At 41.8% G+C, this 999,812-nt stretch overlaps 13 protein-coding genes and 1 non-coding gene across 23 annotated transcripts; 9 read left to right on the top strand and 5 right to left on the bottom strand.

Annotated features, from left to right (window-relative positions):
* The first annotated feature begins 19,039 nt into the window (after positions 1–19,039).
* Positions 19,040–49,130, top strand: RFX8 (regulatory factor X8). Its single transcript, XM_069855809.1, has 15 exons — positions 19,040–19,155; positions 22,700–22,823; positions 25,437–25,498; positions 27,039–27,125; positions 31,069–31,131; positions 32,657–32,720; positions 33,716–33,841; positions 33,927–34,004; positions 34,472–34,585; positions 35,540–35,690; positions 37,364–37,422; positions 41,547–41,703; positions 43,277–43,371; positions 44,518–44,632; positions 48,845–49,130. Exons 1-15 carry the CDS (start codon positions 19,040–19,042, stop codon positions 49,102–49,104), a joined length of 1,671 nt encoding a protein of 556 aa, XP_069711910.1. The 3' UTR covers positions 49,105–49,130.
* An 8,088-nt stretch (positions 49,131–57,218) lies between these two features.
* On the top strand, positions 57,219–77,576 carry CREG2 (cellular repressor of E1A stimulated genes 2). Its single transcript, XM_069877074.1, has 4 exons — positions 57,219–57,631; positions 60,926–61,095; positions 72,267–72,380; positions 73,831–77,576. The coding sequence occupies exons 1-4, from the start codon at positions 57,230–57,232 to the stop codon at positions 73,976–73,978; spliced, it is 834 nt and encodes a 277-aa protein (XP_069733175.1). The 5' UTR covers positions 57,219–57,229; the 3' UTR covers positions 73,979–77,576.
* Positions 77,577–82,306: 4,730 nt separating this feature from the next.
* RNF149 (ring finger protein 149) lies at positions 82,307–107,128 on the top strand. 2 transcript variants are annotated; one of them, XM_069877057.1, is made up of 9 exons: positions 82,307–82,774; positions 90,696–90,946; positions 93,788–93,856; positions 96,645–96,727; positions 97,985–98,081; positions 98,602–98,631; positions 100,761–100,956; positions 101,335–103,341; positions 106,501–107,128. In XM_069877057.1, the coding sequence occupies exons 1-8, from the start codon at positions 82,333–82,335 to the stop codon at positions 101,391–101,393; spliced, it is 1,227 nt and encodes a 408-aa protein (XP_069733158.1). In that variant the 5' UTR covers positions 82,307–82,332; the 3' UTR covers positions 101,394–103,341; positions 106,501–107,128. The 2 variants fall into 2 exon arrangements, with proteins under 2 accessions (XP_069733158.1, XP_069733163.1); XM_069877062.1 differs by lacking the exon at positions 98,602–98,631.
* On the top strand, positions 103,625–103,740 carry LOC138716916 (small nucleolar RNA SNORD89). The gene has a single exon (XR_011336784.1). It is a non-coding gene; the product is annotated as a small nucleolar RNA SNORD89 (small nucleolar RNA).
* A 3,111-nt stretch (positions 107,129–110,239) lies between the features above and the next one.
* Positions 110,240–122,500, bottom strand: CNOT11 (CCR4-NOT transcription complex subunit 11). Its single transcript, XM_069876715.1, has 7 exons — positions 122,058–122,500; positions 120,866–121,030; positions 116,644–116,796; positions 115,882–116,084; positions 114,907–115,109; positions 112,186–112,282; positions 110,240–110,589 (listed from the first exon to the last, which is right to left on the bottom strand). Exons 1-7 carry the CDS (start codon positions 122,458–122,460, stop codon positions 110,392–110,394), a joined length of 1,422 nt encoding a protein of 473 aa, XP_069732816.1. The 5' UTR covers positions 122,461–122,500; the 3' UTR covers positions 110,240–110,391.
* A 25,751-nt stretch (positions 122,501–148,251) lies between these two features.
* Positions 148,252–202,394, top strand: TBC1D8 (TBC1 domain family member 8). Of its 2 annotated transcripts, none has more exons than XM_069876609.1 (20): positions 148,252–148,424; positions 161,502–161,612; positions 165,957–166,075; positions 168,003–168,231; positions 171,672–171,912; positions 180,883–181,090; positions 182,267–182,461; positions 184,624–184,782; positions 185,215–185,365; positions 186,253–186,467; positions 187,263–187,380; positions 192,171–192,456; positions 192,963–193,092; positions 193,370–193,468; positions 196,120–196,188; positions 197,759–197,999; positions 199,252–199,317; positions 199,939–200,028; positions 200,189–200,289; positions 201,848–202,394. In XM_069876609.1, exons 1-20 carry the CDS (start codon positions 148,298–148,300, stop codon positions 202,304–202,306), a joined length of 3,414 nt encoding a protein of 1,137 aa, XP_069732710.1. In that variant the 5' UTR covers positions 148,252–148,297; the 3' UTR covers positions 202,307–202,394. The 2 variants fall into 2 exon arrangements, with proteins under 2 accessions (XP_069732710.1, XP_069732699.1); XM_069876598.1 differs by having other exon boundaries at positions 161,502–161,657.
* A 950-nt stretch (positions 202,395–203,344) lies between these two features.
* Positions 203,345–695,887, bottom strand: RPL31 (ribosomal protein L31). Of its 5 annotated transcripts, none has more exons than XM_069876676.1 (5): positions 695,883–695,887; positions 207,792–207,909; positions 206,077–206,202; positions 203,941–204,053; positions 203,345–203,411 (listed from the first exon to the last, which is right to left on the bottom strand). In XM_069876676.1, exons 2-5 carry the CDS (start codon positions 207,896–207,898, stop codon positions 203,380–203,382), a joined length of 378 nt encoding a protein of 125 aa, XP_069732777.1. In that variant the 5' UTR covers positions 207,899–207,909; positions 695,883–695,887; the 3' UTR covers positions 203,345–203,379. The 5 variants fall into 5 exon arrangements, with proteins under 5 accessions (XP_069732777.1, XP_069732806.1, XP_069732797.1 ...); XM_069876705.1 differs by lacking the exon at positions 695,883–695,887 and adding an exon at positions 546,196–546,199; XM_069876696.1 differs by lacking the exon at positions 695,883–695,887 and adding an exon at positions 545,600–545,603.
* NPAS2 (neuronal PAS domain protein 2) lies at positions 212,440–325,965 on the bottom strand. 2 transcript variants are annotated; one of them, XM_069876657.1, is made up of 21 exons: positions 325,450–325,965; positions 271,041–271,094; positions 265,876–266,024; positions 262,860–262,951; positions 259,515–259,604; positions 253,496–253,616; positions 252,399–252,512; positions 242,889–243,007; positions 240,067–240,149; positions 239,113–239,219; positions 237,759–237,906; positions 237,102–237,183; positions 236,227–236,368; positions 235,601–235,707; positions 235,342–235,434; positions 228,958–229,104; positions 221,533–221,727; positions 219,165–219,313; positions 217,540–217,632; positions 215,516–215,696; positions 212,440–213,889 (listed from the first exon to the last, which is right to left on the bottom strand). In XM_069876657.1, exons 1-21 carry the CDS (start codon positions 325,698–325,700, stop codon positions 213,701–213,703), a joined length of 2,706 nt encoding a protein of 901 aa, XP_069732758.1. In that variant the 5' UTR covers positions 325,701–325,965; the 3' UTR covers positions 212,440–213,700. The 2 variants fall into 2 exon arrangements, with proteins under 2 accessions (XP_069732758.1, XP_069732749.1); XM_069876648.1 differs by lacking the exons at positions 212,440–213,889; positions 215,516–215,696 and adding an exon at positions 291,450–291,546 and having other exon boundaries at positions 215,876–217,632; positions 325,450–325,575.
* PDCL3 (phosducin like 3) lies at positions 444,340–451,483 on the bottom strand. Its single transcript, XM_069876667.1, has 6 exons — positions 451,375–451,483; positions 449,452–449,581; positions 448,662–448,752; positions 447,893–448,036; positions 446,733–446,941; positions 444,340–444,760 (listed from the first exon to the last, which is right to left on the bottom strand). The coding sequence occupies exons 1-6, from the start codon at positions 451,378–451,380 to the stop codon at positions 444,618–444,620; spliced, it is 723 nt and encodes a 240-aa protein (XP_069732768.1). The 5' UTR covers positions 451,381–451,483; the 3' UTR covers positions 444,340–444,617.
* On the top strand, positions 456,658–457,916 carry LOC138719984 (histone H2A-like). Its single transcript, XM_069855679.1, has 2 exons — positions 456,658–456,778; positions 457,444–457,916. The coding sequence occupies exon 2, from the start codon at positions 457,512–457,514 to the stop codon at positions 457,914–457,916; it is 405 nt and encodes a 134-aa protein (XP_069711780.1). The 5' UTR covers positions 456,658–456,778; positions 457,444–457,511.
* NMS (neuromedin S) lies at positions 472,426–480,950 on the bottom strand. The gene is made up of 8 exons (XM_069855551.1): positions 480,890–480,950; positions 480,689–480,744; positions 479,751–479,801; positions 478,588–478,647; positions 475,491–475,526; positions 475,014–475,055; positions 473,999–474,029; positions 472,426–472,442 (listed from the first exon to the last, which is right to left on the bottom strand). Exons 1-8 carry the CDS (start codon positions 480,948–480,950, stop codon positions 472,426–472,428), a joined length of 354 nt encoding a protein of 117 aa, XP_069711652.1.
* CHST10 (carbohydrate sulfotransferase 10) lies at positions 501,541–522,809 on the top strand. The gene is made up of 6 exons (XM_069876585.1): positions 501,541–501,548; positions 507,392–507,526; positions 510,249–510,346; positions 513,645–513,879; positions 516,152–516,257; positions 519,437–522,809. Exons 2-6 carry the CDS (start codon positions 507,415–507,417, stop codon positions 519,972–519,974), a joined length of 1,089 nt encoding a protein of 362 aa, XP_069732686.1. The 5' UTR covers positions 501,541–501,548; positions 507,392–507,414; the 3' UTR covers positions 519,975–522,809.
* LONRF2 (LON peptidase N-terminal domain and ring finger 2) lies at positions 546,140–580,301 on the top strand. 3 transcript variants are annotated; one of them, XR_011339124.1, is made up of 13 exons: positions 546,140–546,968; positions 562,077–562,195; positions 565,332–565,454; positions 566,391–566,552; positions 567,012–567,237; positions 569,261–569,357; positions 569,726–569,840; positions 570,510–570,631; positions 571,446–571,604; positions 574,569–574,731; positions 576,640–576,789; positions 577,151–578,400; positions 578,943–580,301. XR_011339124.1 is itself a non-coding variant. In XM_069876625.1 (12 exons), exons 1-12 carry the CDS (start codon positions 546,170–546,172, stop codon positions 577,307–577,309), a joined length of 2,394 nt encoding a protein of 797 aa, XP_069732726.1. In that variant the 5' UTR covers positions 546,140–546,169; the 3' UTR covers positions 577,310–580,301. The 3 variants fall into 3 exon arrangements, 1 of the variants encoding a protein (XP_069732726.1); XM_069876625.1 differs by having other exon boundaries at positions 577,151–580,301; XR_011339125.1 differs by lacking the exons at positions 574,569–574,731; positions 578,943–580,301 and having other exon boundaries at positions 577,151–577,287.
* AFF3 (ALF transcription elongation factor 3) lies at positions 643,316–971,830 on the top strand. Its single transcript, XM_069855424.1, has 21 exons — positions 643,316–643,368; positions 690,501–690,621; positions 695,652–696,449; positions 794,827–794,871; positions 837,114–837,200; positions 842,954–842,990; positions 848,188–848,239; positions 878,842–878,893; positions 893,451–893,491; positions 925,055–925,223; positions 933,655–934,701; positions 937,559–937,683; positions 941,475–941,676; positions 944,115–944,242; positions 956,024–956,087; positions 958,827–958,963; positions 960,897–960,968; positions 963,885–963,978; positions 968,408–968,457; positions 968,588–968,802; positions 970,178–971,830. The coding sequence occupies exons 1-21, from the start codon at positions 643,316–643,318 to the stop codon at positions 970,297–970,299; spliced, it is 3,711 nt and encodes a 1,236-aa protein (XP_069711525.1). The 3' UTR covers positions 970,300–971,830.
* The last annotated feature ends 27,982 nt before the right edge of the window (positions 971,831–999,812 follow it).

Below are 999,812 nucleotides of genomic sequence, written 5' to 3'. Positions count from 1 at the left end.
GTTTGATCCAAAGCCAGCACTGGGAGATGAGGGGAGCTGAAGCCTGGGCAGGGAGAAGGATGATACAGCTTCTTCTCTCCTGAGCTTGCAGGTCTGACCAAGCATCACTCAGATCTCAGCTCTTTTTTTAGGCTTTGCCAGTCAGGTTTAAATCAAACCTCTGTTAGTTCACCCCAGCGTTAGCGGTTGGAGGTGGTGATACGAGAGATGCTACAGAGAGGCACTACAGAGAGAAAATCTCAGGAACAACCCCAAGTGAAGTGTTTCAGAAACTCCTGGCTATTTTTCTAACACAGAGCAGGGTCTCCACAACTGTGGTCCTGTAGCAAAGAAAGAAGAATGTCACAGCAATTGCCTTAAGACAGAAGAACTATCACATCGAGGATGGCCCTTATCAGAGTAGTAATGTGATACAACCTCTGATGAGAAACTGGTGGAACAAAACAGAAAATCCCCAAATTTCCAGCCCTCCCAGATTTATCAGCCCACTGCTAGGACTGGTGATCTTTCCTGATTTGGTGGAAGACTTAAAGCCAGCCTCTAGCTAGAGGGAGACAAGTTCTTCAGCTGAGCTGGTGTGGCACAAGGCTATTTTGTATGTTCACACTATTCCCTCCCTGGGGCTCTGCATCCTCCTCTCTCAACCCACTTTCCCATGGGATCTGCTGAGCCACCAGCTTCTCTGCTGCCTACGTACGAAGAGCTTTATAGCAACCAGATTGTCCACTTCCTATGTATAAAGAGCTTTCTATCAGTCCTCATGTTTCCTTTGTGACAATTGAGCCTCCCTCCTCTTCCACTACAAACAACCCTTTTGTGGCTCTGCCACATGAGGACAACAGCCCCCAGCCCCCAAAATGGCCTGATGTGGCCCAAAGCTTCTTCCTTGGCCATATTGCTTGTCTGGTAGCATGGGGGAACCTGAAATACGACATGATAAAACTTGTTTGCCAGAGTTGCCAAAGGTAAGTCTGTTTTGCTTCCTTGTTTGCGGCACCTTGATAAGGTCAGGTCGAAGTATCTGGCAATGAATGACTAACTCAAGGCTGCTGCATGAGTCAGCAGCAAAGTCTGGCAGGGCTCAGGAATGCTGATTGCTGGGTCTTGCAGTCACTGCTAGATCATGCTTTCCCCATGGTTACCCCAGCAAAGCTCTCATGGGTGAGTACAGTGCAGAAATATCTCATGTAATAAGGATTTCCCACTGCAATTCTTGGCAAAGCTGAATCGCCGCAGATTTATAAGCCTCTGTTCAGATCTTCTCTAATTCCTCTTTTGAAACCCCCATTACCTCCATCTGTGTTGTCTTTTGCATCAATCAGCCATTCTGACTTGATGGGCTGTTTTTGTGTTTGTTTTGTTTCTTGCAAACTCTGATAGAATTTCACCAACTGAATTTTGTAGACTCCTTCATTACTCTCATCTTGTGTGTAAACAAACGCAGCCTGCACAAGGGAAAACCACAAATCAGCACAATTTTGTTTTTCTAAGAAAGCAGAGAAGTTCTAAGTTCTACTCAAAGCAAATCAGTTTCATTGCTAAAAGCAGTATTAGCTAACAAAGATGGCAGTACGACATCAAAATTATCTGGAAACATTGCCCAGAAAATCTTTTTCCAGCACCAGGACTGATAATTTTGGAGCTTCCTTTTCAATTTGAATGCAATTCAAAATTCAATGGCTGAGAGTCAAATTCAGCCTGATGCTAATATATATGACAAAATATAATCCTATTAGGGCTGCCTATGGCCTCCATGTCCCCTTCAGAGCTGATGACGCTCCAGTGACAGCTTGTGGAGGGACAATGAATAATAATTTTGCCTTTATAAATCATGTGGTATGGGCACTAGATGGATGAATGAGTATGTAGGCAGACATCCTTGCAAATGAGCACCACCCAGGACCTTCCTCTGTCAGTAAGGCCAGCTGGGATGAAGCAAACCTCTTAACTAAAGCAAGATATCTACTTGGAAGTAGACCTTGACTATGCTAGCTCCTAAATCCCTTGGAAGAGTGTTAGTAACCCTGGGCCAAACCCTCAGGCAAGGCACTGTCTAACGAATGAGCAGCATTGACAACCAGGGGCCAGCAGCTAGCAGTGTCCTTGACACCAACTAATTAGTTAATACAGGAGAAGAGGGGAATTCCACAAAACACCAGTTTCAACTGTGTGCTGGGCTAGGATGTTGTACATCCTTTTATACATGCAGAGTTCTTGTCCTCATCCCTTCCTTAGTGCCTAATCCTCTGCACCAGCTCAATTGCTTACACCATTTGGGAGCTAAATTGAATCATTTCACTGCTCAGCGCTGATCAAAATAAGCACGTGTGATGGCACACCCAAGAGGGCAATAAGCTGTCGTTTGGTGTTACAGGTGAGAGCTGAAGTGGAAGGGTGCATTTCACAGTTTCAATTTAGTATTGTTTGGGTGTTTTTTGGTTTTTTGGGTTTTTTTTAAATTACTTTATTGTATTACTGGCTATATTTAGAACTCACAGGGCCCAGTCTGTTCATTCAGCTAGATACATATTTATTTATGAGAGATGTTGACATCTAGAATAAGAGAAAAATAATGATGTGATCACTTTTGAATTAATCTTGTCTGGCGACATGACTTTTCTGAAGTGTTTTTGTCACATCGCCAGACATTATATTGTAAAAATATTCTTGGTCATTTAGATTATGTGGAAGTTTTGACTTTTGATTGTGGTAACTTTAAACTCCCTTGACAAAGAAGGTACTTCTTTTTCTTTTCCAACTTACAGCAAAATGTCTGATGATAAAAGCTCCATTCTAGAATCTTTTATCCAGATTTGATCATGAATTATACAAATGCTTTTCTTTCAAAACAGAACAAAAAGATGTAATAGAGTTTTTGTCATGTTCTTTAACTGTAAATGTTATTTATGATAACTGTCAGAAAAAAATATCATCTAATGGTCACAGGAGATCACTCAGCATCCTGCAGTGCTGCTGTTAGCTGTCATCTCTTTTGCAAAGAAATAACAAGTTGAAACTGAGGTTGAAAATCCAGCCAAAAAAGCTCTCTTTTAAGATGGCTGTGTAGCAGTATCACCATTGTAGCCCTTTGATTACACCCTCGTGTTGTAGCCACAAGATCATTTGATTTCTTCAGAAAGCACAGCTTGAATAATGCGGTTTTTTGTATTCCACATGAGTTTTGATTGCTTATCTGTGATATTTCTTATGTGTGGGGAAGGGAAGGTACATATTTGGCAAGTAGTGCCACTTTACTTCATGGGTACAGTGACAAATTCAGCTTGAAAGTGTCCGCTATGATGTGCGAATTCATTCTTTTCCTCCAGGATGGCTTCCAGGCACAACAAGCCTGCTGAAGTTTGCTTTCACTCCATAGCAGCAGGCATTGTGTGGCTCCTACTGATTTGCTCTCTTTGTGTGACTGCTTTTTAGGGACAGCTTTTCTCTTCCCCTGCTCCTTGGGGTACTGGAGCTATGGGAACCAATTCTGGCCAGTCCCACATACCACCAGCCCCACATACCACCAGCCCCACTGGAAGCAGTAGTGAAGCCCGGTAATTTGCAAAGCTTTGGTCCTTCTCCCTGTCTCTTCTGCCCATGGATAAAGAACTGGCATTGCTGACAACCAGGACTGGCAATGCAGTATTGGAGAAGAAATCTTGCTTTTGCCCTTCAAGCACATAGTAATGTAGTCGGTTCTGGGCATATCCTTTCTATCCAGCTAATAAAAAGCATCAAGATTTTCACACCTGAACAATTAAAGAAGTGATTCAGAAGCCATCTATAAGGTCATCTAATAGAAGTTGGATCCTAACTGTATCCTAATCTGAATTCAGGACAAAACAAAGGATGGAAACAGTTTAGATTTTAAGTCAGCATAATCTAAGAAGCCAGCTAGCAGCTTTCCTCTTCCAGCTGAGGAGTCAATTTCTCAGCAGCTTTAATGTTGCCACAGCCTTGAAGTCTGTCATATAATATAGCCCAGCATGGGAATATTGAGAGGCTATTCCCAAGAATCGCAGGCTGGCTGCCCCGGCTTAGATAAATCAGTTTCCCTGAGTGCCTTTTGAGCAGACATCCATCCTTCTTCTCTTGGGGTCTATGCAGATACTGTCAGCACTGAGATATTGTTACTTTAATTTAGGGAAGTATGTTAAGACCCTCTAATTTACCTTATTTTGTACAACCCAAATAAGGGAAATCAAGGGCTCGTAACAAGATAGCAAGAATACTGATTGCACCAAAATAGTCTAAGCTCTTCCCTACAAGATGTACCAACTGCATATTGGTGTGAAACCACATTTCTGTCATTGAGCCCTCAATTTTTTTGTGCTCCCCCAAAGGCCAGTGTACTTTACAGCTTTATCCAGCTCCGTATATGTGTACTACATACTACCAAACTGGACTTGTATGTTAGCAGCACATTTCCACAAAATAATCCTGTCTACAACAGTATCATTGCCATCAGCTCATTCCCAAGTCTCGAGAAGAGCAGATGGAGACAGTTACAAGCGAGTCTTATGACAGAAAGACGTTATGCTATTGTGTGATCGGAAGAACTCCAGGGACTTTCCTGTAGACTTTGGTTGAGGTTACCAAACTACAACTGGCACACTGCGTCAGTGGCTCCTGACAGATGCAAAGCTCTTGCTTCTTACCACACCCTACTGCTCCCAGTTCCAGGACACTTCCTCCCTATTCTGACAGATGATGCTCTGTTTCCCATTATACAAGTTTTTGCCAACTCTTGTCTAGACTAAAGCAGTGCCATGTATATGAGCAAGAAGTCATGAGCTCTTAGGAAATTCCAGGAAGTACAGAAGGCTGAAACACTCCTCCTCACCAGCACAGACTAGGACAAATACCCTCTTCTAGTGTTTTCATACAATGCTGAGTCCAGCCTAAGTCTCTTTTCCCCAAAGCACTCAGTGGCCTGGATCCCAAATTCACCTAAAGTTCCTGTATAAAAACTATGACAGCCAGCTTTGTTCCTCACTTAGAATCATAGAATCACCAGGTTGGAAAAGACCCATCGGATCATCAAGTCCAACCATTCCTATCAAATACTAAGCCATGCCCCTCAGCGCCTCATCCACCCGTCCCTTAAACACCTCCAGGAAAGGTGACTAAACCACCTCCCTGGGCAGCCTGTTCCAGTGCCCAGTGACCCTTTCCATGAAAAAACTTGAAACAGAACTTCTTCCCATAATGACTAACCTCATCTGATGGGGAATGAACTCTCCCAAAAACTAGTAATAGTACAAGCCTACACCTTTTGTGCCAACTGCAAGATCTCTGCTTTAAGTCTCGCTTTCTCTACTGTACACAAATAATAACATGTCTATTTAAAACAAAACTTTTGCCAAAAGAAAGCAGTACACTGCAGGTGTAAATTTCATCATGGGGGAAGGCACAGGAGAGAAAGCACATCACTCATGTTATGGTTGTTAAGATGCTCAGTGCTGTGGCTGAAAGCTCATAACTAACGAACTGCTCTCAAAATAAAACATTCTAGAAAATACAGTGAGTGCCTATGTAGCCTATGCTTTGCTTGTTATAAGACCCTAAATTTTGTTATTTATAAGCATTCACGGTTATAACATTGTCTCTCATCATCTTGATATAAGAATGTGTGAAGATTGAACAATTATTTTGGTAAGCCAAGTAAGTCCTCTTTTTAACCTCAGCCACAGCAGATGTTCCAAGTAGGGCCCAAGCAATGAGGAGTCAGCAGAGTTCTGGTGTCCAGCAGCCTCTCCATTGATTAAAAGCAGGTAAGAGCCTGGTCTGAACTAACTGCCTTTGTTGACTTTCTGATTTGACCCCAGATATTCTGATCGACATTTGAATATTTGTAATGTTAAAGTGTGATTACAAAGCCTTTTTCACCTGTGCTCCTGCATATGGCAATGCAACTGTAACCAAATGGCACAAACAAAGCTAGCCACTTAGAATCTGCACATTGTTTGCTGCAGGAAGGAGCACCCATTCAGGGATGTTCATACAGATTTGGATTGTTACCTAAAGGGGAAGTGTTATTTGGTCTTTCCAGATATCTGGCCCAGTCATATGTAGACTCCTCATAGTATCCCTGCTATGAAAGGGGAAAGGGCGCAACTCTGAGAACTGATCATAGAATCATCAGGGCCTCGTGTTAATTCCCCCTACTCAAAGTTGCAGTATCATGTTCTGTAGGTGGGTGGGTTTTCAGTATGTAGCAAAGAAATGAAGTTCAGCATAATTTTTGATCAAATTAAAAAAAAACTTTCTGCTCCTTGATTTTGTGTTTGCATTGTGTTTTTTTTCTCCAGAGTCTCAAAAGACAAATGTTGGCTGAAGCATGTTGTACTTAGGATGGGGATTCCTCCATACTAGTTACTTTAATCAGCTGATTGGAGATATATATATATATATATATGTATGTGTGTGAGGGACAAAACAGTCAAAACCCATAAATCTTTGCATTTCATGAAGTTCAAAAACTTGAGCAAGCAAAATGGCAGTCGAGTGTCATTCCCTTATAATGCAGAAAGATATATTTCATAGTATAAAAGATAAACAGTGATATAAAGGGCCATGCAGAAGAGCAGCAGAAATGGTTTTTCCAGGGTAGAATCATAGAATCATAGAATAATAGAATAACCAGGCTGGAAGAGACCCACTGGATCATCGAGTCCAACCATTCCTATCAAAATGTTCTGATCACAAATTGTTATGCTCTTAGCCGAACAACCTGTGCTTCACAACATAATATAACATTTCATGACCAAGAGTGGCTAGATTTCACTCAGACCCCACCTGTATATACATTGAAAAGGAAGCCTCAACAGACAGGAGTAAGCATTATCCCACCACTGAAGCTGTTTAGTAAAGCCTGGATTCTGTTGATGAAGAAGAACTGGCAGAAAATGTCATTATGTGTCAGGCTCAAGTTTGCCAGACTTATATTGTCACTGGATGGGGACAATCTCCTCCGGCACAGCAGGGGTTACCAGGGTTCTTCACTACTTACCACAGATGAGGAAAACAACCTAAGACTAAAGAAACCAGTTGACAAATAAATGCCCTGGTGGTAAGATAACTGAAGGTCAAATTCTGAGCCTAGTCTATAGCTCTGTTGTATATGGATATCAAAGCAGATAGCTAAAGTATGCATGAGTATGCATTCATTCATTAGTAAGGGGTTACTGTAGTACATTTTCTCTTGATCCCTTTTTCTCCCCAGATCCATACTTTCATCCGTAGTGAGATCCCCAGAAAGGTTATGCAAATGCAGAAGGGTAAAGTTACACATACAAGGCTTTCCAAGGAGATCAGTTTCCACATGGGCTCACACATGAAATGATCCAAATTTTGGTGAGACTTCATCCAGAAACACTAGCTAAATCCACTCTCTAAGAGTTGCTGAGTTCAGTGTATTACGAAAAGCAAAAGTATAAGGGTCTGATTAAAAAAAGTGGCAAATCCCTATTGTATGGGACTATCAGAAGGTAGTGTAAAAAGCTCTGAAAACAAGCTACATTGGCTTTGCAGGATTAGTAGCACCACCAGTGAGGCAAGCGTTGAAATTGCCCACAGCATATGTATATTATCCCTTGTGCTTTAGAGGCACATGAACCATCGCTTTTGGAGAAATGCACAAATAGGTTGTTTTTCTCTGAACTTCAAAGTTTGTGGTTAAATCACACCGAGCTGAAAATAAAAAATCTCACAAGCCTACAAAATGCTTTTCACTGTCACATGTTGTATTAGCAATAGTATTTCTGAGGAGGGCAGAACAGACAAAATCTGATGTTGTGTGCTCTGACTATTTCTGCCCTTGAACAAAACTTCCCAGGTCCTTACGCTTCAGGCATCTCTGCTAGAGTTGAGAGCATGTCTTTTATAGCTGTGCTAAGCTGCAGTAAAGTCTTTCGACTTTAAGACCTCAAGCTCCTGGTTTTAACCAGGAGCCTAATAAACAACACCACCTCTCTATTTGTCCAGATATTTTTAATTATTAGAAGCAGTCATCCACAGTATTAGGTGTTTTATAATTAAAATACAGAAAAGAACAGGATTAACTGGCAGAACTGGTAAAACATGAACAGCTACCTACCCAACAAAACCAGACAGGGCAAAATACCACATTTAATAATATTACTAATAATGAAAAATTACTTTAAATTTAACTATGCGCAGCTTATTTCCCAACCTTTTATCAAAGGTGAAAGGGTTTTTAGCATGCACTAATAATAGTTAAAAAATTGGGCTTTGGGAGATTGAAAAATCTTTCTCATACACACACTCAAATGTTCTTCCTTTCTTTCAAACTAGCAGACAGTAAATACTAACCCCTCTGTCATTAATGTGTTCATCCATCCTTTATTTGAGGTTCTTCCTAATTCCTTTGATTTCTCCCTGAAGGTGATAATCCACTCTTTAATTTAAGAGCTGTGTCTTATTATGTTTGGTTTTGCATGAGCAAGAAGAAAAATGAAACAATCAAACCTGTGCAGAACAGCACTAAGCACAGTAACTCTTGATTAAATCTAATTTTTAAAGTAGAAACTGGCCCAAAGAAACTTAATATTTTATAGTTAAAATTTCATTGTTAAAGCTGCATATCTTCCAAAACAAAATCCTTGAGTGTTCCCAAAAATATGTTATTACTGCATCTCTTTCAAATAAGAAAGCAATTAAAGTTTTGAGTTAAAAATAGTTTTCTCTGTGGACCCCAGTGCTTCACATGATGGAAAATATTACTGATTCTAACTTACTGTTCCACAGTTGAAAGGGAAATAACTCATTGTCTACTTGATTATTTTCAAAACAGCAGTGAAAATACTTTATAAACATCTGAAAATTCAAATGATATACTAGAACTGTCCATTTGAGTTTTTAATATATAGCATAGTTTTTGAATTTTCATTTGGAGCCTATGCTACCCAATAATACGAAATCCTAATGAACGAGTAATTACCCAACTTGCTGCATAACATTAAAAAGAACAGATAAATTATCATTCCATCTTGAAAGCTGTATAGCTAAGGTTTTTCTATCACCTGTCAAAAGCACTTCAAAATTACAAGATTTTGTTGTATGATATTTGCACTGCAATTGTGAGGCATATATCCACAAGAGATTGCTTCTGTACCTTAAAAGTGAAAAAACATTAAATGTTGACTAGGTTTTCTTTTTTATTCAGCACATTTGGAAAAAATGTTGCTTTTGTGCAGCAGATCAGGATTCCCCATTTGCAATTTTAAACTCGTTAAAGTTGACAAATATAAAGATGATGAAGAGATGTGACTTGTCTTGCACTGTATCCTAGAAGTTTGTTATAATCAGTTCTAAAATTTATAACCAAATTTGTTTGTACGGATTGCAGTTCACAACATTGTAAACAAGTGTAGTTGTGTAAAAAATAATTTTGGCAAACCAGAAAGTAACAATCAGTGGTATGCATTTGCTCTTAAATATTTATCTACACATTTTTATTTCAGCAAACAGGATTCAGGTTGGTTTCTTTTAAAGAAGAATGTTGCTATTTGGGGAAACAGTAAGCATTACTGCAGGTTTGAAACATGCTGCAAGGCTGAACCTCTGTCGCTTGCATGAGAAATTCTGAAAAGCCATATCACATTCCCAGAAAGATTTTATGAAGATTAGTCTAATGTGCCAGCCGCACATCTTAGCATTCTGACATCTTAGCATTTTCTGACCTCAGTGCTGGGAATAGTCATGCAACAGGTGATCTTGAGTGCTATCATGAAGCACATGCAAGAGAACTGGGTGATCAGGCCCAGTCAACATGGGTTCATGAAAGGCAGGTCTTGCCAAAGTAACTCAATTGCCTTCTATGACAAAGTGACTCGGCTGCTGGATGAGGGAAAGGCTGTGGATGTGGTCTGCTTGGACTTCAGTAAAGCCTTTGACACAGTTTCTCACAGCATTCTGCTTAGGGAACTGTCAGCCTCTGGCCTGGACAGGCGCACACTCTCCTGGGTGGAAAACTGGTTGGATGGCCGGGCCCAGAGAGTGGTGGGAAATGGTGTGAAATCCAGCTGGAGGCCAGTGACAAGTGGGGTTCCCCAGGGCTCAGGGCTGGGTCCAGCCCTGTTCAATGTCTTTATCAATGACCTGGATGAAGGCATCGAGTGCACCCTTAGCAAGTTTGCAGACGACACTAAGCTGGGTGGAAGTGTGGATCTGCTGGAGGGTCGGGAGGCTCTGCAAAGGGACCTGAACAGGCTGGACCGCTGGGCAGAGTCAAATGGCATGAGGTTTAACAAAGCCAAATGCCGGGTCCTGCACTTGGGGCACAACAACCCTGTGCAGTGCTACAGACTAGGAGAAGTCTGTCTAGAAAGCTGCCTGGAGGAGAGGGACCTGGGGGTGTTGGTTGACAGCGACTGAACATGAGCCAGCAGTGTGCCCAGGTGGCCAAGAAGGCCAATGGCATCTTGGCTTGTATCAGAAACGGCGTGACAGGGAGGTTATTCTGGCCCTGTACTTGGCACTGGTGAGACTGCACCTTGAATCCTGTGTTCAGTTCTGGGCCCCTCACCACAAGAAGGATGTTGAGGCTCTGGAGTGAGTCCAGAGAGGAGCAACGAAGCTGGTGAGGGGGCTGGAGAACAAGTCATACGAGGAGCGGCTGAGAGAGCTGGGTTTGTTTAGCCTGGAGAAGAGGAGGCTGAGGGGAGACCTCATTGCTCTCTACAACTACCTGAAAGGAGGTTGTGGAGAGGAGGGTGCTGGCCTCTTCTCCCAAGTGACAGGAGACAGGACAAGAGGGAATGACCTCAAGCTCCACCAGGGGAGCTTCAGGCTTGACATCAGAAAAACATTTTTCATGGAAACGGCTATTGGACACTGGCAGATGCTGCCCAGGGAAGTGGTTGACTCACCTTCCCTGGGGGTGTTTAGGTTGAGGTGCTGAGGGGCATGGCTTAGTGTTTGATGGGAATGGTTGGACCCAATGATCCTGAAGGTCTTTTCCAACCTAGTGATTCTGTGATTCTGCCATTTTCACATCTTCTGGAATTTGCTATGTCTGGTCTGAACTGAAAAACAGCAGCAGAAAGTATATTTTCTTCTATAAACAAATTTTGGCAAATTGCAGAAACTTCTTAAACATTGTTTTTGTCAACATTGACCATTAAAGGAAAAACAATTTCAACTACTGCAGGTTAATGATTCTATACTTCTTATTTTTGAAAGTTATAGTTTTTTATTAATAAAGTAATCCAAGGATATATTGAAAATATTAAAACAGATAACAAAGCACTGTGAATTGTCTATCTGAGGGCAGTAGGAGTGCATTTGAGAGGAAAATGTACGAGACACATTCTTCAGAAGGCCTCTTAAAATGAAGTTTTGTCTATTATTTTTCCTGTCGTTCTATCTTCCATGATGGAAGGATGATCACACTATCATTGGCTGCAGCTGCAATGAGGCTGCCAGGGCAGAGGGGTTGTTTATTAAATTTGCCTGGTTTCACCTTTTACATTTTAACATTCAGCAGTAATATAATTCAAAAATAAAAGGCAAAGCCTGTCTCCACATTGTGAAGTGCAGCAGCACTCCAGGTGGACTCCTGTTTAGTAACTAAGCAACCATATCCTGCATCTCTATCTCATATGTGCTGATCTTACCACAGGATTTTCTTTGGCAAATTTTACCTTGAATCACTTGTAGATCTGCAGTTCATGTTTGAAATTTGCTTGTTATAAAATTGTGAATGGCTTACTTCTATGAATAATTGCAGGTCTGCAGATCATCTCCTTTATGAGTTCTGTAATCCAGATTGAAATATTCATCCAGGAATGTACCTTCTGCAATAAATCAAGTAATGTTAATTCATGCCCTGTGCATCTTGTGATCTATATTTACATAGCTTTTTGAATTAACAAGGAGAATGTAATGTTAATTGTCTCACTGACTGTAATATTACCAAGCTTTGCTTTGCTTTATCTACAAAGGTTCCAACATTTAGTTTGAATAAGTAATCAAAATAAATACAATAGAAAATTCTAAACTGCCTTTTGGTGACCCAGCATTTGAATTACATGTTTGTTTCACGTAAGTACATCACACGGGAATTCTCACAGGCAAGTGTTATGCTAGTAAAACTCTCATGATCACATATTCCTAGAAAATAAATATGAAAGGATTACAACCACAGTTAAACAGAAGTTCCCTTTTGAATGCAAATTAATATTTAGGGTATGAATTCACTTTGGTCTACTCCTTGCTCAGGAAAACTCCAACCCTAACAATCAGAGGGACAGTCCCACGTTACAAATAGCTCACAGTTGAAATAAGAAGTTTGCAGTGGTGGAAATAATTTATGTAAGCTCTCTGAGGAATGCTTAGCAGTAAGGAATGTATTTCTAAGTGTCAGGAATGATGGAGTGTAGTTCAAGATCAGGGTGGCAAATCAGGACAACAAATCAAGGATGTCAGAAACTAACCAAGGCTGCTCATACGCCAATGTCCCCAAGAGCTCCTTCATGTTAACGCAAAGCTATGGAGTCAGAGTATAAACACTCAAGCTTCTCCAAGGGGGATTTCATGTCAAATGCTTCACAAAGGTTTATTTTGTAATTTATTCCGATGGAAACAGTGAGTATATATTAATACAGAAGATACCATCTCATCCTTAACCGTATCAGTCTAATCTAAATTGCTAAACTGGGAAAGAGAAACACACTCTTCATTCTACCAGACCAATTGTTCCCAACCTTTATTCAGCTTTGTGGTTGCTGCTTACTTCGGATCCAAAACAATCTGTGTGGGCTCACAACATCTATATCTATTCTATCTGCATCAACTGGCCTAAGAGACTTCTATTTATAAAATTTGTCTTGGCTACATCTTCACATTGCTGCAACTACAGCAACGCTACTGCTAGCTACATAAATGAGTGTTCTACTTATCTGAACAAAAGCCAAACACAGACAAGTCACAAATGCTTCAGATGCAATTAAGAAAGAGACCGTGCAGCAATCATGGAATAAATTAGGCTATCAGGGATGTCTGGAGGCTGTCCACCTCCCTGCTCAAAGCAGGGTCGTGGCAGATCTGAACAACTCAGATGTGTCCTGGGACTTTCAGGTTCCCCTTTTCCTGAAGTGGTTATGTGGTAATGCTTAAGTCTTATAGAGTCTTTTTTCTCTCTCTCTTGTATTTATTGGTAGTCTCAGATATAAGTATTAAATGAAAATATCATTTATGTAACTGGAAGCAAGGTAGAAATCATGCTATCTCATGCTACATTTTGAGTGTGAAGGATAAAACAAGACTTATAAAAGAATAGTAGGAATATAGGTCTTGCAAATACGAAACTTGGAGAACAATTATACAACTGTATACAGTTTTAATCATATCACCTCTGAAAGTACATGCGCATAACATTTCTTTGATGTGCCACTTCGGTCTGAGACATTAAAAAGCTGGAAAGATGAAACTACATCATTCATATAATACATGCTTTACCTTCAAAGATCTATTGAGGCAGGATTTCTATTTGTTATAATAAAAGTCATTCTCAGAGGAGATTAACTGTTAACAGCACCTTCATTTAATTATGTTAAACTTATGCTGAAGCTTTCAACAAACACCTTCAATAAAACTGTTTAATCCAGCTGCTTAAGTGAAACATTCTTACCTGTCTTTTTTAACTTAAAAAATAAAACAAAACAGAAAGCATCTCTTTTCACAGGAAAGTACAGTCTGTATTTATTCTGGTGGAGGAGGGAGATATTTCTGCTCTTTTCAAAACTCTTGCAGCTGGACTTTACCTTGAGCATATTTCAAATGTTTCCATTCCTTCCTTCAAAACTAATTGATTTACTCTGTAAACCATTCCTGGTGTACAAATACAGTCAAGGGTCATCTGCACATGGTCTGCAAATCAGGAGTTCATGTCAGAGCTGCTGTTTGTTCCACGAGCCTTTGAGATAGATTAAGCTTTCTGTAGGACTCACTACTGCTTTTATTGTAAAGGAAAAAAATATTTTGTTTCTTTTTAAACTACTGTAACATGCAAATCCAGCTATCCAGAGTTCAAATTCGCTGTTTCAGAGTTTATAGCACAGCCATTAATAACAGATAGTCCTATTAAACAGAAATTTAACTGTAGTGTACATCCAGGATGTAGGGAAAAAAACCCAAAAAGCACAAAAATAATTAATTGGGGAAGCATGATCAAATAATAATTAGACATGTAGGAGCAAACACAGCATCTTCTGCTAAGCAGAAATGAAGCAGTTGGTTCCTCCTGCAAGCATTACCACAGTCGCTTCTGGACCAATAGGTTTTTATACATATTTCGATCTACATGAGTTACTGTATAAATTGGTTGGCTGCCCTGAGCGGGTCTAAAGAGAGAGAAATATAGAGAGAAGGTGTCATCAGCACATGATGGAAACCACAGTCCTCAGCTCCAACATCAACCTCCTAGAGGCACTGCATGCAAAAGGGAGTATGAATGGTAACCACCACAGCTCTGTGAGAAGCATTGACACCAGAGTCTCTCAAGACAACAGACTATTACAGCAGCTCAGATAGACTCTGCTACCACGTGTGGCAGGACCAAAAGCAGTCAAAGAACAGAGATACCTGGAAATGCTGTCATGATACCCTAATTCTTGATGCTAGTCAAAAGGAGATCGGTAGCCAACACTGCTCTACATTGTACCAACAGAAGTGTTTCAGTTACTGCGTGGAAGGGATTTCTACTCAGTTTGCCCACCAGACACTCCAAACCCCAGTGATCTGAGACAGTGTAAGGACTGGAGCAATTATCAGTGACTGTTTCCCATCTCAAGTCACCAGACCCTAAGATTTTCTATACCTTCACATCATTCAAGAGATCTTAATCATGCAATGATTATTTTGTTTGAATCAGTTTCTTCTAGTCCTGACATATCCCAATTCACATACTATTTTGTGCTCCCAGCTCTGGTGTTAATGTTTAATGAAACGATCTTACACACATGCTGACATGCTTTGCTGAACTGAGTTTTCATGCACAAAAGAGTTCCCTCGCCACAGGCACTTAGGAGAGGAGCCTTCCTTTTCCTCATGTTCATTCATGTTGAAGTGTGCGGCTCGTGAAGGACACAGAGTTTTCTACCATGTCAAAGCATTATATTCAAGGAGAATGTGGTTATAAGCCTGTTTTGGCTTGGCTCCTTCTCCAAATGTCATGACACAAGCAGATAAAATCATTTGTATTCTCTGAATTCTGTCAAATGTTTATTTTAAACTAAAGTTTGGAAGATAGCTATCATTCTGAAGATCTCTGTTCACAGTAAATTGATCAGATCAAGGTAATGCCAGATCATTGTCATTATTCAGATCTCAAAGGAAGGGAAAATAAGTAAATCTTTGCACAGTCAAAATTTTGTCCCTGGTAGGTGTGATTGTTGTGTTCCACTTCCCGTCCTTTAACCAAACTAGCAGCAGTTTGGTTCAGGATCCAGAGAACAAAAACGCCCGCACACAGCCATGACTCTAAGTAACCCACAAGGAGCAGAGCAACACAGTGAACACCAATAAGGAGCTTCATGCATAATTCTACTACATGCAATTTGACTACGAGTCAAGCCATTTTATCCCATAAACATGACAGCTTGGGTGAACCTTTTTTGAGCTCTCCCTGCTTTGCAATGTGGCTGCATGGTGATCTGCCCTTGCACTGGGACACCTCTCAAGGGTGCTCCTTAAAGCAATGAGATTTTTTACTGGTGGCAGATCACTGGTGAGCCCCAACTGAATCCTCCCTGGATGGCAGTTGGACTGCACGACCAGGCAATTCTCCTTTTTTAACAAAGATTAGTTCTTCAACCTAAATAAGAGAAACATTTTAAATAGAATAAATCATTTAGAGCTATAATATTGTGTGATTTAGTATGCTGTTTTCTTAGCACGAGTAGCAGGACTTGCTCTGAAGCACCAGGTCACAAGCTGGGAATTTCCACTTAAAAACTTTCTCTGCATGTAGAGCCTGTTTAGTCAAAATACGGCCTCCAGAATCAACGAAAAACAGGAAAATGCAGAGGCTTCAAGGACACAGACCATCAACACCAGCTGCACCAAGACAAGATAACAACTTGTCTGAAAGACAGCAAAGGAACCCAATGAGGAATGAGAAGACTCCAGACCCCAAAATTACTACTGGACTGAACCATCGCGTGAGGGGTGGGATGAATAGTCTGTAGGGGTATAATTACTCAGGGATTTCTTGGTTCATGTCAGCCTCTCTCTGCAGAGTCAGTCTCTCTCCCCAGAGTTGACCATGTCGCTGTATCCCTCTATCAAATTTTTTATTTTATAGTATCTGATGCCTGACAGTCTGCTTTGCAAAACCTCGGATTTGAACTCTGGAGCAAACTCACACCAGATGCCCAGGCGAAAAGTAAGTGAACTGGGGATAAGCCTTATGAAACTTTGAAATCTCATCTAAGTGATGGAGGGAATTGGGTGCGCACATAGAATATTTTGGCTATAAACACATATAATCTGATTTTACCTCATATATTCCCTCCATGCAGTAATTAATAGTGTGACCTTATCATCAAGTTCTATTAAGTCGCACTTCTATTTTAAATGAGTTTTATCTAAAAAACTCTTCTGTGACAGTGGGTCAACTAGTAGAGACAAAGCAAACAAACAAACTACACTGATTGATTTCTCAAAGCAGGATATTTACCTTTGTCCATCAGGACTCCTAATCCAACACTGACCAAATTATTTATCTTTTCCTATTGAAAATGTTATTGTACATTGCTCCAGGGCCTTGATTTGGTAGGTGATGGGGAGGGATTTGGTTTGCTGTTTTTAATTTTCAAACTTTTTTACTGATTTCTTTCTACAGGAGAATAAATGAAATAAATACCATAGAGGCCTTTTCAACTCTAGGGGAACATACAATTAATTGCAGTCATATATTTTCATTGCTGTTTATAGTGATGGAAGCAGTAGTGGATGCACTTGCTTTCATGACTGTTTTATATATATTTCGGCTTAAATGCTTAAAAATCTTATAAAGCACTTATTTTAACTACTTTAAGCAGTTGGGAAGTGTTTTTTACTGTTCCTTTAAAAGACAGCTGTCTCCAGCAATAGTTCCTAGATAGTCCATTTACCTCTACACAGTGGTGTACATCCACTCAGTTCTATCTAACTGGATTAAACTGAAGAAACAGATTTCAGGTTTTCAATCAAATTCTACTAGCAGCTTGGTATTTAAAATCAGAATCCCCCTTCTCTTCCCCCTCTCCCTTCCCCCCACGCCAAGCAAAAGTATTAGATTTATTTGAGAGGTTAAAAGAACAGTTTCTGAAAAACAGGAAAAAAAACCTGAATTAAATAATAGTACTGTTGAAATCTGAACAGCACACAGATATGTCTAACTCGTTATTGTGCTTTGGAAATGGGGCACTGCACAGTTTCTTTGTGCAGCATTTGCTTCCTCTCATCAAAATTTTTCTGAATAGGAGATGTTGTCCAGGGACTTTCTGATCTGTGTGACTCCCCTTGCTTTTAATCACTACAGAAAGAGTCTGTTTATAATTTTATTCAGTTTTAGATAAGTTGTAAAGGGTGATTTTTTTCCTGCTTAGGCGTATTTGGGCGTAGGGAGTTTCATGAACCTTGTGGAATTTCAGATAGTTGTAGTAAGTCAGTTGTTGGCCGTGAACCTCGAGAACTAAGAGCAGGTACGATAGCAATGTGGAAACATGTAAGCAAGCCAGTTGCTGGAAACTGGAGATGAGGCTTCCACTTTCCCAGGTACTTCAAGTGGGAGGCACTGCTACACCTGCAGTGTGGCCAGGCTCACCCCAACCAGCAGCGACTGTGCAAGGCCTTGGGCACAGCTGCAGTCTCGTAGGGGCAGCACAGTCTTCAGCATCTGCTGCCAAACCCATTCCAGAAGCTCTGTAAGCACTTACATGACAAAATCACACAAGTCTTAGGGTTGCTGCAGTATCACTGGTGCTGGTTCTTACAACAGCTATTTGAAACTACCTTGAGAAAGCTTTCACTCTGCAGTCCTGGTAGAGGTATTTGCTGTGTAAGCTGAATATCTCACAGCGAATTATTGATGTCAGATTGTACTGGTTACAGTGTGTATACTAACCCGTGTTTTGAGCAGGCATCATTTTCAAGGCTTTGGTTTGGGACCCTGTGAATGAATAGTGTCTCCCCATGGGCTTCTCAACACAGCAGGAGGCTTTACAGATTTAAAACAACATGTATTATACATGACATCTGTATGCACTGCTCCTCCAAAGCAAGGACTAGAAAACCAGCAGCCTCCCAGCACAGATTCCTCTTTCCTGGTCCTCTTCCTCCCCACCTTTAATATTGCTGTCTACAGACACACTGGCTTTGGTCATCTTGTTATAACAAAGCAAGCAAGCCAGTCTGTGTCATACCCGGGCTTCCAGCAGCTAGTTAACAGGAGGAAGCCATGGGAGTTTCTGAGAAGCTGAGCTCTGATGTAACCCAATGCCATCCACTGGGAAGCTTTTAGTCATTGCAGCCATACATAATTTATTTTCACCTAGTCACACGACAGCAAAGCTCATTTTGCATAATGGCTACTTGCAGTGGAAAAGTGCTTACAGGGTTTCAGAGGAGCAGACAGCCCTTTCATCTGTCTCTGTCAGAGAAAAATTAAACAATTATGGGAGTTTGCTGCGTTCTTGTAGAAAACTCCGAAAATAAGGTTTTAAAGGCGTGCAAAACCTATTAAGACAGCGCGTTGAAACGGACTGCCGCGCGGTTGTTCATTTGTGCCTCCTGATTTCCGTGGAATTTTTTTCCACACCTCCGCTCCCTCTAAACATCCACAGGTGGCCCCGCAGGACTCGGTGCCGGGAGCGGCGCCCCGAGCATCCCCCGCGGCCGGGCGCCTCTAGCAGGGGTGGTGGCAGCGGGAAGCGTGCCCGTGAGGCGAGGAAAAGCCTCATCCAGCGGCTGGGCGGGCAGGGGAGCCTTTTTTTTAATTTTATTTTGAAGTAGGTGTGGGGGAGAGGACGGGATGCGCCAACGGCGGCGGCTCGCGGGGCGCCCGCTGGTCCCCAACGGCCCCGGCGGCGGCATCATGGCCAAGCGCAGCGCCCCCGCAGCCCTCCCGGACGTCTCCATCACCCGCTGGTGCGTGCCCATCCCCTCCCCAGCAGGACCAGGGCTTCTCTACAGGGAGGGCAGGGACCCCGCTTTTAACCCTTACGGCAAAAAGCCTTCACGAGGCCACACCGCCGCCGCGGTGCTTAAATGATGCCAGGAAAGCAGGGAAATTACACCCAAAGTCCACCTCCTGCCGCAAATCTTCCTGACGTGGAAGTGGTTTGGCGTAGGGGAAAGGGGATTTTGTCTGTCTCAGCCTACCCGCTCTCTGCAATCTGGCTGCCGGAGTTGGTGTGATGCTGCAGTGCAGATAGCAAGGACCATCCTTGGCTGGACTACTTGTGTCGTAGTCCAAATTCATCCTTAATATAACACCACAAGAGTCACTGGAAGTGCAGTAGGAACTAATTCAGTAGCTGATTTCTGCCAAGAGTTTTGCCTCAGCACTTAACTGTTTAGTGACAAAATAGTTTAGACTTTTACAATGTGCCGTAGGTGGCTGTGAGCCTACACAAGCAGTGGCTTGCTGGCATTCAGAATGATGCTGAGTGACTGATATTCTCCAAGGTTATGTTTCCTTGAAGTGAAGGTAATGGTTGAACTCATCAGTGAGATACTTTCTGTGGTGGAGTAAGGTTGTCTTGTCACCATTGTTTTCTTGTGCTTTGAGAAGGGTTCACCTGCCATGTGACAGTGAAAGAGGGCAATAGAATCATAGAATCATAAAATCATAGAATCATAGAATAGTTAGGGTTGGAAGGGATCTTAAATATCATCTAGCTCCAACGCCCCTGCCAAGGGCAGGGACATCCCACTATATCAGATTACCCAAGGCCCCAGCCAACCTGGCCTTAAAAACCTCCAGGGATGGAGAAACAGAGTTTATTTCGTTCTTTCCCTAAGCACAGCTGAGTCCAGCTAGTAAACAGTGTTGGAAATTTGTGTGAAGCAGTAAAGAAGCATACAAGTGAACTTTTAACTTGACAGCAATATTTTTATTACCTTTCTCAGTATCTCTCATATCTAAGCAGCAAGGCTTAGTTTGTACTTTTGCTATGATATAGATACCGTTATTCCCATTTTAAAAGGACTGAAGGGAGAGATTCATCCAAGGTCATCCCACAGACTGGAGACACTGCATAAAACTGAATCATAAACAGTCCTTGAAAGGACGAACCGATGTTTTTTTTTTCATCAACCTTCTGAGTGACCTTTTCATGTTTAGAAATTTTTAAAATATTCAGCTTCATTTTATGATCAGTGCATTGAACAATAGTAAACCAGATTTTGCTCCAGAAATGGTTTAATAGCAGACTTGCAAACTGGTTTAAAGGCGTGGCTACCAACAGTTCCCATATAACAGGTTATGAACACCAAAAACCTGGAGTCCATGGAGGTCCTAGATCTGATCAGATAATAATAATCCCAAAGGAAACTGTGGGTGGAAAGTAGTAGATAGAAGAAGGTCCTTCCCCACATGCTTTTTCTTTAACCTCTATCTTCCTCCTTTACCACTCTTTCCTTTCGATTTTGATGTCTCTGTTAACAGTTTTGTTTCCATGAATGGCATAAACACACAGGTTTGGTGAAACTCGGGGCTAATAGGCAAGATGAGCACTGTGCGCTTTTTTTGTGGGTTGTTTTTTTTTTTTCCTGATAGGCACTGTTTTTGTATTATGTGCTAGAACTGAGAATGTGTTTGACTTGTTATTTGAAAAAGACTGGTAGTTTAATAGAAGATAAATTCATGAAATGAAAGTCTGAAATATTTTGTCACTAAACAGTTAAGTGCTGAGGCAAAATTCTTGGCAGATATCAGCTACTGAATTAATTTCTGCTGCACTTCCAATGACTCTTGTGGTGTTATATTAAGGATGAATTTGGACTTAGGCTTAATCTCCTCTGGGACTGCTCAATTACGAAGGGTTTTGAGATGGTTGCTCTAGAAGAAACAAGCATTTCTGCCTGCTGGGAGGCAGAGCTTGGTCAGGACTCTTATCTAGAATAAATTGCAATACCTTTCAGCCCCATGGCAGGAAATACCCTATTAGCGCAGCAGATCTCCAATGTTTGGTGCAGGTTTTGCCTCATGTCTAGCCTTGAAGACTTTGCTGTGGGGCTGGACGTGGTGAGGAGCTGGCAGGGAGCCCAGCAGAGCTCAGCCCTGAGCGTTAGCAGCCAGCCAACTTCTTGGGCTCTGAGGAGGTAAAAGTGAGGCATTTCGGGGTCTTTTGCTTAGGAGAGGGAAATCTGGGGAAGGTAGTCAGCCTTCTTCCCTGGAGAAAGGGTGTGAATAAAAGGTGAGGTAGACATCATGAGACTGCACAGCGATCACAGTCTTGCTCAGTTTGTTCTAGCAAGCCAGTTCACTGAAGACCTCATCCACTATCTGCTGCCAACAGATTTAATGCAGAAAGATAAACCTTGGGTCACCTGAAATCAATCTACTAATAAAACAGAGGATGCTGATTTAAAATCCAGCTTATTTATCTCACCTGGTGATTATGGAAAGTCTGCTTTCCCAATCAAATCAATTATCAGTAAAGACACAGTAAGTGGCACTAGGCTGCACTAGCATTCAGTTGATAAATTAATTAAACATGCATAAATCATTTGGGATAACGGAAGCAGAGTCACAGTAAGAAAACACTGTCATACAATCAGTTTGAAAATTAGTCTCTTGGCTTCTTTGCTCCAGCTTTGCTCCTGTATTTGTACTGCAGGAAGCTATTATCTTCTGACATGGAAACCATTAGCATTATCTCATAATTAAAGGGGCTTCTTTTCTGATGAATGTATCACTTTGGGCTGATAAGAAGCTAAGTTTACATCTTCCTCATCTTATTCATACAAATAGTCACCTTTACTTGAGTATGACCATTCTCATAAGCTGGATGAGTAAGGGATTTGGCCAAAGGATGAGTATTTAAACACGTAAACCAGTTTCAGTCCTGGCAGTTCTGTTACCTAGTAACTGTAAACTAAAATTCTGTTCTTATTAAACTTGTGCTAAAATCACTGAGGTTGTATGAGAACAGAATTTGGTCTTTCATAGTTCGTACACTCGCTGTCCCAAAATATCACATTGGACATTTTAGATGGAAAAGTGCTCATCATATTATCTTTTGTATAGCGAAGACCTCTGTAATTAAAAGATGAAAGTTGCATCCTGTTAGAGAGATGCTAATATTCTGTGTGGTGGTGTTAATGTTATAATGACATTACAAAGCTGTATTTTTTAATTAAAAACTATGAGATCTATTTAGCTTATTAACAGAGTCCCACATAGCCTTTCTTACAGTCTGGAAACCAGGAAAGTAGAATGTAAAAAGTTCAAAACAAACATAGAATATATATACATATAAGATGTATGATTCTTTTCCTCTAGAATACAGATTAATGTAAAAGTTTCTATGTTTAAAAGTGTAAAATGCATTAAAAAGTCTGTTCTTCTATAAAGCAGGGTAACTATTACAGAGTACACCGTAAACCTGGTGAGCTATTATAGTCACAAGCTAACAGCTCTTTCTTCTAACTCTGACATAAACCAATCAACGATTTTGTTTTAAAGGATAGCTGATAATTTCTATTCATGTGAAGGATGCACTGTACCCCGTTGGCTACTGTATGAATTGTATATTGAAAGCTGCAGCCCAGATTGCAAGCATCAACTAAGTCCATCCAACTTTGGAAAGGTACAGAGTAGATAGGATATATAATATAGAAGCAGAGATACCTAAGCAGAAAATCTGATGACAAATATGCAGACTGTGTGTCAAAAGAGATTAAATAACATTAAAGAATGAATATGTAATGTATTATGGTTGTGTCTTCCCTAAAATATTTCAAGTAAGCTCTCATGTCGACACTGTGATACAAGAGAAGAGTATTTTTTTGTGGTGGAGTTTATTTTCTTCAGGGAACTGGTGCATCTTATGCAGAAAGGTGATTCTTCTGTCCTTCGGAGACCCTTTTGGTTGTTACATGATGTTATACTTTCCTTTTTTAAATATACTTATGAAGATTTTGCTCCAAACACACACAAAAACATTTTTACAAAATCATTCAAGCAAAACAAATGCAGAAGTAAAACCCAAACTCCTTCACACAGTTCCACTTTTCTAATACATGGATGTTGATACAACCCACAGAGCAATTACCACTTAGAAACCCCAATTGCATCAAACACTCACAGTTTTTCAACTATATTCAACAAATTAAGAAAGATAAAATGTGATTATGGTGCTCAAGACTTTTTGTTCAGGATTTTCTATTTTTTATTACTAATATTATTCTATTAGTACCCATGGTAGGAGCTGCTAAGAATTCTTTTTAACACAAAATCAAAATAATTTATGTAAAAGTTGTACCTGAAATCAATTTTGTTTGTGCAGATAACTGTTTTATGAATCATTTACCTCAATTCAGATTAATTTATTTTTTTTCTGGGTATGTTCAATCACTTTTACTTAAAATTAAGATTTGAATGAGTGCCCCAAATGTGTTTTATTACCACAACTTCATCAGCCAAGCCCACAGATAGAATTTGCTTGGCTCAGGGTAGAAGTCTGCTGTGAAGCCAGTGACCTTAAAAACTCTTGGTAGTCAATGGAGAGAAATAAACAGTTATGTATAATTCCTCTCATCCTAAATGAGTCATCGCAGGCAGCTTAGATTAAATGTGCCTCAGACTACCTGTTTTTCTCCATTGACTACAGTAAGCAGTGACTATCTTAGACATCTCTATCTTGTAGTCACATAGCTAGAATTAATCCTGTCCTGTCTGTACATTTTTAGGTGCTCCTGCATGATTGAGTTACCACCTGTATGCTAAGCCTTCTAGTGATTTAAGTTCATGCATTTAAGTTGGGATAGGCAAGGATGAAGTGTAAGTCTAGTCACGCAGAAGAGCTTAGCTGACGAGCCATAGCTTCTATAGGTTAGTGCTTGCAACTGTCTGTTCACAGCCTTAGCTGACTCAGTACATTGCAGTACAAGTTCACACATCCCGAGGGAGCAAGCTGGGGGGCAGCTCCCTAGTGGGTTTAAATGATCTGCCCTTCTGAAGCAGGAGGTGGGGTCATGCAGCACGAGGCTGAAGAGGACAGGAACTGCAGCAACCCCAGTTTGAACTAAAGGTACACATATAATTGATTACTATAGCCTGGCTAATGGGCTGAGCTATTAATAATTCATCAAGCTGTAGTAACCTGACTGCATTACATGCATGTAGATTGTAAGGACTTTTGCAGTCAAGCCCCATATGAATCAAACTGTGATGATTTAAGACACTACTAATTCCATTTGCCCTATCCCTCTGCCCAAATACACTGCTGTCTCTGTGGAAGAGGCAGTGGGAAGAAGTATGTGTCTCATGTCACTGAAGACCCAGTTTCATAGGTTGTCCCTTTAGTAAAACAGGATTGTGCTAGGATACCAGGCTGAGAAAGGGTGGATGCGCCCAGAAACATGCAAGGAACAGGACCACTCCAACACTGTCAAAGCTATAGAGGTGCACATTAGCATGAGTTGAAGAAATTTGTCCTTCAGCAGGCCTTTGAACCACCAAAGAGCACTTTGCACAAAGTCCAAACTTCACACTGCTAAGTGGAGGGTCCCCTCCTCCTCACTTCTGTTCCTGCAATGTAGGGAATGCTAGCTCCAGCTGTTCTGGGTTAGTCTCTGTCTTCACGGGGTAGCTCATGCAGAATAATCATAGTGAAGTGCATTATAACCCTGACAGTATCTTATTACTCTGTAGAGCTAACCTTGACAGATGCTGCGTGACCTCCGTTCACATTTACTAGTGCAGTGGTCAAAAGGTTGCTTTGCAGCTTGATGATTTAGGTCCTTTTAAAACAGATAAGACAGACCTTATCCTGCAAGTACTCCTTGCAAGAGTAGGTGGGTAGGCAAAGTCCCTTGGGTAAGTCCTACTCAAATAAGCAAGGCTTGCAGGACTGACAGAGAACTGAAGAATCACAGCACCTTTGAGTTCCCCTAATTGATACACCCTATCTGACTGTGAGTGGTCTCCTCATGTGTTTTTGTGCAAGGTGAAGCACACTTGTCTAAAAACACTTCTACCTGAGGGAGGTAATCCCTTAAATGTCTCTTTCAATTCACAAAAGCCTAATGGAGTTCAGTGCAGTAATTACCATTTCGCAGATATTTAAAAACAGGTATTAGCTTGCAAATGATGGAAAGGAATAGAAGTGATTAAGGAAAAAAAATGTACCACACACGTTTGCATTTTAGAATGAAGTTTCCAAGTACTTCTAATTTTCTGGGGTTTGTTTTTTTTTCAGCTTGTTCGGTTAGTTTTCCCAGGTCTGCAGACAAGAAGGCTGGGCAAAAGAGGCTGTACCAGGTATTGGGTTTGCTTTCTTTGGTTAATGTTATTCATAACTGCTCTAATAACATTTTTCAAATTGAAAATTTGATTTTTTTTTTAAATTGAAAATTCCATTTTCGGCCCCAGCACTGTAATACAGCAGCTGACTCATTCTTTGCAAACTTACTTGTAATACGTTGCAAGATCCAGAGTGATTTGTGATGTCACCTTGTGCATTAAAATAAATTAATTCCACGAAATCCACCACATTGGAGCTGCTTTGGTAGGGAATGAATTCCAGATCAGACTGGGTTTTAAAGAATTGGCTCTTTGAGTTATAACAGCTTTTACAGCATGGCTTGTGTGAGGCATCTGCCAGATATCACAACCTTATTCAGACCCCCTGAGAAACCTGGTCTGGAAAGTTTGGTTCTGGAAGTGCACAGGGGTGGCAGCCGTGATTAATGTCTGTGTTGTGGTTTTCATTCTTGCGCATATCTGTGGAGTGACCCAGCATATACTGGTGGTCAATGGAAATGTTGTAAACCCTTTAAAACCATTTAAATCAGACCACCTCGTATCCTCCTCCTACAGGTCTTTTCCCTTCCCTCTCTTCTTCTAGAGCTCAGGGAGTTCGATACTCTTTCATTGATTGAATGTCCAAACTTATAATCACACTCTGAACATCTGGACTAGAAAAAGGGATGTTTTCAGGGCACTGTGACACAGTAATTTTACAGGCATTTTGAGTAGCTGTCAAGTACTGGCTTTAGGAACAACATGTCCTTACTCGATCTGTGATTTTTCTCCACCGGTGTGGATTGGTTTCAGCTTGATCCAGTGAGATCCTTTATTTTGGGAGTGCCTTACCACAAACACTCCCAGGCTTCTCCTCATGGCTGGCAGGATTTTGGACCTTGTGTTGTGCCCCCCAGCCTTCACGCTCTCTTCCCATCAGCAGAAGGTTACCCTGCTGGTGCCTGCTGGTGGTCCGAAACCACTGCACTGCTCCCTTGGCTTATAAGTGATCCAGCCTGGCAAGAGCCAGCTGGTAGCACCTGGGTGGCAGGGATGGTGACTCCACTGCTCAGGGATAAACCTTTGAGAAGGTCTGACAGGTTTCTTAGCTTTTAATTTGCCATAAATGCTGACAGGCCATCCAGTCCCTAAGCTACTGTGAATGGCTGCAGAATTGCAGAAGGTCACTAAATCCTTCAGCTTCCATAGGAACACAAGGTTCTCTGGCAGCTGAGACTCTGGTCCTTGACTTCTACAGATGTCTGGTACCAATCTGTAGCACCCTGTTCACTGGCTTAAGTTTTTTTATTTTAAAGAAGGTATAATTCCAGAGCAACGACAGTTAAAAAGAGTTTGTAAAGAGTTTATGCAATTATCTTCTGTTGGGGAAAATAAATTTTCAACAGAATTAAAAGAAAATACGTAGCTTTTTTTTTTTTTACTTTTTCTTTTCTTATTTGAATAGGATTATCATCTGCTTTCAGAGAGGAATATGAATTATTTGCTGAGTTATTGAAAATCATATGCTTGACAGTTGATAGGTTTTTTTATTTTCTAGGTACCATTACAATGGAATAGCTATCAAGAACAGCTCTTCCTTTTATGCACGTTATTGCTCTCTTTTGTCTGAAAACAATCATCACAGGTTTGTTTTTTGTTTTGATCATAAAATGTCACATGACGGTCTATATATTGCATGTATATAGAAGTCTGCTGATCATCTGTGGAATATTGACAACAGTATTATTTTTTCTTATTATTATGCATACCATAAAAGTACTGTGCTATTAAGAACAATGCCCTAATAGAGAAGCTCCATTTTTAAAACATGCCCTGCCTAATCAGACTTCCTTGAATTGGACATTTTAGCTATGTAGATCATCTTAAGAGCAGGAGCTCATGCCAAGCCTAAAAGAGGAGCTTAATATATTGAGACTCTACATGAGAAATTAAATAAACATATTGACAATTGCTTCATGGTATTGTATCACCTTTCTTAATAAACAGTAGGCTGAAGAGACATGTATTAAAGTATAAATGACTGCACCGTTTTGAAGTGCTGTATGCAATCATGCTATCTGATTTTTTTACTGCCTGAGACAACGAGGCATATTACTTTGAAGATACTTCCTTCACTTTGTTTTAAAAATTCAGATATGAAAATCACCTCTTGTAATGAACAGCAATTAGAAAAAATTATAAGACGAGTATAATTTGATTACAAAAATTCAAGGTCTGAATGCAAGATACTTTGGCTACTAAAGTGTAGACATGAGTATGGTCAAGTTGTGGGCAGGCAAGGAAGAGTTCTCATCATTAAGCTCATGGTTGAGCTAAATAAACCACAGGCTTACATTTCTTCCCAGAAAAAAAAAAAAAGAAGGGAAATGCTGCCACCCCTTAGCAGTTTTACACTCTTTTAAATGCACAGAAGACAAATAGGTGCAGCTAATGCCCTGGGCTTTGGAGACCAGGCTTATGCCCTCACTCTCTTATGGACTTGTACATGACTTTGATGTGTATATGGATAAATTTGGTACTTTGTTTTCCATTGTTTATATGGAGATTTAGCATTTTTCCATTGCACAGATGTTAGAGGGATGCAAGTTAGCCTATTTAGCGCCCAGATAGTCTGGTGATGATGAAACCATTTCAGTGTCTGTGATATTTTATGTTGTAGTTACTTGATTGAGTGTGTATTCTGCAAGAGCATGGAAAAATTATACCCATAAGTTTATTGCCTTTCTCCACTGACTTTATAGCAGAGTAATGTTGCAGAAGTCCACAGAGTGGCAGCAGTAAAGAATAGGACAGGGCAAAGGATCAGGTTCTGCAGATGATCAAGTAGCAGTCAGTTGTCGTGAGGCCAAAGAAATTATTCATACGGAACTCGAGGCTTGTTTCCCATTAAACTGTTACTGAAGTGATATCCCTCACTACCCATGTACCTCATGCAATCAGAACAGGCCTAAGACTTGACATCTGTAATGAGGAAAGATCTTGGCCACTATTCAAGGAACACTGCAAGTCTCTGGCTGAATCGCTGCTGTTATGTCTTCCTCAGGGAAAGAAAGGAGTTTCCCAGCAGCGTCACTTGAAAACAGCAATCTTGCTGGGCCTAGTAGGAGAGCTGTGGTTGTAGAAGAGATGAGAGAGAGGCCAAAACAATTAGAATTGTTGTTCTTTCTCCTCTCAGTGTAGAAACATGAGGAAAAATTACAAAACATGGGAGGAACCAAAGAAACTATATTGGCTGAGTCTAGACCAGATGCAGAAACAAGGGCCTTAGCCACTGCTAGGAACCAGAAGCACCATGTACTGCCAGCATAACTTGTGTACTTGGACCTACTTATGGAAACAAGCCGTGTTCTTTGATGGGCTGGAGAACACACTATAGCTTAACTGTAGGGGAGCTTCTGCACAGGCTGCAGGCCCCCACTTTCTTCTCCAGGAGCTGCCAGAGGTGTCTGCCTGGACACTTACTCCTAAAAAATGTATTTCATTTGGTCAAATCAATCAAATCATATTCCTGACAAAGGGCTGACATCAGCCAACCATCTAGTAATTTTGATATAGTTTCTTGGAATAACTTTTCTGATTAAAAAAGCATCATATCAAAATATAGAGATCATAGTCAGAAAAAGATTATCTTTCTAGTTGCAAAAGAGAAGTCTCTTAACTACAAAATTATCTTATCTGACACTTACTTCATTTAAGAAGCTGGTGAGCTGTTGTGTGAAGCCAGACAGCTGAAATTAGCTTCCACTCTAAATGCAACCACATGTCCCTGTCCCAAGCCAGGGTGCAGGTCTGCAACACCTGAGCAGCTGGGTGTCACAATTACTTTTTAGCGTCTGATAAAGGGCAGCAGGAAAAAATGGAAAGAAAGCAATAAAAAGTCTCGAAACACAGCCAGAGAAGCAGGAGTAGCACAACTCCAGAAGAAATAATTAGGTCATGTACAAAATAAACAGCAGCTTCAACCAAATAAGTGAGTTTGCACCAATCTGCATTGAGTTACTTTGCAAGTAAATAGGAACACATCAAGGAAATAGCTCATGTTTACTGTACTGTCAGCAGGACTCAGTACTTGTTGAAATTAGACTTAATTTTTCCTGATACAACAAAGTTGAGAAAACCAGCAATGGCAAATCCTAATTTTTTTTAATTAGAAAATTGAAATTTAGAAAAAGAATAATGAAAACTTGAGAACTTCTCTACCTGCAAGAACAGCTTTTCTTCTCACAGAAGTAGTCATATAATTGCAGCAGGGGTGTTTGACCCATAACATACCAGTTTTTGAGAGCGTATTGGTATGGCAATTTCCAGATTATACTAAAGAAGATTTTTAACGTATCATTTCAATGCAGTCCAGATGTTTATCTGTGGACCAGACCTAGCTAATGGGATGTACTTCTCTGTCTTGTTGCCATTTTCCTCAGGCAGAGACATGGAATGTTTGTTTGAGCAGTGAACATTTACTAAATAACTATTGTTCCCTCCCATGCCTGAATAGAGGCTAACATGAAGATGCTTTTTTTCTGGTCCACGTGCCTGGGGGATAGGAGTAAGCCGGGAGACCAGCTGAGAGACCAGGGTATCCACCTAGCCTGTGGGTTAGTGAATATAGTGATGGTTTTAAAACTCTGACCCACTGTCTCAAATTACTGAAAAGAATGTTTCTTGAACATATCAAGATAATCTGCAATGAACATGGTGCTGGTAGTGAGGAAATGAGCCCAGGAAGGCAGGTTGTAAGCTTTGCTTCTTGGTGTCATAGAAGCAGCAGTAAGATTGTAATAATTTGCTTTTGACTGCAAAGATGGCATTTGCCTTTTGATGGTCAGCAGTCCTTTGGATATGTTGGCTTGCTGGGTTGGAACATGTTCACACAGGGAGTGATAAGGATGCTTTTATAAGCACCTGTGAAATGGCTCGTTTAGAAATCTTGGATTTTTTGTAGATAATGTGTACTCAGCTCTGATGATGATGTTATGAAAAGAGTGTAAATAAATGCAACTGTGGTCAATGAGCTCTCCAAATGTATTATAGAGATTTCAGGCAATATGGCATTTTACTGGTTTGCATTACAGTAGGGTGCCCTGTAGAAATGGGAACTTTGAGGACAAGCTCTCCCTAAAATGATACCTGCTATGGCAGGTCAAGGAGGCTTGGAATATGGCAGTGTTAAAAAAAATGGCAGTGAATTCTGGCTTCATAAGAGGTACTTTATGGCTCTATTAATAGGGAAGGTTTGGGCTTCTGACTTTCGAGTTACGCAAACTCATGATTTTTCAATTAAAAAAAATCAGATATGATAAGCAAATTAGATTTTCTAATCTCGATGTAATCTGACAGTCAATAGCATGCATGTTCACCACCCTCCTTTCTTTAGTTTTTCCTTTGTCCTTCCCACCTGCTCTGTTAGTCTTTCTGTCATCCCCACTATTGTATTTCCCATTCTAGCTCTAGCTCCCACCACATAGCAACATCCAAACTCTGAAACGGTGAAACTCTTTGTGATTTTGCTGTCATCCATTTTCTCCTTCTCCCACCCACATTTTCTTTTGTGTCCTGTCTTTACCCAGAAACAGCTCTCCAGGGGAAGTGAGCAGCACTACCCAGCAGCCGAGCACCTACGCGGTCACCAGGTCAGTCTGAAACACCTTTGCTAACAGTGGGAGCACATAGATGTTAGCTTTCTGTAGGTATTTGTACTAAATTGTGACCAAGCTCCTGGCTTGCTGTTGGGGCACAGGAGGACCCATGCAGTGCTCATTTTCCCACCACACTGTCCTCGCGTGGGGGGAGCAGGGAGCCAGCCTGCTGTGGGAGCCAGCCTGCTGGTGGAGAGTGATGCTGATATGTGTTGCCATAGTAGCAGCAGCAGAAGATACAGCTGTCCGCCTTCTCAGGGAGAGCAGGAGCTGGGAATATTCGTTAATTTTCTTTCACAGTCTTTAGAAATCTGCAGGAAGGGCCCATTTGTTAGAAACATTATGAAACATCTCTGCTTACACATTCTTCCCTTTGTCCAGCCACCAGCTCCAAAATGTCTGGGAGAAAGAGATGATAGGGTTACCAAACATACTTATCATGAATGTCGTGCCATGCTTTGAGCAGCCAGTTTGGTGTTTTGCTGGAGCGTCACCTTCATGGCAGAGAGTAGTGGCAGAAGTTTGATTTTTCAGGTGGCAGAGGTCAGTCCTGTGAAAAACATGAGGAGGCATTTTCAGCACCTTAAGTTTCCAAGCAGATAAGATGTTGTGTTTTCTCTTCTGCTCCTTCAGGACGTATGATTTTAGCCTGGCTTATAATGCATCACAGCAGTAAAACCCAGCAACCAGGGTCTGATTAGATAGCCTGAGTATTGGCAGTCATCAGTGGGAACAGATTTCTACAAAGCCCCTGCCTGTCACCCTTTAAAATAGCTGAGTCTAGAAGGACATTGGCGTTTGAAATGCCTTCACAGACAGTGAGCAGGTGTCAGCAGCAGATGGGGGATTGACTAGAGGAATCCAACTCTCACAGCACATACTTTTTCCTAGCAACATTGCTTCTTCCTCCTGTAGGATTACCCTCAGCAAAACAGGCAGGGAGAAAGATAGGAGATGGTAAAGCAAGAAAGCAATCTATGGTGCCCATACTTCTGGCTTTTCAGCCAAAGACTATATGGTCAAGCCATTGTAAGTCCTGGTGAACTCTGACCACGTGGAAAGTGACGGTGAGCTTGCAAAGTAAACAGGGGACAACTAGAAAAAAAAAAAGGCATCTAAACTAATGCAGGGTGTAGAAAATGGAATTACTGTGAAATCAAAACACAAGGATGATGATGCTTTCATTATTTGCCTGTTTATAATTACTATTATCATTCCAAATGAACTGCAACTACAAATATAAAACCAAGAAGCTGGAAGACATTGGACAGTTAAACAGCTAATACCTTGCCATCTTTATAATGATTGGTTCAGTCTTACCATAAAATTAAGAAATTGGTCTTCAGACTTGTTAGGAAGTCATAGTGCTGCTAAATGACAGGAAGGAGTGGGGTTTGTTTTCCAAACACAATGCTCCATTCTAGTGCACTCTATCCAGTTTGTGTTCATTTTCTTGCTAAATACAGAATAAATCGGTGGGCTTTTAAAAGTTTTTTTCCTGTTGCATATTTTACCACAGTGGAAATGCCTGCAGTTCTGGAGATGCATCTGGTTACACGAGCAACAGCCAAAAAATAAGGACAGTGAGTTTCAGATACATTAGACTTATAACAAAATGGCTAGATGTGTGTTTAATTAGAACTACTATATAAAATGTTTGGATGAAATGCAGTTAACTCATCATATTCTTCAAAATTATATCTATCTGCATAATCCCAAGAAATGCTTAATTTCCCCAATCCTATTTCACCTGGTGGCTAAATATTTTTGTTGTATTAATGTCAGCTCAAATAACTTTATCAGTGCTGGAAGTGGAAATTGTGGCTGACAGCCCAGGTTTTCTGTATTAGGGGAGTTAGTGGGGCACAACTACCTTCCTTGCCTGGGGCCCACAGTAACAGACCCTCATGCTGCTGAGCTCGTGTCTTTTCAATGCACTCAGAGTTTATTGGCACGACAAGTATTTAAATACAGGGAAATGATTAAGAAAAAAGAGCACAACTCCTGCTCACTGAAAGCAGGGGTAGGGATGAGGCCAACCTGTGTCAGTTCTCCTATAAATGCACTGTTATGGGTTGGCTTGACACTGGAGCTGTTGGAAATCAGCCAGCAGAGCATTAGCAACAAACTTGTTTCAACCAAAGTGAGGAAAAAAAAGGAGAGATTGGATGTCTGTCTTATTTTTACAGTGAGTGCTCTGAAATGGATGTAATGACAGCTGATGAAAAATGTGCTGTCACCTTGACAGCAGAGCCAACTATCTCTAGCCTTTTTAGAGGGTTACAACTGCGACATGAGTGCTACAGAAAATATATGTGGAAGACACATATACAATTAAACATTCACTGTTTTTGAAAATAAATTAATGAACTGATAAAGGATTTAAATATTTAGTCAGCCATAGCTGTTTCTTTCATCCACCTCTACTTTCAAATAAAAGGGCAAGCATTCCTCTGAAGAAATATAACTTATGAAAAAATGCTATACAATTTCAAGAAAGTATGTAATACCTTTAACAGAACTAATACGATAACTGATTTTTTTTTTAATTGTTCAAAATAAATTCTGATGCATTAAGAGCAAGACTTTGCACTGCTTTCCAACTGTCATTTATCTGAAGACTGAACAAGAGATGCCTTGGCCTGAACTGAGCAGTTACTGTCTTTGGGAGCAAGATATAGGGAAGAGATACCCCTACGAAATGGTATGTTCAAGTATTTGGTCATCGAGCAAGTTATTTCTTTGCCTGTGTCAACTTTTTGTACCCTCTTTTTGGTCACCTTCTGCAGATTGCACTGGTTGCCAATGAGTACTACAGCCATTGTCAAGATATTTTACATATGGTGAGAAACAGCCAGTGGGACAAGGTATGCCTTTTTTTCAATAACACTCATTCTGATAACAGCAAACAACAACTCTAAGGATAAAATTGTTTCTCTGTAGCTTGATGGTTTGATTTAAGGTAGATGATAATTTATAGACAAAAGGAACATCCAATCAAATTATTCAGGAGTTTGTAGGCATATCCTAAGCGCTCCTAGGACATCCACAGGTCTGGTACCAGCACAGAACACAAGGCCATGGACACGTATCTTTCATTATATCTGCATACCCATGGCATATCCTCTTTCTTACGCTGCCTTGTGAGGTTCAGCTTGTTGCCCCATTGTGCTTCCATTTACACTGGAGCCCAGCCAGGACAGGGACAGGCAAAGATCTCAGCTCCATGGTCATTCCTGTGCTACTTTGCTTGTGTGTGTGGTTTCACTGAATTGAATTTCAGATTTCACAAGTGTAAAATCAGTGAGAATTCATAAAGGACTTTGTACAACAGGTAAAACACTGTATCATGGCATTCTGGAGGTCTCTGCAGCCTGAAGGAATAGCACTGATGTCCTTGCCAGATGTGTGCAAGCTGTTCAAAAGCTATGATAGGCAGCTATTCAAGGTAGTGTAAACCTACTTATTTGTTGTAATTATGTTATTATGTGTTTGTGACTTTTTGGTAGTTCTGCCTTAGGAGAAGGAGCAGCTGTTTCTCATGCGCTGTACAATGGGATTTTTGTTTGTACCTCAAGTCTGTTCTTTGCCTTCTTTTGGATTTTTTAAGAAACCGGTGGAATTTGAGATAAGTTCCATTTTGCTGCTATAAAGCTCCTAATATCAATAAAGTATGCTATTATAAATGTTGTCTGTGGTTCTGGCATGAAGTTAGGCAACAGAAATTTCACCTGATAACATATTCTACAACAACAATTCTACAGATTACAAAAGTTATTTTTCCTTTGAGAATACTACTGCATTTCTCAATGACAATCCATGCATAAATATGCAGTTTCCTGATGAAAATAATTTGGTACTGATTTACAGGAGGTCATTAAGCAGTGCCTAGTAATTAATTCAGGAAACAGTGTTTATTGTTAGGATCATTTTCTTTCTGTTAATAAATGTAGAATCATAGAATGGTTTGTGTTCGAAGGGACCTTAAAGTTCATCCAGTTTCAACTCGCCCACCATGGGCAGGGACACCTTCCACTAGATCAGGCTGCTCATAGACTCACCCAACCTGGCCTTGAACACTTCCAGGTATGGGGCATTTGTGACTTCTCTGGGCAACCTGTTCCAGTGCCTCATCACCCTCACAGTAAAAAAATTCTTCTTAATGTTTAATCTAAATCTGTCCTCTTTCACCTTAAAACCATTACCCCTCACCCTATCCCTGCACTTCCTGATAGAGTCCCTCCTCAGCTTTCCTGTAGGCCTCCTTTAAGCTTAGCTATTGCTTAACTTGAAGAAAAAAAAAAAGCTTGTTTACAGTTAAACTATCAATGCAATTTTGTTTCATGCTGCTATAAATATTCATAGTACATCAATCACACAGCTCTATGAATTTGTATTCTAGGAAATTGAGAGCATCCTATTTTATGATTTCCTGGAGGAGGCGTCCATGCAATACATGAGGTCAATCAGATTATTCAGTGAAAACATTCAGGTTTGGCTGCTTAATGCTTTGGAAGGATTTCCATTACGGATCCAAACATCCAAATCTGAAGGTATGTAACAGAGTGAGTAACAGAGAGATTTTCTTAAAAAATCTTTGTTTAAAATACATAGAAGATTGTATCACAAGACCCTTACAAAAATTATTTTAAAAACTTTTTTAGCTGATGTAACTTCAATAGTAATGAGGAGTAGAGTTAGTTTGGGTACAGTTGAAAATAAATAGTATCAGATAATGTGTAAGAACATATTTAAGCTAAAGTTATTCCCAATTCATGGTAAATTACAGTGAATTTCAGTCTTTTCTAAGATCTATCTTTTGCCATGATTACTTTGTCTGTGTAGATGACTGAATAATATGCAGTCTGCCCTCTTCACCTTGCAAGCGGTTTTATGCAGATAAAAATTATTTTTTATATTAATTTATTTTATTTAAATTTATATTAATTTATTTTATTTAAAGTATAAAAATTTAGTTTTATATTAATTATATATTAATTAATATATTATATTAATTATATATTGTTATATTAATTATATATTTTAATATTAATTATATATTGTATTAATTATCAAATCATAAAGGTTGGAAAAGACCTCTAAGATCATCAAGTCCAACCATCAGTCCAACACCAACATGCCTACTAAACCACGTCCTGAAGTGCTATGGCCATAGTGCAGTTCAATATAAAGGGAAAAATAGCTATAGTCCCATAAGGAAACTATATCATAGTTAGAGTAGTATTAGAAAAAATCTGTACTATACAAAGCTGTGTGTCTATGTGTGTGTTTGTAAATACATATGCATGTACATATATAAATTTATCAATGATGCTGACAGTTCTGGCCAAAACATGTTGCTCAGTTGCTCACTGAGTGAAAACCACCTCTTCAGTGGTAAAGCAGGGCTCCTGTGTAGACAAAAAGTTGTATTAACATTCATGTGCTTGTGAAGACTTGCAGACAGTCCTAATTTTGATATTTCTAACATTTGAATACTTGACAGAGCAAACTTAGTAATGTGTTTTTAACATGTGTGTCCATGCAACTATATGTAATTAATCAGCTGCAACCTATTGTATATACATACTGGTACTTCTGGTTTGTACACACTTCAGGGAAACAGAAATTTTCTATTGAAAACCATTGCCTGTCTTCAAAAATTTGTAAGTTGCTTTATACTTGATTTTCCTATAGTTAAGAATCAGGGTTGGTTTTCTTAAAAAGCACTTTCTTGGATCATGCTTGTCATAATTACAAGACATTATAAACAACAACAAATAAAATAGAACCAAAGAAACCAACTCCTATTAACAGGGTTGCAGAATTACAGATGCATAAAGGTGGACACGTAAAACTCTAACCAAAATATAGAAGGTTTAGAATAAACATTGATTTCATTCACCCTAAACCATACATGTAAAAGAGTATTAGTCTTGATTAAGAAGCCTTTAATGTAAAAAAATATTGGAAGCATTTTTCCTGTGTGTCACAGATTAACTGATTTGCAGTGAAAGAAGACTGGTGGCCTGGGCAACTTCTGCTTGCAAGCTTCAAACTGTGAGGGTCCCCAGCCTGTCTTGCTGGGTCAGTGCCCCCACTGTGCCCTTTGATAGCCTGTTGCTCCCATAGGGATCTACTTTCTAACTTAAAAGATCTGTCTTCATTACTGTGTTTTAGACTGTAAAATATCAATTATATGCCTCTTCTTCTTCTTCTTTAACAGAAATTACACTGTTTATAAAAAGACTCAGGAGAAAGACTGACCTTTCTAGCATGGCAAAGGTATGTTTCAGAATCCGTGAGACAAAAATCTGGGCATCTATTCACTCAAGCAGTTTGGACTATTTATGAGATGTTCCATTGTAGGACAACAGCAGCATCACAGGTGATCTTAGCTGTATACTGACCACAGTTCCAATCATACTCACCCTCCTAACCATCTCTCTCCACCCTGTAAGTATACCCAGAGGGAATTTTCCTCACAATGGATTAATGAAAGCCTCCCAGATATGGTCAGTGATGCCCCATGGAAAGGAGAACATCAGAGTAGCTGGGTCTGGTGACAGCTTCCAGTACCTATGCTAGGTCATGTGAAAACCAGTCAGATAGTACATGCTGGAGTTAGTCTAAAATTGGTTTTATGCAGCATCCTGGTCACTCCCTGTGATGAGCGTTAGAGCAGCCTGCACAAGGAAAATTGCTAATAAGTCAGCTGCAGTGAAGCTGCACAGCTGAGGAGCAGGCCATGAAGTCTGTAAGGGCACAAGACTCTCACCTTTTTCATGGATCTCAGAGATCAGCTGGCAAAATCTTCTCTGTCCTCTGACTAGATGATGTTGGAAGCAGCGTTGCAGGGAAGCATCCTCTGATCTTCACTCCTCAGGGTCATCACTCAGATTGGCTTTTTGCCTTCGGAAGAAAGAGACAAAACTCTCTATCAATTAATATCCCTGCCTTCTCTTTTCTCTACAGTATCATTCTTCTAAGCTACCGAGGTGCATTCAGGAGCTGCATTTTTAACCCTCTGAACACTGTAAAATAAATTATTTCATTCAGTACTGTACTGTTATCAGGGGCTGTATCCTTTCTGCAGAGTTCCTCCCATTGGTGTCCTTGGATACTTAGAAAACCTTGGGGTTTGAGGCAATCCAGTCCACAACAGAAGATGTAGGTCACAAATAGAAAAGAAACTAGAAGAGAATGGACAGTATATTCTCTTCTCTCCTTCAAACAGCAAGTACAAGATTTTCTCAATATGACACCTGGCTTAAACCACTACACTGTCCCCACGATAAAGAGGAGGAAAGAAGGGAACTGTGTCTTCTTGGGCTGCACAGTAACATCATATTTTTCCTTAATAAATGAGGCAATGTTTAAAAAACACACATCACTTACTTTGAAAAAAATTTAAAAAATAAAAATAATAATGCACAAATGTGCATAGGTGTACTAACACAGGCAAAGGTTGACTTGGTGAAGTGCTGAGCACATGCACTACAGCAGCCACTGGAGATAATATATACTTGAAAAGCTTGGCTTCATTTGCTTCCAGAGCTTCTTTTGCATTAAAGAATGTGATCTGGCACTCACAAGTGCTAACTACTCCTAGTTACTTGCAGTTGTCTGAGTACTGTGTACTCAGACTTTACCTTATTATCCTTCTTGTGCTCAAGCCACGATACCAAGGGACTGGTTGTATGTTTTTGATTCTTTCCTGCCTATTCCTAATGTGCAGAAAAACTACAGAGAATCAGTATTGAATTTACACCCTCAAGATTTAGGGCAAGAGAATTGCAGCCTTGTTGGTGGAATTCTCTACCTTTGGCTGTCCTACAATCCCCTTACGCTGTTTGATCCACACAAAGTCAACCTTGCAGACCAGACAATCTGGGTCAGATCTACACTTACAGCTGAGAATATTCTAAGCCTGGTTCTTCTTCATGCTAATGAGCTCTTGGCACCGTTCTCACAAGTACATGATGTTTGCACCTTCTCTAGAGCATCTTTAAAATATAATGAAAGAGCAAAAGGGTTCCAGTGTGCCTGATGATTGGTCTCACTGGCAATTTAAAAACAATAGTTTCAATAAGTAGAATTATGTAAGTCTATCTCCATAGTATTTCAGCAGTCACATAACCTCTATAACAAATTTGGTTAGAGATTTTGCCAAAGTCATGGATACTGGGCTCCAGCAAAGCAGGGTAGGAAATAAATACCAGCTAAACTTTCTCCTGCAAATGTATCCTCCTGTCCAATGCAAACCAGAAGATGGTTAGCTGAACACCACAGGTATTTAAAATTTTCAGCTTGTGAGAAATATGTTGATGCTTGATGAGGAGGTGGATATCCTTCAGAAAGAACTGCTGAGTGTTTTAGTCAGCCAGAACTAATCCTAGGCTTGTGTGGACTCCTATCCCACTTCTCCTGGTGGCCCTGATCAGGTGCTCATGTGAAGTATGTATGAGTAGAACAAGTGCTACCTTACTCCTCCATTGTACTCTCCTGGATTGTATCCACATTTTGGTATTTAATAGCTTGACTTTGGCATCCACAACACCTAGTGTAGTGAGTTCCAGGGTTTGATTATATGTGGTATGATAAAAGTACTTTCTTCAATTATCTTTAAAGTTTCTTCCTTTCTTCACACAATTCACCCTGCAAGCCTCTGTTACAATCTCTCAGTTATTCAGTTATTTCTGTCTGAAGCTGAAGTTTATCTCATCTTCTGACAGGAGTCATTTGATATTTCTAATAATCACTCTTGGTTTTCTCTGTCTAAATGCACCTTGATTTTCAGCCACAGACTGATGGTCAAAGCAGGTGAGAGGACTCCTAATGAGAAGTACTACAGAAGAGCTGTGCAGCTGCATCCCCTGAAGGGTATAACCACGCTGATCCTTGTAGAGTACTTAGCAGTAACTTAACCACCTGATGACCAGGGTCAGCATTCAAAAGAAAAAGAAAAGTATTTTTCTCATCATACATAGATAAAGCAGGCTGACATCTGCTACTACCCAGACATGCAGAAGTAATTAGAGCCTTAAAAGTTGTGAATTCCCTCTGTGGAAGGAATGTGAATATGATGCTTATAGTTTCCTGGGGCTGATTCGTGCCTCTGGTAAACCGTAGTTAAGCGTTGTCAGAGCTCACTGTCAGTCATTTAGAAGATTGTATTTAGTAGAATGAAGTGCAGTGTTTAAAGGGACTGGTGTAAAACACCGGGGCATGGAGTCAGGTGCTAGCAGTGCACCGAAGTTACTGCCCCTGATGGTTTCCAGGGTCAAGTGTTCTTGTTGGAAGTAGCAGTTCTTCTGTAGCTGGAAACTCCAAGGAAAATAAGAAAAAAAGACTTTCCGTAATGTAGTTGTAGGGGATTACTGAGTGAGAATCAGAGTGCTTTTGGTATTTCAGTAAAGCTAGTAGAATGGCAGAAAAGAAAAAATGCTAGACTGGGAATTTTGTTTTTAAACAAGTGAGCAGCTTCATTCATGTTGTTTGTGGGATTATGGTAAGCACCTTGTGAAAGGAATTTGTTAAAATGTTTATGAATCCTGAAGTTTTCTGAATTTTACAAAAACCAGATTTCCTTTGGAAGGCCAAATTGGATGTGGAATATTCATACAAACCTCAAACTTCGACCAAGGATTTAGGATCTTACTGATTTCCGCATGGACATGAGAGACTAAATGTATGGATTAAAAAATTTTAATGGATTTGTGTTTCATTTCCTTCACTTTTTTTCCCATCATTTCATCAAGAATAAGAAGCAGTACTGTGCGATATTAGCAATTAATTAAGAAAAAGTGAAGAGATGAGGGTCAAATGTTAGGCTGAAAATTATTCGCAATATCTTTGTGAGTTATACTTTTGGGGACAAATATGAAGCCAGATTCATTCACAGATGACTTGTAAGCAGATAAATGGGATAAAATCCCCACTAACATTATTTTAGCTAATATCATATTTCTAATATTCTTTTTATCTTCTCAGTGGTTTGTGCAACTTGAGAAAACATGCCTTCCAATTTAAATGAAACATACTGTGCATGGGTAACACTGAGGGAAAGTTAGTCCTGACACACGATTCCACATTTTAAAGAAAATAGAATTATTTGTTGTAACTATAATAACTCTAGGCAAAACCAATTGCTCAGGCAATTGCCCATATACTTCAAGAATGTTAGCCATGTCTCCGACACCACAGACAACAACAGAGGCTGTCATTGCAAATACCTCCCAGAAGAAAAAACTCTTGAAGACAACTTAAGATTCATATGCTTTGATTTTTTTTTTCTTCCAGTTTGGAGACTGTCTCTGTAAAGTCTAGTATTGAAGAAAGGAAGCTTTTTGGCTGAGTTAAAGGCTTGAGAAAATGAAATGCATTAACTGTTTTCTTCTTATCTATAGACAATGAGAGAAATCCTCAACAGCAACAGCAGAGTCACTGTTCTGAGATCAAACTTGCATGCTATCATCAATCAGGGACTTCTGGAGATGCCTGGAAACTTCTTTCAAACAAACTATGAGAATCCAGAGGAGCTGCAGAATGACATAGGAGTCAAATGTAATTTTCTTTGGCTATATTTTGTCTATCCACTTAAGCCCTTGTTTGCCATTTTTAGAGCTCCAGCATTTCCTCTTGTTTATTCATGGCATCTGCCCTAATGGGAATTATAGTCTTGCCGTAACACGACGTACTGGAAAAAAGCCAATAAAATAAAGAATAGAGCATGTAATCTTCTCCTTTTAACTTTAAAAGTTACGAATGAAAGGCTTTCTCTTAAAGCTTTCTATGGCAGCCAAAATTTGTTTTGTGTTACTAAATGATGTATCATCTAGAAGGAGGGCTGACAAACAGGGATATTTACTTATTATCATTTTCTTTGACAAAAAGAAGCTTCAAAGAGTTGTATATTTTGCATTTTTCTCTGTTATTAATCAAAGTACACTAAATTATTTATTGTGCCCAGATTTCAAAATATTGTATGATGAACTGGACAAGGACTACTGGCTTTTCAGCCTTCATGTCCTTTCACTGTATTGCAGCCTGTGTTGTGCTGTAAACAATAAAATGCACAGTTTGTATGCAGCCATGACATAATGTGTTTACCAGCTTAATGAAAAAGGATGACAACAGAATGGCAAGTTAATTTTTAGATTAATGGGCTGACATTTAGATTATTAGCAAAATATGGGCAAACTGGACTAGGCTGTGCATGGAACTGGTGGGAGGAAACCTCAGTTCTTTGTTGCTGGCCCATGACTAACTCACTTGCGGACAAAAGATGCACCACAGCCTTCCCATGACTCCTTTCAGTGAGTATAATAATTTGCCTTCTTCACAGAACCATCAGGACAGCCATTTAAATAATATTTATATACAGCGTAAAATCAAAAACACTGTGTAGAATGCTCTTGTTATCTTTGCTAATTATATTAAAGATGATCTTACTCTTTCCAAAATGGATTTATTGCATTCTCTGGTTTTGTTGCTTTTTCAAACTGTTATTTATAATAGGCAAGGTTTCACAGACCCTACCCATTTGCCTTCTTGAAGGAAGATGTCTCAGAGAGTAAATTCTTCTTGAAGAAAGATATCTGTTATAAGGGTGTAAATTCAGAGAGGTGCCAGAGTGGTGTACCTTTTGGCACTGGTAGGTTCCAGTCTTTTGAGGGAACAGCTGCACTGACATGTGGCAATATTATCTATATTTCTGACAGTCTGCAGAATATTCTGCATTTTCTGTTCTTGTTTTGAAACTGTTTTGTCCCCCTTAACAGATAAACCGATGTTTTTTCTTCTCAACCACATAAAATCTCAAACAAGTAAATTGGTATTGCATATAACCAAATCCCAGCTTTCACACTGTGTTTATTCTTGCCACCTTTGCTGTGACGAGTAGGTCAGTGCGGATATACTGGAAATAGACATAAATGTGAATTGTGACTGATTTCAAAGTGGAGAACTATTCCTCACTAAAGGAATAGTAAAATTACATTAAACAAAATGCTATAAACAGATGTCTTAATATATTTTAAGCCAAAGATTAAAGAAAAAGAAAAGCTAAAACCTGCAGCACCAAATAAAAAAGAAAGCCAGTCGCTTCAAGTAATGATCTTCCTTCTGTATTTCATAGGTTTGAATGACTTACTGTCTTTGCTGGAACCTTACACAGATATTCGGGATCTTCTGAGCTGCATGGCTTCAAATCTTCAGGCTTTTGTCATTAAGGTATAAAACTAATGTAATAATTTCAGAAAAGAAAGAGTGATCACATCATTTATCTTGCTACATGCTCGCTGTCACTAGTCTGCAGGAGGTACATTGTACTTTAGCAACCTGACCAGACTGCAGATTTGCATAAATACAATTTATGCATGCTGGAGAAAAAAAGAATTAATTGGTATGCAAAAATTCCATCTGTGCAAACAACTACAAGCACTTTTCTGCACATATATCTACTCATGCAGTTTCAGTATCTGCTCTCATTTCATAGACACATGTTATAACAGTCCTTAATAAGCCAAAATTCAGAAGAAAAATGTTAGTAAAAATGAAGAGAACACTTCATGATTCCCGAAACTGTTGATTCACTAACCTGTTAACTTTTAGCAGTTGGTAGGGGAGTGATAATTTCTAGGACAATGACTTTAGCTCTTGTGAAAGATTCAAGTATGATCATCCCTACATATGCACCTGTCCACAGGTTACCAACTCTACCACACCTGTTCCATCACTGTTTCAGAATTAGCGGTAGCTTGATGGTACCACTGCATTCAGTTGGTTGCTAGACCAATTACCTTGAGTGTGACAGTGGTTAAAGAATTTTTTTCCCCTTTCTGAAGAAGCAAGGTAAACTATACCTCTTTAGCTTGATTATTTCCTAATTTATTTATTTTTAATTAAGAACAATACTTTGCAGTTCTGTAGTACCATTATCTCATAGAACCCTCATCTACCTCAGGGGATGGTACAGAGGAGACAGGAGCAGAGACTTTTCCTGGGCATTCACAGTTGTACAGCACAAGTCAATAGACATAAGCTGCAGCAAAGAAAATTCCAATAGACTAGAAGGAAAAAAAAAAAATACCATGAGAGTAGTTAAGAATGGGAAGAAGTTAGCTGGAAAGGTCATGGAATCTCCATCCTGAAGGTATGCAAATCTTGGCTGGACAAAGCCTGAGCTAAGCTGGCCATGCTTTGAGCAAGAGGCTGGTTGTCAAAAAATTCCTTTCACTAAATTATTTTAGGATTCCAACAAGAAAACCCTGCTCATTCTGCATTTTTATGCAGTTTGTACAGGGAAATACTTCACAACACAATAAGGAATTGTTGTAACCAACTTTATCACAAAGCATTTTCTTTCTCTATCTGCAGCCAAGCAGGAGTAAAGAGGAGTTCAGAAAACTGGCATCGGATTTCCAGTTGAGATGGAACTTCCTACTGAGTGCAGTAAGCAAGGCTATGACTCTCAACTGTGGACACAGTTTTGGTAAGGAGGATCTTAGTGATTCTCACCTGATACAGATCTTTCTGACCTCAGATGGCAGAAGCACTACATCATTTTAACTGACATAAGTTCACACTACAGTCAACAGGAGAATCATTGCTTCCTACTCCTTGCATGAAGAAGCACCACTTGTCTGGTTATGTGGCTAGCCAGGCCAGGGAAATTAACATGTTGGTTGTCAACCAGATCAGTTCTCAACCAGATCAGTTCTCTGATCCAAATTCTAGGGCGAGCAGAAGGGAGGAAAGTGGGAGCATGCAGCTGAAGATGGTGGGAAGGGCAGGACTCCTTTCTGCAGAAGCCATCATTTGTCTAGGGGGAAATGGAGAACAGCAGCCTGAGGTGTGAGTCTCAGCTCTCCCCCTCTGCAAGAGCTGCAGACCCAAGCAGCAAGGTTTGAGGGAAAGCTGGGGCCACTAATAGCCCAAACCATAAAAATTCCAGATCTCTCAAGTGATAGTGCCCAGTCCCTCAGGTTCTTCCTGTACAATACGGCGAGAGCAGAGCCACTGCAGTAACTACTTGCCAAAAAGGCTGTTAGTTCCTCTGACAATGGCTTGTATGCTCCTTCCTTTTCCTTAGGCCTTACACTAACCTAAGACCTTGCCTAGACAGAATAGGCCTGTTTAAGGTGTTAAACTGACTGAAAACTAGTCATTCCTTTAGCTGGGTTAGTTTTCTCTCTGTTCTGGGTCTTTGGGCTGTTAGGCATCAAATCCATCCCACACCAGTGCAAGGCAGGAGAAGCAAAGGGACTGTGCAGTCACATTCATTCAAAGTGGCTTGAAGTGCTAAAACAATATCTTGAGTAAGTTTAGTCTCTTCCATTTCTATATCGCATCAACCTTACCTGCCTTTCTCTTCATCTGTGAAACTTCTCAGAACCATTCTCCCTCTTATTCATTCAGCAGAAATGCACCATCTCCTGTGCATAGCATCTGAACCCAAACTGCATGAACCGCTTTTTAGATTTTCAAAGAAGCACCTTCATATTTTTTCCTCTTCTGTTGGATAGGACTCCATGCAAACAGCCAAGGAAAACCTCATTATCTTTTTTGAATTTCCCCTTCAAAACTGTACTTTCATGTATATCCCACACAGACATAGCAAAGAGGTACATTAAGGCTGGTGCCTTTTGTATTCTTCAGTGTTCCCCCACTGATGTCAGCATTTGTTCATGTATGAGTGCATCCCTTTTCAGCACCTAGCTGACACTTTTTGCCTCATATTTAGATTGCAAACTCTCTGGAATGGGATCAGAATTTTGTTCTGTGTCTGCAAGGAACATAGCACAGTAAGGTCTCTGGTCCATCAGCTGCTGCGTTATGGTAATAATAAAATAATCATTCATTTCTGCCTCTCCAGAGGAGATCTGCACAAAACTCTCCAATGATAAATGCAAAATTTTGAGCAATGAGGAAATCAGAAATTAATTTCAAGAACAGCACTGTAAGCATAATGTTTATTGAAATTCCCCACAATGATGAAATCCTCTTCCCATGACAAGAAGAGCCTAATGAATTGCCTCCCTGTTCTGCAGCTGTCAGTGGTTGGGGACACAACTGATAGAGAGGATCCCCTCCTCTGCTGAACCTTCCTTAAATTAATTGCAAACTATATTTTTGTCCCACTTATGACAGTCTTACTACTATACTTCAGTAACACTAAAATTGAATTTATCCTCACATATGAAGAGTTAAAAAGGGGTTTTTTTTACTCTTTCACTGGGATGCTCCAATTAGTTTGGTCATTATTATGTTCTTTCTTAATACCCTTGGTTCTTTAAGATGTTGGTTTACATGATCTAACCATGTCCCTTCTTTCCCATATTTCTCTTTTGGTAGGATATTGAGTTTTAATGGACAAGACTTGAACAGTTATGTTAACAAGTCATTTGGTGAGAAAGTTCATTGTTTTTCAGTCATTTCTTAAATCTCAGCATTATTTGCTAGAATGGAGAGCAGCCTGCAAGTCAGAATATGTAGCATACATACTGAGGAAACACAATTACTTATGGAAATATCTGAGTATCCTGTCAATGCAGCCTGCCTCTCCTGAAAATAAACCACGTACTAGTAACCAAATCCAAACTTACTTCTGTCTGAGGCTCTTGCCTTGGAGCCCGGCACACCTGGCATACACAATATGCTGGCATACTCATACTGCTGAATTTAGGATCAACTTTCACCCTTTTCCAGCCCAGCCTCCACATGGGTGATGCCCAAGTGTGACGTGATGTGATGCCCATACAGCTACTTTTCTGTAAGACAGCAAGAAGCAAGAATGCTGAAGTAGTGAGGGCTAAATGGGTCCTCTACAGCTTTTTTGGCTCCACCTCCTCTCCAGCAAATGTGCCTCTATATATCTCTATTGCAGAGCCTCACTTCAGCTGGTAGCTTGCCATTTCCTTAATGGTCTCTCTTCCAAGGCATTCAGGGATTTATTGTTGAGCAACACTGGCTGGACAGTGACCTGTATATACACCTACCGCTGCCACAGAATTTCACAACTACAAAATGCTTCCAGGGTCCTAGTAGCTAAAATAGCTCCCTTTTGGTTTTCGTCACGGTGTGACTCTAGAAGGGAAGAAAGGTTCTTGTAACTGTCTAATAGTTCCTAGTATGACCTTTCAAAAAGTAGATGCTTGCAGACTTCTATCCAAACAGCTTCAGGTTCATCAGGATTGCTACAGCTTCCTCTTCACTGACTTATAAAATGTTCATCTCTGTCTTGGGTCTACACAGATGATTCACCAGATATCATTGATTCCACTGAAAAAAAAAAAGTCTGGGACTAGTTTTCAGCACAAACTGCCTAACTCATAAACTAAAAATGAATTTTTGTGATTGTTTGTGACTAACAGTTTATACATTGCTCTTCTGTAAGCAAGGTGCTTCAACCTACTCCCTCTTCAAAACCGTGTTCCTCTGTATTATTTGTATTATTTCAAGGGAGAATTGGAGTGGTAGCTTTTGTTTCACATTCAGTCTTCTTGAAGGTACTGAAAACAGCAGTGCTGTAAAACCGTTAGAAACAATCATAGCCTACTGTTGCCAGATCTGTATAGTATAAACTCCAAGTATAAAGGTTCTTTTCCTTGCCACATGGCTAAACAAGTCCTTTCATTTACTTTGCTGTCATTTAAAGGTATGCGAAAGGTCAAATAGCAGAAGCAGCAGCTTCACAGATACATATAACACTAAAATACACTATTTTTCCATTGTAAAGCTCTGTTAGTCTTGGTAGTTCATATAAATTGTGGTATCTCCTTGTTGATATCCATGTAAATATGCTTGCGGGCTATGACTTACTTGATGATTCCCTATGCAGATTTATGGCACAGAAGATGACCTGCTCTTTACTGCAAGGGCTTTCAGCCAAAGACATTATATTCATAAGCCTCAGTGAGTCTTTCTCTTGGCTTGAAACTCTTAAGCCCCTAGCTGCAAGGCAGGCCATTTAATGTCATAAATACAGGGCACACAGACATCGGTAGGAGGGTTTGCTTGGAAAGACGATGATTTATCTGTCCAAGGTGAGAATGAGGATGATATGTAGTTGTTGATAAACCTTGTAGTAGCAGTGAATATAGGGGAAGAACTTGAATAAGAAAGCAAATAAACACATGTACACTTTCCTCTCTAGCTGAAGTAAGGGGAAAAGGCTTTTGCTTGTTTAAAATACAGGTCTACAGGAAAGATGGGGGTAGCTGTTTTTCAGGGAGTGCAGTGATAGGATTAAGAGTAATGGTTTTAAGCTGAAAGAGGGGAGATTTAGATTAGATATTAGGAAGAAATTTTTTACTCTGAGAGTGATGAGGCATTGGGACAGGTTGCCAAGAAAAGTTGTGGATGCCCCATCCCTGGAGGCGTTCAAGGCCAGGTTGGATGGGGCTTTGAGCCACCTGATGGATGGTGTAACTGTCCATGACAGGGCGATTGGAATTAGATGACCTTTGCGGTTCTTTCCAATCCAAACCATTCATGATTCTATGAAAATCTGCAGTCAGTGCCTATTTTGCTTTGATAGTTGGAAGTATATAATTTTGTAAGTACTATTTGGAGAGTGCTAGGCTGCCACTTTGTCTAACCCATTACTACAATGAAGCCTTTCAAAAAAAAAAACCAAACTAACACATGAAGATAAGCAAATGAAGAGGTTGTTGAAATTATTTTTGTTTTTCTTTAAACCTAGGATACTGGCATTTGTTTAATTTGCTACTCATGGATTATGTGGCTCACGTTTTCCTGTCCTATACAGAGGAGGAAGATGAAAATTTCTGGTTTGCAACGCAAAATGAGCCACCTGTTCTGGGGCTTTATGGGCCCAGCCACACCTGCAGCTATTTTGCAGAGGACCAGAGACCTCAAGCTGACTCCCCACTAACAGCTTTCACAGCTGTGACACAGAGCCAGAATAACTTTGGATTAAGCAACATTTTTCCAGAGTTTTGAGCTGTTCGGTGGATGCAGACACAGGCGGCAAGGTGAAGTAAAAAATTTAAACTTAAAAGGTTATAAATTGTGAGGGGTTGGATTTTTGGGGGGAGGGTTTATGCGTGTAAAGTGGAACTAATGGAATCTAAGTTTGCATGGAGCTGTGTCCAATGTCACCTAAACCTCAAGCTACAAACCACCCTCCACATCCCCCGCTTGCCCCACAATCCTGTCAAGGGATCATGATCTCCACACCACCCACCTCACCATCACTGAAGTTCTCTTAGGTTTCTAGCAGACTTTTGGTGCTCCTTTAGATTCCTTAAGTGTTGTTTGAGGAAGATCTGTTCTGGTGGGTTGGGAGCAGCTCATGGCCTAGCTGTCCAAATAGACTGCATGGATTTATTGATAGGAAAAGAGAGCACATGGCTTGATTTTTCCTTGTTGTTGGAAGTGGAGAGCTCTTTTTCCTCTCCCCAGCCATTAGTTTATCAAAACATGCAGAAGTATGAAATCCTTGAGACCCTTCTGTTTCTCAAGACTTTCTTGCAGCCAGTCCACTTGTTCAAACTTACTAACATAGATGATGACATACAGGCAGAAAGCAAGATAGACTGTAAGTCTTCCTAGCATACAAAGCTAAACATGAGTACATATAGGAACATGGATCAAGCCTCTGTGTTTAATACAAGTGATGAATTGGGCCTTCATCTCTTTTCAGATTCCTCTTTTATGCAATAACAGCACTTGTCTTGAATCTCAGAGAACATTATTTTTTTCCAGAAAACAGTGCTGGACAAACATTAATGGGTACCAAGACTTGCAAAGAAAATTACATTTCTGAGAGTTATTCTGCTATAGTTATTTTACTCACAAGACATATTCAGCTTCCATAAACTATGACCTGGACTGGAAACGGACTGTTCTAAAAATATATTTATTAGTTACAAAGACACTCGGGGGACCGTTGTTTTTAAATATAAGTGTTGTGGTTTTGAGCCCCAGCTGGCAACAAAGAGCCATGTAGTTGTTTGTTTACCCCACCCCCTTCTGGGGAAACAAAGGCAAAACTCATGGGTTGAGATATGGTCAGGGACAGGTCATTCACCAATTACCGTAATTAGTAAAACAGACTCGACCTGGGGAAAAAATCAGTCTAATTTATTACCAACCAAACGAGAGGAAGATACTGAGAAACAAAACCAAATCCCAAAAGGAACACCTTCCTCCCACCTTTCTCTTCTTCCTTCTTCTTCTTCTTCTTCTTTCTTTTGCTGGGCCTCCTGGAGCCCCTCCTTCCCCTCCTCCTTCACTGACCTCGGTGTTCTCTGTTGTGCTGTCTCTCTCGCATCTGCAGTCTGGATAGTTGTTTCTCTTGCATCTGGTTTATCTTGCATCTGTGGCAGTTCTGTTTCTCCCACATCTCGCTTCTGTCTTTCCTTCACTGCACAGGGCCAGGCTGGCATGACCTTAGCAGACGAGCCACAAGTGGGTAGTGGGGGAGGCCTTGCACCTCCTTCTCTCTCAACTGCTTACCATTCCCCCCAACCTCTCTTCTTAAATATGTTATCACAGAGGTGTTGCCACCATCATCAATTGGCTTGGCCTTGGCCAGAGAGGGATCTGCCCTAAGAGCTTCTGGCAGCCTCCAGCAGAAGCCGCCCCTGTAGCCCCTCTATGTTACCCAACCGCCTTGCCACATCACCCCAACGCAATATACTAAAACTAGCTCAGCAGTGAAAATTGGAAGGGAGAAAGAAGGCACAAAGGGGACAAACCAAGAACGGTTTATACACATGATGTGCAAACCCAGGGTGCAAAATCCAAACTGTGCTGGGATGTAGGCTACAAGTAAGGAATCTCTAAACCACTGATGGTCAGAAATTAGAACTCTTAGAATAATTGGATTATTTAGTTTGGAAAAGACCTTTAATATCATCGAGTCCAATGGTAAACCAAGCACTGCCAAGTTCACCACTAAGCCATTTCCCTAAGCACTACATCTATGTCTTTTAAATACCTCAGGGATAGTGACTCAACTGCTTCCCTGGACAGACTGTTCTGATGCTTGACAACCCTTTCAGTGAAGAAATTTTTCCTAATTTGCAATGTGAACTTCCCATGGTGCAACTTGAGGCCTTTTCTTCTTGTCCTGCTTCCTATGCTCTTCTATTTTGCTGCCCATATGGGTGGGCTTTTTTGTGACCGACTACACCCATTGCAATGTTCTTACGCACATGTCAGCAGACAAGAGTTTGACCCAGGTTTTGTCTGTGTAATATTTATGTGTATCAGCTTTTCATATTTTGCACATGATCTCAAGCACAGAGCGAGGCTGAGTGAGGGACGGTGGGTGTCAGAGTAAGAGAGGATGTGTATAAAATGTGAAATGGGGAGCAGGATGACTTGAGAGAAGGTATGGATGAGGGAAGGAGACAGTGAAGGATTGAAAGAGTGTAGAAAGAGCTTGGAGATGAAAGATTCCAACAGCTGATGCCTTCTACCAGTCCATGGGAAGATGCTGCTAACAGTGGGATGAAAAAAAGATTCTAGTAAGAGCCTGCTGATGCTGTTGTTCAAGTGTTTGCAGTTTGTAAGGGAGCAGAAAAACTTGAACCTGCAGTTTCAAGCTCTGTGACAGAGTGAGTGAGTGCTTCTGCCTACTTGTGTCCTTTAAATGGGTGGTAGTTCCCACCTCAACCATTGCAGCCTCCTCCTCTGGGTGTCAACACTAATTCACAGGCTACTGAAAAACACAGCTGCCTAAAGCATCTCTATCACCCACCACTTTGTTCATATCATCATCTCTGTACTACCTCTGAATAGATTCCCATTGCATGAAGCTTTGCCTTCTGCCACTTTTGATCACCAAAAATCATGATAATCATGCTCCCAAGCATCTGTCCTTACTACTGACTAATCCCTCTTCAGCCACAAACCCTTCTGTGGGGTACCTAAACCCTCAGTAGTCCTAGCAGCATCCGTCAGCTATGCTGTGGATTCTTGGAAGACATTTCTGCTGCCTGACACATTGGTCTGTGCATCATGGGTGTATTTCATAATTTTTCCTTTACCTCATGCAGCCTCTGCAGCTCCCTGAGACCCAGTGTCTTTCGTCAATTCCCTTTCTCCACTCTGTCCTCTGCCAAGAACACCAGCCTTCATATCTTTTTCATCTTGCCCCCACAAGGCATTTCCTGTGCCTTCTTCACAGCCTGTTATGTTTGGGAAAAAAAGTCTGTTCATCACACCTCCACCCTCATCTCATTGAAATTAGTGCTAAAAACTCCATTCTGCTGTGAAACCCTGTAAAAACAAGAAGGAGGACTGGGAACAGAAATCAAAAAAGAACCTCCCAACCCTGCCCTGATATCAGCAGCATCAATACATGTCTGTGACTTAGCAGATCTCTCCATGATCTTTCAGCTGTCACCTTTATTCTTCCTTTTCTGTGCCCATCTGTTTTGGTCCTCCATTCCTAGTTCATGCTGAATATAAATTATGCTTCTCGGCAGAGAGACCATATTTCTCCATTGATTCTGAACAGCACATTTCTGAACGTTTGTTTTGGGTTTTTTTTTAATTTGAAGCATGAAACTAATTGTTAATAATCGTGAAAACAGAATACATTCCAAGTTGGTGACATCTCCCGAGGAAAACATTATTTTTATATGAAAAAGTGTAGAGGGCAGGGAGTGAGACAATACAAGATTTAAACGCTGGCAGATGAAGCCTATATAGCCAAATGCATGTAGTATGAACTAAGAATGGTTTAAACTGGTGGAAGATGCTCCAAGTGAGTCATAATGTATAAAAGTGCAGCTCAGAGAGCACTGTCCCCATCTTTATTCTTTATCACAGAGCTTGCAGTTGCTTTCTCTCAGCACGAATAGCACTTTTTCATCTAGAAAATCCCATTCTGGGCTTCCTCTCTTTGTTCACTTGTTACCAAATTAAAATCCTATTAAGCTGCACACCTGCAGTGGGTTTATCTGCAGAGCACCATGCTGTAGCTTTTAATCCAATTCCACACCTCTGTAACACACAATATACTGCAAATCAGGGCACGGGAATACTGAGGTTATGCTGTTCATGGCTCCGTTGGCAAAGAGCAAATCAAACACTTGGATTTATTAAAAAAGGAGGAAAAAAAATAAGGACATGGTTAACTACTTCACTTAAATCCACAATGAATGTTCATCTGAGTGGTTTATATAATTTAGGATACAGAGATCAAGTGAAATCATTAACCGAAATTAACAAAAAAGGAGAGTAAAATCTTGACCCCGGCTGAAATTCAGTGGCAAAACTTCTGCTGATTTTAAGAAAGTCAGAATTTCAGCATCAAGAAGTAGGTCCCATCGGGGTTGGAGGGGGGAGGAAGGTTGTGGGTACAGGCCGAGACTAATTTTTTTGAAAAGCAATAGAAGGGCTTACAGCAGGCGTATGAATTGTGAATGATGTATTAAAAAGTGGATGTGGCCTCATATCAGACCTTTGCCACACTATGAGGAAACTCAGCATGTATCTCCTCTTGTTGGGTTAATTGATGTAAAATAAGGTTGGGTATCTGCAAATTACCTCAGCTGCAGCCAGAAGGAGAATACTTCGTTGTTCATTGAAAGAGAAACAATGGTTTTCAGTCCCTACAGTCAAAACATTGCTATGTTTCTTTTCTAATTTTCAGCTCATCCAGGTCAATACAGAAAAGAGAATTACTCAAACTTTTACTAAGTTGGATCTTCCAGTTATAAGGGAAGCACTTCTTACTCAAAAAGATAGACAGACATATTTTATTTTTGCTTCTGACGAACAGCAAATCTTCAGAGAAAACCAGCCTGGTTTGAAAATTCTTCATGCTAGACTATTCTGACTTTTGTATATAATTTTAAGAAAAACTGTTTTCATTCTCTTAAATTTAAGATCTTTTTCTGGAAATACTAAATGCAGAACTGTGCTAGCCACACAATTATTTTAAGCTGTCATATGATTTTCTTATTTGACTTTATATGAATAAAACTTCTGAAGAAAAAGGCGCAACATTTGTGGCTTGTTTTTAACTATTTCTTGTATTTTTTTGTCATCAGTAAAGCTGAAGGCCTATCTGAAGTCATTGTAGTAAACTTATTTGGAAGATGCAGAATAGATGAATGACTGTGTCAATGCTGCATTGTGTCTACAGCGCAGTGTTTAAACTTTATTGCATATAGAACTCAACAGTAATTTTTATGTTTTGAAAAATCTTGCTTTGTTTCCCACTTTTACAGGATACAAGAGTATCACATTTAATTGTATTAGCCAAAATACAATAAGTTGTATGTAATGTTATTGATGTGTTTATGTCAGAAACCAGGTTGTTTGAACTTGTTCTGTAAGCAAAGTACAAGCAAAGACTCTATAAATAGAAACCCTGGAATAAATTTGTATTAACTAGTAAATGCAGTCTATGAAATTTGTCTCTCACGTGCACCAGACCTCATGAAGGAATTCCCTGAAACACCAGGAAACTAGGTTTTTCAATATTTGTAAAGAGCTTGTCTACAGGGAGTTGACTGGGCCTGGTCGTTACTTCAGGAAGGGACAACTTCTTCATTATTTTAAGAAGGGATATTTCCTGAAGCAGAGAAAAGCAGTCGTCAGGAGCTGAGCAAGCTTTCACTCATTTCAGTTTTGCAAATCTACATTTATTTTCCACTTGCATCTACATTTTTCTATCTCAGCTCAAGCAATGAAGTAGGAATCAATATTCAAAACGGTAGTATTTTAGTAGATGTAGACAGAGCCATGTGCTAAAGGAAAAGCTAGTCATGTATTCCATTTTGCTGATAAGATTCAGAGTTTGGTGGTGAAATTACATACTCTGAAGTATCTTCACAGTCTGAAAAATTCATTTGGGCCTTAAGGCTCATTATAAGCATTTTCACTATTCCTTCGCATTTTTTTACGGTGAAGCTAAAAAACAAAACAGAGGGCCTAGGAAAAATATAAACTAAAAATACTCAGTACTTCAGTCCACTTTTATAAATAGAAGTTTATATTCTAGATTAGATATGCAGCATATTCTCATGGAGCAATTAAGCAGTAGGTGTAACGGCAGACCGATCTTGTGACTTGCTCTTCACAGCTATGGAAAAGAAAGGTATATTAGATGTAATTGTATTTGCAAAAGGCAAAGGCTCCTGTGAAATTCATTCCTCCCATATCCTATCGAACCTGTACTCCTTAAATAATATGCATGAATGCAATGGAAGTTTACAAGCATATATTTTAAAGAATTATAAGTTTGTGCTGCCATATTGAAGGAGTCTACTGCCAAGAATAGACAAGAGGCAGGGATGCAAAAGCGCCTTTACTAAACAGGGCCATTGATAAAAACTCAAATACATATTCAAATCTTTGCCTAATTAAAAACTTGCCTGGGAAACATATAATTTAATCGCAGCTCCACATACTTACATGTCAAAATGAATCCCACAAAATGAAAACCACAACTAATGAGGTCTGCCTTTCTAGGAATTGAGGCCTTGCTGTTGCCCAACCCCAGTGACCAAATCATAGCATCACAGAATCATAGAATCACCAGGTTGGAAAAGATCCACCGGAACATCGAGTCCAACCATTCCTATCAAACACTAAACCATGACCCTCAGCATCTCGTTCACCCGTGCCTTAAACACCTCCAGGGAAGGTGACTCAACCACCTCCCTGGGCAGCCTGTTCCAGTGCCCAACGACCCTTTCTGTGAAAAATTTTTTCCTAATGTCCAGCCTGAACGTACCCTGGTGGAGCTTGAGGCCATTCCCTCTCATCCTAACATCTGTCACTAGGGAGAAGAGGCCAGCTCCCTCGCCTCCACAACTTCCTTTCAGGAAGCTTTCCCTGCAATGCGAGTATTCACATGGGGGTGTTTCCTCATGGATTCTCCCTTTTCTACCATAATAAATGTAGAGATTGCACTGCTTCCACCTTGCTGGTTTCATGTACCTGGTTTTGCAGTACATATGGAGAATTATTTTGTGAAGTACCTGCCTGGCTGCACACCTGACTAAGACGGTCCAGCAGCCACACAAATCCCCAGCAAATGACATGGAAACACAGGCCAGACAATGGGTTGAGAGCAGCCCTGAAGAGAAGGATTTGGGGGTGCTGGTGGATGAGAAGCTCAACATGAGCTGGTAATGTATGCTTGCAACCCAGAAAGACAACTCTGTCCTGGGCAGCATGAGAAGAAGTGTGACCAGGAGGCTGATGGAGATGATTCCACCCCTTTCTTTACTCTTGTGACACCTGGAGTCTCACCTGACGTAAGTACTCACCTGGAGTACTGTGTTCAGTTCTGGAGTCCTCAGCCCAGGAAGGACATGGATCTGCTAGAGTGAGTCCAGAGGAGGGCCATGAAGGGGAGGGGAGGGAAGGGGAGGGGAGGGGAGGAGAGGGCTCAGGGGAGACCTTACAGCAGCCTTCCAGTACTTAAAGAGGGCCTTACAGGAAAGCCAGGTAGGGGCTCTTTTTCAGGGAATGCAGTTTTTGGATGATGGGTAATAGTTTTAAGCTGAAAGAGGGGAGATTTGGGGTTGTTCAGCCTGGAGGAGAGGGCTCCAAGGAGACATTATAGTGACCTTCCAGTACCTGAAGGGGCTACAGGAAAGCTGGGGAGGGACTGTTCACAAAGGCTTGTGGGCAGATTTAGACTAGACGTAAGGAAGAATTTCTTCACAATGAGAGCGGTGAGGCACTGGCACAGGTTGCCCAGGGAAGCTGTGGCTGCCCCATGCCTGGAGGTGTTCAGGGCCAGGTTGGACGGGATCTTGGGCAGCCCGATCGGGTGGGAGGTGTCGCAGGGGGGTTGGAACTGGATGGGCTTTGAGGTCCCCTCCAACCCAAGCCCTCCTATGACTATAACCCCGGGGGTCACCCCTGCGGGGCAGCGGGGCCGAGAGGGGCTGAACTCCGCGGGCAGCAGCGGGAAAACCCCACAGGCCGGGTACCGCCGGGGTGTGGAAGGAGGGAGAGAGGGAGAATGGGAGAGAGGGAGGGAGGAGGGAGGGAGGAAGAGAGGGAGGGAGGGAGAGAGGGCAGGGAAGGAAGGCGTGAGGCTGCGGCGGGAGCGCCGGGAGGGGGAGCCGCGGCGGCGCCGCAGAAGATGTCGCCGAGGCGGTGGCTGCGGGCTTGCTGGTGGCTGCCGGCGCTGCTGTGCGGCGGCGCCGCGGGCTACGTGGTGGTCAGCTCGGTGTCGTGGCCGCTGCCCGAGGAAGGAGCGGCGGCCGACGAGCTGCACAGCTCTTCCACCGAGGAGGCGCTGCCGGCGCTGCTGGAGGAGCCGGGCGGGCTCTGGAAGCGGAGCTACCCGGCCTCGGCGCACCGGGAGGACGCGGCGCTCGGCTCCGGGCCGGCGGGGAGGCCGGCGGGGCGGGCGGCCGCGCCCTCCGGGATGTTCTCCTACCCCCGGGAGGGCGTCGGGGCGCCGGGAAGCGCCGGCACCGCCCGGTACCTCGCCCGTTACAACACCTGGGGCTTCGTGGCGACGCGGGCGGCGCGAGGAAAGGTACGGGAGCCCGGGATGCCGCGGGATGCCGAGCGCCGGGAGCTCCATCGTTCACTTGTGGGGGTTTGAAAGAAAGAATGTCCCTCCCATAGCCCGTTTTGTTTTTTGTAAAGTGTGTTTTTTTTCCAGCCACTTGAAGGTGATAACGTCTTGTGTTCGGTATGATCTGTGCCCAATAGGTGTCTCTTCTCCTGTCATGGAGTTTTCTTTCTATTTCAAATGCAAAGCCCCGAATTAGAAAGAGTTTTGACTGGTGCAAAGTTTTATAATAACATTAAAATCAGACCTTGGAAATTACTACAATATGCATAAGATTCTGGGAACATTTGAGTGAGGAGGCTGAGGGGAGACCTCATTGCTCTCTACAACTACCTGAAAGGAGGTTGTAGAGAGGAGGGTGCTGGCCTCTTCTCCCAAGTGACAGGGCACAGGACAAGAGGGAATGGCCTCAAGCTCCACCAGGGGAGATTTAGGCTGGACATTAGGAGAAAGTTTTTCACAGAAAGGGTCATTGGGCACTGGAACAGGCTGCCCAGGGAGGTGGTTGATTCTCCTTCCCTGGAGGTGTTTAAGGCACGGGTGGATGAGGTGCTAAGGGGCATGGTTTAGTGTTTGATAGGAATGGTTGGACTCGATGATCCGGTGGGTCTCTTCCAACCTGGTTATTCTATGATTCTATGATTTATCCATATACAGGTAAGGGGGAAATATATTCTGTCCCCAGCTCTTGTCTCGCTGCACACGACTGATGGGGATCGCTCCTTCGCGGTACCCAGGCCTGATAAAGGATGCTCCCTTTCTGAAACTCTGAAATGCATCTTAGAGAGTTTTATTTGCCAGCATTTTCAGTATCACCAGAAAGGCACAGGAAAAGCAAAATCTTTAACCAGATTTCTTTCATTCCTGCTTGCCAGGGATGGGTGTTTGCACCATCCAGCCTACTGCAGGGGGTGAGCGGGGCCCGAGGTTCCTGCACCTGCTCTGGGCTCTGGCCGTTACCTGGGGAAACGGGAGAGAGGGAGAAGAAGAAAAGCCAGCTCGGCTACTACTAAAACTGTCCATCCCGCAGTGGTCAAGCTATAGTAGCTTAAAGTGTGATTTCTCTGCCAGCAGCATTAAGCAAAATAACTGGGCTGTGCTGGAGAAACCGTCATGAGTGTTTCAGTATTTCCATTTTTAAAATGAAAGTTTGGAATTAGACACAGCATCCAATACTACTCAGACAAAAGAAAAAAAAAAGGATGAATAAATACACCTTCAAATTTTCTTGAAAGCTCTCACAGATTGATTAACATATAATTTAAAAGACAGGCAAAGTTAGCACATTAATTTTCATAGAATCATAGAACAGTTTGTGTTAGAAGGAACCTCAAAGATCATCCAGTTCCAACCCCCCTGAGATGGGCAGGGACACCTCCCAAGGCCCCATCCAACCTGGCCTTGAACACCTCCAGGGACGGGGCAGCCACAGCTTCCCTGGGCAACCTGTACCAGTGCCTCACCAACTTCACAGTAAAAAAATGTCTTCCTAATATCTAATCTAAATCTCCCCTCTTTCAGCTTAAAACCGTTACTCTTCATCCTATCACTGCACTCCCTGATAAAGAGCCCCTCCCAAGCTTTCCTGTAGCCCCCTTTAAGTACTGTAAGGTTGCTATAAGTTCTCCTCAGAGCCTTCTCTTCTCCAGGCTGAACAACAGTAACTCCCTGCTGTCCTCATATGGAAGTGCTCCAGCCCTCTAATCATCTTTGTAGCCTCCTCTGGACTCACTCTAACAGACTGATGTCCTTCCTGTGCTGAATCAATCTTCAGAAAGCTTGACTGACTTAGGGGCCTTTTATATTATTGTGAAATACAAAGCAACACGTTAAAAAAATATACCATTAAATAAATATATAGGTATGCATAAACGACGCGCAACTCTACATCAGTTTGTGAGAATTCCTATTAAAACGTATGATCTTGATTCTTCTGGTTTCACCAGAAACCCTCAGTGAAATGACAACCATCATGAAGTCTGCAGTTAGCTGTCTCTAGTTACAACACAGAAGTAATACAGAAAAATCAGATTCATGATAAAATTTGCAATTGGTGAGAGAGTGTTGCTGCTGTGAATGGTGAGTTATGCTCCCTGCGATCTCAGTTCTTTTTGAGAATCCACTTTAACATTAACCATGCGTGACAGACTGAGCATTTTAGGCGGTGGAGAAATGTCCTGCAATATTACTGACAAACTACTAATTTTTTTTTCACTCTTAATAATAAACAGATATTTTTAATTTCTAAGTCACGTAGCTGCATTAAAGCTGCATTACTTCTAAGGAATGCTAACAAGGTCCAGTTATAAGCATTAAAATTTTAAACGCATATGAACAGTAAAAATGAGAAAGGATGCAATCCAGGTGATATCATCCAGGGGTTTCTTATTAGCTATTCACGCTTAATTTGATTTTAGTGCTAAGGATTTACCAGTTACATTGAATTGTTGTGTTGACTCATAATTTTACTATTTAACATGTAATTGACCACGAGGAAAGAAATCTCCAAAGACATGAAAAAAATAGTAATTTAGTAAGTATCTGTCATTGTGATTTATAATGGTATGAAAAATCATAGCAGGAGTACAAATCATTACAGAGAATATTAATGTGTGTTACTACTGGGCAGGAATATTTTTGCTTGTGTTATATCCAGTGTGCGGACACAGGTCAGAGTATGGAAGAAAACTTTTTGAAACCTTGGCCCCTGCGTGTCCGTCCTTGCATGTGGGAGGAAGGTTTATTCTGGCTGGGCTGGGGGCTGAGACACACACACCTCATCCCCCACCCCTGCATATAGCTGGTGTTCCTACCCAGGCAGTAGAGCTGATGTCCAGCTTGACTTTAAACACAACTCTTGGTAAAACACCTTCCCCTCTCTCTGGGCAAACCAGTGCAATCACGTTGCAAACCAAGGTCAAAATGGGAGGGAAAATTAGTGGCAAATTTTGGAGTAAACATTTCTTGATGCTGATGACATTGATTTTAATGCACTTAAACATTTTCTTATTTGGTGGAAGAGAAAATGTACTATGTAGTGTCATGGACAGAAGAAATAGAGGAGAGATGTATTTTTGTAGATGCATGATTTATCTAAGATAGAAGAAAGTCTGTCTTACTCATGATGACAACAGAGAGTGTGAGACTGGGCAATGAGGGGTTACTGTCCTCTCTGCTAGAGCCCTTCAGGGAATCGGGACAATGTAAACTGTCCATATGCAAAGATATAACCAGTTGCTTATTTGAATTTTGCAGATCCAAGGCATGCCCTATGGGAACTGTTTACTTCTAAGTGATGGTCCTGTCAATAACAGCACTGGAATCCCTTTCTTTTATGTGACACCAAAGGATAACACTGTGGCAGATCTCCTGAAGAATCCCATGGCTTCTCTGACCCTGCCAGAGGCAGATGGAAATTTCTGCAGGTAACAGAGTTTTATCTGCCTACTACCACCTACAGTGAGAACAAAGTCCTCAGGACAAAATGCTGGGTCACCACCTTCAGTGCCTCACATTTATTTTTGGCTCTCACCATCAGCCATAAGCTCCTCCTTAGCTTTGTTTTGCAGTAGGCTGTCCCAGTAAAGCATGGTAAAGAAAAGAAGTGTCATTGAAGTACACTGTACCATCCAGAGCTGCAGTGGCTTTCAGCTTGCACAGTAACATACCTACATTGTAATCTCTTCTTGAAGGTGTCAGATAAAATCTATGTGTTCAAGATCCCATTATATAGCCCGTGGTGATCTAGTCAATAAAGCCCATATTATTTCAGGGGGTATCCAAGTCACGTTAAGGCAGGTACCTCTGCTCTGCTGAACAGCTCTGTAGGCCCTGCTGGTTTCCTTGACAAGAGCTTTAGTTCTCCAGAGTCTATACGGGAACCTCAGGCTCCCAGTTCACTAGTTATATACTCAGGACCATGCCACTGAGTCTTATTTCCACCTCTTCAGAGGATGTGATTGAATATGGTATCATCACAAATTTTTGGCACCTTGCATATCATAAACAGTCAGTAAACAACATCCTACATTCAGGAAGCCAGGTCTGAGATTTACTCGTCTACAGCCGGCCCCAGGTTTGTCTCTCCAGAGATAGTAGTAAGTTGACTTCTTTCTTCCTAATCATATGTACAATGAATAAATTCCATATCACTGAAGCTTTACATGTGTAAAATGTATGTAAATAAACTTGACAATGATTCAGTTTTCCCCTCCATGCTTGTCTCCTTGAAAAAGACATATCTCTGCCATATGTTTGTTTACAGTCAAACACGTAGCAAACTTGACTGGGTCACTCTTGTGTGAAGCATTATTTCCAAAGGCCTCTTTATGTGACAAGGTACGTGACATCAAAATTGTGTCAGACAGGGCACTGTTACCAAGGCAGATCTTAAGCTTAGAGAGAGGGAGAAGAACAGGAAACTACAGGCTGCTTCAGAAAGAAATGGGATTGAAAGCTTTTACCCCAACTTAAGGTTCCTTTTGGGGGAGGAGGGGTTTATCTTAAGAACTGGATCCCAGATTTCCCCAGCTGATGATTACCTTAGGTATGATCCCACCTCTCGAGCCCGCTAGCTGAGAACACCACTGGAAAAAGGAGTGAATGGCAAATATAAAGCACATTATGGTTGCACTTGTTTGTATTTGCCTCCAGAACACGCTGTCTGTTTTCTTAAGAGTTATATGATGGCAAAATGAAATGTTTCTTAGTCCTAAGCAGTACAAGTGATTTAAGACTTACATCACATTCTCATTGAATGGAAATCAGGGCTTCCTCTTGCAATATCAAACACCCGATAGGAACTTTCTGTCACAACATTTGTTAGGGCAGTTTGACTTCGAATGCTTGAGAAGGTCATCAGAGTGGTGAAGTTAGGACCAGAATGATTCTGCTTGATCCTTAAAATTGTTTCATTAAATATTTTGCATTAATTTCAAATTTAAGTAAATGTATCTGTTATTTCCTAACAGGCTAATGGAACTTACTGCTGCTTACAAAGCATTTTCAAACAAAAAGTGATCTGAATATCTAGACCAAATGCTTAAAAATGTACGTTAAGCCTCATGTCCTGCCATTTATGGCCTGTTTACACTTCTGAAAACTACACACCCAGTCAGGCACTTAAGTGTGGCCTTTTATCCCTGACTTTAAACATCCACTCTTGGAAGTCTTTATCTTTTATGTTTTAGTAACATCACCACCTGATCTACCTGTTTGGAAAGTGCCAACTCAGCAGCTAAAGAGAAATGCTACATGATTTGTAGAAATATTAAATTCATATATATCACAACCCTTTGAGAATATTTATTTGCTTGTTTTCAACTAAGTAACTATTAATTTCCCAGCTAAACCACTACCCTTTTTGTTCCAAGTGCCAGAATGTGCTGCTGTTTGTCTTGCAGTTTGGATTCTGCCACCTGACTTTTTTGTCCCCTCTGCAGCCTGATATCTTGCTTTCTGACAAGAGCTCTGTGGGCACCACCAGGGAGCTAAACCTGGACTTCCAAGACAGCTTAAGCCAAACTCATTACTAGTTGCCACATCCCTACTCTCCCCTCCTCTCCACCAGTCACCATGATGTGCTGTGGCCTCCGCAGTCTCCATCAGCTCTGGGCTTTGCCTGACCCTGAGTTGAAACATAAATCTGAAGAAATTTAACCCAATGACAAGAATAAGGTTTTATGCCAGTCTTTCTCCCTTTCTTCCCATGGCCACTACTGCTCCTGGCCATGCAATCCCACCCCTCCCTTCAGCTGACCATATGGTGAGTCTGTTTTAGCTCAGTGACCCAGCAGAAACCTCTTCCCTTTTTTTAATTAGATTTCTGCGGGGTTAGTAACTTGGATCCAAGAGCCAGAGGAATGCAAAGGAGGGGGAAAGGAGAAGGTGGAGGAAAACAGGACATCCCTATTTCAGCATGTGACTATACTCTGAATATTGAGCTTACTACCAAATTGAGTACGAAGATTCAGAGTCTAATCAGTGTTTCTAGCATTATTTATTTATTTTGTTCTTAGATTCCATTTGTTTTCATTATTTCTGGAGTTCTCATCTGGAACAGATGTTGGTTGGCATTAGTGCAAAGAACAAGCGATACATGGAATGAAAAGGTGGGGCATTTATTGAGCTGCAGTTTGTTTGTTTGCCCATAACTAGGAAAATATGAGCAAGCTTTGGGGATGTCTCACAGTCAGGAAGCGTGTCAGCACTGAAACTTTAATGTTATTCTTTCCTTTCCCTCTGTAACTAGGGTCAGAAATGAATTTACATTTTAAATTAGCAACCGATGGATGATTTTTACATTCCAAGTTAGCAACATCTTAAACTGCAGTCCTGTGAAGCATCCTACCATTACCTCACAGAAAGGGTTTCTGTGGGCAGCACGATCATGAAGAAAACAGCAAGGGTGTCTGGGCCCTGGTGCAAGTGTTTGGGGTTGCCTGTCCCCAGCACTGCCTGCAGCACTGGGTGTGCTGCTGGTAACACAGCTAACTCACTACCTGTGTTGTGTAGCCCAAGCACACTTTCAGGGTGTGCTTTACCTGATGAGACAGCCAGGCTGGGCCGTGCAAGCTGCACATGGCTTCCTTGGGACAGAGATTTATGTGGTGGCTCAGTTTTTGTCTGACAGGCTTCTTCCTCTTCTTTACTTGCACTGTATGAGAGATAAGACCTCAGGTTCTGCCAGTACTACAGTGGTATCCATGAGGTTTTCTTCCCAAATGAATGTGTCATTTCTCGATGGTTTTAACACCAAAAATTTTCTTCGTTAAGGATGTCATAATTGTTTTGGCTTCAAAATAATTATACAAAATAATTAAATGAATTTAGCTCTGCATGAGAAAGTTCACGTCCTTGTCAGCCAGCAATGTATTTGTAGCTTGTTTTCATGTAGAATTTTATTAGTATTTCATTATTAACCTACTGTGAGTTGTAAGGATTAAAATAAATGTGAAAGCTGGTCGATGCCTGTAGTCAATGCTCCTGGGAGTGTCTGGCACTCTGGTGAAAAATCCTTCTGACCTATTGCATGCAAAAGAAATCTCTGGCCTTTAGAAAGAAAATACAGCTGACATTTCAATAGTCTTCTTGTATCTAATGAGTATCAAGTGACTTGTGTGCATGTACATCAGTTTGATATTAAATTTATTTAGTAGCAGATTTCATTTCTTTTGTTTCAGAACAGACTCAAATTTCAAACCATGACAATAAATATTTTCGCTCTCAGGGATGTGAGGAATAGAGAGTGGCCTTTTTGGTACTCAAGCCTTAATGTTTAATCAGCTGGAGAGAAAATCTGAAAAGGCTAAACTAATAAGAGAAATAACATTTAATAATGAAAGAAAGAGAGCTGTGATGCATCTGAATAGGCACTAATTGCAAGACATAATAATGTTGCAGCTACAGTCTGGATTCCTCATCTCTGACCTAGAGATTGCCATTTCCCAGAGGGAGACGGGCTGCACTTCTCTGAGAAGGCTGTCTGATGGCCAGGCTACAGAAAACATTCGTTAGCCACTACATTGCATTTGATCTGAAGGCTGATAAATGGATAAGAGACAAGAAAAATTAAATGATTCAGGTCTATAAATAGACTAAGCTGGCATGTCTATGCCACAGACAGGCTGAAAAGAGTGAGTCTCACTCATTCTTATAGCTTTCAGAGAGAGCAAGACTGAGCCTGACATTAAAGAATAGAGCAGCTATTGTTCTAAACACATTTCCCAACACACAGGCTGCTCAAAGTATCTCTCTTTCCAAGTAAGCTCCCAGGCCTGCCTCATTACAGCTGCAGTCTGGAAAACAGGCAATTAATTTTAAACGTGTATCGCCTCCTTGACATCAGGTTCAGCACATTTGTAGGGACCAACTGCAGCTTTCTTTGAGAAGGAGCGGTTACACAGCTGCCATGAACTGGTTTTCACTCAAGGGGAAAAAGAAAGAAAAGCAATGAGCTTTGGGGTCAGTTCATGCATTTGTTTTCCTTTGCTGTTAGTTTGGAGGACGGTATTTCCAATCCACAGTGCAGACTGTGAGTGATTTTGAGGGACCCAGGTTCCTCTCCTGGTGTATGACTTGCATCAGGGATGGCCGTCATAGCCATTTTACCCACCATGCTTCATCTACTGTTCGAGGCAGCAGATCAGCACAATCAGGCAGATGTGTTCAGTGGATGTAAGCTGGCTCAGTAGGTTTCCTAAACTCTGCACTGAAAAGGCTGATGGAAGGCACTGAGCATCTCCAGCACTTCTAGGTACCACCAAGCCATGGTAAGAGGAGAGTAATTTGGTGGGTTAGGATCCCTGCTGATAGGCAGCATGCATAAACTGCTAACTTCATTCCTGTGCAATCCCGATAGACAATAAGCTTTCCATGGGTGGCAGACAACTTTTGAGATGTCAGTTGGCCATCCAACACGTAGCCATCTCTGGATTTGTAGAGTTGTTGTCTGTTAATAGAAGGATGAATGTAACAAATTTGGTGGTGCATCTTCATGCAAAGAGAAATGACGCATGCAGAAGACAAAGGCTAAATCCAGACATCCCTCAGTTTTTAAGATCCACCTCCTGGTCCTGTGGTGCAGACACATTTATAGTTCTGGTATTTATATTGGCCCTTTTCAGTCATATGCAAATAATTATGTCAGTAGCTGTTCCTGAAAAGTCTGTATTTAAAAAAATCAGGAAGATACCAAGTTAGAAACTCAAATATGAAACCTACTATCATCATGACCCAATGTACACAATATAGCTCTAAATTACTGTTTTTTTCCTGTATTCTTAAATAACCAACTTCCCCAAAGCCATTTCTAGTGAAGTAGTATGTGTTTCTCTGACTCTGTTTACAGAAATAGTTGCTGTGATTCTTTTTTTTTTTTTTCCCTGTGAATTGTCTATGGTTAAACTATATAAGAGTTTCCTGTCTGACACACAGAGTTCGGCCAAAGAAATGAGCTGTTATTGCCAATGAAGACAGACTAACAGATTGGCTTCACTTACAAATTCTTATTAAAACATCCTAGGAAGGATTACCTTCTTGGAAGACTGAAATTATTTAAAACACAAAACCAGGTATACTATGAATACAGGTTCACTGACATGCAGAACAGCCACTGTACTGATGCTCTTCAGCTCCAGAGCCTGACTTCAGATTCAGAACAGAAGACTGCTCTTCCAAAAGCAAAAGCAAAGATGTCTTTTAGCTATCTTTGCTGGCTCTTAGACGCGGCTGATAAAGAAATTCTTGTCAAAATCAAAGCAGGGCAGGGCAAAACTGCTCAGCCATATCCAGCTGAAGGCCAGCAACAGCTTTTCAGATTATAAAATTGCTTTCAAAAGAGATTTTGTTTGACGTTCAGGCCATGCAGATTAGCAGCACCAATACATTATTTCTGCTTCAGAGACTCTGGTAGTTAGTGGTAAGCAAATGAAATGTATGAGGAGGATAACTTGCTTTTCAAAATTAATCACATTTATTAATCAAAATTACATGCACTTTACCATAATTCTCCGGGGTTACAGCATTTCCTCCCTTCCTTTCTGTAGATTTTAGGGAACCAAAAAGTCCTATGATGTATCATATATACTAGAAAAGAACTCTGAGCCTCATGCCCAGTTTGGGGCTAGGCAAACAGAAGCCCTACACAGGGTGACAGGGTGCCTGCCTTTAGTCCCTAGGAGGTGACAGGGATGAGTGGTTCCAGCAGCCAGTCCCCACCTCCTAATTGCATGACTGAATGGCTGCTGCTGCTGCTGCAGGAAGGCTAGGATGCATGGAGGCAGCTGTTGCCCTTATGCCATGCATGAGCTGCATGCTCTTAAGTAGAAGAAAATGTAGAAAAACTGTTCTCTAGGGCTTTCTTGTTGATCTGTGACACCCCTTTTCTGCAACAGCAGAAAGCTGTTTTCCAACTTTTTTCTTTTCCATTCTGTTCAAGAAATAGAGGGGTGAAAGCAGTGCTTCCTCACAGACCAGGGAGAACTATGTTCAGGGGAGATGGAAAGGATTTATATATCCTGACAGGGAGGATGGAAGGCCATATCTCCTCAAGGGGGTGGAGAAGAAGAATGGCAGCTCCTTTGTGGGGAAAAAGGAAGCTAGGGGAAAAAAGAAAAACTGAGATTCCTCTCCATAGACCCCTGCTCCCTCCCGTAGTTCCTGGAGCATTACTGAACCCTCCCTGCCTTCCTGACTCTTCTTCCCAAATGCCTCCCAAATTCCTGTTTTGCCTTTACTGCTGATATGTGCCAGATCCATTTCAACTCAGTAACAGACTGCAGGGGCTGAGAATGAAGATAATACTCAGGGATATTTTTTGGTCAGAAACCAGGGGACAGAGCATCATCAGTCAAAGCAGAGATCTCAGCTGCAAAAGGGAATTCTAACAAAGTCCCAACATCTTCGCCTTGTGTGCCGGTATAACTACATCAGCCCGAACATGAGCTCATTAGATTTGGACTTGGCTAGTTGTTGTATGGGAGCCTTCTAATTAAAATCCAAGAGATTGCTAGTGTAATAAACTATTTAATGAGTAGGTGGCACTGTTTACTCTGAACCACTCTTGAACCATGACCCAGATAGTGCAGAAGTGGTATGCAGCAAAATAAGGCTGACATGTTCATCAGCAATGCACTTCATGGCATTGCATTGCTGTTGGGAAATATATTTCGCTTGGACATAGACTTCTTCTTAAGCTCAGTAAGGCTAGAACCTTTTAAAGGCTCATACTCTCATCTCGCATACTTGAAATAGACAGCTGCCTGGACTGGGTTAAACTTTGCATACCTAGTTTGCTTACCATAAACAGAGGAATGGAGACAATCAGTTCTCTTTTCATAAATCAGATGAATAACTAAGATAATCTCTTTTAATGCGCTGTGTTCTTATAAAATGTATAAACTGAATCTCTTCCATTTTAATCTGGCTTTCTTAAATTTCTGCAACAAGATACGTGTTTTACATAAGCATAAAAAAATAAATGTGTTCCCTATTGCTTGGTCTCCTTCCAGAGTTCTTTCCTTTCTCTTCACCTCAGTTTGCATTTTATCATAGACTTCATGAAATCCTCTCCAGGGAGGCAGAGAATCTGATTCTGGTAAAGACAGGGCCTGACAAGCCACCTCAGGTTTCCTCGACAGAGAGACAGTGTCATTGTCTCTCCCCATGGCTTTGCCTCCCCTTCAGCCTTAGTCAGCAGTGCACAAGTGTTATATAAAGCCACTCCTCTGCACCTACAAGTTCTTGTGCCAGCAAAGGTAAAGGGAACCCAAGGACTGAAAGCTGAATATGTGTTTATTTATACAGAAGGCAAGAAATTACTAGTGAATGCATGACTAGACCTCTATGGATGTGAGGGAGGAATACTGATTTATCCCAATTTTACCTTTATTATTTTTAGTAAAAATATGAGGTATATCCCTATCTATATTCCTTTACTACCAGGAAGCATAAGCCATATTTACATTAGTTGCACCAGTAACACCAGTGAAAATTCAAGACCTGTTCACAATCAAGGTAGAAGTGGTAGCTCTAAGCTTACTGATTTTTTTGTAGTTCAGAAAGTATAAAAGTAATCATGCATTATTAAGGAAATACTACGCCAAACTATGCAGAAACAGATTTACTTCAGAATATGAAGGGCTCCTTTGATAAAAAAAAATACTCTAATGCTATAATGTAAGATTAGAATACCAAGTTCCTATTCTGAAACAGAAAACCTATGATAAGAGGCAGCAGTAAAAGCAAAGCCAAAAAAGTATAAAAATAACACAGAGTACTCAACTCAAATGTATCATTGCCCTGTTCAGCTCTTGCAGAACTTCATTTAACGTAATCTTAATAAATAATTTGTTTGTTTCACTTCCCAGAAAAACAAACTGACCCTCCAGAATATTATTCCAATATGCAAAATTCAGTTTGAATAACTTTAACTGGGAAGGATAGTATTGTATGTATCAATTAGAGTTATACCCTGACTGATGAGAGAAGAACATAGAGAAAACTGCAAACAGAAGAAGGAGCCAGGAAAAAAAAGAAAAAAAAAACAGCAGAAATAAAACCATTCCAGATATGTATGCACAGTGAGTGGGGTTTGTTGTCAGCCAGACATGCGGAGAGCCGTTTTTTCTGTAAATCAGTTAAGAGTCACACCTGACACCAGTCCTATCAGGCAAAACCATCTCAGCAAAGGCAGACAGGGTCATTGTTTAATCACAGCAACATCAGGTCTATTGTCTATTCAAAATCAATATACAGGCTTTTAGAATAAACTGGTACTTGTACAAAAGGAGCAAATGACTGTAATTTGAGGTGACAAACCAAAATCCCTCACTGCTCCTGATCACACCCAAATGCATTGCCTTGATCCATTCTGTGAAATGCAGATGTCATTTAATAGCAATCCCTTTCTAATTCCTCTCTGAAAGTAATTAACAATGTCTTACCTAGGAGCTATACCCAAGAAAGGCATTTGCAGATATGCCTGCTTTTCCCAGCTCTTCAGATGTTTTATGGTACTGTTAGGTTCTGGAGGAAATGTTTCCACACACACACATACATAGTTAGTAGTTTAAAGCAAACTTCTGAACTGATATTTTGCTATTGTGAAGTCCCTTCCATGTCTTTAAAAATAATCTTGTTAAATCTGTAAAGGTATGTAGAGCTGTTGATGAAGTATTGAGATTAAGCACAAGTGATAACAATGGATCAGGAGATAACTTCAAATGGACTTTAAGTCTCTGCTATGCAGGGCCAACCATTGCAAGAGCATGAATCTGCTGTCTGCTGGGTATGCAGGGGCTCGGCAGACACCCTTTGTCTGTACGATTCAGCTCCTCTCTCTATAGCTGCAGACATTGTATTCACCTATATTTATTCATGTTTGGTGAGTGAGCTTCTCCTTGGACCATGGACGCTGAACTGCCATACAAGACCCAAAGCCTATGCAACAGAAATGCCAAGAACTACAGATGTCCCTGGGGCATGGAGCTTTGCCGCTAAGGGACAGGATGTCCTCTGTAAGCCAGCTGGGAGACTTGGACCTTTAGCACACAGTAGGAGTTAGTGTTGAGGATCTACAGCATGCCAAGGTGACCAGGTAGACAAGTTTGTACTCTGAATATACAGTCAGAAATAAACCCAGTGCCAGGGCAGGGAATGCACATTTTCAGGTACTCAGAACACAATTAATCTATTATTTCGTAATAATAAAAAATATGTACTAGAGAAAATTAGTTATTGATGTGAACTGAGAGTTTAAGCTTGATTTTTGGCAGCTTCTGTACCTCCCATGATGGAGGGAAAGGAGTACGACTAACAGTTTGTCCAGAGGTCGTTAAGCTGAACATCGCATTCAGACAACGCTGCTCCAGACTGAACAGGATGCTGAATAAACATCTCAGAGATGATGTGAATGCAAATGGCTCTTTGGAGCTCAGGGTACAGATGGTGCCATGTGCTTCCTGGGCATAGCTGAGTACCCATGAGCTCGCTATACTTCCTTGCCTGTCTCTGTGTTCATGTGCCAATCTGTAAAAGCAGATACTTAATCCAGTGAGCTACACAGTCTTTCATAACCATCTGGGGGGGAATCTGCAGGTGTTAAATTAGCTGCGGGAGGACGCCCATATGTTTCCTGCATGCAACAGACACATATCGAGAATTATAACAACAACAAAAATTGCAGATTGCATGCAGTTAAGGCTAAAGGGCTCAAGCCGAGATCTTTAAGCAAATTCGCACTCAGATGAGATGCAATTTACTGTGATTTGCTGCTTCTGATTAAAACACAGAGAAGAAGAAATGCAGTCTTCATGTCCTAATGTATTTTTTCAGGCTTATGTTCTTGTGTGGGGAGACAGTCTCAGACTGCTGGCAATGGGACTTAGGGATGCTCAGCACTTACCAGGATCAGGCCTTCGCAGTCTTTTCATACAACTTTTTATTTTGACTGGTCAATTTACTTCTGATTTATAACCTTGTATTATATATGTCAAGAGTCAGCAGTTGCCACACAGCTACTAATGGGAGTTATTTATTATTACTGTATAGAAAGAGCCAAAGAGACACAAGTACCTTCTGTTCTGAAGGATGAAAGCAGCTGGGGAATTTTTTTTAATAGACCTTGTCCCTTTGGTGTAAAGCAGTTGAAAAATGGGTAAAAAGTGAACAGAGATTGAATTTCCAAGGCAGGCACAAGGAAAAGACCTTATGTTTTACATACAAATACACACACATATGCTTATTTTGTAAGCACAGGCACAGATTAACCATATCAATAATTCTCTTCAGAATCCTGAGTTCAGGTCTGTACATGTATCTGGGCAAACAGCCATTTTCACATTTTTTACACTCTAACATATATTAATATATTTTTAAGAGTATAAATTACGATTAAGCAAATCCCTACAACAGAGGTCTCCTCCAGGTGAGTATTCCTTCAACAGCCCTACTGAATATTATAGCTGGGTGTAGAGAAGACCTGCAAGGCTTGACAAAATATTGCAGCTTTTTATATGCAAGCAGGAATTCGTATTTCCCCAAAACCCTTAAAAAAGAAACCAAACTATTACACATAAGAGTTTTTCTCTGTGTACAGAAAAAATTTAATTGATCCGGAGGATCCAAGGTGTGCCAGGCTGACTCTCATGGGACAGATGGTCATGGTGCCTCCAGAGGAAGTGGAATTCGCCAAGCAAGCAATGTTTTCCAGGTCTGTATGTAACAGGCACGTAAATAGAGTGCAACCCGCAGGTTTGATGTGGCTGTTTGGTACAGAAAATCTGAGAAGTAACAATCCTGATCTTTACCTTGGGGCCATGAAGCATGTTGGCTCTTGTGTGGCTTGGAATGACAGGCAGAGCTGTGCAGCCTCCTTTTAACTCTTGAGGTAACGAAAATATGGAAATGCAATTAGTCAGTAGTGTTGGATTCTACTAAGGCACATGGTTTATAATCTGGGAATTATGAAAATATTTCACCTGGCTCGAAGAGTATTTGCTACCTTCCCCATCTTAGGACAGGTAGTGCTTTTCAGTCACAGCCCCCTACTCAGAGACAAAGCAGAGCTCTGCTGCCTTTGGGATCTCGCCTGTTTGCAGAGTAGAGCTCACAAGTTTTAACACCTCTCCTGACATTCCACAACAACTGCTACAAAAGCTGTAATAAGTGTCCCATCAACAACAAAAATGGGACCAGGGATAGACAGGGGCTGTATTGGCACACAAGCCATTTTTTACTAACTTTGCAGTAATCACATTCCTCTGTGAGCCAGAGTCCACTAGCACCTTGGCAGCAGATGCTGGGAGCAAGAGCCAGAATGACTTCGTGGGGGTTGCTGCAGCTCACCCCATCCAACGCCAGCAGCAGCTGGAGCCACTGCCCAATGCCACAGTCATGGGTGCTCAAAAGGATAACTCCGAAAATGGTAGGAAACCCCAGCTCAGCCCAGAGGTTGCCAAACTAACCATCTCCTCTGCAGGGACAAAGGAGTGCTGGGCCAACCCTGCCTGGACTTGCACTGCTTTACCCTACGCTCCCATGAGCACCATGACTCAAATTGTACTATCTGCTCCATGCACCTCTGCTGAGCATCCCACAGCATCCTCTGCAGATATACTCACCGGGGCTTGGGGACCAGACATCTACACCTACCATTGCTGGCAAGTAGGGTCTCTTTGAGCTGTCTGTAAGGGCAGGCCCAAGAAATGAGACAGAAATACAGGATGAGAAGCCTGTAGCAGACTCAAAGAGGCTGTGCTCCGCTCGCTAACCAGTGCTATTAGCTCTCTTGCTGAACCACAACAACTGCTACCAAAAACATATTTTCAGAATACTGCTTCCTTCAAACAGATACAAGCACAACCCTGAGACACATTCAGAGAATCTCTCCTAACTGTTTTTCAAACAACATCTGCCTTTAGAGATGGGGTTCTGCAACGGGTGGAGGTGGTGTTCACTGGCTGCCTTTGGTGCACTTCTCTTCAGACTGGGGTGTTAAAGATCATAAACCTTACTGCAAGGGAGGGCAAAGAAGATGAATGGTGGTGGATGTCAGATCTCAGGTTTCACTCTAGCTGAGCATGCTACACTACAGAAAAAAAAGCAGATAATGCTTATGCTTTGGCACATTTTTTTTAATTTTATTTTCTTTGTCCTTCCAGGCATCCAGTGGTAAGAAAATGGCCTCGCAGCTATGAGTGGTTCTTCATGAAAATGAACATTGAACACATCTGGCTCCAGAGCTGGTATGGAGAAGTTTCTGCCATAGCAGTGGAAGAGTATTTAAAAGCAGTTCCCAGTAAAGGATGACCAAATGGGCTTTGAGACGGAAATCATCTGAGTTTCCATTCCGAACACTTAAAATTTCATGCTGGATGGTTACTTCAGTGATATTTTTCTTGCCCTCCCCAAAAGGCTTCAAAATAGCCCTGTCTTACATGGAGCACAGCTAAAATAAACCAACACAGACTTTCAAATTATAAAGGACAGGTGGATACCAGCCCTACCCTGCAATGTACAAATATGTCATTTCAAACAGGCAATGTATCATCTTGAACACTGCTCAAAAACACTTTGTAGCTGTTTGTTTTGTCTTTTCTTGCTGTGCATCCACAGGGAAACTACAGTATGTGCTAAACATAAGGTTCTCATTTACAGAAAAAACAAATGGTGTATTCGAAAGCCTCTATATATTGTGGAGGTGTTACTACTGCTTGGTCTCCTTTGGTTTGTAAGTACTTCTTAAGATAAAGTTAATAGCTGCAATGTTAGATACTTAAGTTTTAAAAAATTATTTTGCTAAAACTCTCCTCGTTTGCTAAATTATATTTTCTACATGTGTTTTTCCCCTAATTATCTAATTTGGTATTTCACTTGGAAATTGAGCAGAAATTATCTCTTTTAGCAGAAAAAAAATGCAAGCAGCTCAAACAACATGCCTCCAGTATAACTTGTCTCTTACTGACACAAAGCTCGTTAAACACGTTAAAGGCCCAAACCAAATCAGCCCCACAAGGATTATCCCAACGCAAGTATAAATATTCTCATAAGAAGAATTTAAGTAAATGTTCTCAGCTAGCCTGTTCCTGTTATGAAACAGGAAAAGTATTTTTAATAGCCTGTAGTCCTGATTTTTTTTGCAGCACTTCTCCGGCCACCACTTTATTTTTAACTCATTTGTGGAACTGATTCTTGCAAACCATCCCTAACTCAGCTAGAGGTGGAGCCAGTCCCTTAACTCTGTTTTCAAACCAAGTTTTAAAGGGCTTGTTTGTGGATTTTTTTTCTAAAAGAAAAGAACTCCAAAGATAGGTAGATATTTAATGAAAAACTGATTTTCCTAGTGTGGAAAGAGCAAGCTTTGTTGCAAATACTTTATGGCTTCTCATGTGATAATACCGAAAGAATTAAAAGGTCTTCTATTCATCTTCAGCCCTTTCTCTAGATACCCTGGTAAACTTATTCTGCAGTTCCTAAGGGTATTACTGTAACAAAGGTCCCATGGCTAACCTGCCAAGTCATTACACAGTTTGCAAATTGTACAGCTGTTCTCCCTGTTACATTAGGAAAGAAATACATTGAGATGAGGCTTCTGTGCCTGTGGGGAAGGTCTTCCAGAATCCTTGGGAGGGCATCCAAGCTCTGGACACCAGCCCACACCATAATGGGGCTGAAGAGGAGCCTAGGTCCCTGGGTGAGTGACCTGAGCTTGTACAGGTTAATCCCTGAGCAGAGCTCAGAGGCAGCTGCTGAGCTCTGACCAGCTGGAAGCCAATTAAGTGTAGCTGAGCTGATTTTGCTTCAGGCATGGAGAGAGGAAGTCATTCCCTGAGCAGAGCTGGGCACCATGCTGGTTTAACTACCGGGAATCACTTATAGCCCTTGGGCAAGTTTAAGACTCCAGGCATCACTACCATTCCTGATATTCTGTGAGAATCAAAGACGAATGTGGGGGAGGGGAACTTTGTTTAGACACTTGGTAAGCATTTTCTTTTTTCTTGTCGCATTGCCAGAGACTCTGTTAGTTGTGCAGATCTTTTGCAGAGGTAATTACACAAAAGGAGGAAGCATCCTGCCCGAATCTATTTCCTTTTTTTTTTTCTTGGCAGATGAGCAACATTTTCCCATTTGAGTTTGCCCCTGAATCTGGCACTGGGTAGTACTGAAACGGAATGGCCCATCCTGTACAGATTTATAGAATATAATCCTCCTTGATTCATGTCGTTTTGCCGTGGACATCTTTGTGGATTTTATACGTTGTCCATTAGGATTTATGGGACTTTTAAAACTGAGTTCAACACTAGAGCCTGTAAGGGAGTCTTCACAAGTCTGACGTTTCTGTTCAACTTTAAGTACATGTTTTGTTATCGCAGTTCACTGCTATTCCCATAGAAATCTGAACTGCCTATTCCCTCCCCCACCCCTAAACACACACACACATGCACACACACACACAGAGATTAAGCAAATCCAGTGCATAAGCTTAATGTTTAAATAAGCTGAAGAAGAGAGAAAGAATTTTAGAAATACAGGTATTGCTGTACTCCCAATTTCACTTACATCCTTAGACAGCCTGTTAACAGTGACATGGTCCTCTGTCCTGTCCATTAACTTATTAACATCCTTGCCTTAAAGCAGTAAGGGATTTTATTAGTGATGTTCAGTAGAACTTTAACTGTTTAAGAAGTCAGCATGCACTAAGAAAAGTTTTGAATGTACAATACCCAACCTGCTATGGGCTGTCTCCTTGCTCACTGAGACTAATTTGAGTTTCCTCTCTATAGTAAATTGACACATTCATCAAGCAACTTTTTTGTATAGACCTGCCATGAGGCTCTTGACAGAGCTTCAAAATATGAAATGGGTATAGCATGTAATGTGACAAAAGGGGCTTCATCACAACATGCCATCTTAAATCACTTGTTCTCATTTCATGCTTCTTTCTACCAAGGAATAGCTACAATGAAAGTCCTTGAAAGTCTGTAGAAATTAATCAAAAACACGACTTGCAGGTTTTGAGTGGCATTTTCTGGACTAAAAAAAAGGGGAGGAGATGGTAGTTTACTTAATTGGGCTTCACATTATTAATTATGCACTAGTTGCGATTTTTCTTTAAACTGATGAATGTCTCAAGTGATGTCAGTAATCACATTATAAGTGATGCTTGTTAAAGCTTTTAACCCAAAGAGTGATATTGAGATATAATAAAATCACACTTCCTTGAGACTGTGAAGGGTTTGATCTGACTCCAGTTCAAGTCAATAGCAAAAAATCCTATTTTTTTGTTGTGTTTTAATTATTAGATCAAATAAGCATTTTATAAAAGGTCTTAATAAGACTCTATGAAATTATAAAGCATTTCAACTAGCTGATGTGTAATTTATTTCCATGTGTTCTTTATTTTAGTTATTTCTGCAGCTTCCCCTATAAAAGCTTGTTGTGCAATGTGTAGTATTTAAAACTTTAACTGTGGTTTTGCAATATTTAAGAAATGCATTTACTCATGTCTGTATACTTGCTGAAAAAAAGGAAGACAAAGTTCTAAACTGGGGTTCTCAGTTTCTGCTAATTCGTGCAAACGTAATGCATGTACAGGATATAAGCCCAGCTAGTTTGAACTGCTGATTGTATTTAACCAAATAATACTCTGTTCCTGATGAAATTTTCATCACTTCGGTGGATGAAATGCAACCTGTCTCATTTCTGGATGTGTACTGCAATTTAAAATGTATTCTGGTTTCTAAAGATACAGAACATTGTTAACAAAATGCTGATCAAGAAGAAATGCAAATAAAACAAATTCCAAAGTGGAAACAGTAGTGAGAATATTCTTAAATCTGCAGTACAGCATTACTCAGAGTAACTGACCTTTTGCTGACAGCCATTATAATTTCTATCTGATCTGAACATCTGCTCTTTTTTTCTTTTTTTCCCCACTTTTCCTGAACCAAGCTAATTTCTCTCAAAATACTTGTGGGAATTGAGACTCAGATCTGCCTTGGTACAGCCTTGCTTTTCTCTGGGGAGTAAGGTCTAGCCAAGCACCTTTCATCTTTCCTTCATCTTCTCATTACTGTCAGATTTGCTTTCACCCTGGCAGTTAAATGTCAAGCTTAACAACGTTTGCTCTTCTTTTCTGCACATGGGTACTGAGCACTCACCTCTCAGGTGTGCATTAATGGTGTTTTGGAAGTGTCCTCAGCGCTGTTTGTTCTGTTGCTAGCCTTGCTCTTACAAGGTCTTGTTACAGCATGTTCTCTACTGTTTGCTTTCCTCTGGCACATTTTCTTAAGCCAAGGCTGACAATATACTTTTTCATCTTGCTTTCCCACATCATCTCCTATCAACAAAATTCAAGCTCTCCCACTACAATTCCCACTACATATAAAATAAAGATTATGGGAAACAGCCTGTGTTTCCTATTTATGCCTTACAGTCTTTGTCTTGCACTGGTTGGGCTGCATTCACTGTGAGGACCGTGACAACAGTTTCCTAACCTGTACAAATCACAGTCAACATCAGTTTCCTATTTTCAGTGACTCCATGTTCTTAAAAGAGTATTTCCTGCAGCTGTTCTTTTCCTTTGTATTGACTCTTTTTTACTTTTATCACATTACCTATTCTGATTACACCAAGCACCTTCACTTTTTTACCAAAAAAAATCTTGTTTGAACAACATTTTTGGATTCACTGAAGTATTGTCAGTGTGTTTGATCTGCTTTTTACCAAACAATGAATTCATGCTCCTTCCAAATTGTCTGTCACTTGCCATCCTTCAGCAGGGCTCACCCTTTACCTGCCTCTGCTCTGCCACCACCTCCAAATGCCCTGCCCCATCTAAGGCTTTCATTCTCCTTCGTTGCCTTATCCTCTTTTTTCTAAGTTTTTCTTCATTACCTCTAATTCTTGTGCATTCTTCCCTCAACTTCGGAGTCCTTTTCCACAGCCCCTTCCATGCTGCTTTGTCTGCTTAGTCTTGGCTGTACTCTTGATTGTGCTACTTTAATCTTGTTCTCACGATGCTCAAGGGTCCTAACACTGCCAAATCTTTTGGGAGAATGCTGAAGAGTTGCTTTAAAGTATAGTTTGGGTTTGAAGTCTTTCTTCCTTCCCTCCCTCCCTCCCCTTCTGCACAAACATATTCCAGGCTCCACTAGACCTTGTCTGTTTCAGCAGCCACAACATATAATCATGATTATGAAGTAAAGGATAATACATAAGTCTGATGATGTTGCTTGTTGACATAGGTTAAAAATGTATGATCACCCAACTGTTGACTTCTTGAATGAAAAACTTGTGTGTGAGACCATTGAAAAAGGAATGGTTGCTGGTGGAAACAAGCAGTGCACATCAGAAACTGGAAAAGTGCACAGATGTCTTGTATGAAAAATAGGCAAGACTTCAAAGGTGTTTATTTAAGAAGAGGTATATATCAAATATTTCTGTTTAACAAAAATGAATCCATAAAACAATCATGTTTATTCTGTACCTTTATCTCTTATTTCAATACATTTTTCTCCAGATTTTTTTTCTGCTTGGTACCTCTTACCATTTTTTACCCTTCTGAAATGAGGTCCCCTCGGCACAACACCACAGGCATCTTCTCTGTCTGACCTTAGAGCGGCTCTGCAACTTTTCACTGCCTCACTGCACACTCTCCACAGTCCCACTGGCCGCTGGCTGCCCCTGTCTTCCCTCCTCTCCTCCCACACCTGCCTCCCCTCTCCCTGTGCCTTCCACTCATGATGCATGCACTTCACTCTCCACAGAGGGCATGATATGTTCCCCAAGGGGGAAGGAAAAGAGCAGGGGCTGATTTAAGTTCACATGTCTTTTTTTAGTCATTTTTACTGGAATCCCTCTTTGTAAACCATCCTATCTAAACATTCTTGGGGTCAGCCATTCTTGGGGTCATTGTTAATACCTTAACAATGATCTGGATGAGGGGATTGAACGCTCCCTCAGTCAGTCTGCAGACCACACCAAGCTGCGTGGGAGTGTCGATCTGCTCGACTGCAGGAAGGCTCTACGGAGGGATCTGGACAGGCTGGATCAATGGGCTGAGGCCAATTGTAGGGGTTCGGTAAGGCCAAGTTCTGGGTTCTGCACTTCAGCCACAACGACCCTGTGCAGTGCTACAGGCTTGGGAGGAGTGCCTGGAAATCTGCCCAGCAGAAAAGGACCTGGAGGTGCTGGCTGAGAGCTGGCTGAACATGAGCCAGCAGTGTGCTCAGGTGGCCAAGAAGGCCAGCAGCATCCTGGCTTGTATCGAAAATGGTGTGGCCAGCAGGAGCAGAGAATTGATTGTTCCCCTGTACTTAGCACTGGTGAGGGGGCCCCTTGAATACTGTGTGCAGTTTTGGGCCCTTCACCACAAGAAGGACATTGAGGTGCTGGAGCACATCCAGAGGAAGCCAGCAAGGCTGGTGAAGAGTCTGGAGCACATGTCGTAGGAGCGGCTGAGGGAATTGGGATTGTTTAGCCTGGAGGAGGCTGATGGGAGACCTTATTGGTCCCTCCAGCTGCATGAAATGAGTTTGTAGCAAGGTGGGTGCTGTTTTTAACTCCCATGTTAACAAGATACAAGATGAGAGGAGATGGCCTCAAGTTGCACCAGGGCAGGTTTAGGGTGGATATTAGGAAAAATTTCTTCACTGAAAGAGTGGTGAGGCCCTGGCACAGGCTGCGCAGGGCAGCAGTGGAGTCTCCTTCCTGGAGGGCTTCAAAAACCACACAGATTTGGCACTTGGTGCAATGGTTTAGGAGGCACGGTGCTGTGGAGTTGATGGTGGGATGGGATCTTAAGAGGTCTTCTTCAACCTTAACGGTGCTATGATCTGTACTACTTCCAGTATCTCTATTCCCTTCGGACAGCCAACCACGATCACCTGGCTTCATAGAACAGGTTGAGTTGGAAAGAACCTTAAAGTTCATTAATTCTACCCCATGGGCAGGGACACAGGCTTGTTGTTGTGCCCCAAATGCCGGGTCCTGCACTTGGGGCACAACAACCCTGTGTAGTGCTACAGACTAGGAGAAGTCTGGCTGGAGAGCTGCCTGGAGGAGAGGGACATGGGGGTGTTGGTTGACAACTGACTGAACATGAGCCAGCAGTGTGCCCAGGGGCCTAAGAAGGCCAATGGCATCTTGGCTTGCATCAGAAACGGCGTGACCAGCAGGTCCAGGGAGGTTATTCTCCCTCTGTACTCAGCACTGGTGAGACCGCTCCTCGAATCCTGGGTTCAGTTCTGGGCCCCTCACTACAGAATCACAGAATCACAGAATAACCAGGTTGGAAGAGACCCACCGGATCACCGAGTCCAACCGTTCCTACCAAACACTAAACCATATCCCTCAGCACCTCGTCCACCCGTGCCTTAAACACCTCCAGGGAAGGTGACTCAACCACCTCCCTGGGCAGCCTGTTCCAGTGCCCAATGACCCTTTCTGTAAAGAATTTTTTCCTAACGTCTAGCCTAAACCTCCCCTGGCGGAGCTTGAGGCCATTCCCTCTTGTCCTGTCCCCTGTCACTTGGGAGAAGAGGCCATCACCCTCCTCTCTACAACCTCCTTTCAGGTAGTTGTAGAGAGCAATGAGGTCACCCCTCAGCCTCCTCTTCTCCAGGCTAAACAACCCCAGCTCTCTCAACCATCTGGAGCAAGTCCAGAGAAGAGCAACAAAGCTGGTGAAGGGGCTGGAGAACAGGCCTTATGAGGAATGGCTGAAAAAGCTGGGGTTGTTTAGCCTTGAGGAGGCTGAGGGGAGACCTCATTGCTCTCTACAGCTACCTGAAAGGAGGTTGTAGAGAAGGGAGCTGGCCTCTTCTCCCAAGTGACAGATGATAGGACGAGAGAGAATGGCCTCAAGCTCCACCAGGGGAGGTTTAGGCTGGACATCAGGAGAAAGTTTTTCACGGAAAGGGTCATTAGGCACTGGAACAGGCTACCTAGGGAGGTGGTTGAGTCACCTTCCCTGGAGGTGTTTAAGGCACGGGTGGACGAGGTGCTAAGGGGCATGGTTTAGTGTTTGATAGGAATGGTTGGACTCGATGATCCGGTGGGTCTCTTCCAACCCGGTGATTCTATGAAGGACCAGGCTTAGAAGCGCCACCCACCACTAGCAGTCACAGCTCAAGTGCTCTCCATTCACGGGCAGCCCCACGATCCGCTTTATCTCGCGCCCGCCAGCCCCGTCTCCCTCTTTATTCCCCCATCCCTCTTTATTCCCGGCATCCCTACGGGGAGGAGCTCACGCCGCCGGGGCCGGGGAGCGGCAGGGCGGAGCGGAGGCGCCCCATGCTCCGCCTCCTCCCTCCGCCTCCTCCCTCCACCGCGGGGCCGGGCGGGTCCACGCGGCCGAGCTCAGCGGCGCGGAGGCGTCTCCTCCCGGCTGGCTCTGCGCCTCCGCCTCGCCATTAGCCGCGGCGGGCGGGGCTCCCTCCCACCTCCGCGCACGCCCCGCGGCCGCTCCTCCTCCTCCTCCTCCTCCTCCTGTAACTAGCGGCGGGCGGGCCGGCTCCGCCCAGCGCGGCGCGCGGTCACCTGCGCGCGGCGGCCGCGCGGCGGAGCAGAGCGGCTCGGGAGCCGAGTCGAGCCGAGCCGAGTCGAGTCGAGCCGCGGAGCTGAGGGCGCCCTCGTTCCCCCCGCGGCTCCGCGGCGGAGCCATGGCGCGGCTGGCGCTGGTGGCGGCGGCGCTGGTGGCGCTCGGGGCGCGGGTGAGCGGGGCCGCCCGGGCGCTGGAGTGGTACACGGCGTGGGTGAACACGGCCTACGTGGAGCCGCTCAGCAACCGCACCGTGCGCGGCCACACGGAGAGCGGGCGCTACGGGGACAGCTCGCCCAAGGAGGGCGCCCAGGGCATGGTCGGCATCCCCCGCGGCGCCTCCCCCCGCCACATGGAAGGCTGCGCCGCCGACACCGACTACGACGTCCCGCTGCTCCCCGGGGCGCCCGAGGGGGACCCGACGCCCTGGATCGCCCTGGTGGCCCGCGGCGGCTGCACCTTCAAGGACAAGGTCACCAACGCGGCGCGGAAGCGGGCGGCCGCCGTGGTCATCTACAACGAGGCGCGATTCGGCAACAGCACCGTGTCCATGTCCCACCTGGGTGAGCGGCGAGATTGGGGGGGGGGTAGAAACGCCTTGAAAAGCGAGGGAGAGGCGGTGTTCTGTTCGCCCGTCCTTTAAGCCGCGCTAGGAGAACGCCGGGCTGGCCTGACGCCTTCCCGGTGGGCAGCCCGGGTGTCGGGGAGAAGGTGCCGTGAGGCCGTGGGAGCGGGCAGGCTGCGATTGGGCCGTGGAATTGTGGAATCGTGGGGTGGTTTGGGTTGGAAGGGAACTTAAAGATCGTCCGGTTCCAACCCCCCTGCCATGGGTCATCGGGTCATACAATCCTGGAACGGTTTGGGTTGGAAGAGACCTTAAAGATCATCCCCTATCCAGCCGTCCTGCCATGGGGCATGGGATTGTACAATCCTGGAACGGTTTGGATGGAAGGGACCTTAAAAATCATCCACTTCCAACCCCCCTGCCACGGGTCATCAGATCGTACAATCCTGGAACGGTTTGGGTTGAAAGAAGCCTTAAAGAGCATCCACTTCCAACCCCCCTGCCACAGGTCATCGGATTATGCATGTGTCTGGGTCACAGAGTCAGCACGATTTGGGTTGGAAGGAACCTTAAAGATCATCCAGTTGCAACCCCTTTGCCATGGTTCATCAAACCATACAATCCTAGAATGGTTTATTATAGATGACTCTGGGTCATTGAATCAGCATAGTTTGGGTTGCAAGGGACCTTACAGATTCAGCCCTCCTGCCATGGGTCATCAAATTATACATGTCTCTGGGTCATAGAATCAACATGGTTTGGGTTAGAAGAGACCTTAAAGATCATCCAGTCCCAATTCCCCTGCCATGGGTCATCAAATCATAGAATCATAAAACAGTTTGAGTTGGAAGGTAGCTTAAAGATCATCCAACCCCCATGCCACAGGTCATCGAATTACAGATGCCTCTTGGTCATGGAATCAGCGTGGTTTGGGTAGGAAGGGACCTTAAAGATATCCAGTTCCAACCCCCCTGCCATAGGCAGGGACATTTCTCACTACATCAGGCATGATTGAGGAGGCCACAGTCTCATTTAGGGCTCCATTTTTGCTGTGTACCCCCTGGCAGGATGTCAACACTGGTGACAGGTTAGGCTGCTTTCCGCAGGCCATGTGGAAATGTGCCAGGTATCCTGAAGATGCCTTCTGGTGCACCTTCTTGAAGGCATCACCATAGCTATTTAAAGGTAGCTTTTGGTACAGGATTTATTGTAACAGCTTCATCGTCCTCTCCTGTGCAGGTCTGCAAGGGGACAGGACAGGGATGTAAGCATCAGGTAATACTTTAATGCTTGCAGATGCGGTAGGAAGACTGGAGCCTGGAGAAGGATGTTGACTTGGCTTGTCTGAGCATGCTAATGATCTGTAGCCTTCAGATTTTTGCCAAGATAATAACCCAGATGTTCTGTCGCTGCAGCCTCTGTTCAGGCTATGACACTAAAGCCTTGCTGGTTTTTTATGAACATCAAATGCTTAAATCAAAGGGGAAAAAAACTTCAGAACTCTGCAATAAAATCTGTTTGCATTTATAGACTTCTGAGGAATTGGAAGGCCTTCAGAGGAGGATATAAAGACAAAGCAAACTAAGTAAAAAATGCTACAAATGTGTGTTTCATCAGATCCTGGTACAATGAGTTTGTTAATGCCTGGGCCATTGTTCTTTGTGGTGAGGAGGGGGAATACTAGGGAGTCGGTTTAAGTAGAACCACTTTAATACAGTGAGCTGGAAATCTTGGGGAGTTGTTGATTCATAGCACGTATGATTTATTGGTCAGAAAACTAATTTATTTTCTTGGAATACCAAGTAGCACGAACTTCAGGATTGAACGTGAGATTACTGTTCCTCTTAGTCTGCTGCTTGCTTGGGTAGATCAGCTTGTCCCAACTCTTCTATTATTAATCCACTGTGAAAGTGGAGGTGGGATGCCAGGTTAGATGTACCTTTGGTTTTGATTCCATGTGGCAATTAAGGTACTTTCTTGGGTAATAATTCTTACCTCTTTACTTGCTCTCAGTTTCTTTTCATACCTGTCCCTCTGTGTTGGCCAGTCGGTACAAAATTTTTTTTCTTCTCCATGGGAATTTTCTAACGCTCCTCTCCATGTCCTGTTGTAGCCTTTCATAAATATCATTTGCTCTTTTGTGGAATCTCCTCCTTCTTTTCTCATGTTGCTTATTTTATCAAACTTTTATGATTTTCTCTTTTCTACTGTCATCTCTGTGCTGTGGAAGACCTTCTCGGCCTTATGTTCAGGTTTGGACTTGCTGGTATAGTTAGATCGATCAGTGGTATAAAAAGAAGTGCTCGCTGATTGCTGGTGTTTTATTCTTCTTAAGGTGGCAGAATGATGCTGATAAAAGCTCTACCTACCCAAAGAGTGTGGTTTAGTACAGCAGATATACAAGAATACATTTGTCCTCATCTATATGGACTCTGCAAATGCAGATTGGACCTCGGGATGGTTTGGGTGGGGCGGGAATGTAATAATATATTACACAATAATTACTAGCTGTACTGGAGTAACAAATCTTTGTTTCGTGGCTGAAACCTTCAAACACATAGGTGTTCGGATTTTTCAGTGCACTTTGGGAATATAAGGAAGAATGACTGTTAGTGTTTTAAGTCTTGGAGTTTTTTTTTTTAAAGAAGCCTGTGGAAGACAGGCAAGGGAGAATGTGGAATGTACAGCTGTGTTTTACAGGATCCGAGTTTGCCATTCCTGTGAAGGGATTTGTGAACTGACACGTGAGGAAGAAAATCCTTCTTCTGGAAGGAGTGTTGAGAACAAGTACTCTGGGAAACCTGCAGTGCCCTAACTAAGGAGTGATATATGCATAAGGAACATCCATTTAATGGATTGCAATTAGTGGCACTGAAAATGATATGAGATGGAACAATGGTTATTTTTAATTGAGGTGCAGCCTGAATTACATGAGGGTGATAAATGGGTAGCTTTTCTTATCTCCAAGTTTCGTCTTTTCATCTTCCTTCTAAAAAACTGGCCTTTGAACTTCCTGGCATGTAATGTGTTTGTACTTCCATTGTTGTTGGGTTTTGTGTTTTTAGATTCCAACTTAAGTAAAAAGTGAAATTCTTGATTAGGCAAAGTAGTTATAATGAATGTGTAGCCTTGCAATCCTGTCCCTCCTTCTAAAAGAAGGTTCTTCAAATATGTCTCTACTGATATGTCTTATGTTTTTAAGCCCTTTGCTCTCTGCCTGATTATGTTGTTCAGAATGCAGGGTGACTTCCCTACTAGAGGAAGTAATCATGAAACAACTTGGCATGTTGCTGAGGAGGAGGATTTTTTTCCAGTGGAAGACACCCACCTGACCCAAATGACTCAAGATGTTGGACTCCAATTATTCAATCTGAAGAGTATAAAATCAAACTTCATTTTTACAGGAATATAGACTCTGCAAGCAGTCTTAACTGTGTTCATTTTTGGTGGTGGCAGTGAACTTCATATAATACAAAGGCTTCAAATTCCTTTCCAAAACCAGAATAAATATTGCGTGTAAATATTAGCTTTAGTCTGCTTTCGGAAATACTCCATACGTAGCCACTCCAGACTTCTCTCCAGCCCACTCCCAGCTAAGTGCTGGTCAAGAAATCAGGTGGGTGCAGAGCTACATTGCAGTGGAAAGAGAAAAAGGTCTTCTCATTCTCTGTTTTTCCTGTTATGCTTTATGTTTACCATCCAGCCATCTCTGATTTCCGTCTTAAGATAGGACTTGGTCATCCTGATTGGAATATAAGTTTGATACCTTGAAGACTATGGAATAATGTGTGATTGTGGCTGACACATAGCTGGAAAGGAGGAAGGAAAACTGGCTACAGTAGTTTGAGATAGGTCTGGAGTGGAGCTTATGTGCACGGCTTGTGGATTTAAAGGAAGCTTGGGACTTAATTTGTGTGTATGACTTTGGCTACACAAAGAAAATGGTCTTTGATTTGGTGTAGCTTTGCCAAAATACACTCATCTAGTTCATCTAGTTTGTTTGTTTGGGTTTTTTTGTGGAGATCTAATCCAAACAGACACAAATGAATTTGCTCATGATTCTATAAACTCTTGCCAGCTCCAAAGCAGCAAACTTAGTAGTTTTGTAGTTTTTAGTTCAACTACATTTTGCATGTAGTTGAACTATTTGCTACATTGCTTTCAGCACTACTCAGGATTCTCAGGTAGTGCATAACTTCTGTATTACTGATGCTTTCTACTGAAAGCTTTGGGTACACTACTGCTGAAAGAACAGAACTGAAATCAATGGCTTGCTTAACTTGGACAGTGGCTGTATAGTGTTGAGCTACGGTGGAGACAAAGCTTGTCATTGGATTGTTAGTATACTGTTATGTGTTTGGTAAGTACCAGACACATTCATTTACACCAGAAACTACTGAGAATATTCAGTGTTAATTGTGGCTATAGTATTTGAGTTCCTATGCTTACATAGATCTAAGCAGTGACCTCGAACATTTCTACCAAGGTGCTCAAGCTCTGGGAGTTTTCTGGTGTTTCTCATCAGGACAAAAACTAGAGTGTTTGCAATTGTTCTCCAAATGATAGAAAATTACTATTGTTGTCTATAGGCATGTATGGGAATAGATTTGATAAGTTGGCGTGCCTGGAGTCAAAATCTGAACTGTACTACTTTTTTCCTCGTCTTGGAAGGTTTCCTTTTGCAAGAGGAGAGTAGCAATACTGGCAGTAAAACTGACCTTGGCACACTGGCAGAAAATGTGCCTTCATCTTCAGACTTCCAAGTTTGCTTTCCTTTCCAGGTATCCTGACAATCTGCCAACTATCACTGCTCTATTTAGATGATAATGTTAAAAACTCCCATATGCCAGATTTTAGATCTACCTGATTCCACTGAAGACTCAAACCTAGAAAAGAAAACAAGTTTACTCTAGCAGAGTAAAAATGTGGCTATTGATTGCCAACTTAGAAAACTATGGAAAGGTAAAGCCAACAAAGTGTGCTCCGAGTGGATACGTGTACGTGACACCGAGTTCTATTATAAATGTGATTTGAGGTCTCCAAGGTGTGTTGCAGTTGAAACGGATGAAGTGACTCAACGGCATTTCAGTCTTTGAATAATATGTTTCAGAACAGAAGTCTAAAATTAGTGAGGAATGAGTTAAAGCCCTTAGTATTACAGGCTGTTCAGGGTGACTGCTTCTCTGAGACTGTTCTTGTTCCTTTTGTAATGCTGGATGACAGTTTTGGGTTTTTTTCTAACCCTCCTTCTGTCTTCTAACCTTCAAGGCCATCGCATTTAGTTGCATATATTTTTAATGGCAAATTCATCACCAAGTCTTTAAAACTGTTAAAATGCTTTTAATGGGCATTTATTATAAGATGTATGGCATACTTGTGTTAGCTCTAAAACCAGAGGGTGGCACGGTGTCTAGCAGCCAATGCACAAAAGTATCCTGTCTTCCATTTCAAGGCAATAACTGGCCGATAGTTGGACATGCTAGTGACAAAACAGAGAAAGGCATTTCTGATTGTTTTGGGGTTTTTAAATACTACTTTGTTAGAAATCATGTGGAGAACTAGATAGCAGGATTAAACTGATTCAAGATTTTGAAACTGAGAAGGAAACCTTTATTGATTGAAAAATCCAGGCTGCTCTTAATCTTGAGACTGTCTTTTCTTCCCCAAGCCTGCATAAAGCCATGTAAGTCTTTCAAACACTCCTGTACTGTTCACGGACCGTCCTTACCTCCTGTAATTTGTAGCTCTTACAGCTGGTTAAGGACATAGGACCTAATCTCCTGATTTAGGTATGTGGATAACAGTTCTCAGCAATGTGAGATAAGTTTCTACCTTTGTACGTTCTTTTCGTGTTAACTCCCTGTGGGGTTGTGCAGAGTCAGATAGCAAGGAGCGTTTTACACGCTCCTCTCAAGATTTGCGAGACTTTCTGGTAGTGCTTTCAGCGCTGGTTCAGAGAGGAGAATAATAATTAAACCAATTCTTAGTATGCTTGGACTTGTGGTATCATGTGATTCGCTGTGTTGTTGGTGAGTAGAACTAATTACTGGAGCCTAGTTGCTTGTGGATTTGTTCTGTTTGTCTTCAGCTTTGCTGCTTTGTGTCTCCTGATGCGTGCACTGGGCAAGGCCACGCGTGCTGGGAGCTGGGCAGGTGCTTCTGCTGAGCGAGGTGCTTAGGGGGAGGCACAAGGCCTTTTCCCAGTAGTGTCTTTGTCTTTCCACACCCACCATCTTCAAACCTTGCAGAAATGTAGCGCTCTGGAAAATCTCTCTTGCTGGGCCAGGATCTGCCAGATGGGTATAATGGTTTTTACAGTAGATGAGCAGAAGCGGGATGAGTGTGCGAGGTGGAGCTGAGAAAGGGTAACTGGTATTGAGATGGGGTTATTCTACTAATAACAGGATCCTTTAGTGTTTCATCCACAGCAGACAGTCTGTACCTTATGGAAAGAGAAGCTGCTATGTACAAAAGTGAAACTTCTGCAGGTCCCCTTTGGCGTGGTAGCAGAGTGGCCAGATTGATGAGGTGTCACTCCCAGAACCGCCTCAACTAAAGGAATTTGTTTAAATATTTCAGGCAAACAGCTCTTTTGTCTTAGTAGGCAGAGAGGTGGGTGAGTCTGGAATGCTGCTTTGAGTTTTGAAAATCCCCACTTGATGTAATGTTATAAGTTAGGCAACCATTTCTTTTGACATAGCTTCTCAGTAGTGAATCTAACACAGCTGGGAGGGGAAAAAGGTTTTAAGTCTTTAGTGGGAGGTCTTGTTGCAGGTAGGTAATCTTGTGAATCTATAAAGGTACCTGTGATAATACAGCTCTAGCTTTCTGGCTAGGAAAACCCCTCTCTTTTCTCTTCTTCTACTTTCTCTCTGAAGCAAGCTTAGTTTCACTTTTGCTCAGAGGTAGAAGTGCAAAGTAAGGTGTAAAGCCAGGACTTATCAAGGGTGAATAGCAGTGTTGGTTTGCACAATGAAAGAACAATTAAAATAAAATAGTGTAGACCAGTGTAAAGGTGACATTTTTAAGAAGTACTTTTGTTTGTAATTTATTTTGTAATGCTTAGGTTACATGTTTCTGAGACAATACTGGAGATGCTTCCAGAGAACACTGAGTAAAACTCTAGTCACAGAGGATCTTTGGTTTCTGCTAGTTAGTCTTGACTTTATCTTACTGCTTTTGTTGTCAATGTGATGCTGAAAGGTTTTCTTGGAATTGAATGACTTATTTTTCATATGGGTTGGGTGCTTTTCAGTTCTAATATAAAAGAAAAGTCCTTCGGTTCCATACTCCCAAGAGAGTCCCAAATTAGTTTTTTGACAAGTCCTTGTTGTGAAATCTCATTACATTTTGAATATTTAGTATTGAAGAATCTTTTAATATTTTGTGGTATAATGTAATTTAATATTAAGTATATGAATATTTTTTATCTTTTTGTTAACGTATCCCATGTAATTGTGCTCTGGAGTCAGATTAAAACTTAATTGAATGTGTCTCTCTTCGTGGTATTCACGTGCTGTCTCCAGCTGCAGCTAAAATTCCCACACTGACAAATAAAAGAACAGCTGTTCCTGAGCTGACTGTCAGGATTTCAGCACCCTCAAGATGAGATGTGTATAACTTGTTCTTTTCTTTATGGCATCCACATCCCATCTCAATGTGTGGAATGACTATACGACTTTGAATAGTGAAGATGTATCTATTGAAGTTTATATTGTGTTGAGAGTTTCATAAAGTAAATAAAGGGGGGTTTACTAGTAAGCTTGATGTAAAGCTGCTATGCCTGAAAAAACTCAGAGGTTTTCCTCTAACTTTGCTCACTGATCTTAACTGAAGGTGCCAAATCACCATCAAACCAGAATGCCTGTATTTTTTACTGTTATGACTAACTTTTTATTCTTTTTTTCGCCCTCCAACAGGAACAGGAAATACAGTGGTGATAATGGTTGGCTATCCAAAAGGAATAGAGATATTGGAGCCAGTGCGAAGAGGGATTCCAGTAAAAATGAGTATTGTTGTTGGCACACGACATGTGCAGGAATATATTAGTGGGCAGTCGGTTGTGTTTGTAGCCATTGCCTTCATCACCATGATGATTATATCGCTTGCTTGGCTCATATTTTACTATATACAACGTTTCCTGTATACTGGATCACAGTTTGGAAACCAGGTAACTGGAGATGATGACGCTTTAGAGTATTTACTGTCTTCTGGTGTCAAATCAGTTGCCTAACTTTGCTTGTTTGTTGAAGCATTCTTGAAGATCTGTGCTTTCTTGCTACTTCACTATCTGTAAATGCTACTCAGTAGTGGTTACTGAGGCTAATGAGCAGTGTGCTAATTGGCATCACAGGTTTGGCTAGTTGTAATTATTAGATACCCATATTAAGTTGTGGGAAATATACTTAGCCACTTGTCAACAACTGAGTAAAGGCAGCTTCTTGTGTGATTTGTCACCTAACTTAACTTCCTTCCTTTTGGCATTAAAAATTACTTTAATTCCTCAGTAATTTTCATTTTCGAAGTACTAATTTCCCTAAACAGGTTTTTTTTTTCCTAATGGAGAGAGGCTGTGGTAGTTTTTTCTTTCTTAAGACTCAGAAGAAATTAGGTCTAAAATTTTGGTTCTAAAGCTTTATGAAAACTGCTTTTTGACATTGATAATCCTACTCCTCCACTGTAGAGTACTGAATGGCAGCAGGCTAGAAAGAGCACGTGTGGTGGGATTCAGCTCTTTTGGACTATCTGAAGTGCTGAGAGTGGTGGGAGTACTGGGAAGACCAGGGAGGAATAACTTTGCTTGTTAATTTGCCTCTTTCAAATTCCTGTTGTTCTCCGATAGGTTAATTAAAAAGCACCCCTGGGAGGGAAGTACTTTGCCATAAAGTAATGTATGTTGGAAGGGTCCTTTGGAGGCTCTCTGGTTCAAACCTCTGCACTCGAGAGAGCAACTTACACGGAGTTGTTGAGGAGATAGACCAATGGGACTTCTAAATATATCTTAGGATGGGACTTCCCTGTGCTTTTCAAGTCTTTCAAACAGATTAGGTGCTTTCCATGGTCATTATCAGCTCTACCACAGTTCTCTAACAGTGAAAAAGAAAGCTGCACTTGTTTTTCTTTGCAAGCTGTTATCTTTTTTTTATCTTAAGAACAACAAAATTTCAAATGACTGTTTATCACATGGACTTCCCCTGCCTTCTGTTTGAACATGTAGATTCTAGCATTTGGGAAGGAGGGAAGAGAATTTTTGTTTGCCTTCTGGAGTCTGAGCTCTGGTTAAGACTTGCAGGATGCTTCTAGGAAAATACTTAATTTCTCATTTCAGCAACTGAAGATAACATGTGGGACTTCTTTATTGGCTAAACCTGTGGTCTACTTGAAATGTTGGTTCCCTAGAGACTTTTTTACTAAGCTTTGAGTCTTAGAACATATATTCTGAGAATATTTTCAAGAAAACAAAACTTTTGAGAAGTGTTTACAGAAAAAGGAGCGTGTTTTTGTGTTGTAACAGTTGTTTGGTGAAGAAAGCTGCTTTTTCCTGTTACGTTGGCTTTAAGATAGTTCACTCTAAGGGAAGTTCACGTACTTTATAAATAGTTTTAGGAGTGTTTTTTAGGTTGAATGTGATGTTTCCCACAGATATGTACCACAGACTCTTAATAGATCTTGCTGTTCGGCTTCTTAATAAAATGAAACTGTCTTGTGTAGAAGATTATGCCGCTTCCCCCAATTCTCCCTCTTTTAAAATGACCATTGGGGGGAAAAAAGTATGAAACTATGCAAAGTTTGAAAATGTTGTGAAGATCTTCATCAAGAGCTATCATTAGGAGTTCTAAAAGAATTTTAGAAACAAAAGCAACTTTTCTATCTCAAATTTTTATAAGTAAAACTTGGGAGTTAACTATGCTGTGCTTTAAAGCAGGTTACTGTGTAAGTGCTAAGTAAGGTGAAGAAGATTATTCTAACATCAGTTTAGCAGCGGAAGACTTCGTTGCTACTGAAGATGAAGCAGGGCTATACAGAAGACCATGAGCTGATACAGAAAGCAGACTAGGTGGTTGCTGCGGGTTGTCTGTTTCTGGGAGAACTTTCAGACTAGTTCTTTTAAACACCATTAAAAAGAAAAAACCCTCCCAGTTCTCAATACTATAAGCTTTTAAAAAGGATGTAAGTCATCGTAATTATCATTACAGAGAAAAGCTGCCATTATTTTTTGTTATTCCTTTATGGTATTACATCAGTGAGGGCTGCTGCTAGACAGATCGACATCTGTTAATTCAGAATGCTTAGTTTCTCAATTTCTAGCGGTAGCTAGCACTTTGTCTTGGAATACAGTACTGCTTTCTGTTCTTGCTTTCCCTCTAAGCATAATTAGGACTGTTACTGTATAGAAGTCCACTATGGTGCCTCATACTTGTTAAGCCTTTCTTGTCATCTCCTTTGCATAATGTGTCCTTTCAGTGTGAAGCTTTGTATAGAGTGTGAGGCAGTGTTTAACTGAAGGGAAGCATTAATAGCTACAAGCAGCCTTTTGACCTGGTGGCCAGCTGTAGGCTGCCCGGCAGGATTCCACCTTCTCTCAAGCTTGTGCAAAACCTACCATATTGCTTGCTCATGGACTTGTCCAACTAGGAGGTCTGGTTCTATGGCTGTTGTTTCAGTTCTGATTGCCTCTAAAGCCTACATTAGTTTCAATTTTCTGCTGCGGGCAATCACGATGCAAGGCTATATATCTCAACTTGGTCTGCATAGTTCTGTGCTGGTTGAGTTCATTGTTAAAAGTGGTACGCTTACAGATAATGTTTGCTGCTGTGGCCCAAGAATGCAAAACTTGCAGTTCTTCAACATCCACTGGCTGGAAATATTTCGTAAACAAAGTAGTTAGCCAGAGAATAATTTTTTTTAGATGCGTTCAGAAGACTTAGTAATCCATGTGGAAGTATTTAAAACTTTGAAATGTAGCTCTTAAAACTAACTTGTGCCCTAATGCTTGAAATCTTTATTCAAGGGACACAGGAAGGAAACCAAGAAAGCAATCAGCCAGCTTCAGCTGCATACTGTGAAACGTGGAGAAAAGGTAATTCAGTGACTCTGGTTATTGCTGCATGATTTGAAAACTGTTGTAATGTACTTATAGAATTTAAACTAAAATTCTCACAAAATAATTGCAATGTGGCTTACAGTTTTAGGACTTCTGCTTAGAAGGCAGAATTTAAAATTGAAGACTTAAATTTGAATTACTTCTGTAACGAAAGGGTGTTTTGTTGCAAGTAATATCTAATTATGCAGAACATACAGGAGACTAAAGGGCTGGTACTCTAAAGATGAGGAAATACTTGTATCTTATCAGTACTTGAAAACATCAACAAGCAGATTGCAAAATACTTCCTAGGACCTACTGACAGCACAGATCTAACAACTGATGTCATGTTTTGTTTTCTTAAAAGAATATCCATCTTTTTGATTTCTAAGGTCTTCTGATAAATAAAAAGTTTTGAAAAATGAAACACTTGATTGAATATGCTAAGGAGCCATGTGACTTACTTGAAGCATACGTTTTTTTTTAACAGTACTAATTTAAAATTGCATTAAAATAAAGCTATTTTAAAAATCAAAACAACTTTCAGAAAGTTTGCTTTAGCAGCATGTGGCCTAAACTAGTAACTGTATTAGAATAACAATAGTATAAAAAGCTTTTGAAAGAAAATATTTTGGTCAGTTTCAGGCAGCTCTGATTCTAGGTGTTAAATTAGTGTCTGACTAGACTTCTGCTATATAAGGATTTTACCCTGACCCTTGTTTATCTTATTTGCTTTGTTTTTAATTAATGACTGATTTGCTCAGAGATTAAAAACAAGGGTGAATTTTTTTTTAAATCTGTGAATAAAATTAAGGTGAGAAAGGACATTTATGTGTAAGAACTTCAAAAGCTTTTGTTCAACAGAAGCTGTTCAGCTCAAGTCACATGCCCTTCATTTAGTACATCTGCTCTGAAATTAAAAACAAATCCCTGAACTGCCACATGTCTCTTTTTCTCTTATGCACTGAGCACATTTAAGTAACATTTTACAAGTATTTGTTACTTTTAATTATATTCTAAATTCCATTAAAAAGTAATTATTTCAGGCTGTTAACAGAGGGATGTTCATACTTCTGTTCATACAATGGTGACGTCAGAGATCAAGAAAGATGGAATGGAACCAAAACCTTACATAAAGCAGTATCCAAGCATAACACCAGCATAGGAAGAAATGGATGTGAAAAGGTTGTGATGAAACCTATGATGACAAACACAAGGAAGCTGTTAACTTATTTTAAGTTGATGTTCAGTAAACCTCTAAAAGATTTGTATTAGCAGATGTTTGCAGTGTACCAGTTCCTTCCCATCAATATACCCACAACTAAAATAAAATGGAGGAATTTATGTTTTTATGCAGTATGCTGGTTTTAACTATGTATGCCGTGTTAGTGAAGTAGAGTGAGATTAGGTTAAAATCACTCTATTAAGATAGTTTTCCTGCTTGGTAAATCATGTCTTCTAATTTGATTTGAATCAGCCTACTACCAGCAAATTTATGGAACTTACTGATGCAGAGGTACTGTCATGAACTAATGTAAATTTTTCTGGAAATAGTCTTATCTACTCTGCAAATGTCCTTTTTTTTTTCTTTAAATGTTTCCTTTCATCCATTATGATTAAAGAGTATTTCTTTTATTGTCCACAGGACAGTCTTTCATTATCACTTCACTTGGGGATGATGTATTTAACTAAAAATAGGTCAATATTTTAGAAGTGCATTTACTATCATGTAGAGCTTTCCTGAGAAGCTTATGGGATTATTGTAAAATGGACACTCATTTGAGTTTGTGCTACATATGGTGTGCTTGGATTTTGTGTTTTGTACAGAATCAAAAATGTTTTTTACAGAATACGTACTTGTCCTAACTTTGCTTATGTAAAAAAAAAAAATCTTGATTTGATTTATTTGGGATTTTAAGGCATTCATTATGTGAATTGATAGCAGACAAAGGAGGGAAGAACTTGCCTTGCTCTTGAAAGTTTGCTTGCAGTACTAATTCATTTGAGTGTTTGTGGTAGTGAAATTGAAATTCTTCACTAAGCCTGAAAAACAAAATTCTTTTTAGGGGATGAAAGGGAATGTTGTATACAACCTAATTAACATTGTATTATTTCTCTTGTATCTGGAGATACCCAGAATATTTGCACTGCAACTCCAAGCCTGGCTTCGAGCAGGCAGTAAGACCTGTCAGTAAGGATATATAACCTTGAGAAAGAAACAGATTGGGGTGGTGAAGTACTGTGATTTGACACTCTCTGGTGTGAGCTCAGAGAGAAGTTTTAAAAACCATTCCAGATTGCATACTTGAGCTCTCTCCTAGATACCAAAAGATATCTTTTTGGATGTGATACAAAAAAAAAGGAGTTTGCAGTATTTAACCCCAAGAATCTTGTTCTACTTAAATACTTGCAAGTCTCTGGGACCATCAGTTAAGAATTAGGTTCTGCATTTTCATCTGAGCTGACCTCTTAACATTTCTTCATCTTGTGGTGCAACCTGAAATTTTTCTGTGCTTTCATGAGCGATGCCAATGTTTGAGACTTGACAAATTACTTAAAGTTCCATGTATATCTATTTAAATTAGAAAATCCAGGTTTAGCTGTTTTTAGCATTTCGTATCACTCAATCAAATCACCTCTTGATGGAATCTTGAATTAAATGAGGGAGATTTTTATTTGCTAAACCATTTTATGCATCTTACTTTCTGTGAAGCTAGGTGTTACACAGAGCTTGTTCTCTCATGAAATATGGATGTAACGCATTTAAATGTGTTGTCATCTTTAGGGCTTAGATGTTGATGTGGAAAACTGTGCTGTGTGCATTGAGAATTATAAACTGAAAGACACTGTCCGAATTCTGCCATGCAAGTAAGTTGCCATGATTATTCTTTCCTCTATAGCATGTTTCCCCTAAGAAATGTGATAAAAGCTTTCTGGAAACTCTTCTGAAATGCTGGTGGCAGAGCTGAAGCTGTGCCATTTTCATTGCCTCTTGCATTTTGACGGGCATGGGGTTACCATGCTGCACTTAATGTGCATGCAGGAAAAAGGACCAATTGGGAGAATCATAGAATCACTAAAATTCTAAAAAACCTGTTAAGAGCATCCAGTCCAACTGTCGGTACACCACCACCAAGCTTACTAAACCATCTCATGAGCCGGCAATGTACGCTTGCAGCCCAGAAGGCCAACCATATCCTGGGCTGCATCGAAAGATGTGTGGCCAGCAGGTCCAGGGAAGTGATTCTGCCCCTCTATTCCTCTCTTGTGAGAACTCACCTGGAATACTGTGTCCAGTTCTGTAATCCTCAACGTAAGAAGGGTATGGAGTTGTCGGAACAGGCCCAGAGGAGGACTACAAAGATGATCAGGAGGCTGGAGCACCTCCCATACGAGGACAGACTGAGAGAGTTGGGCTTGTTCAGCCTGGAAAAGAGAAGGCTCCGAGGAAATCTAACAGTGACCTTCCAGTACCTGAAAGGAGCCTACAAGAAAGCTGGAGAAGGACTGTTCATAAAGGCTTGTGGTGATAGGACAAGGGGGAACAGATATAAGTTGGAGAGGGGCAGATTTAGACATAGGGAAGAATTTCTTCATCATGAGAGCGGTGAGGCACTGGCACAGGTTGCTCAGGGAAGCTGTGGATGCCCCATCCCTGGAGGTGTTCAAAGCCAGGTTGAATGGGGCCTTGGGCAGCCTAGTCTGGTGGGAGGTGTCCCTGCTCGTGGCAGGGGGGTTGGAGCTAGATGATCTTTAAGGTCCCTTCTGACCCAAACTATTCTGTGATTCTGTGTTCCAAAATACTGCATCTGCACACTTTATGAACTCCTCCAGGGAAGGAGAAATGTAGGAATGAAGTAGGACTTTCTTATTATTGAGTTAGCACTGTACACTGTTGAATTGGTATTTCTGTGGTATACAGTAACAGTTCAGTTACTGTAACAGTTCTTATTTCAGAAGTGTGGCATGAAATAAGATGCTTCTGTAACTTTGAGTAAATTAAGCAGCACCTAATTGTCAAGGTTATAAAGAAATGTTTTTTTTTTTTAATATAGTAACTTGCACATCATTTAAAGGAATGTATGGCTTTCATGGTAAGTTCTAAAGAGCATTTCTTTTCTTTAGGCACATCTTCCATAGAACATGCATTGACCCTTGGCTTTTGGACCATCGAACTTGTCCAATGTGTAAACTAGATGTTATCAAAGCTTTGGGATATTGGGTATGTTGCACACTTAACTTTAATTTTCAAAGTAAAAGTACAGTACAGGAGGTAAGACTTCGTCACTGTTAAGATAATAGCAGTTGGTACTTGGTGAGACTGAGGAAACTGGGCAAAGATGCAAGTATAATTGAGTGCGAACTAGAAAAATAAGAGAATTTTATGGGTAAGAGTTTAAACATTATATCGAGCAGCTTATTAATCCTCTGTGTACTCTTCTGTGATAACCATTTTTTCTGTCTCCAGCTGATGATAGTAAAAAACAGGAAGCAGAGGTGAGGCAGTTTGCCCAAGCTGCAAAAACATCACTTAATTCAGTAGATCTAAAGCATATGTTTGATCTTGTTGAGAACTGCGATTCAGAGGAAGAAATTACAGTTTTTCTATTCTGTTTGTGTGCATCTGCATATGCCCAGTGTTTTCTCCCTATAAATGAACCAGTACTTAGAACCTTCCTAAAGACATTCACCAGAAACTGGTTAAGTAGAGAAAATGATGTGCTCTCATTTCTTTCTGACAGCACCAGAAAAGAGAGATGAAGACACGTGCGGTAGGTTACTTGGTCACTGTTGATAAATAGTCTTGAGTTCCACTAAAATGCCATAGGCGTGAATGTACCTCCTTTCTCTTCCGCTGATTTACAGAGATCTTCAGAAGGCAAGGGTGTTCTTTGGTTTCAGGGACCTTCCTTTCATAGACTAGCTCTGTGTTTTGACTAGCTTTTCTCTTATTTCACTGCAGAGACTTAGCAGATCTATGGAAGACTTTAATAAATTACTTTTTTTGTCAGAGGTGGTGATATATGCTGTGTAACATATATACCAGATTGTGGTGCTTCTGTGTATTAACTCAGGCTTTACCCAAGAGTTGCAATCTTTTTGTCATGTAAAATAGTTATTACTCTAATGTGGTTATGTGAGCTGCTTACATTTTTCTCACTTCGAATTCTTGGAGTTGATGTAACTTGTGTTATATGCAGAAGGATATATCCTTTTGTGTATAGACTGAAAACTGAAGTATTAGAACCTTCAGAACACTTTTATTCCCTGAATCGGTGCTGTTTCAGAGGATAGTGTCACTAAGCCTAACCAGGAGGAGTAATACCTCTTCAGCTTCTTATGCAAAATCAATGTTGGAAAGCAGATTGAATGGGATTATATTAAATACAGAAGCCCATTTCTTTTTTTCTGGTGGAATGGGGGAAATATCAAGCTTATGCATCAATCATTCAAGTCCCACTGAAGCTAATAATGTGGGAAATCATTCAGTATTTTTTTTCTAGCTTAGTTTTCAGCCTGATCTAGGTTGCCCAGTCTGGTTTGTAGAGTGATTGTGTGAATCTCCTACTGATGTGAGGAAAAAAGTGCAAAGAGCAAGGGTGGCTTCTTTCAGCAGTGTGCTTGCCGAGTGATATAACTGTAGACAAGAATGCGCAGCCTTATTATAGAAACCTAGTGAACATTCTGCAAAGAGGCTGAAAGCTTAGTTCAGTTTTATGGAAAACACATACTTGAGTTGCTTCACAATTTTTAAAGGCTCAGAGTAGAAGGAAGGTACTAAGTTGTATTACCCAGCCTTTGTTTTGTAGAGAGCAAACTTCAGTGGTCTAGTAGCTATTTCTTACAAGAGAAAAAAACCCACAGTTCAGCACGTCTGCCAGATTTAGTAGAGCATTGTTCAATCTCGTAGCTTTGGTGCTTATTTTACTGCCTAAGTTTTGGAACCCAAATTAATGCCCCCACCCACACATGTACAGATTAATAACACATGTGTCTTAACTTGTGTTCAATGGTAGCTGTTCTATAGCTTATTAAAATTCAGTACATTTTAAAATACATTGCTTTGGTGCTAAAGAAAGAATCGGCCTAGAATTTCTTAAGTCTTAAGATGAGCCTTGGCTAATTGTTTGAAGAGGGGAAAAATACTCATTATGAAGCCCACAGAATAGCTACTTTTACTGCAGTATACTTACTTATGGATAAATGATGTCAGTATATCGATGGCAATAGCGTAATGAAGGTAGACTGTTTAATTTTAGGAACAGAATTGTGCCTGTAGGAATTCTAATTAACTTTCAGAATGGATCAGAAATAGCTCCTGCTATACAATAGATGAAATAAATTCTTTTGTCTGTGCTGCAGATGTTTTTTGTTCCTGCAAAGTGACAAGCCAGCATATTTGCATTTTTGGAACAGACTGAAAGTTAGGCTGGAGGGAAGTTTATTCTGATGTCAAATGTTTGCTCACCCCAGTTTAAAAAAAAAAAAAATCTAAGCTTGTCCAGCTACTAATATAAAAAAGAGAAAAGAACAATAGGTTTGCTCAGCGTAGACTTAACATGTAATGAGCTGGCCTTTAACTAAACTGCAGCAATACTGTTGCTGCATTGTTGAAATATTCCATCAAAGAGGCTGGCTGGGTTGACTCCTGCTGTTGCTGGTTTTGGCTTAGGGGTGGCTTTGGAAAAGTGGCTTTTTCTTTTACTTGGCTTTATTTCTTTGTGGTTGGACAATACCATTGAAAATAGGCACTGCTCAACATGGCACCCATGAGCGCATAGATAATAGACAAAAAAATGATCTTTTTTCCAATAAGGTGAGGTTACAAAGTGGTAACATGGAGGAATGTTGATGCCTAATGGTGGACAAAAGTGTCAATTAAATGTATTTAATTTTGAAGGGGGACCCTGAAGATGTACTTGAAGTTCCAATACCTGAATCAATAAGCGGCAGTGTTTCAGTTGGAAGTCTGAGTATTGCTTTACAAGATGATGACAGAAATGAAGTAAGCGAATTGTCAGCCTCCTCCACGAATGAATCTGTATTGCAGTGTACCAGTTTAAAAGAGGATGCAGGTGAAACCACAGCATTACTTGGTAAGTCATAATTTAGTTTAATGCTTAATAATCCTCAGCACCATTCATTGCATTAGAAGAAGCCATTCTCCAAGTGACATTAGCAGTGTTAGCACTGCAGTGCAGACCAGACTGGGCTGTGTCACTACTGATGTTCAGAAAATACAAACAGGTAGATTTTGAGAGAATTGTATAGATCTGGAGAAAACTGATTTTGGGAGGGTGGGAAGGGAAGATGTAAATAGTGTCTTAGGAGGATTACTTACACAGGGAATGTTAGGTATACCTAACGTTCTCTGAATGTGAAATTTGTTGCCAGAGTTTGGATTAATGTAACAGATAAAATGTATTAAAATGGTAAATCAACAAACAATTTTTTTTCCAATTCCTGCCTTCTAGATGTGGATGTCAGTAGTAACTGTCATGGAGAACATCTATCTAATGGAAATTCCCACTGAACTGCTTCATAGAAGATGTCTTGAATAGACTGTTGAAGAACTATTATTTTTTATTTAATTAGTATGGACTTTTGTCTAGTTAATGGAAAAAATAACAATGTAAATTATTTTACCTTTCAAACTTTTCTAGCTGGTGTTCCAAAAGGGCTAATGACTAAGAATTTTGTACACAGGAGGATTTTATAAAACCTCCTCTGGATGTCTCATCCTAAAAAAAGATGCAATAACCCTTTTTCTGTAAGCATTGTTACAATGTCATTGTGTTGCAGAGGGCTGTAACAAAGATGAAGACTAGGCAGTGAAAACAATGTAGAATGTCTAACAGAAATATTTTGGATGCACTATTTACGTTCAGTATGTACACATGGAGAACACTTACAAGACTACAACTATTAAAATGCTCTGAAAGTTCTGATTTGTTGTAATCGGAGATGGATATTCATATATATATAACTTAACATTGAAGGAATCGAATAAGTTCATGGATATGTTGCAACTTTCCTTACATGTAACAAGTACTGATTTGATCTTGTAACGTGTTCTACTTAGAGTGGATGCTGAGAGAAAAGGAGACTTTCTCCACCTTGCTAGCTTTTATACTGAATTTGGCAGTAATAGGTTGTGCTAGGTGGTCTTCACGTGCTGAGCATGTAGACTTATTTAGGTATATGCACACTGGTTACCTCTTTCAGTCTTAAACTCAGTAGAACAGAGGTAAAGGGCTAATTGTGGCTACAATATATTTATTAGTCTATTTATAAGAATTTACTTAATTCCTTCTTTCTCCCGCTCCCACTTAGTTATATACGAATTGAAACTGTTTCTTAGAATCTACAAAGGTTGGGTTTGTTTTTTTCTTTTCCTTTGCATAGAGATGCTGGAATTCTTCTCTTGGGTATTCCACGTCGGGAGTTTTGACTGGATTTGCCATTAGCTTTTATCCCTTTCTTTTAGATTAGCAGTATTGTGCCTTATAGTAAAACACTTAAGAAACCTGAAGCATCTGAGAGTAAATATAAACCCTGGCATCTCCCATTATGACCTCTTATTCAAATATTTATATACTGTAAGTGGTATAAGGAATTGCTAAACTGTTTTGTAAAGAAATATGTATATTTAAAACACTACTTAAGAGTGTTAAGTGAATTGTTTAGGATTTTAGCATTGCCATGTTATAGTATACTACATTCCTCAATTTTCTTTTGTAAAGCTGTTACTAGAGGTTGCTTAAAACGGTGTCTTTTACTAGACATTTGTTTTAGAGTGCGTTTTGTTTTTAAAATGTATATTTGGAATGTTTTTAAGAAAATATGCAATTCTTTTTCTAACTTATACTGAGCTTCAATAGAAGCAATAACTTTTTTTAATTTTAGAATGAATGTTCCAGAAATGACAGAGGTTTCAGCTGGGGAAATATAATCTGAACTTCTACTTTGCAGAGCAGATGTTTCACCCTAAATTTCCTTCAAAATATTCCTACCAATGTCTACTTCAAAAATATAAATCTGCCTCTTCCCTGCAGGAGTGTAACTTTAGTTTACTGGAAAGTTGTCAGGTTGTGGTTCTGATGTCACCAGCAGGTGCAAGTTTTTGTGATGCCTTTATCTTACAAGAAGCACATGAGAATGGAATATGACTGACCAACCATCTCCAAAACTGAACAAATAACCCACAACTAAACCTAATAATGTATAGGGACATTTATGTCTCCAAAAGAAGCTTATCAACACTTCCAGAACTGCCTTTTTAACTCTCTTCAATATTAAAATCTAAGTCTTCTCCCTCTTCCTTAACACAAAACTGAACATTGACATAGTAATGTAGAGAGGGTTTAAACTCTAGCTCAAGGAGGAACGAAAAGGCGTTATCAAGAGAAGTATTGTCAGTCTGTGGATTGTGTCTTGCTGATACCTGCAGCGCAGTATTCATGCTGGAGGGGAGAAATGTGGTAAGTACTGCAGTTTTTGTGCCATACTTATAAAACAAAAAGCTTTTCTTAAGAATCAAAGCTGAGATCTGGCAAATGAAAAGCTAAGGAACATATGCTAATTGAAAAGCGTGCTTATAAAATCTGAAGTGTAAGTAATACTATTGACGTACAAAAATATCTGCGTGTGAAGGTACCTCTTTTGTTTCAACCTTTCACAGCAGTAGTTACAGTTCTTTCAGTCAAATTGGTTTGCACGTAGATAGTCTTTGATCTAGTTAGGTCTTGTAAGGCCAGCTGTGCCGCTGAGGAATGATGACAATAAAAGGCCGAATTGCAGTGCCTCCAGCAAGCAGTTTGCTCTCATTGGAAGCACGATGACAAAAATCCTTTGAAGCGAATCATTAGTCTGACCTCAGTCAAAAAGCTGACATGCATTAGCAAAAAAAAGAGTGGTACAATAAAAAGTACAAGACAGGAAAGAGACAATCTAGGGAGCTTAAAACAGTAGCAAGGGAGGATTAGAAACATGAAGCATATGACCTACTGTTACAGCTCATCTAATACATAACTTTTAGAGTAAACAGTTGTAGGCAGCTACACATAAACACAGATTCCCAGACTGCTGATCTGGACCGGCTATGTTGGATCAAACTGGTATTTCTTGTTTCTAGCACTTTACCTACCAAAAGCTTATTTGAAGGTCAGAGCTAAGAAATCTCTTGGTTTTGCAGGATAGGTGCCTTTTAACTCCCTTCCTTAAAAATTCTCCAAATGGTAATCTGCTTCTTCTTAGGCCATGCCTCGCCTATAATGCAGGAGCTGATGCTGGGTGTTGTGGGTTCCTTCTGCTGCTGCCCCCCACCCCTATTTCTTTTCTCCTCCAAACTGCGCATTTTTCATGAAACATGCAGGAACTTATGTCTGAGACTTCTGTCCCTCTGTCAGATTTTAGTCTAATCAGGCAGAGCGCCTCTTATTAGAATTGATATGGTATGATTATACAAAGCTAAAGCACAGTTCCTACATAAGGTGGACAGCCTGTCACTTGTGATGCTGAATAAATCAGTCTGTGAAAGTCCCTAGCGTGACGAGGGGTTATTACTGCAGAATAAGTTTTGTTAGTCTCATGTTCATTGGTAAGGCTTCGTTAGTTCCGGTGTTTCTGTTGGGGAGAAAATTTGTAAATGTGCTTTTAAAAAGGGAGGGTTCTTTTGTTTGTTTGTTTTGGTTTTTTTTTTAAATGCTTTTAAAAAGGAGCTATGAACATATCAAAATGGACTGGTGTTCAAAGCGAGTACTAGAGGCCCCTCTTTGTTCAGAAATTTTAGTTTATTAATGATAGTCCACAAATGCCAAATTGGATAAGAAATTTGACAGTACACAACTGTTTAAACTAGCGTCAGCTTTCAGACTTGATAGCAAGCAAAAACGAATCACAGACATTTCAGATCTAAATACATATTAATAGTTAATTACCTGCAGTACCAGTTTAACCAGAAAATTTGGGATTTTCTTCTACTAATGACCCCTAGACTGAATTCCTCTTTGGCTCTAACTGGTGCTTAGAGAAGATTCTTTGCATGTACTAGGGAGGTTTGATTAGATAACAGTAACTCCTTTCCCCTGCCCCTCACATCCCCTCCCCCAGTATGTGAATGTAGTCCAGTAAACTGTTACCAGTAATTATTGCTAGATTCTGGAGGTGTGCCAGGGGAGTTGTAGGATAACTCAATTACAGTGAGAATGCTTATAATCCATGCCAGCTTAATACATTGGGCCTGGTATATTCCTGCCAAAGCTGGGCTGTTGTACTTTAGGAATTCCTGTCCTGTACCAGAGTGTAACCGGCACAGAGGAAAAAAACATTGCAACAATTATGACATTTGGGTTTTTTTATCACTTGATGTAGGAGTGGTTGTCTTTGTTTTCTGCCTGGCCTGCAAGTGTGTAGCAGTGATTGCCCCACTCCCTGTGCCCTACGGCTCAGAGGGTGTCTGGGGCAGAGGCACCATCTACACTGGCAGGTTTTGATGCGCTCAATCAGAAGCGGAAGGTGTTGGGTTTGCATTATGGTGGCAATAAATAGGACACAACAGGTTGAGCTAATTATTTAGCTGCCCCATAAAAGCAGACTTATCCAGTCTAGGCAAGTCTAGAAATGCAACTGCTGTTAGTAGTGCCAACTGTACTTTGAAGTATATACCAGTTGGCTGAGAATGGTATTCGCAATTTGTGTAATATTTTTTCAGTTGCTGCCACAATGTGTAATAAAGACGTGTTTTTATTACACGTCAGCATTCCAGATGTTTGGTAAAACAGGCAACTCTTGCTCAACAGAGCCTTTAGCACCCTCAGTCAAGCCAGCAGTTATGGTTAGGTGGGTATCTGGGGGGTTTGTTTGCTTTTTTTGATTTTTTTTGTTGGTTTTTTTTTTGTTTCAGCTTGGGTTTTTTTTTTTGAGTGGAGCGGTTGCCTGTGTAGTTTTCAGTGGTTTGATTTTCAGAATCCTGCATTAAATGTAGTGTTTCTGTGCTGGGTGAAGGTGTTGACATCAATAAGAATGTACCAAAACCTACTAGAGGAGTCGGTTGTTAGTATTTCATCAGGTTAACCTGGAGGGAATGGAGTTCTTGGTGCTGGCAAGTTGATGAGACCATTCTCTTCTGTGTTTTCCCTTCAGCTGCCAGGATGGGTGAGACTTTGCCCAATGGCTTTGACTGATTTAATAGCTCACTGCTAGAAGGAGAGATAGTGGCCCTTTCTGATTTCCTTTTCTGGCCTATTTACTTTGCTCTGTCTTACGTTCAGACTAAGAGTATGCAATGAACTAATTCAATTTAAGTGGCAGAAAATTACATCTGTCAAAGCTATGTCTTGACAAGCTAAGAAACTAAATTACTGTGCAATTGATGATGGAGTTTTAAAACTGAGCTGTAAGGGTATGAGGAGTTGGGGTGGAGCAGGGAAAAGCAAGACTCTCCTTGGGTAAGTTAGAGATGCGGTTTTATAACAGGGCCATGGTGAATTACAGTTCCTGAAATGGAAGGTGGGAGCAGCGGGTTTTGGTTTTTTGTGGGTTTGTTTTTTTTTTTTTTGAACTAGAATGGCTGTAAAACTCATCATGTCTTCTGTCCTTGATAGAGTGATCTTTACTAGATGTGTTCTTTTCTCTTGCAGGTGATATGTGAAGATTTGGGAATTGGAATTGTAGATTAACCATGCACAAATCAAGCTGAAGGCTTTTGTTTTTGTTCAGTATGGGTCCTGATCTCTCTCCTCAGGTATCCTGTTGTATTGCAAAACTTGATTTGAGGAAGTTTAAAAAGTAGAATGTCTCTATAATTGCATGTGTTTGTGTGAAGAATGCATTGCCTGGAAAATGTCTACTATATGTCCATTGAACCTGAAGCTACTTTTCACCATCTGAAACATGGTAACGATACTGCATTCTTAAATGAGCGTATCCTTCTTAATTCAGAAGAACAGTTTGGGTTTCTATCTTTTTTTTTTTTTCTCTTTTTAGTCTGAAGCTTAAGTCCAAAACTTTGAAGCCAGTTACTTCTACTGTAAACATAACTGCAGAGAAACATTCAAACTTGCTAGTCTGTCAACACCTATTCACAGTCAACAGTCTTTTATGGTAACCTAGTACTAACTTGGTTGCATTGTTTGGATTAAGCACTGGGCTATGTCTCTTCCTTTGTGTATGTACAACTGTAAGAATGTCAAGTTATGCATTGTTGTTGTAACTTAATGGCTAAAAGCTCAAATTCCATAATAAATTATACAGACCTTTTAAAAAGCACCATGGATGAAGCTTGAAGGGTTTGTTTTATTTGCTTTGCTTATGTAAATGGATGTGAGACACTTGACTAGCACAGCATAAAGCAATCCTAACTTCATCCGGCGTAACTAAGGGTGTATTGGCTACATGACGTTCACATCTTTTCTGTATGTTGTGGAGTTTCCCCCCCACCTCACGTAATCACTATCTGTGTGGGTTAGTGGGTTAAACTCTAACCTGGGCTGGCTCTCGCTTCTCGTCCCAACAGGACAAGGTCAGAGAAGATGCAAAAACTCTTGGGTAAAGCTAAGCAACAGTTACCAGTTATTAGAGGCAAAACAGACTTGACTTGGTGAAAACTAATTTCTTGCCTTTTAAAAATAGGGTAGTGAGAAAAAAGGACAAAATTAAACGCCCTTTTCTTTCACCTTCTCTTCTTCCTAGGCTCAACTTCCCTGCTTTTACTCCTGTCTTTTCTACCTCTCTCTTCCCTGACTGCTGGTAGGTGCCTAGGGAAGGAGGGTTATGATCAGTCCGTACCCTTTGGCCTCAGCTGTTCCCCTGCTCCATCATGGGCTACCTCCCAGAGTTTGCAGTTCAAGAACTTCTCCAATGTGGATCCTATCCCTGGGGTGCAGACAGCTCCAGTGTTCTAGAGATGCCACTGGCCTGCCTGAGAGGCTCAGCTGTGCCCTGCAGTTTGGCTGTTGGAGCAAGAGCCTCAAAGAGGTCACACTGCAAACCTCTCCCCCCTCCCAACTTTGCCATGTAAACTAAACAGACTAAGAAATGCAGCAGAGCATGGGTCACCTTCCCTCCTAAAAAGCAAATAACGCAGAGGCCTACAGCAAATTCAGTTAGCAAGTTCAAATATTTTCATCAATGCATGGAGCTTGGAACTGGATAGGTTGTGCCTCCTTCCTAAGTATAGGAATGTATTAGCATAGACTAGTTTGGGCTGGAAGGGGAACTTCCAACCCCGCTGCTGTGGGCAGGGACACCTCCCACTGGATCACATTGCTTGAAGCCTCATCCAGCCTGGCCTTGAACACCTCCAGGGATGGGATGTCCATGATATCTCTGGGCAGCCTCTTCCACTGCCACACCACTCTCACAGTAAAAAATTTCAAGATCAAATCTACATCTCCCCCTTTTCAGCTCAAAACCATCCCTCATCATATCACTGCATTCCATGATAATGACCCCTTCCCCTGCTTTCCTGTAAGCAAGTCACCTTTAAGTACTGAAAGGAAGTATTTATGAGTTTATGATAGGTACTTCTGTAAAAATGTTTCTTGATAATTGATTTTTTCCTTTTAGTTATAGGGCAGTTCCAGTGACTGGGGATTTATGCATGACAGTACAACCTGAACAAATACTGTGAAGAGACAGCACAGCTCAGCTTTTACTATAGTAGCGTATCAACTGTGGGAGGGTTTTCTTTGCTAAGCTTGAATTCTTTAAAGGAGTTGTGCAAGTCCTAAAGTAAACAGCAATGCCTTGAAGCAGCAGTAATCAGTTTTCTGATTTGTTTTCTACTATGTTATAAGCTATAGTACAAAGTTCCAAACAAAAGCATAAAATATAGTGGTTTGGTTTTTTTTAAATGAAGTTTTTGAAGAGGGGTACTAATACATAGGAGATAATCAAATTGTACTTCTACTTTAGTAGATATAAAGCATTAAGTTCAGAACACAAGTTAGGTTAACTGTTACTGCTAAACAATGACTTACAGCAAGCGTCTTGGGTTTTAGAAGGAGGTCTAGATTGGGACAGGCCTTAAATAAATACAGGTTTAGTCAGCACAAAATCTTTTAACTCTGGGAAGCTATAAAAGTCTTGTCATTACGGGTTAAAAAACACCTTTCACAGGACTTCATATCGAAAGTCCTGCATGAGATGAGAGATCGATGGGATTTTCAATCTAAGTAATTTAGCAACTTAAATTACTTGGAAAGAAAAAGCAAGAGACAGTGTTGATCTTGCATTATTGATCTCGCACATCATAAAAATTTGAGAAGCAGATGCAGATTTAAAACAGCTTTAATTTATCAAGCAGCATTACATCAGAACTAGCTAGGTTTTCAAGTTATTTTCCTTTTCAGTCTCAGGGCTTCAAGTAACAGCAGCTATTCTACTATAAGCTTATAATACTACTTTAGCAGACTCTTTCCCCAGTTTCCCCAACACCTGACATCTAACACCTCTCTAGCAAAATGCTTTCAAAGGAAGAGGATCTTTTCATTTTGGTAGACACAGAGCCAGCTGCTCAAATTTTTTTTGCACAAATTTTTAAGTGAGGAGAGAAAGCTGGAGAAGAGGAGGCTGACAGGAGACCTTATTGCTCTCTACAAATACCTGAAAGGAAGCTGTAGCAAGGCAGGTGTTGGTCTCTCCTCCCAAGTGACAGGATGTGAGAAAGTGGGCTCAGGTTGCACCAGGGGAGGTGTAGATTGGATATTAGTAAAAATACCTTTACTCAAAGTGGTCAAGCATTGGACGAGGCTGCTCAGAGAAGAGGTGGTGTCTCCATCCCTGACAGTGTTCAAAAAACATAAGAGACATGGTTTAGTAGGCACAGTGGTGTTGGGCTGATGGCTGGACTTGATAATCTTGGAGGTCTTTTCCAACCTTAATGATTCTATGACTTGGATTTTTATGGAAGAAATGGGACCATCTTTCCTCAGTGCAACATTCATACAAGCATGAAATAGATGTGGTATTTCAGCTACTAACAGTACGAGTCCCTTATTCTGGAAAAATTCTGCAATCTTGAAAAGAGAGAGAGTACTGCTCTGAGCCTACAGCACTGAACACTTCATTTCTGCCATGGAAAGATAAGCCCTTAGCTTTTCCTAGGCATCACAGAATCATTAAGGTTGGACAGACTTTCCCTTACTCACCAAAACCAGCACGCATCATTAGAAGCTGTACCCAGCTTCTAGAAAGTCTTTCCCAGTAAAGAAAGGGCAAACAGGAACTGAAGTTACTTACCTTGATACAAGTTGACTTCAATTATTCACAAGCCATTTTGGACACAAAGAGCGAGTGCCAGATAACAGTTAAATTTGCTGTGAAACAGCAAATAGTCAAAAATAGGCCCAACACTTTTCACAAACTCAATCATGTATATCAGAAAACACATTATTTATTTTTTAAATGCACAAAATGCTATTTATAGTGTATTACATCATTAATCCAGAAATTTAAATTTAAAATATACAATTAATTGGTATAGAACACTGGCAGAGTCGGGTTTTTTTTCCACCAGTGACACAGTGGTTTTATTTTGATGTTTTTGTCTCTGATGGATTTTCCCCAGTGTCCAGTGTCTTCAGCAATCTGAAAAGGCCAGCAGCTTCTCGTATCCGACTGAACTCAATACAGAATGCTTGCACTTCTATAAACAAGTCCTGTACATTAATAATTTTGTTTCTGATTAAAGACTGAAGAAAGACACAAACAAGACGTACCAGCCGGTTCTGAAACAGAAGAGACAGGGTTTCATAATCCAAATCAAAGTTTGCAAGCAAGTCAGTTAGTTAAGGGTATTGCTGAAGGCCAGCAGTCAACTGAAGGATTTCAGGGGGAATTTAGCTTCAGTAATTTTGTTCCCAAGCTTTGTACATGCTGCTTCCCCTATTTTTCTACCTCCTGTAGTGCTACTGTGTTTAAAAAAATTGACTCTTCCACTTAGTAATACTGCACTTCTGGATAGAGGAGCTTTCTCCAGATTAATCCTGCACACAAATGAAGCACTGGATCTACATACACACTGCACCCAATTTCTTTTTTATGTAATCTCTAAAGTCAGAGACAAAGGAGCGTAGCTCAAGATGATGTCATCAGTACGGTCTTGCTTAGTCTTATTTTATATAGTAACACTATAAAGTAAAATGAACAGGCTCCACATCTCACAATTCCCCAGTCACCACATGATTAAAGCACTCCAGCTGGGAAGTGACAGCAGCACAACTGATCCCACTTGTTGGTGGGAAGTGCCTTATCACTGAATTAGTACGTGACCCTCTTCATCTTAGAAGTAAAGACAGTGTCAGTGTCACGTAATGCAAGAACATGCTTCAGAGCTCATGGCTGTGAGCTGTGATTTTTCCACCTGATTCAGTAAAAAGATGGGATCTCAGAAGCGTTTCTCCTTTCTGAGGGTTGCTTAGGTAACCCTTTGCAGAGCACGCTGTTGGTTGGGAAGTGGTGACCTAGGAACCATCACCTACAATTTGTTGAACACGGATCCAGTCACTGATCATCTGTTTCATACAAAGTGCATTCTTCAAGGACAAAAGCAGATCTTGCTTTATCGTTAACATGGTCTCATAGTTCACACTGTGAGAAAGAGTTGAAACCAAACCTTTCCCTAAAAGCAACTATATACATGAACAGTTATCAGACAGAACTGAGGGGACTTGGTGGATTAAGTGTCCAAAGTATTTTAGAATAATTATGAAAATAAGCTACCAACTAATTTTACAGGATCTCAGCTTACTACTCCAAAATTTGCTACCTATACCAAGAGAATTCAGAAACTGAAGAAGGTGCTTCCTTCACAGCCATTAAAAGCATCACACATTTTTCTCTGCAACACAAATGCATTACAAGATTAACTTTAATAATTGAGGAAGATTAAACTCGGAACAGGAGTACAAATGCAAGATGCTGGCTGATTCCCAATCTCCAAGAATAGTGCCTCTGTTACTTCCAACAGGAATGGGTTCTGTAACATGCTTTTCAAACAAAACATCTTGAGTCTCAGTTGCTGTGAGGCCTCATACGCAGTATTAACAAACATTAGATCTCACAAGCTTTGCATGTTACTTGGTGATCAGTATCCAATATACCAGGATATATACATTCCTTGATGCTCTAGTGTGCCTAAAGTACAGCTGCTATATGCCCTTAGCAGCCCCTTTGAGCACAGTGTTAGGAAAAAAAACATGCCCTTGAAATAAAGGAACAGTAAGACAGAATAATTCAATGGTATCAGCCTCATAAAATCTTCACACGCATTACACAGCAGTATGTGGGATCTTTTTCCCTAACCAGTTCACTAAAGTACTCACCTGCATATATTTGTCTTTTATCTGTTCACAGGTGGAGATACAGTTGGAGATATAAAGATGAATAAATTCAGGTGGGAGATCAACTGCAGTAGTAAGCCTGTTCAAATTAAAAGTAGCCATTAGTTTATGAAGCCATAAATCTAGTGATTCCATGGGAAAACATACAAGTTAAACCTGAAACATAAGTTTATTCTCAGTCATATCATACTGAGCTTATATCTCTCAGCTTCCACATACATATTTCTAAACATTTAAATGTCTCCATTAAGAGACTCTGACACAGTACGGAAGCTGAGTTACTGGTTTCTAGTATACAACACACCTATGAACATTTGCTATATATTACACAAATAAGTCCATGATAATGGTTTCCAATTTACTATGAAGACCCCAAGCTGAGTACCAGGATTCTTCTGCAATGAGCACTGAAACACAGTTTTGCTTTTCACATTTCCATTTCATTCATTTGCATTCTCTGAACCTAGATGTTGATGTCCTTTCTTAGGTCTACAACTGGAATAACTCCTTTGTTGCATCAAAAGATCAGTTTCCTTAGTTCTTTCAGATCACAATTTTATTCCTAGAAACTGAAACAATGAGTAACTGGAGCTCAAATACAAGAGAATCTGACTAGATGAAAGCGTTAAGTAGATTCATGATGCACAATAATCTCAGAATACTGCAGCAGGGTTGGAGAACTATTGCATCAAAGAATGGTATTGGTGTATTTTTAAGCGTTAACAGCGAAGCACACCTATCTGTAGTTTAACACTGGCCAGCTAAGCTGTTGCCGTTATTTCACTTGAAAACCAGTGTCTCCCTGCTTGAGCTGACAGTAATTTTGCAGTTTAAGATAAATTGTTCCTATGGTAGTTATGCTGTGGAAGAATCAGCAAGCCTGACTGGTAGGCATAGCTACCCTGAACATTTGTAAAAGCTCTTTTCTTACCACTATTTCTTCATGTCACGATCATTAGGCCAGCTTCAGGGCAATAACTGCTGTCCATCTGCACCACTGGGGAGGAATTTATTTCAGAAATAAAATATTTCTTTCCTCAAATAATATTTTAAGGTTCAGTTTAACTCTGCTGCAAGAAGCCTGCTAAACAAGGCTGACTGGGGAGTTCACATTCAGTAACTGCCAAGAAATTAAAGGAAATAAGAGGCAGAAATGTACTTTGTGGGGATTAACTGTCCAAAAGGTGTCCCATTGATGAAGGTAGCATTCTGTTAAGAAAATTGGTTGTACCTATACGCAGAAGTTACTTCCAATGAAGACAGGGCAAGAACATAAAGCAGGATGACTATTTAACAATACCACCTTCTGTTCACTTAAGCCATATCAAGAATGCAAGTTGTGTTTAAGCAGATTAGCTGTGTGGCATTAACATTTTGTTGAGGATTCTCACAATAACTGCTGTTTGTCCCACTTAAGTCCTTTATCTACCACACAGGCGTATTTCAGGAAGGATCAAAACTAACCTTTCCAGATGTCCTAATGAAACACAAATGCTACCTCAGTTGAATGAAGATAGAAGCTAGAGGTGAGAATAATTTTTAGATATATAAAAAGAACGTGAACTCTTCATTGGGAAGAACTGGATTGTGACCCATTGGGGGAGTGACAGTCACTACAGTGACAAAACCACACATATCCAGTAACTGGTCATCTTTACAAGTCAGTGACTGCATTTATAGCTTCCTGGGACATAGGACATGTACTTGCTAGTGAAATTCATATTAACCAGAAATCTATTGTTTGAATAAAGCTTTAGGCATTTGATAGATTGCAGTGACAGACTGCTTTATGTGATACTATTTTAAATCGTTTTGAGCTGAATGTATCAAACAGTTCGATAAAATTATTTTCTAGTACTTTTCAACACCAGTTCAAGTTATCCACACCACTACATGTGGTTTCCCATTCTTTTCAAAGTAGAAACACTTTGCAAGTATTAATAAGTAACACAGTGGTTACTTGGAATAAGCCTTTCCTTTCTTGGAGCAGGGACTGAAAGATTAACTAGCATAACACCTGTGCTTTTCACCATACCTAACATGGTAAAAAACCAGAATTCATATAAAATGTAATATATGCCTCGACCATCACATCTCTCTGCTGGGAAATTGTGACATTTTGCTACTGCTAAAAGGAAGCTGTTAACATTAGAGTAATATTTTTAAATAGCACTGCTGTAAAAAGAAACTTATAAATTCTCTGAACTTAGGATTGAAAATGTTTGAGAGGTTCAATTCCTTATTACCAACCCACAGGTAACTTCACAAACTGAGTCTAGGCTAAAATAGAGAGTTCTTTTCTTTAACTACAAGCACCACCACTAAAAAGGAACTACATGGAAAGCAAGTAAAGCCTTTATAGAAGAAACAGACTTGGTCCAATAGTCTTGGAAAACAACAAATCCACAGCACACACTTCCTCTGTGGGATTAATCAGAGAACACTAAGTCTTATTATTAAAAGAGTATTAAAAAACCCAACACAATACAACAGCAAAGAGAAATGGAAAAAGGAATGACAGTTTGATACTCTTTTCCTTCACTGTAATCTGACAAGTCATTTCTTCAATTCCTGTTATGTTTGATAGTCTTTTGAATGCATCCGAAGACAGCCCTGTGGCCAGCCTCACAATTACTACAGAACTGTCTGGTTATTTATTTTACATACTTAAGGAAACCTTCTGAGATTTGAGATACCACTCACCGATTTACGACTTCCATTGAGTGTAGAGACATGTCCATGTTGACCAAGACAGAAAAATACTCTGTTATCTGACTAGACTGCATCAGTTTCAGCAACATTTCTATAGCTACTAAAGGATTGTTTTCAACCAGGTCTGGCAGTTTGGCAGGAGTTAGACCAATATGGTAAACAAGCTTGGGGTCCTTTTCCAGTTCTCCAAGAAGCTGCAAAGACAGAATTAAAGACTGGTTTCTTTTCTCCTTAACGATTCATATTATTGCATGAAGAATCTGCTATAATACACCTAAGCTACCGCAGAATGATAAATGAGTAATTTAGGCACCTCCATTAAAGTGTACCTCCAGTGTCTTTCAAAATTTTTATATAAAGGCAACTGTCCCCATAAACCTTTAATAAGGTATTTAGTAGTCTTTCATCAGTGGGTGATAATGAAGGGAATTTAAAAAACATGATAAGTTTCAGCCTTCTTTAGTTTCCCATCCAGCGGAAAGACACCTCAATTTTGAGTTCACTCTTGTCAGGAAAAGTTCCACAAATAAAGAATATTTTGTAGTGCTAAAATAATGATTATCAAAAAAGCCCAGGGGTAATACTATCAAATTGAGGGGGAAAATAAATAAATAAATTAAAAAAAATAAATCACTGTTGCAATTTCTGAAATAATTACTTATCAAAATCTTCCACATAAGCATAAGCAGCACAAACAACTTTGTTAAAAGATTCTTTCATGCAGAAAAATATTAGTGTCACATTGATCAGCAATGGCTATATCCAGTCAGTGCTATGAAGTTTAAAATTTTGTTCCTTATTAATATACACCAAAGTCAAAACTCTTGAGTTTTACAATTTAAAGCCCTTGGACTTTCCTGAATTCAAACATTGGTCAATTAAAACGATCCAAGTTTTCTAGAATACATGAGTGAATAGGTAGCTTATTAGAAAATTATTTTAGACAGAAAAGTGCTTGAAACTTACCTGTGTTTGCTGTGGAGAAGTCAAAGGACTTTTGAAAGCTTTTGCCATGATTCTTTTTATCTCAACTCCAGTGCTGTTCTTAACACACATTGACTTATCCCACTGAATTGTGTGATCTGGCTCTATTGGATTTAACCATGCCAATTCATCCTCACATATATGAAGTGGAGGCGGTGGTCGAATAAACTCTGGTCGAAAGTGACCTAAAGTGGCAACAACGTGAAATGTTTCAGCTTCAGGTGTTCATTTTTACATCAGTAGAAAAAAAGAGGCTGCCTGAAGCCCCCATTTCTTCAAGGTATTACAACACTGAGAACAACATTAGAATTTCTTATGTGCCTCCCAGATTTATTTCTGCTTTTGTGTTACATCATTCCTCCTCTTGATTCAGATCACTAGATTTCTGATCCTGTGGTCTTTTCTTCCTTCCACAGAAACTCCTTCCTTTTGTAAGCTGTTAATATTTGATGCTAATCTCAGTGTAGGGAACTAAGACCTGATGGGCATCATACTCAGTGTTTTAGCCAATAGATGGCACAGGTAACAAATTGAAGACAGGCTTTCTATTTTGAAAAGTCTGGAAATGTGAACACTATGGAGTCTCTTCTGAAGACAGCATGACAATTTTGCACTGTTTCAATCATCTTGATTCCCATTTCATACCTTGAAAATACTTCTTGATTACCCTATATTTTGTCTAGAGAAGTATAATAACATAGCATGTCATAAGTTACAGAAACAAAGATATGAAAATGCACATACTTTCTATAGGAGGTTTTGGTCCACTCACTAAGGCTTCTGTGATCTGGGAGGCAACGGAGCTGTCAAAACCAGAGTTGGAAGAATCTGGGTCAGGATCACTGAGAATGCTGGGGAAGCTGGCCTTGCTCTGTGTTGGCAACTCGGACTGACGTTCTGAAAGAAGGCCAGTCCATAATATTAAAGCATAAAATTGAAACAGAAATGCCTGGAATACTAAAAGCAGTGAGAAACAAGCAGCTTTAGAGAATAACTCGCTTAAAAAAAAACAACCTAGAAACATCAACATGAAATTTAGTACTGCGTCAGGCAGCTCAGGGTGCCAGCTGAAAGGCAAGGGACAGAGGCAGGCAGCAAGGATAAGAAGAAACAGAAATTAATCCGAAACATAGCCTTGGCTTTAAAAAAGTTCAGTAACTGATGCAATCTGCATCTAAAAGTACATTAGTAGGTCCACATGGTACTCCTGAAGGAGTTCACACACTATATCTAGTTTTGCAATCACTTCTTCCCAGAGCAGAGAAGTGAAAAGTCCACACAGATACATTTACAGGTTCCACAATGGTAACAGTCATAGTAGACCTGAAGTCAGCTATTCATATTTATCTAACACATTTCAGTGGCATTGGCATTTGGTGTCAAGTTAAAGAAAGTGCTTGTGTGGAAAAAGATGGAGTTTAATTGTTATGTGACACTATATCCATCGTCATTGAAGCAAATCTGACAGGAGCTGAAAGTGTCTCTTTAAAAACAAAATGACATGACAAGTTACATAAATACGATATTAAACTTAGCATATACAGCTGAAAACGTGAAGACTATGGGGCTCAATACTTGCACTGTCAGATTTTTGGGTGTTCTGCCACAATCTATTGCTCTTCTATATCTGAAGTCTTAACGCCTAAACATCTACATTCTCTCTATTATTTTGAGAGACTGTGGTTTCCACTGCTTTGGAAAAATGACACAAAACAAACCCCAGCAGACAAAAACCAGAAAAAGACCCCTACAGAACACCACCTTGCATTCCTCCCACTCTCCACAGAGGGCACCGAGCAGCAGATTAAGCCTTAAGACCAAAATTGTGGGTGCCACACAAGGAAGCCCTTGAAAAAGTTCCACATGAAACTGAACACCACTTCTTTTTCTGCCTAATTAAGCGTAGTGCTGTCAGATTCCGCGTACTGTCTTTGCATTTCTAAGCAAAGTGTGCGTGCTCCTTTTTGTGCAACCACTTCGACCCTTCCTGGCTTCCCTCACATGTGAGCCATTTCCTATTACTCCAACCAAATCCACAAGAGATGCCCAAACTGTGAATGACAAAAGGAACAACAAAGCAAAGCACCACCCATAACCAGTTTCTTTTTTTTGGCTTTCTATCCTACTTTGTATGATTATTTCAGATCATGCAAACCTTTCCATATATGCTCTCTGAAGCCCCATAGCAGAGTGTGTTTTTCTGTTAAAGGCAACAACTAGCATACTTTTCAGTTGTTTAAAAACAACAACCCCCTTTTTAAAAGTCAAAATCCAAATGAGCTGGTTTATAGAACACATCCTTGACTTCATAACCTACTTAAAACTCCAGCTTGTGAGTACTCTCATTTAGCCACCAAGCAAAAGGGTTCAATTAACAAATGAAGTTCTATGGGAAAAAAAAAAAGATACTGAACATCCTACTCAGGCTTTTTGTAGTCTAGAACTTAAATCTCTGAGTTAGTAGAAGTAAATCACTGATGTGCTTGTATGCCTATAATCTCAAATGAAGAATGATGCTTAATCAGAAATATAAAAGTTTAAGATAGTCCTTCAATTCACTGAATTTAGAAGCCTGCGTGAGCCCTTAGATATACATGCTAATGATAAAAAGCCCACCCTTGCTGCTTTCAAGAATTAGAGCTGGATCAGCAGTTTCAGGTTAAGTAGAAACCAATTTAACAAGAAAGAACATAGCATTTAAATAAAAAAAAAAAAATATGAAAACAATCACTCAGGTTCCCTTAGGGAGCTTTTTTTTTCCCTTCTAAAAGGTAAAAATAAATTTTCTTTGATTCTTACATGAATGCTCTTTATTGTATTGCAAACTTTAATACAGGACAATTACTCTTAAATCAAATAAGGGTTAGCAGACAAACAGTTACAAGCACTTTGCCAGAAGACTCATCCCTGCAGCTAGGAAGAAGTTACTTTTATACAGTAACACACCAGATCAATAAAACTAAGTTATGAGGAGAGACTGAGGCCTGAATGAACATTCTGTAGACCAAAGGGAGACGAGAACAAAGCAAGTTTTAACTCATTCCCAAAATGCCAGTCTAATTTTGAGGGGGAAAAAAACCCCAACCAAAACAAAACAACAAGATAAACCAAAAAAACCCTACACACAGAAAAAACAAAACAGAATTGCAACTGAATTGTCACAATGAGCTCAAGATCAGCAGACAAGCCAAGTATTTTTTCCTCCCTTTACAAAAAAAGGATCACTATACATATACTGATAGAAAAAAAAAAAGAGTACTTTCTAAACTGTTTTTTTCTAAGTTGATTTTGCAGGTATATGCAACCCCTTAAACACTGACTCTAAGTACCACAATACAAATATTTATGCAGTGTCAGCAACACAGCTTCATCCTGCCTATTGGATCACTAGGAGAAATGCACTGATAACTTGTGAAAAATTCACAGACCCTCTGAAACATGACAAATAGTATCTCTTGCTCCTTTTCTTCTAAGTGACTAGAAAGCAGACATTTATTCCAGGGAACTACAGCAAGAAGCCCGAGAGAGACAGCATGAAGCTTTTTCAGATGCAGCTTGTTTTGTTACACAACTCGTACAGCTACTCATAAGCAATTAATTATGCATGTTTACTGTATTATGTAAATAACGATACAAGCACATCTTACAGGGCTTAATTTTGCAAAGCCCCAATACTGCCATTATACTGTACTTTAAGCCATCAGAGTCTTCTACTTTTAAAAAAGAAAAAATTAAAAAACATGGCCAAGAGTACCCATCCATGTAATTACAGTTTTGAGGCTCTCCATATGTTTCATTTTTAATGAGAACAAACTGTCCAGAAGAGAAACACAGCACCAATGGGAAAACAAATAAGAGCAAACAAAAGAACTCCAGGCTTCTTTAAGACATCACATCTGCCTTATTCTAAAATCCTCAAATTACCTGCAGTTCCACAAATCTAAATTCACAGAAGTATTCTAGAAACACTGACAGGATGGACAGAACAAGAACCATAAGAGTTCATTTCCCCCTTGAAGGTATGTCAGCATATTCAATTTGCAAATTGAAAAGATCTCGCAGTCTGGAAACAGTATCTGAGGAGGACACCAGAGGACATCTGTACACTGCGAACAACCCACTGTGAACCACACCACAACAGTGGTGTGGTTGAAAATGATGATACCAACACACAGCTGCAGGATGGAGAAAGCCTAGTTAGGGCCTGACCTCAGAGAAGTAAACTATGTCATACAGATACAGAAGTGGGATGGTCAGTTTTCAAGCGAGTAGGTCCATTTGCACGTACCTAGGAAAAAACCACTATTTTTTGCTGTCCAAACTGGCTCCTTGTTCCCAACAATATTTTCTATTTCACATTAGCTCCAGATGTGACTCATCAGTCAACGTGATCAGAATAATAATGCTCCTGTTCCTTTTTTCCTGTCAAAGGATAAGCACCGCGTTGCTTTTCTTTTCAATCCATCCAAAGCAAATAACCTTCCCACTCTCAAGCAAGTGCTGCAAGATCTGACTTTATTTTAGAAAACTGAAGATATAATTCCAATAGCCAATTTGCCAGGTGCAACTGAAGTACCAGCATGTGACAACATGACAGTTATGCTATGTTCTCAAACGACAAACACTGCAAAGAGTCAACAGGGATACACCAAAAAAAGCAAAAATCACCCAACCCTGCTCCCCCCTCCCCAGCTTTGGATAAAAATCTTCCTGTACTTGCAAAATGTTCCCATGTTTAAGGCAGTGACATTTGCTTAAAAAGCTATTGTTAAGTAGGATAAAAGAGTTAAGGCATAATCTGCACTTGAACTTTCTCTATGTGCTCGAAAGGAGCTCAAAGACCCTAATGCATAGTTCAATCTTTTTCATATTAAGGACAGGCAAGAACATTTCTCAGGTAATTCAAAGCCACACCACAATTAGCATTTCCACTCACCACTGAACCACGGCCACAAATCCATCTTACCTGCTAAAGCCAGCTGAAGTCCACTTATGTCTACTGACTGGGCCATGTTTCCCACATCCATTGAAGCAATCTGCCGAGGTGTCTTCTTGAACAGTTCTCTGGGTGGGGCCAACATCAGTTGAGAAAGAAAGAATTTTTCTGGAGGAGTTATGGGAGGCAAGAAGCCTGTGGAGACACAAAGGAAAACAATCCTCAATTTTTAAAGCAGCGGCATTAATGGCTTCCATGCGCTTCACACAGAATAAGCAAAAATAAAAAGCAAACTAATGTGTTACTTATGGGAAGAGCGTAACTCTAGAGTCTTTGAAAGTACACACAAAACTGCTACCTACTCAGCTCCTAAAATTATGCAAAACATAGTGTTATACTGACTGGCATCACGCATCTCAACGTGCAACCTATGATGCTAATCAGTCACAGCAGTTTCTTTACATGCTTTATAAATTAGAAAAATAGTGAGCTACTGAATATGACCTAGCATTGCAATTCATATGGCAAGGTACAAAAGAAGTTTATAAAAGTTATAAAAAAAAAAGAAACTGATTTACCCCTCACTGTTGTGCTTGTATTTACTGAAGCAGAAGAGAGTGCTTCACTTTCATCTATTTCTTTAAGAGGTTTGTTTCACACCTTTAAGGCTGTCAAAAGCACCCCATTACCTACAGGAAAACTGGGGAGAGGATCTTTATCAGGAAGTGCAGTGATAGGATGAGGGGGAACAATTTTAAGCTGAAAGATGGGAGATTTAGATTAGATAGCAAGAAGAATTTTTTTCCTGCGAGGTTGGCAAGGCACTGGCACAAGCTGCCCAGAGAAGTTGTGGAAGCCCCATCCCTGGAGGTGTTCAAGGCCAGGTTGAACGAGCCTTTGAACTCCCTGATGCAGCGGAAGGTGTCCCTGCCCATGGCAGCGGGGCTGGACGTTAAGGTCCCTTCCAACCCAAACCATTCTGTGATTCTATGACCTCCTGTCTTTTTTATTGGGGCTTTCTCCCAGAAACTCCACGTTATGGTCCAACCAAGCGCCCTATCCGACATCACTCCTAGCGATGCCTCCCATGAATAACTCCCAGCGCTTTCTCCAAAGGCGGGAAGCGCCAAGCCCCCGGGAGCGGGGGGAAGCCGACTCCGGGAGCCGCGGTGGGGGGGGCTCCCCCGTGCTCCCCCCACTCTCTCCCGCCCCCGGGACGAACCGGACAGCGGCGTGCGCTCGGCCTCGTCGCCGCCGCGCTCGGGCGCGGGGTTGAGCAGGTGCGCGAAGACGGCGGCGAAGGGGTTGGCGGCGAGGGGCTCGGTGCGGTACATCTCCCAGAGCAGGTAGAGCGCGGTGAGGCGCTGCGCGGGGCTGGGCAGGAGGTCGGGCTGCTGCAGCAGGAGGACGAGGACGGAGCCCAGGCGGAAATGCTCGGCCTTCCCGAAGTAGTGGTGGAAGGCGCTGGAGAGGCCCTCGAAGGTGCTGCCGCCCGCCTCCTCCGACACGATGCTCAGCAGGCTCGACAGCTCCTTCGGCGAGAGGCTCATCCTGCCGCCCGCCGCCTCGCCCGGCTCCGCTCCCCCCTGCGTCCCGGCCGCCGGGCTCCCCCCGCCCCCGGGCATCCGGCCGCGACGCCGTAACGCGGCCCGCGCGACCCTCGCTTTACGGCGCCGTCGTAAAGGAGGAGGGGAGGCTGCCGTTCACGTACCGAGCCTCCCCTCCGGCTTCGCTGATTGGCCCGAGCCGCGCGGCGGGGTGAGGCTGACCACGCCCCCTCCGCCCCTCCAGCTGCTCTGATTGGTCCGAGACGGCAGCTGGGGTGCTGACCACGCCCCCTCCACCGGCCCCCTTCGTCGAGGAAGGGGATTGGCCCGAGCCGTCCAGCGGAGTCGGGGGGTTGACCACGCCCCCTCTGCCCCTCCCGCTTCGCTGATTGGTCCGAGACAGCCGCCGGTGTGCGGTTGGCCACGCCCCCTCTGCCCCTCCCGCTTCGCTGATTGGTCCAAGCGGCCCGGCAAGCGGGAGCGAGCGGGCAGGGGAGGATTGGCTGTTGCCGGCCGGGCCCCCACCCTCCCCTTGGCCTTTGGTTACCTGACTTTGAGGTCCTCCCGTCACTTGTTACGTCACCTTGAGGTCGTCCCAGCACTAGCTGCATGGCGTTGAGGTCATCCCATCACTCCTTACGTCACTTTGAGGTCATAGAATCATAGAATAACCAGGTTGGAAGAGATCCACCGGATCTTCGAGTCCAACCATTCCTATCAAACACTAAACCATGCCCCTCAGCACCTCATCCATCCATCCCTTAAACACCTCCAGGGAAGGTGAATCAACCCCCTCCCTGGGCAGCCTGTTCCAGTGCCCAATGGCCCCTTCTGTAAAAAATTCTTTCCTGAAGTCCAGCCTAAACCTCCCCTGGCGGAGCTTGAGGCCATTCCCTCTCGTCCTGTCCCCCGTCACTTGGGAGAAGAGGCCAGCACCCTCCTCCCCACAACCTCCTTTCAGGTAGTTGTAGAGAGCAATGAGGTCTCCCCTCAGCCTCCTCTTCTCCCATTGCTTTCTGAAATAAAGGAATCTTCTACCCCCAGACATCTTCCCCTGCCATCTCAGTCTTCCCTGACTGGGAGCACAGGCAGATTCCAAACACCGTGAGGGGCTGAGCACCCTGGGGAACGTAGCTGTACAGAAGAGGTACCGAGGGTGTGCTTATATTCACTGACTGGGCTGTTTTCCACCACCTTGCGTTGCTGCTAGCGCTGGTCACCTCCTCTCCCTGCTTACCTCTGCCTTGCCTAAAGGGTGTCCTGGAGGCCGTGTTGGTCTGTTGCTTCCATGGTCCAGTTCAGCTGAGAACTACCTGCTTTTCTGGTGGTCCTTGGCAGAGCTGAAGGGTGATAAACCGCAGTAGTGTGTGGCTGGAAGCTGAGGATGGACAACCCCCTCTGTTAAGTGCAATGGTCTGTTTCACTGACTTACCTTGTGGAAGCTTACCTTGAGGGACAGCAACTCACAGACACACCAGTCTGAAGAAGAGCTGAGGGCATGACCTGCAGGAAGAGCTTGCTGTGGTATGTGCTGTGGTAAGGGCTTGGAAAGTCCTGGGAGCAGATGCTGATTCTGTTGTCTGATTCATCTGGTATTTGTTCTCTTACCAAGTCACCAAGCCCAGGAGACCTTGGCCCTCCAGTTAGCCATGCTGATGTAAGAGATGAGATTCGGTTTCTAAAATAACATTGATTGAAATCTAGAGTTCCAAATATAGACCAAGTAATGTATGTGTTCCTTAATTAACATTATCGGGGGAAAGAATCTCAAATCTGAGAGATGCAAAGGCTTCATGTACATCTATAGACACTAAAACCCAATGACTTTGGGGAAAAACTGGGTCTGCAGCCCTGTGGGGTGTTGTCAGAAAGCCCTGTTGCTAGAGAAGCTACCCCTCAGCTGACTAGGTATCTGTGAGAGGCCTGCTGGCAAGATACACAGCTAGAACACTAAACCAGATGGAAGAGGATGCCAGTGAGCTTCCTGCCATGGCCAGCATATTCAAAGAAACAGAGGAGTCCTTGGAAGTTCGGGCACATTTGGAATTTACTAACAGCTACTGCAAGGACTTTAACTAAGATTTTGGAAGATCAAGGGAATAGAAACTGCTGAGGAAGTAATCTGGGTAAATGTGCAGTGGGGCTAGAACTTGGGAAAACATGGACATGAACAAGAGCTTTCTATGCTTACTTGTGATGGATAGAGAGATGAAGTTGAACATCTTCAGTCAAAGAGTGTGAAGGTTCAATAGTGTAGAGAGGAAAACTGTGGGAGAAGAATCATAGAATCATTACAGTTGGAATAGACCTATAGGATCGTCCAGTCCAACCATCAGCCCTACACCACCATGCCTACTAAACCATGTCCCAAAGTGCCACGTCTATAGAATCACAGAATCATTAAGGTTGGAAAAGAAATATAATATCATCCAGTCCAATCAAAGAAGTCTCCTCATAACTCAAATGAATTTCTGTATAAATAGGTATAAAGATGAACTTTGACAGCTGACTTGAACACTCAGTCTGTGAGAAGAACATTTGGTTTATAGGAGAGCTGAGGATATACAGAACAGGGAACTCTTGTCTTCCGCTCTGTCTTGCTGACCTGTAGAGAAACTGTAGTTCTCTATTCCTGTCAAAGAAAGAGTTGTGATGCAGTAGGGTTGAAGAACCACTGCAATAAATTGGGAAAGCGAAACCACATCAGTGGTCTGCTGAAGGGAAAAGGCCCAATTGGCTGTTTCTCAGTCTTTTAGAGATGAGGAGGTACGGTTTGGTACAAAGGAATAAGAGACTTGGGAGAGTGATAGCTTATTGCAGCAAAACTAAGTTTTCCTGATGAGAGTCCTTGGTCTAAATGAAAGAAACTTCTGTGAGTAGCTGTGGCTATAAATGTCTGTAACTACACAAAACCATAGGATCAGCGTCTTGTCTCAGCAGAAGTGTGTAGTGGGGAAGGCACAGAGTGGTGCTTTGCCCTGCATACATTTGGCATTTGGCAATCTGCGTGTAGGTACTTCCTGAGCTAAAGGTTGAATGCTCATCACTGTGATTCCCAGGCCCGAGGAAATTTTCTTCTTTGAGCTCCTCTCAAATGCTGTATAAACCCAATTCTATTTTTGGCTTGCATAACACCCCCCCCCCTCCCCCCCACCCCCAGCAATGAGTTCTGTGGTGTAAGAACCATGCTGCGCAAAACAGTGCTTCCTTCTCCACTCTGTTCATTGCTTATCATTCTTTGCATCTCTTATCATGCTTTACCTCGATTGTTCCTCTCTAAGGTCACGTCCCCTTCTGTGGCATCCTCATTCTACCATCCTTGTTGCCCCTTGCTGCCTTTTCTACTTCTGCCATATCCTTTTTATGAAGGGGAGGAACCAAACTTGGATCCAGTGTTCAAGCTGTCTGTGTTCCATAGATTTATACGTGTTTATAGTATGAGTCCCATTTATTGCTCTTTTCATTTGTGTTTGCTCTTTTGAGCTGTGTACCTGACAATAAGAACTGTCCCCAGTGCCTTCCTTAGCAGGAATAGAGAGGTAGCACCCGCCACTATGAAAGGGAGGATTCCTTCCCTTTCCACACCACCCTCATTGCATTATTTTACTTTGCATTCAAGAGCTGTCTGATATCGCTGCCATTTAATTCAGTCATGCAATATTATGAAAGTTTCCTGCAGCACCTTCCTGCCAATTTTTGTTTTTACAGTCCTGAATGATTTTTTTCTCACCAGGAAACTTAGCATGTGCCTGAGAAGACTGCATCATCTGTCCCTTTACGCACACACAGTGTGTTACTCCTCAGTCTCACCTGTGCGTGCACAAGTTCTGGTCATTGCTGTAGTTGCATGCAGTTTTCTCAGTACAGAGATTGGACTTGGTGGTTTATATTATAGTTTATTGGATTATCCCCATGGCTTTTTTAAAGATTGGTATCAGACTTGCCACTCTTATTTCTTTGATACTGAGACCGTTTTGATGACCCAGTTGCACATTGCATTTCATAGTTCAGCATCTTTATCCTTCAGCTGATAAAAATCTCTTGGGTGAATCCCATCTGATCCTGGTGATGAATAGTGACTCATTTTATGCATTTCATTTCACATCTCTTATCAACACTTCACTGTGAGACTGTTCGTTTTACTTGTATCCCATCAGGAATGGCTCTTGTCTGGAAATGTCTCCAAGATCCTATGCAGTGATGCAAAGAATTTAGTTTTCTTCTAATCCGTCCTTAAGGATTTTGTATGTTGTGCTCATCTGTTTACTGCAGACTTACCAGCAAATTTTCTGTTTCTGAGGTGATGACAAAGAATGTATTTGTTCATTTTGAGGATGTAGTTTATGGTTAGAAATGATTATGCCTAAAATTGTGCCTTAAATTAAGGTACAATTTTCTGGGTGCTAATTCACAGCCAAATAGAGCTGTTATGATTCTGTCCAGGTGGTCTTTTTTGTGCAGCCTGCTCCTAATTACAAACTCTACTGAAGACACTAAAGCAAAGCAAGAAACATATGTAGAGAGAGAAAGCTTTCTCTTCTTTTCCTATAAATTTGAGAAATGCAAGCTACTCTTGGATAATGTACTTACTGGAATGTAGAATTGCAGAAATGGACTTCAGAGCAGTAAAAAGTTTTCCCAGTGACTGAGATAGCAAAAAATAATCATGTGACTTATATGTGGCTAATGCAGCCCTTTATCAAAATTAAAAGGTTTCTGGTCAGAGCAGAAGAGCTGATGGTTTAGAAGATGGAATACTTTAATAGGAAGCGGGATGGGCACAAGCATCAGTTGACAAAAAGAATTTTGAAGTCATAATGATTTTAAAAAACATGTTAACTGTTTCAAGGTAGCAAAAATCTCAATCTAAAGAAAAGATGAGGGTAAAATAATCTTGGAGCAGGAAGTGTAGTAAATGTACTGTCAAAGAGAGTTTCTGTAACTACACAGGTTGCTATATTTTGTGGATATGTGTGTTCGGTATCCTTGGGCTCAAAATTTGTGTAATGAAGAAGCAAGAGTATGTGATATTAGTGCAGACTCAAATACATGAGTTCCCAGCCAGATTTTATTCCTGAAATGGATCACATTGCGCCCAAAGAGGAAGACTGGGGTCCCAGCTGCTTCAGTGAGCCTGGAAGGGTCAGATTCTGCAGGAAAATAGATCACTGCTGCACAGTTTCATGGTGTAAAGGGAAGGGTTCAGTTTTCTGCCTCTGCAGAACAGGTCTGCTGGGACCAGTCAGAGCATATTCCATTTCTTTTAAACGGCTTATAGAATAGCCGTTAAATGGTCAAAAGAGAATAAAATATACCTGTCATTTTTTATGTTTGGGTTTGAATCAGAGCCTCAGTAAAAATCATGCTTTGTGTTCCTAAAGGGAGGTAAAAGGATTTGGGTTCTACTTAAATTACTGTCAGTCTCCTTCTCTGATTTGTCCTGTTGGCTCATAAATGCCAGTACATATGCACAGATTCCAAACTGAAAGTGACACAAACAGTCTAGCTTGGCAGGTAACCCTTTGCAAATACAAATAAACCTTTACAAATGATTTGCCCATTAGTATGCATTTGTTTTAGTATTTAAATGAACACCAGCCTTTGATAAATTATAATTGTTACTGGAAAATTAGATCTGAGACCAAAGGAACACATTCAGTTTGATTTGATTTCCTGAGCTAAGGGAAAGGCTGTATAATTGAACTGTAGATGTTGCTTTTCCTTCTTTCCTTATTAAAATTGATCATGTTATTGTTTCCTGTTGTATTTTAGGCAATGGCCAAGGAACATGAACTGCATTGTGGGCATCAGATAAAAAAAACCTGCTAATGAAGCAGCAATAGAAGAAGACAGCATTTGGAAGGAGAAAGAAAAAATAGCAAAGAAGATATATTAAATTGACTTGCTCTGGAGCAAGTATTTGAATTTCTACTAGTAAAGAGGCTGAATACTTAGTAAACAACTCCCACCAGCATATCTTTTATCCCACATTTGATTTGGGAAGGACACAGTGAGAAGCAATTAAATCACACCTTAAAGTTGAAGGGGAAATTAAAGCACTTCCAGATTATTCTGTTTATTCTCACAAGACTTCTCTGTTGTACACAAATTTCTTTCCAAGATGATTGAAGTGACCCATCCTGTCTGCCCATTTTAAATAGCAACATATCAGAAAGAGGAAGGAGTGTGTTTTGTATGCATCTCTTCATGTGTCTCTTTCTAGCAACCATTGTATGTTTTTCTTCCTAGTTCATCTCTTCAATTCAAAACACAAGATAGGACCACCAGTGCAGAAAGAGATTTTGTTATTCCTGGAGTAATCAATAATATTGGCATACTAACTATGCCTAAAAGCCTTTTCTGGTAACTGTATGAGAACACATTTTCACTTGTTAGGCAGACCTCAAAGATGCCTAGGGATTCTTGGATACAGCTTGAAGAGCACTTAAGAAACACCAAAACTATCATAGCATGAATGGCTTCATAAGTACTGAACAGTGAGTGGCTTAAAAATAAATATGTTTCTTTCTGAATTCTGTAACTACTGTGAAGTTTAGTAATACCTCTGCATTTTAAACCAATTTTCAAATGGCAGGTGCTCATACATGTAAATTAATGTGAGTCCACTTGCTTGGTTTCTTGAGTGTTAGACGTTTCCAGAAGAGATGGTGCTTTGCCCTCAGTTAAAAGTAATGGTGGAACTCCAGCAGGGTCCTACTGGCATGTAAAAGCAGAATGCAGTATGGGTATTTGCATATGCATATTTGCATAGAATCCTCTTCTGACTAGGAAACCCTTCCCTGAAACTCAGAAATATTTTTTCCTCAAAAAATGATTTGAAGCAAAATTATGTTTTCATTTGTCTTTTTTTTTGTCTTACTGTTTAATCAGACAGGGATATTTTTAATTCCATCTGTAATTCTAAAATAGCTGAGCCCGTTTTATGGAAAAACATTCAGTATATGCATTGCTTGGGAACTCTTCACTGTGTACTTTAATTTGGGCACTCAGCATTTATAATTTGAGCTATGCAATTGCACATCTGACTCAAACAGCACTATTTCTGTCCCTGGCTCGATGATTTGATCTATGCTTTATGTTTCTGTTTTCATCCAAAATCAATTCCAGTTGAATCTTTACCTATGCAGATAAAATTGCAGAAGGAAGGACTTTATGCTTAAACCACAAGTTTGAAATCCATCTTCTGAAAGAGTATTCAATAATTCAGAGCTGATTAGAGAGCTCTTGTCAAGGTAGTGGGGGATTCAGGTTCTCTTTATTCCTCTACCCATAGGGTTTTAAAGTCCAGCCCTGGCTATGGCTATTAGGAGCAGAGGAGAGTGTTCATCTCCTCTGGATGATGTTACTTTGCTTTGTCTACAGGCATTAAAGCTTTGCAGCAAGGAAAAGGGAGCAAAAGTAGGGTCTGATGGTTTGTGAAAATGTGCTTGCTGAGATACAGGATGGTGGTCTGTGTTCTAGTCCTGCTTTGCGTCCTGCTTTGGGAACAAGGCAAGCATGTGCTCAATGATAATTTGGTATAAAAGCATAAAAATGTGTGCAAGGTATAAAAGCATAAAAATGTGTGCAAGGACTGGAAATCTGTTGTCCCTATTGCCCATTTAAACACCCAGTGACTGAGATAGTTTCTTCTTCCCATTCTCTCTCTTTAGTTGGAAAGAAAATTTCAGAGATTTAGTGAGGAAGCTCTCTTTCCCTCATATGTACGTAACTGTGTATGTATGTACTTTTTCATGTATAAACATACATGCACACATATTTAAATATTAAAACAAAAGTTTCTCATAGAAATCTATTTCAGAAGTAGGTTAAAGTATCGGATAACTTGACATTTTTCCACATGACACATGACTAGAAAGACACTTAGAAAAGCTAACATTTAAATGTGCGTTTAGGACATGATACAATCCTTTTGTGCAAGAAGGCAAAATGTCAGTAGTATTTTCAGGGGCATTACTGAGCACTGTGGTGTAGCGATACACATAGACTAAGAAAAAGGAAAACTTCAAACTGCGAAGACCCATTTATAAAAGTATCTTTAAAAATAATTTGACAATTTTGTTTTCCTTCAGCAGTGGTGCAGCTCCACAGATTTGTACCCTCCGAGTTCTGCGTCATTCGTTTTCTCGTGTTCCCATATGTTCAAACACCCAGTGAGCTCTCTGCTTTCCTACTGCCTACAAAGTTTCTCTTGTGCCTGATGTGCAGCACGTCCTCAAAGTGTCTTGTTATTCATCCCATCTCCACTTTGTGCTGAAAGCTTTTAACTACATTTTAATGATGCATAACAGCAATATAATGAGCCTAATAGCATGCTATTGATTTTCATTTGAAACACTGACATTTGAACATTTCAATAGCCTTTTAACAATGTGTATATTTAATGTGATTCAAAGACAAGGAAAATGCAACACAATATCTGTCTGCTAAAAGAAATCCAGTCTCTACCTATGGAATGTCTCCTCACCTTGCCTGTAATGTTTGTTGCAATCATCCACATTAGAAGTTTATAATTTTCAGTGTCTTAAAACAAGTGAGCCATCATCCTAGGCACAAGGAAATAAAAGGGAAAACCACAAAATAATTGTATATGATCCAACTTTGCTTTTCTGCTCTGGTCACAATGAAGATATTAATGATCCACATCCAGTCAGTACTGTCAGAGAATGCAGCGCATGGTGAAGTAAAGTGCCCAAGGATACCCTCTAGGCTGGAGATGGCTGAGTTATGGGACACCCCAGCTCAGGCTAAGTGGGTGGACTAAGAAACACAAAAAGAAAATCAGCAAACATACACATCAGCGTAAGATAACATAGCAGTTCCCTTTTGATGAATAACTCAGTAGTTACATCCTATGGAGAGCTTTGTTTTCAAGAGAGGCTTCCGAGAAGTCAGTGAGCAAGATGTGAAGCAGCCATACAGTGCCCTGACTAGCCTGCATGTGTGCCTACTTGAACATAAAACAAACAGCAGCGTTGCCAGCCTGCGCCAGCTATAGATTTTCCTTGTGTTACAAGTAAAGATCTCCTTTTTCACCACTGTGATGTGTTTTTTTCAGAGGGGTGATTATAACAAACAAAGGCAAGTCAGGTTTACACCAAGTATTAACCTTATCCTTCTGGCTTTTCACAGCATCAGTCATGCTCTTTATACATCAGTTATCTGTACAGCAACATAAAAGTGCATGACACTACCAGATTATTAGGAAATACAGTTTCTGCCCTATGGGTTGATTGAACATAAGGTAATATATATAGAGATAAAATAGAAAAAGGCCAAGGAAACAAGGAAGGCTTATGCTTTTGTAAGGTCTTTAGTTAGCTTGCTTTCCCAACGTGCAGCTGTTGGTTTGTAACCACATCAACTAGGAGGATAATCTGACAAGTCATGACTCAGGCTTTATTGCAGCTGAGTATAATTAGACAGAGCTTTTGCTTTTGAACTTAAAAAAAAATCAGCTGCTTTGTATACCATTTTGTTGGGTTTTTTTCCAATCTCTGTGCTTTGCTTTCAAGATTATGAGAATACTTCTGAGAATACGTAAGTGATTTTGAAGTCTAAGATGCTTTTTGAATCAGTAGTAGTTCCCAGTGTGCATGGTTAGCTGAAATTAAGATACAATATTCTCAGAGGTTGCCTAGGAAATTCAAAACCATTTAACAAATAAGGTACCTAAGAAATGCATAGGCACATAAGTAGAGTTCTATTTCTTCCCATACCAAAGACACTGACTTCGAACAAGTGACAGAGATGATCAAGAAGACCATCTTAATTCGGTTGACAAACGTGGAAATGGGGAAAGTAATGTATCTTGAATAGATGGTGGTAGTAATGAGTAACTGTTGAAAACAGTAGAGTGGAGTGTGGGTTTTATACCAGTCTGAGAAGAAATCTCAGATGCATATAATTGTAGACAGAAGAAATGGCTGTTATAATTTTATTGAAGATAGGACATATGATCAGTCTCCTGGAAGTACCTGATTCTCGTGGCTGACCAAGGAGGGACTGTAGAATGGTCAGCTCAGATGTTTCATTTTTTGACTTCTAAGTTAGGGTAGATCAATCCCACCTTGAAGTCGTGTTGAATTTCCAGGGAAAGCGAGATGAAGTCTGAAGTGGAGCTAAGACTAATTCCTGATAAGAGGCCCAGTTACACCTGCAAGCAGGATATATGTTCCTTTCCTTATCTTCCAATGGTGCATTGCATTTCTTTTTTTCCCAGGCTGTGCTAGTCTTTCATATATTAAAATTAAATTCTTCAGGACAAGTACTGCCTCTAGTGACAGTCCTTAGTACAGCATTTTCCAGGACTGCAGACATCCCTGAAATGGAAATTCTAGCATGTCTCAGGAAGAAGGGGCTTCTATGCATTGAAGCCATTGAAGAAAAAGCTAAAATGTAGTGCAAAAGCAAAGGAGACAGATGATACAACTGCTTTTGTTCAGCCAACCCGCTATGAGGGAAGTCCCGCTCGATTCCTCCTGAACTGTTCCCTTTTTTGATGTTTTGTCTTACCGCAACCAAAGGTTGTAGAGGATATGGAACAACTTTGTTCCTTGTAGTAAAGGTAGTAAATTCAAATCTTGTAAAAAAAAAACATTTTATATACAGTGTGCATAAAAAAAAATACTGTCACAGAATATCAACAAGACCAAGGCTTTAAGGAGGCATATGACATTTTCAAAGATAACAAAAATATCTAAAGTTAATGCAGGAAAGGAGAAATTTAGAAGGTGTATATGTGCTTCTTCAGTTTACACAACCTATTAATGATGGATGAGACCTTTTTGAGGAGTATTTCTTCTGAAGTAGCTAGTCTTGATCACTGTCAGAGAAGAATCTCTAGACCGTAAATCTGATCAAATATAGCAATTTCCGTGTTGCTCACTTATAGCTGAGAGTCTGCTGACTTCAAAGTGCACAAAGGATTTGGGCTAAAGCACATCATCCATCACTGGTGCAGAAAACTTGCATTCATTCTCTGGTGGTGTAAAAAATTGCCCAACAGGCAGTTGGTTTGCAGGCCAACAATGTGTACACGTGACTAACGTGGCATTGGTGTACAAGACCCCACATTCATTGCTGTGCTGTCATACACCTAAAAGGATCCCAGGTTTTGCAATTCACTGCACCTCCTGCTCTTCCTTTTAATTCTTTGCTCAAATTCCAGTACAAACTTCCTCTCTCATCTTGACTATTTATAAGTATACATAGAAACAAATGTTTTGCAAAGATGTGAGAGACATTCTGCTTTATTCCCAGGGGCAAATAAAGCCTTTTATTTTTAGCCCAGTTTCCTAAGGAAACGAGAATGATGCAATCACATTGTCTATTTGTCTGTCTATCAAATCACCTCCCGTCTCCCCTTCCCTCCCCCCATCAACTTCTCACCATTAATCTTTTCCACCCAGATCTGACAGAAAGGCAACATTCTTTCAAAAGTGTTAAATGCACATAAGTTTTATGAAAATCAGTGGCTGGGCTGGAGGAGAGACCTCACCAGTTCCCTCACTGTAGAAATAGGTACTGATTGAATTCAGTGGGTAGGTGGCAACACACTGGCAAGTCAACTTGAGTGTGGCTGTGACGCTACCATGATGCACATTGTCTCCTGAAGGTGGAAGAAGAAGAGGGACTTGGGTGTCACTTCTGGGGTAGTTTTGGAGAGGTGCGAGAGAGGTGGCATAGGGGAAGGGAAGGAGTGGGGTTGTCGGACATGTGAGAGGTAGAGGTCAGAGTATACTTGAGTGTTTTCTTTTTATCCCAAAAGGACTGACTGTTAAGGTCACATTCTGGGGAGCTTCTCAGTGGATCAAAGAACAGCTTCTCAGTGGATCAAAGTGGATCAGTGGATCAAAGAACAGTGTGAAAAAGAAATGGAGAGCTAGCAGTAGAGAAGTGGTCATCACTGTCTTTGCCATTACCTGACAAGTGTTTCCCACGTAATTCCTGTCATGGAAAACAATATACACTGGAGAAATAGGGACAGGTTCACATCTAACCAGTTATTTGATAAAGCCTTTGCAAGTGCATGTGCTGCCTCAAATGGAGAGTGCGGATTTATCCACATGTTAAGTTGTGGGCAGCCTCTGGGTTTTTCCAGCATCACCATTGGGAGACTTTTACCTAATGTACCAAATATATTCAGAGCAAAGCAGAAGCTCGGCCTGTCCCTTGTCTTCCTGTTCCACTGTAAGACATGGTCCTGAGCACCATTTGTGTTTCTGTGTTGAAGGGAAGCATGTAATTCAGGTATTTATTTATTCTAAGTATGTTTGCAGTGATGTCTGGAAAATTGTCCAGGTGCCTGGAAAAGTCTTAAATAAAGCTATGAATATAAGCCTAGTGAACGTAAGTACACATTTCCCCTATGACAGATGTATTCTCTTATATTTCAGCATCACAGTATTGTCCCCAGTGATCTGTATTTTAAATCTCAGTGGTTATGGAAGTGTGCAAACACCTTGAAGGTATATAGAATGATGCCACATTATGGAAGGAGGGCACACAGCTAAAAGAAAAACCAATTTTGTTTTTCAAAAAGCTTCTCCAATTTAGTTTGACATCTGCTAATGTCTTCCTAGCAAACATATTGTGGTGTTTGAGAATTAATTTTTTTATGAAGAAAATGGTAAGGTCATTTAAGAGACTGAGCTACTTTTAGTTCCTCCCTATTCAACAATGAGCTGGTCAGCAGATGATGTTTAAACACCTTTTTAGCAAAGACATAAGGTTTGTCACAGGTCTGGGAAGGATCTTCTGTTAGGGAATTACAGTAAGTCAGTACTCTAAAAATTTATCTAAACCTGTGTTGGTGACATGCCTTTTCTTCAATTGCCCTATCCTTTCTCACTAAATCTCACCGACTCGTTTCCTAAATTCTTTCAAGCCTAAAAAAGAAGTTTTCTTAGTAGAGGGAGCAGAATATTGTTTTCTTCTTAAATAAAATGACAGCAGGAATCTGTTGGGACAGAATAAAGGTTCCCCATTCTCCTGCAAATGATTAGTGGTCTTGGACACAAATCCAAATTATTTTGAATGTAGTCAGCCTTGGAGCGGATATGAAAGGCAAAACAGTCAAGAAGTACCTGCAGGATGAAATTCTTCCTCTCACATAGTCAAATTGTGATGCACACAAGTGTACAAGCGTGTCACTTGCAGTACAGAGATACGAGACCCTGTGGCATCTCTGATTTCTCTTGATGTCCGTGCCTGTCACAGAAGACTGGCATCTCTAACTGACACCCTCATAGAAGTTGTGAAGGTGCAGAGTGCTGTATTAATATAAATGGCATGGAGCACAGTGGAATCCAAACAAGTCTGGAGGATGGGGCATTTTGCCTTCAGCAACTGAAACCATTCTGCCACTACTTAATATATAATTAAAACTTCTTTTTCCATAAGGTGGTCTCACCTCAGCATAGAATTTTGCATATCAGAACAGAAGGTGGTGAGGTGAATCAAACAATGTAATAGTGGGCAGAGATATTATGTTTGTAAATATATTGTTGGAAATAAATAAACTGAGTCCCTTGTCCAAAGGGGAAACCCTAGCTTTCCTCAGGATCCTTGTTTCATGCACTATACATCCTGTGCTTGTGTCCATAAATGTTTCCCTGTGATCAGCCACCATCTGCAGATTTATGTCTCTGACTGCCAGTCATTCTTGTGTTTCTTGCAGAGAGCACACCAAGGACAGACACACATGCAGTTGGTGTAGTTGGAAGAGTGCACTCTCCCTCAGTCAGCTACTATTTCATGTGTATTAGCCACCGGAGCCTGTGGTTTGGCATCAGCAACCACAGCACAAACATCTTACTATCACAGCATTAGAAGTTGCCTAATCAATGTGAAAATTGTTATCTAAGCCTGGTGCAGCCATCCCCTAGTTAGTAATGACAAGCTATTTGTGCACTGGCCCCCTTGCCTGCCTTATTCTGGAACCTGTAGGTTAGAGCAAGCTCTTCATAGGGCTCCATGAAGATGGCTTTCCCTGTGTAATAACTGCAGCTGCTGCTCATCACCCCTACTCTAGATCTTGATGCAGTTTCACAACCCTGTGGCACCAGAGATCTCAGCTGGCAAGGGCTGAGGCCAACAGCAGCTGCCTCCATTCTGCTATATCAGCAGCACCTTTTCTTTGCCAGGAAATATCACTGTCAAGTAAGGGTTAAAAACCCCTCACTGCTAACATGCCATTTGTGGCCAGAGCCTCCCATGTGCACCCTTCTGAAATAACATCACAGTCCAAAACAGGAACAGCTTGTTCACTGGTGCAAGATCCATGCCTAGGCAGCAGCTGGTGAGGACACAAGGAAGAAAATGCTGAATCAATAGTGTTTTATTTTTGGTAGTTTAATAATGGACTAGGAAGTCTGTGAGCAGGAGCTGAGGAAAGACAAACACGTCTTTCTGCAGCGTACAGTGAAACAGCTCCTTAGGTACTTCAGGCAGGTGATGCTTTAAGGTCCAGAAACTCCTCATGTGAATCAAATACATGCTTTCAGGCAAGTTTGGTTTGTTTGTGTGTCCACAACCACATACATAAGCCAGGGTAAAGCCTTCAGTGAGAACTGGGCAAAGGTATAACTAGCGAGAGCTGCAAATGCATGGCAGAACTGAGAGAGTCAGCTCTGCTGAGACCTAGGTCTGCTTCTCAGCCAAAAGTGACAAAGCACTGATGTGATTAGTTTAATTTCAGTTCCCCATTAGCTCACCGCTTTCTCCACATAGGTACACAAAGTGCCTACACAGATGTATGTGTTCCTTTATTTCTGCAGATGCATTCATTGTCTTTAGAAGATGGCATGTCCCAGCAAGCTCCTTGGTTTACAACATCCTTCCTTTGGCCAGAAGGAGTTACTGCAGCTTCCACAGGTCATGCCGGGGCAGAGCAAACTTTATATCACATTGGCACAAGGTGGACAGGCTGAAAGCTCCTGCAGTGAAGTTTGATAGCATGAACATGCTTTTGAAAATGCTTTTTTGTTAATGTTCTAAGTCCTGTTGCTGGAGAACAGAAGCACCTCTGTGACAAGCCACTGCGTCCTTTGGAAGACTTAATCTGTACCACAAATGGATCAACTCACATACATCCACCACTCTGAGTGCAATGTTGTAAAAGCAGCAGAGAAATGTCAATACTGTAATTAGATACATTATTTTAATAGGAAAAATGGGTTTGCTCAGTGTGTGTTTTTTATGATCTGAACATTCAGAGCCTTTCTAATGTCTACTTGATCAACAAAGGAAGAAATAAACTCCCTATTGATACAGCCTTGTACCCACCTCCCCATTCACAGTAACTCTTAAAACTGTGGCTAATTTCAGCCAAGGGAGAGAGAGGGGGGGGGGGGGGAAGAGGCCTGGAAGAGACAGACCTTCACGTGATAGAAGGTTGATGGAGGAGGAGGGCCACACTGTGGAGTCTGACCGCATTTTTGCTCTTCGGTCTCTTGAGTCAACCAATTTTAATGCTCTCCCTTCCTGGCTAGTCTGCAGCTGTGTCAGACCCACTGGTCTCTGCAGGAACAACTTGGGAGGGAGTCCTGGACCACACTGGAAGGAGAGGAGACAGGAGGTGTTGCAGGAAGGGGAGAATGAAAATATAAAGCCAATATGGGAATCTGGAGAGGAGGGTACAGGAGGCTGTTACAGTGAGGGAAGGCAGAGAGGGGAGCAGAGGCTGTGACAGGTTTTGCTGGTTCTGCTGCCCACAAAATCCTCTTTTTTTTTGACAGGAAAGGAATGTGAAAATGTAAGACAATGAGAATTAATAAATAATCAGTAATACTCAATGCTTTTCAATTCCAAGTGTTTTATAAACATTAATGAACCTTCATGAGCTATTGGAGAGGTATTTAAGCCCCATTCCATTGTCATAGATAAGGGGATGAAAGCTCTGGCTGGAGTCCAAAGTTTGCAAAAGCAGAAACTACTTTTAAGAGCTCTGCTTGACACTCAGCACCAGAACACCAAAGGGATTGATTTCACAGTTGCCATCACTGTCAACTATACTTTTTCTTGGCAACTATACAATTCTTTCTGCAAAGCTAGGTCTAAACCTGCACACACAAAAGCAGCAACAGCTTCTGAAAATTCAGGCTGGTCTGGCATGTTAGGATTTCCCAAAGCTTGTAAGGAGAGGCTGGTTCATTATACAAACAGATACATAAATAAACATTTTAATTTGTCACTATTGCACTGTGACAAAAGTGGAAACAAAGACTTTGGGGGCTTAAGACACTTAGAAAAATGGGGAATACAAGCAAAGACTAAAAGAAAAGATTTCCAATTAAACCTATTCATCTGTGCAAATGGGAAGGGAAGCAAAGAATGTTTTCAAATCTTTCTACATCTCCCATTAAGACTAGGTAGATGGTTTGCATGCATTTCTGTAAGTGTATGATGAATATTTTTCTCCTGGAAGGAACAGAAAAAGCAGATGTGTTTGTAGTCACCAGCTTCACTAAAGTTAGGAAGAAACAACACAGGACTTCATTAGAAACCATATGAGTTGATAGTCCAGAAAAGACAAGAAAAATCCCATTGTTTATAGCAGTATATTGAAAAAAGTAAGAGAAAGTTATAGCTATTTTCTTTGGAACTATGCATTCTCAATTCTAATTGTTCTGGGGCCATATTTGTTTCAAATACTAACATCTTATTTGCCTACGTGCAAAAAACATGTGTTGTGTAAAACCCTCCAAATTCTACAGAAATAGAGAGTGTCACATTTAAATTAGCCAGCAGCAAGAAAAGGAGGAAATCACAGAGCTTTCACACCGAATGTAGCAGTCAGGTGGAAGCAGAACTAAGGTACTGATCACAGACAGCATGTTCAAACCCAGTTGTAGGCATGTGCAGCATGGTTCCTACCCAGCAATATCAGCGATGCGCTGAGAGTACAGCCTCAGCACAGCCTGAAGTGTCATAGCAGATCAGTGGGAATATGTAAGAAACACAAAAGAAATGTTCCCTTGGGGATCTCCCAAGCACAAAAATAAGTAAAAAAACACCAGAAAAATTATCTTAAAGGGCATCTCAAAGGAACTCGCATGCATATTTTAAAACTTGTCTCAAAGCACTGACACTTCTGTGACAATCAGATTCATGTTGTCACATAGTTTTGCCACTGTTGCAGCTACAACAAACAGGTGATTTGAAATCCTCAGAAGGTGAGCAGAAATGGTGGTTCCTCCCTACGCCTTCGGCTGCACCAGCCCCACCAGCAGTACTGGCAGCTACACAGCTGCAGCACACTCGCCCTGTTGCTGCTCAGGTGGTAGCATGGGTGTTGAGCCCTGTGGTGGGAGATGTTGTCTCTCCACAGCTGCCAAATGGGTGGGAAGGATTTGCAAAAAATGGAAAGCGGTAGAGTTTTATGAGGCTTCAAGCTGGTTGTTGGGTCCCTGTGTGCACAGGGTTATATGAAATCCCACAGAACAGGAATATGGCATCAAACTCCGCTGCATATAGGCAGGATGGCAGCCGTAATAACTTCAAGGGAGATAGTATATTTTCATTTGTTTCTATTCTGCAGCTCTTGTGTGCCTTGAGCCATCTCTGACTGAGAAAAAGGCACAGTTATTTCATGATGTCAAAAAGGTTTTGCTGCCTACAAGGACGCTATTCCGGGTAATGGTTATTCAAAGGAAAACCAGGGTAAGCACCTAAAGGAAACAAAAGCCTCTGGCTCCAAATACAGTGAAGTAAAATGGAAATTCTGCCAGTTTTATAGGCCATACTTTTAGCTAAGGTGGATTGTACCCGGATCCAGCAAGAGACAGCTACGGTAGAAATACCACTACCCATTTTCATATGGAATCAAGATTGGGCACTATACAGACAACTTTTGGAGGTGAATTGGGTTGTTGGTTTTTTTTTTCCCCAAATCACCTAACTACTGCGGAACTCTTGAGGACTTTTTGATCTTGGAAGATGAATTAGTATGGGGATTTTGGATCAGGAAACAGCCTTGGAGGAAGTTGCTGCTAACACGGACTGCTCCACTTCAGGCTTCCTTTGAGACTGCCTAGCATGAGTGAATGCCAGCAGCTATGCTCTCAGTAGCGTGTTAGTGCAGCACTAGCTTTTTTTCTATCAAGGCCAGTTCCTTTCACTGCTGGTACATCACTGCCCTATGGAAAATCACAATTAAAAAATTGGCAGGTCAGAACTTCCATCTAGGAAGTTCTTGTTCTCTCTGCTCTGCGCTTTTCACCTTCTCGCAGGTCATGGAGCCTTTGCAGCCCTATCTCTGATTCTGCTACCTTCATTCTTGGCACCTCTCACGTTGTTCAAGATCCCATATCACCAACATTAATTCATTACATTCCAAAAGTTATGAAAACTACTGTCTGCTTGCTTAATTCTCTCTAAAGAGTGTAAATGAGTTTTAGGAGGCCAGCTTTTTCATTCTCACTACATTATAGTGACTATGCCGTGCCAAAAATAACCGGTATTCTCGGAATGCAGTTTCTTATATAGGGCCGGGCATTCCTCTCCTTTTGTAACAGAATAATTTTAGACTTATTTCAACGTCAGACTGTGTAATATATAAGTCCTGAGAGATCTACCTACAGCTATGTCTTTGAGAATGAAAATGCCTCTGAGATGAGGGGTCAGGCCCCTGGAGAGGAGGGTATCCTAGGTGGTAGTATGAGAAGTACCTCCTTCTTTCCATGATACCAAAAGTCATCAAAAACATGTCCTCGTGACTTCCCAAGATCATTAGCAATGAAGTCCGGAAGCTCTGCTGAAGAGAGGTCTTCTGCACTTATTGAAGGTGAAGAGGAAACTAGACATGGTTCAGCTCTGGTAGAGCACTGAAGCGTTATTAAGCACCAGTGGGGGAGTGTCAAGTGATTGGCAGGGCAAGTCATGGTCACACTTCTCTGCTGTCTTTTGCAGAAACAGTGGCCATAAAGCCCCTGTCTGGGCTTCCCTCTCTACCACCTGTGTGCTTTGCAAGGATTTGCTGTATATGAGCAGAGAGCTAAAGGACTTCTTTTTCCTTCAGTGCTTTTGAGAACTGGAAGTTGAGTGAAACAAAAAAATAGTTGCAGAATTACTGCCTTAAACCACAGGTATATATTATTTTAATTACTTGTCCTGAGAGGGGTTGTGTTCTTTGTAATGTTTGTCAAACACCTTGAAATGTGAGAGCCTTTGCAGCGTCACAGTAACTGTGTGGTTCCCAGAAGAGGTTTGGCAGTCCTAAATTGCAGAAGAGAGTTTTGCAACTGGAAGTCAGGGAGTAATGCTGGCAGTAAAACAAGAAGTGGAATCAGCACGATAAATATTTTGGACATTGCTGTCCTAAATAGTCCATCAAAAGACCTAGTACTTGAATGAGTTCAGCCAGTCCAAATATAAAAATGCACATTATTATATTGTTGATAGGGAAAAAGCTATGAAATGCTATTGCATAAAGCTGTGGGTCAGGACCACTAATGTGTTTTTACAGTGTTGCCTGTAGCTTAATTGTACTTGCTCCTGATAGTGTATTACATCTTCTTATATCTTCATTATTACACAGGCATTAATTTATTCAGCGATAATAAATGGAACCTCTGGAATTAATTACAGGTCGTAACACTTTTGTTACTTTACTAGGGCAGACAGGAAGACAAAAACACGTGGAACCATAAACATTAACTGGCTTTTGCAATCCAGTCATTACAGGAGAAAGACGATGAAGATTAAATTATTTGGAAATGTAGCTGATAATACTATGTAGCATTTAAAGTGTGGAAGTTCTCAACTACCTCTGCCACCTCATTGATCTTTTCAAACCCAAATGCATCTCGTGTTTGAATCTATTTAACAAATCTAAGCTTAAGAATTGCTTTTGCACATTCCCGGGATCTGATTGTTTGTCAGGTGGGGTCTTTGCAGCATGGTTTCAGTGCAAACACGCTGCCAGGAACTGGGAGCTGCGTGTGAATTACTGTGATTTCCCTCTGAGCCCTCTTGTTTCTGCCAAATTTGAAGTGGACTTTCTGCAAGTGAGAAGCAAATATGGCCACTTTCCAACAGGACAATGTCTGTGAGGTTGTCTGGCATGAAAAAACATGCAGAGGAGCCTTTCAAAACATCTTAAAAAATCCCCTTTCGTAGGGGAATTCTTGTAGTGAAGAAAGTCATTAGTTGGACATAGGAGACAGAGGGCATCTGATGTGGTTGCCTAATCTTTCTGATCACAGCGTTTACAATAGAAAGTAACTCCATCTTATAAAAAATGATTCATCTTATGCTATTGATGACTGGACTTGATGACTTTAGTGGCCTTTTCCAACCTTAATGATTCTATGCTTCTATTTGTAAAATGCCTCTGGTCCCATGGTACAGTATTCAGCACAATAAAAAATTCCTGGTCAGCAGAGTTTTCTTAGTATTTAATCTAACCGTTCCTTTTTGAAAAAGAAAAATTTCTCTCACTGCTTTTAGTGATTTCCTTTTAAAATACAATAAACACATTACCATCTTTGTGTTTAACACACTGATACTTTTAAGCAGCTATTTTGTGCTCCACTTCAGCTGTCACTCTCAGCTGAGGTACACATACATCACGCCCATCCAATCTGAGCTTGAAAGTCAGCTTTAAACCCTTACTCATTTCTGGTTTTCTTTTCTTAGACTGTCTCCACTAGATCTACATTGTTCAAGCACTGATGTACTCTGAAATTAATATGATATATCAAGAATGGTCCCTTCGGACTTCTGTAGAGGAGGACTGTTATCTACCTGGTCTGTGATGGGGATTTTTCTCTACAATGCAGGAAATATAATCCCATGTTACACGGAAAGCCTGGTAGCTTTAGCAGGTTGGGATTTTGGTCTTGAGGATCCTTACAAGGGATGATCCTTTGCCTGGAGCAGTGTTCTGAGGGCTTAAGGCTGCAGCTGGGTGCTGACAAAAAGTGTGTCACCAGATGTGGTCCTTAGTTTGGTTTAGGTGGGAGATAAGCTCTTTTCAAAATCCAGCCACATATCAATATGGAGAATCTGAAGGCATGGGGCTTCATTTCTTCAGAAAAATCCCTTCCCTGCTGTCAGAGTGCTCAGTGGTTTTCAGGCAGAGGGCCGTGGACCTCCACATCGGCATGTGGCTTCAAGAAGACATGCTACCAGGAAAGGCAAATATATTGATGCCTGCTGACAACTGGTCCATAGGAGGCTAAAGCTGTAGTGGAAAATTTTGGAGGCTTCAGAAAATAAAGGGTTGTAAACAGCAGCTGTTGATTAATCTCTATGAGGCTTCACCTGCCCCCCTCCCAAATAAATATATTTCAGTTATTTTTTCTGTCCTAGATGTAGTAGCCAGCAGTTTGAGATTCCAATCTTATATTCACTAATGTGTATTATTTCCCCAGCACGCTACACATGAGTTCTTTGAATTTACTTGCTGCCTCTAGTATGTCCAAACTTTGGATCACCTGGGAGTTTCATCAACTGTGTCTTGGGAATTGAATTAACTCACAGATTAGGACTTTTTCAGACACTAATAAAGACACAAGATAAAGACTCAAACCTGGAAACATGGAGATGATTGGACTGTGCACACGCAGAAAGCTAGTCAAATTCCAGCTCATTTGTTGCTATAAGTATAAATAAATTAAGCTTCATCTTTAGGCTCTCATTTAGTGATAAATGCAAATGAATCTCCTTATGGTTTCCTGCCTGAAAGATCAGGCTGTTTCTTTCCCCCAACCCAGGATGTGCATTTCACTCTGGTTTTCCTACAGTCACAATAAGACTAAAGAACTATCCTATACAAAACACTTAAATAAAAGTTAGTTTTCAAATAGTTTACTTAATAGAATTCACTACAGGAAGTCGGGTCGGCCGGGGAGCATAGACAACCTGTTTTGGTGGCAATCCACATGTGTATCAGCTTCAGCTACACATCTGCAAGCCTTGGAGCCTATCCTAGAACATTTCACACTCTCCTAAGCATGTTCAAGCATTGCAAGCCCCCACTGACGCAGGCTCAGAGGGTTCGATACCCTTCGAAGAGGGCCAGGCAGACAGGAGGCCAAGACCATGGCAGTAAACCTGCCTGTTTACTGCTCATGGAGGTATCATTAATTTCATGTGCATGAGGAATCCACCTTCCCCAAGCATCTCGGTGACACTGAGAATAAAAATTATATATGTGTTTGATGGGTGAAAAAAAATGAAGCCATGTGAACTAAAGGATTAAAGGCCATGCCTAGGGCTGGGAAGGCACTAGGTGACAAAGGCAAGAAGGGAAAGCAAAGGTTTCCCTGTGACTGTCTCTGCACCTTGTGCAGTCTGTATTCATTCTCATGGATGCTCAGGGTCTCTGCAGTTTATTCCAGCTATGACGGATGCTGTGGTCTAATGTAGTCTGAATGGGAGACTCCCTGCCGTGTGCTATATGGTACTGAAATGTAGAAAGATACATAGCACCATAAATAACCCGAGCAGTCATTTTAGAGCGCATGTTAAGCGTGGCATAAGGCCAGAAACATAATTTTCTTTCCTTTCAAATACATCTTCATTTTTTCTAAAGCTATTTTTCTCAGGCCTAATAACCTTAAGTATCCTGAAGCAATTGAGTAAGATAGTCCTTTTGCAGACTATGTCAGGGAACACATAAAAAGGTGTATAACTTCTCACAACACCCTGTTTTTCATCTAAGAATTTACTAGATTCCTATCCTCCCTCATTTGCCTCTCTAGACATCAGCACTATAAAACTATTGCCTCACAATAGATTTCAGAAGATCCTCAGATCATCAAAATCCTGTTCAAATACTGGCTGCGGAAATAGTACATCACTGCAGACTTTCTCCACGGACATAAATCTTCCATTAGCTGTTGCAAATGGAGTTAGCAGGTAGAGGCTGCGCCATTTGATGATGAGACATTTATGTGTGGGGTCTTTTCTCCTTCCTGGTTTTTGGTTAAATAATATCATAATGAATGTTCAGCTTCTTTCTGCAACTGCCTTTTTGACCTCAAGGTTATTGTCATCTGTTTCGGTGCCGAAGCAGTCGTGTTCATGGCTGTGGCTGCTTGTCTGTCCAAGGTTAGGAGCAGCACAGAAGAGCCAAGGGAAGGGTGTGGGTGAACCATCCTCAGACATCCCACAGCCAAGTCCAGGCACCATTTGAAACACCTGGCCTGGCAGCGAGTGACATGGTGCACTCTGAATGGCTTCACGCTTGAAGTGTCCTCGGTGGGTTCATATATCCTGCTGATTTCTACAGGGACAGAGATCCTTGTGGGGTGGGAGTGAGGGTGGTTGTATCCTCAAACTCACGGGTGTTTTGACAGTGAGCACCTCCCTACAGGCTACTCAGGATGTCAGGGAACAAAGCACACAATGCCACATTGAGAAAGATGTGTGGTCCAACTTTTAGTAGATGTGTTTATTACTATATATATATATATGTATATTACAAAGTGCTTTGTTTCACTCTGTCATCCTGGATCAGTTTTCCCTCTCCTCCTCCATCTCCCTTTTCCTCCTCTGAAGCTGTTTCTCAGAGGTTCTTTGTTAATGACCTTCCACCGGTTCCATGTGTTGTAAAATCTGCTTATTTAAAAAGCATGAATGATGGTCTTGTGATTGATTGTTGGGCCAGCTTGGATGTGGATACAAAGCCCGTGACTTTGAAGGAGTGCTGTTGGTGGGGTTCAACCAGAAGCATGACTCGAGATGTAATTAATAGAGGCAAGCGTGCATAGCACCAGATCCTGAAACCAACTGCTTTACTCTTTTGCTAACTCTCAACCTCAAAAGCACCTCAAAAAGGTCAGAAATCTGCATGGTCCTCTTCTCAATTACATCTCAAATCAGTGTGCCTGAAAACCAAAGTTGAATGTAAAAAATGTTTCAAATCCAATAATAACAAAAATTAAATATTAATTTAAATTAATTATTATCTGAAAAGGGAAGAAATATTCACCATCTCACTTCACTAAGCATTTAAACTTTCAAGACTTACATTCTTCAGGATTGTTTTGGGGGCAGGGGAAGCCTCTGAGCTATTCTTATCCTGAAAGAGCATTTTAAATAACCCCTTCTTACTCTCTCATTAATTTTTAAATATATTGTTATGTGGTTGTCCATCATTCCTCCTTTTAACAGCTTTTATTTTTGTATGAGACAAGTAGCATGCTCACAATGCTTGCTTGCTATTTTATGTATGGAAATGAAACCATTGTTTTACACCAAAATTGTAAAGAACACAGATCACACAGTGTTTAGTAGATTGAAGCTGAATACAGAATTTTGGCTGCTAAATGTTCCCACTGGCAGCTGGAAAGCAGTCCACATGGTCACCTTCCAAATCCCAATTATTAATTACCGCTGGCTGTGCTAAGTAGTGCACTGCAACATCCATCCCTCGCAAAGAGTTGGGGCGTTCACAACTCCTGTAACTGTAGGTCGAGCTTGGTTAAGCGAAGCTCCGGTCTTTTTCCCCTCAACATTCTCTACTAAGAGGGATTTTAGCCCAAATTATGAGTACATGATTTAACCCACGATGACTGGCATCTTTAATCCGAATGAAGAGTGTGTGAGGTTTAGCTGCCTGCTGCTGCAGCAGTTATACCGAAATTGGTTAACACTTGCTGTTAATTGGAAGCAGAACGTGACTGAAAGAAAGTCATGTTTTAATGGTGTGATGAGATGGAGAAATGTGGAATGCTGTGGTAAACGCTAGCAGGTATACAGGACACCGAATGCTGGCGTAAAGTCAGAGAAATAGAGTCTGATTTCAAAAACGATAAGGAATAAATTGAGTTGGGATATTAGGAGGTGTATATGAGGGGGAGAAAAGTCTGATGAGGTTTAGAAAGGTATGAAGTTGATGATTTGGAAGATGGGAGACAAACAGCAGAAACTGAAAGCAAGCATCTTAGCTTAGCGTCGAATAACCTTGCAATCTGGGCTAAGGAAAAAGTCAAATACCATGTCAGAGGATTACCAGCGTAAGGTGCTGCAGCAGTAACCACTTGCGCGGGTTCACAAACCATCCTACCCACTCAACCACACGCAGTGCCTAATAATTTCTTAAATGAAAAAAAAAAAAAACCCAACAAAAAACCCCACAACCCACCAAAAAAACCAACCCCGGAACGTGTAAAATTAAGATTCTGACTTTTCAGTCGATACACTCGGTTTCAAGCACTGGCATTCAAACATCAAAGCGAGTAGCTGGCTTCAGCTGGGCTCCAGAAGAAAACAGGGAAGCAGAGCTCCCCGCCGATGAAGCCAGCGCATCCTTTCCTCCCCGCCACCTCTAACGCGTTAAAGATGTCCTTGCTTCTACAAGGCGGGGAGTGGGGTGGGGATGGGATGACCTGTGAAGGTCCCTTCCACCCCCAAGATCCTCTGGTTGTTTTCAGGGTCCCCCCGGGGGATCCCGACCCCGGGACACGGGGGCGCACAGGCTGGGGGGACCTGGAGTGGGATGCAGGCGCTGTAAAAAGAGAACGGCGGGTGCCTCCCCCGACCCCAGCGGGTGTCACCGCGCTGCAGCGGGACACGCCGGGACCCCGGGGTGCGGTGGGAACCCCGCTGTGCTGCGTGAGACCCCTCCGAAGCGGAGAAACAGCTCCCACTCCATCCCCGGCGCCAGTGCGCACCCTGCGCGTCCCCGCGGCCACGGAGCTCCGCGGAGCCTCCGGCCGCGCAACCCACCCCCCGGCTCCCCGGGAAGGCCTGCCCAGCACCCGGGCTCCGCCTTCGGCTCCTCCCCGGCGGCCGGGCCCGCTCGGAGGGAGCAGGAGCCGGAGCCGGCGCGGCGCATCCCGCGGGGGGCGATGTGACCCGGGGCGCGGCGCGGGGCAGGCGGGCTCGGGAGGGGAGAAACAGAGAGAAAGAGAAAGAGAGAAAGACTCCGAGGCGGGGAAAGATGTGGCTGAAGCCCGAGGAGGTGCTGCTGAAAAACGCCCTGAAGCTGTGGGTCACGCAGAAGAGCAGCGGCTACTTCATCCTGCAGCGGCGCCGGGGACACGGGGACGGCGGCGGCCGCTTCACCGGTACCCGGGGCGCGGGGGGCTCGGCGGGGCGCCCTCCTTCCCCCGCTCCGCCGCCCGGGGGGACCCCGCCGGGGCAGCCTCTTTGTTCAGCCCGGCTCGGTTTAGGGGGGACGGGGTGCGGGGCGGGCGAGGGGCGACGCCGGCTCCGGTTTCCCCTCCCCCGGAGTCGCCGCCGTAGCCTCGAGCAGCGCTGAAACCGCTCGGTTTCCCCTCTCGCCGCTCCGCGCCGGCTCGCTTCGCTCTCTTAAACGCGACTGAGGTCCGGCCCGCTTCTCCCGGGGCTGCCTGCAGCCCCTGGATCCCCCATCGGGGCCCGGGAGAGGGGTCCCGGCGGTGGGAGATGCGGGGATGCCGGGGGGGCTGCGCCGGGTACCCGGGATGCGCCGCGTCCTCCGGACCCACCGCCGCCTGCGCTCCCTCCCCGTGACGTTTATAGGCGACTTCTTGGGGACTTCTGGCCGATCCGTGCGTTACAGGGAGAGGGTTCTTAATTCGTGGTCGTGGAAAAGTGGATTCTGACTCGGTTTTTTTTGTATTAATCACGCTACGGCTGGAGTTAAGGCACTTTGAATCCGTGTGCCACTCTAGATACATCTAGTGAAGGATCGCAGAATGGTTTGGGTTGGAAGGGACCTTAAAGATCATCCAGTTCCAACCCGCCTGCGATGGGCAGGGACACCTCCCTCTAGATCAGGCTGCCCGGGATATATATGAAGAACAAGGATCAGGCCCTTGCAGCAGTGTGGATCTGTGAACAACTCCCACAAGAGCGTTGCCTTGTTTACGTTGTAGAATATGAGATTTGGGACAAACCTTTGGTTCAAAGTCATCTACAACTGAATTCAAACAAACAGGGCCTTGGAGAAGTAATTAACAGTGTATTTCTTATCTCAAACCAGATAAGACTGTTTTGTGCCTTTTAGAAACCAGAATTTTTAAGTGGTTTGTATATTTGAAAGAACAGTGGGGTACTGTCAAAATTAATATTTTCTAGGCAGTTTAAGAAGCTACATTACCTAGTTTGATGTTTATTTTATTAAAACCCTTTGCTCCTGAACCATTGACCCTTGCCACTTGGTAATTCTGCATTGTTGTTTTGTTGTTTTTTTTTTTTTTTAAAGTCAGAGCTTGTCTTAGGTGTGGAGAACTAAAAGAGCATAAAACTTAACATGAGATCCTCCAAGGCAGAATTATCAGTGTTTTGCTAATGAAAAGCTAGCTGCGATAAGGTTAATGGAAGTTTTGCTATCCAATTAAACAACCTTCTACCCTTGTGTTTTCTCCTGCCCCGCTGTGTGGAAGTTATAGGCCACACTTTTGTGATGGTGAGGACGATGTGGATTAATTTTCAGAGTTAAAAATAGCTGTTTACAGCTGCTTGATTTAGGTCCAGGACAATCATGAGATTCAGATCCACAAATGTTAACTCCTCGGGCCTGAGCTTTCCACAGCAGAAATTTGCAAGCTTAAACCAAACAAACTGCTTTTCTCTCTGGTGAACTTTCAGGTGAATCATTTTGCCGAATCTACAGTGCACAGGCTTGCACAAATCTCTCTTGGCTGGCAAAGGAAAGCCGCTCCTGCCTCAGACAACTTTTTCAAGGCAGCTGCAAATTCTGACAGTCTCTTAAACCATTTGGAAGTGTTTGTATTTAAAAAGGCTTAGAAATTAGAGTCCTATCAACAAGAAAAACAAGCATGGGGGAGCATTAAGCATAGCTGCAGTTAGATGGATAGCTTAATTTTTTTTTTCACAGTTGTTACTTGGGACAAGTGAAGTGGAGACCTGTACTGCGAAACAGCAGGTCTTTGCTGGTAACTGCTTTTGGTGCAAAGCCTACCTCCTCATTCTTCCCTTTCCCTAGAGACACTTTATTAGTACCCACCTTTTCTAAAATGATAGTTAGAAAGGGCAATTGAGCACTACCCTATTTCAGATTATGGTCTATTGAGCTATAGAGCTATAATGTTAGAAGATTTTGTTTGTTTTCCTGGGGCAGCAAGGCTTAAGTGAGAACAATATCCATATCTGTTTTCTTTTCCCTTTAGTAACTTGAGCCCTGGCCAATAACAGTTGAGTGTGACGGAAGGGTAGAAGCTTCAAAGATTTAAAGATCCTGTGCAGCAGGTGCCATGGTAAAAGCTCTTCCAGTGAGGAGGAGGCTGCATATCCTTAAGCTGTGTTAGACTGGTGTGTGGTCAGCAGAACAAAGCCCCCAGAAGACTAAATTTCATAAATAAAAGAGTTCAGATGGGGCAATGGACCACCTGTGGTGTAATTTGCTTTAAACGGGGTGGAGGGGTACGACACCTGAGCTGCCCTTGTGTGTGGTACTAGAACATGGTATTTGCACTTATCCTGTGAGAGGCCATCTGTTTTATGGCCCTATTCTCCCATTTGTATGACAATTTGTATTTCTAGGACACTTCTCTCTCCTTACCATTTTATCCATTTCGTAGCATTAAGTTAGCAGAGCTGGAGGGTATGTTTTATGTGGATTTAGTTCCTGAAAAATGGACTAGACAAAGTCTCTCACACAAAAGCGCTTTTCTTCCGTATCTACGTTTCTTTCTTTGAGTACTGTGTTTTAGTCAGACTCTGAGCAGATGTTTGTAAGAGGGACGCTATATTTACAGCTGTGATTTAATTTGCGTCCTAGGGCAGTTACTGGATGCACACTGGGCTGGCAAGCAGTGGGTATGAAATAACGATGGAGGCTGTGTTTAACTCTTCATTACCTGACCAGAGTAATTCTGCTTTCTGTCTTCCTGAGGGGTATGCTTTTCAAGTAAATGTTTAACTTGCCACTTTACCTGGATGTCTACATGAGAATTCTGTTGGATTAGAGACTTAGAAAGGAAATTTGTAATGCTTTAGAAATTACAGAAATGGGATTATAGTTTTTTAATGAATTACTTATTCTAAAACTGATTATAGATTTAAAAAAATTATTTAGCTCAGCAATTTCTATCAGTTCTGGGGATATTTTTGCCTAATTGGAGATCTCTTTAGCAGTCCTTGCAAAAAGACTTGTCATGTAGCCATGACTAATAGATCAAAATTGATTTGATTTGTACTTGCTGATATCTTTGGTTCTGAAGTTACATATTAGTGATAAGCTTGAGATGCCATTAGTAGTCAAAAGTACCATCAAATCCCTTATGGCAGAATAATGCAAGATAGTTTAGCCTGCATGTGAATCTCTACTTTCATTTTTATTAGGGGATGATGAAAGCTTCATCCACCTTCCTGTTTGATTAGATTAGTTTTGTGCGTTTTGACAGCGAGACTGCTTGTTCTAGGAGGTGTTGGGAATGATTTCATCACTGGCACTGGACTAAGAATAGGTTTTCCCTCTTCCCAAGTAGCTAGCTTTACAGTTGCTGTTTACATGGTACTTCACATTGCGTGCTCTTAGGAGACAAAAGCCCACTTAGGATTCCTTTAAATACTTGTGAATTTTCCCTTTTATAAATACGATTAAATAAAGCTTTAAAATGAACTGGTTTCAAGCAGCTTTTTTTTCTTTACTTTTTTGAGCTACAGTGCTTCTTTCACTTCTTGTTTGAAGTAGATCAATAAAAGATTATGTTTTATTCCTGTCTTACCTGTATTTTTAATTTAGTTACGATATTTCCCCCTAATATTCTTCCAGCCTCCATTTTCAGCTCTAGGCACTTTGCAAGCTGGTTGTGGTCTTGCATTGTTTGCAACTCACAGAGGACGAACGTTTTGAAAAGAAATTGAATTTCTCCTTCAGCTCATATAAGCCTTTAAGATTCACAGCTTTAAATATAAAAAAATACACTGGCAAAAGAAGCATCTTCTGCATATGAGTCTTTTGGAGGAGTGAAGGACAAAATGAATAACATATGAAAAGGTCTGCACTAATACAGTCTTCAAAACAGCTTGCCTTTTCATCTTAAATTTTGTCCAAGATACCAAAACAAGTTACTGATAGAAAAAGGCTGAATCTGAGGTCTAATTAAAAACAAACAAACAAACAAGCTGTTATTTTAAACACAGGAGACTGAGGAGAGGAAGAAGCCTCAGTAATGGTGTTAATAAAGGATTTTAGTAGTTCTCACTGTCTGTATTCATGGCTTTGTTTTCTTAAGGAAGAGCTCTTTCTGAAGCCTTGTACAAGGAAAGGGGGAAATCCAAATAGTTTACTGAAAGCTTGGACTCAAGTCAAAGTGTTATCTAGCCTTGCCCAGAGCTGGAATTCAGATCAGTAGGTTTCTTCCCCCTTTTATTCTTTTTTTTTTTCTCTTTATTTTACTGTAACATTTTTTAAGGAGAACAGATGCTTCTAAGCTCTTTCTCAAGAGAGTGGCTTCTCCATCAGAGCGTTTGGCCACAAGGCCTGATCTAGAAGGAGGGATAGGAGCCAGAGGGGCAGGTTCCCACCTGCAAAGCTGGGCACCCTGATTCCCCCATCCTCTTGAACTGTGTGTACTGCTCTGGCTCCCTCTGCTTGCCTTTCTGGAGTGGGTTTCCTGCTCCTAAGGCACAGTGATGCTCAGATGGGTTAAGTGAAGCACATGTGCTTGTGTTGAAATCCTATCGTTCTGTTAAATACTATTATTAAAGGTGAAGGTGTACCAGTTCATGGAGAAGGGATTCGGAGCTGTGTCTGCTTAGAGACTGAGCACCAGCCACCTCAACACTGCAATCCAGTGAGCAGCTATGATGGCTTTTTATTTTTGTGTCACAGAAGCCAAACAGCACTGAAAAAGGCAGGAAAATGACAGAATGGTTTGGATTGGGAGGGACCTTCAAAAATCATCTAGTCCAACAATGTGCCATGGGTAAGGACACCTTCCACCAGATCAGGCTGCTCGAAGCCCCATCCAGCTTGCCCTTGAACAGGGATGGGGCATCCACATCTGGGCAACCTGCCTCACCACCTGCATCTTAAAAACGTCTTCCTCGTAAAATAATTGAGCGCGTCTGTGGTGGCAGAGTTTAAGTAATGCTACATCGATCTCTTTGGTGTTATTTATAGCACCCACAAAATATGAAAGAGACTTATTTTTTTATATGCCCCAAGTAGAGTCCCATGTCCAGGTCTTTTATGGGACCACAGCAGTAGCTTGTGTGTCCCACCTTCTTTTCTTGTCTGTTTTCAGGTGGAAAACAGCGTCAAATATGTTTGCTTGTAACGTGAGAATTGAAGCATTTGGCTCTGTGGCCTTCAGGGCTATAAAAATAGGGTGAGCCTAACCCAGGCTGGTGGCAAAGGACTGAGATAAGCAGCTGTGAGAGCCCTGCCACCACAGCCTGCCTGCCTGGGGAAATGGCCCATGGGGAAGCAGGGGTGAAGAGAAATAACCAGTGCCTCAGGGCTGTGGCATCGTTTCTGCTGTCCTGGGAGAGCAAGTGCACCATTCAGTTCATGTCTCTTTCCCCAGGGTGGCCTTGAGTCCCTCCCTATGCGATGATCTGATGCCAGGGCAAGGTCTCAGGATCTCACATGGGGATAGGGGAGTCATGAGGACCACAGGACACCGACTTCCACAGTGAAATATCCAAACTGGCCTCGTTTCTTGTGTCCAGCTTGCCCAGAGTGCTGGGACTGAGGAATAATGATTAAACAATTTGTTTCAATTCATTTTTACATGCCAGATTAAAAAAAGAACAACACAACACAAGCCAATTTACATAGTGGCAGTGTTTGATCTGACAAAGCCCATGCTGGAAGTAATGTAAGGGCTTGAATGTTAATATTTCCCTGACTGATTAAATGTTTGGAGCATTAGGCTTTTACGTTGAAATCTAATGTTGTATTTGCTTATCTTCAAGTGTGGTGAGCTTTTATTAGCACAAAGGAAATTCAGTCATCCTATAGCCCTCTGGAGGAGTCCTCCTTCATCCTTTTTCTTATGTACTTGCCTAAGTTCTGCAACTTTTTTGGTGCGGAAGAATAATAAGTACTCTTTCATGGGTGCTGTATTGTATCAAAACCTGTTTATATAGTTTTGCAGAATTCAGCAAAGCCAAGACATTGAGCCACTGTCACGATTGGCCTTGCATAACTGAGGATGCTCTTACCCAGCAAAAACGTGCATTTTATGGAGGCCTGTGTGAAAGTAGCAACTTGTTAAATATCTGAGTTTTGAACTTTTAGAGAAATCAGATCAAGATGGTATGAAAGGCTTGGAGATGTCCCCAAATTTTTATGCTGGGGGCCACCACTGGCCAGCAGTAGCTTTATGCTCACTGTCCTGGTCTGTATCCTATCTCGGTGCTTCTTGAAATCCTTCACTCTAGCCTGTAATGCCTACTGCCTATTGGATGAGCTGTGCTCTCAAGCTGGGCTCTAAGAGGTGAGGATGAACACAGTGGTTGTCCTCAGTGCATTTCAGCTCTGGGTCTTGCCTTGGGCCAGTGCTGGGGTCATGGTTGGCAGTGAGGGCTTCTGTGGGGTGGAGAGGTTGAGGCTAGGTGGGAGCCAGCTTCATATACCACACCATCCCTCTCTCAGCAAGGACATTGCTCCCAGGAAGAGTTGCTAAGATGCCTTGCAGAGCCAGGAGAGCAACCCAATAGCCCTTTAGGCTGAGGTTGTCCTGGTTTATGTGAAAATTGCCTTTCTGCTGCAATTGGAGCACGGGATTGGTGGGCAGCTGGGGAACAGGGACAATCACGTGTCCCTCACGGTTCTGCCTGGCCTGGTGGTAGGTTTTCATTCAGCCAGTTTGCTCACCACCTCTAATGCAGCTAATTGCTTCCTGCCATGGATATTGTGAGACTCTAATTGTTTGCAAATCATTGTGAGATGGAGGAAACTATGTCAAGAAGTGTAATTAGGATTCAGGGTATGGAGTGCTTCTCTGCCTCAAAGAGCAGAGATTAATTCTGATTTATTGAAGCTGTTAGTTCAATTTCACTGTCCTAAAAAAAAACCCAACTTTATTCTTACGATCATCTGAATTGTTTGATATGCTCTTTTCTCCCAGTTTGCATGCATCAACAGCTTAAAGTGCCTCTTGCAGCTCTTAACTCTCCTTGTGAAACTGTATCTTCTAGGAAGCAGCCTGTACTGTTAGCTCTTTCTACTTCCTGGGAACAGCTTTCTCCTTTTGGGTAAAACATTCATTTTGTCAAACTGCTGCATTTGCTACCTGGGCTTGTTTTCGTTTCAGCCCCTAGCTTTCCAGTGGAGGAGCAGAAGTTGTGAGCAGCAGTGAGCGCCCGAGGATGAATTCAGAGGCACGCTTTATGTGGCTTTGTTCTGGGATGGGACCTTGGCAGGGTGCTGGGCTATGGCATAAGTCTCTCAGTTTGGTGGGTTTGTCTTACCGAAATAATGGAATAATAGAATCACAGAATGGTTTGGGTTGGAAGGGATCTTAAAGATCATCCAGTTCCAACCACTCTGCCATGGGCAGGGACACCTTCCACTCGATCAGGTTGCTCAAAGCCTCATCAAACCTGGTCTTGAACACCTCCAGGTATGGGGCATCCATGATTTTTCTGGGCGATCTGTTCCAGTGCCTCACTACCCTCACAGTAAAAAAAAAATGCTTCCTAATGTCTAATCTAAATCTCCCCTCTTTCAGCTTAAAACTGTTACCCCCTGTCCTGTCACTGCACTTCCTGATAAAGAGCCCACATCTCGCTTTCCTATGGGCCCCTTTTATGTACTGGAAGGCTGCTATAAGGTCTCCCTGGAGCATGACTGAAAAAGTGGGTAGGAGTATTTAAAAGAGATCTTTGGCATGATTCAGATAAGCATAGCCACCAACTGTACTTCTGCATGGCCCTGCAGAGCAGCCAGCAAGCTGTCACTGCATCTCTGGATACTGTGTGGTGCCACCGTTTTTAAGACCTTCAGAAGTGGCCAAAAGCAGCCTCCTCAGCTTTGGAGGATCTGAGCATCTTGGCAGAATTTGTGTCCAGGTACTGTGGTGAAGGTCCTCTGCCTGTTTTCTTGTAAAGGCTTGATTTGGCAGATGTTCTTAAAGCACGCCTTGTCCAGCTCTGCGGCTCTCAGGTGCAATGGAAACCTCAAGTCTTTCTTTTCCAAGTAGACCAAGAAGAAGTAGAAAGGCAGTTTTCTCTCTGCTTTAGATTTCTGCAGTGGTCAGTTTGCTTGTTTGGTGGCTATAGCTGCTTGCCAGGATGCTTGAGATGCAGGTGGGACTGTCTTCATGTAGCCCCTTTGGTTTTGGGGCAGCAGGTGCAAGTGCTTGGTTTGTGAGCTTCAGGGCTGTGGCACATGGGTGGGAAGAGGTGCCTCTTTGTGCCTTGTGTCCACACAGCTGCTCCCCAGCTTTTAAAAGTGCTGTCAGAAATTCTTACCAGCTAATTGCAGATACCACGTTATTGCTTCTTTGAACTACACTGACCTTCACCTCCCACTTTACAATGAATTTACAGGTTTGTGTTAAACAAAAGATCCTCTCTGTGGGGGCCAGTTGTCTTATTTAAAAACAAAGTAAAACTATAAGGGTAACATTGCTTAGTGTTATGGTACGGCGTGCTTCCTGGTCACTTAGCTTTAGATTTAACTGTTTGCGTTTGTTTGTTTCACCCCCCAAAGCAGTAGCAGCTTTGGCCTTTTGCCCTTTTTTTTTGTTTGTTGTTTTTTTTTTTCCTGCAGATTTTATTAATTTATTGGACCCACGCTCTTAAGGGATGGGTCCAGGTCTCTCTGTCTTGCAACATGGCTTAGCTGCTGAAGTCACCAACCCATTTATGGGAAGGCGTTTGAGTAGTTCTGAAAAATTTCCCTTTAAGACCTTTAAAGTATGATGGAAGGAAGCAGAAATCATCTTGCTCTATGTAGATGGTACCTTAATTCATGTTCAGCTGGGCAGAATTGTTAGTGCTTTGGACTGTCTCTTGTGTATTGTCCCAAAATATGGAAATAATAGACGGTCTTTCAATTCCTGTTTTTGGTTTGAGTTCAGCTTTAATCACTCTCTGCCCAGTGTGTCTCAGAAGTTTAAAAGAATTTTTGAGATACCAAGTGAGTAATTTAATGCTGATCTGGGAAGGGAGCATGCATTCTTTAGTTTGAAAGATACAGTATGTTTGATAGAAATTGGTGTTAGATTAACTTACTGTAAACATGTTCCTTTTCCTAGATTAGTTCTGAGCATGGCACAGGATAACTTGTAATTGGATCTTTTATCTTTCTGGGGGCGTATAAGGAACTATGTGTTTAGAGAAGAAGAGTGGTGCACTTCAGTTCATTTGAGAGTCCAATCGTTATTTAATAACCTTGCCTTTTTTTTTCTTTTCTTTTTGTGAAGAAATTCTCAGCAGGTTCATTGTGCATGGTGCCCTGTTTGTATCCCATTTGGTTACAGATTGACCTCTGTAAAAGGAAAATAGTCCTTGCCTGTTGGAGGATTTGAGGTGGTTCCTGGCTAATTCCTGTACTTGAGTTTATTTGTGGCATTGTGTCTGTAAGACAGGTGATATATTTGATAAAAATCGATTTACAATTAGAAGTACAACACTCTTGTTTTACTTCGAGATGTTCCAATTTCCAGTATTGAAGCAATAAAATATGCACAAAAGTAGATGTTTCAGTGAAATAAAAACTACCAAGTAAGGTGTGGAATTTGTAGCAAGTTTGCCAGAGTTATTTCATAGACTTAATTCTGAAAAAAAAATATAAATAGATGTTCCCTCTACCTAAAACCCATTTTACAGCTAAAGTAATCAGGTTTATTGAGAAGCATGTAATTTCAGTAGAATTGTGTCCTTTTCCACCTCTTCTGTCCTCTCCTCCATATTTGTCAGAAATATATGTTACACCTGAAATTGCATATGAATTATAGCCTGGGAATGCTCTTTCTGTGTGAAGACACTTGTAGCTTTTAAGGGACCTGCAACGTTCTGTCAGTGGTCTTTAGCAGGAGGCTTTGCAAACCTGCTTCTGTAGCTTTCCTTAGTGCAGTTGCTGCATAGTTAACTGCTTTCCTGAAATACTTCTGTGTCTTGAGGGGTTAAAAAGCAAGTGAGGAGTTGGTAGAGTGACTTGTTAAAGGGAAAGAGGTACTCTGGATTTTAAGTTCCTTCCCAAAATCTTGGCACATATAGAGTAAAATAAGACCCAAACACAAAGTGGTGAGAATTTTGAGAAGGAAACCAGTGCGGCAGTTCTGCTCTCTTTCCCCCAGCTCCTCTTCTTCTGTTTTCTTTTATTTTTTTTTCGACTGTCCTGGAGGTATAAGTGGTTTCACTGTTGTCTGTGATAGGGAGGAGGTCTGCTACATCCTAACTGAAGGCATGCTAATGCATAAACATGTGAGCCAGAGACCCTTTATATAATTTATAGATACCTTGAGCCAGAGACCCTTTTATTTTATAAACAGACCCATTCTATAAGAGACCCTTCAATGGAGCAAGCTGTTAGAACATTTTGTTAGGAAGGTGCTTGCTCACAAGCTAGGCATTTTTCAAAGCGTCTTTCAAAATCAGTGTACTGTGTAAAGTTTCTTGTTTGCTTGTTTGTCCAGGTGTTTTCAGGTTGTTTATTTTTCTGTGCTTCAGTGAGAAGCCTAACACAAGTGTTACAAGTCGAAGGTTGCTCCAAATGAGTACGGGGCAACTCACATTGGAAAAGATTTCTCTCTAGATTTAGTGATTTCAATGCTACTTCAGTTTCAGCCAAATTATCATAGTAAGCTTGGATGTATTTCTTAGTGTTGAATCCTTTTTATGCTCCTGTTAGTATTAGTAATGCACTGTTAGTAATTCCACCCCTCCCTTCCCAGTCTCCCCTTTACTTTCCAGCTCTTAAGCAGCAACTTCACCTGCAGCTGAACTGCAGAATTTCTGGTGCTAAACCACTGTGCCGGGGCCCTGCTGAACAAGGGTGCTGCTCTGTGTTTGCCAGGCTTGTTTTTAGCAGTGTTCTCCTGCAACCCCCATCCAATGTCCCTTCTGGAGCAACCCAGGCCTCCCTTGGCAGAGGACAGTGTGGGATCCTGATCAGCCACAACACCGGCTCCAGGTGATTGAGGTATAGGGTGCAGTGCCCTTGGGAAACCCTTGCAGGGACTCCTGGTGTGTGGCTGGGGTGCTCAGGCTTTATTCTGGCACGTATCCTGACACCCATGCTCTTTTTTATCCTTCTCTTTGATTCTTAATTCTGGCTCCTCTTTGTCATCCTTAGTTAATATTTTAGCTATGTGTAGTTTAAACATGGGAGGTGTTTTTTGGTTTGTTTTTTTTTGGCACAGTTGAAGGACGAAACTTCGTGTTTTTAATAGTTGGTAAGCAAAATGGAAATTGTAAGCAGAAGTAAACAGTAAGAAGAGGAATTGGTTTTTCTGGCCAGTTATTCAGGAACAGAAAAGGGAATTAATTTTGCACAGGCCAAGAAGTAAACCCAAAATTGTGGAGCTACTTCTGTTCTTTCATGTTTGGTTGTTTTTTTTTCTTTAATTTTTGTAAAGTGTTTCACAAATCAGGTGTTCATTAAGCATTCTGTTGGGATTTTGGTAGCACTTACTGTTAGTTGACTTTTTTCTGTTGCTTCATTGCTTTAGTGAAATGAAAAAGAAATCTTTCTCCTGGATCTATCATCATGGGAAAACATGCACAACACTTCATAAGTTTCTTATTGCTTTTCTTTCTTGTAATGTCTCAAGTCTTTTGAAATTTGGAAGTTAAGCCCTACTTCTGTTCCCTGCATCGTTTGATTCTATCTTACTGGCTTTAGTCCAGCCATTTGGAAGGTGGCACACTGAAATTGGCATTCTGTTTTCTGCGAGTGTGTATAATTTGCTACCTTTTATTCTTGGATGAATTTTTTTGTCTTTATCTTGAAGTTGCAGGAGAGCAGTTAGAATTTTCTGGTGTTGCAAACTTGGGTCTCCATTCTAAACAGATAGGTATATCTTGACATGTATTTAGCTGAGAAGCAAGCTGGTGCCAAATAATATCGGATCGTACAGTTTTAAAACATACTGTGTCCAATTTCTGCTTAGCTTTGAAAGTATCATCAACAGCATGTGTGAATGCAAGGAGGATGTACTTAATATAATTTGCTTCGCTCTTGGAAGTTTTTTGATGCTGTTCCATGTGAGCTTCTTACACCTTCTAGACCAGAAAGTGGTTGCACTGCTGCTTTGTTGTGCTGTGCTCAAATTAATTAGTCATGGCTTGTTTATTGTCCCAAATGAGAAGGCATTTCAAGTGGGAAGTTAGTAGGTCTCATTTTACTGCTTCCATTAATCACTTAAGTGATGGAATGGAGAACTCAAGTGGGATACTGCTGCAAGCTTTCTTGAATGTGGTGGTGTGTATGTAATATACAGGAGGTGATTTTCCACTGTTCTGATGGGTGAGACCTTACTGGTAGTGAGCATCATGTCCAGTTTGGAGTGTCACACTTAAAGATAAGTTCAAGAGATTCCAGTTTAAACTCAAGAACAATGAGCTGTTTGAAAAATACGACCCATAAGGATGAGATAAGGTGATTGAGGTTTATTTAGAAAAAGAGAAGTCATTAAAGCATGAGCAACTGTGATGATATTTTTTCAGTACACCATACATTTACATCAGAAATGCCTGTGGCCAATTACTCTCCATATTCTGGGAAGCAGGCTTAATTTCCTGCAAGGAAGTTTAAGATTGTAGTGGTTGGCTTGCTTGTTTGTTTGTTTGTTTGTTTGTTTTGCTGTAAGAATGCTTAATGAAAATAGTAGAAGAGGCTAGCCAGGGAAGTTGTTGCATCTTGGTTGTGGGAGGTTTTGAAGAACAGGTTAGGCAAACACCGCTTATGGCACAGGTGTATTTATCCAGCTTCAGAGTCGGCCTGGAATGGTAACTTCTTCAGATACCCTCAGGTCTTTCCACTTCAGTTCTGTGATTATATACATATATATGAAACAAAACTGGAAAACATGAAGAACTTGATATGCTTTTGATCTTCTAATCTGGTTTGCCTTTTGCATTTTGAGCATCTGTACATCACAGCACAAAATAGGGGAAGAACTGTTATCGTTACATTCTGTATTTTAATTTTACTGCTTTAGATGCAAGAAGAGTTGTAGGCTACAAAAGTAGAAGTGGGTGCTGATTCTCTTTTCCCCCATTTTTCTTTGCAGGTCGCTTGGTTGGTGCACTGGATGCTGTGTTAGACTCTAACGCACGCGTTGCTCCATTTCGAATTTTACTTCAAGTTCCAGGCTCACAGGTTTACTCTGCCATTGCATGTGGTGAGTTATTGAATGGATCAGAAGTTTACTGGGCCATAGCTATTGGTGAGTCACAGACGAAAAACCCCAAACCGATTCTGAGCATGGTCAGTGTCTGCATGTCCAAGAAGCTCAAGGTAACCCCAGCTAGTAAGAGTGTGTGTGTGTGCAAAGCTATTGCTTATAGCTTACCAACAAAATTAACCTCTGGTTAAAATCTCAGATAGGAATTATGAACAAGCGTTAACCTGGAACGTTAAATTTCTATAGAAAGCTTGTTTAGCTGTGAGTGTTTTGCTTTAGTTTTATATCTCTTGCAAAGTAGTATGGTTCTGTTCATATGCATATCTTTTCCTACAGCAGTAATAGCCCCTTACAGCAAGAAGCTACTTAGTCTAGGCTTTCACCAGTGCTTGCTTACTATGAAATGTCTTACCACACTTGCTCATAATGAAATATAACTGGAAAATTTGGAAGATGCTACATGACTTAGGAAATAAATAGCTATTACCTCCCTATATTCATGGGAGGGAATATCTTATTACCTGGTCTGTTATGCACTAATCCCTTTTGCAGTGTTTCTGCAACCTCTGAAAGTTGAGCTCATCTTCGGGGAAGTGATATTGATGTGAATTGTAGCAACCTTGCCATGGCGCAGTAAAGGCCATCTGAATGTGCTTATTCTGTTCATCCTGTTCTTACTTGACCAATCTGCAGGGCTGTTCTCATCCCTTCTGCTTCAGTCTATAAAATCCTAGTGTTGAAATTTACAGCAGATTTTCCTTTGAGAATGGTTCAAAGCTGCACCAGGAAGGTTCAGATGATATTAGGAAACTTTTTTTTTTACTGAGAGGGTGGTCAAACCCTGGAACAAGCTTCCTAGAGAGGTGGTTGATGCCCCAAGCCTATCAGTGTTTAAGAGGGATTTGGACAATGCCCTTAATAACATGCTTTAACTTTTGGTCCGGTGGTTGGACTAGGTGATTATTCTAGGTCTCTTCCAACTGAAATATCCTACTCTATCCTGTCTTGTTCTGTCCTATCCTTTCCTATCTTACATGGATCAAGCCATGAAATAGTTAGCTAATGTAACTTTTGAGATGTTGTTGATGGTGTTTGACACAGTAGTCTTTTAAATGGAAGGGGGAATCTCTATGTTCACCCCCTTCCCTGTACAAGCTCATTCAGGATTTCTTCCTTGGTTCAGCATAGACCTCTCTGCATGTTCTTTGTTAATACCAGGAATTTTCCCCTGTGCTGTATGTGTGTGAAGAAGCTTGCGTGAAGTCTGTTTGTAGTATCCATATTTTTGTTGTGGCTAGGTTTTCTTGGTTGTGGTTGCTCCATGCTTTGTATCCCTACCCCTCTCCTTTTTATATTTAAATAATGCAATCTCATGGAGGAATTTAAGAGCTTCGCGCTGTTGTTGTCCTCTGATTGAGCCAGGTAGCTTTCACTGGGAAAGCAAGCTCCGTTTTGCTGTCATGGGCTTCTGGATCATTAGAATATATGCAATATTCCTTTCTGAGGCTGTCACTTGCCCTTGCCACACTCTTGCCCATCATTTTTTTATTTTTATATTAAAGATGCTACAAATCAAAAACTTGCTTGGTTGGAATGGTTAAGGATTTTACCGAGGGAAACTTACTTAATGAATGTTTTCTGAAATTCTGTTTGGCTCTTCTGAATGGATGCTCAGCCATGAAAAACAAACAAACAAAAAAAGAGATTTATAGTAAAAGAGTGGAAAGCAGAGGGTTCTATTTTGTATGCTGTGTGGGTAGCACATATGTAGTTGCCAGAGCTGCACAGAAATGAAGAACCATGGTAGTAAAAGTTGTTTCTGAATAATATCTCTGCTGTGAACTCCTGACGTGAGCATCCAAGGCAGAGCTGGCACATGCAGTAGAGTCAGAGGAACAGCATCATCTGACCCTTTTCTTAGAAAGCTGAATCCCCACAAAGGACTTTCCCCTTGCAGAAGTGGCCGCTGCTGCTTGTCCAGCTCTGCCCTATCTAAGTGAGGTGCTTCATGCAGAAATGATGTGCAAAGTTTTGTTACTGGATTTGGAAGAAGCAGCAAGTCAAATTCCTTAAGGCAAAGAGGAACAGCAGCTTCAGGAGCTTCTTCCAGTCTCCTGGTTTAACTTCATTAGACAGTTAATTAAAATTATGTTTTTCAATTGTACATTGTCAGTCCTCTGTTCCAGGAGCTGTAGACTTAAATGATGATATATGTGTAAGGGTCAGATCTGTGTTACAGTCTTCTGCAAATCTCCGAGGGCTGCTAGGAAGTCTGATCCCAGCTCAGCGCAGCTGTTCTGACAGAGATGTTTTGATCCAGATGGTTAATCATGTCATACCACTACTAGGAGAAGAAAAGCCTAACCTCAGCCCTAGTGTGGATCCATTTAGGAATTTACTTTTAGAAGGCTTGTAGGCAAAACAGAAACCCAAGTCATAGTTACGTGAAGTAGCTCTTGGGAAGGAGAGAGCAAAGGGATAGGTGAGTAGTGGGTTTAAAGAAGAGATTATGAGGAGTGAGACTGTGGTTAGAATTAATACACATTTGCCACAGGCACGTGAAGGTGGGTAAAAGTTGGGATGAAATACTGTGCAGAGCAACGGTGCAGGAAAAGGAATAAGGAAGAGTTTGGCAATGGTTGGGGGAAATCACAGTACAACTTTAAGCCATGAAATGGAAATTAGAAGTAAAGAAAGGACCCAACAAGCTTAGAAGTTGGCCTGACCAAATAAATGAGATCTGTATCTGAGCAGAATCTCTGGAGGCACCTAAAGGTGGGCAGGAAAGATTGCAGTAGCTCCCATGGGAGATCACCACTGCCAGAGCCCAGGATCAGAGGGGTCTGAGCAGTGTGGATGCCGTGGAGAAAGGTGTCTTGCTTATAGCTTACTTCTCTTACTTCAACGTCTCTCCCATATAGCTGGTATCCTTTAGGCTGCTCAGAAATAACAATTAAATGTAGTATTTGCTTTATGCAGCCATTTTAATATAAAATTACTATTCCTGGTGTTCTTAGCCTTTGTTATAATTTGTTTTCTTTATGCTAAAGGATGTCTCTTCTTGTTGTTTGTTGTTGTTATTGTTGTTTTAATTATTTAAGCTTGATTAATGATATTTATGAAATTCCATCACAAGACCTTCCTGTCAAGGAAGTTTAAACTTGGAAAGTTTCCCTGACAGTTGGCATTCTGCATGGGAAACAGGGCAGAGGAAGGTGGAAAATCCTTAGCTAAATTTGTCATTTTTTGTTGTGAGGCAACATGATGCATCTCTAATGTACACACAAATCAAATTTTGAGGTAATGAGTCTACTATTTGAGATTAATTTTATAATTATATTAATCTGCAATTTTTATGTCTCTTTACATCCAACTACTTCTTTCTTCTGCTAGAAAATCAATGGAAAAAGCAACTATTGTGGCCTTTACTTTTTTACTTATAATGTATAATCACTGACCAGTAAGAGCTGAAGGGACCAGATTTTCTCCTAATTGCCTTATATGTTGCCTGTCTTGCTTTGACTTGTCTGTCATCATGCAATGCAGTGACAGTTCAGTTTCAAGCAGAAGCAAATAGGTAGTGATTGCAGTGTTATTTCTGGAATTAGTGTGAATACATTATAATTAAAACAACTAGAGCAAAGTCCTTAAATAAGAAAACCGTAAAGATTTGAAAGTCTATTTGACTGAGATTTTCTGTTCTGTCTCTTGCCTAAACTGCAGAAATGGGCTCTTACGGATGTTTTAAGTGTTGCTGAACCAAACTCCTTCATTTTTAGGTACTTTAACTATTATAGAGAGCTTTTCAAATAGGATATGACCATGTAAATTCCATGGCCATTGACCATGGCCAATATGACCATGTAAATTCCTCTCCAAGTGTATGCGGGGTGAGTGTGTGTGCGGATGCCTGGGTGTACGAAGTGAGGGAGAAAGGAAGATCAGCGACTTTGGGAGTGGGATGTAAATCAAAGCTTTCCAGTGGCTGCTTAAAGAACGTCGTGTCAAAATAAGCTGCAGTGTCGCAGCTCAGGATGAAGTTTTGCTTTTTTTCTGCTTTGACTTTTAATGCAGCATTTGCTGGCTGAGAGCATTTGAGAAGATAAAACCTAAAAGTACTAAAATTAGTGCTCTAAAACAATGAGTTCTTTGTTTTTCTTCTTTCCTAACTATACTGCCACGAATGAGACCTTTTTCACAGGTTTGTTACCAAGAATTTTGAGGTTGAAAGTTCGGTTTCTCATAATGAACTTATTATATAGTGTGTTTTATTACTCTTTTTCTTTTTTTCAATTTTATTTTGTAGGATGAGTTTCAATACACTACTTTTTCCTTTTCTAGGAGCCACTGCAGAGGAGATAAACCAGCACTGGGAATGGCTGGAACAAAACTTGCTCCATACTTTGTCTGTGTTTGACAATAAAGAGGATATTGTTAGTTTTGTCAAAGGGAAAGTGAAGGTAAGGAAACTGTCTTACTTTCATAGAATCATAGAATCACTAGGTTGGAAAGGACCCACTGAATCATCGAGTCCAACCATTCCTATCAATCGCTAAACTATGACCCTCAGCACCTCATCCACCCATCTTTTAAACACCTCCAGGGAAAGTGACTCAACCACCTCCTTGGGCAGCCTGTTTCATCCTTTAATTCTTCAGTGCCTGATTACACATGGTTTATTAGAAATATTGTTATAAAGTTGTTATTCATGTTTGTTTTTTTCCATCTCAGCATTATTTATTGGTTTTCTGTGTGGCGCTTGTATTTGATTTGGCCAGCATTTGTACATCATTACTCACATTTCCTTGGAATCATCTCAAACCTGAAGTATCTTAATTTAATCTTTAACTCACCTATCCCTTTCCAGCTTCAGTGTGATGTACTCTTCCCTGTGATGTACACCTGAACTTTCTTCAGCATCTGTTTTCACTTCTTCTGCTTTTCCGAAACATTATGTTAAATACCTTCCATTTCTATATCTCAACTTTTCCTCTGTACTACAATTCTCCTTCCATGTTTTGCCTAGTTTTAACTCATAAATTTCTCCTGCTTGCTTCCATATTTATGTCCCTCTTGATGGGGCTCAGAGGTGTCAGCAGGCGGTAGCTGCAGTGCCTGAATCTGCTGGTAGCACAGGGGACAGTCCCTTGTGCAGCATCACCTGCGCTATAAGGGTCCAGTACAGAAACTGCCAGTGGCTTTGCAGGATGTGAAAGCTGTGGCCACACACTGCGAAGAAGCTGCTGGCTGGCCACAGGGCTGCAGAAATGAGCATCCTTTTGGAAGGCTAAAGAATTTTAAAAGCAAGTGAATTTGGTGGCTGAAGACAGGATTTAAAATAGTAATGGCACATGTGGTAAAACTTACAAAGCCTGATGTCCTGAGGTCTGCTTCTAGTAGAATATAGATTCCAAGAGGAGCTTGGTAATGGCTGGTAGGGGTGCGGGTCTGCTGGTGACTACTTACCTCAGGTCCTACTGCAGACTTTTCCTTGCTAAGCTTTTTAAGGAGGTGCTCTTCCCACCATGACCTTTTTTTTGGTGTGGATCATTCATAGGAACGTAATGTTTTTTTGTGGATTCCAACCCTGTTGCTGTGATCTCAGTGGGCTCTGAAGTTGAGGAAAAAGGGGATGGAGAGACAAAAGATCACCCTGTAAATCTTAGGTTTTATCCTGCTTTCATAAAAACCCAACTTTGTCCAAGGCACTGAAAGGCTCAGATAAAATTAATCTCTCTTGATAATGCTGTGGCAGCCTGTTACCTAGCACAGCACATATTTACAGGTCTTCAGGTTTCAGGTCTTCAGTCCAGGTTTTGGACTCTCACCTCTGCTGTAGATTTTTGGCTTGGAAATTGCAAATTCTGCCAGGTGCTGTAACATACAGATTATTTATCCAAATGGTGCAATACATACTTAAGTCTTTCGTTGTAATACTACTATTAAAATTCTCATCACTTAATTATATTACATAATTTTAATGGTTCTAAGCATGTTACAGGTTACAGACACATCTCACTACATTGCCTTTTTATAGGAAAATAGTACTGGTCAGTATACATAATTGTTACTCTACCTTTGCTCTGTATACACCAAATAACAGCAATCATAAGTCCTAGTAAAAATGTAAATATATATTTTTCCCAAACTCATTGCAAAAATAGTAATTAAAAAAAGCCCCCAGAAGCTTTAATTAGGAAGCATTCAAAGTGTATGAGAGATGCAAACACCACAGAAATTTCTCCATTTCTGAAAATTGTAAATCAACTTGAATTTCTCTGTAAGAAAGGGTTGCATTACTAAAGTTTGAATAGGTAGCCTGTTGCAACTTGCCGGAGTATGAATGCCATAGCTTTATCCTGATACATTATCTTTTCGTGGATGCAGGCACTGATTGCAGAGGAAACGAGCAGCAAGCTCGCTGAGCAGGAGGAAGACCCTGAGAAGTTCCGAGAAGCCCTGGTGAAATTTGAATCCAGATTTAATTTTCCTGAAGCTGAGAAGTTGATCACCTATTATTCCTGTTGCTGTTGGAAAGGAAAAGTTCCTCGGCAAGGCTGGCTTTATTTGAGCATTAATCATCTCTGTTTTTATTCCTTCTTCCTGGGCAAAGAATGTAAGTGTAAATGCATAAGAAACACAATGCTGGGGAGAGATATAGCTGTAACTATTTTTAAAAGCAAGAATAACTAGAATTTTGATGAAAAGCCTAGTTTGCCTCTGAAGTTTAATTGTTTTTTTTTTGTTGTTCAGCTGAAAGATTCTGTTTAGTTTTCACTTCAACCTGTGTTTATGTTCTAGTATTCATTTGGTAATAAAAATGAGATTATAAGAGTGTACAGACACAGCTGCTGATTCTTTTTATTGCTATGGTGAAACAGCCTTAAAATGTAACAGACCTCCTACAGATTCTGAGAAAGACTTCTAGCACCAAAAAGGTTGAGTGAGGACGGGTCCCTCCCACAGGCGTGAAAGCAGAGCGATCACTGCGGGGCGGCAGGGCAAGGGCTGGTGGAGCCAAGCGTGCTCAAGTCCAGCTGCCTGCCTGGAAGTAGCCCAGGAAACACAACATGGATGGGCCCTGGAGGAGCAGATTTTTGAGGGAAAACAGCAGCAATTTGGGGATTTATTTGTGTTTCTGAATGGCAGTGCAAGAACGTCATGAGAAATGCGGCCTGGGGTTTTTAGACCTTCAGACAGTGGCAGAATTCTTGTGATAGTGACTTTGACAAATGTACATTTTTAAGAAGCAAGTTATAGGACTTTGGTCTTGGTGTTCCTCTGCAGAGGAAGAGTCATTTGGTTATGAAAAGCATGTCAGAATACATATTAGAAGGTAAAAATGAATGTAATGAACATTAGAAGGTAAAAATGAATGTAACTGTTTAAACTACAGCATTTCTCTGTTGAATATGATTGTACATGAACATTTTAAGTCCTGTTTATCCTGCTACACCTTCAGCGAGAACAGCAATATATGCCTATATCGCTATAAATACCACAAGAATTGTCAGTTATAACAGTTAAGAAAATATTACCATTTACTGTCTAGATTCAATATTGGGATGGCTCGTCAAATAAAACTATAGACTTAAAAATGAGGTACATTAATGTAAAAATAAGAAAGATAGTAATGGGTAATTTCTAAGACTTAAAGCATACAAAGATGTGCTTAGATTTAGAAGTCCTTTTTTCCTTATATTATTTCAGGCCAATTGTTTTGTTATGTTTGCAGAAGGTGGCAGAGTTAGGTTTAAAATGCTGGTAAGCCTGTTATTCATTTTAAAAACAGAAGCTGAGTTTTGCTGGGAAGACTAGAATGGAGACTCTTGCTATGAACTAGATATCTGAGTTCTTGTTTAATCTCATTGTTTTCTGTTTTGTATTGAATAACATCCTTGTCAATTATTTCTTCTTGCTATCACTGCATACTTTCTCTCATTAAGTCTGAGATATCCAGTCTGCCAAAGCACACAAAGCAAAAATGATACTTAGGAATCATAGATAACGGTGGAAGGAGGAGGGAGATATAAAAATCCTTCATATTGTTCCAGAAGTTTTGTTTATGCAATACTACAGATACTTGAATGATACTAGAAGTACAACATCATGCTGTATTATTTAAGAAGAAATTGCTTCTCGTCTTATTTAATATTAATTCATTATGCAAATGCAGAAAACTAAAGCAGTTTGCTTCTAGTATTTTGTCACGTTTATGAAATGATTGTATTACATTGAATAATCCAGATTTACTCTAGTTCTGCTTGTTATTGTTGGAAAAGCTGATGCTGATTAACTTCAGAACAAATCATTCATTGTCCTTTTTATGGGCAGAAACCACAAATTAAATCTGGCTAAATCTGGTGCAGAAAACATTGCTAAGAATTCACATTATTGCATTCTTCACTATAGCACAGGGAAAAAAACCAATATTAATGCTATAAAAATCCCCCAAAGTTGTAGATTGAAATCTCTTTGTAGAACAAGTGTTAAGTCTTCTGCTTCTGGCAAGACTGTTCTCTTTCTCTTGTTTTATTTTATGTTGAAGTGACCTGGAATGCAGTATTGGAACCTGTTCTCAGCTTCTCATAAAATTAATTTACAGCTTATGTGAGCATAAACTCCATGGAACATTTTTTCCAGAACAAGTCCCCTTTTATCTAAGCCTTGAAGTATTTGTAGAATTTGGGAGGCTTAGAATGTCAGATTTCTCAAAAGGACATGCCAGGTTTTCTTCACATTTTTTAATTAAACTTGTGTTTTTCTAAAACTTTGAAGACTTTGCACCTTTCATTGGAAGTTTGGGCCCCTTACAGTCTGCTGTGCTGTTTCTGTAACCAACACTGTAGAGCCTATGTGATTTTGACCCATGTGAACAATAGTGCTATTGCTGCGGTGCTATTTAATCTTTCTTCTCTTGGCTCTGGCTGTACAGATGATTTTATGACCATTCACAACAGTTTGTGCATGTTGACGCAGCTGTGCTTTATTTAAGTAAGAAAAAAATGTAATCTCCAAATAATCTTGACAGCTGTGGTTCATGTACAGAGAACTTGCTGAGGGTACCTCTTCAGGTAATTAATGATCATGGATAAGTCATATACATATGACAGTGTTTGTTATTACTACCTTTTTATTGCTTTATTGGCATCAGGAGACCAGCTAGGGTTGTTAGGGGGTGTAGTCATGATGTTATTGGCACAGAAAATCCTGGGAAGCTTCCAACAGTTGTTAAATAGAAATTTAATCTATTTTAAAGTCCTTCCAGCCTAATTTCTACCCAGAGATTTGTATGAGACAGGCAACTAACATCCTGCAGTGGTTATAAAATAAGCTGTTTCTGTTTGCCATTTGTATTTATATGACTCAGCAGCGCTTAAGGATAGACAACACTGTCTTATACTTTTTCTTTTCTATAAATAAGTCTGACTACAGTTATTGTTTGGAGCAAGATTTGCCTGTGCACTTTTTAAGTGAAAAGGAACCAAAATGGGAAGATCCCAATGCCTAAGTGGCTTTTTTCTTTGGACATCCCGTTTATAGTAACACTTAAACTGTATAAAAATGTCCATGTGCAAAAGATTCCTTTTTTATGTGAGTTAGCTTTATTTTAAAAGTTAAAGTACCGGGTATATAACTGGGTCTCTACCTGCCTGCATTTTTATTTCTGGGAGATTACAAATTCTTTCCTCCTACTCTTGAAATGAACTGTTTATTCTAGTAGTAGTGAAGCAGGCTGCAGAAATTATTTGTGAAGGTGTTAGAAGCCTGGCATATGGCAGGTGTTCTGCAGAGACTGGACTCTCCAGTCCAGTGCTTCTTATGAAAACAGGTAAAATTTTGAAGGAAGGATTCTGAAAAAGACAGTCTTTTGGAGTAAGGGAGAATGAACGCAGAGTAATAACAGGCATTTCAGCTTTTGCTTGATCTTTGTCTGTAAAAATGGGTCTCTGTCCTGTTTGGTTGTTGATAATTCATTCTAAATGTGCTTGTTTCTCAAGTGTGAAAAATGTAAACAGAGTTTCCAACCCTGTTTTGGTTTTTCTGTGATGGCAGTGAAGCTTATCATTCCATGGGTTGAGGTCCAGAAACTGGAAAGAACCTCCAATGTATTCATGACTGACACAGTGCGCGTCACCACTCCAAATAAAGAGCGTGACTTCTCCACGTTCCTCAATATTGCCGAGGCTTTCAGGATCATGGAGCAACTGGCAGATGTGACGCTCCGAAGGCTACTGGATAATGAGGTCTTTGAACTGGATCCAGGTCTGCAGGATCCTACTCAGATTACCAAAAGGTAAAAAGCTAAATTGTAGCATGAGCAGAGGTTTGGTGGTGGGCTTCATAGTTTGCTTTGTAAGCTGGGTAAGATTTCAAAGGTTTACTTGACTGGGTGCAAAAGAGATTTTATAATGTATTATAGTATAACCAATAGCTGTATTTTAACTTGGGTGCAAGATACCTTTTTATATTCTTCCCTTAAACACTACTGTGGTTTTTTGTTTGTTTTGAAAATACTATTCCCTGTAGAAGGGTCAGTTGCAGCAAGGGTTATTTTTCACCTTCCCTGAAGAGCATTGTTTTGTTTATCATTTTTTTATCATTGTTTTGTTTATCATTTTGACTGTGTGTAGTCTTTCCTAGTGCTGTCTTTTCTGTAGAATTATTGCTTTTGATCATATCTGAAATGCAAAGTTTCCCACTAGCATGACTGCCATAGCCAATTTAGACTGAAAAACCCACAAGCTGTTGCAATGGATTAATATGTTATCATCAGCTCTTACCCGTGCATCCTCGAAATGCATCTCTGCATTCCTTTCCCACTACAGAAATGAATTGGGCTCTCAGGGGAAAGATTGATAACTGTCTGCCAGTAGCACAACACACAACTTTGTCGTTTTTTCATGCTGTGGGGAAGAGGAAGGGAAACTGCCCAGAGGAATTTTAAGTGGGCAGGATGGAATAGAATCATAGAGTTGTAGAATGGTTTGAGTTGGAAGGGACCTTAAAGATCATCCAGTTCCAACCCCCCTGCCATGGGCAGGGACACCTCCCACTAGATCAGGCTGTTCAAGACCCCATCCAGCCTCGCCTTGAACACCTCCAGGGATGGGGCAGCCACGGCTTCCCTGGGCAACCTATGCCTGTGCCTCACCACCCTCATGATGAAGAAATTCCTCCTAAATGTCTAGTCTAAATCTTCCCCCCTCCAATTTATAGCCATTCCCTGTAGTCCTATCACTACATGGCTTTGTAAAAAGTCTCTGCCAAGCTTTCTTGCATGCCCACTTCAGGTACTGGAAGGTCACTGTAAGGTGTCCTCGGAGCCTTCTCTTCTCCAGGCTGAACAGGATACGCTTAGCCTTCTGAGCTTCGAGCTTGCATTGCCAGCTCATGTCGACCTTCTCATCAATCAGCACCCCCAAGTCCTTCTCTGCAGGGCAGCTCTCAACCACATCATCACATATCTTGTATTGAAACCACAGGTTGCCCTGACCCAGGTGTGGGACCTTGCACCTGGCCTTGTTGAAGCTCATGAGGTTCTCACAGGCCCACTTCTCCAGCCTGTCCAGGTCCCTCTGGGTGACATCCCATCCTTATGGTGTGGCAGCTGCACCGCTTAGTTTGGTATCATCTGCAGACATGCTCAGGGTGCACTCAATCTCTCTGTCTATATAATTGATGAAGATATTAAACAGCAGTGGTCCTAGTATGGACCCCTGAGGGACACCACTTGTTGTGGATCTGTGTCTGGGCATCAAGCTGTTGACCACTACACTCTGAATAAGAGCATCCAACCAATTTCTTATCCACCAAATGGTCTACCCATCACATCCATATCTCTCCAATTTAGAGAGAAGGATGTTGCGGGGGGCCATGTCAAAGGTTTACAGAAGTCCTGATAGATCACATCCGTTGGTTTTCCCATGTCCACTAATGTGGTTACCCCATCATAGAAAAACAATAGTTTGGTCGTACAGGACTTGCTCCTGGTGAAGCTGTGCTGGCTACCATTAATCACCTCCCCGACCTTCATGTGCTTTAGCATAGCTTCTAGGAGGATCTATTCCATGATCTTCCCAGGCACAGAGGTGAGGCTGACAGGTTGGTAGTTCTCAGGGTCATTTTTTCTACCCTTTTTCAAAACGGGGACAGTGTTACCCTTCTTCCAGTCACCAGGAACTTCTGACTGCCGTGACTTTTCAGATATCGTGGAGAGTGGCTTGGCAACCACATTAGCCAGTTCCCTCAGGATTCTGGGATGCATCTCATCAAGTCTCATAGACTTATATATGTTCAGGTTCCTCAGGTGGTTGCGAACCTGGTCCTCCCCTACAGTGGGAGGGGTTTTACCCCCCTGGTCCCTGTCTCCTTGTCCATTGATACAGGAGGGGTGAGGAGAGCAGTTGTCAGTGAAGAGTACCTCAGCTTTCTCCTGTCTGTTGATACAAGGTCACCATTTTCATCCATCATTGGGGTATGCTTTCTTTAACCTTCCTTTTCTGATTGCATAGCCTAAACTGGAATTTGCTTTGGGCATCAGGGTTAAGTTTAAAATCCTTCTTTTCTGAATGCGGTGTGACTGGAGCACTTATCGCTTCCTGAATCATACCCTTTCCTGCTCTTCCTTCCTTTCCGTCTGCCAGAGGTATGAAGGGAATTACCCAGGTGTTGCTTTCTCACTAAAATGTAAGGAATGCATGGTATCCTTTCCCAAAAAATAGAGACATCTCCAACTGCAGTTTTATTGTTTCTGAGGGGCATTTTTGGCGTGGTGTTAGATACACATCTGAGCTAAACACTTCTGCAAAGGCTTTCATAATGGAGTTTAAAACACTAAAACACACTTTCTTTGCAATTCCATATGTACACACAATACGGGAAATCACTGACAGCAGGATTTCATCTGTGGTATCATCAAGAAATTCATTTGAGATGATATAGTGGTGAGTAGCCTCAAACATCTTTGCAGGCCTTTTTTCATAGCCCAAGTTCCTTTAAAAACAAGAGCCGATGCTGTTTTTACAGTATATGTGTATCTGGATGTTGTTAACATAGTAGGTTTTTGACCCAGAAAATGTGGGATATGTACGTTGACTGATGTGGGATGTGGCTTTGAGTGATAGGTTCTATCTAAGCCCTCCTTCCATGCTTTACCATTCCACCTTCCTCCCGTGTTCGGACTGAAAAGTTAAATGCACTAAGCAAGGAAAGTAAATCCAGAGGATAAGTAACAAAAACCTATGATATTTTCATCATCTACTGATTTTTAACTCATCTTTGTCACCCCAAAAGGGTCTTTGAATCAGGGGTATTGACCGAATGGAAAGCTATGAGAAAGTGAAATTACTGTTGCAAAGAAAAGTATAAGCTTAGTAATATGCTGTAATAAGGAGGCTGTCAGGGAATCAACCTTTAAGTAACTTGTGGCAGTTTTGAAAACTAGTATGTCTATTAGCAAACAAGCAACAGAAACCATCCCACACATTTATTTAAATGGGTTTTTTCCTCTCTTTCTCCTCCAATATAAAAAAAAAAAAGAAAAAAAAAAGTGGGATGTAAGGAGAGAAGAAGGAAGGCTAAAAATATGTTTACTGGAGAGTTTCTGGCTTGGATGCTTTCTAACTTCTGCTGATGTGCTGTAACGTGAAATGGCAGAAAGGAAAACATGGAAGATGCTAAATCCCATTTCCTCTGAGTGAATTAGTGGTTGGATAAGTTGCTGTTTCTAGTGTCCTTTGTCACACTTCAGCAACTACTTTGATGTAGATGTGATTAAGAAAGGTTGTAGTTTGAATAGTGGATAAACTGGTTTTTAATGCTAACATGTTTTGGGGAGTTGAACTTATTTTGTGTATGAAGTTTTTGTGGCTGCTTTTCCTGATGTCATTGTAGTACTACAAGAACAACTCCTTTTCACTCGACATTTTTTCCTAGTAATTGTCTTTGTTAATGACTTGGAAGCAAATAGCAGCCTATCACAATGAAAGCAATAATCCATACATCATTAAAATTATTCCAGCTTTGCAACATTAATGAAATTACTGTAGATGGTGTTTGTTAGACTTTCTTTTGCAAGAGGCTCACCTCGATAGCTTTATTTTAAAAAGTGCATTTTTAATATTGTCATGGTCTGCATTCCTACATTCTGAAAACCAAAAAACCTTTCCTGCTCTTCCTGAGGCTCTTGGGGTCATCCTGCTGAGCAGTGTGGGGATGGGACTTAAAGAGGCAGTGGGATTGCATCCACAGTCTGTGACACAAATTATATCATAGCCAGAGTCAAACAAGGTCCCATGCTGCTTAATGAAATGATAAGGCTAGGAACAATGGATTACACAGGATTAATAGCAATTAAGATAATTGCCATAAAAGGCAAAGTAAAGCTCAGGTATTTGATAGTTACAAATACAATTTCTTGCATTTCTTGAATGTATGTTCCATACATTTTTACTGGAACACATGGTAAATAATTTTTCCTTTTTTTTAATAGGGAGGTCACCAAAATCTCTGGTGTAAGTTTCTTCTACTTCTCATCTCCATCTCTTTCAGGGTGCAAGAATATCCATTGCATTCCTCAAATATTATAAGGAAATTGGCCAGAGCAGGCAATTAAAATGCTTTACTGCTAATGTCAGTAAGGTTTAAAAAGTATGATATGTTTCTTCAGGCTCTGAGCACCTCTGTTTCTTTTCTTCATGTCTAACTGTGAATTGCCAATGAGGATGGCTTTGCTTTATATAAGTGGAATGAAAACTGTTTGAAGTATCTTGAATTGTAAATGTAATTTCAATTCGCATTAATTCCTTCAGAGAGAGAATCTGAGAATGCCATAAACCTTGAGCAGCAAGGAGGATGTGACTAGAAAGGACCTCCTTTTATTGCATCTGCCTGGCAAAAAGTGAAGTTTGGATTATGTTTGAGTGTCATTCATGACAAATTATTGCCTAACCTATTTTTAAGGATTTCCAGTGACAGGAATATCTGGATCCATACCACTTCTTCACTGTCCTGTCATTGAGAAGTCTTTCTGAAGTCTAGTTTGAATCTTTCATTCTGCTTTTTGAGTCTGTCATTTCTTGTCCTGCCCAGTGCTATTGAAGAAATCAGATCTTCTGTCTTTCTTTAGAGCAACCATTTGCACTCTTTGGTGGTTGGTATGTATCTCCTTTCTCCTTTCTTCTTTAAATTGCGCTGCCCTAGTACGGCCAGGTTTTTCTTATCAGTTCTGATTTTAGCTCTTCTGGTTGCTCTTCTGTGGACATTGTCACTTATCACATGCACCTGCAGGTGTTGGGTGACGGGATACAGGTTTGTCCCCAGTGCCTCACCTGGTGCTGACTAGGGCAGGTGCAACATGACCGACTGTCTTTGTGACAGCTGTAGGACTGCTGTTCTATATCTTGGTGGCTGTTCACTTGTGCAGCCCATGTTCCTCTTCTTCCTACCAGCGTGAGGCTGTTGACTCATGTTGAACTTTTGATCCCAAGTAACCCCTAGGTCTTTTTTTGTTGAATGGCTGATGGAGCTGGTCTCTGTGCTGCTCTTGTGCAGCATACAATGTACAGCTGAAAATGCTTTTTTTCCCCATGCTGTCCTTTAAGCTCATGAACGTCAATCTGAATCTGGTGCCATTCTTCTACTCATTATCCTCTAGCAGCCTCTTGTCATGTGCAGGTGTACTAACAACAATCTCTTGATCCGTTGTGCAGATTGTTGATGAAGACATTAAACAGATGGTAGTCCAGGACAGACCCCTGAGGATTTTCCCTTGATACAGCCTTCCAATTTACCAGGGAGCTTTTGAGAGCAGCTTTTTGGGGCGCTGTTTCTCAACTGGCTTGCTAACAACAGTTTTTCACTTCAATTCAGTTTTATTAGTTCCATGTGAGGAAATGTCAAGACTTTCATAAAGTCTAGCTAAAACATCCATTGCATCTCTTCTATCTACAGTCCGGTGTTCCTGCTACGTAAGGGAATGATGTTCAGTTTACGTGTGTTCTGGCAAGTCCATGTTGGCTCTTGTTGGACAACTTCTCCTGGCTTGGTTATGAGAGGACTTTCTTGCCATGTGAGTTCAGCAGTTCTTCCAATGAACAAGACATACCATTGGATGGATTATTTCCAAAGCCTGTAACTTTCTGGAGTCTGAATAGCAAGACAAGTCTAATAATCGTTCTCTAAAAGCAAGAGGTCAACCAGTCTAGTTAAATTTTAGGTAGGCAGCAAGTGACTCAGCAGAGCTAAAGCCTCTCCAAGTTGATTTCTGTTAGATTTAAAGCAGAGAAAAACATTTGACAGTGAGGACATAATTTTAAGTGTCTTGATGCTTTTAGGCGTTTTGTTAGTCTTGTGTGTTATTTCCTTTAATTTAAAACTCTTGGAAGGTAGCATAGGGGTCACAAACAAGGAGTTATCACAGTTCAGACTTGCCGTTCACTTTGAAGTGCTGGAGTTGGAGGCAGTACAGGACGCTATAACATGCAAGTTGGGAACTGCACTTGGAAAGAATTGCTGAGTTTTCTGAAAAGTAGGGAACAAGGCATAGTCTCGTCTTTTATTCTTCCACTGCACGCGTAAATACTGGATAGACATTATTTTTACATAACGACAGCATTCCTTCTTTTTCTTAAGTACAGCTCAATATGCTGCATTTGCTTAAAAAACAAGCACTATGGAAATTATTAAGTTAGAAGAGAAAATTTCAAACAGATTGGTCTGCAGGCAGAAAGTTTGCCTTTCTGTTTGGTTTTGGAGGTATAGTGAAACTCAGAATGGAAGCTGTGGGTCCTGGTGACGTGTACCAGTTGCTGCGTCTTTATCGTATCATGTTTAAACAAGTGCCTGTCTTGTTTTAGGAGCTAATTTCATTTGTGGGTTTTTTTTTGAGTTATAGATTTTGTGGGTTTTTGACCAGCTCTAATCTTATTTGGCTGTATTTGTAAAAGGAAGCAATTGCTTTAAGACCTAGAATTTTCCTGCCTAACGGGAAATATTTTCACAGTGTGCCACTTTCTAATAAAACCTCTTATTTGAGCCCACAGCAGTAGGTGCTGACAGCATTTCATCCTCATACTACCATTTTTCTTTCCGGGATCCCTCCTGCCAGCAGGCTGGCTCCTGTTTCAGCACTTGTTTCTGGGGCAGCCCTGGCTGTGGTGTGGTCTCTGCGGTGGCCCTGTGTGACCCTGTATTGTGAGTCATGGGGGACAAGCAGTTCCAGGGGTGTTAGGGTTGGCAGTCTTTCTCCAGTACTGGGTGAGGCGGCTGGACGCAGCGCTTGGTGAATTTACTGAGTTTCAGATACAGGAAATGTCATTCCTCAGCTTAAAAACCTGTGGCTTCTTGTCTGAAAGGCCCCACACCTAGAGCCTGCAGCCCCAAGAGGCGCAGCAAAATCCTGAAAATCCAGAAACTACAGATTTTTGAGCATTAGAAACAGTCAGCTCCTAAATAACAGACATTCTCTGCCTCAACAGAGGTCCCAGTCTTCTATATAATGCCTCTTTACCCATAAAGGTATAGAAATTTTAACAGCTGAGTACATCTAGGGAGGATCTTACCTTCTCAGCACAATAAATAGCAGGAGAGCACAGCTTTACCCAGACCTGACTACAGATGCTATCAGCAGCGTTCATCTGTGCTGTGCAGAAATGGAAAATATTTTAGTGGTGAGTTAACTAGCAGGCATATCCTGATCCAGCTTTGTCACAATAGCAGATTGCTGCGGGCACTTATCAGAGCTGCTCTCACTGTGGAATTTTAACTCAGGAGCAAACTTTTTGTCTTCCTTCACGAAGAGGGTTTCTCTTTGTTCTTTGGGAAAAAAAAACAACAAACAAACCGAAACAAAACAGGAGGCAATTTGTCTGTTTTCCTTGGATAATCTTATTAAGGAAGATAATGCTTGAGAAGGAAACAGCAGCCCAGCGCTGCTTGAGTGTATTCTGTCTTTTCTGTTGGCTGGAAATACAGATCCATGCTTCTCAGGTCTCTGTCAGTTCTCAGTCTTCCTCCCCGTTTCACATGGCTTTAGTTTTCTCAGTGGATTAAACTGAAACAACCCAAACACAACTGGTTTACTTACTGAAGCAGAGGCTTCAAATTTCTTGATTTATTTTGAAACAGCAGGGCTGGGGTAAAAGGAGGGCGTCTGCAGAAGGAGAGGGTGAAGGAAGGAGTGGAGAGGGGATTTACAGCACCAAGGTACCACTCCCTGTTATGCTTCAGCCCACGCTTTAAATTCTTTCAATAGAACAAAGTCAAGCTTCCTCCCCCCTTGCTTTTTTTTTTTTTTCTCCTAAGGTGAATCATGTTTGGAAAAAATTACTTGTAGCAAAGAAAATGATAGAATTAGGCCCTAGCATTTCTGGAGCTGCTGGTGGTGAGCTAATAGCCATGGCCTGTTTATAATGTAATTGCATAGCTCTCTGAATTACTGCAGACTCCTTCATTAAAAAAGGAGGAGGGAAAAAAATAAATCCCCAAAGCCAAGTCTGTGTAACTGTATCTCATTAAGGGAAGTTTCACGTGTTTAAACTTCTCTCCACATAAATGTGGATGGATGACTGGAAGGAAGCCGACTCCAAACTGCAAATAGCTGGTGCTGTTATTCCCAACTGAGTCTGTAAGTGACCTGAAACTGTTCTGTGCTTTGCAACTGTTCTGAGGGCTCTCAGAGGCTCATACCTCTGGAAGTCAAGGACACAATGATGTAAATGCCACCACTGTATATTCTTCTATTACTGACCACTCGAGAAGTACTCATCAAGTGAATGTGTTACTTTTGGGTGCAGGTGCAAATCCCTGGGGTGATGTTGGTAATGGTACTGGGAAGAGAAACGAGGAACATGAAGCTAATCTCTGTTGCTCAGTATACGTTCATCAGATGAAAGATTTAGTTACCTGCTGGGCATTGAAACCTGTAACTCTTTGAGGCTGGAAAATGATACAGCAGTCATAGAAAATGCATGGTTAAATAAATACATGCCCCCCCAACCAGCTGACTTTAATTAATGTCCTTTTTTACCTAGTCATTACAGTAATTGATTTTGATCTTATTGTTAAATAAGTAAGTGATGGTCATGATTCTTTTGAAAGTCAGTCTTTTATCGATCCGTTCATATAGGCAGTGAAGATTGCTGCCCATTGTGCTTTTATACAGAATTATTCCTCACTCGTGGTGAGGCTAACGAGAAAATGAACCTTGTGCTGGGTGTCCTGGCTTTCAGGGTCTTGTGATATGCTCTCCCTGTTTTCTCCTAAGGGATCTTGAAGCCAGAGCACAGAATGAATTCTTCCGGGCCTTCTTCAGATTGCCCAGGAAGGAGAAGCTGCATGAAGTTATAGACTGTTCTCTCTGGACACCATTTAGTCGCTGCCACACAGCGGGAAGGATGTATACTTCAGACAGTTATATCTGTTTTGCCAGCAAAGAGAATGGCTGCTGCAATGTTATCATCCCACTTAGAGAGGTAGAGTTGTTTGTTTGTTTCATTTCAGGTCCATGTCTGCCTTTTTCTGCTATAAGCATCCACTGTCACCTGACTTATCTGCAGGCTATCGTTTGATGAAGAAGAGTAGGCTGCTTATGTACATTGTGCCCACAGAATTGTTGCAAAGCTTGTTCTGGGACTCACCAGGGCATAAGCTCCTAAATATATATATGAGTAACTCAACATGATCCTCAAAGTGAAATATGAACAAGTAACACTATGAGACAGAGCACTGCAAAAGCAGAGTCTGCTCAGTCCAAGGTTTGGTCATTGCTCCCCTCCCAACTCCACAAACACACACGTCCAACCTGATGTTGATGATGACTTCGGCTTGGACCCTTCTAGCAATACAAAAGTATCATTGGCGGGAATCAACACTTTGAAGTGTTGAAGCTCTCCCTTCATAGACAAACTACAAAATCTGTGGATGTTTTTCAAACCTGTAGGGCAGAGAGAAAAATGAGATTTTCTGGAGGCAGTGACAAGTTGCTGCTTTTCAATGAAAATGGAGACTTACTTAAATGGACCAGAGTCTGCATGTGAAGGTGGTGGGAGTAGAAGAGGAGAAGGAAACTAACAGCAAACACTTGCCTGATCTGCTGTGGATACAGGGCTGTTATGATCTTTTAATTAAAGTTTTCCTTTCATCCTTGACTAATAACAAAGTAACATTGGTATATTCTAACTGTAGCAGCTTATCTTCCACTGTTACAAAAATAAAAAACAATAGGAGGTCAGCGTTACATACTTAATCGGAAACAACTAAAGGTTTTCTGCTGTCCTCAGGAGTGTGAAAGTAAATTTCCTCCTCTGTCCCCCAGAACTTGATCCAATTGATCTTTCTCCAGATCTTTTTTTAATCATCACTCTCCTTTATTTCTTTCCCCTCAGAAGTGAGCCTTAAAGTAATTTTAAAAAAATTTAAAAAAAAACCAGCCGAGATACTTTTTGGTGCCTGCTTTGAGCTTCTAAAGAGACCATAAACTTCAGGTGATGGGATATGTCTGATTAAGGGAAGCCGATATGAGAAACTGTATTTAACTGTATTTAAAGCATGTGTAAATGGATGCTGTGTTTGTACATTTTGGTGCATGTAGAATATTTGAAGATGGGGATATGGTGCATAATGTCTTTTCTATAATGTTTCTGGAAAAGGTAATCAGCATAGAGAAGATGGAGGACACAAGCCTTCTTCCTAATCCCATCATTGTTAGCATAAGGAGCAAGATGGCCTTTCAGTTCATTGAGCTCAAGGACCGGGATACTTTGGTGGAGAACCTGCTCCAAAGGCTAAAAGATGTGAACTCCAGCAACCCAGTGCACTGTAACAACTTGCAAAATAAGAACCAGGTACTGAACTTCTGTGGGTTTTTTTTTTCAGATTATGAATTCAATGTGTTTATCCATTGGTTCATTGTCCTGCCTGCCTCAAGGGGTTGATCTTGGATCAGTGCAGACTGATGCCTGTTTTAATGATCTGCCTGGTGGGATGGAATGCACCTGCAGCATGGTTATGATTGACAAACTGGGGAGGGAGCAGTGGCTGGCAGGTCGAGGGAGGTCATTCTCGCCCTCTACTCCACTCTTGTGAGACTCCACCTGGAGTACTGTGTCCAGCTCTGGAATCTGTGACTTTAGAAGGATATGGAACTGCTGGAACGGATCCAGAGGAGGCTACAAAGATGATCAGAGGGCTGGAGCACCTCTGCTGTCAGGACAGGCTGAGAGAGTTGGGCTTGTTAAGCCTGGAGAAGAGAAGGCTTCAAGGAGACCTTATAGCGACCTTCCAGTACCTGAAGAGGGTGTATAAGAAAGCTGGGGAGGGAATTTTTACAAGGTCATGTAGTGATAGGATGAGGGGGAATGGCTTTAAATTGGAAGGGGCAAGATTTAGGTTAGACATAAGGAAGAATTTCTTCACCACGAGAGTGGTGATACACTGGCAGAGGTTGCCCAAGGAAGTTGTGGCTGCCCCATCCCTGGAGATGTTCAAGGCCAGGCTGGATGGAGCCTTGAGAAGTCTGGTCTAGTGGAAGATATCCCTGCCGGTTGCTTTGGAACTGTGTGATCTTTAAGGTCCCTTTCAACCCAAACCATTCTATGATTGATCCTGTGCTGGGGACAGGGCTGCCCTTCAGAGAGACCTCAGTGATCAGGAGAAATGGGACAAACAACGACCTCATGAAGTTCAACAAAGCAAATGTGGGGTCTGCCAGTTAACCCCATGCAGCAGGAGGGACTCGAGGCTGGCTGGCCGTTACATGGAAAAGGTGGGGGAGTCATGGTGGACAACAGTTTAAGCCTCTAAGTGAACCATTTGCTCTTACAGTGAAAAGGACCAACAACACATGGGGTTGTATTAGTAAGATTGTTGCCAGCAGGTTGAGGGATGTTACTGTTTCCCTTAATTCGGCACTTCTGAGGCTGATCATAGAATTGCTTGTTTGGAAAAGACTTTTGAGATCATCGAGTCCAACCGTAGCTGTCCACTACTAAACCATATCCCTAAGCACCTCATCTACTCGTCTTTTAAATACCTCCAGGGAAGGTTACTCAACCACCTCCCTGGGCAGCCTCTGCCAGTGCCTGATAACCCTTTCGGTGAAGAAATCTTTCCTAATGTCCAATCTGAACCTCCCCGGTGCAAACTGAGGGCGTTTCCTCTCATCATTTTACCTGTCACTTGGGGGAAGAGACCAGCACCCACCTCACTACAATCCCCTTTCATGTAGTTGTAGACAATGATAGGGTCTCCCCTCAGTACTCCTGATCAGGAGTAACGTGTCCAGTTTTGACTCTACCCCACCACGTAAGAAAAGCATTGACAAATTGGAATAAATCTAGTGAAGGGCTGCAAGGTGTTGGAGGGGCTGGAGTATGTGGTTTGTGAGGGGAGATTGAGGGAGCAGGGCATGTTCAGCCTGTCTTCCACTAGCTAATGGGGAGTTACAGATAAGATGGAGCCAGACTCTTCTGGGAGGTGCCAGCTAAAAGATGAGCGGCAAGAGTTGCAAGCTGCAGCAAAGGAAAATCTAATCAGGTAGAAAGAGAAAAGTTTCCTCTCAAGGGTGGGCAGAGCTGGACCAGGCTGCCCATAAAGACTCTAGACTCCCCTTCCTTGGAGCTTTACAACTCAACTGTATGCAGACCCCAGCAACCTGGTCTGAGGGGCCCCACTTTGAGCAGCGGTTTGAAAAAGATAGTCCTCTCCAACCTAAATTGTTCTTTGATTTTGTTTTTCAAATCCTAGCCAAAGTAGAAGAATGCTTGGTAGTTTGTCATCAAAGATGCTAAGAATTTACTAACAACGTCTGTTTTAAAGTAACAACCCTTTTCCTCACGTACCAATGAACGATAATTTGAATGAAGTCTGGTGTAAGGCCTTTCCTCCTGAAAGGTGTGAAATGTTTGGATGCAAAAAGCAAAGGCTAACTCAGCTCTGTCTTGAAGACAGTTGAGGACATTGTTCTTAACCTTTTCTTGGTTGTTTCCACTTTGCTTCTCTGCTGCAGAACACTTCTGTCTTTGGATCCACGTGTGTGCTTATGGGTAGTGAGCCTACACATACAGAGAGAAGTGAATGTGGAAAGGAGAGCAGTTATTTGCTCAATGCAGAAGCACTAAGGTCGGACTTCCATCAGTCAGGAATGGCGGGTCTTGATTTTGGAAAGGTAGGTAGTGTTTGGGGAAGTTGTAGAAGTTTTGGTGTTTTGGGTTTTTTTTCCTTAAAAAAGCTGAGGTGACATTCAAACACATGTTTGTTTTTAGTTAAATAAACTCTGTATTGGCTGGAGAAGTTAGATATGGGATAAATATGGGATAAGGACTTTTCTGTTTGCTTGGGTTTTGTTCTTTTTCCCTCCCCTCATTTCTTTCTGGTGAATGTTTATAATATTTCTCCCTGTCTGATCGGTTCTGCTCTCCCCTGTGTGATATCGAACTGCATATGCAAAATGGGGAAACTTGTATTCCTCAGAGCAGACTTCCCATATCCATCAGTACTGGAAATACCTTGCAGAATTTCTAATATGTAAAATGTTTCTTTTTACCAGTTCTCAGATGCACATATATGGTCTTTTAAAAGATAAACTTCTTGTTCCCAGTCTAGGGAGCAAATCAAAGAGAGTCTGTGGGATGACCATTTTGTAGAATATGGCAGAACCGTGTGCATGTTCCGCACAGAGAAGATCAGAAAACTTGTTGCGATGGGAATCCCTGAATCTTTAAGAGGCAAGCTCTGGCTGCTCTTCTCAGGTGAGCATTCTTAGGAATGTTGGCATCATCTGATTCTGAACATGGCAAAACATTTAGGCCAGGAATTCCCAAGGGTAATTAAATATTGTTTACATGGAGTTTATGATAGTGCTTACAGAAGACAGGTGATCAGCTGCTGAACTAAGAAGTGCAAGGAAGTACCTAGGTAGGTCTCTAAAAAATTTATCTCTGGATGATATGATGTGATGGACAGAATAATTGAAATAACATCTGCATCATCTATGTAGTTAAAACTAATGTCTTGTTCTCATAAAATAATTAGATTGTGGCTTAAATATTGATTTAACCCTAGACAAATCAAATTATTGCAAAATAATGACATCCTAAAGTCAGCAGTTGTGCTCCTGCTTCTTATTCAATGTTGGCAGGGGTAATAGAAACTGGAGGTGGAAAAAACCAACGGGTTTCATCCACAGATCTGGCAGAGCCAGAATGTGTCTACAATATGAGCTCAAGTTTAGACCTTAATCGAATATATGACATGTTCAAACATTTGTAAAATGTGGAGTTGTTCCTCCTCGGAGTGTGTGAACAGCACTGAGTACGTTTCTTGCAACGGTACTTTCTCCTGGGGAATATTTCTGCTCAATGTCAATATTAAGGTCTTCTGAGTGATGTTGCATCATATAAACTTTGCTAATATATTTTGTTTTCAAGACACTTCCTCTGCTAGGACTTTTATTCCTTTTCACTCTGGAGATTTCACTAAATTCACAGACCTTGAGGAAAACCAATTTACTTATATTCTTTCGAGCAGCAATACCCACAATGCTAAGTTTACCCACAATAATATTACCCACATTCTAAGCTTAGCCTTGTCCTAATTCACCTGCGTCTTCTTGTTGCTCTCTTCCTGCTGCCTTCAGATGCTGAGACGGATCTCGCCTCCAACCCCGGTTACTACGTACACTTGGTGGAGGCGTCGATGGGCAAGTGCTGCATGGCGACAGAGGAAATAGAGCGTGACCTCCACCGCTCACTGCCCGAACACCCCGCTTTCCAGAGCGAGACGGGGATAGCTGCCCTGAGAAGGGTGCTGACAGCATATGCGCACAGGAACCCCAAAATAGGATACTGCCAGGTGAAAAACCCCCAGCGGGGTAACACTCGCTGCTTTTTTTCCCCCTCTTTCTTTTCTCTTAGTTTCATTGTACTCTTGAGGGTATTTTTAATGGTGGTTTTGATATATAATGTCTTTTTAGTTATGAAAAATACATAATTTTGTATATTAAATGTCATTTAGTCTGGAAAACAAGTGCATAGGCTGCTACTCTGGCTTAACAGGTTTTCCCTCAGCCTTTGGCAAACTGCGTTTAGAGTTAAAGGAGGGAAAACTGGTTTCTGATGCTTCTGTTTGTTCAAAAGTGTGTTTCTTGCCCAATACTTGGGAGACAGTGCAAATTAAACTGGCCTACACAGAGGAGATTCATGTAGAATGCTGGGGCAGAGGTTTAATGAGCTAATATCCTATTGCTTTCTTCCAAAACTGATGACAACTTATGAAGTACTTTGCCCAGCTGGCCAACTAAAATATCTTTACCTCTTGTGCAGCTCTCTGAATTCTGATTAACATCAGACCAGTCCAGAGACAGGAAGGTGGGGAAAGCAGCCCCCAAACAAATTACACTATCAGCTATCTGCTTAGCATCGGGGCAAATCCAGTACTGTGCTTTTCTCCATTGTTTCCTGTTGCTTTTATGGAAAACAGTGTACATAAGCTTGAAAAATTTGTTATGCCTCTTGCTGTTTTTTTTTTTTAATTTTTAGTTATTTACATCATTTTAGGCTACTTCTGTTTCTTTAAAAATAGCCACAGTTTAGGCTTTGTCAGTAGGATTTTCTGTCACTAATAAGTTTTTTTCTTTGCTCTTTTCAGTCTATGAATATTTTGACCTCTGTGTTGCTGTTGTATGCCAAAGAGGAAGAAGCATTCTGGCTGCTGGTTGCTGTGTGTGAGCGGATGCTGCCAGATTATTTCAATCACCGAGTGATAGGTGAGCTCATGTCTCTCTTCTTTCTAACTGGGAAGGGGCAGCTGAATGGCACTGGGGTGAATAAGGTGCTCACTGGTCTTCTGAGATCCAAACCCCACAAGAGAAGGGGTCCATGAACTTGTGTGGTGTGCAGGGACAGCAGTGATGGCTGCTCAGGTACCACCTGGTGTTAGTTTTGGTTTGAAGGGTTTGAACGGCAAGAATTATAAATATATGCTCAACTTCACAGTTTGTGTTTTTCTTCCTGTTGCTCAGAAGGTAGTGCCTGTTAAGTGGAAAGAGAGGAGCTTGTGTTTTTTTGTTAGGAGTGTTTGGTATGGGGAGACTCAAGCTGTTTAAGAAGGACCTAGGAAAGATCTGCTAGGGTAGCTGTTTCTGATCTCACCCGTCTGCATTGCCTGGCTTCTGGAGTAACATAGGCTTGCATCTAAACTGGCTGTTGGTAATGAGGGCTGATGCAAAACCTTCTGAATGTGAGATGCAGCATTAAGAAATAAGCCCAGTCCCTCTGCAGTGCGTTCCTTATATTGCATGTCCTATATCTCCAGTTCTTTGCAGTGCTACTTTTTAGGACTGTTGTGTGTCTGCCTAACACACAGAAAGAGGGGCTAAGCAGCTTGATGTAGTAATTGCAGGTACGTGTACAAAAAAAAAAGATTTGTTCTTTGCAGTCACTTTCCTTGCACCTCTTATGGAAATGTTTGATAACTTTAGCTTTCCCCTCTAATGCTAATCTTACTCTTTAGTTGCAGTGTTTGCACTGCATTGTAACTGCACTATCACTGGAGCAAAGGGAGGGATCAGAGTCATTTGTGAGAAGGGTGGGGACAGGAGGAAGTCCTTGGTGGTAGTGATTCTGGGAGCTAGAAATGGTATGGACTGGGGACTAGGCAGAGGCATCTGAGAAGACTTCCAATCTTTTACTTGGGGAGTGGGATTGTAATACCTCCTGACACCGTGCCACTGCAGTTATTGTCTTGTTACTGGACTGGCAGGTAAGTTAAAGCAGAGCTATTCCAAGTTTAGCTGGATGCTTATGATGTTTTGGGGTGCTCTGAATGCCATTGGCATTTTCAGTTAGTGGATTAGGCACTGCAACTGTCCCACTTCTCAGAATTTTGGTTCGTGTCTCCAAACATGACTTTAAACTACTATCTTGATCATTTACTTCCATGTTTGTCTCCTTGTGTGATTAAAAAAGAAACTCAGCTTTATCTGTCCTTGTGAATGTCTAGATATCACCAGCCTGCCTTGATTTACTGATAAGTTTGGTGCTTGCTGGATTATTGCCCTTAAGTAGCATTCTCTGCACTTGAACTTGAGTTGTCCCACTTGGCTGGCCACTTCACTGCCCTGAGTTGTACTTAATTTTTTGTTTGTGTCTTCCCTTTCACTCACTATGGCTACAGCCTGCATTGTTTGAGTGCTGATGGTCTTGGTTGTCCTGTCTCTCTGTTTTTCTGTTGTCTTGTACCCAAAGGAAAGAGTTCTGACACAGAGGTAATGCCGTGGCTCATCACAGTGCAAAGAGCCAGGGGCTTCCGTTCAGAAGTTCCCGTGGTCCCCCTAGTTGAATGGCAGCAATGTAGTTTTGTAGCCTGGTTGCTCCACTGAGCAGTTACTTCTGCAGCTTTGATTTACCCTAGACCTTAGCGTGCCCAAATCAGTGCTACTGCTTTTTTCCACCCTGCTCCTCTTCCAGTTCCTGTTGCTTGAGTTAGTGTTCTTGGCTTTGCATTTCAGTTGACCTTCTTTTTTGATTTGCAACCAGCTCTTGTCTAAACTTTGTATTGTTTCTTCCTGCATAATACTTCCAAGACCCAACTTTTCCTCTTTGTCTGCACTGCCAACACTCCTGTCCAAATTTTGATGTCTCTGTAACTTTGGTGATCTCTGACCTTGTTATCTATCACTGTGCTTTTCCTCTTCATTGTCAGCCAGTAATATCTACAGTCAAAACAGCTACTGAATTAATAACCTTGATTGTAACAGGCCTTCTTAGCTCCATCCTCCTTTGGGCCTTTTCTTTATGACATTCAAAATATTTTATTTACTTGTTTATTTACAATTTTTGTTTTCAAAACTTAGGCAATTTAGTCTTTTTCAAACTTTTTAGTTTTATCGCATGACCATTGCCCTCCTTCAGCCTTGCCAGCTGTTGGCCTGGACAGGCGTACCCCCTGCTGGGTAAAAAACTAGCTGGGTGGCCAGGTCCAAAAAGGGGTGGTAGATGGAGTGAAGTCCAGCTGGAGGCCGGTGTCCCTAGGGCTCAGTGTTGGGTCCAGCTCTGTTAAGTATCTTTATTGAGGAAATGGATGAGGGAGTTAAGTGTACCCTTAGTAAGTTCACAGATGGCACAAAGCTGGGTAGAATTGTTGATCTGCTTGAGTCCTGCACTTGGGACCCAACAACTTCATGCAGCACTACAGACTTGGGGAAGAGTGGCTGGAAAACTGCCTGGAGGAGGAGGACCTGGGGGTGTTGCTTGACAGCGACTGAACATGAGCTAGCAGTGTGCCCAGGTGGCCAAGAAGGACAATGGCATCTTGGCTTGTATCAGAAGCAGTGTGGCCAGCAGGTCCAGGGAAGTGATTTTGCCCCTGTTCTCAGCTCTGGTGAGACTGCAGCTCAAATACTGTGTTAAGTTTGGACCCCTCACTACAAGAAAGACAGTGAGGTCCTGGAGTGTGTCTAGAGAAGAGCAACGAAGTTGGTGAAGAGGCTGGAGAACAAGTCTTAGGAGAGACAGCTGAGAGAGCTGGGGTTGTTTAGCCTGGAGGAGGTGGAGAGGAGACCTTATTGCTCTCTACAACTACCTGAAAAGAGGCTGTAGTGAGGTGAGTGTTGGACTTTTTGCCCAAGTGACAGGACAATAGGATGAGAGAAAATGGCTTCAAGTTGTACCAGGGGACGTTCAGATCAGACATCAGGAAAAATTTCTTCATCAAAAGGGTTATCAGCACGGGCAGAGGCTGTCCAGGGAAGTGGTTGAGTCACCATATCTGGAGGTGTTTAAAAGACAGGTAGATGAGGTGCTTAGGGATATGGTTTTAGTTGGTTTAGGGACAGGTATGGTTGGACTTAATCTCAAATATCTTTTCCAACCAAGCGATTCTATGATTCTATGACTGCTTTGTCTTTTCACAAAAGACCATTTTACAGCTTGCAAATGGGAAAAGCCTGCAGGCAGGGCTGGCACCTGTTATTTCCTCCTTCAGGAGTTTCTTCTGTCCTTCTCCCTTCTGCAAGGCATGAGAAATTATAAGCAGATAGCTGCAAGACAGAAACAAGTATACTTGTGTCAAGGGTGGTAACAAGGGTCACACATGTAATATTCTCATGTTGCTGTGACTTTTCCATCCCCTCTATAAACCAGCAGGCAATCCTAACCTGCTTTTATCTGCTAAGGCTGTCTTCATCTTGCTATTTTAATTCTTGAAATCTTGAAAACCTCACTTCATTTCTCTGATTTGCGTTTTTTGTATTAAGCTTGTTAAAAAAACTAAACTAACAAAAAAGTGCCCTCTATTGAGTAACCCCACTTTGTTTTCTCCTCTGTTTTCTTTATACTTCTTATTTATGACTATCTGACATGAGAAGGCTGTCTCTTCAAAGCAAAGTGCCATGCTTGATGTGTTCCTCAAAAGCTCTTTGCATGTCTATGGGCACTTATTTTTGATTTGTGGTGCTGTAATGTTTGTTCAGTGACCAGCAGAAGCTTTTTGTGGCTTGATGTGAAAGGTTCTAAAGACACTGAAATGTCATATCTGTTTTTTTATGATTTGGATGCAAAGCCAAAAGATGCTGGCTCTCTGCCACAAATTGTCCATGTTATATTCTGCTTTTGGACAACAGACGTTTGGAGTGCTAAGGTGATATATGTCTCAGGAATTTCACAGCAATAAAGTTGTTTCCTAATATTAGCAGAATATGGACTATGAGAAAGAAATTAAATAACTTGAAAGGAAGGACAAAATAATTGAAAAGCTAACTGTATTTTATATTCAGAAGCAATTCTAACTTCCAGAGCCTTTGGCTAGAGCTCCTGATGTGGCATATCTGGTTTATAGACACAGGCCACTTCAACAATTGATTTATATTGATTCTACAGTAGCTGCTGACAAAGTGAGACTGAGCTAGTGGGTAGAACAGAAGGAAGAGAGCCCAAATCTGCTGCTTTTTAAGACTGGTTGGGACAGTTAGGAAAGCTTATATCTGGGTATTGCAGAAATGTTTTGTTCTTTATATAGATATGTGTGCATGTAAGTATATATTTATATATGCACATATATTTATGTGTAAATATTTTTCTCCCTGCTTAGTGTGTGTAGCTGTATCTGGAAATCCTTACCTAGAAAGAAGGCACTACTGCTCGCTTTCTTGAGTGCATATGCTGGAGAGGAATGTGTACTGTCTTTATTTTCATTGCATAGATCCCAAGGCAAACAGTAAAACATTTTAGGATTGCTTTTGCTAGCACTTAATTATTATGTGCTCTTTTAGCTGAAAACAACAGCTGCTGCTATTGCTATTTCATTGCACCCTAAACGCTTGTAGGAGAATCAGCAGTGTTTTTGCAAGAAGTTGTACAGTAAGGATTATGGACATGAGGTTTGGGGCTGAGATCACAGCAGGAGGATAATGGGATTTTTCATTGTAGATGTGTGCATCTCATGTCAGTTTAAATTTTAAGAAAGTCTTGCAGTTGATAGCTGAGAGCAATCATTAGCTTTGAAGAATATTTTTCTCTGTGTCGGTCCTAGCTAATACTGTTTCTTTATGACTTGTAGGTGCTCAGGTAGACCAGTCGGTGTTTGAGGAGCTTATAAAAGAGCAGCTTCCAGAGCTGGCTGAACATATGAAGGATCTGACAGCCTTAGCTTCCATCTCTCTCTCCTGGTTCCTTACCCTTTTCCTTAGTATCATGCCCCTGGAAAGTGCTGTGAACGTTGTGGACTGCTTCTTCTATGATGGGATCAAAGCTATTTTCCAGCTGGGCTTGGCTATATTGGAAGCCAACGCCGTGGATCTGTGCAACAGCAAGGATGATGGGCAGGCCCTGATGATCCTGAGCAGGTATGGTCACGCAGACCTTCTATCACAGACCGTTCTGCTGTTAAACAAAGGCATCTGGGTGCTTTTGTGATATTCACAAGGCTCTGCAGGCTGTGGTGGGACCTTCTGTGTTACCTTCTTGCTGCTGCTTTCACAGTGTCTGCCTTAAACAATGGGCTTTGTACATCTGATGAGTAGATGTCCTGTGAAATTTCCTGGCAGTGCCAAGACGTGCATCAACTGCGTCAATGTCCAGTATTTACTGCTGCCCTTCGTGCCTTCACTAGAGTGACGGGCTTCCTGCTCCAGACTTCAAGGAGACAGAGCTTTTCTTCCTTGGGCAATATTTAAGTCATTTGGCTGGCTTGGCATTCCTCGTATGAGTAATCATGAAGGCATTTTTGAAAAGCCTGGCAGCCCAAAACCTAATTTATTTCTAAAGCTAAGCCATAACACTTGTTTGCTTATTTATATTGAGAAGAGCACAGTGCAGAGTAATCTGTGTTGCTTTTACTTATTCTTTTCAGGTTTTTGGAGCATGTCAAAAATGAGGAAAGCCCTCTGCCACCTATTGGTAATCACCATGCATTCTTCAGCGATGACCAAGAAGCCTCTCCAGTGACTGAAATAGCTAACCTGATTCATGACTCCTATGAGGTAAAATGCAGCTCCGTGTCTATGGGTCAGTTAAATTAAAATTTTAAAAAAGGAAAAAATTAAATTCAACATGGGTGTTTTGAAAGTTAAAACATATCTTTACAGATTCCTTGACTGAGTGCTCAAATGCACAACTCTAGGTGTAGAATAAATAGCTACACTGATAGATCAATTAGAGACTGGTATGCTTTTTCTTCAAGAACTCACAACTCCTTTGAAAGTTATATTTGAAATACAAATATGATAAAAATAACAATCTTCTGTTCCTCCCTTGTAGAAATTTGGAGACCACTCTGTGGCGCAAATAGAGCACATGCGCTACAGACACCGAATTCGTGTCCTGCAGAGCCATGAAGACACAACCAAGCAAAATGTGGTGAGTTGGATGTCATTTTGATGTCGGTTGAATATTGTTTTGCTGGGGTAGTTTAACATCTCCCCTTCCCCTGCAACTTTCAAGCAGCTGAAATGCACTGCCTTTTAAAATGCACCACCAGATTTTGAAAAGAAGAATTATCATTCCTGACTCCAGGAAAAGCTCATTTCTGGGACACTGATGGGTTTATTTTTTCTTTTGCAGCCACATGAGTGTAGTTTTCTAGTGTGGCTTTAACATTAAGGACAACTGCAGGACCATCCTAGCAATCAATCCTAGCAGCTCAGGAGAAAGCCATCCCCATGTTCCGGAAAAAAAGCCGGCAGGGGAGAAAACCAGCTTGGTTGAACAGAGAGATCTTGAGTGATATCAAGAAGAAGAGAAACGTTTATGGGCTCTGGAAGAGGGGACAGGCCTCTTGGGTGGACTACAGGAGGGAAGTGAGATTGTGTAGAGAAAAAATCAGAAGGGCTAAGGCTCAACTAGAAATCAGATTGGCAAAGTCTGTGAAAGATAACAAAAATCTTCTATAAGTATATAAATATACTATAAATATATAAATATTATATAAATATATAAATAATAAAAGGAGGACTAGGGAGACCATACAGTCCCTATTGGACGCAGAAGGAACAACAGTGACAGGGGATGAGGAAAAGGCTGAGGTACTTAATGCCTCCTTTGCCTCAGTCTTTAATTGTAAAGAAAGTCGTTCTGTCTGTGTACAAACCCAGGAGCTAGAGGAGCAAAATAAGGCTCCCATGATCCAAGAGGAGGTGGTCAGAGCCTTGCTGGCCCGACTAGACACCCACAGTCTATGGGGCTGGATGGGATTCATCCAAGGGTATTGAAGGAGCTGGCGGATGTGCTGGCCAAACCCCTTTCCATCATCTTCCAGCAATCCTGGAAGACTGGGGCAGTCCCACTGGACTGGAGGCTGGCTGATGTTCTGCCTATAGACAAGAAGGGTCGCAGGGAGGACCCAGGAAACTACAGTCCTGTCAGTCTGACCTCAGTGCCAGGGAAAGTCATGGAGCAGGTGATCTTGAGTGCTATCATGAAGCACATGCAAGAGAACCGGGTGATCAGGCCCAGTCAACATGGGTTCACAAAAGGCAGGTCTTGCCAAACTAACCAGATCGCCTTCTATGACAAAGTGACTCGGCTGCTGGATGAGGGAAAGGCTGTGGATGTGGTCTTCCTGGACTTCAGTAAAGCCTTTGACACAGTTTCTCACAGCGTTCTGCTTAGGAAACTGTCAGCCTCTGGCCTGGACAGGCGCACACTCTCCTGGGTGGAAAACTGGTTGGATGACCGGGCCCAGACAGTGGTGGGAAATGGTGTGAAATCCAGCTGGAGGCCAGGGACAAGTGGGGTTCCCCAGGGCTCAGTGCTGGGTCCAGCCCTGTTCAATGTCTTTATCAATGACCTGGATGAAGGCATCGAGTGCACCCTTAGCAAGTTTGCGGACTACACTAAGCTGGGTGGAAGTGTGGATCTGCTGGAGGGTAGGGAGGCTCTGCAAAGGGATCTGAACAGGCTGGACCGCTGGGCAGAGTCCAATGGGATGAGGTTTAACAAGGCCAAATGCCGGGTCCTGCACTTGGGGCACAACAACCCTGTGCAGTGCTACAGGCTAGGAGAAGTCTGTCTAGAAAGCTGCCTGGAGGAGAAGGACTTGGGGGTGTTGGTTGACAGGGACTGAACATGAGCCAGCAGTGTGCCCAGGTGGCCAAGAAGGCCAATGGCATCTTGGCTTGTATCAGAAACGGTGTGACCAGCAGGTCCAGGGAAGTTATTCTCCCTCTGTACTCAGCACTGGTGAGACCGCTCCTCGAATACTGTGTTCAGTTCTGGGCCCCTCACCACAAGAAGGATGTTGAGGCTTTGGAACGAGTCCAGAGAAGAGCAACAAAGCTGGTAAAGGGGCTGGAGAACAGGCCTTATGAGGAGCGGCTGAGAGAGCTGGGGTTGTTTAGCCTGGAGAAGAGGAGGCTGAGGGGAGACCTCATTGCTCTCTACAACTACCTGAAAGGAGGTTGTAGAGAGGAGGGTGCTGGCCTCTTCTCCCAAGTGATGGGGGACAGGACAAGAGGGAATGGCCTCAAGCTCTGCCAGGGGAGGTTTAGGCTGGACATTAGGAAAAAACTCTTCACAAAAAGGGTCATTGGGCACTGGAACAGGCTGCCCAGGGAGGTGGTTGAGTCACCTTCCCTGGAGGTGTTTAAGGCACGGGTGGACGAGGTGCTGAGGGGCATGGTTTAGTGTTTGATAGGAATGGTTGGACTTGATGATCCGGTGGGTCTCTTCCAACCTGGTTATTCTATGATGATTCTATGATCCAGCCCAGCAGCTTGTCTCTTGACCATGGCCCTAGGCAGATGCCGGGGGAAGAGCATAAGAAGAGCAAGTGCGATGCGATGCTTCCCCTGCCTCCTGTGACCTGTAGCTCAGGGACTTCCTGTCTTTGTTTCTAGTAGCTCTTGAGGGATTTCTCTTTTTACAGATCTATAAACCATTAACATAAAGAAGGGGGAAAAGCTGCAAAGCTTTTCTAATACTGCAGTTATCAACTGTACCAGATAAATACAGTCCCTTTAGGGCTCATGGGAGAAAAGATTATCACTAACATGATTTTCTTTCTTTTTAAGCTCCGAGTTGTCATCCCGGATGTTTCAATTCTTCCTGAAGATTTAGAGGAATTGTATGACTTGTTCAAGGTTGGTCTCCCTGAAAAGCAGGCGATGCACCTATTTGAGGCTTTTGGGCGTTACTTCCAGCTGTCACTTTGCAGAGCTGCCTCAGACCTGGCACGCTCTGCCTGGGTGGTACTGTTCAGATGGGATCTTGTCATTTTGTCCTTTCTGTGGCTGCCTGGTTGTTAGAGAGGAATAGTAATGTGCTGATCTTCCAAAGGAGAATTGCTTCAGAGTTTCCTTTCTAACCTGGTGCCTGGTAACAGTCCATGTTCTGGTAACTTTCACATACAGAATAAGTTAACTAATACCTAGCTCTGCTCACTGGGAACTCTGCAGTACTTTTAAGTCTTGCTTTCTTGATGCTCGTTAAAGGCAGGAGCTCTTTTCCATAGGGGAAAAAATCCCACAGACTTGCGTCCTTGCTATTTCATAGAATCATAGAATGGTTTGGGACAGAAGAGACCTTAAAGATCATCCAGTTCCAACACCCCTGCCATGGGCAGGGACATCTCCCACTGCATCACATTGCTCAAAGCCTCATTCAGTCTGGCCTTGAACACTTCCAGGGATGGGGCATTAACTTCTCTGAACAACCTGTTCCAATGCCTCACCACCCTCACAGTAAAAAAAGTCTTCCATAATATCTAATCTAAATCTACCCTCTTTCAGTTTATTTGTTCCCAATTTTCTAATAGTTGTAATTTATTTCATTTTTCAGAACTAAAAGCAGTTTCTGCTTCAGCTCTGTCAACTTTCTGTCAAGTTATGTTTGAAAGAACAATTATAAATGTTATTTGGAGACAGAGACTTATAGCTTATAAAACTATACTTGATTTAGAGGTCCGAGCATATAATTATTGCTCTAAATGGACTATTTATTTTGTGTATTGTTCATAGTCATAAATACTAGGTACTAAGAATATGACTGTGTTACGTTCTTAGTGTTATGTAGCTTTGTGGCTAAGAACAGCTGTATCCTCCCTCCCTTAGTGGTAGTAAGATGCTGCAGCCGGGGTGGGGGGCTTGCTCTCCAGTGCTTCCCTCGTGCTCCTTGCTGTTTTGTTTTTGAGACTGTCTTGCACTCCTCCCCTTTCCTCATTTCGTTTCTTGGTGGCTTTCTTTGTTAGCTCCCTTGCTCCCCTAAGACAGCTTGTCTTGTTAGGACTCTTTTGTTTTGTATCAGCCTGTCCCTGAGGGAAGATTAATAGGTACAGTCTCCAAATGGAGAAGTCTGTCTGAGAGAGAATAAATGAGGAGGTCAAGCCTGTATAATGCTTACCCTGGATTTTCTCTGACTCTTGTACCTTTGGCCAGTCAAAGACATCCTGGGCTAGATGTGGCTAATAAGAGTTTCAGTCACCTGCAGTAAATTCCTTCCAAGCATCTGCTCGGTCTCCCTTCAAATTTATTAATTATCCATTGGAAATCATGAGAGCAGGGGTAGTCTTGGTATCATTGTAACACCTCACACAAAGAAAATTTTGAGTGTTTTCAGCATACTTTGACCTGAATGGTTTTTTTTTTTCTGCTGGTAGTTCTCTCTGATACTGCACACTGCAATCCCCCTTCTCCTGCCTCTGCTCTCTCCTAGAGGGAACATTTAATAAGGTGTTATTGGGAAATGACGAGTCCAGTCATTGAGCGACACGACCCTAGCAGACCGTACGCTGAGCAGTACCGCATCGATGCCCAGCAGTTTGCTAACCTGTACAGGCTGGTGTCGCCCTGGACCTGTGGGGAGCACACCGATGTCCTCGCCCAAAGGACCTTCCGGCTCCTGGATGAGAACATGGATCAGCTGATTGAATTCAAGGGGCTTGCCAGCTGCTTAGGTATTGGCTCTCTGGCAGGGTGGAAGATGGGCTCTCCATGTGGGTAGTACATGAGTGAGACAAGGATGTTAAAACTGTACAACTGGCAGGGGAGGATGTGGGCAGATGGTTTTCTTGTGCTTGTAATTAACCTAACGAGTGACCTTTACTAATTCTTTGTGTTCCAGTCACCTGAAGTTGATTAGATTTGAAAGACAGCCTAAGGACATGATTGCATACTGTATTAAAATATTTTGATTTCTTGGACAATAGTAATTTTACTGAAAACATTTTATGAATTCAAATTATACTGGGGTCTGTATGGAATGCTAGGGAGTCCTCTCTATTGGATTGTTGCTCTCAGTATACCTTTGAAATCTCAGTATACCTCTTTGTAACTGCTTCTTGAAGACAATCTTACACAACCAATGCCACTTGCCTTATATAACAATAATAAGCAGAACCAAAAAAATCTGGCCAGCAGTGACTGAGAGCTGTGCTAGGGTTGAGGGCACCAGCTGTTCTAATGAGATGAGGCCATCCATCCCAATATCTGTCTGAAGAAGAAAGTGCCACATCTCAACTGTTGCCTAGCCTCAAGTGAAGAAAAAGCCGAACCAACATTCAGAGCTTCAGCATAAATCTGTATTCTTGCCATTTAAACTTTTTAGATTGTTTTGATGTGAACCAAGGCACCCTGTATTATACTGTTATTTGATTTTGAGTCTTAGAGAGATACAATTTAAAAAACAAACAAACAAAAACGTTCTTCACTGTATTTCAGTGCATTTGAAAGTTACAGAATCTCATTTGTACTGGTCATTTAAAATATGGATTATATTATGTGTGAAGAGCTCTCTCCTTTGAGCTTACTCTATAGAACAGTAATAAGGGCTGAAGGGGAGAAATATTAAGAATATGATGGCCCCAAAGGGAGTTTTCTCTCCCTCCCTTCTCACATTCCTGTTTATCTGTGGCGACAAACCTGCCATCCTTCTTGATATTTTTCAACACTGCTGAAGCTGCATGGGGTTAGGGACTCCCAGTCTATTTGACAAGAACAAAGACCAAACCAGATGGCTTTCACCTGCTGTTCCTCATTGACAGGCACAACTTAAAATATTTCAATGTAATACACTGGCCATGTGTTTTCATGTATTGTCCATGCAAACAATTACCTTTTGTGCACAGAGAGATGCCTGATATATTTTAAGCTGCGGAAGTAAATGCTCTGGTCCACTTCCTTCTTGTTCTTTTTTTTTTTCCCTTGCAGATGTAATGTATAACGGAGAAATGAATGAAAAGATAAAGTTACTATATAAGCTGCATATCCCACCGGGTAAGAAAGCTGAAAGGGAACGAATACCTCAGTTTCCCCCAAAATCTCTGGCTTAAAGGTTTTGGGAAAAGGCTGCTTAATTATGATCCCTATCTGGCTTCCTTCAGCTGGGACCATATGGGATTTGCATTTGTAATTATGCTCACTGTATTTTAAAAATTGCTCCAGTCAAAACCTTTTTGCACGAAATTTATAGATGTACTGTGTCAAGACCTACATCTGCTGCATTCAGAGATCTTTTGCAGCCAATTACATGGTGACTTCTAGACAAAACATGAACTGGAATAACATTTTTGGATGGCTTGTACTCCGTGTACAGTCGAAATCTCCTTATCACATCTTGATCTAGTTTTGATTGGGTGACAAAATTTTGTGATAGTTTCTCTGTGTGAAGTTTTTAATTAAATGTCCCATTCTTGGCAAACCTCCAATTCTCTTGCTGCAGCACCAGTCTTACTTAGATTAACATAATTTTACAGTATCACTTAATGAAGTACAGTTTAAAAACATCTTTGTGCAGTTATTTGCTTTCTTGAAATATGTAAATTTTAAAAGCATAAATAACCATTACGCAGCATTTGAAAGGATTAATCATTTCATTTGTCACTCTTTTTCGGGTAGCTCTCACAGAAGATGAACGAGACAGCCAGTCACCATTAAAGAATCCTTTGCTTTCAACTTCAAGACCACTAGTCATTGGAAAAACAAATGGTATATCCAAAATGGTTCTCTAATGCATATGCATGCGAGATAACCAACTTTCCACTTGGTAACCCTACTCTATAATCTCTGGGGTTTATTTTGAAATATTAGTCTACTCCAGTGACTTGAAAACTAATTCTCCTTTCTTGTGTCTGCTCCAAAAAAAAAGGTGATGCAGTAGATTACCAAAAGCAGCTGAAGCAGATGCTGAAGGATCTAGCCAAAGAAAAGGACACTAAAACTGAAAAAGAATTGCCAAAAATGAGCCAGGTATGTATATGGAGACCTTATCACTCTCTACAACTACAAGGTGGTGTTGGTCTCTTCTCCCAAGTAAGAACTGATAGGAGGAGAGGAAGTGGCCTAAGGTTTGCACCAGGGGAGGTTCAGATTAGACATAAGGAAAAATTTCTTCACCAAAAGGGTTATCAGCACTGGCACAGGCTGCCCAGGAAGGTGGTTGAGTCAGCATCCCTGGGGGTATTTAAAAGACTGGTAGATGAGGTGCTCAGGGACATGGCTCAGTAGTGGGCAGGTATGGTTGGAGTCGATGACCTCAAAGAACTTTTCTAACCAAATGATTCCATGATCGAGGCTGTAGTGTTTTTAAAGAAGTGGAGAGTACTCGAAATTACTCAATACAACAATTCAGCTCTTTCTGAGAAAGTGTAACTTCAGCCTGAGCTTAGATTTAGTATTGAGGATTGAACTCCTCTGTTCCAGAGTGCAGGTGTTTAAAACCTCTCTGCTACCTTTCTAGCAGCTCCCTCTCCTCAGACTGGCTGGTAAACAGAGAGAATTTCAGACTCACCCTCACCTGCAAACTAACAGGCTGGAAACACGCTCAGACAGGCAGGAAAAAGCCCTCTTCCTACGCGCAAAGAATTTCCAAGAATGCGTATTGCTGCTCTGTCTTCCCCCATCTCCTCTCCACCAAACCAGTAACTTCTTTCTTAGTCCACCACTAGAACTGCGTGAAGTAAGACCACTGAAGGCTCTCATCATCTTATGATCTCCCTAATGCCAGTTGAGCCTTGTATATGTTGTTGGTGTAAGGAAACCCACTGGAGGGAAAAGGGTGCTGTACTAGTAAAACAAACACACAGACATGCAAAGAAAGGTGGGACTACACCCAGGACCCTTTCCATGTGGGTCTTGCTAAATAAAGTTTCTAAGTGCACAGACCTAACCTGTCAGCTCAGCAGGGCCATATAATCATTCATAAAGGCCTAACTTGATCGAACAGTCCCTGCCACCCTGAACTAGCCATCCTATGACTGTATGAAACTTGAGAGCTCACAAATTTTTAATAGGATATGGAAACATCCTCTCTAGCTGTGATGGGTAAGCAAGGGAAGGGAGGAAAGAAAGAGGTTGGGCAGGGAAGATGTCTGAATTTTGAAATTTCCCCCAGTAAAAGAGCTGGGGGAAGATGGATAAAACAGAAGGGAATTTGCTTGCAGGCCTGTGGGTGGCTGCTCTGGTTGTAACTCATTCAGTGTCAACAGCCACCAGTTTCCCACCAGCAACAGTCTGTATCCCTTGCCTTGTCTCTCACGTGCCCTTTGGTCATCTGAGAAGTACTGATCTCCATCAAGGTAGCAAAATACTTCTCTGTTCTGTTCCCTTTTCAATTTTTAGCATCAAGGTTTCCTAGCATCAGTGGAAGGTTGAAATCCCTTCGCTAGCATCTTTTTAAAAGCACACAAAGTTACAGATGAGCACCTAAATGTATGCAGCATTCTGCCTTCCTCTGCAGTAGTGCCCTCACCTGAGTTACCCAGTGAGGCTGTTCAGTAGTTTGACTTTGTGTTTTTGTCCTTTACAGAGGGAGTTCATTCAGTTCTGCAAAACCTTGTATAGCATGTTTCATGAAGATCCAGAGGAGAATGATTTGTATCAAGCCATTGCCACTGTGACCACACTGTTACTTCAGATTGGAGAAGTAGGACAAAGAAGCATCAGCCTGGGGAGCGGATCAGATGAGTTCACTGAGGACTTGCAGCCTGAGGCCTCTGCTTCAGACCAAGATGCTGTTTTTACTGACACTGTGAAGACCCCTCACAAAGACTCTCAGCCTTCACCTGTGACTGAAGGGGACTGGACTGTCTCTTTTGAACATATTTTAGCATCCCTCTTGACTGAACAGTCATTAGTTAACTTCTTTGAAAAACCCTTAGAACTGAAGCCAAAACTTGAGAATGCGAAACTAAGTCAATATAGCCTCAAAACAAATGGAATGACCTGCCCATCACGGGTTGAACATACAAAACTAAACACACAGTAGTGACAAACCTGTCAAAAATGAAATGCACTGAAATTATGCCAAAGCACATACTGTAAAAGGCTTTCAATTAGCAGTGGACTTTTGATAATTATCTGTGGTTTTCAGTTTAAGAGCTTTAAAAGCTAAAGGGCGCGTAGGTTTGTTTTGTGCCATTGATTTATTAATTACGTTCTTGTTTTGAATGTAAAAGGAAACATCTGTCTACAGTGTGAAGACACTGAAGCCCTCTTCCGCACTGGGAGCAGAGGCTGGCTCCAGTTGTCCAATTTTTTTGTTTTGAACAGGGGAAAACACTTCTCAGCTACTGTCTGCAGTTTGTTTGGGTTGCCTTTTTTGCACTAATACTGAAAACTGTTTCAATGCTGGTAATTGAAACTATTTTAATATATTTCATTGTATTCCAATTTTTTATGTCTTGCTGAAATGTTAAGTGTACATGGACTGTGCTTCTGATGTTGGTCTGTGAAAACATGCACTTTTCAATAAACCCCTTTTGTACTAGACTTGTATTGACAGTATTTATTGATTTATGGAAGGTAAGTGTCTTTATTCCCTACTTCATTAACAAATTCCCTGACCTAGTGCACTCACAATTAATTCATATGTTCCAGTGTAGCGCACAGACCTGCTTGGGAGATGCCTACTGATTCTGCCTAGAAGACCAGCAAGGGATCAAATATATTACACATATGAACTACAGATCTAACAGTCAGGGGTTTGCGGCTGAATTGTTCGGCTTTGTTTGTTTAAATACTTTTCTTCTTTAACTCAAAATACCTGTGTAATTGGCTTTTTATTCCCATAGGAAGAAAACAGCAGGACTTCGCTATCCCTACAGGAACATTCACATCTCCTCCTTTTTCCATTCACATCTAAAAGAAGTCTACAGTATGTTTAATTAAGAAAATTACACTATTGTGTTCAAGCCCAAAGAAAGCAAGGTACTTTTAAGAGCCTGTCACCTGTCGAACTTGATGCTTCATAGGTGAGAACTTAAAGAGACTGGACAAGTGAAAAAAAACCGACTTGGGAGTAAACTTTCTTTTTACCCGTTTATTGTAATGAAAATCAGTTTAATTTTCATCCACATTGACTGTCTGTAGACCTGCAAAAAAAGAAACTATATCACTATCTATTACTAGGACAATTAATTCCCTTTATACATACGCAAGTCTTTACAAGAAAGCACACCTACAATTTCAAAACTAGTTTGCTCATCTACTTCTGGAAGAGCAAATTACACAGACAAGTAGTTCACCAAATTTCGAAACCTTCACATTAAATCAATTCTGCAAAGATAATAATTCTCAGATGACAAGTGGAAAAGGCTCAACCTGCTTTTCATGTCATAGGTTGTGCTGTATATAGGAAAACACAAACCTTGGACTATTCCAACAACTATGGGGAGTGTTTTTTTATTATCTCAGAATTTACGCAATTATTTCACTAAATTCTGAATTTACTCTCTTAATGCTGATCCGGCAAGCTAGCAGTCCTGAGCTCTACAGTGGAGCTAGTCCAAGTCCTCCAGCATGCTTTTCACCTGAATTTTGCATTGCAGGTGGAGCTGTTCCATACTGCTACTCGTTCAGAACAACGTGGCACTGAGGAAGCGCCATGGTATGAAACCTTACCTTTGAATGTTGTGACTGGTACATAGGTAACCAGTGTGTACAGCTTGTTTGGTGAATCTTCATCCTCATTGCGCTTTCTGGACAAACGCACACGGATACGGTAAGGAACATTCCTAAAATCAAGAAGACAGATTAATTTTCAATAAAATATGTACTGAAACCTGTTGGTTCATACACAAGTTCTTTGCTCTGTGGTTACTACTCCCTCCCCAAAGTTCCTTCTTAAGCTTTGCCTATTTGCGCAAACCCATGATGAGCCAATTCTGTTTCTATCTCAGCATCATAACAACAGCAAAACCCTGTATCGTACAGATTTTAACATTTCCCCTAGAGGAGTGGAGTTTCATTTGCTTTTGTTGCTAAAGCGAGCAGGTAAGAGGTATCTGAGCCTTGAATATGATTAATCTGTAATTCAGTGGGAGCATAAAGTCAGAATGCACCATCAATCCACTACTGATGCAGGAAAGAAGACGATCATGAAGCACAGCATGAATATGATCAGTAAGCCGCTGTTACTAACAAGGATTTCTTACTCAAACAGAAAATGGTGAGGGGAAAAAACCCCAATCTGTTCTGAAAGCCTAAGGCCCCTGTCAAGACTCAGAATACAGCTCCATCTATATGCCAGAAGTCATGTGGAAATTCAAGCGAGCCTGAACCAAGATCTTATTCATGAGCACACAACTGATCTATGTTTCTTCCTCATGGAACCACAACTAAATCAATTAGATGATTTTGTTTGTAATAGGAAAGTCACAGCTTGGCACCCTCCCATAATACTGCCCAAAATACGCTGCTGAGGGAAGGCACAAAATTATTTTTCCTCACCATTTTTCAGGTAACGCCCCACCTCAAATGAACTCAAGATTTTCGGAAACCCCTACTCAGTGTATTCTTCTCTATAGACTATGACAAGGAACTTCCTCTTTGCTGTTTGTTCTCAGAACATACTACATCAGGTAGATATAGTAATTAAGACACAGGAACTTGCTTCAGTTTACTCCCTTCTTGAAACAAGCCAAAAGCATTTTTCACCAGTTTACATCATTACTATTACACTAGCTGACATGGCAATCCTAGCCTCTCCTCATCCTTCCAAAGGAAGACACTTTCCTTTGCATAAATTATCTATTTTAACCAGTAAAAACTCCAGTTAAACAGATGATTTAAAGACAGATATGAAGACTCCACAGAATACACTTCTGCAAGTTAGTATCAGGAAGTCCTGGTTAGAAACCTCACTGCTAAGCTCTGAAGTTACACCGTCACCTGGCTCAATTGCTATTTCTTCACTGCATGTGAACCGGAACAGCTCAACTAGAAGGACAGAGAACCCCTGCCCGCATACTCCCAATAAACTAGTCTCCTCTTCCCACTCAGATTTTGAAGGAGGGCTTAGCCTGAACACAACTGCAGGTAAAGGACTGTAAGCATGTCACAGGCTAGATTCAGGAATCTAATTCCTAGAAGACACAGTTTATAGAAAGGGCCCATGTGTATCCAGTGTATCACTCACAGCATTAATTCCTACCAGTTAACCTTTCATTAAGAGGTCCCATTCCTCACAGGAGTCTCTTTGGAGCATCTTTACACAGGACAAACACCAAATCGGCTGCCTTAGTAGCAGAGAAGTAACAGTTTTAATTTTTTGGCCCCTAAACTACCTGTACTTTAAAGACAAGATTAATGGCCCTATTTAAATCACATCTCATTATTTCTTTGTGTAGCATTAATCAACTCAGCATGCTTCAAAATCTAATCTTGTTCAGACACGTTACAGGCATTCCAGGTACTTAGCCTGGGACTGTAGGTAGCACTAAAAATACACGTTTCTGAGAACGGTTGGCTGCAGTAGGGACTTGGGTACTACAGTATTACAAAACCTCAATCCTCCGTGTGCCCCAAGCTGCGTTCCTTCTTTCATTTGCTGTATTCTTCATTCGTACACCGAGAGAGCTGACCAGAACATAATGTTGACAGGAAGATTAGCTTAGCATGCTAAGCCATTTTAAGAAAGGAAGCATTTGCAATGAAAACGCAAATACTCCAAGGATCCAAATTTTTCTGCCACTCTGTGTCCCGTACCTCCATACACAGTTCTTCATCACCCAGCAAAAGAAAATTGCAGAAACCTACCTTATTCCTTTAGCCCAGACTGCTTTGTTCAATCTGGTGTCAATGCGAACATCAGGAGTACCCATCTCCTTCATTGCAAATTTACGAATTTCCTTGAGAGCACGGGGTGCTCGTTTCTTGAAGCCCCTAGGGCAAAAGCAAGAGCAATTTCTTTAACTTTAGGAAGCAATCAGCATTGGACATTTGTTGCAGCACTCAACTACAGACATTCTCTAAACAAACAATCCAAAGGATTGTGTTCAACAGCAGTTCAATAGCTGCTTTGCAGTATGACCAGACCTTTACTCTGGTAGATAGTTGGTAACCTTACTGTCCATGCCCAATGGAAATTACATATACTTATGTAGAATAGCTTCAGGAAAATTTTGCAATTGCAAGATTTCCAGGATGTTAAGTCTTATTTCTAGCATGTTGACGTGAAAATTTCTTGCAACATTACTGAAGAGATCAGAGCTTTCACAGATAGTTTAAGTGAAAGGCTTATGAAAAAAGCAGTGCAGCAACGTTAATACAAACTGGACAGAACTGCTTAGTATTGAAATAAACAGGAGAAGAACAAAACTGATGCTATTCTGAGGAGCAGCTTCTTCTAAACAGCAGTTGATGATTACTTTCTTCATGTCATCATGACCAGATCACCATCAGAACTGGTTTTTTTTGCAAGTATAGCTTATATCATGCTGAAGATAGACAGATCCTGCATGCCTGGGCATTTACACTGAAAGTTACAGCTGCATCTGGAGTGTTTCGCTGTATATATACCCACACTGCTATATGTGACTATAGTGTCAGTAGGGTCTAAGGTCCCACAGTGGGCTATATTTAATATTACTTGTGCACTACTGTTGATATTTAGTGCCAAAAATCAGGGGTGGTCATTACAAGCAAAACAAGCATTAAATACAAGTACTTCACCCCTAGCATTTCAAGCCTAAAGAGAAAAGCGGATAACCGCAAAAGAAGAGAGGACAGCAGTATTGTCATCATTAAGAACAGACTGAACTGCATCAATAATCGACAAGGCCAGAACATCTTCTGGCCATTTAAAGTTACCACTGTCTCCTATCCTCACCTACAGTTTTCTAATAATCCAGTCTCATTACTCTCCTACTCTAAATTAACTTCGGCAATTTCACTAATTGTTTTGATTCGGATATAGTTTTCTTTCAGGTGGCTACTGCCACACAGACAGAGAGAACCGAAGCATGATGCAGTTTCTCAAGCACTTTACTACGACATGGTTGTATGAGGTTCAACATTCTGTCAGGTAAGAAGTCACTCTCATCTACACACAACTAATATTAACTCAAAATCATACCCTAATTTACACCTCAAACAAATCAGCGATAAGTGCAGAGCCAATAATTTGATTACAACAATAATCAATTCCTGAAACTTACTCCACTGGGCAACATTTTCACCTTTGCTTGTGAAAGAACGATGACCTGTGCACAGCAGTAAATGTCTCCAACTTCAAATTACATGCAGGAACACTCACAAAAAGAAATAAACAAGCTTGTTTCTGAAAGCCATCTGCAAGGAGAGGTCTGCTTGGGTACAAAGCTGCTTCCTTCAGACACAACTGTCACATGAGTGACTACAACATCATGCATTAGTATCAGTGAAAGGACTGTCGTTCTCTGTAGTTTAAAACCTACTGAACCCACTTCCAAATGCCATAAGACCAATTCCACTGATAAAAACTAAGAACTTACACGCCATGGATCCGCTTGTGAATGTTGATGGTATATTCCCTCGTTACCACCTCATTGATGGCAGAACGTCCCTTCTTCTTCTCGCCACCTTTCTTTGCAGGAGCCATCTGAGCAACGCTGAAAAGCATCCATGCATGCATCAAACACAGACCTGACCTCCCTCAGCCTTTTCTCCTGTCACCTTCCCTCCCACCCTCCCCAGGTCCTTACAAGCTGTACAACTCCCATATTAATAGAATTATTTAAATCATCCCCGGGGTCGCACTGGCTGCAGATTTTATGCAACAACTTCTCAGCATCACGAATGCTTCCACCTCCCTGAGAAGAGTGCAAAACACGCCACGAGAAAGAACCACCGAATGACCCAAGCTGGAAGGGAACCACAAGGATCATCGAGTCCAACTCCTATCCCTGTATAACTCTTCAGCCACTTCCCAGGAAGACAGAAAACTGGGCTCCTGGCCAGCCCCAAGCGCCCCTAAAACCACCCTGTCCTGCTTCTGTATATCCAAACTCATTCCCTTCTCCAAGGCGTCCCAGGGAAGCGCCCCGCAAGGGGGTAATGGTGCCAGAAAGGCTCCTTCCAAGGACTGACGGCGGCCTACGCCATCCTTCTCCCTCGCCAAGCCCCAGCGTGTCCTGGTAACACCCCTCTCCCCCTCAGTGCCCCGCAGGCCACGCCGGGCCTGCGCCCTACCCGGCTCAGCGCGGCCGGGGCGGGAGGTGGGGGGTAGGGGTAGAGAGATGGGTCCCCGCCCCGCGAGACGCGGCCCCGCCGAGAGCAGCCCCCGGTGCCCCCCACGGCCGGGCCGCCCCCCGCGGCCGGGCAGGCCAGGGAGCGGCGCCTCGGCGAGGCCCGGCTAGGAGGATGGGAACGGATTGACCGAACGAGCCTCCCCGCCGCCCAACTCACCCGGGCCCGGCCACAGACCGGAAAGGGGGCCGCAAGGCACTGTGGGAGCCACGAGCCCTTCCGGGATGCGCGCGAGGGACGCGACTGCGCCGGCGCCAAAGCGGAGGCGCGCGCGGGGAGGGGTCGGGGTCGCGCGCGTGTGTCCGTCTGTCCGTGTGTCCGTCTGTCTGTCAGTTCGTCTGCCCGTCTGTTTCTGCGCGTCTGCGTGGCGGGCCCGGCGACACCCTGCAGCCGCTGGTCCCCAGAGAGCCGCCAGCCCCAGCTCTCTCTCTGTATTTTTTTTTTTTTTTAATTAAAGCTTATCTTGGAAGGTCCTTTCCAACCCAGACCGTTCTGTGATTCTGTGAGCCTGCTTTGGCTGCCCAGAGAAGTTGTGGATGCCCCATCCCTGGGGGTGTTCAAGGCCAGACTGGATGGGGCTTTGAGGAACCTGATGGAGTGGGAGGCCAAGTGCAAGGTCCTACGCCTGGGGCAGGGCACTCCACAGTTTCAGTGCAGGATGGGGGATGATGTGATTGAGAGCTGCCCTGCAGAGAAGGACTTGGGGTGCTGATGGATGAGAAGCTCGACATGAGCAGGCAATGTCCGTTCACAGCCCAGAAGGCCAACTGTGTCCTGGGCTGCATCCAAAGAAGCACGGCCAGCAGGTTGAGGGAGGTGATTCTGCCCCTCTATTCCTCTCTTGTGAGACCTCATCTGGAGCATTGTGTCCAGTTCTGGAATCTCCAACATAAGAAGGATATGGAGCTGTTTGAACGGGTCCAGAGGAGGCTACAAGGATGATCCGAGGTCTGGAGCACCTATGTGAGGACAGGCTGAGCGAGCTGGGCTTGTTCAGCCTGGAGAAGAGAAGGCTCTGAGGACACCTTACGGCAACCTTCCAATACGTGAAGAGGGCGTGCAAGAAAGCTGGAGAGGGACTTTTTGCAAAGCCGTGTAGTGATAGGACTACAGGGAATGGTTATAAATTGGAGGGGGGAAGATTTAGACTAGACATTAGGAGGAAATTCTTCACCATGAGGGTGGTGAGACACTGGCACAGGTTGCCCAGGGAAGCTGTGGCTGCCCCATCCCTAGAGGTGTTCAAGGCCAGGTTGGATGGGGCCTTGGGCAGCCTGATCTAGTGGGAGGTGTCCCAGCCCATGGCAGGGGGCCTGGAACTGGATGATCTTTAAGGTCCCTTCCAACTAAAATCATTCTGTGATTCCACTTGTCCCTTGTTTAGGAATCTAATTTAGGCAATGAGTTTTGTTTCCAGCAAGCACAATGCCCTGTTCAGACCTGCGGCTCCTCTTTCTGAGGTGCAAACCAGGCATTGCAGCGTGAGGCAGCAGCCTGCAGAAACCACCCTGTCCTGGCCCAGGACAACAACCCACGCTGAGTGGCAATGTTGGAACAAGCCAGATCACAGCTGTGATTCTTAGCACAGGAAGGATATGGATCTGTTAGAGCAAGTCCAGAGGATGACCACGAAGATGATCAGAAGGCTGTAGCACCTCCTATGTGAGGTCAGGCTGAGAGAGTTCGGGTTATTTAGCCTGGAGAAGAGAAGGCTCCAGGGAGTGACCTTCTAGTACTTAAAAGTGGCCTACAGGAAAGCTGGGGAGGGGCTCTTTGTTGGGGAGTGCAGGGATAGGAGGAGGGGTAACAATTTTAAGCTGTAAGAGGGGAGATTCAGATTGGATATTGGGAAGAAACTTTGTTTCTCGAGAGTGGTGAGGCACTGGAACAGGTTGTCCAGAGAAGTTCTGGATGTCCCATCTCTGGAGGTGTTCAAGGCCAGGTTGGACAATGTTTTGAGCAGCCTGATCTAGTGGAAAGTGTCCCTGACCACAGAAAGAACAGATGATGGAACTAGATGATCTTTAAGGTCCCTTCCAACTGTTCTATGATTCTATAATGAACTAGAACAACAGCCCGGCTCTACAAAGGGAACTGGCATTGTGTTTGGCACACCACAGGCAACAAGTGCAATAACCCCAAACCAGAATGAGAGTACAGGGCAGAAATGAGACAAAGCGTGAAAAAAAAGGCATCGATGTGAATCTGGTCCTGCAAATTCTCTCTATCATTCCAAACAATACAATAAGCCACTTTATTGGAAGTCAACCCTACCCTATTACAGCTTCTCCCTGTTAACAGCTTAAGAGTACTGCTGGTTTTAGAAAGTTAAGTATTAACTCCAAGGCTAAGCTTGGTTTGGACATACCCACTGACAGTCAGGAGAGATGCGTGTGTATGTGACTAACCCTGAGAGTGGAACATTTTAAAGACATTTTCTCTTCCTGTGGATTCCATCATAGTAGTTGAGATCCATCAAGTGCTGCTTCTACAGGTATTTTCTCTGAGGTGCTTGCGTTCCTTAATTATCTCTTTTCCTGGATGGACTTCTTGGCCTACTAACAGAAAATTTCCCCTCCCCTTTTCCAGAATAAGCCCTTACAGGAATGCATGGCATTTATGAAGTTAGCATGTAACTTAGTCAACTGGCCTTTGGTAAGGATTGTCCATAATTAAGAGAGAGAGGTTCCTTTAGATATCAAAGGGAAGCACTTTAAGTTTAGCTCATTAATCTTTATCTAGTGGGGTCACCCTTGCTTCACTGAATGCAAGAATTTAAAGCAATGATGAGCAGCAGTTTGCCTGATGAGCAGACTGATACCTAAAGTAAGCAGTAAAAAAAACTTTCTTAGAGACTAAATCTGAGCTCTAAACATTTTTTAGAGACTAGATACTTGATTCCCTTCACTGAAGCAAAACAACAGGATGGTATGGACCAAAATACACACACCCCAATCAGTCCTACTGGCCAGTCTTACTATGGAAGCAGCAGGGTCACTTTGCCAGTGGGGTTACTCCAGGAGATTTTTAGCTTTTTTAGAAAGTTCTTCAGAACTCTAGGCAAATTAACCTGTTTTATTTTTCTGCAGGTTTACTATTAGCCTTTCCAGCTCCCAGCCCAATTATTTCCCTGGCATAGAAACGAGATGTGAACACATGGGTCCCTGTGACGTGATCCTTGATACTGGAGGGTGGTAAGGGCAGCGTGGTCTGTGCTCTCTTGAAGTTAATGTTGGTTCAGGCGGCTGCAAGCTGCCCCGAGGGCTATGCCTTTTCAGTCTTGCTGCAGTGAATGAAAACATTACTATGCTTAGTTATCCACCTTGTTTTGTGTTGGAAGTTTTCTGCTCCTGCAGCACAGTTATTACAGGGAACAAAGACCCGTACCTTGGCTGCTCCATCCTGTAGTGTGAATGTAACATCTGAACAAGGATGGCAAAGTGGAAAACAGACTGTCTAGAGTGTGGGCACGGTAGCAGTTCCAGCAGAGGGGTATGATGAAGCTCCGTACAGTGAAGTCTTAAAACACTGAAGCTGGACATGGGTCAAAGTCCTGGTATGTGCAGGGTCAAACCATTCTTTAAACCGTCTGTTTTGTCCTAATCTGCAACTGGTTGGTAGGACCGAGCTGCCTGAGGTCTTTATGATGTTTTAAGGGAGCTTAAAATGAGCAGCGTTGGCTAGCAGCCAATATAACTTTCTGAGCTATCACTCTCTTTGTCTATTCCATTATAAAGTTCCCATAGGATAATACTTATTTTTGCTAACTGACTGCCAAACACTTTGCCAGGCTATGGCTAGTATTAACACTCTCAAGTGATTCACATAGTTGAACAGCCACAGGAAACTGTGTGCAAGTCCTGCAATAAAGCCATTTGGCTATTTTATTTTATTCTACAAATAAAGACAATTGTCCATCATTTAATGGAAAAAATAATAGTTTGAGTTGTATATAGCATGAAACAGTAGTTCCCTTCACAAAAACATTTCTAATTCATTAGTTTATTACAAAATATCCACTCACAAAAAAAAGCACAAGCACAATCTTCATACTTGTGAAATGAGTTGATATTTCATATACAAAATAATTTCCACATAATTCCATATAATTTTATTTTATATAGAAATAGGTCATTATTACAACAGCTGTACAATACACTACTTTTTATTTAATAATTACATAAAATCTTTCTTAGAAACATATCAACAGAAAACATACAAAAAAAGCGAAAAGTGCATTTTTTTCCCCCCAAAGGAAAATTCAATCCTAAATGTTATAATGAAAGAGATATGTAATAGTCTGCAGCATCCCAAGTCAGTGGGCCAAAACACAGTGCATATTTCACAGAGACTTACAGTGGGTGAGTTTAGTTTGAAGAAGGATCCATGTTGTACTATTGGAGAGTTGCATGATTGTGCTTACAATTTGAGTCCTTTGCAATCACAATTCACATAGAAAACAGTCCAGTGTGGGTTGTGGGCTTGTTTTTTCTGTTTCTAGTTACGAAGAACAGTTAGGGTAAGCTGCATAATACTTTTCAGATTCTAAATCAAAGTTTATGAACTGTAGACCATCTTCACAAATGACTGGGCTTTCTCCTCCATTGGATGTGCTAATTTGGCCATAAGAATAAGGAAACAAACTTCTCTTTACAGAAAGTGCCTAGGTTTTGTCCTCTGTGCAGTTGTGCAAAATAATAACAATAATCATAATAAAAATAATCTCTTGTTCTCTCCTCAATAGACCTTTGACGCAGTGCTTTTCATACACAAAAGAAAAACTGAAACAGTGAAGGCCAAGTACCTCATAAGTCTGTCAACAGTCTTTTGGAATTGCCAGATAGCTTTCAGAGTGACACGCTAAGACTGAACGCTTCCTCCCATGCACCCATTGATGATGGAGGCTGCACATGATAGCGTTCCTTTTAATTTTGCTCTGTCAGTACATGCTGTGCTAACGAGACAGTGCAAACTGAATCCAGCATGCTGTAAATGCACTGTCTGTGGCAGTCTGCACTCTGTGGTGTACTTCTGTCATAGAGCTTTGAAAGAAATGCATGTGCAAGAGCCAAAACAGTAAGTACGAAGTCATTCTCTTCTGCCCCATGTGCCCATTGGTTAAAGCTAATCGTGCATTGATTGTGCTGGTGGGACTCTATCGCAGTGTCTGTGGTAAATTTGATGATTCTGATAAGCTATTGCTTCTTCTTGATGTTAGTTGCTGCTGCTGCTGCTGCTGCTGTGGCTGTGTCTGATGATACCCCATATTTCCTTGCTGTGGCGAGTAAGATGGCAGGAGCAAAGAATCGGGTTGCTCATTGTGCAAAGAACTTGGTGTTTGCACCTACAGAGAAAATAAAATTCATTGTGGTGTTCGATTCTTTCACATGTTAAACCTCTTCATCCTCAATGTACAAGGTGCTTAAAAGTACTACTAGTTTTTTGGCTTTTATTTCTGGGGTTGTTTGGCATGGGATTAGCTTACCTAATGTTAGAAGAAATGGACATACTCTGCAAATGAACAACACTGCAATTAGGTATTGAGAAAGGTTCTGTAATAGGAATGCACTGTCTAGGATTTGTAGATTATCCTGAAAAGCCTGTTTAGGAAAAGGGTGGGCGAACGTGTCAGAAATGACACAGATGGATGACAAAAATTAAATAGAAATGAAACAGAAATGAAACAGGAGATCCTAGTGTAGCTCATGCTGTCCCTTCTAGCCCTTCCTTTTTGTGAATTTACAACAGATTGTGAGCTTGCAGTGGTGAAGTTGATGTGAATTTTGCAGATGTTTTATTTGGAACAGTATCTGCCATAGTTTTTTCATTGTCTCAGCTATGATAAGGATTTCATTGCAACAACAAGAATTTAATAATTTGAGGTTGATTATACTCTTTCAATGATGCCAGTTGATATGTGATCAGGTTTTATAAACTGAGTTCAGCTCCTTTTGAGTTAATACTGAAATGCCTCCCTTCTCCCCTTCCCCTTTACTTTAGTAGGTGTTGAACTAGGTAAAAACCCAAGTATTTTTACATCTTCAAATCACCTAATTCTTCCAGGAAATATGCTCCAGTTTATCTTCTTTGCCTTGTGGAGGTGAGGAAATATGTTGATTTACTCAGGGGTAAAATAATTCAGTGTCTAGAGCACAAGTCTTAGGAGGATTAGCCAAGGGAACTGGGATTGTTTAGCCTGGAGAAAAGGAGGATAGACCTAATGGACCTCTACAGCTACCTGTAAGGAGGTTGTAGCATGGTGGGCGTTGGTCTTTTCTCCCAAATAACAACTGATAGGACGAGAGGGAATGGCCGCAAGTTCCACCAGAGAAGGTTTATGTTGGATATTAGGAAAAAGTATTTCACGGAAAAGGTAGTCAAGCACTAGTGCAGGCTGCCCAGGAAAGTGGTTAAGTCACCATCCCAGGAGGTATTTAAAAGATGTATAGATGTGGTGCTTTGGGTGAACTTGGCAGTGTTAGGTTTATGGTTGGTCTCCATGATGTTATAGTTTTTTTCCAACCTACATAATTCTGTGATTCTATGATTCTTAGGGATCTAGATATCTTATCCAGATCTCATTTTATGTTGATGCTGGTAATTAAAAATCATCTTTTGACTTGTAAATTAAGCAAATTGTATACTGAATAAAGAGTACATTATAAATCCTAAGGCAGCAATTTTCTTCATCTAGAAATATACTTTAAATATACCCAGGATAACCTGATTATGTTTCCAATGTACAGAATTAGTAATTACCTTTGAAGTATTCCGACTGTTCTCACTGCTCCCTTGCTATACTGGAAGGGTACAGGACACTGTATCAGTGTCTTGCACATTGCAGTATTTCTAAAATGTCCATTTCTGCCGTGATCAGGCTCCCAGTGAAACCTGGCACCCAGTTTGCGTAGCCCGTTCGCCTTTTTACTCTGTGTACATTTTACACATTGTCCTCTTTGTCCTACCTTACCTGCAGGTAGCGTTGTTGCTGTTGGTGCTGGAGTTGCATAGGTGGCAGAGAGGATGGCTGGGAAGGAGGTGTAGTGGTGAACCCTTGGTTTAACACTGCTTGTCCCATCAGTACGATTGGAGAGCTGCTGCTGGAAGTCTGGACTTCCAAACTTTGAAACATTTGTTGAGTTTGAGAGTATCTGTGGAAGAAAGAAGTAAAACAATCACAAACAAACTGTTGGAAGCAAAGGTTTTCCTCTAGGATAAGGGTAGAAGGCCCTAGTCTTCATAAGTAATTCCTAGTAAAAGACTCCAGTGCACAGTACCTGCTAATAGGAACAACACCTTCACTGGCAGCAGAGCTGTACTTGGAGGACTTGGGGGGTAGCATACATTTCACCTCAAAATCTAGACCACATTCTAGATTAATAAAGATTCTGGTCTATGCATGTCTTCTCTATAGCTACAGCATTCACATCTCTAGCTCCTTAAACAGAATAGCCTTTGAGTCTGCATTAATATACTGAGCTCTGAATTGCAGCAGCAGCTAAGTAAATACTCCTCCCATTCTGCTGCCTGTGGTCCCCTGTGACTGCTCGTGGGGGTGGTAATCTCCCTCAGAAAAATGGTTAGGGTTGATTGCTTCTCAAGCTGCTCATCTACATCTTGCCAAGTATGGTCAGCAGTTCCCATCACTGTGACCCCACTGTAGGAACAGAAGAAGTCTCTAGAAGTTCTCTGGAGTGAGGAAAGGGCCAGAAACAAAAGACTCGGCTCCTCTTTACACGCTGCTTTTGCATAGTGAAACTTAAAATATGGGTTGTTTTGTGGAAGGCTGTGGGCAAAACCACAATGGAGCTATTGCCAACCCAGCCTAATTCTGTTTATCCTGTAATGGGTGATGAGATCATAGTGCGGTGTGTGTTCACTCAACAGATGTTCAACATTAGGGGTTAGTCAGAAATGCTACGGTTTGTGTACTTATGCTAGGATGTGAGCTCCTAAAAAAGGCTCCCATGAGTCAGGAAGTCTACACGAACTGGGAGATGTATCTTTGCAAATCGGGCCTCTTTTATTTAGATGCTTAAAAGTGGTTCTAAAATGCTGTATCCTTAAAGTTGAAACATTTAACTCAAGATAATCTTAAACAGCAACAGTGACGTTTAAAAAAAGAAGTGCTGAATGCCCACATACCTGAGGTAACATACAGAGTTACTTTTAAAGCAACAACGTACGAACAGCTGCCTTATTATTTTAGCAGTTCGCAACTGAGTGCAGTTATGAAAAAACACTAAGGAAAAAACCCAGGCATTTTCTAATTGACATTTTCTGCTTCCTTCACCTGAGTTTTGAGGAGAAAAAATAACTGAGGTAGTTTGTTTAGCAGCTTCTTCGAGAGTGCTCACGTGCAAGGACCTGTTGGTTCTTTCAGTTCTTCTGGTGTAGGTCAGGCATAGCTTCACTGGCGTTACACCAGTGTCTCACTGCCCAGCAAGCAGGAGCTTTCTTGGCACTGGTCATTTCAACTGAGCCAGTGCTGACTTTTTCTCTCACATTTACCTCAGTGGGTCAGAAGTTCGAGCAGTAAAGAAAGTATCATGTGAAGGAGAAAATTTCCCCCAGCCTTGGCTTGTTAAAATGCCACTGGCACATTGTGTTTCTCTCCATCATCCTTCCAGATGTGAGTAGGCAGGGCAAGGCTGACCCTAACGCTGGAAGGCAGGCTCAGTACAGTAACATGTTCCTGATATTTATAGAATCGTAGAATCAAAGAATTGTTAAGGTTGGAAAAGACCTCTAAGATCATGAAATCCAACCATCAACACAACACCACCATGTGCACTAAACCGTGTCCTGAAGCGCCACATGTTTTTGAACACCTCCGGGGGTGGCGACTCCACCGCTTTCCTGGGCAGCAGGTCCCAGTGCTTGATCACTCTTTCAGTAATTTGTACTAATATCCAATCTGCTCCATCTCTTACTGAAGTAGGCTATTTCCCCTGAAAAGCAACTTTGATGTTTTATCTTTGAGAAGGCACATACTTAGCCTGGGATTCCGCCATGCTGAGGTCCGAAGGGTGTCTTGCATTACAGGACCCAGGCATCATGGGCTGAATGGGCTGGCTGAGCAACAGTCTGGCACAGGAGAAAAAAAGAAAAAGTGACATTCCTGTAATGGAAGGACCACACGAATGCCACATTTGGAAAGCAGAAACAGGATGCTTTCCTAGGCATGGCACACAGCTGAGTGTTAAGAGCTCAAGCCTCAAGTCCCGGCTGTGTCAAGTGCATCCCGTGTACTGCCAGGTGGTGCTTTGGGGCAGCACATTCCTTCTCCAGTAACGTGGGTGCCTTGCTGGGAGGTTGGGTGCTAAGGTTTCAGGGGATTCAAATTCCCTTTGCTCCTGCTGGTGGGCATGGCTTTGCATTTGAGCTCTCTGAATATGGAACTGTCATTTGGTTTTGGTTCATATGTCTAGTTGGATCATAGAATCATAGAATCACCAGGTTGGAAAAGACCTCTTGGATCATCAAGTCCAAGCATTCCTATCTGCCACTAAACCATGTCCCTAGGCACCTTGTCTACTCATCCTTTAAATACCTCCAGGGATGGGGACTCAACCACTTCCCTGGGCAGCCTCTGCCAGTACCCGATGACCCTTTCAGTGATAATTTTTTTCCTTATATCCAGTCTGATCCTCCCCTGGTGCATCTTCAGGCCATTCCTCTTGTCCTATCACCTGTCACTTGGGAGAAGAGGCCAGCACCCTCCTCTCTACAATGTCCTTTCAGGTGTCCCCTCAGCCTCCTCTTCTCAAGGCTAAACAACCCCAGCTCTCTCAGCCGCTCCTCATAAGGCCTGTTCTCCAGCCCCTTCACCAGCTTTGTTGCTCTTCTCTGGACTCGCTCCAGAGCCTCAACATCCTTCTTGTGGTGAGGGGCCCAGAACTGAACACAGGATTCGAGGAGCGGTCTCACCAGAGCCGAGTACAGAGGGAGAATAACCTCCCTGGACCTGCTGGTCACACCGTTTCTGATACAAGCCAAGATGCCATTGGCCTTCTTGTCCACCTGGGCACACTGCTGGCTCATGTTCAGTCACTGTCAACCAACACCCCCAGGTCCCTCTCCTCCAGGCAGCTTTCTAGACAGACTTCTCCTAGTCTGTAGCTCTGCACAGGGTTGTTGTGCCCCAAGTGCAGGACCCGGCATTTGGCCTTGTTAAACCTCATGCCATTGGACTCTGCCCAGTGGTCCAGCCTGTTCAGATCCCTTTGCAGAGCCTCCCTACCCTCCAGCAGATCCACACTTCCACCCAGCTTAGTGTCATCCGCAAACTTGCTAAGGGTGCACTCGATGCCTTCATCCAGGTCATTGATAAAGACATTGAACAGGGCTGGACCCAGCCCTGAGCCCTGGGGAACCCCACTTGTCCCTGGCCTCCAGCTGGATTTCACACCATTTCCCACCACTCTCTGGGCCCGGCCATCCAACCAGTTTTCCACCCAGGAGAGCGTGCGCCTGTCCAGGCCAGAGGCTGACAGTTTCCTAAGCTGTGAGAAACTGTGTCAAAGCACGCCAAGGTCCCCGCCCGTCCTCCACCACCCGCGCAGGCGAGGCAGAGGCAGGGAAGGCAGAGCAGCCCCCCCCGCCCCCGCCAGCCCTACCTGAGCTGCTGGTCGTGGCTGCAGCCGGCGCTGGGCGGAGCGGGGCCGGCAGGGGGCGCCGCGGAGCCGCCCGCGGGGGCTGCGGCGAAGGGCGCGGAGCGGCGGGAGGGGCGGCTGCCGCCCGCAGGCAGCTCCGGTATCCGCGGCGCCTTCGGGCCCTGGAAGGGAGAGGGGAGGGAGAGGAGAGTCCAGCGCGGCCGGGAAGGCTGCGGGGAGGAGGAAGAAAGACGCAGAGCGGAGCAGAGCTCCGTCAGTAAAGAATGACAGGATCGCGTAGAATCATAGAATCAGGGGATAGTTTCGGTTGGAAGGGACGTTAAAGCCCATCCAACCCCAACGCCCCTGCCATGGGCTGGGACATCCCACCAGCCCAGGCTGCTCAGGGTCTCATCCAACCTGGCCTTGAACACCTCCAGGGATGGGGCAGCCACAGCTTCCCTGGGCAACCTGTGCCAGTGCCTCAGCACCCTCATGGTGAAGAAATTCTTCCTAGTGGCTAGTCTAAATCTGCCCCTCTACAGTTTATACCCATTGCCCCTGTCCTATCACTACAAGCCTTTGTGAACAGTCCCTCCCCAGCTTTCCTGTGGCACCTTCAGGCTGAACAACCCCAACTTTCTCAGCCTGTCCTCATATGGAAGGTGCTCCAGACCTCTGATCATCCTTGTAGCCTCCTCTGGACCCGTTCAAACAGCTCCATATCCTTCTTATGTTGATTCCAGAACTGGACACAGCACTCCAGATGAGATCTCAGAAGAGAAGAATAGAGGGGCAGAATCACCTCCCTCGACCTGCTGGCCACGCTTCTTTGGATGCAGCCCAGGATACACTTGGCCTTCTGGGCTGCGAGCACACATTGCCAGCTCATGTCGAGCTTCTCATCCATCAGCACCCCAAGTCCTTCTCTGCAGGGCATCTCTCAATCACATCGTCCCCCATCCTATATGGAAACAGTGGATTGCCTCGACTCAGGTGTAGGACCTTGCACTTAGATTTGGAAAGACTTTTAAAACCTTTAAGGTAATCAGGTCCAACCATAAACCTCACTCTGCCAAGCCCACCCAACTATGTCCCTAAGCACCATGTCTTTTAAATACCTCCAAGGACGTTGACTCAACCACTGCCCTGGGCAGCCTGCTCCAATGCCTAACTACTCTTTCAGTGAAGAAATCTTTCCTAATATCTACTCTACGCCTCCCCCAGCACAACTTGAAGCCATTTCCTCTGATCCTATCACTTGTTACTTGGGAGAAGAGACCAACACCTGCCCCACCACAACCTCCACCCTCCACTACCTGGCAGTGTGGTCACCCAGTTGCTGTCAGGATACAAGAAGTGACAGCATTCCCCTAGTCTGTACCAGCTCTCATACCCACTGCTGCCCCATGCTGTGTTCTGCAGACCCACAAAAGCCTCAAGACCAGAGTTCTGTGAAAGCGAAGCAGCCCCAACACCACCAATCAAGCAGTTGTGGAGACAAACACAACCCTATGAAGACATGAGCAATATAGGGTGTGGTTAGCACTGCTGTGGAAGCCCAGTTATGGGAATAAATCTTATGAAAAGAAAAAAAAAAGGTGGTTTTTTTTCTATTTATAATATGGATAGACTTTTTATTTTAATAGAGTCATTATAATACCGGTATGTAGGAGGTTAAAAGCTACAGCTGAGGGGTCTGAAGATAATGGTACAGCTATGTTTGACACACACTCAAGGAACAGAAGTAGGAGCTAAGTTTTCTGTGAAGGAGGTACAACAGGAGGGTGGAAGAGGAAACACTGAAAATGCCGAGAAACCAGCAGTAAGAAAAAAACCTACTAGCTTTCACAGGTCTCGGTTACTAGTGAGTGAGGCTGAACTTTATTTCCCTGTACAGGAATCTGCTAGGCTCAGAACCTGGAGGTGTCACACAAATCTCCCTGTATTCCAGCTGTGTGCCACCACAGCAGACGGCTTCGCTGTGTTATTGGCATCCAGCTGGATTCAAGGAGCGAGGAGGGTTAACGCTTATTTTGAGAGGTTGCACTGCTGACACCCCTATTTCTGTTTTTCAATGTGGGCGGTCAGGTTTCTTTCAGGATCAACTGAAGAACAATAAATCATCCACACCTTTTGCACAGCCCCCCTGTTCAGTTTTAAAGCTGAAACAGCTGCTCAAGCCACCCTCATGGCTGAGGACATAACAAAGGGATTTAAGGCAAAGTAAACACCATAAGGAGACCCTTTATATAGGCTGCCCTTATATAGGAGCATACATAAGGAAAAGCAAAGGCACGCTTGCAAGATTGACATGATTTTACCTGCTTGTTTAATAACAGCTCAGTGTCTCCTTTCCATATAATGGTTCTTTATTCAAAGAAATGATTACCTGGCTCGATATCACGCTTGCTTCTCTCAGTGCTTGCTGGTTCGCTGTCTGTGAGGATGCAATTTGTCCTTGAAGTTGAGGACTGGGGACAAGCTGCTGCTGAGAAATGGCCCCTGATCTCTGCTGTAGCTGTTGTGGCTCTGGCTGCTGAGTATTGCTAAAGCTCAGGGATACCGTTGGCTGTTGTAGGAACATCTGGAAAACAAGGGGGGAGGGTTTATTTACATACCCCAGCTGCCTTGGATAATGAAAGCGACAGAATTAAATCCAAAGATATATTCTAAAATGAAGTTATGTCGTTTCTGGATTCACTGTGCATTTACTGTTAGTTGGAACTCACCTGCCTTTCCTACATTACCAGCCCTACTGTCTCTAGTTTCTTGATTTCTTGTTCTGCAAGTACACTCATTACTTGTGAAATGTGTCCTGAAGGCACAAGTCCTCTCTCTGTGGCAGGCATATAAGAGCAGTTCCCTGTACATTCACCACGTTCTGAGACATTCTGACCAGAGAGAAGAGAGTTACTCCATGTCTTTTCAGTCTTTTCATTTCTCCTTTCAACAAAATCAGCCTGCCTTTCAGACAGGGCTGCTTTTGAATTTGTCTCTGGAAATTCAACACCTTACATACAGTTGGGTTGTCAAATGTTTTTAATGAGGCCACAGTCAGGCCAGAGCTGTCTGTGTTGAATGACTGTGTCCTTATCATTAAGAAGATGTGTAAACAGACAGTCACTGTCATTTATCTGATTTTCCATCAGGTAACTGTCACCCAGTGTTCCTCCTAACCGTGCCATGCATTTGACTTGTGCAAAAGAGCCACTAGCTCTGTTAGTGTTTCTGTAAGCTACATACTCTCCATGCCTGCATGGCAAGATGACACTTTCTTCTTTAAAAGTTATGGGGCTTGGGAATTTTTGCTTTTCTAGAGAGGCTATTTCTTTTATTATAACTGCATAAAGGAAAAAGACATCTTTTAAAACTATGAATTATTAATGCTACAAACTCTCTTTGCAATATTTTGAACATAGCCACTTGCCACTGAGGACTGTATGGAGGTATGAATCCTGGGTAGTCAAAGCCATTTTTTTGACTGATTCTGACTCCACACTACTGCTACACACGTGGAACTCCATTAATTTAAGTGGAACTACTTAGATTTTAAATGAAGTCAGAATCACAATTATTCTCTTAATTATTCATCCATCAGTCTCAAGCCTAGCAGTACATCTGAGGTACGCCCAGTAATTAGTACACCTTTCTGCAGCTTATTGCTATATTAACAACTCCCTAAACTATCATGACCCCTCTAATTTTTCTTGGGAAAAAAACCATACTTTTGTCCGAAGGACTGGCACTGCTTTTCTTTGTGTAAGATCCATTGTGTTTGTACTTCTTTATCTAGCTTTTAAAACACAGTTCTAATTTAAATGTGATTAACTTCTAATGAATATCTCTATGCCAAGATTTTACTTGGAAAAAAAAGTGCAGAAGAAGCTTGCATTAATCAGCTGAGAGAGAAGGGTGCAATTAAGGAAAATGTTAACAAACATAAAGCAATGGCTTGTTTAAGGTGCTTTAGACTAACCACATCTCAAAGGTGTCTGATATAAATAAATGGGTCAAGAAAGAGAGTTGGGGCTGCTTGCAGCAGGTCTGAAACTACCTTAAAGTGTTTTCTTCTAAAAACACTGCTCACTGAGTTTGAAATCATTACATATCAGAAAGACAGATGGTCTTGTAACTTCTGCCAAGTAAATAGAACTTATTATGAATAAATCAAAGACAGGAATTATGAAAATTTGTTTTCTTGTTTATTTTCTGTATATAGAAGCTAAGCTTTGGACATGTTTGATAAATTAACTCTCTTGATTAGCTCTAGCAATGAAAATGGTTACCATTGATATAAGATTTGATATAAAACATATGACACAAAATTCAGAACAGGTAAAGCAAGTGGTGTGTTTCAGAAATGTGATGGGGATTGTGAGCCCACTGGTAACTGGCCTGATCACCACAAATTAAGACCTGTAGGGGGATTATCTTAAGTGTCCTTGCACATGGTGCACAGTGCTGGAGAAACACTAAATTCATGCAATGCAAAGTCAACATCTATTGATGCTAGTGTCAGGCAGGGTGTGAACTTGTGGTGAATGACTTACTCTGCAGGGACCTGCCTTTGTGCATGCCTTACTTCCAGATGAAGGCTGAGGAGCTCATCCTTGAAAGGAAGCAGAGTAACCTACCTTGCAATTACCAGAGTGTGCTACTGGGTAGGAATGTGCACGGGTAATGGTTGGCAGCTAACATGCTATACGTTTACAACTGAGTTTATCCCAATAAACCAATTTTCTCTGTTTATGTGTTTGTACCCTGAGAGAGCTCCGAGTGTTTCATACCTAGAGATCCTCTCTTGCATTATAATGGCCAAAGTAACATTATTACCACCTGAACATAAATGCCCTGGAAAAATAAGCACAGGGCAGGAAGCAATGGTGCCATTAAGCCCGTGTTCCCACAGAACTAGAAGACTCAAGATGCCTTACCAAAACAAGAGTTAACCCAAGAGAGGATCAATGTGGGGAATCTCTTCCTGTTAGTTAAGCTTAGAATCACAGAATCATAGAATCGTTAGGGTTGAAAGGGACCTTAAAGATCATCTACTTCCAAACCCCCTGCCATGGGCAGGGACACCTCCCACTAGGTCTGACTGCCCAAAGCCCCATCCAGTCTGGTCTTGAACACCTCCAGGGATGGGGCATACACAGCTTCCCTTGGTTCCAGTGCCTCACCACTCTCATGATGAAGAAATTCTTCCTTATATTAAGCCTAAATCTGCCCCTCTCCAGTTTATACCCGTTCCCCCTCGTCCTATCACCACAAGCCTTGTAGCCCTCCTCTTGACCCGTTCCAACAGCTCCGTATCCTTCTTATGTTGAGGATTCCAGAACTGGACACAGTACTCCAGATGAAGTCTCACAAGAAAAGAATAGAGGGGCAGAATCACCTCCCATGCCCTGCTGGCCGCGCTTCTTTGGATGCAGCTCAGGATACAGTTGGCCTTCTGGGCTGCGAGCAGACATTGCCCGCTCATGTCAAGCTTCTCATCGACCAGCACTCCGAGTCCTTCTCTGCAGGGCATCTCTCAATCACATCATCCCCCATCGTGTCCTGAAATTGGGGATTGCCTCGATTCAGGTGTAGGACCTTGCATTTGGCTTTGTTGAAGCTCATGAGACTCTCACAGGCCCACTTCTCCAGCCTGTCCAGGTCACTCTGGATGACATCCTGTCCTTCTGGTGTGGCAAGATGTGAAGCAATGACATACTTCATATATACAAAACTTACTGCTATTTCTTTATACCATATCTCTTTTGTGATAGCCCTGCCTGATTTTTGCTGAAACACTGAAATATGACAGCTTTAAATAACAGAAACCCCTTAATAAGGAATGAAATCTTTCCCAGTCTGAACAAATCCAAGTAGATAAATTAGCAGCCCCCTAACTGCACTGCTGCTAATGACATTTCTTGTGGCTGATTTTGCAGACTGCAAGGTCAGTGAAGCATCTTACAAATATTTTTTTAATTGGCTAGCTTGTTAACATACGCTGCAAAGCAGTCAGGGAGGGGAAGGACCCTCTGACACTGCTGCCCCTCATTCCAAGATAGATGGACCCTGCAACTAATGGATGAACTACATTGTCAAGACATCATGAGAAAAACAGTTCGTTGACTCTACCTTTCCTTTGGATAATCAAGGGATTATAGCCTTCTGGCTCATCACTGCAGACATCAAGACTCTGTCTTAACGTAAAATACAGAAAGATGAGAAGCACAAGACTGGGAAGCCAAGATTCGCTGACTTTGAAGGGAGCCTAATTTGCAAATGATAGGTGGCTTTGGATGGTCTCTTTTGTAGTTCTTGCAGGCTGGTCAGGCTCAGCCCTTCTGCTTCCTCCCCATCCGCAATTCATTAGCTAGACTGTTCAAATCTGGAGCAGGCACAGCATCCTTCAGACTTCTGAGGTTACTCTTGCTGTTCCTGTCCTTCATGCTTTCATTTGTCAGGAAAAGCAGTAACAGGGATTTAATGGGGTTTTGAACACATTTGTTCATGGCCCACAACCCCCTGTCAGTTTTGTCTTTCATCGCACAAGGCAATTGGAAATAGTTTCTAACACAGACTACTGTTCTCAACACCTGTCCAGTTGGGAAAGTGGTTTTTGGTGGACTGCTGTACTGCAGTTTTTAAGATCTCTGAAGGAAATGGAAATGGGGCTTAATTCTCCGCAGAGCTACCTGTACACTTCTGTGGGGAAGGGGAACCAGTGGGGAAGATATGCTAATAAATCAGTTAATGAGGGAAAAATGGAGAACACTTCCCTCTTTTCAGACAGCCTACGGCACTCCCCCATGCTTACAGCTTTTCTATGCGGAATATTAAAGAGATCAGGAATGTTCTCAATAGTAAGGCTCGCCTGTTTGCTACTATGCTTTGTAGCTTTGATAACAGGCACAGATCAATGTCTGCAGACATCCAGCTCCCTGAATGATGAAATCTGTAGAGCAAAGCACGTGGCTGGATTTCTGATTTAACAGTTTACTCCTCGCTGTTTATGAGTCACAAAAGTGCTGCATGCAAAGCATGAGGCTTTCTTTTAAATTGCCCCAGGGCAAAGAAAGCAAAACTAATTCCTGCAACCCCTGCAACAGCACATTCATAGAATCATAGAATAACCAGGTTGGAAGAGACCCACCAGATCATCGAGTCCAACCATTCCTATCAAACACTAAACCATGCCCCTTAGCACCTCGTCCACCCGTGCCTTAAACACCTCCAGGGAAGGTGACTCAACCACCTCCCTGGGCAGCCTGTTCCAGTGCCCAATGACCCTTTCTGTGAAGAATTTTTTCCTAATGTCCAGCCTAAATCTCCCCTGGCGGAGCTTGAGGCCATTCCCTTTTGTCCTGATCCCCGTCACTTGGGAGAAGAGGCCGGCTATCTCCTCTCTTGAACCTCCTTTCAGGTAGTTGTAGAGAGCAATGAGGTCTCCCCTCAGCCTCCTCTTCTCCAGGATAAACAACCCCAGATCTCTCAGCTGCTCCTCATAAGACCTGTTCTCCAGCCCCCTCACCAGCTTTGTTGCTCTTCTCTGGACTCGCTCCAGAGCCTCAACATCCTTCTTGTGGTGAGGGGCCCAGAACTGAACACAGGATTCGAGGAGCGGTCTCACCAGTGCCGAGTACAGAGGGAGAATAACCTCCCTGGACCTGCTGGCCACACCGTTTCTGGTACAAGCCAAGATGCCATTGGCCTTCTTGGCCACCTGGGCACACTGCTGGCTCATATTCAGTCGGCTGTCAACCAATACCCCCAAAGTTTTTTTTGTGGCCTTTTTTTCAACCTACAGAAAGTGGGAGAATGAAAAGGCCCTGTCCACAAGTCAGTGTGACCACTCACATATCATCACCTTCTTTGATTGTTCTGAGGAGACTGAAAAGCATTTGAACTACAATGGATGATCCTCTCCATCCACTGTTCCCCTCTTGGGCAGATATGACCTGCCCTTTATTCCCTCTGCCTCTCAGTTCTGCATCTGCAGTAAGCTGGGAAATGGTCAGTACTGACACCAGAAGACTTGCCGTGGTCTGAAAATACTTAGTACAAATGAACTACCCACAGTTTACTCATTGGGTCCCTTCTTCTCTCTAGCTGAGCTCTCCATGGGCATATCTGAGGATCTGTCCCATGTTTCTGGGTTATTAAAAGCACCTTAGCACATACGAGGGACAGCTATGTAAAAATAAAATCTGTTTCTTGCATATAAGAATGTGCTCTGATCTATTTTTGCCTGAATTATGCAAAAAAAAAAAGGATAAAAGGATGAGCATTTGTGACTATTGAAGACTTCACCAGAAGAGAGTAATGGTTTTCACCCAATTAAAAAGAGAGGAAGTGAGAATACCATGTCTCTTGGTATTCATAAGAACAATAATAGCTTTCAGACATATGACATGATTCTGAAATGAAGGCTAGTTAATTGCAGGGAGACTTTTCCTTCCCAGTAATCAAAGCCAGTGCAGAAACAATAGAAGAAATGCACTGAAATTGAACCTGATCTACCTATGTTCTTATATGGCACCAGGAACAGACAGTCCTGGTTTTGGGACCTGCCATCACTGTGTTGCCTTACAGCAGTGCACATGTAGCAACGTAGGTGGCAAAGTTTCTAATTTGGCTTCACTGATCCCTTAATTGCCTAAACATACAATCCCAATTTGTTTTAATATGTGAAACTGAATTTCACAGATGCTGATGATGGGTGAGATTCTATTCCTGTGGAAGTCAGGAGCAAAATTCTGCTGACTTTAGCAAGTCCCAGGTTTTCATCCTGTGCTTAAAATGTTCTTTGAGACATTAGTTTTTGTGACAGAGCTTGTCTTCTAAAAAAAAATCTTGTTAATACAATAGTCACAGTGGGTGCTCAATGCAACAGTTCTAGTAAGGGTCATTTAACCTGGCATTTATAGTTAAATTATGAGGAATATAGCAGTAATCAACCTGTGTTCAGAAAGCTTCCACAGAAGGGAATGATTTGTCACTTTGTCATTAAGTAAAACCTCCGGTGTACAGAACTGCACCTGCAATTATTTCTGAGCTTTGGTAGACATAAGGGGTAGTACAAAGCAGATACTGTACTTGGTGAATTAAAGGAAGGTACTGTACTTATTGAGTTATATCTCTGTGCAGGAGGTATCAAAGGCAGAAGAAGAGCTGGCTCAGACTGCTTCACCCTAAAGGCTTAAGCTGGTCCAGTGAAGAACAAATTCAGACACCTCCCAAGTGTGAACAAATGAACATCAGCAGAAGCATGTTTTTTTTTTAATGTGATAAGGAAATCGATCTTTCGTGGTCTGTATCCAGTCTGGGCAATGTCAGGAAAACAAGGACTGAATAGAAGAGATGATTGCTGCCTGAAGGAGTGCTGTTGGCTAAGGAAGAGCTGGATGGATGAGATACTGAGCAGAAGTGATGCCAACATGAAGCAAGCAGTGACTGAATGAAACCTAATGAACTGTAGAGACATAATGATTGCCAAGTATGAACTCGAACACTTTTCTATTATAGCCACTCAGTCAGGAGATTTAGTAGATAAAAGTATTAAAATGTTACTGTAAACAATGCAAATTCTCCTCCTCCTAAGGTTGAGATATTTCTTCCTTCTCTTCTTCCAGAGAGCTCTTGAATCTTTCTAAATGTAGGTTACTCAAGAGGTTTTCAGTGGGCAACATCCTCATTCAAATGAGCTGTTTCCCCACATGTCCAGATTTCTTGGACTCTGGAGGTAATTTTAAGTTGCCAACCCTATCAATGGCCACTCAAGAGAGACCACTTTGCTCTGCTCCTCCCAGCAGTAACACACCTGTATGCTGGAGTCCTGGACCAGGCAGAGCTGCTCCTGTATCTTCTGGAGCTCCTCCTGCTGCCATCGGATATTGGCCTGCAGGATTCGGGTCCGCTGCTCTAGCTGGTCCTTGATGGTCTGGAACATGCTGAACTGCGCCGAGAACTGAAAAACAAAGCGGGGAAAATCAGTCGTTATAATACAAACAGGCCTCAGTACAGCATTGTTCTGCAAGAAGTTATTGGTTTCTTGATTGTAAAGCACAGCCAAAGGAATAAAAGATGTTTGTAATATACTAACATCTAGACAGAGATAAATCTTGTCTATTTTCAATTTTATGCACATATATTAAATATTCCCCGTTAGAGTGATCTGCTTACAACTGACCCTGTTCTGTTAGGGAATTATCAAAAGGACTGTTTGTGAGGGTACGCTACTTTAAAATATCATGAACATCTTAATTGGAAGGCAAATGAGAGCATTATTTTTATTAACCTTTGGTTTGGAGCCTTTAATGTAGCGTAACTATGTATTCTGGACATGTTTTACTAACACTGTCCTGGTTTTGGCACAGAAATGCAATGCTGCAATGGTTTGTTCTGCTGATGACTTACTATAGCATTACGCAACAGCTGATCACAACAAACATTTTCTAGATTTCTAGAGACCTTACAGTGACCTTCTACTACCTGAAGGGGGTGTACAAGACAGCTGGGGAGGGACTTTTTACAAAGTCATGTAGTGATAGGAGTAGGCGGAATGGCTATAAATTGGAGAAGGGCAGATTTAGACTAGATGTAACAAGGAAATTCTTCACCATGAGGGTGGTGAGGCACTGGCACAGGTTGCCCAGAGAAGCTGTGGTTGCCCCATCCCTGGAGGTGTTCAAGGCAGGTGGGACGTGGCCTTGGGCAGCCTGGGCTGGTGGGAGGTGTCCCAGCCCATGGCAGGGGGCTTGGAACTGGATGATCTTTAAGGTCCCTTCCAACCCAAACTATTCTATGATTCTCTGATTCTACAGTTGAGTAGTTGTCAAGCTACAAGAAATACTCATTAAGTCATTCTGCTGCATGTCATAGAATGAATAGCTCAGCTCAGTGAGAGAAAGGCTACCCTAAATAATAATAATATAAAATGGAGATCACTACTCGGGGTGAAGAAGAAAGTGTAACCTCCAATAGCAGCCATACTTGGCACAAAATAGAATCATTCAGTAAGCACAGAGGGGACTAACACAACAATAAATGCCTAGTTTTATTTGGTGTTTTCAAGTATAATTGAACGTCCATCAAAGTTAATTATTACTTTATTAGGGTTTGGAATAGTTGCTTTGCGTGAGCTCATAGTCCAAAAGTAAAAAACACTCTTTGGGGGAAAAATAAAAAGCAACTTTGAAAAATCTGTAAGCTTTTCTGTAAACAAATTATCCAAGGCCTCTGAAAACATCAGGTGCTCTGCCTATCCAGGGAAAAGAAAAATTATAATAATTCTGGTGTGACTTGAAAACAGTGCCTCATTCCTGTGGTTGTTCCAGTGGCTCTGTGCTAGTGGGTGAACTGATGTGCGCTGCAGGAGCCTTCCTGCTCCATGGAGGTGCACTTGCTCACACCATTTTGGGGCTTTTTAATAGGAAAACACGAATGGTAGCAAAAAGAGATTTAAGGAGAACTAAGGTGCTAGCAGCACTGTACAGTTAAATGAAATTTCTGTCTACTTAGAGAAATCTAAATGTGACAGGTCAGATTTGTATCAACTAACTGCTTTGCCTTAAACCAGCTAAGTATGCAAAATACCTTCACGTTCTCTCCAGCAAAGCTAAATTCTCCCATGTAAATGGCCTTTAGGTGGGAAAGGACGAGAACCTCAGAAAGTTTATATCTATTTAGCAGGTTGAAGGCAGCTTTCCCGCACAATCTGGGAAGCCACTGCACCAAGAGTTTGCTCATGTGGCAAGGTGGAGGGGAGTTTTGTGGCCAGCCCTGCTTAGGAGGAAGGAGGGCTGCTGAGGTGGCCCGTGCAGAGGCTCTCAGAGCCCACTTTCATGGCAGAGGCATTGCAGTTCACAGCTTGCACCATCTGCCCCAGGAAAGAAAGAGAGAACCTGGCCTCTGGCACTGTGATCCACGGTGCTTTTGCCTTTGAACAACAGCACTGTGATCTGCAACTTGGTCCTTCCCCAGAGCAGAAAAGTGATGTCAAAGCTCCCAGGGGAGAGAAGTCAGACCTGGGTCTCTATCTTTTTCTAGTCCACACATAGGGTATTAACCCAAGAAATGGACCAGTGGAAATCTTTGATGTTTGGGAACAAGGGCAAGTGGCTCAAAAGAGTGTCCAGTGCAGCTTGTTTCAGCCTGAATTTCCTGAAGAGTCCTGGGTACCGTTCCATGTAAGAGCACAATGACACTATAGCTTGATAAGATGAGATGGAGCTAATTCCTGCTTTAATCTGGGTCTGTATAGAAGGATTTTTTAAAAAGCTAAGTCTCACAACCTAATTCCATCTCTATGAACTCTGTTCGTGAAAACTACTCTAAAGTCTTTAAAAGGATCTTTATCAGAAAGGAATTCAAAAACAATTTTAGCCAAAAGCTTCATTTTAACTGCCTGGCTTGCTGATGACAGACCTCATTAACATGCAAACTCCTTGAAGACTCTTTGGGAAAGGAACCTGATTTTCTTCAATTAATAAATGTAAGGAATTTTATAACAGATACTTTCATAGCAATTTTATACTTCAATTAGAAATGAAATCCATTTCCAGACCTGAGTTTCAAATTTGAATTTGCTTTGCAAAGTTTCACACAAAAATACATTGCTATTGATTTTAAATTATTATTCCTTACTTATTTTTAGCACCTACTTATATTTAGCATATTCATGTAGTATTGTCTTTTTGCTCTCTTTTCCATGTGCTTTTGTATTAATACATTCAACAACAACTAGCTGGTCTACTTGAATGACAGCCATTACAGAAGAAGACAAGGAACTTTCTTTTTTGCTTTTTTCCCTTTCCCACTTTAACCCCCAAATTTGTTGATAATTCTAGCCATGACCCCAGTGACTACAGAGATTCTATTGTTTTTGTACAATGAGACACTAACAGCAATTGACCTGCACTAGAGAGTATTTATCTCAAGATCATTAACTGCTCTACTAATTAGGGGAGAAATCGGTAATTGTATAATAAATTAAAAGACCTTAACTCAAAATGTTTCACACTAAACACTGCACAGCTTTAACTCTGCCATTTGCACCAGATGAAGTTGCTATCTGTCTCACTGGGGTGTTTACGAACTTCTGTAGGATCCTCAGAAAAGTGCAGATTATGCATAGAAAAGTTCCAGCTTTCCACATGCAGGCAAACACAGAAGAGTATACCTGTGAGATGTCTATGCCAGTTTAATCAAGATTTGTTAACACAGAGAAAAAACCTACAAAACCTACAGCCATAATTTTAGTCTGGTTTCTTTAAAAAAAAAAAAAAAAGATGGTTTTGGGATTGTTTTGGCAGGCATTCAGGTAGGGAAGGGGACAATCCACCAGGCTCACCGCACATGTACTGATGGTCCAGACATGCTGTACAGCCCAGGTAGAAGGATGGACACTTCTACGTTGTGACAACTCCATCCCACATGGAAGATACCACCTGGACCATGCCCAGGGAGGGATGTATCCCTCCCCCAAGTGCAACCACAGGGTGCCAGGGTTAATCCCTCCATCTCTCTAGATGCTGGAGGGCTGGAACCATAGGAGGTGACCTACAGCCCTGGTTTTTGTCAGGATGGTCCCCCATTTCAGACACACTGAACAAAAAGGTGGTCACCTCACAGACATCCTTTTCCTACAAGTTTTATGAAATTGGTAGCTGGGTAAAGAAAATAAAAAAGACTCTATTTATTTTTTACCTCAGTTTCCTTTGAGCTGTTCATTTCTGCCTACCTTCCAAATTTTCATCCTTCTGGCAAATGCTAGAGATATACAACAGAGTTGTGAGAGTCTCAAAAATACCAGATTGATCTAACTTCATGAAAGCTATAGCTGAGCAAAGGACAGAGGGACCTGCTCATTGCCTTCCTGTGGGAAAGGCTGGGTCGTGTGCCAGCTTTGCAAAGCACAGCCCTTGGGAAATGAGGTTTTATTAGTTTTGCAGCTCACTGAACAACTTGTTCATTCTTTCTGTCTTCTGAATAACACCTGTGCAATCCCAAACGGATTATTAGTACTTATTATTATTCAGTCATCAACATCCGCTGGGTTGTAGGGGATTTTAATTTATTACAATGAGGTAGGCAAACAAACAAACATTATAAAAGGGAGAATTTGGTCTAAAGTAAACCATTTGCATTCAGGTGACATCTATTACTTTGCTGTCTGTTCATGAAGGCAAGCAAGGCAGAAGCTAAACCCACATTTTGGTGGAGACAAGCCCATTGCAGCCGTTGCTCAAAATAAAACTAATCAAAGCCCAAGCAGATGGTGCCTGAGGCGGGAACTAGCTGCTCTCTGCAGATGCAGTCGTGGCCACTTAAAATGTCCTTTCCCCCTGGCTGCCACCCTGTAGCCAACTGTTAGCCTCAAGGACACCTATCAGAGTGCCAGGGCCCTGTGTGGCCATGCTCAGCAAACAGCCTTTCAGCTCCTGCCGTCGGTCACCTTCTGCTAAGGACAAGTGGCAGAAAGGCAGTTGGGAGCAACTTGTGCAGGTCCTCCTCATTGTCTGGCCATGGGACGCCTGGCCATGCTGTTTCTAGAAGTGATGAGCTTGTGTTCTGCCACCAGACTACTGCAAAACAGTCAACTACAACACAGAGGAAATGTTCATGATTGGAAGCACATGTACTTGGGTTTTCTCCCTTACTCGCTTAGTGCTGCAGGTACCTTGTCTCTTAAATAACAGATTACCTTGCTGTAGGCTGACAAGTTTATTATTTTAAGGTGGGAAGTACAGAATGGTTTCATAATTCTCTCAACAGTTTATGAAAATCACCCAAGTCTGTGAAGATTTGCTACTTTTCCCAGGAGTATCACTGCAGAGTATGAGCCTTGGCCACCTGAGCTGCGACTCAGGTGCTATTCCCCTGCTCCACATCAAGGGAAGCTCCATCTCAAACTTTGCTAGGAGCATCATTGTGACTTTGCTGCCAATCAAGAGGAGGGGTGCCTGCGTAGACAGACTTGAGTCAGCCCTCCTCCTTTCACCAAGTTTTAGCCAGTCCAAAGAGTCTTGATCAGTGGCTACATGACTGGACAATGCTCTGATTTGGCAGAGAAGAAATGCAGCTGGTGTGCCAGTAAGACTATTATACAGGGAAGGAGTGAGGCAGCGAGGCTCTCGGTAAATGACTGGAAAACATCCCTCCACAAAGAGCTTTGATGAAGAAGAAAGGGAGGTAGAAAAAAGTCAAACAAAACATGTATGGGTTTATAATAAATAAACTAATTGATGTTTGGAAGTGCACTAATGAATAACGGAGAGGAATATCTGTAAAAGAAAATGAAATGCTATGAGCGGATAATTGATATGCTGTTTCTTCACTGCATGCTGGTGTGGAGTCGTGAGAAGAATATTAAACATAGAAGATAAATGAGAATTTGATATTTTAAAGCAGGGATCTCAGGACTTTCTGTGTTTAATGCTACAGAAAGAAACTCTGGGATCTTGTTGAGGGAGTACTGGGTACCAATAGTAGAAGCAGCCTGGGCCCAGGACTACTCTGTTGTTTCTCAAATCATCAGATCTTGGGGTGTATCATCAGAGCATGGCTACATGAAAGAAACAATGTGATGGAACATAGTACTCAAATTTGCTCCTTCAAAATGCACTACAAATGAAACACGGAGGTGTTTTGGGGCGGCCATCACCCACTTTGAAGATTTAGGTTAATAGATTTCAGTGGAGGAATTTATCTCTAGCAGCATCCTCACGTTACTGGGTTTTGTTGAACTTATGTGTCCCTTACTGCTGTTTAGCTCTGCATCAGCACAGACAAACAAGTGTTTTTGGGAGGACTGGGTCTCTGTTAATTCTTCGGGGTTTTTTAAAATTTTCATTATGATCTTGATTTTCATGGGATCTGATTCTGTAGATGCGAAGTTGAAAACTCTTTTTCCATCTGTTCTTCCATGAAACAGATGCCTGCACGCACTTGAACCTACAAGCACTTGGGCTTCTGCTCTGAATGCCTGTATGCAGCTACATGTTTAAACACACAAGTGTACAATTCAAATTCTTTCCCACAATACTTTAAGCATTTGAGAGCTAGCAGATTTGGAGATATTAGCTACTAAGGAGATAACCTAAAGCCCCCAAAGACCTGTATCCTATTAATGAATTTGTTTCCCAGATGAAAGGAGAAAATATCATGAGATAGGCAAGTCACCCCTTTCAAATGCCCAACTAACCTGTGCCAGAGGTGCAGGCTGATTTTGCAGAGTTGCTGGAGGCAGCAACTGCTGTGGAAGAAGCTCACATGGAGTCAGAGAAGGCAAAGAAACCTAAGTTAAAAACAAAACAAAATTTCATTTATAAGTTTGGCCCCTTTAAATTTTAGGTTTCTTCTCACGTCAGGGCTTTTGTGTAAGTCATCTTTATTTGTTCAGCTGCGTACGTGGCACATGCTTTATACCATCTGCCTATTTTGATGACTCTTTGTAAAGTTACCTGAAGAGTAGTAGGTTGACTGAGTCTATGCACGGACAAATCCTGCTGTGTGCTCGGTGTTTTTGGCAAGGGAGTGTTAGTCTCTGCAATCAGCTTTGTTGGTGTAGCTGCAAGAAAAGTACCAGTAAGTTCTCACATGCTGGAAATCATCTCCATTTGAAGTGGGAATTACAACAAGACCTAGCTGGAAATGATTATGGCCTGGCTAAATCCCAGCAAGAGTCAAGACTGGTCTTGTTGACTTCAATGGCAGCAAAATTAAACTGATACAGAGGGCCTTGTCAAAGATTCCGTGTTCTAATGAATGGAGAAAAAGGACCCAAGAGCTGTTCTAAAACAGCTGGTACTCCCTTCATATGGGTTGAATAACTGTAAATTTAGGTTAGTTTGTTGGCTTTTTTCCCCACTAGTCCCACTACACATTTTCCAGTGTATGGGTGGTTGCACTAGAACCTTCTCTCTTGCACGTTACCGTTTCAGATTATGCACTTCATTGTCACACATCATACACACATATCACCAATATCTCATAAATAAGTGTTAAATTAGCAGCTGTGGTATATAGACAAAGATTCTGTAATTTGGCTAAATTATAAATAATGTAGTAACCCAGGAATGTCACTCACATGCTGGATCTGACTTGGGTGTGTGGGAAGATTTTGGTGAGCTCCTGGATGATACTGAGGGTGTCCGACTAGTGCTGAGGATTGAGGCACCAATATCAAGTTCATTAAAGTGCTGTTCAGGATCCAAGCTGGCACCACTGTCCTAAAGCAACCAAACAAAAAGGGAATAGCTATTGCATCTGTCAGGCTGAAAATATTTTTAAATGCATCTAGTAATTGTTGCACACATAGTTCTTTGGCTGGCCTGAAATTACTTGAGCAGAACTAATCTCAGAACTAATCCCAAGTAGGCCAGAAGAAGACTTGGGCACAGGTGTCAATGTCCCTTCCAAATAACATTAGTAAAATAGCTTTTGTTAAAGCATTTCACAAAGAGCTATCACTGAGTTGGAAATAAATAGCAAGCTACTGCCATGGTCATTTTGTGCCTTCAGATCTTTTTACGAGTCTTTCTTTTGCATTCAGTTGGATGTGACAGCAACTGTAACCTCTGTGAGACACTCAGCCGTGTGTCAACAAGGAGCTTTTCTTCCTTCCCTCTGCAGATCACCGAGATGTATCCAAGAAGGCTGATTGCCAGAACACATCCAAATGAATCTTTACGCTATAGTACCTTGCCAAGGAAACCTGGGGATATTTCACATTGCCCCCTGTCCGTGTTCTACTTAATTTGTGGCTGTTACTGATCTCTAGATTTACCCTTTCATGAGTGTATCCAATTTACTTTAAAATTATTCAAGTGGGCGAGCAATGAATTCTGAAGTTGAGGGAACCCACCCAGAAAGACAATGCTGGAGTCTCCTTCAGTGGTGTTAAAATAGAAACAAGTTGTGATTACGACATATATTAATGAAAAAAAAAGTTTCTTTTTGTACCTTTAGTGCTGAGGACACAACCTCTGAGGACACTTCTTCCAAGCCCATCTCCTGTCTCCTCTCCACCCTAACATCTGCATAACTGAATGCAAACAAAAATTGAATGTATTGTATTTCATAAAATGTGCTTTAAGCAACTAGAGGAGCAAGTTATTGTAACATTTTTCAGGTTAAATGAACAACTGAAAAATCACTTAAGTCAGATGCTACTGAATAACATTTGAGAGACTTTAATTTTGATCTGTTCCTGTCTTCTTGAAGTCAAGAGATATACTAAAGAAGTATAAGTAAAGGTCAAGTTCACAGCCTCCAACCACTTTATAACTTCACTGGAAAGCTTCCACACATCTCTTTGAAAAACAATGTAAGGATTAGAGTTTAATTATTAGAATAATTAAGGCATCTGTCTCTTCCCCACTTTTGCACAAAATGGAGAAATGCAACAGTTATTTTGCCCTTAAATTCCTGATTGACAAATCAAGCTTAGGATAAAGTTTAGTCTGACCATTTTTCTATGATGAACGTATATCCTTCAGAGAGTTCATTCTTTTTTGATTCATAAAAAAACATTTTTCTACGACAAACTTTTGGCAGTCATGAGAATGCCCTTATCTTATTGTCCTTGATGTCCCCACCAGCTGATAGGATTTTTCATACCTTACCACCATGTGAGTGCACACAATGAACTCTGGCTTGGAGTTCCACTGGTGGTAGGTGATATAGTAATGGGTCTGGAGCCAGATCCACTGTTGTCCTTTGGTCAGAAACCGATAGCAGCACGACTTCCCCTTGCCAAACTGCATCACTGTCAGCAGAAAATACACACAGCTTGTAGCACAATTTCTGATGTGAAAATGGCATGAAATGAGAAAAGAGTAACAAAAATATCTGTGGCCCCATCAATTCCCAAGGGAGACAGGAGTCTAAGCACCTTTTGAGTAAGTGGTCCTGTCAGGTGCATGATAGAACAAATATAAAGATCAGTAGGTATCTTCTTCTGACACTTCAAACGGTACATTCCTACACAGTACAATTAACCTTAACTTTGGACACTAATGCATTAATGCCTGCTACAACTTAAACATAGATCTTACCCTGGTTTATGTGCTGATCAGATACTGCTTAATTAGGCATCTGGGATTAATTTCTAAGAGTGAACATTTTAAGTTCTATAGCAGAAAAGTACAGGCTAAAAATGCTTGAGAAGATGAGTATTCTCTGCAGAATGAAGAGAGCATGGGAGATAACACTGTGCAAAGACAAAAATAATTTGAAATTGAAAGAAAATTCCCAGACTGACAAGAATTCAAAGTGCAGTAAACTGGCATGTATTGAAAGTTTTAAAAATTCATCAACAAAACTAATCTCTGCTTTTTCCCCCTAGTGATTTCAAGGGGTTCCCTAATATGCATATACTTAGCCTTTCTAGGTTTTAATATCAACATATAAAAACTAATGTTACAGGGTATTTTCAGAACACCCAGAGGTTGTAAACTGAGATTTTCCAGCCAGTTCTGTAAGTAAATATTTGAAAATGATCGCCTCATTTTCTTCACTTAGTGGAAGAGTTTTTCGTTTAAATCTGTTTAACAGAGCATATTTAAATAATCACAGGTAATGTACAAATACACAATAAGCAACATTAGGGTAAATAATCTGCTAGAATTTTACAAAATAGAATTTCTTCTGATATTGCTTGAACTATTCCTGTGTATTCTTTACTAGTAGAACAGGTACCTAGTCTGGTGCATTTTACCCATTCAGGGAGTCTTGTTGACTGTTTCTGGGGATACAGAAGATAAAATTGTATTTTCCACAGCTTGATAAATCTGGCCTAGATGCTGATCAGCTGCAGTGCCCCCAATCTGCTGTAACTCCACTGAGACATACAGGCGTGAGGCAAGGGTCAAACCTCACCTTCCAAGCTTAAATCAATTTTAACTGAAACTACATTTCACTGAAAAGAGGTGTCCCAGTGATTCCACAGGAACCTGGGCTATGCGATACTTACAGTGTTCGTGGCACCTTGCTAGCAGCTCTAGGTCATCTATATGGTAATAGTCGTAGCCTGAAGTACCCAGCACTTCAAAAGGCAAGTATCCTATAATCGGCGGTGCTCTGCAGTTAGACACAATATGAGGAAATTCATAAACCACAAAAGAAGCAGCAGTTCTGCATTTTAACGTGGATGTGTAAAAAATCCAGATCCGCTCTCGCTCACTGGTGTACGGTTGTCCACCCAGGGGACTGGATCCTGACTTTCTCCTCCCTCATATCTGGGATGCCGAGCTGGGCCTGGCATCTTGCCCTTAGGACAAGGCCATAACAACCCCATCTTCCCAAGGTAGATGTGGTTGCAGAAAGCAACTCAGCTTCTTAGGGATCTTCACACAAGAACCTGCTGGGAGGAAGCAATTCCCTGGCTGTTCCTTGGGCAGGGGCTCTGCAGTGGCTCCCACAGCCCCTGCACAGGGTAGACATGGTGAGGTGATCTAGTCTGCTGGGATTAGGGGGATAGAAGGGGAGATCATCTGTGCCTGAGTGCCTGCAGAGCTCAGCTGTGGTGTGCTAAGGCAGTTGCTTTGTACCTTTGCCAGCACGGGCCAGTGCAGACTCTCCCTCTGTAACTCAATGGGAATTGCGCACACACAATCAATGGCTGGATTTGGAAAAAATTATTTCTGCAGCTGTATAATAATTAGATGATTTTGCTATGTGATAGACTTTGGTCCATGGATATTTTTCACGCAAACAAGAACAAGCTAATCACAAATTCAGTCTGAGAAACAGAGTAGTTTTGTTTTAGGAGACTGATAAAAAGAAATAGTATCATCTTTTAAAAGAATTTTAGTGGTTGCCCTCCTGTTTAAATGTGAAATGTAACACTATTTGAGAGAACTGCACTTACAAAAATACCAATAGACAGCCACCAAACACAAGTAGGAAAGCTTTTCTTGTCACCAACCTGTGATCCAGGAATAAAAATTTCCACTCTAGACTGTGTCTTGAAGTGAATTCCTCTAGAGGTTCTTCCACGATGCACATCTCCTGCATAGAGAAGAAAACCAACTTACTGAGGGTTGTGGTTTCATGACTCTGCTTCATCTAGCTATTGTTAGCTATAAATACATTGTGTACAATCAGAGAAAACAAAGGATTCACACATCTTCTAGCAATTCCAGGCAGCCATCTATTGTATTTATCAATGCCAACATTTTTGCAGCAGTTGGGGAGAACTTGTGATGCATACAGACTTAAAAGCCATGACTGTCCCTTGGCGTGCTGAAGTTTCTATGGCTTTGAAACAGTGCCCAGCATGTGAGAGCTGTGCTACTTACAGCCCTGAGGAGCAATGCCCCTTCCCAGCATTCAGCCTGTCCTTGGTCCCACCTGGGTTTGCCACATCTTTCCTTGCTCTCTTCGTGTTACTGAAGGTACCCACCGCCCTTGCCTGGCCCTTTTACATGCCTGGCCCTTTTACATCTGCGCCTCCTTTGAGAAAGGCGGACACTCTCTTTCCCACTCAGTTCCTGGGGACACTGTACGCTGGGGAGGCATAAATGCCTTTTCAGGCAGGCAGCCTGCGTGGGATTTGTCAGGCAGGTGAAAGGCAGCAGTTTTGCCTTGTGTTTCCCTTCTGCAGTGAAGCAGCCCTCAACACTCACAAGAATGATAAGAAGTGAATTACATGAGGCAGGGCACAGGGTTGTCTGTGAAGCAGAGCATCCTTGGCTCAGAGGGATGAGGATCAGGATGTAGTTGGAAGGGATTAGTTGTTAGGTAGAGGTGGGAAAGGCAGGAAGGATAGCACCGAGGTGCACACCTGTGTGTTGGATAGGGCTGGCTGCATGCCCCTGAGCTGGCTCCCAGCTCACTTGCAGCTTCTCTCTGCTGACCTTTCCTCCCCTACTGGTGGTCTGCATGGGCAATTCCCACTCCAGAACCTGTCAGGCTGGAAAAAACCCTGGATGGGATTTGCCAGCATCAGTGCTCAGGATCTGATAGCACCCAGTGTTACTAGGTCTCCCACATCTCTACTGCAGGAGGGTTTCCATTGTCAGTCTAACTGCTAGACCCCAATGGTGCTGTTCCCCTGCTCCCTGGTGCCACGTCCCCTTGTGCACACAACGCTCTCTCATTATCTCCCCTGCCACTTATCTCTCTTTTGTCAGTCTCAGGAAGAGAAGTCTTTCATAGAATCATAGAATCATAGAATCACCAGGTTGGAAGAGACCCACCGGATCATTGAGTCCAACCATTCCTATCAAACACTAAACCATGACCCTTAGCACCTCGTCCACCCGTGCCTTAAACACCTCCAGGGAAGGTGACTCAACCACCTCCCTGGGCAGCCTGTTCCAGTGCCCAATGACCCTTTCTGTGAAGAATTTTTTCCTAATGTCCAGCCTAAACCTCCCCTGGTGGAGCTTGAGGCCATTCCCTCTTGTCCTGTCCCCTGTCACTTGGGAGAAGAGGCCAGCACCCTCCTCTCTAGAACCTCCTTTCAGGTAGTTGTAGAGAGCAATGAGGTCTCCCCTCAGCCTCCTCTTCTCCAGGCTAAACAACCCCAGCTCTCTCTTCAGGCCACTGAAGTTTTAAACCCTCTTGGGACCAGAGGAGAATCTAAGATGCACTGCCATCAAGCGTTTATTTGATACATATGAATCCTCACAAAGTTGATTAAGTTGCTGATTGTACAGTGGCAAAAGGATTCATGCCTTAAATGCCTCCCCCCAATCCCCTCCAGTTTACACCAAAATCCATGCTGATGCCAAGAACATGTTCTAAATTTCAAGGTGCAACATACAAACATTCCTTTTCACAACCAAAATACTGATTCTGCCATGCTTAGCTAGTCAGACAAATATTTTTGCCTTCATTTTAGAGGAAAAAGTCAAGACTAGGAGTTAAATGAGTCAGTCAGGTGAACTGAAGACATCAGTGCCCAGGGTTTCCGGGCAGCTAACATCTTCTCCCCTCTAGCACCAGGCAGCTCACTGCTATGTGCAGGCCGTTTTGTTTCCCTGTTTATTTTGAGATGTTAGCTACCCAAAGACAAGGGAACTTGTTTTCAGGGTTCCTGCAGAACCTCAACACCAGCCTCTACTGCTAATGTGATTACTGTGGTTAAGATTTATGGGGAGTGTCCTCACTTGCTTACCCAGAAGGGACTCTACTTACCTGCTGGGGCTGTGAAATAGCTGAGAGTGCCCTGCAGGTTCCTGCAGCAGTAATGGAGCCAGGCTAAGGGAGTAGTGATTTCATGCCAGCTAGATCTTAGTTAGAATTTTTAATCTCTTTACCTCTGAGCATGGGATGCCTGATTCAGGAGTTCACATTGGTTAACTAGGGAACCACAGTGCCAGGCACAGGGTTGGGTGGTCTATCCTTATTTCCAGAAGCAACTATCTTACTACCAGGATTTGGGAGGAGGAAAACCAGCAGCGGTTACCCAAAGTCACCAAGGAGCACAAATGAAAGTGTTGGTGGCCATCTGTACACTGTCCCATCACAGGAACAGAAAGTAGCAACAAAGAACCCAATTTCAAAGTGACTTTGCAATTTCTAATTTCAACGAGTTTCCAATTCCCGTGCAAAGGGGCAGAGCATAAGTGACATGGCTTCTGCAGATCCATCACACTGATAATCCTCTTCACTGGATTTTTATGCATTAAATGTGATACCTATAATCCATTCAATTAGCAAAATTAAGAACTTTATGTGTCAGCCCCTCTGAAAGTATTTTGAGAAGTTCTGAAATGAATGGGATCCAGGCTACACACTTACCTTTAAAAACTGAGGTGTTGCCAAACGAACAGTCGCTACGAAGCAGACCTGCTTTCCCGGGGATGTTCTGTAAGCCCTTGGGATAGCCTCATCAAAGCCATTGCAAGTGGAGTTAGGCACTGGGTAGGGAAAAACACGGGACCTGGAGTCATGCCTCATATGAGATTTGCTCTCCCTGCATATTTTGCACACTTGAAGCATACTAATAATAATTTTATTCAGAGAAGTGCTCTAAAAGCTTTTCAAGCTGATATGCATATATTTAAATCCAAGTCGGTCACGTTAGGCAGAAAGACATCAGAGCTTAACTTCAAGTATGAATCATATAGGTTAATCCTGATAAAAATAAGGCCAAACCTTATTACAGAGCATAAGCCAGCTTTCTGGAAAGAAACCCCACACATCCAATTGCTCTTTTTCATCACTCACAAAAAAAAAACAACATACACTGCAGGCATGCCTAGCAAAATAACTTCTGTGAGGCGGTGAAAAAAAGTGCTGGCAAGGGAATTAGCTGAAGAGAGTTCATCGAGTCATCAGTGGCAAAACACTGGGGCCCAGAGCCAGTGAAGCTTCATTGAGCTAGCAAGAGGCTGTTTGTGATTCTCAGCTGCTGAAGTGTGCCTTCCCCTTCTGCATCTAAGGAGAGCCATCCCCACTGTGGTCTAGTTCTCCTTGTTTTAAAGAAAAGCAAAGAGGATCCCATGTATGGCACTGGCTTACAGAGCCGGACATTTACGGTGAGTCTGCAGATGGCCACTTGTCTCCTGGGCAGAAGGAAAAACTGAATGCAATGTGGCTACTGATTTTGTGTATGCTTTTTCATCTGTGTCTTTTGTGATTGAATGGATCTTGCGTTGCTTTGAGGGCCCACTAACAACTCCTGCTGTAAAGATGCATTGCCAAAAGAACGTGTTGCCTTAAGCTAGCCCACAGTCCCATGTTAGAATGACATAATGCTAATTTTTTCATCCAAATTCAAGCTGTTTAGAGATGGTAATCCCGCTCCCACAGCAGCAAAAGAAAACTGTGTGCTAAGGTGTGGGGGGAACTGGGCTGGCCCCATGGGCTCCTGCCTTGTCCAGACAACTCGCTCCCATGGGGACAGAGAAGGTCCCACCTGCAGTCAGAGTTCACCAATATGAGTTAATTTAATGCTAATAGGGAACAATGCTAATATGAAACTATCTTTCCTTTCTATTAGGCTCCTATATCCAATTTTATGAAGTTTCCTACAGTTTGTCTCTTCTGCACAGGACAAAGCAAGGACAACTGTGTCCATTCCTGTGAAAATGAAGAGTTTTGTATTTACCTAGGGAGAAGATAACTAGCAATTTTTATTCCAATGTGCTTCTGCGCTGGGCTTTAGTTCACTAGCATAAGTCATAGAGAAGTAAGACATTTTAATGTACCACATGTGCTTTTGGAACCCCATTCAACCTATTAAAAGCCTTAGAATAATGATACATAGCTGACAACAAGGATAATGGGACATAAGACAGAAAAATAAGTACTCTGAGAAGAATTCATACCTATATTAAGCAGTTTAGGCCATTTTGTGCACAATATATATTGCATCAAAAAGAGGAAGAAGGATTCCTCATCTGAGAAGGCAACACGAATGTGAACATCCACAGAGATTACAGCCCTCTGTTGCAGTTAAGTCTGGAGGGCATGGCTGACTGGATATTAAGATAAAAAATATGGGCAAAATTCTCCTCCTTTCACAGCAAAGCACACTTGCTCTGGGGACTTTCTAGGAACATGTATTCCTGTTCTGCTCCTGGGGTTATGTGCATATACAAGGGCTTCTATGGGATTATTAATACAAGATATTAAAAAAAAAAAAGAGAAAGAATTAGGAGCTATAGGAAACATGGGAAGGCTGAGTAAAGAGTTATTGGTTCTTTTCTGGTATGATTATTTTATGCAAATCTGTCAATTTCTGCAGTTGGTCCAGTTTAAAAATTAATGGTATTGCTATAAACCCACATTAATGGCATTGTAAAAAGTTACTTCCAAGCTTAGTAGGTAATATGTTGTCACATTTTAAGTCAATGGGGCCATTACTCATTGTAATAGCCAAGTTCAGTAGCAAAAGTTTGCAGGCTGGGCTGTTAGATAGTCAACCTCTGAAGTACAGATACTATAAATTAGTCTTGTTAGTGAACCCATGGGCTTGCAAAGGACAACAGATGTAGAAGAAATGCTGAGTAGAGACCAAATTGCACCAAGGCGGGTGGGTGGCCTCTTTTAGATCAGCTGTTTGATGTAAACTGCCATGAGCCTGAATGGGGATGTCGCAGAAGAGAGCAGGTTACATTGCTGAATGTGGCATTTACAAAATAGGATTGTATTTCCAAGAGGTAAATGCAACACTAAAAGAGTAATAATTATTGCATAGTAGAGATATGTAGCAACTTTGGGATTTCATTACAACTTTTGGGAAATATGAACTTAGCAGCAGTGAATGAATAAGCCCTAGGAGTGAGACAGAGCTGGTTTGGCTGAAAGTCATCCAGTCTTCGAACAGCTACCCTGAAATCTCGGTACTCAGCTGCCCTTCACAAAGTCCAAAGCACTAAAATCCTCAATGATGCAGGCAGGTAGCCACCACCTTGAAATGTTCATCTTGATCTGAAAGTAACAACTACAGTAACTGAAAGAAAAAGAATCTCACATTTATTTCTGAATTACTTTGCTGCCTGACTTGTTTCGTTGGTGTCTGTTCTTCCCACAGCTCTGTCTGCATGGCCTGTTTTTCTCTGCTCCTGCAGCTGATCAGTAAGTTTCAGCTTTTTTGTTTATAACTTTTAAGGTCTAGTTTTAAAAGAGATCATTAGATGAATAAAAAAATTAATCCTGTCATAATCTTTTAAGCATGCCTTCTGAAAAATCATACTTGATAATTCTGCAGGACTCTTTAAAGCAAACACAGAACATCTTGAAGTTGCCATGCTCAGTAGTGAACTTTCTGAGAACACCACAGAAAGACAGTGGAATGGAAAACATAGGTTGAAGTCTGAGGCTATGATGATATTAACATTTCTAAGTCAAATACACGTCTTGGAGTGCTTTTGTCTGAAGGCATCTGATGAAAATGTTAATAAACAAGTGGGCTTGGGTAAATATGGGCATGTGTGTTTCACAATTAAATTATTTAGACAAAATATCTTGAGTAGGGAATTAGAAGGTTGTGTTGCAAAGATAAGTACATAATCAGAAAGGAGAAACTGTTGCATCATATATATCTGTTAGCTGATGCTCTTCAGCATGAATTTTAACAGTTTTTGCAGTTACCTATTAGACCTGCTGCTCCTAGAGCTCCCAAAAAATTATTTTCTAGAAGCAGTATTAAATTACCTGCAAATATAATATAAGAAAATAGAAAGAAACTGACTTGCTTATACATACATTTTGTTGCTGTTGTTGTTTGGTTTTGTTATTTTTAATAAATGACCACGACACTAAGGACAAGATGCTAAAAATAAATAATATATATAGGGAACCAAGCCCTTAACCACCATAGAAAAAAAGATATTTATCCTTAGGGGTACAAATCATGCCACATGAAATGAATGAAAACATGTTTAAAAAACTCCAGATGCCGCATTATTCAGTTAATAATAGTACAGCAGTAAGTTGCTCAGCCATTACCTTACGATGTTTAAAATATATTCGCCCTATAACAGCAAACCTCTCCTTTATGTCATTTGAAAGAAGAAATCCCTTCCTATTTTGTCAGTAGATGTTAATGTTTAAAGAACCAGTCCTAGTGACTGCCAAACCACCTGAACAGTCATTTTAAAAACTACAAGCCAAAGAGACCAGAATAAAATCAAGATTGTTCCATTCAAATAAATTCAGATCACAGATAAACAGAATATTTAGTGATTAATATATATAATGAAGAAATCCAAAGTGCTAGTGGCAAGCCGGACTGCACTTGTACCTCCAGATGAGTAATAGCCATGGTGTCCATACATCACTTGTCTGAAATCAACTCTTTCTTCCTGCTGTTTCTCCCCTTGCCCTTCTGTCTTGATATGAACCCCACGTAAATTCTTTAGAACAGGAATGGTGCCTTTTTTCTTAAAGGCCCATAAAGACACTGGCATAAGTGCTGCAGATTGCTAACTGCAGCTTCTATGATATTGTTAATAGTGAATAATAGTATGCAGCTGTTGGTTCTGATCAAAACATGTATTTCAGTTTGAGTTATTCTTGTTATCAGATGTTTCTGCATATGTTTATGGAGGCTCAAGATCAATGTATGTTCTGTATAAATCTGTTTATTTCCTTTAAAAGGGAATTCAGATTGAATTAATTGTTCTGGGAGTGAAAAGATTTTTTTTTTTTCTTCCCAGCATAAAAATTTTCTAGATGATTATTCTTATCTCTAAGAGATATATCAGCTAACAGTAGAGTATTGCTATTGTTAGCAACCAGTAACCAGACACTTCCTGAGTTTCCATGTAATTGGCATAAAAAAATAACAGTTTTAAATTCCACTATAATATATAATTATATTACTTGATTAGGAACTCTTTTCACATGACGGTTATCTCCTCTTTAAGAGGAATATTTCGGTCATTTTGGATTAAAGGACAGATCTGCCACTTTAAAGATACTGGTGGTCCTTTTTCTTTTGGTGAATGTTTTGAAAGGCAGGACTCTGGCTTTTTGCCTTTCACGAATTTTTCATCAAGTATGTCACCTCAGAAACAGATACCACAGCCCATATTTGGTTACATAATTGTGAGATATCTTTCGCTGTTTACAAATGTACACACGATTTTCACAGGAGGGGTAAATCCAGCCCACCTTATCTTTTCCTATCAGAGTGAGCGATTAAGCAGCTTTGTAAAATAATTTATTCTCATTTATTTTGACATTTTATAATGGAAGATAAACATTTCCTTGGATTTATTTTGAGGGGTGTCTTTAATACGTGCCTCCCCCCTCAGCTCTCAGGCAACACTGAATGGCTGTGTTGCTTGTTGGTGATGCTGACATGACTGCCCTTCATCAGGTACTACCGATCAACAGGTACAGTGATTGCACTTGCTTCCCTCTGATCTTTGAACATATTCAGCTCTCTTGTTAAAATCTGGACTACAGAACCAGAACCAGAAATGTATAAAAATATTGTAAATAGTTCCTATTTACAAAATAAATAATAATAAAAAAAATCATTTTGCTTTGAGAGCAAATAGGTCTTTCTCACAGAAGTAGAGAGGGAACTCCACCTTCCTCTTCTGAGTGGCCTATGGGCCACCTCCCTTCCTAGTCAAGGGACTACTGAGTCTTCACATCAGGTTACAGTCCTGATTTTCTCATTGAAGCTTAATTAATGATGATTATATAATCCTCCCAAATGGAAAATCAAATCTCTTGTATTTGATTTAGCACAGCCAGTGACTCATGCAGTCACTCCGCACAGCTTGCATTGCTGTTTTGCTGGTCAGCCACTTTTGGTTGGGCACAGCTAATTGGAGGGTGGTTCTCTCATGTGCAGACAGCTCATGTCACATCCCTGGTATAGACACAGCTGCAGAAATGTCCTTGCAGCAGGGGTTACAGAGAATAGCTTCCTGAACGCCATCCCCAGGACAAGCCCAAGTATGGACCTTCCTGCCAACCCTAGCACTGGGCTGTGTAGCTCCTCTAGCCTCCAGCTATAGCTGAGTCCAGGAGCTCTAGGGAAGGAGATCTTCTGAAAGACTGAACACGTGCCACAAGCTATGCGAATTTTCCTGGGCAATTTCTGCGGACTGCACATGCATTTCCCTGCCCTTTCTGGGATGTGGGAAAGGTACCAGTGACTTCTCTTCTAGGAGAGTTGCATGGGTTCAATGTAGGTTGTGTAATCTGCCCCCCCCGACTGCAATCCTGATAAAAAGTCACCTTGGTAGACATCAGGTATTTGTTCCGCTTTAGTGGAAAAAAGATTGTCTATGGCATCTCAGTACAATGGCCTTTAAAGCCTCAGAATTCCCACTAAAGGTAGGGAGAGCAGCTAAGCCCCTAACTGGCTTTCTAAGCCTCAGTCTTTCAAATTAATCCATTCAAACCCATCCCTATATGATGTTCTCAGCCAGAAGTCACAACGCGATTAATGGAGAAGGTACAAAGGAGGAGGGAGGGCAGGTAAGGGCACTGGGACCCCAGCACTCATGACCTCCTTCTGCCAAGCACCACCATTATATAAGCAATGAACAATAATAAAATGAGCCTAAGAAGATGACAATTCCAGGGAGGTTACATAAAAATTTACGTAGAAGTAGAATAAAAGTAGTGATATTTCTGTTCAAGAGGGCAAAAAAAGGATCTACCAGTTATTCAAAACATTGACAAAGGTTAAGTGAGAAGGAGAGGTGCATTTGAACTGTCACTGCCACAACCCTAAACTAACGGGAATGGAATCCTGATGGGATACAGCCTCCCTATGGATAAAAGGACCTCCTGGACCACAGAGGCTTTGGCATTCACGCAGCCAGGATGTGCAGGCAAGGCGGACTCAGAGTTGGCTTAGAAAACTGTTGGAAACAAAGGTAGGATTTGGTGTTAGGTGGCTAAAAACGAACGGCAAAGATTTGTATTTAGAGAAGAACATCCTGTATCAGTCTCTCATGTGTAAAAACATGCTCACACTTCCATTGCTGTGAAAAGCTACAGGGGAAAGCATTCTTGAATACATTCATAAAGAATATCGCCTGGTAATTAAGCTTAATTTGCAATTTCAGTCTTTCTTCCCCCACAGTATGCTTCGCTAACTCTTTTCTTATCTTTAGCTTAGCCTCCTTCCTCCACAAACACCTCCAAAAAGCAGGCTTTGGGGCTAGCTGTTCCTACACAGATAGGATGAGCACTACCCCGTGAGCAATAGGTCTCTCCACTGCCCCTCTTCTAACTACTGTCTTTCTCATCCAGTCGGCCTCACACCTGGAAAGTGGCCGACTGCAGAACAGGTATTTAATGGGAGGAAGAAGAGAGCAATGGTTGGCAGGTCTGGCAGGTGACAGCCCTGGGGTGCGTGGGCTGGGGAGATGCTACCTGTTAACAGAAGCAGGAACCCAGACCACCGCTGGGCCCATCAGATGCTCAAATGTCCATGCTGCAAGTCTTGGTGCTGAAGTGCAGCTGCTTGTCCCTGGCCCTGGGACTGGAAAGCTGCCCATAGGGCTGTTGCATTCATATGATGCTTGCTTGAGCTTATGTCCCCCATGCCTTGCTCAGGCTGCAGCCGGCTGATTCAAGAAGCCTGGTGGAGTTAATGACGGCTGCTGTTGAGGTCCGCATCCTCCTCTGACTGCTCTCTCTGTCCTTGGCCCAAGGTTATCAGCTCCCATGCAAACAGAGTTTGCTGTTGCTACAGTGCAAGCCCTGTGCATACATTTCTACCTTTGCTGGAAGGTGGTTTGGGGGCTGGATTAGAATCATAGAATCATAGAATAACCAGGTTGGAAGAGACCCACCGGATCATTGAGTCCAACCATTCCTATCAAACACTAAACCATGCCCCTTAGCACCTCGTCCACCCGTGCCTTAAACACCTCCATGGAAGGTGACTCAACCACCTTCCTGGGTAGCCTGTTCCAGTGCCCAATGACCCTTTCTGTGAAGAATTTTTCCCTAATGTCCAGCCTAAATCTCCCCTGGCGGAGCTTGAGGCCATAAGGAGCCAGGCTGGAGAGAGGGGGGCACGCAGAAGGGACCATGAAGGGTGACCTCCAGCCAAGGGGGAGCAGTGCTGGGGTTGCTTGAGTCTTCCAGTAGAGAAGCAAATATTTCCACTATGCCCTGCAATGAACTGGGGGAACTAGTCAGGATGGGCACGCTGCCATTCTAAACTGAGAGAGGGGAAGGAGGCCAGGAGGCACCATCACACAGAACAGGGCAAGGGCCACCCCCTCCCTAGTGATGAGGGTCAGGCTGCAGCAGGGATGGGCAGAAAGCAGAAAAGAGAAAATAAAGTGAAAGATTTAGAAAAAAAATGGCACAAGGGAAAATGAAAATAGAAAAAAAAAGTGAAGCAGAAAGCACGTGTCTTATTTGAAAGCTATAAGCTGAAGTCTTTGGAAAATGATTTGGTGTCTTCTGAAATCAATATGTTCCCATTTAGTCTATATGCATTACGCTAAGGAAAATATCTGTAATGCAAGTTTTATTTTTCCTCTGAGAAATAGTCACTGATACAAACTCCGGGATAGGAAATACTGATGGTTAAGAGGGCAATATTTAAGTCATGCCAAAATAAAAGGCTGAAAATCCTTGAAGAAAATGGATCAGAAATTCCCCTTGTAGAAATGTATCCTTATGAGTCAGCACCCGAAATCTGGTTTCTGCTCTAGAAAACAGAACAGCTTGGTGTGTGCGTCTGTCAGGCAGCCACACTTTGCTTCATTCAAACTAGAAAGCATACAGGCAGTTACATTTTTTACACAAATAAAGCTTCAAATCAGATGGCACCAAACAAAAAATACATATCTCCATCCTGCACGTAGGTTTCTATTCTAGTCATGTGGAGCAAAAGCATAAAGTTAAATGGGGACAGGGACATTTTTTTTCTTGCAGTGTGGCGTGCGGTTTTTGGAAAGCACGGTGGGGAATTTTTTTGCTGAGGATGACCTATTTGGAACAATACCAGCAACTTTGGAAATGCCACTCTGGAGTTCAATCAGGCAAGTAACTAAAGCAAACTTGGGCAGGCAGGAGAAAAGAAAGTAATAAAAAGAGTATTTCTTTTCTGACATTAATGGCTGTGCAGCAATCTGTTTGTTAGAGAATGGGCGAGGTGGAAATCTGTTCTTCATCCCTTGAAAGATCATTTCCCTAGACTGACTGTGGTGTGCTAGTGACCCTCTCCTTGTTGTTTTTTGGTTTGTTTGGGGTTTTTTTTTTGAGATTATTGCATTCTGCAGTGTAGGACAGGAATGTAAAATGGCAACTGGAGAGTGGGAGGCTGGTGGAAGTGTCCTTAGCCACTCCAGTGCCAGTGCAGGGGACTCCTCACTGCAGCACGGGGCAGGGGGTACAGGCACTTGAGTACATGGTGCTGCCACCTTACCCCCAAAAAATTTCAGGCGAAGAGTGAGAGGGCAGATTTGACAGATTAGCAGTTCTGGCACAGAATTCATGTTTAATGTAAGACAGCAGATAAGGTAGTAAGCTTATTATTTAGCTAATAAAGCCCTAGCACAGAGTGAGGGGGTCAGTGAGCACAAACAAATCCTCCTCTGAACCTGTCATTATTTGCAAACTTACCCACAGTCCAGGATCACTGCTAACAAGGGAAGGACAGTAACAAAAGCAACTAACACAATTTCACTCTTCATCCAGCTTCTGCTAATCAGCTGTGAGATCCATGTGAAGCAAAATTTACCCCATAATGTTAAAAATAGACCTTTCATTCAAAAACCTGTCTTGTTCAATGGAGCAATACTTATATTTTATTTTACACAGCTAAAGTACAGCTAAAGTAACATTTATACAACAATTAAAGCTTACCATTGCTGTAAGACCGAAAATTTCCTACAAATTTTATGTATTCATATGTTGGAAATTCCTTTGGGTTCAAACTTCCTCTCAGAAGATGACAATAAAACTCTAGTTCATTGTCAGCTGGATTGTTAAAAGAAGAAGAAGAAGAAATAAACACACCGTTTAAGCTAAACACAACCAATGGTGTCTTCCAACCCCAATCTTCCAACTGGTAGCACAAGAGCATCATTCAGCATCCTATACACCTTGCAGGATCAGAGCCTCTGTAAGGAAGTGCCTTGCGGGGATGTGGGTTGCTCAGTGTGGTGCACAGGTCTGCCTGCAGCTTAGGGAGAGCCTTTGAGACTAACTTGCCCTTCTCTTACACCACATTCATCATACAGTTACACTGCCATAGCATCATCGTAGCGAAGGAGAGAATTGGATCCTTAGCTTAAACCTTTTTGTATATATATTTATGATTTTCATGACTCACAGCAGTTCTACATCTTGTGTTGGAAAACTATGCCTAATCACCTCAAAATATCTATTAAATTAGCTTTGGCATATTCACTATCAGCTGCAGGTTTGTATTTACAGTAGATTAAGCAGCTATACATCCTATATTATCTTATTATCTAGTGTTCTCTAGTTTTGTGTGTCTTATCTCTTAAAGAGAATAAGGGTGAGGCAAGTAAAAGAGTTTTTAAGAAAAACAAAATTAAATTTGAAAAAGAATTACAATGATTTTACTTTGCAACTATGATGCAAACAAAAGGTATGTGACATTAGCACATCTCTGAACAGCATCTTGAACAGGCTAAATTATCAATTAAGATGTGATCTGTCTCAGGTGAACTCTCAGTTTCTATCAGCTAAACTATTTTCCTTAGCTGTCTCAAAAGATATGATATTTAATAATTAACATAACTGCAAGTGGTCTTAGCCTAGTAAAATAAAGGCAATGAGTTTCATTTAAAAATAGTACCAAAGGGTCATTCCAGGTAGCAAGGCTATGAACCTAAGTTTTATATTGCATGTAAGATAAAAAAACTTTTTCTGAGAGAAAATTTTTATCCTGTCTGTGCTTTTTCATTTACTGGAAAAGATAAAATAAAACTTACTTTTTAGGTAATCCGATGAGGCAGAATCCGTCATAAGCATACAAGAAGATAACATCTTATAAATTTCTGAATGTTCTTGTTCTGGGAGGAAATTTAACAAGTTCTGATCCAAGACATCACACTGCAAAGAAAAAGAACCTTTGAGAGAAATAGAAATATCACAATGAGCAACGCTAGGAGAGATGTGCAGCAATGCAGATACGAAGGCTGTACCAGTTGACAGGTGTTTTCCCACTGATTTCCAGGGATTCCTGACAAAGCCTAGACTAGGGGATACTTCTGGGCAAACCAAGTGGCTGCTTCTCCTTGGGCTGGTTCTCAGCTTTAATTTCAGCACTCAGTGATGCTTCTCTAACATTTCTCAGATGCTTCAGGTATTCACATAGAGCTAAATGACTGGACCTGGGAGTGTGATAGAAAATGGGCACCTGGCTCTCTGTACTCCTCACCAGCTCCATGCATGGGGCTGTGTTGGACCATTGCAGCTTTCTCTCTCCTCAACAAATCCTAACTAGTGGGAGCAGTGGGGCTGGGTGTCACCCTGAGCCACTGGTCTCAATTGCTGGGACAGTGCTGGATCCAGTCCCTCTCTGGGGGGACCCCCTCAACTTCTTGGATGTGCCCTTGGGGTGGTAGCTTTTGATCCCTACTCTCTGCATCCTGGAAGGTGGGAGCAGGGAGAAGAGGACTCCCCAGTCTGGACATAGCTTTCCAGCAGCAGAGGTTAGTCCCCAGGGATGCGTACTTCATGGCACCACCAGCACAAGCCCTCTGGCCAGCTGTAGGCTGAACACCCAGGTGTCTCCAGCCCCACAGTCAGCTGGCATGAACCTGAAATCTATCTGAAATCTAGGTACTGAGATTTGGGAATGGAAAGAGGAGATGGATTTCTGCAAAAAGCCATGCCTAGGCCAGGGTGGAGAAGATAAGAATCTGTCACAGGGCTGCCAAAAGAAAGGTCTCACTGAGTTCAGTGTGGTGACTAACCTAAGCCTAGAAGAGTGTATCTGAGAGGAAGTCCTGGGATAAATTGACTCACTAATGGCATTGACTTACAACCATGCCACTTGAGACTACCTTGGGCTGAGTTGGCACACTGACACAGCTTCATGGGTCGTCAGGGCAGCTGCTATCAGACTGCATAGTCATGTTGGGAATATGTTAGCCCTGTATGAGACTGGCAAGTTATTAATCATCATCATTTATTTATGTATTTACTTAAGATTATGCTTTGATTTCCCCGCTTCTTTCCACCCATGCTTGCTGTTCTGTGTGGAATTTCTGTTTAGAGTAGTGAAATGCATCCAGTATGTTTTGAAAATTAGAGTGCTAAGCTTTATACACTTATCTTGATCCAATATATTACTTCAAATTCTTCAAAGTATCAACTGTGCTCATTACTTGCATATTTCTTTTGTAATTAATACTTGAAAATTATTTTTGTGACTTAGTATATACCTTATTAATATGCATCCTACTGATACTGTGTGTAATTCAGTTTATATATATGTGTGTGTGCATATATACATATATAAAACATTATATTTACACAAAAGATGGTATATTGTTCATGTAATTTTGGACATATGAAGAAAGAGAACCTGATGGGAAACAGCAGTGGTGCCATTTCTCTTCAAGGCTTGTGGTACAATCTCAGAAAAGTAATTTTTCCTTCTCATTCTTTTTCTACCTGCAAATGTTAGATAATGGTACTTATCCACCAGTTTCACATAAGTCTCATGGGGGTTAATTAATCTCTCATCCACTCAGCAATAGCTGCAGGAGGACTAGATGTGAGCTGTCACTGCTTCTCGAACACATTATTGCTTCTCCAATGACCTAAGGATGTATTACCTTTTATCTCCATATTATGACCTAACTCTGATTCAAAACCTATTGTCAATTTTGCAGTGTCATTTCCATTTAAGAACATAGCTACAGAGGCTTGTGACTATGGGTATGGTCGGAGCTGCAAGACTTCTGTCCCACATACTTCTCAGTGCAAGCTCCTACCTTGCACACCAGCTACTCATTGATTATCAAGTCCTCATATTAATATTTTTTGCCACCATCATGTACCATACGCAGAATTTAATGCTTCGTTTGTATCCTTGCTGTTAGCAAGTGCCATTTTTTAAAAAATGATTATGAAAAAAATGATAAGGTGTCTACTTCTTACTGCGTTTCACACTTCTTGCCTCCTGCAGAGGTCAGGCACACCTGTAAATCGGCACATGGAACAGAATTTCTGCATCTTGTACGTATCAAGACTCCAACAATATTCTTGAATCATTACGTCATAGAATCACTAAGTTGGAAAAGACCTTTGAGATCATCAAGTCCAACGATACTTGTCCTCTACTAAATCATATCTCTAAGCACTTCATCTAACTGTCTTTTAAACACCTCCAGGGATGGTGACTCAATCACCTCCCTGGGCAGCTTGTTCCAGTGCTCGATAACCCTTTTGGTGAAGAAATTTTTCCTAATGTCCAATCCGAACCTCCCCTGGTGCAGCTTAAGGACATGTCAATCAATAATACATCGACAGACCAAACAGAGAGAAGGAAGCAAATACTCCATGGTCTCACTGGAACTGTAGGAAATGCCAGGGAAGCTATTCAGAGCTAACTCTGCACCAGACCTGAAGAGCAGACATGTGATGCCATGGCAGAAAGGTGACTAGAGATATGGACAAAATTTGATCGCTGCAGACAAAAATGCATTGATTGAAGAGTAACGGTTTGCAGCTTTGTCTAATTATTCTGCAGCAGGCAGTTCTGCCCTGCTGGCAGACACAGCCACAAAGCACTGCTGAATGAGACAGGCAAAGCAGATAAAAGATAAATTACAGTCGCACTCATGGGTAGAGTGGTTAGATGTACTACGTTAATGCATATTTGTGCTGCTAAGCTTGGAATCTACTCTTCACCTTGGAATCTGTGGATCCCACTAGCAGAAACTTCTATTTACCTTGGTAGTTATGGTAGGCAAAGAAACAACATCTTTGCATACACAGATGCTGGTGTATTCTAAATACAATGCACAGTAAAGTTGCCACAAGTTCTGCAGTCATTTGATGTATAACTTAAATGTCTACGCAGTGTCAACAAAATGTCTGTTCTCCAAAATGGAGCTCCTACCTCCCCTTTTCATTGCTTTTTGGGGGAGCGAAAACGAAGTATGATGAGTTATTCTTAGTGCAGGGATAAAAAGGAGGAAAAATGAGCAGCATGGTCACTACAGGAACGGGAAGGTGGAGGGCTGCAAATAAGACAGGCTTCTTTACCAGCAATCAAAAAGAATTAAGGAAGCTCTGCTTTATAGAGTTGGCCTCTCAATAAATCTGTATATCCTGCATTGATGCCCATTGCTACTCTGTAACAGCAACGCAGCATGCAAAACTCTTGCAAGCTATGGTGCCAGGTGCTGGATTTTTCCACTGTGACATTTAAAATACAGCACCCAACACAGAAGAGCAGCTGCCTGAGCTTCACCTGGGAGTCCCTGGGGAGAAAGGGCCCTCCCAGGAGAAGCTCAGCTCTGCCAGGGACCTCCTGCCTTCGCACAGCTGCCTCCCCACTGACCCTTAAGGAGACTTGCACGGGCAGGCACCGAGCATGGACCCGTCAGCTACAGGGCTAAAGCCAGGTGAGACGGACACCATTCTCCCAGCCCATAAGCAAGTGCAGCATCTTCTGCCTGAGTTTGTGGACAAGCAATGTCCATGAGGTGAGCTGCAGGCTGGAAATAGTCACTCTGCTGCCTGTGTTTAACTGATTCACTGAGCATGCAAGAAGGAATATGGAGGACCCTCTTCCAGAGGTTTGCCCAGTCTTGGGGTTGTAGTGTATCATCCAGCTGGCAAATGCTGTGAGTTGTGACCAAATTTCCAAGAGTTCACTTCACTTCACTTTAGCTATAGTCATTATTTATATCAACTGACCCTAGAGGTATCCTCCAGACTATTTAGAATTACAACAAAGGAAGTTTGTGTTTGAAAATGCACCATGGAACTAAGGGAAGCTGTATTAGAGAGAATTGGATATATTTCTTCTCAGCACCAGGGTGTTCCATGAGTTTAATGAAAGAAAATACATCTGATTTCTTGATCAGGACCCTCAGAGAACCCTGCTCCATGTTTGGCTCAGTTTCGCTTCCTTTTTAATGCTCAAAGCAGAAGATTTGTGGAATTTTTTTTTTTGCCCCTGTAGTCACAGAGGAGAAAGAATTGGTATTTTGTCCCTCAGACAGTGGCTGAATTGAGCTTAGAAATAGATCCTGGAGGTAAACAAAATAAGCCACATAGATTTTCCAGATAGCTCTCTGATAAGCTTTAAAACTTGAAAAGACATTCAGACAGGGCAGAATGGGACCAAAATGCACAGCGTGCACCTAACTGCACACTCAGCGAGGCCCCTTCCCATGCCTCTAGCAATTTGCCCACCTCTGGATGCACCCACTCACTCCACAGGCGTGGGGTGGTGGGGCAATTGTTAACTGTTACTACTCCATCTGCTCTGAGAAGGTCTTGCTGCTCTGAGCAGCTACTTGCTGCTTCTGTGCAAATAAAAAAATAATACCCACCTTTGTCCTCATTTTGGGCTGGATACCATCCAAGATTATCACACAGGGCATGACTTTGGGAGGGAAAACCAATTTAGTCTCTGATGGTCCAACTCAGGAATAATGAGCTAGAATTCATCCATGGCCAGCCAGAGCTTAAGGTTTTAGGCAGAGGGTCTGAAATGTGACTTCTAAAAGTGCAATAATTTTCTGCAGCACATCTAGGATTTCCATTAAGTATCAGTATTTGGAAGGGATAGAAATGAAACTCCCAAATCATGAACGACAGAAATTCCATGAAAATCATTAAGTGTATGGAGTCCTAATAGACTGCAAGCCGGACAGGGCGTTCTCTGCCTTTGAAGTAAAGGCAAACATCAGAAAACAGTCAACTACTGGTTTTGTCAACTGTAGAGGATTAAATAAAGCTGAAATAGATAGATTCAGTTCAATCTGTTGTTGCATAGCAATATTCTTGCATTTATCCAGAACTGCCGCCTTTTATCAAGTTCCTTTTGTCTCAGAAGAAAATAATTTTTGTTTATATTACAGCAAGGTAGTGTGTGTGAAATACATTTGTCTGGGTGGAAAACACAACATGTATTTGGTGAAAAAAGTAAAGGAGAGAAAAAGAATTGTAATTTTCTTAACAACACGGGAGTGTGTGGTACAATAATGATTTGGCAGCTACTGTTTTCTCCTGGGCATGTATTTATTTGAGACCAGGCTACTAAAAATGAATGTGAGCATTAATCCTTAATTACTGTTCCATTACTCCATACTCCATCCTGGAGTAGCCTTAGCAACAGGAGGAGGGTTTGGAGAAGTCCCTCTCCCATGTTCCTCCAACCCCAAGCCAGTGCATGCAGGAGTGTCTCCCAAAGCAAGATCCAGCAGCCTGCAGATAAAACAAGCCGTATGTGCTGGACACGAGTGCTGAGCATCAGCTCCATCAGTGCCTAGTGGGAGCAGGGTGTGCTCATCTTGGGAAAGCACAGCTGAACTGTTGGGGTAGCTCAGCCGCAGCCACTGGCTAACTCCCACTCCTCTGAATTCGATGGGAGTTTTTTTTTTTTACTTTCTTCCTTGGGAGCAGAGTAAGGCCTGTAACAAGCTCCTGGCCAGGCTGCCAGTGGCAATGGTGTTATTCTCCTCTAGAGCTTAGAAATCAGAGATGGAAAAGATCAAGCAGGTCACCCTGTCCCTCTTCTGGCCACAGATTTCCTGCAGAGCTTTTTCCATTCAAGCTGAAGTGCCTCATAGCAACAAAAAACCTGAAGGGTATGAATCAGATGGAGAGAGCGCGGAGCTGATCAACAGCAGCAGCCAGCATAATGCAGGGACAAAACTGCATTTTCAGTAAAACGCACACACACCTTTTATGTCTGTTTCTAAAAATTCAGGGCCCAATCCTATAATGTCTAGAAGAAAAGTCAATGCCAGAATTACTCACCGGTAAATGCCCTAGAAGAGGTGTAATGCTGTCAGACACATAGATGATGCTTCCACCTGTGGTTACAGCTATAATGAAGCCATCTAATGCCTAAGGAAAAGAGACAAATGGAGAGTGCTTTAGTCAGGAACGAGGGTGTAAACAGGGTGTCTCATTGCATGTTGATCAAAACAGTCTGGCTTCAGCACCATATTGTTATCAAGTCATAGGAACGTTATCTCAAACTGCAGAACAGTAATTCTCTGATTTTACAGTTTGATTTAACTTTTACAACACTCTTTGTAGTCTAGTAAAACCTACTATTGAAGCAACAAAGGGCTCACAGGAACATTTCATGTCTCAGTTTTTAAATTAATCACACATTTTAATAATGCAAAATGACTAAGACCGGATCCCTAGGAAGTTATTAAAATGAACATTTGAGCTCAGTGTAAATATCAAAGGACGATGAAAGGATGCGGTCCTATCTCAAAATGGTACTTCTCTGCAAACCCCATAAATCTCAGTTTGTATTCATGTAATGTTGTATATTACTGGGCTTTCATGTAAGTAAAAGCAATGCAAATGATCAAATAATCCTTAGCCTGAGTTTTAATTGAGTGTTTCATTTTAAAGGTCATGGTATTGGATTACTCATTCCAAGAGAAATACACCCTTCTGCAGAGTTTCCTCTTCACTTCAGTCCCACCTTGCAGTAGGTAAGAACTTCCACTCCTAGGGCTGAAGGCGAATTTTATCCCCTCTGCACAGGAGCAATTTCACCTTCAAAATTAGTTTCTTCTTTAGTCTGAGGTGCAAAGTTTTAAGGTAAATCTTGTTCAGAGTCAAATCTATGTAGAATTCCAGATCTAAAGCAACATTTCACCTACTCTAAGCAGAACCCCTGAAAAAAATTAAGAATCAAAATCATGAACACAGAGACTATAATAAAACCTTCCCATTCTAATAGAGGAGTCAATGCTGGAGTTTCCAATGCCTTCAAGTGGAGCAGTTCTGGATCCTTCCTGTCAGTTCACTGGTGAGCTGCAGTAGCTGTTGCCTGCAGTGTTTGAGCAGTACGGGCACTGCAAGCATGACTGAATCAGAGCTGAGTTTGACTATAGTCAAGAGGCAATACCTGGTCAGGAGACAGGTACTGCAAACAGCCTGATCATGGTGACACCGTGTTACAAAACCTTACTGCAAACCCAGGCATGCCTCCAAGGCAGACTAGCAGTTGATCCTTTGAGCCACAGTGCATCCTTCCCCCCTGCTGACTTCAATAAGGAAAAGAATTCCGAGAACACTGGAAAATGCTAATTCTTTTTCAAAAATGAAAAAAAAAAAAAAGAAAACACAAAGCCTTGAATAAAGACACAAACATATGTTCCTTTTTCCAGAGAATGCTGAGCACCCACAACTATTTAAGTCAATGGGAATCCACTGGTGCTATAATCCTTTGAAAAGCAGGTCAATAACTTATACCCCAGTAGAAGAGCATGTGTTTAGCATCCCTGAAAACCCTCCAGCTGCTATAGTTAGTTTAATTTTGTTAATCTAAGTGCAGAGAATATGTTTTTCTTTAGTATGGTACATTCAAGCTGTTTTCTAAAAAGTGTGATAGCTGTTAACCCGTAGAAGAGAGCAGTGGTTTTACAAGGCATCTGGATTGTGCATGTTACTATGGTGAAGGTTGTTGTTTTTTCTTTTTTTTTTCAAATCAAGTCTTTATTTCACATCCAATGCAAATTATACAAAGTGACTCACATCAGAATTTTGTGGTAAAATCATGTTAATGTATGCATTCATAATGCTATTTTTATTTACTCACAATTGGTACTTCCATCATTAAGAGAACATTTCCCTCTTCAAAGATTTCACTACTGCAGCAGTCCTAGATGGACAAACAAAGCCTAATACCCGCTCCCGCAGAATTTTATGATAGCCTTTCCAAAGGGGTAAGAAAAGGCCCTTTTCAGGAAAGCTGATGTATTACAGCAATCAATTATGTTCTGATTCTTTTGCATCAGTGCTTGAAAAAAACCTTCTCATCTTTAAATAACAGGATGGGAAAAACTTTAAGCAGTCTTGTCCAAATGTTAATAAAATAAGATTAGTAGAAAAGCAAAAAAGAAGAGAATGATGAACAGCTGGCTCAACAGGACATCTCAATAACCAATGTTATCTTGAAGGGCATGGAAAATCACAGTAGCAACAAGGTGATTTATAAGCTGGGAAACTAAAAGCAATTGTTTTAATCTAAAATTGTGTGGCACACAAGTAGAATCAACAAAGGCTGGGCCAGTCAAGACAACAGCCAATTTATTGCTATCCAGGGGAAATATTTCAGTGCAGATTGAAGGAGTTATGTACTTTAAGTTACTGCGTACTGAGATGGGAATCGGGGGTTGTCAGTGCAATGTGAGTAAAGCATCTCTTCACACTGAACCAGGAGAATCTCATCACAACAAACTGCACTAGCAGAGGGGCCAGCAACATGCCACAGCATTGTGCCATCCCTTGGTGAATCAGGATGCTCCCCAACATCCCTTCCTGCTCATGGCCAGACCCTGGATAACACCCCATGTTAATGTAATTTGTGGGAGGAGGAAGGACAGTGTGGGTCCTTGCAACCTCCACATGTTTTATATAGAAGAAGATCCTTGCTGAAGAGGGTTCTAGCTGTTACTGAGAGAGACAAATGCATTTTAGGAGCTCATTTGCCTTGCATCTCGAACATACATAAATGCCATTGAGTCACCTCCCTTTGAATTCCAGCTAGCATTAATAGCATCTATGGTATAATTTAAAGGTAATTTAAAAAATACCATTGCAAAATAACCCTGCTTTTATTAGAATAAAAAGTATTTGATAAGGGCCTTGAAAATCATTAGAGTGTAAGTATTAACTATATCAAACCAAGAGGAGCTCTCAGGTTTTATCTGCTTGTACAGCACCTAGCACTAGAGGGACATGACATTTCCTTTGAGGTGCTAGTCTTGCATAAATATGAAGTAACAATAACACCTTCCAAGAACAGGGTAAAAACTGCCATGTGCCCTTTTTCTCATCTTTGTTTGTAAAAATAAAATGTAATCTATGATTTGAATCTTTCCCCTGGATTGCTTTTCTTGGTAGCCCCTGTGCAGCTTTGCTGGCTGAAGCAGTTCAGTGTAACACACCGTCAAGAGTGAAAAGCAACATGTGGGTACTCCAATCCTTTGTCCCAGTGACAGCTCTGCTTGATGGTCAAATACAGCAGTATCCTAAATCTCCTCTTTTGGAACTGCAAATGACATTTTATTCTAAATGCGCATGGGCATTTCTATACCTTATAGACAAAATTAGGAATATATGCATGTTCACCTCCAACATCAGCTGGGTGAATTCTTCGTTGCTGAGAAATGAAGGCTTCCAGTCCTGCTGAATTTCAGAAATCTCCGTCTGTGCCGAGACTTCTAGACAAATAAAACATTTCATTTTTTTTTTTTAAATTCAAAGGAACTTGTACCTTGCAAGCCTATAGATTAGTTGCTATGAAAATATAGAAATCACCTTTATATTAAAAAATGTCAGTTTTCAAGCACAGGTTTTGCATACAGGGACAACAACAACTATCTAAACTGGGCCCAATCCTGAAATGATTTTTACTCAGCTCAGCTTGAACTAACCTCAGTGGGATCCTGTGTTTGCCTAGTCAGTGGCCTCAATCAGCTTTACTCAGGTATTGATCAAAATATAAAACCGCTTTGCATGAAATGAAGGATTACCACATGTCATATTGATATTTACAATTTACAGCATCAACATTAGAATGTCAGAGAGCTTGGGTTCAGCCTACAACTTCTGTGCCAAAAAGGGAGGAGCAAGAAAACTCCTTCAGAGGCGTCCCGAAAGGCCATGACCCCAAGCAGCAGAGCTATTGCTCAGTTCTCCAAAAGTGAGGGAAACGTGAGTGTTTGCAGCATCCTTACACTGATGCTACTGTCCCTTCTCTTTCTCCTGCACCTACCACCAGCTCTATGGTGCAGGGCAGACCCAGAGGGGTAACAGAGCACCAGTGTCTTATTTCAAATCCTATTTGGAGTGGAGGTCATCCTGGGCTGTCAGCAGATGAGCTATCAGGGGTGTTTTGCCCCGCTGTTGGCCACTCCTAGCCCCACAGCAGCTTGAGGATGCTTGCTCCTTAAGGGCTTTCCATGGAGGGGTGCAGGCACACCAGGGTAACAAGTCTCGATTTCACACTGAAACTGGGGACCATACCGGGGGTATCTGGATGCACTGCAGTGAGCTGTTTCATTCAAAAACCAGCCACTCACATTAGCTCTACCTGAATCAGAGTTATGGGGGACGGATAATTCAGAGAGACTTGCACTTGGAAGAAATCAAATCTTCTACTCGAGCTTTATTAGGGGAGATACAGCCATCTGCTTCTACAAGCTCATTTGTCTCAGTTTCTGCACTGCTGGGGGTTGTCACCGATAGTGTGATGGCTCTTCACAGCCCCCATGGTCTTATACAGAGGTTTCAAAACCAGACTGAGGAAAAAGAGAGATCAGCCCCAATCAGATTTGTGTTATATAGTCTCAGAATATAGGATACTTTCAGCAGATCTGTAGCTTGGAAAAGCTGATACATGCAAAAGAGTGATTGTTCAAAGAATTACTTGAGATTTGGGAGATTCTCTGGATTATGAAAGAGAATGTTTATGAAGTAAAAAATCTGAAAATTGACCTCCTCCTCTGTTGTAACTAAGATCTTGGTTTAACCTACTAAATGAAAGAGAAACATAATTGAGTAAACCAGATCCAAAGTACACTGATGGTAATAAACTTTTTTTAATGCTGATGCTTTATATTATATTGTGTGACTGCTAATCTAGGTTAAAAATAGATACCATTTGCTTCTTTTAGCAAGTGTACAAAACCCAGTCACAGTCTGACCCAATTGCTGTGGAAAGGTTTGTGACTGTTAGCTTTCTTTTATCTAGTTGTTCTAGAAATTACATCCCTTTTGGAGTAAATTATTTGGGCTACCAGCTACACTTCTCTACGCCTCTCTACACTACTCAAATCTCGTGTGATTTTTCTCTGCTTGGCTTTATAATTGAGCATGTTCACATCTTCCTTTACTGTGCCTTGGGCAGCTAAAAAAAAAAAAAAGATATGCTATTACTGTCATTTTTCAATAAGTAGATACAATTATTAAACTCTGAGATGTAGTAGTCATGCCCTCCTGTATGAAATCACCTTGTCTGTGGCAAGAATTAATTTAAGGAGAAACTGCACTCTAACAACAGAACCACTACAATTATTTCCTCAATAAATTTGACGTTTGTGACTCTGTGATGTGGGGAGTCATGATATAAGAGCTTTTATGGTCTTTTTTGTTTCACCCAGAGCTCTCCAGGGAGGAAGGACCAGAGGTGCTGGATGAGTGAAGGTGAGCCTGGTGATACGATGTATGAGCTCACAAGAGCCCTTTCTGATTGTGGGGCCAGGGACATTCCCCACGGTCACCTGCTGAAGACACTTTCTCAGTGGAATATAGCAAGAAGGCCTCATTTTAAACCAGTGCCCTGATTTACAAAGGAGAAGAGTTTCAATTGTCTGCTGCTGGTGGATGTGCCAGGGAGCCTATAATGCCTGTTCCTCTCACCAGCTAGAAACTAGACCGATCAGACTAGATCAACAGGGTCAGAAATCTCCACTGCCCTTTGTGTGGTTACAATTCTAAGGGACTTAACTGTTGCTGATGTGTGCATTTAAAAACGTGAACTCCTGTCTTTCTGAGGCTGAACTTGACTATTGCAACTGTACGCTGTGCAAGTGTGACATAGCTTCTGCTTGTGCAAACTGAGTGAAGCACTTCATCTATCCGTGGATGCAATTTGATGAAGCTGACTGCAAAAACTGGGGCCTTTTCTGGTTTGAGTTTTCTGCTCACTGTGGAAAATTGAGTCCCACACAGTCCACTGAGGAACAGGGTCCTGAACAGATTGCTTTCCCCTAGTTTTCTGCAGAGAAGCTGGGGTGAATGCTTTCTTCTTCTGATCAGAATTTGCAGATTTCAAGGAAAGAAATCTTCTCTCTGGCCCCAAATCTCTCTTGTTCAAAGCACCTCTGCTATTCATGTGTGCTGCAGAGCGTGCTTCCTCAGTTACTGCCATTCACCCCCTTCTCTCACCCTCAGCTAAAGAGCAGCTAAGGAGATGGATTTGGGCAGCACAGTGCCTGCAAATGATCTTTCTTGATGAGACAGAAAAAAAATTACCTTATGTTGGCACTTTTGGGCCATTTGAGCCATTCCGATAATCACTGAAGGAAACAGGATATTGTAGTGACCGTCTGGCAAGTGCATGAGAAGCTGCAGTAAATCTTACCATTGTGTTTCTGCAGAAAGCCAATGACTTTTTCCAGCACAGTAGTTTTGTCCATTTTGCGAGTGTTGCCTGGAAGCATAGAGCTGAGCTCTTTGATGAGAACATTGAACTGATCGCGCCTTTTCTTCTCAGACTTGTTACGCGAAGCCCTGTAGACAGAGGGGAAAAAAAAGATGAGCAGACTAAGAGGAAAAATTATCATGTACTTGCCCTTTGCAGCATATACACATGAAAATTAGCTTGCTGTGTGCCTCAGTGTGTGAAGATTGATTCTGGCTCCAGCAAAGCTACAGAGACAAGTAGGAAATAACTGTTCCTACCTCCTACTCTTGCGTTTGGGCCCCCTTTAGAGTCCAGCAGGGAGATGGAGGCTCTGCTTGCCCCTCTGCGCTGCCTCTGGATAATCTCGTTGAGACTATCAGATTGTTATTAAGCCTGTAGGTGAAGGAGTTCTGTCCATCTCCTAGGCATGAGCAGGATCTCGAAAGCACTCTGAGGAGGCACTCAGAGCAAGAAGAAATAGGAATACTGTGACAAAAGTAAAATAATCCATAAAGGAGAAGAGTAGGGACTGGTAAAATTATGGGTCATACCCATCTGTGCAGTTTTAAAAGAAGAGAAAGACCCTGGTCTTATGAGGAGTTTCTGATGGAACTGGAGTTGTTTAGTCTGGAGAAGTTTCTTCACCAAAAAGGTTGTCAAGCATTGACACAGTCTGCCCAGGGAAGTAGTTGAGTCACCACCCCTGGAAGTACCTAAAAGACTGTATACCTGGGTTTTAGGGACATGGTTTAGTGGTGATCTTGGCAGTGCTAGATTTACAGTTGGACTTGACAATCTTAAAGGTCTTTTCCAACCTAAATGTTTCTGTGATTCTGTGGTCCTGCAGCTTAGCCACTCCTAGAGGAACCTGCTTGCTTTTGGCCATGGCTACCTCCAAGCTAGTTTACAGAGAGGAATCAAGCTGTTGTCTGCCAGTCATTAAGATCATAGACCTGAGCAGAGGTTGCTGCAGCTCCCATCTAGTTCATATGCCACCTAGTCCGGTCTCCTTTCCAAGGTGACAAGGGTAGGCAGGAAGGAGGTCATCAGCATGTCTCATCCTACCATGTACTGGGTCTGAGGCTGAAATCTGTTCCCAGGCCTGGGGGCTCAGCAGTGCTAGCAGGGCTCTTCCACTTGCCCCTGATTTCTGTGCGCCACTGGGAAATTTGCTTAAGGTCATGCTGCCCCGACTCTTTAGGTGTAAAACAGGGACTCTGTAGTTTTCTTTGTCAGTCTTGCCTGTTTAGCTTGCAGACTTCTCAAAGAGAGTCTGCCTGTGCTGCTGTGTTTGAAGAGCTCATAGGAAGAAAGGACTTGATTTCATTTGCGGTGCTTTGGCACTGTCATAATACTGTCATTAAAGCGGTTGATAATCTTTTCAGTATGTGCACTTCTTTTTTAAAAAAAATTATATATCAACCTAAACAAAAGCAAGCGTTTTCCGAATTGTTCCAATGAATACAACAATCATTCTACTTGGTATCACCAGACTTCCGCAGCCGTATGAAAACAGAAATAAATATAACCTAGAAGGTTTATTTGTTCTTCTGAAAGGTCCTCAAGCAGACAAGATTTGTCTTGTTAGTTACGTAAACATCTAAAAATCTGGTTACATGTAGATAGAAAAGGAAAGTCAAGATCTTGGCCGGTTCTCGTTCTGAGTTATTCAGTCGCAGCTAACTCTGCTCTACCTCATAAGCAGATCTAGATGCAAACTGCTGAAAATCAAAGCAGAATTCAGGCCAGCATCGACGTCTCTCCCCAAGGACCAGGATGGCAATAAACATTTTCAGCAGAGAAATCACAGCCGGGGCTTCTGGATGTTACTACAGAGGGGTAATTTTTTGTTTGCCTGGCTCTCAACCCTGAACACACTTGGAGATACGCTGGATAGAATCAACACTTGATTATTTTACAGATTTGAACACAAGAGATTGGGTGGATACTGCCTGACTGATTTCAGTCTGTTCTTATTACAGTGCAAAAGGCTGTCAGAACAAGATGTGAAAAGCTCCAGCCTTATCCTATTTCTGTACAGTTCAAGGGGATGTTAAGAACATCAACATTTTACTTCCTTATAATTCAATCCTCAGTTCATTTTAAGATTAAAGGGTCTTGATCTCCCTGAAAATAAAATAAAATATCAACCATCTATAGGGAAGGTGTAGCTTTTTTTATAAAAAAAATAAAGATGCCTTGACAGAAATATAAATTATCTATTTTTAACACTTGACATTTTATTCACAAAGGAAATATAAAAACTCCTCTAGTGGAAATAACTCTACCAAGACCTGAATCAATGATCACAGTAAAATCTTAAAAAGGAACAAAGTGAGACACTCCCTCCCCCTATTAGGTGATCTAAACTATCTCTACAAAGTTGTAAATGCTTTGTTCAGTCCAGTTGTAAATGTCTTAAATAATGCAGTTTTCATCACTTTCCTTGGAAGATTATTTCCTAGCCTTGCTTACTTCACATATCATTTACAGTAAGCCAAAACAGTCTTTGTCTTAATTGCATGCTATTTGTCCCAGTTGTCCTCCTTCCTTGCTACTCAAAAAAAATTACAGCACATCCAAGGGGAAGAAGGAGACACGGTATGAATAAAATCTGAATTTTTAGTGAATACAGCTAAAGGCAAGAGAGGACAGCCTGAATTCAGTATTATCAAAATCACCAATTTATAAACAGCCTTTTTTATTCTCTTATATGTTTTATGCTTGTTGTCTTAAAGAGAGACTGATACTTTCTGACTAGCAAGTCACTATTACGTCTTGCTGGTTTATAAGTAAGTGTGACTTCACACTAAATTTCATATTTCTTTTTGCAGCCCAGTGGGATATTTTATATATAAAATAGCCAGTGCACCAGGGGAAGAGCTATACATCTTGCCTGAACACTAAACGCTTGGCACAAGGGTTGAAGCGCAGGTGCCTCTCCTTTAGCAGAGGATGGATCCTCTTCTCATGTCTATAAGATACAACCTGCATGTGCCTGATAAATTGCAGGAGATAGTAAATGGTGTGTGTGTCCGTCCCTAACCTTAGAAACTCAGCTCCTGCCTTGGTTCCATCCTCAAAGAGTTCTATCCAGTGATTTCCAGTCTCACCTACTTTTAACACAGGAAACAGAAGAAACAGAAGAAATGAACAACTTTCTTGGCTGTTTTTTTTTTTTTTTTTACCCTCTCACATTTCTCAGTACTGAGGGACTCAGTCTTTATACCAAATAGAAGAAAACAAAGAAAGTGTTTCCCTTGTGGCATGGGACAGATGAAAGTCCTCAGTTTTTAAGACACAACAGTAAAGTGTTCAGCTGATGGCTTGTCCCATGTTTGACTCTCTTTAAGGCTTTGGAAGAAAACCTGTAGCTTTAAAATGAATTGAATGCTTTTAGTATAGTGTAGTAACTTCAGACCTTCATGAAGCCTCTCATGATTTCAAACTTAATTTCAAATTTAGATTTATTTATAAAAAGTAAAATGTACTTAAATTACAGTTTAAAGAAGAAACTTGCCTTTTTCTTTTTCAAAGTTATCATTTTCTTATCCACCTTGATAAAGGCCTGCCCTGGGGCATGACAAAAATTCCCTCCAGGAACAAATGGCATGAAAACCATACCAGACGGTAATGACAATGATGACTATTGCCGATAGCAAAGAGACATATTATCTTATTTTTGTCCTATATGCATTCATTTAATCAGTTTGTTGTTTTGTTTTTTTTTAAAACAATTATCACACAAATATCTTGAAGATAATCAGACCTTAAGCATGTAAGGTGACAATACTAGGGGTCCCTTCTCCTGCTTTCCCCTTCCCTAATCTTGGGGCGCTGGGGCAGCATGACACCTCCTGCTATGCTATGCCCCCTCTCATGAGCCATCTCTTTGCGATGAGGTGTGGCAGTGGGAGGCATCCCTTCCCCGAATCCACCTCCTCCCCTGGCCCCAGGGGCCTGCCTGGTTGAGAGATGGTTGGATAGAGCTGCACACAGAGGTGTACCCTGTGTCGTCCCTCTCCTAGGTGTGAAGCCCCTCATGAAGAGCAGCAGCGGCGTGGCTGTGGGGCTGGCCAGTCCCTGGCCTCAGCAGATCACACTTGGCTGGTGGTTAGGTCAATGCTTTGCTCCCAGTATCAAAAGGGACTTTCTGCAGCCCGAGCATGCACACTTTAAGAGGATGGAGCAAAGGGGAAGAGCTGAGCTTGGTTGCAGCCTGTGCTGACCTATATTGGTGAGAAAAAGCTGCGGGGAGGAAAGAAGCGGAGAAGGAATCAAAAGAGATGAAACTGGATCAACTAGTTTTGCCTGGACTGGAAATACTCTCATTAGAGGGAACCAAGGGGAAAAATGTGGGCAACCCATGGCTCCCTCTAAAGCAATTAAACTGCTGGCTGCTGTACTGATAACGCGCCTACAAAAAAAACCCCAAAACCTCAAATGCTTCCAAACAGTTTTTCTGCAGATGCCAGTCAGAACTGACAGTTATTAAGAGTTTTATTGCCACGGGTATTCTGCCTTAAAACACACCCTTTCCTTCCCCACAAAGTGTTCACAACAATTTCCTGACAATCGGGACTTAGTGCAGAATGTATGAGAATAAAGGTCTGTGGCAGTTTAAGGCTGACACCACATTTATTGTGTTTTTAATCTGACCCCGAAGGTAACTTTTAGGTGTTTTCATTAGTGTAAGATAGGCATTGCTGAATAAATGATCATCATAATAGGGTCCCCCCTCTCTCATTTTTAATTCTTTTGCAATATATTCTTTTTGTAAAAAGCCCACATTTTTATACACTTGGGAAGCTCAGATGATGGATTATAGTGGCAGGAGTACATTGTTTGTTCTTCTGTTCTTGTGTTCTGCAGTAATGTGAAGAAAACAATCAATGCCTTGGCTTTTTTGACATTTTCCACAGGAAACATTGCTATGTTATTCTCTTCTTACAGGGTAGCCAAGAATAGGAATCTCTAAGATGGCAGGTTTTCAAGTTGTGCTTGGCTGTATTTTACTCTCTCTCTCTTTGATTAATTGATTATGGATAAAACAGCAACTGTAGCAACAAACAGTATCAAGCTCATCACAAGTTAAACAGACTTAGAAAAGAAAAAGTGCTCACCTCTTTGCCCTGTCTTTCTCATCTTCATCCATTAGATTGTCTAAGCAGTTTTTTCTGTTGAAGAAATGCAAGAATCGTTATGAATTGTCACTTTGTTAGCTCTACTTGCAAGTTAATCTTAGTCACTCTATTTCTTTTTAATGACAAAGTGATGATATCCAGGTCAGATAAATGTGTCAGCAGTGCTTTATGCCACAGCCTTAGAAAACATCTATTGTGGATAATGTTCTTCCTGAGCATCACGCTAGTCTTAGGGGCTCCAGCCAGGGGTCAAGGCTCTCAGTCACAACATGGTGTGCCAGCACAGTACAAAATGAGCCACTTCTTGGGGGATTTTATTCATGTGGAGGTTACTCTCTCCAAACTTGCAGGCTGGATGAACCACGGGGTCTGTCCAAGGTGAAAAGGCATTTTCAGTGCCCCCACATTCTCCCCCAAGCCATCTCCACTGCAAGAGCCAGCATCACCAATGCCTCTGGCTTCTCAGCTGGAACTTCCTACTGGGAGGCTCTTTATTCTTCTCTGTGGGCCCTGACCCAAAGCCAAAAGAGAGGGTAGTAACTCTACTGAATTACACCCCAGATCCAAATGGCTGTAATAAATCCCACTGCCTAAAATGCACTGTGAAAAAACCCTCTCATAGCCCTGACATATCGCCTGCCTGGCAGTGCTGGCACTGAGCATGGGGACTGTGCCATCCCCATCACTCTTTTTGCTAATCTTCACCAAAATGCTGCCCCTCAGGTTTATGGTCCAATTGCTCCGGCAGTTTGAGCGGTAAGGAGACCCTCAGAAACATTTGCCACCAGCTTTTCTCTGTGGCCTTAGGAGAAAGAAATGCTTGAGCTGTTTTCCAAAACAGTGGCACAACACCACTACAAACTGTGGATATTGTCAAAGCAGCGGTGTAATAACAGGCAATGATAACACTCGTTTTCAAAATCAATGTTTCTCATTTAGTGAGTTCTCAACATGGAAAGATTGGAGAGGGGGGAAGAAGGAAGTTAATTGCTAGGCATTGTTTAATTCCATGGTATTTTCCACATAAGTCACATGGAAATTTGCCTGTTTAAATGACATTTTATGAAAAAAGCAGGAGTGAAATCTTATTGATACTAAGAACAGCCAATAAACTCCCTCCTTCTGCTACTAGTTCCCTTACAGCAATATTCCACCTGTTCATTACTCAACAGTTAACTACAAACATGAAACTACCCTGTAATGTTTTATCAAAGATAAGAGTAATGAGGAATTAAAGCCATGGGTCACTGCTTGGAGAGTACAGCTACTACTTCATGGCATTCAGCTGTTTGATGGAGGAGGATAAGTAGGAAATATGAAGTCCAAGGGAACATCTTTTTTAGTCATAATAGGCAAATTTAAGTTGCTGAATGCTATTATATAGAACAAAAAACCCAAATAATACCATGTAGTTTCTAGACCTTTTTTTCAGACATTTATTTGACCTTGCAAAACAGCCAAGTCAGCCATATGACAATCCATATTTTAGACTAGGAAAAGTTGTAGACCCAGTTAAATTTTATTTACTAATGTTTTGCAAATACTTTAGGTGCTTTTTTGCCCAGTCCCAGAATCAGACTGGTAGCTCAACAAGTGTGTTTTCAAATAATTCAGGCTAAAATATAGTGACAAATTTCAGTGGGTTTTGTTGTTATTTGTTTACTTATTGCAACCAAGATGTATGTCTATGTTATTCAAGAATAAAGAAGGCATGAGCAATATGGCAAGGATTAGCATTTAGGTGCACCCTTGTTGAATCTAGGGTATGACAAGCAAAATGGGGCAGTGTCAGCAGAAGAATCACTGAAGATCTTCCTCTGCTGCATCAAAGCCTCCTCTGGTTATAAAAGATTCCCGGTAGAAAGCAGGAAGAGGGGGATAAGAGCCCTGGGTAGCTCTGAGGAAGGATGGGGGTGGATGGGGCAGTCAGCATCAGTGCTGCTCAGCCCTGGCTGGTTTGGAGAGGCACAACATAGAAAGGGGCTTCCTACAGCTGTACCCTATAAACTGTCACAGAACTACACTGCTGGGAAGCCTCTACCATTATGAGAGAGCAACAGGTCTAACTGGTCTGTTCTGCCAAGGATTTGGCTAGAACTGTAAAGCAATTCATGGCCAGCTTCCAGTAAACAAGGTTTCTCACTGATTGACATGAAATTCTGGACCTGCTGTGCTGTTGCTAGTGTTAGACAATATCTAATTGTCATTTTGCTTGTTTGCTCACCCAGCAAAATCTCCAGAGCATTGTAAGCATTGCTAACAGTGTTTGCCAGTACATATGAACCACATGAAATTAAAACTGTTGTCTATAAGATAGATATGGCAGAGTATAAAACTGCTGTGAACCGCTATTTCCATCCTTTGCCTGAACCACACAAGATGCTGGCTTACATGTAGAGGAGAAACTTATGACGTGGAGCTTAGGTATGTGTTTAATGCAACCTTCTTGCTTTATGTTATCTTCCCAGTCCTTGCGCTATGAGGCTCCTAAATTGAAAATGGGAAATCTACTCTTTCATCCCTGTCAGTGCCTGATTTAAGAGGAAATTCTGGCTCATTGCAATGACCGTAAATGCCATGGATCTGTGTCAGCTACCCTGCAAAGAGGTGATGTAAAAAAAACAAGGGGCACAAGGATTTCTCAAAATTTGAACAATCCTTTCATGCTAACAAAGAGAACATTGAAACCTATAGGTAACAACACCCCATGATGTAACTCCTGCTTATGCAGTATCTAATAGTGACAGTTACATTTGGAACTTCATTAATATCATCACTATCAACATGGAGTGAAGATGATATCACTCAAAAAGATGGGAAGCACCTGAAACAAGGAGGAGAAAGCTCATATACTCTCACCATGATGGTACTCAGACACAAACACAGAAAGATACATCCCCACAAGTGGGGAAAAGTGGCATTTTGGAAACCAAAGACTGGCTAAAGCTGTTAACCATGTCCCCAGCTTAGTTATCAGATGGAGAATTGTAGCACAAACATCCCCCTGACATTCATTCATACAAAGAATAGTTGCTTGGGAAAGAAGTAATTCAGGCAGAGTGCCAGCTCACTCCAGGGACTCTCCAGAAGAAAGGCTGCACACGTTTATTTTGATACAGTCTATTCCCAGTGGACACAGAGCTTCCACTATAATTATCTGGCACTGATCACCTTATCTTGCAGTAGAAACAGGGTTTTGAGAGAGTTAAACTACTATTCTTCTTTGTGGGTGAGGTTGGTTTCTCTCCTTCCTGCCTTACGGCTCATAAGGTTATGCTATAAAATGACTGGCACTCGAATAAATATAAATACTCAGCTGTTGATTTCCTGCTAAGTTGCCACATGGCCAGATAATCTCAGTTTCTACACATCAATCTGATATTTAACATGAAATTTTATTCAAATTTGTTTAACAGGGAGCTGGTGGGGGAGCTTGCCAACCTAACCCCCATCACTTATCAGAGCTCCTGGTTAACAGGAGAGGTCCCAGAGGACTGAAGGCTTACCAATATGATGCCCATATACAGAAGGGCCAGAAGGAGGATCCAGGGAACTACAGGCCTGTCACCTTGATCTTGGTACCATGGAAAATTATGGAGCAGTTCATCTAGAATCACAGAATCACAGAATCATTACTTTGGAAAAGAACTTAGAGATCAAGTCCAACCATACCTGTCCACTACTAGATCATATTCCCAGCACTTCATCTACCCGCCTTTTACACACCTCCAGGGATGGTCACTCAAATCTGGATGAGGGGATTGAGTACACCCTTAGTAAGTTTGCAGATGACACCGAACTGGGTAGGAGTGTTGATCTGCTCAAGGGTAGGAAGGCTCTGCAGGGCTATCTGGACTGGCTGGATTGATGGGCCAAGGCCAGTTGTATGAGGTTTAACAAGGCCAAGTACTGGGTCCTGTGCTTTTGTCACAACAACACCAGACAACATTATAGGCTTGAGGATGAATGGCTAGAAATCTGCCTGGCAGAAAAGGACCTGGGGGTGTTGGTCCGCAGCCCCACGAACGTGAGCCAGCAATATTCCCATGTGGCCAAGACAGCCAATGGCATCCTGGCTTGTATCAGAAATGATGTGGCCAGCAGGAGCAGGGAAGTGACTGTGCCCTTGTACTTGGTGCTGGTGAAGCCTCACCTTAAATACTGTGTTCAATTTTAGGCCGCTCAGTACAAGACAGACATTTTGGTGCTGAAGTGTACCCAAAGCAGGACAACAAAGCTGATGAAAGGTTTGGACCACAAGTCTTACAAGGAGCGGCTGAGGCAATTTGGATAGTTTAGCCTGAAGAAGAGGAGGCTGAAGGGAGACCTTATCACTCTTTACTATTTCCTGAAAGGAGGTTGTAGAGAGGTGGATGCTGGTCTCTTCTCCCAAGTGACTAGCGATAGGACAAACAGAAATGTTCTATAGTTGCACCAGGGGAGGTTTAGATTGGATAACAGGAAAAAGTTCTTTAATGAAAGAGTGGTGAACCATTGGAACTGCTCAGGGAAGTGGTGGAGTCATCATCCCTGGAAGTATGCAAAAAGCATGATGATGTGGCACTTTGAGACATGGTTTAGTAGGCATAGTGGTGTTGGGTTGATGGTTGGACTTGATTATCTCAGATGTCTTTTCTAACCTTAATGATTCTATGAACTCAGCTGAATTAAATTAGACATGTAAATCTCCTTTATAGGTCTTGGGATGTGCCTGAGGAAGCCTGATGGGAAATCAGTGTTTGTGTTCCTCTGGCTCTATGCCAGGCAGCTGGGGGAGCAGACTGGGCTTTTCCTCCCCTTCCCACTCTGGCATGGTGGGGTGTCTGCCTCCACCATCCCCCAGGCCTGCTTGGGGTATTCAGCTACTTGTCCTAAATAGGGCATGCTCAGCCTAGGGAGAGTGGTGCTGCCCACCATGCCTTGGTGTTGCTTCTCATCCACTGCAGATAAACCTGAGTCCTCCCTCAAACCTCACCCTCAGACCACTTAGGATGCTGGTACAATACAACCATCCTAAGTAAAGGTGATGATATTGCACTTGGAGACAACATCCCCTCACAGACAGCGGATGGACAAGGGTTGTACGAAAAATCAGGACACTGGGAAGAAACATGTTGAACTACCCTCTGGTCTCTGGGCAGATCCTCCCCAACAACTGTTAACTTTGTGAGTAGGGAAGAAAAAGAGCAATAGAGTGGAGGGTAGACATGCCCATGCCTTCTAGACACATTGCTCAGCCTCCAGTTCTCATTTCTGCTGAGCTTTACTTCTGCAAGGTGCTGAATGTTGCCTCAACAGGGAGTTCCTCTCTGGTTCCCTCTTTGAATGGGAGGAAAGAGACTGTTAGTAAAGATCTTGGTGTTATAAAGAGGTATGCAGGTACTTTCAGTGGTTCAAGATTTAATGGCCAGATCCACCCATGCACAGCATCCTATGCATAGAGAGTAGGATCCAAGAAATAGGAAGAAGGTACTGAAGGGGAGTACGGACTCTGGGCATGAGCCAGGGGAAACAGTTTCTGGCTACCCACCAGCACAGGGGACAGTGTGGCTGGGCCACTGCACTGCCACTGCTGCCATATCCCCTGCCTGGGGACAACTGATAAGGTCTGATGGGCAGTGTGGTTGGACAACAGCATCATCGCATGGGTACTCCACAGTATGTGTTAGATGAGCACTTGCCCACAGTGGGGAGCGCCACTTTGGCTCAGTGCTAACAGCTCTACTCCCTTCTTCTTAGCCAAACCAGAGCTCTGAAATGAAATAAACTACACTAACAAGTAAAGTATTTCCCTTCCACGCCTTGCTGTGGTTTCTCTGATGTGGATGAAGCACTCAGCTATCTCACCATGAGGACTATGGTGTGAACACACAGAGGAAGGATTTGTATAAACACAAATTGGAAAAAAATCAACAGATTCATAGACACATCAAACAGAATTGCATCCCTCCATCCCTGTTTTTCAGATGTAAACACATGAGCTGTTACAAGAACATTCTGGAGTCTACAACTAAATAAAGTGCAATCCCACCCTTAGCAATCAAAATTTATTTATCAAAATGTAAACAGAGTAGCCTTAAGAAAACTTAATAAAAGATAGTAAAAAAAATATTTTTCCTGATTCTATAATTATGTAATATACATTGTTATTTGAGAAAGGGCTGTGACTTTTCAATGGGAGAATGGCACTCTGCATTTACCATCGGTTATGTAATGCCGTGTTTGTTATGGGAATTACTGTTTTTATGAGTAAAGGAAATATCCAGTAGCACCGTAAGTTTCCAGCTTTAGAGTTATGACTGTTTTTGCTTGACAGTGTGCTTAGTCTTCCTGCATTCAACAGATTACTACATTTTGTTTACATTAGCAAAGAAGTTATTTAGACATTTCCAAAAAAAAGAAAAGAAAAGCTTCTGAGAAAATATTGGACTTAGTGAGCCTCATGAGCTTCTCCACATTTCATACATGTGTGTACAGAGATTCTTTAGATGGTAACAGGCTTCTAGCAAAACAGACATTAAAAAGTAAGCTGAATGCAGACAACAAAAATAATGGAATTTGACATAAATTAATGCTCCACTATTCTGAACTGGGGATGGCAGGGAGCTGTTCACAGGTAATGCAGATGAGTAGTATGAGATTATGATGAAAAGAAGTAAAGGTGCAGAAAATATTCTGATTTTATTCTTGACAGTATTCCCATTTAATGACAAGAGGTATTCTTTTCAGCATGTCAGAAACCTTCCACCTAATGCCACATGCTATTAAACAGCTTTCCTTGCTCTAGGCTGGTGCTGGCTGAATTTTAGGGTGTGTAACCTGTGAACCCTCTATGGATATGCTATAATTCACACCAGTTTAAGTCACGAGTCAGATGGCTGACAGCAGCAGTGCTGTGCCGGAGCGCAGCCAGGGTACGTGAGAGATGTCCTTTATCACTAGCCTGTGAGCAATGTGTAAAGTTTGTGCAGCGACTGGGATCTCTGATGATCAGTACATACATGCTTGTTATCTATTATTATTAATTATTATTATTATTATTATTATTATTATTATTATTATTATTATTATTATTACCACTACGACCACTACTACTACTGAATGACTAAAGCCATTCAGACCTCAGCAAACAGGCTAAGTGAATTCCTGTGTTCAACTGCTTCCTTGCTCTCTCCTCACACGGCTGGAAAAAGAAAGGCAAACAAATTAAACTAACATTAATCAGCAAAGACTGCCATCTGTATAACTCGGAGCACTCCTCCGTGTGCTCGTCCCCTTCCAGCAATGCTAAACAGGATTAGCCTTCCATGGGCGGATGGGGAAAGTAGGTCAGTTTGGTAACATCGCTGCGTGCAACGAACGGAGGAGGATGTGACTGCAATGGTCTGCTGGCAGCCCTCACGCCTTTTGCATGACCCCTGGAGACGAAGCACCTGGGCTCACCGTGGGATGCACGAGGTGGTTCAGACCCCTATGTCCCTCTATGACACCTGCCACTTGTAGAAGCAGGAGTTTTGCAAGCTCTGGAGTTACGGGTGCATATCAACAGGGAAATGGAAGCATGGGGCAGCTAAAGGCTTAGTTAGTACTAGTAATGGTTATGCATGAGCAAAGTGACAAGGGATGGTAAATCATCCAGTGGAGGTATTGTCTTTCTATCTTGGCTGTACTGGGTGTGTAGGGATGGTGGCAAGAAAGCCGAAACTCGCCTAGCATTGATACTTGCAGAGCACATCAAGGGCAGCAAGAAGAGTTTCTGCTGCTACATCAGTAATAAAAGGTTGAACAAGGGAAGTGTGGGACTGCTGCAGTGTTGGGGGTGGCTGGGGAGGTGAATTAATAACAGTAAACACAGGTAAAGTGGAGGTACTTATGCCTTCTTTGCTTCAGCCTTCACCAGCAAGTTCTCCCAGGCCTCTGTGTTGGAGGCAGGGTCAGGGAGAAGCAGAAGGACCAGCAGCAGGTAAGGGTCAACTCAGAGAGTTTCAGGAAGCTTAAGGAAAGTTGACCCATACAAGTCAATGGGCCTGACCACCTGTTTCCATGGATGAAGACAGAGTTGGTGATGCAAGGCTAAGCTGAGCTTTCTCATCACTGAGAAGTTGTGGAGATGCAGGGAGGTGTCTGAGAACTACAGAAAGTCAAATGTTGGCAAAAGAAGCTAAATGGGTGATCCAGGGAGTAACAGGCCTCACTTCAGTCCCTGGGAAATCATAGAGCAAGTCCTCTTGGAGCACATCTCTGGACAAATGAAGGTGATCAGAAACAGTCAGCACGGATTTACCAAAAGTAACCTGACTGCCTGCTATGATGAAATTATAACATCTGTGGATGGGAAGAGAGCAGTGAATGGTATTTATGTAAGATTCATGCTCAAAGGCAGGGCTGTTGCCATGGGGGGGAACCCTGAAAGGCTGGAGGAAGGGGCTGATAGGAACATCATGAAATTCAATGGGGACAACTGCCAAGTCCTGCAGTTGTGAATGAAGGGACTTGGGCTCTGACACAGGCTGGGGATGGACTGACCCGGGAGTAGAATTGCAGGAGAGGCCCTGGGAGTCCTGGAAGGCAGCAGACAATGAGCTCTGCATCAGCTGGCGATATGCCTTGGTGATAACCATGGCCAACAGCACCCTGGGCTGCATGGAATACACAGCCTGATCAAGGGAAGGGATTATCCCACTTGACTCAGCACTTGTTAGACCACATCTTAGGGCAGTGAGTGTGGGTTTGAGCTCTGCTGCACAGAAAAGAAATAAATTAACCACAGGGAGCTCAGCAGAGCCCTCTCCCCCTCAAATCAGTGTGGATGGAGCACTTGCCTTATGAGGAGGTACTGGGGGACCTGGGGCACCTTAAATCCCCCCAGTGCCTCCAAGGGATCAATGAGGAGCTGGAGCTGGGTTCCTCATGGTGGTGCAAGATGAGAGAGTGAGAAATAATGGGCATGGGTAAAAGACAAGAGAGGAGAAACTTCTCTCCATGAGGACAGCCAGGTGGTGGAGAAAGCTGCCTGGAGAGGCTGTGCCATCCTCATCCTTGGAGGTTTTCGAGACCTGACTGCACAAAGCACTGAGCAGCCTGGTCTGGCCTCAAAGCTGGCCCTGCTTGGAGCTGTAGGTTGTACTGGAGACCTTCTGAGGTCCTTTCCAACCTGATTTGTCTTATGAATCAGGTTCTACTGAGCTGGCTACCACGGGGAACATCCTAAGAGTATCAGTACCCCTGTACTAGTTCCTATTTCATATGTGTTCCCAAAATCTTTTTTATTACGCTTTTGCTCTTCCGTGCTACAAATAGCTCGTGCACAGTCTCCTCTATACTGACATCACTCCTGCTTTATAAACCTGCCATCTAGGAGAAAAGAATGCATGATACACATCTTAACATTGTACATCTGTATGTCATGTGTCTGTCATGTCACTTGATTTAAAAAAATATTCACTTTATGATAGAACTTGCAAAAAAAGAAGAAAAATGCCTCTCATGAGAATGGCCTTTGACTATCATTCTTCTCTCTCTACTTCTCATGTTCTTAAATTGTTTTAGGTGTTCATAAAACTTTAATCCTCATAGTATCAGAAGTCCTGAATTTATAAATACTTTAACATGTGCTTAACTCTGAATTGCTATAATAAGTCCCTCATGTATGCGTATCTTTGCAAAATCCAGGACTAAATGTGGAGATAGAGCTGCACAGATTATTTTGTTATTTCTAAGCTCTGAAATCTTCTGTTGAAAATGGTCTCATTTATAAAGTATTTTCAGTAAAAATCTGTTAAAGTTTATTTGCTTCTGAAAATATTTAAATAAGATGAATAATATAACATCTGACCTATGATCTTCTTATAGTCAAATGCTCAGCCAGTATAGACAAACTGGCAGAGTATGCGAGTATAACACTATGAAGATTTATTGGTCAAAACCTCAAGCATTGTTGTTTTAGTTGGCGCAAACCACCTGGGAGACACCAACACAAGCAGAAAAAATCAGTCTTTTTCAATGGGCCTGTTGCCAAAGTATTTTTTTTTTTCTGGCAGCAATAGCCTTGACTAGGTCCTTTTAATCCTTTCTGTCCAATTAAACAGGTTGAAGTGACACTAGAGCATAAAGCAAGATGTTCAGCAGCTGACATAGGCTGGTCTCATTGCCCCCACTCTTTTGTTTGTCTGTTTTTCTGCTTGTTTGTTAACCATTTATGGATGTCTCTCAAAGTACCTAATTACTCTACTTTTAAAAGCACTGGGTCTGGGATTTATTTCACTAACAGCAGAGAAATTTACTCCAGAAGGGAATCATGAATTTTTGACAGTGCCATCAAATTAATTGTCATGATTTACACCGGCTGCAGTGGTGTCCCCTCCATACATAAGATGCTGAAGTAAGAGGCTACACGCTTCTGTGGAGATTTCAGCAGGAAAGTAGAAACTAAACATGAAGCCAAATTTCCTTCTAGTTTTAGGCACTTAACCTGATGTGGAAGCTCCCTTTCCATTAAGCAGGATGTGGGGTGAAGAATTGTTCTTTCTCAATGCTCTTGCCTTCTCCTTGCCTCAGTGGGACCTTGCTTGCTTCTTCAGCCAGCTAGAACTGCTGTGCCCAACTCCAAGGTGTCAACCAGGACTTGAGCCAGGCAGTGAGTGCTCTCCTCAGCCTTCCCCATCCTCATGGTTATCCCAGCATGGTGACACCCATGGGGACTCAGCTGCTCTGCCACTGATGGGGGCCAGAGGAGGCAGGTGTGGGGGCAAAGCTGACTGCCTGTGTGTGGAGAGCCTGCAAGAAGCAACAACATCCCTGCCCTGTGCAAGAGCCAAAGCTGTGGCCTAAATCTGCTGTTGTACAGGGGAAAAATCCTTATACAATATAAAGAAATAAATACAGAAATCAACACCAATAATCCCATCAGTTTTGTGTTAACGGCTTGATAACATATCTGCTTATAACTCACTCACTGCACTAAATTTTCTGCTTTATAGTAACTATCATATTGCTGTCAGCAGAACTAAATATTTAATCATCTGGGGAGATGAATCATGAAAAGCTGTTTTGGGGAGATATTTTTAAATGGACAATCTGTTATCATTTAATTTTGAGAACTTGCTGTTTCCCTCTTCTCTCAGGAGGGGCCCTGCAAGCCTATGACCATACAGACTATTGCTCTGTATGGCTTGCTGTCTCTCTTGCAGCTGAACAATGTAACCTACAGGTTTTTAAGGTCATTTTTGACATGACCAAGGCAGGATGACGCAGTCAGCTCAGAGTCTGGCTGGAAACCACTAATCCTCCAGTAACATTTCTCCAGTTTGTTATCTGAGTCCATAAACCTGCCGAGAGTTCAGACAGTGTCAGACCAAGGCTGCGCTTGTATTTTGCTCTGTCTTGATCAATAATGCCCTTGAGTCCCTCCTGTCTCAGGTTGAGCCACAGTCCAGCTGTGCTGCTGGTATATCCTCACCAATGTGCAAAGTGCCGCTGTTCTCAGCCTCTTCATACTACCAGTGGCTCCCATTTTTACAATGATAAATTTTTTCCAGCATAATGTAAAATTCAAATCAGGTTTTACGAAATGAACCTCTAAGGGAAAAGGATCATTATTAAAGAGCTTCATTAGTGTTTTGCAGTCTTAATTATGATAATTATATTTTTGTAGCTAATATAACTCAACTCCTGCTTTTAAATCCAATTAATGAACATTTTTAATCCTTCTCCTACTGGCCCAACAAAACCACAATGTTGAACTTTATATTTACACTGGACACTGTTTTTAATAAAAATGATGCACTGTTTACTTAGGATTTCCACTCCTTTTTATCTGCACTTTGAAGGTGCACCTTCTCTGAAGATGCAAGAAATGAAGAAGAGTAAAGATGAACTCAGCAGTTTGGGCTTGATATCCCTTCCTGGCAACAAGAGGGGACAGTCCCTGCATCAGGTTGATAGCTGCCTGTCGATGTTGTCTGCCACCAGGGAAGCCTATTGTTGTGGTTTGAGCTAAATTAGAGTCAGTTTTCTGACTCTTACCTCAGTTGCTCTAAGTAATTTCATTTTCTGAAAGCTAACTGCATGTTTTTGAGACTGTTTGTTTCTAGAAGTGCTAATGCAGGACTTCATTATGCAAAAAGGCCAATACTTATACTTATCCCTATAGTAACCAAGACCATCCTCGAGCTGGCAGAAAAGGACCACACTTCCAAGGAGGGACAGACAGGACAGGTGACCCCAAACTGACCAACAGATTATTCCATCCCATATACATCATACTCTACATAAAATGAGAGACCACAAGGGTCTTGTCCTTCTTCTGCAGTGGCCAACGTCCATTGAGGACATCATCTGTCTGGTTACTTCTGATCTCAGATCCGTGTGTCCCTGAATCCAGTTTCTGAGTCCAGTTCCCTCCTAGCTGCAGACCCATTCCCTCGTGTCTTCTCTACAGTGTTTTTGGTGATGTATAGTCATTGAGGGGTGGGGCGTGATCTCACATATTTGTATATGTTTTTTTTACTTTATAATTGCGTGTATTATTATTATTTTTTTTTCATTAATGCTGTAGTTTAAGAGTCCAACCCACAAATCTTTTTCTTCTCATTTCCCTTTCCATGGGGGTGGGTGGGAAGGGATTTGGGAGTCCAACTGCATAGTTTTAGCTGCCGAAAGTAGCCAGGTGAGAGCTAAACCGTGACACCTATATGATGACTGCTTCCTTGGAGGCACAGATTTAAAACCTTTTTCCTGAACAGCCCAACAGCTGAGCTCATATGGACTTCAACAGGATAGTGCACACCATAGGAACAGGGAGAGGATGAAGCACATGCTTCAACTGTCATGCTCTAGAAATGTGTCACTTCTTCCTCCAAAGCAGCTGGCACTGGCCAGCATCAGCCAGGTAGATGTGCTGCAGGGGTATGATTTAAAACAGGTCTAATGAAACTGTTTCCTTCTCCTTGGGTTGTCAGGACCAGGGAAAAAGGTGGAAGTTGTGGTAAAAGGTCAAAAGAAATCTCAATAAAAAAGAAATGCCTATGTTAACAGGCTGTTCATCTCGTTTGTAAGCAGGAAAAGGTACCTACCCTACAAGCTACCAGAAATCTTGAAAATTGCCAGCAAGCAACTCCAGTATAAACGATCTTTTCTGAGTACAGTTTAAAACCCTGATAGAGTAGAGTTTGCTCCTGTGTCCGACATTATAAACCACTTGCCACCACTCAGATGCAATGGACTAGTGGAAGTTTTTTATGACTCTGTTTGCAGCAAAATATTTTACAGTTAGTAAGCAGAGTGTAAAAGATCAAAGAGAGAAGAGCACACAAATTCAGATATCTCAATGAAGAAATTAAAACAATAAAGCATACATTGAATATTATCTGCCCATTAATCTCTGGAGTAAATTCAGAAAACTAATTAAAAGCTTCTACACAGATAAATGATAAGCTTCTTTATTCAATGAGCTCAACGTACGAACAAACAGAGGTTTGTGTTGATATCATCGTTATTAGCAATTGCATTAAAGCAAATTATTTTTGCTGTGCTATTGGGAATACACTGATTTGAAAAACAAAATGTTAAGAGATGAAAAATTCAAATATTTACTGAGCATATCACATTTCCTGTTGTTTCTTTATTTATTTCAGGTAAAGGTAACTCATATAGGTCAGCACAACATAAAAAATAAGACATGAAGAAAAGAAAACAACACCAAAGCCTCTACAGAAGCAGGAAAAATCTCTGCATCATTATTCTCCAGTGGAAGTCCAGCTTTAATGGGCAATACCACCTTCCTGCATGGGAAATTCTTTGATTCATCAGTTCTTACTGCAATTCATGTCCCTTTTTCTGCTACTGCCTTCCACACTTGCAGGGAATTTTGTCTGAATTTTATAGTAAGGTTTTGTCTCCTCAACCGTAATTGATAGATGTCCTATTTTTGTGGTGCAACACCACTGCCTTGTGTGATGTGGTACAGCAGTGCTACGTGCGGAACTTGTGAGGCAGTCAGCCATCCTCTTCCTTGATGCTCATGGAACAGCCTTTGTTCCAGGCATCCCTTTAGATGGGTACATCTAGAAAAGGTAAATCCTGAAGAACACTTAAAATAAAAAAAATTACAGCTTAAGCTGTGCATTTAAATGCAGAGCCTGAAGTAATTCATTTCAATATGCAATTGTTCTTGACTCGGATCATTTAGGATCAATTAAAACTGGTCTGGCTCCAGAATTCAGATATCTTTCTAGGGATCCTACGTAAGGAAATAACTTGAAGAACTCCACTTTTTTATCTATAGTGTCTCCCAGTGACCCGGGCCTGATTAGCATAAAAACAACTTTAAATGGACAAAATGGAGGAATGAGAGAGAACTGTAACTGGTTTTGTTTATATTTTTTATTCATATACCAGCATCTTCCTACTTAATATTGTACATTAAATTCTCCCCATTGACCAAAATGAAAAAAAGATTTCAAAAAGTCTTAGGCTAATGTTCTCTTGAATACGGACTAAATGCAGGATATAGTCCACAGAGTGGAAAGTGCTCTTAAATTTTAGCATACTCACTCAGCTGTGCCTTTTCAGAAACAGAGAAATCATTAAAAGCCCCATAGTGAAATATCAAATTATACCTCTGCCAGATATTAACTTTGAAGTGAAAGAAGAGACACTCTGAAAACCACAGTGAAATACTGATGTGCTAATCCACCTTGTGCTTATGTACTGTGCAAGTGAGAACTGCAAAATATTGTATCTCTTCTGTGCCAAATGATATTGGTAGGAAAGCATCTTTTGGCTATGATGGGTGCTGCTTTCCGTTCTGAATGTGCATTTTTCTTTTCCACTTACAAGAAAATTTGCTGTCAGTATGTCAAACTGACTTGCTATTTTATTTGCCATCTGTGTCAAATATTCACACAGACGCACTAAGTATGTGTCTATGTCCCAGACGGCCTGAGTTGTTGCATACTGTTCCCTATCTTTCATAATTACCAGGGTAAAACTAGGAAGGAGCTGGGGGGAAGAACATAATTTTAGATTTCTTCTCATGCATTTTAGTTCAAATGCATTGCCATGGCCATTACTGGAGCACCACATATGGAAATATAGGACTTCAATCCTCAATGAACCATGAATTCTGCAGATAATCTAAAATATCAGGATTAACTATCCCGCAGAAAAGTACTTTACATCTCATCTATTCTATAGCCACTGCTGTGACTGCAGCTTTTGTAGGCATATCTGATTTGGTTTTGAACAAGTAGTGAAGCATCAATGCAGCTCAGTGTAGGTTTGCTAGTTCACATATTTACCCAGTGTCACCAAAAAGAGGTTGTTTAGGGCAGCTTGATTTAGAGGGGGAAAAAGTTAAAAAGAGAAAGAAGAGGAAAGAAAGACAAGCAGTTGGCACAGAGCTGAAGTTGGTGTCAGGTCAGGTTGGCTTGGTTCCTGTAGCTCACAGCCTCGTGTGAAGCAGTTGGCAGAGGTAAATCACAGGACTATGGGTTAAGATAGAGAAAAAAGGGAAAGTACCATGTCTTGTTTCTAAAATCCACACACACAAAAAAAAAAGTAAAAAAAAATATCCTGCAGACAGTTTTGGGGAACCCAGGAAAAACAGCTGTTATTACAAGGTGGAACGGGATGTTTGGTCACAGAGCTGCTATTGCTGCTCCTTGGCTGGTGGGTTCAAAGCAGTCTCAAGGATGGCTATAGAAATGTTAGAAAAGATGTTAATTTATAGAAACTGTGCCAAAGGTAGTATAAAACCTGATATCACAGCACTTCATTTTAAATGACTTATACTTCATCCTACTGCCACACTATTTTGGGAGTATTTGGGTCTAGAGAATTTTGCTTTTAAACAGAAAAATATTTGGTTCCCTGTGGATGTTTTCTTCCCCCTCATCCTCCTCCCTTTAGATACTTCAAAAGGCAAGCTCCTGAGAAAACTTTTCTGCTGGTTCCTATTGTTTCCTACTTCAAGTGAAAAAAGTACATGATGTTAAATCTGAACACCAAGACTTTGTGAATGTGTAAACTTCAGAACTCTAAACCTTTCAGTCTGTGCCAATGTAAACCATCTAAAGTGCAGAGAATTAAGTACAGTTTATCCTCTCTGACCATGACTGAACATGTTCCAGTTCTCCTAAAATCTGCAGCAGGGAGTCTCTCTCCAATCCTGCAAAGCAGAATGGGGCTTTTTCAAATAGGCATGAGAAAAAGAGGGAGATCCTCATCCAAATCTCAGCCCCCTTTGAAAATTTTCACCTTGCTGTTCCTAATCACCTCACTCTCAAGGACATGGGACAGGAAAAAGTAAAACGCACCTGTGCTAAGCAAAATGCTCCATATTCCCTAAACTCCTGGGCAAACTGCATAGGAATTTTAAGAAGCACTTTTGCAGCACACATTGGGACCTATGTCACCCACCTGTTTTGATGTTGTTCCATTAATGTCTAACTGACCTGCTTTCTAGAAAAATAGGTACCTTGGTCCAACCACTGGAAGCCAAAAGGGCAGAGATGTGAATTTTGGAAAGACAGATATGGGTTTTCTGTCCCTCAAGCAATGACAGCCTCTCCCTGCTCTGCTTACCCTCTGCCCATGGCACCCTGGGACCTTCTCCCACCTCGAGAGAAACCAACAATGCATCCTGCTGCCTTCGTCATGTACAAGCATATAAGATACCTGCTACCCTTTGTTATACAGGATCCACTGCCCAGATCAGGGCTGCACTGCCTTAAATGACACTTTATGGGTTGAAGTGCATATCTGAGTGCTCCGTCACCAATCAAAGCCTGATGTGTCCATTGGCCATGAGGAACTGGAGTTCAGTTGCCACTGCTTGGGTGGTCAAAAGACTTTAAGCTGACTTTGGTCAAGGGAAGCTGGAACAGAAAGTCATTAAAAGGCCAGCATTCCTTAGATTTGCCCTTATTTCTTTATCACTAGGAAATATTTTACTGGAATGAACCACAATGCAATTGCAGCAGTGCTTCAGTTGGTCCACTGTCTAGTCCAGGCTATTTTAAAACTATTATTACCCTGTGAAATAATGAGGAGTCTTAAACTATACTGTGAAGCATGCAGTAAATTTGTAGTTGGCTAAAGAGCGAGGAGTGAAATATGAGAGAATGTTTTTCCTGATATATTTTCTTTCTCCCTCTTCATGGAAATATTGATGTGACGGATAGTAATACAGCAATCCTTCTTCTGACCCACATGGCTATAAAGATACATTACTTGCATCAGTCCAGGAGACAGTTCTCTCAATCTTGCTTCCTCTGCAAATGCAGTTATCTTGCTCCAGCACTTTACAAAATCTTCTAAATTACTACTAAATTAAATACTATTAATTTATGGAGGATTTTAGCGGAACTCATATTTCTGTGCCATTAATTATCAAGTATTTTACTGACTCTGTGAAAAAACATTAATAAATCAATCTAAATGAACTCCTACCTTCTTCCATGAACTGGGTGTCATCAGTCACACTCTAACCTGAGAAGGTTATATTTCGCTTGGATTCATCATTAATCTCATTTTGAATCGAGTATTTCTGGGTAAGCTCAGGGCAACATTTTCAAACGTGTTTTTGTTAAGTGAGTGACGGTAGTATATTTAGCTGCCTGAATATGTGGATAGATTTTCAGAGGCCTTCTGTGATGCGAAACAATTCCTCTTTTGCAACGTTAAGGTTGGTTTGTTTCTTTCTTTGTTGTTTTTTTTTTTCTTTTTCCTCAGAAACAGTAATCACACTAGTTATCTTTCAGATAAAATATGATTTCCAGCGTATCTTTAGACACAGTGGAACTCTGGGAAAGCATTTGTGGGGACACAGGTAATGATAAATCACTGGAATTGAAGGACATCTGGGTGCTTGGAAGAGTGTCTAGTCAAATGAGTAAATATGGATTTAAGTGCTGACCTCTCAACATTCAAAACTGAAAATATTGACCTTGATATGTAGTGTTGGTTTTCAGTGTGCCTTCACATGGCAAAAAGATCTGTGGGGGTCCAATACAGATATGTCATGTACCAAAGCACAGTCTAACGAGCATTGTAGTATTAGAGCAGGCAGGTGAGATATTTCAGGTGCTGACAACGCTACCAAGAGCATTCTTATTACTACCTCAAAACAGTGTTACCCCAGAGTGAAAAAACAAGGATATTATTTCACAGACCAGTCAACAAAAGTAAATGTTCCCATTTGAACAGTGTTTCATTCTCCATTTGCCAAACCCAACACAAATCTTGGCAAAGGAAGGTATTCCATGAAGTTATGTGGACTGACTTAATGTATTAATCTACACAGTGACACAGATTATTAGAAACTCAATGATATGTGGAATGTTTTATGACGTGCTTTCATGCTGATAAATAGCTAATCACCATATATTTGTGACAACAGAGCATTACGAGGAGCAGTGATACGTGTTCTGAAAAACACCATCAGTCCTTTTATGCCCTCTGCATAATGCCTATCATCTGCAGTGTTTAACTTCGCATCTTGCTTTCAAAAACACACATATAAAAAATTATTATGAGAACACTAACATTTGTCAAAGCATCCTTTCTGGTCTTTCATGTTGCTGTTTTTAAGTGCATTATGTGCCTTTCAACAGCTGGTAATTGCATGTGTATTGAACTAAAGCATTGTTTTTAATTATCAAAATCAAACTCTCTTTTAACTGAATGCATTACTTTTTTCGTAAGAAAAAACATTAGCACCAGACTTCAGATACAGAATTAGACCTTATGCACCCTGCCCACAGGGTTATTTTCTGTGGCTCTTTTGTAGAAATATCGAAGGGTTCTAACCTGCCTATCACCCAGAAAAAAAAAAGATAATACATTTCCCAATGACTCGCACATCTCCTAAATTCATAGCTAGCTTCAGCTATTTTCTGTTGCATTCCAATCCCCTGGCTGCTAGGATGATTTTCAATTGTACAGATAAGCAATAACAGGCTGGGCAAAGCTTGGATGAGAAACCTTGAAAGAAAATCCAGGTGCTGCTAGGAATTACACTGTGTGCGCCATGGATTGCAATCTATCTTTGAGTCAATGGTGAGGTATATTAAGAAGGCTCCCTGGGAAACAGAGGCTCTCTGACCCTTTCCCCTGTATTATCCTTTTCACAGATGCAGACATTTTTCCTTCTCTAGTCAACTCCTGAGGAACTAAACTGCAGACTGAAGCAGTCACTGTCATGTGGAAACCATAGGAAATAAAAAAAAAAAAAGAGAAGGATCATAGGTTGCCATCCCAAAGAGATGTTCAAAAAAAGCCTGAAGCTTTGTGCCAAGTTTCAGAAGAGAGACTTCTCCTTCTGTCTTGAAACCTTATCACCACAAGCCAAATCTCTGACCTGTTGCTCTCATCATGTATTCAAAGACACCTGCTGTTTCCTTATTCTTAAACTATCAAACCAATTATCTTGGTCTCAGTTTGGATTTTTCCCTCTCCGGATTGCATGAAGCTATTTAATCTTCCCTCCTAACTACTCACACCCCTGTAAGAACCGTCTCCTCCCACGGCATTGCCTCATATAGCTGTGGTACTGGGGAAATTCCGTTCACCTACTGGCATCCTCCAGCACTTTAGCTGGGATGGAAAAATGAGGGCAGTCTCTGTTCTCACTCACATCAGTGAGGAATGACAGTAAGCCCTTTGAAATGAGTGGAGCTGAAGCTCTGCAAAACTGACCTGGAATTGTAACCTAGCACTATACACTGAGCTGCTAAAGTGGAGCTGGGACGAGTGAGTGCAGCAGCTTCTTCCCTTTTATAAAGAGGTTTCCTGCTAATGTGGAACCACGGTTTGGATGAGCCACTGCTCTGCAGAGCTCCAGCTGCACTGCACGCTGTAGATAGGACACAGTCAGAATTCAGATAAAGACGATTTTTTTTGGTTATACTTGTTGTGCAGTAGCCTGAACAAAGAAACTCTCTGCAGGGCTTAAGAATATAACATTGTGGTTTGGTTCCTCAAGATTCTGTAGACATTCCATAGCTTTCCCTCATATCGAGCAATTTAGTCCTTCTAGACAGGCACTATCACAAAATCCAACAATACTTAATTCAACTCAAATTTACCACTGGAAAAAAAAGTGCATTTAGAAAAATATGATGTCCTGTCTCATGCATTTTTGCTATTCTGCCAGTTTACATGAAAGAAAATGCTAGTCTACACGGGCTGCTTCATGTTGTTTTTACTCTAAGACCTGCAGTTCTTTTTGCAGCTGTGTATTAAAATGGGTTTTCTCTGAGGCATAATAAAAATATCACAGTAGAGACATGCATCATCTTTTGGAAGCCATGTTACGTGATGAAATTTTTCATGGTACACTTAGTTTGCATTTGTCCAAAGTAACTGAAAGTGAGAATGCACACTGACCTGCTCCAGAGCAATCGTATTAGCCACCAAAAATGCAGAAGATCACATGCGTCAATTTGACTCTGTGCAGCACAGTGTTTATTATTTCTGCAATGAACTGTAGAAGAAAATAAAGTGTGAGAGCATTTCATTCATTTCTGGTCCTCTTATTGCCATGGTATTACTTAACAGGAGAATTAAATATAGGGATATACGCACAGGGGGTTTTCCTATTTGGCCATGTCTGTATGACCCACCACATTCTGGTTATTTTAGACAAACCCTCTACATCCTTTATGAGTAGAGCTTGCTCCTGCTTCCAGGCTTAGAATAGCTACTGTTAAACTGCATTGATTTCAACGTGACTAAATGAGATACTGGTTCAGGACCTTGACACATACTTGAGGTATATCTGCTTTTCTACAAATGGAGAGAGCAACTGATGCAATTTCTCTGCTGTAGAGCTTTTGTTCATTAACAGATTTATTTCTGTAAAAACTGAGGATGAAGGGAGGAAACAGGATCATGCACACTTTTATATGCTCCTTGATGCCAATATTTGGGAACCTGATACCAAATAAAGGCCTCGCTGTAATCAGAATTTTCCAAGAAGTGGACACTCCTTACAATGCAAAGATGAAGCTTAGGATTGTTATTGTACTAGAAATAATAGCATGATGGCAGATCTTCGTGTGGTGTTGAAAGATTCATGATAATTACTGGCCTCTACCCAAGGACAATCATGAAGAATGTGGGGAATTAGCGCCCTCTTCAAGGAAAAAGTCACTGCCTGCCCTCGGATGATGTGGATTTTATATACGGTTCTTTTGTTACTAAGATTACACAAGCTTTCCAGCCTTGTCTTTGAAAAATATTAAAAGATTTTAAATGGGCTTTACCCTAGAGAGACAGAATCCAAAATGCTGTTACACAAATAAAATGATGAATGGAATGCCTATATATCATTTATTTCCTCTTGGAATTGGTGACCTTCCATCAGTCACTAGTTTCCTTCACACTCCCTCACTTGTGAATTATAAGTTAATCAAGAGTACAATGGAAACAATGCATCCATAGCCTGCTCACTGCATTCATCTATCTCCTCAGGGTGGATTATGGATGTTAAAGTTGTAATGAGCTTTCTTTTAGTCCAGTTTTGACCTCAATTCTGACTTTACCAGCAAAAAATTTCTCATGTGAGTTGAAGCAAGACGTATTTGCAAAATAGTCTGGGATCTGGAAAAGAGGATTGTGAACCAGTAGTAGTCGGAAAAAGTAAGAGCATCTGCTTGCTTTTTAGCGCTCTATTTTAGGGGACTGGGGTACATGGACTCGGACTTTCTTGGACTCAGAAAGTTAGGACTTTTTTTTTTTTTACTTGGTCTCAAAGGGATTAATGCCTAACTGTTTCTGAAATGCTAGTTATTTCTAAAGATCCTCAGTCCCAGAATTTACAAACCTGATATTATGGCCAGATGTGATGAGAGGAGAAGTTATAGAAGAGATCTCCTTCACCATGCTGACATGCCACCTCCTTAAATCTGGTCCTGGTTTTACTGCACTGAATCATTTTGACACTATTTCACACATGTCGGTGCAGAGGAATGAGTATTTTAGCATATTGCTCTGTTTTACAGAGCCTGAGTTAGTCTGTGGGACTTCTCCTCAAAGGGAGTGTAATGTATCCATTTCAAATATTTATTTTCAAAACATACAGATGCACAATAGCAGTGAATGGAACACCAGGAAAAAATATTCTCTCACAGCTGATAATACTAGTGGTAACAACGAAGGAATTATTCTCATTATAAAGAAGAGTTGATCTGAAAGGTAAAGAGAGGTGGTAATTAATTTCCTTTAATAGTCACACTGGGATCTCCTGTAGTGTGCGCTCTGATGTTAATAATACATTTTCCCCCCTATAATTAATGTTCATGTTCTGTTCCTGGGAGACTCTTCTCCACTTTCCTCAGCATTGTCATTACTTAAGCATGCACAAGCAACTTTAGCACCTCAGTCGCTGCAGTAACTAATCCAAGCACTGCTTCCATTGCCTGCATCTTCTCTCCTGCCAGGTGGGAGCCTCAGCAGAGCTGAGAAATAAGGTATTTTGTCCCATTTTGGAGGAATGCAAAGTTTTAAAAACAGTAAGATAGTACAGTGAGTGTGTAAGCGCCTTCCACCTGTCCTGCTTTCTGAGGTTTGTGATTCAGGGACGGGGAGGTGGTGGAGACTGACTCATCAGGGACCTTATGAAGGTGTCAGACCTACTTGCCAGCACAAAGCTGTGTGCCACAGTAGAGCAAATAGGGAAGCCCTTGGATGGCAGAGCAACCTGTGGCCCTCCTGCCAGCCACTCAGGGCATGAGTAGAGAATAAATGCAGGGCAGACGCAGCGTGGCCTGGGCTCCTTCTGGCTGGCAGTCCCTAGTGTAAATCAAAGCCTGTTTGAAATAGCTGTTCTATGTACCAGAGACTAATCAAAACCTGAATTACTCTAAGTTGGGTACTCAGTAGCTACAAACACAGATGTGACTCTTCTTGGACAGGAACAAATCTGAGAGATAACTTGTTCCTTAACAGAAAGAGCAGAAGAGCAAAAACCTCAAGGAGGACTAGGAAATGAACTGTTGTGATGTTGCACCATGTCCCCCTGCAGTTTTATACTCTTTTTTTTTTTTTTTTAAATTTAGGATTCCGACAGGACAAAGGTGCTGCAGAAGCAGTTATTTTCTCTTTACTGCTAAATTTACTTTAGCCTGCAAAGCAATACTGACATGCGTTCATTATACTTCAGAAGATTAGGGAGGATGACTCTTAACAGACAAGCCAAACGAGGGAACATGACAAAATGCTCAAACGCATTCTGTTTCTTATTTCTGCAAGCAGAAATACATGCTTAGGGTTACACAATATTGCATTAAGACTTTAATCACACAAATGCAAATGTATTTTTTTTTTTCTTTTAAAGCATGTTATCTTGAACAACTGGGAAAAAAGTTCCCAGAAGTGCTTTATTTCCCTCTGTTCCACGCCTCATGGCTGCCACCACTGCCCAGTCCAAATAAATACCCCCATCCCAGCACGTTCAGCCTTTCAGGTCTTCCCACATACACCAGCAGGTTGTCCTTTGTTCTGATTTGGAAACTTTTGCTTTGGCATTACTAAAACGGGACAGTTACATCACAGCAGCAACAGTATGCACCTATGACAGAACCTTTCAGGGCTGACAAATCAGTTTGGGGAATTGCTGGTCTGGCTCTTTGCTTTAGTATGTGCTCTTTGGATTGCAAAGGCTTTTTTTCTGAAGCAGCAGGGAAAACTAAAGAAACCTTGAGACGCACTTTACAGAATCATAGAATAACCTCAGTTGGAAGGGACCAACAAGGATCATCAAGTCCAACTCCTACCCCTGCATAGGGCAACCCCAAAATTTACACCATGTGTCTGAGGGTATTGTCCAAATGCTTCTTGAATACTGTTAGGCTTGAAAAGGTAACTGCTTTCCTGGGGGGTCTATTCCAGTGCTCCATCACCCTCTGGGTGAAGAATCTTTTCCTAATATCCAACATAAACCTCCCCTGGCATATATTCCTGCCACCCTCTCGGGTCCTATCATTGGTCACCAGACAGAAGAGATCAGCTTCTCCTCCTTTCTCTGTGAGGAAGCTGTAAACTGCTATAAGATCCTCCCCTCAGTCTCCTCCAGGCTGAACAGGCCAAGTGACTTCAGTCACTCCTCATATAATTTCCTCTCTAGACCCTTCACCAACATTGTGACCCTCCTTAGGACACTCTCTGGTTGCTTGATATCCTTTCTCTACTGCGCAGGGGTGGGGTAGGAGGGGGAGTGAGGCCAGCAGCAGTATTGAAGACCGAGGTGAAAAACCTACTAAATATTTCTGCTTTGTCTATATCCCTGTTTATGAGGTGTCCATGCTCATCAGGTAATGGGCCAATGTTATTTCTGGCCTGCCTTTTGTTGTTAACACATTTTTAAAAGCCCTTTTTATCATCCTTCCAAGTACTGGCCAGCTTCAACCCTAACTGAGCTCTGGCTGCACCAGTTTCTGCTCTACAGTGGTGAATAGCATCCCTGTAGTTCTTCCATGTCATCTGCCCTTGTTTCCACTGGCCATACAGCATCCTTTTTTGCCTCAGTTTGAGCAGAAGACCCCTGCTCAGCCAGGCTGACCCTCTGTCTAGCCTGCTTGAGCTCCGGCATTTGGGAATTGCCTAGTCCTGTGCTCTTAGGAGGTGGTATTTAAAAAGTGACCAACACCAATGGACCCCAGCACCTTCAAAAGCTTTCTCCCAGGGGACCTTACTGAGCAACCCTGAAGTCTGCTTTCCTCATATCCAGAGTTGAGAGCTTGCTGTCAGTTTTCCTTCTGTCACCATAGATATTAAACTTGACTGCTTTGTGGTTGCTGTGACCAAGGCAGCCTCTAATTGCCACTTCACCCACAAGACCCTCTCTATTAACTGGCAACAAATCAAGGAAGGCACCTTTCCTGGTCAGTTCCCTCAGCACCTGTGCGATGGAATTATCATCCAGAGAGTTCAGGAATCTTCTGGACCTATTTGTACAAGCTGTGTGGGATTTCCAGTTGTTATCCAGCAAATTGAAGCCCCCCATGAGGACAAGGGCAGATGACTTGGAGGCATCCCTTAGCTCCTTAAAAAATAACTCATCATTGTCATCATCCTGGTTGGGTGGCCTATAGCAGGCTCCCATGATGACATCTGTTTTAATTGTCTATCTCTTAATCCTTACCCAGAGGCTCTCAACTATGCCATTGTCAACTGCAAGTTCCATGTATTCCAGCCCTTATGCTTCATACAATGTCATGCTTCCCCTTGCCTGCTCTATCTATCCCTCTTGAAGAGCCTGTAACCATCTATCATGGCACACCAGTCACAGGTGTCATCCCACCAAGTTTCACTAATGTCAGTAATGTCATATCTTTGGGACTGGGCCAAGGCTCCCAGCTCCTCCTGCTTATTCTTCATGCTGCGCGCGCTCGTGTAAAAACACTTCGAGTGTGGTTCATTGTGCCCATCTCCTCATTGAGCAGTCTGAGTCTTACTAGGATGCAGCTCCTCAGACTTCGGTGTGCCTTCCCACTGCTGATCCCTTACTAGCCTGCTATTGCCCCTCTCCCCCTTCAAATCTAGTTTAAAGCCCTATCAACCAGCCCTGCTAGCTCTTGAGCAAAACCCCTTTTCTTCTTCTGTGAGAGGTGGATGCCCTTAGATGCCAGTAGACCTGATGAAGAATAGACCATCCCATAGTCAAAAAAACCAAAAGCTCTGCCGATGACACCAACCTTGGAGCCATGAGTTGACCAGCTGCGTCTGCCTGCTTAATTCTATATTATTCCTTGCTACTGAAAGGATTGAAGAAAATACCACCTGCACACCTGATCCTTTAACCAACCATCTCAGGGCTCAGAAACCCCTTCTGATTGCTTTAGGATTTCTCTGCTATCTCTTCACTGCCTACATGGAAAACCATTAGTGGGTAATAGTCTGAGGGCGTTATCAGACTAGGGAGTTTTCAGGTTCTATCTCTCACCCTGGTCCCGAGGAGGCAGCAGACTTCTCTGTGGATTGTGTCCAGTCGGCATATCAAACCCTCCATTCCCCTCAGAAATGAGTCGCCTCTGACAACTACCCTTCTTTTTGCCTTTACATGAGTGGTGGAGACGCAGGGGCTTTACTGCCTAGATGACTTCTCCATCCCAGAAGGACCTACACCTGCATCATAAACTGTTTGCCCATTCCATTCCAGGGCCTCATACCCCTTGTGTACAGGTACCTGGGAAGGTGAGGCAGGCTGAGAGCAGATACACCTGCCACCCTGAGCAGTAACTTTCTTCCACCCTCCTCCATCTCCTGGGCCTCCTCCATCTACCTGATGGAGCGAGGAGGGCACGGAGTCCTTTGTCTCCTGTGCTGCAGTTGGCTGGTGCACCTCTCTCTGGGACTGCAGCATTTGATTCCACCAGTCTCCTGTGACTCCCCAGTACTCCTCAGCCTGGGCATATCCTCCTGAAGCTCTGTCACCAGGCTGATCAGTTCCTTCAGTTGGACACATTTCCCACAGGTTACCTTGCTGCTGCTATCTGATACTGACCCATCTGATACTTTCTCCATCTCCTCCCGCTTACCTGCTCTGCCCTCATTTTAATTTTTGGTTCTCAGCACACCCATTTACAAGAAGGGTTGGAGGGAGGATTCAGGGAACTACAGGCCTGTCAGTCTCACCTCAGTGCCACGGAAGGTCACGGAACAGGTGATCTTGAGTGCTGTCACACGGCACATGCAAGAGAACTGGGTGATCAAGCCCAATCAGCAAGGGTTTATGAAAAGCAGGTCCTGCCAAACTAACCTGATCTCCTTCTATGACACGGTGACCCGCTTACTGGATGAGGGAAAGGCTGTGAATGTAGTGTACTCAGACTTCAGTAAAGCCTTTGACACCGTTTCTCACAGTATTCCATTTGAGAAACTGGCTGCTGTTGGCCTGGACAGGCGCATCCTCTGCTGGGTTAAAAACTGGATGGGTGGCCAAGCCCAGAGACTTGTGTAAATGGAGTTAAATCCAGCTGGAGGCTGGTCACAAGTGGTGTCCCCCAGGGCTCAGTGCTAGGTCCAGTCCTGTTCAATATCTTTATTGACGATCTGGATGAGGTGGTTGAGTGTATCCTTATTGAGTTCATCGATGACACTAAGCTGGGAGGAAGTGTCAATCTGCTGGACAGTAGGGAGACTCTGCAAATGGCATCTTGGCTTGTATCAGAAACAGCGTGGCCAGCAGGACCATGGAAGAGATTTTGCCCCTGTACTCAGCACTGATGAGGCCACACCTCAAATACTGTGTTCAGTTTTGGCCTCTCACTACAAGAAAGACACTGAGATCCTGGAGTGTGTCCAGAGAAGAGCCAATGAAGCTGGTGAAGGGGCTGGAGAATAAGTCTCATGAGAGCGGCTGAGGAAACTGGGGTTGTTTAGCCTTGAGAAGAGGAGGCTGAGGGCAGACCTTATTGCTCTCTACAGCTACCTGAAAGGAGATTCTAGTGAGGTGGGTGTTCATCTCTTCTCCCAACTGACAGGCAATAAGACAAGAGGGAATGGCCTCAAGCTGTGCCAGGGGAAGTTCAGTTTGGACATTAGGAAAAAGTTCTTCACTGAAAGGGTCATCAAGCACTGGCACTGGCTGCCCAGGAAGGTGACTGAGTCATCATCCCTGTAAGTATTTAAAAGCAGATGAAGTGCTTAGGGATATGATTTAGTAATGGGCAGGTATGGTTGCGCTTGATGATCTCAAAGGTCTTTTCCAACCTAGTGATTCTGTGATACTATGAATAATGAACAATTCAAAAACAGAAACAACACAACATCCACAAACTTTCCTCCCTGATTCCACACTTAATTTACACCCATGGTCCTCAGTCAAGCATACTTCATTATCTGACTTCTGTTAAAAAAGTATAGCCTAATCAGAGATTTAAATTTTCTGTGAACGTCTGTACACAAAAAACGTAACAGATTTTTCTGCACTTTCCTCCCCTTTAAGGGGAAACTGAAACATCTGCAGATTTCCATTTAGAAATAGGTTTTATTTACTTCTTTATGAATAAGAACTTTATTATGTCTAGTTTTGCTAATGCATATATACTTCTGCCAGATAGAGCTCTGAGAAAAGAGGAAAAAAATCCTGGCTTTTGAACACCATCAAAAATGCCCACTATTAAAGAGAGAGCTGTAACACCCACAAAGTACTTCTTGAAATTTCTTTCTAGCTGGCATATCTCTCAAGTAGTAAAATGACTAAGTAAATAACCAAAAAACTGGAAATAGAGATTACCACCATTACTGCCACAGTTACAAGAAGGTTCCCTAAGATTCAGAGATACAATGTAAGCTGACTTAAGGCCATAATGCACGAACTCCTGTTCCTAGAAGAAATGTTGGAAAATATCATCTGTATGCATGACACTGCTAACACGGAATAGTGACTTCATAATAACCTAACTGGAAATACATCATTGTACGGAAAATATTTTGAAAGGTGAAATTTCCGCATTTATTTTAAACACTGCACATATTTCTGCTCATTCTGACAAAAGGTGTTCCTCAAATACATTCAAATCAAGTGCTTCCCAAGTTTTCCAATTTTGTATTTCCTACAGGAAAACAACAAAAAAGAAGACAGAATGGGGAGTGGAGATCAAATTTCTATTGAAGGTTTCAGTACCTGTTTTCAGCTCCTCACATCGCTAGGCTTTGCACATTTAAACAAAGGTTAGTGTAAAACACTATTTGTGAACTACGAATTAAGAAGAGGACTGCCAAACAGATGATTGTGTTTTCTACGTGAAAAAAATGTATATTTTGTTTTAAAAAATCCCAAACCCATAGACATTTTACGTCTCTTTCAAAGAAATCTCTCGGACACAGGTTTTATGGAAAACTGGAATACACCCTCTCTTTACTGGAACAATTCAAATTACAGCAAGGGAATGTGGTCCTCTAAGAGGTGTCTCACATCTTTCAATCGGAAAGTTTTTGTGGGCCTTCTCCCCCAAAGTGATAGGACATGCCAAGTTCCCAATCAGGCCCATAAATTCCAGTAAGAGAGCCACTGGAAACCTGTTAGTACCACATCTGAGGATGCCTGATCCAAGGTTGCAAGCAGGTGGATGGTCCTGACGAGTGCAAGCAGCAAAGCAGCTCTGAACACTACCCTTGAGCAAACTGAGAAAAATAATGTCTTTACGTTTCCACTTACACTGAGAATGCATTTCTTTCTCTAAAAAAGAAGTGATGTCATGGTGCTATTTAAAATACACAGTGGCAGCACAGTGTGCAGCTGCATAGTGATGCGGTTCTTATCCACAGGGGAGTCCATGTCTTGAGATATACACACTCTGCTCTTATCGAAGATTTGCTTCTAATTAGGGAGTAACTGAAGCCCTTTCTAACACCTGTATTGCATGGATTTAATGCAGTAATGCGTAAACCGGTCCCAAATACCTAATCCTAAAAATGTTCTACTTGCTTTTTTGGTGCTCTTAAAGTAGCTAGTCCTGCTAATTTAACTCCATCAGGCTGAAAGGCACTCAATGAAAAGTCTGGAAGGAATTAATTTAAGTGCTTATCAAAGATTGGTAGTATCACTTTCCATTGGTAAAGTAAAATGAATGTATGTGAACTGGAATCAGATACATTGATTAAGCTCTATTGTGAAAACACAGCTTGGAGATAAATAGTACTACAATTACTTGCCCAGGAAAATGTGCATCATTCTAATGGAACTGCTCTAATGATCTAGACTAAACAAATGCACTCCCACTTTCTCAAAAGCGGTGCCAAAATACCAACAATAGCATTACATGTATATCTGTTTTCTGAGGTGTCCAAAATGAAGCCAGGAAAACAGCTACCTCTCAGCAGAGGTCCCTAGCCCCCATTGCAGCCCAACAAGCCCTGCTAGCTGTACCAGCAGACTGAGCACCTCAGTCCTGCCTTTTTTCAACCACACCCACCATTCTAAGCCTAATCCTACATTTAATTATCACCTGAAGACTTGTAACAGCTAAAAAAGCAAATGTAAAATGTTTCACTCTTGTCTTGTCTGCCTGACCCTCTACAGACCTTGTGGAATCCAGCAGCAAACAGAACTGCCCATCGCTGTAGTTCTTAGCACTCACTCCTCACTCCACATGTACCTTCAGACCAACTTTACCCATCCTGCAGTAATGTGCATGGAGCCAAAATTCTGCTTAGAGCATTTGGTACTGTCAACTCTCCTTTCATACTAGCCTTCTGGTCTTGTGCAATACAAGAATATTTCTCCTCATTCAGTATTTTCACAACTAGAATTTAACCATAATTCTTACCACAAATACTGCGCAAAAGTTGCCCAGTATCTTCTCCTTTCCTCCACAGCTGGCTGTCCATCTCTGCACCTACAGCTTCAAGAGCTGGACTTCAATCAGCAATACACCTAGTTTTCCTCTCACCATCTAGTTTTAAAGTATATCCTAGTGATCCCTTGCAGCAATAAAAGGGATTCTCCTGCACTGTAATTGCTAGCAACAACCCAAATGTTAATCCTAGCTTTAATTTTCTGTACTCCAAGGCCAAGCAGAACTTGGTCTATGTAAAGGAAAGGGCTGAGAGGAGCTCAGAGCACAGTATGCCTTATTGACTTGGGTCCATCTTACCACTAGCATTTGGATCCAGAGGTTAATGTTCACTCATGGGCGCTATAAGACATGCATGGTGAGGATATTACAGTCTTAGCTGAGTAGGGGCCATATAGCTATGGGTAGGCCTGTGTTCAGGGTTAGTTAGAGTAGAGACTGAAGAGCTCAATTTACTGCTATGCCCTGCAAGTCCTTCTGATCCAGGATGATGCACTGTTGCCATTGTTATGGCTATACTTAGAATATAGAAAAGACTTTCAACTTTTCTATGCAGCCCCTTTCTCTTCCTTCTCTAAAAAATATCAAATAACTCAGTTTTTGACTCACTAGAGAATTCCTTTGAAAAAGCCCCGACTCGTATCCTTCATGGTGAGGTGGCTGCCTGGCGCTGTCTGACTGCACTGCTATAAAGCAGTACTGCTCTGCTTCAGGAAGCTCCTATGGTTCCTATGAAGCAGACAGGTTCACTCTTGGTCCAACACTGACATTCCCTGTTCCTCCCTAGCCTCCTTGGAGATAACGTAGGTCTTTTAACTTAACTCCAAGGGGCTGAATATCTTTATTTCTTCCTCAAGCCCTATCTGCACATGAACTAGCTTCCTGGCAGTGGGATGGGTTCTTTTTGAAGTGCAGATATGAGAAAGCATAAAAGCAATCTTTCTGCTTTGAGTCTCTGCAGAAATTCCCCATCTGGAATGTCCCGAGCAGAGAGCAGTCTGCCCATGGGTCAGTGAAACAATTGCTGTTTTAACTGCTCTGTTGCATACTTGACTGAAATTTTTGGTTCTGAAAAAGCTCTATTTTTCTGGCATGTTTCTAGGAAAGTTTCTCAGTTCGCTGCCAGGTAGAAATGAAGAGTTGAGTTTTTAAGAGCACTGAGTGGCATATTAGCAAGTGTAAATGCTTCCAAAAAATGGAAGAGGACTATATTTCTGCTTCTGATTCACTGCTCTGTGCCAAATAACACTTTCTCAGTCACCTTTTCTTCCTCAAAAAGAACAGGTTGCAACAGATTGAAGTTTTCTCCCCTGCTATGTCAGGAGCCTTTATGTGACAATTACAACATCATTTTTGTTTTACGATCAGCTGAAGTCAGTTCAAAACAGCACGTCACCTCACACATGAAATAGCATGGCTTTATCTGACAGGCATTGGAATTTGGCAGCAGCATTTCTTCGTTTGCAGTCTGCTTTTTTTCTGCCTCAATGTTTTACACTCGATGTAGAGTAACTTGAGTTTTTAAGTCACTAAAGCTTATCTGGAGGAGTGACTCATCTAGGGCAAGCGGAGTAGCCAGCTCCTGCTTGCTCTGAGGGGAAATGAATTGCTAAGCAGCAGAGGAGGAGAAATATTACAAATCTGTGATGGGGAAGACCTCAGACCTTCCAGATAAAACCTGTGATATTTACTTGTGGCTCTGTGAGCAGCAAGCTTGACACTCAGCAGGCAGGTTCTTTATCTCCTCATTGTCCATGGTGATTGCCTTTCTCTCCTGTTCACCCAGCTCTGAGCCACTGAGAAGGCTGGCCTCAGAAAGTTCAAAGAGAAGCCATCTGGCTGCATGTGAGACCCCAAATCAGTGGATCCTGCTGATGGAATCAATGGCACGACATTTCTAGCTTTTTTTCTGGTTCATCTTTAGAGTAACAATTAATCAAGAACAGGTCTAAATGCTGCACTGTTCATAGTGATTTTGGCTTTCCCTAAGTATTCACTTGTTCACATCATCTATTAGACCTATGAAAATAATATAGCATTTCCCATTAGTAATTCTTTCCACATGATTTCTTTTTTTTGTGTCCAGAGGAGACGAAGTGTTCAGTCACCACACAAAAACCTCTTGAAAGAAATCATTACTGTAATACTTCACCTGTCAAAACTGCTGCCATCATGAATTCAAGAAACCTGGCCCTAAGCCCATCTACCTTTCCCAGTTTCTGAATGGTTCCTACTTCTTTTCATTCCTGCTTGCTGTCTTTTCCTTTTTAAAATACTTATCTTTTAAAACCAAATGAACTAAGCCATGGTGTTCCTAGGCAAGACAGGGCCCATGTCAAGGATGGCTGTAGGCAGATGCTGGCAGGTATAGCTAGCTGTAAATGAGCACCAGTAGCAAGCAGCTCCATGTCACCCTAATCCTAAATCTTGCACTAAGAATAATGTTAAAGGCATGGAACAATTCACTGCAGGTGTGAGATACTTAATCCTCCGCCAAATCCAGATCCAAATGGAAGCATTTGGAGATAATATATACAGTTTTGTGAACAGAGAAACCAATACTGGCTGATGGCTTGCTGGTTTTCATCAGAAAGCTCTTGTTTAGGTTCTTTGGTGTCTGCAGGGACAGATACTTATTGTCACAAAACTTGAAGAAGCTAATTATTTTGGGGATCTTTACTTTTTTTCTTAAACTTAACAAACTGGCCAGCATGTTCAAATGATAGCCAGACAGGCATGCACAAAATGCACACACTAAATATGACCAAATAATCCTTATTTCCCCAAGAAAAAGATCGTTGTTGTCTCAATATCCAAACCAGACAGATTTCCAGGACTAGGTCCTGTAAGGATTAACAAACCAGTAAGTTAGAGTTAACAACGTCTAATTTTTATACATATAGGTTGTCGCTCATCTCACCTAACCTCAGGCCTTTACAGTATGGATGCTGGCAGCAGAGGTAACTGCCAAAACTGATGATTTAGTTAAGGGAGAGAAACTGGAGTTCTCAGGGCATTAGTAACCCAGAAAGCCATCAAACCCTATCAAATACTTCATGTTTGAGACATGTCTGGTGATACTAAGGGACCAGGCACGGCTAATTACCTTTTTTCTCTGTAGTTCCCCAGGATCTTGGGAAAGCCCATTTTCATTTCTTTCCCTTCCTAAACAAGCCAAACTCCTCTTTCCCCTTTCAGGCCTCAGCCTTTTCACCTAGGCTAGCAAGTCTTCTCTTCCCCTCCAAAAATCTACACGGACAATCATCTGAAGGAAAGGAAAGAAATCCTTCTCTTTTTAAAAAACCCTTTGCTTTCTTTACATGGTGACCCTTTATTTTAATTATTCCTTCATACATGTGGCCTTGCATTTAGCTTGCCCTCAGCTTGCCTTCTGCTTGGATGGCTCAATCAGATACAAAGAGAAAAATAATGTATTAAATGCTCAGGAGGAGAACCTAATCAAAGAGCATTAACATTCGGCTGCTGTATTTTTACAGGATAAATTCCAAATGAGAACAATGCGTGCATCCTGGAAATGATGGTCTTTCCTTCGTATACCTGACATGCTATACAGCTAAGTGCTGCTTTAAGATTGATGGAAAATGTCTTCTGTATGGTTGATTTACAGTCTATTTGGAGATAAAAAAAGTGCATTTAATACTTTAATTTCCTTGTTCCATTTTAAACTTTTCTTTTTTGCATATCCAGGCTGCAGTCCAGGAAAAAAAACAGTTTTGCGGATACATTTATCGACCCTTGCATTGTGATTTAGTAATATACATCATTCAATACTTACTTGTACATCCTAAAAACCCAGTAAAGGAAGAAGCTGAGCACATGTTCTAAAATAAGAATATGTTTTAAACATGCTTTTAAATTGTAGTGCTTGTTTGGTTTTTTTTTTAATTTTCCATTTCCTTTCCTGAAGTTTTAATTCCTCTGGGGCATATCATAAAGTCCTTACTCAGTCAGAACTACTCTTCCATATACTTTGTTTAGGTTGAAAACTGCATGAGGCAGTAATATCCTCCAGACAAGTACTTTCTTATCATTTAGGTCTTCAAAGTTAAACTGCTTTTTGACACAGTAACTATTGAATAAAATAATATTTAGGTCACCAGATTTTGATTAGGTCCTGGCAGATTTTTTTTTTTTAAATTCAGGGAGTGCTCCAGATCAGTAGGCATGGTATTTATACAGATCTTATGCACGATAGCTCAGTTTTTGTGCTGCTTATGTTTAAAAAATACAATTAAAACAGTCTTAATCCTACAATGAAGATCACCCTTGTGGTTTCAACACTTGCATCAGTTCTGTTCAGACAATCAAGCACTTTGGAAGTTAAATTCTCCGTGATTACTTTCCCTCTTGGTTTTGCACTTTTTCTTTTCAATTTTCTCTTGTGTTTGCCTGTCTATCCATATTTATGATTTTATCTCTGGCTGTTGGGCAATGGGCCGTTGGCCTACTCCAGTGTCTGGAAAATAAGTTAGGAGAGTGCTCAGCACTTGATCATCACCATGTTGTGTGACATTTCACATCTTTTTTGTAATTGTAATTTCAATGGTCCCTTCAATGCTGATGAAATTTATAACATGCCAGGAGCAGTCTCTCAGATTAAACTGTTTTCTTGTGTATTAAAGGGCTGTCATGGAACATTAACCATGAGACATGAACTGAATGGATTGAGACTTTAACACAAGGTTGATGACCTATATCTGGAATTTGGTATCCTTTCTCCCAGGAGGGCTACTCCATTACTCTGCAAGTAGTTTCAGTTCATTCATTGGGACTACTTGTAAGACACAGTCACTGAGATGAAGGAGGCCAGAATCCATCCTTCTTGACAAAAGATTATTTTAAGATTTCCTTTGTGCAGCTTTTGCTTTGACTAGCGAGCACTTCACCAGGTTAAGTCATCCACTTTCACTAGGACTAAAGCTTACACAGCTTAATCTATCAAGATTTGTGGGCAAGCATGCATATACCCCATTAAGCTACACCACTGAAGTGAAGGACACAGCTTTGAATCACAGAATCACTAGGTTGGAAAAGACCCACTGAATCAACGAGTCCAACCATTCCTATCAAACACTAAACCGTGTCCCTCAGCACCTCATTTTAAACACCTCCAGGGAAGGTGACTCAACCACCTCCCTGGGCAGCCTGTTCCAGTGCCCAATGACCATTTCTGTGAAAAATTTTTTCCTGATGTCAAGCCTAAACCTCCCCTGGTGGAGCTTGAGGCCATTCCCTCTTGTCTTGTCCCCTGTTACTTGGAAGAAGAGGCCAGCTCCCTGCTCTCGAAAACCTCCTTTCAGGTAGTTGTAGAGAGCAATAAGGTCACCCCTCAGCCTCCTCTTCTCAAGGCTAAACAACCCCAGCTCTCTCAGCCAGGTTATTTCAATATCTTTGAATTCAATCTCAGTTATTTCAATCTTAGTTGAAATAACAAGATATTCTCTGTGAGCAAGTATCATTAGACTGGGGCTACAACTACATTGTGAGCGTGTCAGCAAAGACGAGACTCTTACGAGGAATCTGAGCCAGGTAACATTCTGTACAGCAGTTCGAGCAGCTCTTTCTAGAGTGGAAATCAGAAGCCTGAATCAGGTGCCCCACACAATATAAGGGGGGAAGTAGGCCACCTAGGAATAGGATTCACAACTCAAAGGGAAAGATTTGATGCCTAAATGCAAGTAACTGTGGCTTTGTCTTCCTGTCTTACACGTGACCTTAAGCACAGCCCTTAGTTGCAGAGTAAGGTAGGGTTTCAAGCCACCTTTCTATCCTGCAGTTCCTTGGGGACATATATCTCACCTGCTTGGTAAGCAAGCAGTTCAGGCTCTGTGTCTTGAATACTCAAGGGCCACAATGGACCAAAAAAATGAATCATGGCCACCAAGCAGAGGAGGTCTTTCTCCTCTCCTACCCTGCTCATCCTTATTGCCAGTCTCTGATCCTCCTGTTAACTGGTTCAAATCCGTAACAAAAGAATAGCCATCTTTTCCTTTTTTTTTATTTCCTGATGTAAAAAGCTGAAGGGACTTCTGCAGAAGACTCACTAGGTCAGACAGCAGAAGGCAACTGGGAGAAGCACACAGCTAAAAGCAGGGGACAGGGGCTGGCAAGCTGGTGTTTGCCAGACCTAAAAATGTCTTTCATCATTTAAGTGCACTCAGTGGTAGAAGGGTCTTAAATAAACTGTAATCTGTTGTGAAACCTCACCTTTCAACCCCTGGTAGACTTATCTGTGAATCCTCTCAGTTGTTCACAGTGAGTTCCCTGCATGGCCAAACAGGGTCAATTTTGCCCCCCAAAAATTGTAAATTTATTTGGGGAAGAAAACCACCATGTTTCCCAGGCAACAGCGACAGCATTACTCTGAGTGGTAACAGAATAACCATACAAAATCATATTATTAAATTGAAATTGTTTAGTTTTAAATTAAAATTCATAAATTCTTTCTGGAAAGTTGCAAAAATCAGCTTAACCTAAATTTTTATCAGTTTTATGTCTTGTCAAGCCTTCCTTTCATTTCACACTATGAACCACAGAAATACCAGAGTTTTTCCCTCGGACTTTGATCATTGCATTACCATGACAACAATGTATTTACTTTAGCTATAATAGATGGACCTCAGATTTCAGATGTTAACTGGATCCTTTGGAAACCCACATGGGAGCTTTTGGTCTCCATATACCAGGATAAATGAAAGAATTACTCTCTCCTGAAGAGTTACCTAAGAGGTAACTTATATTTGCTTTCTTTTTCTACCTGCTCTTTTAGTGAAGTCCACTGCCTTCCATCAGTTTTAAATTTACTGACTATTTTAATTACATGGAAAAACAGGTCAAACTTTCATTTACCAGCTTGCTTTGCTTTTTGCTGACTAAAGCCCATAATCCAGCAAGTTAATGCATCAATCTGACAGGATGTGACGTATGGATACCACAAAGGCTTTTATTCTTACTGTTTACACTATTTATCTTTTCAGAGCTTTCCAGCCTTGCACAGCAGAAAAGAAATGTGTAAAGCTTTGTTCTTAAACAGCTCACAACTAAAGGCTGGTATTTTGCACACACATAGGCTTGGAGCATAAAAATATATAATAGAAACGAGACCTATTACTCTCCTGAAGACATTGATGCATGGGAGTAATCAAGTCATTTCAACAATAAAAATACCTTCAAATTTAAGCACGAGTTTTAATATATTGTTGAATTACAGATATAATATGAACCAGCACATGCAATTCCAGCTCAGCAAGCAAGAAGCAACATCGTTATAACAAGATTCTTAAAGTTTGTATTTTCTGTAGCTTAAGGAGCACATTAATAGGCAATAAAATTCCTTTGCACAAGGTTTTGTAGAGACTAAATTATAAATATACATAAAAAATTTCACAAATGTCTGTCAATCGGCTTCTAAAAGATGAAATTAGAGGATCAGAAAACTAATTAGAAAGTCTCTTTGATCTCAAAGAGTTTGGTTACATACTGATAATCTTGAAATAATTCATATCAGAAAGAAGAAATGTTGAAGCTTTATACAGTTCTCAAGAAGAACAACTGATATTTTCTAAGATACAAAAATAGAGCATAGTTCTTTAAAATGAAATTAATATCACTATGGTAGTAATAAAAATAACTTTAGCTATTAGTAAGAAAAATTCTTTATTAGTCTATATAAACAATTTGAAATTTTGAAAGGTTGATTCAACCATACCAAAACAGATTAATAGCATGCGAAACACTTGATAATGAACAAGAAAGCAGCATGGTCGGCTCAGTATTTATTATTTCTCAATCACATACATTTCAAAATACAAATTAAAAATTGTATGTAAAATTTAATCTCTTAAACTAGCTTTTTAGCTGTATAACTTACTAGAAAGAAGTATTTCCAGGGGAACACTTGGTGAGCAAGCTTGATTCTGGGAAATATTTCCAGGGAAATAATTTTCCAGGAAAATACTTTGCAATTAAACAAAATGCATTCTTTCCCCCCATTTTTTAGCTTGCCAACCCAAAGTCCCACTTTGTAAAAGAGATAAAGAGGCCAAAAAAATGATGCTTGTTGATTCAGAGTAGCAGAAAGTCATGAACACAACAAAGCGTGTCAGTAAACTAGTAAACTAGTGGCTTCAGTGCAGCTCCAAAACTCTGGATCATGAAAGCAAAATTTTGGTCAAGATGAAGTTCAAAGGAGTTGAATTAGTTAGAATTTAATCCTAAATGTTCTTGTCAGTGTTGTCAGTGCAAAGTAGATTTCATTGGAAATGCCCTGTCTTGGAAAGCTCAGCCAGCTGCCATGTACCATCCCCCCAACATCCTGTGGCACAGAGGGTATAAAGTAACTGGCCATGACCCAGAATAATCTTTGTGTTGTGCTCATTCTGTACCTCCAAACCCTTTTTGGCCTCTAAGCAGCTAAAATAATTGAAGTAAACAGTGCTGTTCGTGGTGGCAGCAGTGAGATTGTGTAGGGAAAAAATCAGAAGGGCTAAGGCTCAGCTAGAAATTGGATTGGCCAAGTCAGTGAAAGATAACAAAAAATCTTTCTACAAATATATAAATAATAAAAGGCGGACTAGGGAGACCATACAGTCCCTATTGGACACAGAAGGAACAACAGTAACAGGGGATGAGGAAAAGGCCGAGGTACTTAATGCCTTCTTTGCCTCAGTCTTTAGTCATAAGGAGGGTCGTTCCGTCTGTGTACTAACCCAGGAGCTAGAGGAGCATAATGAGGCTCCCATGATCCAAGAGGAGGTGGTCAGAGCCTTGCTAGCCCAACTGGACAGCCACAAGTCTATGGGGCCGGATGGGATTCACCCTAGGGTACTGAAGGAGCTGGCAGATGTGCTGGCCAAACCCCTTTCCATCATCTTCCAACAGTCCTGGAAGACTGGGGAAGTCCCACTGGACTGGAGGCTGGCTAATGTTGTGCCCATCTACAAAAAGGGCCGCAGGGAGGACCCAGGAAACTACAGGCCTGTCAGTCTGACCTCAGTGCCAGGGAAAGTCATGGAGCAGGTGATCTTGAGTGCTATCATGAAGCACATGCAAGAGAACCGGGTGATCAGGCCCAGTCAACACGGGTTCACAAAAGGCAGGTCTTGCCAAACTAACCTGATCGCCTTCTATGACAAAGTGACTCGCCTGCTGGATGAGGGAAAGGCTGTAGATGTGGTCTTCCTGGACTTCAGCAAAGCCTTTGACACAGTCTCTCACAGCGTTCTGCTTGAGAAACTGTCAGCCTCTGGCCTGGACAGGCGCACACTCTCCTGGGTGGAAAACTGGTTGGATGGCCGGGCCCAGAGAGTGGTGGGAAATGGTGTGAAATCCAGCTGGAGGCCAGTGACAAGTGGGGTTCCCCAGGGCTCAGTGCTGGGTCCAGCCCTGTTCAATGTCTTTATCAATGACCTGGATGAAGGCATCGAGTGCACCCTGAGCAAGTTTGCGGACGACACCAAGCTGGGTGGAAGTGTGGATCTGCTGGAGGGTAGGGAGGCTCTGCAAAGGGATCTGAACAGGCTGGACCACTGGGCAGAGTCCAATGGGATGAGGTTTAACAAGGCCAAATGCTGGGTCCTGCACTTGGGGCACAACAACCCTATGCAGTGCTACAGACTAGGAGAAGTCTGTCTAGAAAGCTGCCTGGAGGAGAGGGACCTGGGGCTGCTGGTTGACAACCGACTGAATATGAGCCAGCAGTGTGCCCAGGTGGCCAAGAAGGCCAATGGCATCTTGGCTTGTATCAGAAACAGTGTGACCAGCAGGTCCAGGGAGGTTATCCTCCCTCTGTACTCGGCACTGGTGAGACCACTCCTCGAATACTGTGTTCAGTTCTGGGCCCCTCACCATAAGAAGGATGTTGAGGCTCTGGAGAGAGTCCAGAGAAGAGCGACAAAGCTGGTGAAAGGGCTGGAGAACAGGCCTTATGAGGAACGGCTGAGAGAGCTGGGGTTGTTTAGCCTGGAGAAGAGGAGGCTGAGAGGAGACCTCATTGCTCTCTACAACTACCTGAAAGGAGGTTGTAGAGAGGAGGGTGCTGGCCTCTTCTCCCAAGTGACAGGGGACAGGACAAGAGGGAATGGCCTCAAGCTCCGCCAGGGGAGGTTTAGGCTAGACGTTAGGAAAAAATTCTTTACAGAAAGGGTCATTGGGCACTGGAACAGGCTGCCCAGGGAGGTGGTTGAGTCACCTTCCCTGGAGGTGTTTAAGGCACGGGTGGATGAGGTGCTGAGGGATATGGTTTAGTGTTTGATGGGAACGGTTGGACTCGATGATCCGGTGGGTCTCTTCCAACCTGGTTATTCTGTGATTCTGTGATTCTGTGATTCTGTGATTCTGTGATTCTGTGAATGGTTTCCACTCCCTAACTACAGGTACTCTGGCATGGCCCTTCACAATCTGGATGTGTTGCGCATAAAATACCACTCTTCACCCTGTTTTTTTACATTACCACTTGTAGCCAGTAGAGCTACAAATAAACTTCATTTCTCCACTTCTCCTCTGACTCAAAATTAAAGAAAAATAATTTTTTAAGAGAAAATGGAGGCGCCCTCTAAGAAAAGGTTTGCTCAGTGAATGTCACCAGCAGCTTTGCAAAATGGTCAAGGAGAAAGTCTTCACGGTTTTATTAAGACTCGCATTTGGCTGCAGGAAATACTGATTTCATTCAGGGCTATCATCATTGTATCTCGCTCAGCTCCTGCCTTTTCATGGTAGCGGTCTGGTGACCGTTGCCTGGTTCTTTCAGTTACAAGAACTTTTCTTGGTTACACAGAACATTTCCAACATCAAAACACTTGGGTTGAAAGTCTGCAGTCTGGTGTCTGCCTTGAAATGCTAAATATTCCTGATTTCAGCCAAAAGAGTTCATAAGTAGAGATTATGTGTCCTTGAGAAAAGTTAGTCCTGCAGGTGCAGGGGCTCTGCAACAAGGTCATCCCCTTTTACAAATCTGCTTGAATTTGCCAACATATAATAGAACTGAAGTCTTTACCCTATCACAAGGAGATTAATGTTGTCATTTCAGAATTTGTTTAGGCCAGGCTAAGCTAGCATTTCTGGCACAAAAATGATCACACACACTCCATGCACTCCTAACCTACACCAGGAGCTGTACAGTGACTCAACGAACTGACTGGAAACTGCTAGTGAATTAACAAGACTTAAAGCCGGCAACAACAAAACAAAAAATATTTGATCATAGTTTGATCATTAAATCATTAACTACTGAATCATAATGAATACACAGGATGTGAATAAAATAAAATTACACAGGCAGACTTAATTATACCATTTCCTAATTTTTGAGTGCTCAACTTTGCAACCACAGTGGTTGGCATTTAATGCAGTTTCTGTGAGTGTGCGACTTCGCTAGGTTGTTCAAAAAGTGGGAAAAAACCTCATTACTTGGCATTGTTGTGACATTCCCAAAGTTGATCCAAAAAATTATTAATTCCAGATTAAAATGCAGAAAAAGTGGTTGGCCTGAAGTGAGTCACTTCCTACCTTATGGACTCTGAAAAACACGCAACCTCCATGGTAGGCACGCTCCTGGTTAAAGTGCCAAAGGAAATGCAACAATTAAGGCATCAGATGAGGTTTTGGGACCCATTATCCATATTCTAGTCTGTATTTCAAATTTTGTGTGGCATTATCAGCAAGGAATTTGGAAAAAAACTTCAATGAAATCCATGTTTGAAACATCTTTGTGCTTACTCTACTATACTTTTTCCAAACATCTTTCTGCTGGGATAGCTCATTCTGTTCAGGAAAACAGTTTTGCCAGTAAAGTAACTGCGTACAATATGTATCTGCTAAAGAAAGTTACCACTGTGCCCTTACATGTATTATTGTCAGCAAGACCTTTAACAGCAGACAAGACCTGGCTCATCAAAATGACCTTCCTGCAGAAGTATTTCTGAGCTCACTCTGTAGTGCCTTTCTCTTTCCTTCTCTGTGTTGCAGAACATCAATCTGGATTCATAATTCAGATCCTCAAAAGAAGAAAGAAAGGTTACATCAATGCCTAAGTCAATTTAAGTTCTGCAGGCAAAACTGTGAACCAACACATTTCATGAATATAATAGCTAGAAAGAGCCAAAAGGTCTGGGTATGTATTCACTGCTGACAAATACTTAGTAATTTTCAGAAACCTTCCATGGCTGATATAGGCTGAGTAATCCTCAGAGGACGTAGCATACAGCACTGCCTTTACACACAGATCACCCAAAGTATTCTGCAAAAGAATGCTATCCTCTTTTTGGGTTGCTGGATAGGTGAGTCTTAAAAACTGCCAAACATAAGGTTGCAGAACAGCCAAACTAATTTTAATTATAAACCTCCTTCAGATCATCCAAGCCCTACCCCGAGAAATTAAACAATAAGAGAGAATAAATGAGCAGATGAAAGTAAAAAGCCCAGGCCTGCTCTTCTTCTTGGGGTCCCATCCAGATAAAAAGTTGTCTCCCAGAAGAACGAGGTCCCTTCGTAGCATGCTGGTTTTCAGACATCTCACTTCTCAGCTGCTGTGCTACTGCGCTGACTGCTCCCTTTCCACCCAAGCCATCCTCGCTGTGCTATACGTGAGTCAGACTGGGGACCTACTCAGCCCTTAAATATGTGCTTAAGTCTTTCCATATTTAGGACAGAATCTCAGATGCAGTTCTGAGCAAATGTGTAATGAAAAGCATGTGCCTAAGTGTTTACCTGAGTAAAGCTGCTTTGCTGAATCTGTGGTAAAATGTCAAGCGCTCGTCAGGCGAGCTCAGGATCTTCCAAAGCGCTACCGCTTGCAGAGCCTCTGCTGTGAAAAATGCTGCATTCCCAAGGGGGAAAAGTTTTTCCTGGAAAGCATCCCAGAACGAAAGAAGCCATCAGATCAAGGATAAGTCTTACCTCCCCCACTACACCCCTCACTTCCCCAAACAGCAGAGGAAGTCTAGAAAAAAGGAAAAAAAGAAAGGAAGACATTTCTTTTCTAACAGAGAAATGAGAGGTCCTCCCATCTCCCACCTACTTCCTCCAAGCAATGCAGCTAGGAGCAGTCTGTGGCTTGCTTGGAAGCTCCTAGACCATGAGATGGGAAGTCACAGAGTTCAGGAGTCAAGTCATTTATTGGTATCTCCTGCCTCCAAGCTGCTTCACAGCTTAACAGCCACAGGAGAGTTTTCAGACTGACCACAGCAGGCTTGACCTTTCCTCCTCCACAGACTAAATGGTCTCTAGCCCCCACAACTCGAGAAGCCATGGATACTTTTGTTTGTTGGTATTATTTACCAGATTAGAGAGACCGAGCTGTTTAAGCCGGAACTTCCTAGGCTGAATAAAAAAATGTTGCACATTTTACATTATCTCTTGCAAATATGAAAGCTTGCTGCGATCTTCAGCTACAATATTTATGAATTGGTCTTTCAGCCAAACCCACTTTTGCATAAGGATACACAGCTGCCACTACCCAAAAGTATGCTTCCCAAATAAATCTTTGCCATCTTTAAAATCATTCTAGAGGCCTGAAAATAATATTTCTTTCATTGCAAGTGAAATCTCTAGTTCTGATGTTCCAAAGACAGTCTGAAAATAGCAGGGTTTTGTTTATGTTTGTTTGTTTGTTTGTTCACAAGAATAATTGATTAAATCAGCACAAGCGTAACTGATTATACACTCCAAGAAAAGTACTGAGAAATTCAGCTGCAAAACTAGCAGCATTATGAAGAGCCATACCCAGTTTTTATGCTCACATCTCCTACATGGAATTCCCTCTTAATTATACAGTAGAAAATTTGAAATATGTCATCACCTCCCACCACTGGATATCTAGATTTTCAATGAATGTAACCTGTATTTTCTGCACTTCTAAGGAAATTTTTTAAGAGGTCTCTTTAAACTTTTTTGTCATGAAAAGGCAAAATCTGCATATAAGAATATTTAAATACTCACTGCTTACAAAGAATAGCAGCCTTCTTTCATTCACCAGCACAATGACCCCGAGAAGTTTCACACTGAGAAAAAATCTGCATAGAAATATGCCAAGTCTAATGGAAATTAGGACTTTAAAAATATGTATATTACAGACTGGGCAAATGAAACGTGAAATACCAAGTTTAAAATTTAACTTTTTTCCCTGGGTCCTCTGGAAAATAATCTATTTTTAACGGAAAACAAAAAGCTTTCTTTATCAAATTTCACATTCAGTCGACAACAATAAATCCATTGTTCAGATGTGGTTTAAATTGTTCTTTGGAAGAAGGTATTGAGAAAATCAAATAGAAATTGCATTAAAGAAGAAGAAATGCCTTTTTAACTGGAATTATGCTATATATATAGCCTGCAGTTTTTGACAGATTTTAGGTTTTCCAGAGTAAACAGGCAATTGGACACCATGAAAAATTATTTGTAACCATTACAATAAGAGAAAATGTGTTTGCTTTTTTAAGGGAGAATAAGCAAGTTTAGCATTATGCCTTTTACTTTAAGAAGTATGTCTGCAGGAATCCAGATGCTAAGAAGCGGTAAGCTCATGACATTAGTTTTAAATGCTACGCTATACATTAAGAAGCTATACACCTACTATTTATTTCAGGAGCACAAATTAGGTCTTCTGGAAAACAACTTGAATTTTAGTCAAACTTGCAAGAAAATAACAATACTTGGCAGTTTCAAAATGCCTGCCATCTGAAAAATGCAAAAAATTAAGATGTAGCAAGAGGGAACTGAGACATTGTACTGGTCACCAGCAGAGCTAGGACATCCAGGGAAAGCTCCAATGCTGCCAGGTGTTGCACGGCTGGAAGCAAAGCGCCTGTGGTGCACAAGGTATTGCCTACCATATCCTAACCACCCAGACAGATCAACACCCCAAAAAGCCTTTGCCGTGGCTCCCCTTTCTGCCAGTGATATATTTAGTACCCCAGAGCCCCTGCTTCATTCCCCTCTCAAATACCTGGCTATGAATGGCACCTAGAATTGATCATAGCCCACAATACTCTGTAAAGCTGGCCTGGTTTACGGATTAGAGAAGTGATGCACAAAGGCATTATATATGTGGTCTAAGCTCATAACATTGCACAGTAGAAGAATTATGAATAAAACCCATTTCTCTGGAGATTTCCAGTTTTGTCACCCTCAACAAAACCCCTTTTACACAGGCTTCAGAATCTTTAAGTATTTTTTTCTGACTGCAATACTATGCTAAATATTTATTTTATCAGTCCCAAACTCAATTTATGGCTGAAACCCTGCATGAATGCTTCAGAACTTCTAAAATCCTGCCCAGAAGAGGAGGAACATTGTGCAAATAAATCTCTGTCTATATCACCATTCTTACAAACTACTGCTTCATCCTCAGGCAAGTACCTGAATACAGGCCCCTGTACATAGAAGGGGTCTAAACAAGATAACTGAAGTTCCTGGATGCTCACATGATGTATATCAACTTTTTACAGTGCTGTAGTCAATGAAAGTAAGGATAACAGAAGCATAACTGAAAGAGAGAGAGAGAGATAGTAAGAGGAAAGAAAAAAGGAAAAGAGAGCAAGGTGGTAAGAAGGAAGTTCTAAAGCTTGACTGAAGTAAAAATCAAAAAGATCCCAGTGAGGGAAGCTAAAGATTCAAAAATATAAATATAAAAGAAGGAGAAGGAACAGTTAAAATACCAGGTGAGATTAAAAAAAAATTAAAAACAACCTTAAACCAAGAAGTGATAAAGTTTAGACTTTTTAGGAGCTCAAGACAGTAATTCTTTGTCAGCCAAACTCTCCTTGATTTCAGTGGGAGTTATGCCTTAATGAGGACAGCAGGACAGGCACCAAATGCAGCTTTATAACTTATATTTGAATAACAGCAAGATATGGCAAGATATCCTGTTGTTGAAAAAGACGATGCATTTTTGAAGAAGTCTGGATATTAGGGGCCAGGCAGTATAAATGTAATTGCTACAACCAGCTGAGTTACATCAGTGTGCATCAGCTGACAATAGAGTCCTTTGTGCTGGAGAGAAAGAAAAAAAGATCAAAAAACTGACTCATGCCACCTTGCAAACAATCAAATTAAAGGTCCAGAATTATTCCAGCAAAGTTTCCATTGACTTCAGTGACAGCCCAGAAAACAAGCAAAATCCTTCAGTACCTCTTTTAAAAAAAACATACATACCGGAGTGAATATGAGTGACCTATTTATTTTCTATCAGTATTGTTCTTGCTGAAATTGTTGGAAAGGTACCCATCTGGTTCACAGAACTATTGTTTGATTAGACCATTTGTATGAAACTACCTTTCCCAAATACTACGTTATAATACTGAAAAAGGAAGCATAAGATAAATAGATTGGAGAATAAAATATTCTTTTCAGCTTGATAACCAAACATAAAGCAAATTAAAAAAAAACTTGATGCTCATCTAATGAACAGGATGAAGATTCTGCCTAAGTAGTGGCCTTACTGGTCCATGTAGAAATCATGTAGCTGTTTTGCCTTTTATAAATCATAAATTAAAGGACGTTTACTGAAATTGTAATTGAAATGTGGGTTTGTCTAATGCAAAGACTCAAATTTAAAACCTTAAATTTTAAAAAAAACAAACCTCAAATTTAAAAAACAGTAAAGTTTTAGATGTCAGAACCAGGAACACAGAAGAATACCACAAGTAAAATCTGTAGAATTACCAACAAAAACACCAAGGCAGATATTTTGTATGAGAACTAAGAATAGAAGAAAAATATCTTGTCTCCATCTGATCATGTTGCATGCAGTAAAAATATTTATTATTGAAAAGATTTTGCAAGCATACATTTCTTACCCATAATATGGTTAATATCATGTCAATTCTCCATGACGTATTAATGAAAAGTGTCCCACCCAAATCAATAAGCCTAGAACATGCTCCAAGCTGGGTTCATTCAGCCACTGACCCAATCAGATAACCCGTAATTCTCAGGTTTTGCATGGTTACATCCACCTGTTGATTTAGAGATTACAGGTGGGAACTGCCTTATTAAGATTTCTCTCTGGATTAAAAATTTGACACACCTAACAGAGAGAATCAAGAAAAAAAAAAAGCCTGGTCTGCTCATTAATGACAAAATGATAACAAATAATCAAACACAATTATTATTGTTTGCAGGGCTAAAATTATGCTTAAAGAAATTCATTGCCATCTGTAAGTTTGCTAAAGCTGATTATGTTTTTCTCATGCTGTTTTTCTTCCCAATGATTGAAGAGTATCGTTCATTTTTAAAGAAAAAAAAAAGAAATAAAGCTGCTTGAATAATAACTTGTTTTTCCTAAGACAGAACAAACCATAGTGATGAACTCTAAGAAAGGATACCAAATTGGAACCAAGAATGAAAACCAAGTGTTTTCCTGTTCAAGGCTTTTTGTAATGTCTTTTTATTTTTAACTGGATCAAGTGCTGTTCACAGAAAATTCTAGGCTCCCCAGGCATCAGACTGCTCAATTGACTGAAAAGTTTGATGACTTCTCTAAAAAGTAAGGTCTGTGCATGAAATTAAATCAGTATCACTGCTTTGAGACAACGTGGTGGGGAGGGAGAGGTTAATATCACTTATTAAATAATGTTAAATGAGATCAAATAAGACGTGCAGCAATGGAGCTCTGGTTGTTTCCCCGGGCTGCTTATGCAACCTTGCTTGCGCAGGCAGTGTAAAGGTCTGCCATTTTATTACATAAAGTAGCCCAAAAATACAGCTAGGCAGTTGTGAGCTCCTTTAAGTGATGTATTGGAGTTTCTGTCCCAGCTAGCATCTAGAAATTTTAAGAAACAATCAGAACGACTTGCACATTGCTCCATTTGGGATTGTTGCTGTTGCTTTAAAAGCAATAGGTCTCATCTAAAAGCTAGCAAATATCATCACTATGAGCTACCTTTCAATACATTGTGCTTTGACTGTTGCTTAAAAGAACAGCAATACAGAGTCTTTGGTTTAGCACAGCCAGCGTAAGCATGATCTAGGGCTTCAAAATCTGCCTTTCAGGTGATTAAGCAAATCGTCTGGTTTAGTAAACAGCAGTCAATGCAACATTATTCTTTTAACCAGTGCTTAAGTACAGAGGACAGATGAAGAAAATTCATTTCCAATGCATCCTCACATTGTCAGTTCAGAACTTCAAAGCCTGGTCACATACAGACAGATAAAACTTTAACTACAGCGACACCACAGCAGGGAAGATGACCACCTTGCCTCAAATCCTCTTCCTGACACCAGGCAAGAGCAAAGGCTCAGGAAGCCTGCTTGAGCAAGGCAGGCATGTAGAAATATTACTGTCTCCCAGCAGAGACTTCTTTAGCCAGACACTGTATCTTGGTATTCAATGCCCCTTGGTGGGATTGCTTCCATGAATATAATTGCTTTCTGACCATACTTGAACCCAAGAAGATAAGGCTGTCTGTCCTCGCCATGCCTGCACAGCTCAATAATAGGACACCAGGGAGGCAAGCTTGCTTATCGTAACGTGGCACTAGCTCTGCTTTGGAGCTCTTCAACTAATTTCTTCCAACTAGCTCTTTCCACAACAGTTGTGCTATAACGGGGCCAGCCCTGAGCAGGCAAAGTGCAAGCCACCAGGAGCCCCTTCACTTTGGGTGCCTAGGGGGACTGGACACTGACCCACTCCATTTTGCCAAGCAGACACGGCCAAGGAGACCACCTGGCTTGGCATCCCTTCTCAGCCATCGCTAGGCACAGGTGCTGAGGGGTGAGTACAGGAACAAGGCAAATCAACAGTGATACATCCTCAGAATATGCACCAGGTTTCCCAGAATCTGCAACTCAAAACTGCTGAAGCCAGAGGCAGTGGTTTTATATTTAACAGTCCTTGATGGATTTCTCTTTCATGAACTCATCCAGTCACCTCATTAGCTCACGTAACCTCTCAGCATCCACATCCTGTGCTGAGGAGATCAGCAGACTGACCACGCCGCATGAAGGGCCACCTCCTTTTGTTTCCATCTCCACAATTGCCTGCTGCATCAGATGTCCTCCAATGCTGTCGCTGCAAACAGTTACTCCCAGTTTTTCTTCTCCATGCTTTGCATAGTTTTACATATTTCTGTTGCATCGCTTCATCAATATTGTCACTCCTCAGGCAGGAGCCACTCTCTTCCTCTGATACCCTTTGCTGCCTCTTTCTGAATCTCTTCCCTTGCCTTAGAGACATTTGAGTTGCGGGGATCAACAACATGTGATATTGAAGATGTGGGCACACCACAGCTTATGCAGTGAAATAATGGGATTATTTTTCATTATTTTCCACCCCCTTGTAAATAATCTGTAATATTCTATTTGCCTTTCTTTTTTAAACTCACATCTGAGCATTGCATTGATTTTTTTCTGAGTAGTCTATGGAAGATTTTGTGTAAGCTTCTGCATCTTCAGTGACCTGTAGCAATGAATTTCTATGACTGCTTCAGCTAACGTATACTTTCTTCTATAAACTTTCAACCTGGCATGCATATTACATTCTCCTGACATGAAGATACTCAATGAGAAAAGGTGATTGAAATGTCCCAGTAGATGATGTTCTGTCATGCTGGCACTTCTTGTATGTTTTGAAATGACAAAGATATTTTATACCTGAACTTCGAAACTTCCATTATGATCTCAAATGCACATGCACATCCTCTAGGTTTTTTTTCCCATATCATCATTTCACTTGGCTAGAAATATTCTATTTTATACCCAGATCCCTAAGAACAGTGGTAAAACAGCTGAAAAACACCTTCTGTCATAATCAGGCCAGCAAAAGATCAGCCGTTTTCCACAGACTTGTGCCTAAGCAGGAGGAGGGGAGATAACCTTCCTGTTCCTATCATTTACATAGTCATTTTTTGAGTATCTTGGAGCTCTAGGCATGTACAGAAGAAAGAGATGGCATTGCCTCAAAGAGCTTGCAGATAAAGGAGAGGACAAGGAACAGCAAGCAGGTACTTAGAGAGTATGGGGCAAAGCGTGTGGCAATACTATTTGCTAGTGACAGGGTCCGAGCTAACCAGTGACCTAGTGAGAGCTTTATTTTTGTGAATCCACAGGTGAATTTTCAGACTGAAGCAGGATTAAAACTAGTGTTGGGGGTGCATAAGGCTATTCCTTCCAAATGCGGGAGGCAGTGTGCAAGAAACACTGATCTCTGCCATGGTCCTTGGATAAAAGAACAGAACTGTCTTTACCAAAGTATAATTAAATACAACATTTTGGTTGAAGTGAGTTGTGCTTCATGATTTGCCTTCAGGGGGAAGAGACATAGGAAGAGAAGCATAAAAAACCTCAGTACTTACCTCTCTATCCCCTTAGAATTTATGTGCACAAAGCCAAGAAAGCCGTGCTTCCAAAGTCCCTCAACCTAATCTGCCAACAACTCTGAGCCACCACAAGAGAAATTCAAGGAGTGGAAAGTGAACCATGTCTGCAGTTTGTCAGCTGCTTACTCAGAGCATGAGTCTACAGCACCACATCCCTTCTGACCCTCTCACCTTTCCTGCCGTGCAACTCTTGTACATCTGAATTCAGCTGGGGATACACTGGTACATATACATACTGTGTGGTCACAGCAGGTCACAACAAATAGTAATGGCTTTAGTCCCTCCCAAAATACCGTGAAATACAAAAAGCACCACTACATAAGCAAATCCACCACTATCTATGCATCCTGCTTAAATACTATCACACGTTGTTTCCTTTTCAAACTTCAGTCTCATAAAGAAAAAGTCAGTCTATCAGCCGTTGCCAATTTCTGACTGAATTAAATAATAATAACTAAAATACAAATACTTGCATGGCCTCAGCCTAGTTTTTCAAGAATGAGTTTTAATAAGATCAAGGATCAACAGAAAGATAAATCAAACCTAGGAAAATGACTTTTTAATACAGATAATGAAACCTCTACAAAATCTGCAACTGAAGTGCATCTGCTCTAAGAGCCTAACAGCAAAACTATAAGCACAAATGGAAGTTACTTAAAATCAGCCTAGAAAGAAAGAAAAGCAACTAAATACACACAAAATACATATTTGACTGTCATTTTCAATGGTATGATATTTGTCAGTCATGGATTGTATAGGGACGTGATTGCTCAAAACTTACGGTTCAACACAGGCAATGATTATTTAAATCATTATATTTGCTGTGCAAAATGTCGTATTCTTAAAAGAGTGCTAGAGCTACAAATCCAAACCATCAGTTGTTGATCTTAATTTTCCTACCTCAAATGAATGTATTACAATGCAACATCAGTTATAACATTACATTTTTTTCATGGGATTTCGCTCTTTCATTGTATTATTAATATAGTGAGCTACAAATTCTTCTTCCAGTTTAAAAAGTGGAAAACTCACTCTTGCCTCTGTCAGCAGTCACTGACTCGGTTGAGTTCTTTCAACCCATGGTATAAAGATCAAGCCTGAGACTTAACTAGGACACACGAAGTTCCTATCCTGTCCATGGCAATCCTAGTGCTAGAAGAAGGTGGGCAGACAGGTGGGGGCCAGAGACTGGTTTCGTGGCCAAGTCCTGCTCCTTGGGGTACTGCCAGATGGTGGAGTACAGGATAAGGAGGAGAACAAACACAGAGGCATAGCACAAATCCAGCGCCTGGGCTCCACAATGGAGATAGCTCTCCTCCAGGTCCAAAGTTCATGACCAGGGCAACAACAGTTGCTCCTCATGGCAAGGAGACAGGAACAGTTTCTGTGAGGGCACCAGAGGAGGGGTGAAGAAGTGGAGGCTGGAGAACACAGTAGGCAGTGTGAGGAGGGAGATGGGAAGCATGAAAAAGCAATAGTACCATGACCCAGTTATTGAAAGACTGGAAGCAGCTGCTTTTGCTGGCTCAGATCTCCCGTTCCTGTCCACTGCAAGTCTCTCATCACTTTTTTTCTGCCCACAGTCTCTCACTTGCATTTTTATTTCTCTTTTCCTTTCCTTCTCCTTTCCTTGTCTGGTCTGGGTTTCCACCTCTATCTACAGTTCCAGCATCTCCCCTGCACGTTGTTGCCAAGGTTTGTCATATTAAGTCCTCTGATTTAATTTGAGGTCCGTGCTTTTCACTTTCCCCGTGCCTCCATCAACACTGCTTGCTCCTCACCATTCTAGTCCCACCATTTCTTGTCACCGTGAATGTAAATTAAGCAGTTTCCTCACCATCGCCATCAGCGGGCACACCCTGCAACCGAAGACACCGAGACACTCAGCTGAGACAGTCTTCATGCTCCTTCCTTAGGGTGCTCGCTGTAGCAGTAACAGCTGGAAAGAGTATCTACAGGGGAAAGCCCACTCAGGACTTCAGCCACCAGCTGGTGCACTCTCATTCTTCCAAGGAAGATGAGTGGTTGCTCAGCATTTAACAATGCTGGGGTGTTCAGTGAGCCCTGTACTGAGAGCGTCTTCAACAAGTGTAACGGTCAAGCCCTCAACATCCCTCCACCCAGAGTGTGTTGTAACGAAATGATAACTGAGACAAATTCTGGAAGCTTTTCACAGGCCCAACATAAGGCACGGCTCCATCACAAGACTGATCCCAAGCCAAGTATGCTTTTTCCTGCTCCAGAACACGAACTCACAAGAATTTGACAGTCTCTAAGTGTTTCTCAAGATAGCCAAAAGATGCACATTCGCAGAAAAAAAAGATCAAGGTCTCCTAATGCAGGGTCATGCATACCTAAACCATCTTCATCAGACACATGGCCATGGCCAAAAAATACTTTTCCCGCTAAACACGTTCTCAGAAATAACTGAATCATTTAATCTGAAACTTCCCAAAGAGAGTCTGTCTTCAGAAAACACTCAACTTGGAAAATGTCAGCCTAGTTTTAAGCTTAACGAATGCATAAGCACCTGAAAGCAGAGCATTGTACTGGAAAGCACTAGATAATTTGAACTGCAGGCAACATTGCTGCCTATGATAAAATAACTCCTTCAAGTGCTCTTGCATGCACTAGACTAGAAAATAGGGCAATAGTGGTAATTCTGCGAAGTCGAGTCTGTTGGTTTGATCCTGCCTGCATGCTGGGCAGCACCTTTATTCAGGAGGGAAAGTAGCATTAGGCAAGCCTGCGGTCTCCAGGCTTTGGAGCAGGTCACAGAAGTGCTGCCAGCTCAGGGAATCACCCTGGTGTCGGGTACCTGGCTCTGGAAAATCTTCATTTTCACCTGTTCTAGGGAGACAGCGCAAATCTTGGCAGTTACCTTCCCTGAATACGCCTGTTGCAGAGCAATTCAGTCAATATTCATCTACAGAAATGTATGCAGGATTGGGCCCTGCGTCAGCCGACAGCTCTCGGTATCGGACATGGATCAGTGAATCAGCAGGCTAGGTCTGGAAACAGTGAACACTAATTATTCAGTACCACCAGATAAACTAAGCCCACGGTGGGATACAAATGAGCATTTCACACTGGGTAAGAGATAATTTTCCACTTCAGGAGGCGGCCACTTGTTGAGCCGAACGCTCAGGTTAGCTGTGCCCGTCCAAGGGAACCCCACAGCCCTCCTGGAGACACAGCGCCATGGAAAGATTAAAGTTCCTCTGCCGGCTGCGATGCTTATAACCGCTAATTATTTCTGAGTCACTTGAGTGAAAGTCAGCTGCCATCCTGTAGGCAGCTAAGGAGTACGGAGGAAAGTTTCTGGATGAGCGTGCCTGTTAATTAACAAATCAGACCGGTGACCACAGAGGAAATCACCACCGCACAGCTCTTCGTGGAAGGGGTCCTGGGTGGGTTTAACGTCACGCACAGCGCAGGGAAACAAGCGGGGCTCTCCTGGCTCAACCGGGAGGCTTCACCCGGTCAGAAACCCCACTGGTCCTGCTGGAAGTTTGCCTCGACCCATCTTCAAGCCCCTCTAGCCTAAACGAACCCGCAACGCCAGGGAACCGCACCTGAACGGGATGGGGGAGGGTGAGGGATGGAGTGGGGGGGGGCATTGATTTTTTTTTTTATTCCCCGAAGGGAGGGTCCAGCGCGGCCGGGCCGCTCCCCCCGGGCAACGGAGGAGGGAGCCGCGACCCGGCGCGGGGGGAGCCGCATCCCGAGCGCCGGGGCCGCAGGGCCGCGCGTTACCTGGGATGCTGCGGGAGCGCGACGAGGAAGCGCCAGGCGCCGCCGCCGCTGCTGCTGTCCGCCGAGGCCACCTGGGCGCGGGAGCCGCCGCCGCCGCCGCCGGGCTGGATGCCGCCGCTCCTGCGGTGCCTGCCGCCGCGGTGCCTGCCGCCCCAGCCGCGCGGGAGGCCGGGCTCGGGAGCCGGCGAACTCTTGCTCGCCGCCGAAGAGCCGGGGACGCCGCCCGCCTCCCGCCCGGTGCCGCGTCTCATGGTGCGCGGGGCCGCCTCATGCCGCGCTGCTGCTGCCGCCGCCCCGGGCGCCGCGGGACCCACGAGCGCCGGGGCCGGGGGCTCCGCCGGCGGCGGGAGGGGGAGCGCGCGGGGGCCGGGGGCCGGGGCCGCCGCTGGGGCATCAAGTTGGGCGCGCGGCCGGGCGGGGCGGCGCGGGGGCCGGAGTTCTCCGAGAAGTTGCGGCCCGGTGGGCGAGGCGGGGGCATCCTCTCCGGCGGCCCTTCATCGCCGCCGCCTCCCCGCCGCCCCCGCTCGCCTCCCCCGGCAGCGAGCGGGGAGCCCGCAGGATCGGGGAGGGGGGGAAAGGGGACGCGGCGCTCGCCTCCTCCCTCCCCGCGGCTGGGGAGCGAGAGGGCTGCGGAGGAGCGATCCCGCCCCGGCTCCCTGTGCACAAGTGCAGGGAATGTTCCACTGACCTACATATTTTTCCAAACATACGTGACCTTTTTTTTTTTTTTTCCCCTCCTTTTTTTTTTTTTTTTTTTCCCTCTCTCTCTCGTTCTGTGGGAGGAGACAGGCGAGGATCCAAGAAAAGGAGAAGCTGGAAAGAGAACGAAAAGGGAAAAGCAGGGGATAAATAAATAAATAAATAAATAAATAAATAAATAAAATCCACCCCTCAATGGAAACGGCGGCCGAGCATCAAGGATGGTTTCACAACGTCCTTTACGGATGCTTATAGCGACATCCCCCCCCCCCCCCCACCTCCATCGCCCCCGACCCCGGGTCACCCCCGACCCCACGGCGTGTGTCTCCGTCCCCGCCGCCCCCAGGGCACTCGGGTGGGCCCCGGTCTGGGGACACACCGATTCGGAGGGGGGACACGACCCCCGGCCCGGGGGTGGCGGAGCCGGAGCGGGGCACCGGGCGGGAGCTCCCGCTCGGGTTATGCAACGCGGTGCCGACAACTAGAGCAAAACCTTGACAGAGAGCTCCTCTTTTATTTTTTTTTCGTGTTGCAAAGTAGGTCATTCTTTTTATTCCCCGCTTTGCATTTTTTTTTTTTTCTCCCCTTTGCCTAATACTCCTCCTGCAAAGTGGCCGGTGAGAGATAAGGCAGCGGGAGCCTGGGACGAGCTGCTGATTTGGAGCTTGGCTTTCGCCTCGCCGGGCGTTCCTGCCGGCGGGTGGCGGCTGCAGCGAGCGGGGCCCGGGGCTTTGCCCTCCTCCTCCCACGGAGGGTGCGACTGTCCGGGCAGGGGGACGCGACTTGCCCGCCCCCCAGGTCCCGCTGCCGTGTCCACCCGGCTTAATTCCCCTTCTCCCCATTGCTGCGCCGAAGAAATAACCGGGTTGGGCAGCTCTTCCACCCGCCGAAGGGGTCTCCTCCCGGCATGGGGCGTTTGCTTTTAGGAGAGTTGAGTTTTAGCTCAGAGAAGGGGTTTCCTGGGGGCGGGAGGGAAGCCCCTTTGGCTGGTGCCAGCTCTGTCCCCACCAAAGGGCCTGGCAGCGCTGCGGGACTTGTGCCAGCAGTTTGTGTGGGGTGATGGGGCTGCTTCCCCATCGCCCTCCAATCCGTTCCCCCATTCTCTCCATTGGGGAGGGACTGCTTGCAGAGGTGGTAGGACTAGGGGCAATGGGTATAAACTGGAGAGGGGCAGATTTAGGCTAGACATTAGGAAGGATTTATTCACAATGAGCATGGTGAGGCACGGGCGCAGGTTGCCCAGGGAAGCTGTGGCTGCCCCATCCCTGGAGGTGTTCAAGGCCAGGTTGGATGGACGCTTGGGCAGCCTGTTCTGGCGGGAGGTGTCCCTGCCCATGGCAGAGGAGTTGGAACTGGATGATCTTTAAGGTTCCTTCCAACCCAAACTATTCTATGATTCTGCCTCCCTTTTAAAGTCTCGTTAATCCTTGCAAAATATCAGCCGGCAGAGACCTCTCTGCCCACGCGGGGTGTGTGTGCGTGGGTGCAGTGTGTGGGCTGCAGGTTGCTGCAGCTACCTGGCTCCAGCGAGGAGCTGTGCTGCTTCTCCCACTACCCTCACCACTCAGCTCACCCCGTCACACCGCCACGGTGCTTGGCTAGCCCTGTGCGCCACATCCAGCCAATTATTTGATCTGATTCAATCCCTAATGCAAATGCGAATAATTACAAAGTACAGAAAAACGTTGTGCTCTTTTGCTGAGCACTTTTACGCCGTACTTTATACAACAGGCATGACTAATGTTGAAAGGCTGAAGTTGTTTACTTTTAACCAAGATTAAATACAAAACTTTGAAAAGCCCCTCCCTTCCTTTGGATGAAACCCAGCATTTTTTCCCATTTGGAAATTGTCAAACAGTGGTTAAACAATCCTTTGGCAAACAAGTAGTGCCTGAGGGAATAAAGCATCAGATACATGGGGAGCGCAATAAAAGACATTTCTGTTCCCGAGGTATTTTTCTTGCATTGCACAATGAAGTATAACATAAAATCTTCAAGCCTTGTAAGGTTAGAGAAAAGGAACTTCCCGTGATTATATACACCACATGATTTGATAGTCCAGTCCTTTTGAAAACCTACCAAAACCCTACCTCCAAAACAGCCCTACATTTTCAAAAGCTGGGAAACCAAGTACCTTGAGGAAAATAACACACTGAGAAAGGCGATCAGCAAGACACAGGGGCATAAGTACAAAATTACATCTCCACCCTGTTTTAACATTTTCCCTGTGAATTTCTAAGGACCCCATTGCACAAGTGAAGTAGCGAGACTGGTTAAGGTTTGTTTCTTAATTCATTCCCTAGGTTACCAGTGTAAACTTTAATTAGGGCAACAAACAGCAGATTGGCTGTGGGTGAGACAGGCTTTTCCCAGCGCATACCTGAGTCCCGTTGTGAAACACCAGCCATTCAAAACACGCAGCCTTTCTCTCAGTCCAGTGACACAAGGAAAATAACTCAGTACTGTCAACACTGTGTTTGGTTTGGAAATTAACCAAAGGGTTACGCTAGATGCCACATTAAGAACTTTAGGGCAGAAGTCCAGCGTTCAATTAAAAAAAAATAATAGTTTTCTAATCACAAAATATCAGTAAATAACTTTTCAGACATCGGGAGCCTGTGGTCCAAAGCTGCAATCCCTTTTGTTTCAACTAGAATGGGCTGGCCAACCTTCGTGGCCCAGAAATGATGCAGCAGAATTTTCAATGGGCTGCGAACCACAAGCTAGGTGCCTCCCAGGGTGGAGGGCCAAGCAGAAGAGAGGAGAGGACAGCAGCTCCCCTGGGACTCCACTGCTCCATTCTGGCAAGCCCCTGGGAGGGGTGTGAGGTTGGGTGCAGGTTTAGCCCAGACAAACTGGGTTTAACTCTGCTGGTTTGCTTTCACTTGCTGCCAGGGATTGAGATTACGTGATGTAAGCCTCAAGGAAGGAGTTACCTTGGACATCACTTGCCTCCAGAGCCAGAGCCTGGCCAACCACAGCCTGAAAGTGTAGGCATTACTTGTGCAATATCAATGCTTTTGCCCTTTAACAGGCAACAGTTCATATTGTGGGGAGGTAAGATGCAATTTGCAGACCTTGATCTAAATGTGAAGCCTACTAGTGTTCATGTAGAAGTAAAAAGTGGTCTCCTGAATAATCAATATAAATGGAAACTGATGCAAAAGTCAGAAACGGCACTGTGGGAGAGAGGGGCATGATGAGGAAGAATAAAGGACCCTCAAAGAGCTGACCAGAGTGCAATGAATGTGAAATTATTCTCTTAAGCTTTTAACTAAGTAAGAAGGAGAACAGCAGGGATTAATTTGATTACTATTAATTAAGGGGCAGGACAAACTTTGGATGACTTGTCTCCCTACCTTCCTTGCTGAAAGAGAGAGCAACAGGAATAAATACGTGGCAAATAAATCTAGTGGCTCCTGTTAGTCAAACAACTCACACTAGCAGTGGCTGCTGGGTTCCCTGCGCTTCTTTCCATCTGGGCTGGCTGGGGGAGGTGAGCATGGGAGCACAAGGATGGATGTGGGGAGCTCCTTCTTTGGGTAACACACTTCCTTAACCAATTCTGGCAGAAATTTCTGCTGCAAGAAATGGTCTTCAGAGGATCTGCATTATGTTTCACTCTGCAGCTTACAGCTTCCTGAGGGAGGGAGAGGTAGTGCATACTTATTAACCAGCAGCACAGGTTCTGAGTCAGAGAAAGCCAGAGAGATGCCACAGTGAAACAGACTTAGGATGCATCCTACTGGTGCTGCCCCAAGTGCTGGAGTAGGATGCCTGATGGCTCTTCAGGATCTCTAAATCTAGGAAATCAAGCTCTATTTTTCTGCATGGTTATTATAAGAGAACAGCCAGTTTGCTGATTTGAATTTACCTTAGCCTGATCCATTTTGAAGCAAAAAATTATCCATTGCCAGGGTTTTTCATGGAAGAACTTAGTAATGTGTATGACCTACTTGTAGATTTGACATTCAGACCTTATTCAAAAGACAGTTTACAGGTTTTGTTTAAGTGGTTAATGCACAAAAAAATTAGTGACTAAACATTGAATAGGCTTAATGTCTGAAAGGACTGAAATTTCTGCTGGGTGCCTAGAAAGCCTTAAAGCTTCCTGTCTGGCAAACTTGTGGCTGAGCATTAACAGCCTTCCTGTGAAACAAAACAGTTCTGCAGTACGATGCAGAGGGGAGGGACTTTTTACCAAGGCTTGTAGTGATAGGACTAGGAGGAATGGGTATAAATTGGAGAGGGGCAGATTTAGACTAGACAGAAGGAAGAACTTCTTCACTATGAGGGTGGTGAGGCACTGGCACAGGTTGCCCAGGGAAGCTGTGGCTGCCCCATCCCTGGAGGTGTTCAAAGCCAGGTTGGATGGGGCCTTGGGCAGCCTGATCTAGTGGGAGGTGTCCTAGCCCATGACAGAGGGTTGGAACTAGATGATCTTTAAGGTCTCTTCCAACCCCAAATATTCTATGATTCTATGATCTGTGTGTACGCACGCAATTGCCATGGAGCGTACTGTATGTGTGTGTCAGCCTGGTGAGCTAAAGCTCAAGGCTGTGGAAATAATTCCCTGTCATAGAGGGAACAGACAATTCTCTATCCTCTGGTTGATAGTGGCCTTTGTGCCAGTGCACCTCTTGGCCCAAACAAGACTTTTTGTTTACTTGCAGCAGGACAGGAATACCTCTCATCGCGTAGTCCTGTTTCAGTAGGATTGCACTGGTTAATATGAAAAAGAAATTACTGTATCTGGGAGAAAGCGTCCAGTCTGAAATCAGGCCGATGAAGCTTGTTCAGCTTTGAGAGCTCTTCAAGAAAATGAAGTTCAAACTAAAACTCAGTACAGAAGGACCCACTATTTCTCTGGAAGTCCAGGTGAAACAGAAGATAATAAGATTGTAGTGCCGCAAGTGAATTGAGAACGGCTGGGAGAAATCTGAACGCAAATGCAGCGTTTTCGGCTTTACCTTGACTAAGAAAAACAACTCCATTAATGTTGGACTGCAGTAGTATTTTTTTTTGCAAGACACAATCCCTGTGGATCCGTACAAATACTTTAATTCCGGGCAGGTTTCATAGAGATCACCTGCCCTTTCCTTCAAGAAGATCTTGATGAATAGCTGTAAAGTGTGGCAAACCATTGCTTCTCTCCTTACAACAGGCAGCCTGATCCCCCTCTCCACTGCCTTCAGCAGGAGCTGGGTTAAGCCTAGAATTCATCCTTAGTTTCAAGAGTTCACAGAGTTTTCTAAATTCTTTGCTAATTGCTCCCTCCTCTCCTTTTTCCTGAATACTGTTCTTGCTCATGGACTTGGAGTTATAGTACTTACCACCACATGCTTGCTCTTTCAAATTCATCTGAGCTTGCTTTGATTCTGTGCAGCACTCTACTCTTGCACCCATCTTAAGCTCATTGTATTATTACTAATGACTATGTTAATAAATTCAGGGAAAAATTTAAATGTGACAGTTAAGTAAATAAAAGAAGAAATATAAAAACCATCTTAAAACTTGGGTGTATATGAACCTGCCCTCACATCTACAGCTCTGCCGTCTGTGATTTTCAAAGCGGGAATCAACTAACCATATCAAGACAATGTGCAAGTCTGAATTGAGCTGCTTGACTTCAAAGAATCAGCTCAGAAGATTTTGTTCCAGGATGTTTTTAGCATACATGTTCAGATCTTTCTCATTATCTGCTCTTATACAGCCCTACATATGAGAAGGAACTATGAGAACCACTGATTCTGATCTCATGAACAAATCCAGGACACAGAATTTCCTCTTAGTGCATCTGTCTAGGTGCCTTATTGTCATGTTTTAAAAAGACACTGATCTTGACATAACCCCCCCCAAATTAGGTTCATTGTGACATTGTCACTTTCAGTGTTTCGACTGGCGTTGCTTAGACTGCAGCAGTCAGTAGGCACTAGGTGTAAATGAGGCACTAGGAGTGTTCTACAACGTACTCACCCCTGTCCAAACAGATGCTAAATTCCTGGTAACAAACCCTACGAAGTTAAAACCTGCATTCAAAAATGATTTACTTACTTGTTTTAAACTCTTAGTCTGAGCATAGTCATACAGTTTAAAAAAAAAATCCAGAAAACATTTTTCCTTAGAGCTTGATTATTTCCTTTCTGTGTTGTCAATGAAAATGGGCTGCTTCACAGGCTGCTCTTTTTTTTTTTTGTGGCTGTCAGCTCCTCTTCCTGGTATTTGTGCAAACATGGTTCTGATTATCTTGAACATCCCAGGAGAGCATCAAAATACAAACAAATCCCTCAAAAACAATTTTGCTAATGCAAAATCGTGAGGTGTTCTGTTGCTGCTGCAAAGTCAGAGCTTTAGCTGTAAAAAGTTGGAAGTTGTATTTGGCCTCCGTCACTAGGGCAGGCTGTGCACGGAGGTGGCTGCCGGGAGAGGCTGTGCTATTCCACTTGCACAGAGCATTACAGGAGGAATGGAAGGAGAGGAAGAGAAAGTGTTAAAAAGGTTAATATTGACTCAAAGAAAGGAGACATAAATGAGAATGTGGGAGAACTGTAAATGAGCCAGAGAAGACTGAGAAAAATTCTTCAGCAGCTGTAATTAGGTTAGATTTCAGAAGTAATTGCAGTGTTCCAGCATCAGCAAATACTGTGGACAATATTTGCCCTCAGATGTGTTTGCAGCCAAGGTGAGTTGCTTCAGCCTGTAGGGCCCTATCCTGATGCGGTTGCACCAATTGTGCACAGATGTGATCCCGGTGGGACAGTCGATGTCCTCCCTCTCCGTGCCACTGGATGCAGGAGCAGCTTCTGACCTGGAGGTTTGCAGTATGTGGGAGCAGTGGGCGCAGAAACACAAAACCAGCAGTGTATGTGGATGCAAACAAGCAGCCTAAGTGGAAGAATATGCATTTAATGGAGGTGCTGGTGCAGATATGTGTTACTGAATAAAAGGTGTTTAAGCTATCACTGGTGCCTGGCTGATGCCACCACCTTTGCAGAGAGCATGGGGAGACTAGACTGGTACCTACCTCTCCACCACAGGTTGGAGCAGTACCTGGGATGCAGGAACTGTGGTCCTGTCCAGTTTGTTTAAGGTACACTTCTGTATCAAACCGGATTATATAGGCAGGGAAAATAGATTTCACCTTTAAGTCTTCTGCAGAGATCTTACATTAGCAGTTCATGCACCATCAGAAAATCAATTACCGTTGGTATTACATGCAGATGAACAGTGCAGTGTAATGGCGAATTCATTTTACACAATGCTTTTAATACAGCAAAATATTTTCCAAAGGGCTATTTATAGGATCTATGTGGGAAGTACGTCTCCGAGGGGAAGCACGTCTCCGAGGGGAAGCCTGCACCTTTGTAATTCGGACAAAGAGTGAGTCTCAGCTTTCTTAATGCTAACATTTGTCAAGCACATATTTCTGCCAGGGTGGATTGAAGACGACAGCAGTCCATTGTCTGTATTATGATGGTGGTAACTTCACGTGGAAAGACACTTTTTCTTTAAAAACAAGAGTTTCATAGGCTCCATTGTTGCAGTGCCAGTTGTTGTAAGACGGCAAAATAACAGAATTAGTCCCTCGTTCCTGACACTTTTATAATCTCTTCCTGTTCTTAATGCCAAAACAGTTTGCTGATTAGATTTGCTGTGTGTATTTCAGTAAATCATTGACATCAGCACCTCTTTTACAAACAGAAGTATCTGCAATAACAGCCCTATTCCTACCTGAGTTTGGGGATGTAGCTGGAGGAAAGAAAGAGACTCAGACAGTTTTATCAGGAAGGAATTATGAAAATAAGAACAGTAATGCCAGGCCAGACCAAAGTATGCTGCCTCTAACTGTGGCCAGAAAGAGAAGTGTGAGGAAGCAAATAAGAACAGCACATGCATGCATGCTGGAGTGCTCTCTCAGCAATCAATAGCTTATGCTCAGGAGCTCCGCTTATGCCCATGAAACCACCACGGGCGACATCTTCCTGCAGGGAACCCCACAGCTTAACTGTATACTTTATGAAAAGCCATCTGGTTTTGCTCATTTTGAACCTGCTAGCTTTATTTGGCACCCCTTCTTTCTTGTGTTGGAAGAGAAAGGGAACAATCAATCTCTCTCTGCTCTCTTCATGTTCCTCGTGGTTTTATAGACATGTGCTGTATCTCCTCTAAGTCATCACTTTTTCAAGCTGAAGAGCCAAAGTGTGGAAATTTCTCCATGGTTTTGATCATACTCTCTAGCTCTTCCCTGAATGTTTACCAGTATATTTCCTTTAAGGTAAGAACCAGGACTGCACATAGTATTCAAAATGCAATCCAAGTAGGCACACATTAAATCTGTGTACGTGCATGATGGCGTTCTTGCTTTTCCTCCTGTAATAAATGCTATCACGGTGCAGTGGTTCTGGTGTCTTTAAGATCTTCTCACATTCATAGTACTTTTTGGTTACATGAGCTCGAGAACAGGTTTTTTCCATTCATCTTTTTTTTTTAATAGCTCTGCCAAATCTAACCCAAAATAATAGAAATTTGTCTTATCTACAGATATAGCTCTCTTGGAAGAAAGGCATGGCTGGAATATTGCTAAGAAGAAAATGTATTCTTATTCATTGTAACTTCAAAGATTTCTGGAGGGGCTATATTTAAGTTATGTATACAAAAAATAGCCATGCTGAAGGGGGAAGAGAGAACAGTCACAGAAAACCTGAAGAGTAAGAGGAAATGTTTCAAAATGTTCTAAAGTTGTGAAAATAAATGGATGATAAGAAAGAATAGATAATATAAAAAACCTCTTTGACAATTTCACTGCAATCAAATTTACTCCTGTCTTTAAAATATTTTTGTTAGAGCTAAAATCCATGAAACCATGAGAACAACTAAAATAACAGATGAATCCTCCTACCAATTGCTATTGCAATCTATTACTTGCAGGAAGGAAGCATGTTTATTTAAAATTATCCTCCTTACCCTTAAAGACGTAGTCAGCTGTTTGTAGTACTTGAAATCTGTTGTAAATATCATAATTATACAGTTCCTTTTTCATTTTGCAATCCTTGCTAGGTATATTAGTTTATGTTTTACCAATTTAATCTAATCTGGGCTGGTGCTGTTGAGTTAGACTGATATGGTGCTATAGAAAACCAGCAGTGGTGACATAAGCTTCAGTCTGATGTTTCTTTCTTCCAGGATAACTAACATATATTTCCCAGTTGGATCCACCAAGCAAGCCACGTTCAACCTCAGGTTTTCCACCAGTTCCTCCTGCAGCAGTGGCCCATGCTCCTTGCTGCCACCCATATCTGACAAGCCAAGTGCCATGCGGTGCTGCAGAGCCAGAGCAGGGATTGTACTGCATGTACTGGGGACACCCACCTTGATGGCCACCCCTCCCAGCCCTCACTCCTATGTTTGCATACAACTTCAAATATTGAACGTGTACCTTAAAATATCTCTTCAGCGTAGTGCCTAAATATCCCCAACTGCTTTGTGTGGCAGAGTGAAATGGTCCAAAATCTTCATTTCAATTAAAATAATCTCTTCTCTAGCTCTGCTTGCCACAATCAGCAGTGGCATTCAGCTTTCAAAAGTCAACGGCAATGCTGTATTGGCACTGGTTACTCCTCCTCAGAAGAGCACTGGTCACTCCTTCTCAGAAGAGCAAGCAGCTTTGGTCTGCATCACACAAACTATGAATATTCAAAACCTTCCATCTGCAAATTTTCTACCACTCTGTCTTGGGTTAGGCATTTGGACATCTTCTGTGGAGATGCAGACATTTCTTTGGGGCATGATGAGCTTTTGACTTTTCCCTTTATTTATTTTTAGAAGGGTAGAAAGCAAAGATCTTTTCTCTAAGCATGCCTTCCCTAGGCAGGCTTAATTCACGGTGGAAGATGAATAGCAGTTTGATATTCAAACAGAAATCCAAGTGTGTTGTGCAGTTGCAACAATACAAGATGGATATGGAAATATGGCATGGAGCCATCCCTTACTGCCTGGTAGAGAAGGAAGCTTTTGGAAAGGCAGGTAGAGAGAAGGGTACGAACAATATATTCGCAAGGCATGAAGCAAGGCTGATGAGGCCATCAGCATACGTGTGGGTCATTGAGAGAAGGAAAGGGCAAGAAGCTAGTATGAAACGCACAGGGGATTCGTAGGAGGTATGAACTAAGACTTGCAGGGATTCAGTGTGACTTAGTGATACCAGCACTTTGCTGAGGCCATGGAGACTTCAGCTTAAGTTTGAAGTTCAATGAGCTGCCTCATTGCCTCTGGCAAGTCACTTCACCTCCCCACATCTCAGATTTCCAGTCCTCCCCACCACCGCCCCCCCCCCCCCCAACTCTTCCTGCTCATCAAATCAGCATCAATAACAAATTGTCAAGGGATGGGAAAAGAAAGATAAGTTGTGCTGTGACTCAAAGATGAGGACACAGAGCCTGAATCAAAAGGCAAGTTGATTTCAGCAAGGTTTAGGGGAAACAGATGATATGAATTTAGTTCCCTTCAGCCAGGTCTTGAGCAGAAGATCTGACATCATTATGTTCTCAGCTCTAAATGCAGAGAGAGCGATGCTGAGGATGAGGCACAGAACGTGCAGCACACAGCCGGCACAAAGTCGTTGCCAGGTAGAGATAAATGTAGGACAGACAAATTACATAAAGCCCATCTCTCTTGGTCTTTGGCTGACAAAGAAGAAGGATAGAGCATTCAGAAACTTCCTGTGTGATAGGGCTGAGCACGAGGGGCTAAGCTGTTCCTTTAATAGTACTTAGGGAGCGGCACTTGCTGATGCTGCTTTGTGTTTATTTTTTGTTTTAATAATCAAAATCAGATAGGCTATGTCCTCGTGCATGTGCTCAAGTTTGTTTTCAGTTTGCGTGTATGTGATGATGTGCCTTATCACACACTGGTGGATTAGCTTGTTTACACAAGCTTGGCTTCAAAGACCACAGCACAGTGAGGAAGCGCTGCAGTCCAAGCCTCGGGTCCTGACCACGTTCTCGTTCAAACAGTCCCACAAACTAGCCACCGATCCTGCCTGCTGCACCCATGTCCCCTCAGGTCATGCCAGAACTCAAATTTTAAGCAATTCTAGAGACTTTAAATGACTCCAATCCATTTGGAATTCACAAGCTTTCTGTATAGATATAGTCACTTGGTTGTCAACTACTAATCAGACTTCCAGATGCCAGGGTGCATTCCCTCTCTGAACCAAGAAGGGGTAGGTTAATCTAAGCTCCTAGGTAATGGTACAAAAGAAATGCAATGAGCTATATACATCTTGAAGCACTGAGCTGTCCTGAAGGAGTCATTCACAGAAGGAAGAGCCACAAACTGGTGTGGGGGAGATCTGATTCTGCTTTCTAACACACCAAATGCATCCAGCATAGATTAATTATTTATAACTCTGTAAGGTTTAACTGAAATTGTGAATGAGTCCAGCTCCCCTTTCAGCTCATCTAAATTTAGAAGTCTGTTTGCCAGCTGGATGCTGAAGCTTCTGCAGTAGTCACTGGAGATCTAAAGGCTATAGGCAGTGGAGTTCCATCAACCGTAATGGAAGATTAGACACCTAGCTCACATACAGCTGTCTATATTGCATTCACTTAAATTTAGACATCTGTATCAGCAGCTAAATCCACCTCTACAAGTTTTATTGGGTCAGACTCATCTGGGCAGGTGCACGGCCTTCTGTTCTGCGTGCATTACTTCAGTGCAGAACTTCTCATATCATCAGGACTGAACATTGGAATGACAGGTCTCAAAACAGAATAAATTGCTTTAGAATGTGCTTTATATAGATGTATTTGAACTTTCAAATTCCTGAGAACTAAAATTAAATGTCTGAAAGAATGCCTGAACGCACCATCCAAAGAAAATGATCCCAAAGTAGACTTTAAATAGTGGGGCTGACTGTCACTAACACTTAACAATAGAGGCTGACTTAGACCAGAGTGAAGGTCCCGCTAACCTCATACCCTGTTTTTAATACAGACATTCTGGAGACAATCCAAAAAGGAGTGATGCTTCCCCCTCTGTGCCACCACACCTTCATCAATCAACAATTGTTTGGGCACTTTGTGCACTGGAGAATGAATCCAAGCAACTTCATGTACTGCCCCTACCATACCTCTCCTCCACAAAGTCATCAAGCCCCTTTGGAATCTGTTCATACCATAGACCCCCTCAACATGCACTTCTTCAGGATAGGAAATTCAGGACCTACTGTTGTGGCAGTAACCACTACAATTTGAGTACGTTCTGTGTCAAGTCAGCGTTCCCTTGGGTTGCTTTAGATGTGTTTCTCAGAGGTGGCCCCTTGTTCTAGCATCTGGAGAAATCTCCACTTCTCAGATTTTATAGGCACCTATTGTAGTCCATTTCTGCCAGAAAAAAATGTTGTTTGTAATGAGTTGCAAATGTTCAAAAAGACATTAGTCTATGTGAAAATCAGCTCCTGGAACCTGAGTGAGAGGTCACTGTAGCAAGACATCCCTAATTAATATAAAATATTGGGGGGGGGAGGGGGAAGGGAGGGGGGAATTGCATTCAGAGATCTAATATCGGATTCTCCCCCAACAAAGTCCTTTGATTTGGTTACACATCCTCAGTACATGTGTTGTCAGTTCCTGTGAAACAAAACATGAGTAGAGTCTCTTTCTTCATTTATTTTAGTTTCTTCATGAGATCCAAGGTATGAAATGCTTACACATTCACTAAACTCCCTCAAGCTGAATGTATTACTAGTGGTATCTTCAGTTTTTATTTCTAAGGAATGAGGAAATGAGAGATATTTTGAAACGGATATTGCAGACCACTGGTTTAGATGAAGTTTGTGTCTGTGTCATTCACATTAACTTGAAGCCTTAGCATGTTTCAGTCATCGCAGGATATTATGCTTAACAGCAAATTTTTATGCAGCCATAATAAAATGCACAACCTTTACCTTCATTAACTTGCTATTCTAGATATAGGAAGTATTAGTGTTGTTTTGTATGCTGAGGACACTATTTTTTAGGTAACTTTGGTAGGTAACCGTGCTGTTCAGTGATAAAATAAGGAGAAGATACTTTATTTCTGTGGTTTTATTATTCACATGTTACTTAATGCAACCTGATGAAATTAACTACAAGAATTTCAGGTGAATTTCACAGTAAATGCTTTTAATGTATTTAATAGATCAGCTGAGCAGTATTTACAAGAGATAATTTTAACAGTCAACAGGAATACGGACTGAAGAAATGAATGCAGAATATTGAGAGGAAGATTGGAAACTGATAGATGAGCATGAGAAATTAATTCCAATAAACACAGCATAAATTACAGATGACTCAATTTACTATAGAAAACAGATTCTTCATCAAGTCTGAAGAAAAACTTGGGATCTCAAATTCTGGGTGATAGTATAGAAGCCCTGTTTTTCCCATATGACTCCTGCCTTTGTACATATGTTCAGTCTACCAGTGAATCACAGCTTTTCACTGAACTTTTTCTTTTGGGACTTGGTAGATTATCCGAAATTTTTTTTGAGTGGGATGGGGAAATGAACCATTTTAAAGAAATTAGCACCTGCCTTTCTCATAGTTTTTCAAAGCATGGCCTGGTGTAGAAAAAGCTTCTGGTTCAACATCTCATATATAGAGCTATAATGCTTGAGCATTAGTCAGTGCTGATCTCCCGAGGAAACAGGAACTTTATGAATGATGCTTGCTTCCCACTCTGAGGGGTAAAATTACACTATTTAAAGAATATATGTGTTAAGCACCTAAGGCTGTTTACAGAAATCTGAGATCTCATAATACACCATTATGGTATTGTGAAAAAAGAGTTTTGTGAAGCTAGGTATTTAGTTTGGAGGGTGCAAAAAAGATATTGTGAAATAAATTTGAGTAAATTAAGAAGAGGAAAGTGATTGTTTTGATCTATACTGGTGGAAAAAAAACGGGAATGAAAGCCTAGCTGTGTTTTGGAGGGGAAAAATGAAACCAGATTTGCAAGAGCACAATGTGCATCTCAAAAGCACATTGATGAATGTCAGCCTGTGAACAAATCTCACTCATATGGAGGTAGGCTACCAAGTAAAATACTGGGAATAAACCCATGGTTTGGTAGGCATAAAAATACAGGCTCTGATTAGGATGTAAACACTTCAGGCTCAGACAGATGATCTAAGCATGCCTCTATACACTGAATTACAGGCTAAGGGGCTCTGCCTGCCCTTAGGACTGCAGCCAATAGACAGCTCTAGTAGGAAAGCCAGGGAGCCGCTCTTGTACAGCCCTGAGCCGAGACATGGGTCCCTCCCTGCTGTCCCCTTTGTGGGGGGGCTGTGCTGTGCCTGGTGACAGAGAGACAGAGGAGCCCGAGTACTTTACCCAGAGCTGGCTTGCATGGCTCTGGCTGCTGCTAGGATACAGCCTAGGGCACAGATACCTGCTGAGGAAATACACTGCTTTTGAGTCACACCTGGACAACAGACAGAAAAGACTAAATGCAAGGAAGGTTTAGAAATCAGGCTAGTCTTTGATTTTGCTCTAGCTTTAATTCATCGGCCTACCAGCTTGCAATACCTATGGAATACTGCAGGTCTGATTTGCTTCCTGGATCCAAACACCGTTGGCATTTCCAACAACAGCAATGCACGAGCTTGTGACAAAACCTTGAGAAAACCCTAACGCGGCCATTTGGGAAATGTTGGAAGTTTTCTTTCCTGAGAGAAAGAGAGGAAGAGGGTTTTGCTGGTTTGTTTTGAATGTGCCAGTGACACTGCTGGCAACAAGGTGGTGTTTCAAGGGGAAAGGGATCACAAAACCTGTGTTTATCACCCCACTTCAAGCCTACTCTAAATGCTGTCCAGGCAATGTCTGTATCAATAGGGATCAAATAAGACAACTGTGCAAACACTCTCATGACCTGTAATAACTCCCGCTTTCACCTGCAAGTCAGGAAAAATTAAAAAATACCAAGTATAAAACTATGCTGGTGTAAATATTGCCCATAAATATTTTATCTTTTTGATATTTTCTTTTTACTTGTGGAGCATGATTAGCAGAAGAAGGAGGGAGGGAGAGGGGGAATGTACCTGCAGTTTTCTTAAGAAGTACCAAGAACATTTCCATAAGGCAGTTTTTAAGCTGAAGGGGCCTTGGCAAATCTGTAACATGATTTTCCAAATGATGTGCAAAATGTCACCCAATTTTAAATCTGTAATATAGCTTTACTCTCCAGAAAGGAAATAATAATGTTTGTCTTTTCTAAGGTTGATCTAATCTTGCACTTCTTCCTAGACTAAGCTCCTACTGATTGTAGCAATCTGGGCCCAGGAATACACATTTGACTTACCAGTTTATTTATGGCTTGGATCTGTTATTGCTATTAGGTATCCAGGATACACATTTTGCACATGTACAGCACATACATAACACGTACTTGTAGACATACTTTCATTGAATATGATAATGTAAGTATCATTATCCTACCTAAAGAAATGCATTTGAATTGCATACATCTAAAGCTACCCTCCAAACACCAGATAAATACCTTCTTAAAATAGCATCATTCATTTTTCACAGTAGGTGTCATTCATCAGGTATGAGGCTGCATCTAAACGTGTTAGTAATAATAATTCAGTTTGGTATGTGACTCCAGCTCATTACCAGCAGCCCCAGGCACTGGGAGCTAGTGAAGTCACTAGAGCAGCACAGAAATATTTAATCCTATAGCAAATATTTAGTCCTACAACATGAATATTACACAAATATTGATCCTATAAGTTAGAAAGACTCTGAAGAATTTGGCTTTTCTCCTTCAGCTGTCCAATCTGTCTTCCTGTTTGTTCACCTCCGTGGTACTGTGTGCTAAGCTGAACCTGCTTTGAGCTGCCCGTGATACCTGGTCTGAGAGCAGGTGATAGGCAAGGGAATGGGGGAGCCAAGGAAGAAGATCCTGCCCCTCCATGGGCAGCACTGATGGCTTGGGAGGCTATGACTGCAGCTTTCCCTGAGAAGAAAGGATGTTGCAGACTCAGGGCAGCTTGATCCTCCATGCTGCTCCTATCCTCACCAAGTCTGGCATGGGATCTACTCCCAGATGGCAGCACCAGAGTTATTTTGGAGGTGGGGATGATGCCCTGTCAGCGCTCTTCATGCTTCCTGCACCTTCCCGCGCTGCCATAAAACATACAGCGGTGTTGTGGTTGCTGGCACACCAAGAGTATGGTGCACATTATCACCCATGCCATCACGCCAGCGAAGGACCCCTGCAAAGGCCATTTCCAGCATTCCCCTTCACAGTGCTTCTGTCACAGCTCGCAGAGCTGCAGATGAGAAATGCCACCACACGAAGGCTAATTAAGAGTCTTCAGGGAATCTTGTTCCATGTTTCTGCTTAATTTGTAATATTCACACTAGTCCTGACAGAAAGCCACTGAGGGGACAGGAACATTTCCATGGACTTTTAATGGGCTATTTGTGCCAGGACAATGATGATGACAGCCCAGTTTGCATAGGCAGTGAAAGGGCTCTCTTCAGGCCCCACCAGACACCAGAGCCTGTTGACCTTAATTAAATTTCATGGCACACTTGGCTCCATCCTGCAGTAATTGCTCAGCCTTTACTTACATGCGTTGGCTAAATAGGAGGACTCTCCTCAGCAGCACTTTGCAGAGAGCACAGGGTATGATGAGACCCTTCTGCCGGTGCCCTGCACCCCTGATCTCTTCTGCTGTCTCTCTTCTCCACGTTCTCATATCATCTTAGACACCTCCTCCTGCTCTTCAATCCCTTCTGGCATTTTTAATGCTATGTACTAAAGACTGATTTCTTTAGCATCATGAATGTGATAAATAATTATTTTTCTGTTTATTACTACTTAATTTTGTTACAGAAACATTTCCAGAACTTGTTTGTGTCCTGCGTGTTTGCAGTGCTGCACAACACGAGCAGCAGGAGCCTGTATCTGCTCCCTAGGACCTTTCCACCCTGACATCTGCCAGTTTTATTTTGAAATCACGATTACAAAAACGCAAGGCAATCTGAGGCTTCCTCTTCCATATCTGCATCCTAAAGCCAGGATTTAGTCTTGCCGATCTGGAAGTTCCTCCATTATCGGAAGAGGCCATTTGGAGCCAGCCTTTCTGAGGGGATGGTGAATGTGTGGATTGAGATGAAGGGAGGGTGTCCACAGAGCAAGTGGTGGGCATGCCGCTCCCAGCATGTTTCACCACTTTGCCCCTCCAGCTGCGAATCATGGAGGAGATGGCCAGGGCAAGATTCCCATCTGGCTTGTAAAGAGACATGATTGCTCAGGCTATGGGGTAATCCCAAAGAAGCCTTTACCCTTGTTCATACTTAGAGACCACAGACTTAGGGAAGAAACTTTCTCAATAAGTCACAAGTTTTTATCCTCCTTTGGGGTTCTCAGGCAATACAAAGATGATTCCACCAGCTCTCTTGATATTCTCTTCTTTTGGATCTTCTAGAAACAGAGATAAATTCCCCAACAATCCCCAGGGAGACAGAATACGAATACTCAGGCTTTGATCATCTCCTTGAGGGGAAAAAATGTAGACAAATGGGAAGAAAAGTCTGTGCAATACTGAAGAGACAAGATGAGGGTGAGAAGAAAGAAAGGAGAGACTGTGGTGAGGAGAGAACAAGGCGAGGTGAAAAGTGGAAGGGATGGAAAGCAGAGAACAAAGTGCAGAAGCCCTGAGCATTTGAAAGAGCAGGTAAATGAGGGAGTGAGTGTAGATGGGAAAGAGAAGAGGAGCAGTACCTTAAGAGAGGCATATAACAAAGGGAAGAAAAAGGGATTCTTAGCAATGTATTAAATAGGAAAGAAATAGGGAACAAGAAGCTGAAGAAACCTGCAATCAGAAAGAGGAGACTTCCTCGCAGAGAAAGAGAGATGAGAGCAGTCTGATTCTAAGGCAGGAAAGTACTTGAATCTGAAGAAACACATTAAAGAAACATATTACAAGCTTGACGCACAAAAGTAGAGGCATAAACTGTAGTAGAAAGCACAAGAAAATGAAGTGGAATAACCAAGCAGGTGGGACAAAAGGAAACTGGTCATGTAACGCAGTTTTAAAATATTATTAACTGTAGAAGTTGGATTAAAAAAAACCTTATGACTGAGATAATTTCTCTCTTTAGAACTGTGCAGTATGAAAAGAAACATATGTACAGTCTGGCATTGCTGTTAATATCCCTTCCTTCAAATCCGCTTTTAATGGGTGCAGATAATAAAGCTGGTAACCGTTTAAGAGCAAATGCCATTACGAATGATGACCTGTAATCCACCGTAAACTCTTACCCTCTGCTTATACAAACAGACCTGTGTGCTTGAAATAAGGAGAGACTTTTATTTTCCTTGTTTTCATGGAGAGATACTCATTCTTCTGGCCAAATTTCACTTCCCAAAGGACAAATGGTTAAAACACTAGGCTGCAGTGTGTATTCAAAAAGAAAATAGTTCAATTCAGTATCTCCCCTATTAGAAGATGTAGTAGTCTATTCTGTTTACTACTGCTGAATGGCATGTGGAGGATTACTGAACAGTTTGGCAGAGAGTAGTTTCTTTTCCAAGTGATAAGGTGGCCTGGAGGAGCCGCTTGTTCACAGCACAGCTTCTAGCCAGCTTCCAGGAAGGTTCTTTGCTGCTCCCTTTTGTGTACAACACTGTGCTGTACAGGGGAAGGAATGGGCCAGGCACTTCAAGCTACCTAATTCTTTCTTATCTGTCACTGGTCACTGTGTGTGCTGAAGGTATGCCTTACATACACACACTTCTACAAGAGATGAGAAGCGACACATGATAGTGATGGTCCTGATGAGCCAAGATTGCAAAGCCTTTGCTCCTGTGGGGGAGAATGTTGCCCTCTCCAAAAGGAGAATCAAGGCCATGGTCCGAGCAGCATCTGGCTGTGGCCACAGAAAATATTCTGGAAAAACAGCTGAGCATTGTGTTGTGCCATGGGGCTTGAGGTCAGCTGCACAACTCAGCTCTTCAAGCTTGTGCTAATGCAAAGAAAATACAGTGCAAAATATAGAATGCCTTTATGCAGGTCATGTGGTTTTTAATCACTCCTCTCAAGCTCACCACACTGCTGTAGCTCCTTGTGCAGAAGTCAAATGTATGATCGCATTGCTTGGCAACGTTGTCCTTCCAGAATCAACACTTTTGCAGTCACCTTGGCTTCTTTCCTCCCCTCCTTGACCTGTTCAAAATCATCACCTACAGCCCACTTCCCCATTTCTCATCAGAACAAAGGCACATGACCTCTTTGCCCTTCACCATGCGTGCCGCAGAGCAGGCCCCAATTAGAAGTCTAATTTTAATGTTGTTTTAATCATCACTGTGCTTGTGAGATGATAGCAAGAGACTGTAACAAGGATGGACAAAAGACATGCAGACCCATAAGAAAAACTAATGATGAATCACTGTTTGAAGGGTGAGTCATGCCTGAGTGCATGCATATGTCAAGCATGAGACTGGCATAGCTTCACTTGATTAACCCAAATCTACTTTGTTTAAGTCTTCTCTTACAGCTCTGCTTTTAAGGGAACAGTAACACGGCACAATTATTTGTACGGGGATTTTGTTATCTGTCTATATGAACATTTTGGTGGATATCAGCATAGAAAGCACAGATGCAAGAGACATCCATCCTCCCTTCCAGTCCCAAAACAGGGTAAGCTCCACCCTAGTCCTTCTTAATAGAGGTTTGTATGTTCTGCTCTTTAAATTCTCTGGAGATGGGGATTCACACCCTCTGCAGGCAGACCCTCTCCATCTACCATTGTAGGTAGAGGTCTTTCATGGCCATCACTGGATTTACGATGAGACCTGAAGCAAGGGCAATTCCATGACCACATACAAATGTGTTGCAACCATCCTGCTTTTGTTGGCCACATGGTCTCCCTGGGTCCTCTCACCAGCGACAGGGGCTGCACAGTGAGTGGGGTTTGCTTCTGCGCAGGGGTGCCCCCAGCTCCCTGAGCAGTGGCGCTAACGTGAGGGATGAAGCAGGGATATATGGCTCCACTGGCAGTGGCTTAGGCTTAGGTCGGCATGGAGTGATGGAGAAGCTAAGGCTCAGGCAATCTCTCATCATGAACTATCTCTGGTTGTGTTGATAGACATGTGTTGATAGACACATTCAGCTCAGACGAGTCAGCAGTGACACTGAGCGAGGTGATGGTAGGACTGCAGCCGCAGCTGGCGGGGCTGCTCAGCATACCTAAAGATTAGCCATCCCCTTCAGGCATGATTCTGCTCCAGGTCACACGGTGAGGCTGATCTGCTGTTAGAATCCTGGGTGTCAGGGTGCTACTTTGGCTAGTGACTGTCAGAGGTAGGTTGAGCACCATGCTGTCTCCCTGCACTTGTGTGCCACACAGATGCCCTATTACACTTGTTTCTATGCATTTGCTGTATAGTAGGAGGAAATATCTACTTCATGACAGCAGAAACTGTGTAGTAGCTCTCCATAATAGGCATACAGAGTTGTCTACCAAATACCATGTGTTCATTTATTATATAGAAAAGCATTTGTATATTAATAGTTAAGGGTGCTGGGTCTTTTTCTGCACTGATGCAGAAGGATTTGGGTTTTTTAACTCATTTAGTGAGGGATCCAATGCTGGTAAATGCACCAAAATTTACCAGGCAGCCAGGTGGTCTGGAGAAGCTGAGCTCAGATCCCCTCATTCCTAGTCAAGTCCTGAGCTGCACGAACACAGAGATAATACTGTGTAACTCTTGCAAGCATTTAGCCATTGGAGAACAGCTGCCTAGCAATCTCTTTATGAGATTTATTTCTCTCTTACAGTTTTGTCAAGGAAACAGTAGTTGTTGATACCATTCAGAAACACAGAGGTGCTATTTAATAGTCGGGACAGTGAGCAAGTCAAAAATCCGCTGTAAAAAAATAAGCTTGTGTGATCGTTTGACTTTTTTATCATTTCACGTATTATATGCACCCAGGGTTTATCATTCAGGGAATATTTATTTGTGAATAACAGCAGGCTTTAGGAAAACTTTGTGCTTTAGTTTATGCAAACAATTCTATTTTAACTGGCATTTCACATAGCGTTGGACTGTGGGCTGTGGCAACATCACTCATCTTCCTGCAGGCAAAGCTCTGTTGTGTTTTGACAGTCATTCCTGATGCTTTTCCCTTTTGCAAAAAAAGACCTAACCAAGATGAGACTTGGGACAGTTGTGGAGATGAATCAAAATGGGAATGCATGTAGCACACTGAAAATCAATGAAGCGTTTGTGCTTTACGTCTTTTCAAGTAGAACAAGATCATCTCTCCTCAAAGGGTCAAGCTGGGCAGCCAGTGCCAAGGTCTCTCCAAAACTGAAGAAGTTTTATTTTTCTCAAAACAAAAGCACTGCCTGCAGTCCTGAGCCTGTAGGAAAACCAATCCTGACAGCTGAGCACAGTTCTGGTAAGCTGCAGCCCTGATGCTTGCTGATTCATTTTTGGATGGGAGAAAGGTTGAACTGGGAAAATAACCCTCAAAAAATTATTCTGGCACATCAAAGAAAGCTCCATCCCCATCACCTGCGTAATTCAAGCAGATTCACCCTGCAAGAGGCAGCTGAAGGGAGGGTACCAGGCAGGATCCATGCTGCAGCATAATATTTTGCCTTAATTTTGGCTCACGACCACAGAAGCGCCCCTATGAAACCATCCCTACAGGCTCCACAGGCAGCACAGAGCTTAACACTGTATTAAATTACCTCTTTCATTCTGCACAATGCAGCACAGCAGTACCGGCAGAAAGAAGAAAATGTAGAAGCATATCACACGAGCCAAGGCAGTTTCTGAACTTCGAACTTACCCTCTGTCAGGGTAGTCCTATGAGGGCTGCCTGCTTTCTCCCATGGGAAAGATGGGATTTGGCACTGCACTGGCCCAGTTATTCTCAATAAGACAATAGGCAGCCAGGTGCTGCTATGGCCAGCTCTGATATTAGGGCTAGCACTGAACTTACCTTAAAATTAGGAAGCTGCATCTTGTTTTTTTCCATCGACAGTAAATGCTTCTGTGCTGCTTCTATTTCCCTCTGTAGGGATGCTGTTGCATTTGGGAACTTCCATGTACATGTGTTTGTGGTGTGGACCAACTGGTCAAATCCAGTTTCTGCTCAAATTTATAGCAAGCTTTTCACTCCGTCAAGAGCATCACAGTCCCTCAAATGCATTCTTTTTCCACTGAGTCACAAGTAAAGCGCAGTCTTTAGGCACATCCTGAGGACACTAATGTACACGATCAAACAGCTCCAAACCTGACAGAACTATGTCAGTTCATCCAAGGGAACAGCCTGCTCTTGCTAAGCTCACAGCAGGGAAAGGAAGGGATTGTGGCAGGTCACTGTTTTCACACCTAAGCAAGGATTTCTGGAGCATTTCAAATCTTGGTTATATTCCCTCCACACTTCTGATTCCTGTGTTAATTTTCCCAAACATGCCCTGCTGAGCAGAGCTGGAAGAGTGCAGGAATGCAGACCTGCCCTTGCTCAGTGTGCCGCCAGCCAGAGCAAATAAGGAGAGGAAGAAGGAGGAATTACCCTGGTGATCCCTCCTGTGATTCCCCAGCAGCTGCAGTCCTCAGCTGACCCCGGCAGGGAGAGACTGTGCGAGTTACACTGGATTACAGATCCCAGCTGCTCTTAAACCGAGGGCAGCCGTGACTGACTTGGCCAATGGTGCAGCAGGAACCGCCTGCGTTCATGGTTTCATTACAGCCAAGCAGCTAGTTATACAGTCTTCTGAGTTCCCTTTGCTTTTCTTTTATGCTTCCAAATCCTCACTGTATCATTGTGGGGCAATAATATCATTGCCATTAAACATGAGACTGTTCGATTCTTACATTTTTTAGTTCAAGTGAGTGGCTAGAATTGTCCTGGGAAGCCCTATAGCTCAGCAGAGCAAGGAGTGTGTGGACAGGCCAGATGCTGCTGTGTTTGAATGTTAATGGAAGTCAATGGGTCTTTCCTCTTCTCCTCCCTTCAAAGGTCCTTCCTACATATTTCAGTCCAAACTGGTAAAAAATGAGAGGTGCGATGCCCTTGTCACTGTCAACCTGTCTGGTCACCAGGGTAGTTCCCAGAGACAGAGAAACTGTCTCAAAGAGCAGCACAACTGCACTGAAGTGGATCACCCAATGGTAGCTGGGACCTCATTTTTTTGACTTGTTGGATCTGACTGGGAATTTGCACCCCTTGTGCACAGTGCATCCTTGTTTCCATATGGGGGGAAAGAGTGCATTTCTCCTTGCCGGCTTTGGAATCTTTATTTTTTATATTTGGTCTTCAAGGGAAAAAATATTTATACCACCTACATCACTTCTGTTTCAATATCTTGTTGTTCTGGATATAGTTTTACTATATAGGGAAACACATAGCTGAGTGGAACACCTACATCTGTGACTTTTACCCCTTACAGGCCTCCTGCACTGCTGCCATGCATGCCCAGAGCTGTCCTGTGAGAGCAAGGTGGTGTTGGGATGATCAAAAGAGAAGAGTCCCCTCTGTCCCCTCCCCTTTGCCTGTCCTGAAGAAGCCCTAGTTGTGTGTTTCATGCACTGGAGACAGTCCAGGAACTGGATTGAACCCACACATTGCAGGGTGCAGTCACACATCTTTTCTTTGCAGCATAAGAATGTTCCAGGCTCGAGGCAGCAGAATGTATAACCTACATGGGGTTTTCTGCCCCAACAGAAAGTCTTGGGCTGCCTCGGTTGGCAGATTTAGGTTTCAAGTCCTCAGACTGAGGGGAAATAGTGAAGGGAACGGAGCTCTTGTAACCACTAGGATTTGGTAGAAAATCTAGGATTTGCCTCTTCCTCTATCAAAAGTCTTTCAAGGTAGCACTATTTTGGTTATTTAAAAGTAAGAGAAGGGGACAGGTTGTTTATTTTTTGCTATTTGAGCTTTGTAGTACATTGTACTTTACCCATGTAAAGTCCTTCTGAAACTTAAGATTTGTGTAATATATACTTGTACTTAGTCCTGTTATTATCCCATAGGTCTTAGGGATCTCCATTGCAGGTTTCATTACCATAGAGCTGGATCAAATGAGTGGAAAATATCCATTGAACCGGTTCCTAATTAAATTATTTTCTAAAGTTATCGATCACGTTATTTTAAAAAATTCTCTGAATTCTATGGAAGATGATCAGGTCTAGGAATAAACACTGTTGTTTAGCACCAGTGCTTCTACATCATATGAAAAAAAATAACAGGTTCATATCTCTTTAAGGACAACTGTTATCATCCTGCTTGTCTCCTGCAGATGCTTCTGACTCTATGTCACATTAATCACCACACCAAAAGGTTGCTGGCAAGAACAGGGGAGGTCAGGTTTTTGCTGATGAGTTTTGCTTTTTTTTTCCTTAAGAAAGATCTAATCCATTCAACATGTGTGAGAGAGTGCAGCTCTTCAGTGCAGTATTTAAGCACATGCTTGTCTTTAGGCCTTAACTGTGAGCAGAAATGAGCAGTTACCTGGTTTTGCTGAGTCAGAGGCTGCATTATCCAGCGTACACATTGTTCCTTTGCTTATCTAAGTCATTCTAACACTTAATGACTGAATAAAATCCGTATGTAATAAATGAGTTTACATTGCTAAAAATACAACTCTAGAAGTCAATTATAATGACAGTTAACATGGTCTTAAAGGCACCAGAACGTGGGCCAGAGCCATGCTGCAGAGGCGTGAAACAAGAAGTGCTGAGGTAGAAGCTGTGCAGACCTGGAATGTCCTGCAAGCAAGCAGAGGACAGGCTGTCTCTTTGTGACACGCACTTTCCAACTGCCATAAAGTCACTGTGTTTATTAAGTTAGAAACCTTGAGCAGGTAAAACCAATTTCTGCTGTTTTTTCAGCCTTACATGCTAATAATGTCCTTTTGTTATCAACAGTGGATAGGAAAAAACAAGCTATTTTCTCTTCACAGGTAGTGAAATGTTGTGTGGATTGAGCTCCTTATGCAAACTGTAAGAATGGGCCACCGTTTCATAAACTTGGGGATTAAGTTGCCTGATGTCAGGAACAGAAACCCCTATGTAATGCCGTCATTAGTGCCCACAGCACAGCAATGACTCTGCAATCCCAATACTTTCTGTTAAATAAAATCAGTACCCACTTTGGTTAATACACTGGATATTTAAAACTTATTATTCTTGATCCGCATTTGTGTTAGAGGCATAGTAGCCAACTCCAGATGATGGGACAGATGGAGTTTTACGGTGCATGAAAAAATCAGGTTCTCAGTAATGTCATATGTTACACTTACACATTCTTCTACACAATTAAGATATTTCCTTTAACAATTAGCAAAAATGGAAGAGAATTGGCACCACAGTGTTTTGAATTAGCTGTAATAAAACTGCAGAGCTGAGGCTGTGGAACTTGCATATTCTTCCCACAGGACTCTACCCAGAAAAACAGATTTAAGCAAGCACAGTGAGCTCATTGGGTTATGCTGTAGCAGAATTTTCTCCTTTTTCTGGGTCAGAAAGAAATCTTTTGATAAAGAAGGATGCTCTAACTCTCTGGTGCTTGTGTCTGCTCTCACTCTGTGCAACGGGCTGACTCAACTTCCAAATACGAACTTCTCCAAAGAGGTGCCACGGGAAAGGAGAGCAAAAGTTTTTGATGACATTACTTCCCTCCCTCTCCATCACCTTTTAGCAGCTAGCATTGGATATGACCTTCACTTCATAGCCTTCTAGAGGTTCCATCCCCCAAACTGGGCAGGAGAGAGGAAGCTATCTGTCCTCAGAGACCAGGAAGCACCCTCTTCAGTATCTGGGGCTTTGATGCACGACTTTGTTGAGCCTCAAATCTAGGTAACAACTAAAACCACTTACAAAGATTGCCTAAGGACTCTGGTAAGGACACTGAAGGTGTGTTAGCAGCTTCTTCCAGTGTAGGTCTGTCAGGCACCCCACTAGCCCACAAGCCAAAACGCACTCACTCTGTAAATCTGCACCTTCTCTTTCCAAGAAAGTTGTTTGTTTCCTTGGTGATTACCATGACCTGCAAGGTTTTATGCTTGCAAAAGGAAAAAGAGAAAAAAAGAAGTTAGAAAAAAAAAATAAAGGGAGAAACCAGATACAGAGAGAAATGTTTATTGAAACATACTAAAACAGTTTCCATCTCCTTGCTAACTGCAGTGATTATCCAGAAAAGAAAGTCAGTACCTGTCTACTTTCTGTTCAAAGATGTTTTTAATGCACTAACTGTGGCGCTGGGAGTGTGATATTGCAGCCACTAAAGTCAATGGATGTTGCATTATTAACTGAAGGAGGAGCCAGGTCAGATCCTGAAAGTGAAATAGTTTCAACAGAATCCTAATTGCAAATGCCCTCATTGACAAGATGGAGCACAGCTGCCACCACGTACTTTAGATTTTAGATTTTACGTGCTTCTGGAGAATCACAGAACGATCAGAGTTACAAGGGACCTCTGGAAATCATCTAGTCCAACACTCTCTACCAGCAGGCTGCACAGGAATGTGTCCAAGTGGGGTTTGAAAATGTCCACAGAAGGAGACTCTACAACCTCCCTGGGCAGCCTGTTCCAGTGCTCTGCCACCCTCAAAGTACAGATTTTTTTCCTTGTGCTCAGGTGGAACTTCCTGTGCTCCAGTTCATGACCATTACCCCTTGTCCTGTCACTGGGAATCGTTCAAAAAACTCTGGCCCCATCCTCCTGACACAGGCCGTTTAGATATTTGTAAGCATTGATAAGATCCCCTTTCATTCTTCCTTTCTCCAGGCTGAACAGACACAGGATAAATCCTGTCCCTTGGCAAAATGTACTGTCTTGTAATAGTCACAGGACCAGAAAACTTTTCCTAGCAACTGTTCTCACAATAAGCCCCAGAGCTCAGCCAAATGCGACACTGATCACTCTGCTAGTGGGGTGGGAGCAGTTAAGCAGGGGGAGTGAAGGGTGCTCAGCTTCTGAAAGGAGACCTTCAGCATCATGAAGATCTGAGCCCTCTTCTCCTTCCAGTAAGTCCATAACTAAGCAATACTGGAACATTTGATTTTCTTACAGTTTCCACTAATATTTAAGGCTTCATCATTCCCTGTGATGGCACTAGGTAAAGTAATTTCCTCCCTATTATACTTGCATAAAGTAATAGATATTGAGCGCTGTCAGGCACATCCCAGTATCAGTAGGTGGGAGTGATCCCTACAAACACATCCACTGGTCTGAGCTGTAAAAGAGCCAATAAAGTGTGAAGTAGATGTCTGGGAAGGAAATCCAGGGAGCTATGGAGAGAAAACAGCTTCTAGAGTGCCCACAGCTGCTTTTTGGAAACACCCCATGCAATGGCTCCATCCTGTGCAATCCTTTTATTTAGTTTTTTTTTTTCTCTAAGAACCTCGTAGCACAAGTCATCACTGAGGGCGCTGCTCGTACCTGTATTTGAAAACAGTCTTAGCTAACAAACTCCTCTCAGGCAAGGAATAAGGCAGCTCTTAAAATGTGCTCTTTCGTAGGGCTGAATACTGGATTTGAGGTAACTAGCTGCTTGGTCTCACACAATCTCAACAGACAGCAGTGGAAAAGTATGAAAGCTTTTGAAAAAAAAAATCTGTAATTTTTCTTGCATTTTTCCCCTTCAGAATTTGCTGAAATAATATTTTCTCTGGCATCTTTGCATTTTAAAAACATATCTTTTTTTCTTACAAATAAGTCCTTTAATTGTGATAATTTTCACCTGATAGCAGAGAAGCTATCCAGCTGTTATTGGTTACCAGGAGTAGATCTTTTGTGCCTCCCACCTTATCAAACAGTTTTATGAGTAATTCTAGTGACTATCCAGTTTCCATGGCCTTGACTGACTGCCTTATCTAGCTGAATCATACTCATACTTTCTGTCACCTCTGAATATGTCTATTTTGGTGATAAAATGCAAGTGACTATATTTACTCATAGAAAATGTAGGTCAGGGTAAAAATATTTAGGTGGACATTAGAAGCTGAGACACATGGAGGACCTGTTGGGTTTTTTCTTACCATTATTCAGCTTTTTTAATATTTCTAAATATTCTGCCTGCCTGTAAGCATTTTTAATTTATATTTGCCATATCATTATGAGTTTGTCATTTATTTTCATATATTTCTTGCAGAACCGTAAACACCTGAGAAAGAATGAGAACTAAAGACGGATTCTGAGTTTCATGACTACTCCTGTTGGGAGCATATGAAACTTGTATGTTATTGCTTGTTTGTATGTAAAAATGTCAGAGGAACATGCTAATAGTAAACTGAATCTCAGAAGCATAAGGAGCCAGATAATATACCGCTATGAAAAAACCTACCATAGGGAAACTCTCTTTGACTCTTGGGCATGGATGTTTATCTTCTATGATAAACTTCAGGGATTTATGTTCCTTGTAGAGGAACACTTCTCTTTCACTGCAGACATTCACATTGCCTACATGTGCTTTAATTGCCTTTTGCAATACTCGCATTTATATTTGCTGCTCTTTTTGCATCATGCTAGGTTCCTAGTGCCTGCAGTAGATTGTGGTACCAGGCTCCTCGAGTTAATGATGAATTAAACAGGGTGTCTCCCTTTTACAGGCCAGCACTACTTGAATTCTTCTGTCTCAACAGCCCTATTTCCCTGGTAGCACCTCTGTGAGTTTATGACAAAGTCACAGGTAGGCTGAACTTTATCAGTATACTATGGTTTGCAAACAACTTGTTAAGAAGTCATAAACCAGCAGGTAGGTAACCCTTCTGGGGAGAGGAAATGAAAGCCTAATTATAGTTCAGTTATGAGTCCTTTCTTGCAAAATGGGCCAAAGGGTTTGAAACAAGAAAAAACACCCAAACCACCTGACACTGCCTTATATCAGAGGTCTTTCCAGCTCTGTTCAAGCTCTCAGGGGAAATGGCATGCCCTAATACCAGAACTATCCCTCCCAGAGAGCTGCCAGGGATTCCTTTCCCATCATATCTGACCTCAGTTGTCCTTTCACCATGGTCCGAAGGCAAACGTACTCTGGCAGAAAGCAGAGAACTTATTGTCTGTTCTCATGAATGGACTTTGTCCTGAGGAACACTTTTATCCCAGAAAGCATGACTCTGAGAAGCCCAGCAGTCTCTGTTCTGATGGGAGCATGGTGGCTGATTTCCTCCAGTTTCATTGTTGCTGCTGTAGATGCCATCCTGAAAAACTTAAAAAGTTTCTGGACACGTTTCCTAGCTTCTGTTAGCTAATTGCTGAAGAAGTGAGATTTGGTTGTCTACTGTTTGGGGTCCCTAAATACAGTGATTTAATGTGAACAATTGTCACCAGTTATATTTCACCGCATTATTTGCTATAATATTGTTCTCATCACTTAGTAGGCAGAATTCAATTATTTGGAAAGGGGTAGATCACACCTTGTGTAATGCACCACATCTCTTAGTTTGTAGCGTATGCCTACAGCCAGCCTTTAGCATTTTGCGCTGAAGTAAATGTGCCACCCTAAAAATGAAATTGTAGTGGATGAAAAAGCAATAAACATGCATGAGCTTTGCTGTAGTACTGAGGGTAATATCAACAAAGCAGTAAAGAGTCAACATATTAATTCACCTTGTACTTCCCTGATACTGATTCTCACATGCATATATACACAGGAAAATCATCTCTGTGACCTCTGCTTGACGATGATAATTGTCAAGTAATTGACTTTTCACTATTGTGTACTTATGAGAACTAAAATCGACATACTTCAAGAAGCAAGGTTATCATTAGTTATAGCGCCATCAGAAATCTTTTCTACCTTAATTCAGCTCTGTAGCCTAATTCTCTTCATAATTAGCAATTACTGTGCATATTGAAAAAAGCACATAGAGGAGGTAAATTATTGTGAAATGAATGTGTATCATTCACACCATGTTCCTTGAAACCTACTATTTCTGTTTTTCTTTTTCATAAAACGGACAAGTGAGTCTACTTTAAAGGAAATTACTTCTTGGCAACAGTGACCCAAGAGGACCGCAAGTCTGCATAGCAAACAATCTCAACAGCTTGATTATTTGTTATAAGAACAGGTCTGAAACATTTAATCCATAGAGCATGTTGTGATTTCAGCTGAGAAATTTCATCTTCAATATTCCTGAAGACTAAACTAAAGTGAGAGGCGGGCAACTGCAAGTCACTCATTAGTATCCATACCATGGTTTAATCCTTGTTAGAGGAGAATAACAAATGTAGAAGGGTTCATTTTTCCCTCTCACATGGGAAATGTGATTCAAGAGTGTATTTTTTAGTCTGCTCAGAAGCATGCAAAAATAATGTTCATTAACATTAGGAAAGATACAGATGCCGTGTGAGAAAAGGATATAGCAATGATCATTGATTCTGGCAGAAGACTTCAGGAGCTCTCTTTGAAGTCTGACAACAGGAATCTGTGCCCAGATTTGCCAGGCTTTAATCTGTGACAATTAAATTAGGGGATAATGAAGGAAGATGGTGCTGTCTTTACTCTTGGTTAATTTAATGATTTCTGAGTTGTGAGGAATACTCACCTTTTTGGATGGTCATTACAGAACTTCTGTTCCACCAAACTCTGATTGTAAGCCTGGATTTAAAGTCCTGAAAGCACTTATAATTCTTCTTTATTGTGGATCCACTGTCATTTCTAGGGACCACCAAATGCGTACTTTATTAATGCTATGGGGATGTACATTAGTGTAGCTCATCCAAGGGTGCATGGAAGATATAGAAGTGCCAGTCATCCCTGAACAGGCAAGAGGACCTTGTAGGTCAGGAAGTGTGGCCAGATGTACAGAGGGCAGCTTTCACTGGGAGGAAGTTTCACCTCTTCCCATCCCTGCGCCGCCTCCCTCATTTCTCTGTCACATTAGCACATGCTGAGCATCACTTCTGCCTAAAGCTACCCATGGTCAGTGTCTGCTCATCTACGTCATGCCTGTGTTTCTTTCTCAGCTGAACCAGGCTCACATGACCTGTTATAAAACCATGTTATTGTCTGGCTTAAAACCAGCATAGTTTAAAAATGCCCCAGAGCAGCTCAAAATTTTTCTTCTGGAGAACTCTTCATATAAGATTTACAATGCTTATATTTAAAAATCATGCAGTTTAATAAAAAGAAATTGCTATTTTATTCAGCTACAGCTGGATAATGCATTGCAAGAGGTACAAAAAGAATAGTAATTTGGAGATTATTATTTGCGCTCATTTTTTTACTTAGAACATTTCATCATAACCCAAAGCTTTCCCTGTGCCCTTCAGGCAATATTTATTTATCATTGCAGTCAGTATTTAGAATATATGATGTGACAGTTAATATTTATATCAATGTTACAGTAAAAAATACACTGCATTGTTCCCTGAGTGACCAAGTAATCTCTGTCTAAAGTAGAACATGATCCTTGAAATTGCTGGAGAGAAAGTGAACTTGCCATCAGTCAGGTATTTTGTTTCCAAAAAGCCCGTTTTATGTCAGCTATAAGGAAAAATCTGCTTATTGTTCATAAATTCTTCTAACTATGGGAGAAACCCAGCATGTTTCTCCCTGAATGTAGAGTCGCAACGTATATAAACAAGGGAAAGAAAGAGTTGATTTGCCTTAAGATGAACTGCAACTAGGGAAGGGAGACACACACCACTGCAGCTTTTTAAGCTCCAAATTTGGAAATGTATTAAACTTTATTAAGCTTCCAACATATTTTATATGTTTCACTCCAGTCATACCCTGTCTAGGCAGGATACATCTGTTTTAACTCAGTCATCTGAGAGTCAAGCATTTAGGTATGACTTAAGTCACCCAAAGTTGGTTTTTGGTCAAAGGACAGAGGTAGACACCTGCAGAGGGCACTCCATCTCATCTTCTTGCTGGGATCTAAGACAAGGCCGGACCAACTGCCCTGGGGGAGTGCCAGTGGCTCACCATTGATTATAAAAAAGACCCGAGTGACTAGCTCTGGTCAGATCTTTCAGACATCCCAAGTTAAGTGTGATGACTCCACGCTTAGGCAGAGGCATCTCCCTTACACTGATGATGGCAGAATACTCACGCCCATTTACAGAGCAGGAGGTTTCAGGTTGGTTCCCGCACAAAAGATGAGATATGCACCAGATGTGTATGAGTGACTCCTCTTGCCAAATACTTTGTATGATAATTGACTGGGTCTCTGTGAGACTTCAAAGGGACTAATGGATGCCAAACTTCTTGAGGCCTGATTAGTTTCAGCAATGCAGAGCCTTTATGGGGATGCTACAGATTTGCTCTGAGAAGAAAGCAAGGCAAAATTATTCTGTTCACTGTGTTAATTAGTTAAGGTTATCTGGCAATGTAGGCTGTCTGTTTTTTTATTTTCAGCCCAGTTCCAATAAGAAGACAAGAAAAAAAGGAATCAGAGAGTTAGCCTGAAAAAGCAGTTGTCGTGGTGTAGGCAGGCATTTCGTGTACACACATTTGAGTCGCATTACAGTTTTGAATTTGTTGGGCTTGACATAGTAGCTGAAATTGTACATGGTGTGTTATAGTGCTTCCACTGATATTTGCCTTGTACCCTAACAGAAAATGAGAACTATTGTCTTAGGTAAAACGAGAGAAAATGTTTACGTTTTTTCCACCTAAATTAATATAACTATTCAATTGTTTAACAAGTTATTATATTTTCAGTCCTACTGTGTCTTTCTGTTTTGAACTTGCCTGCCAGCCTTTATGGTTTTGGCTGTCTCTTGGCTGCTTATAGCACAAGTCAGCCACCTTAATTCCACCTCAGAAAAAGTCTTTACTGTTTGTTTCTCAGCTGAGAGACTTTGCATATTCTTGTCACCCTTCCCCAGCACTGGCGGAGCCTAGTGAGAGAATCAAACCCTGCATCGCACCATAGTCATCCCAGCCTAACATGGAGAAATCTGTGTCCCAAAAAGATTAACTACCTTTAAACTGGTCTCAGGCAAGAGCCTGGAGTGAGCTGCATGCAGTTAGCTGGTCTGGAGGTTTGTGTTGTGTGCTCCTGGTACAGAATTCTATGACATAAGGGCCATAGAAATGCTGGTTGGTGAGCCAGGGAGGATTTACTAGTCAGTTAAGGGCAGGAGATGATTCTCAGCCAACAGAGAGGGATTTCAATATCTAAGAAGGGAAAAACCCCTGTCATGTTACTTAACAGAGTGGCCAGAATGCCTCGAATAAAGGAAGGAATAGTGTGAGCTGCAGGATGACAGAAGAAACCTGTCTGGACCCCTGAAAGAGCTCAATGTGAAGCCTGAACACAAAAGCTGAAGTGATTGTGAAAGAGAGGTGAGCCAATCATGAAGGAGATGTCATCTGAGGTGAAAACAGGGAAGGCAGGCACTTGGAACTGCTCTCTGGTAGGGTAGCCCAGAGAAGCTGTGCACCTTGAGAGAGATCCCTCGGGGGCCTCCCAGCAGACGAGTGTCATGCATGATACCTGAAGCCCAGTCTGAACTTGCTGGTAGCTGAGGGATATCTACCCAATACAATCACATACCTTCCTATTTAATTTCATCCACTGCCTCTTGTATATACACCTGTAACTGTGTTGCCTGTTTTGGATGCTATGATTAAGCAACTGTATTTGCCTTTTAGCTTAACCTGGTTTGAGTTAAGTGTGATTTCAGGTAACTGGATAACAACAAGCCATTCTTTCCCAAGGATGTAGTGAATCTGTGAATGAGGGGCTGGTTAGAATGACAGGTCACTCCTGCTATCTTTTTCTCTACCATCTCAAATGATGAGTGTCTGTGTGGGGTATCAGTTCAAACTGCGGCAACATGCTGTAATGAATATGATGTCCCAGGGTGGAATTTCAGTCGTCTTCTTTTGACTTTTTTATAAACTTAGGAAATTAAAAGCACACACCCACACATGCTATACAGAAAGGTATTAGTAAGTTTCTGTGTCAAGCAACCGAAAGTTAGTATCAGAACTAAAGTACTCTACACAAACTAAATTTGGACTCTTTGTAAGCATGCACAACAGCAAAGTTTTTAATTATGTGATCAGCCACTGCTCATTTTCCCAGGGCCCTTCTTCATTCAGCACACATTTAACCCACTCAAGGGACGTGTCAGTGGTGTACAAGACATCACCTCCTTCTTCTCTGTTGGAGGGTAAACTGTGGAGAAGGCTGTCAGTGAGACACCCACATACTGCCTGAACAGGGTTTCTGTCCTTGTCTCCTTGGAGAGCACATTGAAAGCCAGAGAAATCAAACAAGTCCCCTCTGGATGGTTACTTAGTGCGTGACTTAGGACTCCAAGGTCTCACCTATGCTGAGCACTAGCATCATCTGGCGGCACCAAAGTCATGGGGCTGTGCTAAAGAAACTGCGCATAGCCTTCTCCTCCCCTGCCCCAATTAGTTGCTTGCTACTGTAACCTCTCTGCAGTTGAAGTATGTCTTGTGCCTGTGATCACTTCACTAGGATACTGTGCGTATTAACTTACCAGTGCCAGAGATACTATATGAAGATCATCACAGACAAATTAGTGTTCCAAACTTCAAAATGGAGTTTGAAAAAATGGACTAAATAAGAAAAGGAGTTACCTACCAAACAAGAAGAAAATAATGGTTCAAAATATTATCTGGTTAACTGAGCAAATGGTACCTGCCTTTTGATCTATGGGGGAAAAATCAGAAAAGGTACACAAACATTTCTAACACTATGTCATATTTAATATAGCCCAATGACTTTTAAGGGAGACATTGAAATACATAATTAGACATACTGAGAAGTCATGGATGCCCCATCCCTGGAAGTGTTCAAGATCAGACTGGGTGACACTATGAGCAATCTCATCTAGCCCATGGCATGGGGCTTAGAACTGGATGATCTTTAAGGTTGCTTCCAACTCAAACTATTCTATGATTCTGTGAAATTGACCAGGAATTATTTAGTTTTCAACTGCTTAATTTTGAAAAGTCAGCAGTGGTAGTATAACATAATTTATAGGTTATATAAAAGCTGCATATATGTGCATGCTGTGTATATCTACATGTAGAATGCATGTACAATGGCTTGATGTCAAGTGTTGTCCCTCAGGGGTCATACAGGGACCAGTGCTGTTTAATATTTACATCAGTGATACAGACAGCGAGACCGAATGCACCCTCAGCAAGTTTGCAGGTACACCAAACTGAACGGTGCAACTGTCACACCAGAAGGACAGGATGTCATCCAGAGGGACCTGGACAAGCTGGAGAAGTGGGCCTGTGAGAACCTCATGAGGTTCAACAAGGCCAAGTGCAAAGTCCTGCACCTGGGACAGGGCAATCCACAGTTTCAGTACACAATGGGGGATGACGTGATTGAGAGCTGCCCTGCGGAGAAGGACTTGGGGGTGCTGGTTGATGAAAATCTCGACATGAGCCAGCAGTGTGTGCTCACAGCCCAGAAGGCCAACTGAATCCTGGGCTGCATCAAAAGAAGCGTGGCCAGCATGTTGAGGGAAGTGATTCTGCCCCTCTACTCTGCTCTTGTGAGACCCCTATCTGTCCAGTTCTGGAATTCCCAACATAGGAGATGGAACTGTTGGAATGAGTCCAGAGGAGGCTACAAAGATGATCAGAAGGCTGGAGCATCTTCTATATAAGGACAGGCTGAGAGAGTTGGGATTGTTCAGCCTTGAGAAGAGAAGGCTCCGGGGAGACCTTATAGCAGCCCTCCAGTACCTGGAGGTGGCTTACAAGAAAGCTGTGGAGGGACTTTTTACAAGGACACGTAGTGACAAGATGAGGAGGAATGGCTATAAATTGGAGGGGGGAAGATTTAGACTAGACATTAGGAAGAAATTCTTCATGACAAGGGTGGTGAGGTGCTAGCACAGATAGCCCAAGTAAGTTGTGGATGCCCCTTCTGTGGGAGTGTTCAAGGACAGGTTGGATGAATACTTGAACAGCTTGATCTAGTGGGAGGTGTCCCTACCCATGGCAGGGGAGTTGGAACTAGTTGATCTTTAAGGTCCCTTCCAACCCAAACCATTCTATGATTCTATGATTCTGTGATACATGTCCTGGTTTAGCTCTGCACCACACCCCCCCCCGCCCCCCGCAATCCCAGCCAGGTCAGCAGCTGAACTGGGCTGTTGTGTACCAGTTTCCCCCAACAGAGAAAGAGGAAAGGGAGATGAGAAAGAGAGGCTTGTGGGCTGGAAACTAAAACTGGATCAATTTTAATGAAACAATGATAATAAAAAGGAAAATAGAAATATTAATAAGAGAATAATTAAATATATACAACTATATAAAACCAAATAAAACTTCCCTGATGACTGCACTGACACTGCAGGATAGGTGCATGGAAAGGTCCTGGACCGGACTCACCAGCAGCCAGGACCTGGGCCTGTGAACTGGATTCAAGAACATATGAATTGACATTAGGGGCAGACAGATGGAGAAGGTCCTCACTGGATGTTAGCCATTGAAGAAGAGTGTTTGACACAATTCCTAAGCTTTGTACCGAATATGCTGTATATGGAATGGAATAATATGTTGGACACTTCTGCGTCACCTGTCCTGTCTGATTCTCTCTGCAGGTGGGATCCCCTTTTTTGCCATTTGATTTATAGCATTCTACCAACTCTAGGATGACCTTGATTTACGTAGGATTAACTATAAACAATTGACTCTCTATGTACCAGTGCCTTTATACTTTGGCGATAAACATCAGGCATTATCACTTCTAGAGGCAAACACTATGGAAAATCATGTTGTTAGCTTTCAGAAACTGAAGTTACTTAGAAAAGGCTTAGCTGAAAAGTTAGAGAATTGGTTCTGCTTTAGCTCAAATCAGAACAGTACACTGCACATGGATACATACCACACAAACACAGACGTACATGTACATACACTTTAGGGTGCCAAATTCGATATCAAGAAAGGCTTAGTTCCTCTCCCAGGACTTTGTAACTAGCATAAAGTAGAGCCAGCTCTGTACGTACACATAACACTGACCAAAGATAAGGTCCTTTCAAATCTTTCTGTTGCCTCAAGAAATATACAGTATCTTCCACTGGTTTCTCACTGAAATCATCTTCATGATGATGAAGAGGCCTTTCAGGACCTCTACATACCATCTAATAATTCATGCAAAACACAACATCATTTTGTTGTTGACTCTGGAACAGTTAACTACAAACTTAATACTGGATTCTCAGTAGTCAGCAGTGCAGAAACAACTTGTGAATTTATCACAGGTATAATAGGACAATCCAGGTTGGAAGGGACCTCAGGATGTCTCTGATCCAACCTCTTGCTCAAAGCAGGGCTAGCTCTGAGGCCAGGTTCAGGGCTTTGTTTCAAACCCTCCAAGCAAGGACATGGAACAGCCTCTTGGGGCAACTAGCTCCATGGCCTGGCTGTCCTCGTCAGGACATTGTCCTGACATCAGGAAATTGTCTCTTTATATCCAATGTAAACCTCTCGCTTTTCAACTTATGTTCAGTGTTTCTCACCCCTGTGCTGTGTGACGCTGTGAAGAGCCTGGCTCCGTCTTCTTGATGGCCTGTCCCAGATTCCGGCAGGCTCTTAGGACCCCTCAAATCTGTCTCTCCTGAGGCTGAGCAAGTCCAGTTCCCTCCTGCTCCTCTTGTTCCACATGTTGGTGCATAGGCATTATATCTCTATCTGCTTCATCCCCCAAAGTTGAGTAAAAGCACCATGTGCCCCCCTGGATGTGGGTTGCTCAATCCCTTCTACATTGCACTGGCATCAGGGGCTTTTGAGGGGCAAATCTTGCGGCATTCACTGGGTGAATCTGGTTCCTACGCTTGTTCTTACAATTCCATACAGACATTAGAAGCTTTGGGTTTTTATGATAATTCTGTCTTTGTCTCCCCTTCGTTTGAGAGTGAGAGAGAGAGGCTGGATTGCGTTATCTCTCATCCTCAGCTAGGTGCACTGTGCTGTGGTGTCATTTTTCAAACAAAGCCAAAAGACTGGCTCTGTCTATCTATTTGGATGATTTTGATTTCTTACTTTACCCACTCCCATCTCCCTCCTCCCTGCAACAAGATGAAAATATCAATATCTGTTTTGGGCTCCCAAGGCATGACACAATGTCAATGGAATTTGTTTTTAATCTGGGTGACTAAGAGTTATCTGACAATTCACGTAATATTTCTCTACATCCATCTGTCAAACTCCAGCAAACTTACAAGGGAAGACAGCATCAGATTTAGCAGCCAAGCGAGCCCATTAACACCCTGGGATTGTAACTTCAGCTCCCTGTGATGCGATTTTCCCCTAGCCTGTCCTGTGCTGCCCTTTTCATTTTTTATTTACGTAAAATTAGAACACTTGCATTTGAAAGTCATCCTCTTTTATTTCTGAGGCTGTTTCCTACAGTGAGTCAGGTCAGGCAAACTATTATTAGGACCATGTTTATTTATAACGGGTAGTTTAGCATTAAGCAACGAGTTGTGACAGGCTGTGCGTTTCTGGAGGACGATGGCAGGCTCGGGGTGCCTGTGCAGGCACAGTGCTGAAGGCAGAGGGCTCCTGCCATCCCAGCTGGCCTCCGGACACACTCTGCCGCCAGCCGCTTGCTGCCGTTATGAAACAAAACATTGAGAGCAAAATGAGGACATGCTGGAATCTGGCGCCTGGTACTGGGGGACACAACAGAACGCAACTGATGGCTGCCTGGCTGCGCTGTTCCTGCCCCTGGCTAAGGGCAGCTCATGAGGCGGGACTCATGAAACTCAGAGCAGCATCCAGAAGGAGAGTCCCGCTGCCCCTATTTTTTAACATGTACCCCTACTTTTCAGCCTCTGTGTGCTCCCCTGACACTGCTGGTGAATTGCTCCCTCTTCACTGTGCACAAAGCAGCTGGCTCTGCTGTACTCCACAGACTTCTCTGCCTTTACAGCAGCACTTTCAGTATAATTAAGTTATTTCTTCATTTTTATTCTATTCCATCTTCCCTGACAACTCTAGGTCCTGTGAGCCCAACTGGAGGGCCTGCTGAAGACTGCAGAAAGTGGAGGACAGGGACACATTCCTGCAGCAGTACCCAAACTGGAGCAGCAAAGAAGGTGAGGGACCATGGAGACTCCTTCCCAACAGCAGAAGGTTAAATGGACAGTAACTCACCACTGCCATGCAGTGGGGCAGCCTATGAAACCTGCTTTGGCCTCTCCAGGAAGAACAATCTGCTTCATTTTTGTCACCTTTCCTCTGGTCCCATACCATGATGGGGAGCTTCTTCCAGCTGAGGAACTCCTTGCAGAAATGTGTTAGGTTCTGGGACACCATTTCTCTCCCCTCCCACAGACCCTAGTGTCCACCTGCAGCTGGCATGGAAAGGCAGCTTGTTTAGCATGATTAACCCTGCTGCTGGAGGGCCAAGCAGGCATCTTCTGCTGAATGTCTCCTTAGGAAGGATCTGACCCCCCAGTGCTGGCAGGCATAGGATACAGGTGTCAAGGCTCTGACTCATGTCCAGTTACTTGCCAAAGGAAGGCCCACGTGCCAGGCTTGCAGCTGGGGACGTTTTCACCTTTCCTCTTAGCTGACTCCAGTACCTCCTTTATTTCCCTGCAAACGTGAGAAGAAGCAAGGAGTGTGGTGCTGGGGACTGGTAAGGGGCTAATCTCCCCCTTTTTTCCTCCTTGTAGTAAATCTCTGCCTGTACTATTCTTCTTACCTATCTGTTTGCATTTGGTTGACTTCTGTTTATGGAGGAGATGGGGGACATAACTTCGATGCTTATCATCCAGCAAACCCAAGATGACATCTGTGCTTTTGCATCTGTCCCTCAAAGTGAGAAGCTGTGACCATGGCTGTCAGGAGACCAATGTCCAAATCAGCTACCACAGAGCTAAATGAAGCAGCCCTTATTCAGTTCTTAGCTTGGCAAAACCCCAATGAATATTAGGAGAGTTCTAACTGATTGGGGATGTCAGGGTCCAATAATGAGCATGGCCATGGTTCCTGAAATCTGTTTTCATGAATTCACTCAAGACTATATTGCATAGGTGTTTCTGACATTTGGCAACATTAATATTTAAGCCTTCCTGGTTTTGCTGAAGGAATTAGAAATTAGCATGTCATGATCATAATACAGCAGCTGAAAATAAAGGGCCAGATTGTGCCCTCAATCCACATGCCCAATTCCCACGGATGTCATTGGAAATTTTGTGCACATGCCTCTGAGGGCAGAATTTGGCCTAACGTGCCTCTTCTCTTTCTGCAATGTGCATGTTACTCTCACTGCTGCTAACAGTACTTCTAAGCAACAAGAGAGGAGTGCATGCCTAAATTACTTAGAACCCTAATAATCCATGGTATTTTCCTTCCCTTTTTATAATGATTGAAACTGCAATTATTCCTGTAGCTAAAGCTGATGTCTTTGTGGATGAGTTCTGCACACCTCTATTAGCAGAAGTGGAGTGAATTGCCTACAAGGCATGTCTCCGGCAGATGAGCATATTGGAGTCTATACCAGTAGGCTCAATCTGGTTCTGGCAGGAGTGACAGAGGTGTCGCTGTGACTGCCTTGGGCAGGGAAATGGGCTAGATGGCCTCATGTCATTCATTCCAACTCAATGTGTGATAAGTTATTGCATCTTTTCTGCCCTTGAGCTGGGACCTGACGGGCTTGGCATGTGTTAAATGTTACCTTAGTGAAGGATCCTTTCCTGAGCCAAAGTAAAAGGTTTTTTTTAACGCTACAAGACTTCACAGAATAGATAATTACATCACATTTATAATGACTGTTTAAAGAAAAGTCCCTGATGGAAGAACTGCTCAAAGATAGGGTTGGGCATAGTCCATGGAAAAACACTTGACTTCTTGCTTCACTTTCCTCCTCCAAAATATTCAGAAGTAAACTAGTCCCCAAAACAGCTTGATTCATCAGCAACAGAGTACTCTCATGTAGCTAAATCAAAAAAAGGTGTCAGCAGTGACAAGGCTATATGTACTATACATATGCTTTAAAAGTGAGTGGTAGCAGACATTTTGAGACACCATATTGTGATACAGCAAACTACATAAATACAAGTCTTCATCATTGAAGCTAGGGATCTGACTCGAACCTTGATGAGATCTGAATGACTGCTCTTCCATTGACTTTGCTGACATCCGTGATGTTCCAGGTGCTCGGTAGGGAAACTTCTGAGTAGTGCTCCACCAGGTCACTGCTGTGAATTGCAGAGAGTTGTGCTGGCCCATGGTCTCACTCCCTTATTTGTCCCCAGATGCTAAATGGCAGTAAATGAAACACACCGAATACTTTCCCAATACTATTCACAAATGAAAGCAGTGGTTTTATCATAGTTGCTGCAGAGATCAGCTGCCATTGCTGCTAGAAGGGGATATGGTCTTTATCACAGAATCACAGAATAACCAGGTTGGAAGAGACCCACCGGATCATCGAGTCCAACCATTCCTATCAAACACTAAACCATGCCCCTCAGCACCTCGTCCACCCATGCCTTAAACACCTCCAGGGAAGGTGACTCAACCACCTCCCTGGGCAGCCTGTTCCAGTGCCCAATGACCCTTTCTGTGAAGAATTTTTTCCTAATGTCCAGCCTAAATCTCTCCTGGCGGAGCTTGAGGCCATTCCCTCTTGTCCTGTCCCCCGTCACTTGGGAGAAGAGGCCAGCACCCTCCTCTCTACAACCTCCTTTCAGGTAGTTATAGAAAGCAATGAGGTCTCCCCTCAGCCTCCTCTTCTCCAGGTTAAACAGCCCCAGCTCTCTCAGCCATTCCTCATAAGGCCTGTTCTCCAGCCCCTTCACCAGCTTCGTTGCTCTTCTCTGGACTCGCTCCAGAGCCTCAACATCCTTCTTGTGGTGAGAGGCCCAGAACAGTATTCGAGGAGCGGTCTCATCAGTGCCGAGTACAGAGGGAGAATAACCTCCCTGGACCTGCTGGTCACGCTGTTTCTGATACAAGCCAAGATGCCATTGGCCTTCTTGGCCACCTGGGCACACTGCTGGCTCATGTTCAGTCACTGTCAACCAACACCCCCAGGTCCCTCTCCTCCAGGCAGTTTTCTAGACAGACTTCGCCTAGTCTGTAGCACTGCATATGAGAGGAGGTGGTCTGTTACGTATGTTGCTTTGAATCTAAGTTAACCTGTAAATGTATTTGGGAGGAGTCCCCTATGTGCTGGATGTTTGTAACTAATCAGCCTTTCCTGTACCTGCACTTTGAGACAGTGAATTTTGAGAAGATGGACATGCAGTATATAAATCTTACCAAATGGAGAACATCTCAACTTCAGTCCCTATCCCAACAAAGCTACAGCCCATCACTTCAGAAAGTTTAGGATTTCAAGCACACAAATGTACACTGGAAAAAAAAATCCAACTTTTTTGGTCCACAATTAAGTCATGCAGCCAGTGAAACCAAAGCCAAAAAGCACCAATAGCAGATTTATGCATCTGCTGGCATAACAAGAAAGAAGAATTAATGCTGAAAGTAGCACAAAGAAAATCATTACACAAGATTCTGTACACTGTACTTTCGAAACTGGAGTTGATAAGAGGCTTTCAGAGCTCCAGGACAGCATTTCTGGCATTATTATTAAACATTTTGTACAAAATAGTTATGGCAGATTGGGGGAGAGGGGGTCAGGGGTTGCAAATCTTGCTGTCAGTACTAAGGCCCTGCTCCTGCTCTCAGTGAAGGGAAGGGGAATCTCCCAGGGCACATTGGAGAAAATATATGAGTTGACACTTTAAAAATTAAGCCTCCTGGAATTGCTGTGTCGATTATTATCCCAGAGACAGCTTAAGTGATTTGCCCACAGTCACGCAGTGAATCGGGGCTGAGCCAGGAATAGAAGATAGTACTCCCAGCTTCTGTTCTTGTTCTCTTACCAATGAGGCACAGCCCCAGATGTACAGTGTAATCCACATGGGTACAAAAATCCAAAATCAAAGATTTATCTCACTTCCTAACACAGCTGTAGGCAGCTCTGCAGCACAGACACAGAGGCAAATCTTACTGCCCTAGTTAAACAGTATAACCCAGTGATTCCAAAGGAATTGCTCACCTGATGAATTTTGGCTTCACAGTGCCAAATAACTCAAATCCCTGTAACATCAATGCTCACGAGAAGAAGAAGAGACTGATTGGTAGTCTGAACTATGTGCCCGGGATTAGTGACGAGCAATTTCAGATAAACCTATTACATAAATTTACAGTTGTATGTTACTAATGGGTGCCTCACTCATTAATGAGAAAAGGCAAACAGTGTTTCTGGAGCTCTCGGTATTACCTGGCTGTGCAGGAAGAAGAGGTTAAATACAGAGCAGACCATACTTGTAAGAAGATTAATACATACAAGAGGGATAGTATCAGGCTTCTGCTGGGTCTAATCTGGCATCTGACCGGGACAGAGAAAGAGGAGGAAACTCTAAGCCAGTTAAAGTAGTGGATTATTGATGACAGAGGATTCACAGCTGATAGGGGAGCTGGAAAGAGTAGGTAGCAGGGATGAAATACAGGGCAGAGCGCATAGCAAATAGTAGGTAGTAGATACTACATGTCACAGCAAATGTCTAAAAATGTGGAAGAAATATTAGTGGGTAGGACAACAAAGATAGGAGCTTTCCAAGACTACAGAACTGCCATGAGCAAGGAGAGAAGAATCCATACACATCCCACCTTCCTCTTTAAAACTGTATCTTACACACCAAAGAAAAAAAAAATCACACCAAGCTACTGCTTAGGGATTTGAACTTGGACAAATAAACTATCTGCGAAGATAGGGAAAAAGGCTTCCAAGACCTCCTTGTCATCCTCTGTGGAGATAAACACTGAATGGAGAATAACATTGCAAATCACTAATAATTACAGAAAGTCTGTCTAAGACTTCCATGTAGATAATGTTATCTTGGGTAACAGGCAGCTGAGGGCAGGCTGGGGTAGGGCAGGCCTTCTGCAGCACAGCTGGCTAATCAGGATAACCTTTGACAGCCATTTTTAAACAACTGATAATTTTAAAGAAAATGATTTTGTAAAGTTCTGAAGCAATGTTTAACAGTGACATTTGGGAGTAGCTTGCTTCTTCTTGTTTGCTTGCTTGGTTCTGAGGAAGGGTGCTTTGGGCACTGAGTAGGGCTGCAAGGTATCAGGAATAGGTGATAACTTTGAGGGGAGAAGTGGAAACCAATTGCCTACACCAGCAAGGAATCTAGGATAGCAGAATGGTAAATTCACAGCTGGGAAGCATTTATTAGAGTTTTCCTATTGTATCTAACAGGTCAGTGTGCTTCTAGGCAATTAAAATCAATTCACATACAGTGTTCCTGCCCCAGGATAGAGTTTGTTGAAAGCCAGTGATAGCATTGCTTCTTAGCTTTACAATTTCTTCCCATACCTTATCTGTGCATCTTCTAGGTCTTGGCCAATTCTGACTAAGCTGCTCCATTTTTTTTTTTTTGGTATTTTAGTAAGGTTTTTCTCTTTGTTTAGGGCGTGAATGGGACAACTTGCTTGTAGCAATGTGTTAAGAAATCATACTGCAGTCTAGGTCATGATTAAGTTACAGTAAAATTACAGGCTGTCTAGAAGAAAACAAGCAATCTCAGCTGTGAATATTGCAGAATGCATTATCTCACAGATTTACTTATTTTAATACAGCCTGTTTAAAATTCTATGGGGCTTCCTGAGCTGTATGTAGGTGCTAACATAAATCAGAAAAGAAAAAAAATCTATGTTGAATTACATTCAGGCATACAATGTGCAAAATGAGATAGAATTTTGATCCATTTAGCTTTGTCAAGACAGTAGATACTACTAATAGTTGATATTTAAGAGTGAGTTAAAGAAACAAAAGTCTAAATGGCTTGGAAACCTAATTTTCATCTCCACAAAGGCTTTGTCAACATACAACCTGTTACTAATTTTCTTAGGGGAATGTATTGGCTATGTGGATACTACAATTTAAAAGAAAACTTCTTTCTTTTATTTTAAATCAATTTCTTATCAACTTAGGCAGGAATAAATAAACTAGACTTAAGTGTGTAATTGTTCATTAAACATCCACATTTCTACTCATTGGCCTATACTGGTTTAAATTGCCACCTTTAGTTAAACTGCCCCAAAGATGCGTGTATCTCAGTGCCTCTCAGTGACAAGAGCAGGGGAGCAGATCTTTGGGGATGTGTGCCAAAAATGAAAAGAGAGCAGGGCACTGGATCTCCGGTCACAGACACTGCTTGATTGCTAGATTGGTCTTTTGGTCTGGTGCTGAGCTCTTACACCTAGGGACTGCTCAAGGACTGCTAGGTCAGCCCAAGGACTGCTCCCCAAAATCGATGCAAATATGAAAACACCAGCTTTTGACTGCTTTATCCTATGCAGCTCTCTTGGGGGCTCCCACATGACCCTATCCTAGTGCCCATTGCCCTTGTCTGTCTCTTGGTCAGATGCATAGATAGACAAACCTCCATGGCTGTCGCATAAGCGATGGGAGACTGGGACTTTCAGAAGCACAGTAGTACAAATAAATTACGGCAACAGCAATAAAATCAAAATTCCCTCTTGACTTTTGATGCATAGGCATATGCAGGTTCATTCAGCTGCACATATTTATGTAGTTTTCCTGTTGGTCAACAACAATCCGATGATGCTTGCTGAGCAGCTACACTGAATGGTTAATTGCCCTGTTTGGGTGATGTCACTTGTCTTGCCGGTCTTGTCTTTGTACGACAAAACAGAAGGTGCAGAGAGTCACCTCCAACCTCCAGGCCAAGTGGCAGAGCCTGGCTGTCCCCACAGTGCTTGGAGGTATTCCCTTTGGCTCCAAGTTGCCTTGCAGGGTTAGTGAGGTATAAAACAGATTGAGGGAATGAGCCAACATTGATGCAGCCCGCATCAGCAAGGGATTCAAGTGCCTGCACACAGCCATGTCCCTCTTGTTTAGCTGTACAGACACCCTCTCCGAGTGGCAGAAGGGCTCGGAAAATCCACAGCACCCTGGAAGTTAAGCATGCTCCAAGTACCACACCTTGGGTGCCAGGAAAATGCACAAGCATGGACTTGAGTGTGTGTTGTTCACTCACAGTCTTTTGGCTGTTTACTCCTACAGTAATTGATTCCCTGTCACCAGCAACAGGAATACTGGGAAAGGCTATATCAATCTTTATCATCTTCACAGTCCCCAAGAAAGTATACGAGAAATGTTAGTCAGTACAGCAGGAATTAAATAAAGTATGTAGGAGTCTGAATGGGTATAACCAAAATACAGCCTTTCAAGCTTCAGCTGGGTTGCATGGGGTACAATTTTACCTGAAAGCTGCACATTGAAAGGCATTGAGCCATCCTTATAGGGTTTTTTTTTTTGTCAAATGATAGAAGTACCTACAAAAGGAAAAAAAACCTCCTGCCCCTGAGAGATAAATGGAAACAAAGATTCTGAGCTCTCCACCCCCAGTTTGCTTGGTCACTACTGAGTTTGGGTCGCATTTTGAATGCACTAAGAAGGCAGGCTTATACCTGAAACTGTAACTGTGCCCACACATCCTTGGGGAAATTTGAAATAGCAGAGATAATGTCAGCCCAGTTACCATATGCTTTCAGCCTGCCCGGGCAATGATTGTATAATAATCCCTAACAGAATACTGAAGACGAGATTTCAAGTGGCTGCCAGAAAACAGTTTTTCACTTAGAGTGGCAACTCTGAATAAGGAAGCATCTGGCACATTTGATCAGACAAAGAAAATTAGGTCACTCAGAAAAATATTTGATGCTCTTCCCGAGGAACATAATACTAAAAATGCATCTTTCTAGAATGGTAGAATTCTCCTCTTCAGCGCTGCTTCTCATATTGTGATATTTTGTATTGTTCTGAGTAACTGTACTATATTTAGTATATGTTAAATAGTAGAATATGGATTATATAACTGGTCACTTTCCTCCTGCCAGTAGCAGGAGTTTAAGACCAGAGGGCTTTGTTGGTTGTGGGTTTTAAAAAAAATTCAAGGACAACTGCTTTGATGCAATTGACTGATGGATGTTTTCCATCAGGTTTTTAAAATAACCAAGTTGAATGAAAAACATCAAGTGATCTTTGGTTTAATATTTTTCTTCTCTTGGTTTTAAGCACATCCTGGTTTTTTTATCATTCCTGGACAGTCAGTGGAATGAGACTTCACCAATAAGTTCTCCAAGATGGAGGAGTACAGTGCTTAACATCCCTTGTCAGGGGGAATGGGATTGCAGGGAGGGTCACAGCAGGAGCTGAGCTTTGCAGGAGGGAGAGAGTAAGGGTCTGGCGTTGCAAGGTGCAGAGTAGTATTTCTGCTGACTATTCTTTCCTGGGAGCCAGGTGACCTCTCTATCCCAGGGAGATACCTTGTTCAGTGTGCTCGAACCGTTGGGGAAATAAATACAAACCAACATCAGTATGAGGATTGTTGAGATGCTCTGATTAGTTCAATGAAGGGAAAACCCAGAAGCTGAGAAGTCCAAGCTGTCAGGTTCCTAACATTTTCACAGAAAGGGTCATTGGGCACTGGAACAGGCTGCCCAGGGAGGTGGTTGAGTCGCCTTCCCTGGAGGTGTTTAAGGCATGGGTGGACGAGGTGCTAAGGGGCATGGTTTAGTGTTTGATAGGAATGGTTGGACTCGATGATCCGGTGGGTCTCTTCCAACCTGGTTATTCTATGATTCTATGATTCTATATGCAGTGAGAGATGGGCTTAGGCCATTGTTTAATCCTGGGGCTTGGGTTACGTCTTGCACCAGCCAGCAGTTCAGCAGAACAGCCCAAGAACTTCAGGCAGCTGGCTAGAAGTGAACTGATGCTTAATGCCATTAATCAGCACCTGGCTGGCATGGCTCATCATCAATTTCTGCTCTGGGAGACTAAGGAAAAATAGGTATTCCAAAGACAAGCCCTGGCTAGCTGGATAGTCAGCTTCACATGTGGCTTACAGTCTAATTGCCCAAGGGAAAAAACATCTATCTATCTCGGGCAACCTTTCTCCAATGAGTTAATTTCCAAGAATGTCTCATCGAAGAATCGTTTAAAGGGAAAAGAGTGGTTAATTAATCTCAATTTTTCCAGCTTCCTAAAACCAAGAATGGAAACAGTGACCACAGAATTTTCAGAGCCTGCAAACTCCAGTCTGATTTAATGCATAAAGATATCGCTGTTCCTACATTTGTCTTTCCAGCTGGTAAATGAATCACTGATTGTGAAGACATCAGATAACCAAAAAGGAGTACCAAGCTGCCATCTTGGTCTAATTTATTATAGTGTGGTACCATGACTGGGTTAGTCACATCAAATCCATGATTCTTCAAATACTGTATAAGGAACTGAATTATTTACATGACATACATAAATAGCGATCTTGATTTTCAAAATATTTTAAACACAGATGCGAATATGTCCTCATGCCCTGGCAAATTTTATCAGCAGGTGAAAGAAGGTAAGATAAAATGCTTGCCCAAGACCAAGTGGCATATTAATTCAGAAGTGGAATTATGCTTCAGGAGGTAAAAGGCTTGCCTAAGATCAAGTGGCATGTTAATTTAGAAGTGGAATTAGGCTTCAGGATGTTTCTAGCACTTAATCATAACCTTTGTGCATTGGTCCTGCCTCTTTCCAGATTCTCTCATTAGTCCTTTAATTTGTACAAGGGCTTAACTGCCCCACATAAATCATAAAACCAAAAGTTTTGAGAGGCTTATTTACTTCAACAGCTTCAGAATGGAGTTTTAGCCTGCCTAAAAGGTGGTTTTGAGAGAATATAAATACAAAGCATCTGGTGTAAAAGGTGGCTGAATAAATGGGTTAGTTTTAGCTTCTCATCATCCATCCCACTCCCGAGCCTGGAGGAGCTTCTTCAACACATGTTTCTTTTTTCCATCCTTCAGGCTAACCGCTACGTTTCCAATTCAAATGGGTTATCGCACTTTCTCATTCTGGTTGTGAAGATGTATAAGTGAGTAAACACCTACTTACTTTAGTTTATTCTGGGGTCAGGTGTAGTCCACACCAAAGAGGGTTTGCTAGGGTGAGTATATCAGTGTACTGACATTCAAATTCTGTTGACCAAACCACATTTTTATCCCTAGGAGCTATAAATTGAGTAGGAGTTATACCGATATTTATATTTTACTGCTATTTATATATCATCACAAGGTTGTCTGTAATGAGGAATTCATACCAATGGCCATTACAGATACAAGCTTTGGACAGAATCCTCTTTTTTATTTTGCTGCCACTCCCAGAGAATACATCACAGAATTTCATTCCTTATTCAGTGTTTTCTTAGGGAAAAACCTCCACAATTCTTCTGTTGCACATCAATATTTTACTCCTTTGCTCTATTGACCAAACACCTGAAAAATTCCAAGTTCAAGGAGCAGATGAGCAAGGAGCCGATGAACTCACAGAGAGTTCAACAGAATCTAAATGTCTTGTGGGTTTGGTACAAGATTATGCTCTGAGCAGATAAGCCCCTGAATTTTAACTTCAGAGCTCAAAATGGATAAATAACATTTCTGGAGCCAGGAAGCCAGCAAAAGGAATTTCTTAGTACAATGCAATCTTGCTGTGGGGGTTTTCTCAGACATGTGTTTCCCATCAGGCGTTATTACACTACTGTGTACATAGGGCTTGCCTCTAATCAAAGGTGGTAATACTCAACATTGATACCACACAACTTATTGAACTTGTAAGATGGATGAGGAAGGATTACTTAAGCCATTTGATTCATAGCTAATACTTATTAAGTAAGTTTAAGGATATGATGTCAGTATTTGTCATAAGTGTTCGTGTTGTGGTAGGGTGTGTACATGGCAGGAGGGGAGCTGTCATCACATAGACAGGCCAGAGAGCTCTAAATCATTAGTAATGAATAATTCACTGAGCAGAAGAAAATATCAGACAATGTCAGGCAACAGAATAGTGCTAGTTCGGTTACATCTTTTTTTGTCTCTGATGAAAGATTTCTAACCCTGATTATACCCTGTCTTAAGTGTGAGATTTGCTTTCTATAGGGATATTCAGCCCCAGGCAAGAAAGAAGGATGTTCCCAAATCCAGTAACTGGGTCAAATCTAATTATCATAGATAATTTGCACATTTCCTTTATGGTAAAAGGAAATGTGTCTGAAGGTAGGTGAATCCAGTTTGATTTGTCAAAGGCCAACCAAGACAGATTATCAAAAGAAAAATACTACTCCAAATCGCTGAAATTGGAAGACAATATCATAGAATCATAGAATCATAGAATCACCAGGTTGGAAGAGACCCACTGGATCATCGAGTCCAACCATTCCTATCAAACACTAAACCATGCCCCTCAGCACCTCGTCCACCCGTGCCTTAAACACCTCCAGGGAAGGTGACTCAACCACCTCCCTGGGCAGCCTGTTCCAGTGCCCGATGACCCTTTCTGTGAAGAATTTTTTCCTAATGTCCAGCCTAAATCTCCCCTGGCGGAGCTTGAGGCCATTCCCTCTTGTCCTGTCCCCTGTCACTTGGGAGAAGAGGCCAGCACCCTCCTCTCTAGAACCTCCTTTCAGGTAGTTATAGAGAGCAATGAGGTCTCCCCTCAGCCTCCTCTTCTCCAGGATAAACAACCCCAGCTCTCTCAGCTGCTCCTCATAAGACTTGTTCTCCAGCCCCTTCACCAGCTTCGTTGCTCTTCTCTGGACTTGCTCCAGAGCCTCAACATCCTTCTTGTGGTGAGGGGCCCAGAACTGAACACAGGATTCGAGGTGCAGTCTCACCAGTGCCGAGTACAGAGGGAGAATAACCTCCCTGGACCTGCTGGTCACACTGTTTCTGATACAAGCCAAGATGCCATTGGCCTTCTTGGCCACCTGGGCACACTGCTGGCTCATGTTCAGTCGCTGTCAACCAACACCTCCAGGTCTCTCTCCTCCAGGCAGCTTTCTAGACAGACTTCTCCCAGTCTGTAGCACTGCACAGGGTTGTTGTGCCCCAAGTGCAGGACCCGGCATTTGGCCTTGTTAAACCTCATCCCATTGGACTCTGCCCAGCGGTCCAGCCTGTTCAGATCCCTTTGCAGAGCCTCCCGACCCTCCAGCAGATCAACACTTACACCCAGCTTAGTGTCATCCACAAACTTGCTAAGGGTGCACTCGATGCCTTCATCCAGGTCATTGATAAAGACATTGAACAGGGCTGGACCCAGCACTGAGCCCTGGGGAACCCCACTTGTCACTGGCCTCCAGCTGGATTTCACACCATTTCCCACCACTCTCTGGGCCCGGCCATCCAACCAGTTTTCCACCCAGGAGAGTGTGCGCCTGTCCAGGCCAGAGGCTGACAGTTTCTCAAGCAGAATGCTGTGAGAAACTGTGTCAAAGGCTTTACTGAAGTCCAGGAAGACCACATCCACAGCCTTCCCCTCATCCAGCAGCCGAGTCACTTTGTCATAGAAGGCGATCAGGTTAGTTTGTCAGGACCTGTCTTTCATGAACCCGTGTTGACTGGGCCTGATCACCTGGTTCTCTTGCATGTGCTTCATGATAGCACTCAAGATCACCTGCTCCATGACTTTCCCTGGCACTGAGGTCAGACTGACAGGCCTGTAGTTCTCTGGATCCTCCCTGCGACCCTTCTTGTCTATAGGCAGAACATCAGCCAGCCTCCAGTCCAGTGGGACTTCCCCTGTCTTCCAGGATTGCTGGAAGATGATTGAAAGGGGTTTGGCCAGCACATCCGCCAGTTCCTTCAATACCCTTGCATGAATCCCATCCGGTCCCATAGACTTGTGGGTGTCTAGTTGGGCTAGCAAGGCTCTGACCACCTCCTCTTGGATCAAGGGAGCCTCATTTTGCTCCTCTAGCTCCTGGGTTTGTACACAGACGGAACGACTTTCTTTACAATTAAAGACTGAGGCAAAGAAGGCATTAAGTACCTCAGCCTTTTGCTCATCCCCTGTCACTGTTGTTCCTTCTGTGTCCATTAGGGACTGTATGGTCTCCCTAGTCCTCCTTTTATTATTTATATATTTATAGAAAGATTTTTTGTTATCTTTCACAGACTTGGCCAATCTGATTTCTAGTTGAGCCTTAGCCCTTCAGATTTTTTCTCTACACAATCTCACTTCCCTCCTGTAGTCCACCCAAGAGGCCTGTCCCCTCTTCCAGAGCCCATAAACATTTCTCTTCTTCTTGATATCACTCAAGATCTCTCTATTCAACCAAGCTGTTTTTTTCCTGCCAGCTTTTTTTCCAAGAGAACATGGGGATGGCTTTCTCCTGAGCTGCCAGGATTTCCTTTTTGAAGAGCTCCCAGCCCTCATGGGCTCCCTTGCCCTTAAGTACTGTCTCCCATGAGACTTTGCCAACCAGCCTTCTGAAGAGTTCCAAGTCTGCCCTCTGGAAATTTAATGCTACCGTCCTGCTAACCACCCTCTTCACTTCACCTAGAACAGAAAACCCTATCATCTCATGATCACTTTGTCCTAGGCGTCCACCTACTGCCACATCCCCCACAAGGCCTTCTCTGCTCACAAACAGCAGGTCCAGGAGGGCACCTTCCCTTGTTGCTTCATTCACCAGCTGTGCAAGGATATTGTCTTCCACGCACTCCAGGAACCTCCTAGACTGCTTCCTTTCTGCTCTATTGTACTTCCAGCAGATATCAGGAAGATTGAAGTCTCCCACAAGAACAAGAGGCATTGATCTAGAGATTAACCCCAGCTGTTTATAGAAGAGCTCATCAGCTGCTTCTCCTTGGCTGGGTGGTCTGTTACAGACTCCCATCACAAAATCTACCTTCTGGTGGGCTCCTCTGATTTTAACCCACAGGCACTCAATCTCCTCATCACCACAGTCCATCTCAATGGTGTCCAAGTCCTCCCTTACAAAGAGGGCTACCCCGCCTCCTCTCCTGCCCTTCCTATCCCGCCTGAAGAGTTTGTACCCCACCATAGCTTCACTCCAGTTATATGAGTCGTCCCACCATGTTTCTGTGATGGCAACGACATCACAGGCTCCTTGCCCTACGACAGCTTCCAGCTCTTCCTTCTTATTCCCCATGCTGCATGCATTGGTGTAAATGCACTTCAGCTGAGCTGCCGAGCCTTCAGCCCTCTTAGAGGGAACAGAGTTCGTTCCCAATTGCCTGCTAACTGGAGTAGCTAGCACCAGAGTGCCTGTATCTCCCTTAGCACCCCCAGGTGTGTTCTCCCCCACTTTCTGTGTGGTGAGGTACTGGTGGGCCTCACCATCACACACTCTCTGAATCACCAGTGCCCCACATCCAGGCTCATTCCTGTCTAGCCTGGGCTCAACCCCCTCCCCCTTCACATCTTGTTTAAAGCTCAATTTATGAGCTTAGCTAGGTTTTTGGCAAGGGCTTTAGCCCCCCTAGGAGACACACGTGTCCTGCCCTTAGCGACAAAGCCTGGGGGTGCATGAGCCACCCCATGATCAAAGGAGCCAAAGCCCCTCTCCTCACGCCAGGCTCGGAGCCAGGCATTAACCGAATTCTTCTTCCTGACTTCCCGCTCCTCTCTATTTAGCCTTGGGATGGAGCAGAATACTATTTGTGCCTCAGAGCGCTCCATCATTTTCCCAATGGCCCTGAAGTCATTCTTGATGGTTTTGGTCTTTTTGTTTACTAGATCATCGTTACCAGTTTGGACTACTATCAGAGGATAGTAGTCTGTCTCATGGACCAGGGAAGGAAGTTTTCTATCTACCTCCTTCACTGATGCCCCCGGTAAGCAGCAGACCTCTCTGTGGAGCGGATCCGGTCTGCAAATGGGTCCCTCTGTTCCTTTTAGGAGGGTGTCCCCTACAACAATCACCCTCCTCTTCTTCTTAATGGAGGATGTTTTATCTTTTTCTGTGGATGGTGCGGCCGAGGGAAGGATTCTAGGCTGTGGGAGAGCCATCCTCATCCTCAGGGTTGGATTCCACCTGCAGCACCTGGTACTTGTTCACCAGGGGGATCTGGGGTTTTGGTGTCTGGGTGAGGGGAGCAGGTTTCTTTTGTCTGGCAGGAACTTGCTGCCATTCCCCATCTCTTGTAACCCCAACCTTGCAGTTTGCAGGTGGATGGTGTTTGGACACACCAGCTCCAGCAGGCTGCTGAGTTAGTGAGAGGGCACTACTCCACTGGTCTATCTCCCTCTCACACTCCCTGATGGTCCTCAGCCTCTTTACCTCCTCCCTTAACTCCTCCACCATGTGAAGGAGTTCCCCCACTCGAGCGCAGCTTTCACAAGTGGAGCCAGTAACAGAGGCACGAGCTGGTGTGGGAGGGGGGCACTGCCTGCAGTCCAGGGTCTGGATAGCTGTATGCACCCACTGTGGCTCTGTCTGAGTGGCAGCATCCATCCTGCCTGCTGCAGCACACGGAGCAGCTTTAACCTTCTGCTGGGTGGCCACCATGGTCCTTGGTGTCTTCTGTCTAGTCTCTAGGTCTTCTCTGCACCCTGCCTTCTCGCCCTGCCCGCTCAAACTGCTGCTCAAACTGCCCCGCACCTCTTTGCCACGCTCCTCTTCACCATGCTCCAGGTCGCGGTATTAAAACCTTCATTCCAAACCAATTTCAACAATAAAAATAAACAACACTGTGACAGACAGTAAATCTCCCTGAATTTCCAGTGTCTAAAATCTGGAGTTCCCCTTTGTCTGAAACGCTGAAAAGTCTTCATGCCTCAGACTCGAGGGAAAATGGGAATCTCCTAAATTCTTGTGCAGAACAATAACACAGGATGTTTTCTTCCAAATTTAAGCATCTACTCCATGTAAATGTAACCTTCAGATAAAAGAAGATTAAAACATTGACAATGAGTCATTTTGACACTTAATCTGATATATTGCAAATAAACAAAACATTTCAATGCATTCTGTTACCGAATAAAAGTCAAAACAATAGTATTGAAATCAAACTTCCTGTATCATTGGAAGGAAAAAAATCAATTGGCTATCATCCCTAAACAGATTTGATAAACTAATACAAACCTAGAGAACATTATTGGTTTTGTTAAATCAGTATTCCATTTGGAAAATAGTTCCTCTGGATTCTAGACTTTTGGAGTTGGGATGACTGTTCATCAAGGACTTCTTTGCACTCTCTATGCGTTGTATTAAAAGCAGCCCAGCCAGGTGTAAAAGGCTACAAAAACTTTCAGTATATAAAATCAACTAAACCACTTTTTTTTTTGTTACAGTAGAAATCTTATTTCTTTATATTATCAGTTTCTTTAAATGGCTTTCCTCAAGTACATGTTTGTTCTCTCTCTGTCTCCTTTTTCTCTCTGCTTAGGTAAATAATGAATTCAAAACCCCTCATAAAAATGCACACAGCTGTAATGACTGGAAAATTTGTAACATTTTAGCCGTCAGTATCATCAAGTAACTTTACAGAAAAATATTCTATGGTCTTGGATAAGCAAAATCCAACACACCTTCATAAATGTTCCTAAATTTAATATTCTATGTACATGTCAACTTTCTGAAAAATTATGTGCATCTGGTATATTAGATGCAGAATTTGTTTATGCACAAATTGTATACCTTTACGTATTTGAGCCCAGGTGCTTGGTGAGAGCAGGCTCAATCAATACATCTATGTGTTTTCCTCTGCTTCATTTTCCACCCTAAGGTATTTGTTCCCTAACACAGAGATGTGATGAAAGCATTCAAAAGGCAAGTGGAGCAATTCATAATAGAGGCTTTTGAAAATAAGGGAAAAAGGGAAAAAGGGAAAAAGGGAAAAAGGGAAAAAGGGAAAGGAAGGGAAGCAAGGCAAGGCAAGGCAAGGCAGGCAAACATTACATATTGTTCCATATGTGATGTATAAATTGGCTGAATCATCACAAAAATTGAGAGAAAAACTCCTTGTGTTTTTTTTCTGGTTGTTGTTGTAACAAAGAAGATTAATTCTAGAAGTGGTTTTTATTTCTTTTACCATAAAGTCCAAGGTTTTCAGATGCACTACTTCAGCTCGAGTCCAATTTTAATACCTCAGGCTAATTTCTACCTCCTGACTTCTTCTTTCTTTATTGAGAAACAAGTGGAAAGGCAGCTGGGCATGCTGGCATGCCAGGAGTCTCAGAAGGTATCAGCTCTTTCATTAATTACTTCTTTGCTCTCCCTCTGCTTTATGTTAAAAACAGCCTAGTTGAGTATGCAGAAGTTGCATAGGCTTCAGTGAAAACGTACTTATGGGACCCTTTAAACTGTCAGGTTACATCACATAAACTGAGGGGATCATATTCAAACAATTGTAAAACTATTTTCTTGCCCGAAAGAGCACACCATGATGCCATTTAGCTGGAACCTGAAGCTATGGGTATCCTGCTGTGGTATCATGTGCAGCGAGAGCATGTGATTGTTCTCCTGAGGCATTTGTTACATGCATCTTGTTAACCCTAGTTCAGTCAAAATAACTGCCTTCACTGCTGCTTGACCTATTTTAGCATAATTTAGCCCTGAATGTGGTGCATTTCAGTAGTTATTCTACTAGCACTAATACCATAGGAACTTAAAGTGGAACCATAAGAGTTTGAAAATATCATTCTTATTAAGTCACCATTTTGGTTTCCGTAATTTATGCATCTTTCAGAACTGACATAATACATAAACATACATGAAAGAGCAAGCAAAAATAAATCACAGACTTTAAAAATTCTTTGCTTCATAACAAAACAGGCTTTTCTCAAGCTTTGGAGAAAAGGAGTATGTTTAAGAGTTCTCTAAGCCTTGTTAATAGCTACATCTGCAGGAGTTGTAAAAATGCTAAGACTGCAGTGAGGATTTACTGCCACATCTGGAATAGCAGAAGAGTTAGATTTGTTTAAGACTTGAGCACTACTGGCAAGATCCAGACCACTTCCTTACCATCTGCATTGGGACTGAGGCACCATTCAGGCACCTGTTCAGAAAGCCCCCAAATCCCAGCAGGCACCTCCCAGCTGGCCTACGAGCTCTCTGGTACCTAGTGCCTGCAGCTCTTGTCCAACTCTTTGGCTGTATGGAGGGTAGCACTTGGTACCTGAGAGTGCCCAACTGGTACCTGAGCCCACAGCACAGGAACAGAATTCAGCATGAAAATCTATAGCAGTGAGGAACACCATCTGTGTGAAGATGCAGGGAAAATCCCAGGTAATGTATCTTCCCTAGGATAAACGTAAAGCTCCAGATATACAGGCTTATCACCAGGCTAAAGAGAAAACAGAGCAAACAGTAGGAAAATATGGTGCTGGGTAACTCCTGTATGAGAGTTGCTGCTCTAAAAGGGAGGCCCCAGACTCATTCCCAAGCCTGATTTTGATTTTCCCCAATAACTGCTGCATGATAAAAGCATGAGGAGTGAAAGAAGCAAGAACCTCCCAGCTGAGAGCCATAAGCAGCATGAAGGGATTGCATCTCCCCATCTTCTAGAAGATGCACACCAAGGGAGTCTGGCTGGGCCTGCAAAGCCCAGTCTCTGTATGCCTGTTCAAATCACCCCATCAGCTTCTCAGGCTGGAAAAGGCATAAAGCTCCAAGTTTCTCATGAGAAAAGTTACCACTGCATTGCTTAGAGGCACGTGACAGCACCAGTCCCTGTCAGTGCCTCTCAGGCATGAGAGGACTGTATGATCCTGGTCCTTCAGGGCCAAGCGAGCTCTTTATTGGTCAAGAATCGGGCTCCCAAGGTACGGATGAGAGGTGTCTAGACCACCATCAGTGTTCCAGAAACTCTGTCCTCAATATTCTGGAATGCCCTTTGCACCAGTTACCCTCCCCACTGGCAGAATTGAGTGCGTCATTACCAAACTAGGCAGTCTGGAGCCTGGCAGTTACTGCTGAGATATAACAAAATCTCAGCCAGAGAATTAAGGTACAGAGTCTGCATCATGCACTAAAATCTCATTCAGAAGAGTGCTATTTAACTAGTAAAACTGCCATAAACCTTGTCCCTGTTAGTGCACCAATCAGGATAGTCTTTGGGGTTTTTTCAAGGATTGCTGTGTGTTTCAGCTTAGACACATGCTTACAGACCTTGCTGAAATGGGGTCAGAGAACGCAGCTCTTAGTCCTCGCTTCAGGAGTTGTACAGCAAGCTGTCATGACCTAAATATTGTGGCCTGTGCTGACACTTAGTGTGAGAAGGCAAGATCCATTTCAGAAGTTTTAAGGGTGACATATTCAGTGGTGGGGAGAGACAGGGGACGGAGTTAGCCGATACTGGAAGTATTCCTTTCTTCCCTCAGGCTTAAATCAGTATGACATAATTCAAGGTTTAGGCTTGCAGCCTTTTTTCAAGGGATGTAAATTCCAGTTTTTCACCTACAGACTCCTATGTGAGCTGTTCGACTGTCAGAAATGCCTACAACTCATATTTCTAGGTGTAGCCAAGGACTCACGGTAACAAATGCACATCTTTTGAAAGTGAAGGTCCATCCTAGACTGGGTTCGAAGGAGGGAAAAGGAGCCAGAGTGGTGCTCAGCAAACTGCACAGCAGAAGGGTTCTGCAGGAACTTTATATGAAGTTGAACTTGACTTTAGTTGTCAGCCTGCTCTATGTGACTCACGGAAGGCGCTGAACAGACTAACGAGTGGGAGGAGGAAACGGGGAGAGAGGAAGAAAGGGAGACAGGCAGCCGAATGAAACACTGATTTATGACAAAAAAAAAGAGACTATTTTTTAGAAAGTTATACTAGTTCTTTTTCAGCTCTAATGTGAGTGGCATACAATCTAAGATCTCCCAGACCTGAGAAAATAAAAAAAAGTATGAATCAGAACTTTTAGCTAAAATGAGGCAATAACACTTTTAACCTGATGCTTATGATGGAATGCCAGGGGTTTGATTTATTCAGCTGTCATGTACCACGCATCCCCAGTGTAATAGAGGACATGTTCAAATTGCAACCTTTATTTAGGGTTTGCTGGCATGATTTCATTTTATACTGGCCTTCTGGGAGTTATTTTTCATCTTTAGGCAGTTATCACTGTTAAGAGGAAAAGGGAAAGCCTTTCCTTTTTTATTTGGTTAGCTGCTAGTATGTGGTTGTTTTCAAGAATGTGGGAATTTGAGTTTGCTGCACCGTGTGCAGGGATGTCTCCTGACCTGCAAAAGGAAGGAGATATGACAGTGGTGGGTTTTGTTAGACCAACTGAACTGTGGGGTAGAAGTGATTCCTTTGGACACTTCTTCTTTCATGATACTGCAAAAGAGCAAGTATGGGTAACACCAAACCAGATTTTTTACTGGCATTGAAGGAAGACTATTTCCCTCAGGGAACTGTGATTGGCAGAGGGGCACATGGTGTCTCTAAAGGCCAAAAATCATGTTTGTTATTTTTCCTGGAGAGGTTCCTTGCATCCTGACCTGGCTATGTTCTCCTTGCCCTTCCCTCACTCCATCCTACTTTCAGTCTCACCTGAGCCTCCTGGGAGCTATTTCTCATCAGAGCCTCTGAGTTTGCCAAACTCTGTAACGGTGTTGCGATGTACACAAAGATAGATTTCATCGAGGTAATTGTCTTCTCTTGCGATCTAAGTTGAGATTTTATACTCGTATCCAGAAACAAAAGGCCACAGAGTCTATGGTTTGAACACAAATATCCCTGCCCACCTGATGACCCCAGATGAACTTTGGGGGAAGCTGCTGTAAAGCTCCTCCAGTAAGACTCCCATGAGGCAGTCAGTAAGCATTGTGAAGTGGCTTTTCCATCCAAAGAAGGGCTGACATGAAGGTACATCAAAGAAAACAATGAATGCCTCCTGCTCTGACCTACATATTGCATTCTGAGAGACTCAACTACATCTGCTAGATCACTTGGAACAACTGTTATCCTTTAGAAATGAAAAATCCTTTCTTCTGGGAATAAGACAGGGTGGGGAGGGGGGAACCCTGTAGTGGTTTGCAAGGGCACAGAACATTTAAACTCTGCTGTATTGATTGTAGTTTATGATTGAATGCAATCATTACTGTGTCTATATTTTTCTGTTTCAATGAAACCATCAGGCAGTGAGTCATGCTGTGCATGTAACCTGGAGGAAAGTGCAAAGAGGCTGCTGAGGAGTAGCAGTACAAAAATACCATTGGCATCTTTTCCCTAGGAGAGCAGGGCTCTGGACAATTTCCACAGTCTGTTGCTGCTTTTCTATTACATGCATTCACTGCTAAAATGTGTAATAGAATTGAGGACACAGTTATGAGTAGTCAGTCTTCTTGCACATGCTGTTCCATAATTAAAGAACAGCTATAATAGAAACCCTACTTTTTTTTTTTTTCATTAATGAGCTCAAATTCTTATAGGCATTAAAAGGGCATATGCTTTTCCTCTAATTTAGAGATTAAAAAATCTGACAGCAGATCAAGAGGAAGGCTGTAGTCTGAACTTTTTAGTGAAAGAAGATGCACTATCATTAGCAACAAAACAATTTTAATTAGCCCATTCCTGGATCTGCAGTGACACATGCCAAATGTATAGAAGTTTGGAAGAATGGAAGATACTATCCTCTTGGCTTACTAAAGGGAATTCAAGTCCACAAGAAATAAACACCTTCAAAATATTAATTTGTAATTTTTAATTACCTGGATTTTATATTATCTTTTTGTTGTTTGGGTTTCTTTAAACTGAAGACACTAGAATTCAGCTTGGGCATTTCCCCTTTCCCCCCCAAGCTGTGCTTCTTCCAGTCCCATTTGTGGATGGAGCATATTTTCATTAAGCAAAAGAGAAGAAAGTCATCCTAATTAGCAGTCCCTCGTTAGAAATCAAGGTCTGTGGCTACCAGCCTGTGGAGACACAGTGGGAAGACATGGTTGCAGTTTGATTCATTTGTACCAGGCACTGAGTATAGATTAGGCAGTCACAGGCAGGTACCCTGACTTGAAGCCTGAGTGAAGAACACTGTCCTTCCTAACTGCAACAACCAGCGTTGTGGCAGTGTGTGAGCAATGGCAGCAGAGCCTTTCTTTTGTGGTTTGAAACCTCAGCATTGCTGTTTCAAAAAAAAAAAAAAAAAAGATTTTTAAGGGGAGTTTCTCGCAAGCCTCATATCTGGGACATCATAATACATTCCAAAACCACCCCAGCAGCTGTGTGCTGCAGCACAGTGGCTTGCCGTCTGTCCCAGCAGGCCTGGAAGGATTTTAAAGAGAAAGGCTAATTGCAACACAGGGTAGCTGCATGCTAGAGCTGGCTAACATGTAAGTCCCGATTTCTCATCCTCTCGCTTGCCAACTTCTATCTGACGTGGTTAATGGAAAGCGGCTGTAGAGCTACAGTAAAGGTGCCCAGCAGCACGTTTTCTGGGTCTCCCACCCCACATATTCCCAGTTGAGAGAGATGTGCTAGAATTAGGCTGGGAAAAGTAGGAGGAGGTTTGTGCATGCCTTCATAGCCACGGTGCCCAGCCCTTGCATTTCTCTCCCACACCGCACTACTAAGTCACACTGGGGAGCACCTACCCACTGAGGTGCCTGGCACACAGAGCCCTGTGAGCCAGCACGTCATTTATGTAGCTCTGCATGGTGGCCCTGGCCACTGGCTACCCTCCAGCCCACCCCATCACCATACCTGGCACCTAGCACCCAGAGCAAGTGGGGGCTGCACTTCAGGGCCATGGGGAACACAGGAGGGACAGGAGTCAGGCCAAGGCATCCCATGCTTTGACTTTGTAGCCAAGATTTTAATATCTCCCTTTTCAAAAAAAAACAAAAAAAAAAACGGAAAGGAAGAAGTCCTAGAAGCATCCCCAGGAGGAGAAGGCAGCATAAGGTGCACTCTGGAACCTTCGCGGATTGATACAGCCTCTTTAAGCATTTAATATCTGTTATGATGTGATGTGTCTTTCTGTCTCTTGGGAGACAATTTTTATACCTTTTTTTTTTCTGAGGGACACTTTAGTCTTCTGGCTTTGAAGTCTGTTTTTGGTATCTTGGCACATGTTAGCAGGTACTCTGAGGTGATCTGGTCAACTGAAGACTAAATGGACTCTGTAAGTCTAGCAGGAGTAGCACTGCTGGTATTTTGTGCAATTTAATTTGATGGGGGCCTTTGCCCCGTTATTGAGAAGGATACACTCAGACACTATAAGCAGAGGGTAGGTTTGGTTTTTCACCCTCGTTTTTAACAGAGTATCATAGAATCATAGAATAACCAGGTTGGAAGAGACCCACCGGATCATCAAGTCCAACCATTCCCATCAAACACTAAACCATGTCCCTTAGCACCTCGTCCACCTGTGCCTTAAACACCTCCAGGGAAGGTGACTCAACCACCTCCCTGGGCAGCCTGTTCCAGTGCCCAATGACCCTTTCTGTGAAAATTTTTTTCCTAATGTAAGGAAAGTACTCCAAGGTGACATTTTTGCATCTGGAGTGTGGTTAAATCAGATGACGTGACTTAGAAATAGAGGTAAACATGAAAAAATGTTTTTTACAAAATCACTAAGTGAGATGCATCTTAGCAGATCCTTCTTTTGAAGGAATTCCTTCCTGATGTCTGTCAAAACCAGTCAGCCACAGCTAGCTGAACGAAGGACCTTGACCCAGTGGCTTTGCCAAAAAAGGGGGCAGTGTTTTGATAGCAACATCTTTCTAGGTTGTTGAATCCTATGTTGCATGGAAACAGCATAAAACAGAAATATGAGGGCAAGAATCAGAGAAGCTGTTAAAAAAGTGAGCTGAGAAATTTATCTTCTTGCTTTATGCTGGGGCAGAAGAATGTTTTAGAGTTGTCACGTGTGCCACTGTCCCCAAGGGTGACACAGGCACTCTCCCACCACCACCAGCTTCCTCCCTGTCCAGACTGGTGGTTAGAAACCTTGTTCTTCTGCCAGTAAACAGAGCAGATTTGAACTAGTTGTCATTTTGATGGCAGAAACCCCAGAATATAAGCATAAAAGTAATTTTTTTTCCTCTGTAGAACTGTATTTTAAAGACATTTTTGCAACTTAATGGGAATATTCTTCCACCTTGAAGAAAGAAATGAATGGTAATAGTAGTCTGCAAGCTTATATGGACAGCTGTTATCTATTTTATTAGTGCTTGGATCTCAGAATCAAAATCTGAAATTCACTGACACTGGAAACACCCTACAGTGGCTTCACAAGAAAGAAATACTTCTGATCGCAAGCATTTGGAAGCAACTTTCATAATTGCATTAAATTTCTGTTCAGAATAATTTCTTAGGGAGCAGATTTTATAAAACTCCTTCCTTTGTTAAGTGGCAATGCATCATAAAAAACCACAGGCATTTGGATCTAATTCTCAATAGGAAGACTTGTCTTCATGAAAAAAACAGTGCACTGTCTTAGCCCACTCTGTGTTTCCTACAGATGGGTTAGATGTTAGGAGATAACAACTAGGATCTTCTCTTTGCCTTTTTTTTTTTGTGTACCCTTTCCTGACAAAGGCAGCACACTGTGGTAGTCTTAAAGCCTTTTCAAAATACAAGCAAATTCTCCTTTTTTTTTTTTTTTTCCCCGTGAGGTTACATGCTAAATTCTAATAAGGAGCTATTTCATGTTCCACTCATCTGTCTCAGGCAAATAAGCACATAAAAATCAGAAGCAATTCATAATCTCCAGACAACGTTGGTTTTTTTTCAATGTGAGACAGTAGTTTCCTTCTATCATACTGACATATAGTCCTCCCAAAGAGCAGTTGGTGAGTAACTCTGATATTATGCTGTAGCCTAACACACAGGAAAACTGAGCTGATCAGGAAAATATTCTGGAAAGTATACTCATGTGCCCCAGAATGATATTTTTTCTCTTAGAATAGCAAAATGCACTCCGAGCTGGGATTTTCCAGCTATGCACTATCCACACGTGTCTGGATTTGTGTGCCCATATATATGCAGCCTTTTGGTCCCACTTTATTGCCAGATTTCCTGATGGGTAGATGGGTAATGACTACTCCTGTCTCCAGGAGCTTTGATACATGTGATACAGAGATATTTCAGTAAAGGAACTTATCTGCAGAGGCTAATTTTCAAACACTTAACATAAATTGAATTGTCCTCAGCTATGAGAAGAGTTGTTGAAAACTGAACTAGCTGTGTGAACAAATCACCAATTCACCGATGAGGCTGAGAACATGTCCTTCCAAAAATATTTAACCCAGTCAGAAAAAGGCAGCCAGGTCTTGCACTATTGTTCACCAGCATGTTAGTGATCAACCGAACTCCCTCTTCCCACTCTTGGAAGTTCTTTGTTGAGAGAGAAGGAGTCAATTGATCCTGTTGCATCTCATTGTTAGTGCAGCTTAGTGCCAGGTATTGCTGCCTTACAACTGATCACCACCTCCAGCCCCTCTTATCTTCTTCTGGGGCATCAGTTCTCTGAGTAGAGGCATTTTTTTCTTATATCAGTGACACGACATTTTCTGCAGGTTTTTTTTCATTTAAACGTTCCTCTAAAATGTATATTAATTTTTCTTACATTTTGAAAGGAATGCTTGGCCCCTCTTCTTTATCACCTAGAAAGATTAAATTAGCTTCTCCACTGACAGTAGACAAGATATACTTCATATTCCAGAGGCAATCTACCTACAAGACCTGAACAGAGCAAGAGTAATTCAATTGACTTCACTGAAGCTGCACTAATTTACACCAACTATAAATTAATCTTTTCTTGTGAAATATGTCTAGGAGTGACCTTGTGGCATCCAACCGCCTGAATTAATTCTGGGTAGCATCTCGCCCTCGAAATAAAGCAGAAATCGGGGAACTCCTTTTTTAGGAAGTTGACTAAAAATTTGCATTTTCACCTTCACAGAGTAAACGAAAGGGCAGTACTGAAATAAAGACGAGGAAAGAATTAGGCCAATGTCTTACAGAATCCACACACCAACCACAATTTATCCATAATGCTCCTAAGATACAGATGAAGAAAACAGAGTATCTTTCTTTCCTTGCCTTGCCTGTTTCCTTTTTTTCACAGTAATTTTTTCCCCTTCAAGGTTGGTTTGTTTCTAAATAAAAACCTGCTCTGTATACTTTATTAATATGAAATACCACACAAGATGAAAGATCCAGGTGGCTACATAAAGACTGTGAGGCTGTAAAATAGACCTTTGCAGCCTTTTCTGAAGTTACCTGTGTTTTGTTTCTTTGTTCAGGGTCACAGCTCTTGACAGTGTGACTGCAGTGACACTGTCATGCTGGAGGACCAGGGTGCTATTCTAGCCAGGTGAGGGAAGGCAAAAATAAACACAGGTAGTTTTCTCAAAACGGTGCTCAATTTCACTTAATGAACTAGGGCTCAGGTCAACCAAACCTGGCCATGCCATGCTGCCTGCAGTTTGTTTACCATCACCATAGAAATCCAAATGCATCGGCTTATTCAAATTGAACAATGCTGTGCTATTTGGGACTGCAATGGCAAAGGCCCCGGTTGGCATGATGCTTCCTGATCTCCCTATGCCAACATGAAAAGGCCACTGTCAGGAGCATTCAGGAGAACTATGTTCTGAAAAATGAAAAACCAAACAACTCAGCAAAATCTGACTTGACTTACTGTCCCCATTAAAAGTAGAGCCAACATCCCGTCTGCCCCTTCTACCTGGCAAATGAAATCATAGCTCTTCACTTAAAGTAAATAACTGAATACATTTGCCTTAAGCTACCATAGCTCCTTTTTAATCAGAGAGAGAAAGCACTTACAGTAATTAAAGCAAAAATCAGTGTATAAAAATCAGCTTATGAATTAGTTTCTCTGTGCTGTCAATTATTTTAGAAATATTTTTGACTGCTTAAATTAACCCCAATTTGAATTCAAGACGCACACTGTCACAGAGTGAAATTCAGGATACCAATTTTTTTCTCACCACTACTGATTTTTACAGTCATATCTTTTCTCTTTATTTTTTTCTGCTTGTCTTGAGTCATCACTAATGCAAGTTCTAAATATAGGTATGACTAACAATGCAAACTTTAGAAACTGTATGTAAACTACCACCAGAAAAACAGATCAGAGAGTTATGCTCACCAGAAATTCAAGCAACTGTTGCCAACCACTACATACAAGTAATGATTACTGCATTTTTCTCATTAGGAAGGCAGCTGTCACATAGCTTACGGTTTGGACAGAAAGAAATAAGTTAGCATATTGCTTAAGAGCTGTCTGCTATATCCTTAAATGTGACTCTCTTACTGCATTTTGCCAAAAATATGCTAGAACATAAAATCCTTCATTCTGCAGAATAATAAATGTCGTGTTTCCATTTCCCAGTGTCTTGTCAGATTGTTTAAGATAATCAGGATCAAATGAGACAAGCACAATGAGCTCAGGACCTCAGACTTCAGTGTAGTGATTTTGACACTGTCAAAGACAAGTGACAAACTGAGCAAAAACTGAATGCCTGGTACCATTGCTGAACCCATCAGAAGGATATCGTTTTTATATTTTAGCCACAGCTTTTGACAAGAAGCTACCAATACAACCTGAGAACTCTGCCATCCGACAGAAATACTTAACGACTCTGGCAGGCATGCAGTCAGGACCAAAAGTAATTAGCTTGCCTGCCCAAGTGGAGGCATCTAAATCAGACAGGCAACCAAGTATCAACCAGTTCTGGGAATCTCAGTGAAATGGTGATAATACTGATAATACTGATTTTACCTGTGGATGAGTAATGCAAAAAGAAGTTCACCACTGAATCCGTTTTCCCCAGTCATTCTTTGTCACTAATTCCCCATGATTAGGTCCATCTTTCCCAGTATCTAACAGCATAGATTTTCTGAGTATTTCTTTTCAACAGCTTGTATATTTAAACATGTGAATTATGTGTGGTGAAAACCATTCCTGCACAGTTGCAATACATGGTTGGACAGAAAGAATTGGGCTGATTATTTCTAGCACATAGGATAATTATGTATTCTGTGTTATTAAGTGCAACTTATTATCACCAAATTGTGTAAAGAAATAAAGCTAACTTGACCAACATCTAATCAGTGCTGATGCTGGATTTAGTGAACCCAATGACACTGAATTTAGCAAAGATCTACTATCTTATGTGGACTTTCACTGGAGTCTTCTGCCCTATCTTATTCTCACCATATTCAGCACTGTCGTATCTGAACATGAGCAAATCTCCCAGCTTGAGCTGAGATACTTAGCGGGATTTTCAAAAGAACTTATGTGTTTTTTTACCTTGGCCATAAGTGCCACGTTGATGAGAACGATTCCCTGAGTTTTGCTGTACCATATGGTCCATGTGCTGTTAGGAGGCCATCTACTGTGTTTCCTTGTTAGTCATTCAACTACATATTGCATCCATCTGCAACTGTCATATGTAGTTTCACTGTAATTGCCCTTTTCAGAGCAGTGCATTTCATTCTGCTTTGTGCTGGCTTGTGATAATGTTCTTTCCAAGACACATTTCACCATATACTTTTTAAAAGGTGCATGCTGAATGGCACAATAGATGTGTATGTAGAGTGCATTCATGATGTAAAGCAAGAAAAGGATTGGTGTTCAGCTTACAGATGAAAAGAGCACGTTCCTTTCCTTGTTCTCCTACCCTCTCTCCCCCCTGACACCCCCGAACCCGACTTCAGTAAAACATTTCAGCTATTCCAGAGATGCAAAGGATCCCCTCAAGCAGCTGGGCTTACACTATTCTTCCGTTACTGCCACTCTGCCACACTTCAGAAGGTTTTGTCCCAGTTCAGTGCCTCCTGAGGAGTCTTTAATAAAATCTTCCTCAGCCACTACCTCACAGCATCTTCAAGACCCCTGAAAGCAGTAGTACAAGCGGCATTAGTGAGAGGCTGGAGCTGTGAATGTATTATCACCCTGGTGCCAGACAGCTCTATGCTGTGATCACACCACAGGCTCCGACCTGGGCAGGAGTGGCCAGTGTGAAGGTCAGACACTGCACTCTGGTGTCAGCAGAGTGAGCAGAAGGCACTTTCCTCTCCACCAGCACTCTATAAATCCTCCAGCACAGTACTGGCTTTCAGGACAATTCGAGGCTGACACAATTTGTATTCCCTTAAAGACCTCATTACACATATTGCTCATTTAACCTTTAAAAAAGCTGGAAGAAAGTGTGCCAATGGATTCTGGCTGATAAATATCTAAATTAAGTAAATTTAATTAAAAACTATTGTAAATGTCATCTAATCTGTGAATGCCCTGACAATTATGGTTCTAGCTTTGAACCAGTTTCAAAATGTGTGAGGATCTCCTAACACAATTTTGTACAGAATGATTTTTTTTTCTTCTTGGTTTCAGGAGAAGACTCAGATTGGATTTATATTTTATTGCTTATTAAAAACAGTGAACTGAAATCTTGGAGAACTTTCTTGCATCTTGTTACTGCCAGGTGATGCTGGCTGGAACAGTGGCTTCCCTCTAAAGCCATTAAGAGTTTTTTTGCCAGATAAAAGACTGGGGAGGAAAGAAAGATATGTGCTAAGTTTAATCTAGGGAATCCTTCTTCTCAGTACACAAGAAATTAAAAGACTAATGCATTTTTTTCAGCTTCTATTCTGACCACATTGTGCTGCTTGGGTGAAACCTATGTTACTTTAGTGGACGTCATTGATAGCTACTCAGTGAGGAGCATAGTTTGATGAATTTAGCAAAATCTTGTTGGCTGACCTTTCCATGCTGGAGACATGATTTCATTTCTGTTGTCTGCAAATGAGAACCAGCAAAGAAAGTTATTTCCATGTCCCAGCTGGAATATCTCAGTGCTAATGTGTTTCCACATATTTCTTTATCTGAACAATGCTATTACTTTCAGGTCTGTCTAAGAACAATATAATTTCTTCCTTTTCTGCTTTCTTTATGTACCAGAAAAAAGTCAGTTTATTTCACACTGTTTGGTGGGTTTTTTCCCCCTAGTCACTGTATGCCACAAACGTCAAACCCCCAAAAGTCCTTCTTGGAACAGTGAACTAGGAAACCTCCCAGAGACATATTTACAAACTGATGTTAAGGCATGTGCAGAAACTGGTTCAAGAACTAGTTCACTACTAGTAGCCACGATCTATAGGATCCCATACAGATGAACTGAGTGAAGTACTGTCAATCTGCATTCAGTCATTATTTTACTCTAGTCATCATCTGATACTGCTGCCAAAATAGTTCTGGTTTAATCATTCCTCTGAGGCCATTGACCCTCAGCTTTAAAAACCTACCCCTGCTACATAGAAGTTTGGGGTTTTTTTATTTTGTTTTTTTAATATAGGAAAAAGGGGTCATTCAACAGATCACTCGCATCGAGAGTGACCAGGAGAAGCCCAACCAGCAGAGCTGAGTGGTGAGCCTGAGGGATGACCAGTGGCTGGCAGAGTAAAGGAGCAATAAACAGCTACAGCAGGGTAAAACAGGTAACCTACACCAGCAACAGGAACAGCTTATCAGGCTGCACTTTTAAACTCGCTGTTCTCCATGGAAATGTCAAAACTAACCACCTCTGGTCTGTTTCCCTGAGGCCTACAGTGATGTAAAGCCGGTGTCTCTGGTAAGATTTCAAGAGGCAGTAAGTGCCTCAGTGCCCTTGGTACTTTTGCTAAAAGGCTCCTGGAATTGCACCCTTCATCAAAGTGGCTTATGAATCCCAAAGAAACTCAAGAAGGATGTAAAAAATGTTCAGGTAATTCAAAATATTCAAATCACCATTCACCAGGTCACAGGTCAACCTCTAACACAGTCCGAAAAATACTTTCATCTCATTTAATAATTCACCTTTTGAAGATGTTTGAAACCTTCCTCTGCTGCCAGAGAGCAGATTTGGGTTAAAGGAACACATATAGGTTTATTGCTCATTGTTCAGATAGTCCAAGGCAGGGTACGAATCCTGCTCTCACTGAAGCCAGTGGCACATGTATGACAGAACCTATGGAACAGATTCCATAAAAGGTGAAATAATACAATATGTGAATAGATGCGTAAAAACTTGTGTTTTGGGTCAATCTTGTTTTGTGATAAGGAGAGGGAACAAGAACAATGTTTCCCTTTTTAAGTCCAGCTCTCAACTTCTCATGGTTATGCTTCTTTCAGAAAGAAATTCTTTCTGCCTTTTTCTTTCCTGGTACCTCTTGTGCAGAGGTGAGCAATCTTTTCTTCCAGTTTCAGTTAAGGATTACTGTAGCAGATACAATATAGAAAATTGTACGTAAGCTAGATTGATTTCTATTTACAAACATATTTTCTGCTTTGCCTACAGCTTACTCTTGAGACATTATTTCCTTACTTTTATGTCCTGCTACTGTTCACATCCCCAACTAAAACCAGCCTTTGCCTAGAAAAAAAGTCTTCCAGCACTTCCAGATCTAACTGGTATACACATTCCAGCCAACTGCAGGATCTCCTCAGATGCCTTTTTTCTCTCTCCCTTCTGCTAACACTGCCTTTCTTGTGATGTTCCACAATTTAGGCTTTTCCTGGGAGTATTATGACCTCGCATATGGTCTTTCTGTTCACAGCTGTGCCCTAACCCAGACGCTCTGCCTTAGGAAGGCATTTCCAGGCAGGAGCTCCTGCCAGAGCTGGGACCTGATACCTGGCAGCCTTCAAAGCACAGCCAAGAAGAGGCCTCAGTGACGAGAGCAAATGTGTCTTGCTCAGGTCTTGGGACAACAGCAGTGGGACCCCATCACCCACTATCCTCCTCTACCAGAGCAGTCCTCAACTGCTTGGCACTAAATTTAGGCAAGAGAGGAGGGAAGGAGGCACCAACCTGCAGGAACATCAGCAAGGGAGCAAAATATACTCCCTGTTTGCTGGCACCCCCACTTGCTTCCCAATAAGTCATGAAGGAAAATCCAGCGCTGTGAGTATAATTTGTTTCCTTCTCCAAAACCTGATTCGATAGAGCAGTTGGACAGAGACTGAAGGGCCAATTTACAAGAATAAGTTCTAGTCATGTTAGTAACAGCATTTAACATGGAGTTGTAATGAGGTCGACTCAAATTTGAATGTGTGTAGCCCCAAATCTTACTGTCTGAATTTCCATAGAGACTGTCTTGCATTCAATAGAGCAGAACATTCGAGTGAATTAGGCTAAAAATCACCATTCTTTAACATTAATTTGCACACATTGTCTTTCAATACCTTCTTCCCCTTTGAAAAAAATAAAAAAGATGGCTGTTACCCCACCCCCAACATTCACATACAGTCACAGAGCTGATTCCTTCGCATGCACAGCCAGCAACAGAAATGGCAGGTGATCTACACAGTTCTACTGCATGCAAGATGCATATCATATTGCTCCCTTATAGCCTGTATTCTTTTCCTCTGAGCTGGACACCCAGCATTGTCACTCCTAAAAAATTTGTGAGTGCTACAGGATTTTCTAGGGAAAGATTTCCTGGGGCAAGATTTAGTCAAATTTAATCCAAGTCACTCCGTGCAGCTCCATTTGTTAAGAAGAGCTCCTGTGCTGAGACGAGCCCATCGCTGTGTTTTGCCTCATGATGTTGCAGAACACAATAACAACAACATTAAACTCAATACCCTTAAGGGGCAGTTGTAGTCAAGGGTCACATTTTCCTTCATTCCAATTAACCTACTTGTCATATTGGATGGTAGATGCACTCCGCAAACTGCCCTCAAGTGCTTCTCATGCTCTTTTAGTAATAGAAAGTGGGGAGAAATAAAATAGTTCATGCTTTGCCGTTTGACTTGTCCTTGGTATTTTATCTTATTGGGAAACCCACAAGAAATGAATACTGTTGTAAATATTTTAAAGGTCTGAAAGCGCAAACAGGCTTCTGACTTGTGCTGGAAGCACAAGAATGCCTGGAACAGTCACGCTCGTAAAACCAGTCCTAAGGAGGAGAGAGACCCAGAATCCTGGGTTCTCTTCCAGATTTTGTTCAACTCATCTGCTTCCATGCCAAATACAGAGTAAATAAAAATTTGGCTAGACTGCACCTTCTCCAGCCTAATGTTACATGTAGTATCATGATGTCGCTTACGTGCTCCACCGAAGAGGTCTCTCAGAACATGCTTTGGCAGGCCCTGAGGGCATGACCAGCCCATCCTGGTCACAGTCCAGGATGACATGTCAGCCCCATGGGCCATCAGCAATGCCACAGCTCCCCACAGCCCTGCCGAGCTGGGCCAAGATCCTGTCCCAGCCTCAGCCTGCCCCTGTCCCCAGAAAGGTGCCCGATGCCTGGGGCTGGGACTGTCTTGGTGTCACCCGGCTGCCCTGATCCTGGCTGGGGCAGGACTGATCTTGGTCACCAGGTCTACCCCTAGACCCATGAGGACAGCCCAGCTCCCCTACACAATGGCTATGCAGGAGGCTGCCATGGTAGATGCATATACCAGTCATCTTATGCTTTTTCCTTCTCATGTCCAAATTTGCACTCCCCGGAGTTACTGTTCTCAACACCATATCCCATGAATCTCTCAGAGTCAGGCTGCTCACCAAGCTCACTGGCAGTGTTTAATTTCCACAGCCACATGAACCTTTGTGCCTCCCTTCAGACAGGAGGGGCTGAAGTCAGTCTATCTAGCAACTTGCCCTTAGCCTGCCCTAACAGGGCTGGTGAGCCTTTGGATAGAGGAGCAGGCCCAATGCCCTCTGAAAAGATCCTCTCCAGGAGAAGTCTTGTCCATTGTTGTATGTCCCAGGAGATTGGACACGTCCTCCAAACAGCCACATCTCTCTTTACAAGCATTAGTTTCCATCTCCCATTGCACATGGGCTGTTGCCTTTTCTTCCTTTGACCCCAAATCATGATTTCCCTGGATCGGCCTTATCTGTTTCTTTATATGTTTGCATATCCCACTTCCTCTGACTTGAATTTCTGACACTGAAGGGATTCTGATTCTCTTTTAAATATTTTTTTTCTTTCAAATAAACCATCAGCTTGTGATTGTGTGTGTTTTGCTGGCGATAAACTCTAATTCTAATACATATGATATAGATCGGTGTTTGAGCCTACCTTTTTTTCCTTGGTGCTTTATTCTTACTCCATTTCCACCAGTCTTCTGATCTAATGTGATACAGACTGCAGGTTTCATGTCTAAACCTCTGCTTCACTGCAAACCACTCAAACTCATGTCATTAGATTGTTAAATAGTGCATCAGACACATCAACCAATAATGAACTTGACATCAACACAAGTCTTCTGGACTGTAATGTTCACTATTAAAATTATTTCAAGGGAATGAATAAAATAGCTTAGAATAACTATGTACTTTTCCCAGACAATTAAAAAGATAATAATCTATGCTTACTTTTTTTCAAGGGAGCAGTGAATTTCATAAGTGTTATTATCCACAGGACCTTTATCTTAGATTTCCAAGCCTCTGTATTAGTTCCTAATGTTTTTTTATACATACTTTAGTGCGTTGCCTCAGGGGCTAGTATCCTGGTGTCTCTAAGGAAAGATCTGTCTGGAGAGGAAAGCTCTCCTTTGGATGGTAGAGGAACCCCATAGATAATTGTTTTCTTGGCGGGACAGGCAAGTACTTTATCACTTTCTGCTCCTCACAACAGTCTTGACCTGTAGCTTTTCTGAGACTTCTTAGGTTATTTTTCCCATTTGCAAGTTTTAATCCCATGCTCTGTTCTATGGCAACTTTGACATGGATCCTCAGAACCTCCTTCTGGAGAAACTGACATGCTACAGCCTAGACAAGTGGTCTGTGCAGTGAGTGAGGAGCTGGCTGACAGACCGTACCCAGAGGGTGGTGGTAAATAGTTCTTTCCCAAGCTAGCAATCAGTAACAATCAGGGTCCCTCAGTGACTGATATTGGGCCTGATGCTGTTTAATGTCTTCATAAGTGACCTGCATGTTGAGATCAAGAGCATCCTGATGAAGTTTGCAGATGATACCTAGTTGAGTGGGGAGATTGACAGTACAGAGGGAAGAGCTGCCCTCCAGGAAGACCTGGACAGGCTGGAAGAGTGGGCTAGCAGGAATCTTATGAAGTTTGAAGGAGATAGGTGTAATGTCTTGCACCTGGGAATACAGAACCCTGGACGGCAACTCAGACTGGTTCCACCTGGCTGGAGAGCGGCTCTGTGGAGAAGGTCCTGAGGGTCTTGGGGGACAACAGGATCAACATAAATGAACAGCGTGCTGCAGCAGCAAAGAAGGCCAGAAGGATGCTGGGGTGCATCAAGAAGGGCATCACCAGCAGAGATAAAGAAGTCATTATCCCACACTACTCAGCCCTTTTCAGGGCACACTTGGAGTACTGCATCCAGTTTTGGTCCTTGCTATATAAAAAAGGTGTGGACAGGCTGAACAGGACCCAGAGAATGGCCACTAAGATGATCAAAGGGCTAGGAAATCCGTCGTATGAAGTAAGGCTGAGAGAAATAGCTTTGTTCAGCCTTGAGAAGAGAAGGCTTAGGGGATACCTTATTACCATGTACCAGTGCATTAAGAGTGCCTACCAAGAGGATGAAGACTCCGTTCTTACAAGGAGTAACATGGAAAAGACAAAGGGTAATGGGCATATGTTGCTCCTGGGAAGATTCCAGAATAAAATTTTTAACCATGAAAACAGTTAAACATTGGAATAATTTCCCCAGGGAAGCGGTAAATTCCTCTACATTGACACTTTTAAGACTCAGCTTGACGGAGCTCTGGACCATCTCATTTGGACTTTATATCACCTGAAAGATCGGACCAGTTGATTCCTGAATCTTAGAATCTCTAAGTTGGAAAAGACCTTTGAACATCAAGTCCAACCGTACCTGCGTACTACTAAATCATATCCCCAAGCACCTCATCTACCCATCTTTTAAATACCTCCAAGGATGGTGACTCAACCACCTCCCTGGGCAGTCTGTCTCAGTGCTTGATAACCCTTTCAGTGAAGAGCTTTTTCCTCATGTCCAGTCTGAACCTCTCCTCACGCAGCTTGAGGCCATTGACTCTCATTCTATCACCTATCACTTGGGAGAAGAAATGAACACCCACCTCTCTACAATCTCCTTTCAGTCCTCCTCTCAGCCTCCTCTCCTCTATGCTAAACAACCCCAGTTCCCTCAGCTGCTCCTTGTAAGACTTGGTCTATAGCCCCTTCACCAGTTTCGTTGCTCTGCTCTGGACTCGCTCCAGGACCTCAATGTCTTTCTTGTAGTGAAGGGCCCAAAACTGAACACAGTATTCGAGGGGCTGTCTCACCAGTTCTGAGTATAGGGGCAGAATCGCTTCCCTGGTCCTGCTGGCCACTCTCTTTCTGATACAATTCAAGATGCTATTGGCTTTCTTGGCCACCTGGGCACACTGCTGGCTCATGTTCAGGCAGCTGTCAACCAACAACCCCAGATCCTTCTCTGCCAGGCTGCTTTCCAGCTTCTCTTCCCCAAGCCTGCAGCACTGCACGGTATTGCTTTGTCTGAAGTGCAGGACTCAGCACTTGGCCTTATTAAACCTCATCTTATTTGCCTTAGTCCATCCAGACAGCCTGTTCAGATCCCTTTGCAGAGCCTCAAGACCCTCAGGTAGATTGACGATTCCTCCCAGCTTAGTGTCATCTGCAAATTTACTAAGGATAAATTCAATCCCTTCATCCAGGTCATTGATAAAGATAATGATCAGAACTGGACCCAGCTTGTTGGGCAACTTTACAAAGATTACAGATATAAGCAATTAAATCATGAATACATTTCACCTCTCCAGTTCACAGTTTCAAGGAATATTTGTGTCTCTTCTTCATCTGGTTAGAACAAGGATTGCAACAGGAACAGCAGCCTAATGCAAGTTCCTCATATGCCCTGCTGCATTAATTTCTCTCCTGTTCATTTTGTGTGGAGTCTGGCACTTCTAACATTTCCATGATACAGTTTTATTGTTAACTTCCCCTGTTTGAATTAACTGAAAGCTATAAAGCACCTGAAATGCCTTAGAGGCTTCCACTGTCAATAACGAGATGAGCTTTCTGCACATCTTCATTTTCATTGGAACACTCTGCTTGCAGATACAATAAAATGCCACCAGAGCTTTATTTGGTTTTTTTTTTCCTCTGTTTCCAGACAGTTTCAAGCTAAGGTGATGCTCTTAACTGCTCCAATAATCCATTTAAAGCAAAAAAAACCCTGACAAAATTAATCTTGATACTGTGAGATGGTGGGGTACCTCTCTGAAAACAATCTCTGTGCTGCAGCCAGGAGATAGACTGATATTTCCAGACAGAAAGGGCTTGTGGTTTTTCACAGTTGTGAAACACAATCTTCTCCTCACTGGCTCTGCAAGAGGTGGGATCTCTGCAGCCCTTGATGGCAGCAGCCTGCCATCATTTTTCTCTTTGATTTTGCCCAACCTGCACTTGGATTCTCCTCCTCACTCCCTGCCACATGCATCTTTCACTGCATCCCTGACCATCATCTGTTCTTCTATGCTCTGGGTATTCCTGATCCTAGATCGTAATGTCCAGCAAAATCGGGTTTGTCTTTATTGTAGCCCAAGCCTGAAACATCCCTTTACAAAAGCAAATTAGCAGGTAATAAGCAAAAGGATAAGGGGATCCCTCCCCACCCCCATCTTCAGACTACAGATGGCTGATGATACCTGCTAAGCAGCACATAGCATCAGGCAGCTGTGAGGACAGGAGCCTAATGGGACATCCATCTGCATGTATCTCCTTCCCAGGTGGCTTGCAGGTGATCTGGCATCGTATTGAAGCAGCGGCAGCAGTCTGCTCTCCGCAGCCGTCTTCCCTTACTCATCACCTGTGTGTGGGCAGAATGACGACACTACAACTTCCTCTCCTTGTGGTGTGAGGCAGAGGGTTGCCACGTGCATCCATCCTCTGATAAATTGGCAGGTAGCTGAAAAGGCTGCATACCATTTCCCTGGAGAAAAAGGCATTTAGTGGTTCTGCAAGGTCACCAGAGAAAGGAGGGAGCCCTGCTTTTTCACCAGTACCTTTAACTCTGGAACTTCAACTGGGGACCAGCTTGCTTTGGGTGTGAGAATATGGATCTACTTTGCTAGTGGTTTGCAGAGCACAGTGGTTTTGCTCTCTGCTTGTAAGCAGGATGAGGGAAAGGGTTGAATGGAGGCTCAGGCAAAGGGGGGATCCCACCAGTCAAATCTCAGCCTGCTGCTCAGCCACAGCCCACAGCTGCAGGGAAAATCCTCACAGCTCAGGGCCCAGCCACGGATGAGCAGTATCCTTATCTGGTTACGTCTTGAACCCATACAGTTTATCCTGACCCTTGATATTCCACTCTGCTTCCTAAGGAAGCATTAAGTTGCCTGAGTTTATATGAGCACAGAATCCCCATCATCTCTGTCATTTCAGGGACCTAATCAAGAAGGCGAAATGACCCCATACAGATAATGTGTTTCTACCATTACTTCCTGAATTTTTTCTCCCCAGAAAAACTCTTTATAGCATCTAGTTATTCTCTGACAGTTAAAGAGATAATAGGAAGATTTGGTTTTTTTTTTAACTACAGTGCTATTCCTGATCAGAAGACTTTACATCATAAAACATCATCAAAGTGTGAATTCAAGGCTGAGAAAGATGAGGCCTTTACAAGACTAATGCAATTAATTCTGCTTGTTAACTACAGCTTCAAAATATGTACATAGAGCCTGATCTCACTTCTGCTGTGGAGAGTTACATATGAAAAGTTATTCCCGTCCAGTGGATTTCCCAGTGATAAGGGAGCATGGAATGTTCCTCATATTACATACCAATGAACACAAAGTCACTGCACGAGGAACACTATGCTCTAAATCTTTTGGTGCTGTAACTTATTGTCAAAGAAAGAAGCTTAAATAAATTAAGGTCCAATAATAGAACAAATCAGTAACTGGAAACTGTTAGATTGAAAGCAAGTTTTTTTGCTTGTTTTTTATTTTTTTTTCAATGTAACCCTTCTCACTCTGCAATCTACCTCAACGCTTGAATTTTGGAAAGCCTCAATTTTTTACAGTTTACCAGAGCTAATTCCAATCTCAGTCCTTCTTGCTTTCTTTTCACAGAGGAATTCGCACAGTGGGACATTTTTTATATAAGGGAACTTTGATGCAAAAAAGCAATTTAAATTGCCAGCAGCTTTCAGTATTCCCTTTGCTATAGCTGAAGATATAGCAATATCAACCACATAATCAGCCTCTTCTTTCTGTTTGGTTCTACAAGAAAGACTATGCTTGTGTTTGCCTGCAATCATTAAATCAGTGTGTTTGTGTGCATGTGAGAGAAAGAAGAGGAGCAAACACCTGTCCTACCAATGTACAGCCCTATCAGCTGGGCTCTGGGGAGCATTCCTTTTCTCCTTCACCCTTTGCACATTTTCACATGGCTTTCCTTGTCTGTCCAGTGATTACCCACATCACGTTTGCATGCTCTGGCAGCTCCTTGGGGCTGAGACTTCATCCTGTATCCCAAAAAGTGGAGTGTCAGCACCATAAACTAGCCATTCTGAAAACAGTTAAAGTGATGTAGTCTGCTCTTTTTCGGTCTTCAGAGGGAGAGTGAGAAGGGAGACAGGGAAGAGCAAATCAGGAAGCTCTTAGCTCTTCCCTGCAGGGGCCGGAGAGGAGCAGATAGAAGGGTAGCTTGAGAAAAATGAATTCACAGAAAGATTTCAGAGCTAACTGAGACTAGTAGCTAAACCTAATGACCACCAGAAACTTGATTCAGTGCAATGTATTTGGTGTTCTCCCTTGCTTGCACCAAAAATATTGCCTCGGTTTAATTTTTATCCTTGTGTGAATGCATCTCTTTAATGCTTGTTTCATAGATTTTTGTTTCCATCTTATGGCCTTAATGTCTATTAGAAACACAGCCTTAAGGCAAACTTTCTCACAGTAGTGCCTTACTTTGTTGTATGCTGGAGTACACATAGCTGGCTCTGACAGCATTAGTTCTGCACCGGTACACTGTCAAACCGGCTACAAGAAGTATTGTGAAAAAACCCTGTGTGCTTAGTACAAAAAAAAAAATCCCCATTTGAGCTTATATTGACTGTTCAATTCCATTTTAATGTCCTCCTTTTCCATATCTGAGTTTTGAAACCAAAACCTTATCGCAGCAGTTGAATTTGACCTGACTTTGCCAATCTGATTCCAATTGATACTGCTTAGTATGCCTTTCAGACACCTCTTCATGCAAGTACTTCTCTGAATTGACCAAAACTCAAGCTAAGTTGTGGTCTGACTGGTTCCTTGGGTCATTCTTTAGTCAAAATCACTGGAGATAACTTCAGCCTGAGGATAAAACTCAGATGAAGCTTTTTCAAGACCCAAGGCATTTTTAATAAGTCTAGGCCAAATATGTGTACTTATAAGAATCAAGGGATTTTGCAATGAAAATGTAAATACTGCTCATACTGTATGGATAACTTCAACAGTGCTAAATTTATGCCTGATTGAGCATTTACCCAAAGTTTTGAAGCCTAAACGGACCAGCCATAGAAGCATTTCAGACTGGGGCACTGGAGGCATTTCTCTGAAGACAAGTAGGGCACTCCTTTTCTGTGACATGGGAGGTATAAAGTGATCCGTAGACTTCTTTCAAACACAAAAATAAAATTTTACCTGCTAGGGAAAATAGGACAAGAGGTGATACTCTGCTTATGCTCTGTGGTGTTTGCGGCTGTTTTAAAGGTCCTCCAAAGGTAAGAATAGTTCACAGGACACTACTGCCTTCAGAGAAAGAAACAGACCACTTGAACACTCAGGTTTTCATGAGGCCAAAGAATTCTTATCGTCTTCAGTTCCTCTTTTTCATTTAACAGTGAAGAGGCTCTACATCACCACTGTAGAGCTAGAAATAGGCAGCTATATATATATAAACAAGTTTTTACATCTTGGCTATGGGGTCAGGGTAGGTGTGTGCAGAGTAATGTCTTTGCTACCTTTTCTCTCACATCCCTGGAAGATGTATACTTATGCAGCAGGAGTAGCAGTGAATACTTTGCATTTCTTATATATTTTTTCTCTGGTTGCCGTAAAGTTGTTCATTATTTCTTCTCACTTGACTGGAATTCTCCAGCTGGCAGAAATGTAATGAGAAAGCTACTCTCATAAGGGCATTAGGTAAGAAAAAAATATTGTTTTCAAAAGGATCTCATTGATGAGATCCTGAAAACTGTGTTTGCACAGCTTTTAACATTTTGCCATGTTGTTTATACTTAGCCAAGTGTAAAACTGAAGCATATCAGTGTTGCCTAGGAATTAATATAGGCAGCTAAGACAATGTTAGCATTCACTTCCTGTCTTACAAAACATGTGTGTATACAGTGAACTTTTCAAAACAATGCAATTAGTTAACTGTACCGACACCATGATTTTCTTATATAGAAGGGAATGTGTCTCAAATTTATATAAAGACTCTGAGCTGTGTATCTGTTTTTACCATAACACATAAATCGTTATGTGTCTAGAATTAATATAAAATATACAAACGATAATCTATGTCTCTGTATTACTCTGTCTTTAGAATTGCAAGTGGGTAACTTAAAGTACTATTTAAGTTATCTCCCTTCTCAAGTATTTTTAGAAACATAACCAAATTTGTTAGCTTAAAACTGCTATCCCAACTTGCAGTTTGTTCGTTTTCTCAGTTAAACTCAGGTACGAAGTTTGTATCACTAGAATTTCTACTGAACACAGAAATGTGTAGCCATGCCCTATTACAGTCGTACAAAAATAAAATAAAGAAAATCTGAAATAAATAAATATTGTTTGACTTTTATGTTCATTTTATTGACTCTCTGCTTAGAGAAATTTAGAATTCTACTACAGTCTGGTTTTCAGCCCACTGGTTTACTTGAATCAAATACTGATGAAAAGCTCCAGGCTAACAATCCAGGGCTCACAAGAATGAGATTCTGGCCCCACTAGCATCAGAGTGAATTTTGTCATTTAGGCACACAGAATCCAGATTTCAGGTAGCTTTCCAAAACAGCATCCAGGCAATAATTATGCTGTCCTTCCAATTGGTAACTTTCTTCCCTTCCATCTTCCTCACCATCAGTTGGTCTGAAAATTATGAACCTGCTTCGGAAACCCTTCCTGACCAACCCCCTTGGTTACTCCCTCTCAGCACGAGTCCTTGCACTGACTCCATAAATTAATTTCCAGCAAATTTTCTTAAAGACAGCCCGCAGCTGTGACTGTACATCAAACCAAAGTTTAAATGGTGACCAAGGTGGCTCCTGGTGCACCTCTTGAATACAGTGGAACTCACAGTCTCAGCTTGCATGCTGGGACATGCCCCTGGAGTAGCATGTCCTTCTGAGAGCATCTGGGTGGGCATTAGAGGGATGATACAGGCTTTTAAAGCAGCTGCAGCTGTAAGTTGCACTGAAAGATATTTACATCAGCTGGTTTTGGGTATTGAACTCAACTGCTTGAGGTAAATGTTCCTTAGATTCTCTGCATATCTAGAAACAGAAGTAAAAAGTAGCGTGGAGATGCAGGCTTAGATCTAGAGAGTGAAACAGTCAGCATTGATGCTCACATCTCTGCATTATACACATTTATCTGGGACTAGACCTGGTCAGTCCTGCATGCCAAACATGCATGCACTCGTGGCTGTAGCACTTTGGATGCCCCTCTGGAGTACCTCGTCCAGTTTGGCTTCACCTGGAAGGAAGCCCAGAGCCACTCTGCTGTGAAAACCAGTATTGTAGGTGGGGACAATCAGCATAGTCCCTCCTAAAGTGCACTCCTGATCTGAACTGAAATACCAACGTAGTTCATCCAGAGGCTCTGCCAAAGAATGACTCAAAGCATCTGCTCTGAGCTGCTCTTTGTAAGTCCAGTTGCTGAAGAGGAATGTAAGGGAAACTATGCCTAAATGTCACTGGCCTGAGCTGGCAGGAGCTGTCCCTCTCTTCCCTTCCTTCCCTGCCTTGCTACCCCCGACATCACTTAGATCATTCTTCCATTTCAGCTTTTTGTAAATTAAGAAATAATTTTAGTTATTGGTTTGAAAGTCTTCCCTTATCATCCACAGTCTATATTTTATTGTGCATATATCTGGTATCCAGCTTTTCCAAGCCACAGTGATTGTAATTAGGATGTATGGTAAATTTAGCTCTTGATTTTTCTGGCAGAGTTACTATGGGAAATCAAAGTTTCCATTTCCCAGTTTCGAAAAAAAAAAGGACAATCAAGTAAGAGCTCAGAAAAATAGTTTCTGAATTCTTTCCCTTTTTTTTCCTGTGGAAAATCAGGGAAAGCATCGGGTATTTCAGACACAAATACCAGCTCCTTGTTTACTGTCCTCATTTTCCCCATGTCAAAGTGCAGTTAGGAAGGAAACCGCTAGTGGGCTAACATGCTAATTTTTCTCATTGCCTCTTTATCTTGCACAGATTTTTCAAATATTGACTAGGCTTTGAACTTGACCTACTTAAAACATTGGATATGGGTTTCAATTAAACAAACACCCCTTCAGATCATGTCAGTATTACAAAGGGGCCTTGCAGCTACTATGAACATCTAGAATATCAGTATCTTAATGCCCCTTTCTACTGCTAGACATATTGTGAGGGAAAACAGCTACTGTTCTCTGCTTCACATGACTTTTGTGGCTTTCAGTTTTCCTCAGGACCCATTTATACTAATTGATATGGAATTGAATTCTGGAGCTGCTAATCACCTGTATATTGAATCCTCCAAACCAACCTTCTCCTTGAGCTGTGCCTGAAGTGAAAAACTTATTCTGAAGCAGGGCTGGAGGATGAGACTTAGCCTGACAAGTCCCCTACGTGTCCTCCCCTTGCCTGCTAACAGCAAACTCAGAATTCATCTTCCTTTTGCAGCTCATCTGTCCTCTCAGCTGCCTGGCATTTGGCCTGCTTTATTTACTCCTTGTTGTTCAGGGAGGCATTTTCTGCTTTTCACAAAATCTCTCCAGGTTTCTGATGACACTCAACAGGCAAATCAGCAAAATACAATTCAAAGTTGGCCTGGTGTGAAAACTCACAGGCATCTGCTGACAGAAAAGAAGAAAAATGATGCAACATTGCGGCTTGCATGGATTTTTGAAATGGAGACTTGCATGGCTTTTTTGATATATAAAAACCACTTTCTCCTACACAGTTTCGCAAGGAAAACTCTTGTAGCCATGAGTATTCTCAGCTCGCCTGGTGAGAAAAAGACAAATAACCTTTGCAATCTAACAAAGTTTCAGTTGCTCAAGAAGAAACATATTTTTTTTTACTCCAGCAAAATCAATCTACTCCAGTCTAAAAAGACAAGGAGAATGATAATAGTAATAAAAATAGAACTAAAATTTTACGAAGTTTGCTGTTATGAAGCTAAATGTAGTCTAGAGTGCTGAAGGACAAATGAGGCAGGGAGAATGAGAAGGGACAGACTTTTCACCTCCACAGAATCACAGAATCACTAGGTTGGAAATGACCCACAGCGTCATCGAGTCCAACCATTCCTATCAAACACTAAACCATATGCCTCAGCACCTCATCCACCCATCTTTAAAACACCTCCAGGGATGGGGACTCAACCACCTCCCTGGGCAGCCTGTTCCAGTGCCCAATGACCCTTTCTATGAATGTGGGGTTTTTTTCGTAATGTATAGCCTGAACCTCTCCTGGTGCAGCTTGAGGCCATTCCCTCTTGTCCTGTCACTTGTTACTTGGGAGAAGAGGCCAGCACCCTCCTCTCTACAATCTGCTTTCAGGTAGTTGTAGAGAGCAATGAGGTCTCCCCTCAGCCTCCTTTTCTCAAGGCTAAACAATCCCAGTTCCCTCAGCCGCTCCTCGTAAGACTTGTTCTCCAGCCCCTCACCAGCTTTGTTGCTCTTCTCTGGACTCACTCCAGAGCCTCAACGTCCTTCTTGTGGTGAGAGGACCAGAACTGAACACAGGATTCGAGGAGCGGTCTCACCAGTGCTGAGTACAGAGGGAGAATAACCTCCCTGGACCTGCCAGTCACACCGTTTCTGATACAATTCAAGATGCCATTGGCCTTCTTGGCCACCTGGGCACACTGCTGGCTCATGTTCAGTCACTGTCAACCAACACCCCCAGGTCCTTCTCCTCCAGGCAGCTTTCTAGACAGACTTCTCCTAGTCTGTAGCTCTGCACAGGGTTGTTGTGCCCCAAGTGCAGGACCCGGCATTTGGCCTTGTTAAACCTCATCCCATTGGTCTCAGCCCAGCAGTCTAGCCCATTCAGATCCCTTTGCAGAGCCTCCCTGCCCTCCAGAAGATCCACACTCCCACCCAGCTTAGTGTCGTCCGCAAACTTATTAAGGGTGCACTCGATGCCTTCATCCAGGTCATTGATAAAGACATTGAACAGGGCTGGACCCAGCACTGAGCCCTGGGGAACCCCACTTGTCGCTGGCCTCCAGCTGGATTTCACACCATTTCCCACCACTCTCTGGGCCCGGCCATCCAACCAGTTTTCCACCCAGGAGAGTGTGCGCCTGTCCAGGCCAGAGGCTGACAGTTTCCGAAGCAGAATGCTGTGAGAAACTGTGTCAAAGGCTTTACTGAAGTCCAGGAAGACCACATCCACAGCTTTTCCCTCGTCTAGTATGCAGGTCACTTTGTCATAGAAAGCGATCAGGTTAGTTTGTCAGGATCTGCCTTTCATGAACTGGGCCTGATCACCCGGTTCTCTTGCATGTGCTTCATGATAGCACTGAAGATCACCTGTTCAATGACTTTTCCCAGCACTGACGTCAGACTGACAGGCCTGTAGTTCCCTGGATGCTCCCTCCAACCCTTCTTGTCTATAGGCAGAACATCAGCCAGCCTCCAGTCCAGTGGGACTTCCCCAGTCTTCCAGGACTGCTGGAAGATGATGGAAGGGGGTTTGTCCAGCACATCCGCCGGCTCCTTCAATAATCTTGGATGGATCCCATTTGGCCCCATAGACTTGTGGGTGTCTAGCTGGGCAAGCAAGTATCTAACCACCTCCTCTTGGATCATGGGAGCTTCGTTCAGCTCCTCTAACTCCTGGGTATGTACACACAGGGAACTACTTTCTTTACAATTAAAGACTGAGGCAAAGAAGGCATTAAGTACCTCAGCCTGGTTCTCATCCTTTGTCACAGTTGTTCCATTTGCATCCAACAGAGACTGAATATCCTCCCTGTTCCTCCAGAGTTCCTTTATGAGCAGGAGGGACTGGCTTCTGGGCTGGAGATTTGCAAAAGGAAGGAGATTCAGGGACCTGATGAGGGCTGGAGAAGCAGGACATGTCCATCAGCTCCGCAGCTGAGGAAAGAAGGAGGTGTGTGTCTCAGGTGGAGAGTGGTGGAGTGTGAAGGAGGGCTGCAATAGAGCAGATGGGCAAATTTATCTGGGGACTAGGGCACACTGATGAGTGACTGGCAGGTAAAAGTTCAAGTACCTCTGCAAGTGGGGGTGGAGCTTTGTACCTCTATCTTCTGTGCCACCTGCTCATCCCCGGTCCTTGCTCCCTCCTGGTCTCTCCCCAACCCAAAAGGCTGTGAGATGCAGACTCGCATGTGTGTCCTGCTTGCCACTGAGGCACATCGGCGGTGGCAGGTTCCCATGCTGCTCTGTCAGCGGGTGTTCACAGGGATGCTTCTGTGCTGCACAGCTCCCCCAGGGCGCCTGACAGCGCTGCTGTCATGCTGTCGCAGCACGACCACCAGCCCCATGCTGCGATAGCCGCCTTGTGTGAAAAGCCTTCACCCATCAGCTGAGTGTTGTTTAATTCTTAAACTTACGTGTACTTTAACCAGATTCTTTTATGCAGCCTGATGAAAAATATTCTGTTTGATGTTTTCTGAGAGAGCATCTTAAGGCGTTACTTCAACTTCTTCTCTAGTGCTGCCCTTTCCAAAGTCATTATTACTCATTAGGCACATTGTGCAGAAAACAAAGTAGGTCATGGATGAAAAGCCCCATCTTAGTGAGAGGCACCAGAATTGCACAGAGCTATTTTCAACTTTCATGAGATAAAAAGTGTTTTCTGTAGGATGAAAGCTGTCACTGCCAACTTACAAATGAATGCCAAGTATGTAAAAACTTTAATTTCGGATTCCCAGGCTTTCATATGTTAAATGCATTGTTTTAGAAATCTGTTTCAAAGATAATTCCCCCTGTTTGACCCATACTTGCTGGCTCCCCAGTAGGGTACACACTGAGCTAAGGAGAGCTACTCAGCTGTTGTAAATAACTTGGCTTCATCAGGACTGGGCCACTTTCACTCCATGAGGATTCATCCTCAAGAGTCCTACTGCGGAGCAATCTCAGAATCGGGTCAAGGTTGGAAGGGACCTCTGGAGATCATCTAGTCCAACCCCCCCCTGCTAAAGCAGGTTCAACTACAGTAGGTTGCACAGGAACATGTACAGGTGGATCTTGAATAACTCTAGAGAAGGAGACTCACAACCTCCCTGGGAAGCCTGTTCAGGTGCTTTGTCACCCTCACAGTAAAGAAGATTTTCCTCATACTCAGCTGGAACTTCCTGTTTTCCAGTTTGTGCTCATTGCCCATTGTCCTGTTGCTGCGCAGCAATGAAAAGTCTGGCCCCATCCCCTTGACATCTGCCCTTTAGTTATATATAAGCATTGATAAGATCCTCTTCTAGTCTTCCATTCTCCAGGCTAAACAGATCCAGGTGTTCCAGGCTTTCCTCATTAGAGAGATGGATCCAGTCCCCTAATCATCTTTGTGGTCCTCCGCTGGACTCTTTCCAGCAGTTCCTGGAGGGCAGCAACAGAGGAAATGGTCCCTGGGTGGGTACCTGGGGGCAGGATGACAATGTGGGACTTGTCTATCATAAAAATCCCTCACAGCCCATGTGAGTGTGGCACTGAAAGAGTGGATTTCCATCTGCAGTCCTGGATGATCTCTAAAGCCAAGATGACAAATTCAACAGCAGTACCTCAGTGCAAATCATTCTTACATCACTAGTACTTTGCATGATGACCCATAAGTTAAAACCAAGCTTTATTGTTGCTTTGATTGCTCACTCAACTTCTATTTTCATGTTACTTGGAGAAGCGAAGCAGATACTTAGAGTTTCTGGAGTGATCCTTAATCTCTTTAAATTAGAGGGTATCCCTCTTCTGGCTCTCAATTTAAAAAACAATCAGCAAATCCTCCATTATATTCCATTTCCATGAGGACTTAAACACAGGATTCGAGTAGAAATTAGACTGCACTCGTGGTATGTCCCTTCATCAACTGAATGTCTGAAGCACTTTCAACTGCAAGAGAGGCAATTAATAAAATTATGCTTTCAAGTTATTACTGCATAAAATAAGTTGACATATATAGCAACAGTAATGCTGCTAAATTTGTTTTGTTGGTGTAATCACCTTGCTCTGCTGATTAAAGTCGATTAATCTTTTCATTAAAAATCTGGATATTATAGTTGAAATGTTATTCTTCTCTTTAAAACAACAGTTTAAAGCCTGGATGTAAAATAAGACAACTTAAAAGAAGGTCTAAACTTATTATTACATATTAGTGTAATATAAATTACATTAAAAGTACGAAGTAGTATATTCTTGCAGCCACAGTTTTAAAGAAAGTCATCCTACACCTAGAGGTAAATAGCAACATTTGAAAGCAGGGTTTTCTACAGTGACAAATATTTTTTTAATCTGACATAACTTCAGCTGTAAGTTCAAATGGAACATTTTCTGCTTTACATTTATTTGTCAAGTAGGAAGGACTAGGTCATTTCAATTGAAAACTAAGTATTCTCTTAAAAACTAAAAAAATAATTTCCATCCTCAGATCTGTGAGTAAAAAATAATGTGAGAGTTTGAAAACAACTAGTTCAAATGTAATCAAAAGGCAAGGGTCTGTAAACAACCGATTTCATTAAACAAACAGGAAAGTCACCTCCTTTGTTAAATAAAATTGTTCAGTTGCTTAAAGTGCTATGGCACATTTACTTCTTCACAGGCATACAGCACATCTAAATTAGCGTTACTGAAATAATTCAAACAGTAACAAAGTGTTGATTTCACATATTTTAATTAATTCCATTTTCATTCAAATTGTTAGTAAGAAGGAAGCATCATGTAATAAATAAGAGATGCTTTGTCTGGCATTTCAAAATTAAGTAACTTAACAAATTAAGGATCTGAATAAATGTTTGTAAACTATAACTCCACAGGTATATTCATGTTTACCTTCTAGCCTTACAAAATTAAATATAAATTCTCCTCAGTTATTGAGCACAGGTCTTTATGTGGGGAAATATCTGGAAGTACAAATTTAAAACAAGCAGCAAACAAGGATTAGCCATTCTTTGTTAATGATTGAAATCATAATTAAAGACAATTGCTTAAATCACTTTGAATTAAATCAGTATCTACAACCTGTAGGCAGTGTGTAGTTTCTTACATACTCCTTTCAAGAACACAAAGTCTATTATGTGTTATGCAATCCAGCGGTGAAGACCACACATGGGAACCAGGAGGCTCATCCTCTATTCCTCCTTCTGCTGTAGACCTGCTGCCTGCACCAGGTGAATTATTTCACCCTTAGAAGGATCACAGGCTGTCCTGGCCAGGATAAGATGTCTGGGTCTGTGATCTTAGTAGGCACCCAGATCCACCTCAGTATTTAGTAGAGTTATGCCACACTGCTTTAACGTACACAGTTACATGCTGTTGCTGCATGCATCATTTGATTGGTGCCCTTCAGAAGAGTTTGAGCTAAATCAGACAGGATAGTATACGGAATGTGTCTGTCTTGTGGGATTTTTTTATGATGTCTGCATTCAGGTGTTTCAAGTGGCCCAGAAGAGATATAAAGCCAGTCAAAAGTTAGGTCGAACAGGTACAAGCAAATTATTGTATGGGAGAGAAATAACAAATCTTAACTCTAGACTTCTGTCCTTGCATATGTGTAATTTTTTCATGACTCTACCCACCAAAAGACTATTTTGTTTGTCAGATGCCTCCTAGAACTAGCATATCATGAATGATTTCCAAGCTCTCAGCAGATTTCTTAACCACTGACTTTGGATTTCCTCAAAATGGGCTTTCCAGGGGCAGGGGTGTGAGCATGTGGAGTCAAAAACTCTGATGCAAAAAAGAATTAAGAGAGGTGGAAAATCATGTTGCCAAATTAAAGCAGCACAAAACAATAAACTCTGATTAAGTTAGACAATGGGGGGGGGGGAAATAAACCCAAAACTGCCCAAGTGTTTCATTCCTTGATCAGAAGAGAAAAATCTGCAAAAACCCCAGATTTGCCTGACTGAATCTTACAAAAAAAACCAAACCAAACCAAAATAAAACAAAAAAAACCCAACTAAGCAGGCCTCTACCAAAAAAGGTAAACCAAGCATAAAGAAAAAGACTCAGAAAGCCAGAAGTTGAAGATTGCTACTTGTGGATCTCCATTGGGGTGTGCTGGATGAGGTAAATGTAAGACTAGAGGGTATCTGCTAAGCAGCAGGCTGTGGGTCAGCGGGGAGCTCAGGATTCCATCTTCCCCTCTGTACCAAAGGGAATGAGACTTGCTTTCTCTCCCTGCTCTGTGTCCTTCACTACGTGTAAGGGGAAAGCTGCAAAGTAGCTACAGGTAAAAGCCTGCAGGTGGAAATTCCCAATGTTGTACCTGGCGTGTCTCCTTGGAAAATTAAGTGAAAAGTGCTTTAGGTTTTTAGGATAACATAGGAAGATGACAAACATTTTAAGGGTTAAATGACTTGGTCAGTAACAGAAATAAAGCTGTATAGGTTTCTGAAAATTATTTGCAGTGTACTTAGGTCACAGAACTTGTTATTTACATTGCTCTTTGAGTGTGAAAACCCCGCTATCTATGGCATGCAATTTGTGAGGCCCACACAATATGAGAGGATGAAAGTATTTCAGTCTCTGTGATGTCCTCAGATCTGGGTTTTGGCTTGCAGTGCTTGAACTGCAATGCCGATTTAGTGGAAATGATACGCATGGAGTGTGTCAAATAGACGAACGTGCTAAATCTTTTCCTTTTCAGTGGGTCGGGGTTTATTTCCCATCAGGTTTGCATTAATGACCCACTGACCTACTTTTCTGATCCACCTGGCAGAACTCTGCATCCCTGAAACCTGAGATTTTGTCTGCTTCACAGATTTGTTTTGTTTAGGTTTTGTGACAGAAACCATTAGGGGAGTGACACTGCAGATAAAAATGAAATGTGCTCTGCTCTTTGGTATTGCAAGTGTATTTTTATTTAATTGTGTAAGTGTTATCCATCATGATAGAATTGTCTGTTGCTTTTTTTTTTAATGTCTCTGTGTTTTATAAGGTTTTCTTCACCCTCCCTCATATTACAAAGAAAAATGAACTGTGTACATTTATTCAGTGATTTCTAAGCAAAGCTGCTTCTTCGCCTGCTGCAGACCAAGAGTAAGGGGGAAAGGCAGACATAATGGATCAGTGAGAAAAAGGCATCTTCTGCCTGTCTTAAATCATCTACTTTACAGAGAAGCTTAAATTGCTAGAAATAAAAAAAGCTCCTTGGCAGCTCAACAACTGCATATAAAACAAAGCATATTTTTCAGTGAACCGTAAATGTCACCATCTCAGATAACTTTTATGCTTTCATAGAAATAGGAACTTAATTTTCCCCAGTTATATTATTAACTCACTTTGGTGAATCAGATCACCTACATTAGAACAGAGGCAGCTGGTGACTCAGAACAATGATACGTTTAAAGATCAAGTGCAGTGTTTGCAAGTACCAAACTGCACACAGATGGAACCGCTTCTTTGAACCACCAGATAAAGATTGATCTGTTAAAATCCTACTAAAAATGGGAACCAAATGCTTGCTGTCAGACGTGACTGACAGCCCATGTCCCGAGCCGAAATGAGGTTGGGTTTGCCTATTCATTCAGTGGGTACACAGTGACAGCACAGGAGAGAAGGAGGGCTGTGATGGGCTGTGATGTGTCGAACTGATTGCTATCGCTTTATTGTCCTTGTAGAAATTTTCCTAGTTGGAAAAATAAATAAAAATCGCTGTTATTGCAACGTATTAACATTTCAAACTTTCCACTTTATTCCCTCTGGCTTGGTATTTGTATGGCCCCCACATCCTATTGCGCAAACCTGTCGTGACTGTTTATAAAGTCATCCTTGTACTAGTTAAAAAGCAGTAACTTTACCCCAGTTTTCAGATGAGGAATCAAGATGGGACTAAAAGGAATTACTAGCCTGAGGCTGCACAGGAAAATGCAAACTCAGTCCTGCATCGTGACCAAGACCCTCCCATGCCTTTATGTCCACGCTTGCGCACTTCATTTGTTTAAGAGCTAGGAGATGTTGACTAGGATGTATGCATGCCTTTTTGCCGGCAGAAGAAGTATTGCTTTGGATGTGTTCTGGAGCAGCGAGATACGTGTTGTTCTGAATCAAAAATGGAGTGGCCATAGCCAGCCTAGCACCAAGTATGAACCTTTCAGCTCTGCCATGTTTTGGTGTATGCTGGATTAAGCACGAAACTCATGGAGCTCCAAGGGTGCTCAGAGCACTATCAAGACTTGCTTGCTTTCTCCTACAGACGTATCCTTAGCAGGAATACAGCATGTGGGGAAAAGACCTACCTTTCAGAGGACAGCAATGTCCCCTATAAGACACAAAGAGCTCATTTCCCATATCATGAGCTCAAACAATTAACATTGAAAACACTAACAAAGAAAAAAAGTAGTTATGTACCTCAGTCCTGGCAAGGAGGGGGCTGATAGCTACATATAAGATAGGTATAACTTGATTATCATTTAAATTCTGCTTGACTCATCTCCACTTTAAAGAAATGCTGCTGGTGACACTGCCAATATTTTTCAAGCAGTTATATATTTAATTTAAAGCAAAGGAGCCCAGAGACTGACACAAATACTTTGAAAATATGAGCTGCAAGTCTAACTCACACAAAAATATATGTGTGAATGATGATAGCAAATCCTGTATGCCAGCAGAATACTGGCTGGTGGTAGCATTTGAGAATTACACTTAAACGAATGGTTCTTTGTTAGTTAAGGGGTTGTGGCATCCAACCTGTGTTTTCATGAATTAGTAGTTTTCACCTCATGAAACATATTGACATATATTAATGAAAGCAATGAAAAAACTGTATGTCACTGTCGGATTCCAAGCTGAAAAAGGTGGCTATATTTTCTTACCATAAACATTCCAACCATTTCAGCTACACGTATATTCCATTTTGTCCTAGCATCCCTTACTCGTGAAAGCAAAATGAATCACAGGGTAGACTGGACAGCTATTTGATTTAGTCCCTGTAGATTGTATTGATTTTTGTAACACAATAAACATTCTCTTCACCAGTATGTTTTGCTCAAAAGATGTTTATATTGCATTTATTAGGCTTCAGAGCTGTTGAGTTTGGAGCTATCTTTTAAGGAAAGTCTGTGGGGTTTATTTTTATGTTTCTGATTTTAAAGGTTGTCTTGACATGTGGCTGATTTAAGTCTTTTTTTAGAGTGTTAATTTTAAATAAAATAATTTTTCAGGTGTCCCTGTATTCAACCATGGTTCTTCTAGAAACCCCAAAGGCCCCAAACTGCCAACAATTGACCTCAGGAACACAGAGACACAAATGATAGCCCAATTTATTTATTTAACTGTGCAGCGTTAGACTCTGTGACCCAAGAAGCAGCCGTTGAGGAAAGATGTGGAATTGCTGAATGCTTCTGAGCTGACCCAGTTTGAGTGTTTATCTCTATTGAAGTGCCCTATGGCTTAAAAAAAAATGCAGCCTAATACAAATTTCAGGCATCTGAGATTCTTTTCAGCAATTTCTATTCGTTCCATCCATCTCAGTCTTCATTACTTGGCTTCATGGTCTTTGGGTCAGCAACAGCTTGTTTTTCAAACTAAGCCCGTATTGAGCTAAATCCTCAAATACACTCTGGCATACACACATTCATAGAAGTTCCTTCATAAAAAATAAAAAAGTACTTGAAAAGTAGCAAATTCAAAGGTTGCACTTGGCTTAATGTTCTTGGAACTGCAGAGTATGATATTTGCAAAGAAATGAATGTTTACCTCACAAATGGGAGCTCCATCCTGCATTCCTCTGAGGTGTTCAGGGCTCTCCTTTTCACAACCCTTGAGTGGAAATGGGGGCACTTGGCACATCACAGCCTGGCTCAGTATGTTGCAGGAGCAAGCCCCTAGGCCTCTCTCTTTCCTCAATGTCTTTTCTTTCACAACTTCAGCTAAGGAACTATCTATAACTTTTGTCACTTTCATTTCCCATGTGTCACCATGGATTATGAAAAGTCAGCCATCGTCCGCCCATTTAATGGAGTGCATCACTGCAGATAATTGCTCCAGAATGTAAATCAGTTTACTGTTACCTGGTTACTGCTGGTACACACATAAAATGGAGAGGAGATAGCTCTAGTGGGCTATAGGTTTAATGTATGGTGGTGAATATGAATCGAACCCCCCTTATTTTAATGGCTATGCTCAGAACAACACGGCAGTGTGATGCATTCATCTGCATGCACAGGAATGTGTCCGCCTGTATTTACAACATCATACTGACGAGAAGCGTCCCCACAAGCAGGCTTTAAATGTAAGTTGCCTATCACATCCATTTTCCTTCCAGAGATGTGACTCGTGGTCTTTCTGGAGGCAGCAGAGCAGATTGGCTGCAGGGTAGAAGAAGGCATTGCGCCACCTGGAAGGAAGGTCAGTTTGGGTTACACACCTCGTTTCCTAGCCTGAGGTCCAGCTCCAATAGTCTGAAGGATCTCGTGGCAAGCAGCCTCAGGTGGCACAGCATAGTCCTCTTCAGCCCTGCACGTCGTCTCCAAACTGGATGAAAACATTGCAGAAAGGTGTGAGATCCAAACTGAACCCCACGAGCAGTCATAGGGGAAGAAGGTGTGGGGATAAGGAGAGCATTAGAGGGTGGCCAGCAGAAAAGGTGCTACAAGCATTGGGAACAGCCAACCCATGATAACTCATGGGACAACTGCTGTACAGTGATGCTAAACAAAGCTGATCAGGTAAACAGCTGACAAATTGCCATGTAGTGCAGGGAATGTGGGGCACTGAAAACCTGTGCTCAGGAAAGGTTGTGACCTTTCCTGAGGAGCAACATGGGAGCAGCATCACATCTGGTGCTGCTTACTCATCTGACAATAACAATACTGCTGCTGCTATAGCTTTAAGTTGACTGTCACTAAAGGGCTCAATATCCTTTAAATCAGTTTTTCTCTTACACGCAGACTTCCTCCCATATAGTCTCAGAAAAGCTCTGCCCTTGAACTGGAGGCATTTTTGCTGGCAGTGCTCAATGGAAAAGTACTGGATAGATTACAATAATGATGCAGGCTTGCCTTGCTTTTGTTCCCACAGAGTGCTTAAGTTAGTGTAGAGATGCAGGTGTACCGTTTCCAAAAGCTTGTGAAAAAGCAGACACGTGCATGTGCATATATGAATACACACACTCACCCCTGTGCCCACAGAGATACTGTCACAAAAAGATGCTTAACACTTTTAATGGACACGTCAAAAATTAAATCTTTGTATTCAAAAAAGCTGGTGGAGTTTCAATGGTGGTGTTCAACACACTTAGGATTGCTACCCATGTAGAGAGGTATTTGCTACCAGAAGCAGGGGCATTTCCGAGCAACAAATGCACTGTCTGGATGGGTTTTTTACATGTTTCAGCACAGAATGATGAAAAACTTATGAAAGTGACCAGCACTGCCTGATGTTGACCTCTAGTGACACTGAGTAAAGCAATTTCTTGTTCTTACAAGATGCCACTTCTCCAGAGAGTTGTTTATTCACTGTGCATAAGCGGTAAGATTGTCATTTCACATCTTGTTGCATCCCTAGTTCTGATCTTCAGATCCTTCCAGGAGGGAGAAATCCCCATTGGTAAGAAAGTCGCAGAGTGAAAGGGACACAGAACAAGGCTGTAAAGGTAACTAGTCTTCCTTCATTGTTTGGGGGAGAATTCAAAGGCTATCTCACAAGTAAACCAAATTTGTCTCAATATCTGCATAGCAATGTCCAGGATTGCTGATTTAATGGGCATTTGCCAGATTGAGGTGGTGTAACCAGTACCTAACCAGACCTCTGATAATTTGCCAAAATTTTTGAAATATGAAGCCTTATATTCAGAATTTATCATTCCTTTTTATTGCGAGCCTTTATTTCATGCCACTGAGCAATGACTGACTAGTGGAATTTTTTCTTAAAGTGGGAAAATATTTTTCTTTTTCTCCCCCTCCCCCAAGTTTTCAAATTTCCTTTTTCTCTGCCAACAAAACCACTCTGCAATAGTTCTGATTTTACTGCCAACATAAAAGAATTTAGAGACACTTTTCTGGATTATGCTTAACAACTCGTTCAAGCAGCCTCTTGAGCCCACAGAGGAATCTTTTACATTATCTGTTGGCACAGACACTTTTCCTACAATTGTACCTAAAGTTTGTGCTTATTTCTTTCAGGTTCTTTCCTTGAAATGTATAAAGTTAAAAGAAGCAAAATTCTTGACAGCTTATTGTGTAAATCCTTCTGACACAATTTCTGCATTTCTGTAAGAAATGAGAACTGATCAGTACGAAGTAGGTCAAGAACTCCTAAGAGACACAGTGACTGCCTTTGATTTTTCTACCTTGAAGTTCAAAGAGCATGAGTAAGTTCATTGAAAGTGGAAGAAATGAGTTATTTAAAGAAATAAGGATTCCACTTTGCATGTAGTGCCCGGAAAACTTAAGAAAGAATGGGTCATGAACCACATGGTGAACCTGTGTCTGTATGTACTTCCCAAACATTGTTTTGAGACCACACTACTTACTATTAATTGATAATGAAGTCTTCCTAGATTTGAAACCTCTTTTAATGAGTTCAATGAGGTTGATACTACATGCTACACCAATATATTATGCCTTATATCAGCCTGAGTAAAACAACTATTTCTTAAAACAATTTACTCAGGCTAAGGACCACGAGGACTAAAATTTAGAGAATACAGCAGCTACCCTCTCCTTCAGCTCGAATGAACTTAAGGTAAGAAGACTTTCACAGCGGGAACTGTGTATTTGTATAGGAGCTGCACCAATTGAGCCACTTGGCTTTAGGACCAGATACTGGTACCTAATCCTCTTTTGTTTGCAGCCCAGACTTTGCCTACATGATTATGTCGTAGAACAGTAAAAACATTAAAGACCACAATGATGCACACTGGTGAGGAGTTACAGGGCTAGGACTTAGATCATCTATGAGAGGACTACATCCATCAAGAAGAATGGTATTTTTCACTGCTTTTCTCTTGAAGGGAAGGATTAACCAGGGAACTCTCAGAGGCTTCAATCTCAGCTGCTACATAAGCATTGCATGATGTACGTGTCCTAAGACAGGTAACGAGGAAAGAGCTGTGCTATCTCAAGGCCCTCCTGGCCACGTTGTAGCTGCCTCTGACCCTGGTTAGCTGACATTTAGAAGAGACAAATCAAAGGAAGGTTAATGTGACAGGTGGAGACAAACACTGAGAAATGATGGAGATCTTATCCCAGAAATACTAGCATGGTCAATTTAAAAGCTGTTACTTGGATAAATTCCCCTTATGAACAGTGAAAGATGTTGTGATTAAAGCTGTGTAGGTGGCTAAATTCTGTTGTGTATGGCTTTATCACTGCTAGAGATATTGCCTTTGTTTTATACCAGAGAGAGACTGCAAGTAAGCCTGTCCATTGAATTAGAAGTAATATGAGTAAAAATTGAGAGTGAGTAGTTCCAATCTACTTTGGCTTTACTTTATATATTTTTTTTAAACACTACACATTACTGCCATATGAAAAGTGGGTTTTTTATGCTCCATGCCACTGGGAAGATGTGCTATAGCATTACAATGTGCTCCTCCTCACGAGTGTTTTCACTGGCTTACTCTGCAAACAGACCCAAGACACCAGGAGGACATGCCTCTGGGCTCTTCATGAAAGAACTCTAGATGTGCTACACAGGAAATAAAAGGAATCCACCACTCAATTAGTTCTCTTCTCTCACCCGAACACTAGAAGACTAGGCTGCCCAAGTGAACCTCCTGCTCCAGAGGGTTAACATCTCATCTGGCCAGGAAGGGGTGCCCTTTGAAAGAGTTAAGTGATGGAGAAGCTGTATATAGGCAGGAACCATGGCATTAGGGCATGGGCTGTGCCTCCTGTAGCTTGAAGAATCATAGAATCATAGAATAACCAGATTGGAAGAGACCCACCAGATCGTCGGTGTCTGTCTCTTCAGTGAGTCCCAGCTCTGCCTCAAGGACTCGCTCTTGTCCTCCAGCTTTGTGCTGAGTGTCAATCCCCCACCAGGCAGGTATGTTTGCTCTGCGGCAGCAGGAAAGGAAAACAGCTTCAGCACACAGTGTGTGCTTCACTCTGCTTATGTGGTTTTCTCAAGACAGAGGAATGATAGGAAAATATTTCTAAGGAATACAGGATTGCTTTGCCCCCACAAAACATCACCTACGTGCCATACTGAGATCTGTTGGAGTGCTCAGCTCTCTCTGAGCCCAGCACAAGGCGGCAGGGCTGTCCACGGTGACCTACCTGAGAGCACAACCCACTCCAGAGAACCAATGGCCTTAGCGTTAACAGGCTGTGCCTGTAAAACAAAGCTGTTTACAAACACAATAGCATTGAACATCATGAGGATATTTTAAAAGGTGTCTCAGCCATGCAATTGTTTGATAGTGACAGGAATTAAGAGCAATGTTACAGTAGCTGTGATTGTCAGAGATTGAATTAAGTCACAGTTTATATGGAGGAGATATTTCTCTCCAGATCAGCTGATGTAACTGAAAGAAAAGTCCAGATGAGACCCTGGGAACAGAAGCCCTTCTTCTGGTTGCCAGATTCTGTTTCAGATCTTGCTTGCAGCCCAACAGCTGGTCTACTCTTTCCTAACCAGTTCAGTTGGTGTAAGGAAAGATGTTACTTCTGCTAACAACCTTCATCTGGATAAAGTGGAGAAATCAGATTGGCAGCTCAGAGATGGGCTGTTTGTGAATAGCTCTGATTTTTTTTTCTGCTGTGTAGTGACCTCAGCCAACATGAAGTATATAGCTCCCTCTTGCTAACCTATTGGTCTAACTGGTATTCTGTAAAAATCCTCACAATGCCTTTTAGTTAAAGCAAATGTCAGAAAACACAAAGTCCTGTTTTCTTTGTGAAAATTCCCCCAAAGGGAATTGTATGAACCCAAACTGCACAAATACTACCTCTCAGCACAAGCTACACATCCAAGCACTTAGTTTGGGCTTTTGAAAGCAGGTCTGTGCACTACAAGCTTCAAGATGTTTACTTTCCTAAGCCTCTTTCTGGCCAAGAAGAATTACTTAATTCACGGGGCGGTCCAAGCTTTGTTTTGCGTTCCTGGAGTCCAGATGCCCATTTGGAGATTCACTTCAAGAGCCATGTGGACACAGCACCTCCTGGGCTGAGGGTTCTGGCTACACACAAGCATGGTAGGAGGCATTAGGAACTGCTGGACTTCACCCAGATCACTAACAGCTGCTCTCCATCACCTCCTATCCCACCACGTAGCCACAGCAGAAGCAGAGCCAAGCCAGTTGGAATCAGCCCACAGGCTGGATTTGGACTCCAGTTGGAACTGTCAGACTTCATAGCTTGGAGCTAATTGAGCTAATGATTGATAAGGTGGCTTTTTTCTTCTCTAATGCCATTTACCTTATCTGTGAAAAGAATTGCAGTTTTCATCTGATGGCTGCTGGGAGTCTCACCTAACTTTGTATTCCTGTAAGTCAGGTATTGAAGTCTGAAGCGATTACCCAAGACTCCTTGTATAGATGATGCAGGGAAATGGGCTTCTCTTAAGAGTGAGTATTCTGATCTGCATTCATCATCTCTTCAGTTTTTCCTACTAATTACAAAGTAAGTAAAAGGCTGGTTGGCTCAGGCTTGGATATTTTTACTTGCAGATACCTAACTTAAGGCAGATGACTCTCCCACTCAGTAAGGCAGATTATAAAATTAACTAGAAGTTCTCACTAGCCCCTTTCTCCAAAAACTATCCCTTAGAAAGCTGATAAATAAGTAGGATCATCACTCAAAAAATCCTTATGCCCTATATGTGCAAAAATAAAGATTACAGTCTCTGGAGTATGGTGATTTTCTGGTCTGTTTCTGGGTCAGCCTAATTTCCTGTGCCCAAGAGCTTTCCTTTTATAAGAAAGCATTGCAAGCCTCCAACACATTTGCCTTTTCCATCCCCTTTAAATAAGGAAAGCAGCAACTTCAGTGAGCTTGGGAATTCCTGTGTGCCACCACTCTTACTGAAGTCCCTCACTTGCTGAGCAGCTCCGCAGCACACCTGAGCAGTGGGTCCACCTCCAGCAAGGCTCTCAGCTCAGCTATACCTGTTGCAGCGCCTCCAAAATCCAATTGTCTCTCAAAGCTGAATCCCTTCACCTGGGAGCTTCTCTCTGGCAATTTAGATGGAAAAATGGGAAAGAAACCTTGCCCACCTCAGTACTTCTACTTCTTCCTCCTTGACAAGAGAGCTTTCAGACGGTGGACAGGTATTGAATTTCTGTGTGTCTGAGCCATGCATGGTGCAAAGCGAGGTTAATAGATTTTTATGGCCAGAGGGAGTATCCTGATCACCTCATCCAACCTCTGGCATCACACAGGCCAGAGGCAGGAGCTGTAATTACAGAAAGTTTCCAGCAGAAATGAGAGAATGCAGCCCATATCTAATTGTGCTGCCAATCAGATCATCCCATGAGTCCCCAAATTCTTTGACCCTCAGTAATTTTGCTGAGGAGGCTTTATAATCACAAGGTGTCTCAAGACGCAGCTCGTGTCTTGTGATGACCAATGTCTCTGGCTTCAGAACAGGAAGAGAAATAATCTGCATGTAGCTTCCTGTGAGTTGATTTTTTTAATTTTGTGCCTTTTTATTCTATGCAAGGTAAATAGCAAAATGGGGGTACAGCTTTCTTCTTCCCTGATAGCTCTTCACAGCTGTGCTATGCACTCTCTGGCTTAGCAAGGCTGAAGGTTAGTGTTTTGGCTTCTGCCTAGCTACAATGCAATTATTAGTGGCTGTTGACCCTCTGATCTCTCAATTGGTGATGTCTCCCAGTGCATTTCCACAGAGCTCTAAGTCACAAATAGTCTCTAAGATAAACTTACAGACCTACATTTAAAAGTATCGAAAAGGTGAGGAGACAATTCCCAGACAGACTTCTTTTTGATTTTTTCTGTCAGGTATGTTAATAAAACCACATTCTGGTGCAAGGAGACTTGGACTAAAGAGTATTTATACACTATTGAAATCATTCCTTGGAGCTGGTCTAACATACTCTTCTGTATTAATGAGGAAATCATTTGTATTTGCACCAGTTCACCAGCAGCATGATCAGCAAGCAATTAAATTCTTTCAAGCACAAGGCTTGCAAGATGACTCTCTGCACACTGGCAGAGGCTGCTTGGCCTTAAAACCAACCAAACAGGGAGTGTAACTTTCCTTTTCTCACCCAGCCACCCCCTTGCACCTAATTTATATATGGATTTTTTCCTGTTAGTACTGTGGTGCGTCCTTATCAATTACTATTTCATCAATTCCTATGGAATGTGTAAATTCTCCTTCTGCTAGAGTATAATCCTATTTGGCAGAGCATTACAAGGGCTGTACCAAGGGTGATTGAGAGGTCGAAGCAGAAAGCCAGAGGAGGAAGCTTGCCAGTGTGTGCTTGGCTGCAGTGGCCAACTTGGCAATCTTCATATCATCTCTTCCCATTTCCATCCTCTTATGTACTCAGCTCAGTGCCCAGCCACCCTTTAGAGAGCAGGTGTAATTCTCCTTCCTGGATTGCCCTGATAATACTGTTCTAAAAACCCTTGGCAATGCTAGGCCTGCTGAAGAAGACAGAATGGAAATCTGCCTTCCTTACTTGAATGATCTAGAAAGAGATGAGCTTTCCAGAGAGTGATACTGTGCCAAGTGCCCCTGGGTGAGTCAGCAGCTCAAAGCTGCCAAGTGCAGCCCAGTACCAAAACATATAAACATCTTTACATTTTGTTATTCCTGTGTCACCTTATAATATTTTAATATTGACATACCTAGCTTGAAACAATGATTTTAAAAGTTTGTAAGATGTAGAAAAATATTAATAAAAACTTTATTCTTTTTTTTTTCAACTTGTCTTTTTAGCAGTAGCTGAATTTTCAGGTGAATTACTTTCCTCTAAAATGTCATAATAGTTCCTTTAACTCCCAAGGTCATCTGTTCCTTTCCTTTGCCCAAGGGAAAAAGTTGCTTAATTTGGTTTTAAAGACTTCCGGGGGGGCTATAACCTATCTCTTCAGACAATCCTGTCCAGTGCTTCATTTTTCTTCCTGTTAGAAAGCTTTTTTTTCATAGTGTCTAACTTGCTCTCCTTGCTGCAATTTGAACCCATTATTTCTCTTGCTTTCCACCAGGGAGAAGAAATTTTTCCTCCTCTCTCAGCAGCAATTTTTTGCATATTTAAGGAATATTATCATTCTCCCTTCCCCCATCCTTAATCTTCTTTTCTTTAAGCAAAGCAACCCCAATGCAGTCATTTTTCATTGTAGGTCGTTGTAGATTTCCAGCCCCCTGATCCTTCCTGCAGCTCCTTTCTGGATTCACTCCAACTGGTCCATATCACTCCAGGAATGCAGCACTCAATGTCACACAAAGTACTCCAGCTGAGATATTATCTCTGCTGAGTAAAGGAGGCAGTGATTTGTTCAAGAAGGTATAAGTGTTTTCTGTGCTACATTTAGTAATTTCTAAAGGTAAAAGAGAATCTGCACTTCTACAAAGAGCAATAAACTATCCCTTTGATCCTGATCCAAATAGGTTTTCTTACTGAAAAAACTGGGAGAGAAAATGATAGAATTCAAAACTTAATTTGAATGTGTCTAAGAAAAGCATACATTCTTAATCCTGTACACAGTGTACTAAATACTCCGTCCTGCATGAATAGACATTTTCTGAAACATACTGGCAGAAAAAGTTCAGGAAGTGAAAATAAGAAGGCTTAGCTGCTAGTGGGGAAAGAGGTCTTGTGTCTTCCCAGTGATCTTGTGCAGAGAGCAATCTTTAGTCTCAGCTTTTGTGGCTCCCAGAATCACCACTTTTTTGGGGAGCCCTGGGAAAGAGCACAGTACCAAACTACGCAGCATAACCAAGGTGGTAGTTACTCTTTTTTGGAAAAGGCTAGCTTAGACTCTAGCTTTTCCTACTTCTATACTTGTGCGCTTCTAACAGTCACCACCAACAATAAGGATCAACACATCCAAAGCTCAGACCATGGCATTTAAATATAGGTGTGGCTTTAACAGGGATTCTTTGACAGCAACATAGCAAGGCATTTCAGCTGGGGTGTAGTGATGATGAAGACTACCCCAACCTGCCTAGTGCTCCAGAGACCTGATGTAAAGCCTGCTAAGCACCAGCCTCCTTTCCTGTGGAGACCATGCTGCCATGATGTTGCTGCTACTCTTCCAGTAGCTCAGCCACACTCAAACAGGCAGAGCAACAGAGATTCCAGGTAGCCCAAAGCCTACCTTTGCCCCACCATCCCTTTCCCTGCATCATGGAGAACGAGCGCCTGCAGCCAGATGCAGTTTTTCTGCTAGCAGACTCCTGAAGTGGTCAGCCCAGACCCCAGCACGTCCCCCTGAAATCTGTGAATGTCAGCTTTTAGAAAGATTATTAGTAGGCACTGTCCGACTGACAAGCATTTGTGTTTTGCCTCAAATCTTTGAAGACAGGCAGGCAAGGGACCAAAGAGCACTGATAGAATTCTTTAGTGTCATTTTAATAGGATCACTGTTTGGTGGTAGTTATTTTTCCCCCCTGTCTTTCTCTATCCTCTGTGTTAATGCCCTCAGGTGATACTGAATTCTTTCCAAGTTTCTAAAAAAAAAAAAAAAAAAAAATCCCACCAGTGTTAAATATTGTTCCAGGACGATATCTTCCCTTAAAGATGCAAGATTTCTCTGAAGCCATCTGCCTGGATTTTCTTCCCTTGGGATAGAGAGAACAGTTAGCAACTCAGTATTTCCAAAAGCAAACTTGCAGCTCATGTAGACAATGCGAATGACCCATTTGCCCTGGGAAGGGAAGTGCTGTCTCGTGTGCAGTGTGTTCCATATGCTACCCATCCACCTTCCTCAGTTAATGAGGCTCAGACTTCTTCATGCTGGTCAAGATAAATATAAAGCTCCCTAGCCCTGAAATCACCATAGTGAGGTTGCCATGGTAAAATGAAAAAAAAAAAGTTCAGTCCATCACAGATTAGGCTAAAACCTCATACAAAGAGAGGGACTAGCATCGCATTGAGGCACAGAAACATGCCTGTGATGTTCTCCAAATTACCACAACCTAGGTGCAGTTTAGATTTTTTAAAACATCCTGTTCTGTTCATTTTTCTGACAAGATACATTGGCATTCTGTCTTGTGAGAAGATGTTTTGAGAACAGAGCTGAAAAATTGGAGCTTCCTAAACATCCAACTGAAGTACTGATGCTAACCCATGACAAGAAGCATGGAAATCCTGGTCCTGTTTTGTGACCTGGCCCACAAAGCAAAAGGATATCTCCTCCAAAATTTAGATCCCAACTCTATATTTCAGTTCCACTGCCAATAACCAGGTGGCTTAATTACCTCCCAGAGTGATTATGAAGCTGGGTTATTTAAGGTTTGAAAAGCTCTATGGAGGTTCTAATAACAGCATGTCAGTCAAGTACAGGAATAGAGATGTACAGGGTGCACTGCTTGCAGGGCACAGGCAGCAAGCTCATGTGAGCACTGCATGTGCCCAAATCCAGAAATTTACTGGCCCACCATTCACGATCATGTCATGCACATGACCTTGGAGAGCCCTTCTGCCTGTGAAAAGCATAAATTGTGGATTGTGCCTACTGCAAATTAGAAAACTAAGATCAGAAAACTAAACTGCAGAATCCTGCCTGGATAGGGCTCTGAAGAAGAGGACAAATTGTCCAGTGGCCAAGTCCATCTCAAGGAACTTCACCTGTTGCTTGGCAAAATATTTTTTGTTCTGTTCTGAGAGGCTATACACATTCTAGGTAATAGCCAGTCCAGGAAGACACTGGATCCTGAAATCTCATAGAACAGCACTACAACTTTGCAAAGCACGACATTAGATCATGAAACTTTAGAGACCACACATCCTCCTTGAATGTAAAGGGGATGTCTACCCTGCCCTTATTAACAGTATATTGGATGCTGCATGCTCCAGTAGTAGTCCTAAGCAGGTCCTCCTTGGCCGTTTCTCAGTTTGTCCATCCATAGTCCAGCTCTGATGTAGAAATGGTTCTAATTGCTTTCCACCTCATCATACCTAATGGTGAAATTGAGAAGCTTTTCACTTTGAAAAACTAGGGGTCAACCTAGACAGTCTCTTCTGCTGTAAACAAAGCATCAAAGTAATACTGTCTGGCATGCATGATAGCGTGTTCAGGAAGAACAGACGAAGGTGAACCTATGAAGATGAGCTGCATCACCACCTGTAGCAGGGATTTGAGAGAAGAGATTTTTAAGAAGTATTGCGTTAGGGTTAAGATCCTCCCTACTCTATTCAATGACTGATAGACATTGAAAAGATCCTCATTGGATTATGCACCACTGTTCATTCAAGTGGGGGATTAAAGAATCACAGAACCACTAGGTTGGAAGAGACCCACCAGATCATCGAGTCCAACCATTCCTATCAATCACTAAACCATGCCCCTCAGCACCTCATCCACCCGTGCCTTAAACACCTCCAGGGAAGGGGACTCAACCACCTCCCTGGGCAGCCTATTCCAGTGCCCAATGACCCTTTCTGTAAAGAATTTTTTCCTAACGTCTAGCCTAAACCTCCCCTGGCAGAGCTTGAGGCCATTCCCTCTTGTCCTGTCCCCTGTCACTTGGGAGAAGAGGCCAGCACCCTCCTCTCCACAACCTCCTTTCAGGTAGTTGTAGAGAGCAATGAGGTCTCCCCTCAGCCTCCTCTTCTCAAGGCTAAACAACCCCAGCTCTCTCAGCCGCTCCTCATAAGGCCTGTTCTCCAGCCCCTTCACCAGCTTTGTTGCCCTTCTCTGGACACACTCCAGAGCCTCAACATCCTTCTTGTGGTGAGGGGCCCAGAACTGAACACAGTATTCAAGGTGCAGTCTCACCAGTGCCGAGTACAGAGGGAGAATAACCTCCCTGGACCTGCTGGTCACGCCGTTTCTGATACAAGCCAAGATGCTATTGGCCAAGAATGGCTCATGTTCAGTCGCTGTCAACCAACACCCCCAGGTCCCTCTCCTCCAGGCAGCTTTCTAGACAGACTTCTCCTAGTCTGTAGAACTGCACAGGGTTGTTGTGCCCCAAGTGCCGGACCCGGCATTTGGCCTTGTTAAACCTCATGCCATTGGTCTCAGCCCAGCAGTCCAGCCTGTTCAGATCCCTTTGCAGAGCCTCCCTACCCTCCAGCAGATCCGCACTTCCACCCAGCTTAGTGTCGTCCGCAAACTTGCTAAGGGTGCACTCAATGCCTTCATCCAGGTCATTGATAAAGACATTGAACAGGGCTGGACCCAGCACTGAGCCCTGGGGAACCCCACTTGTCACTGGCCTCCAGCTGGATTTCACACCATTTCCCACCACTCTCTGGGCCCGGCCATCCAACCAGTTTTCCACCCAGGAGAGTGTGCGCCTGTCCAGGCCAGAGCCTGACAGTTCCCGAAGCAGAATGCTCTGAGAAACTGTGTCAAAGGCATTTTTACTGAAGTCCAAGACTACATCCACAGCTTTTTCCCAGGCTGTCTGTCTGCTGACAGACTTCCCTGAGGCTGATCAGAAAATCGAAGTTCTGTGAAGAGACTGTGCATGATCAATTTGGATGAATATTTTATCAATGTTCTTCTTTCAAACCAATACAATGTCCAGTACAAACTTTTGGTGTTTAAGCTTCTGGGTCATTTTTAACATCTGTGACAGACATCAGCCCTCAGCTTCTTCACTTAATACAGTTTGTCAGTCTGGAGACATCTGCTCCTGGTCCAGGGTGCTCTCTACTCTCTAAACTGGGAAAGTCCTAATGCTTAACCCATAGAGTTACCCAGTAAAAGCCATCTGTTTATTGAGGCATTTCTCCAAAAGAGAAGTAGACCATCCTAGAGAAAGGCATGTAAAAGTTCTTACCTCAGACAGGGATGACAGCAAGGAACTGGCACACTTCAGTTCTGTGAAGACTTTCACATCTCACACTGGGATGGGACTGCTTTGCACACAAACAGGTTGAGCATATTTCTCAGCCTTTACCAGATTTTGAGTCAAGCTCCTTCTGGAGACTGATTTAGATGCGATGTTTTTGTGGACAAGATGCCTGGAGCTGTGGTGATGAGTGAATCAGAAGTGTGCGTGGCCAGCTACTCATGACCAGTGTAGTGACAGATGTATTCCTCCTGAAAAACAGTCTTGCAGAGCTCTAGACACCATGTTCCTGTGCAATAACAGTCAGGTCAGAATGGAGGAAAAACAAGCTGCTGTCTGGTGTTTCAGCTAAAGCTGTTAGAAACCTGTTGGACAGATTCACACATGCTTGCAGTGAGATGTATTTGAACATACAGCTGGTGTGCATATCTCACTGTATGTATTCACAGAGACTTCAATTCCATACACAGCAGAATTGAGCATCTGAAGCGATGCCATTGACATTTCACTGAAACCAGCATTATGTCTAAAAGTACACAGGCAGACTACAGGGAAGGAAGGAAAGGTCCTTTTTGTGGAGAACATTGCCATCTTGTGCACAATTGCATTTACTTTTGCCTGGAATACTTTTGAAAAGTGATACTACTATTGTTTCTCATCGTTTCTGCCTCTCCTGAAAACACCAACATGCCTGAAGCAGCATTTGAACCCTTCAGCAAAGACGGCTTCCTAAATAGGATTAGCTTGTTCCAGGGCTCAGACAGTTAAGAACAGAATCTGAACTGCATTCTGGGCTAGCAAATATTTCCTTTTTATCTTGCGAATCACCTCATTAAGTATATTTAATGAAAAAGGCCAGATGTATCACAATTTAATCCATAAAATAGAGGAAAATCAGGGCTAACCAAGTTCTACAATAGCCTACTATTCTTTAACAAGTGGAATAGCAGCATTTACTCAGATTATCTGCAAGTGCCAGCAACCGTGCATCTACACAGTAAGCACAGCAGAGAATTCCTGTACAGGAAAATCTGGCGTAGATGGACGAATAGACAAAATAACAATTACCCTAGAGAAGCAATTGCCCAGGTAGTGTTTTACAGCCCACTAAAGACTTAAATGACTAAAACTCTGAAAAAACAATACGTGGTCAATAAACACAAATACGCATTTTACTGATGAGGGATGAGGCCCAGCGAAGCCATAGTGTTTATGTCAGAAAAAGCTGCCACATCCATAAAGAGCAGTCAAATCCATTTCCATGCCTTATCCATGAGCATGCCTTCCCTAAACCAGAGTACTATATACCACAACAGCCTAGGAATCCTCTTGCAGGTGTACGTGAAAGACCTGGCATCTTACCTCCTATGAAATGAAGACCATTCCCAGGACTTACACACTATACTGCCTCCTCCCACACTTTTTTAAAGTATCACCTACAAGTGAGCAGCTTTGCTCCAGGTAAGCTTTTGTCTCAGTGCCAACAAATCTGGGAGGTGAGTCAGCAGCTCCAAGTGCTCCCTGGATCCTGGTGGGTCTGATCACCTACCCTGCATAGTCCCACCAGCTGCTCACCCTCAGCCAGGATTCCATCTGCACTGACTGCCACACCATCATCAGAGCAGGATGTGTTCCTGTTTGTGTATATTTCTCATTTGATAGAGTAACAGTGTAAAATCCACCAGCACTGGCATGGATCACGCGACTTCTGAGTCACTGAGCTGAGATGCCCTTCCCCAGGGGGTCATTTGCACCATGGGAGAAACTGCTTTGTGTTTTGGGAGGCTCTCTATAGAGGGAAGCTGAATCTGCAGAAAACTCACCATTTCTCTCTGCCTGCTTTCTAAGCAAGGTGATGCCTGTATCCCACTGAGCACCTCGATCTCCAGGGCACCACCCTCATTTCAGAACAAGCTGAATGAGACCCAGCCAGGAGATATGGTAGGAACTCGTTTCTTGCATGACTCCCCAAGGAAATCCCATGTGCTCCATGGAGACTTGGAGTCACAGTTACAGCTGATGTGGATTTAACATCAAGATTTCTCCGTGGCTGAAGCCCATAGCAATGGAAGTATGACAGTGTTTTAGCTAGGAGGATGTTCATAGGTTTGCTGGTTATCCTACCACAAGAAGAGGAGGAGGAGGACAGGGCATTTGTGTGCTTTGTAGAAGTGCCACCAAAGCTCTTGGTCACCATTTTCTCATGAGCACCATGAAGAGGTAAGGCCTGAACTATCATCTACTACTCAGCAAAAGGAAAAAGATGTTCTTTCTTTTCTTCCCTTTTCCAAATCTGCTTTCAAACTGGGACTGCTATGAATAAGCCAGCAATAGCATAGTTACTAAATTGTTTCAAAAATTGCCCCAATATCTCTTTTAGAAAACAACACAAATGCACAGTTCAACAAAGTTTAAAAATGTCAGTGTAGTGCTGTTAAATTGAAAGCAACTTCTGACATCTTAATGGAGAGAGAAAGCCCATCTTACCCACAGGGCTGGATCTGTAACATATGCCAGATGACATGTTGTCACTAGTGCTTAATGTGCTTGTAAAACTAGACATAAATAGCTCCTCTCACCTGAAAGATTCATAACTTTTGCTTAGCTTGTGCTTAAGACAGCTTATTAGTATTCAAATAATACAGCAGTACCTTTTCCTGGCTCGAATTAGAATCATAGAATAACCAGGTTGGAAGAGACCCACCAGATCATCGAGTCCAACCATGCCCCTCAGCAGCTCATCCACCCGTACCTTAAACACCTCCAGGGAAGGGGACTCAACCACCTCCCTGGGTAGCCTGTTCCAGTGCCCAATGACCCTTTCTGTGAAGAATTTTTTCCTAATGTCCAGCGTAAATCTCCCCTGGCGGAGCTTGAGGCCATTCCCTCTTGTCCTGTCCCCTGTCACTTGGGAGAAGAGGCCAGCACCCTCCTCTCTAGAACCTCCTTTCAGGTAGTTGTAGAGAGCAATGAGGTCTCCCCTCAGCCTCCTCTTCTCCAGGCTAAACAACCCCAGCTCTCTCAGCTGCTCCTCATAAGACTTGTTCTCCAGCCCCTTCACCAGCTTCATTGCCCTTCTCTGGACACACTCCAGAGCCTCAACATCCTTCTTGTGGTGAGGGGCCCAGAACTGAACACAGGATTCGAGGAGCGGTCTCACCAGTGCCGAGTACAGAGGGAGAATAACCTCCCTGGACCTGCTGGTCACACCGTTTCTGATACAAGCCAAGATGCCATTGGCCTTCTTGGCCACCTGGGCACACTGCTGGCTCATGTTCAGTTGGTTGTCACCCAACACCCTCAGGTCACTCTCCTCCAGGCAGCTTTCTAGACAGACTTCTCCTAGTCTGTAGCACTGCACAGGGTTGTTGTGCCCCAAGTGCAGGACCCGGCATTTGGCCTTGTTAAACCTCATCCCATTGGACTCTGCCCAGCGGTCCAGCCTGTTCAGATCCCTTTGCAGAGCCTCCCTGCCCTCCAGCAGATCGACACTTCCACCCAGCTTAGTGTCGTCCGCAAACTTGCTAAGGGTGCACTCAATGCCTTCATCCAGGTCATTGATAAAGACATTGAACAGGGCTGGACCCAGCACTGAGCCCTGGGGAACCCCACTTGTCACTGGCCTCCAGCTGGATTTCACACCATTTCCCACCACTCTCTGGGCCCGGCCACCCAACCAGTTTTCCACCCAGGAGAGTGTGCGCCTGGCCAGGCCAGAGGCTGACAGTTTCTCAAGCAGAATGCTGTGAGAAACTGTGTCAAAGGCTTTACTGAAGTCCAGGAAGACCACATCCACAGCCTTTCCCTCATCCAGCAGCCGAGTCACTTTGTCATAGAAGGTGATCAGGTTACTTTGGCAAGACCTGCCTTTTGTGAACCCATGTTGACTGGGCCTGATCACCCGGTTCTCTTGCATGTGCTTCATGATAGCACTCAAGATCACCTGCTCCATGACTTTCCCTGGCACTGAGGTCAGACTGACAGGCCTGTAGTTCCCTGGATCCTCCCTGCGGCCCTTCTTGTAGATGGGCACAACATCAGCCAGCCTCCAGTCCAGTGGGACTTCCCCAGTCTTCCAGGACTGTTGGAAGATGATGGAAAGGGGTTTGGCCAGCACATCCGCCAGCTCCTTCAATACCCTTGGATGAATCCCATCCAGCCCCATAGACTTGTGGGTGTCTAGTCGGGCTAGCAAGGCTCTGACCACCTCCTCTTGGATCAAGGGAGCCTCATCTTGCCCCTCTAGCTCCTGGGTTTGTACACAGATGGAACGACTTTCTTTACAATTAAAGACTGAGGCAAAGAAGGCATTAAGTACCTCAGCCTTTTGCTCATCCCCTGTCACTGTTGTTCCTTTTGCATCCAATAGGGACTGTATGGTCTCCCTAGTCCTCCTTTTATTATTTATATATTTATAGAAAGATTTTTTGTTATCTTTCACAGACTTGGCCAATCTGATTTCTAGTTGAGCCTTAGCCCTTCTGATTTTTTCCCTACACAATCTCACTTCCCTCCTGTAGTCCACCCAAGAGGCCTGTCCCCTCTTCCAGAGCCCATAAACATTTCTCTTCTTCTTGATATCACTCAAGATCTCTCTGTTCAACCAAGCTGTTTTTTTCCTGCCAGCTTTTTTTCCAAGAGAACATGGGGATGGCTTTCTCCTGAGCTGCCAGGATTTCCTTTTTGAAGAGCTCCCAGCCCTCATGGGCTCCCTTGCCCTTAAGTACTGTCTCCCATAAGACTTTGCCAACCAGCCTTCTGAAGAGTTCCAAGTCTGCCCTCTGGAAATTTAATGCTACCGTCCTGCTAACCACCCTCTTCACTTCACCTATAACAGAGAACCCTATCATCTCATGATCACTTTGTCCTAGGCGTCCACCTACTGCCACATCCCCCACAAGGCCTTCTCTGCTCACAAACAGCAGGTCCAGAAGGGCACCTTCCCTTGTTGCTTCATTCACCAGCTGTGCAAGGATGTTGTCTTCCACGCACTCCAGGAACCTCCTAGACTGCTTCCTTTCTGCTCTATTGTACTTCCAGCAGTTATCAGGAAGATTGAAGTCTCCCACAAGAACAAGAGGCATTGATCTAGAGATTAACCCCAGCTGTTTATAGAAGAGCTCATCAGCTGCTTCTCCTTGGCTGGCTGGTCTGTAACAGACTCCCATCACAAAATCTACCTTCTGGTGGGCTCCTCTGATTTTAACCCACAGGCACTCAATCTTCTCATCGCCACAATCCATCTCAACAGTGTCCAAGTCCTCCCTTACAAAGAGGGCTACTCTGCCTCCTCTCCTACCCTTCCTATCCCGCCTGAAGAGTTTGTACCCCACCATAGCTGCACTCCAGTAATATGAGTCATCCCACCACATTTCCGTGATGGCAACAACATCATATGCTCCTTGCCCTACGACAGCTTCCAGCTCTTCCTTCTTACACACATTTTTTTTTTACCAATCAATGTTACTTATTGAAAACCTGACTGATTACTGCTCTCATTAACACTAGCACTAACTTGCAGTTCTACTCTCTAACATTTCTCTATGGATCAGAGCATCCATATGTATCTGACTTTTTTCTTCCCATACGCTAAAGTCAGGGATGAAGCATTCGTGGGTCTATACTAGACTCTTGGTTTGTGATTTAATGCTCTCATCCACCCTGCTATCCTCAGTGCACAGTCTCCAGCTACACTAATGAAGTCCATACTTCGAGAAGAATAGTGTTTCTTCTGGTGCATCCCAGCACCCAAAATCCTTGAATCTTAATGCAAGCTCTTGATTTTTTTCTTTAGTATGCTCCTTACCTCTACCCTTCTTGCCTAGCAAAGGACCAACCTCTCATTTAAGCCTCCCATCTGAGTCCTTTTTCACCTGCCTGTGCCTGTTGCCCTCCCTCTCTTCTCAGTCAGAGAAGGAAGACAAGAAGAAACTTCAAGTACTTCCAGGATTAACTCTTTGGTCTGGAGTTGGTTCACATCACAGGATCCAGTTCACATCCCATTCCCCAGCACTATTAAATTTGCTAGCTACACAAAACAAGAGGGAACACATCGCACCTGAAGAAGCTTGGGGACTACCAGATGGAAACACAACTCCACATTTTACATATTCTCCTGTTTTCACTTGGTCCCACAAAACTTTGCACCTTTTTACCACCAGCACTTTCTTACTTAAGAGAATAGTCAATGCCTTGGAGATGCAGCAGATGCCAAACTTCGCTGGTTTTTCCTGCCACAGAGGTGGCCCTCACAACTGCTTCTCTAATCACCTGAGGCCAAAAACAACTAATCCACAGAAAGAGATAGTCAGCTTTAAGAATCCAGGACATTTCTACTTTTAGCTGTACATAACAGTAATTATCTGCATATGGGCAGATAATTAATGAAGTTTTCCAACACCTCCAGACAATCTGTACTATTTCACAGAAGGATAAGCTGCAATCAGGCAAGAAGGAAAGTTCAGTAGCTAGCTTTGCTGCCCTCCTGGCTAATGAAAGTATTCCCCTGGATATTTAGGGGAGTGGAATCAGGGCGACACATGCCATAGCAGGTGTCACTGTCACTTTAGGGGTAGGCAACAGCTGTCTGTAAAATCAAGCCCTGTTCTCACAAGTAAATGCTGTAACTTTTGCCTCCATGAGAAGCATCTTTGTGATTAAGATGTTCAATAAACTAGAAGAAATACGACTTCTTATAGTGGATAGATTGAACTTACAAATATACATAATTACATTAATCTCATTAATTGTCCATTAACATCTGTTACATGAAATGTTATGCCTTAGATAGTTCCTTGCTTATTTAACATTTGAAGTGTTAAATAGAAAAAAAACCCTTCAGAATTACGTGATATTTTTCCTGCCATTTTTTATCAGAGCTCAATTCCTTCAGTCAGCTCTGTAAATTAAAATTAAGTTGGTGAAGTCTTGAAAGAATTTCCCATGGTGTCAAGAGATAAAAGTTTTAAGACGTTATACGAAAACAAATCAGATCATTCATCAATCTCCCACACAAGCCTGGAGAGAGTTTCTCAGTGCTTGATTTTTTTTTTTAATGATTCTGCCTTCCACAGGAGGGAATGAAGCCTTTCCCTGCTTCGCAAAAGTCATCTGCAAATAGATAGACCTAAGTAGTTCAATACTTCTTATAATTCTGTGAAGAGCTAAATGCATGAGTAAAATACTTCATGCCTCCTGCAATCCTTTGATGACTGAATTAGCTAAATGAGATTGAAATGAGGAGTGATTTATAATGGGCTGTAATGAGAAGTGAGTTCAACTGCCTTCCAAACAATTGACAGGGAATAGATTAGTTTCAGCAATGTAGTGATTTAAAAGAATGGAGAAGGAAAAGCATTTCCCTTTGATCTCAGTGACAGCAAAGTTTCTTTAGACATGATCTGCAAATCTGCAGCAAAAACAAATATGCAGCAGAAGGTTCGTATAATGGTAGGGGGGGTTACCCCTTCACAAAACAAGAGCTAGTTCAAACTAAGTTGCTGAGGTTTCTACTAGAAGTCTCATTTCCCATTGCTACACAGCCTGTGAAATAGGAAACTCCTGGATTTCCAGAGAATTCTTAAAATTACCGTGATCTTGAGTTTATAATACAGGAATAACTAGTACACCTTAATTTCCATGGGAATCGTTGTAGATCAGAGCTACTTTCTTCATGAACTCTGTGAAGGCAAATGTTTGTGTTCAGATGTCATACAAATTTATGGCTTAACATAGCATTCTTATTTTGTACCCTAATCCTGCAAAGCTGGAAGCACACACCCAACTTTCATATAGTGAATCATCTCATCTAAATTAAACTAACCCCAGCAATACGGCAAACTAAATATCCACCTGAGCATATTTGGGAAGGGAGGGAGGACCTTAACAGGAAGCAGGTAAGACTGACGTGAGCCCTGGGAAAGGAGGACGTGACCAAACCAGATACAGCATAACATGGGTATTCAAAGCACACTCCTTTTCACCTTCTTCTACCACAGTCCTGCAAACACCTCTGTCTAGACCATGGTTGGATTAAGTGCCTAAAGAACTGGCAGCTTAACTTGCCCCTCCATGGCATTGCCCTGCTTGCACAACATCTGGCTCTCCTTCTGCACGTGAATTGGATACAAAACACTACTCTCCAGATTTGACAGGGTTTGGTGAGTGCAGGCAAGCGCATCTGCGTAAAGGAGAATCAGTGATGACTTACCTGCACAAGGGCAACCTGCCCTGAAGCGAATGTAGCTGCTCGCATAACCTGGGTAAGCAGTAGTCTTTAGGCCTGTACCATGAAGAAAGCACTTTTTATTACTAGTGGTTCACTTGCATTTTACACAAAAAACTCCTGAGTGACTGTCCAGTAATTGCAAATCATCTGTTCTCCACCTATGGCCCAGAGTTACATTCCCCCTTGACCTACTGGCACCACTGCAGCGTGGGATGAGCCAGGGATGCTTTCACAGCAGTACGCAAGACAGTACTCATACGAGCCTCAACACTGTTTTGAGGATTGCTGCCTCTGACTTCTCCCATGGTAGCTGACAGAAACACCATTCTTGCACCAATGAGAAGCAAGCACTGATCTGACAACTAACCATTGACAGGTTCCAAAAATACTGACAGTGCATTTAGCAACAATGCCCCAAATTTGGGGAAATGAAGAGTTCATGCTCTCCAATTATTTTTCTCATTATATTGCCTCACTCTGTGCATATTAATAGGTTGTTTTGGTCTGCTATTTAGCAGCCAGCTTTCTTTTAAGCTAAAGCTCATTCCCCTTAACTGCATGCTTCCATAGCTTCTGCTCTGCTGAAAGGTTAAACAGATCTCATTATCCATTTCCTGCAGAGACCCGATTTCTACAAAAGGCCTTGAGCAGGGTGTTATGACTGCCAAGAAAGAGAATAAGATTACAAGAAACTGTTTTCACACTTCACCAAATACCAAGAAGCACAAAGACTTGACTGAAATAATTCTCTGCATGGGTCTCAGCAACTGGGCAGAACATCCAGCCTCTTCTGGCTTTTTTTTTGTTATTCTCACATCTGCCTCCTTTTACTACGGCATCCTCAAACAGCATCTCCCAACACATGAACAAATTAAGAAGCTCAGGATAAAAAAAAGTAATTGTACAAGAAAAACTTTGTCTCCATTTCTCCTGAGTTGTTATATCTTGCTCAATACTACCTATTAAATGGCAAGGCAGCTGCTGCTGCAGTCCTGACAGCAAGGAACAGGCTAAAAGAGACAATCCTAGAATCTGAATGGTTTGGGTTGGAGGGGACCTTAAAGCCCATCCAGTTCCAACCCCCTTGCCATAGGCAGGGATGCCTTCTGCTACAACAGGTTGCTCAAAGCCTCATTCAACCTGGTCTTGAACACTTCCAGAGACAGGGCTTCCACGACTTCTCTGGACGACCTGTTCCAGTGCTGCACCAGCCTCAATTTATTGCAATCTCCACCTGCCCTACCTAGTCTCCTGGATAGGCCTGGTCCACTACTACCTGGGGGTGCCATAAGTGTCATTCACAGGCACAGGCTATCTAGATCACCACAGCTAAGCAGCTTGGGGCAACAAGATGCCCATACATCTGGTCCCCTCCAGGAGCCCTGTCCTCTTCATCATCCCAGAGTCTGTGCACCCCACAGAGCTCCATGCAAGAGGAAAAGGCAGCTATAATTTTCTTTGAAGACCCTGCTGAACGAGAAGGGTTTTGTATAAACAGTCCAAAGTCCCACCTTCCCCTTTTATCTACTCAAGGGTTTATCGCACCACACACCAAGGGTGCTGGAAACTCAGTTTAATTGTCACTTCTGCTCAAGGGGCTCAAACCTGCACCAGGGTAGTGCCTCATTCACAGGAGCAAACAAGAAGCTTTAAAGGAAGACTTACAGAGTTTTTTTGAAGAGAGGGCATGAGCATCCTTCATCCAGAAGAGGAATCAAGCAACATACCCTAAGCAGGGAGCCCCTGGCTAAGGTCCTTGCAAGCTGGTCAAAAGATGCACTCTGTCCTTCAGCTTTTTCTATTTATTAACTCTAGTAGGTCTATAGTCAGTATCCGAGGGATGTATGTCTGTCTGCCTTTTAAACACCAGTTCTCCTAATTGAGCAAGCACCTTTGGATCAAGCCCTGGACAACAGATACATCTGTCTTTTGTTATTCTGGGTCAAGGTCTGGCTGCCTGCACTTGTCCTGTGCATGACACAAGTGACAGAGGGAGCCAGTCAAGCACTGGGACAATTTGAGGAGTCTTCATTCCTAGATGTTTCCAAAACCCTACAGGACAGAACACTCAGCAGCCCTATCCAAATGCAGTGGTTATCCTGCTTTAAGCTCTTCTCCTGCTTTAGACTACTAATCATCAATGCTCTAGAAGACAGTGAAAGGTCAGCTGCAACATTATTTCTACTGACTCCATAGAAGCACTGAAGTGGGAGAGAATATAAGAAGGAACAATAGAAGAAAGTATCCAAACCATTGCCTACTTCTAAAATTAGATTTCAAATTGAAGTTGTCACACAAGCAACATAAGATGGATCACAGACTCTACCTCCCCTTCCTAAAAGGGTCTGATGATAAAATTAAAAACAAGTTGAGAATAGTATGGCAGGTCTGTCTGCATCGGCAATTCAGACAGCCTGACAACAGTGGATGTGGAGGGAGAGGCTGAGGATATGGCATCCACTCTACACGTATTTCAGACGGCCTTAGCTCAGGTTAGCTTTGGCCTAGATCTTTGGATTGAACATCCTTTGGCCATCTGTTCCTCTAGACAGTTTCCTCCAAGTGGAACTCTGTTCTCATGATCAGAGGTCACTGTAAAGCACAGTTAAATGAGGACAAGCAAAAGATAAGTAGGCTTCTAGAGGAAGAAAGAGTTGTCCTCTTTCTAGACTGTAAGAACATGCAAGCACATACAGAAAAGCATCAAGTCCGACAATATTTTGGATAGTCCAGCATCAAGAGAAGTGTGATGGTATTTATGACAGCATTCAGCATTTATCAGCTTGTACCCCAAAGCATTTGGCTCACTTGCTCAGAGTTAGTATTTTAGCTCTTTTGTCGAAAAAGAGGGAAAAAACCCAAAAAACAACCAAAACTTAAGTGAAACTCAAATCACCATTTGGATCTCGAGAAGGAAGCTCTCTATCAGCATCTTACAACTTCACCTTAAGTTTAAGGAACTTAAACTAAGTTTAAGTTATTTGTTGTTTGAACTACATGCTGATTTGACTGAGGAGACCGTGCAGGAAACACGCTTCAGAGTTGCTATGAACTAACACAGAACTAAAATAAACATTGCTGCCTATCGAGTGTTGCATTCTGTACCAGCCACCCACAGAATCCATCAGCAATATAACAAAATGTCCTTGGGGCAGCCTTGTTAGCAAAAGCTCTTGGAGCTTGTTAGCCCAAGAGCAGACAAATTGAAAGTGTAGGTGGACATTAAATCCAACCCAAAATAAGCAAGCAGCTCTAAGTGTCAGCGGATCTATAATTAAGGTGGTATTTCAGTTCATTCTTTTCTAAAGTTCCAATTGTTATTACTGTACCTAGAAAAAGATGGAAGGCTTTAATACAGAAAGCCATCGAGTCTTCAAATATGATTTGCCCTCCCATTTGCCAATGGCATTACTGTAGCAGTGCAAACTTCTCATTTTGTGGAAGCAAACAATTCCACACTCAAGCACCATCTTGAATTTCCCTTCCCAATCAGCTGATAAGCTGGTGCAGGAAGCCCAGCTCTTGTGAAAGGCAAAATACTACTGCTAAATGAAAGCGGGTTCTGGGCTTAGCATGTCTCAGTTGATGCTGGCCATTTCTAAGGCATCTCTGAAAACATCTGGCTTCTCATCTCATGGCAGCCGCCCAGCCAGCATACCTCTGCAAAGGATCATGCCCCACTTTTGGTGGAACCCATATCATGGGTAACCTCCTCTAGCTATCCATGCAGTTCAGGTTGTCGGACATCTATGCACAATGGGCTAAGAGAAGGCCCAACTAAGTGCTATAACCAATTGCTTAAGACTAATTTACATTTGACTTCCACAAGGTTGTCAAAAACAGTACACTTAAAGCCAATTCAGATTTCAGACTTGTTTAAAGAAGTCAGCAACTTACTAGGAAAATAAAAACAAGACACCTGTCTCTACTGATGTTTATATTTAAAAACTTTGAGTAAGATTTACTCAGGTTTCAAATATAAAGTGTCTTTCAGGATTTCAAGTGAAGCTGCAACAAGGTCAATTTAAAAAAAACAAAACAAAACAAACAAACTTTAAGAGTTTCCAGGAGTTTCTGGATAAATGGCAGTCTTGTAATACCACCCTTCTGAGGCTCAGCAAGATCTTGATGAGTATCTCCAGTGCTGTAGTGGGAACATTGGCTGCAAATGTACTGTATCAATTTTGATGCCGTTGCAGGAGTTAGTCATCATCTGAGTCACTCTCCCCGCTGGCTGGGACACACATCCTAATTGAGGACATGAGTTGATCTTGGATCTGCTTCCTGGGGTTCTCCTCGAGGTCTGTCTTGATGGCACCTGACTCTGAAATCTTCCACTCCAATTCTGTGCAGAGCAAAACAAAAGAACCATGAATGCAGGGGAGAAAACTGGAAAAAGCTCACCCTTGCTCTCCCAGCTGACTTCTCTTATCACCCTGCCATCACTAAAAACAGGGCCCAGCTCTATTCCTTCCCCACATCCAGCTCCCACCCCATCTCCCACACCCACTCCAGTCAAGCCCTCCCTTCAGTCACTAGTGCTGGCAAAGGTTTCAGCCTAGAGCACAGAGCTCGAGGTACTGCTCTTCAGACCACTGATGGCATCCCCAGTGTCTCCCTGCTCCTTTTACAGCCAGAAGTGCAGAAGAAGTTATTAATGCAGAGCACCAGCTTTAGAGGCAGCTCTCCTGGTGAAAGTGAACTCCACCTCCTTCTAATCACATAGGGCAGAAGAGAGGTTTGTACATCCATCACATCCCCACCAAAGGAATACTGCTCATACTCATATAGAATCACTAGGTTGGAAAAGATCCACAGGATCCACGAGTCCAACCATTCCTATCAATCACTAAACCATGCCCCTCAGCACCTCAGGGAAGCGTTACAGCACTTCCCGTCACAATTAGAAGAGGCAGGGAACAGACTTGCTGAGGGACAAAAAAATTGTAGTAGTTCCATTCACACATCTCAGCTACAGGCATTTTTTCAGGGATGTACTCTAAACATAATTCTCCCCTCTCTCACTGTGCCATGCACTGATTATTAGTTCCTTAGCAAGGCAGTAAGAGAAGACTACTGATGGTGGAGTCTATTTACTATACAGGCCCAAATTGGATCGCTTCCCAGAAGTCGTAGAAAGTCAATACAACACATTCAGTTGACACCTTTATCCTAATCCTGCTGGCAACCTTATAATTAAATCTAATTTCTCTCAGACATTACAGAGTAGTGAATGCAACCTCACACTTTCTTTAATCTCTAGTGGAAGGCACCTGGACTTAGGGCAGAAGGAAAGAAGAAATAAAAAGTGAAGAATTTTAGTGCCCAGCTTTTTGTGAAGACTGAATTAAGCTGGCTCAGTCACCTTCTGACATCCCCCAATCAATTATTTATGTGCTAGAAGTGGGATAACATTAACTGTGGTCTCTGCTACACTAGTGCTCACTTCAGCACATAATTAGGCAGCTGTTGTAGTTAGTCACCTGTTCTCAAATCAGCAATGTCATTGGTGAGCTTTTCCCCTTCTGAAAGTTCAGCAGAGGGGAGCATTTCCCACAGCACATGCTCAACAGATGCTGTAAACTTCAGGGGTTTACTTAAAAAAACAACCCCTCTTTGTATCCCATCCCAGTACATGATTCAGCAGGGACCTTGAAATGCTATCTAATTGTGCTTCACTTCAGGTAAAGATGCCTTTAGAGTCTGACCTTGAAAAAGCTTGAAGGCACCTGGACTGATATGCCTACTCAGAAAACTCATCAGTAGCCTTTTAAGTGAAGTAAAACCCACTAGGTTACATCCTAGCCACATTTTCTTTCCAAGAAGAGCCTTATTCACTGCTGACTTCTGTCTTCAAGCACTGCTGTAGGATACCGTCCCCAAGGAATGACCTCCAAATAGCAGCTTTTACTAGAGCCACAGTGCTCTGTGAGACCTGTATCACCACTTTTATCTCCTAAAAAGGATGTCATGCTAGTGAGGCTGCTGAGACGGACAAGGAGAAATAGGTCTAGGGAAAACCATCACCTCCAGGAAAGGTAACAGCCTTTCTCCATAGAGCCCTATGCCCCCTGAACCACTGAGGCAGGAGCTCAACATGCTGCCACCCCAGGAGACGGCAAGAGGAAAAGGAAGCAGTCCAATTTCAGGCTAGAAGCCCCATTTTAATAAACAGACAGGCTCTCTTTAAAAGACTATGAGAAGTGAAGCCAACAAATAACCTAATATGATTTTTAGTACCTCCTCTTTCCTCCTAAGCTTCATTCACAGCAAAGCAGTTTTGCTTTTCCCTTAGAAGACCAAAGGCAGACACTCACCGTCCCTCGTTAGGTTCATGCCACCAAACACCAAAGGCCCAATGAACTGAGCTTTGATGTCTCCCTCCAAGTAGACAAATATTGTAGGCAGGTTCTTATCAGGGTAGTTGGGGATGCAGGTGGTAGAGATAGCTTTGATGAATTTGACATCTCTGAACTTCTTTGCAAGCCCACTTATATGTTGATTTATTAAGGCACAGAGTGGAATTCTGTGAAGAACAGCAGACACGTGAGGAAGAGACAAAGATGAATTAGACAGCAATCTGCTCCAGAAATACCAGCTCAATGAGGCGCAATTACAGAAAGACCTTGAGTAACTTCTAAATAATTATTTTGTTCAGTACTCTAGCATTCAAAAGAAATCAGCATCACTGGAGGTTTGGGTGGGTGGTGGGTTTTTTGTTTTAAGATACTAGCAATGCAACCTTCCCCTCAATCCTACAGAGAAATTTGCTTATAAAGATATAATTATTTAGAAATTGCATGAGCAAGGGCAAAATAGAAAGAAAAGCAGCTCCTGGAAGAAAGTACATAAATGATGAACCCCTGCGAGGCGATTGGAGACAGTGAACAAAATCAAGTATTTCTAAAACTCTCTGGAAAATTCTAGCAACTTTTTAACAAGTTTTTCCATCACGCTGACAAGACGGCAAACCTTGTCCACTCCATTTTTGTAACTCTAAAAACCTGGCTAAAGATACATGGTGGTCCTTCTAATGCACAGCCCCTCGCACTTTATTCAGAATAATTTCCGAAGTCTGGATACTTCAGCAGCAGCAGCTACCTCTATGGTACTTGCAGCTACCTATGGTAGCTGCATGGCAGGAGTTGTGCTGTAGAGATGGATTAAAAATGCCACTTCACGGTAATATCATTTTAGAGCTAAGTTCAGCAGTCTTGATGAATCAAGAAAAAATAAATTGGTAACCTGATCTAGTAATCTTGGGTAACCTCATCTAATGGGATGTCCCTGCCCATGGCAGGGGGGTTGGAACTAGATGATCTTTAAGGTCCCTTCCAACCCTAACTACTCTATATTCTAATTTATTTCTTAGAATTCCAGAAGAGTGTTCTTAATTTCCACAGTAACTACACATTCATATAAGAGCATTTTTCCCTGTTGATAGTGAAAAGTTTTGAGCCTAACAAGAAATTCTTACCCTTGTTTGTAGAGGTGCAGGACTACCCATATACCTTTTCCAGCTTTTGTAACCTCTTGAACATAATCTTTTCCTGAAATCTCCAAAACTTCCCCAAATTTATTCTTCATTTGAGCTGCTTTCATTTCTGCTAACCTTTGCTGCCTGAACAAGGAATGGAAAAGATACCTTTAGAATAGATGCATTTTTGATAGAACAACACACAAAGGAGCTGGGCTGAAGCCTAGACTTCAGAGGCACATTACAAACTTCTTCAAACTCCAGCACAACAAAAGCAAGTCAACATAGTCAATAGATGCTTTCATATTTGCATCACAAGTTAAAACTGCCAACGTACCAGAAGCACAACTGTGGTTCATAAGAAACTTTCCTCATTTCTGCCCTCAGCAGACATTTGCACAGATACTACACTAACAAACTAAACAGCAAAACCCATGAAAGGTGAGAGAGAGAGATAATAGAAAATCAGCACTAATTATGTAAATCTGTAGCACCTTAATCTTGTTCAAGCAAAAACTGAGAAATCTTGGAGACAATATTCAAAGCTCTCAGAATCCCCAGGCTTGCACTCAGCAGGTGCACACTACTACTGCAAAACTAGGCTATACATAACGGATATGGAATTTAAACCCAGCTACCCTATTAAAGATACTTAGAAGCTCTGTTAGAGACCAGAAACAACCCTTTTATTCCACTATCAGGCCTAACAATATATAAAAGAAAAAACTTCCAAGTTTCATCAAAGCAAGATTCTGCATGCAGCTCTGACCTGTACATTTCAATAGCTCTCTCGTCTTCTTCATTAAATTCATCTTCATTCTCTTCTAGCTCTTCCAGAGTCATGTCCTCATAAGTTTTCACTAGAACGGAAGAAACACCAAACCAAGAAAAGCCTCGTTCCAGGATTAAAACTCAGCTTTTATCAGTCCAATGGAATTTATTTACTTTAATGACAGATTAACTATGGGAAACACAGGGTTTTTGAAGTATTGTTGTTAACTGGATCTTTAGAAAAGTATTATGCACTTCAGACATACTGATTTAAAGACAATGGTGTAAAGGACACCAAGCTGAAAGCTGCCTAGACTAGCACACAAACACCTGCACCGGCTTTCAAGTTTGGTGACTGCAGCAAAGGTGCATGTAACACACACAGCATGACAGTGATGCCTGAACAGCGGAGGAAGGAAGAAGCATACAACATGAAATGTCACAAGATACTTTTTACTTGCATGTTCACACAGCAAATTCCCTTCACACTGTTCTTACTTCAGTTTTCAAACATTTACTTCTATAAAAATACAGAGCAGATATCGAGAACAAAGCTCTCCTCTGCTGCAATAATCCATCTGTTCAGGAACGTATTTGTTAGATACTGTTAATAGCCAATCACCCTATAAGAGAAGCAGCTTTGGTATCCCTTAGAGGCTTGAAAAAAGGACACATTGTTTTATAGCCATATAAATATTACTGCTGGCCATTTCTTTGTTACAAGCTTCCTGCAGGAGGTATTCCAAGGCTTGTTGTGTTGCTGCTGCCCGAGTTGGCTGGTCACTCACCAACAGACTTCTGAAGGATGGCAAATTGCTCCTCTTCCTTTGCACGCTCCTTTTCCTCCAGGTCCTCCTTTGGAGGAAGGATACCTTTCTTGCGCAGGATGTCATTCCACTCCGTGTCCTCATTCGGGTCCTAGAAGAGAACAAGAAATGGATGTGTGTTCCAGAAGAACGTTGCCACTGCCAGAAGCTAACACAGGCAAGTTTTTCCAACAGACATATCAAACTGTCTGGATGGTGCCAGAAAGTCACAACGCGCATCCTCCTGATACAGAGGCTTGTTAGCCTTGGGCTGGTATCCTGTAGAGCGACTATTTTATCCCACCCCATTCACAAAACATGCAGGAGGTCTTGGTAGAGCAGAAAAGTTTGAAGCATTATAGCCATCACTGCACCTCTCACAAAGTGAAAGGAAAGGGGAGGAAAGCAATCGGGTGACAGGGAAGCATGCAGGCCAGAGCACTCACGTACAGAGCCTCAGCAGAGCAACAGGCCACCAAATCAGTGGTCAGTACACTGGGAAGCGCTGGTGAGAAGATGTATAGGCACCAGCTGTACAGACCTAACTCTGGGTACATGGGAAGTCTCCTTGGTAGATTCAAGTCTGGATGACTATAAAAGTGCTTTAAGAATAGCACAGTCTCTGCCAGGCACTGCAATGAAATCAGATCTAAACCTATGCCTACGCTGCTCCTAAAAGTTTAAAAAGAAATAAATAAAAGAAAAAAAACAAAAAACAAAAACCCCACACCACCACAAAACACACACAAACCCACCACACTTTGAAACAGTCACAATAATCCTGAACAACAAAGCCAATAGGCACCCACATATTATTAAGAAGGTCAGCATAAATTTTGCTGAGTTAGACAGTGATTATATTTTTCTATATATCTGAAAATTCAGTGGTAAACACTCACAGGCTGTTTTTGCTTCCTTACTACCTTGACCAAAGCCCACTTGGAAAACCAAATACAATGTCTACTGCTCTGTTGTGGCTTAGCCCAAAAGACATTACACTAAGTCTCTATTCAAAACCATGTCTCATCTCTAGGTCACGACAGAGTACACCTAGTCTACTGAAAAAAAAAAAATAAAAGAAAGAGAAAGAAAGAAGCGACAAAGTAAAAAAAAAGTGAATAGAGAAAGACCATGCAAAGTAGAAAGAAATAAAAGAAAAAAAGAACATGCAAAGTAGAAAGAAATAAAAGAAAAAAAGAACATGCAAAGTAGAAAGACATAAAAGAAAAAAAGGGCGTGCAAAGTAACAAAAAAATAATAAATCATAGAACAGTTTGGGTTGGAAAGGACTTTTAAGATCGTCTAGTTCCAACCCTCCTGCCATGGGCAGGGACACCTCCCACTACATCAGTACCTCTGGACTACTAACAAGGTAAGAGAAAGAGCATACAAAGTGAAAAAAAGAAAAAAAAAAAAAGAGAAGGAAAGAATGGGCAAAGAAAGAAAGAATGCATAAAGTGAAACAAAAATAGAGGGAAGCAAGCAAAGCAGCACAGAAAATAGCAGGCAAGATTTTTTTTTTTCTGGCTTCGACCGGGGTCGTTTTTCCTCTCAACATAGGACATAAGAAAGAACCTAGACATAAGGAAGAATTTCTTTATGTTGAGAGCGGTGAGGCCCTGGCACAGGTTGCCCAGGGAAGCTGTGGCTGCCCCATCCCTGGAGGTGTCCAAGGCCAGGTTGGATGGGGCCTTGGGCAGCCTGGGCTGGTGGGAGGCGTCCCTGCCCGTGACAGAGGGGTCGGAACTGGATGATCTTTAAGGTCCCCTCCAACCCAAACCACCCTATCACTCCACTCCCGGCCCCCGCGCCGCACGGCGATCGCTCAGCCCCGGCCCCGCCCCGCGACCCAGCGCGGCGCCCGCACCCGGCTGGGCTCCGGCCCGCGGGGCCCCCGCGGCTCACCTGCATCCTTCTGGCTGTGCCGGGGCGCGGGGGGGGCGGCAGCAGCACGGCTCAGATGGGCTGGGCCGGGTTTGCTTCCCCCGGTCCCGGCGTGCGCGGCGCGGGCGGAGGAGGCGGTGCTGCCGGTCGGGGCGGGAGCAGCTGGGCCGGCGCTGCCCGCGCAGCCTAATAAGGGCCGGTGCCGGGGAACGGGGAGGGGCAGCGCCGGGCTGGGCCCCGGGAGGAGGCGTCCGGGTCGAGACGCTTAGTTTCCGGTGCTTAAAGGGAGCTTGCAGGCTGAGGGCGGTGGAACTGCGGGATCGGGGGCGCAACAACCCTGTGCAGTGCTACAGACTAGGAGAAGTCTGGCTAAAAAGCTGCCTGGAGGAGAGGGACCTGGGTGTGTTGGTTGACAGCGACTGAACATGAGCCAGCAGTGTGCCCAGGTGGCCAAGAAGGCCAATGGCATCTTGGCTTGTATCAGAAACGGCGTGACCAGCAGGTCCAGGGAGGTTATTCTCCCTCTGTACTCGGCACTGGTGAGACCGCTCCTTGAATCCTGTGTTCAGTTCTGGGCCCCTCACCACAAGAAGGATGTTGAGGCTCTGGAGAGAGTCCAGAGAAAAGCAACGAAGCTGGTGAAGGGGCTGGAGAACAGGCCTTATGAGGAGCGGCTGAGAGAGCTGGGGTTGTTTAGCCTGGGGAAGAGGAGGCTGAGGGGAGACCTCATTGCTCTCTACAACTACCTGAAAGGAGGTTGTGGAGGGATGTGTGTTGGTCTCTTCTCCCAGGTGACAGGACAGGAGGGAATGGCCTCAAGCTCCACCAGGGAAGGTTCAGATTGGACATTAGTAAAAATCTTTCATGGAAAGGGTCATTGGGCACTGGAACAGGCTGCCCAGGGAGGTGGTTGAGTCCCCTTCCCTGGAGGTGTTTAAGGCACGGGTGGACGAGGTGTTGAGGGGCACGGTTTAGTGATCGATAGGAATGGTTGGACTCAATGATCCTGTGGGTCTTTTCCAACCTAATGATTTTATGATTCTATTATCTTTGAGGTCCCTTCCAACCCAAACTGTTCCATGATTCTGTGATTCTAGGACACAGGAAAGATGGGGAGGGGCCCTGCATCAGAGAATGCAGGGATGGTATGAGGGGGGGATGGTTTTGAAGCTGAAAGAGGGGAGATTTAGATTCGATATTAAGAAGAAATTCTTTGAGTGGTGAGGCACTGGCGCAAAGTGCCCAAAGAAGCCATGGATGCTCCCTCCCTGGAGACATTCAAGGCCCATGAGGCTTTGAGCAGCTTGATCCAGTGGGACGTGTTCATGCCTGTGGCTGGGGGATTGGATGATCTTTAAGGTCCCTTCCAACGCAAGTCATCCTATGATTCTGTGAAATCAGCAGGGCCTGGATGAGTTCAAGGGTTTCAGCTCTTACCATCAAGCTTTTTCTTCCATCTTCCTCTGTCAGCATTTCCCATAACTGACACAGTGGCAGTTTTTTAACATAAGATTGTTTAGCCTGGAGAAGAGGAGGCTGAGGGGAGACCTTATCGCTCTCTACAGCCTCCTGAAAGGGGTTGTAGCGAGGTGGATGTTGGTATCTTCTCCCAAGTAACAAGCGACAGGTCAAGAGGAAACTGCCTCAAGTTGCACCGCAGAAGGTTTGGATTGGTTATTGGGAAAAAAATTTCTTTACAGAAATAGTGGTGAAGCATTGGATCAGGCTGCCCAGGGAAGTGGTTGAGTCTCCATCCCTTGAGGTGTGCAAAAAGCATGTAGATATGGCACTTGGGGAGATGGTTTAGTAGGCATGATAGTGTTGGGCTGATGGTCAGACTGGTTGATCTTGGAGGTCTTTTCCAATCTTAGTGATTTTGTGACTCTATGATCTGCACTGGTCCGACCCCTGTTCCCAGTGAGGACCCAACTTTTTTTTTTTCCCCAGGCATGCACACCATGAAGAGCACCATGATTCAGACACATGCGGTCCCCACCTGTCCAGCCTTCCGCTGTCAGGTGCCCTGCTGCTCCCTGTCCCCCTTCTGCAAGTGGGAGAGTGCAGGAGCTTCAAGGGGCAGCCTGGGGCTGATGGCCACCTGTCCCTCCTGCAAGCAGCTAGGGTGGGTGCCTTCTCATCCCCCAGCCTGCATGGAGCTGTGCCCATGTGCCGCCCACAAGTGCTTCTGGAAGGGGTTTGTACAAATGTTATTTGTGAATCTGCATGAACCTAGCAGGGCTCTGCCCCAAATCCATCTCAGCTGGGCTTTATCCCAAGCACCATTCAGTGACGTTCAGCAACAGGACAAGGGGCAACAGGCATGAACTGGAGCACAGGAAGTTCCATCTGAACATAAGGAAAAACTTCTTTACCATGAGGGTGACAAAGCGCTGGAACAGGCTGCCCAGGGAGGCTGTGAACTCTTGTCTGGAGATGTTCAAAACCAGCCTGGACGCATTCCTGTGCAGCCTGCTGTAGGTGAACCTGCTTTAGCAGGGGAGGTTGGACCAGATGATCTCCAGAGGTCCCTTCTAACCCCAACCATTCTGTGATCGGAAGAGGTGTCTTTGCTCTCTCCTCATAACTCTTGAACCCACATCAACTCAGAAACAATGCAAGATGTAGGTCATGGAGGGCAGAGGAGTTCCTGCCAGGCTTCCATGTGGCACAGCCTAAGAAAACTTTCCTGTCCCCATGCTATACCCTCACCATCAGAGCTTGGCCAGATTGCAGTGCAGTTCTACTCCTGCCTTGTTCCTTTTACCATTGTTTCAGCAATACAGCAAGGGATGCAAAATCTTGTCCTCTAAAAGTAGTCAGCTGAACACAACCTGGAAAAGTGTTACGCAAACAAGAACAAAACAAGGCATTCGGTATCAGATTGAAAAACATGTACCATATGCAAAAAACTTTGTTTCAGAAGTTCAAAAGAAACAGGGAGCTACTTCCTAGCACTTTCCAGCACTCTTTTCTCACCTATGAAGCAATCAGGCAGTAAGAGAAAGTGTGTTTTCTGTGGTCAGCCCTACTAAAATGAGTTCATAGGCACCCTTGTGATGCGATGGCAGAGCTGTGGGCCATACCTGCCCAGCCCCAGGTGGCTTGTCCCTGTTGGATGTTGTAGCTCTGCAGGGCACACAGGTGAACCAGCATGGTCATGAGATGTGGGATCCCAGCCAGACAGTGTGCTGAGCTGGACATGGCCTCAGCCCCTCACACTCACCAGCAAGCGTCCTGGAGCTACTGTAAACCTCAATGCATAAACCAAATTGGGCACCATCATATCAACAGCTCAAGTAAATTGTCAGCCACCTCTCTAGGAGCATCCGTATACCATTGGTGATTTTTCAGGCTCTCCTCTTCCTTAGTTTTTCACTGCAGCTCTTCCCTTCCCTCTTCATTGAGTCTCTTTTTGTCTACTTGTATTTCATATCTTGCTTTATTTCCCCACTGGCTTCTCTCCTCATTTTTCTTTCCCTGTTTTTTTTTTGTTTTTATAAAAAAGGAAGATGAAACATATATTATCTATTCCTATCAGATGTAATTATCAGTACTTCAAACATTGTTAAGGATCAGGTCATAGCTAATTAACATTGCAAGAAGTTTTTTTAATTCTTATTTTTATACTTTATTATTGAGTATATCTTAAAGCACCACTCATCAAACACTGAGGAGTGGGTCAAGTACGGTGATTCAAATCCATTTGTGATCAGCACCTCATTCCCTAAAAATAGGCACCTCTGCCCTTTTAAAGCATTGAGCAGACCTTGCCCTTTCTTCTAGAAGACACACAGCAGAAGGGAAAAAAGTCAGCTCTCACCTCCCCCCCCCTTTTATGCTCTAGCCTGATATTCAGCATGCTTATCCAGAAAGGCAGATCCCAGCTCTGAGTCCCTCCAAAAATGCCTCACGTGGCCTTCTGGCAAGCCTTATAAGATTGTGTTTGTTCTGGGCTTGCAGAGAAATGACTGTCTCTGCTCCATCTAGGGACATTTGGAAGCCCCTTTATAAGATGTTGTAGCATTGTGGACACCCTGTTAGTGCCCACGTATCCTGAAACATGGTGGAGCACTTACCCTGCATTCATACCCTGGCCTGTGCTGTATGGTTTATGGAAGGGAAAGCAGAGTCACATTTTATGCCTCTAAATGAAACAAAATGACAGCTGCACCTTAAGAGCATGTCAGTTCTTATGGTGAGGATTTACATGCACAGAGGGTGCCCCACACCCATCTTCCAGTACCCTGAGGTGGAGGGGGATTCAGCCTCACCCATCTTGGACTAAATGCTCATCTTTGTGGAAAAAATGGCTGTTTGAGGGATAGATGGAGCCACAAATACAACATAAATACACAGGAGTTTAAATCAGAAAGTCAAAAGCTCCAGAGCCTTCTGGCGGCACAGCATCTGAGCTTAAGTTTTCAGGATCACAATTTTGGAGTCTTTAGCAAGCACCCCAAAGTCTTTTGGCTCTGACCTGCAGTTAGTACCCAGCATGCAGAACCGAAACTTTAGCTGTCAGTGCCAATTTTTATACGAATGTTTTGTCAGAGCCTGGCCTTTCAGGAGGACCTGCTGGTTTAATGCTCATCTTCTGTGGCTGAAATACCATTCAAACCCAAGGCTCTTACAAGTTGCTCATTGGAAACTGCCTTGAACACCAGAAAACGAACACAGGAAGGGGGTGAGCATGGATGATGTGCTTATTTTTTTAAAGGTGCTTGAAAATATTCACTTACCCAGGTGAACTGAGGGGAAGGAACCAAGGACCCTTCACACCAGAATCTCCCTGTTTCCACAGTAAAACCTGAGCCCCGTCTGGAGCAGAGAGTTACCAAAAGACTGGGCAGAAGTCCAAATCTTAGGAGCAACCTTATCACATCACTTTTTAGGGCTTGGACACAATGCGAATGAAGCATAACTCTCTCTGCCCAGGACACACATAAAGCAATGCACAGTGTCATCATTTCCCCCCCCAACTAAAAATACACAGTACTTATAAAGCATATTTTGTCTATGTACTTTTTTTAAGCAAGCTTCAGCGGGAAGATGACTGTTTTTACACACATTGTGCAAACAGAAATACTCCAGCCAGAGCAGATGAGAGCTGGCAGTATTATAGTAAGACTGAAATATAGCTGTGGCCCAGGCCTTAGAGACAGCCTCACTTCTCCCCCCTGGAGAATTGAGTGCCACACATTTCTAACATATTTCTTCCTTTTCCCCCAAATCAGGGATTAGAAGGAAGATGAACCACATGTGAAAGTGACTCATTAATCATCCAGGTGACCCACTGATGAGGATAAAACATTGCTAATAAAAAGGTTCTACTGAGGGGCAAGGGGAATGAAGTTAGATGGTTTGTTTGCCTTTGAGTGCTGGCTGTAGCAAAGCCCAGACTAGACCAAACTACGAGTTTTTAAAGGTAATGGTATATATTTTTCATTTACGATAAGTATTGAAACACTTGGTGTTATTGTGGATTTTGTTATTTTGTAAGTTAGCTGCATTTATAGCACAGTATGACTCTAACATGAGTAATCAGAAGATGAAAATTCTTGCCTGATAAGAGGAATAAGGATTTACAGTTTGGTTTGCTTGGATTTTATGATAGGCTGGGATTTTTTTTTTCTCCTCTCTCAAATCTTATTCTGATTTTTCTTAAATATTTAAATCTATGTAAAAGCTACACAACCCCCTAACATGTTAATCTAGTGATGTATGGTTTTGTATATTGGAAATAGCTGTGCTGGAAGTGAACTGTCCTATTTAATTGTAGATTAGAAATGTTATTTAAATAAGTGGTTTGGCTACTCCAATTGTAAGAGTACTCTAACTGGACTGAATTTCCTTAATCTTGAGTAAATAACTGGAAATCTCTATTCTTCAGTCTGTGTTGTGCTGTCCAAGGCACTTCTTCCTTTTCCTGGTGCAGAACACCTCCAATATTCTTAGAGCAGACAGAGAATATGCCTTATGGAATTAATTTAGAACTTTGTACAAAAACCTCTGTAAGTATTTAGGGTATAAAATGCTGAAATAAGAGCAGAAAGTGTAACTTGCCTTGCTGTGCTCTCCTCTTGCTATCAGTCAGCTGTAGCCCAAGCACCTAGGGAATTTGAAGATCTCCAACCTGCTGTGTTTCCTCACACCTCAGAATGTCCGGACGTGGAAAGAAACCTGCAGTGGCTGGCAAATATGAAGCTGCACAGAAGAAAAACAAATCAGCCAAGGCTGGTCTGCAGTTCCCTGTGGGTCGTATCTACAGGCTCCTTAGAAATGGGAACTACACTAGCAGAGTCAGTCCTGGTGCTGCCATCTACCTGGCTGCAGTGCTGGAGTACCTGAGTGCAGAGATAATGGAGCTGGCGGGGAGCGCTGCATGGGAAAACAAGAAATCCAGAATCGCACCCAGGCACATCCAGCTGGCTGTGAGAAATGATGATGAGCTCAACAAGCTCTTCTCCTCTGTGACCATTGCTCAAGGAGGGGTCATGCCAAATATCCATTCCCAGCTCCTTCCCAAGAGAACTGGTAGTGATGCTGCTTCTTCTGAGCACTAAGTATCAGAACTTGCTTTTTCTGGTCTGATCTGTGCATTTGTGGATGATGGGACTCAGTAGCACTAATTTGCATGTTTCTTTGTCAAGTATTTTTCCTGGTAATTTTAATGTATTTTTAAAGCTTGTAATAAAGTTCCTAGAATGCAACACTCTTCTGTGTTTGTTTCTCAGCTCCCCTTGCACAAGGGATGGAAGAACACAGAAAGAGTTATTCTAGCATATCGCCAGAGGAAGCTTTTAAAAACTCGAGCACGTAGTTACCTAGAACATGTTTTCCACAGTAAGTGTTGTGGAGCAGGTAGAAAAGTTAAAACACACATTGCTGTTTGTATTCATGTCAACTTTTCTTCCATCATGGACTTATAGTGCAATTAGTTTATTGTCTCAGAGGTAGTTTAACTCTACTTGAAGTTAGTAATCCTGTGCTGTAAAGTTTTATTGCTTGTGAAGCTGTAGTGAGCAACTACCTCTCTTTAAGCTTTTCCAAAATGACACAAACTCTGTACCTGCTGTCTTCTCATAACAACCAGAGGCAGTTTATTTAACATCTGTTGCAATATTGGTGATGCTAGTAGAAGAGATTTTCTTGCTTTTTGTTTCACAGTACAGAAAAGCAATGGTCTTTGCTTACCTAGCTGCTGAAAGCCTTCCCCTAGGGAAGTGCCTAGGGTTTCTCTGTCCATAGTGGATGCTGAGGCTTGTTGTTAAACTGGAAACCAAGGATTTTAGCTGCATTAGGATCAATCTGTCTTGAGGCTGGGTGTCAGATTTCATAGCGACTTGCACAGAGAAGAGCTGGGTAGGACCACCTTACTAAACTGTAGTTGGAGCATCTACCTGTCCTGTCCTGTTAAGTCTGACCTAGCTCTTTCATCCCCTCGAGGCATGATGGTGTTAGAGCATACTGGCCAGGTTTTAGGATCTTGGTAGAAATCAGAGCTGTATGTAGCTGAGTTAATGACTTGCTCCAAATTCTGCTTGCACAGAAATGGAAAAAAAGAGAATACCTGACTGAGCAGACACCATGATTTCAAGGTGGTGGGCAGCTGGAACAGTCATTTTATGCTGTGTGGTTTTCAAGAAGTGGATGAAATCTTGGCTGGCCTGCAGTTAACCCAGTGAAGTGAGGAAAAAGTAGAGGATGCTCTAGCAATAAGACCTTAAAATGTCTGAGAGTAGATCTTAAGTTTTGTTCGTATGTAAAGATATGCTGTGTGTATCCTGCCTTCCGCTGAGTGTTTACGCTTATCAGGGGCTGAGAAGCTTTAAAGGAGGTAAATGAGAAATGAACACATGAAACTCAAATAATTTCCTCAATTTGATCATGACAAGAAAGCAGGTTTGGGAATTATTACTTCCTTGGACCAAGCAAATATGTTGTTGGGTTTAATTCTTTATGACTGCAGCAAGGTGAGGTGTGGCCCCTTCCAGCTCTAACAAATTAACTGTCAATCAGAGAGACTGCAGTTCTCTGAGGCAGTAAATATTAGGCTTGTTTCCAGAGAGTATTAGCTAATAAGGTGCTAAACAGCTCTACAAGGAGTAGTGACCAGTTCTCATGCTCTGAAGGCCTGTACTGAGCTGCTCTTTTGTTGGGACCCAGGCTGGTTTTTTTATTTTGAGTGGCTGAACTGTTGCTCATCCAGGTGGTGTTAAATGATGCAAGAGCTAATGATGACATGGCTACCATCATGGAGTTTAAAAGGGGCCAGCTCTTGACAGAAGTTGTAGTTTGAGGAATTTGGGTAGTGATATAGTAGGAAAAGAAGTTAACTCTATAATTTCTTCAGGTGAGAGTTTGTTCTTAAGAAATTACAGTATGTTTTCTTTGTCTCTGATAAACTCCTGAGTGAAATAATGGTTTTGTAAGTTCTATGTTTAGTATGAGGCTACTTAAGAGAGCTTTTAATCTTTTGAGTTTATTTATTTGTGTAGACTATTTAAAAAGCCTATCTTTCTAGGATCCACAAAAATTTCCTAAAATAACTTTATTGTACTTTTAAGCACTTCAGTTTGATATCTGATTTAGTTTCTCCCCACACCTGTGTAGAGCTTCTTATTACTTAAAAAAACCCTAGTGATTAAAACTTGAGAACAATTCTGTATACCTGAGCAGAGTGTCCTCTGAGTTTCTGCATTGATAGAGTGTAATCCAAGAAGTCTTCTCCAAACCTTGTTAGTGCTTGAACCTTAAAGATCCTCTAGAAACTCTTCTTAAGAATGAATAAAAACATAGCTTTTATCTCTCTGGTACAAAGAATCTCCTTAGCTGCTTCTAACCTTGTTCCATTAGGATCCAGATCAAGGAAATCAATGCATTAAAAGGCAGTGCAGGAAGTGGCATTTTCCAGGACTTTCCAAAACTTGTCTTCCACCTATTAAGCTTGAAAGGCTACCTAAGCACTATTCGATTTGCACCTAGAGTCTGATTTGCATTCTGGATTGCAGCATTATGCTTGACACACACTAGTATTATTCTGTTGTGTTGCAGAAAATTTTCCTTAACAGCTTCACCAGCTGGATGCCACTCAAACTTCAGAGCTTTAGAAGTGCCTTATTCGAAGTTAGAATTATCCTGTTTGTAATGCATAACAGGCAGCCCCTAGTGTCCAATGGCTTCGGATATTTTAATCCAGCAGGGTAAAAAGGTGTTTAGAGGAATGCCTCAAGACTGATTCTACCAGCCCAAGACTTTGGAGCCTCTGTTTCCATATCTGCTCCACAGCAATTCATATCATGCTGCTGCTTTCTGTAGCATAACTCAGATATCTCCTTGGTTTTCTGGTCTTGGGAGAACTGAGGCCTTTTGAAGGATGGGCTGCAGGGAGTTCACCTCTTTGTATAGGCAGGCTAGGGCATTTAAACAAAGGGCAAGAAGCTGGGGATGAGGTATTGTGAGACTGCAGCTAGGGAACTCTCTGTATGTGAGACTTCTAGTGTGTGTGTAAGCTGCAAACACCTACTAGGGGCCATGCTATGAGAAGGCATAGAGAGGAGAGTGTTGATATCAGGTCAGTCCCAGCATAACTGGCTGCGATGGACACTGGAGAGAAGTGATCTATAATGTGGATAGCAGATAAACGTCATTTTGAGGGCAGTCATAAGATCAGCTATTGCTGTCTGTGTAAACATGGCAACTTCTGGCTAGAGAGCTAGAGGGTGTAACAGTACTGAAGTGCTGCCCTGTACTATAAACCAAACCCTCCAGGCTGTTGTCTTGGAAAGAAAAAAGCAGCACCTTAGGGGGCTGCTGCATGTTTTTCTACAGCAGCTTCAGTCAACACTGACCATATGAGCTGCATCTGAAGAAAAACAGTCCCCTGTTTTTCTGTCAGGCTGACTGGTATGTTTTGTGCTGTGTTGGCTCAGAGGCTTGCTCCTGGCCTGGCTGAGCCAGCTGCCCACAGCTTGAGTGCTCTTTATCAGCTTGAGCTTGTGCATCTCCTGCCACACTGCACTGCTCCCTCTGCTGAGCCAACACAGCTTCTAATGGCACCAGCTACAAACCCACCTGCTGCTGCTAGGCTCATGTATTAATTTTTTTTTTCCTTTTAAAAAGCAAAACTCACATTGAAGTTCTTGTGTGTGCCTTTCACAGTGGTGTTGACACAACTGAAGGGTTTACACAGGAGCAGGAAGAAGAGACTGAGAGTGAGATGATGCCTGGAGCTGCTGAGGCAGCGATTGCCTCCAGCACCTCCATGGTGTAGTCTGTGACTGTGAATCTTCATGGGAATTTCAAAGGTCTCTGCCTGGAGTGAAGCTGTATCACATCAGGTATTAAATTTGGGGAGCTCATTGATTCTCCCAGTTCTGTTTCTCTCCTGCAGCTGTTAGTCGATTTTGTCTTTCTTTTGAGGATACATGTGCTTACAGCATTCAGTGCTTCAGTGAAAAAAATCCACTGTCAGTTTAAATACACAATAACACACATATTCAGTCATCTTGTGTATTCTCAGCCCTACTAATTATCAGCTTATGCACTACTCTACCCCAAATAAATACCTTGGTAATATATGAAACACGTGGTTTGGGAAGACTATCCTAGCAGCTGGGTCAGACTTTGCTCCTGCTTCCACCACTGCTGCCAGCTTTACTTCTTTCTCAGTCTCTTTTCTTCAGCTCTCCTTGCTGTCACAACTTTTGTACTTCCCTGACTTCAGGGGGTAATTGCTTATCAACTAGCTAAAGTTCGTTGACTATTTTGAGGCTTATAAGTGTTAGAATTACTGGAAATTATTATATATTATAAACAGCTCATTAGACTCCCAAACAAAGGGCTATATGAAGACAGTGCATGGGAGAGAACAGCACTACCCTTTCCAGCATTGCACTGAAAAGTATCTTCTTTCCAGCTTTTTTCCAACTATATGTGCAGTTTTCTTTGCAGTGCTGTGTGTAACATCTGTGAGAATATTTTAGCAGCAGGATCGCAGTGGGGTTTCTTAATCATTCTGCTCAAAAAAGGCAAGTTAATTTAAACTCAACTAGTAATCATTTTAACATTAATCATACCTGCAACAACTTGGCATCTGGGGAGAGAAATCAGTTATGCTCTAAGAAATGTGTAGCCAATGATCCAGCAAAATACACAAGCTCATCCTGCGTTATTTCTCTGCTCTGATCTCCCTTGAAAGCAGCAAATGGGGTGGTGCTTGAAAGCACCACAATTTAGGCATCTTTCTACAAATGCCTCTGATCCAGGAGGTTTTCATGAAGCTGCCTAAGGCAGAATTTGGCCACTATACATTCTTTCAGACTTGCTGCTGTCAGCCCATGGCATTAGCAAGCTCTGCTGCTAACAGCATGCCTTGGAGCTGTGTTATCCCAGCACCTTGCTTTCCGTTGTAGATTGAACATAGGGCTTTGAACTGCCACCAAGGATTCATGGCAAGTGAATTTACCATGCAGAGCTAGTACGGCAACAGAAAAAAGGCAGCCTGACTCTCTCACGTAGTGGTTAGGTACATCAACAGAGACACTGACATTTCTTTTTTCCTTTTTTTTTTTTAATATTGTCCAGATGTGATCTCAGCCTGTGAATACCATTCCAGATACCATGCCACATAGCAATAAAAGGCAGAGCAAACAGGCCTACTTTGTATCATGCAGAACACAAGAGAAGTGCAAGTTAGTTAGTTAGTAACCTGAATATAGCTGTTGTTCATCTAGGTCAGAGGAGAAACTTGGCTCTTTCTCCTTATAGTATGCACTGAATTCAGGGCACTGCTTAAGCTGGAATTAATGACATAAAGGAGCAAGCAGTGGGGACCTGTCTCAAGCTATCACAGCACTTGGCTGACTTTTTCTTTCGAAACTCAGTTATACCTGAGTCTTTCAGACATGCCCAGAAGACAGTGAAGACTGCTGCTTGAACAGATTTATTTTTTATGAGCTTCTCTGTTCATTCAAACACCATGCAGTTGCTTGATGGGGCTTAAATCATACTCCACTATCTGAATTCACCAAGGAAAGTGCCCGCTGCTGTAAGGGAACTCAGTCATAGCCCATACATCTGTTGGGAAACATTAAGCATCTGTCATATGTCCCGGTCTCTCTCCCTTCTCAAGTTTTAACATCCTTACTTATTTCAGATTTACTTTCCCCTTATTGATCTCTCGTATCAGGGTCCTCATGAAACACCAGATAATCTACTTGGGACTCAACTTGTCCAGGGTACCCTATACAAGTACCCTGCTTACTGGGACACCATTCAGTAGTAGACATGTTATCTCAAGGTCCAGTTGTCACTATGACCTGGGTTTAAATCTGTTTGGATTGGTGGAGATACACTGGTGTGAAATTGTTTTGAGATGTGGATCATGGCCTGCTTCTACCTGAGTACTTCCCTTGTGCTCTTTTGATGGGCGTAAGGAGCTGTCTTCTGTGAGAAGACAATGGCAGCAATACTAAATCCCGGTAAAATAACATCCTTGTAAACAATTGACTGCCTTACTGCTAGTTGGATCATTTTTTTCTGAGAAACTCCTCATGTCTTCAAACTGTTTCTCTTTGAAGTTCATAATCTCTCCAGATTGACATAGTCTTCCTTCCCCTGAAAAAATGCCTAAAGATCCCGAAACTGGTGAAACATCTTCTCTTTTAACACAGATTCAGTACTGGCCCGTGATAGAAATGAGTATGCAAGCATGCATGGATCCATCAATTTTATTAATAGTAATTTTTGTGATTTTTAGAAAGTAGATTGACTTTTCCACATCCAGGAGGTTTTAACATACTTTCCCTAGAGCAACAATCTACAGTTTCTGTGAAAGGAAACTTGGTCTGGTACCTGCATCACAGCATGTTCCTTCTCATAGCATATCCTTTTGCCTCTCTGTGCCAGGACGCTCCACGCTGGGGCAAATGAAGAAGGAAAGGCTAAAGTTGTTGGGAGAAATGGTTCTGCAGTAGCAAGAAACTATGAAATGGGAGAACAGAGATGAAAATGCTGTAAAAATACACAGAAAAATGTAGACAGTGAAGGAGAGCAGCATAAATATCAGCAGGAAGCAAACGTATTATTTACTTTGTGAAGTAGCGCTTCATGATAGAATAAAACAAACCAGAAAATAATTCCCTTCATGGCAGGAATTACTCAGTGATGTTCTTTCATTAATGCTATAAAGGTTGTCAGGCAAGATGAATGCCAGGGTACTTTTCAACTGTTCTGGTTGTGCATTTACACCTGCTGTCCCATTACCTACTCAACAGGATCACTGATGTTTTCCAGAGATATTGTTCCTTCCACAGCATTTGTTAAAGGTGAATGCAGCTCATTAAGCTTCATACCAGCCCTGGCAGGGGCCACCAAGAGATTAAACATCTGCTGCTGAAGAGGAAACAAACACGGATATGACACTTTACTGCTTCCTTATAACACATCAGCAGAGAAATGATAGATACTCAGAAACCTGGGGATAGAATAGCAAGAAAAGTTTTTTAATTAGAGCTGCTACCCGTCTGAACGGGGTGAATGCAGAACTAGACTGTGGCACCTGGTTTTGCAAAATGTACACTGAGGAGTACTTAAATAGTTACATTGATAAATAATGATGTATTAAAACAATAAGACAACAGTTTTTTTTTGAGGATAAATTTAAGTCTAAGGATAAAGTCTCATTTGATTAGAAGGTAAACTCTGTGAACAAATATTACTAGTCTATTACAGTAGTTAATGTCATTATTTATTCTAGACATAGTGACTGTGAACAAATTCCAACAAATATCCAGATCATCAACATTTGGCACACTTGGAAGGTTGGGGTTTTATCCAGGCTGGCTAAAATGCAGTCTTGAGGATTTTGAAGCTATTTCTGAAGGGGGTAACAGCAAAACTTTGAGGCTATGTAACCATATGTTTATTTCACAAAGGGGGGAATTGAATCAGGTGGTAATATGCCATTTTGGTAGTGCATAGGTTTCATTTCATTCCAAGTGATAAACCCCTGTTCAGCAGAGCTCTTGGTAAGTATGGAAATCATGCCCTTGAAAGGTTTAGTGAAATGCAGGGTTACCATTATACATCAAGAAAGCCCTAGAGCTCAGGCATCCATTTTCCCATTTTAGGCACTCAGCTGCCTTACTTCCTTCAGTTTTGGGCTTTTCTCCTGAGAAAATAACTTTTATGACAGCACACTATTATTTTGGTAATCCATCCATCCTCTTCTATTAACTTCTGAGTCTTCAAAGTACAAATCTGATAGAAGTAACTTTCCTAGTTCTCTTGATCACAGAAGTACTCACTTACTTTGGTAAAACAAGACGTTAATTGCATGGTAGTTTTGCACATGACTAGTTTTTCATATCCCGTGCTACACATTTCAGCTTAGGTCTAGCCACCTGTAGCTGAGCTTGGTACATGACTTAGTTGTAAAGCAAAGCAAGAAAAGCAACTTGTAAAGCAAAGCAATGAAAAATTTCAAAACCCAGCCTCCGTGGCACCTCTGTTGCAAACCACATTTGTTTTGATGTAGTGTCACTTCCCTAACTCAATTATGGTATGGTGCAATTGTCTGTCAAGGAAAATGAATGTTTTCAATAACACGCATTTGAAAATGTGTGTACATGGTACCCCACAATTCAATGAAGCTGTGGGCAAATGGAAGCATAGAGATGGAGTGGTGCCTGGAAAAGCTCTTCTTTTATAAGTCTTGAGGACTGATGTCGCCGATGGATGTTTCAGTTGTGCAGAATGCCTGCAATTTGCTCTACACTGAGATTTGTGCGTTTATAAGCTCGCCATCTTCTGTCACCTCCGCTTGCTTTGTAAGGAGAGGAAGCATCCCAAGTTATGACCTTGGAGAGATTTGTCCGGGCGAGTGCAAGGGCTGCATAAAGTCTGAACTCATTCCTTACCCGAGTCAAGAGCAGATCGAGCACAGGGCACCAGCAGCCGCTGTTCAGAGGAGCCCGACTGGGTCCCTCCTGCCTCTGCTTTGAGCATCACAAATACTGATATTGGCGTTGCCCTCTGCTGACCAGTCCTAATATTGCAATGCGAAACGTCTTCTTGAAAGTGCGTGCTCTATTGCAAATCACAAAATAATGTCTTTGGGTTATTTTAGATTATACGTGGATTACTGAACTATGCAGACTATACACAGCTGTGGAAATGAAGGGAAAGATGTGGTATAAGACTACCAAGTTATAATCAAAGGCTATTTTTATGTTTATTTAGTGTAGCAGAATGTATTTGATGTAGTCCCCAGAGAGGCTGTGCTGTCCAGCAGGGGAGGTGGCTTTGGCACATCCTTTCAATCCATAATCATGAGAGGGAATGTGACCTCAGTCCTATGCTGAATGAGGCTCCAGGATTTTGTTACTTTTCTGATGGGTCACACATGATTGCAAGTCCTTTGTGTTCTGAGGTCGGGTCATGTGTATTCTGCAATTGTGCCTTTTCTGTTCAGAAGTTCTAGTCCATATTTAGGTCTTTGGCTGGTTGATGATTAGATAGCTATACTCCAGAAGCACGTACTTCTGTGCGTGCATCCCCATCTCCACCCACCCCATGCAGTAATACGGCACACATCACCTGAACTACTGTATAGAAACCTCTGGGTGCAGAGGCTTTGTAGTAAAGATATTTAAAAAAAAAGATATTAAAAACTTTTTTCTTTCCAGTTTGCCATGTTTTCCTTCCGACTTTCTCTATGGTTCTCTCAGAAGGTTTAAGGTTAATAGGTAGATGATATTTAGTGTATAAGGTTTTTTGCCCCAGAGAAATGTCAGAATTTTAGATGGTCAATCATAATCAGCTATGAGATCTGTCACATTTTTGTTTCTTGGGAAATAGTAGATCCAGAAAGGACTGGAGAAGGAGACTTGACAGCTGCTTCTAGTAGTTCAGTGCAGAAATGATTCTATGATTCTTTGAAATCTATCAAGGTGAAAGATGTTTACTTTAACATGGTTTATGCAGTCCAGCCCAGTCAAACATATGCTTTTAACCTGTTTAATAAGGTAGAGGGCTGGCAATTGCTATGTTTCAGTTGCCTGGAACAGATAAGAAAGACAAGTCTTCCAGAGCAATCTCCGCATAACCATCTGTCTTAGCTGCCAGCAGAGATCCTGATCTACTCTAATATCCCAGTGAAGAAATAAACAGTTTGCTGCTGTGTTTAGAATAACATACATATCCATCTTGTAGCTGGAATTCCTCATGTGCACTAGGAAAGCTGGAATGGGATGCTTGCAGCTTTTGGCCATCCTTTCAAGCAGTTGCACACCATCTGCTAAACCAGCTACATTAAGCAAATGGTTTTAAACCTCCAGCAGGTAGATTTGCAGTTTCTGGAACTACTTCTTTCTCATTACTTGCTGAGAATTGTGAAGATGAAACAAGCAGTCATCTGATGTGTTTTTAGGTCCTAAAACTAAATGGCAGTTAACTCACTGGGCATTGGCCATGTATCTGAGTCTTCTCTGCCTTTTTAAAGGACTCTTGTTTGTGTACAGCCTGAGTTTGTGGGTCACAAATGAGCTTTTCCATTTTTTCTGTAATCTATATCCTTCCTTTGCCATGCCAGGATGCTTTCTACTGTTTAACACAAGCATTCCAGACAAAGACAATGTTCCCCTCAGGGCCGCCCTGCAACTCTGGGTACATACAGTTCTGAGTGTCAGGTGCCACTTGTCACACAGGTTGGTAAGATGAGGCAAAGTACATGACCTGCTGGCCTTTCTAAGATTGAATCTTCCACTTCCAGAGAAGCCAACAGAGCAACTTCTACCTGAAGTATGCCAGATATGCAACAAAGCAATGGTACTAATCTACTACTTTTTCATTACACGAAACATAATTAGGAATAAACATTGCACTGTGATGTAATACTGAGAGAAACTGTTGTTTGTGATTATTTCAGAACTGGAGCTTTTGTAATTCAGAATCCAAGTGAGGTATCAGTCCCACTGGAGAATTTTTATGACCAAGAAAAAGTAACTGTCTATCAGTCAGTGCTTCATTCTCCTGATTGTCAGATTTAATGTGTATCTTTCTTCATCCTAAGCTTAACTGTCCCAGTGGAAATCCATGTGTGGGCATGGTGGATGCTGCCAGCTGTGGTAAGCTTGAAATGAAGGAAGCATTTTGTCATTCCCCACTTCAAACTTTCCGTCTTCCAAACTAAACTCACTTCCTTCAGAGTACCAACTTACCTTAACCTCTGCCTTTCCTTTCTGCTGGGCTCTCTCCTGTTTGTCCCTCTCTTTTCTCTCCAGTGCTACTCTGTACATGAGGTCTTCCCTACAACCAGTAGTGTGACACCTCCCATGTCAGAATCTCTTCAACTTCTTATGCATTCCTCATAGTATTTTTGTGTTCTCCCCAATGGTGTTATATTTGACTGTCTATAGTTACCTATCCCCTTTGCTGCAAAGCTGCAATTGACTATTCCTCAGCACATCTAAAACCTTCCTTTCATCCTCAGAAAGCTCTACATATTTTTTCCAGGTATATCTTTGCCAAAACCATCCTAAATGCTGGTTCTGTCCTCCAGCACTTGCCATCCCTCCCTCCAGTTTGCCTGGAGATTTACTAAATATGTTTTTTCCTGTGGAAGCTGAGGAGGGAGTGAGGCTGTCTGAGGCACCAGAGCATGAAGGGCCCACAAGAAGTGAAGTAAAGCACCAAGATGGTTTTCCTCTCGTGCTTCATGTTCTGGCTTTTTGGTGAGTGGCATGTCATGAGCCCAGGCAGCACTCATTCCCCCCTCCAGCACGTACTTTTCCAGGTCCCTTGCTGGTCACTTGGCTGAGCAATGCCTTGCTGAGCCCAGCTCAAGCAGGCCAGGTTTTTAATGCAGGAGGTCCTGGGCCAGCCTGAAGTGATTTTCAAAGCAAGTTAGGCAGCATGAAGGTGTGTGCTCCTGAATATGCCTGCCTTCCCAAGAGCCAGCAGAGCTGTCTCTCACTGCATGCTCTGAGCTATGGCAACAGGTCTCAGGAGTTGATTAAGTCTTAGAAAAAAAATATGCCTCTGTGGCCTAAATGTATCGCCTCTCAGTACAATTGAGTCTCCCTCATTGCTTCTTTTTATTACAAGAGGATGGATAAGCATTAGATTTACTCTTCTAAACACACTCATTACTTTGTATACTTTCTCATATCATTCTTCATTTGTCCTTTCTCTTGCTGATGACGGGACCTGAACTTTCACATCTTTTTCTTGCTTCTAATTGTTTTTGCTGTCTGTGACTGCGCTCCTCAATTTTCAAGCTGTGGGTTTTGCAGTGGGATGTACAGAAAGAGTTTCAGGCCATGGATGACTTTTATTTTTCAATATTACTAATCTCTCCTATTCCACATGTGACATTTGCTCCAGGGAGCAGAGGTTTGCACTGAGCAATGACCAAGAGCTCTCTTGTGCTTTTTACAAAGGAGTTACTGGAGAAATATGGCTGGGGAACATAAGCTAGTCCTCACCTGCAAATTACCACCTATTTATCAGTCTTATTTAACCAGTTTCAAGTAAAAAATAGATGTTAGTCTACAAACCTGTGGACTGTGAGAGTGCAGTGTGTCGCCCGTGGTACAGTATTGCTGTTGCTTAATACCCACCAGCAGCTCAGCCCCTCACAGCCACTCACTCACTTCCCCCAGCAGGATGGAGAAGAGAATTTGAAGGGTAAAACTGAAAACACTTGTGGGTTGAGGTAAACACAGTTTAATAGGTAAAGCAAAGCAGAACAAGAAATTCATTCACTGCTTCCCGTCAACAGACGAGTGTTCGGCTATCTCTTGGAAATCAGGGTTCCATCGTGCTTAATGGGGACTTGACAAGACAGATGAAATCACTTGAAATATCTCTGCTTTCTCCTTCTTCCCTCAGCTCTTATTGCTGAGCACAATGTCACATGGTGTGGGATTTCCCTTTGATCCGTTGGGGTCAGCTGTCCTGGCTCTGTCCCCTCCCAGTTTCTTGTGTACCCCTAGACTGCTTGCTCACGGGGCAGGGTGGGACACAGAAAAATCCTTGAGGCTCTTGAGGCTGTGCAAGTGCTCACCAACAGCTGAAGCATCCGTGTGTTATCAACACTGTTGTGATCACAGATCTAGAACACAGCATGGTACAAACTGTTATTAAGAGAAATAACTCTACCCCAGTCCACATCAGTACAAATATTTATGCAGAAGTGAGCAAAACTTGCTGATGTTCAGCTTTGGCCTCTGAGATGAAACAGGCCAGAAGTGCCATTGCTGTGCAGAGCTTTTGTATCATTATCACGTATTTATTTCTGTCCCCACAGTGCATCCCCACTTCTTGCATTTGGCTTAGCTGTTTCTTCCAGCGGGACACCCCAGCTAGCTAAAAAAGACTTGAGAAGCTGGAGGAGCCAGCATTTTTTTGGTAGTCTTTCCATAGGCTAATCATTTCCAACCTTCCACCCCATCAGCACTCTCTGCCTAGGTGGAGGCATAGGAGCTGCAATTCAGCCAGGTCTTGATCCTGTTAGAGGCTGAAATACGTAGCATAATATTGTACTCACGTCACAAAATAACTGAGGCTGGTAGGAACCTCAGGCAGTCTCTAGTCTGATCACAAGCAGGAATTCAGACCAGATTTTGTCCTCTCTGGTCTTGAAAATCTCCAGGGACTGGATGGCACAACCTCTCTGGACAACCTGTTGCACCTCCTGAATGTCTCAACCTCTCTTGCTTCAACTTATGACTAGTTGTCCTCCCACCCCATACTATGAGGAGCCTGACTGTCTCCTTGATGACCCCTCATAGGCACTGGAAGAGCTGTTAGGTGCCCTTGAAGGCATCTTTCCTCCAGGCTGAACCAACTCTGTTGCCCCTGTATCTCTTCATGGGGCAAGTGCTCCAGTCCCTAATGCCTTCAAAGCCCTCCATGAGACCCCTCCACTTTGTCCACTCCCTTCCTGTATTGTGGGGTCCACACCTGGACACTCTACCCTGGGCGTTGTCTAATACTTGAAAATAATTCATCTCTTCTCTTTATCTACCATCCAAACTTCTGTTAATGCAGCTCAAATCAGGAACTTATCCAGTCAAGAACCTCTGAAAATACTCCAGAGTTTTCTCAGGTTTTGCTTTTAAAGGTAGAGGAGTTCCCAAATCCAGTTCTCCTGTGGCTGTGCCAGTGTAACAGAGATGGTACCATGCCATGGTACGAGGACTGAGAAGCCAAGAATAGGAAGGGGGGAATAAACAAAGGCTTGAGGAAGCCAATGCTGTGGGACACTGTTGAAGAAACCCAACATGGTGTGCATCCCCAGACCCTGGCTTTTATGATACTCTTTTCTTCCTAAGGAAGTTAACTGTTTCCTACTTAAAGTTTTCTGCCCCTACATGTCTCCACCTACTGAAACACATCACCCCATTCCATACCGCGTAAGTACAATTGGCTGCACCACAGATTTAATTGCATGATTTCAGTAAAAAGAGCAGATGTTTAGAATATCTCTTATAAGTGATTCATTGGTGCTTTACAACAGCCAATAAGGCAGGGCTGGAAAAAAAATACATCATATGATCAAATAGTGCTTGTTTGTAACCACAGTACTTGTTCCACCTCTTTCAAAGGGCTTTGGATTCATCAGTTATCTCACTTGGCCCCTTAGTTGCTCAAAATAAGAATTAAATCATCAAAACATCTGATAGTTTTAATATCTTATTATGCCATTTGGGATGCATGTTCTAAAATGATGTGGAAATACATATAGTCAAAAAGGCAAGCTTACCATCCATAAGCCTGTTAGTGATGATGTTATAAATACAAAATGCACTGCTGGAATTAAAAATTATAGATATTCAGATGACTAATTTCCTTAGAATACAGTTGGAACCAGGCAATGCTACACTACAACCCAATGAAATGTAGTACCTCCTTCAATAAAAAAGGACAAGAAGAATTAATGATTGCAAGTTTATTTCATGGAACAGCAAATTCCAGACAACTGAATCACACAGTAGACAACCAGTGCAATAGGAAGTCTATTTTCTTTGCACAAAGTCTTAAAGCTGGTAAATTGACCCACGAACTTCATATTCCATGGTACGCTGAAACAAATTAACACAATTATGTTTTAAGTTGAGATATTGACCTGAATATGTATTCATATTCAGTTATGCGTGTGTGGTCCTTCTAAAAGTTAGACAGGAAACAGCTTCAAATTCTAGCACCAGAGATTAGGATGAATGTGACTTCAGAAGTTTGGATAAGTGTCCGGGTCTGTTATTTGTACTCAAATATGAATCCTTCCTCCTCACACAGTTCTCTTTCCACCATGTTCTAATTCCACTATCCTTCTTTTAGGGTATGGAGGCATGATGTGAATCTTGCTGCCAGGTGGGCAGTGTATAACATTGACTACTATATACAAGGGTAGGGCATCATTATAGAGTTGTGGCTTCTACACTAGCCATTTAATAAGATCTGTTTGATATCATAGCAATTCCACTAACATCAGAGTACTTCAGAGTACTGTGAAGCAAGTTTTCTCTTTGTTTCTGAACTGTTTTGCCCAAAAGCTATAGGGACTGTCTCTGTTTGACTTATCTTAGTGGCTGTCAGCTCGTGCTTCCACTTTTAATAACCAGATCTGGGCAGCACGCTACCCGTCCCTACAGGTTTCATAGCTATGAAACACTGCCTGAACACCTGTGTACCTAACACAGGAACAGCTGCACTGGGTCAAACCAGAGATCCATCTAGCTCCTTATCTACCTTTCATCCATGAGAAGCAACGCACACCCAGGGCAAGTAAGTAACTATGCTGCAGTGCAGCACTCTCACAGGTCCCTTTCTTTCTGAAATGGTTTAATCCTGAATATACAGCAAAGGTATTCTTTGCTTCTATTTTCTTCACAGTTTTTCCTTTCTGTCTTCTGTCCCATCCCCCCAAACCCCAGCCCTTTCAGTCAACATCTGGAAGTAATTTTTCTATTGCAAACAGAAAATGGTGGTCTTTTATTGTGGGGTAGAAGATTAGAAGAAGAAAGACAGGAGGAGGGGACAACACGTACATTGCCTGTCTTGTACCTTTCCCATTAAGACCATTAATAGACACTTTCAAAGAAGGATATGCAAGTGCTAGGTGATATTATTAATCTCACTGTCTTCCTTCCTTACCTTATCCTTACCCCTGCTCTTTCTAGATAATATTTACCCCAAAACAGGTCATAATTCTGATGTGAGGATGACTAGTGCCTACATGCAGAAATCTGTATTGCTGGGGTCTCATGCAGGATTTGGTGACTGAAGGTATCCTGGAACAGAGAGGAGTCTAGCTAGTCTTTCAAATATGATTTACATCCTCTGTTTTTAAACTTTATAATTTCTGTACCATTTCTATCCAGAGGATGAAAGCTCCTCCTTACTGAACCTTAAAGAGAGAAGAAAACAATCCTTTTGTCAAGCGTGCACATTGTAAGTATGATCGTGAAAAAAAAAAACATTTTGGCCAGACACTTCCTAGTGACCACATGAAACATGCACGTGGGTATCTATGTTTGCGCTAGGTCAGTACTACCTCTCTAGTAACTCATTCTGTCACAAGGATCACAGTCATCGAAAAAATAGAACAAATTTTTGTCACTTTTGGATGCCTACTTACCACTGCCTTCAATAGTTCTTCCATTACGAGGCTGAAAAATATAACAGTTAGAGGGCAGTGCAGAAGTATTAGATGCCAGATTTACAAATACACTGAAACATCTCTCATCATACAGACACAGTACACAAGAAGGCTTCAGTGAAGATTTCCTTTAAAGGGACAACATGACAAATACCAGGGGATCCATGCAGGGTGAGGTTTTGCCTTTGAATCCAAGAAATATTCATTCAGTCTCTGCCTAATCAGCTAAACAGTCTGGCTTTACTTATTCTCATTAAGGGTCTTTGTCCCAATTCATTGCTGTACTATGTAGATGTCTAAAAAAGAGCATAAAAATACCAACACTGGAAGTATCTGGCTGAACGCACTTGAAGTGAGCTAAAATACCAATGACAGCTGAAGTGGGACTCTGGTTACCTGCTACAACCAACTTTATAACTTTTTTTAAAATGTGTTGAAGATATTCCTAAACACTAGTTTGGTGTTAATTATACAATGTCTAAACCAGCATATTCTGCATTAGACCATGCCATAGTTCAGCCAGTCAGTGGGTGAAAAACATGAGAGAAATAATGATGATGTCCATAATCTTGCTCTAGGTTTTCACCCTGTTGTGCAGTGTGCCACTGCTTACTGGCCAGACCTTTCAGACCAGTCATACACTCAGCTGACACCCATGTTTTATCTGGTGAATTTAGTATCAATGCACCCTGGCAGTCTCGAAGATACAAGACACATACTACTTTTGTCTTTGGATGATTTGGCTCAAAATAAACATTTGTATAGTCACCTCTTCAAGTAAAAAAAGTGTTTAATCCATTACTACCCCAGGTCTCTCATTATCTTGTTTTCTTCCAGTTGAAGCAGAGCTTTTTAAGGCTCTCTGAGTTTTCAAGTAATGGATATTTAGCCTCTGCTCAAAGCCAGTCCAGTAAGAATTTATGAAGGGAAACAGCTGCTTGTCTACAGGTATTTAACATTATCTGTGATGCATAATCTTTAAAAAGTATGATACCCTGAAAAGGAAAAAAGGCCGTCCCAGGGTCCCATGACTATCCTGTAAAATAAAACACAAACAATAACAAAATACTTCAAACTCAGTTCCATAGATCTGTTGACAAGTTTCAATGTCATTCCATCAGAATATCAATAATTCAGGGCCTTTTTCAGCAGCATGCATGCAAGATGTTGATAGTCCCCAATGCCCATTCATCTGGAATGCTGATTAAAAATTAATACCCAAAGGGCATTGTCAAGAATTATCCATTCCATCTAGTGTAAATATACTAAATTACCATAATTAAAGATTCACGGGCTTTAGAAAAATCTATAAAAGCTTTACACATGGTAGATAGTTCTGCAGAAGCAGGGTCAGAACACTTCCCAATCACTGAAAAAAAAACCCTGACTTAAAAAAAGCAACAAAATAAAGAAAGGAAAGGGCTGTAGTCCTTTTGTCCATGACTACTCACTTGTCTTTATATTTACATACCTTCTTTGTAAACTTCGCAGCAGCAGTCTGTAATTCCTGCAAGGGGACAGTGTAAGTTAAACAAGATGCTGTCATATATAGCAGTCTTCCAGTACTTTAAGGGGGCCTATAGGAAAGATGGAGAGGGGCTTTTTATCAGGGATTGCAGTGATAGGATGGAGGGTAATGGTTTTAAGCTGAAAGAGGGGAGATTTAGGTTAGATATTAGGAAGATTTTTTTTCCTGTTAGGGTGGTGCAACACTGGAACATGTTGCCCAGAGAAGTATTGGATGCCCCGTCCCTGGAGTTGTTCAGAGCCAGGTTGGATAAGGGTTTGAGCAACCCAGTCTAGGGGAAGTTGTCCCTCCCTATGGCAGGGGACTTAGAACTGGATGACCTTTAAGGTCTCTTCTGACCCAAACCATTCTATGATTTCTTTGGTTTTCTACAATAATCCTCCTTCACCAATGAGGTTGCTCCACTCCTTGTGAGAAAGAGAACCTTACACATACCACAGACAGATACAAGAACAGCAGCAAATAGATCTTTTTAAAGATTGATTTTAAGTCTTGTCTTAACCAGTCTTACCCCATTCATTACCATCACTGAACATGTTTCCTTTGCTGTGGAGCTGGTCACTAGGAGGTGAGGCAGAGATCCAACACAACAGCTCCATTCCTCAGGCTTGAATTGCACTGATAGCTCTTCCCTTGTTAAAATGCAGCTGCCCTCCACCTTTCAGAATGCCCTTGTATTTATACCCAGGCATGATTGCTGGTTTTAAGCCTCCTCGGTAATTCTTTATTTTTCTACTCAGCCTTACATCAAGGAACAGAAAATTTCCTGTGACTTCATGGGAGAAGACTGAGCTTGGAGCCTGGTACATCTGGTTTGGGAGACCTCCTGGTTGTGGCAAAGCTGCCTGACTGCATGATCCTGTCTGGGGATAGCTCTGTGTGCTGCAGCCACAGTTATAAAAATGAATGGGTTTAGTTACTTGGAGTTGACTTGAAAAAATAGCACATATGAGCAAGAAGGGGAAGAAAGGGGAGGAAAACACAGCAGAATCATGTAGACGGGAAACTGGAGAGGAGTAATTAAAAAAACCCAAAATATACAAACAAGGAGGAGGGACTCAAGCATCATGAGATCAGGATTTCCTCTTGTTAAACTGTTCTTAGTTCAAACCTCTGGGCATTGATTTATAGAGCAACTGACATCAACTTACAGGGTTATGAAATACTATGGAAGAAAATAGTGCTTGTTCAATCAAGGTGCTTTAAAGGATGCAAAGGAAGAGACTACAAGGAGATATTGTGAACACTAGATTTGTGCCAAGACAATTATTACACACAAATTAAAGATAAACTGACTCATGACTTAGCCTGTAGTTTCAAATATCCTACCCAATTTATAACAGATGAGAGTTTACTATGTGGAAAAAACTTGGTCAAAACTGAGCTTCTAAACATTAAGTTGGCTTGATTTTAAGATGGAAATCGCAAACACTGATGGAGATGGTTGCAGTGTAGCTAGGTTTTGATAATTCTAGACTCTTTTTGATTCCTTTGAAAGTGCTTATCTGCAAGATTTACCTAAAGATTAAATATTGAAACTAAATAGTCTGTTAGGACTCCCAAAAGATTTTAATTTCCCCAGATGGATTTCAAGTTCCATTAGTGCTAAAACTGCCACTGACTCTGCCTTTCATCAGGTTGAGGCATCGCTCCTTTTCTTGAAATATCATATACCTTCTTTACATTATCTATAACTCTGAATTAATCACTTTTTTTTTAAAAAATCCACATAAATATGGGATCACGCAGAAAGTTTAAGTACAGCTGAAATCAGTAGGATTTTGTAACTCCTTTGGGTTCATAACCTGTAGGCTTGAGTTGGCAGTGTCTTCTCAAGATTCCTTGTGGGCTGAGAAAATACAACTTCCTGTTATAAGAGATTTGACCAGATAAGTAAAAATTCGTACTTTTTGCATGGTGCTCTTCTTCATATCTCACATTCAGATTTGATCTACCACTCAATCAGACCTCACTGAGAAATCATATTGCAGATACGTAGCTGATATTAGTCATATCTCTTCAAAGGATACTACATAAGATCCATCTCACAATCTTGAGGATGCCTAACAGAGGGTGAATTTTTTGCAAAGTTAGTAACTAAAATAGTAACCAGGAATAGGGCTCCATTCAAAGTTACCTAATAATTCTGGATGTCCCTTTATTAGCTAAGCTGCAGGAGTCTAAGAATCAACACTGAACTCAAAACATTAATTAGGCTTTTAAGACTGAAATGCTAGAGTTTTTTATATGATCAATTTCTGTATTGTAGAGTTTGTGGCTCCTCTAGGAAAACATACCTGGAATTATAATAAACTAAAGACACTGACAAGAAGAGATATTGAAATAAATATCAAAATACTTTCTATTGTTGTCTTGAAAGCTCTACTTGTGATGTGAAAAAATGGAGGACCCAAACTCCACAAGTAAATTGGCCCTTTTATCATACCCAGGGGCTGCCTGAACTTTACAGGAAAGGCTCTTAAACTGGTGATAATAAACAAGTGATATAAAGCAGAACTGACATTGAGCTAGATCCTGACATGACTGCACCAGTGAGGGAGAGCTATACTCAATAACTCCTCAGCTTAATCTTTTGGATCTGAATAAGAAATATATAAAAACCCAACCTCAAGTACAGTATTAAAATCAGTAAAGCAACACATACACCTCCATGTTTAGCATAAGTGGCCTGTTGATCCAAAGTTGTATATATTTTTAGCACAGTAATCCCTTTATTACTCAAAAGTGAGGGTCTGGTTAAAATACTGACCCCAGCTCCAGGTGGATGATTTGGTTCTTTAGCTCCGAATTGGTGAAAACCAGTAATTTGACATATAATTTAATGGAGTTAAGAATTATTTGCAACCTACTAAGGAGAAGAGAAAAATCTTTAGCATACTCTCCTACATCACCTAAACCATGATGGGATTAGATGATACATTATTGTTTGAAAAGAGGTGTCAAAAAGCTGGTTTTGGAGGGGTTGTTTTTTTAAAGCAGGAGGGGATACTTTGAAGTAAAAGAAACAATTACACCTTACCTCATTTGTATACAGGCTGTTGAATATTGAATAACAAAGATCCAAAATAGTGCTAGAGATCTACAAAACCAAACAACACGTAAATATTTTTACTTAGAAGATGTGGTGTACATGGTTTGCCAAAGAACAGGCTTGATTTTGATCCCAGAACAATGTAAATTGAACACAGTTCCACTAAAACCACTCAAAGCAGGGCAAGATTTACTGCAGATATTATGAACTGAAAACCTAGTTATTTTGTATGAGAAGAATACACTCAATACTACCAAAGACTACAGTTTAGCCTTGTGCTATGAAGAAACCTAAATCTGCCTCGTATATTTAGAATACACTTTCCAGTGCGAGACTGTTCTACAAATAGGTTTTGGGGTTTGGCATATTTAATCTACACTTGGTTTAATCTATAAGCATTTCAATCAATCAGTGCTATAATCTTTAGCCATATGCCAAAATATACTGTCCCATACTCACTGCCACAGGACAAGAATTTGCGTATGCATGCAATCGCATTACATCAGAAATAACTAGAGCTCCAAAGGAAGTAAAATGTAAAGACACCTGAACAACTGGCTTGGTTTACAAAACTCAAAGACTTAAAAAAAACCCCACAGAACAAAATCAGAACAAAATTTCCAGATAACTGCTGATTTTACAAAGATTTTCTCTTCCCCTTGAAAAGCAAAATGACCCTTGGTATGAAACGCAGTGGGGTTGTTTTTTCAAAGTTAGTCAGTAGTCTAAAGGGTTTGCAGGCTCTGGGCCAGGGACACGACAGCAGAAACACGCTGTGAAGACTTCCCCTCACTCCCATCTCCTCTGAGCACCAGCTACCTACCATCACAGAGCCGGTGCCAGGCAGGACCCTGCCTGTAACCCCTACAGCACTGACTGGCACTTCTTGCTTCAGTGCTCACTACCACTGTGATTGGAAGAAAAGCATTTTTTTTTTCCCTAGGTCTGAGTTAGCTCTGCAGGGAGGAGAGCACATACACCAGCAACTTTGCTCTGCTCCCCAGAGCCACTGGCTCTCTGGAGGAGGCTCTGCCACTTGCAGCAACTGATGGTGAGCGTATACTACGGTATAGTATGGTATAGTGTCTACAGTGTACTATAGTATAATATAGAGTCTCAGCAGATCGTACAGATTTCCGAAGTCAATTTACCTGGGGCTGGTTAGACAGTTCCATCCATTGACTGAAACACAGCGCCAGTCGCTTTAAAAAGTAAAGATCACGCATTAACAGTGGGGCTGTCACACCTCAGGATCTGCATTATAGCTCAGGGAGTCAGGACTGGCTGGTTATTAGCCCTCCTGGCTCTTACCGACCCAGGTATCCTATGCTGCACAGAGCTGTGCATCACACCCCTGCCCATACCTGTCCCACCTACCTCCCCCCAGGCAGCAAAAGGGTCTCATATCCCTCCTTCTTCGGCACAGACCAGCTCTGCCTTTACACCTCTACCGCACATCACTGCCAGACAGGCTGGAGGGACAGGTAAAGACGGACACACCTGGCTTGGGGGGGGGGGATGGGATGTGAGCAAAGGCAGAAACACCTGGCTTGGGGGAGTGGGCAAAGACAGACAGACACACCTGGCTTGGGAGGTGTGAGAAACAATTATTCACTGGTGAAATATTGAAAAAGACAAAGTCTTCGAAGCAAAGGCAATAATATTTTTATTTTACAATTCAGTGCCAAATTGCATGCCCTTCTAACAAAGGCATCTCATCTTAACAAAGGCATCCCATCTTAACAAAAGCAGTAGATAGATATACTAGTTCTAGACAAAGAACAGTGTCAAGTCCCTGAAGAATGTTTAGTTTCTTAGGTTACCCAACCACGCACGTCTAGAGAATCCCTTCAGTTTATCTCTTGACCTAAGACAACTACATCTTACAAGACAATTAAGCATATCGATAAACTCTTGCAACATTAAGAGAGCGCTTATTCTTTCAGGTTATTTACCCATGTCTGGAGATCGTCCGCATGTGTCGATTGATACAAGACAGATTTATATGACAAGATAATTAAACATGCAAAGCAGCTGCAGCAAAACTTGTCGACTAATTCTCACAGAGGGCAGGGAAAGACGGACATACCTGGCTTTGGGGCAGGTCCACGCCGTCCCCGTAGCGCGAGAAAGGCTGTGGGAACCCTGCGGGGACACGGGTGGGGACAAGGCTGTGCGGAGATAGTTTTCCCAAGGTTTTCGGGGTTGGGGGGGGGCGTCGCTTGTGTTTCTCACCACCCCCCCCCCCCCCCCCAAGACATCCACCGCCACCCCTTGGGACGGGACGTACCTGAGCCCCGCGGGAGGGCGCAGAGGCAGCAGGCGGCCAGCAGCCAGGGCAGGGCGGGCATAGCGGGGTGTCTGCCGGCGGACAGACGGACGGACAGACGGACGGACGGACGGGCTGGCTTTATGGGCAGCAGCCGAGCCAATGGGAGGCCCCGCACCTCCCGCAGACACCCCCCCACCACCACCTCAGGGCGAGCGTCTGCCACCTCCATCCCTCTGCGGTGGGGGGCGGGGGGTCTAAAAGAGGTGACAAGAAGGAGAGAGGGAGGGAGAAAGCAGGGAGGCAAAGGAGAGGCTGTGTAAGCAGAATCATAGAATCGTTAAGGCTGGAAAAGACATTTAAGACCATCAAAACGTCAGTCGAACACTGCTGTGCCTGCTCAAACCATGTCCTGAAGAAACACATCTATGTAGCCTTCTAACATCTCCAGGATGGTGACTCCACCACTTCCCTAGGCAGCCTGTTCTGATGCCTTGCCACTCTTTCAGTAAAGAAATTTTTCCTAATGTCCAGCCTAAACCTGCCCTGGCACAACGTGAGGCTGTTTCCTCTCCTATCACTTGTTACTTGGGAGAAGAGACCAGCACTCACCTTGCTACAACCTCCTTTCAGGTAGTTCTAGAGAGCAATAAGGTCTTCCCTCAGCCTCCTCTTCTCCAGGCTAAACAACCCCAGCTCTCTCAGCAGCTCCTCTTAAAACTTGTGCTCCAGACCCTTCACCAGCCTCATTGCCCACCTCTGGAAACACCTAGCAGCTCAATATCTTTCTTGTACTAAGGGGCCCATATCTGCACACAGTATTCGAGGTGCCTCGCTGGTGCTGAGCACAAGGGCACAATCACTTCTCTGCTCCTGCTGGCCACACCATTTTGTATACAAGCCAGGACGTTGCTGGCCTTCTTGGCCACCTGAGCACACTGCTGGCTCATGTTCAGCCAGCTTCGACCAGGAGCTAGAGGAGCATAATGAGGCTCCCATGATCCAAGAGGAGGTGGTCAGAGACTTGCTAGCCTGACTGGACAGCCACAAGTGTATGGGGCCGGATGGGATTCACCCTAGGGTACTGAAGGAGCTGGCGGATGTGCTGGCCAAACCCCTTTCCATCATCTTCCAACAGTCCTGGAAGACTGGGGAAGTCCCACTGGACTGGAGGCTGGCTGATGTTGTGCCCATCTACAAAAAGGGCCGCAGGGAGGACCCAGGAAACTACAGGCCTGTCAGTCTGACCTCAGTGCCAGGGAAAGTCATGGAACAGGTGATCTTGAGTGCTATCATGAAGCACATGCAAGAGAACCGGGTGATCAGGCCCAGTTCATGAAAGGCAGGTCCTGACAAACTAACCTGATCGCTTTCTATGACAAAGTGACCTGCATACTAGACGAGGGAAAAGCTGTGGATGTGGTCTTCCTGGACTTCAGCAAAGCCTTTGACACAGTTTCTCACAGCATTCTGCTTCGGGAACTGTCAGGCTCTGGCCTGGACAGGCGCACACTCTCCTGGGTGGAAAACTGGTTGGATGGCCGGGCCCAGAGAGTGGTGGGAAATGGTGTGAAATCCAGCTGGAGGCCAGTGACAAGTGGGGTTCCCCAGGGCTCAGTGCTGGGTCCAGCCCTGTTCAATGTCTTTATCAATGACCTGGATGAAGGCATCGAGTGCACCCTTAATAAGTTTGCGGACGACACTAAGCTGGGTGGGAGTGTGGATCTTCTGGAGGGCAGGGAGGCTCTGCAAAGGGATCTGAACAGGCTGGACCGCTGGGCAGAGTCCAATGGCATGAGGTTTAACAAGGCCAAATGCCGGGTCCTGCACTTGGGGCACAACAACCCTATGCAGTGCTACAGACTAGGAGAAGTCTGTCTAGAAAGCTGCCTGGAGGAGAGGGACCTGGGGGTGTTGGTTGACAGCCGACTGAATATGAGCCAGCAGTGTGCCCAGGTGGCCAAGAAGGCCAATGGCATCTTGGCTTGTATCAGAAACGGCGTGACCAGCAGGTCCAGGGAGGTTATCCTCCCTCTGTACTCGGCACTGGTGAGACCGCTCCTCGAATCCTGTGTTCAGTTCTGGGCCCCTCACCACAAGAAGGATGTTGAGGCTCTGGAGAGAGTCCAGAGAAGAGCAACAAAGCTGGTGAAAGGGCTGGAGAACAGGCCTTATGAGGAGCGGCTGAGAGAGCTGGGGTTGTTTAGCCTGGAGAAGAGGAGGCTGAGGGGTGACCTCATTGCTCTCTACAACTACCTGAAAGGACGTTGTAGAGAGGAGGGTGCTGGCCTCTTCTCCCAAGTGACAGGGGACAGGACAAGAGGGAATGGCCTCAAGCTCCGCCAGGGGAGGTTTAGGCTAGACGTTAGGAAAAAATTCTTTACAGAAAGGGTCATTGGGCACTGGAACAGGCTGCCCAGGGAGGTGGTTGAGTCACCTTCCCTGGAGGTGTTTAAGGCACGGGTGGACGAGGTGCTGAGGGATATGGTTTAGTGTTTGGTAGGAACGGTTGGACTCGGTGATCCGGTGGGTCTCTTCCAACCTGGTTATTCTGTGATTCTGTGATTCTGTGACCAGATGCAACAGAGCTGCTGGGGTTTGCATTTTAAACAGAAAATTCAGTTTTGTACGAGGGCTTACTGAATATCTGGAAAATATTTCTCCTTATGGCAGCTTAGGAAAAAAAAGTTTGCCTTCTAATCAGAAAGGATGTGAACTTGCATGTCAAACAAGCCTTGGTCAGACTTAATATATTTACCTTCATGTGAAATAAGGAAAGCCATCCACCTCTTATTTCATTTTGTAGTAGGGATGGTTGTAGACAAGACATAGATCTGCTCAGAACAGAAAGGTGATTCTCTGTTCTTCCCAATTTAATAATTTGATTTGACTTCGGAAAACGCTTCCTGATTTTCTCAGTGCTAGTTCTAAGGATGATGCTTTCTAATCAGATCTGAGACAGGGAAAGAGGCAGGGTACTCCTAAATATGTTTTAGACTTTGAGCCTGCTGAAGCAAATGCATAACCATTTGTCCAGCCTCTCATATAATTAGCAGAGATGTTTGGAAGGCAATGGCTACATGTGGGACATAAGACATGAAAAGCTACCGGAGGTATTATTGGCATAGCAGCCCACCTTGTCTTGTAATGTCCTCAGTGGCTGCACTGCACACTAAAAGGATGGTGGCAGGACTGTTCCTGGTAGGAGCACCTCAGAGCAGTCAGAGAGGAGATGCAGCTGCTTTCTTGCAGAGAAGGACAGAGGAGCCAGGCTTCATGTGACTTTGTTAGCTTCACAGCTGTGTGTCCTGAGTACATAAGGCACAGGAGCATCTCAGTGACCCCAGCACCATTAGTTCACCCTTTGTTCCTTCCCCTGAGAGAGGTGGCCGTCTTTGCCTCATCACAGCCCTTCAGGTGCAATAATCTGAGTGGTGAGCTGTCAGGAGAGGTCGGATGCTGCTATAGCAGGCTCTCAGCTGTCAGCTTCTCACCCATCTTGATTGGAAATGGGAATTTCAAGGCAGGATAATATTCAAAGAGATTATTCCCTCTAACTTTTAAGATTTTTTACCCTTCATGGGAACTAAAGCAGATTTCAGTGAGTTTTCTCATAGCAAATCCTCCCAGGCTTTGAGTAATGAGGAAATGCAGGGTTCCAGAAAGCTAATACCCCTTTTGCACAGTGGCCCTGCTTTCTGTCCAAGCCTGTGCAGTGCTGGAGTGAAGGGACTCTCTGTGCTTGTTAAGTTTTCTCAGAAAAGGAGGATAGCATTTTATTTTTGATGGCAGCAAGAAGCAGATTCCTTCTTGATGTAATGTCATCTATGCCGTGTGGTCACAGAAATGCGAAAACAGAGCCCCACTCGTGTGAGCTGGGCCCATCAGAGACAGATGGGCAAAGACACTCCTAAGGATTGCACAATTCCATATTCATTATCTTCATTCTGTCTTTTGCCAATATACTTTAACCAAACTGAAAAACATTGTTCATCATCATTGTTTCTGTTGCTTTGCTTTTCATGGATTTTGCATCCAAATCACTTCTGTGCTACATGGGTCTTAAAGAGCCATTATAGATTCAGTGTATGTTATTATCTTTTTGAATATTAGCAGATTAGATACTAATACTTTTAAATATTAATTATTTGATATGTTTTACAGTAGAACCCGATTAATAGGCTACCAAGTTGCTAGAGATTATTCGCTGTAACAGGACATAGTTCTCTGGCTTTCCCTGTCTGGTAAAGAAGCCTTTCTTCCTCAGACTACTCATTATCTGCCTAAAATCCCACTGCTCTAACACACAGACTCTTAAATAACAGCCTCTTTCAAAGTGTTTACCTATGTCTTGAGTGTGATTTTTTTGCAACAGCATAGGGAAAGGAGTGTGTGATTACCCTGAGTGGGTAAAACCTTCCCCTTAAAAAGTAAAATAGTAAGTGCTGTCTGAACCTTTCCTTCTTCCTTCTCATGCATAACACAGGATTCATTGCTTTATTGTACCCTTTCCCAGCAAGTACCCTAAATGAATCCTGTGCTTTCCTTCAGCAAATTTTGCCCACCTATCGGTCCTGTGAATCCTGTGGAGTTACTTATTTGCTTCAAGTGAGACTTTATTTGAGATAAAAATTACAAGTTCTGTTAAAAAATATCAGTACAACTTAATACCAAATGAAAATAGTATTTTATCTGTGGCTGTGCAGTATGAGGGAAGAAGGGGAAGAAGTGTTTACTTTAAAGTTTCAAAGAGCTGAATGTGTCATATTATGAACACACTCTCCTTCCTTAAATCAGAACTTTCTTCTGCTGCTGTACATTTAATTTCAGAGGCGTTAGCTAAAGTGCAGCTCCACCAATGAATATATCAGCACCAAGCCACGTTAATGAGCCATACTTTTACTGCACAAATGAAATTCCTCCTTTAGGGTCCTGCGTGCAGAGAAAGAAATACCTTAAGGATTTCAGTACCCACAGTTATTCACAAATGAGTTTAAAATGAAGCTTCATTGGAGAGTCAATGAGAAACAAAAGGATGTTTTGCGGTGATTCAGGAAGCTTGACATATATTTAAGCAACAGCAATGTTGTGGCACCCATAATTCTAGATTAAAACATGCTGTGATTGATAAGTGAAGAAGAAGATTTAGCTTCAACAGACATAAGGGTGAAGAGATTTTTATAAATTATCTCTGCAATGAAATCAGCAGGTAACCACAGTGCGGACAGAGTCATCAAAATGTCACCATTGTGCCATTCCTGAGTGCATCCCAACTGGCTGCTTCTGCTCCCACACACCTCTCACCCTCTGCAGCTCAGCAGTGTATAAAGCCTTATCCTGCTTTGAGGGCTTTCTATACCTAACCCACAATCTTTTTGGTAAAATGAGAACAGCTGCAAAAGTTGGAGGGTATTTATTAGGCCAATCTGCCATAACACCTGCTCATCTTGTGTTAAATATGATAGTGCCTGTTTATGCTGAATACTAGTGTGGTTTACTGTGGGTATAGTTACCATGCATTTACCTTTCCAGTGCAGGCAAGCAATCCAAACAGGGAGAGCTCGCCTCATTTTTTTGTTTCTACATGGGCAAGGCTCCACTCAGCTTTCAGAGCTGTACGCCCCAACTTGGCTCCCACCAGCATGCACTAGCCTTTGAATTTCTGGTGTTAAAAAAGACCATGGAAAAAAAAAAATCCTACACTTATGTAAAATAGACATCTAGTTTATTTTTTAGTGTAGCGGTTGATTTGGTTGTCAGAATGTCAAATAAGCACAGAATAGTTAGTTTTGTTCTTTTGTTTGTGGTTGTATTGCTAGACTTTACAGATATACGAGCTATAGTCTTAAAGTTCAGTAGGGCAGCAAGTAAATATTTCAAGGGGATCAGCAAAAGTATGCCTCATACAGCTGGAGTTCAAAGACAAGACACTAACCAAGAGTGTTGAAATGGACAAGTAACAATGGGGAAGTTATAGAGCTAGATCAGGAATCTGAATGTTTCTGTTGCTTTGGACAGTTTCTTGGCTGATTTATTGGATAAACCTGATTTTATGTCTGCTGAGTTCAGCCAGAGAACTGGAAATTCCTCAGGAATGAAGCAATTTACACATAGCAGGTTGTTCTGTATGGAAACAGAACTGTGGCAACAGGTTATATTGGGCTATACTGGGCTGAATGTTCATTACAATTATTACACTTTGAGGCATTTGAAAAGATCTTCAATCTGGAACTTTCGCTTAATTTAATTTTATTTGGTGCTTCCCCAGCCAGACAGGGAAGCAGTATACTGTTCTGCTTAGGCAACCAGTGGGATAACTCAGTCAGTTTCTGTCACTGAGCTTTCATCAAGGATTTATCCAGAATTATTTGTTCCTGACTCATTAGCTTGTTCCTTACCATAAATTTCCATGTGGTCTCCCAGACCAATACTGACATATCCTTAGCATTGTCAACTGAACAGATCTGATTTTAGTAGTTGAATTATAACACTGACACTCATTCGTTCATCTCTCCTAGATGAGAATGAGTTAATTTGTAACTTTAATTTTCTTTGAGTGTAATTTTGTCTTATAAGGGTATTACCACAGTGTAGTAAAGGATACTTTACAATGATTACTAGAGTAAAGGACATAGGTTAATATACTTACCATACATTTCAGATGTCTGGCTAATACCCAAATCTTACATCTCTGCTAGTTTATGTGAAGAGGATATGCAAGAATATGTTAAAACAAGTGTTTGTTTCACCAAGAGCTGGGTACAGGGAAAAACAATCCCAGACCATTTTTATGATCTGACCAAGTTTCCTCAACCATTCTAGACTCATTAGCCAGAAAGCAGAAACTACCAGATGGCATTAATCCATTTCAATATCATATGAGCTACCAACCCTCTGTTAGTGATGTTGCTCATCATCTAGGAAGCTGTGTGTGTAAATAACTGGGAGCTCAGGCCTTCGGACACTCCAAGTATTCCATCTGTCACTGAGTGAGGAGCAAAGAGTTTAACCTAAAGCTTTGTTTCCATACCCATATTTAGCAGCACTTACTAAGAGATATGAGTTGAGTGCCATTCAAAATGAGCAAGTTCTCGAACACTATCACTTATAATTCTTGCTGAAGATATCTGTATTTGTATTGTTAAGCAATTTGACTCATTTAATGTAAATCTCAGTCTGTTTATATTCAAATGTATTTATACAGAATTTTACTGGCATTTAAAATTCACTGATTGCTTTTTTGACATGTTAAACTTCATTTGTACAAACTCTTGTAAGTCTTCTGACTTGTAACAAATGTAAGACTTGAGCTAACTTTCACTCTTCCCTTTGGCTGAAGTGGTTATGCCTGGACACTAGTTAGCCTGAATGTTTTCTTATTTCATTAGATTACGTTACTCTGCAAATGCTTTACTGTAGCAAAAAAAGCAAAAGCTTTTCAGCTTTGGAAGAATTTTATTGGCCTGAACATACTGGAACTATACATTTCATGGGAATGGACACTCCTGAGTCTAACGATCAGATCAGACTGTCCAACAGCAATAAACTAACATCTGTTAATACTGTCTGTTCATACTATTTGGATCAGGGTCCAAACTAGCCTGGAAGTAGGGATGCCTCCCCTGTAGCCTCTATTGAGAAGTGCATTTCACCCCTGAGGGGTGTTTCTGTGCACACCTGAGTCCCAGAGCCCTTCGTGCACAGAGTATATATGACCCATTCCCTAAAGGGGATTGCAAAATATCTTCCTGGTCAGCCTATAAGCAGCTGGACAGAAGAGCCACTGGCAACCAAAGCCAGGCTTTCCTTCAGAGGGGATTCTCCACTTCACAGTTGAATGTCTTTTTAAAGGTTTTAATATCCTCAAATAAATTTGAATGCAGTTTTTTTAACTGTTATTGTTTCCCAAAGGTCTGTTTGCAGAAGCACAGTGGCTTTTGTTACAGGCATAGAATTAAGGACTCTTTTACAGCCTTTAGCTCCATTAACTCCCTAATTACACATTATCTTCCTGAGTTTAGTTGTTTCATGTAGGCCAAATCTTGAACTGAGAGGGCTTTTCCTGCTCAGGGTAGGAGGAATTCCAGGACACCTGAGAGCGCCTTTCTGCTCACTTTTGTCTCTGCTCTGGAAACTGTTGCTGAGCCACTCCAGAGCTCAACAGGGATCAAAGTTTCCATCCAAAGATCCAGAGGCAGTGTTAGACATAAATGTCTAGCAAAAGAGTTCCCTTAACATGATGCAGCAGCTGGACAAGAAAAGCAAGGGAGAATGATAGGGTAATGGTGGAAGTACAGACATTTCGTAGCCCCTATTCCCCATCTGCATTTACATTCTCTTCATTATAAGTAATTCTTGCCAGCAAAACATTTGTCTGTGGGATTTCTCTTGTGGAGTACCCTTGGCAAAATGACCTGGTAAGGCAGGAATGTGTCAACAGCATGCGTGAGCGAAGCACCAGAAACCACCTGAGAGAACATTTGCCCAAACTCATCCTACTAAAGAAGAAGATGACCATCACCGGGATTTAACAGTATCAGGGAATTAAAGTCTTTTTGAAACAAAAGAGCGAGATTGAAAAGAAGTAGAAAAGATGCACCAAGATTTGTCACAGAGGGTAGTGCCCTGGAAGGGGAACAAAGCAGAGTCTGAACAGACCAAGTCTGGCCGCACAGCACCACAGCCCCTGCCCAGCGATGAGCGTGCAGCATTCCCATAGGATAGGCAGCACAGATGGCACCCGGTGGATGTGACCCTGTGGGTACAGTGTAGGGGGATCCGCTGCCTGTAGTCCCAAGTGGGAGTTCAGGGTGTGTCAGGAGAAGTGGAGGGTCACACACAGTGAGAGAAGAAGTGGGCTAGGAGGGAATCCCTATATCCAGGGGAGGGAGGTGGGCACTTCTCACTTCCAGTGCAGGATTTGAATTTTTGGAGACTGGTTACAGAAAGTTGTTCAAAAATTTGTAGGAGTTCAGTAACACTTTGTGAGCCTCGAGTGTTGTGGTTTATCTGTTGGCATTGATCTTGAATATATTATTCACCAGTTGCTGGTTAATTATGTGATGTTAATAAATCAATAAACTTATTTGATCTTCATTTAGTTGAAACTATCAGCAGTTTTTCCCTGTGATAGTTAGGCACCTGAATACTAACAAGGAAATACAATACGGTGTGCTTTCTTTTCCCTTTTATAGTGTCACATCTCAAGAATGCCTCTTGTCTGTCTTAAAGGGCAACTGATGCACTTTCTATGGGCTCTGAAGTCTCCAAAATAAAAAATCAATTATTCCAAAGCCAAAAAAAAAAAGAAGCGCAAAAAATTCAGAGAGAACAAGCACGACAAAGAATGGAGCAGAGAGTTACTATCTGCAGAGAAAACCAAGTTCTGACTCGACAGTGGATCTCTTTATCCCTCATATTTTGTCAAATGCAGTACCCGCTTGTCTCAGCCCTACTACCAGAAACAAGCAGAGGCTAGAACCTCTCAATCATTCTTCCCTGAAAGTAACTGGAGAAGACAGACTTTCCTCCAAAGTATGATTTACTTTTAGACACCACAATTAAAAACATGGAGTGCTGATGTTTTTTACCTGGAAAGACTTAACTGATGAAGAATTAAAAAAGAAAGCAAGCAGCCACACCAGCAGTCATGTCAGCCACCTTTTCCTAAGTACATCTTACTGGGGAGAGGTTTTAGCAGAGGTGACACATGGGGACTCCATCTCCTCACTTGTTAATACAAAAAGATATAGTGTAGTAACTGGTGAATCTTGTTTGTTTATCACTGCTAATGTCATTGTTAGGGATCAAAATAAGTTTACTTACAGAATGGTAGTATTAAGTGTGATTGCTTAGAGTTAAGTTAAACTGTTACTTGTGTAGCTTAGCATGACTGGGCCTTGTTGAAGACTTACCATTAATGAACTTCATTTATTGGTACAAATGACTAAGCAGGGGAGGAAACAGAGATGAATTCCACATCCTGCACCACAAAATAAACGGAACCAAGCCTCTAACTCCAGGAAAAAGACTTTCAAAAAGAGGCAGCAGATGACTGATGAAATCTTGGTAGAGGTAGACAGCAGGATTAGCTTCTACTGCCAGACCTGTCCAGATGATAAGGAAGCTACAGACCAGCTGCAAAGTTTGAAGATAAGAAAGGACATGGCCTGCATAGAGGCAGGGAAGCAACCCAAGGGGGTGCAAGAAGGCTCCAGTCCTTGAAATACCATTGGACCAACTGTTGGAAGGATAGGACATGAAGAGTGCATATGGGGTCGGATCTTAGATTGTAAAGATGTAAATTCCCAGGGGTTTCTTCGTTTGGATCCCTTGCAGGGGGGTCCCAACTTGAGCTGAAATGAATTGGCTCTGTGGCAGAACCTAGGGTGTGAATGCTGCGTTATAGAGTGAAACTCAACATAGCGAGAGAGTATTTGTACGTGGAAAAGTAAGCCAAAAGGGGCACCTCTCAGTTTCTGTACGTTTGTGTACGGACCTTGGTCCTAGCAGTTGAAGTCTTGGGTGGTGTGGGTGTGGATCTTGGTGTCTGGTGTGTATGCTCTGGTGAGATTTTTCCTGTAGCACTCAGAGATGGCTAGAAGTATGAGACTCTCAGGAAGCCATATGAAACTGGAGATCACATTGTGCTTGTTTTGTTGGGTTAATAGTCCCGAAACAGTAGAAATAATTGTATGCAATTTAAATTTTATTTTTCTTTTGGTTGATAAAGTTATCATATTCCTAGCTCGCAACATAGAATCTAAAGATGATAGTGTTTAATGGAAAAATGAGGAAGGTCATAAAATTAAAAACCAGTTCACCTATGATGAAATGCAGTCAGATATACGAGTACAACATTAAATAAGCCAATAAAGACTTTATTAAAGCTTCATGATGCATAATGAAATTTCAAAACCAAATTCTAGAAAGTACTTTGGATACATTTCAAAGTCCAACCTATTAATTGAAAATTGTTTTCACATGTCCCTAATTCTACCAAAGAAATACATGTGTGTGTACAATTTCTGCTGTTTTACAATAAAAAACCAACCAAACAAACAAAAAAAACCCACAAAAAAATCCATATGCACTTTGCAGAGTAACCTGAGAGTTATTGGAATTTGCTCAGGTTTTGGCACATAAAAATGATGCTACTGCAGTCTGTGATCTTCCTGCAACTCTGAAAGGCAGTGGTGAGGCAACTTCAGTATCAAACTATCATTCACAAGCGTGTTTTTAAAGCAGCTTTATTTACACATTATTTAATGTGCTTCACTTATTCATTTGTGGAATCCTAGTGAAAAAAAAGGAGGTTTTCCTGGGGCAAGTTGGTTAAGATAAAACCTGCACATGGTGGCTTAATGTTAACTTCATACTGACTACAGTGTGAAAATAAATAAAGAAGCAGAGCTCCCCACCTTCTGTTCAGAGAAAACATAACCAAAATGAATTTTTCATATTCTAACTCTAGCAACATCACTGAGAGAACAGCAGAGTTGATTTGACCTAATAACTTCTTTAACAGGAATGCATTTAGACAACAGTGCTAAAAGCACAATCTACCACAGGATTTCCCCAAGAGAATGAAGTCCAATATGTTGCTGTTATGATTCCCGGAGAACAAAATAATCTGCTCTCTTTGCACTGCTTGGATCAGTCACTCCTCAGTGCATGGTTTCCTTAATGAAGTGAGTGCTCAAGGAAGTTGCATGTAAATTGGGAAATAAGGATGTTTGTCACAAGAAAGCACATTCTAACTGTTGTGGTGCTTTTTCTAAACTGGGGAAAACCCACTGGTTAAATGAAATTAAAGGACAGAACTCTAGAATGAATCATAAGTGGGTGGATGGATGGAAGCTTCCTTCTTTTCTTGGGATACAGTTTAAAATAAAGACTGTGTTGCTGGAGAAACGTGCTTACATGTAGTGATGCTTCCAAATGTAGAGCTGGGGTGTCCCTTATACTAAAAAAAGAAACAGCTGTGATTCTGTAAGGTTTTTGTGAGCAGGGCCTACAGATGAACAGAGGACCTAGTGCCCTGCAGCAAGAGCTTTCAGCTGAAAAAAGGGGAAAGATTGTCTCTGAGTTGTCAAAAAAAGATTGTATTCAATAAGAATTTATGGTTGGATTGCAGGAAGAAGAATGCTTAATAAGCTGATCTGGGCTATCCACAATATTTATAAAGGAACCGAGAACAGAGTCATATCAGTAGGGTCTGTATTCCAAGATGGTATCCTGGACAACTAAAAATTCCACTTTTTGTGGTAATCCTTAGTTCATATTTGAAAACCAGGTCTTTGCTTGGCATGGTCATTTTTTAAATTAATTTCTTCATTTTGAGCCCAGTTGTAGATTCTGTAGTTTAGAGCAACATCAGCTGAAAAAACAAATCCTGATACTTTTTTTGAGCACTACAGTGATGGATGTAAAGCATAGTCTAATACATTAAACAACAATGGCTTTTTTCTTTATTCAAAGTATAAAACTGGCATCTTCAATATTGCTATTTATCAAATATCAGATGCAATAGCAACAGTGACTTCTTCATTTAGCTGTGTTTTTTAACTGAGTACTTGTGAGAGATTGCTTGTGAATACAGATTTCATCTCATTAACCCTCTTTAATTTAAGTAAGTTGAAAACATAGAAAGAAGATATAAAATCATCCTCCCTCTTTTCAGTTGAAGAAATTCCTGGGGATAAGCCATGATGCTTCTCATGGTTGATCTATCATGGCTGGTCCTGACATAAGGTTTGACGAATGGTTGGTGGTCACACAGTTCCAAAACATCAACTGCTCTTAGAGTGAGATGAATAAATGGAGCAGTTGGTTGGTGACCATCAACTATACCTGAGGAGATGTCAAAGCTTTATATTCAATGTTGGAATAAGGCTGAAACATGTCTCGTAAAACTTTCTATATTTACCCAACCCCTCATATTTTCAGGACTCTTCTTGGTGGTTTTTGCCATAATTGGTTAAAATAATTTTTCAAACAGGACCTTTCAAATAGACAACCCCACCTGTTCTCACCTTAGTGGGAACAAGATTTTAATGTTTCAGTCCTAGACTGTCTGTGCAGTAATACCTTGGGAAATATTAAGCTGAAAGAAATATAAATTTGCCACAGAATATCAAGGTAAAGCTACAAGATTTTGTGAACCTGATGTCTCAGTTTTTCAAGAGCAAGAAACTTCAACATAAGCTTCAGTGACTGAAGAATTCTGTTGATCTCCGTGTTACAGCTCCGAAGGCCACGCTCTTGAAAACAATTCAACTTTTCTCCTTCAGCTCTGTTTCCTATCCCTATTTCTCTCTACATGTTGACCGGGGAAGTTTCTTGTCACTTTTTTTTCCTTTATTATTTTAGTCAGTTTTATATTATAACAGTCTGTTTAAGCATGCATGTTAATATCATTAACAGCTCACATTTGGGAAAGCAGCAGGATAATCCCCTAAAAGAATAAGAAATTTCCACCTTGTGTTTCTCTTTTTCTTTTTAAATGAAGAATCAAGGGAACTTGATCAAGGGACAAGACTCTAGATGCTATTAAAAAAAAATAGACTCTTAATTTCCATTGGAATCAGTCTGACATAAATAGCTTCAAAATTACTCTTGGTTGATGATGCACTCAGGGGACCATTCATCAAAGTAAGGCCAGGGACTGCACTGGGGAGTGACTCCCCGCGGCCGGAGCACAGACTGCCTTTACACTGCCTTGCCAAGAAGGGCTGTGAAGTAAAGTGCCAGTTCTCACAGCCTTGCCTTCCTGAGTTCATATTGTAGAGCAATGCCTGGCATTTCAGGATAACCCTTCTAGACTTATATACCCCAGAATTTCTTGCATGAATATTTTTTTCTCACCTTCGTAAGAGTGTTGCTGTTGCCAGTTAATTATTGGGCTGCTGGGATATGGGAAATAAATGTTTACATTCTTCCTAATAGAAACCACATTGGTCTCCTCCTAAGAGCCACTCCAACTATCAAGTTATAAATTATTTGAAGCATTCAATGTCCCTGTGAAAGCTGTTCCACTTAATGTGAAATACTGATCCCACACACATTCATTAGCAAATGGGACCCAGGTTCTGTGCCTGTGCCTCCCTCCGCCTCTCTATTTCTCTTCTCACACTCCCATGACCCAAATCACCCCTCTCTCCTCCTTCAGGTGTTCCTGCTTGACCCCAAACTGGTCAGTTTTCTAAAAGGGAGATAATCAAGCAGAAGACAATAGTGATCTTAAACGGTGGCAAGGTAAAGTGCTGGCTCAGCACTGTGCTAGCACAGCAGCCTCCACCCAATACTCCCTTTTGAGAATCTATGACAAAAAAATCTTCAAAACTTGCCTCACTGCTTTATCTGTGCCCAGAGCAGCATTAGTGCTGTGTGTCTGCACATTGCCACTCTTGCAGCTCCTGGTGAGGAGGCAAGGCACGGTAGGGGCATGTGCACCTTGTCCTTCTTGGAGCTTAAATCATAGTTGCAACAGTGAATGCCATATCTGCAGTGCCACAGCGCCTTTGTCACCTGGAAATAATGTAGAACTAATTTGTCCCTTGGTGGATGCAGCAGCTGAATTTAAGACTCATCTACTTGCCAGTTTAACTCTTCCAGCCACAGAGAGAAACGAAAGATGGTAAATCCAGCTGTCTGTTTCAGGCCATGGGGAAAGTGAAGGTTTAAAAGAGGGCAACAGGTTACTTTGAAGTAAAGTAACTTGTTTTGAATACTAATTTATTCCGTCAATTGTCTTAATTTCTCTGCTTTGGAAAATACCCCTAACTGGGACTTAAAACTCAATTGTTACCTCTGATTCTTGTTTCAAGAACTGACTTATCTTGCTACATTGACATGATAATTTGCTTGTTGGCTGTGCTCATTTCTGACCTATATAATTAATTTTGAATTATTGGATTCAATTTTAATTGACATTGATTTGATAATTACATGTTCTTCTTAGCTGCCTAGTCCTGGCAACATGTTGTTTCACTGCTGTTAATCAATCCCACAAAGCAGTTTTCTCTTTCAAACTACCAGCTCAGTGTAAGTGCCTTAAGAATATAAGGTAAACTAGATGGTTCAGCTAACGACCTACTTAACTCAGTCTCAACTTTTTGTCTCCTACTCAGAAGGCAATCAAATGGTTTAATCATATACAGAGATTTAACAATTTCCAAGGCAATTCTCATGAAATAAAACTTGCATCTGTCCTGAAATAAAAAGTGGACTTTATCTACAAATGAAAACAAGTCTCAGTTGCTGCTCATGAATGTGATCTTGCCCCTACTACAGCCAGTCTGGTTTTGCTGCAGATATTAGCCCTAAGCCCCACACTCCCAATGTCTCCACACACCTCAGTCTTTCCTATGCAGCCGCTGTTTTAGACATGCACCTCATAAGTCACTCCTTTCTCACGTTATTTTATATAAAAAAATAAATTAATTCTTTACTGTATCATAGTACTTATAACACTTCATTGGAGTTAATATTTACACCATACTAAGAATAGAATAGAATCCTGCATCTGTATGAGGCTGTATACTCTTGCTGGTATTCCTGTACTTCTCAGCCTGATTTTTGTGATTGCTGCAGTGTCTCTTAAGTGTCTCTTAAGAGACTGTAGAGGCCACAAGGTATTCTATATGTTCTGTCCTCTATCAGCCAGACCCACATTAAACTACCTCACTCAGGTTCCATAAAGAGACAGAATCTGGTGATGAAGATCACACCCTCACAAATTTATTATGTTCCAGAGGTACCATATCTGATGAATTCCAAACCAACATACTTGTACACAAGAGACTTTCTATGGTGATCACTCAGACCTCAGAAATGCAGCCATGAAGCACATCAGTGATTCCACTAATAATGGCACTGCACTAGGAAAAGCACGTGTTCCCGCTAATTTAAATAAGATTTATTCTTCCTGAGTACTTGATGCTGAACTGGTGACTTGCCTTAAGGTCAGCTCTTATGGAGGCAAAGGATGACTAAAAGGGCTACCAAGACTAATCCTAGTAATTGGCATTGGATTAAAACCTGAAATAAGAGCAAAAAGCAAAAAATAAACATAGCATAAGTTTAACAATATACTTAAGCCAAAGTTTCTGCTGAATGGGATAAGATTGGAAGGTCAAGAAAAATGAGGTTGCCTGCAGCGCGATTAGGCTGGATGTGTTCAAATGCAAACTGCAATATGGATGATTACTTATCCTGTCCAAGGCAGAAGCTCATTTAAATGTTCTGGTATGCCTAAATGCTATTTAGAATTAACTTATACTGAGTGCAGTCAAGACAGCCTGCCACTAAGAGATAATCATTTCTTAAAATGCCTGGATGTGCTCTTGCAGCTCAGGTGTCCAGTGCCACATCTCATCCTACTGACTGGCCAATTCGCAAATGTTGATATTTTGCAAGTAAGACTTCTCCTGGAATAAAGACATGCAAGAGTTATTAGGACATAAAAACCTTTTTCAATGGCATAAACATTGAATGTATTATTAGGATGGAATTTTCCAGTTTAGGCCCATGTCCTTAGAGAAAAATGGATGTGTTACTTCCATTGGTTTCAGTGGCATATCTCTGAGGATGCTGAAGTCACTCCAGACTGTCCCAGAGACAGCAGGGTGACTTTTCACCAGCACAATAGTCCTTTATATTGCTCTGGCACTGTAAAAATTCTCAAGTGTTACAAAGAACCCAGGCTCAAATGTTGATTTTGCTGCCTATTTAAAGCACTAAAACCCACTACAGTTTAGGATTATAAGTAGCAAGAATCCTGTCGGCCTGAACTAGCAACTGTATAATCCAACTGTACAGTTGCCTATGCAACACATTCTTCAACTTCATCAGACACTTTCAGGCCCAATTACTGACAAGAAAGCTTATTAAGTGTGCTTAGATTGGAAAATTGGTTCCTTTCATACTGGATTAATTATTATACATGTCAGTAACAACATATTTGAAAGGTCAACATATTTGGGCTGAGCCTGTCAATCTTGGAGAAATTGGTTCCACAGCTGGGGACCCCTTATTAATAAACCTATGCTTGGCTGCAACTGTAGTTGTCACTCTTAAGACCAAGAAAAAAGCAACTTTCTAGCCTGGGCAAGACTCAGACTGGTGACAGGCACAGGCTCTCAATGTGCTTTGCCAACTAGGTAACTCTCACTATTACCATTTCTGCTTCACATGTAGAGGAAGGGAGGCACAAGAGTGTGGTGTCCCAAGGTGCTGGTACTTGGGCTTCTCATTACTGTCTTTTTGATCGCTGGTTCACAGTGAGATCTACATTTGACTGTTTCGCTGTTGGCTAGAGCTGTCAACATAGCACTGAAGGCACCGCTGTTAACGCATTTCCTTTAGCCTGTTCTCCTCCATAGGCTGGCCACAGCATCCATACCAAGGGCAGCATCCTTCAGCTTCCTTGGATCTGGCTCCAGCATAGCACACTGTGGTAAGCAAGTCTGGAAAGTCGTGGATCAGAAGTATTAATGAGGCATCTAATCTGCACGTGGAGTCCTAATACTTGCTAATCGGGACTGGATATGCAAGTTAAATGTCCACGTGTGTGAGTGAGTACTGAATTCAGGCTCCACACAGTGACGCAAACTATAAAATAAGAGATTGGGAAGTATGGGAGGTGACTATTTAAGTTAAGGTTGCCTGTTCTAACCTATGTTTCTTCTCCCTTTTTCTAGAAGAGGCACTAGTTTAAACTTGCTTCTATCATTTTTGATTTGGATTTTAATAAATTTACAATATGTTTTTTCAGTGTGAAAGCATTTTAAACTCTCTTTCCTTTGGATTACTTTCATGAATGGGTAACTCATCTCATGGACACAGACAGAAAAATCTATTATGATTCTGTCTTTTCTGAACTTGTCCCATTGTGAACTGTTGGCCCTGATCCCACAGCAAGCTTTCCTGTGTTCCTCACACACTTCATTAGGGTTCAAGCCTTCTGTGCAAATCGATTTCAAGGGACTGGATGTTATTTAGGTGTTTACTTTATTCACACAATCCTAAACTGAAAAGCTTAACCTTAAAATGCAAGAGGGTAGATTTTAATTAGAGACTAGGAAGAAATTTTTTACTGTGAAGGTTAGTGGGGCACTGGCACAGGTTGCCCAGAAAAGTTGTGGAAGCCCCATCCCTACAGGTGTTCAAGGCCAGGCTGGATGGGGCTTTGAGCAACCTAATCTAGTGGAAGTTGTCCCTGCCCATGGCAGGGGGGTGGAAGTGGATGATCTTTAAGGTTCTATCCAGCCCAAACCATCCTATGATTCTATAACTGGCAATTTTGTCTTAGGTTTTCCATACAAGACCTCACAGGAAAAACAGGGCTAATTGCTGTGTAGCACGAACTGCAGCTCTGCTGCAGAGAGGGCCTGCTCTGAGTGGTGCAAACATCAGGACACCTGGCCTGGGATTCAGGGGTCGTTCCTCACAGCCTGAAATTCCACTTAGACGTCTTAGTCATGTTTTCTTACTTGGGTGGATTTTGGGACTCTCACCTCTCCCATCACTGTGCTCAAAATTATACTGCTCGTGCAGGTCTTCCCAAGGACAGAACATACTGTGGGTATAAGATGCAGAGATGGAAGAAGAGATGTAGGCTGGAAGCAGTATCCACCAAAGGCTTCTCATACAGCTGTACGAGTCAATTGGGCTGATTGACAAGACTGTCAGTAGGATGCTGTTTATTCTGATTCTTCATCTGAAAGAAGGGATTTCCCTGTGATCCCCAGTAAAATTACCAGTTCCCAGAGAGGAAATCAAGTCTGATGACCAGACACAAGGGACACAAGAACAGTTCTTGTGCTAGGTCAGGTAACAGGCGTACATCTTTCAGGTTCACGCGATAAAGCCCGTTCTTTGTGTTGCATTCCCTGATTTCCTCCTGGAAGACATATCCCCAGCACCTCAGTGTTCAATGAGCTTTAAAGTAAGGTGGCTTTGCTCTGATGTTGCCCCCTACTCCAGGCACCATCCAGAGGGTCCTGCTCCACTATTTGAGTTTCTTTCTGCAGACTTCAGGAAAAAACACCTCAGCACTGTGACACCTCCCTACAGCCATGCACTGTGATACGTCCCCAAAAGGAGCTGTTTAAATAGCTGTTAAAAACAGACCCATCACCAGAACCTGGTTTTGATGGGAACTGTGGGTATTAGAGTCTGGCAGGTGCACAGAAGTTGTATTTTCAGCCTTCTTTTTTTCCTGAGAAATGAGTGTTAGGGACCTATTAAAGATATTTTTTAACAGTAAAAGAAACAGGTATATACTCATGTATATAGGTGAGTCCAGCTGAGCACTGGCTGTGGGCCCCTCTGAGAAGCACAAGCCACCCTGTGAAAACTGGAAGCCACTAGGGGACAGCAAGGGCTGTCACCAATCTGGTGAAGGGCCTGGAAAACAAGTGTTATGAGAAACGGCTGAGGGAACGGAGGTTGTTCAGCCTGCAGGAGGCTGACAGGAGACCTTATCACTGTCTAGAACTGCCTGAAATGAGGTTGCTGAGAAGTGGGTGTTGGTCTCTTCTCCCAAGTGATAGGTGAGAGGATGAGAAGGAATGGCCTAAAGTTGCACCAGGGGAGGTTCAGATTGGATATTAGAAAAAAAATCTCTCCTGAAAGAGTGGTGAAGCACTGGCACAGGCTGCCCAGGGCAGTCTCCTTCCCGGGAGGGCTTCAAAAAACACGTGTAGATATGGCACTTGGTGACTGGCACTTGGCCAGAAGGCCGACCGTATCCTGGGCTGCATCCAAAGAAGCGTGACCAGCAGGGCAAGGGAGGGGATTCTGCCCCTCTATTCCTCTCTTGGGAGACCTCATCTGGAGTATTGTGTCCACTTATGGAATCCTCAACATAAGAAGGATATGAAGCTGTTGGAACAGGTCCAGAGGAGGCTACAAAGATGATCTGAGGGCTGGTGCACCTCCCATAAAAGCACAGGCTGAATGAGTTGGTATTGTTCAGTCTGGAGAAGAGAAGGCTCTGAGGAGATCTTATAGTGACCTTCCAGTACCTGAAGGGGCTACAGGAAAGCTGGGGAGGGCCTTTTTACAAAGGCTTGTAGTGATAGGACTAGGGGCAATGGCTATAAACTGGAGAGGGGCAGATTTAGACTAGGCATAAGGAAGAATTTCTCCACTGTGAGAGCGGTGAGGCCCTGGCACAGGTTGCCCAGGGAAGCTGTGGCTGCCCCATCCCTGGAGGTGTCCAAGGCCAGGTTGGATGGGGCCTTGGGCAGCCTGGGCTGGTGGGAGGTGTCCCTGCCCACGGCAGGGGGGCTGGAACTGGATGGGCTTTAAGGTCCCTTTTTGGGTTGGGAAGTCTATGAGTCTACGGTTTCACAGGCACGGCGGTGTTGTGTTGGCGGCTGGGCTGGATTTTAAGAGGTCTTGCCCAACCTCAACCCCCGCCCCGCGGCAGGGACGTGCCGGGACGGTGACAGCCGCGGCGTCGCGGGGGCGGCCGCTCCCCCCGGGGCGGTGCATCCCGCCCTCCCTGCGTCCATCCATCATCCCCTCCCGCTCCTCCTCGGCCGCCGCGCGCCGGCCTCCGCCTCCCGCTCCATGGCGGAGGAAATGGAGGCGGCGGCGGGCTGCGAGCGGGGTGCGGGGCTGCAGCAGCCGCAGCGCCGCGGCCGCGCCGCCCCGTGAAGCCGCGGCGCCGGTAAGCTGGGAACGGGGATGGCCGGGAGCCGGGAGCCGGGGCGGGGCAGAGCCTGGAGGAGCCGCGGGGAGGCTGCGAGGCGGCGGGTCCTCGCCGGGTAGAGGGGGGAAGGTCGGTCGTAGAATCATAAGGTGGTTTGGGTTGGAAAGGACCTTAAAGATCGCCCAGTCCCACCCTCCCACCGCTATGGACAGGGACATCCCGCTGGATGAGGCTCCTCCAAGCCCCATCCAACCTCGGGCACCTCTAGGGATGGGGCAGCCACAGCCTCCCTGGGCAACCTGTGCCGGCGCCTCAGCCCCCCTCGCAGGGAAGCATTTCTCCTTAGTATCTAATCTAAACCTCCCTTCTTTCAGCCTAAAACCGTTGCCCCTCGTCCTGTACGTAGAAATACTATTTTTTTTTTCCTCCTTATATCCCGCTTCATCCTCCGGAACGCGAAAAGTTGCCGCCTGTTCATGCCGGCTCCCCGAGCCGGCGCATCCCTGCCGTGCCCAGCATCCCGGCGGGGACCCGCTGCTTCCATCCCTGCCTCGGGCAGCCAGCGGAGCCCCCCGGGGCGCTGCGATGCCGGGGGGAGCACAGAGATGCCGTCCCTAGCCCGGGCTGGGAGCCGGTGGCTGCCAGGCAGGACACGGAGGTGCCGGGGAAGGGCCTGGAGGCCGTGGAGCTGGCGCACGCCGAGGCTGCAGGGGCTGCGGCTCCCGTCCTTGGGTTTTCTTCCCTCGAACAGGTGAACTCTGCCTGCTCTGGGAGGACCCGGCTCTCCGGTGGGAGCAGAGCCGACAGGCCCGTTCCTGCTGTAGGAGTGGAGGAAAACCTTAGGGAAGAGCCAGCTTTCTGAAGTCATGGAAAAACATCATCGTTAAGGTTGGAAAAGACCTCTAAGATCATCCAGTCCAGCTGTCAGCCCAGCACCACCGTGCCTACTAAACCGTGTCCCAAAGTGCCACATCTACACATTTGCTTTCTTTTGTTATAATGTACCTTAGAATCATAGAAACATAGAATAACCAGGTTGGAAGAGACCCATTGGATCATCGAGTCCAACCGTTCAACATTATGACATTTAGCAGCACCACACAACTTACCAAAGGAGTATGTGATAGATTTTAGTCCATTTTTTTTAATAAGTGTAATAAATTGCCCAGATCTCTTAATTTTAATATAACACAAAGGAAGCTTTGATGAAAATGGATTAGACATCCCAGCTAGGCGTTGTTTGGCCTTTGTCACCAATTCCATTTTAAATTACATCGTTAGTCATGTGCTGTTGGGCAAGCAGTGGGTAGTTTGAGACTATGGGAGTTTTATTGTCATGTCTTTTGTCCTTTCAGCAGCCTTACCATAGTTAAAGGGGGCCTCCAGGAAAACTGGGAAAGAGCTCGTTATCAGGGAATGCAGTGATAGAATGAGGGGTAATGATTTTAAGCAGAAAGATGGGAGATTTAGATTGGATAGTAGGAAGGAATTCTTTACTTCGAGGGTGGTAAGGCCCAGGGAAGTCGTGGATTTTCCATCCCTGGAGGTGTTCAAGGCCAGATTGGATGGGGCTTTGAGAAACCTGGTCTAGTGGAAGGTCCCCTGGCCATGGCAGCAGGATTGGAACTGGATGATCTTGAAGGCCCCTTCCAACCCAAACCATTCTGTGACTGGATGGTGTGTGCAGAGACTGCACGCTGAGTTTTAATGATGTTTAAATATTCTACAATTTGTCCTGTTGTTTGTATGAAGGAGAGCAGTATTTCCCAAAGTATAAGTGGTTTGTTTTTCGGGTAACATGTTACTCACAAGCCATGGGTCAACACACTTTGTGTCCTGATCTTTGATTCATGTTTGTGTATGTGTTTGCAGTCTCAGTTTTGCTCATGCAAAACTGGCATCTGGCTAATCTGAGGGTTATGTGGTTATTTGTCTTTGGGGCAAGTGGCTCAGGGAGGGAAGGACAGGGCAATCGATGGAGAGGGGGTTTGGGGGGATCTTGTGAGTTGCAACAAGAGGGAGAAGGAACAACCTGAAAAATGCCAGTGTATTTCATAGTGAGAAAACGGACTAAACCTTCAACACCTTTCTTGCTTTTTTTGCCTGTAAAGAAGAAATGTTTTAGGCAAGAATAATTAAAGGACGCATTTGGAAGCTGAAAGAAACTATTAAAGAGAAAACCCAGAAGCTAGTACATGTATTCATTAGAAAATAATTAACAGGAAAGGTAGCCGAAATGCAGAAAGATCAGAGTTATAGCAGGAAGTGTAACTAACATGTGTGGAAATAATGAACATATTAAAGACAAAGCTAGAGAAAGGGAAACAGCATGAACACCTTTCAGAAACATTACTGGTCTTTGCATTTAAGTGAGCATAATATAATAATGATTCAGTTACTCCTGTGTATAATTTTGAACAGTCCTGCTTTTTGAGATAGGTAATAAGCTGCTGATATAGATGTAGTTTTGTTTAGGATGCTAGAACTGAGTAACAGGGCCAGCCATTGTAATTACATTATGACAAATCCTCTGACAAGACTTTTACATCAATGAGCATGGTTAGAGATTTGTTGTGCACAGAAAAAAAAGAGTAAACAAAACCACTAAATATTTTCCTCTCAGATTGTACATATTGAAAGGTAATAGTGGTGTTTGTTATGGATGTGACTGCAATTCTGTTCCCTTTCTGGTCTCTGATTCCAGTCCTTGAGTTAGTGTACTGCTCATAGGTGGTTTTGCCTGAAGTGTTGTTCTCCTGTGCCTAGAGCACAGGATGTGGCAGCAGAATCCTGTGTGTGCCAACTGCTTCTCAGGTCAGAGCACGAGGAAAACGCTTTTCTCATGTCTTTTATTATAACTTCTTAGAAATCCAATACATAAATTACATAAGGGCATATAGATCAATAATCCTTACTGAATGGTGTGCCTTCATCACCAGTATAAAAGTGAGCAGACTAGCAGGGATTTTATGAATGTCAGAGTCTATGTAGAAAAAATATGCTAGGTTAGACAGAAGGGTCTGGCCCAGACCATTCATTATATCTCTGGAAAGTACACAGCTGATGGATACAAAGAGGTTTTCTCCTGCAGTTTCTGTCTGCTGCCTTGAAGGCAGGTTCAATTGTTTTTTGCATGTTGAACGTTTCTCATTATTTTAACAGAACTACCCCAAAAATAAAACTATCATTGCTATGTTTTGTGTCCTATCATCAATTTTGCATTTTTCTCATCTGTGAGACTTGGAAAATTTTCCAAATTATTGTGATATCTGAAAGCAAAAGTTATACATTTCTGTGCTCTAAGTGGGAGATGGTGCATGTTGGAGCAGACTGAAAAATGAGGACCTTTGAGACCTGGTGGTTTCAGCATGACTCTTAGGGCAAGTTTTGAACAAGTGCAGTGGTAGGATGAGAATAACTTTTGAACTACTTAGCTGGAAAAAGGTCACTGCTTTAGAATTCAGGCAGTATTATGTGCCCTTTCTAGCCAACAGTTTTGATATTGAAGAATAATGTGTCTTGGACATTGCGTGCTCAGCTGGCGGTTAGGGAATTGCAGAAGAAAATGGGAGACGAAAAACATAATCTTCATGGAGGTCACAGCACCCGCAGTTGTCCAAAAGGCAGTTGATGCATCTTTTTGCCTAAATTCGGTGCTTTTAGGAGAAGTACTTGAAAAATAAATAAAAGAAGGAAAAAAAATAAAAAAAAGGACATTGGAGAAGCCAAACTGAAAAATACTGCACTGAGAAAATAAAAATAGGCCTCAACAGTGCCACTCAAGCTAAAAATTACAAGGGTTGGTTTTTTTTAATTGGAGATATGCTGTTCTTTTCCTCCTCTCACCCATTTCGCATACTTCCTTAGGTACCAAATCTGTTTTGAACTTTTTGTCTCGCTGCACAGGTTTTCAACATACCCTGAAGACATTTCACTTCTCTCAGCCACATGAACCCTTCCTGAAAACATTTGCATTGCTGGAAGGCAAAAACTAGTTGGAAAAGCGATTGGCACCTGTAGTTGTAGTACTGATATCACAGGTTGAAATGCTGAAGCAACATCAATGTCAGGCTCACTTCTGTTACTGAATCTTTGTGGGAATGAAAAAGGTGGAGTACTGGTCGACAACTGATGAACTTAATACAAAGTTTGTTTAGAAGTATGAACTAGCATGTTTTTGGCATCTAAGCTGGAAATAAGGCCATCTCTCTCATTCTGTGGCAATTCACTCAGGTTGCTGTATAGAAAGTGTGATCACAAACCATGGAGATATGATTCTCCTTGAAGTTGCACGTGTATACTTTTAGGACTGAATTTGATCCTAGTGCTAGTTACGTGGGTGATTTTGCTTTTTTTGTTCTTCCTGAGGCTGTGAGCACAAACCTCCCAGGATTGTTCAGAGGATCTCACTGCATGAGGTTTTTGTGTTGGATCCTCTTTGGTTTAGTGTTCTGAAGTTACGTTGTATATATCATCAAAAGTAAGCATTTGCTTATGTTTGAACTTCCCAGTGTCTGAGTTCAAGCCTTGGGGTATCTTTTACCTCTGCAGCAACAACTGACACAAGGGTGCTTTGTTTTTGCAGGATAAATATTCAAGCCTGAGGAGTCTCAGGTTTTGGTAGGAAGGTGGTGATGTTTGCTGTTAGATTTTTGTTGGATTTTTTTTTAAGTTACGGAAGCTTAAATTTTGCAGTAGAGTTTTCGCAGATATATACTCAGTGTCAGCCCCATTGCTTCCCTGGATGCACTGCCCTTCAGAAACTGGAAATTCAGCAAAAGATATACCTTAAAATTTAACATTTCTTTTAGTGGCTGGGGACTTAGATCTTTCTTTTGTAATTGGTTTCCTGATATTGCTTCTTGACTTTTAACCATAAAAATAATTTATTAGGATTACAGCTAAGAAGTGCTCAGAGCACTCCACCAAATGTAAAAACTGTGACACAGGACAGATACCACGTGTTTGTAATACTGTGCAGTATCATCATCCTCTCTCTGCTTGGATTCAGTCAGTACCTGTGCTTTCTTTGTGCATTAAATTTACAGTCTCAACAACTCTTCCTGTGCCCCTGGGGAAGCCTTATCTTTTAAGGCTTACCTGTGGGGATGCAGCTATAGGTAGGAGGCACTGCTGCAAGGAAACATTTTTTTTACTATTTGTGTAGCTACTGCATATCATGGTGGAATCTTGAAAGAAAAGAATCTTCCAGAACCCGTGGTTGATACTTTGCTGGCAATAAAAGATAAAAAGACATGTAAATACATTTTAATATTTTGTCAGGTTAAACTTACTGTTCTGGCTTGGGAGCTTCCAGCCTGTAATTCATGTACACTGGGCCTGATGAGTCCATGTTATGTGTTGTGAGCTGACTTAGCAACTAACTAAAAATGCTGTTAATGTTACAGCTTGGTTGATCTGTTGACTAGCTACCACTGAGAGGGGAGCTTCCCTCATTCTCCCTTCCTTTCCTACAATGAGCTGTCAAAGAAAGTTAAATTGAAAAAGAAACTACCTTTTAAAAAAATCGGGGGGAGAGCAGTGGGGATTGCTGGTTTGTCTCTCTGAGCAGTCAGACAGTCGGTGCTCCTTGCCAGCACAAGGAGGGGACTGGGAATGTGTACATGTGAGTGAAGGAAAAGTGAAGCCTCGTTTTGACAGCAGCTGGTAGTTACGTTGCCTCAGCCTTAACATTGGTAAAAAAAAAAAGCCAAGTGGACAAAAAGAAAGAAGTGATAAAACACAGTACTGCATTTTATGACACACATACATATTAGAGTTTTGTAATTTTGATTATGGAAAGTATTTTTCTAAAGCAGAACAAAAATAATTAATGTGTCAATCTTTCCTCTTTCAAACAGGAAGTAACAACTTTATATGGCTTATGTCTGACAACATGCACCACCAGTGGCTGCTGCTAGCTGCATGCTTTTGGGTGATATTCATGTTCATGGTTGCTAGCAAGTTCATCACATTGACTTTTAAAGACCCCGATGGTAAGTTCAACTTTAATGTTTGATGCAAACCAGAAAATTGAGTAGTACTTCACACAGATATTCTTTCTGGGCAAAGCAGTTCTTGGGATGTTACCAATTCTTCGGTAGGATTGAGAACAGAACATCTAAATTTCTAGAAGTGACAGTGCTGATATTCAGTTCCTGCTTTGCTTGGTAGAAGTCAGCAAACCAACATGTCTTTTTTTTGTGGTTAAGAACCGAGGGGATCTTACTTGGCAGGACTGTCATGTGAGGTCTGCTTTTTCAAATAGTCACGTGCAAAACAATGGAGCACAATTATCTGTTTAAAGACAAAGGAAATTCGCAAGGTATTAAAGAGTTAATGTCACATGATACTAGTCTATGTCCTCTTATGACTGCTTGTTCTGAGGCTGCAGTATTATGTAAAACTTGTGGAAAGTTTTGTTTCATTTGCAGTGCTCTTATCCTAGCAACCTCTGCCCTGCTTCTTGCATTCAGTTTTATCCTGTGCTGTTTGACTGACAAACAGCTTATAGGCTTCCGCTTGGCTTAAGTAACCCAGATGGTATTAAGCTGATGAGGAATTTAAGCCATTTGATGACACCGCACAGCATGTTACAGTTGTTTTTTTTTCTCTGCTGAGGAGCTACTGTGACAAAGCTGTCCCATGAAGAGTTTAGGGTGAAGGTGATGTCTATTAGGACTGTAAATCATGTTCTGTATTTCTGCGTCTTCCCAAGATATGCAACAAATTTTTAACTTTTGAAGCATTGATGTTACTACTGGCATTTGTCTCAAAGCCTTCATAGTGGGTAAATAAATTAGGTGTACCTTTTAAAATAGTATACCTCTGGGTGGAGATTTATTCAGGAAGCCTTGCAGATGAGAACTGTAGGCTACCTTAGCTTTCCTCAGTCCCAGCTATTTTTGAGCTCTAGTACATTGTAAATAAGCTAGTCTTATGTTAGGTAGCTAAATCTTCTACTATTTCGTTCCATGCCAACTCTTGTTTTCCATCTCAGGTCTATCAGAATTGTCGAGAGGATTAAAACATAATTTTAAAAACAATTACTATAGTACACCCTTTGCATTTACTTGCTTTTCATTATCTTGGCTTGCCAATTAGTCTCCCTTTTATTTCTATTTTTTTGTCTATGCTGAATATTCCTTTCCTTTTGAAAGTTCCCTGAGCAGAAGGTTGTATAATTTCTTAAGCTCCAGTCCTGCAAAGGCATGACTGTGGTTAAGTGTATGTATTTGTTGGATATAGCAGTGTTTGTACTGGGACTAGAGAAGGGAAGTCATTTGAATATACCAACAGAATTTTGGAGAAAGTCCAAACAGGATGGCCAATCCGGAGGAACTCTTCTAGACTTAATGTAAGTATGACTTGACAGAGAGTTTCCTTATTTGGATGTGTTTACTTAGCAGCTAGAACAAAACCAGCAGAGGCTCAATGAAACAATATTCTTTTGTTTAAGTCTTTTACTGATATCTTGGGTGCACGAGCAATAGTAACTTCCTAATGATAAGGAGCAAGTTTCTGTCCGTCATCTCTTGTAGCATCTGCAGACATGTTTTTACCCAGTGATAATGAAAGATACTTCAACTGCTCTTTCACTGGGTTAGATTACTTTGATTTTACAAAAGGACGCTGTGAAGTAAGTCTGTGCACAATGATATGTACTGTAGCTGATGGCTTACATTATGTGCAGTTTTAACCTGCTTTTCCATGCATGCCCTTCGTTAAAACCCAGTGTAGACAGAGTAGCGTACTCCCTTAAGAAAAGCCAGTAGGCAGTAGACAGATTTTTCTCAACCATAAACCAGTAAGCCACTCTGGGTGCAGATGAAGAAAGATTATTCAGAGAAGAAACTATATGAAGGGAAAAGTAGTCTAATGTGGATGGAAATAGATTTTACTGGAGAAATTGTGTTCTGTTTGCTTTGTGGTTAGGGAAAGGCTTCAAATATTTTTTATCTTTCTGCACCACGTAAAGTAAAGCTACAGCCTCGTGTTATTTTTCAGTTTTCCCATAGCATAGCAATTGCGAAAGGTGCAAAGCGTTCTTCCCTTACATACTTTATTTGGTCTCAACTATTAGCTGCCCATGTATCATTAAAAAAGGACAAGAATATCAGCAGAGTTTTCTCTTCCAATGAGGCAGTCGCTAAGAGGAAGAGGGGACTTTGTGTTTATTGCTGGTTAGAAGTCTTAGAGCACCAAAGAAATAAAAAGTGGTCCTTAATGACGCTTTCCTTCTTGTAAGGTCTAAAAGTATGCAACAGGAGAAACCTGACTACTAATATTAAGGAAGGGAGAAACCTGATAGGTTAAGTTTTTTATTTGGACATGCTTTGGGAAGTTTATTGAAAAATAAAAATCTCATACTGTCAAATCCATACAGTTACAGACAGTTGTCTACCAGTCATGATATTTGGATTTATGATTTCTATGTCTCTTTGCACACTTTGTTTTTAAAAGACCAGAATAAAAAATGATGGACATGTTTCTTCAATAACACTCAAGTGAATGGTATTCCAGAATTCCCGTAGAGTACATCCTATATAATACTCATAGTCTGTATCACATCTTGCCTAGTACCTTCCCATTTGGAAACAAATCCTAGGGTTTTGTAAGCTTATTAACGTAAGTGATGTTCGGTTGTGTTAGCTGGGAAGCAGAAATAGTCACCTTCTGCCACCTTCTGTAACACTCTTATCTCTCTTCCTTCTTTAGGCTATGGTGCCAAGCAAGAGCCATTGATACTGACAGCTGTGACAAAAGTGGAGGAGGTACATGTGCCAGAGGAAAAACGCTGGCCTGAAGAATTCCAGGTGCATACTGTTGAGATAAGGGTTACATGTGTTAAAGAGCAGGAGAAAATAAAAGATTCAATAAGGGCTTCCTGTTGTTAAAAGGAATTGCTTGACAGGAATTACTTATTCAGACTGTTCCATTTAGATAGAGCCAACAGAATTCATTTTAGCTTCACAAAGCTAGTTTGTTATGGTAACCTGCTGTCTTGTTTCATCTGAATGATTCAACTTAATGTGTTCCTTTTTCTAGGAGAAAATCATTACAGTACTCCTTTATCAAGTCAGGACAGTCATTTTTGCTAGCCTTTTTAATATAATGGCCCCAATTTGGGATTACTTGTATTCTGCCTTGCCATAGCCATCAGATTCATGGTTCTTAAGGGCAAGTCTGTGTTGTCTGTTTTTTTAGTTCTCTCCCCAATCTCCGATTCTTTTTATTAGTCTCCATTTCTTTTTCGTGTTTTGTGCTCTTTGTGCCTCACATCTCAGCATTTTTGCAAAGTAGAACATGAACACAATAGCATTCAATACCAGTTGATCCTTTAGGTGCAATAGTTCTATGCTTTCAGCAATAAAGCAGAACAAATACGATACTTGTTAATTTACAAGGAAACTCTGAAAATCCCTTATGCCAATGTAAATTTGAAACTAGTTGCTTGGCGGGCTAAGGCACATTTTTTGCATTGGTTACATAAGACATCTTACATTTAAAGTATTTTTGTGATGCAGCATTGAAGGTAGGCTTCTGTATAAATGTGACTTCTTCTTTCCCTTTGTGAAAAACCTGAAATTTAAGTTATCCTCAAAATACTTGGGAGAAACACTTTGTTCAGTGTAAGGCTGGCAGATCTGTGTAGCAAGTCTTAATATCTTACTTTACTTGTATGGAGGAGGGTAGTAAGGTGTCTGGGCCTAAAACTTCCGGGCCCTCTTGACTTCTCAGCAGCTTGAAATGCAGAACAATAGTATTAATCCTGCTTGCATGCAAAAGAAATTGTTTTGATGGATAAGCAATCTGTCAGGCTGTTCAGATTACATTCTGACCAGGAGATATTGGGAAAAAAATAACAAACAGAAAAAGCAGAATGTGTGTTTTTTTTCTTTAGGGAGGATTGGGACAAAAAGCAAAATCATTCCTTTTTTGATATGTAGCTTGAACACTGTATGTAAGAAATGGAGAATCGCACAGTGCTTTGAGTTGGAAGGGACATTTGAAGATCATTTAGCTCAACACCCCTGTCACGGGCAGGGACAATTTCCACTAGATCATGTTGCTCAAAAGCCCATCCAACCTGGCTTTGAACACTTCCAGGGATGGGACAACCACAACTTTTCTGGGCAGCCTGCTCAGTGCCTCACCACGCTCATCATAAAAATAGTCCTTCCTTATATCTAATCTAAACCTACCCTCTTTTGAGTTTAAACCCATTACCCTTTATTATGTCACTACAGGCCCTGGTAGAAAGTCTCTCTCCGTCTTCCTTATAAATCCCCTGTAAGTAGTGAAAGGCTGCTGTAAGGTTTCCCCAGAGCCCTCTTCTCCAGGCTGAACAAGCCCAACTCTCTCAGCCTGTCTTTGTAGGAGAAGTGTTCCAGCAGTCTGACCGTTTTCGTGGCCCTTCTGTGGACTATTGTGGATAGGAATTTACGAAACTTTGGTTTATCAACAATTTAGATTTTATTAAGGTAAGATTGCAAGATTCCTATTAACACTTAATTATTAATTGATTAGCAAAGTAATTAAAGATGATTCAATGTATGTGAGATAATCAAATTGATCAGTGACTTAATCAGATTTTAAAAAAAATGTTTCACTCCTATTTATTTCACGCGGTATAGAGACGAGGTAGAGTTGTGTGTACATACAAAGATATGTCAATATTTAAGTGTAAGAGAAGTACAGGTCGTGACAGAGCAAAAGAGAAGGAGAGAGAGGAAGAGAGACCAGTCTAAAAATTTCCCTCTTGAGTTTTGGTGAGAATACTCACATTCAATGCACTAGCATTCCTGAAAGGCGATGATCAGCTCTCAAGGGGAGATGACTTCCCCTAAGGTCTTTTAATTTACTTTGTTAGCAAATGAGATCATGAATTACATCTGAAAGGTGAAGAAGGCTGTGTTCCACTGGATCAGGTAATAGCCCAAATAAGGAAAAGAAGGTGTTTTTCCAAGTGCATCAAAATGGTTGTGCGAAGCAACACAGAATGGTCTGTGTGACCTGTGGGATGGGAAGAAATCCCACCACCACATGGACCTGCTCCAACAAGTCCATTCTTTCTTCTGCTGAGGACTGCAGAGCTGAATGCAGTGCTTTAGCTGAGATTTCACCAGAGTTGAGTAGAAGGGCAGAATCACCACCCTTGACCTGCTGGTCATGCTTCTTGTTATGCAGCCTAGGCTATGATTGGTTTTCTGGACTGTGAGCGCACATTGCTGACACATACCCAATTTTTTATTCATCAGTGTGGTGATGTCCAGTTGTTCATCAAGTCCTGCTCTGCAGGAATGGTCTCGATCAGTACACCCCCTAGTCTATATTGATACAGGGGATTGCTAATTACATAAATAAATAAGTGGAAGATTTGCCAGTAGAAATTTAAAATCTTGTCACCTGTTGATCAGACAAGCTCCTTTTTCCTTTTTCACCACTAATTGTGAGGCAGAAGTGGTTGTGGTTGTTGTTTTAGTCTCAGAAGAATGAGATGCATCAAACAGCTTATCCATTTTTGGAGAGAAGAATCCTGCCTGCTTCTCTCATTTGCAACAGTAAGTGCTGATTAAGTGCACTTAATTTTTTTGCAGCTTGGATAAGTGGACACACTGAATGCCTACAGGTGCTAGGAAACAACACAGACCTTTTATCATATATTCTTCTTTCCTAGTCAGGTGGACCATCATCCTTAAGCCACATCTTCTCAGAGGTTAAAACTTAATTTCCATTGAAATTCCTGTCCCAGCTTCTCAGAAGCCTTCTTACTTGCTGTTGAAGCTTTGTGGGAGTTCCAGTATTTTGTTAAGGCATGTTGTATCTGCACAGATAAGACCTTGCTGCTCTGCAGCAGACTTAATTGTTTTATAGAAAAGCTTTTACTACTGTGTAGTACTATGCAATGACCTAAGAGTCGAACCAATGTGTACAGCAGCAGCACAGGAAGGAAACTGGGAGCTACTCCTTTAGTTAATGCATGGTGATGTTTTAATCGTGGATCTTGGAATCATTACAATGCACAGTTTGGGGATTTTTGTGCTCTAGAATTTGATCTGAAAACTAAATTCTTACACTTATTTTTTTCTTTCCACTCTCCTTTTCATAAAGCCAACTGGAAAAGCTTTCTCCGGAAATCAGATCCGCCAGCCCCTGGTTCATATGGAAAGACTTGAGCTTCTCAGGAATGTCTGCAGAGACACTGCGCTGAGAAATCTCTCTCACACAGCAGTTTCCAAATTCGTCTTGGACCGCATATTTGTGTGTGACAAGCACAAGATCCTGTTTTGTCAGACGCCAAAAGTGGGCAACACTCAATGGAAAAAAGTCTTGATCGTCTTAAATGGTATCTGCTCAGCTGTGGGTGTGTGGGTTTCTTTGAGGAGGAGGAAAGAGCAGAATTGGTCCAACTGGGACAACACAAAAATTGATTCTTTCTGCTTTTCTGTACACTGATACTTAATTTCAGCTTTTCGTTTTTCACAGTTTCCTCTAGTCTTTTCAAAACCTCTCTTTTAAAGAAAATAAGCCTGTTCTTTCTGTGAAAATAGATGTTATTGCTTGGCTTAGAAGTGATCTGAGTCATGAAAAAGTAACCATGCATCTACAATGCGAACACTTCCCTGTCAATATGTAGCCTGCCATCCTTTTCTAGTAGTCTGGTATGCCAATAAAAACAACTCATTGCCTCAGGGTTTTCTGCTGTACCACTTCCTGTAGACATAAACTTAACTTGGTCATATTTAACAACTTTGTTTGACATGAGACCTACTTGCTTGTCAGCACGCTAGGGCCGTGAATTTGCTACTTACAGTCAGGTCAGTTGAGGTCTTTCTCTGGTTTTTAAGGTGGCATACCTCACCGAGATGTGGGCAAAACCTGAACATCGTAAACCCAGCTTTCTTATTACTAGCACCCTGTGAACAGCCCGTTCTGCACTCCTGGTGTAATGTTTCCTCTTCCTTGTGTGAGCAAGTTTGCACACCCAGGAGGAGAGAGTCAGAAATTGGCAAAAGATTTGTCCCCTTCATCAAAACTTTGGTAGCAAGGAGCGTGTCTTTAAAAACTTAATATTAGTTTCAGCTTTGATATATGGATGGGTGCTGAAAATCTATCAAATATATGCACCTGCAGAGGTATGAGCATGTGTCTTAAATACATATGAAAGCTACACTCTGAGAAAGTACTAAATATGAAGCTATATGAGTGCATCAGAAGTACCTACTCTTACCAGAATTTAACAGTGATAATATGCAAAGAATAGCTCAGGGCGGTTGTGGATGTATTGGCTGCGTTGAGTGGAGGATAACTCGTGCCTTGCGAGCAGGGACCCTTTCACGTTGAGTTTCCTGTTTCTGATATATTGGATAGTGATAGAAAATAGGTTCTGTTTAAACATTCTGCCTTGAGTTGCCAGCGTATTAGTATCTGCTGATGAAGCCTGCTGCTGCAGTTGACTTAAGCTTCTCCTCAGTTTCAGCAGGCAGGACTGATAATTGAGGTGGAATACTTCATATTCAAATCCTTAAATGGTATTTGGAGGCTCAGAATGGAGAAACACAGCTGTAGCATGGTGGGGGAGCTAACTCTGCTACTGTTTGTACTCAATCTCTGCTCTGGATGATTGCAAGGTTTCGGTTTCTGAGGCTGTCTCATCTGATATCTGTTGTCCACATGTAATTTCAGCCAGAGTCCCAAAGTATATAATGAGAAAACAGAAATTAGTAAAATATATATAAAAAAAAATTAGGAAATGGAGAAGCTGAGTGGTGTAGATTATTCACGGCAGTTCTGGAACAGAGAAGGCTGTAGGGGCTTTCACCTAAAGAGCTTGTTTGGCATCCCCCTGTGCCTGTTGCAGGCTGGTACCCTGAAATGATTCTTGTGTGTGAAGGCTTACTCTTAAAGCCCAATGGGCACACATGAGATATTTCCCAAGGTCATAAAACCTTCTAGGATCAGCATCTTAAAATAAATACATCAGAATTTAGCGCCATTAGTTTTCTTGTCAGCTTATATGCTTGTAGAAGTTACTACCTGGAGGCTTTCGATGGTTAATTTTAGTGCTTTTTAATCTGGGTAGTATTGTATGGGTGGAATTCTTGTTTCAGCGCAGCATAGTCATTAAAAGAACTTCATGGATCCTGACAGCAAAGTGCTTTTGTGTTGAAGCAGTTCCAAAAGCAGCCCACAGCATTTATTTTTTGTTGGTGGTAGAAACTCAGCCAGAAAGCTGGTTCCTTTTTTGGAATTAATCCTCAAAGATCTTCCCCCATTTGTATGTGTGTGCAGAAGGGAAGAGAATGGGAACACTGAGGTGGGCAGTTACAGGCTTAGCCATAATTGCTGATGAAGTCTGCATAATGTACTTTTCTGTGAGTTTTGAGGCCTTTTGGTCTTGGACTTTGATGTCTTATACCCTGAAGAATTTTAACAGTTTTCAGCTTTGCAGTAAGAACCTCTTGTCATTTAACAGTTTTAAACATAGTAACCATAAGTGCTAAAAATATGAAAAAGAGAAAACAAAAAGCTGTCAGCCAAAGGCACACATGCTTGCTTGTGCTCACTTTTTTTTCCCCTTCAGAGATTTACTCTCTCTCTCTCTTTGATTTGTCTAGGAGCTTTTTCTTCCATAGAAGAGATCCCAGAAAATATAGTACATGACCACGAGAAGAATGGCCTTCCACGCTTGTCCTCCTTCAGTGACTCTGAAATCAAAAAACGGTAAGAAGTGGCTTCCCAGGGGCACGGGAGGGCTTTGGAGTTAGTGTGGTTATGGGTAATCAAAAGTACAGTTGAAGTCTACACCTGGAACTGAGGACACTGGAGTTTCTACTCCACCACTTGTGTTATGGCAGTGTTCTGTTACTCTCACAGATGTTGCTGTGACTACCTTGCCACTGACTTTAAAGGAGAACACCAGTGTAATTGATTAGGTAATATAGTTAGGTAAGTTAGGTAATAGTTAGGTAAGCCAACCAACTCCCTTTGGATATAGGGTTTCTGTAGTTCAGTGGTGTTACACAGTTGACCTTCAGAGGGAAGGTTTAGTTGAAAGGTCCACGCTGATGCCTTGTGCAGAAATCTTACTGCCTACGCTTCAGATTGTAATTGCAGGCAGGTTTACTTACTGGGATTGAACTGGATAGGTTTAAAACATTAGTGGTTCTCAACCTGAGAGTATTGTCCATTCAGCTGAACCACTTTGTTTTGCTGTTTGGCTGCTTCTGGTTCTTCTTAGAGCAGAAAAAAATACTTCTCTGCAGCAGAACCTTCTAAATTCTAACAAGTGGTCTTGAGTGCTATGCAAGATAACCAGGTGATCGGGCCCCGTCAACACGGGTTTGTGAAAGGCAAGTCCTGCCAAACTAACCTGATTGCCTTCTATGACAAGGCAACCCGCTCACCAGATGAGGGAAAGGCTGTGGATGTGGTCTTCCTGGACTTCAGTAAAGCCTTTGACACAGTTTCTCACAGCATTCTGCTTCGGAAACTGTCAGCCTCTGGCCTGGACAGGCGCACACTCTCCTGGGTGGAAAACTGGTTGGATGGCCGGGCCCAGAGAGTGGTGGGAAATGGTGTGAAATCCAGCTGGAGGCCAGTGACAAGTGGGGTTCCCCAGGGCTCAGTGCTGGGTCCAGCCCTGTTCAATGTCTTTATCAATGACCTGGATGAAGGCATCGAGTGCACCCTTAGCAAATTTGTGGATGACACTAAGCTGGGTGGAAGTGTGGATCTGCTGGAGGGCAGGGAGACTCTGCAAAGGGATCTGAACAGGCTGGACCGCTGGGCAGAGTCCAATGGGATGAGGTTTAACAAGGCCAAATGCTGGGTCCTGCACTTGGGGCGCAACAACCCTGTGCAGTGCTACAGACTAGGTGCGACTGCACCTCGAATGCTGTGTTCAGTTCTGGGCCCCTCACCACAAGAAGGATGTTGCAGCTCTGGAGTGAGTCCAGAGAAGAGCGGCAATGGTGGTGAAGGTTCTGGAGCACAAGTCTTAGGAGGAGCGGCTGAGGGAACTGGGGTTGTTTAGCCTGGAGAAGAGGAGGCTGTGGGCAGACCTTATTGCTCTCTACAGCTCCCTGAAAGGAGGTTGTAGCGAGGTGAATGCTGGTCTCTTCTCCCAGGTGACAGGTGATAGGACAAGGGGGAATGGCCTCAGGTTGTGACAGGGAAGGTTCAGGCTGGACATTGGGAAGAATTTTTTCATGGAAAGGGTCGTTGGGTACTGGCAGAGGCTGCCCAGGGAAGTGGTTGAGTCCCCATCCCTGGAGGTATTTAAAAGACAGGTAGATGAGGTGCCTAGGGATATAGTTTAGTGGCAGATAGGATTGGTTGGACTCGATGATCCAAGACGTCTTTTCCAACCTGGTTACTATGATTCTATGAAATTACTTTGGCTGAATTTTTACTGTGTCTGCTCTCATCACTATGAGAGCCCATGCCATATATAATCCCTGGAAGGAATGGCAGCATGGAGAGAACAGGACATAAGATGACAGCAGACACTTGTAAGCGTGCGCTTTCATGCTTTTTCTGTTAAGCTATTCTGAAGAGTCAGCCCCTTACACAAGTGGTGTCAGCTAGAAGTAGAGCTCAGTCCAAGGTTTGTTGTGTTCAGCAGCAGAAATACATTTATCACAGCTATGCATGTGGAAATGGAGTCACTTGATTGTGCTGATGGTGTGCAAGAGAGAAAATACTATCACTGTGTTCTTGAGAATGAGGGTCTGTTCTCCCTCTGTCTGAACAGCCCTGCATAGAAAGTAGTTGTTCACCGGGAGATGAGCCATAGCTGGGGTATTTGAAGTCGAATGCCATTATGACTTGGGTTGTTGCAGTCAGCCCACCACAGAAGTTGTGCTGGAGATGCATTACATAGGTTTGGTTAGGAATTTTGAAATAAAATATCAGAGTTTAGGTGTAGAGGGATGGATCATAGAATCATAGAATAACCAGGTTGGAAGAGACCCACTGGATCATCGAGTCCAACCATTCCTATCAAACACTAAACCATGCCCCGTAGCACCTCGTCCACCCGTGCCTTAAACACCTCCGTGGAAGGTGAATCAACCACCTCCCTGGGTAGCCTGTTCCAGTGTTGTGGATCTATTGATCTAGTTTGCTGGCCTCTACCCCTTCCTGGTTAGGAGTAAGTCAGGAGAACCTAAAGACTGATCCAGGTTACTGCTGAGGCTGGAAAGAGTCCATCCACTTATTTCAGTGAGGACTGGGCTCTAAATCTCCTTTCTCAGATATTTACTGAAATAAACTTTTTCAGTTTACTCCTCCTCCAGATCTTCTCTGACTACAGAGTGTTATAGCTCAGTGGTATCGCAACAAAACGAGAAATTCTGTTGAATACTGTGGTCTCAAGAAAATATGTTCTCGGACATTATTGAAAGTGTAACAAAACATAAAATAAATACCAGATATTTTTTGTTCACTCAAGCAGTGATTTTTCTACCTACATGCCAGGGAAAAATGCAGTCCTCTATAGTTTTAACTGCACTAAGCCACTTTTTTTCCATGTCTTTGTGTATTTTGCTTCTTGAGCTTAATCACTTGACATTAAAAATATCTTCAATTCAGAGCTTTCAGCATCTTTTCAGCATCTTTCATCTCCTGTTTATGTGGATTGAGATAAACTGAGCTCCTGCAGTTTGAATAAAATATGAGAACTAGGATGAAGTATTTCCACTTTGTACTGTACACAAAACCTGTCAATAAAAAGACAGAAATTGTATTTCTAGTCCTATTAATTGTAATATTGATAAGTTATGCAAGTGGTTTAAGATTCATATTGCTGTGTCTGTGGTCAGTTTATGTACATTTTTTAAGTCTTTGCTAAGCACTTTCCCTAATTATTTAATTTCTTATTTTTTCCTTCTTCTGTTTAGACTGAATTTGTACTTCAAGTTTTTTATTGTTAGAGATCCATTTGAAAGACTTATTTCTGCATTTAAAGACAAGTTTGTGCACAATCCTCGGTTTGAACCTTGGTACCGGCATGAAATTGCTCCTGGCATCATTCGTAAATATAGAAAGAATCGTACAGAGACCAAAGGGCTGCAGTTTGAGGATTTTGTGCGCTATTTGGGTGACCCTAACCACCGATGGCTGGATGTTCAGTTTGGTGACCACATCATTCATTGGGTAACATATGTGGAACTCTGTGCTCCCTGTGAAATTGCATATAGTGTGATCGGACACCATGAAACCCTGGAGGACGATGCGCCATATATCTTGAAAGCAGCCGGCATAGACCATCTGGTATCATACCCCACGATTCCACCGGGCATAACAGTGTACAACAAGACAAAAGTAGAGCGGTATTTTTCAGGAATTAGCAAGAGAGACATAAGACGCCTCTACGCACGGTTTGAAGGCGATTTTAAACTATTTGGTTATCGGGAGCCAGATTTCTTGCTTAACTGACACCTACGGTAAACTCTAAATAAGTGTCTCATGGATTAATCTAAACCTGCGTGAATACCAGCTGCAACACTGACAGAGCCGAGAATGACCATTTGTTTTCTAGCTTTTTGATGTTGCTCCATTTTTCAGTGAAATATTTGTCATATGAACAAGTAGGGGCTTATAGTTGTTGTTTACTGACCATGTTTTCAATATGTGACATTGCAACCTCTTAAGAATGAAGTCTCTGTTATGTGAAGTATGGAATACCACTTCTTCCCTTTTCTCTCCCAGAAAAAAGAGGGTGAATGAATGAGCTATGATCTTCCCCTCCCTCTTCCAGACAGAATGCCATTTTTAAAATTTTGTCAAGTAGTCCTAAAGATGGCCGTTTTTCTGTAGGTTAAGCCTGACATATGGGTGAAGTTGTTTGATTCGTGCTCATAAGAAAGGCATGTAGTCTCTTATGAGCTTTGAAAGTGTGAGGCCAGTACTGGACTAAAAGTTTATCAAATGCTCGACAAGTAAAATCATCTAGGTTGTGTCATGTGGCTGCTATAATAACAGTAATGCTCATCTAATCCCATTTCTGTTTGTCACAAAGTAAACCTAATTAGGCAGAAGCTTTAGATGTGTTGAAAAAATGGACTGGTTCCAAAGCCCAGTTGTCTTTGTTTTTTTGTCAGGTGTTTGCTGTACTCACTACTGGTCTGTTGAGCCTCATAATTCTACTTTTGATTTTCAAACTACTATTCAACTCCTGGCTATGTAAATTATCTGAGAACACCAGATGCAAATGGAACATGGAAGAAATTAGGAAACTCCTAGGGAAACTTTAAGGAAAATTAACTTAAAATAAAGTATTACTTGTATTTGTGAGAGCACTTATAGGAGTCATGAGATACTCTCTGAATATCGCACAAGTTAACTTGTTTTGTCTTCTAACAGTTAAGATTAATAAAGAAGCCACAAAACCAGAATGTCATATAAAAGCTGCTAAAATTACTTGGAGTAATGAGTTACCTTTTTCTTCTATCCAACCTTGCTCAATGTTCAGTACCTCAGTGAACAGAAAACTTACCCTCCTCTGAAAATTCATCTGCCTGCTACTAAAGGAGACAGGATGAATCCCTCATTTGTCCAGTAACTCACTGCCATGGTGTCCCTACTCAGTTGGGTATGAGTTGGGGGTGAGTTGGCAACTTGCTGGGAGTGTGCATGTCACTTAAATTTGTGTGCCTATTTCATGCATTAAAAAAAAGAAAACCAGAACTGAATGGATGCAGCCATCATATTTGCCTGTGCTTGCATTGTATCTCATAAAGCGCAGTCTCTTGTTTCAGTTCACCAGCAATAAAAATCAGTGTGCTGCCTTCCACCTCGCATCCCACAGGACATGGGAGAGATAGACCACGTATCTGAAATACAGGAATTGCTCTGTGATAGTGAGCATGTGAACTGTATTTTTTAAATCTTAGTCCCAAAAGATTGATTTTCAGACCAGCATAGTGTTGCTGCCTGGATATGCTAATGATGGCCAGTGCTATGGAATCTGCTCTTAAATCCAGCCGCAGTATGTTTTTGATAGCTTCCTGTATCAACACAAGGAAGCATCTTGCACTTCTGAGAAAGGAAAGCTGTGCCAAGCTGACGTGCTGCTACCCACAAAAAAGGAAGCCCTGTTGTAGCTGGAAGTGATTTCAGAGAGATCTTAACAGACTAATTGAAATAAGGGAGAATCATTAACTGGGCATCGTTAGCAAGAGAATGGTCCAAGACGGCAAGGCTGGAAGGTGGGATTTTTTAATTTTCTTTTTTTTAAGCAACAATTACAGTGCCCTAATTTGTTAGTTCTTAACCAATGATAAAAAGATGTTAACAGCTCCATTTTTTTCTGTGGTTTTCTTAATAAGGGAACTTAATAAAATGTATTGTTAAATGCATTGTGGAGCTAATGAGCTGATTGATTACCTCTCTGCCAATTTAAAATGTAACAATGTGAATAATGTGTAGTGAATTCTGGCCTTAAAGTTTAATTCTAATAAAGTAGAATTGTTTTCATTGAAAGCATAAGCTACTGATCACACAGAATGCCAATGTATCTGTTTCTGCTTTTCTTGATAAATTGCTTACTGTATTGATTGCTTAAAAGTTGCCAGGTGGAAAGTCCTACATAAATATTAAGTAATAATATCTCTTTTTCTAATAGCTTTCTCTGCATTGAATTCTCTTGGGCATCTGAACAGAGCTATGGACTGACATAGGCAAAGGTGTGTACAGCTTTCCCAGCTCCATGCTCCCACACTTTTCAGGCTGAGATGGGAGCACAATTCAAACACAAATATTCTCCTTTCAGTGATATCCTGCTGAGCTATATTTTCTTTGTAGAAATGTCATTTTTTTCCTCATATGACTGAAGTAATGATAGCCCAATTTTGTCATGACTCTTGCAGAAACTCAGATGCCATGAAAGCCCTTGGCAAGGTATGGTAGAATTGTCCTTGTGTTGGCCCAGTGCAGGTAGGGTAGCCAGAGGAGGTTCTTGCCATGCAGGTTACAATGAATTAAATGCTAGTGGTTTGGTTTAGTTTAATTCCACTTCATGTGAGGTTTACGAATTTAGTCCCAGTGGCATGCATGAGTGTAATTTTGCTGTTAGGGTGTTGTTAGCATGCCACTTTCAAACTGCTGGTGATGTTTATGTCATATTTTGGGAACTGCTGACTCTGATTGTTACTTCTCTTTTCTAATTGTTGTTATAGCTTCAGAAAACAAAATTGCATCCTTACATCGTGCATATCTGTTTCTTTTTTCTCTCCTCGGCAGCTTTTGAATGCTTTGGCCCATTTTAACCACGTTTTACAGAGGGAAGTTAAGCTCTTAGGGACAGCGAGTTGCAGTTATCTTCTTGAAAGCAGGAGAGGAAGTGTTCTTTGTACATCACAGAGTCTGTGCTGTGTGCTAGCTTTAGGGAAAGTATGGGCAGGAACCTGAGTTTTACTGCTCTGCTCATCGCAGAGCTCCTTGTTTGTCATGGACTTCCCTATTGCTCCAAGTTTGGCCTCTGCTCTTGGCTAAGAAAGACAAAAAAACATGAATTAAAATGTGTTCCATGGGTTTTCTTTTCTTTCTCATGGTGAAAGTGGATCCAAAATTTACTTGCTTGTGAACCAGCTTGAGGGGAATGCCAGTCCCCTTTTCTTTCAACTTCAGCATATATAGTGTAAAGTCACTAGTTTGCTTTCTGATCACATGCCGTGAAGAGATTTTTCTGTAGTTAGAATAAATGTGCTATTTTTTATTTTGGGAACTGTTACTTAAAAGAAGTAGCAATTCAAAAGTGGCCTGAAAGTACGTATTTTGCACAGATAAGCATGTTGTTTTCCTATTCATCCTTAGATGCTGCTCTGTTTGTACTGAGAGGAACAGCCCCTTGCTGCTACCGCTTGTCTCTGTCCTCAGATCAAGGAAGCCATGAGACAGCTCTGGCTTTTGTGTAACACTACTTTTTCCTTGAGGTGTTAATAACTTTGTTGGCTGGGAAAGCCACCTTTGATCTTGTCTGTGCTTCAGAAAGTTTTCTGAGAAAAGAGTGATTATATAGGGATTGCTGAAGCTTACGTTCTCAGATGAAAAAAGGATGTCTCATCAGTGTATCTGCCTACGTCTGATATCCCTTAATTGACAGAGTGAGGGTGAATGATCATTCTGCTTAATGGCCTTATCATGATTTAGACTAAGCCCCCATCCTCCTATTACAGCAATGTGAAGGTGCCTGGAAGGAAGTGTAAATTCAGCATGTGCTTATTTTAAATGAGGGTGTAAAGGAAACTGGACACCAGAGTTGGGCACTGAAGATTTACGTTGGCTAATGGTTTGTTACGTGTCATTTGCAGAGGCTGGTGCAGTTTCTTTGTGGGCTGCGCTTGAGAGGATTTATGTAAGGTAGAAAGAGGCTTGTGGGTGGTGGAAAATTCCCTTTCAGCCTAAGTTAGCTGTGCATGTTCCTGGTCTGCTGTTGCGGGGAAGGTTTTAGAAGGAAATGATCCTATTAGCAGCAAAGCCTGCAGTGCTCGGGCTGGAGGAGGAGATCAGCTCACACTGATGTGTGCAGCTGACTTTGGTGTTGCCTTTTAATGCAGTTGTGTGAAGCTGAGCTGTCGCCTTGCTTTCCTGCGTGTGGCAGCAGCCCGGGGTGCCTCATCTGGTTGCCACCAGAGCAATTTCAAAAGACCTGCAGCCCATGCAGTCAGAGACATTTCCCTTAAGAAGCAAACAGCATTAGGCCTGCAGCCGTGTAATTTGTGGCAACAGGCACAGAAATGGTACCGCTCAGGGCTAGCTACTCTAAAATCATCCCTTTCCCTTTTAGTCCTGGCAGGAATGAAAGGGAAAAGATGTGTGTTTACTTTGAGTCATAAAAGAAGAACACCACTGATAGGAATTCCAGACTGGTAAACCCAGGCAAGGCAATGTCTGAGAGGGCAAAGCTGAAAAACAGTTTGGGCAGTCACTTTAAAGGCCCCAGAGATGCTGGACTCTGTGTTGAAGGGAAGTTGCTGAAGCTTTATGGGAGGTGTTAAGAGAAGCAAGCATGCTCCCCATATGATTTATGTGCCTGCCAGAGGAGCAGCTGCCGATGGGAAATCATACACATGGCAGGCTGAAAGCATGAAGCATCTGTTGCGGGTGTCTGTTTGAAATCATGGAAAAGAAGAAAAAGAAGTGGAAAGAAAAATTAAAAATAACCCTGAAGGTTGCACACCTGGAAATGCAGTGCTAACCCTAACTGCCAGAAATAGTTCTCTGCGCCTGGGGAGATCATGGAACAGATCCTCCTAGAAGCTATGCTAAAGCACATGGAGGACATGGAGGTGATTAATGGCAGCCAGCACGGCTTCACCAGGGGCAAATCCTGTATGATCAACTTAATGGCTTTCCATGGTGGGGTAACCGCAGCAGCTGACATGGGTAAACCAACCGATGTGATCCATCTAGACTTCTGTAAAGCCTTTGACATGGTCCCCCACAACATCCTCCTCTTTATATTGGAGAGATATGGATTTGATGGGTGGACAGTACAGTAGATAAGAAACTGGTTGGATGGTCATATTCAAAGAGTAGTGGTCAATGGCTCAAAGTCCAGATGGAGATCCATGACAAGTGGTGTCCCTAAGGGGTCCGTACTGGGACCAGTGCTGTTTAATGTCTTCATCAATGATATTGACAACGAGATTGAGATCACCCTCACCAAGTTTACAGATGACACGAAGCCAAGTGGTGTAGTTGCCACACTGGAAGGATAGGATGTCATCCAGATGGACCTGGACAGGCTGGAGAAGTGGGCCTGTGAGAGCCTCATGAGGTTCAAAAGGGCCAAGTGCAAAGTCCTGCACCTGGGTCAGGGCAATCCCCATTTTCAGTACATGATGGGTGATGACGTGATTGAGAGCTGCCCTGCAGAGGAGGATTTGGGGGTGCTGGTTGATGGGAAGCTTGACATGAGCCGGCAGTGTGTGTTCACAGCCCAGAAGGCCAACTGAATCCTGGGCTGCATCAAAATGAAGCGTGGCCAGCAGGTCACGGGAGGTGATTTTGCCCCTCTGTTCCTCTCTTGTGAGACCTCACCTGGAGACCCGTGCCCAGTTCCAGAATCCTCAACATAAGAAAGATACGGAGCTGTTGGAATGGGTCCAGAAGAGGGCTATGAAGATGATCAGAGGGCTGGAGCACCTTCATTGTGAGGACAGGCTGAGAGCTGGGCTTGTTCAGCCTGGAGAAGAGAAGGCTCAGGGGAGATCTTATAGTGACCTTCTAGTACCTGAAAGGAGCCTACAAGAAAGGTGAGGAGGGATTATTCATAAAGGCTTGTGGTGATAGGACTAGGGGGAATGGGTATAAACTGGAGAAGGGCAGATTTAGACAAGACATTAGGAAGAATTTCTTCACGATGAGAGTGGTGAGACACTGGAACAGGTTACCAAGGGAATTTGTGGCTGCCCCACCCCTGGAACTGTTTAAGGCCAGACTGGATGGGGCAGCCTGATCTAGTGGGATGCCCCTGCCCATGGCAGAGGGGCTGGAACTGGATGATCTTGAAGGTCCCTTCCAACCCAGACTATTCTGTGATTGTAAATAACTTGAGTGTTGGTCTCTTCTCCCAAGTAACAAGTGATAGAACAAGAGGAAATGGCCTCAGGTTGTGCCAGGGAAGGTTTAGTCTGGATATTAGGAAAAAGTTTCTTTTCCAAAAGGGTTGTCAAGCCTTGGAACAGGCTGCTCAGGGAAGTGGATGAGTCACCATCCCTAGAGGTATTTAAAAGATGTGTGGACGTGGCACGTAGGGGTATAGTTCAGTGGTGGAGTTGGCAGTGCTGGGTTAAGAGTTGGACTCGATAATCCTAATGTTTTTTTCCAACCTAAATGATTCTGTGATTCTTTTGTTGTCAGAATGGTGGGACAGGCTGTTTTGAACGCAAAACGTTCTCCATAATTTTGAGAAAACTCAGGGAGTTTCTGTCAATCACAAATGACTTGTGGTGACTGTGAAGCATCAAGATTGCATGAGCTACAACTTAGATGTTTCGTGTGTTGGTCAGGAATTCACAAGAGAAATCATAGGTATTCTGTATTTGACATCTTTGCTTTTACGTTTTTAGTGTCTTTCAGTAAGGTTTTACAGGAAATAAAATCTGAAATCTCCCATACTGCATAGCTTCACTTTGGATCCACCTATTTTACTCTCGTTCTGCTCCAAGCGCTTTGTAGAGTAAGAGTTGATTTTTTGCACTTACTAAGTTTCCTTTGTTTCTGACTGTTCTTTGTGATGCTGTACCGTTTGAACTTGTGAAAAGGCAGCCAGCAAGAAGACTCAGCAAATACTCTGGAGAGAACGGGGCTCCAAAGTAGACCTTTATTTGTATGCCTCTGTCCACTTCACATGCTGCTTTCATCTGCCAGCGTATGTTTTCATTTCATTATCTTTTCAGTCTAGCTTTTTGCTGTAAACCCCATCGGGGTATGTATTTATGACTAAAATTACAGATTTAGAGATGTGTGATAGGAAGGGGATTAGGGACGGAGTTGCAGCAAGCAAGACACGAGCAACACTAGGAAGGAGCTTCCACTCCCACTTTCACAGTTCCTCACCATTCACTCCGTTTTGTATGCTCTTGCTTGGCTGCTTTTAGGTTCTCATCCTTTTGGCTAAGGTCAAGCGCAGTGAGCAGTGTAGGTGGGTTTCTCATTGGAATCTCAGTCACATGCATTACATGCACTTGTTGTTCTCAGGTGTAATTGGGATCAGTTTTCAAAGGCTGAACCTTTTTCCTGTCAAGCATTACAGGACTGCATAGCAAAGATGGAGCAGAAGTGGGTTTTCCTTGCTTTTTAAGCAGTGGCAGCATGTTGCCTTACTGCTCTTGACTACTAAACAGTATGAATATCATCTTACTTTTCTGGAAGCCAAACAGTGATAACAGTGTTATAATCAGGTTTTAATCTCAGCACACCATTTAAATTCATGTCTTTGCGACAGCAAGGTACTGCAGTAAATTGTAATTGGGTTTTGTGGGGTTTGGATTGACTTAACAGGTTATTGGAAATGCCATTCTGATGGAAAACAACTTACATGCATTTGTGCTATCTCCATGTAAGGGTCTATCATATGATTGCTTGCCAGTTAAGAGAAAAATCACTTCATTAGATAGTGATACTTTTTTATTATAATCCTCTTACTGAAGGATTTGGGGCTTAAAATACAGCATGGTAAATTTGCTTTGTGCACTCCTTTACTGTTCTGAAGGTAGTATTGGCAGAGATTTCATACCTCTGTTATTCTGGGGCCTCTTTTCTGCAGCTGCTAGTTGGAACTGTTTCAGGTTTAAACACTTTGCATTGGAAAGTATGTAACTGGACTGTAAGCAGACCAGAAGGATAATGTGAAGGCTTTCAAGAAGAACTGTAAGCCAGAAGCCCAACATGGCTGTGAGAAAGCTACCACCTGATTCATCACGAATCCAGCTAAGCGGCCAATAAATACATGAATATGGTGGCTAGGGTTGTGGAGAGACCTCACCTTGTTTCCAGTTCTCATCAGCTGTGAACTGGGAAATCTAGCAGACGTACAGAGAGGGACTGCTGGTATTTGAGTGGAATGAAGAGCCCACCTCCCAGGCAGCAAGCGGAACTTGTTTAGCCTAAGAAAGGTGAGGGAGTATAATTGCTGTCTAAATCTGTACTGGAGAAAATGAAGGAGTGGGAGAATCTCACATCCAGAGAAGGAAGTGAGCCAGAAGACAATGCAGTCAAAGACAAACCAGTTTGAGTTGTCCAGGAGCTGGCTGAGGCTGGAAACTGCAAGGAGGTTTCCTACCCTGAGGCTCTGTGTTGTCATTTTGATGTATACAAAGGAAGCAAAATCTCACTAGGCTTCTATGCCACTGTCTGTTAAAGCAGCAGAGACCTTGACTTCATGTCCCAACTGATCCTTCAGGTCCATCTATTCCCTCAGACCCGTGAGCTGTGGCTGTGAGCATAATGGAGCAGGGCTGGTGTGTGAGCGCTGGGTCATCCGACTGGGAGGAGAAGGATCAGTAGAGGCAGGTGGGGCCAATCTCACACAGCCACGTACATCCAGCCCAGTTGTGTGTGCCAAGAGATCGGGTATGGCTGGGAAGCTGTTGTCATCGCCTGCCTCCTTGTCTCTAGTGCACATTAATCATTACTAGAGATGGTGGAAGAAATGTGAAATTTTGTGAGGAGCCTGGAGTGCAGAGTTAATTCCCTGATGTTGTTTCTTTAGTGGAAAACTTACCGTGCTTCCCACTGTCCATGTTTGAGTTGGATATCTGACAAACAGAAATGACTTGGTAAGAAACAAGAGGGAAGGTAAAGAGTATCATGGAGTAACTTCTTCATCCAAAGTTTTTGGGATCCCCAGCCCCTCTCCTTCCTAATCCAAAGGAGAGGTTGGGCAGCATGCTGAAACTTGACTTGTGCTCCAAATCCAGACAGCCCATCTTTAACTGTCAGTGTAGCACAGTGCACACAAGCATCCATGTGGTGTCATTTCTTGTGAGGACCTCGAGAAGGCATTACCGCTGCAGGCTCTGCCAACCCTGCTCAAAGAGGTATCACCTTTTGAAAATGAATCACGAAGCATTAATCCGCCTTTTTTTTCCTGGTCCCTGAAGGGGAGAATAACGAGCACTTGCTGCAGAGGGTAACTGCCATTGTCAGACATGAAGAAGCCGTTGCTGGGGGAAACAACATGCCGAATTAGCTTTATTGATGACTGCATCCTGTAAACAAAACTTTTCCTGTGAGGGCGAAAGTACTAAAGATATTTGTAACAAGTTTAGAAAAGGTGAAAAGTTCCTGTAGGAGATAGAGCAGGAATAAAATATTAATGGCTTTATCATCAGCAGATGCCTTTAAAAGACATTGGTAACCTCTGGGTTCAGTCATGCAGAGTGAATTTAGCCTGTAGGCTGCTATTGCTTACACGTAACACAGATTATACTGAATAATGTCAGGAGCTCAATTTGATGCATTATTTTAATTTTGCCCTAACACACAAACAGTCAGAGGTGTATGTGTTTGCAGCTGCCCCAGCAACCTAACGCTCCCAGACTGGGAGCGATACTTCGTTATCCACCTGAAACTATAATGTGTAGTTCAAGGCTTTCTTTGTAATGTCTGATTCTGAAACATCGTGAGCCTGCCAGGTACTTTACTTGAGCTGAAGGTGCAGAAAGATTTAGCGTAGTGTCTGCTCTGCCTGAGAGGACACGCATAGATGAGAGTCAGTGAGCATGACGTTTTGTGGGGTTACTCAGGTTTTGCTTTATTTAATGCCTGTGTCATATGAGGTGAGTTCTGCAAGTGTGACCAGATCCTAGAGCATCTTGTCTCCAACTTGGAAGAGCTTACAAGTAGTTTAGGGCACTTGGCTGAGGCAGTTTCTTTTACAGGATGTAGAGCTGATAGTGCCAGCCTCAGTTAGGTTTCCTAAATGCTTTCTTTATAAACCTCTGGCTTTGGTTACTTTTAATTTTGCTGACTGACTTGAAGAGCTAAAATGGTTGTGCCATTTCTGGGAATACCCTTTAGGAAAATTACTTAAAGTGTGCTGTGCTCTTGATGGGGAAAAAAAAAATCTTGGTGTATTACACTGGTCTCTTGCAAAGGATGAAGGACTTCAGCGAGAAGGTGAAGCCATTCTGTTGTTTAAAATGTGCCTTTTTTTGTTTGTGTGATAAAACCACTGGGGACATGACAGATCTTTGAAGAATTCAGACCACAGGAACTGGGAAAAGCCCTTAAGCTTGGTGGCTAAGTTCTTCATAGAGGGTATGACCTGTCCCAGCCTGCACGTGGTAAAGAGGGCTCTTTCATTAATCACTGCTTCTCACTGCAACAGCCTGCTGCAACCTCAGGTTCTGGACCTGAGTGATAAGCAGCTGGGTACTTTGTGGGGAATCTAAGACATACACATGGATAAAGAGACTGAACACTTCAGGGGTGCTCGGGAGGGAAGAGTAATAAGACTGAAGTGCAACGCGGTGTGAAACGGGAGGCAAGGGATTAACCGAGTATGAAGACTTGCACTAAAAACCTCTTAAGGATGCTGGAAAGGACATTTTTGCCCTTTTCTTGACCTATGTCTAGAAATTCGCGTTCAGGAAGTGCTGACTTTGTAACAGCTGGTACTGAAGGCTGGGAAATGCCTAAATCAGGAGCTTCCCCCTGCCCTTCTCTCCCACGCATCTTAATGTAGGAGTTATTCTTGTTACGCTGCCATGTGCTGTTTTTTCACAGAATTCATCTCTCATTCATGATACTGGAGAGATGGGTGCTCCTGGCTTGAACGAGGTGATTGAAGAAGAGCGAGATGCCCCTGGTTCTGCCTCGTTAGATTAGCTCTTGCAGAAGATAGTAGGTGGGAAACTGCATGAAGAAAAAAGATAATGTAATAATCTGCCACCAGTTTCCGTAAAGTTTTTCATGATGCTAATTGCGTCATTTAACCCTGACTTCTCACAAGTGGTCACTGGTGAAGGTTCCTCATTCTCTGACCGCAGGTCTTGGTATATGACTTGCATGAACCCTGTTTGTTTACAGCTGCAAGTGAAGTCAGTCGAGGCTGTAGTCTGAATATAATATTGAATCAGGTTTTAGGTGCCTCAGCTGGAACTCCAGAATGGATGAATATTTTTTCCTTAGGTTTTGTTATCACCAGATCTCCACTTATGAAGTGAAGTTAATACAAGTTCCTTCACCAGGCATTTTGGGAAAATAATTACTGCCAGGAAAACTCTACAGGAATAGAAAAGATGGGTTGGTTGGTTTGGTTTTGGTTTTTTTCCCCTCAGTCATGCTCTGTGGAGCGTCATATAAACAGGACCTGAAGGACAAAACAAGACATGGAAAAGCTGCCCAGGCATAAAGGAGGAGAGACAGGCATAATGCATAGATGTGAGGGAACAAGTTAGGGAGCCAGACCAGCAAGGACGTTTCCCTAGAGGACAAGGCAGCTGGTATTAAAGCCAACTCTGAGGCTATGAAATCACGGACTGTCTAGTGCAAGTTATAGTGTGGGCTGGAGTGTGCCTTTGAAATGAAGCTCAGGGCTGACCCGCTCCTTCGATTCTGTGGTTCATGTGCCTTGATGCTGGGACACAAGAACTGGACTCCTGAGTGGAATCTGAGCTCCTAACATGTCCTCCTTTGAGTGGGGCCAGGCTACAGCCAGTCTGAAGGGAAACCTTTGAGTTTGGATGTAGCTTCCTCAGTGCCCTTGGCTCTGCAGATCTGGGTTCCATCACTTCCCAGCATGAATAAAGCCCTAGGATCTCTCTTTGTAAATTCACACCTGTTTAGACCACTTTAATTTTAATGCTACTGGACTTTTGACTACAACTTCATGATCTTGGCGTTCAAAGTTCTCTTTGGAGAGAAGGGAGGTGGTGTGGATTAGGATGTACACAAATGGGCTCGGTGCATTTCTGAAGAGATAGTCACACTAGTTGACTCTGGTGGTGAATATGTGTAAAGCATGCATCAAAATACAGCCATATCATGGAAATCCATTCACTTCAACCTTCATTCTCAGTCGAGTTTATCTATGTGATTCTGTTCTGTTACAGTATGTGTATTGATGCACTGCACAAGACTTCATATACTGCATGTGGTTTTCTCACAAATGCTCAGGGCTGGAGGATGCTCATGCAGAGAGTGATGTGAGCACCAGGCTGCTGATCATCAGTAGAAAATCACGGAGACCTCCCTGATGATGGGAAAACAGGCTAACAGTAGTGAATGAGGATCTAGGGAGCACTAGAGCTGTCAGCCTCCTCTCTGTACTCTGTGCAACAAGGACTGCACAGCATATGGCCTAGGTATCCATTTTCAGGCTCATGAAGTATCAGGTGCCTCTCAGGATCAGTAAGCACAGCTTCACCATAGGTACATCACACCTGGGCAGCCTGGCTGCCTTCTCTATGGAGAGAAAGAGACACCAGCAGATATTGCTTATCTTATCTCTAAAGTTACTTTTGATGTGGTCTCCCACAGGACTGTCATCTGAAAGCTGAGGAAACACAGGCTGGGTGAAATGACTGGAAGATGTATTGAAAGTTGGTTGAAATACTAGACTTGGGGGTAAGTAATCAATGGCTCAATGTCTAGGCAGCAGTGTAGCAAAAGTTCAGTACAAAGGTCAGTATTGTTTGATATGTTCATCACTGATCTCAGATGATGAGCCAGGGTGTACCTTCAGCAAATTTGTAGATGACATTAAGTTGCATGTTGGGGAGAGAATAGTTTGCTATGCTGGATGGTAGAGCAGTGTTGAAAAAGCTGAGGGTTGGGCCAGTGGAAACTTCATGAAGCTCAACAAGAAGTGCAGAGTTCACCACCTGGGGCAGAACAGTCTTTGGCATCAGTGCATGGTAGGGACCAATTTGCTGGGGAGCACATAGTGTGTAAACTTACTTCCTCCTATCCCTTTTATATATATTATGTTCCTCAGCTGTATAGACTCTGCTCTTGAGCTACCTAATGGGTGGCTGGCTATAAGAAATATGGAATATTCTTGGAGCTTCCAGGAAGACAGACAGTAGTCAGAGGTCTGTCAAACTGTCTGGATATAAGAAAAGAGGCTCTTTACAGTGGGTGAGTCAGTGTTGGAGCAGGTGCCCAGGGCAGCTGAGGAATTGTCATCCTTGGAGGTGTGTGAAACAGCCATACACAGCAAAATTCTCGAGTGCTTTCATCTAACTCTAAGTTTGTCCCTGTATTGAGCTGGGTTTGGAACGGGTAATCTCCAGTGATCCTTTCCAACCCACATTTTTCAATTATTATCAGCTGGGTAGGCAGTAAGTATATTTTTCTTCAAGTTACTTCTTACCTTTATCTTTCTGTCCTTTTTCTCTTGAAAACAGAAGCTATATGGGGTAGGAGGAGCCTGTGGAATATGCCTGTTGTATTTCCATGAAGTGACCCATGCAGAAGGTGAAATGGTGGCCAAATGCCATTCACCGCAAGGGGTCTACAAAGGGACACTTCAGTGATCCTGCCTGCTGCTAGTCTTTTCTCTCCACTTGATCAACAATACTCTCTCCAACCCCCTTGGCATGCAAGCAAGGCCCCTTGTAGAATTCCTTGCACTCAAAATCCCCTCTTAGAGACACAAACAAAGCCACACTTGCTTGGCTGTACTCTTGACCTCCTTACCTTGTTTTCCACCAGCACCTCGGTACCCAGGCAATGTGATCTCCTGCTCACACGCTGTTTTCCAAGTAACGTATGCTGGGTGTGTCGTGCTGAGCAAAACACAAACAGCAATTTCACTTGTCAGGAAGTTCCTCTGGCTTGACAGCTAGCTCTGTTGACTTGCTTAGAGGTTTTTAACCCGGAGCATGACTGCCATCGACCCAGTTTTACTCGAGTACAGTACCTTTAGCATACTGTGTCTTTCAGAGATATGCATTAAGTGTTCAATAGCTGCTACACATTGCCTTGATTGAAGCTTGACACCCACATAGCAACTGGGGTGTTCGGTGTGTGGTAGGAACACAAACCATTCTGTTAATAATCCTTTTAGAGCTGCAGAAGCCTTAGGGTGTTTGTGCAAAGGTAATGAAATGTGCATGGACAAAATCCTTGTCAACAGGTAGTGGTTATCTTCCATCATTATTGCTTATTTGGCCTATTGGGGGGGGGTTAAGGCATTTTATGGGTTGGGAGGGGGGCAGGGGCAGACTGGTAACAAAGAGAGTATTTTTTGTTAATTAAGAAAAATTATGTTTGAGTTCTAAATTAAATCAGAATACCCTTAAGCTGCCCTGCTGTGAAAGCTTCTACACAGTTCTTCTGGCAGCCAGTCAAGCATTGTCACCACTCCTGCACCCAGCATTTGTTATTTAGGCATGTGCTGAGGGATTTCTGGTGAAGACAGGGCAATATTAATGCTGCTGTGTGAGCCCTAAGTGAAACTTCACCCGAACATGGGTACAAAACTCCAAGAGAGACTTTCCAACCAGAAGAAGTGCAGAAAGGCTAGAATAAAGTTGTGTTAGGGATCTGCATCCTAGAGTGGTTTGTAGGTGATACAGAGATTCTGTAATCATCTCTTCTGACTTTCTGCATTACATGGCCATTAAACAAGACTCCTGAGAATTGACTGATTTTGACCATGGGTGCACATCTAGGAAAGATGAGGAGTAAAGAATCTGGCCTGAATTTGCAGAGGTTCTTTAATGGAGAAGTTACAATAGCCCTTAGTAAAATGTCTTAGTTTTAATTACCTTCCATTATCATCACAGTTAGATGTCTAAGCTTTCTTCAGGCTTTGTCTGTTGGAACTTTGAATACTTGAGTTCGCTAGAGCCAGGAGATTAGATGAAAAGTCTGTTCCAGCAAAGGTGCTGGTGGAGGATCCCGTACCTTACTGTAACAATCATTAGAGGCAGCAAGAACTGGGACTGACTTAGCCATGGGGTTTCTGCCCTTCCTAATATTCTTGTGGATGTCACCACTCCTGTAACCCTCCATGGAATAAGGCTCTGTTCCTGCCACACACTGCAAGAGCACTGTCAGCTTTTCAATTTCTTTGACCCTGTGTATCAGTCCCAGGATATGTGGGCTCTGGAGAAATGGAAAGGGATAAATGTAAACAAAATAGCGCTACTTTTTTTCTCAATCTCTGTTTCCAGAAATTTGCTTTAAGAATCAAATCCAGCTGACAAAATCTGAAATAAAAGAGAGAGGCATTAGGAGCTCTTATTTGCTTGTGATGTAAATCTAAACCACTGGCACGGTACCCAGAAGACCTTTAATTTTGCAGCTGTGTAGCAGCAATCTGTATCTTTCTGTCAATCACCTGCATCTAAGCAGCATTGTTCTTTGTTCTGTTTGACCTGACAAACCAGAGATGCGAGGATTAGATTTCCAGACGCTGTGAGTCTTCTTTTAGTGACCAGTTTGAATTTCAGTCTGAAGTGAGCCAGCCCACCACCTAGTTAGGTATAGCACTCCTTGGAAATAATTAGCGTTGCATGTAGTTGTAAACCATCAATGACACCTACCTGCACTACTCTACCTAGTTAGCTGGCAATGACTCCACATTACATGAAATCTGCTGACTCTCTTGAAGGGTTGGGCTTGTCATCCTACCTAGAAAAATAAAGGAAGCTGAAAGACACTGCCTAATTATGTTTATAGAGGATCTGAGCCAAGCAGTATGAGAAGAAGAGACTGCTAGAAGAGATGCGAGTACTGTGCTATCTGCTGACTACTAGCTCAATAAAACCAGAAAACACATGTGTGTATGCATGTGGGGGAAATAAATGTAGACTATGTATTGTGCACAGGTTGCTTGAGGGTAGGCTGGGAAAGGGCTTATTCATGTGATAAAATGTAAACCAACGGTCGGCTTTAGAGGTCAGCTGTCGCTATTCCATGTCAGCGCTTTATAGGGACAACCATTTAAAATACATCTCCCTATAGGTCTTAAAAGAAAATATTGTGTGTTTCTGTGACTGAACTACAAAATTTTTATTCATGTAGTCACACAAGTAGAAGAATGAGCTTTATGTATGAACTTGACAAATATTTGAAAGCCATATCTAGTTCTGCACGTCTCTGCTAGCTGTTCAGAGTAAATTTCACTGGAAACTTTCATGGCTTTAAGGGATCTCATTCTAAATATCTTGATGGAAGAGATTCTTAATATGTTTTTACTCATTCTAATCACTGCTCCACTCATCCAAAAATATTTTGAATGAAAATGGTTATAAACTCCCTACCCCTATTTTTGCAATCTTTCGATTTCCAAGAAGTTTGCTTATGTACCAGCTAACATACTACAATTGGAATTAATCATGGAAATGTTTTCCCTTCCCATCTTGCTTCTTTCCAAATTGTTAGTTTTAATTGGGTAGATAGTGATTATCACTAGATGAGGTTGCTCACAGCCTTATCCAACCTTGCACCTTGAACCTTTGAACATCCTTCTCTCTAAATTAGAGAGAGATGGATTTGATGGGTGGACTGTTTGATGGATCAAGAATTGGTAGTGGTCAACAGCTTACTGTCCCGATGGAGAAGGGTGACAAATGGTGTCTGTTGCGGGTCTATATTGGGACCAGTGCTGTTAAAGGTCTTCATCAATGACATAAACAGTGGGATCAATGTACCCTCAGCAAGTCTGCAGATGATACCAAACTGAGTGGTGCAGTTGACATGCCTGAGGGACGGGATGTAATCCAGAGGGACATGGACAAGCTGGAGAAATGGGCCTGTGTAAATTTCATGAGGTTCAACAAGGCCATGTGCAAGGTCCTGCACAAGTGTTGGGGGCAACCCCCAGTATCAATATGGACTAGGGAAAGAAGCCCTCCTGAGAAGGTCTTGGGAGTACTGGAGGAGGAGAAGCTGAACATGAGCAGGCAATGTGTGCTCATAGCCCAGAAGGCCAACCGTGTCCTGGGCTGCATCAAAAGAAGCATGGCCAGCAGGTCAAAGGAGGTGATTCTGCCCCTCCACGCTGCTCTTGTGAGGCCTTACTTGGAGTACTGTGCCCAGCTCTGAAGTGCTCAATGCAATAAAGATGTGGACCTGTTGAAGTGTGTCCAGAGGAAGGCCATAAAAATGGTCAGAGGGATGGAACCTTTCCTGTGAAGAAAGGCTGAGAGAGTAGGGTTGTACAGCTGGAGGAGAGAAGGGACTGCAGAAACCTTATTGCAGCCTTTCAGTACTTAAAGGGGGCCTATAAGAATGCTGAGGACAAACATTTTAGCAGGGCTTGTTGTGATAGGACAAAGGGTAATGGTTTTAAACTAAAAGAAGGTAGATTTAGACTGGGCCTCAGCACATGAACCATGGGAAACCATGACCTCAGACAGGATGCTGAAGCACAACACCAGGCTGTCCACCTCCAGGCTCCTAGAAAATCTGTTCCAGAGCACGGAGTCTCAAAGATTTGCTGGTGTAAAATGTTACATCAACATTATAAAACTATAGGGGAATCCTTTCTGAAGCAGGGCAAAATTCTACATTTCAATGGGTGCTTTTCTTGCTAATAGTAGTAGTTGGAAAACAAGATGTAACATTATATGTACACAAAAGGCAGGTGTGATAAGAGTGAGATAGAACATCTGATAAGATTATGATGTCCTAGCAAGGACTGGGAGAGAGTGTACCTCGGGAAACTCTGATCCCAGTCTCTATTTCCAAGGCAGTTTATTCTCCCTGAAAAATGTTTGTGCAGCCCTCCAGAAATGGGAGAGGCTTCCCCCCTCCAGACACTAATAGATGTCTCCTGTACCCATAGAGATGCCACCTGCTGTGCCCACCACCCAGCTGGACAACTACTTACGTGGGTGGCTGGCACCAGAATGGATTTCGGATGCCTCCAACTGCAGTATGCTATCCTGCTTTTTAAAATTATTTCCATGCCAGAAGGGTCTCTTGCCTTAGTATCATCTCACTGAACTTCAGGATGCCCTAGCATGCCACGAGCCTGGGCAACGATACCTTCCACCTACGCAGGGTAAATGCTTGGGCCGTCAGCTTTCAGCCTGGTCCAGATACTGCTGCACTTCAGCATGTGCAGCAGTCTTGGAGGGGTGCAAGCAGGGCTTTGCTAAGGATTTACAAGGATTGTAACAGAGGTGTAACAATCCATTTTCACCCGGGATTTGTTTGCAGAACCACCTTCGACTTGGTGGGCAAACTCACGTCGGATATCCAGAGGTGGATGGAGATCAGTGCCCAACAAGAGGATGTCCCACTCCACCTCTGTACCTGCCAAAAGCCCTAATGGCACCAGTAACAGAGAGAAACACAAGTACTGCTATTTTTTCAGGCGTGTGAACCAGCACAATGGAAAATATTTGTGATATACTGAAAATCCAGGCTGATTGCTTACTGAACAAGAATTAAAAATCCCCCAGCTCTGTGCTAGAAAATAGCAAAGTAACTGATCTGGAAAGAGACCTCCTTTGGATGAGCTAACCATATCCACTGCTGCACGTATCAGGGTGGCAGCCACACCCCAGCCCACCAGGTGCAACTGCTGGCATCACCCTCCCTGCAATCCTCTGATGAGGAAATAGGTGCTGTCATGAAAATTTGCAACTAGCCTGTGCCTACTGAGTAGAGAGCCTCACACAAAAAGTATAGAATTACTAGTGTAAATATCCATGTGTGTGAGGTGTCCCGGCCAAATTGGGGCACCCTGAATGTGTTTTTACACAGGATTCTTATATCCTTCCAACATTCAGATACAACACAATTTGAATAATTGCTAACACCCACACTACTGATTACTAAACACAATAAAACTTTGCAAAGCGACTCTATTTTTGCAGCAGTCTTGCTGCTTTTCTATTGATCCAGACATCTCTGGAGTCAGCCTTGCTAGAGTTACTTATCTAGGAGGCCAGATGACACTGGGAGTATTTCAAAGACCTGTTAAAGAGGGTGTGATACTAGCGGTATTGTGGTTGTCCTGGGGTATCCTTTATCCTTCAAAGACAGCTCTAAGCTTCCAAGAAGCAAAGTCCTTATTTCCAGGGCTGGGCCACCCTTTAGTTGGTTTTACATAAGCAAGAACAATACCAGTCTCCAGTAAATTTTCACTCTACCTCATTACATGACAGTGTATAATGTGAACTAATACATATTTTAACAAAGTTAATGTACTTTCATACTATAGAGACAAATTGTTGTAGTATTAAGGGAAGGGGATTTTCTTAACAGTGCTTATCTTGATGTGAGGAACTGCTTGCTCCACACAGCAGCTGATGGAAGGGAATCTATTAGTACACTCTAATTGTCACTTTTTGCATCATAGGATGTTTTAATTATTTGTTGGGCAATTATTAAACTGTTTAATCTTCCAGGCAGCCTGTGCAGGATGTAGTTGTGAATAACATCTTTTGTATACGTTACACGTGTGTCACGTGGAAAGGCAAGATCCATCTCTCTGTCCGGGATGCCACAAGGAAGCATGAGACCCTCCAGAAAGAGTCCTAGCTCCTGTGATTCACAGCAGCTAGGTTAATGTATTACATGTCTTCTGGGGGAAACAATAATCTTTGTTATGTTTAACATCAATATATTTTAGCTAGCACATTTTTCATCACTAGCACTACCCTGCAACATTCTTTGGACAAAAATGATATTTCTAAAAAAGGTTTTCTTTAAAAAAAAAAAAAAAATTTGTGTTTCTGCTGTTTCAGCTGGGCCAAATTCATTAAGCTGACAAAGACTTCAGTAGTAATAATCATACAGTGACCTTTTCTTTTGAAAGCTGAAAAGCTTGTAATAAATGAGGCAGTGATGAGGGAAGGAGAAAAGCAGATGAGCGCTGGCTAGAAGAACTGCCTGCTGCACTCTGCTGTGGGTTTTCTTTGTGCCAAAGTGTAAGGCATTTATTTCATGCTTTGGGAGGGGGATCACTAATTGTGTAGCTCTCATTTGCAGAGTGCTTAAGCTGAGGCTCAAACTCAGACTGAAGTCTCAGCACCTCCATCCAGGTGCAGCTCAACCGAACAAAGCTGTACTTCTGAAATCATCTGCATATCTGAAAAATGATATGCTGAAATTTCATCCACTAAACTGAGCGCCCTGATTTAGTGGCTACTCTGGACTTAATTCACCTGTACCTCAATTTCCCAGCTGTTAAAGGATGTGCTATTATTCCTTTTGACTCATGCTGTTGTTGAAAACGTAAATGTGTGCCTATTTGTGAAATATTCCAATGCTGTACTCTGAATTTTAAAGAAAAGCTACTGCAGTGAGGTATGACTAATACAAATTAAAAAGTGCAGGGGACTGCACAGTGACCTGGGAGAACATCACTGTTTGGATGCTAACTGACTATCTTCTTTCCTGTGGCATGCATCCTGTAGGGAAAATAGTATGTGACTAATTAAAATTGTATCAACTTAATGCATGAAGGAGACATTAAATAAGTAGACACAGTCTTAATTATACTGTATCCTAATTCTTGTTTCTTTGCTTTTACAACCTGAGTAACATTTTAGCATGGCATGCAGTTGTGTGCCTATGCACTGATTATATCCTAATTAACTTATTCTGAAACAATAAAAGACAGATTTCCTTCACCAGATCATCAAGCTCCAGTTTAACACTTCAAAATACCTTGCAGTGGAAAAGTGTCAGAGGAATTAAAAATGCCCTCCCAAAATGTAAATGCTGTCATTTCAAAGTTGCTTCATCTCTTCCTTTCCCTTTCAAGCTCGGAGTAAAATTCTGTCCTGGGGAAAACCCTGGGAGCCCTGGGCCTTGGTATGAAGTTGAAAATTACCTACAAACTTAAAGGAAACATTTTGTCAACTTTGCAGTGTTTAACAGTGACTCAGAGAAATAAACACCTGTAATTCTCCCCTTGGAAAGTGGATGGACTTCTGCACCTGCATGTGACTTGAGAGAACGTGATGAGGCCACTCCTAAGTGGAAGCGTACCATTAGCAGGAGAATAATACTACTAACGGGGAATATAATGCCACATAATGGCTATTTTGGAGTGACAGGTGGTTTTTTTTTTTTAAGATGATGAAGCCAGCAGAAGTTTTACCATGATTTTGCTGAGTACAAGAGGAAGTCCTTCATCTCCTGTGGCAGGCAGCGCTTCAACCCTACACAGTAGCTGCAGTTTTTCTTCTAATAAAAAGTGTAAATCAACTTTGATGCTTTTGTTGGCTTTCAAATCCTTTCTGAAAAATCCATTCTTCTTTGTGGCTGTCACAACCAGTCACTCATAGTTCGTCCAACAAGAAGCCATAAACCACATGACCACGTCATGGGGCACCATTTACACCAGCGTTTATTGGCAGGAGTCTCCTATGTCACACTCACTGAGACAGGCATACTACCGATAATTTCAGTGAGAAATACGAGCTTCTTAAGTATAGATCATTAATAGTTTTGGTTTAGTTTCTTTTTCTCTGTTTCTTGCTCTTTCTTCGGCTATAATTCTTTCCTGCAAAATTTTAATACTTCGGGGTGGCTCAAGTGACGAGTCCATATTTTCATCATCCATCCAAGATCCATGGCTCAGTGAATTCTTATAAATATCGCAAACAGGAGCTATAACAAAATGGCATTGTTGCTCAGATAGGGAAACAGCAGATAGAAGTGCAGGGTGCTGCCATGGCTTGATGTACAAATGAACTGTGTTCTGGAGCAAGAAGTCTTGCAGAAGAACAGGGCCCCCAAAATAAGCATCAAGGAGAAGAGCAATGCAGGTGTGTTCAGACACCAGTGACAAGCAATTCTGTACACAGGAAGAAAGGAAAAGATGCCACACTGAGTCAGTTTGAATAGCAGCCAGGTAATTTTGTTCCCTCACAGATATCTTGAAAAAAATAGAGGCTGCATGCCAAGAGGCTATTGATCACATTGCTAAATAAAGTAGTAGCCTTGTTTAGCGGTAGGTTCTTCTAGAAGCACCTGCTAAGTGTTGATGAGGAAAGGACCACAGCCATCCCAGCATGCCAGTATGGCATGATACAAGCGCTGCAGCAAATGGAGGGGCTGACTGGCCGTGTTCAATACCACCACCTGAGCCAATCCTCCCCCCAGCCACCCATCAAAAGGGATGACTGGAGGCAAAGGCTGTCACGCAGCAATTCTGAGACACGTGGGAAAAAGCAGCGTGGCAGGATGAACTGGCCTGCTCCCTGCTTTCCTGTGGAGGCACCCGTGGAAAGCAGGGAGGATTCTGTCATGGGTGGAAATTTATGAGACTTTGATTTAGCAGCAACTTTGGATTTGTTAAGATAGATCCTAAATATGAGCTCTATAATTTCTGTTAACAATTATCACCTGATTAACAAAGTGATTCACTAAGATTTGCTATAACCAAATCAGCGACCTGTGTGCAGATTTGAAGATGATAAGGTTCACACCATACTTGCTACAAGGTTAAATCAAATCACACACATGCGGATCCAAATACACACAGGCTAACCTGGCCAGAATTTTCCTCTTCTTGAACTTGGTGGGAATATTCACAATGTGTCGTGTTACTCCTCAGTGGGTGATAACTGAAGCTCGAGAGGTCAGTGTTGCCCTGGCCTTTTCATTTGCTTTGTCAGCAAACAATTTCTGTGTGCTACTCCTGGGAGGCATCCTAGCTCCTAGGGAGTTTGCTCGTCACCACTTGCTGTAATACAGGAAAGCTCAAAGGGCCTTCCATAAGATCACATACTTATAGGACTTTGAGATAATTGACTATTTCAGTGTTTAAATATTCATTTGATATTTTAATATTAACTTTGGCCACAACTCAGATGATGTAATTCTGGCAACTTCTACCAGTTACATCAGACCACCCCACTTGGGCTGTGATCCAGGTATCAGGCATATTAGGCTCTCAAGGTGACTGAGGGTCGGTTTCTTTTCTCAGGCAATGAGATGGTCCTGTTGCAGGCATATGGGAGCCCAAGTGCACTGAGGGGGTGCCTTAAGGCGCTGGCCCACTGCATTTTTACAGTGACTATTCTCTCCCACAGTACGCTTGGTCAAGATGACCGATTGTCAGTCCTTTTCTTAGGCGATAAGGGAATATTTTGCCAAAAAATCCCCAAACACAGCAGCTTCAGACACATTCAGGAGGCCCCTTAATGCTCTGAGTCACTGCCTTTTCATAATGGGAATTCTTTTCCTTACCAAGCATGACTTCTCCTAGATCAATATCTGCTGGGTTTATCCTAGGCCAGCAAGCAGCCTGGAGAGAGGCGGGAGGGAGCGTTGCTTCACCAGTGAGCCAGGTATGTACTGAGTGGCCCCAGGGCCACATTGGTGGCCTGGAGGGGGCTGAACCTCCACAGGCTGCTGGGGAGTTCCCAGCCAAAGAGGCTAATGGCTGGGGAAGCAGGACAGAAGCAAGCAGTAAAAATGCTGCTGCTCCTTGTCAGCATCCCAGGAACCACAGATTAATGCAAGCAGCAAGACCACATTTTCATCAAGATCCTGTGGCTTGTCCTTGATACAGCAGAGCAGAAATAGCCACACCGCTTCCGTCCTCTGTGCTATGAACCATGCCCTCAGCTGACTTTGATAAAATGGTAGTGGTATTCAATCCCATTGTGATTTCAAGTGAAAACATACAGAAAAGGAATGATGAAACAGTGATGGGACGCCGAGGCAAACTTCTAGATAGAAACTTTGAGCCAAGGAGGGTGGCACAAGTGTCAGACCAGTGAGCATTGCCCACAGAACCATCATTAGGAACATTAACAGTGCAAAATGGGTAAATTGTGTAACAACTTAGTACATACATGTGGTTTAACAAAGCAACCGTACTTCTGCAGCCATCATCCACCTGCTTCTTTATTAATCTAGATATCCCAGGAATTGGTCTTGCTACAGTTACTTACCTATGACGCAAGATAAAGGGAGGATTTCACAGAGGTGTTGGAGGGGCTAGGATGCTGGACTACCTTGTCAGTCCAGGGGTACATTTTAATCTTTGGTGGAAAGCTTTAAGATTCTGGAAAACAAAGGTCCTTACCTTCCGAGTGCAGGCTGTCCTGCTCCTCCTTTTCATGAGCTGGGTCCTTCGGTCATGAATATTGATCGTTACTCAAGTATAACTGTGCACTATATGATGTAAACTTTGTATATCTTTAGAAAGTTAATACAATTTTATGCTATAAAGAAAGCTGATTCAATCTCATACCATAAAGACTAATTGGCAGAATAATTAAGGAATGAGATTTTCCTACTACAGCCTAAGAGGCCATCATTTTGAGTCTTAAAGTCTTAGCAGGAGAGAGGCAAAACCCCAAATATCCTTTGCAATCGGAAATGTTCACAGCCAGGTTGGATGGGGCCTTGGGCAGCCTGATCTAGTGGGAGGTGTCCCTGCCCATGGCAGGGGGGTTGGAACTAGATGATCTTTAAGGTCCCTTCCAACCCTAACTATTCTATGATTCTATTCAGCTGCAATCCAAGAAGCAGCTGGAAGCAGGTACATCTTCATTTGACTGACAGGCTCTCCGCTCCTCCATACAGTTAGTTTAGAGCTGTGTCTAAAATAAACGTTGCCTATATTATTTATTTATTTATTTATTTACTCCTGTTATTCCTGCGGAGCGAGTTGGACTCCTTTCTGACTCATGCATGATTAACTAACTTCCAGCTGCATTATCTTTATTGTTGCTGCCGGTGCGCGACTCATGGATCCCAAACCAAGCTGGCAAAGCTGCTGCTTGCGGAGAAGTTTTAGCTTTTTTTTCCTGACAGTTAGAATCATAGAATAGTTTGGGTTGGAAGGGACCTTAAAGATCATCCAGCTCCAAACCCCTCTGCTATGGGCAGGGACACCTCCCACCAGCCCAGGCTGCCCAAGGCCCCATCCAACCTGTCTTTGAACACCTCCAGGGATGGGGCAGCCACAGCTTCCCTGGGCAACCTGTGCCAGTGCCTCACCGCTCTCATGGGGAAGAAATTCCTCCTTATGTCTAGTCTAAATCTGTCCCTCTCCAGTTTATACCCATTGCCCCTCATCCTATCGCCACAAGCCTTTGTGAACAGTCCCTCCCCAGCTTTCCTGTAGCCCCTTCAGGTACTGGCATGTTGCTATAAGGTCTCCTCAGAGCCTTCTCTTCTCCAGGCTGAACAACCCCAACTCTCTCAGCTTGTTCTCTTATGGGAGGCGCTCCAGCCCTCGGATCATCTTTGTAGTCCTCCTCTGGACCCGTTCAAACAGCTCCATGTCCTTCTTCTGTTGAGGATTCCATAAGTGGACACAGTAATCCAGACGAGGTCTCCCAAGAGAGGAACAGAGGGGCAGAATCCCCTCCCTCGCCCTGCTGGCCGCGCTTCTTTGGATGCAGCCCAGGACACGGTTGGTCTTCTGGGCTGTGACGTTTGGGATTTATTATTTTTATTATTAATATCATTATTACCATCATTATTAGTACTTTTATTACCGCAGAGAGAACACGCGCAAGTTTCCTCGGGGAAACACAAACCACCCGCCCTGAGGCGTGAGGGGGCGGGGCGGGGAAGCGCGGGAGCGCGCGGGGCCGGGGAGCGGCGGGGGCTGAGGGCGGCGGCGGCGCGCGCACGTGCGGCGGGCGGGCACGTGCGGCACCGGCACCTGTCGGGCCCGGAGGGCGGGAAGGAGGAAGGAAAAGAGGAGAGGAAGGAAGGAAGGAAAAGAGAGGAAGGAAGGAAAAGAGGGGAAGGAAGGAAAAGAGGGGAAGGAAGGAAAAGAGGGGAGGGAGGGAGGGAGGAAGGGAGGGAGGAAGGGAGGGAGGGAGGGAGGGAGGAGAGGAAGAAAGGAAGGAAAAGAGGAGAGGAAGGAAGGAAGGAAGGAAAAGAGGGAGGGAAGGAGGGAAGGAGGGAAGGAGGGAAGGAGGGAAGGAGGGAAGGAGGGAAGGAGGGAAGGAGGGAAGGAGGGAAGGAGGGAAGGAGGGAAGGAGGGAAGGAGGGCTTCCACACCACCGCCCCCGGAGGCGCCTTACACAACCGCCCGCCCCTTACATAAGCCGGGAGCCGAGCCCGTGGGGGCGGTGCCGCCCCCCCCTCTCCCGTCCCTCGTCTCCTCCCACCCCGAGCCCGCCGCCGCAGCGCCGCGACCCGCCCCCTCTCCCTCCCTCCTTCCGCCGCCGTCCCCTCCCAGGAAGGAGCCGGAGCGGCGGGTCCGGCATGGAGTAGGGCGGCGTGCGGGGATGGAGCCGGGCGCGGGGCCCCCCGCCGGGCCCGGTCCCGCGGGGGGGCTGCCGCGCTCCGAGATGCTGCGGGTGGCGGAGGAGGCTTTCCGCAGCGGCAACTTCGAGCTGGCGGCCGACATCTACGGCTCGGAGCTGTCGGGGCCGGCGCGGCCCGAGCGGGAGCTGTGCCTGCGGCGCGCCGCCGCGCTGGCGCGGGCCGGCCGGGCGGCCGAGGCGCTGGACGCCTACGGGGCGGCGGCGCGGGTGTCGCGGCTGCGCCCGGAGGAGCTGCGCGACCTGGCCGAGAGCTTCGCCCTCAGCATCCGCGACAAGGAGCTGCGCCTCCCGCCCCGGGGCGGCGGCGGCGGTAGCGGCGGCGCCGCGCCGGAGGGCGACGGGCTGGGCGACCCGGCTTGCTGCCGCCCGCCCGAGCCGTTCGCCTGCCCGCTGTGCCGGCGGCTGCTGTGCGAGCCGGTGACGCTGCGCTGCGGGCACACGCACTGCCGCCGCTGCGCCGAGCGCGGGGACTGCGCCCGCTGCCTCCGCGGGCGACGGATCGCCGACGGCGCCCCCGCCGCCTCCCCGCCGGCCTCCTCCTCCTCCACCACCTCCTCCTCTTCGTCCTCCTCGTCCTCCTCCTCCTCGCCGCCGGCCCCCGCCGCCCGCCCGCGGGTGAACGTGGTGCTGTGCAACCTGCTGCACAAGTGGTTCGGCGCCGAGAGCCGGGCGCGGCGGCTCCGCGCCGAGGGGGACGCGCTGCGGGAGCGGCAGGAGCTGGCGGCGGCCCTGGAGAAGTACAACCAGGCCCTGGAGATGGGTGAGTGAGCGGCGGGGCGACGAGGAGGGAGTGGAGGCGGAGGGGGCTGCCGGCACGCCCCTGGGCTGCCCCCGCACCGTCCCGCTTAGCCAGCTCCCCCCTTCCCATCCCCCCTAACCAGGCTGACGCTCCCCTCCCCCCCCCGTCCCCTTCCCATCCAGGCTGACACACCCCCTCCCCCCCAACCTCCCATCTCGACTGACACACCCCCTCCGATCTTCCCATCCAGGCTGACATTCCCCCCCCCCATCCTCCTTCTGATCTAGGCTGACCCCCCCCCGCCATGTCCCCCAGCCTGCCCCTCCTCTCCATACTGATCCCCCTTCTGCACTCGGGGAGGGAATTGTGGTGAATGGAAGGAGAGGGCGCTGGGGGGGGAAGTTTTGAGAATGAATTCTCCCAGCGGGTCTCCTTCACACACACGCCCACCCCCACCTCCCCCAGTGAAGGGCTATTTTTGCTCCGCTGTTATTTTCGTCCTTGCTCAGAAGGTGCCTGGCGTTTCGCTGCCTGCAGTCGATGACTCATTATGCAGTATTTCTAGAAAACCCGCTTCCACGTTTGTGGGGAAACCATCCTTTAGTGAAGGATACGTGGTAGCGGTCGTGTTAAGCTGTGCCGCGGCTTCGTGGCAGAGATGAGTGTGTAGGTCAGATTCATTCAGCTGCATGCAGCTGCATCTCCACCAAAACACAGCCTCTGAAGAAATACCGATAGGCATAAAAGGCTCAGAAAACTTTTTCTTACACTGTGCAAAAATATTTGAGGTAAATCTGCGTTTTGAGATCGTCTGCCCATGTTTTGAATGTCACCTCTTCATAGGCGTGCAGAATTCCTGTGTACGGAGTGTTCCCCAAAGAGCTTGGGTTTAAATACAAATGGTACAGTCTGCCTTCTCTCCTCTGGCAGCCTTAGTTTTTCCAAACTGGGTTGTTTTCAGGCTCTGCGCCGAGTAGTAGGTGGCTCCTTGCTCGCTTGGTTGTAGTCTGATAGTAATGCTTGTGTACGTGCGTGTGCTCCCCTCTGGTTTGTTCTGTGGGGGTGGTGCGGAATCTGGAAACGCTTGGCATGGGGCTGGGAAGAGCTGAGATCTCACTCCTCCAGTCTGAGTGTGATGGATGTCCAGTCTAATTGGGGAGGAAACGGGAAGAAAGCCTCAGTCGTGTTAACAGAGATGAAAATGTCTTTGGAAGACAAATACGGAGAAAAGTGCCTCTGCACGGTGGAGGAGCTCCTTCCCTATGTTAAGCACGTTCTTGGTTTTTACATCTAGACACAAATTACTGTGAATTTTTACCTTTCTATTGATTTGCTGGCTGCTGTGGAGGGAAACACACCATTGTGCCAGACACAGACTTGCTCTCATTTTTTGCTGTGGTTGCACGATGGGCATTTGGCATACAAGAGTTTGAGGTAGTGTAGCATGCTGTTGACTTGCAGCCGATGCTGGCTGTGGAAACTGCTAGTTCTGCTATTTATTCCACTTTTCCAGCTAGATGTGATAAGTTTTCAGTCGTAGCTGAGGCTCCCCATAAAACTATTATATGGTTTAGCTGAAGTAATCTCGATTAAAGTAGGGCAGGATGGAGAGCTCAAGAAGGAAGGTAAAGCAGAGGGAGGGGAGAGGCTTGGTGTAGGTCACTGGTGGATGCAGTGACTTTTCAATAGTGGGGCCTCTTAAAGTTTTGGGTTCAAGGGCCCGCTGCTGGACAAAATAATATCTTGTCGATCAAATGGGGGCTTAATGTGACTTTTTTTGTTTTTATAGAGAACTGTTTCTTTCTGTCATGGGTGCTTCTTGCCGTGTCTGCACAGCGGTGAAAAGAGAGGGAAGACCATAGTGAGCTGCTAGTGCTCTGGGAGAACAGATCTCCCCAGCTGTGGCTGTGGTGTGTCAGTGTCTTGAGATAAGTCCGTTGCAGTGTCCTTATTTCCCTCTTCTGTGATTTCCCAAGCACACTGAGAATCTGTTCAGAAACTTCTCACTCTTCTAATTAAAAATAATAGCAGATATCTTGCTAGATTTTGAACTCCTAAAACTATAGGCTGACATGTTGTAACATCATAGTAGCAGATCCAGATTCCTGTTGCTGAAGGGCAGCCCACTCCCCAACCCTTCACTTTTTTGTGTGTTTTGAGTGTGCTTGATGCCGTGAAAAGCCAGACTCAATAATCAATGACAATTTGATTATTAAGTAAAGTATCCTTTAATGCGACATCGGGCATGCAGCTCCACCTAATGCGCATGCAACTTCCAGTACCATTCACAAAGGCAATATACAGTCAAAGCATATATATTCACCACTTTTCCTGGGACAGGTGTGTCTATTTTAATCGGTTCCTGGAATTTATTTACATAAGTTTCCTCCCCTTGGCACACATGCTCTGCCCTCTGGGTTTCTTCTTCAGGGGTCTCTGGATGAAGGCTGTAGATCTTCCTCACAGTTGAACTTTTCAACTCTCCTTGCGCATGCTCTTAGACTCCTTGGGCACCTCTTCAAGGTTGCATCTGGTCCTAGCTTGTTCTTCTTTCTCTTATCATTGCACTAGTCCTTTTTATCTGGCTTAATTAGATACAGTCCCATTCTTACCCATTCTTTCTAAGTGCAGCCTCGTTAAAATCCCTCATGTAAGCATGAGTGTCCAGGCAAAGGCTAGCTTAAAGTTATTATTCAAGTAAATCCTATATTTTAGTTCTAAAATCATAAAAACTCCACATAATATTCAAATATATAGTAGGTTAGTAACTTATAACAAATAATCTCTTCCTTCATGCTGATGCTATTTCTCACAAGTCAGACTGTGGTCTGAGCCTCATCTTCTGAAATTCTTACCACATGTTAATCAGGTACTGCCTTTTGGCTGGCTGGAGTTGGTTTCTTGCTTTCCAGCCAAGTATTACAGTAAATAGGAGAAAAGGGAGAAAAATATGGCTGTTTTCTAAGTGTTTGTTAGCTTATGGGTAATTTGAAATGCTTGTTGAGCCACTGTCAGGTATTCAGGACTTCTAGCCTGTGAGAAGTTCACTGCTTTTTTTAACTTCCAGATGTCTGGATATTAATACTGATAGTCAAGGGTGTGGGAATCTTTTTAATTTCTTTTTAGAGACGAAGGCACATGAACACATTGATTATACAATTGCTGTATAAGGTTGGGTAAAACTCCAGACTTCTTGGCATGATTTCTTTTTTACTGGTGTTTCTTGTGGACTGCTTTCTTGCTCCATCTGCAACAACTAGCTTTGTGTGGTCAAAGCTTTAAGCAAGTTTCAAAGGTTTAAGCAAGTTTTCCAGTTACTGATCACTTCTCTTGTTCTGGTTGTGACCTTCTGTCTTTTGATTTGCATTTTAGTTCTCTGGGTGCTTCAAGTCTTAACTGTAAAAAGCTCGTGTCATGTAGCCAGTACAATTATTTCCAGTACAATCTTGGAATATCTGCTCCTAATTTCAGGTCTCAGAAGAGGTTTGTGTGCCTTCAAGTTGTTAACTTTTTCCAGTTGAACTAGTTAGTCTTGCAAAAACTTACTCTTAGCAAATACATAAATCTTTTGTCCTTAACTACACGGATCTACAATGCCACTGCTTCTCTCATGGTGGCTCTGATAGTCTGCTATGGGTTCAAGTGTGGTTGTGTGGGTTTTTTTGTAGTTCTTTTTAAGAAAATCAGCTTTACTGTTGATCATTCCAGTCCTCTTGAGATGCCCACAGCTTGGTAATCTCTGCTGTTTTAAACAAAGTCACTGGCTTTTTTTCTGCCATAGATATTGGAACAGATCTCTCATTTTACTGCAAGGTATCTAATTACAACAGCTTCAAAGCAAGCACATGTCAGGCTGCTTGAAAGGAAGTATTTGTTTCCAGCTGGGTCACTCTGCACCAAGCTTTATGCTGTTCGGCCATCATAATATCAACTGTTGTCCAAATCTTGCTTTCATGGCTGTTCTCCACACAGATGGAATTCAGAGAGCTGGGGTATCAGAGGTGGGCTTTCCTTCTCTTCTGACTGGTCTTGTGATGATATGAACTCTTAGGTCGATTGAACTGGAATATATTATCATAAGCATGTGCAGGCTTGGTTTGTGGTGTGTTGTTTGTTTGTTTTTTTGTTTTTTTTTTTTTTTGTGCAGTCAGTGCTTTCTGCTCCTTCTTTTCTCTCATCTGCTGCTCTGAGGGAGATGCTCTTTGGAGGGGACTGTGCCTGGGAGGAGTGTAGGTGTTTCTATTTATCCAGGCTGAAAGACCCTTAAAGCTGTGTGCCTGAAACTAAAGGAAGCTAGATTTCAGTGACAAATTAATGTGGGTGTTCTTGTGGATGCGCTTCTGGGAGTGTGTTTTGGTTTAGTTTTTTTTTCATTCTAGAAAGCAATTCCCAGTTACACAGGTAGCTTCATAGGGAAGATAACGAATAGGGCTTTTCCACAGTACCACATGTAAGTTCAAATGGCCAAAGACTGGATCGCGGCAAAGGTGAGAGCAGGACAACAAAGTCCACTCTTCGGAAACAGTATTTATCAAAAAAATGGTGTCTTATGCAGGCCAAGTAGGAGTATATTGTACACTTTGTGCTGGTCTGCTGATTTTAAAATCAGGTGCTTTACACCTGTAGAGGAGGGAGACAGCCATCCTTGGGGTGAGGGTGTGATCATAAGCAAAGATATGCAAGAGTGTAAGAGGGCTTGGGTGGCTGTGGCTCATGCCTTTGGCTGGCATTTCTCTGTGCCTTTTTTCATACTGAGGCAGCCTCTTAGCATCCCGCACCTTTCCTGTAAGTAAGTCTGAGGATGCCCACTCAGAGGTAAAGCTCAGCAGCACTTGCTGCTTTTATTGTTTTTATAACAGGGCTGGCTCCTGAGCTGTGTCGGCAGTGGCAGGTCTTAGGTGTTCTCTCAAGCCTGCACACAGAGTTGTGGCTCTCCCGGGAATTGCCATCTCTCTGCTGCATGCCCCTGACTCTAATCCCAAATGAACTTCTTTAGGTGGAGATGGATGGCAGTGCCTTGGCTCCTGTGGTGTGATGAAGTAGGTGTTAGCTTGTCTGCTGCGTGCTATGCAATTGTGTCTGGCTCCTAATGCAGTGGCACATACTTTATCTGGACACTGATGTGCCGGGATATCTTGTTTGTGCCTGGGGCACGTTGGCTCCGGCGTGTAATTACCCACGGCTGAAATGTGTCCCTTTGGACTCTGCCGAGACTGAGAGGTGACTGTTTCTGGAGAGCAGTAAAAGCCGCAGAGATTCCTCAAAGTGTTTGCATTTACTTCTGGTGTGGTGAGCTCTTTCTGTGCAGAAGTAGGTTTCTCCTGGGAGTAGGGGGTAAGCTGATGCACATAGCTGCTCAAATTGTGCAGCTTTTTCATGTTTTTTTCCTCCCAGGAGGTTCATAAAAAAGTTTGTAGGTGGTAAAGCTCAGCTGTGTCAGAGTTTTTAAAACACCATGTAGTTAAGGGCAGATTTAAGTGCAAACGGGGACTCTTCTTTGCAAGTCCTCTGTGTGGATCTCTGTTTCTAGTAGGTGAGGAACAGTGTCGGAAAGGCCAAAGAGAGGAGTTGGATTTGTATCAAGCCCAATGTGCTGTCAGAGGTAGTGCACTTCAGGGTAAGGGAGGGAGATGATGCTGCCTGGTACTGGAGATGCTCTGTCTTGCATCTCCTGGTGTGGAGAGCCATGTGCTGACCTCCAGCCCACAGGGTGGTGTTTGGAGTCTTGCTAGAAATCAAGCATAGGAGGTTTCTTGAGCTTTGGTGGAAAGAGGAGAAACTGCTTCTCTTGGTGAGACCTTGGTGGGAGAGAGATTTTTCTTTTCCTCTCTGTCATCCCAGCAGAGATTCATCATAAATTGGCCTGATTAAAAAGAAAGTTTAATGTGGCCACTCAGCACTAATTGATGGAAATTTATCTGGCACCTTTAAATTCTTTCTTCATAAGAGCTGAATTAAGGAGACAGAGTAGGGAATGAAGGCATCAAGTCTCCAAGGAGGAAGTCTTGGGCCAAAATATGTCCGTTCTCAAGCAGATGGAGCCTTGTGATTTGGTGTCAGTGCTGGTTCCTGCTCCCCCAGCCTGGCTCAGTGAGCTGTTTTATGTAGCGTGCTGAGGGTTCATCTGCCTTGGATTGCCATAACCCCATTGCCCTCCTGGGCTAAGCTTTGGGTTTGCATAGTAAGGGCCTTGGAGCTGCCTCAGTGCTTCTCAGCTTGTGGCCGCCGCTTTGTTAGTTTTGCAAGAGGTATGGTTTGACCTCAATATCGAGTATCTGCAAAGGGTTGTGGCCTTCCTTCTTGTCCTGTCCTGTGTCCTCTGGGCTCTGTATACAGTTGTTTGCATTGCTGTCTTTGGAAACAAATTCAGTTATGCTGCCCTTGGTGTACTGGCTAGGTAGGTGGGTGGTTGATTATCTTTGGCTTTTCCTTCCCTTCCTTTCCTCCCTTGTGCTTTGGTAACTCTCAAATAGGTAAAATAACCCTTGCAATATTGTACATAGAAAACAAGCGTCTTGCCGCATTTCTTGATCTTCCATATGGGCTCTTAGGCTGTTAAATCTGATTATGGGGTTGCAGTGCTTATTGGAGAGCATGGCATTAGGTAAACTTCCAACCAAGCGTTCTTGGGGAGTTGGTGCTGGGTGCTTACAGGCATGAGTAAGAGATGGGCAAGCGTTTTGCTGTGGCCTCAAAACTGTTTGTTGGGGCATTTTCCTTCCAAGCCTGCTTCTTAGTTGTTTCAGATAAGGGGGAAAACGGTGATCCGAATTTCTTGGTGAAGGTCTTGGTGAAGGTGACATCCTCTTGATGACATCTTACTGCAGACCTGATGTTTGGAGGGCTTCTGTGTTAGTCATGGGTCAAGGTCAAAAGCAGAGAAGAGTCCGTGTCGGCAAAGGGAAGCTGCTGAACTCCCTTTAGAAAGATGTGCTTAGATTTTTATAAAGGTGTCTGATGCCCTAGTATGCATTCTAATATTTCTGCCTCTGTTTTCTAAGGGCTTGAGCTCCTTTGTTGATGCCCTTGCACTGAAGTCGCATTGTTCAAAGAAAATCACTGGAGCATGTCCACGTACACCTGTATGTGAATTATGTGTATTAAGTATACTTTAATGGTCTCCTCTTCTGTAGAGTATTTCTAGAAGACTGCTATTAGAAGATAAGGTTGGCTGTTGTCTTCTGTTGTGGTGAAAAAAGAGGTTGACCTAATCTTCCTTCCTCACAGGGTCTTGGGAATGCTTTCTGGTTTCAAGTAGTAAAAAAGTCAGTCTTTGACATTGTACCAGCTATTTAAAAGTAGAATAAAATAATAATGCACCATGGTAGACAGCTGTCATGGCTCCTGAAACAGCAAATGGTTCAGTCATTTTAATAATTTATCAGAAGAATATATAATTTTGTGCTCCTAAAAGAATGTGTGACTTCTAAGTGAAGAATGAGAGGCAGTCTTTCTGAAATAACATGCTATAAAAAATAGTAGATGCTTGCTGCTTAGAGGATTTGTCCTAAAAAAGTAACTTTCCCGTCCCTCTGTAAAAGTGCTTCTTGGAATCCGCTTAAACCGTGTCTCCAAAACCTGTTTGTTCTGTTTACAGGGCAGAAAAATGTGTAGAAGTAGGAGTGAAAGTTACCTAGAGACTCTTGCAGTGGTCAGTGTTAATTTTAAGTTTAAAATATTTTGTAGACTACTGTCCCTTGCTCCCCTCCTCCCCCCTTTTACTGAGTTCCTGCTTGAAAAAAAAGGAGTAAATACTTCATATAAGACACTGCTGGAAATGTGTCAGAAGCAAGAGCTTGTACTATTTCTGATTTGTAAAGGGTTTGCAATTGAAAGCTCATACCCTGCAGTCAAGTCTCTGGGAGTTTTGTCTGCTAGCAGAGGGTCTGCCAAAAGCAGGGACTTTGCAGAGCTGTGGGATTGGACGTGGTGGACAGGAGGCTTGCCAATCATGGGCATGAAGGGGAGGAGGCATCATGCTGTAATACAGGAGACAGTTCTTGGGTGTGTTGGTTTTTGGTTATATTTTTTTTAAGTAGTTAACTGTAAGTTACATGAGCAATGTTATGTACCACTTCAGGTGAGCATTCACCCCCCTCTGTGTATGTAACCCAGATGTAATTTCCTATAAATAACTGAACTACTTTAGCAATCCTAGAGAACGAACTATTCCTACATATCAGAAAGTCTGGAGAATTTTTGAAGTGTCTTCAAACAGCATATTCTCTTTTTTCTTTTGCTGTGTGAAAGTATAACAGGATGTCTTTTACTTCTAGAAGAAGACATTTATAGAACTCACTTGCGCTTCCTAATCTTAAAATTGGTGGAATACTGCATCACTCCTTTTATCTCTTACAAATATATTAAGTGATTGCCATCGCCTCTATTTGAGGACAGAAGCAGTGAGGTAATAACTGAGAAGCAAGAAGGTCTTTTTTGCAGCTTGCAGAGAGTCAGAAATTCTGGGCTGAAATTAACTGGAAAAAAAAGGTTATAGAGAAGAGTAGCTACTAGAAATGCAGCTTATGTACTCATGGTGACAAAGAGGGCAATTAAGTTATTGCCAGTAAACTTATGTTATGATAAAATATCTGGCTGCAAATTGATCTTGTTAGCTGTGATAGTGGCAGACCTACTCGTCTGGTCCTATGTGGCTGCGAAGCACAACATGTCTCTGGATTTTCCTTGTAGTCACAGGTTCACATGTACCTTACAGAGCTCCATGTTTCTGGGGAGGAGATGCCAGGAATTTCTTTGGGTGCTTTGCTGATCAGGCAGGGGGTTGACCTCTTGGAGTGTCTTGATTTGGTTTCGAAGCTTGCTTGTTTAGGCTTCATACTTCAATCTGTAGGCATTTTGCTTAGGACAGTCTCTGTACCTCCAGTTTGAGAAGACATTTCAGTTCTGACTGAGGTTTTGGTAGGAAATCTTACACAAATCCAGGACTTAATGGTGGGAGACCTAGAAAGCATTGAAAATGAGTCACATTTGTGTACTTAATGGTTTTATTATACTAGTATCAAGCAGCCACAGAGAGGCTTGAGGTACATAACTTGAAGTGCCCAAATGTCCAAAGGGTAGAGTGGGAACTGAAAATACAGGGAGGAGGTGTTGATTCATGCTCTTTTATCTGGAAAGAGTAGCATGCATCTAGCAAAGTGTTGAAAGATTACGATTTGGATAGGCGGGAGCAATGATGTAATGTATTACGCTTAGCTCTATGCTGGGACAGTCTTAAATTGACATGCAATTCGACTCTTGATGGGTTTGTAAAGAAATGTTATAATTGACTTTGCAGTAGTGAAAATGCGAACTAAGCCCTGGGTGAGCGTAATCTATCTGGCATGCTTCTACCAAAAGTACAACATAAAATCATTAAGGTTGGAAAAGACCTCTTAAGATCATCAAGTCCAACTGCCAACGTGAAGGCAAGGGAGCAGTTAGCTGCACCTTCTTCGTAGCAGCTTTTCTTCCAGGTAGCCTATAACTTCCCTTGCGGTGTTCCTCCTGGGTAATGATGGGAGTAGTGATGAGCTGTGCCTTAGTGGTGATGACAGTCCAGCTTTAACATATGGAGATTTCTAGCATAGGACTTACTGAGCCTGAAATAAAACTGCTGGGAATTTACAGCGTTTTGTCCAGAACACAGGAAAATCTGTGTTCTTAAGTCTGAGCTTTTGAACAGTAAAATAGAGAGGTCCAGAGAGAGGTTAATTCAGTCTTAAAATAGCATGGTCTTAAGAGTAATCCAGTTTATCTGTCACCAGTCTCTATTCTTTCAGTCAAAGAGATAATATGAGGAAGTTTCTTGATATCTCCCTGTCCCCTAGACCAGAGCGCACCTAGGTAAGCAAATGGGTGATGTCTTGTATCTTTGGGTGTGAAGGCAACGGGGGAGAGAGCATTGCTGTTTCAATTCTGCTAGTGAAGTGACGGCTGCAATTTGTGCACCCTAGTTTCAATAGGTCTCCTTTGCTTTTTCATCTTGATGTTCTGTGTGCGTAGAGATGAAATCCCAATCAGGCATGGACCAGCTCTGCTGGCATAGGTCAGCCAGTGGAAATAGGTGTTACATTTGGTTGCAGAATACAGTTTGCAAGTGCCTGCCTCTTAGTTGCAGTGGAAGGATGCTTAGTTGCTAGAGTGGGCTTGCAGAGGAAGAGACATCTTTCCTCGCATCCTCTATGCGCTAAAACCTCTCACACGTACTCTGGGGTCTAAAGTTACTTCACCTCCTGAAAACTACTAGTGATGTAAATGCAGGGAGGAAAAGCATCGATATTCAGAAAATACCCATGTTTTTAAAAATCCAGTAAAGGTGTACCAATAAGTGAGAAAATGTGGGCTTGCTGATTACAAGTATGCCATCATGTTCATTGTCCCTGTGAATTAATTTTGGGAAGCTGATCCTGGTTTTCATCTTTGCTATAGAACAAAGTTTTATTTGAATGTCCTGAATGTCTTTATTGCTTCTGTTAATTATTTTATCAAGTATGCTCCTTCTTCTGTATATCCGCCTACCCTCTAAACAGCCTCTGTGCATCTATTCTTGTGCGTGGACTTGTCGTGCTTGCATGAAGTCTGGGGGAGAAAACCATGCTTATTATTCAGTTAACTACTAAATCTTGCTAATTTCTTCCTGAAATGAAAATAAATGTCTCATATTATTTTTCAAGCTTATGAAAAGTCTTTCAATACTGAATTGTTCCAATTGAATGCATAACATAACAAAGCAAGCCAAATTTCTTCTCTCCAGGGGCAGAAGTTTCTTTAAAATGTGGGAAAAATTTCCACGCAGGCTGACTCTTGCCAGCAAGACTGAGAAGTGTTTCTGTAATGACATTGTTTCATTTCTGCTGATGCGTTTAGGAAGCATGCTTAGGATTGAAACAGATTTAAATAAAATGTGCTGTTGTAGGACAAAATGTCAGGGGATTCGGGAGTTCTAGCAACTTTAAGCTGGTTCTTTCTGTGCCGAGTTCCTGGAAGAAATCTCATCAGTAGTTTATTGCAGTAAAACTCTAGTCATGTATGGTTAGTTTGGAGAAATCTCTCATTGCTTTTTGTTGCCTTCTTGGCACAAGAAGACTTTGGCGAATCCTGTTCTCCTGTCAGCCTCTTTATCTCAAGAAGCGTAGGGATTTTTTAAAGACATGAATGCTTTGATGAGTCTGGCAAAGTGATTTTGGGTGTTAGTTTCTGGATAAGTAAAAGCGCAGTCTAACAAAGACTGCAAATGCGTGCAAAGGTGGTGTGAGCAGCAGGTTAATTTTTGAAAATCCAGGCTGGCAACCACACTTGGGGTAGGCAATACTTGGCAGCCACAGGAAGGGTCCATGATGTGGAGAGCCACCGAGCTGGGTGCTGCTCCAGCTGGGGTTTGTCTGGTGCCGTGGGATTCCAGCTGGGATGGAGGAAGGAAGGACCCACAGCTCTGAGGAAGTCTCTGTCCTGGCTGCCTAGAGCCGCAGGTCCTGGGAGCCTCAGCAGTGGATCCATGATGCTGACAAGGACATAAATTTTGCTGTGCAGCTGCGGGCTCCCAGAAGAGTTTGATTCAGGAAATGCCATCTGCTGGTAGTTTGGAAACAGTAAAATTATCTACGCTTTTCTTTTTTAATTTAGTCTGAAATAATAAGTCATTCAATAAAAGTCTGTTTTTTAACCTCCAGAAGAAAAAATGGGTGCATTTATTTTAAAACAAACTATTGACTATTGTGGCTTTTTTTCCCTCCCTTAATAAATTTGACAGTTATTATAGCATACTGGCTTCTAGCAGAGTTCCCAAACTAAGTCCTCGAGCCTTCTCTGTCCACCTTCTGTGGCTAATTTTTTTTCACCACAGTACATATGGTGGTGTGAAAACAACTCAATATCTTGATGCTTATAGAAACCCTATGGTTATTTAGGCTGTGGCTGAATATTCACTTTTTTTCCTCCCACTTCCACACATACTCCGTAAGTTGGAGTCTGCCAGCTGATGCCGCAATTCCACTGACAGAAAATATGATGTTTTGGTCTATCTAGCCTTGACCAGGTACCAGCTGTGGACCATCCCAGGGAATTATTGCGGGCAGTAGGAAGCTGAGGACACAAGGGGATGTGCAGATTGGGTATGAAGCTGGCGAGCTTTCGGGCTGCGCTGCCCATGTCTCCGAGTGGAGTGAGGCTGGGCGCCGCTCCAGCAACGGCATCTTGTCTAGCCACTTCATACCCCTATAGAAAACCTGTTATACTGTAGTCTTATAAATACTGCTCTCTTTAGCAAAGCTATTGGGGTTTTGGGCTTTTTTTTTTTTAACCTCCTTTCTCTCTTTCTCTGCTTAACTACGCATTCCTCACCAGTTACTTATTAACATGAGCCACACCTTACGCTTTCTGATTTAAACTAAGTGAATAAGAGGTACAAGCCCTGAACACATGTAGCTTTTTCTTTGAGGTTGTTTTTTTTTAATAGCTTGTTATTTTCCTTTCATGTTTTAGAGCCTTGGGACTGTGCTTTGGGTGGACGCACAGCCTTTGCCACACTGTTCTGGCTTTTTATCTTTAAAACTTTTGCAGTGGAGACAAGATTCCAAAACTGGGCCAATGAAGCTGGCCTTTCACTGAATCTACTGAATATAGGAACTGTGCTGAATTGAGTACTGAAAAGCACTAGGAAGAGTCAGTGTGTCTGAAATGTGCTGCAGTGACCAGAGGCAGTATGCTGGCTTGCCTGTTCCCTAATCTCACACTACTTTCTCTCCCTCGTGGTGTCAAAAAATACCCAACTCAGCTCTCTGCCTGGCTGCTGAGGGACCTACTGCTGCTGACAGCACCTACCCCCCTCAGCATGCTCTGCACAAATACCCCGCAGGAAATGCAGTGATGGAAATATTGAGTATGCATATGCAAACAGCAGATAGACTGTTTAAACGGTAGTTAATTTAGATAATTTTATATTTGAGTATCTACTAAAAGGAAAAAAAAAGTTTGCTTCTGAAGATCTTAGGTTAGTTGTTTTCAATTTCATTTAAATTGCGATCTTTCTGAGGATTATCAGCTAAAAGTGTGGATCACTGCAGCAGGCTGCTTGTGTAATACTTAAAAAAAACCCCAACCAACAAGCAAACAAAACCAAATTAAAAAACCCCCTGCAGTGTGAACTAGCTTTTGCAGAGCTCTTTATCTTAAGTATAGTCTCCAGCTGACCCTGTCTGGGACTACAGTGGCAGTGTCAACCTTAGTATGTCATTTTGCAATTAGTGTATCTGGTGTCAGCCCACATTACAGCCAAAAAAGGCAACAGTCCTTGCTACTGCTTTCTTTCTCATCCCTTATCCTGGCACTCCTGTTTGTGTGGCTGTACGGTGAACCAGTTGAAGGGAAACTGATCCTCTTAAACCTTTTTATTTACTTATTTTTATTGGATTAGCTTTCAGTCAATTGATTCCTTGCTCTGGTTCTCTGTGCATGCACGCAAACATGGTTTGTTGCATGAAGGCTAGCATCAGGTCAAGGGAGGGGAGGAGGTGGGAGGGGAAGCGTAGTCTTGGGCCATCTCTCCTGGTAGGTGCTTGAACTTAATGAGCAGTGGTGTCTGCAGCAGTTATAAGCTTATTCTGTGTGTCCATGCACACCTGGGTGTGTGCCTAGGCTGTATGTGGGCAATGTGCTTTTACTGAGGATGTATTTAGGATGTGCTGAAGTGACATACAGTGAAGCCATAGCAGGCTGGAGAGAGCAGGAGAGATATGGAGACAAGAGTGGTGCGTAGGGACATAGAGGGAAAAGTCTTGAGAGCTCTAGCTTGGAGATGAACTTGAAAAGTTGTAGAAATGGGGCAGGACTGTCTCTTGGCACAGCTTGGGAAGTTTTAGTTTCCATCCCAGTTAGGAAAGTTTTAACCAACTCAGGTTTGAATAAGACTTACTGCATTTAGCTGCCACCATCTGGCACCCAGCTTCCATGAGTCCAGAGACCTTTCCTGAAATGCAGAGAACAAGAGGGACCAAAAGCAAATGGCACTTACATTTCATCTCCAAAGGCTAGATAACTGCTTTAGTGGACAAAGGGAAGACTGTTGCCTGGGGCTTAGTATTTCTTGGCAAGGCTGCTGAAGCAGCCTGCCATAACACCTTCCTGGCCACACTGAGGAAATGGAGATGGGATGGGTGGAGAACTGTCTGGACCATCTGGGCAGGGGAGTGGTTTATGGCTTGAGGGCTGCTGGGTGGAGACCTACCAGTGGCATTGCTCAAGCCTCTATGAGTGAGTATAGCGCACTTTCAGCCAGTTAGTTCGTGTCACTGAACTGGGTGAGGAAGAAGTAGTTGGTGTGCTGGAGGGCAGGGCTGCCATTCAGACCACGGCATGGGGCATGGGCTGATCAGTCTTGCCTACTTCAGAAAAGGCAAGTGTGCCTGGGACACAATAAGCTCGTGCGACAGAATGGGCTATGCTAGATAGCAGCACTGCCGAAATCACCTGGGGGTCCTGGTGGACAAGCTGAATGTGTATGTGGTTCTATGAAATTTTATGTTGGATCCAGATTTCAGTTGTAAAGTGTGTTATAGAGACCTTAGGGAAGGACAGAGTAATAATTTTTGAGAAGGTGATAGTCAGTGCAAACTGAATGGTTGATGAATGTGTGGATACCGAGGCAATGTGTGTGATCATGAGAGCTTTGCCTGCCCCAAGGAAGGCAGGGTGCATGGGTGGCAAGTGGCTGCGAAATGTGGCTGCATGCATTTTTATTAATGAGCAGCTTACAGGAATGTTTTAGCTGAAGTCCTACGTTGGTAATTTCTTTCAAGCAAAGCCACACTGGGAAGAGAAATGAGGCACACTTTTCTTTTAGCTTCTTAGGTGTCCTGTAAGCAAGGTGAGGGAAAGAGCAGGTGGCATCTTATACATGAATATGAAATCTGTCCTGCTAGATAAAATGCAGGGGTTGCTTCCAGTCCAAGAGGAATATATTTTGGGAAGGAAAGAGGGAATTGCATCTTTTTCTGTTACAGGAGAGTGTAAATGTAACTGTTGTGCAGTAGTGCTTTTTGGGTTACTCTGGCTAGAAATTAGATTACTGTATTTAACATGTACTAATGCTTCTTTTAATGGAGTTCCTTGTAACCTTTTTTTGTTTTCCAGCCTCTTGCAAGTGTTCACTAATAGCACAGCGAGCAGAACTTTGTATGTCAATGAAAAACTACCAGCAAGCTCTTCATGACGCGGACGTCCTGTGTCGAAACAAACCGCACTGGCCTGTGGTATGGCGCTTGTGTGTCGTAAAGACTGAATGAAAAGTGCATGTTTTTGGGGTTTCTCTCTGTGGTGGGGACAGTGCTGCTGGGGACATTGTTGGAAGAATACTGTGGCATTATCAGGGCTGTGAATGTCTATCAAAAAACTAAGTTCTTCAAGGGACAAGCCTTGAACATCCTTAACCTGTCTCCAGCCAGTGAGATTTCAGTGGTGGACAGCCAGTGATGTGATTTTGTCGTGCTGGTGCCTGTCAATGTGTGGGGGTTAGTGCTGCAGCTTGGCAGCAGAATCTGGTCCGTAAGGCTCCGTCAGCCTTGGGATCACCCTGTAGTTCTCTGGTACAGTGTGGCTCAGGCAGTGGGTGGTTTTGATGGCCTGCTGGCTGATAAATCTTTGAGGAGCACCTCAGACTGTATTTCAGGATTTCCCCCCACCCCTCCTTTAATACTGAGTTTGTATCTGTGATTCCTCCCTGTGTCACAGTCATTCATAGAGGGGGGATTGGGATTTCTTTTCATAAAAAGAGGAGGTGCTACAAGGAATGGTTGGATAGGAATGGTTGATAGGAATTTTGATAGGAATGGTTGGACTCGATGATCCGGTGGGTCTCTTCCAACCTGGTGATTCTGTGATTCTATGATTCTAAGGAGCACTGGTTAGCGAGCAGTCTGAAGCAAGCATCAGAAATGATGTTATGAGAGGGAGAAATGGAAGAAGCATGTGGTGCCTATTGTTACCACCAGGTACCTGAGGCTTAGACCGGGCGTCTTAACAGCTCACCCTACCTAGGATTATACCTCCAGTGAGTGCCTCACCCATCAGAAGCAAAACTGCAGCACAGGTTTGATAACATAAAGCCCCCGGGTACTACCTGGAGAAAGTGTAGCACTGGCAATTATGGAAGGAATCCCTGTGGAGACTAGGAAGATGTTGCATGAACCCCTTGCCCTCCTGCTTCAGTACGGGGCAGCGCTGGAGCTAGTTCTCCCATTTCCAGCTGGGGAGGACGTGGGGCTAGCAGAGAGATGCTCTCTGAAGCATCTAATTTCTGACAAGTTGGATACTTGTTTCCAAAGACTATCTGTCTTGTCACATATTAAAACCTTTCTTATTTGAAGGCAGTTCATAATCTTCTCCCTTGCCTCCAGTTTGCCTTTCTGTCTAGGGTTGCTTCTCATCCATCTCAGGTGGCATTGGCTGGGTTTTTGAGCAGAGGGAGAAAGATGAATTATGCACGTTTAGATGTTTTCCTGAAACATCTTCTCTGTTTCCCTTGAATCTGTGGAAATGTGATGCGTGTCAGTTGTAGGCGGATGAAGATTTCATTAATCACATCTCTGAAGACTGCTAATTGAAAATGAAATTTGTCATCGTGGCATAACTAGCAGTGTCACAGACACATTTCACTTGTGCTTATGTATGTATGAGAGCTTCCGTGTAAGCTGTGCTGGTCCTGAATCCATGTCTTCCAGGAATTCTGGGCATCTGCTTTGTTTTATATCTTGTGGCAGAGATTAGCACAAATAGCGCTATATAGTTAAAAAAAAAAAAAAAACTGACCATAAAATTAAAGTCATTCCGGGATGCAAGCATTCACTTATCAATAAACCAGAAGGTGCTGGTAACTGAAATGTAGTGGCTTTCTCAGTTATTGGTTAACATCTTGGGTCCACTGTAGTCAATAAAGCAACAGACGAGTTGATTTTCATGGCAACTGAAAAGAAACCAGGTCCTTGGACTCACTGAGCCAGGGAGAAGTTTTCAGTTGTACTTTTATGTGGCAGGTAGAAACAGATGCCCTTCTCCTTGGATACTGCTTGCTGTGCAACGTCCTGCTTGGACCTTACTCTTCAATCTGCTGCTTGTCAGGGCCGTGTGAAAATAGGAGAGGAAGCTGGCAGTAGCAGTCTGTGAAGTGTAGGAACCTTGAGTCTCTGAGCCTAATTTCTAGTGTTGGATCTCATGGTATTTTGTCTGTAGACAACCCAGCTGACTCCTCCTTTGCAGCTTGGATAAGGAAATGGCTCTTGTGGCCCCAAAGGATAAGGCCAAACAACCTTGTAGCCTCTACAGTACAGTGGAGTAACCTTGACAGCGATGTCAGGCACATTAGGACCTCTCTAAAAAGGGTGTGCAGGCATCGAGATAAGAAGGTCAGGATCAGGCCTCGCAGTGCCTCTCTTCTTACTGCATTCAGGAAAAGAAAAATGTATCTAATCTTGAGAGACTGGTGTGTACAGAGATTTCTTGTTTGCGTCACCAAATGACACGTGTTAATTAACCCGTCCCACACAGTGCCTATCACTGGCTTTTGATACAACCCCCATTCTTCCCAACAGTAAAAGGTAAAGATCTTAGCAGGCCTCAGTTTGAAGGGCTGTATTGAAAGAGTGAGGTGGGTACCTGATCAGGAAGATTATGGGTTACCAGATGGATTGGCATTAATACGAGGAATAGAAAAGTGTATTTGCTTATCTAACCAGCCTCTTAGACTAGTGAAACTGTACTTTTATCAGAGCCTAGAGATACTAATGAGAACCACAAGTGGACTTGCAGAGCACACTTCTATTTAACGAGCAAGAAGAAAATATCTAAATACACAATTTCTTTTCATCATTAAAGAAATCATTTCCCTAGTCAGATTTGAGCTGCAAATTGATACACATGGAGAGATTCAGAGGCATTCCTCTCTTGCTATTCTTAAGAAGTAAAGTAGGAATTGTCCTCAGCCTGAGTACACTACCTGCTCATCACAAACTTGTTACTCTAGGGTGTGGGAGAGAGAAAGAATGGGATAAAAGGTTTCAGGTTAAGTGTTGGTAAGTTGCCTTAAATTCATAATGTTGTTGGTCTTCTCTAGCCAAGTCAAATAGATGAAAAATCACCTCTGTTTAGCTAAGACACCCAGGAGAAGTGAGTGTCCTGCCTGAATCTAAAATCTTTTGCTCCCTCAGCTGCCACCTTCAGCCTGCCTGTGTCACTACCCTTTCCATGTAGCTTCATTACTGTTAAGTTTGCCCTGGTATGTGAAGCTGATGATTCCTCACTTACAGAATGATGCGAACTTCCAAATTTGTTTTCTGGATACTTGCTGCCACTTCAGGAATGATCTCTAGATTTTTGTTTCCTTTGTGTGAACAGGGCCATTATGTGAAAGCAAAAGCTCTGTCTGGATTGGAAAGGACTGAGGAAGCATTGAAGGAGTTTCTCTATTGTGTTGCCTTAAATCCTGAATGGAGCTCAATGAAGAAAGAAGCCCAAAAGGTATGAAATGTATTTACTGGCCACTTCTTGGCCATCACACTGCTTTTACTCCTGCAGCTAAGTAAAAATTCTTTCTATTTAAAGTGATAGTAAATGGGCAAAGGATAATTTAATTGTATAGATTCTCCAGTAAACCTTATTAGCATTATGCTGTGTGAGGCATCTCTTTGTTTGATGCCTCAGCCAGTGTAGGCCTGGCTGCTGCTGTTTGTAGACTACACTTGTAGTATGTCACCTGGATTTCATAGGCTCAGAGGCTGCTAATTTTAGTGCCCATCAGAAAACCACTTTTAAGTGTGAAGTGGCAGAGTGTTTAGAAGGGAGATCTGTGTGCTGCCCTGTAAAAATCCTGTGGTCTCCATAGTGGTTTCTATATATATAAGGGACACACTGCCAACCAAGCATTATCAGGTTCTCTGTGACCGTCCATACAGGCAGTTTTCTGTAAAAAGAAACTGGGATTTGGCAAGGTGTTTGGTGGAGGCTGGTGAGCAGAGGAACAGGCTGCACGCAGGTTTTATATAGATGTGAAATCTGCTTGAGGATAGAGCAGGTGAATGGAGGGGATGAGGAAAACTAGAACACATACCTGTTTTTCGTAGGAGAGCATGGTGTGAAGACTTCTGGATGCAGTGTTACGAGGGTCAGAGTAGAGAGAGGTGGAGGCAGGAGAAGTATGCAATAGACTGCTATCCCAGGTACTCCTGAGGAGCAGAGGTCTTTGGGGAGGGAGGTAGACACCAGAACAACGCCTTGGGATGTGTCTGTGGTTGCAGAGGGGACTGTCAGCTTTGGGGAACGCAGGATGTCCTGGTTATTGCAAGCTTCTTGGCATCCAGAAGCTGCAAAGTTTGTATATTTGTGTTCATACAAACCTAACTATATGTTGTAATTACTATTATTTTTTTCTTCTTTTTTCTCTCTCTAATTGACTAGATAATGTGTGAAATGTTTTTCCCAGCCTTTGAAAATGTGCATGATAGTCTAACAGCGCCTTTCTCTAGTCGAACATCCCATACAAGATTGAAACCTGCATTTCTGAGTAGTATAAACACACAGTCAGCTGCAGAAGATAGCTCTATTGCTGGGTCCTCAAAGGTAAAGTAACAAGCATTCAACATAAAAATACCAAAAATAACATGAGGATCTGTCTCATCTGTGTGACATTGTCTTTGTCTGCACTTACTTTCATGGTAAGCCCGTCTTCTCCATTGCTGTTGAATCTTTTGTTGGGATGTACTTCCTCAGAAAGAGCATAAAACTCTTTAGAAAACAATATGCTGCCTTTATGTGGGGGTTGATTATATTCATGGGCTTCCCCCCTGCTCCCTGTGCTTTTTATGCACTCAGGAGCATAATTTCTAGAGATGGGACCTGTAGGGAGAGACATGTCCCTCTTTCATGCAGCTGGAGGGTGGCCTTCTTTAAGATGGACCTGTCTACCTTGCTAGGCTCATGCTAGGGACATAGATCTATTGCTGATGGATACAACTAATAGGGAATAAAACCAAAGCAGAATTGTCTCATGCTGTATATAACTGTTCTTAATTTTTATAGGATACTGTGTTCAGGTTAACAAAAACCCCGTCCCAAGAATCTGATGTATTCAGAAGTACTGATTCTTCTATTTCCCACCATGTCCTGGATCTCTATTTTGAAGACAACAAGAAATCTTTGGGAGCAATTCTCTCCAGTTTACCTGGGGTTGGCTTAAAAAGAAAGCTGTCCAGTGATATGAGGGATTTACAAAGCTTGGATGTCCCCAGTAAGATCCCTAAAAAAGGTTTGTGTTGTGGCTTAGAAAGGGAATTTCTTTTGCACGTACTTAAAAATGATAAACTACATTTTTTCCTCCTCCCTTTTTATAGGTGTCAATGAAACATTCCCTGTAGAGATTGGGATAATATTTTATTGGCTGATGTGTCTGTTTGTGCTGTAACAGCCTATTTACCTTATTCCAGAGCGGTTTCAGTTCATTCAATGAACAGTGAAGAATTTTTTTTTTTCTCAAATGGGCCATTTCCAGGGTGTAATCCACTTACAGTTTAGTCTTGGTACTGCTGGTGCCATTTCCATCTTCTAGGTCTCAGAGGTATAGCTGAATTTCATTGTCTTTCTATATGAAGGAAAAGATGCAGCAAGTCTGGAAACTAATCTTTGACTGGCACGAGAAACAGTCACATTTAACTTTACGTGAAATTTACCAAGCAAACAAAGGAGCCTTTTGAATAGCAGTAGGTCCCCTCAGTTTTCTGTCACTTGATAGCTGTACTTACAATTGGTATGCTTCTCAGGCTTTTAACAAAGACCTCCAAAGTGGTTTTAGTACCCTGGGATAAAAATGCTGAAGGTAATATATTGCACCGAGTAGTGAAATAATTGCTTAAAGGGGGCTTTTAAAATGCTGCTATTTTAGCATGCGTTTTTTCCCAGTGCTTTCTAGGCAAGTCTGACTTCTGCCTTAAAATCTTAGTCTTCAAGTACTGCTGTCTGCCCATCCACTTTGCAAATGATCAGTGTATGGCTGGTGTATGGCTGATCACGGTGCTGTGGAGGGAAAAAACCCTGTACTTGTCTGTGAACTGCAGACTCAGTAAATAGATTGTGAAACCTGACCTGACTGTATCTTTACAGTGAAGGCCAGAGATCGCGTTTTACCAGTAACCATTAGTTTCTGGTCTGTACTAGATCCCGATGCCTTGTTACTATTTGCAGAATGAACACAGTTAGGGTTCTTGCTATTACTAAATGCTAACATGTTAGATGTAGGTTAGAGATAACGCTGTTTTCCTCTGTAGGCCAAACAACAGTAGTGCCCTCTCCCCTATCCTGTCTGTGCTCAAGATAAAACAGATGCTGAGCATAAGTTATCCTTTAACAAAACATCCTAGTGTTTCAACTTAACATAAAAAGCTGAGCCATTTTTTTTTGGTTGTTTGGTTTGGTTTTTTTTTTTTCAAAACTGTCAAGAATTTAGGACGTGGAGGCAGCATTCATGGCTCTGTTGCAACTCATCACTGAGCAACAAAGATGCGGATTGTAAAAGAAGTTGCAGAATCTGCTTGTATAAATGTCATCAGGAGCTCCAGCTGATAGCTCTTGGGTTTAAATGCTGCTGCTGTGCAGTTTTAAGCCCATGCCCTTTAAGCATGTTAACTACCACCCCTAAAAAACAGAGGGGGCAGAGTTTGAAGTGAGGTGCTTTGTTGCCCTATTGGCAGAGTGCTGAGTTAGTGAAATCACTACTAGGTAATGCAGCTCCAATAGTCCTTAAACTTTAAGCTGTCTGAAATATGGGATTTCCACACAAGCCTAGTCTAGAGGAGCTTAAGCTTTTTAATACTTGTAAGAAAAATTACCCCTGCTGAGAGATCTATAATAAACACTGATGAAATAGTTTGACTGTGTGTAAACAAATTAAATTCTGGACTTAATGTACTTTAAAACATCTGGCCTGGCTGATGTGGGAGTGGTGATGGTGGTGGGAAAGCAATAGCATAGTATTTTAAAACTAGACTTTAAAAAAAAAACAAATCCAAAACAAACAACTGTTTTTGGAAAAGCAAATCACCGGTATTCAGCTCTAAAGTGCTTTCTCTGGCCATAGACACCATCCGTTGCTCTCCAAAATATTTCTTGGTGCAGTGTCTAAAACTTAAAGGGAAAATATGTTTGTTTGGAACAAAACTGGAAAAACAAAAAAAAGAAAAAAGAGAAATTACTTTCTTTATTGAAAGCCCACTTAAACAGCATCTGAAATTGCATGATACTTAAATATTTACTGTAATCATCTTAACTCTACTTAGATGCAGATGTTTTACCTGAAAACACCGTCATTGCTTCAGGAGAGGTACCAGCAACTCTGGTGGATGTGTCGGACTTTGAGTGTTCCCTCTGCATGAGGTATGACTGCATTGACTTCTGATTAAGATCAGAAAGCCTTCCTAGCTTCTGAAAAAAGTTTTCATGGTGTCAGCAAGGAAACATGCCAAAGAATGTCTAAGTCATTACTCTGTTTCTTTTTCCTGAACCTTGCATCTGGTGAATCTTTGTAGATGTGGTTTTCTCCATTTTGCATGGTTTTCTCCATTGTTCACCACTGCTAAAAATGAACACCTTCTTTATACCCTTAGATAAAACTGTCACCTGTGATTTATACAAAGAAAGGAAAGGAAGAGGTGGCTGGATCTAGGGGCTCCTTTTCACAGTTTGGGAATCTGCATTGTTTATGTTGGCAGCTCAGCTTTTTTGTTCTGTGTTTTGATGTTCAGGTTGTTCTATGAACCTGTTACCACTCCCTGTGGACACACCTTTTGCCTCAAATGCCTTGAGCGTTGCCTTGACCATAATCCGCATTGCCCACTCTGCAAAGAGAAGCTGTCAGAAGTAAGTATGTCCTTGCCCTAATTAACAAAATTACAATGCTGTGTTCTCCTGAAATTACCTATGCAGGTGTTTTCTGTGCTCAACTTGCAGACCAGAACAACACAGTAGTACCCACAGTATCAAGCTGTGTGTAGACCTAATTTGCTTCAGAATTTATTTTGTCATTCCTTGGAAGACAAATGGGGTTTGCTGGTGCTTCAAGGCATAGAGGCTTCCAGTATCACGTCAAGCTTATGCCTGGGGAGTCCCTACCATAACCCTGTTCTTATCACATGTTCAGCCTCTATCTCTGCCTGCAGTGAATGAGGAATGGTAGCTCTTTGGTCAAAACCTCTGCTCCGTTAGACATCTTGTATATGGAGTATGTTTTGGGGAGTACCTCTAGGTGAAAATAATACATGTATCTTCTGCAAAAGCTAGGAGGGACTGCCTTTTCTTGGTGGTGGTACAAATTCTGCCGATAAAAGCGTATGGGAGCTATAGTTAGAAAGACATGGGAGTGGACCTTATATTCTAAAGTGGGAATTTTGATACCTGAAGGCTGTAAAGGAGGAGAGATTGTTACGGACCTGACCTAATGTGCTGTTTGGCCTTAAGAAGGGGATGGATTGAGAGGGAGATGTTACCTGATTCTCGTGATCAGACGTAGGAGTTAACTCTTCTTTGCAGTTTCTGGCAAGCAGAACTTACAAGAAGACCGTCCTCACAGAAGAACTGATAGTCCGTTACTTGCCAGACGAATTATCTGAAAGGAAGAAAGTTTATGAAGAAGAAATGAAGGAATTGTCAAAGTAGGCTCTATTTTTACTACTGACAGTATTACAAAAATGCATTTTTATTTTAAATTACTGTAGAAGCTTAATTTGCTTATGAAAATTCACAAACTCGGTGAATTTGTAAATTAACATGCTTTGCATTTTTTACATGTTTCTCGTTTACCTGCAACAAGCATATGCTTGGATGGTAGAAAGGCACAACAATATTCTTCAAGATAATTGCTTTTTCCTCTGAAACAGTGCAATAGCTTTAAAAGTTATAATGTTTTTTTTCTGGGGCTTGAAGCCCAATTGTAAATGGGTTAAATCTTCAAGTCAGGACGTGTTCAAGGATTCAGTGTTGTCCATGATATGTGGAGTTTGAAGTACAACTCAAGTAAAAAGAAAAAGAAAGCATGCAATTAGGCCTGAAAAAAAATAAACAGAGGATTAGTGGGCTCCTTCAAAATTGAAGGGCTTTGCTGAGCTTGGGAGCTCTCTACCACTTTGCTTTAAGTGTGATTAGTGCTCAGATACTGTATTGCTATAAAAAGTTATCACCAAAATCTTACTACTTGTATCTAAGTATCAATATACACGTTGGGGCAATTGGCTATTATTTTGACTTTTTTTCTATGAAAGTAGATTGGAGAGACTCTTTAATGTGCTAACAGAAAGAGTCCTGAAATGTGTTTGTCTTGTAAAAATGACAAACTTTGATCATAAACACATTTACAAAGAATTAATCTAGAAAGACCACGGGGCTCAGTGTCATATTAAAACTTTATGCTGAATATAGCAGTACCTAGAAAAAAGCTAATTTTTTTTTCTTGTAACTATTATCTTGCAGTTTGAATAAAGATGTTCCCATCTTTGTATGTACCATGGCCTTCCCTACCATCCCTTGCCCACTCCATGTCTTTGAGCCTCGTTATCGTCTAATGATAAGAAGATGCATGGAAACTGGTACCAAGCAGTTTGGCATGTGCTTAGCTGATGAATTAAAAGGGTAAGGAAATGAGCTGAGAATGTCCTGTTGTTGCAGAGGTGGTTGTGACCTATTGGAGTACTACAGGGCAGTATACTTGTCTCCTCAAACCAATGTGGTTCCTTCCATTCCTTCCAGTCCTGCATCAACCAATACTGGAGTGGCTGGCTTTTCAGTTTTGTACATTAAACATTCTTTGGTCACAAAGATGTCATTCTATTGCTCCCTTGTTGGATAGATAGCAATATAACTCATCCTGCTACTACTACAGGCTCCAAAATTAGCACTTAATTGTCTGTGTGGTTGGAAGGCTTCCTAGCCTGTTTCTTCTAGTGAAAGCTGACTGTCTGGATGAGGTTGCTCCTCTGTCTGCTCAGTTTTAAAACCCAAAAATTACATTAAAAAAATAATTCCAAAACTTGCATAGTTCTCCTATATGAGTGGTATCACGTGAATGAGACAAAGTATGCCCTTGGCTGAGAAGCCTGTTCTGCTGCTGAATGTTTAATTTGGATGTTTGTCTTTACTTCCATGTTGCAATGTCTACAGTACCTGTAGTGAGTGGGTTATATTGTCTTTCAATATGATCGTGCCTTTAGTTCATTTTTGTGAATTCTGGCACTGCTGTATTTCCAGCTCTCCCCATGGAGACTGAATACTAATCATTAGATGAAAACCTTCAGGTTTTTAATTCCTTTATAGATCATATTTTTTTTTGGGTGAAGGGGATAAGAAGATGCTTGTGGAAAAAATTAGGTGGTCTTGAAGAAGTTCTAGCTTATGAGATGTAATAGGTAGTTGCTGACTTCAGAAGATGCATCGGAGTAATGTGAACTGTAGAATGGGTGGTGGTTCATGTGGGAATTTTTAAGAACACATTAGACGAGCATCCTCAGGAGCAGCATTTTTGTAGCTGATAATCACTGGAGCTGAGAGGAGGGCACTCATACAGAGAACCTGGGCAGCATTTTTTTTTTTTTTTTTTTTTGTCCCAGGCTGGGTGGTAAGATGGCAGTAAGAATATAGGCGATGCTACAGCTTTCAGTTGGCTCTGGCTGTGCTTCCTGCCGTTTGGCACTCTTGTCAATCTTGTGCTTAGTGGACTTCAGGCTCCAACAGTAGCTGATGCTCTGCAGTCTGTTCCAGGTGATACCAAATTCTTGTAAGAATGAGGACAAAATGACCCTAGGACATCAGTGATAAATCCTCTTACACCTGTGAAGGCTTGTGGAAGAGCCAGACTTATTTATAGTCAGTTCTAATACAGCGAGCCAAGGAGTTTCAATCCCCAAAACACAATAATTGATCTATTATGTAGTGTCATAAAGGATATTTTGAAATACAACCAGTATGGTTAGATTTTATGTCCTGTCTGCTTTGAGTTACTGAAATAATTAAACTCCTTAAGCATGGTAATTTCTACTTAAATCAAACACTGATGTGTAGGAAGCCTTCATCTGTAGACATCTGGCAGGCTGTTGTAGCTTCTTACACGAGTAAAGTTCTTTTGTTTATTCAAAATTGTGAAATCAACTGGGAGTAGAAAAAGTGGGGAAACTTGTTTTGCCTCGTCTACTAACACATGGATATGCAAGGTTGAAATTCATACCTCCCTTGAAAAACATAAATGACAAAACGCGTCCAGTTCATCACCTTGCTATGTTTTATTTCTCCACTTTAAGTTAAAACTGGGAGAGAATTGCTTACAAACTATTAATACATCGATACATTTTATGCACAACTCTTGGTGCCATCTTGTCTTTCTTTGATTAAACTCACTTTCTGTCCAAAAGTAACTTCTCAAAGAATGACAAAAAAAATCCCATCACTTACACATTCATTTCTAAACTTGGTATGAACGTCACAAAAATCCATAATTTTAAAATATGTTATGTACGTGCTTAAATAGTATTATGTCTAACATTGGAATTACAAGCAAGTATTTTAGCACTGTAGAGCAACAGGGTTTAGCTGTGTGCAGCTGTACTCTTGCTCTTACTCAGTTTTTGTATGATGGCCAGGAGAGAATGGTTGTTCACAGCAATCAGCTATTTTTTTCCCCACTCCTCAAACCATGATTCTGGTAAAGTAGAAATGGGACTCATTTCCCCGCAGTGTCACTGTTTGTTCATCACTCTTATGTAAGAAATGGACAGTCCCTGGTAAAACAAGCATTTTCCTGATTAAACACTTAGCAGCCTCTGCAGAGCTTTGATGTCTTGAGATGAGACTAGATAAGGGTGCATTTTCCTGGTTAGCCGTAGACTGAGGTACAGAGCTGTGAGCTGGTAGATGAACACTTAGAAGTCAAGAGTCGTTATGCAATTGGCCCCCCTAGTGAACTAACTACTGAACTAATGTAAAGTAGGTAAGCCTGATAATGTTAAGTAAACATGCTCATTTCCAGGACATGATTAAACCTTGTACCTACTTTAAATATAACAGGTATGAATGTGCTTTTGTAAAAGTTTTTTTTAAATTTTTTTTTTATTTTTTTTTTTTTAACTTAAAGAATACAAGTGAAGGAAAAATCTTGCTGCATAGAAGCCTTTTCCTTCTAAAGCATGTAATCCTCTGCTCACACCTTGGAGCAGGGGGATAGTCCTCACAGGCCTGCGTTTGTTCCTCAGTTTCTGAACTTCCTTATGGTATCTTTGCCCATCTTGTTTTCTTTGTAAACCTAGTGAATTTGCCACAAGCAGCTAGCAACTCCTAGCATGAAACATGCTTCATGCAATTTTCAGTCCCTTCCCAACCCTCTCCTCTCCCCAGATATTTACACTCTGAAAATGCTGCTACCCTGGACCTCTGAGGGTTGACAGAAAGGGTGGGGGTTGTGTGGCTTATGTGAATAAGCAGAAATGTGTTATCACCAAAGCAGAATCCTCTTCCAAATAAAAAGTAGTCAATTAGGCCCAGTATTTGTCCTGATGTATATAAACACTTGCTGATGACTTCCACTTTTATGCCCTTCTGTCATTTCAGATTTGCAGATCATGGCTGTATATTAGAGATCAGGGACGTAAAGTTTTTTCCTGATGGGCGCTCAGTTGTTGATACAGTTGGTGTCCGTCGTTTTAGGGTCTTAAGCCATGGCCAACGAGATGGATATAACACAGCAAACATCGAGTATCTTGAAGATAAAAAGGTGATCTATGGTGCAAAGTTATTCATACCCATGTATTGCTAGATTCGCTTAAATAGCCTTTCCTTGTTGCATTTCAAACTAGCTGTGCCTTATTTTTAAACCAATTTCATAAATACTCAAGCTCTATTTTGAAAACCACGGAACGAACTTTGTCTCTTCCTTCGCTTTTTTCCTTTCTGCCCTTATAATTGTTTCTGCACTCTCTTCATGGATCTCAAAGTAGCTTCTGAGACTCGGGTGCTAATGTCTGTCATGATGTGTAGGTGAGGCCACAGTATTGTTTTAAAACTAGTACAGACTTGAAACCATTCTAATAACACATGACCATGTTGTCAGGTAGCGGACTATTCTCTTCTTTCTCTGAACAGAGAGTTGGCAGACTTTGTATGACCTCCAAGTTCAGGTCTATAGAACAGGTCCTCAAACAAATGTAGGAGTCCGCTCTTAAAATGAGATCCTGCGGGCATATAGTTAACCATGCCGGTGCAAGCATCCATCAGAGCTGGCTAAGAGCACAGAAAAGCAAAGAGGGGAGTAGTTTTTTTAAAAACAAGTAATCTTATAAAACCTGTGTCAAGTGAAGGGCTTGTGATGGCTGTTTTGCCAAAGGGTGAATTTTTGCTCATGCCTAATGATGACTTCCTGGATCATCTTTAGAGCATGCTTATGCCCTGATACTTATTAACATTGAGTTCAGTAGTATTCTCATATCAGTTGAAGTCACATAGCTCTTCAGAGCGCTCTCATAGTTGAAGAAGTCTTAGTAGGGCTTTTCTAACCTGTGCAGGATGGTGCAGTTGTTCACCAGGGCAGAAAGGGGACATCATGTGAAGATGCCCCACAAAAGGTCGGAGTAGGTTGTCTGTTTAGAGGGAGCACTCTGCTGTGTTTAAATCCCCAGTGAGGGTGGTGGAACCCAGCTGTTCAGGTATTGTATACAAATGGTGCCAGAGACTCACCTCTTCATAATTAGGGTGAGATTTACCTTGTCTCACTTGAGAGGCTGATGTCTGTGTTCAGCGTCCTACATTCATGTTATCCAATAGTGAGAAATCCATACAAAGCCGACTGTTTTATTTGCTTTTAGATACCTACCTTAAGATGAGATTAATTGCCCTCTAGAGCTGTTTCTCCTTGACTTTCAAGGACATCCAGAGCAGCTAGCTCAGATGTGCATCCAAGCAGCATGAGTGAATCACACCACTGATGTGTACAAATTACAGGGAAAAAAATCCGGAGTACTCCGAAACAGGCAAACAAAAAAAAACCCAAAACCAACACCAACAAAACCTAAACAAAAAGCCAAATCAGCAGTTCGTAGTGGGTTGTGTTTATGCTTTTTTCATTTCCCTAATGGCTAATTGTCAGGCCTGTTCTACCAAAGCGCTCTTTTCTTCGTGCTTTTTTATGGCCATTCCAGGTATTGGGAAAGCATCCACTTCCCCTGCTTTCTGCGTGCTCAGGTGTCTGCCCTTTTCTTCCTCCTCCTTGGCTCTTCTGCATCTCTTAAGTGATCTCTAAGTGCCATAGCTTTTTTTGTGTTGCTAGATGATAGACCAGTGTTCTGAGGTCCTCTTGTGACAGGGACTTGAGGTAGTGGGTTTGAGATGATAAACATGATGTCTCAGGGTTAGGGAGCAGATTCTGCTGTTGTGCCAGCATTTAGGAATGCATATTAATGAGGCAGTACCTGCTCCAAGAAATGTCACTTCAGAACAGCTAGGGGAGGGTAAAAAGACTCCAGCATCACAAGTTTTGGAATCTGAAGCTTGGGTACAGTTTGCTTAGAAAAGGACATTTCAACAGCTATAGTCACTGCATTATTGTGCTTTGCTTGCTTCTGGGGAAGCATATAGGCTCCATGGTATCAAACCTGTTTTGTTCTGTCTCCTTTCTTTTAAAAATAAGGTTGAAGGACCGGAATATGAAGAACTTGTCCGCCTTCATGACTCAGTGTATGATCAAGCTGTTGCCTGGTTTACTTCTCTTAAAGACAATATGAAAGCGCAAATTCTTAATCATTTTGGGTCCATGCCAGGAAAAGAGCCAGAGCCACAGGTAAATAAGTGTTTCCTACTTATCTATCCTAAGATCCGTATGTAAATTTTACACTAGACTATGTTCTGACAGGTTTTTACTTTTTCATTCTAAGCTTTTCTTATTTACCTAATTCTGGTCTATTAGCATGAAGCATGAAAAACAATCAGTGGATAACAATATGTCAATATAAGCTGATACCTGAAGACAGCCATCTTAAAGGTGCCTATAGATAAGGAGAGTACTTAAAATTAAGTACTTAATTGCTGCTTGAACCGTTTGCTTTACGGTGTCTTGCGTAGCACATAGAAATAGAAGGTGGTGGTCTTCATGGGGCAGTGCTGGTGAATACATGATTGCATGTCTTTCCGTCCTTTTGCAGAGCAACCCCAGTGGTCCTGCCTGGTACTGGTGGCTCTTGGCAGTGTTGCCTCTGGAAAACAGAGCTCAGCTGGCTATATTGGCTATGACCTCCCTTAAAGATCGTCTTATTGCCATCAGACGCGTATTGATATTTGTGACTCGCAAAAGACCCAGATAACATGGACTTCAGTTGTGAGTGGGCACTGAAAACATCTCATGACAGGTTGTTCTGGGGGAGGGCAAAGGGGGGAGGGGTTGTTTTTTGTTTTTTTAAAAGATTCCTTCAAAAATGAACAGCCCTTTCTGACTGCTTCCAGCATCCATCGATTGCATCGGTTTGTTATCCTGGGTATTCACCAAACCTTGCACTCTCCTGTTGTCCTGATTAAATCTGAGCCTCTGAAAAGCTGTGCTGCAGTTAGAGCAGAGCTCACAGATGTGGATAATTGCTTCAGAGTACTATGATAGAGTTGATGTTTCTAGCTTGCAGAAGAGTTAAGTACTAGAGTAGCACTATAGGTCTGCATGTGATTTGGATTTCCATTTGGTAGGGAAACTGGACAGTGGATTGAAGAGGTGTTTCCTAGACTTTCTTGAAGGTAGTGGACAGAAGAGGAGTTACGCTGCCTAGCAGAAGTATGCACGAAGGCTATAGTCAACAGAGTGCTCTGTTAGTGAGCAGGCAGTCCATAATACACCCACATCTCTCTCTTTTCAGCAAATAGCAGTCTTTGAGGAAAAAAAAATTAAGACGGTGGTGGTCAAGGCATCTTGGGGATGTTTACCTGGAAGAATAATAGCTACTGAATAAGTACAGTATTTAGTAGCCTTAGGCAATCCCTTGTGTTGTGATTTATGTGTTGTAGTGGACTGAGTATGTACAAAATGTTTGGAAAGATGTACTTTGGTTCATTTGAGACCAAAAATCAAAGTAATCCTAGCTGGTCTTATTCAATTCAAATCAAACTGGCTCCCTAAAGTATGATAAACTGTGCTGTGAAATATTGATTTTACCCCAAGTATGAGGGAAGCACACTGCAGTTTTCTCTGAATGCCTGTTCTACGTGTGGGACCGGCGAGGATGAAACGTGAGGAGGTTTCCATCTCCCTCCTGCCTGCAGTGTCATGCCAACCTCCTGTTACATTGGAGTGATCTCTACTGAACATGTTTCAAACTGAAAGTATTGTGGTTTAGTACCAGTTGCTGTATGGGATGGAAATCAGTCCACAATAACAGCGTGAAAGGAGGCACGAACTGAACCTATAAAGGCAAGTCTCAATGCAAGCTTAAGTCAGGTGTTGACTTTAATTTGTCTATTTGATTATTTTTATGTATTGTTTTGTTAATATCTAACTTGGATAGCTATTAAATTGATCACTTGTCAGTCAAATGATCAACATTTGCTCAACTGCCAATGAAATAACTAACAGTGTTACCAATTCAATTGGCATAGTTTTGTATAAGTAGAACTGCTACTACCAACAGGAAAAAAGAGTTGACTTGAATCTCCATGTGCTGCAAGCATAGCAAGACCAATGTAAAGACTCGTTCACGTGCAGAAGTCTGGCAAGAAGAATTGGCTGTTTACCTAAATGGTCAAAGTGCCTGGTTTCTTTTTTAGTTCTTTCGTCCTTATTTGTCAATGAAGATGTATTTAAACTTTTTTTGTTTTTCAATTTGCACATGTGTTCTGGAAGACAACTGCATTAAAATGCAGTGACTATGATGTATTACCTGTTTTCTTTGGGTATTGTAATCATAACCTGTGTGGTCTGGGAAACAAAAATACAGTTGTTTTTTTTCCTTTCAGCAAATGGCTACCACAAATGGTTTCTGTAACATACCCTGAATGTACTGTAACTGCCTCTACCTTGAACACGCCTTTTCTATTTAAATAGTTTCTAAGTATGTTCTCTGAATTGTGAAGTGCATAACTTACAACCAACGATGTCATAACCTCTACAGTAGCCTTCTACCAAGTTCTGCTGCCATCACCAAAATACTCAGAATTCAAGTTGAATGCATTTCCTCCAGGGTTTGAAGATAATGAAGAGGGAAGACACTGAAGTATAAAGTAATTGTTCTATGTATGGGGGAGGAAATGTCCGAAGTCAGTAGGTCTTCAGCCCACTGTCAGCTCAGCTACTGAAGGGTGGTTTCGTAAACTAGTTCTCAGACCAGAAGATGGACTGTATTTGATCTTGCAAATCCTTTCTGTTCAGCTTCCTGTTCTCCCATCCCTTTCCACGCTGTGTATTTCTTCTAGACTCTCTCATCTTGCTCCTTCGTGTGTCTGGCTTAGTTTCGAGTATTACTAGTGTAGCTGCAAAAGGAACGCTGATGGTCTTTGTATATTGCTGGTCTCTGATCTTACATGTGCTTAATTTTACGTATAGGAGTGCGTTTAAGAAAAAAAATATCAAGGTGCTAGTTAGTGTCTTCTTGGCTTTGCCTCAGTAACTAATGTGAATATTCTTCTTTGCAAAAGTGATTTTTCAAGATATCTACTTTTGAGGTACTTCTGAGAGGAAACCCTATGGAACGAGGGATTGTTCACTGCTGTTCTGTAATGTGTGAAGACACATTTTGCAAGTGACATTACTGTGTTCATGAAGGCCTGCATAATTAATGCAATGATAGTTATCGAAAAGAAAACTGAACTGTAGAGGGGTTTTTTTTTAGTTGAGGTTTAAAGCAGTTTGTGAATATTTCAGTGGCTGATGTTTTGGATAAATGATAACAACATAGGAATTGTCTGTGTATGGAGGCGAATAAGCATATTGGCAGCCCAAAGCTGACATTTCTTCCGAAACATTGAATGCTGATCAAATAGCAAAGCTTTAATAAATAATGAAACAAAAAAAAAATCACCACTGCCCTGTGGTACTTGCTTTCTAAGGGAAAGTACCAATTTCATTATTACCAAATTCTCTCTGCCATATAATCTCTACAGCATCCAGTAGTACCTCATGGGAAAAGCTAGCTATCTCATTTCTCTCGAGAGAAAATGTCCACGTTGCGGCCGATTTATGCTTAGGTGTAACTTGTTGCCAAGGTACACGTGGAAGTGTTGGAGTTGAGCTCCTGGAAGAGATAGACAGGATTTGTTGCCTTTCTAGCTCATTACACTTTTCTTGCTTGCTGTCCAAGCAAGGATGCTGGGATACATGATCAGTCTTTTCACTGTGGTGAATGTGGCCCTTCTTTATACATCATAAAGAGGCCAAAAAAAAAAAAATCCCTCTACCTCTACACCTGTTGTTCACCTGTAAAGCTTCAAGCTACAAAATTATATATATATTTTAACCTTTTTTTGTCTTTCAGAAGCATACTAATTGTTTGCCACTGAGGCCTTTTATCTACTGTATTTTAATATGTTTATTTGATAGTCATCAAGATCTCTTTGTACTTCTAACCTGTAGATCTTGTCATGTTTCTTACTGCTCCTTTTTCCTCGTTCTCCAGTCCACTTTTAAATTGATAAATAGAAGGCTGTATGCTCTCTATTTCTATTACATTTTACACTAGTGGAACTGGTATTTTGGTAGCGCCTTAATTTTGCAGTTGTGAAATGATTGTATCAACTCTTATCTGGGGCTTCTGACCAGATTTAAATGAGTATGTTTAATGTAGATAAACTTGAAACCATTTTTTACTGTTTTAAAGCTAGTTATGAAATGGAGTGTGTACATATGTATAAATATAAATTATTAATCTGCACCTTTTTGTATCTAGTAAATACAGGAGAAGTTCATGTTCTAACCACATTTGGCACTTCTTGTTGCATAAGCAAAGCCAAAACTTTTTTTAAAAAATGCAACGTTCATTTCATGTATATTTGCAATATTCATGGGAAATGTATTTAATTTATGTGCTATTTGGAATAAACCAGATTGAATTTATAAGTGCATGAGTTTATGGGAAAGCTTTATTGCTCTGTGAGGGCCAAGAGCTAGGGCTGCAGTAGGGAACATTCTGAACAGAAACAAGCGGTTTGATTTCCCTGAGAGGAGCTGAAGGGATGAGAATGGGACCTGTGAAGTTTTAAGGAGCAAGTGACATCCCAGAAGCAGTGGGCGGATGTGGTTCATTCCCATGGCAAAGGTTTTAGCCCTGGTGTGGGAGAAGCAGAGGAGGCTGGAGAGGATTCAGCACCATGGGAGCTGCTGGGGACCTGGTGCATCCTGCAGTGCCGGGTGTGAACGTGAGGGGTGGTTTTGAAGAGGAGCAGGAGGCCACCAGAATGGCAGGGCGAGGAGGTAAGGAGGCCTCAGCAGAGGAGGGATGAACTCTGAACTCCCTCAGGGGTGGGATGCAACAAAAATGCAAGAGAGTCACGCATGGGCTCTTCCTCTTGTAGCTTCTTGGACTGAGTATTTTTTTAGCCCTTAGTGTGACCTGACAGGCCTCACAGAATAAACTCTGAAAAAATATGGTTGCAATTACAAACACAAAATGCTTTCTTCACTAAACCCAGTGAAATAAAATACCTTCAAGGGTACTGTGAGGTAGGGGCAATGTTCCACACGGAGGCACTGGAAATGATTCACACTGCTGGGGAAAGAGATAGGGGGGGCAGCAGCCATGCTGCAGAAGCAGCAAAATGCAGTTGTGTGAGGGCAAAGCTGAGTCAGATTGTGAAGACCATATCCCATCCCTCATCTCTGTCTTGCTGCCAGCTGAGCAAAACCAATCTGAAGGCATTTTTCGTAAATATTAGCTTTCTCTTTTTCCTTTTGGTGATGGATTGAATATTCGAGCAAACAAAAATCAGTTACAGGACTGCTCTTTTAAAAGAAGTTGCAAATGTGTTGGGGAACATGTGTACATGCTACTTGAGCTGCTTTGATAGGCTAGACAACCACATTCTTGAAACATCACTCCTTTCACCAAAGGAAACAGTTGGGAAAAGATGACCGATTCACCTTTTCTTTTTATTTTCTGGATTCCTTGTGGGCCTCAAGACTTTGAGAGTAATAGAAGCAAAATGACTGCATAAAGTTAATAAATTAGGATTTTTTTTCTTCTCACTTTACATACCCTTTGGTAGGAGATGCTGAGCCCTGGAAAGGCAGCATATGAGATTGTGCCCGTTTCTCTGAGCCTTAGGGTGATGCCTTTCCCAGAGCACAGAAACCCGCGTGGTCTGCTGTGCTCTTTGCATTGCTCTCTGCTTCATCAAACTGGTAACCCAAAATAACACTGCTTAATTCTGTCCAGCAGCACTTGCATTTGGAAGATGGAACACTTGCTGGAAGCTGTTGGCTGTTGAGACATAGAATAAGAAAAAAGTGTACTTTGGACCAAAAAATATGAGACTGTGTATCTGTGGGGTGATTAAAAAAATGTGATTCTATGCCATCGCTTTTTTCAGTTCTTCTAATGAATGTGTATACTATACTTGCAGCTGACAGGCATGTTTTTAGTCACATTTACGTTACATGGTAGGAACAAGGTGTTTCTAAATCAAGATGAATGTCATTTGCTGACAACTTCTACAGCTCTGCACTGCCATATGTGGGGGTTCAGGCTTGTCTGCTAAATTTGGGAGTTTGTGCATACGTGGAAGAAATGTGTTCACTTTTAAATGTCACTTAGGCTTTATTCTTGTAAACATGTGCTGCTCTTTTTGTATAACAGCCACGTTGGAGCCCCGCTGCTGAGAACACTTGGATTTTGAACACAGAAGCTGGTCTTGGGGGCCAGGCCGGTTACATCACCATAGGTCAAATTAAAGAAACTGCTCTCTTCTCCTTTCCTCTACCCGGTGTTCTACAGAGACAGCTGAAACTTTTCAAGTTACATTCCCAGTGTCCATGCAGACTTGCAAGTGCCCAAGAGCATAAACCACAATAGCCAAGCACCTCTGCACAGCCCCTTCAGTGCATCACGTTCACTGTGACAGATCTTTCAACCCTCAATTAAGCTCATGGAGTCTGTGGGAGATCCACCGCTCATCATGATTGGGGTCTTTCATGTGAGTCCCAGCCCGTTTCATCCCAAGATCTTTTTCTTCCCTTCCTGATCTGCTGTTTTTCTTTTCAAGGGAGAAAAGATATAAAAGGTAAGAAATGAACACCCAGGAAAATTTCACTGCCCAGTGGCTCCAATTGCCATCTTTTTGGCCCAAGCTACAGTCAAAGAGCAGGTTCAGGCAGCAGGACTCCTCACATCTTGTCAAAACAGATCTGTCAGGGGAAGAAAGACGCTTAAAGCAGAGGGAGGAATATGTAATGTGGTGTCCTTCATCATAAGATGAAAGATACCCAACTTTGAGCATAGACTTAACCCTGCCCTGGAGCAAATACCTCATGTTTTCTACTGGTGGCTGAGGAGCAAATACTTCATGTTTTCTACTGGTGGCTGAGGAGCAAATACCTCATGTTTTCTACTGGTGGCTGAGGCACTTGGCAGTGCTGGCTGGCTGCCCTTGTTGGCTAACAAAAGATGGTATCTAGCAGATGGATTTGCTGAGACTAAGTAGTCACGGTATCAGAAAATGTATAAGTACTCTCTACCAGCTTTGTTTTCTTTTATCTGAAGTTATTCAACTTGCACAGAAGGAGGCAAGATCATCCACTAAGTCCACCTGGTTAGAGTCCTTGCCCAGCATCAAAGTGATTTTCTTCATTCCCTCTCTATGACCTGCAGTGTCCGAGTGAGATGTATCTCCACGAACCTGCGTGGAGATCTGAACCTGACACTAACCTGCCTTTTAGCAGTTCCAGTTAAGCCATTAGTGATGCTCTGTGCTGCAGAGAACAGCTCCTGTATCAAGGATCCTGTAACAAGGTAAAGCTGGTTTCTGCAACTCAAGTAGGTGCTACCACAGCAAGCTGCATCAGGGTGTTCATTGTGAGAAGGTGACTCTGTTCCTGAGACCTTAAGTCTGTTGCCTGGAGCCCTGCCTGTATGTTCAGCAAACATTGTACTGGAGCGTCTTAAAAAAATGCTGTGCTCTACAGGCACATCAGTAGGTGCTTCTTCACACGAAGCATTCTGAGATTGACTTCTAGTTAAGTAAATCTGTTAGGTCTTATGTGGGAGCAGGACCCAAAGGATATAGAATCAAAGCCTGATTGCCAATGGAGTGTGAGGTTAAAATTGAAGTATTCAAAGAAAACAAAAGTTACTTACCCAGAACCAGAAATCGCTGAGTATGTGTGCCATGTGCCCTTTCATCCCAGACCCCTCCCCTTCCTCTTGGTTCTTTGTTTCCCTGGTCTCTGCTGGAAGCAAAGTGCAGAACAGTGTGTGTGTGTGTGCGCTCTGGGGTGGGACCAGAGTAATTCCAGAGGAATAGCTAATACTGAAGTATCCAGCCTGGTTTGCTTAGGGTGCACCATCACCAAAACTCAAGTATATGTGTGAGAAAACTGTTTGGAAGGAATGAAGTTACTTCAGAGTAAGTTTTTGTTCTCTTTTGCTCACTGTTGTTACAAAACAGATCTGTGCCCCCACCCCAGGTATAACTATTAAGCTTAGAATTAAGCTCATTCAGTCCCAGTGACAAGAGTAGATAGACATAAACTTTGGATCGTGTTCCAAGTGGCAAAACCAATCTGAAGGCATTTTTTGTAAATATTAGCCTTTTTTTTTTTCTTTTGGTATTGGATTGAATGTTTGAGCAAACAAAAATCAGTTATAGGACTTCCTTTCTCAGTACTGAACTTGAAAAGTAGAAGAAATGCTTGAAAGAGAAAAATGAATATAATCTGGCAATATGTTTCTTCCAAATCCCTCAATTTGAGTCTTCAATATGTCCTGGCAAGCTTTTTCTTTTCCCCTTCCAAACTTGTGGTATATAGGATTTGAGGGAAGCTCGGACCTTTAGCAAGTAACGTGATGTAGACATGGCATTCATAAAACCCTAACCATTCCTTCTTTAATCCTGCAATACTGTGATCTTGATGCCCCAGTCTATCAACAAATTCCTCAAATTAATTGTGCACAGAGATCTTTTTATGTCTCCACAGTTTTTGTTTTGTTTTGTCCAATCTCTGAATTTCTATAATTTATAGAATGTTTACTTTTGCTAGAGAAGCCCATATTGATCACATTTTCCTGAATAAAGGAATTACAAAAAAACATGTGCCTCCCACTCCTCACACATTTCATTGTTTTGTTTGCTGTGTAGATAGTTAGGGGATTGCATTCAGAAACTGTGGAATCACAGCTCCTTGTTTTGCAGAGGTGCCTTCCTTACCAGATGGTGCTTTCAAGCAACTAATTTTCATGTTTACTTTGCAGCAATCAACTCTGCATGAGTGTCAGCTTTGGCTAGACCTTTTTAAATATTGTCAGTACGTGCTGATTCTACAGTGCAGAGGCTTCTTGATTTTATCCTTATGGGTAATAACAGGCAATTCCCCCTGGAGGATGTGTGATGGTAGGAGTTTATGTCTGTCACTTGTTAGACAGCCTGGACATACCTTTTTTTTAGCTATCTAGACCCCTTTAGAGACCCAGTTGCTGATGATGGTTTGCCTCTTACTCAGCACTCAGTTCATTCTGTACTTAGTGCTGGAAAATCCTTTGGCAGAGAGAAGTTAAATATTTCTGAGTTCTCACTTGAGTCATCTGTCCCCGGCTCGGGAGTGAATTTGCTTACCAGCACGTATGGGACTGGAGCTGGTCCTGGAAGAGAAGATCACGTCTGACATGCTCCTGCTTGGGCAGAAATCAAAGAACAGCCACTGCAAATAAAAACACACTGAGAAGAGAGGGAACACACAGAACTTGGGAAGGATTATCTAAGGATCCTTTGTCGCTTCGTCTCCATTCAAGGTGGAAGAAGGAATACAGGAAATTGGGCGTATTTTTGGCTGTGCTTCTATTCATGAACTGTGTATGAGATTGTTCTTTGGCACAAGCACTGCCTGGCACAGGGCAGCTGTGTGTCCACAGTGTTAAACCCTCTTTCCCACTATGTGTCGTGCTAGATCCTGAGCTGTGGCTGCAAATCTGAGGGGGTGGCAACGGACGGCAATGTTATCTGGCAGAAACCTTCCTCAGCTATTCTTAAACTTCATGCTGTTTTAGGTAATGAGAAGTTTCGTGACGAGGGACTCTGGGTGTGGGCTGTGGTGGGCACAGCCGGGAGCTGGGGTTAGAAAGAAGCAATTTTTTTCTGGCTGGCTTCAGATGAGATGGTGGTGACTGCCACAGGGAATCCTAGCAGGCATCTCCTAGGCAAGCACATGTGCACGACTTCACAGCGCTCTGTCTTGATCTCCAGGTAAATTAATTATAAGGTCTTGGTCTGCTAAGTGTGCAGGAAGGGGAAGGAGTGAAGGATTGGAGAAGTGGTGATAAATTTTTGATAAAATCACGGTGAAACATCCTAAGGGCTTTGACTGTTTGTTGTGTTTCTCATTGAACGAGGACAGGATGCAAGCCCAGGCCTGTGCATATGAGGCTGATGACAACCAGAGCCTGGAATACACTGCACCAAACATGATCTGAAGGCCACCAGTCTGGACTGGAATAAAAACCTGTCTTGGACCAGTGCCCTGTTCCAGCAGTAGCCAAGAAACACAGGGGAGAACAGGACAATGTCAGTTCTTCATCCCCCCGTCTCCAGCACCAAAGAGGCTTCTGAGTCAGAGGTGACGTTTGTGCATTTTGGAGCCCACTGTTGATATCCCTTCCATATATTTTATAGCATTTCTTTGAAACCACAGAACTTTCAGCAGCCATAGGCTTGTTTGGCAAGATTGTCCACAGGCAAGCTGGAGACTGTGTGAAGGACTACTTTTCATTTTGGACTAGGTTCTTCCCTTTGTGCTACCTAGACCTTGTGTTGGAAGATTAAAGGTTCTGTAGGGACTTGGTCTCATTATGGTTCAGATGGGAGTTGATGGAATGGTGAATGTATTTTTTTTTATACGAGGTCGTGAGCAGATGGCCTGAAGGGTTCATCATTTCTGTCTTCTGATACAGAAAGCGTTTTCTGATACTGAGGCATCAAGAGGAGGCACCAGGAGCTGAACAAGGGCAAGGATTCTTCCTCAAGACCCACAATCTATCTTCTTTTTTCCACTTTCATTGTACTTCTAGTGGAGACATAGACCTTTAACAGAGCGGAGAGTCCAGGTCAGCCACTCTCTCAGATCCCTCCTATAATTCCTCAAAATTTGCTTTCACCCATATAAACCTGAATGACTCAGCATCATTAAGAGAAAGTAGATATCTCCATGGACAAGGTCTGTGGTGAGTTCACAGAGGTCTAAGTGAGCCAACTAGCCAGGCAACCCCAAAGATAACTCCATCAGTGCCGTTGTTTGCCTTACATCCTCGTCTTTGCCAGTGTAAGACAGGGATATTTCTGCTAGCAGTGGAGTTTGCATGATATGAGAGAAGCTTATTTTTAGCCATTTTTTTTTTCTCTTCAACAGGCAATTTTGCCATTTCCTCTGCCCACAGGTTTAGGAAGCCAAACAGCTAGCAAAGCAGAGCAGTTGGTAGAGAGAAATCTGCCTGCAGCACTCAAATGAAGTAGAAGACATTTCTGATATTTGTGAGGGAAGTGGCCACAAAAATACAGATGCTAATTAGACTAAAATCATGCATCTTAATCACTTTCAATTCACTGTAGGAAGATGGCAGCTGAGAGGTCACTTCTGAGCTTTAGGAGCATCAACTGACAGCAGATGGTCCTCATGTTACCAGTCGCAATATTTGACTGTTATCATGTATTTGGGAGAGTCTGAGATGCTCTCATTCTGTTCAGCCTTGCTGTGTTCTGGCCAAGAGCTGGGCCCGTCTCATCTACTAGGTTCTTCTGCCTTTCCTCTGGATCCTGTGTTTCCATCACCAGTTGCAGGCTGACACCTTTCTTCCCCTCTCTCTCAGCCTACCCAAAGCTGTGAGAGAGCTATTCATAAGACGAGGAAACATATAAGGAGAAGAAAAAGCTCTTGTGGAAAACTAGCTCCTTCAACAACTACATGTTATGCATCTACTGTGATTGAAGAAGTTGGAATATTTTGCCTTGTGATCTTCTTTTCCTTGTCCACAGACTCACTGTTTTATCCTATTTTCTTCCCCTTGTCCTGAGAGGTCTTTGGATGATACACCACAATACGACCCATCATTCCTCTCATACTTAGTGCTGGTGAGTCTGCACCTTAAATAGTGTTCGGTTTTGTGCTCCTCACTTACAGACATTGATGTGCTGGAGCGTGTGCAAACAAGAGCAATGAGCTAGTAAAGGATCTGGAGAACCAGTCTTACAGGGCTAAGAGACATGGCCTGAAGAAAAGGAGGATGAGGGGAGACCTTATCGCTCTCTACACCTACCCAAAAGGAGGTTATGGTGAAGTGGGTGCTGGTCTCTTCTCTCAAATAACAAGAGGAAAGGGCCTTAGGTTGTGCCAGGGGAGGTTAAGTCTGGACATTAAGAAAGACTTCTTTTCCAAAAGGGTTGTCAAACATTGGAACAGGCTGCCCAGGGAAGTAGTGGAGTCACCATCCCTAGCGGTATTTAAGAGCTGTGCAGGTGTGCTGCTTAGAGACATGGTTTCATGGTGGACTTGGCAGTGCTGCGTTAAAGATTGGACTCTATAATCACAGAATCACAGAATCACAGAATAACCAGGTTGGAAGAGACCCACCGGATCACCGAGTCCAACCGTTCCTACCAAACACTAAACCATATCCCTCAGCACCTCGTCCACCCGTGCCTTAAACACCTCCAGGGAAGGTGACTCAACCACCTCCCTGGGCAGCCTGTTCCAGTGCCCAATGACCCTTTCTGTAAAGAATTTTTTCCTAACGTCTAGCCTAAACCTCCCCTGTCGGAGCTTGAGGCCATTCCCTCTTGTCCTGTCCCCTGTCACTTGGGAGAAGAGGCCAGCACCCTCCTCTCTACAACGTCCTTTCAGGTAGTTGTAGAGAGCAATGAGGTCACCCCTCAGCCTCCTCTTCTCCAGGCTAAACAACCCCAGCTCTCTCAGCCGCTCCTCATAAGGCCTGTTCTCCAGCCCTTTCACCAGCTTTGTTGCTCTTCTCTGTACTCTCTCCAGAGCCTCAACATCCTTCTTGTGGTGAGGGGCCCAGAACTGAACACAGTATTCGAGGAGCGGTCTCACCAGTGCCGAGTACAGAGGGAGGATAACCTCCCTGGACCTGCTGGTCACGCCGTTTCTGATACAAGCCAAGATGCCATTGGCCTTCTTGGCCACCTGGGCACACTGCTGGCTCATATTCAGTCGGCTGTCAACCAACACCCCCAGGTCCCTCTCCTCCAGGCAGCTTTCTAGACAGACTTCTCCCAGTCTGTAGCACTGCATAGGGTTGTTGTGCCCCAAGTGCAGGACCCGGCATTTGGCCTTGTTAAACCTCATGCCATTGGACTCTGCCCAGCGGTCCAGCCTGTTCAGATCCCTTTGCAGAGCCTCCCGACCCTCCAGCAGATCGACACTTCCACCCAGCTTAGTGTCATCCGCAAACTTGCTAAGGGTGCATTCGATGCCTTCATCCAGGTCATTGATGAAGACATTGAACAGGGCTGGACCCAGCACTGAGCCCTGGGGAACCCCACTTGTCACTGGCCTCCAGCTGGATTTCACACCATTTACCACCACTCTCTGGGCCCGGCCATCCAACCAGTTTTCCACCCAGGAGAGTGTGCGCCTGTCCAGCCCAGAGGCTGACAGTTTCTCAAGCAGAACGCTGTGAGAAACTGTGTCAAAGGCTTTGCTGAAGTCCAGGAAGACCACATCCACAGCCTTTCCCTCATCCAGTAGCCGGGTCACTTTGTCATAGAAGGCGATCAGCGATAATCTTCAAGGTCTTTTCCAACCTATATTACTCTATAGTTAACAAAACTAACGAAACTAAATCTGGAAGTTCTTTGCTGAGTTTCCCTGCTTTTCTTTCCCTAAACCTTTTCTGTCCTTCTTTCTCTTTCAAATAATGGCAGGCAAAGGAGTTGGAGGGCAAGGAGCAGGGGGAACTGAAAAGAAGCCAGAACTTCGGTGGTTTTGCCGAGCCACCTCACAGCCATCCCCACCTGACTTACTGCACTCCTTCACTCACTCCAGCTCCTCATGAACAGCAGGTCATGGAGCTATGTGTAGCTGAGCTGTGCATAGCTGTTGTTATGGCCATGGTAAGCCTTTATTTTGGTTACCACTGGTTATCCAGATCCCTTGTGGCATATCAGCTAACAGGAACACCACGTTGACTTGTAACTCTGTCTTCTTTCACCTTGGCTTAACTCTCCGCTCTTGCAGGAGTAAAAAGTCTGCTGCTTGCACTGCACCAAGCCAACCCAAGGGCCTCACCCATACTTTGCCCTTTAACCACTTTCAGGCACTAGGGGAAGAGTCCTACAGCAATCCTTCACTTTGCAGTGCTACTGACTGAATAGAGTCAGTCCTACTGACTCTATTCCTGCCAATAAGCTTATACCTTTGAGGGCTATAAAGGTGCAAGTATTTTTCCTAAGCACGTTTGTGGACGCTGTTTTGGCCCGTATGATCAATGTCTCTCTGGGAGTTTTAGTATAATATTTGTGCTTTGGGAATGTACTTTTCTCCTTGGAGCCAGAGTCCCCTGTGAGTTCCCAGTAGCAGCTTGGTAACAGCAAACCTGCCTGCATCCATGCATCCCACTCAGCAGCCAATGGAGAAACTTGATCCCTGATTGCTTCTGGAAAGAGATGCTGAGGCTTCTTTTAATGCTTCATTTCCCTTGCTAGATTTCAGATAGGAAACCATGCCTGGGTGCAAGGCTGTGCCTCTGCTTTCAGCCGCATCAGGAAGAACTCTACGCCAGATGACTGAAACCAGCTTCCTCTCCCTACAGCTACTGGGAGGTAAAAACATTATCCTGCCCCATGCTGCACACTGCTGGGATGGAACCTCTGTGTTATGTCGCAATCACTACTTCTTATTGTGATCGAAATATACCCAGAGACTGTAAACCATGAAATAATCCCTCCCTTCTTTCTAGAGGGCTCCAAGTGTTGCTGCCAGAAAAGACAGCAACAGTGGGATTCTGGAAGGTCCTGTGACTAGAGGAATAATCTTTCCCACCACAAAATTTTAAGCCACTTAGTGATTTCAGCAAGATTTCCCAGCAATATAGAAGTCTCAGTTCTTGTAACTTGGATAAAAATTGGTGGCCAAACAGAGGATGGAGGTGTCCTTAATTCCAACTCCAGTTCCTGCTAAGGAAAAATCTCCATTTTTAGAGACTAGCAATCAAGCAGCAGAAACAAATATTGAGAAAACTAGGCTGGGGTGGTTTTGAGAGCCCTGGGAACTACTTGTTTTAGTAGTAAATCTGTCGTGTCATCTTGTTCCCTCAGAGCATGACTAATCGCTATGGTACACAACAAGGGCCTGGCTGTCGTTCTGACCCAGTGCTGATTGTATCAGGCAATCCGGCAGCAAGTCTGGGGTTTTGGCACTTTTGTCTTGTGCTCAAACCACTTGACAAGGCACTCAGAGCTCCTCTCTGACCCTGTGTTACCTGCACATGTTCTCTTTTTTGTTAGGAAAGATTGCACTGCAATTTTCAAGTGTAACAGGAGAACAATAAGGAGTAACACAGACCTTGTAAATGCTGGCAGCATTACTTTTTTTGGCCTCAGTACCTAGGAACAAGCTTTCCCTTCTTGCCTCTTACAGTTGGACAACCCTTCTTGTCTTCCTCTGCCCTAATTTCACTCTTTTTTTCCTCCTTTTGCTCCCACGGCAACCTCTTATACGCCTGAACTGATGCCCTGAGCGCCAGCAGGTGTTCCAGACTTGAGAGCAGCAATTACATGTGGTACCACTGTTTTCTCTCTGAAGACACGTTGCCTTTGGGGAAGGGCAGTCAGGGTGACCAGAGCAGAATTTGGCTTCTGGACTGGTAAGTGAATCAGCACTGTTTTTATCTTTGTAGGTGTCATGGTTTAGCCCCAGCCCAGCCAATTTCGGCAGCTAAAACCGAGCAGTTGGATTCCCAAATTCCCTTCCTCCTCTCACCCCCAGGGAAAGGAAAATGAGAGGAAAAAGCCTTGTGGGTTGGAAACTAAAACTACAGTTTTAATGAAATAATAAAATAATAATGATTAAAATAATAAGAAAGTAATAAAATATATAGACATATACGAAATCATGCCCTCACCCCTTGATGACTATACATGACCACAAATGCTGCAGAGCAGACACGAGAGAATAGGTCTGCAGCTAGGAGGGAGCTGAGCTTGGTAACTGGATTCAGCAATGCACAGATCTGGGATCAGGAATAACCAGGCAGATGCAGTCCTCACTGGTCATCAGCCATGACAGAAGAGGATGAGACCTTCATGGTGTCTCTGTTTTATACTGAGTATGGCATATACAGGATGGAATACTCTGTTGGTCATTTTGGGGTCATCAGTCCTGTCTACCTCTCTTTTTCTGCCAGATTGAGGATGACCTTGGTTACTACAGGGATAAGTATAAGCATTGGCCTTGAGAATCATAGAATCATAGAATCACCAGGTTGGAAAAGACCCATTGGATCCTCGAGTCCAACCATTCCTATCAAACACTAAACCATGCCGCCCAGCACCTCATCCACCCGTGCCTTAAATACCTCCAGGGAAGGTGACTCAACCAGCTCCTGGGCAGCCTGTTCCAGTGCCCAATGACCCTTTCCGTGAAAAATTTCTTCCTAATGTCCAGCGGAGCTTGAGGCCCTGGCGGAGCTTGAGGTCATTCCCTCTTGTCCTGTCCCCTGTCACTTGGGAGAAGAGGCCAGCACCCTCCTCTCCACAACATTTTGCATACCAATGTCCCATGTTATCACTTCTAGAGAGAAACCGTCTGAAAAATATGCTGTTAACCTTCAGAAAATGAAGTTATTTAGATGAGACTTAGTTGAAGTCAGAAACTGATCCTACTTAAACTCAAACTACAACAGTAGGCTCCCAAGTGGGAAGCTGGCAATACCGCCATTGCATCCCTCCTTCTCCCTTGCCCAGGCTACAACAGTTTTTCTTCACCCTTCTGCCAAGCAGTGGGACATGGTGATGCTTCTCTGACAAATGAGTGTTTCCTGGAGGTATGTACAGTGCTGTTCATGCTCGCTATATGCTGGTGGAGCGGTTCAGCCCAGGAATCAGATGCTGCTTCTCAGCCTCTTTGCTCAAGGAGAACTCTGTGTCTCAGACATCTTCCATGAGGGCAATTTTATTATTGTAAATGACAGCACATCACTTTAAAGAAAGGTAATTAAACATCTGAAGACCAGAGACTTGGATTAATGAAAAGAGGGTTCCATCAAAAGCTGTTGGGGACAGTGACACTGACTGGTTGAAATGCTGATCCCCTGGCTATGCTGCTGCCATGCTGCTGTTTCTGAAATTTGAGAGAGAGTTTTTGAGACCTGTGGAAATTTTGAAATTATATTAAGTGATGAATGTTAAGTAATTCCAGAAAAACAAACACAATGAACAATGGCTTTTTTCTCCCTTCCTCTCTCATGTGAGTGGTAATGGAATATGGTCTCCTGGTGTATTATAATGCTTTAAGTACTGTGTGTCCCAGTTTCACAATGCTCAGTACAATATGTACAAAACCAAATATGAATATGTTGTGGTTTGGTTGTTTATCAGCTATCTGCTTTACTGAACACATTTTTCTATATACATGCTGTTTGCACTGTGAAGTAATTTCGTAAGTGAAGGAAAAGAAAAATCCATTATCAGTCAATTAAAAAGCTACTGAGGAACATCAGGAAGCTGAACTATTGTATTTTTTTAATTTTCTTTCTCAAGAATGACATCATGCCTTTTTTGCTGGGGGAGGGTGATATTATTTGTGTCAGTAAGTAGCCCCTGGATAAAGGACTACAACTACAGAGCTTTTGCAGAGCTTGCTGTGTCTCCTACCTATTCTACGAGCCCTCTGATTATGGGATTATTGTGTAGCATTGGCATCATTCAGCCAGTGCTAATAACTGAAATTGATGGCATGTGCCAAAACTCCATTAATAAACACTAGTTCACATTTCAAATGACTGCTCATTTCAGCCAAGTGTATGCTCCTTTCTATTTGCTGTTCATGAAGCAGGTTGCTCTTCTTTTGTATAAATGTAAATTGTTGCTCATGTCTGCCCCATGAGATATATGGAAGATGTATTTATGTATTTTGCTTCATGACATTCTGTTTGCAATCCCTTTAGACTATTCACATTATCGTGGGACTTTGATCCTTCACCTACTGCAGACATTGCCCGGTCAAAGCAAAGACCACAAGAAGCTTCTAGGCTCAGGGGTTGCAGATTTTCCCTTCCATGTCCTCCAGACCAAGTGTAATTGTGCAGAGTAACCAAAACCTTCTTACACCCTCCTTTTGCTGGCAGGAGAAAGACAGCGTCCTCCTCTTCCCTGATGATCAAAGTAGCTCAACTCTGCATTTGATCCTCTTTTGAGTTCCTATGTCTTTAATATAAGTGCCTAGAAATGCACACTGTGTTATATTCTAGTATTTCCTCTCCTACATGGGACATACCTCCCTCAAGACTGAAACTTCCCCTTAATGGATCCAAGTGCTACTGGTGGGATATGGTAAGCTCATCCTTTCTTTTTCCCCTTTTATCATTTCTAGGCAGCAGTTCCTCTCTTCTAGATAACTTTTCATTGCTAATTCCCAAGTGTATTTTACATGGCTGAGTTTTGTTTCTATTCATTTCAGTCCTGTGGGTCTTCAGGAACAATATAGTTGTCCTCTTCTGTACCAATGCCTTTCAGCTTGGTAAAATACTCCCATGCTTATTTAAACCTCAGGAATTAGTGAACAGGAAGAATTTCTTCCAAGACTGATCTTTGAGAAAAAAATACACTAGGTATTTTTTCCCATCTCCAGTCACATAATTCCTTTTCAACTCACCGTTAATGCACCCCATAAGCCTTATGATTTGTCCATTCATCACCATCTCCGTAAACTTTATTGCTACGTTCCCATGTTGAACTGCATCAAAACCAAATGAGACTGACTTAATACCTTAGACCAAGGATATGCAGCAGTCTGATTAGTCTCTCTTGGTTTAAATCCCATTTTTGTTTTAACTCTAGGTCTTTATTCCTTCTTTTCAGGACTGCTCTAAAGTTTTACACACTGCTAAGGTCAGTTTGATAGGCTGGTAGGTACCCAAATAGTTCTCTCTCTTCTTAAATATTGGCATTACAATGTTTCCAGAAGGTAACGCTCCTAACCGGATAGATAAATTAAATAAAAACCCATACACCATAAAAAAAAAAGTGTGCATTCACTCCTTCAGGAGTAAGGTAATTTGATATCCCTGTAATTAAGTGAATAAGGATCCATGACCTTTCCTCTGTGATTCATTCTCCTTATCCACATCACATTTAACCTCTGGTGAACATCAATCTCCTTACTGAAAATTACGACCTTACTTAGACTCTCCATGATCCTTAGCTGCTAGCTCCTTTTTCTTCTATTAATTTTATTTATGAGGTTACAAAAACCTTTTCCGAGCTCTTGGCAAACCTTTTGCAAGGTACACAGCTTTTGGCAATAGAGGTCTGGTAAATCTTCCAGTTCCTACCCTGTGTTTATCCATCCTGTCTTTCTACAAAATTTGCCAGCTCCTTTAGCAGTTTAGACGAGACTCAGCTGCTCTGGTACAAACCTCAGGCTCTTAGCTTAAAACACTGATGAATGCTGACTGCAGACCAGACATCTCTCTGGGACTCTGAGAAGTCATGGCATGAGGGTTAAACCCAAGTCTAAAATGGCATGATGTCCAGCTGGCAATCGAAAAGAGAGGTGTGGTACAAAACATCCTGTGACACTTTTCTGAAGATACCTTTTGTATCTGAAGTAATCACTGCTCTGAAAAGGCTTCGAAGTCAAAAGACAAATTTATTAGCCCAGGTATGGTTGTTATGGACTCATTAGAAACCAAATTCATGGTTTGTGGCAGTTTTAATAAAGGAAACACAAGCTGCTTTTGCTCAAACAAATGTAATGGATTTAATTGGAAATATCAAAACTTGCTTGTGTTTTTTGGATACAGTAGGATTCTTAATTAATAAACATAAGGCGCATCCATTTCTTTTTTAGAACAATCTCTTCTTAAATAACTAAGTATATGCGGTATTTTTCCTTTCTAACTTAAAGTTCTGTAACACTGAAATTAGGGGCCTAGTAATAAATTTGGCCAAGGGAGAAGAGACTACCTTAAATTCATTATTCTTTTATGAACAGAAACAAATGCATTAGAAATGCTAGAAACAGATAAAAAACCACAACCAGGTTAAAATTTGTTAGACAAGATTTCAGAAATTTCCACAAGAGGTCACTGTTATCATTAGCAATACACAAACAGACCACATTTTAGGACTTCGGAACAAGGCATCAATTCTTCTTTAGAGAAAAAAAACTAAGGCCATTTGAAATAAATATTCTGCACACAATATCTCCCTCATCTGTCCTACAAAATGAATCTACTGAAATAATGCTTTTTTTTAATTCCTAAATTTGTCATAGGATTCTTAGATATTAAAGATGTTGAGATTACCTTTTCCTTGTCAATGAGTGACCTTCACAAGTCAAGATATTTTAATTAGAAGGATTTACAAGGATGTGCTTGTGGTTCTGTTCGTGTTTTCTCAGAGTACCAAAGCAAAAAGTATAAATAAGTAAGCATTGCAATTTCCCCTTTCTTAGGTTGGCAGGGGATAGCAACCTCACCATATTACAAGTTCCTTGTCTTCGCTGGGGACTTTTCTTAACTTAAAAGATACATGGACTGAGGAAAATGTGTGAAATTGTTACTAGAAGTAAAAGCATCCACTAGAATATCAGATCCATAAATTCCTTTAAGGAGAGGTTATATGAAATACTAACCTGACATCCTGACAGTAAAATTTGGTGGTAAAAAAGGGATAGTTTTGAACTGGGACCTCAGGAATGTCAAATTTTCAATCAACCAGAAATACAGAGGCTGCCTGTAAATTCTACGGCGCAGAACGCGAGGGGAGAGTGAGATCTGTGTGATTTGAGCATTCTCCTCTTTCAACAAAATTGCTTTTCGTTACCTTGAAAGAATCACTGAAAAGCAGCATATTTGAATGATTACCATACATACAAGGGTGCCTTTCCTTTCTAGGTTCTCATATGAAATGGAAAAGAGAGGTAGAGAGGTCACCGTAACGTGCTGTAGACGGTAATTCACGGCAGCGGCACTGCCTGCTTATCATGATGACTTCAAAGTATTCTGCTGTCAAATGGAGGCAGTCATTCCTCACAAACCCAGCAGTCCTCCGCCTCAGAGGGAGACAGGATGGAAAGAGCAGAGGGATATTACTTTAGGACAGATGCAGATCAAATGAAGCAGTGCTTTGACTTGGGCTTTCTGCCCAAATGACAGTGTAACTGCTGTGTTAATGGAAACCCTGGAGGTGGAATGAATATGGGCCCTTTTCCGGGCAAGCAATCACTGGACCAGAGTAATTCTATACTGTGATTGAGGCACAGATGATAAGAGACAAAAATAGACTCCACTCTTTTTTTTCAGCCTCAATTTTACACCTATGGAAAGTACTTAGGTAAAATCTTCCACTCCATATCAAAGAAAATTGCTCCTTAACCTACAGATAACTTGGTCCAAGAGAGTTTCTAGTCAACACCTCTACTGACATTCTCTTCCTGAGCAAATTGGCTATAATAACTGCGGCAGAATACATCACCTCCCAATAGCTGCTTGAGAGTAGCTCCCACTAGGACATGCTGTCTGGAGAAAAGCCACTGTGTTTCTAGAGGGCCATGATTATTCAGGAGTAATAATATTTTTCAGGAAAGCAAAGCCATTTGGTGAGGTATTCCAGAGCACCTATTGAAGTGTTTGTTTTGGAATAGCTACTCTGGTTTAAAAAGTCCAGAGGACTACCAGTTAACCTAACCTTGACATCCCTCCCCAGGCTTGCTGGGAGTATGCAATTGTATACTCATTTAGGCAATTATGTGGATAAATTACACAGCCAGGCATTGAGAAGATTTAGTGGTGTGTGACCTTTCTTGCTTGCAAAATATGTGTTCGGTATGCAGGGTAAAATATTGGCCAAATTTTGCAGTGCTTCATATAATTTGGACCATCTCATAGATAGAACAGGATTCTCCCAACCTAGAATACAACTCAGTCATGAAGGAGGGGAACAAGGGACTAGGTTGTTAACAAGCAATGCATTAAGACCAAAATATGTCTCAAACAAGCCCTTTTCACGTGACTGTCTCAAATAGTTCAAGCAAAATCATCTGTATTACTGGCATGTCTCAACCCATTGTGCTTTGATCCTTGGCTATAAAATTTAAGGCTGCTTTTGTTTACTGAAGTGGGCAACTTCTATTTCTCCTGATGTATCTTAAAATCTTAAAACCTCCCTTTTGACAAAGATCATTGATATCTGTGACTTCTTCCTGTGAAAAAAAACACTATTATAAACTGTGTCGACCACTATAATTACTTGACGGTGACATTGAGTACTGCTTGTTTGTGAGCTTACTCATGAACAATTTTTACAGTTGCTGGAAAGCACAGCAGCATCTGAGCCCAGGCACCAGAGGCATAAATCTTATGAGTGAGAGAGGAGCAGACATGGCAGCACAGAATAGAGCTGGAAATCCTTTTGTGGTGGTTTTTCTGTAGAAAGTGAAGAAATGTTCTGCTGAAATGCTATTAAGTGAAAGAAAAATGCTAAAACTGGTGCTTTGAAAGCTGAATGTAAACCTTCCTAGGCCATCTGTTTCCTAAATCTGGGAGGCAATCCAGCCTGGAAGTATGTTCCCAAACATCTTTCATCATCAGCAAGGGGTTTCTTCCACCCAAAGGTGAATTTTTTTGCAGGACTAGGTGCCCAGTAATACTCCTGAGCTAATCATATTACCTTAGAAAATACCTAAAGGACAGGAGCTTGAGTGATGTATTTCTGATTCAGCTATAGTTACTGTAAGGAAGGGAAACCTGTGGGGTGCACTCAGATATACCTTGTCATTGAAATCCATATCTGTGACACAGTTTGATTCAGTCACTGAGTATTAGAAAGGCAATGTTCATGATAGTGATCAATACAAATGCTGCATTTAATGATGGCAGTTCAGGTAACTAGGAAGGATGCCTAGAATGAAACTGGCATCTGAAACCTGCAGGTTTCTCTCAAAGAAAGGCATAAAGGAGTGAAGCAGAGGGAATTAACAGATTTGTCTTTCAGGCCCCGTGGAAAGATTCTCTTCACCAGTGGCAGCGGCTTTATCAATTGGAGGAGGAAAAGAATGCTGCCTTTGAACCTCTTTGCTTTCTTACCCCGTAGAGCTTTGGATCATATCAAATGAGGGATGCTGGCAAGGATGCATGCACACACAGCAACAGCAGGTAAGGGCATTGTAGCCACCAGAAAGAAAGATTCCTTCCATTCAGCCCTTGTAAACCTGGGCAGGGCTTTATTTAGATGTTTTTAATTACCACAGTAAGTTTAAATAGATACCCAGAGAAATCAGCAGGGAGCAACAGCTCTCCTCGCTGCATGGCAGGGCTGATGATGACAAGGGTCATGTAATGGTTTAATATGATGCCACTTAATATCCTACTTAAGCAATGTAATTATGGGGTTTATTTGATAGACCAAGAAGGTTTATCTCCTGCAGAAGGCATGAATGAGATTGCCAGATGCAGGTGCTGCTGGGTTACAAGATTCATTTTCTATATTATACAGTTTTTACAGCCTTGTCCACTCGGGTGATTTTCATTTTCTAAATCCAACACAGTCTGTCTCTTCAGTCTGTCTCAGTGGTGCCCCTGTATAAATAAGCCACTTTCCTCTAGTAGTTGGCAGCTCTCATTACAAATACTTTCTGCCAGCTGCTCTTGGAAGATTTCTTTATTTTAGCTCTTCACAACAAAATGGAGATCTCAGACACTCATCCCATGTTTTAGCATAGTGTGCCTCAAAGGAAGTGACTCAGTCTCTGTATACAGTCTTAGTCGACAGCAAAGTTTTCATGCAGGAACATAAAAAAAAGATATTTATGTTACTAATATAACACTGAAAGCAAACAAGCCCTCCAACCAAGTTAAAAGCACCAGGTTAACACATACTTTCTAAATAAATATGGTGCTTTCAAATTTGTCTAGACCTCATGATCTAAATCTTAAGATACTCAAAGAACTGGGGCTGGGGGCTGAAATTTCAGAGCCATTGGGGATTTCCTGTAAGAATTCACAAACACTGAGACTTTGTCACATCTTCTGAAGGACTAAAAGGAGGGGTAGGGTGCCTATAATTGAGAGCAGGGGGCATGAGCCTCTTGGGAAGTGTACACCCATCAGCACAACACCATTCCTTACAAAAAATACTGCAGCAAATAAACAGACAACTGGAAGAGAGCAGGGAAGGAGTATTTGCCAACATGGATTTGTCAAAACAGTCTTATTTCCTTATATGACAGGGTGACAGATCTCGCTGACAGAAGCAAATGCATGTCTGGTCACGATGTCTCCTGCAGAGTGCTCACAGGCAAGTGCAGCAAGTGTGTGGTCTAGACAGATCTACCGCATGGTGGGCACAAAACAGGCTGAAAAACATTACTGAGACAGTACTGGTGGTTCGCTCATTATCAAAATGGAAGTTTTGGTCAAGAAGGGCTCAGTGGGAGGCCTCTGTGACCCTCTGATTGCTCCGTGTCTTTGGCAGCAAAGCAAATGGCACCAATTACAGACTCAAGAATGAGCCTCTTGCATTTACAGACTGCAGCAAGGGGCAAGCACCCTCTGTGGTGCTAGGCACAGGCTGCAAACGGCTTGAGATATTTGAGATATGGCACTCTCAAAAAAAGAAAAAGTAAAAATATGCAATGTAGCAAGGAAATATCCAAAGCATAAATGGCAAATGCCAGGTAGGGACCAACTCTGCAAAGAAATAAATCTATAAATCAAAAAAAAATCTAAAAACGGTAGTGGATTAGAGGCTGAATGTAAGTCTGTGGTGTCATGCTGTAATGAAAAAGATAAACCTCATATACTTACACATAAAGAAGAATGTGTAAAGTAACATTTTAGCTCTATTCAGCACTAGCATGGTCTCAGCTGGAAGGCTATGTCAGGTTTGGGATACTGCAGTTGAAGAAAGGTGAGATTCAGCTGGAGACAACTCATCAGATACCACTGGAAAAGGCAGAGACAAGAAAGCAGGATTTGTTAGTCATACGGAAATAAATGGGTATGGTCTAGCCTTAGGAGGGACAGCTGACCTGTCCTTCACGTCTCTCACAGAGGAGACAAAAAAAAAAAACAACACAGACCAATATTTCAGCAAAGATGGTTAGATATAACCATATAACCAGTTAGACATAATTCTAGCTCTGCCTTTCCATGGCAAGGGGCTGTCAGGAAGGGTTGTCAGGTTTTGTTACCAATGTCTAAAGAAGAGCTGAGATAGACATCTCTGGGGAGCAGCCTGCACACAGCAGATCCCAAAGCAGGTCAGGGAGGTGGAGTGACCCAGCAGCTGTCAGCGCCCATGCATAGGTTTAAAGACATCCACAAGTTTTCTGTGGTCAAGGTGGTCATGCTTCTTCCAGGGTGAGCTCTTTCATCCTGCTTGCTCCCCTGGCTAAGTGATGATGAAAATAACAGAAAATGCTATTGAAAGACATGATGTATTTGGCACTTGAGAGGTGGCTGGGGCCAAGGGATTGTCTGCAAGCAAGGACTTTACAGTGCTGCCTACATTGCAGGTGTGTCTGAGCATAAGCACTTCTACTTTGAGGTCTGTGTGACAATAATTAGCGTTTGGCTCAGCACCTCTTTCCAAATTTCTGTAAAATTTCTCTGTAAGTTACTCAAACAGCACAATAACAACAAGGTGTTTTTTTACAAGAAAATGCTGGTTAAAGTTTTGAGTTTTCAAATAATTTACTCTGGGAGGGAGAAACCAATGAGTCATGAACCATGTGGAGTCCTGCGGTTTGAAACCTTCAAAGATATGTAAGTATCTTGCAGTGAGCTGAGGTACAGGGTCTTAACATCTAACCTCCCTTAAAATAGCCAGTCTCTTTCCTTGCTCTGTGTTCCTCAGTCTAGCCAGGGGGCACATTCACCAAACATCTTAGTCTTTAAAAGACAGCAATGAAAAGAGCCTGCTACCATCCTCATCTCAAGAAGAAACGGCTTTCTGTCCCTGGAGAGAACACAGGTTTGTGACAAACTAAGGGGAAGGACATCTGGCTCTGCCTCCCAGCCTACAAAAGCTCCATCATGCCCTCCTGGCTGGCACGACCAAGGAACTGGTCCTCTTCATGTCTGCAGGGATTTAAGTCTGGCTGAAGGAAAGTAGAAAATCTGAAGTGATTCAGACAAGCATGACTCAGCCACCTTGTCACAGTATGCTTATAATGCTAAGGAATAAATTTACTCTTGAACATATTTTAATCGACACACCAGATTACAGACAGTGAAAGAAAATCTTTCAAAATAAAAAATGACAGACTTTCAACATCTGGCCTAATTCCCTGCAACTATACTAGCAGATGTAAACTGTTATGTATTCGATTAGCAAATATCCTTCCTTTATTTCCTCTTTCTAAGCATATGAATGTACTTGCATATAATTTTATTACAGCTATACTAATCTATCTTAATTTTATATATTCAAGCTTGAATCCTGGTTTTAAACAAAAACTGCTCATGGTATGCAAAATTTTGCTCTTAGAAATGGGTAGGAGTTTTGCTAATTACTTATGTGGGGCTAAGATTTTGCTCAATAAGATTATGCATCTCTTGGGAGTTACCAGAAGCAATATAAACTGTGAGACTGAAGATGAAGTTGTGTTTATAGGCACCGTAATTGCACCAGAAAAATTCTGTGTTTTTTTGTTGTTGTTGCTGTTGAGCTTATTTACATTTTTTCTGGAGCTGATTGAATGAGGACTGCTTCTGAGCCCTTATTTTGGCTGTCTCACGGTGATCAGAGGATGACAGAGTGGAAAAGCTGTGCCAGCTTCACTCACTGCACCCTGTCCCACGAGCCCTCAGGCAAGGCTTGCATGGATCCAAGGCAGGGGTCCCAGAGCTGGAGAATAAAACCTGCCAAAATGCTGGTTCGGCTGTTTTTTTAATACATTTTTTTTTCATATCTACAGCAGTTCTACCCAAAGAAGATGCCCAGCTTCTGCTGCCCTTCTGCCAGCTCTCTGCTCCTGTGCACACCCCTGGCCCCTGTAAGCCTCAAAAGCTGACTTAGCAGAGACTAACCTTTCTGGCACGTTTTCACATGGGTGGCTCAGCTGGTAAATTCAGGGGGCAGTAACTTGCAGTAAAGCAGTGGGGACAAATACTTGAGGCTGGTGACCTTAGACACTGGAGCAGAGACATCCAGGACAGGACATACCGCGTTCTTTGCCCCATCACCCACTGTAGCCACTGCTAAAATCCTTGCTTTTATTGACCATGCAGAATTGGTTTGGTAGGGGATTGCTCAAAGCATCTAGCACACTTTGCAGACAAAGTGCATTAATAGAGTGGGAGGGGGAAGCCAGCCTGTGAAACAGCAGTGGGCTGTCAACAGATGCATCGTAGTGCTCATTCATCCAACATCAGTCTCTCCAAATACCCAAGTTAAAAAGTAAGCTTTCAAGCCAGCTTGGGAGCTAAAAACTGAAGGAAATGAGAAATTTGCATCTTTTTGTGCATTCAGTCAAAACTGCTCTTGCAAAAACACATAAAAGCCCCTAACCATTATGGATTTGTATATGCAGATTTAGTTCTTCAGCTGCTTTATGGCAAGACACAGAAACCTGTCAATGGGAGCACTGTCACTATGTTCCATTAGCATGTGTTTATTTACACGACTATCAGAAACCAACCACTTAAATAAATCTTTGTTAGGGAAGTGGACTATTTAAAGAATATGTGGCCCATTCACCCATAAAACACTAATTATCACAGCAGCACCTCTCCAATGAATCGCCAGTAATGAGACACCATTATGTGAAATATCAATTTTCAAGTGCAACTTAGCTGCACTGTACATGGTCAAATAATTGTACAAAAATACCTAACAAATACAACTCTTTCATGAAAATACATTGTTCTCTGAACAAAATCATTTTCCCACGAGGGCTCAGCGATTTTTTTGCAATTTATATTATGAACAAATAACACGTCAATCTGTGTTGCTTGTTGCTGTTTGGAAATGTGGGTAGCTCTTTACTTACAATAAGAAGAATTCTGCCAAAACCAGTCATCCTCAGTATGAGGTCACTTTGTACATCTGTGCTGCTTACCAAAAGGGAAGCAGATCCATGTGGCCTTTAAATGCAAGTTTAGTGTGATTTCATGATGGGGATGCACAAATGAAAATATTTTCTGTTCAATACTTCTAGACACCTTCTGGTAGCATCTGGAGGCATCTTTGTCAGGAGGCAGACAAAACAGGATTTTCACATTTCCTGAAAGTCTTCATAGGATTCCCGTGGGTAGCATGTTTCCATACACTGAGGAGGAGAAAAGGCAGTTTAATGCTTGTGCAGAATGGGGCTGGACTTGGACTCATGGGAGAAAATCTGCCTTCACTAAAAAGCAGATATCTATCTATGTGAGTCAAGAGTCCCTCCTCTGAAGCAGCTGCTGTCTACACCTCTGCCCTGACATCCTGCAATGTTACAGAGAATCAGATCATTGCCAGAGCTCATTGCAACCTTTAGCTTCCTTTAATGGGAGGAAATGGTGCCTCTTCTGCGTAACATCCAGAATGGTTAGAAGGCAATCTGCACAGCAGTGTGGCCCTCCATCCTCCTTCAGAAGGAAAGATGGGGGAAGTCCAGGCTGCATGGTAGTCAGAGGACATGAACAGGAGGTGGCAGCTCCAGGCATTGACAAGTTCATAAAGCAGGTGTTTTGACAGCATATCAGGAAACCTCCACCAGCACTGCAGTTGGTTTTCCAGGCCACAGAAGTAGTCAGTGAGAGGAAAATCAGTGCTCGTGTTAAGCTAGGGAGCTTTTATGCTATGTGAAGCTCTGATGTCACGATGCACAAAGCTGGGCAGGGATCCTATTACACCAACAAATTCTAGAGATCGGCTTCCTATGTACATTAAAGAGACAAAGCAGGTCCAGGCTGATGTTCTTGGTTAGTACTTATGACGAGGGCTCTAGAAAAGAGAAGATACTGTAGATTTTCTCATTTTTGATCTATGCACACTCTGTTATATAGAGATACTCAGTGATGAATGTGTGGCATCTGTGAATAGAGAAGATGGAATATTCATCCAATCTGCTCTACGTTCAGTGCCTGGTTTTATTTTGAAATGTATTCTTGCAGAGGTATGGATATGGGCTTCTCCTGCACCCTGTAAGGACCAAAACTGTCTACTCACATGCACTAGAGTTCTGCATTTCTCATGTATATAGACAGATTTCCCTGAAAAATCAGTTTTCTGAGTTGTTCCCATGGACTCTGCCACTAGCTGACAATTTTGGTCACGTTTGGGTGTCCAAGAGCCACTCCTGAGTGTCTGTGCAATGCATGTACATAGCCATACACTGCTTTTGTCTTGCAATAGCTGGAGAAAGTATCTTATTTTGGAGTTTTGTTCCAATGAGGAACCCGTGGCTACCTATGATGTAGTTGGGAACAAGATAGCATGGTGTCTATGTTCTTCTTGTGCTTCATCAAGCAGCTATCTCTTCCTGATCCTCTTATGTGAATGCTAGTTTTCCTGCCTTAATCAAATCTCCTTGCTCATGTCTTCATCACCAAAAATCTTTTTGCTTTCTTCTCCCATATATATCTGTTCCAAGGATATAGGTGCATCATGAGGTAGGTATTTACTAGTTTTCCAGTCTGAATGGACACTTAATGGGCATGCTGCTTGTTCCCCATCAAAAAAAAAAAAAAAAAAAAAGAATAGTTTTGGGAGTAGAATATTATGGGGTCTTATTTATCACAAATTATCATGGATTCAAGCAGATGGCATAAGATTAGAGTGGTGGGTTCTCATCCTCTAGTGCACAAAGCTGTGTGGCCACAGGCAAGGCAGGCCCACAGATCTCAGCCAGGTCCTGTTCAAGTGTGCTGCCTTTTGTGGCTGCTTAATTGCTCCTGCCACAATCCAATGTGTAATTCAAAACCACTGGTAGACAGATCTGCCTTTGGCAGGACAGGAGCCTCTCTGATCCATGACATGTTTCTGGCTGTTGACTCCACACGAGGTTTCTCTTTGCAGAAATCCCAAGGCAGCATTGTCCATAGACTTTGTGGGATGCATTTTTTTTAATCCTGCGTTTCTCATGTAGCTACCCCTTGTCAAGCTTGCGTCTGGTCCTGGGAATGAGACTTAACCCTACATTCTTAAAAAGCACCACATATCTTCTTTTTGAATTATACACCCAAGTGAGCTATAAATGAAGAGTAACTGCCATACGCAAGAACAAAGGGGTTTGCTGAGCAGTGATAAATAATAAACCGCACAGGAAAAATGCATCCCATACCTTGGGTTTTATTTTGCTTTGGCTTAGCACAATTTCCACAAAATTTTGGCAATCACACTGCCATTATCTTTTCATGACGAAGGCTCTAGGAACTTGTTCAGCCCACAGCAAGAGCCCTTTATGTACCTACTAATGTGTTGGTTCACAGACAGATGGAGGAAGGCTGTTGATCTGAATAGCAATCAGATGCCAGCGTACACCACCTCTCCACAAGAGCTGTGGACATTAACAATGTCTCTAGGGAGTGGCTGCAGCTGTAATAAAGAAAAGATATCTGCAGTGTTTGCACAGCACTCTTCATTCATCCTGATATGTAGTGAAGTGTGATAATAAGGACTTTACAAAATCTAACTGACAGTCTTGGGGGGAGCATTCATAATGGGGGAAAAAGAATGAAGAAACATTTGTTTCTGCTAGACATAGTTTAAACATGGTGATACTTTTGAAACTAACCCTTTGGTTTTGGGGGTTTGATTTTTTTTTATATATGAAACAACATTTGCAACATGGTCTTTTCTGAATATAACCTAGAGGGTTTTGATTTGGAGCTCTCTCTCTGGAAAAATGTCATGTCACAAGCCTGCATGTATGCTTTAATCCTCTGTCCACAACAACAGTCATGATTAAAGCAAGCTCAGAAAAAAATGATTGCTTCTCCTCTGAATGCCCAGCTACAACAAGGCATAAGTTACATTGTGAAAAACGAAAACTGGCTATCTGATAGTTCTGACAATGCTTTAGTGCAGCTCCTGAGAACGCAGTGTCCTGAATTCAGCCTTTTGTGCCTCCTCCTAGATGTCAGGAGCTAGAAGTCGGCCAGCGTATACAGGTTGAGGACTGGGGACTTAAACTGGTGTATAACTTCCTGGGGCTTCAAGAGCTGCTCATCTTTACAGAGCATAGCAACGCCCAAGGTGCCCTCTTGAGAGCTGCAGGGGCTGAGCTGGGATGTGTTCCTCAGCATTTGCCTCTCCAGGAAGGGCAGGCAGCTGCTCACAGCCCAGGTCACAGGCAGGTTCTGGGTCTCAGACCTCAGTGTTAAATCACACCTCCCAAGGGTTAAGCAAAGGGGAGAGTGGAGGCACAGCAGGGAGTTATGTTTACAATCTAGTATTTTTCTTTTGAAGGGTTTTGGGCACTTAACTTTTTATTTCTAAAGTTGCAGCAGCATGCAGCCGTCTCCTTGCTCCAAAGATGAGGTAGAATTCAAAAACACCAAGACAAAAGCCATTTGCCAGCTCCATGACTCAGATGTCTAAGTTGCATGACAGGTGTGTCTGAGCCCTGGCAAAGAGTAGAAGATACGTTTGTGAAGTGGCAGGAGGTGGAGATGAGAAGGCACCCCACGGCACCTGGAACACCAGAAAATCTTCTTACAGCACAGTTTAAAGTGCCTAAACATTGGTTTTAGTGCAAAATCACCAGTTACCACACACAGTATCTCTGAGCATCACAAAGAACCTGGGGCAATTCCATAGCCTGATTCATTTTCAGCAGAGTAAATGCAAGATGGGAAAGTGCCTGTGGATGATGGAAGTGCCTCTGTAATTAAATGCAAAAAATTTTACATGAATACAAACGTAAACATGCACAGTGTCAAAGTATGGAAAATTTACTGTCTCATAGCAATATTGCCAGCTCTTTTTATTTTTATGGGAGAATCTTGTCTTTCACTTCAAATAACTGTTAAACTACTTGTCCTTTTGACTGAGTATAAATATCCTGAAATTATGACTTACGGACTCAGAAACCAAAAGACAAATAAAAGGAGCCCCACATTTATTAATTTTAAAATTCTTTTGACTCTTAATTCAACTGACACTTCCAAGGCCAGTGTTGCACTTTTGTGAATGCTTCAGCTCTAGCTCATCTGAGCATCTTGCACATAGTGTAAGATTTTTCTTCACATAGCAAGTATATGACAGGCGTAGGGGTAGGAGTAATTGCACATGCGCATATTAATGCCTTCCTACATTTTCTGAAGATATCAGGAAGGAGGATGTCAAAAAAGAAAGTCCCTAAGTATAAAAATGTCAGTGGTTTCTTGTATGAGTTGGTTGTTTGGGTATTTTTTTTTTAAATTTACAGCAAGCTGAGATGTAATGCTGGGCATGTCCTAAGCACAAGTCACCAGGCTGCCTTTGCACCACCTTGGCCATAAACTGGGGCAAGAAGAGCTGCACAAACCCAGTCTGAGACAAAAAATGATGCTCTTGCAAAACCATGAACTTCTCAGCTAGCCAAGGTCCTGTCTGGAGGGCTGCATCACTCACCACATAAATGTTTTTCTTCACTGTCAACAAGCAATTCAGTGAACAACATGATCCCTCATCTGCTGGCTCATGTTTGAGTTGGTTCCAACTCCCAATTATCCAGGCTTGGCTTAATTTGGAAAATATGTCTGAAGAAGCAGTAATACCAGCAAGGCAGCCAGGTTGAATGAGCGCTGTCAGTCGATAGCGTGGCTGTTGTGTGGTGGGGGCCTTCTCTGACGTTGCTGTCAGAAACAACACCTTCCTTTCTCCACCACATGGAAAGATTTCGGAACAAGTGCAGCAAGGGTTGGAACGACGCAGGCAGAAGAATGTTTAAGCCATGGCAAAAGGAGCTCTCAATGGGGTGCCATAGGCAGCGAGCATTAATGAAAAGTGGGATGCAAATCCATTCATCTTTGTTTCACATTTCCCAGCCTCGGAGCCAGTAACAGCTTAAATCACAAGAGAGGGTTTGTAGGATGTGTGGCAGAATGGTTACTATTGACTTACATTTACTTTTTTTCAGTGAGTGGAGAAGAGACAAGCAAAACATTGGCGCTTCTGTGGTCCTACTTAAACCTGAGCATATCACAGGGCTCACACTAGCGTCTCACTCCAACTATTCATACCTACGCCTGTGTGGTTCAGGTGGTCTCCTCTGTGCTTTCACAGCAGTGTAGGCATCTGTCAGTCCTCCAATATGTGCTTCAGGCCTGGTTTATATATGTCTAACTGATTAATTAATCTCTGTGCAGCAACTGGAAAATGTAAAGTGCGACATAAAAGATAAGTATTACTATTACTAAATCTGTAGTCGACAAGTGTGACTTGACATAAAGTGGCAGGTTTTATCTTACTCATTGCTACTATCTGAAAGAGGCCATTGAGAGCAAATTTCTGGAGCATAATTTATTCTACAGACATAGTGGGATAAGTGGTGCACACGAGAAACTTACGCTACATGCACCACAGGAAGCACTTTGCCGACAGAATACGTGATGATTTTTTTTTCACACGTTGCTCCACTACCTGTGACTTTAGAGGCTCAAACGCAGAGGCATCAGATGGGTACGCCGTGTTCCCTGGGGAAATTTTGACGAATAAATCAATCGCGGCATATGGTTGCAGAGCCCCCAGCAAGATGCGGAGGGTGGGGTGTTGCAGGAGCACGGCAGACTGCGATGGCAGAGGTGTGACTGGAAAGCAGTGACTTTCGGGGTGCAGCCAAGGAGGTGCTGGAGAGAATGAGAGGAGATGGGCAATGTGAAAGTGGCTGGTAGCATGGCTGGGTGGTTGCAGCACTTAACCCTGTGTGGTTGGGAGAATCTTACAGTGTTCATTGGATGGGCAGAAGGAGCAAGGGTGGTCAGGAAGGCAAGCTGGGAGGTACCACTACTGGTAGATACATATATGAACTAATTTTTAAATCTCATGTAATTGTGGAGAACCTAGTGCCATAGTGAGCTGATCCTGTCTATTCCCTCTGGGCTGTATGGAAATATAAATATTTAATAATGATGACAATAATAACAATGAAGAGCTTTGAAAATTGACTACCCTGTAGGCAGTTATTCTTATTAATAGGTGTATGGAATATTTGTGACTTCATGGCTGCTGAATGCTTTCCATTGAATCATAGAATCATAGAATCACCAGGTTGGAAAAGACCCACCGGATCATTGAGTCCAACCATTCCTATCAATCACTAAACCATGCCCCTCAGCACCTTGTCCACTCATCCCTTAAACACCTCCAGGGAAGGGGGCTCAACCACCTCCCTGGGCAGCCTGTTCCAGTCCCCAGTGACCCTTTCTGTGAAAAATTTTTTCCTAATGTTCAGCCTAAACTTCCCCTGGTGGAGTTTGAGGCCATTCCCTCTTGTACCCTGTCACTTGGGAGAAGAGGCCATCACCCTCCTCTCCACAACCTCCTTTTAGGTAGTTATAGAGAGCAATGAGGTCTCCCCTCAGCCTCCTCTTCTCCAGGCTAAACAACCCCAGCTCTCTCAGTCTCTCAGCCAATTGATTTGAGTCTACAAAGACAACCTGAGCACATACACAAAATATCATGCCTGTGTTACCCCAGCAGGAAAGCGTGTCAGAATCCTGCTCCTGGATAGACACCCACTGCTCCGAATGAAGTAGGTAGGTCACCCTTGTCCAAATACTCACTGTGTCTTGGAGCTGAAGCAGGGCAAAATTGTTTTCAGCTATTCTTAATTTGTCAGCATTCAAATAAATGAAATACAAAAGCACTGGAAACACAACCTTATTAGTTTCAGTGGGAAAAGGTACTAAAAGTGAGAGTTCCTTCTGCTGACATTAACGTCCTGCAGATACCCAGGTATGACCAAAACTGTCTCTGAAAGAGCAATAAGATGATGACAATGCATAACCTGAACTCTTCCACTCCCTGCCTTTGCACTGAAGTCTAGCACCTTAGTGTCTTACCCAATTTCTTTGAATTTAGTCTTTTTTAAAGAAAAATATTTGTTAGTGCTGCTGGCTTATCATTTGCTTTTTTTTCAATCTTTTACATTTCTTGGCATCTTTTTGCAAAAAAATGAAGGAACCTGCCCTGACTCTCATTTACAGAGAAGCTACTCACTTGAGCACAATCTGTGACTTCTGCCTTTGCCCTGCTTTTATCAGTCCCTTTAGCTACAGTCTAATAGCACATGTGTATTTGACTGCTGTAATGTATGCTAGAGGGTGTAAATCCACTTGGTTAGTGGTTTAAACCTCATTTTCTTACTAAGTCAAGTGATACAAGGCTCTCCTTAGGATCAAGATCGATCCCTCAACAAATGTTGCTTTTTGTTTCAGCCTTCAAATCTTTTCCAAGCATTCTCTAGCATTCCCTACCATTCTGTCTGGTCATTGCTGTTCCTCATCTTTTATGGTTTCCTAAAGTTGTATAGAAAGTACCTCACTTTAAAAGCGGTTTAAGTTAATAAATGATAAATCCAGCCACTCTCAGGTAATGTGTCATAGCCTAAGGAAAAGAGAAAGGTCATGAGCAAACCTCAGATGCAAAATATGTGGTTTCCTTGAAAAACCTCAAATGCACCAGGAGAAATTTTTCTTGCGCCAAGCAAGGTTTCTGGACAAGTTCCCGAGCATCCCTTTCTTGTGGATCTCTTGCAAAGTCCCCAGATCTGCACTTAAAAAATGTAGCTGGCCTCTGAACTCACAGGAGTAAAAAAGTAAAGTAACCGAATGGAGGAGGGGAAAGGAAAAGCCTCTGAGGAAGTGTCTCTCTTTTTTATTCTTATTCAAAGTTACCAAGGGTGTGAGGAAGCGCTGTGTAAAAGCAACGAGAGGGGGCAGAGAGAGTGCCAAATGGAGGCAAATGCAGGGGAAGGATGAAGATGGAGGGAATCTGTGCTTCCAGCATCAAACTGGCATGCAACTTCTCACCATATTCCACATTTTTTCGCCTCATGTTAGCTTATTTGGGTATCATAGTTGTCAGCAGCAATGCACAGAAGATTTTCTTAGCAGATAAAGCTGGTTATACCAGGGAAAATTGGAAAGAAATCTTGTGCAATACAAAGTTAGCTGATGCACCAGAAACCCTGGCATGCTGTGAAGGTGGTGACCTGGAGTCACTCTAGGCGCTTAGGTGATGAACACAAAAAAGATGTTCATTTAACCTGGTGAAAGTCAAAGGCGAGCTAGGACCTTAAGAAGACCCTAATCGATGACATCATTATGCAAGATCTTGAATGTGATCCTGAAGTTCATGCCATGGTTTAATACAAAGATCACTGCTAGCATTTAGTTTTAGGTGAAGCTTGTGGTATAAACTTCTCATATCCTTAGAGAGAAAGAGTAGATGTGACTCCAAACTCCTCAGACGTTGAGGTGGGCTGAGTGCTTCTCCCAAGCAGAGCTGCACTTGGCCAGGTTACTCCTTTAGCAGAAGAACATAGAAGAACACAAGACAGAGAGCAAGGGTGAAAGCCAGAATGAGGAGGGCTCGCTAGTCCGGCTTTGGCCAGAAAAAGCGGAAGGGGAAATTGGGCAACTTCTTTAGCAGGGCACCTGTTTTGAACTTTGGCTGCAAAGTTCCAGTTTCAACCCTTTCTCCCTTCTAGCCAGTATGTGTCCATTTGTATGGCACTTGGAGCAGGAGAAGAGGTGTGCTGTGGGGGTTCACAGCAGGTTTGCTCTCCTTGGCAGCCTCTTGCCCCGTGCCTACACCTCCAGCTCATTGCTACCAACACTGCCTCTCATGATTGGGCAGGAGGGGATTGCTAAGCTCTTCCTCCAAGTGGCTTACTTGTACCACAGCCCTGCAACCTTGCATCTGTTCAGCCACTGTTCAGGAATGCACACAGGGAAGAGGCTGTCTCAGTATCCCACAGGATGTTTGGGTTGTGGGTTTTTTATTATTATTTTGGAAAGTTGTGGTTCTTATTTCATTTTTTTATAGTCAGTTTCTGTGAGTACATCACTAGCTCTCAGTCTGCAATGGAATGTACGTGCTGGAAAGGAGAGTTATTTGATTCAGTATCAAACTATGCAATATAAAATTATTGACTAGTCTTATTATTGAAATAACTCTTTGGTGTCTCTTACATTCTGATGTTGGACATCTTCCATTTATTTCTGTATAGTTCTGCATTTGGAAGTAATTTGTGTCTTGGAACAGCAACCTGAAATTATTGGCCAGCTTGTGTATAACGTAATGAGTGCTAGACATTTATAAGCTTAGTGGGTTTGTCAGGAGAATATCAGCTTCCGCTCCTCACCCTATTACCAAAGGTGTTCTGGCTGACCCTACAATTGCCCCAGAGTTTTAGTCATCCAGAAGTTTTGACTTCAAAATCAATACAAGTTTCAATTATGTTTATATATCTTCAGCCATAATAGAAAGCAGTGATCGCTGCATCTGGCTGATGTTAGAAGCAATGCTATCAGCTGACAGAGCAGATAGGAGCTGGCTTGGGTATGCTCTGCTCAAATGGATTTTGAGACCCTGAACAGACCATTTTGGTGTTGTGCTGCTTTTGCAGTCCATAAAATGGGTGAGGTGGATGTCAAGAGGATAGAGGAAGGAAGCAGGGAAAATTTACTTCTTCTTGAGAAGCTTCATTTATTATTATTTGCACAAAACTTTATATGAAATGCAGTTGCATACATGGCAAACAGATGTTGCTATAATAGATGGTTGAAAGAGAGTCTGACTAGAGGTGGAGTTTTGCACCATACTTGGAAACTTTCCTGATGGCAGATGAGAGAGGTGGGAGCTGTTGTAATCCATGGAGTATAGACATGTGCACGACTTCTTATTAGAAAGTCAGAGAAGACGTACCATGTGATCAAATGCCCATGGAGGGGAGCGGAGCTGGAGGATTCAAGCATGGCATCTTGCTTTCGTTGGGCTGCTTCCAGTAATATACTGCATATATGTTATTTGGACACCATATATGAAAGAAAGCAAACAGGTGCACGTAAAATGTGATAATTGATTCAATACTCCAGCGTGGTTTATTTGAACTAAACAGATGTGCTTCACTTCCCAGAGAAATCTCCCTTTCTTGTATTCGCAGTTTGAAAGGCCCTTTGAACATACAACCAAGCCACTTGATGTAGAAAAGGAAACCTTATCAGAGAAACAGATTGGACATTGCTTTGTTAGAATTCTCTAAACATATGATAGTCATCGACTTACAAATACAATAGCTATTGCCTTAATAGCATTTTCCACTAGTGTAGATAAATGCTACTAGTAGAGTTGACTTCCACATTGGGTTCTGTTCCATTTCCTGGACAGAGGATGGCATTGTAGCCCTGCTGTATTCTGCAAACCCAGTCAAGGTACTCCCAGAGCGAGATCTTGATTTGATTGTTCTATGCACGCTTTAGTAGCTTAAGATTTTGCCTTTTGCTTTTCATGTCTTCAGTGAAACAGATGAATGCTGTAATAGCAGTACTTTCTAAAAGGAAGATATGAAACTCCTACATTTATAATAAAAAAGTGTTACCAACCTCATTGTAATTCAGACTTGAACTGTTCACCCTGTGCACGTCCAGAAACTCATTCTCTAATACTAGATGCAATGATCTCTGGAGGGAAGTTTTCCATCTGTTTCCTTATGATGTTAAGCTGTTAGTGCTGTTCATTATTTATTACATCTACTGGTGTATGTTAAGCTATGATTTTCTTCTTGTCTGGTATTAAGAATCTGACTTGGTTAATGCAAAAAAAAAAAAAACACACCCTAGGATTTGCATATTACACATTGATCTTTAGAATATTTGGGATGGGGGTAAATAGGGGACTGTAATTGCTCCCAAGCTTCTTTTGTGCTAGCAGATGATTTATATTTAATTCAGTGATACAGAGCTAAATTAACCACTTTAAATGGAGATAAAAATAGGCATGCTATATATAGGTGGAATCTGCCACCCGTAGTTGGATTGAAGAGCATTATCTCTGCTTGATTTCAGTAGGACGACTGCAGGGTAAGATTCCTCTCAATATGAGCAAGGTAGGCAGAATTGGGCCCATCATAAATACATACAAATATGTATTTCACCTATGTGAATGAAAGTGCATATATGAGAGAGAGGGATTTTAAAAATATGAGTATATAGTTATCAATGTGCATATTAAGTGAAAGCTCACGTGCATATGGTTTATTCTGCGTATTTTCACATCTTCAATTACTGGAAGGTGCAGAGGACTTAGGTTATTATGTTGTTCTACATAGAATAAATTACTAATTCTCTTTTGGGCTGAGGAATGGTTCAGCTTGATTCTCTGTTCCTTCACAGAAATTATTACCTTTTTCTGGAAATCGAATTCTTGATGAGTTTATCCAATTTCCTCGCTGGTTGCATTAAATACTAACAGCGGTTTAGGTGTCACAACATAGCACAGCGGGTTAGAGTTTTGTTGTTATTTGCAATTATTGTATCAGGAAGAGCTGTGTACATTCAGCATCTTGCTCACAGAAATGTCTTGGAAGATGCACAGAAATAAGATCAGTATCTTATTACACTGTAATTAAAGTATTGGTTTGGGGTTGTAAAACATTATCTAGATCAGCCATTGAGGTTACTCTTAACAATACCGATTCCTTTTGAATAAATATATGTGTTTCCAAACTGCATAATGGGAAGTTTTAGCATATCATTCTCATATGTAGTGTCTTTTGATGTGATGGAGAAATGTAGATGAACTGGAATGTTCGCTTTCCTGTCATGTAGCTGGTTCTTTATCATAATATAAATGTTATTAAGATAAAATCTGTCTCTCCATATTGTAGTGTTATAAAACTCAGAATTAGAAATGCTTTATCATTTCTGAAGAACAAAGACTATGACTGCTTTAAGCAATATCAAAGTCAGACTACCTTTATCAGGGGGGAACATGAAGGAAAGCACCAGTATTTGCCAAAGCATAACTTAATTCTTGTCAGACTTAACACAGGATGTTTGCAATTACCAGGCAAAATAATCACCAAAAGATGAAACAAATAAGCTTTCCTAGTGCTTTTTTTAGCACTTTTATTAAGTGGTAGCAGAAATCACCTACCTGGAAATAAGACTGCTGATTTGTATATCTGCTCTTTTGACTTCTGAGTCAGATGCTTAATTGGAGTAAATCAGCACTGCTTTGACAAGTCAGTGGAACTGTGTTGACATGCACCTTCAAACCTATATTTATATATATATAGGATACTGGACTGGTAAATAAAAAGGTACTATTAAAGCGCCTTGGGCACTGGAAAAATTCCTGCTTTTGTACCCATTGAAGACCACCTCTTTGAGACTGCATCCATTGGGGACATTTTAGGGAGAAAGTTTAGATGCAGTTCTTGGCAGATTGCAATCTATCTTTTACAGTGGCATCATCCAGCAGTTTTTGGAAAAGGACCTGGAAAAGCATGGTTAGTCTTCAAACAGCCTCAAGGCTCTCTTGTAGTCCTCGAAACCTACTCTCTGTGTTTTGGATCTGAAGATCATCTCTATACAATGTCTCTTATGGAGACCAGCTTCCCTCCTCATTCTGGCATCAATTGCTTTTCAGATGGTTTCAAAGGGAAGTTCTGATATTAAATGAACAAGGTGGTGGTGAAATCAAGTGGAAAGCCAGAAAATGTTGGTGTTGGGGTTATGCATGTAGTCACTGACTAACCATTAGTAGTTGTGGGAATAACTTCTCATGACCTGTGATCAAGGCATTGCAGCTCTGATACATTTGATTAAAAACTGCAGTTTTACTAGTTATTTTTTAAGCCATGGGTTTTGTGTTAAAAGAGTCAGAGGCAATGTACATGGTCTGAGGTAGAACATTGTTGTGATGTTGCCCCATTGTATGACACTGCCTGTTTGCAGACCAAGCAGGCTTAGGCCTTCTTGACCAAAAATGGTGCTTTGGGGTCTGTCCCAGGCTCCCTTCACTATGCGGAGAAAATGCTGGTGAAGAACAGACTGATTCCCCTGACTTAAATGTCTATATTGGTTGAGATGAATCACTGCCCTTTTTTGGTCTATTTATTTTATTCCATTAACCATAAGGGAAGGTTAGAGTGATAGCTTAAAAGGAGACACATAAAGGTGATAGCACTTTCTGGGATACAGTCACAGTGCTACAGGAAAATCCTGAACCACATGTATAGAATCACTGAATCATTAAAGTTGGAAAAAACCTTTAAGGTCATCAAGTCAAACTGTCAGCCTACCACCATGCTTACTAAACCATGTCCCAAAGTGGTATGTCTACACATTTTTTGGACACCTCCAGGTATGATGACCCCATCACTTCACTGGGCAGCCTTTTCCAATGCTTCACCACTCTTTTGGTAAAGATTTTTTTCCTGATATCCAATCTAAACCTCCCCTGGTGCAACCTGAGGCCATTTCCTTTCATTTTATCACTTGTTACTTGGGAGAAGAGACCAACATACACCTTGCTATAGCCTCCTTTCAATTAGTTGTAGAGAGCAATAAGGTCTGCCCTCAGCTTCCTCTTCTCCAGATTAAACAACCCCAGCTCTCTCAGCTGTTCCTCAAAAGACTTGTTGTCCAGATGCTTCACCAGCTTCACTGCTCCTCTCTGGATACTCTCCAGCACCTCAATGTCCTTCTTGTACTGAGGGGCCCAAAAGTGAACATGGTATTTGAGATGCGGCCTCACCAGTGCTGAGTACAGGGGAACAATCACTTCCCTGTACCTGCTGGCCACACTGTTTCTGATACAAGCCAAGATGACATTGGCCTTCTTGGCCACCTGGGCACACTGCTGGCTCATATTTAACCGGCTGTCAACAAGCACCCCAAGGTCTTTCTCTGCCAGGCAGCCTTCCAGCCACTCTTCCCCAGGCCTGTAGAGCTGAAGAGGTTGTTGTGCCCCAAGTGCAGGACCCGACATTTGGTCTTGTTAAACCTCACGCCGTTGGTCTCAGCCCAGTGGTCCAGCCTGTTGAGATCCCTTTGCAGAGCCTCCCTACCCTCCAGCAGATCAACACTTCCACCCAGCTTAGTGTCACCTGCAAACTTGCTAAGGGTGCACTCAATGCCTTCATCCAGGTCATTGATAAAGACATTGAACAGGGCATTGAACAGCACTGAGCCCTGGGGACACCACTTGTGACTGGGCTTCAACTGGATTTATCTTCATTTACTACCACTTTTCAGGCTCAGCCATCCAGCTATTCTTTCACCCAGCAGAGGGTATGTCTGTCCAAGATTAGAAAAATGTCATAGACTATACAGTGTGGTATGCAAACTGCTCTTTAGCAACAGAAGTACTCCTGTTGAGCCTCACTGAGTTTGTGTGAAAACCTTTTAGAACATTTGATGTCAGGAAACGATGGATAAAAGTGTGGAGGCTGCTTCCCTGCTGTTAACAGGGATTTACAACATAGACCATGGCAATTCCTGCACGTTGCCTTGTATTGCACTGGATATCAACCACAAATAACATGATTTTTATATTGATTAGGATGGATTCTTAATTATCAATATAGATTTTCACTTTTTTCACAGTCAGTTCTTCAATATTTTCAGTTTACCCAAAACATTAGCTCCCAGAATCTTGCAATATTGTAAAAACCCATGTTCCAGTCAAAGAAAGAGAGAGAGAGAAAGAATGGGGGAAAGAAAGGGACTGAGCATTCTAGCACTTACTGCTTCATGAATAAGTTGATTATATAACTAAAAAAGCTCCTGAACAAGTAGATAGAGCTCTTAATGGATTCTAGTAAAAATATAAGATTTTAACCCTTACAGTTTGCAATGCTGCATGATATACTATTACTTTGGAGAACTGAGCACATGCTAGCAACAGCTTAGATGCTCTAAAAGGACTGCATTCAGTTCCCTGCAAAGGTGGAGCTACCTCTTGCTGCTAATTAGACATCCAGCCCTGTCACACTTGTAGATGCCAAGAGTGCCCTTGCTTTCTCAGCCCAGGGATGCTTAATGTGCCATGAAAACCTGATCATGGTAAAATGGAGTGGGAGAGGAGGGTGGGCAGAGAGGGGATAGCCAAGAGTGTGACAGTAGGAGCAGCTCCATGAGACTGAGCGTGTCACCTACATACAGGTTAGGGAAGCTGAAGGAATTAGACAGAAGTTATCTAAGACAAAGCACTATTGAATGCTCTCTTCCCATTTCTTCAAAAAAACATCTGGGAAGACCTAGAGATGAAAAGCTTGAAAATGGAAAAACCTGGCCCACTCCTTCCTCCTGAAGCACTGGCTCTGCTCACACAAGGGGTTTGAAAACTCTGCACATCTTTGTTTTGTTCTTAGGAGACACATAATTACGTGACAAATCTGAATGAGAGACTTTGTCAGAGCTTCCCAGGAAAACACAATTCTGGATTTACCAGCCATATACTTATGCATATATAAAAAGATGTATTTATTTTCCTTTGTTAAATATGATGTTAACAAGCAGATTATGCCATCATGGTAGCAATACTCTGAAACCACAACTAATACGGCACTTATGTTCTAAACATTTATTTTCAGTCACTTACAACTTTCTGAGGAAAGTAGATTTTGCACTGATTTATCATGCTCCACCTGGGACCAGACAATCATTTTGTAGACAAAAAGGAAGTTTTATTAACATCTGTCCAGTCACTTAGCCAATTCAGAGTTGTCTGACTGAGAAAAAGCCATTTTCACTTTTAAATCCAGTACATAAATTCTGGGGACTGAGATAACTCCAGACTTGTTTGGCTCAAAAGAAAAAAAAAAATACCTGTTTCACCTGGGTAGACGGAGCCTTCAGCTTTTGCCTTTCAGAAGCAGAAATGACAAATTTAGAAAACACTGAATAGCATTGCTTGTGTCCTTGCTCACGTATCTATGCGTATGTGTGTATGGAACCATTTCATAAACAAATCTGCACAGGCAACATCTTGAACAAGGCTCCCAGGTACTGAAAGGATCATAAACACATGCCACGTCTTTAATCTTCTCTTTCTAACTGCCTACACACAGAAAGTACTTAAGTCTGTTCTAAACTGGAGTCTTGATAACTTAAAAGAAGAGATATTAATTATGAGGGTTGACAAATCTCCTTAGCTTTTTGACTGTTACCTGCACAGCAGTTGATAAAATGTTCAAGCTAATGGTATAAAGAAGTCAAATAATGATATTGCAGACTTACAGGTTTATCTTGGGATTAATACGTTACAGGAGTCCACAGTGAGTTGTGTTTGAATGGATAGCAGCTGGATCCTTGAAAACAGATGGCCTTCCTTGTCTAAGTAGGCTTGATCTTGTCTAATCTTAAAAGCTAAGCAGGTTTGGGTCTGAAAGATCCACCAGAGAATATCTGATGCTCTAGGTTGTTGCTTTTCTATAGCAGCAATTGCTGCTCATAGTGTGATATGAAATTTAATGAGAACTATGTAAAAATAAATAAATGCAAAAAATATAACTTGATTTTTATGTTTTTCACACTATTCCTGGTAGCATATTGCTAGAAATTTGCTGTGCTGTCAAGGTGATAGGAAATTAATAAGAGCCTCCTTTGTCTTAGTACACAACGCTTTGTTAAGTTGGCCAAAAATTTTCCAGCACGCTGCTCTGACCTGCAGCTTGAGTTTTGAGAAAGACTCCTCATGACCTGGAGAAACTGAAAAATTCTTAAAACCCCCAGATCATCTGTATTTGCAGCAGGTGTTGTTTCATGAGCAGCATTTTGGGCTGCAGCATTTTTTTTTTTAAAAGTTTTGAATGTCCTGGTTCTGCAGATTTTCTTAAAAATCTGAGCTGTTATCCCATGATGGCATGAGCATCTAATCACAATCACCTAACAGCTATGCACAAAATAGTCCAGTTCGCAGCTACTTATTTGCACTTGTAGCAGAGCTGAGCATGTCTCCAGGAGGCTTCAAGGCTCTGTACAGCTCATTCTGTTTGCCAAGGAAGTTGAAAGGAGGTCAGGTTCCTTCTCCAGCTCCCCAGCCACTCTTGGGTGGGCAGGATCCTGACAGACATAAAGGTCATCCTTGGGAACTCAGTGATTCATCTTTTGAGGAGCAGATTTCCAGCTTACCATTTTGTATTTGTTTCTGTGAGAAAGTGACAGTTACTGAGCCAATGTTACTTGATTTTCTAAAAGCTGAGATCAGTAAAGGGTTTGTGTTTGGCTTTGGTGAAAGCAGCATGAAGCCCTAAGGCAACTGAGGATCATTTATAGGTGACCGCTGTAGCTGGCTGCTGCTGAATGCTGGCTGCTAACATGAAAAACACTGGTGTTCAAGACTGATCAGATTAATTAGTCTGTCAGCATGGAAGGATCTGGTTTATAGCCACTTGACTATTTGTTATAGGGCTTTTTCTCTGAGCACTGTCAACCAAATACAAATGCTTGAAAATTGCACTATTCATGAATCAAGTGAATATGAAGAGAATAATTGTCACTTCCCTAAAACGCAACAATCCAAAATGCCTTATATAAGCATGTAGGGTTAGAAAAATGCTGGTTTTTTCTGGTAATTTATTTTATTTTGCACTGTATGGTAGTCAGTATGGTAAAGACCTATATCAATTATAGCATTTCATTACAGTGTAGCACAAAACATAACGTTGTGTAATAGTTTGCTTGCTTGAGAATAGGCTATTCTATCTCTGACAGTAAACCCCCCCTTCAGAAATTCACAGTTAAATAACATCAAATGTCTTGTACTGTTGCAATAAAAAAAAGCATTTTTATAAAATCCAATTCAGCAAAATTAATTACTTCTACATAAAACAGGTTTCAACAACAGAAATTTTTACAACCAACCTAAAATCTCATAAATGTTAATTTTATGCACATCATAGAATTTCTGATGACAAAATAAAATCTTTGTGTTACGATAGTTTCATACTGAATTTTTAAAAAAGACAGAATTGCAAGAAAGGATAGCATACAAGCACTTATATAAATGTATTTCCATATCCCCCGAGTACATAAATGTGTACAGATGCACATGCAAAACACACAGCTGTGTGTGTGCGTGCAATGACTTTTCTGTTGACTGTGGTGTCCCTTGTAACCCATTTGCCCCACAATGTCATTTCAAATGTTTTCTAAGTATTGGGAGTCTCTGCAGATGGTGATTGCATTACACTAGCTAGTAGTCACTTGCAAGACCTTGTACTCGACTTGCATGTGCCTGTATTTTCTGTAAATATTTTTGTTGATATAACAGAAGCAGTTTTTACTGGAAACTGTTGTTCTTAAAATTCATCAGATCCCATCCTTTGAGGTGATGATAGTCAATCTTGTAATTTTGATGTGATAAAGGGGCAAACAACAAAACAGTAAAAAAAATGAAATTCGTTTCACTACTCTCTTAAATCTATAGCTGATACAGGTTTACAGAAACAGTTTCACAAGTATTACACAAACTACCAGATAACTCAAGCGACTGATGAAAGATTTACATTAATAAAAAAAGTCCTAAGTGTAATATAAAAAATGTTCTCAAAAATTAAATCTTTAGTAATATCCTTTATTTTCATCTTTATGGCAATAATCAGCAATATGGACCAGGTAAAGTTATGACTAGGTACTAAATTGTCATCTGATTACATGGCCAATTTATAAAGACGGCTTTTACTAATAAAATCTTCATGTCTGCTCTATGTATTAAGTAAGACATGACAACTGTCTTTGTAGAGTCCACAGAGAAAGAAAAATCATAGCTATGTGCTTTGCCTTAAAGAAAAAAGGCAGGTGACCCTAACAGCTGTGACAGTAGCACTTTGCATTCCTACAGTGTTTTTCACATTACAATTTCAAGGTGGAAAAAAGTGCACTGCTTAATATATCCTCTCCTTGGGTGCTAATTCTTGTTGTCCCTATCTATGTTTAAAGAAATTTTTGTATGCTCATTGGAAAGTTTAAACTCCTTTAGTTTCTGGGTACCTGGTTTAAGCTTTACTAGCCCATGTGTTCCAAGGTGTGAATGTCCAACAATCCCTTCATTACACATGTGGGAAACGGCATGTTCAGTACTTCGAAAAAATCAGTCTTCATGAATGGAGAAACAATTAAGGCCAGTTTCAACTCTAGTCAAATTAGTAGAAATAATATGTAGTGAAAACAAATGCACTGGACTCCTTAATGTTTTATTTTAAATTCAATTTTGAGGCCTGATTTTCAGTGAAATCTTCTCTTTGAAGACTGCTGGAAAACAATTTCAGAAAGAGTCCCAAACATTGAAAATATTTATTGTCCCTAAACATTCCTGTGACACCAGAATGAGTCCCAGCTCACTGAGACAACAGCATCAGGTCTTGCCAGGGAGATGAAGAATGGGAGGAGGCTGAAGAACAGAGAACGATGAGTAGTCTGAGGACGCAGGTAGGTTTACCAGCCTCGAGTCCAGCTACCCAGCTGCTGTCACAAATACTGTGTGGTACAGCATCAACAACTGCGTTTGCTGCTTCCCCAAAGGCAGACCTTGATATACTCATTTGTGCACTGGTAGCATAAGCAAATATTAAAATCGACACACTGTAAGAGGGTTTGCTCAGCTGCACTGAATAAAAAAACCCCAAACCCTGAAGCTTTGTCAGGTTGAATAAACTGCTATGATGAAGGGAGTAAAGTGATAAAGACCTAAATCCAAGCTACAGAAACAAACAAACATGAAAATACTTTTTTTTTTTTTTTTTAAAGTGAATGGAGTGTTGGATCAGCCAGTGACTGTGTCCGAAATACGTATTTGAATAAATCTCTGATCTTACAAAAATTGCTTCCCTGATGGAAAAATGGGGGGGAAAAGCTGCTACATTTTCTAATACAAAACAACTTTAAATGGCAGCACCAATACTGGCATATTCATTTGATCATGGTTCAAATGGTTAAAAAAAGTTAACTGAAATTGTAGAAATATTTCAAAAATTAGATTTGTACCTAAAGAAAACTATTCCAAAACATGACATCAGGAAAATCGTGCCTGATTTTGAATAAGTGGCCTGCAAATTAAAATTGTACTATTGTGCACTTACTTCAGAAGGGGAATCATATGTCTACATATATATTTCAGCCTGTTCTAGATGTTGCCATTCAACTCATTTTTACATATGTACATATGTACACCAGCTTGAAATGAAAACATGTATTAACTTACTCACTTAGTGGCTTAGTTTTTCACTTTCAACTGGGAACTATAAAATATTTCTTATATCTTTGGAAGTTATTTACCAAATGGTACAAAAGTGTAGCACAGAACGATTATATTTTCATATTTGCTTTCTGTGTACTGCTGCTTCAGAGATTATTTGCCAATATTTAACTTCCATAGGAATTTATAATTGTCAGTGTTATGCTTCCAGGAAAGTCAGTGAAAAAGATGGTTTCAATGGGAGAAAGCTATCCCAAAGTTTAGCTTCTTTGTAATTAAAAAAAACAACCCACACTGCCAAATCCTGCATATTTCAGAACCTGGCAAAACATATGACATTATTTTTCTTTTCTTGTTCGTGGAGTTCTACTGTAGTTCTTTCAGACATAAATTTGACCCAATGACTCCTTTCTCTGGCTAATTAACACTGACTTCACTATTCTCCTCTAGGATTATAATTGACTCAACTTTCACAGTGAGCTTAAGAACATACTTTTCTCTTAATTGTTCGACTTCATTAAAAGATTCAGCATTTAGCATTGATTGCTTTTGCTAAAGATATAAGTAAATTTTGGGAACATGTTCCAGCGAATCATTTAGGCAAGTTTACAACTTAAAACTTATGAAAAGCCTCATGGGTTTCTCCTTCTAGGTTATATTCATCACTGTGATACCTAAATGCTAAACAAATTCATTCTATAAGTTTGCTTTCCCTTTCCATCTTTCTTACTGACCACCTTCTTCACTTCACACATACTAGGTCTTTTTACGCTTTACCGTGGGCAAGCTCAATCCAGAAAAGCATTGTGTTTGGAAACCAGCTGAATTTGTATGGTAATCTTACAGGTGATGCTGTAGGTGTAGTGCTTATGGGGTACCAGGCAAGGAAAGGTCCTACTGCTGCCTTTTAGTGCAGCACTTAATACAGTGGGAAACTTTTCAGGCTCTCTTAAATCTCCAAGACTCTCTCTGAGGCAATCCTGCCAATCTGGGCCAGCCACTAAGATCTGGGCCAATAAGTGTCTCAAGTACGGTGGTAGCAAAACTTTGAGCTAAGTTTAAGATGGGCCTATGCTGTGATAGGAGAAGCCTCTCTAGGTCCAGTTCTGCTCAATCAAGCAACAATAATAAAAGAGATAAGATCCATAATGCATCTTCAAAGTTGCTGAGAGACCTTTATACGATGTTGCTTTCACAGTGTTCCTTGGAGTTATTATTGGTTCCACCTACGCTAATTCACTCTCACAGAGCGTGACCCAGAAAAGAACTAGTCCGCGTGTCATCTGACGCTATCCTCTATATTAATGAGTGAAAAATAGCTGAAAAGGCAATTAATGTCTACCTTCAATTGGAAAAGGAAATTTAACTTTTTTGTTCTTTTAACTCCATCTGGTATTTCACCAAATCTAAACTCTTAACTGAAAAAAAAAAGTATAATACTGTAATATCTGGGCATAAAGATTGCAAAGTGGAACAACCACATCCAGCCATCTTTATACAAAGGTCCTTGTTAAATGTCAGTAAGACAATTGCAAAAGAACTTCCCCAGGGACTGGGTCAAGTTAGGGTATTTTGGCATCCGTGAAATAGAGCAGTGATAGGAAAGCTCAGAAAAGGCTGTTGAAGCTTGACAACCAGCAAGATGTTGTGTAGGTGTGTTTATGAAAGAGAGAAGCGTGCAAGAAAGTGCCCAAGGAAGTCTTGCTTCCCTGGAACTGGAAGCAGAAATAAAACTGTGTGGGGCCGACAGACGGAGCAGGATCTCAGCAGTATTAATAAACCTGGAAAAATACTTATCATGCTCACCAAGCTAAACTGACCTCTACTATCTCTTGGTTCCTTCGTGTCCACTTATAAGATTAAAGTTTTACAGTCTCACTTCATTGTTAGGATGGAGACATTTTATTGTACTGAAAATTCTCACCAGGGGCTGTTGCACACTTCTCTTTGGCTGCGTAGAATGGTCACAAACTTGTTGCTTATCCACAAGGGCTAAAAATAGATTATGTCTGCTGCAGGAAAGAACAAATCAGGATCAAAGCAGTTTATTGATTTATTAACAACGTCTAATTAACCAGTAATCAGTGAAGGATACTTTTGGGATCAATACCAACAATACAACAGACAAATTGGAGCACTGGACTCTCTCACATATGACATAGAATTGACATGACTTCAAGCACACCAACAGTTCCTTTGAAACCAGATCTATTGCTTCATCAAGGCCACACAGAACTGCTTTTCCAAATAGTTTGCTTCTCAGGACATATAGATAAATTAATTTCTTGAAGTGTTATGACTTCATAGTAACTCTGTCCAGTATTATGAAGGTATACAGAGATGCCTAGGAGTGAAACCCTCAGGCTGAATCGAGGTACGGAAGCTTTTAGTGCTGTTAGCAGCTCACCCTGCATTTGGTCCTGACCCATAATTTCTCTGCCTGTTTTCAGCTCATTCAAAATGGAACATGAGACACCAATATGAGCAAGGGTTGACCTGTCAGAGAATCTGATACAGAAATAGTTTTTCCTATTTTTACTTTTCCTTGAAAGTGCTATAACTCCACGTACAAGCAACTTAGTTGTAGATGCTGGGGATTTGGGGATTAGGAATTTTCTTGGATTTAGGGGTAAAATTGCTCTGTGAGGGAACGACTTCTGCAGAGCAAAGGGCCAAGGGATGCAAATGGTATGGGGAAATTAGGAATGCATTTTCTTTCTTCTTTTTCCCAACAACACCATGTGGAATTGAATGACACATCTTCTTTTTTTTTTTTTCTGTATTGGCATTAAACCTCTTTACTCTTCCTTTTCACAGTTACCTTCTTCTAGTAATAACAAATGTCTTACAAACCACATAAGCATAATAAATTAGTTCTTAATTTCCTTCTAGCTGATCTAGGATTTGGCTGGTGGCTATAAGTGAAGTAAAGGTACTAGAGCAATAAGTGGTAGGTTTTGAAAATAAAGATCTGATTGTCATAGCCAAGCAGTCATTATGAGTGTTAATCACCAATACTGAATTCCAGCCTATACTTAACTGCACACCTGCCTGACATCTGGAAAATTGAACTAATCTATTTTCTGAAAGGAACTCCAACTTGGAAATCACATTTGCACTTGGCAGTGTTGTGCCTACGATTGTTACAAATAGCCCTGAAGATGATTAGAATGGAAAGGAAATAAAGGCAATCTCCTTTGTTTTGTGGGCTGTGTATTTTCTGTGTTTGACAGGACTGGGAGGGAACTATTTGCTTCATTTTAACAGTACATAACTCACACGTGGCACCGATAGGGCTCCTGCACTGCTTGCCCCAGGCTTGCAAGCAGATTTTTACACCGCGCAGCTTTTGGGAAGGGAAAACAGCAGGAGGACTGGCAGCAGGGGTGGGGAGGGGGGGCAACTGGGGAGAGAGAGGCGAGCTCCATCGTTTGGTGTGTTGCTCCATTCCTTACAACTGAACTTGCAACAACAGAGCAAACTGGGAAGGCCTCATGTTGTGCCTTTCAAAAGCATTGAAAAATCCTTCAGAAGTTTAAAATGGCCAATTTGTTAGTGGCACAGTTCAAAGTCATAAGGTGAGTTTGTCTATCTTGAACAAAAAGGGTGATCTTTTATCACCTAGGGCTTCTCAGGACTCCTTGAGCCCACAAGCATCCAAATACAGGTTTTGCTGGCAAACATTAAGAGCAGTGCCCAAGACTCAATGTGCCAGACATTAAATGAACCAATTCATCCTAGTATGAATTCATCATACCTCAGCTACATTTTTTTATAACAATTCTTCTCTCTGTAAACAAAACAGTATACCTTCTGTCACTGGAAGTGGCAGTTATAACATAACGTTGTATTTTCTTTCTTAAAAAAAATCTAGAGAGTCTTCTGGGCCAATGTATTTCTTCCATATGTCCTACTTGTTTTGTCATAATAGCAGTAACTAAAGAAAATTACACATTACAAATCCTGAATCAGACAACTGATTTTAATTTTCAATTTTTTAGTCCTCTCATAATGCATGATTGAAAGTTTGTGAGGTGCTCAGTGTGGTATATAAAACCCTGTCAAGCGCTTGTAACTTTGGCAAAGAAAGACTTAATACATAGTTTTTAATGTGAAATTACCATATTTTCAGTTAGCAAGAGAGGTCTTTTTCAGCAGCTAAAATTAACTGTTGAAAAACGTTGGAAATGTGCATGGTAATGAGTTCATTCCTGTCAAATGAAATAATTAATATTAATTTTTACTCTCCTCTGAATGACTCCTGCTCCATTTTTCAAGTTAGAAAAGAAGTTAATGAATTTGCAAGACTGTTTCCTGCCATACAGGTTTAGCCGGTCTCCCACCACCAGCAAAAGACTATTTAAAGTCTTGACTTCTCTTTGAAAGCTTCTTATTTCAGCGTTGAACTTTTACTGTGATTATTTACAGGCAAGACCATCAAAATTACTGTAAGCCTGTTCACTTCTAAACCACAAAGGATGTACAGACCTTGAGATTGCCATAAGATGATCTTCCAAAAGGTGTTGGTTTTTTTTATCAGCTAAGTAGAGCAATACATCTCAGTTCAGACTGTTCCCATAGGACCCGTTTTCACTAAAGTCAATGGAAAAATTCCCATTGATTTCAGCATGGTTGGAAGAAGTCCAAAGTTCAGACATTTCCAAGAGGTCTCCAAGTATAGCAAAAAAAATAGGAGGATTTGAAGTCTCTTGGTTCACCAGATTGGTATTTAATCTGTGCTGATTTAATTACACTTAAGCATAAAAATAAACATAAGCATGGCTTTAAATGTCTATTTTTAAAAGTTATATATATATTTTTAAAATCACACCCCATATATTACATCTGTGCTCACCAAGCAGGCAGGTGACATGAAGTGTCAGTGCAAATAGTTCTTAATAATAAACACATTTTGTTTCTGTGTTAAAAAGTGCGATTTATTTAACATCATAAAACTTCCAAAAGATGGCATTAACAGTGGTATCTTTTCAATTTAAAAATGTCCTAGTGTTTTTAACTGGACAACTCGCACCCTGTTGGTTTTTTTTTTTTTTTTTAATTTGGGGGAAGGGGAAATGATCAACTTTTATCCTCATTTAATGCTAACTAAATATTCCTTAGCTGCTGAAGTGACTTAATGACATGAGTATGTGGTCTTATCAAAGTCCCATTATTGTTCTGACAGTATCTCATTTGTATGCAAATCCACTTGCATGCAACTTATTCTTTGGCAAATGGTGCTAGCAAGCCAGCGAGCATCGTTTTAATTATGTGCATGTCTCTGTGTAGTATATTTGCTACTGCATAGGAACATTACGGTGCTGTAACAACTATTGTACCTTATATCATGCTCATGAACAGTGGAGCAGGTCATCCTGCAGTTTTTATCGTGGGTGATAGACATGCTCTGTCAGTCGCTGTCACCCAAGGGTAATCACAAAACAAAAGGCATCCTTTTAAATAAAATATTAATGGGGCAATTTTTTTGTGATTTCCCATCTTCTTCGTAATGATACCCACTAGTTACCTTTGCAGTCAGTGTCTTTGTTTCTCTTACTTTGCATATTCCTGACCATTAAGAAAAATTAATCCTGTTAGACATAAATCAAAAGGGAGACCTCCATGCATTTGTAGGATAGAGAACAGCTTCTGCTTAGTAGATGTAGGCTACCATCAGAGGCCGACTGTTGTCAGCTGATGTGCAGTGGGGGTGAGGAACTGGGTGTCCATGTATACCAAATACTGGGTGTCTATCCAAAGATAAGGGAATTCTGCTAGGTGATTTACAGGACCCCTTTCTGACACCCCATAGAAGGGCTTCCCAGAAGATGTGAACCCTTGCCATGTTTCTGCAGTCTCCAGGATGGGGAGATAGTCCTTCTCCTCGAAGCCCCACAGGCGAACCCATCCTTCTCTGTGCTTCATCCAGCTCGCAATATAAAGCTAACTCTGCTTCGTGTCGTGAAGCCAGCTTGATCACTTGTGATACAATTCATGCTAGGGGAATGCTCTACAGCTATGAATATTGTCGGAGCTGGAAAAATGGCTTCAGAACTGCATGACTTCAGAAAAAAAGAAAAAGACTACATCAATGTCCCAGCTTTGAGCCAGGCAAGTTCTATCATGAATCTTTGGAGAAAAAAAAAATGAATCTATCAGGAGAAGCATAATGATGCAAAATCAGCCAGCAGAAATACAGAGACAGAGAAATACAGGGGCAACATCCTCCTCTGAATGTAGCCTCAGCTTATATGGTTAAATGTATGTGGATGTGACTTTATAGCGCATCTATGTGTGGTGAGGCAGTTTGATCCACATAGAAAGACAGGACTGGAGAAGCTGCCTGGGCCATTGTCTCCAGTGCTCTGCAATAGCTTACATTCCTATATATGTTATGTACATCCCTGTGCACGGAAAGCATAAAATCTGCATACCTATAAAGTTACCTGCATCTAGAGAAACATTTTCTGGCAGCTAGGAAAGAGGGTCTAGTCAAACAAGGCAACAAAACTTCTGCAATTACTAATAAACCTGACAAACTGATTTATGGCTGTTTTCCTTGCTGTGATTTGTTGACAGATTGTTCTTTATGCAAAAATTACCAGTTTAAATCTGTATCATATGGCCTCTAATTCAACTGACAATATGTTACCAATTAAATTCCGCTTAAGCTATCATCAGCTAGCGAACCACAGACTGTGTTAAAGAGAATGACAGCCAGATAGCCAGTAAAATAATTTGTGCTGTGATTCTAAAGACTGGCCTATAAAGGAGGGACATTAAGTAACTATATAAAAGATAAAAATAGCTTCTTTTTTGTAGTGAAAATAAAACCCCTACCAGTTTTGCATTTAATCCATCTCCTGCTGGAGAAATAGCAAAGGGCTTCCTGTCCTTGGTATTCTGTGAAGGAGGAGCAGCACAGCAGGATCAGTGGTCAGTGGGAAGAGTACTAATGAAACTTTGCCATTCGTCCTTTCATTTGATCTTAACTTACTCTTTGGCTCGATTTTGGCCCTTGCTCTCCAGTATTGTTGTTTTCATTTGTAGGGAGAGGATGTATTTACTGCCAGGAAAAACAGATGATCCCACAGGGAAAAAAAAAAAAGGTGTTTCTAAATGAATTTTGCTTTTCTATATCATCTTCTTCTTCACTAATGCTAGAGAAGGGCCCAGCACAGAGAGTGGCATTGGACATCATAAAGAAAACTATGGATCCTCACTCCAAATATTGACCTCAGCAGCACACAGCATGGGGCATGACGTGATGGTTAAGCTATCATCAGCTAGCAAGCCACGGACTATGTTAAAGAGAATGACAGTCAGATAGCTAGTAAATTCATACAGGCAAACACAAGTGCTTTTCTGAGCAGCCATTAGCTGGGTTTGTTCCAGAAACAGGTGATAACTTCCTCAGAGCTGAAGCTCTGCAGCATGAAATGGGCTGAGGTTGGTTTACATGGTGGAGGTGGGATGATTCTCTTCCTTAACTTTAATGCAGTAGTGCCAATGCACTGGGTTTAAACAATATGGTGGGAGCTCATCTGTAAATGCTGCATTGTATGGAGCTTCCTGCTGTGAGTTTCATCTGTCTCCTTATCTCAGCTTTAATGTTGCAATTGTTTATCAAGTGTATATGTGTAGAGCATTTCTACCCAGAGAGTGTGTAGTAATCTTTGTTTAGAAAATAGAACCTATCACTATTAACCCTAGTTATACTTCTCACTATATCATCATCGTAGCCTCTATTTACTTAAGAGATTTTTAATGTTTTGCTGTCTGTACTGATGACTGCAGGGTCCTAGGCAGGGACTAGGATTTGGGATCTCATCATGAGTTGTCTCTACTGAATACTCAAACTCACCTTCTTTTCTGTACATTGCAAAACAACATCTTAAGCCAAAAAAAACCCCACTGAGAAGCAACTAAAATCATAACACTTTCAAAAATACAAATATTCTTCTTACTGAAGATTACAATGTAAATCAAGTATCTATTATTCTTGTGTCAGTATAATAATTTAAAAGGAATTTGCACATGATAAGAGGCATCCACTAAGGATGACGAATTAGGCATAATAAAACAGTTAGGAGAGAACATAAATAATAAGGCATTTGAGGCAAATCCTCTTCTACCTCTGCAATCCTACAGACAAACAGTTTGGGGGATATACGTCCCTGCTTACAACATGATGGCCTGTCCCGGAGAGGCTGTTAGAGATATCATGAAGCCCCTTGTCCCAGATCTCCTCCACAGAAAGGATGCAGTTGAACTACCTCACATGTGCTCCTCTATGAAATAAGAGTCAGTCCCTGTGCTACTCGATAAACTCTTTCATCAGCAGCATTGTCAGGATGTAGTGGTTTTGCTTGTGTTTATCTTTTTTTACCTTGCCTGAATATCTACACGTGGAGAAAAATGCAATCCTGCAACATCGGAGAAGTCTTTGCCAGCTGCTCTGCTACAGTATGTTTTGTCTGTGCTTTCTGCTGCTCTGCCTTCTCGTTAGGACTTTTTCCAGCTTATTTCACAGGCTGCCTTGCAGACCATGTGAAAATGCAGATCACTTCCTCTGGAGAACCTAGTCAGAGTGGATATCACATTAGGAACACAGATAGCTTTCTGCTCTTCAAGAAGCTGATGCTGCAATAGCTCTACAAGTCTCAGGTCTCTGCAGCCTGACTCTACAGGGTCTGGCAAACTGCATGTTGCCTCCAGATTTCTGTATCTGAACTGCTGGGTGTACAGGAGTAAGATCCAGGACTCAGGACCTGCACCTCATATTCCCCCCTGCCTGAAATTTCCCGTCCCTTGGACAAACCCAGTATCAGAGTGCAGTGTTAATTTTTGGAGGATGGGCTTAGGAGCAGTCACTTCATTTCAATGCAGATAAAATTTCACTATAGGGAAGAGGACAGGATGGAGAAATCATAGACCACTTCTTCTGAAGAGCTGGGCAGTCTCTTGGGGATCATGTGCATCTGATTTATGTCATGATCTACTTTGTTGTAAATCAGCATATCCTGGCCCTGGGATTAGCCATAATAGTCCCTCTTTTGACCCTCATCTCAGCACAGCACGGTGCTGACACAGACCTCCACTCTGGCTCTGGAGGAGAATGTATGTTTTGGGCTGCTGCTGCAGGGGGACATGTAAAGACCCCAGTGGAAAACTCTCTCCTTGGCTGTTGTGCCCCAGGCAGGGGCTCTGCTTGTCGTTGCAGAGATTGTCATGGTCCTCCCTACTCCAGGTCACTGAGCAGATAGAAACACATTGTTGTTAATATGCCAGATTGATGTTGGTCAGTATTAAAATTTAATTTGAGCACTTAGGAATACATGATAGCCACCATTCACTGTGATTACAGAGAAGATACATCAAACCACCAAAATTTCAGGAATGTCTTGCTGTCTTACATATTAGTTTTTATCCCTCCTTGATGGGTTTTTCAGGTGAAGGTATATTTGTTCCGAGGCTCGCTGGTGGTGAATATGTGTATTACTTAGACATAACAAAAGGCAGGCTGCATGGTATTTTGCAAAATTTCCCTTCCAGCTCTACCAGCAAACAACAGAGAGAACTGCTGCCTCCCATATTTCCATTTCCCTGTTTCTTTCTAGGCTCAGTCCAACTTGCACTCAAGTTTCTTGGGAATTTTCCACTGATTATCATGGACTCTGTGCTGATCTCTTATAAGAAAAAAACGTAATTTGTGCCAGAGATGGACAGTTACCTAGTGGCATCCAAGGGGCGTGTGCATATAGGAAGGACTTAGGGAAAACAGAATGTGCACCATCTAAAATGTTGGCACCTGTACGTCCCCAGCCAGTATGTCTGCTACGTTTCCTACTTTATTCAGTGATTTAACATTACAGTGGGTCCAGCTCATTGAAGCAAATTTATATGCAGGAGCACTATTTTAATCTTAGACTTAAAATAATTTTAATTAATAATAGCTTCCTTTTCCAGTCTGTCAACATATATCCACCTCTTGGCTTTTTAAGAATTAAAATAAATATAGAAATAAAAATATTAAATTATTACCAGGCAACCAGAACAAAGAAAACATCAGAATCCTCAAATTCAGAGATGCAAAAAATGGCCTAGAGTTTTCAACTCTGTCCTGTCTACTCAGCACAACTATAGCTGGTTCTATCTTATTTAAGGCTTGCTAATTTAACTAAATATTGAAATGAAATAATGAAAATACTATAATAGACCATCTCATCGTTTATTCTCTCAGTCTGTCAGGTGTGAGGGTTTTTTCTCATCTGCAACTGCTAACAAATATCACCTTCATGACTTTGCCTGTGGCATTTATCCTGCTAGTACTATAATTTTGCTTCCTCTGCGCTGGAGACAGCTGCTGTATGCAGGTAGCTCTTCTGCAGCATGGTAGGAGGTTATTGCAAAGCTTGTTGCTGATGCTAATGGAGCTGGATGAGCTGCTGACACAGAACATACGGCTTTACGGGATTTCAGAATCAAAATGCTGACCCTCCCCTTTTTTGGGAGCAAGTAACGTGGTGTCCTGAAGGACAGAGGTCAGGCACCTCCTTGCTGCTGGAGAATAAGAGATATATGAGCTATTCACCCTCTTTGGCCCAGAAAAGAAAGTAAGACTACACTTCCTTCATCTAATAGAAAGAAACCAAACCAAAATAAGTTGTGTTTAGGAACCACCATGCTGGTTCCAACAGGGTTGAAATTTCCCCAGCATTACGCCTTTTGGAGGTTTGGGTTTTTTTTTAATATTATTGGATAAAAAATGAGCCAAAGTAAGACACACAATTTTCTTTTTCTAAAGATGTACTCATTTAATGGTTAAACCTGAAAAGGAGCTACTAGGAACATTGTGAATTACAGTTTAAATGAGTTTAAAATTCCAGTTGCTCATAGCTTGGAAAAAAGTGTCTCAAACCAAATGGTCTCAGTGGGGTGATGTGCAGGCAAAATGTAAAATGACACGTAATGAAATAAAGTAATTTTATTTGTAAACCTGGTACATAATGTAACAATCAAGCAGAACCAGTCTGGCATTTCTCTTGGTGTTCTTTTGCAGAATTATGTGACCCAAGAAAGAAAACATTAAGATGTTCTGATTTCACCCTATAGGACAGAGAAGTACGCTTTGGTTAATGCTTACCATAATTCTATCTACTTGGCTCAGACAGTTATATTTTTATGAATCTTATGTTACTTTCTGTCACCCTCTAGGCAACAATACAGAGTTATTACAGTATAAAGGAAAAAGCTTCCTGTTGAGCTTATAGTTGAACAAATCTTAACCAACTGAAAGCTCTTAATAACAGGATAAATATACTAAGGAATAAACAGGTAGAGTGAACAAAAAGGAATACTGGCTTTATGGATGCTCAGGTTGATGTCACAGATGGGTGCAACACAGAAAACTCAAAGGTAAAGCCGACACGCTAAGCTACATCAGAAATCTGAGGGAGTTAGGATTTTGTTAAGTGAATTTAGTGCTCATTAAGGGATTTGCAGTGTCAGCATTATAAAGCAAAGTCCTCTCTCACCCTCAGAATTGGAACAGCACAGTGCAGCAACATTAATTCTGCGGCCGTTCCCTTCTTGGCCTCTCCAATAAAATTATTACCTAGGGATCCAATTGTTTGGCATTTCTCAGTGTGTACCTCCTCACGAGGAATTGAGCTGGGATCACTGGCTCTTTTGACATGGCATACAGATTGTAACACTCTGTGCCATGCTGGGCTTGAAACACTGACAACTTCCACCTTTAATTTAAATAAAAATATTGTGCACTGCTCTTGTTGCTTTCTTTAAGCTGGCTGGCACTTTGTGTCTCCCCAAAATATCCACACAAATCGTTTCCTTCTGCTTTACATCTCTCTCCCATCATTTTCCCCCCTCGTTCTCAGCCCAGTTATTTTGACTAGCAGTTTATTTTGCACAGTAGAGGAAGTAGAGAGACACAAAAACCAACCAGACTTAGGGAAAAGTATCAGTGTGTAGGTTTTCAAACTAGTTACGTGGAACACGTATCTAGTCCTACAGAAAACACTGCTAAGGTTGAAAAAGCTGTACATGGTCTCTCTGTTTGTGTATCTTTCTCTCGTAGCCAAAAGCCAGCTAAATATAGTTTTCATGCTACTGGAAACTCTTCATAATAAGTATACAAGTATATTGCAAACCCTTTTTCCCTATGGCCCCATGTGGCTTTTTAAGCCGAGATACTAAGCCTTCCTCAGCATTACCTTATCCTTTCGTCCAGACATCATTCAAAGGTGCAGTTGACTTTCTAAATTACATCACATGTAAGTAGATTTATTTTTCCTTTTTCTGCAGATATAGTTAAATTTCCTTTTCCAATTTGCATGGGTGCACACTCATAAATTTTAAATATATTTAACCTCTCTTCAAAATATCCTTTGAAATTTCCTTAAGGTCTGTGGCAGGCAGGGACTGAGCTGTGCACCGCTGCCTTTGTCTCCGGTTTGCCACTGCCTGCTCAGGGAAAGCAGCCAGGCAGCAACCTCGGTCACGCGGAGGTTTTCTTCAGGGAGCTGCTGCTCCAAGTGATGCTCTGAAAGGATGCAACGTTAAAACCAGCACAGTCACCAAGAATTATAATTATGCAATTTATTAAAGCCCTTTGCAAGGCAGGAACATAAGATAAAAGGAAAGTGATTGCTTAACCAAATCTGACACTGCTAACAAATTCTGCGGAGGAAAGACGAAGGAGAGGTTAAAAACCTTTCTCCTTTGGGTGCGAGGGGTATCATGTGTCACTGTTAGTAGTCGCCAGCTTTGGGTGTCTGGCCCCTGACATCTGTCAAGGGGTGACCAGCAGGCATGGGTGATGGGGAGATGACACCACAGACACTCTCTGCGCTGTCTCCCCATCTCCCTTGCCTGACCCTGACCTGTAGACCCCTCACCGGGCACTAGCTCTGGAGGACAGCATGTACCTGCCGTGTTGATCACTAGCACTGCAGGTCGTGCCCTCCTCATCGCCAAGAAAGCCACTGTCCAGCAAAAGGGCTTTGTTCAACCCGGACCCCAGGGAGAGCCCACTCACAGCTCTGGGTTCAGTCCTTTTGTTTCCAGGTTAAAAACTTGACCTTCCCCTCCCCTGAGTCTGAAATGGCCCTCATAGCACTTCTGTTCAGCAATTACATTTTCTATTTTAAACCTTTCTTTGTGTCTCAGGCGACAAAAGGACTTTCATAATATAAATAGGTCTCAAAGCCTTTTGTGTGGGGCAAAAATTATAGGAAGAGAACAACGAGAGAAAAAAAAAATCTGTGTTTCTCTAATTGGCGTAATACCTTCAATCCCGGCTCATAATTTAAGATGGATCAATTCTGAAGCTGACATGATAGATGTCGTCCTCAATACTCAGAAGTAGTGATTTATATTTCTTCGTTCGAGGACGCAGCCATCCACCTGCTTCTGAGGGAGTCCTATGTGTGAATCAAGAAAAATATGTGTAGGCTAAGTAGACTAAGACTTGACTTAGACTTCCAGCCATGCAACTTATTAAAATAATAAATATTTTCATTTTCTAAAGAATCCATTATAGTTCTCTGTTTTAGCTATTGTTAACTAATAATTTGGATTAATTACCAAGCTAAACCATTAAAAATTAAATCCATATATTTTGCTTCTTTAAAAGAGCGATAGTTTGCAGCCATTTGTGTATTATGCACGTTAAGTGGGAGGGCGATGAAATATGTTGTGTTAGCTTCTCTTTGACAGCATTTGTGCCCATACCATATTATGCTCTGGTCTTATCAAATCTCAGAAGCGACTGTGTATAAATAGATTGTGATGATATTTGGAGAAGAGAAATCATTCACAATATTTTTGGCATCTTCTGTAGTGACTTGAAAAGAACCACTTAATGAATATAGCATGTAATGGTGCCATAAAGGGGTATATAAGAGCATGGAATCGAGGAACGCTTACACATGCTGAGTCCGAGTTAAGGTTAGACATATGTTAGCGGTCAGACATAAACACAACTTTTGTCCCAAGGAATTTCAAAGCATATTGTAAGTTTAAATGGATAGGGAAACCCAATTTGGAGCTCATGTCACTCTCTGCTGAAGTAACAATTGCCATTGTCCTAGAACTCGGCAGTTACTTAATGAGATATTGTGTTGAAGATCCATAGATATAGGGGGAAAGTAAAGCTACTCAGGGAGTAAACTTATTTATGAATGTACATTTTTTATATTAAAGACTACTAAACTATGGACTGTTCAGCTGTTCAAACTGCAAGTCACTGAGCTGAATACAGGAAAAATAGTGAAACTGAATAGGCTGTGATACACAGATGGCTAGATTAGATAGTCTAGTGGGTTGGCCTTGCTACAAACTCTTTGAGGTTAGGAAAAGTACTACATTTAAAGCTCATTTATACTTAAGCATATAAGCATCTAATTAAAGTGGAACACTGTTTCTAATTTAAATAGGAAACCTGTTATAAAGTATATTCAATAGCCTACTGCAGTGTCACCTGGACAAACAAAACACATCCTAAAGCACTGAGGGACTGATTCTGCAACATTCATTCTAGTTAAGGATCCCTTGCCTCTGTGGAGCCAGTGCCCATCTGAAGCAGGTACTGTGCAGTATGGTGATGTGTTGCTAAAGGAAGACTGAATAATGTTTCTTGGCTTTTTCATCTTTGGAAGGAACTGGTGCCTGGGCTTTATGTAAACATTCACTGAGGAGCCCTATATGTCCCGCTCCAGCCTATACAGAAGCTCAGAGCAGCTGCTGGAGCTGCCCTGGGTGTGTGGGGGCTGCACTGAGTGCTGGAAGTGCACTGCACATGGAGACAAGCGTGAGTGTTCTTTGTGGCCCTCCGCTTGAGCAATGTAGTAACCTGCCTTCCAAAGGAATTGCTGATGGATTAGACTGTTTGGACCAGACCAGGCAGAGATTTACTGGTGAGAAGTGATCTAACAGCCCCCACTTTGTCCTGAAAACTGCAAGGTGCAGTGCACGCTGGCTAATCCTGGACCATGCTGTGTATGTACAGCTGTGCCTCTGTCCCTACAACTGCTGAAATCCATGCACAAAAGAAAGGTCTGACCATGTCCCACCACCTCTGCCTTCGTGTGTCAATAATGAGGGAAGATGTAGAAAAACACAACATTTAGACTCATTGTATTGATGCTAAGGAATTAACTACTTGTGGTCACCCCCAGAACTCCTCTCCTGTTCTTTGAAAGCATTCAGCTAAGGTCTTATGAATTAGCTGAGAATGCATTTTTCAATTGGTACATGTTTTAAAGATAGGTTAGAACAAAAAAATACTATGGTGATATTTTTCATAGAGGATGTTGACTAAGAATGTAGTATTTCTCACCTCCCCCTTATTTTATGTTGCATTAAAATTATCTTTACTCTTCCTCAGGCAGTTGCTATGCCACACTCAAGACAGAGAGTCTGACAAGTGGGAAATGTCAACTTTTAAGATGATGTTAAGCTTTCTTGTTACATGCATTCTTTATGTAGTGGATTTGAGTTGCATATTGTTCCTAGGCCTTCAGCTCTCCTCAGAAAGTCCGCTGACTGGGCACAGTTGCTCACTTATTCTTGATGAAGAGTTGTTAACAGAGGAAAAAGCACTATGAGGGGGGCAAGTAGTGTCCACATGAATCATTAAAAATATTTTTACAATGAGGAGGATCAGATAGCACACATCATGTTTTTATTTATCTAGTGCCATGCTTTCCTGAAGTGGCAGGCTTCAGTCCCTACAGGAGCTGAAAATATATTGACAAGTCACACATTAAGGGATGTTGGCGGGGAAATGGTGGCTGCGGGGAAGCCACAGGTTGAAATAGGCAGCATGGAAGATGATTCTTCAGGCATGGACCAGCAACTCCTTTTAAACAGTCTGCGTTGGTTTACTGTATGCTACTGTTACTGTCATACCTCGTTTGGTGAGAGATGGGACATTTTTAAGTAACAAAGCAGCAGGTGAGGTTACTGTTTGATGGCTGGCAAGTAGGAAAGATTTGAGCGAGTGAGACTGTGGAACAGAGAGTATTCTCTGGCCACAGGGACTGGCCACTGTGTTAGGCCAAGGAGTTAGCAGAGGAACACAGCAAAGCCACAAGCCTTCCTGTCCAGGCACATCACAGAAGAAACAAAATCAGCAGTGGGAGGGCAACCTATAGGTGAGATCTCACGTACAAGGAGTTTTAAAAATGCCATCAAAGCCAGAGGAGAAAAGATGAAGCTTCCAGCACTTGGCAGCTAGCCAAAACAGTTGAGATTTTTTTCAATTGACATTAATTTCAATGCAATTAGTCTTGATGTTCTCTGCTCCGCATGAGAAGAGAATCATGGCCATGATGGGAAAAGAACAGAACACCACAATAATATATATGCAAGAACTGTAAAAAAATATAAAATCTCGCATGTTAAAACATATTAAAAACATAAAACATACTGCCTATGTTGCTATTATTATGTATTACTGTTTGAAATTTAATTCAGTCAGTGCTGCTCGTGCTATTTGTTTACTTTTTCTATTGATCTGTTTGGATGATGAATTTAGCCTACGTAATTTCACTTCCAAGTTTCCATGCGTTAGTGAGCTGCCACTTGTAAGTGTTTCAGTCCACCTCGTGCTTTACAGAATGACCTATGGTCAGCTCTGGCGCTGATGTAAAGGGGGTCTGACTCTAGTGATTTAGTCCATAAAGACGGTTTGAGCCTCCCCTGTCGTATATACCATTTTGAGGGTGATTTAAGCACTTCCGCAAATCATTGTGTAAGCTGGGACTCGGGGAAAGAATCAGAGCCATATTGCAATGTGGGCTGCAAAATCTCTGGTTAAACTAGGAAGAGTGAGACAGCACAGGCTACGGCTTTAAAAGGTCAGGATAAACATGCTTCCCTTCATATATAAGTACTATATTTGTTGAGAATGTTACTTGCTTTGCAGGCTCAACTTTCAGCCACACTGAGCTTCACCCCAGCTCACAGAAAAGACTATTTTCAGATGGGTTTGTGTGTCCAGGAATACTGGACCAAGCCTGACATCTGAACTTGTCTGATTTTTTTTTCCACTTTCATCTTCTTTTGCTCTGGTTAGACTGGGGTTGCGGCAAGTCCTCCTGATCCAGGACAAGTCCCTCTCCCTCCCACTGGGGAAGGTGAAGAGACAGACGTGGCAGGAGCCGGCTCCCGTGGGTCCCTCCAGACTGAAGATGTGCCACATCTACAAGGTTGGTCGGGGGACTTCTGGCAGCAGGAGGCAGCACCACCTTGGCTGTGCAGAGGAATTGAAGCAGCTCTGGAGTGGCTCAGGATTTTCAGAAGACTTGCCGAAAGCTACCTACAAACGTCCAGGTTTTCAAATCTTTCCCTCGGAGTACACCTACGCGGCAGCCAAAGCTGCTTGTGCAGGGTTACCTACCCTAAAATAAACAGAGCTAAGCCAGGAAAAAATAACATACAGTCACGACACTAGCCCAGAAGCCTGCATAAATACTTGAGCCCGTGCGATGCTCTGGGCTGCCAGGGCTACATGCACATCGGGGCGCCTCTAGGCAGCTGCAACCCAGGTTGGGTTGGCCTCCCAAGAGCAGGGATCTCCCAGTCTGGCATCACCCCGCGGATGTTCACATTGGCAACACCACATGAATAGCCCCTTCTCTTAGTCACGGATTTTGCACGTTTCTTTTCCCCGTCTGCGATGACATGGCACTTCTCTGGCAGCTACGCACTGCTTAGCTGAAAACCCCAATATTCTGGAAAGTATTTAATGTGTGTTAACCTCTCATAATGTGATTCAGCAGCTACAAATCAGGAGAGCCTGCCTCCCCTGGCCAGCCAGATATCACAGCCAGTGCTTCAAGAAGGCTGGACAGTGCAAGGCATCTTACTCTCTTGGGGTGGCAAGAGAGTTACTTAGAGAACATTCATTTTTAAAGGCTTCATCCAATCCAGGGATCTTTAACCTAGGTAGACCTGTATGTAGCCGGAGCCTGCAAGAGCTGTGATGTGTCCAGGTGTCGCTTATTATTTGATAAGAATGGTTGGACTCGATGATCTGGTGAGTCTTTTCCAACCTGGTGATTCTACGATTCTATGATTATGCACCTAAGGAGTAATTGGTGCAAAAAAAATGCGTTAACTCAGAGCCCATTCCTGAGCTGCTAAAAAGCTGCTGACCCCTCAGACGGACAGGGCTCAGGCTGGCACCCTGGATTACAATATTCCAGCGCCGTGGGACTGGGGCCACTGCCTGTCCTGCAATAAACCTATCCCAATTTCTCCCTGGAGTCCTCTCCACCCTGGCGTGAGCTGCTGGCCAGCCGGTGTCCCACGAAGCAGGGACAACGCGTGGAGGAGGAAAGGAGGGGAGGGAAGGACCTCCCCCCCCAGCCCATCCCCAGCTGTGCCCAGCCGCTCCTCCCCGGGCGCAGGTTCCCCCTGGGCGCCGGGCGCTGCGCGGGGCGGGGGTTGCGCGGGCGCAGCGCTGCGCGGGGCGGGCGTTGCGCGCTCCTGGCTCGCAGGAGGGGAGGGAGGGAGGAGGAGCGGGGCGGGAGCGGGCGAGCTGAGCCCAGCCGAGCCGCGCCGCTTGCGAACGAGCGGTGGCATAAGGGCTTGGGTTGGTGGCTGGGTGGTTTGGTTTTTTTTTTTTTCCTTTTTTTTTTTTTTTTTTGGAGTGGGGGGTGAGTCGCGTTGCTTTTATTTTCGGGGAAGGTGGTGACGGAGCGGGGAATCCGTCCCCACCTGCGCGGGTGCGGAGCGGGGCCGCGGGTGCAGTCGGAGATGCGCCCCGCACGCCGGGCGGTCGCGGCGCGGCGGCGCTGACACCGCTCAGCATGGACAGCTTCGACTTAGCTCTCCTCCAGGAGTGGGACCTGGACTCTCTGTGGTGAGTGGGACCTCTGCCTTGCCTCCCCCGTCCCCTCCCCGTGCCCGAGATGAGGAGGGGGGCAGGATCTTCACGGGGAGCGTTCGCTGAGCCGGGTGCAGTCGCTGGGGGGTGCAATAATTCGGGGCGGGTGTGCGCCCTCCTGGGGTGTACAGTGAATCGGGGGTGCGGTGATGTGCGTGTGCAATAAGGGGGGGGATGGGGTGTGCGGTGGCTCGGGGGGTGCGGGTCCATTAGCCAGAGAGGGTGCAGCATCCCGGGAGGTGTCTCCCTGGCCACTGGCTGGCCCGGGAGGGGCAGAGGATGGGGGGGCCCCTTCCATGCTGCCGGGAGGTGAGTGTGGTGTTTGTCTGTGTGTGTGGGGGGATCTCCTGCAATAACCCCCTCAATAACCCCCTGTGCGCCCCCTCCACTAGCACCCAGAGCTCCATCCCTCCCCTTTCAATCCCCACGCTCACCCCCCTCCCCCAGCCGCCTTTATTACCTCCGAACACCCTCACCCCTGCTCTTTCCTTGCCCCTTTCCCCCCCCTCCACATGCCCTTGACCCCCCTCCCTGCACACCCGGGTCCCTGCGGCGGCTGCGGGGCTGCCAGGGAGGAAGGGAGAACAATTTCTAGAAATGTCATTAGCAGCTGGAGGTGGGAAAGCGCTGCCCTCCCTCCCTCCCGTCCCGCATCGCCCTCCCGGAGCCGCTGCCAAGTCCTGGAGTTTGGCTGCGGGAGGCACAGAGCATCCCGGCGCGCATCCCTAGGATTACTTTATTTCCTTTTTTTTTTTTTTCTTGAAATCCCTTATCGGGGTGCCTTTTAACGCGTTAGGCGATCTGTATCTTCTGTCAGTAGGGTGCGCGTTCGGCGTTGCCGGCTTATCTCGTCGCTGGCAGGTGTCACAAAATAAGCTGGACCCGCCAGTCCCATTAGCCGAGCGGCTCCTGTGCGAAAGACCTCGGGATGATGGGAGCGGCTCGGGCTGCTGCGGAACCGCGAGGGCTGATAAATAGCTGCACTGATAACACCCAGCCTAATAAAACTTTTATATTGCTATGGGAACTTTAAAGAGCGCGTGTAACGCGAAATTAGTTACTACCCCATAAAAGTTTTTAATTACAGCGTTTCTGCCTGTGACACGAGTTAAGGTTATGTCCTCGTTTCAATTATAAATACCGATATTCAGTTTATATCCAAACCGTAACGTTTATCTCTGGCCCGATTTTAAGTTTTCAGCCCATATGCACGGTTTTACAATTAAATTACATGGTTTTCCTATTAAACAAGAGCAGGAGAAATGATGCTTTCACACATTTGAATGCTTTTCCCTTTCTCCTTGAACAAAGACAAACTTTGGGGGGAATTTTCTTTTTTTCCAGCAGAAGCATGCTATTTATTAGTCTGGTCTGCAAACTGGCTATTAGAATTAATATTGAATTTGTAAAGCTAACAATGTAATTCTGTAAAGCTAGGGCTTTAGGCTGTGTCTCGCATTTGCTCCTCTTTATATAATTTTTAGCATGCTTTTTGACTATTGTGGAGCCGCTTTCAAATGACTATGGTTGCCATAAAGCTCCTGTACAGGACAGAAAAGGCATCTACCATTTTCCAGCTAAATTATCTGCTTGAAAATGTTTGTATTTGTGTTTCATCGATCTTGTTTATTTGTTTTCCTCTATAGTTGGTGCAGTCAGAAGAGAGGTTCAACAGAGGGGGTTCAAATAGCATATTAAAAGCCATTATGCAGTGGCAGGCTTGCTTTCGATGCTAAATTCTCACCTCTGTTTAGGGGTTGAACCCACAAATGTTCAGAGCAGTGCCCAATGAGGGGCTTGCACCTACTTTAAATGGAGCTTATTGGGGGAGCAAGGGGTTTGCAGGTGTTTGCTGCTGCACATTTGTGTCCTTTTTGGGCACTAAGTTTTGCTGACCAGCTTTGGCTTGGAGTATTTGAGGTCACGGGCTGGAAGTTTATCATGAAGCAGCTGCTTTGCAAATGCTTCGGAATAGTAACTTTGAAAAGTAGTACAAGTAGTATTAAATAAAAACTTACTTTCCCTTAGAGAAAGCTTCCAAAGTCTATTGTGAAGGCCGGCAGTGCCTCGGTGCCGCAGTGGCTGTGGTGAAGGGCCCTATGTTGCTCCCCATCACAGGGCAGGGTGCACGTGTCGTGCTATCCTCTTGTTGTCCTGCTCGTCTGCTGCTCAGTGATGGGAAGGTTATGGAGATTCTCAAGAAACCTGCTTTGGATAAGGTACTAAACGGACAAAACCAAGGCTGGTATCTTCATTTTAAGCTCCGAAGGCTTGCCAGGCTGCCTTCAAAGGAGTGCAGTTGTTGCCAAGAAGGGAAATAAAATATACCACATAGATAGGAAGTACTTCATGGCAAAGAGCAACACTTAAGAGACTTAATTTTCTCTGCAGTGAGAATGAATATTGTCCTTTATTCTTTTGAATGTAGTCATAATGGCAATTTGCGCACTTAATTTATGACTGAAAATCTGCTTTTTGCAGTATTTGGTGAACGTTTTTCTTAAAAGTGAAGTAATTAAATATTAATATGCTGTTCTAAAGTGCTTTTTTTTAATTTGGTATGTTCTTGGAAAATCAAAAAGGGTTTCCAGATGAACAGCGGCATGCTAATCAATTCTCATTGATTGTTTCTTTTATACTATTAATGAATTTGCTCTCCAATTAATACGCGCTATGTCTTTGCTGTAGCATACAAAATCTAATAATATATCATTTCATGCCTGTATTTAACAGTAATTTAAATACAGTATTTAACTGGTAAACAGCAATGGGGGAATTTTGTAAGCTGTTTTCTACTAAACAGTAGTTCTTCCAGGTTGTATTGATGCCAATAACACTTCTGCTTCCCAGAAAACTACTATAATTCAAATAGTGAAAGCTGAGTACAAACTCAAATAGAAATTTTAAGAAAACATACCAACCCGTGGCATAAATAAAACTCGCGCCCATTTGGTAAGCTTTCTCTGAACATTTTGGGATGAGCAGTCCAACTTAACTCAAGGTGTTGTAACCACCACAGTTATCCCAAACAATTGACACTAACAACTTTGAACCGCAGCACCATCTCATTTTTTCTTTCTCCGTGCATTTTTTGGTAAGCTGTATGTGTAGTTTTACTTGTCAAGACTAGAGGATGTAGATTCTAGAGTGTCTTATAGCTTTGTATTTGTTTACAGTAGACAAAAAGAGATGGAAATTCTCCATTAGAGGTGGTTTATTTGCCTCTTTTACAGAAGAAAACATGGTATGCATGATGGAAAACAGGAAATGAGCAGAGCAGAGGACTTAATTGGAATCCTAAGACTAGTTCTGCATTATAGGCATTTGTGTTGTTATTTACCTTATTTAACAAATCTAGATAAAAAGTCAGCCAGGTCCTTAAGTCTTTGCTTGAGTTTAAGCACAGTGATAGCCCTGGTGAAGATCACTTAGTAACAGCTCTGCTCACATGCTTATGTGATATACGTGCATAGACTGTTTTCCCCATTCATCAAAAACAATTAGCAGATTTATTAAAGCACTTACTGTTTTGTACCAAACAAGAAAATAATTTTGAGTGTAAGATGATTGTTAGCCACAACCCCCCCGGTGTTTGTTTAGGTAAAAGTAACCAAGTGTGTAATTTGTTTATTTGGTACTTATCTGATACTTCTGGATATTTTGAGTTAGCATCAGTTTTGTAGGGGTTGGATAGTCCTGTAAAAAATGTATAGCTGTATAGCTTCCAAGTTGAGATCCATATCAAATGCCACAGTGTAAGGTGGCCCAGTGTGTTTTACAGACTATGTATTGAATTACCAGTTCATTTGCTATCTTTGGGTCTGTTCCTGCTCCATTTGAAGTCAATGAGAGTTTTGTTTGGAAGTTGCTATTAACAAAAAGTGGCCAGACATCCAGCAGTCTTATAAATGAACCTTTTGTATCTTCTTGATCCCAGGTTGTCTAGCTTTTAGTCACTACATTTTAAATTTGTGTCAGTCAAGATTTTTTCCTTATGTTGTGCAGTGTTTACTGGAGACAATTTTAGAAAGCTAATTCTACAAATGCTTCTTCAGTCACAGTAGAGTATCAAGATGTTTATTTTCAGACAACAGTAAGCAGCTACTTTGGGGAGAGGGGGCTAACTGCAGCCATTCTCTCAGTCGGGTAGGAGGCTGGACTGGCTTCCCCTTTTTACAGACAACACACAGCAATAATACCTCCCTCTCACAAAAAAAGTTACGTCACTGTCTTGTTTTTCCTCCTGTCTCCTTTATGGCCTATAACTTATTGTCCCTTGTTTCTTTCCTTTTAGCTCTTGGACTCTTTCTACTAGTAGTACTTGAAATCCTATTTGCCGCCTCCTTACTTCTATCTTTGTGGTGTTTCCCATTTTGCGTTCGTCCCAGTGTCAACTCACAGTTACTGCCTTCCCCTCATTGAGATCCCATCTAAAATTTGCTCTTTCTGTGATGATTATAAGTTGCAAGCAAACAATATCACAAGTAATAACTATGAACTATTCCCTTTTCCCGCTCTCACAGCATGTTCTCTGTTCCTGATGCCTGTTTTTAGGTTGGAAGCCCTTTGGGTCGGGAATTACTTCCATTGCTTGAGATTTTTTTCTTACAGCAGTGAACACATTGTCTGTGCTAAACATAAATAATAAAAGCAAGCTTTTCGCGGTCCTTATACCTTATAAACATCAGCTTAATAATAATATTTTAAAACTATATGTGCCATGCCATGTGATTGCTAATTTGTTGGATGTAAGATACCACATCCTGCTCATTTGGTTTAAGTCTCCACTGAGTGCAGAAGCTTTGCTGAGTTTATACCAAATGAGGATCTGGTCCATCATCTGTGATTTGCAGTACTCAGTTACTTTTTTTTATTTTAAGAATAATTTTTTTAAACTTCTGTTTAGTTTTTGTCTGATAAATGAAATTTTGATACACTAGTAGGACAATAAATGCACTTTAATCTCTCCCTTGAGGACTGTTTGAGCACCCACGCCCAATTGTGTGATGCAGGAGAAGAACAGCCAGCTCCACTGGGAATGTTTTCCATTGGAAGTCAGGCCAGAAACCTGGCTAGGTTATTGGATCAGGGTTTGGAAGAGGGTGTGAGGTACAAGTGGAGTTTTCTGATCAATGTGAATATTTTGAGAAAATTACCAGGTCTCTTAAAACAAGTGGAAAAGAAATACAGGCCATTAAGCCCATATTGAAAATAATATTGGCTATGGGAGCATCTTGTCATCCATATATTAAGAATAACATCATAGTCAACGCCACAACACTCTCATCAGAGAAAGCAACTGTTTAATTGAGAGGGTTTTTTAATCTCATATAGCAAATTAATCCATTTGCATCGTGTTTATGACTAGGAAACAACAAAGCATGGATAAAAGGAGTGCCAGCAATTATTCAGAGCATATGTTTGGAGAAACCTTAAACTCTGATTATAACTTTATTAACAATAGCAGTAATAAAGTAAAATCAAGAGAAATGAAGAAAAACTGATATGTACAGCTAGAAAGCACAGTTATGTTTTGTGTCAGATACTGTCTCATCCAACAGACTCATCAAGTTACTTTGAAGTAACATCCTCACAAGATGAGATTTCAAAACCACAGTATTTTCTCGGAAAACCAGGTAAAATTTCTTTGTATATGGGCTAGTTAGCTGTAAGGCTAATTCCAGTGGAAACCCACAAGTTCCTTGTGAAACACTGAAAGCAGGAAAAGAGAAAACTGTTACCAAGCTTCCTTGGTTTTGAACAAAACTATCTCTTCATAAACCATGCCCTGCTGGGGAATTACCATTTCAGTGCTGCTGCCAGAGGCTGGATTCGCTGACTGGCTGCTCCCAGGGACTCCACTGGTCCCCACTCATCCCGAACCCACTATGTTTGCATCATTAACAGTGGGGCCACTCACTGGTCTTCTGTCTCTTAAAATAAATTCTGAGACACCAGTTACGCTTGCTGGTGCTGCCTAAGGCCCCAGGAGAGCCAAAATGGACACTTACAGTTTAATACTCAGGTAGCAATCTATATAATTTATGAATTATTTATGGTAACTATGAATTTATATTTAGGAGAAAGAGTGAATGAACTGTAGCAACAGTTAAATGAACATGATGGCAATTATTAATATTCTGTGCTAAGCGTTTTCTATGTCTTTTCAAATGTAGGAGTGCATAATATAGCTACTTGTTTTCCTCTCTTACAGCTTGTTATCTCAGCTTTGCCAATACCTCCAGCTAATAAAAAGTATGTGTTAGTAACTTAAGTTGACTGTGTTTTATCCTCTTAGGAAGATGTTAACCTGCATGCATGTACCAAGGACCTGGATACAGGTGTATCTTGGGAAATATGACAGTAGGAATGCAATTTAAATTTATCCTCAGAGATCCTTTATGTATTTTTTAAAAAATAAATTAGTTCCAATGCAGCAGTGGTGGTCTCAGCAGTCAGGAAACACTTAAAATCATGCAGAAGGGACAGAAATCTTTGCTAAGAAGCTTTTTGTTGCTATGTGCTGTTTCTCAATAAACATCACCCGCAACTGTAAGTGCTTAAAACTAGAAACAAGAGCGTTGGATCTGACAAAGCCGCACAACATCTTAATGTAACCCAGTCTTTCTGTGTGGTTGTTTTCACATGTTTCAGGCCAAAGTCCTTTGTGGCCCAGCCTGCTTTGACTGAATGACAGGAGTGGACAAATAGAGGATAAGATGGTATCTTTATACACTGCGTATGTTTTGATTGCTTTGAGCTGTGATCACTTCTGACTGCATGTATCACTTTTGAAATCCATTAGAGGAAAACTGGTGGCCTTCCTGGTCTGTGCGTTGCTGTGATGGTGCAGTCCAGGTGCCAGGGTATTATGATGACCTGTGGTGGTATGAAAAATGCAAATACAACAGACAGATGGATCAGGAGGAAAAAGCATTGATGAAATGTGCACTCACAGAGTTCAGTGTCGGAAGCCGTCCCAGCAGCAGTCTTTCCTACCATCCATCTCCTTGCTTTGTTTGCTTTGGTCACTGTGAAGGCTTTGCGGAGCTCATTCTGATGTACAGGTGCTGGTAGATATCGTAGTCCTCCTCTGTAGGGGTTTAGCTTTTGTTCTGGCATTGCCAAGCAGTGTCTACCTCCTAGCAGTGCACTAAGAGACAGCTGATTCTTTCTGTCATTGACCACTTCTAATTGACCAGCAAGGTTCATCTCTCAGGTCTGTCGATTTTTTGAGGGAATGACCTGATTTAAATGTTTTTGTGCTCCTTTGGCTTAGAACAGCAAGTGCAGTAGGTAGTTGAACCTTAGTGCAGAAAAAAAATGAACAGTGTTTGTTGACAGAAATACTCTTGAGAAGATAATTATATTGACAGACACTTTTTTACATTTTTTGTTTCTGAAGTAGTCAGGGAGGAAACCTGTCATGTCATCAACTGTTTTTAAAGGACAAAGTAAGAATAAAAGCTAAATGTTCATTTCTTCATTTGTGTTTGGCAAGGACAGTGTAACATTTTTCTGTAGGATGATGACCTTGAGTTAACTAAATGTCACCACTTTAGAGAGTAAATTAATGTTACAATGTGCTTTGTTTGTAGTCAGGCCTGAAGACTGTCAGGAATTTCTTAGTACAAAAGGTGATTGTGTGCTAGTCCATTTACTCAGGCTTCCTGCAAGAAAACCACCATGATCCCAACTTATCTGAATTAGTATCCCCAGGTTGTCTTGCATGCTTGGGTATAACACCGTGTTTGCAGCTAGGTTGTGGATCTATACCCCTCCCACCATGTAGGTAGGTTCAAAAAGGCCACAGGACCGTGCATTTCTCTGAGGTTGTTGAGTCAGATTGCTGCTCTTTCAGATAAATGAACCTTTTCCTAAGATGGAGTAGATACCTTCAAAATCCAGTCATGCTCTTCATAAATGTGGCAAGGGTTTTGAGTCTGAGTTTTTTGTCAATGACAATTAAAATCTGTGCCAAACCCATAAGCATTGGTAGGAAAAATATGTACATTTTCCCAATATATGTGGCTTAGCTTATCCCTGGCCATTCAGTACAGTTGATTCTGCAACATCTGAGGTAAAATGGCCTTGAGATAACCCCAAAAAAGGAAAGCACAGATGAATGTTGTTGTTTTAGGACCTGCACTGGCTTTTGTAGATCCAAGCAAAGTATCTCCTTATGACACTCTTCAAGGCTTCACATTACGCAAGAACTCACTAGCTTGGGTGTACGGCCACACAAACATGATTACGTACGATGTAATAGAAAGGCAGCCTTTTTTTCTGTTGTTCCTAGAAATATGTAAGTATCAATATCTTGAACTAATTATGGCTGATGTAAAGCACATTTAAGGAAACCCATTAGTGGAGAATTAGAATTAGAGCAGATTAGCTATTCTTTAATGGCCTTGACTGTAGATCTTTTGGTGCCTTGGTAGCTTTCCTAATGCTCTTTGCTCATCTGTCTTGACTAAATGTCTGAGAAGCTTCTTTCAAGTCACAGTCTGGTTGTAATGTGAAAAAAATCATTGTTTTCAGCTGAAAAAATTATTATCTGGAAAAGTAAACTCTACTGAGTTCTGTACTGTATTTGTTGTTCAGATTTAGAGCATTATTTTACTGCTCAATGTGACTGTATAACAGAAAGAGCAATCTCTAATATGCTTGCTTGGAGCTATTAATTATTTACTTTCTTGAAATACAGATCATAGACAATTCTACATGACTTCCCTTCTTACAGACTTTCTTGTCTCTCTCTTTATTTTTGTGTGCTTTGCAAATGCCTGTAAATTCATTTTCACTGAGAGGGGAAATAAGTAATTTAGACTATTGCAGTTGTTTCATAATTAATTAATTTCAATTTAAAACAATCAAGTAGAGCCTGTCCATTGTTCTGTGCGCTTTTCTGAGGCATGAAGATTCACAATATTGAAATAAGTTCCAGATGGAAGTGCATACTTTATAATAAGAGAAAAAATTCTGGTTTTGTCAAAAACCTGAAGAGTCTTGCTAGATCAAAACAGAAAGTATAATGCCTAAGCACATTTTTCAAGTTTTAAGCAATTTAAGAATTACTTAAAAGAACAAATTTGAATCATTATATAGGGCATTAACTTATAAACAGAATTATAGAGTGAGAGAAACAGTGATGCAGGACTGTTTATTAATTTGTTCCCTCAAATACTCCTGGCATCTGTTAAAATTTAACAAGACTTAGCAGTTTCCCATTTTTGGCACTTGGTTTTCTATGATAAAGAAAAATATTTGCAATGATGAACCATCTTTTTGCTAATAATGAATAAATAACACATTCTCCTGAGGAAAAAATTATGATAGTATGAAAAATATTGAGCAGAAGGAAAGATGATCAAAATGATACACTGGGAAATCCTGTATATTCCTATACTTCAATAAATGTAAGGGTTTGCAGGAGAACTTTTGACGTGGCAGTTTGCAGTAAGAATAAAAAGTCTTTTCTGAACACGAAAGACACTTATGTAAGAGGTTTATATTATGTAAATGCTACTGTTATTGGTGATAGCCCATTATAAAGGAACACTTTATAGTCAGAAAAGCATTTGCAAATAATGGGATAGATGCTGCAATCTCTAGTCCTGACTTGGACAACTTTCTCTTTGAAGTCAATGGAAGTTCTGCTTGAATAAAGGTGGAAGGAATTAGCCCATTCATTATTATCTGAATTACATCAAGAGCTGACTGCTAAACAATAAAATCATGATTCATAACATAACAGCTTCACTTAATTCTTTTGTAGTCTTAATATATCTCATTATATGGTACTTCTGTTCTTTCCTCTCTGTGCAGTATTCAAATTAATAACAACCACCTTTACATAACTGATGGTTAGACATGTTTTGCTGCCTTAGCAAGATCAAAGGTTTTTATATACTCTTTTTGGATAGATACCAAGAATAGGGTGATCAATCTCTTCTGTAACCATTAAGCACAGTGTAAATATCTCAGGGTACCCAATTAGACACAAGTGGTTTGCCAGATGCTGAGAGCATCACCAGTTGTCAAGAGCTTCCCAAGGCCGTGGGACAGTCCAGAATTTATTAGGGATTAGTGGTGGTCTGAATTGTCACTCCAGTGATTTGTGCTCATTCAGCTGTGCCCTGCTGTAAGCAGCCGGCATGATATGTGGAGACAAGGTTGAAGCGACAGATACTTTGCTCTCCTCAGGCACCTCTGCATGGGCAGGAGGCAGGGATGGACACTGTTGTTCCAGTTCCTCTTCTGTGACCAGAGTGATATGGGAGTTATAGTGAGAGAGATAGCAAAATTAGAAGGGCATAAGAGAAGGAGACTAAAGAGAATAGCCCAAGAAAAGGTCCTCCCCCTAAAGGTTTGAATATGAAACTGGAGTTAACCCCTCACCAGGAAGCCATCTGCAGCCTTCAGGCTTTAAGAATTCTTTTTATCTAGAGATGTAATTGAAACAAGATGTGTAACAGCTGCAAGATGTCAGGTTTGTCAAAGTAACTAAAAAAATGAGTTCTGTGACACACTAGCACATAGCAAAGTAACCTATAGCTAAAAAAAAAAAAAGGAATAAATTATCATATGGGTTAAAAAGAGAAAGGGAAATAGTTGAATAATGAAAGTTGCAGTGAAGTCTGGAGTATGAATAATTTGAAATTAAACTACAATGAAGGTTTCCCAGAAGAGGAAACATCCTAACTCAGCACTTTCTTTTCAAGAACCTCAAAAAGAACAATGAAGTGATTTTGAGCGTGCTTATGAGGACTCTTCCTAAGCATGAGTGATAACACAGGGATACCCGAAGGCGTTATTTGAAAATTTGGTGAGTGAATTTCCGTAATTCTCAGGGCAAGAGAGTTAGCCTTGTTGAAATAACTTTTGGTAATAACTTTTCGTAATGATGAGGCTAGGCCATGAAGGGCCTTCATGGTGAGGAAAGTGGGAACAAATGAATACCTGTAAAGAAAAGGGGCTTAGAGTCAGAGCATCCTGAAATGCTGTTTGCTGCGGCATCTCAGATGCAGCTTGCTCTCATCTATGAAGTCCAGTTGTGCACACTGAGGTATGTGAAGCAGCAGAAAAATGCCCGAAGGTTTCAGCAGAGGTGTAATCTACACCTCAGTCAGTAATACATTGTAGTTTAGAGCTACCATAACCTGAACATATTAAAGTTCTACAGGTTCCCTGGTGTAGGATGGTGTATCTCAGTGCCAGGAAGTTATTTGTGGGAAGGTTGGAGCCTGAGGTCGTACGAGATCGAAGGCAGTGAGTGCACTTGAGCAGTCCCCGTGACCTGACACAAAGAAATGCAGATTCCATGCGCACAGTACTGGAAATTGGAGGATTACCTAAAATAACTGCTGCAGAAACAGGTTGAAAGTAACAGGTTCAGCTGCAGGAATGGCAGGGAAGCCAGGTGCTTGTGGAAACACAAGGCATTGTTCTGGAGCAGGATCAAGAGGGATGGTGTCTTGGAGTATGGGAGCACTTCCTGGGGCCGTACCCAGAGATGCAGGTAACTTCTTTCTTGCCTGGGAGTCCTTCCATAATGAGTGAGGAGAGAGATGCCTCAGGATTCAGCATACTGAAATGCTCGTAACTATTGGGTATTCTTCAAGGCACTCCAGCATTTCATCAGAATACATATGGCACCAATGGTAACTAATTAAAACCACCTATTACAGTACTGCCATGTACTACTCCAGTACTGCTGCCTCAGATCAGAGCAAGTCTTAGAGCCCGCTCCTGGATACCAGTCAAATATGCCCTAATTCCCACTTTCAGAAATTACTTGGAAACATAGCTCTCATTGAAAGCCTTAAAGAAAACTGAATTTTGATTTTTTGAACAAATGTGTAACTCAAGTGTTTTCCTTTCCTCAACTCATGTTCACATGCAAAACCAACTAATAAAATTTCAGTGGTGCTTATACAGTGGTGCTTATAATTTGGTTGGCGGAAGAAAAGTCATCTGTTAAAGCTAAAGTCATCATAACTCATGAGGTGCTAATATTTGGCTGGAGAAGTGGGCTTGTGAGAACCTCATGAGATTCAACAAGGCCAAGTGCAAGCTCCTACACCTGGGTTGGGGCAATCCCTATTTTCAGTACATGGTGGGGGATGATGTGATTGAGAGCTGCCCAGCAGAGAAGGACTTGGGGGTGCTGATGGATGAGAAGCTCAACATGAGCTGGCAATGTGCGCCACAGCCCAGAAGGCCAATGGTATCCTGGGCTGCATCCAGATAAGCATGGCCAGCAGGTGGAGGGAGGTGATTCTGCCCCTCTATTCCTCTCTTGTGAGACCTCACCTGGAGTGCTGTGTCCAGTTCTGGAATCCTCAACATAAGAAGGATATGGAGCTGTTGGGACGGGTACAGAGGAGGCTACAAAGATGATCTGAGGGCTGGAGCACCTTCATTGTGAGGACAGGCTGGGAGAGTTGGGCTTGTTCAGTCTGGAGAAGAGAAGGCTCCGAGGAGATCTTATAATGACTTTCTAGTACCTGAAAGGAGCCTATAAGAAAGCTAGAGGAGGACTATTCATAAAGGCTTGTGGTGATGGGACAAGTGGGAGTGGGTATAAACTGGAGAGGGGCAGATTTAGGCTAGACATTAGGAAGAATTTCTTCACCATGAGAGTGGTGAGACACTGGAACAGGTTGCCAAGGGAAGTTGTGGATGCCCCATCCCTGGAGGTGTTCAAGGCCAGGTTGGACGGGGCCTTGGGCAGCCTGGGCTGGTGGGAGGTGTCCCTGCCTATGGCAGGAGGGTTGGAACTAGGTGATCTTTAAGGTCACTTCCAACCCTAACTGTTCTATGATTCTATATATCTGCTGTGTTAGAGAAACAGCTTAGACCTATTGAAATGCTTCTAGTTCACTCTTATCTCCTCACAGTTCCCTCTTGAGGACTGAAAAGCGTAAACAAGTTTTCTCACACTATATTCTTAAGAGTAGCTGCATTTACTTTATCCCAGAAGTCTGTCTCCGCCTGCAGAGAAGTGAAGAACCAAAGCGAATCCAGAAGTTTGAGTATGGTTCCCATTTTTCCTCCTAGGAAGTCTCGGGAGAAAAGATGATTGTGTTCACTCGCAGATGTCCCATGAACGTGCAGTAAATCCAATGGGTTCTGAACATGTTGCTGGCCTTGCTGCACCTGGTAATAAACTGTGGCAATAAATCAGGTGATCTGCACATACATAATAAATCTGATGCATCTGAATGCAGATGTACAGGATGGACATGCTGTGCACAAACTGGCCATTTTCCAGGTCTTCTGGATGTCAGGCTTCCACCGTGACTGACTTGCCTGGGAGGCCTGGCAAAGCTGCTGACTTGCTCTTTTTGTGTCAGCATTGCCAGGACACGTCCAGGGGGATTGGGTCATATAGTAGACTAAAGCTTGAGCATTGTTTTTCAATGTGCTTGTACTCATGCAAGCCATGATACCACCCTGAAAATATAAACAACCCCACTCCCTTAGAGGTGCACTTTCTGTGAACCTAGGCATTTTTGGCAAATTATACCTCAGACTTTTATAAGCTCAAATATATTCTCCATTTTCTTTGCAGGAAAGTTTTGTGTATACCAGGTGAGTGCTCTTACCACTTCAGTGCATCAGTGTCCTGAGTATCTTCTCAGTTTGCACCAAAAGCTTATTTTTGTAGGAGAGTTTTAGCTTTAGAGCTGTGAATACATGAAGACCTTCCTGAGGGTGCTAGAGGTCTGGGTGTCTCAGGTGGGGAGAGACTGGATCCTGATAGTCCCTTGCTGTGATTGCATATTCACCTCCCACCCATGAGGATGTTCGAAAGTGGTGAACTTCAGACCACAGTGGAGATACTAAAATGGGCCAAGGGTTGCTCTCTGCCCTGCAGGCCAAATGGCTTGGCACAAAGTATCTCCACGTGGTGGAAAACAGGGGGGCCATATGTAAGCTGCCTGTGGGAAGTGCTTCTCACCACTTGGCTATCAGAAATGCTAAGTCTAGTTTTGGATTTTTTTTTTTATCTAAGTGGGAGCAGGAACAAACCCCACTAAGAAATGGTAGCAGAAGATTGCAACTCTGGCTGGATCAGTGCTTCTTATATGGCCACCTCTGCATTCATTTAAGAGGAAAAGGACCTCAGCCCTGTAAGACTGGGTGACTGATTATATAAAAATGAAAACATTTACTTTCTTTGGCAAATGAGCTTTCTTTACCGTCATGATATGGGCTGCATAGAAATGAAGCTGGGGACTTTACTGGATTGTAAATTATTGCACTTGTGTTTAAATAAGGAGTATCTTCAGAGCAAAGATTCTAGCATGATTTCAATAAAACAGAAAATGTTTGAGATATTACAAGACTCTGTCAAGTTAATAGACACACATCTCCCTAGGACTTTTTCATAGTGGTTTTCTGTGCCAAATCAGGACACTGCCTTTAAGCTAATTAGCAATTCTGAGCAAAATTGGAGAGAATTTGTGTTTTTCTTCAGCTGGGCAACATGCTTATCAAGTCAGCTACCTCCAGTTTGATACAGCAGGCTGCCAACAGACTTGTCACAATTTATGAAGAAGGTTTGTGGTAGAGATGGAAAGTATAATGAAAACCACATCCACCAATTAAACACCTACATTTCCTTTTAGAGTCCAAACAATGGATGGCTTTCCTTTTGCAAAAGAGATTTCTCAAATCAAAGCAACTCATAGAAGAAATATAAATTAGGAAGGAAGCTTTGAAAATATCTTTAATGAGCGTCTGGCACAATGACATAGTGAGGCATGACACATCCATGAATATGATCTACTTGCAAAGATTCGGCTCTCAGCAATCATGCAAAAGTAATACAATCAAATATGGGACACGTTCAGGTCAAGTTTTAGTACATGTAATATCAGTCTTTTCCTAATGGGTAAAGAATACACCTGATGCTTTTCTTAGTAGGTGATGCAAGGTTCTAACACCCGAAAATTAGCATCAGTCATATTTTTACTCAAGTGAACAGAAACTGACCTTCTCTTAATAGAAAGAGCAAGGCATAGAAAAGAATCTTTGAAAATAACTGTGGATTTGTTAAGCAGAAATCAGAGGACGAGGTAGAGCCTGGATATGACACATTCAGCAGTATTGCAGCTGGAGAGGTAGCAACAGGAGTTTGGGGAGCTATTTTCTCTGAAGAAAATCGCTGGTATCAAAACATTTCTTTCCAAGGACACAGAAGAACAGAACAGACGCTTCAGAGAAAGGGTGTCAAAATTAATTTTACATAATTTTACTGACAACACTCAATTACCATACAGTTGATACGGGCCAGATGTATTGAAAAACAATCTGAAAATACACTGGGTGATGATAAAAACCAATATTATTATTATTAACACTAGAGTTGTATTTACCTCAAGTGACACTCAGTGATATTTGGCACCAGTTACACTGAACATTGCGTCAGTAGGTCTGTAAGCAGTTCAGCTGTGTTTGTAGAGAACAACATCTGTGTTCATCGACTTTGTCCTGTGATTTTTTCAGAAGGAAAGACTATTCTGGGCTCAGCATCATGCAAGTCCAGCTATGCTTCTCTTCTGTCAAAGCCAAAGGGCTGCATGGTGCTATACATGAAGCCCTGCGTTGGTCCTTGTTGGCTTGGGGATCTCTGGCCCACTATGCTATGTACACATGCCCAAAGCTTCCCGGAGGATGTGGGCCAGATGAACCTTTTTTTTTTGTGAGTGTGGACACCTGACAGGCATAGAAGGAAAAGGGTGGAACCAAGCTTCTCTGTGAGACTATTTTCTAAACATGATAGAAAGTCAGTAGATTGCTCATTGTACAGTTCTTCATACAGTGATGCATCTAACCCTGAAGCCTATAATCTAAGGTGTGTGTGATTATGGAGAAAGTCATTCAGTTAAGGCAAGAGAGATAATTTTATTACTTATGGAGAGTATAAACTAAAGGAGCACAGAATAATCTTAGGTCTCCAGTGTGAAGAAAAAACAAGCAGCTCTGGAAGTTCGAAGTACAGCAAGTAATCCACAAAGGGTGCTTGTTAGCAGGCTGAAGACATACATAGGTTGCAAGTTGGATGTGGTACTAATGTACTAGCTGCCTATCTGTCTGAACCACTAAAAGTCACTTTCATTCTATAGGTCATTTAATATGCCTAATGATGCCACATCAGCCAGAAATTCCCCTGAGTTATTTGGAGACTGGATTTTGATTTTTTTTTCATTGAACCAAGAAGTGCAAGCTTATGCGAGGAGGTATTTTATCTAGTTGTGTGTCACCAAAGCAGATCATTTCTTCAGTCTTTACAGCTCTTAAGCAGGGTGCAACATAGTAATTTATGATTTAGGCAGAATTAACACAACAAAGTCCATGACCCAGAAACCCCACGCAAACCAACTAGACATCCAAGATGGCCTGTCTTCTTGCAGAAACCCAGCTAGACACCCAAGATGCTTTGTCTTCTCGCAGAAACACTCTTAGACATGTCTCCAGCTTTCCTAGTGCACATGCCTACAGCCTCTTCTGGGATTAGCAGGCTTGCTAGCCCAGTCTGGAGAACTGGTTGTCTGGGGCTGGAGAAGTCCAGAATACGCTGTGGTCATACACAATGTGTACTGCTTGCATGTCACACATTATGCAACTTTGGGATAATGGCACTCAGGGAGGTGAGGGCTGAAACTCAAGACTCCCCTTTTCTAGCTGAATGTTTCAGCCACTTTCTGGTCCCATGATTCATTTCCAGATCTATACTGGGGTCAGTCTCCAGGAAGGATGGTGAAGGGTTTGTCACCCAGAAAAGCCTTTGACCTAATAAGTACTATAAGCTCTTCCTTGAGGTTGAATCCATGCTGGGGAGATACTCAGATTTGGGCTTCCTATTTCTTTATGCTGGTATTTTAACCACTAGGATGTTACCAGAACAGTGTGTTTGGCTGTGCCCTTTGCTTTTCTTTTCAAAGGTGTGCCCCTATTGTCTGACCTAAATGCCCAAGAGGGCATGTGGATGGGAGTAAAGCCACGAGTCCTGTTTTCACCACGGAGTCTGATCACAGCAAAACCCATATTTTTGACATTTTCCTTTGACAGACACAGGATTTGGCTCCTAGTGTAGCCTTTGGTTATTGAGAAACTGGTTGTTGGGTGCTGGTTTCTCCCTATCCTCAGTATGGGGAGCTTTGGCATGCAATGTAGCACTATGAGATCCATTTTGGGAGCAGCGTTCCTAACTCTACACCCAGCTGTAGAGTTCATCCCTGTACTCAAATGTTTTAGAGGAAGTTTTAGATCTTAATGTCATTACATTTCTTAAATTCAATGTTATCCTACCAGATTAACTCAAGCCAGCTGCTTCTTTCTAGTAAGGATTGATAAACATTATTTCAGAGGAGACAGGAGCATTTGTCCTATCTTTTAGTTTTTCAGAGAAAGCATGTTTGCCTGGAAAATAAACCCAGTTTTGTTGTTAATGCCAAGATGGTCTAAAAAGACAGAAGATAATTCTTATCTAATCTCATCTATTTAGAGTATTGCTGGAGAGCCCATTACTGGTGTCTGAGTGACAAATGAAGGTCTGGATTGCACCTGCCAGGTATGTGCCTAGGGAAAAGGCATGTGCAGTGCATAAGGGTAAGGGCATGTCCTCATGCTCTCATGCAGGAACTATCCTCTTCTCAGTATTTTCTGGTGACACTTATAATAATTCCCAGCAGAAAGCTGGTCAGATTTCTAAAAAGAATACTAATAACTATGGGATTGCCTATATGTGAGCAAGCAAAAGACAGGAGGATGTAAACTGAGTAGCCTGCTGTACGGTCTGCAGGGTGCTGGCATTGGTATGTGGAAAATTACACACATATGTGCAGGTATTTAACAAAAATTGCTTATATAGAGTTAAAATATAGCTAATGTAATGCCCATATCAATTTCTTATAAGAATGAGAAGTACCATTATATGGTAAAGCAGTCCAAATTTGTGGGTTTTATCCACATTTGAAGATAGCCTTTATCTGTAATTGGCAGCTTCTGTCATATTCCTCAGCCTGGTGCAGACATGAGCAGGATGCACAGATTTCAGTGTTAGCAGTAGCAGACGATTTCCTTCCAGAAAGAAGATGGGGACAAATAAGTGTCCTGTTCTATTCCTGTCAGCAAGAACATCTCTATTTGTTCCTGCTGCAGTTGCTTGTTGCTCAGGGCCACTCACACCAAACAACACTGAGCAGACAGTATGAGGTTTCACACCTAAGACTTCATCTATTCTTCTGCAGCTACCTCTGGGCTGTTGCAGTAAAGTCTCTTGCTGTTCTACCTTTCTGCTCCTTCTATCAGTCTTTTACATAACTCTGTCAGCCACAAAGAGCTCGGTCTAGGTCTAGGACTAGGTTGTGCTGATGAGGTCTGCCTATAGGAGAAAAGGAGGATGCAGTGTACAGGATTCCTTCTGTGTGACAGAGAGTGGAAAAAAGATAGTGGTAAGTAAAGGTTGCTGAAGGCCAGACCACCACGTAACTGGCTCTGAGAGAGTGGCAACCTGCCCTCCTTAAGGGAGATGTTGACAGCTACTCACAGCAGAAGAGGTCAGCTCCTCTCCTGCTTCCCCTGACCATGCTGGAATGGCATGATTACAGAAAGGTGTTTATTCAGAAGGAGAAAGAAAAAAGGCTCCTCACGCCCTTCAGGATTCTGGCAAGCATCACTCGTCTGACAACCAGAGAAAATGGGGGAGTGAAGGGGGCTTCAGATGTTACACCTCATCTCTCTTCACCTCAGCCTTAAGAAGGGGAGGAGAGTGGCTGCCTGCAGGAGCTTAGTCCACCCTTATGTCCCTCAGCTATATGGCCCCAGCAAAACCAAGACTTTCACAAGGGTGGCTAGAGCTCAGTGGAGAATCTTGCCTGTTAATGCTGTGCTGCAGTGTGCCTCTCACCTCCCACGCCCAATATTCAGCATTTTCTCATCAGTGAGAAGCAGACAGGGAACTGGGCAGCAGCAGAGCTTTGTCCTGGAGCTTTGTGTGGTCAGAGGGCATCTTAGTGCAGAGACCTTTTTTTGCTGGTTGTGTCTGGTCTCTCTGAGTACAATGTGAAACAAGCAAACTGGGTGTGAGCATGTATCTTCCCTAGACCCTAGCCTGCACTCACTGATACCAGTTATTTTTGGAACCGGGTGCAGTGCAACTTGTATACATTAGCAAAATCAAGTCCTTATGCTGTTCAGGAAAATTTGGCTCTGAATTGTATAGCTAAAAAAGCTATCTGTCTGAGCTGCTTAGAATACTGCACAGTTTTTGCCAGCTGAATAAAACCAATAGCATTTCTATGAACAGAAAGCTTTTGACAACAGTTTTTGAATTATGAGTGGCAAGAACCATTCTCTTCATTTTTAACTCCTAAGCCATGATGTATAAAGTAGCCCTCATTTGAGGATAAGAGGTTAGCCTCTTATTGACTTGGCTTTAAATTGCATTTCATTGTATTAAAGAGTATCTGTAATTTTTTTTTCTGTAATGTATGAAATATTTGACTTTCGTGTAGCTGTAAGACTAGGCTTTGGAAAACATTCAGCTACAAATCCAAGATGGTATTTAGTGGAAGCATCCCAGAAAATTATGATTTTACAATTACCTTATTGGTAGTTTGATTTAATGTAGTTTTGCTGATAGCTACCTTTGTACTTAAGGATTGTAAATTAATTAGACATACTGCTTCATCTACTCAGGAGGCAGGAGAAGAGCTGAGCTAATAGCTATGGTAGTGCTGTACCAATTTGAGAGTGAGGCTAAAATGACATGATAGAGGGAGAGGTCAGTCCTCTCCCAAGGTTGTCACTCCTGGTCACATTTTAATGTGAATTTATTGGACTGAAAGAGGTTAAAGAGGTAATTCTGCACAAGAAGAGAGAAATTTCTTACATAAAATGGAACTCATCAATAGCCCTAGTGTCTACAGGGAGTTGTCAGATTCCATAATATTAACCATGTAATTAACAGGATATATAAAGTGATGTGCTTTCAAATAATTTATATTTCAGATGCCTTTCGATGTGCTAATAATACCTCTCGTTTTTTCCTCCAGTCTCTTGGAATTGCTGCATTCCTTTTTTTTCCTCTCCTGTCTGTATAAAAAACCTTCACATCTATCAGAGAGTTCTAACCAGTGCTCATTCCCAAGGGTGACTTAATGGACAAAGTATGGATAAATCCACATGACAAATCCACTTTACAATATGGCACAGCTGGCATACCCTGCTCAAGTTCAGCTCACAAATAAACTTGTACAGAAACTGCATCGATGCAGAGTTCAGGTCAGTGCATATTGCTTCATCGTGTCCTGGAAATGACCTCTCATGCGGGTGGTGGTGGAGCACCAACTCTTGCATCTTCCTTTCAGATGAGCTCTTGAGGCATGAGAGGTCATGAGAGGCATGAGAGGCATGAGTGTGTGTCTGTTGTTGGCATTTTTGTTGCTCCTCAATAATCTCCTTTTTGCATCTTTAGTTATTGGGCTTTGAATACTTACGGGATGTAACTGACAATTGTTGGAACTTAGTTTTATTATCATCATTCTTTTTAATATCAATCATCTACGTAGGAGAAAAAAGCTTCCCTGAGCAATGTAATTACCAAAACTAGACCACAGTTTTGTGTCATATAACCCAGCAGCCCTACTGCATAAACTCTTTGCCAGTGATTGCATCTCCTTCACACTTCCAATCGTCACTGGGGTAGTTTCAGAGCTGTGCCTGAACTGAGTGGTGCTTATATGCTGATGGACAGCTGGCTGCCATCAGCTGGCATGGATGAAGGAGAGAGTTACTAGCACTGTGTAAACAGCTGCTGATTTTCAGTAGGACTTTTTTGAAACCTCTGTCAGGTTTGCTCGAAATTGATTAGCAGGTTCAAAGTAAAAGACGGGAAGAGGGAGTAGATGATGGGGAGACACCACAGTCTGATGTTTTGCTTCCCTAGAAAGCCCTACTGACCATGCAGTACGTATCAATCTGTCCAAAGACCTGAGTTAAAAATAAATTTAAAAAAAAAATCTTTCTTTTTTCAAACCCATATTTACTTGGTGGATGGAAAAAACGTGCAGGTTGAGTATCTGGCATGGAGCCCAAAACACATAACTCGCAGGAAATTTCCCGCTGGAGTAAATGAGGTCTTTCAGGCAAGGCAGTGGGGGAGGTAGCTGCAGTCTGTGAAGGGCAGTCACTGCGCGTGCGCTGGGCTCAGTGCAGCATCTTGCACTAGAAGAATCCTGACCTCTGGTATTTACAGCTAAAATGATATAACACTACAAGATGTTGTAGTGGAAAGGAGGCTGAAACACGTATCCCAGTTTCCGACAGCTCCCTTTTACCAGTACATATTCAGCAGCATGATGAGAGCCAAGCCAAAATCTGTACCTGCAAACTCTGTATGTCTGAATGTAGCATACTGACTTGGCTGCTGGATAGTCTAATGGAAATACTTTGTTGTGATGCAGAGAAAAACGTTGCAGGACATTAGCCTAAACATAGACCCACGTAAGAAGACGTGTCTGCTTAGTAGTATCTGAAAGGTTCCAAGCTTCTATCCCTGCTAGATATGAATTACATATGGAATAAAATATCGCTTCCATGCTCACTTACCATAGTAGAAACATTTTTCTCTTATATTCTTTTTACTTAAAACTGATAAACATAATGCAATGGCATTTTAGGCATATTCTAATAACTGCATGTATATATATCAAATGCTGATGAAGTGCAGAATTTTATAGTAACATTTACAGTTTATCAGAAGTTGGAACATTTTCTCCTCCTATACCTTGGCCATACTATTGTGAAAATTCACTTATACAACCACTTACAGCAACCGAACAGTAAAACATTTCCAGTCACCCTGCAAGTTCATTTTATAATAGTTTAAAACTGCATGTTACAACCAATAACTTAGGTGCTGGAAACCAGTACAGCAGTTGTAAAGTCCTGGCATATAACTTTTCATGGCAGGCAGTGGTTTTATCACAGCCATGAACACGCAAGTGACCTGGGGCATAAAATTACTGCTCAAAAAAAAAAGATCCATCTCTAGGAAATGCTCAGATATCTACTTATAACAATTACAACAATGATGATTTCACATCTGTTAGGCAGACAGTTTTAATCTGTAAGAGGTTAAGTATTTGACAGTTACTTGTTCTTACATACAGATTAGCTACTTGAAGGTTTAACCTTTAGAAGTACTTAAGCAACTACTCTTTAAAATTTATTGTGTAAAACCACCCAAATAAAAATGGTCTTATCACTAGTAACTGAAGAATACAGAAGGTCTGGGATACTTTTCCTTTCCTTCTCACCAAATTACTCAGCAGGCTTTGCTTCTTCCTTTGTGCCTGAAAATATTTACTAGCGTGCCACTTTAATTTCTATAGGCACAACTTCGTAATTAGAGGAGTCTAATTAGGGTAAAAGGAGGATTTTGCGATTAAATGGTGTGGAATTAGTTATTTTGACTCAATAAAGGAGTCTGCTGAAGAACATGATTATTCCTGCATATTGATGTGCTCTGAAAAGCTGTGGAGGGGGAAGAGGGAAAGAGTGGATGAATCTTCACGTGGCCTTTGCACTTCTCCAGGAGTGGAGGCAGGAATTATTTATATAGCAGCAGAAAGATCTCCAGATTTCTGCAAGCTTTTATTACTGTTTCCTAAGTATGATAAAACCTGAGATGTTTTAAATCTCTCACATAGAAATGAATTAAATTTAGAACTATCACGTGGAACTCGGTTGGGTGGGTTTTTTTTTCTTTTCAGACTGGCATTTACACAGCCCCAGTGTGTCAGTGGGAAGGGTTTTCTCATTCACAGAAACATGGCTGCCAGGCCTCACTTTTTCCATGAGTAGGCATGTCAGACTATCTCAGTCTTCCTTTCATGCTTCTCACACTCATGAACTTCTTGTTCTCCTGAAATAGCCACTAATTGGATTCCTGAGAGTCTGGCCTTGGTGGCACTGCAGGGACAGTTTTTATGGGGAAAAAAAACCCACTTCCCTGAACAAGGATTGGAACGTATTTAGCATAAATATATAATTGTTTCCCATATGAGGCATATACATGTTCAGTATCTGTGATTTCAGGGGGACGTGGAAAGACGAGACAAAACCCTGTGAAGAGCGCATCTCTTTCCCTTTTTATTTCTGTATGGTGTGCTGTGACTCAGAGCACAGGGTGAGCAGGTTACCTCAGTGCTGCACGTGCACAAAGGCTCATGCTTACTGCAGAGAAGACAGTTGCAGTGTATGTATGTTGGATAAGTGCTCCATATATTAAAGGAAGCAGTCATGGTGGGGAAGCGAGCCCCAGCACATGCACTGGGTGTTCACAAGAGCCTCAGTACCAGCTGTTACTGCTCTACAGACTTGCTCCTCTCCTACCCATTACCTACACGTTCTTGTAGGTCTTGTTTTGGTCATCTGTGCTTGCGGAGACTGGCCTTTGCTGGCACAAAACCATCCATAAGGATAGACTCTGGAGGAAACAGAGGAAGAGTTGTTTTTTTTAATTCTTGCACTGGAATTAACCATTGTGTTTTTATGCCCCACTTTCCTTGCGTCCTTGTAAATGGGACTGTGGTAGGTCTGCCAGCCCCATAATCCTGTAGACCGTTTCAAACCCATTAAAGTCTAATGGATATCTAGTGACTGCAAGTGTGCTGTGTGCCAATTAGAATATTTAAACTGGACAATAAAAAGGACTTAATAAAATCATCATAAAACTTGAAAATATGATTGAAGGTAATGCACTGTGTTTTTCTTCAAGTGTCTGAACAATAAGATAGTTTTAAAACCAAAATTAATCTGACATTTTTTAAAGGCCAAGGAACATGAAGAAATATGTCTTCTTTTTCTGTTTTTCTCAATGTACTGTGCTGTGTATTTAGCAAACTAGAGAGCCTTTCCCCCCTCCCATTATAATGAACTCTTTCAAAACTGATAGCTAGTGGTGTCATGTGCTTAACTGTAGGTTTCATTCCATATATACAGCAAGAACTTCACTGAAGGTACAGAATGCCAGTGGCATGAATATTTAATAGTTGCACTTTTAAAGTTTTTTTCATTCTTCTTTCTCTCTCTGGGATTACCAGTCCCATCTGTCTGGCTTCTAAACCTGTATAGAGGTATCTAAATTTAAAAAAAAAAAAAAGGTGCAATTTCAGATTTTTAAGGTGAAACTGGGGACTGCTCACCTTATTTTTTAACTGAAAAGTAAATAGAGTAATTTCTTTCCCCTTTTTTTTCTTTGAGTTTCTGGTGCTGAGCAGTATATTGCATTTCAGTTCTATGCAAGAGATGCAGTGGAGAGCGACAAGCCAGATGCACACAGATATAAATTGGTAGAGCCCCATTTACTTCAATGGAATCAGACCAGTTGGTTGATGGTAGCTATGGCTGTGGCCTACATCTTCGTCAGGAATCACAGAATTCATACATTAGCTATAGCTCTCATGTGTGGAAGCTATTATTTGTGTTAATTGAATTAATAAAATAAATATTTATGTTTTAAGCAAAACAGTTTATGTTTTAATACGATAACAGGCACACTTTACACATCCTTTTCTTTGCTGGATTTTCTTCCCTACAGATAATGATCTTTCAGTCTCTGTTCCATAAATATGCATGTCGTGTTCAGGTTTCTATTTAATGCATGCATGAGTAAGTAGCACTGAATTTGATTAACTTCATTAATGATAAATAATGAAGAATACTATTTTAACTATTTTAGGGCAAACACTCACCTGGTTAACATTACTTGCTTGAATAACCTTCTTCATCCTAATGGGATTGCACACAGGGGTAAAGTTACTCAGATATGTATGTGTAGGTTCAACCCTTTATTATGTAGCAACCTTTAGAGCTTTTACTATCTGGCAAGCAATCATTTATATCCCTTTTTAAAAAATATTTATGGCTTCTTTGACTAATTGCTTCTTACATGACTTAGAGCCTTTTGCATTGGTACCATTTGTTAAAACACATCCAGAAGCAGGCACAGCAGAATCATTTTTCAACTTTTTAGTGTCATTTTTATAGACAAATAACACTTGTAAATGATGGATAATAGCCAGCAGAATGCTGTGTTGTATAAAATGAGCATGAATTATATTTGCTGGGAGATAGAAGGTTAACTTGTCTATGAACTAATTCAGGAGCCTTATGGTAAATGCAAAGTGTTGCATGCACATTATAAACATGACTTCAACTAGCTAAACCAGGGATTTAGGTTAATTCGGTATTTCATTTATTTTTTTACATGCTGCCTGCTGTTTTCTTGAAAAATAAGCCCCAAAGCCCTGACGAATCCTAATGAGCCTGTAGAAAGTCCAGAAGGAGAGACAGAGCAGGTGTATTTAATAAGAGGAGATGTTAACCTGTCACAGTCTTGGGAAGAAAGGATCTTGTGCTTCTTCAAGTCCAGTGCAAGCATGGTCACTTCATTTGTAGTTTTGACCTGGACATTTGTTTCTTGTCTTGTAAAATACTGCATACTTGGCTAGTATTTGAAAAAGTCATTACATTTTTTTGTGTTCTGCAGTTCATAGTTTACACTTATGCTGTATTTTATGGCAGAAATAAAAGTAATTGCCTTTCCTTTGCCCAAGTAATATATGCAGTTGCATATTACAGACATGTGCAACTGCACAACTTTTTTATAGGAGAGTGTTTGACAGATGCCAGTTAATGTCAAGGGATACAAATGCTCAGTGTCAAGCGATAGAAGGACATACAAATCAATCTGGTTACAATTTTTTTTTTCTGCATAAACAGTGCAAGACTGTGACCTAAAAAGACCCTATGCAATTGCTTAACTTGATGCACAAGAGGAGTTCCAGTGATTTAAATGGAATTATTCACATATTTTAAATGTCTGTGCTTATGTGTTCACGAAATAGGGTCTACATGAAGTAAAATCAGAGTTTGTGCTTGCAGGTTCAATAGAGACTTCTGCAGATGTTCTTTCACTCACCCTAAAAATCTAAATATTATGGCCACTTCCTTTCTTATTCGTGGAGCTGGATTCTATCAGTTAGTGCTGCCTTACATTTTGCAGGATGTTACTGCAGAGCAGAGGTGATCAAAAGGCTCTTTGGGTCAGTTTTTTTGCAACCTGCCACTTACAGGCTTTTTACTCGTTGCATTGACTTCTTCAGGTATGAGAGTAGAGAAAGCTGTAGTTTAGATAAACTGTTCTGATGGTCTACAGCTGGCTTCTGTCTCAAGGGTGGTCAGCATCTCCTCCGTGGTATGATCAAACATGCCTCCAGCATAACAAAAACAAAGGCATCATTCTTGCTTGACAGCCAAGTGCCAGCTCCAGCTGTTATAATGGGCTGAGCTTTCTTGCACAAGGGTACATGTAGAACCCACGCTGCGGCAGGTGTAACTCATTGTGTGATGGGGATGAGCCATGTGCTGTACTTGGTGGGACAGGCGCTACACAGAGTCCTCCTATGTCCACCATGGCTGCAGAGGAACCCACTCATCATTAAGTCCTTTCTCAGGGACTCTGTGTGCTCTCTGAGTCTCAGCTCAAATAGGGAGCTTGGGATGACCTCGGGTCTTTAATTCATGTTCCCAGGGAGTTTTCCAGTACATTGGTAGGGCTGGCTCACCCTTGTGGGTCATTGTAAATAACTGAAATTGTATTTACACATCCTGTCTTTAATTTTTGCAATGGTTTCAATTTAACTTTTAAATAAATATTTAGGGTGGGAATAGAAATTAAACAGTTGAGCTCTTTCCAGCATCCATTATTTTGTCCTTTTTCAAAGGCACTCATGAGACTCAGATGTAAAACTCTGGATAATATCCTTCAAGTTATGGCATCTGGCTTCTTGGCAGCCTCTTTGAGAAGCTGGCAGGCTTGGTGTTGCCTTTAGATCCAAAATGAGCTCTCTGGTAATTTTTTTAAGATTCTTTCTCCTTCTGCTTGTCATTTTTGCTTGCTTTGCCTTTGATTTGGAGGAATTCATGCATTATTAATCGTTGGAGTCCACAGTGCTTGCCCAGTTTTCCATGCTAGCCAGAATCCTATGGTAAAAAGAGGCTTGTAAATAAAGTGGCCTCCAGCTGTGTGCAAGAATTTTTTTCCTTTTTTTTTTTTTCTGTGTGAATCAGTAATAAAGGTGATCTTAACTCCACTGGACTAGGGTAGCCTGAATGTTGTGTTTCAGTAGCTTCTTTATCACTACAGTGCAGTCAGGTCTGTTTTTGAAGTGTTAGTTCTTTGGAAGATAACAAAATAGTTTTAGTTAAAAATTGTTTGTGTAGGTAATAAATACAGACGCTTTTCAATTATTCCTTCTTTCCCCCCCCACTTCTCTCCCCTTGTTTTTCTCCTTGCCATTTCTTTTGGCTTTCAGTATCCCTGTGGACCCTGTGTATATCTTTCGGTCTTTTGTAACTCCCATTTTTTCTATATTTTTTTTTCATTGTGCATAGCATGCAGCTCTGTGTGTGCAAGTTTGTGTCTGTGTATATATGGAGTGGCATTGCCTCAAGGTAGCTAGCAAGCCTGCGGAGTGGAGCATGTTTGTGCATGCACACGCGCTGCTACCCATGGCACCAAGTTGGTGTGGTCCCCATGGATTTCAAATATTCAAGAAATCAGTCTCTTTGTGTTAGTTTGTGCTACTGTGCTGCTCCACGATGTGCTGTGTTCCATAGCCAGGTGGTTCCCAGCTGCACCAGTAAGGCTGAGTGCCTGGCTGGCTGGGCAGAGCTGGAGCTGCTGTGCCGTTTCCCACTAAGTGAGCCTGAGTAAAATTACCTGGTGGACGTGGGCTAAAAATAATCAAAAAGCTCTGGTCTGGGCCAGTATTGCAATCATTGAGGAAAATACCAGGCTTTTCTATGTTTTTTTGTGTGAAGATATGTTGTAGTAGGGTAAAAGAATTAGGTCAGAATAAACATTTGGTCAGAAAAGCAGTATTGTTGCTCTTCATCAATCATTGCACATTAAAAAACACCTTTTTGGGGTTCCATATTGAACAAGCATAGAAAGAGCTAATGGTTACAAGAAAGTGTACGTCAGAGGGATGATATTAGAGGGAATCAATATATTTTTCTTATAAACTAAGATTGTTCTGAAGTCTGTTTAACACTTACAGGTCCCTTTCTAAAAGGCATATTCTATCTTTGCATGTGTATATCCTAACACTTAAGAACTCAGAGTCATTACAACTGTATGTACCATACAGGTACATGGAAGTGTATCACTGACTTAAGCAAAATAATGCAAACAGCATTATTTCAGCTTTAATTGATGATTCTTCTTCCCTGCTGTTGCAAAGAAACTACCTAATTGCAGAGGCAGTAACCACATACTGTGATCAACTTTTCCTGACAATGTCCCAGCAAAGAAAACAAAATCCATCTCATCAGTTTCTTTTTTAGACGCCCATGCCCCCAGCTTTTATAGTAATCCAGGTTTTCTGGAAGCAAGAAATATTCAAAACCAGGACACCCGAGGAAAGGCCAGAAGCTGCTGTTACATGGGCTTGATTATGTTACAAAACACTGATTTCTCGGTTTTAATTACTGACTTCAAACTAAGGGCACTGTTTAGAAATTTTGACTAATTACGTTCACTTTCAATTCGCTTTTCTTTTAATTAGTCATGACTCAGACTTGATTTGTTATCTTACACTTCATTATTAAAGATAGCTATTAGAAATTGCTAGCATACTACGTGCAACCTCCCTTTTCCCTCATCCACATGTAAATAAAAGAGAGGGTGCTATTAGTGAAAGGTCAGGGATGGTGTCCATTCTATCAGCCTTTGTTATCAGCAACCATGCTGCCTGGGTGAAGGCAACACCAGAGCAGGGGAGGTACTAAATGTATGAAGTCAGTCTTCATACCTTAAACTGTGTTAAACCCCTATATGAACACGCCTGGTTCATCCTCAAAGTGATCTTACATCAGTACAATTGATCCCCTTTCCTCTTGGAGGAAGGATAAGCTGCTGTAATATATGTTCATCTGACTGACTTCATTCCCTCAGTTGATTTGTCTTGACTTTCCTAAGAATCCCTGCAAAGACAAATCTTCAATTGCAGCAGTATTTCTCTCCTCTTAACCTACAAAATAATTGCCTCAGCTGAGATATGTCTCTGTTAGCTTTTTTAAAATGCTGACTTTTTAGTAGCAGCCTTTTCTAAGTTACATCAGGCTTTCTATTTATACACTGTTTTCTTTTCTGTGTTGCAGTGGATCAGGAGAAGGTAGGTCCGTGATCTTTGGCCATACAAGATAATGGCTGAATTCTTATTAGAAGTTTACATTTTCATAATTCCTGTTACACTCTGTTTGTTAAAGATAAATTTGACTAGGGATGAATTCGATTTGTGGTGGAAGGTATAAAATGTGGTCCAAGCAGTCCAAAGTGTGATGCTCTAAATTCATGTATATGCCCATTATAGGTAACATTGCTGATCTGCAGAGCTCTTGCATATCATTCCACAGGGAATGGTTGCCCCTGTTTGGGAAGCTATAGCCCTGTCGTAGCCACTTTGACAGCATCAGCTGCACTCTTTGAATGTTATACAACTGCTGTGCCCACACAGTGACAGTGAGATAGTAAAAATGCATTAACCTCGATGTCTGAATGAGGAAGAGAGCCTTGCAGAGTAGAACTCATTTGGGCTTCCCCCTGGCTTGTACAGTCTTTAGTTTTATTTTTCAGAGTACTGAATTTTGTTATAAGTACTGAAATAATGTTATTTGAAAGCAACAGGGTGTTTTACTACCTGTTTATATAATTTACATAGATTAGGAGCCACAACCATCAATTAGAAACAGAACTCTCTTGGATTTTCTTTTAATCCTCACTTCAGGTTTAAAACATAATACTAGGAATGAGCTTCAGGGAAGTAATTTGTAAAGAATTTTTATGGCTCTCCTTTTTAATCTGTGAGAGTGGATAGATAATGCAACTTTCACTGGAAAAACTACTGAAAGACTCGTATTTATAAAGGATAAAGACATTAACTTTTTGCACCTAAGAAGTTTAAATTGCGCTTAGTTTGCAAATTTACAAAGCAGTGTGTAATACGTAAGACTAACTCTAGATATCAGTGGATGAGTACTGGTAGTAGTTTCACATTGTGTGGATAACTGAATGAGCTGAATGCTTATCTTGTATTGATTCTGAGTTTATGAATGCTGAAGACAGTTCTCCATGTCACTGGCTTAAAATCTTTGATTAAAACAGTTGGGCTCGTTGTTTAAATAAAATGTCATTCTGGTAATCTGCAATTACCGAATAAGCATTAGCAAAAATGGAAGAAAGCAGTGAGGTCACATAGAAAGTGATACCCAGTCACCATATGTATTTATTAGTGTCACCTGTGAAATTTATGAGGCAAAGTAGTGCTGAAAGAATTTTCTGTCTTTCTAAGCAATGCTCATTTGAGGGATTGCCTAAGATAAATGGGTCTGGCTAATTGAATCATGCACTTTCATAGTGTGCTACATATAAAACTAGACTAGGAAATAAATATAATTAAAGTAAACATGCCTTTCTAATTAGTTATGTTTTCTGCTGTTTTAAACAAATTTCAGTGGCACAAAGTAGCTGTTCCAGTGTAAACCTAATAATGGAGGCTGTAATAACAGGTGTAAATTAACACAATGAAAAACATTTACAATGTAGCATTCCAAATTAAAAATGACATTAACAAATCTGATTTTTAAAAAGATGTTTAAAAAGCTGCCTAATATTTATTCAACCCTTGACAAACTAGTGCAATATAAACATTAGATGATTTTATTTATAGCTTGTAACAATTTTTGTGCCTTATTTTTGTTAAACAGTAAATGGAGCAAATGTGGTTAATTTTTCTAAGAACATGTCATATAAGGGCACTGACAAAGGAAAGGCAAAGAAAAAGAAAAAGCAGAGATATTTACCCAAAGGCATTCTTTTTCTAAGTGATGTGCAGGAAATGTTTGAATACTTAACAATATCACCCCAGTCAGCGTTCTTGGTTATATATGTTCAGAAATAAAAAATTATGAAGGGTTTAAGTTTGAAGGCATGCAAATACAAACAGAATAATATATATTGTGCAATAAAATACTTTGATTTCCCCAAGTGCATCCTTAAAAAAAATAATGTGCTGCTAAGTGCTTTGCATCAATGTTCGTCTCTGCAATAAATATTGCCAACAGTATTTTCTTTTTATGATAGCACCTAATAGAATGCCATGATCAGGTAAGCAAAAATATCCAAACCAGTACAAAACTCAAAAGTGGTTTACCTTAATTTGTGACAAAAGATCTCATAATTGTCACATTATAGAAAATGCCTCATCAGATTCCAAAATAGAGTATAGTGTATTAGCGCCAAACAGACAATTTCTTTTCCTCTTTTTAAATTATTTTGTAAACCTGTAGGAGTAAAAAGAAAGTTTTCTGTTGAGCAGCAGGGGGAGTTGTAATTTTTTTTCAGCTTGCCTATCAAGAGGAAATCAGCATTGTTTAATTTTTTTTTGTACAATGTCTTCTGATGTGTCATAAATTCTAACACATGCAACACATGGTAGGAGAATTCAAATATCGTTACTTCTTATTCCAAAAGTGAATTTGTTAGATTTGTATTTGCCTCAGCTGCAAATCCTCAGAGAAAGTGAAAAAGTAGTCCTTTTAGTGTACCGTCTACAGTGAATATAAGCTCCAGGATGCAGCTTTTGAGGCATTTAGCTTCTTGCCAGCTGTGGTTTTAACCACATAGCTTAGGTGTCCTCAATGTCAACAGTGATGAGAATCTTCCTCAGTTGGCTCTGAATGGTTGGTGCTTAGTGTTTGGCTTTATATATATGCAGCTGGGCATAATTAAGATCTTATTCTAGTCTTACGTGGAATAAATTAAAATAGCACCCTTGACATGAGTAGAGTTATGCTGTTCACATCACTCAAAGATGACAGGAGTTTGAATTTGGTGACTGAGGGAGCATTTGTGACATCTGGTCACAAAATCGTTTTGTTTGCCCCTTGCCTTACCTGTTGTTGTAAAAGAGAATTCAGATCTTTTGTGTACCACAGAGTTTGAAGGATCAGAATTAATTTCCTAATAGCAAATAAAAGCTGCCATGAGTAGCACCTGTTCTGTGCTTTCTAGTGCAGTAGATTGTTTTAAGTTCTTGATCACCAGTGCAAGATATTTTAGAAAAGCTGTGTTTGGGTTTTTTTGCATGTTTCCCTGTGCGTGCCCTGCCTGTCTCTGTAGCAGCTAAGCATGGTTCATTTGGTGGCAGTGCAAAAGATGTTCCTGCCCTCACATCTTACATAGCCTTTTCTGAATTCAGTGACTGAAGAAGGGAAAATTTCTCTTTGCTTTAGCCCATATATTTAAAAAATCACAACCAAAAACATGGTTCTACATGCTGGGCTGCATAGAGCCCTTATTCCATCCCTTGGCCGTAAGGCAGGAGAAGCACACCTAGGCTAGTCTAACCTTTATAGTACTCGAGCACCTTAAGACTGCGGAGCAGCTACACAGGGATTTCCATAGGTCCCTAACCCACAAGTAATTTGTGTTTGATGTATGTATGTTCCTCCCAGAAAAGTATCTTCGTTGTTTGGGAGTAGTTTTGCTTTGCTAAGTACTCACAGGCAGGTACTTATGGAGGAGAGGTGTCCCATACAAGAATGTAAGGAGGCACTGTTGCTGATTTGGAAGGAGGAAAGGAATTAGTTGTTCAAGGGATTAAGATTTCCTATTCTTGTTTATTTTGTGTAATAAATCTGGCTGAGAAGGAACAAACTTAACTATAACTGACTCCTGGTGGGTACAGAATTGGAGAGACAACCGACTAACCTGTTCTGAAATGAAGAAGCTACATAGAAGTCTCTAGAGTAGATAGCCAGCCCCTTCCAGCCCTTGTTTTATAAGTTAGACAGCCTTTCTAAAATCATATCTAAATCTTCTCTGCTGCAAATAAAGTCATGTGACCTAGGAAACAGAGAACACAATTCACCACTGTCTGCTCTGCAACAAGGTTTTATAGGTGGGGAGATCAGTATCATGTGTCTCCCAGTCTTCTCTTTTCTGTGCCAGACAAACCCAATTTGTCCTTTTTACGTACCTCTCTCCTTTATCCACCTGTGTCTTCTCTTCTGGGCTGCACCACCTCTTTCCTACAGGACAGTACCCCAGGTCAGTGTGTGCATTTTCTCAGTGTCCTGCTGCAGGTCAGTTTGGGGATTTAGTTTGTTATCAAAAATACAAGGCAACAGGAATAGAGAGAAGGGAATACATGGAAGATAAGAGACGTTTTGCATGCTTGGGCTGCTAAAATGGGACCCTAATGGGACCATGAATCATTGAACTGTTTCTTCTGCTGCAGGATACTTTATGGATCATACCAGGTTCAGGGAACCTACTACCTCATATTATCTCCCAAAGACAGATCTAGTTTTTGCATGCCTGTTGAATTTTGCTCTAAGTTCTGTGTGGCTCTGAAGCTGTGTCATAGAGAGACGACTCCTCTTTGCAAGCTTTTGTGACAACGGGCATCAAACAGGCTATGCAATACAATGTTTCCCACGTTGGAAGTGGGAGGCTATTATCTCTGTGAAGTGCTTATCAAGAATCAGCTAATGTTTGAGGGTTATACATCCTCATATGCATTCAGGCAAAATAGATTCATTAGAGGTGATCAAGTTCTAGTTTTAATGTTTTGTTTAATTTGGCCCCAGGTAGATGCACAGGGCAGTGTGAGTTTTTCTGTTTTGAGTATACATAATGAGACATGTCATAAGATGGTAAACCTATGCTTCTAAACTGTTAGAGAACAGATTAATTTGAAATGGATAAGTTTAAATAATACTATCTCCAGCTTGATACTTACATCTACCCAACTATTCAGTTCCTTTTAATTTAGTGCATTATCCCTTTCATGCTTTCTTTCTCGAGTTTCTGTTTTCATTTTCTTTTTCATTGTATGCCATTACTATCAAGTTCAGTAGGCTAGGTATTCCCACATCAGGAACAGCAAAATGTGCTTTAGGATTACATAAAAACTCGGAAATCTTTCACAAATGTTTGTCATTGAATTACTAAAATACTATTTTGGTTCACAGCAAAACAGAAGAAGGTGTATTAGGTTCGTTTATAGATACCAGGGTGCAAAGACAGGACCACTAAATCATAGTTAAATCAAACATGCTTTATTGTTCAAATACACTATTATACCTTAGCCTGTTACACCTACATTAAAACTTATAAACTTACTGACCTGCCAGATGGTGCTGGCTTGCCAAGGAAGAGAAGGAGATGGAGCATGGTGCTCGGATGGTCAGGGTTGATAGGTGCTGCACCTGCCAGGGCATCCCCTTCGTAACAAGATGTGCACTTACTCCTTCCTAACCCGACCTGTCCAGCCCAGCTCCTTTTATCCTTCTCTCTGGGACTGCAGAGAAGGTTAGCAGCAGCATCCGCACCTCGCGTGGCCAGTGCATGAGCAGGCTGAGTGCCAACTTGTCATTTGTCCCATGCTAACGGCGATTCCAACACTGTGCCCTGTTCTCATAACACCTTTCGTGGCTGTGCATGCTCCTTGGGCTTTGCTTCTAGGTCTTGTAAATACCAGGCACTTCCAACTGCTTTTCAACTTTTTTAAAATCTGATTCCTTGTCTGTTATCTGCCTAGTGAAGGAAAAAGAGTCACATACTTTCTTACCACAAGCTGCTGCTTAAGCTAATTCACTACTTTAAAATTTGACTGTACAATACTTTAACTATATGTATATGTATATATATATTTGTCTATATATTTATATCATGTCCAACAATGGACCATTATTTATTATCTCCGATACACATGGGTATTAACAATTGTTTCACAGTTTTCCAAGAGACAGTCCAAAATTTAAAACTGAACAAATTCACTGAGCTTATTTTTATTGACTTGTATTAAAAAACCCTAAATGGAATACCTTCATGTAAGTCCTTTTGCTTTCTATTACCTAAGAGGAAGTAATTCTCTCTGCCATTTCCTATGTTACTGAGAAGCTGTATCAGGATTCCTACGTAGGAAAGTTTTAAAGAAGGCTAAATGTAGTAGCACTTTTCTGCTTAACATGGCACGCTAGCAACAAAATATTCTCTTGCTAATAACAGCTTCTGTTTATTTTTTGCACAGTTACCAAGTGTGAATTATACTGTGCTTTGTTTGGATTCAAATAAAAAATCAAGTTCACACACAGTGGTCTAGTTCTGTGCTCTCTCTCACCCTCATCCATGTAATTTTTTCCCCCACAGTGGGTCCATGCAGCAAGCAGCTCTTTGACCTTTCTGTTCAGTGCTATTTCAGGTTTCTGGCAGCAAGTAACATTGATGGAGCACCTCCACTGTTCACTTGTGCCACAGTCTACTCCAGGAATGCCACCTCTCCAACATGCAGAGATGTGCTGGCTTTTGGTGGGGAAAAAATCGTGCTATTAAATCTACTGGAGACATTGTATGTCTTTAAAATGTTAAACACCTTCCACAAAGTTCAAATGTTACTTCTTGACAAGAATTTGAGTATCTGCTGCGAGGATTTTGTCATCATTTTTAAGACTACAGAACCTGAGAGCGTGTGAGCATCTGAATCCAAACTATGTGACTGGCATTCATCTAAGTGTTGGATTTTTAGCAACGTGAACATGAGTTTCAGTGAACTTCACAGGTAGTGGTCATGGCAGAGCTTGTCTTGTCTTCAATATCCTATCCATTCCAATTCTGTCCCATCCTCGGAGGGCTGTGGCATCATAGGCTGATAGTCTGCCAACACAAAGGTGCAGGATGGAGTCCTTCTGTGTGGATTTTTTTTTCAGTTGCAGAAGGTCTCCTGTCTTAAGCATCATCATTGTCGGCTTTTCTGAACTAGACAATCAAGGGAATTTTCTTCAGCCTTGTTCCCCCCGCCCCCTTTTTTTAAAAAATGTGTTATCCCGTTGAATGTTTTTACCCTAGTGAAACAGGAGAAAATTAAATTCTGCCATTTTTTATGCACAACCTGTCAGAGAAGGATTTTAGTCCTCCTAGGTTGTTCCCATGAAACCGACTTCAGTGGGCTTTCTGGGAGGATGCAACTTGCTGTCCTTGGATGCTGGGTTGAGAGAAAGTTGAACTGAAGTCCAAAGTTTTGAAACTTTTAAAAGATTTGCAGGAAAAATGACCAGAGATTTCTAAGCTTCCTGGCACAATAAAGGGAATCTTTGTTACAGAAAATTTAAATATAATAGAAATACTGAACACTTCTCCCTAACTTATTCTTTTAGAATAATACACACAATTTACATCCCTCCTCATGCTTTTACAACAATATATAGAATTTAGGTACCTTTTACCACTTTCAAAATGAAACACTGAATAATTTTACACCTTACAGGTGTAAAATATATACAGGTAAATTATATCCTTATAATTTACTGTGACATGAACATGTATTTATGAACTCAGACTTCAAAAAAAGTATATAGTAAAAATAAAACATTTATTTCATAAGCTGTTGTTGTAGTTGCTGAGCTAAAAATTTGCTAAGAAAAAAATCCTCAGGGTGAGGCAGCTGTTAAGAGAATGAGGGGACAACATATCTGACTTCATCAGGTCACTTGCTTCCCTGCTTTGGACTGGAACCAGGCTGATCCCCTCCAACAAACAGCATCTGCCTCTCTGGCATTGTCCCTGTATTGGCATCTCTGGAGTGGCTTCTGCGTCTATTGCAACTATTAAAGCTTCTGGGTAATCTTTTGTCATTTTAATGTCATTTCCTTCAGATTCAGAAATATTTAAAGAAATTTTAACTGACGTGCAAGTGAGACACTCAAACTGTCATACTGTTTCTGCGAGTTAAAATATGTGAGTTTATTTTAGGTTATTTTACACTTCATTATGTTTAGGCCTTTGTGTTTCTTACATGTTACATTTTGGTTTGAATTTGTGGCATGGTCACATTGCCACCACTCTTCTTAAGCAGCAGTGTCAAAAGAAGTACAATTATAAAATAAATTAAAAAAGTTTGTTTCAATTTTTATTTTCTAGAGTGAGAGATAAAATACTTCCCTTCCCATTGCATGTCACTTAAGGAAGGCAGCACATGGGTGCTTCCCTGTGCAGTGCTGAAGGTGGGCAGCATGAATTATGATATAGTAGTTTTCGTAGACAGAATGAATTGGGAGTAGCATGTGTATGAAGCTTACATGAATTACACCAGTCACAGGGCATAAAAGTTTTAACTTTTTCATCATTTTCATGTATATGCATTTTTATTCATGTATGAAAATAAATTATTCTTTTATGCATGGGTATGCTGGTTTTGGCTATCTTCTCTTCCTAGTTTTGATTGCTTATCCCTTGGGGCTGCATGTCAAAATATGACAAAGTCACACAGGGAAGCAGAATACGATGAATAAGAAACTGAAAGTCATGTGGTTTATGTGCTGTGTGCTTTTCTTGTGGAGGCTCTAAGGATATGTAGTGATATTGTTATATGATCAAGTGTAAACCTCAGGTCCAGTTTACATTCTCTGATTTCAGAAGAAAGGCCTGGGAAGAAATTTGCGTTTTGCTGGAGTTTAAATGTGTACAATGTATTTTAGAGAAGCTAGCTAGCTGTATGGTGCAGTGCAGTATGTTTGGCTGGTGTTAGTTTCTTGTGAAAGAAGAGTGAAACATCCTACATACAGGCATTTTTTCACTGTTTGTAGCTTAAAGTCATGTATGAGCCACAGCTTTCTTAGGTTCTTGAACCCAAACTTCATACAGTGGACCGTTTTCTCTGTGAAAGCAAGCTTCTGTGTAGGAACTAGGTAGACACATAGATTTGGATTGTAATTTAGGTTTAGCTTTATAGATATACATATACACATATATATATAAATTCATGTATATGTATATATTTATTTTTTTACTCTGTGGGTGATGAGGCACTAGGGCAGGTTGCCCAGAGAAGTCATGGGCAAATGGATCCAGTGGAAGGTATACCTGCCCATGGCAGGGCAGTTGGACTAGATGACCTTTAAGGTCCTTTCCAACTCATGCTATTCTAGAATTCTATTATTTATGTATATATGTATATAATTCTATTATTTTTATATATATGAATATCGCATTCTATTTTCAAATTGATCTGCCTTGATTGAGCAGAATGAAGATGGAACCTCATAATTCCCCATAACACTATTTTATGCTTGCAGACTCTGATACAAATAAACTATTGCTAAAAAGAATCACAATTTCTTTGCATAGTATGCTGCATTTCAGGTGCTTATATAGGTAAAAGCATAAGTTTTAGTGGATTTATTATTTGGGCACTTATTGTCCCTGATTCTTTTTGTATCAGCTGGCGTAGGATTTAACTACTTTGGTTATTGCTCTGTCTGCACATGCATTTATTAACATAATCAAAACTTTTTTTTTGGGTAAATGTACTTACATGCATCTGTTGAAAATTCAGTACAGCCTTACCTGTATGTAGTGACTGCTCCTCTGAAATATGTAAAATGCTATAATAAGGTCTCCAGCTGAAGGAAAGATCATTTAAAGCAGAGTATTTCAAAATATATTGATTCTATTTCTACGGAAGCCAAACTCAGTGATTGTCTGCTGGAGATCCCAAGAAGTGATTTTCTGCAAATACATAAAAATCTGATGACTTATGCACTGACTTGTTCATAATTTTTTTTCACACTGTGGCTGTGGTGTGGTTTCCATAATGCTGTAAATCGTGATTGAACATATTAAAAAGGATTGTCACCCAAGATCCATTTTAAGCCAAGTGAAACATAATACAATATAAAATTTACATCATTTTCTTGATTAACCCTGATGAACCTTCGGTCATTATCCATTATAGGAAGAGCAAATTGGAAATGTTGCTTTGTTAATAAAACATGTATAGACATTTTCATGACTCATAGATTTGATGGTTACTAACAGCTGACACATTCATAATGAAATACTGTACTTTGGCTTTCCATGAAAATACAATAATGCACGAAGCTGCAATCCTGTGTCCTGTATTTCAATGCTGTATTTTGGTGCTTTTTGGACATCAGATAGTTTGATGTTGATCTAAAATCAAGTGCACAGAATATATATATATAGGCAAGAGTTTTCACAGCCTTTACATTTAGGTACTGAATCTCTCTGCGTCTTTCACTCATGTTTCACAGGGGTACCTAGCAGCACCAAGAGCTTTTAACAAGTTAAAGCTACTCATCTTCGTCATCCATGGAAGTCTGTAAAGATTTGCTCCTTTTGCTACTGTGCCAGGAATGTTTTCTAATAGACACTACTGTTATCTCTGTAGTGGTAAAGTGTTCTTAGATCTGGCCTTAATGATTCATTGCTGTCTTTGCTTTTGCTGCTTTAAGTCAAGTTGCACTAGACTGAATTGCTTGATAACACTTCAGCTAGTTACAGAGCTTTCCATTTTTGTGTTATGCGAAGCATCCCTCCGTGTACTTTTCAGTGCTGCAATTAGCTGTGGATGGATCACTGTTCAGAGCCCCATGGAAAGAATAGGCTACTTAAGCTGCTGGAGAAAAATGGGAGCAAAGTAGGTGGGTTGTTTCTTTTTGTGAAAAAGACTTTCTTTCAAGAAAAAGATCAGAGGCAAAACATCATTTTCCGTAATATTCAGGACACTTGTTTTCATTTTTTTTACTACTGAAACTAGCACTGAAGGTCTGTATTGACCAAAATCCAGTTTTCAGTAAACACATCGATAAGCTCAAGAAACATTTTGAATAAAGTATTAAACGCTTACTGCAAAATGTCAAATACATTTTTAAAAGGCCAGATCTTTTTCATTGCATTTAAAATGTTCAGAACATCCCTAGGAATCAGACAATTATAGGAGTAAATTCAGCTTATTGCAACGTTCAGTCTGTAAATTCTTCAGGATATGCACCAAGACTGTATGAATAATTTGCCTGTGTTCACAGCCTCTACAGAGCTGAGCCGGATGGCTGATCAAAAAAAAACCCCAAAACACTCTATCATTTTTTATCTAATTATGACTGTAAGGAGCCTAAAGAAGAACTTTCAAGGAAAAAAAAAACAACAAACCACGCAGAAGCTTGGCAGTTGATAACTGGAACAGTTTCCCATGCATAAGGATGCCATGGAAAGCACAAATCATTGTGGAGAAAAACAGACAAGTGAGGCGTTGTGTCTGACATCTTTGGCAGGGAAGCAATGTAAGAAGAAACTGGATCAGATATAGGCATCACCAAGTTAGGTAAGGCTATGTGAAGCAGCTCAGGGAATTCAGCAGTTTTAGGTTAGGCAGAAAAAAAGAAAAAGAGATGCCTTATTGATCTACTCAGCTGTTGTGGTTTTGAATTTCAACATAAAAGTAACATTAAAAAAATCAAGTTAAAGGGTTTCACTGTGCTTTGTCTGGTTTGTGCTTTTCAGCCTTGGTTCTCTCTAGCTGAAAAATATGGATGGGGATACAAAAGGAATTCTTCCCCAGCTCTCACCTACAGTATCTGTTTCTTGACAACTAAGATCTCAATCTCATTTCTCGTGCTTTTAAATATAATTTTGGATTATGGCAAGAAAAAAAACCACCCATTCAAGTGTAAGATTATTAATAGCGATGAATTTGTAACTTGTGAATGTAGTTTCAAACAATATATTGCTAGAGCAGTGCAAAATTAGTAATGATAGTAATGTTCTGTTTCTAGCTTGGCTCAGTGTCATTATTTGATCTTCATCCGTCTTAGGTATTTTTGCTAACAGTTTTAGGGTTATAAAAAAAGAGCACCAGCAAAAAGTAAATAATAAGACATTAAATACAGGATTATCCATTAATACTGAATGGTGAATTTTTTGGTATCCATATATACTGTAGGTATGGACTGGTAGATTTTTACAGTGAGATGAAGTTATTTTTCCTGAAATTGAAAAGCAAATGGAAATATGCCTTAGTTTTTCCTATAGGGTGAAACTTCGCTGAGGAAAGAAAACGTGCATGTTTTGTCTGAAGCAGAGCTGGAAGAGATGCTCTTTTACAAGCATATGTTGAACTAAACTGAAATTGTTTTAATGTTCCTCTCTGTGATGTTTACTGCTCTGACTCAACAACTTCGATCCCAGTCTCAGTTGTAAACCTAGATTTTCTCAGTAGTTCAATTCATACTTCAAGATCAGTCAAGTTGCATGCAAAACGGTTGCTTTTTATGAATGTCAGATGTAAGCACCTATGTATAAGATAACCGCACCCACAAATAATCTTTACTTCGTTCCTTCCAATTGCCCAGCATGAGCCCTCAGTCCTTCCTTAAACACTCAAATGTTGATTTTGCAGATAAGATATGTATATATGCTTTCATTTTCTGGATGCAATATTTCTGCCACTGAAAATGCAGATATAGCTCCCCATTTCAGACTTCCAGGAAGATAATTAAAGCAATCTCACACCTTCCAGCCTGCACCTGCCACTGCACAAGTGGCCATCCCAGCTAAGCTCCTCCTGATCATATTCATGTTTGGACTCTAGTGTTTCATGTTTGATACAAATCATAAACAGGTTGTGAAAGCTGAAGCGTCAATGAATCCTAGCTTTAAAATTGCTGGAAGCTAAAATTTTAAAACTGATACTGCAAAGTGAAAAATGAAATTTAACCAGGCATTTTGGTGAAGGAAAAATAATTTATTGGATGTAAGATGAAAAGCTGTGAGAGTAAACATCAATCTCATCTTAGACACATGTCATTGATTGATGTTTGCTCTGTGCTGCTGCCTGGAGGTAAACTCTTTGAAATAGCAAAGTAGGTACTTTATCTGTCTGTGGATAGGAGCACAGTTTGTTAAGTTACTGCTTTTTTTAGACCCTGCTACATCTTTATGTTCAATCAAAGTGAAAACAGTAAATCAGAGTAATTGCTTTACCCCACGGCATTCCTGTTTGTAAATGGGAAAAAAAACTGTAAAAAATCCTCAAATTAACTTCTGCTGTTTAAGCTAGATAAACAGTCTAAAAATGTCGGTTGCAACCTAGGAAGGTATTTTATTGATTATGCACTTGTTCATCAAAGGCTTTCTTATTATCAAACCTATAGTTCGTATGTCAGCAGGGAAAACATTTAATGCTCAAAAATTTAAGGTTGCTATCTCTAAGAGCTCCCATAACGTAGGAATTAGTTCCTAAATAGGTATCATTTGTAATTTTCTGGAAATGGAACTGGTACCAAGAAATTTGCCAGCAAAAACCATGGACGTGAACAGTGAAATAGAAAATAGGCATTAAATGATGGCACTTCCATGTTAAGCACAGCAATTCAGCAAGCAAAATAACTTGAATTGTTGTGATTAATTAGTTGGAATTAAGACTGTTTTCTAAAAAACATTTGGGGCTATTGCCTTTACAAGGTCTCAGGCTGGTTAGTCCTCTAGTATTTTAAGTATTGCAGAGATACAAGACTGACGGCATGTTTAAATTCAGAATCCAATTTCCATTCTGAATTTTGTTTCATAATCACTGTCCTGCAATAGGGTTGGACTGTTTTTTATTGTGTTATATAAGTTTTTCCCTTGAGTTAATCTATTTAGCTACTTTGGCATAAATGTGGTAATTCAGAGGAGAATTAGACTATTAAATATTTAAGAAAATGTCCTCAGTTCAGCCTGAAATTTAGTATATTGACTTGTGTGCCAGATTACAGTTTATGGAGAAATGTTGAGAATAATCAGTAAACCATTTTAAAATTTACTTTCTTGAAATATTGCCTGGTTTTCATGGTTTTGAAGCAATTCCAACTTTGCTCATAATTCAGAAATGACCGTGTGCTAAAATTTAATTTCAAAGATATATGTGTCCTCACAGGAAACTTGCTCATGGGTCTAGTTTTACTCTTGAAACGCATGTATCTTTTAGTCACTTATGGTGTGGGTCAAATTTTTGGGGTTTTTGGTTTGTTTGTCTGTTTATAACATGATCAGCTCTATACAGACCCAGGGGATATTCAGGGAGTGCATCTGGCAGCTTGGGGATGGTATAAATTCCATGATACTGGGAGTGGGTGTTGCGGTATGACTGCGTTTTGTATGGAGTGTCTTAATCTGAAAATGGAAGAAGGATCAGTTTGGGCACAAATGGGGAAGCTGACAAAATATGGGAAAGAAGCTCAGCCCTTGCAAATGGGATATAGGTCTTCTCTGGCAAAGACCTGCCAGGAGCCTGTAGGAAATGCATTTTTGCCAATTTAAGAGATTGTTCCATTTTAGTATGAGGCATCAGCTCTGCTTTTGTTATTAACATGTCTAGACTTCAGATTCTGAAAGTTTTGTGCGAAGTGCTACGCGTAGCTGCTACAGTGATCAGCTTCATGGGTCAAAAACACTAAGTGGAAATAAACAAGCTAGTTCTGCTAAATCTTTATCACAGTATTTATGTACATGGGGAGGCAGAAGGAAGGTGTGTTGCAAAGCCCTCACAATTCAGAGAATAATGAACAAAATCTTGGGACTGGAAAATTATACTGGAAGCTCTGGAAAGGCAAAGACAAGATTGCAGGTTACTGTAAGTGGTAACAAGTTCAGTAAACGTCGCCAGGTGTGTGTATGCATTCAGGAACACCTTCCTCTGTCATGCTGGCAGGGCAACCTAAGTCACTGCTCCCTTCCTTTACCAGAAAATAAACTGACAAAAGGCAAGGGGAGTGCCAGTGATCTTGCTCTCAATTTACCAGCCCATGTCTTTTACAGACTCAAAAGATGCCAGCTGTTACAAGGATGGTATTCGTGCAGCAAAATAATGGTATAGTTTCTGAATCTCCCTTTAATGATAAGACAATTTTGTGATTTCTGAAAAGGTCACACAGCATCATTAATGCACACCATACATCTGTGAAGGCATGTAGTTCCTCATGTAAGGTGCAGGCTTTAGTTTGTGGGAAAAAAAGACATCTTTGAACGTAAAACTTGGGTGTTCCCTAAAACTTAAGGACAGAAGAATATCTTAGTGCATTGTCTCCACCCAGTTCATCATGGAGATTAGACCTTTTTATTTGAGTTGCTCCACGTAGTGATTATCTGAGGGAGGTAAATTGAGTCAGAAATATTTTACTTTAACAAAAAAAAATAATAAAAGAAAGAAAAGGAGACTCTTCAACACTTAAAACTTTAGGCTTTTTATATGATTGCTTTCAGCCTAGCCTGAGACTACATAACTCCTTGGACTTTGTAGGAGATTAAATTCAGTCCCAGGTTTTTCAGGTAAGGTTATTACTCTGCTTCCAGGCTGTCCCCTGAGCCGTCTGTGTCTATTTCTAATTAAGGACTAAGGGAAATGGTTCCAATGTCAGGTGTAGCATGAAAAAAGCTAAGAGCATTTCTGTCAGTACGTGGAGAGGCTGGTGCCACAGCTGCCCTTCTACCAGGCACCAGCGTGCCTAGGGTGTCCTCTTCAGGTTGATCTCAGAGGGAGCCACATTCACTCAGCACACAGCCAAAGAACAGGTAACCGTCAGGGTCGTCTTCCAAAAGTTGTCACAACAGATTGAAAATTACTAAACTATGCTGTGAGAAGTTTGGCAATTCATCATTATCCTGATCTGTAAAATAATCCAAGAGTGAAATTATTCAGTGTCCCAGAAGAGGTAGAGCTGCTGTGACCATTTGGTGGTGATGGTGTGATGAAGGTGCTTAGAGCCCGAGGCACTGTTATTTGGACATAATTAATTGGCATGTCCAATAATGTTCTGGCAGATCTTAGGGCTGAGATAAATCAAAGTGTGTTTTTAAAGCGGTGTGCTAAATTCAAGATAGTGTAATTTTTATAATACAGCATTTACTCATATATAATTTTTTACAAGTATTTAACTTGCTACTTATGCTTCAGTTCATGTCCTTTAGGCATGAATTTGGATCAAGTGCAAAATTTTAAAAATAACAATATAGCATTTCAAAATTACTTAAATTTATGCTTTTGGACTTTGACCTGTAGGTGCTTACATGCCTCCATCAAATAAAGGGATAAAAAGTCCCTCCACTTTAAAAGTATCACACTGGTGTGTTTTTAATTTTTTATGAAGAGTAGTGAAGAATGTTGCACTTGTTTACTTGTAAAAACTGGCTATATATCAGTATTATAATTAATCTCAGAGGAGCTGCCCATCTGTATTTGACTATGGGCAAAAGGCCAAATGCAAAGCATCTCAAAGAGTCAAGAAGTTCTGGATGAGGAAATGTGGCTGAGGATGAAGTTGCAGATTTCTGCAACTGCAGGAAAACTCAGACCAACAATGATTATTCAGGGTGGCAGAAAATCTACTTTTTGACACAGAGGTTGTTGCTACCCTCATTTAACTGATGGGAGAACACATAGTGTGATGAAGTAACTGAGGACCATCGTTCATGTATCGGTACATGACAACCGCTCTGCCTCCTGTCCTCGTCAGCGTGTGCAGTGGGTAATTTCCCTTTGCTACCCCCTTCTTCCTGGAGGAAGGCATTTTCCCTGCCCAAAATTCCACCCCAATGATTGCCTCCTCCTTACACTGCTTTTTAAAGAGGATTTTGGTGTGAATAACATGTGTTGCTCGTGAAAAATACAGGATAAGAACCAAAAAACCTCAACCACCTGGAAGTAGAATAAACAAACTGGTGGTTGGAAGCTGTCTCCAAACTGCTGTACTGAAACCCTGTGTTCACAATAAACCCCTGCGCTTGAGAGGGCTCAGCACCTGATGTTTGCTCTCAGATGCCCACAGACCCATCAGAAGGTTACACTGCAGTGCAGTTCAAGTTAACAGCATTAACAAGTAAGCATGAGAGATTGTGTCCATTTGGTGCCTACTGAAGCATTGTTTTAAATACTAATAGTGTCTAACATATCCTGTGTATTTTCAAGCTCTCCCAGGTCTTGGATTAGAATCAGGTAGCTGTTGGCCTTTTTTACTGCCTTGCCTGGGGCATACTAGGTAACACCACATGGGTAGCCTCTGCAACATATGTTTTGCTAACTGGGAAGCTGGTTAGCAAGGCAACCTTTTTCCTATTAAGACATAGTACACTGACATGACATTCATATATGTTTCTGCTTTAGAGATTTACAGGGCCAGAAGAAAGGCATTAGTTGAGCTAAGCAAAGTAGGCAATCAGCGTACTCATCACATTGTCTTGAAATCGCACATGAACCTTATTAGATACATTGGTTTCCTTTGTGAGAAGAATGAAACATAACAGATTGAAATGTGCAGACCTATGTTGTTGTCAGGGAAGTATGGGGAAGGAAGTCTCTTGTTTATGTTGTCATGTATTAAACTAGAATTCTGAAAAAAACCCCACCCCAAACAATTAATTTTTATTCTGGATGTCTATATTGGAGCCAGACTAGTTAATTTCTATAAATTAATAGTGTTGTATAATGCAGTGATTTTATTCTCTCTCCAGCTACACTCTATCAGCCATACATGCACGATCATGCCACTATTCATTTATTCATGCTCTGAAGTTGTGATAGTGTCAAATCCATCAGAAAGAGGAATTGTTTCAGTAGTAGTTTCACGACTTGGCTGATTAACAGAGATCAGAAGAAGCAGCCTAACTGTGGAAACCACTACAGCATGTAGTTTTAACAGCTCTTTAGGGAGCTAGTTAATGAAAGAATCACTACAGAAACACATCCATGTGAAAAAAAGGAGCATTCTCATACAACACTCAGAGGATATGTCATAAGTGGAAATATGTTCATAATTTCTATTTACTCATAGCTGTAATTACCATCTGCCTTAAGAGTACTTTCAGTCTTTGTCAAAGTTGCTTAGACATTTCCTTTGTCACATTTCAAGCAGAGAAGTTCTGCATAGACTAGATCATGCCCTGTGATTTCTCTTTTATTATTCTGTAAGAATTTAATTATCTATTCTCTGTGTGAAGAAAGCACCAGTATTCCCAGAGACCTGAGCCTCCCCAGCCTACTTGGACTGGCATTCATCTGATTCATATTCTTGCTTATTTTTGCCATCTGCCTGCAAACCAGACTTCTTGACTTTAAAATTCATGCCAGTTTATGTGTTGCCCGCTAATTTTTAACTCTTAAAAAGCTGTTCCTCTTTTTTTGATGCAGTGTCTACGAGCCTGATAGAAACGTGCTACGAAGGAAAGAATGGGAAAGGAGAAATCAGGAGGCCCAGCAGGAGGATGGCACGTTTAACACAAGTTACTCCCTCTTCAGTGAACCGTACAAGGTAGATGCTTCTCAGCTGGGTGGCTATTTGTTTATTTATTTATCCCACAGTGCAAAAACACAGCCTGCAGAAGGCATTGTCCAGATTTCAGCACCCTCCCATAAGTGCTTAGCCTCACAAAATTTGCAGGTATCCTTTTTTTTTTTTTCAATTGGATTTTATATATATAAAAGAGCTTCTTATAATGCTCAGCAACACACAAGAATGAAATAAACAAGAAATATCCTATCAATATTTGAGATGGAATTAAAACTAGGAGGTGAAGGTGACGGTGCCCTGGCTTTGCAACAAAGAAAAGAGCTGTGTTAGAATTGTGTGTGAAGGTCAAGCTAAACAGTAAACATTGTATTCTGGCCAAGGTTAATGCAATGAAATATCTTGATGCTTGCTTTGTTGTTTTTTTTTCCTATAAGCATTACCAACAAAATTTGTCTGCTAGACATGTTTTACCCTCACCAAAGGCAGAAGTGACTTATGAGTCCCAACCCCCTGTTTTATCCCTTATGGCAACAGTAGTGTGATGAGGCGTAACTGTGTCTCTCTCCACCTCCTATTAGAAGGGTCAAGCATCTAGAAGGGTCTTCTGAATGTACCTACTGCCTACGGAAGCCTGAAAACCAAGCTGTTGTGAATGAGAGCACAGAATGGTCCCCCCAAGAACTCCTGTCCCTCAGCTAATCAAGTGACTTTGCCTGCATGCATCAAAGCATCATCATCTATCATCTATCCTTCCAGAAATGCCCAAGTTACTGTCACAATGACCAGGTTCTGAAGCCCTTCCCTCCATGCAGCACCACTTGCCCTTAGTGCTTTAGGTGCTTTAGTGCCTCTTTCCAGTAGTCCTATTTGAGACCTGGCACTTGGCTTCTGCACCTGATTTCCATGCTTCTGTGTTTCTGCCTATGCTCCAGGGTCAACTTTTAGCTTGCTGGTCTTCGAGATTATTGTTTGTTTCTAGTCCTTAATAGAAGAGAAAGATATACTACTTTCAATCCATGTCCCTTAATAGAAGATGACTCTGTCTGCCTTGAAGCTGACCTCCAGCTGACTGAATTTCAGATTCATTACAAAGGCATTTAGAAACCATGGGAAATGTCTTGAACTCCTCAAGGCTCTATTTGAAAAAGTCTACTGTGAGACCAATCAAAGACTAATCCATCGAAAAAACTCTGAAAAGCTTAAGTCAGTTGTGTCTTGGCACTACATGAGGGCTCTGCTGCAACAGCGACTTAATAATTTTCCATCTGGTAATTCCAATCAAATAGACCCCTCATAAAAAGGGACTGTCTTTTTGCTGGGTCCTTGATACTGTTTTGTCTGTGGTGTCTGAAGTCGGTAATACTGATGCTTAGTTTGCTTATAGTAGTAGGAATATTTTGAGCACTTTGGTTATTACCTGTGTGCCAGCATACAGGCTGTCATGGCACAGACTTCAAGTATCACGGAAACAACAGTTGTTCTGAATTATGATGTCTGAAGGCACCTCTATGCAAGCACAGTATAATTCTATCAACTTCAACAGGAGAGGATGCAAAGTCACTGCTGTCTTTAGAAGCAGAGGGGATGCTGAGTCAGTATCCTATTGGGAGATCAGAATAATGGCTCCATCCATGCTTCTTATCTCTAAATACTGTGTCCCTATTTTGGACAAGCGTGTAAAGAAGCTGGCTTTGTCAAGGAAACACAGAGAAAAGCAAAGCTCAGGATGGTAATATAACTTGCCCACAGCTCTGTTGAAGTGACAGTCACTACTGCTTTGGAAAACCAGTCCATGACATCATTGGACATCAAAACTTCAGCAGTGAGATACTCTGAATGTCATGTCTGCACTGGTAATGAACCATTGGGCTGTCTGAACTCATCCAAACGCTTGTGAGACTTTAGTGTGGGGGTGCAAAGCTTTGGTTTGGGTTTTTTGATCTTATTGTGGAGAGAAGCTGACTGGAGGAAACTTTTCTGCAAAAGCAGAGCTGAAACCCATTCTTATTCTCTTTAAAGATAATGTTCAAGTTTTAGGTGTTTCCAGGGGGGAATGAAGTTACAGCAGACATTCACTGGAAGCTCTGATTAAATTCAGTATTCCTCTGCACAGCTTGGGAAACATGAGCTAAAGCCAGAGGATTTGCCATTCAGAAGGCCATATCTGAAAATCAAAGGCAGATTGGAAATCTTTTAAATCTTATGTCCTCTCTCACCTTGACATGTATCACTACTCCTGTAACATCAGATTTTCTGAAAAATCCTAACTCTTCGAGTTGCCCCTTACCCTGTTCAAAGTATCCATAGCAACCCTATAGGAAGGATTATAGGAAATCCAGCATCTTTTACTTAAAATGTTTTTTTACTTAAAATGTTTTTTTATTGGGGATATTCTGGATATTTCCTGGACAGAATGCCTTATCTCCTTAACCATATCAGTATTTTTAATGAAGAAAAATATTCTGATTACCTTCCATCTAACCATCAGATTTAGTTTTAAAAGTATTGAATCTTGCTGTCTTCAAATGCATGGATACATCTTGCAATACAGAAGAATATCTAAGTTGGAAATGTTTGCGCAGAATGCTTTTCCTACTTACTCATTTTGTGATCACATTTTTCCTATGTGAATGATTAAAATAAGGCCAGCAATATTTCAAAGTGAATAACAGGACAAACTGTTAAATCACAAAACGTAACCTTAGATCCCATCTTGTTTCCAAGAGGAGGTAGGTAAATTCTTCTAGGTGAGCTCAGTTTAACACAAATCTTCTCACCTCAAGTCGTCCCCAATGTATCCAGTAGTAATGACCAACACTGGAGAGTTGTCAGCATCTGCAGGCATTAGATCAATTTGCTGCAATTATTCTTGTGGCTATATGGGAGCTCTCAATAAGAGCTGTCCTTGTGTGACCTCCACATCACATCACATCCACATAGAAAACAAGCTGCAATTAGGCTTTTATTCACTTCCCATCAACATAGCAGCCATCAGAGAGAATGACCTTCTTTTAGGGAAGTTGGACTTCCCAGGGGCAAAACTTGCACATGAATTCTATGTTCGTAGACCTAGAGGTAGTTGGGTAGAGAGCTGCCCCACAAGCTGTCTGTGTTGTAGGAGACTTGTGGGTGTCAGGGGCTCCATTCAATTTGGTGGCTCTTATATCTGCATCTGGCAGGGAAAGAAACCTCTCACATAGCACAGGCTAGCTGAATCTGGCTGGGTGCAGGCCCAAGGGCAGATTTCCCTCCACAGAGGGAAGCTGGAAACACATCTCTCTACGAGGTATCTACAAGAGGTGGAGGATCAACTTGAAACATAGAAGAAATCCACTGGGTCTTTCTGTGCCTTCCAGAAAGTAATTCTGCTGGTCAAGGAGCGTAGAAGCCATTTCATTGACCCCAGGAGACGCATGAGTGTATATCCAACCTTCTTTCTTTTCAGATGTATGTGATGCTTCCTGCTTTTGAAACCTCGTTAATACATTCCTCTTCTTTTGGACATGGATGTAATTCCTGTGAAGAGAAGGAACATTCTTATTTTAAGTAATTTGCTGTCTGTGAATTAATGCCTCATATTTTTTTTCATAGCAGATTATTGTCATTGTGACAACAACAATCACATATGTAGAGAGAAGGTCAGGCTGTAGTGGTTGAACTGTCTTATTCCAAGTTTGCACAGCAATGTTTCTGATGAAACACTACTGAAATTCTCATTTCTGACTTCCTTCAGCATGTATTATTGTTATATATTCAACTCTATTAGACAGCATTATAAGAAATGCACTCATTTACAGAGCATTTTTGCTTTTTTTTTATAAAAATGCCCTAAAAAAAAAGGTTACTTAAGAGTTTACCATACATTTTTATTTGAGTAACTCAATTTTATTTGAAGGCTTAAAACACCAGTTTTCCAGAGTAACTGATGTTGCTGCTACATCTTTTGTATTTATAATACACCTTTAAGGGCATCTTCTCCCTTCTTTCTCCTTCTTTCTTTTTTCCTCTAAAACAGAAAGTCATGAGATGAAAACTTGGCCTTCTGAAGCCAGTGGAGTTTTCCCATCCAGACCTCATGTCCGGAATAGAGAAAGGAGAACACCACTGGCTCATTGCTATCTTCCTCTGAAAATGTAAAGCAAAGAATATCACACATCTGAACATTGGCCGAGTTCAGAAAAATCTCAGCTGCATGAATGCTAACGATGCATCCTTTTGCTTACAGTGGCTTTTTAAAGCTAGAGTTTTCAGTCTTTTCCAGTACATTTTATTTACTTGCTTTCTTTCTTTGTGGAGCTTCTCCCTTTTCAGTCAGGAAGTAAATGGATGATTTTAAAGACGGTGATTAATCTTAAGCGGGCGGGATGGTGGCTGTGTTCCTCCTGCTGCACAGAGCAAGCATTGACCAATTTGAAGGGCATGGGGAGTTCTGTTCACCTGTGTTTTTTTAAACAGGAGAGTGCCCTGGAGCAAGCATCATGTCAGAGTATTTTCAAAGAAGGGACATAATCATTTGTAGTTTTCCCACTGTCCCACGAACTGTCTTCAAGTGAACTCAGAGCATTTGATTGGCTTAGACTGGTAGGTTCATTCAGTACTTACACTGGATATTGTGTGGCTTCTCAGATGCTGTGTGAAAACTTAAGGAGGCAGAGAAGGAAACTGGGAAAGCAGTGTTTTCATTCATGTCTGGAGAGTTTGCACTGGGCCCAAGGAAAAGTTTTATCATGGTCAGATTTAATCCAAACCTTTCTGTGTAGTTGCAATAATAAATTTTCTAGTTCTCAGGTAATATACTTTAACTACAGCATGAGACCAGTGATAGATTTCTTTTTTTATATACTCTAAGGCCCTTTATAGCTTTTCCAGTTCAGGGTAGATTTAAGATGTTGACAAGTGTCTTCAGAGACAATAAGGATTTTCGATTTCATCCCTCAATGCTGCTGCTGAATAAGGGAATGCTGCTTCAGTAAGGATTCCAGCAGAAGCATGCAGGGAATTTCGTTTTTCTTATGTTGACTATTGCAGAACACTCACTTTTTGTTTTGCAGACTAACAAGGGGGATGAGCTCTCAAACCGCATCCAGAATACACTGGGTAACTACGATGAAATGAAAGACTTGTTAACTGACAGATCAAACCAGAGCCACCTTGTTGGGGTTCCAAAACCTGGGGTTCCTCAGACGTCTCTCCCCAAGCCTGATGAACATCTTATTGCAGACTCGAGACCACCTCCTCCTCCTCCTGTTTCCAGCACTACTGCTTCTACACCAGCAGCCCTACCTGCCCGGCAGAGCAAAAGCTCCACAATGGTTTGGCAGAAGGCTGGGCATAATGCTGCTTCGGACAGCCAGCAGCGAGTGAGCAAGCACGGACACCGTTCGCTGGAGTCACACAAAGGTGACTTCAAATTGGCAAACCAAAAATCCAGTCTGGAGAAACTAAAACGCTATGCATCAAGTCCCACCACCTCCTCCTCCAACACTGCCCAGCAAAGCTCACTGAGGGGCACCCTAGGAGAAAATGTCAACAGAGTGCAGCAGCCAGCAAAACTCAATTGCAGCTCAGAAGGAGGAGCTCAAGTGCAAGAGAGGCCAGCAAAGCATAGTGGTGGGCACTGCGTCCAAAACTTCCCACCCTCACTTGCTTCAAAGCCCAGTCTGGTTCAGCAGAAACCAACAGCTTATGTAAGGCCAATGGACGGTCAAGACCAGGCTCCTGATGAGTCTCCAAAGCTGAAGTTACCAGCAGAGACAGCCAAGTCATATAGGGGAGTGCCTTCTAACAAACCAGATTCAGCCAGGACCAAGTCAAAAATTGCCAAGTTCAGCATTCCGAAGCAAGAAGAGGTAAGTGTTTATATGCTTTTTATGACATCCTCCCTTGGACGGATGATGGCCTAGGACTGCAAATTGCACCTGTCTCTTTACACGTTTTTAATATAGTAGTTTGCATGTTTAATTTTTTTAATTACATTGATATACTGTGTTGGAAATACCAGCTTTACTGTGAAGTAAAGATATCTCAATAGTGAAATGCTTACTATCTTCAGAAACTATATCTCCTACAATGGCAATAATAGTATGTATTGCTTCACTGACATTTTTTCCTTACTATCCATATATAAAGTCTGGATATTTTTAATTTGGATTTTTTTTGTTAGACTTGGATATTACTCCTAAGTGTTCATGTATTGTTGACTTTTTTCTCTTTGGCAATGATTAAATGAAGTGCTTGTGATCCAAAGTCATCGATAACTGAGCCATCCTCAGTGATGTCAAAGTAGTTTTATGATCTAAATTAATTACTTAAACCATACAAGATCTGTGGAATAGATGAGAATACAGCAATGAGACTCTCTCCTTTTAGTTCATAGTATCTGTTTCTGTTTTAAACTAATATCTAAGAAGATTGAAGAAACCTAGACATTCTACAAGTACAAGGATATGTCTGAAAAAGCTTCTAGACAACATTTCTGTTACCAGCTGTAGATATGAAGGATTTCTACTTGGACTTTTTTTCACATTCTGTTTATGTCAGTAGGACACCTTGCTTTATCACATATAAATGTGTGTTTCTGTTTAAGCTTTTTGGATGGGAAGGAAGTGGTTGGTTTGGGCTGAATGAAGGGTGATATAGTTTCCTGGGTGCATTCAGAGGCCTGTATGTCAATGCAAAGATGGTCACATCATCTTCTTATGCAAATTGGTAGAGCTCCTGTGGCTTAAACAATTCGTAGTATTTATAGGGCTCTGTTTGGCTGAATCACTGGGACTTTCTCAATGCAAAGACAGTGACTGTTCACTCTTACTTGACAGCTGTGGTGTGTCTTGAGATTTTTAGTCTTAACATTTTGATTTTTGGCATTATTAAAGGAAAGGAAAAAATCTAATTTTTGGTGGAGTTCTCTGGCCTCTTAATGCCTGTTTTTCACAAATGAAGTTGACTGTTGTATTCACCCTTCGATTTGGTTTGAGAAAGAAATCTCTCTGGAAGCAATTACTTCTCTCAGCTCTTTTAAGCATTATACCCATGTGGTTTTTCTCTAAGTTAAAGTTCCGAACAACACAAAGGTGATATGTTGTTCCTGAAAAGGAGTTGTTTTTAGCTCTTAAGCTACATTTGATAAGCAAATTTAGCATTCACAAACTGCTGTAATTGTGCAGATAGATCAGGTAATGACAGATACTAATATCCATTTAGCTATTATTACTTCTTTCAGACTTGCGCTTCTTTCTGCAAGTGGGACGCATTGTTAGAATTAAAGATGCCTGTGGCAGTTGCCTGGATCTTTCATGTTTTCCACCTTTACATGTATGCAATCCTCTGAGGACTAGTTTGGAAAGGAGTTTTGATAGGCAATCATTTGTTTGTCTGAAATTCAGGTTTTACCATTTGCATTTCAAATTCACTTACCTCAGGAAAGAAAGCTTTCATTTCTTGTATGTAAGCCATACCGATGCATAAGGGTAAATTTATACTGCAATTTCTAGACATATAGAAGTATTTGAGATTCCTTTAAACTAATCTGCTTAAAGACTTATGGCAATGAAGGCTATGGCAGGAGAGAGTGGACTGCAGGGTAGCTACTAAAGCATTCGCTGACTTCCCACAGATTTTGTGCAATGCAGTATTTCTGAAAAAGTTCTTAATAGCATAATATAAACATTTAGCAGAAGTTGATTGAAGGAAGTGGACAAAAAAGCATTGTCTGGTAGGTTAAAAAAAGAGGTTACTGATTATAAAAAAATGATGGACATATTACTCAGAAAGAAGTAGTAGGCCCTATTGGTGGTGTTGGTGTTTGAAACTTGAGCTAATGAAAGGCTGTGTTTAGATGTCACGTTGGAAGGCTGGGAATCTTGGTGATAAAATCCCCAGCTTGTTTTCCTTTATCCTGATATTTCCCTTGTTCTAGCATTTTCCATTCCAAGTGGCACAAGATGAAATTGGTAATCCACTGGTATTGCTGCAAGAAGAATTATTGACCGAGGATTAAAGGTTTTTTTAGTCAGTGTTGCCTAATCCACTCTCACTTTAATTTTTGATCATTTTTCTTTTTATTTCAAAAAGTTTTTTCCAATCTTGTTATTTGTATTATATGTCTCCTAGTACACTTCTGTAAGAATTTCTATGTAGTTGTTAAATTTCTGCTTTCAGGCTCATAAAACTTCTCCTTTGCATCAAATATCCGTGGTCCTCTATTAGGGACAGAATTTTTAAGCTTCTCTAAGCACAAATGTTGTCATGGTCCTGTGAACATTTGCAGGCAAAATGAGGTTCAGAGTGGGGCTAAAGGTGATGGCGAGGAAAGACCTTGAATCCCTAGTGTACCGTCGTTGGGATTATTCTTCCCCATATTCAGGATTTTACATTTTCCTTTCTTGGACATTTTGAGGTTCCTGTCAGCCCATGTCTCCAGCCTGTCGAGGTCACTCTGGATGGCAGTACAATCTTCTTGTGTATCACCCACTCCTTCCAGTTTTGTATCATCTCCAAACTTGCCGAGGGTGCACCCTTCCCATCATCCAGTCCACTAAAAAAGATGTTAAACAGTATTGACTGTGGGAGTACAATACTAGTGACTGGCCTCCAACTCTGTGCCACTTATCACCATCGTCTGGACCGCTTTTATAGCCTTTGTTTTCTGTCTAGAGCCCTAATTTTGCAATTAAACATTTTTTTCTACTTTCAGCTCTTAAAATGCATTTATAGTGATACAATAGTCAAAACTCTATACTATTCAACTTGGCCTAGATGTATTCTGCAGCTGCTTAACTGAACTGCAAACTGAACTGCAGTAGGATGTGAGAGAAAAAGGTGCAAGAAGGGGAAGCGAGGTAAGAGTACAGAGTGTAGATGCAACATAAAATATGAGACTCAGAGGAAAAATTGGGGGCCAGGGAGCAGAGGGGAAGCTGCCTAGCTTGAGAAAATAGAGAAGCGAATGGTACGAAGTGGCAATTTCTCCAGTGCCTTCAGAATAGATTTTCTTTTTAAGAGAACACAAAGTGATGAGCACTTCTGTGCGACATTCAAGTTTAATTTTAAACATCGCATGGCTATAGACAGCTTCAAGTTCCACAGAGAAAACCAGGAAAGGAGAACATATTCTTATAAATCTTCTGCTTTGCAACTCCACTTACTAATGCATTCAGACTGAGTCCTCTGCCTCCATGCACTTGCATTTAGCTTATAGTACTTTTTAGAGTCTACCAGTATATCTAATATCTATTAACTTTCATTTGTGTTTACAAGCTTGAAGGAATCATCAGTGGCAAAATAAACATAATGAAACAAAGTTGTCTCCCTGTGAAAACTGATGAACAAGAAGCAATGCCATGCAAAGTGAGTGTGTTTTCAGTAGGATACAAAATCCTCTTCTGTACATCCCTTGAAGTTTTTGAAGAAACAGGGCACAAAATTGGCTGCAGTACAATTATTATTCACTGGAAATAAAATCACTTGAATACAAATTATAGACCATTACTTTTCAATACATGAAAAAGGTTGATTTTTAATGTAGTTCAATACCTCATTTAATATTTTTAATCAGTTTTGGAAAGCCTTCAATATCTTGACACAGACTGAAGCTTATAAATTTTTTTAATTGTTTTAATGAGAATAAGTTGGATAGACCTGGGTGTACAAAGGTAGCAGTTACTCATTTGGGAATTTAATCTTTAGGAGCCAGGTTCATCAGTGTTAATTAGAATCCATACTCAACCTCCCAGTTCTTCCAAAATTATCATACTGCTCTGTAGAAATGATAGCTTGTCATCTCAAGCACTGCTATTTCACATTTTGAACGGCTTAGAAATTATATTGCTGTGGGTAAAAACCTACTGTATTGAATAGAAGAGAAATATGATACCAGGGTATAGTGGAAAAAAGGCAGGAATATCAAGTGCTTCTCTTTTCTAAAATTTTATTATGAGTGAAACAATAAGAAAAACCCATAAGATGGTAAATTATATTTTTTTATCCGAGTTCTGTTTTTTAATTTACTCTTATAGGCTGCATGCTGCTTTTTTTTATTATTATTATTACATTGAAGAAGCCTTATCTATTGTCCTTTGCTTACTTCTCTAAGGGTTATGAGGCAAGGAAATCGAGATTGTATTCAAGAATGACTAGCAGTCTAATGGTAAAAGCGATAGATTTGGTTCTGTTAAATTCGGAAAAACTTTTATGTGAAATGTAGGTAAGGTCATCATGAGGACATGTTCTTATTCCACTTCACAGAGTAATTACACAACTTCTGCAGCAGAAGTAATGCACAACAGATTAAATGTTGAATGTTGGTGGTTTTTTTCATTTTTGCCCTTGCCTTACTCAGGCAAATTCCTATTTGCCTGGGTAAGATACTCTCTGCAGTCATTCTCATTCAAGTGGCTATATATAGCTACCAGCATCTGGCACATGCACTAGCAAGCATTCTTTAAATCTGCAACCTTTTTCTCGCCTATCAGTTCTATTCCCATAAATTAATGGAAACTAAAAAAAAACCCCACAACTCTTTCCTCCTCTTCTTCCCTCCCTCTGAAAAATCCCTCCCAAATCTGGGCTTAATGTAAGTAATTTGTTCAAAACCAGACTCTTTCAAGGAGAGCTTTGGTGCATAGCACATATAATAAGTAGTTCCGTTCCAGTTTAAAATTGAAGTGGAAGTTCACGTGTGAAAGAACAAGTGCAGCTACATCTCACCAGACAACAAAAGCTCCAGTGTAGACTAAATTGAAAATATTGTCATGGTCAGTGCATGCTTCCCCTGGAAATACTGCATATCTGTATCTGCATCTGCAGGATAGTAGAGGAGTGACAGTATCTCACAAGACAAGAAAAAGTTTTGGAGGAGGTCTGAATAAGTGCTTTTCCCCAGACGCCACCTTCCCCTTCCTCCAATGGAGGCTGTTGAACTGCTGCAGGCCTAGGAGTTGAATCCAAGTTTTTCTTCTCTGTTTCCTGGGATGTTCAGTTCTGTCCAAGAAAGGCTGAAATGAAAAGAGAAGAGCAGTTGAAGATGCTTTTAGATAAAAAGGGAGGAAGAGGATAAACGCATTATCAAAAAAGATCCAGAGTTCTTCCGGCACTATTCTGGGATGCACCAAAGAGGCTGGAGACAGAAGTGCAGAATGAAGCGTGTTGATACTCCTCTACTATTTATCAACTTTAATAAAGAACTGCAGTTCTTGAAAAGCCAGTTAGCAATCACAGCACTTGAGGACTGCAAGTACTGTATGAGCCAGTTGTAGATGTCGTATTTCCCAGATGTTCATGGGAACAAGTTAGCAAGCTGCATTTGCAAGAAGACACAGCTCAATTCAGTCCTGTAATCATACTGCTGACCTTCCCTGCAAATAAAGCATGTTTTCCCACGTTAAACAGGAAGAACTGAACAAGAAGAGCAGTGTGGTGCAAAGATCCCTGCTATTTTAGGTTATTCAGGACCTTTCAGTGTAGCTCTGGGAGGTCTGTGCATAACTGCCTGTTCTTATGTAGGAGAGTTCAACAGACTAGGATTGCAAAGAAAGAGTATATTAAATAGACAGAATGGTGTTTAAAACACTCTGAACAAATGAAGTGGAGACCACGATGTGCGAAGATGGATTTTCAGTATAGTTTTCAAACTGTGACACAAGCCTCTGCTTTTCTTGCATTCTGCAGTCGCTGAGGCACACAGTGACTGTGTGTACGGGCCTAATCCTTCCACTTCTTCTTGTATGGCAGCTCTTCTAGAAGGAAAATACTACTTAGATGCCTTTTCCTGACTTCTAGAGCTCCCTAGTTTTACTGTTTCTACCCTCAGTGAAACAAGTCTCTTTTCCCTTTTGAGTTAAATATAAAAAATCCTTTTCTGGAGGGAAAACACTAGCTAGACTTATCTAGAGGTTTTTGAAAAGAAAGAATTTCTTTACATAGAGCCTTAAGTTTTTAATATGGATTGCTTACCATATGGTACGTGCTCTGTGTTTGTTGCTATGGTGAATCCGTTGTTGTTCCTCATCGCAGGATGACTACCATCAGAGAAAAATCTCTTGAAACTGGATGTAAACTTATGATTGTTTAGGGAATTCCTTAACGTATGCATCTGCCTTTTTGCAAGTTTTCCCCACGGTTGTTTTTTTCCAAGTATTAAAAAATATTTTGAGTGGTTCATTGGTGTCTCTCATAAGTCAGATCCTGCCTTTGATAAAATTGCTATCCACCTCACAAGCTGGAATAGTAACCACTTTTGGGATAAGGAGAGTTTAATGAATGTAAGAGTATGGCTCATTGTGAGAACCGTATATTCCTTTCACTTCCCCCTCCCCAAATAAGGTGGATGGTTGATGGTTTGGTTTATGAATCAGCTCTGGAGTCAATACAAAAGTGTATGCCTAAAAATGTCCACAACCCTATATAATTGCTTCTTTAATTCCTTCCAGTAAGCACTAAAGCACTGATGAAGGAAATAACATCTTAGAGCCACAAAATAATTTTTTAATTGCACATTTTGTCTGATTATTTTTAATCCATTGTATTGCTTATGATGATGATAACGGGATGTAATAAAAATGCTCCCTACCAGAAAAAAAGTAGTCTGATAGACCTCCTTTTTGAAATGTGTCTCAGAAGGTGCATGGCATTGCTATCTCTTTTCCATCTTTGGCCCTGTTAATAGGGATTGCTCCCAGGCCTGTAAGGGTGTTCATCAGTTGGAGAAACTAGTCCTTTTCTAGATGTGGCTACAGGAACTGTGTGCAGCAGCATGGCACTCCTACAAGCACAAGAAGCTGTCCTCAGCACTTCATTTCAGGCGGGCACCTCCTCGCATCTGCGTCATGGCTCCTTAAACAACGGAGTGCTTAGAAAGGGTTAGGGTGCAGGGAGGAAGGGTGGGCTTGTTGTGGATTCCCAGTTACCAGTGAAATACTTAGATGCACTCTGCTTCCCAGACCTGACATTGTACAACATTAGTGTTGTATCGGTGTGGAATCAGGTGTGGAGTCCAAGCCCTCGTTGCTCCTGCAGAGCAGTTATTAGTAACAACTCACATTCTCTTTTCCAACAATTAGAGTATTCCTGTCTACTTTGTCTTCACAGGAATCTACAGGGGATCATGTAGGATGTAAAGGTGGCTTAGGATATTTTTAGTCTTTTTTAACACATACATGAAAAATATTTTACTGCTTTATTCTATGGTTTACCCGGTCTTTCATGAATCAAAGTGATGTGAAACTGTCACCACTGACAGCGGTCAGTTATGATTGATGAAAAAGAGAACAAAAGAAAAATACAGCGAGCTTCACAGATCACTGTTAGTTCCAGCAAAATAAATAATGTATCTGTGCCGCTTGATGTATAAGGCTAAAGAGGTCAGACCTCTGGTAATTGTTGTAAATGCATCCAGCCAGGCCAGAAGCAGTTAAAATCTTCATTGTTGGTCACATATTCACTTACAGTAAATGAAGACAAATATACCCTTAAATACCTGCATGTAGCATGCTTTATTCACCCTGCACATCGTAAAGTTGTCATTTCCGTAGCACTTCTGGATATGGAAGATCTATCCCTCTGGTACCACGAAATAGCTTCCTAGAAGAGTAATTAACAGAAGGCTTTTTTTTTTTAACTTCAGAAAAGATAAATAACGTAGGCGTCTGATTTCCTGTCACTCTTGGTTAACTTTGCATGAAAATGGATAGCTTCCAAATTAAAGCAGGCACCGTCCTGTCTGGTGAAAAATGCATCTGAAAAGAAATGTGTACATTACATATTCATGTAGTTCCAAATGTCTTAATTGTGTTTTATATATAACAATCACGTGTTGTGAAATATGGTACCTTTCTGACTTCAGAAGTAAAAATCAACACAGCAGACAGGCTGAGGTTGCTTCTTACATGGTCCAGGATAAGCATTTCCTTCCTGAATTCCCTCATACATACCACACTCTTTTCACTCTTTACCAGCAAGCAGGTTTCTCTGAGTGATGAAAGTTTGGTGTGAGAAGACTTTACACCATGTTTTATTCAGAAGATAAATATACAAAAAGCATTCAGGCCAGCGAGCTGTAGGGCCAAGAGTATTGAGATCCAGTATTTTCTCTCAGAACTAAAAATTGCTTTTCATATTCCTCTGCATTTACAGCAAATGGCTGAAGGGAAGCTTGTGTAGCTAGAAAGAGAAAAAAGCAGGAGTATTTCTTGTTAGCTCTTATCACTAACACATGTTTAAAGATTTAAAAAGCTCTCTCTGCTCTGTAACTATTTTGAAATGAGGTGTTGAAGATTATGGTGTTTTTTTTCATGCATATGCTAGACATTATTAGTATTCAAATATCAACAGTGTGGCCTATTGTTAATAAAATTTTGCATTTATTTAAAGCTAGTTGTACAACTGAATTCAAATACAAAGGCAGGTACAGCTTTATGTGACTGCTACAACTTCCTAGACCTCGAGCAGGACAGACAGACAGCTGTGAGATCATTGATTACAAACACAGTCAAAACCAATGTCCATGATTTGGCAGTTATGCATTATTTTCTGAAGCCTTCTCTGATTTTAATTACAATTACAAGGACATCTGATGCAAGAAAGTATATTAGGTGGTTAATATTTGATTTTACGGAAGTGCCAGTCCAGAGCTAAATTATGCTCTCAAGAAAAAAGGCATGGGATGGAGGACCAGATGCAATGTTCACATGTCTGTGAATAACCTCCACACAGAGTTGATGTCTTCTGACATACACTAGTTCTTCTCCCATTCCCCTCAGAGGTTTTATAGTTTGTGATAATGCCTCATTGCATTCTAATCAATAAACCAAAACCACTGTGTCTTTTTCTATGGTAATCTCTTCCATTCATGAATTTCCAAGCTTTTCATAAGAATTAATGGCAACTCTGAAAAGAATGTGTCAAATCTGGTTACAGAGGAGTTACTCCAGGTGCAGGCGGATGGGGACGTGGTTCTTGATGGCACAACCAGCAGCTATACTGCAGACCAAGTGTACTCCCCTTGGCTGTGTTTGCTGATGGTCTGGGCTGAGAGAACAGCTGGATAATTATGCAGGAGGCTGGGGTACAGGACAGGATAGCACATCTTATCGAGACCCCAGACCAAGGCTGGGCACACCTGTGGCTGGCCATGGGCTTGGAGTGAGCACAGCCAGCAAGATTTGGCATGAAAGCAGAAAGCAAAACTAAAGAGACTGAATTCGAACTCTGTGCTTGCATATTTTTGCTACAGCTCGCTGTGTAGCGGAGTGGCATGTGAAACTCTTCCTTAACCTTTCCACTGGAAATGGAAGTTACGCAGAAGTAATGTAAAATCTTCTTGCTAAATTCTGAATTTCTGTTTCTCACTGTATTTCTTCCTACCATTTAGGTCATTTGAGGCAGAGACAGTTCCTGAATGATTATGTCACTTATGGTTTACTGCTTGCGTCTGAGTTATTCATTGCTCACGCTGCACTTGAAATTAATAGGAGTTTTGCCATTGCATTTAGTGAGAGCAGGATCAGGGTTTGACAAGGATGAATATTTCTCTCCTGCATTGTATGAACTTCCTTTGGTCTTTTTTCTTCATTCTTTCTTTGTTTTGTTCCAGAAATGGAGATGTAATACTTGCAGTTGTTTTTTGACATTGTTATTACTTTAAAGGAAGTCAGCAATGGTAATACCAGAGTAATGATCAGTGCTGGGTGGGGGCATTTGTATTCAGAAATACGCTGCTGCGTTAATCTATTAACTTCAGGACATCTCTTAAAAGCATCAAAGGAGCTTCTTGACCAGTGTGAGATGCTTGAGTCATTTTTTCTCTCTTGTAATTAAAGTTTCTAGCTCCCTGTTCAGAATCGGCTTCCTCACCAACTCTTCAGTGAGTAAATCTACATGAGTGATTTCCTGACAGTTGTACATTAGGAATTATGGCATATCCCTGCACATAACTTACAGAACTATCTCAATACACAGAGAGGAGACCATAAAACATGCCGAATGGGGATTTCTCAGATATGCTAATTGCTGCTATATAAAGAGCATGGGATGAAGAGCTGACACAGAGGAAGTTCAACTAAAAAGTACCTGCCACAAATCTTTGAAGGTTCACAGAGGAGCGAATCCTGCTGCTGCCACTTCATGGCAGAGCTCCACTGAGCAAAGCCTTTGTAGTTTAGCAAGCTCAGTCATGGAGGAGAGCTGGCAGCTTCCTGCAGGCCAGCACCACGGCCAGGCAGGGTCTGACAGAGGGGTCTGTGACCTCTGGAAGCTGCTGCTGGCATCAAGGGGCCACTGAGGTCAGCAGTGGGGTCAGCAGTGGGGTCAGGCTTGGAAGCAGTTTCCACCTTCTTGTCTCTTTGCTGTCTGAGTGTGGTGCTGAGTCTGGGTTCTCATCTGTCCTAAAATAGACCCAAGTGCAAGTCTAATTTATTTCTTTTGAAATGGACTGGATGGCATTTCCTGCTCCCATCTTCTTGTCTATGAGTCTGGCTCTCAAAGTAAAGCTGCTGTTTTCCTTATACTGGATATTTGAGCCTTCAGAGCATGGGCTGGTTTACTAATGGATGTCTACTACATTCTTCCTTGAAGCTTGGACTTGCTATTCATTGACAGGAAGGTGCTGTCCATGTAAATGATCCTTCAAATTTTTTGCAAAATTTATACAAAACTGACGTCCCTGCGAAACTTTGCAAACGAGCTTCGTTTTTGTAGAGCATCACAAAATAATTGCTGTAACCAGGTGTGAGGTGTATTCTTGTAGCTTTTCAAAATTGTGCCATTTATACACTGACTATAGATAGGTGGTTTTGCACTCAGTGGAATGGGGCTGGATTATGGAACTCATTTTAAGTAGGCCATTAAATATCACTGCTTAGTACTGATCTTTAGCCATTACACTTGATCCTTTTGCAGTAGGTTGACCCAGCACACAAAAATAAAATGTGCTGCACCTCAGCTTCCAGTGGCTGTTCTGCTGCTTCTGCAGATACACCTATGCACTTTTTTGTTTTAAACAAGTTTTCTGTACTATCTGTGTAATGCACGTCTTGCTAAATATAATAATTAATGTGGAAAGAGGAAACCAAATAGTTATTATTCAATCATTTTAATATAGAATGCTTTTTAAAAATAAATCAACCAGACAAATCAAACAGTATAGAAATGACAAACGCCTTTGCAGGCCCTGTGGGAAATTCAGCTAATGAACTGAAGAGTATCAGTTTCAAGACAGGCAAGGAAGTCTGCTTAATTTAAATAAATAAATTCCACTATTTGCCTCCTTATTTGAAAGTCATGGTTTTGGGCATGATCACATAATACGAACAAAGTAACTTCAGTGCAGCCTCTGTGGTTTGAAACGCCAAGCAAAATACAATTAACTTTAAAGTGGCGAATGGTAATACTATTAAAAAAAATCTTCTGCCTTCTGGGTGTGACTGTCTTTTAAATGTGATGATGTCACCCTGTGAGCTGCTAAACCATTATCAATGATCAGGCTGTGCATTTTCTAATGATTACTGTGGAGTTGAAAAAGACTCTGTAATGTTCCTTTAGTTTGTTCATAATTTTTGTTTGATAATTGTCCTAAAAATCAATGACAGCTACTGAGTACAGAAATTTGATTGAACCAAGTATAAATATAGGCAGCAATTTAGGCTGTACTTACTCAATAGGAAAATGTCTTTGGATAATAAGTGGATTCCTATCTAAATTCATGAGTTCTTTTATGACATTTTGGGTTAAGCCTGAAATAGATTAATCTTTTCCTGATAAAGTTGCATAAGCTGCGATTTCTCCGGTGACCACATTTAATTGGATATTAAATAAAGTGCTTATCTTTACACCAACAGGTTTTATAGACTGGTTTTCCACCACCCCCACCATCCCACACAAACTGTAGTTCAAAGATTAAGTAACAAGTAGTAGGCACACACACAAAATCATTGATTAAACTGATATGATCAGATTAAAAATTAGACAGTGTTGATTCAGGTAGGCTTTTGGGGTGCATGACTGTTTCTGAGGGTTAAATGTACAGAATAGAGGGAAACTGCATGGTGGTGCCAAGAGCCATGAAGACAGGTCAGCTCTGCGTATTCTTCTTTTGGCAAGTATTCTTCAGTGAACGTACTGCAAGATAGTTTTCTGTTGGGTTTGACAAGAAGCTTAAATTACTGATAATGGTTTTGAAAAGCTTGTGGTCAGGATTCATTATGCAAGGTGCTGCACAGGCACACAGCAAGAGGTATCCTGTGACAGAGCCTATCAGCCCTAGAAAGGCACAGGAAAGGTTAACAGGAACCTGGAAACTAAATTAACCTATTGCACCTGGAGAAGGGAGATAGGGACAATGCTGAGAATTACCCAAATGGAAAAACATAGATGGTGTTTGCAAGGAGAAAGTCTTAACAGGGTGAATAAAGACCACACTTCAGAGGAAGAATGAGACAAGGAAGAGAGGATGGAGAAGGTGAAGCTGGAAGCTCAGTGTGACTGGTGCAGGACACATGCATCTGGTATTCTGCTTGCTTGAGAAAGTAGACCAGCAAAAGGGCTCTAAATGGGCACAAGATAGTTAAGACTTGCTGCATTTCCTTTAATGATATCGAAGGACACTCTTTGGAGCTGAAAGGACACTTCTGTCCCAGAGAAGAGCAGGATATTGAAGGAATCTGGTTGGATGGCTTGGGCACATGTGTGAGATCAGTGGAAAGAAATACAGCAGCTGTGCAGAATAAGACAGGAAGGGAACCACCGGTGTGAGCCAGAGGCCTTACAGGGGAGGAAATAAATGAAGACATTTGTGTTGAGTAAGCTGTGCTAAACCAAATGATGCAGAGCTCACACTAATTGCCATTTTTTTTCCCACTGATATGACATATTGTGAATGTGAGCCCAAACTGATGCCTCCCTATGCAATCAAGCTTACTTTTAACTTTCAGGGCATGGAGCTGGCAACCCTGTAACAGTGTTCTGTTGATTTTCTCTTCATTTGTGGGACAAGAGAATTGCAGTAGTGCTCTGCAGCCTGCTCAGGAGCTTGAACAACCCTTTCCTGGTGGATTTAATTTGCTTTTGGCAAGATCAACCAGGAGGATGTTCAGTGTGGGTTTTGGGTTTTTTCCCCTAAATAAAATCTACCCTTTGCACAAAGTATGTAGTTGTTCCAGAGCTAATGTCAGATTTGGAAATTGTAATTGCTCACTGAAGGCAGCACACTTCCTACAGCGTGTCAGCTAAGGTTGGCAGTGCTACAGGTGCCATCGCCACGCAGGCGGTGGAGACTCCTGGCTGGTGGCATCGATTGGCTGAGATTCAAGGCACAAGGTGTTGAAAATCCAAAGTGTGTTAATGAAAGATAAAAATGGAAAGTAGTTCCAACTAGTAATGGGAACATGCATAATGGCCTTGTGCTAATTTCAGTCTGGGGTCATGGGGCTCTCTCTTTCATAGCTGAAATAACTGTGTCCAGATAATAAAGATGTTGACAATTATCTTCTCCATCCCCTAGAGACCACACAAAGCTAAGCCTTTTCCTTTTACTTTCTCATTTTCTTTTATTACTGGCTTGTCACGACTTTTGACATTGGCATGAGGCTATTTTCTAGAAGAATTTCCTTTGCCTTCTTGGGTTTTGGTAATATAAGCTTTTTGTTAAGAATTTCTTCTTTGAAGCCATATTTTTTTGTTCAGACTTTTTTTGGATGATGTTCTCTCTGCTGCCTGTCAGAGAAGTCAGCCAGTAATTTAGCAGCCGTTATTTCCCCCTAGGCTTCAGAAATGTTGAATTACTTAAAGTTTTTCTCTGACTTGTTTTATTTCCAGTAAAACAAGCAATACCAATAAAATACCAGGGAAAGCATGACAATCTTCAGAGCTGTTCTTGGTTTTGGGGGCCAAGAGCTGGGTCAGGGTCTATATCAGGCCACAGCTACATACACTAGTTTCTGTGCAGACTGAGCAGGGAAATCTGGCAGCAGCCACTGCCTGCCCTCAGAGACAAGCCAGGATGCACTCCGGTCCCCAGCTGGGAATTGCCAGGGATGTTTGCAACCTTTGGTGTTAGCAAGCCAGTGGCAATGCTGCCTATGTAGTCCAGACAGTGATGAGCAGTTATATAGCTGCGTCGGAGACTCAGGGACTTTGCTTGTTCAAAAACACAAGAGTACATAGGTAAGCACTTAGCATCCCCTTAGAGGCATGGTTTGCAAGCAGGTTGTTTTTGGGTAGACCTCGTTTATCCCCTAATAAATAGACCTGTGGAATTGTTCAAGGGACGGGAGATTTCTATAAATGTCTGTGCTCTGTCACTGTCGCAGTGCTGAGATTGAAAAGGCAGTACCTAGACTAGCTCAAAACATATGGATGTTGCATTTGTACATACCATAGACCAGGGCCTCTACAGATAAAAATTGGCCTCATGCCACCAACGCTGGAGGTTTACCTCTTTAGTTGCTGTTATTTATTAGATGCAGAGAAGCCACTCAAATAAGTTCCCAGTATCCATGCACCCTAACAGTAGTTTAATCTCTGGTTGAGCTGAGAGTGTTTGTAAAATTCATGTATGTAGATACTGCACTTCTAAATTGCTAACACAACAACAGAAGCTTAAGTGCAATTTTTATTCCAATAAAGACTTGATGAAATTATGCCTAATGGTCTGCAGACTGCACTTTTATATGCACTTGCAATGCTCCCATTGACTTCAAGTGCAGTTGTCAAGGTGTTTCAGGACTACTGAGCAAAGAACCATTACCCTGTGCTATTACAATACATTAAACTAATGCTGCCATTTTTCCATTATAACAACAATACTTGGCAACTGAAGGCTACCTCTGACCCAATAAGTTGTAATTAAATATTTGTTTCAGATTTCAAAATGCAAATAAATATAAGACTTGACGAAAATGTCCAAATTTGACTAGACTGTACCTCCATCCTAGTCTTTAAGTCTTTGCATACAGACAAATACCCTTGGCACAGATGGACAATTCAGAAATATTAATATTTTTAAGAACAAGAGGATGTTAGTTTATAAGTAAGTTGAGTAAAACTACATCTGAACTAAACTTTCACTGTCTGTCATGGAAACAGTGTTAGAATGATATATCCGGACTGTATGTATCACAGCTTCCAGAGCTTGTGTCCTTCAAAAGCAGAATGATTCCATGACTACTGTTGATGCAGCCTGTATGAGGGAATACTCATACAAGTGTCCTGGAACTGAGCTTCATCATATGATTTCTGGTATTAAAACCAACTCACCAATTTTTCCTGAGCCCTGTTTGCTCTAATATAACAGAAAAAAATGAACTTAAGCGCTGCAACGACATAGCTTTGCAGAGATTAGTTTACACATTCCTAAGAAATTAGTAATTTTAAATGCATAAAGGAAAGCAAATACACTGATTATATAGCCTTTGCTACACTTCCTTATTGTTTGCTACTTCTTTATCTTTTTTTTCTGCCTGAAAAAAAAAAAACAATAAAGAAAAAGAACTGCAAGAGGTTTGAACAGTTGACTGGTATCACCTGATACCACTTTTATGGTAAAGTGGACCACAGAAAAAAAAAAAGAAGCCATGACCCTGAGTTCCCTTGGAAACCTCTGCAAACTAATCTTAAAAATGTACACAAAGCATCTGCCAGACAAACAGAGATGAGGGCTTGATAACAAAAACAGTATCCAGATGTCCACAAAAATGGGCTTCTTGCTGTTTCTTCTGCCACTTGCACTGCATGTCTAAAGCTATGAGATATGTGGAAACATAGTTGATTCAAATAGCAAGTAATTTTGATATTGTTTACTCCCCCAAATCCCAGAGCCACTTTTTTTATTATTATGTGTTGATTGCCATTAAGATGGGAAAAGCCCACCACCATAGCTGAAGTTTTATGTACCCCTTTCCTTTTAAGAATCAGCTTTTAAAAGACATCCTTCAGGGTGAGAACATTGTTATGAAAGAACAAACAGTCAAGTTATGCACAGATGAGAAATACTGTTTTTCAAGACATCAGGCCAGCAAGTTTCATTGCAAAGGTATTTTGTGGTTCAAGTGCAGGACTCATTCTGAAATGCTGAAGAGTTTTTCTTGTAAAGCAGATTGAGCCTTGATTGCAAAAGTCCTAATTTGACCTCCCTTTTCTATGCATGCAAAGTTACAGATACCAAAACACCTACTTGTGCACCTGTGCATCAAGTTTGATGCCCACTTGTTTCGTGACAGAGCATCAGCACATATGGTGTAGTACCCTGCACACCAGGATTGGCAGCATAGATGTCTTCAAACGTAACGTTATCTGGACAGTGTGACGCCTCTCATGTCTCCTGCTGAATAAACAAGTAAAATAAAAAGAAGAGGATTGATTGGTGTGAGATCATTGTAGCGCTGTGCAAAAGGACACACTAACATGTCCTGTGCTTTACTTGCTCAGGTTCAGGGGACGTGGGCTCCATTTCTGGTACTATTACCTTTTAGAGGGTATCTTCCACTGCCTTTGGAGGGTATGGCCAGCATTCTGTATTTCCAGAGGACAGCAATAGAAAATGATCAGCTGATATCTTCGGGGCTGCAAAAATCATCTCATCAGTATTGCCGTCCTGGGTGAGAGTGGAAGAGGCAGCTGGAAGGTAAAAGGCAGTATTATCCAGAGGCCCTTACTGCAAAACATGAACAAACCCTATATGGAAAAAAGCATACATAGCAGCACAACTCTGCTTTCTTGGCTGTGTAGTCCCCTCATTATTAATGGAGATTTTGTTTGAATTCTTTGCACACTGGTGTGGCATTAAGATCTTGACATTTACCATTTGCAGATAGTTACATACTTCTGTGAAATAGCACTGATGATGCTGTGACATTAATTATTTGCCTTATAAAGGTGCCCACTCTCTAGAAACTGGTTCTCAAGCAGCAACATTCTTCTGTAAGCATGCAAAGACGTGCATGCAAGTATCTGCAGGAACACTTTACAGGTCCCAGTGCCTCCATGTAAAGGTGCATATCACTGAAACATGCAGATGTTAAATCCTGCCATCTGTAATATGGAGCATACTAGCTTCTGCAATCAGTACCAGAAAAGAAGGGCTGAAGACATGGGGGTTTGAGTACCTACGGTAAGAGCTGCATTTAGGATTTTTTCATCAGATGTGCATCTCTGTGAAAAATAACTGTGCTAAAATATAATCATCTAGTTCTGCACAATACTTAAAGTAAACAAATTAATTCTGCAGCAGGATTTAAATTGAACAAATATATTCACTAGGGAAAGCATAGTGGCATGACTGAACGCCTTAAAATACATCTAAAGTGAAACCGTTCTTCAGATTATCAGCAAATCTGCTGATTTGCTCTTTCAACAGTGTATGGACCTCGATAATCACATCTTTCTTTAATTATCACAGATTTACAGACAAGAAACAATTCCAGTAGACTGTTACAAGAATTGGCATAATACTAGCTAGATTATTTAGCTAAGAAATAGCCACAGCTCAGAAAGATGTATTTTTGAAGTGAGAAGAAGAGAAGCTAGAGAGTCTTTCTGTGTTATAAGAGAGGATATTTCAAGATACCACATACAACTTCTGATGGACATGTTGCAATTGTTCAGTCACCGTTGCATTAATAATTTCACTCTACTTTTACAGGCTGTGATGCTATACCCTTTTTACTTTAAAAGGTTTGCATTTCTTCTCTAGATGATGCTAGGTGACCTTTTAAAATGTGTGCATAAATGAAGGAGCAATAAATTTAGTGCAAGCCATGATTAAAAGAAGTCGCTCTCACATTTCCTCCTTTTTTATCTTCTATTTTAAGCATGTCATTTACAAATAGAAGTGTTAGAGGACAGTTAAGAAAGTGATTTGAAATTGTAGTTTATTGGACATGATAACAAATTTTGGTACTAGATTGCATGACTGAAACGTGGACTTATTACGTATTGGTATTGCATTATATTTCATATACTGACTGAATAAGTTTGATGAGCAAAGACAGAGGATTAGCATGAAAACTACCCCCATTGTTTCCTATTAAAAAGTGAATATTTAAGTGCCGAAAATGCAAATTTGTTTAGTTACATGGCGCACATTTTTCAGTATGCAAATGTGCCACATCTGTGTATTTGTTTTGCTGCAGACACAACCAGCAAGAGTTTAGTGATGAAATCTGTTCTTAATTATGATAGCAGCTGTTGGAGCAGTAGCCATTTTTTTCCTCCTGATGTGAAGTTGCCTGATTTACTCATTTTTGTCTGCATTTGTCAGGGCTGCCAGTGCAGAGAGAGAACTCTTTGTGAGGGGTTGCAATTTGTTTTCTGTGTGAGAGCCAGTGAAAATTGACTAAATCTGCACAGCGGGGTAGTTTTATCTTTTCTTTTCCTGCATTGCAAGCTGTTGTACCTCTGCTTGAGCACAAGAGGCCTATAAAACTACCAAACAAATGAGGGAGCTTTTAAGTGTTCCAGCAAGTATCTTAAGCAGCAGTTCATGTAAACGAATTATGCCTTAATGAAGAAGGAAAAAAATGTCTGACATCATAGCTGTGGGACAGATGGCATTAATATGATGTGTTGATAAACAGTTTGGAAGCTTATTTTTCCTTCTTCAATTATTTCATTTCCGTATATGAGCTGAGTAGATTACTGAAGTTTTTAAATGCCAGAGAGTTTAAAACTCTGTTTCCTCAATGTTTTGATAATAGAAAGAATGAGAAAGAGTGAGAAGATTATAAAAGGATGGTAGAAAAAAATCTTTTCTGAATACATGCTCTCTTACAGTAATTTGTTAATGAGGCAGTGCTGTTGCAAATCAACACAGAAAACGACCAAGAACGCCTCATACCATAATGAAAAATTGGCGAAAAATTGCAGTGCAAATGAAAACAGAATAAAAAGAAGGCATAAGTTATTGATACTAAAACTTCTGTGCTAAGAGCTGACTGAATGAAACATTTATGGTCTCCCTACAATCACAGACTAGTAGTCTGTTTCACACTGGATTGTTTCCACACCAATATTTTGTGCCTTCTTTTTTTTTTTTTTTATTTAGACAACACTAAACTCAAACAGATTTCAGCCCTGTCTCTTTTTCAGTTAACTTTTTGATATCATTTCCTGCATCACTGAAACCAATGCAAACTTGGCCCCATAGTGAAAGTAGGGATGGGTCTTGAAAAATACAAAATTTTGCATTCTTTATTGAGAGAAGCAATGTGCTTTTGCGTCCACAAATCGAAAGAGTACAGTGGATTGTATAACTTAAGAAAATAATTCTCCTTTTATTTTCTGCAATTTCTTTTGACCTTTAAATCTTGCATTTAGCTAAAAGAAATGAAACATTATGAGAAAATGAGAGGGTGCAGGTAAACTTTAACTTACCTATAAATGGAGGATATCTCAAAGTTAAGCTATCTGGAGTAGTAAATCTGTAAATATAAAATATCATGGGGAAAGGCACCCTGGGAATTGATGTACAGGCATGGGTAGGATCAGACAGTTGTCAGGAAAACTTGTCCACGAGTTTATTAAAAAATAGAAAAGAGAATAGAGAATTATACAGTGGAATCTCTTGAGGAACTGAAATAGTATAAAATGTAGTAGATGGGCAAGAAGACATAAAGCATGCCAGTGCTCACCTTGGGGTAGCAATGCAGCCACTTCTGTGGTGGGTGACTCTGAGGCATTGCCACTGTAATAAGTGGCATGTCTTACAGTTTACAGATTCCTAGTTTACTTTATTTTTCTGAGCTTTCTAAGATGCCTGTACACGGCCAGTTTTACCCTTTTTTGCTGCATACGTTGCTTCCATTAGCTCAAGTATTAACACTTGGCTATGAATCTCTCTGGTTCCCCAGGTTTTCTTTTAGGCATGGCTTGCTTCAGAAAGGTACATAATTTCCTGTCAGGAAACCCAGGAAGCTACTGCTACTGGGAGATAAAAAGGATTGTTTGGACTTCTTGCCTGTGTCACAAACATGTTTCCATGTCACATGCTTGTTTTCATGACAAGGTGATTTGGAAGGGCAGCACGAGTCATAATGAAGTTACTGGAGAAATGAGGAAAGTCTGGATTTTCTACTGAAGTTACATTTGAAATGTGTCTTCTTTGACTTTTTGGTTTTACCATTTCTTGTCTTTTGGATGGGCCTAGCATTAGGTGTTCTTAATACAGACACTAGTGAACTAGTGACCCAAGGCTCCCGTTGCACTCAGTTGAAATAAATAGGCTATTTTAAGCGCAGTTAATCTCACCTTCCCAAATGTCCATTTAGAATAATTTAAACCCTTAAAAGCATGTAATTCTCTCCATCATCTAGCAAGGGAACAGAGAGCAGTTAGCTTACATATAGATGTCTACAGTTAGTCAAATAAATCCCTTGGTTTCTGTGTCTGTTTTCTGTTGCTGCTGTGCCAAGCATGTTGCATATCTAAATAATTACTACAGGTCTGAAGAGCAGTCACTGAGCCTGTAGCTGTGAATTGCATATTATTCACTTAGTGGGGTTTTTTTCACGTCAAAGAACAACATTTACAAGAGGTCGTAGGTTTAGGCAAGGTGTCTTCACACTTTCGTGTCATGATTACAGTAATAAATATACAGAAATGTTGCTCTGTAGCATTATGTCACTGAAATTTGCTGACACAGTAAATTTAGAAGGGGATACAGTGAATTATGACTTATGACTTCAGCATGTGTTACAGAGGGTACTTTAATAGAAGAGGTGCCTGTGATACTAATTACACTGTGAAATCACACTATAATACTTCAAGTAATCACACTTCAAAGTGACAAAATCTTCTTAAAAGGCATCTTTACAGGGATGTTGTCTGTTCCAACGTTTATGCCTTTTTCTCATTACATAAAAAAGTGTTTGCTTTTGTGTTGGCAAATATTTTCACATATATTACGTACAAAAACAAAGGTCTGCTGCTGCATTTGGATCAGTGCATAGCGTGGCAAAGCACTTGAGATGGTAAAATCTTCAGTTCCCCTAGATGACTTGGTGTGAAAATAGGGGAGATATGGTCTTCTCATTTAGGCAGAGAAAAGATTTAAAGATGTATTGTAGATGTCACCTCCTGCTGTCTGGTAGCTTACTGACTGTCAGCCAAAATAAGGGGAAAAGATACCCTCTATTCAACACCCCAAAACCTAAATGGTTAAGAAATGTGTTCTGTCAAGAATTTGAAGAGGAAACAATGCCTGGTCCCTGCTGATCTGAGTAGCAGCTTGGTAACAGCCCCCCAGAGCTAGGGAGGAAAAAGTGGGACATCTGCTGCTCTCCTGCTTCTCCATCCTACCGCCTCACATTGCTGCAAATATGACACATTAAAGGATAAAGGAGACAGCCCTGCGTCCCTGATGGAGGCGCACACAGAAATACCCTGGGAGTCACCTCCAGCATTCCACTCCATGTGCCTGTTCTTACAACACTGGTTATCTTGTAAGTTCTGTTGCCACTGCAAGATGTTTGTAAGGTTTTTTTTTTCTTGGATAACATGAGTTTTTTCCTCCCAGGTGGTTTGCACAACTACATGACTCCTGGAGCTACAGTTCAAAAAATAACAGATCATACAGAAGTGCATAATACATAAAATCTACATCAATGTAGCTTATAAATTCAGAATACTAGGTTTGCTCTCAATCCTTTCCAGATAAGGCACATTATCTTTATCATGTAGAAAAAGACAAGAAGAAGAGTCTTGGCTCCATTGAAGGCAAAAGTGAATTTCTCATGAGCTTCAAGGATTCCTTAAAAATGTTTGGCATATTTTTCACAGAGCTCTGTTAATTTTCTTTTTTTTAGCAGTAGATTCTTCAAAGCAGGTGGTATAGAAATGAACTATTTTAGCCAGAGAAACTAAAAAAGAGAAATGTTGAGAGAGTTAACTCCAAAATTTTGGAGTTAAACATTTCAAACTTTTTATATGAAAGAATTCCTTAATTTCCAAATTTTCCTTTATTTCATACTTTTTCAAGGGATAAAATTATCATAAAATCAGAACATTTGGTTTCAAAACAAATAAATTGTTTTGATTGATGTGGTAGAATTAATTTACTGAAGAAACAACAAACCAAAAATATTCTGCTCAAAAGACAACAGTTTTCCTTACAATTTTCACTTCAGCTACCAACTCAGAAAATCCATTATTTTCACATTTTTAATTCATGGTAAAGTCTTAGAAGCTATTTTGGCCTGTCATTTGATGGGCACATTGCATAAAATATCTTAAATATTTATGAACTTATCAAACTTTATGACACAAGTAACTTGACTATCAGATTTGTTTTCTGAAGTAAACTTTACAGATATAAGTCTGTATAATGAAGGAATTCTTACTTAAACTGATGTCAGAAAACATTTCATTGTAAAACATATGGTTTAAAATGGAGGGAAGTTGACCCAGAAGGTATTTTTTGTCTTTCCTATCTTGGGTCACTGCAGACTGAACTATACGGAATGTTTAATTCATAGCTAAGAAATATGTGATTTTTAGTTGGTTTTCCTGCTGGAGTGCAGCTCTCTGTGACTTAATTGGAAATTTAATTTAATGTAAATTGAAAAGTGTTTTTCATTTGTGAAGTATTCCCATCAGAAATCTAGATCTTGCAGTATTAAACTCTGTATCATTGTTAAACTCTTACTTGAGTATTTCCCATCTACGATCTCCCATAGTCATAAGTCTTTGTGTTTGAATTTTGCATTGTGTTTTTGATGTCACATTCCCTTCTTCAGTGCATCCATTTTTTTGTAAAGAAAAATGACAATGACAATAAATAATTAACAGCAAAATTTGAAAGTGATTAATTTATTGAGCATTTGCTGAGAAAGCATTGCATTAAACTAAAAATATAGGTGTTTTGTATGAAGAACAAGCAAATACAAAAGGTCCCGACTTTGTGCTGAGGGAACCCGCTGGCACCTTTCCAGGAGCATCAGGACATCATTTGCATTGCATGGAGCAGATAGTAATTGTCATTGTCTTTAATACTGAGATAAGGGCTACAGAATTCATCATGTCTGCAGTCCTCCATCTGAGTTGAAGTGGCTGCCTTCTCTGGCCAAGGTGGAGTGATGCTTCTTGGGACCAATATTCCTAAACATCACATCAGGCAGAGGAGACGTAAAACTATTGAAGCTGTTGAAGTCAAGAGGGATACAAGCTGCACGAGAGAAGTGGTCACACTTCAGTAAGTCCTACGTTAATTTTAGGGGGAAAAAATGTTTAATCATCATTTAAAAAAACAATTTCTATTCAAGGCAGCAGTGCCCTCAGGAGTAAACTTAGTAAGTCAAATCCTAGCATTTTGGCTGCACAAACTGCATCCATTGGTGCACTCTATTTGTTGTTAAGGGGGCAATGAAAGGGAAGAAGGAGAAGGGGACAAAATAGCAGGCGCGATTGAAACAAGAAGACAAAAAAGCCAACTGCTACATTGTAGCACTTGCTGCTACACAATACTAGCAATTGAAGGCCAGGCCCATTTTTTTCCAAAACTGGGAAACTAAGGATTCATCTGTAGGCTGTGACCTGATGCTCTTCTGTTGAATCCTTATCCTATCCAGTGACCACTGCTGATACAAAGTGAAACTTTCTGAGAATTTGCAAAGAGGAGGAAATGCTGAGAAGGCTCCTCTTCGGGCTGCTGCTGCTTTTTTATGTTAATTTGGCAGCTTTAGTTACTTGTAAGCTAGAGACAGTTTCTGTAGATCTAGCATGGCTTGAGACTTTCTTTTCTGCTCTGAAGAAGTTTGTCCCAAATAGTGCTGCAGCTGGGACAGGAAGGAGCTCAGAGGGCTGATAGGTGCCCACCTCAAAACCAAAACCCACCATACCCTGCATACTTTGATGGTCTCATTTTGAAACTCCTCAGACTTCAAAAACAAAAATATCAGTGAAATAATTTTCTTAAGCATGATGCAATGAAAAAAACAAAAGTGGTAAGTAGGTGGATCAATACGAACTATATATGGCCTTATTCTTATTTATGGTAAGGCCCCTTTATCTTGCTTTGGCATTATAAAGGAGCCCTAAAATTAGTGTAGAAATTGCAATTTAAATTCCATTACATTCACTGTAAAGCGACTCACTGTCAGGATGAAGGAGGAGAGGCATGGTTTAGTGATAATGAGAATCAGGCCCATTATTCCCAAGAAACTAATTTCGTTTGAGTGAGAGAAAGGGAACTTCTAGGTCATTTCAGTAGTTATTTTGTTCTGTAAAGAAAAGAAGCATAGAATCATAGAATGCTTTGAGTTGGAAGGGACCTTAAGATCATCTAATTCCCACCCCTCTGCCGTGGCCCTTCCAAGCTGGCCTTGAACACCTCCAGGGATGGGGCATCCACAGCTTCCCTGGCCAACCTGTGCCAGTGCCTCACCACCCTCATTACGAAAAATTTCCTCCTAATTTCCAATCTAATTCTTCTTCTCTCCAATTTATAGCCATTGCCCCTAGTCCTATCACTACAAGCCTTTGTAAACAGTCCCTCCTCAGCTTTCCTGTAGCCCCTTCACGTACTGGAAGGTCACTATAAGATCTCCTCAGAGCCTTCTCTTCTCCAGGCTGAACAACCACAACCCTCTCAGCCTGTCCTCATGTGGGAGGTGCTTCAGCCCTCAGATCATCTTTGTAGCCTCCTCTGGACCCGTTCCAACAGCTCCATATCCTTCTTAAGTTCAGGATTCCAGAACTGGGCACAGTACTCCAGGTGGGGTCTTACAAGAGAGGAACAGAGGGTCATGCTCAGCGTGTTTACCAGTGTTTCAAGGACTTTCTCCTTGTTCAGAAAAAAGTAGAAAACTAGATTTACTCACTTTTGTTCATGGCTTAAAGATGGTTTAAGTGGTGTAACTGAAGCTACTTATCAGAAAAGGCCTAATATGAACCATATTAGCCCAAATGGTAAATGTTTTGTAAAACTGTGAGCTCACAAAGGCAAAACATTATATAGTGACTGTTTTGGATTAAATGCAAGTAGATGACCCTTATGAAATCTTGTGATAAAGATTGATTTTCTTTTCCCATTCATGACATATTGGGGAAAATTAATGGAATTTTTACTTTACCTATTGCATGCACACTAGCACTTATTAAAAACCATATTATTTACTGTATACAGTAACCTAATACAATGCTGATTATAACACAAGTATAATGCATTTCTGTTATCAGGATCTTCTTGCTTTATGAATAACATCATGTAGATTCCTCCCACAAGGTATACCTTTCTGAATTGTCCATTCTTTCATTGCTTTTAATTCCATATGTGGTGCTAATGCAGTTGGTTGGTGAACACAGAAAGAACTTGCATTAATAGTTTGTAGATCAGTCACTTGATCTCCCTGGAGGATTTTATCTTCTAGCTACGGTAGCATGATGAGGTATATGACTGGGTTTTGTTTTAATTAATATTTCAGACTTCTTAGCCCGGAGAGCTCATTGTCCACCACTACTGGGTCAGAAGTGTTGAATAATACACTTATTTCTCTGCTTGGAAAGACTTAATGACTTCACAGGTGTTAAATTAGAATGATTGAAATCTATTGCATGAAGTCAGGTAACAGTTAATTTCTCAGTGTTGGTTAGGGCAAACTAAAGAATAATCAGGTAACAATTTTAAAGTCCTGTTCTAAATTGCTTCTTTATTCCAAGGCACTGAAGCTCTATATCTAACAGGTTTTTGGGTTTTGTTTCTAAAGAAAGACTGGCCTTGTAAATAGGAAAAACAATCAGTATATGACACAGTAAATGTCACTAACTGTACCTTACACTGTAATACATAAACATCCTTTCACCCCAAAACACTGCTAAGGTTAAATTCCTTTTGGAATAATATTTAAATGAAATGCAGAAATGGTGGCTTCTGGAATTAATAAATGTTTCTGCTGGTTTGTGTGTCTCTCGTGTTCTGATTACAGGACTTGGCACAAGGATCTTATTAAAAAATGTCTCATTAATACACTAGAAGGGAAGAATCCTCAGCAGACATTCCCTCCCATTCAGCAGATCACAACACAAGGTCTCTGCCACAGTCACTTAAAAATGAAATGGAACCAAGCCACCTAATTAAAATAATATCTACAGAAGCTCTATGTGCCACTGAAGACCTATGCATGAAATAATCATTTTCTGTAAAAGGTTTCATAAATAGAAAACAAAAGAAGCATCTAGTTTCAAAGCATAGAAAAAAAATTCCAAAGGAGAGAACAAAATGTTTATTTGTAATTAAAAACACATAAGGCCAGCCTCAATCAAAACTGCATCAAATTAAGACAGAGAGAAAAAGACTGAGAGACAGTGCTGGTTTTGCAATACATGTTACCTCAGGTAATGTTTTTCCAAAAACGTTGAATGCTCCAAAATTGGCAAAGGCAATCTAGCAACCTTGACAAGTTACAAAACAAACCTGTGAATATACAAATAAACAAGGAAAAAAAACCCGAACCAGTAGTAGTACTAGTGGATTCCCTGAGCAGAGTTTTTAGAAGACCTTTTAAACATCATTTTAAACCTGTTTAATCCACCAGCAAAACTGCATAAGACTTGTGCTGGATTCAAGGAAGGGTAAAATCATCTAGACTGAATTAGCAGCATTAGCAGCACTTCAGCAGTGTGAGACGGGGGAAATGATCCTTTCAGAGCTTGTTTTAAGAAAGCTTGCACTCAGTGAATAAGCTTCTGTTAATAGGGCAACTATAAAAATCCCTGCTTTATCTATGTTTGCATTCGGTTAATACTAATGTAGAGATAAGCTGCAAAACAGAGGATAGGGCTTACTTTCAAGTGTTGCTAGTGTAGCTGATGACAAGAGATGATAGAAGTTCTGCCAGGGATGAGCGGGGGTAGAGGATGCTGAAAGGAGCATGTTTAAATTCACTGAGCAATCAATATACAGCATCTGAAGGTCAAAGGAACTTCAGGGTATTTGAAAAATATATAAGGTATGTCAAGAAACTTGAGGGGATTGCAAACTCTGCATCTTTCTTTGGGTTATTTTCTGGCCAGACATTGACTTGATGTGATTTTTTTCACTTTTTCACAGAGTGTATTTTGATAATGATAGTAAGGCCAGGTATGACAGTCATAACCACTTCTGAATAATGGTGTAGGTGCACTGATACGTTGCTACAAAGCAGCTGCAGCTGGTTTATTGACTTCTCATGTGGCAGCACTTGTTCTGTTCATTGCAATTGACGTGATTAGCTTGGCCCTAGTGCAGCCCCACTCTCAGTCCTGTGTGCAGTTTTGGGCACCACAGCATAAAAAAGATATCAAGCTACTGGAGAGTGTCCAGAGGAGGACCACAAAGTTGGTGAAAGGTTTAGAGAGGAAGCAATATGAGGAGCAGCTAAAGTCACTTAGTCTGTTCAGCCTGAAGAAGAGAAGGCTGAGGGGAGTCTTCATTGCAGTTTACAGCTTCTTCACAAGGGAAGGAGAAGGAGCAGGTGCTGGTCTCCTCTCTGGTGACCAATGACAGGACCCAAGGGAATGGCAGGAAGATATGCCAGGGGAGGTTTCGGTTGGATATTAGGAAAAGGTTCTGCTCCCAGAGGCTGGTGGAGCACTGGAACAGATTTCCCAGGGAAACATTCACGATGCCAAGCCTGGCAATATTTAAGAAGCATTTGGACAGCACTCTTAGACACATGGGGTGGTTGTTGGGGTTGTCCTGTGCAGGGACAGGAGTTGGACTTGATGGTCCTTGTGGGTCCCTTCCAACTCAGGATATTCTATGTTTCTAATTCCACTGGGAGAAGGTCTGGAAATTTCAAATAACTCCTCAAGAGCACAACAGAAATCCCTGTCTCAGGTCACTCTCTGTGTACCTCCTGTTGGCAACAGGACTAGATGGAACAATGAGTTGCCAGTTCATAGTAAGTTTTGACGTTTCAAAGCATTATTGTGCTCCATTCAAACATATTTATTAAAGCCCCAGTAACGTAGACATTCTCTCAGCATATCCCTCTTCCTCCAACTGGGACATAGGCAGCTCCCAAAGTCCCTGGCTCATCTGGAGGCCTGGTAGCAATTGCTCTCTGCACATCTGCCCAGCAGCATCATTCCTCATCCTACTGAAATTTTGGGGAAAAACATAGTCTACTGAGTAATCAGTCCGGCTTCAAGCAAACCTGGGGACCCCCGCTTGGGAGACATATTTCTAAGTTTTGCAATGTTTTTCAAAAGTAATGTACTATTGTGAGACAGACTGCAGCACTCTAATAACATAGTCCCTCTCCAGATAGCCCCAGAGCTGCAGCTGAAGCTCGAAATGTACATTATTAATTCAAGTTGCCTTGTTCCAGAGGCTATGTATAAAACTGGCTGCATAGTTACTATCAAATATGAATGTACTTCTAACAGCTTCCTCTTAAGTGAACTAATGTCATCTGAAACATAGTTATGATTGTGTCAGATACCTGTGATCAAAAGAGATAATTTCACTGAAAGTCCTAATGCATATCATTTTGAGTAGTGTTTTCAAAAAATGTTGCATTTTATAGATGAGCCAAAGATTCATCAATACCCTTCAGACTGTTTCCTTTCCTGATCATGTTTTCCACGGTACCGTGTGGATTTTGTCCAGTTCCTTTCCTTCACTTCATTTCTTCATGCAATGGAGATCAACCCCACATATCAGACATTACTCACCTTACAAAGGCGAGCATTTTGGAGAGTTGTTATCTGTAAAGTTCAGTGCCAGGAAAGGTGAAAGTGTGCTTTGCATATATACAAGCATATGTTGTACATGTTTATTATTTAAAGTAAAACTGTAACAGAACAATGTAAATGCAGAGGGAGGTTGAATTCAGCAGGAGTGCTCTTGAAAATCTCACCCATGTATTTTTTTTTTTTTAGAAAAAGGTTGGATTGGGGATGGGAAAACAGCAGGCATGTTCTGGTCTCCATCAAGCAATGCTTGCTTTCACTAAGAGCAGACAATGTAGCAGAAGCGGAGGATATTTAGGGGATGCAACAAAAATACTTTCCTCCCCATCAGGACTTTGATAAATAGCATGTGTTCTGCTGTGTTTATCTTGCAGGGGATCCAGAAGCAGTAAAATGACACACACACACTCATTTTCCTTATATGACAAGTCTTCCATTTGGAAAAACTGATGAATGAAATGCAACATGTACGGCAGTGCAGGAGATCTCATTTCTCTTCAGGCTGGGAAACACTGAAATCACCTAACTGCACCTGTGCGTGTGTGTATATACACACAGTGGCTGCTTGAGATGGTTGTGCACATCTGGGAGCTGTGCTGAGAAAGTGCAGCTTGGGTGTTTGTCTGAGTTGCCTGCTAACACCTACTGCAACGAGGCAGGGGCTTGGAACATCCCCAACCTCGCTACCTCACTGAGGAAGGGTAGCCTCGCTTCGCTGCTGCGCATGCCTAGAGGTAACGTTGCCTGCCAGAGAAAACCCTGCCAGCATCATTAGCTGCCATCTGGGTGGACACTATAAGGGACTGCGTACAGTTTCTCTGTGCCTGGCTTTATATAGGTGAAAGGATATACTTGTTTTGGGGTTTTGGACTCTTTTCCTCCTTTATGTGACCCCATAGTTGGTTGTTTGTGGCCCCTGAGTGGCATGCGGCTCCAGAGCAATTTGCATGTGGCTCCCAGGCTGGAGTAAATCCCATCATCCTCAGGGCAGTACAGGCAAGAGAACAGATGGGTAATCAAAAAGGAGTCACCCACCACAGCCAAGCAGAGGGTAGAGGGCTTAGTCACACAAGTCCTATCTGCCTGGGGACAAGGCTCTCCCGGCAGCTTCCTGAAGTGGGTGATAAAGGCTGGAACAGGTTGCCCAGGGAGGCGGTTGAGTCACCTTCCCTGGAGATGTTTAAAAGACAGGTGGATGAGGTGCTGAGGGACATGGTTTAGTGATTGATGGGAATGGTTGGACTCGATGATCCAGTGGGTCTTTTCCAACCTAGTGATTCTATGATTCTATTATAATTGCCTGGTGGATCAGTGAAGTGGTTTGTAGGTGGCCCAGAGAGGCAGGGAGGTTGATAACACTGTCGCAGCTTAATGAGCACAGCACTAAACTCCTGCATTTCATCTAGCGAGGCTCTGACTCCAGCTTTGGCATGTGTCGTTTTAAAAGTACTACCTAAATTTTCTGCCATGTCAGCTTACCACTTAAGAGACCAAATCTTTCTGGCCATATGATGTGGCCTTTTTTGCAAGCGCTTGTCCTTTGTCTGGCAAGCATGCCCAACAGCTCACGCTTCCTTGTAATTACCGTGCCAGGGACTCTCCTTCACACAGATCCTCTCCCCGATTATCTCATTTCTCATGCTATCTCCTTGACTGCCCATAAACAATTCATTTCAGAGGGTGGGAGTCCTTGCCTGGCAGCTTTCTCAAAGGTCAACATCTCTACTGCATACAGAGCATGCATGTAGAATAGCTTCATTTTTGCACCTCAGGAGAGTGCCTTGTATCTCTGCATAGGCTTCGTGTTTCTCTGGGGCAGTGGTGGCAGGGGTGTCCTCTTCACAGTCCACTTGGAGCATTCATTGTCCTCCATGACGACACTTCTGAATTAGACAAAGCTATCTGCTTTTTCCATTTTACAGCCTTCTATTTTAGTGTCTGCAGTGTCTCGTGTTTTTGCCTTGTAGAGGTCTGTGCCGTATTGTATGCATCTGACACTGTCAAAATCTCCCTGGCTTGGCCCTGTTCCCTTTGATACCTGCCTAATAATTAGCAGGCACATGTGCAGATGTACGTTTTTCTTTATTTCTATGCATGTTTAACTCTTGCCCCAGGTGCATTTGGAGATTCGTAAGCTTTTTGTCCCAATAAATATCACAAAGTGTTTCCCGTAGAAGTTTTGGAAGCACACCCTGTAAACCATCTCAGCAATGTCTAAGAGTACATGTTTGAGTATACTCACTGTGCCTATTCTATGTGCCTCACACCTTCATGCAGGTGGATTATTTACTCAGGGCAAAGGCATGTTGGGTCAGTAAAGGGGGAAAGTAGAACTGCTAGGTAATTTCTTTCTGTAGTGTACATGCTCCTCAGAAGATCAGAAAGGCAGTGGTTTTTGTATTTCTGGAGTTTCAGTTGTCCCTCAACATTGGCTTCATGTTGTCCAGGATCAGTGGCACCAGCTTATTTTTTGATCAATCCATATCCAACACAATGAGGTTCCTCCTGGGCAGTGAGCTTGAGGCATCACTTAGGAGATGCCCAGTAGGACCGTATATCCCACTTGTGCCTTCTTTCCAGACTACTGGTTAGAGTCTGGAGCCCATGGCAAAGGGCTGAGTCGTTTTGAAGGTTTCCCTTTTGAAATGAATCAGACTCAGCCCTAGCTTGCAGCTCTCTGTGTGCTTGACCTCATGGCAGTCAGGTAAATTCAAGATGGATAGCTTGGGCCCCCTTCTCTGCTACAAGAGGTTGTCTCCATTCCCCACCCCAAGTGTTTCTCTCTATCCAGCCTCCACTTCCCATCCCACCCTGCCAGGCCCTGATTCTCTGTGGAGGCCAAATGCAACCCTTTGAAGTGCAGAAATCACTTGCAATGACTTTGTCCTCCCAACCCCACTGAGAAATGCTTGGGGTGGGGAATGGAGTCCATCTCTTGTGGCAAAAGAGGAGGATGCCTGAGTTATCAAGCTTTAAACTTGCCCACAGTCATAAGAGAAGCAGAATCAGAGCTGTTTATTACAACAGTGTCTTACAACATGAGGAAAGGAGCTGGCTGATTGTGCCCATAGCATGAGTGAAAATATTTGGTTTTTTCTGTCTGCGTGCTTATATTGCATTACCTGCTATCTCACCTCTCATTTATCTTCTGCCTTCAGTCTTTAAGAGTCTCAAATCCAGGCAGCATCTGCTTTTTATTTGGGAAGCGTCTAGTGTATTGGAAATGCTCTTGAATGAAACAAATGAGGACAATGATAATAGCAGTGTAATGTAGACAAGTTGGGAAGCAAAATTACTGATTCCCCCAAAGAACACCAATGTCTGGGTCAAGTTTGCCTCTTCTTATATGCACATAAGACAAATAAGTGGAAACTGCTTGGATTTGTAAGGAGGCAGAAATCTGATTTTTGGGGGCTCAGATTTAGATTGGAAGGAAAAGCAAGAGTACTCTGCTCCTGATTGTGCTGTAAATCAAATTAACTTTACACGTCTGCTACATCTTTCAAGTTTAGTGTTCTCTGAATTATTGCCTTCATGTTTACACTGTTAAAAGTCTAATGCATTAGCAAGCAGCAAGCACCACAGCTTTACTCTGCAAGCGAAAAAACCCCAGCCTCTTAACCAAGAAGGACTGTCAGGGATTACTGCATGTGCATGTTGTGACAAACCAAACAGCCTCCAGGGTGCTTATCTCCACTGCTGCTCACTTCATGTTTTATCCATTAAATGAACGTGATGATGGGTTTTTTTCTTATTTCTTGACATCACGTTTACCACACTGTTGAAAATTAACATGCGGTTATCTTGGCTCAGTATAAGTAGCAATGTCATATAAATTAGTTTTGAAGAAATAATTTTCTTGTTAATTGTGGAATTAAAAAAACCTCCCTCATTCATTGTGTAGTTTGAAGAGAAGGATTTGGATTCAACAGGTTTAAATTTGGTGAGATTAAGGCATATATGCAAGGCTTTTCTTACATTACCAGATTTTTATTATTGCCCAGTTTTGGTGGGAAGTATATACATTTTAAATTTATTTCAATAATACAATGAGGTTAATCACATAGAGAAGTCAACCGTTAATACAGTACTACTGTGATCTCTAACCATTTTTAAAGGGTCATTCAAAAAGAAGAGAGATTGAGGAAATGAGTTTATTATAAATGTATTGGGATTATGTGCAATAATGGAATTGATGTTCCTTGGGAAAAAGCTCTCCCCTTCTTCTCTGTGGCATGTCACTCCTTATTTGCATTTTTTAAACATTTTCATTGTACTCTGTGGATTTCCTCACTTCTTCTTTTAAGAATTTAACATAGCTGAAAGTGATATTTGTCTCTAGTTTCTCTGGGAAAAGAATAACAACTGCTACCAAGAAGACAGAGAGTTTCTGATTGTTGGGTTTTTCCATAAAACTAATTACAAATATGCATATTGCCTGGCATGAAAGTCTTTGAGCTGTAGGCTCAGTTGGTTGCGGCAGAATGAGAGGACATACATGCCTGACCTGTCAGAAGGGAATTGTATCAGCAGGAATATTCTGGTTTTGACAGGGCTATCCTAGCATCCCACTGCTTGCCTTCCTCACGTTGTACAGACTCCTCTCTTCTTCAAAGACTGTGCATCTCTTCTTCTTCTGATGTAGAAAACACATCAGATACAGCAAGAACTTCCTGAATCCTGAGTTGGATTTCCCCTGAAAATTATTTAGCTTCCTGACTTTATCTTCAATAAATCTTGGCAGCCAGACAGCACAATCCATTGCCACTCACATCTTGCTTTGTATGAAAGTTATTCTTAACCTAATAGGAGCCATTTGATCCTTTTAAAAATGCAAGCTGTCTTTGGTGGGGTCCTGCTTTTCAAATGCAGTGCTGCGGCTGCAAACTATTATTTTGCCCTTGTTGTCACCATCATCATCCATTGTTCTTTTTTCCCCAGTGTACTTAATCTCCTAGATCTAAATCCAGTCTTACATGTAAATAAATACAGGAAAATTCTCTTCATTTTCTTGTGTATGATAATGATTAATAAGAAAATAATGATGGGATCGATAAATATTTGGGATGATACAGGTTCACATTTCATCTGAGACGCATTTATTGAATGAAGAAAGGCTGCAATACCTTCTTGACCACAAAGATCTGTAGAAAAAGACTTTTGCTTAAAAATTATCTGTATCTTAGAGGAGAAACCAAGCTAGTTCTGACAAAAAAAATGACTTCGTTTTGTGGTATTCTAATACATGTGGATATTATTAAAGTGGAGATGTTTCCCATAAGTAGGCCTGGTTTTGTTGTGTTCTGTCCTCTAAGTCTAGAGCACCTTTGTAAGGTACAGAGAATGCTCTCATCATTTCCCTCCCATTAGTGTGCACCCCTCAGGGGCATGAAGCACAATAATATTTTTGGTGTGAAACCAAATGTTCCTGGAGTTAGAACCCCAGGCTCAGAGTGGTCCTGTTGTGTCATCCAGAACTTAGCTCATGTCTCCATCCACAGCTCCATGCTGTGAACATCTAGAGGATTTTTCTGCTTTGAAACTAGGTGAGCTACATGTATTTAATCCTCTCTAAATTCTTCATTCTAGATTTCAGGTTTTTCAGACTCTTCATCACTCTTTCTTCCCTCCACCAGCAAAGAAAACACTTTTTTATTCACGCTGGTTTTGTGTTCATAATACAGAACCTTGATTTGCTTTTAATACAGGATTTGGGGATACTTTTTCTGTTTCTAATGTTAAAAATTATTTTCAAAATTAAGAATAAAATCCTCAATTTGAATGAAAACTGTCATTCCAGGTTGAAGTAATTGAGGTTTGATTCCATAAGCCAATTTGCAATTGTTCTCATTTCTGGTTAGTTGGCAGAAGATGTTTAAAAAGCCAAGTCCATATCTAGTAGGAATGAAAGCTAGTAAAAATTTGTCTTTAAAACATTTTTGATGAATAGTCATTTTTTTTGCCTAACAGTATATTATTTCTTCGAAATTCTTTAACTGATTCATTCTTTTTGGGCTGAGAGGGGCAAAACCTGAAAAATACTTCAGGTATTATGTATGAATAACTTAAATCTTTTTTCAGAAACTTTGCAAGCAGTTTGAGTAGCAACACTGAGACAATAAAGCTTGCCTGGAATTTTAGATCATTAATCAGTGTTCTTTATACAGAAATGTTTAAATTGGCACAGTCCCACACATTGGTGGGAAAGAACTGCAGAATGAAGAAGTCCTTTTATTTGAAAGAAAAAAAATAACACTCCAGAAGCATGACTGGCAATATTATACTAAAAATAGTTGCTCTCTTTGACTTTTTAGCTGATTAATTGGTTATGTAAGAGAAATATTTATAGCATAGCAGCAGCCCAACCTTCTGTGTGCCCAGAAAGCATAGCATGACATGGAAAATTTGGAGAGAACAGCTGAAATGAAAAAGACTTTTCTGTACTTTCTTGTAATTCTAATTCTATGAGATATGAGATATGAGATATGAGACGATACGATACGATACGATACTAGTGCTGAGGCCAAAAGGCACAACCAAAACCAGGATCCTTTTAGCCTCTTCAGGTGGTTCTTGGGATAGCATATTTTTCTTTGAATAAATGAATGAATAAATGAATGTCCTAAAAGCAGAGCTGGTTGGTAGATTTAAGTCTGATTGGTAGATAGTAGTAAATTGAACATAGCAATGATAATGTCTCATAGTAATGACATTTTGTCAGACAGCAGTGTCATTCCTTCACAATTTCAACTGATTTTACCTTGCTACATTTAATGTTTTTCTTGTAGAATGAGTGAAGCACCATATGCCAAATAAGTTTCATGTCATGGCATCTCCACCAACTCACAGTGATATATCTGCCTTAAAAATTTTACTCCTTTTTAGTAGTTGTTTTATGTAAGAACGCCAGCATTTTCTCAAAATGAATGAAGTCACTAATTTATCAAGCTGTTGCCAACCCACTAGTAGTAGAAAAGGAGTAGAGCCTAAGAAATATGTGAAATGTATTCTTTTTCCTCTTTCTAAAATTTTCAGTGCTTCTTGTTTCCTTGATTAGGAATAGGCTCAAGAAAATGAACTTTTCTGTTTTGCATTTTGTCTGTTTCCATTCCAACTAATTTTTTTCTGTGTGGACTATTACAAAACTTTTCCAAGTAAATACAATATATGAGATGAAATGAGAAAGACGAGAGATAAACAGCTAAATAAACAGTAAACTTCAGCTGCAGACAAAGCAAAGGAGGAGAGAAGGTGATGCAGAGGGAGTAAATAGGAACTCCCAGAGTGAGAACACACGGAAGTGCTGTCTGTACTTTAGTGTTGTCACTTGTCTTTGCAAAATGGACTCACACAGTCTTCGTCATTATCTTTGCCTCTTGTGGCTGTGCCCTGCTATTATCACTGCCCCTAGCTCAAGAAGACTGTGTTCCATTTAAATGCTCAACTTCTATTTTCTTGAAAGCACGCTAAGGGAACAAACTCTTTTCAATGAAGTACCTGTCCTACACCTTAAAAGTTCCAGTGCCTCACCACTCTCACGGTGAAGAAATTCTTCCTTATGTCTAAATCTGCCCCTCTCCATTTTATAGCCATTCTCCCTAGTCCTATCACTATAAGCCTTTGTAAAAAGCCCCTCCCCAGCTTTCTTGTAGCCCCCTTCAGGTACTGCAAGGTTGCTGTAAGATCTCTTTGGAGCCTTCTCTTCTCCAGGCTGAACAACCCCAACTCTCTCAACCTGTCCTCATAGCAGAGGTGCTCCAGCCCTCGGATTATCTTTGTAGCCTCCTCTGAAGCTTCACACCAGCTGAAGATCTCAACTCTCCTGCTTTCATTTTCCAGCTCTGGCGCTTATGCTCAGAAGTTTTTTAGAAAGAAAAGCTGATGGAAGAAGGATGAGTTGTTGGGACACACAGAGCAGCACTTGTATAACAGCTCCAGCCAGTTTTATAATACTTCAAATTTACTCCAAGCACCAGTACATCTTTGGTTTGATTTTTAAATGGTAATGTTTACTCCTTATTAATACCAAGACTGCCAATTTTGGACCAGATTTGTCCAGTGCTCACACTTCTAAATAGTCACAAAAGAATTTTAACAGTTGTCTATAAATTTAATTGCTTCATAGCAATTATTATGTCTGCACTACAGAATAGTATATGTTTATTACCCTTAGGTCCCTTTTTAATAGGAGTGCTGTGCTTTGTACAAGTCAATTATTTTTGATAGTTACAGTAATTAATGTTTAATTATATTTTATTAGCCTCGTTTTGTTCAACTACCTTGGAACCAGTCCAGGCATTTCTAAATGCTATACTTTTCTCTGTGCATGTGTGCACACATCTGCAGACTCTTCGTATGTCCATATATGCAACCAGTGAGTGCATTATTCTCCCAGAGGGGGAAATATGAGACTCATCTCAGCAGACTATAAAACATATGTGCTGTCCTCTTTCCCATGGCTATCAGTGATATCCCTCCTGCTCATCTCACAACTACAAGCAAATCTCCCAATTTTCTCCTACACAGACATGTATCTGACATCTCCCAGTAGATATTTCTGATGGCTTTCAGTAGGCACATGCATGAGTGACTTTCCCTCTAATTCCTTTTTGTTTCCTTTCTCCTCTTTGTGATTTTCTGCCTGCTTCCCCTTTCATTTCTCTTTTCCCTTGTAATGAGTTTTGCTGCTCTTTCCCCTCTTTATTTCTGATCCCTCTTCCTTCTTTTTTCTTTCTTTCTCTCTTTCATTGGTCTCTCCCTTTCTTTTTCTTTCTTCCCTGCTTCAAAGGCAGTAGGAAACCCCTGTCTTTTTCTGAAGTCTGTCTCCTGACTCTCACACTCTACCAGGTGTATACCCTGTCTCAGAAGCTATACAGCTCTAGTATTTTATATTCTGTTTCACTTTTTCTGTCTGGGGTGGTGCTTCTGTCCTCCTCTTGCTCTTTCACCAAGGATTTTTGTCTCTCTGTCATCTCTCCCCTCCTTTCTGAATATGAATATTGTATTTGACTTTTTCTTTCAAAAATGCATACTTTTTGATTTCTGAATTTTCTTTGAAACTTTGTGCCTTTCATGTGTTTGTTGTTTTTCCTATGAAATGAGGATAGCACCACAGAACTGGTGATAACTGTGTAGGTTTTTGTTCCTATAAGAAGATACCACCATTTAAATTGTGGTGATTATGCATGATTTCCCAGCAAGTTCAGGAAACTTGTGACCTTATGAATGATTCTCAAGTCCCAGAGAAGGCTCCACAGTTAGGGAAAATCTGTTTGCTACATGCACGTTACAATCTGCTCTCTTTCCTGTTGGGTTTTTCCTAGTTTCCATGGTTGATCTTTTTCCATCAGTGCAACAGCTGTGGCTAGTTTTGTTCCGAGTAAACATTTATGTTACAGCAGTATTCAAAGACCTTAATCAGTCTTAGATCTTCATAATGTGGGTGTATTACATTCATAGAAAAGAAAACTCCTTCAGCTGGAGGACCTACTTCTTAAATGGCTGCAATGCAAGTTTTACTGGGTACTGCTTTCAAAGCTAACCTTCCTAGAATATTTGCCTATACGATAGTGCAGCAAAAGGCAGCTGCGCACAGCTTCTTGAAGCTGTCATTCCACTGTCAGGTGTTTTCTGTTCCCTTCGGTGATGAGTAAGTTCACCACAGTGAATTTTGTACATAAATCAGGGATAAGAGTCACCAGTGAAGTGGGGAAAGGGCCTGAGTTGTCTCACTCACTAATTCCCTTTCATTGGTGTAACCATGTTAAACCACTGTTGACATGTCAGATTTTGTGGATGGATATTTTGCATGTTGAAGGACAGCTGGCATTTCCTAGCTGTCTCTGCCTGCTGCCCATTCTGTGCTTTATTCCACTTTGCTGTGAATCTTTGCAATGCAGTATGTAATCTTGGACTCCACACTCCACACTCCAGCATGGAAGATGCTGCTGAGGAGCTAGCTATTCAGCATAATCCTTCTCACATTGATTTAATAATGCTCATCATCAGTTAATAATAGAAATGGTTATATACTGACCACATATTAAAGAACATTTTAGAACTGATGAAAGGAAGGCTGTGCTACACAGTGTATTAGATTGAGCAACAGAAACTGAAGAAAATTATCTCTTCTGAAAGATGAGGAAAAGATAAATAAAAAATTATTTCAAGCATTATAGAAAGCATTGACAAATGCCACAAAGAGGTGGGACTCTGAAAAACAGGTCTTATCTCAGAAAGACATTCAGGAGAAATTACAGATGGACTATAGGCCTTACTGAAGTGCTCCTAGAGGCAGACAGAGGGCGGCCCTGCTGTCTTACAGCTGCTGCAGCAGGATGGTGGTACAGGTTTACTTTGCAACTTTTAAAAAATTTCTCTGGTGGAAAGATCCTTGCACTCCTCCAGGCAGAATGCTTTTGCTGCTACACATTATCAGATCAGAGCAGATATTTGCTCAGCATATAAAAGTTCAGACTCTGCCCCAATCAAGCAGAGCGGGGCCTTGGGTGGGTACCTAATTATTCATATACTGCAAAGACTTATAATTTTTTACCACAAGTCCATAGTGCCATAAGGAACCTTTCCAAAGACGCTTAATCAGACCAAAAATGTTCCCATTAAAAGCTTGAACAAGTCAGCATTTTCCATTGCTTACCATCAAAAGTTTACCAACCAGCTCTAATTGTCAAATCTAATTTCCAAATGCCAATAAATGTTTGTAGGGGGACTAAAAGCAAGCATCACTCATCCATTCTTTACCCTTTGCCCAAACGGAGACTGCAGAGGGCACAAATAACTTTGGCAAAGGCAGTGCTGGTTCCTTCTAGAGAAGACAACCCCGATGGCAGCTTGTTGAGAGATATTCACCACTACAGAAGGATGTGCAATAAATTACTCAAGAGAGTTCTTCAGGCACATAGTACTGTTCAGGAATACTGTTCAACTGACTGAAATGGCCCCTTCCCTCACTTCACTGCAATAATGCTTGTGGGAGTGACATTAAATAAACTCTTATGATGCATCTGCTTAAATGAGGGTTGAGCATGGCATCCCTCAGTATTTTAATGCAGAGTGTGAATTCTTCCATGGCTAACTTGCATCAAGCCAGTGATGACTGTTTTGTAATGAGATTACAAGACCTGATAATAGCTCCCCAGTTATTATCCCTATGCCAAGACATTTATAACTGTAAAAGGTATTAGAAATAGGAGACTAGAGAGTGCACTCCAAAAACTTCCAGCTAGTAGATGGGAAGCAGCTTTATAGCTCGAGCAAATTTACTGCATCCCCCAAAGAAATCTTTGTCTTCCAGAACTGAGAAAGAGAAATCACTGGAGAACGTCCAGATGTGATTGTGTGCAGCCACTTTTGCTCCTGTCAGCTCCAGTCCTATGTATCTGCTGGCAGACTTGAACCCAGGCAGCATCGATCAGAAGAGCTGATATGGCATGTGAAGAAACACCCATTCTAAAAAACAAATGGGAATTTTGTTACTGGTGTTTCCCAGCAGAAGACTTAAAAAAAAGGCTGAAAACATTGATGTTTCCAGTGTGGCTGGTACTAATCTAAGAAGGCAAAGGCAAATTCAAAGAGATCACTAATTAGAAGAGATGACACTTAAAAATAGTGAAAATACCACGGACTGTAGAAACTATTTCTTAATCTTAGTAATAAATGTAGACCGTAAAATATTAACAAAGATAATGACTAACATATTAGAATTTATTATGCAAGACTTGATTCACCATAACCAAGAGGGATTCATTAGAAATAGATTACAATGTACAGTAGTAATAACAGACAATTATTGAAATAATAAATCTATGTAAAGAGAAGGATGAGTTAATGTCTGTCTTTTCCATTCAAGGAAGAAAAAAATTCATCTGATCATGTGAATTTGAGTCACTCTACTCTTATTGTCCTCAGATCTTCCAGTGAGAACGAACAGAACAGAGCCATGAATAAGCAGAAATGGACTCTTGTCTTGAGGTGTTGTAGAAAGAGGCATAAGCTGAAAATACCCCTTTTTGTTATATTTTTCATATTGAAGTCTAGCTGTACTAAAATAGCAACCACAAATAAATGGATTCAGCAAGGATAAATAAATGACATTGGTAAATAGTACATTAATATTTCTATCACAGCCAACATACACTATTTTTTAGTGTCCTATTTGTTTTGATATTTTTCTTTCTTATTCAGTTTGAGTTAGATGATAAGAAAAGAAGTTATGTGGGGGTTTTAGCACAGCTTTAATTATTATTCAGAGCACACTGTGGCAGTATAGTTCTAATATTAAGATTTTGGTGTTATTCTAAGTGTTTTATTAATAAATTGATTCCAGTGGGAACTTCTTTTATAGTGCTTCAATATGTCAGGAATAACTGTGTTTGTTATCTGTGGGAAGCTTTCTTCGATTCCAACTCCAAGAAACATCTGCCCTGTAAATTGTTCAAATAGTAAATAGTTCTTCTTAGTTTCTGTCATATTTGTTCTAGTTTTCCTCCTGCCTGTTGTTCCTGTATCATTCCACACAAGTGCTAATCTCTGAATCATCCAGTGATCATTTTAGGCCATTTATCATAATACTAATAGACATCCTTATCTGGACATTGCCAGCTGACTGCTATGGGAGCCTGCATGCTGGTCTTAATGGTGGACTTTATGGCTTTTAGAACAGATCTTACTTTATGTCTAACTTATGGGTTACAGACATGCAGACACTGTCTTTGTCTTCTGCTGCCAATGGTAGTCCTTGCTCCACTAACTGGAGACAAGTAGTATTGTTCCCATTATTACTCTGGGGAGGTTATTCTCCCTCTGTACTCGGCACTGGTGAGACCACTCCTTGAATCCTGTGTTCAGTTCTGGGCCCCTCACCACAAGAAGGATGTTGAGGCTCTGGAGAGAGTCCAGAGAAGAGCAACGAGGCTGATGAAGGATCTGGAGAACAGGTGTTATAAGGAACAGCTGAGAGAGCTGAGGTTGTTTAGCCTGGAGAAGAGGAGGCTGAGGGGCAACCTCATTGCTCTCTACAACTACCTAAAAGGAGGTTGTGGAGAGGAAGGTGCTGGCCTCTTCTCCCAAGTGACAAGGGACAGGACAAGAGGAAATGGCCTCAAGCTCTGCCAGGGGAGATTTAGGCTGGACATTAGGAAAATAATTTTCACGGAAAGGGTCATTGGGCACTGGAACAGGCTGCCCAGGGAGGTGGTTGATTCACCTTCCCTGGAGGTGTTTAATGGACAGGTGGATGAGGTGCTAAGGGTCATGGTTTAGTGTTTGATAGGAATGGTTGGACTCGATGATCCAGTAGAGTATTTTCCAACCTGGTGATTCTATGATTTCTCTTATTACTAACAAAAACTGTAGTAATAAACATCTTGCTAAGAATTACTCATTTAGATGAATGTCCTTCCTTCTGCTTTTTTGCTTTCATTTTAATGAGACAGTCCAGAGCAACTGGTAGATGCTCACCGTTTCTCAGGATGATTGACCTTAAGCAAGATGGAACATTCTTAAATTTAAGATTAAAAAAATCTTGTCTTTGAAAACAAGGCTCTTGTTGCTTTTCTGTGAATTTTAGATCTGAATCTAAATTTCTGATCTCTGTAGCGAAATAACAGAGTAAGAGCTGAGGAAAGCTAATAAATCACTCTCTGATCTGAACTGAGCTCCATTAGAAATAGAAATTTTTTGCTTATAATGTACACCTCTTGGCTCTCATTAAAGGCTTGTAGAAATGATACACTGTACTTGAAAACTATAGAGTGGAAAATAAATACATTCAAGCTGTATTGCTGGGCCAGTGCTCTGTATCCCAGTGGTAAACTTAGCCTATTAATGGCTAATGCTTTAAAGAAACACAAAAGCCCTAAGGCTAGATTTGTATTGCATTGTAGCTACATAGTAGCTGCAAATATTAATCAAAGCTTTTCAACTTGTGAAGCAGCACATTGTCCTTGATCATCTGTAACTGAGCCTAGACCAACTTTTGACATGGTTTGGATAATTGCTTCTGCCTGAAAATGCCTGGTAGCTTTTCTAGAATAGCTTTATTCTCCACTTAACTACCTAAAGAAAAGGGAACATGTTCAACAGGACAAGCAGCAGTGTGGTATGCACTGGACGTTGGGGCCCCGATTGTGCAAACACAGATGTCCATGTTTATCTACCCCACTGAGGTGAATTCAGGTAGCCCATGACAGTCCCTTCTCCCCTCCTGCTCTAGCATCTCCTTCCCCACCTTTGCAGTCAGCAAAGAGCCTCAGCACTGTGAGACTTTCTTTCCTCTCTCCTTCCCTTGCCTTGCTCCCACGCTTCCTATGCAGTCTTCATCCAAGGCTCCTTGGGATAGGGACACTGGAGTAGCTTTTCCTTCTACTCTGATGTTCCACATGAAGCACATAGCGCCAGTGGGTATCATACGGCCTCTTGACTGGCTTAGTATAGACAAGAGCATCCATCATTGCTCCTGGCTCAGATCTGGGCTTGAGGGACCAACTGTTTCAGTCTCCCAGCTGTCAAACGTATTTTGCAGAACTCAGAAGACTGGCACGTTGTACCTGGTATAGGGGGGTTTCCCACATTTTGTCTACATTTCTGTACATTTTTTGCATGGCATAACTGCACTGGAATCCTAATAAGCAGGAGTGCTTACGGACAAGGCAGTTCTTCGCTTCAAGAGCTTACCCATGGGCAGTACACTTGCCCACATTGCATGTCATGAGCAGCTACAAAGCTCTTATACATTAAAACTACAGTAACAGGGATAAGTTGAGTTGTGTCACTGTGAAAAGAAAGAGCTCTGGTGACGTCAAGTGAGTCACCCTGGAGTGGTTGACAGCTGTCTGAAGGACATAGTACGCTCCCTGGGAAAATAATTGCTCAAGTACTTGATTTTCAGAGTCTCTTCTTTGATGATGAAGAGAAAAGTATTATGTTTACTTTTCAAACTCCAGGAAGTATGTCAGTCAATCTGACCTTTATCAGTTTTTAAAGACAAGCAAGCATCCAAAGAGTTGCTGTCCCATGCTGATCTATATGGGCAGACAGCAGGCATAGCCTTCTTGGAAACCCCAGACTTCTTTTCCGAGTGTGGGAGCTGTTGGGCTTGGATTGAGTCTTTCACTGCCTAACTTTGGTTTTTTCATTGATTGCTCTATTTAGATCTGGCTTATTGGACAATATTGTTGGCGGTGTTGCACCGTTCATTTGAACTGCTGTAATGCATTTCTTTTTAATTTTGATACTGCTCACCTTCGTCTGTATACAGTCATTTATCTAAGGATTTACAAATCAGTAATTTGTTCACAGCTAAGGCTACACTTACTCAAAGCAAGAGCTGAGAAACAGGAGAGGGATCACTGTCAGAAGACACAGACCAGTATTTTCAGTATTCTTTGTACAAAGCCATTTTACCTTACTTATCCAGCATTACATAGGAGAGTGGTCAGAAGGGATCTATGAAGTTGTAAAGGTTGCCTTTCACTAGTTAAGGAGAAGCAGAGTTATGTCATTTCACCATCTTTTTCCAAGTTCTTCTCGAAGATTTAATTGTTTAGATTATGTGATTTTATTTAGATGTACAACAGCAATGTGCTGAGGATTCCTGTGGCCATGACCTCTGTAGTCACAAGATGAAGAGCTGAACAGTAAAAACTATCAACTATTTTAATTTAAATCTATTCATTAGTAAAAATGAGCAAATAATAAATATTCATAATGATAAAGAAAATATAAGTAGAATCCCTGAAGAACTGAGCTTATATTTTGTAGGAGTGACCTGCAAATTTGGCTTTAAAATAGGGGTGGGAGGGAGGATAAAGCTATTGTTTTAAGTTATAAATTAATAAAAAGTATGATAAACCAGCAAATATGTGTAACAACATAGGTTTGCTCTTTTCCAGATTTGTTTGAACTTATTAGGCAGAATTGTAACACCTATTTCACCACTCAGAGAATGTGAACAAATGTTCTTTTTCAGAGCCGTAAAATTAAATTTCATTTATACCTTCTCACAGTCAAACACTAGCATCAGGCTTGAGAATAAATATAATTATAAGAATTAATACAATTAGTTGAGGGGGACACATCATCTTACTGAAGGTTTTCACTGAGCCAAAATACCCTCAGCTCCATTGATATCAAAGGCTCTGCAGCAATCTGCAACAGTCTTCTGTAGCTAAGAGTTTTTTTCCTGATCTGGACCTGCTGCTTTAAGAATTTTAGAAGAACAGAAAATGCCTCATGGTCTTGTGACAATTGCTTGTTATTGGTGGAGAAAATATTATACTCTGTGTGCTTCAGCACAGGCTGCCGGAACAGAAAGACACCTTCATTTGTGAGAATTATATCTGAGCACTTTGGACATTATTCAGTTTTACTGGGCTGTATTTACTTTAACTGGTTTTATTTATTTTCTTTCTGTACAAGAATTCACTGCATACTCTCTCTTCTTTATGACTGGATTTGCTTTATCAACTGATTCACTCAAATTTGTTTTGATTATAACTGAGCTGTTACATTTTACATATAAACACTGAAATGTAGGAATCGACATTCCAGGCAAGACCAGCTGTCCATTTGATCCTGCATCCTGCCTCTGGCCAAGATAAAGCACTGAGAAACAAAATAACCTGCCTGGGGGGAGCACTGCCTCCCCAATTTCAAGGTTTCTAATGGCTTCATACACTGAAATGTGAAGCTGTACATTTCGCATTAAGAAAACTGTGCACCTAACGGAATGTGTACTCATTGCCTATATAAGGATTCAGACTCTCTTTAATCCTACTAAGCTCCAGGATTTTCTCATTACTTTGTGGTAGTGAATGCCACAACTTAATTATGCTCCACCTAAAAAAAGTTACATCTGTCTTCAGTGTCATCAACTGTTCCCTTATGTTAGTATTGCAACAAAAAGGCAAATGGCAGCATCCAATTGACTTTTGCTGCAATAATCCGTCACCCGTTCTTCCCTCAGCTAAGCCATTCAAATCTTTTCCATCTGTCTTCATCTCAAAGTCCACCCATGCCTCTTATCATTTTTACCAGTGATTTCAACTCTTATTTTCACTCTAACTTCATTTGGTCTCTGTTCTAACTGTACCGCAGTTGTGTTCCTCAGGGCACTTCACAGTCCTGATCTCCCAGTTATCAGAGGATTTCTGGGGAATATTTTGGCTTCCTTTCTGCCTACATACCTACTTTTCCACTAGAAATCTAAGCACTGATGATGCTTGAAAAAAACTAAGCAAAAGATGTTGCATAACTGGGCTTTAACAGATCTTTTCCAGTCAAGACACAACTGTCAGGGCCTCCAAGCTGACAAGTTCTCACACAACTCAGTTAGACAGCATGAACTAAACACAGTGTTTCAGGGAAGGGCATGTCACTGACATATGTCAAAGTTGTTCTGGTGACACTTCACAGGACATGTTTTCCTGGCCTGTCAGTATGGCATTTCAAAGCCAAAGTCTTTAATTACATTTTTCCTAGACACACTGACATTTAGAATTTTTAGAGACTCTGATTTTTTTTTTAAAGTAGCATTTTGTTCTGAATTATGTGCAAGGTTGTGAGGAAACACACATCCAATCTCAACTAAATTGTTGTTGGCTTATTCTCCAAACAAGCTTGTGTCAGGAAGAGGAGCATGTCTAGCATGAAGTCTTCATGTTGTTAGTTTCATGCAAACCATCCTGATCTCTTCTGGTTGAGAGGATGGAAGGGATGCTAGATGAAGCATCTCATTAGATGTGACCTTTTACCTGTATCTTATGAGACATGTTGTTGTAGCTGTAATTGAGCAAAACTTAATGTAGATTTGTGCTGTCATCTTGCTGTCTTCACAGTATGGTAACTTTCTCTTAGGTATATTTAGCAAGTGTACAGGGATTGGAATGAATAAGCTAATGATATGACGCATTCTATATGATACATATGACCCAGATGGAAAACAAACGAAAAAAAACAGTGTTATATCTCATTATAATGAGATCAGTGTTAAAGTAGAACAGAAAATGAAAAGTTTAAAACCTTTAATATTACCTAGCCAACATAAAATGACTTGTAGCAGTTGGGGAAAAAAAAAACCCACAAAAATCACCAAGATAACTGCGTGGCAGAATTATGACACTTTAGCCAATACAGTATTTATGTATATTGGTTTTACTTGTAACCATGTAAAAGAGAATAAATGTAAATATTACCTTCCTTTTTGATAAGAAGAGAAAAATAGTGTCTTAGTATTGCGTTAAGTTCATAAATAACTTTTCATCATGAAGGATCCCCAGCTGACAGGGCAATTGAGATGCAATATCACACTTCAGAATGCCATAACTCATGTTTCGGATAGCATTGTTCATTTATTTGAAACAAAAGCTTCTTAAAGCTCTCTTTTTCCTTCTTTCAATGTAAGTTTAACAATTTTGGAGCTTAACAGATAAAAATACCCAGTTGAAGCTGATCCCTCTTCTAGTCTTGGTAACTAAATTGAAACCCAGGGGAAATATGTTTGCTCAAACTAATGGCATCTATTGGTGTATCTTGGCAGAAAGGCCTCCCTCATTTGCAGACAACACAGTGGTTGCACAGCAGAGATTTTTCTATATTCCAAGCATAGCTGTTCAAAATTATGATTTACTTATGCATCTTGCCTTAAAGTATCCTCTGACCTCTAAAATGTAGCCCTCTTCCCCTGAAGCAAATGCTGACCGCAATATCAAAAAGAAGAGTTTTCTTGAGTGCTAGTTAGGGTGATCACCTCAATTTAATTCAGCCTGCGGCTGGGAAGGAGGAAGATTTCCTCCACTGACTGGCTGCAAGAAAAGCTTTGGTGAGGTAGGGAGATGCTGGCCCCAGGGCTAGGGAGGTACACGAGTGAGCAGGCACCCTGCAGCACCCAGCCTGGACAGGAGGGTATGCACACCCTCACCCGCAGCAAAGACATCTCTGGTGAAGATATTTATGAGGGTCGTGGCTAATGTCTGTTGACAGGTACAAAAGACTCTTCTTTTAGTAGTGGCAACGGCCAGATCATTAGGTCTTGGTTAGGGACATAGGTCTCCTCACACAAGAAATGGTCCTGAGCCGGTTTTTGAACAACTGTAATTTTTCAGTTCATTTTCTCAATATGACATGGGACTTGAAATCTACCACTATTTAGCAGCGTTTCAGCAAAAACAAATGTTTTCAAGACTGCATCTCTTCTTTTCTCTGTTTTCTCTTTATTTTCCCATGCTGTCAGCTCACTCCTCTAAAATACCAACCTCTGCTCTATGAGTGTCTCAAGTTTTGTTTTAACCAGTATTAATACAGACAGGCTGTCAGCAGCCTCATTGTATAAATACCCCATTAGTTCCCTCAGGGAGCCATCTTGCTTTGAGCTACTTAGCGCTTGGTCTACTGGATGGCGGCTGTAAGGAAGCCAGTGTCCCTGAGGAACAAGGTTAAACAAAACCCCACAGCTCATCTCGTCTTTGGTTTTACTCTCCTGCCTTAATGAATGCAGAGTGCTTCTGTTGATGGCTGGGAAATGGATCCCTTACATAAAAAAAGCAGAAATATCTATCACTGATGGCCATAAGGCTGAGTTTGCCTGGGAGAAGTAGTTACTATGGATAATGGACCTTAGTTTGCATGTCAGAAGTATACAGTGTCAGCAGGCTTGGACCATATCGTGCCTCCTCAGCACTTCCCCCAGTCTAACAGCGAAGCAGAAGCAGCTGTCAAGATTGCCACAAAGATATATTGAAAAGGCAAACTGAAGAAATAAACACATGCAGACTGTGCTGCTGGACGGGAGCAGCACACTAACAGTAGGTACTAGCAGCCTGGCACTACATTTCATGTCACACTGTTGTGCAAGCTCTCCATTGCCTGCAGCAAATAAACTCTCAAAGCCATAATAGTGTAGAAAGTGGCAGGATGAATTAAAGAGCTGCAACAACAAGCCAGTAATGGAAACACAGAAATGCTCATTGAGTACCAGAAAGGACATCCAGTAAGGCTACAACGAGCATCTGGTGACAAAACAGATGGCTTGAACCTCTCCGAGTGTAGTAGTATGGTCATCAAGTTGCATTGATACTGTGTGGCATAGGGAGTCCTAGTGAACCATCATGCTCTTGGGATAGTACAGGTGAATTGTTCCACGTCGGTGCTGTTAAACAGAAATCAGGCACTGACTTTGGCATTGTTGCATGTCTGTGTGTGATCTTTGGCAACTATAACTACGACCACTAGTAGGAAAGAAACCTGTGGGAGAAATGCTGGGGTATGTCTTAGATGCTTCAGAAAGAGCAGAGCTGATTAAAGCTATTTGATTTCTATTGCCAGATAGCAAAAGTTGTGAGAGGGTTCTATATCCAGGTTCAACTAAAAATAGTTGCTTTGTATGTCACTCCAAAAAACATGTATGTGGATGTATAAAAGTATGTTTATATACGTGTGTGTAAATATATATCTGTATATGTGTATGTATGTGTATAAATAGATACAGAATCATAGAATGGTTTGGGTTGGAAGGCATCCTTGAAGATCATCTAGTGCAACCTCCCTGCCATGAGCACAGACATTTTTCTCTAGATCTCATTACTCAGAGCCCTGTGCTACCAGACTTTGAACACTTCCAGAGATGGAGGTATCGGCAGCTTCTGTGGGCAACCTGTTCCAGTGTCTTACCAGCCTCAAAGTAAGGAATTTCTTCTTACATCTAATCTAAACCTAACCTCTTTCACTTTAAAGCCATTACCCCTTGTCATGTCACTACAATCCCTGGTAAAATCTCTCTCTTCGTCTCTCTTATAAGCCCCCTATAAATATTGAAGGGCTGCTATAAGGTCTCCCTAGATCCTTCTGTTCTCCTGGCTGAACAGCCCCCACTTTCTTGGCATTTCTTCGTAGGAAAGGTGTTTCATCCCTCTGATCATTTTTGTGGCCTTTCTCAGGACCTGGTCCAACAGAGCTACCCCAGAGCTGGGCACAGGACTCCGGGTAGGATCTCACGAGGACAGAGCAGAGGGGGAGAATCACCTCCCTCAACCTGCTGGCCACCCTGCTTTTGATGCATCTCAGGGTACGGTTGGCTTCCTGGGATGCAAGTGGACGTTGCTGGCTCATATCTAATTTTTCATCTCCCAGTATCCCAAATTCCTTTTCCTCAGAGCTTCTCCCAATCCGTTCTCAATCTGCATGTGCTTGTATATACATAAGATACCTCAGGAAAAGCAAGAAAAGGTGTTGCAATCTCTTCTTTTGATCCTTTCTCACACTCCATTTGTTAGCTGTTCATTGGAGGGGAAATCAGAAACCAGAAGTCTTCATATCTGGATGAATGTCATGACCACCAAGGCACACAATTATTCTCTTGTCATGAACCACTCGTTTTGTCTTTGTGGATGTCTTGTCATAAGGTGTTTGCTGACTAATCACCTGCCTTTGCACTTGGGCAGTGTGATAATAACAAGAAATTTCCATCACTGAAGAAAAGGCGTTTAATATTTATAAGATGTAAGCAAATTCATACTAGCATACCTGTGTCAGTCTATTCAATGTATATCTTGAAGTTCTGTTCAGTTCCAGGCACAAATGCCCCTCTTCTACCATACCCATATCATCAATTACAGAGCTGAATTTGAGATTTGGCAGCAGCAAGGTAGATGGTTTTTCTGAAGTTCCTAAAACACAGGAAAAAAAGCAGAAGCAAAGTCCAGCACTCAGGGAGCTGCAGTAGAAGTGTCTCACTATCAGCCACTTTCTCTGGGGAAGGTCAAACATCACTGACAGTGCTGGGGTCTACCCAGAGCTGAGCGTATAAATATCAAATTCAGGGAGGTTTATAGTGAGATGGTAACAACCACCAGGAAGGCATTCTTTTCCCAGAGACAAGAGGATCCTGCTCATGTGTGTGCCTACAAGTGTGATCTCAGGCATTTTTGAATATGCATAACAACTTACAATTATTTTTGATTGTCAGAGGAGCCAATGTTAACTCCTGCTGGTGATGCACAGACCTTGCTGGACTGTTTCAATCCCTTCCCTCCCTCTTCCCCAAACATGTTGTAATGATCTCAGGCTAATTTTAGCCAATTGTTGTAGTGAATTAAAGGAAACCAGTTTGGGAAATAACCATTAAATGAACTGCTTTTTCTTAAATCTCAGAAGGTTCAGTTGCACTATCATCACAGTTATTAGCTGCAGCAAAATTTCCTGAAGGGACAGGGCCTTGAGTAAATTGTATGAGGTTTGCTTCAGTTTTCTAGCCAAATCAAAATATATCAAAAATTATTTAAGAATTAGCTGAAAATGAATTTTTTTCTTTTTCTTCAGAATGAAAAGTTAGACAAATTATTTCTACTGGAACAAAACATTCTACTCCAATCCAAGGGTAGAATATTGCTGTAGAACATTCTTATTCATAAAAACAAAGGCAGCATCAAATTAAATTGATAAAATGGGGCATGGAAGAGATGGCACTGGTTCATTTACCTGAAAGCCTTTGGAAGATTGTCCTGATCACAAAACAGCAGGATACCCCAGAGAGGACTGAGAAGAGTTTTGGACCCTTTCTTTTGATACTGCTCTCCTTTCTCATTGCAAACTGGTTCTGGGCACAGAAAACAGACCCCAGGCATCCCATGTCTTGATTGAATTTCCCATTAAGCAAAGGAGTTATTTACTTGCTCTGTTCTATCTCCACATTGCAGAATGGGAGTCTGACCTTGCTGTTACTTGAACCACGGCGGATCTAAACATAGCTTTCCTGTCTTCTTAATGAGCACCTACTCAGGATGTGTCATGCACAGCAGAGCAAGGCTCAAACAGTTAATTTCATGGGAGATATTCAATTTTTCCACCCCACTTAAACATGCAGGGACATCTTCCACTAGACCAGCTAGTTCAAAGCCTCATCCAATCTCGCTTTAAACACTTCCAGGGATGAGCATCCACAACTTCTCTGGGCAACCTATTCCAGTGCCTCACCACTCTCCCAGTGAAGAATTTCTTCCTAATATCTAATCTAAATCTCTTTCACTTAAAAGTCATTAACCCTTCTCCCATCACTACATGCCCTTGTAAAAAGTCCCTCTCCAGATTTCTTGTAGGTCCCATTTAGGTACTGGAAGGCTGCAATAAGGTCTCCTCAAAGCCTTCTCTTCTCTAGGCTGAACAACCCCAACTCTCTCAGCCTGTCTTCATAGGAGAGATGCTCCAGCCCTTTTTGTGTCTCTCCTCTGGATCTGCTCCAACAGGTCCATGTCCTTCTTAAGCTGAGGGTCCCCAAGTTGAACCCAGTACTCCAGGTGTGGATTCACAAAAATGGAATAGAGAGGGACAATCCCTTCCCTCAACCTGCCGTCCATGCTGCTTTTGATGCAGCCCAGGATACATTGGTTTTCTGGGCTGGAAGCACACATTGCTAGGTCATGTTGAGCTTCTCATCAAGTCTTTTTTCCCCAGGGTTGCTCTTAATCCAGCAACTTTATCACCCTGCCCAGCCGGTATTAGTGCTTGTGATTGCCCCAACCCGTGTGCAGGACCTTGCACTTGGCTTTGTTGAACTTCATGAGATTCACATGGGCCTACGTCTCAAGCCTGCAAAGATCCCTCTGGATGATATACTTTCTTTCCAGCACAACACACAGCTTGGTGTTGTCAGCAAACTTCGCGTGGGTGTCCTCAATCCTACTGTTGCTGAAGATCCAAGTATGATGATCCTGTCAATAAACTGCAGAAACCAAGGCCAGATTTTTATTCTTAGAGAGGAAAAATGTCCTTCTTAAGGCAATGTATTAGACCTTCATTTCTGTTGCTCTTCATTGACTTCTGGATCCAAACCAAGCAATAGTTGAAAGGTTCAGTCAGCAATGTGAGCATTGGTCTCGTAGGCAGGCTATTCAGGAATTTCATCCACTGATGCAAGGGTTTTTGCAGTGTAATGGGGAAATCATTAGGTGAATCTAGTCTTGTCATCATTCCAGTACTAGCTGTAGGGTTTTGCTACATTTAATATGGAGGTAGAGTGATGACACTGTAGTTAGGATGGCCACACATGTTGTTTTTAATACCCACTAGTCATTAAATTGTGTTTTACAGAGGGATTATCTTTCATTCCTGTCTTTAAATATTTTACTGTAGTTATTTTAACGTTTTAAGGGTCAACAGATGACTGTCATCCCTCAAAATCATTCATAGGTCACTGTGGATTCATCACACTCAAAATACTGTGAATGTGCCTAGAGACTACTTACCATGACTGTGAGAGTCACCAGTGATCGCTGGAGCAGAAATTAGAAAGGAGTCACATCAGCAGCAAGGCCAACATAGACAACATATTGAGAAGAGAGTTTGATACACCTTTTTGCTGGTTTCAAAGTGATGCGCTAGCATAGATGTCTTTTATAATCGAGTAGTCGTGCTGTTTTAAAACACTGTGACAGCTAAGATGTAAATGCGGCTCAGAATCTCTATGTGATACTAAAGACAGTAAATCAGTGACTTTGACATTGTCACTGAAAAGATTCTTGGGGGAGGCTATACAGGTCATGCAATTTTTCTCCGGAGTTTTTAGATTCAGTTGCACATCCATTTGGGAAGGAGGTGGAACTAATAATTTGGATCAGAAACCTGATCCTTGAAACACTGTTCATTTTGCCAGTAAATACTGAATTCTTACCCACCAGTAAACCAGTTTGAAAAAGGCAGTTTAAACGTAAAGATTAAATTGTGAGTTTTTCAGTTGAAGATACTACTAAAAAGCATGTGTCGTGCTATTTCATGTGTTCAGTTTTGTTCTCATCTTTTTAAGATTATGCCTTAAACACTTTAAAGTTGCAGACGTTTGGGAAGACAGTGTACAAAACAGGTACAAGTGAGGGTCTTTTTCTTTCTTAATGATAAATAAGGCCTCTCTCCAACTGAAACACTGTAATTTTCTCTGAACTACTTTATCTCTGTACTTCATCTGTGAAAACATGAAAAAAATCTGCTAGATGGAAGCATTAACTAAATGCCTAGAGCATAATCTCATTCTCTGAAAATTGAGCTACTTGGGTGTTTAAGGTTGTTCCTCTCTAAGAAGTCTTAGGCTGTGGAAGGTGCTGGGGTTTCTTTGTCTGTGAATGGGAAAGCTCTTCTGTGCAGCTGTGAGCACGTAGATCAAGGGCAGTGTGATGCAGCACCATACAGGGTTCTCTGCTGGCTGACACCATGCAGTCCTCTTCTAGACATGATCACCTCTAATGTCAGCGAGCTGCTCCAACCTTTCTCTGCAGAGCTTCATGACAACTACGTTCAATGTAGGGTAGTTTCTAGCCAGCTGTGAACCAGTTTGACATCACCCACTTACATTTATGAATATTAAGAATACCTTTCTATCCATATAATCTTTAAGATACATAAAGTTTTCATTTGAAAATGTGGAAATCATGAAAATTTACATAAAAATAAATCAGAGTAGTCCGTACTGACTTCAGAAATCAAAAAAAAAGACAAAACCCATAAATCTAAACTCTTCTCAAGCCATGAGCATCATGCTGATCAGTTCACTTGACCAAGGGTATCCTCTATGTGCTTAAAGAGGAAACAAATTTAAAATGGTCAAAATGTAAACAAAGAACACTTTATGTGGTAAATGCAAAGTAGAATGAATTTTTTAAAATAATAGGAGAGAAGTACTGGATTGAACAAGCAGTAAATTATTTATTCCCTTTGGACAACTAAACTACTCTGAAAGAGAAAAGCTTTTATAAGAATTGATTGTGTACTAGCACATTATGACTGGAGCAATACCACACCATACTAGTTCTTCAGAGTTTTTATTTCTGTAATATTTTTATGTAATAGCCAAAACAATAAATAAAACCCAGAAATTTCTTTGTACTCTGTGTGGTGGGATAATGCAGCACCCTTGTCAGGCAAGAAACTATGCAGTCTGTCATTTATTCTTATTATTGGCTAATATAGTATCTGATGTGGGGATGTTAGTTCATGAGAAATCTAGACAGGAAATAACATGAAAGGCTGTTAATCCCCATTAAGAAGAATAACAGTGTCATGAGAAATACGAGGACGCTGTTCCATTATGGATATTAAATGATGGGGAATGCACAATCCCAAGAAACTCAGGCTAACATCCCTTCTATCCGCAGGTTTCCGTGAAAATGCATTTATGACCCTTTGCAAAACATTTGTCATCATGAATATAACCTTTTGAAGGTTTCCCTAGTTAGCTCCTCTCTCTCTCCCCCTTTCTAACACCTGGCTTGGGCTGTGATGCATCTGGTCCTTAGCAAGGCAGGCAGGTGGAGGACAGGAGAGATCTGTGTTTGCTCACCTCCAGTGCAAACACTGGGAGGATTACAGCCTCCAGCTGCAGGGAGAGGACAGCGTCTGCACGGAGGAGCAGTCTGTGACCTTCTGCTCGGTTTTGTCACGGTCTCTGATTGCTCAGGAAGAGCACCTGCATTTGAGACCGGTAGTTTAAATATCACAAGCTGATCATTAATTGCTGTGCAAGCACTAACCCTAAATCAAAATCTATAAAATGGCAGCCATAAGCTCTGGGATACAGATTTCACTGCTGACCTCTTGGTGATATCATGGCCAATTAAAATTGTTAAGGTGTGCTCGCTATTCTATGTGGAGTCTGAAGTTCAGATATTTCTCCCATACAAAACTTGTAAATGCTGCTGCCCTGAATGCTATGTCTGGATAAAAGACTGAAAATATCTGTAACCTTGGTATAATTAAAGAAAGTAGTTAGAATAGTGCGTTTGAATACATTGTAAAATATCACTATGTGCATTTTTCAGATAGTACTGTTTCAAGTAATACGTTTTAAAAAGCATTTATAGAAAATGACCTTTCATTGTTTCAAGATCAATCAAACTTGCATTTTCAGTCTATCACCTTTTTAGATTCATTCTGCTGTCTTATATATCTCAAAAGTCATTTTCTTGGTGGATTTTGATCGTGTGTATTCCTATACTCTGCTTCACTTCTAATTATTTAAAACTTCAGCCTGTTCTAAAATTTTGCCTCATTGGATGGTACCTGAAAAGAAAAAAGGACTGTAAATTGTTAAAATTAAAGAGTTGTTTATTATAATTTTAACAGGATCATTAAGCATAGCTATAAAGCCAAGTCAGTGAAAGATAACAAAAAATCTTTCTACAAATATATAAATAATAAAAGGCGGACTAGGGAGACCATACAGTCCCTATTGGACACAGAAGGAACAACAGTAACAGGGGATGAGGAAAAGGCTGAGGTACTTAATGCCTTCTTTGCCTCAGTCTTTAGTCGTAAGGAGGGTCGTTCCGTCTGTGTACTAACCCAGGAGCTAGAGGAGCATAATGAGGCTCCCGTGATCCAAGAGGAGGTGGTCAGAGCCTTGCTGGCCCGACTGGACAGCTACAAGTCTATGGGGCCGGACGGGATTCACCCAAGGGTACTGAAGGAGCTGGCGGATGTGCTGGCCAAACCCCTTTCCATCATCTTCCAACAGTCCTGGAAGACTGGGGAAGTCCCACTGGACTGGAGGCTGGCTGATGTCGTGCCCATCTACAAGAAGGGTCACAGGGAGGATCCAGGGAACTACAGGCCTGTCAGTCTGACCTCAGTGCCAGGGAAAGTCATGGAACAGGTGATCTTGAGTGCTATCATGAAGCACATGCAAGAGAACCGGGTGATCAGGCCCAGTCAACATGGGTTCACAAAAGGCAGGTCTTGCCAAACTAACCTGATCGCCTTCTATGACAAAGTGACTCAGCTGCTGGATGAGGGAAAGGCTGTGGATGTGGTCTTCCTGGACTTCAGCAAAGCCTTTGACACAGTTTCTCACAGCATTCTGCTTCGGAAACTGTCAGCCTCTGGCCTGGACAGGCACACACTCTCCTGGGTGGAAAACTGGTTGGATGGCCGGGCCCAGAGAGTGGTGGGAAATGGTGTGAAATCCAGCTGGAGGCCAGGGACAAGTGGGGTTCCCCAGGGCTCAGTGCTGGGTCCAGCCCTGTTCAATGTCTTCATCAATGATCTGGATGAAGGCATCGAGTGCACCCTGAGCAAGTTTGCGGACGACACTAAGCTGGGTGGAAGTGTTGATCTGCTGGAGGGTCGGGAGGCTCTGCAAAGGGATCTGAACAGGCTGGACCGCTGGGCTGAGTCAAATGGCATGAGGTTTAACAAGGCCAAATGCCGGGTCCTGCACTTGGGGCACAACAACCCTATGCAGTGCTACAGACTAGGAGAAGTCTGTCTAGAAAGCTGCCTGGAGGAGAGGGACCTGGGGGTGTTGGTTGACAACCGACTGAATATGAGCTAGCAGTGTGCCCAGGTGGCCAAGAAGGCCAATGGCATCTTGGCTTGTATCAGAAACGGCGTGACCAGCAGGTCCAGGGAGGTTATTCTCCCTCTGTACTCGGCTCTGGTGAGACTGCTCCTCGAATACTGTGTTCAGTTCTGGGCCCCTCACCATAAGAAGGATGTTGAGGCTCTGGAGAGTGTCCAGAGAAGAGCAACAAAGCTGGTGGAAGGGCTGGAGAACAGGCCTTATGAGGAGCGGCTGAAAGAGCAGGGGTTGTTTAGCCTGGAGAAGAGGAGGCTGAGGGGAGACCTCATTGCTCTCTACAACTACCTGAAAGGACGTTGTGGAGAGGAGGGTGCTGGCCTCTTCTCCCAAGTGACAGGGGACAGGACAAGAGGGAATGGCCTCAAGCTCCGCCAGGGGAGGTTTAGGCTAGACGTTAGGAAAAAATTTTTCACAGAAAGGGTCATTGGGCACTGGAACAGGCTGCCCAGGGAGGTGGTTGAGTCACCTTCCCTGGAGGTGTTTAAGGCACGGGTGGATGAGGTGCTGAGGGATATGGTTTAGTGTTTGATAGGAACGGTTGGACTCGATGATCCGGTGGGTCTCTTCCAACCTGGTTATTCTGTGATTCTGTGATTCTGTGATTCTGTAAATCAGAAGACCTACTGAAGCAAAGAATAACGTATTTTGGTGTGGCAACACAGGGATCTGACTCTTTTCTAATAATTTGTACCGATGCAAATTATGAAGTGACATTTATGAACTGTATTTGGCATAATGCATAAACCTTCAGCTAAATGTAGAACTATTGATCTGTCCTTTTGCATGCAAATACTTTTCCACAGGTCACAGTGGTTCCCACTTTGAGTATTTAATAACACCGGGTTGTTAGGTTGTTAAGTTAATAAATGGAAAGTTAAATTTTACAGCCTAATCACTTCGACTAATGAAAGTTTACTTCTGTGTAATAAGGAGAACACAACATTTTTTATACACTATACTTTGCATTTCTAATAACTGTCACTTTATAGTGTGGCTTTTCTAGTTAGTAGCAGTGTATTAGGTATAGATAACACAATGCATGGAGAGACACGTGTCTGTGAGGGGGGTGGTCCAAAAGTCCTACCAAATCTAGCCAGCTGGAAATCCTACAAACAGAGCTGGTTTTGGGGGCTGTTCTCCCCAAGGCTTGTGTCCCAAACTCTGGCTGCAAAAACATGCATCTGTCTACTCTCAATTCACTTGCTTGAGCCACTACAGACTCTGGAATGCTCCTTCTCTGAGGCAAAGATTCCTGAGGTGCTCCCTTTCACTCACTCCCTCTCCATCAGCAGCTCGATGGTAAGAGGGTTCACCTGAAAAAGGGAAAGCCTGTTTTCCAGTCTCTCTTTAGTCTGGCTGGTTTTGAAATCCATATTATCTGTCTGCTAGATGCTCTCAGCTACTGCTTCTTCTTTGAGGGCAGATGGCTCTGAATCTGTCCCCACTGGGGTTTTTTTTCTTTTTGAGAGTGGCTTTTCAGACTGTTGGCACCATGTTCCCTGATCTTAGCAGAGCATCCTTGCCATGGAGGCACTAGCTAAAAGTGAGTACCTGTATTCCTGAAGGTCCTGTATTTTCTGGTGCCAACCCTGCGGTTTTGTTACATGAAGACTCCTCATTACGAAACTAGCAGATGAGGAAAAGCAGGCTGGGGACCTGTGGAAGGACTTCTACTTGGGCTATGGGGTATGCTTCACCTCCACAGCCTGAATGGGAAGGTGCCTGAGCCACTTCAATACAACTATGGTGCCCCCACCAGCTGATACCCAAATCCCATTATAGACTACACCAACATATTCCAGCTGGGGAACATCCCTTTTCCCCAAGGTGAGGGGCACAGAAATGCTTGTGATAGTGGTGGGAGGAGGGAGGAAGCACAGCAGCCCTATTTCGGTCAGCTTGGAGTATCCAGTCCTGAAGAGGATGCTGTGTGTGCAGGGGCTGTGCAGTTTTAGGTGCAAAAAGATCCCACTAAAGACCCCAGGCTCCTATGTAGTTGAGACACCAGGGTGCCTGTGGCTGTACAGACTGGGTCTAAGTGGCAGACTGCTCTTAGTGGGTTGCTGACAGCTTGAGTTCTCTCTGGTTTTAATATGGGGACCTTCTTGGATCATTTAGTTGTATCTATTTGTATGTTACAATTTGTCCAGTTATTGCACTTTGTTTTGCTCTATTACACTTTGTTAACTTAGGCATTTATCTGCTTTTTCATCCTTATGCTAATAGGCTTCATGGTATGCTCAGAAAATCATCATATAATTGCATTTAAACTTAGAAATATTTTTTTCTAGTTTGTGCACTTCACAGTAATGAGTCTGTTTGTATCTAATATAGTCCAATAAAGGTAAGAAAGAAAATAAAATCCAGGCACTAGTATTTATTACTTTACAGGGAAGAAAAACAAATCCAATCCAAACTGTTGCAAATTCATTTACCAGAGTAAAATAAAGGCACAAGTAGTGCCAAAAACATTTGCCATAAGGGCTATAAAATTATCTTTATCAAGGGCACCTGAAGAAAGCTGATTTTTTTTCATTTAATCTGAATCTCAACATATCTTTTAGAAGTGCCTGACTTGTAATATAAAATTAATTATCCATGAAACCAGGACTCAAAACAGCTACAAAGGCTTAGGATTATGCCATGCAGCCCACAATGTAATTACACAGGCATTTCAGTCAGATAGGAAGGTATATTTAGGGAGATGTAAGCAGATCAGAGGTTACAGAGTGCAGGCTAAGCAGAGGAGAAAATACTCACATTAGAGGTGTTGTGGTCCTGCCTGGGGCTGACAGCCAGATGGGTCATGTAGTCTGCAGGTGAGAACCTGGTCCTCTTATTGAAGAGCCCACTCTTCTCCTCACCAGGTGACCATCTAAGCTCAGGTATCCTCCATACATGTGTCCTATTCTAGGCCTCTTGGAAATAAAACATGCCTCAGCGCCTCAAACCATATTTTCTTGGCGTAGGTGCTGTATGAAGGAAAGATGTCAAATAGCATCTGCGTTGCATCTAGACCATGTTGAAGTCCCAGAGCATTGTGCCCAGGGTCTCAGCCCTCCTTGGTCTGGATGGGGTCTGCTTCTGCAAACAAGAATGGGCAATATATTGCCTGGGTCAACTCGTCCCACATGGTTCAGAAGGAAAGTTACATTTTTAGAAGGATTTGAAGGGGGAGTATAGGAGATTTATGGCCTTGGACATGTTTCTGCTGTTTTATTTGTTTTGCAATGGTTGATGGAGACAATATATCTGAGGCATACATCTTGTGATAGAACTGAGCCTTTTATGTCCATAATGCATGACTATTATATTACAGTAACAGGCAAGACAAGGAAGTAACAAATAGGAAGATAAGAGTTTTGTACAGTCTTTAAAAAAATACCTATTATTATTCAAAACTGTATAACTCTCACTGCTGAAGACAAACTATATTTTAAAAATACAGTATATTATTATCTGAATTAGGGAATCATGCCTTCTAGACGTGTAAATACCATCATTTTGACATTTCAGCTACAGTGTCAGTAAGTGCAGTTCTTGTTCCATAGAATGTGGAAAAGCTAAATAAAAAATTTCTGACAACAACTGATTCAGGATTTTTTGCAGTAAGTAAAGGTTAGACCTATCTGAAGGTCTATTTTGCGGTTATTTGAAAGATGAAATAAGAAAGCCAAAAGAGATCAGGGAAGAGAAAAGAAAAGCCAGTGAAAGAGACCAGAGATTTTAGGAAGGTGAAGGGGAAAGAACATGCCAGACAATATGAACAAAACCTGATTTTCAAATTTGCAAATCAATCCAGGTTAATTAGCTCAATCTATCAAATTGTTAAAAAGGTATGGAAAAGACCAACTTAAGACAGGAAAAAATTAGTTGCACATAAGATTTACGATGGTGGAATTAAATAATTTGGCCTCTTCTTATCCTCTGTCTTTGTGTATGACTTCTGTTAATAACATCTCTATTTCACTGGTGCTGCTCAATTGCCATTCGTTTTGGCAGTTCCTAAGCATAATATCATTTGCAATACACGTTAAGCCAAAACATCTCAGACTTAGAGTGCTATATTACTTAAGATTTCAGTATTTCCGAGCTCTGTTAAGTGAATACTAGACTGAATAAAATCTGAGGTCAGCAAACACGGTTAAGATATCCTTATTATCCAGTTAACTCAGACTGACTTGCACACAGTTGGCAGGGGTATTCAGCAGACCTGGTTAATGAGTAGTTCATGAACTGTCACTCTTCCTGTTCATAGAGAGCAGAACTGGGTGTGCTTCGAAGAGCTCGGGTGCCTAAGCAAAATACTATCTTTTCAGTGGCATCTGCTGAACTGATGTAAGTGATTTGGGGTACTTAGATTCATCAATAAAGTTAATTTCCTGTCTTCTCTGCCCACATTCTAAACGGACTCAAACACATGGAGCCTCAGGTGGAGGAGAGACAGTTTCTCAGGTCCATAACGATATAGGTTATTAGTTTGCGTATTGGCACCTGCCGATAGATACAGCTAGAAGGCTACGGGTTTACAAGTGGAACCAACAGCATGTCAGGAGTCTGCATGACTGGTGAGGGGGACAAGGTTGCAGCTAATTTGGGCACACATGCTCCAGGAAAGACAGATAAATAGACTGTGATACTTGGGAGACCTTTTGGGCCCTGTTTTACACAGGAGTGCTTTACATTTCTTGGCCAAAGCAAATTTCTGCTTGGTCTTCTGTAGCCTCCTCCTTCTGCATGCAAAGTTAAGGCACTAAGGATCCCAGTAAACTTCTCTTTTCTATCAAAGTGTTAACAAAAACACTCGAAGCCTGTATTTTAATAATGCTTGTGTAATTATAGCCACTTTTTCAACAACAGTTATTCACAATATTTATTTCACCTGGATTGCCTTGTGATGCCATACAGATTTTATGGGATTTGGAATAACAGTGGCCAGTAAATCATTAAACCAGCTTGTCCTAAATAGTGCAGGGGCTTGATTTTCTTATCTTTTTGCAGTTATTGCTTAAATGTTTCCACACAAAGAACCTGCCTACTCTCCCTTTTCCACTGTGGTTTGTAAAGATGGGATTCATCTGATCGGATGTGTATTTTCAGTGTCGACATCTGAGCTAATTGTCTAGACTCTCCTCAGTGTCACAGGAGAGAAACAGGGACTCATTGGTCTCAGTTCACTTAAGGCAGACAGCTAAAACAGGCCAGATGAGTGACATGTTCTCAGTGCACATTTCTCTCTGGTGACTCTCATGTGAATCAAGATGATGTGAGTGTGGATGTTTCAATGTAAGTGATTCTTTACCACCTGCAAATAACATCCTGCAGGAGAAAGATAATTCCCTTTTAGCAGGGAGAGATGGAAGAATCACAGGTATAAGGGGACTGCAGACCTTACTGAACAGAACAGGCTTTTGATGATTAATTTCCTTCTGTATTTCTTATATACAACTTGGCTCCAGAAAAATCATGCCTTTCAGAAACATTTTTATATGCTAGACTGCTATTGGGACTGTTTTGGGCATGAGGAGGCAGCTGTTTTGCTTTTTCTCTTGTTCTTCCCTTGAAATATTTAACTGTGATTTGGCCGGACAGAGTTTGTTTTGTGTCTGTTGCCCACACGTTCATATACAAAGCACAGTAATCCTTGAAGTCATGGCACTGAATTTCATTATTTAAAGACCTTTTAGCAGATTCTTGGAATCAGCTTGGAACCAAGAGAAAATAGTGCTCTGAATATTCACATTTTAATACAAGTTGCCATTCAGCCGGGTAACATCTGCTGCTTCCTTCATGTGCTGCTTTTTCCAGGAAATTGAATCGGTAATAGTTAAGTTTTATCTGGAATTTCTGCTGATATCATGATTCTTTGAAGGGAAAGGGAAGAGTTTATCTGAATGGCCAGGAGCAATGAAGAGCTCTTCGGTTTCTGAAGGTGTTATGAAAAAGTTAAGCAGCCTTTATGTTGCTACTAACTAAAAGAAAACCAAGGCCACCTGTGTCAAAGGAAGAAAGAATCGAAATAAGCCCTACCTCTGTGTGGCCAGTAGATTTGATCTAAGGATATACTTCATCCTTGCTAAATAGCTCCGATGCTTTTTTGTAGTTTGTGAATTCAAGAGCAAGATTCTGCTTTGTGCTGTTCTGCTAGTGACCAGGACCAGACCCTTGATGACCTACTTTTTATTATTTGGTCAAACAATATGTATTATTCAGTAGACTTCCCAATTAAATGATTTTCTACTCTTTGAGGTATAAGAAATCAGGCCCATAAAGTAGTTGAGTTGATATTCATGGTGGTAACATGGCCAGACAATGCTAAAAGGAAAGATTTCTAGATTTTTTGTTTTTTAACTGACGCAGTTAAGTGGGTTCATTTGTTCATTAGATGTGCATTTAAACCAGCTTAACCATATGTACATTTTTGCTTTTTGTAATACTTTAATACTGACAGGAGTGAAACCTTCCAAAGAACAATTCCCTTACACTTCCAAACATGGTGTTAACCAGCTCTGTTTTAATATTCTTTCACTGCATAAAGCAAATGCATAAAGCAAACTCATTTATCAAATGAAAATAACAAAAACACTGAAAAAAGATTACTTTTCTGATGGCAACTGAATAGGTGCTGTATTTTAAGATATGATAGGATACCGAACAGATTCGTTATGATTATTGCTCACCGTTATAATAAAGACAACCTGTTTCAGGATCTGCTCCTTCAAGCATTTGTACACCTACATAACGCTGCATATGACTTCAAAGCAACTGATCCCAAGGGCATGATTTCAGGACTGAGACTTTAATGCCTAGACTCTTAAATAATACATTGCTTAAAGTGTGAGGAAGTGGATGAGTTAATTATTTAGTTTGTTTATTGCAGTCTTTAACACGGCTGCCAGCAAATAGAACAGATAAGTAAAGTCACAACCTATAGAGATTTTAAAATACACAGCAAACCAGAAAGCATCATGTTACCATTTGCATAGATTCCTAGAGGTAACAGAGAAGCTCAGCTTGCAAATCAGAAATTGTGAATGAATTAAGCAGATTTGTCAAATGACATGATTTAAAAATATCTGGTGGGTATAGCATATGTCAAAACAACCCCAGTGAGGCTGCTTCACTGGCCCTGCTCCTTCTTCCGTGGGAGTCAGCAGAGACTTGCTTTCTACCTTGCTGGGGAGGGAAGTTTACCTCTCATCTCTGTGGGTGGACAATCCCACTAGAGCCTGCCTGTGTCCTTACTCCACCTCACCATCTCTCTGCCACTGTCCCAGGGCATATCTGCAGGACTCTGGTAGTGGCTCTTTTTCTGCCTCGGTAACAGAATTTCTATCCTCTTTTGAAAATGCAGTTGTCTTCCCTGTGCTTTATGTTTTTGCTAAGAAACGTGCTGCTTCCTCAAAGCTTTGCAATAACAAGCATTTGACAATCTGTTGGTGTTAAGCCAGGTTTATATCAAAGTGCAGAAGTGAAGTTGTATCTCATACAGCAGTTGTGGGGCTGATTTTTCCTTTCAGAGGAGTGGCTGATTTGCTGTCTTTCCCAAACATACCTATGATCTTTACAGAACAGCATTACAAAAAGAGAAGAGTTGTGTAGTTGTCATGAGCCAAAATAGCATCCCAGGCCATAGGAAGCATGGACCATGTCAAAAATGAACCAGTGGGTGGCAATAATTCAGGGGAAGGAAATCAGTTCATACTAGATATATATTTACACTGAATATATACCCTGATACCTGAAAAATGTTTGTATATCACACATGAATATTGTTGCTGGAACATGGGAAATGTTATAGCTCTACTGTTTGTTTCCAGCTACTATTGGAAAATTAATGGTTTTCTGAAGCAAATAGATCACCACTTGGCAGCTGTTACTGGCAGGACAGACAGTAAAACACACATATGCTGTGCACAATATTTCTGTCTCCTTTTCTTTCTTCTGACTGTAAATGAAATAAAGTACTGGTAGGTGTTTGCGACTGATGTTAAGTTGCTCTTTGTTAGTCTCTAAACAAGATGAATATGTAAGCACTAGCTGTAGTTGATTTTCTTTAGCAGCCATGCCTTGTTGATTCAGCAAGCTGAGGTTATACATGCACCAGATTCAGACATGAACAGTTTTCATGAAGCATGTTTCACCAAGAAGTGTCATGATGAGAGCCTGAGACGGACTGTAAAGCTGGCTGCCCCTCATTATTGAAAAGCTGAGTATCATCTTCCCCTCCTAAGTTCTCCAGCGGAGTTCATGTGTGGGTGGCTGTGTATATCTGTGTCACTGAAGGAAAACCACACATGACAGTCATCTGGTTATCATCTCTGCTCCAGGAGGGAAAGTTGCTGGCATGTGGATGTTTGTCCCTTAGCAGCCAAAAGCCGTAGCTGCTTTCATTAGCTTTCATTAATGCTCTGTCACTGTTCAAACCTATGCAGTAGTTAAGATTTCTAGCCTCATTTTTCAAAGTCAGAAGCAAAATACAGAGTTCCCTTGTGAACCACTCCGAGGATCTTTTCTTAGGTCTCTAAGGGAAATGACATATGCCTCATGGTTCTATCTGGCCATCTAAAGAGCTAGGTGGGGGCATTGAGCCCTAATGTAGTCAGAAGAAACTTGGATGTCAGCTCTCATTGCCCTGACCTGTCTGTGGCATGACTATGTAAGACTGTAGGATAAATAAGGGCTACCTTATTTTGACCTTAGACAGCAAGGCTGGAAGGGCCCCAGAAGGCCATAGGGACTATCTCAAAGAACAGGGTACAGTGATACTTCTGAGATATTAATTGATACGTCTAAACACAGTTGTTTCCTGGAAGTTAAAAACACAATCCTGAACTGTGTCTATGTGTTTCTTTCAACAGAAGAAGTTTACATGCTAAACAAAAAGGAAACCTACTTGTTTATTAAGTTCCGTTAGCTTTTGTTAGTTCTCCTTTTCTTCTTGCCCTTCAGTTTTTTTCCATTAACCAGCTAACACAGTGCCTTTTTTCTAATCAGTAGCTTTCATTCAGCTAGCTGCGCTTCTGTAGTCCTGCAGTTTCAAAAGCTTCTACATCTCACCTCTTTCTTTTGTAGGAAAGCATGTCTGCTTCTTGCTGTAGATTTCTGTGGCTGTTCATGGTGAAGTTTTTATAAAGTTTCCCCACCTCATTTCTCCCTCTGCCCATCTCCCAGTTTCTCCCCCGTAGGTGCAGAAAAAGAGCACTTCTCTGAATGCTTGCTCTTCAGGGAGAGCACGACACTGCCTTGCAAGTTTTAGCGTGCTGCTTGAGGTTAAATCAGGACCTTGATTGTTCTGAGCAACCCTGTGCTTTTCCACTGGCTAAGGGTGGTAGTCTCTGAATCAGCAGCTCTCCTCTGGGTTTCTTAGGAGCCTGCTGAGGAGTCGTTTACCGAGATTTTAAGAAAAAAAGACAAGAAGAGATTCGTTCCATTCTTATAAACAATGTCTTCATTCGAACTCATGAAACCATTCCAAACTGCTTAAAGTGTAAAACCATCTGTATGTCCCAGTTCATTTGTTTGTTTGTTTAAATTTGATGACTATGGGAAAGGCAACTTTGCTTTTTGAACAACTATCTACTGCTTTCTTACTTTGGTGAAGTTAGAATGTCTCTTTTATCACTGACAGGCTGTGTAGAATTAATTTCTCTTCACTTGCAGTGTTTAAAATTTACATGTCTAAGTCTAGCCTAGATTGCTTTTATAGTCAAAAGACCAAACTAGGTACCTCCAAAGGGCGATTGATCAAGTCTGTCTTAGACACAGACCTTGGAAGAAGAACTGCTCTCAGAGAGAGACTGCTTTTTTCCATTGACTGTGAGTAGTGCAGAGTGACTAGCTGTAAGATGGTGTCTAGTTTCTAAATACTTTAATTCAAATGGATAACATCCATCTATTACCTACGCATTGTATAAAAAAAAAAAGCGCTATATGCCGTCTATGTCATTTTATCTTGATACCATTGCATTTTTTCTGTTGATTTACATCTATAGCTTTACAAAATAGACTCATAGTTTCTCACAATGACAGAACTTCCTTACGTCTCACAGAAACCTCATATTACGTCTCACAGAAACCTCTTCATATTCTCTTACCACCTTAAATTCATCCTATAATCACATTGTGGCAGGCTCTGCATGACTTTTGCACTGTAATCTTTATAATGTCATTGTAACTTCTTGAAGTAGCTAATATCCTGCACATAATTAAAGCTTCATAGTCACGTCAGACCATTCTCATTACTTATCTCATCAACTTGAATACGTCAGCTGCTATGAAATGGTTTTATATTTTTTAATAGCAGAATGCATCAACTGTGATTCAGATCCACTGCAAATACAAAAATAAAGTCATTTTACCCTTTTCTTTCCCTGCTGCCTATTGTGGAATAGTCTACTTTACATATGGTAACACTCATCCTAATTCAGTGGACCACATTCAGAATTGTAAACTCTGCATTGTAATAGGCACATTTTTTCCTCATTGTTAGTACTCAGAGCAGAATAAATATAACCCTGATTTTACAGCTCAGTGTTGGCAGACTAGATATTTTCACATTGTTCTCAAAATCTTCATGTCAATAGTATTTCTTTCATGATAACATTTATTTATCAAAGTTTATGCTGCTTTGACTTTTTATAAAATAACAGCAAAGATAAATGGATCAATTGACCCCAAGAGCAGTTTATTTATCCCTTTAGTCACACTTCAGTGGCAAAATCAATACTCTTCTGAAATATCTGATATTATAGTGGTTCCAGTAAATACTGACATTCCTGAGCTGTGTGAAGGGGGAACAAAAATTTATTATCAACTTAGATTTTTAGTATCTTTATTGATTTTTCTGGGGGTGCTTGAATTTTTATTTATCTGTAGCTAAGTAAGTGACCATTGTTTCCAAAAAAAAAAACAAAACCAAAAACCAAAAGGAAAACCAAAAAAGCCTTAAGTTTAAACCCCATAAAAAGCAAAAGGGAAAAAACCCACACATCTAACACTGTCAGTGACAAGAATCTTGGCAGAAGAGTTTGTCTGGTTTTAAATGATGCCTAGCACACCGCTGTGTGTTCTTTTTCATACTATCTCTGCATTTGAAACAGCGTAACATGTGATTTTTCTTATATTGATATTGCTGACATCCACTTTGTGCGACAGCTAAGACATTTCTGAGTCTTGTGTCGCTACCAATTATTTTGATATAAGGATGGAAGAGAAAAGAGGCCACAGGTTACATACTTCATCCAATAAATAGATAAACTTCCTGCAAGCATTAACATGAATTATGCACATGTATGGAGGAAAATTTTCTCTTATCCCTGGAAGCTTTAACATATGAAAACTGGATGAGAAATGTAAAATTCAAGGGAGTTCCTGAGGGCAATGTGGAATTTCTAGTTTGTGCGATCTCACCGAAACACTGTTTAGCAGAGTACAGCAGAGAGCAACTCTTTTTCTCAGCTGTGCTAACCTGAGAGGAGTCTACTCTATCAAAATTTGGAAGATAAGTCTGTTGTTTGGGTCAGCAGTGATATGGAAAGCCTAAGTTCAGCAGACGTCAAGAGATATGGGTTCATCCCAGGTGGACAGGGGGACAAGAGAGAGACACTGGGGGTCTGTTCCAGCCTGCCCATACCGTGTTTATGTGCTTGGAGTAGTAGAGTAGTTGTCACAGAATCTGGCAAAGATGAAATAATAGACAGTACGTGGCTTGGAAGTTTTCATGTGACCCTGCTGTCCTTTCTGAGTACATGGACAGGGATGAAGAGGATAGGTGGAATGAAAGGGATAAGACAGCTTTTTTTACTGTTTCATATCCTGGACACTTACTGAATACCACCCATGTTTCTCACCTGTGCATAAAAAAATGGTATGTAAATTTGACATGCATATAGAGAACTACCTGAGAACTATGGACCTGTCAGCCTCACCTCTGTGCCTGGGAAGTTCATGGAACATATCCTCCTAGAAGCTATGCTAAAGCACTTGGAGGACATGGAGGTGATTCATGGCAGCCAGCGTGGCTTCAACAGGGGCAAGTCCTGTATGAACAACTTAGTTGCTTTCTATGATGGGGTGACTGCAGCAGTGGACACAGGTAAACCGATGGATGTGGTCTATCTAGACTTCTGTAAGGCTTTTGACACGGTCCTTTACAACATCCTCCTCTCTAAATTGGAGAGATATGGATTTGATGGGTGGATGGTATGGTGAATAAGAAACTGGTTAGAGGGTCGTATTCAGAGAGTAGTGGTCAATGGCTCAAAGTCCAGATGGAGATCCGTGACTAGTGGCGTCCCTCAGGGGTCCGTACTAGAACCAGTGCTGTTTAATGTCTTTATCAGTGATATTGACGAGATTGAGTGCACACTCAGCAAGTTTGTAGATGACACCAAGCTGAGTGGTGCAGTTGCCACACTGGAAGGATGAGATGTCATCCAGAGGGACGTAGACAGGCTGGAAAAGTGGGCCTGTGAGAACTTCATGAGATTCAACAAGGTCAAGTGCAAGGTCCTACACCTGGGTCGGGGCAATCCCTGTTTTCAGTCCATGATGGGGGATGACATGATGAAGAGCTGCCCTGCAGAGAAGGACTTGGGGATGCTGGTCGATGAGAAGTTTGACATGAGCCAGCAGTGTGCGCTCACAGCCCAGAAGGCCAACTGTATCCTGGCTGCATCCAAAGAAGTGTGGCCAGCAGGGCAAGGGAGGTGGTTCTGCCCCTCTATTTCTCTCTTGTGAGACCTCATCTGGAGTGCTGTGTCCAGTTCTAGAATCCTCAACATAAGAATGATATGGAACTGTTGAACGGGTCCAGAGGAGGGCTACAAAGATAATCCAAGGGCTGGAGCACCTTCCTTGTGAGGACAGGCTGAGAGAGTTGGGGTTGTTTAGCCTCGAGAAGTAAAGGCTCAGGGGAGATCTTATAGCAACCTTCCAGTACCTGAAAGGAGCCTACAAGAAAGCTGGAGAGGGATTCATAAAGGCTTGTGGTGATAGGACGAGGGGTAACGGGTATAAACTGAAGAGGGGCAGATTTAGACTAGACTTAAGGACGAATTTCTTCACCATGAGAGTGGTGAGGCACTGGAACAGGTTGCCAAGGGAAGTTGTGGATGCCCCATCCCTGGAGGTGTTCAAGGCCAGGTTGGATGGGACCTTGAGTAGCCTGGTCTGGTGGGAGGTGTCCCTGCCCATGGCAGGGGAGTTGGAACTAGATGATCTTTAAGGTCACTTCCAACCCTAACTATTCTATGATTCTATGATTCTATGATTCTATGATTCTATGATATAGGGCATACCTGCTTCTGCATGTGAAGTTCCTTAGGGAAGTTATTTTGTAAGAAGAATGACCTTTCTGGTAGCAGAATATTTGAACCCCCCTAAAAATGTGTAGAAACTAGCAAAAAAACGAGGCACAGTTTGAAGTTTGGAAAGTTACTATTTCTTGTCAGTTCCTTTTCTACCCGGGAAAAATGTGCTCATTTCTGAACTACCTTTATGTTATTTAAGCCCCAGCTAGATTTGAATCTTCAACACATTTTACCAAACTTTGCCAAAAAGTAACTGATAGTGAGTGCTCTGACTTGGTTATAATGCTTTCAGCTGTCACTTTGTTCAATCCTTATCTAAAATAGGTTTGTTCTGGCTTCTGTTGGCGTCTCTCATATAGAAATACAATCTGCCATCAGCAGGAAATAATGAGATATGTTTATGGTTCCTTGATGGAAGTGTACTTCACCCCAACATTCCTATTAAGTGCAAAAAATAAAGGCTTTGTGGCTCTACATATTTAGGATGTAGATCAAAAGATGTGAAAAGCCAGCACAACCTCTAGCCTGTGGTTGCCAGGTACTGCAGTGAGCCTTCAATAAAGCAAAAGTCTTTTGTGAATAAAATTCTCTCCAAGGGATTTTCATTCTTTCCTGTTTCCTGGTGCTGAAGCATTCAACAAGCCTATGTAATATAAAATAACCAACATTTTCTGTGTTTTTTTCCATTCATTTCTAGCAGCATCCTTTGATAATCTTTAAATCATCCAGAGAGAGAATTATCTTATTGTACATTTCCTCCTTCTTAAGACCTGCCAAAAGATTATTTTCTCCAGAGAAAAAGAATTCTGTAGCTTCATTACATCTATGTAAACCAGAAAATCACTTTCCTTCAAAAGGTAGTATAATTAAAATACATTTTCAGAATTTGTACGAAAACAAGAAAAGTTTTAAGGAAAAGTTCTGATCCAGATGAAAACTAAAAGGCATGCATAGTTTTAAAGTTAGTCATTGCATAAACTTCATGTAGACCACAAGTTAATCATGATCTTCACTTCTCTGCGTAATCAGGGATATATAAAACAAAACTGCAAACCTATTTCAAGCTCTATAGCTAGAGGAGAACTGCCTTACAGAAGAAAGATCTGGGAGCGGATAACTTGACAGAAGTTTCAAAATCATTGGGACCATCATTGTAACGTCCTGGACCTATAAAAGAGACAGTGGCTATCCTACAAGTATTTTCATGCTGAATCTAACATGGAGAAAAATTTTGCAAGAGGACAAAACAGGGAAAACAGACAAAACCACATTCAGAATGGCTGATACATGATGAAGCTTTACTCTCCAGAAGTTGCAATAGTTGTAGTTTTTCCCAGAGACCTTTCTGTGCGTGGTGCTGCTCTGAAGCACTGAAAAGTTCTATCTTATTAGTCGTTCCTGTATTTCTAGTGTCATATATATATAGCTACGAATGTGCTGAATATCAAATATATTTTGAAATTTTTAAATACAGTACCACTGGAAAATACCACATACATAGCAACCAAGGAATAAATTTTCTGACAGGAACATTTCTCATGTTTTCTCTTCTACGTAAGTCCCAGTTCTCAGATTTCATGCCAATAGACTGAGTATTGATTGCTTATTACCCCAAGACAAAAAAAAAAATCTATTTACCAATAGGTTCAAAATTGGCTGAAGTTTTGAAACATGAGGCTATTTATGAATTGATGAACTTCTCCATTTTCAGTGAAGATCAGCATGTCTGACCAAGCAGAACCATATCGTAATTAGCAACTGTAAGACTGCCCACTTCTACTTTGAAATAGCTTTGGAAACAAAATTATTTTGATGCTGGCTGCATGAACAGTGTCCCCCCTGCATTTTTGCATATCAGGTGCTGAAACATTGTACTGGAGCAAGTTGTTATGCATACATCCTCTCTTAAATCTGTAAAATAAAAGGATGTTAACAGACATACAGGAAGAGAGACTTAGAATTCTCTGCATGCTTTTTGTTTCTATCCCATCCCTTCTGTGGCAAGTGCCAGCATATGAGTTTGAAGCACCAGCAAGGTTTCTTGCCATGTGCCAGTCCACTTCAGTGATTTTGCCTGGATGTGATTTTGTGCATATTCATATTCATATATGCATATATATGCATACACGTGCAAATGACATAAGGTCAGTGTTCAGTGCCAGATGCTAAAAGCAGCCAGTGTGGAGGAGGGGGAGAATCATAACTTTGACTCCTTTGAACTCAAATTAAACGTGAAAATGAGTAGATACTGGAAATGGATTTGTCAAAATAGCCAAAGGGAGTTTGGTCCTCATCACTCATATTTGAATGGCTTATGGACAACTAAATCCCTTGGCTCCTTTGAAAATCCTAAATTTAAAGGATACTTTTTAGAGCTAGTGATGAGACTCAATCCCACTGACATACTTCTGAGAAACTGGCCTCGTGAACCTTCAATCTGATTAGTTACACAGGTGCTTGTGAAATTGCTTTATACCAAAGCCTAAAAAAATTTACAGGACGTATTCCAATGCTTAGGGAAATCATCATGGTAAGAAATACCTTGTGCCAACAGGAAAAAAACAACTCAATATGCCCCTGCTTTCATATCTAGGCAATCTGCCTATCCAAGTATTTTCTGTAAATTTAGAATAAATTTAAAAGGTTTAAGGGCATGCAGTTGTATCATCATTTTTATGGCAGCCAAATTAATTCTTTCATGCAGTGCTTGAACCTAATGGAGATTGACTGTCCTGTTTTCCTATTGTAATGATGTGTACAGAGTTGAAAATGAAGATGTTGGAGGATAAAAAATAGTGTTGTGACTGCTATTGATTAGCTGTCTTGTTTGCTTCATTGTTCAGGCTCCGTTGGCCTCTTGGGCAGAAGGACAGTTAAGTATAACATCCCTGACATTTTCCTGAAAAGATGCATGCCTTAAAAGTGACAGCTTTACTTAAAAAATACAGATTTGATGTATAAATGTGATAGTTTTAGCTGAAAGGATTCTGATGGATTAGAGCAGACAAAGAGAAAGATTTCTGAAACGTACCTCAGGTCAGCTTTGTATTGAGAATAGATTTAATAGCAAGTGTCTTACATGATGATGACACTCCTAGTGTCCCTGCGTTTCAGTGTACGTGGGAATGAGCAAGAAAAGCTGAGTTTATCTTCAAAGACAGAGCTATTAGTTTATTCTGAGTAATGTGTTCAGCTTTCATTAAAGGCTTTGAGTGGTCATGAATTCCAGAAGACTTGACTATGTGTGCTGAAGCAGAAAGTAGCCCTTGAACTAACACATAATTTTATAAAAAATATTGCCTGTATTTTTAAAAGCACCCATACATATTGTTTTTCACTGTCTTCTGGCAATAGGCTATTTAATACCATTTTGTTTATTCTCTTGCCTATTTTTCATGCAAAATATTGGGTACAAGAGTCATATAATTAAATTTGTAAAAACAACTACTTTTAATTGCACGCATAGTAATTTAATACACATGAATGTGTATATCCAAATATGCCTCTTGCTTGTACAGAAAACAAACCATAATTTACATAACTCTCTGTTAGGGTGTTTAAAGGAGTCAAGTACGCTAAGTGATTTCATGCATCACGTTTAATGAAATGCATGAACATATGAGCATGACTGTAGGACTGGGTCACAGCCAACATTAGAAATGCTGCTGCTTTTATCAGTGTTATGTTAATAACAGCCAGATTCTGCCACATTTACTGTCAATTCTCAGAGAAAATGGGTTGGCTGAGTGAATGACCTGTAGCTCAGCAGACTTCGGGATATTAGGGACTCAGCCTACTAACGACTCTGTGGAAAAACTATGTTTTCTATTAAATACTCTAACTAGTTTTCAGAAACCTGGGCAATCTGTCAGGCAGTAAGTGGAAGTCAGCCAGGAAAAATGAGAGATTTCCAATGTGCTTCAGCTAGAGTTATTGCAGCACTGACCTGACTCTTCCCTTCCTCTTACACGCTGCACCTGAAAGCATGCCCAGGTGCTGCTTCTCTTTCATCCATGCTTTTGAATGGTCATGCCTCCACAGAGCATGTCTAGCCCTGCCAGTTTCTTGGCTCAGTGTGTCTCATCTCTAGGCTCAAGACAAGGTCTTCTCATTCTGCTTCTGCAAAACTACCTCACAAAGATCACCTTCAATCTGGCTACATCATACTGTTTCTTCTCTACCAGGTCAAATTTACATTTCTTCTTTTCCCCTTCAAAGCCATTGATAAGTCTGTTTCTACCCTTTTCTCCAACCTTGTCCCTGATGGGGTAAATGCCCTGATCTGGCAGGGACACTGTGTCTCCTGCCTTTGTCCCTGCCACCACAGATAATGGGGCATCTTTGCTGAAATGACCCACAGGATTGCCTCTTTCCTTATTCAGGATCTCCAAAAAAATCATATAGCCTGCAGTATCCACCAGAGATGTTTATTCATTGAAAATAAACTCTAAAAGGCTGACAAATCTGAGCCAGTCACCAGTCCTCTCTGTTCTTTGGTATGTTTTGTTTCTCTCCACACATGGTGTCCCCTGTGTCTTTTTTAATGGTGAAGTGTTTGGGGGACAGAAACTGCTTCTTGCCTTCTGCTTCCTTACTTCTCCAGTTAGAACATCATTAGTTGAAAATGAAGCTCTCAGAAGTAATGTAGTAGCTCAAACTTAGCAATTTAAAGACAGCTTTATTTTTTTTCTCATTATATTTATGCATTGTAATTTGGTGTTTCATTATGCGATCATGAACTACTTCTAAAATAATGCAGTGTATTATTTTTGGCTGAACTAAGAACCACTAGATAGGTATTGCAGTATCTTAGTAGCATGCTATGCATATATGTGATCATACAATTACTCAACTTATCTAAAAATCTTTGACAGATTCAGAGTAGATACAGTGAAAATGGCATTTACAGACAGAAAAGATGTTAAAATTATTTCAAGGACTATATTATCAGACACCTATTATCACTTAATTAACTATATACACATTATTTGAAGCAGAACCTCTGATTTTAAGCATTCATTCTGTTTCTGAAACTTCAAGTACAGGATGAAAAATGCCAAGGAAAAAGATGTCTGATACCTCCAATGTCCATTTGCATCCTGCAGAATTCTCAAGATCTTTTCCTTCTTCAGCATTCACATTCTACCCATTCTTGTTGCATTTTGTTTATAACTCCTTTGTGCTCTACAAGGATATTCAGAGAAGATTTGTAACTTCCAGTATAGCAGAAAGTGCTAAACGGCACCATATAAAAAATTTTCTTTTCTCAGTCCCTCTCTTTTCTTTCCAATCCTCTCTGTATTAGTCATTTTTTGAGCCTGTACAATCTAGAAAACCCTTAAGTGAATGGAGGAGCCATAGCTAATGCTGCCAGAGTCAGACTCACAAATAGCTCTCACGCAGCAAGCAGCAGTAAATGAAACCAGCCAAGGAAGAGGATGGAGTGCTCAGGGGAGGCAGGAACATTTTACACAGATGAGCTTAATTCCGCTGCTTCCTCTGTGTTTTGATCTTTTTCACTTCCATCATTGTTGTCAACATTATCACTGTCAGTGAGATGAATCCTACAAGGATATGGCCCTCTTGATGACCCAATGCCATCCACCTCCTGTCCTGTCATTTTCCTTAAAAAGTCTGTCTGCACCTGTCACTGCTAATCCTGGAGCAGTGCTGGAGCCTGGAGTGATTCCATGATTGCCAACCCCTCCAGAGGGTCCCTGTGCAGAAGTCCTTTATTAGACATTGATTGTCCACCAGCCAAGTTATGGGGAAGCAACTGGAGCTGAACCAGGCTTGACAGAGGTCGTAGGTAGGATCATTAACAAACACTGACTAATGTGACAAAATCATTCCTGACTTCTGGAAGTGCAAGGTAAGAAGAAAAACAGTACACTGTTTGGACCATACCTCAGTCCCAAATCATGGCATGTATTTTAGGGTATATTTTAAATGGCTGCAGGTGCCAAGGAAGAGCAGAGGTTGCAAATTCTGTATGACACTGACAGATAACCTTCAGGTAGTCTCTCCATCCACTGCAGGAAGCACTGAGGCTTCAGTGATGCTGAGGAAAGTTGAGAAGACTCAAAGGAAAATCTGTCCCATTAGCTTTTTATGTGGATATTTGGCTATTTCTATTAGATTTTAAAAATTAAATGCAAACTGAATTAAAAAAAAAAACAAAAAAACAAAAAAACCCCAACCAAACAAAAACAAACCCAAAAGCTGCAATGCCTTGCCCTGTTAATCTCTAAATATGCAATTAAAATTGTGGTATTGTGGATAAACTTTTAAATAGTGAATCTATGGAATTCTTTTAACATCTGATGAAATGCATAATCTTGACATTATCTAGTTGTTACAGCATCAGAATAAAGAGTTTCCATTGCTTACTTTCTCTTTTCTGACTTCTCAGGTGGCCTAATGTCTAACAGGAAGATTTTCTGGAGCCTCTGTTCGTTCTTTGTGCTTTGGTTTTAAACTGACTTGAGAGACTCTCATTTGCAGCAGTACATATAAGATCCATGAATCTGTGTTTCCACTGTAGTGTTAAAAAATGAGGCAATGATAGGTACTGAGATTCATCAGTGTTCATGGAAAAGGATAGTAAGTCAAAATACAGGTCATGTACCTAAGTGTGTTGCATGCACATGAACGTGGGAAAGGGCAGGCTTTCCATCTAGCAAAGCTTAAACTCAGAGAGCTTTTGCATCGTGCAACCCTTTCATACAAGCCGAAAATATCTGAAGTATCTTCAAATACATTTTCAGCTTCAGCAACATATTCTGCAGGCATGAAGTCTGTCCTTAATTTGTAAATTACTGTCTTCGTTTATAAACTGCTAAACTGTATGCATTTATTTTAATCAGTCACTGCAGTTTTGAATGCCAGTCTGATTTCTGAATCAGCAGTCAAAGATAAATGATAGATGGTTTATTAAGTTCTCTCAGCTAGGGTTCATGATGCTTAATTTTCTTAAGTGATAATATTTCATACCATAATCCTGATCTTTCTTTTCTTCTTTCGCCTCAGTGGAGTTTAACCTAATTACGTGTATGGTCTCTGTAGGAGTTGCAGTGTGGAGCCATCACTGAACTTCCATAAATCACGATTTTAACTTTTTTAGGAGAAACCCTTTGAAAGGTCACCTGTCATCAAAGATATTCTAGCTAAAAGTTGTAACACTTAGCCCCTTCTTTAGGTTCTCTTAACTCAATTACCCCAATGCATCACTCACCTCTCTCTGGGTTTGCAATGAAAGAAGTATTGGTCTAGGGCCATTTATTTGGATCCCTGGCAGCAAGACACCATACATGTACTTACCTCTTTCACAGCTGGATGGTTTCATTGTAACCCCTGGTGTCTCTCTCCAACATTTTGACCTCATAAAAGCCTAATGTCACTGAACGCTGAGATTTCATGTAATTTATTCTGAAGATTGTGGCTTTTAAATCTTCTATATGCATTTTAATAACAGCATTCTTGTCATCAGGCAAACTTTGCTCTCTCTATTAATATTTTCATCTTCATTTTGCACACACACAAACATACGTACACACAAAAGAAGCTAAAGATGATTTACAGAAGCATTAGTAAAAGGGAAAGAGAAGGGAAGAGGCAGAGAACAAGATAACTGAGGACTAATCATACCAAAAGCAGACATGCTTTTGCTGCTTTTTTTCATTCCTGTTATATTTTTCTTTTGGATTGGCTCCAGAGAAGCCCTGTTCCTTCCTTGTCACTCTTGTTGTTTTGTGTGTGCTCATGCATAAATTCAGGTCAAGTATGAAGCCTCTTTTCTGCATTCCTGTTAAGAATGTGTAATGTCCTTATCAACAGATAACAAGAAATCTGAACTAATTTAGCTCATGACCCTTTGTTTTGTTTTTTTTTAATGCCATTATCAAAAGTATGCTGTTTGCTTAGTTGGTAATATATTCAGTTCACTAAATTAGAGCTGCTTGAAATTTCTACTAATCCTTTTCCATTGAGGGTTTCCCTGGACTAAGTGACACTGAATAAAACAAAACACACATGCATGCACAGGTTTCTGAGATTTTCCAGATCAAATATAATTTAAGGAGCACAACATTTTTAAATAAGTTGGCTTTTTTAAAAAAAAAAAAATTACTGTTCCAAAAGGACCAAAGAAGAAACAGTGTTTACTGAAAATATGCTTTGCTTGAACTTGGCCATTAAAGTATACAAGGGCTGAGGGGTTATCTTGCAGTGAAAGAATGAACCAATATGTAAGGATAAAAGTAGAAAAATGGTTTAACACACAGCACAAAGATGTTTTTGAATGAATCAGTCCTTGCTATTTAATTTACATTTTGAGGGCTCATTAGGATGATGAATGACACTGCTGGAGAATAAAACATACTTCCTGAACAAAAGAAAATCTCTGTAGCCTAATAACATTTTATGCCAGCACTTACATTTGTCAGAAGTGGATGCTATTTATCCCTATGATTATTTAAAAATCATTTTTATTGTCCTTTGTTCTGTGTCCTCTTCTGGGAATTTTAATTCAGAGTTTGACACCTACTTATTAACTTCCATGAAGTATGGAGTACAAAGGCTTATACTATATAAAGAATTCTAACCAGCCATGTTTATATTGCCTGCAGCTGTATACAAATTAGCTGAGTTTGGATTCATTTCTCTTAGAAATGGAAAAAAAAAATTGGAGTTGTGTAACCTTTGCTATCTCACTGAAGAAAATGTGAGTTGAGCGTGGCTGACCTGAGCATACCAGGAGACAGCAGTAAGTCAAAAGAGCAAAGAGGAGGCATTTATGTCATTAATGTCTTGAATTAGGAATCTACACAAGTTGAAAACTTTCTAATACATGTCTCCTCCCTCCTCTGGAAGGTTGAGGATGAAATAGGAGTGCTAATATTTCAAACTTCAAGCCCATCCACTCCTTAATCAGTAAATAATTACTTGCTGTCTTGCCTTCTTCAGTGCTTATACATGCCTATATTTTAAAGTCAAAGGTATGCAAATGCCATAAAACAGACTATCTCTGAAAAAATGTCAAAATATTTTGGTAAATTGTACACTATTACAATAATTGTACTTCTACGGTTTGTCCTAGAAGACGTTGCTTTTATATCAAACATTAGAATTTAGACCCTTACCGAGTTCAAACTGTAGTTTCACCTACCTTCCCTCTTCCACTCTTCGTGCAGTAAATCTGCTCAGCAGGAGTGATATCACAGATAGAAAAAGACCTTTAAGATGGAGTCCAACCATAAACCTAACACTGCCAACTCCACCAATGAACCATGTCCCTAAGTACCAGATCTACATGTCTTTTAAATACCTCCAGGCATGATGACTCAACCACTTCCCTTGGCAGCCTGGTCAGCTCTGATATACAACCTTAAGTACTGATATCACCTTAAATCAACAATTTCACTTGCCTTGCTGCGGGACTGCATCAGTTGCTCAGTTAGCTTTTTGTGAGAGCATGTCAACCAAGATGATATACAGCTTTGCTTTTTTTCATTGTGAAAGGAGGTTTGATCTTGTTTTCCTTCTTGCCAAAGCCATGCTCTTCCACTCCTTCCAAGAAGTCCAGTTGACAGTAAAGCAAGTAGTGGTGTGCAGGAAAAAATATTTCCTTACATCTAATTCTACTAAGGTCCATATTGGTTTTTCCATGTGCAAAGGGGTGCAGATCATCTGGAGCACGAGATCCAAATTTTAGTTATCTTTTCGATAAAAGAAGAAGAAATGGCTAGTCAGCAACCAATACTATCTATAGATTTTTGCTGTTTCGTATTTTGTGGGCAAACATATATAGGAGAAAAATATGGGGACATTTTGTAATACTGTGACCTGATTGTGTCCAGATTATCTGTGGTCTGACAGAAACATTTGGTTACTTTTCTTTCTGGAGCATGCTAGAGATATTTCTGGATGCTAATGGCAAACTGCTGTTTGGAGAACTGCTGTTAAGTCCCTGTGGACCTCTTGTTGGCACACCATGGCCAGACCAAGCTGCTGTGAGTGAAAACTCTGGGGATACTGCTCCAGCACGCACCATGCCCTGTCTCATGTCTCATGAAGGACTGAGCAACCAGCTTAAAGTCTGCTGGCTTGATTTGGAAAAGCAGGGGTCTTGAGGACAGGGCTGTTTGTTTTCAGAATACTCATTTTAGGTTTTTACGGGGAGGGGGCAGAGGGGGGAAGGATAAGTGTTGTTAGGACTTAATTTTTTTTCAGTTTATAACCTGATTTTCTGGGGGAATTGCATTCTGCCTTCCTAAAATATTTCCAACTCTTTAGATTACAGAATGTAGTTTTTGTTATCCTTCCTAAAATATGTAGTGTTGCCCATATAGCATTGTTGTTTCATATCTAAAGTTAGAAATGACACTACAGATCTAGATTTACTGTATTACATGTGCATCTGTTTACATGTGTGTTTCTGATTGTGTGCTTGCAAAGTTCTATACAAGCCTTCATGGTAATGTGCATGCCTGCAAAATGCAGATTATTGAAGACTGTTTTCGATCAACACATCCCCATTTAACTCTTTCCATCTGATCAAAAGGCAGGACACACCACACCTTTAGTGTTCTGAGCATTGATCAAGCTCTGGACTGCAACGAGGCACAAATAACGAGTAACTGGGTATGTTCACATGTCTGTCTCTGCTGTGGTTTGTGCTTGTATAAACTGAGAGGTCTGACACACAAGTGGGCACAGATTAAGAGCTCCTGCCTCTGCCATGGGGATCCATCATCTGTTTATGCAGCAGCAGCAACTGCATGACTGCAAATTTCCAAAATCAGTGCTAGTTTATTTTAGTATGCCAGACTGTAAACTGTAAGAATTCAGCAGCTGCTATGCAAGCAGGGACCTCCAAGAGACTATCGGTACAGAGAGATAAGGATGGAAATGTAAGCTTGGCTTCTGTCTCATTCTTGCTGGTTATTTTCTTCTTTCGGTCGGAGGTAGAGATATTCTGTGTGAAAAATGAAGCAATATTGCGCTTTTGCAAAGGTGATGGCTTGGTTTTGTAATTATTTTCTAAGAATGAATAATCCTGTTGTTTCCTTGTATCTTGAATTTATATAATAGTGCCATCAACAAGTTGGCTTGGGCAGTGCGTGAGCAATAGCTGTTACTCTCCTGTGCCTGAGAAACTGAGCACAGACCCGCATAGGTGATTTGTGCAGATAGGCTGTTGTGCCTTTCCATCCCCAGGGATAAGTGTTACAGGTATTCAGCTCATAGCTGTTGACGGATTTCCCATCTGCAGGTTTTAAAATCCTCTTGTGTTTATAGTATAGGTGTATATCAAATTCAAATAAGGTGGGACTTGCTCCTTAGTGTGGGTCTTTCCACTAGCCCTACAACAGAGTCAAGTGACTGGCCAGTTCCTACCTGCCAGGGTGCCTTCCTCTGCAGAGAAACAGCTAAAAGTCTTTGCCTGCAACCCTTGCTAGAGTATCTTGCTTCATAGCTGTACTTCTCCAGGAGAAAAAGGATCATGGAAAAGAGAGGACTTTGCCAACAATATTTCATTCTGTTCCTCATGAAGTACCTGTTGCTGCAGATGGTACAAGAGTACCTATGTTTTTGTGAGAGTTCCTTGTCCTCTACCTGCCCCAATATTTAGCTGAGCTGCAGGTGATTAAGAGAGGCATCTGCAAAGAAAATATGCAGGAAATGCTGCTGGAAGTACAGCTGGGAAAAGGGAGACAGAAAGCAGAAGGAAGCCCTTAGAATATGCATTACTTGTGCATCTTCTTCATTTTTCCCCGTCGTTATTACCTATTGTCCCTACATGGCAATATGGGCACAAAATTTAGAATCAGAGCAGCTGTGCCCATCTCTTTTCTTCAAGAACAACCTGCGCCAGAAACTCCAGACCCCTCACTAAATAGTTAATTCTCAAGGGAATGAGCAGCTCATCATTCCTTTCATAAACAAACAAATAAATCAAAGATACAAGGATTTGATCTGTTTAATACGCATTCTCTGAAGACCAGAGTGCAGACTAAACATAGTAATCTGATGATTACAAATTATTCAGTCCTATAAACAAAGCATGACAATTGATGACAATGTGGTATCATATATCATAAATACAGAGCATCCTCGCTCATCCAAAACAAATAGTTTGGAGTATTTCAAACCCATAACAAATATATTTAATGGAGATCACTGTGAAACAATGTGTGTTCCTCTGTTTCTAATGCCATATACAAAAGCTAGCCAAAAGCTTTTTGTTTTATGCATTATATTCACTTATGCTGCCAATTCTACTTACTATTCTAGTATTCTGATTTGAAAAAAATCAAGATTTAATATATTTCAAGCAACACTTGATGCATGCACAGCTTAAAATTACAGGAGATGGTTTAGAAAGTAAGTTATGAGACCTAAATATAATTCCTGAGTTTCAGATAGATTTTTATCTCGCTAGTTAAAGTATTGATCACAAGACTTATATTCTATTGGTACCTTGTTATGCGAAGCAAATCAGCTGCCATTGTTATCTATACTGAAAATCTCCCTGGGTAACCTGTGATAGGTTTATTACATAGAAAGCTTTGATCCTCAGGACTCAACTAAGATATTCAAGGTTCTTATAAAGGTATCTTAGAGTCTGTGATACAAATTCAGATGTCTGCTGTCAAATGACTCCTATTCAGCAAACCTGTATGAGCCACCTTTGAAAGTGAAACAGCAAGATGACACCATTCATAGCTTGACTTTTGGAGAGGTCTTTGTGCTCCCCTGTCTTTTGGTACCTGACAACTCATTCCAGGCCGTATCAAAGTTGCATAACAAAATTTGTAAAAAGCTACACAGAAGGGTTTAATGCATTGAGAACAAATAACTTCTTTGTTGATATCCACTGCCAGATCAAAGAGATGGAGGGTAATAGGCCCGGGACTGCATTAGCTTCAGTTACACCAGGGAATGAAAGAATAAAATCAAACAGTGAAAGACAGCAGAGAACAACAAAATAGAAAAATACTAACAAGTTTTTAGGATTCAACATCCTGAAAAATGAATAAAGCCAGAGAATTAAATTCATCAAGATCACATAACGAAAGGGAACCATGTGGCTTCTCAGCTTAGAGGCTTTCCAACTGCACCTCTGTTTTCTGCCAACGTTGTTATAATTTGGGATGCCACGAGACCTTCCCGTTTTTACGGGCTCTGCAGCTTAAAAAATGAAGATTTTTTGTACTTGACCTACATGGAAATGTCTGTGACCTGTAGCATTATTAGAGATTTTCTCTCCCTTTAGCTTACATTTAAAATGAATTTGGACTCCATTTGGACTTCCTCTAGAGACAAAATAACCTGTTTTTGAATGGAGGATTGCCTCATGAGTTCCAAAAAAAAAAAAGAAATCCTAGTGTTAGCTCACCCTTTTGAATGAAAATAAAGTTTTGTATATCAAACCTGAACCAAACCTCCCCTCGGTGCAGGGCAATCTAACCTTTCTGAGAAAATTCACAAACCACTCTCATGCAGCACAGTACTGATTTTGGTCTGCATCCCAGTAAAAATAAAACTCAGTAATCAATGCCCATTTCTTCCTGAAAGAATGTGAGACAGCAGTGTGCCAAGGTGGTCAAGAAGGCCAATAGCATCTTGGCTTGTAGTAGAAATGGTGTGGCCAATAGGATCAGGGAAATGATTCTGCCCCTGTACTCAGCACTGGTGAGGCCAAATCTGGAATACTATGTTCAGTTTTGGACCCCTCACTACAAGAAAGACATTGAGGTCCTGGAGCATGTCCAGAGAAGGGCAAGGAAGCTGGTGAAGGGTCTGGAGAACAAGTCTTAGGAGGAGCGTCTGAGGGAACTGGGGTTGCTTAGCCTGGAGAAGAGGAGGCTGAGGGGAGGGAGACGTTATTGCTCTCTGCAACTACCTGAAAGGAGGTTGTAGAGAGGAGGGTGTTGATCTCTTTCCCCAAGGGATAGATGATAGGATGAGAAGGAATGGCCTCAAGCTGCGCCAAAGGAGGTTCAGATTGGACAACAGGAAAAACTTCTTCACTGAAAGGGTTATCAAGCACTGGAACAGGCTGCCCAGGGAGGCGATTGAGTCACCAACCCTGGACGTATTTAAAAGACAGGTAGATTAAGTGCTTAGGGATAGTGGATAGGTATGTTGGGCTTGATGATCTCAAAGGTCTTTTCAAACCTAGGGTTACAATGATTCTATGACTCCCTTTATTTCCCCCCACAGTATTGTGTGTTGCATGCGTGCAAATGCTGGTGCATGTAGGATTTTAAATTGTTTTTTGGCAGTAAGGCTGTTGGGAGATCAGTTCTCTGTAGACACCAGCCAGAGCTTTGCAGACCGTACACCACTCATGCCCCTGTGACACTGCACTGTTATAAAGTGACTTGTTGTTCGTTTTTTGTATTAAAAAGAAAACTGTTAATGTGACAGTGAAAAGCAGTTACTGTCCCTGAGTAATATGGCCAATAGTGGTGGTTTGTACAGTTATGTATTTCTAGGGTTTATAAGTGGTGCTCCATTAGCCTCTACCTGACCAGGAGAGTTCAATGAAAACAGCTGACAACTGGCAAATATCTACTCTACTGGAAAGACAAGCAAACACTTTCAAAGACACAAAACCTGGAAAAGCTGTGACCAATTTTTCTTTCTGCTTTCTTTCTGTATTTCACTGTTACTTGTAACAGCTACAGGCAAAAAGAAAATCAGAAAGCATTGTGACTTTCAGATGCAATATCCCCTTTAAAAGGGGATAATCTGAGAATATATGGAAAGAAAAGCAAAAGCCTAAAGAGAATGGACTAAGATCATTTTAAGCCTATCTTTTGTCCTCCAAGCCTGAGGGACCAGTGTGACCTGCATCAAAAAACATTAACTAGTAGCACATGACTACTTGGGAGCTACCTAGAACCTTCCCCAAACCTATTTATTCTTCTGCTTCTGATCTTGGGATTGCCCAAACAGTAAGGTGCTGGAATAGAGACCACAGGAGAGCAAGGACAAGTGCTAGGCAGCTGCCACTCCTTAGGGCAGATGGTTTTACAGGTGCAGAGGTATCCTGACTTCTGGAGGCAAGTTCTCGGCAAGGCAGCATAGCAGCACCTAGTTCCTGCCTAGCTGGCCAAAAGGTTTTCTGGCTCCTTTCAAAGAGGGCTTCTATGGGCCTATGATGAATTGATGGGAAAATAAATCTTTCAGTGGGATTTGGGAAAGAAAGAACATGAAAAATAAGGAATGTATTTGTCTACTCTGCAATTTTATGTATTTGCTGAATTTATTGATTCCCATATTAAGGCTACAGTTGATAAGATTTGACGATTGGTTTGGGCGTTGTGATGAAACTTTTGTGGTTGAGTTTTGTATGGCGCATACATACATATATATATATGTTTACCTTAAAATATACATGGTGCCATGTCCATTCTTACCTGGAAGGAACTTACACATCTGACCCCTAAGGTATTGCAACTTTGACATTTTATTTTCAATTCTACATGTCCTATTAACTCTGCAAAACCTTTTGAGAGAACTGTTTTCAGTAGCTTTGTGTTTCATCTGTCTGTCAGTGACCAAAGTATGGCTGGATTTTTCTTTTGACTTTCAGGGGAATGCTGAGAGCACAATAAAGCTCTGCTGAGATTTTCACTGCAGCTTGGAGAATTGTGCTATTTATCAACTTCTATGTGGATTTTAAAGAATCCACCTCAGCTGACCAGAGGCATCAAGGGATGGATTTAAAGATGCAGATGCATACAACTGTTCATCTTTATTGATAAACCTTTGCATACCCAGTAGCAAATTATATCCCTCTTGGGCAAGTAGGTGCCCAAGTCATAATTGTGATGACCAGAATATGTTTTTGCAGACTTAGCAATGAGACTAAGCAGTCACTCTCAAACCAATGTGTATGATGCTGTTCCTTACACTTAATAGACTTTTTGAAAAAAAAAAAAGCAAACCCAAACTCCCAAAGCTGATTGTCATGCCCTAAAACCATGAGCCACACACTTGTGTTTGGGCCTTCTTTTGACCCGTGCAATGAAAGAAGGTGGTTCGTTTATCTGTGTGATGATCTGGAGGCCAACAAGGTCACTCTCAGGGTGAAATCAAAAGCAAAATTTATTCTGGCTTCGACCAAAATAAACAGACCAAAATACTTGGGTGCACAGCCAAGATATGGGGCTGCAACTTCCCAAAGTTGCAGAAACCAGATTTCAATCTGGTCAGATTACAATCTGATCCATGAACACAGACAACGTCACTTGGATTTGATCTGACACACACCAATGCCAGTCAAGAAAAACAATGTAAGGTAAATGAGAGAGAGAGTGAGCGCACATGGGGGGAGAAAGAGAGAGAGATAGGAAAAAGAGTCACCACATCAGTGGGTAGCCAGCAGTTCCTCGGGAACACACGGTCATTTCAGCAGCAGCTTCTTCCAGGCACTGTGGTGCAGGCTGGTTGGATTGGAATGATGGGCGTGCGCACTGCGTGGCTCCCTGCAAGTTCTTTTATAAGGCCAGTCCATGCCCCATCAGCACATTGGGAGTGATCTTGTCAAGTGTGTGCAGAAACTCCTTTGGGAGGATCAATCCAGAGTGGTCAGATTGGTGGGCGGAGGAGGGGGGCAGCACCCATTGCTGCTCCTCCTCCCCTACAGCAGCTGGTTCAGGATCCTCAGCCAGGTGAGGGATGCAGGGGGAGTGGTGCTTACTCCTGCACCTCCCCTCCCATTGAACCGGGTGCCACAGAGGAGGCCTTCAGACAATATAAATGTTTAAGACAGACATAGTAGCAAAGCTGGTCTTTACACTCATCCATATTTTCCATGGAGCAACTGTAATTTTTGCAAAACAAGAAAAGCAGTGCAATATAAATGTTTCCAGCTAAATTTAATTCACAATCCAGAAAAAAAAAAGAAATATGCATCAGCTGTGCCTAGAAAAGATAGAAAAAGTGGTTTCTGTCTGGATTTGCAGATAGTTTGTTTTACTCTGCTGGCTTTATTGCTAGATGCTCATTGGTCTGCCTGTGCTCCAGACCTACTTCATCAAGGGTTCTTGATGATTGATGCTCTCACAAAAGCGGTTACAGTGAAAGAGTGAGCTGTATTTTACTAGAGAGGAGACACTGTCAAAGCCAAAACTGTCAAATATTGAGGACATCTTTGGACTTGCAAAAGGCTTTAGTAGAAAACCAAATGTTACTCCAGTCTCCAGATTAGATGTTTTTTCACCTGTTAAGTCTAGATAAGGTTCCAGTCTCTAAAATTGAGACAGTGTTTTTTAGCAATAGGGATTAATGAGAGGTTGTTTCTCCCCAGAAAACAGTTTTTTTCAGCTCTGTGTAGCAGCCTACCATGAGAAATGCTTTGGTGTTACCTTCTGGAGATATAGGCTGCTGCTCAGTGTTTTCAGCTCTCAGCTGCTACATGAAGATTGCAAAATCCTCTTCTAGCCCTCTGTGGAAGCCAGATACTCTTTGACCATAATCTTTGATTAAAGTATTGTGTAGAGCAACATCTTTGTTACCCATCACGACAGAAATCACCCTTGTTTCCTTTATCCTGTCCTCAGCGTTTTTAACAGGATGGTCACCGATATTTTTAATAGCATTTCAATGTTAACATCTTTCCTTTGTACTTGGTAGAGATACTATTCAGATGATGATGTTTTGTCAATATTGAATTCTGCGTTCCAAGCTCCATTTCTTATTCCCTACACCACTGTCCAGAGGGTAGATTTTTTTCCCGAGGAGCTGTTTTTAAATGGATGTAAAGGGCCTTCAAGGAACACTTGATAGATGTCACTTCTTCCATCAAACAGTCATGCACAGAGGCTTTCTTCCATCTGGGCCTTTTGTGGGAGGGATTTCTGCAGAGCTGTGCACTGTAAAACCTTCCATCTGTAAGAGGTTTAACCCTTTCTGTGCAATAGTTTGTAATCACATAACCTTTAGCTCAGTAGGAATGAATACCAATTATCATTTATAAACAGTTCCTCTCATTATGTGCCTATTTATGGCATCTTTTATAGCTTGCTAATTGCAAGCACACAAAACAGAAATGTTTGGAGTTAAATAATGTAAACAGGGATATAATTGATTTTCATGTTGAATAGTTTTTATTGATTTATTGTTAATTAACATTTTTAAAAGATCTTCTGGCAAAATAATCCATTTAATTCATTGAATATTATACTAGCTGATGACATATTCATATTAAAATGTCATAAAAAGATGAACAATTCCATACTTGTTTTTCCAACTGTTGCTGCTTTACAGATGTTATATATTCTCCCCAAACCAACATAGACCATACATGAAATACAATCAATTGGTCTCAGTCCAAGTCCTAGCGGACAAGTGCCTACATCACTAAAAACACCACATTCCAGTTGACACTAATTGACCGCCTGTGTAGCCGGGAGGACGCACATCTAATGGGGAGACAAGCTGATCTCTGTTGCTCCCAGGGGAGAGTCCCTGGGTCGGCTGCTGAAGGACTGCATGAGCTGAGGATAGAATCCCGTATCTCGGCTAAAAAGCCTTTCCTGCTGCAAAACCAAAAGGCTCTGGTCTCCATTAATGCAGACTTTCCAACAAATAGACCACTGTGTCAAGCAACTGGTCACTTAATACATTCAGAGCATGCACACAGTGCTGCGGAAAATGTAGTATGCTGAAGGCTTTTCCAGAGGACCCACTGTCTTTTTCCACTTTCTTGGTGGTAGTAGGGGCTGTGAAGTTCATTCAGGGTGCTGTTGATAGCATTTTGGTGGATACTAGTTACCTTCAGGTCCTGTTGACTTCACTGAAAGCTGAGGTCATGTATTCAGCACCTCCCAGGACTGAGAATGTAGCAAGGAGTATAAAGCTTAAAGTTATAATCTTCATTATTACCATCCCATTGCATTTTTCAAATGGGTAGCAAGAGAGTGTAATCACATCAGATCCTATTTTTTCATTAGTGAAGAAAAACACTAATATACTGTAACATGGTATTGATTTGATACGATCAATCTTTCCCAATAACAATAAAAACTTTATATTTTATTAATAGAACAATGCAGTTGTTCTCCATTACAGCTCCCTTTTATTGTTCTGGGTCACAATGTAACTCTGGTGTGTTTGTTTTTTTATTTTCATAAATATAATGTAAAAATCTGTAAAATTGCTCCAGCAATCTGCCAGTAGGTTTCATTTGAGACTCTAAAGCATCTTTTATTAGATGAAATGTTACCAGTGCAGCTCCAACCATTGATCATTTGATCACCATTAGGGGTGTGGAAGTTTCAGAAGGGTTCTTGGCATTTAATCTCTTGCTTTTTTTGTGATGTCACCCCTGGGACTTGGACTCAGCCCATCTCATCAGTTTGAAGACAACCCCCAAACACATGGCTGGACCCATCATCTCTGAACTGGGCTGGAGGTTCGTAAGTTCTAGAGAAAGTTCCCAGAAGCCATCCAGACTGTAGCCTTTCAGCATCCCCTCACTTTCTGATCTCAGGCTTTCCATATGTAGTTCGGGTCAGGGGCTAAATGGGCAGGAGGTGCTTCAAGCTCTGGGACAGGCCATGGGCATGCACTGGAGGAGTTCTCCTCCAACCTCATCTCCCTGCTATTTAAAAATACCCTAACAATACAGAGAATGCTTTCTCTTATACGTCCACAGTAAATCCATCTTCAACTAGATGTTAGTCTTATTCTTAAAGGCAAAGTCCTACCTCACACTCAGGTCTACATTTAGGGCCAGCACAGCCTAAGGCTGGCAATACACTGGATACAAACTCCTCTGTAGTCTTCTTTCTTGGAGGCTGCGCTCCCCAAAAGCTGCTGTCCTGCTTTGGTTGTGGGGGAGGTGCTGAGCAGGTTGTTCTGAGTATTGTTCATCAAGAGCAAAATGTCCTTTTGTCAGATCAGGATCTCCTTTCTAGTATGAATAGCAAGTCTATTGGATCATTTGGTGTTTATCTAGAAATATTTTTGATTCATCTTCTTCCTTAGCCAGAACATTTCCCTGTTCCTGGTACACGATGGGGGCATGGTGATATTCCAATTGTGAGACTCCCAATTAGTATAGCTAGATACTGTCATTAAAGCAAAGCAAAGTGGCTTTCATCACTTGCTCTTTATTAATTTTTTTTATTGAAATACAATGTTTGTTAACCTTTCTCCTCTTCCCTTTTGAATCAAGAACAATGTTGCAAGATCCCATGGTAGGAAAAATAATCCCCATAATAAATATGAAGGCTCCATTTCAAAAGAGAAAGGGCTTATTAAGGGTAACAGTTTATTAACAGTCACTGTAAATTAGATGGATTTAATAACTTTAATTAGCACAACACTTCCTGACACAGAGCTTGAGGAGAACTCAGCTGTTCATCCCCATATCCCTCCTGTACACCTCAGTGTCTAAGGAAGCAGCAGCAGTTCCTTACAGTAAAGAGAAATGGCTGCTACCCGCAGCAGTGCAGAGCACGAGAGAAAACTACTGTATCAACAGGCTGTGGCCATTGGCACTCCAAATTAGTACTAAGGAGCAGCACAAGTACAAAGTAAAGCTTTCAAATATCAGGAACAACAGCTCCCTGAGAGTCTCTTAATTTCTTTTTTCCTTGGAATAACCCTACTCAGTTCAGCCCTGCTTGCCTGCATCCTTGGGGAAAGACAAGGAGGCTTCTCTGTTTAAGGACTGTGAAGTGTCCAGCATTTCTAACACCCGTCAGTGAAATCAGGGGAACAACAGTATGCTGTGGCTCCTTGATGTCCAGCCCTGTTAAAGTAAAGAAGTATGGCTGGTAGGTCTATTGTCACCCATCAAGATGGAAAAGCAACTCTCGTTAGTCAGAGAAGTATTGGTTGTAATTCTGTTCTTGTCAGAGGGTTTTCCTACTCAGTTCATTATGGATATCAGAATTGAAAGTGTCTACAGCTATGTTGATTTTGACCAAAACTGTTTTCATTCTTGTTTGAAGAAAATATTTTCTTAAAGTACACAATTACCAAATTTGGAGTCGAAGTGAAACATTTCAATATTTTGTGTTAATGACTTCTTGATTTAAGCCATGTCTTATTCTGCAGCTATAGATTTTATTTGCATTTCTTAGAATCTAACACTGAAGTGTCTTGATTTGATCAAATCTTCATTTCTTGACTGAACCAAAGAATACTTCTTAAAATTTAATTTTGAAGGCAACAGTGTCACACTTATTATATCCTTAATGGCAGCATAATCAACAGGATAAAATCTACATGTAACTGCTTGCTCTCTCCCAGTTTAGAATGAAAATACATTCCAAAACGTGGGCATTTCCTGACAGGAAAAAACATACAAGTTTTTAACCCAAGTTGAGGCCTAATCTTTTAACCAGCCCACCTTTCCTGAGGTCCAAAGTCCAGGCTTTTCTCTCCAGAGCAGTGAGGGTTCACCACAACCATCCCATAAAAACCCTTTGGGAAGATGTAGCAGATGTAAGGAAATAGACAGCAAGTTAAGCCCTGGATGTCTAAAAAACCTTCCTGGGCATCTGCAAATGACCTCTCCCAAAAAAATTCTTTTACAAAGCCTGGCTGTATTTCCACAGAAATCCCAGAAGTCACTGCTCTTGTCTCAGGCACATGTCCCTGTTAAATTTCCACATTTTACTCCACGACTTGAAGGTGTTAAGATCTTTTCAGAGAAATAATCAAAGGGAAAGTTGAGGGCAACAGTTCTCCACAACCCAAGAAGCAAAGGCTGCACGTATGAATAAGTAAAAATATAAGAACTTTTCTTATCTTTTTCATCCTGGAAGTTCCTTTATAGCAAATGGATTATATAGATGAAGTTATATATGCATATGTGCATGCGGACATACGTATCTCCATACTTTCGTGGTCTTGCCTGGCAAAGAAGCATTTTTAATATGCTTTTCAGTTCAAGAGGAGGTGGTCAGAGCCTTGCTAGCCCAACTAGACAGCCACAAGTGTATGGGGCCGGATGGGATTCACCCTAGGGTACTGAAGGAGCTGGCGGATGTGCTGGCCAAACCCCTTTCCATCATCTTCCAACAGTCCTGGAAGACTGGGGAAGTCCCACTGGACTGGAGGCTGGCTGATGTTGTGCCCATCTACAAAAAGGGCCGCAGGGAGGACCCAGGAAACTACAGGCCTGTCAGTCTGACCTCAGTGCCAGGAAAAGTCATGGAGCAGGTGATCTTGAGTGCTATCATGAAGCACATGCAAGAGAACCGGGTGATCAGGCCCAGTCAACACGGGTTCACAAAAGGCAGGTCTTGCCAGACTAACCTGATCGCCTTCTATGACAAAGTGACTCGACTGCTGGATGAGGGAAAGACTGTGGATGTGGTCTTCCTGGACTTCAGCAAAGCCTTTGACACAGTTTCTCACAGCATTCTGCTTCGGAAACTGTCAGCCTTTGGCCTGGACAGGCGCACACTCTCCTGGGTGGAAAACTGGTTGGATGGCCGGGCCCAGAGAGTGGTGGGAAATGGTGTGAAATCCAGCTGGAGGCCAGTGACAAGTGGGGTTCCCCAGGGCTCAGTGCTGGGTCCAGCCCTGTTCAATATCTTTATCAATGACCTGGATGAAGGCATTGAGTGCACCCTTAGCAAGTTTGCAGATGACACTAAGCTGGGTGGAAGTGTTGATCTGCTGGAGGGTAGAGAAGCTCTGCAAAGGGATCTGAACAGGCTGGACCGCTGGGCTGAGTCAAATGGCATGAGGTTTAACAAGGCCAAATGCCGGGTCCTGCACTTGGGGCACAACAACCCTATGCAGTGCTACAGACTAGGAGAAGTCTGTCTAGAAAGCTGCCTGGAGGAGAGGGACCTGGGGGTGTTGGTTGACAACTGACTGAATATGAGCTAGCAGTGTGCCCAGGTGGCCAAGAAGGCCAATGGCATCTTGGCTTGTCTCAGAAACGGCGTGACCAGCAGGTCCAGGGAGGTTATCCTCCCTCTGTACTCGGCACTGGTGAGACCGCTCCTCGAATCCTGTGTTCAGTTCTGGGCCCCTCACCATAAGAAGGATGTTGAGGCTCTGGAGCGAGTCCAGAGAAGAGCAACAAAGCTGGTGAAGGGGCTGGAGAACAGGCCTTATGAGGAGCGGCTGAGAGAGCTGGGGTTGTTTAGCCTGGAGAAGAGGAGGCTGAGGGGTGACCTCATTGCTCTCTACAACTACCTGAAAGGACGTTGTAGAGAGGAGGGTGCTGGCCTCTTCTCCCAAGTGACAGGGGACAGGACAAGAGGGAATGGCCTCAAGCTCTGCCAGGGGAGGTTTAGGCTGGACATTAGGAAAAAATTCTTTACAGAAAGAGTCATTGGGCACTGGCAGAGGCTGCCCAGGGAGGTGGTTGAGTCACCTTCCCTGGAGGTGTTTAAGGCACGGGTGGATGAGGTGCTGAGGGATATGGTTTAGTGTTTGATAGGAACGGTTGGACTCGATGATCCGGTGGGTCTTTTCCAACCTGGTTATTCTGTGATTCTGTGATTTTGTGATTCAAGGTCCGTCAATGTGGGCCTTTTTCCTATTTTTTTAATCATGGATTTAGGTTATTGTCTGCCAGCGTTTACTGCCTGAAGCTCCACTTCATGCTCCAGTGGAAATCCTGCTGCCCTGTTTTAGGTGGTGCAGCGCTTGTGCACAGGGGGGAGAGAGCTGCCCTGGAGGAAGAGGTGGCAACCAAAGGGTGGATGTGTGATGGCCACTTCCACACTGCTGGTTGCATTTGACCAGTGTTCAAGTGCCGACACAGTTAACCTGGCTCCTGCCAGATGGAAGAGGCTGAGTGTGCTCCTTGGAGTATGTACTTCTGGAGATCTTAATCATGCCTAATTTATACTAGAGACAAAATCCAATAGCTTCTGGACATTTTGTAAAAACACTTAGCACAGACCAAACAATACCAGCACCAAAAGCTCCCATCATGAAAATCTCTTAGACTAAACTGGAAATAGGTACTTACAGAAGATTTTTCTTTCTTTCTTCAGCAAAAAAATTTAAAGGAGGGAGAAGTATCACAGATTGGCAAGTCCTTTCAGAGAGGTTTCTTTATATAACTTTATGTTAAAGCTCTTGGTAAGGGAAGAAAAAGTAAGATAATGCTCTGAAATAAAATTTGTACAGATGTAGCTTTTTTTTTAAATGACATCTCATTTCTCAAGAATTCTATGTAGTCAGCCTTGTTTCTTAGAGTTCTCTGTGCTTTGCATGGTAATTAGCTGCTTGTGTTATCAGTGGTGCAATGCTCCCAGCTATTTCTTCAGCAGTCACTGCTGTTATCCTTGGTGGCAGCTCCTTGCATCCTCCTGCCAGACTGTGCGCCAGCTGCACGTGCGTAAAGATGCTTGTCGTTCTTCAGGCTGTGCTGACTGAGGAACGAAGGCAACGGGCACAGCGTCGGAGAGGGGAGTCTGGAGCCCACTTCCCCTGACAGCTCCCCTTGCCAGTATTCCGCTGATGGTTCATTGGAGGTTCAGTGAGGCGAGTTTGTTATGACAGATCACAAAATGCAAAGGAAGGCAAATGAGCTGGGTTCATCAGTGTCAGGATAAACACGCAGTGGCAGCTCATCTGCTTAGCTGGGAACAGCAGCCTCAAAACCTTTGTATGGTATATATGATTTTTTTCAAGTAATTAAAACATTTATCGCACAATTGTACTGTGGCATTCAGGCCATCAGGAGGGTGAAGGGACTACGTTGCACAGATTGTTGACATATCTGACATCAGCCTCACGCAGGTGCTGCGTCACGCAGCCAGGACCAACACAATATTATTTCGATCGGGCAAGTCCACTGATGCAAAAAGCGCGTGGAGTGCTCTGTGCTGTTTGCTGCCTGCAGGTAATGCAATCTTGTCTTTTAATTCAGTTCTCAAGAAACATTCACCATCTTTTTTTTTTTTTAAATTAAAACATGGCTATGAAGTTAAATTCAGGTTGCCAGATTCATGGACAGTGAGAGTTCCTCTGTAATATGAGTAGAGATGTAGCAGAGAAAGAAGCTTTTAGAATAAGAAAGGAGAATCTTTTCCAGACCAAAACCTATGGACACTTTTCAGACATACCTTAAGTCCCACAATAACACTCTGCATTGTATTATAGGATATCATGAATCAAATAAAATATGTCCCCAGGCCATATGAAATTGAAGCTTGCTGTCTTCAGAGCATGGTCTCTTAACTCCTCCACATTTATCGTAGAAAGTTTGATATCAAGAGTAATGTAAGATCCTCATAAGTATTCAAAGCAAAAATAAATTAAAAAATTTATATTTGGCATTCACAAGATAAAGAACAAAGAGGATAATATAGAAATTGAGGGTTTTTTTCCAAATATTGGTTTCGGTCTTGTCTTTCACTTTGTGTTTTCTGCCTTTTTTCCTTGCCTTTTGAAATGCAATGTGATGATATTGAGAGAGAGAGATTTGAAAAGTTTTTTCACTCCCTGCCCAGAGATATGATGTGGTAGGGAGAACAGCTAAAGTTTTAGCTCTGTGGTAATGGAAAGTGTAATTTCTTGCTGATGAGTATTTGCAGGCTTATTTCATTACACTTCCAGGAGGGATATTTGATTTTGAAACAGAAGCTTGTTTCTAAACCTACTCTACTCTGAAATAGCGTATTGCCAAATTTGTCTTCAGTAGTTTTGCCTTTACACAAAATAAAGGCATCATTTTACTGTATGTTCAATATATAGTATACAGCATGAGATGATAGGTCATTTCATCCCTCCTTCTTTAAGATGAAAATAGACTAGAATAGCAAACTTGAGGTCAGACAGTGAATTCATTGCTCTGTAAACAAAGTTTTTGTGATGAAGACTTTATACACTCTGCTGTTGCTAATGGGATAACAGGGCATAGATGGGGACTTGAGAAAGCAAGGGGATAAAATGGAGGGCAACCCACAGAAAAGAGAGAAAAATTAGCTACTATGAATTTTTAAATTCTTAACTATCCAGGGATTATTGTGGTGTTTCTCTCTGTCTTCTTAGCTTCATTGCTAATGTGAACTACTGCACTTGTACTCCTGCTCCAGCAGCAGGAAGGTCACACATGGCATTGTGTGGCTCCTCAGGGATGAGGCTGAGATCAGAACAGGGTTATCTGTGCAGGGCTGCAGCTTCTCTTCAGCATCACTACATCAGATATGAGTAATTCTCCAAAGACGGACTTTACAGCATGCTCAGTTGCTTTTGCTTCGAAATCAGTGGTGACTTCATAGTCACTCCTAGTGACTATAAAGCTGATGGACTGTGTTGCTCCAAAAAGAGTTAATGCAATTCATTTGTTTAGCAATCAAGGGACATATTCAGCAAAGATTTAGTAGGAGAGCTGACAATGAAGCAGTTATGACTTTCTCTGAAATAACAGCCACAAAAAATGATGAAACATAAATTTTACCCTTGCATATGCATGGCTGTTGTACTTCTGACCTTGGTTACAGCTATTAGGCTACAAATGGCTGTAGATCCAGACCTCCTCAGCTCAGACTAGGGAGTGGTGGTGGCAGTGTCCAGGAGCAGGGCTTGTTTGAACTAGCTAGTTGTATCATTTGAGCCTGGTGGGCACAGAGGTATCTACTTTTGAAAGTGTCTTATGATTTTTTTGGGTGCCCAAGTGCAGATGTGGTAGAGAAATCTGATTTTGAGGTGTAAAGAGCTCAGGACTTTGGAAAATCAAATTGCTTTGGTATTTCTCTAGGTGGCCACCTGAAAACTGAGATCCTCCAGGTGTTTTTAGAAAATTAGAGGCAATGACCAAGCTCAGCTCCTTGCTTGCTCTTTGGGGACATTAATCGATTGTATTGTTTTTGTTTCTGTGGGAAGACCTCAAGCTCCAGTCTTCTACCTCCTGAGTTAGTTCTGTTCTGTAAAAGGAAGAAAACTTTTCTTTGGGGAATTTTCAGGGAATTCAGTGTGTGAAGTAAATGCTGAGAAAATTTGTGTGATGCAACAGCCACCTGTATCTTATGGAGAGCTGCAGGAGATGGCCACCCCCTCAGCATCAGTATCTCCATCCATGGTGTGCCCTCTCTTCCCAGTCATGCTAGTCAGTGCAAGAGAACTGTGGCAGAAGCAGGCAGGAGGGAAGGGCATAAGTATGGCAGACTGGTGTCTCATACAGCCTCATCTTTGATGGCAGAAATTTGGGTCCCAACCAACAACCAAGCTGAGCATGTAGGTGAGGCATCTGCTGGGTGGTGCCTAGAGGGGGATAATTTCTCTGCCAAATCTCTCATTTCCCCTCTCCAGGTTATCTCTGGAGGAAGCCACGGCATTGAGGAGAGCTGAATTCCTCTGTGCCCTTAGTCCCAGTGTACAGGTGGCTTTAGGGTCAGCATTTTAGGAAATTGTTGCTTTCTCAGGACTGCTGTGCTGCCTAGCCTGTGCTCAGTATTGCTGGCCGTGTTGCACTGTCTGCGGCTCTTCCCTCAGCATCACAGCTGCCTCTACACTATCCGTTGTCAGGCTTCACGCAGGCAGTGTCACTGCAGAATCTTTCCTGCACAAAGGATGTAGACATTGTTTATTTAATATAAATAAATGAACATATTTGATCTATGTACATGTGATATCAGCTTTGCTTATGCTTACTCATATGCAGTATGTCCAAAACAGCAGGAACCGCACCCAAAAGTGATGTGAACTAAATCCTATGCATTTGTACAGATGTTTTGCATTTGTACGTAAACACTGCAAATCTTAAATCTTTCTGTAGTGCTGATGGGGAATAATTTGAGAATTTTAAGCAATGCAACTTTTCAAACGCTGGAAAGACTTGGCCTCATTTTGAAACTGCACTAGAGGTTGGAATATATTTCATGTGACAACCATGTCCTCAAATCTGCTATTTGTTATTTCTCTTTAAAACACAAACAAACTCTTTTCTCATTTTGTTTACAGGACGGTGGAACGGGAGATAACAACTGCATTGAAGAAATATTGCGGGTAGGAATGCTTAAAAAAACCCATTTTCTTCTGCTGCCGTTTTGTTTACTCTAAAAAGATGAGAAAATAATATTTCAATTACTGCTGTTAAAAATATTACTCTTTTTTTTATTGTCATCGTTCTAAGAAAAAAATACGCAAAATTATTTCTTCATGAAAAATAATTGAAAAATCTGTGAAAACAGCCTTCCTGAGCCTCTGGATTTCATCGCTACTTTGTGCCAGTACAGCTGACCTTCATGCATGCAGAAGCAGATAATGGGATAAATTATAAACTGAAATGTACAATGATGTTTCAGGTTTACAAACCATGCAAAGTGCATGTTTCCATTAATCATGACTGTCAAAAATCTTAATTTTGAAGGGAGGTCTAGGAAGGTCATTTTCCACCTGGATTTAATTAGAATCCATCATGTAATGTCATTATGTCCATTATGTCCATTATATAATGACAATGTGCAAAATGCCTAGTTATTTCCATATTTCATTATTATTTCTTTTATCTTAGCAATTTCTAGTTTATTTTCATGGAACAAATTAAAACACATCCAGACAGATCTTGGCTTGAATCAACTTTGATATTGATTATTTCCTGAGGCAGACAAATTCATAAACAATGAAACATTTCCATATATTTTAACTCATGGTTTTTTCAGTTCTTTTTCTAAACTGATAATTCAATAGTTCACAATGCTTATAAATCTGATGTAATAGTCAATGAAACACCAAACAAGGTAGATGGAATGGCAAAACCTCTCTATTACTGTGTGTACTTCCACTTTTTGGATATCCAGTACCAAAATATATCAGATTGTTTATAAACTACGGGGCTATAAATATTTGGTTTAGAGCTTAGTAGTGCATTAAGCCTGTTGTTTCTGAAGGCATTTGTCCATTCTCCCTGAATATGTTAAATACAGCATTTAATTCTTAAGCTGAACAAAGAGTTTATCAAAGGGTGATGATGATAGATTGCTTATGACTTCACTGACAGAGCTTTTATTTAGCCAACATTTACAAAGTGGTCTTTCATAGGAGTGAACCACATGTTCAACAAGCCTTAGCCTCAGTCCCTGCTGTTTTGTCACACATTAGTTGCAGACAGTGTAATTCATGAGACCTTTTTACATTTCTCACAATGAACTAAGTATATGATGTGATGTGAGGTTCATTTACCCCTACTTTATGCAAGGCGTTTAAAATTAACGGTCAAAGAAGCTCATCTTCCTCCTTAGGTTGTGCAATTTGGTTTGTGCAATTAGCCAAAAAATGTAGGAGAGACATAGTTTCTTCCATATCGAGGAACATGGACATGTAAGAGATCCCAGCTGAGAAGAAAAATGCACTCTATGACTGGTCATGGTAAGATGCATCCTCAAACTGGTGAACACAGCTGCTGCTCTTTCTTCTTCCTTGGGGACATTCCTCAAGAAATATTTTTGCACAACTTCATGATGAAGCATTCGGGACATCCTTGGATGGGCAGAACACTTTTGTTTGTGAGGATTTATTCACAAATTCTTCCAAACCTGAATAAAACAACCCACAGCTCAAAAGTCACACTTCGTATCTGTGTCTTGCTATTTGCTGAGACTTAGCATGGCTGAAATAGCTCACCATTTTCACACATGAGCTTTTGTCCTCACATGAATACCCAATCATCACAGGTAACATCTCCAATCTGTCCATCCTCAGGTCTGCAACCTGGGTATCACTTTCTATTCTGAACTTTCCTTCTGTCTCTGTGTCTATGACTACACATAAATCTTGCAGACTGTTACTTCACAGCATTTCTAGCTGAGGCTCTGTATTCACAAAGGAGTAAGTCTCTGGTCCAAATTCTCTTTACACACCTTGATTGCTGCAACATCCTTTCCTTGGTTTTGACAAATGCAATGTTACCCACCTCCATTCATGCTGCTGTGCAGATCATTTTCCTAGCTTGACATCTTGCCCAAAGACATTTTTCTTTACATATTACCACTGTCATCTCCTTCTCTCTCATATCAAGTGGACATATTTGTCTCTGATTTTAAGGCCTCAAGTCTGCCAGTCCTTGCTGACATATTAGCTCCCACTTTAGCTAACCTGGTGATGCCAGCTTTTGTCACCCTATTGCTAAGTTTCAAGTCAATTAGTTTCTCCCAGGCTTCCCATCATATCTGGGAACAGCCTTGAACACTTTTTAGTTCCCTACCTACCTTCAGACCATCTCTTAGGAGCCTCCTTTTTCAGAAGGACTGTGGGAAAAAAGTGAGGTCAGGGCTATACCACTGTTTCTCGTGCTTGAACATTGTTGTCCCACTTTTCCCTTGTAGTGCCTGGTCAGATCAGAGGTATCCATCTGCTGTCTTTTGTCTTGAAAAGTGAACTTTCTGTGTCAGGAACCATTGTATAGTGTAAAAGCAGTGCCTACGTACTCTCACCATTCAAATCCATATCACCAGTGGTTGCTGTTACTGATAATTAGTGAAGGCAGCAACAGTAAAAATGTGCCATTGCTACTAAATTGCTAAATTACATTGCTAAATTACTGGCATCCAGACTTTTCCATCCCTCTTTGTGCCTTCTTTTTGTGCTGAACATATCCATTCATTCTTAACACAGATTTTTCAGTTTTTCTGAATCAGGCTATTTATAAGGAATGTCATTTCCATGTTTTTGTTGGAGGTGCTATCCACATAGTAAAGCCATAGTTTAGCTTCTTTCTGGACAGAATTTATGCAGTTCCTGTATGGGTGCCCAGAGGTGGAAGAACGAAAAGGCACAGGAGTTGCACTCCTCGTATTCCCCTCAGAAAAGATGGATCTTTGCTGGTGTACTAAAATGTGTTTATGATAGGAAAGGCTACTATACTGTAAGAGCATCAGCAAAAGAAAGGAGATGGTTAAAATTTATCTTTTTAAGGCACATTACATCCTGTTTCACCTATCTGTTGCACAACACAAAACAGAAAACATCCTCTCTTTCTAGACAGTGAGTCCACTGCACATGTTGGCCTGTGGCGCTTCCAAGGGATAGGTACTTCCACAGCATGTCCGTTTTTTCCCCCAGTGAAGACCAAGAACAGTAGAATGTGTTCCTCAGGTCTGTCCCATTTGCTTTTCTCTGCCTTCTTCCCCCAGCAGGTGAGAGGAGGCAAGTGCTCCTTTGTGCACATATCTTGTCACCCTCTGGTATCAGAACATGGCCAGAGCCAACATCTGCACCTGGGCTGCAAAATCAGTTGAGGCACAGCTTTTAGATCACCAGGTCTTATTTTGTACTAACTGTGACAAGAATTTGTAGTCTTTGTGCTGTCTGGTGCAACGCAGGGCGCCACAGCTTAAGCGTAGCCTTTTTTGATGTTATTTTACCAAATGTATCGGAGCTCTGTAGAGTCTGTAAATTGACAGATCATTCTGCATGAAACTGCAGCTTCCCGAGAAAGCCCCCAAGAACTGAGATGCAGAACCGCCTCCATTCCTGAAGGAGGTTGATTAACAAGACAGTAACCCTGTCAAGATCGGAGCTGTTGTAAGGACTCCTGCTGAGTTTATAATCACTGCAGGAATCCTGAACCTCACCTAACCCCATGGACTGATTTATAGCAACTCCTTCAAAGTGTAGTGACTCCTCTTTCCAGCTGCAGGCACGCACATCAAATGTAGAGAAACTTCTAAGAGAGCCTCCCATGTAAATAACTCCAGTAAGACCAAGTTACAGATGTGATGTCAAATCAAGAGAGAAAAGCCTCATTATTTGACAGTAGCTGTAAAAAGCTTATATAAGCTTTAAAAGGCCTTATAAGCTTTTGAATTGTTGTTGGAAGACATGGTAGAAAATTTTGAAGCAGAAAATAAGAGTTAAGACTAAACAAATAGCCTTTATCCCACCATGCCCAGAGAAGTTGCTACCTGAGTTCCTGAGACACTGCCAAAGCCAACCTATTCACTTTCTTGCTAAGACACAGGCTTGCTAAGCAAGTTTAGCAATTTTGGTTGGCTTCTATTAAATTTTATTAATGTGTGTGGAATTGTGTATTTTGTTCTGAGTGGTGGTGTTTGGAGTAAACATTTATTTTGCTGTCAGAGCTGTGAAAAACAGGAGCCGCCAGAGTCCTGCCCCACCACTAAGTTAACTGTTGCAACCAATATCGCGTGCACGCTGAGTATATTTGCTATGGATTTAAAGAGAAGGAGAGTATGTCGAGTGCAGGCAGTTCTTGGTTTGTAAGATAAGTGGTTAGAGATTGATCTGGCTATTCTTACAGTCTTAACTGTGATTTCGTAGAGTTGCAGCAGCTTTGCTGAAAGATAACACACAGGCAAGCTGAGCTTTTAATTATTGAAGACGTTCCTTGTGAATTCCTTAGTGTGCTTTTTGTTGACATGAGTGATTTCATTGAACTGGGGAGAGATAGACATAGTTTGAGTGCTTGGCCTGCAAAGAGTGTTTGGCTACAGGATATGGAGACAGTAGGAAGCTTGTGGATCAACAGTTATGCAGAGGAAGGGCTGAAGGAGAACCAAGCACAGCCAGTTAACATTGAAGAAGCCACCTCCTTTGGGAAGGTATAGAGCAGTGGGGAGGTAGAATGGGGTGTGGGGTGGAGGACAGATAATTTTGTTTCAGGGAAGATGGGAAAAGAATTTGGGTAGGCAGTGAAACTACTGAGACTCCATTTGTGAACATCCCTCCCAGTGGATCACAAGTCAGCTTGGTGCAGCGAGCCTCCTGGCTGAGGGTGAGTACCCACAGGTGCCCTTGCAAATAGGTTGTGACTCCCCAAGGTCACACAACATCCACTTATGAAAATGTGACATTTTAAGTGTGATGACTTTGATGAGTAATTTACTTGAATCTCTCTACCCTGTGAAACTGTTTAGAGTATGTAAAGAATAGTAATTCTTCTCTGAGCAACATAAAATCTGAATGAAAACAGAATCAAATTCTGTATTTTTCGCTTTCCCCACTTGGGATCCCTTGGCTCATTAGCAGGCTTACTAATTCTGTAGCAGAAAGTATTAAGGATCAACCCATCAAATATTCAAGGTTTTTTTCAAACATCAACAGCCATATGTGATGTGAGATCAGCTGCACTCTGTCAGCTGATGGAATTAAAACAAGAGCAGAGGTAAATTAGAAACTGTCTGCACAAGACAAATCCTGTGAAAACATGAAATCCTACCAAATGCACTGTCACTGTGAATAAGCATCACAGTCACTGGAGCACGTGTCAATACTTGGAGGGGAGAAAAATCAGTTTCTTAGAGATAGGCTGTTAGTTCAACAACTGTGAACTGCTGTCTTGTAAATGTTAATGACTGTAAGATCCCACTGGCTGCAGTTAAACTCCTGGTGGAGTCAGACATGTGAAGAATTACAGAACACAAATATGGTAATCAGTAGTATATTTCTAAACACTACTCCTGCTTTCCAAGGCAGAAGGAAAAACCTACAGGTGTAACAAGACCCACTTTGCTGCATGGTACTTATGAAATAGCTACCTCTGCACTAGCAGAACACTTTAATGCAGTCTCTCTGCTGGAAAGAAATTGCTGGACAACTTTGGGAGGGAGGTGAGAAGACTGCCCTCAGTGCAGCACCTTTGTAGGGAAATTCAGATTGTTTTTTTGTGACTGGGCCCAGTGGGAAACATCTGGTAAAATTTAAGGAGGAACACAGCAACTTCAAGCGAAAGAGAGGCAGTGTGGGGAAGAGAATGTATGGAGACTTAGAAGCAGCCCCAGTTTGCTGACACTTCCTTTTTTGCTCAGTCTCATAGAATACAAAAGTACTCCAAAGTGTCAGAATCATATTAAAAATGCATCAGAGTTATAAACTATCATTTGTTTTCATTACAGCCTTTCAGAACTTTCACAGCACTACTTTGCTTTCGGTATCCTAAATTTCAGAGCAATCGAAAGCATTGTTTTGGCTGCTGTATACTGTTTATTGTGTTTCATCAATATTATTCTTTCTGTCTTTCTCACTGAAATAAATGAAAAAACATACCCAAGAGTGTTTGGAAAACATGTCATTTCACCCAAGGCACTAAACCCTGGAAAACATTTAGTCATAGGTCAAGTCATCTAATCCAACCTCCAATACTTACCTATTAACATTGCCCCTCTTACCACACTGTGACATCCAGCTCATTTGTATAATATCTTTTTACAGCAGTCACTGTTTGCAGTGATTTACGTAGGTCAGATTTCCTCCAGCCTGCTACCAGTGTAGATGGCAACACTGTGGAGCTTCAGCTCTTCTTGGAGCTCCTCCAGCTTCTCAGTGAGAATTTGCTGTCTGTATGGTACCTTGTGCTGCTAGAGCAATATTAGTGGCAGTACTAGAGCTAGCAAAACTTATTTTAGCATTATCCGTGTAAGCTTAAGTGACTACAGAATAGACATACTTGTACACACCAGCATCTCCCTGACTCTTCATACCTTGGCAACTTTCACAATATACGGTATGTGTGTGGTGCCTTGGACTTTATGCATCCACCTCAGCCAGGGTCTGTTTATTACCTCCTTCTCCAGCCAAAAGACTAGAGGGAGATTCCTCACTTTTCACTGCTTCTGTACCTTTTGGGGTTTTCTCATATTATCAGAGTCTCTCTCCAGATGATCTGTTACTTGTTGTCAGCTCGTGGGAACAGAATTGTTCCTGGCTTGGGCTCCATGAATGGCAAATCCTTTTCATTGCCCACATTGTGGTTTTCAATTGTCAATAAATCTTCACAGCCATCGCATTAAACCCAGATATGTAAACAGTGCTTTCCTGGCTCTTAGCATATAGAGTCTGAGGTACAGAGTACCATATAAAATGGCTCTAAAATACTATACTAGCAGCGATAATGTCAACCAACCATTAATTAGTTGAACATCGACGGTCCAATGAATTGTCACTCTTGGATTTTTGCTGCTGCCACTCTTGTAGCTGAAAATAGCATCTCAGAGCAGTCTGAGATTTGAAGAATGTTGTATATTTAAACCTTGAGCTTAATAAATCTCAGTGCCAATGAAAAAATATCACCTTAAAAAGGCAAAAACTATAAACAGTTCAGTGGAAAAAGGAGATTAACCTAGAAACTCTTACGGTGGAAATAAGATCTACAACAAATTCCAGTCAAAGATAATCTGACTTTCAGTCTTGTAGATCTCAGTGCAGAACATGGGGATACTTTTTGTGGCATATGTGATGGAATTAATTTTCAAAATTGCAGTTTTGTAGTTAGTGTATACACCCTGTTATTTGACAAGGCAAGAGAGATTCCAGTATGAATTATCCAGCCTCTCTGCTATACAAAAATAATACAGTAAAACACCTGCTAATTTTTCTTTCTGTTTGGAGTGTTTCACAGAGCTCAAAAAGAGGCACAATTGCCATCCTGTTCAAATACAGAGAAATGATTCCTTGTTATTAATAGCAAAGGGCCAGATTGTTTTGTATATCCCTACCACATAAACTCATTTTGTATATCCCTACCACAGCTCATCTGAGGCCACAGAACTGTGCATATTAATACCAGGAAGAATCTGTGCTACTAGTCCTGATGAAAGTAAAATAAAGTTTGGGTAATAGCAGGTATCCACAGTGCTGGAGCAGGAAGTTTGATGCCTTCAGCTGCCACCTTTAGAGAACTGTCTAATTTCTACCCCCTTAGTAAGATTTACTCAATATGAAGTGAGACTGCAAAGGAGGTTTGACTTGAGATGATGGCATCCTCCAATAATCACTATGGTTACAATGACTGTCTCTTGCACTGTGTATTTTCCCATAAATTATTTGGGAAATAATTTGGTTTCTTCATTGATTAAATGGGCATTAAGGAAGAAAACTCATCAGACAATGCAACTAGATACTGTTCTATGATGTGTTTTCCATCCAGGTTAACATTCCTATTTTCTTCGCCATGCTTCCATGGACGGCTCTAGAGTAGGGGAGGGAAAGATGGAGGGTTTCCCAAACTGTGCATGTTTTCTGGGCTGTAGAGCACAGCTGTGGCTCCAAAGCCAGGCAAACATTGCCACTCAGCCCCTGATGCATAAGGACACAATTCTGGTTTGCCCTGTGAGCCTACAGGGTGACAGACCCACTGCCGTCCACATATTAAGATGGGTGTCTGAAAACCTTTATTAGACAGAATTGTGGACTTCAGTGGCTGACATTACCCATGTACTTCATCTGTGCACCTTTTCCTGTCTCCTATACAAATATTTTTAGCAGACACGCTCTTGCATCTAGGAAATTGCTCTGTGGTGCCTGATTTTCTACAACTAGGAACTGTCCTACCACTCCATCACATTTTGGTCTGACCCAGGAGGCGTGAGCTGTCTGTTTATGTCTGAGAGAGGCAGTTTTCCTCAGCTGGGAGCTGAGGCATATGTTCTTTTGTTAATCTTATTTAATCGTATTTAGGAGCAACACATGAGTTAGCAGTTAGATTCACCTGGCAGAAAGACTTTAAGGAAATTGTGGGAGAAAAGAGGAGTCTGCTAAAAGGAAATTGTGCTCAAGAATATTCCATTGCAATGTCTATACTAATAAGTAAAATGGACTAATAACTGTTCTTTTACTCTGAGGCCAATCAGTGTAGCATGGCTGGTGTCCAAACAGCTAAACTCTCTTACAACCATGAAGCAGAGTTGTTTCACACGTGCTGCCTGCTGGGAGAGACCCTAGGGAATGCAGGAATTTTCTCTGCAAGAGAAAACAGTGCTGATGTCACTGATTTAATGATGGGCATAGTTGAGGGCCAATGCTCAGGTATGTGGTCCTATCGGTGTGTGAGGAGAGGTGTGGTCTAGAATCATAGAATCATTAAAGGTGGAAAAGACCCCTAAGATTACCACATCTGATACAACCATATCTACTAAACCATGTCTAGCTTTTCTGTCCAGCGTGCTTGGCTTCCTTCTGCCTTGTGCACGACCCCAAAGACCTTGGAGAATGCAGTAACGGCTGCATTGCAAAAATTGTGATTGAAAATCTCTAACATATTTAATTCTACATATTTTGGCATCTTTTTGCCATTGTAGTCCATTGCCCTTGGGACATACTAGGTTGGGTTTTATTTGAAAATATGAAAGGTAAAAACTGTTTGTGAAGGAAACAGTCTATTTGTCTACAGGACATAAAATGCTGTCAACAGAATATTTTAAGAGAGACTGAATACTGATCAAGTTTTCACCAACCAAAATGCCATAGCATCTGTCCTTCATCATTAGCACTAAGTGCCATTTACTGTGCATGGTGTTTTGTGTCATTCTTGAGGTTATTTTGGATTTAGTAGCTTAGGAAGTAAAATGCTATCAGGTGTGCTTCAAAAGTGGAAAAAACCCTGTCATTTCATGTGGAAATTATTGATGTTGCTTTAAATGATGTGATTTGTACTCAGACCACCAAACAATACCACTGTACAGTTTGTAATAAGGATGATGATAAACCATCACATTTCTGACAGTTTTTCAAGACTTAATTTTTGCCAACAGAATTAATTTAATTAAAAATATATATTCTTTACAATAATATTGACTACACTTCAAGTCAAGCAGACATAAAAGGGCTTACACACAGACTTCAGTTAAAAAACATGCAATTTTATAGAGAAATTGCAAGCCTGTCACTTTATCCTTGGGGGAAAAAAAGTTATTCAGAGTAATGACAATAGCTTAGTGGGAGAGAAAGTGGGCTTCATGCAGTAAAAAAGTTTCTTTCCAGCTGTGTAGGTTTTCCACAGGCTTTTTTTCATTAATGTTATCAAGTTATTTGTTATTTGCTCATGAATGCTGAATAAATACCAAGCAAATTCAAGACATTATTAATTTTCCTAGCATTGCATGTACGCATATGTAATGGTTCATTACAGCTCTGAGTTTTCACCATATTCCAGTGTAAATGAGAAGAGCCCAATTAAAAAAATTGTAGACCTTGATCCAACCTTTGTTGACTTCAGATCCTGATGCTGAATTGAGACCCAAAAGAGAAAATTATGCTTATTAAATTGAGTAAACATTTTCTTCATTTATCTGGGTGGCTTTTTTCTGTCAGTGACACTATTTTTTTTCCTAAAAATGTCAACCCTTAGAAACTTAATGAGTATTAATGAAAAGCTGGAATAATTTAACATGGACAAAAAGAGGGTAATTTTCCTTACACATTTCGTTAGTACAAACTGAATCCTAAAAGGCCTATTCTCTTTGTGGTTTGTCAGAATAATTCTCATTATAGTCAATAGGAACCAGGTATATAGGCATAAATAGGAGAACACACTGCTAAATATAGTTGCTGCCACAGCAGCTGGTTTCCTCTCTTGTTCATCAGATGGGGAAGCTGGAAGCTGCAGCAGGCTCACAGTGTAAGAAAGACAACACTTGAAGAAATCTTTTTCCTAGGAACAGAGGCAGGAGCTAAATTTCATGCTTCCAGGACCTGCAGACTTTTCCCAAGTGTGGATGAATATTCATCCTGCTGTGTTTGGGCTCACCACAGAGGCCAACAGGAGTGCAAGCTTCCCTTAGTCTGAGCAGGCTACGCAGGTTGGCCTCATGCATCACATTTTCCAGGCTATGTCTCCACTGCAGATTCTGTAGTTGTTCCAGAAAAACAGGTGATTGGGGCTTTTCCTGGTAAGCTGGAGAAAAACTGCATCTCTAGACAAAGCAATAAAAGATCTACACTTTGCTTCATCTAAATTTCCCCATCATTTATTTTGCTGTCACTCCTCAGCTTCCTTGCAGCTGAAGATGACATTTCCACTCTGTCTTCCAGGCTCAGCCTGGCTTTCCCTCTCCCCCCCTCCAGGGCAGCAGCGTCTTTCATCCTCCCTGGTGTCTCCCTGCTCAGAGAGCTTCCCCCAGGCTCTCTTCTCCTAAACAAGCTGCCTTTGTCTCTCGGCCCTTGGAGTCTCACACGAGTCACTTAGGCACTGCGATTTTTTTTTTAAAACCTAGAATTAGTACCCGATATCTTTTTTCTATTGTTTAGGTTTTTCCGCAATCCAAATCTAGACCTCTGTGGAGAGAGAATAATAGTGGCACTTAACCTTTTGTTTTCCTTGGTAAGATCTATTTCTTGGTAAGATCTGTTCAGGTGCTGATAATCTTCAGCTATCAACCTTTTCATGAGTAGACATTAACTTTTTTCCTTGTCTTCTTTGCACACAGAGTATAAAGCATTACACAGTAAAAAACAGCCATAAGGAATTCATAAATTATACATGGGCAGATGCCCCAAATCATCAAACATTCCCTTCTGTAAAGGATGTTCACTACCATTTATTGTTTCTGTGGTGTATGTACATTTCCATATCTTGTCATCCATTTCCATCATTCATGGATTTTTTTTAATTTTTTTTATTTTTTTTTTTTTGTAATTTCAGTGAGATCTGATTTAAAACAACCCCACCGAAGTCTGACTTTTTACCCCTCTCTCTTGCTCTCTTTGCCAGCAGAAACCACACAGGCTGGGCAGACAGGTGGAGTGAGTTCTGAGCTGAGACAGACACAGAGTTGAGTCTTTGATGTTGATGTCCTGTCTCTTGAACTCATGATGCTAGGGAAAGAGACAGCCTGCCCAGGGATGCCCGTGCTTTGGGTACTCTCACTTAGCCCCTGGCAGTGTTTCTGGCTGCAGCAGCTTTGCAGATGTGCAAGGCTGCAAATCTAGCTTGAGAGTGTCCCTTCTCACACACTTCACTTGGCAGAAGATAATTCAAAATTCATGTGACACTGAAAAAGCTGTGCCAGCTAAACGGTGTATGTGAGTATTAGCAAGTTAAACACACGCAGAAATGAGCTGATACATGAAGCATCTTGTTCTGTCTGCACAAGAGCCTGGTTTTTGGCCAACAGCCATCAGATCAGTAATCATTGCAAGCTATACTCTATATTATACTAGTTGTATATACTTTGCAATTGTCCCTAGGAACTATGCAGGATTTGGGACCAGCTGGAGGTACCTAATTATGGTGGAACCATTGCACAGTGTCCTTAACTTTTCCACAAAAGATACCACTCTCACTAAATTTTGAAGGCTGTGTCTCATCCTACACATGAATTTTCTTCCAGCAATGATAGACTCGAGTCTTAAAAGTAAAAACTTACGTGACTTTAAAATACAAAGCAAGGATTTTAAAGTATTGCTGGGTTGGCAGGTGCACTTTTACAAAGCTTATATCCTGAAATAAAAGCACTTTAAGAATCCTACAACTTAAAGTGTGTTAAAGTATATGAAAATGGAGTATTCTGTGAAGCGCAGATAAGGGGAATTAAATGCTGAAGCCAGCATAGGTAAAAGGGAAAATGTAGCTGATCATACACTCATCTATCCTAGACATTCCTCTCCAGCTCACATTTGCTGTTCTCTCCACTGCTCTGTTGTTGTTTCTGACTCCAGATGGCTGCAGGGTCAGTCTAGACAAGCACTGCACTATTCTTCTGGTGTGCTAGAAGTCAGGCTCCCGCTGTGAATCACCTTCATGCTGCTGTCTGCTCTCATTCCCTAAGTCCTAGAAAGAGCAGGCACCTAGCCCAGAGTTCAACGTCTGAAACAGCCAGTTCGAGCACCCCTTGCAGAAGAGACAGCGTTGACAGCTAAACTCTTTGCATTAGTTCCAAGAAAGAGGGATGCATGAACCTCCAGGCAGATCTAAAATGTGAAATATTTTATAAGGATCTGCAAAATTAAATACTGTGTTTAAGGTAACGCTGCCCATTCATCTGATTCCATCTAAACTAGTGGTGACCAAGACTTACGATCTCACAGGTCTAGCTATATACAGCAGGGCACCACAACTACATACATCAATCAGTCCATGCCATTTTCCTGCACCCTAGTTTGAGCCCCAAAGTCCCCTGGATGCGTGCGTTGAAGGGACATCCAATATAGCTCAGGTTGTTCTTGCAGTTGGTTAGTGGGGGGCAAGGAGCATGGAGAGTGATGCACAGCAGTACAGGTGATTTTAGACTAAGCCAGAAAGAAATTGTTATGTTCCAGAATTATGCAATGTGTAAGTAATTTATCTTAAAATAGAATTAAGGTGTGAGAAAGCCTATAAAATGCACAACTGTGTTTCTCTGCAAAATTACAGGGTTTCTTCTGTTTAGAATGACTGTAGAATCCTCGGTATCACGGAGGCTATTTAAGGTCACATTTACCAAAGCATATTTAAAGGAAGTTCAGACCTTTTGTGTCTGACACTTACATTCTGATTATCCGTCTGGAGGCAAAGCTCCTCATTTTGATATGTAATGAATAAAATGCACAAGTGGAAGGAATCAAGATAATGAATTTGCAGGATAATTTTACTAATTATCTTGTTGTTGATCATAGAACCAAGGCACTGCAAGTCAGTCCTACCACAGCTATTGATATGCAATGCCTAAAGCTGTTCTTGTAACATTTATTACTCATCTTGCTTGTTCTACACAAGTTGATAGTTTGCTATTAAATTTGTAAAAGTGAATTTGCTAACATGTTCCTTGTTGTAAACATAATGTGTTAAATTATACAGGTTTTCCACAGTCTAAAGTAAATGGGAGCATTTAAACTAAGATGTTTTCCACTGCATAAATGTTAGGTGATGAGTTGAGATGGAATTTATCTCACCTTGTTGCAATTATTTGAAGATAGGTATCTCATCTGAGTTGTGAATTTAATCTCCCTAGGGAGCAATGGGAGAAAGAATGGGACAAATTGTCCTTTGAAGATGCCTCTCTCCTCACTGACTACAGAGGGATCTGAATCAATTTGCTGAAATGTAAAATGAATTTTTTTGGACTAAATCTAAGAGGGATTAAAGTTTGTTGTAGGAAACTTTTCAATAAGAAAAAAAGCCAGAAACAAGTAATAGTATTGTGGGGTTATGATTGACCCACCAGCCGTTTGATTGGCAGTGCTTGGAAGTAGATAGTTGGAGAACATAAGCATAGAGTCTGTACTTATCACCTGCCTTTGGGAACAGCTCAAGAACGTAAGAAATGGTCTATCAAAGCGAGTCATTGATATTCAGACTTCAGCAATGAGATAGACAAGCTCAGGAGCGATAATGAGATTCTCACTGTGGCTTTAGAAAATGTAATAAATGTGGACAGAGATGAGTAAGGGTGAAAAATGAAAAATTATGAGGTTGGAGATAGATGCAAGAAGGACAAAAGCACACAGTTGGAGGAAGCAGGTGGGTCCTGATTCCTCCTATCTGTTCTGCATCCCAGAGGACCAGAGAGAGCTTGGTCTCCTCACATCCCAGAGCAGCACAGTTATCAATGTGATCAATGATCGATCTCCTACACTATGCATTCAGCCTTGGCTGCCATGCCCTTCCCTGTGACAAAGTTTACATGTTGCATATTATTTTTCCCGTGTAGAAAAGTCTGGGGTTTGGGTCACTATGTTGCAAAGGGGAAACAAAAGAGAAAATCTGGAAGCATTAGGAATGTAGAATTCCATAGGGTGACCCTAAAGGGCATGCTCTGGGAAAGTGGCATCGCAGATCGTGGATCTGTAACCACATTTCTGTGTCATCCTGTCTGGGCTCTATACACACCTTGTCTCTGCCTTGCTCAGTACTTGTTTAAGCATACTTAGATCTCCAACCTGTAGTCCTTGGCACTGCCTGTGTGATGGAAAGCATTGTAATGGGTATATAATCTTTTGCTTAGAAAACAATAAAAAACCTCCCCAAAATTCTGTTCAGACTGTTCCTGCAGCAAGCAAAGATATCATAAAGTTTTTGATAACTGAATCCATTTGATCCTTTATCTCTCCCCTCAAGTCGTTTCCCTTAATATTAACCAGAACTACAGCACAATAATAAACAATAATGGTCAGTCAGGGGGCTTAATGAAAGGGTCTCTTGAACTGCTATAATAACATAAAAAAGAGGTCAGTCATTTCAGCATAAATCTTAAAGTTAGCTGGACATATTTGTAATATTAACAGAAGAATCAAAGCTGCTTCTTTACCAACCATGCTGCAAATAAGGATGCTGCAAATAAGGACTTTAGAAGCCCCAGAGGATTGTGCTTTAATAAGCAAGTCATCTAAAAGCACAGTTGCAGAAGACCAGAGGGTACAAAATAACCCAGACTAGAAACAATTTGACTGCAGAGAGACATTGGGAGGCAACAGGTTCTCTCTAGGCAACCGAATAAAAACTGAGACAGTTTTGAAAAATAAGCATTCATCATGCTGCCTTCTTAGTTTCTGTTTTATGGTTTGGTTGTGATTTTCTCTTCCCTAAAAGTTCATCAGAAACATTAAAAGCAGAAATTGAGTGCTATTTGCAGGTTTTATTTTTGTTGTTGTATGAAATTGAGAGCATACTGCACTATAAATAAAAGCTCGTAAATAATTCCCAGCACATTAAAACCTGCCTAACAGGAGATTAAGATGTTCTGAAGTCACTGACTCAGATCATAAACAGTGCCGCCTTTAGCTGATACGATTAATCACTGTGGTACCAAAGAAAAGAGGAAATTTGTTAAAAAATAAGCAGGGGGCAGGATGCTAACTCCAGGGGCACACTGATTGGCTCTTTAATAATGTATAACGAAGCGCATGCCAGATCAAAAGCAAATCAGATGCAGCTGGCAGAAAATGAATTGGCATTAGGCAAAGTATTTGTATAGCTGTGAGGCTATTTAGGAAACTGCTGTCTATTAATGTAATGTCTATTAAAGTTTTCCAAATTGATTTTTGCTGATAGAAACTCCATAAATAAAACATGATCTGTGCATTTTATATATATGCATGCATACATATGAGGATATCCATATGTATGCATTATATATTATAAATACCACAAACATTTAGTCACAACTTTGCGAAATTAACATGTATTATTAGTAGCTATTCTGGCTAATTATATCCTCTTCACATTCTTGTTTTAATTATTACTATGTGTGAGGGAGTGCTGAATAATTGTCACTTGGTTTTGTTTTGATACTATTTTTGCTGTGACCAAATTTGCCAAAAATCTATGGCAGAGGGAAGAGAAAAGAAGTGCACTGGTGCAACATCCAGGTTTCTCACAGGTTACGTTGTCACCTTTTACGTGGGGACACACCTGTCTGCTGAGCTTATGCAGCTGTGGACAGGTTGCCTCAGCAGCAGCCATGTGAATCCAGGGAGCGATGCTTACACAGGGATGTAAGTGTCAGCATTCAGTTTTAAAGACACTGATATGCCCATCGGTGGCTGAGGCTAGGCTTGTGCAGAAGTCTGGAGGTACGCGCTGTGTCTGGGTGCAGCATGCACCTATTTTTAATTGAGTGAAGCCTGAAGCAAAACATCTTACCTGAAGCCCTGGGGCTGTCACTCTAACCCTTAATGTGACCCTTCACCATGCCTTCTAGACTGCTGGCTCGGGCTTTCCTGCCTTGCCAGAGGTCTGGCTTCAACAGAAGGGACGGGGCAGTGTTCCATCCCAAAACTTAGTGTGGTCTGAAGGTCTCCCATTGAGCAGGAGCCACCTGAGGCTGACGAAAGCTTGCAAAGTCCCTGTTCCTGAGGTCAACCTGAGCGGTAGAGCATCAACTAGCCTCTCTGCCCTCCATGCTCTCCTCCACTAAATATTTGAAAATTGGCATTACTGTGTGCCATTACACAATAAGTGATACTGCTTTGCCGTCACACCATCCCGTTCTTGTAACTGCACAGCAGAAACCGTCAGCTGATGTGAGCGGCACGCATGGGGAAAAATAGAGCTCATGCAGACTGGCAGCACCGTGCCTTTCTGCAATTACCAATAACAGTTCATTTCTGTTGCCGCTTACTCAAAACATGGCATAGCTACTGAAATAAGTGAGCACTTAAGGGAAACCCAGACCTTTTATATCTGCCACTTATTTCCTGATTATCTTCCTGGAGGTCAGGCTCTTCATTTTGACACTTAATGAATAAAATGCCCACATTGCAGGAAATGGGATAATGAATTGTGAAAAGACATAATCAGCAGTGACTAAATAATTAAGGGAATTGAAATGTAGAGTCATGTGGGAATGTATTAATAATAACATGATTTCTCCATATGCTAAAAAATTCTGTCTGTTTTTAGAAAATCAGTCATCACACATGCTCTGTGGCAAAAAAAAAATTAATGTAGACTAATAGGAACTGTAATTAGATGTTCTGCTTTTAAACAGCTGAATAAAAGATGAAATCATATAGAAAGTATATTTAGATACAAGCCAGAAAGTAAACTGATTATTATTCATGGTGCTGTTAATAGGAGCTGTAATTTATGCATCTAGTGGGAATCATGTTAGGCAATTAGGAAAGGGAGTCACACTTGACTTCCCTTCATGCATTTACATATTTATATATTTTTCTATAACTTGCCAATGTCTCCATCTTTCGAGTTAGCTTTAATCCACATAACTGCCTAGAATAATATGTTTTATAGTTAAATTGTCTGTTGGAGTTTGAAAGTTGGCCTTCACTTAAATTAGAGAAAACTGCACAAGCCTCTCTTTGATTGTATTTGTCTCCTGACTTTGGACTTTCGCATGTCTCTGGTGCTACATGAAGAATGGGACTTTTTATTTTCTCACAGTACTTCACCGTCAAAGGCTTGCAGCAGAAATTATCATGGCAGTTGGGTGGTGTTATGCCCATTTCTGCTCCCCTCTATGTTACCCTCTCTCCACTTACCCATGATCCAGGTTCAATTGCTTAATCTATGTTGTCTGCTCTTAACAAAACATGGATCCTATAATTCACCACACTCACATTCCTGAAATCCCAGTGATCTGGATTTCAGTTCTGTTTGGCATTGCTGTGTTTGTGGAATATACGATCCTTCATATGTATTTAATACTTTCAACAGTTCACTGTGAGAACGATTTAAGCTCATTAGGTGCAACATCATTGTTTTCATCCAAAAGTGTCCTACTACCTAGTCATGTGTCAATACATACTCTCAGCCATGCAATAAAATGTAGGTCAGCCAGAGAGGGTCACAGCGCCAGATACATTTGAACAGATGGGTGGGCTGAGGTACAGAGAGCTGCTGTGGTTTGCTCAAGGTAAAAAAGCAAGTCAGTGGAAGAGCAAAGATTAAAATTCAAGGCATGAGATCAGTGAAGGATTAAGTGCCGTGTTCATCTGCTTCACTTCCAGACATATATAGCACATACCTCAGATAATCTGCGGGTTTAGAAACATTCAGCATGCAACTTTCAAAAACAAGAGGCAGGGGAACTTTCTGGGGACCATATGGAGCGGTGACCAGTGGGTGGGAGGGGGACTTCTCCCACAGGAGCCATGCTGTGACTGGGTGCAGGGCTGCTTCACAGCTAACCTGCCTCTGTGAGTGCTCAGGACCAGTGCAAAGTGATAACCAGAGCCAAGTGCCTGCTCCCCAGCAGATAAGCAAAGTCTCTTTTTTCCCCTCTGTGTAATGCTGACGGAGGCAAAACTGCCCCATAAGCCCCAGTTACTCCCAGCCATGTCTGGGATGTCTACCCAATTAGCCTTGTGACAGTACCAGACCTAAGCTTTGGGTTATTCTGTCCTGGTTTTGCATGTCGTGTTCTCTGATAAGGTCATTCTTCCCACTGCTTTGCTGGGTGCGATGACTCGGAAAGTGCCAGAGCATCTCCAGGATGAGGGTCATTCCCCACTTGCTCTGTCCCCCGACAAGCCCTCCTAGAGACAAGGACCCAGTGTATTGGCACGGCCGTCTGGCTGCAGGGCTTGCGTTTTGGCTGCAGACCATCTTTCGTAATTGGGCTGGCGAACACTGCCTCTGCTCCCGCTCAGGGCTGAGGCTGCTGGTGCCAGCTGCTCCTCCCGCCTCCTGGGCTGCAGATGGCCCAGCTAGCACCTGGCAGCTCACCCTTTCATGGACTTCTCCTTCCCCCTGTCCTGCTGAACTGTCTTTACAATACTACTTTTAGCAGATGCTATTCAATAATGGCCTGATCTTTGGCAGACCCTGCCACCCCCATCGCCTTTCCCTTTCATTCAGGAGATGGGAAGCAGGAGGCATTCCATGAGCAATATTACGTTAAGATACAAGCCAGAGAAAGAGGTGGTTAAAAGCAGTAAATGCATTTCCATGCATTCCAATAATGCTATTTTTATCAGACAGCGGGTGATTTTAATTTGCCCCCCATAAGCATCTGCAGTGCATCTCCCTCCATGGCCATCCCAGGCATTGCATGGGTCTGGCTCATTGCATTTGTTCTCTGTCAAAGTGCGATATCTTGGGATGGATTCTGCAAGCTTAAAATAGAAACATTCCTACTTGCTGCTGCTGATGTATCATTGGGTAATCATTAAATAAATTCAGTGTTTTACTGCATTAACAAAAACACATGATTGTTTAACAGAGTATATTACAGAAGATGGAGGCTTTAATGGTCTCTATGGATTTTTAGTTTGTAAGAGTACATTATGAAGCTGTCTTGGTAGGGTGCTGTTTTCATATGTGAAAGAAGTTACTGGCGTTATACATCATTTTTATATCTTGTTGCTAGGCAACATGTCATAGTGCAGTTATTGCAAAGGTGTCTGCTTCCTCGTTAAAAATTTTCATGTTGCTCCTTAATTCTGTAAAATTAGCTCTGTTATTGATCTTATCCTGCTACCTCAGATATGTATTGATTGAGGTTTCATCCGTTAGGTTTGGAGAAATATCATAGGTTTTTTTATTAACAGAATTTGAGGTTGAAACTTAAAGCATGTGCTTCAGTGCTAATCTTTAGTGTCCTCCTTTATTACAATTTGTTTTCATGCAGGGAGACGTGTGTTTCCATTCACTCGGGATTCAAAATCAGAGAAGTAATTTGAGTGGTAGTGTATTTAAGATATGGCCTACGACATCTAGGCTTAAAAAAACACCAACAACAAAAAGCAAGGGCTACGTAAGGTGTTCTGGGAAAACTCATTTCTTTTTCTCTTCACAATAATCCGTGATTCCTGCTTCAGCATGGTTCTGTTGCAAACTCCTACTATATTAGCATTTTCAAATCTTGGGGCAGTGTTGCCTCATCTTGGGTCAGCCTATGCAAGATTTGGGGCTTTACAGGACCAAGCTGACTTCATCGCCACACTTCATTTCCACCTGGAGAAGGCAAATCTATTTCAGAAAAATGAAGTTGGTAATAACAAGCAACATTGCTCGCAAGTATCTTCCACACAACAAAATAACTTTTTTTTTTCCTGAGTGCCAGCATTTATTCCCTTCATTACCACTCCTCCTAAGCTTCCTTCAGTTGGAGAGCTGTCTGCCGGGGCCATATGTGCTCCTCAGAGGCAGGGGTGTCTCTGGCACATGTTCCCCCCCGAGATGCCTCTGCAAGCTCATGTGGAGCCAGGGCATGTGGAGCGGCTGCCAGCACCAGGCAAGGGGGGAATGAGGGGCTCCCACAGACCTCCATGTGCAGCAAATTATAATTTCTTTCATTAACCAGACGTGATGCAGTCTTGATCGGTATAGCTACTGTTTACTTTGGGGCAAATAGTGCTATTTACAATATCAGGTTTTAATTAAGCTGGTTTGGATAAAAGCTGGCATGCTAAAAGCCTTTAAAAATGCTGTTCCTCAGAACACACCCACACAACAACAACCAGTAAATCAATGAGATTTCATATAACCTCTCTCTTGGAAGATTTAATTTGGCATGTGGCATCAGGGCAGTTATTTCTAAAGGCGTGTGTTCCAGAGGAGGGAAGGAGCGAAAGAAACATGAAAGAAGTTCATTCTCTTATTTTGTAAGCTGTAGAAGAGTTAAAAATAGATATGACTTTTATGCTCTAAGACCTATTTTCTACAGAAAAATGTGTGAGTAATTAATTTATAATGGGACTAATTAGTTCTGTGAAATTTTTAAGATGATGTTGTAAATGAGAGAAAAGAAACTGTGAAGCCCAAAATGTTTAACTTCACAATCTATCAATGTACTTTCCTAAAAAATGTCCTCAAAAAATAAAATTTTGTCCATAAAAAAAACTTTTTACTCGGCACTAGTGAGACTGCACCTCGAATCCTGTGTTTAGTTCTGGGACTCTCACCACAAGAAGGATGTTGAGGCTCTGGAGAGAGTCCAGAGAAGAGCAACAAAGCTGGTGAAGGGGCTGGAGAACAAGTCTTATGAGGAGCAGCTGAGGAAACTGGGGTTGTTTAGCCTGGAGAAGAGGAGGCTGAGGGGAGACCTTATTGCTCTCTACAACTATCTGAAAGGAAATTGTAGAGAGGAGGGAGTTGGCCACTTCTTCCAAGTGACAGGGGACAGGACAAGAGGGAATGGCCTCAAGCTCTGCTAGGGGAGGTTCAGGCTTGACAGGCTTTTTCATGGAAAGGGTCATTGGGCACTGGCAGAGGCTGCCCAGGGATATAGTTGAGTCATCATCCCTGGAGGTATTTAAAAGATGGGTTGATGAGGTGCTGAGGGGCATTATTTAGTGGTTGATAGGAATGGTTGGACTTGATGATCCTGTGGGCTTTTCCAACCTAGTGATTCTGGGAAAAAATTTTGACAACATTTTAAAACTGATAGTTACCTGTTCGCTCTTGAAGAACTGCCTACACAGATTTCATCCCTGGAACACACTGGCCTGTTCCTGAACAACCATGTGACTTCTGTTTGCTCCCTCCCTGCTTCCCTGTGACTTGCAAGGGAAGGGGTAGGGTCCATCATACTGCTCTTCCATTACTTCTAACCACAAAATTTGCCTTTAACACTTGGGCACCTGGATCGTACAACAGCATTAGCTCTGTTCCTCTGACATTACTGAAGCAAAAATTAGTAAAAACATTACTTTTGTTTTCCCACTAGCAATTGCACTACTCTGCACCACTGGGCTATGACACTGAAACAATTTTGGTACATCTGAGAAGTCTGATCAGACTGTCTCTAAATCCTTTTGCTTTGATTGCTTCTGTTGGAAACTATCTTTCTCTTCCTCAGGATGCTCAAAAGAAGATAATCTCTGGCTGACCCTGATAATAGTGAGTGATGAATATCCAACCTGACCAGATTGGTTTAATTCCCTAACCCCACCCCATCTCTGATCTCTCGGGGGAGACACTGTTCAAATGGACAAAACTCGCTGTAGTTCGAGGAGCATTGACTGTGTTCAGAAGAACCTTCTTTCCCTCTCAGAGGAGAAAGGAGTTTGGGGAATCAGCCTCTCTTTCAATATGTGGTTATCCATAAAGTTATATTTTGTTTGAGCAGCTTTGCCAATTTACTTCTTGTTAGCTCCTTTGGTATGTATAGAAACCCTGCAAAGGGGTTGCATCTTCTCATGGCAAATGAACTCAGTTATCTGCTGAGCTGATAGTCAGAATCAGCTTAACTGGATGATTGTTTAATTCATGGGAAATTTCTGCTGTAGATAGGTGAGTTGGCTAAGTTAATCACCTGTTACTTCTCACCCAACAACTCCAGGAAAAAATGGAAGATAGCCCAGAACAAAACGGTCTCGTACCTACATTGTACATGATTTCACTGGTTTATAAAAACTTCAGTGCTGGTTTCCAAACAGTCTATAGATCCATTGGCTCTCATTGATTCGGAAAGGCTGTTCTTGCTGATCAGCAGGCCAGATGTGCAGCAGCATTCCCATCCGTCTCCTCTCCCAGCTACCATAGTATAGTTCTGCTCATGATCATCTCCAGGTAGTCAGTTCAGGAGGTGAAACTTTCCCTCTGAAAATTGCCAGCAGGCAGAAAACTGCAAACTGCCCAGTCCCTGCTCCCAGAATATTCAGATGCCGACAGGCAACCTTAGCCCTGTGCCATTACAGCTCTGAAACAATTTCCCTGGGGAACAAGGGCTTTTTCCATATTGTCAAGGAGACACATCTTTCAAGACAATGTATGTTTCTGGCTCCCACATGCTGACATGGTCTGTAAAATGCCCTACCCCATCAACTCAGCTTTTCAGGGCTCTACAGGGATTTGTGGATGAAAAAATATCCATAAGCAAGTACGGCAATATTACCAACTTCTATTTACTACGCACTTCATTAAAATATCTGGATGTTTTACTCTAATAATTTTTCTCCTTCCCCGCTGACTCTCTGGGTGCCCATAATTCTTAGAAAAATCAAGTAGGCAGGATTAGTATAATTTTGTTTCTCCAGCGCTATGAATCCGCCAGCCCTATCTGTTGCCTTTCTGTGAATCTTAGCCTCCCAGAACCAGAGCCAAATTTGACACTTGGTGCCAGCCAACACCTGATGGTCCAAGTTTTTTTGGCCAACACTCTTCAAAACATCTTAGCGCCACACACGGAACACTCTGCAAAGCTGTGTGTAAGAAGTGTATGGACTGAAGTGCTTCCCAGCAGCTCTCTGATCAGCTCAGTCAGAATACATCTATCAGCATTTCTGCTGAGGCCCAACAGCAGGGTCTCACCAGCTCATGTCACAATGTTTTTAGTCTTGCCACTTTCATTTCAGTCCAAGTTGCCAGAGGAAAAGAAAAAACAACAAAAGGGGATTGCTGTGTTAACCTGCAGCTTCAACCATGGATGCTTTTGCTGGCATCCATGTTCCTGTGTTGTCAAACATGGCATTTCTTAGCCCTTGCTGTTCTTGCCACCAATTTATCATCTCTTGGTTAGGATGCAGAGGTGGATGATGCCTTTAATCAGCCCACTTGTTAAATGTGCTATGATACTCCTGGGGAAAAAAGTGAAAATAGCAAATATGCCTAGTAGCAGGTAGGCTGCCAAAATAGTAATCTTAGTGAGATTAAGACTATTCTGCTAGTCAAAATTAAGTCATTTTTTTCCTTGTATTGCTTCCTCTGTCTGCCTCTGTCTTGAGCTTCATCTCATGCATATTGACTGCCAGCATTCTGGGGCAGGAACTCTGCTTCCATTGTCTGTGTGGGCCACTTTGCTAAGCAGGTCCAGACTGAGAGTCTAGACCATAACTAGACATTTACAACCCCCATTCACAATTATCATGTAGTCTCACATCCCCAAATCAGATTATTTGGGATGCTCTTTCCCTGGAAGTGTTCAAGGCCAGGTTGGATGGGGCCTTGATCAGCCTGGTCTGGTTGAAGGTGTCCCTGCCCATGGTGGGGGGCTTGAACTAGATCTTTAAGGTCCCTTCCAACCCAAACCATTCTATGATTCTATGTTTATTTGCAGAGACCTTGTATTCCTAGCTGGGAGAGACCCCTCATCTTGACATTACAACATGGTTTGCAACAGCCTGAAAGGAGCCTTTCCTAGAGAATGGCAGAAACATCCAGGACCTGTTGGTTTGCCCACACCCTGTCTCATCCTTTGAAGGACGAAGTTCAACCTCATTTGAAATTGTTTCCTAAATTCAAAAAATTCTGAGAGGTTCCGAACCTTAGGTCTCTTTGCCAAAAATTAAATAGCCATAGCCTCTCTTCTCATGAGGTGTTTCTCCCCACAGGGGTCTCCCCACCTTACCAGGCCATTCTAGCTTTAAGATGGAGTTCCTCCAGGATCTTGTGTCTTCTGAAGTTATAGAAGTGAAAATTTAAAACCTGTGTATCTGGAAAAGAACATTATAATGGCATCACCACCCTATAGCAGTCATTCTTCTGAGAACTTTCTGTAAAGACCAGACACATTGTATGTTCAACACTAGAAATGTGTTTATGTTGTGTCACAACCTGCAGATAGTTTTAGAGACTTCTTCAGATTTCATCTCAACCTCCAACTCTATCAGTTTAGCTTTCTGCTTGTCTTCTTCCCCAAAATCTCAGTTTGCTTACAACAGAGTAAGATGATGTCATTTAATGTGTCTAGGATCAGCACGTTCAGGTGATCCCCCGAAATTGCTCAGGTGTTCAGTCTGAAATGGCTAGAAGCCAATTTATTCCCATGCAGGTAAATTTTGTACTGCATTCCTGTTTCCCATGGGTTACTAAAGTGTATTGCCCAGACACAGCCCATTCTCTTCCATCTGCCGAGGAACTCAGATGTGCTTCCTGATGCTTTGTTCACCCATTTACTTCTCCAAGTCCTCAATTCTAGTTGGCAAACCAGTGGCCAGAGCTGATAAAGTTGTCCCCTATTGTTCTTTGGGTAAGATTTCTCCTCTCACAACTAGAATTGTGTCTCTGTGGACCAGCACTTGGAGAAAAGGAGCAGCTTCCTCAGCAGTAACTGTGGTTTTTCACAAAGAGTTTTCCACACAGACTCCATGACCCACCTCCCCTCCATGCTGACTTGGAGCCACGTGCTCTGGCTTACCTTGCTGGTGAGATACCAAGTGGTAAAAGGCTTCTTTGTGACAACCTTACTGCTGGTGCTCCTCAAAGGGTCTGGATAGGGATGGTGCACGTGGGGCTACCTCAAGTGTTGCCACTGTAGAGGAAACCAGTGTTTTCTGCGCCAGAAACTTGCCCCTGGAGAAAAATCTGTGTGGACAGCCCCTTTTCAAGAACCACAGTTAATGTCGGGTAAGTTACCTTTTTTTCCTCCTCATTCTGTAATTAGACATCCCAATTATGTAGTTTAATCTAATTAAAGTAATGATGCAATTACACAATAATTGATACATAATCGGCATGCAAAAACCTGTGTAAGTATTATTTAACCAACAGAGCAAATTCTACATGAACCTTTTCAGGCTCTTAAAAGTATATCAGTTTAGCAGCCAGCTTGAGGAAGAGATTTTGCCAACTCAGGCATATTTAAATCCTTACTACCACTAGTAAAATTAGGGTTTTTTTCCTAATTATGGGCATTCAGCTTCTATTAACTTCAGTGGAAGCTGTCTCTGAGCACTTATAGGCAGAAGTAAAGCTAGGAGCCCCTGAAAGACTCACAGTAAGTATCTCATCCAAAGATGGTAAAGTGCTACAAAGTCATTCCAGGAATGCCTAATACTGGTTTGGCTGCTGTTAGATGAAAAAAGAAAAAAAAAATAATGCTTACTGTCAATTATGAGAGAATAAGCTCTGTGGTACCTGTACTGGTACTTTCTCAGCAAACGTTACCACTTAAGATCCTTTTTTAAAAAAATAATTAAAAATTGCTTCCTCCTTATCCAAGATAACTGTGCAAAGTCAGCATATTACATCTGTGTCACACTTAACAGACATGTAGCCTAAGCCTGGGCTGTGGATCCACCCAAGGTCTCACGCACCAAAATGATCAGAATGTGCAGGTGGATGCAGGAGTCCTGGCTCTAATGGTATGAGCAGGAATCTAGTTTTCTGTATTGCCTCATTTTTGTGAAATAAATAACCTGAGAAGCATATATGTCAGAATATGAGGATGTTAGCGCTATCTCTAACAGCCAAAGACCCATATTCTGAAAAGACACAAGAGACCTGGGGGCTTGTGTGATAAGAAAAGGGATTTCTTCTCACCCTTGGATAATATTTCCTTTAACCTACTCCCTATCCCCTTACTGTTGTGCAGTGAACTATGTACCCTATATGGCTTTTTCCCACCAGGGATGTGGCTGAATGACAGTGATATTTTACCGTTGTTTCAGAAAGCACTGTGGAATCAAATGCATCCACATTTATATAATGCTTTATAATTAATCCAACATGTCTGGATGTGTGAGGAAATGAGAATGCCCTGTCCTTTTCTTTGTCTCTGTTGGATAACTCATGCTTTAAGCTGGGTGCATTATCTTGCAACATGCTATATAGTGAGTTTGTTCAAAATGCCCCAGTAGCTGTGTTGGTGTAACTATTCAGAGGAAGGGAAATTTCAGAAGAAAATTTGAATGTTCCCTGATAAGCTTTTTGTGCTCTTTTGTTGTTGCTGGTTTTTTGCATGATTTGCTGTTAAGGATCTAGTTTTAAGTGTTATTACCCATATGTGTGGAAGTGTAATTTTGACTTCATCCTTATTCTCTTTAATGCCAAAACTGCTGAAAAAAAAATTTTTAATTTGGTTTCAAAATCAAATGTGATGTTTTTACTGTTATCTTTTAATTGTCAGCATTCATATTGCTAGTGTAAGTGTTTACATAATGTTTTTCATGATAGACACTGAAAATACGAAAAAAAAGCCTAAGACTGAACAGTCGCTCATTCATGGTGATATAAATTCAGTTTTACATATGGAAGTCACTGGGAGCCTGCACATATGGCCCACAGTTTCCAAGCTTAAGAAGAGTTCACAGGTGCTTAGGTGACCCTCTAATCATCGATAAGGGTCATGTAGAGAGCATCTTTGTCTTTCAACTTTTTTCTTCAACCCATTTGGTGGTTTCAAACTGAATGCAAGCGGACAGGCTCATCTGGGCAGCATTTGAAGAAAGTTTCCAGTGTTGGACTGAGCGCTAGTTGCTTCAACCTAAAGAGTGCTTTGCTTCAGAGACAGAAAAAAACCCTATTCATATACCTTTTTTGGGTGAAATTCTCTTGTTAATAGGCTAGAAAACATCGGTAGATCCATTCAGTAAGAGACATTTGGAGACTGAAAAAAAGCAAGGTAAATGCAGCTGAAAGGTATGGGAAAATTCAGTAAGCACATCAATGCACAAAAAACCCTAACCCAAATCTGTTTATATTCCCCAGAAAAAAAGTCAGCATAAAAATCTGATATCCAGTTATTTCACAGCTCTGCTTACATTTTTTGCTAACAGAAATCTCTGTAATGTAGCTCATAGGTAACACCATTGTGCTAATTTTCTACCAATTTTTGCCTTCATTGTTTTAGCAGTAAACTCATCCGTATTTGACATAGGAACTTGTGCTAAATTTGCCAACAGTTTGGTAATTCTGATAGTCCAGGGGCTGCTGGTTTTGGTCAAGATATAATAACAGCCAGAGTACAGTTGATCTCATATTGCTGAGAGTGATTTAAAGGAAAATCTTTGAAAGAAGTATAACTGCCTGAATTACTTCTTTTTTATATGTTTTTAAATGAGAATGTAAAGGCCAAGGGCATTTTTTCCTGTTTAATACTATTAAATCCATCATTAAATCTCTCACTGAACACTGGGTGAATTTAATGGTGCCCTCAAGTGCCGATGCTGATGCTTGACTGTGTTAATATTGTTGTATGTACAGATACAATAAATAACACTTAGCTAAGGTAGTATTAGCAACCTCATTGGGTATATCTATACAAATAGCTGTACTAATGAGATTAAGCATGAGAAACCAATGGTGATGTGAATCTAGGCACTGGGGCTAAAATATGGATAGGGATGCAACACATTGAATCTATCAATAAAACCAAACAGACTCTACTAAAAGCTTTACTGCTAGCTGGCATTAAAGGATTAATTTGAAAGTACACTTTTTATCTTTTCTCATCTCACTTTATAACATTCTCTGTCTTAAAACTTCAGTCTGTCTTGCACACAGGTCTTATGGATGTTTCTGTTTGCTGAACAATCAGCAAAACTCCTGGCAGGCTTCTCTGCTTTGCCTTGCTGTGACCAGAGTTCTCTTTGGTTGACGTAATTCAGCACTGGGGATAGAGAGGGCTTGTACCTCTGGTATTCTGCACACAGAGTTGCATTAGTTGAGTCACTTCTAGATCATAGTTTCTCCTCTAAACATACACCCTTTCAATACAATTGCCTTGCCTTGCCCATGCAGACTATTTTATACAGCCTGGCATAATTCCAGGATCCCGTTTTTCTCACACAAAAAGCATGAACTGTTCATGATTACAATACTCTCTTACCATTGTTGTAACCTCCAACTTCCCTCATTTCATTTTGAGACTATTCCCTATTTATGCTCTTATTGTGGGTAGGGTAAAAAGCTCTATGTTGTGATCATGCTTCTGATGGCATTCTACCTATACTAATGCTTCGAAAGATATATCCACTGCTTTGTTTTACTGAGAAACTTATTCAAAGAGAAAAAAGAATTTACATAAAGGACTACCTTTAATCAACAGGGCTGAAATCCTTCACTGGGTAGGAAAGTCACTGAAGGCTTAAGTGGGTATTAATTGATAGGTAGACTTTATGTGGACCTTCTTATTGCAGTGAATTGCAGTTTGATGGTTCGCATGAAGAGAAATTAAAAGAAATTAACATTTGCTGCCACAAGACAACTTTCCATGACTTATAGTATTTTAAATTTCCAATGCTAAGGCAGCTGGTTTTTTCCCCCCTGCTCTCTAAAAAATAGGTAACATAATTAAAATGTGCTGATGTATGTCCTCTTTCTTTTTTTTGTATGTATTACTTTAATTTTCCCTCGTGATTTCTTAAAAAAGAAGAAAATATATACACCCTCATTTTTTTTAAATGACAGCAAAAGAATGTTAATTTTGCTCTAAAGTGGATAAATAAATCACATGTAGTTAAAAGCTCTAAAATAAACAAGCGTTTGTAACCATCTTACTTCCTTGCGTGCCTCTGTCACAGTGCAGCCGGTAATTTCATAATCACCTACTGTTTGCTGGTAAACATCTTGAGGAATGTTTTACAGAGTTGTAAAAACTTGTGTTAGCATAATTTTTCATAACATTCTAGCTGTAAAACCAGGCTGTCTTTGTTCTGAGAATCTGGTACACCATCAGTGAAGAATATCTAGAAGTGATGAGGGAGTATAATATGCTAGTCTATGTAGACTTTCTGTGCATACAGGTGTTTTGTCAGTTCAAGTGTAATTGTTTCATAACTGACCTACTTATGAACTGTTGGAAAGATCAATTTATTTTTCTTTCCATTAATTTTATTTAGTTCTAACCAATTTAGGTAAATCTAAATGTATTTGGGGTTTAGTTAAAGTTGTTTAAAGCCATTGTTTTTTGGGGTTTTTTTTAAATAGATGCAAATTTCTTATGCAGACAATGCCTACAATAGTGAATATGATACTAGTGTTGCTCTGCTTCTTAATGAAATAAACCTCATAATACCAGAACAGATGCTTTAAGAACAGAATTAAGGCTTCAGTGTTTATTTTCATACTTTCTACTATCTCTTACAAATGGAGTCACAAAATGGCATTGTCAGCCTCAGTAACATTTGTGCCAGGACAGGGATTTTTTTTAAGGGATTTTCTGACTGAAGATTCTTTCAACCTTAATTCCAGTTTTGTGTGTCTTACCTCAGAATAGTAGTATGGTATCGACAGAGATTACAAGGGTACTGGGATGTTTAATTCAAGATTGCAGATTACCTTGCAAATGAAAGCCAGTGTGTACAATTAGCACTAAGTATTGTTTCAAGGCTTAAAGCAGACAGAGCTTGAGATTATGATAGCTTTGAAGAACCCACTTAATTGTTCCATGAGTATATTTGCAGCCAGAGAGAGGCACAGATTGCCTAGGAACAACTGAGGCAGGCAAAGAGTCTCTCCACCCCTCTAGCAGCTTCCCAAATGCCAACTTCTGTGTGGCAGGGAGGAGTGTCAAGTGCTGTTTCATGCTCTGGTGCTGGCTCCCAAGAACATGATGGTGAGCAGCCGCAGTCAAGGCAGGCTCCCTGCCTGTGCTTAATGCCCTCACAAGGGCTCCCAGAAACACCGTGCTGCTGCAAGCCTAACATTTTTTCTACACAGCAACAAGAGGCTGGCCTCAAGCCCTCCTTCCCCACCCTTGCCACTCTTTTCAGGGTGCAGATCTGGATCTTTTTTCTAAGGCTGCCGCAGTAGATACCTGCAGCTTCTGAAATGCAAGGGCTGTGATTGTCCCAGCTCTGCAAGAAGGGACAGTGTCCTGTGTGCTCACCTTCTGACTGGCTCGATCACAGGACTTCTCTCCTGGACACCCAAAACAACTTGCAGATTAATGTAACAAATAGTTTGTTTGTACCTGCTGATTTTTCACTTTGACTCTGTGAAACAGGTAAAAATTATTATAACAGGAGACTAGCGTGCCCTGCTTATGAAAACCCTTAGAGTGATGCAAAAGACTCTGATGATCTGCATTTTCCTCAATAAGCCAAGCAAAAACTGAGACATAACAGTAGGATTTAGTTCTTAAATGTGCCTCTGCTCTCAACAATAAAACTTCCAGCCTTGCTGCATTCAGTTTGCATTGGCCAGTGCTCATGGCATGCGTGGATGGGGGTCTCAGAAGTGCTTGAGGAACTCTGGATGGAGAGTGCATCCACTGGGACTTCTCTACTGAATTCTCCAGCTATTTTGAAGAGTCTTCTAGTACATACTTTCTTCCACTTTTCCTAGCCCTTGTGCTTTTGGCACATTTTCAACAAAATTGCTCAAACATTAACACTGGAAGACATCAAAACCAAAAGGAAATCACTTCACTCATCTAAAATCTTCTCCATAAAAGTTTCTGTCGATTCAAAAATCACTACATTCAGCAATTCATGGTGCAATAGTAGTTTTGAGAACGTTCATCTACATGTTTTATCCTTGGTAGTGGATGAAATATCCTTGGTACAGTACCTCTACCATCACACTGTGCAAGCTTCGTTTATCAATTAATTTTTTACTGCAGATTACATCCCAAAACTATCCAATACTTCATCTAAGAGGGACTGTCCTTGTCCTCTGCATCTCTGACCACTTGTGCTGGTGCTTTTACCATTGTGGAAGTCAACAAAAGCTACTGTTCCTGGTAACTTCCATAAAAAATCATAACTTGAATATGGAAAGTGCCATCTACATGCTACAAGATAATGCTCATCCAGAGAAATTATAATTTACATATACATATAGGAACTGGGGAAAATGGAAATGCTATTATCTCACTTTTCGTTGTGCAGCAGGATCTAGCCAGGCTTGTAGCAGGCCCATCAGCCTCTGGCTCTAGCACCAAGATACTCTCTGCCACCTCTCTGCGTTTTTTCCAGTGCGTGTTGCTGATACTCCAGGGGAATCCAGGTTGTTTGCTCAGGGAGCCCTGGAAGGAGATGGAGGATGTTTGCACCTGACCCCAACTTCTGACCAGGACCCTTCTGACCCTGGCATGGGTGGTTGGTAGCACAGAGGTTGTCTTCCTTCTGTGCCTACCCAGGGAAGGAGGGCATATGCTTTACTAAAGACAAACAAAGACAAAGAATCATAGAATCATAGAGTCATTTAGGCTGGAAAAGACCTTTAAAATCAAGTCCAGCTGTAAACCTAGCACTGCCAAGTTCACCACTAAACCATGTCCTAAGAGCATATCTTTTAAATGCCTTCAGGTATGGTCATTATACCATTTCCCTGGGCAGCTTGTTCCAGTGCTTGACAACCCTTTTTATGAAATAATTTTTCTTAGTATCCAATCTAATCCTCCTCTGGCACAACTTGAGGCCACTTCCTCTTGTCCTATCACTTGTTACTTGGGAGAAGAGACCAACACTCTTCTTGCTGCAACCTTCTGAGGCAACCTTCTAAAGAGCTACCTTGGATAGTGGCTGCTCCTACATGGACCTGCTGGAATAGAGCTCTGAACACCTCAGTCTTAACTCCAGGGGTCAAGACTGGGTGCCACATGGGAAGCATGCCTCAGCTCTCCTCTGCCATCCAGAAGATGCTCTTCCCGGCTAAGACAGAATCCAAATATGAATTTTAGAAGGAAAAGATGAAAGTCAAGTTGCTAACCTTCTCACTACTCACAAAATTAAAACTGGAAAATCTGATACTGCGTTGCTTATATATTTAAGGAAGACATTTTAGATGATCACAGATGACCTTTCTGAAACAGCAGTGTCTTCTTAATGTGAAGGTATTAAAAGGTCATGTGGAGTATTTATGTTTCCAAGAAAAATAGGGTAGGGAAGAGAAGCCTTGTGCATACTTAACTCACACACACACCCCCCTCATTCCAAGGAACTTTAGGACAAAGTACAGCAGCCTCGATTCCATCTCTAGACAATATAGAAAGTCACTTCCAGAGGATGCTCCAGATCTTAGATCTGCTGATGTGCCCCATCTTGTTGTCTCTATCTTTTTCACTTACTATAGCAAGAGCTATATAAGAGTCACCAAGCTTCATTGTGATGCACCTAGACCTTATACAATCAAAAGCAGCAGGGTTCAACTATAAGTGAACAATTACTGATCCATAAGAAAAGAAAAAATCTTTTGCTTCTATCTTCTCTGAAATGCAATGGAACGTTCCTTTCTCTTAATCACTGCTTTTGGGGTCAGTACCTAGCATTCATACATGAATACAAATGGTTCACATGTTTTCTTGATTTGTAAAGCCTGTATTGAAAGCCATAAATGGTAAGGATTTTGGTGGACTGAAAAAGAAGTTCCAAAATAAAGAACAAGGATCCCATTTAGGTACATTTTAGATGTGAGTCTAAATGACATATTTTATTACCCAGTCTGACTAGCATTCTGACCTCTGTATCGAGTCAGATAACTGCAGCCACTCTCACCTGTTTCAAGTCCATTATCTTGTATTTGGCTGAAGCATATCATTCAGAAAATAATCCTTTCTTGATCTTAATATTTCAAAAGATGAAGACAGGAATTTCCATTGCACTGCATCCCAGCAGTGAGAGACTAGCTTATGAGAAGTTATTCTTTTTTTTCTAAATTCAGGTTACCTTTTTGTCCTTCTATCCATTGGCTCATGATACAATAAGTTAGTGAGTTTCAACATTTTGTGTTACTATGAGCTGACAACATTTTCCACTGAGATCTATTTGGAAATTTGTATACATGGACTCCTATTAAGCATGAACAACTTTGATGCAGTCATGTTTTGTGAATCCTGTTTAAAGATTTCCATAGAAGGTCTGCCTTTTGACTTGAAACACTTGACAGATGGCTACAAATAAGTTTTTTAGAAATCATGTTAGAGGGGGTTTTTTTTCCCTTTATGAAGATGCTTACATGGATCAAGCATCATACCCCCTTAGTCTAACAGGTCTGATCTCTGTAGATATCTGTGATTTTTTTTGTTCTTTTTTTCACCTTCTCAGAATTTCTGTAGTTTTTTAAGGACTGTGGAAAAAAATCAGGCTATTCCAGCACTGACCTCACCAGCTTTACTGTGCTGCATTCTCCGCTTTCAAAATCATTCGAAATGATGGCATGAGCTCTTTGGGCAAGAGCATGAGATGTTGGGAAATTATTTTCAGTTGCTTGTCCTCTGGTGATCTCTTAACTCCTTTCTGGGTCCAGTATCCCACTCTGCCATGAATATATGGCATTCTTTGTCTGTGAACTTGAGTTTGCCTGTGTACTTTGTACACCTTTATAATCTTAGCTGAACTAGTCTTTCTTGGCTTCAGCCATCACATTGTGCCACTGTGTTCCTTCTAGAATACAAGCCATCAAGATATAAGATCTTTCTGTCAATTCAAATCCAGGAGTCACACGATGCAGCCTTGAGAACAGATGGTTGAATTCACATACACTGAAGCATGCAGTGCTACACTGATTTCTTAATCTCATTCAGAATAAATGACTTGTATATGAACAGATTCCCCAAGTTGTCAGAGCATCATAAACAAAATTGTTTGCTAATTGCAGTCAGCCACATCCATGCAAGGTTGTCTGGAAAGGATTTACAGGCCACTTTGCCTTGTAGAACCTCTCTGTGCTGTGGCAGGAAAGGAGATCTCCTGCCTTCATGCTCTGCTCTACAGCCTGAGGTCCCAGCCCAGTGTAGATTTTACCTGTAAATTAAGCAAATTTCATCTAATATTGAGAAATCACAAGTGCAAAACCTCTTGGAGCTATGCTTTATAGAGTCACATTTGACAGCACTTTAACTTCTAATACTTTAAGTCTGTCTTTTTTCTTTACATGGTCATTTCTCCCCCTCTCTATCATCTTTTCACACTGACGAAGAAGTTTGTCATAGTAGCACAGAATAGAAGCTTTCTTTTTTCTTGTTATGATTGGCAGCCTTTGCATGTACATGGGCTGAAAGGCGTTCTGGTTGGACCTTAAATCTTAGAGCACAAGGTATTTACTTCATGTAATGTCAGCCTGTAACTTGTGCACAGAGCAAACAGGCACTACTGTGTTCCCATAAGTTCATGAAGCTTGAAATTCTCAGTCAGTTAGCTGAACAAACCAAGCTAAAATTACCAATTCATACCCACTGGTGAATCTCCGCTGTAGATGCACAGAAGAGCTTTATGTACAAGCCCTTGGGTTCCCAGGAACTAAGTCTTTATGGTACCTCCTGTCCTCTTAAACTCGCTTCAGGAGTATGGAAGACTAGAACTAAGAACAAATTTGGCTAAACAAATTATCTGCTATTTCAGTGTCTGTCCAGGAGGTGAACCAGGACCGCTAATGTACCCATCAGCATCTCACAAAAAGAAACTTGAAAAATCTGTCTACTTTAAAAAACAACTAGATATTTTTTCCTCACAAATCTTGCTTCAATGACCTCCTTGAATTTAGCAGTGTATTTCTATCTGGAATCAAGGGATGTTTATACTAGAACATTACACGCATTTGTGGCAAAGATATTTCAGTATTGCTAAATATTTACCACGATGGCATTTTTGTCTTCTCCAAACCACAGATGTTTTCCTTAGTAAATGTGCCTGCCTTTTAGCTTTGGGCATATTTTTTGTCTGCTCCTATGTCCATATTAATACAATCATCCATCAAAACCAGGGTAAGATCCTGACCACTGTCCTGGTCTTTGTTTTCAATAGCTTTTGTTTTAACTTCCTGAAATGTTTCCAGAGCAATGTTGAGGCCACTGCCATTGCCTTGTTAGCAGCCTTCAGAATTAGCATGCTTGTTATGACCTCTGAAAATTTCAACTATGTGCACTTTTTCCATTGTTATCTGAAATCATGCAGAGATCTGGACCTTGAAGTATCCTAGGTCTTTTCCTTTTCTGTTTCTCCTCCCCTTACTCCCAAGAGGCAGCTATTCATCTTCATTAGCTACTTCTGTTAGCTTGCTGCCAACCGAGAGTGGAAAACTAGCTGCATCAGTCTTGCATGGAAATTCAAGAATTACAATCCACAGTCCTTGGGTGCAGGAGGTTAATGCACTAATAAAGATTGTGCCTTGATTAACCACATCATCTCAGCTTGCCCAGGCAAGACTGGTTTTCATACAGTTTGTCATATCATATGGCCAAATGCATTCACCTAAAAACCTAACTTCTTAGCTCAGAACAGATATTTATCACTGTAGCTAATGGAGATATTTTATCCATTTCTCTTTTTTTTCATTTTCATGGAAGTATTTAAAAGTTTTTAAGGAAACCCCTTAAATTCTGTTCTATGATTTACCTGTAAAGAGACACGTTCTTTCTTTCCTCATAGAGATTAATATTTTTGTCTTAAAATTTGATATGAGAACATGGCATGCATGGCTTATACTCTAGTTAACACATGCTCTTAGTATCAAACCACATTTGTCTTGGGCATTCATAGCTTCTTCCAGACTTATAGGCTCATTTTGGTCCCCCCAAAAAGAATGAAAATTTGCAAGACTTAGTGTTAAACAATTGTAATCATACAATGAGGACTTAAATAAGTCAGTTTGCTAAGTTAGTGTCTGTATCACTCTTTCACGTTTACCTGTCCTAGATTGCTGGACCATGACTAAATGTTTCAGGTTATTTGCAGGATGATTCCACTAAAGTAGAGATAACGCATTCCAAACAGAAACTGGTACTGGTACTTGTGATTTGCTGTAGAGTGAATTTATCCTCAGATCACGTTGCAAACGTTCATGATTTGGAATGGTTTAGTTCTGTAGATACTAAACATCTGCAGATTTAATGCTGAACACATTCTTTAATGCTGCAGTCTGCAAAATCTCTGACCTTCTCCCTTTCCAAGGGCCTAATTTCTCTTTTTTTTTCCCTTCCTTCTCCCCAGCACACAGGCACATGCACACACACACTGAGTCCTGATTCTATCAAGCAATTTCAACTGATGCCCATCAGAGAAGGTCTGAAGAATCAAGCACAGCACAAATGACACAGTCACGAGCTGCACAATTATGTTTATTTCTTTGCTTAGAACAAAAAAACTCCTTGACAAGCGCTCTCCCCTGAATTGTCATCTATCTTTGGATGTTACTGCAATGAAACATATTGAAAGAAATTCATATTACAGAAAGCAACAGAGTATTTGAAGGATTTTGGGACTGGAGCCAAAGGGGAAGTGTGGTAGAATGTGTTTTGCAGGAGATTGCTGTGAAAAAAAAAAAAAAGATCCCTTGAAATGAGTTTAGCAGGAGTAGTGGAGACAGAAGAACTGCTGCCTGAGGTCCAGTGCTGAAATGGCACCAAGCTTGGCATGAATGTTGTCCTTATGGCTGTTTCAGCTCCATATCAGGGAGGTTGTAGTAGTTCCATTGTTGCATCCTTCAGTTAGTGGGTGGAAGAAACCACATTTGTCACTTATCTCAAGTTTAGAGAGCGTTTTGCAACGTATGTGACATAAATATTAACAATTAATTAACTCTTGCCCCATAAGTGAGTGGAAAGGAAGTAAAAAAGGAAACAATGGGAACTGGAAAATGGCAAGCTGTTTTGTTGGATGGTGGTGGTTCTGAATAACATGTTGCCAAAATGATAATGACAAAACAGAAAGTGCTCAAATAGAAAGAAGAGAACTATCAAGTGCTTAAAGGAAACTACGGAGCTTATGAGGATGAAGAAAAAGAGTTAAGTAGCTGTAGTTTGGATAAGTGACATCAGAACGAAATAAGAGGAAACAGCTTTGTCTTTCTATTTTGCAGGTGTATATTTGAGGTTGGGTTAGAAAAGCTGCAGCAGTAACAGATACTAGAGGAATCAGTATTTTAAAAAAATTTGCTTTTTACATCATGGGAACCTTATTATAGTGAAATGCTGTCAGCTTCAACATAGTCTCCAAAATTTTCAGTGTCTGACTCTTTCCTTTGGATGTTTGACACTAAAATCATAGACATTGTCAGCTAGTGCCAGTGTAGCTTTGCTGAACTGGAAGGGATCTTTGCCAACTGACAGCAGTTAAAGAGAAAATTTCCTGTGTTGAAAAAAAACCCCAAAACCTATTTTATGAAGACAGGAGAGTAACTGGATTAGAGGTTCTCAAACTGTGTCCTGTGATCACTGCTGAAGAGTCTTGGAAAGCTCTGTGTTAGCTTTGCGATGCCTTGACTTCCAGCTGAATAAATATATCTAAAGCTTCCCTAAAATCTGCATTTTAGTGTTGGTAACTACAAAGAGAGAGCCTCTGTGTTCCCCATGAGCAAACCAACAGAGTGTTTGCAAAGGAAAATTGTCTCACCAATCTCCTATAATTCCTGAGACATGTCAGTAGAACAGTGGATGAAGCTGAGCCAGCTAAAATGATTTTCAAAAGGTGTTTGACAGGGTCCTTTTTGAGACATACAAACATTTCTTAAATCATCATCTGTGGAGAGACAAAATATTATGAATCAAAAATTGGCTAGATGAGCACAAGCAAAGAGGAGGATTAAACAGTCAATTTTCTTAATGGCCCGATTATAAGTTCTGGTTTTGGCAGTGAATGAACAGCAAGATAATACACGTGACTAGACTTTAAATCTAGATGATATTGATCTCTCTACTTTTTATTAATTACAATTTTTCTGAATCAGTTCAGCCATTCCTGATATCATGTGCCACATAGCAAGATTGATGGCACTAGATAAATAGAATTGCCTCGAGTCTAGAGTGAATACTATTATTTACCTCAGCATAGTACTCTTCCTGAAAAATTACCTACAAGCTAGGGTTAAAAGCCCCAAACAAAACACTGCCAAGTAGTCATTAATCCACAAGAAATGTCTCATTACTTAATTGTTGCTGCAGAAACTGAATTTGGAGCAAGGCTATGCAATACTGTAGATTTCTTTGAAGGTTTGCTATTCAGTAACAAAAAAAGCCAAGTTGGCATGTTGACTAAGATTAACTAGACTTGGACCTTTATAGCTTGTAAAACTGGATATTTATGTATAACTTCTGAAAACTGATTTACTACTCCTGGAGACTAATAGCGTTACAATATGCATGTGAAGGAGACGTGCCATCACCACCACCACCAAGATGTCAGCATGAAACAACACCGCTGCAACCCTCACTAGGAGAAATGTGTGTTAAAAAGAAAGGGAATCTCAGAGCTACTCCTCAGTCTTGTACATCTGGCAGCAGAAGGAGGAGGGCAGTCATCTACATCTCAAACAAGCTGTCCTGCAGTTTGGCACACATGCTTGTTCACATGAATTTTTAAGCCATCTAGTAAGGGCTTCCTTCTTTGATACAGAAATCTTTCTTTTCCCCACTTCTGGACCTCAAATGGCTTCTCAGTTCTTGCTTTAATTAACACTGTTCAGGACTTGAGAGTTAACTTAATCGAGTTTGGAGAAAGAACTAAACTGGTTTTAAAATAGACCAGTATCTTGTAGTGACCGGAACATTTTCAGGTGCTAGGTGGTTTAGACTTTTTTTTTTTTGTTTGATTTATGCTAAAATAAATTCCTATTTTTTTCTCTGTCTAATTTCTAACACCAGTTGGAAGATTCCAAGGATCTTAAGCGCCTTTAAATTTTCATCAGTCCATTTGAAACGTTGTTTTCAGTCCAGTGGGTACCTTCTGCCACTACTGACAATCCCAGGCTCGAAGGATAGACAAGTTAGCTCAGCAGAAAAGAGAAGCTGTACATGAAAGTTTATTTTAATAATGAAAGTTCATTCCTTTCTATTTAGTTAGTTATATAGTTGCCATTCGGGCTTACATTTTCAAACATTTCACTCCATGTACTGAAGAAAAAAGAGATCTTGATAAATAATAAGCATATGCCACCTCTGGTTCTTTTAATTTGTCTCAAATATCTTCAGGTCATCTAAAATCATGAGATTTGGCATGCAGGAACACATTCTGTATTTCTTTCTGCTTGACCTTGAAAAGTGTTGATGCTTGTTGGACACCTAAATTCTTTCTGCTGGTTTTTGAGATCCTGTCCATGGCACCCAGGAGACTGCACATTTTTTAATGTTTCTCTTTTAAGAAAATATCTCACTAAATTTAAACGTTACCACTCCTCAGTGATGTGAAACTATAATTTGGAGTATTTCTTTATGTTAGTTTTCTAATTTTTTTCCTAATTTTATTCCATTTTATAGTTTTCTGAATTCCAAAGTGTAGTGATAAATACGTCACATGGTCACAACTCAAAATATTCTTCTAATAAATTCACATTCAGATATTCATGATAATGGCAATTATTAACCCTGGCAAATATTAGTAGTCTTACTAAAGTCTTGTGTCAGAAAGGGTTATGTCAAATTTAAATTATGTAGAAACCTTTATTATGTAGCACAACTCAAAGTAAAAAGGCAGAAGAGAAGCTAGCTGGAAAAAAAAAAAAAAGCCCATTAAGGCCACTTTCATTGAAGTGTGGATGAGAAATAATCTTAAGGAAAAGAAGAAATGAAAGATTTTGACATGTCAAAAAAACAGGTCACCCTTATATTTAATCAGTGCTCTGGTCCTTTCCCTGGGTGAAGGCATCATTGTCAGACTCGGGCAGGCAAGGTGGGAGGGAAGAGCTCTGCTGCTTTAACAGATTGGTTTCTGCATGGCATATAGCAGACTTCTGAGAGGATGCTTCCCTGAAGGTGACAGTTAGGGTCAGCCACCATATAACCTGGAGGAATTCCTTCTTGGGCAAATGGAAATCATAAGTACAGAATAGCATATTTCGCAAGCAGAATAACTTCAGGTCAAAGTCACCAGATGTTCCAAGTCTGGCTGCCTCGATTCTTCAATTGACAGAGATAATGTAAAGCATCATCCTTCAGAAGAAAGGGACACATAGTTCATTTCTATGTGTACTTTTGGGCTCAACACCTGAACTCGTTGGGAAAAACTCTTTGTTTGTTTGGGAGCAGGCTTTTGCCCATGTAAACACCTTTAGTCTATATGCACATCAACATATTTTCTAGAAATTAAGCAAATGGTCCTGTAAGGGCAAGGCAGAGAAAAGCAAGTGAGAAAATACTTTCAGATCACAGCCTTAGGGTTAAATGTCTGCATTGCAAATCTGCTTTTCAGCAACTGATTCTCATAAACCTTTACTGTTGGAATATTTCTCAATGTGTAACTCCTTAAACTTTTAAAAACAATAGCACATGTTTCCAGGTAGTTGTGGCAAACAGCTATCTGGTTGCCTGTGGTTTTTGTTGTCCGAGTTTAACGAACTTACTGTATATTAAAAATTACTATACACTGATATTGCTGGCACTTATCAGATAAGGAAGTAATAAGATGAACAGTCTGCGTCAAAGAAGTGAAAAGCAAAGCAATTCTGATACTGAAACTGCAAACCAGATGATGCTCTGATTAGAGGCATGCACGTAGATTACAGAAGTATAATAAATCATGTAACGTTTTAGCCTCAAATAAAATAAAATAATGCAGTTTTTATTAGGAAATAAAGTGTTTATCAAGCATGCTTTAAAGGTGACATTTATTATTAATAAACTATGATGAAAGCGTCGATCCTTTCATTGGCAGAACAGCCAGAGACTTTCCTCTATGTAGAAAATGCCCCAACTCAGTCTGTACCAGGTCAGGAAGCACTTCCATCAGCACTAATGAAGGATGGATAAGAGACTCATCTGCACCTTTTTTCAAACAAGAACATTTTCTTTTCTCTTTACAAAGGAATGAGTCATGGAAATAAAACTCCAGTGTTATTTTAGGACTGATCATGGATCTCGCTACATCTCCTTGGAATATGACTGAGAATTAATTCCCATGTCAGCTAATAGTATCACAACTCAGCAAAGCATCTGCCAGGCAAACCCTTGCTGCTGTCACTGAGCCCCATGCTTAGGCAGGATGTTAGTTGCTCTTTGGCTCTTGAAACTTGTGGGCCAGATCCTCAGGGTTGTCACACTCCACGCTACTTCTCATATTCTTTTAAGTTACTGTGTACCAAATATTATGCCTGTTAGTGCTGAACATGTCAAAAGACATGCTCATCCTTTAACAGCCTGCACTGGAGAGGAATATGAAGCCTCTCTCTTAACAAACTCCTTGTCTGAAGTGTTTAATTTACACCTCCCCAAAAGCAGCCTTGCTTTGGAGATCAACTCGTTCAGATTTTAATGATAACAGTATTGAACGTGTGTCTACCTGCTGCCTGAAGCTGTGTCAAGGATGACTGCATAGAAGTCAGGTCAAACTAAGTATGTCTCTTAGCTACTAAAAATTGTCCTTAAAATCAAAACAGGAAAGAGACAACGGTGGAGTGCGGCACACCTCATTTAGGGCTTTAGCTCTGTGTCCTGCAAGGCACAAAAATGCAGTTACGACCTTATTTGACCTATTTGTGATGATAAAGGCAATTTTAAGAGCTAACCATTGAGCAAGTGTTAAGCATTTATCATTCTGACCTTATCTATCATTGTGTCCTATTCCACTGAATTTCTGAACACAGTTTGCTGTACAATATTGTTTTTCAGGAGATGACCCATTCATGGCCTCCACCACTGTCAGCTATTCACACGCCAGGAAAAGCAGAACAAAGCAAGTTTGCCTTCCCAAACAAGGTAAGACACGAAACATCTTGTAGAACCTTGCCTCCTGCACCTCAAAATATATCCTACATGAGCCCTGACTAAGCGTGTGAGGTCTCTAGGCTGAAGTTGATGACCTTCTCCATGTGTGTGCCAGTATCCCCTGTCTTTTCCATGCTTACAGCCTCTGCAGGGCTACACAGTCTTGTTTGTAAATCTCCCAGCAGCAGCACTGTTGCTGGTGTGGCGGTTGCAGGTTCCTCACTGCAAGGCAAAAATGCAGATGCCCTTTGTGGGGTGTCCAGTTGTGGTGTCTTCTGCAGGAACCTGCTAAGGCTCCTGACTGATATGTCAGGGCACATACAGCTGCAAATCAAGAAGCTCTTGCTAGTATCCATTGCTCCTGCTTCATCTGGCTTTGCTAGTCAAGACTTTTTTTTTAAACCACTGAGGTCTGAAGTGAGCTTTACTAATACAATGGCCTCTGGAGTTGGGGGCTGAGGAATGGGCATACATTCCCTGCCACCAACCTGGCTTCAGGGGTAGCTTTGCTAGAAAAGCTAAGAAAAGCTAGAAAAGCTAGAAAAGCTTTTCTTTTGCTAGAAAAGCAAAGCTAGAAAGCCCAGTGCCGTGATGCTCAGAGAGGCCACAGAAGTGTTTACCAGGGAAGCCTCAAGGGACAAAAGCTGATGGTCCCTTGAAACTACCTCCACTATTGTATGTATATCACGGGGAGGATGTCGTGTGGCATGATAAAGCTTGTTGGCATGAGCTTGAAGAAGTCACATTATTTATACTTGGCAAGTCAGGAAGGCATGAAATCAGCTATCCTATGCAAGATCCAATAAAAATTGCACGTTGTATCACTAGCATATTTCATGAAATGTTCAAGCTTGAATGATGGTATTGGTGCTGTTTATAGCTTTTCTGCTGTTAAAGCAAGCTCTTTTTGTAACATTTAAGTCCATTCTGCAAAATCTAGTGCAGAAAATAATTATAACCACAAAGCCAAGAAACCTTCATGATTTGCATCCAGCTTTTGCGTGGATGAGAGTGTCATGATTTTGAAGAACCATGGGTGTAAACCAAAACATCCCTGGCGTGTTATGAAAGGAAAAAGAAGGAAATAACTCAGTGTCTATTTGCTCATTGAAGGTAGGCAGCTGATTAAAGATGGTAGGCAGGCTAGACACTTGTTACGTTAGAGTAAATCCAATAGGAGATAAATGGATCAGCTGCTTACAAGCAGGTGAAGTGCCCAGATAGGGATGACAAAAATGAAGTGGTGCTTGCAGCTCTGCAGTTTCTGCCATAGTTATCAGCATGTGATGCCCTTAAGTGGCATGCATGTAGATGTGCATGAGCAAGGTATGTACCTGTCAGCGTATCCATGCAGCCATCCGGAATGTGATTCCTCACAGCTGAATGTATTGTGATAAATATAGGAATAGGAGAACCACAGACCACAGGGCAAAGGATATGTGATAATGGTTAATATTGACTTTCTCATCTTCTCTCTTCCTGTCCATCCATCTCTTTGGGAAATAGTCTAACAGTTTGAGCTGCAGAGCCATTGAGGAGATCTACCATTCATTTGTATAGAGTCTTTTCTCCGTGATTTCTTTTTCTCTTACCAAAGTAAAATTTTCATTTTATTTAATCTTAAGATGGACAATCTTTCATCTAATAATACATGGGCATACTCTTGTAAGTACACATCACAAGTGTATTGTGGCCTGGGTGGTCTGCATGGTCAGAAATTAGAGTGTTTTGTATGAGGTGGGGAATAAGTGCCCAACAAAACTCATCAGAGTCCTGGAAAAATCCTGCATTACTGGCCATACATCATGTTAATTGTAAATATTCCAAATATTTTTAAATAATTAAAAGCTACTCCTGTGGCTTACCCTGAATCTGAGCAGTCACAGATTTTAGAAGGCAGTTATTTTTCAGGCTCCAAAGCGCAAAGATTGGTTTCCTATTTTTTCAAGCATGTTTTTGAAACAGTTACAAGCTAGCTAGTGCTTTTGACAAAGTGTTGTGGAAAATCTTTATTGGATCTCGTAGGGGATGTCTCCATAATTCTTAGGAAGCTTTGCTGCAGGTAAGCTATGTAGTTGTCCCAAATTGTTGAAATCTAAGAAGTACGTCAAACTCTCGTAGATCACACATTATTCAAAGAAACGGGCCTGTCAGTCAAGTAATGGCCAAGGCCACCAAAGAGACTAAAAGTCTACATTCAGGGCTTTGGCTTCATCTCTTAGTTCTGAGCGATATATGGTACCGTGAATACATTTTCAGTTTTTGTGGCAGTGTTGAGAGATCAGTTCAGTTCATTTGCAATGCCTCTTTCAGCCAACTCGACTCCAGAGAATCAAGTGGGCTGCAATTATTTTTTAGCAGAAGATAGTTCCCAAGTGTAAAGTTACTCATTATTTTGGGAATGAGAAAAAGAGAAGCTTGTAGAACTCCTGCCCTGTTGCAACAATGTGGATCATCCTGACTTTTTGTCTATAAAAGCTGAGTGTCAGCATCATTAGTTCCTGTACATGCCAAACTGCTTTTAACCTGCAACTCAAGTAATTAGCGATATGACAGCTTGAGACTTGAAATTTATTAATTAGGCTGTTAAAGTTGCAAAGGCCACAGCAGCTGTAGCTAGACTGGTTTTGAAATCGGTCTAGCAATAAAAGGTAAATAACTGAGGTTTATATATCACAAATATAACAGAATTCCATTTTTGAAATTGCATGTGAGGATGTGTCCATCTATATAACTATATGGTAGGTGGGTGGGGAGGTGAATGTGCATATGCTATACCTGTATATGAAATAAGGTCTCGTTAGCATGGGAGATCTGCATTAATGCACAAGAACGGAAGAAAAGTCCAGGTCAGGTTTGACAGGTGTAGCGCCACTCAGTAGGTTTCCCAGCACATTGCTGCTGGGAGAGCACATTTAGGGAACTGTCCTTTGTGTAATAGAGGGCATAAAGTTACATGTCATCCTTAACTTTGAATTTTTGTTCTCTGTGGAATTAATTTGTACTCTTGAATTTACTAGGAAGGGGCAATGACAGTCTCTTTATTTCTGATTTTTCAAAGCTTAAGGATAATTGAATCAGAGTGTGATGTGACAGGCTGTGTATGATTTCCTTTATTCTATCTCTGTCACACTTTGTTACATATAAATGATCAGGCATTATTTGATTGTAATTCTATTAAAAACATCTTAATAAATAAACTTTAAATGAATAATTAAATTTGGTAAATAAGAGCTCACTTGATGCTTGTTTGAATGAGCTTTTGTGTTCAGGCATTAATTCTCTACTCTTGTAGGGAGAAAAATGCTATTAATTCACCTGCCTTCTTTCTTCTCTTTCTTCCTTTTTATTATGATTTCATGTCTTGAGAGTCTGACCAGGTTTCTAGTTATGTGTATGTGATATTATGGGCTCAGTCATCATTTTGTTATTTGAGAATTCATTTACCCAATCCAGGAAAACTGGTGTCTTGTCACAAACCTCTTTGGTGATTATTCTGAGCAGAAGCTAAGTTATCATAATGATGTTATTCATTACATACTCAATACATTTACTTTAGTGATGTTATTCTTTACATGCTCAATTCATTTAATTTTTCCTTTCTTGTTGATTTTAACAAGCTGGAGCAAATGCACCAGAAAGTAATCCCTAGAACTGAAGACTTCATCTTTGGTTCTAAATTATATAGTCATATTTTTTCTTACCTCAGCTTGAACACTCTCTATTTCACTATGAGACTCCTGTATTAGCCTTTATTATTAAGAATAATTTGTTGAGAATCCTGACATCTATTTTAAATAATCAGTTAAAAAGAGAAGTGAAAACGTTACAGCTCATGTATTTTTCTGATGTCAAATTCAAGACTATGCAGACAATTAAAAGGGGGTGTTTATTCTTGCTGATGTTGATAAAAATGTAAAAGAGTGAACTACATCTTTTTTATTGGTTTCAAATAGTTTCACAAAACTGCAGATATTTCCATCAAAATTATTGTATTCCCCAAAACCTCTCTAGGTACATAAAGTCACTATTCTGGGAACTGAACATGATCTAATAGACTACTTTCATTGGCAGACTGGCTGGCTACTAGAATAGCAGTTAATTTCAAGTGTTTATGTCACTACATCACCACTGCAAGCTGATCCTGACTTCTTCAGATAATATTCAGTCACCAGGAAAAAAAAAAAAAAAGCAGTCTTTAATATCCATCAGAAGCATTTGCAAAATGTTGAGGCAATTTTTCAAAAGTCAACAATTTCAAATTATTGAGGCATTATTGTCACTGTGTGAAACGCAGTACAGATCTTTCCATACTGTAGTTGAAGGCAGAAATTCTTAGGGCTTGCCCAAACATTTCATAGAATCATAGAATAACCAGGTTGGAAGAGACCCACCAGATCATCGAGTCCAACCATTCCTATCAAACACTAAACCATGCCCCTTAGCACCTCATCCACCCGTGCCTTAAACACCTCCAGGGAAGGTGACTCAACCACCTCCCTGGGCAGCCTGTTCCAGTGCCCAATTTGTTGACTCTCATTTTAGATACGTAGGATGGCAGTGAATTGCAGCTGTGCATTATAGCATAAAAATTACAGAGTGAATTCCTGCAGTCTGGAGACTGGCTTTAGAGGTCCTTTTTTTCCCTTGGCTTTAGAGCAAATGGTCCAGATCAAAGAGATTTGACTAGCCAAGCCCTCGAGACCCCAGTGCCTGTGGTCCAGCCAGCCTCCATTTACAGATGACAGGAAAGTCTTGGGGCCCCGAACCCTGAGGTATGCTTCTGAGTGAATCAGCAGCAAAATCTCGGCTCAGCCAAGAAAGAGAATCCCTGAGCTCTCTGGGGACTTGCTGTTTCTTTCATGATGTGCTGTACATTTGGCTGATCGTTCAGCCAGGAACTGGTCCAGTGCCCACTCTTCACTGAAAATGATGGCTTGTATTGCTGTGGGTAGCTGGCCTCTCAGTTGTAACTCCAGCATGTATACGTACAACATGGTGTTCCTGGGGGAGGTGGCATTACTCAGAAGCAGACTTACATATAGGATATCTTCTCTGCTGTCATCCATAGCAGAGCGTTCTTTTTTCTCTTAATTCAAACATCTTTTTGTTATAGTTTATATTTATATTTCCCTCCTATTTATAGGCTTCTCTGATATTTTTATGAACGCAAACAAATTCTGTGAGTAATTTGTGAACATTTGCACATTAGGAAAAAGATGGTCTGATTTGTTGCACCGTATTCAAAATATTGCAGTTGTGGTGCAAAGTTGACCTTGTAATCTTGGGGACTCAGAACTAAAGTCTGTATTTCCATTCCCTGGTGCTGTCAATATCAACATATAAAAAGGAAAGACCAGGTCTACTATCACCTCAGGAATCCAATGATCCATGAAACAATATTGGCCTTCCCCTGTCTTCTCTTCTAAACTTGTAGAAGATAATAGATGAGTTTTGGCTGATCAATAAATGAATAGTGAGCAGGAGAGTCATAATAGCTATACAAGGAATTGCACCATTAAAGAGTTGCTGTGAAATAAGTTTGCAAGCGTTAGAATTAATGGATTTTCAAAGAAATATTGGATTTATCCTTACAAGGATACAATTACATTTGAAAATTACTTTGAAACTGAATGAACAATTAACAGCACTGTTTGTATTGTTAAGGTAATGTTCAAGCAAGTATTGCAGCTGAAAATTGCTGTAAAATAACACACTGTACCTTTTTTCTATTATTACCGTAGGAGTCACAACAGGGATCTACAGGACACAGCAATACAAGTAAGTACCAACTCATTTTGTGGCTACATTGGATGGAGGGGATGACAATGACTATGAAAAGCAAATGACTGATAGAGTAAGGAACCAGTTGCAGACTGGGACAGCAAAGAGCCTCGAGCAGGCAGTACTTGGCCGTAGCCAAATGTGGAGAACTGTATTGGAGTGACCAGCAATATCTCAGCTCTTTTGGTGGACTGGGAAGAACAAGAAGGATTCATTTTGTTATGGCCATTTCACAGTGTAGATGAGAAAGATTGAAAGGGCAAAAGGGTGATTTTTTTTTTTTTTGAAAGCCAGAAAAGAGTTGACCTACTTGCATGGCCAGATCCAGACTGCCAGAAAATTCTGCAGGAAGGCTTGTCATTTATCTTTCACAGGCATTATGAAAGGAAAGGAAGTCTTCTGCCGGAAGACATGTTATTGTTTCTCTTTCATAGGCAAATTAGGTGTGTTTTGTGGCTATTGCACAATAATAAGATACATAAATCCTGACAAACACCAGATAATGTCTCAAAGACTATATGGCCATGAGATTTTTTTTGGCTATCAGTGTGGGCAGAGTAGTTGTGTATTTGTGTGGCTCCTGGTTGTGGATTTTCAGTGGACTCCAATTTACAGATCGTGGTGCAGATCAGCAGCATTTTAATTGCATTTCGTTATGGTAAAAAACTTAGCAGCTGTATTGAAAGGAAAGATTGAATTGCTCTACGAAACAAAATATTAATCCTCTCCCCTGACACCCCTGCTGTTAATATTGTCTTGCATATTAAAAATACGTGATCCTGTCCTGCTCTCAACAGAAAATCATCTCAACCAAAAGAACTGTTTTGCTAGCTTCCTGACCTGTCAGCCAGCACAGAGCACTGTTTGCAAATTACACGGCTGTGACTGAAGATGAAAAATGCCCTGAGCTGGTAGGTAGGGCTTTGAAAGTGGCTGGTCACCCACTGCGTGAGGGAGAAGACATCCAGGGAGGCAAGGCTGGGAGATGTAGGCTATTAAAATGATGTGGCTCTTTGCTGGGGAAAGGTCGGCGTGCGAAGACAATGTTGTGAAGAAACATGCAGTAGTGTCACTTAATTGCTGGCATTGGTTTGATACTGCTGTAAGTACCAGCACTAAGGAAATAATAAAAGTCAAAGGGGTTGAGATTCTGTTAGAAAATAATGACTACCGTAATGAGAGAAGGAAGCATGAAAGGGCCATAATAGAGGGCTATGCAAACACACACTGTGTCATGAGCATGACAAACTCGCCAGCTGAGGGCTTCGCAATGACATCAGAGGCCACAGTGTTTGGCCAGCTTTTGTAATGGTTTCATTGTGAGTATTTCCTACTTTCAACACTTGAATAAAATAGGTTGTTGTGCAGATCTAATGAAACTTGCTTTTCTGTGGATTAGGAAATACATCCAACCTCCTTACAGCTTTCCTCTGCTCCTTACTCCAGTGGACTTTTCACTTCCAATTCTGCCATCTGCCCTCCCACACCACAGTACCTCCAGCTTCTTCTTATCTCCTCATTCATCCTGCTCAGCGAAATCGGCATATATTCACACTTAGTGCTGGCTGCCTGATGGCAATTAAAAGTGAAGAACAGCTGAATCCATGTAGAAACAGTTCCTTCATTGATGGCAAAAGTTAGTGTCAATGTCAGACACCCAGACACTTTTCCTAACATTGCAAAGGGAATCTGACTACCTCAGAGACCTCTATCTGTGAGATTTCCTGTTGAGGAAGGCATCAAATAAGACATAGTTAGGAAGAGATGCACCAGTCCTGTACATCAAACTCAAAGGAAATTTGTGGGAAAAAAGCAATTCAAATATGAAGAAATGCTAGCAAATGACTCAATGTGGGAAAGAAATCTAATGGTCTGTGTTTTGTGTTATCCAAATGCACATCTTCACAGTCTCAATTAGTTGTTATTTCCCGTTGCACCATGTCTCCTTTGGAGTGGCTCTCAAGCCTGTCATTTGTAATGATTTTGCTCCAGCTGCAAACATTGTCTTTCTCATGGATAACATTTACATTTCTCTCATCCTTCCCCCACAAGGAAGTTAAAGCATTTAAAAAACAATAACAACTGAAGTTATACTGCTTTGTCACAATAAATATTATTTTTCCTTGTTACCCAGAAAGGAAAACTTGACCTGGTTATGTCAAGTGATTCACCAAAATTCCAGCTCAGAAGAGAGAACTGTTTCTCTGGTCACCCACTATTCAATGGGGAAATCCTACAAAAGTTCATTTGAAATTTATTTTCACATCAGAGGCATCTGGACACATCTCCTCTAGTTATATCTAAAAGATTAAGAAGGGAATTGTGTGAGATGAGGTAAAAACTAGAAAAGAACTCCCAGCTTTGTGTCTAGGAACCTGAGGGTCGATGGTTTCCACCTTGAGTTTCTGAAGGCATGTGTATGCATATACTCACCAACACACAGACGCACACGTGTGTCCACATCTGTTTCAGGAGACATACACAGCACTTAGCCCCTGAAACAGAGTCTGCTAACAGCAGTCCTATGGTGAGGTGGGTAGCATATTCTTTGTCCATTCCAAAAAGACTAAGAAAAACAAAGGCCCACACAAATTTGCCTAGAAGAAGCCAGATCTAGAGAGGATTTAGCAATTTGGAAAATGCCAGCCTCCCGCAGTGATACCTGCACGCATTTGGCAGGTTACTTGGAAAATGGAAAACAAATCTTAGTCTGGCCAAGACTAAGTGTGAAAAACCCCCAAATTGTTCTGACAGGCAGCTCCCTTTTACAAATGCTTAACCAAAAATTTTACCTTTACCGTATCTGTGACATTGAACTATGCTTAGTCTATCCATATTTTAAAAACATCTATGATTCAGTCAAGTGAGAACGAAGTTAGTGAGAACTGATAAAGCATTAATGGCCAGATTTTCTACTCTGATAGGCCAGACTAATGCATTTCTACCATCTGTACAGGCTTCATCCTTCCCCTCCACACAGAAGTATGTTAAGTGATGATTAGCATAAAAGCAGCTGCAAGTGCTTACTGTAGGGTAATTCATTAATATCCAGTTTTGGTAAATCACAGAGACTCCCTTTTCTCTCTCCTCACAGTGCTTATGCTGTTTCCCTTGTTGCTGCATTAACATACATTGCTGAAAGTAGAACTGATGTGAACTCTGCTGGCAAAGCACTCAGGAATCCATATTCCCTCTCACACTCAAACAAACCAGTGTTCATAGTAATAATTCATCACTTATAAAAAGCCTAAGTTATGAATAGAAAATCTTTGAATATACGCCAACTGTTACTGTTGGTTTCTTGTTCCAAATTACCATAATGCAGATGAGCTCCAGGGCTCCAGGCACCCTAAGGCTGACAAACGTATGCTGTAGCAACAACTTTCTAGCCAGCAAGTAAATCATCTGAGTATACTTTCTGAGGTCTCTGCTAAAAGTGAAAAGTGAGCTGGAGATCATGTAGTGGATGCCCAGCTTGTGCCTAAATTTTAGGTGGGTTTAGCTGTCTTCCTGCGATAAGAGCTTAGCTTCCCTAGAAGTCCATAGAGAGGCATCAGCGGTTTTGAAGACATCCGGAGCTTCCAATGTCCTGTTCACTAAAGTTGAGGCACCTAAGTTGGGTAGATACAAACCCTTCCAGAAGGAAGGAGAAGATGTGAAACCACCACAGCAAAGTGCCTGCAATACCCAGGATCGCCCCTGCAAGACACTTGCTTGCAGAAGATCGCTATCTAGAGTAAGTCCTTCATCTTGCTTCTGTATGGCAGTAGAAGGACATTGGTATCAAAACTCTTTCTCTCCGGAAGGCAACAGAAAATGTTCCAGAGGTGCCCCTTACAGCCATTGCTGGAACTCCAGTGCTGTATGGAAGCTGAGGGTGAGGACTTTATTGGCAGCAAATGGATGATCAATAATACTCACATGCATGGAATATGTTGGGGGCTGATCTAAAACCCACTCAACTCAAGTCAATGAGCAGAAAATCAGGCAACACTGAAACACCCTGACTAAAATAAGCACTTCTCACATTTTTTCCAGAAGGCACAGGTGTTTTTTGGTTTAACAAAGCTCATTAAAAAGTAATGGAGAAAAACGCATCCATCAGTAAACCAGTCACACTCAACCTCTGTTCCTCCTTGTCTGCTAGGCAACATAAACTCATGTATAGAGAGCTACTAGCATCCAGTGACACACAAGAGGAGCAGCAGCTGCACAATCACTAAGTCCAGAATTCAAGTTCAAGGTGATTCAAATGGAGTGGCGCACCCCGTACATCCATGGTAGAGCTAAATAAAAAGCTTGGTTCCTTCAGATTATTCAGAGAGCAATAATTACAGCAAACAATATCAGCCTTACTTTCTTTTGGGGGAAGGCAGAGAGGAACACGGAGTAAGGAGGGAGAAGAACTTGACCTGTGTTAGCAGAAGCAATACCACCCCATCAGCTAGCAGCCTTGCTTCCCTGGTGTCTATGCTATGTAACTAGGTTGTGTTGATTTTGGTCCCAAGAAGGGGATCATCACAAGCCAACATGCTATGCCAGGACCCATGTGAGTTGTAAGGAAATGTGAAAAGGCATCCCTTGGGCCTCTGATGCTTCTCAAATATTTGGGTGTCTGACTTCCATTGGGGCTGAGGGCCTAAGTCAAAATACGAAACATAGCAAAGAGTGCTTCTCCAGCCCCCAGTTGCAGGAGCTGAAGATTGTATCCATAATCTGTCAAAATTAATGTGAACCAAAAAAACTCCATTGACAGAATTATGCCCTTATCACTGCCTTACTAGCTGCTGCTGTTATTGTTTTGCTTTATGTGAAATAATTACTTCTCGTGGAGGCAGATTTTGGAGCATGTGCATATTGGATGGGGTACACTCCCAATAGCAGAGCTTTTCGTTGTCCAAAGTATGCTGTTCCTGGTAAAGCTTGTGTCCTCTAAGCAGCCTCTCTTGTGGAGTCTCCTTGCCTGACATTTCCAGAGTACATGTGGCAGTGACAATAAAAGTCAAGTCAGGGTTGACACCACACTTGCAAACGCTCCAGAAGTGCCCCTGCGACCCTGTGATTGCCTCGGCAGCAGTTTACATGTGTGGCAAGAGCGGTCGGTGTTAGGAACGAATAAACCATTGACGTGTCACATGTGAGCAGTCTGTGTATTGACCCATTTCTGATGTCATTTTCTTCTTCTCTTTTAAAGGGAAAAGTGATGTAGAGCCAAAGAGTCCAGAGAAAAGCGCAACTCATACATCGTAAGTCACTTTTGTGCTTAAGATCAGAGAAGACAGCTGTGGTTTTATCAGATTTGTTGGGCAAAATAGAATTTGTTTGTTTTCGTTAAGATAAAGCTCTTTCACTGGTACTTTTCTTAAAAAGGCTTTTTAGATAATGACTAAACATTAATTATTCCTAGAATTTTTACATGCTAGTAAGTCAGAGAACTTTGCAAGTGAAATGGCTGCATATCACACTGAACAGAGATGAGATGATTTTTGTGGTTGTGTGAGGTTGGCCTTTATAACGTAACTTCAACATTACCTTAATGCTGCTGGAGTTTGTCACACTTGCTAAAAAACATCATGTCACATATGCCTTTGATGTACTGATGTAATTTTAAAAGACTGCAGTCTGCAGCTTCACCTCTGAATTACTTGAAATCCAATTACAGCTATCTCTGGTCTCTCACGATTTTGTTGATGTTTTTGAATTAACAAAAGAAGTCGAGAAATAGATAGGAACAGGCACTTGTAATATATCAGTGTTCACCTTCACTCTAGTGCAACAATAGAAGCTTTTACCATTTTTAGCTCTAGTATACAAAGGAATGAATGTTTTGCCAACATAAACCAGTCTATGAAACAGATGGGCTGCAAGTTAAAAACATAAATAAATAGCATCAGTCTCCCAAACTGAGTTAGATAAATGAATTCCTTTAATAACCACCAGGCAGAAACATTATGAATTTCTGCAAAACCGTTCACCTTTTTAATCCCATTTGAAGGAGAGAAGTTCTTGTAACAGTCAGTCATGTGAATTTTAGAGTGCATCTTGCCCATAATTTATGTTTTCTGATTCCTGTTATTTAAATTCAGAGCATTATATCACGTAAATCTCTCAAGGTGTCACCATTTGTTACATTGTCAAAAGTAGTCACAGAAGGAGGTACAATAACAGTGATTTATTGTGGGATATTTTTATTTCTGCTGCAAATACGCATTAAAAATCTTCTGGAAATTAATCTAGGAAAAGATTTGACACGGTGTAAGAAGTGGCTTGTCCTGCAGATTGTGTTTTGGAATGTAATTACCGTATGTGAGCATATTTAGCCAAACATATTAAATGAATTAAGCATTAGCAGCCTTATGCCTTCTGATAGTATGATTGCTGGGAATGGTTAATAGAATGATTCCAATAATTATCATTTTTTAAAATAATATTGCAATAAAGATGAAAAGAAGAAGAGTTTTAATGCCATCTGGAGGTATTTTGGAGAAATGAACACATTTAATTTTGCTGATATTTAGCAATATGTAAAACATAAGCCATCCTCCTAAGTGTTTTTATCTAGGTAGATGCTATTTTATTGATGAGGAATGTTCTTTCCTTTCTTCTTCCTCATCAGATTAAAACCCTGTAAGATCTCTGAAACCAGAATATGGGTATCTCTGATTATGGGTTCAGAGATACACCCAGATATGTGTAAAGTTTTTGGTTGAGACTACATACTGTGTCATATTGTGTGCTGTATTAGATATGACAGACTTCATAATCTGCTTAGGTGTTAAAAGTTCATAGCCTAATAAGGTATCTTAGTGCAACCTTCTGAAACTGTGCTATCTTCTAAATATAGTATCTTTGTAATGTATATCTTTAATTTGTTACTATATGCGAAGGCTACCCCACGGCAGACTGTGGTTCTCAGAGCAATTTTTGAGAGTAGAAACAATGGGTTACAACTGATAAATGACTGTGTTCAAGAAGCAGAGGCCACTCTAGATAGAGAAATTGTTTGTGTGGAAAAGGAGGCAAAATAGAAAGGAGGAAATGAGAGGAAGGGAACCAACAAATGCTGTGCCAGAAGAGGAGAAGAAAATGAGGGTGATGCAGCTAAGAATGAGGAAAAGGAACTGCAAATGCCAGGTTATCACGAAGAGAGCAGTAGAAAAGAAAACCATTGGTCAAATATTGGAAACAAGAAAGAAGGGGGAGCAACAGGAGCAAAAGCTATTATTAAACCAAAATCTATGTGTTATTGAATAGAGGGCTGGATACTTGTGTGTTACAGTGTAGTAAATAAACTCGTGTTGATGTGTAGGTGCACACTGACAACCCAGTTCTCTTTCTGTTGCCTTCCCCAGGTTTCTCCTAATTCCCACTTTCTTCTAGGAAAGCCTTTTATCCCCTTGTTCTCAGGCAGTCATGAATACAGACTTTCTCTGTTCTTTTGGGGATGCAGCAGCTCGTGTCTGTGCACAAGATCCACAACCAGAAGGACCCATGGTGCACACGTACAGATGAATGCATGAGTGCATGTGCCTAGGTCCATCTATAGCAATGGGCATACTCTTCCCCTGCATCTGCAGAGAAGACCATGCTATTGTGTTAGGGTTCAGTGCTCAGGTCTGCAGCTGGGATCTGGTGGGGTTGTGCAAGGGGAGAGGTGTGCAAGGGGGCATGAACACTGCCAGAAGTCCTGTGGGTAAAAAAAACTGCACCATCTTGTGAGATGTTGCTCCCCTGAGAGTGTTGGAGAAGTCCATTTGGCATCTCCTGGCAGGGGTGCTAAAAAGGAGCAACACTGATGTAGGAAAGGTAGCACATTTGGGCCCAAACAGGAGAAACTGTGGATTTGTTTCACTGTGAATCAGTGTTCCCATGTGAAAATGGAACAAACAGCAACAAAAAAAACCCCACAAAGCAAGTCAGTTGGCCTACAAAAACGTAACAGAAAAGACAGGGAGGAGCAAATTAATGTTTCATTCTTACAAATGTCTTTCTTGTTTTCCTAAGGCACGTTACAAGCCACACACTCAAGCCAAGCTTGTACGACTCAATGGCAGTTAATTCATCCTTGGTGCAGATTTACTACCTCCATCCAAACATTATTTATGGAGCTTCAATGGACAGGTTGATTACCCTCCTGAATCAGGCAGTGAGATGCTTGTGAACAGAGCATTTACATGAAGTCTCCCTCAAGACATTCCTCCTGCCTTATTCACTGGGCTCCACGTCCTCAAAATCAGATATTACCCTGTGACCTGGAGCCCTGGGGCCAAAAGTGCTACCCATAACCTCCATAGGTACAGAAACCTAGAGCACAGGATCTGTTCAGAGGGGTTTGGATATGGTAAATGCATCATTCTGAAGCGTGTTATGCATAGGGTTTTTTTTCCTGTATACATTAGCTCCCTAGATAGACTCAGTATGACATAGCTCTTCACAGATAATAATATTAAACATTAAGAAACTGGTATGCATTGGATGATACACATTAATTGATGCAACATCCTAATGAAGCAGATAAATAAAGGCAGTTATTACAATGCCAGAAATAACTGAGATAGATGTAGGAGAATGAGAACGATGCAAAAGTGGGGAGGAAGTCTGAGCAGAGCTGTATCATTTTGCATGATTTTCCTATGGCCTTCACCTCCTCAGCATGCACAATGATCGCCTGAACTGGCACTGAAGAATTGCAATGAACACTGCAAACAATACAAAGATGTAAAGCTGTCTGGAGTCTTCCCCAGCTGATCCATGTTCCTTATAATTGAGTGCTATTTAAGCTTAGAGAATTCTGGATTTGAGGAGGTTTATTGTTGTTGTACTCTTAATGTATGTAGCTCTCTATTGATCATTGCTTCACTGAGCATTTTTAAACTTTTAGGACTGTTCATAAATATCCAGCAAGGTTTAGTTCTTTTAGTTTTGTGATAAAAGGTTTGATTTTCAATAGTCAGAGAATTTTCAGAGAATGTGTTAAAAACATCTAATTTTTATTAAAATCTTTTCTTCCCTGCTTTTACCAGTTTTAGTCTGAAGGGCTGCATTAAGGAGTGGGGAAGGGATGAAGAAAATCTGCTCTTTTGTACTTTAATATTTTCAGATTCAGGATTTTTAATTTTCTTTGGCAAAACCTGGGTCCTTTAGTAAACCTTGGAACACTGCAATTAAAACTTGTAATTTTATAAAACTTCTGTGCAAGGAAAAGTGATTCCAACCAGTGCACATATTTCAGAGGACTGCAAAGTGCGATGGTAACTTCATACTGAGCTGGAGGTCTGTGCTTTCCCACCTTCCCATGTGCAAAAGATGACAATAATTCAAAAATGACAGAAATACACAAAGCGCTCAGTAAACTCCTGCTCTTGGGATGACTTTTGATGCACTGTCTGTTGTGCTGTTCTTCAGTACCTTGGAGTTTGTAAATGATTTCCAGTTCAAACTACCCTAAGTTAATCATGCCTGACTGTGATTCACTGCTACATTTCTAGTGCACTTACCTAATGATACCAGGGCTCGAAACTAGATACCTCGGTGCTGTCTCTTTATTATCCCTCCCACGATTGTTTTCATGCTGAGCTGCTCCAAATTTTCCCCTCCCTTTTTACAAGAGAATTAACTAAGATTGAGGGAGGCTTTTATAATTTATGGCAGTTATGCAAGTTTTGTCCTTTGCTAATACTGTCTGAGAATCACAGTGATCTCGGTGTGTGTGCTTGCTTGTTTGCTTTTGCCAGGCAGAAATAGATGTTGGCTCTGTTCTTTCACTGCACTGGTCCCCAGCATCACATGAAGCATGGTTTGCTCAGGGGGTTCTTCATTTACAGTACTAAATTCAGCAGCTTCCAAGCTGGCTGTTTGCAGACATTAATGCTAGAGTCTCTTGCCCATTCAGCAGCTGCTTATCGTTCTCATCGCCCTGATTTCCCTTGAGGAAGGAAAGAGGAAACAGGTACTCAGCAATGTCTACTGTTCTTGCTTGATGTGACCTACATCTGTACTGGCATGAGCAATGCCTGTTGGTTTCTTGCCTTTTCTTCCTCTCTTCTGTCTTGCCCTTCTATCTTTAGAGTGATTCACAGATATTAATAGTTATTGAGCAGCTAAAAACTCCTGCTGGTTTCCTTTTCCACGGATGGGAAGACTGAGGCAGAGGGATTACAAAGTGCCTCCAGAGAGCAGAGGGAATCGGTCTCAAGGGCAGGAGAGCAGCTTGAGTGAGTGCTGCCAACACACCGTCCCACTCTCAGCCCCCAGGGAGCTTGGCCTCTCACATCTGGCTGATGAGTGGTCTTGAGCCAGGACCTTAAGTCCCTCAAGCAACAACTGCAACCTGCTTGAGCACTAGAGTTGGAAAACAAGCCTTAATCCCACCTCACTGTTCCCTAAGGCCTGGTGCAAGTTGTTTAAAGTTAGCCTTGGCTTTCCCCCATCTAAAATAACAATTAGACCGCCATGAAGACTATAATATTGTTAATATTTGTAAAAAGTGTTGAAAAATGTAATGTTCTGTAAAAATGGCTAAGGATTACTCACCCAGAACGGTAAAGGAAATGAGGAGTAGTTTAAGTTTCTAAAGACAGACTTGGGTAGTAAGTGGTAAATGTCCTGAGGAATGCCAGATGCAGCAAGAAGGGGATAATGGGAACTGCTGCCTCTCCCAGCTGCCTGCAGACCTGGTGAGCAGAGCAGACCCTGCCCCATTGTCACATCCCCATCCTCCCTCCAGAGTTTCAATCTTAGTTTCTTAGGACAGTGTCCACTCAAATTGAATAAGAAGGTTTTTGGCTTTTGTCTCACTGAACAAGAGGGAGGGATGGCGGATAGGGAAGGGGCAAAGTATGCAAGCTGCAGAGGAAAAAGAAAATTCCTTCTGTGATACATATCAGGTATCCTTCTGTTTGTTTGCCAAAAGGAGTGTGAAGGCTTAAGTCAATTGAACCAGAAAATAGCTCACAGATGGGTCTGGAGGACAATGAAAAAGGGTGAAATCCCTACGACTGCAGAAGTCAGTTCCAAGATTAGGGCTGCCCAAACTTTTCTGGGGTACATTCCACTTTGAGTTTTCAGATCAAGATACCTAGGCAAATTCTGAGTCTTCCACAGCTCAAGTTTCGGGTATTGTAGAGGGCAAGGATGCCTGCAGCACACACATGTTGGCCAGTGATTTGGTGATGCCTCTTTTAGTGATTCCATGGTCTCTGCTGAGGGCTGCCAGGAACATATCAACCTGCTTATGAGTCACAGGTGGGCCTCCTCTGCCTAGAGACACACCTTCTAAGGGGTGATAACCAATAACAAATTATCTCTTTTAAGTTAAGTTTTTAAAATATATTATTTCTGAAAACACTGGTGCATTGTATCATCAATGGCTTTTAATGTACCTTTGCAATGTTTCTGAGAGAATTCTTGCAGACCATGCTAAAAAAAAAAAATAAAGAAAGAAAAAATACTTTACTATTATGAATAAAGGCAGTGTTTTTCAGAGCGATGGAGGTCTTGAAAACGGTAGAAGTGAAAGTCTGGTGTTTATCCATGACCCAAGTTACTGGCAGAGGAAGAAGGCTGGCTGCATTGCTCTATTCCACCTGTTTACTTGAGCCTCAGCTTGCAGAGCTAGCTCCTAACACTGCCAGACTGTCACTCTGCTCAGCCAGTCCAGCAAGAACAGTTAAAATTTTAAAACACACTCCTCAGCCCTCAGATTTCACAGAATCAGAGAATCACAGAATCATTAGGTTGGAAAAGACCCACAGGATCATCGCGTCCAACCATTCCTATCAATCACTAAACCGTGCCCCTCAGTACCTCATCCACCCATCTTTTAAACACTCCTAGGGTGTTTTTCCATGAAAAAGTTCTTTTTTTTCTGCCCTCCCCTGAAGAATTACCCTCAGTCCATGTATAGAGCATTTCTCTGTATATTAAATATATTGACGGTTAAAAAAATCCGATCCCATAACCACTTATGACTCCAAGAAACAAACTGATTTGACCTGTGGGATGTTTTGTCACAATGCCAATGTGAAGCTTGCCTGCCTTTTCTGAGCATGGATTTTTTGGATTTGCAGTGTACAATGCTGCTGATGCTTCACAAAAAGCTACTGTAAGTTGATACCAATAAATCTATTTTCTTCAAATGCTATAAAGGCATTTTCTTGGAAGAAAATCTGGTCTTTACTGAGTCTGTCTTTGAGGGTTTTCAAAGTTAAGGAGGAAGAACCAGTTGGTATTAGTGGTGAAATTTTGGGGTTTTGCTATGTGAAAATTACAGATGTATAGCAGTCGAAGATGATAAAGGTTACAAGTTTTTTAAGTAACATATGAAGTCACATAAAAAGATCTTAAAAACATGATGTCCACAAAAGCAGATGAGATGGGGCTTATTTGTTTTAGAAAGAAAACACCTAGAAGCCCAATCTGACCTTTGTTGCAGCTGTGGTTCTCCTGAGATGAAATTTAGCTTCTGTTGAGTTGGAGTCCCACAAAAAAAACCCTTTATCTGAGATGTACACAGGAACAGTGATAGAAGAATGCTAAATAATAGCACCACTGAGATCTGGGGGAAGTTTTGTAATTGACTTCCATGGGGTGAGATAGGACCTTTGCTGTCCTATTTTTAAATGCCAGCCCTCTCTTTTACCAGATATATCCAATATCTTGAGATAACTGACCTTATCACTGCAAGGCTCAGCGCAGTTTTATTTATAAAGTCCTCTTGATCCAGGCCCTTGTTTAGCAACTTCACCTTTACAATCCACCAGTTATATGCATGCTGGAGAGAAAAATAATTAGCCCCAGGAAGCTCCTCTTTTTTCTAGGAGACTTAAAGCTGAAAGGGAAAGTAGTTTAATGCAAAAGATGCCTTTGCTTCAAAACAGCAACTTTTGTCCCATTGGAAAACTTACCATAGTGCTAGGCATTATTTATAATTTTATACCAAGTAAAAAAATGTTTCTATAACATTTAACATCATTTAGAATAAAACTGACTAATTTAACCGGCTAAAATATTGTCATGCTTGAGGAAATGTTTTCCTGTATTGCACTGAAAGCATATTATTTTTCTCTTAGGTACTGTTTTCCTTGGACTTTGTAATTTGTAAGGGACTAACTGGGAATTTTTAATGTATTATATATTGGCTCTGAATATGGTGGTTAAAGAGGGGTTGCCAGGAAAATCAGGAGATGCAAGTACCTGGGAAGAAGTCTATTTCATCAGAAACGCTTCCAGGAAGGCAGGCACCATTGACCTCACTCCATATTTTTTCTCTGAAGAGAATGATAAATGAAGCTCAGTGTCTCGCATGTTGGAGTTGTGATGTGCGTGGTGGTGTTTTTGCTGGGCTAAAATTCCTAGTTGCCGGGGTAACGTGTTTTGGAAATCCTCTACCCTGGGCAAAAGCCGCTGCAACTTGAAACCCTCTGAGGCTGATGCTCGGTGGGGGCACCACCACTGCTGGGTGCAGGGGGCTGTTGGCTTCGGTCAGGGGTCTTAAGTAGGGAAACAAAATAAAATTAGTCCAAAAGAACAGAAAGGCAATCAGGAGCATTTGATACTTCCAGGCTTTTATAACCTGATTTTTTCCCACACCATCACCGTGTCCTGTCAGCCAGAGGATGGGAGGGTTACTTCATCTCGGGGTTGAGTGGCTGGATTATGGAAAGACAAGAGGTGTGTGTGTGCCTGGAGGGTGGGGAGAGGAGGAGTGTGAGAAGGAGAGATACAGAGATACAGGGTTCTGGCCACCTGCCAAGAAAAATAACTAACATTTTGCAAAAGAGAAATCGTAAGACTGAGGTCATGATATGGAAAAAGTCTGTTTCACAGATTCTTGAGCCTGAATGTGGGCCAAGTTTTTTATGGGTGGTTTTATTTTTTTTAACACAGGCGTCCTATTAACATTTGAACACTAAAGCCTGTCCAGGAATGGAAAGATTTGAGAATTTGAAGTGCCTTAGTTTTCTACTCTGTTGGTACACAGATATATTATTTTTAATTGCAAGAAAGCGAGGTTTTGAATGAGAAGTTCCTTCGTTTTGCTTTTAACTAATTTTACAACCATGAAGACCAAATTAAGGGAATCTAAAGAAATGTCTGTTTCTCCCACAGTGTGACCAACGCAAAAAAAAAAGAGACTTTTCAAGCTTGGTGGACAACTTTTTATTTGCCATGCAAAATATAAAAAGATACTGAAACCTGAAATGATGATGAATTTTCCTGTGTGGAAAAGTCCTACTGTTCATCCATGAATAGTTATGATTTTTTAAAATCTTTATAGTAGCAAGCTCACAGTTTCATGACAAATTACTTTTCATACCTAACTAAACAAATTATTGAAGTTCTTCTGCCTTAATCTCTGGATTTGGATTAAATGTCAAGAGTGTGAATAATTTTTAACCAGGGGAAAAAAATAACTCTTTGGATTTGTTAGGATGTTATTGCAAGCAAGTTTTCTGGTCTTTGATTTGCTAAGCTGCAACTGGAGTCTGCCTTCCTCAGGGTAAGAATATTTCCACATTATCATTTCACCTGCGGTATTTTAAGAGGGAGAATATTATATCTCAGTGTGTATCTCAGCTTTGTGCATTCTGTTCTTTGTTTAGCATGCAGACAATCTTCATCTCCCAAAAGAGATGTGGAATACATTTATTGGCAATTTAGATTTGATGATAGATTTGACAAGCAAGCAGGATGACACACTGAAGCTATCAAAGCTAGAGATTAATCATGACAAAGGTTTGGATGAGGTATATTGTTCCTGAGATTCAAAAGAGTTATACTTACGGATCATTCCAAAATCAAGGCAACTGTACCAGTGTCTTACAAGGATAAAAGCTAAGTTTTTCTAAGGAAAAAAGAAAGAAAAAAAAAAGATGGTTTGATTGGCCCACAGACCTTTTATGGCAAAATAGTACAATTACAGATGGCATTTCTGCATGCTGATTTTTATTAGTTTTGTAAGATATCTTGTCAGGATTCATTTGTGCTGATTCCCCTTTCATAGCATAAACTATAAGCAATTGTAGGTAAAGAGAAGGAATCTCTTGATGTATTTTTTCAGAGATACACTCTGGGAGATGCAATAGGTCAGGTAAACCAAACTGAAATAGAACTGATCTGTTACCTGATGGGCTTACTACGTATTTAATTTTACTAGAATTTAGTGCAATTATGGGTGAAAATCCCATGCATTCACCATCAACTTTACTACTATCAAAACAAAGCAGACAAATAAGCACAAATAATCTCTTGGAAGTATTTAGTAGCATGATACAGACAAAGGATGAGCAAATTACCCTTTTGTTCCTTGTTTGATGATCAATTATTTTTCCATTTATTATGGCTGGAGTTTGGGGAACTGGAGGGGGCCTTCTGTCCTGAAGTCCCCCAGGGAGATGAGGCAGGCAACCTAGATATGCAACCTGCCTTGAAGACAGAGGACCAGTACAACAAAGAGTGAGGAAAAGGTCTGGTTGGAAACCCCACAACATCACAGAATGTACCCTCAAAAGTAACTTGTTGTCACTCCGATCTGTACTGAATTTAACTGTTGGACTTAAGAAAAAAATCACGTGGCTGCTATTGTAAAATCCACATTTTCCCCATAACTTATGTAATAAATGTAATATGAGACACAATTTTTAATACTTACAGCATACAGAAGTAACAGAAGTTTCTGCAGACTTCTGTGGAAGAAGCCTGTTGCCACAAATGGTAAAAAACCCCAGAGTTCTTCCTCTGTCACAGAGTAAAATTTTGATCTCACTAATAATTATAGACGCTCTCTATAGAAGCATGACGCTCTCCAGCAAGACTTCTTTCAGCCTTATTGTTTGAAAGACCAAGAGTTCCTATGGGTACCATGACTCATGTTTATGCTGTGCTGCCCATCCCTAGTTCAGTTAAAAATATTTCTCTGTGAGCTGCATGCTTTACTGTGAGCGGTCTCAGTAAAACAAGGTCACTTAAATGTGTTGAAAAAGAGGCCTGTTTTATCCACAGTGACTGCATGTGGATAAAACAAGGACAGAAAAGAGAAAGCTGTGTTTGTCAGGGAGGAGGTCTGCTGCTTCTCCCCATCCCACACAGCTGCCACTAGCACACTGACCATCGCGTTCTGCGGCACGGTAATCCCAGTGCACCTCTGCTGAGTGAACAGCCCAGCAACCCAGGTCAGGAGACAGATGGTCACTCAGGAGGCACATCTTTTCCTCCTCTAAAGAGCTTTAGTTTTTCAGGCTTTGTATTCAATAGAAAGAAACTTCTCCCTGAGACTTTCCCATAGGTTTCTTTGCTAAGAGCAGTTAGCTGATGCCAGTCTTCAACAAGCATGGTAATGTAAGGAGCCCTGCACCACCCACAGCAGACTCTTGTGATTGATGCTGAATATCCAGGAGTCAGGAACTGAACTTCCAGCTCTGGAGCCTGGAAGACAGTCGAATAAACAGAGAAAGGGGAATATTAGAGGTATAGTAACGGACTTGTTAGCCAGATAGGATTTTAGGAGTTTCAGTATTACACGTAACATATAAGATTATGCAAATAATACACAAACAATGAGAGATAGTTGCAAAGCTGGATGGTGAAGGTTGGATTGATAGAAGGACCTAAGATAATAATATTATTTCCAACTTGCTATTATTTCCTTAAGATCACGGTAGGTAGATAACTTAATAACCATCGTCCCCAGACATTATGGAAAGATTTCTTTAAAAAGCAAAATTATTTTGATTTTCTTTATCTAACAGATGTGGCAAAGTTCATCTTGAAAATGATCCCATTTGGCAGAATGACTATGAATTCACCATAAGAACAACTATTTCTGTACCCTGAAGGACATAAAAGCCTTGGTCCCTAGCCAGAAAGCAAATACTTCTTGTTCAAGCAGCTTATGTCTTTCTACTTGAGAAATATTAATCTTATTTCTTTGCATGCACTTGTCATCCACTCAGAGTTTTACCCAAATAAATCTCTGATTCTTTTCAAAGAACATCTTCCATACGAGTTGCATGAGCTTTAAAGACTCACCAAGAATAAAGTGGTCCAGGCTGACACTCTTGGTTTCCAACAGAGAAGCAACTGAATGAGTCTTATCCTGCAGTTCTGCAGTTCAGTTAATGAAGCATTTGATGTCCTAGGAAGCTGCTGCCTCTCAAAGCCAAGGAGAGGGAACCGCCAGGCCCTATTCCCATCTTTGGCCACCAGACACAATGACGTTCAGAGACTTTCCACCCATAACACTGTGTTACATAACTCTTACCCTCTCCCAGACCCACAAAATTGGTGAAATTAAATAGCATGAAAAATTAACCCCACTGTTGTTGGAATGCTGCTGGGTAATGTGTGGCCTCATTTGTGGCTACAGCAGAATATGTGTTTGATGCTTTTGTAGTGGGGGCTCTGTGCATGGGGCAGAGAGCCTGGTAGCACAAACCCTGGGGAGCACCTCTGCAGCCCCACATCCCTGCCCAGTCTATCCTCAGGCACCTCAGACTCTATGCACAGCATGACTTCTCATTTCTCTTTCCCTGACTTGTTACCTGCTGTCCATCCCATGACATCCACCACCCCTTCTTTTTCTTTCTTTCCTTTTTCTTTCTTGCTGCTCACCTTCTGCTGCTTTGCTACCATCGCATCCCTGATTTTGTCTGGCTCATCACCTGCAGCCTCATTTCTCCTTGCTTTTTGTTTCTGCTGGCCCTCCCCTGCTCCTCTTTTGCCCTTCAAAACGTGTCCCTGCATCTTCTGAAAAACAGAAGAGGAATAAAGAGATGTATATAACAAGGGGTGCACCAATACATCCATAGAAGCTTGAGTTCCTGGATTAGTATATAAGCCTGGTCACTTGCTGCTTTTGTCTTTGTCCCTTGATTCATCCATCATGTCATCTTTGCTTCGTGGTAAAACACTGGGCTGAAGACTAAATTTTAACTCTTTTGTCAGGTGTCCAGGCATTGCCCCAGTCTTCCTTTGGGGCGCATAGTTTTCCATTACTTCTCTTTTAAGAATTACAAAAAAAGACAGAGATAAAGAGAGATTAATATGGAGAAAAGTTTTACTTAGCTACAAAATGCTTTCCTTTTATAACTTTCAGCATGATTGACAGATATGTTTATTTAATCAAATTGCCTTTTCTGTCAGTGTATTATTTAATAAGGGAGTTCTTTTTTTGATTGCATAAGAAATGTGGAAGCATTTGAGAATTTCTGATGTGCTATTTACTCATCCATTATGTTGGGAATCAGTTTAATTTCTATGTCAGCAGTGGAATTAATAATCACAACAGTTATCTGTCACAGAACGATCTATTTGGGGATTTTCTCAGCAAACTAGGATGTATTCCCCACCTTTCCACCAGAGAAGAAAGCTTTAAAAAATAAGTCAAATTTGAACGTGTTTTTGTTTTGATTATCCCTTCCAGGCTGATGGTAAATGCACATCTTTTCAGGCTTTAATTCAGCATGGAGTCACTGATATGAAATCCTTTACCAACATAAATTATCCCATCTTTTTTTCCCCACTTGCTTCCCTCTCAAACCCTCCCAGTGTGGGTGGCTCCCCAGTTAAAGTGTACCCTCTCTTCCTGGAAAAAAAAAAAAAAAAAAAAGACAGTCATAGCTTCCCAGAGATAATCCAAAACCGAGTTGTGTCAACTCGGGATAACTTTGTTCTATTTTTGGTGTTGAACTTCACCATCAGATGAACAAGCTTCCCATGTGACAGCAGGAAAGCACTTGAGATGATGAGCAGACAGATGTGAAGGAGGTGGATGGGGCCCGAATCTGTTTCTGCTCCCTTTAGGTTTTCTTCAGTTTTGCAGTTATGTGCAGCCCCACACAAGTAAATAATTGACACATGAATAAAACTTTTCAGGTGATATGCTTGATAAGTACCAGGACTTTTTATATGACTCCAAAGTAAGGGCAGTAGCGGTTAAACGAATTGCTTTTTAAATAAAACACATAAGAGAATTTTTTAAATCCTTCATTGTTCCTTGAAATGTTTTAGTGCCTCATTAATTCTTGATTAGCCTGGTTGTTAAGAGGCCATTATTACGTGGTAATAAGGTGTAGGAAATTACCTCTAGGACTATTGTCCTGTCACACAGACCTGCTATAGTTAGCACCTCATCAGGTGCTGAGACCAAGTGCCAGTGGTATAAATTAGGAGTTCACTGCCTGCTGGTGGGAGTTGTGATGGTGATTTTGTGTGATGGGGTGTTTGCTGTCATGGTGTGAGTCCTCTGGTGCGGAAAAGTGGACAAGACCTGATAAAACATAACCCCCTCACCAGCCTTCCGTGCTTTAAGGGCTCCCCAGTCTTGCCTTTGGCAGAGCACGGAAACTGTTACAAAACGGTGGAATAAAATTACTTTGCAATTACGTTCATTTAAGTAGTTTCAAATATGCCTGGGGCTCACACAGATGTAGTCCACCCTTTGTATGATTTATTAGGCGGAAAGTGTCATAGGGGATTTGGTGTTGGTCCAGCAAAATACCCCCAAACTAATGACCTCCTCAGGTCATTAGAATTTCTTTTGAACACGCAACCTAGCTCAAAGCCTGCTACAAACGTTGGTGAAGCTAATCTTTACTCTTTTACAAATAGGAAAATGAGACTTAGGGCCTACTTCTGTTGTGATTTGATTCAACACTAATCAGCATTCTGAAGAAAAGATATACCTGCATGTTCCAGGTGGCATATATTTTTTCTTCAGTGTGAATAATGTTTCCCCACCCACCCAATCTCTTCGAGGCTGAGACTCTAATGCTCAAAACATGCAGCCTCCATTCATTACCTATACAGGGAGCTAATGTGATTTGGCAGCATCACTGTCTTTGAAGAGCACTGAAGATGCTAGTAATTAAAAACACAAAGTGTGCTCTCCCTAACGCTTTCCTCCCTACTTCTTCCTGAGTTTCAATCTTTGAACAGCAGATGAGGCACGGTCCTAAGAGGATGGAGAGCTGGGGCAGCTGCTGTCACTGCCAGCATGCAGGGATGGTGCCCCACAGGGTGTGCCAGCCCCTGCTCACCTACCTCTTCTTGCTGTCAGGTTTCAGATGGCATTCATGCCTCAGGAGCAGTGTCAGAGCAAAGCTGTATTGTGCCTGAACCCCCACAGTGATGCTATGGGCTGGATTTCAGTCCTAAATATCCATGGTTGTTGTTAAATAGCTAGGGAGTCATTTCAGTGTGCTTTGATCCAGTTTTCAACCTTTACAAGTCACAGTGCATATGCCACTTGCTCTTTGAGCCATGTGTAAACCATGTCCCTTGCCCCATCCCCAAGCACCACCTTGACGCTCCTCCAGAATGGATCCTGGGCTGCAAGCAGCTGGAGAAGAGCAGCTGCTGCTCATGCCTTTTTCACCCTGTTTGTCAGCCTCAGAGCTGGGACTGCAGAGAAAGTTCTACATGCTTGGTGTTACGCCTGCTTCAGGAACGAAAGCAGCCCCAAGTTCCAGGCAAGGTGGCTGCTGCAGGCTGGTGGGGCTGCTTCCTCTCATCTCTGAGCCACCAGAACCCAGAGCAGCCCAGAGGGCACAGACACCCCTCCAAACCGAGTTTCACCTACCCCTTCTCAGTGTGGCAAAGCACAGACCCCATGGCCCCAAGCACTAGTGCAGAAGACACCTATATGCCATTGCTTCATACATCGACTAAAAAATATTTGTTATTATCCTGTGAGAATAATTAACAGTGAATTGTCGTTACTTTTACAAAGATGGGGGGAAAATTCCACCAAAACTCAAGTCTTTAAAGGGCACTTCTGAGTGTAGTTTCAGATCTCATGAGAACAAATGGAAGGAGCAACTGCAGCCCAAGCCAAAGACCGTTAGGAGTTAATAACTACACCAGTGTAGCAACAAAGAACTTCAAGAGTTAACATTCCCAGCATGACGAAAGTTTATTTAAACCTTCTCCAAACGAGCAATATAACAAATTCTTGTTAGGAATGAATGATCTCTCACACGTAGCTTAAAATAATCAAATATTCATTTAAAATACCAGAAGAGGTCAAATGTTACAGGTTCTTCTGGAAGAAATTTGGATAGTCCAGTCCAATTTTATTATTTATTTGTAACATTTTACAGATGCATAAATATGTTCTTGACTTAAAACCCACTTGTCCCATTTCAGGTATTCATGCATAGCCAGAGAATTACAGGCTCTTAAATGTTGACATACTCAGTAGCTCTGCTGTGCTGTGATATAAGAGATATTGTTGTACATAGAAAGATACTGTTTCAGCACTTCTTCACCCTTCCACCTTGTCTTCAGCCTTCTTTCACTTAAAATAACCTCCTAGCAAAGGCTCCAATGGTGAAGCAGAGGCTGAACAGCAGAAGATGTTAGGTCTGAGGCAATGCTGATGTGTTCCCAGCTGGGATCCAGAGTTTCCTGTCCCATTTCTGGATCTGTCTGACAGATTGAACAATCTGTCTTTGGAAAAAAATAGTGAATCTTTTTGCCTCCACTTTCTCTTTCAGATTGAACGAGAATAGTCAGGGGTTGTTTCCTTTTGACCTCGCAGGTTCTTGGAAAATGTACCTATACAGAGATCTCTCACTAAAAAATAGTGTGATAGAATACAGCCCAATAATAACTTGGTACCTGTCTTGACAGGATTGGTCCTATTTCATACTAGTAGTGATCCCACTAGTAAGGAGGCTAAGTCTCTGTACTTTGGTGTTCAGCTAGAAGGAAGCGTGGAGAAAGTATTGGTCTGAAAATTCCAGCAGACCTTTCATTCACTCCTGATTCTTCCCTGACACAGTTTTACTTTGCATGTAGACTTCAAGCACAAGACATTCGTAAAACTATGTAGTGGGGGCTGTTTGCTGCATCTTTTGAATAGTAAAAACTTTTCTGCTATTAGTACACTGAAAAATACAGAATAATTTCTTTAGACTAATAAAGATTCTGCTGGAGATACAGTCTAAAGGTTTATAGAACCTCTGGAAAGAGGTCTTTATTGTCAGTCTTCTACATTTTTGCCTATTTTATTCAGTATTTTCATCAGCCATCTGATGAAATATTTAGTGCCTGATAAAACATGTACCACTGAAGTATTTTATCAGTAAAAAAATCATTTGCCTTGAAGGTAATATTGTGGGCTAAGTTAACTGCTGATGAAAGTGGTTTAAGTAGAGTGACACTGATGATGAAACTAAGCCAATATATTTAGTTTAGGAGATACACTTTTAACATTTTTACTACTAAATTGAATTCTGTAGAAATCAAGTCTCATCTCTTGTACTTATGTCTTCTAAAATATATATTGCATAATATAGACACAGTATTTGCTTAGAATATTTTTGCAGTTGTACTAAATTAATATGTTATTATCTGTAGGGTTTATTCTCACTTAAGTATCAAACAAATAATTACCCACAGCTCTGTCAATATTACTTCTTGCATATTTCATTTCCACACCCAAAAGCACTTCTGAAATAATAATGATTGTTTTAATTGAATGCAATCTGACATCAAGTAATAACAAGTTAAATGATACTTAACGCCATTTTCTCAAAAGTGGAGGCTGCATGTAGATCCTGTAAGAGACTATGTAGAATTCAATTCCTGCAAACTCTGTAACAGATAATCACAAATTTCAAACCAACCAACTAATGGAATTCTATAATGGAGCAGATTTGAGCAAGTTTTCTCGATTCCAATCTGATTTTGTAAAAACAAAACCAAAACAAAACAAATAGAAAGACCAAAGAACCAAATCCTTGGATTTCAGTCACGTAACGACTTGAGAATCTATTTTCTGCGTGCTTGGTTCATACCCACACTTGCTTACAACATTGCTATGGTGCAGAAGTTTGCTATTATGGATGGCAGTCTGACAGCTTATGACAGAAAAAATATTTCACAGAAGCTTCAATTAACAGCCAATGAGTGGAAAAAAAATAAAGAATCCAGTGTGTTTTGTGAATGCAGATGAAACTCAAACCAAGGCTGTTTTCACTACTTTGCAAACTGAATTAAATTAAATTCTGGGTCAGTGTGGGTAATTGATATTTTATTTGATACAATAAAAAATCATATGGGTCAACTGAAAAAAACACCCAAACCAGAAAGTAGTTGTGTTAATTCTCTTAGGAAATTGAAAAATTATGCATTTGGGGCTAATTGTTTCATTTAGCCCTTATCTCACTCCAGAAAGCTCTTGGGCAGCCGTATTACAACATTAGGTACAAATATGTTTTGAAATAATGGTTTTGAAAGAATAAAATGACAGCATAGCATTTCAGAAATGTTGAAATTAATAATTTTACACAGAAATTAAACTTTTTTATTTCCTAAGGGAAAAGCATTTCTCAAATCTAGCAATTTCCAAGCATTTGGCCAGTCCTCACACTGTTCTTGACAGCTGAACTATTTGCCAGAAAATTCCCTTCAGCTCTAAATCCCTCACACAAGACTCTAGTTAGAGCCTCATCCATGCTCGAGCCTTTGTGAAAAATGATTGTCAACATTTTTCTCCAGATGATTCAACACTTCCAAAGATTTAGGATGGCAGAAAGCATTATCTGACATCATTTAGACTTCCAGATTATTATTTTTTACAAGCTGGTTGCAGTAGTTAGCAGCTGGGTGGTAGCATTTGGCAATCAGAATACAATTGTGTCTAATTCATTTTGATACACTACCTCTACTAGTTAAGAAAGGATATTTCTTTGGAAATGACATTACATCCCTGACATATGATTTTTTAATATGGCTTTTTCTCAGAAACTGCCAGCACGGTACTGCCAGCATGCCCAGCTAGTGTCCAGGAGAAAATTTAAGAGCAGTGATAAAATGAAAGGGGAAAATAGAAGCACTTCTTGCAAAAAGAGGTTTATAATAGATATTCTGGCACAATATGGATGATGAAGGATGGAAAATTCATAACAGTGTGGAGAAGTGCAACACACAGTCTGTACATGGAAGACTGGCCTATAACTCACAAGATAGTGCATGTCGAGTGAGTTGCGAGAGTTGCTCCCCAGTGTATATTTAGAAAGAGACATTAGAAGGGAGATATAGCATGGATAACATGGTTTACTGTTTGAGAGCTAACTTCATAATTTTGTCCAAAAGTGCTTCCGAAGTAAAAAATACATGGCTTTGTTGTTTGGGATTTTTTGTTGGGTTTTTTGTTTGTTTTTTTTTTTTATAAATATATGTATATCTATTGCAGTCCAGCTGGTGTGTTTCTGCATGCTGGAATGTGAATGCTGGGAGTAAAGCCCTTCCCCAATCTGAACAAGCAGCCCTCAGCTGATTATTTCTGCAGTTGCAATGTCCAAAGGAGATTTTTATCTACAGAAGAGGAGCTTCCCATTTTGACTCCTAGAAGGGGTTATCACAAAGTGAAACAAACAGGTCCAAAGTACTTGGTGCCGTCAGACCCCAGAGCAGCTGAGGTTCTGTGCCAGAAAGCCACAGATAACCCGAATACACCCTTGACCGGAGCTGCAAAATGAAATTTGAATTAATGGGTTGCCATGTGAGTGACCATCTCTTCAGTGCAGCTCGATGAGAAGCAAAGGAATTACCTGACCGCTGCTGCCACAGATGGCACACGTTTTTCTCCTTCCAGCAGGAAAGTCCATTGGCACGTGCTGGCCTCAGGTGCCAGTATCTGCCTCCAGCTCCCCTGCCTCTGCAGCACCTGTGCCCTGAGCCCTGGTGATGCCTGAGCAAACCCTTCCCTCCCTCAGCCCATCCACAGGGAAACCTGACAACTCTGCTTTGGTGTGCTATCAATTAGGAGTGCTATCAGTTCGGAGATGTTTGCCTCACTGGAATTATCTTCTCCCCTTTCTCCTTCTTGGGATTATCTTGTTAGTGCAGTGCGCTTAGTAAAAATGTTGGAAATGCCCAGGCCATGGAGGTAGCCCCTTCAGGAACAATGATTGCCTTTCTCTGAGCTAAACACACAGGGTGCAGGTCTCCGTAATGAGCAGTGATCCATTTGTCCCATGGCGCCTGGTGAAAACTTTGCTTTCCTTTTGTACTCTGCCTCGTAAGGAAAAAAATGTAGTTTTCCCTATGCCTAGCTTGGCTGCAAATGAAAGGCACTGAGAAACCTGCTCATGGGAAAGGTTTAAGCCCATTCCTGCAGAATCATAGAATCATAGAATCACCAGGTTGGAAGAGACCCACTGGATCATCGAGTCCAACCATTCCTATCAAACACTAAACCATGCCCCTCAGCGCCTTATCCACCTGTGCCTTAAACACCTCCAGGGAAGGTGAATCAACCACCTCCCTGGGCAGCCTGTTCCAGTGCCCATTGACCCTTTCCGTGAAAATTTTTTTCCTAATGTTCAGCCTAAACCTCCCCTGGCAGAGCTTGAGGCCATTCCCTGTCGTCCTGTCCCCTGTCACTTGGGAGAAGAGGCCAGCACCCTCCTCTCCACAACCTCCTTTTAGGTAGTTGTAGAGAGCAATGAGGTCTGGAAATTTTGACAAAATTCAGGGGGGGCCCTACAAATTTAATGTACAGAACTCTACAGCCTACTCCGCAGCATCAAGTGATGGTACATCGATCTGGCCATACAGGAGCTTTCAGATCTTTCTGCCCCTTGTTGCTTTTTTTTCCCATCTTGCCACATACAGTATTAATTATTTGACAGTGTATTCTGACATTTTTATTATTTCAACAACAGCAGAATGTAATAGCATGTAATTAGGAAGCAGAATATAATAGTGGTATGAAGCTGACTTTGGCAATGAGAATTTTTTAAATTAAAATTTCATTACTGCAAAAGTGTTGTGCTATTACCCTTTCCAGTGTGTGAGCAACAGTGTCTGTGAGTGAAAGTGATGACCCTCAGGGACAGGTAGGCTGGTTTGCCACTCCTTGTACTCCAGTCAGGGATTCTCCCAGGCACTGCTCTTTCGTAGCATGAGAACCTACAAGGGTACAATAAATTTTAAAGTCACTATTAAATGCTGATTTTACAGGGAAACTCCTTAAACTTCTGCAGGGGGTATGTGGTGGTTTGGTTTAGGGGGGATTGTCTGTGAAGCATCTGGGGCTGTGAGGAGTCTTTTTGCACCACGGACTTGTCAATTTTCTATATATTATCCTTGCAGCTCATATCTTTAAATTAAATTGTATGCTCCCTTTCACAGAAGCCAACTGGGTTCTTGTATGTTTATTTGCTTGTTTTAATCATTTTTTTCTCCATCTAGTCAAATAAACCTGTAAATTCAGTGTGTACACTATGGAACCTCATCCAAAACTATACTGTCTCCTTTCTGACAGGGCTGACAGAGAGTATAATCACCTGTATTGTCCAGAGTACTGTTTACATAAAGGAGCAATAAATACCTGTTCAAATTTTTACTGGAGGCCTCCCAGATGGATGGTTCATTTATTATTACAGACAGGGTTTCATTTACTTAGTTATTAAAAGAAACAGGCCGCTACAGCCCATTTATAACTATATTAAAACTAAATGAAGCTATAAGTATTGCACATGGGACTGAGTGAAATACATATAGTGGCTTTCCAGGAAAGGGCTAGGAAAAACAGCATTTAAAAGGAAACACTGAAAACTTTGGGGGTCCTGGTGTGACTTTCACAGCCATGCTTCTCCTGGCTGGAGCTCAGGAAGAAATGTAGGGCGTATAGTTCCCACATGTGCTTGTGCTGCTGCTTGGTGCCATATATGTATTCTTCAATAGCTTCTCTGTGTCTGCCTGTCAGCCGTTTGCCATCAGGAGGGACGAAATTAGCCTGTTCATCCCCTCCTCTAGCCTTTATTGACATGAAAATCTCCAGCTATAGTTACTGAATAATCTTTTTCTTTACTCCAGAGCCAGAATATCATAGAATATCCACTCCAGTTACAGGAGGGGAAAGTGGGAAAAAAAATCTTGACCAGAAATTGAGGACGTAAAAAAAATATAAATAAGGAAGTTTTGAAATTTTTAAGCAGAGCTGGTTAGGTTAGAAAAAGCCTGCATTCCCACAATCAAGGAAAAACCTAACTTTGCTGAAAGCTAACTCAGATTTGGTGCTGAAGTAAAATTAGCAACGATAAATGAAAGCAATCTGTGCAATAGAGAAGAAATAGAAAGTCAACATATCATGAAAGAGGAAGACAACAATAAATCTAAAGGAGAAATAATAAAATACTGGAGATGGATGAAAGGAGTGGAGGATACAAGAGGGAAGTTCAAGAACAATGAGAATAAAGGTTTTCTAAGGTGTATAAAGGACAATAACAATAAAGAAATTCTAGCAATATCCCCTTTTTAGCTGGAAATATCAAAGCAGTTAATAATATTAGAGTCAATAAATATATTTTTAGATCAGAAAAAGCAGGGTGCATAGTAGACAGGCAGGAAGCTGAACAGTGTCTAGAGACACTAAATTATTTAAAATCATTTACCCTAAATGCAAGTATTTGTAAGGCTCAGATCTTCTGTGCTGCCGTATAGCCATGAAGGCCACTGGCTAGCAAAATCTGAGGGTCATTTGTGGTGTATTTTGTAATGTGGGGTTGACCCCAGGAGACGGATAAAGCTGTGCAATATGCTAAAAGGCCAAGACAGACAGTTTAAGATTCAAGAACAGGTTGTCTGGCACTTCCTACTTTACACAAAATCTGGAGGAAACCCAAACATGGTTCCTTTAATACCACTAAGGAGCTGGGGAGTAATAGCTCAATTTTTGGCATTCAGTGATTAACTTCCAAGGAAAGAAATGTAAGCTCTTATCAACCAAAGCTGATTTTATTCTGTGAGGAGTTGACAACTAGGGCATGGAGGAAATTATATTCATTGATGGTAAAACGTTTTGGAGGATGACAAGAAAGAAATGGTGAGGATGGAGCAGTTATCGATATCCAAATAATTGAATAATTCAGCCTCACAGCTTGAGAGATGAAGGTGAGCAAGCAACTGGGAGTCAGTGCCAGCAGCATGCCCTGGCACAGAGAGACAGTCGGAGCCTCTGGCAGGCAAGGCAGGGCTCAGGATCACACAGGGATATGGAGCTGCTGCTTTCCCCATCACTTTGATGACACAAGAAACTTCTCATTTCAACCCAGCAAAGTTTGAGAACCTCTAGCCTAAATTAATCTCATTTCCATTGCCCGGTCAGCAAGATAGGGATGGGGATAGGGATAAGCATTGGCTGTGAATGTTGCTAAATGGTCAGCATTATACAGATGACTGCAGTCATCTGCGAGGGAACATGAGAATAAAAATGTGTAGGATGATGACTCCAGCATGAGAATAGATGCTTATAATGCTGAGGATTAGGCAGAAAGAGGCTATTTGTAAGGAAATAATCGCCACGTACAAAATCAGATGCTGCACCTTCAGCGGGGAGACCTGACAGTGCAGTTCTGTCTGAGACACATTAAATTCTCCAAGATTTCTGCCACAACAGCTGATACACAAGATGGTAGTGCAGTTCATGCACTCTTATTTAATTTCACATTTGAAATGAATATTTTGTAGATGGCAGCATCAGTAATTGCTAGGAAATCGGAGAGAAAGTGTTAGTAAATAGCTGCTAATCACATCCAGCAAGCCTGAGGGGAGCAGGAGCAGGGGAACAAGAAATAGATTGGAAAATTGTGAGCGGTGTGTTCAAAATAATTATTCCCCAAATGTGTTTCTTCCTGTCACACAGGGCATGATTAGCTTTGGCAAGTCCTCAGAGTGATTGGACTACTTAGGTGGGTGCTTAGGCATGAGCTGCCAGTAGGTCGCTCATCTCTCTTCCTACACTGAAGATTCGTGCACTTTTAGGAGGCTTCCTTGCTCAGGGAGTGGGCTCACTTAGGTGCATTTCCCTGCTTTTATGAAGAATTTCTCCCATTTTTTAAGGAGGTATTTTGGGCACTTCTGCCCAGACATCATTCTTGGGAAGCTCTGTGAACTTTGGGGCATTTTCTGGCCACCCTGTCAAGGAGTTAGAAAATTCAGGGTATGATTCAACTGCATTCGTTCTGCCTTTCTCTAAAGGGGGCAAGCATCGCTGGGCTAAATTTAGTTGTTCACCACAGTAGCTGGTGCGGGGGGAACATTTCAGCTTCTACTCGTGGGAGAGAGTAATGGCTGTATCAGTCAGGGAGGACTGCCTTGCATTTCTAATGAGACCGTCAGTGTAATGGGAATTTAGCAGAGCATTAAGCCAGTTTAAATGGTTTTGGAGAGTTGTGTAGACCAGCCTATATGGATTCAAGCCAAGGACACAAAACTTTTCCTTCAGAGCATCTATTTTTTATTGGAATTGCTAATTCTATTTCTATAGACTGAGTTGTTTTTTCAGGCATTTAAATTCTACACTCTGGAATTAAATCTCACATTGATATATATGCTTCATTCCAGCATTAAGTACATTAATATTTCACCAGCCTGATTTTATTGGCCTTCTTCCTCTGTTTTTAATTAGATTTGACGGTATTCTCTATAATCATGTTTTCCTACATGTTTCTGTGTAGCAGAACTTGCACAAACTGCTTGTTGAGGGGTTTTTACAACTTAAACATCATATATTCAGAGTGAATTTTAAATGCTGTAAGCAGTGCTCATAGAGGTCTTATAAGCCTGTGGAAACCTCTACTACAGCATTTATAAAATACCCTCTTGATCCGGTTGTTTACCTCAATCGATAAGCTTTTGACTTTTTTTTCATATAAAACAAAAATAAATACTACACTTTTCAGATAATATAAATGCATGAGCTTTTTTAAAATGAAGCATTTGCATGAGTTATAGCACTAAAGTGAAAAATAATTTCAGCAATCAGAATCTAATTAATTAAAAATTACTACTGTATAAAAACAGCTACTCCTATACTTAGGATTAGTAAACAAAGCTATTTGAAATACCTGATTTGGCTGTAGGTAAGTAGCAAATAAAGCTGGCCATCTGTTATGTGCAAGTAACCAAGGTAGCAGCAATATTTGTTTCCTTTTTTGTTTTCTTTGTGTTTTGGTTTGTTTTTTTTTTTTAAGGAAGGAAATGTGCTCATCTGTTTGTTACGAATTCTCCATGCTTCTTACCAGGGGTATTTTTCCTTACATTTCTCTTTTAGAAAGCAACCAAAGACAGCCAGAAACCAAAGTTACATTTGTCTTATTGGAACTTATGTCATGTTACTTATGTGAACACCCGCAGCTGAAATAATCCCAGTAACATAAGGGCACAGCCTGGTCAAGAATGGCAGACTCCCAACTGGTGTTCTCTCTCATTTTGCTGGAACAATAGTTAAAAGTCTTGCATAGTGTTGTGCCTCCAGGAAGGTTTTCTTTTGTTTTTCTACAAAGTGAAGCAATACTTTTCTTCTCCGATATCAGCACATTGGTTGTGACCTTAAACATCTGGAATCAGTCTGAGAGCCTTCTAGCATACTGCTACTTGGAATAGTATCTCTTTTCTTTCTGGGTTTCTGGTAATATTGAAACTAGCACTGATAATATTGAAACAAATGTCCAGTTCTTGAAAGGACACTATGCATTTACAGGAAAGAAAATAAAATCTCAATATTGTACATTAAAAAATAAGATAATTTTCCAAAACCAGCCTCATTCAGATGAAACATTGTGGTGGCATAAACTCAAACGAGCACTTAGTTATCTGATTTTCATATTTCATCACAACCCTTTGCTTTGCGGGGTTCCTCTTCAGCTAAAGTCAAGGTATTTTTCCACTACTGAAGCTCCTTTCCTACATGATGAGCAGAAATCACTGAAGTCCATAATAAACACAGTATTCTGACTGAGAGGCTGCCTAGCATTAAAATGTAACAATATACTTGATCAGATTAACACATTCATGAGATCTTTGACAAATTGCAAAGATGGTGACTTCTGAATTTATTTAAATGACAATTGCAACATACATATGTTTGTGCCCTAGGCTTGCAAACCATTGGCAAGTTCTTTCCTAAAGCATTAGTGCTAATGATTTAATTGCTATCAAATTTTTCCTTTCCCATCTTATTTTTTTCTTTCTAATTACCAAAATTATCATGAAGACCGTATCCCATATAGTAGCTTAGATCACTAGAGCACATGAGAGTTTTCCCCCTCATTTTCATGACCTCTCTTGAAAATCTTCAAGGCCTCTCCTCTTGTCCCTTGATTTACATGCTAAAACAGGAATCTCTCTAATCACAAAACAAAACCACAGAGACATTTTTTGAGAGTTTTATGCCTCCGTAAATAATTTGCAGGGGAGAAGGAAAACATTCCTTAGGCCAAGGAATGTGAAATGTATCAAAAGTTAAAGTAAAATTCAAGGTGTGTTGCCTGATGCTTCTTTTGCATTCACTGGCAGAGGTGAACAGATGGGGCTGTGTCTTCACCCTAGAAGAAAATAGATGTCATCCTAAGCAAGCTTATGCTGGAAGGGTCTCAGGCTGGTTCCAGATGTTAAAAATTACAACAAATAACCAGCTGAATGTTGGAAGATCATCTCCCCCAGACACTGCACCTTTGATACCTTCTTCCACAGCAGCTCCTTCTCATCCAACTCTTTCAAACTCAAAAATCTCAGACTCAGGCCCTGGCTCTACCCTCACATTTGAAACTTGAGGTTGCTTTGATATTACTTCTCGAAGGGGAAACTTTATAATTTCCTGCTATCTAGTGGACTCTGGCTGGGCATAAAAGTAATCTTTGCTTGGGACTTGACTTTCCAGCAACAACAAATCAGGAAAAAAGACAAGACAGTGAAGCTGCATGTCTCAACTTCATCATTCCCTTTGAGCAAAGTGATTCCCTGACAGTCTGCAATGGCTTCCCATCCCAAACCCCAGGTAATTTTGACCAGAAGCATCTCCTGTCCCTTCAACATGCTGGGATGAGCCAAATTCCTGCAGGGTCCCTGCTTAAGGCCCCACATGGTCACCCTGCCCTGGTAGCCTGCTAAACCACTGCAGGGAGCAGCCCCCAGATAAAACATGTCAGGATTTCTGGTAAGCTATGTGGGAGACTTGGATATGCAGTCACATTGGCAGGTCTTGGATACTGATGCCCTCTACAAGACTTTCTGTCTATTTGCCATTTCATGTAAGTAACTCCTCACCCCCTTTCTTTACCACTATAACTCAGTGGCCCAGCACCCCATGCTGCAACCTTTTAATTGGTTATCGGAGAAAGAAACCAGCTGGCTTGCTGAGAATTTTCTCAATATCCCAGACTCATCCTCATTTCCTTTCATTATGTTTCTACCTGCACATTTTTTGTAGAGAAAGGAACAAATGCATTCATTATAGTGCATGGAGTACTTGTGCCCAGCCCTCCCATCCCCTCACTGCCTCCACAGCCTCCCAGAGATGTCACTAAAAATGTGTAATTAGGTTCTGCAAAGTGACTCCCTGACCATATGCAGGAGCCCTAGGTGGTGGTGTTTGTTTTTCAGAGCCACTTTGACTACTAGTTCTTTTTTCTATCTTTTGTTCACAAAATTATATTTACTTATCTTTATACCAGTGACCAAGCACATCAAAGCCAAGTCTATTTCGAAAAACCTTAAAACTCATGGATGATGTAACTTACTGGCCTGGATTTTGTGTAATCTGAAAAAGGTGTCATAGAGAATAGCTAAAGATAGGCTGTGTTGAAAAGGCTGTGTTTACACATGAGCTTGTACGTGTTTGTCTGTCCATCCTTGTACTAGTTTGCCAGAATACATAAAGACATTTCACCCCAAGAAGCGGTTGATTTAAACATGATCTGAAGTGCTCTGCTAACATAGGATGTACCAAAGCTCATTCCATGCTGAATCTGTGCCAAAGTGCTATTCAGATAAATTACAAATTAATGTAATGTCTCTTGTGAGGTTAAAGTATTTTTCTTCTCTTCTCTACCCTCTCTCTTCAAGTGGAGTCTTCTGGTCCAGTTATGACTTTTTCTTTCAACGGCTGTTGTTGTCATGACAAAGATGAGCATTTTAGGAGGAGTGTTCTTCAAAAGCATCCAGACTCAACATTGATCTAACTTCCTTAAGATGCTTACTGCAAACTAGAGACCCTCTGAAACAAGTACCTCCTCCCCATAAAGGGTGTGTTTCAGCCTGGGCTTTGACAGCTGCCTCTTGTTCAAAGACCTTCCCTCTGCAGATCTACTGGCAGGTGAAGCTGTAGATCAAGGCTGAAGACCTCACCTGACAGCAAAAGCAGAGCAGGGATGAGTGAATATTTTTAAGGAATGAAGTTTATACCTGCCAGATCCCATTCTAGGGAAAAAGAGTAAGCAAGCAAACATTTTATGATGACCTGTTTTTTTCCTAACCCCAGCGTTAGGAGTGAGTTTGTGTGCTGACAGTAGTTCCAAAAGGGGCCACAAGCCCTGAGCAGGCAGTGCTTTTCTTGGAAAACAGCGCTTCTGAAATGAGAAACAGATAGGGAAAATAAAGATGGATTAAAACATAGAAGCAAGGAGAGGCTGATAGGCCAGTGCTGTGGTTTCTTGTTCCTTTTGTGTGGATGGATCCTGCTTGCACTCCTGGTGCTTTACTCACACTTCCGTGCAGCCCAAAGGCTTCAAAGCATAGTAATTGCTTCTAATCACAGCCTCACAATACACTTTTTTTTTTTTTTTATGTTGATACAAAAAGCCAAGACACTAATAAATACATAGAGCTACCTGGAACATTTCATTATACGCTTTTGATTTTCCAACTTCCATTTAAATTGCTAAATCTTAAATAATGTGCTTAACTACCACCTCACTAGCAGAAATTCACACACTCAAATTTACAGGACATTGGGAAGTGACACCCTGCATGCTCTGCTTTTCACACAATAAGCACATCTCTCTGTGGTTAAATCACTATCAGGGCGTATTTATTCACATTTAATTACATAGTGCCCAATCCCAGATCTGAGCTTTCTATTTTCAAGCACTGTTTACTCGGGGATTCCCTAAACATGTCTAATTTTTAAAAAAAGAGCAATTATAAGACTCTTTGGATCCTTGTTAATGGTGGGATCCACAGCCACTGTGGATCTTGCGATGTTTATGGGAAGCTTTTCCCCTTTGACATATTTTAGCTGTATTCCTTGTCATTCAAACCTGTCCCATTTTCCCATTTCTCAGTAGGGCTTGTTAGTTTGGCTAGTGGCTGCATCAATATGGCCTCAAGCTCCGCCAGGGGAGATGTAGGCTGGACATTAGGAAAAAATTCTTCACAGAAAGGGTCACTGGGCACTGGAACAGGCTGCCCAGGGAGGTGGTTGAGTCACCTTCCCTGGAGATGTTTAAAGCATGGATGGATGAGGTGCTGAGGGGCATGGTTTAGTGTTTGATAGGAATGGTTGGACTCGATGATCCAGTGGGTCTCTTCCAACCTGGTTATTCTATGATTCTATGATTCTATAATATGGCCACCAGAGTTTTTGCTGACTCAGGAGGTGGAAGAGTGAGCTTTTTCCTGCCTGTGGACGTATTTCTGGGTAAAACATACACAAATCTTGCTGTGAGATTGTCAAGTCTCTCTCAGTCAATGGGCACCCTATGTATATGAGGTTTCTGCATTGCAATACGATTTTACTGAATTTGGTAAGTTGGTTTTACAGAGGAAAAACCTTGGCACAAGAAGAAGAAAAATTGGGGAAAAAGCAAGATAGGAGTCTTTAAGAGGTGAACTAGTAGGAGTTCTCTGCTCTGACCCCCCGATCCTGTTGTTATACACCTACGTTCCCCAAAAGGTGCCGTGAAGAAAGAGGGAAGCAGCTGTGATGGCAGCAAGAGGCAGGGACTGTACACATAGCAAGGAGCTGAGGAGAGGGTGGATTGGGTTGGTACTCTTTTAAGACACGGCACTCCATGCCGCCTGCATAAGAGTCACGCTTTTCAGGCACGCTCTTGGAAGATCTAGGCACAAGAACAGGGAGGTGGTTTGAAATTACTACATATGTCTTCTTGATATATTTACACTCTGGGGACCACCCACATCACAGGATGTGTTTGAATTGCTCACCAAGCTTTCTTCTGGAATTGAGATGAAATTACAGATTCTCTTTTCCCAGAACGCAAGAAAAATTAGCAACTTTCTGAATTAGTAGTATTATTATTACTATTGCAGAGGCATTTTTTAAAAATAGGTCCCATTCTTGAAGACCTTTCTACCACTGGGAGAAATCTTTGCACCTCTTCAACTCCTTTAACTGCTGGTTACTTAACCCTAGCTTTTAAAAAGAATACATGGAGGTAAAATCTTAAAATCTTAAAATCTTAAAATCTTAAGCAAGTTGAGGAAGAGATGTGGGAAAGGAGGATGACGTTCCCATTAGGAAAGATGCATTATTTTCTATGCTTATATGAAGTGAAATCCTTGTGGATACTCTTGCACTGAGACAATATATTTTAGTTTTAATTGTTTCAGTCAATGTCAATTTAGCATCAAGCATGCAATAAAGTAAAAATGGCCTTTGGGAAACATCAGAGAATCTTATTTTGTGCTGCAGTATTGCCAGTGTAAATATCTACTTCTGTTTTGTAAGCTCAAAGCCAAATGGAGAAAAATTTTCCTTTCAGAGAGACTACTGACCTGTCAGCATCAAAAATATTATTTTTAGCATATAAAAATTGTTTGTCAGTGAGTGCAATAACAAGAATCTTTGCAAAATACGTTATTACTCTAGTAAACATTTTCCCTTAGGCAGTAATGGTAGGAAATAAATTAAGAAGTTAGTTGATAGCAACTGGATAAGAAAAAATTATAAAGGAAGTGTCACATCTACAGAGTTACTGGTATAAAATATACTTTCTTTCTATTTAAATTATTAAATGTTTACAGTAGCTCAGAGAAAACATCAGATTTAAAGCATTTTGTTAAAATACAATTTCTTCTGCTGCTTGTTTTCCAGAATGCTAGAAGATGACCTCAAGTTAAGCAGCGATGAAGAAGAGAATGACCAGGTAAGAACCAGACAACTGACATGTCACGTGTAGCTTGTTTCATGTGGAGTCTGAGCTACTGCAAATATTTTGCTAATGCTTTTTCAAAACGTACATGAAGGTTATCAAAATACATAGCAGTACTGTAACTGGAGTAACAGATGTTGTTGCTCAGAGCCAACCCGCATGTGCTAACTACTGTATTGGTGGGGAACAGTCTACAATGCTCCTGATTTATTACCCTGATGTGACCCAGAAGGTTTTTCTATCAGTCTCCTTCTGTTTTGAATTCTGTTTGTTTTAAAAATTGGCCAAGGATGGGAGAAACAGGAATTCTGGATTAAAGATTCAGGCCAAACTTTGCAGGCATGAGCTGGACCCAGGGATTAGCCACTGGGCTGCTCACCACTTACCTGCTGAGTATCTCACTGCCATCCCCCCAACCCTTGGCTTTACTGCGAGTGTCTTCAATGCTCTTTCTGTGTGGCTCACTGCATGCTAAGAAAGCTAACAACAGCTGAGAGAAAGCCTTGGCTCTGTGTTTGGTTCACTCCATAAGACAGCAATTAGGGCACTTGCCTGAGTTTTAATGACCTCAAACTACCTGACTAGAAGCAGATACATCAGCGAAAGTTTTTCATGTGTGAGGACAGCTGGGTTTTGTTTTCAAGAGGAGGTGCCTCCCAGTTTTCCTTAAATCATTGCTGTGTTTGTCTCAATACTTAAGTACTCGTATAATAGGTCAGGATCTTGACTTTCCTATGGTCAGCTGAGAACCTGCTGCCAAGCAGTTCTATTGCATGCTCTCTCCTTCTCTTTATACTGGCATGGATGATTTAGTTGGTACTGAGAGGCCAAGAGCCACTTCTCTTCCTCCTTGCACTGAAACGCATGTCCTGTGCCTTCAACAGAGCATATGAGGGCAGTACAGCCTCTGATTGCATCACCCAGGTGGATACAGACTTGGATATAACATGGGTTTCAAATGTGATTATTTCAGTCAAGGGTAACTGGAGCTATCTAGACTTCTGGAATTTAGGATCTTAGACAAACAAATCTAGATATGTAGGCGTGAAGCTTTTCCAGTTGTTGCGGGGTTTTTTTAGCTCTTGTTATTAAATTTTGTATTTTACAATATATTACAGCAGGTAAATCAAAATAATTTAATATTTATATTAAAACATCGTTTCATCTGTTTTGAGCAAAGCTTCTTGGTGTTAAGAAGATTCAGCAGATGGATCAATTATTTACGTATTTATACAATTTCTTTTTGTTTAATGCATAATCCTGAAACCTTCATATTTAATTACTCTTCCTGCTTGTCTAGATAGTTTAAAATACAACATATAGACAGTGTAGGGCAAAGTAAAGTGAGTGACAGAAGGGATGTCTGAAGAATAACAATAGCACACCAAGGTGCCGTGGTGCTTGCAACAAGGGAGGGGAGAGCCAGAGGTTGGGAGAGGTGGCTTGTCCTTTTTGGGTAGGAAGGGAAATGGGATCCTGCAGAATGGATATCAGTATGGAACAGGCTGGTAGAGCCTCAGCCCATAAATGCTTGTTTGCTTCATAGTGAGCAGAAAAATACATGTGGAAATATGCATTGTGCAGGAAATAGAATATGAGTAAATTTAGTCAGAGAAAGGATAGTGGAAAAGTACTGCTGTTCAGGCATGCACACATGGTACCTTTGGTTTAGCACTACTACATGTAATTACTAATATCTTTCGTGTGTTTGTAACCCATGCATAATCTCAGCATTGTTTTTGCTACACAAGGTCTTTGCTCAGTAACCACAGCTTAAAGGTACAGATGATGTAGCCTCAGTCTTTCACCTTGGTGCTCAAACAAGCTTTCAAACAAGACAGAGCTTGCCACCAATGCCAGAAAATGCAGAGATGAGATCCATTTACTCATTTCCAATCGCCACGGACTCTAGCATGAGCAACTTTTGGCAATTGCTTTGTTAGTCCTCTTTCCTCATCACATCTTTTTCTAACTTGACTGTTTCCTTTTATTTCCTAATTCCGAGGATCTTTAATCTCAGATCTCCTGAGTTTGGGAACAGCAAAGAAAGAAATAAAATATAAAGGGATAGGAACAGTCCCTGAATGATTTGCAGATATTCCTTACATAATTAATTAATCTTTTAACAACAGACTCAATTAAGTAGTCCTGTTTCTTAATGAACTAAAGGTGAGTGGTACAAGAACTGGGAAGCTTTTCATTTTGCTGATTTCTAAATAGGGAAGTTTAGAGGAAAGACTTTGAAACCAATGGAGACACTTTGTTTGCAGCTGGAATTGCTGAGCAGTGAACAGAGTTTCTGAAGCAGTGCAAAGGGCGACAGGTGCTCCTGAGCTCCCAGGGCTAGTGTTTGGAGGGCTATGAGTGACCCAGGGAATGCAAGCCATGGATGAGGGAGGAGAATGCAAGAAAAAGGCATGAATAAGAGCTTTGGGACCCCCAGTGGGCAAGGCATTCCCAACCTTTCCCTCTGCATCAGCAGTTAAGGTAGTGAGATTCACAGATCCAGGAGAGGCAAAACAGACTGGGTTTGAGATGAATGTGTATGTGCCCACAGTAATTACGTTATCCACACATATTAGTCTCTTAATTTTAATTACATAAATGTATTTTTCCTCTTTAATGAGCATAGTTTATCCATTTAAACTGATCATTTTAATTTTACAGGCAGTGATCATAGGATCTAATAAGCAGAAAGAAAATTTCCTGTTGGCATATTTTACATCACACAGATTGAAGAAAATACACTTTTTAATCCCCAATCAATATCTGAAGAGCGTGCAATTAACAGATACCAAGGTAGTTAACATAAATCTGCAAGTTAAAGAGCCAGTTCGTTTTGATTTATAACACTTGGAGTAATAATTTCATCATCATCTCTACTAGAAAGCATCTGAAGCTTTGTAGCATGAAGATGTCGAAATTATACTTAAGATTGTTAAGAGTACAGAATTGTAGTGGTTATTGCCTTTTGGTTCCTTGAAGTGTGGCATAGCACTTGAAACAGTCCCCATTATAATACCCTCCTCTTCTCTGTAGAGGTCACTGGGTAACTTAAATCAGTCTTGGGTGAAATATTAAAAGGAGATTGTCAATTGTAATATGAACAATTCTCTTCTTTTCCCCCTACTTGTCCTTTTACAATATGAAAATTTTGTAATAGAAAGTAGTTCCTTTAAGGACAAAAAGATCCCTGGCATCATTTGTGCAATTCATGTCAATCAAGGGCCAAATAAATTAACTGGCTGGTATGCATACATGGAATAATAATCTAGCATATTTTTGCAACCCAAATCTGCTTCCTTGCATGCATTTTTTTTCTGTGCAGGATGAGGTTGGCTGCTGCTGAAGTTTTGTGGCTGTGAAAATTTATTACCCACAGAGTCAATCTGCATTCTGGCTGCCAAGTCTGAATAAATAGAGTCATTGTGCTTGTCTGGAATATGTAACCAAAGTTCATCCAGTCAGCTTGACTTTCACATCCCATGAGATTCATAAAAGCCAACACCCTGGTATGTGCTCTTGATTCCTGCCAAAAATTTTGTAAAATTGTATAAACAGAAGTTGAAGAAGCAATCAGAACATGCTCCTAGGGACATGGCTCCGCACTCCAGCCCCTGCTGTATCTTGAAAGGAAAGACCCAACTTTAGTACTCTTTTTTTTAAAAAAAAAGCTCTTGTATGACTATTTCCCTGCAGCAGTAGGTTAATGCTGGGGCTGAAGACACCCTCCTCACACAGTGCGCAGGAAGGCAGCGAACAGTCCTCTTGGGTTCATTAATTTTGCTCATCCACCCTGCAGCACAGGAAGAGGGAAGGCAGCATTTACCTGCAGGTGGCTGCCCTCTTAAAGAAGGGATGGGGACAGACTGACCTTACAGGCTCTGAGCAGTGTGAGAAAACCTGACCCCTCCACGTGCAAGCCAGGGCAAAGAGAAAGCCATGTCCCTTCACAGGAGACCTCAGGGGAAAGCAGTCTTAAGAAAGTTGACCAGGAACAGCTTCAGCATAGTAAAATAAAAACCTTGGCAGCCTGGTCTGGCTGGCCACCCAGAGTTCCACAGGGCAGCAGCAGCCCACCCAGCCTGGCACCCTCCTGGGGGTCCCAGGGCTGTCCCTGCCCATAGCAGCCTGGGGACAGTCAGGGTGGGCTGCTGGCCCCAGAGGACCTGCCAATGCTCCGCTATCACTCTGGCCATGGCTGAGCCAGAAAACTTGAGGCTAATTCAAGTTGCACCCGCAACTCCAGTGGGAACATTAGTGCTTACGTTTCCTCATCATCATGTAGGCACCTTTCTGGCAGGATTGTCTGCAGCACAGTAATTCAGAACCAGTCAAATCCATCCTGTTGTTGCAACAGGGCAGAAGTCCATCTACATGGCCAATTGCAATCGGTGTGACCGTGTCCCTACATAAGTAGGACTAGGAAATTATTTATTTTTTCAAGTCACAGACTTATGATTCATTTTTTTAATAGTAGCCAGAAACAAGAGAGAATGAATGTATATAAAGACAATCTTTTAAATAATGCATAGGACTTTTCTCTCACACTTCTGGATATGGACTAACAATCAAAAAATTATAAAAATTATCCCAAAATGAACAGTCATGCATACACCTTCTTTCAGAAGAAATAATTTTTATTAGAGTCCATATAAGCACTACTTCTGCATATGAAACGTAATGAATTTTGAAACAAATTGAAAAAGGGGCAAACTGGCTACAAGCTTTCTTTCCGTAAGACCTCCTCTGTTAGGAAGACACTTTCTGAAATCGAAGATCAGCCAAGCAGAGCATAGAGTCAGGTACATCTAGAAAGAAGAGTTATACTGGGCAAATTATAGCATAACACTGCGTAGCCCTGTTCATCATTAGAACTATTTTTAGGCAGCGCTAATTGCATTCAGATATGCCGTGTCCAAATACTTTAACCACATTAAGTCATTTTAGTGTTCCTCTCCTCTTTATCCACCTCTTCATCACTGCAATACTTGATGCTTGATCAGAAGGGAAAATGAGTAAGAAAGGAGGGGAGAAGACTTAGACCTGAGAAAAAAGCCAACAAAAAGCACAGAGCCTGCATCATTACTGTAATGAATTACTCTCTCCAGAAGTGCCTTGAAAAACCCCGGGGGAGGAGGGGGGAAGTATCTTTCTGATGAGAAATTTCTCACTCCACTGAGCACAGGAAACTTATTTCAGGAAGTCTGTCCATGAACGAGTCTGACTGCAACCAAAACAGCACAAAGCAGAGATAAGTATAAGTGGAACAATTAGGTTTTTAGTTAAGGAATGGCTAGAACCTCAGGTGGTTTTGTACTTAATCCAAATGCTCTGCTCAGCCCTCTGTCGCTACAATGTGGGTGCATTTTTAGACTTGAGAAATAGCCACTGTAGCGGTCTTACTTAACTCAAGCAAGTCCATTATTTCATGTGTATTAGAGAAGCAATCGTTTTGGTATCCAACTTAACTAAAATCCAGAGTCAGATTTAAGCCAGCTGAGCCAAGCTTTTTTTTTTGTGGTTTGCCAGCTCTGATTTTAAAATCTCTGTGACATCTAAATTTGCACTTCCACAAGGCATGACAAGAAGACCAAGATTGCCTCACTGAAACTGTCAGATGAAACAAAATAAGAGCCCGGTCTTGTCCTGCCAAACTTGGCTCATGTCACTGCCTATCTTACAAAATCAGATTCAATGTCTGTCATGCACTGGCAGGCAGCATCAAGCTCTAAATTTGAATGTCACCACCATGAATGACAGTGAAAAAGGTTACAGATCAGCTTGGCTCTTGGACAAGCACAAAATCTGGGGAAATTCAAACACAGCACTCTGATCTCCGTGCTCCTTGGTAAAAACCTCTAAAAATAAATGAGAAAATCAAATTAAAATACAAGGGCATCTTCCTTGCCCCTTCATGTGGACGCCATGACTAAGCTAAGTTTTAGCTCTAGTAAATCTACAAGGCCTGCCCTTTTCCACTGGTATCACCCTTTTCCAAGTCTAACAGTTTCTCTCTGTATCTACTGTAAATTCCTTAACCCCATCTTCTTGAAACTTTTGGTTAGTCTTTTTCCCCACGTGAACTAAAATTACTATACCAATATCTGTTTTGACTGCTGTGGGAACATATCCTGATGCAATCAATTCAGCAGTGCTGGCTGATTTATGGCACAAAGATGGATGGATTAGATCCCTCATCTCACAGAATCATAGAATCATAGAATCACCAGGTTGGACCAGGCTGGCTTTCCCTTGTCCCTTTCTTTTGTGAGCCCATCAGCCTACACATCGCACCTCCTACTACAGAGAACCCTACTGAAACCAGCCTCCATGCTCGAGTCTTTGCCCCACTCAAGCACAGCCACAAAGCACTTGTTTGCATCTGGGCAAATTCATCCCAGCCTGCTTGTGACAGAACAGTTAAATAACCATCAGTCACAAATAAGTGACGGAGCTGGTGAGGGGGCTGGAGAACAAGTCTTATGAGGAGCAGCTGAGGGAACTGGGTTTCTTCAGCCTTGAGAAGAGAAAGCTGAAGGGAGACCTTATTGCTCTCTACAACTACCTGAAAGGAGGTTGTGGAGAGCAGGGAGCTGGCCTCTTCTCCCAAGTGACAGGGGACAGGACAAGAGGGAATGGCCCACTAGGGGAGGTTCAGGCTGGACATCAGAAAAAAAAATTTCATGGGAAGGGTCATTGGGGACTGGAACAGGCTGCTCAGGGAGGCGATTGAGTCACCTTCCCTGGAGATCTTTAAAAGATGGGTGGATGAGGTGCTGAGGGGCATAGCTTAGTGATTGATAGGAATGTTTGGACTTGATGATCCCGTGGGTCCTTTCTAACCTGATGATTCTATGATTCTATGATATCAACACAGGGTCCCAGCCTCTCTCTAGGAGCTGCCTGTTGCTCTCTGCAAGGCAGAAGGCCAAGCTGACTTCACTCTCCTCAGCCATTCAACTCCAACTGGGCTGATGGCAGTATGAGGAGTGGTGTAAAGGATGCCTGCACAGAAACGGATTGCAGCAGAAAGAGAGAAAGAAACAACTGAGACCATGTCAGAAAACAAAAGGAACATCAAAAGGGAAAGGGATTAAGGGAATAAAAGACAAATGAATGAAGAAAATAAATTGGAAAAAGGAGGACACTTTAAAGGGAGTAGCAGCTATATTAGAATGTGATGAGAAATAGGCAGAAAGAGTCAGCAGCCAATCCATCAAAACTAGGATTTAAAAAAATGGGGCTGGGGAGCTACTGCTACAATTTGTGCTGCACCTAGGGTCAAATCTTTCTCGTCTGAAGTCAGCAGGAGTTTAGCCAATAATTTCAATAAACTTAAAATCTTATCGCCCATCTTCTTCTTTTAATTTCTAACACAGTCCAAGTAGATACTTAGTAGCCAGTTTATTGACAGAGCACCTCCCTGGAGCAAGTTACCACCAGTTGAGGATTTCAGGCTTGCATTTCCCCTATTTTCATATATATGGGCTTAAGAAAAACTATAATTTAATTTCTGAGCTTTCAGACTTCCCAGTAAATCTTGTAAAGTCTGTCACACACCACTGACATTTTTTTGCCTGTGATACTGTAAGTGTAAGCAGCACTTCAGCCAAGTTACGTTTTCCTGGATAAGGAGACCAATACTGTGGAGACAGAGGAAGTTTTCCCAGGTGAGCACTACTTCCTTTGCAATAACAGAGACCTTCCTCCCATGTCACTGAAAATTAACCATTTCATTCATGTATAGTACCAAGTATAGTTGTTCTTTCTGCTCATCTTCACTGAAAATGATTGAAGTTGGCTCATCTGCATTAAAACCCTTTGTGGCTGTTAGGGCCAGACTGTGGGAGAAATCTGAACAGATGCAGGACAGAAGACCCAGCATTGACAGATACATAAAAATCTCTGTATGGTTAATACCCATGCTGACTATACAGTAATTTGGAGATCCAAATCACTTAACAAGTATTAACTACTTAATACAATGCCCCTGAGACATATTTAGGTAGAGTTAAGCAAGAATTATTATCTCTGTAGAACTGACAGGGAGACTGAGACTGAGATGTGGCTTGTTTGAAGCCTCACAGCAAGTCAGCTGCAAAGCCAGGATTAGTACTTACGTCTTTTAATCTCAGGTGCCATGTTCAAGTCACTAGACTGTGCTGCCCCTGAAGATTAATACGGATTAATGGGCAAAGCAGAGGAGAAAGAACAATGTAGGCCAGAAACATAATAATAAAACTCCAGGGTAAAAAATTAATACGCAGGTGTTGAAAGGCCCAGAGAAATCATAAAATCCAGAAAGGCTTTTATAGTTTCTTAAAAGATGTGGCTCTGATGATAACCAACTCCAAAAGAAGAAGGAAGGGAGACCCTGTTAAGCCTTACAGCCTGTAAATCTTAAGTAAATATCAACTGGACAGTGAAAATCACATTCACACATTTATATTACAAATTTACAGAGAAACACTTGAGCTGTAGTTTACAAGTGATTTTAAATCCCTCAGAAATCCACACTAAAAAGCAATCCTCAAACAAAGCCCCTAGGAATAGTGAGGAGTATGGAATAATGCAGTGAGAGAAGGCACATAAGGAATTACTTACAAGCAATTGCCTGTCCTGAGTTCCTCAGGCAACTCTTGTGGCCACAAAGCACTCGTGGGCATTTAAACGGGACAAGTCCATCGGTGTGAGAGGGTTTCATTACCCATGTTTTGAGCCCTGATGAGAGCATCATTGCAACACTGTGGAGTTCTGCACTCTTCGAGGACAACATTGAAAACTTAAGAGGGTTTAAAAACGAGCAAGAGGGATGTCTAGCACATTCAGAAAACATGCCTTGGAGTGAAAGGGATCCACACAATGAATCAAGCTTATCTGAAGCTGGTGGATGGCTTGATCACAGTCTATAAACACCTGCACAGGAAGCAGAGCTGTGAGGCTGGAAGGCAGCTCCATCTCACAAAGGTGTAACATCCAGTGCAAGAAGGCATCCATAAACAGAGTTGGACCAAATCCACATCTTGACATGGAAGATGAAAAAACATTTATGTGGTTGTCCTGAGGTGGATTTCACCATAAGGTGATTTTCCAGCAGTTTTGCTCTAGGTACACAACAGCTCCCAGATCTGAAGCAAGAAAGCAGCTCTGGCGAGTCCTGTGACCCCTGTTACCACATGCAGCCACATTGTGCCATTTACAAAACGTCTTTCTTCCTGGCTTCATTAGTTTAGGAATAAACTGCATTTAAGCTACAAACAAAACCTTAGGAAACTAAAACAGAATCAACATGAAAGACATATGAAGATTGAAATGTGGAAGAAGACAGACATAAAAGTGTTTGTCTGGCTCCCAAATGGCAATATGTAGTAATGACATCATTCCTTAACCCTGGCTTGGAAAAAGTGCATCTGAATTCACTAACTGCAGTCCAATACAGGGCGGCATCCAGCAGACTGGGTGCTTGCTAGTGTAGGAGATGTTGACTTAGAGCATAAATGGTTCACTGCACAAGTTCCAGGGCAATGCGAGGAAGACAAATAAGATGATCTGGCAGCAATGGAATTTACTCATGCACAGGTAATACATATTATTACACTGTCACCAAAGAAGTGGTTCAAATTCTCACCTTCTGTACACTTCTGTATACCTTCTGTACACATACAGAGATGACACTTATCTCAGTCTTTGGTATAACTGGTGTAAATCCATACAATTGCTGTAACTGAGCTGTCTTGTGATAATGGTGATTAATCCACAGGACAGGAAAAATGGAAAACAAAATGTCTGAAACTGTCAACAGTAAATTTATTGGCTTTTATTTGCCAAAGTGTGCCGTGAGTGTGGTGTAGGAAATCTCATCCATAGTCAGCCTGCAGTGCCTGCCTCCAAGACGCTCTTCTAAGCCCAGCAGAACATTCTGTAGTAGTTCTCATTTGCTTCTTATCCAAGAATGCCTGCAAGCCCCGCAGTTTATGAAGCAATACTGTTCCAACCAGATTAAAAAAAGAAAAGAAACAAAAAAACACCCCAAACAACAAAAAAAAAGAAAGAGGGATTTCTGGGGACTACTCTTAATACTCCTGTATCTCCAGCTCAATAGCAGTATTCAACCTGTTCTGCTCACTGCTCAGTCCCAATTACAATGCAGGTATTTAATTTCCTCTTTGATTTCCCTTCAACAACAGACTGCAACTTGTGACACTTCAAGTAATTTTGGTTGCTCATTTAACACACACTGAAACCTGAATATCTGCTGATGATGTTCCCAAGCTCTGGCTCATTGCAGTAAAGGATAGAGAAAGGAGATGCAGTCTCTAGAGACTGATAATCTAAACATGATTACTGCTGGGTGAAAACTTGGTTTGGCCCAGTGGTCTTGGGGCACAGCTAGAATCTTTCATGAATAATTAAAGGACTACAAGCAGATCAATTAAACTCTGCTCAAAATGTATCTGTAACCAACTCAGATGGGGGTCAAAGGAGTCTAACCAGCCAGTATCTTGTAATTTACAACTCTTGATGTAGTGAAACAGAGTAATTCATCTCATTTACTGTGGCTGGTTTCTCTAGCCCAAGTACCTGAGTCACCTAAGTGATTTTTTTTTTCCCTTCCCTGCTTCCTACTCAGCATTAAAGTTATTATGTGGTGGGTTGGCGTACAATATCTGTGTTCATATTGAAGAGAACCTTCCTCCGTCAGTAATCCCACTGATTCCAAGAAATGAAAATTAAGGATTGTACTCTTTACTGGCGAACACACTCTCTCTCTATCAAAAGAATATTAAGCTTCCCATAAAGTATTTTTTACTGGTAGATCTTGGAGATCTTTAAATTCTCTCAGCATTATCAAACTTCAAAATTATTTCTTATCCCTAATTTCTTTAACCAGTATAGTCACTTACTTCCAGGAATAATAAAGACCATAGAACATATTCTCATTTTTCTTGATGGATGATGAGCTGGCCTCAGTAAAGTTGTTAACGATGTAAAATAAAATGCAAATTAAATAGCACAATCAAAATCAAGCTATTAAAAATATAGCCATGCAGGCAGTATGTGGTACTAAGTACCACTCTTTTGCTTACATTGTTGTATAGATAACACCAGCATATTAGAAACATAATAAATCACAGAAAGCTGCTTCCCCAGCAATGGAGTTTCTCAAACTATGGGTCATGACCCTCAGTGGGAATTCATGAATGAGTTCGAATCGGGTCACAAAAAAACTGTTGGTGAGAAGCAAGGGCATGTATTTCCCCCTAAGTTGACCAGCCCAGTCCTCTAACAGGGGAACAAGAGAGCAGACTGTAATTAGTGGCAGCAAGTATTTATATTTGCTCAGGAACTGCTAACTACCTTTAATTACAACAGCTCACTTTTTCCAGGAGAGGGGAGCAATAGAGGCTAGAATTAAAATTGCCTGATAGTTGCTAATTGCCTTTCTCTGTAGGCATTAGATCTATTTCTCCAGGGAGAAAGAATAAACTTGTGACTGGATCTTGTTCCCCCATCATTAAGAAATGGGGTAATTACCAGCTCAGGGGGTCACACAAATATGCAGCCAAACACAGTTGCATTTTCAAACCATGTAAGAAAGAAATCAATAGCCTCATTTACAGGATGTGTGACCACCAATCAAAGGGTGAGATGTCTCATGCAATTTGCACTGCATCCTGGTGAGGAAAGATGTTTATTAAAGACTTGAAATGAGAGGCTAATTGAAAAAGCAGAATGATCTCACCAAAAGGCACTTGCACATTTCTCTCTGCTGCCCTGCCTGTCATCTGAGCCCTCTTTCTTGCCCAGAAGGTATCACCTTTTCAAAACTGTCAACAACTGGATGTACCAAGATGGAATCTGAAGATTGGCACTTGGGGCTGCAGTCCAACACCACATGGTCTGGCTCGATTAGTACACCAAACAGGTCAAGACAAGAGTTCTCTCCGCTTCTCTCCTGAGAGTAGCTTTCATCAAAACTAGAAGATGATGTATCCAGATCTTCTCCCTTTCTCAAAATTAGGGATTTTAAGGAAATACAAAGACATTACATACCTCACACCCCCACGTTAGGGACTTTTGGTGTCACCAAAGTCCACATTTGCTTTCTTGAGGCCCCTGTGGCTACAAAGCAACCTGTCTCCATCAGTAACCCCTGGCTATTGCAGCCACCACATGCCTTGCTCCAGGAGTGCTCTGGAGCTCCCCAGAAAGGGAGTGAAAGGAATTTCAGGTGAAAGCAACCTCAGATGGACATGCCCTTATCCCAGCAGCAAGGGTCTCCACTGCACGCTGCCATCACACTCTCATTCCTCTTCTCACACCACAGCCACAAGGTGACATCCTCTCACTTGGAATAGCATATCAGAGGAGACAGCCAGTTCACAAATAACTCGGGGGAAAAGAAAAAGAGAAAAGGGCGATAAAGCTATTTTTCAGCTGGATTAGTTTTCCAGCCTGTTGCAGTGCAAAACCACATGGGCATCTGTGGTGGTTTGAGCCAAGAGTGAGAAACATTAAAAGTGGCTTAAATAACACTGTCATGTCGTGGCTGCTTGTGAGGGATAGACTAGCCCCGGCTGCTGGCAGGAGAGAAGAGGGAGAGGTGACCCATCTACACAAATTGGCCATGGAAAAGGGCTCTGATAGTGAGAAGAAACTCCTGAGTTTTGCAGGCAGAGGCATAACACCATGCAGGAGTTGGTGTTGCAGCTGGGCAGCTTGAAACTTAACATGGACCTAACTTGCTGCTAGTGATGGTGATTAGACATGGGAGGAGATGAACTTGTGTTGGCCCAGAACATTAAAGAAGATTAAGCCATAAGACCTACATTTTGGATCTCTCCTGCATTTGTGTACAAGAAGTGAGATGAAGCTATTGTAACGAGCCCCTTCCAGAGGAGAGAGTAAAAATGGTGCCAGCCCACTGAACTGGAGAGTGGCTGGTCCATTAACATCTGTCCTGTATCCAGAGGCCTGGATGGCATGGAGAGGGTTGTATCCAATGCATGTACAAATGTGATGACCTACTGGAGACAGTGAAAAATGTCAGACTCCCCATATTATTCTCCTAACACTGAAAACAGCACGTTCCTGCCATGGGCACACTCCCAATGCAGAAAATCAATGCTAGGGAAGAGCTTCCGTAAACCATACCAGCCACAGGGGATGTGGCATAGCCCTTATGTCCTGACAGTTTGGTATGTGGCACACAGCAAACTACTTCACCCCAGGGAACCCAGGCGACCCAGGTTATTCCAGAAGGTTCCCTGAGCAGAAATCCTGCTTCCGAAATCAAGCAGATATCCTTCCCAAAGCATTTCTGCACTCCTGTCAGATCTTCAGGGATCTACTAAGGTGGATCTTTTCACCCCTTTCTGTGAAATGTTCCGCAACTGCAACCACAAGTCAGGTTTTGTCAAGTTTTTCTTTGCAGCCTGTCCGCAGCATTTTGACTAGCCAGAAAGGTTCCCTCTCCGGTGCTGAGCAGGGTGCCTGCAAGCCATGCAGCTTGTTCGGGGATAGGGTTATAGCCCCCAGCACCCTGAGAAGCCAGGGAGAATGGTTTCAAAAACGTATTTACTGATGGCTGCAAAGAGAAAATCAACATTTAATTCCCTGAGCCTTGACTCCCCGTACTGCTTAGCTTTGTGTCCTTTCTGTGACAGGTGAGGCACAGCCTGGACAGGTCTGGCTGGAAAGGGGATGCTCTGGGGAGCTCCAAGTAGAACTCAGGCTTTAAAATAGGCTTTCAAAACGTTATGGATTTCATCTTTGCTTAGCAGCTGGTTACTGTGCTGAAGCCATGAATCACACTACTTGAAGTGATTGAAGGAGGGGAAAGAATAATAATAATAAAGTGGCAAACTAGCTCAGGGATAGGCTTGGGAGTCCTATTAAGCTTGAGAGGCTACGGTTTCTATTCCCAGAACTGCTGAATAACACAAGAACAAGCATCACACGTCCCTACACCATCCAAAGAGTTCTACTAGGCAAAACAATGAGGAGCAAATCAGCAACAGGTCAATCCTGTGCCACGTAGTCAAAAGTTGCCAGCAGATTAACATGGCAGTGCTCGTGAAACGTCTGCAGCAACTCTGGCAAGCTTTGCAAAATTTATAATTATAGCTACAGGCTTCATCGCAAAAGGAACCAAATGTGTGATGTTTGTTTCTGTGGAAGAATGGGAGGAGACTAATGGTAAAGGAGAGGGAGTGGGAGTGCAGAAGCGGGGAGAGGGGAAGGCAGAGAATCGAGCCCTGGCGAGTTTTCAGGGACCTGCAGAAAAAATTGTCTAAATAGAGTAGTTCAGACCTCACATACCGTGCAGTGCTTTGACAATCTTCTGGTTTATGGCGTACTTAACAAAGTGTTCTTACATTTACTAGGCTGGAATGTCCATTTGACTATAGACTCTCTGCTACTTTGCTTGTACTTTAACACTTTGGACACGTGACAAAAATGTGTGTAATGCATTTTTTAAAGTGTTGATTGTGCTCGTAATTTTCAAGTCAGAATATAAAATAAACATCTCTGCCCTTTCTTCCAGCAGGCAGCACAGAGATCTGCTCTCCGCGTTCTATCTGACAGGTACATTTTGTCATTTTTATGAACTATAAATTGCTTTATGAAACGTTGAGCCCTATTTATTGTGGCATATAATTCATAATCGGATTTTGTCCCCAAAGTATCTGTGAACTGGGATGTTAAACATTTTGCATGCTTGGATTTGTCATGCATGTGTAGAGTTTATTACTGCAAAAATCACAGTCTTGTTGTATTTCATACAGACTATGCAGAATCCCTTGTTGTGATACCGAATGAGAGATAAGAAACTTACTGGAGAAGGCATGAATGATGCAGTAAATTCTGAGCTTTAGAGTTTGCTGAGATATATCTGAGCTCATTTTTCAGCAATAAGTACTTCATTTATTCCGAGATGTTCTCTTTTGACTTTTTGAAAATCCTTTCCCTGGGAATTATTCTTTTTCTGATGAGATTTTCTGTACATTTTATGCACAAAAACAATGCCTTTTTTTACCCTTTAAGTTTTGAGGGACTGGTATTTTGTAGGAATTGATTTAATTTTTTCACAGATTCTGGAACTACAGCTGAGTTCCAGGCAGATAAGCAGGGGACCAAATCCTTAGGCAGCATTCAGGTTTTACTCAGCTCTTTTTCAAGCAAAAATTCATTAATTTCAGTGGGAAACTTGCCCAAGTGAGGAATTCAGGATTTGGGCCATGGTAAATATTATAGTTGGGCCATGGGTCTGCCCAGGTATTTACCTTAAATGACTTTTATGAAAGAGGATTGATTGAAATATAAGGTAGCTTTCTAAGACGATCCTGATTTCTTTTCCAGTTTTGGGAACAGGGAGGGGGGAGGAGGAGTAGAGACTGTACATTTTAGTGCCTGTGAAAAAGAACTAGCAGATTTACATTTATCCACAAATGAGGTACTGTGTCATGCAGGCTGACACAGAGTAAATTTCCCCATGCCTTGTTGGCAGCCCCCTCTGCTTGTCTGGCCCCTCGCCCCCCGCCTCCCTGGGAATAAGTGGTAATTGACTCTGGAAGCCAGTTCAGGCCAGGATTTCTCCAGAGCAGAGCCTGTCACTTAGGCTGAATTATATGTTGTGCATGGATGAATAACATTTCTCTCTGCTTGGAGGTTAAGACCGCCAAAATTATCGACTCCCCCCCTCTAAGTTTATAAACACAGTTTTGTTTAGAATCTTTTCCTCAGCTTAAAAAAAAAATTCCAAGTGAAATGTATGGTATGTGGGTGAAATAGCTAGCACAGTTGTAGGGTACACAAGTATTTGCTGTAACTGGGACGAATGCTAAAATAAAGCGAAGTCATGTCAGTATTATGGCCCTTTCCCCAGAGGTGTGCAAGCTCACCCCCCAGGGCAAAGCTGCTTTTTAACTTGGTAGGGATAATACTGTAACCAAAGAAAATCTGGGTTGTTTTTTTTTTTCTCAGTATCCTTCCTCTGGGCTGAATGAGGAACATTCTTGCAGAAGTGTCCCTGGAGGTAGTTAACAAGCCACAAGCCCCACACTGTGCTTTCTGTCTCCCCTGGAAAGAAAAGTGGTGGTGATGGATAGATGGTCCCTTCCTCATAGGGGGTGGTGAGGGAGTCCTAGTCCTCAGGGCAGAAGGGCTGAAACCCTGCCCAGCACATAACAGATTTAGTATTTATGATCACCTATTCCCTTCTCTGCCCCTAAAAGCATGCCCACAGCTTTCCCATCTGCTTTGCAAACTTCGCCCATGGGGGCACCCTCCTTCTGGAGTGGGTGCTGGGAAGGCCCCCTGCCTCCCGTCACCTCACTGCAGCAAGTAAACTACAGGGCAGGGGCCCAAAAACCCACACTGTGACAGCAGTTTCTGCCTAGTCTTGGATGAAGTGAGGATGCCTGCAGTATTGCTGCTCATTACTACTGTCCTAATAGCATCTAAAAGCTCCCGGTCACACACCAGCACTTCCCAGCACCAAGGGAGATGGAAGCTTAACTAAAGCTCTCAGTAAATTTGTCCATTTTTTTTTTTTTTAAATATTCTACAGCTGTTCTTATCGAAGTTCTTGCTTTTAGGTTCTGTTAAAAAGGTAACAGTTGGCTAAACTGAAAGGGGGAAGAGAGAGTTTTAAACCTGTAGCCATTGATTTCTTCAGTTTATTGCACTCGGTCTTGTTTTCAGAATGACACAGTAACCCCCAGTAGATTTATGTGCAAACACAAAGATTAGTGACCCAGAAGCCTGACTGAAACAGCTTTTCTGCTTCCATAAGACAGGTTGCTCTGCACATGCGCTGACTGTTTTGTCAGGAAGGATGAACTGGCCCCATTAGCTTTTCATCCTTTCGTGAAAAACCCTCAATGTTTGTACAGCACAGCTTGGTTTTAATTTTATTGTGTTCTTCAGTAGAGTGGTCTAACTATATAGATTGTTCATTTTGTGGGACAGAGAAGAGCAAGAACTTAAGTTACATACCTTATTGATACAGTACTAGCCTATCTTCAGTTGTCTGACTGTCAAATCTACTGCATGAATAGCTTTCAAGTGAAGAAATAAGTTTGTAACTAAAATATTCAGTGTGTTCTGTTGTTATTTAACAATAAGCAGTGTAGTTAAACCAGGTCTTAAACCTGCTTAATCCCACTGAGCTAAATAGATTTTATTATTGACTCCCATGGTCCCAGAACTCTGACCTCAAGGTTAAAGTTAAAAGCTAATTTTTTGCAGCCTGTTCCGCTAACCTAGAATCACTTGCTTGCTGGATGTATTTGCAGTAGAGACTGTCCAGCTGTAAATTACAGCTGTTTGTAATCATAACCAAACACAACACTCATTAATATTCTTTTGTTCTTTTTAGGCTGAAAAGCCCACCATGAGGGAGACCACACAGTACTTAGTCCACATATTAAATTTATTTGCAGCTCATCTTCATGTGCAAGATAAGATTTTTCATGTAGTGAAGATTTACAGTGGTCCTAGGGCACTTTTATTCCCCTAGCTACTTTTATTTCTCTATGCTGTAGCACAGGCCAAGTATATCTGCTGAAGAGTTTTGAACACTTGGAAGAAAGCATTGTGCCACTGAATTTCCTCTCTCATTGTAATAGGGGAAAGATAAGTCATTCACTGCAGTGCTTGGCTGGTACTTAGGAGACGTGCTTAATTCACAATCACATTCTATTCTTCTTTCTGTGCACTCACGTTGAGGACTCAGACAGACCCTGCTAGCTCTGCCCAAGTGGACCTCAGTGCAGGCGTGTAGGGCAGAGGGAGGGCTGAACGGGTTGAGCCCAGCAGCCATATGGCTGTGCTGGCAAGCCCGCCCGTCCCAGCTGGTAAGTTCTGTAAAGAGTCCAACTCACTAGCTTACATTCAGCACCTGGTTTATATATATGTGTCATCCAGACCTGAATTGCTAAGTACAGGCTGTGATAAAACTTTCTGATTTACCGCCTTGAGCTGTTGATAGACAAGGTCTCTCAACACTAATGTACCTTTGGCAGTGACAAGTCCCATTCTTGATGTCTGGTGAACTACACAGCCTGTTCGAGCTTCAGTTTGCCTTTTTGTCAGGTGGAAGGGATAGTCCTTTGCATTTCTGTGCAACTGTGCCTTGACTGTCCATGTCTGATCACAGTTAGGACATCAAAATGTGCCACATATGAGCTAATTTACCCTAATGGGACTGGATGCTCTCAGGATACTGAAGGGCAAACAGATTCTCCCCCTTGTCTGCCAGAGCAGTGAAGACTCTGGGGACTTGAGTGGCAGATCATGAGAAGCAGCGGAGACCCACATCTGTGTGGAGAGAGATGTTTGCTGCGGCATCGCCTCCCATGGATGCATGCATACGTTAGCACTCTGTCACGATTAAAACTGAACAGAAAAGTTAGACCTGGGACAATCCAGTCACTTCTCCTGATATTGTAAGGAGCCACAGGATGAATGATTAGTCCAGTAGGAACTGTAGCATGGCTCTTCTCTTTCAGACAAAGCCGCATTGAGATACACCATTTGGGTTAGGGGGCCCGGGTAGGCACTGCCTGTAAAGTATGAAGGCAACAATAAAAGGCAATTTAGACTTTTAATAGATCACTTAAAGCAGAGGAGGCAGCTTTCCAAGCAGCCTTAAAACTTTCAGTGGACGGAGCCAAAGATTTCTTGTTCTCAAGTATCTGCTTGAGCTGTGATTAAGCAAAGCAGTTAAGCTTGTGATAGCAGTTAAGCTTGTGATACCCTGAAGTAAATAAATAGTCCAGTGGCAGCTAGCAAAAATACTCATGTGCTTTGTGTCACTCACATATACTTAAAGTTTGTGTTGGACTGAGTTTTTCAATAACATCACCTTTCACACCGTGAGAGTCCTCCACATGAACAGCTACGTGGTCAGCTTATCAGCAGAGTGACTTAGCTGGCAGGCTGGTCAGAAAGGCTTTGTGTGATGGATCTGTGTAATCAGTGGCAACCGCAGGGAAGCCTTGGTTCAGGATAGCTGATCTGGGTCCCAGCAGAGAATGACGGAACTGAGATCATGGGCTCTGCAGGAGGCGAAGTTTGGCAGGAGGCAGTTTTCACTGCCACAGAAACAAACACACAGCTCTCACAGCGTTAGCACAACGCTTAAACTTTCTGGATTATCTTTGCAATGAGAAAGAGAATACCTCCAACAGGGGATATGGATTTATCTTCTATACCTTACGTGAAATCTTGACTGTTTGGAAATGCTGGTGTTGCACAGTTCAGCTCTCCCACATGGTAGCAAAGGGCAACTGCTGCTACGTTTTGTGGTGGAAATTGCCTAGAGTTTCTCAGCCCTCCTTGCTAAACAACATGAAAGAAGAATAATAATTATATATATTGTATATAGGACACTATTTCCAGACTGTTGTGAATTAGTGAAAAGGAGCTTTAGAAGAAGAGCCTTGTGTGGAAAGTTTTGAGTGAAAAGGAATAGATATTTCTGTAAAATTGGGACTCCATTTCCCTTTATTTAACCTGTGAGCAAGACCTATAGCACTGATCTGTTCTCTATTGGATGTTTTCCCATACCTTGACTGTTGTTAGTGTTTGTTTAGAGTTGTTCTATCATAACACCAGAGATGTGATTTGGATATATTGCAGTGCTGCATGAGAAGGTGGAGAAAAGCTGTCCCAGGGAAATTTAGCAATTTTGAGCTCTAGCTAGCTACACTAAATACTGAAATTCCTTTGATGTTTAGAGAATGAAAAATAAAAGTTAAGATATGGTTTTAATTCAAGGAAGTGATAGCGCTTTGCTGTCATGAGAGCCAAACATTTCCCACCTCCCTATGGGCAACCCCATGCGTTCTCAATCATTCTCTTAAGATACCTGAGGGGAGACAATCCATTCTGTGTCTAAATGGTAATTTCTTATGTATTTTCTTTGGCTTGCTAGGTCTTTTAAGAATCTTTGTGTGGATAATTACAGAATTTGTATCGAGGGGAAAGAGACAAAGTGCCAGTCTGTGATCTTTCACATGTTGGGAAGGAGAAAGCAGGTCCCATTGCTGGCTGGCAGCATGAAGAATATACAAAGTGCTGTTGGAAAGAGGAGTGTATATGTGTGCAGCATATGAAGTGCCTCAGCATATGATTAACCTCACGGGGTATGTAGTAAAGAGTAGATAACTGTGATCAAAAAAGTATTCATGTGATTTATCAAGCTGAGCAACTGTGCATTTTGCAGTGAAGCAGGAGGTCAATCCTGAAATCTAGGGCAAGTAGAGCAATAGGAAATTGCAGAGACTAAGAAGTTAATCATACCATTGGACTGCTTCCTTCTGGTTTTGGAAGACAGAGTCAGCAGAGTGCCAGAGAGGACACTTCACAGCAACAGATCAGGAATTAATTTTTTCAGCAAATCTTCAGCTATCATTTGTGGTAATAGAGGCTTATAAAAATGTAATTTAATTTCTTGGGAATAAATCACATGAGACAAGAAGTGTGAGAGTGGTTTTTTAGTGTGTGCATCTGAGGCAAAAAATACAAAAAAAAAAAGAAAGAGTGAGTATAGGAGAAGAGTGAGAATAGGAGAAACAGCAAAAATCCAAGAGGAAACAAGCATTAATGATATGAAACCTGGAAGGCATAAATGGCCATCCAGTTAAATTGTGCAGGTAATTGTCTTTGAAGAATCAGTTTGCAGTTGGGAAACATCTACGTTTTTATGACCCTTGGAGGCATAATCTTGTCTAACCTGTCAGTTCATCTTCATCAGCATGGGTCAAAGGAGCACTGACTTAAAATATTGTTGAATTGATGCTCTAAACACCGCTTCCATATGTCATGAGTACCTAGCTATAGGCAGTGAATTTGTTAATTCTATGCTTTCCTTACTATTGACATTACTTAGGATATTTCAATGACTTGAACATTATGCTCCCTTTGGGCAATGACAGTCCCCCTCGGCAGTGAACGTGTTGTAAAACAAAGGGGATTTTAACCTTGATAGCAACTCCTGTAGCTGAAACTTGCTTTACTGGAAGAGGTAGGAGGACAGTTAGTTGATAACATTATGCCTTTCTTTCTTCAGGACTGGGATAAGAGAATAGAGAGACCTGTACTATGAATGATGTATTGTGCTATTTTTAGTGCTCTGCTGCAGAAGTGAAATCTTATAAATACATCTGTATCTATTTCCTGGCAGTCTGAAGAAAAAGAGCTCAGGTTTACACCAAGAGCAGGAAGCTGGGGACCACACTGTTCCCACAAATCACTACGCTTTCATTACCACCTTGTTATACAAAACCCTGAAAATTCATAGCAAGCAGCAACACTTCAGCCTGGTCCAGTTACAGGCCGTTTGCTTGGGACTTTTGACCCTTGTGTGTTTGTGACTCATGTCCTAGCTGTAGCTCAGGGAGCTCAGGGAGCCTTCAGAGCAGGTGCAGCAACGCAAAGGAGAAATTTCAGTTCCCTTTCAGTGAGCCAGTTGTCCATGCAACAGATGGAAGGAGATTCCCCCCTTCAGGCTTTAATCGCTTAGTAATCAACCAGGTTCAACAGGGTGTTCTGGCATCTGCTCCATGGATGACATGCTCACTTCAGTTGTTTTTTCCTGCCTCTTGCAAAGACAATTTAGAAATTCTAGCTGATCCTCTGGGTTTGTCTTTGTCACTGTCTACTGCCCTCTATGTTTTTTCATTTCAAGAGCATTTTCCCCTGGTACTTGGTTTTATTCTGACTCTGGCCACAACAAGGACAAAAAGGAAAGGGGAGCTCTGGTTTGCCTGGGGGAGAGTTGGCATGTTCTGCAGGAGGCCAGTCCCATAAAAGAATTGGGCTTCTGCTCGAGGTAGGCAGGGGGCTCTTCAGTACAGCATCTTCATGTGGCCCCAAGATACGTGGTCTGTATCTTGGTCAGTCCTTTCATCTTTGAATGGGTTAAGAGAACACTATACAGAGGTAGAATCATGGCCAGTTTCTTTGCAGACCAAAAAAAAATGTACAGAGAAGGAGGTGCTGTGGGATATCTCCATGGGGATTAGCGTGTGGCTGAATCAAGCCTGAGATGTTCCTGCAAGGAAATCATATTGTCATAAGCTGAGATACTTTGCTCTGCCATGAAGTCTCATCCTCCTTTTTTTTTTTCATAACCACCTCAATTTTGATGTAGGCTGGAGGAAAACTTACATCCTTCGCTCTTCTTTTGGAGAAGAGTTGGGTTTATTCTGCCATTATGAGGAACAGTTCACACTGTTCTACATTTCTTGCATTTCAGTGAAATAAAATGTAAGGGTGATCTTTGAATAGCCTCGGTGCCCTTCCAGAGAAAAACTGGAACATTTGTGTTAGGATGGAAGAGCAGTTTCCCACTTAGCTATTTCACATATGCTGGTATGAAGGTACAGCAGCAGCCCAGTAGGGTCCTATAGCTTGTCGTAGTCCATCAAATCTCATAGAAATTCTTTACCTTGGAAAATACGCTGCCTGAAAGGTTTTAGATGCGATTGGTAGTACCTCTAGAGAAGTCCTTGGCTAGGAAAGCCTTGGGAAAGACTCACATCCAGAACTTTCTGAGAGAATGATCAGATTCACAAAACTTATTGTCTACTCCCAAACTCTCATTGCTTTAGAAATGCTTTCATCTTCCTCCCTTATCAGAAAGAATTAGCACATGCTGGTGATATATGCAGACCATCTCATGGCTACATATGACTTTGGGTCAAAAAAATGCCATCTAAGTCTCCTGAGAACCACAGTCTCTGCTTTTAACCTAATTCCTATCAAAAAGTCCATAGAGGAATTACTCTTCCACAGCCCTATTACACACTCCATTGGTCTTCATACCAAAATACTGGATCCTCCTAAAAAAAAAAAAAACAAAAACCAAAAAAAACCTGAAAAACAAAAAATAAAAAAAAACCCAACTCCATTCTTTCTGTGCCATGCATTGAAATCTGGACACTTAAGCAAGGCAACATTCAGAAAACTTCTATGCCCTGAAAAGGTTCCAAAGTAGGGACTTGACCTCAGTTCAAATTGGAATAGTTGGGAGATTTTGGCAAGCAAGGAATCTAGCTGTAGGCCTTGAGCTGGTTATAGAGGAATACTTTCTCTGTACATGAGAAAAGTCTTTCATGCAAACATGAGGAGGAGGAGGTATGTTTATACACTTTTCAGCCAACGCTGACAAATTGGCTTTGCATGCAAACCTTTTGATTTACCCAAGGCAGCAGGCAGAATTTTTTTTTCACAGTAAATGTGAAAAGTAAATAGAAAAATGACAAGTTTCTCGTTTAGTTTGATTGAGAGATTTTTTTTCTGCATGAAATGAAAGCTTAAATAATATAATTGTTTTTAACATTTTGAGTGCCACAGTAATTCTCTTTGTGGTTCATTGATGGCTCTGATCAGTGCACAATAGCAATTATTCCTACTTTACACTGACTGTAGTCTTTGAACTCTGTTTTGAAGTTCAGTGATTAGATTTTCACCAGTACAAAATGACAGAGCTTCACTAATTTCAGTAGTGTTATCCCAGTTTTCACCCACTGAGGGTTTGACCTCGACACTTCGGAAATAGTTCCAGCTTTTAAAAATCACATCGCTGCCTATTTGAGCTTCCAAAGGCTGCACAAGTGACTTATTTTAAAGGAACGCACCCAGCGTGCAATGCAGACACCAGAATCCGGTTACAATTCCACTTGAACTCAGTCTGTTTACCAGCACCCCTGCCAGCACCCTCACTGGCAACCTGATAAGCAGGGCTGCAGGGAAGGCTCTTGAATCATGGGAGCTTTTTTGATGCAAGTCAAGACCCCAAAATCTCAAATGGCTCATTTTCCACAGCTGCAAGGCTTTTTGGCTCAACCAGCATTTCCTGGAGGTCTGTCTTGTGAAATTTTCTTTACAAATTATCAGACCAAACACTTTCTGCTTTATTTTTCATTATTATTGCTTTCTTTTGGGGTTCTGGTTTCATAGGGAAATTCAGAATTGGAGAGCTTTGTTACAAACCGGAATGGCATAAAATTTCAAAATCCTCCTCAAAGTGGAAGATCTTCCTTCTCTTGAGGACTCTATTTATAGTAAGCTGCCCTTTCTGCAGTCATAGAGGGACCAGATTATATTATGGCTGTGTGCTCTTTTTGTTTTTAACGTAGACGTAAAACTAAGTCTGGTTTGAAAATAGGTGTAAAGAGTGTAAGTTCAGACATTACATTTTTATAACCTGAAAATGGTATCATTTTGGAAGGCAGAAATAAATAGAAATTACTTAAATTAAATTAGGTATTTTTCCATGGGGTATGATTTAAATGAGACACAGGCTATTTTTAATATAGTCTGCAATCTTCTGCCATTTTAGCATAAAATGAAAATTATTTATTTTAAAGGTAGGTATTTTATATCTAATTAAATTTAATTTGCATACCAGTGTATCTTCTGCATTAGATTGCAATAAAGATTTTAAAGGCCTTTTTCATTCTTGAGTCAGGCGCATAACTTTTCTTCATGCTGAGGGACTGCTTCTCACACAGACATTCATGCTGAAGAGAATAGGCTTTTCTCTGTGGAAATCTAGCAGCCAAATAATTCACAAATACCTCTCACTTATTATTTACTGGCACAATCAAGCATAACTGCTCTAAGTGAACAAACAATTCGTCAAATAAAAAAAACAGAGGAGGAGACATTGCAGAATTCCATGATCCTGATTTACACAACAGATTAAAATCACCCCAGAAAAGTCATCAAGACCTGCCAAGTAATTTTCTTGCTTTGCAATGATCCTTTAAGACACTTGAAAATGCTTTTGCAAGATCTGCTCTGGCCCTGGTGTGTGGGGAGGTCTGTTTTGTTTCATGCCCAGGCAGGTGATGGCTGCTGGTGATGCTGTCTCTGGCGAGGGAGCAGTCAGTGCCTGGCTCTCAGCAGCCCTGCAGGACTTCACTCACCATTCTTATCTTCCCTTTCTTCCATCCTACAGCTCCTTTAGAGGAGAAAGAGGAAAACCAGACACAGAGGTTCTGTCACAGGCAACTTCCCCCACTTGGCCACTGATATCCATAATTTTGACTCTCTGTGTTTACCAGGGAGACCTTGTCCCAAGGCTCCTGTTGCCACTTGCCGTTGCTTGCTCAATCTGTCCTCTCCCTAACTCCACCAGGGTGCCTGGAGCCCTCCCCCAGGAACCAATGTCCCACTGGTCTCTTACAGCTGCCCCAATCTCATGGCCACACAGTGGGAGACAAGCTCCACTGGCTTGAAGAATCATGTGCAAGAATCATGCTACACAAGAACCACCCACTGCCAAAACATTGACGTGACCCCCCAAATGCTGGAAAGAGCTGCTGTGCAGCAGAAGCAGCTGCCAGGGCAGAGCAGCCCATTGTCTTATTTTGCTGGCACATGGTGGGACAGAGTGGGCAGCAGTGGGGCTGGCACTGCCACCCACTCAGCCAGAGCTGCCCCTCAGCTGCCAGAGACAGAGTGGGGTGCCCATGCCATCAGCTGGACACGAGGGATTCCTGCCTGCACCTTGAATCTTTTCCATTCAGTTCCCTGCAATAACCATCACTCTTCTCTGCCAATAATGCCCTCAAATCCTGATTTCCTGAAGCCACGTCTTTTAAGGTTGTGATGTCCCGTTTTCTAAAACTTAATAAGCTTGATACTGACCATGTGGCGTTAGAGTGGGTTTGTAAATATTTATATCCTAGGTATTACTCCTTTGATAGCAGACACTAGGACAAAATTTCCCACATTAAAAGGGCTCTTGGGGAGGGTTTAGGAACTCTGGACAGGCAAAAATAGTTGCCTGAAGGAAGAGGAAAAACCTTGGAGAATTACCAGACTCCTTTTTTAAAATTTTCAGACAAATAGACTTTTGAAACTTTGCCCTGAAAAGAGATCTGGTCATGACCTACTATAAATCTCATATGGCCATTTAAAACCTCACAGTGCTCTGGTTAAACAGCATTGCACCAGACAAAACCTCCAGGGCATGAGGACATTGCTGCGGTTTTTCCTTTTCAAGCTTGTATATTGTCCCTATAACATATTGCCAATGTTCACAGGACCAAATGAGACTGTGGCCTTTCTTTAATGTACTCAGAGCTCTTGTGTCAAGAGCCTGTGAGGTCAACAGGAAAACATGGAATGAAATCTCAGCTGTACATCGGTTTTTCCCAGGCTTCCTGGCAATTTCCAACTTCTCACTCCATTGTTTTCACTTAATGAGATAGAGCTTGTCCTTCACTCAATAAAACCAAAAATAACTAGAAGAGTGAAGACTGAAAAAATAAGCAGTTTTGTAAAAGCCTGGCAGGTTTCCAGTCTGCTAAACCTAATAACAAACACACTCATTTTTCCAGTTTGAAAATTTTTGTTGCAAACCCTCCTCATGCAAACACCACCCAGGACTTGCAGGAAGATGTACAGTGTACAGAAAAGAGCACTGTGATTCCAAGAAGAAAGCTGTAGCCTATGTTTTTGAAATAGGGATGCTGAAAGGTGGATCTCTCAAAAGAACCTGATTTGGGGCTCCTGCAGCTGTTGGATCACCCTCAGTTTTCCTCCTCCTCCTCCTGGAGGGATTCACAGCACAACATCTTTCTCTGTTAAAGCTGAAGAGGAAAGCAACTGCAAAGTTGATTGTGCAGACCCCGAGAACAGTTTGAGAAGACAGCAAAACCTGAACACTCCTCTGATATTATCACTCTTTGATACAGAGCTGTACTGTAACCTCTGGTTCAGTTTCCCTTATATCATTTTCTGTATTAGCATGTCATCTGCTTGTCAGCTGCCACCAAATATTAACCTCAGACTGCTGATGTTTTCTGAGTGTTGTGCAAAAATGAATGAATCTTCCTAAATAATTATAATGGCTTTAATGCTGGTGAAAAGCACCAGGTTGACACCTGATTATCCCAGAATTTCTCCCTTGTATTGCAAAGATAACTGCCCCACCCCCTACAGCTTTGCATTATTCCCATGCATATTCTTTATCTGTGCAGACAAAGGGCTCTATTAAAGCCAGCAAGTTCCTTAGCAGTCAGAGTAGTTAGCTAATCTGAGCCAACACCACATTATTTTCTAAGAAATATATTTTATTCTTTTCTTCCATTTTGCCAAAATGTAGCACTACCCATTTCTTACATTTACAAAAGACATGACAATCTTCTGTCGTTGACCACTGTACATTCTGTCCTCCTCTGACAGTGTAAGGTCTTGCAGGTTGATTAGACCAGGCAATTATAGCAAAGTTGCCCTACGCAAATTATTGTTTTTATGGCCAAAAGTCTGGTATCACTATACAGCAGCAGTAAATTGGGGATCTGGTTTGAATTGTTTGTATGTCAGTAATTTACCACATCAGCCTTTTAAATACATTACAGCAGACTCTATGAATACCCTCTCTGGTTAGTGAGAGAATGTATGGTAAATGAATTCCCACAGCCACACATGGGGAAGACTTATTACAGTGTCAAAATGCACTCCTTGGCTGCAGTGGAGTTGAGCTCCACAGGGGTATCATGCACCAGTGTTCAGCTGCTGAACTGGGAGGTTAGCTTGAAGTCACTAGTAAGTGCAAATTCCATAACTGCTTAGACCCACCAGTCATTCTCCAGTTAATCCAAGAACTGTAAGGATGAAGTAGTGAAACGTAGGGTTAGTCTAGCCAATGAGAAAAGGGAGATCATGGAGGGAAGGTAAATTCTGGTTGGAGACAAGATGAGCCTTTATTAAATTCTGCACTGCTTTTTATGAAGGCCGTACCATGCCTGAAATAACAGGTTGTGCTATGCTGCAGCTCGTCTGAGTCAAAGTTTAGCTTGTGTGAATGTTTTGGGTGCTCAAATGTACTTTCTGCACCTGTGCTGAAAAAATAATTATCCCTAAAAGTTGTGCTTTTCTTTTCTTTTAGAAGTGACACCCAGCTCTCATGACAGCTGCAATTCTAAAATTAATATGTGTTTCCAAAGCTGAGATGTAAACAGAGTTTGCTTAGTTAGAAAGTGACTGCCTTAGGTTTGTCTTGTACCTGGTAAAGAGCTTGTTAAAGATAGCATTGCAATCTTGAGCATTTTTTAGTTTAATTGCGAACTAGGACAGCATTTTAATAGCTTTGTTTTAATGTTGATATCATCTTGTAGGGAGTAGAGTTATTTGTCTGGTTGCAGGGCCACATGGCTGGGAAGTATCTTATTTAAGTGATATACATCTTTGGTTGATGTGACTCATGATACAGTTGGACTGAATAAGCCAGCCCTGTGTATAAGTAAGCAAATGAATGTAAAACACGTTATCATATTAGCAGAACCACAACAAGCTAATTAATGATGGACAACACAGTCATCAAATCAGTCACAATCAAGACCCAAACCAATCAATCAGAGTTCTGAGTTATCAAACAAATACATTCAATATGGAAGGTAATCAGCTTAAAATTATAAGCTTGACATGAGGTGGAACTACATCCAGTTAGTTTTATATCTGGTAAAAAGGAAGAGAAGCCAGCTCATGTTTTGACCAAGCTCCTCACAAACATTCAAGTCAACGCAAGGCATCGAGTAGAGCAATCAAAGATTATAATCTTCAGTCCTTGCTAGTGGTGCATGGAGGACTGTTGCTGTTACAGTTCAGGCCAGGGAAGCACATCCATCAGAGCAACTCATTAGTGATGCACAGTTTATCATTTCCTTTACATGTCACGTGATTATCATGTATGATTAGTCTTCTGCTCTTATCCTTTCCTGGCTATCAAACTTGAACCAGAGGTCACTCTGAAAATCATATGCTGTTGCAGCTTTTAAATTATTGATGCAGCATTTATAAAAATACTTTTTGAAGAATTACTAGGTAGGAACTATAAATAACTTTTTGAGTAATTCACAAGCAGTAAATGACAGATTTAAGAATCTGTCATTTGCTGAAAGGTTTAGAAACAATTAATATAGACCTTTTCCCCTTTTTCTTTCTTTGACCAAACACGTATGTGCTTGTGCTTATGTGAAATAAGGAGGGATCCTTCCTTTAAAGGAAAATATAGTGTTCAGACTCATGCTTTCTTCCTAAGGATCTTTATTTCACATGATTGCTGGCTGCCACCAAAACACGGCAGAATCTTAGGCCAACATAACAACATGGCTTAAAACTGGCATCTCCTGCCTGGCGATCCAGAGACACACCAATGCTTCGCACAGCCCCAGTCTTCTATCTAGTTTGTAGGTCGCTGCCGAATATACTTGTGGCCTTGCAAGCAGGAACTACAGGCTGAGGGGTGACACACCAGTCTCCTGCGTGGTCCATGTCCCAGTGACTAATGACAACCTTTCCCTGCAGGGGAAGCACTTAAAACCCACACTCAGCAGGAGTCACCTCCTCAGGACTAGCTAATAACCTCATCAGCACGTAGTCTCTCCACAACTTCTCCAATAATAGTCACTTCTTTACCCTAAGTTAGGAAGCAAATACGAATTCGTTCACAGCTTGCCTTGATGACTTTTGATCTAAGACCACAGCTGCCCTTTGCACTTTTTATCAGATTAATTCCAGTAATAATTAAACAGAGTTTTGTCAGGTCTATTTCAAACCTGGGCCAGCGTATCTCACAGCCCTTATTCTTGTGCCCCATACTTAGTGTGGTATTTCATCCTGTAAAATCAGTTATGGCAACTTGAATAATTAGTTGCTGTATTTGTAGGGCATCAGGCTTATAGTTATTTCCAGCTAGCTATACTGCTTTTCTTTGTATCTAAATTCATACTGTCTAACCCTGGAGAGCACAGAGCAAGTCTTCAAAGTTTTAGTCTATGAGATCATCCCAGTAATTTGTTACTGTAGACGCTGCCTGTCTAACTTTATTTCCTTATGTTAAATAATTGCAATATTGTTTCTTTAAAACCCTTGACAACAAAAATCAAAACAACCGTAAATAATCCACAGACATATGGAATTGTTTTGAGAAAGAAAGTAAATTGCTGAGACTCCTTAAAAATGGAAAACTACCAAGGAAACCCCAGCAGTCTCTTTGACAGTCAGCTCTAAAACTTTTCACTTGCTTTGATGTTGTTGGTAATTTATGCCTCTCAGAGGCTCTTAGATGAAGGAAATCATCTATTTTAATAATGTGAAACGTTCTTCTGGCCACTTGAGATGGGAATTCCTGCTTTGTTTCCTGTGCCTCTCTGTCAGGGCCAAAGGGGGAAGGAGGGATTGAAAAAAATCGCATGGCTGTTAGTGATCAGAGTCGTGGCATCACCTACTATTCCAAAATATCTGCCGAAACAGTACTGATCTCTCACTGATGAGGTTACATGTTTAGAAATCTGTCTTTTTAAGATCATTTTTCACAGTATTGTTATTTAATTGTATTAGTAATTCTTAAGGATATGTTATGTGGTGACGATTATAGTACAAAAGCAACTACTGAAATACTCCCTTTAATTCAAAATTATTTTAGTTACTAGTCATACCTATCCGGGTTTTTTTCTCCGTTCTGTGCTAAGTGTCTTCATGATTCAAAAACTGCCACTAGCCTATCACCTTTGGTAATTGCTGTTCTCTGAGCTGAATGAACAAAGGAAAAATTAAACTGGAGTGTGTCAGGCAGGCAGAATAGGAAATGCATTTTCCTGCGGGAAAGCTACTCTCCTCCTAATTACCCTGCAATTGCCAGGTTCAAAATTTAATTTATGAGCAGCATAGATAAAATGCCCACATTAGTCCATTATTTCATTAGGATCTTTTCTGCTCTTGATTTCAAAAAGGAAAGATTTTGCAGCTTTTGGTGCCTTGGCATTGTCTCTGGGCAGCGCTTGAGAGATACTCCAAAAAAAAAAATTCAAAGCAGTCTTCTAACAGTAAGGTTTTATAGAATGAGGGAGGTGCTATAAAGTACAGTTAAATAAATAAAGCATAACCTGGTGGGCTCCTTCAGACACTGCTGACCACATTCAGAAACACATTCAGAAACCTTTGAAGGAAAAGGATGTTTTTCAGCCTGAGGCTGCTGCTGCACCTTCCACCTGCTGTAAAATATACTAAATGCAGCAAATGAACCTAATAACACCCCCGGAGTCCATTTTACTCTGACAAGCATAGAGTAGCATGCAAAAGGATAGAGCAGTGGGTAAAACTGCCAATGTGTGATATGCAGCTGGCACACAATTTCAGCTGTGGTGTTGGTGATCGAGGCCAAACTTACACTTCAGTCAGGTTGGGGCAATGACTTACGTAGACATTTAAATGAGCTTTAAACACACAACAGGAGAGCACTCACAGCCAATGGAGCTCGGGAACAATTCAGTGCCAATATAGTTATTATCCAGCTTCTTGGGTGGCCTTCACAACCCCCTGAACTTTGTGTCCCAGAGAAGCACCATAGTTTGACACACAGAGTCACAGGATGGCTGAGACTGGAAGGTACCTCTGGGCGTCATCCAGTCCAGCCCCTTAGAGCAGGGTCAGCTAAAGCAGTTGCCAACGGCTATGTCCAGATGGATCTTGAATGTCTCCCAGGATGGAGACTTCACAGCCTTGTTGGGCAACCTATTCCAGTGTTTGATCATCACAGAAAAAAAAAATAAAGAAAGAAAAAAAAAACATTTTTTGTTATGTTTAAAGTGAATTTCCTGTATTCCAGTTTGTGCCCATTGCATCTTGTCCTGTCACTGGGCACTACTGTGAAGAGCCTGGCTCTGTGTTCTTTACTCTCTCCAATATGGTATTTATCCCTCCCAGCTTCCTCAGCGTCTCCTTATGTGAAAGATGCTCCAAACCCTTATTCATCTTCATGGCACTTTTCTGGAATTGCTTCCTGTCTCTCTTGTACTGCAGATCCTAGCACTGGATCGAGAACTTCACATGTGTCTCACCAGGACTGAGTAGATGGGAAGGATCACCTTCCTCCACCTGTTGGCAGCGCTCTCCCTACTGCAGCCTAGGGTGTTGGCTGGCTTCACCTGGAGAGAGCATTGCTAGCTCATAGTAAACTTTGTCCGGCAGGACCCTCAAGCTTTGCCTGCAAAGTTGCTTTCCAGACAGTTGATCCCTTTTGCTTATACTGGTACATTGAGTCTCATCCGAGTCTTTGCAAGCCCAGGCCATAGAAGTCCAAAAATTATGTCTAGTATTGCAGGAAGGCAACAGACCTGAGCAGAAAATCTGCATCATTCTTGTACTGTACGTGTTTTAGTCACCAACCAGACAGACTACAGAAAACCTGGCTCTGCAAGCTTCCTCTCCTTCCCACCACCTACAATTCTCTTCCATCATCTTTTTTGCCTGCCTTATGTCCTAGATCTCCATCCACAGCATTTTTGCCATTAAAACCTTTCCAGTTAAGAGAAATGAATGCTTATGTTTAAGCTACCATTGTGCTTTGCGGTCAATAGCCCTATAAAGCTAATTTTTATGGGAAAGTTTATACCTTTTATTGATTCTTATCTGCAGGCCAAGGAAGATAGCATTGCTTTCTTTTACACTCAGTTTGCTTTTGAAGGATTTCTTCTCAGCTGTGAGGTGACAAAGTTAAGATGGGATTCAGGTACCTGAATATAGGAATCTAAAGGCACTAGAGAAGCCCTGAGATATGTAAAACATCTTTAGGAGCCTAACATTTCATATGGCTAAGGCAGCTTAAGACTGCGGAGGCACTGGATGCTGGCATAGAGGCAAGGAAAGGTTATGTCTATTCATCTGTTTTTTAAATAAGGTAAAGTAATGCAAGGGGAAAAGGGAAAGATAAGGGGGAGGGGGAGAAGCAAGAGCAAGCTATAAAAGTGAAAGAGGAGAAGCCAAGCACAAAGGCAAAGGGGGAAAACTACCTTGCTGATTCTGGATGTGACATGCAAGCCTCAGAGTCAACCATGTGAAAATTCAGTGCATCTGAGCCATACGCAAAGCCTATCAATATCTTTCCCCACTGCAGTCTAAGTCCATAAGAAAGTGCTTGCCTTTTTCCTGAGAAACCATTTGGTTATATTGTTTGGAAGTTTTACTCCTAAGTATTCCCTTTCATTTCCCTGCACAGAATGTGAACAGAGTGCTCTTAGGAATGGGAGATGCCTGCCCTGATTCATTCTTCTGAGGTTTTGTTTTTACTTTGCCCCTGAGGAACTGGCTATTTTTAATGACTTTTATGATTAATAAAACTGTCTGAAGGCCTGCTGGGGTCTTCAGGCTAGTTATCGACAAAGTCATCTAACCCTTTCCCCTAGTGTCTGAGCTAATGGCAGAGACCCAAGCTGAGGCTTGTCTAGCAGGGTTTAGATTCATGTCAGGGTGGTAAAATAAAAATCCTAAACAGTTGCTTTCTTGCTGCACTGACTATGGAAAAACTATACTCTCCTGGAAATGTATCTCCCCATCTGATCTTTTCTTGCAAAGCTCTTGTGCAACATCTTCAGCTTTCCCCTAGCTGTTTCCCAGCTGCCAGCAGGTGACCTGATACACTCTTCAAGAAATACTGAATGTCTGTCCTCACAGCTGGGCACTGAACTCCTAGCAGCAACACTCGTTGACTCCTACGCGTTTAACAGTCTCCCTGCTGGATCACACTGCTAAACATAAATTGATGCTCTGAAGAGGCCCAGCACTTCACAGCACATCCTAGATCATGCGTGACCTCAGGCAGGCAGAGGGATAAGACACTGTGGTAAGAGCAGAGTGCCAGAAAGGTTCTGTTAGCCTGGGGGCAGCTTGTTGTGGCACTACAAGGCAGAAGCAGCGCTGATGAGCGATATTTTTTCCTGATCCTGTGCCGTCTCCCCACTATCATGTGTGTTCCCTTTCTGCCTGCCTGGAAGAGGCAGGAAGAACAAAAGATGCAGTGAAGAATAAGCAAAGGCACCTAGGCATGTCTTAGTAATAATGTAATATCATAAGAAACCTAAAATGATACATGGCAGTTAATGAACAGCAAAACATATGAGATACGGATTGAAAGGTATATTGGAAGATATAAGTTTAAATACATCAGGACACAGCGTGGTGCAAGACCAATTTTTTTTATTAAAATGCCATGCAGTTCTAGTGCTTTTCCTGCTGACTGGTAGCACATTTCACAGACATAAAGAATTGATAACATCCTGCAGGAGAGTGCAGCTGGGGAGTCACTGAGTCCAGACACATTGGTACCACATTCTAGATTAATAAGAAAACAAAATTATATTTGCTTTGTAATTTATTTCTGCCTCCCCTCATCCTCTGTGTGTACATGAATAATCTTCAAGTTTGCTTTCCATGGATTAAATCTAGCAAAAGGATTCAATTCACATTTGATTTTTTTCCTTTGTGTTATAAAGGGCAATTTATATAACTTGCTCTTAACAGAGATTTATACGTTTGTGCTTATCATACTTATTCATTGTTTTTCACATTATAACTGAGGAAGGCGCAGCAAAAGTTACTGTTAGGAGCTGCTCTTCACTTTAAATCCTTCCTCAAGTACCTGCGCACTGTGTTGCTGAGTTACTGTGGGTCAGATCCTGATATCCTAACTAGTCAGAACCTTCCTGCTGGAATGAGCAACTCCAGTTACTCCAATCCAAGCTGTAAAGTGGAATGCTATGAAGCCAGAATAAAGGGTCAAGAATCTGAGCCTGGTTAGAATGGGAGGAGATTGTTTTTCCAAGTGGCTCAGAACCCTTGAAACCTAAGGCTGCACCACAGACAAATACTCAGTAGTTGAAAACTGGTTTTGAGCATCCTTTATTTTGAACTAGCATGTCAATAATAGATAAATAGCATATCCTGGGCAACTTTTCCTAAAAACATATTAAAACAGTTTTGCATGTTGCTGGAAAACAGGGTTTATATCAGAACAGAACAGATTTATATCAGAAAGGAGAACAGAAGAACCTTTTACAAATCTTCAAATAATCTTAAACTAATTAGCTTTTAACATCCTCTCTGCTACAATCTGGGCTTTATTAGCTGTTCCACTTGCCATTCCTGAGTCTGCCTAATGCCTTCTGTAGAGCAACTATGCATTTTTTCCAGGCATTTGTCATTTCTTGAAACGTATAAAAGAGAGCACTTGGAATCAACTAACAGACCATCTAAATGCTGCTCTGCATAGGGAGTGATATATGCTGACAAGGAGTAGAAGTCAAATTTTCTTGATATGGTTCTTTATGGTGAGCAAGCCTACTTAAAGCAAGCTCCTTCTCAAGGCAGCATATTGATTAGAGCTGACAGGCCGAAAAGACCTTTGGGAGACAACAGAATATGGCTTGAGTCAAAGAGTAACACTAAAGCTGGCAGCAGCAACATTAAGAGTCAGTAAAACCTGAGAGAGTTTGTCTCACGCTGAAATTTATTGCACCCATTTGGACAGCCATTATGGTAGTTAGTAATTTTATCTGCACAAGTTCATCTGTATTTGGACTCCCAAAGCTTAGCGAGAGATCTTGCAAGGCAGAACCATACCCGGGGCCCTGCTGACGGAGGCAAAACTCTGCCATGCTGAAGTGAGGTATGACTGCATCTGAGGATTACAAAAGGCTGTCCATTTAGATGGCCAGCCACAGTGTGAGTTATGCTAACAGTAACTCTGAAATAAGGTGATGGTAGGCTAATGTAGACAAGGATTTTTCTCGTCCATACTGCAATGGGTCTCTTCTGTGGCTTGATGAAGCTGTCACTCACAAGCAAAAATTGCTGTTTCTTTGATAGAAGTATATATACTTTGTGTATTAGGGAATAAAGGAGACAAGAAAAGCAACACCCAGGCTGATTTCCAGAGAAATGGTATTAAATTCTCCTGATGAGATATTTTTTAAATGGTGGATTTATGCCACTCTATGGGACATTTTGCCTTGCTCCTTTACCTAACCTAGTTTCTGAAACTGCCATGGCTGATGTTCCATACCTTCACTAGTGGTCTGTTCCAATGCTTAATTACCTTCGTCCTTGCAACAGTGGGTTGATGCCTATCCTACCAAAGACCAAGTCACTGGAATCACCTTCAAGATGTTAGTGGAGGATCTGTTCCTGAGATGAGTGGTACTGATATAATTGAACCTGATAAAGGATTAGCTTTTAATAGTGCTCTAATGAAACAATGGAGTACCAAGTTGGGAGTGGATATAGTTCTGCATATGGCATACCAGCTCCAGTCTTTAGGACAAGTGGAGAGGGCTGACTAATCCCTGAAAGGGAAATTATGAAGTGGGAGGAACTAAACTCCCTTGTTTCCCACCCAGATCACAATGGACATGCTGTTGGGGCATACCAGGTATACTGTTTAAGCAGTCCTTAGGCTCCTATATTCCCTCTAGTCAATCAAAAAAGGTAGGAATCTCCAGAAGCCATTTTTGAATTATGAAGTTAGGCAGTAGTTCAGTCTCTTTGTAAGTTAAAAGAAGGAAAAACTTGATGCCAACAAACCCACTCTCCTATACCTCACTGGCCAGCTATATCAATACCTGACAAAGAGGGTCCAATTCCACCTTGATTTAACTCAGCTACATTATTTTTGAGTCATTTTTTAAGCCTCTCCACAACTGCTGAAGTCCTGACTGTATGAGCTACAACTTATTTGTTCACAAAGTCAGAAAATTGGCTTGGATGAGGGGTTCAAGTGACTTCCTGCAAGCTCACTTGTTAATGATCCTAGTCCTTGTCATGCTTTCCACTCTGTATTTCCATTCACTCCTTTCTTCCTATTACCATTGACTTCAGGTGTAACTTCCTTATTTTACTGGAATGCAAGGATCTCCTCTCCCACTGTCATGTCACAAGATTTCATGCAAAAGGGACTTCTATGGAGTTCTTCCTCTCTCTTGAAGGGCTATCAGTCCAGAAATAATTCTTCAGATGGTAGGTTTCAGTATTTGAAATGCTTCTGTATGTCCAAAAGAACTTGTGCAGAACCTCATGATGTCTCTGCTTTGACATTAGCCTACTCTAATGAGACCTTCTGACAGCCCAGCCCTGAGCTCCTATTCCATATCTGGCTTATCATGAAAACCAATGAAATGCATGCATATTTATTACTTATGTCATGAGTACTGAGGTCATCTCTAGTGATATTTACCTTCTTCAATGAACCTAAGCAATCTGGTCTTTCCTCGGCAAATGAACTCATGCTCTCTAGAGACTCCTATCAGTTGTATGCAGCAGCTCCTGATGCTGCTGGGAAAGGAATTTCCTTGAAGTGAGGAGGGAGAGAGAGACAGCTGGGAAAGAGGAATGACTGGAAAGCAGCAGTGTCCAGGAGAAAGCACTTTGTTATTACAAGGAATCAGTAAGTGCTGGAAAGATATCCAAAGCTTCAGTATTATTGTATATGAAGAACTATGCCTGACCACAGTCACAGCCACTAGTACCATATATGTAAAAGTGCTCAAAGGAGTTCTTTTTACTTCTTGCATAGTCTATCTAGATTTATCAGCCCTTTTCTGGGCCTTTTGGAGTGAAAAATAATATCTGATACAAGGGCTAGATTCCTTCAGGAGAAGAGGAAAGGATAAAACTCCCAAGAGAGTCCTTTGAGTAGCACTGCCTACCAGGTACTGATGTTCACTCTTAGCCACCATAAAAGGGAACATTTACATGCTGAGGACATTAAAGGTCAAAAAAAAGTGGGTGTTCTACCTTCCATTTCAGACATTTATTTCAAAGACACCATGTCTGATTTCCACCCAGCATCAGAAACTGGCCTCAGACAACAGAGGGTATCTTACACAGAAAGTTCCTAACACAACCAAACTGATGAAGAGAGGAAAATAAAACTTGTGGAGAACATATGAATGAAAACACACAAAAAACACTGCCCTCAGTCTCAGGATGAAATCAAAATATTCTCCACAAGTTCGTCCACTTACAATTTACTTTTACACACATACCCCACTCCTCCCAAAAGTCTCTGTAGAAATGGTTTCCTGATTTCACACTGGGGGGAGGTAGGTGGCTGATCACAGGCTCTTCTCAAAGCTGTTCATCGTTCTCCAGGCCACTGGTCCAAGGGCGTGTTCCAAGAACAGTAAAGGACACATAGGCTGTGCCTGTCACTTTTTAAGTCATTATACTTCAAGCCATTAAGAGACTAATTATACTACCAAGGTAAAAAGACCCTATCATTCCTCTTCTACTAAAGAGTTAACTTTCCTGGACCAGGGATTCTCTCTGCTCATATTCAGCTGATGCAAGGTCAACGACAAACACACCGAGGAAGTCAGAGTTGCTTTATTTTTCTTGTGAGCAGGTCAAATAAAACACTGCTGATGCTCCATTTATCTGGAGAGACAAGCAAACACTTGGCAGCAGTGGAGAGCGTACCCTGGAATCTGGCACCAGGCTCCTAGCACAGCTGTCAGCCTGCTGACTGATCACTTCATTCCCACACTAATGCTGCTCCAGGTCTGCTGGACCTTTTCATCTCGGATAGCCCAGCACATGATCCTTCTGATAGAGCTATTTATGCGGATATGTCACTCTTAATTGTTATGTAGCATTTTATCCAAGGGGTTTTCTCAGTGATTTTCACTTTCCTACCATTTACCTTACCTTCCTTTCAGGAAGGAGCTGTGATGGTGCTGCTTCCAGTATCAACCAGGCCTTAAGTAGATACCCCCTTGCCAGACTGAAATTTCTTGATGGTTTTTTGTACATCTGTGTGTGTAAGCTTCATAACTTGTTTTTCTAAACAGCCTTGCCTATCAATTTGTTTTTCTTTGGTGACTATTCCAGCAATTAAGCTGCAATCGCACAGAGCACACCTGACTCTTTGAAGAGACCTGATTCACCTTAGGTTTGCATGATCGGATCTTACTAGTAGTCTTGTCAGCACAAGCTATTTAAACAACTCCCAAGGACAGTGTTAAAGCATAGTTGGAGTCTATGAACTCTGTTCTTGGCAGCTGTGCATTATTAGTTGTGCTGCGCAAAGGTGGTGCGGCTAAATAATGCAGTGTTTTCACAGAAGCATTATATATTGTGACAAGCCGAACAACCTCCAGGACTCTCACTCATCATGACTCCAATTTCATACCTCATCCATTACAGGAAGGAGGTATGAAAACATTTCTCTATTTCCTAAAGATATTAACAGACTCCTGGGAAATTGGTTACCTGGAGAAAGGAAAGTACTCAGCCTCATTTTTTTGTGTTCAGGCCCCAACAGCCAACCACGGCAGGGCTAGCTGAAATTTTTGGTAGTGAATGATAGGTTTTGACAATCATTGACTATAAAGAACTCAGTTAATTGGTTTCATGCTCACGGTTAGCAAAGGTACAAAAAAATAAATTTATGTCACTGCTGTACTGCGTTCAGAACAAGGATATCCAGGTGCTTTTTAAAGAATAACAAAGGATGGCTCCTGACACACTGAAGATAGGCAAGTTTGGTCATCCCCACATATGACTAGGAAGGTGACCAAAGCTCTGGAAGAGTCGACTGATTTGGTCATTGAGACTTGACATGGAAGAGCTAAAACTAGAGCAGAGACTCCTTATACTCACTTTTGTACATTAAGCACAGAACCAGCCTTCCTATTTTAAAACATGGATGTATCTGGCTGTCCTCAAGCAGGTGCATATTATACAATTTATGTTACCATCTCCCTTTTCTCAGCCTGATTTTGGCCTGAAATGAATTGACAGCATCCATATTCATTCTGTAGGCCATCCGTATGGTGCTATTTCTTGGCATTTTACATTCTCAGAAAATATCCCCATATGTTCTGTTACAACATTGGGATGGCCTGATCTGCAAGTCACAGAATCATAGAATCATAGAATCATAGAATAGTTTGAGTTGGAAAGGACCTTAAAGATCATTCAGTTCCAACCCCCCCTGCCATGGGCAGGGACACCTCCCACTAGACCCGGCTTCTCAAGGCCCCATCCAACCTGGCCTTGAACACCTCCAGGGATGGAAGCATCCACAGCTTCCCTGGGCAACTTGTGCCAGTGCCTCACCACTCTCATAGTGAAAAAATTCTTCCTTACGTCTACTTTAAATCTGCCCCTCTCCAGTTTATACCCATTGCCCCTCATAGCCCCTTGAGGTACTGGCATGTCGCTATAAGGTCTCTTTGGAGCCTTCTCTTCTCCAGGCTGAGCAACCCCAACTCTCTCAGCCTGTCCTCGTATGGGAGGTGCTCCAGCCCTCTGATCATCCTTGTAGTCCCCCTCTGGACCTGTTCAAACAGCTCCATATTCTTCTTATGTTGAGGATTCCAGAAGTGGACACAATGAGGTCTCAGAAGAGAGGAATAGAGGGGCAGAATCACCTCCCTTGCCCTGCTGGCCATGCTCCTTTTGATGCAGCCCAGGACACAGTTGGCCTTCTGGGCTGTGAGCTCACATTGACAGCTCATGTCGAGCTTCTCATCAATCGGCACTCCCAAGTTCTTCTTTGCAGAGCAGCTCTCAATCACATCATCCCCCACTCTGTATTCAAACACCCCAACCCAGGTGTAGGACTGTGCACTTGGCCTTGTTGAACCTCTGGATGACTTCCTTCCCATCGTTAAAGTCCAGATGGACCCTCGTGGTAAACATGCTTTTAATGCCTTCGCTGAAAACAGAATTTGAAAAATACACAAGGGCAGCAGCAAGAAGTGGGCATTTCCGTTGCCTCTGTGATTCATTCACAATTATCAACACAGGAATTCCCTACTGTGTGCATGGGAGACATGCAATTTCTTCAGTGCCAGGCAGTAGAGATAATTATACACATCTTGGCATGATATTCTCAGTTGGTGCTTTGAGGAAGCACCATGTGGAATTTGCTTCTTGCAACAAAGGAATAAAGAGTTTTCCATAAAAGACCTTTGCTGGGGTTTAAGTTGGCTTCAAGGGAAGAAGGAAATGATGTTTCAGATACTTTACTCTGGAATAAAAAATGAGACTCTGCCAACAGACCTTCTTTAAACCATGGAACATGTTTTCATCACTGAGTTTGAAATACCATTTCAGAATCTTGGTCAGATTTACTGCTTGATTTAAATCAGTTTAGCCTAATTGAAGTCAATGGAGCTATGACAGTTTATACCAGCCAAGGGACTGGTGTCTGTTTCGGAATTCTGTTTTCCCACAACTGGCCTTGATCTTCCAGACAGTGATGGATTTTCTGCGCATTTCAAGTACTGCAAGCATTCATACAGACTTTCTTAGGATTTTCTTGAACACTCATGACAACTACAAATTCAAATCACTTTCTGTGTTTACCTATCGATGTTGACAGCGTGATCCCTAACAGTGTTATTTGATTGTTAAAGTCAGCTCTTAACACTTATTGCTACATTCCTGTTTCCTATGGGGAGTCTGGGCCACTGGGTAGTTGCACAGAGTTTGGTAGATGGTAAGGTAGGGTGAGATTTAGAAGGAAAATCGCTGATAATCACAGCTATGCAGATGACACTGGTTAAATACTATTGCATCTCCAGACACAAAAACAAGTACAGCAGATAGTGTCTGATAGTGCTACTGAGTTTTTTGATAAGGTGGCCCTGCATACAATTCTTGCAAAGTGAAGTTACGCTGATTTGGACTCCAAAATATGAAGCACGAGCATTTGCATAGCCTTTGTTGAGGCTGGAAAAGTATTTCAGAGGCTCACTCTGATGTTTTCTTGGCACAGTCTTTTCTTCAAGGCCTGATTCCACCTTGCCTTGCATTCTTGACAGTCATTCATACCTGTGTAAAGTGGGTACAAAGTGCCTTTGTACTGCAATGCAGTGAAGACCTGGGATCACAAATTCTGCAGGATAGGAAAGATTTTTCTCCTTTGAACCCATTTTAAATCATCTCCAAATTATTGCATTTTGGTAAAGAACTGCACCTGTTTTACTTGTACCTTGACCAGGCGTCCATGCTGTCTGCCTTTGAAATTCTGGCACTGAATTTCTTCAGTACAGCATATGCTTGGCTGCCCCAGGAACTTCTTGTGGCCAGTGCTGAATGCCATGATTTATCATCATAGAAAGCAGCGCAGCTGTAAGCAGCAGCTTAATATGAAGCATAGAGTAGGACCCAGATCCAGCACAATTAACCTTAAGCGGTCTCCAGAGAGCCACTGAGGCAATCTGATTTGGGAATCTCTCTCCACTGACTGAATATCAAACGCCTGCAGCTTACTGCATGAATGTTTAACACGTCCCACCACAACTAACCTCTCAGGCTTCTCCAGGGACTGAGATGGCTCCACCTCTCAACCTGGATCACAAAATAGTTTAAGTGGGGAATAGGTCTTAATCTCCCCAAATCACTGTGTTTCTGAACCTGCACATCTGAGAAAAATTGAGACTGTGAGATATGTGGCAATTCTTCAGAGAAGGGTGATTTGTGCACTAGGCAGTGCAGGAAAATAGGTTGTTGAAGATCTATGCAGTGTTTAGATGCCCAAATTCCATGTAGCCAGGATGATAGGAGATATCTGATGAGAAACTTCAAATGGTGCGTTGGTTATTAAATGATCTTATTACTGAACTTCTGGCAACTTTACCAGATATTTACTCTCTCAAATCAGAGTGCATGAAAAGTAGTTCTTACCCAAATTGTTGTTTAATTGCTTAAAAGAAAAACATTTCTGTGATGTAGTAATTAATTCTGGGGCATAAGCCAGTAGCAAAATATGCATTAATGTTATGTGCCAGTCATTAAAATGTAAATAGGTCTTTTATTTTGACTGCACAATCGCATTTATGCACTTTAGGAAGAACAGTCCAAAATGGAAGTCGCCTGTATAAAATAATGGTCATTTTTTAATAGGAATGTGTGAAGAAACATGCAACTGTTTTCACCCTGGTCACAATAATGTAATGAAGATCCTTATAACAATATGCTACATTTAAAAACAGAAAAGGTAAAAGGGGGACAGCAGACTTCAATGATATCAGCATAAATGAGGAAAATATTGTAATTTAAATTTTTGTAGTATATTTGCTACTACCAGAGTAGCAAACATAGATTTCCAGATGTTTGTGAAGAGTCCAACAGTTATATTTTATATCTATGGCTGTAGTAACAATTTCTATTCAGCAGCCTAGAAAAACATTTCATGTCACAACAGGAAAGAAATATTACTGTGGGGTTTTTTTCTCCCTCATCTCCTATATAGCAACTCTGAATACTTCAGTCAATGCCAAACAAAAATGATGGTTTAAAAATTAAAACCATAGTCACTAGGGGTAGGACATAAATGTGCAGATGTTTTGTGATGCTGAAGAACTTTTCAGGCAACAGTCACAATGCTGTTGTGGAGAAGACTGGAAATCCATCAGAGTCGGACACTGTCAAAAGCATTCCCTAAGCTACACTGTCAGAAAAGGCAGTTATCTTTTCATATTCCCTTAAGAAAAGAAGAATAAAAAAAGTCAAAACCAGAAAACTTACTTACAATGGCCTTTATGCAGCTCTCACTATTTTATTAGCAAGGGACTGACTGTAACCTGTTAATATAAGTGAACAACTTATATCTAGAGTTTACTGGGCAATCTATACAAGTGGAAAACTGCATTGTCCCAAAGCAGTACACAAAACATCAATTCTCCTTCTCAGGGAAGGAAAAATTTTACAAGTTTATAAGCCGTTTCTGTTTCAGGCACCGCCGTGCCTTAATGCTGTTACACACATGGCTTGTATTTACCACACCTACCTGGGTAGGCAAAGAGATATCATGAATAACAACAAAAACAGCAGAGGGCAAGTTTTTAAAGGCACTCATTGTAATTGGTACATTTAATGCCTGTGCATGATGACAGACCTCTTGCCTCCCAAGAGCTGCATGTAGCACTGAGCTGTCCTGCCAGGGCATGAGCGTTTACTGTTGCCTCTCTCTCCAGCCTGGTGGTTACAAGGGTGGAAATCAAGGTCAAAAACATAACTGGATGTCAGCTCCTCCCTCTCCTGTTTATTTTACTTGCTTTAATTAGTAAGGTGAGATCACAGGTGATGTTTTCTGCACTGCCTGGCCCAAAGGGTGCAGAAAGCCCTCCAACGGCAGCACAGTTCCCCAAGCAATCAGAAATTCTCTGTAGCCAGAAAGGCACAGGCACCTGTGCAAGTTCCTAGTGAAAGAGATGTAGTGGAAGTACTGGCTTATGCAAGACAGGTGGTCCGGTGGGTAAAGGTTAGCATATGTTAGGGGAGGTGGGGATAGGGCCAGGAAGTGTGCAGCCATGGGGAATCATGGAGTTGAAACTGCATCTCTGATGGCCTGGCCTCTTTTCTAAGCCCCAGAAATTGCCTGTCATATGTGGCTTGTGTCAGGTGTCAGGTACCAGTTTTCCAGGATGAAATGCACCATTAGCAAGTAAAGAAAATTCATTAGGTGCAACATAGCAGAACTGTAATTAATTATTAGATATTATTTCTCACAAAATGCATCACCGATATCACATTGCATTAGCTACAATATTCGACTGATGGACCGTAAACAAGGGTAATGATAAACACCAGTGAATGGAATTGGGAGGAGATGGTTATTACGGTACCGGTGTGTTTCATGTGGGGTTTATTTAACAGTCTCATTAATGATCTGGAAAAGGAAGTGAATAACCATTTAATTAAGTTTGCATTTGATACTAAATTAGAAGCTGCTGCAGACACCTCCAAGGGCAGAGAAATAAATCAAAAGGAGCTAGAAGCATGTGCAGTAAAGAAGAAAATGAGATCTGGTATGGAGGAAAAAAAGCAAGCTAATCTCTCTGGAAGCAAATAATCTAAAATGTAGCTATCAGTGGAGGAATTCTGGAGAAAGCAGTGTTGAAAGAGATGTAGGAATGTTAAGGGACTATATATTCCATCACAGCTTGGGTATTTGTTTACAGAAGCAACACATCAAGAAGCAGGAAGGTAATAGCCCTTCATTGTAGGGCTCTAGTGAGAACCCATCTGTAATGCTGCACTCTGGTTTGGGCATCCTGTTATCAGAGAGATATAGACAAATAGGACGGAGTTCAGAAAAGAGACATAAAAATTATCCCACATCCCTGGAGATAATGACTTATGAAGAAAGATCAGAAGAAGTAAATGTGTAAGGACTTATCTGAAAGATTACTGAAGTAGGGCAGGAAAGCACATATGTGAAAGCAAAAAGGGAGGAGAATAATTTATTATAGCAACTATTAGTAATGGGATGAAATAATAAGTAACAACAATAAATTTTAAAAGGGCAACTTCAGGTTGAATGTAGGGAGAAATTTCTGACAGTGGAATTTGGGTTAGTTTGCAGAGAAGTTTCCCAGGGGTAAAAGTAAAAGCTGCATTCAAGTCATTTAAAATCAAATTGGACAACTCAGTAGAAAATGCACCCTGCTATAAGGAACACTCTTCCATTGCCTGGGGAGTAAGCTGGGTGACTTAATAGGACATTTCATGCTCAAGTCTTTATGACTGTGATATTTTTAATATGCATGGTCAACTATTTCAGGAAAGTATACATTTCTTCTGCTGTCAGGCCTGATGATACAAACACTTGCATGCAAATATAACTCTTAAGAAGGCAGGGAGTTCTGCTGACAGCGCTGCACAGCTGCTGCGCAAAAACACAAGCCTGAGGTCTTCTAGTTTCTGCAGGATCAGTCTTAGATCTTCCAGTTGTCAATATCAAGGTGGTATATACAGGTAACCACATTATTTATGGGTAGGTGATGGAGTGTGCAGACAAAAGGTGGAGATCAGAAGCTCCAGTGAGGATGTGTTATTATTGCTATTATCATCATTTTATTATTATCCTTACTGCTACTGCTACTTCTAAGTGACTGGTACTGTGGAGTTCAACTCCATTTCTTAACTGTTCACCTTTTTCATCTCCTGCTTTCACTTCTGTGCAGAGTGTTCATTAGGCACTGTATGACTGCTTTTTATACTCTGTTTTTTAACATTTGACATTTTTAATATATCCTAAAATGTCTGTTGAATGAGAAAAGAAACAAGCTGAAGTGAAAACATGATCCTCCCTCAGATGAAGAAGAGATATCAAAGGCTATGGATTTAAATGGATGTGAGAGTAACCCCATATTTTGCCCCCAGTCATAATAACGTAATGTTGAACTCACTTCACCATTCATTAGGAGTAGAGGCAAGCTCACAGGCATTCAGATAGGTATAGGCCCCAAAACACCATGGATTTTACATGTGGATTTTTTGTGTGTTTGTTTTCTTCTCTTCTCTTCCCCCTCAATGATGGGCTTTGTGTGGGGCTAGCAGCCTGGTGGTGCCACAGTCCAATGCTCGAGCCTCAGGACTCTCCAGCAAGGGGTCAAGCAGCAGCAGCTCCAGTGAATCCGAGACCAGCTCAGAGTCTGATTCAGAGAGCGAAAGCAGCTCCAGCGAGAGTGACGGCAGCAAGCCCTCGCATTACTCCAGCCCAGAGGTAAGGGCTTCTGCTCTTTATGATATAAGGGTGGCAATCCATTATTACACCCACACAGACCTTTTTGCAGGCAAGCCAACAGAAGGAGGCTGCAGGGAGCTGCATAAAACAAATGAAAGGGAAAGACCCCAGGGGTCATCCCCTGGAATGCTGTGAAATGCATGTGGCAAGGGATCCTGGGGCAGAGTAAAGCATTTGGGGGGAAAAAAATGAGAAAGAAACAACCCTGTGGTATTTTTGTCAAATTGGAGATGAGTGGAGCGCCTTGCAAGGCTCACAGCTTGCTTGAAGTTTTATGCGACTCTGCCTCCATAGCAATGGCTTCCTTAGTGCGTAAGTCCTGATGTGGGCTCGCAGCACTGCAAGGGAACTAAAGGCTTCTCTACACAGGAATGCTATTATAAAATCAGTTTGAGGGTGGATTTTTAAAGCAAAACTGTTGTTCTTCACTCACACACTTCTCTCATCTCACTCTCTAAGTGAATTATTCTCTGCTACTGCTGCCTTTGTATGATTTATTTTAATCCACCTCCAAAATGGACTAAATTGAATTACTCATCGTGCAAAACATTAAGCCGGAACTTGTCATCTGGAAAGCTAGTACTGAAAATTTCCACATGCAGACAAGGCCTAGCCAAATTACAATTAAGCTGCCAGTGCTATGTCACCTTCTGCTTTCACCTTAGCAGAGTGCTCAACAGACACTACAAGGCTGCTTTCTCTGCTCTGCTTTTCTACCAGGTTTGATGTTTTAACATGTTTCACTCAATACACGCCTTTAGTATAAACCATAAACTCCACAGCCACATCACACACATTAATGTATGTAAAAATATTCAGAAATCTAACAGCAAGATTGTAAATACACACAAAATACGCTCCGTGTACTTCCCTGTTCCACATAAAATATCCAGTCACCAGATTCCTTCCCCAAAGATGGTGCCTCACCTATTCTCCTATAACCAGCAAGTCTTTTCTCAGCTTTTGCTTGGTGTTTAGGACCATGTTTCCTATGAGGCAAAATGCAGCACTCACAGAAACATCCTTAATATATTTTTCTCAGGTTCTGTCACTTTTGTTCCTTATTTAACACTTATCTTCCTTTCTCCCTTTCCTTCACAGTAGTTTCGGGTCCATTTCCAGTTAATTTTACTCTCATTTTGTTCCTTTCCTAAATCTCTATTTCTGGTTCTCTTTCTTTTCATCTCTATTCTCTTCCTTCCAGTCTCTCTCTTTCCCCGTTGCCGTCCCTGTGCTACCCCTTGTCTTGTTTTCCATCCTGAGCTCTTTCAACCAACCTGTGAAGACCTTGTTCTCTCTGACTAGTTCCCTACTGAAATCAGTGCAGAGATCTCACACTCAGTCTCTCCTCTCCCTGTGGGTTCTCAGAAGGTAGAAGAAAAGGAACAGAGATGAAAGAGAAGGAACCATTGTTGGGGTAAGGAAATATGAGATAAAAGGAGGAGAAGCATAGTACCCAAAGGAAGGGAGGAGTGTTTACTCTCGAGGCAGATACCCGTGCTACTTGGACCTGAGAGCAGCCCTTCCTCAGGGAATGAGGGAGGTTAATTAACTGAGGCAGCTTGTGGATTTCATGAAGTCAATCAGGGGCCTGAGAGTCATGGAAACATGGAGGAAGTGCCTCCTCTTAAGCATTTTATACATATCCTCTCGAGATCTGTGGAACTACTTTTGCACAGAGCCTGAGTTATCAGTGATCATTGTCACGCAACGGCTGCACTGCTCAGCAGAGGGCTTGTCTCTTTGCATTATATTTGTGTGGTTTGCCTTCTAGGACATGCTGTTTGAGAGATGCTTATACAAAAATGTAAATGACTCAAAAATTGTGATGGCTGCAGTTGTTTTCATAGGTCATGCCTTGATGGGATATGGGAGAGGCCACACATGGATAGGATCAGCATGTCCCAAGGAAGTAGTTACCTGTGCTTTCTCCAAGGTCCAGTGCTCTCCCAGTTACTTCTTCCAGTTACTGACTGGAAGTCTTATCTGCTTTGCAATAATACTTGCATTATTGCACCCAGAGAAGTCATCTTTCTAAAGTATGTGCCATGTTCTCACCTGGTAAATGGACAGAGAGACAGATCCTTCGAAGCCCTTTAAAGGGAGGCCCCGTCCACCTAAATTTAAGCAGGGGACTCAATTCCAGTTGTAGTCTTAAAACAAATTTAATCTGTTGGATAAGATAGAAAAAGCAAATAGATCTTTGCTTTTGCTTTAGCACCAACTGATAAATTCAGGTACAATGAACTTTAGCACTCAAGCACAATGCTGGGCAGGAAATCCATTTTTCTGAGTTGGGAGGAATTTAATCTGAAAATCTTCAAACTATTATATGGCCTTCATTCTTTTTTCCCCCCCATAATCTGAAATATTATATGTGTAAACTCAAAAGATTTTTGTTTCTAGGACAATGTGTCTTCCACATTTGAGGTTATCTAGAAATTCAATTGTTTCATTTCTTCTGTATATTTTTCCTCATCTTATTTTGAGATCTTTCAGTTGTTCTCAGGTGCCTAAAAACAGTTGCCTAAAGTGTAAAGGCAGCTCATTGTAAAGCATACATATAAAATAGATTAGACGAATTGCACCCTAAAAGTGTCTGTTGCTTTCCATTGACTATTTAGAGTCTGTAGTGACTAGCTCAGCTGTCTACGCTTTATGTCTGCAGTAAACTAAGAATAATGGCTCAGCTAGAACAGGAGACAACATTCAGTCTGGTTTCAGTGATGTGGACAAATTAAGGTGCCTCAGACATTAATGTGAGTAGTTATAGGTTTGTGGACTGCCAAACCTGAAATTATGAACAAGGAACTGAGGCTTCTATCTCCTGTTTCTTTGCTGAAGTCATGAATTCTTCGCGTGACCTTAATTAATGTCATAAATGGCAACTCTGCAAAACAATGACGTCTTGTCCTTGCAATTATTTTGCTGGTAGAAAAAAAGCTTGTGTGTCAAGTCCACAGAAAGAGCTACATTTCAAAAGCTAAGAATTTGGTTTGTTTGTTCTTTAAATTATCCTGGAAACCTTTAATAAGGCTGAGCCTGGTTAGACAATGGGGAATTCCCACTATGCAGGGAAGACTAGAGGGAGGAATGGATACAAAGCAAAGAAGCCAGCTCAAAGAACAAGGCATCAGTGACAAATCAACAGTAACCAGGCCAGAAGAGTCTTGTCCTGGGCTCCACCAGCCCCATTCACCAGATGCAGTGTCCCTTACAGTATCTATTGTTATGACTAGATCACAACCATGACTATTTTTTCCTCTAACCAGGTCAGGGTTGAAGTGATTTGTAGGGTTATGCTCTTCCTCACTCTGCTGTTTCATCAGTAAAGAGCCACCTCCTGAGCACAGTGCATCAAGTCCTTCAAGTGCCTGGACATTAGTACCAGTGGCTGATAGGCCACTGCCTGTGAATCCTTGCTGTTCCCTCAGGTGCTGTGCAGAATTGGTTCTCTTCTCTTTATCTTGGAAAACAGAAAGAATGCAAGTATCTAACAGAGTAGGTAACTGGTGAGCATGCTTATGTCACTTCACCAACCTTTCTTCGCTGATAGATTACATTAGGGAAGCAGGGGAAGAGTTGTAGTTTTAGGGCTGCAGTGTGCCTGGGTATGTTTTCTCTACCTGTCTTGTTTTCCAAAAAGTTTTTGCTTTCCATCTTAAGTAGAACCGCGATTCAATTTCCTGACTGGTACACTCAAAAGAAAAGGGAATTCTCTACACCAACTGTAAACATTGTATTTACCTTTGCAAATAGGATTAATGGGCTTTAGCTGCCCTGTGGACTATTTTTGACAAAGATTACAAACTAAATTCTCACTTCCCTCCAGGAAGCTTTTTGTGGCAGGAGCCATCTCTTACCACAGATGTGCGCCATGCCTGACACGTAGGAAACACCAGTCCTAGTTTGATTAAGCACTAGCAACAGTACTAGTAGAAGTACCAACAAAGTAATAATCATCACAATCAATATCATCATCACCTTTGTCTCAATTACAATGAAAAGGCACTTCCATTGTATGGAGACTGCGCTCAACCCAGTCTTTGATAGCGCAGTAGCACAAGCAAGTTATCATAAGGGTAAATTACTGTGTGGATTTACAACAGGTTGAATATATTGCAGGGATGGCTGTGGCTGATGGCTCAGTCCTACCCCACAGTGGGCTAAGTACACACACATATTGTAGGCTATCTAATATCCCAATGAAAGTGGTATCATGCTTCAAGTTTCAGCCACACCCTCAGTCCTGCATTTTAATAACAAGCATAGAGTGACCCCATTACACGTACAACGTTTAACAGCCCTTCACCCCCTAAAGTGTTTCTGAATAATATTTTGACAAAGGTTTCATTTGGATGCATGCCACTTCTGCCTCTAGTGGCACTTGTAGCCTTGAAGAGATCTGAGATATATTGACAGGCTGTGTGGGAGTCATCCCACCTAAATTTGGACATTTATACTGTAGATAAATGCATCTTCTCATCACCTCAGCCACCTCTTTACAGTTGGTGGAGAGGAATACATAATTTTAGGGCTCAGCTCATCTGGCCTATTTCAGACGCCTATTTCAAGAAGGAATATTTCACACCCTAGAAGAGTAGTCCACTAACTGCAGAAGGAATTCGTTGACTAGCTGAGATATAGGTGTCTATGTTGTACAGATGAATCTGCCCACAGTTTTTAAGGAAGTGTATTGCATCCTTCTGTTTCTCGATGAAGCCTCGCACATGTGTCTGTCTGTGGTGCGTTGGTCCCTGGAACTATCTTTGGTGAAGTTTCCTGGTTTGAGTTTTCATGCCAAACCCATATTTCATTGCAAGTCAGCTTCACCACAGACTGTTACTCCTGTTGCTGCTGCCTATCAGCAGAGCACCAGCTTTACTCCAGTTAAAAGCTGTCCATTTGTCTTCAAGGCCTCAAGGCCAGCATATTTCCATGACACAAAAAAAAAAGTGACAGAGACCATTCTGCTACCTGATCACTTTGGATGTATATTCATATATATATTTCCACACTTATATGCTGCTGAAACTGTCCCGCTTGGAGCAAACCAACTTTTCTTCCATAGAAGACCTTCTCAGGAAGGCAGTGTGGACAGGAGAATTAAGGATTTTCTTTTTCTCCCGGAAATATTCACAGTTAGGTATGTGAAGCAGACTGTCGAAAACTTTCAAGCAAATTTTCCCAGTCTGTTTTTTGACCATGCCTGCTTTTCATTCTTGGCTGTCATGATTTTGTTGTCTTGCAAGTTACCTTGGGTTTTTAAGTGATTTCAAAGTACAAAACTTTTCAGTTAGAGCAAGCTATTACGTTAATTACTTCAAAAAGTGAATTGACATCGCTCATACACACTGACAAATATTCCAAAACTGTATCACAGCCTAGAAACAGTGAGAGAAGTTTTTAAATTCTGACTTTTTTAAAATTTGGATTCTTTGAATTTACCTTACAGGCTGTAGGCTCTTTGCTTTTAGCAGATGCATCTTAAAGAGTGTTTTTAGCAGACACATCTTAAGGGTTTTTTTCAGCAGCCACAAAGATTTGATTTTTTCTTTAAATAAACCCTGGATGGGAATCTAAGTCCGTGATTCTGAAAGCTGAGGCTTTAAGAAAAAATAACAAGTGGCCTGAAACTCTAGACAGCGTTAGTAAAGCTGGCAACGTTGCTGACCATTTTATTAGACTTCATAGTTATACATTGGTGGGACTGTAGTTATACTGCCTAAATAGCAGACATATCACTGTAGGAAAGTCCCACATTGCCAAGTTATGACACTGAAGCAGTTAATCACTGTTTTCTGGAGGCTTACTGTAATCCATTGAAATCCATAATTTGTGAACCACAGTTTTCAAGAATTGCAAGGTACATAAGGAGACAGAATGGGTTGTAGTGGAAAATCTGAAAGTTTTTGGGTTTTTTTAACTTCCAGGCTGCCTTCATTCTGCCCTGTACTTATGGGCAAAGGTATATTTTTCCCCACATGCTTCTGATGTATGTTCTTTTCTTAAATACACCTGAACAGTGGGAAGACTTCCATATATAGTGAACTCTTTATTATATATCTAGTAAATTCTGTATGTGCACAATGAATGTCACCAAACAAATGCATCTGTATCTTCAGCAGCAATCAACAACAGGCTGCTTATTTTAGATAAAGAGTTAAGGGCTATAAAAATGTACCTTCATCCAAGAGAAATGCTGCACATTAATTTTCAAGATTTACAGCGAAGGAAAGAAATTCCACATGTAAGATATTAGGGAGTATGCTTAAGAACAAAATAAACTTACGGCAATCCAGCAAACTTCCCATAGGTATTGAATGGCTCAAGAAGGAATATATTAGATGTTATTGTCACAAGGAATGTTCGTATCATATAAATTCCAATGTCTAACTTCTTTGCTTATTTTAGGAGCCTTTGCTCCATGTTGAGTGAACACGACCCTCAGTGGGGGATTCTGGAGACACACTTGCCTATGCAGGAAACATGTGTTGCCCTCAGGCACCTTCTTTAAATAAGGAGTATTGAAGTAAGAGACTCTTCTAAGTTAGAGACTGTAGTTATTCTCTCTTGAGCAAACTTCCTTGCAGAGCACTGATGATTTTCGTGTTAGACTCATGACATGCTTTTTGACTATTCATGTGCAATAGCCTAGTGGATCAAATTTTGGTTCTAGTTAAGAAAATCAGGAGACTTTTCACATTAGCTTCTGCATAGTTAGGTTATGACTGGCCATCTGCTCCATCATTTATTTCTTTTGGATTTTTTTCACCTTTCCTCTTCATTTTATTACATTCAAATTACTGATTGCAGGAAGCAGTAGAAAACACTGGCACATTGTTCTGAAATAACATTGTCTGAGCTGTGGTTACATTTGAAATCATAATTATCCCACTTCTTCACTGTCCAAACACAATTATATTCTAGATGCTCCCTTATAACTTGATCATGTTGTGACAGGAACAAAGTGAAAAACTAGCAGCCTCACAATACTCACAAAATGAGCACTTGACAATATCTTGACACAACGAATGTTTGTGGCATCTCACAGGATTATAACATCAATCCCAGATAGATTATACAAACCACCTGGTTAGCCCTCCAGCTTCCCACTACCTGCTTGTATGCTTTTTAAATACTTTTTGTGTTTAATGGCACAAGACACAAAATACATATCCCTAGGATTCCTACTAGTTTCCTCCCCTGGCCTCAGCTATACCCCTACCTCGTTTTCCTCCCCTCCTATCGCCTTTCTATTCTTGGGAGTGTTTCCCTGTAAAGCCAACGCAGTAACGCTACATGAATCATCCTTCGAAATTATGAATGACAGAAGCCATCCTCCTTCCCAATCTCATTAAAAAACAAAAAATATCCCCACTTGCACGGCATGTCCCACATCTCTCATCCTGCTACGTAAGACCAGGGTCATAGACTTGCTTTGGCTTGGGAGTGTCTCCATGAGCAGAGGAAAATTTCAGCAGTACCAGGATGGGTCTGGTGTTTCAGAGTCTCTGAGAGAGCCTCGGGGTGAGTGCAGCAGAGTCTCAGCACTGAACTTGTTTAGGGACCTGAACAGGCTAGACCACTGGGCTGAGACCAATGGCAAGAGGTTTAACAAGGCCAAATGCCGGGTCCTGCACTTGGGGCACAACAACCCTGTGCAGTGCTACAGATGGGAAGAAGAGTGGCTGGAAAACTGCCTGGAGGAGAGGGACCTGGGGGTGTTGGTTGACAGTGACTGAACATGAGCCAGCAGTGTGCCCAGGTGGCCAAGAAGGCCAATGGCATCTTGGCTTGAATCAGAAATGGCGTGACCAGCAGGTCCAGGGAGGTTATTCTCCCTCTGTACTCGGCACTGGTGAGACCGCTCCTTGAATCCTGTGTTCAGTTCTGGGCCCCTCACCACAAGAAGGATGTTGAGGCTCTGGAGCGAGTCCAGAGAAGAGCAACAAAGCTGGTGAAGGGGCTGGAGAACAGGCCTTATGAGGAACAGCTGAGAGAGCTGGGGTTGTTTAGCCTGGAGGAGGCTGAGGGAAGACCTCATGTTTCTTTACAACTACCTAAAAGGAAGTTATGGAGAGGAGGGAGCTGGCCTCTTCTCCCAAGTGACAGGGGACAGGATGAGAGGGAATGGCCTCAGGCTCCACCAGGGGAGGTTTAGGCTGAACATTAGGAAAAAAAAATTCATGGAAAGGGTCATTGGGCACTGGAACAGGCTGCCCAGGGAGGTGGTTGAGTCACCTTCCCTGGAGGTGTTTAAGGGATAGGTGGATGAGGTGCGGAGGGGCATGGTTTAGTATTTGATAGGAATGGTTGGACTCAATGATCTGGTAGGGTCTTTTCCAACCTGGTGATTCTATGATTCTGTGATTCTATGATTCTATATTGCCATCTGTTTCCCTTTTAGCCTGAGCCACCCTCATCCAACAAGTGGCAGCTGGACAAGTGGCTGAATAAAGTCACCCCGCACAAAGCACCCATCCTGACCCACCATGATGGGCCGGCACTGGAGGCTCATCCCTACTACGGACTTGTGAAGGCAGAGCAGCAGGAAAGTGAGAAGACCCCAGTTGCCAGCCCTGTTGAGCACCACGGCGGAGAGAGCCGCACCACTGCCACCACCACCACTGGGGACAGACCACGACCCAGAACCGCCAACAAAGCACCAGGCAGCAAAGGTGGCCGGCAAAAGTCACCCCCTGCAGCTGACAGCGGGCCCCCAAGGCGGGCAGCAGGGAAGAAGGCACCACGGCGGGTGGAGAGGAACTCTGCTGGGGACAGCCCCCACTGCCACGGAACGGAGGAGCCCCCCGGGAGCCACAGCTTTCCAGAAAGTACTGCTGGCGAGGCAACGAGGGCACGGCCCGGCAGCGGCAGCAGCAGCAGCGGTGGATGCAGAGCAGGGCATCGCCGGGAGCCCCGCTCAGCCACAGCCGTCGAGAAACGTCGGGCCAGAGGGCCAAGCAAAACGGCACCCAAATCCAAGGAGTTCATCGAGACCGAATCTTCATCCTCATCATCCTCCTCCGACTCGGGTTCTGAGTCAGAGAGGGAGGAGCGCCCGCTGCCCAAGGCGCAGGCAGCGGCCAGTGCTGAGCCGCGCACTAAGGACACGGGGACCAGCGCCGCCAGCAAACCCCACGGCGGCTGCAGTGCCTTTGGCTCCGTTAATGCCAGGACTAGTAGTGAAATAGCAAAGGAGCTGGAGGAACAGTTTTACACCCTGGTTCCTTTCGGTAGGAATGAGCTCCTCTCTCCTCTGAAAGACAGTGATGAGGTAAAGTCACTGTGGGTCAACATTGACTTGGCTCTTTTGTCCAGGATTCCAGAGCGTTTGCCTGAAGAGCCACTGGCCATGAGCGCTGGAGCAAACGAGGCGGCCAGCCTCCTGCAGGGTAGTAGTGCTGACCCCCCAGCAGAGAAGGGTTTACCGAAATCTAGAAGGAAACGCAAGGTGAGCTTCCTGAGAGACTGATTGGGGTGGATAGGGGAGGCTCTGGCAAGTGGGAGGCAAGCATCGCGTGTGCTCAATATTGGTGTCTCCTCTGGGCAAGCACTTCAGAGCTGGGATTCGTCCCCACTTGCCATGTAGGAATCAGCCAAGCTCCAAAGGAGATGCCATCCAAGGAGGTGATGAAACCCTGGCAATAAGGGATCACAGACCCTTGGGGACGGTGTTCACTGCTGGCACACTTTCCACAATGGTGCTGCGTTTTGAGTGGATAGTTTTCTCTCCCGAGGCTTCTCTGAAAACCCGAGCATTCAGAGGTGATGCTTAGGTCAGCAAAGGGAGTATAAGTGGCTCCCTTGTCATGGTCTTCATGGTATCACTGCATGTGTGGAAAAAAAGAGAGGCAGCATCTTTTTTTCCCTCAGATTGTCAACAGAAGGCAAGCCCTTCATTCCTGACAAGAAGCCCCTGTTTCACAGGGGATGCACTCACAGAGTCCTGGGACCTGCCTGACACTGCAACCTGCCTCCCTTGCACCACTGTGGTCCTCTTTTACCTCAGGGCTCTCCCATAGCTTAAAGAAGTAGAAGTGTAGTCCATTAGCTGCCCTTTCCCCAATAACACTATCACAGCAGCCAGGCAGGCACAGCACTCTTGTCACATCCATCTCTCTGCTCTGCAACCCCCTTACAATTTCTGAGCCACCAGTGGTGCCCAGGGAGGAATGCCTTTCCACCCCACGGCCACAGCTGTCCACCGAGGACACTTTCTGGTCTGTTTGTACCAATCTGACCCCAAAAGTCACTCTGAATTGGAATCACCATCTGCCCAATTTCTGGACAGTTTTACTGTGCAGTCGTCTGTTGCCCTCAGAGCTGCTGTATGTGTGCAGATTTGTCTGTATATTTTTGGGGACTATTTATCTAAAGTAGTCTTTCCTTTTTTAACTTGTTTCATTCTTAGCTCTTTTTTTACTGTCTGAAAGGTGGTAACCCTGTTCTGGCCACTGGTAGAGCCATAATAGAGAGCCTTGATAAGCTTTGAGGTGTGCTTGTCTACATTTTCTTTGTAGCAGAAAGCAATTGCATAGTACAAAATGATTGGAAACAGTTTGAGAAAGAATGGAAGCAAAATGTTTATGTTTTAAGCCATAGGAGATGGGAGATGTTATCACTCTCTACAACTGTGTAAAAGGAGGTTGTAGCAAGGTGGGGGTTGATCTCCTCTCTCTGCTGTCTAGTGACAGGGCAGGGGGAAATGACCTCAAGATGCATCAGTGGACATTTAGATTGGATATTAGGAGGAATTTCTTTAATGAAAGCGTTGTCAAGCATTGGAATAAGTTGCCCAAGGAGATGGTTGAGTCAGCATTCCTGGAGGTCTTTAAAAGACAAGTAGATGCCATCTGAGGGACACAGTCTAGTAGTGGACTTACCATCGCTGGATCAATGGTTGGACTCTATGATCTTAAAGGTCTGTTCCAACTAAAATCTTTTTATGATTCTATGAGATGCCAGTGTGATAGTGTTAGGCTGTACACCCAGAAGGAAACAGGAGGACATGATAGAAGATCAAAATAAATGCAATTATTCTAGAAATGCTTAATCTGACTTTCTGTGGCAGATATTATCTTCTACTGTTCTGTCTTAAAGCACTGCTGTTGGTGGTGGGTTTAATGATATAATAAATACAAAGCATTCCTGGGGTTCCAATTTGCCCCTTAGCCTGGAATAAGACCCTCAGTGGGACAGCTGCTATGCAAAATCATAATATGTGATTCGCCCTTCCCAAAAGCCTTTATGGGTAAGGCTAATAAGAATGGATTATCAGGCATAACTAGAAAATTAGAAAGAGGTCCTTATCACTTCCACCTCTGTCATAAGAAGATGGGCAAAGTAGAGACAGAGGAGAATGATTAAGCACTGGGGTGTGAAAAGATCTTCACTCCTAAGGAGTGTAAGCTGCAACCTTAACTCCATTTTAACAGCCACAGTGGCCATGGATAACAGAAAATGTTGCTACCATGCAGCAAGGCAATAAATGCAGCAGAATCAATAGATCACAAGTAAAACTTAGCCACGACACTGGAAACTGGAGGAGCATTAGAAGTGGAAGTGGATGTGGTCTTTGCAAGAGATTCATAAAGCAGAGCCTTTGGGAGCCGATGATACGACCTAAGGAACATAATAGGACATTAAATGGTGACAAGAAACATTGACTCTGTTCGTACTAGTAATCCAGATAAGGCAGGGTGCAGCCCCAAGCAGTGGCACAGTCACCTGCTTTGTTTAACTGTTAACATGCTTGCTAACATGGTTTTGGCCTGGATCAACTTCAGTTCTTTCAGAAAGTTTCTGGCCCTCACTTGGGACCAGACTAAGATCTCTTCCCAAAAGGCAATCTGAATGTGTTTGAAGGGGGAGCAAGACGAGTGCATGGGTGCGAGCTGCGCCACAGCAGTCTGTTGTATTTATGAGTTTAGGTGTAGTCACTGATGCCAAGAGAGGGAGAGACAAAAGAGGTATGAGGCTGGGGACTAGGCAAGAGAAGAGTGCACAGGAGATGTGCGGAGATTGCAATATAAAATAAAAATATCCGAAAGTGCAAGTGGAGAAGTGGTTGAAACAATTCAGGTTTTATTGTACGCTTTTGTTTACACACTCCCTGTTTAGTTAGGTTTTTTTAAAGACATGGACCAATCTTCTCTGATCTGTGTTAAGTGTATGCTCAAAAAAAAAAAAAAAAATAGTCATCATTAATACCAAAATGCCAGGAAATACCAGCCCCTGACTTGCTGAAATACTTTTTGATCTGTAGTAAATCCAAAACCTACAAGACCATTGTTTTTCTCTTCATTCAGTGTGAAAATGAGGAAGAGTGCAAAGACGTCAAGAAGACTCACTTAGCGCGAGAGAATTCTTCACGATTAGCTGCCTCTGCCCACAGCATCACAACAGCAAATCACTGCAATATGAATGAAAATAGGTAAGCATTTTCCTTCTTATTTACCACTGAGTCATACAACTAGTTGCAGTTTGATGCTGTGCTATGATTTCCTCTAATAGGATTTATTTTTTAATTATTACTTTTTATGTTGAAAAATTACCCACTGTGTTCTCCTTTCTTCTGGTTTAATGAATGAGTTAGCAGCTCTTGACACATTTATATACTTAAGTTTTGCCCTGTTGCACAAAGAAGTGTGAGGCTCGTGGAATAAGTAAAGCAGTGCAATCATCCGAGACTTATTCCCAAACACTGTTTTGTAGGTACTAACTCCCATAGGCAACTATCTTTTCTTTCCTTACAGTGTTATGAGTTTCAAACTTCAAGTTTGACTGTATAAATACAATTATCTACAAACTCTATGGAAAAGATTGAGAAAAATAGCCATAGCAATGCCTGCAATTCTCAGTTCCAGAAGATACTTGAGATCCAATGCTTTTGAGTGTCACGGTTTAGCCCTGGCCCAGCCCAATTTGGCAGTTAAAATGCAAGCAGTTGTGGTCCATATTCCCTCCCTCCGAGCCCCTAGGACAGAAGACAGCCCCCACTACCACTTTCAGAAAATGAAGTTACTTAGATGAGACTAGCTGAAGTTAGAAAACTGATTCTACTTTAGCTCAAAACAGAAACACTTGCATTTGCAAGCAGTCTATTCTGTGTAATTAGTAGGTATTTTAGGACAAGGAAATCGGACTTTAAAAACAATGAGATTTTTGAAGGATGCAGGGCATGAAACAAATGATGAATATTTAGCATTTGCTGGCATGGTTTATACACACAGACCCCTATCAATGTCAGATCCATCATACTGAGATTCTCTGGAGGCTTCCAGCAGTCAGACTTAGACATGCATCTTTTTGGAGTTCAGCTGCATGCTGCGTAGTACATGCTGGTCATGAGTATTTGAAAAAAAAAAATCATTTTCTTGTAGCATCAGGGTATCTCTTGGGGTGGAACTGCTAACCCTAGAGAACAAATGTATTTATTGCAGTAAGCTTTTCTGTTGTACACATCGCTGATGAGTTTGAAGAATTCTTCTCATGAATACTGGAAAAAATCATGGAGAAAACTAATATATATAGTGCTTATTCAAAAATATGCATTCAATTTCTTTGTCCTGACATGTCACATATGTTTCATAAAGTGAAAACAATACACAGAGCAGTTCGTTTTATTGGGGGTGATTGCATGCAGGCATGCCATTCCTGTTACCACAGTGTCATATGTTTTACGTTGCACTCATTTTCAGATAATAGCATGGCTGTCAGAGCTTGCTATGTCACAGGGTTAATTCTTTGCTTCCTGGAAGAAGGACAATAATTTTTGGGTTGTCCGCCATTATACTCCGTACTCCTGGTAGCAACTGTACGTTAAAAAATAAACAAAGAAGGCTTTAGGTATATCTTTGCCTCCTAATTCTTCCCTGGTTTGCCCTGCTTCCAAGATGTTTCTGTGGTTTATGCTGCTGTAGGACATGATCTAAAATGCTGAGGGTGGGCTGCTGAGGCTGTAGCTGAACCAGCAGTGCGCACTTCAGGGCCTCCTGCCCCTCCAGCAGCTGCTCATGCGGTGACGTCCTCCCCTCCAGTTCTGCCACCATAGCTGCCTGTGAGGCTCTGCTGTCAATTCACTCAAGAAACTTGTCTGAAACCAGAACTCTTTCTTTTTTGGAGAACTTTTGGGGGCCAGACTATAATTATTCAGTTCCTAGCAGAGCCTCACAGACAGTTTTTTCAGCACAGCTGAGGGTTGGTAGCAAAGAGAGGAGTAAATACACCTTAAGACATGACCATTTTCTGCAATGGAATTACATTCTGAGGTGCAGTCTAAGTAAGGCCCAGTTTGACAAGAAAAGCCTCAGCATCAAAAACTGTCAAAATCCTAAATATATTGTAGCTGATGCTGGAGACTGAGGGGAGACCTCATAGTCTACAGCTTCCTCACAAGGGGAGGAGGATGAGGAGCAGACGTTGATCTCTTCTCTCTGGTGACCAGTGATAGGATCCAAGGGAATTGCAGGAAGATGTGCTGGGGAGGTTTAGGCTGGACATTAGGAAAAGGTTCTTCAACAAGAGAGTGGTGGAGCACTGGCACAGGCTTCTCAGGGAAGAAGTCACAGTGCCGAGCCTGGCAATATTCATGAAGCATTTGGACAGACACATGCCCTCAGACATATGGGGTGAACGTTTGGATTGTCCTGTGCAGGACTTAATGTCCCTTGTGGGTCCCTCTCAAGTCAGGACGTTCTATGATTCTGCACAGCTCCTCAGTACAAGATGATTGTGCTGCTACAGTCTGACTGCTCCCAGTATGCCTAGGTGAGCCCTGTGCAATGTGCCAAAGGCCGTGTGGAAGGTCTGTAGCACAACTGGAAATTGCAGCTACTGCTCACAAGCTCTGGGCCAAACTTTTGAGGCGTAGGTACACTTCCAAAGATCCTCTTGGATGCGTCAGGCTTGCACTTTGACAGTGATGTATAAACATGGCTAGTCAAGGCATGGATTTATGTTTGAAAAGAGAAAAAGAAATGACAGCATCAGCCTGCACATTGAAAATAGTAGAAAAGTCTTATTTTTCTTAGCAAGAAAAGACAGGCACAGTTCTTCATCTCACACACCTCGATTCTTGGTTTTGTAAACAGCTTTGTTCATTAAAGCAAAACAGTTCACGTTGTGTGTTAAGGGTACTGCTCTGCAGGAAACGAGAAATGTTTTGAGTTATGATTCACGGCTTCTTTCACAGCTAGTTTTTAAAGACTTGCCAGATAAATGGACAAATCTATGATAAGAGCACATTTAATTACCTCTCTTCCCCGAAATGATGTGCAGAAATAAAGTCAAGTTTGTACCATATTCTTTTTTGCGATTCCATTAAGTGTATACTGTCTGATACAGTAACTATAAAGAAGTGAGAATTGTCCATAAAAAGTAATAGGCTGAATAAAGGGGAATGTGGCAGGGAGAAGTATTGTGTTGAAGTAGTCTGTCTGACCTTAATCACAGTTTTAGTCTTAATGCAAACCGTCACCTTAAAAAAAACTTTTATTTTGTGTGAGTTGCTTTCAGATTTTCAGCTAAATATTTTCTTCAAATTAGTGCATGTGACATTTATTTCAGGGCATATTTTTATGGTCTGTCTGACTTCTCCTCATCTAAAGCTTCTCGCAAATAAATGAAAGTTGGAAATACTGACTGTATTACAGCTCACATTTCTCTGTCTACTGTTTGCATATGTTTCCTTTTGTCTGCAGTATCAGCCTATCTTTCTTTGTCTTCAAAATCTGTATTAGATTAGTAGAAACAGTGCTACTAAAGGCTAAGCACTGAGCACAAAGACAAGTCAGTCATCTTTAAACACATTTCCTGTTTTAGTTCACATATGGTTTTGTTGCCATGGTTTATAAATTGTCACCTGTAATGGTGAAATAAGGCTCCATAACCTGAACTTACACTTCAGAGCCTAATCTTCGTATCCAGCTATCCCTTAAGAAATGGTGAGCAAGTGGTCATTTATCTCTGTATTTTTTTTCAAGTACTCTCATACAGACTTTATATTAACTTCAGAATTACAATTTGCCTTGAAGGGAAAGAGGAGAAACACGATACAAATTTGTAAATGAGCTCTTGCTCCCTATACTGTAAGCTTGTTTCCAGATACCAATAGACTTTATCCTGCCAGCAGGTTTTAAATTCAAAGTTTTGGTAATATATAAAACATTTACCTTTCTCAAAGCCAGCTTTGTGACACTCCATTACTGTAATTTCCATTTCCAGCTTGGCAATACCAATAAATAAAAATGAGAAAATGCTTCGGTCACCCGTCTCTCCCCTCTCTGATGCATCAAAACACAAATACTCCAACGATGATTTAACTTCCTCCAGCAGATCTAATGGCAGCAGTCTATTACCTTCCATCTCCTCCAGCAAAAAACATAAGGCTGAAATCCAGTCACAGCCACATCCCGGAGACTTCAATGTAAGTTTATGTTATTCACAATATAAAGCCTAGCTGTACATTTTTCACTTTGTATTGCAGCCTATGATAGTTTTGCAGAATGTTATGCAAAAAAGTTGTAATAATGAATGTTGTATTGTAAGTTCAGTTTTTCTGATTCGGAGTTTAGCAAAGCAAAGAAGAAAGTAAAGAGGGCAGGCTGTAAAGCAGGCAGATACCAAAGGCTATATAAGCAAAAGGTAAAAGCTAATGGCCTGAGACAAATGGCTTTAAACCTCCAGAGTATCTCTTGGGCACAATGCAAGCTCCCTGCATCAAAACATGTGGTACATAAGGTCTCTACAGTATAAGGCCTCAGCCAGTGCCTAACCCTGAGTATGTCTGCTGACAAGTTCTCCTGTATGTCTTAGAACCAACTTTCTTAGATGTTTCTGCTTACTGTTGGCAGCAGTGAACATCTCAGCACCAGCCTCACGTTAAACCAAATGTCATCACGCTGAATGTGTCCAGAGCACTCTTCCAGATAAGTCTTATTACAACACTGGGTGGTAGCCACTGCCTTCAGAGCACGGAGCAAGATGAGTAGTTGCTGCTCCCATTTCTGAATGAGCTCTGTGATAAGCATGCTGGAGTAAAGACCCTGTCAGCACTTCTGGTTGAGGGAACTCACGTCTCTCTCTCACCTTTCAAAATAGTACCCACCCTCCAGCCAACAGAACACTGTGTATAGAAGATCAAGGGCAGAATATTGTCACACCCTCCCCTTGAACCTGTTCTGCTTTGTGTGAAATACCTAGAAGAAGCAATTTGAGTGCTGTCACACTGATGTCCATTGCTGGAGCATCTAGTCAAGCTGTCATGGCACTTTTCTGCTGCTAGAAAGGCCCATGCTCTTCTCCTTGCAACAAAAGCCTTTTATGTATTTTATCCTTTGATAAACAAGAGGCTTCAAAAGCCTAAAAGTACTTCCTAAGTAACTTGCAGAAAAACAAACTACCTGAGTTGTAGCAGTCGTGGGGATAACTGGCCCCACAGTATATGATAAGTATCTATGTACATATTTAAATATATTTATTTTGTGAGAGCAGAGGGGAATTAGTAACTATAATCTTGATTCTGGATACTTTTTAAAGAAACAAGTTATCATAAATTGTGTGTTTCCAGAATATCTCACAGATGGTAAAATGAAATAAAGCTAATTACATAAAAATATTACAATAAAAAAGGCATTTTTAAATACCTTAGTCATTAATACATTTTTTCATGGATTAAGGGTAATTTTTTAAACATTTTAACTTATAAAAACATAAGTTTCTAGGTTTATAAGTCATTCAGAACTATAATGATATGGTTCTTCACTGGATATCTTGAAAAGAATTTAAATTCCTTCATGGGTAAATGTGCTGGAAATCAAAAGTAGAAGGTGATTGCTTTATGACCCACACACTCCGAAAATGCATTTCATTGAGATTTTCTGCATAGCCTAGCAATGCACCATTTGGTCAACATTTTAACAACCTTTGCAATAAAGTTCTTACATATTTAGTTATTCATCTGAAAATTTTAGTCTGCTGAACTGATCTGGATGTGCCATGTAGGAGATGAGAGCACATAAGCTATAAATGTTACAGTTATCTTTGTTTTGCCCTGTCTTCCTAACTGGAATGCCCAAGTGGTCCTTCGAATTTCTGTCAGAGACTCCAAGCCAGGGAGTGGCTTTTATCCACTTGAGCCTTTTGTCCACTTACCTATTGCATTTCCATCCGTCACCTGACAGAGAAGGAGCAGGCTTTTCTGGCAGTAGCTACCAAGCAAAACCAACCCAACACTCTCTGCTTTGCACTGTACCACATAGCAGGTCACTTGATGGGACAAAGGGCTCATGAGATCACATGAAGAACAGGACTGCAGCTGAGGGAAAGCATGAGGCCCTGCCAAAAGACACGTGCTGTGGCACAGAGCAGTGATCCTTCAAGTTGATCAGGGACAGAGAAGAATAAAACCTGGACCTTGGGCTACAAATTCATACTGCACAAGCATGTCAGCAGTGCTGCGTGAAACAAGTCAAATGAGCAAGACTTCCTCTCCCAAGCTATGGAACAATGCTAGTTTGGAAGATGAAGACTAGAGACATAACTTGATTTTCTAAATGACAACAGATCTAGTTTTTAAAAATTTCACTTGCTGTGTTTTAGAGTGTTTTGATAGTTACTAATAGTTCAACTCTACTTCTTCTGTGCATCACATTGAAAACTCAAGTTCTTTATGAAGTGCTCTGAGCAATATCTGTGAATTGGTGGCTAACAGTAACAGGACAGTTATACATAATCCCTGCTGAAATAGTAGAAAAACTAACTGCCAATTTACAACCCAATGCAAAGATGCCATGTTGGTTTTTAGTTGCTTTTTTGAAATTAGTAGCCAAGTCCTCACTGTCTTCTCTGCTGTTTGTTGTCTAGAAAGCAATTCACGCAAATTCAGAAAACGCTCTTCTCTGCAATAAGCCACAGTCCCAAACAGAGCCTTGGTCACCTCTGTCCAGCACACCCAGGGACTGCAGAAGGACAAAGCTTATCTTTGATGATATGTAAGTACAGATGACTTTTAAAATTAAAAAAAAAAGAATGTTATTTCTTTCATTAAAAGACAGAAAAAAAATTTTATTGAACAGGAGGTGAAACATGGTCCTGAAGTGTTACAGGAATGCTGTGCATTGAGCAGTGAATGAGACATACTGTATAAATTCTTCAGTTTTCCATCAGAAGATAACTCTCTAATCATCAGGGAGCAGTGAGGACTGGCTGTTCCCTAGAGGACAGGGAACTAGAAGCCAAGGGGCAGGACACAACTAGCAGGGCAGGGGCTGTGCCAGCCAGGGGTCCAGTTTCTCTGTACCCGAGCAAGGTGAATGGAGTGGGCAAAGGGATGGCAGGCAGGTTCAACCACGAGCCTTGATTCTCACGTAAGTCCATGGTAATGAGGCAGGTCCAAGGTCAAGCCAGGAAGTCAGGTCAGGGTCAGGTCTGCTGAGGGTCAGACATGTCCCAGTGACTGCCAGACGTGGATAGTGACGAGGCAGCTCTGAGGTCTAGCCAGGAAGACAGTCCCCAGGTCATGGTGCATATCAAAGAGGGGCATGGCCAGGTACAAGCTGTGAAAGAGCTGAAGACAGACACATTTGTAATGAGTTGGACAGGGAGTGAAGGCTGAGACCTAAGCTTAAATGTATTTTTTTAGCCCATGAGCAGGTGGGTTATCCCACACGAGGCAGGTCAGAGCCATTAAGACATTAGTACCCTTGAGGCTCCAGCATTAATTATGCATACATCAGACTGTTAATATATACAGAACCATGGCAAGTCAAGGTGACAGGGGCACCCTTCTTATGCAGCCTTGGGAGCAAGGGGAGAGGACATATGGGAGTTTTGCATCCCTGAGCCCTGACAGATGCTGCTGTCATTGCTACTACTGCTGAGGAAATTTACCACAAGGGCAGGGTGAGTAGGAAGTAGTAGTGGTTGGCATGAGTACCTGGAGGGATACGTAGCCCTCTCCACCTTCACTGCATCTTTCAAACAACCCCTGCTCTCCTTCTCTGAAAATAATTTCAGTTCATAATTGGCTTTCTTTCCTTTTTGGTAAATTAGAATTGATCATTTGTTTCCCAGGGTCTTTCAGGATGTGGTATTATTTAGATATGGCATAAAGGTGAAACTGAAGGTTGAATTTCTAGCATCTAGAAAATCCACATTCTTTTTAACTGGTAGTTTTCTGGTCAGAAAACACTGATTTTTCTGGCTGGTGTAGAAGAGGTTCTGTTTAAGCTATGCCTCAGAGTGCCCTGAGCAAATATAGCTCCATAAGCTTTGACCTTTGCACACCTTTCATGCGCCCACACTTTAACCCACAACATTTCTAACTCTTTTATACCAAGGGAAACCCTGGGATAACAGTTTCCTCAGGAACTGTTTTCTACCAGAACTGGGATTTTTAATAAATAATAATTATTGTAATACTTGAAAGGTTTGTTCACACTGCCTGGTTTCAGGGACAACTAGAGGGATGGCAGCCTCTCATAAAGAGAATCCAAGTTCTCTACTATAAGGTGTAAATAATTTCCATAAACTTCAAAAGGATGTAACCGGTCTGTGTGTCAGAGAAGAAGGCTGATGAGATTAATGTCTGTGTGTATTCATGGCGGTCATAAGGAGATGTAAGCTGAATAAATGTGATCAGTTTTGCTGCCTCTTTTGGAGAAAACTCTCCCCTGTGTATATATCCTTATTTTTCCTCCTTCACCCTTCATGTTTTTAATTCTTCCAGTACATTTGTTCAACAATCATCATTGAGGAAATCTGAAACTTTTTAGAAGTACTATCTAGTTCTTTACCTCCTAAAATGTATAATTCACTTGCAACTGTTCAATTTTTTTGCAGTTAAACATTTACATAATAAAACTGTTCAATGATACTGTTTCACCTTTTCAGAGAGAGACATGAATAAACTGTTCATGTATAGTGCCTTCCATGAAGAATGTCCCCAAGCAACTTGCATCCCATTAAAGAAAAGCAATCTAAAAAGCCAAATAAGATAAAACACAGAATCAAGTATGTCCTAATTTGCCCTTAAAAACCAGAAACAGTTGTATGCCTGTTGTGCTAACTAGAGGAGGGAGATTTTCATGTACTACAGCTGTCATCCACAACCTATATCTAGGAAACATCACCAGAATACCAGCTATACTACTCCTTGATTCTGAAATTATTGTGTGGAGAAGTCACTGAAATGTGGCACATTAGACTGGCTGCAAATGTTAAATGTCAACAAATTTTACTTGCATGTTAGAAGGATCAAATTAAACATGGCAGCCAGTGTCTTTCAAACTTGTATAGTACCACAGCGGAGGATTTGAAGAAATGCAATACAGTAGGTCTAAAATTACATAGTAATCCTAATGGCAGCATTTTGTCCAAAATTATGCCTATGAAGTATTTCATCTCATAATCCATGAGGTTCTGAATTACTGTAATCCAGCCATGCATTTAAGGTCTTCATTTTAATCAGACTCTATAGTTTTTAAAAGACTAAATCCCTTATATTGATTAAAAAAAAAAAAACCCTCATTTTTTTGACCAATCAGTGTCTCTTTGCTTTATTCTTAATTTATTTTCTCCAGATCATTGACAACAGCTGTCACTAGCTATAAATTGGAACACAAGTAGGTCAATAAAATGTGCATCTTGCTTGGCAGAGTGCTGTATACACGTACATCACAATATCAAAGTAAATACAGCTTCAAAAGGCAGGTAAAATCCTACTTCCCCTAGTTTGCCATTGTTTACTGCTTGTTCTAAACATGCTTCAAGGTACCCAGCATGACACATGTATAAGTGACATCAGTACTGTTTCCAGTATTAATTCTTAACAAGATTTCCTGGATTTTGGGCCATTTCTGACTCTATGAAGAGAACGTTTTCAAGACTACATAATAATGCTTCAAGCCAAACGCAGTCTTGCTGTAATTTCACTGAATGATAGAATTCCCAATAACCGCATTTAGCAACAGTCTGTTGTCCTTGAAGTGATAAGCACAGACAGACGTACTGTGGGTGCCCCAGGGTGCAGTCCCACACCCTCCTCAAAACACTGCATGTGCAGTATAAAAAAAGCAGAGAATATTCTTCTTGTGGATAGGACAGAACTTGCTCCTCAAGATTATTTTCTCACTTGCATTGTAGGTTACACTTTCAAGCTCGGTGTGTGGTTTTCTTCACTTACATTTATTTTTCTTTTTCTCTAGCCTTATAGGAGCAAGATAATACATCTTCTTCAGCTTTAATATTTATTCATATTTGGTTGAATGTTTATTCCACCTTTATGGATTTAGATGCTATGCAAACACACCAGCTTTACACTGTCCATGGGACATATCCTGCTGTGAGGAAGCATTCCTGTGTGAGTTTGTCAACCAGTAAACCATATACCCAGAAAATGTTCAGCCTGTGGAGGTATTATGCATAGAGCTCATAAAGAACTCAAAAGATAACTTCTTGACACATCTTTTTGTTTTTGGCTTGAACCCCAAGTCTTGCATTTTCATTTTCCTCTCCCTTGTTCCTCCACCTCAGAGTGGAAGGGAAAAGGTGCTCTTTGGTTGTGATTTCTATACAACATGTAGAAGTCATCTTACTTTGTACTGCTCAAAATGCCACCAGGACTCGTAGCTTTCTGCAGTATTTAGAGTGACTTCTGTAGTGCTGAGCACATCCTCAAGAGCACAATTAAGGAAAAGAGCTTGAATCCTCTTTCTTCTCATCAACAATCTAAAAAATCACTGGTCAGACAGACCAAGATGTACTATAATAAATTGCTCGCTAATTCGAATGCTTACTTTGGACTTCTGCCAGTTTCCTAGCTTTGGGAGATTTTGTCTGACCATCTCCTTCTTCTCCTTCCCTCCTTACTTGTGGCACTGAATATTCTCATGTGTACACTGCCCATAAGAAAATAACATTGGACTATTAGACAGCAGACACTGATTAGAGAATTAAGCTGCCCCTTCTCTGCAAGTCCACACAAGTTTCATCTAACCTCCCATGGTGTTTACTGTCCTACTGTACCCCTGCTTCTTGACAGGGCCTATATTCCTCAGTTTTGGTAGCAACATTGTTTTCTCCTTGAAGAGCAACCTTGTCTCCCAGTGCAATGCAGGGTTTGTTTTGTTGTGCTGCATCACAGAGCAGTGTGGGTTTTCATCATCCTCCACACCAAGATTCGCAGGTGTGGTGTGTGAGATATTCTAATGCTTCTGTTTGCAGCTTAATTCCTAAGTCAGTGGAACATATATTTGAGGAATGTGCTTCAAGTTCATTTTCCACGATATAATCACACAGAAGTTTCCCTTTCGTACTAGACAGCTCACTGTAATGGCCCTAGGGTGCTAAGGCTGTGATTCTCTAAGGAAACCTGGGAGCTTTCCCTATCATTTCTTCAGCATATAAAGGCTATTTTCATCTTCTAGTGAAAACAAACTACACCAGCAAATTATCATAACCGCTTTAGCCTAGACATTCCCAGGTAGACTGTTCAAACTCATTTTTAGCCTGGGAGTACCCTGTTCATCCTAAGAAGCAACAATAAGTCAGTGAGAGGGAGAGGGTCTGTGGTAACATAATACACATGAGGAATATGAATTAAAAAAATGCCTATCAATCAGATGCATTCCTGGTCTTCTAATGCCTGATTATTATTTCTTTCAAATCCTACAATAACTGAAGTTTCTTGGACAGGGAGTGCAGTACAGGAAGCCTGGCTAGAGTCTTGGTTTCAGGCTTGCCTGCTCCTTTCAGCGTGGATACTCCATTCATTGACTCAGGTTTCACATGAACTGTCACTCAACAGTTTCACATACACCTTGGCTTCTCACTCATCAGAATTGGGAACATCAGAGCTGGCTGCCAAGTAGTCTCTCTCCCAGAAAGATCTTTCTGCCTTTGCTTTTCAGCTGCCTCTTGAGATTTTAATGTGTGATGCTATGGTATTTTAAAACTATAAAAAAATGGACCGTGGTGGTCCTGCCCTCTCTCTGAGGTCTGACTGTAAAGGCTTTCACCTCACTTTGGACTGAAATTAGCTGATTTGAGAATATCTATTTAACATACGTTGAAAGAGACACAATTGCAGTTTATCTGCAAAGATGTAGTGTTTTCTCCCTCTGCTTTTAATACAGGAGCTCAAGTCCTCATTGTTAATACTTCCTTCATTCCCCTTTCTTCATTTCTACACTTTGCCCTTGCATGTTTTAGTCTAGATATTGTTTTCACATGGATATCTTTAAGTCATGAATCTGGGTCATGCCCAGGAATTTGTAGTAGATTTTAACTCTTTCTCATGGTCTCTCCTGTTTCGCTGCATTGACATGGTTAGTGTGGAGGATTTTGCATGTTTGCCAAAACAGTAATCCCCACTTATTTTATCCTTCTCCATTTCATTTAAATTAGGTGCTGGGGCTTTAATTTTGTCTGCTACTTTTTGCAACAGTAACTCCCTGTCTAGGTATCAGTACTATTCATCTGATCTAAGCTATTGACCTTGTTACACTAAGCCCAACAAGGTGGTGGTTGTGCAGTTGTATGATTGAGCAGAATTTTCCTACATTCAGGCTGAATCCAATCAGGTCGTTTGTTCCTGTCTTTCAGAAGTGCCTGTAGCACTATCATTTAAGTGGGTCACAAATGCCCTCTCTGCCCTCTCCACTTGTATGCTCCTCTGCTGAATTTTCCAGACCTGCTGGATCTGCTATAGTAATCATGAGACTCCTGTAGCAGCGTACCCACCTTGCGCAGTGCTATGGGCTCTCCCCAACTCTGTGTGCCACTTCTACCATGCTCCAGACACAGCAGTGTCATGTCCCATAAACCATTATTTATTTTAAGTCGTGGAATGAGCAGAAGGCTATGATACATCAGGGGACAACGCTGGTTTTTGCAGTAATACTTGCTCAGCTTTATAACTTTACCCTTTTGGCTACAGCAGTTTCTTCTGATTTGACCCTAGCACCAATCAAATGTTGAAGTCACTCATTCTGCTGTTCTACTCCTTTCCAGCATACCCACTTTTTTTAGGGTCTAGGTTACTAAAATTTTGAAATTGTTCCTATATTTAGAATCATGATTTAAGCTGCTTTTATCGTATGCAATTGCTGCACACTGAGGAAGCACTACTTTGTTTTTTTATAACACTTGAGCAGTATTATCTCTGAAGGGTATTAAAATATGCACTTGGCTACATTTATGATGTTTAATTGAACTTTTATTAGTTTTTTTAATGTATCCTCATAAAGCACCATACCACAGTAAGAAATAATGTACAAGTGGTAGATTATGTAAATGAAGCAGAAAATGCTATACTTTGGTATTTAGTTCATATAAAATATAAAAATTAGATGAAAAATGTGGTTTTGAATACGGTTATAATTAAAATTGTATGTTGGAGTCTAAGCTACACCGTACTCTGTAAATACCAGTGGCTGAGCTGACTTCCAGGGAGATTATGTTGCAGTAGATGCTGATAAATTACTGTACGATGTAAGGCTTTTATTGATTCACTTTGTTTGATTCTCTCCCCTTTTTTTTACTGCATGAGTTTACATTTTTGCAATTATCTGCTAAACTGGAGTGAATTAAATTCAGAGAAGGCAGCAAAAGACAAAGGTGGCAGAAAGGCGTAATAGCTAAATAGGATGAGAGGGAGAAACATATACACGACCAGGCATTACACCTGGGTAATGGTAACACCACTCTTAGGAGCTCAACAGCCTGGAAATTCTGAAAGCCTGCTTCTGGAAGGGGAGTAATTATGATGCCCACAGCCATCTCATCTCATGCTGGGATCCCGCGCAACATAACAAGCAATTGAAATGCCGTCCTTCCTGCTGGTTTTCGGCAGGCTCCCAGAGAAAGTGGTGGCAAGGCTAGTGAGAGAAATTCTGGACAGTGGCAGATTGTTTGATAAGTTTCATCTTGGATTCAGCCACAGCCATGCTACTGAGGCTGCCCTTGTCAAAGTCATAAATGGTGTGAATGCCACTGCTGAAAAGGAAGCCTGGCCTTGTTTGTACTATCAGATCTAACCATGGGGGGTTTATTCTGTAAAAGGCTGGATTCCGTTGCAGTGCCTAGGTGACTGGCTAGTGTTGACTGAGAATGTGTTGAACTGGTTCCAACCGTACTTGATTGCTTTCCCCAATCAACATAGTATGGTAAATTCTCCTCGAGAGCCGCCAGTTTCACATAATGACACTTGATCCCAGGGAGAATTCACCAGCAGCCTGACTTAGTTGGCACTGATGCTTTATGCTCTTTCTCTTGCCCTTCAGAGAGATATATGAGATGCACTAAAGTAGTGTATTAGAACTCCTATTTGGTTTTGTTGAAGAGGACTGTATTTCTAAAAGTACCAACAGTCAGATATTCAGAGACAAAGGACTTTCTTGTGCAGTCAAGATTATTAGTAGAAATAAAACACTTGTTTGTACCTGTTAATTAGAACTCAGACTTCCTCTTAATTTTTTTATTCCTTTTTTTTTAAAAAAAAAGAGTCATGAATTCTGTTTGTAAATCTGGAATGATAGTCCTGATACCAATAAATACATACAGTTGTAAATAACTTAGAAGAAAATCTGACCCGATTGTCCGAAAACCAAAAGTCACTGAATAACTTTCCAAGAGACTTCAGCTGACATTCATAACCAGCAATATTTTTAGCCTAACAAACAAAATGCAGTGCTGCTTCTACTACTCAACATCCACTCCAGTTCAACCAGTAATCTGGTACCATTTTAACCCTGTAGAAGTTTTCCTTGTTCCCTGGCTCCTCAGGCTGTAGCGTGGCTGTGATCTGCAGAAGGACTGCAACCTTAAACCAAAGACCTGAAAAGTTTAGCCACAGATCTTTCTGAATCTCATCATTGAGAAAACAGATGGGCTTCTTCTCAAGATGGCCCTCAACAGTAATATGTAGTATCTGAAGTTAGCGTGCAGTGAGATTACCTGCAAATTTTCCAGTCTGACATTATCATAAATTTCACTAAAAAGACCAAGTTACAGAGGAAAGGATGAACCTTAAAGTTTGTAAGAGATTAGGGTTCTCAGTCATTATAAAATCCGAACATGATTTAAAATCTTTTGTGACCTTTACAGGTATTAAATGTGCAATATGCAAAAGAATGATCCTAAGTAATGAATTTATGCACCCTCTTCCTCATGCGTCTTCATGTGTCCGTGAGCTGAAGTAAACTGTTGTCTTCAATGAGTCTATAGAAGAAGAGTAGCTTCTTTGGGTTTATTTTTTTTGCCTAATAACATGATAATATTAATGAGTATAATATAAAAAAACAAATGGTATTCATGTGCAGTGGGAATCTAAAAAAAACTGAATTTTTAAACTTCCTTTTTCATTAAAAAAAATTGGAAAATAATTAAATCCAAGCACATTCTTATTTTCTTACTGAAATGATATAAGAAATGTATGCAATGTACATAAACATACATTATATCTATAGAACATTACAGCTTTCCATTATCACCCAACATGCACATTAGCAATCTGAATAGAAATTTTAACAACAGGTAGTGATGGATTGAAGAGTAGTATTTCATAGGTGGCATAAAGAGATCAGAAGTTGACCTGGCATACTTTTTAACACCATTGAGCAAGCACTGTTTAAGAAGCTAGAAGAAAACATATCCTATGCATTTTTTTCCAAATTAATCTTAATTTCTGTCAGGTATCCCCTAATCTATAAATCAATCTTGTCTTTTCCCTTGTATATTTCCCTGGAAATGCATAAATATATATAAATAATATACTTTAAAATGGCCTCTTAATAGTTTCTTTTATGTATTAGGCTTCTGAAAAAACAATTGGACTTGGTAGAAACCAATTACTTCAGGTTTTGCACATTGCATTATTGTTAACAACCCAACAGCAGGGCCCACAAAGCAAGCTTCTTCATTCAGTAAATGTGCAGGCTTCTTACTAATAACCTCATTGCTAATCATAAGTTACAAGGATAAATCCTACTAGTTGAAAACCGTTTTATAATTAACTTATAAATAAGTAGACCATAATTATATTGTGTTGCCTCACTTTGGTTTTACAGCCTCTTACCATGCTTCAAACAAGCAAATTAGACATATAATGCTGGGTGGTATATGGTCAGGGATGTTGCAACGGACATATTTTAATGAGCTGAGTTTCAAAGGATCATGTAAAGGTTCATCACTTCAATCATTTCAGAGGGATGAGACCACTTTTTGTTGATTTGCTCTGCTCTGCTTTGTTTTACTTCTTGACACTTCATAGTAAACCATTGTATCGAAGTCATTCCACAAGATGAAGAGAAACAGGATTGACTTACATTCTTCTAAGAATTCTTAATGGTTCTGAAAACATAGTTATTTTTCTACATCAAGCTACCACTGTTTCAATGTCTAATAGTTCATAATTGACCAAGACCAAATCCAGATGGTTTGTATTATTAAGATAATGTTAGCATCTTGCTGGGCACAGGAAGCTATTTGCAGCTGCAGCAGGTTATGAGATACTGGGACACAAACCTGTCTTCAGTCCACTTTCCGACCTACTGGCTGAAGTAAGCTGGGGAGAAATTCTACTCTGAAGGAGAAGAATATTTTAAGGAAAGTCAGAACAAATGAACTGGTTTTCTTCATATCCACAAGATTTTGGGGGCAGAAGTCATTCAAAATTACTCAGACCTCAAATTTTGTCTCCATCTAGTGATATTCAGCCTTCCTTTTCTTCAAAATAAGGTGGACTAGCCTTCCGTGGTGCAATTAAATGTCCTTGAAATTGTGTGCACATAAGTAGAAGGAAATGGACCAAGTAAATACACTGCCTAATAGCTTTCTGTTCTTAAGGAAGTTTATATGGCTGTCCTCTCCTGTCAAGAAGCTGCCCCTTGCTCCCACTGATCTGTTATAGACCTGAGGAAGTTCTTACTGCAAAAATGTTTTACTCATCCATCCCACTGACTTCAGTTTTTAGATCTGTATCTTCTGTGACTCACACAAAACATTTTATTAAACATGTGTACTGAGAAGTCGCATTTTCAAAAGAACTAGGTAGAATTATGTACTGGTTTAGGCTGGGACAGAGTTAGTTTTCTTCATAGCAGCTTGTATGGTTCTACGACCGCAACAGTGTTGATACCACAGGGATGCTTCAGCTATCACTGAGCAGCGCTCACACAGCCTTGAGGCCTTTTCTGTTTCCCACCCTGCCCTGTGAGCAAGCAGTCTAGGAGTGCAGGAGTTGAGAGGGGATAGAGCCTGGACAGTTGACCCCAACTCAGCACAGGGATACCTTACACCACGGGACATTGTTCTCAGCAATAAAAGCTGAGGGAAGAAGGAGAAAGCGGAGATGTTCAGGGTGATGACATTTGTCTTCCTAAGTCGCTGTTAAGCATAACAGAACCCTGCTTTCCAGGAAATGGCTGAACTCCTGCCTATCAATGAGAAGCAGTGAATGAATCCCTTATTCTGCTTTGCTTTACCTATTAGTCTGTCTTTATCTCAATGCACAAGTTTTCACAAGTTTAGTCTTCTGATTCTCTCCCCTATCCTGCTGAGGGAAGTGAGCAAGAAGCTGTGTGGGGCTGAGCTGCCAGGTGGATTTAACCTACAACAGATTTCTGAGCAACAATAGTACCATATCATTTACAACACCAAGCACTTAAAAGCGTGAATTTTAAGAACATCAGAATTTGTACTAGGACTGCTCAGGAATATCTCATTTTCATTAGATAAGGCAAAGGAATGACACTCTAGCCAATACTAAGAAAGCTATTTTGCAAGGCAAAGCTTCCTTCTCGGAGAGACATGAGGATATGGCAGTAACCTCAGTATATGCTGAGAAGAACCAGAACATGCTTTTGCTGAGTAGAGAAAGAAGGCAGCCGTCTCCCACGTGTTTGAAATCTTCAGGGTCTGGAAATAAGAAGAAATTTTTATGAAAGGGGAATTTGCTTCAGCAGTGAGGAGCTCACTGAGGTGGTGACCAGACATTGCCAAGGAGACCTCAGTTTGTGTTTTCAGTTTGATGGAAGTGGGTGAGTCTGGATCAGAAGTGGAATTGTCAGTTTTGGCACAGAGACAGCAGTTGAATTTGTGCCCTGCAGTCAGTAGGTCAGGTAGCTTATCGAAGGGATGGAGTCTCTGAGATGTGTTTGAGGAAAAATCGATGGAGAAATTGGCACGACCTACACCAGTGGAATTGCAGTAGGCAGCCCAGCACCGAGCCAGAGATGAACTCCAGGCAGCAAAAGTAAACAGCACTCTCAGCATTTTCACAGATAAGAGCGAGAAGAGGGGGAGAGATATGGTAATTGTGGAGGCAAGCATGTCCAATGTGTGTTTTCAAAGTGGAGAGATTAAACACACACTTGTTTTGAGAGGAGGAAGAAGCCAAAGCAAATGTACAGAGAAGAGTAGAAACAGAGGTAAGCAAGCACCAGGGAGAGGAGAAGATGGAATAACTTGTTCCACTTAACACTTGCATCCGCTTTGCAGATCAAAACTGCACTAATTTGGGAAGCGGTTTATATAATCCATAAAAACACATTTTATTAGCTTTTTTTTAGCTTTGAATCACTGACTTCTAAAGAATGAGAACAGTCATAAATGCTATTGTCTCCACAGGCAGCAATTTGGAAACAGAAGATGCATGGTTACATGATAAGTGTATTTTCTTCATAAAAAATGCTTGCAAAAATAAGGGAAAAATAACTTGAAAATATTCTGCACTTCAGAAAATAATAAAATGTCTTCTTATTTTCCCCTGGTAGGCCACGCAATGCAGATTACTTTATGCAGGAAGCTAAACGGAAGAAACATAAAGCAGATGCAATGGTGAGAACATTTTCTATCCAGTTATGTTGCTCCAAATTATTTTTGCAACGCAGTTTCTTCATCAGTGCAGTATTGCTGGGGTAATTATAAAATCTATTATAAGGATGGCTAGGCTTGTTAAATTAAGAAATGTTTATATAATCAAATGTTCATAGCCCAATAAACTATGACTTAACAAATAATGACTTACTGAGATAAAGGCCTGGATAAATAAAATTTTCTATTTGTTCCTTTGCTTTAATTAGTAACTATAGTAGTGGAGGCTGTGTGAGGGATCGACATACCTATCTTCTCAGTTTAACTACCTGGCTGGGTCCTGTAATTGTACCCCCAAATCTGGTCTGGTGTTTGAGGGATTCGTATTTTCTTTAAAGAGCTTTGGTTCTTTGGTGCCAAAAGAACCCTGGTTTCATGGCAGACCTCTCTAATGTAATCAGAAACACACAAGGAATCTGTGTAAACCTAGAGGAACACCTTGCACACGTTGTTGCAATGAACAGATTCTTGGCCTTGCTTTGACCAGTCTAAAAACGTAGCCAGTAAGGAAAAAAAGGGAATCTGTGGCTTTATGGAGCACGAAAGAGGTGTTTGTATTTCCAAACAAATGGGTGCAATGAAGTACTCAGTGCTCCAGGAGAGCTCCACTTACCTGTCTCTCAGCTTTTTCCAAGGCTACATTTCTCCAGCACTACGAATAAGCTAGCACAGCCTTAAAAACTTTATGTCTCTAGAATGGCAGGCACGATATATAGAATCGTTAAAGCTGGAAAAGGCCTCTAAGATCATCAAGTCCAACCATCAGCCCACCATCAGCATGCCTACTAAACCATGTGGGATGGGAGTTTGCATCCTAAACAGCTGTCTTGCAGGTGAGAGTAGTTGCAGTCCTGGCTTGCTCTGTCAGACAGACATTTTATTGTCACAGCAGCCAGAAAGAAGAAAGGTAGATCAGAGCCTATTTCTTCACCTCTTTTTCTCAGCTGCACAGAATGCAAAAAGGCCAAGGAAGCAGAAGCAGGCCCTTAATTTGGGGCACTAACAGTGAGTTTTACAATCTACCTGAGTTTATTAGTGGAAATTTCTGTAGTTTATTCAGTTCCATATTACTCTAAAGTGAGTCTTAAATCAAAAAATAATGTGGAGAAGTACAAATGCTGCATTTTAGAACGTTGCTTTAAACAGAATGGAAAAAAAATCACTTAATATGCAAAGGAAATTCTTAGCCTGAAGAGAAATGGTTTTCTATGGTAGACTTCTAGAAAGAGGAGGTGCAAGCATCATTCTCTGCTCTGCCACAAGTCTCATGCATGACAGTCATTTAGGCACAGTTTAAATAACCTCCCATCAGTGTCAGGTGATTGAAACATCCTTCATATTCAGCTTCCATACACAGTGAACCAGCACCTTACTTACAGCTTGTGAATCACCCTTTGCAAGTACTTCCTCTCCCTGGATGACTGCGTAGGGATCCTGGAGGAATTGCCATATTGCCAAAGTGCTTCCAGGAACTTTGAATCACCTTGGTGGGCTTGATGCTTCCTATTTTGGCACTGCAGTACCTAACATAGGCACTTAGATTGAGCAGCCTGAAAATTGCTCTAAGTCTCTCTGCTACTTAGCCCCCCATCTGTGAAATTGGAATAATAGCTCTTCCACCCACACGAGAGCATCGGGGAGAGAAATATAATAAAAAGTTTGTGAAGTTCTCTAGTATGATCACAACGGGAGTCATATAAGAACCTAAAATAGATTGAAGCCAGTGTGCCATTCCGAAGTTACCATTTAAAATCTTTATCCCTTGGAAAAGAATAAGGTCCATTAAACTTTTACTATGTGCATCAGATTTCAACCAAATGCATCCAGTCCATTAATGGGCTTTATGTACCGCAGGAGTTCTGACTGAAGGAAAGAAGAGTCAGGACAGAGAGGTGTTAGTATGATTCATCTCTATCTACATCAAAAATTAAATTCTGAGAGCAGGTGAGAGGCATGTAAGTGTACGCATATAAACATGTGCACATTTGCATATACACTGTCATTGAGAACATATATGTATGTGTATTTGTATAAATACACAAATACATACATGGAGAGCGAAAGAAGTACTGAAAATAGGAGAAGAAGTGGAGCAAGGAAGAAGGGTAGCAGGAGAAGCTGAAAGAGCAGAGCAGTCCCTGAAAGAGATAAGGATATAGGAAGCAAATTCCTGACGAGAGGGGTGTGGAGTCAAGCAGTCATGAAAACAGTAGATAGAGAGAAGACATGAGAACAGAGTCTTTGAATAAGAAAGAGTTTGTAGTCAAAGTATTACTTTTTATTCTCTTAATTCACCATAATCATCACCTTTTTTTGTTGAGAGATGAAAAACTACATTTGCAAACATATGAGAAACACTTTTTAATGAAAGCTGGAACAAAAGGCCTGATGAGTTTGTGGAATTCCCAGCACTGGAAGAGCCTTGACAAATATCCGTCAAGAATGTTCTAAGCAAACTTGATCCTTCTTTGAACACTAGAGTGTGGACCAAATAACATTTTGTAGCCATTTTCACCTCTGCTTTCTGTATCTTACTATTTTCACCGATGCACAGAATTTGATGGGCTTTAGCTTTCTCGTTGGAAAATTTGTGAATCTGAAGATATACCAATGTGTGTCAAGTTTACAATTGGTATTGAGAAAATCCCATCAAATTTAACCATATCTTGATGATTACTCTGTGTCCTTATTTTTTCCCTCTAGGTGGAAAAGTTTGGAAAGGCACTGAATTATGCAGAAGCAGCACTATCGTTTATTGAGTGTGGAAATGCAATGGAACAAGGCCCAATGGAATCTAAATCCCCTTACACAATGTATTCAGAAACAGTTGAACTCATCAGGTAGGAAGGGAAGAGATGACCTCAGGAGTTACTCTGTTTGTGCAAACATGCTTCTCCGTATTATCAGGTAGTTCCCTAGATAAAGTATGAAGGTAGAAATGAAGTCCTCCCAAGTGCCTAGACAGTCAGACGTAATATGTTTGTATTATCTGTGATTTCTATGAAAATTAAATCCGAAAACTGTGTAGAATGCAAAAAAAAAAAAAAATCCAAAAGCTTTTCCTATTGCTTGAGTTACAAGAAAGTCCTATACTACTCCAAACAGAAAACTAAGAATATGTAAAACCAAAACACGGAGTGGTAGTTTTCAAAATGTTGCAACATGTTTAAGACTGCAGTTTAATGGTTACCTGAGAGAAGATAGGAACAGCGATAGAAAAATGGACACTCAAGGTCTGTTTGGTATGTGTGCTGCTGCTGTAGCTGGTGGAGTCATAAAAGCAGTCCAGCAGACCCCTACATTTAGTCACCTTCATGGCTTTCTACACAGGATGGTCGGGGATTCAGTCCCACCCTGAAGCTTACAAAGAAAGTTTGGCTCTAAAGTCCTTTCCTCCTTTAGCGTTGGTACTAACAGTTGACATTATTGATACTGTCAGTAGGGAACACAAAAGTCAAAATCATCCCAGCAGATGAATGATTCTGTCCACAAGAAAGTGAGCCCAGCCACCCTAGCAGAGAAAGCTGCGTTGTCAGTGACCATGGCATCATTCCTCAGGACAGGCAACCACACAGCTGTCATCAGTGCATAGGAAGTAAAACATTTTAATTGTTAATCATAATCATAATGGAGCAAAGCTTCTAAAACAATTGCATTCTTTTGGACTTAGTGTTGGTGTGAATATTTTCTCACATGCTAACAATTCAATTGGCATTTTATTCCATTTAGGGCTGTCTTCTCATGCATTTTAGTGCATTGAAGCCAGCTTTCTAACTGAAAGATTATTAAATAAAATCAATTTTTTTCAGTAAGAGAACAGTACATCCCATCTCTGCAATTCTTCCCTTATTTTTTTCAAAAGGCAGAAAACTCTTTCTGTTCTCATGATAGTAAGTACATGGTCCTAACTCTGGAAATGAATTTTGCTTGCAGATCCATAGCTTTCAATAATCTGGTTCTGTTGCAGTGTGAATTGCTGTTGATTTCAGTTGCTGCAGCTCAGAAAAATAACTGGTTTACTAGATTTGCCTGTTGAAACAAAATGAAACATACAGAATCTTTGCCCAGGATTAAAGTTTGAAAACAAAGAGAAAAAAAACCACAAGCTGCTAATTATGGGGAACAGGTATATTTCTGGAAGCCAGCCCAGAAATGCAGCATGTTGTCCTAACCTTGTCCATTGTTCAGGTATTCAGCTGGAAGCTGAGATTTCCAGAAACTAATTTGTGATTGCATAGCACATACGCTCTTGAAACAGCAGCGCTACCTCTGTGGATGTTTAATATTTATAGAATTTGACTGTAATGTCATATGAGCAAAAATAGCTCTGAGCCACATGTTCCCCCTCTGCTGTGCTCTGCTTGGAGGAGCAAATCTGGGTAGATATACTAAGACCTGGCAGGGTGAGGGCAGCACCAGCTTCAAGGCAGGCTCTCAGCCTTCAAACGCTGCAATAACCTTTCTGCATGGACTCTGTGTAACTGGGTCTCCACAGCAGCAGAGATCATTTTAGTAGGACAGCATCACCCCCACCAGCTAGGCTCCCCTCCAGACTGGGTGTTCAAGGTAGTTACTGCTGTTTAAAGAGTGCAGGGAGGCACTGTTATTGACAAACTAGCTCCAAAACACAACCAGAAAAGCATATGTGTGTTTGGTAACTTGAGCAAAGATGTATTAGGAGGCAGATCAAATGACATTGGGCAGCTTAGTTCTCTGATAGTAATATAAAGCTGTCCCAGTTAACTCACATTGGCTTTTTTCCTTTTCTTTAAGGTATGCAGTGAGACTAAAAACCCACTCAGGCCCCAACGCCACACCAGAAGATAAACAGCTGGCAGCATTATGGTTAGTAGATCAAGATTTCCTCAAAAGGCTTCTTTTCCGCAGTGAGCCAGTTCTTGAAACTCAGATGCTGGGCACAGCCAGATAGGATTATTATGTCTTTTGAAATTAAGAGAGTAGTTTCTGCTTACTGTACCAGGTCTGCATTCTGTCTCTGTAAATAAGCAATTCATACCTATTGACTGGGATCAGGTCAGCTACGGTATGTCAGCATAATTAATTCTTAAATGCCTGATGGTTTGTTGTTTTTATGAGTGATATACTTTTGTACCAATAGCTCGGTAATTTCTTTTGTGGCTGACATTTTAGGCTCAATAATAATAAATTATATTTACTTTATATGAAGGGTGACACAATCATGGTGATAATTAAGCCTTTTGGATTACCTTCTAAGTTGAGATTCCGAGCTATATATGCATGCACCTTAGATTCTATAGATGCTTACTGAATGCTATTAAAATACTAAAATGTTATTAAAATCAAATTTTAATTTAATATCTGTGTAGCTGATACATAAAATACCTATTACATGGTTACTGATTCTCAGTAAGTGGACACTTACAATCAGCAAGTGTGGTTTTAACATCTATTAACCATCTGTTAAAGCCCCAAATTAAATGCATCTTTAGCCTCCATAAATAAGGAGCCTTAATTAATTATTTGTGCATTAAAAAAAAGAAGAAGAAGAAAGTATTCAGAGCTGAAAATTTCTTTAAAATGCCCTTTCTTTGTCACCACTTTCACTGTGCCTGTGGAAGGAACACAGAGCGCGTTAGTGGCAATTGCTTTGAAAAAGCTTAGGTGGGAAAATGCCTAAATGGTTAAAAAAAATAAAAAAATAAAAAATTAAAAAAAAAAATAAAAAAGCAATAAAGCCACGTTAGGAAGAGTTGCTCAGAGCTGCCAGAGCCCTTCGGTGCGTGCAGAACCACATCCCAATTCACCGAGTGGCTGCATCTGTTCCAGCAGAAAGGTCAGGGCGAGGGAAAGCAGACGGTGCCTTCTCCGGGCGAGGAATAGCGAGGAATAGCGATCTTAACTCACCGTCTGGCAGCCAGCAGATGAGCTGACACGATTTGCATATGTGCTGTACCTGTGAAGGTGACAGAGGGAGAGTGAGGGTGGCTGCGAGGCCACCGCAGCCCTGGAGCATCCCGGCTCGCTTCTCCTAAGGAGAGACTGTCCTCTAGCGGCTAAAGGCAGGAATCCACCACCGACCTTCAGCGCAGGCTGAGAAAAACTCAGCTAGGAGGTGTTTTTTCAAGAGCAATTTGCGAGTTCCAGGGATTTGGCTGAGTTTTTAGGGTGCGGGGAGATGGGGATGCTCTGCACTTCCAGACTCCAGCCACCTGATGCTTTAGGTTGGCTCCGAGTCTAAGTACAGCTTTTAAATACTCGCTGCTGAAGAAAAAGCAAAACACACCAGATTTTCACTTCCAAAGCCACCCTAGCGTGGGACAATCCTACATTGCCGATCAAAAAGCTGGCTAGGAAGAGGTCATGATGAGTCTCGCTTCGGAGAATAGACTGGCACACCTAAAGCCAATAGCGAAGGAAAGAGTTTATGTGTTCTGAATGCTGATCATCAGTTATTGCAATGTATGATTATGGTTAATAGCTATTACTCTCATTTAATTATGTAGCATTAAAGGTATGTGGGACTCTGCAGAGTATCAAGGAGCACAAGGGCAGACACTTCCATCACGGTACATTGAGTTTTTCAGCCAGCTGCTGGTTTCCTCTGGGGAACAAATCAGGCAGGTGACCTAGGAATAGCCTCCAGGCCCCAACACAACCTCCTTTCTGGTTTCCCACAAAGGAGCTTGGTCAGTGAAATCTGGACCAGTCTGAGGTTTCCCTGTTGCCTAGCTATCTCCAGTTTCTGGAAGAGACCACTGACCGTACACAAAATACAGAATCACAGAATCGTTTAGGTCAGAAAAGACCTTTAAGACCTATCACTGCTGAGTCCACCACCAAACCATGTTCCTAAGCACCACATCTACATACCTTGTAATACCTCCAGGGGTGGTGACTCGACCATTTCCTTAGGCAGCCTGTCCCAATGTTTGACAACCCTTTCAGTAAAGTAATATGTCCTAATATCCAGTGTAAGCTTCCCCTGACACAACTTGAGGCCATTTCCTCTTGTCCCATTGCTTGTTACTTGGGAGAAGAGATCACTACAACCTACTTTTAGGCAGTGATAAGGCCTCCCTCTCAGCCTCCTCTACTCCAGGCTGAACAACCCCAGTTCCTTCAGCCGCTCCTCATAAGACTGTGCTCCAGACCCTTCACCAGCTTCATTGCTCTTCTCTGGACACACTCCAGCACCTCAAAGACCTTCTTGTGAGGTCTCCAAAACTGAACACTAGATTCAAGGTGAGACCTCACCTTGTACAGGGAGTACAGGGGGAAAATACACCCAGGATGACTCTAGCTAGATATAAAGGCTCCAAGCTGTTGTAATGAAGTCCCAGCATAAGATATCCAGAGAGGTTGCCTTCGCATTTACAACAATAATAAATAAATAAATAAATAAATAAATAAATAAATAACCCCAAACCTTATGCTGAGTTCTAGGCCTGTAAAGACCTTTTCATGGGAAAAAAGAAAAAGCATGCAGACTTCAGGTCAGCATCAAGACCTGGGAATCTGATCCTGCAAGCCCTTCTAAGCATATTTTGTTTAGTACCTCACTGTACCTCATTTTTCAGTGTGACCAGTCCCAGCTGAAATACCTAGTCTTGCTGTTAATCCCCGGCAAAATGTGAATTACTGTAAACAAATAGTGATAATAACAGCAAGCAAGGTGCTGTCAGCCTTCCATTACTTGTTAATTTGGAAAGTTAAGATAACTATTTAGGACTACTGTTCAGGGGGTATACTTTTACATTTTTGCTCTCCTTTTTGTTCTAGTTACCGCTGCCTGGCCCTTCTATATTGGAGGATGTTTCGACTCAAGAGAGACCATGCAGTCAAGTATTCAAAAGCGCTTATTGAGTATTTCAAGGTGCGTTCTTTACCACATGTCTTAAAATCGGTGTGTTATTACAGGAAATACAGCTTCTTACTGAAGCAGTAGCTGTGCTGGGCTTAGTTCTTCCCTTATGAAGTCAGTGGGAGTTTTACCCTAGACTCCCATGGCAACTCCTGATCTCTAGTCAATTCTGTTGTCTTCACATGTGCTCCTCCTTGCAATATACACATCACATCCCTTCCTGAAGGATGAGAAATTTGTTGTACTAACAAACAACCAAAATGGTTGGACTCAATGGTCCAGTGGGTCTCTTCCAACCTGGTTATTCTATGATTCTATGATTTTCAGGTTATTCTCAGTCGATTGTCTAGTGCTATCCAGCTCTGTCGTGAACGGGTGTTGCAGATTTTGCTCTAAGAGTCACCTTCAGGATTACACTTCCCACTAGACTACCTGTGAGTTGATGACTTTGGTCTAGATCAGTCCTCAGGGCTTCCATGTAGCGGCACTGATAGGTAGAAGAGTGCCGTGGGACGTGTTCTTACCCAAGGACCTCTCAAATAGCTCATGCTGACTTCTGTGGGAGTTATAGGAAAGCATTGGAAGGCAACCAAACTGACAGCTATGGATTTGACACAGCACCGCTGGCTTCTCCTGCCTGCTTTGCTTTGCCCACTACTGCTGCCGTTTTCCGCTTTCTGTCAAGTCCACACCCTGATTATTTTGAATAAGACAAGTTTTTCAAAGTATTTTTTATATATTTTATTTGACAGACAACCTTTCTCTGGAAAGTACCTCAAGAACAAAACCTTTCAGGTGGAGCTCACTTAGCAGTCAATCCATCCAGCATTTAATCAACAAATACAATATTAGCCTTTGTCTTTCTAATTAAAAAAAAAAAAGGAACATTTTTAAGTTGCTTTATGACAAACCAGTCTGGGGGACCTGAACAGCCGTTTGTCTTTGAAAGTAGAGTTTATCTGGGTTTGGCGTTGGTATTTTTTGCAGAGGAAGGTACCTTGAAATGAAAAACATCCATCCTTTGACATTTTGTTAATAAAAAATTTCAAATACAAGTATGAATGCTCATGACCAGACTCTGAACACATGAAGACAGTGAAGAAAATAGACAGATCTGTTATTGTCAAACTGAAATTGAAGTCACTGTAATTGCTTCTAAAAATTTAGCAATATATAATTCAACATCTTATGTTTCTCTAACAATGACTTGATTTCAGGGGAAAGAAATATGTGCCTATTAGAGTACTTTATTTTTCTTTACCAGTTCAGAGAGTACCTACATTAAGAAAAGGATGGTCAGGCTCTCAACCATGTAAAATGTCTCCTACTAGCAGACAGAAACCGTTTCACAGCAAACACAAAATGGACTTATACTCTACTACAGCCAAGATGAGCTTGTTTTTTTTGCAGAGCGCCTGCTGATATAATGATAGCGTAGTTTCACATTGGAAAGTATTCTCACCTTTGAAAGTAAAAATGGAGAAAAAATCCATTTGCTATAATTTTCAATGGAAAACAAGCCAATTCTCCAGTCATTTCATATTTGGGATCTAAAAGCTTTCAACACCAAGTGACATGAAATGCTGACTGCATTAAGAACTTCCACATATATTATCAATCAAAGAAAGATTTTAAACCTTGTCACACACATTTGCAGGAAAAATTTGGCACACTTTTCTTTTAGAAAAGAAAAAATGATTATTTAAACATCTTTTTACATCTTTTATTTCCATTATAAAAAAAATTATGCAGCAGAGAATTAAAAAGAAGCCACAGACATTCAGGGGCCAGACATATTTTGGGAGCATAGAGAAACCAGTAGAATGAGTAGCAGCAAGCAAAACGGGATAAAAGGTGGTCCCTTACAGCATTACACTCTTTTAGAATCCTTACCCACATCTTTCTGGTGCAGAACTGAGAGGATGCTGGAGTAATATGCATAAAGCATGAGAAAAAATGGTTTGGGAAGTTGTACAGTAAGGCAGAGGCTGGTTAAATTTACAGCACAAATACCCTTGACTCCATTTCGATATTCATGCATTCCAACTCTAAGTAAATAACATGCTCAGTTTCCATCACACTATAAAGATGAAGGCCAGTAGTTCTGAGGAATAAATGCCAAGGGTTCCCAGGTTGGTTCTATTTAGGATGGTAAATAAGGAAAAAAGAAAGAAATTCCACTGAAGGAAGAACCCCCTCTGGGACACTCACGCCACAGAATCACAGAATGGTTTGGGTTGGAAAGGACCTTAAAGATCACCCAGTTCCAACTCCCCTGCCATGGGCAGACACACCTCCCACTGGATCTGGTTGCTCAAAGCCTCATGCAACCTGATCTTGAACAACTCCAGGGATGGGACTTCCATGATTTCTCTGGGCAACCTGTGCCAGTGCCTCACCACCCTCACAGAATAAAAAAAACTTCTTTCTAGTGTCTAATCTAAAACTCCCCTCTTTCAACTTAAAAAGCATTCCCTCTTATCCTATCACTGCACTCCCTGATAAAGAGCCCCTCCCAAGCTTTCCTGCAGGCCCCTTTAAGTACTTTAAGTATAGGCTGCTATAAGGTCCCCCCATAGTCTCCTCTTCTATAGGCTTAACTCCAAAGCTTATTTTTCATACCACTTACCTGGGATGCAGAAGGCCCAGTGTCAAAATGCAGGAAAAATGCCAGAGCATACACAGCACTGATGATCACTGCTAAAAAACAGCCAGTGCTGTGCACGCATGGAAGATGTGAGAAAGCAAGAGGCAGTTCAGAGGATGCATCAAAACTGAGAGAGCAAACTTTTATAAAGAGAGGCTCAGGAGATGTGTCTTGAGCAATACAAGTTAAGAGAGGATGAGATCGTTGTGTTTATGGGAACAGACCTAATAATTCCAGGTGACAAACAGTTTTGCTGACACTGGACCAGCAAAATCCAAAAGCCAGCACTGACGTTGAGAAAATTAAGTCCTGAAACTCTGAAACAGAATCTGTTTTCCTAACTGTGAAGCTGAGTAAATATTAGACACAAGACCCAGGAGAATAAGGAGGATAAATAGTGTCATAGTATTTTTGTATGACTAGCTGTCCTTTTTAAATCAAAGTAAAATACAATAAAATAAATTTTAAAGTTGTTTAGTTTCTGCAAACAGTTCCATTGTTGGTGGAAAAGGGAAATTGCAGATTTTGTGTTCCAGGGAATTACTCCTGACCCTGAAATCCATGAAGCTCTGAAGCCACTTGTTTGCCATTTTTCCTTCCTAAGCCGTGGGAGACTAAGGGTTTTTGTACTGCTGTTAACACTTATAGCCCCTGCAGATTACAACACCTGCAGCCCTGCATTTAAACAATATCAATAAACAGATGCTGAGCTGCAGGACTTCACTTGGTGTCTCGTGATTGTGAAGAAGAGAGGGTTATTCTCCAGCACACAATTATCTGGATGTACAGTTTCAGGGGAGGGTGCAAGGAAGTCACTTTCCCCTGAAGAGCTAAAATCACAGATTCACAGAATAGTCAGGGTTGGAAGGGACCTCTGGAGATAATTTAGTCCAATCCCCCTGCTAAAGCAGCTTCACCTACAGCAGGTTGCACAGGAATGTGTCCAGGAAGGTTCTGAATATCTCCAGAGGAGAGTCCACAACCAACTGGCCATTGCTGGATATGAGGCTGCAGACGGGATGGTCCACATCTTAGACTTCTGTTTTTTTACAGCCTTCTTTCTTACAGGCCCAGGATTAAATCAGTCACTATGTTTGGGACAGGGGAGGAGTTTTTCCACAGGCCAAGTGGTCAGAAACCTGCCAGTAAATTCCCACTAGTTCTTGCAGATTAACTACTAGAATGATTTTAGCTATTCAGTTTCCATTATTGTGGACAGTTGAATTTTTCCTGCTCTGTAAAAGCAGTACATCTACAAGGTAGTCTCTCCTCAAGCAATAAAATTCATTACTCTAAGCACAGTATACAAATGAGAGTCTTAACGACTGTAGGTAAAAAAGAGATCACAGTAAACGATCTAATATCCCCTTCTAGGGGCTTCTTCCTCAGGTAGAAAAAACAGCAGTCAACAAGGTCAGCCTCTTTGGCCCTGTGAATGCTGCCATATTCAGATCAAGGGGAAGAGACTCAAGAGGAGCAATCGAGAGAAAGATTCTTGAGCTTGGTGGCTGAAATACCCACCTGAGTTGAGGGAGCCTCAGATTCCCATCCCTATGATCAGCCAGGTCAGCCCCCATCCCAGGGTGTTTAATAGACTATTCTTTAAGTCTGTGCTGCAGCACTGCTTCATCACAACACCAAACTAGGCTGAGTGGGTTTATTGCATCATGAGACTTGAATACTTCTATCTGCACAATTTTTTTTTATGTTTCTTTAATTTTATACTGTTTAATGTTCTTCATTTCATCACCTCATATGAATTATATGCATTGTGATTAATTTTTCCCTTTACAGAATTCATCAAAAGCTGCTCAGAACCCATCTCCCTGGGGTGCCAGTGGAAAGTAAGTCGCACAGAAATTTACCTCAGATTGGCAGTCAGAAACTATATTTTCTTAACTGCAGTACGTTCTGATACTCTCATGTCTTAAATCCCAACACCTTTTAAGTAACTTTATTAACATCTGTTTCCAGGAGCACAGGAACTCCATCACCCATGTCCCCTAGCCCTTCTCCAGTCAGCTCTGTAGGATCCCAGGGGAGCACGGGGGCCCCTTCCCCATCTCCTATCATCAGCATCCCGCAGCGCATTCATCAGATGGCTGCCAACCACGTCAGCATCACCAACAGCATCCTGCACAGTTACGACTACTGGGAGATGGCAGACAACCTGGCCAAGGAAAACAGAGGTGAGTGAGTCAAGGCAATGGACTGTTCTCGAAGACTGTCACATGATTTTGATCAGAAAAATAACTATTTTGATAGGAGTCCTGTCTGCAAAGTAGGATTGCAGAGGCAATTTTTTTCTTCAGTCTGCTCCTAGTCTGTTCAAAACTGACCCAAAAATGCAATTTGGATAGCTGTCTTACACAGAAGCACCTATTTTTTTTCTTCATTTGGCTGGTCAGGACTGGTAACTGACAGGTCACAGATAAGTTGTGGGTAGTATTCACTGATATCTGTGTCATTCTGGAGAGAAAGACTTGTGGAAGGCAAGACAGCTTCCTGCCTCCCAAAGTCATAGAGCTGGATGGGATGCACTTAGCCAGATCGTATCAAAAAGCAGGAGCTCACTTCTTCTGCAGAAGGAATGAACAGCTCCCAGCCCTCCCTTCCATCCATCTGAGCAGACACAGGTGGGAATGTAGTGCCTTGCTCTGTCTTTGAGGAAACTTCTCTCACCTGAACTGGTTTCCATGAGCAAGTGCCTCAGCATCTGACTTGATGATACTTGATGATATTCTTTGGTTTTTGGGCTAATTGATGTATTCAAGGCAGAGGCATGGGCAGGATTTAAATAAAAATGAGGACACCTAAGTGTAGGCGCATATACATAAGCTGGAGGGCTAATCTCCCATTGCAGCTGATGGAGGTTTTTTTCAGTACAAACAGCAGGATTCAGAGAGCTCTTCAGTTCATCCTGCAGGGGAAACAGGGATACAATTCAGTTGCCTAACCATAGCTGTCAAACGCTGTTTGAGGTATCCTTACCTACACTGCCACTCCAGAAGTCTCCTGTACATCCTGTGTTATAACAGAACTGCCAGTCAAGGCTGTATGTACCAACTGCCTGCAAGCATCTCAGATGGGCACTTCATACCTCTCAGTGGGCAACTGGATTAAGTCCGTAGTGGCTAGTTAGCCAAATTACTCTTTAGGCTGGGTTGATCAGGTTGTACAGGCCTCTATTTCTCTGTTGTTGTAGCTTAAACATCTAGCATACACATACATAGACATTTGTGTGCAGACTTTTTGATTTAGTTGTCCTTAATCTCAAAATAAATCTTGCCCAGCATCTGTTTGCTTTATCAAGACTCAATGGAAATTAATGAAAAGCAAAGCCGAAGAACTCACTGTTTTGTTCTTTAAATAGAAAATTGCTGTGCATCAGCCTGTAACATCATGAACCACAGGGCTTTAAAATTAATCTCACCAGCACTAAACTTTCATTCCCATGAAATGTTCAGCCTGACTCAATTTGCAAGAGAATAAAATCTATTAAAGGGTGACAAGTAGCAAATACAGCTTCACTTTCCTGATGCTGAATCTTTTTTTCCCCTGTAGATTTTTTTAATGACCTGGATGCATTGATGGGACCTATCACCTTGCACAGCAGTATGGAGCATTTAGTTCAGTACACTCAACAAGGACTTCACTGGGTGCGGAACAGCGCTCACTTGTCATAATGACTGTGTGCCGTTCACAAGGACAGTATACCTTTCATGGATAATTCAGTTATTCTGGACACTGTGCTACAGAAATTGTCAACCACAGCATTGATCCAAACAAAGGTGAATATTTCTTCAATATTGAGCAAACTTTTTCTGAGTGTAGACATGTATGTGTGCGTATGTACAATATACAATGGTTGTCTCTTCAGAATTAATTGTTCTGTACCACTCTCCAAACATTTTCAAACACTAGAAATACTGGAAAGAACTGATCTTAATGCACAAAATATACCCTTTCTATTCTTGTGCTGAAAAACTAAGAAACAAAAATCTCATGGGTTGATTGAACCAAGTGCAATAAGCACAGATCCCTATTCGGGAAAGCTCTCAATAGATTCTTAACTTTAAGCTTGTACTGAAATCCAATTGAATTCAGCAGAGCTTAAGCGCGTACACAAGGGCTTTCCTGAACTGGAATGACTGAGGGCAAATCATAGACATGGAGAACTTTTACTGCGAGTATGGGCACATCATAGAAGTTTCTGTATTTACGTGCCATCTCTCTGCTACTTCCCCAGTGGGGCACGCAGAGGAGTTGTGTACTCCACATTATGTTGGAGAAAGACAGCATTCCTTCATGTGCAATACATCCTCAACAAACTGCATGCATTTCTTTCTCTCCTGTCTTTTTAAGTAACTTTACCTCTTGTTCAGCTCCTCGCCTACAGTATAACCTACAGTATCAAGCAAAAAGCCTGAAAACAGATATGCTGATAAGCAAGAACTTAAAAGAAACGGTGGAAATTGCATTCTGTTACTGACAGTAAATAGATAAATGAAAAATGTGGCAGACCACAATCCACTTAGTAAAGAAAACGTGTACATTTCAGCTGCATACACACCAAGAGACAGTGAGATGTCTACAACAGTTGTTGGCTTTGCATGGGAAGTCTTCATCCCACAGATTTTGACTTTCATGTCTTTTCCGTCTAGCAGAAGCTTGCAGCACTTTTTTTCTACGCTGTATGGGAACATTACATGCAATTTCCTTTATCTGGGAAGCTGAGTTTGCTGCTCATCAGCCTAAGAACTGTTTCCTATCATAATCCTCTCACTCTTCATGCATAATCCTCAACCAGGCTTTAACATTTCTTGATTTATGGGATGTTTTCTGTTCTTGTTGACAGGCTGTATTTTTCATGCCAGGAGAATTAGTCCCACAATAATTGGAGTTTAATTTGGGTTAGCTGAGGTCAAAGCCAGTTCATACCAACTGTGCTTGCATTCATCAGTGCCATTTTGTTCATCTTCACACATTTAGTTTTCTTCTTCAGTATTGGAAATACATTTTTTTTGCAATTAGGTTTGCAGCCTTTACTCAAGTCAGCATCTCTGGCAATGTTCAATGGACTGTTCTTATCTGAGTTACTGGTTGGACCCTTTAGTTGTTGTTTTCTAATCTAATTTTCTTATACATTAAGGAAATGTGCATTCAAAAGTCTCTTTCAATCAAGATACAAATACAAGTAGCCACTGATATCTATGGTTGATTGATTGATCCTTGCTGCCTTTTTTTTTTCCTCCCCAATTTTTTAATAGCTGTATTTTGGAAAAAAAAAATATATATATACCAAACAACGTGACATGTTTTCTCAGTAAAACATATTTGGTAACACAGGCTGTGTTTATGCTGTGGTAAAAAGCAGGCTTGGGAGCACACCGAGCCCCTCATACCTGCCTTGTTTTGTCAAGGCTGCTTACCATAACTCCAGCTACTGCTCAGACTCGGAGCATTCAGCCTGTTCTCTGAAGCAGCTCAGCAGGATAGGTGCTGAGGGGCTGCTCAGCCCCAAACCATCCTGGGCCAATATTTATGTGTCCATTGGTGCTCAGATACTTCCTCCCAAGAGGAGTCCTGAGCTCAGGCTGCAGTCACCTCTTAGCATGAACTTGAGTGTTATTGTGTGGCTGGCCTTAAGAGCGAACATGAACCTGCTTTTACATGACAAAATCCACATCCTACAAATTCTCCTATCACTTTTAACTCTGGCTGTTACCCACCCGAGAAGGAACACAATTTGTTTGGTCACAAGTATCGTGGAGAACTCGATTGGTGCCTTTCTGTTTGTCACTTGCCTGAACTCCATCCCTGGAAGTCTGTTGTGATTTACTAGGCTAGTAGCAACAGATTCTGTCAGCCGCTTCAATACCATATGAAGGTACTGTGGGATTTCTCCTTAGATCAGGAAAGTGAAATTCTGATTAGATTAGCTTCTGTTTTCTTTGACGGTGCCTATGATGTTTATCTTCAGATACATTTGGGGGGTTGGGAGCCGTTACTGCTATTTAACGTTGAGAAATTTTAGAAGTGACATATATTACTTGCCTTAAATGGAGTTTAGTTTTATTGCATATGTGGCATTTGAGTTTCAAGTATGGAACTTTGAAGCATGTTTATTTTACTAAGATCAGGATATTTTTCTTAATCACGATGAACTCTTTGTATGGATGTAATATGTCAAGAAACTTCAAAGAAATGCAAGAATTAATGCTGTCCTGTTGTAACATTTCCAAGTACTAAGGATCTCTTGTAGATAATTGTCCTTTCTTGTAAATTGTTCTTATATTGAATTATTCCAGCTAAAATACCCATTGCTTCCATGGAAAAACACACCGTTTTTTAGCTTTTGTGCTGGCATAATCTGTGTTGTCTGATGGGCACACTGAGCCTTAAATTCCGGTGTTTTAACAGGATGAATTAGCAGCTGTTTCAACCAACGAGACATATAAATGGATTAGAGGTTTTGGCCTTCTCTCCATAGAGTTTCTTGCAGCTACACTACTTTGGTGAGGTTATTTAGAACAGAAAACTTTTCTGTGCAGACTATTTGCTGTATATGGTTGCTGCTGTTTAGATGACTGAATGTGGCATAGTGACAACAAATATTTAATTTCATCTACTTAGGGCCTGGTCTGGAAAAATATATGTGGTCTGGTCCAATTAAGCATAGATTCCACGTTAAGAACCTGAATAGTCTTAGGCACTTCATGATGAGTTCAATGTGCTTCATGTGTTCTGGTGGGACCAGCAGAGACCATTTTACTTTGGGGTTCCATGAAAGACACTTACTTGTGGAAATACATTGTAAAAGTCTAGGAACAGGCAGGCTTCTTTATGCCATAGCAATGTTCGGGATTGTTTTGTGAAAGTAAGAATTCATTCTATATAAATGCAGAAGGATTATGACTGGAGGGAGAGGTTTGCTTACAAACAGAAGCTTGTGAATCAGTTAGGGTTAGTAAAGCAATGGGAATGCATTCAAAGGAACCATGTATTGCAGGTGGATGCAACAAATGCAGAACAGCCTATAGGATACTCACAGACAGCAAGATCACACAGACCCCTTGGCCTCAATCCTTTATGTTATCCCAAGGTGGCATGAATAGCAGGTAAGAACAAAAGCATATGCAGAGATTCAAGTGTGGCCAAAAGCCAAGTGTAGTCCTCCCTGTCATAAGGCAGGATACCCTAAACCCCTTGTTTGCCTATTTCTTTTATCTAACTATCACAGGGCTCCAAAGGAAGAGATTATGATGAACGGAGGACCTTAGGTAAAGGAGGTTAAAATCAAGCCCTAAGTGTAGATACAAACACATATGTATATACTGTAAATCTAAATAGTAATAAAAGTCACTCAGCATGAAGGATATTACTAGTGCCTACCATTGATCATCAAGTACTCATCACAGAGCAGCCATATCACCTCAGAAGTGCAGTAACTCTTATCAAAATAATTTGTGCAGCTAATTAATTTGTAAGAATGCACCTTTGGGACTGTGCCATAGTATCTCTTTTATAATACAAACATTCAACCATTTTTCATGGCTACTGATTCAAATCTACATCACTGAAATGTCAAGATATCTTTTTTCCCCTAGATGAGGACATACGCTTAGACCTGGCTAATCTGTGCTTAGTTTATCTACCCAAGAGACTTTAGTAGTCACCAGCCTTAACACATGTACAGTATATACTATTTACTGACTTAGTTGTAGGTTTTAATCCAAATAAAATTGGAATTTGTCAAATGACTTGGATTAATGGCATCTGCCTCAGATATCCTGCAGATGTGACATTAAAAAAATCATGATTTTAAGCAGGAAAGGTTGAATTTTCTGTAAATAAAAATGGATGAATTCCTTGATCTTTTCACAAGGAGATTTTTTTTATATGAAAAGATTGTCAAAGCAATAGGTTTTTTTAACTCTCCTAAATTTTCTGGAGGGTCATGGGTTCATGGTCAAAGCTATATTAAGAACATCTCCTTCTGCAATATGCCTTGCCTTTACATAATCCTCTTAATGCTTAATATGTCAGAAAAAAAATGTCTCTTCTTCATGGTGATAGCAACATTACCCTCCTCCGTTCAGGGAGAATCCTCAAACTAAAGAATAAAATCTCCTGGCACAGTAGAAATACAAACAATGCCTGAAGAATATGGACTTGTTAAGATAACAATAGAAGTTGGGCTGGCACAGACCTAACATGCCTCTCATTTGGGTATCTTTTTGTTAGCATTTACATCACATATTTGAACTCATTGTGTCTGAAACTAGAAAATTAGTCTGATTTTCATGTCTAAGAAAGGCCTGGTAGGTCTGATCACTATCATAATTATAATTAGCTTATGTGCTGTGCAGTGAGGGCTGGGAAAGCATGTAACTGTAGATAAATTTGTCAGAATGCATTGAGAAAAGCATTTAGATGATCTTATGTCTAGTCTATCTCAAAAACTGGAGATCAATGTCTCTCACCCAATGTTGTTAGCCTGAAAATCTGGCTACTTCAATGTCTCTCATAAAGCTGCCATTTACCCTTAATAAGGCCAGACCCATTTCCAGCGTTACTGGTTGACATGCTGAAAATTGTTCCTAGGGTTAATTAAGAAACTGGGAAATTCACTTTAGGACCTGTTTGTGCTTTCCTCGCTGACGATACATAGGGGAAAAACACTAAGATTGGAGGATCCAAGGCTCCATCATTCTTTCAAAAGACTACGATTTTCCTCAGTGAGAAGGGGGGCATTCAGGTGGGGCTATTTCTTCAAGTGATTGCTTTGCCTCCACCTGCTGTCTGGCTCTGTTGCTTTTGGTGTTTTCTACTTTGGCAGCCCAAGCTGTCTTTTAAATGGGATGCTGGAGCATGGAACAAGTAACCCACAGGTTGCATAAAGGGCCTTGTTTTCCCCAACAAAACCAGAGGTAAATTCAACAAGGCTCCCTCTCCTTTCTGGCCTGTGTAGCTTGAATCGCACGTGCAGTAGCTTGAATTCCAGTCTCATCCCTGCTCCCCTTGAAGTATTCTAGAGGGTCCAAGGAAAACAAGAGAATGACTTTAAAAATGGAGGTTTCCCCCATCCTAAGGCACATATTCCTTTTTGGGAGTGAATATAGAGAACATCATGGATCATAAGGTGCTCAGGTCTCATGTTTCTCATGTGTACTAACACAGGGATATTTAACACTTATCTGCCTCATAGGGCTTTATGAGAATTAATTAATGTTTTCAAATCACTTTGTATCCTCAGAAGGAAAGTGTTGTAGAAGAGCTATTGAAAAAACTGCTAAGTACACTGGATGAATTTCACCCATGAGTCCAGAGCTACAAGGCCCTCAAAATCCTTAAATACCATCTAAGCTCTCCATGTAAGCACCAGAGTACGTAAAACTTGTGCTTAGCGCTGAAGGGAGTCACAGCCTACGTGAAATTGTCGTTCCCAGAGTGTCTATAACATTGATCCTGGTAGAGAACAAGAATCACAACAGTACATAATGGGACAAACTGCATAGGTTAACCAAGTACTGTGTAGCCATCCTACAAATTTCAAATAATTTTAAGTCCTTCGGCAGCTTTGTGTTTCTGTGACAGAAATTTGCCATCCTACAAATTTCAAATCATTTTATGTCTTTGAGCCACTTCATATTTCTGTGAGAGAAATTTGCCTCCTCAGTCGTACCAAGGGTGTTTCTCATTACAGCCTCAGAATTATTCAAATCATTTGTTACTCCAAATCCAGCTTCAAATAACTTCAAGTCAATGGATATTTTCTTTTGGAGCGGTTCACTGCAGAGAGGACTCGTCGCTTAACGAAACGGTAACAAAATGTCTCTCTCTTAACAAAATACTTGCCTGTTTGCACTGCACGTTACCAGTAACTGAGCTGGAAGAGATATGATGAGAGTGCAGTGTTCAGGCATTTACCCTCCCAAATCTCACTAGCATTAGCCAGCATCCTAGGTTCAACGTCCCAGCTCTGTCCTGGTGCATTACCTCTAGAAGTAATCAGCAAAACACTTCACCAAGAGCTGAACACTAGTCACATCAACAAAATGCTTCTATTGTCGTTCATGTTAGTCAGGCAATACTGACACATCCTTCCCTCCTTAGCAGTAGTAATCCTTTTCTCCTCCACTTGGCACTTACATATGGAATTCACACCCTGTCAACAGACACGAAAGGAAACACTTCCTGAGGGAACAAGATGGATATGGATAACATTTACTGAGGAGGGACCTTTCTTAGTTTTTTTCAGAAAATATTTGTATTGAAAAATATATTTTCATTTGCAGTTTAGGTTTATCATAGAATCACAGAATGGTTTGGGTTGAAAGGGACCTTTAAAATCATCTAGTCCAACCCCTCCATGAGCAGGGATATCTTTCATGAGACAAAGTTGCTCAAAGGCCCATCCAAACTGTCTTCAAACACTTACAGGGAGGGGACATCCACAGCTTCTCTGGGCAACCCGTTCCATCATCTCATCCCCCTCACCGGAAAAAACATCTTTTTTATGTCCAATCTAAATATAGCCTCTTTCAGCTGAAAACTATTGGCCCTTGCCCTGTCACTACAGACTCTGGTAAAAAGTCCTCCTCTATCTTTCTTCTAAGTCCCCTTCAAGTTGAAAGGCTGAAGTAAGGTCTCCTTGTAGACTTGTCCAGGCTGAAGAATCTCAGCCCTCTCAGCTTTTCTTCACAGGAGAGCTGTTCCAGCCCTCTGACCATTTCTGTAGCCTTCCTCTGGGCCTGCTACAACAGGTCCATGTCTTTCTTTTGCTGGGGACCTCAAAGCTGGACACAGGACTCCAGATGAGGTCTCATGAGAACAGAGTAGAGAGGAAGATTCACCCCCCTCAACCTGCTGGCCATACATCAGGATGTGGTTGGCTTTCTGGACTGCAAGCACACATTACTGGCTCACGTCCAGCTTTTTATCCACCAGTACCCTCAAGTCCTTCTCCATGGGGCTGCTTTCTATCCATTCACCTCCAGGCTGTATTGATACGGGGTGTTGCCCCAATCCAGATGCAGGACCCTGCACTTGGGCTTGTTGAACTTCACGAGATTCACACAGGCCCACTTCTCAAGTCTTTCAAGGTGGCTCTGGGTGCCAAGGTCTCTGATGGTCTGCCTTCACCCATAACAAATAAATCTGTCTTCTGTTTGCAAAAGGTGCTGCATGCAAGCATAGGCTTCCATCTTTCCCCAGCAAGTCACACACAATCAATACATGAATTATCTTTTTTGTCTCCTCAACCCGTATCCTTGCCTTCCAGGTCCCACAGTTGGCTCTCCCTGCAGCTCTAGACATTTTCTTTCCCAACCCCATTTCCCAGCACAGGCTTGTGACTTACAGGATTAGGGAGAACTGACTTTACTGACAGATGAAAAGACAGAGGACAGTGCAGAGCTGCTCCAAGCAGCTCAGGAACTTTCTGCTTTCTTCTCGATACCACAACACCTGTGGGACTGGTGCCCACCTTCTCCCATTATTCCTATCTAGAAACTTCAGCTTCCTCATGAGGAAAAGACAGTAAGTGCTGATGCCTCCATGCATAATTTCTGTTCAGCTCTCCTCTGTGTTGGAAGGCAGATGGGAGAGACCGCTAATCTGGGGACCGAAAGCCCTTACTGCTGGTGACTCAAATATCCATGTGAAACAGCGGTGTAGCTGGTGGGGCTACAGCAGCGTCTCCTGGCCCAGCTTCATTGCCTGACTTTGTGTTGCTGATCTGCTCAAATGAGCATTGCCTCCTTATGGCCCTGCGATGGAAACAGCAGGATCTGGTGGTCCTACACTTGTGCAAGGACTTGTGTTTAGGGCATCGAGGACATGCAGTCAGCTTGTAACGATTCATTGGGCTTAAATAGCAAAAGAAGGTGGGATGAGTGATTTAAACACAGAAGTTAGGACTCATCTCATCTTGTACTGAAGGTCTAAACTAAGCATTATGAATCACATTCTAGAAGTGCTTGTTTCTGTCCACTGGCTGCAAAGGGTATTTAGGTGATGAGCTCAGATATAGAGGTTATATAAATCCCACCTCAGGTTTACAACTGTACTTGTTGCTGATGAGAGTGCCTGCTGAAATTGGAAAATATCTTAGAATGTGCTGAGATCACATTGGGAGGGAGCAGATATGCAGGAAAATAAGTATATGGTAAATACATCTATTTATTCAATGTTCAAAGCATATGTTTTAGACTTGGACCATCCCTTACCCACTCTTTAACTCAATGCAGCCAAATCCAAAGAAGTAGTTCCTTAAAGATTGAATGTGCCCCTTTCTTCTATTAAGATTACTGAAATACCAGGAAAATACATTTTACAATTTAGTAAACACTCCAGGACACTTTTTCTCCATGTGTTGTCTGGAAGTAAAGCTGGCTTCCTTTAAACAGCAGAACCATTTTTTCTGTAGGCGATGAAAGAGATTGGCCATGAGACCACGTGAGGCCAATATTACTCTTTTTTATGGAAATTCAAATTTATTCAAATTCAATGGCATTTTTCAATACATTGTGTAAAAAAGGCAATTTTATCCATGATGAACAGCCTGTAGGCCACCCAGGGCCACCTAAAGCTTGTGGCCTGCCTTCAGACCAGCAATCCTATAGCAGCTCCTAGAGCTGTCCAGGCAGCATCCCTTGCTGTTGGTGGGGGCAGAAAGAGCAGTATTGTGTTGAGAGCTTCAGAGCAGCCAGGCTAAGGTATGTTTGCAGCGCTGTCGGTAGGTTGTCTCTTTCCACAGACAGCAAGAGGAAGGGCAGGAGCCAAAGCAGGGGAGCTGAGCAGCATGAGAGCTGCTTTCTCGGCAGCCCAAGGCTAACCCCCTGTCATCCTACGCAGGGATATTGCTCCGTGTTGTCCATGACAGACGGAGACAAGGACTGGTGTAACAAATCATGGCTGCACACACACATGCACCTCAGTTATGGCAACTCCCTGGCCTGCCTGGACATATTATGAAAGGAAACCTGGGCTGCAGTGGTGTCCACTGATCAGGGCAACGTTGTGGTAGGCATCCTACAGAGTCTCTCTTCCATGGAGTTGCCACCATGCAGCAGCTAAAACCAAACGATGCTGCAGGTGGGTGAGGGAAACAAACAGGTGGGGAAGATGATACAAAGCAGTCAAAATAACAGGTTGTTTAGGTTTGCAAATACTTCTCCAGCCAGTAGCAATAATTGCAGTCATCCTATTTCCCTCACCATTTCCCATGCTGTGTTTAGCACCAGTGGCTGAAAAGGGTCTAGGACAACTCTCCATAGCCAGCTTCCCATGGCCACTCTCCACAGGACAACTCTTCTCAGCCAGCTTTCTGGGGGACAGGTTTACACAGGCAACTCTCCACAGGGACAAGTCTCCATGGGGAGCTCCTAACCTTAAACCTCACCCTCCCTGTGGAGAGTTGTCCCTGTGGAGAGTTGTCCCGCAGAGAGTTGTCCCACAGACAGTCTGCCATGGAGAGTTGGCCATGGAGAGTTGTTCTGCAGAGAGCTGCCCCTTCCCATGCTGACAAGGCAATGCAGCAGTCCCAGTCTGGGGTCCTGCCACCAACCATTGTCCAGACCAGCACACTGGTGGTGCAGACGGTGCACAACACAATACTGCTGCATTGTGACTCTTCTCCACCTCCCTTTTTCATACAATGAACTTGTAAGCAAGAGATGACCAGATGATGTAAGCAAAGCTCAGCTTATGACTAGAATTATTTTTGTAACAAACTGCAGAGATTCATTTCCATATTTTGTTTATAGCAAAGAGTGTCAGCAGATTTTTTTATCAAATTATTCAAGTCAGGATGGCTTTATTTGCAGCTCGTGAAATATCGCTTATGTTTCTCTCTGAGGGCATGCTACGCAAGGCCTCCCCTTGCAAAGGGGGAGCCAAAGCTATAGCAGCTTATCTTTGCAATGAGCATAATCCCACAATATGTCCCCATGCAGCAGGCAATATTGTTTACACAGGTTAATAAACAGAGTATTCTGTACAGTAATTTATGCTGTAAAGTATGTACATATATCACAGTAGCAGTCGCAAATGCTTTGAATTGCCTTATTTGTTAGATCAGTCAGCATTTCTCCCCTTGCTCCAGAATACTTTAAATTATTTTTACCTTTCATATTAGGTATTTTTTTAGTTACTGCATTTTGACCCAACTATTGACAAAAAAAAAAACAAAACACAATTGGTCTTTACAGTACATAGATAGCTAAAATTTAAATAGAAATAGCAAATTCACTGCCCATCCAACTAATATAGCTCTGATAATGATTAAAAATAAATATGGTATACTCTTATCTTGTATCATAGTGAATGCCAGAAATCATATTCCACTTAGGATTAATACAAACAACAAGAGCTTTAGTAACTTTCATCTATTTTATTCTTCCACTGTGAAACAAAAAAAAAATAATAAACTACTTCATCTAAAATGTTCCCCATGAAAGCCCTGGCCTTATTCCTCCCTCAGGCAAAACTCACATTGGCTTCAGTGGGAGCCTTACCTAAGTAAAAGTACAACATAGGAACATTACAAAAATAAATATCTCATATAATATGAACAGTACTTGTGCTTGGTTGTTGTTCTTTTTCTCTTCAGTAAGAAACAGGCTTACAGGCTGCGTCTGTTATGCTCCTCTGTCTCACTCCTTCCTTTTTGCTGTACAAGGAAAAAATAGAGATTCCAAAACAACTGTATTTGTTCCATTCACTTGAGTGAAATAAAAATCTTTTGGAGATCAGTTCAGGGTCAAACAAGAAAATACAAAAAAAAATTTGCTTCTGTTTGTTTTCATGTTAAATTTTGTTACACAATTGAACAGGTTCACGTGTACAAAGGCAATGAAATTATTAATGACTTGTTTTACTGTTTGGAGATTTTGCTATGTCCACAGTTCATATAAAACTCATGTAGCACAGTTTCTGGGATGGTGAAAAATCCTACTGTAATGTAACAGAATGAGCCTTAAGGATTTGTAAGAATAAGCACTTTTATATTAAAAAGCAAATATTAATTCATCAGTAAGATTACTTTTTTAATGTGACAATAAACCATGAAATCAACATCCTTCGGTCTCAATTACAGCTCATCTGTCTCTTTCTTAAACCTTTCTCTGAGGGAAAAAAATTGCCTGGTTTTTCGTTATGACTTTCAGGTCTCATCGCCAATGCCAGTGCTCCTGCCTGAGCCACTTAACCTCCTCCACACTGCATTCATGGGTGAGCTCGTTTGAAACATTCATACACAGAAGGAGGAAAGGTTTACTTGTCAAAGCACTGGATTTAACTGGGGTACCTGCCAGAACCAAAGATGTGAAAAGAGGCAGCTCCCTGAGGAAAGGAGAAAAAGGTCACCAGTACTTTTTAGTGAGGCACAGGATGAGCACATAACCTACCCAAACTTTTCTTTATTTAGATTCAGAAGACAAGTTCCTGTACCTTAAGACCACTAACATATGGAAGTAGTGCCAGGAGAGTCATGACCTCAGCAGTTGCAGAGCAGCAGTTCACAATTTATAGGCCAGTATTGTGATAAAACCACAAGAAATACAACTACTGAGTCACTCTCCATCTTGCCTTCCCTGTTCACACACACACACACACACACATATTTTTCACCTATTATTTCCCGATTCCTACAGCCACCTCTCAGAAGTATTTATCATAGCATGCTTTTGAGGGCCAAACCCCAAGTGCTGCTTTTTTAAAGAACCATTTTGCAAGTGGTAGCTTCTGGTGGTGCTTTTCTGTTCAAACAGTACCTAGGGGTGGGGAGGTTGGACTTTTCCTACTTCTTACAGGGGAAATCATGTTTTCCCAAGCAGCATCTGACAACCAGGGCAGGTACTGGCTGAGTATTTCAGGGGAGGGACCAAAGAAATCATAGGATTACAGAATGGTTTGGGTTGGAAGGGACTTTAAAGATCATCCAGTTCCAACTCCCCTGCCATGGGCAGGGACACCTTCCACTGGATCTGGTTGCTCAAAGCCTCATTCAACCTGGCCTTGAACAACTCCAGGGATGAGGCTTCCATGATTTCTCTGGGCAACCTGTGCCAGTGCCTCACCACTCTCACTGTAAAAACATTCTTCCTAATATCCAATCTAAGTCTACCCTCTTTCAGGTTAAAACTGACTGTTACCCCTTCTGTGACACACCACCATACACAAACATGTGCTTGTAATGGACTGTAACCATCACATCCTGAAGCACACAAGAGGGGAAATTTTTCTACCGAGAGTGAGAAACATATTTCAGGAACAAGCTCTGGCCTATGACACGCAATGATTCGTGATGGGCTGACGCAAAACATTGCCAGTCCCCGTAATTGCCAGGAGTCTCCTGTTGAGACAGGAGAACAGACAAAGAATGGTCTCCCCAGGCACTGCCATCATCGAAGGATGGCGATGGCTTCCCCAGGCATTGCCTGCAGTGTGGCTGAGGAGCTGATACCACGCACCAGAGGGACAGCTATGTGTAGATGTGTTTCTGAGGCCACTGAGGTCCACAGTGAGACCAGTGCCATCTCTCACACCAGTGCCAAATACATCCTGCACACCACGCACAACTCCTCTGACTTCTGCCAGGTTGGACCTGCTTGCTTCAACACTGCATCTTTCCCTTGTCGGTTTGCTGGTAACTCTGCAAGATATTCACACAGAATTTTACTTCCTGACTTGTTCCTCGAAAACCTCCTCTTCTCAGCGTAATTCAAGGTCAGAAAACAAATCAGGCACCATCAAGCTGAAGACCTGGAGGGCCCATTACGATGATCTAGTCTTACTTCCCAGGAAAACACAGGCCATAACATTTCATCAAGGGATTCCTTTATCAAAGGCTAATAACTCGACGAAGAGAAGCCCAACGTTTTATTAAGGCACCCAGTCTTGATTTAAAGACACAGAGCAATGAAGAATTGACTGCAGCTCTTGGACTGCTGTTTGCTAAAAATTCTGCCCCAGGGCTTCCCTTTGAATGGTATCAAAGCTAACTGCAAAGCAGAACAGAAAAAAAAAAAGAAAATTCAAAACCAGATTATGGAATACATCTACTGACAGAAAAGAAAAAAAAGAAAAAAGGAAAGAAAATAAACATGGGGAACCTTTGCCGTTTAGGAGAATTTCTATTCTTAATTAGAGGAAAGTATTTATAGACAGAAGTATTTGCTATTCTGAAATAGAATAGACTGTGACTGTGATCTTGTTCAGTGGACGTGCAAGCCCACAAACAAAACACAAAACGAAACACTGCAACAAGCACTGCTGAAATGCAGACCCTGTCATGGTCCTTTCACATTTGCATCAAGCTCACATTCATAATAATGTGATCCTTAACGTTTTCTTTACATTAAGAATAGGAACCAGCAGCATGTGTGGATGTTTATTAAAATAAAACCCAGGCTGTCTGACAGCCTGGATAGGATGATTAGCTTGAAATCTCCTGTACTATAAGGAATTGCTAATCAGTAGAGATGTACTGTTCCAGTGTCTCCTAGAACCAAACATGCAACTCCTGATGGAGTGAGTTTCTACTGATTTGATTTTCTACAGCCATTTTTCAAAAACCAGTATTACAAATCAGCTATAAGAAGCTAAGTTTCCAAATGTCAAGAACTATGACTGGATGGAACATGTTCCTACACATAATATAAAACAATGGAAAACTCAGTCTTACACATACAGATCTTAATTTTTTCCTGTTACCCAGAAACGAATCTTTCAGCCCCACAGTGCTATGAACAGCTTATGATTTACAAAACCGCCCAGGTGAAGCAGAGAGCGTGGAGACTACGCACAAGGAGTACATCCATCTTGAAAAGCAGGTGGGAAAAGGGGACATATCTTTGAAAGTCTGCTTTGAGGCATATCCCCAGCCTTGTCACTGATATCATGCTTCTCAATAAGTACTGAAAGCAAGGTTTTACAGTTATGGCTAGTTAAGGGTTTAGGCATTGTCACAAGGCACATCATTTTAGGTGCCTGGCCTCAGAGTACAAAAACACGTGTTGGGCCCAAGGCCACCTTATGCATTGTGTGGAGGAATATGAATGACTTGAATGAACAATTAAAAACCTTCACTTGAGGGAAAGGCTCCTGGATGCAGGCAAGTAGCAGTGCCTGAGCAGGGAAAGAAGCTTCAGTCCCTTCTAAAGCATCAGCACCTGATGCAGGGCCACAGACAAGCCCTTTCACCTAGACAGATCTAGGCAAAGTATGTCCCTACAGGTGTTCTTCAAGGGTACTGAGCAAACTTTTCAGAAAAGGAGTGAGTCAGGAGGCAGCAGTTTCAGGTTTTGGGTTGGGTTTCTTTTTTTTGCAGGGGACATAGCCGGTTATTTATTACAACCTGGAAGCAAGCATTTCTTAACACAAATAAGCCTACTCCAAGCTGCATGTTATGACCAACACATGTGACCGTTCCGACTGTGCAGCCCAGAATGTGGGATTCATAAGGACAGAGTGAGAAAAAAAAGTGACAGTTTGAGACTTAACAGCCAAGGAAATCTCTTGAGAGAAGTCTGGTTTCTGATCTGCTCCAAAAACAGGCTTCACAGTCCCAGCACTAGCCACAGGAGTCCCTCTGCCAAAAGCTTCGGATGTGTCACGCCACAGCACATGTTCCACCCTTACATCCCTTCTCACACATCCCACGCTGGCAGCAGTCAGAATAAAGCTTCACTGGGCTAAATGGTCCTTTGATCAATAGAGTAGTTCTTACTGGCATCCTAAACTCACTGATAAACTGAAAACAGAGGAAATGAAGAGTGATAGACAATCTTTAAACTTCAGAGACACAAAACAATTAACAGCGTATCATCTGTTTTGGCTAGTGGCTGCAATCTGGCAAATATAGACTCAGGATTGTTTTTACAGCCTTCTTCACTGTGCTGCATGGAGTAAAAGCTTCAAAAAGGTTTAGATGGAGCAGACATAATTTCTTCTTGTTTCATCAGAACATATACTTTGACTAGGGAGGGTTCTGTTACCTAGTTTGAGCTAATAGTTTCTCATCAAAACAAGGTAAGGTATCCTCTGCTGTGTCTTAAGTTGTTTGAGTCAAAACACTGCAAGAGTGAAGGATTGAAACTTTAACTCAGGGAGTGTTGTTTTTCCTTGTCTTTCTGCTGTAGGTCATTCTCACAATACTCCTCGTCATCACACAGACAAAGCCACAAGAAGAGAATAAAGCTATGTTGTCTGCCTCCAAGCATAAGATAGGGGTAAATTGATACCCACTTCACATGCTTTCATAAAGCTCCTCTGAAAGCATGAATAGGTGCTTTGAGAAGATGGAAGGCAGTTGGAACCCTGAAAGCAATCCAAAACTCACTTTTGATTATACCTTTATTGTGCGTGTGTTCTGAAAATTTTACACTAAAGAAACAGAAGTGACCCAACTGGGTTTGCTTCCTCAGCTCCACTATTCTATTCACCTTTCCATTTCCCTTACAAGTGCCAATTTAAAATGTGTGTGTCAGTCACAACTCGCTCATAATGAAAAGAAGATATGACATTCAGATTACATTGCATTTATTAAAGTAATAAAAAGACTCCACTAACCAGTGTCTTCCTAATTTCAAGTGGCATTGCAAATTGTTCACCGTCCTAGCTGCCCTCTCTAAAATTAACTGGACAGATCCTAATATTCCTACTGCTCTTTTTTTGAGTAAGACTGAAGAAATAAGAGCTTTGTGGATTTCAGCACAACGTATAGTGACCTCACACTAAATAAATCCTCTCAGTGCCACCTTCCCAGGTAATATTCTTCAAGCGTCTCCTGAACTTCACTCAGCCAACACTCTCACTCCAACTTCCAACTTCCAAGAATTAACCCATTTCCAATATTACATACTAATATGAAAGATGCCTTGGTTCATCTAGCCATCAGAGCAAAACAGCACTCTAGTATGAAGTAGGCTTAAAATGCAAGAAACACTTGAAAGTCAGTTCCCTTTTCTGCTTTAAGAATCTTGGGGGCTTTTTTTCTACAAGACAGGACTTTGCAAACAGGGCTCTTATACAAAAACACAGTCTACCATTGCTGCATGGAAGAGACACCTTCAACTCCAAAACTCCAAGAAAGCTTTCCGCACTGAGTCATAATGGGATGGGGGTGGGATAATCTATGCAACTGAGATGGTTTGCGGTGCCTGGATCCCCTGGCAACCCTGGAGGTCAATGTCTAATCCTACACGAACTATTTGTGACTTTGCAAGGAGCAATCTACATGAGAAAGGAAGCATAGCCAGAAAACAGAGCGCTTCAACATCAGAGCATTTCATACATGCAGTCAAACATATATGGTGACTCAGTTGTGGCTCATTTGATGCAGAAGGTACGAATTGACTTTTCTTGTGTTACAACTCCATGCATCAGCTTGGGCTGAGTGGGTTGGAAGGGATACGCCTACTTCTAAAAATGAAGAGAAGCTCCACCTTTTTTGCACTGCACAAGCTTTCACATCTGGGTATGTCTTATAGGCATACTGTGGAATTCCAGATGCCCCTGCATTACTGTTCTCCACTGCGTCTTGGAGGTATTATGAGAAAACTAGACTTTAAGTATGATCTGAATGACTACAAAGCAGTAAGAAATCTTGTAGATTGTCACGGAAAGCTCTTACCATGAAGACTGCATTGGCAGCATGAGCAAAGCTGGTCAAAACTACTAATACATAAAAAGAAAGCCACAAATGACTTGAGATGGGCATAAAAGCAGGCAGACAGCAAAAATAAGCATTAAAAAGGCCTTTCGAAATAAGGATAAAACCTTTTCTCTTGACAGGGTAGAAAAATGGAGTCAGGGAAGTGAGATAAGGTCAGGTTACTGGGTAATGCAGACTTCCTAAGTAGCAGGATATCTGCCAAATGAAGAGAGACAGCATGAATGTTAGACACCAAAGAGGAGCTTGTTAAGAGTAATTAAGGTCTGAGGTGATGAGCTCAGCACCAAACGCCTAAAAAACATTACAGATAGCTCAACAAATACATCTGCTCAGGGTAGAGGTGCAATCCAAACAACCAACAAGATGTTCAGCTACTCAGTGAATGAGTTGGAGAATAACACAGAAAATATTCTCCCTTTATACCAATCAGTGCTGAATTTTCCTCTGGCACACCGTCCATGTCCTTCCTAGGCGATCCTATAGAAAGAAGTGGAGGTCAGAAAGTAAGAATGAGAATAAACAAGTGGGGAGTGGAGGAAGAGGCAGGGACTATCACAGGAAGAGATTGGAAGGAATGAGATTTGTTTATCTCAGAAAGGAGACAGATAAGATAAAACACTAAATATTCTAGAGAAGAAGAATCCACCACTTCTCTATACCTTACTGCTTAACACAAGAATAAAGGAACATTCAGTGAAATGAAGAGTTCGCCTATTCAAAGCTTATCAAAGGAAATTCTCTTTCATATAACGTGTAATCGGACACTAGAAGATATTACCACAGCAAGCACTGAGGTCAGGAACCATGCATGATTCAAAGAAGGATTGGATGGCTATATAGATCACAAGAATATTCAGTCAGAACAATTATGCTAAACTTTGGAAGAAGTAAAAGGACAGGCTTTCAGAGTTTAAGGCAGTACCTGACTCTGGGAGAATTAAAATTAGGTTTCCAGAGGAGTAAATTATTTCACATCTTCCTCTGAGGTCCCTTTATCTTCTTTGCAAATAGTTGATGCTGGTCCCATTAAAGCCAGATCATCGGTCTACGTGAACTATACAATTTCTGTTTTCTTACTGCCACCCCAGCTTCAGAGGCAGTGAAAAGCTTTGTCTAGCTGCAACAATGTCAGTAAATTCAAACCTGGATTTTTCCACTAGTGGTACAGCTATGGTACCACCTGTAGTATATTAGCACAAGGCATTTTTATAACAACACAATTTCCTTTAACACAGGGTGGCTACAACTGTGGACCTGCAACCACGTAGACAGGGAGAGAAAGTGTTCACTACCTTCCTCACCTCACCCCAGAGTCAAGCTCAGTCTTGCCTGCTCCTTTTCATTGTCTTGCACTCCCTTTTACAGAAAGGACAAAGCGTGATCATGACCCGAGCTTAATCCACAGCAAGTAGCTCTCTATTAGGAGGCTTGTGTATATGAACCTCCTCTTCCCTGACAATGTGCCCCTAAGAACTAAACTTTTGTAAGTGGCATACTGTCTTCTCTGGCCATGACATTAAATGTAAGGTGCCCGAGTTTTTTGTAAAGGTCCCAAAAAGTTAATCCCTATGCTCAAAAACATATCAGCTTCATAACCTCAGGATGAGGCAGGAGATACAGGCTCCATCCAGCTCAGTCCAGCCACAGTGGCAGCAGAGCTGTATCTGCACCACAGCACGTCTGTAAACTTACTTCACATGCTTCTCTGATGCCTACACAACCAAAAACGGATTTTCTACATTGTTCTGGCAGACTTAGGTGCCTGAAACATACTTATAAAAATTGCAGTTTAAATGTTTACATCCCTTTTTGCAATTACACACCCTTCCAGTTTGCCATCCTTCCCTAGCCTTGTGAACTACCTGCTGACCTCAAATTCAGTCTGTTGCTGTCCAATCTTCTCATAAGCAGCAGCCCAACAACTTTTCTGTGCCTTAACTAAACCTGAAGGTGACTTATTTTCACATTGCTTGAACCTCAGCAGGATCAGGAGGGCAGGACAATGTTTACCTTCCCCTCTCCTTTCCTCTTCTTTGAATGTCAGCTGGGGAACCCACATTCATTGTAGCTTCTGCGCAAAGGCTGATAATATTAGCAGACAGTTACAATTTAGCAACCTGCACAAACTGAATTAAAATAAAAACAAACCCTGAAACACTGGAGAGTGGTTTTTTTCTATTTTTATCTGGGCCTTTACTGTCCTCCTGCATGTTCCACAGGACAGTTGTGTGCACTGTAGTTGTGCATCACTCACTTGACTGATTTACCCTTAGCTAACTCCACAAAGTCAGATCATCACCATCTTTTTTGTGCAGCAGTTTGTGAAATTTCTGCTCTCTGCCCGGTACCACTTCCTTAACTTTTATAATCTCATAGCACTATGAGTATTGTCTGGTGACAATCATTACCATAATTTAAAAATCTCTTTAAGGTCTCTTTGACCCCTCAGAATGAGCCTCTTAACTGAAATGCCTCAGAACTAAAATGATAAAACCATTAGAGTTTAGTTGCTTTATAATGCACCTTTCTCCAAGCATAACCTTCCTGAGACAGTGACCCATGCTCCATGCAGTATTCTGGAGGGGCCCAATAAACATTTTCCAGAGGACTGTATTGCCTTTTTCATGGTGCATTATAGCTCACTATTCCATTGGTCTGGTGTCTTGTTTGCCTTTTTTATTGCAGCTGTGCACTGAAGTGACAGTTTCTATGATTTTTTTCCACAGCAACCCCTTTTACTCTCTGATCAGCGCACTGGATACAACACCCATTCCCTACATTTGCTCTTTGTTCCCAGACTAATTACTTTTCATTTTCTACACCAAGCAGCATTTGCCATCTGCTGGCTCATCAACTAAATGATCCAAATCCCTTTTGAATCCATTTGCATTGTTCCTTATCGCTTCTCTGTGACTCCAGTTCTACCATCCAGCCAGCAGAGATTTCACACCCACAGAGCTCAGATGAACCATAGGACCAGAGACATGGGAATCCACGGGATCTTCTCACACCTTGGGAAGAGCATCCCACTTGAATTTGCCACTTGCTGCATTCATATAGAAAACAAGGGTTGGCTTTGGCAAAAATTAGGCTCACATATGCTTCAGGATGCTTGAGAGAAAGGATGGCTTTAAGCCCAGGCCCTGTGCTGGAGGACAGTACAAGACAGTGTCTTACACCAGGGATCCCAAAGATTGCAGATAGACTGCTGTAGCTTTCAGAGTCCCCATCTGGTGTGTCCACACCAAGATACAGCATGTACTCCACCCGCCAGCTCACAGCCCTCACTATAGTGCTAAAAGGAGAGGCACAGGCCACATCTCCTCCTCTCACCATGTCCCATTCGTGTGTGCGCTCATGTGTGCACATGAGCAAAGGAAAAAAGGAAAGAGGAACATGCAAACAAAATGAGACTCCAGCCATACAGAAACCAGCACTGCTATGACCCCATAGGCAAAACCAAATTTTCTCTTACTCCAACAGTGAAATTTCTGTAAATGCAGTGCAAAGAAGTTCATCCCCTCAGGAAATGCCCCATGCATGGAAGGCCAGATGTGTGCAGATAAAGCAGGGGGTCAGTTGGGGACACACACTCTTTCCCTAGCTCTGAGCTCTAGAGTAATGTGGGCTAAGCACCAATGCTTTTAAAGCAGGGTTTATGGGCAAGCCTAATGCTGTGCTGATGCATGTGCCACATGGCATTCTCTCTGAAACTCTTTCCTGTCTTAGCAACAGCAAGCATGACTTGCTGGTCTATTGCCTTTGCCTTCTTTCGTTTATCGTTAAAGGAAAATATTGTCTTTGATTGCCCAGAGTGAGTAATCTTTTGGATGACCTTTTCCAGCCTTCCCTTGAAAGCACTGCACGTGTTTGAAGCATTATCAGTTGTCTGTCCAAGATACATTCAGGTAAGAGAAGAACCAAGCAACCCGTGCATTGCCTTGCAAATTTTCTAATCATTTATTTCTATGGAAAATGACCACAGAACAGTCAGTTCAGAAAGTAAAGATTTTGCCACTGTTTTATGGTTCATATTTGAAAAGATCTGTTTTTTCTTTAAAGAGCATTTTCTGAAGGCCACATTCAGATAGATTGGATCTGATTTCAAATAATATTTGCTGCTCACATTTGTAGTGTTCTTACACTGTGATTTGAGTTAGGACCACAAAACATGGATAAATCTTTAATAAGGTACAAACAACAGAGGAAATAATTTGAGCTGTGCTTTCCTCAGGCAGGAAACCAACATATCCAGACTAATTAACTTGCCCTTAGCTATAATTGTGATTGGAGGTACTGCATTTTATCCCAGACTTTCCATACACTTAAAATCAGCTGGAGTTCTAGGTGCTCAGCATTTCTGAGAAACAATTTTGACCTCTATCTGAGCATGGAAAAATCAGCATTCACTTTGTACTACACTAATATTTTCTGGTTTGCTAGGACACAGTAGTACAAAAAAAGAGTTTTGCTAATTCATGGCAGTATTCTGTTACTCTTTATTAATATGTAAGTCAGAGGAATTCATCACAGGCATGAAGGGAAAGATTTTTCAGAGTCTTCCTCTTAGTTTCAGTTCTCTAAGAACTCTCTCTCTCCAAGCCAAATTCCACTTAGTTTCACATCTGAAGACTTTGTATTCTAGGAGAACAGTGACAGCCAATATTCAGCCTTTTTTAACTATAAGACTCCTGCGATCTGGTTTGGACATGTTTCAGTACATCGTAGCTGTACGATTTGTGCAGCACACAGCCTCATAGTATTGCCTGGAATTCAAGAGTGTGATTTCAGCACGCATCTGGAATGCTATTCAATTCAGCGGAACTTTTCAAAACTTCCTCTGCCGTAACATTTAGACGCTGCCTGGCACCTCAGTCTTGCTTTCCCTTTAGCAAATTTGCATCCAGTGAAAGTAAGACAGGAACCTTGCAAAAAAAAAAAAGGAAAGGATTCTACTGTTCCCTCCATGAAAGTATGATTTTTACTCTCTCATCAGCCAAAGCAATTGAAACTCTCTCCAAGAGCATTGCAGAGGCCTCTGCCTACATGCATAAAAACAAATCCAAAACCTGTATTGATCAGTCTCTTCCTCTGGCTCACAAACATCCCCTAGATCTATTCCTACTTCTAGCCTCAGCACAAGATATTTTCTTACCTACTACTTCCAGATACTATCTCAGCCATAACATTCATGCCGCTTCATCCTGCTGATACGCTGTTTTCTTTTCCCTATGTTACCATCCACATTCTACTTGTTTATCCCTTCCTTAAGTGTTGTGGCAATTTTATCTCTCCCTGGGACTCCACACTGGGATGAGAGCCAGAGAATGCCAGACCAATTCAGGAGACTGCTGTCTCAGGAGCTCTCAATAAACTTCCTGGCAGCCCCCAACAGCCAAAGGATAAATTGGTCCCTGTTGCCCTTTAATGCACTTTTGATGCACTGAGACTTGCAGGATACATAGAAGTGTCCAGAAATGAGTTTGAAGACATTGTCTTACTTTTCAGGTAGCCATTATGTGAAACTTGGATTTATACCAAAGATATTTGTTTTGCCTTGTCCAATTGTTTCTTTTCTCCCTAACTCTTTCTTATTCTGTATCTTTTGCAAATAAAAAACAGATGGGTTCGGATACTGTAACCCATAATCTGACCTCACATAAGAAGATTGTGATGCATGGCAGAAAAGTGAGAAGAATACAAGAGACTGACTTTTATGAGTAAGATTCATCTTAGTTAATACCAAACATTCTAGAGCATAGACCTTTACAGGTGAGCTAGTCACCCTAGAGACCCTTTATAGTCAGTGGAGATAGGTATATTGAAGGCTAGCTCAGATGTAGGTGCCTAAATTAGAAGAAATCAATTCAATCCTTCATTTCTGGTTCCAATTGCATCTTCTGTGTCAGCTTTCACTAAATCCACTGCATTCACTTCACTCATGTCAATGGCATTTTTCAGCACTTGCATTCTTGAAGATATCTCAAGACACGTCATGCAAAAATATGCCAAAGTGCAGCTCTGTCTCCCAGACTGCTTCTGGATCCTTCATGGTTTTTAACTGGAAGTTGCAATAGAATATATGTAACTTGTTTTTCTGGATATGGCACTCACCACTATTCAGGTACCTCATACCCTGAGAGACAGAACAAGTGTATTGACTAATATCCACCACTGAAAAGCTGAGCTCTTCTGTGGCTTTATAGAGAAAGCACCGCAGCACCTTGCCATCTGTGCAGAGAGAATATGAAAGCCTGTTTGAATGCTGCCAATGGCACCTGTTAAATCCCTGATCACAACAGTGAAAAAAAAAAAAAACAAAAAAACAAAACCAAACACTTGGCAGCACTGAATGGAAGTGAAATGTATGGATTTCCATATAACTGAGATTTCAAACAGTCCTGAGGAGAAGGAAGACACTGACTTTAAGAAAAAAAAGGCAAAAAAAAAAGGGCAGGTGGTAACTGCCCTTTGTAAGAGAAAAATTCTTCCCCTGCCTTAACACTAACACAAACTGCCTGGAGTTTACAGCAGAGAACTAACATATCAGAGAGTGAGAAGTCTCCTCCCACATAACCTGCAAACAGGCCAAGAGGGGTCTGCAAAGTCCTGCAGTCAGCAGGGAGTCCATCTGCTTCATCACTGAGAAGAGTGATCCACGTTTCAGAACACAGAGAAACTGGGGAGTTAGGTGAGAGACACAGCTTTATTACAATGATCCCTAGCTAGTGTTTTGTTGCTGGTTTGTTTTTTTTTCCAGTTGCCTAATAGTGACTTTGGTTTTTTGAATCAACCATCCTGTGTTGTAGCAAGCACCTACTTTTGGCAAAACTCTGTAAGAACGTATAGTCTAACAATGCTACAAGCCCAGTTGGAAATGATGAAGGAACTACAATAAGAAACAATGCAATTGAAATCAAGCACACCTCAACGTCTCTTTGAAGTGGAGACACAGAGCTTATAATCAATGAGTATTAGCCTAGGAAGACTATGAAAAGAATACGTCAACAGCACAAAGATGCCCGTTATATTATATCTATGTATAGCTAGCATATTACTACCTAACAGTATCTTTGAATACTGAGTCATGGTTTCAGATTCATTGAAAATGGGGCTGCAGGTGGCAATCCCCTCATGTATTTGCTCTTCACAAAACCCATTTTGCATTGAGGGAGCTGCTGAAATTGAGATGCCAAAGCACTATCAGGATGATGCAGAAATCTTTGCAGATGTGCAATTTTCATCTAAAATAAATTCCACTGCATTGTCCTAGACTGCTTCAGAACAAAATTAGCAAAAATAAAAGTTATTTTTATGAGTCTTCCCAGTTCCAAGGGCAGACACAGCCCTAATGTATGGCATGGTAAGGACTCTTCAGCTACAACTCAGAGTCTGCACCACAAGAGTGTTGCACCCCTCAGTGGTAAGAAAGGGAAGGAGAGGACCGAGGGGGTCTTCAAACTCTCCAGTAAATCCATACTTTGTGCAAAACAGGCCTGATACATTAGCTATTCTGGCCATTTTTGCACCAAAATTCCTGTTGGGGAGCAAAGTAGGTTAGTAAAATAAAGCCATCGGAATAGGCTCATGTGACAGCATTTTTGCTTTTCTTAGTTGGGCAGGTTGAAGACAGGAGAAGTATCCATTGGTGACACCTTTCCCCTCAGGCACCTGTCTTGTGGACTCCAGCTGCAATGTAACAGCCACATTGCTCCATCATTAGCAGAACACCTGGAGCTAAATGTTGGCTCTAATTCCTTACAAGAGCCTTTCCAGGTTTGTCTGAGTTTCATAATTGCTTTGCTCCCCAAAAGTTTTAACCTAGATCTTTATTCTAGATCTTCTCTACAAAAAGCTCCACAACCGTTTCCCTTACTGCCAGGCCCCAACTTTTCACTCTGTGCAAGTTTTGACCTTATGTTGTTTTATACTTTCTGAACTGTTCTTAGCAACATGCTCAAAAAAAAATATTCTTTGCAAGTGTAGGTTAACCTACAGAGGTTTTTCGTGTGTGCATGATGTTTAAAAATCATGCAAGAGAGACAGATATTTCTATCCCCAGCTTCTTCCTTAGCTTCTTTCACTCCTGAAAAAGCAAGAGCAGCTCTGCTTAGCAGAACTAATTAATTATAATTGTAATAAAACATATTCCCACTCTAAAATATCTGACTGCATTGCGTTTTAGGAGCTAAAGAAAATTGGCATCACAGTTTAAAAGTACATGTGACAGGGCTTATGCAACATTAACACTAGGACCCTGCGCTGCAGTTGAGATTTTACAACAGCAGCTTCCCTGGTTACCATGAAACAATAGTGCTTGGTCAGGAAACTACTGCAATCATCCTGCAGCTTTTACATGTCAATATTTAGGGCATCACTACAGCAGGCTGTGTTACTACAGCACTGCAGGAGTTGTGAAATGTGTCGCTGCCATTCGTAATTACCCCTACACGGCAAGAGACCACAGATGAGCAGGTCCTCTCCCTCTGGCTGATCGTTCCCTGGCGTGGGGGACGGTGGGACCACGGGGTTGGCACCAGGGCTGTTCAAACCCACAGCATGGAATCATAGAATCATAGAATCATAGAATCATAGAATGGTTTGGGTAGGAAGGGATCTTAAAGATTATCCAGTTCCAACCCCTCTGTCATGGGCAGGGACACCTCCCACCAGCCCAGGCTGCCCAAGGCCCCATCCAACCTGGCCTTGAACACCTCCAGGGATGGGGCAGCCACAGCTTCCCTGGGCAACCTGTGCCAGTGTCTCTCCACCCGCATACGGAAAGGGCATCACAGGAATCGCAGCCCGTTGCCTCCAGCCTCGAGCAACCCCACCGCCCTTCCTACCCTCCATCTCTTCCGAGGAGGGACGGAGAAGGGGGTGCAAGGCGAGGAAAAGGCAGGGGTGGCTCGGGGAGGGAAGCGGGACGGGATGCGGCTGCAATACAGCACCGCCTGGCCGGCCGGGCTGCCCCGCATCACCGCCGCCTCCCGCCCCCCGGAGCGGCTGCCGCCAGGGGAGAGAGACGCGGGCAGGAGAGACGCAGCCAGGGGGCAGAGATGCAGCCAGGGGGCAGAGATGCAGCCAGGGGGCAGAGATGCATCCGAGGGGAAGAGGATGCAGCCAGGGGAGAAAGATGCTGCCAGGAGACACGTAGCCGGGGGCAGAGATGCAGGCAGGAGAGATGCAGGCAGGAAAGATGCTGCCAGGGGCAGAGATGCAGCAAAGGGGGCAAAGGTGCAGCCAGGGGGCAGAGATGGGGCCAGGAGAGATGCAGGCAGGAAAGATGCTGTCAGGGGCAGAGATGCAGGCAGGAAAGATGCTGTCAGGGGCAGAGATGCAGCCAGGGCTTGGTCCAGCTGCAGTGCGTGTGCCGCTGCTCCCTGCCGGGGTGAAGGGCGTGTGTATCTGCACGAAGAACAGCACCGCTCTGATGGCCGCAGCCTGAACAACTCGCCAGGCTGTTGTGTTGGGTGTGGATGTGGAGAATTACAGAATGGTTTGGATCGGAAGGGACCTTAAACATTATCCAGTTCCAACCCCTCTGCCATGGGCAGGGACTCCTCCCACTAGATCAGGTCGCTCAAAGGCCCATCCAACCTGGCCTTGAACACCTCCAGGGATAAGGCATCCACAGCTTCTCTGGGCAACCCGTTCCAGTGCCGCAACCACCCTCACAGGAAAAAAAATTGTTCTTAACAACTAATCTAAATCTCCCCGCTTTCAGCTTAAAACCATTACCCCTTGTGCTATCCCTGCACTCCCCAATAAAGAGCCCCTGCCCAGCTTGCCTGTAGCCCCCTTTTAAGCACTGGAAGGTTGCTATAAGGTCTCATCAGAGCCTTCTCTTCTCCAGGCTGAACAAGCTCAACTCTCTCAGTTTGTCCTCACACGGGAGATGCTACTGTACTCTGATCATCTTTATGGCCTTCCTCCGGGCTCACTCCAACAGATCCATGTCTCCTGTGCTGAGGACTCCAGAACTGAAAGCAGGACTCCAGGTAAGGTCTCATGAGAACAGAGTAGAGGGGGGACAACTACCTCCCTCGACCTGCTGGTTCCATTTCTTTTGATGCAGACCAGGACACATTTGGTACGATTGACTTTCTGGGCTGCAAGTGCGCAATTCTGGGGCATGTTGATTCACGAACACCCCCAAGCCCTTCTCTTCAGGGCTCCTCTCAATCCATTCTCTGCCCAGTCTATAATTGTACTTGGGAGTGCTCTGACCCAGGCGCAGGACCTTGTGCACCTGTACAGACCAGCCCTTCAAGAATGGTGCCTAGAAAAATATGCGGAGGCTGATATGCTGCATTAAACTGCTGAATCACAAGGCTGAGCCTGTTGGTATTAAAGGGTGCAGAGAGCCCAGCCAACCCTTTGAGGTAAATTCTGTGTCCCCTATTCTCATCTCCATGCTGCCCAAGTAAAAAGTACCACCGCATTTACTGCTGAAAACTGAACTTGAGTTGGAGAGTCCCCCATGTGGCGTAAATTCGACACAGGTGACTCTTCCAAGAGCTCTTTGACCAGGAGAACTATGGAGTGAGAAATGCGGACATATCCACTGTATGACAAGGAAAAAGCGCATTAGTAGCCAGTCTCCACTGGTTACTTGCCCATTACAGAACAAGACCTACAGAAGCTGCATGCTGGCAACTGGTATGGGAAATCAGTGAGCAGCAACTGTTTGTCAGCTGAATGCTATTGAGTTTCTTTGCTTGGAGATAGGATGAGGATGGTGAGCCACCTTTTACGATATGACAAGCTTGGCTCTAGTAGAGTACAGTAATTTGCAGCAGTTTTCCCCTTAAACACAACTACCTACAGATCAGCAAAATATCAAGCAATGGAATACCCAGACTATTTTTTTCTCCTTTCTTTGTGGAACAGCAAAAGATTTGGCTCTTTGTTGGCCCTTGTGTTCATACACTCTGTGACAGCCCAACGTCACTTGGGAAATGCGTAAGAGTAGAAGGAACACAGAGAAGCGTCATCACAGGGAGAGATCCTTCATCAGTGGCTTTGCATGCCTTTTCTGACAATAAGAGATCCAGAGTTGATCTATATTTACACCTTCAGAGGGATGGCAGCCACAATCACTGCTCAGTCACGTCTTCCACACCAGACTGCAAGTAGCATGACACTGCGCCTCTCATATTTCACCTGGAAATTCCTTTCTGCTTAAGTAACTGAAATTACATCAGATGTCCTTTCTGTAAGCTGGAGCAGATTTTGACTCAGAAAGTGGAATTTATAGGTAAAGGTTACTCAACAATAATGACTACCTCATTGAGGTGCCCCAGCTAAGACCGCAGTCCCATTGAACTGAGGCATGTACATAGAGTGCCTCTCTCCCCAGCCCCAGGTTTGAGTCCAAACTCAGTGAAGACAAAAATGCTTTCACTGAATTCAGCACACTTTGAGCCAGGCTTCACCCTGTTCATAATTACCAATGAACAAGCACATGACCCAGTTCCCATTATGGCGACTATAACCCAAGGTGTTTCTTTGTCACCGCAGGAGCACGCTGGCGCAGATACATTTGCAACATGAGGGCTTTACAGGACATCAACAGGAGTAAATCATCTATATTTGGTCCTTTTTCTAAACTTACCTATTTTTATTCTCTTCTTTACATTAATTCCTTCCATCATTCTGTTTCTTCTTAAACTAATACTGGACTATTTCAACTAATCTTTGCTGAAAGTATTGTATGGCTACTTTAAAATTTTTCACTGTTAACTCTTACGCCAGCTTTACTTAACAAAACAAAGGAGTTGCCTCCCCATGCCTCTCTAAATAATTGTTGGTTCCTCTTACAATTTGCTTATATGTCAGCTTCTATTTAAAAAATAAAATATAATCATTGACTAACCATTTTAAAGCTGTTCTTGCTAGCCTAAATTAATCCCTATTCCATTTGACTTTCTGCCTTTCTGCTCCACAACTGCCCTCTAGAGAAATAGCTCTGTAAGGAAAAAAAAAATATACACATCCAGTCACGCAGTACTTTTAACAGTTAGTTTGCTCCAGACTGGCAAGGACTGAGACTAGTAGAGGCATTTCTCTGCAAAACTCAAAGATGCTAGCCCAGTGAAACAGGTATATTTTAGACAACCTAACTTCCTGAACAAATTATTTTTCAGAACCTTTTTTTTCCAGGTAATATAATTGCTGATGCAAACGAAGACAGAATGCAGTCAGCTACATTGTCTCCAAAACTTGTCAGGTTAAAGCTGGTCAAAATTCTAGTTAGTGCTTCCCTCTGGCAGGGAACACCCACATTTTAATGGAAAGTTTCCTTAAAATACTGACTGAAAGCCAAATATTTGGGATTTTCTCATGCAGGTGCTAGGAGGTTTCCTATATATATTTTTCTACCTGAAATTAAGAAACCATACCCTGGGTAAAACAACTAATGGTCAACCGACCTAGGTAGTCTTGAACTTCACTTTTCCTAATCTTGCGTGGATACTTTCAGCAGTATGTAACTAGCTATGGGGAAATGCATGG

The sequence above is a fragment of the Phaenicophaeus curvirostris genome, chromosome 1 (assembly GCF_032191515.1).
Source record: "Phaenicophaeus curvirostris isolate KB17595 chromosome 1, BPBGC_Pcur_1.0, whole genome shotgun sequence".
NCBI classification, from domain to species: domain Eukaryota; kingdom Metazoa; phylum Chordata; class Aves; order Cuculiformes; family Cuculidae; genus Phaenicophaeus; species Phaenicophaeus curvirostris.
The sequence above is the reverse complement of the archived record's forward strand: the minus strand, read 5'-3'. Positions and strand labels throughout refer to the sequence as shown.

What these genes read in the sequence shown, in the direction of transcription:
- RFX8 (XM_069855809.1), top strand. Translation starts at nt 19,040, where the DNA reads ATGCGCCAACGGCGGCGGCTCGCGGGGCGCCCGCTGGTCCCCAACGGC. An exon ending in GGCAAAAGAGGCTGTACCAG is followed by an intron (nt 25,499 to 27,038) that starts GTATTGGGTTTG and finishes TTTATTTTCTAG; the next exon opens with GTACCATTACAATGGAATAG. An exon ending in TCTGAAAACAATCATCACAG is followed by an intron (nt 27,126 to 31,068) that starts GTTTGTTTTTTG and finishes GTCTTTACCCAG; the next exon opens with AAACAGCTCTCCAGGGGAAG.
- CREG2 (XM_069877074.1), top strand. Translation starts at nt 57,230, where the DNA reads ATGTCGCCGAGGCGGTGGCTGCGGGCTTGCTGGTGGCTGCCGGCGCTG. An exon ending in CGCGGGCGGCGCGAGGAAAG is followed by an intron (nt 57,632 to 60,925) that starts GTACGGGAGCCC and finishes TGAATTTTGCAG; the next exon opens with ATCCAAGGCATGCCCTATGG. An exon ending in AAGCAAGCAATGTTTTCCAG is followed by an intron (nt 72,381 to 73,830) that starts GTCTGTATGTAA and finishes TTGTCCTTCCAG; the next exon opens with GCATCCAGTGGTAAGAAAAT.
- RNF149 (XM_069877057.1), top strand. Translation starts at nt 82,333, where the DNA reads ATGGCGCGGCTGGCGCTGGTGGCGGCGGCGCTGGTGGCGCTCGGGGCG. An exon ending in CGTGTCCATGTCCCACCTGG is followed by an intron (nt 82,775 to 90,695) that starts GTGAGCGGCGAG and finishes GCCCTCCAACAG; the next exon opens with GAACAGGAAATACAGTGGTG. An exon ending in TCAAAGCTTTGGGATATTGG is followed by an intron (nt 98,082 to 98,601) that starts GTATGTTGCACA and finishes TCTTTCTGACAG; the next exon opens with CACCAGAAAAGAGAGATGAA.
- CNOT11 (XM_069876715.1), bottom strand. Translation starts at nt 122,460, where the DNA reads ATGCCCGGGGGCGGGGGGAGCCCGGCGGCCGGGACGCAGGGGGGAGCG. An exon ending in CGAGCGCACGCCGCTGTCCG is followed by an intron (nt 121,031 to 122,057) that starts GTTCGTCCCGGG and finishes GTGTCTCCACAG; the next exon opens with GCTTCTTGCCTCCCATAACT. An exon ending in TAAAAGACAAATATATGCAG is followed by an intron (nt 110,590 to 112,185) that starts GTGAGTACTTTA and finishes CTTCTGTTTCAG; the next exon opens with AACCGGCTGGTACGTCTTGT.
- TBC1D8 (XM_069876598.1), top strand. Translation starts at nt 148,298, where the DNA reads ATGTGGCTGAAGCCCGAGGAGGTGCTGCTGAAAAACGCCCTGAAGCTG. An exon ending in TTACTGGGCCATAGCTATTG is followed by an intron (nt 161,658 to 165,956) that starts GTGAGTCACAGA and finishes TTCCTTTTCTAG; the next exon opens with GAGCCACTGCAGAGGAGATA. An exon ending in AATTGTATGACTTGTTCAAG is followed by an intron (nt 196,189 to 197,758) that starts GTTGGTCTCCCT and finishes GCTCTCTCCTAG; the next exon opens with AGGGAACATTTAATAAGGTG.
- RPL31 (XM_069876676.1), bottom strand. Translation starts at nt 207,898, where the DNA reads ATGGCTCCTGCAAAGAAAGGTGGCGAGAAGAAGAAGGGACGTTCTGCC. An exon ending in GTCTGGGCTAAAGGAATAAG is followed by an intron (nt 204,054 to 206,076) that starts GTAGGTTTCTGC and finishes TCTTGATTTTAG; the next exon opens with GAATGTTCCTTACCGTATCC. An exon ending in ACCAGTCACAACATTCAAAG is followed by an intron (nt 203,412 to 203,940) that starts GTAAGGTTTCAT and finishes CTTTTTTTGCAG; the next exon opens with GTCTACAGACAGTCAATGTG.
- NPAS2 (XM_069876657.1), bottom strand. Translation starts at nt 325,700, where the DNA reads ATGAGACGCGGCACCGGGCGGGAGGCGGGCGGCGTCCCCGGCTCTTCG. An exon ending in AGCAAGGTGCCACGAACACT is followed by an intron (nt 237,907 to 239,112) that starts GTAAGTATCGCA and finishes TTCTGCTGACAG; the next exon opens with TGATGCAGTTTGGCAAGGGG. An exon ending in CAAGCGTGATATCGAGCCAG is followed by an intron (nt 219,314 to 221,532) that starts GTAATCATTTCT and finishes CAGGGCCCGAAG; the next exon opens with GCGCCGCGGATACCGGAGCT.
- PDCL3 (XM_069876667.1), bottom strand. An exon ending in CATCCTTCAGAAGTCTGTTG is followed by an intron (nt 448,753 to 449,451) that starts GTGAGTGACCAG and finishes CTTCCGTTCTAG; the next exon opens with TGAAAACTTATGAGGACATG. An exon ending in CTGCACCTCTACAAACAAGG is followed by an intron (nt 446,942 to 447,892) that starts GTAAGAATTTCT and finishes TGTTCTTCACAG; the next exon opens with AATTCCACTCTGTGCCTTAA.
- LOC138719984 (XM_069855679.1), top strand. Translation starts at nt 457,512, where the DNA reads ATGTCCGGACGTGGAAAGAAACCTGCAGTGGCTGGCAAATATGAAGCT.
- NMS (XM_069855551.1), bottom strand. Translation starts at nt 480,950, where the DNA reads ATGCCCGCCCTGCCCTGGCTGCTGGCCGCCTGCTGCCTCTGCGCCCTC. An exon ending in ACAGCCTGTATACAAATGAG is followed by an intron (nt 475,527 to 478,587) that starts GTAAGGTGTAAT and finishes GTCCCCTTGCAG; the next exon opens with GAATTACAGACTGCTGCTGC. An exon ending in GGCCTTTTTTCCTTTTCAGG is followed by an intron (nt 474,030 to 475,013) that starts GTATCATACTTT and finishes TATATTTTTCAG; the next exon opens with CCTCGTAATGGAAGAACTAT.
- CHST10 (XM_069876585.1), top strand. Translation starts at nt 507,415, where the DNA reads ATGTCTGACAACATGCACCACCAGTGGCTGCTGCTAGCTGCATGCTTT. An exon ending in GACTTTTAAAGACCCCGATG is followed by an intron (nt 507,527 to 510,248) that starts GTAAGTTCAACT and finishes TTCCTTCTTTAG; the next exon opens with GCTATGGTGCCAAGCAAGAG. An exon ending in GACTCTGAAATCAAAAAACG is followed by an intron (nt 516,258 to 519,436) that starts GTAAGAAGTGGC and finishes TCTTCTGTTTAG; the next exon opens with ACTGAATTTGTACTTCAAGT.
- LONRF2 (XM_069876625.1), top strand. Translation starts at nt 546,170, where the DNA reads ATGGAGCCGGGCGCGGGGCCCCCCGCCGGGCCCGGTCCCGCGGGGGGG. An exon ending in ACAAACCGCACTGGCCTGTG is followed by an intron (nt 562,196 to 565,331) that starts GTATGGCGCTTG and finishes TTGTGTGAACAG; the next exon opens with GGCCATTATGTGAAAGCAAA. An exon ending in AGTATCTTGAAGATAAAAAG is followed by an intron (nt 574,732 to 576,639) that starts GTGATCTATGGT and finishes TTTAAAAATAAG; the next exon opens with GTTGAAGGACCGGAATATGA.
- AFF3 (XM_069855424.1), top strand. Translation starts at nt 643,316, where the DNA reads ATGGACAGCTTCGACTTAGCTCTCCTCCAGGAGTGGGACCTGGACTCT. An exon ending in CACATCCCGGAGACTTCAAT is followed by an intron (nt 941,677 to 944,114) that starts GTAAGTTTATGT and finishes TTTGTTGTCTAG; the next exon opens with AAAGCAATTCACGCAAATTC. An exon ending in GAAACAGTTGAACTCATCAG is followed by an intron (nt 958,964 to 960,896) that starts GTAGGAAGGGAA and finishes CTTTTCTTTAAG; the next exon opens with GTATGCAGTGAGACTAAAAA.